At 40.0% G+C, this 1025073-nt stretch overlaps 16 protein-coding genes, 12 long non-coding RNA genes and 1 pseudogene across 86 annotated transcripts; 16 read left to right on the plus strand and 13 right to left on the minus strand.

The window, feature by feature from the left end:
• Positions 1-66588: 66588 nt before the first annotated feature.
• On the minus strand, positions 66589-132112 carry LOC135290995 (uncharacterized). 12 transcript variants are annotated; one of them, XR_010353840.1, is made up of 13 exons: positions 131460-132112; positions 126916-130448; positions 126736-126814; positions 111953-112075; positions 110847-111019; positions 93327-93885; positions 91718-91837; positions 82882-82979; positions 82680-82784; positions 80497-80718; positions 71211-71335; positions 68289-68413; positions 66589-66676 (listed from the first exon to the last, which is right to left on the minus strand). It is a non-coding gene; the product is annotated as an uncharacterized LOC135290995 (long non-coding RNA). The 12 variants fall into 12 exon arrangements; XR_010353849.1 differs by lacking the exons at positions 66589-66676; positions 68289-68413 and having other exon boundaries at positions 69007-71335; positions 126916-129478; positions 130297-130448; XR_010353839.1 differs by lacking the exons at positions 66589-66676; positions 68289-68413 and having other exon boundaries at positions 69009-71335; positions 93327-93499; positions 93689-93885.
• On the minus strand, positions 83218-88147 carry LOC135290998 (uncharacterized). The gene is made up of 3 exons (XR_010353856.1): positions 88118-88147; positions 87128-87239; positions 83218-83645 (listed from the first exon to the last, which is right to left on the minus strand). It is a non-coding gene; the product is annotated as an uncharacterized LOC135290998 (long non-coding RNA).
• Positions 88211-93092, plus strand: LOC135290996 (uncharacterized). Its single transcript, XR_010353850.1, has 4 exons — positions 88211-88471; positions 89459-89506; positions 90151-90243; positions 90996-93092. It is a non-coding gene; the product is annotated as an uncharacterized LOC135290996 (long non-coding RNA).
• Positions 132113-132289: 177 nt separating the features above from the next.
• Positions 132290-150410, plus strand: SLC30A5 (solute carrier family 30 member 5). 2 transcript variants are annotated; one of them, XM_064404991.1, is made up of 16 exons: positions 132302-132546; positions 132728-132850; positions 135258-135324; positions 136587-136672; positions 138092-138179; positions 138893-138980; positions 139648-139724; positions 140870-141040; positions 141675-141963; positions 142331-142539; positions 143545-143702; positions 144263-144392; positions 144776-145001; positions 146349-146575; positions 148408-148536; positions 149114-150410. In XM_064404991.1, the coding sequence occupies exons 1-16, from the start codon at positions 132473-132475 to the stop codon at positions 149282-149284; spliced, it is 2313 nt and encodes a 770-aa protein (XP_064261061.1). In that variant the 5' UTR covers positions 132302-132472; the 3' UTR covers positions 149285-150410. The 2 variants fall into 2 exon arrangements, with proteins under 2 accessions (XP_064261060.1, XP_064261061.1); XM_064404990.1 differs by having other exon boundaries at positions 132290-132850.
• Positions 133700-144872, minus strand: LOC135290997 (uncharacterized). Of its 5 annotated transcripts, XR_010353854.1 has the most exons (6): positions 144732-144872; positions 140058-142114; positions 139535-139574; positions 135246-138664; positions 134989-135122; positions 133700-134655 (listed from the first exon to the last, which is right to left on the minus strand). It is a non-coding gene; the product is annotated as an uncharacterized LOC135290997 (long non-coding RNA). The 5 variants fall into 5 exon arrangements; XR_010353855.1 differs by having other exon boundaries at positions 133700-135122; positions 135462-138664; XR_010353851.1 differs by having other exon boundaries at positions 133700-135122.
• A 5284-nt stretch (positions 150411-155694) lies between the features above and the next one.
• CENPH (centromere protein H) lies at positions 155695-163128 on the plus strand. Its single transcript, XM_064404992.1, has 9 exons — positions 155695-155838; positions 155930-155985; positions 157220-157268; positions 157646-157720; positions 158407-158463; positions 159333-159396; positions 159677-159728; positions 160891-161051; positions 162277-163128. The coding sequence occupies exons 1-9, from the start codon at positions 155729-155731 to the stop codon at positions 162367-162369; spliced, it is 717 nt and encodes a 238-aa protein (XP_064261062.1). The 5' UTR covers positions 155695-155728; the 3' UTR covers positions 162370-163128.
• Positions 163129-163228: 100 nt separating this feature from the next.
• Positions 163229-170303, plus strand: KGD4 (alpha-ketoglutarate dehydrogenase subunit 4). Its single transcript, XM_064404993.1, has 4 exons — positions 163229-163323; positions 164472-164535; positions 168755-168957; positions 170213-170303. Exons 1-4 carry the CDS (start codon positions 163285-163287, stop codon positions 170228-170230), a joined length of 324 nt encoding a protein of 107 aa, XP_064261063.1. The 5' UTR covers positions 163229-163284; the 3' UTR covers positions 170231-170303.
• A 1896-nt stretch (positions 170304-172199) lies between these two features.
• CDK7 (cyclin dependent kinase 7) lies at positions 172200-191577 on the plus strand. Of its 2 annotated transcripts, XM_064405452.1 has the most exons (12): positions 172200-172380; positions 172584-172643; positions 175619-175652; positions 177463-177530; positions 179313-179381; positions 180701-180811; positions 181954-182072; positions 183092-183191; positions 184925-185011; positions 186721-186870; positions 188491-188638; positions 191360-191577. In XM_064405452.1, the coding sequence occupies exons 1-12, from the start codon at positions 172321-172323 to the stop codon at positions 191383-191385; spliced, it is 1032 nt and encodes a 343-aa protein (XP_064261522.1). In that variant the 5' UTR covers positions 172200-172320; the 3' UTR covers positions 191386-191577. The 2 variants fall into 2 exon arrangements, with proteins under 2 accessions (XP_064261522.1, XP_064261523.1); XM_064405453.1 differs by lacking the exons at positions 172200-172380; positions 175619-175652.
• Positions 191578-191731: 154 nt separating this feature from the next.
• SERINC5 (serine incorporator 5) lies at positions 191732-242081 on the plus strand. 4 transcript variants are annotated; one of them, XM_064405448.1, is made up of 12 exons: positions 191732-193612; positions 214988-215155; positions 221330-221508; positions 221801-221883; positions 224770-224863; positions 226449-226660; positions 227429-227524; positions 229530-229656; positions 231263-231329; positions 234376-234415; positions 235112-235259; positions 235518-242081. In XM_064405448.1, the coding sequence occupies exons 1-12, from the start codon at positions 193577-193579 to the stop codon at positions 235663-235665; spliced, it is 1398 nt and encodes a 465-aa protein (XP_064261518.1). In that variant the 5' UTR covers positions 191732-193576; the 3' UTR covers positions 235666-242081. The 4 variants fall into 4 exon arrangements, with proteins under 4 accessions (XP_064261518.1, XP_064261517.1, XP_064261519.1 ...); XM_064405447.1 differs by lacking the exon at positions 191732-193612 and adding an exon at positions 201899-201982; XM_064405449.1 differs by lacking the exon at positions 191732-193612 and adding an exon at positions 202190-202361.
• Positions 242082-245466: 3385 nt separating this feature from the next.
• THBS4 (thrombospondin 4) lies at positions 245467-291065 on the minus strand. Of its 8 annotated transcripts, XM_064405744.1 has the most exons (24): positions 290736-290988; positions 287230-287446; positions 286453-286703; positions 280581-280784; positions 276313-276560; positions 275115-275220; positions 269465-269547; positions 268837-268888; positions 267317-267489; positions 264091-264228; positions 263416-263493; positions 260001-260153; positions 258542-258646; positions 258213-258320; positions 256613-256772; positions 255808-255926; positions 254984-255036; positions 252752-252945; positions 252297-252475; positions 250842-250890; positions 250546-250742; positions 249857-250029; positions 247600-247739; positions 245467-245696 (listed from the first exon to the last, which is right to left on the minus strand). In XM_064405744.1, the coding sequence occupies exons 4-24, from the start codon at positions 280711-280713 to the stop codon at positions 245635-245637; spliced, it is 2703 nt and encodes a 900-aa protein (XP_064261814.1). In that variant the 5' UTR covers positions 280714-280784; positions 286453-286703; positions 287230-287446; positions 290736-290988; the 3' UTR covers positions 245467-245634. The 8 variants fall into 8 exon arrangements, with proteins under 8 accessions (XP_064261814.1, XP_064261812.1, XP_064261811.1 ...); XM_064405742.1 differs by lacking the exon at positions 286453-286703 and having other exon boundaries at positions 290960-291065; XM_064405741.1 differs by lacking the exon at positions 286453-286703.
• Positions 291066-291088: 23 nt separating this feature from the next.
• Positions 291089-301106, plus strand: MTX3 (metaxin 3). 4 transcript variants are annotated; one of them, XM_064405748.1, is made up of 9 exons: positions 291089-291242; positions 291645-291714; positions 293181-293257; positions 294784-294876; positions 295910-296092; positions 296225-296301; positions 297222-297379; positions 297774-297862; positions 299198-301106. In XM_064405748.1, the coding sequence occupies exons 1-9, from the start codon at positions 291162-291164 to the stop codon at positions 299315-299317; spliced, it is 948 nt and encodes a 315-aa protein (XP_064261818.1). In that variant the 5' UTR covers positions 291089-291161; the 3' UTR covers positions 299318-301106. The 4 variants fall into 4 exon arrangements, with proteins under 4 accessions (XP_064261818.1, XP_064261819.1, XP_064261820.1 ...); XM_064405749.1 differs by having other exon boundaries at positions 299224-301106; XM_064405750.1 differs by lacking the exon at positions 297774-297862.
• On the minus strand, positions 291750-317947 carry LOC135291494 (uncharacterized). 9 transcript variants are annotated; one of them, XR_010354283.1, is made up of 7 exons: positions 317799-317947; positions 310344-310448; positions 309276-309720; positions 308568-308743; positions 307232-307364; positions 306861-307094; positions 291750-292420 (listed from the first exon to the last, which is right to left on the minus strand). It is a non-coding gene; the product is annotated as an uncharacterized LOC135291494 (long non-coding RNA). The 9 variants fall into 9 exon arrangements; XR_010354284.1 differs by lacking the exon at positions 291750-292420 and adding an exon at positions 298816-299287 and having other exon boundaries at positions 307232-307374; XR_010354281.1 differs by lacking the exon at positions 291750-292420 and adding an exon at positions 298816-299287 and having other exon boundaries at positions 317799-317946.
• A 22350-nt stretch (positions 317948-340297) lies between these two features.
• Positions 340298-347276, minus strand: LOC135291387 (uncharacterized). Its single transcript, XR_010354190.1, has 3 exons — positions 347127-347276; positions 340512-340603; positions 340298-340430 (listed from the first exon to the last, which is right to left on the minus strand). It is a non-coding gene; the product is annotated as an uncharacterized LOC135291387 (long non-coding RNA).
• A 115-nt stretch (positions 347277-347391) lies between these two features.
• LOC135291386 (uncharacterized) lies at positions 347392-350050 on the plus strand. The gene is made up of 6 exons (XR_010354189.1): positions 347392-347447; positions 347599-347764; positions 347975-348087; positions 348255-348365; positions 348681-348812; positions 349934-350050. It is a non-coding gene; the product is annotated as an uncharacterized LOC135291386 (long non-coding RNA).
• Positions 350051-357019: 6969 nt separating this feature from the next.
• On the minus strand, positions 357020-403090 carry CMYA5 (cardiomyopathy associated 5). Its single transcript, XM_064405235.1, has 13 exons — positions 402924-403090; positions 384753-395211; positions 381919-382014; positions 381032-381265; positions 379258-379280; positions 377194-377315; positions 373106-373255; positions 372050-372196; positions 368551-368695; positions 360446-360579; positions 359580-359679; positions 358450-358626; positions 357020-357606 (listed from the first exon to the last, which is right to left on the minus strand). The coding sequence occupies exons 1-13, from the start codon at positions 403088-403090 to the stop codon at positions 357354-357356; spliced, it is 12207 nt and encodes a 4068-aa protein (XP_064261305.1). The 3' UTR covers positions 357020-357353.
• Positions 403091-403767: 677 nt separating this feature from the next.
• On the minus strand, positions 403768-450731 carry TENT2 (terminal nucleotidyltransferase 2). Of its 5 annotated transcripts, none has more exons than XM_064405513.1 (15): positions 450643-450731; positions 448193-448384; positions 447449-447586; positions 445965-446220; positions 444774-444888; positions 444561-444652; positions 443683-443749; positions 438364-438433; positions 434768-434844; positions 431383-431511; positions 429213-429256; positions 423201-423337; positions 415278-415369; positions 409839-409918; positions 403768-407986 (listed from the first exon to the last, which is right to left on the minus strand). In XM_064405513.1, the coding sequence occupies exons 2-15, from the start codon at positions 448345-448347 to the stop codon at positions 407912-407914; spliced, it is 1527 nt and encodes a 508-aa protein (XP_064261583.1). In that variant the 5' UTR covers positions 448348-448384; positions 450643-450731; the 3' UTR covers positions 403768-407911. The 5 variants fall into 5 exon arrangements, with proteins under 5 accessions (XP_064261583.1, XP_064261581.1, XP_064261582.1 ...); XM_064405511.1 differs by lacking the exon at positions 450643-450731 and adding an exon at positions 449862-449973; XM_064405512.1 differs by lacking the exon at positions 450643-450731 and adding an exon at positions 449615-449820.
• Positions 450732-462608: 11877 nt separating this feature from the next.
• HOMER1 (homer scaffold protein 1) lies at positions 462609-557050 on the plus strand. The gene is made up of 9 exons (XM_064403599.1): positions 462609-463745; positions 486646-486802; positions 493069-493200; positions 497653-497745; positions 503860-504002; positions 527406-527562; positions 540537-540647; positions 542322-542402; positions 548010-557050. The coding sequence occupies exons 1-9, from the start codon at positions 463741-463743 to the stop codon at positions 548196-548198; spliced, it is 1068 nt and encodes a 355-aa protein (XP_064259669.1). The 5' UTR covers positions 462609-463740; the 3' UTR covers positions 548199-557050.
• A 2481-nt stretch (positions 557051-559531) lies between these two features.
• Positions 559532-623818, minus strand: JMY (junction mediating and regulatory protein, p53 cofactor). The gene is made up of 11 exons (XM_064403598.1): positions 622655-623818; positions 605437-605610; positions 591883-592033; positions 589901-590070; positions 584420-584585; positions 580889-581076; positions 574441-574527; positions 571849-571944; positions 570071-570617; positions 568162-568472; positions 559532-564889 (listed from the first exon to the last, which is right to left on the minus strand). Exons 1-10 carry the CDS (start codon positions 623492-623494, stop codon positions 568165-568167), a joined length of 2727 nt encoding a protein of 908 aa, XP_064259668.1. The 5' UTR covers positions 623495-623818; the 3' UTR covers positions 559532-564889; positions 568162-568164.
• Positions 612519-616697, plus strand: LOC135289760 (uncharacterized). Of its 2 annotated transcripts, none has more exons than XR_010352482.1 (3): positions 612519-612670; positions 614760-614952; positions 616657-616697. It is a non-coding gene; the product is annotated as an uncharacterized LOC135289760 (long non-coding RNA). The 2 variants fall into 2 exon arrangements; XR_010352483.1 differs by having other exon boundaries at positions 612559-612599; positions 614757-614952.
• Positions 623819-624618: 800 nt separating the features above from the next.
• Positions 624619-644940, minus strand: LOC135289566 (uncharacterized). Of its 2 annotated transcripts, XR_010352311.1 has the most exons (5): positions 644848-644940; positions 644363-644469; positions 633556-633666; positions 626376-626487; positions 624619-625494 (listed from the first exon to the last, which is right to left on the minus strand). It is a non-coding gene; the product is annotated as an uncharacterized LOC135289566 (long non-coding RNA). The 2 variants fall into 2 exon arrangements; XR_010352309.1 differs by having other exon boundaries at positions 644363-644912.
• On the plus strand, positions 643955-650822 carry LOC135289567 (uncharacterized). 3 transcript variants are annotated; one of them, XR_010352313.1, is made up of 4 exons: positions 643955-644019; positions 647552-647617; positions 648476-648543; positions 650064-650822. It is a non-coding gene; the product is annotated as an uncharacterized LOC135289567 (long non-coding RNA). The 3 variants fall into 3 exon arrangements; XR_010352314.1 differs by lacking the exon at positions 643955-644019 and adding an exon at positions 644527-645098; XR_010352312.1 differs by lacking the exon at positions 643955-644019 and adding an exon at positions 645407-646757.
• A 2913-nt stretch (positions 650823-653735) lies between these two features.
• Positions 653736-670901, minus strand: LOC135289564 (betaine--homocysteine S-methyltransferase 1). Its single transcript, XM_064403259.1, has 8 exons — positions 670761-670901; positions 666906-667038; positions 662953-663071; positions 660779-660970; positions 660052-660199; positions 659027-659209; positions 655209-655437; positions 653736-654722 (listed from the first exon to the last, which is right to left on the minus strand). Exons 1-8 carry the CDS (start codon positions 670797-670799, stop codon positions 654548-654550), a joined length of 1218 nt encoding a protein of 405 aa, XP_064259329.1. The 5' UTR covers positions 670800-670901; the 3' UTR covers positions 653736-654547.
• An 809-nt stretch (positions 670902-671710) lies between these two features.
• DMGDH (dimethylglycine dehydrogenase) lies at positions 671711-711142 on the plus strand. Of its 8 annotated transcripts, none has more exons than XM_064403255.1 (16): positions 671711-671911; positions 673286-673448; positions 678268-678366; positions 679605-679769; positions 680207-680411; positions 686835-687083; positions 688291-688489; positions 691762-691931; positions 692094-692247; positions 693143-693308; positions 695742-695872; positions 697629-697846; positions 698734-698891; positions 700180-700239; positions 709501-709635; positions 710389-711142. In XM_064403255.1, the coding sequence occupies exons 1-16, from the start codon at positions 671877-671879 to the stop codon at positions 710602-710604; spliced, it is 2523 nt and encodes an 840-aa protein (XP_064259325.1). In that variant the 5' UTR covers positions 671711-671876; the 3' UTR covers positions 710605-711142. The 8 variants fall into 8 exon arrangements, 7 of the variants coding, with proteins under 7 accessions (XP_064259325.1, XP_064259324.1, XP_064259322.1 ...); XM_064403254.1 differs by having other exon boundaries at positions 671713-671911; positions 673283-673448; XR_010352304.1 differs by lacking the exon at positions 710389-711142 and adding an exon at positions 702019-702190 and having other exon boundaries at positions 671818-671976; positions 673283-673448; positions 709501-709636.
• LOC135289565 (uncharacterized) lies at positions 699042-716054 on the minus strand. Of its 3 annotated transcripts, XR_010352307.1 has the most exons (6): positions 715944-716054; positions 714468-714519; positions 709802-709918; positions 703749-704976; positions 702199-702277; positions 699042-701807 (listed from the first exon to the last, which is right to left on the minus strand). It is a non-coding gene; the product is annotated as an uncharacterized LOC135289565 (long non-coding RNA). The 3 variants fall into 3 exon arrangements; XR_010352308.1 differs by lacking the exons at positions 699042-701807; positions 702199-702277 and having other exon boundaries at positions 702550-704902; XR_010352306.1 differs by lacking the exons at positions 699042-701807; positions 702199-702277 and having other exon boundaries at positions 702550-704976.
• Positions 716055-716140: 86 nt separating this feature from the next.
• On the plus strand, positions 716141-903660 carry ARSB (arylsulfatase B). 4 transcript variants are annotated; one of them, XM_064405665.1, is made up of 8 exons: positions 716141-716459; positions 719149-719335; positions 721615-721805; positions 722365-722572; positions 745794-746037; positions 754265-754335; positions 862779-862831; positions 903521-903660. In XM_064405665.1, exons 1-7 carry the CDS (start codon positions 716169-716171, stop codon positions 862814-862816), a joined length of 1230 nt encoding a protein of 409 aa, XP_064261735.1. In that variant the 5' UTR covers positions 716141-716168; the 3' UTR covers positions 862817-862831; positions 903521-903660. The 4 variants fall into 4 exon arrangements, with proteins under 4 accessions (XP_064261735.1, XP_064261736.1, XP_064261734.1 ...); XM_064405663.1 differs by lacking the exons at positions 862779-862831; positions 903521-903660 and adding exons at positions 776627-776755; positions 777298-778225 and having other exon boundaries at positions 716142-716459; XM_064405666.1 differs by lacking the exons at positions 862779-862831; positions 903521-903660 and adding an exon at positions 797658-797704.
• A 201-nt stretch (positions 903661-903861) lies between these two features.
• On the plus strand, positions 903862-921792 carry LHFPL2 (LHFPL tetraspan subfamily member 2). Its single transcript, XM_064405667.1, has 2 exons — positions 903862-904291; positions 917345-921792. The coding sequence occupies exons 1-2, from the start codon at positions 903862-903864 to the stop codon at positions 917599-917601; spliced, it is 687 nt and encodes a 228-aa protein (XP_064261737.1). The 3' UTR covers positions 917602-921792.
• On the plus strand, positions 917671-921792 carry LOC135291207 (uncharacterized; annotated as a pseudogene).
• A 2865-nt stretch (positions 921793-924657) lies between these two features.
• Positions 924658-965643, minus strand: SCAMP1 (secretory carrier membrane protein 1). Its single transcript, XM_064402902.1, has 9 exons — positions 965366-965643; positions 953827-953904; positions 946043-946141; positions 945671-945782; positions 938226-938354; positions 932458-932617; positions 930687-930788; positions 928773-928890; positions 924658-927929 (listed from the first exon to the last, which is right to left on the minus strand). Exons 1-9 carry the CDS (start codon positions 965420-965422, stop codon positions 927765-927767), a joined length of 1020 nt encoding a protein of 339 aa, XP_064258972.1. The 5' UTR covers positions 965423-965643; the 3' UTR covers positions 924658-927764.
• On the plus strand, positions 965544-971903 carry LOC135289373 (uncharacterized). The gene is made up of 3 exons (XR_010352139.1): positions 965544-965620; positions 971218-971296; positions 971770-971903. It is a non-coding gene; the product is annotated as an uncharacterized LOC135289373 (long non-coding RNA).
• The last annotated feature ends 53170 nt before the right edge of the window (positions 971904-1025073 follow it).

Here is a 1025073-nt window from a genome sequence, read left to right on the forward strand (position 1 = left end):
AGAATTTTCAGAGGCATGTGGCAGAGACTATAAAAACCGGAATGAGCTCTCATGGAAACCTGATCTCCTTCCTGACCATCTTAAATGGCAGCAAAGCAATTCTGAATGTTCAGCCCAAATGAGGGTTGAGAGAGAAAGGACAAACAAGGATCAGCTCCCCAAATGCATTAGCTGTAACGTGCAGCCAGAGTGATGTTAATCCTAACCCAAAATCTGTGCAATATTTTGGGCCACAGGAACTTGGGTGTCTGCGTGGTATCTGTGCTTTGGTCAGCCTGAAAGGCAAGTAAAGTGGCTTGCCATTGGCAGATCCTAATCTTCCAAATACTGGTGGTAACTACTTGCCTCATCTCCCAAGAGAAGGATTGACAGCCACACTCAGGAACCCTTGAGAAAAGCAGAAAACAATGTCATACGATGCTGATGATAAGACCATCTTGGGTATTGCCAATCAGATTCCCTACAGTTGCCAATATTCCATCTGGAGACCTTCATTTGAAAGAATGCCCTGCTTTGCTATAATCTGCCCCAGAGTGGGATTTCACAGTGTTATTCCTTTTCAGCTGACGGGCTTATCGCAACCAGTCTTATTATCAGACAGTGCAGTTTACAACAATAACGAGGCAGCAGTTAACCCAATTTGGCATATCTTGTGGCAGTCACAAGAGACACCCTTCTCCAGGACAGAGAAGGCTTTAAAGCAAGTGCCCTTGTTTGGTGGGAGATCCAGCTCCTTTGCTGAAGCCTGAATGCTCTGTCAAGAGGACAAGATTGGTAAAGCACACAGAGTTATGAAAGAAGCAAAGATTCCATTTCAGAACCAGTCGTTTCCAGAAAAGAAAACAACTCATGATACTAACAGTGATGTTTTTCCCCCTCTTTTTTTACCTATTTTTCCCGGCAGAGTACATAGTGCACAGCACAGATGAAATGGAGAGAGATGCCACAGAAGGGATAAACAGGGAGACATTTAACTCCCAGAATGGGCTGCTCCATCAGAGGTGAAAAGTTAAATACACTCCGCAGCAATCCTTCAACTAGTAAAGATTAAAATTAATGTCTTGGCAAGATACTTCTGGGAGTATTATGGAGAGTGATTAATGCAGTCTTCTTTAGCTGTCATTACCTCCCCCACCCACACCCCAAAAACTTGATCATCTGCATTTCTTCCTTTTATTTTTATTATTTTAAGATTGTTATCACTATACTGCTTTGACTGCAGCTTCTGACCAGAGAAAGAGCACACCCATCACGCCTGTGTTCAGACAGACCTGCCAGATATAGAGTAATGGATCAGCATGAGCAGAAAGGAGAGGACTGGAGTCAGGACGTGCCATGCAATTAAAGTAACTATATACTCAAGACAAAAGAAAGCTTCACAGGCTTTTCTATTCTTGTTAGAATAGGTGGAACATATTCACAATATGGGAAGCTTTGTCACTGCTTGCTGCTTTAAAATAAAGTGGGGAGCATGCACTTCTTTCCTTAGAACAAATCTTTCTGATTTAGTCAGCAAGAGTGATATCACATGAGTCATTGTCTATGGGATCAAAAGGCCATTTCAAACTGGCTTTCTGCTTAGGAAACTGCCTCAAGAACTTCATGTGTATAACTAAAACCTCTAGTGTCCCAGCATTTTGAGACTGCCTGGTAGTTTCAAAGGAGTTTAAAAAGGCTTTGGTGGCCCATCCAAGACAGATCTGATTCTGACTGGAGAGGTGGGCACTAGAGTAGGAGAGAATGTTCTGGAACAAAGAACTTAAGCACATGATCATACCGCAAAAATTAAGGTTTCCAGGGATTGCATGGATATAAATAAAGTTATAGAATCACAGAATTATTTAGCTTGGAAAAGACCTATGAGATCATCAAGTCCAACAGTTAACCCAGCATTGCCAAGTCCGCCACTTGACAACATCACTAAGTGCCACACCTCCATGTCTTTTAAATACTTCCAGGAATGGTGACTCAGCCACTTCATTGAGCTGCCTGTTTTTCCTAATATCCAATCAGAACTTCTTCTGGTGAAGCTTGAGACCATTTCCTCTTGTCCTGGCACATGTAGCGTGCGAGTAGGGGACAATCCCCACCTGCCTACAGCCTCCTTCCAGGCAGTTGTAGAGAATGACAAGGTCTCCCTTGAGCCTCCTTTTCTCCAGCCAAAACAACCCCAGCTCCCACAGCTGGTACTCACAGAGTTTGTCCTCCAGACACTTCCCCTGCTCCGTTCCCCTTCTCCATTGCTTCCTCAATGTCCTTTTTGTGGTGAAGGGCCCAGAACTAGACTCAAGGTATGGCCTCACCAGTGCTGAATACAGGGGGAAAATCCCTGCCCTGGTCCTTCTGACCACACTATTGCTGGTACACACCAGGATACCACTGGCTTTCTTGGTCAACAGGTATCCTTAGGAAAAACACCCAGAGAACACATTCTCTCTAGTTTCCAGTGGGTAAATGGCATTTGGTTTGCAACCAGTTCCTGTTGTGTCAGTTCCTTGAACACTTCCCAGAAGAATGCAGACCTGAAATATCCCCACAGCACCTCATTAACCCTTCCTGCTGTAGGAGCCTTAGTAAGCAGGCTTCTTACTGGCCACCTGCAGATGACCTAGGCCATGTCTGCATAGCTTTGTTGGCCCCCCTACATCTACTGCCATGCTCTGTGGTACTCAGAGGAAACCTCCAGCTTCCTCTTCAGAAAACCTTCCTGTGCCAATGAGGTGATGTTTAGCAGAGGACAAGTGCCCTCTCATAAACTTTAGTGGGGCTGTAAGTTTGCTGGGCACGTGATGTCCATGTGCATAGGCAGGCCAGTCTGGATTTGGAGATAAATCATCAGCACAAATATGACACACCCTCCCTAGGCATATGGCACTTTTTCTACCTATAACATTAAAAAAGAGGCTCTTGTTTCAGTCAGCATTAACTTTAAATTTAGTCCTAGGTTGGTATGCCAATACAAAATCACTAGTCTGTATATTTGACTTACTCAGATCCATGCATTCCCACTGGTATCAATAGAAATGTATGGATATGAATCAACTGCAAAGGACTGGGTAATAATTTCTGTGTATTCAGAATTAAAGTCTTGTTTTTCACACTGTTAATATTTTAGTCTTAGAAAGGATTTTAGTAACTCTTGCTAGAGGGCCTCATGCTTTATCTAGTTATAATGTTTTAGGACAAAAAAAAAAACAACAAAAAAACACCCCAATCTTACAACAATCTGAACAAAATATTCATTATCCTATTGACAGATCTGCTTAATACAATATGTTGTTCCCTCCTCAGTCCAGCCAAGACATCTGTTTTCTTGGCTTTATGGTACTTAGCACAATGAATCATTTGCCTCCAGTCATTCAATGTCCCGGTGTGTTATGCTGCCTAACTCTCAGGAAAATTCCACCCAGTCTCCTCCAGATAATCCAGCCAAGCCTCACTCCTTACTCCCACAGCAGCAGCAGTGTGATCTGCCTACCTCCTCCTCAGTCAGGACAGACCCTTAAGATCTGTAGTTACAAAGTCTCTCCCCTGTTGCCTGTACAAATTGCTCCTCCCCAGACACACGAAGCCTGTTTTGGAACGCCTTCATGGGGCTCTCCTGGTCCCTATAGCTATGTAGGTATTAATAAAGGAAAACAAGAAATAAATAAAAACTATTAATAAATTGTGTCCTTCTCTGATTCTCATAGCACAGCTCAGAGATGTCTGTCTCTACAAAACCGCATGGCCCAGTTTGAACCCACTGTTGGGAACAGCACAGACTAGCCCTGGGGCATGCCCCAGGACTGTGCTCACTGTAGACACAGACATGTAAGGGGTGGGGACCTTAGCCCTGCTGTGTTTTCTAGTCCGTGAAAGGTAGCATCTGATGGGATGTAGCCAGTGTACACCTCAGCAGTCCCTGCTGCCTGCAGACAGGGTGGCTGGCTGAAGGTTCTCTCAGCAAGGAGCAGGACAAGGTGGGAGAGCCTGGCCAAAATACATTTGCATGCATGGCTGACTTTCTTCTGCATATTAACTCCTATAAAAGATGTCTTTGTTTAAATTATCCAAAGCTGTTCAGTGGAGCATCAGTGAGTGATGAGGTAGTGATCTATGGGTCTGAAAAATTACTTTTTACAGGCTTCATAATGGACCAGGATGTAACTGTGACTCCAGGTGCTGGGAAGAGCACTGCTATGGGGCCAGAGCAGGAAAATCCTTCTGGCATGGTGGACTACCTTGTCTACCCATGGGGATTTGCGGGAGTTTTCTGTACATGCTTAAAGCCCAGGCAGGTGAAAGCAAAGGCAACACAGGGCTAAGACCAGACATCTTCTGGTGAGGACAGCACAGGGGCTTGCAGCCTAGGCTCTACCCTGAGTAAAGGTTCCCTTTCCCTTCACACCTCTCACATGGTTTCAGGAAAAGGCCAGGACTGCCCCAACTGGTGAAGGACACCTTCTCCATACCATTCCTGGAAATCCCCTGCCATTCATAAGAGAGGGAGGCAAGCGGACCCACCAAGGACTAAGTTTGGAACCCAAAGCCAGTTACTTGCATATCTCTCCCCGACAAAGCTTCTGCTGCTCTCCCTGCACCACATTTGCGTCTCTCAGGTATGCCCCAACTGTAACACACCACTATCCTCTGGTTTGCAAGTCTTAGAAAAAAGCCAGAGCAGGAGACTCACATTTCAGAGAGAGCATGGCAGGACACAGGCAGGGGCCTGCCAGCAGATGGGTCGCTGTGTCCCCTGAAGTGGGACTTGTGGCAAGAAGCCCATCCTAACACAGACGTAGACACTCATGAGCTCCTCTCCCCCGACCACAGAGGCAGTAATTTCAGTTTTCTGTAGTACAGCTTTTTAGAGATCTTAACTATAAGCTCCTGGGGAGTTCCCAGCTGTATGTCAGGCTGATCGCAGGGTTAGATGCTATTTATAATCTATGGTATTAAGTGCTAGTGAGGAACAAGGGTAAATGTTACAGCACCACTTAAGCAGCCTTCTCATATCAGCTGGCCTTGGGCAAATCTGGCAAAATCTGTCTTTGGGCCTCCATCGTGTATTCAAAGACCTGAAAATAAAGAAGGAGTCTCAGAAGCAATAGGTCTTTGACAGGGTTGTTGCTGTTTTCTGACTGTAGCTGCTGGTGCCAGGAACTTAAAACTCTAGTTTGTAAGACAGAAAATGCCAAATACCTAATGACAAAGGAAAACAGTAAATCTAACAGTTCTGAGGTTTTTCTCAAGATGTTTGGAGAGTTTAATTAAGTGTTAAAAATAGGTAGCTCAGTATTCAGAATAGTATGAAGGCTTGGAGTACCACCAAGAAGTTGGAATGGAAAATAAACTGAACTTTTTTACACTCAAAATCAGGCAAATGCTCTCTTCTGCTTTAGAAAAGCCAGTTCTGCCATTGTTCAAAAGCAAATTGGACCACTTTTGGATAACTTGTGCTTTAAACAATTAAGTGGCATAGCTCATCCCTGGTCATTTACCCAGAGACCACTCCATTTTGATTTATTGATTATGGAATTAAAATGTTTCTCTGTAAGAAAATAAGAGAAAGAACAACCTGCATCTCTGGGGACCAATTTTGATCTTTTCAACCTGTGTTGCCAAAGGAAAGGGATGTCTGACCAAAGAGACATATGCCAACTGCCACAGCTCTGCTGACAACCCTTTCCTGTTGGTAAGGTTGTCTGGCTCCCAGGCATTTGCACAAGTGTCGTGCACTGTATGAGGAGGTGCTCTGTTATTTATTGAATACACAAATGAACAATCACATAAAATCCCTCTGAATAGTCATAGGGGGAAAAAAATAAGATTTTTGTCTTTGGACAGAGGAGCCTTTCTGCTTCAAACCTCTGCCTTGACAGTTGGGGCTTTTTTACTTTTCCCAAATATCCTTGCATATTTAAACCATGATGGGACTTGCTGAATTCATCTATGGCAAGGCATTCATTTGTCCTTTCTCCCAATTAAACTTCATAGAAAACACATGCAAATCTTGGTATTAAACATTCCAAAAGCACTAATAATTCCTTGTTTGATCAGGTCCCATCCTTCAAGAAAAATGTGTTTAGTGCTCAGCCACTGCTCTGCCCTAGGATGTGGACATGAGGGAGTAGATCTGCTTTACTCTTTCCCATTTAAACTAGAAAATTTTAGATGGTGCCTAGTTTACTAAAAACTATATTTCTATAGTGTTTCATATAGGAGTAAAGACTGCAAAAAAAGCCTTCTGTGTGGCAGAATATAGTCCACCAGAGACAGTAGCATTATTCAAGCCCTTTCATAAAGAGAATTTCCCTCTATGTTCTTGCTGACAGGCTATTCCAAACCAGTACAAATCAGAAACATGAGATTAAGAGGTAAAAGAGTAGGAAAAAAAAAATTGTAGCATGGTATTGCTACTGTTTAAAACAAACTAATGTTTGAAGTCAGCTTCCCCAGGTCACCAACTTAATTCTCCCAGCTCAGTAGGATATTGCAAAGTGATTAGTCCAAATACTTAACCTCAATTCTGGATGCTGCAGATTGCTTCTAAGAAGAAGCAAAATTGACATTTTATTCAAGACTTTGTCTAGCACAGTATGACTTTTCTTATGAAGCACTGACAAATGTCCTACTTTCCCCACTGCTGTGGGGCACTTCCCTTCCGCACTCATCTCTCTAAACCTTTTGCTGTCCAAAACTGGTAAAAAAATACACAGTTCCTTGGCCTTTTTTTTCCTTCTGACACCCCCTTGATTCCATAAGTACCACCAACTAGATCTATTTTCCTTTAACTTGGTCGAATTGCACCCTTCTCCCACTTCATCCTTAGATATGACATCTTCAGCAGAGTATATAATTTCTCACATATATAAGAAATACTAAAAGAGTCACCCCTTTAGAGCATAAGTACATTATAGCTCATAACTCCAAATATCCATGCCTCTCTGTGTCATACCTCAGCTGAAGTATTTTACCACAAGTAGTATCAAACCCTGGGAACTTTTATTTTCCCATTGCTTACCCAGATATTAAATGGTAAAAGCACTTTGTCCTGTGGCCAGTGATTTGCTTCCATGTATCCCTCTTTCAGTGTCCTACCAAAAGGTCACTGAGAATCTAAGCAAACAATTATTCTTATGACTGCTTATTCTAGCAAGTCTCAACAGCTTCCCAAGTGCTCGTTTGATCAGTTGCATTGGGCTGCACAGATGACAATGCAAGGGATGTTTTGGTGATTTCTCTGTAGATACAATATCCCAATCCACAGAATTGCCTGCTGTAGCCCACTGACTGAGTTTGTCCTCTCCTCTCCTACAGAAAGCCATGCATGCACCTATTCTCATTTGTAAGAACATAGCCTAAGAGGGTGCTGTCAGAAGAAAAGGTTTTAAAAATAATTTACAGCTGTTCTGGAGTCTTTTTACAAGGTAACACAAGTTAATAAGAGAAATATGTCTTGCTTTAAGTCTATAATCTATTTCATTTATTTTAAGGTTGCTGAATAAGTAATATCTGTCCTCTTTAGAAATGGACGCCGCTAAAGGAGATCTGGAGGATCTACCAGTCACTGCATTTTTCAAGCAGCTCTGCGACCCATCAGCTGGTATCAGTCGTCTGATCTCATGTAAAAGAGACCTAAAAGGTGTCTTTCCGTACTGTTTTCCTCAGCTTACCCTGATACAGCTCCCTTTTTGTTTTGCTATGCTTCTTGAATGGTCATCTTGGCAAGGGCAACACAGTCCCTCTCGCTTCTTAGAGACTGGAGTAATTTTTATATATTATTTACTCTAATATCTCTGGCTCTCTAAAACTCATACCTTTAACCTTTCGATTTCTTCTTTATGTCTAATGTGGCAATGTCTGCTCCATTCTAAGGTAATTGCTGTACTGGGATGTGTGTTTGTTTGTAAACATGAAGGACATTTGAGGGGAAAATGGAAGTTTGAGACTTAACAAAATTTTGGGTTGCTGCTCGATCATACAAATTTAGCCCAGAATCTGCAGTGCAGCTGTGGGGCTCTGGGAAGCAGAAGAAAGGCTTGGACCTGTCAGAAAGAGTCCAGAGAAGGGCCACAAAAATAATCAGAGAGATGGAGCACCTCTCCTCTGGGGACAGGCTGGGGAAGTTAGGACTGTCTAAGCTGGAGAAGAGATGGCTGCAGGGAGACCTTATAGCACCTTCTAATACCTGAAGGGAGCTTACAAGAGAGATGGAGAGGGACTTCTTGAAAGGTCATATAGTGATAGGACAAGGACCAATAGCTTCAAACTGCACAAGAGTAGGTTTAGGTTAGATATTAGGAAAAACTTCTTTATTGTGAGAGTAATGGCATACCAGAACATATTGCCAAGAAAAGCTTAATTCCTGAAAAAGTTCTAGGCCAGGTTGGATGGGGCTTTGAGCAACCTGGTCTAGTGGAAGGTGTCCCTGCCCATGGCAGGGATTGAAACTATATGGTCTTTAAGGACCCTTCCAACTAAAACCACTCTATGATTCTATGAATAGAAAGCCATATACACAGTAAAAGATGGTTCAGTATATCCCTTTGTTTTCACTTTGTATTAAAGAAAAGTCAAAGTCCAATTTGAGGATGATGATGAAAAAGGGTGAACTCTGGAGGAACAGGAGACATAAAATGAGGTAACAGGTGTGACTATATATTCCATATTGTAATCCTCCCCATAAGAGAGAAAAGCAAATTGGAGAGGTACCTTTTCTAGTATGTACCTCTCACATTCCCAACTCAGAGTGAGATGCTACTGGAGTGCCAGGCATAGAATGAGGGGGCTGATGTAGAGACAGAATCATTCTACAAATTAGGGCAAATCAAAACCCACAAATCATCATGACAAGCAAAGGAATTAACCCTGACTATTAGTGGAGACTAGAAACCAAATGTCAAAGCCAAGGACACAGCCCCATTCAGGGCTGGAGATTTTCCAGCTGATTGTAAAAGCAGAGAAAATATGGTGCAATCCCAGGCCTCCAGATGGAGAATGGGGTTAATCCACTAGAAAAAAGGTACATAAGTACCCAAAATCAGGAAAAGGAGAAATCAGATTTCTCCTGTCCAATCAGAATAGAGAATAAAAGATACAGAATTAAAATCTGAAGCCTCATACGGCCTATTTTGGGTATATTGTATATGGAGCAATTTTGTTGCTGGCTTCTACAGACTTTAATACTCTAATCATTTACTGAAATGGAGAGCTGTTGCAGAAGAATATCCACTTATAAGGTGGCAGCTACAGCACTAACTGCTACGGATCCTGTCCACCGGTGCTGAGGCCATATGCTACTGGAGATTTCTGTTTCTGGCAGCATCCCTGTGTTCTGTCTCCTCTACCCACAGCCTCCTTGCTGCACACAGTTTGAGCATGAGGCAGTGTGTCAGCAGGATGAGAAACAGACTGGTGTCCACAGAAAGATTGAAAATGGGAACAGGTGCCCTTAGACACAAGCAGCAACTGTCTGAGCTTGCACAACATCTAAAGAGAGAAATCAAGACCAAATTAAAGATAAAATATTTTTCACTAAAATCATAAGCAGGCAAATGGGCCACTTCTTTAATAGCGCAGCTGTGCACATCCTTATGCACATCCAAACTCTGCTCTCCCACAGACAAACAGAGTTTCATGTGTGGTGTAATAGAATGCCTCTGCCAGTGAACCAGGAGTGCAAATTAATCTGCTTTGATGGCAAAACTACAATTACATTAGGAACAAAACTGACTAGAGAAAAAAAAAATCAGGCTATTGTCATATAAAATGTTGGCCTGTACTATTATTTGAATAGAAGACCACCAAAACAAAAGCCAGTTGTTCCAGAAAATCGTTTTAGTGGTTTAATATATAATAGTTTTCCAAGTCAATACTGAAATCCTGCTCCAGAAGATGATTAGGAAGAGCTATGCTGTTAGTGGATCTGTAAAAGAAAGTGCTCTTTAAAAGGTCCCATGGCACCTTATGTGAGAGCAAGAGACATTAATCAAAATGTCCAGAAAAAAAATCTGTATCTTGACTATTCAGAAAATGCTTAGAGTTCTCTGCAGTTTGTCATTTTTATTTTCATTCCTGAATTATTGGGTGCTGTTGCTGTGCTCTGCTCAGCATTTTTCCAGATTTCATCCTGCCAGTGGCTCCACACATTAGTGAAAGAGAGGACATCGAAGCATGCTTTCCAAATAATAAGGAGTGACTTGCACAGATATTCCAAGTATTACTTTTATTAAACCAGACTGTGGACACTTATGTCAACTAGAAAAGCTACTTTTCCAAGCCTTATCAAGTTAGTGCAAAACACTATTGGAATTCAATCTGCATTCATCTTACAAAGTCTCAGATCCTAACTCAGCAAAGCACTTCAAACTGGTTAATGATTGCACTGATTTTAACCCACAAGTAAAATTAATACTGTATTTCATTAGTTGGCTATATCAGCACTTTATTTGTCTGAGTTCCACCTAAAAGTGCTCCAGAGAAGGAAATAGAATCTTTAAATTACTACTGTTTGTCTGAGTAAAGGCTGAAAACTTATTCATTAGAGACTTGCAAAAAATTCCCACCTCAGCATGGTCAGTGCATGACTTGACTGTAATAATGCCAAAATTTTCTCCTGTGTTCAAGTTCTGGTGTGCCTGGATCTTTGCTCTTGGTTTGTAATATTGCAATGCAGAGGATAAAAACCAAGCTTTCTTAGGCGCTTTCATACAGACTCCTGTTTGGTAGCATTGAAATAGTGTATTGCCAGTAAAAAGAGTGCTTGAACAAACCTGCATTTTTGGGCCTGTGTCATTCTCTCAGGCCCCCTTTAACATCACTTTCAAGGGTTATGAGGAAGACTGTGACATTCAGCAAGAGCTGGGACTGGAAGCAGGAAGCTTGTACCTGTAAGGGTTAATGTAGTTCCCATTGCATAATCCTGGGAGAACAGTTTAGGAGGAAATAGAGTTTTATCTTTCTTCAAAGTCTCATCACTACCTATTCAGCACAGGTGCATTCACCTCTGAGGTGTCAGTGACGTTTGACTTAATTGTCTGCCATACAAGGGCTCAAATAAACAGGCCTTCCCATGTTTTTTTACCTGCTGCACTTCATCTTGGCAGGAACACCCCATAAACTGAAAAGAGAAAATTTTGCACTGGAAAGGACATTAAAGATCATTTAGTTCCAACCACTGCCATTGGCAGGGACACCTTCCACTAGACTACATTGCTCAAAGCCCCATTCAGACTGATAAGAAGTTATACCCAAAGCTCATTTATTCTTTAAATCTTTACTGAAGCTTTCCTTTGTGAGGCTAAAGAGAAAACCTCCAGCCCCACTCTGCAGCTCCTGCAGCTGCACACACGGGCAGTGCTGCCCTGGCACTCAGCCGGGCGTGTCTCCAGCTACATCCTTCTCTGGGTCTCCACTCTGTGTCTGGTTTAACTGGGGCTTCCTCTGCACCTGGACGATGTGTTGGGCAGTGCAATCCCGCTCGGTGCCTCTCTTTGGGTGCTCATGTGGCCCGTAATGTCCCACAGCCAACAGGAAAGGCAGGGCTGCCCTTGCTCTGGGCTGGCCAGCCCTCGTGCCCAGGCAGAGTGTGTTCCCTCGGCCTGCCTGCTGCCAGGGGGCTCCGGAGGAAGGGCACGCAGCCCTCACGCTCTGGTGAGAGGGTCTTGCTTGCCAATTAAGCCACGCTCTGTGTCGCAGCTGCCTGCCGCCTCGGTTTGTGGGCACGGGAGCACAAACACGGGGCTTCAAAAAGCCAGGCCCAGTCAGCGCTGGTCCTGCTTGCAGGAGCCGGAGTTGCTTGGATGGTTTCCAAGTGAGTGCAGAGCCCGCAAGGAATGCCAGGCAAGTCATGCTGGCCGGCAGTGCTGGCGTGCACTGAGCTCAGAGGGCTCTCTGCACGTTTGGTCACAGCATGGCCTGGTCGCCACTGCAGCCGGAGCCTGGAGGAGCCACAGGAGGAGCCACGGGAAGGCTTCCTGCTGCACTGGGGACACGGCGTTGCTCGCCACCCCTGCAGCAAATGGACACTCCAGCATGGAAAGCTGCCACATCCTCAAGCTCCTTCCCACACAGTGTGTCCCCCCAGCTCAATTTAGGCCTAGCAGAGGTCAGGCTCCTCAGAAGATCTAGCAAAGCATGGCTTACCTTTCCCTGGTGCTGTTAGCTTTCTGAACATTCTGAGTTGGATTCCCCTGCCCACTGCAACTGCCGTGTTTTAAACTTTTGGAATTGCTAACGCTTTTCTTTTCAAAAGGAGAGCACTGCTACCATCTAAGCCCCACCTGCAGCATAGCCTGACTTTGGCATGGTGTAACCAACAGCTGAACAGCAACTGGCAGTGGTCCAACAATGAGCACGGTGATGGTGCCCTCCACGTGCACATGGACACCTTGTTCTTGTCCTCTGAAGGAACTGATTCCATGCACAAATCAGGAGAACAATTGCCACATAGAATTTCATTGTCAGAGAAGCAAAACAGGGCTGTGGAGAGCCAGAAGACCATGGAGCAGCACAGGAAGAAGCTGGAATCTCAACACCTTTTGCATTGTCCCAGTTTCATCTCTGTAGAAGTGAGAAGCAGAGCTGGAAAACTGAGGGCCTGGCAGCCTGAAATTTTGGACATCTGACTTGCATGGTGCAGCAGGACTACTTTGGCAAAAGATTCTCCACTGCTCAAATGAGTTCTTAATACTTAACTTACTCCCTCATTACACTAAAACTTAAATACTTCTTAGGGGGTTACTGAGGCCCAGGGCTCAGTAACTACCTTAATTACTTCTCATCACATATTGAGGCCTTTTACTGCCATTTTTACTGGCTTCTTTTTTGTGGTGATCTTTTTTATTATTACAAAATTTTAATTGCTGTGTCCCCATTAAATAGTGGGGGCAAGTTGCCCTCTAAGATAGTCATGTCCTGCCTGTCTGTCAGGCTCCATTTTGCTCCCCTGGTTGAATGAAGTGCTGCAGCAGTTGGCAGAAAGCAAACCTCCTCGATGTTAAGGACAGGAGTAGGGATCAGCTGCCTTGTCAGAGGCAGGCTAGGATTGACACAGCAGCAAAACAATACAGATTTCCAAACACGACATGCAGCTAATTCCTTTGCAGTAATAATTTATTGCTAAGCCATTAAGCACAATAAATGAAATCCATGTGAAATTTAATTGGGGAGCAGTAAGAAAAGTGGGGAAGGCAGCTAATTACTGCTGTTTTCAGAAGGCAGCATCGCCAACATTTCCTTTTAGACAGAAACAAAAAGGATTTCCTACAGACAAAAAATATCATGTCCCCTTGAGAGCTGGATAAGCTCAACACTGGTGCTCACATCCTAAGAGGTATCTGGAAAGAGCTGCTTTGTGGAACAGCTCTTCAGCTTTGGCTGTTTATCTGCTTGACCCTAGTACACAGAAAGGTGTCACATTGTGTGTGAAGTCAAAGCTTGTGTGAAGCTCTTCCAAGTCTTATTTACTGTGAGACGGGTTAAACAAACAAATTAACCCTAGGGAAAGCCTGACAATCTGTGCAGAAGCAGCAGCAGTCTCCCTTTAAGAAGAAATCCCATGCCAGCCATGCTATTTCCTCCCTGCTCATGCTACTGAAAACCACCCCACCTCCCTCCCATGTGTTCACGTGAGATGCTCTGGTGTGCAGTGGTTTATACCAGCCACCACAAACCTGAATCTCGTCTGACAGGAAAAAAGTAATTTCATGTAAGCATATACACACACACATCTACATATATATGTATGTATGTATGAATTTTTGTTGATGTCCATGCTTTCAAAGTTAGACACTCCACAGCAGTCTTCTCCTTCTTCATCCCCAAATTGGTTTTTCAGTGAGGATCAAATCATAGCCCCATCAGCAATCGTCACATAATATTGCAGTCCAAACTTCATAGAGCCAACTGGCTGATATATGATCTTAAAGTCCAAGCACTCCTCCTGCATCAGTGAGGGGAAAAAATAAAATTTAATAAAAGAAGCAGTCATGAGACAGTAGAGTAGTACAAGTGCTAAAGACTGGTACTCCAGAGGACATCTTTGCAATGAGAGAAAAATATGGCTATAAAATCAGCCAACAATATTATTAGTCTTGTTCAAGACTTACAAAAATGCTAATTTTGTTCTGAGCAAAAACAGTCCTATAAGACTTGAATGCTTCAAAAGGTTTTCAACAGGAAGCACAGCTCCCTGGGAAAGTAATTTGAGCGATCAGCTCCGTGAGGGACATATTGCGGAATGCAGGATCTAACTTAAGTCTATGTTTGTACATGGCACTACAGCAACCACAAATCACATCAGCCCCCCGACAAGGTATTGAGTACAAGTACAGAGCCCTAATGTGCTCACACTGCCATCTTGACATGAGCACCCACACTTAAACTAAAAAAAAAGATAAAATGTTGGACTGAAAGTAGATTTTTCTCATGCTCATACTTAGCATGGAGACTTTCCAACCAGAGATCTTTCATCAAAGAGCATTATCATCTCCCCTAAAAAATGCTGTAGTAGAATCCAAATCCATCCAAACTTTGCTAAACCCTAGGATTAGGAGTGTGATTTGTGTGGAAGTGACAAATCTCAGAAGCATGCCAGGATCTAATAGGAACAACCAGAATCAGTCAGCTAAACACGTTCTGCCGGGACATTGGCAAACTGCTCTGTGCTGTAATGCATGGAGAGAAGTAGATTAGAGAATCAAAAGGGGTGTATTACAGTCTCAGAAGCTGGAGTTGGTTATAAGACTATTAGCATAACAAAAAGGAATGTAGCAGGGCAGGAGAGCTGCCAAGGGGAGTGCTGGTAATTGCAGTCTCAGGAAGGGCAAACAGAGCTCCTGCGGGGGCTGGCAGCAAGCAAGCACAGAGAAAGCCAGCAAGGGCTTCCAAGAGCTTTGGGGGAAGTGGAAAACTCCTACCCTTTCTGGTTTGATCCTGTGCAGTTGTGCAAAAGGACAAAAGAGCTCACTCAGCATTGAGTGGAGGAAAGGGGTTGACAAATCCAAAGGAAGATTGTCTGTCTGGTAAGGGAAAAAGTGGTACAGCAGGTGTCTGAATCTGTCTAGGAGCCACCAGTGGAGCAGTATGTCCATGAATCTGTCAAAGAGCATTTTCCTATTCAAGATGGCTTGCAACAGTGAAGTAAAGACTAGTGTGTTCTTCCTGGCCAATAGCTATGTACCCCTAAGTCCTCCCTCTCACAACCAGGAAGACCCTGTGAGCTAGAGGCTGAGCCAGGTGACTGTGGAACAGGGAGGGAAAGGCAGTCTTCCTCTTGAAAAAACAGCATATTTATTCAGCTGATTAATTTTTAACAGGGAGGAAGAGCAAATACAGGAGAAAATGGTTCAGTGGAGAAGAGGGGGGAAAATTGTGAGAACAGAGACAGAAAGGAAGATGAAGAGCAGAAGAACAGGGAAGAAAGTATCACTCACAGGCAGATGCCCAGCTTCCTGAGTTGCTTACCTAGGGCTCCTGTGAAGTGATTTTTGCTCTAATTAATGTTTTCTTTATTTCAGGACAAAGAAAATTGTTTGTTGAACCGAACATGTTTTTGGTTCAAAATGTTTTGGAATGCCTGAAACTGCTGAATGACTTTCTTTAAATAAAGAATAAAAAAATCATACTTTCAAAAATTCTCTCTCCATAGTCAGGATTAGACATTTGAATAGAACTGTTGGCTGAACATGACTTGAATTTATCAAGTGTTCTATCCTACCTATAGCTGAATATTTCTGGAGAGTTTATAACTGAAAGGCAGAAACAATCTCCCTGTTTAGCTTCTCATCATGCCTGTGCAAGATCTGGATACATCAGTTTCCCACATCAGCAGAGGTCCAGGTCCCATTCCTCCTGTCAAAGGAGGCAGTCATTTTAAGCTCTCAGCAGCTAAGGAAGATGGAAGTGATTTTCAGCCCCTCTGTGCAGATCTTCACCCTGTCACCAGCCTTCCCCATGGGCACCTCCCAGAGGCACAGCATCTGTGAAGGGCACCTGGGAAGCTATGCCTGAAAAAAAGACAAACTACATTGCTTTGGGATACATTATGTGCTTATAGATAAGTGACATACATGTGTCTGGGTGTCTGTAGCAGAAATATCAGAAAATTAACACAGAAGGCAGCAAGCAAGCACTTCATCTGACTGAAAGACAAAGGAGAAGTTTAAAGGTCAAGAACTGTTTGAAAGTTGTGAATGAAAGGATGCCTCATCCTGTTTGCTTCCACCTGAGCTGAGGGCGGCAGGATTGTGGTAAACACCAGACATTCAGCAACACCTGACTCCATTGCCTGTTTTCTCTGAGAGTAAACAACACATATGGAGGGCCTTTGGCTGCCCAGCTGGGTCATGTGGGAATAACAACATGATGGGAATGGACGTCTCGTGATGTTATTTATCAGGCTAAACATGCCAACTAGTGCAAAGAGGCTTCCACACTCAGGTCAGTTGTGTTGTTATTGCAGCATTTACTGCTCATGCCACTCCCTGTGCACCACTTCAAAAGTTACCTGGCTCTGCCACATGATCCCTGAGCAAGCAAGCCAAGACTTTTAACAATATCTATTTTCCTCTGTTTCACAGTTCAGTGCTCCAAACAAACTGACAAACTTCTCCTGAAAGATTTATAATGAAATTCAGCATGGAAAACATTGGGGCAAAAATATTAATGGGCACTTTGATTCAGTTTAGGAGAGACTATCGATGCGATGTTGGTGCAAAACAATTTCCCAGCTTTAAAATACACATTTTATCGATGCAGATCATGGTCTCATAATTATGTGCAGCATTTCAATGGCACTTACACAGAAAATAGTTTGTTCGCTCACAGAACAAGCAAGACTGGGTGTCTGACTTCATTGACTCCCGGCAATATTTTGCCAGCACAAACTTGTGAACCGTATTTATTTAGCAGCTAAATATTCTTAATATTTATTCAAGACAGAGCATGACTACCTAGAAGTTCAGGTCATATTTATTGTCCTGCTCTTCTTTAAATTATGAGTTTCCACAAGGCCAAGTTTCTTGTGTATTTATTTCCTGTTACACAGCAAGTCTGCACCTGGCAATAGCTTTTTTGGTCACCTGGCTACGAACTTCACATTTCAGCTTCTTCTGGGTTGCCCACAGTTATTTTTAGGTGATGTCAGACAAAAGTCTCAAACTGTGTTTCTCCCATCTCTTTGAGCAGAACTATTCTTATACAGATGTGTACCACTACAAACTATGCAGCAATAATAGTGGGGGGGGGGGGGGATGAGTTAAGGAGTACTGCTATAAATACTTTTATTGCTGGCATAGATGATTTACTACCACTTAGTTAATCCCTGTAAAATAGCACAGCTGAACACCTTCTAAGTTTCATGCATACAGATGACTAATTAAATACACAATTAAATGGCTTGACCTGGCACGATTCTGACCATTAAAATCATTAAATAAATAGAGCTTGTGTTTCCCTCAAGGCAAAGTGTTCCAGTGAATAATTTGGGTATTGCAGTAGCTTGGGGCAGTTTGGGTACTCACAAGCTGGAGGGACTAGCTTGGGAACGAGCACCTGGGGAACTGACTACCTAACCCCATCTCTCAGCCCATGACTCCAGCTCATTGCTCTGTGTCATGGACACCAGGGCAGAAGGACACAGGGCACATTGGGACAAAAGTCAAAAGAATTCAGTCAGAACTACTAATTCATATTTTGACAAAGATTCAGCTGAATCCAAGACTTTCATTATAATGCCTGGGTGCAAGTACAGTAGGCAATCAGCTAGGACCACTGATGAACATCACTCAGCCCCTGTCCATTGCCAGTCCCAGGGGAAGCTCAGGGACAGGTCACAAAGCTGGGGCATCACAGCTGATCATACAGGACATCCCACCAGCACCTAACGTCATCAAGGCACAGGCCTTCCTAGGCTGAAACTTCAGTCTAGCTTGGAGCATTTGAATAACTAAATTTTTGTGACAAAACAAGAGTTTCATCAGAACAGGAGCATCCTTGGAAGAGTATCATCTGTGCTTTCACCAGAAAGTTTCCTCTGCAGTTTCCATCCTGAAGAGTTTGCCACTCACCCTCATGTCCATGGTGCTGTGTTCATGTGCACTAGGCTAGAGTAAACACTTGTCATTAAGTGCAGTTTAACCTCAGAAATTATTATACTTCCACATACTTAAACTGACCAAATTCTTCAACAGAAGTACTGTTTCAACAGAAGCAATCAAAAAGTTCTGCCACTGTGACAAGGCACCTGCTCTATCAAAGCTTCATTTGGCTTATTGTTCTGCTGGACTTTCTGGAGTAATTTTTGAATAGGCAGGGGGATTTTTTTGTTTAATATTTTGTTGGTGGGGTTTTTTTGAGGGGTGTGGGGTTTTTGGGGGGAGGGGTGGGGGGAGGTTTTTTGTTTGTTTGGTTTGGTTTGGTTTGGTTTGGTTTTGGAGGTTTTTTCCTGTTCTACTGTTTCTCTTTGAGAAATAATAGTATTTATTAATAAAACTGAGCTACCATGAAATCTGTGATTTTTTCCATAGGACAGCAAGGTGAAATGCTCTCATTTTCACCCACTAATTACCAGGTGGAAAGATGTATGACAGATGTAAAGATGTTACTGCACTTAAAAAAGAGATAGAAAACCAAACCATGTCTGCAAAGGTGATAATGATATTCATAGAGACTAAGGCAAGTTTCTTAACAAAGCTATTGTAGCTGTGGCCTTTATAAAGTATGGGCACGTGGGGGAAACAAATGCAAATGGAAGTTTGCTTTATGTTTACTGAACTCATCAATAAATACTGTCTGAATTTCATGTGAAATTTACTCTTTTTACAAACAGCCAAACAAATAAATGAGGCATTGTCTCATTTACATGGTTTGACTGAGCAGCTGACTTTCTTTGTAAATAGAAGACATAGGCAAAGACAAATATGTTTTCCTTGAACATATTTATATTTGTTCACCTGTTTTCAAGGCTCAGGTGGTGATGCTGTGGGTGGATACACTGGCCACCAGCACCCATCCTGTCACACCTGCTGAAGATATGTGGTGTGAACACATCCTTGGGTACTGCTCTATTGCAAGTAATAGCATAGACTTGTTTTCATGAGGATTTGGCATATACAACTTCTCAATATACTTCTGAAATCAGAACTTCCATAAATGACGACACTTGGTGAACTTCCCTCCTAAACTACTGCCAGCAAGCATTCTTCTCTGGTTTCCCATGGCAAGATAAGCCAGCTGTTTCTCTTCAGCAACAGGGAATTGACTGTAGCCACCCAAAAAACTGGTCAAGATTGGCCATGTGGACAAGATGCATGAGAAGCCTCTCTGGAAATACCAGCAATGCCATGTCAGGTGGGGCCATCCACAGCTTCTCTCTGTGTGGGCAGAATAACATCAGCTGCAGTTGCAGCATCACCTGATGCTGAAAGCTCTGGATGTCCTACAGACCACATGCAGCATCTGAAAAAAGCTGATATACAGTACAAAGTATGCAGCACTGTTATATTTCTATGTGTCTGCCTTTTTTTACAAACATCCACTTTCAACAGAGAACTCTGTCCTTGATATTCTGAGCACTGCCCGTCTGGAACATCTACTCCTGCCAGCTTTTGCTGCTACTCTGTAAGCTGCAGAGGTTTTTTTTTGTTTTTTTTTTAAAGTGTTCCATCATTTTTCAGAAATATAGTAAAAGGTATTTCAGGGAAGATATTTACTTCTGAAATTACCTGGACAAATGTGAATAGCAGAAAAGCTGAGAGTGAGGAGAAAAAAAAAGCTTTCACCATCCTCACTTGAGGTCGCAGATTCACCTGAAGGCAACAGAGTTGACACTGATCATCTCCCAGCACAGTGCCTGATCCTCAGGTAATGAGCAGAGATTAAGGCTCCATGAGAGGCTTTCACTCGGCACAAGGTCCTGGAGTAGAGCTAGTGGGGACTGCAATGTCTGCAGGTAGAAATCTCCCTCTGCACCTTTCCAAATAAGATAAAGCCCCTACTGACTGGCCAGGGAATAGGAGCAATATCTCACTCTATATGGGCAACCACAGCTACACATTATATCAAAATGGCATGGCCCAGTAAAGACCAGAGGCATTTCTGTGCAAAACCTTTTGATTCACCAGTTGTTATCAACCCTCCTTTCATGACAATGGTGTCAATAAATGAATCATATTCATAGGGTTGTTCACAAGGTGTTGATGAAAAGCAGTCTTTAAACGTTTGCAGGAGCATTTGCACCAAAGTGGCCTACTGTTTGTTGTCTGAACTGCAGATTAATTGAACATTTATGAACATTAGCTGATAACTCATTAATTTAAACAGACTACATGTGATTTTCATCATCTGGCCAGGAAGCTGCTACAGCACAGCACTGCTCAGATGAGAAGACATGAATACCAAATACATATTATATTACCAGGTCGTATGTGGTGAAACATAAACAGTCCCACAAAAACCTGATTTCATTGGGGATAATTTACAAACAGAAATGAGACTGCATTTTTTAAATAAGTTGTGTGTAGTTCAACAGTGAATAGTTGCCTGACTGTAATAAAAACTGACTAACAGAAATCAAGTAGCAGGTATCATTTTCAGTCATGAATCCAATCTAAAAATAATTCTCTTAAAGCTTTTTGTGGGTAAACATATTCAAAGGAATCACAATTGCCTCCTGGACAATCTAGGAGTGGAAAAAATGACAAAATATGCTCAATAAATTATTCACTGTGAATTGTCCCCTTGACTCTAACTTTGATAAAATGCTTCTTAGGAAAATCCCTTTTTAAAATAGATAATATAGAGCTACATATCAGATTATGTTAGGAGTCTTTAAAGAGCCCTAGATTTTCTGCCAAACCAAAGTTTATTTAATGACTATTTCAAGGAATGAGGGGAAAATGCAGTACAGAAAGAAAAAAAAATAATCACAGTTTTGTTTCACTGCATTTTTATTTACCTTTTAATCTCTCTCTCTTTCATTCCCACTTACCCACTGTGGAACCTCTATATTGTTGGTTCCAGACTTGAAGTAACAAAGTTCAAAGCCACAATTTCTGATTGAAGCTTTTTTTTAATCCCTATTCACATAATTTTACTGATTTCTCTCTCTATCTGTTGCTTTGGTCTTTTTGCAGCATATTTTTGTCTCCCAACACTTTTCCTCCCAGTTAAATTTCAGTTTGGTCTCACAAGATAGACTCATGAAGACTGAGAAATGTCAGAATTTGTTACAGTAGATTATAAGATTATTGTGATAAGGTTTTAATTCCATATCAAAATTCAGAAAATAAGTGTGCAGCCTAGTGGGAGGTGTCCCTTTTCATGGCGAGGGATTTGGAACTAGATGATCTGTAAGATCCCTTCCAATTCTGTGATTCTGCGGTCAGGCTGGATACGGATTGGAGAATACAACACAGCAAAGGGCTGCCGAAGAGCTGCGCCTCCCTGACAGGCTTCCCCACAGCGCTGCGCGGCGGCCCCGTGCCTCGCGCGGCTCTGGGCTGGCGCGGCAGGCCGCGGCCGGGGCCGAGCTGCCTGCGGCATGTGGCGGGCTGGCCTGCGGAGCGCCAGGCATCCCGGCACCTGCCCCGTGCCTGCGGCGGGCCGCCAGCCCGCAGCGACATGGGCTGGCTTGCGGCATTCCGCAGGGTCAGGGCAGGCATGCGAGACGCCCCGGCCCCCGGCCCCGGCCCCGGCCCCGGCCCCGGCCCCGGCCCCGGCCCCGGCCCCGCTTCCCAAACCCTGCCAGCTGCTGGCAAACGGCACGGTCAGACGGAATGATTAAGGGAGATGTTTGTGAACTTTCACGTACTTGTCAGCTGTAACTTGAGGAAAATGAAGGTGGAAGACTGTTAATTTGGGCCATAAACTCATATTCTACATTATTAATATGGAGGATGCTGTAGGAGATCAGACTTTTATGATGGCGCAGGAGGCACCTCAGCCTTCTTTACCAGAACAGAGTAGTTGATGGACAACCCCACTATACAGATATACAGGAATATATTCCCCAGATAAACAGAAATTGCTGCAGTTCACTACACAGTGAGGCAGGTGGCTATACTCAGACATATACTGGTTCCAGACTTGAAGTAACAAAGTTCAAAGCCACAATATACCAAAACCAATATATCTCCCACATATATTGGGAGAAGATGCAGAAAACTGCCACAGGATAAAATTATGTGAAAGGACTGCTTGTGCATAAAGGGGTAGCCAGCTTCAGGAGGGAGATAGTTGTACAAGCACTCTTCACATAGAACACCGAGTAACATTCCCACAGGAGTATCAGCTATCTGCCTGCATCTTCTAGAGAACAGAAAACAGCTCATTTTCTGCGAGGCTTATTTGTAGGGCAGAATGAGTAAAGGAGCTTCCTACATTGATAAGTGCCAGGCATTGCTTGATCTCATTCTCAGATCTTCAGCAAGGAGAAGCCTGGTCCTGTCAGTGTCCAGCCTGTTGCCTGGCAACCAGGAGCTGCATCCTCTGCTGAAGATGCATCCAAATCTGGTGTCAGAAGTGTTGTGACACTCATCTGATTTCATCTCAGCCTTTGCAAATCCTACCTTCATTTCTTGTAACACACTCTTCACGAAGAAGATTGTGTGACTAATGGAAAGGTAGATACTGTGGGGTTGCACATCTCAGGAAAGAAAGGGCTCACTCTATGAATTACTGACCAGCAGGGTGGGAATCTGCCACTTCTGAAGTGGATACCTCAGTACATGGCAGGTCTTTAATAATTCTGGTTTCTTTTCCATTGCAAAGCCAAGATTATGAGTGTAACCACTAGCAGAGCCTAGGCTAGGCTTCCCTGCACTGCACTACATCAAAAGCCTAGCACTTTTTTTAGTTAATTATATATATTTAGTTAGTTATTATTCTTTTAATAATTGTTTCATACTTAATCATACTAGGACTCCATTGTGACACCCACCAGGACAAATTATCTAGTTAACCGGAGCAGAGTGCAGGGTTTTGTCTCCTGCTTGTGATTGTGCCATGAGACACTAGGGGATGCAAAAAATTAACTTCTGCTTCTCGTATTACAACTGTGATCATCTCATTCTCTGTTTCAGAGCCATGGCTTTTCCTTCACCCTGGTGACAGTAGGATCCTGTGGCAGGTTTTCAATGCTCTTCTGTTGCTAGAGCTTGCTGTTCTGGTGTCTCAGCTAAGTCCTCATCCAAGACAAGACTGCAGATCTTCCCTCTGAGTAATGCAGCTAAATAGGGAGCCATTTTTAATGCAGTGTGAGTGATGACGGCTGTGATGTGGGAGGAAGCAGTTATATATCCTGATTCTCCTAAAACCGACCAAAAGGACAAGCTGTTCAAGCCAGTACTGCTCTGATCTATAAAGGTAGCAATTAAACTCGAAGCTCCTCTGGTACTGACAGAATGGGACCATATACAGGCCTGCATCTTCTCACAATGATTTACCTGAGGGGGAACCACACAAGTGCCCATGGCCATCATTCTGCTTCACCTGATGCAAGACTGCTGGGTGCCTTTGGCACTCAGTCTGTGTGCTGGTGTGAATATGCTACTATATCCTGGAAATCTCAGTTCTGACCCTGCCACAAACAACCAGCATCCAAACAATATTTTAAGGACCTGGGAGGGTGACAAGCAGTACCAGTAGGATGCTGCCCAGTGGATGCTGCTGCTTGAGATGTGAGGAGTTTTTTGCATGACAACACTCCAGCTGAATTTGGTTCACAGCCTCACCTCGTTTTCCACCTCACTCTGGCTGAAGAAAGTTAGCTCTAACCTTGGCTACTGGCACTGGCATTCTCCCACAGCTCCCACATCTCTCTCGGCCCTGTCCATGCCAGTAGGAGGAGCAGTCATTGCTTGTCAGATGATGCCTCCTGCACTCCATTTTCTTGAGCCAAGGACAAGCCTTCTATGATTTTCTCCATTCCCTTCCACAGTCCCACACATTCTTCATAAATTCTCATTATTATTATTATTTTTAATAACCTCTGACTTACCTGCCAGCCAATTGCTACTACACAGGCATTGCTTTTCTTCACTTTGTTTCATAGCCATGTTTCTTCTGAATCAATTCTTTTTTTCTAATCCCCAAAACAGTATCTCAATATTACTACTTAAAATACAGCAAAACATGGTGCCTGAGCTGTAGGCAGCATATGATGGGCAAGAGAAAGAATGGAGAGAAAGCAAAAGGATTTCAGTTTGAAAGCCAAGAAGATTGTTTGTCATACTCTTACTAACAGCCCTGATAACCTGTATCTGGCCACCACACTGCGTGCCCTACAAATGGGACTCCTGGGCATCCCACACCAATCTTCTGGGACTGAAAGCCTCCCTGCAACAGCCCCAGCCTCCAGCTGGAAAAAAAGAGGTCTTGGGGATAGGGAACCCCAAGGTCAGTTTTGCAAATGCTGCGTGAGTGATTTCCCAAAATCCCAGGCAGTGTTCTTGCACTCCGGGGATGAGGAGGAAGTTAAAAATGCTGTCTTTTTTTCTCCATTGTTGGGGAATTTCCTGGGATGCTAAAGTGATACTGGATTTGGAAATCCATGTCCTCTTACTGTCCTTGTCCTTCCACAAGCCAAATGTTGTGACCTACAGGGAGGTCATAGGGAAGCGCTGAGACAAGAAGTCTCATTGGGATTGAAAAATAAATAAAACAAACATGAGATTGAAATGACAAGATAATATCCTTAGACTCTTCATCTCCTTCCTCTCTTTCCCCACATATTACTCTTCTGTTAGGTTTTCCAGTAAATCAGATGGGTTTTGTCCCCTGCAGCCTAGATTTCCAGACATAACACTCAGCATTTCTGATGATCTCATAGCAGTCTCCAGAGCAAATGATAATTGCCTCAGAATTCATGAATTTGATATCATTGACTTGTCATTCTCTTGTCATTCAGCATCCAGAAAATCAAATCATGTCTCTGAAGCAGCACGAGGAACACAGACTCCAGTTCCTGGCCCTGCACAGGACACCCCAAGAACCACACCATATGCCTGAGTGCATTGTTCAAATGTTTCTTGAGTTCTGTCAGGCTGGTGCTGTGACCACTTCCCTGGGGAGATTGTTCTAGTACCCAGCCACCCTCTGGGTGGAGAACCTTTTGTCCATTCCCTCGTGTCCTGTTACTGTTCACCAAACAGAAGAGATCAGTGTCTGCCCCTCCTCTTCCCCTCATGAGGAAGTTACAGACAGCAGTGAGATCTCCCCTCAGTCTCCTCCCGGCTGAACAGACCAAATGACCTCAGCTGCTCCTCATAGGACTTCCCCTCAATGCCCTTCACCATCCTTGTTATCCTCCTTTGGATGCTCTCTAAGAGTTTAATATCTTTCTTATACTGTAGCACCCAAAAGTGTCCCCAGCTCAAGGTGGGGTTGCCCCAGCGCAGAGCAAAGCAGGACAATCCCCTCCCTTGCCTGGCTGGCCGTGCTGTCCCTGATGTCCCCAGGACATGGGTGGCCCTCCTGGCTGCCAGGGCATGTTCAACTTGCCACGGACCAGAATCCCAGAGCCCTTTCCATGGCACTGCTCTCCAGCCTCTCATTCCCAGTCTGTCTGTACACCCAGGGTTGCTCCATCCCAGGTACAGAATCGGGCACTTTCTCCTGTTGAATTCCATATGGTCAATGATTGCCCAGGCCTCTGATTTTCAGGGTCTCTCTGCAGGGCCTCCCTGCCCTCGAGAGAGTCAACAGCTCCTCTCAGTCTTTTGTCATCTGCAAACTGGCTTTGTATTCCTCCCAGTCCTGTACCCAGCCAGTTCTGAAGGTGTTGAAGAGCACAGAGCCTAAGGTGGAGCCACGTGGAACCCATCGAGCGACAGGTCATCACTCTGATGTCAGCCCATTCACTGTAACCTCTGTGCCTGACCCATGAATCAGCTGTTCTCCCATCATGTGATGTGTTTATCCAGCTGTGTGCTGGACTTTTTTCCAGGAGGATCCTGTAAGACACAGTATCAAAAGACTTACTGACATCCAAAAAGATGACATCAGCTGGCTTCCCTTGATCAGCTAGGTGGGTTACCTTGTTATAAAAGAAAATCAGGTTTGATAAGCAGGAATTTCTTCTCATGAAATGGTGCTGGCTATGATCAGTTACTACATTGTCCTCCGGGTGTTTTTCAATACCTTCCAGGATCTTCTGCATAACCTTGCCAGGCACTGAAGTGAGACTAATGCGCCTGTGGTTTCCAGGGTCATCTTCCTTGCCCTTTTTAATCTTTTTGTTTCTAGGCAGTTAGGGCCTTTCCAGTTCCCAAGATCACTGAAATCAATCAAGAAAGGCCTCATGACAACATCAGGCAGCTCCATAAGTATTCTCAGTTGAATTCTGTTAAGTGCTGTAGACTAATAGGGATCCAGCTGGAACAGCAGATCCCTCAAAACTTCAGGGTCACCTGGGAGTTTGTCATTCTCACAATCACATTTCTCCTGCTCAGGGTCCTGGCATCCCCTTAGTTCACTATTTGTGTTGAAGATGGGCAAATACATTAAATTTCACTGCTGGTCTCTGTGAGGGGACCATCCTCACCCTGTAACAGGCCAATGTTATTTCTGCCCTGCCTTTTGCCATTATTCAAAAAGCCATCTTTTTATTGTTGCCCATATTTCTGGCCAGTTTCAATTCTGGCTGAGCTTTGGCCACAAGAATTTTCTCCCTACCAGTGGTAAGCAGCATCTCTGTATTCTTCCCAAGTCACCTGACCCTGCATCCTCTGGGAATACATCTTCCTTTCTTGCTTTACCTCCTAAAGAAGATTCCTACTTAGCCAAGCCAGCCTCCTAACTCATTTGCTTGACTTCAGACATTTAGGAATTGTCTGCTCCAGTGCCCTTAGAAGGTGGTGGTCCTTAGAAAGTGACCAATCCTGATGGACCCCAGCATCTTCAAAGATTTTTTCCTGGGGCACTTTTCCACTTGTTCTCTGAGCAGTCTGAAGTCTGTTCTCCTTGTGTCCAGATTTGAAGTTTTGCTGACACTTTCCTTCTGTCAGCGGAGATTTTAATTTGATCACTTCATGGTCACTGTGGCCAAGACTGGTGCCAGTCATCACTTCATTGAAAACATCCGCTGTGTTGGCAAGCAGCAAATTAAGGAGGACATCTTTCCTAGTTGTCTCTCTCACTGCCTGTATCATGAAGTTGTCATCCAGCTGTTTTAGGAATCCTCTGGCCCTGTCTGTGCCATCTGTTTGGTGTTCCCAGTTACCATCTGGAAAGCTGAAGTCTCTCATAAGAACAAGGGAAGTTGATTCAGAGGCATTCTTATTTCCTCAAAGCATAATCCATCAACTTCACCATCCTGGCTGGGAGGTCTGTAGCAAACTCCCACAATTGCATCCACATTATTTGTGCCTTGTTTCCTACCCAGAGGCTCTCGACTGCACCATTGCCAGCTGTAAGCTTTGTACATTCCAGCCCTTCCATCATGTATGATGCCGCCCCCTGACTCTTGTCCTGTGTGCGTCTCCTGAAGAGCCTGAATCTGCCCAACAGGGCACTCCAGTCTCAGGACTGATCCCACCAGGTTTCATTTAAGTCAATGATATCAAATCTCTGGGTCAGAATCAAAGCTTTGGGCTCCCCTTGTTTGTTCCTCATGCTGGGTGTATTGGTAGAGAAACATTTCAGGTGTTGTACTTTGTAGCCAACACCTCATGAAGCAGATTGAGGTGTTGGCTACAAAGTACAACATTAGTGTTTTACTATACCCTTAGTGTTCATTTCCTCAAGTTTCGACACACCATCCCGCTGATTATCACTGGTGAGCCAGGTATTTCCTCCCTTCCAAGCCAATTTAAAGCTCTGTCAATGAGCTGTGCTGGCTCCTGTGCCAGATCTCTTTTTCCACTCTGAGAAAGGAGCAACCCATCAGGTGTTGGTAGAACAGGTGCTGAATAGATCATCCCATGGCTATAAGCCTCAAAGTTTTTCTGAAGACACCAGCCTCAGAGCTATGTGTTGATCTGTGGGATCTGCCTATTCCTATCAATATTTTTCCTTGCTAGTGAAAGGATTGAAAAAAACACTGCCTGTGCTCCTGATCCTACAACTAATTGTCCTAAGGCTTTGAAATAATTTTTTATTGCCCTTGGACTTCTCTTTATTATCTCATTATTACCAACTTGAAGAACCGTTGATGGATAATCATCAGAGGGCCTTACTAGACCAGAGTTTTCTAGTAATGCTCCTTGCCTGAATCCCTGGGGGACAGGTGCAGACTTCCCCATGGGTAGGGTCCAGTCAGCATATCAGGTTTCCCCTACTCCTTAAAAGGGAGTTACCTATGATAACTACCCTTATTTTTCTCTTAACACAGGAGGTTGCAATGAAGGGTATAGATTGTGTTGTCCTAGGCAGCTCCTCTATCCCAGCAGGACCTTGGTCCTCCTCATCAGTAGGTTGTCCTTCTGGTTCCAGGGCTTCATACCTCTAGTAAAAAGTACCACTCCTACTTGCCACTGTCAAATTCTTGGGAGGATCCTTCCTTCTAGTATGGGCACTGACCAGTTTCCAGCCTACCTGTTCAACACACTCTCATCTAGCTACTTGGCAGGGTTCTGTGTCCATCTGGCTCTTAACTACAAAAGAAATTCAAGATTCTTGTGACAGTAGTGTCTCTGAGAACAACCAGTGTCTCTGTCAATCTCTTGCTCTTTTTTTCAAGTTCCTTCACCTGGTGAAACAGCTATTCAGCTGGACCCAAAAGGGCAGGGCCCTTTTTCTCTCTTGATTCACCTTAATAGCATTGAGTCTCCCCTGGCTCTGCCTAGTTGCAAGCAGGAAGTGCAGAGCCCTTTTTAATATTTCAATGAAATAGAGTCAAGTCAGGAACTTTATAGAAACACTGGTATTAATCCAGGAGTCCTCACACCAGGAGGTATGAAATGTGCCTGTCCTTCCTGACTGTCAGTCCATGAAAAAATTAGATCTTCAAAAAAAAAGAAAAGAAATCACAACAAAGCTCTGTTCAAGTTATCTCAGCTTCCAAAGACTTAATTTTCTGAGACAAGGGAGCAATATGTTGACATGCTTTAAACCTTATCAATTTAGTTACCACTTTCACTAATAAGTAAAATACATTCTGTGCTCCAAGTTGTGCATTAGTCAATCAATATCAAATAAGGCTGCCAGAGAAACTCTTTAAGCTCTTAGACACATTAGTTACACCATTTCAAACTGCAACAATTTGAATTCAATTTTTTTTTAATTGAAAATTTCTTCAAAACAGAAATTTCTGAGAGCTTGTTTGTCTGATATTCACCAGAATAGTAGAAGTCTTGGGTCAGTTCCTAGTGCTGCTATTTAATCTCTCTTCAGACACAGACAATAAAGGACAACTGAATAAAGAAAGAAACACTGATCACAGGGAAATGGTTGGGAAGATACACCGGGGAATAAGCCAGCTTGCTAAGTATATTAGAGTTTAAATAGGAGTAAAGGATGAACCATTTTTTTGATTCATTGGTCAAGAAAGTAATTACATCTGTCTTGATCCAAAGGATATTTATGTATTTTTCCAATGAAATTAACATTTAAAAGAATTATTTCCCCCAGACAAAGCAATTACTTTTATAATGAGTCTGTTGACATATTTGTGGTTTACTTGCACTTTTACAAGTCAACAGGAAGTGCACATTGGTGTTTCTATTCTGTTGGAGAAGACTGGGGATGCTCTGTCCCTGGCTCCATACCTGGCTCTGGCCCCGTCACTTTTCCTCATGGCAGGCACACACACTTCTCCCCATGCTTTCATTCAGTCAACAAGGGGCATTTTCATTTGCATTTCCAGGTGAACTTGGTGTTTTCATCAGCTTAAGATTATTGCTTTTTAAGGGTAGGAAGGTTTTTACTCTAAGCATGTGCTAATGATGTGAGAGTTGAACTCGGCAAGGGGGCTTCACCCAGAAGGGACAACTTTATGTTCAAGAATACAGAGATTAAATAAGTGGAGACTGAACACCAGAAAAAGATACTCAACTGATACTATGTCAGGCCCTGGATTACAACACATTTTGCATAGTATAGGGAATAGTTAGGCATAAGCATAAGGATGGGATATAGTACATAGATGTTTGACATTTCACATCTCTATGATGCTGAAACCCTTTGCTGAAATAGTTTAATAAGCCAGAACTAATATCTCACTTTTCCATGAAAGTGGAATAACATCTTCCTGCTAATGTTGTCTGGAAGAGAAATGTTCCCCCTGAACAAATCACAGGACATAGCACAAGTGGAAATTTTAGCCACAACGTTGTCAAATTGTGAAATGCAAAATAGCTTTTTTAGGGTTTGTTTGTTTGTTTGTTTGTTTGTTTGTTTGTTTGCTGTGTGTCAAAGATATTTGAGGGAGTTCCTCAAAATAACTTGCCTGTACACTTTGTAACACATGCTGGAATTTCCCTTCTCCTCCTCCCCTCTCATTTCACCCCAAATTCAAACCCTGTTGAGCACAATCTGTACTAGATATCATATTGTGATATTGTACTGTAATATTATAGTACTACATTGGAACTTCTATTGTGTAGTTAAAAATATGTATGTTCAAAAGATACTTAAATCAATTTATGGTAGAACAATGTGGTAGAATTGCAAATTGTCCTGTGATTCATGTTGTCATCATTATTATAGCATTTATAGGGTTTTTTTAGACAAATATCTTTCACAATGGTACAGCGGGATAAAGTCAGGCTGCTCATAGCATCACTTATTTGTTTATTACTTCAAGGAATGTTTTAAAAATCCTATATTGTTTTATTCAAACATTAGTTTCTTCAATCCTCTTGGGAACAAATGCCATAAAGAGCAACAGTGTAAACAACATGCATGACAGAAAATGAGAGCATCTCCGTGATTATAAACTGACCTAACTGCTCCTCTGACTTACAGCTTTTCATTTTAATGTTACCTGTCTTTATAACAATTTGTATTTTATTATTGACTTCTAAATTTTTCAGAAACCTGAACAAGTAATACAGTGTTTTCCAAGATGTACTGTACATCTGCAAACACTGCCTATTAAATCTGAACTAATTGTCCTCTGCTGTCTTTGCCTCAGATCTTACCCTATTAATTCCAATAGTCACAAGCTTTAGGGGTTTCCTTTGTCCAGGCACCTTTTTACTTGATTCTTACTTAATAAACTGTCCAAGGTCATGTGCTATTACCAGTCCCTTTCTAAAAAAAAGCATCTTTTTCCTTCTAGCTTTTGCTTGGCATAGTAATTTAATCACAAGTAGCATTAAAGTAGTTTCAAGGTTTAGCTGCTGTGACAGACCTGTCTACATCTACAAATGACTATCAGGTTTTGAAAGACATAGTTCATGCATGCCTTAAATGTCACTGCCATCTGCACTTTTACTGAACAGGTACAAGAAATTGTATAATTTTTTCTCTTCTTCCTTATAAATGTCATTGCCTCTTTTGATGAAGTTGTCTTTGCTCACTGCTGGTGTGGCAACAGAGCTAGGCATGCTGCCCTGCTCCCAGTTTCAGTCCTGCCCTACTCTGGGTAAGGCCAAGAGCCCCACACAGCCCAGACAGGAAGAATGAGCTTCTGGAATGCAGCTACTGCTATCAACCACCGAACTCCAGGGCTCCCATCACAGCCCAGCCTTCAAGCCATGCTGTGTATTTAAGAGATAAGGGTTAAGTAGTTCAATGCATTCCCCTAGTTTTAGTCTTTCTGCTTGAAGGATTTGCAGTAAAGCCACCACTTACTGCCAATATTGATTGACTGTTATGATACTGATACTCACTTAAGATCTGCTGCTGCATAAACATAAACCGTCACAAAGAGCCAAGGAGTGTCAGTCACCATCAGCCTGGGCTAGCTGGTAAACAGTAAACAAAATGAAGAAAATTGTGCATTCTGACTACTCAGAGTAGTGTGCTACCCAGGTCTTCAAATAGCATTTAAATGTTCTGGATATATAAAGTATTTCACTTGAGTGTTCAACTGGGCAAGCTGATTTGTGCCAGTTAATTTAAGCACTTGCTTAAAAAATCTCATGCAACTTCTAAATAGAAATTGAGGAGGTGAAAAGGAGAAAGCCAATCAAAGCCACAGGACTGGCAGCCCTCTCATGCCATTCCACTGCCCTGAGGCCAGTAGACATGTCAGAGGTCTGCTCTTCTTCCAGTCAACAAAAGTCCTGAGAAGGTAATGAAACAAAACAATCACCAGCCTTGACTTTCTCCTTTTAACAGAAGGTTTTACTGATACAGATCAGAGGTGAATTTATAGTGTCTTTCCAGGCTAACTGCCTGTCATAGATGGCTTCATGGATTCACCACTACCATTGTTCAGCTTCTGAAAGAAAAAATTATTTACAGTTACGTTGCTGGAGTGAGGTTTCCAGAAGTATTCAGTCATGAATCCATTCAGTCACGACTCCACATCCCACTGGCTATCTGTAGTGAGAAAAGAAAGCTGAGTCCATTGAAGTTCTTCAAATTTCCAAATAAACGCTATTGACGAAAAAACATTTATTGCTAAACAGACTGTACAGGGAAACTTATCACCACTTTTAAAGAGATTTCTTCAATCTCCCAGAAGAATTTGAAGGGACACTGATTTTAACTACCTTTGGCAAGGTTGCATATTTAGCAGAGTAGCTTCCTTAACATGAATAGTCATGTTTAAAAAGGAAAGGCTGTTTCCACTATAGCTACTGGATGACAAGACATCTCCTCTTAGTCAAAATAGGTGCCACTGAGGAAATCAAGTGGATGAAATACTCAGATAAAGCTCTTTTAATACAGTTTATAGTGTATGGATCACACTATTTTGTATGTTAGTCATAATATTTCCCTCCACTCCAAATAAGTGCCATCTTAAGAGGAAAATAAACAGCAGCATTTTCATATACATCTGATGCTGTACAAAAATGAATCCAGAATATATATTGGATTAAGTTAGCTGAGTTTCAAAATCTTACACTCTAAACATTACACATCGTAGTCAGATGTTTTGCTGTAGGTCTTAAATTCCTTACTAGGTCATTCTTCTGCAGTTATTATGCATTTAGATTATCATTTGAAGGGATTTAGAAGTGATCCCTAATAACATACTTGTATTCCTGAAGATGTTTTATCCTGGTACCTTCAGTATTAACAGCCACATACACATAAAAGGTTTGCATTTCGCAGAAGCAACTGTGCAATCAAATGAGTTTTTCAGAAATTTACAATAATACTAGGCAATGGTATTAAATCTACTGTTATATATATGGTTTGTAAAAAACTTAGAAGTAGAAGCTACTATACAAAAGAGCATTTTCATAAACTTATCTGGAACTGCAAACCCAGCTTACACCAAAGTTTTGAAAGTAGCTGATGTGGTCCCACCCTCACATAGATGTTGTCTATTGAAGCCTTCCCCCAGCAAAAAGAAAATTGCTAGCTCTGTTGTCTTTAAAGAGTGTTTTGTATTATTACTATATTATAGTCTGGAATTAATAGGACTCTTAAATCCCTATGTACAATACAGAGTAATTGTGCTTTCACAACCTTCCCTGGCAATGCCAATTATCCAAGCTCACAAATCCTACATGGGAAGACCGTAAATTCAGACCCCTGCTGTGCTTATGAAAATGAGTATTTCCTCATTATATGCTGCACAGAGAAAACATATGTGTTTTGTACTAGCATCAACAGAAAATCTCTTGCTGCACACAGAGAGAGACCTTCAGGAATGGTTAATTCAACATGCTGTTCTTGAGCTGCATTAAATTTGAGCTTAGCTGTGTCTCCTTCAAGGTACTGCATACCTCTCTTACTCCTCCTTTGTTGCCTACACAATTTCTTTCTGATTCTCTCACATTTGACCCATGTGGTCTTTGCCTGTAGCATAAGAGAGCCTTCCTGCCTGCCCTGAAATTTTATCTTATCAGCCTTTTTCTGAACCAAGAGGATGTTTCTTTCTCTTAAGCCAGGTTAGATTAAATAGTGCATGTTTGCACTTGCCAGTTCAAGTTCTCTGCTTCTGTTACTGTTGACTACACTAAGCGCGACCAGGCAGGAGGCCCTGTCTAATTTAAGATGTTTTGATTTATGTTGTGAGCAGTAGACAAAAGAGCCTAATATTTTTTAAGAAACCATCGAAGGCATCTTTTAGTATCTTCTTCTGATGACACTGCACAGAATTAGAAAAAACACTGCAAGAGGAGAAGTAACTCCTTTTGATAACACAGAAAGAATGTTGCTCTTCACTGGCACATATGTGTGTATAAAGATGAAAAATCTCCAGCCTAATTTCTAACAACACATACAGATGAGGGGAAAAACTCACACAACTGTGATACCAGACACAGTGAACTGGACAATACAAAGAGGGACTATTACAACACATTACATCTCTGCCATGTGGCTGCATTGAGAGTAATGCTGAGTTCTACCTTTTTGACTCCTGAGCTGCAGTTACCACTGCAGCTTCTGCACTTCACAGCTGTAGATGTTTGAATTTAGCACAGAGGAGGGCTGTCAGGGCTGTGCAATGTTTGACAAACTGCACAATTCCTGTCAGGATTTTCTTTTTCAATACAGTAGCTGCTAACAGGAACATAACAACCTCCTACTGGTTTTGTGCCTGTTTAGTCTCTGACCAGCAGGAAGAAATTGATGAGTGATGAGTGAAGATCCTTTTCTATCACTCTGATAGAAAAACTCCACCACTGTACCTGGACATAAATTATAGGACAGCATTCTCCCTGGCTCGTATCCTGTGCTTGATGGACCTGCATATGGGTGCAATGTGAGTGGGAGAAGCTGTACAGGAGATAGAAATAAGCATTTCCCATGCTATGAGTTCATTAGCAATGTTAAAAATGTCTGACATGATTGTACCTTGATTTTCAGCACCACCACCACCCCCAAAGTTGTCAGTCAGTGAAAAATGAGGGGATGAGCATTTTTGTCTTCCTAGGGAGCCTCAGTAGTAGAAAATCTGTGCAATTCTGGTGCCTGTGCAGGAATCATGAGGCCGCTTCAGGACACAGTGGCAAAGCATGTCTTTAGAAAAGACAGAAGATTTCTGTCATTAGGAATGGGGCATTCAGTAACAATCAAGAGATTGTGTATAGCCACCTTTGGAAAGAAAAAAAAATGTACATACAAAGTTGGACAAGGTAAATCCAACCAGTTGCAACAGCTTGGGTTTTGGATTAAGGTAATTTCATTTAGGGTTTGGGGTATGGGTTTATGGGGGTTTTTTGCCACCCAAAGCAACCTAGTTCTGATATTCAAATTGAAGAAATTCATTATTTGTCCCATACTCTGAATTAATCAACCTGAAGGAACACAAAATTGTTAATTTTTGTCCATTTTTTCCACTAGAAAACGTAACATAAGCTACAGCTCTTCTGTTTTCAATTTTAATATAATTTTAAGGGTAATTTGCCAATAACAATTATATGCTCACTAAAAAAAAGCAGTGTCTGAATATTACCTATAGAGTCTAAAAGTCTCTTTAGGAATACTCAACAATCTTTTAATTTGTGCATCAAAATTTTGCTGGAGTTTTATGAAATAAGATGACAATATGGAATTTGGAACCTTTGAATTTCTTTGGTGACTGCAACAAATGCTAATAACAGATTAGTACCTCTGAAGGCTGCTCTGAAGTTCCTTAAAATCCCTAGGAATATGGAACCTATAGGTCATGGCAGTGATGCTAGCTGCTCGCAGTGGCGCACAACAAGAATGCAGAGTCAGAAGACCTGGACCAAGAGAGACCCTCACACAAAACTCTTATCTGTAGGGCTGAGGGTAAGAGGATTTCTTTCCATGTCCAGGCCAGAACTAAGCAGGAAAATGTGGTACCATTTTATGACGTGGGTATTTTGCTCTTATTTTATTGAAAATAAGAGCAAAAATATTTTGCTTTAGTAGTGAAACTTTAATGATTTCCAGTTAGTTAAAAAAGGAAGGGAAAAATATGCAAGCAGAGGTGCATCTCCTTTGTGTTACAGTGGCAGTTGGAAATTTGGGGTTTAAGTGTTGAAACCTAAAGGGAGATTATCAAAAGTTCCTATTCTGGAAAAGAAAGATAAATGAAATCTCTGCATCTAATAATTTTTCTTCATGAGTTTTGTCTGTGACTCAGATGACATTTTGAGTATGACAGAAATACATTCTGCTCTTGTTACAAGACTCTCTGCTATAATAGACTTTGATATAAATCTGTGCTATCATACTTTCTTGTGCCATTAGAACTCATGACACCCTTGTTACGACAACATAATTTACAATATTCCAAATTAAATTGCAGAGAGTGCTGTAAAGGGATGTTCACTCTTGTTTTCAAATTTTCCCAGACTGCATACATTATGATTCTGGGTTTTAGATATTTAACTTGAAAAACCAAGTTTCCATTTTAAATGATTAAACATTACTTAATTTTTCAAGTCAGACCCTTTTACACAATTCCAAGGGCCTACAATATGATTTATGCAACTCTTGAGAGTGAATGTCATGAACAACCTTATCCATGTCAGAGTTTATCAAGTTCAGCCATTTGGATCTGGATTGCACCATATTTACATGTGTCCTACATACAAGTAACTTAATCTGCAGCACAGCATCTACTTCCAGGATAATATGGAGGTGTCAGGGCCCCACCTCCATTTCCTTTGAATTACCAATTGAAGATCAGGTTCTTGCACTATCTCCCACTTATATGCTTCTTATTCAGGAACAAACCCTAAAGTCTTTTGCACCTTCTTTATACTTAGCCCAAATGAGATCAAAATGCAAAAAAAGATACATCTGTATAAGATCCAGTAGAAAGAAGAGAAAATCAATATATTTTTGTCTATTTTGAAAACATTACCCTAAAAAATTTTGGAGTGAAAAATATTTTTTTTTATAAATGCAACCTTTTAAGAATTTAAGGATTTATTGTGAGTAGGAAAGAAAACTGGTACCCCCAAACCATTGTGCCTGAAGAGAGAAACAATAATTTTAAAAGTCAGCGGGGGGCAGGGGGGAATATGCATTCATTATTCCTGCCTTTTCCTCTTGGGGACAAAATAGGGAAATATTTCTGCTATTTCTTCATTTTCTCTTCCCTTTCTGTAACTGGACACTGAAAAAAGATGTGAGGAGCAGGGAGCACAATTTCACATGAAAACAAAACCTAGTTCTTTAAGTTGAACATCTTGTGGAACATCTCTTCATGCCACAGAAATCAGCATAACCTGGCTGCCGCACAGGTGTGTGAAACAAGCTAGGGAAGAAGCACAGTCACCTTGCATCATTTCTCAGCCTTTTGGGAATCCACACAAATAAAAAGAAAAGTGAAAAGGGAAATAAATCACTGGCCACTTCATTGTACATCGCCACATTGATTTTCCTTTGTAATTAAATGCAAATTAATTTTGCATGTTGAATGCTATCACATTCCTCTTTGACAGTCCCCTCTGTTTTAGAGAGAGAAACATCTCTGAATTGATTTAAAGCTTTTTTTTTTCCTTTTTTGCATGGTTTTATGAACAGCTTTTCAAACACAGATGTGACAGATGAGGCATGGCCACCCTTCAGAAGTTCCTCTGCAATCTAACCCAGCTCACCTCAACCAGGGGCTTGGAGGCATCTGAAGCTCCACTCTACAGGGAAAGAGGCCACCCTTGTTTTTCCTTCTTGAAGTAACAAGACAGCTTCTCACAGAGCAGTCCTGTTTGTTTCATCTTTCTCACCTGGGTATGACTTTCACTTAGGGGATTAATGTATCACAGAATCACAGAATAATGAGGTTGGAAGAGACCTCTAAGCTCATCGAGTCCAACCTATGTCCTAGCACCTCAACTCAGAATCTAGACTATAGCACCAAGTGCCATGTCCAGCCTTTTTTTAAACACATCCAGAGATGGTGATTCTACCACCTCTCTGGGAAGAGCATTCCAGTACTTTATTATTCTTTCAGTGAAAATTTTTTTCCTAATATCCAACCATATGATGTAGCTTGAGACTGTGTCCCCTTGTTCTGTCAGTTGCTGCCTGGTGGAAGAGACCAACCCTCACCTGTCTACAGCCTCCTTTCAAGAAGTTGTAGAGAACAAAAAGGTCACCTCTAAGCCGTCTCTTCTCCAGGCTAAACAACCCCAGCTCCTTCAAACGTTTCTCATAGGGCTTGTGTTCCAAGCCCCTCACCAGCCTTGTTGCCCTCCTCTGGACACGTTCAAGCATTTCAACATCCTTCATGTAGTTTTGCAGCACTTCACCCAGGTCCCAAGCAAGCTCCATGAATTCCTACTGAATTGGAGAAGGGTATAAAAATCTCTTTTAATCAAAATATGGAGAGGGAAAATGCAGAGCTGGTCAGGACAGATTAAGGGCAGCACCCATGCCAGTTGGTCCATCAATTAGCAGGCATGCTGCAACCTCTATGCATCATTCACCTCAGGCAGTCCTGCATGGCTGTGCTGTGCAAGGCAATACAATATGGCAGTGAATAACACCTTCTACCTGACCTCATCACTTTGCTCAGGTTGAGGTGGTCTTAGAAAATGTGGGATCTCACAGATGCTTTCCGTAATCTGAGTCCATTTTCGGTGGCTGATCAAGTCAAAAATACAGCCAAGCTGTGAACCTCCTTCAGTTTTGGAGGGAGTTAATAGAGGGCAAAACTGCAAAGTCCTGTCTTCAGTGCATTTCCTCAGTGTTCCAGCTGCAGAAGAGAGGCTTTGGGGCAAAAAGGTGTCTCCAGCTGGCTACAGTCTGGCAGGCAGGGCAGCTGGCCAGCACAACCCATACTTGCCTTCATTGCTGAAGTCCCCTGTGAAAATACAAGGTAGGCAGTGAGCACTACAGAAGAATTGGCATAATTGGCATCACTAAACTAGTTTAAAATATGCTGCAAGTTTTTGTTGAAATATCCAAAGGGAGATTTATGCTCACCATCCATCCCAAAGTATGTATAACAATTCATTCAATGTCATACACCAGAAACTAGCACTTCTTTTTCCAAGCAAATTGGTCTGCATTCACTCAAAATATGTGCACTGCTTACAATCACACAGTATGTCATAAACAACTCATTCCAGTGTGAGTCCTGTATGTTGAAAATTATGCATTAAACCTAATTCATGGGTTTTTTTGTGATACAGAGGACAGATATTTGTTGAGTTTTCTGGCAGGTTTTTCAGGTTAGTGGCAATGAGTCTGCAAAGACACATATGCATATATCATACACATATATACAATCATCTGAGGTCTTGAAATGTTTAGGAAAAGACCCAAAAGCTTGATGATTCACTTCCAAATCTGCATAATTTTCCTTTTTTATTTAAAGGTCATGTTCTAGATCATTCCCAATCATAATCAGTCAACATAAGCCCCAGATAAGGACTGTCTGACAGCTGAATATTAGAAGAAAGCTCTTCTTCATGCATGTTTTAAAATCTTTACCATTAATCTTGCCAAGAAATCTCAGTTAAATGATTGTGGAATATTACATCAAAGCTATCCAGTGATCAGCAATGTGACTTATTTTCTGACAAGTACAACTTTGTCATTTTTATCTGATGGTCATCACATCTTCACACAAAAATAGCTTTCCTTTTTCTTCGCTCCCCTCTTTCCCCCCAGCTTGGCTACAGTGTAGATTTGTATTCTTGACATTCTCATCCCTGTTTGATGAGTTTTACGAAAGTCCAACTGTCATTTTGTCCCCAGAAGCAAAGCAAACACTGCCTTAAACTGATAACAACACAATTTAGCTGCCCCATAAACAGTCATTTTAACTCCATGATATGTGGCTGCTCCTTCAACATTCAAGCAATGGAAATGACATCATTATCAGGCAACTCTATGGTGAAAAATGGCCTACATTAGGGAACACTGTGAACACAAAAGTTCTTCAGCTATCAGTCATCGCCATTGTAATGTACTTACCTCTATCTGCAGATTTAGACCGATGATGAAGCTGAAATTGCAAGACAAAAAAACACACTCTGCAGAGTATGTTTGTATAATTAAGCTGAAACATCTCTGCAGTTCTGAGGACGATAGTTGTGCAGAGGCCAACAAAAGCCTGAAGGCTAAGATATTTCAGCCACACCACAAATGTAAGGATCCTCAAGGAGTATGGTCTTACAGACACTCTGTGGCTGTTAGAAATAGAAATCTAGGGTGATTCTTTCTTAGGATTAAATTTACTATTTTGTATTCAAGTTCTCCTACAGGTTTTTTGCCTTCTATAAGGACACCATTACTTTGGAGAGGTCCTGCAGAAACATAATCTCTGCAGTAGCCGTCACTCCAAAGGTAACACCACAGCCTTGCCTGGTATGAGCCTCTCAAAACCAGACCAGCAAAGGAGAGGGCTCCTGTTGTGGCTGACCATCCAAGTGTGGGGACACGAGGCTTGACTCCATTTTTCTCAGAAGGCTGATTTATTATGTTATATATTATATTAAAATACTACATTAAAACTATACTAAAAGAACAGAGAGAGAAGAAAGATCAGAAGGCTACAAAGAACAAGAATAGAATAGAATAGAATGCATAACAAAATCCTGTGACTGCTCACAGCCTTGGCACAGGTGGCTGTGATTGGTCACTAATTGACAACAATCCACATGGACCAATGAAAGATGCACCTGTGGCATTCCACAGCAGCAGATAGTTATTGTTTACATTTCTTTCCTGAGGCACTCAGCTCCTCAGGACGGGAAAAATCCTAGGAAAGGATTTTTCATAAAATATCATGGCTACAGGCTCCCAAAGGCAAGGGCAGTGGAGGTGCCTGCATGAGTCATACTGGGAGGGCACAACAGGGCTCGACCTCTCAAAAAGTTACCATGCAGTGGGGAGAAGAGTTAAGCAAGGAACGGGATTTCAAACTGAACCCAAGAGCTGACTCATCAGGAGATGCTGCAACTGTTTTTGGGAGAGAGGGTTGCTTTCTAAGTAGCAGGAGCTGAGAGATGTCAGAAAGCAACACTGAGATTCACAAAACTGTCTAAAGCTGCTGTGGTGCTGCCTATGGGGAGAGCTTGTAGTTTCCCAGCTGTGACTAGGTGGGACAGAGGAAGAGAAACAGTGAGAAGCAAAGGGAAGGCTGTTCTCAGAGCACCTTCCTGCCCAGTGCAGGGAGCCCTGGAAAGACAGCCTTTTCCCAGGAGTTTTAATATTAGTATCCCCATGTTGGTAAAGATGCACTGAAACCTTGAGAAACTCTGGGTCACTCAAGCTTCCTTGGGCATTACAGAAATATTTTCATTCCTGAGTGATTTAGGGCACAGCAAAGGATCATAGTATCTGGTAGAGCAAGAGTTTCCTTCACCCTGTCCTTCACTGAGAGGCTTCATTTTACATCTATCTGTCCTATTTCAGTTCTCCTTGCTCTATTAATTGCATGGGAATGGGATTAAGTCTCCAAAGTGTACCTTTCTATGACATATAGTGTCCTACACAGACCAAGGATATTTGAACACTCTTGTCCTGTAAGTGTAACCTCCAGTAAGGCGAGGTTATGTTAACACTTTTCTCCTTTTCACTACCTTTTACATCATAACAAACCAAGTGAAGCTTGCAGCTCTGCAATGCCTAGAAGTTGTACTGTAAGTAAAAATTAGGAAGTCTGCCTCAACTGCTCTGCAGCTATCTGTGAAGGCACATAGTGAAAATTGGATAATGGAATTTCCGTCTTCTGGAAGGCCAAAACTAGAGGAACTCTGGACACAATTTTTCAAGCTGGAAGGGTTCTTGAGTCAAGCAATCACCTTCTTTCAAAATGAAAAGGGAAGACAGACACCTTTTCCTTTTCACAAAAATTAAGTGAAAAAAATTGACAATATTCTGTGCTGTATAAATATGAAGATACTACCAGCTTTCTTAGCAATTTGTTTAGGCATCAGAATAAAAGATTTTCACCCTTAGAAATGTGCTAGCAACATCTTCTTTATAAAAATGAAATTATGAAGTTTCAGACCAAGTTTCTTTCAGGTGTTTTCTTACAGAAACAACACAGAAATTTCAAAACGTTTCTCCCTCTTGATTTCCTAATGGCTGGAATGGGACTGCTCTATGCTTACAAAGCCCAAGCAAAACATCATTCCTTTGCCATCTCCAGCTTCAGAATCTTAGCACATTTTCTTATGCTTTATGTTCTTGGAGTCTCTCTATTAAAGCAGGAAATTACAAGAGAATTGCAATTGTCATTTGGGTTTTGCTTTGTTTAGTCTTTCCAAAAACATTTCAAGAATGGTTTTTATCCCTGTGTTTATTACGAAAAGCTTGAGAATGTGACTCATAGAGGCTCAGAAGCTAGCACCTACAAATTTACAGCTCTGTAATTTCACAGACAGTGCTACATGTGCTGAAATGGGACAAGAAGAGGATGATAGACGATTTTTGCATACAGAGGCTCTAGCTGGGATATTGCTTCACAGGCCCAGGCAATAGCATGTATGTCCTGAGATCTTTGCCTGGGGCCAGCCCCAGGGCTTGGGCTCCCACAGCTGAAAGGGACCACAGCTGAGCAAAGCACTTCCAAAGAAAGCCTTTAGTATTTCTTTCTCCATACTACATTTTTCAGTGCCATAAACAAGCAGAAAATTCTGTTCTGTGCTCAGAAAAGCAAATACTTGTTTCTGCATTCTTTACACACTGAGCTTTAAAACTGACTTTCCCTGCTTTTCATTACCACTGCCCTCAGCCATGCTGTAGTCTCACCACTGCAGAGTGAAGACACCTCAGGGAGGGAGCCTCAGATGTTCAGCCATGTGTCTGGCCAGGGGTAACTCAGGGCTCCTAGGTATTACTGAGTGTTCCTTGTTTCTACCTTTTGGCTGCAAAGGAGACCTCAAGGAAAGACAAAGTCGCTTCTCTGCTTAAAACTCTGAGCTCCTAGTTGTGACATTGCTTGGGAGAAAGATGAAAGAGGTAGCTCACTGCAAACCCAGGAAAACTTTTTCCAAGGACTTGGATCAATCTCAGCCCCAGGGCAGAAGTACCACTTCTTTAGGGAAGGAGGTGAAAAATTCTCTGGTGGTTATGGTTTTCAGCAAAGATGAGTAAGTGAAAGAAACCTAGACTCTAACAAACACCACAGTTCAGGAGCAAGGGGATACAGAGCAGTGAGTGTAAACAAGAACTGTCTGTTTAGCAAAAATAATGAGACAATAGCAGATGGTCAGAAAAGGATTCACTGGGGCTGGCAGAGATGGAGGGAAGCCCTTGGGCTGCATGGTTGCTGCAATAGTTTTATTGATTTATTCCATGCTTTGATATTATCTTTGGAAATCTATCTCAAGGAAAAATTTTAATGGGTAAACATCTTTAAAAATATTACTTCCTGAAGGGAAGAACTCTTTCTGACAGTGTCTTTGATATGCCTGACCTTGTCCTTCTCCTAGAGGAAGGTGATTCAGTCCCTGACCCACCAGAGGTGAGTTTGGGCAGTGGGGTACACCCAGAATAACAATCCCCAGGCTGCAGCTCACTGCTCATTTCTCAGTCTGATGTTAAGAGAAAGTGAAACTTCATCAGAGAACATCTTTCTGGTTCACCAGCTCAACTTGACATCACATCATGATGGGGGAACCATTGGTTACTTCAGTAGCATCTCTTAACCCACACAGTGGGAATCGCTGCTCCAGGCTACTTACTGCCCCCCACATCTCTCAGAGCCCCAGTCATCTCACATGCCCCACACTTCTGAGGACAAATGTGTGTCTTAGAGCTGTCTGGTTATTAATAAGAGAAAAGGCTCCCCTGTCACCACCCCTCCACCAACACATCCAGTGCAGTTCATCTGATTTTTCGACACTGCCCCCCTTTAATTTTACCCCTCTGATGCTAAAGTTTCTGTCTAGCTAAAAGAAAGGACCAGAGGCTCTAAATGCTTTGCAGATGACCCAAATTCTTCACTTTTAAGGGCAGTGAAAAATGGCAGGATGAATCTACATATATCCAGAAGTCTGGGCCCAAACACTTCTAAAGCTGATATTGCCCTGTCCTCTAAGAACTCATATCACTAATGTGTTGGAAGTCAAACTCTCTTGCATCTCATTCATCAGAAAGAGAAGGGTTTGACTTGTTTCTTGGAGCTATAGTCTGTGTGGTGCTAACCAGAATGAAAGATGGAATACATTTAGGTATGCAGACAGTTAAACAGAGTTTAAGTAAATTAAATAATTTAAATAGAGTTAAACGCTGGGCTTTAGTAGGTTTTATTGAAGAGAGGATATTAATACATACTGGTATATAAGAACTCATAAAGCTGGTGGAAATTCCTGTGAACAGAAATATGAAAACTATTGACCAGACCACTGGCCACAATGGGGTTATAACAGAATCCACTAAGTAAAGAAGGACCACAGCTCTGCATTAAAAAGACCACAGTTTCCTTCTCTGATTTATTCTCAGACCATCAATTCCTAATAGCAATGATCATTCCTGTCCACAAGAATAACACCAGCTAATAGATTCTGCGGCTGGTCCCTTCTGAAAGACAGTTGGAATGACCATATCATGAATTTTCCACGTCCTATCAATATTCAGAGGGAGCAAGAATCCCTTAACTGTTCCAGCTATATCACCTGTAAATAAAAGAAATTAAAACAAAGTGTAGATTTCTTCATCTACAGGCAGACAGCAAAGATTCACAACAACAAAACTCTTTGTGCAATATCTAAATGAGTCACAGAAGTCCAAAATAACAAAGAAATTATATGAAAGCTTTTTTAAGTTACTTTAAAAGAAAAAAAAAAAATCCAAAAACCCCAAATTCATCGTAGGGAACAATCTTGGGGAAATTATTCCAGAAAAAATTTGTTCACTAACATACAGCATTGTATGTCACATGGGCTAATTATAGGAATGAAAGCAACATAGAAATTAGATGGTCTTTTCAAGCCTGCAAGGAGTGTGAACAAAGAATATAATTACACATCAAGCCTGTTGATTAACCAATTACTAGTTAAAGCAGATTTAGACTTTAAATTAATTTAGTTCTGAATTCTGGGGATTTTTGGGCTAAGATAAACAGTGTTTGAAGATTAATTATCCTTGTCTAAAATGAAGGAACTCATTTCAATTTTGTTAGCGTGTCGAAAGACTGGCTGCTGCATGGGAGAGGGTAGACTGCAAATCTCAGCAGTATTGAACTGACTGATTAAACTGTATTCTGAGACTCCTAATCACTCTAATCCTCACCAAGAGTGGAAATATTACACATAACATTGTGACAGCCAAAATTAATATTTAAATTAAAAACAGACCAACATTTACCTTGATGAGAAAGTGCACTGTCTCCAAAGGACCAAGGGAAGTCCAGCCAAGTACTTACAAACTCAATAGTGAGGAAGCACTAGAGCACAGCTTTTCATGCACCTTTGCCCAAAGAGAAAGTAAAGGTGTTGTTGTGCACCTGCCATCCATTCTGCCACACCACAGCATCCTGACTGAACTGTGTGGAAGGGCTAATACAACATTTTACTTTTCTGTAAGTAAAAAGTTTTCTTTTCAGCTATGGTCCCAGGGAAGTGTTTAATGAAGGAAAGATGTCACAATTCAAAAGCTGTCCTGGTGTGTGGATGGATTCTCTCAGCAACTTGCCTGGTGAGATGCTCAGCTGCCTAACATCGCCTGCCACACAGAGGAGCACAAACACTGAGGCACTGTTAAGTGTCCTGGGCCAGCACAGCCTGCTGCTGCACCAGAGCTTCCTATCCCACATTAGGCGCTCCATTAAATGTCCCTAGTCTGCCCCCATCATGGGTCACCCTTTGGCTTCTTCCTGGGAGTGGGTTGGAAGAGAAGCACACCAGCTTGCTTGCTATTTCCACAGCAAGAAGTAGCCTAAGAGTTAATATAAATACTACTTTACTAGATTAGGCTGGTAAATCCAGTCAACAAAGGATACCTTTTGGGAAGACAAAAGAGTAAAAAGGACCTATTTGTTGCTGCCTGCTGAGCACCTGCTCCTCATTAAAACAAAGCATTGTTTCACTAAACTTCAATGCAGTCCAGTAAGACCTTTCCTTACAGCCTCATTCCTTAGGCAGCATATTTCCACTGAAGTCAGTATAAGGCATTTTAATTTGCAGAAACAAGCAGAAGGTACAAACTATATTTTTGGAATACAAAAGCCCACAAGGTCTGGACCTCTTCATGGTAGGTGCTGGAACAGTACATGGGGAGACTGCCCATGCTGCAGAGAACATCGCGAAATAGAGGCAAGGTTGCAGAAAATTATGAAATAAATTAAGGACTGAAGATTGCCTGTAGAACAAGGCAAGTCCAATGAGGTTTCCAGAGTCACAAGAGGCAATCTAGATCTAGGAAAAGCTAGGACTGCAGGGAGCAGGGTGAAAAATAAGGCATCAGCCACTACCACTGAACAATATCCCCTCACATCCCTCTGTTCTCAGGTTGGGTGAGCCCAACATGTTTGCTCCTTCCTCAGGCCAGCAAGTCCTTATGGGGCATCCAGAGCTGCATCAGAGAGTGAGTTGCAAGCCTCAGCCAAGATCACTAAAGGTGAAATATCTGCTCTCAGAAAGACTGTGCTGCCCCTTGCCATTTTCTGAATTAATTGGGTTGTGGAAATAATTACAACTACTTCTGCTCATAAAGCAATCACTGTGGAGGGTGCAGACCTTCACCCTAAGTAAACAGTATGATATTAGTATGTTCAGTTTCTTCCCCTCAAAACACTTTCCTTGAAGCCTCTGGTGGTTGAAACATCTGGTGCTTCAACTAAATCCCAGCAAGCATGGGATCCTGTCCTGTGAATGCACATTGGGTGCGGGTAAATGCAGAGCCATGGGTTTAATATCATTAGGCTGCTTTATTTGTTTTTATAATATTACTACTTCAGCCTGACGAGGAATCCAGTCTTGGAATAAACTTCATTTTGCTAGGTGCTGGGCAAAGACATGGCTACAAGGTTCCTGGCATATTGCAGTGGTGCCCCTAATTCCCAGACAGAGGAAAATATACTGGTTCATCCCCTGTTTCCAGACCCCAGAGGCGGCTGTATTTTGGTGATGCAGATGTGGCACACATACAAGATACACTAAAAGCTTCAGGTGAAATATAAATTAAGCAGCAGCATGGCAGAGAAAAGATTTATGTTTGGAGACCATTTTCAAAAATAGATTTCTGGCCAACTGCTCCTGAATGCACCCCTCCAGTGTGATGTCTGACAGTTTCTTAGCACAGAAACTCTAGGGGCAGCACACATCTCTAACAGCAGACATCACTTACAGTCATTCTTTTTAAAGAAAACCTGTTCCTGTAAACCCAAACACTTGAATTCTTACAGGTGACCTAAGCAAGTGTCCTAGTGCAAGTAATTTTCAGAAGTAGAGGAGACAGCTTTTTTTCTCTCCATCCTCTCCTCTTCTAGTCATGCTCTCACATCCCCTCTAGTGCTCTTTGCTTCCACACTGCTCAGCCAAAGGGAAAATTCATGTCCTGTTTTCAAGAAACTGGTCTGCAAACTGCAGAACTCACAAGCCCTGATCTCCCATAGGCAGACATCTGGCAGCAAAGCCTCAGCTGTACTTTTTCCTGATTTTAGCTCTCTTTCAAAATATCCTCCTCTGATTTCAGTCCATGCCAGTGCCCCATCTTCTCCAGCTGGACTTGCAGAAACCCACTCTGTGGCTGGGTTTGGGGGAGGGGATGTATGGGCAGCAGTGGTACACCAACTTCTCTCAGCAAGGACAAGGAAAAGGGGAAACAAGGGCAGGAGCAGCATCAGCTGGATCAGAGGAATGGTGGGGAGGGAGGGAGCATGGGGGTGGGGTATGCTGGGCCATGCTCCCCACCTTTGCTGATGAGCCATGGGCTGGTGGGTTCACTGCAGCTGGAGCTGTGGGAAAGCTAGGTCCAGTTGTAGCTCCAGCAGATCCCTACTGAGGCGGGGTAAGCAGGGTTTGCAGCTTGGGCAGCTTTGCAGACAAGGTGAAATTCCCTGTGCTGATTGCCTGCAGATTTTCCATGTATATGTATATATATCCAGTTGCATATTGATTTTTTAAAAAATGCTTGCTGTTCACTTTTAGAAACAGCTGCATTGTTCTGGATTAAAATTTAAAAAAGCATCAGCCTTAGACTGATGCACTTGACCAAAAAAGAAACATCTAGGAACAGACCCTTATAATGGGAAATATTGTGCAGGCATTTTAAAGGAGGTGCCATCAGTTTTGTCTGAGGTTATGAATTACTCACTTCAGCTTTTGCATCTCATGTGAGCTTCACAGGACTGGCTGTACCATGCCTGGTGGGGAATGGGCATGGATGTTCCATGGGGTGTCAGGGCGCCTGGTCACCAAGCAGTGCTTTTGTGTGGGGAGGTCTGGCCACTCCTGTCCTGGTGGCACCACCCAAGGGCTGGCTGCTGCAGACATCCACTCCTTACAGCCAGACCTTGCCAGCACGCAGCAGCACTGAGACACACAGCTTTCCTTCAGCTGAAGACATCCAGAGTATTTACTTGATTATTGACATCATCATATCCTCAGAGGCTCCAGTCTGTGCCAGGAACTCAGAAACATGTGTTTCTCCTTGCTGTTGTACACCAGGGTTGACACATCTTCTGCTTCACCTGCAGCTGCCTGTGCTGCAGAATACTGCAGCTTGGGTAAATTCAATTCCTCCAAGCACCCAGAAATGTGAAATGACAACATTGCTTGTAAGATCATTGCTGCAGGACTGGGAACAGGTTTTGCTTTGTGAAATTAAAGACGCACCCAAAGGCATCTTGAGTTGCTTCTGTCACTGAATGCTGTCTGCCCAGCACAGGCTGTCTCAGGAGGCTGTGCTGTGCTCAGTGCTGGTGCTGCTGCCCTCAGCACCATCTGTAGCTGCAGCTGTGATTTATTTTTTTCTACAGAGCTGGGGATAGGTGAGTCACACTGTAAAACAGCAGAGGATTGAGAGGCCAGGCCCACGCTCAGCTATGCCCAGGTATTCCCAGGAGGTCTGCACTGCTTTCAGATAGCTCCGCCAGCAGCCAGAAGCCAACATTCCAGTGGCCTGCAAGAGTGAATAGGTAACCATTCAGCAGACAACCCTCTGCAGGGCCTCTAGGTGCAGAGTGTTCATGTGCAAACCACTCTTGCCGCAGCAGCAGGAAACTGCAAGCCACAGGGACAGTGATAGCAACAGAGAGACACATTGCAGCATGCTGAATTTACAGAGACTCTGCAAGCAAGGGCACAGAACTCCCAAGCCTCTCTGTGGCAGCCTCTGAGGGGCTTTTCTTTCTGGAAGAGGAAGGTGTGTGGGTTGCACTACTGTTGCAGCAAGTTATGTTCAGACAGGGTATAGGAGCTAGAAAGGCTCCCTGAAGTTCAAAAGTAAGAAGGATCTCCCGACAAAGCAAGACCCCAAGACCACCCCCTTGCCACAGTCCACATAATGCTGTGCGTGTGAAGAGGCAGGGAACAGCACACTCTTGAACACCAGCTCTCCTTCACCTTTCTAAGAGGATACCTATGCCATCTATTATTTCACAGCTGCCTTGCTCTGAAGACCACCTCAAGATTTAAGAGGTCCTGAGGGAGGAAACCCAAGCACATGCGTGGGATGGTCCAAGCTGGAACATCCATGTTCCCAGCAGCAGGGACAAAATCTGTTTAAGCCATGTGGTGCAGCAAAGTCAACTGGATGCTTGGGCACGACTAACAAAAGACAGCAAAGATTTCAGCTGCACAATCATTACACTGGAAGCAACCCTTAAGGTGCCTTCAGGATTATAGTAGAGGGTGTTCTGCATTCCTTGGAAGCAAAGATAAGAGGAATTGCCTTCCTTCCTCTCTCAGATGTGTAGAGTCCATGCATTTCACAACTGCTACCCCAGCCAAGTGGATGAGACCTGTCAAGACATTAAGGTACTGATTTCCTACTAAGTTCAATGCCATACTGGGCATACAAACAATCTTATTCCAATATTACTCCATTTGCTTTGGCCTTACATCTCTGGAGGTATTATAAATAAACATACAGAAGAAGAAAACAATTTGGATATACATAACCAAGTGGTGCAGTTCTCCCCCACAGGCACACAGGTACCCCAGAGGTAGTTAGCTGCAACAGTATAGAGTAAAATCCAGCACTGGATTATTTTAGCATGACATGTAGTAGCCAGTGGTGATTAAATTAACCAACACTTTTCAAAAATCCATCCACACATGCTTGACATTAAATGCTGCATTACTGAAGACTACAGCCTCTCTATTCAGAGTGCAAAGCAATATTCTTTGCAATTCCTTCCAAATTTATTGCCTTTAATGTCAATAAGACCTATTGTTTTCATACTGTGGAATAGGGTCAGAAGCAGAGAAGTGCTCTCTCTGCCCTTCAGAATTGGAAATATTTCACTCAAATGCTTTTTAACTCAGCTCCTTGCTCAGCTAGGGGAAGGCTGTTCTGGTCATGGGTTTGGCAATTTCTGGTCCAGTGGGACATTTCCAAGTAGACCAGTTCTTTTTTCTAAGTAGATCTCAGTGTACCTTTAAAGCAGGATTATGTGCTTAATGTCTTACTTCCCCTCAAAGTGGAGATATGATATTCAATAATTGCCAGCCTTTGAGAGGTAAACATGAGAAGTTGTAAAGGCATATTAAATGTTCAGGTAGAAAAGCAGGATGGCCAGACGGAGCCCCCAGTTCTCCTCCAGTCATGCCAGAAGAGCAAGGCCACACAGCACATCTCTGCATCACTGTCACAGAAACTCTGCAGGTAGCTCAGCTCATTCCTGTTACCAGAGGCACCAGGAATGCTGCTGTCTTGCCTTACATTAACTTAACCAGGGCTGGGCCATTCACTGCATTAGTGCTGTACTGCACCAAGGAAATATTATTTTCCATCATCTGCTAGCCCGACAGAGATTATCCTCCATCAAGGGTCACAACAGGAGGCAACCCTCCCCATTGTACCTTATCAATGCCCCTGAAAGTTCCCAAGGACATTTCATGAGCCCAAGGCACTTCTCTATCAGGTGAGATGCTTCACTTAGTACTCAATTTTCACAATGTGGCTGGGTACTGGCTGCCATTGTCTTAGATCCTGCAGTGCCTCCTCAGCCAGTGTTATCTTGGTTGCTGAGTTCAAGTTAGCTGGAATAAGGTCAGTAGGCATTTAAGTACACATAAATGCAAACTGGAAATGCCAAAATGGGTTAAAAATGCTTCAGTCCTTACACAAAAATTAGTCTGCGAGGCACTTTGATTACTTGCTTCTGGAAGTATGAGAGCTCCCATGTCAGAAAGAAGGTTAAATTACTTGCCCCAACATCCCATACAGCAGAGGTGAGGTCAGGTTTAGAGAGTGGGTCCCCATCTCACCAGTCCACCAGCAGGCCATATTAACACTATAATTATACATTTCCCATCTGCCTCTAGAGCTTTTTGTTAGAGCTAGATAATTAAGCTCTCCTTCTGGCTACATTCTTTTAATGAAATGGTGCATGTAACACAGCTTGGTATTTATTAATGCTAATGAGTTTTCAAAACAATTTGAGACAGCAACTCACCTTCCACTTGTGTGATTGTGGTACATGTCCAGCATCATTCCCAGTTTAATGATACCATGTGTCACGGGTCAGTCTCCTTAAGAAGCCAGTCTGTAACATAAAATACAGCAGTCTCCATCTGCACTCAGGCTGTTCTGAATGAAAAGCAGGTTCAGGCTTGAACTAACAGGAGCAGATGCCAGCTTTCCTCTCCCTTTGAGGTGCTGATGGTAGTTTATTAATTTTTAGAACAAGGTCAGAAGTTTATTTGCCTGCTGAATCTCAGTTAGCAACCTCACATCTCATAGGCAAGTAAACATAAGCATTCTGAATCTGACACTCCTGATGTCTCTTAACACAGAGAAGCAAAAATGTAAACCTCGAATTTACAAGAGCCAGCAGAGGTTACATATTAATAGCTCAGTTGCTTGAGATGAGATGATTTGGTAAGCACAGATCAGCTCTCTGTCACAGAGACCATGGTGGTCAAAACCATGCTGACAGCTGCTTGCCGTGGTGGAGGGCTGAAGTGCATGAGCTACCTCAAGGGTCATTTTTTAAAGATTAAGGTTTCCAGTGCAAGCACTCTTTAAGTGGCTCTGATGCTCAGGATACATCCTTGGAAATATCTCTAGGAGTAGATGCAAGGGGCTGCAATATAGTTCTCTGTTCCTGGAAGACAGGTTCTGGGCCAGTGACTCCTATTCTGACTGGAATAGGATACTGAAAAGTCCCTGCACTCTGGTCCCATTGCAGGAACTGGATGCACAGCCCTGATCAGGGATACTTCTGGAGAAATTGAGGTATTTTGGAGGCCAGAGGTCCAGATCCAATGGCATGACAATAGTAAGATGAAGGCACAGTAAGGCTGTACATTGCCACATTACAACTGCAGGGGCCACACAGGTAGCCAAGCCCACATGAGCTGCTGTCATTCCCTCCACTGCCAGGAACTATGGTGTCTTTCTGCTAGCTGCAGACTCAGACTCCTGGCTCTGTCCTGCTCCAAAGAACAGAGCCAGCCAGTGGCAGCAGCTCCTGCCCTCATCCATAAATGGGTGCACAAAGGGTGCAGGGCCATGGCCTCAGCTGCACGCCTGGGAATAATAATGGTCTCCTTATTGCAAAGAGTGGTGGGACAAATAGGACAGTGAGACCCTCCAGGATGTCCGACCAGTTTGTGAGGGGCTGGGTCAGGGCAGGTGTACAAACCCAGCAGGCTTGCTCAGAGATGCTCTGCTTGGAAAGCCCTGCAGCAGCACTCTGGCCTCACTGGCTCAGGCACCACAGGACCACGTTTATTAACAAAAGACAGGAAAACTAACTGTGACTGTTTATAAACTGCATGGGTCCGAAGCCGGCTCACCCAGAGCAGCAGTGCCACCAAGGACTGAGGAATTGCACTGGCTGAAACCAAAGCTGAGCTTTGCAGAAATACTGCTTAACTTTTATGTGAGACATTACTGAGTCTAATAAATCCCTGCATAACACCTTCATTAAGCGGGATTTACTGTAATATACTATATACGCTTTATGCCTCACCTGCATAAACAGCCATGTTAATGCTATAAATTACCGTGTTCATTTTATGTATTGCAGGCACCTCAACCAAGGTGAAATGCTTAATGGCGTTCAGTAAGCAAGAACAGCAAGAAAGAGTGGAACAGAAGAGAAGCTTCTCTGGTAATTGAGACTCTGTGAGTGCTGTAAGCCTTACAAAATCACTCTTAAAAATAAAAAGGAATAAAGATCTAAACTCCCTACGTTTTGCATACCGCAGTATTAGTGCTAGACTTCAAGGCTTTCTAAAGGAAATTGGCTCTGATTTGTGAGATATGCATTACATCATAGTCTTCTTTTAGGACATTATGTCATTCCTGCTGAGACGCATTATCTCAGCTTGGCCCAGCATTAGCGATTTTTGCGGGCCTACTGCAGTGTTTCCAAAGCACTGCTGGGAAACACAGATTGAAATCTGAGACGTTTATCTTTTACAAAGCTGAAAAAAGAAGAAAGATGTTAACATCAGGCATCACTGACTTCCTTAACCCTCTCTTGGCTCTGCTTCTTACTGGCACTTGGATTTGATGTTTTGGACATGCTGCACAAAGCAACCTTTAAAAGCTTACTTTAGGGGGTCATAATACAGTGTTTCTTCCCACTCCCTGAGAATTGCCCTTGCAGCTGCCTGAAAAACACCTCCCTGATCTTTACAAGATGTCAACACAAATCAGATTGTACCTACATACACTGACAAACTAGATTCCACAGACACATCTGGGACACATTTTAAGAACAAAAGGAGTAGGCAGTGAAAACCTTTATGTGACTCAATCTCTTATGAAAATTTTATGTAGTATCAAGCAACTCTAATCTCCTGGTTTTCAGCCCCTACAGAGATCATGCATACCCACATGGACCTTCACATCCCAGTTTTAAGCACATAAAAGCAGAATTCCAAGAGGTTTATATTAGAGAGTAATTTTTATGCAGGGGACTGTGCAGATAGTATCTCTTCTGACTTCAGACATGAAATTAGCAGCCCATGTCATCTCAGTGTATCCAGAGCAAGGTTAGAGGCTGTGTCAAGAAAGGGCCAGACAAATGCTTTCAAGATAAAGCAGGGATAATTCCAAAACCTTGCAGAATTTCAGTACCTTTCTCCACAAAAGTACAATTAAAAATGAGTTGCAAGTGCTAGGAAGAAATGGGAAACATTTAACCATGACTAAATTTCAACTCCCTCTCTTGTTATAAATTAATTCTATTCAGTAGAGAGCTTTAATTTCTCTGCTCCATTTTTCACTTGTATTGTGTGATCAGTGTTTGGTGCTTAAAGGCTCTCTGCTACAGCTGTGGCATATTTTCTAGAGAGATTGCAACAGTAACTCCTTCCGTCACGAATGTGGGCTTAGTGGCATAACCAGAACTCAGGAGGCAGGACATGGTTTAATCCTTCCAGACATCTCTTTCCCACTTGGAGTAAAAGATTATTCTTTCTTTCTTTTCCTTTTAGATCGGGAAAATGGAGCATTAGGAAGAAAAACAAGTTCTCATGTATACTTGACACCTGCTGTTGTGATCTCAATATTTGCAAGGTGAATTTTCTGGTTCTAGTAGTCTACTTGCACAGGCAGAAGTTTTATGGTTTAGGATCCAAGGGCTTTTAATTCTTAATGTTCCCAAAGAGATGCATGTGAAAAGTCCCCGTCCTGCTACACTTTGCTGTTGTGACAAGGTAACACCACATTAGATGTAAAACTAATGTTACACACAGAAGGAAAAAATCACTTTGTTTTGTTAAAGAGCCATTCATAAGAGCTGGGAAAAAGTGGGTTTCCAGACACTGTCACTGAAAATTTACTCATGGGATGCTGGCAATGATTCCTTGCACCAAAAAAAAAAAAAAAAAAAAAAAAAAAAAAAAAAAAAGGAGATAAAAGGAGATGATGATCTGTAATGCCTCACCTGAAGAAAACATGACAGTGAATTACCCACTGACTGAAGGGTCAGAAAGGCAGCCCACAAACAGGTTGGCTGACTGGCTGCTGGGTCCTTTGGAAGGTCGAGAGTAATGTGGTATATAACATTGGTAAGATCTGCTAGATTCACTGAGGTGAAAAGCTGTTACAGACTGGTGCTTTATGGGTCTTGCATGGCTCAGGATGCTAGGTCACAATTCACGGACAGAATAGACTATATTGATCTGAGAGACCAACACTTCTGAAGGATGCTTCATTTAAGGGACCACAGCAAAATGCACTTAAAATTTAGACCAGGTAAATACAAATACTTTTGCTCTTCCCCCCAGGAACTTGTAAAACTGAAGTCATAGTGTTATGAAACAATGGGATCAAACATTTTCAGATTAGCAGAGCATAAAACCTGCATTATTTGGGGGACTTTAGTGGAGTTTAAATAAGAGTATATCTTGGCAAATGGTGCCAAGAAATGGAGTAATAACAAAATGAGCTCCTTAGGAAGAACTTGTGCAAATTTCATGCATTCTCCAGCTGCACACAGAAAGCCCCTTCTGGCAGAAGCTGCTGAATGAACGCTGTTGCCAGAGGGCATTACCCCAGGAGGAAAATACCACCAGTGTGCTGGGGGGACATGGGAAGGGATGCTCTACACCGCAGCTTCCCTGCAAATGGAGGTTACCCCACCCTGAAGGTTCCCCTCAGATGGAGGTTCCCCCTCCTCTTTCCAGCAGTTCCCTCTGCCCTCATGCCCTGCAAGCTGTGGGATGCCTTTCTGTGGCAGATATTGGTCTGGTCTCACATCCCATGGATCCTGCATGCCTTTTCCTGTACCTATATTTACAGCAGTCCCAGCACATTCCTTCTTGAGGACCTCTGGACACCTGTAGCACCTCAAGGGCTTTCCCCTTGCCAGTAGGTGGTCAAGCAGCAAGAAATATTCAGGAGACCTCCCCGGTACCCAGCCCCAGGCAATGCACGAACTCAGCTGGAATTGCCTGAGGTCAGGGTACAAGGGCCCCAGACCATGCCTGCATCTTGGGAGCAGACCCTGCACGACTAAGTCTCCCCAGAAGCAAGAAAAACAGTGAGGCCAAAGGTGAGCCTTACCGTCTTCTAGCAGAGCTGGTTCAATTCCCTCATATAGAAGGCCTTAAATATTCCTTCACCTTCTGTCCTTTTCATTGCAACATCCTCAGACATAATTTAGAGGGATTCCTTTAATTTTAATTAACTTTAAACTCCTACCTTTTTTCCCCATTGGTGTGAATTAGCAGCCTATGCCTGATTCCCCACTGCACAGCTGTGGTTTTACAGCCGTATAGCTCAACCAATTTTGTACTTCCCCGAGTTATGAGGCTTACTGGTGAATTTATGTCAAGAGAAGACATCAGCCACTCCAGCCTGCTCCAGACCTAAGAGAGAGCCTTAACTTATAGGGCTGCAGTTTACAGCTTTAACTCTAATTTAGATGGGGAAGGAGCCTTTTTTGTCAACAAGTGAAATGCTTAAATATGCATTTTTGAAAGAATTGGGTTAAACTTGATAAGTTTCCAAGGGAAAAAAAATGGCACAATATACCAAAGCTCAAAATTTTTGTGGGTTTTAACATTTGGGAATATTTTTAAGAAATGCTGCACCGTTTGCAGATGACACAAAGCTGAGTGCTGCAGCTGACACATCCAGAGAATGGGATGCCATCCAGAGGGACTTGGATAAACTCTAGGACTCATGGAATTCTCATGAGGTTTAACAAGGCCAAGTGCAGGCGCTGCACGTGGGTCAGAGCAGCCCTGGCACCAGCACAGGCTGGGGATGGACAGATCACAGCAGTCCTGCCCAGAAGGACCTGGGGGTGCTGGTGGCTGAGAGGCTGGACATGAGCCAGCCATGGGCACTCCCAGCCCAGAGAGCCACACGTGTCCTGGGCTGCATCCAGAGCAGGGTGGGCAGCAGGGCCAGGGAGGGGATTCTGCCCCTCTGCTCTGCTCTGCTCAGACCCCACCTGCAGGGCTGCAGCAGCGCTGGGGCCCAGCACAGGAAGGACATGGACCTGCTGGAGGGAGTCCAGAGGATGAGGGTTGAGAAGATGATCAGAGAGTTGAGCACCTCCTCTATCAGGAAAGGCTGAGGATTTGCTCAGCCTGGAAAAGAGAAGGTTTAAGGATGACCTAATTGTGGCCTTCCAGTACCTGAAGGGAACGTACAAGAAAGATGGAGAGAGACTTTTCACAAGAGCATGCAGTGGCAGGTTGGAGGAACAAGGGGGGTGGATTCAAACTGAAAGAGAGTATACTAGGAAATCATACATTAGGGAAAAAAATTTTTACTGGTAGAGTTGTAAGGCATTGGTACAAGTTGCCCAGAGATGCTGGATGTGGATGCTCCAGTGCTGGAAGTGTTCAAGGCCACTTTGAAGGGAAATCAGAACACCCTGACCTAGTGAAAGGTGTCCATGCCTTCAGCAAGAAAGTTGGAATGAGATGATCTTTAAGATCCCATTGAACCAGGCCATTCTATATTTTTATGACTTTCACCTGATGTTGAAGAACAAAACTTTTTTACTTCTTCTTTGGTAACACTGTGCTCCACTTCAAAACTGATCCAGGTGTTCCCTTCTCTAAAATGAAAAAAAAATTATTTTGAGAATATTAAGCAATGTTAAAACAAAATTGGGATATATTTTATGCATCAGCCAGAATTTGGGCATTATTTTAATTAAATTCTTTAAATTTCTTGTCTTTTATCACATGGTTTTACCATAATTGTTTGTTTTGATTAACCACACAATTACAAGGCCTGTGTTTCACTCAGCTCTGGTCACAGCCCAGCAGTTATTGGTTCAGCACATTCAGCACACCCACTCTGGGCAGAAAATGGTGGGGCATGACAGAAGCCCAAGCTCCAAGAGTGGACACCTAAACTTGCCATTCACTCCCAAGTCAGCACAGAAATCCCTTTTTAATGTACCCACAGCTTTTGGTCTGTCCTGCAGCTTCCTGAACATGTCGTGCCCTGGATCCTGAGGATTCAGTACCTTCATTCATTCTCTGCCTAGTATAGGTAATCTCATTACTGAACTTCCAATACTTTCACTACCGCTAATCTTCTACTGAACATATATGTATTTAGCTAATTCTTTAAATCTTCTGCCATGTCCCATCATTGCAGTCTAGTTCCTATGTCCACAAACTTATGTGTTATTCTCTTAGGCCATTAATTTATTTTCAAAGAATTCTGTTTATAGAAGAAATTCTGACGCTGTGTAGTTAGCCCTGATTGAATAGAGGAGCTATGTAAAGTCACTGTAGTCATCCCTGGAGAAAACTGTCTTGTGTCTTACTCATGTAAGAATCAATATGGGTCTGACTTAAACTGCACTGCAGCCTTTTTGCTGGACTCAGTCAGCAGGCTCTCATCTGCCCTGCTGAAGCATTACAGGAGACAGGAGTTTTGGCAGTGGACTCCTTTTGATGAGATTTTTTCATTCTTAGTGAGGGTGATTTTTGAATTGGTTTTATGTGAGCAAAACAGAAAAGTGTATTCTTAGTTTTAAATTTTTTAATTAATTTTTTAAAATTTAATTAATTTAAGTGTATTTTTAATTTTAATTTTTAAAGTGTACCTGTAATATACTACACTGTAAAATACACTCTATTTTATAACCTTGTAACTTGAAAGACTTTTAAATTCCAAACTCTTGAGGAAAATTCATTCCAACTACATGTCAATGGTATCCAGTCATCCAGACTGACCTTTCAAATCCCAGTTTAAGGTTCTGAGTTGCACTGCTCTCTGTACAAGATGAGTGTCCACACAAGGGTGTGCTAGTATTTCTGTGGCCTTCCTGGAGACAAATGTTCATGCAATATCACATTTCACTGTTACAGTTACTGTTAAGCAGACCTGTGCTCCTTGTTGCATCAGGCTGCCATTGGCACAGGGTGGGCAGCCAGGGTTGCAGGGGAAGGTGAAATTTCAGTGATAACCACAAGGATAGCGTCTGGGAGCTAAGGATGGAAGGCTTATTCATTGGGAGCCTTGCTCTCTTCATTGGAAACTCATTAACATATAATCAGAAAGAGCAGCAGCAAAATATATCAAATACTCTCCACTCGTCCCTATCTGGATTACCAGGAAGTGCAAGGGGATGTTGGGTGATACCACAAACAGGTCCAAACAGGAACAGGCTTGCACCTGAGAGAGAGAGAACAGTCCAGGGCATCCTCATGACATGCAGAAATGGCTACCAAAGCACTCTGTTGCTGCCAGTAAAGATGTGAGCTTGGAGGGCATCCTGTGTTTCATACGCACAGTCTCCTTGGGGCTGCAGCAGGGAAGTAGAGGTAGCACCAGGAATCCCCAGCTGCACTCTATCCCAAAAAGCATGACAGATTTGAAGTAGGTGCTGAGGCTCTGGGGTGAGATGTCAGCTTTCAAAGTGCTACTTTGGGCCACCTTGCCCTGATGGCTGGGTCCATACTGCTGTTCCAGAGACTGCTGAAACACCAGGAGGTGAGGTGCTGTCTGCATTGCCCCAAGGCTCTAAGGGGTCAGGGATTGCTCTCTTGCTGTCCCCAGGAACACCGAGATGAACTGCAAACATGGTAGAGAACCAAAATAACATGCTGTGGCTCCTGTCCTCATTTGCTGCCTGAACTCTCTTCTCCCTCCAATCCATGTTGCAAAGGCTGGGAAGTGCTTTCTCCTCCTCTCTACACCCAACAACTTGTCCACTCTTGCTCTGGCACCTCCCAAAAGAGGGGAGGTTCTATGACTATATCTGGATGACAGAGACAGAAAAGGTTTTCAGATTCAGTAGCACAGGGATATGGCTTGTGGGAGAGAACATCTCTCACCCAGGAGGCAAGTGACGGTCAAAGCAAGAGCTATATACAGCAGTTGTAGATTTGTACTTTCTTCTTGAGCATGAATGTTAGCTGCTGAAGAAGGATCTAGAAAATGGGTTTTCCCTCGTTTTGCTGTCTGTCAGTGTGCTTGGTGGCCATAGCACCCCTCCCCAGCAGAGCTGCAGGCTGCCTCTACAGAGCCAAGTGAGCTCAGCTGACACAGTTTTTAAAATGAACTCAGTGAGGTGAAAAGATCATTTGTCTCTCCTGACATTTTCAACTACTTAGTTGCTTAATTATCTGTTACCAGAATATCTCCTATAAGCACCAGCAATTTTGCCAATTAGCAATTAGTGAGAACAGTTATTCCACTGAACTTTGTGCAGTTGAATAATAGATTAATGTCCATCCCTCTGAGTATGACTAGATGAGGCAGATTCCCAGCTGGAGCAGGCTGACTTAGCATCACTCAAACCAAAATTTTACTTTAAAGTTTAAAATAAAATTAAAGGATATATATTTTATGTCTTTTTCAAGAATAATGACTCTCTCTCCTCTTGTTTGGGTATTCTACCAAGCACATGCACTTTTGTCTTGCAAATAATTTCAGTAGTAACCCAGTGAATAGATAAATTTCTGCCTGGTCCATAATCAGGTAATTAATATGCTCATTTTTAGAAACAGCAGCAATATAAATCCCCCCAAAGATGCAGGGTTAAAGTGAGGTTTAATGGAACATCCTTCACACTATGTCTTCCAGTTGCATAATATCACAAATATTTTAAAGAAACGAACTTCTAATGGAGTTATATTACAAGCAGTAACTACACAAGACCATTAAAACTCGGATTGGAAAATTCATACCCCAAATGTGATATTACAATTAGATCCATTCTGTCATCTATAGATAAAATAGCCATCTCTCTTCATAAATAAAGCAATCAAGTCCTGTCTTTCAAAGGCTTTGCAACACAGCAAATTCAGTATTTTTAGGTTAGAAGTTCCTGTATTAAGAGCAGACTAAAAATAGGACTGAAATACACTTTGAAAGAAAAGTAGTATTCTTCAGAAACTCCTAAAGAGAAAAAGAAATTTGGACAAGTCCATTTCTCAGTGTTTTCCCTCAAAGTTTTGATGAGGCATTTAATATTACATCCCCAAGAAGTGATCTGTGCTATTTTAAAACTGTTTCAACTTTTGCAAGCATGGGTGGATTCTGTAACTAATTCACAAGGTTTTCATTTTGAAGAATAACTACAGGAACATTGTCCCTTTCTTTGCACTTAAAAAAAAAAAAAAAGGAAAAAGTGTATATTTAAAAATAAAAGCATCTTTAGGGCTGCAGAGAGCTACAGATTAAAGCCAGGTGCAAGAGAGGTCAGCCCCATCTGTGTTTACATCTGTGATCAGAGAGCAGCTCCTCTATGCTGCTGCTGGCCATGTGGCAGCACGGATGGGACTGAGGCTGGTGTGCCTGTGCTTGGTTCCAGCAGGGAAACACGAGGTAACGGATCAGATATCCCACGGCCCGAGGTGTAAGCCAGCCCAAGACATTTCTGCCATTCTCTGACCCTGTTCAGTGTCTGAGGGCGTCTGAGGGCAGCTGCTGGGTGCCCAACGCCTGTAAGACATTCAATTCCTGTGCTGCCAGGGCTCACCTGCCACGCCGCCGCTCACACACACACACGGCTGCCCCACACGGACCCCAGTGGCTCCGGGGCATCTGGACACTCTTCTCCACCCTGGGCCATCCCGCAGGGCTGTCTGGGCTGTCCCATCTCTGCAGCAAGCAGAGGCACTGAGGGAAAATGGAGATGTCACTGTTAAATTTAGGCAGATACAGAAGATGAGCTGATATTCTCTGCCACACCCTCCATGAGATGCTTACCAGCAGGTACATACCCACCCCCCTGCCTTAGGCAAGAGGTAGAGGAGCTCAGGTGCCACCCAAGGATGGCTTTTTCTTCACATGTAGAGGAAACAAAGTCAGGCAAAGCCACGAGGACATGGAAAGGATAAATTCAAAGCCTGGTAAGAGAAGTGGTGAGTCCATAACCTGGTCCCCTCAAGAAGATGCCAGAGAAAGGTTCAGTAGGAGAGGCAGTGATATGACTGACCAGCTTCAGGGATCCTAGCATAAACCAAGGGAACCACATTATGCCAGGTCCTCTTCTCAAGTTGCCCCTAGGAAGAATGTTTACACAACTAATAGTTGTGCCCATCCTTTCTACCATAATTAAAGTTTTTGGCTGTTCCAGGAGAAAGTCTCTTTTGTGACAAAAAGCATATAACTGTCCCGTGCTGCCTTTATGACGCTAGCCCCAGCTCTTTCACTCCTCTGGCTGCTGGTGTGGGTGTGACCAACAGGCTACGACTTTTCTACAACTCCTTCTGCCATGTGTTCATCTGGATAAACCTTCCTTTGGACCTTTCCCCCATTCAAACTGAAATGTCTTCCCACAGAGTTGCTGAAACAAGTTTTCTGGAAGTGTTGAGTTTCAGCAGCTCTAAATGTAACACGAGTAAGACATGAACCATATGTTCAGATCATATTTAGGAAAATTTGGGGAAACCTCTCTTGGGAACTGTTCCTTTCATTGGTCTAACCACTGCAACATAGCCAAAGCTGGTTTGAATCCCTCCATGCCTTGAAACTGAGTGTGCCCTCTGGGGACCAGCAGAGGTTGTTGTGGTTTCGTCAGAGGGTGATGGTTGTGTGTAGCACACAGCTCTTTTTCCAGGTGTGTCACCAGGATACAGTGACCCAGGCACAGCTTGTCTGTGGTCCTGCCCAACCTGGGTTGGACCCCAAGACTAAGGAAATCCCTATGCAGAGGCAGAGGAAGGATCTGGTGCAGACAATCCATTCACCATGTACAAAGGAACAGTTCTGCTGAGACTGGGGTGGCAGAAGGAAGAATAACCAAGATCAGGATCACTCATGGCTTCTCAGCCATATCCCTGACAAGCTGTAATAGCCCAAGGATTCTGCAGCAATGATTTACTGGTGACCTTCAGGAGCAATCTGATGATCTCTTTGGAGGCTGACAGGACCTCTGTCCCTCCTGAATTCAGTGTTTGCCAACGCTCACTCCTTACCTGGGGCGGTTCATTTGGGCTTGGTGCTTTCCAACATGAATTCCAGTGGAAGATCAGAGAAGTAGAATGAAAATGCAAATGAAGTTTTATTATGAAAAGCTTATGGTGGTGAAGAGATGGAAGTAAAGCAAGCATAGAAACAGACAAAACACTTGTGTTACTGACCATGGTTTTTTTGGCCATTCTGCATCAGAGACTGCAGAACCTGCAGCCATGCCCATAAGATAATCCTTGGATACACTGAACATTGTTATTTGCATTTATTGTTGCATATTGAAAAAGGGGATGCCCTTATGTCATTTGGTATCAGCCATTACAACATTTCTCCCGTTTCATGTGCAAGAAATGTTGCCCATGATTGATCACCATGTCTTTAGTTACTACCTGTTAAAGGCCACCATGCCATTAGAGGCACATGAGGTCCTTTTCCTTAGTGTGTGTTACTGTGCTGGTTTTGCTTCATAAGAAGTGATGTTTTGGGAGAGGCTGCTGGCAGTCTCCTCTGTGTCTGACAGGAAAACAATCAGTGGTTGGTTTTGGGAATTGACAATCTGTTGAACCACTGGAAAGCTATACAGACCTCTGAAAAGCACACATTAAAGATGAAAGAAACACAGGAACTCTCTCTTTTTCCTTCTGGCACCTAGAAAAAGAGGTTCTCCACCCTGACTCTCAGCCCAGTGGCCAGGCAGGGGGGAGGGGAGGCTGCGGGGCCCCAGCCAAGGTAGGGCTGGTCATGGCTGATAACATCTTGCTGACATTAAGTCCTGCCCTCTGCCAGGCCCAGGCCAAGCCGAAGTCCTCCAGGCCCCAGAAGCAGCCCTGAGCCAGGGTCAGCTCGGCCAAGATTCTGCCACCATGGAGATTCACCCACAACCACGGGGCAGGGGAGAGGAGAAGCCATCGCCATGGTGTGCTGGCTGGTGAGTTCAGGCTTGGCTGCTGAGATCCCAGCCACTCCCCCAGCCCAGCCACAGCTCCAGCCACAAGCTACCGAGCCTGGCTGGGGTCAGGTCAACATCTGCAGGGCCTGGGTGAGATACCAATTCTTTCAGTGCTTCAACCCTCCCTCGAGTGAGAGAAAAGGACAAGTACAGGCACATAGAGGAGTAACATGAAGCCACCAGAGTCCGTGAAGAAAGAGTCAAGTCCCAGATGGGAGGGATGAGATGTCTTAATCTTAGAGCTAAAATCCTCTTGTAAAGCTATGGAGAATGATGTAATTGATACATCAGACTCTTTTTTCCCTATGATGCATGCAAGTATGGGGAGATGACTTGTTCAAATTGTAAGTAAAAGCCTCCTAAAAGTAAGTGAATATTGAAGTAGCTATGATCCCATGAGAAATTTGAACAGAGAAAGAGAGAAGTGTGATGAGACACTTTGCCTCCCGGGAGAGAAGAAGACCTCTGTTCTCAGAGATGAAGATAATTCTAGAGATAAATGAAGAGAACCTTTGCTCTTGAACAGCTCATCTTTAAACTAGTACCCCATAAGTTGACGTAGCCCATAGACACAGTTTTGGGAAAAACTGTGAAAAAATAAGACTTCACAACAGCAGATTTTTCCAGGCAGCTGCTATTCGTAGAAATTAAGAGCCACAAGAAAAATGTTTTGTTTTCTTGTAGAGAAGTCTCTATAACATTAACAAGAGAGACTTCTCTCCCTCAGTGACCTAAAGAAAAACTATTCTAAAAGTGGTAAACTGATTAAAAATTTTAAGTTTTTTCTCTATACATTGTCAGTGAGAAAGAAAAGGTTGTAGGGGGAGGAGAAATGTTCTGAAGGTTTCATTCTGATTCTCATTACTCTTTCTTTTACTTACTGTTAATGATTTTTTTATACCCTTTTAAAGTTTCGAGCCTACTTTGCCTTTCTCCCAGTCCCATCTCACAAAAAGAAATAAATAAGTACATTCTAATGATTTCACTTATAACTACCCAACACTAAACCCACCACAGTTAGTTAGGCACTTTTGTTATTATGGAGTCTGAATTTACTTTAAAATCTCTTCCAAAATTTAAAAACTTGCTGTTCCATTAATGCAAGCAGCTTTTCTCCCAGTGAAATTCTGTCTACCTTTGGCATCCTCTTTTCCAAAAATAGTTTTTCTGAAAACTTACAGATATTGGAGGTAAAGGTTATATAAATTAGTTCAGGACTGGAAGAAGAGCAGCACAGGGAAAGGTTCAGGAGTTTGATTAGCACACTTAGCAAAGCAAAGTGCTCTGCTGTGGCTCCTTTAGGCAGTGAAGATGCTCAGTCCTAGAGCACCTTTTATGTTCAAGGTAAAGACATAGATAAAACTAGTAGATGGAAATTTAAGATATGTAGCTAAGGAAGTGGTCATCATTTTTAAATAGTGTAGGGTACAACTTTCAGACAAGCTGCCAAGGAATGTGACAGCTTCTGGCTGAGAGCAACAAATCCTTAGAAATTTTCAGCAAAGCTAGAAGAACATGCAGATAGCAATGCAATGTCTTCCAGTGTAGCCTGGAGCAAATAGCCTTTTCTTGCTTCAGTCTTGGTGATTAAAAAGTCACTTTTCTGCAGATGTGAAAGGCAAGTTTGGACCTTCCCATGCTCTCTGTGAAGCTCTGGGAAACTCCTTTGATACACTGAAAATCAAAAGGTTTTCCTTCCAGAGAGGAAGGTAGGTGATTTTGTAAAGAAGAACTACTCATATCTGAATGCCATAGGCAGCCTTGTCTACTCATCTTACTTACTATAAGAAATTATTAAAACCATTGCCTCATCAAACCTTCTCTAGCCAGATGGTTATCTTGCTAAATAGATGGCTTTGCACAGTAGATCAGCTTCATGCTGAGGCAGAAGTCCAGAACACTTTTGATCTGTCATCTTGAAGATGCTGCAACCACTTTCCCTCCCTTCTAAGAACAGCAGGGCTTTTCTGTTCAGGCAGGTAGTTATGGAAAAGAGTGCCAACAGAAGCAGGCCCTTGGTTCATGAATAACAAGGGCATTAGCTACTTTTGCAACAAAAATTAGTAGTTACCAGAACAAATCTGTGATTTAGGGCTCCCAAGAGGAAATGTTCTTTTTTTTTTCTCTGTTTTTATAGCACGTTAATGATCATGGGCAAATAAAGTTACAATTATTTTCTGATGCTGCATCTTGGAACTATTATTTATAGCCTATATAATTCATCTCCAAATCCTGATTTTTTGGCAATGTGAAGCAGTAGCTAGGCCAGGAGTTAATGGTTATGAGCTAAGCATTCATCTCACTTGGTGCCATGTCGGCTTGTTCTACTTTCAAATATTATTTTCTCTTATGCAAGCTTGTCTTCTGCCAAACTTGAAGACAAATTGCTATTTTTCCAAGAAAAAAAAAGCACCATGACATGATTCCAATTAACACCATAGGTTTTAAGTGTGATCTTTGTATTGCTCCTTTTTCCCCTCCTTTCCCATTTATCACTATTGAATACATGTCATCTGTTATACTCTACACTTCCAATGCTTTTCCTCTTTTCTGATGTATGAAGATATACTTGAGGTAGAGATATATTGAGCAAAAAGTGAATTTTCAGCCTCTGATCTGAAAAGACAGGGGCCTTACAAATCATAATTTTCTAGCATGTTTATTCATGTTCAAGAGATGTCCCACTTACAAATATTTACTAAGTAGCTTTCTCCTACACTATGCCCTGCATTCTCTTTATATTTGTCCTTATCTTTCATTTTTCATTCTGCATGATGGAGTCCCAGGTTACTTTCAGGACAGACCTGTTTAATGCTCCCCAAGTGTTACTCCTTCCTGTGCAATTGAAGAAGGAAATAGTGTGCAAGACTACAAAAAGCAAACCAAAGCAAAATAAACCTATTCATTTTATTCTTTATCTAGGGATTGTTTCTTTGTATCTTGACTTCTCAATGTCAGTGAATTGATCCACAGATCAAAATGGAAGGTATTTTACTCTATGGACTATGTTCTACTCTGACAGTTTATTTTTCTCTGAAGATAGAATTTAGCCACAAAACCTCTGTCATATTGTAAGTTGTTACACAGAGCAACAACAGTCAGTATATTTTATAATCCACCTGTGTTTATGCTTTAATTTTGATTGAAAATTGGAGCTTTTGTAAAACTCAGTAGTTAAGGCATTTGAATTACTCAGTCCTTTAATATACTGAATATGCAGTGAGAAATGCAGAATACAGGAAGATACTATTCCCTGTGAAGATATTTACTTGCAAACACAGTGAAAATTTAAGCTAGTCAGAATATCCTCTTGCTCTCATTTTCCTGATCATTCCCTTCCAGAAGGGAAACCTTTTCTTGGTTTTCACAAATAGAGAGACCTTATCTAACACTCTTTTGATACTTCATTAACCTATTGTTTCTATAAGATTCTGGATTCTAGTCTAATTTATTTTGTCCGTTTTTTGCTGATGCAATAAAAAGATGTTTTAAATTGTTTAAAAATTTGCTCTAATTAAACTTTCATTCATACTTCTTTATTAAAACATATTTTACAGACATCATTCTTGTAAGATAAGTCTAGTTTTTGGGTTTTTTTTATTTTTCCCTTGTATTTAGCATTTTGTACAATCTAAACCAAAAGGTAGTTTATGGTTTCAGGTCTTCATGGTTTTTACACACACTTTTTTTCTTCATGGTTTTTACACACTTCTCACTCACTCCAGCAATCTCAAACAAATACTGTCTAAAACTTGTCAGGTGACATGAAACACGAGGACAAGTCTGCTAGTCACTTTATTGATTATGTATTCATTATGTATTCATCAAACTGCAGTATCTACAAATACATTAAAAAGCACAGTTAAATTAAGTATTGTGATTCATAAAAGGACAAAAACATTCGAAAATGTTTTAAGTAGATATTTAAGTTCATACATGAATTTGTGAATCCATGAATTTTCAAATTTGGGCAATATATAGGGTGTGCTTTGACTTTTTTAGTAAGAGAGATTCAGAATGAAAAAATAATGGTAATATTTCTAGCAGTGAATGCCTAACATTAGAAAGCACAGCAGATAAGACTATTTTACTAAAAGTATCTATCTGCTAAGTGATAGTGCCCTTTTTTTATTATTTTCTCTGAAAAACAACAATACAACCAAGGAAATAATGTCAAGTTCATGACACAATTGCTAAAAAATCTGCTGTAGCCTGTTTTCTACCTTGAGGCATATAATCAAGACTAAAAACCACATCATAAAATCTTAGCAAGAATAGCAGAAATAAGCAAATCTCACTGCTATTTATATCTGCTTTTCCAGCACCTCTTGTTCATATTGGTGCAATGTTTTCTAAAATAAGAAAATCAGTTGGCTAGAAATTTTAACTCATTCCTCCTCTTTAGAATTAAATAAAACCTGAGCAGCTAGCATCATGCTAATCATACCTGGAGCCACTGAAATGTGCACGGCGTTCTTTTTATTAAACAGACTTTGTGGTGCGTCAGCATGTTGGAGGCTTTCTTACAGCCCAGGAAAGGCCTATTTTCAGGAGAGGTGATAGGAAAATTGCCTGTGATGAGAGAGCACGTTTCAGCCAAACCTACAGCAGTGCCTTCAGCAGTGCACGTACCTGTCTTGAGGCATTCCTCTAAGCGCCCTGCAGATACACGCATGCAGTCCTGCCTATCAATTGCTAGTCTGCAAAACGATGTCTGAACTAAGAGCACAGCACACAAATCACCTGACCTACCAGCCCCTCAACTATAAGGTGCCTAAGAAAGCATAATCAAGTAGTAAAGACCCATGCTCTGTAGAGCAAACAAATCAGGTCTTCTGAAAGCCTCCAGGAGAGCTCCAAGGTGCAGACTCCTGCCTCTCTGTCCACTCAGTAGGAAGGGAGTACAAACACTTGGCAAGACTGCTTCGTACAGGGCATAAAATCTAAGTGCGAGTTTGGAGGCAAAGCCAGACACCTGAGTTAGGCTGGCCAGCCCCAAGCCCAAGATCTTAGCAGTCTGAAGCAGCCATCCTTCCGAGAGCGCAGGGCCCTGGGCACACCGTGCTCCCCAGAGCCTCCCTGCTGGCGGCTGCTGTGGCTCGCTGCAGGCACAGGGCCACACAGCCCCCTCACACCTGGGACTGTTTATTTAAAGGCGTTTGGGACACGTAGAGGCTTCAGAGCCCATTCAAGACTGTGTCCCAAAAGCAGAGCACAGAGTGACTTGGCATATGTGAATTCCAGCCATTCGAGCCTCAAGCTGGAGGTGTATTAGTGTGTCTGTGATGCTGTACCAATGGTATGCAGAGTGTCATATTCTGCTCCAAATTAGCCCTAACACTTCTCTGATACATAGGGCTGATTAGGTTTCTAGGTAGATGCTCTTGCAATTCTCTTTTTAAAAGAGTGCAATGTCATACGATCTCATTGCAGTTTCTCTAGGGACAGCAGTCTGCTCCGTGAGGGAGGCTGTGCTACATCTGTCAGTAGCTTGAGAGCTGGCATGGACACGGCAGACAGTGACATCACTCGTCCGCTCAGACCTAGCACAATGCCAGCTGGTGGAGCTCTGCATTTTCTCCCCAAGGGTTTCTTTCCTCCTGCAGAGTGCTGCTTCTCAGAGGAAGCTACAGCCCAAGGCAAGAAATTACAATTGCACTGACAGCACAGGACAGAGCTTGTGGGCATCACTGCTGCATTTCAGCCAGCTCGGAATCACCACAGAATTCAGGTCTGAGCACAGCACTGTTCTTTGTGCCTGAAGCTGCACAGGGCATGCAGGAGGATACAGGAGTGTGGCCAATACTGTCAGTGCAGCCATCTGTTAACAGGTATCCTACTTTCATGAAATGTGCTCTAACCTCCCTCTTGACCTCCTGTTAATTTAATTTAAATTGACAAACTAGTTCAAACATCGTCAGAGTGACCAACAGAGGCTGAGGCTCTGTAAGAAATGAGACATGAAAATGAGGAATGAGACAAAGACAGAGAGAGAAGACAGGTTTTTCTAGGATGCCATAGCTTAAATACATGTAGTATCTAGTAACCATCCAACTAAGTAACGTGGGTGAACATCAGTCATCTGGCAGTAAATGGATTCTGACTCCTATAATGCCAAAAAATGCTTAAGAAATACTGAAAAATTAAAGCATACCCTAAAAATAATCACATTTAACATCAGCTCTGAGACAATAAAATGAAGAAAACAATGCTGTGGTACAAGGTGGGGGGTGGGGGGTGAGGGGGAAATCATGGCAAGCATATTTCTCATTGCAAAATGAATTTGGGCAGCTCCTTAAATCTCTTTCCATATCGCAGATCCAGAAATGAACACAAGGAAAAATATGCACAGTCTAAGAGAACATTTATTTTTTAAAAATGCCTATTTGCTGGAACATCAGAGAATTGAATAGCTAAATACTGTGTACCAGTCAAAAAAAAAAAAAAGGAAATTACAAATAAGTCAAAGTTACTTTGGGGAGCAACTATGTCAATAAACAACAATGAAAACAAAGACCTGTAAAACCAAAAAATAGAGTTTATTGTGTTTTACCTTCTGACCCCAATCAGGAAGGCGGTTCTATTTCCTAACTGCTTAGTTAGCCCCACCTGTCACATAAATAGGTGACAAATCAAGCTACAACCATTATACCAGTTTCTGGAAAGGATTATTGTCACTATAATCTGCAGAAAAAATCTAATAAAATAAATAGTGAGGCATGGAGATGAGGTTTTCAAAAATAAGCATAATGATTTTGTATGCTCTTTGCCAGCAATCAAATATTTTCCTGTGCAACTGATCAGCTTCCCTAAGCATGTTCAAACCAAACCCTGTAACACACTTGTCCACTGGCTCCACTCTGCACTTGCTTTCTTCCACACTCTCCAGGACATGGCTTAAGTTGCCAAGAACAGCTCAGAGTAAAGACAGAACATGATTAACTTTTCTTCCAAGGAGTGAAGACATCAGTCTACCTGGCAAATGGATGACCCCATTCCACAACTTTTGGTTTGAAACTCTCCATGATGGTCACAGAAGAAACACTGCACTGCTATCTCACTCCAGCACAGTGTCTGAGCTTTCTCTCTCCTGACAATAATCTCTGTCTAACATCCTCCCACCTTCTTCTGTTTCTCTTCCAGACCATACAAAAACCTGCAGGATGGTGTGAAGTCCTAAGAACACAGTGGTTTGTGTCAGTGCACACATCCTATTCTATGTGCAGGTAACACACTCTGCATAAAGTGTTTCAGTGTGTCCTTCAGGAAGATGTTTCATCCTTCATTTTCTGTTTATTTTCTTTCTTTAAAAAAACCATAAATCATCTGTTGAAAGGATTCCATCACATGGGGTTTTCTTCATCTTTACCTTTTTATGGTTGACATGGGTCATAACTCATGGTAATGAGGTTAAAAACATTTCCATTTCTGAGCCAATACTGCATCTGTCTTCTCATCTCCCAGAGAATAGGCCAAATGGTAAGATCATCAGAACTGTCACGGGAAAAGCAAAAATATGAGGTTGGAAAATCATCAGTAACTAGCCAGCCTAGAGTCAAGCACAACCTTAATGTTATTTGATACTACCTCACATCATTGCCAAGGGCAGGGAAAAGGGCTCTCCCTGACTTCTGAGAAGAAGGGCATGGCTTCCAGTCAAAAAAACATGGTGGAAGGGGGAAAGCTGTCTGTCATTGTTCATTTTTCTTGGAGTCTGTGGTGAGAATTTTTGCATGTGAATCACCCTCTCTTTTATAAGACTTCTGTAATTAATATTGTTGCTGTTACTGTTCGTTTCCTTATCTCATTGCTATTTCTAGTAAATAGTTTTTATCTCAGCCCCTGGTTTTCAGCTTTTGTGCCTGCAGTTCTCAACTCGATCCCACTGTGGGAAGTGGGAGGGAAAGGGGGAGTGAGAGATCAGCATCTGCTTTTGGGGAGTCTCTGTGGAGCATTGAATTTGACAGCACAATACCTAAACCACAACGTTAATCAAGAGAGACACTAATGAAGAGGGAGGTCTGCTTAGTGATGAGACTAGTAGTATGAAACAAAGCTCAGTCAAATGTGGAGACCCAGACAGCCCCACATCTCATGGTCACTGCAGCCAAGGCTGCCCCGAACCTTCACATCCGCAATTAGTCCTTTCTTTGCTAGTACAAGGTCCAGCAGCCCACCTCTCCTCCTTGTCTCCTCCACCATCTGTGCCAACACCTTACCATCAATGCTCTGCAGGAACCTCCTAGACAGCGTGTGCCTCACTGTGCTGTCTTGGAGTGGTGTGACTGAATTCCCTCACAATAACAAGGGCTTCTGACTGTGAAGCTGCTTCCAGATATCTGCAGAAGGCCTCATCTCCTTCTTCCTCATCTACTTCTTCCTTCAGCAGTGTCACCCATGTTAGCTTGCCCCTTAATTTTTACCTATAAACTCTTAACCCATTTTTCATCCACCTCTTGTCAGAGCTGGATAATTGTGGTTGCTTTCTCATATAAGGAACAGATCCACCAACCTGCCTTGATGGCCTACTTTTCCTAAAAAAACAGCATGTAACTGCCCCTGACAGCATTCCAGTAATTCAGGCTATCCCACCCCGTCTCTGTAATTGGAATGCGATCATGGCAGTGACAGCAACAACAACAAATCTCCTGAAAATTTTTTGCATTTTCAAAATTGTTCTTTAGTGTGTTCAGAATCACCCTTTATTCCCAGAGCTGATTACTAGTGCCTAAAAAACCTTAACACTCATTTGGTATACTGGTGTTTAATTGAATGCCTGAATTTCAGAGACCTCTATATTCTACTGTCAACATTCAGCTTTCTCAGTGCCAATCATAAAGAAGGAATCCTCTACATTTAATGTTTTAAAGTTCTGAACAAACTACTAATATGCTGAGATTACTGTGCTGATCATAGGATTTTTACACACTTCTGCCAAAATTATCTTTGATTGCTTGACATTTATCTAGAACTTGGCCACCTAATATCTCTGTTGCTAGATAAAGATCAAGGGGAACTGCCTCATTATTTTACCCCTGTTGTTACATCCCCAAAATCAACATAATCTGCCATTTCCCTCCAGAATAAATCATATTGCAAAGGCTTCCATCATAGTGCAAAGAGAAACTCGTAAGTACTCCAGGCAAGACATGGAGCGCAATGAGGCAAGTCTGTATAAACGTATCTTCCATTGCATTTCATCACCTGTATGTGAGTTGAAACAAAATCATGCCTCTCTTCAGTTGCCCACAGCTAGGTGGAATAAAGTATGGCCACAAGATCAGGTTCTTAACTGGTATAAACCCACCATCATTCTGTTGTTTTCCATGTTTTCCATTATCCCCAACCTCTGCACTTTTAGTCCAGAGGAGGATATCTAAAAAGTATCTACTACCCATTGCAGAAGCCCCATATTTCTTTCTCCTTGATGTCCCTTCCACAGGATTTCTCATTCCTCTCTACCCAAAGCTGCTCTTATGACCACATACAGAAGGCTTTGTTTCAGAGTGAGATAGAATTAAAGGAAAAGAGAGAGATGCCTGCTTGCGTGTAATTAATAAAAACCTCCAAAAGAAGGCCTGGTGGTTTGCTGTGCTTCACAACATACAATTAGTATTAATAACAAAGAGAAAATTAATTGAAGAACAACCTATTCAGACTAACTGATTATCCAGTGGAATGTGAACTTATTAAACCTATTTAGTCTAATGTGTTATCTCTTAGTCTAATACTAACATAGCAGTTAGTAAACAAGATAAGATGGAATTTTCTGACATGCAAGGTGGGTCCCTATGGAACAATCAAAGACTGCTGTAGATTCTTTGTCACTTGAGGTCTTCAAAACCTGATATTATTCTCAGAGTAATGCTCTACCCAAGCATAAACAGCGTCATGCATAACGCACTTTCCAGTAATCTTTGTTGGATGTCTATGAGTGCTCTGACCTGAACGTCAGTCATGGTTCCATCTAGATCAAGATCTAGATGGGACATTCAGGTAGAATGCCCCAAAATGGATTCAGTGCCAATAAAGACATATAGCAACAGACACTCTGGCCCAGAGAGTGAGTGAAATATATCCAAGTCCAAGACATAGTGAAGATGCATGGATAGGTTCTTGATGTCTGTGAGTTTTGAATAACAGGCTGAGAGGGTGGGTGCAGTGCAGACAGTTTGCAGTGACCAGGCAAACATTTTCCAACAAGTATAACGGGACAGTGCCCTCAGATGGTCAAGGCAGAGTAGGTAAATGCTTGCTAAGTCTTAAACTTAACAAGTGGCTAAATACATTTCAAGCAATGCACTGCAAACAAATCGCCATCACAGTGAACTCTCGAGAAAATGGTCATTTTTTTGTCTACAGCTATCAATAGCCTGGAGTGAGAATATTCCAGAGAACAACTACAGAATAGATCTCCTGCTGCAAAGGGGGAGCAGGAAGAATTAAAAGGAAAAATCCCTCTCAACATAAAACCTTTGTACCATAGCTAAATTTGTCTAGAGGGTTAACATATGGAAGATGAAATGGGCTCTGGAAAATCCTCCATTAGCTGAAAGAATATGATATTTACAGCAGATATAGAATAAACTTACTTTTTTTTAAGTAAGTTAATACTTTTTAATAAACTTATTTTTAAGTCATCTTTTATGCTCAAGGTGTGAGAATGCTGTGCACAGGCTGAAACTGGAGATGCTGTAATAATTTATACCACATCTCAACAAGAACTAGGGGTAATGGGGAAGCAGTTTAAATAGGGCTACAGGAGGAGATTCAAGTTCCTTCTTCAAATTAGGTTTTTACAGGTTTTCTGTATTGTCATATCATACCAGTAACACAGTCCTTCTGAGGTGCAGCAGCTCAGGCATCTCTTCTCTGGTTGTCTTCCTGCCGTGAGGAAGGCTGGCAGCACTGGCTGCAGGAGAAAGAGGAGTTCTCACTGCTGCAGCTCAGCCTCTGACTGTACAGTCAGGACAGCAGCACCTGACCACAGGACGAGCCATGACACTCCTCCACTTCCTAACAGGCACACTTGCCAGCCCATGTGTCCCCGGTGCCTGCTCTCACCAGAGAGCATGGCTGGAACCCCTTCCTCACCCTCAGTGGCTGAAATGCTGTCCTGGGCAGTGGGGTGTGGGGACACCCTGGGTCCCCAGGACTGTGAACACCCTCCAGGAATTTTGTGGTGTGACACCAACATTTGGACAGAACAATTGAAGCTACCAGTGTAGCTTAAGCAGAGACTCAGGCTGTGATTCATCTGAGATAATCTATGCTTGTGCTTCAAGACAGAGTGAATCACATTCCTGGGAGTCCCACTCACCTGCTCTGGTCATGCATGAGCTGCAAGCAAGCCATACAGACAGGGGCATCTGCACTGGGGTGTCCAAGTTTGGTAAACCATAGAGAGATAAGAAGTTGCCAACTCTCCTGACTCAATTTAGTACAAACTGAGTTAGAAAGATAATTCTAATTTTTTTAACATAGGAGGAAGAAACTCTATCACACACATAAAAATTCAAACAGACTCTTCTGAAGACCCGGGGTGATTAATCTGGAGTGGGAGAGATCAGAAACCAGCTCAGAGGGCACATTTTGCTATAGTAAGAAACTGCCATTTTCCCTTCCTTTTTGGTAAAGTTGCTACCTTCCTTACTTGCTCAGGCTAAGCCAAAAAGATGTTTCTGTCCAATATTCTAAATTTCTATGTAAGGTTTTAATACAAACCCAAGGAGAACCAAGTTCTAAAATCCTCTTCATTTATCTTATGAGAAAACAAGTACATAAAATCTCATCTTGTGGTTAAGTAGATTAATTAAGGTGAAAAACATGGCTGATGGCAGGAAAAACCTGCTTTGCCAAACAGTCTGTGTAAGGCCATTCTCATAATCAAAAGCAAACGAATCCTCTTCCACTAGATAACAGCATAGCTAGCCAGTGATTTTACTACCTCAGACAAAAGTTCTCTAAATTCAAAGATGAAAAGCAACAGAGATTTCAAAATGCTTGAAATGCCTATAGCAGAAAATAGGTGAAAAAAACATCAAACCAACCAACTTTCTCGCTTTGGGGTTTTTTTTGAGGGGGCGGAGGGGGGATGTTGGGTTTTTTTGAGTGGTTTTGGGATTTTTTAGAGAAAGAAAGAAAGAAATTAGGGGAGAAGGACACCATTCCACCTAGACCTCCTTCATCGTCATCATTGTACACTGTTCTGTCGGTTGGGGATTGAACCAGGCCTTGCCAACAGCCACCAGACAAGTGCTACAAAGGGGCAGTGGTGCAAGAGGCACCATGCAGGATGTAAACTGACTGTTTTCACATTTCTCCTGCAGTGCTGCCTGCCTTGGCTGAAGCATATTGAAAAAATTCTGGTTTCTGCAAAAACTTCCAGATTTGCCCAAAGCTAGGCAGATGCCTACAAATTTTCCTGCAGGGGCTTTTCTGACCTTTTAATTGACCAAGAAATATAAAGAACAAACATTCTTCTCATTAAAAAGGCAAAATAAAATATTTGATTAATTAAAATGTTAAAATTAAATTAACCCAAAATTGATTATTTGAGTTGATTTAACTAAAGATGCAACTCTGAGTAATTTCAGCTAAATTCCTCTGCTACCTCTGAAATAAGAGGTAAACTGAAACAACCCAATGCAGATTTAAGACAAAAATACATTTTCCAATGTTTGAAAATTCTAGTCTTGGTAAGTCTATTCTTCAGCATCTCTCTGAAATTTGGTAAGAGCTTCTCCACCACAGAAGGATTATGGCAATGAAACAGTACAGAAAAAAATAATCACACAATCATTGAAGCTGAAAAAGACCTCCAAGACCATTGAACCAGCCTTTGACTGATCACCACCATGTCCACTAAGTGCCATGTCCAGTGACTTCTTGAACACTTCCATCTCCCTGGGCAGCCTGTTCCAATACTTAACCACCCTTTCAGTGAAGAACTGTTTTCAGGCAGTTGTAGAGAGCAATAAGGTATCCTCTGAGCCTCCTATTCTCCAGGATAAACTACCCCAGCTCCTCAGCTGCTCCTCACAGGACTTGTGTTCCAGGTCCTTCATCAGCTCCATTGTCCTCCTCTGGACACACTCCAGTGCCTCAATGTCCTGCTTCTCATAAGGCACATAAACAGTGTTGAGAAACACATGCAGTGCATGTAGCTCAGGGTGCAGCTGCAGGCTGAGCTCTGGCAAGAGCCCCAGGAGTGACCATGAACTGCCAACTCTTTGTAGAACAGGGGGCCTGGGGACCTGTGGCCCTGCCAGGTGAGGGGATAGTGAGACATGGCAGGAGGGTATAAAATTCCTTTGTTCTGGGTCCTTCCTCAGAGGCACCCAGCTCAAGCTGCTATTTTGTTACTGTGCCATGATTACATTATTTTAAGGATTTGGACATCTGAGATTCTGCCAAGAGAAACCAGATGTTGGGCTGGCAAGGAAATCTGATCTGGCTGCGTGGTTGTGGGGTGTGTAGCTGAGACTGGGCTTCATTCCCAGCTCAGGTGGTGTGAGAGTGACTGACAGAGAGGCTCCTGGATGGCTGGGCAGGGACATTTCCTTACAACTGGACACAGGATTCCAGGTGTAGCCTCACTAGTGCTGAGTACACAGAGACAATCCCTGCCCTGGCCCTGCTGGCCACACCATTGCTGGTCCAGGCCAGGATGCCATTGGCCTTCTTGGCCACCTGGGCACACCCTGGCTCATGTTCAGCTGCTGTCAGCAGCACCCCCAGGTCCTTTCCCACTGGGCAACTTTCCAGCTACTCTGGCCTGGCCTGTGGAGCTGCCTGGGGTTGCTGTGACCCAAGCACAAGACCTGGTACTGGGCCTTGTTGAACCTTTTATCTCTGTCCTCGATCTATCCATGAACAGATCCCTTTACAGAATTCTCCTGACAGAAAGTGTGCTTAATTCCTTCATTCAGATCTCTCAAAAAGATATTAAAAATAATTTGGCCTCAATGCTGACCCCTAGGGAACAGCACTGGTGACTGAACACCAGCTGGATGTAACTCCACTCAGCAACATCCTGTGAACCTGGCCATCGAGCTAGTTTTTTTCCCAATGAACAGTGGACCTGTCTAAGCCATCAGCTGACAGCTTTCCAGATTAATGCCATGGGAGACAGTATCAAAACCTTTACTAACCACCAGGTAGACAATATCTACAGCTTTTCATTCATCCATAAATGGAGATCAGGTTGGTCAGGCAGGACCTGCCTGGCACATACCCATGCTGGCTGGGCATGATTCCCTGGTTCTCCTGTACATGCCTTGTGTGTGATGACATTCAATATGACATTTTTCATAACCTTTCCTAGCACCAAGGTCAGCTTGACAACCTGTAGCTCACCAGATCCTCCTCTGATCCTTCTTGTAGATGGGCATTACACTGACTAATCTCCAGCCACCTGGGATGTCCTTGATTAGCCAGGACTGATGATAAATTATGGAGAGCATCTTGGCAACCTCTTCTGCCAGTTTCCTCAGTACTCTTAGACCTGGCCCCAGAGACTTGTGAGCATCTAAGTGAAATAGAAGATCACTAACCGCTTCCTCCTGGATTTCAAATTGTCTTTTCTGCTCCCTGTCCCTGCCTAGCTGGTTGCCTTGAGGGTATCAGATTTTTCTGTAAAATACTGAGGAAAAGAAGGCATTAAGTATCTCAGTCTTTTCCTCATCCTTGGTGACAATGTTCCTCCCATAATCAATAAAGGATGGAGATTTTCTTTGGACCTCCTTTAGCTGCCTAAGTACTTGTAAAACCCCTTTCTATTATATTTTAAAGCAGTGACCAGATTGAGCTCTAGCTGAGCTTTCACCTTTCTAAATTTCTGTCTACATGACCTAACAGCATCCTTGTAATCTTCCAGAGTTTCCTACCCCTACTTCCGAAGTTCAAAAGTTCTCTTTATTTCTCCAAATTCACTCAAAAGCTCTCTGTTCAGATGGGCCAGTCTTATTCTCCATTGGCTCAGCTTTCAGTACATAGGGATGCTCCTGCACCTTTAAGGTTTCCTCCTTAAAGTACATCTGGCTTTCATGGAGCCCATTGTTATTAAGGAGTGTTTCCCAGGAGATTTGCTGAACCAGTTTCTGAACAAGCCACTGTTCACTTCCCAGTGTAAGCACAGCTTTCTGTACTGGCCATTTGTTGCTTTTCACTCGTTCCTTAGCTATCACTGTACTGTGACTACGAAATGTGGAGGCAGGCTGTAGATGGTGCCTGCCCAGTGACTGTGAACCAGTGACACTCACATAGCACCACTAACACTAATGCCAGTGTTACTTAATACCAGATCCATGTTGTGGAGACTAATGCAGAATCTGGCCTATATTAAATGCTTCATAAGAAGTGCTTTATTCCCAAAACTGGGAATCTCTAGCCTCTAAGAGAGCCTAGGACTCTTTCTTACAAACTCATCCAGTCCTATTCAGAAAGCTATTATCCAATGTGTTACCTTTTTTTTTTCTTATCTTTTCTTACACTGATGAGAAATTAGAATGTTTTCTCACTCTCCCATTTTTTATGATTTAACAGCCAGCAATATGGTTTTGTATAGATAGAATACCCAATGTATAGGCAGTAAATTATTCTGAAGAAAATGTTAAAATATGGTAAGCCAGTGAAATATATCCGAGTTTTGCTTGTAAATTAGTTGAACGTTTTTATTTAACATGTCACAAAATTTACACTTTCTTAGACTGTGATTGAAGCATGGTTCTACAACCCACAGACTGATGGACATGAAGGAGGAACCTGACTCCAAAATCTTGAAATGCAAACTGCATCAGTCCAGGGGAAGGAATTGTGTTTTCCACTATATCCATGCATTTCTATAAAATATCCTTCTACCTTGTGCTACTTAGGCCTTTTTATTTTTTGTCTTTTCCCATTCAACCAAGATGCAACAATGATGTGGGAAGGAAAATTTCTTGCATTTTGAAAAGGGGTCAAGTGTCCTTACAAATTCACACTTAGGAAGGATGTTACAGACAGCAAAAATGCTCCTGAAGGGCAGCACATATTATTTTAAATTTTTGCCTCTCTCCTTTCTTCTTTTTATATTTAGCAACTGTGAGGTTGTGATGCCTGCAGAAAAACTATTTTTTTTCCATGTGAGGCAGACCTCTTGGTAGTTCCATTCTGTTTACTTAGGGCCATCTCTCCCTATGCAGTATCTTTATGCAGTTCCTTGTCTGACCAGTATTAATTGATGCTGCTCTTTTTTTTGCTAAGGCTGGTGCTATACATCTTTCAAATGAAATATAAATTTGATAGGGGAACACTTAGGAGAGATTCAAATGACACAATTATTCTGATTTCACTATTTCCACCATTGTAAATGGCCTCTCTGGAAAACTAGGCATCATTATTCACTCTAGGGAGGACACCATTTCTCCAGCCACTCCTTAGACAGTATGGATCATTATAAACATTTTGTGAGCCTGATGGGACAAGGCAGTGCAAAACTGAAAAGTAGAAATAAGTCTTCATGAGGATTCCTGAGGATGTGTCTCCCATCTCCTCATGAATGCATCAGGAGGCAGGAAGGAAATGCATGGATGGGCATTTCAGCTCCACCAGTAAACAGTTGATAGTGTGAAATAAAAGGTTTTTCTCCAATTCCAGTGGTCCCATATGCTTACCTCAGACCTGTTGCTGTTTATTAGCAGTTTACAGAGCTACTGCCAGATTCTTAGAGAAGCTCACAACATTAGTGTGATGACCAAGCTAGCAGGACAGCATCTTTTGAGATTTCTCCCCCAGTTTTCCTCTTGCTGAACTTGGGAACTGACTTCATACGAATAAAATGATCCTTTGAAAAGACATAATGCAGCTTTTCTCTGCCTTGTGGTGCCAGTGAACACCTGAAAAAATGAAGCAACAATTCCAGGACATGGTAGAGGTATATCTAGTCTGCTCCTGGTTGTTCCTCTCTGCTGAGGGCACTATTTACTGTGTGGTAAGCTTTCTGGAGGAGCAATGACTGTAGTCCTGCTGCCAGCACTGCCTAACACAGCAGGCAGTTTGGGCTCTGGAACACTGTCACACTGCTGGGCAGACCCACCCTGAAAAGTCCTGCAGAGAAGACATCTGCATCCTTCCCTGCCTCTATCTGCCTGACAGCTCTTGAGCTAAAGAAAACCTTGTGTGCTTGCTCAAGCTTTTAAGCCACCTTCCTGGGCTGGTTTTGAAAGCTCACACGTGACTTAAGCAGTTTCTGTATTTGTCCTAGCCTGTAAAACCCTTTTGTATAACTTGAGCTTGACTAGAGACAGCATCTCCTAAGCAAAATCCAGGGATCCCTAGAGGCTCATCCTGCTCATTCCACAACCAATGCAAAGAGTTCTTCCTTCCATTTTTCAAAGTTTTAAAATACAGAGAAGATTTTGCCAGTTCATAAAGCTCATGAAAAATCTACATCACCTGAAATAAAACACTCCTTTATCTAGTGGACTGAAGAAACAATGTCATAAAATGCAATAAATATTCAGACAGCAAAATATGCCTTAGGTTATTTTTTTGCAATATGCTTTAAATCATTTGAGAGAACAAAGATTTTGACACAAGATATCTCAGGTTTTTGGTAGTATGAGTATTTATCATATTTAGCTCAAATTCACCACCAGCAGAGAAGCCCAGACAGCTACAGAAATGAAAGTACTTAGAGGAATTTCATGCAGGTGGACATCAAGCATCAAAGTATTTTTCATCTGAGTCTCAAAATGTCAATATCAATTTTTGGAATAAAAAAATCCCAACCTACCTGCTGGAGCAGGTAAAGGGAGGACTCACAGGCTTATGCTGGGAGTAATGACAGGCATTTGTGCACTTGCACAGAGCTCAGCCATACCACATCCAGCCCCAGACCCACAGTAGGCTGCAACAGGAAACCTCTGCAAACCACTGAATCCTCAGACACCAGAGCAAACCTGGGGCTTTCTTTTGCCAAGGTCACTGTAGTGCCTATTGTCACCAGGAGGTGTGGATCTGTGCAGGAAAAGAGCTATGCAGACTTTTAGCCAATTAATTTTACAATTGATTCTCTCATTTGCCGGCATCCTCTACCATCAGCAGGGGTCTTTGCTGTAATCCAGTGCAATGCACACACCTTTGAAAAATGATGCTTTCAAGCTTGCCCTGTGGTGCAGTAAATTGGAAAGTGCTCTTAATAATAACAAGGATCAACATTGACTTTAATGGTCTTCAAACCATTCACGTAATTTCATTAGCTACCCAACACAGATGCAAGCAGGAATGATGTCATACTTTTTACTTTGCTCTGAAACCTGAGTCAGGCGCCAGAGATAGAGCACAGTTTTATTGTTGTAATCAGTTTAAAGTTTCTGGCAGTTGGTGATAGATAGGTGGTTGCCAGAAATACAGGAGGTTCTTGTGAAGACAGAGCTCAGACTGGGGCAAGGGTCTTATGGATTGCATGCAGTGCAGTGCTGTGCATGCTGTCGGATGGCTGTGAGCACTGTGAATCAGCGTGGGCAATTTGTCCTTTAATAACATTTCTGCCAGTGCAAGCACCAGAAGACAGTGCAGTTTCACAGCATGGAGAAACCTCTGGTTTCATACCAGTAGTGACTACCAGAACTCCCATCTTCATTGCAAAGTCCACTGGCATAAATACCTCATGCAGGTAGCATACCACTTCACATGTGTGCAGAGTGCAAGTGCCTGTGGGTGCAAGTTCTCTCCGGAGCTAAACTCCTGCTGTCTTCCTCTGCCTGACATGGTGAGTACCATGGATGATCCACATTTGTCAGCACCTTACCCCAGACTGACATCTTTCCCAGGAATAGGAAGCAGTAGTGGTTACCTTGTGATATTTGTGGACACAGCGCAATGTCATGACCTCTATCCCGCCTTCCAGAACTCAGATGCAATGGAACAAAAACAAAAACAAACAAGCAAACAAAAAAATCTAGAATAGAAACAAAGAAAATTGAGGAAGATAGGTAAGTCCATGACCACTGACTGCTTTACAAGAATTTTTCAATAAGCTGATAAGGTGCAATTACCTCATCATCTGAATATTGCAGCAGTAAAATCAATGCAACTTGAGGAGTCTGACAATCAGTTAGGCACTCTTTCAATATTTGTGACAGTCAAGGCAGCTCTGTATAAAACATTGATAGCATTAAAGCACCACAATACTAGTTGCCTAATGGGTACTGAGAAAATTAACTTATTCCAACTATGGAATTATGATAAATTCAGACCTCTGAATCTTCATTTTTAGCTAGATAAGGGTTTTTTTCTGGTTGAGGGTTCTTCAGCAATGTCAGCAGTGTCATATAAGAGGCATTCACACAAGACCCAGCATATACCTGCCTAATGAGAAGATAGAATACAGAAGAACCCTCTGGATGGACTTGTATATTAATATCAAACACTGTTATCCAGAGCATAATTCTAGAGAATCTGATCTTAGTTTTATGTCAATATATCTGAGTAATAAATAAACCTGCAAACATGTAACAAATAAAAATCAAGGTCAAAAATACCCAAATCATCACAATTAGGTAAGTAATATATTTTAATTGTTAGAAGAGGCAAGGATCTTTCTGCCTTTCAGCATCTCTGAATGTTCTCTGATTTATGTACATTACAGATGTCAAGCAGGGGAATAGATTGCTGTGAAAGGCTGTGGAATGTCCATCATTCAAAATTTCCTCAGAGTAGATTAGACAAATATCTGCCAGGAATAACCTGAGCATAGTTGCTTCCATGTTCAGCAAGAAATGGGTTGCACAACCTCTTGAGGCCATCCAGCTCTACAACCCTAAAAAGAAACTGATACTCATTATATGGTTTTCTGATTGTATGGGAAGTCTGTCTGGACTTTCATCAGATTTTTAAATAGTAAACCAGCATTAATTTAGTCATAACAATCATACCAAGAATAATATGGATCAATTTTATTTCTGGCATGATATGACTTCTCTGGAATTATATAAAGGACTAATTTAGTTCAGTGTTTGGAAAATTAATAATCTATCAATGTGTTACATTAATGTGCATATTGAGTTTTTCTGCCATCATTTAAAACAGTTACATAACTAATGAGACTATTAACTATAGAGATCATCAAGTCACATTGGATTCATGTTTTCATTATTTCTATCTAAGGCTAGTTTTTAGCTCAGCCAGTTAATAAATGCCAGGGTAGTGCTGGAAACAGGAAACATGCCTCTCTTAATTTTCATTAAGATGTCCTGGAGAATTCTAGTAAAGACAGATGTGACTGTTTTGTATCACAGGATCCTGCTAGACAGAGAAAACTTAAAGGTGTATTCTCATGTAGAACACAACACACAAATGCTTTTTGCTTACCATTTCTGGAATTATTTGAACTGTACCAAATTCAGCAGCTAATTAGGATCTAGTTCTGAAAAACTCATCAGCTCCTCCTGGACTTCAAATACCCAAGCTGCTTCATTGGAAAGAACAGCTGAATTTAAGCTCCTGAGCATTTGCAGGATATATTACCATGGCTCCTCAAGTGTGATTACAACTACAAATCTTGTCCCAGTTACCTGACAAATTAACAGAGCTGTACCACCTTTTCTGGTTGAATTGGGCAGTGAGTGAGCCTGAGGTCAGACAGAAGAGTCCCCACTGGAAGCTCCATTTCAGATTAGTCAAACAACAGATCAAAGAATTAAAATGTTTCTCAACATTCTACTTATTAAAACTGAAACTTAAAGACTGACAATATGAGCTGCAATGCAGAAAAAAATATTGCAAGAACCTCACTAAGGTGGAACTTTCAGGGCAAGTTTTAGAAATTATATCATTTGGGGATGTTTTTGCTATTATGTCTCTAGCAAAAATTAAGTACACTTTGAAAGATGAAAATGTCACTTCAGTGCATTATATTGTGTGCCAGATTGGCCATGTAGATTCAGATTATAACTATCTGGGCACCAGGCCCATTCTTCATTGACACTCATAAAGAATGAATATTAAGAGATCAAGAACACTGCAGCAGTCAAGATGAAGAACATTGTGATCCCTGTTGCACTGTTAAATGAATTCTTTAATTCATTTAAAGAATTCTTTAAATGTTCAGAATATATCCCAGCAGTGATATTAGCCAGGTAAAATTGTGTATTTCCTTGGGTCCACAAAGAAATAAAACATTACTGCAGTTGAAAAACAAATCTCAAAATAACAGGGGCAGTGTTAGCTGTAGATGTGTGGTCATTGGTAATCATGCCTGACTTCAGATTCAAACCCCATCAAGTAGTTGCACTAGTTGTAGTTATATTTTAGGCCTGGCCTTGTCTCTGACTCGTGACTTCTCCTTCCACACTGTCCTTGGTTCTTTGCCTTCCCACTGCTTTACTCTGTACTAAAAAGGCCAGCAAGCCAGCACACCTGCTTCCAAGTTTCCTTGCCCCACAGACTATTGTGTGTTATCCTGTAGGATGAGAAATGCTAGGGAAGAGGTTGAACTGATCTATGTCTGTTCCAGAGTACAGTATTTCCAATAACAGTGAATGTGTATTAATGCATGGGGAGAAAAAAAAAATCTAATTTTTACTTCCATTCCTGGTTTTCTGTTCTCATTCCCTTTCCATGACCTCCACTGGTAATGAATCAGCATGAGCTCTTAGTGACTCACACCAGACACATAGGTAGGGACTCTGGAAAGAATCACATTTTCTCCTCTTCCTTGCCCTGCCTTAACTTCTTAGAGCAAGGTACAAGTTGTTTGTTTTCCCCAAGACCCAATCCCAGAGACATTTCTCACTAATATGAAGCAGAAGTCAAAAAGTCACACCAAAAACCACGTGAATTCCTTACTATTTTTTCTCTATGCTGCACTGTAGGTCTACATGGAGCTTCTCAGACCATTAAAAAACAAGAGATAAACAGACTTTTTTCTAATATTTTCCACACTGCTTCACAGATGCAGAGGAAGCTGTACCCAGGGAAGGTGACACAGGAACCATGCACCTTCACTGTCCTGTTCCCAAAAGCAGAACAAGGTGTGGGGTAAGGAGCCCTCATTTGGTGCTTCGGACATAGGAAGATCAGAAGTGATTCACCTTCTCTGGTAGCATTGCAGGAACAGGACTTAGGCGTGGAATGCATATTTCTGTGTTGCACATGTTTCAAAGTATTTTCAGTGAGGCATTGGGAACAGTCCTCTCTCCAGGAGAGGCCAGGAGAGCATCATGTGCTCATACCCCAAGGATTTCCCACTCTACACTGGTCTCTATTTCAGCTTCCTCAGGAACTGGAAACTAAGCATATTTCAGGGAAGGTTCTATGGGCTAAGTTCTTCTATTTAGCATTACATGCTGAAATAAATTAGTACATTAAATCCTACTTTTTAAAAATGTCTTTAACATTATAATTCCATAGACCCTGACTTCGCTTGGTTTTAAATCTTGTTCATAGCAGTGTAATAATACAAAAGTGGGAACAGAAAGGAGAGGGAAGAGATAAATTTATATGCAACAGATCATTCTTGTCTTTTGCTTTTGAGAGACTTTGCTGTAAAAGACATTTCAGATTTTCATGGAAACCTGGTTAATAATTATTAGGCCTAATTTAAGGGTGCAGAAAGCAACTGTGTTACTAGTTACACATCAATTGGCTCATTAACTTCAGAAAAGGTAAAATAAAAAGGACCTAGGAGCATATACTTTCCCCCCTTTTTGCCCCTGCAAAAAATCATTCTTGGTGACATTTGGGAGAGTTTTAAGGGAAAAAAAATATAGATAGATAAATAGATAGATAAATAGATAGATAGATAGATAGATAGATAGATACATACATACATACATACATACATACATATAGATACATGATGACAAAAAAATATCAATAAATTAAGCCAAGTGAGAAAACATGAGAAAGAGCAAGGATTGTGTTAAACATGGCAAACTGACACCCCAGCTGTTCTACTGGGGATGATGAGAGCACTCCAAACATCAGGCTCAGGTATTTCTAACCAGGTGCAGCTAAGCCTTAGAAAATCCTTCCAGGGAATGTCCTCACCCAGTTGAAATCACAGCAATTTGTTTATCTCTCATGGTGCCTAGATCTCTCAAACCTCAGGATATTTATTGGAGTCTGTAAGAGTTCAAGATCCCTTTTCTTCAAGACAACAGGTTGTCAAGCAGAAAAGCTAAGGCACAAGTGTGAAGTCACTCTTCATTCTTATTTAAGAATAAGGTAGTAGGGATACATCCAGACATACTTTTTCTGCCAGAATCTTCCCCACATATAACACTAATATTATTACTAAACCTGTCAGCAAGTCTGTGATCCCACTGCCCATGGAGTTATTCCCAGGTTCATCTCCTGGTCTCATCAGTACGGTGGAAGCAATTGCTCATACTGTTAATGTAAGCAATTTCAGCTGTGGAACAAAGAAGCATTTAAAATGATGTATTTAAATAAGGAATCATTTTAATAAGGTCATTTGTGTATTGATGATGCTGAAACTTCATCCTGGTGCTAGTAAGTGCTCACATAGTGCCTTGACAGTTTTCAGCACACTCTAACACTGCTGATTTCTTCTGGCTATGGACAGAAATAACTGCCACATCTCCCACCATATGAAAGAAAAGATAAGGCAAGAAAGAAAAAAGGATGTATTTTAATTCCTAGGCAAACTGGAACTCAAAATGCCAATAGTTGACCCTCAATAGTAACTGCAAGGTCCAACAGGGAGTTGGACCATAATAAGCATTTTGGACAGGATCAGCAACGTGTGTTCAGGTAATGAGTAAGAGGGCAATTGCAGGCTTGCATTGGCTGCTGGTTGCGTAGCAGTACAAAGAGCCACACTGAACATGATTACAGCAGCCCAGACAGGTTCATAGTCCTTCTCATCCATGTAAGGAAAAGACAGGCTCTGTGCCAAAGGGGCTTTCCTTTCCCAATATTTCATAGCATGTGCAATCAGACAGCTCAGGGCCAAGAGCAGGAAGTTTATTAGCAGCAGCTGGAAGACTTTAGACAGCTGTTGCTTTCCAACATCTTTCTGAAAGCCTTGAGGACCCACGCTTGTAGAGAATGTTATCTCCAAAGCACAGATCAAGAATGTGTCTGCAGGGAATTCAACTTCAAATACATAAAAGGTTCCAGCAAAGAGGAAATAAACCAGCTGTCCCAGGGCCTATGGTGGAACAGACCAGACTGAGTGGGGCTACTGCAGCAGGGTAGCTAGATACGAGCTGGACATCATGAAAAGCTCCCCAGGAGCAAGCATAGTCAAGCCCTGGAACAACTCACCTGCAAGCCTGCCTGCAAAACCTTGTGTTGGGGGATGGTAACAAGAGTAACCCATTTAGTCACAATGGAAGGAGATGGGCATGGAATGCCCTTGAGGGTCTTTCCAGACTTTCAAGTTTTAACATATGTCACAGTCAGTGAAGCCCTACAGATGCTAGAATTATACTATGTTGATAGTTACGCAAATCTTCTTTAAGTCAAATCAGAAAGAAAATTTCTGTTTCAGAGAAGTTTCCCAGCTTATGCATGCTTGACTTCCACATAACTTGAATGGTTGCATACTTGCAAGGATTGTGCTCTATTTGTACCTGCTCATAATGTGCTGAAATAATCCTTTTCTCCTGGACTTACCAGGTCTGTCCTATCTTCTCTTCTTTGACAGCAAAAGCTTCAGCTAGCTTGCACGCCCAGCACAAGTAACTTCAAAACTTTTGGCAGGTATTGAAAATAGCTGGCAAATGTTTTGCCTGGACTCTGTACTTCTCTACAGTTTAGCAGATACACCTCAAAACCCTACTAGCATCTCTTTTTAGTGAGAGATTTTCATCTTGAAGAAGAGTCATTATCAAAGTAGATCATGTTGAAAGTACACAGCAATCTTTTTGATTTTATAAGTAACTAAAGACAAGTAAAAAGTCTGAAGGAAATGCTGTGCTCTTCCATAAGCAAGAGAAAATGAGAAGTTTAAAACAAGAAGAACTTCCAGGGAAAGACTAGAAATATTGCTAATAGGAATTCCCAGAGGGGTCAGGACCAGCATATGGCACAGCAGCCTTGCTGAGTTTATCACACGCATTTAAGTTTCCATGAAAAGTTGAAATGATCCTTGACCAGATTTTTTTAAAGTCATTTAAATTGAGCCAGTATTTCCCAGTGCTAATGAAAACCCCTTCATGATTAATTCAATATCCTGATATTTGAAGAGAACTGTGGCTGTGGTCTTATACAACTATCACAGAAAATTACAACTTCAGGACAGATGGTGCAGTGGTGTTGATGAGTAACAATTAAGCCCAATCATTAAGGGCTCTTCTCATCAGCAAAGTCGTCCACTGAAGACATGTATACAAAAAGTCAGTATGACTTTTTTCTGCTAGAAAGATCTTCATAGAATTTCTAGAGAACCATTTTTATCTTTGGAAGACTTAATTGAAGGGGCTGTACTTGAATTATGACACTTGATTCTCTTTCCAAAGTGTTAAATGGTTTTAGAAAATGTTTCCTGTCCACCTAGAGCTACAAAGTACTTGTAATCATCGAAGGCTGTTCCACTATATCTCAGTGTTATGTTCTAACTTTGACTAACCAGATGAACCAGGTCTTTAAACCTTTGTGTTCTAGGAATTCCACAAAGTCACCAGGAAACATGTCCCAGCTCCATCCTCAAAGGTACAAATATGTTGCTATTTCAGTGCAAAACAGATTCCAAGTGTGATCGGGAGACAAGACTCTTTACTTCCTCACCATCCATTTTACCAAGAGGAAGCTAGCTGGTGATAAGTTTGACCTTAGCCTGGTTGAAATGGTTGCCTGCACAATGCAACTCTTCATTTACCTTCTGTAACATATTTCCCAGGTTCTACCCTAAACCTGATATAGAGGATCAATAGACCATCCCGTTTTCAGTCTGTAGTCTGCAAAAAGCCACATAGTTGGGGGATGCAGCCAAGGCAGTGATCTCACTTATATCCAGAATTTTTTTTATGTAACAGAGAGAGAGAACTCACTGTATTTGGTCATGGTACTGGTCTTGAAGTCCAATACATGAGCTGAGCACTGAGGCCTTTGGAGAGAGAGTCTTCAAATGAGACACAGCCAGGAATCCCCCCACAAACCAAAAGCTGCAGTGTGGTGGCAACATGCTAAGCAAAACAAATTAAACAAATCTGCATCAGAGACATGACCTGCTCACATTGTGTGAAATGAGGAAAAGCAGAGCACTGCTTGTAGCTGCTTGCACTGGGATTGGAGGGAAGAGAGAGTTTGGAGGTCTTGAGCAGAGATGAGGGTGGTAAGACCAGGTTCAATTTCAGGCTCTCTGCAACCAGACCCCTTGATGAATGAGGAAAATTTAAACCCTGGGATTCCTCTGTGCCATGACACAAAATACTGCTGGATGAAGACACGTAAGTACAAAGCAGGATTAAATATCCATTCTGATATTTACAGAGATAGAGCAGAATCACAATTGCTTCATAGATAATAGTAACTATTCATCCTAACTTTCTGCCAAAAGCTTATAGTCTACAACAGAGTCATGCTAACCCATTGCCCTCTTCTCCCAAAACAAAAGAATGTAGGATGCCAAGAGAATAGAAAGCACATGTTAAATATCTGACTTGTGCCTAACTATTATCCTCCTTCTTCCTACATAATAACCTCCTCTTCTCTATTTATATTCACATCTATATTTAATGCTCACTGAAGACTATGGACTTGTGTTTGATGTTCATCTGAAGACATGATTCATCACAATCCTCATTTTTAGTAATGGGAAAAGGCTGTGGTGGAAAAAAAACAGATGAGCACTTTTCATCTCAGTAGCCATGTAACCTTTATGTGAACTTGAAAAGTTATACAAAAAATGGCAGTCTCAGCCTATTGCAGTTGATACAAAAAATTTTCCGAATTCTGCATGATCCTCCCTAGCAGTATCTGATCTCTCCTTCTTTAAAGAACACTCATTAAAAAGAGACAGCAAATCATTCATTCCTTGACCTACCATGCCTGTTGTTTTTAACACGAGATGTAAAAACATTCTATTAGTTATAAGTTTTTGAAAAAACAGATGTTATCATTTCTATGTCTGTAGTCTTGAGAATGAAAAACAAGGACAATAGGTCAATAATTAACTTGTTTTTCACTCTCTACCCTGCAGCCAGAGCCACCAGTGCTGACTCCAAAGCAATTGGTCAGAGGAGAGCATGGCACTCCCTTCCCTACTATCAACACAAACCCTCTAAGAGCAACCTACAGCAGGGTCGCTGAGTGCAGAGAGCTGAAGAGCCTCTGATATCAACTCACCACAGAAACAGTCTACTGATCTTCCTTACCAGAATGGAAGGAGCACCAAACTCTTTTGTGTCATGGAACATATATGCTCAGAGTCTCCTATACATCGTCACATGGAGAATGAATGTATATGGGGTAAAAATATTCCTACACACAGAGCTGGTTGCTATCTATTAGTTATCACAACTTTATAAATCTCTTTGCACAAAAAACAGGTTTACCCCCCTCTTTTCCAAACTAGCTAGTTCCCCTTAAAATAACTAACATCAGCCTATTAGAGATCAGACGTAGCTGGGTTAGATTACACTATAATTTAAGAATATAATTTAATGTGAACTTCTAATTCCAATGTGAAAGATTAAAATTCCACTGGATATTTAGATGAAGATATTTTCATCCATCAGAATACATTCTTTACAGAAATAAGAAACCAACCGCCAAATTTACAGTTGCTATTAGGAATATTGTGGTTTGGTCTGAAATAAAACCCTTAATTTCTGGAAAAGGAAAAGCATAAACCATCACTTCTCTCATCCTACCTTCCCCAAAGGAGCATCAGTCAGAGGAGTAAGTGAGGAACCAAAATACCTGGCTGAAAGTGCATCTGCATGGTGGTGAAGCCAAATCTGGAGGTCTCGTCAGGATGCCTGAAGCACTACTTCTCAAAGGGGCAGGTGGCTGAGAAAGGTTCATCTGATAACCTCAAACCTCAAAAAAACAAAACATCTTTGTTTGCTCAAAATAGCTCCTCAGTTCCAAAACATCCTGGATCTTCTCTCATGCCAAGGAATTGATATCAAATATTCAAATGCAGCACCTCTTGGGAGAGAAAGAGCAGAACCTCAGCCTCAAGTGCCTGATGCAGTGATGGGCAGGGCAGGAAGCAGGAATCACACACAGGCACGTCGTCCTGCCACAGGGAAGGTTTTCACACAAACCCATCAGCTGCACCAGGCAAACTGGTTGGGATGGGTTGGGACTGTGGGACCAACATGAGTGAAGCTGGATCATCCTCCTGGGTTCGGTTTTGAGCAACTGGTTTTGTGACACCTTGCTGGCCACAGGAGCCAGAGAAGGAGGACAGTGCTGCTCTCTTGCCAGAAGAAAGCCTTGTCTAAGTCTAGCCTCAGTGACATCATGAACTGACATGTCTGGGACCAGGAGCCTCATGCAATATTTTAATCTTCTTTGTCTTCTTTGTCACTTACACAGATGCTTATGCATCATGGCAGGGGGAGGCAGGCATGGTGTCCCATGGTGTATCTCTGTACTTCTCTACAAAGAGCATGCCATTCCCAACATATTTTCTCCTCATTCTAGCAGACTTGCCTCTTCCCTTTCTCTTGCCATTATTGCCTGCATGCCTGACTTGGAGACCCAGCACAAAAGTGCTGCAGAAAGGCTCAGGTGACACAGCATGACACTGCAATGGCTAAGCTAGAAATCAAGGAGGTCACAGGCTCCTCCTTCCATCAGCATGGGTATAACAGCACCACATAAGGAAAATCTGACCCATTCAACCTAGAAAATATTCCCACAGATGCATGAAGAGACTGAAACCAAAAGGGCAGATCAGGTGCTCCTCCATTTTTCTGCTATAGTCAGTCTTCCCCACATCTCTATTTAAAAGCAATGATTGAAACACATTTCCATCCTTGCTATTTCTTCATTATAATTGTTTCTAAATGTCATGTTTCTTTAATTACCCCTTCCGATATATGCATGAGAATGATAGGATAAAGAACAATACAACATTGCAATTGAATTACAAAAGCAAAAGCATTGTACTATTAACTTCATAGCATTGTTGTGTTATAAAATGCAAAGTAAAGAAAAAGGGGGAGTAATTTGTTTATAAATATGTTAGCTAGGTGGAGCAAATGCCATATTGCCTGATTGCAACTGATTGCAAAGCATGCCTTCTAGCATGGATTTCATGGAGCAAAATGTAGTTAATAAAACTACCTTTATGATTTTTATTACAGCCTTTTAGCATAAATAGCTAATAACCAATTTACATTAATGGTATTGGCACAAAATGTAAATTAGTGTCTTTTTGTCTGTATTACTGAAATGCAGTACCATTGCCAGACAATTGTATTTGGCCATTCCATTAACTGGAGAGATCTAGGAAACAGATACAGTCCCAGGGCCTGCTCAAGGAATATTAATTCAGAAAAGAAATTGCATTGCATACCTCCTTACTAGCTGGGGCCTCAAAAAGAGCATGTCTGCTTTTTGTGCCCAAGCCTGTTCCTCCATCACATGTTGGCATAGAGACAGCACCCAAGCAGGTTGGTACTGCTTCAAATCAGGTTTAGAAGCCAGGTTTCCAGCCCCACACAGCATTTCAAGATTTCATCTGCTTTCCTGTCCCAAGTCACAAGCACCAAGGTCTTAGGAAACTGATTGCCATCTGCCCTAAGAAAGAGACCCCAGCCCCAGTAGTTGTGTCATTCACTTAGAAGGGGATACTAGTTCTTGCAGAGGCACAGCAGCTTCACTGGGGATGACACCAGGCAACACTCAAAGAAGGGGCTGTCACCTCCCTATGCTCACCTGGTCAAGACCTTCTCTGCTAGAAAACACTCTCCCACTCCTGGCAACTTAGGACACTTTCCTCCTCTTCATGGTGAAATGGTTGTCCTGCCTCCAAGAGACACACCTCATATTTTCTTCAGCGTAGCAAGTGATGTGGAATCACGAGCACGGGGCTTACACCACCACTTTTCCCCTTTTCCCAGGGGATGGCTTTCCTGCTTGACACATAGAAAAAGGGATGGTTATAACACAATTTTTATTGTGCTGCAAATGGCAGGTGGGGAAAAGGGTCTTTACAGCCTACTAAATTAATGCTTCTGAAAGCCAAAGATCAAATGTAAACATTGGCAAATTACTGGCAAGGCATGTGAAAGCCACGCAATCCTGCCTGCTGTAGAAAGAGAGGTTTTCCATTTCAGGCCTCATTCATCTGGGACCTTTCATATTCACAGGAACTTTCTTTAGTCATGCTATATAAGTAGCTACTGTATATATTGAAAGCCAATTTTCCCATATACTTGAGTGCTGCTGGAAGAACAATACATCGTTCATTTATTTTCAATTTCATTACCCTTTATGTGATATAGATACAAAAGCATACTTTCCATTCATCTGCTTGTTGCTTAGATGAAGATTAGAAGAAAGGCTTCTTCTCTTCAAACAAATTGGCAGTAAGATGTTTTTCTTTCATCAGTACAGGAGGTGACAGACATTATCTACTACCTGAGGGGTTTGGACAAGTGATGCATGTACTGGTTATGTGTCATTTTGATTCCAAGCATGCAATACACTGGGCTAAATTTTACTGCTCTTAACACAGTCTAATATCTCCAGAAAATCCCCACTGAACAGAGAATGTTTTGGTTTTTTTAATCTTTTGAACATGAGTAGCCATTTTAAAGAATCATTATATGTGTAAATCATTATATATATATACACATGAGCAGCCGTTTTAAAGAATCATTATATGTGTAAATCATTTTATATATATATATATATATATATATATATACACACATGTGAACTAGAGTTCCCTCTCACCCTCAGCACAAGCAATGCCATTCTTGCATATTAACAGAATAACAGTAGATCTCAGACTCATATTCATGCTGCCCTACTATATACCAAAAATAATTTCATTGAAGTTCATCAAATTCTGTTGATGCATCTCCAGTGTAAATGAGATTAGAAACAGGCTTTGTGACCTCTAGATCCTCTTGTCCACTACATGCACAGAACATAATGAACTAAGCAAGCATACTAGACAAGATAATGCTATCCCTGTAGCATATTAAATACTAATGCAATTAACAACATCAACATTATGAGATGAGGGTTATGAATGGCCAAGGCTTGTGAGAAGTAAAAGAGGAGAATCACTTCACTGGAGACCTGGCACCAGAACACAGAACCCATGATATGAGGTCAGGGCTCAAGATTGTTCTGATTTAGTATTTACTTAGGTATCATCTGATTTAAATTAGGTGGACTAAGGGAAACACTTCATGGTTTCGCTTCCATTCCTAGGCAACAAGATCAATGCTCCAGCTGGCTCATGTGCCTGTCTTGCATATTATGAGCCATAAAATACCAAATTGAGCTAATTATGATTCATGTTAAACTTATACTGTCCAATCCAAATCCCATTATCTGAATGTAAAGATTCCCAAGAGGTTCCTCAGAGTTTGGGTTAGATCTACAATGACAAATGCCAAGTATATAAGGCCAAAATGAGCTGACTACACCAGTGTAATTTTGGCATGACTCTATTAAAGTCTGTGAGGTTACTCTGATTTATGTGGATCTGAAAGAAGAATTTAACCATTAGTGATTTGCACTGGAATAAAATGTGCTTGCCATTTTATACCAGCCCTAAAGGTTTCAGTTTTCTTTTTGTTTTCTTTTTAAACCCTAATTAATTTTTCTTTCAACAGTATCTATTATGTGTTCTCCTGATAATTTTTCAGATAAAAGATTCTGTGTAGTTCATGATTTCTTCCACTAAATATATTGGATACAACCTATAATAGGACAGGAAAGCTTTTAGCATAGCATAGTCTTTGAGCCAAATTCAGGTCTTACACTTCACGAGTACTCTGTTTTCACTTTACATCAATAATATAGCCTAAGAGGAAATGAGAGAGGGATTTGGTCAATTATACAAGCACAATTTTTTTACAGAACCGGCCTGAAAATGACAGAAATAATAATTAACAAAGATTAATGGGAAGATTCTGGGGTACACAAATAATTATTTATTATATCACTTTAGAGGCATGAATGGGAGAACAAAAAATGAATTATCACAAGCGTTACAAGCTGGTCTAGTGCAGTGAGTTTGAGAGTATATGGCTATTAATAAACTCTTTCAGCAGTATTTTGGTATGAATAATAATATCTCAAAGCTTCCAGCAGCTGCCACAGCCTTGTCTCACATTTACTGAGAAAGCACCACCTGCTGCTCTGCAGCATTGATTGGGTTAAAAAGTTGGTAAAACAGTATTTGTTTTTCCTGAGGCTGCCTCCTTGGGGCAGCTCCCACATAGAGGAGCTATGGCAGCACAGGCAGCTGTCCTGTGCTTCCTACTGTTGGTGTCAACATCCCCACTGGCCACCAGTGCAGAGGAACCAGAAGGACCAGCATGACTCACACACACAGGAGGCCCAGTATTTTACATTTATAGGTAAATAAAGATATTTACAAGGAAAGAGAGTTATCCTTAATTTTCAAAATTTATCTCCTGCAAGGAAAAAGCCCTTTTTTTTATCACTGGGAATAAAATCTTTTACAGTAAAAGGACACCAAATCAGGACAGTCCTCCCTACAGATAGACCAAGTTCAGCAGAGTTCAGCTACTGATTAGATCCTTCATACAATCCCTTGAATATTCAAATGCTTTGGCATTGTAATTAGGGGATAAAACTGTGTATTCCACTAACCTACCTTAATCTGGCAACATTTACAAGTACTGAAACATCCTTTTTAAAAGGTGTTTTAAAGACATACTGAGGAACAGATTTAATAGCTTGGATTTATTTACTCAAAATCAAGCACAGGTATGGAATAGCTCTTTAAAAAAATCAAACAGCATGCATATCACATTCAATGGAGATGGGTGGCATGATATATGGTGCAGTTCAGACTGCCCTGTTTGCCCAGACTCACTGCATTACCAGCACTATATCCTAACTTAACTGATCTGTAAAAGTGCTTTGGAATATGGAAGAGTGAAAGAATCCATATAAAACCAATTTATCTTCTCTTCTATTTAAAAGTTAAAGGCATTAGTAAAAAAGTGAATAAATATCACTCCTTGCTTTATGCAGATGGGAGTATCCATCATGAAATGATTAATAAGCCTTAGTCACAATGCAGAGAGCCCTCAGGGTCCTGCTCTGTGTTGCCCCACAAAGAGATGCGGTGTCATATCCAAGGGCCACCGCTGCGGAGCTGATGGGACACTCTCTGCCAGCCTCTCAGTGCCCTGGGCAGGAGCAGGCACTTCTTGGGTGGTCTGCAGAGGTGGCAAATCTGCTGTCATGCTTTGGCCAGGGGCCTAGGCAGGAGCCCTTGCATAAGCCCCATGGGTGGCACTACAGAGGTACGCTGTACCTCGCATCACAGCTGGACTGTTTCATTTCAGAGAAGGAAGCAGAAATACTCCAGGCTATCCATTGCATCAGAAAGGATACGCTAATAACTGCCCTGTCTGTGTCTATCATTCATTGGACAGCCTCTCTACGAAAGAGAAAACTCTCCAGAGGGTGTGTAGGAACAAAGAAATTGTCTACAGCAATTTCAAATGCCTGGAAACCTCTTCAGTTTCCATTTGCAATACCTGCTGGGAGAAGTGAGAGGAACATTCAGCAGAGAGCCATCAGTCACTGACAAAGCCAAATTCACCTCAGAAAGAGGGCAGGACAAGATTGGTACAGAAAGGTGAGCAAGAGAGTGAAGCTGTCACACCAACACAAATTTAAATACCATCTTGTGATCCAGAACAACTGCCTGCACTAGATGTCATTAAAGCTGCGGGGGAAGGGACAGCTAAATTAAACTTCTCACCAGTGAAAAAATTACCTCCTGGAGGAAGATGCTTCAGGAATATAGGAACCTACTCCTAGCACTCAGCTGGTGATCCTCCCACTATGCTGACAGGGCAGCAGGGCAGGGTGTTCTGCCCACAGCCATCACAGCTGTGAGCCCTGCACCCTGAGAGCCCATGGCACCTCCTGCCTGCCTACTTGGACGGCTTTGCTTTTACCTGCCAGCACTTCTAGCCTGCAATCAAAACACAAAAATTCTGATGTCTGATGGTACCCCTGAGGAACATAACGTCATCAGCCTCACACGTGGCCCCAGGTTATCAACAGTATAAGGCATAAGTGCATAAAGTAAATTACTTATGTAAATACTAGGCTAAAATTGCACTGAATTATGTGCCTGTCTTGTCTATAGCTCCTGTCGAACACCTCAAGCAAAGAAAGTAACCTTGTGCATTTCAGTCTCAAAATAGGTTTCATTAACTCACAAACATAAATGTAATTGGTAAAGATACAAATTTCTTTCTGGTTTATATGGTTTTATGCAAATAAAAACCATAAAGAAGGTTCCCTGCAAAATTGGAAGTCCTACAGCAGCCCCAGCAGACCAGCACAATGGTTCCCTTACAGAGCACAGGGACTGGGAAGCAGGTCTCTGCAGGGCACCCAGCTGTCTGGCTACCACATCAGGAGGAGGAGTAGCTGTTTGAGCAGTTATTTAGCAGCAGTGGAGCCGTGGTCCTTCAGAGGATGTCTGAGCAGCATCAGGGCAATTCTGTTTATAAAAAACATTGCACCAACATAACTTGGACCATCTCTTCTATAGAGGATGTCGGGCAGGACTATACCCATTACCTAATGTGTGCCTGAGATGCCCAGGGTAGAGAGGGCAATTCTGCACTTGTGTCTGTCCTCAGAACAGCTGGGTTTTGCCTGAGATGTCTTAGTCTGTCCAGACATTCAATCTTGTTACGAAAACATCAGGAAATAGAAACTTTGTCTTCTGCCCCCATATTTTACCCCAGAAATATTACCCTCCCTGCACTACAGCTCCAGCCAGTTATGCCTTTCTCCACTACCTATTAAATTCTTTTAATAGCTATTACTCTGTCCCCATAGAAGAGTTCCGCACTACAAGTAAATCACCTCTCTGATAGATAACAAGATGGAAAATTCTTTGATCCCACATTCTGCACACATTAAAGCGAGGTGAGCTTAGTGGGAGCAGTTTTTCCATAACATTCTTTTGAGAGGATGAAGCCCCTTGGATGGGAGTCAATACTTTAAGTTTTCTCAGGTCAAATCTAGTGTCCAATGTGTCCCATTTAGAAGAGAAAAATAGCAATTGGCTGTCTTTGGGCTATGACTTACTTTTCATACACTAAATCTTACTTGGTTTAGGTGAAAGTCCTTCTGACTGTGCTGACCCAGCAAAAATTACTAATCAGTGTGGTGGTGGCCCTCAGTAACCATTGGAGTGGCATAAAATTATAAAAGGAAACTCTTTTATATTTGTAAAAAGAATTCTGATAACAGTGCTGAATAATATGAGGTTTAGGACAGATCTAAGCATTACAGCCACCCCCATTCTGTAATGCTTCCCCATGACCAACTATTCTTCTAGACCACTCAGTACAAACACATCCATGAACTTTCCATTTTTTTTTTCAAAGAAGACAGATGGATTTGAGGACTTTGATGAAGTGTGAAGTCAATCACCTACGTATGCCACATCTTCAGTGCCAGGCCATGCAGAAATACATCTCCTTTAATCCAAAGAGAATCTCAAAACATCTTGATTAGAGATATGTTAATCTGAAGCCACCTCTGGAAATTACATGTCTGTGACCATTTGAATGAGCATTTCCTCTGCTTCCCAACAAGACGAGTGAACAAGTGTGTCTTTGCTGCTTCAGGTTCACCAGAAGATAATCACAGCCCACCTAGAAATTAGGATGCAAGGCACAGAAAATGCCTACATCCCATTCCTATATCTACAAATAATCTGGTGAAAATACACCAAAGCTCTTCTTGCCACACGTTGCTTCAATCCACATTTCCTCAGAAGCAGAAACCAGGAGAAAATACAAGTTCCCTTCAACTAAATGGCTCTCTTTGAGATCAAAGTTTCCAAACACAAAAGTCCTCACATGCTTCCAGGTGGAAGCAATGCCCAAGGGCTTTGCCAGCTCACACTAGACCCACATGACAAAAATATTAATGTGTTATCAGCCTGGTAGTAAGTCTGTCCCTTATGACTAGAAGATGTCTCTTCACACAGTCATGGAGGAAGAACGGTATAATCTACCACGATTTTTAGGATTTCCTGGCCCACAATAGCTCTGTGATCTTCATCAAGCCATTTACTAACTGTAATTATTAACTAATTTTTCAGTCTTTAAAAAATTTAAGGATTAAAATGCTGCTCTAGTCATCGTATCTTGTAAGGATAAACACAGCTCAGATGCTGAAGTGCTGAGATTCCACAATAGTATATTTCATAGTGCCATGAAAAGGATATGTCTCATCAACACACTGAAGAAGAGAGAAAACAGGTAAAACTTCAAGGAACATGTGTCAGTCTAGAAATGTTTCTTCAGCTTATTCTGTTTCTGCTATGAATGGTCTAAAACTATGGCCCACTCACATTACCTGCTTGCCATCAAAGCAACAGTGCCCAGTCAACACCATCAAGAGATCTTAACTAAAAATCAATAGTAAAACCTGCCTGGTGGTGTAGCCTGTTACACAGAAGCAATGGTACACAGGGAATTATTCATCACAGAACCAACTGTATATCACTATCTCTGACAAACTTCAAAGTCAGGAGGGAGCCTGTTGTAGAGGAGGTTACCCAGACACAGAATTCAGCTAAGTCTTTCTGGGAAGTCATATCTGCTTACTATAATGACTGGGTCCATGTTTACTTTAGCTACACAGAAAGGTTTAGGGCTTGTTTTGAAAGACAAGAGATGCTGGAAAGCCATGGATTTCCTGGCAACCTTTAAGGTTTTTAACAACTAAATTTGGTAATGCTGGTAAAAACAACCTCAGGTGCATCACCTTGGGCCTTTGTGTCCAAAAATTACTTCTGCGTTTAGTTGGTTACTCATTGACTTAGGTTATTCTGTGTCCTTGCAGTGCTGACATTGTTCAGCCAGTGCAGTAGTTATAGATTTGACCTTTACAGTGGAGCTATTCCACAACTTCCCAGATCATCCTATTTGCTCTGACATTCACAGGATTTTAATACTGATAGCAAAATTGTTGTCATGGTCAGGGATAAGAGTCATGTTCTCAAATAAAACAGCCTGTGACAGCACATACTAAAAAAAGATAAATGACAATTCTGTTAATAAGGAAAAGAAAAATTCTGTATCAGAGCTTGATGCAAAGTAGCTTGTGGGGCTTTTCAGTGGGGCTATAGAAAATAAGTTCTAAGAAGTTCCTATAAGAACTTCTTGGTATAAGCCCAAGAAAATAGACAAAAAGAATTTGAGATAAACATGATGACCATGTTGAGAGAATTTAATAGGAAAACAGTATTAAAAGAAAAGCATATGACTGAGGAAGAAAGAGGTGAAAAGAAAGACCATAACTGGTACTCCACTGGTACAAAAATGTCCTTGCAGGAACAACAATAAGCTGTCAGAATTTGTGGAGCAAATCTGTATATTGATTGTCATGAAAAACAAAAGGAAAACAAGCACAATGAAAAACACCACAGAGTATTGGACTTCACATAGTCAGACATAAACGTCTACATCCAGATTGTTCCTGCAGCCTGAGGGTCCTTGGAATACACTAGCCCCACATTATGGATTGTGTACAGAAATACTTTAGCTCATCTTCTGTTTTTATCAGAAAAATGTAAGAAAGTATTAGACCAACAACAACATTTCTGGGAAAAACAAAAGTTCTTCTGATTTTCTACTCTTCACAAAAGAACACATATTCTCTTGGGAAGCAAATGTATTTGGATCACATTTTTTTTCCTTTCTCTGAGAAAAGAGGCATTTAAAACAGTTTAGCACCATCTTAAAATACATTTGTCATCTATATTTCCAATTTCCCTTAGACTCTTTTATTTGTGAAACTATGTGCATGGGAGAGAAATTCTGTCCTGGGTAAAGAAGGTGCCTCTTCAGGGACCCAGGCATGGCCACCTTACCAGTCCATGCCTCAAGATCACAGTTTCTCCCTGTCAGAGCACTTCAAAACCAATCTGGACTTCCTTTTTCCCTTCATTTTTACAACAAGAGCTGACAAATGCCAACAAATAACCCCCAATCCTCATTCACAGAATGGTCTTTTTACATTTTTCTGTAATTTTAAAGGATCTTTCAGGTAGGTTGGTATTTAACATTTGCTGACTTTCCAGCACACATCGCTTCTGGAGTCTTAAAAAGACTCATTATTTCTTCCAAAAAGTTGTCTTTCTAGATGAGCTTTCTGATCTCGTTTGTGTTGGAGATTGAAAGCATAATGTCCCCAGACTGCCAGGGTAAATCATTAAAGTTTAATTATCAAAACTGTTTTTTCCTCTTCATAATATTTGGCTAAACAAGTCTATGTGACAGGTGAAGAAGACAGGAGTTTTTACAGACAAATTGTACATACACAGGTAATGTGGACAGCAAGGGCACATGTAAGATGCTTATGTCAGGAAGGCCACGCTGGATCAGATGCTTCATACTGGGACAGGCAAGACATGGTGCACAAGCTCAAGCACAGCACCTCTGTGTTCAGGTGGCTGTATTCTGTCCCAATACAGAACTGACCTGATCTTACCTAAACACATCTGCATGAGGAAACTGCTCTGTCAGATGGGGTCAGTGCAGATCCCCCTGTCCATGTCGGAACTGATGACAACAAACTTAGTACTGTGCCCATGTCATTCAAAAGTTAATGTGGCCTGGGAGAAAATCAGCAGATCGTATCTGCCACCTTGACAGCCTGAAATGATTAATCTCTCCATTCAGGCAATCCAAGGGCAAAAATGTGTATGTTTGCTAAAACTGTCAGAATATTTTCAGTTAGTATGTTGCATTAATGTCTAAAAGTTAAATTACAGTCTTTACACTTTCTCTGCCTTTCCTCAGAATACTTAGCTCCATTGTGCATGTACAGACAAGAGAGATTTTGAATTAATAAATGTGGTATTATGGCATGATCCTTTAAGCAACTGAGAGATGAAAGGCTGATTTTTGCTTTATTCCTAAGCATGCTGACATCAGGGGTAAATTTGGAGCTTGATGCAAGAGATTCAGCTGTGCAACTGACATTAAGGCTAATAGCAGCCACAAGAAAAACAAAATTACATTCTCTTTCTTGGACAAGAAATTAAATACAGATTGCAACTTATTCAAAGAGTTCAAAGTCAATTACTTTTCCCAGTGAAATCAATGAGAAGGACTTTCCATTTCAGTTCATCAGACTTTCTGCCTGCTGAGAAAAGTGACTTTATGTGGGATCTTTATCACCATTTGCCTTCCTGGGTTGTTGGGTTTTCTTTCTTTCTTTTCCTGATTGATGATTGGTCTCATAAATACAACATTCTGGGTTGTTTTTTTTTGGTTTTTTTCCAAAAGCAATTCAACTGCTTTCAATAACTGCTAGAATTTTGAAAAATCACTAGAATTTTCCTTTAAGACACTGTAAATGCCACAACAAAGGCCAGTATTAGCTGGATGAAACATCCAAAGCCCACAATAGGCCTGTGAAATGTCACTGCATATCCATGGAGATACTCTGACCAGGATAAACTTTCATCCAGTAACGTATCTAAAAACAGTGTGATTTGGTCTTCATTTGTCACTGTTTGTTTAAGGCAGGTGTGACTTGAAAGGTCCTTATCTTTTCCCATCAACAGTATCAGCACACACTTAGAAAACCACTACAGAACACAGAGTAGATGTGCCTAGGGGAGATTAAGGTGATGTCTATGTTCATTTCATTCAAAGATGTCAGCATTATCTGCTTACATGTACGGATCCCAAATTTTGTTCTAAGAGACTTGGTTTTGGCATTGTCACCTCCAGGATCTGGGCTGGTTCCTACAGTGACAACTCATTCATTCTTAACACCAAATGTCCACACAACTCAACCAGGACTAGTACAAAATTAGTTACTTCCCATCTTATGTACAGGTACACCACAAGCTGAGGATTCTGCAGCCAAATCCCAGGACCCAATTTCATTAAACATTATTTAATAATCATCACAACATTTAGCAGGTAAGTAGCTACAGTAATCACATTATTCTCAGATTCCCATGCCCTGCTGTTTTCCTCTCCCAGCAGCCACTGCTCCACAGGCCACAGCAGCTCTGCCCCCTGGTATCACCCTCTAATCATCTGCACCCCAAGCTTGTGCTTGTAAAGGTGGATGTTCAAGATGCATGTCCTGGTGGGGCAGGGGTGGGAGCAGGAGCTGGTGGTGCAGCTAACACTGCTGGAGCTGTCAGGGCAGCACGTAGCCTGCTGCACTGTCCTTGAGGGGCAGGGACATGGGGAAAGGGGGGCATATGCAGGGTTTGCTATCAGTTAGCTGAAGAAAATTATTCATGTACATGTGCCTGTAAGCAAAATTTCTTTCATTATATACATTATTAGCAAATAGAAATTATTAATTAAGAAAGGACAGCAGATGGATTACAACAGGATCTCAGGGGCCATTAAATCATGAGATTTTTAGAATGTACTATTGGACCAAAATAACTTTAAATGCCTTATATAACATAAACAGTGTATCTCAACAGCAGAAGAGAACATGAAAGGTAGTCAGAAGCAGGTAAGTGCAAGGAAAACAGCCTTCCCACCACAACAGCAAGGGACAAAATTATAATTTTGCCAATAATAAAATGAAACATAACATTCCTCTGTTGACAGTATGCAGTGTTTGCTGCGTGCTAGCATTGCTAGTTACTGTGACAGGGCAAGTGTTGTATCCAAGCTGCATCCATTGAAGGGCTGGAGGCACCACCTGCTGGGTTTCCAGGGTGGGAAAGAGAGAGGAGACCCCACGCCAACTTCAGTGCTCTTCCAACTGTGAAGGGGGAGGCTGAGGAGCACTAGGACCAAGGTTCAGGGGCTTCAGGGGACAGACCTGTTCCCACTACCCCGCAGAGCACTCCTTGCTGCTCACTGAGTCACTAGGCTCCAGTGGATGAGCCACTGGCAGCAGCTACCTCTCTCTCTCACACTTGCTTCAATGTTCAAGGCGCGTGGACCTTCTCCCCAGTATGCTGGCTGGAGTCCAGCCAGGTTAGTTTTGGAAAGATATTCCCCACAGCTGGTTTTCCAAAATCCTGCTCTCTATCACAACAGCAATCTCAAAAGCTTTTCATCCCAGGCAGGCAAAGCATGAAGAGAGCACAGGTCCCATGAGCAAGCACAGCCCCCTGCCTCCCTGATCTTCCCAATAGAGAAACAAGATCCACATACACTCAGAGAGCCAAAATCCCCTTCAAGCCCACATCTACCCTAAACGCTGGGGTCATGCACATCTTGATACATTTTCTAACCTTTCTTTACCCTGTCAGCAGATCTGTAAGGTCATACAAAACAGCACCCTTTCATAACCATATTAGGGGAAAAATGGTATCTGCAAATCTATATGCTGGAAAGACAGTGGTGAAGGAGGTCCCCAGGTTAGGGAAATCAAGTTAAGACTGTTTGCTACCGATTTCCTGTGGCAGATTTAACTGTTGAGTTAAAACCCACTGACATCAGAGGTGACATTACAGAGTAAGTAATGAAGGTGCTGCAAGAAGCTGGGGAGCAGAGGAGAGGACAAGTTTCCCATTCCCTGCTCACACACTGATTCTCCAGGTGCATTTCGTATTTGATGAATAGCAAATTCAGGTACAAGACATGAATCTGAGCTGCCATTTGTGCCACACAAATTGTCACCTAAGGTATGAACACTGCTTTCCCCAGTCTCTGAATTTCAGTCCTATTTCAGTACACATAGCAACATGCACATTCCATTAAGAACATAAAAGCACGTTTCAAAATTCAGGATTAAAATAAACTCAAGGGACAACAGACAGACAATTAGATGTAGTTTGGCAGTGGTGTGTGGCTGGAAGGTAATCAGTGTGGTGTTCCTCTGTGAGGAAGGAGGGTCATCCTTTAGGGCAGGAAGGCAGTCCTGCCTTCCCAACTTTCCCCAGCTTTGCTGTGGGATTTTTAACCCTCTCTGGGATTTTGCCATCAATATGATCATTCAGATATCCATTACATGTGACACAGAAAGGGAAAAGCATGAAAAAGGGTGAAGGGTACTGCACTTCAGGTATTTCTATTATCTTTCTCCAACAAGACCACTCAGATTAAAAATAACGACACAGAGAAACACTACACCGTTGATATATAGCAAGGGGAAATACATGTGGGAAATACTGATAATTTGTTGTGGCTTGAAACTGTGACAAAATGTGATTATCTGAGGTAAAAATATGTTATTAATCATTTGGCAAGAGGTCAAGCACTCTACATCTTCACGGTTCCCTTGCAAAGCTCAGCAATAAAAAGTGAGGAGAACAAATTGTGTGAAGTCTTTTTTTCTCACTAAGACCAGATTTTTATGTTCATATATACACTGAATTTCAAAACACCTAATTTGGAGAGGGGGCTTTTATAAATTGACCTATTCTCTGCAATGCTGGTTTCCTATTTTTCATCTTTTCTAATATAATCAATAGTAACAGACTGTAAGTAAATTGCTCATGTGGATAGTCAATAGACTGAGAGGATGTTTTAAATATCTTAGTAACAACTAAGTAACACCATCTCAGAGAGGGTGTTGCAGCCATCAATGGGCTGGTTTAATGCAGTGTCAGCAAGAACCATGTCAGTTAGGCCAGACACCTCTGCAACACCACAAACTTCTTGGTTTTTCAGAAATGTTGTGCAGTAGGTATGAATTCAGCAGTGGTTAACTTCCTTTTGTTCAGTGCTTATTCCAGAGAGAGGAGCCAAGCCACACAAGCCATAGAGAAGACAGGGCAAAAGGGGCAAAAGTATCAGTGGACATCACACCACTCATGTCATGAATATTCATTACCAACTGGAATCAGACTAGGTACCTTTCCTGATCATCCTCCATTAACCACACGTTCCCCTTCAGTGGATTTGTGAAGAGATCACCAAACCATCAGAAATTACCCCTTGAACACCAAAAATTTCAGCCACATGCCAGCACACAAGTTTCTTTGATCCTTCAAATGGGCACAAGGCTGTTTTCATGTCTTTCAGGAATGCCTGCCGACCTGACAGGATCTGTGTTGCAGGAAAATACCATAAGCCTCCTTTTAATTGCCTACACTGGGAGCCCAGTTGTTCATATAAGTGCTATTTGCACGTAGTGGACTATTTTTTTTTAAGTAGAAATGCAATAGAGACCTCAAAATGGGTTTTATCACTGTATTTTATTTGCTTAATAAAATTTAAAGTTTGCACTTAAAATAGAGAATGCTCTCAAGCTGTCACTTGTCTTCTGCCAGTTTATTAGTTATAATCTGATACTAATTTTTTTAGATGTTAAGCTATTGTCCAACAACTGGTTGCGATATTTTGGGAGTAGGGAATGGAAAAAAATGCTTTTGAGACAGGCATAGACTCACAGCACAGAAAATGCAATTGCAAGGACCCTCACTGCTCCCCTGCTGGCTTACTCCTCTTCCTTAATGTGATTTATTGGGCCCAGTCTTACCAAAAGAACCTCCCTGGCACGCATTTGTCTACCAGTGCTTGCGAAAGGGACAGAACTTATTAAAGGTTTACTTGGCCTGTGCTCTGGAAGATGAGAAGAGTTACAAAAATATACCAGACTGGAACAGATTACTTCCACAAACTTTCAGCAGTACCCTAAAGCATCCAGCTCGGATGGGAATTTCATCATCTCAGTGACATCACAGTGACAGGTGAGGAGTTAGCAGAGCTGTGGTTTAACAATGCTCCAAGCGCTGAGAAACTGGAAGGGTTTCACACAAGCTCCCTGAGAACTAGACATACTATGGTCCTGTTCAAACAGGGGGTTGTTTCACGGACATACCTCTCCCACCCACAGCCTGGGGAACTCACTTCTGCACCTGAACCAATTTCAATTGAGCTTTGTTTTTCCCTTTCACTGTATGCTCTTGATCTTATTTTAACTAGCTTGTTCCAAACTACCCACTACTCTGTGTGACCAAGAATTACCACTGAAATAACCACACAAGAACAAGGGCGGAGATATTCAATAGTACAGATGAGGATTAGAATCTTGGTTGTGTTTTTGAAAATTCCCCTCAATAATATTACAAGCCTATCTTGAGAAGGATGCCTGATAGTGTCAGATCATATGGTGAAAATAAAAACAGCATTCAAATAACAAGAGACAGATTTGCCAAAAGCCAGTGCAGAGACATCATCACATTATATCCCAGGTGTTAAGTGCATTGTCCCAGGCACTCTCTGCCCATACACTTTTGCTGTATGTCAGATCCTTACTCAGCACCTTCTTCAAAGAGCAGAAATGAAACATTTTAGAAAGCCTCGTGAGACACCCAGACCAGTGTTGTACCCAGAAAATGCAATATTCCTCTTGCTTACTCATTCCAGTTTCTACTTGTTCCATGAAACTAAAATCTCATTTCTACACATCCTTTGCTCTGCAATTCACTCTCCAGTCTCTTTTTAAAAAATACCAGATTCTAGCTATAAACTGCTTCAAATATCCTGAAAACTTCTGCAAAGCACAATGCAAATTTGAAAAGTTCAAGCCTAGTGCTAATGCAATAAAAGAAGGCAAATATGATTCCAGATATACAGTTGGTGTAATGCCTTTAGGAAGCACTCCATCAGTTTGATTTAGAAAATGATTGCATTATGTTAAAACAACTAAATTGGATAAGAGGAAAAGGGATTTGTTGACATAAATCTTGTCTTTGGGCTTCAAACTCCTCCAAGTAAATACAAATACGAAAATACATTCAGAGAGAACTGCCAATTTCCCCTGAGAAGATCTATTTTCAAGGAAGTAAAAGTCTATATTGGAAATCAATCCAGTTGTTTATAAAGCAAGAAACCTCTATTGGAAGTCAGCAGGAAGGAACACTGGAAGCAAACCACCAAATAGCAGAGAACAAAGTGAAAAAATAACCAAACTATATAACCCAAACTTATTGTTTTCAAATAATTATATGATTCTGACCTCATCTGCAATAAATTTGGAATAATTTGGCATGTGGACACCACCAGCTCAAAGGAAACAAAACACAACATAAGATCAATCAGGAACAGCCCAGTCGTTTCAATAAAGATTGCCCTGAGTGGTCAGCACAGGGAAGAAACAAGGCACAAAAAAACATAGGCAGCAGAAATTCTCTGAATATTTTGCACAGATCTGATATGGTGTGCTGGTGGTAATCTTTAGTCTAACAATTGATCAAGATAGCCATTCACTTTAATACTTCTCCTGCCAGAAGAATCTTGTCAATCTAGTGGGAATAGGAAGCATGGGCACAGGCCAGGGTAGGAGATGGAGGATTCATCTCCTTTCTTCTTTCCCCTGTTCCTACAGCTCCACAAAACCATGAGGAAGGGAAGCAGGGAGGACAGCCGGATGGAAGCACCTTTCCGTAGTCAGCTGTGATTTAACTAATCAATTCCTCTTCCAAGAAGAAGCCTTCTAAGCCTTGTTTGTCCACAATCTGATTTTTAAAAAGGAAACTGAGTATTGCTTGGCTGAATTAAATAGAAGATCTGGGAAATAAGTGAGGCTTCATAATGTAGAAAGGAGAGGAAATATTATCAATGTGTGCATCTCTGAAATGCTAAACAGCTGTCAAGAAGTGAAAATAAACAAATCTGGAATGCCTCTGCTATACATCCTCACACATAATTCATTCCCTGTAACCATTACTGTTCTTTTATCTGTTACTCCAGCAGGAAAAGATTTGCTAGGTGGTGGATTAACTCAGTAAGATTATTCAAAGCTTTGACTGCTGAGCAATGGTCAAAGGCTGGTTGGTTATTCTCCCCTATTCCATAGGCTGATGTGGCCACAGTGATTACTTACAGGCCTTTGTCCAGGCAGACAGCAGGGGCAGTGATGCTGGACAGCTGCCATGCTCAGTGAAGGAGCAGGCAGAGGTGAGAGGAACCTCAAGCCATTCCCTGGATTTCAGAGAGTGGGATCCATTCTAAGAGTGGCCAGCCTGGAAGTTCCTGGACCTTAGCATCAACTCACACTTAATTTCAACCAGACATCCTACAAGCAAATGTGAGTAAGGTAGTCATAGCAACAGCTTCTCACCAGATCCTGCCCTCACCATGGGCAAATAAAAGACCAGAAAAAGAGACAGGCTCTTCATTCTCTTTTAGTAACATACTGCTCAGTCTTAGATATGGAGTCACACCTTAATACAGGGGCTCTGATCTGCTGGGGACAGGGATGAAGCTAAGGACCAAAGTTCCTTTTGATCAAACTACAGGAGGAATATACAGAAGAGAAAGCAACCTGCCTACCTGCCTTTCCTGGCACTTCTCAGGCTAGGAGAAGTCCAAGGTTTCTTCACAGACAACACTGCCGATATTGAAGCAACCCAAGATTTAAAAAATCATCTTCCATTCAGACAATATTTAGCAAAGGACTTCCTCCTTGAAAGCCAGTTCTCAGTGATGCTTAGAGATATTCTTGCATTGTCAGCTTACCCTTCCCAGGAGACTAAGACAACCTTACTAGCATTAGATAATTTTGCCTTCTATTAACCTGTCCAAACTGTGGCCATTACGCAGCATGAGGGTACAAACTGCAAATGTGAAGGAGCCACTAAACTCACTGGAGGTCTCACTTGGTGTCTCATGGAAAGTCCTGTGGGAAGATATCACCTCACTGCAAATGTCTGTCATTTATTTTTCATTACAGGAGAGGGAGTTGGTTGACATGGCATTAGCATAATTCCATTTTCACCTCAAGATGGTCTTAGCTTCCACCAGCACTTGTTCTCAAACTTGCACTATCCCTGCTCAGTAACCTGACACTCTGCTTCCGCTCTTGCAATGTCCAGGATCAAAGATCATGCCTCTGAGATGTAAAAATATTTCTCCTTGCCCTTGAAAATCCATAGATCATTGATGCTTACCATGACACTTCTGTAAGGGAAAAACATTTTTATTCAAAATCCTCAGGTGCTGGAAAGAGTGGTTTCCATCCTAGACCATCCCATTGTTGCCACAGCTGCCAAGAAGAGTCATTGTGGCCCTGCACATGGCCAGTTTTCACCCCTGATAGTGATTTTTTTCCCTAAGTCGCCTGCTGGAAAATCAGAAATAGGAATTAGATATCCTGACTCTGAATCTTAAGCTTCAATGATATGATCATTGCTTCCCTCTTCTGCCTTTGCCAGCTTTATACAGTACTACTTTCAATTATATTCATGCTCTTCAGCACCTCTCTCCTCCTAATGTAATCAATAGAAGTCACTACTACTTTAAAATTGCAGGAAACAATATAACAATAAGCCTAACAATTGCTCAAAAAGAAAAAAAAAAAAAGCATTCCAGACACCTGCACCTCATCAGACTTTTAGTAACTGCAGTTTTGGGACTGTTCCTCTTCCTTTTGCCTTTTCTGCCATCAGAAAACAAACTCAGATATAACACTTTACTTGACGTGTATCAAGATCTACCACTCTTGGAAAAATATGGAGGGAAAGTAAAATAGCTGTAACAACTAGCTCTATGCGTCTGGCAGCCAGTCATACACTGCTGGATAAATATACCATATGAAAATCCCTGGGAGATGAGTAAATGCAGTAACTGTGGCTTATCTGTATCGTATTTGATAAATGAAAAGGAACTAAATAAACAGCGATTTATTTCTGACAATCTGTCCTACTTCCTTCTAGTACTGAAAAAAAATAAAGCAAGCCTATTTTTAGGTACATCAAGTTCTTGTCAATGCACCAGCACTGTGTTCTGGGCAGCTGTCACTGACCAAAATTTGGGGAAGGAGAGTCAGCTGCTGAAAGGGCCGGCAGCTTGGATCCCTGCAGCACCCTCACACCAGCACCTCCCAAAGGCTTCAGAGGCAAGAGGGACAAGGCAACAGACAAGAGCCCTAGAAATTAATGGCATGATTTCTACTGATTTCAGACAGGTGAGTGTGTCATCCAGATAGCTCTGCAGCAGACACTCACGTTTCTGATTTAATCTGTTTCAACAGCCAATTAAATACATTTCAACTAACCCTCACCACACGAGACATCACGTTGTCCTGACTGGCACCACAGATGAACAGGGTAGCATGATCCTCCCTGGGGAAGAGAAAGACTCTGCTGGCAGCCTGGGATGGAGGAATCCACACTGATGTCTGCATGAGACAAGATCAGAAGTCCACAATAGAGATAATTCAATTCTCCTTTTAAAAAAAATAAATAAATAAAAAACAACATGAAGTGGATAACACAGAAGTACATGGAATTCACACCTGGGTTTTTTTGGTTTGGTTTTTTTTTTTTTTTTTGCTTAAAGTCTGGTTCCAAGGCATGTATAATGATGTAAATTAGATAAACTCTTCCTGGATGAAATAATCTCAAAAAATCCCCTTCATATTAAAAATACATTTCTCTTATAAAACTGAAAACCCTCTCCAGGATGCTATTTTGTATGCATCTCAGTCATTATATTATTTGCATCCAGTTGGAGATAGCAGAACTTCTCAGGGGGAAACTAACATGGATATTTTAAGGGCTATTTTTTTCTTTTTTTTTTCTTTACAGTTTTCTATGTGCAAAACCTAGAGGCTTGTTTTTCTCTTTTATCAGAGAGAAAAAAATTATCCTGATTCAAAGCAGCACTGAAATACAAGGCTCTGCCAGATGTTACATAAACGATGATGTAATGCTGAAGTATTTCATTACACATGCAGGTCTGTTCCTCAGCCCAGCAATGATTTATTACATTTTGTCAGTCCCATTTTATGTACCCACACTATTTTTACATCATTTTTCTTCATGACATTGTTACATTCTTACAGAAGCACATAGAGATAACATCATAACAGCCCAGCCAATGAAGTTACCATTTTATAAATAATGTTACGAATAAATAAATATACCAGTGAGGGGAAAATGGTCTTTCTGAGAGAGTGCAAAGCAAATTTACCTTTAAATAATCTGACGGGGGAAGAGGCCATATGTCCAATAAGAAAATTGAGTTTGCATCCTCTCGGAGCAGCTCCTGACTTCATGCAGAACAGTGAGGAAATGCTGCTCTTGCCTCTTTTTTTGTTTAATTTCACATTCCCTTTGTTCTCCTAATGTGTTCTGTGTGCTGCCGGCTAGATCTTATGCACCAGCTGCTTGGTTAAACAGATGCATCAGCAAGTGAAAGAAGATCAACACATAAAATCTGTTTTGACTCTGAAATTATCAAGCCATTGGACACACCAGCTTTTTTTTCCTGATCATCCATCAAGATTTATTAGAAAAAGCACACCCAATAGCACTGCTTCCTAATGGGAGAAAAAGAACTCCAGAAACTGTAAGTTCAAAAGATATGAAGGTCATGTCAAAATAAGGTAGCAGACTATTTAGAAGATGCATTCCTATAGCAATACTGTTAAAGAAAATAATCCTTTTAACAAGCAACTTGCCAAAAATGCCATTAGACAACTGAAACAGAGAATTCCTCTTTTTTAGCAGTCAGCCATTAACCTGCATCAAGCAAAATGTTGCAGTAAGAAGCTGCAGTTGAAAAGAATTTAAAATTTCCTTATTCTGAAAAATATAGGGCCAGATTTTGCTTTTGCTGAGTCACTAGAAAACCAAAGAAGTCTTGATTTTTAAAATTTTTAATTTCTTGACATTTTAAATGGTGTCTCCCCTTGGTCAAATAAAAGGCAAATCCCTGGTGTTTTCTAGGTGACTTCCTTCTGAGGGGAATTGAGGCTCCCATGTGCCAAAAGGACCCATTCCACAGGGAAATCTGCTGCATCCCTGGAGTCTGTGTGAGGATGAATTCCATTAACTAAGTCAGTACACTTATTATTATTCACTGTTGTACCCAGGTTGGCAAAAAGTCCTAGGGCAATCAAAAGGAACTTCAGGGCACTGGGATAACTGGTTGTAACAGGAGCATAGATGATGTTGTTTTCAAATTCCTTCAGTAGCAGGGAAGAATGCCAAAAGGAACAGCCACCTGATCAACATGTGCCTTAAAGTCTGGTGTCACCAGTAGAATTGTGGCTTTTTTTGCTCACAGGGTGTTGTATATGGTGCCAGGCCTTCTGGAAAGAGGTCAGGTTTGACTGTGTAAAAGAGGGAAAAGGATTCTAGCCTGTGAGTCAGCATGACTGTTTGAGAGGGTTTTAAACCAGGGTTGAAGAGGGAATATGATAAAACCAGGCCTAGCAGACAGGAGCCCAAAGTGGGCACGCTAGCACTGGGGGTGAAATCAGTAGCCCAGCTGAAGAGCATCCACACCAGGGCACACAGTGTGGGTAACAAAGGAGGAACAGGAGGAAGCCACTGGCAGCAGGAAAGATGTGACAGTCACCATCACCAAAAGTTGGTGGGATGACTCACATGGCTGGAGTGCTGCCAAGGATGGTTATAATGGTTCTTCAGAAGCGTCAGATGGGGAAGCAGAGGCCTTGTAGCGGCTTTGTACGTTAGGGAGTGTTTCACTGCACAGAGCCCAAGGACAGTGATGACAAGGTTGAGTGGCTATGAGTAAGAATCAGGAGGGAGGCTACCAAAGCAGATACACTGGTGGGATTCTGTTACAGACTACACAACCTGAATGAAGAGGCAGATGAGGTATTCCATGGGAGGCTGACTGAGATTCCACAAGTGCCTTCTTTTCCTCAGTCTTTTAAAGAAAGACTAAATATCCTCAGGGCAACCAGTCCTGTAAGCTGGCAGACAGGGATAGCGAGCAGAAAAGACCCCCTGAAATCCAGGAATAAGTAGTTAGTGACCTACTAAGCAATTCAGAAGGATATGGCACTAGATAAGATTTATCTAAGGAGGGAGGTGGCAGAAGATCTTGCCGAGCTGCTCTCCATCATTTATCAGTCCCGGCTAACCAGGGAGGTCCCAGATGACTGAAAGCTGGACAGTGTGATGCCTATCCATAAGGTCCAGAAGGAGGATCTGGGGAACTACAACCTGTGAGCCTGACCCCAGTACTAGAGTAGGTAATGGAATAAAGACCCTCTTGCAGGTGATCATACAGCACATACAGGACAGCCAAGGGATCAGACCTAGCCAGCAGGGGGCTGTGAAAGACAGGCCCTGCCTGACCAACCTGATCTCCATCTTATGACCAGGTGACCTGACTGGTGGATGAGGGAAGGACTGTAGATGTTGTCTACCTGCACTTTAGTAAAGCCTTTGATACTGTTTCCCAGTATTATTCTCCTGGAAAACTGGCAGCTTTAGTGGATGCAGGCTGCTTTTTTCTTCTCATCAGAGTTTTAAAAAAAAAAGGTTGTTGTTGTCCAGCTAGTCACAAGCATTAAACTTGGCAAATAGGAGTTTGATTTCTTTTCAGATAAAAGAGATGTTACAAATAAGAATTTTATCTTGCATGGAGGCATGACAAAGTATGAGAAAGAATCCTTCTTGATTACAATCTTCCATCATTTTGATTTTATAATTACTGAATGGAATCAATCAGCTTTCAATTGTTACCTTGGTGAAAGATTAAAACATCATTACTTGTCATACATATTTCACACTTTAGCAAATTTTAATAAACTGAATGCATGAGAAATGTTCCTATTATCTTTCACAGTACTGAGATGTTAATGGCATTTCTATTGATTGGAATTGACCCATGTTTGTTGGTCAAAATGACTAAGATTCAGGCAAGGCATGGACTTCCACTATCAACACTAACAAATGAAGACTGCTGAGCACTGAAATAGCCAAAATAGAATCATTAATCAGAAACATCTTAAAACAATTGGCAATGTGCTAGGGAGGTCTTATCTTCCTTCTTTTTGCTCTACTACTTCATTTGTAAAGGATACATATTGTTGACTGGCAGAACCCAGGACAGTCCTCTGACTGCCCTGGATGACTCGAGACCCTGGCAAAGGGCTCAGAGACCTTGGCAGACCTTGGCAAAGGGCTCAGAGACCTTGGCTCAGACACCTGTGCCTTTGATTGTAACCCACGCAAAAAATTACCAGTTTTGCGTGAAGATGTACAAGCCACGAGAGTTTAAGTAGAATGATAGTTAATTTGTCACAGGGTGAAAAAGTAGAATTTTGGGGTTTTAAAATGGGGGGTTCAAGAGGCAAGATGGAGGAATTTGGGCGTGTTCTGTCCTTCCTTCTCCTTCTTCTTGTCCTCTATCTTCTGCTGTGATGGTGACACTTTTGGATTGGTTTAGAGTAGAGACAGACAGTCTAACATAGGTGATAGATAATTGGAAAATTACTGTAAATAAAGTACACATAGTTTTCAGTATAAAATGTTAACACCACCCCAAGGGTGTGTCACAGTGTGCCACAAACCAACCTGCTGGACAGACCACCGCAGGTCAGAGAAAGAATGTTATAGATAAGGAAAAATAAACAACCTTGAGAAGCAGAACCAATGCATCTCGGCTTCTTCTTCAGTCACGAGTCTGAGAAAAAGACTCTTTAATATCTCAGGAGCCATTTCAGCAACACAAAACCCTAGAGCGTCTTCTTCATGACAGCACTGGGGAGGAGGTAAAGGACAGCACTACAAATTAGGCAACACAAGACAAGCAAGGGAAGCCATCTCAAACACAGCTGCCCATCAGCCATGAGAGCCTCTTTCACCACCCGGGTACTTTGGTAGGAAGACACATGCCTTCCTGGGGCTCTGGCCTTTGCTTGCTGTGACAGAAATCTTTTCTTCAGGGTGCTCATCATCCAGGCGAGTCAAGATAAATCCTTGGACTCACCATCAGTGTGCCTTGCCAAACGCCAGCTGATGCTAGCTAGCACTAGCCTTCACAGCTGTGATGATCAATGCCACAACACCGTGTGTGTGCCAGGTCTAGCGTATGCTGCTCCAACCTGGTCAACAGAGGGTAACAAAGCCTCTTCCATGAAGAAAGTAATGGGGACCAAATCTGGGAAGTTTCTGTGGGTTCTGAATACAAGCAATACAAATTGAAACACAGTTGGCTTCTCTTACCATAAATACTGCAAGTAAATCAAGACTCCAAGTTATCCACTCAACTTAAATCCATCTATTAAGAGAAGCAGAGATACTTGCTACTCAATATTCCTAAAAGTTTTAGAAATCTAGTGCAACTGGCACATTTTTGCTGAATCATATTTTTTGTCTGAACTTATATTGGTGTTTTCTACTTCTAAGCACAACCTAATAGCAAGATGATGTAATCAGACCTTGAATTACTCAGACTTCATTACTATTGTCAATATGTTACAGAACAGTACTCTGAAATATTATAAATAATTAAAAATTAAATACATTTGTTGAATTAATATGGTACGTTTTGGGATACACTTTTTTTTCTTCTTCTCTTATTATCCAGTACTGGGATGCTATTAGCCTACACTCCTGCAAGCTTTTACAAACAATTCAGCTCTCAGCACTTGAAGAGTACCATTAACAGCAACAGACACAGAGACAGCCTTAAAGCTGAGCAGATGCAGAAGTGTTTTGAAGACCAAGATTTAAGTGTTTGGAAGACCATGATTTTTTTTATTACCTTCTACTGATCTTGAGATCCCATGCCAGTCAGTGAAGGAAGAACATTTACCAGCCTGTAGGACAACCCAATTATACTATTTATGGTTTTAATGCATGCACTCGCAGGTATATGTAATTCAGTAATTTACAGCAGAATTTCATCAGCAACAGAATGCATTAGCAAAACTGCAATTTAGCTGAATTACCAGCTGATTTCTAAAATTACCACCAGAAATCTTAGTTGTCCCTCTCCCTCTTCATCACCAATCTTCATGGGTGCGTAGGTGTACTGTATGGCATCGTTTTAACACGTATAATGCAAAACCACTTTACTTATTAGTGTGCTTGCTCTACCAGAGCTGTGTCTTTGTTTCAGAAGTCTCCAACACAGAAGTATGGATGTGGTGTTGTATCTCTATATTATTATTATTTGAGACCCGGATTCAGCAGGCATGGAGAATGCACAACCACTGTTGTAACCCTTAGAAATCATGCTCATTCTGTTACACAGTGCATGCACACATATGTTCAATAGCCCCTTCCCTAAAACTTGCTAATTCATTTGCAATGCATCATCCAATAGCAGATAAATAGATTTATATATATTATTCACTGCAGATTATTTAACTCCAAAAAAAAAGTTAGATAAAGGTACTTAGAAAGCAAAATTGATTACAAATTTCCATCATTTTGACTTTCTTGTGTTTCTTAGTACAATCCTGTTGGAAACAAGGACAAATTGTCCACATTCTCTCTGTTGTAGAGGTTATTGGTTACCCAGCAAATCTGACTCTTCTAAAAGTTGTGCAGTGAACACAGACATGCCAAGCTTTGAGGCCCACTTCTAATCCTGAATGAAATTCAGAGATTTCAAAAGGAATGGATGAGACTTTGAAGTTTGGCACAGATTAGTAGATATTTATGGAACAAATACTGGAAATGCAAGAAAGAGTCGCACAATGTTGCACTGGCTGAGTTTGACTTGCAGGTATTTTAAAAATGCATCAGAGTGAGTGCATGTCACTGAGTCATGTTACAGGCTTGCACAACACATTTCAAAGTGGTTCAAAGCAAGTTTTCCTGATACTATATCCCTCTTCTATCAGACAGAATTGCTGTGTTAACTAAAACATTTTCATAAGCAGCAGACACATTACAAAAGGCCATTGCAAATTACTATTTTAAGATTGAAAAGATATTAACATCTAACTCTGATAAAGGTAAAATATAAATACATACACCAGGAAAATTGAACTGAGCTTGCAAGGCCTAATAAAAGGAATCCCTGAAGCAGTCAGTGCTTTGGACCAGCAAAACCAAAAACCAGTGGACTGTAAATCATAGTTAGGATCATGGAATCCTGACTAGGAAGGGAACTCCAGGCCTTGCCCAGGACACCTCCAAGACTCAGACCACATTCCTGACAGTGTTTTCCAAATGCTTCTTGAACTCTGGCTGCCAGGGTCGGCTGTTACTTGTCTCTGCCCCAGCACGGGAAAAAGTGGTTCTGGGTAGGCCGCGCTCTCGAAGAAGGAGTCTGGACTCTTGCTTTTAGGTCTTCAGTTGAGTTTATTATTTCTTATCTACAAAGTTTTTCTGTCTGTCCAGCCGAGGTCTGATCAGCAAGACAGCCAAAGGCACTCTCTCCCTCCCACGAGGCGGTTGTCTCTTTTATAGTGAAAACTATAGAATTAGATATTTACCTTTAATTCCCAATACTTTCTGCCCTTGTTGGCAAGTGTACTTTCTCTATGAACCAATCCACATGTGCCAACATCATCCTGAACATGGATGCCAAGGAGAAGAAAGAAGAAGGACAGGGCACGCCCAAATTCCTCCATCTTGGGACTCCTGATCCATGCACAGAATTCTAGACCCCCCTGTACAACACATAAAACCCCCCTCTACAGTGCATTCTAACTTAAGTTCTAACAAGTGAATAACATCCCCTCACCATTCAGACCTGAAATTCTCTCATTTCCACACCTCCAGGTGTCATTTCTTTAAAAGGATCAAAGTCAAGCCAGCAGGTACTTTTGGCAACATTCCAGGGCCTCCGAGCCCCCCAAGGGTTGTCTCGGTAGCTCTGGACAGCTGGAGTGATGTACTGAGTTCCCACATCTGGCCAGGCTCCTGCCATGACCATTTCCTTGGGAAGTCTGTTCCAGTGTCCAACCTCCCTCTGGACAAAAAAGCTTTTCCTAAAATATTGAACCTAAATCTATCCTGACACAGCTTCATGCCATTCCCTCAGGTTCTATCCCCCATGAAAAAGTATAATTCCTTAGCTCTCTGCACCTCTTCAGAATGGGAGATATGATCACGTTCAAATGCTTTTGTAGAAGTACACTCGATGTTGGAGATTTTGTGTTTCTTTTTGCATACAAATCAGAGTTCCAAGGAACACCACTTGTGCACTTGCTTCAGTTCAAGGCCACAGGCAAAATCTCCTAAACAACTTGCTCACATCCATAAAATCAAGACATTCCAATCTCTGAACTTCCTTGCAGTGAGTGAGCAGCCAACAAAACATCCCTTGATATCATCCCACAACGTTTTACATGCTCACTAGGAAACCTTGGTACCAGGAAAATAAAACCACACTAAAGAAATCAGCAGCAATTTTCTTCTGATTATATTGTCTCAGGAACAATCAGGCACTGTCCCTCACATTCAAAGACACAAAAAGAGACACTTTTATCTTGTTGATGATTTGCTGATTAATGGCTTCCAAACAGTTGAGGTCATTTACTGCATATCCAACGTGACTGATGAAACCCACTGTGGTAATAATCTCAAATCAGAGACATCAAAAATGAGCCTTAAGGACAGAATTCTCCCTCCCCTATTCCCACATAATGGCCATTTATACAGCTACAATAAGCCTCAAAATGCATGTCGGAACACCAAATTTAAACACAAGAGGCTGACTTGCAAAGTGAAATGAATGTAAAAGATTTTACTCACTATATGTTTTAGCTTAAGAGGCCTCTTATGGAATCACTGCTAAAAGAAAAAATTGATAAAATTATGGCAGTGACACAAAACCAATAAAGCAGATAAATTTAGAATCAAGGAATCACTTTTACATTGCATCACTCCCTAAGAGAACAAAACATGTTGCTAAACTAAAGCCCCATTAAAATGTCATCTACTCTTCCTGTTTCTCTTTCCATGGTCACTGTTTACCAGAATTTCTACTTTCTAATCAATTTGCCTCTAATATCTTGCTGATACCATATGAAGTATTGGCTTTAGAGCCTCCATTCACTTCAGGAGGACCAGGACCTCACACTAGGATTTTATTTGGCCTATGGCTTGGCATAACCCCGCAGGGACTCTGCACCTAGGCCCACTGCCCATTCCAACCCTCTATTGGCATATCTCACCGGATATCTGAGATATTCCACCGGATATCTCCACAGCTTCACCATCAGCAAGAAAATTCCTACCTCTTACTGAGCACGTATACTTACATATACATGAATGATATGGATACAGATACATATACAAAAATATCCATGTATGTATATCTATGATTACAAGGAGGGAAAGATGAAGTGTTTACAGTTAAACTAAAGATTTCAAATATGTATAGATCCCACTGCCCTATGAGCTCACACAGTTATCCTGCCCAGCAATCCAGCTGCACAGCCTAGGCTACATTGGACCACCGGTACACTAGAGAGGTGTCGTCTCCTGGTCCTCAAGTTTTCTCTTCGCCCTGCTCTAAATTAGGTGGAACTTCGACTGCAGAACCTGCAGGTCTGACATGTGCTCAGGGTCATGGGTATGATCCTCTCCTCCCTTCACCAAGAGTCATGGCTCAGCTGGGGCCCTCATTTTGAGTAGTGCCCTGCTTGTCTGGTTGTGGACTAACACAGGTGAATCACTACCAGAGGGAAGAAAGAGACATGGGTTTCAAAGCTGGGGAGGGACTGCAGGTGTTTGGGATCATCTCTTATAACCTGTTAATTTTGCCTTTCTTCATTACAACAAAATACACTTTTAACAGATGTATGTGCAAATGTGAATTCTGTTGTTTTTATGTATTGTTAAAGAAACTATAAATGCCTTATGACTCAAGGATCTCCAGCCAGAAGAGAAGAGCTTAAAAATGGAACAAAATTGCTATCTACAAATTTAATGAGCAGCTCTCCCACTGAAAAATGCTTTTCAATTTAAACTCTATTAACAGGAAATTAGGAAATCACCCATCACAGTGTTTTTGTTTATTTTAAAATGAAAACTGAGAACATCAAATTGCTATCAGCACAAATGTTTGATAGACCCAGAAATAAATTAAACTATTTTATTACATTTTTTTTACCCCCCATGTTTATGTTATAGTCTCTAGCAATTTAAATTTAATAGACAAAATCATTAAGAAGGTGGTGTAAATTGAGATTTTGGGCCAAATCCTCACTGCTCTGGAATCAATGACAGAACTGGCACTGATTTCCAAATGATCAGCATTTAGAGTGGGATGTTTGTATTAACAGTACGTACACCACAAAAAAGGGCTGACCCTCAATTCTTCACTGACCGTTCTCTCACTGGTGTCAAGAGAAGAACACCAAAATGACCAGGTGTAACAAAAACCTTTTGATACTTGCTGTCTGAATTTCTTTGTAAAATATATATCTAGATATATATGTATCATGCATATATTTTAGGGATAAATGCACACCTTTGTGTGTGGCTGTGGGTGCAGCTCTCTGTCTGTACATATGCCAGTGTTAAGTATTGCACTGCACTGCCCAGGTGGCAAAGAAGCTGTCATGTACATGGGAATTTAGTCTGTGTTAAATAGTTGCATATGCAATGTATGGCTCAGCAAAGCAGATAGTACAATATTCCAACAGACAAAGTCCGGTGATTTTATTTGCAGAGCAACCAGGACCTGAAACATAGTTTTCAAGTATCCAAAACCACTTGATTTAGAAAAATGACATCACCCCATGCCTTTTCTTCCAGGAAAGATTCTGAAAATGCCTCATTTCAGCCTTGCCAGAAATATAGTAACAACAATATTTCTCATAATTCACGGCCTCTTCAGCAGCAATGTCCAAAACCAAGAAGCATAAAGAGACACAAAAAAAAGGAGAAAAAAAAAGACTGGCTATAATTTTGTAAACCTCAGGAAAAACACAAACTAACTGTATTCACAATTACAATGTTTCAAATCAGTGCATGACAACAAAGAAAGCTCCCGTCTTTCTTTGGTTTAGTACTTTTTATTTTCATGTGAACTGTATTGGCTCAGTCATTCCTTGATATAGTTTCCATCAAAGTTTGTTTTTCCAATACTGTGTTTTTAGCAAAGAATTTCAACATGTTTACAATAAAGAAACGTGACTTCTTGCAGTATGAAGCTGCTTGTCTTTCTAGTCCATATCCCTTGTCATGTGCCTTGAGGGCTTGGTCTCTGTGAACCAATGAAACCCCAAAGAGCACCAATACAATCTGGTAACAACTCACATTGTCAAAACATGCAGGCAAATGCAACAATGCCATTCCGTGAGCTACACTTAATAGGTGCACTCCTAAAGAATGTAGAACGGGGCTGGATATTCCATGCCTTCAGAAACCAAACCTGCTCCATCTCTCAGGTTCACTCCTAGTCCTTCTCTCCCTCCTGGCTGCCTCCAAGTCCTGCTCACAGCACATCTCTGATGTGGCAGCACTGCAGGTGAGGTGACCTTCTCTGCCTAGTTCAGCACCTGCAGTGTCAGGATGCCCAAGAACTGCGCCAAACTCACTCTCAGTTCTGCATGTCCACTAAAGAGAGCAAGAGAGGGAGGGAGAAGTAGCACTGAAGTAGCACTGAAGTCACTGATCTACTGGAATTGGTTTCCTGACACTTTGCCTCCCAGGCTGGTGTTTTCCAACCGAGTTCAAGCTCTAGGTGAAGATTTCTTTTATAAGAAATAACAAAAATATACCTTTCACATGTGGGTTTTCTATGAAGTTCAATAAAGGGTGAAAGCAGAGAGGCACAGGCCCCTCAAAGGTGCCCTCTCTGGCATCTCTTCTCTCTAGAGATGATGGCTGTCATTTCTAATATTTTTTTTTAAATAAGTGCTTCTACATCTCCAGATGAAATTGGTCCATAGGTCCCAATGAGAGGTTCAAACATACAGACATTGATGCACTCCGTATGGCTACAACAGACCAGTTTTTGTGGGGAAAAGGAGCAAAAAGTATTTGCCTTATCTATTATTGGTAATACTGCCAAAGTTCCTGACAGGAACACATACAGTGGGAGGAACGTTGCTGTCTCAGTGCTGCAGAGGATACAAAGCTACAACACATATAAATTGTCCCAGTTACATTCCCGACTTTTCCTCAGATCCTCTTGTGCAATGTGGCTACCATCAGAGCTGAAATCTCTCTCTCAGCAGCTCAGATATCTGTGCTCCTCTGCCACCCTCATCACTGTATCCCCTCTGCAGCTTCATGTTTCTCCAGCAGCTGCAACTCCAGAGTCTGCAGGGCCAACATATCTCCCAGGTGAGATTCCATCACTCCTCTGATGTCTCCACCTTCATCAGTGGAATCTGAAGCAGCTGGCAAGGGTGAAGCCAGTTTGATACCAGCAATGTCCCAGATATGTCTACAGGGTAGATCAAAGGGAGGAACAGGCCTGCTTTACCTTCCTCCACTACACCACATTGGGAAGGGTGTGCTCTCAGTAGCCTGATGCTGAGCTGAGCAATGACCCTTCTATATCCATTTAGGATGCACTTGTTCTGGCTGAGCCTTTGACCACAGCATGCTCAGGCTGAGCTGCTGGATACCCAATCAGCTCTGAGCACAGCCAAACCTAGTACCATCCCTCCTGCCTGCCCATTGCTGTGTTTTTTATAGCTTGATACTCGAGCTTTCCATGTCACAGCACATTTGAAATGCTTCCAGCTGGTTCAGCCATGAGAAAAATGAGCCTTCTTAATATGCTGCTCTAGAAGGACTGAGACATGTCATCTCCCTTAGCTCACAACCCCAGTTACTGTTTATCAGGAGACAGAGAGCAGCTTGATCATCTCCAGTGTGGACGAACCACTTAGCCCAGTGCTATTTCCTGACTTCTGGTAATCTCCTTCCTCCACATCCCCATATGTCCTTGTATTCACTACGAAATCCAGATCTGACAAAACAGGCCTCTCTGTTGGTATCAGAGGACCCACACTTGCAGGTGCCAGTGTCAGATCCCACTCTTCATCATCCATGATCCTAGAGGGTCACTCATCATTTGCTGTCCTCTGAGTGCACACAAAGCAACTGTTCAAGCAGGAGCATTCACTGTGAGTGAGCTCACTGATTGCAGGTTGTTTCAATAATCTTTACTAAAATCCTTTCTCCTTTTCTTTGCTAAATCCACTTACTGAAAGAAAGGTCACTTCAAAGGGAGACTCTTGCTCTGCCTGACATGATCGCATGCTGAGATAATTCAGAACAGTTATGATAAAGGTTCTGACTACTGGCATGAAGAAACAGATAGTAGGCTCACAGAAACATAAAATTAAACAGGTTTCCACGATTATCTGGGGAATTGTTTGGCTAAGCATGCCCCTTTCTTAATAGTTTTTACTGCCTGAAACAAAGGGAGTACTACAGAGGGTTGCGTGATATGTAGCTACAGTGCTTTAGACTCCTCCAAAAGTCAAGGAAGATCTGTTAGAGAAGGATTGTCACTTGTCAAGTAAGAAAGGATGTGTCTGTAGACACCACTCAACAGGTTCCACTTGGTCCATTTGGGAGATAAGCAGTGCTGAGCAATGCTTCTTGTAAGGGCTAATTTTCGCTGCTGGAAAGGTAATGTTGCACCGCTAGCTGGGTGGAGGGAGATACATTCAGCCAGGTAAGAACAAGTTGGGGTGGCAAAAGCCAAAAGGATTTGCAGTGAGAGGAAGCATGGCCTGCCAAGCCAGAATGCAAAGCAATCCTCGATCCAAGCTATCAGCTGTGACAAAGAGCCTAGTACTCTTGTAGCCTCGTCATGAAAACACTTAGCCTTGCCAAACAGCAAGTGGGAGCAGATGAAGCAAGTCAAGATGTACAAAAACATTATTTCAGAGCTGTAGGCAGGATCAGATTATGAAAGAAAAGAAAGCAAGAAGTAGTTCATCAGAACACCCCCATTTTAATTCAACTGCTGATTTCGCCAAGATCCGCCCCCACCCGCAGCATTTCTACTATTAGTTTTCATTTCCATTGTTTCTTCAACAAAAAGTTACCCCTCAGTCCCCCTTCTTTCCTCAACCCTATGAGAAGACACCTCATTTGGTACCCAGCAACTCCACAAACTCTCCTCCCTTAAGCAAGCCAGCCAGCCACCCTCCATCATACCAATTCATGAGATCTCACAAAGTGAATGAGCTGTAAGCAGGCATGTTGATGAGTTCCCTCGGGACTAGAGCCAAACCCATATTTCAAGACAGCCTGGCCACATGTGCCAGAAGCCAGCCAAACCATTTCACAGCTTAATTTCCTAGCTAGGTTCACTGTTGCTGGATCCGTGAAAGTGTTCACAGCCAGGCTGGATGGGGTGACCTGGTCTAGTGAAAGGTGTCCCTGCCCATGGGCTGGAACAAGATGACCATTAAGGTCTCTCCCACTCCAAACCAATCTATGATCCTCTGTGTGTTTTCCTACCAGACTGCTCTCCCAAGTATTGTCTACAGGTAATTTCTGTGGCTTTGCTTTTGTCTCCTCCTAAGATATTTTCATTTGTTGGCCAGCCTTTGCTACTGGTGGAGTAACAGAGTTCCTAGAGACATTCAGTTCCCAGAGTTTTGTGAAAATATGCACCCACGTGGAGGACAAAGATGTAGACTGGCATCCCACTGGGAGAAGTCTTCACTATGAGTTTGACCCAACTACCAGACAAAAGAGAATCCACACATAGTAAGACCATCCTAAATGCTTCAGTAATAGATAAAAGTTTCATTCAGGGTTAAGTGATGATTCAGTGGTTAGAATGTCATTCCAGATAACTTGCTTGTTATTATTTGCTATGGTTTTGGTGATAAAAATGTTTCTTTGTTCACAGTGCTTTTCTTAATTCCTCTTCCCTCCTCTCCTCACATTACCTGCTATCATAATGAGGTTTTGAATTTAAAATAAAATAAAAAGCCCTATGTTCCAATATGAGCAAAAATGCATCCTCAGAGAACCAAGTCCTGGTTCTCCAGAGACCAAATCATATCATACAACTTGTCAAAACAAGACTTGATGAATACCAGTATGAATGTTAACAGTATGGAAAAAAAGTATGATATATCCCAGGACAATGTAAAACATCTGCCTGTACAAGCAGTACACATACATTCACACAAGATCTCAGCAATGGTCAGACACCTTCCACTCTCCATCCTGATAAAGTAGTCCAGCTGTTCCCCTGGGGCCTGCAGAAGAGAAGATGAATACGTAATGTGAATTCTGCCTTTGATTTATGGCTTAATTTTAAAATAACTGGAAATAAAACATGAAGAGGAATATCACCCACAGAGAATAGTCTGAACTCTGCTTTCTATCACTTTTCTACAGCTTCCATTTATCTGTGTCAGCATGGATAGCTTTCTGACCAGGCTTGTTCATGAGGCAGGGCTTGCACACCATCCACATCATGTCCAGACCATACATCTGTAGTCCTCCATGGCCAGGAACTGGAGGTCCAAGCAGCTACTTGTGGGTCATACTGGCTAACACCAGTACAAAGTCAGATACACTGAGGCACAGTCAACCAGTACATAGTCCAAACAGAGGGCTTTAAAGCTGGGGTTTATTTTTGGTTTTGCTTTTGTGGGCTTTTTTGTTTTGTTTGGGTTTTTTTTGTTTTTTGGGGTTTTTTTTGTTGTTTTGGTTTGGGGTTTGTTTGTTTGTTTGTTTTGGTTTGGTTTTGGTTTTTTGTTGGGTTTTTTTGTTTGTTTGTTTGTTTGTTTTGGGGTTTTTTTGTTTTGTTTTTTTTTAATACATGCCCAAGGCCGCCTTTTTTAAGTCTCTGGTAGTTTCTGAGGGAAGCCAAGAGGGTGATAAGGCAAGTCACAGGTTTCGGATTAGCTACTGCCATGTACTGACCACATCTCCATCATTTCTCCTGCCCGCATTAACAGCTCTCTTCAGTTTTATACAATTTTTAGAAAACATAGGTAAGCTTGCATAAAATAACCATTAATATCTTTGCATCATCATGGAGATTCAGGAAGACAATGCAATATTGCTAATAATCACACAATTGTGAACCCATAATTGATGTTTTCAGTCATGCTGGGGAAAGGGGACATTTGAGGCAAAATTACCATTAAAGTACATTTATGTTGTTCACCTTTTCAGCAACACAAGTTTCTTATCACTCAGGTCTGGCACTGGGAAAACAATATAAGATCAAAGCTAACTGAAGCTTCTAGGTTTAGACAGAAAGTTAGCACTGTGTAGCTGTCTGTACTCATACTAGCCATACTCCATGGGTTTCCTAAAGCAGAATGCACTCCATCAGCAAAACAGAACATGGGCTAATTCACATCCTTAGAAATGAAAGCAGTGAATAATTTCTAATAATTATGCTCGACTTATAGCACCCAATTAATTCCAACTGAAAAGTTGCAAAAAAATATCTAAGACAGTATTTATTTCAGATTTATTATTAAATAAACTTAAATGAATGAGGAATTGACCTTGTTAAATCACTGCCCTACAACTGCAGTTCAGTCATTAAGTGAGTTCCCTATAAAACCACATCACTTTGCTGGCCCTTGCTGTATGGGATCCTTTCACCAAACGTTTATCAAACCACACACGTAACCTTGGTAGATGCTCAGCTCCCTGCACACATCACCTCCATCAAAGGGACAAACCCTGACAGGGAGAACACAGAAAGCAGAACTGATCTCTGGGGGCTCTTGCTTTTTGTGGGGAAAATCCAGGTCAGACTGAAGACTAGGTCTCAGCAGGGTACAGACCTGGGCAAGAGCTAGAAGGAGGAGGCTGACTGTCCTCCAACACAGCAGTGCTGGAACCAGCCAGATCCCCACCAGTGGCTCTATCTGTGCCGAGCATGGCAAAGCCTAAACCACACCAGGAAGATGGTGTTAGGCTGCAGCAAGCACAGGGAGAACAGGGTAAACTACTGCCAGAGTAGTAAGCTGTCTTAACAAGTCCAAGTAAAAAAGGCTGCTTGTATCTAAATGCAAGCATTCTGATGATGCAAAATTAAACATTTTGCTTCTTCCTGCTAACAGGGGCAGCAAACATTATAGAATACAGCCTAACATACATTTTAGCATGCTTTATGTAAATTTGAACAGGCACCATCCTCTGTGAATGGTTTGATAAAGAACACAACTCTTATTCTAGCACAGAAACCCTGTTTCTGTTTCCTCAAGTTTTATATTCTGCTATATTGACCTCAGCTACAAATTTCCCAGCAAAAATACAATAGGTGGTTTATGTCACATTACAGGAAATCACAAAAGTCTCCAAAGTCACCCTGATTTTCAGGCATTTCTGATTTTCTATCAGACATTTCTTCCCTTTTCATGCCTGCTACATAGTTAATATTGGAGCTTTATTACAGAAAAATGACACTTTAAAGTCACAATTAGGCTTCCTTGCTATGTCATTTTTCAGAATTGCTACACTAAAGGATTTTTTTAAACTTTTTTACTTTCTCTTCTATCACTGTAATTTCACTAATTTGCATAGTGATACATATATACAATAGCAGCAGCTCAAGAAGAAATGGAGATTCACAGCAATCCAAGTCACAATGTTATTTCAGAGACAGTTGCTCTGCTTTCCTTGCTTCCTCCGACACCAACTGTGTGAAATTTTTTGCAAAATTATGTGTGTCCTGTCATGTCAGGAACCATGGATATTTGTGAACTTCCAATAATGCTCATCTCTACTTAGTTGTTCTCTGCTAGGTGAAAAATGAAGGACCACAGCTTGCATTAGAATCAAAAGGAAGAAGTGCAGAAGTCAAATCTGAGCAAAGTCACTGTCCTCTCAAGCCGAGTCAAATAGACCTTTTCTGCTATTCCAATTACTCCGCTAATCCCAGTGAGTTTTTCCTGGAACAGATATCTGTGTCACCATTACTCAATAAACACAAGGCTATTAAGATATTTCCCAAACAAATCTCTTCGTAAAGGCGCAACTTGAAATAAATGCCCATTGGATGCACTGCTCTACCAGAGCTCCCTCACCAGGACATTTGGCACTATCCTGAGTGTGCCTCTCCACAGACCTAAGTCCAGAGCAATCTCCAGATAACTGCTCCTGCCTTTGGTGGCAAATGAAGACATCGTTTCTTTCAGTGCAGAGGGAAAATGCTCGATGTTTCTTTACAGAACAAAAGTCCAAAATTGAAATGATTGCAGTTCTTCACTGAGCACAAGTACTTTTGCTTTCATAGGGAGGGGAATTTCCCCCCCTAATCTATAATAGTTAATTGTAATCCTGAAATAACAAAAATAAGTACATCATTCAAAAAGGGAACCTTTTTTGCTTCCTTGGATTTTTGCTCCAAGATCTCATTTAGTGGAGAAAATGCAAAAATTTATCCTCCCAAATTTTTCTCAGCCTTTTCCTTCCAAGTTTCCCCTGGTCTCACTAGGTTGCAGTAACAATCAGGTCTATCATTTCACAGGGACATTTGTTACACCCGTGTTCTCCTTCTTAACACAGCACATTTTCACTGAGGAGAAACACAGACCTTAGGACCACTTCAACTGCTCATTTCCACAGATTTCTAAGCTTTTTGATACTCTGATTTCACAATTTAAGTCTTCAGGAGTATGCAACATCCAAGCAAACAGAAACCATAGCTTAATACACATTTAGAACTAAATGAAACAGATCTTTATACATTATGTCTTGTTTTTCTCACCTTTTCTGCATGTTTTGCAGGGTTTAAATATGAGTCCTTTCAAATCCTATGCAAGAACCCCATACCCTGCACATCTTCCTTTTCAGTCATGAAGTCTGTGGGTTTAGGTCTATTTGTTCTGGGACTTCAGCTTCTCTTTTCTTCAGCTGTTCCTGCAGACATCAACTTTGCTCTCACTCGTAGTCACTATTTACTAAATTAGTATTTAGTAGTCACTAGTAGTCACTACTATAGTAGTCACTATTCCTTTGAACAGCCCTAAGCACTTTCACCATGTGGGTTTTGATGCTGCAATTTTCTTTTTTAGGTACCTGACCCCCATCTTTGCAGCAGGATAGGAACCATTTGTGTGTGCAGTGGTGCTCCACTAGAACGTATGAATATGCACATCTGATAAGCCCTGGCAGGACCTAGTAATGTGTATTTTCAAAACTAGTGGAGTTATTATGTGTTTTCATACATAATAGAGTTCACATGCTGACACCAAGACACCTCTTGTGCAAATCAAGTACAACTGCACCAGGCTGACAAGCCAGGAGTGGATTTCTGATATGTCAAGATTACACCCAGGTCTAAGTTCATGTCCAAGGTGTGTTTATGTAGATACAGGTGAGACAGGACCGCTCATGTGGCAGGGCACACGTCCTTCCAGGAGCCACGGGTGCAGACCCTAGGCAGGGATGCTGTGCAACCACTCCAGCCTGAGACCCCCAGCAGCCAAGAAGCCTGGCACAAGTGCTTGAGACATATGGTAGGGAGGCACTAAGTGGGGACCAGCTAAGTGTCCTGGCAGGCAACTGTAACGCCACCTGTGTGAGCAGGAATGACACTGATGGGCAGCAGCCTGCCACAGTACGCCACATACACCCACCCTGCAAAAGCACTGAGGATGCATGTCTGCATGCCCTGAGCTTTGCAATGCCGTCATTTAACTCACACCTTTGCTTTTTGTGCTTCCCCCTGTTCTGGTCCCTGAAAGCGCTCCCCCGTGCCTTACTAGCATTTTTCTCTTGCCTTCTCCCCACGTTTCTGCCCCAGAGAGCGATTCTGACCCCGTGCCGCGTTGCACAGCCCCGGCTCCCTCAGCGGCCCGCCAACAGCGCCACCTGCCGGACACGGCGCGCCCTGCACCGAGCTACGCGTCTGTTCACCTGCTTACAAACCTTATCGACATCTTGTGCCGCACCCATGGCCTTCAGGGACTCACAGCTGTTAAATGAGGGGGTTTTAGACAGGAGACAAGACCTGTGGATTAAACTTTGAAGGGGTCTGCACAAGACAGCTGGGACAGAGAGACGGCATTTCATTTAATAGGTTTATGCGTGCCGTGCTGAGGTCTTCGCCTGGACTGGGAATAATTTGAAAATCTGTAAATAAATTTTTAAAACCTTTGATTTTTGACCAGAGAATTCTGAAAATTTCATTTCCCAGCAGTCATACCCTTCTGTCCTCCTATCTCTCCATCTCTTCCTCGTTAAAGTCTATCCAGGTCTGTTTCAAAGAAATACAATATGCAGCTGATCGTTGCTGAGGCAATTCAATACACCAGTACATTCCTGATCTATTTTTCCCGCCTCAGTGCTGAACTATGTACCAAAATAATTTCTTAACAACCAGTACCAAGAGAGCTTGCTACATGGCTGGAAGAGAGCAGCCAGCTCACAATATGGACATTTCCTATCTTCCGCCTCAATTGTCCCATCTGTTTCAACTGGATATTTGAAGCGTTCGACAGGGAAACCGTCTCCTGATGCTTGATGGCTTTATTTTGTGTTACTATGGCGCAGAACTCAGCGCCATAATAACACAAAATAAACCGATTTACATTAAAAAAAAAAAAAAAAATTTAAAAAAAAATCCTCTATCACCGCCTCCGCCCCGCTCCGCCCCGAGGGGAGGAAGCCGCTCCCCTCACAGTTCTGGCCCCGCCCCGCGGCGCCTGCGCGCTGCTCCCGCGCACGCGCGCTGGCGGGAGCTTTGCCGCACGTATTTCCCGTTCCCCGCTCCCGGCTCCCGTGCCGCTCCCCCGGTTCCCGTCCCGTTCCCCTCGTTCCCACCTCGCCGCACTGCCCGCGGGCGATGCGGTGCTCCCGGCGCAGGGCAGGCGGGCCGCGCCTGAGCTCCTCCTGAGCGCTCGCAGCCGTTCCCTGCAGGAGCTGCCTCCCTCCGTCCCGCCATGGAGCAGCCGTACGGCGGGCAGGCCCTAGCCGGCGGCGGCGCGCTGGGGCCCGTGGATGTGCCCAGCGCCCGGTAACGGCGGCGGGGGGGGAGCGGCCGCTCTGCTGGCTCCGGCGGGCGGCTCCTCGCCGTGCCTTCTTCAGGGGGGCAGCGGGCATCGCCCCCCGCCCTCCCGGGGGCCGGCGGCCTTGGCTGAGGCGTCGGGCCCAGGCGGCGGCGTGGCGGGTGCGAACCGGCCTCTCTCCTTCTGCAGGCTGACTCGGTACATCGTGCTGCTGTGCTTCGCCAAGGTTTTGAAAGCCGTGGGGCTGTTTGAATCCTATGATCTTCTGAAAGTGGTCCACCTGGTGCAGTTTATCTTCGTAGTGAAGCTGGGGTGAGTGTGCAGGGGGTGGAGCCTTGTCCCCCACGCGTGATACTTGGGTGTTCTTTGACAGCGTCAAGCTTGTTACCCTGCATTATGTTGTTACTGTTTACTCAAAGAGGAGAAGGCATAATAATCCAATAACTGCTCTGTTCATAGCAGTGTTTTTGCTTCACATTTCTGTTCACTGTAATCTTCAGTGTCTTGCAATGTCTGAAGTTGGAAATGGCCCATAAGGTCCACTGAGTCCAACTCTGCTCCTCACACAACTACCTGAAACTAAAACATATGATCAAGAGTGTTCTCCAGATACTCCTTGAGCTTTAACAGGTTTGGAGCTGTGACACTCCTGGGAAGCCAGTTATGGTGGCTGGCCACCTTCTTAGTGAAGAATCTTTCTATAATGCACAGTGTGAATTTATGCTGATGCAGTGTCATTCCCTCTCATGCCCTGTCAGTGGTCACTGGAGATCAACATCTCCCCCCCCCCTGTCCCTCCCCTGAAGAAGGTGCTGTGAGGTCACCCCTCAGCCTTCTCTAAGCTGAGCAAACCAAGCAACTTCAGATGCTCCTTTTGCTCTTGAGACCTTAAACCATCTTGGCTGCCTCCCCAGATGCACGCTAACAGTTTGATGTCCTGATACAGAGGCACCCAAAACTACCTACAGGACCTGACTGAGGCCCCATCCGTGCATTGCAGAGCAGAACAATCACCTTCTTTGAGCAGCTTGGGATGCTGTACTTGAATGCAAATGCACCCCAGAATACAGCTGACCCTTTTTGTTGACCCATATTCAACTTTCCATCAACCCATACCCAACCCATATCTCCAGATTTCTTTGTGGGGCTGCTGTTCAGCTTTTTGTGCCCTGCTTTGTGCATACAAGCAGGGTTACCTCGCCACAGATGGAGAATCAGCACTCGTTCTTTTCATGTCATTGGCAGTTGTCCAGTTTTCTAGTCTTTCCACATGTCTCTGTAAGGCCTCTCTGCCCTCAAGAAACGTCAGTGTTTTTCCAGCTTTGGAGTTGGGCCTGTTCTGACAGTGCTGTTGGTCATGGTGTGCCTGTTGCTCCAGCTGGCAATCCACCATCATCACACAAATGTGCTCTCACCTTCCCTCACCCCAGGGGGCTGGGCAGGAGAATCAGGAGGAAATCAAAAAATAAAACTCATGACTTGCGATAAGAAGAGTTTTATAATTGAACTTAATAAGCTGATCAATTGTTAGTAAGTTAATAAGCAAATACAGTAATAAAAGGAAGTGATGCACAGTGCTACCACTCAACACACAGTGGCGCTACCCGGCCCATCCCCAATCCACAATCTGACCCCATGTGGGTAGTTCCCTCAGTTTATGTACTGAGTATATGGTATTTATGGCATGGAGCATCCCTTTGGCCTGTTCAGGCCAGGTCTCCTGGCCATGCTGCCTCCCAGCTTGTTGTGCACCTGCTTGCTGCCGGAGTGTGGGAAACCAAAAAGTCCTTGACTTTGGATAAGCAGCACTAAGGAACAGCCAAAACTGTGTTATCAATATTGTTCTCACACTGAATCCAAAATAGCACTGCAGTAGCATTGGAGTAGCAGCTACTGAGAAAAATTTATCTCAGTCCAAGAGGAAACCCGGACACTCGGGCCTGTCCAAATTTTGTTAACAAGGGTGTAGAAGATCAGCTTTCTTCTTTATAATTTGTATTCCTGAAGTTCTTGTGGGATTCAGCTGCTCTTTTTCCCCAGTTGAGGGGTTAGGTATGAAAACTGATAGCAAATACACAGAAACAATCTTTGCAGACAAAATCCTGCTTCATGTTTACCTGATGAGATATGGAAGAGCATTTATGAAATAAACTTGAGAGTTGGAACATTTGGAATTTCATTTTTTCCTTTTATTTCATATTCAGTATATTTATGGACTTCTTTCTTGCATCTTCCCAAGCACCATAGTTTTTTTTTGCCCATCACTTTTGATCCTACTTGATGAAGTTGTGTGCTGTGTCTTTTATTCCTATAGGACTGTGTATTCAGCATTCTGTATCTGAGTAAGGCTTTTTGGATACCTATCTTGCTAATAAAAATCAAAGTATTGTTTCTCTTCAAAACTTGTCAGATCAGTTATTTTGATTTTTGTAAATCACAAGTTGACTTACCATTAGCTATTCTCTCAAGAACTGGCATTTGAAGTTGACCAGAACTGAAGTTCTCTTGTCTTTACTGTAGTAGTGGTAGCTGATGGGGGTAGTGCAGCAGGGAAAATAAAACCAGTGACTGTTGTTAGCATGGCCTGTTAATGGATAAAATGTAGACAAAGTTATTTTGTAAACTGAGCCAGATGTGAGAAACCTAGTTGTTTAGATCTGGTTTGAATAAAAAGATGACTGCTAATAAACTAATAGACAAAACTTACTTCTTTTTACAGGTCTGCTTTTTTTATGGTTTTGTTTCAAAAACCATTTTCTTCTGGAAAAGTAATAACCAAGCGTCAGGTGAGTTGACATAGGTAGGAGTGACTCACATTCTTTGCAATATTCTTGGCAATATGGCTCTTGCCAAAATTGAGTGGTGAACAAAGATTACTCTACTTAGAAGAAGTGGTTACAAGTTCTAGAGGTATACTACTAACTCAGTGTCTTGTGGACTGACACATTCTTCACTTTTGTCAGCTTCTTTTGAGAGTACAGTGGAAGGGCTGGTCCTTATCGCCAAGCCAGCATGTGCTGTAAGGACTGGATTTTCAAAAAGAGCTCAGTCTACTTAGCTCGCCTGGACAGTTAGGCAATTTCTGGACTGCCAGAATGTCAAAATGCTCCAGTCTTGTCACTCAGAAGAGAAGTGACCCATGTGCTTGTGATGAGGGCCTAATCTAACGGCTCATCAGACCTTTGTGAGTTCACAGTATCCCAAGGAGTTTAGAGTAGAACCAGGTTGGATTTGTGCTGATTGTGAGGAATAAATTTTCTCACTGCTTCATATTCATCTTGGATTTATGTAATTGTGTGCACAAAACCTGGATCCAGTGTGTGCAGTAAGTAGACAGAATCTGAAGGATGGCCTTGAAGTGTTCCTTGTGTCAACTGCTTTTCATGACTAGATGCATATGGCAGAATTTTAAAATGTAAACAGGAATAAATGGCATCTTTGATTTGAGTTCAGAAAAAATCTGTCCATATGTGGTTTTACTTTTGCTAAAACATTTCAAATTCTGGATTTTTAAGATGTTATGTTTGTTGTAGGTGTTTCACCTTGTTTAGCATATTTCCAGAATTAATTTCTTTTAAAACTTGCATCTGAAGTTAATAAAGTATTGAATATCTGAATTACAGCCTGCTTCCTGAAGAAAGAATATAACACACATAAATATTTGTAGGCATAAGGTCTTAGCCTCAATTTGTATATTTCATCTAGTTCGTATTCAGTTTATCTTTTTTTCTGATATATGTAATAGATTACAGAATGGGTAAATGGACTTCATTTTTTTGAACTATTTTTTCAGGCTTTTTGTTGAGAACTCAGACAATGTTACAGAATTTAGGACTGTGGTATAAAAAAAAATCTGATTCATAGTATGTCCAAATCTTAGTTGCCTGGCAAAGTATCTAAGAAGATAATCATACTGTAAATTATAGAACTTGCAAAGTACATGTTTTCCCCTCAATTTATAGAGCTGTTGCACTAAAACAACGCTAGTAATAGAGTGTTTATTTTGAAACTCTGGAGAAAATGATAATGAAATACCTTTCTTTTGTAGTGGATCAAAATTTTTAAGCATGCTGTTGTTGGATGTGTCATTTCACTCTTGTGGTTTTTTGGCCTTACTCTATGTGGACCGCTGAGGTAAATACATATCTACTTTAAATACTAGTTTTCTTCTGTGATCCTTCCCTGTCTTGCTCCTTTGTTGTTTTTTTTCCTGTCTGTCAGACAGTGCTGCTAGCCATTTGATGCATATGCAAAAGCTTATTGAATCCTTATTAATTTTCATGTGAAATCTTTAGTGCTTGGGAAGAAGTACATATAATTTCTGTAGATCTGGTAAATTTCTTCTACCAGAAGAACTACTTCTTTTATGAGATGCCAGTGAAATTCTTGATAGCGCTTAAACACTTGATGTGAGTGATACATCTAGGTGACATAGTGCAGTTTTTGTTGCTTCTCTCAATAATGTAATGCCAACTGTTTATTTACCTGTTTGGAGTCTGTGGCCTGATGGCTAATGGTAGCAGCTGGTATTCCTTTGACAGGTGACTAGAATCAATTTCTGCACTTATTGCAGAGTAATTCTTTATCTGGTTGGCTGTGCGCTCTGTGTTGAAACTGGGTAACATTAGTGCATATACAGGTAAAACTATTTGTGCTGTGTGTTAGTCCTACTGACTGAGTAACTGTGAAAGAGTAGCTAGACCTTCAAAAGTGAAGGTTAATATATTGGAAAGCACGTTTCACTCTAGAGAGGAAAGTAAATTATATGTTTTATGAAGGTGAATTTTTATCATCTACACATAGATGATAGATGCCATAGAAGGCATAACTAAGAGTAATACTATTGTGATTAATTATGTTAATGTAGTTAATACTCTTATGTCTTTCTGGGTGCTGGCAGTCTTCCCAAACCAAACCAGTTACATGGGTGCAGTCATGTTGTATTGCTGTGCAGAGCAATACAAAAGCGTTTGGTAAACTTGAGAGCAATAATTACTTTCATGTTCTGCTCAGGAAAGCTGTCAGTACAACTTGGTAGTTAGCCTTTGCTGTCTGAAGGAGGTAGTATGGAAGCTATAATTTTTTATTTTCAGCAATTAAGAGGTTTTGAGGTGGCATAATCTACTAGTTCATCAGCACCTCAATGACCAGTATGCATTAGTACAGAACAGGACATCTTTTTTTCTCTGGGAGCAGAACTTATTTAGAGGAGGTATTATAATGGGAATAATAACTCCATTTTGGGCAAGTTGGTATCTTGTTGTATTGCTAGAAGAAAATACAATTTAAAGTTGTCCATAAATTAATAATTTTAATCTGTTACTTGAGTTAGGAAGTTCCTGTTTTGTAACATGTATAGTTGTCTGCAGCTAGATGTATTGCTGGTGAAGGCAAATTCATTTGTGGTTTTTTTCTTTTTAATTTTTAAACCTGGTCTTGTAATCGTAGGATAAATATTTGTTGTGTCACTAATTTTAGCTGAAATAGTGTATATCAAGGTTTTGAGGCAAACTCATTGTAAAGGGAGTATTTATTTCCTTTTTTTTTTTATAGGACATTATTACTGTTTGAGCACAGTGATGTGGTTGTGCTGTCACTCCTTAGTGTCTTGTTCACAAGCTCAGGCGGAGGACCAGCAAAGGTATTTAAAAATCTCTTTTATCAAATGTAAAACATACTAAATCCTATAAATTCAAGTACTTCTTTACCTGGAACAAACTGTTTTGGGTCCATGTTCATAGAAAATGTGCTTTTTTAGTTTAATTGGTGGTGAAATAGTAAGACATACTACTTGCAGTGGTTTAAGCCTGAGTGGTGAAAGCTCTGGGAGCTGGGATTTCATAGCTACCTATGTCCTTTCCAGACAAAAGAACTTCAGAGCTGTTGTTTCTCATAGTCTTTGTATAGTTCTTTAGCCTTCAGGTCCCATAAGAGAAAATCCAGCAGTTTGTACGGATCTTGTTTGTAGCTCATTGATGCTATGAAATATTAAATCATCAGGTTGTAGTAGCAGTGCATTCTGGCAGGCAGAAAGACACTGTGAAGAAAGTAATCACACTTAAAGTTCATAAGATACCAGCATCTAGCTTTCTGCAGTGGTGATATGTCCTGAGTTATCTGGTAAGTCTGAAAAACAGAAAAAATGTGAAATTATATTTTCAAGGTCACTTTCTTAAAAATAATAGAAGTTTCTTTAATGGTTTTCTTACTGGAGTATGCTTACATTGATCAGGAAGCAGGGAAGGAGAGGACCGATTTCCTAGATTTTTTTACAGTAATCTGTTGTGCCAGTTTAGAAATACTTGGGGTTTTTTGTTTTTGGTTGTTTATTGTTTGTTTGGGTTTATTTTACAGACAAGAGGTGCTGCATTTTTCATCATAGCTATCGTCTGCTTACTGCTTTTTGATAATGACGACCTCATGGCTAAAATAGCAGAACATCGTATCCTTTCTTGTTATGTGAAAGAGCACGTGACTCTTAGTACTGGAGCAGAAAAAATGTGAAATCAAGTGTACTGAATTAAATTATAATTAGAAGTGATTTTGAAGTTAGTTTTCAATTGATCATCTCATCAAAATGTACTGAGAAAAGGTAGTACATCTACAGATGGGCAATAAAAAATGAAAGTAAAGTTTCCAAAGGAAGAGTAAAAAAACATGGAATTACGCAAATGGTATTCTGGAACCTTATTGATGAATTTACTTAGTTTTCAGTGAGTAAAATCATAAAATAGAGTCATGGAGTGGCCTGGATTGGAAGGCATTTTAGGATGACCAAGTCCAGCTATTCACCCAGCACTGCCAAGCTTGTCACTAAATCATGTCCCTAAGTGCTACATCCATATGTCTTTTCTGTCATTCACTAGGCAGGTCACTTCATCATACAGATACGGCTGGTCAGTCAGGACCTGCATTTCACAAACCCATGCTGACAGCTGGGCCTGATCTCTGGTTGTCCTGCACATGCCAACGCACCATAAAGCTCAGTTTGCTTACCTCTGCTTTTTGTGTTCTGCTGCCTTTGCCTGTTGTTGTTCTTGGTTAAAAAAAAAAAAAAAAAAAGAGAAAAGAAAATATCTAATGAAACTCTTCCTTAATTTTTTATTTAGCTGAGGGGCATCATGACAGTGCTCTTACTCATGTTCTGTATACAATCATTGCTTTCCTGGGTGTTGCAGATCACAAGGTAAATAACATGTATTTTAGAATCTTTATCTAAGTTTTGAAAGTAAGAATTTCACGAACTCAGAGCTAATCCAAGTCTGAATCAAAACCAAAAGGTTGAACATCCCTATCCCATATTAGAACTGAACTAGCACTAGTAATTTTGCGCACTGATTGGAGTATGGAGGAGCTTCAATACAACAAGCCAAACCATACAATATTCAATCTCTGTAGCTGATAAGGACTTCGCTGTAATGCATAGCCTAACAAGTCTCATTAAAATTACCATGAAATATTCTGTTATCAGTGTTCTTGGTGTTTATAATGCTTTGCCTACAAACCACTTCTTACTCACTTTTGGGGCCTGTGTTTTCCTTCTGCATCTTTAGATTTCCCCAGTCTTTCCTTTACATTATACTTGTATTTGAAGACACTGATACTTCTCAGTAAGATAGTCCCATTGTAATTGGTGGTATGAATAGCTGAATATCATAATCTGACTGTACGGGGTTAAACTGGCTGATTGAGTTGTGTTAGCTTAGTCTTGCTAAAGCGGCTTCATTGAGGACTGAAACAGGAAAAAAATTGAGCAGCTGAAAATGTATTAATGTAAAAATAAATGAAATATTAGAAAGACTGGTTAATGGTGCAAAAAAGCAAGTGTGATCTAAGGGAGATGAGGTGCTGTGTATCTGGTAATTAATTTAAAGACAAATTTTGAAAGTATATTGTGAAGAAATAAGGTGTGTTCAAAGGTAAGTGGATGAAAAGGCTATGAGGGGTTTAGAGGACAAGATTATGTGAATCTTTGGGGGTTTATGTATGCTTTCAACATGCTTTTAATAATGGAAGATGGGAAAACTTTGGGTGATTATTCTTCTTCCTCAGATGCTGATTGCTACCATTTTGCTGCTGGTGTATGCCAGTTAATACTATTAAGAGTTTTAAAATTCAGCTCGGGCTGTTGTGAGTAGTGCTAAGGCACAGCTGTGTATGCTATGTTAGTGTTTGTAGCTAGAGTAAAAATTACAGGAAATATCCTCGTTTTGGCTTTTGTTTCCAGGTTAAGGAAAATACAGTAATATTTCCTCCTTGTAAGTGTCACTGTGTTTGGAGTGAGGTTTTTAGTACTTAAGAAATGCTAATGGAATCCTGTTATGTTTCCAGGGTGGAGTACTACTTCTGGTACTGGCATTATGCTGCAAGGTTGGTTTTCACATGGCATCCCGAAAACTATCTGTAGATGTAGGTGGAGCCAAGCGTCTTCAAGCTTTGTCTCATCTTGTTTCTGTCCTTCTGTTGTGCCCATGGGTTATTGTTCTCTCTCTGACAACAGAGGTAAGATAATAAGTACAAAAATAAATAATTTTTATAATGATTGTGAATTGCAATTTAAATCTTTCCTTTAAAGTATCTTTAAAATTATCAATGTTGCTGTCTTTATTTTTTGTAGTAAGCTTTGTTTGAAATTTTTCCATTATGTTTTTCTTCTATATTCGTTTTTTATCTGTGTGATACTTTAATTTCCTGTTTTGTGTGATAACTGTGTTTCATCCTTCTAGCGCAGATACTATACCTTGGGTTCATCTACTAACATTGCACAAGCATTAATGACTTTATAAATACAGTGCTCTTTTATCCCTAAGAAGTAAATAATTTATTGTCATTTTTAAAAATGCTCTTCATGCTTGCATGCATAGGGAGAGTAGGCCATTGCAACCATGGCATTGTTAGAATTCCTTTTACGAACACAAAAGTATTTAAAATAAAGGGCTTCAGTGCATTTTAGATATATGTCTCTTTTTATATCTGGAATGATATGTTTATATGATAAATTGAAAATATAAAAGTATTTATGTTTTATGGATTAGTGAAAACACTTGTCATTCAAGTGAACTACATTTAATGCTATATATACAAATCACTCTTCCGGTGAGCAGTTGTGTTTGAAATTTTTTTTTTTTTGTTGCAGAGTAAAGTAGAGTCTTGGTCTTCTCTCATCATGCCTTTCATAACAGTCATCTTCTTTGTTGTGATCCTGGATTTCTACGTGGAGTCCATATGCTCTGTGAAAATGGAAGCTTCCACATGTGCTCGATATGGATCCTTTCTTATTTTCATTAGTGCACTGCTTTTTGGAAACTTTTGGACGCATCCAATAACAGACCAGCTTCGAGCTATGAACAAGCCACCACACCATGAAAGCACAGAGCATGTTCTTTCTGGAGGGGTGGTAGTGAGTGCTGTCTTCTTTGTTTTATGTACGTATTCTTGTCTAAACTGTAGTAAATCTGTGGTCTGTGTGACTGGGAAGCCAATCAGAAAATTGAGGTGTGCAGAATTCTTTTGGACGAGCTTTTATGGTTCTTTGGAATAAGGCAACCTGTAGCTTTTTGCTCTTCTATTGTCTGTCTACAGAAAAAAAAAAAAAAAAAGAATGTGATCTGTTGTTGAAGTGATGATCTAATCTTACGTAGCAATGAAATGCAGTAATAAACCTCCAGATGAAGTTGACAATCAATCTGCTGCCAGAAAATTTTATGTAAACTTTGACTGCTGATTAAACACATTATAGAATAGCTGTGAAGCTTAGAAACGGCAACAAAAACTTCAATACTTTCCTTGCAGCTGCCAATATCCTGTCCTCCCCCTCCAGGAAAGGGCAGAAGGGTACCCTTATTGGCTATTCCCCTGAAGGCACTCCTCTCTATAACTTCATGGGTGATGCATTACAGCAAAGCTCCCAGTCATTGCCCCGGTTTATTAAGGAGTCACTGAAACAAATCCTTGAGGAGTATGATTCTCGACAGATCTTCTATTTCTTGTGCCTAAATCTGGTAAGTGAATGGTTTTTTTTCTTCAAATCCAATCACAATAGTGCATATGTAATAAAGAAATAAGAGTTATTCTTTAGAAGATTCCCATAATTGATTTGTTTGAAAGTGACCTTTGACAGGGCAATTTAAGTAGTGGTCACTGATTTGTTGTCACAGTGCAGCACTGGTTCTATGTGTAAGGGTTACACCAGTAACTGAATACTTGTATGATAGTATGTTTAATGTTGAGATAGCTCAATGTTGCCAGCAAATAAGGTGAATCTGATAAGGCCTCAGTGATAAGGATGGGGACAACAAAATAGAAGGTGTGGGATTGATTAATGTCATATTGGAGCAGGCTAGTTTTATTTTTAGCTTCTCTCTTGAACAGGAAAAGATGATGCAGTAAGCAAAACTGATAGAACCTCATTTGCAAAGATCTTTAGGAGAATAATGGGGGAAATTGAAGTATCTGTGTTAAATGTAAGGAATTCCATTATGGAATATGAAAGATTTGAAAAAAGTTTTTAAGCAGGTGGATTAATAATAGTAAAAGGTACAGCGAAAATGTATATATTAAAAAATGTTTCCTTGTTTACTTTTCTCAGAGCCAATTCCTCAGATTTAAACAGTCAACTTACTAAAGAAGAAAATCTTGGCATTAACAGATTTATAGACAGCATTACTTTTACACTAATAATGTAGAGTTCTTGCATTTTTAATTACAAAATGCTTAGAATTTGTCTGTAGAATGTCAGTTTAAAATTTGAAACAAAAAATTTACTCCTGTAAAGAGTTGGTTTTTATGTGTGAGTCTGTAAGGAGAGTGAGTTCAAAAATGTCTCTTTATAGACTTGAGGTGCATCATGTATTTCATTGGAGGAGAGTAAAAATGGTCTAGAAATACTCAGAACAATACCTTTGAAAAATATTGAGTGTTCTATGAAAAGAATATCCTTCTGTCTACCAAAACATTAATACACAAGGTAATATTTAAGGAAAAATTTAAACTCTGTTTTGTTTTAGGCTTTCACTTTTGTGGAGCTTTTTTATGGAGTATGGACCAATAGTCTTGGTCTTATTTCTGATGGATTTCACATGCTTTTTGATTGTTCTGCGTTAGTGATGGGGCTTTTTGCAGCTCTGATGACAAGGTGGAAAGCAACTCGCATATTTTCATATGGGTATGTGACCTGGGTTCTTTAAGGACTATTTGAAACTTAACTCTCCTTGCTCATTTTCAAAATGTCCTGGTATGTATGGATATTTTAGTAATGCATGTTTCTGTGTGTATTTTACTGTGTCTCTTCCATTTCTGCTTATGCTGTTCTCTTCTTACCTGTGCAAAAAATGTGTCTGAAATGTAACCTTCATTTATCTCTAGAAGTAAAACTTATATCACTGTGAATATTCTTTAGAAATTGCCTCATGCTAGACATTTATGTCAAACAGAAATCTATGTTAAAAGTCAGTGTTCGTATGAAGATTTAGATTCAGCTGATATAATTTAACTTTATAAATTTGCATAGCAGTTTAGCAGTTTGAAGTCCTGAATGGGCAGTATATATAAGAGAATACTTCTACATTGTTTTATTATAATGGAGTTTGGACAGTTGGAAACTGGCCACCTGCTACAGCAATCTTAATGCTGTATTGAAAGAATTATGACTTTATTCATTATAACTTTGACATTGGATCAGAGTACCCATTTTTCGCTCTCAAATGTATATGTGTTTACTTTCAGGTATGGACGTGTAGAAATTCTCTCTGGATTTATTAATGGCCTCTTTCTGATGGTGATTGCTTTCTTTGTCTTCATGGAATCAGTGGCGAGACTGGTAGATCCCCCAGATATAGATACAAACATGCTAACTGTAAGTTTTGTCCTTCTGTTTCAGTGTAGTTTTGCAGTTAATGGTTATGTTTATCTCCAGGGTGATAGTCCTTCCAGTACCTGAAGGGAGCTTTCAGAAGAGCTGAGAAGAATTTTTTGCCAGGGCATTTAATGGACAAGGAGAAATGGCTTCAAACTGAAGCAGGGCAGTATAGAGTAGATATTAGGAGTGAATTAGATATTAGGAGGGAATTCTTTATTGTGAAGGTGGTAAGGCACTGGAACAGGTTGCCCAGAGAAGTTTTAGGCTTCCACAGTTTTCCTTAATTAAATGCATAGTGGTTTTGGTTACCGTGTTCTAGAAAATAAGTTTGAATACCTGTGAGGATGCAGTGAAGCTGAAGACTTTTCTCCCTCTCACAGCCGGTCTCTGTTGGAGGGCTGATCGTAAACCTTGTTGGCATCTGTGCCTTCAGCCACGCGCACTCCCACGGGGCTTCTCGGGGAGGCTGTCCCACACATGATCACAGCCATTCTCACCATGGCCACAGCCACAGCCACGGGCACGGCCATTCCCACAGTGACCATGGCCACAGCCATGGACATTCCCATGGATCTGCTGGAGGAGGCATGAACACCAACATGAGAGGCAAGTACAGATTGTTGAATCATAAATGATGTGCGTGATTTCTAGGAGACTGAAGATTTTCAGGATCAGACCTATGCTGTATTATGCCTTAATCTGAAACGCTCTTGATTAGTGATCTGACAGGCATTAAATGCACTATACAGGAATTGCTCAAACCATTTATGAATTTAACTTGAAGAAATGTGAGATAGTTCTGTGCCATATGTGTGTAATACATAAGGAACAATAAAAAGCAGGAATCTGTGGTAGTCACTAACATCAAAAAAGGTCACTGTAAACCATATTTTAAAAGCTTTAAGTCCTTGTTTCTAAGTTCAAACTGGAAATGAAGGTACGAGGTCTCTTATCTATGGATACTACCATGCTTCTTGGAATCACATGACAGCTGGTTGTAAAAACACTGGGAAGGGGATAAAAAGTAGGAGAACAAATACAGACCAGCACAGAATATGCTTTTATATGTGATTCAGAAGATAAAGTAAAGAGAAATTTTCAAATATGAAATCATGAAGCTGAGAAGGGCACTGTATGTGAAAGTTCAGCATAGAATTTCTTCCCTAGTAGTTAGAAAATAGTTATTTACCAACTGTCTGGCTTATTAAAAAACCTTTAAAAGTGGTGTTTTCTGTGTAAGCTTGTCAGAATATGGTGAGCAGACTCATGTTTCATATGTTATGTCTTAACTCAGTTGCTTATCCTGGTTATTCATATTCATCATGTCTGTAATTTTTTTAAGTTTGCATATGGTCATGTTTCAATATTCTTTAAAATCTTGACACCTCACTAGCACTAATCTTACCAAGGGTTGGAGAGTATTTTTCTATGCCCATTGAGTGTACATTGAGAATGAACTCACAAGTAAAGCACTAGAAATTATAAGATTCATATCAGTAGCACAAAGACAATTCTCTTGTAAAATTGGAGAAGAACTGGCATACAAAAAACAACCAGTACATTCATGTGTGTCCACATTAGCAAGCAATGTACACTGATCTTCTAACTCTCTGTTAGAGATCAATGAGTCCTTGTATACAGAGGTAAATAATTATGCTATATTGTACAAATCCCACTAACGTTTGAAAGTCTATTCACATATACTTTAGTCTGTGGATGGCTAGATCATTTGCCCTAGATCATTTTAATCATAGATTAAAAATTGTTTTTTACAATAATTTGCAGTTAAACATTAGAAGAGCTAAGTATTTAGTGTATTTTGTCCCAGGTTAGGCAAAGAGTTGTCTCTGCTTAGCTTGAGGATACTTAGTAAGCCTTACTAAGTTTCTGCTATTGAATATATAGATACATTTTAGACAGAACTGTTAATCACTCTGTTTGTTTTTGTTTTAGGCGTGTTTCTGCATGTGTTAGCAGACACTCTTGGCAGTGTTGGTGTTATCGTATCCACAATATTTATTCAGCAATTTGGATGGCTCATAGCTGATCCGCTCTGCTCTCTGTTTATTGCTACACTGATTTTTCTTAGTGTTATCCCACTATTGAAAGATGCCTGTCAAGTGCTTTTGTTGAGGATACCTCCAGAACACGAGAAAGATCTGCATGCTGCTTTAGAAAAGGTACAACTATAAATGATTTTGTATACAAAAATCCAAAGCTGTAACTGTTTTTAATGATTATTAAACTCAGACAGATCAGTCAGACAGCTTCTGTTCTCTTAGACAACTTAATGTCTCAAGTTGTTTAAAATCTATTTTGCAGAGAAGTGACAGGACTACTAGTTCTAACTATAAAAGTTGGTTTGCAGCTAAAAAGATTTCCACTGTTTTTTTGGTTTTATGGATAGCCCATAATTTTGGACAAGTATGGTAACAGTTTGGTAAATGTACCACACTGTAGTACTGAGAAAGTAATACACAGTTCCCCAAACCTGCTTCCTTTTTAAACTTGTTACGAACCTTCAGGGTACAGGATTACATCATGAGCTTGTAATTTCAAGTTTTCTGATTTATCCATATCATGAAGGGTTCACAGTAGGTGGGATGGCAAAACTTAAGCTGTTATTTTTGTTCTAGGCTGTTCTCTTCCTGTCTGGTGCAGTATGGCATCTGCCTTGAGGCTGTACCTAGTCTTTGCTGTTGCCTCATTTTAAGTTCCTGCCCAGAATAGTAATGTGGACCTCAGTGTGGAGAATTCCTCTCTGTGAAAGGATGAGTTAAAAGTTCCTTGAGGATGCCATCAACTAGAGGCTTCAAGGAAAACTATCCTTATGGTGTCCTGTCAGTTACTAGATGGGAAAATATGTTCTTGTCTGCGTGAGAAAAAGAAAAAAGAACAAATGGGAATTGTCTCGGAGAGATTAATGTAGCAAAAGGAAATTGACTTGCAAAGTGTGGTTTCACTTTTTGATGAGAGAAGACAGTAATTCTGAGAGACTGGGGAAAAAAAATACTTTTTGAGAACAACCAAAGACCAATTGATTAAAAGATAACAGGAAAAGCATTTGAAAAATTACATCACAGTAAAACAATGTGTTTGCTGTAGGTTGACCCTGTCCAACAGGCAGGCATCCATACAGCCACTTGCTCACTCCCCTCCTTTACCACCACCGCCACCAGTGGGATGGAGCATAAGCAAAAAAACCCTGGGAACAATATAACAGGTGAAGGAAGAGCAGCGGAAAAAAAGGAGAAAAAAAACAGTCTCCAAACAACAGCCACCTTGGAAGCCAAAGTCCCACCTTCATCCTCTCCCCCAGTTTTTACTGCTGAGCAAGGTGTTACATGGTGTGCAGTAACACCATGGACAGCTTGGGTCAGCTGCCTTGGCTGTGTCACCTCCCTGGCCTACCCACTAGGGCAAGGGCAAAGTGGGGAAAAATAGAAAGCTTTGACAATGCCTAATAGAAAAGAAATAGCCTGAATAGTTCAGCAATAGCCAAATCAGAACGGTTTTAAGCAGAAATCCAAAATACAGCGCCTTATCAGCTGCTCTAAAAAACCATCACTGCCAACCCAGAACAAAGATCAATTTGAAAAAATTATGTATTATGGAAAAGAAGTTATGTCTCTGAATAAAGTTCGGCTGTGGTAACTAAATATAGCTACTAAACAGTGAGGTAACCAATTCCCTGGTAGATGCTGTACCAGTATTCTGATTAGTCTATCCATTTGTGTTCCTGTGATCTGTTTATTAAGTTCAAGGGATTTTTTTTTTCCTCATCCTATTTAGCATTGCTTTTCTGGGGGTTTTCATTTGGTTTGAGTTTTACCTTCTAGAATTTTACAGTACGAGCAAGGTAACCTTTCAATACAAGATATTTCTGAATATAGCTTAGTTGGAAAGCTGCTGTGCTATGGTTTTGTTTCCTTGTGAAATATTATCCACCAAGAGCCGTGTACATGTACAAGTTTAAAATTACTTAATTTTTGCTACTGAAATTTCTTCACAGATTCAAAAAATAGAGGGAGTTATATCCTACAGAGATCCTCATTTTTGGTGTCACTCTGCAACTGTTGTGGCAGGCACAATACATGTGCAAGTGGTATCAGATGTGATGGAACAGAGAATTGTACAGCAGGTACGGTACAAGGTTTTTAGATTCTTAATTCCTTAATTTCCTACTCGGCGTCTCCCTTTTGGTCACAGAGTGAAGTTTCAAGTTGACATGTATGATTTTATTTGTAGCTCTCCATTATTGTCTCAGAATTGGTGTCTACTGCCACTTGCCTGCTAGCTCGAAATTAGTCATGTAAAGAGTTATTTGCTAGAACATCTGCCAAAACACTGACTGACAGTGGCACTACATCTACTCTGAGAAAAGAAGGGGAGGTGTTAAAACAGGCCTGCAAAACAGGGAATAAACAGTAGGGATATCTGGATGCTAACATGTCTAAAACCGGATTACCACTACCTATCTGCTGTGGGTTTTTCTTTTCCTTAAAAGGATATATATTTCCTTATGCAAGACACTGAGAGTCACCCAGTGTTCAGAAGTTGCAAATCCATACCCTCTAAACCTAGTCTTTGCTTTCCAGAGAAATGAATTCTTCAAAATTGTATATGGGGGTTTTTTAACTGCATTGCAGAGCCAGCATACTGCAAGTTACTGAGAAATACGTGTGAAGTGTGATACTAATGTTAACCATTCTGTTCAGGTTACAGCAATTCTGAAAGATGCTGGTGTAAACAACTTAACTGTCCAAGTGGAGAAAGAAGCTTATTTTCAACACATGTCTGGACTCAGTACAGGATTTCAGGATGTCCTTGCAATGACTCAGCAACTAGAATCCATGAAATACTACAAAGATGGTACTTATATCATGTGATAGAAATTTGTATTTGCCAAAGGAGATGTAAATGGTCAAGCTAATGGATTCCATATTTGTACTTTTGCTGGAAGATCTTGCACATATATGTACAGAAACAAATGTACTATATATTTCAGTTTTTGTAAGTGTACTATCTTTGTTAATTGGATTGAGATGCTTTTATAAAGGAAATAAGAAGGACTTGAATACTTGCTGTAAATGTGAAAATAATTGAAATCTTATATACTATACTTGGTGTTTATTAAACAGAAGTCTTGAAACTTGCAGATGAGCACAGATATATTCCATGCTTTCTCTAAAGTGTGGAACATCGGTATTTTGATTTCTTCTTAGCAGTGGGATATAGAAGTACTTTATATTGGAACGTAAACAATCAACTGGGCACTACTTTTCTGTCTTTCAAGGATAGCTTGAAGACTCTTAGAATGAAAAACCACTTTATTATGGGGATTAAAAAACATCAAGTCCTGTGTTTTACATACTTTGTTAGATAATAGAAATATAAAGTTTTTATATTATGTCTCAGCATACAGATCTAATTTCTGCACTTCTAATGCACCAGAGCAAATATATGTTACCATTTTACATTTGTATCAAACTATTTTTAGAAGCAAAATCCACAGATTTAACAGTAAGAAATAGGGAAGGGAATAAAAATGAAAACACTTTTTCCAGGGAAGACTCAGAATCATAACTCAAACCACTTAAAACTTTTTGTACTTTTTATATGAATAACTGCAAATGCAATATTTGAAGTCTGGAAGTAATAAGTCAGTGAGCATCCTAGCACTCAGCTGAACTTCATCTCTTCAAGATGTGTTATCCTGTACTTTACTCAATTTTTTTAGTAATACCATGACAGCTGCAAGTGTGCTGTAGCCAACTGTACCTCCATGTATTACCTAGGGAAGAAGTTCAGATTTAGAATGCTAAACTGTGAAAGTAGTCTTGGATGTGACAAGTTGCTGAAATGAACAGAAAATTGAGACTTCTTGACGGAAAAGTGAAAGAGTGCCTTTAAGAAAGAGTTATGGATGCTGAGGACTTAATACTGCAAAGAAAACAAGTCCATGTGTTTAGTGAAAACCTGTCAATGGGGTAATAAAATACATCTTCAGAAGTAGTTGTGCTTATATCTGTTCACAGGCTTCTTGTGCACCCTCTTCTTGTCTGTACACATTAATATTTTCCTTGAAATTTTAGAAATTAATTCAGTGGTTAACAAGAACGAATACATCTTTCACCATCCCATGTATCATGGTGTATCATGGCAGTATTGTTTTGTTGTACTGTTTTCTTGTTTCTGGTGTTCTTGAGTACCATAATAATAAGAATAGACTTGATGTTCGTGAAATTAAAGGGCAGAACAGAGTGATAAAGAAATTCTATAATTGGAGGAGATTTACCAGGAATGCAGTTAGAAATGTCCTTGAGCCATTCTGCTTGTCTTGTCACCAGATTGTTTATACAACTTCTGTGGTTTGTTTTGTTACTCTTGAAGGAGTTCCTCCCGACCTATGTTAAAACACTGTCTGCAGTTCAAGACTGACTTGGAAAACTGTGGTCAGAAAATGTCTAGAAGTTGCATTTCATTTGTGTAGAGTGATGAAGATAAAGTGCATAAATTGTAGTCCCTCAGGTCTTGGGACAGTGCTGGAGAATCAGCCACCTCCTCAAAGCTGGATCCTGTTTTCTGCCCATTTACACAGTGTTTTTCTTACCTTGCCTCCTCCAGAAGGGTCATCAGTTGATGAGCTACAGTTTTGCTCAATCTAGAACTAGGATGATACTTTGGTTTTGAAACCAATCTCAAACTAAAATTTTCACTTAATGTTTACATATGCGACTCCTGTTTTGAGGGGGTTGTACTAGACTTGATAACATTTCAGCAAGGCCCATTATGACATTAAATGAAGATGATGAAAAAGAGGGTGATTATGTCTTTTAAATCATTATCTTAACATAATCGTGAAGCTTCTGTGCTTGCCACAGCTTCCTCTGAGCAAATGGCCATTTCCTACTTCAGCTGTAGTGGCAGAACCCAAAACAAATCTAGGTGGCTGGCACTGTGATCATGGCAGTGAAGATGAACCCATACCTGTATATTTCACAGGCAAGTGCAAACCTGCATCTTAGCTTGCATTTGGCAGTTTTTTCCATGTTACCCAGCACACATGCACAGTGTTCTTCCTGGCTCTCTTGCCTATTGTCTATCTTACATTGTCTGTCTTACAACATCCCTCTTAAATTTGTTTAGTCTGGCAGTAATCCACCGAAGAAGGGTTCAGGATTCCCCACAAGATGTATTGGGATTGTGCTGTGTAGGCAGGTTTCAAACCACAGGTGGAGGCCAGTTGATTACTATCTTAGTACTGGGAGGGCATGGGGAGTCACCTGGTCTATATGCAGGGAGTTGCAACAAAACACTTTGAAAGATTAAACAGGTTTAAAAGGAACTCCGAGCGAGCAGTACCTGTGTATATAAAGAGGAAAATGTTCGTGTTTTTTTGTCCCTGATGCAGAAGCCATGAGTTCGTAAGCGGGGGACGAGTTGCCTGGGGTCTTGAAGCGAGCGCTGCCTGCAGCGCAGCCCGTGCCGCTGCTCTCCCTCCTGCCCAGCCCGGCCCCTGTGCGATGGGGCCGGCTCGGCTCGGCAGGGGAGCGGGGCGGGCTGTTGTGGCTTGCGGAGAGGCCACTGCGCGGCCCTTCGTGTCCTGCTCGCTCCTTCCCTTCCTCTCCCTTCAGTTTGGTGGGCAGTGCAGGGTACAACCCGAGAGCTTGGCGAGGAGGGCGGTGGGGGTGTGCCCGTTTCTCTTTCTCTGGGACAGCTCGTTGGTTCCCTCACTCTGCTCCCCTTCAGCCCTCTAGTGCGAAGGGGAGCTGCCCTGAAGCCCCTCAGCTTCGCATCTACGGCCCTTCGGCTCCGAAGCCGTGCAGAGCTCTTGCCGCGGCTCCGTTCCTGCAGCACGCCGGCGCTGCCTGCAGCGCTGCCCCGATTCCCCGTTCCCGCGGCCGTGCAGCGCACAGCCACACGCCTCGTCCCGCTGACCACCCTTCTCCTGCCCTCCCCTGCAATCCCGCTCCGCAGCCGATCCCTCGAAAGAGAAGAGCGCGCCACCCGTCCCCAAGAATGGTGGGACGTCGGCACTGCATGGCAGAGCCGACAGTAGACCCAGACGCCAAGAAGTCGTCAAGTTGAAGGGAGACCACGGGCAGCCGAGTGTCAAGTAGGCCGCCGTCCCGGGGACGATGGTTACCAGGAGGCTTTTGCCACGGAAAACAGTGTCGCCGCTCTGAAAAGTGCATATTATATGGCTCTACGCAGTTGTTTACTATACACATTAAGTTGTATTGAGTAGTAGTGCAGTATTAACATTTTAATAGTATGGTAAATGTAGTTTCATAGCAAAAAGGTAACTTTTGTAGTTAAAATAGGAACTACGTATGTGGAATGTTTTCTTTTTAGAAAGGAATGAGGGGCCCTCACCGGATGGCAGCTGTAGGACACCTAAATCTTTCAGAGAAAGGGAATTTATTGCTCCCTTATCAGCAGAAAACTAACTTCTTCCCACCTTGCTCAGACAGGAAGACGGCATGAGGATTAAGAGGAAGAAGTTGACAGTGACCAGACAGAATCCTGTGTTTGAATAGAATTTATGCATCATGTATGAGATGTATAAATATATAACAGGCGATTGGTTTTAAGGGTTAATCCTCTGTTAATGGGGGTCATTTCTTGGGCTTGTGTTGCCCAGAAAAAGGTACCCGGACGTCCGTATCTCTTTGTTTTTATTGTCTCATATTGTCCTAATCTCAATTGTTCAAATTTTATTACTCTAATTATATTACTATTTTTATAACCATTTTATTACTATTAAATTTTTAAAATTGTAAAAACAAGTGATTGGTGTTTTTCACAGCCGCCAACCCCAGAGTCCCAGCCTAAGTCCCAGTCCCAGCCTCTTTGTACTGTGTGCCACTTCCCCAGCACAGTGCTTGGATGCTGCTGTGGCAGAGCCGTGCCTTCCTCTGGTGCCCTGAAATAGGGGTCATGAGCCCCTGCAGTGCTCCATGCTGCAGGGTTGCAGGTTTGCCCACACTGGCTATGGAAGGAGGCGCTGTCAGCACTGATTTTCTGAATTTCCTTGTAGTCAGAGCATCAGACTCCAAACCCCATGGAAATACGTAAATGTCATCCAGCAGAAGACACATACCATGTCAGGCTTTTTTTAATATCTTGCTTGAGTCTGAAGGCCCAGACATGGATGATAGTAACGACCCAAACCTGTGTAGCACTATGTGAAGGACATCTACAATTATCTGAGACACCTGACACCTGAGGCATCGAACGACATTTGCAGTAAAATGTCCTTGTAGATGTGGCTTGCCTTGGAGCAAGGATTTGCTTTCACTGATGATTTCTCCAGAGTTATTAGTAAGCCTCCTTCAGCTTTAAAATACAGGATTGAATTCGGCTGGTAATATGAAGAGATGCTGGTTGTTAGAGCAACCAACTACTAATACTAGTGCTGTGCTCTTTCTAGCCCATGTCTAGTGAGCAAGGAAGCTCTGCACCCTGTGGTCTACACCCATGGGTTATGTGTGTACCAAACTTCTGGATAAGGACAGGAGAAGAGGAAATGGCCACAAGCTGTGCCAGGGGAGGTTCAGGTTGGGCATGAAGAATTTCTTTACTGGAAGGGTAGTCAGATACTGGAATGGGCTGCCCAGGGAAGTGGGCAAGTCACTCTCCAGAAGTGTCAAGAAGTGACTGGAAGTGTCAGTTGACAAAGGGCTTTTTTTTTTTACCCTAGGCTAAAGCATGAATGCTGGTCAGTAACACCCTGCATGGCTGGACATACCCTTAGCAATACAGATGACCAACAAAGGACATACGATTCTCAATTGTATGTACCACAAAAAGCTCTTGGCTATGAACAGTGAGTTGATGTATCAAAACTCCTTATTCCTCTCCCTGATTTGAACTCAAGGCTTTCTAACACCCCTGCAGGTGCTAATAGAGGTAACAGAGGATGTGTAGTTATTCTGTGCAAGTGTGTAGGAACATCCTGCCATATAACAAATCTTACAGTTGTTACTGTAAATTGAATCTGGAAAAGGCAATACTTAACTGTGGCAACTTGTTAAAATGGCTCAAAATTTTTGAGTACTGCAATTGAGCCTGGCTGAGACCTGTCTTCCACGTAGAAATGAGTTTTATTTATCTGTTCCTTTGACATGAGCCAGCCATGTGCAGGAGGCACCCAGAAGAAGCTTTGTCTCTGGGAGGACTTCACCTGGCAACACCTCACATGGAACAGGTAGTAGGAGACGCTGAACTCCCCAGAGGGACTTGTCCAATCGGATGGTGAAAGGTAGGACTGGGACAGTGGTCTCCTGCCAGCAGACGGGCTTTGGGAGGAGCCAAGGGCATAAAAAGTAACTGTGTCAGAATGGCCCGGGACTTTTTGAAACTTGCTCTTTACTCATGGGTTTTTGGATTGGGGCTTTTTTTGAAAGTCTGCTTTTGCATTTGAGGCTTGGTGATTAGAGGGGCTTTTTGAATCTTATATTTGTGCTTTGGCTCCAGCCTCCTGAGGTCTGCTTCTTGTCCTGGCCCTAGCCTGTTTTTGCCCTTTTTTTTTTTTTTTTTTTTTTTAACTGAGTGAACTAGGTTGGAAAATACCTTTGAGATCAACTAGTGACCTGTGTCCTAACCTAACACCTCCTCATCAACTAAACCATGGCACTGAGTGCCACAATCCAGGGACAGTGACTCCACCACCTTCTTGGCAGCCAATTCCAGTGCCCAATCACTCTTCCCATGAAGAATTTTTTTTCTGATATCTAATCTAAACTTTCCCTGGCACAGCTTAAGATTGTGTCCTCTAGTTCTGTCAATCTTGCCTGAAGAAGAGACTGACTCCCACCTGACAACAGCCAGGTAGTTGTAGAGAGAGATAAGGTCTCCCCTAAGCTTCCTTTTCCCGGGCTAAACAACCCCAGCTCCCTCAACTGTTCTTCATATGGCTTGTGTTCCAAGTCCTTCATCAATCACCCTTGTTGCCCTTGCCTGTGTTCAAAATCCCTCCTAAATTGAAGGGCCCAGAACTGGACACAGTTTTACTCAAGGTGCAGATGTTCAGTTGTAATGTAAGTAAGCCTAGTTCTATGCAGCGGCTCTCTGCACTTAGTGTTTACTTTTTGCAGTCAATTTTTTACTTCCGTTAGTAGCTTGCACCTATTGCTTCTATCTCCACGCGAACGCTAGGTCAGAGGGAAAGAGTATTGCGCTTTACCTAGTGCTCCGCCAGCGTCATTTTCTTTTCTTCCCTTGCACGCTCGGGACCGGGGCCACTGAGGGCTGGGCTGCCCCGCCCCTGCTCTGCGCAGGCGCGGGGCGCGCGGGCCGCCGGGAGCCGGGCGGTTTGAAGGCGAGCCATGGCGGGGGTCCGGGATGCGGCCCCGTCTTCGACCCCGTCTTCGGCCCCGTCGTGGTCCCAGGGCAGCGACGGAGGCTTCGGCGAGGTGGATATCCGCACTCTGCTCCGGTTAGTGCCGGCGGGACGGGACGGGGAGCAGTCCGGGGTGGGATGAAGGGTTACGCAGCCTCTGACCGTTGTCGCTTTACTCCCGCCGCAGCCTGAGGGACCGAATGAAGGAGCAGCTCATAGAGTACAACACGGCTGTTCTTGCCAGTAAGTATATCCCTCCTCTTAGTGGGATGTTGCACTAACAAAGAACGGGATGTGGCATTTATATTTTTATATATAAATATATGTTTACGTAGTTTTGGAATATTTTCTTTAATTATTTATCAAAAGTACTCCTTACGATAATGATGGGGTTTTTTTTCCTCTGGCTGAACATTTTTAATACATTTTCTAGGCAGCTTTTGAGACATATTTGAATGTTTACAAAGATGCCATATAGCTGCTGCCCACTACCCTTTCCTTCCTTTTCTGCGTTTGACCTTTAGGCTCCTCTGACACGTAGTGATGGTTTTCAGAAATCTGGTCACTGGGGCTGAAGTCTTGCCAAAAGTTTGCCAAAGTGTTTGGCAGCAATATTGATTTAAGGTGTTTCCATTACCTGTAGAGTCACAAGATGATTTTGGTTGGAAGAGACATTAAACACATCCCCCACCATGCACAGCCACTTCCACTAGACCGTCAGAGCCCTATTCAACCTGACAACCTGATCTTGAACACTCCCAGGGATGAGGCATCCACAGCTTCTCTGGGCAATCTCTCTACCAGTGCCTCATCACCCCACAGTATATCTAATCTAAACCTACCCACTTTCAAACACAAACTGTCCCCCCTTGTCCTGTTACTACATACCCTAGTAAAAAGTTCTTCTCCAGCTCTCTTGTGATCGCCATTCAGGGACTGGAAGGACTCAGCAAGGTCATCATGCAACCTTCTCCAAGCTGAACAGCCACTCCCTCAGCCTTTTCCTCATAGGAAAGGTGCTCCAGCCCTCTGATCATCTTCAGTGCCCTCTTCTGGACCTTCTGTAACATATCCATGTCCTCCTTATGTTGGGAATCCTAGGCCTGGATGCAGCACACCAGGTGGGGGTCTTCCAAGAGCTGAGTAGAGGGGCAGAATCACCTCTCTTGACCAGCTGGCCACACTTCTGATACAGCCCCAGGTGCAGTTGGGAGCATGCTCTTCCAGTGAACTATCCAGTGGCATATATAGAGCAATGTCTTGAACCAGCTCTAGCGCATCTAAAAAATGCTAAATTAATTATTTCTCTGATACAACTGATTGGTAGTGTAGCCTCATTAACAGTAAAAGATAATAAAGCTTTGAGGTAAAAGTAAGAAATAACTTGTTCACACAAAAAAATGCTAATCCTTTATGCTGTATGGATTGTATTTAAAAGTCTCTGTTGTACTTGTTTTGACAATGTTCTCTTTTGCAGGTCAGGAAAATTTCCTTGATCAAGGAATTGAAGAAAACTTTATCCAGAGGTATGGCACTGGATAACTTCAAAATTCTCTTCTAGTTATTTCTTCTTAGTGAATTTCTGGATTTACAATCAGTACTTCAGAGAAGATTGGTGAAAATAATGGAAACTAAGAGGAAATGTGGGGAAGAAATGCTTTATTCGTTTTCCCAAAGTACTTCTGTATCTGATGTGGCTTTTAAATTTGCAGTCCTTTACATGATGTCTAGAATTCACTAATATAGTTCCACATGCTAAATTACTCCTGGCCCTAATGATTTGTGACTCACATGAAAAATTCTTACATTAGATATGGAGAAAGCAAGTTAAAATGTGACACTGCTTTTAAACTCTGTTGTCTTCACGCTCAGTTTTTCTGTCTTATTGCTTTTTGTCTTTCAGTGCCACACAGGATTTGGAAAGAGATCTAGAAGAAGCCAAAGTGTCTTTCCAGAACAAGACATTGGCCTTGCAAAGGTAGAATTTTCTTCACCCTTTATTTGGAGCTTTTCTCTGTGTGTGTGCATACATAGATGCATATATACATAGGTCTGATTAAAACAGGAGTTTAAAGGGATATGGGAAACTGGGGAGGATTTTAAGTACTATTGAACGATAGGAATGCAGATGGACATGCTGTACAAAACAAAACAAAAAAAAAGCCCACCAAAACAAAAAACTTACAGGCTGAAATGTGTACATCCATAAGTTCCTGTACAGTTGGTAAAGAGTGACTGTACAATCAGTGAGCATATTTCTTGGCAGTAGTTTCCAAATGCCTATGAAAAGAGGGAAGTTGATAATGTTAGACACCTCATGTGTTTCATGGCTGTTTATTTGAATTCACACCTTTGCCCAGCTTCCTTTCTTCAGACTCTGGGATTAATGGTGTCCAAACATGTTGGTCAAGAGAAAAAGGAGTTGTCATTCTCACAAATAATCATTGATATGTCTTTCCTGTCTTGAGAGTTAAGCCCCAGTATTTAGGAAGTGTGGTATTTAAAAGGTACTGAGTGTTTTGTTTATATGATTCCAATGTGAAAGTGGAATCCTGGAAATTATGTTCTTATATTACTTATTTAAATCTGCTTCTCTCTGTTTCCTGCTTCTCTTAGTTTCTTATGAGTTCTCATCAGTCATATGCTATTTCTTGCAATATGTAGGATCCAAATTATGGATGCCCTAAGAAACAAATTGAAACAAGAGGATGAGGACTCACGGTAAGGTGTTCTTGGGAGTCAGACAGTTAGAAAGCAATGGACTTTGCACAGTTTACTGTGACACATTTCTAGGTTATTTCATTTTACCGCTCGTAAAAGCAAGCTTCCTTTTTCTAGATTTGGCAGAATGATAAACTGTCTATCTCCTGGCTAGAATCAGCATGATCAGACTTAATACACCCATGGTAGATTTGCACTTGGGTTCTGAATTTACTTACCTTTGATTACAGAGATAACTCTTGATTCACTAGTGAGAACTGCTTGTAGCCAAGAGAACTTTTTCTTTAGTGCCTGAATTACCTGCATATATCATTGTTGAGCACATTACAGGCTTGTAACAGGACCTTGCCTCTGCTTTGCTGCCTTTATTAGTTAACTATGTGGGAGCAAAATGTCTTTGAAATAGAACTGAAAGCTTAAGCATTTTTAAAAGCAGCTTTTCGTTGCCAGCACATTATTAACAGGTGGATGCATATGAAGTGTAATATGAGAATTTAATTTCTGTCAAAAATGCAGCTAAGAGATTGCATCTCCTTGATTTAGGAGCTTTAATTCATAGCCATTTCCAGATGGCTGGGCTTTCTTGATGCTGTCCAAACTCTGTGATGTAAAATGATGGACAGACTTAAATGAAATGTTAGGGAAATTGAGAGGGGAGTAATGGAACTCTTTGGCCTCTACAGTGACACTGAGTATATTAACTGTAAAAGAAGTGATATTGTAAGTGCAAAAAGAAGTGACACGTATTACTAGTTTGCTGTTAGGAGAAATCAGAAATTCTTTATTTAAACTAAATAAAGTTGATTAAAATATTTATGATATTGACTCATATTAATGGTCTTAAGGTATGCAACTGTTTCCTTTCTTAGTCTGATCATGGAAACAATGAAACACATAGTGTTGCTCAGCCGGACAATAATTGACTACCAGCAGGTAAGTAAGTGGCAGATGTAGCTACTATTACTGTTGCACAGGTCAACCAACCTCAAGCATGGGCAGGAGTGCACTTTGAAAGCAACATGACTGCCCAAGTTATTCAAAGCTAAATATGTGGTGACATGGGTGCAGTTCCTACTGCTGTCAAAATTAAGGATTACTTAAAGTGGTTATGTAAGTAAGTCTTTAGAGTTGCCCTTTGCTGTTTTTGTGGATTGAATTAGCATCAGTATTATTGAAGACTAGAGTCTGGAAAATACTTTATTTTTCCTTTCAGCAAGTATGTCAGAAGGAACAGCAGCTGATTGACATTAAAAGGGAAAGACTCTGTAAGTGTGTTACCTGTATTGACTTTGGTTTGTATTTTAATGTAGAGTTCATATAGTTCATATGTTACAGTTATTCTTGTAGCAATATTAATTTACATGGGAAGTAACAAAAACTCAACACAGTTATAAAACTTGTTAAAAGAGAAATTTAACATCTCTCTACTGTTGAGATGGTGTGTTCCCTACTTGTGAGACTGACACATTAGAATGTGAGATGCAAAACAACACTCAAAAGCAATGTGGAAGCATTTTATTATTTCATGTAATCTTCTCAGAAAGTTACACATTGGTTAGTTATTTTAATCAGCCCTACAGCACCTAAAAGATACTTTTTTGTCCTACTGCACATTTATGAGGTATTTGCAGAATAGAGAGGGAATTTACTTAGAAAGAAGTGTAAATATATTGGGTTTCACTAGTTTTGTTAGAGTGGGTCAAATTTAGATGTGACATCAATATTTAGAACTTCATATGGTAAATGTATTCTTTAAATGCTCTTTCTTTCGTGACCAGGTTTGCCACCAATTTTAACAGCTATTGTTTGTTTCACACGTAGGGATGTTGACAGTAATGAACAAACACAGTGAAATAACTGTTCACATTGGAAAAATGAACATACTGATATCTCTGCAAATTAAGGAAGGAATTCTCTGCCAGCATTCTTTCAACATTCTTTCAACATGAACTGCCCCTAAACACTTAGTCTAGTTTTTAACCTGGTTTCCTATAAAAATAGTAATATTTGCTGGTCGTGTTCATGTGCTCCTTGTATGACTTCGGAATTTGGTTTCAGTGAAATCTGAAAAAGGAGTAAGGGGCTTTAAAAAGTATAAAAAAGACCTATAAAAGTTGTGACACTCAAAAACAGGGGATGGGACAGAGATGCAAATTAGTCCCTGTGTGAGGAAAATGCAGGCAGCATATAATGTACTTTCTGTTTTGCTGTTAGCCAGGGAACCAATTGATGTAGTTTGATACCAAGTAGCCACGGGATGTGTTGCTTCTTTCATGAAAGAAATACATTGAGGAATATTGGAGGGAATAAGTGTGAAATAAGGATTTATGCACTGGAAGTGCTTTAGATGGCTGTAAGAAAAAGAGTATCTTCAGTTCTACTCTACACCTAACTACTTAATGCTTAATTTTCCTAATAATGTAACAGCACTAAAAAAATATGGAGAACAGAAACTACAGCAAATTCATACCATGATGAAAAAGCAAAAGGAGGAACAAGCAAGAATGAATGTAACTGAAAAAGAGAAGATGCTTGCTAAATTAGAAAAAGAAAGACAGATGACTACAATAATTCAAAATGTGTTCCAGGTAATGTTGTGTGGCTTTTAGAACCAAGTTAACAATTTTTGATTACACTCAAGATAATATACTGTATGGCAAATATAACTTAACAACACAAAATTGTTTTCTAAAACTTTTAAGTTTAACAGTGGAGTAACTGTGTATTGAAGGAAGACTTCTACTGCTTTAATGGCTAAGAGAATGAAATTGTCACAAGCATTTTCACTTTTTTTTTTGCAGAGTTTAGAGATAGTCTATCAATCCATCTTTGTTTCCTTAAAGGGACAAAAATAACACCTTTCTTGAAGAACGTCTGTCACAGTAATGGCTGTATTTCCTTCTACTTTGAATCTCCTCTACACCCTACCAAATCAGTTTCCTTATGTCATGGTTAGAAAAAATAAATAGATATTAATCCCATGTTTCCAGGGAGTATCTGCCCCTTCTGGCCTTCTCTGTTTGTGTCACCTCCTACAGTCCTGTGAAAGCCTTGGCCTGGCCACGGCCAGCCTCCAAATTCTCTCAGCAGTGTAGACTTTGCCGTTTTGGTTGTCCATGTGTCAGGGGCTGCTAACTAGACTGTATACATGCAGCAGCTCACGGGCCACCTGCCAAGTGAGGGGGAAAACGTCATGATTTGGGTTAGAGTGGAAGGGTCTCAGGCTGCATAGGAATGTCAAGGACAAAAAGAGTGTTCTGACTTTTTGCTCTGCGTGTTACGGCTGCTACTATTTTGCATTGATAATGTCATTACATCTCAAATTGAGAATGATAAATTTAACACTGTACTGGGATTTAGATTAGAATCTAAAACTATCTCTTGGTTTTGTATTCCTGACATTTTCTGAACCTTAAGTGTAGCAAATGCTCTTTGGTTAAATTTAAATTCCCCTTTTCAATCCAGAATGGCAGGGTGAGAATCTTAACTGTGTTATTTTTTGTTTGAGGCAAATTTTATTTCATATTGTTAAAAACATTCTCTAGTTTCTGTGTTTAACATAGATGTAGTATGCAAGACTCTCTAGGAAATAAAAAAGCACAGATTTGGGGTTTTTTTGCCTATGTATCATCAATAGGATCTAAACCAATACTTCCCTTTCTCCTTTTTCCCTCCATCCTGCCTACTTCAAACACTTGTGAATTTCAAGTGCTTTTAAATTAAAATTAAAAAGCAGACTTTCTTTGAGATATTTTACTAGGGATTGTCCTTTACAAGGGCTTGTTTTAACCTGTAAATCTTTCTCATTTATAGAACATCATTATTGGAAGCAGAGTTAACTGGGCAGAAGATCCATCTTTAAAGGCAATTGTTCTACAGCTTGAAAAAAATGTGGAACTTCAGTGAGTCGGGAGACGTGGTGTTTATTTGCTACAGTGTTTATTTTCTTCAGTGCATTTTAGCTAAACTTGATAGATTATATTTATCTCAAAAACACACTTAAAGAATTTTAAAATTTGACCTTTCTGGAAGATGTTGTTTTCTCCAGAGAATTAGAATGTGTCAAAGCAGACAGTAGAGCTGGTCAAATTACCTGAAGACTTGCTTCTCAAGCTGTCCTGTCTGAAGCACTTATTTTCCTCTGAAAGGCAGCAAGAACACAAGACAAGTTTCAAGGTTTCATGTAGAAGTGGACTTAAACTGCGGATTTGCTGTACCCCTTTCCTGGGGACCAGCAGGCCATAGAGCTCAAGCAGGATGCACGACCCTGCTCAGTCCCAGTAAAAAGCTCAATCAGGAAAATTTATTAATAAGTCTGGAGATTTTTTTTTGTTTTTAAGGCATTATGTGTAATTTTAAACACCAGAAACTTTATGCTTTCCTTAGCAGTGACTCTTACTATGAGATTACTTCATACTGTCAGCTGTGCAGCTAAGCAGTATTTTAATTCTACGTCTTCACTAGCATTTGCGCTTTTTTTAGTTGGTGTTGTTTGATGTTTGAAGGAAATCGACTCTTGGGTCGTAGCACACTTTAGGGGTGTGTAGTGTCCCTGTTATCTTGGTGTCTAACTTCATTTTTAACTTGGTGAGTGATCACTAGCTATTTTTTGAAGGTGGATGTCTTAATCTAATAATAAAAATAAAACGCTGATTTTCCTGAAAATGCTGTACTCGGTCTCTAGTGTTTTTAACTCGCGGTAGAGCAGCTTGCCTAGCGGGCCCCGGCCCCGCTCCGCGCCCGCCCACAGGCGCAGGCCCCGCCCACGGCCGCCGTTCGTGGCTGTGGGCGTGGCCCCGAGCTGCCCTCTGGCTCCTCACCATGGGCAGCAAGATGGCGGCCGCTACCAGGGCGGTGCAGGTAAGGGCGGCCCCGGGACGGCGGTGTCTTAGACAGCCAGAGCCCTGGCACGGGCGGCGGGCCTCGCTTCTGCTGCCGCCGCCTCGCGGCAGGTTTGAGGCGGGCGCGGCTTGAGGACGTGCCGGCGGGGCGGCCGATGTCCTTGGGGAGAGCTGTGCAGTGGCGGGCACACGCTGTCGCAGGTGCTGTGATAGCAGCGCGTGCGGAGCTGGCTGGCAGCTCCTTCCTAAGATGGGCCTCTCCAAGGTGAAAGTGCTTTGAACGGGCAGAGCACAGCTCGCGATTCCGTGTGCTGAAGCGCTGTGGAACCACGGCAGGGTTTGGATCGGAAGGGACCTTAAAGGTCACCTCGCTGCAGCACTCCCCGCCGTGGGCAGGGACACCTTCATTAGAGCAGGTTCTTCAGAGCGCCGTCCAACCTCGTCTTAGGCGCTTCCAGGGATGGGACAGCCACAGATGCTCTGGGCAACTTGTGCCAGTGCTTCACCAGGCTCAAAATAAAGAATTTCTTCCTAATCTTCCTAGTCTTTCTAATCCAAACCTGCCCTTTGGGTTGTAAGGTCTCCCCAGAGCATTCTTCAGGCTGAACAACTCCAGCTCCCTCAGTCTCTCCTCACAGGAGAGGTGCTCCAGCCCTCAGAACATCTTAATGGCCCTGCTGTGGACTCACTCCAGCATGTCCATGTTTTTTGGTTTTTGTTGCGTTTTTTTGGTGGTTTGGTGTTGTGGGTTTTTTTTTTTTTTTGTTTTTTTTTTTTTTTTTTTTGTTTTTTTTGGTTTTTTTTTTTTTGTTTTTTTGTGTTTTTTTTTTTTTCTTCTTTGGGGACCCCAGTGCTGGACATAGCACTCTGGGTGGGTTCTTACCAGAGCAGATTGCATTGTGATTGCATTTATGCAGTGGCAGTGGCTGTTTCTGCACACACATACTGAGGAGAAAAGTAGTCCTGCTCTGGACCTCAGGGTGCAGGACTACTTCTTAAAGTAAACTTCTTCCTAGGGTAAACTTGAGACTTCAAGAAGCAGTAAGTGTATCAGAGTAGTGGTGCAGAGAGCAGCTGTGTAGAGTGGTTGTTTGATACATTGTGCATTCTGTTTTATTATTCACTGTAACCTGTGTCTGTTTCTCCCACTACCTGGTCTCCTTCTAGGTAGTCAAGCCACATACTCCATTAATAAAGTTCCCAGACAGAAAAAGTGGTCCCAGACCTAAAAGTAAGTATTTTGGGTATGGATACAGCTTGCACACATTTCTTTACATGGACTGTTCTATTTAAGAACCAGGACCCAATTTCTCTCTTTCAGCTATACAGCTGAACTGAGTTGGAATGAGGTTTTTGAAACATGCTTGGTTTAGTTTGAAGGCAACTCTGGAACTTCCTCCACAACTTCTTTTCTGTGCAGCTGTGTGTAGACACATAATGCATGCAGATCTTTTTTTTTTTTTTTCTCAAGAAAGATTCACAAGGATTTCCAGTGTTTGCTTTCTACTTTATATAAAGTCACACTTTCCCAAATACTAATATTTACTGAAATTGCTGTGCCAAAGTCACTTTGAAGCAGCTTTAGTTATTCAGTGATATTTGCGTAAATGATGTTGCATTTTCCTCATTTTTTCTTAGTTGAAGCGTGTGATGTATTTTCTGCTGTATTTTCAAAACATTATTGTAACTGGGAGATCCAGCCCTCTGTACATTTTAAGAAGTATTTTCTTGTGTATTAACTAATGCTGAGGGAAAAAAATATTTCATTGCAATATTTGATATTAACTTATACCCACACTGATATTTATGGTATTCCCAATACTATTATAATTAAAAATGGACTTATATTAGCAATACGTTGATTTAGAAGTCCTTTTGGGTCAAAAAGCATGTGAAAAAAAAGTAGGAGTTGTCTTTAAAAGCTCTGTTATGTTATTCTCACTTCTTTTGATATTATACTGTGCCTAGTTATTTGTCACAGCATTATCAAGCCCACAGTTTAGCTTTAATTGAGTTTAACATTTGAAAGCCTCCACAGTGCATATAAATGTCTCTACTAACTTGTCTGTGAGTTCTAAAGGAACTATTTTCTGCAATAATTTTCTGTAAAAATTTTCTGTACATTTTGCACAGTTCAGCCAAGTGCAGCACTTCTTATGCCAGTGAACTACTTTCCCAAAAGCTTGAAAATGTGTTTCTGGCCTCTTGTTTATCTCTGTGTCAGAAGATTCTTGTGACTATATCTTTTAAGTATGTTAGACTTTTCTACCTTCATCAGGATCTGTTGTCTTGTTGGTAAACTGCAACCTAATTTGTCTTGCTTGAATGCTGTATCAAAATCTGCATTTAATGGTACCAGATTGTTGCTCCTACATAGCTAAATGGCTCCTCAGAACAACTAGGGATGTGAAAGGCCAGCCAAATTCTAGTGGGCCTAATACTACTGCAACATTATGGTCTCAAACAGGGAAGAGAGATGTAGTAGAGACTGTAATAGAACTAAACCAGCAACAGTAAAATTCTGATTACTGCACTTCTGGTGTTTTTAATTTGCTAATGAGTCTACTCCAACTACACCTCAGACTGAAACATACAGTAGAGGAAAATCCTTGACAAATCTCTAGACTTTTGTGGTGGGTCAAACAAACTTGGAGAATTTTTTTTTCAGTTTCAGGGTTTTTTCTTCTTTTTTCTTGTTTTGTTTGGGGGTTTTTTTCTCTTTTTTTTTTTTTCTTGTATGTAAGGTGTATTATTTCTTGAAACAAAAATACTTTGCCCCCTGTTCACAATAAACATGCTGCTTCTGATGGGCTCACTTCTGCCTTGCTCTGTTTGGGATCTTCCATTATTTCTGAACCACCTTGGGACTTTCAGACCCAGTCTTATAACTGACAGCTTCTTAATATGTCTCTCAGTGGTAGCTTCATCAAGGTGCTGCTGTTTGTCCCAATCCTGCAACTGCATCAGACTCATTAAAGCTAAAACTGGCCCCCTCTCCTTTGTGGTCATTAGTCTTGCTGGAGCCAGGAAGGGCGAGGCAGGCAAAACTGTGGTGGTGTAGCTGCTCACATGCTTTTGTACATGCAGTTTTCATGCTGCTTATTTTATAGTTATATAGAGATTCTTCCAGCTGTTAAATGTTGCACTTGTCTTGGTCATTTTTCTGGAGCACTGGGAAGGATGTCTGTGGAAGCATTCAGCTTTGTGGGGTGTTACACCTTACATATCACAGAATCACTAGGCTGGAAGAGACCTTCAAGATTATGGAGTCCAACCCATGCCTTAACACCTCACCTAGACCATGGCACCAAATGCTACATCCAGTCTTTTTATAAACACATCCAGGAATGGTGAGTCCACCACCTCCCCAGGCAGACCGTTCCAGTACTTTATCACTCCTTACTTAAAAAACTTTTTCCTAATATCCAACCAATATTTCTTGGTGCAGCTTAAGGCTGTCCTCTGATTCTGTCAGTTTCTGTCTGCTGAAAGAGACCAACACCCACCTGACCACAGCCCCCTTTCAGGAAGTTGTACAGAGTGATAAAGTCACCTCTGAGTCTCCTTTTCTCCAGGAAAAACACCCCCAGCTCCCTCAGTCATTCCCCACAGGGTCCGTGTTCCCAGCCCCTCTCCAGCCTCGTTGCCTCCTCTGGACGTGCTCCAGTGTCTCAAGTTCCTTCCCAAACTGAGGGGCCAGAGCTGGACACAGCACTCAAGGTGCTGCCTCACCAGTGCCGAGGACAGGGGAAGGGTGACCTCCCTGCTCCTGCTGGCCACACACTACTCCTGATACAGGCCAGGATGCCTTTGGCCTTCTTGGCCACCTGGGCACACTGGTGGCTCATGTTCAGCCACTGTCACCAGCACCCCCAGGTCCCTTTCTGCCTGGGCACTGTCCAGCCACACCATCCCCAGCCTGTAGCACTGCAGGGGGTTATTGTGGCCAAAATGCAGGACTCAGCACTTGGACTTGTTAAACTTCATCCTACTGGACTCTGCCCATCCATTCAATCAGTCTCTCTGCAAAGCCCTCCTACATTCTGATGGATCGACACACGATCCCAGCTTAGTGTTGTTTGGAAATTCACTACTGAAAGACTCAATCCCCTCATCCACGTCATCAATAAAGATATGAAACAGAACTAGCCCCAGTACAGACCCCTGCAGGGACACCACTGGTGAGCAGCCACCAGCTGGATGCAGCACCATTCACCACCACCCTCTGGGCCGGCCATCCAGCCAGTTCCTAACCCAGCACAGAGTGCTCCTGTCCAAGCCATGGGCTGCCAGCTTCTCCAGGAGTGTGCTGTGGGACACAGTGCCAAAGGCCTTGCTGAAGTCCAGGTACACAACATCCACAGCCTTTCCTGCATCCACCAGGCAGATCACCTGGTCATAAAAGGAGACCAGGTTGATCAAACGTGACCTACCCCTCCTAAACTCATGCTGGCTGGGTCTGAGAGGTCAGGCTAATCTATAGGCCTACAATTACCAGCATCCTCCTTCGTATTCTTTTTATGAATGGGTGTCACATTGGCCAGCTTCCAGTCCTCTGGAACCTCACCAATGAGCCAGGACTGTTGGCAAATGATGGAGAGCGGCTTTGCAAGCTACCCCTGGGATGGATCCCCTCCCATATACAGGACTGAGTTCTGAAATTAACACATTGCTATAATTTCTGTCCTGCCTAATGGGGCAATTGCATATTTCTATTGTAAAATCAGCTATGGTGGGAGAGACCTAAATTTTGGAATGCTGACTGTGACATTGCCCTTTTGTCATCTCTGCTATCTGCACAATCAAGGCAGCTTCTCTGACGTGAATTCCTGAAGCTTAGCTCCTGATCCTCACCTGTGAAGAACTTCATGCACTCCTCAGTCTTTACATTTCATTGACATTAATTGCTGATGCCTGAGACGTGGTGGTCATTCTGTACATCATTAATAAAATGTGATAGGGTGCCATTTTGTAATAATACAAATGAGTACAGCACTGCAATGCATGTTGCGGCCTGTTGTGGTTGTGAGTCTTATCTTTCTGTAGGCCTCTAGATCTTTTTCACTTGTCTGTCTTTTCAGCTGCAGTAAACGAAAAGCTCTCAGTTATCTTTCTACATAATTGCCCACACACAAGCATGTATATAACTTTATGGTTTTTCTCCAAGTACAGCTTCCCAGTGAAAAAGCCATTGTTAGGGTGTATGCTGATATATCTTTTGTTTCCACATCAGTGTTTCTGCCATTCAAACTACTGTCAGAATTTTTAGATTCTGCACTTGATACATTTAACAACAATAAAAGCAGGTTGTGAGAAGTGGAGTAAGTTAATTATTTTAGGTATTTCTTATAATGAATAAGATTTTCAAGCAATGGTAGATTTTATTGGCTGCTTATTAATTTTACAGTCTAGTAATATTTCTGTAAATGGTTTTGAAATCTGGGTTTCAGTACAGGAATCTCTACAAGCAAGTATGCCATCTCTCCTTGCTTCAAAAGCACAGGAATCTGTAGGAGGCATATCACCGACCTTTCAAAATATTTCACCTGTTAGTAGAGTACAAGGCACACCAGACACTTCTGAATTAACAAGAACTTTACCTCAGAAATACAGAAGGAAACAAATGTCAGATGAAGAGATTGAATATATTCAAGTAAGTTGTTGTTTTCTGGGTTTTTTTTTTCCTTTAGCTAATTTCTACATCTTCTGGTATGGTATTACATAGTAATTCTTTATAAGAGTGTGCTCTGGCCTTTCATGATTTTCATATGCAATACCCAATGTACCAGTTCTTAATATGGAAGGTACCCAAATCTTACTGTATAGTAGCTCATGGTACCACTGAGTAGAGAGATTGGACTTAGAACAGATGTGCAGGCAAGTTGGTGATAGTCACAGTCTGCATTAATTGCCACCACTACCTGTTTTATAACAGCTGTTTAATGTATAATTTGACTGTGCTGGGCAGTATCACAGAAGTCTGTTCTTAGACCAGAAAAGGCTATTACCAGGTGATCAAAGTACAAATATTTCTCAAATTAGTTTTATAAGTTATTTATTAGTAAATTAGCTCTTGTATTTCTAGTAGTGGAAACATTTTATTAAACTTGATATATATATATTTTCTGGAATACTTGTAAATATGACATTGTACATGAAAGGCAAGAAAAACCTGCTTCTATTCTGTAACAATTCTAAGTTGTAAAAACTGATGGTTGAAAAGGCACAATGCACAAAATGCAAGGAATTTGTGAGTTTGAAATGAAAAGATGCTTGCAGCTTTGCAGCTTTGTTAAACGATAAGGACATATATAGTATAACTACGTTAGTAGAGGAAATCTAGAAATCGTCATATATGCAAGTAGGCTGCATCTATATAGTAGAAATAAAATCAGTTATTTCCCATAGTAATACACCTCTTGACTTTTTGCAAAAGTTTGTTTAACAGTGAGGTAAGTTATAAAATAGTTTTATTAGCAAAATAATGAACTGAATACCTTTCTGATTTCTCATGAAGATTGTAATGACTCTGCTTGCCTTTGTTTTTACTTTGCATTTTGGAATGTAGGCAGTGAAAGTTATTTTAAAACTTGTGTCTGTTAGCATTGTATCTGTTGGACATTTTGAAGGTTAAGAGTCAGGTTTCTTCAGAGAAAGAGACATGGAAGCAGCTGTAACTGTAGGTACATGTGTTGATTATTTTGTACTTTCCATTGAAAAAAATGTAGCCATGACTGGTGGATACTGATATTTGGCATGCTATCTGTTCTTATAGAAAAGTCAATATTTAAATCAGACACTAAAACTAGAATTGTGTCTCTTAGTCTATAACAGTGTAAAAGAGAATTTGATCTCAGTTTTAAGTTCTATTCGTGAAATATATTTAACTGTATGCTTTTCTTTTACAGCGTGGAGGTCCAGAATAAATGTAGAAGATAGTTTCTTGGCCACTGTTGAAGAATGAGGTATTATATTCACAATAAAGGCGTTAAATTAAAATGCCTTAATGTTAAAAATTATTGTATACTAAGAGCTTTAATAAAATCCCATATGATGGCTGAGAAGATTGACACAACACACAAGATACTGATTTGTTTGTGACTGAGAAGGATTTTATGTTGATGGCTAATAGCAACTGAATATATATGATGTCTGCACCATTAAAATATTTTTCTAATTAGCCATTTGAAAAGTCAACAATCTAAGAGAGTCATTTACTTTTCTACTGGTTGAGATCACAAAGTCACAGAATGGATCAGGTTGGAAGGAACCACAGTGGGTCATTTTTTGTGACCACCTTGCTCAAGCAGGGTCATCCCAGAGCACACGGCACAGGCTTGTGTTCAGATGGTGCTTGAATATTTCCTGTGAGGGAGACTCCACAACCTCTCTGAGTAATCTGTTCCAATGCACTGTCATCCACACAGTAAAGAAGTTCTTCCTCATGTCCAGGCAGAACTTCCTGGGCATCAACATCTGCCCATTGCCTCTTGTTGTACTGTTTGGTGCCACTAGGAAGAGCTAGTCCATCTTGGCAATTTCCTTTCTAGTACTCACAGACGTTGATGAGGTCTCCTCTCAGTTCTATTTCCTCGAGGCTGAACAGCCCCAGCTCTCCCTGTCTTTCCTCATAAGAGAGATGCTCCAGACCCCTAATGAAATTTGTTGCCCTTTGCTGGACCCACCCCAGGAGCTCCATGTCTCTGTTGTCCTGAGGAGCCCAGAACTGGACACAGCTCTCCAGGTGAGGCCTCACCAGGGCTGAGTAGAGGGGCAGGATCACCTCCCTCCACCTGCTGGCAGTGCTCTTCCCAATGCCCCCAGGATACCATTGGCATTTTTGGCCACCAGGACACGCTGCTGGCTGATGGACAGCTTGCTGTCCACCAGGATCCCCAGGTCCTTCTCCACAGAGCTGCTCCCCAGCAGGCCAGCCCCAGGCTGGGCTGGTGCCTGGGGCTGCTCCTCCCCAGTGCAGGACCCTGCACTTGCCCTTGCTGAATTGCAGATGGCTCTTCTTTGTCCATCTCTGCAACCTGCTGAGGTCCTTCTGAAGGGCTGCACAGCACTCCAGGGTATCAGCCACTCTGCTCAGCTATGTGTGTAATTTGCTGAGGAATCATGTGGCCCTTCATCCAAGCCATGGATGAATAAGTTAAAGCAGTACAGCATTGAACCTTTGGGGACATCATTAGGGACAGGCCTCCAAGTACACCCTGTGCCACTTTGTAACCTTCTGGGATCTGTTGTTCAGCCAGTTCTTGATCCACCTCGCTGTCCACTCAGGGGTGTGGGCTGAATGAGGATGTTTTTAGGAGACAGTGTTGAAATCCCTACTGACATCAAGTAGACGATATGCACTGCTCTCCCCTTACCCATCCAGGTAGTTGTTTCCTTGTAGAAGGCAATCAGATTGGTCAATCAAGATTTACCTTTAGTGAAGCCATGCTAGTATTCCTGATCACCTTCTTGTCACCCACATAGGTGGAGATGGCCTCCAGTATGAGGCATGCCACCACTTTTCCAGGAATTGAGGTTAAGACTGACTCACCTGGATGTGTCATTGAGAATGATTTTGCAGGCAAGAAAAAGACACTGAAGTGCTCTCAGAGATGACAACTATTCTTTATAGTTACACAGCTTTGTTAGTCTTACAGACTAATTTATTAAATAACAGCAAAGCTTGGGCATGTAGGGAAATTAATTTTCAAGTCGGAATTTCTCCCGTATGAGAAATTACAGAAATTTCCCTGAATGTCAGACGTGAGATCAGGGTCAAAACAGAAGCAGCTTCTGGGAGGAGCTGCTGACCGCCGCAGCAGAGAGCCGCGATGCGCCTGAGCGAGGCCGATCCGTGAGGGAATGGCGCCTGCGCCTGGCCGGGGCCGCTGCGCGCGCAGGGCCCGGGCCGGAAGCGGCGGGGCCGCGGGGTTAAAGCCCGAGCAGCGCCGCGGCCGCTCCCGGGCACCCGCGCCGCTCCCTGCCGCCGCGCATCGCGCCGCACGTCCCGCCGGCCATGGATGCGCGGGCCCGCGCCAAGCGCTACGAGAAGCTCGACTTCCTCGGGGAGGGGCAGGTGAGCGGCGACGGCGGCGGGGGCCGCCCGCGGCCGTGGGGCTCCGGCAGCCCAGCTGGGCCCGGCCCGTGTCGCCGCTCGCCCGCGGCGGGAGGGGGACGCGGGGGGCGCCGGGCGGTGCCCACCCCGGGCCCGAGGAGGGCTCGGCGGCCTCGCGCGGTCTGCCAGGCCCTGCTCACGGCAGCATCTCTCTCTGTCCCCAGTTCGCCACCGTGTTTAAAGCCAAGGACAAAACGAACAACCGAATCGTGGCTATTAAGAAGGTATGTGTCAGAATGTCTTCTCATCGTGTGACAAAGTGTCTGGTTACTCTTGACTTTCCTAACGATTTTTTTTTTTTAACCAACTTGATGGGAAATGGCATAATAGGCATTTTTATTTCTAGAGAAGTTTGTTTAAATGATCTGGTTAAACTGTCTGTAGTGCCCACCCACCCCAGAGGAGGGAGTGGCTTTGCTGTGCTTCTGGGTTTCTGAAGGGTTGCATGGTCTGGGACTTGAATTTCTGGTTATTTGTTAGGTTCATTCAACAAACAGACCAACACGCACACATTTTTAAACTGCAGACTTTACTGTCCCTTGATAGTTGATTTTTTTTTTTCAATTGTTCCTGCTGTGGTGCAAAATTTTCTTCATTCCAGAATATTATCCTTTATTAAGTTCCCTAAAATTTATAGAATCATAGAATATGCTAAGTTGGAAGGGACCCATCAACATCATCGAGTCCAACTCTCATCCCTGTGCAGGACAATGGAGGAATCACACCATGTGCCTGAGGCAATGGCACTTGGTGCCATGGCCACTTCCCTGGGAAGCCTGCTCCAGTGCCAGCCCCTCTGGATGAGTAATCGTGTCCTAATATCCAACCTAAACACCCCCTGAATCAGCTTTGCACTCTTACTTCAAGTCCTGTCATTTTTAGACAAATGTTTCCTGAATAATTGAATTAGCAAAGCCTTGTTTCCTGCAGCTTTGCCCATTAAGGTTGGCCATCATCTCATGTTGATTTCCATTCTAATAAAAAGTGGGAAGCAGCATCTCTATATTCTTTCCATGTCAACTGACCCTGCTTCCATTGGGCATACATCTTCCTTCTTTACCTTATATTCAAGAGGACATCCCTGTTGAGCCAAGTTGTCCTTCTACCTCATCTGTTTGATTTGTGGCATTTGCCTGCTCTTGTGCCCTTAGGAGGTGATGCTTAAAAAGTAGCTAGCACTGATGTGCCCTGAGCAGCCTGAAGTCTGCTCTCCTCGTGTCCAGGGTTGAAGTTTTGCTGGCACTTTCCTGATGTCGAGAGAGCTTTTAAACTCAATGGCTTTGTGATTGCTGGGCCAAGATGGCCTCAGTTTCTATTTCACTCATGAGATTCTCTGTGTTAACAAGCAGCAGCTCCAAGAAGGCATCTTTTTGAATCGGCTCCCTTAGGACCTTTTCCACAAAGTTGTCGACGTTTTCAGGAATCTTCTGTCGCAGGCTGTACCTGTTGTGTGATGATTCCAGTTCTTTCTGGCGAGTTGAAGTCCTCCACAAGAACAGGGGCAGTTGATTTGGAAGCATCACTTAGTTCCTTAAAGAAGAATTCATTGGCATCATTGTCCTGGCTGGGAGGTCTGTAGCAGACTCCCACAATTGCATCCACATTATTTGTCCCTTGTTTCCTACCCAGAGGCTCTCGACTGCACCATTGCCAGCTGTAAGCTTTGTACATTCCAGCCCTTCCATCATGTATGATGCCGCCCCTTGACTCTTGTCCTGTGTGCGTCTCCTGAAGAGCCTGAATCTGCCCAACAGGGCACTCCAGTCTCAGGACTGATCCCACCAGGTTTCATTTAAGTCAATGATATCAAATCTCTGCGTGGGAATGGAAGCTTTGAGCTCCTCTTGTTTGTTCCTCATGCTGGGTGTATTGGTAGAGAAACATTTCAGGTGTTGTACTTTGTAGCCAACACCTCACGAAGCAGATCCAGGTAGGCCATTAGTGTTCATTTCCTCAAGTTTTGACACACCATCCCGCTGATTATCACTGGTGAGCCAGGTATTTCCTCCCTTCCAAGCCAATTTAAAGCTCTGTCAATGAGCTGTGCTGGCTCCTGTGCCAGATCTCTTTTTCCACTCTGAGAAAGGTGCAACCCATCAGGTGTTGGGAGAACAGGTGCTATCATTCCACTGTCAAAGAACACAAAGTTTTTCTTTTGACACCAGCCTCAGAGCCACATGTCAGCCTGGTGGATCTGCCTGTTGATTATTTCTTGATACCAGAAGGATTGAGGAAATCACTGTCTGTGCTCCACATCCTTCTATCAATTGTCCTGTGGCCCTCAAGTCTCTTTGAGTGCCCTCAGTCTTTTGTTTGTTACTGTGTTGCTGCCAGCTTGAACAAACAGTAATGAATAGTAGTCAGAGGGTCTTACTAGACTTGAGAGTTTTCCAGTAACGTTCCTTATCCAGTATGATAATTTTTTGATAAAATATGACAAAAGTGATCTTGGATCTCCAGCGTGCTTGTTTGCATATAAATGATGAAAATATTTACATTGTCATAAAGTGTTTCACTTGTTACTATCTGAAGCGATTGCAGGAAGTTTTTGTATTAAAATGGGTCTTCAGCTGTTCTTTGTAAAGGATGAAAAATGCATGTTACCGTGGTTTCTTTGGTTGAAGACTCAAGTTGAATTGTGTCCATAGCAAGTCATCTTGTTTAATGCACCAATGCCTTTAGCATTTCAATAGTTGTCTTGTATGGTTGCTGGTGGTAGAGGCTGTGGTGAAGAGCATTCTTTGTTTTATCTGACTATTTTCTTAACTTTTATCATATCAGTGGTAGCATTGAAATGTCAGGTCATTAGATAATTGAGACAAAAGGACCTAGAATCTGCCCAAGTTTACAGCCTATGCTAATTTTACTAGAATCATTCTGAGATAACTGCCAATTACTTAGCTCTCATTTCCCCCGGAGATGAGGCTCATTAGTGATGTAATAAAGCTTTGTGGCTACAAAGCAGTTTATACTGTCAGTTTGCATTATGTCTGTTTTTAGTGCCCTCATGGCTATTTTTTGTAAAAACTAATGCTGTAAAGAAAGTTATTTTTTAAGGGGGAAATAAACCCCAGTTAAAACCAACCCAGCTGGTAAAGTGCTTCATTACTCTAAAATAAATTCTGTCTTAGAGGAGCAATACTAAAAAATGTATTCCCCACCATCTTAATCTTACTTAACGTGAAATATTTATTTTCAGATTAAACTGGGGCATAGATCAGAAGCTAAAGATGGTGAGTTTTAAAACAAATTCGTACTGTGGAAGCTGTGCTTTGTTTGCTTTGTTTATGTGAATTGATACATTAATTTCCCATACCGTTGGCTGAGAAAAATTGAGCTCTGTGCCTCCTGTAAGGCTTAGTAGAGGTTTGCTTCACAAACTTCAGGGACAGCCAAAAGCAGCCGAGGTACCTGCATGCATGGTATATGTTTAAATATGAGTATATAACTTCTCAATTTTAATGGAAGTCAAACATGAATATAGCATAGAATAATAGTTATAATAATAACAACAGCACTGAGTTTAGAATACCTTTTTTATCAATTCATCTCTATGCCTTAAGTATTTAAGATGAGTGAGAACACTTGTGTCTTTTCAGATGTTTCTTTTGTTCTGTATTTGTGATGTGTGCAGAGGCAAAGGTGGATAAAAACAAGATCAAAACTCTTGCCTCTGTGTCCCTTTTTTTTCTGTTCAGCACTATGGAGCATGTGCTCTGACCAGCCCTGTGCCTCTAGGTGTGAATATGGCAAATTGAAACCAAGTAATTTTGGTCTTATCGCCTGTGTGGTGCAGCAGAATTTTATTTGTGTGCAGGCTGCTTTCCTTCAAGACTCCTTCATCAGGTTACCAGCTTTCCAGTGTAGAGTCTTTGCTACCAAGTCTCCAGTTCTTTTCTTTTAAAGAGAAACTGATCACTCATCCCAGAGCCTCACAATTGAGCCGGCTGCCTGAGAGTTGTGATCCTCTTGACCCTCAGTGGCCTAATGGCCCTTAGGGACAGTCATTACTTTTGGCCTCTGCAGTGTCTAGCTGGAGATGAAAGATGTTATTAAAAATAATGATCATATCTACTTTTCCTGTGTTATCTGACAACATGGCATGCTTTTTTTTAATCAAAGACTGTGCCTACCCAAAAGCAGTCTTTGTTAATTTGATTCCAAAACAGGTGATTAAAACAGGCAAAGCGGGAATGTAAAGTAATCCGTGTAGCTTGGCCCAAAACTTTGCTAGTCTTAGCATTGAATCATATGCCCAGTTATAGGAGAACACTGTTTTTCAGCTCGTGTGCAGCTGCAGCTTCCTGCATGATACACCATAGGAGTATTTGCTTGCCAGTTTTCATACAAGCCACACATACCAGTATTTTTGAAGGAGGAATTGGTACCCTGGTGGAACCATGGTTGGATACAGTGCCATCATTGTGACTGCTGAAGGGGCACCATGCTCCCTGCTGGCCCCTCATTTTTCCTCTATAAAATCTGCTTATGAGAAGATTTAAGCAAGAGTAACCAGGTTTTGGTCACTTACTCTGTTATGCCTTATATGTGCTACAGCTGGAATGTAGAAAAACATGTGCCTTGCATTATTAGATAACAGTATGTCAAAAAGAAAAGAGATTTATTAATGAGTTTTGACAGTATGCCTCCCTCTGGAAGTGAGATATGTTGAGGGACTGATTGCAAAATGAAGTTTTTCTTTAAAATTAAAGCAAGCTTTCTAATACCCTGAAAAAGGTGATTTTTTTTCCCCTATAATTTTCCCTTTTTGCCAAAATGCAGATGTGTTGTTTCATAATCTAAGCCTGATTACTATGGTGTGAAATGGACTTGCTGTGGAAGAAAGTGTATGTCCACTTTTATTTTGCGGCAATTTGGCTAGTTATGGCAATGTCCTCATTATTTAACAAATTAATGAGTGTTAAGAATGTGATTTGTAGTAGTAAATAGTCTGTGAGTAGTAGAACAACGGTTTTGTTTGGAGCTTAATCCAAAGTTTTTATTTTGTTCTTTAATTTTCTTTCCTTCTTTCCATCAATGTAGGAATCAACAGGACTGCCCTCAGGGAGATAAAACTGTTACAGGAGCTAAGCCATCCAAATATTATTGGTGTAAGTAGAATAAATGCTAGTTCTAGAATCAATCTTCAAATACTTTCAGTAATTCAACAATTATTGTGGCAACAATTATTTGTGCCTATTTTAATAACAAAGGCAAAGGTTTTTTGGGGTTTTTTTAAGTCCTTTTAGTTTTTTGCCTGGGCCTATATACTTGCTAATGTTGGAAGAATTTTGAAAATGTAGATCACTTGATTTTGCATCTCGGTAGAATTGCTAATTAAGACAGTGCTGAATTTACCTGATTGATTGCTTCATATGGAACTGTGACAGTCAAAAAACAGGCTTTTTAAAGCAGTGGTAAAGGGGAAGTCATGTGGCTTATTAGTCATGTATGAAATAGCAGGCTTATTTTAGCACAAATATATGATGTTTAAAATCTTTTTTGGAAGGTGTAAAACAGGTATTTTTTTTAGTTTCAGTTGGATTTTGGTAGACTTACACCTACAGATACCCAGCTGGAGCTAAAGACATTTTAAATAAAGGTAGATCATAGTGATAGTTAGAAAGTGTCAATATGATGAAATACGAATTTTCCATATACTTTTCAAAGTGGAAATAAGGTTCTCTTCTGATTGTGACCCTACTTTCAAAGTGGTTGCTTTACCTATCAAGGTTAGAGAATATGCAGGAAGTGACAACTAAAATGGCAAAGGGATGGAGCATCTTCTTGATGAAAAAATGAGGAATTCGTCGCTTTGGAGAGGGGAAAGTTGGTAATGGGGTGGTCTACAAAACCAAGGTGATAGGTGGTGTCTGTGCAGGAATGATGTTTCCAAACACCATTGTCCTAAAAATAAGAGATATATTTAAAACCTATTGGCAGCAGGAGTGGAGACTGTACTGCTTCACTCAGTGTGCAATGAATTTGTAGGATGTGTTGCCATGGGCATGTAGAAGCAAATTGCATCAACAGTTCAAAGAAGAGTTAGACAAATTTATGATCGGGAGCTCCATAAGTAGGCTCTAAAAATAAGAGACAGTGTTGTGCTCCTCTTAGTAGTCCTTACAAAACTTTTGTGGGTTTTGGGAATTTAAGGGCCATAGTCATTGCTGTTATGAACTATTCAAAGAAATACCATGCAATTTGCCAGTTTGTGTGGTCATCGCACTGAGACTGAGGAATGAGCTGCACCAGCTGCACACATACCTTCCTCATTTTGAAGGAAGAACGCCAGGCTAGATGATCTCTTGTTTTTGTTCAACATCACGCTTGTGCTGTCTCAAATTAGAAATTGATTGTGTCATTACACAGCTTCATCCTAAGAAAGGGCCATTTGGATGTCCTCAAAAGAGTTTTATTTACCTTGGAAAGCTAGCTACAAAAATGAATACACATCTAAAAATGCCTGAAGCTAATAAGCCTAACACTTAAAATTTCTAAATACTGTATGCTTCTAGGAAGCAGATACACAGAGCTGAATCCATGGACAAACTCAGTCTTGTCTCAATAAAGAGTATTTAGAACAGGAAGTTTGGAAGACGAGGTGTGCATTACATTATCTGTTCTAGTTAACATGACAAAGTTAATTCTTGCTCTTTTTTTCCTGTCTCCAGGAAGGAGGGGCAATCGTGTGAAATGTTATTTCCATCTTTAATGGATTTTTTTCTGGTTTGGAAACTTGAGTTAAGAAGCTAAACTGAGTAAGAATTTTTGTTACAAGTCAAGGAACTTAAATGAATTCTCAATAAGCTGAAAATCCATGTGCAGACAACAGTGGTGTTGAATTTCAGAAAACTGGAGCATGCTTAATCATAATGTATTTTGTTTTGCAGCTTATTGATGCATTTGGACACAAGTCTAATATTAGTCTGGTGTTTGATTTTATGGAAACAGATTTAGAGGTAAGATTTTTAAAGACTTTCTTTATCTCAATATCTTAAGATGGTTTATGAAAGTGCTGCTTTAACAGGCTTATATTTGCCCGTATTAGAAAGGAGACTATTATTATGTCAGTTGATGAAAATCATGTCTTAAAAGTAGCTTGAGTAATTTCAGTTTTTATGAATTCTTATTTGATTAATTCCTTTACTTCTAAATACTTGTCAGCATGATTGTGTTTACTATGTTAGTTTTCTGACTCCAGTCAGAGTGTAGAACCTCTGGCACAGATCACTGCTTCTGGAATGTAATCGATAAGCATAATACCAAACATGTTCACATAAGTGTGGCATTAAAATATAGTAAGAGACGAGGTGGTAGTAAAATCACATTAATTTTAAACATGTTTTCAAATATAGCAGTGCTAGGTAATTGCAAATCAGTACCTTCCAGAGACAGGTTTGCTGAAATTTAGGTGAATGCAAGACTTGAAAAGGTTAGATCAGATTTTTGCTAATAGAGGTTATTAATGAGTTGACTTTTAGAGGATTCGTTCTGTTTACATAGTAGTTACGCAAAATTTAGAGATTAAGAAGATTGGTGTACAAAGAAGAATTAAATATTCTTGAACTGCATGATGCTGTGGTGTGCAGTCTTCAAATTGTATTGTGGTATCACTCAGGCTGCCACTGAGACTGCTGCCTGTTGTGATTAAGCAGATGCTGCATACATGGAAATTTCTGCAGTCTTAACTCTTCTGTAACTCAGCTTATGGAAGGCTATTACTGAGCAGTACAGTAGTATTAACAAACAAGCTTTGGAGTCTTTGCATAGAATTTTAATGTTAAAAATCAAAGAATGTAGAAAACTGAAGTAGATTTCTTAAAATATAGTCAAGTGGCCATAACCTCTAGTTTTTTTGGAAATAGAGGAGGAAACCATTATATTTACAAAGATTACTTACTTAGGTGGCAATGAGAAAGAAGGAATAAGTGGAAACATAATTTCTAGTTTACTGTCACATTTATCATTTGTATGTGTACATCTTCGTCCTGGAAGTTTGGGTATCAAAGTGGAACTGAGATTAAATGCTAAACTTTTGTTTCCCACACATTTTTTCATTGTTGGGTTATGCAAAGTTCACATAAGCTATCTGGACTCCCCATTTCAATTTCTGATTTCCAGAGCTGACCCATTTTTATGGGAAAAGGGTGTAATGGTAGAGAATATATGACTGCCAATTTGAAGCCTGTCTTAAAGGCAGAAATAACTTTTGAGCTGAAAGAATGGAGATAAGATTGTCTTGTATGCTGAGCTTTACCTTGACTTCAACACTTTGCAGGTTATTATAAAGGATACAAGTATTGTGCTGACACAGTCTCACATCAAGGCATATATGCTGATGACACTTCAAGGATTAGAATATTTACATCAGCATTGGATTCTACACAGGGTAAGCATGTGCTAAATTGACAGCCTTCATCCTGCAACAAAAACCACATTGGATGGATTTAGAGTCTAAAGCCTAATGAGGGTAGTTTTGGAATTCAGACAGTCTCATTCCATAAGCATTCATATTTGCTGTTTTGGAGAGATAATAGCAGTACCAGAAATGTTAAGATTTACTGATGTGGTTATGACTTTGATTCTTATATAAAAGGTTCTCCACTTAGATGTGACTTCAGTTATCACTGTGAACTGGTTCTGCCTGGGATGGATTGGACTTTTTTCACAGAAGCTGAACTTTTGAAGCTTTCTCCTTTCTATCAGGAAGTGTCAAGGCTTTCTCTTTTTCTCACTCTGCCTTTGCCCTGATAAGTAGGCTTGGGGCAAAGGAGGAGAGACAGCTGAGGCAGCTGACCCACGTTGTCCATAGGGATACTGCATGGCATGTCAGTGGTAAAAACTGGGGTAGAGGAAAAATGGGGAATTTTCGTTTCCAAGCTCACTGCTGTTTGGAGACTGTGTATCACTCTTCTTTTTGGGGGTGGTGAAGGATTTCCATGGCCTTGCTTGTTTGCTTTGATATTTAGTTCTTTCCTGTTAAACTGCCTTTGTACTGCTCCTAGAGTTTTCATCTTCTCTCCCCTATGCTGCTGAAGGTGGTGGGTGGGATGAGAATAGAAAGAGCAAATGGCTGTGTGCGTACTTTCAGGTTGGTTACTGTTGGATACTTGTGGGTTGACCTCTGTTGGCCTGAGGTCAACCCACAATATACTGTATTGAACTGTGTGACTTCTGTGATTTCTGCTGTTATTGGAAGCATTGGCCAGGTCTTTTTATTATTCAGTTGGCAGCTATGCAGATAACATAACCGCGGTACTTGCAGAAAATGTAAAACCTATCAAGAGGCTTTTTTAAACTCTGCAAGTTAAATGTGTTAATATTCAAATGGATCTGGCTCACTATGGTTTTCATATATGACGAGATACTTATTTTCTGGGGAGTTTAAATTTTTTCACTCACAGTGTAGGTTCTAAGATAGAATCAAATCTTTCATTTTACAACACTGTTATTGACGTGTCTGCCAGGAAATTCATTATATGTCTGTTTTTATCAAAACTGGCAAATCTTATTTGTTTTCTATACTGACAGGATCTTAAACCAAATAACTTGTTGCTAGATGAAAATGGAGTTTTAAAATTGGCTGACTTTGGCTTGGCAAAATCTTTTGGAAGCCCAAACAGAGTTTATACACACCAGGTAGTAACAAGGTAAGATGTTGTATTTTGTTTCTTACACAGAGATTGTTTAGTTGCTTCGTAGGTGTTTCTTGAAATGTGTCATGTCAAATCAACATATTCAGAGTGGCATGTGCTCATGTGATGTGGCAAGAGCTGCCTAAAAAACCCCAAGGAAGCATTGTTTAACAAAGTCTCCATAAGAAGTGATTGAGTATGCATCCGTGGGGGTGGTTCTCATATCTGTAAAAATTATACTCTTTTGAAATGTCTGGAAATAGTATGTATCTGCTTAGAAGCCTGGATTTTGGCACAAGACAGCTGCTACTTTCTGCTAATCACAAGAACCTAGAAGCTTTTTTTGGAGCTATTCACATTACCTATTTTGAGACAAACACTTGAACCAATTTAAATATTTACAAATGGTTTTTATGGCATGCTTATTTAAGGTATGCTATAAAAAGTGGGGCTGCAAAATATACAAAGTTTTGCTTTTTGACTGCTGGGATGCTAAAACTATTCAGGCAAAGCTGGTTTAATACTTTTATTCAAAAGACAGAAATTCTACAGTGTCAAATGCAGTGTCATTTCATTAACTTGATTGTTCTTAGGCAGTGTGAGTAGTTTTTTCAAAACAACAAGGCTCATTTTACATAAAAGTAGTCTCTATACTTAGGTCTGTTGATATGGAAATTTTTAGGAGATGGGAGGAATTCTGTCTTGCTGTGATTCATTCAACATAAAATTTTAAGAAAATTTCAGTTTACCTGCATGTTAACAACTTACTTCCTTGCATGTCTGCCATTTAATACTTGTAATCAGGTCAGTTGAAACTGCAATTAATCTTTGGTTGTACATGACCGTATGGTGAGGTGTGCACAAATTTGTTCATTCTTTCTCAAACAAAACACTTTGCAGAATATAGCTCTTCAATGTCTGAAAAGTATATAGGTAGAAGTAACATCCTTTTTTTAGGTTTTGCATTGCTACAATATGTAGCATTTGACATGAGCAAAGCCAGGTTGTTCTTCCAAAATGTGTTTTCTTTTCAGGTGGTACCGAGCCCCAGAACTATTGTTTGGGGCTAGAATGTATGGTGTTGGTGTTGATATGTGGGCTGTTGGTTGTATTTTAGCCGAATTGCTCCTCAGAGTAAGTATTCAAATGTAACCCTTTTGTTCACGTCACCTTTTTATGGAGTTTTTTCCTTTCCTGCTAAAAGCAGGTGAACAAAGGCCAGAACAAACTATAGAAAATCTTATTAACTGTAATGAAAGTGTATTTTTGGAATAGACTGAAGCTTGGTAAACATCAAAAGCCCTGGTAGTCTTTAAACATCTGGGTTAAAATGTTGCAACAAACTGTCACAGTCTTGCCTTGGGAGAGGTCAAGTAGGTTGCTTGCAGTCTGTAGACACCTATTTTCGTTCACTGCTGTTCTAGAAATGTAACATCATTTTTAGGTGCATGTGCTGTCCCTTATACGCTGTTCCTCAGTTATAATCACCAGTACCTTAATTGTGGTTTTATTGAAAATGAATGGAAGACTAATGTTTTTCTGAACTGTGGTTAGTTGACAATACTGGAGTGAAGCTGAAGGTTAACATCAGGATCATCCTATGGCACTCCTCAGTATGGTACACAAATGTAATGGTCCTTGAGTATTTTTCACTGAAGTGGAATGTTTATTATACAGCTCTTTGGAGAAGACATTAAATTGTGAGGGGAGCAGTGGAGGGCTGGGGTACAGACACTGCTGAAGACATGAAGTAGCCTGCAGTACAATTTATCTTCCATGACTAAGTGGCTTCTGCTTGGTTTCTGCACCTTTGAATGGTTTTGTGGCCATATCATAACCAGACTTCTGTGTGAAAACACCTTGAAAGAAACCTTTTGCTTTGATTGGTCACACCAAATAGGTGTGCTGGTTCAATTTGATTGCCAGGTCAGATATGGAAATGTACAGTGGCTCTTTAAGCAGCACTGGTGATGGATACATAAATATGCATTAGACTTGCTAAAACTGATTACATTTAAGTCAAGTTAGTAAGCCAATAATTCTTGAATTCAGTTGATTCTTTGGTTTGTCACAAAATGTGTTATGGTTCAGTTTTTATCACTGTGATATTTTGAAATGTATGTGTCAATTTTCAGGCAGTGCAACTTCTGGGAGCTTTTTATGAAAGCAGTTTATATTCAAGGGGCTTTCATCATGCCACAATTTGGTATACTGTCTACTAGGGATATCCATTATGGTTTTTCTGTCCTAATTAAATAAACACTGCCTCTAATTCTTTATAGATTTGCTTTTGTTACCAACTTTCTTTTTCCTTACATTGTGTACCTGATAGCTAGAAGTTGGACTGGGCAGATATCTCCTTTTCAGTCTTTTGCTTTATTTAAATGACATGTGACACTGATCAGACAGTTTTCTATCCCAATGGGTCTCTACTCTCCCTCATGTTTTCATTTAGTTTCATAAGGCTAACTTGTGTAATCCAGTTATGATTCACTTTAAATATCTATAAAAGCTACCTCCATGAACAGGTGGTAAAAAGATCACCATGACCAACTGACTTTAGGCTGACAACTGAGATATAAAATCTTTTCTGTATTTAGTACATTTTACATTAATGTGGTTGTGATTAAACATAATCTTATGTTTAAGCTGTCTGCTGTCAAGTCAATGATACTAAGCCTGGGTTCAGGAAACATTCAGAATCTATTTGAGCATAAATAGATTGCCTCAAATATTCAGTGAACCTCTTTGTGGGGAGATGGTATACAGAGGGCTTTTGCCTTGCACTTACACGGTATCACTCAAAGTTTCTTTCTAAAATTGAAGTTCAGAAGGTAATTCAATCAAATGCCATGTCCTTCTTCCAGGTTCCTTTTTTGCCTGGAGACTCTGATCTTGACCAGCTGACAAGGATATTTGAAACACTGGGCACTCCAACAGAAGAACAATGGCCTGTGAGTAATTTTGTTCAACAAACTGATACTGGTTTTACTTGATACTCTCTATTTTAGCTCTGGAAATGAAATGATTATTCCAGAATACTTGAGCAGATTTTTCAGAAGACAATTGCTTCATCTCATGAAGTAGCTGAGATTTGTTGTTTCTCTTGGCAAACCTCTGGTCAACAGTAACCGTATCAACACTTATTGATTTCCTTTCTGTGTGCATCGTTTCACATGGCTACTGGTGTGAGATTATTGCTGCTGCTTAATGTTTTTGAGGTGCTTATTTAATTAGCATGCTTTAACCTGGAATGCTTTAATCACTTTCAGAAGTAGGAACCATTTGTAGGGGCCTAAGTTGGCCCTGGTAAATTATAGTTTGATGATAGTGAAAAACACAGACCAACAGCTTTAAGGATAAACAACTTGCCTCAACAATGACCCCAAAACAAATAAAATTAGTAGTACAATTTTCTCTGAGATGACAGCAAATTAAGTAACACCAGGCCAAACTTACTGTCTGGTCACGCAATGACCTACCTAACCATGGTTATTAAACAGAGTGACAGGAAGTGGGACATAATGTCTGATGAGCTACTTGTACCAGCTCCCATGCACAGGGAGTCCAGAATTCCTTGATCAGGATTTTGTTGTTGAGTTGTGGAAGGACTCACTGGACTTGTTCACCTCTGCTCCCTCTCCATAGAGCTTTTCCTTATTGTAAATGGTGCTGGAATGCTATGGTATGTGATCATGAAATGGAGCTGTAGCCAAATGGAGAACTGCTGTGTGAGGCACTGCTAGGCCCCCGCAATTCTGATATTTCTTGAGGGGTCTGAATGGAATGCATGAAGTTTTTTGCAATGACATTTCTGCTTCCTTTGGAGAGGAAAATTTAAGATGAAGTGGGGAAAAGAGAGAATAGGAGATTAGTTAACATAACAAAGAAGACACATCCTCAAGTTCATTCCAAACATTTACATTTTAATAATTGCAACCTTTACTGTCAAGATTATATCTGGTTGAACACATTTTTTACTATGTCCACGTAAAGTAAAATATTAATACAAACTTGAAGTGTGACAACTAAGGCTTTAAATACTTAAAACACTACAAAATCATTATGTTTGTGTAATTTTCTGTGTAATTTTTATACTGGAATGTGAACACAGTGGGGTTGATTTCATACCTAGAGGACAAAAAAGTATGCAAATAATTTTTTGTTTTTCTGCTTGGTGCATATTTTCGTTCCTTCCTCTCATTGCCCATATGAAATTGCAGTTGTGCATTTAAAATCAAAATGCACATGATGTTCAGATAACATTTATTAATATAGAGAAAGTGAAGACTGACTCTTGTGAAAATATTTTCCCTCTTGCCATGTCACTTCACTAAAGGAGGTTTTATTTCATTTGTGTTACCCAATTTAAAATTATTTCATGCTTCCTTTAGCAGTTTTTCCTTTTGGACTGGTCACAACTAAAGCAAGGGAAGGACAGATCATTTGAAAAGTTGTTTCACACTGTAACAGTTATTAAAAAAAAGCTTTTATGACCTTCTATTCCTATAGTTATTTAATTTCAGTGACCAAGTAGTAGCAACGTGTTTTGAAAGACGAAAGTTTTTTGCTTCTGATGAAACAGCCGTATGCAGTTTGCTTTCTGTGAAAAGCTGAACTCTTTCTAGGGGAAAAACATATATTCCATTTTTGGTCTTTGTAGGGGATGACAAGTCTTCCAGATTATGTCACATTTAAGCCATTCCCTGGAATGCCACTTCAGCATATCTTCAGTGCAGCTGGTGATGATCTGCTCAACCTTCTTCAAGGCTTATTCACATTTAATCCTTCCACTAGAGTAACAGCAACTCAGGTATAGTATACTTGGGTTATCTCCTAATGTTCATTAAACCACTATTAATATCATATAAACATGTTTTGAAGCCAGTTACCATGTTTGAAATGAAACATCACATGAATTACTAGAAAAATAATCCCAGTGTTTTATAGAGAGAACTGTGAAAGGCATGGATAGTACTAAGAGATCATCTCCATTCCCAGTGCAGTGTCAAAGTAGTGAACTGAAATGTGTATGAGCTATGACCTTCTGACAGTCATATTTGACATGCTGAATTCAGTCACCTAAAATTTGAAGGTTAAGTCTTAACATAGCTTATCTTATTCCCTGGGTTTGGAAAGTTTTTCTCCTTGCTTCATCCTGTCTCTTCTTCAATGTCTTTTAAACTTTTATGGAACTTCTTAAACATAAAATTCTGTGGTGATTAAACAGTCATTCTTATCTAATTCTCCTGTTCCATGATACTTTCAACTTTACTACTCCGTGATGGGTGGAAATGGAGGACATGTAAGAAAAATCTTGCAGAATGTTCTAGTTTGCAATTCTGATTTCTGTGATTAGGAGGATACACCAGCTGGCAGTTAAAAGTGTATTTCTGTCACTTTACACTGATAGGGAAGCATGCAAGAAAACTCTGTCCTCTTTGGGCCAGGACTCCCTCATTGCTGGTTAGATTTGAATTCAGGAGATCAGTTCATGTGTTATGAGTCTTTTTACTAGAAGACTTTTCAGAGCACATTCAGGCTGTTTTGGCCACCATCTTTAAGAACATTCACTGCAAGTTTCCAGATAATTAGTTCTGCTATGCTTGAGGCGTCTCTGTGGTAGTTGATATGTATGAAGTAATTTTTTAGGTCATAGTATAGGATAGCGACTTGAATATATATTACTTTTCTAGTCTAAACTTTTTATTGGCAATACCACAGTTTGAGAGAAAACAACTTGTGCTTACTGTATTGGTTTGCCTTATAGCTGACATTGAATATCATGTAACTGGCACAACAAATGATTACTTAAGAAACAGTCACTTTTTGTTAACTATGCTTCATGGTTCCAAAAATTTAAATTAAGGTATATAATTCTACTACATGAAACCAATCTTGCTGACTAATGTTTGTCTTCTGCTCTAATATGAGTGATGCTTTTCTCACAGTTTACAGGGTAGAAACAGCACAGTTAAAGAAATATGGGGGGAAAACCCATCTTAAAAACTAACTAAACAGCTGGTGTCTAGATCATGAACCTGATCAAGACTTCAGAAATATTCCTTTATTTTTTTCTTTATTCCTACTTTCTTTTTTATCCTCATCTTATCTAATCTGTCTATTCAGAATGTAATCTCTTCAGAGCTAGAAGCCATTTATACAAGGCTTCTTACAAAATAATCTAGTTTTGTCAGGATGTCTGAGTGCTGGTTACAAATAGGAGTGTACAATTATCCCTTGCTTTACAGATCCATGTAGAGTGGATAGTAATTGTGAACACAATCTTTATTTGCCCCAAGGCCACTCTGTAGTATAAAGGTGTTAAAATAGTTTTTAAGTCCCAGTTAAAAGTGCTTGGTTTCACTATAACTTCTTTATAAATTACACTTCATACTAATTATTTGTTTCTTTTTCTTCGATTATCATTTAGGCATTGAAACAGAAGTATTTCAGTAACCGACCAGGACCCACTCCAGGAAACCAGCTGCCAAGACCCAACTGTCCTGCCGAAGCTGCAAAGGAGCAACAAAATGCACTTTTAAATTTAAAAAGGAAAAGAACAGAAGGAATAGATCAAGGTAACTTTGTATTATGTCACCACTTTTAAATATGAGTTACATGCTCAGATAGAATGGGATGCTTCCAGTGTTTTAGAATAAAAACTCTCAAAATGAAATAATTCTCTTGAGCATTGGCTGAAGCCTTTTAATGATATATGGTTTGGGGTCAGAATTACTTAGCCCTGTATTGTAACAGAATTAGCACAAAAAAGCTCTTCAATGATGCTTAAGAGTCTATTAGAAAAAAATAACCCTATTCCATTAATTCTGTAATGGAGAGTGGTACTCTCCAGTAAATTGTAGGCTATTATGATGAACCTTTTTTTTTTCTGAAACATCTTAGGTGGAAGTAATTTAACTTCACTCCACTTAAGAAAAGAGAGAGAGAGTCTGAAACGTAACGTGATATGCTGTGAAATGACAGGCTGGAGAGGGTAGATCAAATTCAGAGGAGAGATTTTTTACTTACTCTGTCTTAAGGTACAGAAGTTAACTTGTAAGACCCCTCTGGGTCAAGAACATTAAGCACAATTCTGTGACCCACCTCCAGTCTTCTTCAGACAGCATGTATTTCATACCTTTGTGACAGCACAAGTGCTTAGTACTCATGACCTGTATCTGACACTAAATTACTCAGGCCTTCTATTAGGGAGGCAAATACTATTTTTAAACTTGGAGTTGGTCTTCTTAACATCTGGAATATGCTAGATAGCAGCTGTCAGGTTACCATCAGCTCTTTGTTATTGCCAGTATGAGACTCAGTTTTAATATGAGTGATATTTTTTGAATGTAGCTACTTCGATAAAAGTATTTCCTCTTGAGTTCAAAGAGAGATCTCCCCATGGTTCACCTTGCTTTTTAGGCACTTTGAATTGTTGTTTCTAAGTCTTCATCAAATTTGAAGTAAAATACATTTGGTTCACTACTTTAAGTTTTCAGTCTCAAAAAAAAGAAGGATCAGTTGCACACTGTTTCCTGACCCCAGTACCATGGGTCTCCTGGCTTGTGGGAACTTGTCAAGTTACAATAGCACAGACAATTAATTTAAGCATTTTAGCTCCTCTTCCAAAGATCATGTGAGGGTTTGTGATGTGTTTGGGGGTATACACCCTAAAATACATCTGTTAACTAAAGGGTGGGTAAAAGAGAGAAATACTTTCTTGAGTTCTGTGACTTAATGATTTGAATTTGTGCATTTGACAAAGAGCAGAGTTTCCAGAGTTGTATCAAGTTAGAACAATAGTTGCTTTGACATCTTTCCTTGCTTCTGTGTAAAGGCTGGGAGTTTTGAGATTGGATAGAAATGAGGCAGTAAGAAAGTTATCATTACTTTTTGGGACCTTTGAGTATTGGTATAAAAACAATATAATTTCTACCAGCTGGAAATGGAGACATGATGTGTTTTCTAATGTGGATTTTCCATAAGGTTCTGTTACTGCCTTAGCTGGGCAGACAGATCTAGAAGGTTTCTATCCAAAGGTAGTTCCTCTAGTGCCAGCAAATGTTAAAGGAGAGAGACAATGGTAGAGCTAGCAGATCTGCTGCCCTGGATTTCATTTGCTCTTCTTACATGGCATTGCCATCTAAATTTAAAATCTGAATAGTGATTTGGAAGAATAATCCTCTAGTCTTGGTTTAAATAAAAATTTGAAGGGCAACATTGCTGTAGTGGGTGGAAATGTGTGAATGTAACTTCTAAGAAAAATAAGTTGTATTCCCTGAAATTCCTAGAATGGCCCTGCATCCTGCAGAGCACATTTCTATCTGCTAGCCCTGCTGAGGTAGCACTCCAGAACTTGACAGAATAAACTGAGTGCTTGCTGATAGGTATCCTGGCAAAAATACTGGCACCAGGAGCTGACTGCTGGGATAAAGATTCATGCCATTGCTGTATATGCTGATTTTCCACAAGAACAAACCCCTGTAGCCTGTGAGGTATGTTCACCAAATCTGAGTAATTCTCAGAGAACAGCCTCTGTTCTCAGGGGAAGACTACCACCAGATGGATGGCTGCCTGTGAAAAGTATGAAACATACATGCGTTGAATCTACTGCTACCACTTACTTTTGATCAGTAAGGTTTTTGCAGACATGGATTCTATGGTGACATAACTGCCCATCTTCTCTCTGTCACTTAACCAAAAGCAGCACTGCTTCCCCAGAATGCCAATTGCTAGTCCTGTTAATATGCATTCCTACAGAGCTGTGGCTACACAAAACAGGGACGATAAAGAATGGTGCGCTAAAGTTTTTCCTGTGTTAATTAAGCATAAGGATTCTGATATCAAAACTATTGGTTTGGAAAAAAGCCAAAAATATTCTAATCATATTTAAGATTAAGAATTTTTCCTAGATTTGACGACACGAAAGAAAAACCCTTTAGAGTGTGTGTGTGTGTGATGGGACAGGTTTAAGCCTTAGAACAGCTTGCTTTTCTTGGGTTTCAAAGTAGAATTAGTTGATTAGCTTTTCATATCAACAGTTAGGTTTTTATATGAACAAAGACAAATATTTACATGTATCCTAAATGCAATTAAAACTTAATTACAGAATTTATGACTTTTGGAATATACTGATTCAGGTGAACTTTGATTCTAGCACTCTCTCATAGATTTGTTAGAAAATGTCATCATGTACTGCCACTGTCATCAACAGCATTCTACAGTTAAGAGCAGGAGGGGGCCTTGAGGAGGGGGCTGGACCTCTCTACTTTGCTAACAGTGTGATTTACATTTTTCAGGATTACCAAAAAAACTGATTTTTTGATTGCTGTGGATGATGAATGAAAATGAGTGAAAATGCCCTGAGTCCCAGCCATTGATAAAACACTGTAATCATCGCTGGATGGTTATTTTTTAATATTTTCCTATGTAAAATGTGAACTTATTATTTCCTTATGGACAGAGAAGTTTTATTAACCCTTCTTTTTACAATAAAATCATTATTGAGAAAAAAAGATTATCTGGTTTACTGTCTTGTCCTTTGAGTCATGCTCTGAGACAATAACTGTCAAAACTACTTGCAGGCTACAGGTGTACACATACTAATTTTACTGAACCTCTGTGCTGAATCACATGCTATTCTGTTCAGATATATATCCTATATATCCTATTTTCTTCTCACATGCAGCTTAGATAAACATATGACTGTCTTCTAGACATATAATAAAAATGTAAGGAAAGGGTAGGATATGTTTTTGTTCTAGTTAGTAGGCTCAAGTATTAACAAACGAGTTTGAATATGCTCTCTCAGCAGTCATGTATTAAGACTTCTGCAAAGACACATCCACTGCCTTGAAAACAATGTGAAGTGCAGATTTAATGTGAAATGTTTGGAGGGATTTTTTTCCTATTCCTGTCTTGCAGGAGAAGTTACCTGAGAAAATACAAATACTGTTTCCTGCAAAGCCTTGAAGATTGCAGTGAGAGACAGAGGAGGAAGATCCAGCTGGGGAAACTACACTACACTAGTCATCCTGTCAGCCTGTGTCTGTAGAACAATCCATAGTGCAGACACTGGACTCAGCTTTGCCTGAATTCCAGCATGGAGAGGTAGAAAAGTTTCTGCTGGGTAACTGAATTGCAGTAGAGAGAACCAAACTTACATATGCTGTTGCTGCATCTTAACTGTGTGCCTGCCTGCTATTGTACAGTGTATCTCGGGGATACCTGCTGAGCTATTGTCATCTTTCTGCCTTTGAACCACATTCAGCATTCTCTTTTCTGATTCTGTGGCAAGTATAGTAGTGTAAGACTTTGAGGCTTGTAGAGGAACAGCAGCCATCATCTTGCTGGTGTGTTCCTTCATTTTGCTGCTACTTGAGCTAATGTAAAGTATTAGGCCTTGTAAAGGAGAAGAGTTGGTATTTTCCCAGTACTGTGTTCTCTATTGGTCGTTGGCAGTTGAAAAGTAAACAGATTTCCTAGGATCTAATTGAGAGTATAGAAAAAAGTTTATCCATTAGCATCAGTTGTATAAGTTTTTATTATCTGTTTAATCAAACATCATCCTCTTCATTGCAGGCTAGAGGATTAAGATAACTTAATAACTTAAGTAGTCTTACTTCTCACTGGCACAGGTTCAGAAATATGTTAATCAGAAGAGGGATTTAGAAGTACTGTAAACTTCTTTCCATTTACTTATCTAGTGTATCTTTCTAATTGGTCCTAAAAGCCTGGAAACCTTCAGCCCCTAAAACAGTTACTGAAAAATGCAGTGACAGTGCATGATTTAAGTATTCTGTCAGTTCTGCTTTGGGATAGAAACACTGTTTCCTGATTGTAAAAAAGCTGTATCTGTCTAGAAAACACCCTTCCCTGAAGGAAACGTTTTCCACTAGAACAAGTAGCAAGCCTCTAAGCTCCTACTGGCAAAAGTTGTACAGTAGGTACAGAATTAGATAGGCAGTCTGTATATTACTGTACACAGCGTGGTTCCTATAATCTGTAACAGCAGGCTTGAAGTGTGAGGTGCTAAGGCCTGAGCAACAGGCCTCAGCCAGAGCTGACTTATGAGATGAATCCTGGGCGTTATGTGACTAACAGTGTTGTTTAGCTAAAAACAAATGACTGAGATGCTTATGCTAGCTGTTTATCGCCAAACGGGCTGCTTAAGAAATGTTCACGTCTTGTGCAACTGTCTGCAAGAAATGTATCATTTTAAGGAACTTTCCCACTGGGCATTAATAGACGCTTGTTTGCAGGGTGTTTTAGGGAAAACCCTCCCAGCCAAGACCTGGCCTCAGGCCATGCCCTGCCTCCTACTGGGAGGGAAGAACAACATCAGATGCAGGTGCTTCTGCACTAAAAATATAATTAAGCCACTTTGACTTGCTGATCTGGGCCTATAAAAGCTGGATCCCCTTTCAGGGTGAATTTGGAGACTTCATCTACAAGTGGATGCACCAAGTAGGATTCTCTCAATTGCCAAGAAGGGTTCTCCAGGTCGTCACTGCAAAATGGGGCTCCCCAGCAATTTCTTATTCTGGATGATGGTAAAGTATTTAGGCAATTGGTGATATGTCTTTCTAAATCACTGTCCTTTCTCTTGTGTAGTAATGATGAGGTGCATTACCTTGCTTATTTTTTCATGTTGCTAAAGCTGAGCATGTAGTTGCTTTATTTAATGTATCATTTTACTTTTGTTTTGCCTTAATACTCGTAGTGAAATAAGATTATTCTTTCCATTGGCGTCCGTGTCCTTTAAATTGCCCCCATCAATTGGCAAAACAAAGTGAGGATATGTTGTGACTAAGACTGTTGTCTTGTATGCATGTATGCCACAGCAGATGCCCAGAAAATGCTATTTTTTATATAATACAAGTTCAGGAGCTGTTTCCCTCCAGATCCCATGCAGCAGTTTGGACTGTGCTCTGTATGTGCAGCTGGGCCCTGTTCCATACCGTGGATGTGTGCAGTAAATCGTGTTTTCAGTTGAGTTTAGCTGAATTGCTTCAGTTGAATGCAGCTGAGTGAAGCTACCTGTGTCAGGGACTAAAACTTGCTTGCCTTGCTCTTAGTGATGGTGTGCACAGGTAAAATGTATGTGCATCACAGAGGAAGATAAGATTAGAGAAACGATCAACACAACATTTTTTTCCTGAATCTCAGGCTTTTGGATGGTTTGATTTAACTTTTGTAACAGGTCAGAACTCTGGAAGAAATATTTGGGATCTGTGGTGAATATAATATGCAGTCACACAATTAGTCATCTAAATAGTGTTTAATTTGTGACCTGATTAGTTTGTAAGCTTTATATCATGTTAATCATGCTTCAGTATTGACAGTCTGTCTCTAATCACACCATCTTACTGAATAGGTAGCTGCTGCAATCTATTTAGCTTCTGTTCAGAGCCATAACAATCAACCACAGTTTGTCTGGAACATGCAATGTGCATACTTATGCAAAACTCTCAGTTGTAAACCTGAGCAAACAGGCACATAATGCAAATGCCTTGCGACGTTTCTTCTGCTTTTACCATCTTTTTATCATGAGTTACTGCTGTTTCTTCCTGAAAGGTTAAATCTCCTCTTTGCAAACGTGATGGCTTTTACCTCGAGACTTGATGGAATTTGAGTGACTTCTATGCATTGTACTGATATTGTTTGTAATTGAACAAGAATGTTGTAATTATAATTGAACTAGAATGTTGTTTTCTTCTTCCACTTTGTTGCCACAATGAATGTAGCAAAATGGATTGTATGAGTACACCATGAGCACACAGAAAGGTGCTCTCTGTTTTAAAGAAAACTGATTTCCTTTTCTTGTAGATGCCAGCATTACTTGTGGTGGCATGGAGAACTGCTAGTTATCTCATCCTCCTCTGTCTCCCTGGTTCTTGATAAATGACAGTGCTGATCCCAGAAGCGTTTTTGTTTCCACAAAGAAGGTTCAGAGTTGAGTTGTTACATACAGTTACTGTTTTGCATTTTTGGTATTTTTCTATACATGGCGTGGCCTTGATGTGCTCCAGGCAGCACTGCCAATTCTTTGTTTTTACCAGTCATTTTTGGCTTTTGTTACCATTCTTGTTCTCTTGAATTACTGCACGTGCACTGCTCACTTAGCCGTTTCTTCTGGTGCACAAATGTTTATGCTCCATGTGCTCCAGTTTTAATGATTCTTTTACAGAAAATTTCACCTGTGGCCTTTTAATACTGCAAGAGAAGGAAGGGGTCATTACAAAAGAGATTATCATTGGGTCAGTTTTTCTTTTAATCCCTCTCCTCCCCCTTTCATTTTATACACAGAAATGTCAGCTTTGTCTCTGAGTTAAGCTATTCTCTCCACAAGCCTCTAATAAAATTACAGGATAAACCACAGATAGGTCTCCGTATGGTTTATCAAGTTGAGACAGAAAAACTTCTCAGAAACTAAACTGAGTGCTTTGAACACTTCTGGCAGGCTATACTTTGACATACACCTTGCTGGTATCCAGTAGTGTGAGTGGCTCTGCAAAAGACATGCACGGCTGCAGTCTCTTTTGGCTACAAAACAACACTGCCTAGGAAAACCTTTGTTGATCCTAATCTTCCTGAAGACCTTCTGGGAATTAGACTGACTCCTCCTGTAGCCTGCCACTAGCAGGAAGATTTCTGAAGCAGCTCTGGTCTTGCTAGTGAGCTTCTATTTGGCCAAACGAGAATTTCTCAATTTCAGGTTTTCCTAAGTAGAGCTTTGATGCTACATGAACTAGACTCATATGATCTCTGTCTTCCATTCTAGTGTTTCCAGTATTTTTTTCTTCTTTGTTGGCAACTTATTCAGAAAATTTCTATTTATTTCTTTCTAAAAACTCATTTCAAATAGAAGGACTGGGTGAGGGGGAGGTTCTGTCTTTTCTTTCAAGGTATCAAATCCGTGAGCTGCAGGTCATGTACAAGGATTTTTTGAGGGTCTTGCTGTGTGGACAGCACTGAGGTCATTAGCATTGTAACCATTTCTTCTTGTTCTGCCAGCCCAAATTGTGCCCAGAAAGCTTCACAGTAACAGTATTCATTACTGTGATATGAGCAGAATGATCTGCAGAGATGGAAGGAGATGAGGCACTTTACTCTTAATTAGAATGCATTACTGCTGTGTAGTTTATTGTCTACCACATAAGATTTGTTCCTTTGGCATTGCTAGTTATGCTAAGCTCATTTACACAACAGGTACGTATCAAAGCTATGTGCTTTGATTTGGGGAAATCTCCACTTTGGGCCAAGGTGGTAGGCAGGTACCCTCAAAGAATATTTATGCTGTCCTGCATGGACTTGTCATCTGTGAATTTTTTTTAAGAAAACATTCACTGTCAAAATTAACAGATAATTAACATCTATTGCAATCTGCCTGTCCTGAAGAAGTCTGTTACTGAGTTGACAAATGTAAAACAGTCCTTTTCTTGCTACTGTAAACTTACTTGTAGATTCAGGAAGTTCCCCTGGTGCTCCCACATCAGCATCCCAAAAAAGTCAACAGTCCAGAAAGTGCCACCATGTTTTTCATCTTTATATATGATGGTAGAAACTGATTTTAGTCTATTAGACTTAATTGCAGGAGTTGAATTTCTGATTTACAACCAGCTCACTTTTTCCTGCTTCTTAAACAAGACCCTTAACACTGACCTTATGTGGTAACTTGGGGATATCAGTCTTCCCTTCTTCCATCTGTCACTCATGAAGTCCAGTAGGACTCAGTGCCTGCCAGTCAGCACCAGACTCCCTGCTGGTTACCTGAGCATCTGAAATGTGAAATATGCTGGGGTACACGGCAGTCTCCTTTTCTCCCAGCACACTGCTTCCTCAGCATCACCTAAGTTAAATGTCCATGTCACCTGTTTCTAAGGTAAAGGTATTAGTTGTGATTGAAAATCTAAAACATCATGTAATGAAATTCTGAGTAGGAAGGAAATGATGTACTGCATCCAGTGGCAGGGGGCTTAGAAAGAATAACATTTGTAAGTGGCATTTCATGGCATTGTGCTAAAAAAGGCGCAATGGAAAGCATGCAAATGCAACACTGGGGAATTTAGTGCAAACCTGTGTAATGCCACACTTCTGTGCTTCCCTTACAAAAGTTATCTTCCTCTGAAAGGTGTAATTGATGCATTTCCTTAATAGACAATGCAGATCTTAATCCATTCTAAATTAACACTGGAGTGGAAAACCAACTAAGCAACCAGTTTATTAAACTATCATTCTCAAAACCTAAGCTTTTTAAAGCAGTTTTGCCTGGAAATACCAGCCTTGTTGTTTTTTTAAAACTAATCTCTTCAAATGCTATGCAATACTTTCTTTCAACCCCAGCAAGTTTCATTTGACCAGAATCTAACCAAATTTGAATACTTAAATGCATGGATAATTTTTTAGAAATCAATAACTGCTACCAGCCAGAAAATATTTTTTGTGTGAATTACAAAACACTAATAAAGACACAGAGGAAGATACCACTATTTAGCATTATGACCAACCCATTGTTCTGAAAGGGGCAGTTACATTTGTGCACTGACAGACTCTGTGATCACTCCCCCTCAGGAATTTATAGTGCAGGCTGCTCTTGCCTTGCACTGGCAGATCCCTGGGTTGCTGTGGTAGTTGCTTGCTGTGCCTCCTCAGCCTGCACACACGGTCATAAGGGTGATTATCCAGCCACAGCAGTAACAAGTAGCGGCATAATCCAGCTTTCTTTTTCTCAGGTCCATAGCTTAGACATACTGTGCTGTTCCAGCTGCTCCTGTCATGATTCCTGGTGTAAAAAACACCATTCACTTTTGTTAAAATTTTAGAAGTTTAGTAGTAATGAATATAGTAATAAAAATTAGGACAATAAGAGACAATAAAGGCAAAGAATTATGGATGTCTGGGTGCCTGGCACTCTGCCAAAAAACACCCCTTGCTAACAAAAGGTTACCCCTTAAAATCAATAGCCTATTGCATATTCATATATCTCATACATGATTCAAACATTCCTTTCAAACTGGGGTGTTTCTGCTTAATTTCAGCCTCCCCCACTGCATCTTATAAATCAACCTGCTTGGTTCCTCGAAGTCTGAGCCTTCCTGATAAGGAGACAATAATTCTTCTCTTGGGATCTTGGTGTTTGTTGCTGTATCTCTATCCAGATAGGATAATGCGAAGAATTTCTTGATTATCTTTCCCATTCCTTGAGCTGGTTACAAAAAGTATCTTATGTCACACAGTTTCTATTATAACATTATGCTATATCCTAAAAACTATATTTACCACACTACTTAAAAGAGATTAATACAGCATAACTTTCCAAAATAACACATATAGTATTAATTTTAATATTTGCGAAGAGCTAATCATATAATATGCATTTTTCACACTAGGGTATGCTGGCTTTTGGAAGATGTCCAAAGGACAGGGTTTCTGGAAACCCTTGGCTACTTACAAGAATGTGAGGAGATTCAGTCTAAAATCCAGATGCTGATGCACACTTATGAACAAATGGAGAAAGCTCCAACTTTATTATGGTATTTAGCCACCTAGACTGCATGACACAGATGGTCTTGCAATGACACACAAGTAAAACTACAGGTGATAAGTTTCTTCTGCTGCCTGATCACACCTGTGCACACTGGATTATCTTTTCCACAGGAAACAACTGTAAGAAACAGTAAGGCCATTGGCTGTATCAAACTCCTGTTGGGAATCTGTTGTGGTTCCCAGAACATGTGTGTGCACATGCATAGCCATTTCCTTGCATAACCATGTTTTTTTCTGGTTTCTTAACCACTAGGCTCAAGCAAAATTCACATTTTTTTAAAAAAAAGCAATTTCAAGCCTTTTTTTGTTTTAACAGGTATACAAATGCTAAATTTTCAGAAGTGACCACCACAATATGTAACAATGTGGTTTTGTTTTCTTTCTGCTTGCATACACATTTGGGAAAAAATTGCCATATTTAATTTCACCTGAAGAACAGCCAAGTGGTGTATTTCTCCTTCTCATTGGATGCAGACATTTTGTGCTCTTCATTTTACCAATTGACACAAACCAAAACTGTTTAATTACTGAGAAAAACTGAAATTTCATAACATTGAAAGCATCATTCTGAATTGTGTAGCTGTATTTCAGAAGATGAGAACAATGCAACTCCTAATATTCTTATCCTAAAATACACTGAGCTGGTTCATACTGAGCAAGAAGAGAGTCTGAGCATTCCTGGTAAGTTATGATTTCCCTGTGCTATGCCAAAAAGCTTTCTGCTTCACCACAAGTATCTTCTGAGTTCTCTGTAGAAGCAGTGCATTCTTCTTACAGTGAAGGAGGAGAGATGAGAACCTCTGCTTCTGTAACAACAGTCCATGTAGCAATGAGTGGGGCAGGAGTAAAGTAGATATATGTAAAGGTGCAACACCTGCAAGTGAAACTGTGGTTGGCATCTGAGGATAGTAACGCCTGTCCCAGTGACCTGAGCAAAGATGATGTGCCAGAGGTCACCAGTATGTCTAAAAATTGGTTGGCTATCCCGTGGGCTGCCTAAAAGTGACATGCTTCAGGTTCTGCAGCTCCACCTGTGCACATTTTGGTGAGCAGAGTGGTTTGCTCCCAGGGCACAACTGGCTCCTAACCAGGGGTCTTCCTGAGAATGGAACATGGTTACAACTTCTAACCCAGTGCTTTCCTTCCTTCTTTCACCTCAATGGAGATCAGAGTTTTAAGTCAGTTCATGGGTACTCCTTGGCTTCCCTTTGTCCTATGGGAACTCTCCATGCTTCCCTTCTTCCTGACTTACTAGAACTCTGTAAGTCTGTGTGCATAAATTTCCCCATACAAAGCTAGACCAAGGCATGTTGCTTTTCCCTAGTAAAGCAGTGAATTTTCTGTCACTTGAAAGCCCTAAATCAGAATCAGCATCTCTTCAAAGAAGCCCCCTGCCAAAAAGAAGATTTTGAGGCAGGAATTACTTCTGGTTGAAGATTTCTACCCAGTAAATCAGATCAGCCTTCTCTGATTTTAGAATGTATGTTTGATGGATAAGCCTTATTCTAAATGCACTGATAGTTTGAGAATGACAGTTGTTTCCATGTAATAACATCTGCACACTGCTTTGCTATTAGTCTGCGTAATGTTTGCCAGCAACACAGCAGGGAAGTTCAAGCCTTTCTGGTGATGAGTTTTTACTGAAAAAGCCAAGGCACATATCCCAGAGCTCTAGGGTGCTCTAACTGATTGGAAAGCCATTACAGAGCTCTGCTGTTTTCTTCAGTGCAGAGGCTGGGTTTGTTCATAACAGCACTGGCTGACATTAACAGATCTGCATGGAGCAGTGAATTAATGGTGCTCCCCATGCAGTGAATGCTTGTTACTATCACAGACATGCTGATGTGTGGTACAGCCTCTCAAAGTCTTTCACCATGCCCATACCTTCACCAGTCTCTCTTTATAAGACAGCTTCATTTTTAGATTGTCCTTCATGTTTTGAGTTGACTTTGCAGATGTGGAAATTAAGCAAAGCCTGACCAGACAGCTTCTAGCAATTGTATAAGAAGTCTGGAACAGAAATAGAAGATGACTGCAGTTTTGCTGAGTTTTCACTATTCTGTGATCCTTGTGTTCCCATGTCTTAACCACATTCTTTGGGAAGCTGACTGTATTCCAAAGTTAAACACACCAGTGGTTTTTCCACTGCCTGTTGGCTGGTCATGCTGCTTTCCTGATCCTTGCTCAATTCTCGAGTCTATCTCTGCAGCTTCTGGGGAAAGGAGCTACAAATCAAAGAAGGTGTGCTGAGTCTCCAGCCCCAGTAAAAAAAAAGTACATATCTGGTTTTTATTAACTGTACCGCTATGGTAACTGATCTTTTCAGTCCCTAGTACAACACCAAATTATGTAATGCTGAGTCATCATATGATCCACTTCCTGAAGCATCAGCTCCCTTTGTTTGCATACATGAGGAAAGAGGAAGGGGTTTTACATCCTGCAACCCATCCCAGTTTCCTTGGTAAGTGTTGCTACATTATCTGCATGTATGTACCCCTGTTCAGGATAATAGCTTTAGTTGCACTGAATTCCTGAAGTAAGAGCAGTTAGGACTAGAAATAGAGTTTAAAATAGTTATATTAAATATTACAGCAATCACACACACACACACACACATGCAGAAGGACACAAAGCAGTCAAGACCAGGGTCTTTCCAGAGAGTCATTAATTTCTACTTTCCATAGTAGTAATTCCTATCTGTGCAGAAAATTCCTGTTGCTGCAGGTTAGTGTCCACAAAGGAGACAGAGGAGTCCTGTGAAAGTACAGACTTCCCCATCCATCTACAACACACCTCCATAATATGTAGCCCTCCTTTAGAACACACATGATCATTAAAATTAAGTTTTAAGTCTGTGCTGGGCAGAGAAGGAAATATTCATGCTTCTATCAAGTCTTTGTACTTCTTCACGAAGTTCTGGAGTTTAGCATGACCTTGGCTGATTAGCCACCTGCATCAAATAGTAAAGCTTTCTAAAATTAATGGGTTCTCTCACTATTTCCTTATCTACCAACCTCTGGCTTTATCTACAAGCAGTGTACTTGTAAAGACACGCTCATCTGATATGGTGACGCCTGTCATATCTGAATTTGGCTGTGCAAGTTCCTGCCATCACATAGGAAGCTGAGAAATCCTTGGCTACTGCCTAGTACTGCCCATGATTCTTAGCGAATGAGGCTGGAGAAATTATTTCGGAAACATCGAGGAGAGGTCTCAGCTCCTGTTAGGAAAGCACGACCTTACAGCTGTCCTTGGAGCAAACATGGCTTTTCCACGCAGGAACGGGCGTGTGTGCCGGCCGTGCGATGCGCCAAAGCAGCTCGCACCGGGCTTGGTGCACCACAGCGTTCAGCTCCAATGCGACGCCCGCCCTGGTAAGATCCGCATGTTTAAATGCCCTAATCACTTAATTTATTAGCTCCCAGCTACTCAAAACCAGGTGTTTCAGTAAGTACATTAGCAGGCAGTGGTCTCAGCAGCGTCCCTGCGGCCGCGGCCGGCCCGCTCGGAGCCGCGCTCGGCGGCGCGGCAGCGAGCCCACACGCGGGCTGACGACAGCGGAAGCCGGGCGGCGGGGCCGGCAGCGGGGCGGAGGCGGTGCCGCTCCGCCCGGGCTGCCCTGCCCATCCCAGGACATCCCAGCCCTGCCCAGCCCAGCACCTCCCGGCGCTGCGCGTTCCTGCGTGCGGGAGCGGCGGGGGAGCCGCGTTTCCCCGCTCCGCCAGCATGTCCGCCCGCTGCTGCGCCGGCCAGGTAGGGTCGGGGGCGCGGGCAGCGCGGCAGGTGTGCGGGCGGACATTCCCGGGATTCCCGCGGGGGACCCGCCCGGGGGCTCCGCGGCCGCGGCGGGGAGCGAGGTCCCGCGGAGTGAGGTCCCGCGGAGCGAGGTCCCGGGGAGAGAGGTCCCGCGGAGGGGCCGGCGGGCCCGGGGCGGCGGGCGCTCTCCGGGAGCGGGGCCGGCTGTAGCGGCCCCTGCGCTGCTCCCGCGGCTCGGCCGGCTCCGGGCCGGCTGCGCGCTGGAGGAGCAGCAGCCCTCGCAGCGAGCCGCGGTGGCTGCCCAGCTCTCGAGTGCCCACAGTGGTGTTTCAGCCGCTTTCCGGCGTGGGTTCCCCTGGTGTTTCGGGGGCAGGCTGGCGCGGGCTGTCCCGAGGTGCGTGCGCACAGGCGGGAGCCGCTCCGCGCACCGGCGCCCGCAGCCGGGCAGCGGCGTGGGGTGGGAGCGCTGACTTGGGGAGAGGCCTTCCCAAAGCCCTGCGCGGCAAGGAGCAATTCCCACAGGAGCACGCATCCTTTAAGCTGCTGCGGGAGGCGGTTGGGAAGTAGCCACTGGCTGCAGGTGGTGGGGAGTTCTTATGCCACATGGTATAAGAATTGGAATGCACTTAACTAATCTCATAGCCCCTGGCTGCCTATCAGTCCTCAGGCCCTTTCACAAACTCCTTTAAATTCGGCTTCTGGAAGGTCTCGGCATATTCAGGTGCTGGCAGAGGAAGTGAGAGATGAGGGCAAGTGGTGATGGAGGGCGGTGCGGGACCTACACTGTTCCATGTGGTGGGGATTCAGAACTCCTCATCTGACCATGGTGCACCTGTTTTCCAATTTAAATCAAGTCCACAGATGAAGGATCATGACGAGGAGATAGGCAGTAGTGAGGCCTTTTCCAGATCTCCTCCCTGGTTACACTGAAGGACTTTTGTTCCTGATAGTTGTCTCTCTGGTATGATGTTAGACATCTTCCCCAGACACTTTATTTTGTGGTTTATTTTCATAAATCTCTGTTTCTGCAATAGAAACCCATTATTGCTTCTGTCTGCAGCAGACTAGCCAGTGAGCTTATTCCTATTGTTTTACATGTTTAAGTACCTGATGGTCCTAATTCAATTGATATTTCTTTTCCTCTGCTCAGTCTGCCCACCCTTACACTCTGATTATTCTCTTGCTCTTCTATGAACCACCTGGGAAAAATGTTACATCTTTCCTGTAACTGGAAGTTCTGGGGGAGATTGGTCTTTTGTCTGAGGTTCATTCAATCTCCAGAGGGACTGGAGGATTGCTGAGCATGCATCCACTTGCTTGCCCTCTGGGAGCTGCTCTGAGCCTCTCCACACAGTCCTGTGGACCTGCGGGACAGCAGTGACTGTATTTGCTAATACTCTTCTTAATGCAGGGGCCTCCCTGACTGCTGCTTCATAACCATTTTGGCAGTGTGTGAAACAGGTTGTGGAGCAGCTCAACAAAGTACAGTTAGTAGGTGTTGCTACTACAGTGACTCGTGGCTTTTTGCATTTTCATGGTACTATTGTGCTTTTTTTTTTTTTTGTGTGTGTGTGGCTCCTGGGGAAGTAAACTTAAATTACCAAGAGGATGAAACTGTTGTGAGGCTTAGTGAATGGCATGGCTTTAGTGTGACCAACCTTTAAGACATTCTTGAAGCCTCTGTCCCTACCCTGTGTAGTAATCCCTGATAGTAATGTGTTTCACTCTCAGGTAATCCCTGATAGTAATGTGTTTCATTGACACCACTACGTCACTTTGGAGTCTGTAAATAAACTGAACTCCTTAGTGTTGTTGAAGATGAAGCGAAAGCCCTAAGGTGGATGTAGTCATAGTGCCAGAAATCTCAGGGGAGATATATTCTGCTGGCTCAAATACTACTTCTGATATAAGACTTACCTATACCAAATAGGATATATTGCTGGAGTTACACCAGCAAACACAGCGTGGATAACCTTTTAAAAGGCTATGATAATAAACAGCATAAACCACGTTTCATTAGCATGCAGTGTCACATTTTTAAAATGAAAAATGGTCTTTGCTTTTTTTACTTGATTTATTCCAACCTTGATGAGGGCATGTTTGTATAACCTGATTAATACACAAGATAAACAAATGGGATAGAAATTCTTCATTCTGTCTCATCCAAGCTTCCTCAGGCATTTTGTGGGTACTGTTAATCAAGCTGGAAAATCAAGAAGGAATTTGGCCTCTCCTTCAATGTTTTCCTGAAGATGAAGTTAACCCTATGTCTAGAAAGAGAGATTAAGTGCTTGAGGAAAGCTGAAACTTTTACAAGAGTTATACAGAACAACTCTGATGTTAGGTCCCTGATTTTTTCCTAAATTATAGTAGTTTAATGTGCTTGTTGTCCTGTAGCATGAGGATTTTTTTGGTGGTATTTTTGCCTTATTGATATCTTATGCATGCCTCTGTCTGTGGATCTGCTTTCCTAGAGCTGACTGAGAGCTTTGGTATTGCCTTTCTGAGCTATTTAAGTGGAATTGTCATTTGTGTGTAATTGCCATTTGTCTGTAGCTGATATCAAAATTCTATTGTGAGTTAACTTGACAATTAATCTTCACTCCAAATAATTTCTCTGGTGTGAAGTAGATGATGAGTGATTGGTACTTTTTTGAGTCAAACCTTGCTAAATGTCTAGTTGATGGTGCCTGTCAGAATGAATGCATCCAGGTTTTGCAGCCCAGATGCCTGTTGTTACAGGATATAGTGGCAAGCTGCCAGACTGAAGTGTACTTTGCATTTGCAAAATTATTTAAAATTATCTTAATGGACATTACTGTGTGACTTGCATCCTTGCCAAGTAGATGCTGCAAAGTTTCTTTGAAGGAATTTGGCCATTTATAAACTTTAATTTCTGCAGTTGTTTTTTATTGGGCAGTGTACAATTGTGCTTTGAAGACAATTATGATATTTAGATTTCTGAGCTGTAATAAGCTTGCTAAATGTTTCTTTTGCTTGTATCTCATTGATAGACCTATTTTTAGAATGCAGTGAGAATACAGTTTGGCTTGGGCTTTCACAAGGCTTTTGATTACATAAAAACTCTGCTTAAATTGACAGGAAACAGGATTTTATATTTGGGTTTTCTTCACTAGTGATTCTCAAGAGAATAAAGTTGAGATCATGGTTAAAGAAAGCAGCTGTTGTGGAAAATCTTTATTACAATGAATATGTTTTTTTCCAGAGTTAAATAAATGTAATTTAGATCATTAACATTCATTTTGGGTGGATGGTATCTTGTAGCTGGGTTGTTCAAGTAGATGAATTTTCCAGTTAGAATTGGTAGCTATTCAAGCTTATGAAGCTCTTTTTGTAGGTCCATTAAATCTTGTGAGAGGTCCTTAATAGTGTTCTGCACTTAGAAATCATATCAGATAGTAAATATGTGCCACAAGTTAGAATAGCAACTTTTCATTTTCTACCCATAATTCTAATTCTGATGGAGTTTTTTTTTAAAGAAAAAAAAAAGGGGGAAAGACAGTCCTGTTATATTTTTTAAGGTTGGCCTTGGCTCATCTTTTGAATTCTGTGACTCATAACTTCTGAGGAAAGGAGGGAGATGCCTGTGCACTCCGGGACTGCCTGCTACTCTGGTGCTGGCTGTTTGCACCTGCAGATTGAGAAAGGGACTTGCAGTCCTGTCCCCCATGGTCTCCTCTTTTCATTGCATGGTGAAAAGGGTGGTTGCGTCACTCTCACCCAGATTTGTGTCCTCTGAGGTCACAGGAGCACTGCAGGATGTATGTGTAGTGTGATGCACCACAGTGCTGAGGGATCTTGCCGGTGCTGTTCCTGGCTTCACTCCACATGGTGCTCCCAGAAATACCATCTCTTGTTCGGAAGATGGTCTTCCTAGGTGACAGGGGTTTGTTTAGTGTGTTTGACCTGAACATTTAGCTGCAGGTATTTCCACACCTCTGCCACTGCTGTTACTAATTGTAATAGAAGGTGAAACTAGCTGTTTGAGGTGAGATGTAGGCTATTGTAGTGTACTCCAATATGTTAGGAAAAAAGGCCTGGTGAAGGACTATTTTCCCTTTTTGCAGAAACATGGAGTTGTTGCTTTAAATAAATGGTTTCCTGAATAATTGAATTAGCAAAGCCTGATTTCCTGCAGCTTTGTCCATTGAAGTTGGTCTCTCATGTTGATTCCCTTTCTAATAAATACGAAGTTGCGTTGCAACCTCTTCCTTGCTTAGGATTTTCCTCCACGAAAACTTTTGCCTGTTTTCATGGAAATGTTAAAAACTTATCTTGGAGGTTTCATCTGCCATAGCAGGATAAAATTAACTACTGGACTCAAAAGTGATCAAAATGGGAAGAAAAAGTGACCAAAAGATGGGGAGATCCTGTAAGTGTTGTATCATTTGACATTGCATTTCTAGGTTAGAATCCTTTCCCTGTCACTGCATAAGAGGGAGAAGACAGTCTTTCTCATTTCTGCCTGATTTCCAATTGCTTCCTATTTTCCTAGACTTTTTCTCTTGCATCCCCTGAGTTGGTTGTATTGTGGGCTTAAAGAAATGCCTTAAAATACCCATAGGTCTAGAGCTGTGGAGTTAAGGCAGTATAAGAGCAGGGCCTTCACTTTTAAGAGCAAGGGAGTATTTTTCTGTTGAAGGATCTAAACAGTACTGCTGGTTTTATTTTAGTTTTTGCAAGCGTGGTTGTTCTGGCATATGCTTTTCCTGTTACTGGAACTTTCATTGCAATGGAAGTACTCTCAGTTGTAGGTACAGACATAGTTAATTCAGGGATGAAAGCCTGAGCTGTGACTACGCTGGAAGCTGTAGGTCTTGTTGGAGCTAGTGATTGCTCTCATCCCAAACACAGGCTGAGGTTGCATGGTGTTCTCAGGTTAGCCATGAGAAGATGCTTGGACCTTAGGTAGCTTTCTGTGTCCTTCCCAAGGATCCCAGTCAGTGGAGCTTCCATTTCGTTCTCCACCATTAGGGTGCAGGTCCTAATAGGTCTTAGCATTTTAAATGCCCGCCCTCCAAGTCTGCAGCTGACCATTCTGTTGATGGGATTTGACCTGCTGCCTGCTGCCTTGTTCAAGTTATCCAGGAAATAAGCTTCAGCATCAGCATGTTACGGCGTGAGGGAGTGGGGCACTGAGGCACCCAGAGCTGGGGACCGTAGGGTGTGCCCGTGATGGCATGTGGGGGAGGTGGCTCTGTGCCCATTTTGAAGGGAGACCTACACACCAGCAATCTCATCATCATTTTAATTAGTGGTAGCTGCACAGGAACTAGTGTTTGCAGTTTAGTAATTGGATATTGCAGCAATTAAAGATGGTCCGTGTTCAAGTACCTAAGCATATAAATGTTAACAGTCTGAGCACATAAAATTTTGCTCTTCTTTCTGCCCAGTAGCACTGATCCAAAATACATCAACCTGTAATCTCTGGTACTGAGTCTTAAGAGGAACTGTTCTTCATATTTTTGAAAAGACCTGTCTCAAGGTTTTTTCTGTTGGCTTATTATAGTCACTGGCAAAACAGTGGTTCAGGAATACTTCCTATATCAGGAAGATGTAGGCATTATATTTAAAAATGCTTATCAAGAAGCAATGTCAGGATGTGAGCAAGCTCTACTTTGAACCTGCCAGTCAGAAAAGTGTGTGAGTATTGTGACATTGATGTAAACTGAAGCATCTTTAGCAATGCTTTGGACATGTAGGTTTTTATTAATATGAAGGGAGGAGCAAGAGTTAAGGCTTTGTACCAGTTTATTGGCTTTTGTCTCTTTGTGCAAAGTGTTAATGTCATTTTTTTCCTTTTTTTACTCCCCACCCTAAAGTCCTCTTGGACTGAAACCATCTTTTAAAGACACAGCACGTTTGTGGAACAGTTCAAAGCTGTCTGTTCATTCAAAAGCAAAGAAGCTGTTCCAGCTTTTACGTGCTTTTAAGTCAATGCAAATGAAAATTTCATTTTAACTACTTCTTCACTCCAGTGGTGCATGCGCTTAGGCAGTTACTGTCCTGTATTTTGTTCTCTGTACCTGGTGATTTACAGTGTGCCATTCTACCTCTAGAGCCCAGATCTCGAACATCAGAGCTAACCTGGAGAAAATCTGTTCTCTGTAAGAAGTGAAAGCCCCAGTTGTGAGACTTTGCCACTGCCCACTTCTCTTTAATCTTTCAGTTGCTCGGTTATTATCTCCTCTGCTGTGAAAGTCTGAGAAGAGGCTGCAGCATGAGCTTAAACTACCTGCAGATGAGAAAATTGTGAAATGCAAAATTATAGGAAAGGACAGCTGAACCTGTCACCCAGCAGAGGTTGCTCTCAGTGAAGAATGTCCAGGGATCAATGCAAAGAAGATTGAGGATCAGGTCTGACTTGAGAAGATATTTAAAATTTCTCCCAGAAACACAGAGGCAGATGAAAGGACTAGTGAAGCAGAGACTACTATTGAAGCAGATGTAACCTGGATAGCAAAAATACAACTTTTTAAGTACAGCCATGTAGCTGGTTGCCCACCTTGTGTGGGGAGTGCTGCAAGGCTGAGTCCCACCCCCTCTGTGGCTGTGTGCTGGAGAGAGGAGGTGGGTGACTTGCTCGACTCTTTGCAGTTCGACTACCATGCTTTTTTAGGAGAGACTGGGTAAATTAATTTTTTTTTTGGGAAAAAAGACCCTGAACAGCTTAGGTGCTGGGAGGAGAAGTCTTAAAAGCCTTCAAATGAGACTGAGGATAAATGTTTTGGTTTCCTTCTCTGATGAGCAGGGAGAAAAGAGCAGGAAATTTAAAGGTTGTTTAAGTTAGTAAAGAAAGCCTCACCAGGAACCCGTGCCTGGGAAACTGTAGCAGACAGATTAGAAAATGGGGGTTTTTTTCACTTCTCAGTGTCAGATTTAAGTAACCACAGGGATATGGACAGTTTTCCTCATACTGCTGTCAAATCCAGATGGTCTATGCTAATGGAAAATAACTCAGTAGAGGAGATGGGTGATATGATACACTGTGAGGCTCAGATCAGACTAAACAATTGACTTGATTTTTCCAAAATCATCAGGAGAAAAACAGTTGAGCAGACTTGAATTTAGACATTTTGCAGTGATGCTATTTTCTAATGCTGAGCTGAGTGACCACTTCTAGTATAGTTTGTGCATAGAGAAGAAGCGAATCGCCCTCAGCCCAGCTTCACTTCAGCTCTGCGGTGCCCGGCAGTGGCTCACCCATGGTTTAACTCAGAGCAGCTTCCTTGCCTGGGTTTCCAGCTGCTTGGTGCTGCCTGGCAGCTCTGCCCCGTGGCGGCTGAGGGCAGGAAAGCCTCAGCAGAAAGCACGACTCAGGCAGCGTCTGGGCTGGCATGGCTTTCCTCTGAAATCGGTTTCAATTTTGCACAGTTTGCAGTGTGAGATGTGCTCCTCAAAATAGGTCATCTGTTGATTAACTGGTATGTTGGTGCACAAAGCCTCTTGGCTTAAGTCACATGGTGAGTCTGAATATTAAATAACAAGCAGTGGAAAGCCAGTTAAGTCAGACAAAGGACAAAATAAAGCCTCCTTTTTGGTGAGTTTAGTTACTTCAGAAGGACAAACAGCTGTGTTATCATGTGACCCGTTGAAGAAGCTTTTGGAAAATGCATGTGCATAACAGCACTCAGTTTTCAGTAATCATCTGAGACAGCTCCTAACACTCAGGACATCTGGCATCAGACATCTCTTATTTTCATGAACCAGTGCGCTAGTGAAATATTTGCTTCTAGAGATGCTCTTTCCTGAAACCAAAAGGCCAAGCAAGGGCAGGTGTGTGGCCACTTCAGCATGTTTTTCATGCAGGGCTAGCTGCTGTGCCTGTCCCGCCTGCTTGGGTGCTGCCTGTAGCTGTGAGAGTAGATGTTTGGATGTTTTTGGTAGACGCTGCTGTTAACAGCTCGGTGACTGCATTATCTGCAAATCTTATGGCCCAGATAATGCTGGTGGTCAAGTGATCAAGCAGTGCATGAAAAACTAAGCTGCTGTAGTCCCCCATGAAAAGAAGCTTCAGCAAGGCACATTCCTGTGCTCCATGGACAGGCTGGAAGGCACGCATTCTCCCCCGACGCTCTCACCAGGCTGTCAGCTAGGAAGGAAGAGATGAAAAGCTGCTAAGTCTTCATTTCACTAAAGAATGCAGTTTTTTTCCTCCGTTGTGCTCTTATCCCCTTTGATTTTTACCATTTCTGCTGAAGTCTCCCAAAAGGAAATTCTTTGTTGTGATAAGCTTGATACTTGCCCATGGTTTGTATAATTTAAAAATACCATAGGCTATTTTGGGCTGTGATCCTGAGACACTTCTCTTTAATGACTACACAAAGTATTTCCTAAATCCTTCGAAATATTTTTGGAAATGTATGTGGAAAATACGTTCTTAAAATCTCACTGTCTCTGTAAAAGCAGCAGGCAAGATGGGTTCTTACTTCCAGTCGTGTATGTAAACAGTTACATGTGCTTAACATTACTCTCGTACCCCATTCCACTGATTTATCAGATCTCATCACAGCTTGCAAAAATCAAGACTTGAGTGTGTGGCAGATGTTAAGGGTGTGTTGGCAGAGTAGTTATTGTAGGGAACCAATAGTTTGCTTGCAAATTGATAAACCTGCTTTTGCCCTGTTTTGTTAACCTGTCTAACTCTTGTAACCATAGGTGCTCCCCAGGCTGTTGTAAGATGGGACTCTTCAATATGTCCGTGCTTGCCGGTACTTGGAAAAGTGGTTTGCTTGAACTAGGGCTGTTACGTGTCTGCTTACTTCTGCTCTTTCCTGGGTGAATGTCAAAATTACTGTTCTTGCATTGGCAGGCACCTGCAGCACTCAGATTGAATGAGGTGGTAGGAAAGTGCCACTGGAAACATCTGTTCGGAGAAGGGAGGATGTGTGTAGGACAGCTGCAAAACATTCTCCTCTGCTTTCCCCTCCTGCCCGTGCACTGTGCCCTCGTGTGAAGGAGTAGAACTGTTGCTGCTGTTGTGTAATAATAAATCAGCAGCTGAGAAGGGGTCATATGTGATTTTCATACCTTGCCACTAGGTTGCTTTATTCGGTCACCCGCAGCAGAAGAAAGAACTGTCAGGGCTCATGAGTGCTAGAGCAGGGGTAAGAATGGGCAAGAGGAGTGGTTGGCAGAGGAGTCACAGGTTAGTCTCAGTTGGAAGGGACCCAAAGGATCATTGAGTCCAGCTCTTACGTGAATGGCCTATATGGGGATTATACCCACAACTGTGGTGTCATTGGGAGAAAGGCTGGGTAGAGCCTGGGGTTGTTAAAGCCAGCCTGGCTGCCGGAAGAAACGTCTGTGAAACTGCATTTTTAATATATTTTGGCAGAAATATTTCCCACACAGCTTTCCACAGCTGCTGTTGTGAAACCAGTCAAGTCAGCCATCATGCAGGCAGTTCAAATCTGTTTTCAAGTATGTTAGGCTTTCAGATTCTGGGGTCTCAGGCAAGTTGGCACTGTACTCTGTGAGCTCTGAAAGAGTAGCTCTGAGCAAAGCAGGCAGCTGGTCTACGCTGTGGCGTCCTGGTGGGTTAGTGTGAGGGAGCTGGCTGATGGTAAGTGTTTGTGGAAAGCATAAATATTTGCCCACTGTTTGTAATTGTTGTCAGACAGTGGTGTTCACCCTGGTGAGGAGATGTAAATCTAGACAGAGAGAGCTGGGCTGGCTGTGCTTGCTGCCTGGCTTGTGGGAGCCTCTGGGTTGAGAGGGACTTGAAACCAGAACCTGCTGCAGGATGATGAAATCCTGGTAGAGCAGCCTGGCTTTCAGGTGCTGCTGTGCTGGGCTCTTGGAGAGCCTGGGCTTGGGGTGCTCATGAGACTCTGAAGGAGCTCTGTACATACAGACCTGCCTGCTGGTAGTGTTCACAGACCTTCGTTGTTTGTTGGGTTGTGTCTGTCCTAAAAACTGCACAGCATCTTCCTCCTGCAGAACCCCATCCTTTGGAGGAGATTTTAATGATAAGCTTAATCTGTAAAAGATTTTTGACATTACTTTCTTTTTTTCTCAGTCTCTTTTTTATAACATGACAAAAGTTTGTTGCTGGCTTGCAGTGAGTTGGGAGACCCTGTGCAGAACATTGCTGCAGTCGAAAGGCAAAGGAGAAGTGAGATGGGCCATGCCTGCAGTAAAGGATATGGCATCAGAGTATCTTAGCTGCACATTGACCAAAACTTAAGAGAGAAAGAACTCTTTGTATGTGTGGGCTTTGACGTCTTGTCACCCAAAGATAATATCCTTGAAACCTCTTGGGTCAGAAGGTTGTGGCCAGCATCTTAGTCTTTGAGACAGAGACTGTTCTCATTTATTTTTGGATAACACCTATTTCATTGTGGCCTACTCTGGAATGTTAGAGGTACAGTTTAAAAAAGAAAAAAAAATATAAACCCTCACAAAAAAATCCCAAACCACCAAATTTGAGGCTGTGGCTGAATAGTCTAACTAACTTTCTATGGTTTCCATGGCTTTTCAGAGTGCTTGAAGAGGTGCATCTGGAAAAAGATGGAAATAGTGGTATTTTTCACAAATATTTCCTATTTTTAGGGTACGTGCTCAGTATTAGAAACTATCATTAAGGTCTAAGTAATGTGGAAAAGTACTTAAATGACTTGCATATTCTGTTTAAGCATTTGTTGCTTTAAGTAGCAGCTCTAATGACCCAGGAGTAGAATAGCAGACGTTGGTGGATGTAGGGGAGATTTTACTGGCAGAGCTCTCTAGCACCTGGTGTAGGAAAATGTTTTTCTCCTTACAAATGCCAAAGCTGCATACCTTTTTACTTCCTTACTGTAGTTGTTATGCTAAGGCAAGCAGTTCAAGTTCATTGTGGATACTTTGGATTGGGCTGATAACCAAATCCTTTCATGTTAAAAGGACCTTCAGTCTACTTTTTTGTTCTTGTTAAAATTCTGAAGTGGGTAAATTACACATTTCTGGTATGCATTTATTTTTAAATGTTACCGCATATGTTTGCTGAGTCAGTAACTTGCTGTAGTTTCCTTATATCCTGGACCTGTGTTGATGCTCTAAAAGATAATGTAATTTCACTACCTATAAAAAACAGAATTGCTATCCAGCCACTAGAGCCTTCTATTTTGAAAGTATACTTGCCTGATGTGCCTTTGCACATAGTATTTTTAATTTCCAGCTTAGGTGCCAACACGAGCCCATTCTGTTTATTCCCCATATCTGGAGCTCTGTGTTTTGGGCAGGATTTCTGTTCTGCAGTAGCAGCAGTTTTAGCAGCTGCATGCTTTGAGGCCCCGTCTCCTCTGGCATGAGAGCCAGTGGTGAAGTGAGAGAAGAGCAGCTTGGGGGCTGGGTTGGACTGTCCCTGTGTTATGTCTTCTGCAGCTGAAGAGCTGCTGTGGAGAAAGGGAAGGGCCTGTCTGCCACCCCCTCCTGGGGGCTGAAGGCAGGAAGTGTGACCTGGAGTGTTGCAGGGACAGTCATAGCAAGGAAGTGATAAGCTGGGAGTCTTTTCAGGAGGACTCTTCAGAATGATTTGAGGCTCTTTGAACAACCAGTCTGGTTGTGATATTCTGGAATTAGATATAGGTGTCTGCAGACACACATGAAACCCTTTACCAGACAAGTCCTTGATGCTGGAAGAGGAAGTGTCCTGGGAGGAAAACAGTGCATGATGCTTGGGTTCCTGACGACACATACAACCAATGAAGTTTGCCTGGACTACTCAAATGTGGCACTTGTGATTTTCAGTCTTTTGGCAAGCATCCACCTTGTACAACTGCTTGCTGAAAGCAGAAGGTCCTGTGAGTGTTCCTGTGGCCCCTCCAAAAGCTGAGGAAACACCAGCAAGAAGCAGCCTTGGTGTGCTGGAGTGCCATGCTCTGGCAGCAGACCATACCTAGCCTCAGGGAGTGCCTGGAAAATGGGAGTGTAGCGGGGTGAGGTTACTCTGGGTTGGCAGCAGTGAGACCTGGGAGGGCGGCTCCCTGCTCCTGGCTGCCTGCTGATGTCCAAAAATCCCTCCTGTGGTCATGGTTGGTGGGTTAAGCACAGACAGGAACCATGTGGAGCTGCTGCCTATTGCAAGTAAGGGCCTAGCCATGGACAGTGCTGCCTTATGTATGCAAGTAAGACTTACCTTTGTACTTTATACACGACTTTTCTAAAAGTAGAAGGCAGGGAAAGTGAATCCAGGTTCTTTGAAAGTCAGTGATACTGTTGACAGCAAGAAAATAATGAACCTCAATCTAGATCCCTTCAGGATTTATTCAGTACCTTTTTCCTTGTTGAATAAAATAATTACATGGGTTTTGCTGTGTTTCGTGGGTTTTATCTTGGTGGACCTTCAGTTGCTGGTAGAAAACTAAAATACACAGAGAAATCTGTCTCTCATCCTTAACAAATCTGGGAAAGCTAGACACTGATGTGCTTAAAACTAGTGAGTTTTGATAAACAAGACAGTCTGCTTCCACTTAAATGCTGCTCAGCTGGGAGGAGAGGATTTGAGAAATTCTGGAGTTTTTCAGGAAGTCTCCCAGCTTCCCTGTCTAACTTTTGCAACAGAAACCTTAAGATGGATGGTTTTGGTAGGTTTCTGACTTGTGGTTTTTTTGTCTTTTCAGTTGGCCTGCTGCTGTGGTACTGCTGCTTGTTCCTTGTGCTGCAAATGCTGCCCCAAGATAAAACAGTCAACCAGCACCCGCTTCATGTACGCGCTTTACTTCATCCTGGTGACCATCATCTGCTGTGTCATGATGTCCACAACAGTAGCTAATGAAATGAAAACTCACGTAAGTAACAGGGATGTGAACATTGCTGCCCCTGGAAGAAAATGGGGCTCCTTCCACGGCTCTTGGTGTACAGGGGTGTTCCCTCAGAAGAGGCGGTCAATTTCCTCCCCCCATCCACTTCTAAACCCAGATGGGATGATTTTCCATGCTCAGTCTCTTGATTTTTCCATGCTCAGCATCTTCCTGTCACCCACTGGGCATGTTTCTCAACAGGAAGTGCCAAGGCCTGGCATCCTTCCTCTCTGGTGCAGAAATCTGGTGCAGTGAACCCACCCTTCCCAGATTTGCTGTGCGGGCAGTGTCACAGGAGGGAGAAGTATTGAGGAACTTGTTTTAGTAAAACAAATCAGTTCAGTCTAACTTCGAATTTTGTCTCTGGCCGTTTGTTTAGCAGCAGAAGCAGCAAATTCGAAATATCTTTTCAAGTGTTGCAGTTTTAATTCTGCCAGTCTACTGCAAAGCACAATGCTGCAGAGCCTCTACAAGGGGTTTTCTCCAGTGTGTGTTGAGTCACTGTGTTCACATGGTCTCTTAACCACAGCAAATATTGTTCATCTCTAATTGTCTTTTTAATTAGAGAGCTTCAAAAGCATGAAAGGAGCTGTGGCTGAAGCTGGACTTTAAAACTCAAGCTTCTTTCAGAGTTTCAATATAACTTTCTAAGCTAAATGCTCACCAGCTTGCTTGTGCTCACACACTGGTCCTGTTGTACCACATATTTGGTTTGGCTTCATAAGCCACCCAAGTAGCACAAATCCTCTCTCTCACCCACTATGAATTACAATAATAAAACTCTGCTTTTAACTAGAGGGAACAAGGGCTGCATTGCTTAAGTCTTAAAAATGAAGATGCATCAAATGCATCATTGGGCCTCCTTCAGGGGTTGTGTATGTGCTTGTCCTGGAGGCTCAGAAGACTTCCATCAGTGTGAGCATCTTGTTGTTTTGTGCTGCTCTCCCAAGAGAGAGTGGTTGCACAGTGAGGCCTCTTTCCTCGTTGAACCAGTTGCTGAGCAAGCTGATGCCCTGCTTGCATTCTGCACTTGACTTTTGGTTGTCTATTAAACACTTCCCTCCAGAGCATCCCAGATGAAGAAGCTGGTGGCAGCACCCCCTTCCTGCAACAGAGGTGATACCAGTGGGTTTACAGAAGGCTAATTTGGGGACTTCTGTGTTCTGCTGCCTATGACCTTGCTTTCTTGGGATTGTACCTTCTTTGTATGTTCTATCCTAATTTTCTTTCATTTAATAGCACTTTGCATGAGTTATCCTAGTGCCACATTTTACCCCAGGCCACCAGAAGCTGATGACCACCCTGTAGGAGCAGCCAGTACAGACATGATGCTTGCCTGTAAGCTGTGACTTAAAAACTGTTCAACATGTGCGTGCTGAGATTGCTTGCCAGGAATTGCTTTGACTTACTAGATGCTTAGCTTGGCAATAAAGTGAATAACCCAAGGAACTTAAGTGTGTGGGAGACAAATTATGTGCTCATATCCAAATTTCATAAAGTTCTTTTCCATCAGTAGTGTGGTTTTAATGCAGCTTGTATCCCTAACAAAAAATATTCTTTATCCAACAGAGAAGTGATTCAAGAAGCCTTCAACAACATGCTTTTCAGTATTGCCAAATTTCTTTTCCAGTTCATAGTCTTGAAAGCTCAGTGTGGGAAGAAATGGCACAAAGAGTAGCTGTTAGTTTGAAGTGGAAGGATAATCACTGTCTTAGTTTAAAGCATTTGATGTCTTTGAATGGGAAATGGACCATCTGAAAGTAGGCTTTCTTTATCTGCTTTCTAATTTAATAATTATGTTCAGGGCTGTTAAAAGTTCAAAGACCTCTGAAGCTAATTCAGCACAGTTTTAATAGAGTGCACCTTGAAAATACTTATTCAGACTAACCAGTCTCAGCTTCTCAGTGATGAGCTGTGTTTTGAAAGTGCTGTGCACTTACTGATTCCTTTGCTTTTGGCCGGGTCATGGAACACTCCCAGCTCCTGAAGCCAGACTGTAAGCAAATACTTTGCATGATATTTTTTGGGATCTCATCCTCTCTTTTTCTTTTTGAGAGAAAACAGATTTTGATTAATTTTAATCAGATTTTTTTTTAAATTTTGTATTTAGGTAAGGAATATCAAATTTCAAATTGTAGCGCAGTCCTTTTTAGAGCTGTAATCTTGGCAAGGAACCATGAATCTCCTTTACCAGTGTAGAGACCAAATACTCATGCTGATCTTACATGGAAGGAATCTCTTTTCTCAGTGAGAGGTGTTTTTTTCTCTTTGGTTTTTCTGCTGTAAGTTCCCAATTATACAGTAGTAGATCTTTGGGGAAAGAAGCAATCATCAGTGAAGGAACAGGGAAGAAGTTGATGGTTGTTTGCAGAAAAATTTTGGGTAGTAAAATATAAAATAGATTTTGCAGGAGCAAGGTTGCATGTCAAGGCAAAAGATTGGGTATTCCTCAATCAAAACATGTGACCCTGCTGACAGGGACAGAAATACAGAAAAGACCAGTATGGAGTTACACTCCATATTGTGCTTCTATACTTTGATCCATATATTTTTTCTTTTTCCCTGTTTTGCTGTTTTTTAAAAAAAAACAGATACAGCTTAACTCGCATGTGTTCTGTTGAAGCAAAAAATTGCATTTCACAGGGTTTGAAAGGAAAATTTAGAGAAGAAAAGGGAAAAAATGGTTTTGGTCTCTTAAAACAATGTTTAAATTTTTTTTAAACTTAAGTTTTTAATATTAAAGCTCTTTCAAAACTAATGGCTTCAATCTGAAAATATCTATGTCCTACTTAATTAAGGAAAAGAAAAATAAGAAAGATATTTTCAGGAAAATAAACACCAGTAAAATTCAGTTCAGTTGTCTGAAAGCATTTCAGTACAAGGTGGTCACATGTTCCAGCAAAACATACTTTCAGGCTTATTTCCCCTGGTAGTTTATATCTTGGCCCTTAGCTGCATTATTGCATGTTAAACCCCAAATATGCTACCAGAAATAAGAGCTCTGAGTGCAGATGGCCGTTGCCTATTTATGATAAAAATTTAGCCTTAGATTCGTGATGATGTGTTCTGGTCTGATTGTTTCTTGGTTTTTTTATTTAATTTCTCAGCTGCCCAGGACAGGTGATTTTGCGTGCGGTTTTTTCCCTTGCTTTCCCACCTGCCTAGATTTTCATTCATGCATCCTTAACGAAGTTTGCCTACCATATTCTCCCTCCTTGGATGAGGACACCGAGGTGAAAGCAGGGTCCTCCAGGGCTGTTTCTGCACACTTCTTCCTTCCTGTTCCCCTGGGATGCGCTTTGCTGTGCTCCTGAGCTCAGCAAAGACCCACTCGGGGGTGGCCAGGCCCAGTCTTGGCTCTTGCACCAGGATGGTTCTGTGGGCTTGCAGTTTGCACTGAGGGGAGAGCAAGTTCAGGACACCCTCTTTCTGTAGATGCTGCTCCAATGTTGATCATCTCTGAGGGCTGGAAGATTGCCAGCTTTGCTGTGATAACATCATTGCTTGCACAGCAGCTGAGGCGTTTGTGTTATTGGAGCGGATACTGAGTGTCTGCAACAAGAATGCTTTGTCCTCTGCTTGGAGGCCAAAGAATTTAGCTTCTGCTGCTTTTAAAGGTACAAAAGCAGCTATTTCACTGTATCTTGGCAAAAAATGAATATGTGATTTAACAGCTGTCAAAAATATCCAGCAAATGGTTAGCATGGTAAAGCACATAGGGTGGGCAGCCTTCTCAACAGCTGAATGTGTTTCAGAGATAGAGATTGAAAAGAAGCATTAGTCTTTTTTGTTTATCAGTGAAGTCACATAAGCCTTGATAAATTGTTTCCAGCAGTAGACCATCCTTTCACAAAAACATACCCCTTTTATTACACCAGTCCTATTGTCCCCAGCATTGTGCTTGTGTGTTGTATCTGTTAGGGCCTCCAAGAGCTTGATTTTATTCTTGTTTTGTTCCTTCAGGACCATGGGTCTCCTAAAAGAGCATTCAGTCTCATGGGACTGTTTCTGTGGCCATCACTTTTTACTGCATAGTGTGGTGAATACTACATAGTGGTTAAACTCTTTGTTGCTTATGTAGGGCAAATGGAGCTATTGTTCTTGTGAATCCATCTATTTTCTCTCAGCCAGACCTGTAATGAAGTAAATATTTACAGAAGAAAACAATGTATAGGTTCAAAAATCCCATCAAGATTTCTGTAGAAACCTATGCAATTAAAGAAGTTGCCTATTTATGGTTACCCAAAGATCTGTTTCTAATTAGCTAGTCAGTTGATCAAGTTTTGTGATATTTTTGTTTTGTTGTGTTTTATTCTGAAAGTCTTGTAAGTAAACTGATTTGTAAAAATCTGTCTCTTTGGTGAGTACTATCATTGATGTCAAACAAATAAGTAATTTTCTCAGAAATATTTTTAGTTCAATAATATGCCATATTCTAACATCTCCTGATTGATGGTTGTTATAAGCAAAGAACAGGAAAGCATTAATTGATAGCCCAGTTGCTTTCCCTGGCATTGTTGCGGCCCCTTGGCTTGCCCTGGCATCACTGTAGTGATGATAGTTCTCATAATTATTCCAGTCAATCCGTTTGCTCATTTTGAATGCTGGTGTGTTTGCCCAGTCTGACATTTCATTGCTTTCCAGGACCTGGGAAAAGTGTTGCTGATGCTGCAGACAATTCCTCAGGAGCTTTCCAAAAACTCTTGGATGCAAGTTAGCTACAGCTACTAATGTCCAGCTTCTTTATGCAGTGTCTACTAATCTCTGAGTTACTGCTGAAAGAGCAGCTTGGAGTGGCCCAGCTTGAACCCATTCTTGTAACACCGCACAGCTGTGCTGGTGGTGGTGAAACAGCAGTTTTCATCTCCTCGGCTGGTTCTGGCCCACCAAAGATCAGCTCCAAATTGTAGTTAGGTTTGCTGCCCTTAGCTCAGCCACTCAAGTGTTGCTGTGAGCTCCTCTTCTTGAGAAACTGCTGGGAGGGTTGTTGAGCCCCTGCCTGGTTTGGATTCCTGGAACATGGATTGGAGTTGCATATCCTGCTGAGAGAGGAGGGCTTTCAGAGCCTGGTGGCTGGAAGCTGGCAGTTTACTTGTTTATCACTTGTTTACTGCCTCTCAGAGGGCTTTCTACCTGGCTGGGAATGCTGCCTGATGGCTAGCACACAGACCATGGTACTCTTTCGTTGTTATGGCTTTGTGTACTGACCTGCTTGCTGAATAAAGGGGTTCCCTTTGCCATAGCTGTTGATTTGTGCATGCTGCCTCCTGCTACATGTTGGCTGCTCCATAGCAGCAGTCAGCTCCAGAGGATTTAATAACGTTGTTCAACTGGTCTTACCAACCTCAGCTGAAGGCTGTAAGCATACAGAGAGGCCTTTTTTTCTTTGAAATGGATAGTGGTTTTCTAATTAAATTCCTGTGTTTCTGTGCAGCTAAATGGTTTTCTGGCTGTGAGGAGCCGATGTCTACACAGAGGTGCCTCACAGCAGCGGGTCCTGGCCACACAGACCTGGGTTTTTGAGCACCCAGCATCATATTCATGTGGTGAAACTGAAGCCAGAATGTGCAGCTGTTTGTTTTCCCCTTCATGGGGAAAGGCCTCAAAGGCAAATATTTAATGAGTCAAGAGAGGCAGGAATATTCCATCTTTCTGTTAATTTAAAACAAAATCAGGTCAACTGGCACAACTCCCTTTCAGAAGCTGTGATGGAGTGGAGGGTGGTTGCTGCCTCTGTGACACTTGGGTGTGTTTCTGTCTGCCTTTCCAGCCAGGGCAGCACAAGCTGCTGCTGTGTTTCCTGTAAGCTGAATTACTGAAGCAGAGTCTTTTGCTGTGCAGCGTGGGAAGAAGGGATAAGGTCCCTGGGTGAGGGAATAAGAAGTAATGGGTAGGAATGGCATGAACCAGGAGATGAAGGAAAGTGGACTTGTACCCCAAGGGATCTGTAAAGAATTGAGAGAAGGCTCTGGAAGAGTTCAGTCCCTTATGCTTTAGATTTTGTTATAACCCCTGAACTCTGAAATCCAGGCTGAAGGGGTGTCAAAAGTCAAAGGTATTAAATGAAGCCAGTGTAATGTCAGCAGTGCACAGATGTAGACGTGCTTATGTGTGCTTTGTGTCCTTTTAAACAGTTTATATATAATGTGTTCTGCTTTTCAGATTCCATTCTACAAGCAGATGTGCCAGGGTATTCAGGCGGGTGAGATGTGTGAGAAGTTGGTGGGATACTCTGCAGTGTACAAAGTCTGTTTTGGAATGGCCTGTTTCTTCTTTTTATTCTTCCTGTTCACCATCAAAATTAACAACAGCAAAAGTTGCCGAGCATACATTCATAATGGGTGAGTTTTTTATTTGATTGTCTAATTTTAACATATCTTTACAAATTTGTGCCACAAACTTCCTACTTGGGTGTAGTACTAGACAGAAAAAAACCCCAAAGCTCAAAAAACTTCACTTTGCTCTTACTGTTAGAAATAATGTGGTCAAGTGAAAACTAAGGAAAGTGGTAATCAGTCATCAAAGGATAGTTTTTTTCCTCATTACACTTTAAATAAAGATTTCTTGTGGTACTAAAGTTGAAAGTCTCTAATTCCTATTCCTAAAACCAGATTTTTTTTTTCTCTCATACAGATTCTGGCTTATTAAACTTATAGTTTTGGCAGCAATGTGCTCAGGAGCTTTCTTCATTCCTGATCAGGACACTTTCCTCAATGGTATGTCCTCCTGTTTTGTTATGCTGCTTCATTCTCCACTATCTTGTGAGTGGTTAAAAATCCGAGAGGTCTGATCAACACGAATATTGCCTTGTTTCTTCAAGTAAAGCCTTTACAGGCCAGATGCAAAAATAGTGTTTGGGGGGAACACTGTGTGTGCAGACTACATGGTCTTCATGTGAATGTGCCTGGTTTTTTTCTGACCAAGAGCAGGGCAAAGTGGTAGGTAATGGTACCACTGCAGCAATTCTTTAAGAATTCTTGCCAGTTCTTTAAGAAATATGGAACTGTAATGGTGCAGAAGGAGTTGTTCACTGAAGAACACTACAGAGCTGCATATTAGTTTGGCTTGTGCAGGTAGCTCTGGCGTAGTGCTGCAGTCAGGCTGCACAGTGGAGGGGTGCCAGTGCTCCAGGAGGCACAGTAACCTCCTGGGCACTGGTGTTTGCTGGCTGGAAACTTGCAGAGCTCCAAAATAATTTGGGATGTTAATTTTCAGGTTGGGGGCATGCATGCAATAAAGTAAAATTAGAGTTCTTGGGCCCTGGTACATGTGTTCTGCTGAGGATGCCATGTCAGAAGCATTTCCAGTTTTGGAAGGAATGCTGGCAATAGCACAGGCATGCTGAAGTGCCAGCTGGGAGGGGAGTTTAGCGCAGAAGTCTTGTGGGCTAGAAGCATAAATCCTGGTGATACCAAGATGAGTTTATTCTCTTACATTTGCAGTAAGTACATCTTACAGCTACTTGTAAGCCCTTAAGCTGTTGGGTGTGAACAGGTGGTGGGGGGTGGGATGGGGTCGGTAAAGCAAAGGAGCAGTTGTGCATGCTGCCTGCTTCCACTAAGATTTGCTTGGTTACCTTGTTCCCAACACTCATCTGCTCTAGCCAGGATTTTTAAAAGGGCAGGAGGGAGGGGTAACATGGGACGGAGAGTGGAGTGGGCAGACTATGAGCACAGTACTCTGGGAAACTAAAGTAAAAACCACTACAAATAAACCACTGACAGATATAATTCAGCTTCTTGCTTTTGCTGTTTGTTTGGTCCTGGCTCAGTTGAGGCCCTCTTCCATGTCCTCTATGAAGTTGTGGGATGGCTGTATGTGTTTGTCCTTAGGACCCATTCTGTTTGGATTAGATGTAGCAGTACAATGCCTTGTACTCGTGGGCAGGTGAGACTGCCTGTCATCTTGGCAAGTGACCCTTTTCGTGGTGAAATGTCTTCAGGAACTGATGTGGTTGCAGAAAAGAAGAAACAGAATTTTTTGTGCTGATTCTCAACAGCAGTCTAATGTAGTCTGGAGATACAGCATAACAAGCTTTCTTCCCCAAGCTAGTTCATGACTTTTGACTCCAAAGGTGTATTCTGTGACTTCTGCTAAACTAGATGTAACCACAAATTCCTATTACCTCTAGTCTGCCCCAGAATTTGAAATTTACAGATGGTTTGAGTATTGTATGTTTGTGGGGTTTTCTCCCCTCCTTTCAAGAAACTTACACTGTCTTTTGGTTGCTTGTTTTGTTGTTGGTTTGGTTGTTTTTTTTTATAGAGAGGGGGTCATTCTCCCAACTGCTTTTTTTTTTTCCTTGAAAAATAAAATCTCGTGCCATGTTTCCCAAGCAGTTTGTTAATCATGGAGGGGGAAGATTATGTGCAAGCAGTAGGTTTCTGTGAGTCGTAGTGTTAAACCCACACTGGCTAGGCTGATCTTACCTGTGATTGATCCATAAACGTCTGCAGTATACTGGTGGCAGAGGGAGATCAGGAGAGTCTGTCTATTTAATTATTCACTCCATTGGTAGTCTGACCTTTCCTACTCTCCCTTTCCCAAATACACATGCCACTTTGTGCCCTGCCTATTTTTTATGTACTTTTTTACGTAATAACTTAATCTGTTTTTTTGTTTTGTATGTTTGAAGAAGCTTGTCAAGTGTATACAATATGTTTAGCAAACCAGACAATGACATTTTTGCTTGCTTTTAAATAATGAGCTTATGACAGAGTAAGGAAAAAAAAATCCCAACATCAACTGCTAATGGGAATGAGCCCTGACTGTTCTGTTCTTCCACTTAACTTACACTTTTTTTTGAAAGAAAAGCACAATAGAAGGATATGGTTGAATTTTGCTGATGCATTTCCTTGGTCTTTTCTTCACTGAAATCAGTTGCTCATCTGGAGTAGTTTGTAGTGTGTGTACTGCAGAGCAGCACAAGCTGTATATACAGCTAAAAATTAAAATAGGTATCTGTATTTCCTCAGACACTTCTGATGTTGCATGTAAGAAATCTGTTGTGTAAAACATCCAAGCAGCTACCCAAATGCAGTATATGTAGGTCAACAGTTAAGTACCCAAATAACCTGTCCTAAAATCAGTCAGTGAATACTAAGTGTTCCTTGGGAGTGGCTTGGAACAGCATTTGTGAATAGATAAACCACACCTTTGTTTTTCTGTGGTACTGGAATCTGGAGAAGAAGAAATTGCCCATTTTAGTAATTACTGGGTTCCAGTACCTTGCGATTTCAGGGTTTGGATTCCTGTGGAATGCCTTCACACCACCTCCTTTCTGTCAGTCACAAATAAAGGTTTCAGTATTTTCTGTCTGACCATACTAGCTCATAGGCTCCACAAAAATTTTCTAGGTTAGGAAAACCCAGTAGCTGTCCTGACAGGATTGTATTGAAAATGTAGCAGGTTGCAAGCTGAATTCATAAGGGAGCTAATCTTGAGTTAACTGAGCTGGCCTTTCATCTGAAATCTCTCATCTCCTGCTACATTTGTGAGCTTGAGATATTCAACCACATTAACAGCTTCACTGCATAGACAATAAATCCATTTTATCTCAAGGGAAAGGCGTTTGACCTATTTTCTGCCTCTCTGCCTTGCAGCCTGGCGCTATGTAGGAGCAACAGGAGGGTTCCTTTTCATTGCCATTCAGCTCATCCTGCTGGTTGAGTTTGCACACAAGTGGAATAAAAATTGGTATGTGTTGGGCAAGTAGTTATTTGCTTAAAATTCTGGTGGACTCCTGACCAATACTTTTCTCATAACAAAGAATATAGTGTCTTGGATGTAATTTTTGAAAGGAGATAGTTGAATCAGAGCTGTTCATAATTACTTCATCTGCTTTCTCCTTCCCCAGCAGAAATGTTCCTTATCACTCACTTCTACTCTGCTGATTTATTGGCTTCCATTAAGTAGTAGTGTCCTGGAGTGCTTGGCTTCCATTAAGTAGTAGTGTCTTGGAATGCAAAAATTTCTAACTATAAGTTATTATATATTTTATATGAAATTACATCTGCTAAGTGGAGTGGTGCAAGAGAATAAAACGAGTTGCAAAATGTAATAGTGAAGCTGTGTGCAATGCTGTGAACTGATAAATCCGCTTTTTCTGTGTCAGCTTAATGCATGTCAATTTTCTTTCTCAGATGAAGACTGCTAATTTGTGTTCAGCTTCTTTCTTGTCATCTAAATAGGCAAGATTCCATTATCAACCTAGATATGCAATATTTGGGTACTGACTTCATTTTTGGTTCAAGTATATTTTCTGTTACTGTCCTAGCCCTTCACCTCTCATCAAATTAAAATATTTAAATTTTCCTCCTGCATGTATTCTCCTGCCTCCACCTCCACCCTTTCTGTCTCACATTTCCTCCTCTACAAACTCTTGCAGTGCTTTCTTGTTCTAATTAAAATACCTGCTAAGAAAGTTTTAGCAAACCTTCAGCTTTGATAAATTCCTGTTACAGGGTGGAAGAGGTGAGAATTCCTTATACCACAGATATTTTTAGTGCTAATTACTGTAGCTGGCTTTTTGTGGATGAAAGACTTCCAGAACCAGCATTTAACTTTAGCTCTCTTTACATTAGATATTCTTTTAAAATAAGTCCTGCTTTCACAAAACCACAGGAAAAAAACCCCACTGAAAAGACTTTCCATCTGCAAAACAGCCCGTTCTTTCAAAACAAGTGTTTTCGTTGCTTCTTTTAAACCTTGGTGGGCTTTGCAAGAAATCTTTGGAAGATGAAGAAAGGAAAACAAGATGAACCACTCTTTAGCTGAGAGAGACTGGTGGTTAGAGTCAAATTGAGAGGAGGCTGAGTGAAAGAGTAGTAAAACTTTCAAGGTAGTACAAGGAGCAGAAGAGAGGCCATGCGATGCAATGAGCAATAAACCTCTGGTTTCATTGTGTGGAGAGCACCACTTGCTAGCCCAGCCTGGGGTCCTTGGAGTTGCTGCTGAGGAAACTCCTGAAGTATTGAGCTGAGATATGCTGTTGGGCTGATCCCAGAGAACTCCTGGGAGTTTTAGGAGTCAGCACTGGGCTATAATTACAGAAGGAGCTGATTGTGATAGTACAGAAGATAAACACTGATGATAAGGAATGTTTCCCTCTGTTTCATGGGTAGGAACCTTGCCAGAATCTGTGCTGGTGTAGTGATGCACGCATGCTTGGGGAAAGTAAACACTGTCTTTTGTGTTTGAGGATATGAACTCTTCAGCTGTTAGAATTTTATGTTCTGGGCAAGTGAAAACAAATATAAGATGCTTATCTCTCTCTCCCCAGGACTGCAGGTGCAAACCACAAGCAGGTGTGGAATGGTCTGCTTGCCTTGGTCACTCTCATCCTGTACTCCATTGCCGTGGCAGCACTGGTGCTCATGGCTCTCTTCTACACGCGCCCAGAGGGCTGCATGTACAACAAGGTGCTGATCGGAGTGAACGGCGGCCTGTGCCTCTTCGTGTCCCTGGTGGCCATATCGCCCTGCGTCCAGAACCGTGAGTCCACTGACCTGCTCTCCTCCTGGGATTTTGCTGCTGCCGCAGCTGTGTGCCTGGAGGCAAAAGCCATGTCTGGGCAGAAAGTCTAATAGTTCAGAATTGGTGCTGCTCTTGACTCTTGTCTACATATCTGTCTGAAGTGCTGTCGCTCATTGTCAGCTTGACTGCTGAAACCACAGAGGTGTGAGACGTTCTGGGTGTGCCATCAAGCACATAGTGTAGAGAACACCCGCGGGGTGATGCCTGGTGCTCTGTTGTGAAATTTACCTAAGTCTGGCACTGGTAGCTCTCAAACTCACTACTGTTTTACTATTTACTTTTGACTTCTTGGAATTTATAATTTATAAAGTTTGGGCCTGGTAGAGTTACCAGCAATATTTTATACTTCATGTGCTCTTAGTATCTTGCAAGCATTGGGCCTGAAAGTAGTGGAGTGACTCCAACAGAGAGATTACAGGCAAGTAAAATTATTGTGGCAGCTTTTGAAAGTGGCTGTTTGAAAGTTTGGCAAAAGCATGGAGGTGATTGTTTACTTACACAGGAATCACTAATACTTTCCTAAAACAGCCCACAGAATTAAAAGATAGACCTTTTTTTCTTTATTGGACAGTGGAACTCTTATCTAAACTGCCTCAAACACTCACTAACTGCCTTAAGTGAAAAAAAAAAAAGATACTGGTGTGCTGTTATTTAAAGGATATAAATTTCTTTTTCAGTTTGCTAAAATGTCTACAAAAATAACCAATTTTCCTTATTCTTGTAAAGGCCAGCCCCATTCTGGCTTGCTGCAGTCAGGAGTCATCAGCTGCTATGTCATGTACCTCACTTTCTCAGCACTATCCAGCAAACCACCAGAAACAAGTAAGTTATCTAATGCTTTATGTCAATGCTTTTAAACATGTTGTGTATTAAAAGCAAGAATTTAGCAAACCTGGATTAACAGACTTAGGGATATAGAAGTGCTGGGTTTGGTCTTCACAGAAAAAATTGCAAATAAATCTGTGCAGCCAAGAGACTGTGCAATTTGCACTCTCCCTGGGTGTTAAATGCTTTGGTATGGGGACACTTAACTTACCTTGGGTGAGTTGCATCTCTTGCACTATTTCCTATGAACAAATTTCCCAAAGTCTTGTAATCTATTCCTCCTATGAGAAGTACACATTCTCATAATGCTGAATATGACAAAATACATAATGTGTTAGGTCACATGATAGGAAAGGGTTGGAACAAATGGCTCTTGGATTCCTCTGGAAGAAGCTGGGTGATCAGCTCCATCCAGAAGTTTACAAGGTCCAGTTAGTAGGTGCTGGCCATTAAAGTGCATACTAATATGACACTTTTTTCTGCTAGAATTAGTCTTCTGGGTAGGCCTGGACTCCTAATGAAGCAAGAACTTGAGTACCACTTGTATTTCATGTTGAGAGGAAATATTAGAAGAAAGGACTCGGAGTTATGTCTCAGAGTTATGTTGCAGCTGAAATGATGCTGTTCTTCAGCAGAGCTCTCGAACTCCACTTGCCTTTCAGCCACTAGTATTGCAGTTCAGGAGTATGGAACTCGCTAGAGTTTTAAGTTCTTGACACAGCAAAACCAGAGCAAGACTTTACAGCATAATTCAAATTTTCCTCTACCCAAATAAATGGAGGATTCATATGTTTGCATTGGAAGCATTCTTTTCACCTAGAGAAGATTTTTCTAGTTTGAGTTAGTACACCCTTTCTTTATTATTGCCCAGCTTTTAGTGTTCAATAGCTGAAGCAACAACAGCTGGAGGAAATGAAGTCCAATGACAGGAAGGAAAAGTTTATACAGACACCTCTCAAGAACAAAGGGGAGGAGTGGGGGAAAAAGTCTGTCATACTTGTGTAGGTACAGATAAACACGCAAGAGTATTCTAGAGATAGGAAGTAAACCAGACAGTATTTAGGTGTAAAATTTACTTATGAAACTTTAGCCATGTTTTGAATTAATATAAAGTTGAATTTAGAAGGCATCTGAGTTACTCAAAAGTCTGTCCACAGTGGAAAAAGAAGGGAAAAAAGTAATATGTGGAATCAAATCATATGCCTTGTGTTTCTTCATGCTTGTCACAAAGTCTTCAGCAGTTAAGTGAATGACCTAATTCTTCTTGTATATATTGCAAGTGTGGTTATTGCATTTGTTAGAGTATGCATCAAGCACACTCTCAGTCCTCCTTGTCTTCCCATGCCTGAGAATTTTCACAGTTGTCATCTGCTCTCAGAGGTGCTCCTTCTTCACCGGTCTGTGTGATAAGGACTCCACATTTGCTTGTCAGCTTTCACAGTGCCATGTGCCAGAGATTGTGTGAGGTGCTGGTGCTTACTGTGGGGTCCCAGGCCCCATTACTCAGGTTTGCCATGAACTTACCTAAGACTGATTTGACTGAGAACAGGGTGACTACTGACCACCTTTTTTTACTGTGTATGGATTTTATAGTTGTTCTCAAGGCACCCTTGCTGTCAGAAGAGATTTCTGGTCTAAGGTCTGTACTGATTTTGTCTTACATGATTTTGTAGCCTTGGGTGAAGTGTTGACAGACTTCCAGCTTCCTATTTCTTGGTTTACAGAACAGTTGGTTTTCTTCCTTGTTTGTCTGTTGTGGTCAAACAGGAAATTTTAGTACACTACTAAGTTGCATTTTTGTTTTGTCTGAAACACAGAGTCCGCCAGGTCAGATTTACCTATTTTTTTCTCTGTGATCTTTCTGAGAGGTAGACAGAAACAACTGAAATTTACCTACCTCCTATCAGATAATAAAAATTCAATTAAAGCCTTCAGTCTGAAGACTACTTTAAAATGCAATGAAATGAGCTCTGCAAACTGTTCTTTTTGTTTGTTTGTGAAGTCCTGGATGAAAACAACCGGAATATCACAATCTGTGTACCTGAATTCAGTCAAGGCCTGCACAGAGATGAAAACCTGGTTACTGGCTTGGGTACTACGATTCTGTTTGGCTGCATTTTATATTCTTGGTAAGTCTGGGAGTTTTCAGTTACCTTTTTGTAAATGCAATGTTGTGGTCCAAAGAGTGAAGGATTATAGCAGGCCTCATGCAAGGTTACAGAGAGGTGTGGAATAAAGCTGAGCTGGAAGGTTCGTATTTTCCTCAGCTTCAGAATTTTAGACGTTTTAGCTAAAGATGTTCAACAAGGTAATGCAACTTTCAAAACAAATATATCTCATTAAAATCAAGTAGGGCAATTTATCTAGAGGCAGAGGGAAAGAAATTCCACCTGTCTGTGATCCCAAGTAATCTCAGTGTTAAACTCTAAAACTCTATACAGTTACATTCACCTGAAAAGTCTATCTGAAATTTTTGTAGCCTCCTGGCAGAGGCTGTGACTGTCCTTGAAGATCTTGAAAACAGACTTAACTGTTGGGGGGGTTTATGCCTTCCTTTGAACAAATGATGAACACAGTATTGCCATCAGGATTTGCCATTGATCTGCTCCAAAAAAAACCCCTTCTTGTGCCTGTGCTGCTCACCTTTGATGCTCACCTTGTATTATTGCAGCTCACTTCAATAAATTAAGTTATGCTCAGGGACAGGGAGTTGCCGGTGATTGAGAGGTGGTGTGTCATTTATTTTGGCTGTGCAGCTTGCCAGGAGGCAGGCAGCACTGCCTGTCTGCTGCTGGTTTTGGAGCAGGTTCTGCTACTGAATCAGTCCACTTCAAAATTCACGTAAAGATACCCTTTTGTATTTTTGTGAAGTAAAAACAAGAGACTTATTATTCTGTTTATCAAATACATGTGTTCCATTTTGTTCTGGTACAAAATACATAAATATGGGTATAATGGATGTAGTTCACATTAGAAGGGCACTTACAGTGCATCAGGGAGGTGTTTCAGCATGAAGACAATATTCATGTAGCCTGCCACTGAACTGTGCCATGTAGCTGGGGAAGTAAGAATACCTTCAAGGGGAGTGTTTTGAAGCATTTCTTGCCAAGGCTCAGTGTGTACACTAAAGCCTTCTTGTGGGTAGTGGGAAATTTGCATTTCCCATCCTAAAAGGGCAGGACAGAGCAAGAAGTGTTTCCTGTCAGAAGAAGGTAGAAAGGATTCCCCCACAGATAACTACAGTCATGCAAGAAAGTAATTTCTAGGAAGTGGTACACTGACAACAGTTGCTGGTAATTAACTTTTGAAAACTAACTGCCAGAGACCTGTGAGTTTGCTGGCAAAGCCTTTACAGAAATGCTGAGCCATAGTGATGGCTGTGAACTGAGTATAAATGCACTGGTTATGCACAGCAGGGGAGATCTCTTCTGGTTTGTAAATTGGAGCACTTAGATTTTGCTGCTGTCAGATGGTGGTGAATTCATCACCTTTCTGGAGTGACCTACTTTTAAGCTCATGATTCAGTCTGAGCTGGCCAGTGGCCATCTGCCAGGCTGGTTTCTACCTAGTGCAGGACAAACTTTTCACATGCTTAGTTCTTGATGATAGCATCCAGGCAAATGCTTGGCTGAGACATGGGAGTAGACTATTTATGTTAGCTGTCATGTTGAAGAGTTACCCTGATGGGGCTATAGTTATGCCCAGGGCTTTGACACTGTCTTCTTTTCCTTCTAGTCTGACCTCAACAACACGTGCAAGCTCAGAGGCACTGAGAGGAATATATGCAACAGCTGAAACCGAAGTGAGTTCTTGCTTCTTCACACAGGATTTTTGTGTAAACTTTTCCCCATGCTTTTATTGCTGTTGTTTTTGTGGCCAGTAATCTGAAAAGAGAAGCTATTCTTGTTAGCATGTATGCTATGTGCGCCTGGGTATGGGCTCATCAGAACATTAATCCACATTGGCCCTTCTGTAGTTCTTGCTGGTCCCATAGAGGTTCCTTTATGTACTAAGACTATTTGCTGCTCTTAAACTTTATTCGGCATCCTGCAGACTTCCTGTAAATCTTGTGTTCAGCATGAGCTCATGTCCTCTCATTTAAGGGAAAAGTGTGCTGGAAAGCTACCAGAAGAAAAAGTGGAGGAGTTCTTGAACATTTTCAGTCCTGGTTGCCTTTGTTCTCATAGCAACTAAGATCCCAAGTTCTTATCTCTTACTTTTATTTCCATACATAAGTAGTTCTTTTCTTTTAGCCAATAATTTAATTTCTGATTGTATTTCTTGTCCCTGTTTCAGCTGTACAAGTTTCTTTGTTCCACCTACCTCTTACTTTGGCTTCCTTGTCCTGGAAACACCCAGAAAACTCTGGGAAATCAGTGGGGTTTTGCTAAGTAAGAGTTTCCCCTTGCTTATTGCTAGTGATGCTCTTCAAATATACGTGTGTGTTTGGAAGATAAATCTCCATCCCTAGCTCTCTCTGCATTGGTGTTGCTTGCATCTGCAGATTTAGCTTCCATTTCACAAGTCTTTAATCTGAGTGTGAGAGTTCATAAACATGAGGTATCTGCTGAGGCCTTTGGTGTTTGCAGTAGCTGGGCGTGGGGAATCACAAGACATTCCAGTGTGGGAGTGCCAGGGTGCTTCCCTGTGGCAGGATGCTGTGGCTGGCCTGTGCCAGCCCAGCCCTAGCTGCCAGCCGGGCACGGGGCACCCAGGCCTGGCATGGCCTGCCTCAGGCAGGTCCTGACGGGGCCTGTGCCTTCCCTCCCCGCGCTGAGGGACAGGACGGGAGCACTGCAGGGAAAACAGCTGCCCTTTGTGCCCCTGCACCTCCTCTGCCAGCCAGGCACTGTAGGAGGCCTCTGCCAGTGGTGTGGCTCTGTGCCCTGTGGAGGAGCAGCGGGAAGGCTGGGACCTATGGCACAGCATGGATTTGGGATGTGGCCCTCACCGGGAAGGTCCATCTCATCAGCCAGAGTACTTGCCTACTGGAATAGTTCTGATTTGTTGGGTTTTAAAGAGCCAATTAAATGTAAATATAAAGAAAGGAGTGCTGAAGAAGAGCAACTGACTGCACTGTGTCTCCAGCCCAGAGAGGGTTTGTCAGCTCTGCTGGAGGCAGCTGAGTCTTAGGGGTTAGGACGGGTGTGCCAGCATTGCTAATTTCAGTCTGTGCCAGGACTAAATTACAGCTGGTTAAAATGTTGAAGGGAACCCCAGTGCTTGCTTCAGAATGTGAGTACAGCCCCAGCATAAGGCAGGCTGGCACTGCAGGCGAGACTTGGCACAACAAGAGTAGAAAGAGGTAGAGAATAAGGAGTTTACATAAAATCTCGGACAGTCTTTTGAGAAAGAATGCACTTTTTGGCTTTTCCTGAGTTTATGAATCCAGTGAGTACAGGTAGTCAGGGATATGTGGGGTGAACCTCTCACTTGCTGTTTCTGCTGGACATTTTACTTTCAAGACCTATTGTCTGGGAAAGCATGCAACCAGTCCCTGCAACAGGGGATAAGCTGTAACATAAAGTTTAGAAGTGCAAAGCATAAATATTTATTCATGTGTATGTGGTGTCCCAACCAAACTGGAGCACCCCAAATGTGATTTTACACAAGGGTCTTCTACCCTTCAGACATTCAGGTGCAGCATGATTTGACTAATCACTGGCACCCACACCATCATTACTAATCATAATAAAACTTTGCAAAGCAACTATATTTCTGCAGCAGTCTTGCTGCTTGTCTGTTGGTCCAGACATCCTTTAAGTCAGTCTTGAGACAGCTACTTGATGCTGCTATGGTTTCAAAGGTGTTTGAGAGGCCCTAGGATGCTGGCCTTACCTTGGCTGTCCAGCACCATGTTTTATCCTTCATGGACAGCTCTAATTTTCCAAGCAGCAATGTCCTTATTTTCAGGACTGGGCAGTCCTTTAGTTTGTTTTACTTAAGTGTGAACAATACCAAAGTCTCAGGTAAAATTCCTCATTACATTGTACAGTATGCTGTGAACAAGTAAACAAAGTTAAAACGCTTTCATGGTATAAAGACTGATATAACAGGAAAGTGAATTTTCCTAACATTCATTGTCTTAATCAGACCACAAGCAAAAGAAATCTCAGAGAAGGATGAGTACAAATAATACTTGTGATGTGCTACAGAAAGTGCTGACTTTAACTGTAGTCTGGTGCAGGAAATACTCTGATATTTGTTTATTGGATGATCAGCACCTTTTCTGCATTTACATTACCATTCAACACAGAAAGTGTAAATTTCAGCTTTTCTTTCTCCATCAGGTTAAAAAAGATGAAATCTTCCTTTAAAATAGTAAAACCAGTTTTCTGCTTTTATCCATTCTTGTGCTCATTCTGGCTCTATTTCAGCAAAATCTTGCAAGGAGAAGTACATGTCACACTGGAACAGTTGTAATTTCTAACCTATGCATCAGAACTTTAAAAGTTCCTTATACTTTCATCTTAGTACAAAAATGTCCTAAAAAGCACTTGTTTGCACATCTAAATAGTTAAGTCTCCTGAATATGAATGTGCCTTATTGTACCATTTTGTCATAATTTTATGAATCTGTGTTGGACCTAGAGTTGTGTAAAATGGGTAGAGTAATTTTTAAAGACTGGTTCATTTCTTCAAATTTACTGAGCAGGTTTTTCCAAAGCTTGGAAACTGCTGGTCTGAGCTACTGGGCAAATCCTAATTTAAGTTTTGTGCTGGTTGGAAATACAAACCAGACTTTTCTAAATTAGTGTCTGTAGTTCAGACATAACAGACCTTCCTTCCCAGCAGTTCTGCTTTGCTGTAGCACAGGTTCTTACTCCCTTCCTGTTGTCTGTTTCACAGGTAGCTCGTTGCTGCTTTTGCTGTGTGCCTGACGGAGACGGTAATTATGTTTTCTCTGCATAGTTTACCATATTTGTGGCTTGTGGACAAAAACCAAGAGAGTAAGGACACAGCTGTGGATGGAGAGCTGCTCATACCCTCATTCAGTAGAGTATGAATGCAAACTGAAGCAGATGAAGTGCTCCGAGTTAGGCTACAGAGAGAAGCGAGAGATGTCACAACACCATTTCAAAAATACTAGCAATACTAGGCTAGTTAATAATTCTTTAAAGTACATTTCATTCCTGCAACATACAAAGAGTAATCTCTCTTTTTGGCATGCCTGTGAGTGTACCTGGCTGCTGGACTTTTGGCTCAGCAGCTCTGCAGGGACTGCAGTTGAGGAGTGAGATAGGAAGGGAGTGTCCTATTTACAGACCTGGTACAATCAGGATTATCAGCTTGAACTTGCCAGAAAAATATTGCACAGGTAGAGCAATTTAAATGCTCTCAATGCTCCAAATCTACTCATTAAACCAGGAAGCTGTTACAAGGCAGGATTTCAGTTTTAGTCCAGTTTTTCACTCAGGGTTTAGGCCCATGCCCTGAGGATGAGAAAATATGCAAGTGTTACTCTGTGTCAGTCACACTTTGCCAAATCACACCGTAGATGTTTTGCTGTGTTCTCTGTGAAACCAGCTGCTCTTTTCAGTTCTCATTACGTTTGCAAGACTTTCTTGTTTCCTGTCTCTTACAGCTGATGCTGAAGAGCATGTTGAAAAAAGGGGAGGCCAGACTGTGGTTTACGATGAGAAGAAGGGCACAGTGTACAGTTATGCCTACTTCCACTTTGTTTTCTTCCTGGCTTCTCTCTATGTGATGATGACAGTAACTCATTGGTTCCAGTAAGTGTATTTCTTTAATGGTTTCTTTAATGCTGACAAATTAACGTCTCTCTGTGTTGGGAGGGAAGATGTGAACGGGAAGTTCTGCTGTGTGGGTGCTTCCAATCTTTATGGTAGAAGTTTGAAGAGATGTTGCAAGTCTTTCTTGGGTGTTCTTGAGCAAGATATTGCTCTATAAAGGGCTGCTCTCCCTTGCTTCCTCCATAGCTTAACCTAGTTAGTATTTTGTGTCATTCTATTTTTTTTTCCCCTTTACAGTTATGAGAGTGCTCAGATTGAAAAATTCTTCACTGGAACCTGGTCTATCTTCTGGATTAAGATGGTCTCCTGTTGGGTTTGTGTCTGTCTGTACTTATGGACTCTTATTGCTCCACTCTGTTGCCCAACCAGGGAGTTCTCAGTGTGAACAGTCTAAAGGTCATTTAAAGTTTTTCTCTTTTTGTTTTTTTTTTCTTTTTTTTTAGGAATGAGGAAACACGAATTACCTGCTTATCATAATGTACCAGTTATTACCTTTTTAGTTAGACTAAACAAATGATTGAAGACTTCTTTTACCATTTTTTATTATCATGAACAAGCATTGCTTAAGGGAACAAACAAAACTGTTTTGAAACTTGACAATGCTTATGTGTGGTGTGTAGAAAACACAGTTGTTGCATAAACTGGAATAAGTGGAATACGCTTCAAATAACTGACAATCTTTAGCTGGCTTCATTGACAAGAAAAAAACCAACTTGTGCAGATGGTATCTCCTTACTTCCCAGGAATGTTTGGTATCTTCCAGCAAATATGCATTAATTCCTTTTTATACTCTTTCATTAACTGTTTATTTTGCAGTTTGCAGTGATGATTTGGACTGCTGTTTTGTACAGCATATAATTTTTGTAAGTAGTATCCAGATAATTTTTTTCCAAAAACCATGTCTAAATACTTCTGTAGAAATAAGAGAATATATAAAATTTGACTGCCAAAGCATCTACTAAAAATTGTTTATCTAAGTATTAAATATATTAAGTTATTTTATACCTAGATTGAGAAAGGAATGTACCAATGATAGTATTTATTCTATTATTACTTTAAAGGCACTTGGATATTTTATGCAATTCAGATTTAGCCCAGTTAATAATTGAAGGGGAGTTCTACACACAAAATCTCAAACTGAATTTTGTTCAACTTTGCCAGGTCACTCAAAAGTTGAGTGTACTGCATGGGGATGTAAAATAAGGTACATTCTTTATTTACGTTGTTTGCTGTTGAGAAAATTATAGTTAAGGGAGCACTGCCCCTTGCTGTTAAATTTAAAAGTGGGGTGCTCATTTACTTCTCTACCATGCTGTTTTAGCTTGTCTCTAAAGGTCTCCCAGGTCATCAGTTCTGTTTCCATTACTAGTTTTATAATATTTTAGATGCATTGATGGTCAGAAAAGGATTATAGTGTGTCATCATATTTTCCGCTTTTGTGTTGGTTGGGAAGTATTTTTTCTAACTGCTATATTTTTATACTCCTCTGTTGATATTAGTTTTGCTGTTGAGATGGGAGTTAGCCAGCCAATGTATTAATGAAGGCAGAAATTCTCTTGTAGATCTCCTATTCCAAACACTGGAGTAAGCAGTCAGAAAAGCAAAACCAGAAGACACAAATGCAACAAGCAGCTGCCTTAGTACAAATGACTTGACAATATTAAACACTACCTTGTTACCTTTTTAAAAAATTAATTTAAGCAGATGATTTGGTGGTAAAACAACAGCTCAAATGCCTGAATGCTGAAAAATGTTGAACCTCCTGTTATCTGCATTATGGTGGGATGATTTTATGACTTGAGTTAGTCCTGGTGGTTTTTGTCTCTCTCACTCAACAGATATATTCACACGCATGTACAGTGTAAAAAATCAACCAATTAGCAGCTCACTTTTAAAAAAAAATATGATTGAGCCTTAAATCTTCATCCACTGCTTTCTGCAAGTCAAAGAAAAGCACAACATGGATGCCACTGGGTTGGCCAAGAGATTTACATGCCTTAGTTGTTCTGTTATAATAGTTAATGGCTAATGCCCACCTGGTGAGTAATCTTAACATATCGGATCTTGGTTCTCATCTTGTTTTCATTGCCATTTTTAGCTGCCTTGTTGTTATGGTATCCCAGGGCTTCTGTCCTGTTTGGAGCTTTCTAGGGATGTGATCTTCCCTACCCTGTGCACTCTCACCTGAAATAAAATCTTCAGGTCTGCAGTCCTGTCTACTTGTGCCACCTATCCCAGTAATTAGAGCCTCAAAATACATGTTCTGAGATCTAAGGGAAGGAGGAGTCTGTCCAGCAGTGACTGCCTTGGTGTTCTTGTTTGCCCCAAGAGTTAAAAATAGCAGTTGAAGCTGGGCTTTGACACTGAGTTAGAAGAGCAACAAATAGCTCTGGACAGGGAGCCAGGTTTTTCCCTTTGCTTCTGCTGGGAGATTCTCATCCTGCCAAGAGATCTGCTAGCATGGGGACCTGTCAGAACATTTCTGTCTGCATTTAGAGTCCTGCTACACAGATACTTCTGCAGCTGAAGAAGGCCTTTGTTAATGCTGTTTCAATCCAGAAGCATTTATCTGTCCAATCTCTAAGATGAGAGCTTGTGGAATGATGACTAACAGTTGTCCCACCTAGCTCGCTCACAGCAGCAGTTCTGACAGTTTTGATCCAGTGCTGTAGTTGTGTGCTACAACTGAAATAGTCGAGGCTCATGCCTTACCTGATCCTAAGAGGCATGCAAGAATTGCCTTCTAGTGCCATATATGTTGTAATATGAGAAACCAAGCTTGGCTGGGGTTTTTATGTTTGTTTGGTTTTTGGGCTTTTTTTTTAATTAGCCATGTTTTTTGTAACAGAACAATCAGGGAAATGAGCTTTATGGAGGCACACACTATGTCAAGTTATAGGGCAGGGAAATATTTCTGCTGTCTGGCTCTCATAGCAGGCATCCCAGTCACAAATGTGGATGATCTTAATACTAATCTTGGTCCTTGGATGTTCCTGTTTACAGAAACACTTATTTTATCTAGTATTTGCATCAGGGCTTTCTGCACCTCCTTGTGCTGGTTTTTTTACAGTTTGTGTTTCGGGAAATAGGTTTTCCACAGAGGAAACAAGGCTGTAAAAGAAAGTCCACGGTGAGGCATGAGTCCATTCTTCTTACACAGCACTCGCCTCACTGAGCTGCTCCTTCATCCTTCCCTACTACTAACTATTGACCTCAAGCATGTAGATCTGCAGGTATACACAGAGTGGGAATAGGGCAGTGCCTGTTTATACAGTTTTGTCTACTTTGAGCAAATGTTTGGGGGGAAACCCCCAAAAATAAATAACGTTGAGGGCCTATGTGCCCATGGTGCCCCAGATCCAGCTGTGGACTTCCAGGCCTTTCTAAGGAATCGGTAACTAGTAGCACTTGGATGTGCAAAGACTCCAGTTCCTCACCAAGACAAGGCTTCCTGCTGGCCAGGCAAATGTTACAACCTTAGTGTTTGCTGTAAAATCTGTACTGTGAACTTCCATGTGCAACTACATAATAAAATCCTCGGCTTGGGTCAAGGAATCAAATTCCCAGCCCATAGATTCCAAACAGTTCATGCAAATGGGCTTTAACAAAAAATTTGTTAAGAAGTGCCTTCATACCTACTGCTGTGATAACTATTAATTCAGGTGGCACTAGAACTGGGAAACCTGGACTGAGCCTGTGACTGGGTGATGCTGCCTTGTAGATTACACCAGTGTGTACAAGGCACAATCAGACCCGGAGTGCACATGGAAGACCAAACAATCTGTGCTTGACAAATCTTTGGGGATAAGACTGCTTCAGGTATTACTGTGCAGTGGAAAATTAAGTGGGAAAACTCACAAGTAGCCTGATGCTTTTGTAAATAAATATTTTTTTTACATTTAAGCTGTAAACAGTTAACTTTCTCTCCCCATACCTGAAAGTGCAGGTGACTGTCTGCTGAGGCAAATCCTGCCTTGTACCGTGTTTGTTCATTGAATTTGTTCCCAGATGTAAGCAGTGCAGCACTTCTGGCTCCTAGTGGTTTTGGGCTGTGTGAAGTGAGAAAGCTTACAAAGACCAGAGAACATGTCCTGTACTAAATTTCCTCTATTTAAATTTGAACTAATGCTATCTTTAATAGACTTTTGGAGGAAAAGACAGTGTTAACAGAAGTCATGCTGGTAAGGTGAAACAATTTTATTGGCTTTTTCCTACTTTGTCAAATTTGCCATCATAAAGTTTATATGGGACTTCACTGCTGCACTATCATCTGAGACTGGAACAATTTTACTTTTCTTTGTGAAGGCAACCAAGAGCCACAGTCATGACTGGTTCTTGTTTGGGGTAAAATAAGTGGGACAGACTCAGAGACCAAGTGTCTGAATCCAAGTAACTGGACTAACAAATGAGATGATAAAACTTTTCTAGGGATCTGCGGAAAGCAGATGGGCATGCTCATTTGCTGTCGGCCACATAGTACCTCAAAGTGTGCAGGCAGCCCTTGCAGCTGAGCTCCACTGCAATCGCACATCAAAGGTATTGCATGTTTGTGATACTCTCAGCTCTCTCCTTTGAGCATTTCCGTGAGGTTCAAACAGCTTGTACATGCCCAGCTAATGTGGTAATTCCTGCCTGGGTTGGGCTGCTTTCCTCTGAGATGCAGAATTCAGTGTTGCTAGTGTATATATAGTCCAGAGAGAGGGTTTGTCCCCTCGCAGACTCATAAACACTGCATGTCTATTTATTTATTTATTTTGTGTTTTAGCACCTTTTTAGAAGTCTATAAGCGCTTTGAGATTATAAATTACGCATGTGTAATAGCTTTGTCAGCTACTGCTGCAGCCATTTCTGGGTTGGAACATTGCTATTAATGAAGCAACCATTGCACTTGTGAAAAAGCTGTTTTTTAACAGCTCTTTGGCTTTGAATGATAGCATGAGGAAAATTTAGGTACTTAAGATAGTGCTGCTTGAACTTTGGCTAGCAGCCCACAGTATCATGGGCATCTCTGAACAGATCAGCAGCAGAGTAATCCATTGACTGTTTTTAAACTGCATTGTAAAGATTTTATAAACTGCTAGGCTTTTCTCCTAAGTTGATGAAGCAAAATACTACAAGACCGTACCCTTCTGGCTAGATGAGTTGAGATTATCCATAGCTAAAATTTTGCTCTCGTTTTCCTTCTGGGCTTTAGAAGCAATGTCTTTCGCTTGGAGGCTGTATCGCCTTGTTTTACTTGCCTTTTTATCTTTGGATTTGTTTTTAAAGGCACTGTAAACTGCCTTCCTTCCCAGACAACCTGCTGCCTGTCAAATGGGATGTCTTTGGTGCTAGAAATTAGCAAAGAGCTCTTTGCCAAGTCTTAGTGATCCTTTCCTTTTCATAGCAGGACAGTCTGCAGCACTGAAGCAGAGTCAAGGATCATAGTTTATTACATGGATCAGTTTTTCTGTGACAACTGATTCTTTGTTTCCCGATGTGGCCTACAAGTTCTTGTGGGAGGGAAACACATAATGAACACCGTGACATTTTACTTGTGTTTTCAGTTTTGTAATCAGTGGTTAAAATTCAGTGTTTCACATGACTGTACAAATGAATGCCAGGGGTCAAGTGCTTAGAAAGCTTTAGCTTTTTTTATTCTGAATTTATGCAGCTTGGGAACTGGTGTGTCTCTGCATTTTCTACATCCTCATGGCAGAGTGCCCGGGTGCCCCAGGATGGGGATGTAGAGACACTACAGAGTTTGAAGCAGCAACTTTGAGAGACTGGCATGATGAGTGCTTTCTAATGCCCAAGGAAATTCTGTAGGTTTCAAGTAGGCCTCAAATTCCATTTGTTCAGGGGTTTCTATGGAATCTGGATTTGATTCTTTCTACACCTGTTCAATAATGTTTTTAAAAGTTAGAATTTATTTCAGATATAAGCCACGTTGGCTTCCCCGCTGCCAGCCAGTCCCTGATCGTTCCCACTGTGTAGCATACAGACATTTTCACAGACTTGTTCAGAGCCACATTCATCAGCTTTGAAACCACTCCAGCAGCCTGAAGCTTCCAGGGCTTTTGCTCACTAGAGCTGTGGGGTGCAGCATTGCAGCCATGCTTTTGCCAAAGAAGCCTCAGCGTGAAGCCAAGAAGAAAGTGCAAAGCCAGGAATTTTGCAAAACGAAGGCGAAGTAATGGATCATTGGACATACCATAGCTTTAGTTTTCCTCTTACGATACAAGTCCAGGTGCTTAGGTGTCCTTTGGACATCCATGCAGACTTCAAGTGCAGAGAATTAACTTTCAGATAAAATCATTCTACTTGTAATATACAAGCTGAGAAAAGATTTACTAGGAACATATGGGTTCAGTGTCTGCTTTTTGTTCACCACTGATTTGTGGTGTTCAGTCTCATATATGCCATGTTCAAAAACTGGATGCAAAATAGTCAAAATATAAACACATTCTTAATGGTGAGGGGATTTCAATTAGTCTTTTTCAAGGTTCTTAATATCTCAAGGGAACTTTTTGGTGTGTATGTGTGGTTTTATTTTATTAAGCTGTAGCCCAATGAAGTGGAAGTTTGCTAGTTTATTTAACTTTTTTGCAAGTGTTGTGGTCTTTAGTAACTGTAACAGTTTGACTTTTAAGGATTGGTAAAGATTCCAGAATTGTAAGATCTTACTTGTAAAATAGTCAACAGCTTTGCCTTTTTAGCATGTTAATGGTTTTTATGGACACTTCTTTTTGTATACTGAGTGAATGTATTGTTTTAGATTTAATGTTTAATGGACCAATAAAATTTTTCTTACATTTGAAATGAATTGTTGTGATACATTAAATTTTTGAAGTAATTTCATTCTAGAAGAAACATATAAAATAATCTAAATATATGCACTATGCAGTTACTGAGCCAGTAAAAGTAAATTGGTTGATCTTTTATTTTCACTAAATTTCAATGTTGTTTAATAAAAAAGTGCTGCTATGTGGAATATTAGAGGCTTTCAATGTCCATGTTGTTTCTGTATTTCTCTGATGTGTGATACTGGATGATGGCAGATTGCACAGATTTGTCTGCACCATCTGTTCTGTACAACCCAGCTCCCTGAGATGTGTAAGATACCTTTGCAGTGCAAACAAAATACCTTCAAGGCTGATGTAGCACTGAAGCACTGTGCAGCTATTTGAGATGCAGATCTCTGATTTTTTTTCTTTTTTGTTTCCCTGCACTTGCCCAGGTGCTGGGGTGGGCAGCTGTTGAACTTGACATGCTGAGATCCACACCAGGGAAAGTGCTTTGTCTCCATGGGTGGTAGTTCCTTCCCGCTCACCATCCGTGTCCTGTTTCAGCTGCAGGCTGCCTCCTGGTACTGGTACTGGTGGCACCCATGCTGGAGAGCTGCCCAGACCCACACCAGGACACAGTTCCCTGTGGTTTTGAGAAACTGCTGACCAAGCTTCCAACATGGCTGTTACTCCCTGTGCAGCTCCTGGTGTGTGAGAGAGCTCTGGTGCATGGAGCTGGCAGGGTGTGTGTTTGGGCCTAGGAGCAAGGCAGAGACAGGTTTCAGGGACTGACACAGTCAGGTGCCTGTGCTCCATAGGCTCCCTCCAGCCTGCCCGCTGCTGCCCTCACCCATCACTGCAGCATCCAGTCAGGATCTTCCCTCCTTGGATTCCAACCAGATGGTCTTCAGGAAACAGAAGCACTTGAAGTGTATTTGTCATGTGTTTGCAGCACATAGGAAAGAGTTAACCTTTGTTGAGAGGGTGGATCCTGGTGCAGAAACTGCAGGACTCTGAACTCCAAAGTAGTTATAGCTGCTGCTCCAGCTGAGTCCAGCCTGCTGTGCAGGCGGTGGGGTCAAAAGTGTTCAATTCAAAAGATGTGGGATTGCAGCATCTTCAGTTGCCAGAGGCCACACATGGAACGATGTCTGCGTTGCACAATTGTCCAGAAGGGGTTGTGGTGGTAGAGAAACTTGTTTAAACACTTTTAAACAGGGACTGCACAATCTCTGATGAGAATGTAAGAGGCAGAAGGTTCCCCAAGCCCCGACTGTGATCTTCTTGGGACAAATGTTTGCTACAGCTGGCTTCACTCTTGGGCTTATAGGCTGCCCAGCATTTGGTGTATCAATGTAACAGACACAGTAAGCTCCAGCATCCCACCGTAAGGTCCCAACAGAACCTTGTGAAATGAAAGTTCTGGCTGTCTGACTTGTGACTTTTATCTGTGGCTGTCAGACTGCAAGCCCGTAGGTTTTCTGTCAGGGTGGTTAGAAGCTCACAGCTTCACAGAGTTACCTTTGGCAATACCATGAAAGCCAGAGCCTCTATCTCACTTTCAGCCTCCAGTGGTCATGGACTGGAAGAGAGCCTGGAAACAGGCAAGCTCCATGGTGGGAAGCCAGCTGATAAGACAAAGGACCAGGGTGCTCCCTCCCAGCCACTGTAGCAGGAGCACACGGGCTGAGCAGAGCTTTGGAGCCTGGCAAGGATTTGAAGGCCGAGTGCCGTTGTGTTTTCTGATGGAACTGATGTGTGCGGCTTGTGCTGCAGACGGGTCAGGGTGGGCCAGGCCTGTTGCCTCCACTTGTGCAAAATTTGAGCACTGCAAGCCCCACGTGTTCTTCAGTGGTGGCATGGGTGAGTGTGGTGACTGCCTTCTGCCCAGGCTGTGCCCACACTATTCAGAGAGGTTTTCTGCCTGGAGAAGGGGCCGTTTCTGGTGAAATGCAAATGTTTGATAAGGAAGATGTAAATTGGTTTTACAGTGTGTGTTCTCCTTCATAAATGAACAATACTGCAGTTACAGCCCATGCTCAGCTAGCAAAACACATTTTTTATATCTATTAATAATAATTTGACAATGCCCTCTGTGTTGCTCCAGAGTAAATAGCCTTTCAGTCCTCAGACATCTGGTGAATGGTTTGGTTTAGTGATGCCAAGGGGAAAGGAGGACTGAAACTGGAGGACCTTTCATCATGAAGCTCTGAACTAAAAGAATGCTTTGGCATTGTGCTTTTTGTAGTGGGACTCTGGGCTCCTCATGGGACAGCTCCTAGGGCCACCCTGCTTCCAGAAACTTGCAATGGTGGTGGAGCCCATGGGAAAATTCTGCCAGTAGTCAAAGCCTCTGATAGCTTGTAATATCCTTAAGGGTATTTTTATTGTACTGAGAACAAGAAACGTGTTTGTGTTGTTTGGTGCTCTCACCTGATAATTTAACTCAGCATTCTCCCTGTATCCTTGTGCTGGGAAAGAGCTAGGACTGTTCATTTTCCCAGGGTTACTTCTGATTTTAAAACTCTCACTATATTCCTTCCCCCTCCCTCCGGACTGAAGTGCTGTTTCCAACTTTTAAAGTCATTATCCTACAGTTATTTTAAAAGTATAGTTATTTTTAAACTAATTACACTGTCTATTCAACAGTCCTTGGAGCTTGTCCTCTCTCCCTTCTTAGCCCCATTTTGAAAGAAAATGTAGTAAATATGCACACTGTATTAACACCTTTCTCCACTCAAATTAGAGAGTGCATTGTGATACAGTTTATTTTGGCTGTTTTCAGTCCTTTCCTAATGGTTACTAGTGCTTAATCTGATGTTTTGGGGTTTAAGTTTGGTGATTGCTTTGCTTAACACTGCACTACCTGCCTAGAGAGCTTGGCTCTGGTGAGAAGTCAAAGCCTGGCTTTGTGTATGTGAAAGTTAGGATTGTTTTATCTTGGTGAATCTGCATTTATTATCTCTGTAGTCTTTTTGTTTGTTTATTTTAATTTCATGCAAGCCATAAGATGTGACTACAATGCTCTGATGTCAGCTTTTTTGCTTTTCCATGATGTGATAGTGTGACTTGCAGTTTTTGGGAGTGGGAGGTCTAATGCATTGTTTAAGAGGTCTGCCAAAGGTAACAGTCTCCAAAGGCCTTAAAATGTCCTAAAGGAGATACAATCTATTCCTAGGAGGACTGAAAAGGTACTATGTGGCTCAGCCAAACAGCTCGAACCACTTCATTACCAGATGCAACCTGTTGTTTATCATACTTTCAAGGTGGAGAAAATTCCACTTTCTTCCCTACCCTGCTTAATCCAAAAAAGCAATAGATTCAAACTTTCTTTGAGCATGTTTTAAGCAAGTTTGTCACTCCATTTACATGCTGCACTGTAGATTTTAGGGCAAATTTGAAAAGACGTGAGGCCCAAGTATATTTTGTCTCCTTTTTATTTTCACTTTTTTACAAAAAAAAAGTCTGACATAGTCACATCAATGAGAACAAAGCTGCGGTGTGCATTCTGACAACAAAAATCATATAAGGATTTAAAATATATTGATTTACTGTTTGCAATAGCAATGTTAGTTTGCTTTTACTTTTTAAATATCCCCAACACCAAACTGCTGCGCTTGAAATTCTTGAAAGTCCTCTGGGATGGTGTCTGAAAACAGGAAAATATGCAAAAGTTTAGTCTCTTCTGACAAAGTTCAGGAGCACTTAAATTACCCACCTGCTCTCTTTTTAGGTAACGTGCTTCTCTTTTGTTTCCACATTAAGAATTAACAGGGAATATTTTCAGTTTTATCTCAGTATATCACTGAGAAACACAAAGAGGCTAACAAGACAATGAGTGCTACAGTGCCAGTCCACAAAGGAGGACTGTCAATCTTCAAATTACATATCTCTGAAGACTTTGTGGCTAGCATTCTTAAATTTTTATCAATAAACACTGACCAGAAAGGCAAGAGACATGCATGCCAGACACATTTGTAGCATCAGCATCTCTATTTCTCATGTATCCTAATTCAACTTCCTGTGATAGTTTCACAGGCCACAAGAAGGGACAAACAGCATTAACCCTAGGACCAACAGCAACTGGCATAAAGACTTGAGACTTGGTCAAGGGAGCTGGAGATGGATCAATCTCATAAGAGCAGCTGCAGCTCTGTTTGAAGCATTATTTGCAGTCTGCCTTTGCCAGATGCCAAAACATTTTACTTGGAGAGCGACAGAGCAACCACAGAGTTGTGACAGAGTTAAAGCTGCAGCCAGCAATGGAGCCACAGCAACAAAGCTCAATTGCATGACTTCAACTTCACTTTGATTATTTCCACACTGATGCAGGAGAGGTAGTTCTAAACTCAAAAAAAGATGTGTATAAACACACAGTATGTAGGAAAGGGTGGTAAGTCCTTTGCTTTTTGTTGAGCACCTTTAAAAGGCTTGAAAGGAATTTCAACCTTTTCTGCATAATGTAGGAACTTCTCTGATATGAAAACAGAGATACTGGGGGACTTCAGAATTCTTTTGAGTGGGTTCCATTGACTTTATGCAGCTCCTGCAGCAACGCCACTTGCCTGCTCACTGCCATATAAGTGTGTCTCAGTGGCAGCTTTGATACATGCTTTCTGGGAAACTACAGTGCAGTTGAAAATACTTACCAAGTAATTTTTATTTCTAAGCACTACTGTCTAGAAGTTCCCTATTTAACTGTGACCTTCAAGAGTCAGCCTAAGTGTACTAAGTGTCCAAGTACCAGAGTCCATCAGCATAACATGCCACAGAGTGCCCATGTCCCCTGCAGTCCTGGACTGGGCTCAGATCCCTGAAAGCAGGCAAGGAAACTATTCCAACTTGTCTGGTAGATTATTTTCCAAAGACTGGGTATGGATGCTGAGAGGAAGAGGGGCAGCCCCTTCAGCCCCAGTTCAAGTTGCCTGAACTGCTGATGGGATAGAAATACCCTGAAATGATCAGATTCTGTGTGAGTGACAGAAGTTTGAGTTATTTTGTATAGTAGATGATCAGGGCTAAGCTACAAGGCTCTTGCCCCAAGAGAACTGAGCCAGCACACTCCCACAAAATCAAGAGCATTCCTGCGTGGGAGGAAAGGCATCTTATGATCTTGTGTCCACACACAGGACCAGCCACACAGCTGACAGTGATGTCTGAGCTCACTGGCTCTCCAGGTGCATTTCACCTTGTATTCAAAGCTCAAGGCTTCTACATACATTATGGCCTCAGTGTATTTAATGTGTGTGTACAGCTCAGTCAGTTGGTTTTATGTAACATTCCTAATTCTCTGATGACAGCTATGCCCCTCAGATGGCACATTCTCTGTAGCAGAGTGACTGCTCTGGGAGGAGCAGCTGTGAGGTGTTAGTTCCTGCCTGGCTGGGCTGCAGTGTACTGCTGGAGTCAGGGCAGGCATTTCACAGCTCTGAGTAACTTGTAAAAGAAGGGGAAAGGAAAGAATGCTCAATGGCTTAATGCAACAGCCTTACTACTGGTCCTTCATTGTCACTTGCTAGTTGTTAGCTAAATTGGCCTCAGAGCAACATTACCATTGCAGCGGTATTTCAGGTTGGACCAAATAATGTTTTCCTGAGAGAAGCAGAAAACTCCAAGCCGTCCTCCACGCATTGTGGTGTCTATAGTTACACCAGAGTCTGCCACTAGGTCAGAGCCTTCATAAAATCTTGCCCTTAATGAAAGCAAAGAGAAGCTCTATTAGGTCTTTTCTAAGGCTGCAACGTTCCTGAAAGTGATGTTGTTATCCATGGAGACTCTATTCTTGGACATGCTATCCCTCCCACCCAACCCAAGGGAGAAAAAGCAGTTAAGGGAGCTCTTGTGTTGACTGGGAACTGGAGCAATGCTGCATGCTGGCAAGAGCCAGACAAGGAAGGGTTTTATGAGGGGTTTCTATATATCCTAAAAAAGCTTTGGAATTTTTTTTTCCTATAGTCAGTCCAGCAGAGTGCTTTAGCCCTTGAAATTTTCCACAGTCAATAGTGATAGGAGAACCAGACTAGATCAGTTGAAGAAGGCTAGATGGATATTGTCTTGCATAGTTTGAAGCTGAACTTTTTTTTTTTTTAGTAATAGGAAAAGTTTCAAACCAACTATTGGGATCTTAAACTTGTCTGTGAGATTTCTTTAAAAATGTGAATATTATTACCTCTAGGAACTGTTTTGCTGATCTAGCACCTTCTTGTTAGAAAACACATCAGCAAATTCCCAAATAGCCCTGTGAAAACTGCCCCCACCAGCTTCCCAGTGTGTGCTTGAGCAGCACCACACTGGAGCCAGCTGGGCTGTTTGTTGCAGCACTGCCCACAACAAGTCCTCAGCCTGTGGGATACAGGGTAAATGACCTGGAGGACAATGAGCCTGGGGGGCCCTGCTCTGGATGAGGATACTGCTGGTACATTTCTGCATACAAGAAAACAGCAAATGGTAAAAGGAATGAAAGTTCCTTTCATAAAATAAGGGAAAAAGCCCAAATCCTGGTATGTTTCTGATTTTATTTACTGATTTGCTGAGGCAGTTCAAAAGTATCTGTACAATGAATTTGTAGAACTACAGTTAGTAGTTCTTGCAAATTTCCACGGGAGAGGCCGGCTCAAGTGACTTCCTTGAAGCCTCAGAAGATCTTTGCTAGACACACAGTGGACTGTGGCATCTGGTCTAACCAGACCACAGCAAGAGTAGACAGAGAGCTGACAGAGGCTCGCTTTAGGCCTGCTGCCTTTAATTTTAAAGGATTCTGTGACACAGACTCTGCTACCTTTCCCACTTACAGGGAGCATTACTAGGCTGGTTGTAGAGACTGCAGCCATAGGAGATGTTTGCTCATGCAGCAGCTTCACTAACTTCTTGGTCTAAATGTAAGTTGCCACCCAAGATCAATTCGCTAACTGCCCTGTGGCTGGGGCACAATAATTGATAGTATAAATGTTCCTAATCCATTTTAGTGCAAAAGTCAATCATGCTCACTCCAATTACCACAGAAGATGATGCTCTAGACTAGAAAAGTGGAATAATTACACCATCAAGTTACTTCACCTCAACTGCAGGGTGGTGATTTTCTTGAAGAAAAGCTGACTTACCCATATTTCTGTTCTATTATAAGGTTGAAAGACCTGAGCCCCTCATGCCATGGCAGTTAGTTTTTTGCATTTTAACATCAGCTTTGATCTACAAGTATAATTCCTATTGATTTCTTTGCTGGATGTTACAGACTAAAATGTTTCATCCTGAATGGTGATTTTTAAAATATTATTAACTATTTTTTTTCTCCTGAAAAAAAACCCAAAATAAGAATATATAACACACATTACAAAGCTTTGACAAACTTTCTGACTATATGCTGAGTAATATCACGTCTATCACATGAGGATAATTACCTGTTAGTTAGAATCACACATTCTAAGTGGACAACTTTTATTCTGCTATCCTAGAATATATAATGAACAATCTCAATTCCAACAAAAATATTCTAAAATATTAAAATTAAGAAATATTAAATATATTGCTTTTCAGATCAGTGGCCAGCAGTAGCTTGGAAAACAAGATATTAAAGCCAGAAAAGAGCTCATCAGGATAAGGTACAGTAAAAAGAGACAGATGGTCCATACAAAGAGGTTTAACTTGGAATTTTCTAAGAAAAGAGCTGCAGGCTGAATTCCCAAAGTCTAATTTGTTATAAGGCTTTATCAGTACAAAGCCCAGACATAATACAGATTCTTAGGGTATCATCTGAGTCAGGTGTTGAGAAATTACAGCTGTACTCACCTTATCTAAACTTTCCTCTCTTACCTGATATAACCAATCTGAGGTCTGTGCTGCAAGAACCAGCGATAGGAGACTTTGTCTTTCCACCCTACATTTCGGGGGTCCTTCCACAGTAGCCTGACCTGATCATTGGTGTCCCCTGTGTGCCATAGGGAGTTGCGGAGGTGCTCACCAGGACCTGTCTTGGATTTCACAGCCTGCAAAAATACAATTTTCCAACAGTGACCACAGAGAAAAGTCACTTTCAGGAACCAAGTTTTTTTTGGTTTTTTTGGGTTTTTTTAGTGAGGAGCAGGTCTGCAGAAGCTCTCTGCTACTAACAGGCCCCTAATGTCTCTTCTACAGCCACTGCCACTGTCTACATGGACAAAGCAACCAGCTGGGTACCTGGACAAAGGAAAACAAGGCAATCTGACCAGTCAGGGTCAGAGCACAATCACTGCAGAGACTAAATGATCCAGCTGATCAGAAAGGCAAGATTAAGTTCCTTAAAAAACAGTGCTATTAAAAGACCTGTGTGGCAGCTGCCTGACTTGACCATTTTGACAGCAGTTGTCAATAGAGAACAGCAGTCGGGCAGCACAGCTGACATGCTGTGCAGTGGCTTGGCTTATGCATGGCATGATGACCTAGCCCATGGCCAGCACATGGCAAGATGGCACAGCCAGGCTGCAGTGAGCACTGTGTCCTTAGCCAGGAGCCACTACCAGTACCTTTAGCTGAATGCCGGGCTCTGCAACAGCTCGGAAGGGAGTCGCTTGCCAGTACGTCTGCTCCGTCTGTTTCCACATTACTACATAAAAGCTAGAGCTGTCTTGATAACCAAAAATAAAACCAGCATAGTCGTCATCTGTCACTGTGTTCACATGAAAAGTGCCCTCAAAGTCAACGCCGTTAAAAGCTGTGTAACCTAAGAGTACACACAAGTTAAAAACAATTCTGCAGAACACATCTTCATATTCTCAGCATTTCCTGCTGTAAAACTTGAATCTCAGAAGAGGCTACATACCAACAGCAAGACCAGGATCACTGTTCATAGTCTGCACAATTTCCATCCCCTGTAAGGGTAAATTCAGGGTGGTTAGCATGTGTGGTAAGCTCTATTGGTTTTCTGGTCTCCCTCTATCATCTCCTTCATTCCTCTCTTTTGTTTGCTCACAACGTATCTGTGATGCTTGTAGCTCTGAACTAAAATCAGTGAGAACTATAGTAAAACAATAATGTTTCAGCTGTTTGCACAGCCTGAGTCAGGAATGATTTGTTAGCTTTCCTAGTGCAGAATTAGTCATACCCGTATTTTGATACTTTCTTTCCATACCACAATCTTCTGGAAATCTGAATCTGGCCAAAACTGGAGTGCAGGGGAAGAGGGAAGAGGGTTGTGGGAGGAAGAACGCTTTTCCTAAGCTTAGCTCATACAGTTGGATCACAGAGTTCAGGATTAAACTGACTGCCAGGACTGTGTTAAGGAAGATGTGTACATCCCAGCTGGCTTGGCAGAGACTTTTGCAATGGGAAAAAACTGCATGTTCCCTGTGACTCATAGCACGTTAGCCTCATGAAGGCTAAAATTTGTTAGTCTAAATAAGTTACTGGACTACATCTAGGAGTACTGGAGTGCTGCATCTAGTTCTAGGGTCCCAGCAGAGGGACATGGACCTGTTAGAGCAAGTCCAGAGGAAGCCACAGACAATGAGAGGGATGGAGCACCTCTCCTATGAAGACGGGCTGAGAGAATTGGGAGTTTTCAGCATGGAAAAGAGAAGGCTTTGGGATGACCTAATTGTGGCCTTCCAGTACTTGAAGGGAGCCTACCAGAAAGATGGAGAAAGATCTTATTTTACCAAGAGTATGCAGTGACAGGACAAGGGGCAATGGATTCAAAAAGCAAGCAGGTTTAGATTAAGTATGAGGGAACAAAATTTTACTGTGAGAGTTGTGAGGCACTGGAACAGGTTGCCCAGAGATGCTCCAAACCCGTAAGTGTTCAAGGCTGGCTGGAGCTCCCAGAAACCTGGTCTACTAATGTGTATCCCTGCTCATGGCAGGTTCGGGTTGGAATGAGATGAGCTTTGAGGTCTAGGTCTCTTTCAACCCAAACCATTCCATGATTCTATGAAATACTCTGTTATTTAGCACATCAGACTTTTAAATTATGGGAAGGATTAATGAAACTTGTTTGCTACAGAAATATTTCAACACATGTCTGTCTTCTGGCAGCAGTGAAATCCACCCAGAATAAGTTGGCCAGCATGTAGCTAGTCTGGAGTATTAGGAGCATCAATTTTGATAGCTTGAAGGCTATCAAAAGGAAAATTCCTCTATTATTTTTCCTGAATATATTCTAACCAACATCTTCCACTTCTCATGTCTGCCAGAGGTCCCAGCAATTACAGAGCAAATTTTATTGTGCTTTTCAAATGATCATTTTCAAACAGGTAACAAAGACCAAGTATATTTTTACCTGGTTGAGAACCACCCAGTTGGGATCAATCTGCGCGTCTCCCTCTGGGTCCAGCACCACTGTCTGATAGGCCCTGAAGTCTGTCAAGGTGATCTCTGCATTCTCAGGGCACACATCAATCCGATCAATCACTGTATCCTGGTCAAAATCAGACTCACAGACATCGCCAACTCCATCACCTGAATGCATCAGAGAAAGGAGATTTATGGTGCAGCGAGTAGTCACATCTGCCCCAGCCATGGGAGCAGGGTGTCCAAGAAGCAGGCAGGGCGTCAGCTCTATGGCTGTAGTGCATGAGAAAGTGCCTCTGTTTTGGCTACAGTGCTCCTGAGCGCTGCTGTTGTTCCTGGGATGAGTGTATGCATTGGTAATGACAGTGTTGCATCCTGGTGCACACAGTCTGGAGATGAATAAGGTGCCTGAGAATCAAAGTGGCTCCTTAAGGCCCATCTTACCATTATCATCTTCCTGCCCCGGGTTGGGGACCAGCCTGCAGTTGTCAGGGCCCGGGGGCAAGAGGTCAGGAATGCCATCATTATCATCATCCTCATCACACTCATCACCCAGCCCATCCTTATCTGTGTCCAGCTGGGAGCTGTTAATAACAGTAGGGCAGTTGTCTGTGCTGTCCTGGTGCCCATCACCGTCGCTGCAAGAGGAGAAACAAAAAAGAAATGGTATGCCAACATCAGCTCCTGCCTCTGCACAGGGAACAGCATGAACACCTGAGGGGGAAACACACCAGTGGCAGCTCTGGAGCTGGAAGCAGACCAGTGGGCAACACAACCTGTTGTTGCTCAGATGGCTGAACTGCAAGGAGAAAGGAACAAAGAGACTCAGATAAGGTGGCAAGAAAGCAAAGGAGCCAGGAACTAAAAAAGGTTCCAAGCCAGGAGCTAAAAAAATACTCAGGGAAAAGAGAAATAAGCCTTACACGGTGTGGGAAACATACTGGAGCCCAAGATCCCAGTCAAGGTCCACTCCTAAAGGGTGTGTAAGGCATATCCAACACGTGCAGTGTCACCAATCAAGAGGGACTCAGGAGACAGCAAGAGCTGGACACCTTGTGTCCCTTGTCTTATGTGGGCATGTGCCTTGGTGCTCATGAACATACAGGTGTTAAGTGTGAATGAAGCTTTATGAGAGACTCTACATGAGCACCTGAAATCAGACTTATTTAAAACCAAGCACTGTTCCCACCCTCCTGCATAGCAAGTTTTTTGTGGTGGACTTGGCACTGCTACATTAGTGCTTGGACTCAGTGGTCTTGAAGGTGTTTTCCACACTGAATGATTGCATCCTGCAGGGGGGACATACAGTAAGAAATAGAGGAGAAAGTCTATAGCTCCTTCCAGGCCATGGCTGGTTACAGGGAAGAGCCACCAGGCAGAGGGATACACACCACAGAAGAGGGTTCAAGAAATTATGGGGTGGCTACATAACTTCTCCATCCCAACTGTTAAATACATCCCTGAAAAAAAACTGCTGGAAGTATGGTGTGTTTTGTAGTCACACCAAAACTAAATTGCTTTCTAGTAATTAGCAGGCATGTTTTCCCTCAATAGCTTCTTATTTGCACAGGTGAAGCAGAAATTATCTGCAGCCAAATTAAAATCATGCTATGACTTATAGGTAGGAATATTACCAAATACCTCTCCCTGCTTAAGAAATGTGTTTTAATTTCAGGTCAGAGTAATCAATGTTTGCACAATATTGAGATAAAACACAATAAGCACCATACATGTGTATCTACTGCAAGGTTAAGCATGCTTCACAGAGGAAATGCTTCACACACATTATTGAAGTTTATGGCAGGGGTGGGGGGGGGGGGGGGGGGGAAGTCCTTTTTTAAAACAAGGAAAAGAACAAAGACATATCAATTTAAGAGTAAAATGCTGACGGCCTTGGCAGCTAGTGGCCCAAGATTGGGAATGATCCCTACAGAGACATGTAAGTGGGCTCCCTGCAGGTCCTTCACTGAGAGCAGCACCCACCAATGGCCCTGGGGTGAAACCTTGCAGCTGTCTGTGGCTGATGAAATGATGTGAGAGAACAGGATTTATCATTTTCCTTGCCTATAATTGAGGTGCACATGAGAGAACCTGCCATCCCTTTAGCTGGTTATGCAGAAGCTGCTTCCAGAGAAGTGATTCAATTTGTCATGGGATGTGCTCCTGTAAATGCCAAAGGCATATGAAAGCCATAGACAGAGGATTCTTGCCAGTCTGGATGTGCTAAAGCAAAGGGGTTGCTCTGCAAGTGTTTTATGCTTGATAATAGAATTTTGTTTCTGCAACGCTAGGTTCTTAAGGAAATACATAGAACCCTTAACTGTGAAATTTCTTCTAAGGAAGCAGAGAAATAAAAGAGGAATGAAAAATAAAGCAAAAAAGGAAAGCCATTTTCTCACTAAGAAGCTCTGAGCAGTGCTCTGTGTTTTACAGCCAGAGAACTGCTTGAACGTCACTTCCACAGGAACTCAGAGGAAGCCTGTGTGAATGGCTGTAGGGGTGAAGGCTGCTGAAGTGCACTACCACAGGGAAGTGAACAAACAAGGCTAATAAATCCTAACACTGTTGTTGAAATAACATCTCTCAGGAATTAAATCCAGGCTAGCTGGAGGGATTACAGCTCTCCAGGAATCAGCAGCATGCTTCAGCTCAGGACTGGCCTCTCTCACAGCATACCTGTCCTGATTGGTATCACAGGAATCTCCAACCAGGTCATTGTCCACATCTGACTGCAAAAGGGAACAGAGAAAGTTCCAGTATAAGCTGTCAAGAGCATATATTTGCAGGATTAAATAAAAACACAACCAAATCAAATACAACTAAAGTAAATGCATGAAAAAACATTTGTTTTACAGAATATATTTTCTCTCTTGCATCATCCATCTAACCAAAAATTCAGTTTTATTAAAGAAAAAAGACAGTGAATAAACACGGTTAAACTTAATTGAAGAGTTCAAGCAAGATTCCTCTGCAAGAAGGATTTCTCATTTCTAGCCAAGGTTTACTTCTTAAGCATCTTTAAAAACTGACTATGTTTCTCTATAGTTTCCAACATTTTTCATTAGTCACAGGGGGTGAAATGACTGCTCACCTAGGAGCACTGAAAGTTTTGCTAAATAAGGACACCAGGATTTTTGTCCTGATTAAAGAAATATCAAGTGTAACTAAATCACACCGCTGCTTGGGGTCTGGCACCAAACTCTGTGGGACTGGCGCCCATTTCAGAGCACGAGAGTAGAAGATACATGCTGGGTAGAGGTCCTAACAACATCCCAAACAGTGAGAGTACAGCTGGTGGCTCCCCCTTCCCACATTAGGAGAGTCAGCAGTTTTGTTAAACTCTCCTGAATATCTAGATATATTATATTATCCAGGAAATACACTTTATTACAAAAATACAAACACCAAGGCTGCATGGGTTGCTTCATTCTCTTGCACCTTTTTAGGCCTCAGCACTGTCTGTCCCTAAACAAGAATAGTTTTTCCTTCTGCCTGCTAACCTGGTTTGGGTTGCTGATTGTAGGGCAGCTGTCACAGGCATCACCAACACCATCATTATCTGTGTCCTCCTGGTCTTCATTGGGGATTCTCTGACAATTATCCAAAAGATTCTTAACACCTACAGTAAAGTGGATTGTATGTTATTGTCCACACTGGACACTATAAACATTAAAACAGTAAAGACACTATTCCTTTTCAGCAACTACTTAATGAAATGCAATTTAAAAAATATATATAATTCCTGCAATGAAATTATAAGCCTGCACAGTAAATCTTTCTCATGTGTGCATCACTCATTTAATACTAGTTAGGAACATCTCGTTAAAGCACAGCTGTCCACCCCATCACACCCTTTAATTACATACATTTTATTCTTATCCTGTTCCTGTATCACAACTTACAGGATGGGACATTCCACTTCTAAAATTATATTTGAAGAAGTGTGATTTTTTAATTCTTTCAAGCCTCCTACAGCAATGAAAATAATATGTTATTATTTAGGTCTGGGGTACCAGTGACTGGCAGCAGCTGGATGCCCTGGAATATTTGTACCTTCAATGAAATGCTGAATGATCAACAACCTTAACTTCTACATGAAACATGGTTTGGCTTCTCTGTTACAGTGTACAGCGCTTCCAGTGCAGGCTAAGATACTATTATTAACTAAATTAAAAGGATTAAAGCCACAAGTTTAATGAAGAAAGACTATGTGTTACAGCTGGTGACATGAAATATCCTAATGTGCAGCATACTCTGGGAAAATCCGAATGACATCAGAGAAGCTGAGAGTGAAAAATCACCTACCATCTCCATCCATGTCATCATCACATGCATCTCCTTTCCCATCGCCATCTGTGTCCCTCTGGTCATTATTCAGCACATTGCGGCAGTTGTCACAAGCATCTCCAAAGATATCTTGGTCACTGTTTCTCTGGTTAACATTAGGAACCAAGACACAGTTATCCTGCAAGAGACACAGAATCAGACATCAGTCAGGCCATGAATCTTTAATTTCTACTTTAGCTGATTTATAAAACTATTTATTTCTACTTCTAAAAAAAAAAAAAGTGTGAGCAGTTTTGATGTTTTATGCCAATATTAGCTCTGGATCAGATTTCACTTGCTCCCTCAAAGCTCTGCTTTGAACCACACTGTGGGTGTGGTTCACAAACACCCAGCACCATAATGCTTTACTTATAACCTTGATTTCTGATTCTCATTTTGCATGCGTGCATGGTGAGAAACCTGTTTTGGTACCCGAGTTTTCTCACGTGGTCCTTCTCAAAAGCTGCAGTTCAGAGACTCTGACAAGGTTTGCAGACGCTCTCAGTGAAAGGCCATTGCCCCCTTCTGGTACAGACTAGCTGGAAAATGGGGAAAGAATTTCTTGATGCAAAAAGGCTCCAGGTTTTTTTGGTTTTGGTAGGACTGTTTGTTTCAAGCAAGCTGCTACTGACTCTTAAAATCCACCAGAAGGTATATGGAGAAAACTTTACTTCAAAGTGGTATAAAATTTCTACATTTATCCAGCACACCCATGACCTCATCCTATTGCCCATAGATAACAACAGAAACGGTGGAAAAGTTACTTGATTATGAAGGTGCTGAACCTGCAAATAGATTTACAGTTGTAGGAGGATTTAATTTTTTCATTTTAGAACATTAATAAAACGGATTGATTTAAGGTAGCAGAATTTAGTGTGGAACTCTGTGGCAAAACAGCCTGAGAAAGACACTCTGTGACTGCTAGTCTGCCCCAGACCCTCTGTGACTGCTACTCTGCCCTAGCTCCAGGTGGACATTTGTACTCTGGATAACATATTCTTATTGCTTGGAAGCACATTAAGCAGTTTCAGTCAAGGATCTTAATACGGAACAATGGCCAGCTTGTAAGAATACAGGGTGAAAACAAAACAGCTTTTCCAATCTGAATGTATCCTCCAATACATGGAAACCTCTTCTGATTTGCGGACATGATCCAAAGCATTTTCAAGTTATTGGCAAGACACACATTCATTTATGTGGGTTTTGGATCCCTGATGAACTGTGTTGTCAGGTCAACCTGCTCTTTAAATAGAAAGATGTTAATGTAAGTAATGTTCCCAAAGCCATTCTGTGGGAGAATGTGACACAAGGACACAAGCTCTATACAAAAGCTCTAGAATTAAATGATAAAAGGCAATAACAGAGGATGCAAAGGTGGGATTTAAGACTATGTGGTTTAAGTCTTGTAAGAATGAGCATTATATAAAAGAAAAATAATTTACAGGGCCATGGACAATGATGGGTATATAACAATCTCTGGCAAATAGTAGGGAGTCAGATTTCAGAGTCACTTCCCATTGCAGCAGTGGGAAATCCTTCTGTCGGCACAGACCCCTACATCCTGATCTATACACAGCACCTGCTCATTGGGAATGCCATCTCCATCTGCATCGTCATCACAGGCATCTCCAATCCCATCACCATCAGCATCTTCTTGTCCAGAGTTTGGGACAAATCTGCAATTGTCCTAAACAGAAAAGGAGACAAGTCTGATGTTCTATAGGTAAACTGGATGCCTTCAATTTGAATTACTTTTTTCAATTATTAATTAATTGAAAATTAATCACCTAATTAAACAGAATTCAATCACCTGAATAAAAGATGAATACACTGAGTCATATTTCTTACAGTCTTCATCTTTATCCTTTCATGTTCTGAATTATCACAGAATTAAGAAAGCTTTCTTACCTTTCTGCAGTTTTCAGCAGAGCATGAGAGTTCTTCATTAGGGTAGCCATCAATGTCAACATCTTTTCCACAAATATAACCATCACCAGCCCAGCCAATGCCACACTATCAATAAAACATCATAGTAGTACTATCAAAAGGTTAATGAGTCACTGTAGAAATATTCAAGAAGGAAACTCACACCAGTCTTGAAAACAGCAGTATATGGAAGTCAGGGCCAGATACTGAAGTACAATGAGATACAGAGAGCTTGAAACATGTTTTCTTTCCACACTGAGTGATGCTGCAAATGTATCCAAACATAGCTAAAAAGAGCTACAACTTGATATTAACTGGAATGTGTGCCTGCCACACCTAATGATTTCAGTGGGAGCTATAGATTTCTTATAGACACTGGCCAGGAACTAATTTTGGCTCCTCGCTGCTCTTTTCTTTTACTCAACCTTGCTGGCAGGTTGAGTAAAAGAAAAGAGCAACCAGGTAGAGTATGCACCTAGCATCTCAGCATGGGACACATTGTTACATGGGATGACTGTTTTGTTCACTATCTGAAGAACACATTGCAACTTGAGGAAGTTTTAAGAGAAAACTGTATTGGCGACTACTAAGTTTGCAAAACAAATGCATCTCCACACAAGTTTCTCCTAGCCAGTTAAATTATTACTGTTTCAAACCAACACATCATTTGTGTCGAAGACGTATGCAAAGAACTGCATGTCAAAATCTGGCCTCCCCTTAAAACTAGGATTTGCCTACTAAAAGTATCTAGGCATCTTCCCATTACAGCATGGACTTAAAATATCCTATTATTTATCTTTGAAACAGATGTATTTAAAAATGAGACAAAAGCAAGTGCCAGCAAAAGCATGTACTGTATCCAAATTTAGGACACAGAATTAGTATCTTGCTTTATGTTGCAAGATGGAAAAACTAAGTAATATACTTCAGTATCCTCTTACAGTGGAAGTTCATATGCCACTTGTGCTCCTCTGCTCCCATAGCTGGTCAGCCTCGTACAGCCTCCCTGTGCCTGGAATGTGTCATCTCACTTTAAAAAACATCATCTCTATCAGCCAGCAAATACAGGCATGTTGGCTATGCAGAGAGGATCCTTACTCACAGCTATGTAGCTGAGCACCAGGAGAGGAATTCGTCCTTGTGATGTCTTCTGTAGAGTGACACTTGACAGTCTTTTCTGAGGAGACTACAGAAAGTCTACAAAAGTGATTCCTAAAGATCTAATTACACAGGCACAGTAAATATGATACATTGATATGGCTGCTTTACAGACATGTGGCAAGAACAAAACAATTGTAAGCCAGTTTTCACAGCTGGTCTTGGCCAGTGTGCCACCATTGGTGAAACATCCAACTGTATAAAACAACCACAAAGCCTTTCTCATTTGCAGCCTAAAAATGGCTGGATCTCACAGTAAAAATACACAAATTAATGAACTCACAATACATGTCACCTCTCCTCTCCTCTCCTCAATACAACGGGCATGGATGCTGCATGGATTGAGAGCTCGATTCCTACAGCTCCGTTCAGCCTGGCATCCCCTGGTTTGGTCTCCTGTATATCCTGGTTTGCACTGGCCACAGTGGTAAGACCCCTGTAAGAACACGAAGTCACCAGCCAGCCTTTTAATGGTACTTTTTTCCTTTTTAAAGCAAGCACAAGAGCAAGATTCAAGTCATACTGTTTATGCTATGCAAGTGTACTTGTTCATCCACTGAGGCTCCTTGTACTGTGGAACAAACTTTATTTTCTACTGGAAAATGGAATTTGGCTCCCAGAGGGCATGGTGGAAAACATACTCAACTCTTGCCTGTTTAGACCAGTATTGTGTTAAGCCAGAGAAAAGTCACGTAGCAGCAAAAGCTTCTTCATGATGCCTTGTCCTTGCCAGCATCACCCTGCACTGCTTCCAGGCAGCTGAAACTTTGTGCAAAACGCAAAGCAGCTTTCATTAATCATTAAGGCTGGATGATCTTATTCCACTATAAAGCACACCTATCAGTTTATCAACTGGGCACAAATTTTAATCAAAGAAAGATAAGAAAGTTCATCATGTCTTTGTCCCATTTTATTTGTAAGCTGAAGTGTTTTTAAGCCAATTTGATCCAAATCTTCTTCAGAAAATAATTCTGTATCTGAAGACATAGCCATCCTCATTTACACTCCAATAGGAACATCCATGTACATTTTTGCTATGGTTTAACATGACACATGCATATATATTTCATATGTATTACTCTCTTTTGTTAACAAACACAAAGGAGCTAAGCCAAGGAATCTCATTATGTGCTGGGCTAATCACCTTATGAGATATAAACAGATAAATGCAGATAAGGTGAGATCTTCTTTAGGCATCCAATGTGGCTTTTGTTTCTGTCTCACATTCCTGTAGACCTCTAACTTAAGACATAGAAGTTAATTAAGAACAATCTTCTTATCTTTTGGAGAATAATTATTTTTGACATGTCAAGAGACAGAAATGGGCAGATCTCAGACAAACACGCATCCAACCATTGGTGAAACTGAGGTGCTTCATACAACTTAACTCTTCATGTACAAAGTCTGTTAGAAGAACTGTCAGGACTGTCGTAGTCCATCATTACAGAGAAATCTACCTACTGCTCAGACAGGCATTATTTTTTTTATCCCTATTCCTAATTTTGTTACAAATTTTAACTCTGTTCTGTCTGCATACTTTCAGGAAGAAGATGAAAATAAACAGATGACTGATGAGTAAAACAATCCCTGGGTGATACAAATGGTATGGCTTATTTAAAACACACCAGCCGGTGCACTTTATCCTAATGCACGCCAGGGTAGTATATTCTGGAGTCTGCTGAATTTGCTTGGTATATTCTGTCCTATATCAAGCTCTGGTATGCATTAAAATAGCCTCTTAGGCCGCATTTCCAGACCAGGCTGTTTCTGAAGGGATAGAGGATTAGAAACCCCACACTGCTCTGTTTGCACAGATGGCAGGACACTTGGTGCCTGCCCTCTGCAGACAGAGTCCGATGGCCTCCCAAAAAAGCTGCATGTCTAGTCATGTGCAAGATACAAAATGTGACAGTAAATGTTCTAGATATTAAAAAAAAAGATATAAACATACTGAAGAGTGAAAGCAGCCCTAAGAAAACAAGCTTATTCTCAAGAAAAGCTAACACTGAACACAAATGGCAGCCTCAAAAATACCTTGCAGCAGAAAGGACCACCTTTACACCTGAAGGATACTTTTAACCTTTCTTCTGCTATGAAGAAACCCTGTGGCATTCCAGGACAACCAGGGAATCAGGCCTAGCCAGCACAGATTTATGACAGGCAGGTCCTGCTTGTTCTGTAACAGGCCGACCTGCCCAGTGGATGAGCCTCTGACACCATTTGCCACAGCAATCCCCCAGGGAAACTGGCAGCTGATGGCTTGGGCAGGTGCACTGTTCACTGGGTGAAAAACTGTCTGGATGGCCAGGCCCAGAGAGTGGTGGTGAGCAGAGTTACATCCAGCTGTTCAGCCCAGTTCAGTGTTCATCCAGGTGTTCAGTTACCAGTGCTGTTCCCCAAGGCAGCTCCAAAGGCCGGGGCAGAGTGGCTGGAAAGGACCTGGGGGTGCTGCTGACAGTGGCTGAACATGAGCCAGGGTGTGCCCAGGTGGCCAAGAAGGCCAATGGCATCCTGGCCTGGATCAGCCATGGTGTGGGCAGCAGGGCCAGGGCAGGGATTGTCCCACTGTGCTGGGCACTGGTGAGTCCACACCTCCAGTTCTGTGTTTAATTTTGGGCTCTTCACGACAAGACAGACACTGAGGTGCTGGAATGAGTCCAGAGAAGGGCAACAAAACTGGTGAAAGGTCTGGAGGACAAGTCAATGAGGAGAGGCCAAGGGACCTGGGGGTGTTTAGCCTGGAGAAAAGGAGCTTCAGGGGGGACCTTATCACTCTACAAATACCAGAAAGGACACTATAGATGGGTAGGTAGTCTTAAGGTTTTTTTTTCTCAAGTAAGAAGTGATAGGACAAGAACAAATGGCCTCAGATCCTCAGGCGTCCTCAGGTCAGGGGTGATTAAGATTGAATATTAGAAAGAATTTGTTTGTACAAAGAATTATCAAGCATTGAAACAGGCTGTCCAGGGAAGTGCTGGACTCACTATTGAAAGTATTCAAAATAGGTGTGGATGTGGCATTTGGGAAAATAGTGTAGTGATGGGATTGTCAGTGCTGTGTTAGAGTTGGACTTGGGCTTAAGGGTCTTTTCTATCATAAATGATTCTATGATCATGTGATTTTATGTCCAGCTTGCTTCATAGCATTAAAGTGGTTGTATGCCCTTCTGATTGGATCCTAACATCTTTCAAACCATTTTTATTTCTCCTGTACTTGCTCTCCTGGGTTTAATATATATGGGCATTAACAGTCCGGTACCATTTGCAGCTCTTTGTTTCCATTTATTTAGAACAATATCTGTTACTCTATGCATAACTCCTATAAAGAAAGCACCCAGGGGAACAGCTTGTTGCCACAGTTCTCAGGAGGCAGGAGATAACGGAAGCAAAGGTTTAATCTTTCAGAGGAGGGTTCTTGCAACAACATACCCATAAACACACTCACTGGATGGTATGGAGAGAAGAGTTCCTGCTCTTCAGAGAAAGTGATAAGGATACAATTCAGATGAATGAGTTCATGAAAAATCAAGTATTGATTTATTTTATTATTAGCTAGGAAAAAAGACTTCTTTGATTTATAAGAAGAAAAAAATATTGTATTATTAACGGGTCTTTCATTAGACTCATAAATCCAGTCCTACCCTCATGGAATTTTAAAATAACTGATTTTTTTAAAGGCATAAATGAAAAGATGCTTACCAAAGTGTTTATGCAATGGGAATTTGGAACACAGAGTCCATGTCCTCCATTCTGACATTCATCAATATCTAAGCAGACCTAGCAATAAACCAAATCCAGAAATAATAAAATTAAAGTAAATTTATTGAGACCAAAGACTGAAAAACAACACCAAAGTTCAAGATTAGAAAAGAGATGTAGCCTCTGCTGAAACTGCTCTCAGAATGTTACAGATATTATCCATAGGCTAACTTTCCAAACCCTAAAAAAAACAGAAAATTTCAACTTTAGGATATGCTCTGGTTCACGCAGAAGAGTTTACACAAAAATTGAGTTCCCATTCTTGGGTGCTTACAGAAATATGCAAAAATATTACACTAAAATAGGCCTTTTTAATAATTTTCTTTCTAGTTCAAACACAGTTTACTGAATCCCCTGAAGATGAACAGAGATATTTACAAAGATGATGACATTTTTTCTTGTCTGTATGCCAGTCAAGAGTATTAGATTGTTAATACTCCCATTAAAGCTATGCAAACACAATTCAGATCTCTAACTGAAACACACTGAGCTCTGCCTAACAGCATAAGGCAATTATGCAACAACTGAAAAATAAACACTGTTCAACACAGATGCACTGCTGATATAAAACCAGCACCTTGAAATGGAAGTTGTCATGGAGGTGCTACCACTCACCTGCTTATTGCTCTTGGCATAGCTGAGTCCTACCCCTTGCACAGTTTGTCCCGTATATCCTGGAGGACAGGTCTCACATCGGAAACCTGGAGCAGTGTTCACACATCGCACACCAGGGAAGCAAGGGTTGTAACGACACTGCAAAGAAAAAACGAGCCAAGCACATGGTCGTGCTTCAGTAACATCCAGACTCCAACTGTGAGTACAGACCTCTCACCAATGGCAATGCTACCTGCAACACCTGCATGCCCTCTGTTCAGAGAGGGCTTAGAGAGGAAACCGTCTCTGCAGGTATTTCTGACCTCAGTAAGTCTTCAGCTATCTCTGTCATTTAAATAACATTTGCAACCTTCCATTACACCTGTAGCTGACGTCCTAAACTCTCATCCTGAATCTCTCCTTTAGCTAGGAAGATTCAGAACCCTTGGGGGCTGAAGGGTCCAGACCACAATATCAGGTAAGCCACATAATTCCAAGGCTCCAAACACCCCTTCTGATGTGTTTTTTTACACACAGAAGTGCCAGCAGCATTTTCATTCATTTATAATTGGGCAAATCTCATAGCCAAGGAAGAAATCCAAACATAAGCCAGAGAAGCAGGGATGTGTCAGTGGCATCCACACATTTCCAGACCGGAGGCCCACAGACAATCCTTGGAACTTTTCCCAAAATATCACATGTCCACACAATCACCCTTGGCTTGAAGACACCATTCACTTAATTGCTTTATGCAGTTTTACAAAACAGCTATGACTGATTTTGCTGGTCTTGTGGGTGCCAATTAGGGAAACACATCCCACATTGCTGCCTTTCCAACATTAACACTAGCTGCTAGGTAATGTTTATAAGAGTACCAAAAACATCAACATGCCATACTGCTGCACAGGGCTCAAAGACAACAATGAATGAGTAACATGAAAAGGAATACTAAAGACTTTTAAAAAATGCCTTTTTTTTCCTCCTTCCATCACTAACCGAAAAACTCACGCAAGATGGAGGGAGAATAAACCAGAAAATATCCACGTACAAGAGACCTACAACTTGTAACCAAACACACACACACACAGAAGCAAGAAAAGGTATGTTTAATATGAAAGTGTGTTTGACAGAAAGATTTGTTAATAGTACATCAGTCAGTAATATGAGGAAAACAGCAAACCGAGGACAGACATTTTGTGCCTCCTTATTTTGCTGTGGATTCTTTGTTGTAGGCAGCAGAGGGCACCCAAATTACACAGCATAGAGAGCAGAGCTACAAGATAATGGGCAACAGAATATCAAAGTAATGTCTTCAAACTCGTAATGAATTAGGGAGGGTACTGCAGAGATGTTGACACCCTCAGGTTAAGGATCTTCCAGATTTGTCTCTACCAGAATTTGTACAATACTTTCTTTTTAAATGCCTATTATCAGGAAGTTCAGAAATAGTTTATTCATAAAAGGCTGTAAATAAATTTAAAAAAATCAAAACAAAACCAACCAACCAAAAAAACTTTCCTGCATATCAGCTAACTTAGGAAAACAAATAACATGACATGTCCTTCTCATCAGACAATTCAAAATGATTGCCACTTATTGCTTCTTTATTTCTCCCTGTGCAACTCTAAGTAAAAATTCAGCTGATTAAGTAGGTATTTCCTGGTGAACAAAACTGCTCTTGACAAAGTGGCATGTTAACGGCAGTGTCCACATAAAGACCTCATAATAAGCAAGATTTTATAACACAATTTTGGCAAAAATTCCTTGCTGTTTCTAATGTGAAAGCAGGTCATCTGTCATGTGGAATGGTGGCAGGACGATGAAGGTACATGAATCTCCAGTGATTAGAGCCTGACTGCTAACAGACAACGACTTTAATATCAAGCCATCAAACCAGTCTCTGTTTCTTCTTCCACCACTGCTGTAATGGGTAGAGTTGCTCCAACCCTGAAAATGGCAGGGAGGAGATTATTGCCATTCTTTCCCTCAGTCTGAAAATAGCTCAGGAGGTGAAACCCATCCGTACTGGCAGAATCCACCTAGGCTGGCTTGAGCCTCACACCATGGCTGTCAGTAGCATGAAACATGTACCACAGCTGTCTTGGATCCATCACTTGCATTCACATTTCAGAGCTTCACCTCCATTTTTTGCACCTTCTGTTGCAGCAGACGCAGTTTGTGCCACATAAGGCAAAACCAGAGACATTGCCAATGCCTCAGGAAACTGCCACCCTCAACTCACTTTCTCTCCCCAGTGCTTTTTGCAGACAGGTGTAAGGCACATCAAATCCTCTCCTGATTGTCTACAGGAGGGAGTAAATCAAAAGAGCAGTCAAAGCACATTTCCATTGGCTAGGAAGGAGAAATAGGGAATTGCTTTTGCTGTTTTACATTATTAAACAGGTGCACTGGTAGAACTGTGTTATTCAACGGTGCAGATTATGACCTAATTCTGCTGGTTCCTTGGTCTACTATATCCAGGTACTTTTTCACAAAAAAGACTAAAGAGTAATGGTGAAAATCATCCCACAGAAAAAATGCAGTGAACCTATAAGTGGTTTTGTTGTTTCTGTTCCGAATAAGTGTCACATTCCGATTAACACAGGCTGTCTCTAGTCACTTAAGATACTGTAGATTTATTAACTCAGTCCTCAATACAAGCAAGTTCTGAATTTCTAACATATAGCACAAGAAAAGAAGTAGATTTAAGTCAACATTATCAGATTCAAACACAAAAAAGCAAATGGAACAATGACAATGATTGTTTATTTTCTTCCATAGACTTCTAAGGTAAGGATGCAAACATGACTCTAGTTTGGGTTGAAGAGAAGACTTTAGTCTCCAAGGCTAGTTTGGGAGCACAAAAATTTAAAGAAACAAAGCTCATATTAAAAAAAAAAAAAAGTGCTTCTGCAGCCTATAACAGAAGCTACAGCATCTTCTTGTGGAATAGAAATGACAATGTCATAAGTGTGTTTTGGTTGGGCTTAGGTTCTAGGAATTTTCCCAAACATTAAGCTCTTTTAAGTGACTTCTCACCAGAGCAGTTCAAGTTTTCACACACATCACCTCCATAAAGTTGAAGAAATAGCAAAACAGGGATATAAAATCAAATCAGAATGAATTAATATTCACTGTGCAAGCAGTCAGTAAATGCTGAAGACAAAGTATTAGCAACCCATTGGTATATATAAAACAGTTGCTTTTTAGCTTTTTTTTTTTAATTCAGTGAAAGTAACTATTTTACCTCATCAATATCTGAGCATGTAACTCCATTTCCTGTGAGTCCTTCAGGGCAGGGTCCACACTGAAATCCCTCTGCTGTCTCCATGCACCTCACTCCCCTGAAGCAGGAATTAACTTCACATTTCGGTTTAGTGCGCCTAGGAAGCTGAGTAGGAAAACTCACAGTGCCTAAACCTTTAATGCAGAAAGAACAACAGTTTCAGTGGTTGGAAGAAATGTTCATCATGGCTCTCAGCTAGCAAGTATTCTGAAGAAATTCCCAAGACACTTCATGTCCCTGCACTGTGCTGCTGCCACCAGCCGTGCTGTGGCTGAAAGGCTCCTTCCTTGGTATGGCTCTGGAACTTCCTGTGTCCCCAGCAAGGGGAAATTGAGGGTATTCTTTAGGTTCATGTGCTTCTTCTGGCTACATATGGGAGCCTTTCTTCTAGGTCTGTCCTAAAACAGATCTGCTGTTGGCTAGGGCAGGAAACTCAAAGTCTGTGACCTCAGATCAAGGTCACAGCAACTCAAGTATAAGGGTACAAATACAGGGCATTTCTCTGGCTAAATTGGTAACACCACCACTTCATAAGAAAAACAATGTTCTGGATGCACAACAGCATCTCTGATAGTCTACAAATAAGAAGTATAAAGAAGGAGTGGCAGGCAGTCCACAAACACAGCAGGACTATGCAAGTACACAAGCTTAGGTGCACAGAGACTAGCCAAAGACAGGTCCTTCTGAGACTGGCAGGTACAGAACATTGGTACAAGTCCCTGTAGGAATTTGACTTTCCCTTGGGCACTTACATATAAAGGTTACCCTGCCTAGAGCTCAACTTGAGTTTTGATGAGGCTGACATACTGAGAATAAGTCAGCTAAAAGGCCTGATGAGTTTAAGACCTTTCATCTCATACAGTAAGGGAGTGTATTGTTTTTTATACTGACTGCACTTATGTACTGTCAGTTGTGGGTGATGCAGGAGGGCCACAGTAGCATTTTCTAAATGCAGTAACATTTAGAAAAGTATGCACTTTCTTCATTTAAAGAAAAGATGAAGACCACCTTTTGAGTCCTACTGCTGTTAACTAGTGACTGCCTGCTCAGAATCAGACAAACTTCAGGTGCACTGCATAGGATCTTCCTTAGACTCGTAATACCAGCCAGAGCACAATATGATTTCTCCCTTGTCCTTCTACTAAGATTGTGCATGAGGTAGCTGGGAGACAGTGTCTGGCTCAACCGGAACATGTGGCACAGCTTTGTGGCAGAGTGAGAACTGACAGTACAGCCTGAGTGGTACTGCTCGGTTTACTGGGATTTTATCCCCCAATAGGTGATTGTTGGGTCTGTAGAAGCTTTTTCTCTAATGAAAATCTATTTAAAACTTGTGTCCAAATACAAATACACCTATAACTTTGGACACAGTATTTTTTAAAGAGTACTTTTTAGAAACCACATAAAGCTAATGTGATCAATACTAGTTTTAAAACAACTCTAATCTCTTCTAGATTACCAGCAATAACAGGAATACTCACCACATGCTTGGCACTCGGCTATGGTATTCCTCAGAAAAGTTGTTTCTTTGACCTTGAGAATATAGAAAATAAATGTAATTTAGGTACAGATAGTTCCAGTTTGCACCTGGCTAAGAGAAGAACCATTAGTCCCCAAGATGCCACTCAAACAATGCAACACAGGTAATTGGTCTTAAATGAGATGCTCTTTGTACTCCATAAAATTAAGGATATGGAAAATGGATGTGCTTATGTCCAGCCTCCATCAAAAGTCCAAAGGTCTTTGTCTGACCGCCTTTGGTGTGCCACTAGCAATTTCTGTTCTGTTGCACACCAGCAAGTGAAACAAATGCAATTTCAGTTTCATACAACAGACTCACAACTATCTAATAGTGGGCTAGGATGGTTATTCCCTCACCAGACACTAAATTTTCTGGATCTGAATAAGCAAGCCCCGTACACTCCCACATCCAATGATCCTCCCTTACAAGCACAGGGTACCAGCATGTATATGGTTATTTCTTCTTGATTGTGTCATGCCTTCAAGGCAATAACTCTACACAAGAGTTTGCTACTTACTTGAAGTCTGTGCTGACTCTATCAAAGGAGCAAAACTGGGATATTTCACACCAAAGCCTCTATACATTACCTGTTGTCTAAGAAGGTCTTTCACATCTCCCAGTAGTTGGTTCATCTGCATCATTTGACCCATCAGCTGCCTATTAAAATCACCTGCAGGGAAACAGCAATGAAAAAGAGTGCACAACATAACTCTTCTTCATTTGTCATGGTAATTTCTGAGATATAAGATAGAAATTCCATGAAGAGCCATGGAGGGCAGACACTATTGTTATGCAAGCCCTGTAGAAATCATCAGAGCAAACACAGTACTTACCTCAAATTTTGTAGTGTGATTTTTATGAATTCAAGGCTTTTCTGGACTGAACTCCTCATATACCACAGAAATGGGCAAAGCAGAAAGCTCTCCAGAGAGAGAAAAATAAGATCACGATTCTTCTACTATTACTTCAGTGTTAAGCCTCTCCTAGGCAACTAAGGCCACCAGTGCTACTGGTTCCTGCCAAGGTCTGAGACTAGCAATCCTGAGTGAAAACCTCAGGATTTCAGAACTGGGTATTTGTGATAATCTATTTGGGGCAGAAGGGCAAGGTGAGGCCATGAAGCATATGTGCATGCAATGGGAAAACACCCTGGGTAAGTGCATTCCATCTCAGAGAATCAGAGTCATAGAATCATCAGTGTTGGAAGAGACCTTCAAGATCATGCAGTCTAACCACCCACCCAGCACTACCACTGTGACCCCTAACTCACTAAACCATCACCTTACCACCAGATACAGCCACCATCTGAACACCTCCAGGAAATTCCATCACCTCCCTTGACAGTTTATTCCAATGCCTGACCACCCTAATAATGAAAAAATATTTCCAATGTCTAAGCTGAATCTCCCCTGCCTCAGTTTAAGGCCATTTCCTGATGTCCTCCTACTGTAGGCATGGCAGAAGAGACTGGTGCCCACCTGGCTATATCCTTCTTTCAAGTGGTTGTAGAAAGTAATGAAGTTCCCCTGAGCCTCCTCTTCTTGAGACTAAACAAACCCAGCTGCGTCAGCTGTTCCTCATATTTTTGAGGAACAAAATTTTCTAGTTCATTCACCAGCCTTGTTGCCCTTCACTGGAAACACTCCAGCACCTCAATCTTACATTTAAAGTGAGGGGCCCAAAACTGAACACAGGATTTGAGGTGCAGCCTCATCAATCCTGAGTACAGGGGGTAGATTACTTCCCCGGTCCTGCTGGCACAGCACAGTTGTAACCATACTGATTCATATATATTTTTCAAAGTCAAATTACCCAGCTTTCTGAGCAAGCTCACTGTGAAGCTCTGAGAACACATCAACAGTGCCTGTTCTGACAAAACAGTGTTTTTAGTAACTGCAACAGTCACTTGACTTTTCTTCTCAAAGGCAGCTCATCACACTGCACAAGTTTCATGACTGCATTTGCTTCATGCACAAGTTTCATGACTGCAGGTGCAGACTTTGTATGGACTCACAAAACATCTACTCAGCACACTATGAACTCACACCAGAAGTCAGTCTTCAATACCAAATAACCAATTAAAGACCTCTAGAACAAGACCAAAAGTTACATCTGTAATGAGCCATAGGGAAGGACCAGATCAAACCCAAGATCTTCACAGGGGATTTTAATCTCTTAAATGAAGCACTGGTTTTGAGCCAGTGACAGAGAAGAAGCACAAAGCATATTTAGCACAGTAGCTTGTAGTTCCTTCTCTTTGGAGCTTACTTATGAATTTGTACCTCTCAAGAAGAAGATATTTGTTTACTTCTCTAAGTCTGTATCTAAAAATAAACTTCACAAATACAAGCTCTTCCAGAGTCTAGGCAGGCAGGAAATTTTGATATTATGCCTGATAGCTTCAAGGAGGTTTATACACATGTTATTTTTGTGAGCACTGAAAGCTTATATGAAAAATGCGTCTCTTAATGTTTACCTCATTTTTTTGTACTTCAAAGCATGTCTGTTTCCAAACATTCTAATAGGAACTGTCCAAATACTCACATACTAAGTAAGTTTTCTTCACTTCGTATTTTTTCATCCAAACACTGAACAAGTTTGAAGTCAGGAATCGCCTGTTCCAGAGCCTGTCTCTCTCTGTTCCAGTCCTAACCTTGCCACATTTTTATTTGTGTGACAATAGCAGGACATAATATCATAGGTATTTTAGAATCCGATAGTGGAACCTGGCACAAAGCTGTCAGACCAGACACTGGGGTCTGTTCTTGTTTTATTTTAAAACAAAGGCTCATTTAGGCATTATTGATTGACACCTGCAAAAAATTCTCAAGACCTCAGATGGTGTTTTTTTGGCTAGAATCTAAATAAAAACCAGACCTATTCTGTGGTTAAGTTTTGCAGACTGCTGAACATTAAGGTGGACCAAACTGGTTAAACTGCCATGAACTACATGCCCTGTGTGCAAATTTAGAAGAGCAGAAACAGCTGAATATACCTGGTTTTGTTTTTTTTCTCTTCCATTAAAAGTAATTCCAGCAGCAGGCTCCACTTGCAGCAGAGTAACAAGTGTTTAGGGATAAGTACTCAGAGAGGTTTTTAAGGAAGCTGTCAGTCCACAATATAGTGGATCCAGGAGAAAGCAGGCAAGCAAAAGGTACCAGCATGCAGCTATACAGCTATCTAGCCCTTCCATGTAGCCTCTCTCATCCATATATTATAAGGCAACTCCCCAGTTAGCTACTCTGTAGCTCTATGTTCTTGAATCATTAAGAACATGATCAACAGAATGGCTTTCACAATAATACCTAAGCTCAGAGACTGCTCTGAAGTATTAGTGGCCGACTAATGGAACTGAAGTCCCCATCCTTCTCTTGCCAGGATGTTGCAGTATAGAACCAGCTTCATTCCACAGCCAATTGGCCCAGGCATGCACAAACACTAGGCACAGTAGAACACCTCATAGCTTCATTGCTTCTACCTCTCTTAGGAACAACAGCTCTCTGGCTCAAGGAACACATTTGCTCCTGTCTGTATCACTCAAATCCTGAATTGTCATTCTAAGAGAATGACACCCATAGAATCATGGAATAGCCCAAGCTAGGATGGACTCATCAGGGTTATCAGGTCAAATCCTCGCCCCACATGGGACAAACAGAAGAATCACACCATGTGTGTGCGAACATCGTCCAGCTTCTCGAACTCTGGAAGATTGTGGTTTCTTGTCTAGAGAGCAAACCAGGATTATAGTATAGATGATGGTTGACAATAAAAAACATTTCTGAACAGCCTATAATCTTTCACCAAAGAAGCTGTACATACAAGTTTTATGTGGAATTAGGAAGAGGCATGTTCCAAGTAAACAGAAGGAAATATTCCTCAGATATGTGATAAAGTTCTTGACCATGCATTTAAAACTGACTGGACAGATTCAGGGACAAAAACATATATTGAATACAAACCACAAAGACATCAGGACTGAGTCGAGAGCTCTGAATACTATGAACTGGAGAACAGTGAAGCATTCAGAGAAAGCCAAACTAAGACTCCATTCCATTATTCTCTTGCCTGTGGGTCTATATTGACATACTGTCTCTAACAGCAACTTGTTTAAAGAATCTTTGGTACAGTGCACAATAACTTTTTTTTTATACTTTGTCAGGTTCAGGTCCCCTACATGAACTATACAACCTCCTAAGACCCTTGGGACCAGAATGATCTTGTGATGATTATCACACGCAGTGTACTAATCTCATCTACCAAACCCAGTTCACCTAGCATTCTATTTTCCTACCCAAACACAAAAATCCAAATAAACATCTCAGCCTGTGTCTGATCATCATAATCTCATCCCACTGCTTAGGTGTCTCAGCCTCACAGACTGAACATGGAGGTAATGCTGCTGTGAAAGCAATGAGCAACAACCAGGTACACAGTCAAAGCCATGTACAGTTATTCAGGTCCAAAGCACTCCCAAGGATTTTCCAATTAAAATGAAAGCACACATTTTTATCAAGATACTAGGTCTTATCCTCCTATACAGCTGAGCATTTACATTCCATCTTTTCCTGGCAGAAGGCAAAATTGGCATTATGTGATATATCATGCTCACAGAAGGGCATCATGATGCATACACAAAGTTCAAGCCAGACAACTTAAAATTGCTGTTGGAACACCCACTTTTTCTTTTGGTGGATTAGACTATGTAGACATTGGATGTATTTATGTAAGTAGTTGTTGATTATTCTTATTATTATTATTAACACTAATTCCACTTAGTTAAAAGTTAAAATCAACTGAATTTGAGAGTTTAAGCCAGGTGGAGGCAGCCACAGAGAGATGGTCTGTCTGTAAATTACTATTTGCATTATTGATTAGTGAGCAAGAAGTTACAAATGAGAAACCTGCAAGTTTGTCATTTGGAAACTCGGTGTGGGAGAGCTGCCAGTTTTTGCAGAAGAAAACACTGAATTACCCTTCTGTTTCATGTTTGAATGCCTGTTCTTTTAGTGAAAAAGAGAGAGCCCGGAGGATAAAATTAATTTTTTATCTAAGTGTATATATGTTAGGAAGCAAGGAAATAGAAGTATCTGGAACTAAGGATTTACATAGATAAAAGGTAGACCTGATTTTTGTTACCACTGCACACCATTGGTGCCTACATTCATGTAACATACCCAGGATGCTCTCATAAAATTTCTGCATCTCGTCTGTGTTCTTATCAAAACCAGCAATGCTGCAGGTTGGGTATGGCAGGGGGACAGGAAAGGGTACAAGAGAGAACATATATCATTAATCCTATTTCAAACCTTGAATTGAATTTCCTTCCTATGGCTGTCATATATTAACATAATCCATGCACAGTGTGAGCCCATTCTTCTCCCTCACACCCACAGCAGAAAGGCAGATGGACAGGGACTACAACAACTACAGATGGGACAGTCTAGCACAGGTTTTCTGTGTCCAGAGGTCAGGAAGCACGCTCACCTAACACAGGGGATTGCATGAAGCCCCTGAGGCCCTTCAGCAGGTGACAAAAGCCTTGGCTAAATTGTGGCAGGACTAGTGGCTACTCTGTAATGGCTTTTCCCACACAGACATACAGGCTCTGTAGCCATGGCACAAACGTTTTCTTCAGTCTCCTGCAAGCTTCTTCACACCTTGCTCCTCTCCTCTGGGTGACAGTCCAGTGCTCAGCAAGACATGGATACAGTCCAGTGCTCAGCAAGTCAGTGTGGATAAGTACATGGATAGGTCTCGCTACTCCACTGATCTTCCTTTCACACAACCTGTAGCAATGTACCCCATTTAGCACTGCTTTCCATCTGCAATTGTTTGCAATTTGAATACTTAAAATATTATTATTATAACAATATTATTTAATACTTAAAATATTATTAATACTTAAAATTATTTTAAAATATTAAAATTTTTTACTGTTCCACAAGCAGATCATCATCACAAAAATTTGCCTTCCAAATTAGGCTAAAAAAACCTCTTTCAATCATTACAGACTTGTCTTTCACTAAAACAACAATTCATTTCCTTATTACCAGCAACAGTTTTATCTCCAAATGGAGCTATTTCTAAAACATTTACAGGAAATTGTCATACCCATAATTTAGCCAAATAATTGTTATTACTTGACTATGGGCTTCTTCACATTTTCAATATTCATCGCATTAGTTTCCTTGCACTATATCGTTAAGAATAATTTTAACTCCCAGCTGCAGGCCTTACCAGTGTACTGAGGTATAGGCTCAATTTGTTGAAGAAAACAATCCTGCAGGTTTCCCACTTCAGCAAGGGTTCCTCCAGTTACCAGCTTTAGCTCATCTAGTGTATCCTGGGCTCACAAAAAAAAACAAACAGAGCTCACAATTCTGGTACAACAATGGGAAGAATATGAAATATCAGACAAAGTAAATTAATTTTTTTAAGAGAGGGAGTCGATTCCCTATGCATGCAGGGGTCCTACACCATTCCCTTCGGGACCACCCATCACCATTTGAACTGTATCAAATCTCTAGTCTTTGTCTTGCAGATTTTTGCATAGCTGTGGTTTTATTTAATTTTTTTTTTTTTACTGTTCCAATTCATGTAATCTCACATAGTAGGAAGTTCCCATATTTCTGTGGCATATGATTTTTTTTTTTAAGTGCATCCAAAGCTGTGTTTTTTTCCTCTCCTCTCAAACAGGTACATATATTCATGTCAGGAATATGGGCACATCAGTCATTCTCCATAAAAACAGGCTTACTTTCAAGCCTGTAATGAAACAAAGTAAGTGGGAAACCTTGGCGGCAGAATGCCTTTGTACCTTCTAATAAGTATTTTTGATTAATGATGATGGCAGATGCTGTGGAAGACACTGTTTATCTCAGACTGCTGATAGGGAGATGACAGGAAGCTTTATCAACTCCTGCTTGGCAGACAGAGGAAGAAAAGCTATTGCAGTCAAACAGATGAGGGCTTCACTCTGGCACCACAAGAGTCCTCTCTTTCTTTTGTCTTTTTTAGTCTCTTGGCATATCATGTGAAGAGGAAAGCCACATACACAGACAAGCATTGCTCATACAGAACAGCTGTAAGAAGCCAGTGAAAAGCTGCCCTTACTGCATTAGCTAAGTCCTTACAAAAAGTTCACTCCCCAAAAAACAACTAGATTGAAGCGAAGGAGGCAGCAGGTTTTTAAAATTTTATTTTAAAAGCTAAAAATTATGTCTAAAACAAATAGCGTAATTATTATAGGGTTCACGTGAGCTAAGATTTCGCCCGCTCCATAGGGAGCCCCTATTTACATTTATTTCACAAGTTAATATTAAAATATTACTGTACAGAGCTTGGCTTACTGAGGACTGAGGTTTGAATTCAGTGATCCAGAGGTTCAGTGGCGATACCTCTAAGTCCTCAGCCTGTTCCCAGTTTCCATGCTTACCTGTGGCTTCTCCTGGAGAGTGCGCAACTCAGCTGCCACCACCTTCTGAGACAGTGCTGAAAATGGTTTTGGCAAGTCCTCAATGGCACCTACTTGCAGGCAGTCCAGATACAGCTCTATCGTGCTAAATCCCTGCTGCAGGCCACTCAGCCACAAGATGACAGCATGGGGTTTCCCATCAGCCAGCTGGATGTTGCTAAAGATCACAGAATTCAGCCTTCCATCACTCTTCAGATAGCGCAGCACCACTAGGACAAAACACACAGAAGGACTATCAGAGGGTAGCAGACAAGGAACATCCTCTGGAAATCTGCAATTGCTCTGGTATTTTTCCACATGTCCATTTTTGTAAACGCATCCCATATGCAGACACAATGGTAATAATAAATGGGACATTGACTCTCAAAGCAGAATGCTGGCACGACATTTGTGAAGCTCTGCTGCCTGTGCTGAGTTTCCCTCTGCTTTGTCCAGGCCTCTCTAAATGGCTTGACCAAAGTCACTTTACAGGTCATAATGAGCTAAAAGGCAAGTGGTAAAGTTACAGGGCATAACCAGCAGCCTCCAGTCAGCACTTTGGTATGTACATATCTGACAGACCCAGAGACACTCTGTAGCAGAAGTGTACAACTAGAAAATCAATTTCAATGATGCATACCACATACAGTGGAGCCGTCTCAGAATGTATCCAAATGCATAATTAAAAACCAAAGGAAGCATGTTTCCAAACCAATAACCTGCACTTCTCTGTAACAAATATTCAGTAAAGCCAAAGTATAATGCAGAAAAAGCATAGTCCATTCCTAGGGATGACTAAACCTTTTCTCAGCCCTTTTTAAAAGCATTAGTGACTGACCTACCTGATAAAAAGGTCTCATTTCATTAAGTAAAATGCACCATCAAAAAAAACCCACAAGAGCAAACAAATACTCTTACAATAAATACCTGCTGAGTAATATTGAAAAGAAAATCTCTTTCCTAAGGAAATTGGATTAGTAAGCTAGAATCTGGGAGCCAGATCTCAAAGATCGGCTAGCTATTTCTCTCCACAAAATCTCTCCCTGGCTCTCCAACTGCATATCTGCAGAAGCAATGAGCTGAATGCCTCTGGACAGTGTATAACTACCCTGCAATATCAGACAGCCCTTCAGAGATCCCACTGATCACCAGCCGACCGCCTCCTATTTCCAGATCGTACCAGTTACGTGCATGAGGAATCAAGCTGCAGAGACATCAGGCATCTAAATATTTACATGCTGGCTCTTGCTAAAGTCTGAAATTCACAGATGGCTGCTACAGTTATATCAAGTGAGAGCTCACAAATGATGTGACACTAAGTCAACCAAAAATTGTGGATATAGTGGAGGTAAAAGCTCATACCAGCTTTGGACTTAATAACAGCTACTTAATGAAACTATCAAATTTCTACTCATTTAACAAACTAGTTTCCCATCTTTCCACTACTAATATAATTGCTTTGATGTTATGATACCTGTTTGTGGGTGACCTCCCAACTTACTGCACACATGCTCCCTAAAATTTAATTCCTCAGTCGAGTGATGAAAAAAACCCCAGATTTATACCAGCATGAATGAGGCAGCATATGTCTCCATCTTTGAAGTCTACACCAGTGCTAGAACTTCAGCAGCTGTGATCAATATCAGGAATGTTTTCACTACTGTCTATGTCAAAACACTGCCAGAGCTGAGATTTCTGCAAAGGTGCATGAGGTCACCAATAATTTGCTAAAAGGTAGCACTTCTTGCCAAACTCAAAGATATGGCAAGACAGAGTACATTACAGGCATTTTATTTATGTGAATATTATACACGCCTGGCCATATAAAATTGGATCTGGGCCCTGCATTCAGAGTGACCAAACACAACAGTAGCCTAGAGAAAGAAAGAGGAGATGGAGGCAGGGCCCAGAACAGACCCTCCCAGAATAGTTTCAGGACAAGGAGCAATCAGACTTGGAAGGAAGATCAAGTATTCTTTCCTTAGCCAAAGCCAAATATTCATCTGGTAAACTGGAGCAGGCTTTTGAAGAGATTTTCTTGGATCACAGCCTCCACCTCCAAGATTTAACTCATTCAAGCCCCTGCAGTATGTTTGCTGCTTGAATATTTTACAGATATTCATAAGAGTGTCATGTAAACTGCTTAAGAAACAAATTTTCATTTAAAATAGGAGCTGCTTCACAGAATTGTTTAACTGCAACACTTCTATGCACTAACTGCTATTTGCTCCATAAAATAATAATTTAAAAAGGATAAGAAATCCACGGATGCTATCTGTCTTTGAAAGGCACAATTGTCTACTGTAAGTTTAGCTGTTAAGTCAGTAATTCAGATCTGTGCTTTTATAAACATTTAGGTGTTATAAACACATTACTATCAGTTATACCACAATAAAACAAGAATATGAGGCAACCATTGGGAACAAAACTCTTAAATGTGGCTTTTTAAAGTATAACCAAGGCCTGCCTTGAGGCAGATTTGGGTGCATAACTAGAAGTAACATGCAGAGAAATACCACAGATATGAAGATCCTGCATTTTGCTGAGATGCCGACATTGGTTCACCACTTAAGTGACGCTGTTCAGTCTTGAGATGATCATACACATCTCACACACTCCATACTTGCAGCTGACATGACAATCTAATGGATGCAGTTTAACTTACTGTATGAAGTAGCCACATGGGATCCCTAACACTTCAGAGAAATCACATGTGAAAACACTGCCTACCACTTGCTCACTGCCATGTGCCTTAAACAAGGTGCTCTAAAGTAATGAGGAGGCAAAGAGACCCAATGAACAGTCTTGCTGCAAAAGGCCTCCCTCTCTTTGGCCAATCCTTTACATCAAACAGGTTACAGATGTGCCCCATCTACTCAACACTGGTCACTGACAGGACAAGTTGCTTCATGCTGCTTATGCATACACTATTATTGCATATGTTCTATCACACAGATGTTCCTCAAACACCAACCTCTGAGGACAAAACCAAAAGAAACCATGTAACCTTCCACTAGAAACACTCTAACAGGCTTAAGAGACCAGCAGTAACCATCAGACACGCAGACATTTTTGAAAATCAGTTCAATATGTTCAAACTTGTATGTATATAGACACATTTGTGCATATACACATGTGTTCCTATATATATGTGTGTGTACAACATTTGCACACATAACTGTGCATGTGTGAGAGGGAGAGTGAGTATGTGTAATTTATAATTTATTTAGCAATTAAGTCACTGTTAGGAATTGTATGGTGCTTTCGATAAGGCTGTGTGACCATGTATTACCTATTCCCTACACACACATAGCTCTTATTCCCTTATCTTGGAAGGATTTGGGCAGACCTGATAAAACTACCAATGTTTTATCTAACTCATTCCCCAACAATATTTAATTAAAAGGTATGCTTTTCTTCTTTTGCAGCATATTGAATAATTTCCCTATGTAGAAACTGAAATTTCTCAGTAGAATTTCACAGTATATTCAATTCAGCTAATTACTCAGTAGCAAATTGCTATAGCAGTGGTGAAGTCAATGCAGCAACAATAATGTACAAAATCAACAATCAACAATAAATCAACAAATAAATCAACAACAATCAATAAACAAGTCAGTAAATCAACAATCTTTCAATCACTGAAACTTAAAATTGTAGTAGATCCTAAATCTATTAAACTATTATTACTATTTCTAAAACTGCTGCAGTTCCTACTCTGACTCCTGACTAACTAATTCCAGTAAATAAAGAAGAAACACTTTATTTCACCCAACTGATGCTGTAAGTGCCAGGAATATTTGTCTTGCATAGTCACATCTAACCTCCAGGGTCATCGGAACAAGAACCTGACTTTCATATGCATGAGGCAGCATGTGCGTGTGTCCCTCGAATTCCTGAGTAATAAGAACCAGTGATTGTCCCTGGGGGAAAAAGGAAAAAAATAAAAAAAAGACCAAATGGACTCCTTGCTCCATACTCCATGTTTTTTATCTCCTTTCTCAGCATTGCTCAGAGTGAGCACCCCAGCCAAGTGGAGATACCAGCTGATTGTCAGGTCAGTTTTCCCTGGCCAGGAGAGAGCAGCATCAAGGAGACGAAGGGGTGAGAGGAGATGTGAAAAGTGACAGTATGCAACAGGAATGACTTGAGCACAAAGGTTAATCACACAGTTGTCAGCAATCATCTGTCACACACCAGTGACTATGGATCCAACACCAGTTCTACCATACGCATTCCAAGCAACTCACCTTTACTCATCCGTCCCATAACCGTAAATTCAAAATACTTGCTGTTGTCAGCTGATGAATATAGGCCAAAAACAGTGGCTGTGCTCTTTGGCTGTAATTTGAATGTTGAGAGCAAGTACACTTCATTCAGCATAGGATCCCCAAATGTTTGTTGCAAGAAGTTCAGTACCACTCGCTTGTTTGAATAAGGAAGAAGATCAAAAACTGGGGGGGGGGAAAAAAAAAAAAACAAATTTCAACAGAAAATTAAATATAATAATGACCAAAGAAAATGAGATTTGAAGCCACATTTTGGAGATTGTGCATTCTTTCTACCCAAAATAATAAAAAAAATCACTATGATGATCATCTGTAAATATCATGAAGTTCAAATCCCTGGCACTTGAAGGGATATCTTAAGCAATCTGGTCTGGTGAAACATGTCCCCATAGATGCAGGGAGTTTGGACTAGATGGTGCCTGCCAGCTACAACTATTCTATCATTCTATCAAAATACCTACAATTTGTTGCAATTGGTGCTATTTTAAGAACTTTTATTTTTCAAAGGGATTATTGATAAGTTACTAACATAGAAATACCTAGTCTTCAGCTGAGGCACTCCAATATTTTTAGGTAGATCTCAAAAGTGCTTATCTTCTGAGGATTCACCTCAAATCGAAAGCTTTTTAACTGACTTCTGCTTTCATAAATTCAGATGTTTGTGTTCACATTTCAATTAGATAAGGATTCAGCATTAAAATTTTGAGACAGATTTCCAGAGTGCTCATCCTTTGATAGCATTTGCAGGGCACCAATTAAAATTAAAAAAAGCCAGGTAAGCAATATGATGTTCACAACCTTCTCACTTAATTGACTTTTCAGAATATATATTATACAAATTAGACTCATCTTTCTCTTCTGGCCCAGAAAACAAAGAAATACAGGCCTGACTAAACAAAACAAAACCCACAAACTCTGAAAGCATAGTGAAAGCTCTTTCAAATTTTTATTTTAGTTTTTCCACAATGCATCAGCAAAGAGTCTATGATTTTACACATATATAAGTCAGCTATGTCCTTTATGGCATTGAAACAATAAATTGGGGTTTTCCTCAATGCTCCCAAATCCACGACATCTCTGAACTCAATAAACGCTTTGGTTAGGTTTCTTGATTATCTCCTATTCCAATCCACTGCAATTGAAGCAGTATATATATTATACCCTGGCAGTAAAGTTTGATAAATGATTTTGCACAAGTGTTGTTTAAAAATAAGAGCACACTGAGCCATTGCATACCACTGACACTCCATAGGCCTACCATAGCTGGGCCATATTTTTCTCCCACACTGGAACAATACTGTAGAGCTCTCACCAGAGAAGAGCTGTAACAGCAGGCAGATGGCAAAAGCACATGACAGCACATTGTGCCTTAGCTCGATTCAAGCCCATGGTTGTACTAATAAGTTTCATTTCCCAGGCTGAAAAATCACCAGTGGACCTTTGCAGATGAGCCTTGTCCATGCATCACAACCCCAAAGCTGTTGTTGTCTATAAGGTGATGAGGTCATCCTACCACTCCAGTGTTTCCATACGCTACACAGGAAAAGACTGAAGAGCACTCAAGGAACAACCACATGGGCATACAGACCTTCTCACAGATATGTTCCCTTATACTAGAGTGTGGGTTCATGCAGATCCCATCACTCATTCTGAAGCATCCATTCATTTAAACACTAATGTTATTTCTAAAAAAGAGAAAAAATTAAGACCTTTCTCCCTTCATTTCATGAAGTCATTGAAACAATCTCTGAAGTCAGTACTTGCATTGGGTCTAAGGATCTCATGACTCTACAGAGAATTTTCAGGACACACTACAAAAAATATCAGGCCCTTGATTTGCATGCACTAGTAATACTGCTGTCAAACAACTAAGAAACATATATATAAGGTGGACCTGGTCAAAAGACTTTGCTTTCATTCAGTTCAGATTTACAGCACCTCAGGACAACCACTGCTCCCACTGAAACCAGTGACATGGAAAGCAGAAGCAAAAAGCTGGGTACCTCATCACACTTAGTGCAGAGAGAGCAGAGCAACTGCCCACCTAAGAGATTGAAATGCAACTCCCTACTCAGTACAACAGCATTTTACAAGGAATAGACATTCATAAAATACAGCTGTGTTTCCTCAGCTGGAGCAACGCAATACAATACCAAAGACTTTGAGAGCATGAAATACAGCAATACATTTTGTTCAGTTCTAGGTCTATTGGCTGAATTGCTATCAATCTTTGTGATAGTCATTAATCTATGCTAGTCACTTAAAATATTACAAAAGCAATGACTAAACACTCTGAAACATCTGTCTAACGTTATAGAAAACATTTATTGAAATTTTTATTTGCATATTTAAATTAATACTCAAATTGGTTTGGCAGTTGTGTTCCACAAAGCACAGTGCCTCAGCCAGATCCTTCAGCACCATGTTATCAAACTCTTCCCTGGGATATCTTCACAGACTAGCATGCAGACGCACTACATGATCAGATCCATCCTTAAGCACAATTTACACACATGCTAGCAAATGCAGCTAGCAGAAGAATAAGGGGGTATGAAAATTAATTTTACATTCATAGCAGAGTTAGCAGAGAGCGATAGCTCTTGGCTATTATGGAGACAATTATTTGTTTGGGAGAAACAGGGAAGAAAAGATCACAAATATTTCACATCTCATTTTTGAAGAACTTTGTCTCTTTACTCCTCTCTGTGGAAAGGCAGACTTGAAAGCAAATGTATATTTGGCAGAATACTACTGCCAAAGCTGAAAAGCACTAGCAGCTGATTCTAATCCATGCAATGGATTGAAAACTCCAACATGCCTTCGTGCCTTCAAGCACGAGTGTGCATACCCACTGGGCTAAACTAAGCCTGCTCGTGAGACAGACCAAAAATTCTCTCCTGTACCTTCCTTCTCTGGTTTTTAAAATAGAGCTGCTTACCCTCCTAGCCAAATGCTAACAAGGGATGAGCTACGTGGTGAGACAGCGGCAAACCGCACTTTGGAAATCTGCCCAAACCCATCAAGGCTAGCTTTTCAAATGAGAGCTAGAAGACATGACAGAAAGTGCTAGGATGAGGAGGCATGGAGGAGTGAAATTAGTGACACTGGGGAGCATGGAGCTTAAAATACCCTTTCTTTCCTCTAACTCTGTTACCACATCACACCAGCTTTTTAAGACCTTCCAAGGCTGTTTTCTGGTCACGCCTAATCATAGCTGTAGATGCTCCACTACTGTTCAGCACTTTGCAAGGTAATTATTAATGGCTTCGACACTTGGAGTGAAATCCTAACCCCTACCACAACAATTTCCCACTGACCCCAAGAAGCTGAAAGCATCCCTTGTTGAGAGTGGAGTTTTTCACTGGCCGCACTGCCCCGACAAGTTAGAAAGCTGTATTGTTTTCTTTTTTTTTTAATCCAGTAATACACAACTTGTCATTACAAAAACTCTCTGAAATGTCTTCACATCGTAAAGGTCTTCAATGAAAGTTTCTGAAAATGTAGCTATGTTGTTGTGATTGGCTGTCTTTTAGACCTGCTTTAGTAATAACCGATTGACGTGTCAAAAATCATTCTGTAAGGCAGTGGAGGGGGTTAAAAATGTAGCGAAAACCACAAGCAGCTTTAAGGCTCCCGGAGTAGCACGAAGTTGCACTAACTGCTGCACTCGGCAGCCTAGCTGGTTCCAGTCACAAGCTGCTACCGCAGAGCAATACTTCACTCAAGCTCTAAAATACGGCAGCTCCTGACTTACTTCGTGCATAATATTGCCACGGCAATGCTGGGTTTAAAACTACGAGTTTTCCTATGGACTCTACTATGTAATAGAATTTTCTCAAAGAGATTTCACGACCTAGAAATTCACTTCTCATTTAGGAGAACTTCCAGCTGGAAAAGGGCTATTCAGATGCTCCACGCACCCACCAGCACACCTACAAAAACACTCTTTGCAGGCTGCATAGGAGCGGCTGACACCGCCATCTCCTCCGGTCCCCACCGCTAGTCCGGGCGGCTCCGCGGGCGGGCTCTGCGCCCCGACGGGCGGCTCCGGCTCCCCTAGCACCTGCAGAGGTGCTCCCTTCGCTACCGGGCAGGGCTCCCGCCGGAGGGCAGGGGTCGGGACACTGCAAGCCCAGAGCCTTCTCAATGGAAGAGGGAAAAGGAGAGCGCGCTCCATCGGGGGGCTCTTACCTCGGGGGGCGGGCGCGGCGGCGCGGCCCGGGCACAGCTGCAGGGCGAGCGGCAGCAGCAGCAGCGCGGCGCCGCGCTCGCACCCCATGGCCGCGGCCGGGCAGGCGGCGAGGCACGGCCGCCGCTCCGCACCGGGCCCCGGTTTAACGGGGGCGGCCCCGGGGCCGGGCACGGCCGGCGGCAGGCGGCGGGCCATTGGCCGGGGCTCCCCCCGGCAGGCGGGAGGGCGGGGGCCGCGGAGGGGGACGGCCGAGCCCTGGGGTGGAACCCGAGCCAGGAACTGGCACCTGCGGAGGTGACTGGCACGGAACTGACGACGCCCCCCAAAATCAACACCTCTGGGCGCCCTGTCTGGAGTCTACCCTTTGAGGAGCCCTTGAAATTGAAATGTGTTTAATGGTTTAAATTCATAGTATCACAGATACTTTAAGATCATGGACTTCAGTGGTTAATAAGCCACTATGCTTACTATGAGTCACAAGAAGATGGCCCCAAAAGTGAATTGGGTGTAGTTTAAGAGCCAAGTAAGAGTTCGGTAAGTTCAGGAAGGACAACAAGTCCAGTGCTGTTGCAAGAAGCCCTTCAGAGAACCACCAGCCTGGTGAGGGACGTAGAAGAGTGTCAGAGGCATGAAGATAATGCAGCCTTGGTCTTGGTAGGAATTTAAATACTCCAGTTTTCCTAACTGAAGAGTGCCACTAAAAGGGATCATGTAGATTGCAGACTGGGGCAAACTGGGTTTCTAGAAGGCTCTGACTGGCAAACTGAGGAATGTATCATCTGCTCGTTTGTTTCATTTAAAGAGCTCAGAAGCAATGCGAGTGCTCAAACTGACCAGATGGAGACTATGGGAAAAGGCTGTTTGTCTTAGCAAACTCCCAAACTCAACAACTCAGCCAAAGTAAATTTAAAAAAAACCACCTTCTTCTTTCAACTACAACAATTTTCAGCACTGTGTGTTCCCTTAGGATATCATTATCCCATTGTTTGTCCTCTACTTCAGAAAATTCCAGCCCCTGCAATACTGATGGTAAGTACAGGAGAAAGGGAGCAAGTGAGAAACCCAAACACATAGTGAGCTTCCTATCCTGCTGCACAGCTCTCTTTGTCCTGTACATCTCTGTATGTATCAGCTCTGCTGAAGAACCTCTGTCACGTCAGAAATCCAGGAAGCCCTGCTTGGCCCCATCACAGCTTGCTATACACACTCAGCTGGAAAAGTTGGAGCTGTCTGATATTATTTACATCATGAAAAGTAGGGCAACAATAGAAGGGAAAGTTTATGTTAAAGCGAGCAAAGTAGTGTTGATTAATGTTCAGTCTCATCAGGCTTGGTGCATACATCTAAGGAGCACCACAGAGAACAGCCCTGGAGGGGCTCATTGTGTGGGAGGCAAAACACAGCATGCTGAAGGGAGGGGGCTGTGAGTGCTGCAAAGGGGCTGCCCAAGCAGCTCTACACCGCAGAGAGCTGTGGGCTGCTCTCCAACACAGCCCCAGTGAGATTTTCAGATACCTCCAGCTGGCCTATATTCACATGTCCTCTAATTGCCCTCCCCACATGGTATATATTCCATAACATATATATAGTATATATTCCACAATATATATATATGGTATATATTCCACAACACACCCTTACTTCTTAGCTTATTCTTGTTAGCAGTGTTGACCCACTCCTGAAGTTGCCCATTTCTTCCTCTGCCCACTGTCAGGCAGAAGGTGCTCTGCCATTAGCCCCTGTGTGACAGCATGGTGCTATTCCTTCTCCTCACCCTACTGCTCTTCTGTATACATCTCCACACAAGAAACACCTCAGCTTCACTCCCACATCCTTGCCCCTGCAGTGCAAGTGACAGGATGACGTGATAGTGTCCATGAGCTGGCCAAGAGCTGCACAGGGAAGTGAGAAAAACAGATCATCAGATGCACAGTGCTGTGGAGCAGGGAAAAAAGAGAGGCTAAACGGGGTAAGAAAGAGGCAAGAAGATGGAAAAAGAAAAGGAGGAACTTTGAATGTCATAAGCTCCTTAAAAAGGTCCCAGACCTAAAGCATGGTGAGACAGTACAGGTGCTGCAAGGCTATTACATGGATCTAGAGCAGTATTGATGACGTTCAACTGTTTATTAAGGAAAAGCTTTGACTCAACAAAGAGCATTTTTGCAAACACATACTTAAGTGCATGACAGAATAAGAATATGAAAGTCTGCAAAATCATTATAGCTCTGGACAAAAAAAAAAAAAAAAAAGAGAAAAGGATAGTAAGGGTTTGCTTTCACCTAAGGGGAACACCATCAATAATTTACAGCCATTTATCATGTACTTTGAGTTTATAGAGTTTGAGATTATTAAAGCATATGAAATGTTTTCTTGAAAGATCTCCTTATCTGACAGAAATATTAAGTAAGTTTAACTTACCATTTCTTACTTCTGATTTAAATACAGAGGAGTCTCTCATATTGGTGCTGATCAGCCCTCCAGGAGGAGCATTTTCTTTGTAGTATTATATCTTCACTAGTGTTACATTTTTGAGGACCATGTTCTGTTCTTGCACTGTATCTGCTTATTCTTTGTGCTTACTCACAAACAATGTACATGGAAGCAAGGTTTGGCAATCAGCCCACGAGGCACAACCCTGTATGACAGAAGGGGACTGGTTCACAATGTATAAAAACAGAAGGTTAGGCCCACGTTTAGATGAACTTAGCGCATTTAAAGGTCACTGTAATTTTTTCAGTTTTATTTCTATTCTGAGTTTTATGTTGGAATATGTTACAGATTAAAGGGGATCTTGTGCTCAAGCACAACCTTCTTTAAGGGATTTCACAAAGTAGAAAGTTTATCTGCTGCCTGGAAGGGACTATTTGACCTTTTAATCAACATTTTCAATAAAAATGATGGAATACTAGCAATTGCCTTTTCACTCTTGTGTATTCTCTGAAGTACAAGCTCCATCTTCAATTACTGGAGGTTAAATAAGAAGCAAGAATAAAAACATGATTAATCAATTGTGTTTCCAAGAAACATTCATAATGACAGTCACATTTTGTAAGGAAATCATAAGTATGTGACCCTAATTTTTATACAGAATCTGCAAGAAAACCTCAATCACTATAATGTTTGACCTGATGATGTAATTTGATAAGATTTAAAGCATATAGAATACAGAGAAGCTGCAAACATTACAGATTTTGCTTTACAGAAGTGCCTGTAACTTGTTCAAATTCCAAATAATGGGGTAAGGGAAATAGAAAAGAACCCTGCTGCTTAATTCACCTTACATGTTTTGTTCCTAATATGTATCAGGAGACTCACTGTTTTCATGGAATTATATAGATTATTAAAAATCAGGATTCATGGGCAATTAAGATATAGAAATATTAAGGCAAGTGAAGTATCAGCTCTAAAACACATCCTTTCATATTTATGTCAACACTCCTAGTTTTGATCCTGCTTCATTTAAAAAAAAAAAAGTTGGTTTCAAGGGTTTCAAATTTCAAAGAGAGGTTTCAAAAGAATTTTTGCTTTTCTAAAACACAAATTGAAGCTCCACTTTTTCAAGTCAAGTCATATATCCATCTTCAATGCACTTATTTACTTTTCATTTACACTGATAGGAATTCCACTTAGGCAACCATGAGGAAAAAGTTCCTGACAGGGGGGAGGGAAGGTACAGATTGCCTCTTTTTTTTTTAATCTTTGCTCCAGACTCTGCAACAACACAGAGATAAACTGGGCCTGAAGGCAATGCAAAGCTTATTTCCCTATTTACCTTCTAAGCCTTCTTGAAGCCTGCCTTAAGAAAAGCCATATGACAGAAAAAGTCATAGAATGGTTAGGTTTTTCTTAAAATAAGACCTGTAAGTTCATCAAGTCTAACCACCAACCCACCACCACCACCATATCCACCACTAAAACGTGTCCTCAACATTTCCAGGAATGGTGACCTCAACCACTTTCCTGGGCAGCTTGTTTCAATGCTTGACAACGCTTTCAGTGAAGAAATTTTTCATAATGTCTAATATAAACCTTCCCTAGTGTAATGCAACATGAGGCCATTTTCTCTTGTTCTAACATTCCTTACTTGGGAGAAAAAACTGAACCCCACCCATCTATAGGGTCCTTTCAAGGACTTATAGACTCAAGGCTTCTTTTTCTCCAGGCTAAACACCCCCAGCTCCCTTGGCCACTCCTTACAGGACGTGTCCTCCACACCCTTCACCACCTCCACTGCCCTTCTCTGGACTCACTCCAACAACAGAATGACCTTCCTGTAGTGAAGAGCCCAAAATTAAACACAGCACTGGAGCTGTGGCCTCAGCAGTGCCCAGTACAGGGGACAATCCCTGCCCTGGCCCTGCTGCCCACACCATGGCTGATCCAGGCCAGGATGCCTTTGGCCTTCTTGGCCACCTGGGCACACCCTGGCTCGTGTTCAGCCGCTGTCACCAGCACCCCCAGCTCCTTTCCAGCCTCTCTGCCCCAGCCTGTGGCACTGCCTGGGGTTGCTGTGACCCAGGAGCAGGACCCAGCACTGGCCTTGTTGAACCTCACACCACTGGCCTCAGCCCATGATCCAGCCTGTCCAGATCCCTCTGCAGAGCCTTCCTGCCCTCCAGCAGATCAGCACTCCCACCCAGCTTGGTGTCACCCGTGAAGTGCCCGAGAGTACACTTAGGTCATCAAAATGAAGAAAGATACTAAATAGGGCTGATATAAGTATTGAGCCCTTCATAAAATACACCTCCTAGAAACACATCTTTGGGATCACAGCTGCTAGCACCCACAATTCCTGTTCAGAGCTTTGCATCTCAGTGCATCCCAGTTCACATGGTGAAAAGACCAAAGCAAAGTACTTGGACAGACTGGGAAGTTAGCTGGTGCTTGTAGGGAGGAAAAGACATAAAAATATCCTTAGAATACATATCTTAAATAAGTCTTTAGAAGGAAAAATGTAACATAGCAATTAAAAAAAATTGTTTTTGTTAATATTGCCAGTGCTACGGTTTTATGAGGAAAAAAGTGGGTATGTATTTTTTCTCCCATATTCCTCCTAAATGGAGCAGAATGATCTCAGATCTGTGGCATAAATTTTTATCATGACACTTTCTTCCACAAATTTAGTGTGAATCTGAAATTGTGGATTGGGGAAGGTGAAAGGAAAAATGAAGCTTCATCCTTATCTCCTCTTATGCATAGAAGACCTAAATAAGAGTGGTCAGTGCAGGGATTTTTTTTTTTAGTCAGTGTATGGTATTTTTTTGTTTTGTGGGAAGGATGGAAACTTGACTTAGCATTTAGATGTGCTGTGGCACGTCTGCACAAGATCTGGAACAAACAGCTGACAACTTGGTGCCTCTAAAGGTCTGTAGTTAAAACCACACTGAATGGTTATCATTATGACCTGGTCAAAACAGGTAACATATGATCAGAGCTCCTTGTTTTTAGTTCCAAACTGCTGATGGCTGCTCATCACAGTTGATTGAGAACCATAATCTTTTTTTTTTGCTCCTATGAGAAGTCACAACCCTGTGTGCAGTGTCAGGGTTGGAGGGTGAGGGCTCAGCCTGACAGTACCAAAAGCATTTGAAGAGGATTACGGCTGCAGCATTTCCCCACAGGATCACAGGTACTGGCCACCCGTGTCCCTTCCCAAGAGGCTGACCCCCAGCTGGAACAACCTGAAACCACCTTGTTCCCTGGTAGGGATTGGTCTCGTCTCCCAGGCTAGTGACAGGACAAGAGGACAAAGTTCTCAATTGAAGAAGGACATTGAAGTGCTGGAGCAGGTCCAGAGAAGGGCAACAGAGCGGTGAAAGGCTCGGGAGTGCAAGACCTGTGGGGAGGGGCTGAGAGAGCCGAGTTTGTTCGGCCTGGTGAAAAGGAGGCGCCTCGGGGAAGACATTTTCCGCTTTTTTCATTACCTCCTTTCCCCGAAAGGAGGCTGTAGCCGGGCAGGGGTGTCCTTTCGGGAAGGGACGTGGGTAGTATGAGGACATCGTCTTAAGCTGTGCCAAGGGGAGCTTTGGGCTGGACATTAGGAATAATTTCCTCATAGAAAGGGTGATTAGACGCTGGAATGGGCTGCCCAGGGAGGTGGTGGAGTCATCGTCCCTAGAGGTGCTCAAGGAGAATCCGGACGTGCCACCTGGTGCCATGGTCTGGTTGACATGGTGTTCGGGCACAAGTTGGTCGCGCTGGTCTCACAGCCCTCACCCAAGCCGGCTCGGGGCCGGAGCAGGCGGGGCGCTCCGGCGGCGCTCCCGCTCTCCTCCCCGCCGGGCCCGCGCGCGGCCGCGAGCGCTCGGGCGCCGCCAGGCGGGGGCAGCAGCGCCGCGCTGCCGCACAAGATGGCGGCTCCCATGGAGCTGAGCTGCTGGGGAGGAGACTGGGGGCTGCCGTCCGTGCACCCGGAGTCTCTCACCGTCATGGTAACGGGCGGCGGCCGCCGTCCGCCGCGGGAGGGAGGGAGGGAGCGCCGGCGCCCCGGGGCTTGCCTGCCGCTCGCACGGACGGACGTCCGCGGGGCTCCTTCTTGCCTCGGGAGAGGCCGGGGGTGGGAGGCGGGATGTTGGGCCCGCGGTGCGCGCCTGGCTGGTTCCCCGCGGGAGACGCGAGCAGCGCTGCCGCCCTTCCCGGGGGCTGCGGGCCTCTGCCCAGCATTCCCTGGAGCCTCCTTAGGGCAATGAAGCCCAACCGAAACCCGTCGCGCACCTGCTGGTGCTTGGTCCCCAGGGCACGAAGGTGTTTGACACAGCTTCTGAAGCTCTGTTTTACGCTTTTCTTACACATTGTGACAGGTTTTCTTCCCTGCCCTCCAATCTTTGTTGCAGGCTTACGCCAAATTTTCTGGTGCTCCCCTGACAGTGACTACTATAAATAAGTCCTGGAGAGCTCTGAAAGGTACCGTCTTTGCAGCCTTTATTAGTCTAATCACAGCTATGTTATAAATGTATGTTCCAGTTTCTGTGTTTGCATTGGGTTGTTCATGAGTGCAGTCTGCCCCAGTTAACTGACTTCACAAGATCAAATGTGATGAATTTGAGGGAATGAAATAATGGAAGCCGTAAATAAAGTGCTCCAGAGGACAGTTTATTAAAATGTGTATGGGTGCGGCAACAGACAGTTAACAAAGCAGTAATGCCAAGTACATAACTGGTTAATTCAGGCAGTCTGAGTTGGTAGTGTAGTGAAAGCAAATTTGTAAGCTTTTTGCACTTTGCATATTTATGAAGGTTGTAACTAGACGTGTATGGAAGAGCTCTTTAATTACCCGTAGCTTAATTAGTTGGTAGAGGTGGAAGTGCAATGTGAGCCTCAGCAAGTACAGCTTACATTAGCTGGGATGTTTGGTATTGTGTTGAATTAGAGGGTTTGACTGAGAAAAGGTGAAGGTAAGCTGTGAGAGAGGACTTCTTTGTTTTGGATGTTTCTATTCATTGCTTATTTGTTTGCTCAGCAGTTATTGTCTTGGTATATTTAAGAGAAGTGAAATCACTGCAGAGTTAAAGTCCTCTGGCGCTTATACTTAACCACGTTGTCAGTTCAGGCAGTACTGTATTCATGCAGAAGTTGAGCTTTTGGTTCTTGCTTTTCAATGTGTTGTTTCCTGTTAAGGGAAAATAACAAAAAGTAGCTGGGTGGACTTGTAGAAATTTGGGGGCTATCCTCATAAGAAAAATACATAAAATCAGTTAAGAAAGCAGTTTAAGTAGTAATTGTTGGTGATAATTGATAATTTAATAGCATTTAGCACTGTCCTGTTGGGCTCATTCTGACAGCCCTGTTGTGAATGCACTGTAAGATAGCCCCTGTTACAGAGACTTTGCACTCTATAGGCTTTGATCCTGCAATCTTTTGACTAAAGGCTGTCCAGTCAACTTCTGGCAGAAGGGAAAGTACTTGGTTCTTTTAGTAATTCGTGGTTATGCAGTGGTAGCTTGGGCATTTTTTGTAGCAAGGCTAGAGAAGAAAAAGATGGTTACAATGGATTTGGAGAGGAAGGACAAAGGAAAAATTGAAGAGAGGCTCAGAGGTGGATGAACTGAGAGGGCAGTTGTGCTGAGCAGGAATTTTTGTCTTAGGATGAACATCTGAAATCCAGACAGGTAGCCTGGTTTTCAAAGTTTTGGATGCCTAGCAAAAAACATTGGTTTCAGTCTGATTTGATGTTGTCCTTTTACATATTTTTTATTAGTAAAGTATTTGTAACCTTGGTGGAACTCTCCTGCTGTAAAATTTTAAGTTCATGTTTACATGTTAGGAAGATGATAGCATGCTATTGAGAAAAGGAAAATACATACCGTGACTGATTGCTTTCTAGTTAGAAGTCACCCATACAAATTGACTGTATTATTTATGCCTTCTAGGAGATCTGCCAGTTCTGTCATCAGAAGACATTGTTATTTCTCAGCCAGCAAAAATACTAAACTTCTTAAGAAAGCAGGTAGGTCTCTTTCAAAAAGATTTGTTTTCCTTGACTTGCAGTGACTCTTGCATGTCTCCTCTGTACACTCATAGAGGCTTCCAAAAACCTGGAGTTTAGTTCAGACCTAATGCTTTTCTTTTTCTCATACAGGCATGAGAATTGCAAAATGGTAGACAAGAAATTGCTGTTTAAAATTTGATCATTAGTTGTGTGAAAGATTTAAAAATAAGAATAAAAAAATCAATTGAAAAGGACAACAAACTATCCCTAATTGAGCAGTTTCTTACTGATCACCCTGCTTGTAATTATAACACTTTCAATGTCATTATAACTTTGCAGATGTAGTATATCATAGTTTAGGTTAACAGTTTAAATGGGTAATTTCCTAGTGCTCTTTTTTTGAAAGATAATACATACAGCATTGTTTTTAATCTGTGTATTTTTTCTATAGCTTGTAACATAGAAAGGTCTGCAGGAGTTTCTTGGTACACACCAGGTTATGGCCTCTTGCTTGCCTTTTGTAGGACTCTTAATGTTTTGTACACAATGAATAAAGCTGTACAATTTCTTCTTTTCACAAAGTATAAAGATACCTAATAAACCATGGCATCATCTTTTTAATCCTAAGATGGTCCTCTAGCCCACTATTCTGCTTCTGCATTAGAAATGCAGTTCCTGTCTGGTCATATGATCTGATGAATGCCATGTTAGTGAAACTTCAAATCTTTGTGGGGAGAAAAATGGAATGGAAAACTGCAGTTGAGATGGAATTTTAGACAGTTGTTTTGAAATTCTGAAGTTTCAGATTCATTTGAATTGAATTTGGTATTCATATGAATACTTAAAGGCTTCATAATGTTGAAGGGAAAAACCCTTGTTTGTGTTAAAGTATAACAATTGTATGCTTGCTTTTCAGATGTTCAAGTGTCAACACTGGCCCTTTGTTTATAAATTAATGAAGCAAATCTACTCACTCCCCCCCCCCCCCCCAGTTTTTCAATCCTTATAATGTATTGTAGGAGAATCCACTGTTAGAATTAAAAGTTCAGTCAGTAACTGCATTAATTTTGCTGTATATTTGCTCCCTTACATTGTTACCATCCAATTTCTTAACTTCTAGAATGTTCATTAAAAGCAAAATATGGGAATGCATGCTTTTTTTAATGCTTACACCTTCTGAAGTGTCAGATACTCTTTGAAAAATAACAATGGAGATTTACCAGAGGTTTCCTATATCCCTGAGTATTGAAAAATTTCCTCTGTATTGCTGGACATTTGCTTGGACAACAGAAAGGAGAGACAAGAATTATTTTGGAAATAGGTGGGCCCAAAGCTGTAGGAATGGGAGATGGTGGAAAAGCAAGATGCAGCAAGGTTTGGCAGAGTTGGCTTGAAGAAGGAAAATTCTAGTGAGTGCATGCTTTCTGTTCCAAAATTTGTTTATATATTTACTGCCTTGATAGGTGTTAAGTTAGAAGTAACTTTCCATTGATAATGTTTTTTGAAAGTTCATCCTAAGTCTGTTGGTTTTTTTTAATTCATAGAAATACAATGCTGATTATGATTTGTCTGCAAAACAAGGAGCTGATACACTGGCGTATATTGCACTACTTGAAGAGAAATTGCTTCCTGCTCTGGTAAATATTAATAAATACTTTGTAATGGTCTGTATTCTTGGAATTGAATACTGTGAGAGGTGCCCAGTGTGAGAGACATTAAAGTCTTTCAGCCACAGCACTGGCTGGAACATAGTTGTTTTGTTAGTCTGTTTTCTGGAATTACTACATAGCAACTTTCGGAAAGGAAATAAGTGTGTGTTTGTGGAGTGTCAAGTTATAACAGTAGATTTATGAAAGACATTTTAAAAGGACACTTACTTAGGGTTTTTTTTTCTGTTGTTCTTTGGGAAACACTACCCTGAAAACACTTTATTGTGGCCATTTTTGGTTCATTTGTTTTTCTGAAAAACTTTTGATTAAGATGTGTCTGATGTGAGACACGCAACTTAAAGCCTTTTGAACTGTTGAGTTAAAACTTTTAATAAATTAAAATGCCCATAACTAGTTTAATTTTTCAGTTCTAAATACAATGTCTAAAGACATGGCCATTTGCCCTCACTATTTCAGTGTAATTACATTAGAGCTAGAAGACCTACAGATACTGAGTCTCTTGAATGACTTTGGCTTAGTTTGTACAGCGAAAAATACTCTCACCAACTGGTATAATGAGCTAGCCTTTTCAGCTGACCTTGGTTTCAAATTCATAATTTCATAATATCTTGTATTTTAAAATTTACATAAAATTCCAAAACAAAATTCCAGGAAGTTCAAACCTGTTGCTGTATGTCTGCAACTCTTTTGCAATATATTTTCAATATACTCTATGTGTGTGTACATATCTGTACATACATAGTGTGTATGTGATTTTATGCAGATGATATAGATCTCTTTAATATCTTTGGTGTTTTTCTTTATTTGGAAGGTAACTATTTCCTTACTCATGTACTTCTATACTCAGAGGATTAGTATATTCCTCTACAGAGCTTGATAGCCTTAAATTACAGCAATTCCTAGTTCTGCTTTTCTGAGAGAGGTCTTTCATATCAAGTGTCATGAGATGTCTACTCATGTCATTCAAATGTCAGTTACATTTTTCCTCATGTTGATACAGCTGCACACTTTCTGGATTGAGGCTGAAAATTACTGCAGTGTGACAAAGCCATGGTTTGCCTCAAGGATTGCCTTCCCACTGAATTTGTATCTGCCTGGAAAGATGTCCAGGGAAGCGCTGAACAGGATCTTGTTGACCAAGGGAGGCCCTCCACTCTACAGTCTCACTGAAGTGGAAGCACAGGTATGGGTTGTGCAGTAAGGAATTCGTAAGTTGGTTCTGTCAAAGACAAGAACTTAAACAGTTTAGCACACTGTCAAACGATGAATGGTGCATAGCAGCCTGGCTACATCTAGGTCTCTTGTGTCTCATCAGATATATAGGGATGCCAAGGAGTGCCTGAATCTCCTGTCGAAGAGATTGGGAACATCTCAGTTTTTCTTTGGAGATACGTGAGTGTGATTTTAAAAAAAAAATATTTTGGTAAATGACTAATGAAAAAGGTACCTCACCACTCTATGAACACTTGAACTTTCTCTTTTCTTTTTAACCTGCCAGAATGTTAAAAGTGCTTTCCAGTAGTTTTATGTTTCACACTCTGCCTTTCAGATAAATCTGAATGAGCAAACAGGGTACAAATGAGATCATCAGCCTGAGTCAATGTGGTGTCTCTCTTATCCTGCTTTGTTCCACAGAGAGGAAAATGCTTCCCACAGTTGCTAAGAAAATGTGAGGTGCACTGGAGAACACTTTTCTAGCCACTGAATGTCACCTCCTGGCTTTGTATGTAAGAAAAATTGCTTTAGGCTGAGGTGCTACTACTGCCCTCATGGGAGGAGGACATAGGTCCAGGAACACTATTCCTGTATGCATGCATACAGGAATATGGCAGAGTTGCATATGCATACAGGTATGTATGCAGAGCAATAAGCAGATAGGGCCAGCAACATGGAGCCAACAGGTCCTGAAAAGCATGACCTCTTCTTTAGCAGCTGAAGTTGGACCACTCCATGAGGGAGGATCCTGGTCCCCTGGTGCCCAGCACAATTTTTGTGGTGCTAGAAAGGTGTTTTAGAGGGCCTTGCTTATCAGTGGATGGAAAAGCATGACTGTGTTGTGATGCTGACATTACTGTTTCAGCTTGTCAGCATGTCTCTAGTTAAGAGATGCTGAAAGGAGTAGATAGTTTAGTACAAAGCATTTACCAGGTTGATAGGCAAAGGTGGAATGACAAATGGAAAGGGATGATTGTATTCTGTCCTGAGTGCTATTTGACATACATGGAAAACTAGGTTGTAAAAGTCGTAAAATTCTTATCTTGAGTAAAATTCTTATCTTGAGTCACAGTGTTTTCCTGTGTCACTCTTTTTAGGCCTACCACCTTGGATGCCTTTGTGTTTGGTTTCCTTGCACCAATTTATAAAGTGTGCTTCCCGAGGGTACATTTGCAAGAGCATTTGAAACAGCTTCCTAACCTGTGCCGATTTTGTGATGATATTTTAACTTGCTACTTCAGGTTAACTGTCTCAGGTAAGTTGTGTTTCTTTTCTCCTTTTTGTCATCTGTACCCATGTTGGGATTAGTACCCCAGGATTCCATTTGTGAACCAAGGCAGATTAGATTTCATGTAGTTTATGCTAGACTTTCTCTGGGGAAATGAAGAAACTTGTAAAGTTGGGCAGAAAGGATTCAAAATTAAAAGCAAGTGTTAATACTCAGTTTTAGATTCTGTCAAGCATTGGCAAAATCTTCTGACTCACGCTTAGTACTCCTTATTTTCTCACATGGAATGGCTTTTTCACTTAAATTCTTCTTTGCGTTAAAATATTGCATGAATTCTCTTCAATGTGACTTTATTTTTTAAGAACTTAAAAGCTTCTGTAAATACTTTTTCACTCTTCATCTTTCTGCCTTCACTCTCCAGGCCATTCTCCAGCTGGACAGGATACAGCAGATGCTAATCTGCAGAAACTCACACAGCTTGTAAATAAGGAATCCAACTTGATTGAAAAGGTTACTTTTGCTTCAGTATCTTTAATTTTAGTGCTTTGTTGTGGTTACTTGTTCACAGATATCCTTGCATGGCAAGTGCAACTGTACAGTGGACTTTATTTTAATTACTTCTTTTCTAGTGAGTGTGTAGAGAGGTAGGAAGAATATTACATCATTTGGAAGGAAGAATTAATGAAGCCTTGCACTAAAAAAGTGTTTTTAATACAACCAAAAGAACGTTGTCTTGCAGGTGTGCACACCAACAGAGGAGTGGTATCTTTCTGCAAGTGTACATTCAGCTAAGGAGGAGGAAAATGTATTGGTCAAAACTCAGAAATGGTCCTGCAGATTAAGACTGATCACCAGCTTTCCTTGCTCCCAGCTGCATGATGTAGTAACTACCCAGCAGTCACTCTTCTCCTGCTTGTTCTACTGTTTTTTCTTACGTTCTCTGTTTCTAAGGCTGTCACTCAGCACCTATCAAAAGCTATACAACTTAACTGAAAAATACTTGTGAAGAATTAGCCTTTTCATGCAGATACAACACTCTAACTGAAAGGGTAGAAGGCATTTCTTCCTGAAAGAGATCAGTGTGTGAAATAGATCATTAACTATGATCAGCTTTTGTAGCATTAGCTATTGATGTTCTTTCTGGCATTGAGCTGTGGCTGTGGAAGTTTTAAATAATGGGTTACAGAGACATTTGTCACGTATGACTGAGGAAAATCTGATCCTGACTTGAAGAAATGGAATAGACTAGACCGCCTCTGCAGATCTCCCCTGTGCTTTTATTCTCTACCAACTAAACCTTTTCAGACCACATTACACATAGGGCATTAGAGTGATTTCCTATGAAAATGTAAATTGTTTATATTCAGCGATTAATTTTAACCTGTCTTTGAAAACGTTTTAATCACAAGTGCTTTATTACATACTTTGTGACTAATACAAATTCATTCAGCATCTTTGGAACATTTCTGATTTAAAAAGATTTATTCTTGCATGCTGCTGAATATACAGAAGCATCCATTGTTGTTAGCAGTTTGACTCTTGATCTGCCTTCTCACAGCATTTGGTTATTGTACAGTATTTGACCTCTTAGAATTGGTGCTGCTTTCTTCAGTAATCTTGACCAGATAACTTGAGCAGAAGCGCATCCAGGTGCCGGGTTTGATGCATCATATGCAAGGGAATGATTAGCAGCTCTAACACAAACATATATTTGGGACTGGAAAGAAGCCAAAGCACCAGTTGTTGCGGGTCCTGACAGTAAACCTGCACGAACCAACCCAGTATTAATGATGGCAGCCCTGACAAATAAGACTAATCATGTAATCTATATTCTGCTGTTGCCAGATCCGGCTCTCATTGTTTCTCTGCAGATGGACGACAACCTTCGTAAGAGTCCTCACCATCCCCCTCGGAAGCTCACAACGCTCAAGCTTGCTGCAGGAGGAGAAGAAAGCAGTCCAATGAGTCGGTTATCACCTTGACATCTCCTGCTGCCCATAAATGTGTGTTTTGTAACTCAACTGAGTGCCACAGTAGATTTTTTTCACACGAATGTTTTGCAAGGGAAGAATCTGCTAATGGGTACAAGTAGAGAAGAGCTAGAGCTTTACAATCTTCTATCTACCTGTTCTTTTAAGAAATTGCATAGATCAGGCTGGCCACACACTACGCTGAAGCTAAGCTAAGCTAAACAAAGCTTATTACTGCAGATGTTAACATGATTTTGTATAGCATATTTTTGCCTTTAGCCTAGCAGAAATGTTTACCTAAAGTTAAGAATCTGCTTATGGAATGTTCACTATTATTTTATTTTGTGAGTTTTGATTTTACTGTAATCATGTTACTGTATGTGAGTGGGTATACTCTTTGTCTGAAAATGACAAAGTTCAGTTGCAAAGTCTGAAAAGACAAAATGTTGCCATTCATGGCAGCTGAGACATGAAATCAATGACAGGAACATAAATATTTTTATTGAGCTTCAGTGAACTTGGGATTTGTGTTTTATGGTTGTTTGTACCTTTGAAAATTTGTCATGTTGTACTTTGAAGGGGATTATTGAAAAGCATGTGCGCTATGGGGATTAAAATGATGCACAGTGCTAACATTTCACAGTACCTCTTATTAGTCCTTTGTGAAACAGGCTTAACCTGTGCACAGAGTAATACCACATGCTGCAAAACTGTTAAGTGAAAATCACAGAAAACTTGTGAATGGAGATGTTTGATTAGTTGCTGTCAGGACAAGACTTGACCAGCAAATGTACTGCATCTTTGGATTAAAAGGGACAGGTTAGGGCTGTATAAGAAAGCTTGATGTAAGGTTTTAAATGTGTCACAAATGCCTCTTAATCAGTTTCATCTTATTTTTTAATAAGCACTACAGTTCATTCAAAAACTAACTAAAAACTGTCAAAATTTTTGTTATACGATGGGCTATTTAGTTAAGAGCTCTTTTCTCTTTGCAAACTGTGGTATATTGCAGGGCATATTTCTTCTGTTGCATTTTGTCATTAACAGAGCCTTGCCAGTTCTAGAGATCCAAGCAATTCTGTTACAAGAGAGATGCTGTAATTTTTTACTGGTGAAGTACTGCCAGAAGCTTCATGAGTAGGTGTAAAGAGAATTAGACAAGGAGATTGGCCAAAGTGGCAGTGCTTCAGATATAGAATTCTGATAGCAGTATGTGTCGGATAACTGTTCTGGGGGGGAATGTTTTGTTGTTTTTCTGACCAAATCGAAACAGTCTTGCAGCTTCACTTTGGTTACTAGTCATGTTTGAGATACACAGATAAATTACTTCCTATTTATAAAGACAAGATGGTAGATTGTGTACATATTGTACCTTTGGACTTGATATGTAATGAATGTGTAAGGAATGTAATATCTTTAACATTTCTTAATTGAAATGTTGGGTTTCTAATGAGCACTTTAAAATACTCTTTAAACTTCATGCTCTTACTAGAGTATTCGTTGCAGTGATTTGAAATTAATTTAGCTCATATTCATAGTGGTATAAACTGACAGTCCATTACATGCAAAAGTAATTTAAATGTTTAAAACTCGTACTTCCTATACCTTGACAACATTTACATGAGATCAAGTCACATAGCTTTCCAGAGCTTTTCTTTTACAAACATGGCTATGGACAATATGCCTTGGTTTGTCGCTTTTGTGAATGCATACACTCAGCCTATAAAATCTTCTTTGTAAAAAGGGTTGGTATTCCAAGATTAAAATTCTGATTTTTAGTGGAATTTTGGTAGAGTTTTTTGTGGTATATTTATTGATTTTTTTAATGTGTTTGTTATTTCCTTGTAGAAAAGTTTATCTTGTCCATTAAAACCTCCAAAAAACCCTGCTGACTGCTAAGACAAGAAATTGAAGCATCTTAGCATATTCATGTCAGGACAAGAATAAGATTTTAAGATTTTAAATTTTTATCACATGTCTTCAGTACCATTCCTCTCTTTAAACACAACTGCCTTTGGGAGAGGGAATGAGGAGGCACACATTTGCTGATGTTATAAGTGTGAGCTTTGGACTGTGTGATTGGGCTGATCTGAAATTTTGGTAAACCAATGCTTTAGGAGCTTCATTCACTTGATGACAGAGGACAACAGGGCTGGAGATCCCTGCAAACACCATCCCAGGCAACCAGTAATGTTGCAGAGCCATACACTTCATTATTTAACTTTCTACCCAAGGTGAATTCAAATCCAGACTCCTTTATATGGGCAATGTCATCCCAGGCCTGGTAACTCAGGCTTGCCCATTAGTTTACTGGCATGTTTTGTGTGCCTGAGTTTTGAAGCTGAGAGGTGAATGCTTTCCAGGGTGGGGTCAATTTGAGTAACTCTCTTCATCTGAAATAGTCAAAGCTGTTCCTCTGGCTGGGGAAGAAAGATGGGATTGAGGTGTGATTTGTCTCCTTAGAGCAGATACCTAACAATTGAGTCCTGGACATGTGCTGTGTCTGCTGTGTGCAAAGGAAGCCCTGGCTGCCTAACTCTACCATAAGAGGAAAACCTGCCATGGTGATTGGCTTTTCCTCCACTGCCTGAGCTGGTGGGTGGTCTGAAACACAAGGAGTCAGGCAGACTTCTGCCTGGCAGCAGTAGTGTGGCCTTGGAACCACTGTTTGCAGCCTGCTTCCTGTGCAGAGCACTGGCTGCTGTAGCTGCTGTGGCTCTGCAGTCTCTTAAGTACTAAAGGTTCACATGTTCACTTCTGGCTCCTGATGCACACACCTACAATGTGCAAGTGTGGGATATAGCACTGGGTTTCCAGGGTCTTGCTGCTACTGTGGCAGCTGATGAGCCTCATCCTCCTTGCCCTGACCCTAGAAAGGTGGTGGGAAGGAGCAGATTCTACCTTGAGAGCAACTTATCCAGCTGCCAGTCATAAGTGGTGTGGACCACTTTGGCAGGTTGCAAATTTAATGCCCCAGCTCCCAGGCAATTTTCTGGTGAAAGCTGTATGTAGATATCCTTAGGGCTATTTTGTGTTTTTCTGTGTCACCTGGTTGTATAAATACATATATTCCAGAAGAAATGAGATGAAAAGGTTACAAATTAATAGCTACAAATATGTTCTTTTTAAAATTTCCAAGACTCAAAAATGTCTGCTGCTCCTTCCCCTTTTCCTCTCTCCCCTCCCCGCCCCTATTCTGAAACTACTGTTACATTAGGATTTTCACTTACATCACTTGCACATTCATGATGTCACATCACTTTCGTTAATGTAGTATAACACTCCATTAAGAAAAAAACACTCTATTTGATTCCTGGTTAAAATGGTTTGCAGACTCCCTTGAGCATGTTTCTTTTCCTTGGAATAATTATTGGCATTGTAGCAGGAACCATTCATAGTGCACTCCCCCCCCATCCCCCCCCCCCGTGCAGAAAGGCAGACCAGCTTTATATGTTATCTTGACAAACTATACTGTAGCTCAAAAATCTGGATGGTCTGTGCAGTTTGCAACAAGCTGTCCTAAGTAGCTGATCATAGGCATGTTTATTAATGAGAAGCTATTCCCCACTTGCCAGGCTTATGGTATGTGGTATCTGGCCTGGAGGCCTTCAGCAACTCTGCTGTCCTGCATCTCTGTGAGACCCAGCCATGCCAGGGTAATGGTGATGTGGGGCTTAATGCTCCTGTAGTGCCTCATGTCCTGGTCTGGGCAGCAGGGCAGAGGCCAAGCCCCACTCTATGGTTTCCTCCTCACCCAATGGAGACCTGCCCAGCAGAGGTGAGGGCCAGGAGCAGCCTGTTCTGGAGCTGAGTTCTGTATCAGAGGTAGCTGCCAGGATGGCAAGTGAGTTTTTTGCACTGTCTGAGGGATGTGTTAAAGCAAAGAAGGGAAAAACTAAGTCCAGGGTTCCCTGTGCCATGCTGGTTTGCTCTTTGTGCCTGGACCAAAGGTCCCAGGAATAGATCCCAACTCTAAAGATATCAGATCAGGTTGGACTGAGAACCTAGGAAGCAGAAGGAAAGAAAAGGTGATGAAGGGAGAGGCATCAGGGGTATCTGTTTTCACCCTCAATGACTTGTCAGAGTTTTATGAATGTCGTGTCATTTGGGACTGAAAGACTGCTTCATGAGTTACAATATACTGCTCTTGTGGGCAAAACCTGGGGGGAATCCAATGACTTGCTGCAAGCTTGATTAAAAAATATTTGTAATGTGCTGGGCCAGTCAGCCTCAGTGCAGGACCAAGTGAGCAAGGTTTACTGTATTTCATTAAAAGCTAAGCTGAGACCAGGAATCACTGTACTTCCAGAGCAAGCAAGATCTTACAGTAAATCAGCCCATGGCACAAGGATGCTCCTCAGTGCCGTTCACCTCCCTTTTGCTCATTTATCTTTAAAATCACATGGGTTTTATTTATCACGAATGTCAGTGTTCCAAATTTGTATGTGTTCAAGTGTTGCATGTGGGTTCTGTTGGTGATTTACTGTTATCAAAATTCAGAATGTAGTCCTTCATTTAAGCCCTCAGTGCACAGAAATTATATGCCTTGAGTATCAAGCAGCTCATTAAGCATAAGCAATCCTTGTGTAAACATTTAGTACTCTGGTCAAATTTCCCAAGCCGTTTTGACAAGGGCAGCTAGGCAGCCTGCCAACTCACAAAGACGCCTCACAGTTTTTGTTTTCAGGAACAGAGAGGTGAGAGAAGGAGAGAACAAACAAGAAAGAGTAAGTCTCTGCAAAGCTCTGGCTTACTCAAAGCAACCTCCAAGTGATGGAGGTGGAGTTCATTTTGCTTTTATTGTCATTTGCTGTGGTGAAAAGAAATATACACTGAACATATACAGGGCTATGTATGTTCAGACCAGGATTTCACAGTGAGTTTTGCTCTGAGTTGACCACTAGTGACCACTCTGAAAATCCCTTCAGTATCATGTTACAACTTGTCATGGTTTGACACTGGTTGAAAGACCAGGCATCTACAAAAACTATTCATTTATTCTCCTCTGCTATAGTTGAGCAGAGGAGGGGAAAAAACCCAAAGGGCTCATGGGCTGAGATAAGGATCAGGAAAAAAACACTAAGGGCAAAACAGGCTCATATTTAAAAGGTATAAAGAAAAATTCATTATTAACAGATTTAAGAGGGTAATGAGAACTAAAATAAACTTTTAGAACACTTTTTCTTCCCAGCCTATCCCTCATTCCCACTGACAGCTCAGGGAGACAAAACACAGGGTTTTTAGTCAGTTCATCGCTTTGAATTTTCTTCTGTTCATTCAGGGAAAAGACATCTTTCTTCTATTGTACTGTGAGGTCCCCCTATGGGAGACAGTTCTCTGTGAACGTCTCCAACTTGGTTCTCTCTCAGCCTCACCCAGTCTTCTGCAAACATGAGTCCTTCTCATGGGCAAAACAGGCTTCCCAAAATTGTTGCCTGTGAGTCACTCATCCACGTGAGTGCAGGCATAGCTCCTTTTGGCATCCACTCGCTCTGTTGTGCAAGTGGACCTCTGCATGTGTCTTGTGGACCCAGTGAGCTGCGGGGGGGACAGCTTACTTAACTATATAGTCTTTTACCACCATTTGCAGAAGAAAATTTCAGCTTTGGCACTTGGAGCACTTCTTCTCCCTCCTTCTTTACAGACCTCAGTGCCATCATGCTGGTTCTCCTCATGTGTCTTCACCTCTTCCTGTTCTCTGACTTGGAAGAAAATTGTTGTCCATAGGTACTAGTCTCAAGTTCTATCAATTGAAAAGTCCTTATAGGGTTTCACAGTGCTGAAATGTTGATCACATCTGGGTCCATGCTGAGGAGTCACTCACCATGTTCCCGCCACAGGCCATGTGGCCCCACCAGTCAGAGCACTGCCACAGAAAAGAGAGAAGCTGCAGCTGCCACCCCTGCCCTTCTGCCTGCAGTGCATCTGGCTCAGGGTGGCCGGACAGGCAAGGCTTGCTGACACACCACATGGTCACACCGGCCACATGGACACTTGCAGTGCCAGGATGGCCCCAGCCGCTGCGCCTCCCCACCCTCAGAAGAACTGCACACAGTTTTTATTTCCTTCTTAAATATGTCCTTACAGAGGCATTACCAACTTCTCTAATTGGCTTAGCAGCATGTCTGTTCTCAGAGCAGCCAAGGATTGGCTTTGCCAGCCATGGAGGAAGCTTCCAGAAGCTTTTCACAGAAAATCACTTCCCACCAAACACCAAGACATGTAAAACTAACACACAAATGCTCAGCAACAGCCATGGTAAGAGGAAGAGCTACAGCACCTCCATGGCCAGTGAGACATGTCCTGCTGAAACTGATGTTGGAAAAAGATAATTGTTTACACCTACATGTTCTGCAAAAAAATGTAGTGATTTAGACAGGAAGGATTGCTCATACCCAGATAGAAATTTGGAGGGGAGGGAAGGGAACTGATGAATACAGAACAGGCACAAATTCTCCTGGAATATCTGATACTCTGTGATTACGTGGGAAAGGGATTTCAGCTCTCTGCTCTCAATTAAGGAGAGTGATAACTCATTTTGGCTGCTCCACAGCTCTTGGCAAGTGTCTGAGCCAGTGGATTAGTAGCTTCTCTGCAGTGGGCAGAAGTACCTTATTTCTCACAAAAATCCCTGAAAGGTCTTGTTTCCTTGGTGCAGGATGTGAAAAACTCAGAAATCCCCTTGGCTTCCATGGGGTAAGAAAGCAGTTTCCCACCTGTTATGTTTGCTTTCTTAGCTTGCACACAAGGATTATTCTATTTATCTGGTGTCATTTTAGCTGAGCCAGGTAGCTGTCTTCACAGAGGGAAGACTAGTGTTGAAATGGTGTTGGAAATCAGTGGCACCCAGTCCAGAGAACACAGCAACAAAGTGACATGCTCAAAAGGACTACTGAAGGAGGCAGAATACTTGTTGGTTTTTTCTCCCCTGAAGAATATTTTGTGGGAGGCACCCTCTCTGCTAGATACTGTCTCCAGCAATGGGCAGTCATGACACAAATCCCCAAGGGCTCTGTGCTGCTTGCAGCCCTGATCATGGACATAAATTTCCACCAGAGACTCCAAAGAGAACTAGGACAGTTGAAATGACAGTCCCCCAGTGAAAGACAGTGGTCACTACCCATATTTGTCCTCAAATTACCAGCTTAGCTTTCTCTTGGGTCAGCCTCAGGTCACACTTAGGTTGGTTTGGTATAGAAGGCTCCTGGCTTTTGCTGGTGTATCTTGACACTGACGTTGTTCCAGTTTGCTCTCCTCCAGTCCCCCCAGATGAAGGAAAATTGAACCTGAAGCTTCCAGCTGTCCCTATAATTGCTCACTGTGTTTAGTTTGGGAAGTTCCAACACGTGTTCAGATGTTACCATTCCTGTTTTTACAGCTTTTGTCCTGGGATTTAACAACTGGTTGGTACTAATAAATATGGGTGCCCTGTCTTGGCATATCAGAAGTTAAAGTCTGAAACAAGCGTGATGCACAGTTTAAATGAGGGAAGCTGTGATATTAGTGATAGAAAAGTGTCAGATGTCTCTTTTACTAACCTGTATAGTTCATTAAGGCAAACAGTTGAAGTGGAGCCCATGGCAATTTTAGGGCCTTTTGTTCAATGCTCAGGGTGGACTTTGTCCACAGTGTTTGCTCATTGTGCTTTTCCTTTTGTCAAGAAAATGTCAGTTCTCTGTGCTTCTTTTCTGGGTTTCTCAGTGGGCCAGATTCCTGGAATGAGGCTCTTGGGTGCTGTCTGACTCATCCGGTTGCAGGAGAGGTGGGTGTTCCTGAGAAATACAAGGGGCTGGTTTTCAGAGCTGGTTAAAGTACTCACCAAGTTCCTAAAGTGATTTGCAGTCTGGAAAATCTTTGCAGAGCATGAGATTGCTGTTTTTTCTGGCAGAGTAAAGCAAGACTTCCTTACCTCCTTCACAGTAAGAACACATGTTGGTAGAAGAGTCCTGCCCTCATCTGTATAACACTGCATTTTACACTCTCGAGTTTTTAATTCACATTTCTGGTGCACAGAATTCTTGTATTCTGTTCTTTTCTTGTGCCTGACAAAGTCTGATATAAAGAAAAATCAGTTTTGAGATGTTCTTTGTTCACCATTAAGAAAATTGTCCACTGTCATATAGGGAATATCTTAGTTCTTGAATCACAAATTGTATTCTTGTTGTAAGAAACAGTAAGTGCCAGAATGACATCTGCTCCCTGAATTGACAGGCAATTTGAAGGGTTTTCAACAGCCTTAGAGCCTGCATTGCTTCACTGCATCTGCTGATCTGTTAGAGCTATTATTGAAATAGCATATTGCTGTAAATGGGCCAGCACAGAACAAAACCAGACCACTTTTCTTCCAAAGGCCATTTGAACAAAATAAAATAGGCTACGGTCTCAGAAATTGCTATAGTATGTAAACCATCTAATTTTCATTAAGCAATTAGCTGCTAGTTCTGAATAATAATGATATCCTTTTCATTATTTTTCAGTCAGTTTAGTGTGGCCGGAGGTTTTAATAACTGTTGTGTGTGTTTTCAGCTTTAGTAACTCTTCCTTTAGTTGTAGATTTTACCGGATATCATCCTGAAACTTGATTTGAGGTGATCACTACAAAAAAGTTAGGAAATCCTTCATATGGAGCTCACACACCCTGGAGGGGACCAATACAGAGTCATTTTAAGTTGATATAGGTGAATTTAGATTGCCTACTTATTTTTTCTGACTACATTTGGTGGCAAATTTATTAACGTACTCCCTCTTTTCCCTCTGCTATGTTTTTTCAAAATCAGTTATTCTGATGCATTTTTGCAGAAGCTTCCAATGCTTTTACAGGTCAAACACCAACACTGAACAGATGAAATGGCTTGATGTGACACAAGCATTTGTATTGCTTGTGCTCCTCTGCTCTTCATCTTTTTCCAGGACCTTCCCAATTATTTGCTAGCTGAATTCTGCAAGAAATTTCTTGTTACTTCAGTTACATCCATAGTGCTTGGTGTGGATGTTGGAAGGATGTTGCTTTTTGGAAGGAAAACAGGATGTGTTCCTAGGATCTCCTGTGCCATACGAATGAGGATATTGTAAACTAAGTATTTTGGCAAAGACTTGTATGCATTTCTCTTGTTTAACTCACAGAAAAAAAATTACTGATCAGGGACAAATCTGTAGGAAAGCTTTTTTAAAAGTATAATATTATTTTTTGGGGCCTGAAGCTTGAAATACTGTTCTTAAAAAACCAGTATGCATTCAGGACTTACCTAAATTGTTACTGTGTTTTAGTATCTTCTCACTCATGCATTTGTACACTGAAGCAAGACAAAGAGTCTTTAGTGCTCAGATGTATCTCAGCCTGATGTGCAGCTGTATCACCCCTTGAGACTGACCCCCAAGGTGCCCTTGGAGACCCCAGCTGCTGATGGGATCGTTTATCCATCTATCAAAAGTGAAAGCATAGGAGTTTTTACAGCTCACGGTATTACTCCTCAGAAGTCACAAGACAAGAGCTGAAGAAGGGTACTGTAGTAGGAGCTGGGAGCCAAAGAAAGACTTGGAGCAGCAAGCAACATATCCAGGAATATAAAGAAAGAATCCTGCAAGGGAACCTATTAGTATGTTCACTTAGAGCAGTCTGTCATGCCACTGCCTGATTTTGCCAAGGTGTTCTATAGCACCTCATGCTAAAAGTGCATTCTTTTACAAGAACTGCAATACTAAACAAAGGTATTCAGAGTACCAGAAAGGAGAGCGAAATGTTGGTTGATTCTACAAAAGAGCAAGCAGGTTAATATTCTAAATTATGTGCTCTCTTTCTGTTGACAACTAGTAATTTTTTTGCCCCAGAACATTTAAGAGTGAGACTATCCTGGGGATTTTGACAAAATGATACAGTAAAAAAAATAAAATTATTTGATTATTTCTTGATAGAGGCTTTTTATCTTGTTCCATCTCAATGATTTAATACTCACCCTTTGAATTTCTTTGTACAACATTAGCTGTGTTAAGGCATGAGTGAACTTTGTTTTCCTTCCTTCCCAAACCTTTTTGTTCACTGAAAATGATCTTCCTGAGGAGTCAAATATATGAGACAGAGCTGTGGGCTTTTCCAAAAGGTATTTTAAAGTCTTTAGGTCTCTGGGTGAAAGAGCAGAACTTTACTTGCTGTGGAAGTGCCAAACTTGATGATGCCTTGTCACCACAATTAGTCTCCATTCTTAGCAGCCCTTGAACAGAGTGATTGCAGATTCTTCCAGGAAATGAAATGCTGGCTGTCACAGTACAAGCAGCAAATGCACTTCAGTTCTCTTCAGATTCCAAAGTCAAGTTCTCTGTCATATTAAAATTCAATACATATTAAACTAAGATGTATTACACGTAAATGCAGCCAACTGATCAAGTCTTGGGTTTTGTGTCCTAAAAGGAAAACAGAGTGTCATTCTGTTTCAGTACTGACTCTGAAAAAAGACTCTTTTTACTCTTGAATCACTAACCCTATAGATAACCAGAGGACATTTTATAGCTACTAATACCTGTGGCTTAGTTTAAAAATGCAGTGTAAAGGTTGTGTAACAAAGCCTGTTTGCAACATAGAGCACATTACATTATTTGTCTCCAAATTACAATTTTAAAACTTCATTTATAGCATGGATGCTCTTTGCTAATAGCATTTATTTGACATGAAATCTTTTCCTCCAAGCCACTGTTCCTACAGACTAATGGACCAGAACTCATTCCTTATACTTCATGAGTTGTAGTGCTTTCTGAACAGATCTGTTTGAGCTATTAAATGAGTCATTATGCTGATTGTAACAGCTTTTCATTTTTTCAGATATCAAGAGGAAGCTATGGAAATATTTCACCCGCAAGAAAGAGTGTGCTGCACTCACCAGACTTTTCATTTTAAATAAGCAAGTAAGAAAACTATTAGACTGCATATTCTATTGATTGCTGATGTCTGCTGAAATACAGATTTTGATGAATTTAAAAAATACAGCTAGAAATCAAACATACATAGAAATCATAAAACAAAGACAGACCTTCATGTTGATTTGAACTTCAGATGTAGTTCTAGAAGATGGGGTTTTAATTTTCTGTATCAATTTGAGCTTTGTGAATCATGACCAGAATCTCTCTCACACTGTCTTGCTCAAAGAAAGAAAAAGCAGATATATGACGTTTAACTCTTGTTGAACAAAAGCAAGACCACCAAAGAATACCTTTTCAATTGCCTAAAGACCACTAAGCAAGTAAAACCTTCCCATTACTTTTGCCTCTGTGTTAAGGGATCAGCATCAATTTAAAAAATGCACTCCAGATAGAGTACGTCTCACAAAAAAAAAAAAAAAAATTAAGAGCTTTTCACACCTGCAAGGTAAAATAAAACAAAAAAATTATTTTGCTAGCCACTGGTACTGAAGAATAACCTAACATGAATGTTAAAGTCTCTGCTCTAGACATGGAACTCTCATCTGTGTCAGCTCTTTAGCTGTAATCTTAAATACTGTGCAAGACAATGTAGTGTGTTCATAAAACTGTGTTGCCTTAGGCTTTTCTCCCCGTACTTACTGCAAACTTAATTGACACAGTTGGCTGTGGCTAGCAGGAGCTGATTATGCTATAAATGTTTGCAGCGTGCAGGGTGCCTAGTCCTCTTTGAACTGCTTGTAAAATTTGGATAGTAAACCATCTGTTCCTGGTGTTTTCCCAGGGTGCAAATGGGATCCAAGAATACAGAATGTATTGCTAACTATAAGTCAGATATCACAATGGTCGTCAGACTCCAGTTCCCTCTAATAGCTTGAAAGTCTTTAAATTTGAATCACTTAAACACATCATGCCAGTAACATGCATGCAGAAAGTAATAAGGCTGAAAAAATAACATGGTTCATTAGAGCCAACGCTTCTGTTCATGAGCACCAGTTGCACAGCTGTGCTTTATGTGGACTAATTATTGTGTTCCTCTACAAAAGGACATTATAGAGGTTTGTCAGAAAATTTAATATTTTTAAGACCTCATCAGTTAAATGAAAGGCACAATCTGAGCATGAACTTGGTGTACTGTGGCACCACTTGCAGCCCCTTGCCCCTGAAAGCACCCTGGGTCTGCCTGTTACACAGCTCTTTCAGAAGGCAGAAGAGAAGTCCACTGCTCCAGTGTGTGTCTGGCTTGGCATAAGCAGTGCCATGACTTTTCCCTCGTTCCCTGCTGGGGAAGTTTACTTTTCAAAGAGTACCCAAGCCCTGGGCATGGCCTGCAGCTACAGCAATAACATTGTGGTACCACTCTTCCTGGCCTGGACATTCTGGATCACTGTCTTTATCCCAGGCTTGAGGTCATGGTCTGCAGCATCTCAGACTCTGGCACACAGCATCCCCACAGTACCTTCCAAAGATCAGGTCTTCAAAAGAGGAGGCTTTTCCCAGAACTTTTTTTGGGGTTTGATGTTCAGAGCACAGAAGAGAGGGTAAGATGAGGATTTTATTTCCGTTGGTAACACCAGACTTGGAAAGCCTACCTAACAAAATCCTAGTTTAAGTGATACACAATTAGAGCACTGATAAGTCTCCACAATGCTGGGAGAACCTGGGAGGTAAACATATGGTACATTATTCATCACAACAGCTTATTTGAGTGCATAACATATGCCATGCAAGATGCCATCAGATCCCAAGAATCTACACTGCACATTTCTGAGCTGATAATCCCGAGAGTTGTGAAAAGTGGGAGGAAAAGGATAAATGCAGTTTTGAACAGAGGGTGACAAAACAATTTCAACAACTGGAATATAGAAGAAGAAAGTTTAGTTGGGAAGTGAGGGAACTTGAGTAGCCAAGAAGGAGTTAATCCTCTTGGGGTGTCAGTAAAACTGCAGGCATCTAGGATGGAGTTTGGCCACTGTTGCAGAGACTGAGCTTGTTTTCAGTGACGAGAGATATAATTTCCTAGAGTTAACATAAGCACAAATAACCTTTTCAAGAACTAAACACTTTGTGAGCTGTTGGAGTTACTGTAGATTTTTGTCATGAGCTGCTGGTACATTGAGAAGGGTACTCTAAGCCCCACAGTAGGTTTTACATTAAATATTCTCCAGTTTTGCTGGTTTGCTCCCTTCTGCATGGATTTACTCATCATTGCAACCCTAGTAGTCATGGTAATAGCTTCCACTGAAGTGGATCCAAGTATATGCTACTTAACATCCTTCCACCCACCACTGAGTGTGAAATAAAGGAATTGTTCAAGTGTATGAAGTAACTATTAAAGTCAGATTTGAAGATGAAATGAAAAATCATTCTGTAGCCAACTGAGACAGCATGGAAAATTTGCAGAGATGGATGGTAACTGTCTGAACTGGAATCCATCCAGCAAATCCAAGCTAGCATCCTGATGCAAAAGACTTACTAGACACTCACTCCTACACAAAGGCACTCCTGAAATGGGAACAGCAGTAAGCAGTGAGGACTTCTCTTTAATGCCTCATGTCAAAAACAGCACTGCTTGTAGCACACTCCAGCTATGTTCTTTTAAAGCGGGCTTTGCTTAGTCAGCCAGTGCCGTCACAAGTTGCAGCATGTACCTGTCCACCCTTGGAGGACTGCCATCCAAATACTGTCCTGCTTCATTTGCAAAACATGACAAGTGACAAGGGTGTTTGCCACTAATATAAGTTTTACTACCTTGCACCGATATAGACCAGTTGCAACAGTTTGAAGCTCTAGCAGCTCCTGGTCTGGACAGAGGCTAGGTGTAGGCACTACCTTGGGGCAGCACAGTTGGGGGTATCTGTGTGTGGCAGCCACGGCTGGACACACATGTAACATGATGTCCAAAAGGTAGCACAGAGCTCCTTAGGCAGCTGTGCTCTGACATTTACTACACACTGAACTTTTCCTTCTCCTGGAGCAATTCTTGCAGGTGGGAGTGAACCCATCATAGAACCATTTCAAAGTGTAACTCTCATCCAAATTCTCATCACATTGGGCATCCTTTGGCATAACACTCATTACATTACTCCCTGGGAACTACAAAGCAAAATGAACCTGGTCTTTCCTCACACTGAAATGCTGAATGTAGGCTCAGATACTATCTTCATGACAGCATGGTGAAACTTCTGTGTCAGCATGTCCATGTCCAGCCTGCTAACCCTCTGAGATGTTGCTGAGTAAACAGATAAGTTACATCCTGTTGCAGGGATTTTTTGAGATACTATCTCAGCTTCATCTCTCCTCTGTTCTAATTTTCATCTCCAACTGACAGTGAAGACATCTAGATGACACCCATGGAAGCTTGCACAACCACGGTTGACAGCCCTGGAAACCCCATCCCAACCTCTCAGTAGGGCTGAAAGCTGTGAGATGAGATGCATGAGATGAACACACGTAGAGTGGGAATCTGAGGTATGGTTAAGTGACTGGTAGGTGGAGGATGACCAAGGCTCACTTTTTGACCGTAGACTGGGGCTGTGCACAGAGCTACATCCCAGGCTGTGACACACTGGAGTCCTTCCTGCTGCAGTTCCAGGCTACCCAGCCAGTGCACATCAGTGCACCTCCAAGAGACCAAGCCTCTTGTTTGCACAATTGTTCCTCCAGAGATATGACCAGCCCTCCCTGACTCTTAGAATTTCAAAACCAGTATGACAAGCTCTGTCATTCTGTTTTTTTCTCTCTGAAACTGCTGGCTAAAATTCACTAGTTTCAGACATTTTGGCAGAGTAGAATTCCTCCTGAGCGGAAAAAATTGTAACCCCTGTCTCCATCCGTCTCAGCATCCTCCCTGTAATGTTCAACCAAGGCAAATGAAAAAGACAAACCACCTCCTAGATAGCATGGGGATAAAAAACAAATCAAGGCAAGTTTCATATTACATTTGAGAATACTGTCTTCCCTGCTGCTGCTGCTGAGGTACCTGGGGCCTCTGAGAGGGCATAGAAAGCACTGCAGCATGTGACATCTCCTTAGGGACAGCATGTCTTCCTGACTGAGAATCAGATTAATCTTTTTCTGTGCTGTTTCCAGAAAAGCTCCAGTTCACCCAAGCACTCATCTAACTCTCTACTGAATTTACTGGCTGTGCCCAAAATGTTCATGGCTCATAGAAGGGCTCTGCCTCACCATCTGGACTGCCCAGCGGTATTAGAGAGGCTTGGGTCACACTTTGACTTGCAGGAGGATGTATTTCATGGTTGTCAGGTTGAGAATTTAGGCACATTTTATTTCACCTGATTTCCTTCAGCAATTGCTGTTCTGAGTGACTGAACAGACATATCTCTCTTCCCATATTGGACCTCTTCTGAGAGACCAAACAGGACCCCAGTCACCCTTTTCCACACAGAGAAACATGATCTGGTGTCAAATGAGCATTTAACATTAATCTGTGAGCTTAGTGATGCTGTTTTTTTGGTAGGGACTTTTGGTCCACAGAATCAGTATGCAGTCACTTGGCAGATGCTCCTGGCAGCCCAGGTTGAAACTCACTTCAGGCTAACTGTGGTCTGATATGAAGTGATAAACATCTCTTGCATGACCCCATGGACTAAAAAAGAGAGGAAAAATAAACTGTTGATGAAAGAAATAGAGGAAGATTTTGTTATCAACAAGGAAAACAACTTCTTGAGGAATACAGATACTATATTCCTACTACAGTCTTTGAAAACCAGAGATATTTCAGAGCAATTAGAAGATAACACTTGTTATTTAAACAACAGTAGAGCTTTTCTTACATTTATGTTTCAGGCAAGGAAAAAAAAAAAAACAACCTGAGACTACACCTGAAGCTGACAATACCTGGCTTTTCAGGAGCTTTTGGCAAATATTTTGAATTACATATTGTCTACATGGTCTCTTCTTCATGGGACAAACTGGTTATTTCAGACAGCCTTTTGCCTCCAGGTGGAGACAGTGACTAGCTTAGTTGGGTTTTTGGTTTGCTTTGGTTGTTTTGGTTTTTTTTTCTTTTAATTTTCTAGTGATTCTGGGAACAAAATACTGCTTTTATGATGGCATTTCTGCTGGTGTCTGAAAAAACAGATGTCATCTGAACAGGCCTGACTGTCGTATAAACATGCAGTATATTCTGACAAACTCTGTTTCCTTCTGAATAAAAGCATTCAGCTGTGTCCCTGCCAGAAAAACACCAAATTTCTCAAACATCATCAGTTTTTTAAATTTTGGAAGGTTAACACTAGCTGAAAACGCAATCTAAGTGTTTTCTTAAGATGATCTTAAGTGTATGCCTTTGCATAAACCCTTATCTTTTCTCTGACAGAACTATGGGCCAGTATTCTGTCTTTCCAGCTTGGTTAATTTAATGGGACATTCAACTAAGGAAAGAAAAATATTCTTCTTTGACCAGTCACAGTTAGTTTGGGTATAACTGCAGAGAATTTATAAATGGTGATGACAGTGAGTGCTTCAGCAGCAAAGAAAGATGGGATGGCAGATCTCCTGCTGGGGCCCTGCCCTGCCTGGCTAGGATTGCTATGCCCCCCAGCAGCCCTTGCCTGCACATCTTCACCAACCCAGGGCTTCCCATCTGCTCCTACAGCAGAGGTGCCCTGTCTTCCTTGCCAGACAACATTGGAAGCTTTGGGGTTTGTCCTGCTGTTGGTGCCCTGCAGGGGCACAGTGGGATCTGGGGACCAGTGCTATGGCAATTTCACTGCCTCCACCTGTAAACCTCCCCAGGGGTCTAAATGTCTTGTACTGTACATAGCAGAGACTAAAACCAATTGCAAATTCACTGTCCTAGGCTTGACCAACTGTGGATTCAAAATATAAGCAGATGGAGAAAAGCTCCGTATTTACTTCTAATTACTTCTCACGTTGTTAAAACCCTCCATTGAAAGACAAATTAGAAGAGATGGTGACAAACGTGAGATTTTAGATTTAGAGCCTCCCCAGTCACCATGACTATATGACAATCTTTCCTACCTACCTCAGCATTTAAGCATTATCATCTCCTGAGGCAGATGGCTGCTCCCTGACCCCACAGTTAATAAATTGTGACTGTAGGAAGACACATACCTGTACACACATCTGTAAAATGTTGCCTACACTGGGCAGTGTGCTACCCTGTTGAATTAGGATTTCTTGTAGGCTCTATGTGCTCTACTTCATTTGACAGCACTGTGTCTCTAGAATTTCCTCAGAATTAGATGGGCCAAAAAAAGCATGAGAGAGTTGTTGCATACTCAAGATGCCTCAAAAAAGGAAGTTCATACCCTTTCTTCTGGAATTTCCACTTGGCATTTTTCTTGACTAAGTGAAGCCCCACTTGGACAAAGTCAACAGGAGTTCAACATTTTTTCCCATCTTGTCAAGATACCTTTCTATTTAATCTGCTGTCACATGCAGAGTTTACACAACCTGCAGGAGCTTGAACTTCTTCTTGGAAGCGATACAAGGGCTAAGCCTGACATCATAAACTAAGTGAAGATTTTCAAGAGCCTCCATATATCAGTTCTACCATGGCAGAATGAAACCAGGTCTGAGCAGTCTGGTAGGATCCCAGCATTTCATAAAGCATGAGAAGCTGGTTATGAGTCCCTCTTGTAGCAGTATCAATACACCACTGAAATAGTAGTTAATATTGAGAACAGCTGAATGTGGAGACCCCAGCCTCTCCCAGCCCAACCACCTCCAAGTGTGTAATGCAGAGGAGTCTCAAACCTGGCAGCTCTTTATAGTTAGTGCTCATAGCTTGGTCTTAATACTCATCCACTCCAGGCTTGGCTATTCAAAACAGTCTGGCCTCAGAGACCCACTTCTTCTGTGTGATAGTTGTATACAGGGTGAGCTGATCTGCCTTTTGCTTTTCCAGATCCAGACCTATATCCTGGCTCTGCATAAGGGTGGATATTTCAAGACTACACTGATGCTACAATACGTGGCAGGACTGATTTCCAGACCACTGAAGGCTTAAGCCCAGACCAAGAAACTTTCAGCCTCATCACTCAGCCAGAACTGGGGACTCAGTACATCTGTCCCTTTTGGAGGCACAGCCAGATGACAACACAGGAAGCAATTTAATTATAATATTCCTCACTTCTACCCATCTCCTCAGGAGTTCAACAGCAGCTATGGAAGATAATATTTTTTCTTAGGATTAATCCAGCTGTAAGCCAGGTTAACTGACACAGAGGCTTCTGGTCCCCACCAGGTGTTTTCAAAGTATCTAAATAGCAGCGTGTCTCTGTTTTCTTAAAATCTGGTTTGCATTCATGAGGAACAGGAAAGCAGGAAATCATTTGACCAGTGTTGGATGTGTGTGATAGAAATGATTGCTAACATATTTTGTTTGCAAATCCTCCTATCCAGAAAACTGGTCTTAAGACCAATGTCTTCTTAGTAGTTTGGGTTTTGTTTTGTTTTGTGCATTGGCTTATCGCTGGCCTGCAGGCGCCTCAAAGTATAAATAGTTATAAAATTATATTGGAATATATTCCGTTATAAAATTATATGGGAAATATGTGATCAGTTACATAATTACTTACTTATATAATTTGACCAGGAAGAGCAGGCCCAGGCCGTCGGAGACTCAGGCTTCTATTGGCTGGCTGAGCAGGAAGTAACAGGCTCAGCCAATGAGGATTGACCTCATGGGCTCCCAGGTATATAAGGGAGCAAGCGCTGACGGAAGGGAACTGCTGCTGCATGGACTCGGTGTGTCTCGTCACTGGTCTGTCTCCAAAACTGTGACAGTTTTCTTTTGTTTATTTGTTTGTTTGCCTGTTTTAACCCTAGAAAAATGTGATATGCGAGGTTTGAATCTTTGCTAATGGAACACCTCCTCACAGGCTTGTGGTCAATGCAGAAGTACTGGTAGTGGTTTAAAATCATGTTCAGACACCTACTGCTTCTTCTTCTGCCCTTTAGCTGGTTGTTTTATCTTAGCATGACCCCCGATCCCATTATTTCTCATGGCAGGTTTTCCCTACCTTAGTGAGATACATCTCAGGCAATGCTTTCCTACCTGAGTTGTGTATTACAAAGGACAAGCCAGGGCTGACATGGGACGGTGTACTGCAGCTCCTACTTGCAACAAACATCAAGTTTCCCTTGAATGCAACAAGATTGAGCCATCAGCCCCAGAGATTAGAATTTGCTATAGCTTTTTGTAGTGCTATGAAAGGACCGCAGCCATGCAGATACTCAAGGCATTAATGCAATGAGTAACACTGCAGTAGGGGCATCTGTTTCTGATTAAGTGACACACAGCACAAAATATATAAGGGCTAGTAGTAGTATCAGGGTCATTACATGGCAAAGAGTACTCCTCCAAAAACTAGTGCTAAGCAGCTCAACCTGTCTCAAGATACTTCTTTCAACACCTCCTTCCTTGCCTTCCAGCCAGGGGATGGGCACAACCTGTGCTAGTTACAGGAGTTCCTCTTAGCGTTAGGAGCAATGGAATTTTCTTTGCATTGTGCCCTTGGCTTACTGAGATCATAAATGAAAAAGCTGTCCTATTATCTTCCTTTGGAAGAAGCTTGTTCTTGTTCTCCACTCATTTACTGCTGTCAATATACCCAATGTAAAAGCCTTGTGGTTTAACACAGCTATTTTAATATTGATTCAACAAATGTCAGCTGGGACTGGATCTCTATCCAATTCATCTATTTGCCTGTCTTATCCATCTGTCTGTAAATCTCGTTTGCCACGCAGACATTTAATTCCAACAGGGTCCTAATGCACACTATGGGAACAGCCTTTGCTGATTCAAGCAGAGAAAAGCACTTGTGATTTCAAAAGGGGTTCCAGTTAACAGGACATATTGTAGACAACAATAAAAGGTCACAGATGAACCAATACCAAAACACAAGAAAAATCAAAAACCACTGTTTTAAAATCTCAACAGAAATGTAGCTGTGCATCATTCTAGGTTTGCCTGTTAAAATAGCTTTGCATGTATTTCTGTCCAAATTCTTGCAATTTTTAATATGTTATGAATGTAGTAACAACAATAAAAAATGAGAAATAGATCATACAGGGACATGTTCCAGATTAGATTTGTCCCTTCTTCTCTTTGCTTAATTGCCCATTACACAGACTAAAAAGCAAATTTTCAAAGCCATAGATTTAGTCAGCAAATCACTATACATTCAAAAGGGAGATATAGAATAAATTCCTAATCATCATTCCTCAAATATTATGACAAAAGATTTTAATTTAAAAGGTTTTATCATAAGGAGCTGGCCAAAAAAATATTTAAAAGAGTTAATAAACGAAATTATAACATTAACTTATTTAATATTAACTTTCATTTAAGAGTGAAGCTATTTTAAAAGATGAGAATGTTATATATTTCTCCTTCCTGTGATTAAAATTATTAGGTTATTATTGAAACATCAAAATAAAAAAGAACACTTAATATCAGTTCTGAAATAAACAGTATTGGCTCAGATACACTCCTTTTATTGTATATAAAACTGTCATAGTTTAACCGCAAAATACACCATACATCTTTGCACATACAGCATCTCCAGCATTTGTAGATAGAAAAAGGAGCAAAGTATGCCTGTTAGTCTACAGGCTTTAATTAGCTCAGATGAACAGTACAACCACAGGATCATTTTAAACATACAGGAACAGTAGGTTTCTGAAAGAAGCAAACCAAGGATGACATTTGGATGAAGTCTGATGAGAACTCTCTGGGAGCTGAATAGACTCAAAAAAGTTCATACAGCTTTTTCTGCTTCCTGCAGTTCTTACACTCATGCTGATACTAATTAATTCCCTTTGGTATCAAAAGGCAAATGAGAAAAGACATTGAGGTACACTTTACAAACTCTAATTTTGGAAGGTGTTCTTAAAAAGTACCTTTAAAAAAGTTAAGCATTACTGAATCCAGAGTGGCCTTTGAGTAGAGAGCAGAGAGCTGAGGCCATGCCAGTTGCAGAGGTGGCCTTGGATGCCCCTGGCACAGCAGTCATGACAGCTGGGGCTCAAGGAGGAGGCTGGGTCAGCTGGCTGTGTCAGGCCCATGGCTGGCTGCTGGGATACGTGGATATCCAGCTCAGCGCTGGTTCCCCCGCGCCGCCAGCAGCGCGAGCGTATCAGCTGGGTAAGGCGGTCACCTCCGCGTCCGTGCCCTGCCTCCCGTGGCCTGGGTGGGGGTGAGCACTGCAACGAGGCTCTCCAGCAGATTCCACATTCACTGTAAACCAAAGCACCCCTTCTCCATCTGCGTTACTATGCACTGTCCTCTTTTGTAACAGTCCTTATGCTCAGCCAAAATGGCAGCAGCTACAGGAGAGAGAAAAGGGAAGGAGGATGCTGAAGAGTAGTCACCCTTCCTGCTGTTCCCGGACTGAATAACTAATATTCTTTTTATTTTCTATCACAAAAAATACCCCTGAATGCTAAGGAGTGCAAAATAAAGATATAACCATGTGGAACCTAGACAGGCTGACTGTGTGGGGTAAGCAAACAGAGTACATTTGAATACAGCTAAATGGCAAATCCTCCGTCGAAGACGACAAAGCATCGTGAATGTTTGCAGAATAAGGAAACTGTCTCAGCAGTTTGAAGGAGGACAAGGGTTCGTGGTAGATAGCAAGCTGTGAGCTCTCCATGGGACATGGGGGCCACAACAGCTAAAGGATGTCATGAAAATGGGCCTGCATCCTCTTGCAAAGGAGTTGCCATGTCTGTCTCTGCCATCAGTGCAAATTCCAAGTGCTCAGATGGTTTCTGATGCCCGCAGTTCAAAAAGGGTGCTGGTGAATTAGAGGCAGAGCAGAACTAGGAATGATTAACAGATCAGAAAGTGCCTTCTCGTAAAGAACTGCAGGAATTCCGCCTCCATGGAAACTTTAAAACGGAGAGGGCTACTTTTCCAACTGATCTGCTCCAACATAAGCTGAAATGAATTCAGGATGCATTTGTGGCCTAAGTTTTAGAAAAGCTTGTACTGGATGGTCACAGCATCTCTTCTGAGTATTGAGCCCTGAGACACTTGCTTCCTTCCTGGCTCATTTGTCATGGAACTGCACTTCATCTGCATGCACCAGGCTTACATTTCAGCCATATGATTGGGGCTTGGTCCTGGAAGTAGAGAGCTCAAAGGATCTGGACTGCAAATATGGGAAGAATCAAAAGGTTTTAGTGCCAGAAATCAGATATGGCTATTATCTGTAGAAACATGGAACTTGTTTGCTAATAAGCTCATTATTCCATAGCTCTCTGAAGATCTTGCCTTTGAAGTTAGATAAAAGCTTTTCTCTGATGAGTCTTTCTCTTCCCTTACTTGGCTGCTTTTCTTCTCCAGGAGCAAAGAAGCAGCCTTTGCAGGAATTTGGCATTTCATGAATAGGGCAGCCAGCATATTCCCTTAACATCCAGAGGTGGTAACAAGTGATAATTTCTGAATTATAACCACTGAAACATTTTGCTTAGAGACATTGGCTGCTGAACCTGTTGTGTGTCTAGAGGGGAGCTTAAATTACCTCTGTAAGACGGCACTTAGGTCCTTGATCCTAACCTGGACACTTGGGAGGATCACAGGGTGGTGTCACGGGGCCCTGGGAGCAGGTGGCAAAAGAATAAAGGCGTGTGCATTACGATCACTACCATTCATCTCTTCTGCACCTAGCCTTTAAGAGGAATCCTTATGAATATTTCCACATTTTTCATCAGGATTCATTTTTTCATGCTGCTGCCTTTTCATTGTGTGTTTTTTGAGGATCTCTGGAGGCCAGAGTAAGGCATATTGGCTGGGATTCACTAATGGGAGTGAGACCACAGTCTGTACAAGCCCCGGGATCCCACAGGGACAGGGCAGAGCTGCCAAAGATCTGTATACTGAGAGACAAAGCCCTAACCCATGGTTTTTGGGCAAACCTGGAATGATAGCTTCACTACTCCCCAACAACAACTGAAGGGGAGGTTTCTGGATCTGGATCTGGATTTGAGATGTGGGAAGGAAAACATTTGCAATGCTTTGATGGGGAAGATCAGTGAAGATCTGATCTTTAGACTGGGCTGCAGGTGGGACTGGGAGGTAGTGAGGAGAGAGAACCTCAATTATTTTTATGCATTAGAGGTGGCAGGTACATATTCTCTGTCACTGTTACACAGCCATCTTACATACATCTTTTTTTCCCAGGTCCTTGACATATGGGAAAAACATTACTTGTCCTTTTATAAAAACAGATGAAAGCTCATGGTGACCACAGCTCAATTGAGTGTCAGTTCACTATTTGGAATATACACTGACTTGGTAAAATATATTCCTCTTATGAACCGGCTAATCTTTTGAAACTTAAGTTTCCTGAGTTTCCTGTATCATCTTCAAAGAAAAGCAATTGATGCTTTCAGCCCTTGTCTTAACAAAATGCTCTGAAGTCAAGTAACTCAGAAAACAGGAAATTAAATGAATTACTAAAAAATCCTACAGATGATTCTAATTTTGCTTTTACAGCTACTAAAAATGTTTTTCTACAAAACTACGGAATAACTATATTGCTAGAAATTTTTTGCATGTAATTTATTTTTTTGCACTCTACTCAGTGTTAGAGCCATTTTCTGTAACCTTTATTCATAGCAAATGAAAATATGTATCTTTCATGTAAGGTCTTTGGAATGTATGTCTCACAAGGACTTCACCATGACAATTTTTGGAAGTTCAGCATCTTATCAATGAGATCCTTTGAGTCCCGTGTTTAAGAAATATACTTCTTCAGCAGAAACAGGAGTTTTTAAATAAAGACAGGCCCAGTTATGATTCCCAAAAGATTAAGGCAAGAAACCAAAAGGATGGATTTTCTTAAAGAATGAAGAAAGCTCTGCTAACAGACCGAAAGTATTACCACTCTGTGTTCCATGCCAGCATTTCTGAAAATGACCGGCATGTCTCTGCTGTGCTGGAGACAGCAGATGGCACAGTGTGCCTTCCCTCAAGGGGCTGCTGGGCCATGCATGTGGCATGTGTTTTGATGCTCTCATCCCAGGCATGTCTCACTTAAAAGGCAGTCAAAGGTTTCATACTCTAAAGGCTGAAGATTCAGCAGAGAAGCCAGCTTTGTGTGTACACAGCAGATAAATCAACCTGAAGTGTGGCTTCCTACTAGTACACTTCCAAATTAATTTCAGGTTGTTTTTCTTTGAAGAGACCATTCTCTTCCGGCCTAATACCTCCACAAGTATCAGGAATGTATGGCTTCTTAAAGAATATAAAATGCTACTCAGTATTTTGTAAAAACAAGTATCGGTGAGATGCACAGAGTGGGGTTGTATTGGCATTACTGTGTGACATGGGACTACATTTAGTGAGAAAACCTGCCATATGGTATCCTTTGAAAATCTCCACCCCCAAGCTATCCTAATAGCTGCAGAGATTTGTAACAGAAGTATGACAATCTAATATAAAGTGGAAATATGCATGTGGAAGCAGGGGAGGAAGGAAAAAAAAGCAAGGTTTATAAGAATGGCTTGTGCTTATAGGACTTGAGTGGAAGCAATGAAAATGATCAACACAGGAAGATAATATTTACAAAAAGGTCAGACAGCCTGTGATGAAGCCATGCTGTGGTGCAAGGAGGGTGGTAACAGAAGTACAGCCTGGTGCACGTGGCTCTGCTTGTTCCAGCTCTCCCAACAGGACAACACACCATAGTGGCACAAATGCCCAAAACTGGGAAAGAAAACAGTTGGGAAACTTGACTGTTTGTCTTCCTGCTTTGGAATATGTGCTTGTGAGAATGTCAGTGGGTAGAAACAACTTACAAAGAGATTTGCAAAATAAAATCCCACTCTACTTTCACACGGTCTTTTGCTTAGTCTTCCTACACTAATTTCCTACACAGACAGTAAATAATGCTTTAATTTACAACCGGGAACTTCACCTAAAGGAGCCCACTCCTGAAGCTTTATTGAGAAGTACTTGCTTTTGTCAACATTAGATCTCAAAAAGAAATAACTGACAACCAATAATACCCAGAGGCCATAGGAGCTAGCTTCACCTCAAGACATTTTGATTGTCTGTTTCTAGAGAAGCATGACAGAAGGTGAGTTTAAAAAAAAAAAGCACATTTGCACTTTCAAAATGTCATTAGTCAAATGGCTGTCTAGACCTGTAACTTCAAACATGTAAACCAATGCCCTTTTGGGAGCTCAGAGCACACACTCATTCTTTTTTCACCTTATAGGAAATTATCAGAAGCAGTCAGAAGGAAAATTCCCTGCTGTTCCCACCTGGAAAGAAGGCTGAGGCTGAAATGCTATTGCCAAAGGTTCCAACACAAATAGCCAGGGGGAAAAGTCAACACCCCAGCATGGAGGGGTGGAAGAAAGAACATAGAGAGAATGGGATAGGTTGCTGCAATAGCAAAGAAAAATTCAACACTACAGAGAGTTCTGTTCCAGTGGTTAATGGAAATGGCTTCTGAATGAAGTGAGAATAAATAAAATGCCAGAAATAAAAATGTCTGCTTTATATGTCTTATTCTGACCTAAAAGGTAAAAAAACACAGAGAGGAAACTTTTATAAAGAAATGGCAACAGTGGCCATACTTCAGAAAAATAAACAGAAATGTCTTTACTTATATGAAGCAGGTAGTTTGAAGTAAGAAAAAAGCAGTAAGGGTGGTAGGGAGCTCCCCCTGGGATCTGATTCTCCCAGTACTGAAATAAATGGAGAGCAAGTACTCTGAATGTGGGAGCAGAAGAGACACAGCTGTGATAAGAGTCTACAAAAGATGAGGTCTATCAGATAATACAAAAAACAGGAGTAACCCCACTGGAAGACAGAATAGATCAAAGCAGAGGAAATAGGTCCCAAGCAAAGCTGATCAGTATGTTATTTCTGAGATCATTACTGAATTGCAGAACTCCTCAGGAGACGCAGCATCTATAGCTTGGTGTCAGCAATATCTTTTCATGTAAAAAACAAAGCTTCTGGCCACTGTTTTGTACCAGAAACTTTCCCAAAGACGAATATCAGCCCATGACTGGAACGGCTCAGTCATTTTCCTCAGTATCTGGAGGGGCACATATTTCATATAAGATGATTCAAAACTATTGACAAGCTGCAAAGCCAAGACATATGCTGGGTTTGTATGAAGTCTGTACAAATTTAACAAGGACCAATGAAACAGAACAAAGGTACTGTATCACCCCTATAGCAGGAATCTTACTTGTGTACAATATCAAAGTGTCACAGGGGCTTCAGAAACTCTGCAAAAGAGTGTGATTCTCTAATACCAAGAAGGCACTGGACTGCTGTACATATGATGTTTAGGTAAGGGAAAAAATCATACCTATGACAATTCTAGTACAGCTTAACACACAACTAATAATTATGTGAAAAAATGCACATCACCCAGAAAAGTCAGCTACTATTCTTAGCACCAATGACTGATATATGAAGGAAAGGGCACATCCAAAAAGGGTCAAACCAGAAATATCATAGCTGAAAGTGTATAAAGACAGGTGCATTCCCCCATGCAATACACTTATGGAGGAATATTATGTCTAATTTGATCTCACACGGCTCCTTAAAGGAAGACCTAAAAACATGACCATGTACTGCAAACTGTATTTGATGTAATTTCCAATCCCACTGACACTGCTGCAGACATCAGCAGTTTTGGTGTTGGTGGATGCAATGCAAGTTATGCAGATGTGAGTGGAAACCTGCAGTGAATTGCTCAACAGGTGGTCAGACACCAAAGCTTAGGCAAATAACATTTAACAAACAATCAACATCTTCATTGGCTCAATGGGTCAAAAGCACCTTGTAGCCTGAACAGAGAGGAGCTATACTTCTCTCTTAGTGTTTTCCTCTGATCTACAAGCAAATGAGCTGTCAGAGAGAGCAAAGCATGCTGATATTAAAAGAAAAAAACAACAATTCAGAAACCCCATCTTGTTTATCAGAACAATTCCTCTATACCAGACAGCATTACAAGGCCAGGTCAGTACCTACATGTTGAAAGCATCAGGCTGGTGTACTGCACAGTCTTAGGGGTAAGTCTCATCCTGCCATTGGTAGCTCTCTTTAAAGCATGTGGGCTGAAAGATACCCATCTACAAAGATTTAGTCAAGATAACTTTTAACTATCAGACAGCATAGTATGATCTACCCAGACTTAAACAAATTCTGATGAAAAACTGGATCATCATAAAGTACAGGCAACAGTGATTAAGAGCAGACTCTAAGGAACATGTCAAGGTGAAACACTGAGAATGCAATGTGAGAGATGAAGAGGAATTTTCTCGAAAAAATACTTTCTCTAAAACCTGCCCCCTTCAATTATCATCTTGAAATTCCTATGTAAAAACTCAGAGTAGCCCTTATGGTCTGAGCTTTTACATAGGAATTTCAAGATGGTAATTCAAATGCCTGTTCTTAGCAACAGCAGCATCATTGAGTAGTAAGTACAAACAGGAAAGAAAGTCTGGAGCTCATCTGGTCCATCACCTTGCCCTATTGAGAGCTCTGAGAACACTAACAGTTCTCTTCTTGGGACCTACTAATTATCTTTTCTTAATGGTGTTCAAAGTTCCATCAATAATCAAGTATCAGAGTCCCAGGAACTGGAATTTTAGAGATATGGCTGGACAGTAATTTGTGGGTGGATAAGACAATAAATTTTTCATGCCAGAAAATCTTACTCTCACCCCTGTTTGGAAAAGCATTGTCACTGAAATATGTGGAAAATTCTATAGGATTAGAATTTCTGATGTCTTTCAAGAAGTACAGGGGCTAATAGGAACTGGGTGAATCTTCACATGGTTCTAAATACAATTGAATATAACTCATTAACAACATTATGACCTTAGTGCAGGGAAGATTCTGAGAAGGCTTTCAGAAACAATAATGAGACACCTCCAGAATTTCATAGATAAAAGAAAAGAAGTGGTGAAAATCCTTCTGTGTGCCACATAATTAAATCTCAATGACGGGTGAAGTTGGTGACTCGTAGGCACCACAACAGTATTTTAAACTAGCAGATCCTGTTAAAGACTGTACACTGTCTTCACGAGTCTCAGCAAGTGACCAGGTGAAGAAGGCAAGGCAGAGGGCACTACCCATGGAGCAGGGCTCTGTTTGGGGCAGATGTTGTACAGGTGGACACAGATGCCAGTCTCCAGTCTCTGTACCCTCACCCCTGCAACAGTGTACTGCAACCAACAGATACCAATGCCTCATCTGACCAAGACCCTTCCTCTGCAGCAGAACCCTTAAGGTTTTTTCTCTGTTGTCTACAAGGCCACAGGCTGTGTCCATTTCTACGGCCTCTATCAAGGTTCAGGTTCTGCTAAATGGGATGTATGTTGAGAGGTGAATGCTGACTCAAGGGAACTTGCAGAATAGTGTTCAGATAACCTGCCCAGGAACTATGTTGCTTAAGAGATAGGGTACCAATACTCCGTGTCCAAAATCATCATTATCTTTGTTTGGGTTGTTATGAGGCAGTTCTCATCTTTGTGATGTAGAACAGCATTCGGGTTAAAATTGTTTTAAGATAAAAATATTTAGGTGCTACGACAGGAACTGGATTTCTAGTGGTGGTTTTTAAAGGTAACTGATATTCTAACATACCCCAAGTGAAGACTCATGACAACTGGAAAAAATCAAAGCAGAATTAACTGCACCCATGGATTGCAATCAAATCTCATTGTGGATATCAGACATCTGCAGTCATTGTCAAAAAGTAGGACACACTGTGATTAAACTCCTCAGGAAATTCCAAAGCACGGTCTTGGTAACCTCTCAGTTGTTCCACTACTTGCCAATCAAAAAAGCCTAGGGATCTGAGAGGATATCTAGATATGAAATTTCAAATTTTATTGCTTTAAGCCTGAAAGGTGATACATGTTTGTCTAGCATCTTGTAGTATCTGGAATTCTCACTGGTGATCTTTCTTGCAGAGCCTTGTGTGGTATGTGCTTTATTTGCTGCAATATTGCCAAAGTGAACTTTCAGCTATATAAATGTGATGATGGCAGAACCTGATCTCCTGATGATTTTCTGAATCTTTTTTATTATAGAATCTAGATTCTAGACCATTGTCTAGTACAAAATCTGTTTATAGAATGCAATAAACACAAAAAATTCCTTCATGCATATTTTTCTGATGATATCACAGAATGGGTAATGTTGGAAGGGACTAGAGTGGGTCCTGTGGTCCAACCTCCCTGCTCCAGCAGGGTCATCCCAGAGCACATTTCATAGGATTGTGTCCAGACAGTTCTCCCTCACAGTAAGGGAGACTCCACAGCATCTCTGGGTCACCAGTTCCAGTGAACAGCCACATGCACAGTAAAGAAGTTCTTCCTCATGCTCAGGTGGAACTACCTGTGCATCAATATTCACCCATTGTCTCTTATCCTGAGCAACAGCTCAGAACCACTGAGAGGAGCCTGGATTCATCCTCTTGGTATTTTTCCTTCAGGTACTTGTACACATTGATGAGGTCTCCTCTTAGTTTTATCTCCTCGAGGCTGAACAGCCCCAGCTCCTTCTGCCTTTCCTCACAAAAGAGATGTTCCAGACCCCTCATTGTCTTTGTAGCCTCTGCTGGACCCACCCCAGGAGCTCCATGTCTCTGTTGTCCTGAGGAGCCCAGAACTGGACACAGCACTCCAGGTGAGGCCTCACCAGGGCTGAGTAGAGGGGCAGGATCACCTCCCTCCACCTGCTGGCACTGCTCTTCCCAATGCCCCCAGGATACCATTGGCATTCTTGGCCACCAGGACACGCTGCTGGCTCATGGACAGCTTGCTGTCCACCAGGACCCCCAGGTCCTTCTCCACAGAGCTGCTCCCCAGCAGGTCAGCCCCAGCCTGTGCTGGTGCCTGGGGCTGCTCCTCCCCAGTGCAGGACCCTGCACTTGCCCTTGCTGAATTTCAGATGGTTCTTTGTCCATTTCTGCAACCTGCTGAAGTTCTTCTGAAGGGCTGCACAGCACAACACATGGAGTTTTGGCCATTCCTCCCAGCTTTGTGTTCTCAGTGAATTTGCTGAGGAGTCATGTGGCCCTTCATCCAAGTAATGGATGAAGAAGTTAAACAGTACAGCATTGAACCTTTGGGGACACCACCGCTGACAGGCATCCAAATAAACACTGTGCCACTATTTATGATGCTCTGGAATCTGCCATTTAACTACTTCTCAACTCACCTAATTTTCTGCTCATTCTGCCCACCCTTCCTGAGTTTGCCTATGAGGATGTTGTGAGACAGTATCAAAGCCTTGCTGAAGTTGAGGCAGACACTATCCACTGTTGTCCCCTCAACCATCCAGGAAGAACCTCTGCAGGTCTAACAAATATCAGTTGCAGAAATGACCCGTTTCTCTGTTTTACATTTATTCTTAACAATAAGTTCAAATTATCTCAAAGAAAAATTTGCTATTGAAGACAAAATCCATTTATCTTTTAGGACTAAAGTAACTCCATCCTACTCTGTTTGCCGCAACATATATTTTTTCTAATGTTTTCTCACCTTCTCTTTCTGATGGCTTATAAGGGTAATTGATTTCTCCCATGTTTACACCTCCTGTGTGGTATAAAGACAGCTAGCACACCACCACATTACATTTTTAAGGTGTATGACCAGATGGAATCCAGTATGGTAAGAAGCGAGGGGCAAAGGCAGGAAATCAAATCAGCAACTGTTCGGTGGTTCAGGGAAGGGAATACTCACAGAACGACCAAATTAAGAGATGGCACAGGGCTTGAGTTTGTTGTAGCATTCCTAAAGAGAAAGGCTTGGTCAAAATGCTAAAAGTGGATTTAAAAAGGCACCAAATGGTGCCTATGTCCATTCTAAATGCAAAAGAAGCACAAAATTCTAGAATACTACTACTAGAATATGCTCAACTCTAATACAAATACTAGATCTGTATTATTCACAACTAGATAAAGTTAGTCTTGTCTGGTGCCTTTTCTGTGGTAAAGGGGTTAGGAGGAACTTCTGGTGTTTTGGCTCAAGTTTTCCCTGACTGTGCTCAGGAAACAGCTTTCCAGAAGACACAGAGATATACGAGGCGATGAGGTGAGGAGGTGGTCATTATTGTACAAATCTGCCTCCATTAGTCTGGTGTCAGTAGCAAAAGCAATCCTGGATTGAGGCTTATTTCTGCTTTTGGAAAGGGAACTAAAATTCTCCTTTCCTATTCACTGCAAATTATGGCCAGGGTATCTTCTTATCAGGGATGATGAAACAGAGTTTAAAATCATAAAATAAATGGATAATAGCTAGAAAATGACTCAGCAGGGAAAGTCCACATGATCCCATTTATCTCTTCCTGCTTTTCCCTGGTTTAGGTGAATGTGACAGAGTAAGGCCATACAGCAGGATCCAAGGCAGAAGGGGGTTTGCAGCAGGAGATCATCTTTCTTGGCCAAGAAAGAAAGATCACAAAGAGGATGGTTTTTTGCATAAGCAGGAAAAAACAAGTGTGGAAGCACCCTCCACTTCTTAAGTGCAAGGAGAGGCTCATAGCCACAGGAGACCTGTAGGTCATGCTTTGACAGACAACAGGGGCAAGACGCTGAGCAGTTACAGATCTCAGCAGGGATTGTGGGAGGGTCTAATCCAATACAACAGCAAAATGAGGAGTTAGATAAAGCAGAGTACTCACAAGCTGCTCAGACTAACCATTTTGGGCTAAGCATGTTTTCTGTGACATTCCTACTTCCTCACTAGTCCTTCATGAGGCAGTTTCTCCTTTGTTCCCTGCAGAGTCTTCTCTGATGACCACACTTAGAGGAACCTTTGTTTCTCCATCCTTACTCAGCTATTCACTGCTTGGCAGGTGAAACAGAAACATTGATACATGCACATTAGTTTCCAAAAGCAAGAGCAAGCCACACACTGTGCTGCCATGCACATGCAAACAATTATCCAGTCATGTAGTTTATTTAGATCATCCAGTATAGTTTAACCATCTTTAGACTTTGAAGACTGCTCTGCTGGGAAGGGGATATTCCATGGTCCCTCAAACTAATTATTCAAACATTTACACGTGAATGCTTTTCATATGAATGCTACAAGGCAGATAAAGAGGCAGATATTTCAGGCTGATACATCCCCATGCTGCTACAAAGGATCGACCTTCACTTCCCAGCATGAATTCCTAGCTTACAGTGACCTGTACTATGTATTATGAAGGTCATTCAACAATGACGTAGGACAAAAAACCACTTTGTAATTTTCTGCAAGCCCTGGATTATGATCAGACTATGAACATCAGATTTCTCCACTAATATACAGACCTCTAGACGATGGGTCATAGGATCCTCAGCTGTTCCTGTTGAAATTACTGGCTTCCAAGAAAAAAATAAAGAGTTCTTTTCTGCAATGTCTCAGTAATGAAGAGCACAAGAAAATACATGGTAAACATATTATTCATGTGGAGAATCAGCTCTTTTGCAGTTCTGGGAAAAGAAATTCTTCTAATTTTGATGTTGGAGTCTGCAGACAATCACTCCAACATAGTTCCTTTTATCATCGTAATAATATGTTTTTCTTTCCTAGTGCTTATTTTCCTCCCTGGTAGATATGACGCATTATGCTCTTGGGTTTCTTTAAGAGCTCTTTTTTTTCTCTCTCAGTGGTGGTTTCTAAAACCATTTTTATATAGTCCTCACTTCACTGCTTAAGCATTTGTTATGTTCTAGCATTCCAATTATTTTAATTGAAAGCTTAGCCAATTCAATAAAGTCTGTTTTCTCCCTGTTTAAACTGATGATGTGGCAGGATTAGACTCTGATCCAGGCTGCTATGGGGTAGCTGGCTTATCTTGGCAGGAGAGCTGGAACTCAGTGTTAAATCTCTGCAAGAAGAAACTGTTTTAAACCCATGCAGATTCCTCACAGCGCATTCTGCTCCAAACCTCCTCCTTCCCACTGGAAAGGAAAACAGCACAGAAAGATGGTGGTGCTCATAACCATTGTAACTGGAGCAGGATCTTCTCAGAGGAGCAGCTTCTGTCACCACTGCCTGGCATAAGAATGAAACTGTGAGTGTGCCCTGGCTGATACAGGATGAGGACTTTCTCCCATAATCATATGTATAAGATACCCATATTTTAGTAACTCTGCACTCATAGCCAGTGCTTAATGCACAAGAGAGGACCTTTTCTGCCTATCCTGGGCTAGAGGACAGCTGGAAGGTTGGCATCTAAGGGAGCAGAGCCTCCAGGAACCTGCAGCACCTTCAGGAATGCAAGTGAAACCAATGCCATCAGCTGCTGGTGTTCCCATTGAGCACTGCCCCATTAAGCAATATCCTTTTCTAGAAATAGCACCAATTTCAAGCATCTGCCTTTGGTAAGTATTTCAGTCAGAAATTTCAATTTTTCAATTCAGTGAGGAAAACAGGCTGTTAAAAAGTGCCCAGTCTGTGCAACACTGAAGTAAAAATGTGATGTTGGTGTGACTTATGATGGAGAAAAACAAGCAAAGAAATAGTACAACAGAGAGTTAACTAATTTTTTTTCAAGAAAGAAAACAGCTCCCCTCCCAAAAAAAACCCCAAAAACCAAAACCACCACAAACAACAAAAAAGCCACCAAAACAAAAAACCAAACAACCCCAAACAAAACCCCAACCAACAAAAGAAGCCCACAAACTGTTTCTCCCTTACAGGAGTGTTGTGAAAGAGACTTATTAATAAAGGGCCTGCTATATATTGCAACAGCTCAAAGGGAGGAACAGTTTGCTCCTTCATTGTGCTACCATTTCAGTCAGTGTTGTGTTGGAATTGTCAGTAATTTATATGAGATGATTCATTAAGTACAACAGTTTAGAGAAAACTCAGCATTTTGAAAAGTATGGTTATTCAAAAGATAATGCACTCCAGCTCCAGATGTAATCCCTGTCTGAGATTCTTGTTAGGAGGCAACCAAGGCAGTGAAGCTGTACTGAGATTTTCCAAATGCCATGATGCTCAAGCCTGGATCTGATCCCCAGAGCACCCACTCTTATCACTTGAAGGCTTAGCTCAGCTCTGTGTTTTTGTTTATTTGCTCTTCTGAACTGCCTGATATCCTAAGAGTTGAACTGAGTGAATAAACTGAAGGAAAATATTTTTGTTTCAAGTATTCTCATGAAACTCTAGCTGACTTCTCAACTCCAGTGTGGTACTGGATAGCTAAAGTACCTAGTACCCAGCCTAAGCCATCCAACATACACATCCAGATGCACTCTGCAGTAGGAGTATCTGAGTTCAAGAAGCATTTGACAACATCACAACACAGGGTGTGATTCTTGTAGAGTCCTGCATGGGCCCAGGAGTTGGACTTGCTGATCCTGTTGGGTCCTTTCCAACTCAACATATGCTACGATCCTATGATCTCTCTCTTTTCTCCAGCTGAGTTCCCAGATGATCAAACATCTTGCATATGGTGGATTCAAATTCTTAGAAGCCAACCCTCTGTTTTCTAGAGGATATGAAACATTAACTTAGGTGATCAGACACACTCCCTGCATAAAGTACTGCATCCCACAGAACACAGTTAAAACATATCCCAAGCCAGATATTTGTGGACAAAAGGTTTGGACTTTGTCTCTTTCAGATGAAGGCTGGTAATAGACAAGAGAATATCTCAATACATTATTTTTTTACTTGATTGTGCCTTAGTTTCCTATGTAATTTTAAACTTTTCCTTGAAGACTGGGTTTTTTTCCTCAGTCTTTTCGAGGTCTCCACTTGCTTTTATCTTGATGTGCTTCTTTCTCTGTTAGCTGTGCTCTCCCAACTCTCCAGTCTCCAACATCAAAATGGAGATGTTCCATTTTGAATAAAATATTAATGCTTTCATCAAATAAGTATTTTTTTCTTTCTGGGCAGAATGTAAAAAAATCTAAATAACATAATTTCAGACTTTTTTTTTCCCCAAAAGAAAACCCTCATAAGATTCCACATCCACATCCGTGAAGTATATATACACAGAATCATGCCACTGAACAGTGAGCTGTTGAAAAACTTGCTATCAAAATTTTCCTAGTACATTGAGGTATTAGCTGATATAAAAAGCTTTTCACCTAACCTGGACACACTTTCTTACACCATCAGTAAAAACAAATATAATTTTTCCAGTCAAACATAATGAGGTAAGTCAAATCTATTAATTTCTGCTTAACAAGAATCCAAAATTGTTTTGCAAGTATACTGTTTTTTTCTTAAATCCTATCAGTGCAAATAGGCAGAAACCAATTAGGAGTTTATTAGTGTGTTAAGGTGTTATTAATTCTTATTATATTCTTATATAATGAATCAATGTTTCTGCATTAGCCTTTGGTCACTGATTAAGCAACACACTTATATACAGACTTAACTTTAATTATGGGAACAGTCCTCTGAAGTTAGCCATGTGTTCAAGCGTGTAAATTATAAAATGCATGTTATGTTTACAGTGTAACAGCTGTAATACCAAAGACTCTCTGAAGCAAGGAACAATTCAAGCTGACATGTCTCCTACTGTTGGAACTTTTCAGAACACGAAGATACTTCCATTTCCTTTCCTGTCTCCTCAGCTGTGTGGTTAGGTAATATAGTAGATCAAGCCAGAACAACCTTGTGGGAAGAGCAGCAAAGAAAACTGTGGCAGGCCCTAAAGCAGGGAGTTAGGAAGCAAAGAAAAGTACACCTTGCAGTGGTGGGGGAGGAGAAGTGCCCAGGACTGGCATCTGCTTGGAGCTCCGTGCCCCAGTGTGTGGCTCTGAGCCGTCCACATGTCAGGGTGAGCTGAGCAAGGAATGCCTTGAGCCTGTAGCACAGTAATGCATGAAGACAGCACTTGACAAAGAGCTCTGTCAGAATTGGAAGTAAGCAGATGTTTTTCACTGAGTTCTCCGGCCTCCAGCCCACAAGGAAGACAAGCATGGCTGAGTAGTGCCTATGGAGATGTCATGACTCAGGTCAATGCCATGCTGAGCCAGCTGCTCTCCAGCTGGCCCAGTGGAGCCCAGGGTCTGTAGCCTGGTTAGTCCTGACACAGGCAGCATGACTGTTCACAGGTTTTCTGTCTGTCACACTAGCACAGCCTGCTGAAGCCATCACATGGTAATTTTTCCCAGTCAGCAGTCAGAATAGTCTGATAGCAGTCAGACACAGATAGGCCTCTCTTTGGAGGCCTATCAGTGCTTCAGAGATATAATAACTATCTCCATTTCATGAAGATATTAATTTCTTTGGACCTGGTCTGAGACTGTGGAAGTTGCTCTTCAGCCATTCCAGGAGCCAGAGAGCATCTCAAAACTCAGTGGTGTTTGCTCGGTGTGAAGAGTGCTTTCTAGAGTTTTCCTTCTCTGTGTCAATACACAACAAACTAAGGCAAAACAAATGTCTCTCAACAACTCCAAGAGCTTACCAGATCATAAACCACAATTATACAAGTCTCCCTCTTTGGCAGAAGAGTGTGGCTTATGAACAATATACCAGAACTGTCAATTTTATTTTTCATCTGTTCTGGTAACTTTTTGGGTATCAGAGCAGTGCACAGCAGGCTTAGATGCAATGCTCTCTAGAGAAATGAGATGGGATTAATTGTCATACAAACATTCCCATCACAATCTGTGGGGCTTGTTTCTGCATATAAACAATCCACATGCTCTTGTAGCAACTTGCACAGCCTCACTTGAACACCTAACTTAGTGTCTGAATTGGGGATGTAGACTTGGTCTTATACCTTTTTATCTTTAATTAGCTGTCTGAACTGATAATGCTGGCCATACAAATGCTCTTTGAACCTGTAGGGGCCTAGTTGGCTGAATCATCATCTCAGGTGCCATCTCTCTCGACTCACACCACACCTTTTACTGGGCAAACACACTCCTAACTTAGGCATCTCACTCAAGTGTGCCTTGCATCATCCCTACAGAGTAGTGCTGATGTACCCAGGGACATGCCTTAAAGTGTTTGTCCTCAAGTTTTGGGATTAATACCAGTAATTTGTACCTAAATCTTAATTATTACTGTGCTTTAATTTGGCAGATGCAAGACAATACTGTATTATCTTTCTAATAATCTTCTGTCTTGTTGATAAGCCTTCCCTCTGGCCTCCTTAAACTAGCTCAGGTTAAATATATACACACTATTTTAAAATAAGAAGCTTTAAGAAGAAGGAAATCAGAGCCTGTATTGCTGTGGCATAACGTATATTCAGCAGTGCCGAATGTAAGCAGGGAGCTTATTGCTGTGGGAGGCACAGCACCATGGCAGCAGCTTGCCTTTCATGTCAGCAAAGTGCAGGGGGAGAAGACGCCTGCACAAGACACTCTGCAGTGTGCCAAGTGTCTGTCCTGAGGCCAAGCAGGATCTTCAGCTGCAGCACTGATCTTCAGCTTTAAGAGAATTGCAGTATGAGGACTGAGAAGGCTTAGAGGACTTTTTGAAATGTTAGAGCAATCAAAGGCTGTGGAAATTTCTCACAGGTTGATTCAGAGCATCCAGTTCAGCTTCACCCTCTTCATTTAATTGACAGCAGACTCCGAGGGAGAAGCCTGACTTTAATCAGGATCAATGTGCTTCCCAATATGTTTATATATCTCTGAAGTGTCCATTTCTCATATGAATCTTATTAATTTTCCATCTCATGCTCTTTGATCTATAAAGAATAGAAAGTCCTCGACTGTAGGGGCAATCTTCTTCTATTTCCTGCCCATGGATGTGTATGGTATGACATTTATAGATGCAAGCTCTTAGGTGCTTACTTACATGGATGGGAAATCAGTGCCTAGGCTGAAACATACCTGCAAGTGTGTTCCTACTTCAAGTCCATTTTCTGCCTACACCCGCCTCACCCATCTTCTTTTTTGGCTCTTTTTGATGATTTCATTCCAATACTATTTTTTGTTTTCAATGTATTTTCACCGCTTCCATCCATTCCTTTCCCTATTTCTTCTCTAAGCTTCCTGATCACCTTCATTTCCCACACAGAGGTGGCAGCATAGGGGTTACTTGTCTTTTTTAAAAATTTTTCTTTTTTTTCCTCTTTTTCTTTTTTTCCCTGTCTCCACTATGTATTTTTCTTCTTTTAGTTACCCCCTCTGAATCACTTTTCTGTTTTGGACTTTTCAGAACCATTATCCTCTGAATTGTCTTTGCTCTTGACTATTCAACACCCTCTGGGCTGACTCAGCCCAGGCTGTGTGGGAATTGATTGGGAATGAATCAGCAGCTCAGTGCTCAGAAGGGAATTAACAATCTATTTACTCTCAGATGATTCCTGTCTCTCCACCTCCATCTCCAATGACCATTTTCCAAATAAAACTATTTATAATCTTCAGATATATGAACAGGCAGAGCTCTAGAGAGGGGCTGTAAAAGTTACGTTAAGACAGTAGGTGGCTGAAACCATTAAAAGTTTCAAGTGGCAATAGCTAAAATTAGTCCAAGTGGAGAGAAGATTATTAGCTAGGAGACTTATGGGTCCTACGCAGCAGGTGGTCTGTTTCCAGAAATCAAAATGTTCTAAAACACAGCAAATATCTTTCACATTCAAGTGTTATTTTTACTCAACTCCAATTACAAAAATGGTCTTTCCTCATGCTGAAGTATCAAAAAGCAGTAAGAGAAACAAGTACAGATACAGGGTGGGATACAGAAACTTTTTGTGATAGTACTTCATTTGAATACTTCATTTCAAGCACAAAGACCCTTTACAGACACATACTTGGAGCAGCCAAAGGAGGAAAACTGCAGAATAGGCAGAAGCTGTTCTTCAGCAAAGTCAGTTTCTTCTGCCTGTGGGGAAACACTCTTGTTAGTCGGATGCTTCTTAATTTTTTTCCATTGATTAAGTTTATTGTACAGCCAGTGTTGCTGTTCCCACAACACTGGATGCAGGAACATGAGAGAATATACCCTCCACTGTTGACAAAGGTAATAAACCAGAAGTTAGTCTAGTAAAGTCTTACAGTGGCATAAAGGTGATACAAGAACATTGATTCTGCAGAGAAAAGAGGAGAAGGTTCTCAATGTTTATCTCTGTAACAGCTGCAGTCTGAATTTTCCTGATGCCCCTCTAGTGAGGTCTTACCCTTTTTTGTGATGTGATTGGAATGAATTTGTTCTGTTTTGTTCCCCTTTAAAATTACTGATTGCAGTAATTTTAAAGAAGAACAGAAGCAATTAGAAAAAGAAGAGCCTTGTCATTTCCCTGAGTATTTAGGCTTAAAGAACAGGATGTTCATCCTTGAAAAATGCTTCTTGAAAATTCAACTAGACTCTTCTGCTTCACTCACTGTTCTTTGCCTCAGATGAACACTTGTCCATGTCTGGCCTGTAATTACAGTCCTGCCAAATTAAACAAATTGAAGGAAGGGTACAAAACATTATAACAAAACTAGAATACAAAGCATTTGATTTGAGGAGGCATCTTTTGATTTGCAAGGTGAAGGCTCCAAATGCTTGTTTACCTCAAAATAGTCTCCCTTTGGCACCTGGCAAACAATAAGTTTTTAACTGGTGCAATTTGAAATGGACCTTTTATGTTAGTTTTAGAAGCAAACCTCTTTCTAAGCGTGTCATAGGCCTGCCACAGAAGAATGGTGGGAGACCAAGCCAGCATAAATGGCTAATAACTCAATTGTTTTAAATAATAAATGTACCACAGGAGAACCACTTGCTTGACTTCCACTTTCAAAATTATTTCCATGTGAATAGAAAGCAGCTTTAAAGAGCTGTGACTACAGAAGAAAAAGAAGACAAGATGGTCTGGATTTGACACAGATTTTGTGGTGGCCACCAAGGCAAGTAATGCACTGACTTAAGACAAGTTTAGCCGGTCTTTCAGCTACCAGTTGTTCATCATTAGATGTCAGTAAAGAGAAATACTAGGATTTTTGAAGCAAAAAAAAAATTCTTACAGGCAAAACATGTTTCAGTAGGGTTTACATTTTGGGGGCAGTGGTTTAAGTTAATAACAACTGAGCTTTTCAGAGCAATCTCTGGAGAAGAAAAATTCAGCTTCTTAGACACACACTGACCTACAAAGAAAATGTCTTGATGGCTGGAAACAGAGTGTATTTTAGGATAAAGAAAATAACAGATCTTACTATTTACTTCTTCATCTTCACAACAACAACCCCTTTTCAAACATCATTATAGCAAGATTGTCTAGCTCTTGCACATATAGACTAGTAATGAAATGAATCCTAAGAGGACCAGGGAAGGCTTCCCACTGACAGTGTATTTCAGCATCACATAATCTGATTCTGTTGTACGCTGGTTACTGAGAAACAAAATTAAAAGAAGCAACTATGAATTAGAAAACCCCAGAGCTGTTTTTTTTTTCTGCAGACAGGATGGGCATTTCCATTCTACAGGACAATCAATTGCATTAGCCTTTTGGTTAGTCACAGTCCCAGTGCAGTGGGAGATGCATTCTAGGCTCCTTTCTTCTGCTCAAACTGGTTTTGGGTTTTGGTTGGTTGGTAGGTTATTTTTTGGTTTTGTTTCATTTGGGGGTTTTGTTTTCTTGGGTTTTGGGCTTGGGGTTTTTTGGGTTTTTTTTGTTTGTTTGTTTGTTTGTTTGGGGTTTTTGGGTTTTTTTTTAGGAGGACCATCTGGTCTTCATATCAAATTCATAAGCAAAAATTGTTTTCAGTCTTAGAATTTTAAATCACTTTATCCCCCTCTTCTGTTTCCTTAGTATTCTTGTTAGTTCTAATTTTAGAGATATATTTGGTATTAAGACAGAGAGTATGTTGAAGTAAGGAGTTATGTGGCCAGTTAGGGAGACTGGATACACTTAGAGTTTAAGGATATATCTTTGGACCCAAATCCTTCGGTGGTCGTTCGGCTTTGGTTCTCTGCAGCCACAGCAAGGGCAGTGTGAGGGGAAGCTTTGCAAAATCTCACACAGAGGTCTCCTGAGGCCCCCTGTCCCAGACCCTGGTGGGAGGCAGGGACGTGGGTGTAGCCATAGGACAAGCCAAATAAGAAGAAGCAACTACTTTGCATAACATGTTACTGGGGCTAAAGTTCCAGACTAGGCTGCACGAATGTGAATCCACCTTCTCTTAAAAGGGCTCACCTTCTGTCAGCACAGAGCCTGGCCTGGATTTTCTGAAGCATTTAGTGAAAAGTGGCATAAGAGAAGACTCAAATGGAGAAGTAAATCAGAGCTCCACTGGTGGTGATTACCATGCCTGGGAATGGTAGAGGGTCTGAAAACAAAAATAGGCTTTAGCTGTGCAGAGGGGAAAGGACGTTTAGCACCATGGAGTCTAAAATGTCTTTTTCTGTACCTGAAGCATTGGGGCATAAAAGAGCTTTCTGTCACATGGCCCATCCTGAGCCTTAGGAAGTTGTGCTGTTCTTCACACCAAGTTCTCCAGTTCTGAGGAATGGCAGAGTAATTGGGAGGTCATGCCTCTCTCATGCTATTTTTCAGAAAAGGAATGAATTTTTTTCCCAAATTGATGATCAAGACTGACTCAGACTGTCTGGCATTTCAGTGATATTGGGAAGCTGGCCTCTGTAGAAGCTAACAACTTTACTCATTAGCAGAGTAAAGATATCTTTTGCCACTGTTCCTGGAACACATTCAGAAACATTACCATACACCAAAATACCTAAATAGTGCAATTTACTCAGAATATCTTTCAGATGACAGCAGCTGGAACCAACCAAAACCTATTAGAGATTTCCTTAGCAGGTGCAAGTCCTGGCCCCCAGTTCATAACTACTGTCCTCAGCTCAGTGAATCCGGTTACAGATTTACCCCTCACATCTTTCAGTCTATGACTAACAGAAAAGCGGATGAGACTACCAGGGTCTCCTGTGCATATTTTTCCTTCTGGAACTATTACACAGTGTCTCTTCTTACATATCCTATTCTACATGTTTTTCAGGACAGGTAATGATCACTGTTGTTATCTGTCAAAGAATGATGTAAACTGCTAGTGCTGGTGCCCATCACTGTGACACAGATAAAGGAAAGAGGATATGTCTGGAACATCATTTTTTGGCTAATCCCAGCTGTTAGGCATCAGTGGCTTCCGTCCATAAGGCTTTTTTAATTTTATGTGAAGGATCAGGCTGGTTTAGGAATAGCAAAGTCATATATGAGCTGAAAATTATCTTTCCCTCTTCCCCTTCTATACGGAGCACTGCTATGAAAGCATAAAGGTGGATGAACTGCCAGTGAACTGACATAGATTTCCCTTTCAATACCACTGACAGGATATTCCTCTTGTAATCTCATCCACTTCTGGCAAAACTATTTTTCCAAAATTGTATAGCTTCAGCTGAACAATGTATTTGTACTACTATCCTGTTTGTCATACAACACATCAAAAAGAAAAACAAAAGTTGCCATTTTCTCTTACAAATAACTTTTTCTCTCTCTAAAGACAAATGCAGCACAACTGTCCCAACTGAAGGCCATAAGTGTGTAAAATAAAATTAGCTTCTCAAGAGCTGTGAGACATCAATAACACCATAGGTTGAGATCCTTCAAACTCCTTCCCTGATGAAGAAAAGCAGAAGAAACTGGGTGGCAAAAATGCACCCAGTCTTGGGTTCTGACAATATTTTCTGTGCCGTTCATTTCTTCTTGCCACATATTGCCCTGCTATAGAAAATAGGTGACCAGAAACTAAGTTTATTCTTGAAAAAAATGCATGATTATAAATGTTTTAATTCAAAAATACACATTTCTCATCTCCAAAATACCCAGATGAAAGAAGGAATTGTGACTCCACTGCTATTTCAGAATAACTTCAGTGATTTGTATGCTGTTCCAGGAATCTACATCTGAGCCCAGGGACAGTCACGGCGGTGTAAGAGTGCTGGAAGACAAAAGCAGAGCACAGAATAACCCTACCCTACCTGAAGAAAAAGAGAAAAAGCCCTTGGGTAAGAACATATAGTTACATGTGCATAGGAAGGGAACAGTAATGGCAGCAGTAGTTCAGGAATGGGTCTGTCAGCTTCACTGTATCATAAGCTGTATTATACAAATATACAAAAGGGAGCACATTTTATGGGAGTACGTAAACATAAGTAAGAATTCTGGGCAAATACTCTTCTTGACTCAGTACTAGTTGGTCTCTATTTCTTGTATTAGTCAGTAGATGTCAGGAAAAAACCAAACTACAAAAAGAGTACAGCAGCTGGGGAGCATACAGAAAATGAAAAGTTGCTGTTCAGAGGTGTGGAAAGATAACTTGTGAGAAAATATATTACAAATCAGATTTATGCAAAGATGATATTGTACAGCGACACAACGATGTAAACAAGTATCTACAAAATGGAAAGAAATAGATCTTTCTGCATGTCACTTGCTTATAGCATAGCAAGGAACATTTACATTTGGCACAAGGAAAAAATCTGGAGCCGCAAGGAACATCAAGTACCAGATTGCTTTTCAGAGAGCTTATAGAATTTAAAATTTTATTGGACAAGAGAACTTCCCTGAGCAAAATGATTGTAAAGTCTGCATACCATCCTTAAAGACTGTGGTCCTAAAAATTTCTCCAAAATATTGCCACAGATCATATAACATGCTGGCCAAGACTTCTTTAATATTTGTAGAAGAAATTCCAAAGCAACCTCTTAATATTTACAGAAATGACCATAAGAAGATGCAGAGCAATGTAAATCTACATCAGAATGCACTTATTAAAGGACAATGAAAATGACAGAAAAAACAAGAAGCGTGAGATAAGTTAGCAAAGGTGCTATCAGAGATTCAGAATCAGCTTTTAGCATAGGGAACATCTGAAACACTGCATATTTTTTCCATTTTGTCTCCTCTTTGTATACAGTGTGTTGTTCCCATGGCTGGGAAACCTACAATAACAGGGAGAGGCAAAGAGGACATGTTTGCTATCCTTCAGAAAAGGTTCAGGGTATCAACAGGAGTCCAACTTTAGGCAGTGTTAATAACCCAGGACAAGCATCCCTTTGGCAGTGGCCGGCAGCTGTAGCATAATCTGAATGGACTGTGTCAGACAGGACTGTGACAGACATCTCTGGATGTGCCCATCACTCACTAGAAAATAACTGTTACTCCTGGACTAGTTCAGCAATTTCTCCTTTCCTTCATCTGTCCATTTGCAAAGACATTTGTAGAGCTCTGAAAAATCAGCAGACACTGCACCCTTTGGAACAGGTCTCCTGTGGTAATTTTGTAGGTGAAGGGACAGATCCTCATGGTGACAAGCAAGTACTGAGCCTCAGTTGGCCCCAGATCCCCGCTAGGTTCATAGCCAGTATTCCTCAAGGCTAGGCTAATGCTACCTGAGCTGAGGGAATTCATAAATTTTGGACAGACCTTCAGAACAGTCTAGGTTCTGACAGCAGGAGTCTGTTTGCAGACCTGTAAGCAAAGATTTTTGTAAGGGAAGAAGTGAGCCTTCCTTATGTCCTCAGAGCACCAGGGAAGTCTGCAAGGCAGTGGTTGGCTCTGAGCTGTGCTTGGTTCAGATAGCAACATAGATAATGGGGTGAGGTACAAACCCATTGGTATCTTCTTGGAAATGAATGAGCCATGAGCCACTCACTTTACAGTTTCAGCTCTCCTCCTCCTTCCTGGATGGAAGTCAGAGCAACCAGCTCCCAGGCTGCAAAGGATTTGCTTTCTCCTAAAGAAGCTCTTGGTTGCTAAGCAGTATCTATGTGGGCATCAGACCTCCACAAAATCTTGGGGATCTGCCTCACCAGAATGTCATGGTGAAGCTCAAACATCCCACTGAGATGTGATTACATGCAAAGTTTCCATTATATAGTGCTAATTTTACTGCGGCAGCTTAAAATAATTTTTTGAAGGGGTTACAAAGGATACTTTTGTTACAAGCATGGGCAGGTGGATTCAGCATGGTGATCAATGGTGTAAGGTCGAGTTGGAAGCCAGTACTTGGTGCACACTTGGTGCACCTCAGGAATTCAGTACTGGGTCCAGCATTGTTAAACATTTTTATTAATGAACAGGATGATGAGGTGCTGTGTACTTTCAGCAAGTTTGCCAATGACACACAACTGGGAGGAGTGGTTGATATGCTAGAAGTAAGGCTGCTGGCCAGAGGGACCTTGACAATCTGGAGAACTGGGATGAAAGAACATCAGCTTCAGTGAGGGGAATTGCAAAGTCCTGCCCTGGGGAAGGAGCAAGCACCAGTGTGTTCAGGGAACTGGCTGGCTGGAAAGCAGCTACACAGAAAGGGACCTGTGGGTCCTGGTGGTCTCTCAGAACTGTGGACCCTCCACTGGGAACACCACCTCTGTGCCAACACCACCTCTGGAGTGAGTGCCACTGGGATCTTCCAGCCTTCCTCTGCCTTCCCTGGATGCCTCCTTCAGTACCCTTTGCTTGCTTAAGTTTTGGTGCTTTTGGGGGAGAAACAGAGTGGGTAGGGGTCATGAGCTGTAAAGGAGCTGAGAAAGATAGGGAGGGGTGAGGGCAGTCCTTGGGGCTGGCTGTCCCACAGGGCTGCTTCTGCTGCACTTTTCATCCTTCAAGGAAGCTATTTGTGAAGCTTTGACTCTCTTCTCCCACCTTTTTCTGGGTCTTTCTTTGCTTTTGCATTTGTAGTGCCAAGAAATCTCTAAATACCCCTCTGGGCAGGACATGGCTTTGTGTGCTAAGAATAAGCAGGAGCTGAGCACCTCTGCTGCAGCACCACCAGCAGGCAGCTGCAGTGGGCAGGGCTCACTGGAGCAGAGCTCCAGCTGCCTGAGTGCCACCAGAAGGGCAGCCCTTGTTGCTGGATGGTTCTGCACCTTCTGCTTCCACTGCTTCCTGCTGTGACAGCTGTGACTGCCCTGCAGGCAGCCTTTCAGCCACATCCTGGACACTGTAAAGGCAGTCAGCAGCTTCATGGAGCCCGTGGTCAACCTGGCCTTCTGCTGGAAAAAGGCTGTGGCCAGGGAGCAGAACCCTGCAGCAGCACTACACCCTGTGCCAAAGGCCCTGGCCCTGCACTGAACCCACCACTGGGAGAAGGGGCATTCAGGGAGGTGCCAAGCAGCTCCAGTCTCCCAGTGTGTCTGTCCAGCAGACCGCAGGGTAGAGTGCAGCCAGCGCAGCAGATGAACCTGAGAGCTGCTGTGATCTGCAGTGGTGAGAGGAATTTGAATAAAGATGCAGAAGCTTTTGAATAGCATTTGTTTCAAAACCAAAGCACACGCTACTGCAGGGAATGCTTTCCAGTTGCCTCCTCTCTCTCTCCCAGCCACCAGGCCAGAGCTGTCTAAGTATCTCAAGCATCTGCTGGGCCACCTGTCCTGAAGGCCTGTGAAGCAGGGTCCCCTGGACAGAGTCCATGCTGACAGCCCTGTCCTTGCTGGACCCTCTTGCTGTTACCTTTGCAAACAAATAGCTCCTGTCATCCTCCACTCACAGCCCTCCAAGCCTTTTCCAGACACTTTTCTAGAACAGAAGCCCGGCTATTGCAGCTCCAAACATTGCATGAAGGCTCCACAGGGCTAGGAGGCAGTAAACATCAGGAAAAATTTTGTTACTTTGAGGGTGACAGAATAATGGTACATGTTGCTCAGAGAGCTGGTGGGGTCACCATCCTTCAACAGCCACCTGGACATCATCCTGGGCAGCCAGTAACAGGGCCCCTGATTGTCAGAGAGGTTGGACAAGAGGCCCTACAGATGTTCCTTACAACCTCAATAACCATTCTGTGATTCTATGATACAGGTGATGGACCTTTTATTATATTGGTAGATCTTTGGGATTCAATAGGATATGGCCCTCTATTCCAAAGCAGAATATAGAATGAACGATATCGATCCATCTTTTTTAGGTTACTGAGTACTCAGAATTATATGGCTTAGTAACATTACCCTGTCTTCTCCTGGTCTCCCTGAAAGTTCCACACAGCCTTTTTTAAAAATTAAATGGTCTTCCCCTTTCCTCAGTCTCAGTAACAAGAACTAATGAGCTGGCATAAAATTGTCCAAATATTCATCATTTGCACCAGGGTCATTCCAGGAATGCAATCAGAGGAAAAGTGTTTTAAGCATTTGTCAGTCCTTGTGAAGCCATACTTGCATGATATACTCCTACACACGCATGCTTTGACTGTAGATTAAAAAAGAAGAAAGTGAGAGTGCTTCTCACATTGCTGCAGTCACTGAATTAGACACTTTCAGAAACAGAAATCAGTGCTGTCACTACAGCTGAAGGAGAAATATGAGAGAAAATCTAAGACTTGCTATGGTTACTAGTTTCCTTACTTGTAGATGTTGTATCTACTGGCTGTAGATAGAGTCATAGAATTATTAGAATCATTAAGGTTGAAAAGGATCTCTAAGACCGAGTTCAAACAGTAATGCAGAACCACCCTCATGTTCACCACTAAACTATTTCCCCAAGTGGCACATCCACACATTTTTTAAACACTTCCAGGGATGGCAACTTCTCTATTTTCCTTGGCAGCCTGTTACAATGTTTTACCATGCTTTCCATTATTTTTTTCCTCTAATACCTTATCTAAACCTCTCCTGGCACAACTTAAGGCCATTTTCTCTTGTCCTACCATTGTTTACTTGGGAGAAGAGATCAACCCCTGCCTGTCTATAGCCTCCTTTCAGTGTCATAGAGAGCAATGAGTTTCCCCCTGAGCTTCCTTTTCCCCATGCTAAACCCCTCTAGCTCCCTCAACTGCTCCTCATCAGACTCACACCACTGGCCTCAGCCCATGATCCAGCCTGCCCAGATCCCTCTGCAGAGCCTCCCTGCCCTCCAGCAGATCAGCACTCCCACCCAGCTTGGTGTCACCTGCAGACTGACTGAGGGTGCACTCCATGAGATCATTGGTGAGGATATTAAACAGGACTGGCCCCAGTACTGAGCCCTGGGGAGCAGCACTGGTGACTGAACCCCAGCTGGGTGTAACTCTGCTCACCACCACACTCTGGGCCCAGCCATCCAGGCAGTTCTTCAGTCAGTGAACAGTGCACCTGCCCAAGCCATCAGCTGCTGATTTCTCAAGGATAATGCTGTGGGAAATGGCGTCATAGGCTTTAGTAATGTCCATGCAGACTATATCCACAGGCTCTCCTTGATCTACAAAGCAGGTCACGCTGTCACAGAAGGAGATCAGGTTGGTCAGTCAGGACCAGCCTGTCACAAACCCCTGCTGGCTGGGGCTGAGCCCTGGCTGTTCTGCACACACCTTGTCATGGCACTCAGGATGAGCTGCTCTGTGACTTTCCCCAATAGTGAGGTCTGGCTCTGGTCTGATGTTCTTCCAAACCTCCTTGGAGATGGGTGTCACATTTGCCAACTTCTGGTCACCTGGGACCTCCCTGGCTAACTATAATTCCTGGTAAATGATAGAAACTAGCTTGATTAAGCTCTTTCACTAACTTCTTCAGGTGGATCCCATCTGGCCCCATGGATTTCTGCAGGTTTTAGTGGCATAACAGGTCACTGACAGTTCCCTCCTGGATTATGTGGATTCTTTCTGCTTCCTGTCTCTGTCTTCCAGATTCAGGGATCTGGGTACCTTAAGGACAACCGGTCTTGTGATTAAAGACTGAGGTAAAGAAGGCATTAAGTACCTCATCCTTCTCCTTGTCCTTTCTTACTGTTTCCCCCACAAACAACTAAGGATGGAGATTTTCCTTGGGTTTGCTTCTGTTGGTGATGCATTTCTCAGTTGCCCAGAAAATCTGTGGATGCCCCACCTCTGAAAGTATTCAAGGCCAGGTTTGATGGGGGACTGATCTAATGAATGGCATTCCATTGCAGGGTTGTTGGATAGCGATGATCTTTAAGGTCCCTTTCAAACCTTTCTATGGTTCTATTGTCTGCCAGCTTCTTGTTGTGACTTTGCAGCTGCCCACCTGGAAAACCAGTAGAAGGTAATGATCAGTGGACTGTACCAGACTGGGGAGTTTTTTGGTGATGGCCCCAGGGAGGCAGCACACTTCCCTACAGATTGGGTCCAGTCAGCATTACATGCCCTCTGTACCTCTCAGAAGGGAGACACCAGTGACTACCTTTTTTTTTTTTCCCCTCCTTAATTAAGGTGATCATGATGGAGGGGGTTGATTGCCCTGCCCTAGGAAACTCCTCCAACCTGGATGGACATTCATACACACCAGAGTCCCACACCTATTGTATAAGGGCATCTGGCGAGGTGAGTAAGGTCAGGAGAGGATCTGCCTGCCATTGCAAGCAGAACCTCATTTCAATCACCTCCATCTCTGATGTCCACTCCTTCTGCCTGGTGGTGAGAGGATAGAGGATCCATTGCTTCTTGTGATGTGGATGGCAGATGTGTTTGTCTAAGGGGTGGTAGAGTACAGCTCCTTCTCAGAGCCCCCAGCCTGAGGGGCAGCCTTTCTCCTTATTCTTCCAGCTCTGCCACCAGGTTGAACAGATTGTCCACATGATCACACCTCACACAACTGTTTTCTCTGCTGCCTGCTAACAGCAGTGTCTCTTCCTGCAGCTTGAGACCTGGACAGCTCCATGTTCCATGGGAGCTCCATCTGGGCCACCCTGTCCTTTTTGGTGCATGAAGAGGATGTGTCTTTTGGCTGAGTGGAAACCAAGCTTCTTCAGTGAGAATGATGACCTCCAGGTGAGCTAAGTGTTTGAGCTGGCAGTCCTCAGCACGCACCCTGTGCACCCTTCCTTGTGAGCTGCCGCACCATGCTCTGGTTGCTTGCACTCCCTGGGGGTGGCTTTTGTACGTGTGGGGGCCACTGTCACTCTTACTGCCACCCACTCTGAGTCAGAGCTGCCTGTGACTCAGGGCTCTGCTGCTTCCTCCATTGCTCAGGGCAGAGGGAGCTGGCGTGCCTCTCTCTGCTCTGTTTGGAGCTCTTGCCAGTTTAAGAAAGCTCCTCTTGCTCCTTTAGCCAAATCCTTGCCTCCAGAGCACATCTGTCCATGCAGTTTGCCTTGGAGTCTTCCAAGATATTAATATTGGTGGGAGCAAGGACATTGTAAACAGAGTAGAAACATTTAAAAGCAAAAAGCAGACATGTACAGGTTAATCCATGAAAGGTAGAAGGGATTGAACAAGTTACTGGTTGATTTACCACACCAGCAAACCAACCAACTAGTCTTTGATAGTCACATGCAGGCACAATTCAGTGGGGATGATGTACCATACCATACTTTGGTACCATACCAGAGCTGTCCTGGATTTGTGGTACAAGCACCCTCCCCACCTGGGGGAGAACAGAGAAGCTCATAGAAAGGATTATAGATGGCTAGTTGTACACCACAAGTCAAGAATGTGCTTAGAAGTATTTTTTTCATTAAAAAAAACACCTGCTTGTCACAGCTGGACTGTGCAAATTTCAGTAAGACATGAAAAACAATAATTGCATTCTCATACATGTTGCTGTGAAATTGCTGTAAGTCAAGTACACATCACATGTAGTTATCATTTTCAGCTGTGTTTAGGAGCTGTTGCTTGGAGGGAACTAGCTGTTCCATGTGCCAGCACATTCTGTAGTCTTTCTGCCACCTGATTTGGAACTTGCCATTCTGCCATTCCCAGTTTTCTTTTACCATAAGCATAGGATACAAGGGCTGAGAGGGGTTATTTAACAGCTTACCCTGCTGCAGGTCTGTAGAGTTAAGGAGGTGGAACTGCACTCCAGTATCACTGTCCTTTTCAGTGGCTCCTTTGTTGGCAGTCCCAAGGAAGCCGGCCTTGCTGGCAGCATTTGACTTTCTTCTTGGTGTTAGCTTTATTTCTGCAGTTGGGCCACAAGCCACACTGGAAATCTCAGCTGAAGCAGGCAGTGAATCAAGAATGGCTGTTCTACAGTTCTCAGCTGGAGTGGGGTATCCAAGGAACCAGACTATGTAAAGCCATAGTGTGGGAACTGTTGCTCTGGATTAACTTCAGTGCCAAAAGTCTGACAAAAATGTTTGCTTTTCCAATGCACACATATATGATCCACTGGTTTCCAGTTGACAAATATGATTAACTGTACACTGAAGAAGTTTACAGAATCACAGAATTATTTAGGGTAGAAAAGACCTCTAATATTATCAAGGCCAACCTTTGACTGATCACCACCTTGTCAACTCAACCATGGCTCTGAATGCCACATCCAGTCATAAATGTGCTTTTATATGTCTTACAAGTTGACAAAAATAAGACCTGGTCCAAACATCAAGCACATCTCTCTTTCCTATTTACTCCTTTCGTTGTGTGATAAAAGTCAGATTCACATCTTCCTTGGGTAACATCTGTAATTCTCAGTAATATCTCCAATCATTTGCTTCCCTAAGGAATATTTAAACATTTACACATTTGTGGCGCCAGTCATGGACTTATTTTTCTTTTTTTTTGTTTGTTTGTTTCTTCTTGATTGTTGCAGCCTTTAAGCCATTACTTCATAAACTTTAATGTCCTCCATAACCACTGCACTGCCGACAATAGAGCTGCCTTGCAGCTACTGTATGAACAGAGCATGTGTACCACCTTAAAACCCAAACTAAACTGTAAAAGGCAGCTAACTATTTTAAGCTTTGAAAGCTAAAGCTAGCCTGCTTAATTCAAGATCAAAACTATACTAGTTAAGGGAAGAGTTTCACTAATGTGAAGATCTTAAATTATTTCTAGTCTTGTTTGAACAACAGTGTAAAAATTGTGCCAAAGACAGAGCTCTATACAAATTCTTAGGATTTCTTGTAACTCATTTTGCTGTTAGCAGAGATCCTGCTGTTTTAAAGATGAGAAATACACTACAAAGTGGTTGGAAAGACAGCATTCAGTAACAGAACACCAAATGGTTCCTTACAGTGGGCCACAACCATGAAGTACTTGGTAGAGTAGATGGGGAAAACGACCTTTTTAGTAGTTTAGGGTTTTTCCCTGGTAAATTCAGTGTGACTTACTCACCTTTGTCTTTTTAACGAAACTGTTAACTTTGGGTATGATTTAAAATGCGAAGTGAGCTTCTCCAGCTTGAATGTCTTCTGAATGCAGCAGGAATATTGTTCAGATGGATACTAACTGCTATGCTTCTTCTGAACAGTTTTCCAGGGTCCAGCAACTGTGCAAGAGCAACTGGAAGTAAAGCTGGTGGCATTTTTACACCATGCAGGTGTCCTAGAAATCTCATACTTTGAGGAATTGTTTGATTTATTGCTCTTTACATGCCCAAAAGAGCCACACGTGATCAGCATGCCCAGTCTACTCAGGTTCTACTGAAGTTTCTGAATGTGTGTAAAAATAACTGCAGTGCCAGGCATCAAGGCTGAGCCTTCTGCATTGAAATCACAGAACATAGCACCAATTTATCCCAGAGAAGCATATTATACATGTATATGACTCTGAGTTAAAAATGTAAATTTTTCACTTGGGGCTTCAAAATAATTTTATTAATATTCAAAATAATTTTATTAATATTTGTTTCAGAATAAAACCCTTCACAGGAAATGGGAATGATACTGCTAGGCAGTGTGGGACAAGTGGATGCTGTTGGAATAGATGCAAAGCACCTTTCTCTTGTTATAAAGTATTCAGAGATAACTTCTCCAAGCTATCCTTTTTTCCCCTCTTCTTTTCCTTTTTTCCCCTTCTTAATTTTGTTTTGGTTTGGTTGTTGTTGTTTTGTTGTTGTTTCTTTTTTTTTTTTTCCAAAGGCTGCTGTAAGTATAATTTTTTCATTTTTATTCTTTTTTTTTTACGTGGGAAGATAAGATAATGGGATAGACAAAGATAGATATACATATCTAAAACATGGTACAGAATTAGGTAAAATAATCTCTATTGATTTTACTTCAAAATGTAATTTTCCTCTCCACGCTGAAAATGAAAATAAGAATTATGGGCCTTCATATGCACTGTGCCTTCTGAGCAGGGCTTGTGCAAGGACATGAGGCAGATTTTTGCATCCTCAGAAGGCTGGGCTGTATGAAGTCATGCTCAGAGGTCTCCTTTTGCCAGTCCCCTGTTCAAAGCTACTCTGGCTTGTTGCCTGCTCAGCAGAAGCCAGTTCTCTGCTGAGCCTGTCATGGCCAGGCCCAGCTCTCCATCCCTCTCTCCCCAGCAGTGTGGTCACAGCCTGGCAGGAGGAAGTTCAGCTAACCACTGCACTGACCGTGCTCTGACTCCCCTGCTTGCACCACTGCTTCCTCAGGGTTCAGAAGACTATGTGTTAGAAATAGAGTCTGCTTGTAAAACAAGTCCTGAAAAGGACAGTATTGCAGAGGTGATTCCACAGCGGATTCCAGAGTGAAATTCACTTGAAAATTTGCTGCTAACATTAAGCTGCTAACACCAAGCTATGGCTTGATGTTGAGGAGCATCCTCTCTGGGGAGGGAGGGGATGCCATCCAGAGGAATCTGGATAGGCTCGACAGCTGCGTGAAACTCATGAAATTCAACAAAGCCAAGTGCAAGGCCCTGCACCTGGGTCAGAGCAATCCCAAATGCAAGTAGAGGCTGGGTGGAGGATGGATAGGGAACAGCCCTGACAAGAAGGACTTGGGGACATTTAAGGACAAGAAGCTCAGCATGGCCTGACAACATGCACTTGCAGCTGAAAAAACAGCTACATCCTGAGCTGCATCAAAAGCAGCATGGTCAGCAGCACACCAGGGAGGTGATTCTGCTCCACCACTCTCATGAGGCTGTCAGCACTCTGCCTGCAGTGCTGTGATCATCTCTGGGGCCCATTCTAGTGAACAGCCGGAGCAAGTTCAGAGGAGGGACACAGAGCTGATCAGAGGAATGGAGCACCTATGCTGTGAGGACAGGATGAGAGTGTTGGGATTGTTTAGCCTAGAGATGAGAAGGCTCTGGGGAGACCTTATAGCACCTTCCAGTACCTGAAGGGAGCCTACCAGGGAGCTGGTAGAGGGACTTTCAAACAAGGCATGCAGTGACAGGACAAGGGAGAGTGGTTTAAACTGAAGAAAGGCAGGTTTAGATTAGATATTAGGAAGAAATTTTTTATGTGAAGGCAAAGCACTGGAATAGATTGCCTAGAGAAGTAGTGGATATCGTGTCCCTGCAAGTGCTCCAGACCAGGCTGGATGGAGCTCTCAGCAACGTGGTCTTGTGAAAGGTATCCCTGCCCATGGCAGGGCAGTTGGAACTAGATGATCTTCAATGTTCAGGGTAGAAATCTGTTCCATTTCCATCCAGCCTGCATCCTGCAGGAACTGTTCTGCAGAGTAATCTCTGGTCAACAAATACTACTTTTCATTGTGCCTTAAGGACTGGACAAACTTGCCATGAAAAATAGCAAAAACTTTACTAGCTCAGTATCTCTTCCATAGCACATGGCTGGAAGTGGAAGAGTTCCTCTCTATTCCTTGGTGGTTCTGTGACTGTCAGCATACTGGGATTCTCTATAGCTAGTTAAATCCATCAGCAAAATGATAGTAATGCAATTGTGATTACACCACAGAATGTGATTTTTCAAATCAAACTTATACTTTAACATGCTACAAGTCCTACTTGTTAGTCTGAAGTGAGAATGGTTTGAAAAATCCTAATTTCACATTACTCTTAAATCTGTTTTTACATACCTATTAAATGCTAATATGCCACATGTGTATCACAGGCAATATCACAGGACTGTGGATTTAGCAACAATTTATGGAGTATTTGTCATACAACAGATTTAGTGACAATATGCACACAGTTTTTAACAAGGATGGTCTGGAGGGGGTTAATGCACCTGTTTGTAAAACAAGGCATTACCTGACCATTTTCAGTACCAATCATAGTGAAAGAACAGCTAGCTCAAGAGCAGAGGTGTTCTGCAAGCGCAGAAGCAGCACACGTGCTGCGGTTTGCAGACGCACTGCCAACGTCTGCCTGACGTCTCATGGAAGCATGAAATTCTCTCTGGGGCAGACTGACCTAAGCGAGGTTTGTGGATCAATACCACTGATAGTAGCAGTATTTCTGTTCAGCCTTATTTTGACAGCAGAAATAAATGATTCTGTCTTTACAGTCAAGCCTATATTCTCATTTCACTGCACAGGCATTTACAAGCCTAATATAAAATCTGCTGAAGTGAGAGGAAATTGTTCCTGCTAATGAAATGTGTTTCAGGTCAGTCCAATTATTTATTTAACAATGCTTACATTGTTAGGCATCAGCTTTTGTACTTCAGAATGAAAATAAACCCCAAATTACTGGTGAACTATTTTAAAGATGTTTGCTTAACTCTTAAAATGTTGTTCTAAGCATAGAATGATGACTAGACTGTGTACAGACATGACACAACCCTCTCAATCTTTTCATGAAGTCTTAGTGATTATCAGCCAAATTAAGTGACATTATTTTCTGGGTTTGAGGTATTTCTAAATGCTAAATTCATCAAGCACAACAAAAATATAGTGACTGGGAGTTTTCTGCATTTTTCTTCTAGTATACAAGTTACAATGGTCAGGAAAAAGAGAGCAACAAATGTCAAAGTCTCACTGCACTGCACACTGAAATGTTGAAGGACAGTCACCTTCTGGAAAGTAAGTTCCTGAACTTGGTGCCTGCCCATCAGGAAAGTAAAATATCACAGCAGATGTACCTCTAAGCTTTCCAAGGGCAGCAGAGTTTGCACCCTATACTGCAAGTCCTAGCAGTTTAGCCGTGGCTTTCAGGGTCTGCTTTCTTCACTAATATGAATGTTTTCTTTATTCTGAATCTTAACTTGTATATAGTTTCCTGTTTAGTGCACACTTTGTTCCATTTTTCTGAACAGGACTTCTTCATCTGGCATAGCTTAAAGCAGACCAGATTTAGACATTCAAATGAGTACTGTTTAAGCTCTTTGAGTGACACTTTCTTTTTAAAATAACTTACCCAGCTTTCACATAAACAGTAAATATATTTTTTGGACACTGCTCAATAGAAAAGGTGGACCTTATATAAAATTCATCAAGAACACACCCATTTTTTTAAAAATTAACCAAATCTTTCTACGAATGAGATGCCTCCAATAAAAACATTTTGCCAAGCTCAGGTGCTGTGGTAGTACCTGAGTGATAATGTCTGGCAATAGACAAAGCTTTAATTTTTCATTTTAAAATCACTAAACTAATACATAGTTGCCTTTGACAAGGCAATTGCTTCTTGTCTTCAATGGAAAAAACCTTCAGATAATTTCCTGTCATTTTGTTCTCCTTTTATCACTGTCTCTCTCCTTGTCAACATTGGTGTCCATGAAGCAATCCCACTTTTGGAATGGCAGTGATCAGGGTGATCAGGATGAGGAGGGCGTAGGTAAGATCAGCCCAATACTGGGACATTTGAGGCTTACTTCTAAGAACCAGATTAAGATCCGGAGGTAGTCAAACCTTTGGTGAGCTCACTGGCTGCAGGAGCTTAAGGAACACACCCTGCTGACACTACTGACCTGCGTCTTAGTTTATCACCATCTGCTTTGTGTGAGTTTCCAGCCTACCTTCTGTCGCCTCCTCCGCTTCAGCCTTCAGAGTAATGCTACCCCCAATACCCTTTCTGTCTTTCTTTCCCAGTTAATCCTGGACCTTTTCTCACCATCCTCCACACCTCTACAAAACTCTCACTTGAGCCAACACGGCACAATCCCACTATTTTATTCCACTCTCTCCCTGACAGGGACTCAGAACTGGCACTGTTTTATTGAAATGCCAGAAAGAGCTCCAGCTTAAAATGAGTGGTCACAGAATCCTCTGTGTGTTGCCTTAACCAAGCTCAGGCTTGCCTGAGCTTGCTATGACAGTCTGGATTGTGGCTCTCCTGGGACAACAAGCATATAGCAGGCTGGAGCATAAAACACATGCCTTGGTGGTGTTAAATCATAAATAAACCAACAGCAGGCACCTTCTCTGAGCATAAGAAGCAGAAGCTTCATGGTAATTCATTTAACTCCTCTTTTCAGCTGCAAACTCTATTACACTCCTGAAACCCATCTTAATTCAGAGTACTGCTCTTCAGCTGAGCTCAAAAATGAGTCTGGCAACAGTCTCCTGAGGCAGAAATCTCCAGAGCAGGCATAGCATGAAAATATTGCCTGCCTGCTTTAAGATTAATTTCCCTTAGCACTCACTGGAGTTCAGCACCACTGGCATTTGTACCTTCAGCCCGAGAGGCAGGAAGACAGCCATAGCACCAATGTATGAAGTGCTTAGGGAATGGTTTGAAAAAGCTGAGGAGGAAAATCAGCATCCTATTCCTGTGCAGACATAAACCAATTTTAGCCTGCCTGTTTGGTGCCCCTGAAACACTGCACTTCACTGTCGTGTTGCTGGTCCTAGTGTGGATAACAGTAAAGAGCAGGGCAGATGCAGGAAAATGTACACAAACCTGAAATTAGGAGCATCAAATTTCTAAGAGCAAAGGTAGAAAGCAGTGACAGAAAAGTAGTGATCCACAAGGTCCTGCATAGCAATCTTCCTTTCAGTATCAAAACCACTGACCTGACACACTGAGGATGAAAACACAAGGGAAGAATTTTACCAGTACTATCAAGTTTCCTTGTATCTTTGTTACTGAATAGCTACTCACAAGCACAGTATTTACTGACACAGTCAGGTAGCTGTTAGTCTGCTGTGAGCAGGGTAGGTAGGTGCAGCACACTCAGACTCAATATGGCTGACACAGAGAACTAGCTTAGGACTCCCTCATTTTGCAAATGTGAGGATCTCTACATGATCAACTTTGCTTAATTTGTGCATTAAAGATTTGGCAAAGAATGGCGCAGGGTGTATCAATCTGAAGCATGTTTCAGTTGTTGAAATTTTTATACATTTTCCACGCACATCATCTTGGATTCAGGTTCTGGCTGTCCTGGCAAATGATAAAACAATGACTTTCATGTATTGCAGTGAGAAATGCATTTATTTCATACACGGGTTCATAATTAACTTTAAAAAGACAGCTAGCACTATCGTATCTAACAAAACTTCTTTATCCCCTTAGAAGTACTTCTCTGTGTATTACTAGGTGCATGCTCCACCTGAAGGAGTCAATTTTCTTCCAGGCTCAGGGTGATTATCTCTCTGAGCAGAAACTACAATTGCTGATGATGTGAAGGAGAGCTGTGCATGTAGCATTCATCAGTGAAGACTACCTATCCCTTCCTGGCATACCTCTTCCTCTTTCTATCCCCTGATGCTGTATTTGCCAGTTTTCTGGAAACTGTGAAGCAGGAGATTAGCTCTGCTTCACAAACTCTGGTAGCTCCATTCCCGTGCGCAGGGTAAGCACTCCTGCCTTCTCCAGGGCAAAGGCTGGGTGAGCAGCATCAGTGAATTTGTGTCTGATGGCAAACAGCACCAGTCCTCTCTCTGCATTGAAGAACAATAGCCTTCCACTACTATAATCCAACAGGATGCCAATCCTGGCCAGGTGCTCCGTCACATGGACATCACTCATCACACCAGTGTGAAGAAATCTGTAAAGAAAGCTGCAGGAAAATGGAAATGAGAATACAATTAGCCTCCCCATAGCAATTTACCAGAAATAACCTGCAACTCAATTCCAATCTATTAACAGGTGGCTGCATACAGCAGCCTGTCACGTGGCTGCAGCATTTTGCTCAGTACATAGGCAAAGCAAATGTGGCATCACTTCAAGCCCTGCCTGGCATCCTGACAAGCCTTTTCACTTGGCATCTTTGGACTCATAGGAAAAAAAGCCTCTCGGATGTTTCATTTAGCTAGTAATGTTCATACATCTGTATGATTTCACACTAAAAAAAGCACACTTGTTTAGATCAAGAGCAGCTTTACAAAGTAGCAGGGTGGTGCCTTACAAACCTCCAAGCAGCCCTGCACTGGTTTGCTACCACAGACTACCCCAGCACCCTGCAGTCCTGACACAGTGGCAGGTGGGGTCTATTGCTGTGAAGGACAAGGCAGGAGAAAACATTCCCTATCAAGTCTTGCCATCTCCTACAAATGGAAGTAGGTTCTAAAAAGGCTGCATTTATTGAAATAAATACCCTTGCTGGGGTTTAGTGAAGCAAATTGGGATATGAGCAGTAACAAACTAGTTCTTTAAGTTTTATTCACTGTTTGGATAAAGGGTGCTAAAATAATCTATTTTGAGTTTATTTTTTAAGGTGCTTTATACTTTTTAAACTGAGAGGAGGTCTAAAGATCTTATGGAGATAGTCTTTTCTTATTATTCAAATTTACATAAAGGAAGCTGAAGAATCCTTTCCGCTTTCATGATTCTTGTGTCTGGCCAGCTTTATTTTCATGAAGGAGTAGTAACTTCCCAAACCACCAGACTGAATCCTCTTTACCTGGTTTGTGTAGGACAGCACCTCATGCACCAGGAGGTATCACTCAACCCCAGGACACTGCTCTGTGTTACTGCCTCATAGCAAATCCCAATCCTGTAGCTTCTGCAGGCAGAGACAACAATTTCCCAGTAATGACACCCTTGAGCAGGCAGCAGTTCACCCAGGACTGAAGGAAACCTGTTTGTGGAAGAGGCGATCAGTAAAGTGTGGTGGTATACAAACCATATTGTGATATTTCTTTCAGTCAAATCATGAAGCATCACATAAAATTACTAATTAATTGTACTCTGTTGTTCCAAGTGCAAGGTTTTATGAAGGATTTAACTGAGAGTCTTTTCATCTTTGCACTGAGATGGACTTATCTAAAAGACCTCAGATTTAGAACGCTTGTTTGAACTAGACAGTCTGGTGGTTTTATACATACACAGTACAAACATATTGTGTACATTCAGTGGCAACAGCAACAAAAAGTGCTTAAACCAGTAATTCCTCATCACATTTTAAGACGCCATATCAGTATAGCACAAGTTATATAAGGGGACCTGTGCTTGTCCTAGGACTGATATCAGTATGTCCACCCCACTGCAATGTTCTCAATGGATAGAGCTAGCCTGGTACAATCTTGTTAACATATCCCAGCAGCAATTCCTAGTTCTCCCAAGCCACAAATACTGTGGAAAACACTACCAATAATATCCTCAGGAGAGAAGCAAACTATGGAAGATGGATTACTTCTATCCACAAAGTATTAAAAACTAAGCCCACAAAGCTGACCTTCTCAGTGTAGCAAAAAATTGCTTTGAGACTTGGATGGATTAAGTGGTGACCATGGGCTGAAACAAATGGAGCAGTCCAAGTAGGTACCACTACCTTTGACATCCTGGCCATTCCTTAGTGTGACACTGAACTCTTCCAAGTACATCAATCCCACCACTGACTTAGTACTGGGATTTCGCAGTGTTTGAAAGGGGGGTTCAATTGCATGAAGTCCAGAGGCTGCATGACCAAAATGATTCAAAAAGTTCTACAAAATTAAGTGTCGTGTGAAAGATGCCTATTGGCAAAAAATTGAAGTGAGGGATCCATCCTGAACCCCACAGGATGGTTTTGCTCATCATACTGGTACTCACCCAGTGAGTTTGGTTTTTTCAGGAAGGTGGATCACTGTTGCATTAGAAGAGATTTGCAATGCAGGATGTGCTGTGTCACTCAGCAGGCGAAATCGAGTTCCTGGTACAATTAATGACAAAGAAACACCAGATCTGAGAGGCTGGCTACATTAACATGAGGTGAATCGTAAAATGTTAAGCAACAATTACAGCTATCTCAGCTGGACAGGGTTGTGTCTGCTGGTGGGTAGGAGTGACAGAAAACTGGATGCAAATGCAAGGAGTCTTCCAAACTGAGACAGCAGTCTAGTATTCAGAAATGCAGATAGGTGATAAAGAGGTCTTTTAGAGTATGTAAGAAGTTTGAATAATTTTCAATCAATTGCTTTTTTCAAAACAGCAAATTTGAATTTTCAGGCTGATTTTGAAGAACCATACATAACATTATTTATCTGGAAATCTTAGAGTTTTAAAACTGCTTTGCATGCTTCCTTGCCACTCAAACTTCATTATGTTTTAATTGTGAGGGTTTTTTTTTAGGGTCACGATAACTTTTATTTGATTGTGCTCTGTCAGATTCAAGCAAACTTAGATCCCTGGAGAATACTTAATCACTTCATCTCTCTGACAGAATTCAACATTTTTTGCTTCTGAGGTCACACAAGTTTTACACAGGACATAAATACACAAACTTCAAGTGAAGTAGTCATGATTATGCTTATTTTAAGCAGGAAAACCAGGAATATAAATTTGAGTTAACAAGATAAAAACTTCAATAACTTGGTCAGCAACCATATTGGGAACTTCAGGTATAATTTCTAAAGAAAAATGTTTGGCTACTTTGCCCTTCCAGCCCATTGTTTTGACATTAGGAAATTATGATCTACCTTTAGTTGAGATGAGAGCTGCTTCACTTTGTTCACTTGTCCCAAATGGGTTGACAGCCCTCAGGTAGAAGAAATAGTTCACATTGGGCTCCAGGGATACTTTCAGCTCAGGTTTCTTTATACCAGCAAAAGATCTGCAAATGTTGAAGACACATTAAAATGTATGCAGGTATCCAAACTAGGGAAGACTGTTTTATGCCAACAGTTAAGTTCCCTAACCATATTATTTAATACTGAAATAACAAACACCATACAGAAGCTCCAAATAAGAAAGACAAACATTGTTTTCACAAACAACTGGGTTATGTAGGAGCTTCAGCATTTCACTTGAGGGATTGTCTTTGTCTTTATCTTAATTATCACCCAGTGTAGTCGTTAGGTGCAATGATCACTTCATGTTGGTTTTGTGGCATAATTCATCACATAAAATTTAAGCAGCACAGACTCAAATCCTCATCTGTCTCCTGTGAAAAGTCTACTTTTTCTTTACAAAATGAGCAAGTTTCTGAAGGAAAAACCCACCTTTTAATTAATTAGTTACGACACTGAATACACCTGTGCTTTACTATCTGGGAACATGCTACAAATCCAAAAGAATTGATACCACTATCTGAGGCAGCACAGAAATCATGCTCTTCATCATAAAATCATCATAGAGTGGTGATTAACTTCTTATTAGGAACTCCTCTCTCACAAATCCTTCAACAGCTAAGCCTGGGCTCTAACAGGGCAGTTTTGCAGGAGGCAGAGCAGAGGAACTACCTTCACACAGTTCCCTGCTTCGACTGCAGTCCCCAGTGCAGTGCCTCAAGAACTCCAGCCCTCACATCCTCTACCCCTGGTTTCTTCACACACTGCTAGAAAGCAGGAGTCAGCACCCACTCAATCTGCTTCACAGGTGCTTTTAAGTATCAGTGAAATCATTTTGGAGGGCTAGAAAGATGCCATTTTATTTTCAACACTGACAGCAGATTGGCTTAAAAAATTCTCTTGCACATGATTCAAGGATCTTGATTTTCCTCATTTTTGTGCCTCTTATGATAACAGCAAAGCCAGACAATATACATGCTCTGCATTGTATGTCTGCAGGTAAAGATTGTTTATCTCTATAAAGTAGGTAATTTCCTCCCAGAAATGCTTTTAGGAATCTAAAAGGCAAGTATTTAAATTCCACAATGGGAGAGTGAGCAAGACACTTTCCCTTCCATCTCAGGAGAGTGGAGCCCACGATGATCTCTCTCCACAGTAGCAAGCAATGCCCCTGTGAGAAGCTAGACTAAACAGACTAAATAAATAAATAAATTACTTTTTCCAGCATAAATTGCTGTGACCCCAGAGGAGGTAAGGCAAGCGAGTCTGCAGTCAGATCAGATCATTCTATTCATTAGGGGTTACTGTTTTTACACACATATCCCACCAGAGAGCACTACAAACTGACGAATAATCAGTGCTCATCCATCGGGATTTTTCACATGCCTGCTTCTGCTGCATTTATCACATCAAGGTAAAATCTCACAGCTCTTAATACACCAGATTCCTGCTTACACCACAGAGATCTCTTTCTAGGAGGATGGCATCTTCAGAAAAGACTGGTGTGTCATCCTTATTAGTCTGTGACAGGTACTTTGCACTGGCAGTTGTCATTAAGGGCAATTGAAAGCGTAGAGAAAAATGCACTGGCTGCTTCTGGGATCTGGTCCTTCAATTTAAAAGACTTTCAGAGAGTCTGGGGCTCTGGCATGATCAGCACAAGACTATACTATTTTCAGGGAATGTGTTACATTAATGCTGCAACTAATGTAGTAAAGACAAATGGCAGAAATTGCATAGTTTGCTTCACCCTCATGACTCACCAGGGCCCTGACCACAAGACCACTTCAGCTAGACACTGACAACACAGCAGGCTGAAAGGTTTAGGGAAGAGGTGTAACCTGATGAATTCACTGATGAGAACACAACCTCTTTAGACTTGAGTATAGGGGACGAGAAAAAAAATGATGGATTGAAGAAAACTAAAAGATGGGAACTGAGAAAGGCAAATATGAAAGGGGAGAAAGGACAGAAGCAGAGGCAGGGGAAAAGAGGTAGGCATCTAAGCTTTGAAGAAATTTGTCCATGCTTCCTAGGCAAGGCTCACTCAATCTGTTCCTTAAAAGCAGCACACTGACATCTTTGATGTGAATCCGAAGCACAGACCACCAGAGAGGAGTTTTGAGCAGAGTTACAAATGACATGAAAAGAGGATATGCTAAGCTATTCCTTAAAAGCTGTCTGTAGCACTATGTAGATCAGCATGCCTTAAGCACAGTGATGCCCTGTACATGGCTCCTTCTTCTGTCTTCTGGAAAATGTCATGTAAGTCATTATCCTTCCAAAGAAATTAGGAGATCTTCTTTTTCACTATGTACTATTTATCAGATGATTAAATAATAAAACACAAAATCACTTCTAAATCCAATTAGATAGTTACATTGTGGTATAATGAGTAGACTTGGGGTATTAATAATCTGAAGTGTAGAAAACATGTTTGGTCCAGTCATTTTCAGAATAGGGTCAGTAATCGAAGTTCAGACTTTGGTCTCTTACAAATACTAAATTCACCAAATCAGAATTTGGATGCATGTTTAAATAAGAGGGCAATAGCATGCTGCTTTTCAGTCATAATAGTGAGACAGAAAAATCTTGACTTCAAGCAGATCTGAACAGTAAAACGGTGATCAGAATTTTTGAAAGCATTATCTGCTTGGTAATCTATTTCAGCCAGCTTTAAGCTGCCTAAGAATAAGAGCCCATCAATTTTAGCTATGATTAAGGCTTAAAAACAGTCCTGCTGCTGCCAACTAATGAAACAGAATATGCTGACAAGAAGGAATTTCATTTGCTACATTCTGAGCCAGATCCAAGAGCAAAAGAAGCTGCATGCAAAGAAGAAATAAGTCTTGTTGTCTGTTGCCTCTCCTGTCAGGGTAGGGTGAAGGGGCAGAGTGAATACTAAGGGGTCCCCAGCAATCACAGTAGTTTATCATGCTTTAATTGACTCCACAAAAGCAAGGATGAGGAGAAGGTATGATTAGTGCATAGCTTACAGCATACAGGTTATGTGTAGGAGAAGGCGAGGGAAAATGCATCCTGACTGTGTTGGTGGAAGGCTGTTTCATTTCTGATTTCTTGTAACAAGCATTGCAGATGGATCTTCCTCAAGCTCACCTTAAGTAGCGAACTGTAATTTTGAAAGAAAAAGAAATCCACCTACAACACTTCTAATGTCAGATAGTTTCTACTTTATATACACCTGCCCACTTTAGAGATGATTTGAGATGTAATAATGTTGTTATCAAAGCGTGAGGCATCCTGGTCTTTTGATTAAATGTTATCTTACTTGCACTGTCCTCTCAATTTCTTGGTATTGTTGATACAGAAATTAGTGCACAGAAAGTCAAGAAGCATTCGAAGTTAAATATTTTAAGTATCTCCTTCCAATCTCTCTCATTGTAAGATGAATCTGTAAGACTGAAAATCCACTCTTCAAATATCAGGTACACGCTATTTAAAGCAGAACAAAAAGGACTTGCATGTTCCTTCACCTTTAACTTGCCAAGGAATATTATAGTCGCAGTTTTATGTTAAATCTGTGATTTCTCTGGTTTTAGAGACATCTGATACTGTGTTTTCATGCTCATTTTTCTCATCAGCATCCTTATTTATTTAAAGGAAACAACATCTAGGGGATATTTTTTAATATTGCCTGAACCCAGCAAACGATATGCCTTGCAGTGATTCACAACACCCTCTGTGCTATAATTGTCATTCCCACCCCCAAGATCCCACTGAAACAGTACCTCCAGAGCTGTGCTGCTATCACTGATATGGAGTTAGGGTGAAAGTATGCAAGCTTCTCAAGATACATGTGGAAGCATACAGAAAGGGTGCACCATGAGTGGAAAAAGGCTCTTGAAGCTAAAAATAAAGAGCAAACAGCTCTGAGTTTGCTCCCAGCTGTGCCACATGCCTCCTTTCCTCTTCTCTCCTCTGTCCCAGCTCAGGCTGTTTGGGATTAGGTCACCAAAACACCCCCTGCTTGCTGCTATCTGCAATTGGCAAGAGTTAGAGAGAAGGAAGGCTCTGCGTTTCCAACACCCTGTTTCCTGAGCTACCATGACTACCATGTTGGCAATGAAAGAGGAGGGAGACTTGCTCCTTTTGTTCCAGCATTAGACTTGCTTCATAAGGAACCTAAAAATTTCATTCCCTAGAAGTGCTGGTCTTGCACTGTCAGAGAGGATGACATTCAGTAACTTCCACTTTCACAAGCTCACCACATACTGCACTTATTTCTGCCTCCCTGAGTCTTACGAATTTCTCAAGATGTGACACAGGCTTTCCATCTGAACTGCCTACATACCTAATCCCTGGACTACATTTCTCACAGCTTTCCATCTTCCACCCACAACTCCATTGACTTCTCAACACAAAGAGGCTGAACAGTAAGAAAATAGCAGAGCTCTTGAAAGTGAAAGAAACATTTCAAAGCGTCACTCATAAAGATTCTGGAAAAATATTAAACCTGGGAAAGAGCTTCAAAACCACTGCAGCAGGCCAGGGACTCATTTTCGTGGAAGATTTAAGGTGATTTTATATGAAATTATGCCCCTCAGGTGACAAGCTGGCAAGAAGACAGAAAGAAGGGAAAATGTAGATTTGGGTGGAGATTTTTTGGTTGCTTGGTTGGTTTTTTTGTATGTTTTGGTTGGTTGGGTGTTGGATAATACCTTTTTCTTGACTTAGACATGGGGCAACTGAGAGGCGTTTTAAAACTTTTATTCCATTTTCAGTCTCATGAGAAGGGTGAGACTGTGGAAGGGAGGGAAAATGCATCATGACTGCGATGTGATAATTGACGCCTTGTGATGTGATAAATGATTCTGACTTACAGATGTGATAATTCACGCCGCCATCACAATCAGAAGCCAATTCTTTCCTAATTACAATACACTGTGTACATTTGTAAACACAATACAAGTGTTTCTTGGCCTGTCAGCTTTTTGTCACACCATGCTGTAGATGCCTTAAAGCCAATCTAAAACTACCCCTCATGGGTCCTACCACAATACAGCTTTCATAGTTCTATTTCTCCAAAGTATCTAGTCTTATTTGCAAGGCCATCTTTTGAAACTTTTTTCTAGTTCCATTTGTCTCTCAACAATATCTGTCGTATTCCATAGCATTTCTAAGTCAGCATTTCTTATCCCAAAGTTTGCATATGGATGCATACTGTGTGGGCCTTCTACAAATCTATTTCCCACAATTGGTGTTTTGTGGGTTTTTTTGTTTGTTTGGTTTGCTTTGTTTTTTGACAGTATTTGAAAGGAAACTTTAGTGAGGTTTCATTTCCAGATATGGTTCATATTCTCTCCCTGGGGAGCCGGGATTGCTCCAAGGATGTTCTGTGAGTTAATCAAAAACATCCTGGGCAACTGGCTCTAGGGGGCCCTGCTTGATCAGGGGTTACTCTAGGTGATCTCCAAAGGTCCCTTCCAGCCTCAGCCACACTGTGATTCTGTGGCATGCTGAAGTTTACATGCTGCTGACTTAAGACGACGTCTCTAGCTGTTCAATGAGGGCCTTTCTCACTGTTTGTTCCCTTGGCAGTGTCCTTTACCTTGGGTGAGCCTTCAGAATGACAACTGTGAAAGCAGCCTTATGGGGATGGGACCATGCTGCCTTCTCCTGAACTTCTCTTGAATGTTCTTCCCTGACCTCTGCTTTCACACTGTGCCTGCAGCAGCAACTGAATGAACCTTCTAGGGTTGCTGAGAAATGTGTTTGAACTCCCACCCAGGGACTGGGAAATTGCTTAGCTCCAGGGCTGCTGCTATCACAAAAGGCACAGGCTGTGTGTGAGAGGGCGCCACATTTGGCCGATCCCCCATGTTGCTCAGGAAACCTGTGAAGGATAGACTCCAAGCTTTCAAGGAAAAAAAAAACAAAACAAAAACAAAACACAAAAACCCCCAGGAGACTCTACAAGATTTTAGACCAATATTCTGGGTGTGCATAGAATCAGTTTTATTCTACCTTATATAGGTACTTGGCTTCTAGTCAAGTTGATTGACTTCTATTCAAGTTAATATCTAATTCTAAATTGCACCTTTGGGGGCCTTGGATACGAGTTCAGGCAGTTCTCCACCTACCAGCAGGCTCTTCCCCCCCTCAACTTTATCTAAAATCTTAAATACAAATCTTTAAAATAAATTTCTCCATCGCTGTAACAACTTGTGACACTACAGAAGATTTCCAGGTTATTCCCAGGGGGTAGATTTAGGGGAAAAAAGAGGGAAATTGTTTTCAGGGAAAGTAAGTGATAAAACATTGTCTTTGACATACAAAAAGAGGTCAAAGCCCTTCTACAAATAGAGAATTTTAAGCTATAGCAATTCTGAGAAAATTCATTATTTTGTCCTGTGGAAAGTTTTCACACTTGTCTCAGTTAAAGGCCAGCTTCTGCTGACAGGGAGGCCAAAAAGTCAAATGTGACTCAGAATAATTATAAACACGTTAGATTTAACACAAGGTCACTTGAGAAAGCAAAGGGGCCTGTTCTGGAATCTTTTTTGCCACATTTATCACCACACAAGCAAACACTTGGTGTTACCAACACCTTGCTCATGGATTGCAGAAATCAGCACAGTTTCTGGTTTAATTTTGAGAAAAAAAAGTCAATTTCAATAACAGCACAGAAACTTGAGGACAAACAACCAGCATATGTTTCAGCAGCAGCTCCATTATCTTTGACCAACAGTGACTTTGGCAGGTTGACAGGGACCTGATGGCCTCACAAAATAGGTACGAAACACAGCAAGCCTCTTCAAGAAGGAGAACTGGGCGAGATCTCTCCTTGATTGCAGTAATGCAGCACACTGGTACTGCATGATAAAAAGTCTCCCACCCACACAGAAATTTTTAATTTCAGTTTTCAGCCTACTTTTGTAAGGAGCAAGGCATTCACAATTTCACAGTTATACTTTTCTCCTACAAAGCTAAGAATGCTTCAGTCCACTTAACTAATTTTGACTGCAGGGCATGAAGCCCTTCCCTCCTCTTCAAGGAGCTCTTGCCTGTCTACCCCATCTTCATTATGTCCATGTGAACTAGCCCATAGGTGAAGACCCTAATCAAGCTTCTCAGGAAGTGAAAAAGACAACCTCAGCTGGGCTGAGGCTCTTCCACAGGGCTCTGTATGGCAAGTCACCCCTCTCTACAAAACTTCTCAGACCTGTGCAGCTGTATTTTGCTGGAATATTGTCACTGTTTTTATAAGGCAAACAAAGACTCCCAAGCCCTAAGGACATGCAGACCACCACATAATTCCCTGCCTACAGCTGAGGGGTTGGAACTAGATGATCTTTAAGGTCTCTCCCAACCAAGGCTATTCTAAGATTCTACGATTCTCCAACAATTTTCCCTGCATTTCCGCAGTTACCCAGCTCAGGGGGCCAACATCCCTCCTTGTCCTCTCCTCCATGCAGCACAGCTTAGCATAGGGGAAAGCAGAGAAGGTGTGGCACAAACAGCCACTACCCTGAATTTCAAAACTACTCTTTGAGCTCTGTGGCAGGCCTGCACAGCCAGGCAGCACCGAGCTCAGCGGTGCGTTGTGAGGCTAGACAACACAGATGGGTCACCAGTATTACTGAGACACCCGTATCACCCTTGCTACGCCCAGAGATGACGTCCGTCTGGCTCTCGACAAAGGGAAGGGCACACTGCCCATGCTCCTCCATCACTGGCCTTCCCGTGGAGCTGCCCTGCCCCGGCAGCTGCGGGGCCGCGATTACTGCCCCGCGCAGCCCCGAAACTTCGCAGACAGCGCATCATCTCCGCCCTTTTGGCCCCAGATGAAAGCGATTGTCCGGTTAAGCAGAACGAAAAGGAAGTATTTTTATGTCTCAGCCTAATTGCACAGATTAGTGCCTGCCCCTTAAATTTCTCAGCACAGAGAAGCAGATTTCTTCCTTGCGCGGCTGCAGGCAGAATCATCTCCAGCGTAAGGAGCCGCGGCCTGCAGCACGGCCCTCAGCGGCCGCCTCACGGGGGCGCGGACTGACCTGAGGCCTTCTCCTTCCGGCGAGTGCTGCCGGCAGTACTCCAGGATAAAGGACTCGGCCGACGGGGATGCGGCGCGCCAGCGGACGGTGGCTGTGTCCCAGCACACGGTGCAGTCCTCGGCCTTGATGGTGGGCACAGCGGGTGCTGGGGACACAAGGACATGTTAGCTGTGCTGCGAGGAGGGTGCCCGAGGGGCATCTTTGGAAGGGAAGGAACAGTCACCTCCGTGAAAACCCACGCGATAGATTTTTGCCCATCCAGCAGTGATCTTTTGCTTGTTTGTATTTGAATGGCAGAGGGCTACATTACAGGGAAAACAAACAATAAAAACACGCTGGGAAAGTAATTGTGAATAGTTGTGCACTTGCCACATCCTTAGAATGGTAAATTGCTTTTCCTCAAGCAATGTTTCCTCATTTCTGCCAACCTGCAAGGAGCAGAGCACGGAGCAGCACTGCCTACAGCTCTCAGCATCATCTCAATCCTGTCCTCAGCAGTCCCTGCACCAGGAAAAAATGTGCTGCTGCAAAAATTACAGGGAGATGCTGACTTTCTGTTTAATTATGTCTTCATTATTTTTGCAAAGCTAAAATTCTGTCCCGTAATTTCTCCTTTTTAGAGATTCTGTTTAAGCGCTACAGGCCCAACTGCAATATAGAAAAGGGAATATAAAATAATGCACTAGCTGCAAGTAATCAAAAGCTATTGTGTGAAACGGCACATTCAACGCTGTAGGCTGAAAATGGATCAGTTGTATTCTCTTGTTTTTTCCCATTATGGGAAATAGCATTGGAAAACACCTTACAACCTGTTGTGAAACTCACATAAACAGTCCTAATGCCAATTCTAAAATAAAGGGTACTAATTTAAAAAAATAAAAATTATTTTTTCTTTTGGGGTTCCAAATAGGAAGCCTAAGACAAAAGTAGGGACTAGATGATTTTATGACAAGATAAGCGAATAAAACTACATTCCAGGAAACATTCCAGGTGCATTCTGTTTTTTTAAGAAAAATGGTTTGCTTTTACTAGGAAAAAAAGAAAAACACCCACAAATATTAAACAGTTTCCTTGTTTAGTGAAAATCAGGAGGTTAGCAGTTCAGGTTAAGATTTACTTATGTTTTACTACAGAAAGAGCTAATGTGCATGTTTAGCAGAACAATGCATTTGTGGGATAGACCATCATCTGGTAATACCTCTTTGTAGATTCCTTAGCGATAGATCTCTCTTGGTAAATTTGATTATTGTCTGTTTCTAAATACATCCTTGCTAAAGAAAGAAAAATTAACAGCTGAATCCCCTAATACCTGCATTCAGTAGCTTACACACATACCTCCATGTATGTATGTGTAAAAAGCATGTCACAAGACATTAAACTTTTTTACTGTAATTTGAAAATATCTGTCTAAAGAGTAGCTGAAGAAAAAGCTGTTACTGTGCTTCTGAGGTTTTGTAAAAAAATTAACTGCAGCTAGAATACATAATCTAATTTTATTGTAATATTCTGGAACTCATGTAAGTGATTGTATAAGAGGCAAAGAGCCAACAGGGTGAAAATCATGCAGGTTTTGAGCAACAGCAGAAGGTGTGTCCACTTCTGTGTCTTTAGGACTGCAAGGAGAGATCACCAGGAGATCAGTTGTGGGGAGGGGTCAGGGGGATAGAGGGATGCTTCTTCCCTCGAGCATCATCCCCTCACAGAAAATACTGTTTGAAAACAGAGTGTTCCTCAGTGGAGGGAAGGACAAGCCGAGTCTGAGAGGTGGAGGAGCAAGAGTCAGGGGGTTCTGGGGGGATGCTACAACAGCATCTAACTGCATTCCCCACAACTCTCCAGGCTACACTGACACTTCCATGGGTGCAGTGCCAACAGAGAAATTTTGTGAGCATTCCCAACAACTGGAAGAGTCTCAGCTTTGTTCAGCTATTAAGGTGTATATTCCTAAAACTGCATATATCAGCAAATTATTTCTCTTTTAATCTGAATTACTAAAAATAAACTCTACATTCTTGCTGCTGAGTTTATTAGGCTACTTGAAGAATTAAAATTTATCTTTGTATCAAAGCAGCTGGACTCCCACTGAAGGACTGGCCTCCATTACTGGTGCTCATCTTTCTGCCTTCGGTGTTGAAAAGATGCAGCAATTTTGCATCAGCCTGTCCTTAGCAGTGTCCCCAGAAGTCCATCTGGGGCTCAAGCACTCTATCTCCCTCATGCACACAGTGCAGCTGAGCTTTGAGGGAAGGTGTTTAATAAGCCCACATTTTACCCAGTTTATTTGTTTTCTTAAAGAAACAGGCTGAAGGAAGCCATTAAAGACTCATATAAATTAACTTTTCTTAGAACGATTCAGTTTTTAGGGAAAAAAAAAAGTATGGTAAGCCTGACATCAAAAGACAAAGAGACTTCTTAAAAATAATGGTTTCAGAAGAGTGAAAACCCCCTTTTAAAATTATGATTTATTAGCTAGCAGTAACTCATAATTATATGTGCATTTGGCAGAAAGTCTGCACTATGTTCACAGTTGTATTGCTGTGGCCAAAATTTTGAATTTCCCCTTTGAGTTCTCTGGAAAATAACCTTTGTTAAAATATAAATCACAAATTAAGTATCGGGGAGAATTACCAACACATGTGAAGTCTAGTAGATTAAGCAAAAGGCTTGAAACTGTGGCTGCTGCCAAGTAATTTCAACAAGAAGCTCAGTGTGGAACAGCATTTTTTGCTATGAAATTGTTAGAAATCCTTGCCTCTATTGGTGACTTCAGGAATGGAGTAATTGTTTTTATCCTGCAGCACTGAAAAAATTGTCTGACAGGAGGGCCTCAAAGACAAGGATGCTTCTCCTTGCTTGCAATTCAAGAAGTAATAGTTTTGTCAATACAAATTATTAAAGAAATTAATGCTTAGAAAACTTAATCAGTCAAATGAAGCTCATAAGCAATACTCATCTAGTTACTCATCTCAATTTATACTACTTAAACAGCAGCAGAGCCTCTCAGGCACACCTGAGGTTTGTGTCCCACTGAGCAAGACACAGCATGTAACCTCAGTAAAGCAGTCCTTCCCTTGAAAAATTAATACTTTAAATCAATGCAACATAGATGTATTCAGGGAGGGAGGCAAACATGCAGCTGCAGCCATCTCCTCCACTGTGGGCAGGAGAGGGAGCAGCAGCAGGGAGCAGCCAGATGGCTTTCCCAGAGCTTCCATGGAGCAGTGCAACGCACTCAGAAGATAAACACGTAGTGTGCTGCCCTGATGCCTCAACCGTGTGGTCCAACACTGGAAACGTCTTCAAATTTAAATGCCTTCAAGTTTCCTCTCAGGAGCCATTGTGCCACTATCTCTTAGCAAACAGAGCAATGACCATGAACTGCCTGCTATCTGCCAGATGGGCAAAATGAAGCAGTTTCTTCTGTGTCAGTAACACTGTGGACTAAATTAGTCTAAAGACCTGAAACTTGTAATAATCAAATGACAAAAAATGTACATACCTGTTTTAAAAATGGCTTTATCACTGGGTAGACTGCAGCCTGTGCCATTCACAGCCATGACCCACACACTGTAGCAGCGATCTGGCTCCAGGTCCTCCAGAATGCAGTGGCTCTCTTTCACTGTCACTCTGTACTCTTCCACTAAGGCTAGGAGGACACACATGCACAGGACCTCACACTTGTTGCACTGCTAAGGCTTACAACTAAGCCTTTCAAATAGCATATTAAAAACAGTCAATTGAAGAAGATCCAGAAATTATTACTAGTTAAGGTCTCCATATTTCACTCTGACTGACAGAAAGCTTTTGACACACCCTTGAGTTAAGAGTACACAAATGCCATTCATGGCAAGTGGAGATTATTGCCCTCAGTCCTACTGGACTGCAAGTTTGGGACGTGCAACCAGCAGTCACCAACCCTGGTGTCACCACTCTGTAGAAACAATTCCTCATAATGAACTATATAGCACTTAGGTATAATTACATATTACAAAAAGCCGTTAACATCCTTTAGCCTGCATGTATATGCATACATGGATTTGTGCAGAGCCTGGTCTGCTTTGAGCTTTTTAACAAATGAGCATTTCAATTCCCTTTATTAAACTTTAATTTTAATGTTTGAAATATTTTGAAAAAAATTTCTGCCTACATGTGGAAATGCCTCCTAATGCTTTTTCAAGGAAGACATATTTCTGAAGCACATGCAGGGTCCTAAAAGCATAATGAAACCTCTCCTCTTGGGAGCTCTGGCTGCAGTCCCCATGAGTAACAATGGGGCAGCATGGACACATCCTCTCTGGTGTCAGGCCTCTTAAGGAAAAGGCACTTCAACAGGTGAAAACTGCCCTTGACTTTACAGAGCATGATATTTTCTTGCATTTGTGGAGACAAAGGGGAGGAGAAGAACCAGCATCTTCCTCACGATCTCCCCCACCATTGCCTATCTTTGGTTTTATACATGATGTTTTCACAGCCATTGTTCTTCCCATGTCCCCTGCAGCTCATCCTCCCATCTGCTTACCCCAGGCCAGGGCAGAAAGAGCAAGACCTTACGCACCCCCTGCGTCTTTGCTGGCTTGCAGCTCCTCTGTACAGTAGACCTGGAAGCAGTCAATGGTGTCCCCATCATTCACAGCCCAGTAGACGGCAATGGAGGTGCTGGTGGCTGAGTTTGGCTCCTGAGGTATGACAGTCGGTGTCTGCGGGACTGAGAGGAAAGTTTCCCATGGTTATACATGCTCCTGTGTTTTCAGCCAAATTACCTACAAATTCATGAGTCAACCCAATTGCTTATTGTCACTCAGGTTGCATATTTCCAGAGAGCAAATATAGCAGGAAATACAGAATACTGGTGCAGTCTTAGAGCAACAGATCCTCATAAACTAGGAACAGAAAAAAGTATCTGCTCAGCATTGGAATCCCCCTATTTCCCTCACAAGTGTGGGCAAAATAAGATGCAGTCCTAGTACTGGGACCACCCAAACCCAGTACAAAGTGTGTGCCTATACCCTCCTCCACAATGATATGTGTACTGATCCTGGAAACGTGGGCAGTGGAAAGGACCTGCCACACCAGGAGGGGATCCATGCAGCGTCTCAGTGCCACTGACAGTAGCAGGGATGTGCTTCAGGCAGAGAAGGCCCTGACTGCACTGGGGAGCAGGAGGCTCCCCACACTCTGGGGTCCTCCCTGCTCTGGGGTGGGCTCCTACTGCACAGGCACAGCTTGGTACTCCTTTCTGCCATGGTCATTTCCCCACAGGCACAGGGGACTGAGAATCCTTGGTTTGCAGGTGAAGCTGAACTCTGCCAAAGCACCGAAACCCCATCGGGCTACCGGGATCATTCTTCACAAGTGCTTCAAAGATTTCCAAGACTCCCCAGCTTTCACACAAACTTTTGTCTCCTGATTGACACAGATCCAGCCCCAGATGAGATATTGTTCGCCTCTGTGATTATGTCATAGAAGAGAGGGAGGGCAAAGAAAGAAGCAAAAAGCCCCAAAAGATGATAATTGTTAAAATGATTGCAGGGAACGAAAATACATGGTTCTATTTCTTCACCCAGTAAATTTCCATATTTCATGAATTCTCTTAGAATTTCAGCAGAAAGCTTTAGTTTTCCTTTCAGTTATCTCCACAGTAATGATGATAATCCCCTGTGGCATGAACAAGGCAAATGCAGATGCTGGCTGTTTCCTTATGATTTATACAGAGAGCTACCAGTACAGTAGCATTACATCTGCTTCCCATTGAAAAAAAAATTATCGTTCTTATTGCTAAAAACAATCCTCATTTTGTCTTTTGACTGCATCTAGAGCTGGCAATTAAGAAATTTATCATCTTTAGGAAAATACTTCCTTTCAGTGGACATGGTGGGGAAACCATTTTTTTCCCCATGAAGTTGCCTAGAAACCACTATTTTTGATCACAGAAACCCCAGAGTTGCAAGATCTATTATTATGCCAGATCTGAACAGAAGCTAGTTTACTGAATGAAACTTCTGAAAAAAATCATAGATCAAAATTCAGTTCAGCAATACTAAGAAACATTTGATTTCTAATTTCCTTTTGCATAATATGAAACAATTTGATAGGAAGCAATTTCAAAACAAGGAGCTGAACTATTCTCTTCAGAAACAGAACATTTATGCATTATCCTCTTTTAAGTGGTCCCTTTTAAATGAATTTTAATTTGAAAAAATTATCTATTTGCAATATGAGTTTGGCTACATGATATTTTTCAACAGAAAAGTGGCATGTGTTTTCATCAGTTCAGTTTTCGTTGAGGTCCTGTGGTGTAAGGAAGTTTTCCATCATGCTGTGTAATCTCCACTGTAATCCGTGTGTTTTCCAGTGTAATGAGAAACAATATTTCCTTGGTATTGTGTACTTGAAGGAGAGCAGATACATTCCTCTGTGACTCTATTTGGAACTTTGTAACTATCAGCAAAGGTCTTTGCCTTCCAGTACAAAAGGCCAGGACTTGCAGTGGGCTTTGAAAATTTTTTTTTTTTTAATTATTCCCACTCTTCTATTCTGAGGCAGAACCTGGGTTCCCTTATGTTCATCAGCATGCTGCAAGGGTTTTTTTTCATGCTAATACATTTACGAGTGGAAATGGATTACATGAAAGGAGGAAGAATTTGAGGGAAAAGGGCTTTTCATTAGTAGATATGGGAAATTTGGAAATGGAGGGCATTTTGAAGGAAGATGTTTCTGAAGTGGTGAAAATAATGTTCTATGAAATTGTTCTGTAAAACATGATTCTTTCTGAAGGAAAAGACATGGATTGAAGAAACCTGGCACAATCACATGCATTTCATCATATGGCTTCAGTCAAATAAAATTCCAAGTGTCTGAAAATGGTCCCCAGTATGTGATAAATTCATAGCCATTCAATTCCAAATCAAGTTTCATGTATACATGTAACTGTTTTCCTTCAGGAAGGTTGTAATCTTGAAAAAACAAACTATCAAACAAATGAGCAAAAACACATCAATTTTTACATCTACTGCTTGCCAAAGTAAAAATCATTATAGCAGTCAAAATACTTTGCAGTAAAAGTGAAGACAGAAAATTAAGTATGTTAGATATTAAGTAAGCATAAAGAATAAGGAGCTTTGAAGATCTCTTACTATGGACAATTATTAATTTGCAGCTTGTCAAAGCAAACTGGTCTGTAGCCAGCAAATTCAGTAGCCAAGGCAAACTAAACCAGAAAGCAGACTTCAGCAGTTTAGGGAAATAAATGCTGGAGTAGCTTGTGGAAAAAAGAAGTATGTGGCTCTGTTCTCCTGTATGACCCTGCCAGCAGGCAGCGGCCTAGGAAAAATGAACGACTGCACCCATGGGACTGCAAGAGGAGGTTTAGGAACTAAGCCAAGAAACACAGCACATTTACACCAGCAAGTTAACTGGCAGAGCGAGTTACAAAAATGGTCTTTTTGTCTGACTTCCTAAAACAATGACACTGAGATAATGCTGCATACACAAATGCCTGTCCAGCTTCACCAGAGAAGCTTCACATGCCACAGGCAAACTCATACACATCTGACAAGGACATTAACATCTCAGATATATTTGAGTTTCTCCAAGTCTAATAAAAGCAGTGGTGTGGAGGAGAGAGACAGTCTCCCCATACTGACACTGCTACTCTCAGCCCTTATTAGACACCAGAGAGTCCGCACAAGGTGGGCACTTCTCCAATGTCCCATTAGTCTTGAAAATTCAGCCAGTGAACAAAGTAACTTAAGGAATCTAAAGCTCTAGTTTCAGTGCTCAGGGACCAAACACATGAGAAAGGGGCTTCCCTTCAAAGTCCAGGGAGTGACTATGATGGCAGTGGCACATGTGATGATGAATGGGAGGGCACAAAGCATGACAGTGAGATATGAGATCCCTAAACCACTGTTCTCTTGAAAAGAAACCCTGGAGTGGGGTCCCATTATGAAGAAAATGAATCCACAAAATGGTGCTGAGAAGATCTTTGTTGACAGCTGTCCAGCTGATAGATCTAGATAAGATACCTATATATACAGGCAGAGCAGAAAACCCAGTCAGGCTTTTTAAAGGACATGAAATATCAGACAGAGATAAGTAAACCTCTTTCTCAAGTGCAACTTTTACTACCACCCTCCCCAGCAGAGCTGTAATTAATGACTTTCCCTTTCACATCCCTTGGGAATTTCAGGTGCCTCCATTCACCCATGACAAGTCCAGGGAACTCAGCCATCAAACAGCCCCCTGCTCTCATTCCCACAACAAGCATTCTGGGACTGCCACCCTCAGAGGAAGAGAGTTCAGGAGACCCTTTGATTGCTTCTTCTATCTCTGCATACAAGGAAAAGCAACTTCTTTAGCCCTGGGAGATTTAGAGATCAAGACTTTCAGCTTGTCTGAGGTACAGATGTCTAAATGATGCAAGAATCCCCCAGTTTAGCACTTCTCCCTCTTGCTCATCTTACTGTACCTACTATAAGCCAAACACTTGTGCACAATTAAACTTCATTTTACATTCAACTCTGATTGCTAATTACATGGTTTGCAAATCTACGCTTCTCATATATTCTATTTTTAGCTTCCTGAAATTTCCGAAGTATTGCCAAAATGTTAGCTTTTGTGAAGACAATATCCGGAGTTTCTTACCAGCCACATGTTGTAAGGAGTGTTGGTTGCTTTGTCCTGGACTGTCTGCAAAGTGCTCAAACAGTGAAAAAGCACTGGGCACCTTCTCTAAAGAGACAGTGGTATCCATTGCAGAAAGTAACCTAAATTGGAAGAAAACACATATATGTCCATGCAAATTCTTTGTGGTATAGCATAGTTTTCCAAAGGCCAGAAGTAAAGACCACAGGACATATGCTTCTTTGAATACTTACTGGGAACTTGAGGACAGCATACGAGGAGAAGCTGTCTCCCTGATTTTGAACATTTACCCCATATTGCAGTTTTGAATCAGGAGCACAGGGAGAGCGCTTATGGTCTGTTTACACTTAATCCAAGAGAATGTGAATATGTGGAAGCTCTCATCAAGACTCTCAAGAACACAGGGGTTTGGGCTTGCTAATGCAGTGCCTTTAAAGGTTACAAACCTTAGAGCTAACTACAGCAGCTGACTCCAGAGATGTAATATAAAGCAGCTGCTTGTGACCTGCTAAAAAACATGAGAGGGAAGATAGATTCCACTTAATTAGCCTGTTTTTGCTGGGTCCATTATATGCAAAAAAAAAAAGTGAAAATTTTTAACCCTGGGACAGAGGCAAACTCAAGAAAATGGAAGTAGTTCTTTTTTTCAAGGCATCTGAATTTTATATTTCTCCCCTTCATTTTATTTCAGTCACTGAAGTAGTTAATTGTGCATAATTTTGACAAAGTACAACAAATGTAAAATACACTTTAGAAAAACATGCATTGTTAAATGGACTTGTTCTTAACCTATTTTATGTAGACAGGTATTATCAAACTAAAGTAATAACCAAGCCCATGCACCAAGCAGAATAAACTTTATTGTGTTAAGTAAAAAAGTAAAGATAAGTGGACAGAAAGCCTTGGAAAATTGTTTTGTCTCATTTTACCTGTTCTGATCTTATGCAATAAACTAAATGCAGATACATGTCCAGACAGTTCGACTTGCAACAGGTGAATCCAGATTTATAGTTCTAATTCTGGAAATTTATAGAAGCCTTGAAGGGGTGTTTGGCACATTCTCTTCAGATCGCTCTCCTGGGGTTGTAATTTGACTGCAAACTGAAACCCTGGTGTCACTGTTATACCGCAGTCGGTGTCAGCACACATGTCCCTGTCGTGGCTGAGGCAGCACTGACAAGGGTATGTTTGATATGCACTGCACAATGCCCAAGCCCTCTGGGGAAAGTCAGGGGTGGTGGGCTGGGCAGTGTAGTTTGGGGGGCTTGCACAGGAGAAGCCTGCAGCCAACTGCTCTGAATGTTTTGCCTTTACTATAGAGAAATTTTTTTTGGGAATATGGGCTTATGGTTGAACATTTCTCTCATAAAGGATGGGACTCACCAAAATAACTGCCTTGAGAAAATCCCACATGGCAGAGAACTGTTTGTGATTGTATGCATTTACTGGTGTGTACAGGCAGATGCAGTTATGACAAGTCATCAGCCCTGTGACACACCCTGAATCAGGTAGTGCTTGTGGAGAGCCACAGGAAAACATCAGCCCATAGTCTCCTAGCCAGGTTTTGAAATCTACTTTATCTCATTTTTCTGGAGTTGTGTTCAGAAACATAGTCAAACTAGCTGTGTTGCTTTGTGTTATAACCTTTCAGAGACTAAGTGATACAGAACCAGACTAGTGAAAAAAGAAACATATCAGTGGTATGTCTGATCAGTCTAAAAGGTGGAAGCATGGTCACAGTGGTGGTTGTATATGTAGGTATAGTAATAGCTACAAGGACCATCTCTTTAAAAATGTCTGTGTAGAGATTTAAAATTGAGCTGATGCTTTTATGTGCTACTTGTTTAATTAATGTATTACAGAACATGTGCAAACCACTTCAAAACCAGTCAGTTACAGCAACAAGTATAAAGCTGCTTTTCTAAATTTCATTACTTGCAAGGTTTATAAAGGCAGCTCTGATTACTAGTGGTGTGTATGCAAAAGCTCACAAATACTAAATGACACATCCAGCATGCTAGGCCTAGTACTCACTACAGTGCACTTAACCCATACTTCATGTACCTTTTATTCAATTCTTTAGATGACTAGAGAAGAGAAAAGAAATGTGTTAACAGTTTTCAAAACCCCCAAAGTGTTGAAAAGCCAATCATGATAATCTAACAGTCTTTCTACTCTCCACAGATAAAAACCACACAGATTTATTGACTTGAGGTTGTATGGAATGCTGCTCATTCACACCAGCAGAGAATTTATTTCCCTAGAAATATTTGATTTCAAAGTTCTGGCTCAGCAGGGTATTAGAGTATAAATCTCATTTTAAGTGCTTGAGGGGTCAGATTTAAACATGGAGCATAATCAAGTACTCTAAAACCAGGACTTTTAGAGAAAGAAATCACTTGCACATTAAGAATAGTTAAATCCAAATTCTGGCTAAAATATGCTTCATAACTTCTTGTTACTAGAAGCCATGTGGGATTTTTACTTATGGAATGAGAGTTTCTCCCATGTGCCAGGAATCTTCAGGTAATGTTTCCTGGCCTGTGAATAAAAAAGTTCCTGTCCTTTATCACTAACAGAAAGCAACAGGGAAATCCAGTAATCTTCACACTCTCACAAAAGAATTACAGATTACAAAATTGTCTTTTTGCCAAAGCACTGATCCTCACAAAAGCAGGAAAATAGTCTAGATTTTTCAGCCATCCCAAAATAGCAAATATACCACAACATTCACTTGGCTACAGGGTACTACAACATTTTGTGGCACAGAGCAGGGAAGAAAGCCAAATATTGGCATAATTTCTGTAGCTGCTGTGGCATATGTGGGCTGGACACTTGAATGTTGAAAGCTGGCTTATTTTGTGTGAGTGATCAGTCTTTAGACAGTAATTTGAGCTTTCTATTTCTGGCATTCCAAGGTAGTTTATCTGCAACTTCCAGACCACATGCTAATTCTATAAGGGGGGAAGATTATTATCGCAGAAACTCCATCCTCTTTGAGACTGGTAATACACTTGTGGAGAGAAGAAAGTGCTGTTGCTCACTTAAGGACAAGCCTTGCAGCACAAGAACACTGTTGGAGGACCCAGGACCAGTAACACCCTCTGAGCAAAGTTTTAGACTAATGACTGTATGAGTTAGTAGGTCCAGTCCTTCAGATTCATTGGAGATGTTTGTAACATTCAGGAAGGGCCATTACAGCCACACACATCACATGCACAGCCCTCAGCCTATCTCACTGCCATGGTTTCACCACAGTCAGCAACCAGCACAGCCCCTCACTGTTTTTCAACAGTAATTATTTATCACAGCCTCAGTAATTTGAGTGCATAAATACTGTCCATCTGCTCATTAAAAAACACCCCAGAAAAACAACAACAACAAAATGCCAAAACAACAATACACAAAAAAACCCCTACAGCCCAGAAGCAATTTTGCTTTTCAATTACATTTTCTTGTTTCAAAGATCACTTTCTTGTTGTTTATAATTATACATAATATGTATTTTATTTTTCATATGGTAAAATACCTAAATACTCTAACATCTCTTACTTCTCAGTTATTAATTCTAGATATATTGTCAAACTGTCTTATCAACTTAAAAAATGAACAGGACCATTTTACTAGCATAAGTCATGTTTTTGTCCTGTGCATCCTCTCTGCAGTTCTCTCTGAGAATTCCCACATCAAAACCAAGTGATCCAGCAGTTTCAGAGTGGAATAGCTGAGCTAGCAGGATTTATCTTAAAAAATAATAAATTCATTGAGACCCCAGATACAGAAGTCCTTTCCTAATTAATATCATAAAAGCTATAGCATGAAAGCCAATTCTACTTACATTTAGGAAAACAAATCCATCCACTTCATCTGTTTCTTTTACTGTTGTCTCCAAAGTTTCCTTTGCTGAATCAACAGTTTGCTGGAAATTTACCATCTGCTCATACAGGTACTCCATTTTCATCTTCTTCACTTCCTCAAAGTTCTCTGATTTCTCATCATATTGTGCTACCACTTTTTTAAGCATCTCTTCATTCTGCTTTTCCAATAAGTCTGCATTTTTCTTACAGTTTTCCTGCAGAATAAAATGACAACACTTAATGAATACACAGAAATTCTCAATTATCCATACACAAGCCATCCACCATATTGATTCTAGCACATTGACAATAAGACAATTTTATTTCTGCAGGCAAACTCCTCTGGGAGAAATATCTCTAGAGAAATACATCAATAACAACAACAGTTTTTTGTTTTTTTTAACTATTAGGGTTTAAAATTAAACTTCACAATCTCATCACTGAGATAGGAAGCCTGACCGAAAAATAGCTAAAAATGCATACTTACAACTGGGGTTAAGACAGTTCTCAAGGCTTAAGAACTTGAGCAATCAGAATTTAAGATACTGGCCAACTAATTTAAATGCTTTGCAAGGGATTCTAAATAAAACACTGTGTGAGCTTTTTATGGGCATAAACAAAATTAAGGGAACTTTTTCCTTCAGTGTTTGACAGTTACATATTCCACTTTGCAGTAATGTGCAAAAAAGCAATCTTTTTCTACCTCCAAAGTTAACACCTTCCAGTGAACTTCCAGAGAAGTCAATTTGAGGACTGGAACAGCAGCCCATTTTAGTGGAAGCAGTAATGCTGCACAAGTAGGCAACCATATCTTTAAAGTAATCCTGCAGAGGAAAAGAAAACTAGTGTGATAAAACACTGGACTTACCTCAACTGAGTTAAATCGCAATTCAATATCACTCACAAATTCTTCAATCTTCATTGACTTTTCTTCCAGTGCTGTTAGCAATTTACTTAACTGATCCTGAAATTTAAAATGTTTCTGTAACTTAGGCAGGTTATTTTATAAACTTTTTACACAGAATTTATTTTAGGTGAATATTTTTCTTTTGCCATGAGCCACCATTGGAACAATTGCTAAGTAAGTTCAAGTATCGCCCTGGCTGCAAAGACAAGCACAGAAATAGCAACTGGAACAGTCACAGAACTGTTTCCAAACCAAAACAAGTGAGCTCAGTTTGATAAGGCACTCTGTCCATACAAGCTGTTGAACATTACGAATTCCAATGCAGCTTTGCCAGAGAGTGAGGGTACTCAGAGCCTCATGAGTGTCCTTGAGAGATCACAGGAACAAGCCCATAAAAAGGAAGATAACAAAAGCAGTTGTGAGGGTAATAGATTATACTGTGCCATGGCTTTTAAAATTAGAATTTGAAAGATAGGTATCTGTCTCTATATAGATCAATATATAGATAAATAGATACACCTTTAGATATGTGTATGTATGTATATATATATGTGTGTGTGTATGTATATATATATGTGTGTGTGTGTATGTGTATATATATATATATATATAAAAATATATAAAATTCCTGTAAACAAGAAGTAATCAAAATCATTGGTTGAGTTATGTGGAAACAAAAGCAGTCCAAGGCACAACAGACATCAGAGACAACTCAGAACTTTTTCTTAGTGCTTCTTGACCTTTTATGAAAATAAGTTGCTCAATTGCTCCGGCGTAATTAATAATTTATAAAAATGCTTAGTTTTAATTTGATGGCGTAAATCTAAAAGGAAGGTTATCTTCCTTTCTAATGACTTCTTATTATGGCAAAATTTTACAGATAGCTCTGTAGAAAAAAAAGCACAAGACTTTACATTAATTACAAATGTGCCATTCAAGAATACAATTGAAAGCTCCCTTTAAAAATATTTAGGGAAATCATCAAGATTTGGAAGCGAATTTCTGTTTGTCAGGATGAACTGTAAAATCTGACAAATGCCATCCCTAGCTCATTTAATTTACTGTGAAGCTATGTTCTCACAGTTTTCATGCAACAATAATAAAAATAGTGAAAAAAATAAAAAATCATGCAACAAGCATTTTGCTATCTTGATGTTTTCTCAGTAATTATACAGAAGTAACAAGAGACATACAAATGCAGTCTCAAAGTAACCTGAGCCCTGAGTGTTAGAAATCATGTGAAACCAGGCCTGTGTTGCAGCCAAATTTAATACTGGCTTCATATCCGTGCTCCACAGCCAGGGAGCGATGTCATGGGATGTTTATTTGCAGCCTGACTCATTGCAATGTGGGTACATTTGAGGGGTGGCTGGGATCTGTGACTTTGTTGCTGACTTACTCATGCCTTGTTATCACTACTAAGTCAAACCTGAATGGCCTTGTATAAAAACCAACTCTACATTGAGCACCATGGAGATGGTTTGCAAGTGCTGATAATTGAAACTGTTACATTGACTCCTACTTTTCATTTTTCTCTTCTACATATGAGATAATATGATGTGAATGCCACCAATACAAGCTCTTCTGGAATTTCAGTAAAATGACACAAAATCTACATTCCTGTCAAATGAATGTGTGCCAAAAAAGTGATCTCACCTTTCATTTACTATAAATATCTGGTAACCAAGAAAAAAACATCTGTATGATATGTTCACTTGCACAAGAGCAGATCTGATATTGGAGAAGTGACATATCACATACATGTTGTTTTCACAGCAGATCTGTAATTTAATGAGCAATAGCTGCCACAGAAAAAGCATTTTCAATAGTATTTATAGCAGTGGACTAGCTTACTGAAATGGAGGGCGTTTTATCTATTAGGGGGGAACAGCTTGGATATAGTGGCAAGCAGGACTTTATAATCTCTTACCTGTGCTAACACTACAATGCTATTGGCACAGATCAAAGAATGGTTTGGGTTGGAAGGGACCTTAAAAACCCTTTTGTTCCTATTTCCTTGCCATGGGCAGGGACATCTTCCATTAGACCAGGTTGCTCAGAGCCCCATCCAGCCCGGCCTTGAACACTTCCAGGGGTGGGACATCCACAGCTTCTCTGGACAACCTGTTCCACAGCTACATCACCCTCACTGTGAAGAATTTTTTTCCTAATTTCTAATATAAACCTTCCCCCTTTCAGTTTAAAGACATTGCCCCTTGTCTTGTCACTATACGCCCTTGTAAAACTTCCCTCTCTAGTTTAAGGCCATTTTGCAGATGAAAGTGAATGGAACAGAAAATAGGTTGGCACTTCAACAAACTGTGTAGGGTGATTTGTCTAACAAGCAACCAAGGCATGTAAGTGGGACAGGGAACACTTTATGATGATACCAGTCTCCACATAGGGAGGTTTCTGTACCTTGTCAAGTGAAGTGAGCTGCTGTTACCAAAGTTTTATTTTCATAGAAACAACATTCTTCCTATTTCTCCCCCTACATATCAAAACCAGAACAAACGTATACAGATAAGACTGATAGATGGAAAGTCTGGTAACAACTACATATAAAGAAGGCCATTCAAACTTCTGAATAAATTAAAATACCAGCTTAGCAAGTCTAGGACTTCAGAGATGGTCTCCCTCCAAAATCTCCAACAGGTGTGTAGGAATATTTTTATTTAATAGATACTGCATCTTCGCTTCTGGACTGCTCTTGGAAGCCTCTCCTCTTGACAATGCAAGAGAACTGGAGAAATTAGCCTTGACAGATTCTTTTTTTAACCCAAATTAATACTTACCTTCATCTTGGTTGCAGCATCATCTAGTGTTGTGACTTCATGGTCTTTATGCTCTCCAAAAAGCTTGTCAATAGCAGATATTGGGCATTTGCAGTGGTAACAGTAAGTGTCTGCTTGTGCTTTCTTCAGTTCTCTTTGTGGGCTCTCAACTTGAGGAATGTTTGTTGCTGATTTTTCAGGATACATTACCACAAAGCCTGAATCTTCAAGCTCAACAGGAGTTCTTTGTTCTGGCTCATTAACAAATTCATAGCTATCAGCAGCATGATCAAAGGAGTCCCTGTCTTCAAATAATAGCTCCTCGTGTGTAAATTGAGATGATATTTCATCTTGCAAAAGCTCTTCTTGTGTAATCACATCATAGTCCATTGACTCAGCAAAATCTTCATAAACATCACCATGCTGCTCCTCTCTTTCCAAGTCTGCATTCTCTGTTTCCTGAATGGTAGGGACACAGGACAGACCTTCATGAGTAAACTGATCATCTACACTGTCTTCAGTGGGAGCCCTGACATATGGAACATACTTTTCCATTTGAGGAAATGCTGTTATATCTTGCTGTTCTTCCTGCTTAGTACTAGCTTCTTGATATGCAGCCCCCTGATAATCCACTTGATGACTGTATCTTTGTTGACTTGACTGCTCTGGTGACTCTTCAGTTCTTTCTACTGGTACATTTTCTTCTTCCCTTTCTTCAGTGATACCAGTTCCTGCACCTGAAAGACCTGTTTTGCTTCCAAAAGGAATGGCATGCGTTGGCTTGCAAATTGTTGGTTGAATGTTGCTGTCAACCTGGAATTTGTCTCTCTCCATAACAACTCTTTCTGACAGAACCTCAGTTTTGACGTATTGAACATCACCAGATCCCTGCTCCTGCTTATTCTCTGAACTCCAAACCAAAACTCCTCCACTAAAGGACTCATCTTCTGGTATCTGATCTTTCTGAGGTCCTATGGCTTTACTTGGAATTTCATCTTTAAGAATGTATTTTTCAAAATATATTCCAGTTCCATCATCTGTGTCTGAATTTCTACTAGGGAAAGAAGCATTGGAATTACCACTTTCTTCATCGGAGGGAGTCTCATCCTTTGTCTTTTCTCCTACTGCTTCTGCATAGAGATCCTTGTATAAAAATGATAGAGCAGGTGGCTCCTCTAAAAGCTCTGGGTTAACTGCAGCAACAGTGGTAGGGAACAAGAGAGATCGTTCTAGCACTCCTTCTTCTGAATCAAAGAGTGGGGTCCCCGGTGACTTGCATTCATCCTCTATATTTGTAATGCTTTTACTGCTAGAATCAATTGATTTCTGCAGTGGTAAAGGTTTTGAAGCATCTGTGTAGGATTGCATTTTGCTTTCACCTTTTATGGTACCATAAAAGACTTCATCCAGGTCCTCAAGTAAGGAAAACTCTTCCAAAGTATCTACCTCAGCACTCTCTTTAAAAGATTTGGCTTCTTCCATAGATTCATTGGGGTCTTCTGTCACAGGAGACAATGAAATTCGTCTTTCAAATTGTGGCTTAATTGGGGATTTGTCATCAATCAATGTGTATTTTTCAAAGTAGTCCATATCAGCAGTACCATTATTAGGATCCAATTTTGCACAATTATTGTTTTCTGGCAGCAGGAGATTTTCTTGTTGAGTTTCTTCAGTTTCCTCATCATCATCCTTTTTGACCAATTCTGTTAGTTCATGGCTTGCAGTCTTTCCCAATACTGAGCTTTCTGAAATGTCTGTGGTTCTTCCAGAAGTTAGGGTTCTCTGGCCATCCTCAACTGATTTTCTTCTAAATGAAGGATTTGTTTCCAAGTATTCTAATTTATCAGGCATGTGTTTACTTTCTTCTTGATCAACAGAAGAAATATGTGTAGGTGCATGAATATTGAGTATTTCATAACCTTCTGAAATGATATTAAATAAATCTTTTTGTTCAGTAGTCTCCAGAGCACGCTGGCTGTCTTCTACAGCACTTGTATGTTCCATTTCTTCCTCTTCTCCTCTCAGGTAATGTTCAGGCACTTCAGACATTTTGCCTACATCCAGATGTTGCATTGCTTCAATTGTTGTAGGGTTTAAAGTACTAGTTTCGTGGTCCAGAAGTTTATCTGTACCTTGATTATCTCCTACCACAGATGGTAAATCATACCTTTGTGTTCTGGGACTAGTGTCTGAGGACTTCCTGTGAGGAAATTTATTTGACACTGATTCAGAAACTGTAAATGTATGTCCCTTAGTCTCTGTAGTCCCATGAACTGTAAATTCTGTGCAACTTCCAGATGGGAATTGTTTTGACCCAAAATCGGAAGCTTCATTTGAAGTAAGCTGAATTCCTTGCATGTCAACTTCTGCAGCCCCTACTGGACTAATTGAGCGAGCTTTCACCTCTTCTACCAGCCAGCTAGCCAGCCCAAAAGATGGAATATCTGGGTTCTGCTTTTCTTCAGAACTTGAGCTAAGGGGCTTAATCTCTGCTGAGGAAAGGCCACCCCATTCACCAGAATAATGCTGAGTTTTGTGTGTCACAATTTCATGAACAAGGTTTGATGAAACAACTCCCAAATGCTCCAAGGTTGTATGCTTTTGGTCTTCAAAACATTGTTGCATTTCATATACATCCTCTCCTTCAGTATAAATGCCAGAAACTTTGTTAGATTGCTTTCCAAGCATGTCTGCTGCATCAGATAAAGATGATGGAATATTTTGTTTCTCTTCATCATCAGTGAGAGATACTGATACTGGCTTTTCAAGTTCTGACTTTCCAGGTACTTTATGAAAAGGTATAAACGACTCTGATGGCATTGCTTTCTGGTCTGCTGCACCAGTCACCTTTGACTCTGTGGTCACTGACCTTGGCACTGTCTGTACATCAGGTTGCATTTTGTGCTCATATTGCTCAGTAGTGAATTTGGGGGAACTTCTGAGCTGGTCTGGAGACAAATATATTGTGTCCAACACAGAAGATTCTGGCTTGTCTTGGTCTTGCACTTGAGACATACTCTCCAAGTGCACTGTCTTTAAGCTTGCTGTTTCAGGTGAACTGAGTTGAATTTTTTGCAACTGTTGTTCATTGTGTGGTGGAATTACATGTTCACACTCTGATTGTATGGGCTGGGTAATAAATGGCTGCATATTTTGATTTTCTCTTTTGGCAAGGGACTGTGTGGGAATCAAATATTCAGAGACTGGTTTTGAAAAAGATGGAACTTCTTGCTGGCATGTTTCATCAGCTGAATAAAATGGAACTGAAGGTTCAGACTGCAGTTTTGAAGGTACAGTCAGGTAATCCTGACTTTCTAGACTTTCTCTTTTGTCTGTAGAATATGATAAATTTATTTGTTCAGATTCTAATTGTGTAGCTGTGTGAAAGTAATGTGGAGCCTGTTCTCTCTCAGCTTCAGGTAAAATTTCGCATTCAGACTTCGACTTTGCAGCTACAGGCAAATATTGAAGACTTTCTGTATTCTTTTCTTTACTTGCAAAAAAGGACCCTGGTTCAGGCAGAGCAGTTTCTGAGTGTTCTGTTTTATACCTGGAATAAGATATATTTAAATGCTTGGGGGGTGAACCTCCAGTTACAGGTGAAAACTTCGGACTTCCTTCAGGGCTTATTTCAGAGACAATGTGTGAAGCACCCAAAGGTACAGGCACTGTTTGTTCAGTAAGAGATGAATATGGTTGAATTTTGTGGCTGTCTGCTTCCTCAGTGGAAAATGATATATTTTGTTGTTCCGTTTCCAGCTGAGCACTTTGAGATGAAGGAGGACCAGTGTCTTGCTTCTGTGAACATCCTGCTCTCAGTGGGGCCATTTCCCGCTTTTCTGCTTTGTAAGTAGGGCTTAATAAATCTGATTGTTTGAAGTCTGGTTGCGCAGTTCCCTGCTCCTCACTCCTGACAAAGGTATGTGCTACAGAAGGTGTTTCTGGCTGGTCTATTTCAACATCAGAGGACTGCAAACTAACATGTGGCTGTTCTGGTTGGACCCCATCCCTCCACTTTGTTTCACCAGTGAAATATGGTTTCTCTGGATGCTCCAGCTGGGCAGCCTGTGGTTGATCTGCCTTGCCATAGGAATATGATAAATCTAGTGGCTTTATTACACGAGTCTCTGCTTTGCCAAGAGAGTATGACAAATCTGGATGTTTTGCATTTAGTTTTTCTGGTTGCAACTGCTCTGATTTTCCTGTGGAATACAAAATATCAGAAGGAGTGAACCCTGCTTGTGCAGCATCCTCTTTTTCTGTTTTGCCAGAGGAATACAAGACATCTGGGAACACCTCTTCCACTGGGGATGTATCTGGTTGCTCTTCTATGCCATGAGGATTTGAAAACACTGGTTGCTCCAATTTTAGTTGTACTGTTTCCTCTGGGTGTAATGTATAGCTTCTCCTCTCCTGTTTGATCTCCAGCTGTGCACTTCGTTTTTCTTCACTAACAGAAGAGGATGTATCTGTGTGCAGTACTTTGCCTGTGGCATCCATGACATTTGCATGTTCAGACTCTGGTAGAGCAGCCCACGATGGCTCCGTTTTGACAAATGAATGCAACAAACTCTGTTCTTTCAGCTCTGGCTCAGTTGTTTTATGAGGTTCTGCTGTGCCAACAGAGAATGACAAATCTGCATATTCGGAGTTTGCTTGGGAATTTTGCAGTCCTTCTGTATTCTCCATAGAGCACTCAGGGTGTTCTGCCTGCATTCCTGCATCTTTCAATTTCTCTGATTTTTTGAGAGATGATGAAAACTCATTTGTCTTTTCTTGCTCTGGTTGAATCTTTTCTTGCTGTACTGTGCCAGTGGAATGAAATAAATCCAGGTCCTCCAAATCCTCATCGGCAATTTGAGTTTGCTGTGTTTCACTAATTGAACATGATAAATCCATTATTTCTGCCTCTGGCTGTATGATTTCATGGTGTTCTAATCTGCCAGAAGATAAATCTGAATGGTGTGATTTTGCATTTAAAGTTTCTTGTTCTGCCTCACTGAGAGAATGACATAATCCTAAATGTCCCAATTCTGTTCGTGCTTTCTTGCCTTGTGCCTCTTCTTTGAAAGAATGCAAGAATCCTGGCTTCTCCTCTCCAGCAGTTTGTCTTTGCTCTGTTGTGCCAGGCCAAGATGACAGATCTGGTTTTTCTAACACTGGTTGTGTAGTTCTTTGTGGCTTTCCTTTATCAATGGAATGCAGTGAATCAGGATGCTTTGGCTCTACTTTTAACATTTCTCTTTGCTCTATTTTTCCAGTCAGGGATGGTGCATCTGGAACTCTCTCTTTCTCCTTTGCAGCTTGTGAATGCTCTGCTCTGCTGACAGACTGTTCCTCTTTAGAGCATTCCACAGCTGTGTGCTCCGTCCCTTGTTGCCCCACTTCCCTGGCCAGGGGTGCCAAGCTTGCATGGCCTTGCTCCAGCTGTGCAGGTGGGATTTGCTCCATTTTGTCATGACCATACAATGAACCTGGCTTCTCCAGTCCTAGCTGGATTGTTTCCTGCACTTTGTTGAGGGATTGTGCTAGCCCAGGGTGTTCAGGTTTCAGCTGTGATGTTTGCAGCCCTCCTACTTTGAAAACAGAGTAAGGCAAATCAGAATGTCCCTGCCCTGGTTCTGCCATTTCTGTTTCCTCTGCTGTACCCACAGAAGGTGACAAATGTGAAATTTCCACTTCTGGCTGAACTGTTTTCTGTTCCATTTGTCCAAAGACATGAGTTTGCTCTGTTTCTTGTACTCTTCGTTGTACCTCTGTTTTGTCAAGAGGAGATACGAGATCAGTGTGCTCCACCTCAGGTTCGTCATCTGGCCTATCAATGGAAAATGATAAATTTGGTTGTTCCAAGCCCTCTTGAGCATGTTCTGAAGTGTCCTTTTCATTGGGAGAATGTGTTAACTTTTCTTGCTCTAACTCCTGCATTGTGGCTTTCTGCTGCTTTTCTCTGCCAGAAGAAAGTTTTCTGTGTTTTTGATCCAATGGTGCTACTTCCTGGCTTGTCTCACCAGTGGAATGTGACAAATCAGGATGCTTCATTTCCCATGGTGCAATTTCTGGATGTCTTGACTCTATTTGTGCAGTTGCTGGAGAAGCTCTTTTTTTACCTACTTTAGGCAATTCTTGATGTTTAGGCTCAAACTTTTGAGTTGATTGTTCTTTGCCTTTACCAAAGGAAAAGGATGAATCTGGATGTTTTGCATCTAGTTGTGAGCATGACTGATTTGGGTATTGTGATTCTACTTCCATACTTTCTTCTTGTACTGCTTCACTCAGACTTCCTTGTGAATCCAAATGTTCTGATTTTTGCTGAGTTTCTCCCACAGCGTATGACAGCTCTGGATGTCCTGACTCCTGCTCTACAATATCAACTTGTTTCGATTCACCACTGTCCCATGAAACATCTGGATGTTCCACCGTTACTCGTTCAGTTTCTTGTTGCTTTAAATGGAATGGTAAGGTTGGATTTTTCAATAATTTTTCTTGCTCATGAGAGGAATATGGCAAATCTGGATATTCTGAAGTCATTTCCAGAGCTTCTTTTTCACTGGAAGAAGGCAAAAATGTCTTCTCCAGCTCTGGATGTACTGTTTCTTGTTGCTGTGATTTGTGTTTTACAATTTCCTTCTTTGTTTCTGTACTTACATAAAATGTTTTTTCTGGATATGCTGGCTCTGTTTGCATTTCTTCTTGCATTTGTTTACTGGGTGAGTATGGCAAAGATGGATGCACTAACCCTGGCTGAGCTATTTCTTGCTGTGGCAAATTAGTTTGGTCTGTGACCTGTGGCTCCTCTTTACCTAGGCTTTCTGAAATACCTGAATACTCTGTTTCCATTTGCACAGCTTCTTGTTGGTCTGTTTCCTGCTGTTTCACCTCTCTTTGTACCGTATCTTGTTCCATTCTGCCAAAGGACCATGAAACATCTGGCTGGGGCACATTCAGTGATGGTGTTTCCTGTTGCTGAGTACCAGCAGTGGAACAGGAAGGAAAAGACTGTTCCTGCTCCATTTGTGTTGTTTCCCAGGGCTTTGCTCTGTCAGTCAGTTGTGACCACAAAGTTCTGGACTCCACTCCTTCTTGTGTCTCTTCTTGAGTGATAAATGAGAAATCCCTCTTTTCTGAAACTACTTGTACATTTTCATGTTGCTCTGCTTCACTAACAAAACATGATGACTCTGGACATTCTAAGCTTCTCTGTGCAGCTTCTTGTACTATCTCTCCCTGGGAATACAGTGGATCAGTTTGTTCCAGCTTCGGTTGCAATTTTTGATGTTCTGTTTTGCCAGTAGATGATGTTGTCTCTGGCTGTTTCACCTTCAGCTGTGAAGTTTTATGTTCCTGTTCTTTTCTGGTAGAATGTGGCCAAACTGGATGCTCTGACTGCAGTTGAGTAATTTCTCCTTGCATTGTGATGGCAGAGGAATCCAACTTACCTTCAAACTGTGAATCCTGCTGTACAGGCTGTGGCTGTTTTCCTTTGTCAGTTTGTGACAGTTCTTTCTCCTTTGTTTTATTAATGGGATATGGTAAATCTGAAAATGCTGTTTCCAGATACCCAGTTTGTTGTATCTCAGCCCTTCCAGTGGAATCAAATCTATCTGGATGTACCAACTGGAGTTCTGCAGTGTTTTCTTTCTCTGTTTCCTCCATCAAACATGATAAATCTGAATGCACCTGCGCAAGCTCTTCTTTTTCTTCTTGTTTTTCTTTTTCAGGGGAATAAGACTGTTCCAGTTCAAAAGGACTGAATGCTTTGTTTTCTGTTTCTTCCCTGGAAAGCAAAACTTGATCTTCATTTTCCAGCTGTGCAATTTGCATTTCCTTGACTACTTCCTTGGTTAAAGCAGAGTCTGGATGACCCATCTGCAGCTGTGCACTCTCTGATTCCACCATTTTTTCTCTGGAATATGATAGATCTGAGGATCTATCATAGCTGGAGACATCTGCCTCCAGCTGTGCACTGTCTGATTCTTCCATTTCTTTCCTGGAAAAAGAGAAGTCTGGATGCTCCATCTCCCACTGTTCACTCTCTGGTTCTTTTGTTTCTTCCTTGGAAGAAAATTCTGGTTGTTCTGTCTCCAGTTGGGATCTCCCTGATTTTTCTGTTTCTTTTGTGGAAAAAAGCATTTCTGGATAGTCTGTATCTGGTATTTCACTCTCTGATCCCTCTGTTTCTTCCTTGGAAAATGAGAAATCTGGAAGTTCTGTATCTAGCTGTACACTTCCTGGTTCCTCTATTTCTTCCCTGGAAAAAGAGAAGTCTGGATGCTCCATCTCCAACTGTTCACTCTCTGGTTCTTTTGTTTCTTCCTTGGAAGAAAATTCTGGTTGTTCTGTCTCCAGTTGGGATCTCCCTGATTTTTCTGTTTCTTTTGTGGAAAAAAGCATTTCTGGATAGTCTGTATCTAGTATTGCACTCTCTGATCCCTCTGTTTCTTCCTTGGAAAATGAGAAATCTGGAAGTTCTGTATCTAGCTGCACACTTCCTGGTTCCTCTATTTCTTCCCTGGAAAAAGAGAAGTCTGGATGCTCCATCTCCATCTGTTCACCCTTCAATTCTGTTTCTTCCATGGGAGAGGAGAAGTCCAGATGCTCTGTCTCCATCTGTGTTGTCTCCGATTCCCCAGTTTCTTTGGTGGAATATGAGAGGTCTGGATGCTCCATCTCCATTTGCCCACCTTCAGCTTGCTTGTTTTCATCAATGGAAAAATAAGGGTGATCAAAATCTACTTTATTTATAGCTGAAGTTTTCTGTATTTCTTCTGATTCTGCATGAACAGGATAAGAAATGCCGAAATATTTGGAATCTATATTTTCAGGAATTGGTGGTTTTAATTTAATTCCTTGCTTCTCTGTTTCCTGAAGTGAAAAGTCTTGTTCAGACTTTGTTTGGTTCTCCAAATGAACATTTTGAGTTTCTGAAGGTGGGGTCTTTTGACCCTCTTCTCTTTCAGTTGAATACATTAGACCTGAAGTTGCTGACTCTGACAGTGCAGTTGATGATGGACACTCAGTTTCTTGCTTCTCTGTTTCATTTCCAGAATATGATAAAAGCCCGTGTTCAGACTCAGACTGTGCAGCTTCTGATGACTGAGGAATAATATCTTCCTGTCTTATTTCAGCTGAAGTGGAATATTTGGATTTAGCTGATGGAACATCAGGTAAGTAAGACTTCTCTGTTTCTCTCTCAGAATGTTCTGATAGAGATTCTGTAGGTAAAATATGCTGGGAACTTGGTCTATCTAATTCACTGACAAAATCTGCTGAAACAGACTGTGGTGCGGAATTAGGCTGAACTTCCTGCTTCTTCACTTCATCCCAGTGATCCGATGCTGTCAGCAGGGATTGGTCTGGCTTCTCGTTTGCATTTTCGGCTGAGGGAAGCAGTACTTGTTTCTTGTCAGACTTGAGTGGTGTGGAGGTTGTTGATGTTCTGGCCGTGGCTGAATGACTTTGCTGCTCCCTGGCTTCTTCTTCATTCTTCAGTAAATGTCCTGAAACTTGATTTGGAGTCTCTAAAGGAGGTTGTCTCTCTTTTCTTTCTTCATGTTGAAGAGTTGATTCTTTCATTTTATAAGGTTCAGTATTTTCAGATGAAACATCTTTTTTCTTAGTAAGCTGTTTTTCAAGAGGTGATGTTGGTGAAGAAAAGCTTTGATTTGCTTGTTCTGTGAGTTGTTGTCTTTGCTTCCTTCTTCTCTCTGAAGGCGTTTCAAGAATTTTACTTCTTGCTCCCTGGAAATGTTTTGGATGTGTGGAAAGTGAACCAAACTTCTGCAATCTTTCTTTTACTGATGTTTCAAGGAACTTTTCAGAATCTCCTGAAGCTGAGCTACTTCTCCGGATTCTGTTTTTCTCCAACGTTTCAGGGGCTGGCCCAGTCCCTCCAAAAATTGAGTTGAACAGCTGGATTCTAGCTTGTACTGGTCCTCCAAGAATTGGACCAACTTTTCTCAGTCTGCTCTCCCTAAATATTGACCTTATTGGAGCACGTTTTACGGGCTCTTCTGTGATATTCTCTTGATCTTCTTTGTTGTCCAACATTTCCTCATCTGTGTCTTGTGCTTCCACCTGCTCTACATTCAACATGGAGGCTTGCACATCTCCTAGAACAGTTCTTGGTTCTTGCCTTTGCGTTCCAGAAGAGTCACGTTTTTTATTGCACTGGCTTCCCTTTGGTCTTGTAGCCATCGGCACCCTATTTGAAGATTTGCGTGTCCTTTTCCGAACGATCTTGCCTTCATCCATAATAAAGATAACTTTTCCTGGAGGAGAACCTACTGGTGAACTTTCCATACTGTAAAGATCAGAAGCTGTACTAGTTTCTGAGGTCCAGGGAGTAGAACATCTGCTTGAGCTGGTTTCCCAGGTTATTCCACTGTCTTCACTTTGGCATGTTACCATAGAAAAGGAAGGGTTAGTCATGATGTACTGCAGCTTGGGTTTCACATCTTCACTTTGGATAAGATCTTTTAAACTACAAACAAAAGAACAAATAACAAAAGAAAGCTGTAAAAACACACAACAAATTAAATTATTGGAGGAAAAAGCTGAATTTATTCATTAAAATAAAAATGGCTTTCAAAGTTGTAAAAATACTGCATAAGCATAGATTTTGAAGTACAAGCATAAGAAAAGTCCTATTTCATCTCACAACTATATTTTAGATGAATTTGTGTAAAACTGCATGTTGCAAGGTTAGTTCAATGAAGGGGAGGTGTTTAAAAGATCTTGACAATGCAGGAAGAACAGTCTTCGATCTGACCTTGTTTTGCCAGTGTGAGGTTGAGCTGATTCTGGGGCTATTCTCCAGCATGTGTTTATCTCACAGTATAAATTAAACCTTTCATTAAACACTTCAAAGATACTGTCAGTGTTTTAATAGCGCCCACACTTGCTTTGCGCAAGTGTGAATGATTATACAATGCTCCAAGCAATATTCTATCCACTGGTTTGTTACTGGCTTCTCATGTATTTTATCCTCTAAGCACTCTAGATACTTAACAAAGTAATTTAGAATACATTCAACAATTAAAATATATTGACACCTCCCCAAATTAAACTGCAATGTTTCATAAAGGTAGTTTTAAACCTTACAATGTGTAATCAATACACTGTCATTTGCTGTAACCAAATCTCTCAGCTAAAATAGTAAAAATGCTGGAGAAAGGCTTTTCTGAGAATTCAAAAACTTCAAATTCTTCAAATTAAGAGTGTAAAGATTAGCATAAGCAATTAAAAGACAACAATGTATGGAGGGTTTAGTAGTTTTAGTGTTGCAATATTTACTTAAAACAAACAAAAGGGAGAGCACAGGAAAGGTAATCAAAGCTCAACCGTAATATTTCTTGAGTAGACAGTAGTTCATTTAAGGAAATCACACTTGTAGCTGATGGAATGAAAGAGAGAGTATTGGCTGGATAAGAGGTGGCCTTCAGAAGAGCAGAAACAGTGAAGTCTCTGTTACTCCTATGGAAGAATGCATATCTATGGCCACACAACATCCTCTTTCCACTGAACAGAGGGAAGAGTCACTTTTCCACTGACTAGAGAAAAGCGTTTCAGCTAAAGTGAAGAAAGCTAGTTACTGATCAGGGATCAGAAAAGCAGAATCCATCTGACCAACTGCCAGAGGCTGTGGCCCTGCACCACACGGGTGCCAGAGACACTGCAGGTTGCAGAGGCAGGCGGACACCCCTGAGAAGCAGGTAGTACCATGCCAGAGGGTGCTGAGCACCAGTCAGAAGGGAGAGGTCTTTGAAGGAGGAGAAGAAATCCTGTGGAAAGTCATAATTACTTAATTAAGCAAACACTCTGAACTGTAAGTTTTTTGTAAAGACCACTCAGTGAAAATGCTCAGTACCTAATGGAAACAGAAATGTAATCCTGCTACTGGCAGTGCTACCCTTACCTTCTCATGAATTTCCTTTCCAGAGCCCAGAACCAGGAGGGCTGTGCTGGGCTGGTCCATGCTCAGTTCTCTGCAGACCGAGGCACAGATCATTTCTGATCTCAGTGCTAATTGAAGGCTGAAGTCTCCCGTGGGACAACAGTGAGTATCAAGCTCCAGTAATGGGGCTTAAACCCAGTTGTGATAGGGCTGCCCTGGAATTGGTGACTGTTAAGACAGCTTGAAGGCCCACAATTCAAAGCATGTCTGAGAGTGCAATACTAAATAAGTGCATGTTAGCCAATCCCTTCCTGCCCCCCAAACCAAGCCCTCAAAGAGATGTAAGCCCCTGCATGTACAGCTGATTATTTGCCTTTTTGTAGTACTCTCTAGAAAGGCTAGCTCCATAGGTGAAAACTTACAGGCTGGAGAAAGCAGTACAGCAGAACACATTCATACCAATTTTTCTCTTAGTTTTTCCTTTGCCAGTTCCATGGCTTGGCATTGACTTGGACATAGCAAAATAAAGAAAAAAGAAAAATCAATAGCAACACTACTAAAGAAGCTTCCAGTTATCTGAGTCCACAAAACCAGATGAATAGTTTTTTTCTTTACATCTTTCAACTTCTAAATAATTCTTATATTTTAAACCTATTTCTGCACTACATTGTGCAATTAAATAAACCTTCATACAGAACAGAGCAGCACTCCCACTTGAGCTGATATTAATGAATAAGTACGGGTTGCCCTGGCCCTGCCTATGCAAAAAGTTTGAATTATATACATCATTATCTCATTTTCATCATCGCAAACTTGTTACAGTTCACATTTCTCTACAGTGTGAGGAGATAGTGCTTTACATTTTTAAGACCACAATGAGAGATATGGAACTCAAACATTTACTTCCAATGCACTTCCAAATGCTGCACTTTGTGAACTGTTCACAAGATGCACAGTAGTAGGTGAAAGACCCCTCTCTTGTCAGAGGAAGTTTGTCACTGGAAAAAGATGTTTGCAATATTTCAGCTCATAAATGTAGATACGAAGCCACTGACATCCAGGGCAAAATCCAGTGCTGTCTTTTTTCCATGTAGACATTTCATACCAATTCCTGTTGGCACTTATATTATCAGCATGTTATTTCACTGCTAGGACCTTGATTTAAACCCTTTCCTAGTCTTGGAGACACTGACAACCAGTTTTGTGCCTCTTGCCATAACAGCTCAAACCCAGATTTTCCTTCCTGCCTCTTCCTGCTTCTCACAGGCCTCTGCTACTCACTATTACTTCTCTGCTGTGTCCACTAGGATTTCAGGTTTCTAGTCCAACCTGGCAGGCTACACAAATGTTCCTTTATTAATCATATGAGGGAAGAGTTTTCACCTGCCCAGCTGCTGGACTGGTTGTGTTTACACAGTGTGTGGGGTCTACCCACATGCGCACACCACTACTATGAGATATACATGTAGCCAGCCTATCAGCTTTCTAAAATTGTCCCTAGCCTCTCTTTATCCTCTTCATATTAGACCTTGACACTACTGATATCATAAAAATGTGTAGCTGTTTGCTGCATACACTCATAAGCTGAAAATAATACAGATTAAATGACCAAGATGTCAACCTATGTCTATAACCTGCACTGACAAGATCTCAGTTTCTGAAAGCTCCTACTTCAGGCACAGTGCAGGAGTGGTGGAAATTGGTATTGCCAGCTTGTCTTCCCAATTGAAGGAAACACTTCTCTGTGTTTGTGTTCTTATTCTGTACATATTTGTAGTTTCTGCCTTTACCATGGTGCCCCTTTCCCCCTACAGCAATCAGTATGCTCAGCAAGGTCTCTGCCTATTGCTCTGCATTTCCCAGGGCTGCAGCTCATCCATCTTCTTCAGGCTAAGAGAACTGGCAGTTACAGAGAGACCTAATTTCAAACCCCGCCTTCCACCTTTGACTTCTTTCAATTAATGATGCCTCGTCTGGCAACAAAGTGTCTCACGCATCTGTCGAAATTCAAAGGAACTACTATCTAAAAATAGTAAGACAGCTACTTAGCTACAAAGCTGGGGTTTATGATGAGTAGCTTAGAGCCAGGAGCTGGGCTGTCTCACACATTTTGTTCCATTGCTTGAAGGAACACAGCCTAGTCTGTTTTCTGGACACCAGCTCATGGCATGTCCTAGTGGCATTGCCATTTGCAGGATCAAATGCTGTGCTTGAGAAACCCGCAGCACCTCCATGCCGAGGTCTGGCATGCTTCTGCATTCTGGATTCTCCACCCTGTTGTAGAGGGAGCACAGGTACCAAACACTGCAGTCTAGGAGGGTCACTTCTTTTACACAGTTACATAATCACTCTGTTGAGACCCAGTGGGGAACTTCTTGAACTCTGAGAGCCCTATGCAACCTAGGCTTTTATTAAGGACTCAGTTTTACTCAAAAGACTGAAGAGAAACAAAACATGGAGTGCCCAGCTGCGGAAGCAAGTGGGGGCAAGCTGCACCCCTCCCCTCTGCAATGCCCCCACCTCAGCATTCTGCCCCATTCAGCTGCTCAATTACCTTTTGCTCAAGCCTCTGACGTGAGGTACTTGAAATGGCGTGCACAGCTCTGCTTCCTACCTCTCTCATGTTCCCTGCTAATGCTCCTGCTGCAGGTGGCAGAAGAATAGCCCTGCCAGCCTCTTCCACCTTGGTCCACGTCAGATGGGCCACCTCATTGAGAGGCATCTAAAATCACACACCCTTTCCCCATGTCTTTCTCTGCTTTGGATAGGGTATGGTAACTTTTATTTTCGGAAGACAAATCCACAATACTTCCCACCTCTTCCTTCTCATCATCCATTTGCTATCATTCCAGTCTTTTGCTCTCCTAGATGCTGCAGCATCCTCCACATGGCAGGAAGATGCCTTCTCCACTGTGCTTCCCTTTACATTCATTTTCATAAATGACACTTATCTCTAGAGCTTACACACTTCTAATCTTTTGGAAGGACTGCTTCATTAATAAAACAAACAAACTCAACTGCTTCCAGAACTTAAGGACTTTCTCCCCATTTTTCTCCCCTCTAGTTATAGGTAAACACTAAACAAGCAGATAAAATGCTATTTACCTATTCCAGGCAAACAGGCTGTCTGGAAACACTTAAATTGGCTGCAGAACAATTTTTATGTAAACTCTGCACACAGACACATCCAGAGACCTTCCCACTGTAGAAGGAAATCAGCTGAGAATGGTTTGAAAGACAGAACTGTGTCAGAACAGCTCACCCATCACAGATTTTTTAGAGACACAGATATTCCAGTGGGTATGTAAACCAGTTAAACAGTCAACAATTTTACTTTAGTGAGACTTAATTTTCACCATTATCAATACAAAAATTAAAACCTGTTAACATGCTATGCTTGCCTTAACAAACACAGTATTCAGAATATTTTCCCTGCTTAGGTGATGAATTGGATACATACAGCTAGAAACAGAAGCCATCTAACACGATCACCTATCCTAGATAGTAAAATGCCCAAAGGCAAGAAAATATTGTAGGAGTGCCATACTGATCAGTGGCGTTTTTGTGCTGACAAGGTTATGAAACCCTTATGCCACCTTTTTAGTAGGTTCTGATGCTACATGTTAGTCTCATTACTTATACAAAAAAGTGTGCTAGGAAACCAAATTGTTTAAACATTACATTAATAAGGGTAATAAAGACATGAAACCCAAACTCTTCTGCCTTTTGCATGCATGCCTCGTAATTTTGAGACAATAATTATTTCTGCTGCAGCTTTTGGGATTTTATTTGCTGCAGCTGCTGCACAGTGTGGAACCAGAGTGGTTTGGTCAGAGCTCAGGGCCTGGTGTCTCAGAGGAGTACCAAGGCTCTTCTGCTTGTTTCACAGAGGCGCTTCCTGACCTTGGGGCACTCATCTTGCTGCATGATTCTCATATAAATTAGGTATGAGGCTATTTAACATACTTGAAAGGCAGAAATAGGAATCAGTGGGGCTTTTCTGCTGATTTGCACAACTAGGTGCTGTTCAACTGCACCTTTCCTCAAAGGAGGAAAGCAGAAGCAACAGAGAACTTGGGGTTGTTAAAAATAAATTGATAGCAGCAGGGTCCAGGACAAGCTGCCTTCAGCCAAGTTTGCCTATTAGTTACATCTCCTCTAAGTTGTGTTTTCAAAGCCCATGCACTCAAAAAAAACTGTTCAGCAATGGGGGCTTGAAAACCTGTTTGTCAACAAATAATTAGCTCACAGCTTGAGTAAGTATGTCCCAGGGGTTCAACCTGTCTTGTCTTGCCAGGAGCTCTGCCCAGGCACTGACCACAGGAGGAGGCCTGAAGCTCAACAACCCTACTGACATTTGCGACAACATCTAAGCAATTAGAGTCAGTTTTATTTAACTTTTCCAAGCTACTGCTGAGTGCTTGGTGCAGCCACCACATTTGTGCCAAACCCAAAATTTTACATCTCCTTTAACCTAATTAAATTAACCAATTTAAATATGCTCAGTTACCACTTAGCATAGCTGTTAAAAACCTCTCTAGTAGACTATGACTTGTTTATTAGTAAGACAGTTAAGGACAGAGAAAAACTCTGCTGTGTTTAATATAACTGGCACTAAAGGGAATGCTTGCTATGATTTAAGTAAGTGCTGAGAGGCAATGCCCAAGTTTGCATTGCAGACGTTGCCAGCCAGAAGCAAGGCCCATCTGTGAGGAGCTGCTAACAGGCACCCATGGAAAAGTCATCCTCTCATCACAAGCAGTAAATAACTGTGAGGCTACATAGACTTCACTCCCTTTTTAGTAACTCCTACTTGTAGGAATTACTAAATTTCACATTTTCATAACAAATTTTACAATTTCAGTTTTACTATTAGCTATTTAATTCCAGATTCTATTAAAAATCATATTTCTAAATCATGGTTTAGCTGTGTGCAGTGAACACTCCACTCCATGGACTTCAGCTCGTTTTCTTGCAGGGACACAGCCAAGTGCAAGCAGTGTTTTATTGGCATGTAATCCGTCTCTCTGCCAGTATAGGACTGAAAAGCCAACACCTCCCTTGAGAATAAAGCAGCATTACACACCAGGGGTCCCCTCACTGTGGAAAACTAGCTCTTTATTTCCTGTGTAGGAAGGTTTTCCTACAGTTCTAGGATACATTTCCCCATTTGGCTTTCGCTGAAGTACTTTGGGTGGGTTAGGCTGCAGAGAGCTCCCCACCGTCATACCCCGTTGCCATCTTTTTTGTCCAGTGACCATCAGCAGTGGTCAGAAAGCACTTTGAACTGTGATTCACACAGAGTGATGGTAAATGCAGATAGCTTCACAGCAGAGGTATTAGGAACTATATGACACACATTTCTTAAAAAATTGGATTTCTGGAAAAAACTCAAGCTAACAATATTAACGTCTTAGGTTCTTCTACAGTATCCACTTAAAACTGATGGGGTCTATTCAAGATAAGAAAGAAATCTTGAGACTTGGTATGTGCCAGGGGACTCTCAGGCCTTGTGGTCTCTGTATGAAACCAATGGTGGTGGCACAGCCAGGGTCTGTCTGCATGGACCAGGTTGCAGATGCCTTTGTCTCCTGTGCAGGACAATTGGGCAGGGCACTGGGCCACAGCCTTGCTCACTACATTCCTAATGGTAGGAAAGCAACAGCAGGACAATAAACTGTTTCTGTGGAAGACTTATTAAGAAAACAAAAATACTAAGAGCAAAAAATTAAAGATCAAAGGGATAGAATATTTCCCATTCCACCACAAAAATCAGCCTTACAAATCATGACCAGCAATAGGAGACATGCACAATGAATTTTTCCTTTTCAAGGAAAGAAGAAACTGAAGAGGGAGGAACAAGTGGGAAGGAATAAAGGGCCATAAAAAGGAACCAATTTTAATGCACCATTATAATCTTTGAGCATTTTCTCCCTGACAAGCAAATCTGCAAAGCATTTAAGATCCATATGTGACAAAGAGTCAGCCAGAGAGGGAGGAGTGGAAGGAGATGCCACTTGAGCTGGCACATCAGAGGATCTTTAAATAGAAAAGCTTTCAGGGAACTCAGGGTAGGCGCTTACCACACAAAATTTAATTACAGCCATACTCATCTGTAAAAAATATTAAGCCCTCTTACCCCCCTATTACTCCCCCTTTTTTTTATCTACAGCAATTGGGCAAGGGAAGGGGGAAAAGGCAATAAACCAGCATGGGATTCCAATCCTGGCATCTCCTGGGGGATGATGCTTTGCGGTAGAGCTGCCTCTCTAGGGCTATGAGTCCCTGGGGAGACATACCTATTAGTCAGCTCCTCTGCTTCCTCGGTGTCCACGGCCTCCTCCTCCTCCTCCTCCTCCTCCTCCTCCTCCTCCTCCTCTTCTTCTTCTTCCTCTTCTTCTTCATCTCCTACGAAGGATGAAGTCTCGGATGCCCTATCACACTCGGTGCCGCGGGAACCCTCCATTCCCTTCCCTGCTCAGGCCCTTGCCGGTGATGTTTACCCCCAGCCCTGTCCTCCCCAGGGCTGCCTGAAGCAACTGTCATCCCCAGTAGCACTCACTTCTCCTGACTCAGGGCAGTCTTTAAATAGAAGGCAGCAAAGTTACAGCGCAGAGTCGCTGCTGTTCCTACCCTGTCTCCTAGCACCAACCCAGTGCCAGGACACGTGGCCCTGTGGCCATCTCTCCAGCTGCTCTCCCCCTTCGCCTGCCACCGCTGCCAGTCACTTGTACAGCAGACAGGGCAGTCAGGCAGCAGAAAGGAGGAAGGGGGCCAAGCAGACCTTCCCCAGTTACCTCTAGCAAATTCGGGATGGGTGGTACAGATGAAGCAGAAGGAGAGTTTATCTGTGGCCCCAAGAGAAGGTACATTTCACAAGTTCTGCCCTTGAGCACACCCAGAGTGCCTCAAGCTCGAACTGGAAAGGTCAAATACAATAACTAGTGGATGAGCCTCCAACAAACACATTTAATTATTAATACCATACTGTAAGAGATATCAGATGCACTGTGGTATTTAACCATGCAAAAGGAATGTATTTAAGCCCTTGATTTATCAATGTGCTAAATCAAAGACATTTAAAACTTCCTATTTGAGCAAACTTGAACCAATTATAAAACGAAGACAAACTATACTACCATGCAGAGTTTAGGTTAAGCCACATTTATGCTTTATTATTCTGCATTTTACACAAAATGCAGTGCTTTTCACAAACAAACATAAATATTTCCAATCTGTATTACTCAACATAATGACTTTATTAAAAAAAAAATTTAGAAGAGGAGGAAAAGCTCTAAACCCCTGATTCTAAGTAAAGAACTTCCAAGATATTTCAAGTATAAACGACTGTTTGCACAGTATAACTCCAATGCCCCCACCTTTTTTTTTTATTGTTCTTCAAATAAATATCTAGTTATAAATCAATCAGCAAACTCTTTCTTAAGAGTGCTGTAAGTATAGAAACACCCAGCCATGTACTTCTGACTACAAGCTATCTCTGCACACAAAATTAAAATTCTCCTGACATTCCAAAACAGTAGGTACAGGTCTTCCTACTCTCCTGACCCACGCAGTGACATACAGAATTTACAAGGTGACAATGTAATTTTTTGAAAAGTGTATTTGAAACAGATATTAAACTAAATTAAACTCTACATTTCATCATGAGCATAGATAGTGTACACAGCAAAATGTAAAGAATATGAAGTACTCTTCTTTAAATTTCATGTGGAAGGCAAGAGCTTTACAAGTCTTCTAGAAACGCTTATAGATGAAACATACATACATTGCACAAGATTTGATTCAGTCTTCAGCACAGCAAGAGAAAGGCAAGTACTCTTTTACCAGAAACCCTTCAACTCATTTCCATCTTCTCACAAGTGAATCTGACCTGTAAATGGACCAAAATCGAACACGCTCTTCGGACAAGCATCATACTCAGTAAAATCAATGAAAATATTTATATCTGAACACACAAGGATTACAGAGAACAAGGCAGAAAAACTCACAAACCACAGGACAACCGGGAGCAAGTACAGTACAATAAATCAAGAGTGACATTCTCTGATGGACTTAAATTTAACATCAAATATATTGTGACTCAAGTCCAGTAACACAAGTTCAAGTAAAGCACTAGTTCCAAATAAATGTTTGGGATTCACAAATATAATGCATTCATAAATGCTAACTTCGGGTTTTATACAAATCATCTTACATCCTTTTATCATCACTGCCTGTTTCTCCCAAATGATCAAGTCACCCAGTAGTGTGTGTCTTAAAATTGATTTATATTGATTTCTTTGTGAGGGATTTTTAAAAAGTAACACCTTATACTGTCAACACTCCTAAAGGTACTGAGAGTTCACATACACATTCACATTTCAGGACAAGTGAGAGCAAGAGCTAGAAGAGAAACTTTAAGTTTCACAGTGCATAGCCTATGCCAGTTCTGCATTACTGTCACCAAATGTGAAGCTCTTGCCAATGTTTGGTCCTACTGTGCACCTCTGAGCCTGTTAATTTAGTCCTGAAGGACCAAACAGAGTTCTTAAAATCCTAGAGAAGACACTAGTGGTTTCTGACACATGAGGTGAGAACAGACAAGAAAGCCCACTGCCAAAAAGAGTAGTCAAGAATAATAATTAAAAAAATAAAATAAATAAATGCGCTGAATTAAAGCAGTTTTATTTCAAGGCAGTAACAAAATCCAAAGAAAGCATCTTGCTCACACACTGACGTCTCGGTCAGTTGTGAAAAATACCTTTTACCTAAGAGCTCTCAGAAAAAAATATTCCTGCTAGGATGTATGCCAGGGGTTAAGGTAAAAGTTTTTATTTTTAAGCTGAGGAAAGTTGAACATTTTACCCTAACACTAAAATTTATGGTAGCCATTAGTGAATATTTTACTCTGAATACTTGCCCAGAGTAGATGAAAACACATATCATTAAACCTCAAACAACTTCAGACTATACAGAACTGAACCCAAAGTTGACGTCCAGCTCCTACCCACTCTCCCCAAGCCATTACTGTATGGTATTAGATCTGAAGTTTTCTGACAAAAGTTGCAGCCCACTATTAATGCCATCAACGGTTCAGTTCGAAAAAAATTGGGGAAAACTACCATCTAGATTTTCTGGTTATATCAGGACATAAACTGAGAAAAAAATACAAAAGTATTCTTTTGAAAGACACAGACTATTGTGGTTACAGACCTTAACTTGTATTAAAAATACCACTTAATTTGTAGAGCACTTTTTATAGAGTAGCTCAGAGATACCACAATGTTTCAAACTAACCTTTTAAAAACAGTTAGGAATTAAATTAAACACGAAGCATTAATTTAAATTGTAAGAAATGTTGACACATTAGGTGATGCAATACAAACTCATAAGGAAGTTTTATGCCTTTTATAAAGTTTCGTTTCTCACATTCAGCTCACTTAAAATATATTTTAACCAACTTTAAACATTTATGTCCCTTCTTATTTATCCTAGGTTGGGAAAGTTTTAAATTTTCTAGACAAAGGTATAGCCAATATGTTTTTTAAGAAGATATAGCCAACATTCTCTTTTCCCAGAATCTACATGGAGCTTGTAGAACATCTTTGAATCCAGACATCATCCTGGTTTAAAATCTTGTGCTTCTATTTTACATAAAGTGAATCAAAGTGAATGTTTCACTGACACTCAAGTCTACCATCCTATAGAAAAAGGGCAGTGAGGGTGAACATATGCAAGGAGGAAGAATATTTCAGTGGACTGCTAGAGTCATATTAAAACTGAAAGACAGTTAAAATTGAGAAGAAGAGTCAATTACAGAAAAAAGACAAAATTCTACATAGACTATACCATGACAAAGTGTGTAGGAAGTAATCTCACATCAGGCATATAGTTTACAGTACTTAGAACTTCTAAATAAACTAGAACTTAAAAGTTTGCACAAGAAGACATAATGCTTGTTATGTTAGAAGGGTTAGAAGAGTTACTAAAAACTCTTCTACAGTTAGAAGAGTTTTTATAATCTGTTTAGAGAAAGTAATAAACCAAACTTTTGCCTGTTCACAGATGTACTGCAGAATATCATGTACTGCAGATGTACTGCAGAATACCATGACAGATCTTGGTGAATTACAACATGGGCCTTACCTCATGGGGCATTTCCTATTCTACTTAATTATAGGAAATATTTTAAATATGCAGTACAAAGTAACATAAATTGGAAAAATAACCCGTATCTTCCATATAGAAACTTTATTTCACTGGACACCATATAAAATAGTAAACTTAAAAAAATGGAAGTATGAATTTGACTTCAGTGGTAAGTACCACCTTAAAAATTAATTGGTCTTCAATAACAAATATATGAGAGATACAAATTGTGCTATAGGAGGTCTAAGAGAAAGTTTGCCATTTTTTTGGAAGAGCTATAGTTTTCAGTATTACTTAGATTCAATTTACAGTGGCTGATCAATTCACAAACATTCACACAAAATCAAATGAGAAGCCCAGCTAATTTTAGCACTGATGTGAGGTGTTTTGATTTTGATTTGGTCTTTTTCTCTAAAAGAGGCACCACTATTACTTCAAATATGTAAAAGGAAGCACTAAAAATTTTCCTTCCTACTCTGTGTGAATAGTAAGCATTTATGTGCATTGAATTGAGCTTTTTTACTTCAATTTCCTCATAGTAAAACTGTTGCTTGAAAATTTTGGTTTAGATTATAGTTCTTGATATTCAGAGTACTACCAACCATAATCTATCTTCATTGTCATAAACAGTTGCTTGTTATTCAAGTAAAAGTGAAATAAAACTGGAAAGTGCTAAGTTGAGCAGAAGTGCTTACTGCAATTCAGCAGATGTAAAGCACAGTCTGTTTATCAAAAAGTTGGTAGTGCACAGTGCCTTAAGGATGTAGTCAGATTTGCACATGGTTTAACTTTGAATGTCTACTTTTCATGGTTAAATCTGTCTGAAATAATGGTTACACAGATCACGCAAGAAACAAGTCAGTATATCCCCATACTTTGCTTAAAATAGATGTATTCTTCTTGTTTGCTGTAAGTTTCTTCTAGAAGTCAACAATGCAAGCATTTTCAGAAAGAGTATCTTGAACAGCTGTATTAACAAATACTGATAATAAAATATGCCACATCCTTATAAACATTTCCTTAACAAAAGTTTACAGAGAAAAACAGGTCATAAAAATCATGGGGTGAGTGCCTCCTGATTTTGACACTGTTCGTTATTTCAGCAGGATCCAAAAAAAGGGAAAATGAAACAAGCTAGTTATCTTTTCCGTATGACTGCTTTTAAAGGCAATATATAGTTCAGGTCTTTCTTCTCTCGTAATAACCGCCAAGCCTGAGGAAAAAAAACCACAAGGTTTTTTTTAAAAAAGACTATATAATCTTTGCTATTAAAACTTAAATACCATTATAAGCAGTAAGCATCACAGTGCCACAAAATTAAGGCTGCTTTTTCCCCTTCTTGAAAAGAAAATTTGTGGGTTGAGGTATTTTTTGTTAATTTGTTTTTGGGATTTTTTAAGGGAAGCAAAATCCAAAAAGTACACAAAATGCAATGAACTAATGAGGAAGGTCAAGCCTTTCAAGAACAGACTAGACTTTTGGAGATAGAGATGTTAACAATATTTAAGTATTACATTGGTACTGTAACTGCAAAATATTGTCTCAAATTCACACATGTCAAAGTCCCCAATAAATGATGTTATTTCCGGAACTCAGATGTGTCTCTAAAATAGGTTATTTCAACTTTCTTCTGTGTTCCAGTGAGAGTTTCAAGACATCTGCTACACCACGAGCCTGCAAAGAACTGCAAAGACCCTCCTGTGTTTATACAGAAGTCATTTACACTCCAATGCATAATGAAAACCACAGGAAGAACAATTCTCTCAAGGACAAAACAGATTGCTTAAGCTTTTTTGAAAATAGTGCAGGACATTAAAAAGTACTTGCACTTTTAGAGCAACTGTCATTCTTATGGTATCTGGTAAAAAGGATATTTTTCAGGGCTATATGACTCTAGTATATTGCTTCCAGACAGCTAGGATCAAATGTCTGTTTTTGCATTTTTCAGAAAACCACAGAAGTTTGAAAGAAATTTTGTTAACTGAAAACTGAAAAGAGAAGTTCTCTCTGATTTCAGAGTACCACGAAAGCCCAAACCACTTCATAAAGGTGACCTTAGCATATTCACAAAATCAACTATTTTATGTACTAGTATATGAACAACTCAGTATTTTGTATGCTAACATGGTTAAATAAAAGAAAAACTTACTAACATTTCTGAATAGAATTACGAAGAAAATTACTACGGTGTCTCTTTTAGCATTTGTTCTATTACTAGTATCTGGAATTGAATTAGGTGTTGCTGGGGAAGCCTTCAAGGTTCTTGAAGACAGGAATAACTGGAGTAAACATTAACCTCCAAGGACAGCTTACCAGGGGAGTCTTAACTGGTTAAAGCTGGAAGCCAGTTCTATGCACTAATCCCTAGTCATAACTACATAAAAAATAGTCAGAGATCTCAGAAACCTAGAATTTGAGTTGCAATACCTATGCAATGCCTATGATAGGAGAGAAACATAAAAGATAGTTGATATGAAAAAAATTTCAGAAAAATGCTTAACCAAAGTCTAAATTTTTCCTTGTTTCAAAGTGTCCTTTCCTCTCCTGACTGGGACAGTGAAAGTCCATGTTTGAACTACTCATGTTCTAAAATTATGAGGATGGTCTCCCTAAAGAAAAGTACCCATCTAAGTAAGTTATCAAAAATCAGAAAACACCTGTTATTTTGGTGGTGACATCTATTTAAAAAAGGGATAGTAAGAAGTATAAAATATTATCTATTAGCACTCAAATTCATGTAGGAATAAATAATGAATGAAAACAAAGTTGTAACTTTAGAGCTCTTAACCATTGCTAGAATTTTACACATACAAGAAAATCTAAGAGACAGGGTTTTTACTAGTTTGAGTACCCATTTCAGTGGAAACCTGAAGTTTAATGGCAGACATTAAAGAATATTCTTAAATTATTTTTCTACATATTTTTAAAAACATGCATTTTTACTACTAATAGTACAAACTATAAAACATCAAAACCAGGCAGGTTTAATGACTAGCTTTTTCAAGATAGTAAAACTATCCTGAAAAGCAAAGTGACCAGAAAAATGACATGAGATTACTTTTTACCTGCGCAAGTTCACCTCTGATCATATCAAACTTCTGTTTCTCATGCACAGCTCTAGCAGTATTTGTTCTGTCAAAGGGCTCTGCAAGATCAAAAACAAACATAAAAACTGTTAAAAATATCTAGAGTTAGTTGTCTCTGCTAACCAAGTAGGGTCAAGCATATAACTGCTTCCCAAAAGTGTTTTAAATACTCAGTTCCTCTTTGGTTCTCAAGCTTTCTTTCTACATAACATTTATCAAAAAAACCCCAAACCAAAACTAAACTAAACCAAACCAACCAATAAGACAAAATATTCCCTCCTACAAAAACAAGAAAACCCAAAACCAAACAATCCAATAAAAAGGAGGAGGGGAAAAAAAAAAGACCCCAAAACAACAAATCAACCAACCAACCAACCCCCAAAAAACAAACAAAAAAACCCCCCAAAATAACCCCACCACCATCACCACCAAAACAAAAACCCCAAAAAACCACCAAAAAACCCCAAAAACCAAACAATAAAAACCCCCCAAAACCAAAACACCCCAAAAGCTGAATTCTCTGAATGCCCTGAATGGAGAACATCATCAGGGAGTCTGCAGATGAGCAGTGCAGTTGACACTACAGGACAGGCTGGCATCCAGAGGGACCTGGACAAACCTGTGCAGTGGGCCCATGCGGATCTCATGAAAGTTCAACAACTGCAAGTGCAAAGTGCTGCATCTGGGTCAGGACAATCCCAGACACGATTACAGATGGGGAGAAGTCACTCAAAGCAGATCTGCCCAGAAGGACCTGGGGGTGCTGGACATGACCCAGCCATGGGCACTCCCAGCCCAGAGAGCCACACGTGTGCTGGGCTGCATCCAGAGCAGGGTGGGCAGCAGGGCCAGGGAGGGGATTCTGCCCCTCTGCTCTGCTCTGCTGAGACCCCACCTGCAGGGCTGCAGCAGCTCTGGGCCCCAGCACAGGAAGGACATGGACCTGCTGGAGGGAGTCCAGAGGAGGCCACAAAGATGATCAGAGAGGTGGAGCACCTCTTCTGAGAGGACAGACTGAGAGAGCTGGGGTTGCTCCACCTAGAGAGAAGGCTCTGGGATGGATCTCACAGCACCTTCCAGTATGTAAAAGGGGCCTACAAGAGAGCTGGAGAGGGACTTTTCTTAACAGCATGTCATGATAGGACCAGATAGAATGGCTTCAAACCAAAAGGGGCAAGCTTAAGACTAGATACTAGAAAGAAATTCTTTACTGTGAAGGTGATGAGGCACTGGAAGAGGTTGCTTAGAGAAGCTATGGATGCCCCATCCCTGGAAGTGTTCAAGGCCTGGTTGATGGGGCTCTGAGAAAAGTGTTCTAGTGAAAGATGTCCCTGATCATGGCAGGGGAGCTGGAAAGAGATGATACTTAAAAGTCTCTTCCAACCAAAAGCATTCTATGATTCAGTGAATGCTTTAGTGATATGTAATTCCTAATAAACTCAGCTTATTATTATCTGTTGAAGCATACTATGATTGTGCTGAATTTATGCAGTAGTAATTATCTGCTACAGCTCAATAGTCTGTGATAACATATCAGACTATGATTCTGCATATTAAAATATTTTGAAACTTATTACACATCAGATTCTTGGAACTATTCACTTTAGATCCATCTCATTCAACAGTTTCTCAGTGAAATACTGAGAATATAGCAAAATATTTACTATAATTTTAATATAAGACATATCAACTGCTCTAATGTATACTTTATCACTTCATACCTATTCTGCAATATTTGTTCCTAAGTTAACAATTTGGGGGGTTCTACTTTCTAACTGATGACAAATCAGTGTGATGGTCCCCCACTTTTTTGTCCTAACTTAATTAATAGTTTGGAACATTTTTAATTTCAATATTAAAAAAGTACTTCTTGTATTTTTTTTTAAATATGATGCAGGGACTATGCATTACTGTGTGCCACAAAGCGGATTTTAAAGTATTTTTTTTCCTTAATAGAGAACTGCTTAAGTTATATTGTGTATTTCACACTGGTAGAATGTATGGAAGTCCTCAAGGACCACAGAACCACTGAAGTATTTGTTGATCTGGTAGAAATTTTTTTGTCTAGTTGGTTATGAATTACTTTTATTCAGATAGTGATGTATACCAAAATTAAGCATTACACAGACATCAGAAGGGCTTGTGCCTTTATGGAGACTGGAATTTCAAATTTGGTACGTGCTCCATGGCTTTAGGTTTTTATTTCTGCTAAATATTTAAATGCACTAAGAAATTTTTTCATGCAATAGATATTGTATTTAGCAATATTCTAAAAGAATTATCTTCAAACTACCTAGTTTTCAGTGGACAGCTACAGACAGATTCTGTTTCAGAATGCGTCATACTTTTAGTTTAGAACCAAAACTGACAACCAAATAAAACATACACAGTCCCCTAATACCGGTCCCATTCTCTGAGAGAGTGATCTAGTATAATTAAGAACTCCATGTCCCTTACTATGTGAACAATACAGCATTTCATTTGTGTATCATACATGTGATGGTAACTAATTTTTTAGTGCTAGGACCTTCATGTTGAATCAAGTAATATCTATATTTTAAAGCAACAAGGGCTGAAGTGTATAATCTTCTCAAACCATTAGTGGAAAAAAAAAGGCATTCCAGTCACAAAAGCTAACTCACATCTTCCCTTTAATATTCCTGGATATTTACTGATTGTAAAAAGACAAACTGATTCTCTGAAGCAGAGCAAGAATAATTTTACAATCAGCTACTCTTTACACCACTACATTTTCTAACCATCAAGACAGTAAGAGTTTACTGTAAGTTATTTTGTTCACACACAGAGATGAGAATATTAAAGAAAAAAAAAAAAACAAAGCCAAAAAACCCCACAGCTTTAACACTGCTGCTTGAGGGAAAGGCTAAAGGGAATCATTTTTCCAAACAAAAATACATGATATCACAGTACTTCAGAACTGCTGCCAACCAAGCCCGAGGAATTATTTTTAGCATGTGGATCTGAAAGACTTGAAACTACAAATATGAATCAGGTGTAGCTTAGATGGCTTCTAATTTGATTTCCCTAAATTATTATCAATGTAATAATCTCATAAAATTGCCACATTTCTAGCTTTTCCTATTCTCCAACAGGAGAGTAGTTATTACTTGATACAGAGAAGATTTAAACTGAAACAAGAATAGTTAATAGCCATTTAGAGCTTCTGACAAGGATTGTTCAAAATATTATCTAAAAGCAGGCTTCTCTGTATCTCTGTATCCCTATCATGGTAAAAGCCTATCATATTTTAAAGTGTCTGGAAAGAATATCTCAACTATATTTGTTTCTCTAACAGCAGAAATACATGTGAGAATCAGCCTTAAGGCCCATAACATTTAAAACAGAATACAGCTTTTCTTGAACTAATCTAAATACAGTACTACATGCAGAATTATCAAAACTTGCAGGCACAGACTTGTGTAATCTATCAACAAATATATTTTACATATTTCAAAATAAATGCAATAGTACCAATTACTGAAATTTTATTCTGCGGACAGGAAAATTTGACAAAGACTTGGAAAACAGAATATACTGGCTTGTTTACCTAACTTTTGCAATCTTATTCTCAAGTACACAGAAACTTATGTACATACTTTGTTAACCTAGTTCAGTTTAACAGCTGTTATAAACATGAAGCCTACTTTGAGCAAAAGTAGATTTTATTTTTCTCTCCCAAATCAGAAGTAAAAAACTTGGTATGTGAGGCTAAACCCACTAAGTCTTGAACCAAGGAAGGAACCAGATATGTCATCTATAGAAAATTTTGACTTTTTTAATAGTTCAAAGGCAAACACATTAAGGAAAAGTTCTATGTAATAAAGACCATTGAATGAGAAATCTAGAGTGTCTATTTTGTATGTTGATGTGTATTTTATTTTCCAGCCTGGTAGAAAGAGAACCTAATTATTCAACCACTTTGTAATGTCATAAAATATTTGAGAGCTTGAAACACACAGCCCCCTGCAACACAGTGGATCAGCATCATGTGACAGCAGCAAACATAGCTGCCCAGCATTCCCACCTCCCACATTCAGACCAGAGCCTTGGCAGTGCCTCACTTTGCTATTCTGAATAATTTCAGCCGTGCAGATACTCTAATTCTCACATTTCTCAACTCTAAGACCACAGAGTCCAGTGCAAATATATTTCAATGTGTTCTTATTCTCCTATAACTGTTGATTTTTTCCCAAGGGTCAAATAAAGAACAGGAATCCCATCATGTGGTTTTACATTGACATTCATATGACTGTGGCAAAGTCCATGAGCTCTGTACCACAGAATAACCAAGTTCACCAAGGTGATTGAAAGTGATTCTCTGCACAGAGCAGCACAAATGCAGCAAAGTACATAGATACCACAACCCTAAACCTCATCAATCTAGAACAATGTCTGTTCAGCCACAGGACTTCTGTCTTATTCTCCTCCTCCCCCAGCAAAATCTTCCCAGTGTCTAATAACTTTCCCCATACCATTTGTCTCCTGTTCAAGTTATGTTCCTCTTTCATCCTGTGACGTCAAACCTTGATATCCTAACAGCCTTCGTTAATTCGCAGCCAGGGCCCAGGCCTCCTCTCCCTTTGTGATAACTGTTTCCAGTTACCCAGCAACTCTCAGTCCCTTCAGTCTGTTCTCATTCTCCTAGTATCTCAATCCTTCTCTTGGTTTATAATCTTCTCTTTCCTTAGTGCACACTTCATCTCCTGTGTATGCTTACCTGCTCATTTCTCCATGTATGCTCCCCACGGCAGCTGAAAGGTGTCACTAGCACTTTAATCTGGTTGCCTGTATAGTGCTCCTACTCAGTTCTGCACTGAGACAGATGAGACCTGCAACTCCAACAGGTAGCCTGGGTTTACCCTCCAGTTCTGGAAGGCATCATGTAGTCTCTAAACAAAGCCTGTGTTCACCAGCCAGCCAGAAATAGTACCCACAAGAAGATCAACATACACATAATCTAGTCAGTGCAATGCTAGAGCATTGCAAGAACAAAGAATATTCTTCAAGAATAATCTGAGTATGTGCCTGCTGTGTTTTTTCCTAAGTTCAAACTTGGCAAACTGACAACTATTTTGGTGGAGCAGAAAAACACACACTACTGGCATAAAGGCCATTCCTTATCAAAATCCTAAGCCTATTCCAAAAGTAACAGGGCAATGAGTGCTCTTGAAGGAAAGGTCAGGAGTACTATTTTTAAACACTTTATAGCTTAGCTTCCTTCTCAAATGTTTTTGATGGGACTGTTAACGAACTATTTACACTGGTTAAGCTTCCTTCTCTACATAATGCACACATGCAATATATTTCTCAAAACACAACCAAGGTAAAGTCTAATTGATAGATTTATGTATTTAATGCCTTAACAATCAAAAATTATAATGCAGCTTCACATATTACCTTCTACACAAATAAATTTGTTTCTCCATTCAATACCATCAGGTCTTGCAATAGCCTTGGCCTCACGAACTGATATCATCTGATGGCACCAACTAAAAAAAAAGGAAAACAATTTGCAAAAAATTTTAACTCTCAGTTCTAAATTCAAATTATCAGTTTGCATTAAAAAAAAAGTCAGATTGCAATGTTATAAGCCTGGATAACACAGTATTTTATAATAATGAGTAATTTAGTTTAACATCATGGGTAGGAAACAAGAAAATTTTTCTACTAACAGAAGTTCAAGTACAGAAAAGCATCTTCAAATCAGAGCATTACAGCTATCCATGAGTAACATATATTCACAATGGAAATTTTTCTACTAACATTGTCAAACTTTGTGACAATTTGCATTGTGACCTACATTTATTTCTACGTTCAAAATAAATTACAGAATCAAAATTTTCAGCATTTTCTGTAGGAAGAAAAGGAATGTAAGGAATAAGTGCAGACGAGTCACATACTGCATTCCATAAACAATACACAATAGTATAAAGATATGTAGAAATAATTTGCTCATAGGCTTTCCTCGTGCAAGGAACCTGTTACTAGAAAGCTTCAATAATTTATATATGCTGAATTTTAGATCTGCAAGTACAACTCTCTACCACTTTATGCAGGCAGCTTTACAACAACAAGACATGGAAATTATCACATTTAAACAGGAACAGCAGGCAGATTATAGGGCAGTCTTTATGATGTGCCACCATCTTTATAACACTTGGCACAGCAACATCCCAAACATAATGGAAGCCAAAAAAAAACCCACTTCCAGTTTCATGTTCTCATCTACCCAGCTACCTTTCAGCTGCTTTCAACTAAAGAGAGCAGCTCATCCTGCATGCCAACATGTCCCACATCCAAGACAGTCTGGGGACTGAGCCCCAGCCAGCAGGGGTTTATGAAAGGCAGATCCTGACTGACCAACCTGATCTCCTGTGGCAACGTGGATATGGGAGGGCTGTGGATATAGTCTGCATGGACTTTAGCAAAGCCTTTGACACCATTTCCCACAGCATTATCCTTGAGAAATCAGCAGCTGATGGCTTGGGCAGGTGCACTGTTCACTGACTGAAGAACTGCCTGGATGGCTGGGCCCAGAGTGTGGTGGTGAGCAGAGTTACACCCAGCTGGGGTTCAGTCACCAGTGCTGCTCCCCAGGGCTCAGTACTGGGGCCAGTCCTGTTTAATATCCTCACCAATGATCTCATCGAGTGCACCCTCAGTTAGTCTGCAGGTGACACCAAGCTGGGTGGGAGTGCTGATCTGCTGGAGGGCAGGGAGGCTCTGCAGAGGGATCTGGACAGGCTGGATCATGGGCTGAGGCCAGTGGTGTGAGGTTCAGCAAGGCCAGTGCTGGGTCCTGCCCCTGGGTCACAGCAACCCCAGGCAGTGCCATAGGCTGGGGCAGAGAGGCTGGAAAGGACCTGGGGGTGCTGCTGACAGCAGCTGAACATGAGCCAGGGTGTGCCCAGGTGGCCAAGAAGGCCAATGGCATCCTGGCCTGGATCAGCCATGGTGTGGGCAGCAGGGCCAGGGCTGATTGTCCTCTGTACTGGGCACTGGTGAGGCCACACCTGGAATCCTGTGTCCAGTTTTTGGCCCCTTATTACACTGAAACACACTGATGTTTTTGGAAAGAAGAGCTGAGGAAGAGTCTGGAAAACATGTCCTATGAGGATCAGATGGAAATGGTATTTTTTGTTCTCGAGAAATGCAAGCTCAAGGAGGAACTCATCCCTCTCCACAACTACAAGAAAGTTGTAACCACGTGGGGGTCGATCTCTTCTCTCATGTTCAAGAAGAAATGGCCTTAAATTGCACCAGTAGAGGTTCAGATTAGGTATTAAAAAATTATTTTTCTCTGAAAGAGTAAACAGGCATTGGAATAAGTTGCCTAGGGAAGTGATGGCAACACCATATCTGGAAATGCCCAAGAAATGTCCGGATGTGGCACTTGGGAATATGTTGTAGGGGCAGTTACAGTGGTGCTGCATTGGTAGTTGGATTAGATGGTCTTAAAGGTCTCTTCTAATCTTGATTATTCTGCAAATCCAGGAGCCACCACATCAATGAAACAGTTGGATCACCACATGTCCTGACTAAATGGGTAGAAATAGCTGGGTAATATGCTTCCAGCAGTACTGCTCTGATGTACACCTGACAGAAGAGCTGGGCTGGGTATGCCAACCACCAGCAGTAAATCTGTACATATCAACTGTAAATTAAAATACTGTCATCAGTTCATTCATCAGTTAAATCTGAAAGAATTCTGTCCTCCCTAGACCACAGATCTACTGTCGTGACTCCATTAAGTCAACAATGACAAGACAGGTAAAAATCCTCACTGTAATTCTACAAATTATCTTGAATACAACTCATCATTAAAGCCGCCTATGGAACATAGTTATTTGAATAACTGTAATTCCACAAAACACGTATATTTAACACTATGAATAGGGCCTATTTTTAAAAAAATGCAGGACACAGCACATGAAGAGATCTAGGATACCTCAGTGTGTATATTTGGCTTTCTGTTAATATATTCTTTATAAAATTAGTAATGATGATGATCTTTTCTAGGATTCAATGTACCCTAAAGCCTCCATTCCAATTCATAATCCTTCCTCTCCTTAATTCCCACAGTAGACTACTTTTGTGATAAACAGAGATAATGTCAAGCATCAAATACTTGCCTATCATGCCTTTTAAATAATCAGCCATTAACACAGGCTTAATTCAGATGAATTGCTCAAAAAACCTCAAACACACACACAAAGATAAAAGACAAAACCCCTGTGCTTAGAGTCAAACAAGCTTAAACTGCAGCTCAAGAACATACGCTGCGAGCAGAAGCTTACAGTTTGCATTTTTTAAAATCTTACTTAAAAATCAGAGATCCAGGCCAGTGGAGAAAGAGGGAGAAAGGGATGGAAAGGGAGGGAAAGAGAAAAAGAAAGAGAGAAAGATAAAGTCATGCAAAGAAGTATTTGATCTGTATTTGGTTTAACAAGGCAGTGCTGTTTCACTTGCAACAGTAATTCTTCTCTTCAATTCTTTTCTTCGTAGGTTATACTTGATCCTTCAGCAAAAAAATAAATGCATTTATAATACACTGGTTAAGCAAAAAGCAAGGAAAAATTGGCATTTCTTCCTGTTTAAAAAGCCTTTTATTTAAACTTGAAACTTAAAAGCCTTTTATTTAAAATAAAAACTTAAATTTGAAAACAACTCTTTTATCTGACAGTCTTACAGAACCATCTTGGTATCAAGATCATACTGAATTAGAAATTAATTATGAATAGCAAATTATTTGTGTGTCAATTTTAGCCACTTTGGCTTGCTTATAATAACTTCATTGTTGCCAGCATAAAGCAGATATTCTCCCTGCACACATTTTCTATCTGTGAGTTAACACTGCCATTTAAACTATTATTTCAATTTTAATTTCAATCATCAGTTATTTCTGTTGTCACTGAATGCATTAGGTATGTCATCGTCATGGCAAAAGCAAGTGTTTGAAAGGAGGAGACTAGGCATTTTCAGATGTTTGTATGACTACAGTACAAACAGAATAAAAAAACGTATCTTTTCCAGAGCATTCTTACAAATCAAAGCCATTTGTATAAACGGAGTAAGATGGGGACAAGTTACAAATATATTTAATTCAACATAGTATTAAAAATGATCCCTTTATTACATAACCAATTCTATCATGAAAAGAGCTAAAAGCAACTTCTTGATGAAATTTTATATTTTGTCATTCAAAAGTAAGTAAGCTTTTACCATGTGCACCATATACAAATCAGTGAATGATCTTAAAGAACTGCTACTTAACCTGCCATGGTAAATTTAAGTGAAGTAATCACAATGCAATAAATTCAGGCGAGCAATGCCTTGCTTCAAGGTCTCACTTTGTCAGGAGACAGCCAAGTGAAAACCTGCTGCTGCCTTCACTCACAGCTGCAGTATTGAAATCAGACACCTCCTTCAGATGGGCTGGTAAACATGTTTCCAAATACTTGCTTCAGAGAACATCTACAGTTTTTTTCTTGATTACATTCACTGCTTAATCAGTGGACAATTTTAAATAGTTAACATTAAAATGAAGTCACTACCATAGGCAGCTCTATCATAAGAAGCATTACACAGACTTGAACTCTTATGGTAAGATAAACATACAACCTTAAAAGGCAAAACAGGCTTTGCCATATGTTATGCGCTATTCCAATACATGCTGCAATTTCCAAATCACATTTCTTTGGGGACAGGAATGAAGTGGTACAAAAATTACTTCTTATGGACACACTGAAAACCCTACAGTAAGACTGTGGAAAATGTACTGTATAAATACATAGCAATAAACAATTTTCTGAAACATCTTACAGTCTAAGTAAACAAAAGAGTTTAAAAGTTTAAAAGCAAGGGAAAATAAATACAGCACATGGACTTATGCATAACTGCACAGGACGCAAAGATCCTATTTCTTCCTTTGCTATCCTCTTTAAGCCCATCCTCTCCTAAATCAAGTAAAAAAAATCACAGATCTTAACTGAAATACCTAATGGCCTTTGCTAGAGTGAGGGAGAAATTTAAAACAATATATCTCCATCTTCTCTTATCTTCCTGATGATTACATGTAAAATAGATCAGTAGTTAAACATTCTAGACAGGTGGCTTTAATGATTTATTCTGCTCAAAATTATGATTTGCACACGATCTGATCATTATTGATTGCACACTGTTCATTCAGTAAAACAGTTCCTGTGTATCAAATCTGGTAGTGCATCCTAGTCCACAGATATGAGCTTACAAAAATTGAAGTCACACTCTCCGTAGCAATCTTTTCATCAAACACCTGACAGTCCAATATGGAAAGTTCAGTGGCCCAGTACAGATCATAAAAATATAGCCTCATTTAACAGGCACACTGTCTGAAATATAGTCTCAGAATTTTGGTACATAAAGACACTAGTAAATGTTTCACAGGGAAAACAAACAGTGAAAAAACTACTTATTACAGCAAAGAAAATATTCAACACACTCTAGTTCTTCCATGAAAGACAGAACTAAGAGAGCCCTGTGTTGTGTGTATATGGAAGTTGAACATGGTCAGCAGTGCCCTGGCAGCCAGGAGGGCCACCTGTGTCCTGGGGGCACCAGGGACAGTGTCACCAGCCAGGCAAGGGAGGGGACTGTGCTGCTCTGCTCTGCACTGGGGCAGCCTCACCTCGAGTGCTGGGGGCAGTTCTGGGTGCTACAGTTTAGGAAAGACATAAAGCTATCAAAGTACAGCCATAAGGATCATGAAGGGCCTTGAGGGGAAGTTGTATGAGGAGTGGCTGTGGCCACTTGGTCTGCTCAGCCTGGAGAAAAGGAGACAGGGGAGAGACCTCATTGCAGTCTGCAGCTTCCTCATGAGGGGAAGAGGAGAGGCAGATGCTGATCTCTCCGGTCTCATGACAGGACTTAAGGTAACAGCAGGAAACTAAGTCAGGGGAGGTTTAGTTTGGATATTAGGAAAATATTTCTCACTGAGAGAGTGGCTGGGCACTGGAAAAGGCTCCCTAGGGAAGAGGTCACAGCACCAGCCTGACAGAGTTCAAGAAGTGTTTGGACAATGCTCTTATGCACAGGGTCTTAGGGAATGAATTTTAGGAATGATTCCATACAGGGCCAGGAGCTGGATTTCAATTATCCTGATGGGTGCCTTCCAGTCGAGCATATTCTATTACTCTGTGATTCTATGTATTTAATTCTTACCCTCATTCTCATTTATATTGTTGTTTACATCAGCAACTTCAAAGGAAAGATAACAGGTCCTGTGGCTAGCATGAGACAACTTTTACTTTCACTGGCTGGCTACCACACACAAAACTTTTTAAGCACCATGTTCATGTTCCTCCCTAATGTGCACTAATTTGTCTTCTCCAATCAAAGAAACTACATGGAATTTTATTATCAGTCCTATTCCTTTCAAAGAGGATTTATAGTTCACAGGGATACACAGATAAACAGTACACTTGACTAAATTTTATTTCCATAGCAAAAAGAGTTAAAAATAATAAAGGCTGCTGCATTAAGTGCATAATTTCATCAAATTACTTCTCAGCTATGTAGTAGCATTTTCAACACAGGAATTCTAATGGCTGTTTTTACTGGTATTCTTTTTTATTTTTTTAAACAGAATATCACAAGTGAAATTATTAAATACTTAACAGATACTAACACTAGAAGAACACATCAGGTATTCTTTTTATTCAGCTGCTTTTTGAAACATTTTCTTCCCTTGACATCAGCAACTATCCTACCTAGACTATCTACTTTTTCAAGCTTTCTTTTACCAGGAAGCTCCTCTGCATGTCTATGAATAAATCTAAACAGTATTTTTTCCTGATTTATACTCATCAGAAAAATAGTATTTAGGGACTGCCATCAGCTCAAACACTGATATTGCAGAATTTTTGGTCTGCATATGTCTTAGTATACCCTTTCTAATAGCAGACAAAAATGAAGTCATTCTGGACCAGCCACCAACTTAGGCAGAAATCTGGTCTTGACTATGTTCACAAGTACCCAAACCCAAAAAAGTGAAACTATGTGTTTTTGCTGTAATTATACAAGATCACCTCTGATACTTTGCACAGGCAAACCAGAAAATTCCTTAGTGGATAAGATATTTACTTTCATATATAGGAAGATTAACAGCTTGTACAGTCAAGTAGTAAGAGATTCATGTAGTATCCCACACAAATTAAGAATCTGAGGTTATCCTCCAGCACTATCTTCTCATTTGCCTCTTTAGCAAACATCATCTTGTCAGCTGAAAAGACAGGTACTCAGGAGAAACATTTAAGACAAGACCATTCTCTTATCTGCAGAGATCATTGAAAGAAAATCTGTTACGTTAACATCTCTCTGTCAGATGAGCACGTGCACAAAATGCAGTTGGTTCATACATTACTACAGGCCATAGGGATTTAGCTTACATATTTCACATGTGATGCACACTCCAGAAATACTTTAATGATTTTATAGTTTTTCACTTCTTGTATTAAATTATTAACACTTCAAAAATTATGAGCTGTATGTTTTGTTCTCCTTCCAAGAAATGGAGATGATGCACATACACAAGACACCAACATGCATGAAACAACTGCCTCAGAAGTTATTTAGAAGATCTTTAAGCTAACTGAGATACAACCATTTGATATTTTACAAGAACAAGCATTTTTTCTAAGAAATTCAGAAACACACAAGTAAGGATTTGGCAAAACAGTTGTAACTTAAGGCTTTCTCAGACGTCCTCACAACTCAAGCTTCCCCTCTTATATAAGGAAGTCCAGATGCCAAAATTGAACTCAGATTCTAGCAAACCAATAATGTGAGCCAAACAACTATACCTGAGAGAATTTTTCACTAGGTGAGGCCTATACAGATGTATATTCTGGTTGATGTAAGGAGCCACCTGGCCAGTTACCTCCATTGACTCAATGTGACAAAAGACAAGCACAGCCCTTAAGGCCCAAATAATTCATAGCTGATACCTTAAATGACAGCTAAGAACAGATCTCACACATGAATAGGCAGTTATAGAATAGTGTAACTGTATAGCAAACTCCAACAATTTTTAAAGGACAAAGCTCTCTAACTTTTGGGAACTATTTTACAAGAAAGAACACCTAGCTAAGTAGAAGATACCAGACAATTTACTGGCATTCCTGCTGTCATTTAGCTTTTCCACTCATAGCCTTCCTCTCCCTCAGTTACCACTCCTGCATTGCTGCTTTTCTTTCTTTCAAGGGTTATAAAGTGTTGCTATATTGAATAGAAGGAATCAAAGTTTCACATCTGCTAAACCACTAAAATAAGCTTATTACTTACTCAAATTCTGTGGCATAATATTTGAAGAAGCCTATTAGCAAATCTCCAAGGCTTGATCCATTTTTTGAGACGTAAGGAGGAATGGTACGTGGCGCTTGATGAACAAAATGCAACTGCATAGTAGGATCAAAACATTCCTGTCAAAATAAAATCAGAGTGTGTATATATATATATATACACAGAGATAGCCTTAACCCAGATGCATGTATTTTCCACAATAAGAAAGCTGCCTATTGTTTGCTTATTATAAGTTCAAGGACAACTTACAAGCCAAAGACTATTTCTCTTCTGCCCCACTGAATACTAGTTACTCCCCCTGAACTCAGGGAGAATCATCTTGCACAGGAGCATACAAGATAAAGAATTTTAACATAGGAGAATCTTTGAACTAGACTTGCATTTATAACCAAAAGAGCAAAAGCTGATCCTGCACTGAGCTGACTGCAGTTCAGCTGAGAAATATGTAGGTGAAGTTAATGCACCTATTGTCAATTTCCCAAAGCTGAAGTGAAGTACAGAAATAAGCCAGAGGGAAGGCCTAACACTGCTCCCAAGCACCAAGTTAAAAACTGCATATGAATGAACCTACATCTACCCACAAAATAAGCATGAAGACTGGAGGTATGACTTCCTCTAGCCAAGAATGAAAACAAACAAACAAATAAACAAACAACAAAAAAACCCAACCAGCAATGAAGTTATACAAAACATGTGAATACACAGAATGCTGCATTTCAGCTGAGTATGCTTTTCTGTAGGGTGAGTATAATGGGGTAAGAGAAAATCAGCTTTGCTATGAAAAGAAGGCACTATTGCCAGCTTTAAAAGGAATATATACAAGAGTAAATACACATGGTTTTAGCACTGCCCTGCTGTTTCAGTGTCCGTTGCATCCTTTAGGTTCTTCTGATAGACTGGGGTATACAGAAGTAAATATATCTCCTCTTGCTATAGGAACAATTTTTATAACTTGCTAATACCTGGTTTTAGCACCATTTTACAGCAATGTTGTGTGTTTTACTGAAAATTAAATTGAGATACACAGAAGCAAACATTACATTCACATAAAGATACACATTTATGTAAAATTGGGAACCTTTTCACTCATTACTGTATCTTCTTTCCCCTCCCCACCCATTCATTTTTTATTTTTAAGAGTAGTATCAGGCATGATTCAAACTTTATAGTACTAGAATAGCACTAGAAGCACTACATAGTGTAGCATTATTTCCGTGTCCACAGCTGGCACTGCTTCCTCTGAGAAAAGTACTGTTAAGTGACAAAACCAGTAGGACTGGAAAGTTTGAGACTCCCATCTTTCTGTCAGCTCCAGCAAAACTTCCTGGAACCTTGTGCAACGCTTTTTGGGGAAAAAAAGCCATTCTTCTAGAAATATAAAAATTTCAATGGTTGATCTCATATGATAAAATGCTGTATGTAACAACATTTTTATTTCAGAATTTAGCTCAGAATTTAACAGCTTATAGTTAATCAGAAGATACCAAAACAATGGAGACACAGACACAAAAAGCAGATATGCAGTATACAAAGATCTAGAAAGGAACAGTTGTTCCAATGCCATACAGTAAATACAGTTTAACCATAAAGTTAATCAGAAAGGTACTACAGTGAAAGTCACTCCTTGCCCATCCCCAGAGAAAGCTAAGGAAGAGTCAGAACAATTGAATTCAGAATGAGCAGTAAATCAGCTGATGAAGAAACATACAAGGGAGGAGGGAAAAGGAAGAAGAAAATGGGCCACTGACCTACAAAAATACTAAACAGAAGTGCAATGAAATTACAACAGATGTCTACTATGACTGGTAAGTGTTTGGAGGCAGTAGAAAAGGAAGACAAGATTAATTTTTTTACACTTTGAATATTTAATTGCCTGAGAACTTCCAAATTACAAGACAATTCTTCTGTCACAGTGAGGTTGATATCCTCAGCAACTAAAAAGTTAGGCTTCATTTTATTATTTTTCATAAAAACAAGCTATTTTTTTACTGACAGACAATAAGATATCAGACAAATCAAAGATTTTCTTACTCAGAAAGGCTCTTCCTTTCAAGAAAATACACACATATTATTCTAGACGTGTGCATTAGTAAAACCACAGGTTACAGACTATAGCAGCAATTAAAACTCCCAACCACCTAGTTTAAGAGATGTATGAGTGATTCTCATTTCCACTTGGATTAGTGGTTATGCCACTATAAAAACTGCTCTTAAAAAGACAACTGAGTATTGCAAAATAGAAGGCATCAATGATATGACTTTTCTGGAAGAAAGTAAGACTTATTATGGGAAACTAAAGCAATGTATTAATCACATGTTTGTGATACTGTTAGTAGATTTATTTTTTACACACTGTGGATTGCTGATCACCCCACAGAGAAGGCAAAACCAAGTGTTTAAACTTTCTGAAATACAGAAAATTTGTTCCGTAAGAAGTCGCTATTAGCATATTAGAAAGTTCTACACGTAAAACCAAATTAATTGCTACGTAAAATTGGCAAGATTTAGTGAAGGCTTCCGTCAAGATATACCAATATTCAATTACCAACAATGTAATTTAAGGTAATTTCTTAACAAAGGAATCACTCAGTGTCCAGTGAACAAGAGGTCGGACCAGCTAAGGGATACCTAGCTATTTTTTTTTCTGCTTTGCCACAGACAACCCATCATAATCCCCTAGCATCAACTCATCTCCATTCACCTGCTGTAAAACAAGGATAACAGTATTTTCCTTCCCACTAAAGGGATTCAGGGAATAACTAAACAAAACAAGGTATGGCTTACAGATTCTGCACATAGGTGAGGTTGCTAAAAAAAAGGAATTACAAAGCACCTTTCAAAGTATGTTTTCTTAACTTGCTCTAGAAGGCAAAAGATTCAGCTTCTATTAAAACTAGTCCCTATATCACTGACTGTGTCTTTGCCTCAAGCCATCTTAAGAGACAGAAATTAGATTCGGGATCTGACTGAGCAACAAATACAAATGAGCTCTACATTATTTTGAGATATCCCAGAAGAGAGACCTGGAAGTCTTTTTCCTTTTTTGCTGGATCTCTAATTTTTATCTGGACTGGCTGATTTCTCAAGAAAGACCAGTTTTCAGCAACATGCTTCATGTTCAAGCTACATAATGCTTTTAAGTATGCCCATTCCACCTTACACACTGGAAAGGAACACAAGTGTACATCAAAATAAGATTTGTATTTGAGTATTTTGATATATACTGATCCTCTGTTCAAAAAAATTTAGTAGTAAAATCAGCATAATGTCTTGACACACCTAAAGTATTCTCTTCCCCAGTCCTACAAATGAGTACTTAACTCATGTTTATATTTTTTTAAAGTGCAACTTGGTGTGAAGCAAACTGTGTCTTTCCAAGGGCTGACTCCCATGTTAAGGACCATCCCACCTTCTGCCCCACCCTTTTCAAGACATGACATGAAGCTGAGGCAGCAGAAACAAAAATGTGCTGGAGTCCTTGAAGTTCACCATCCAGAGCACTCATGGAAACCCAATTTCATCTTTACTTCAGTTAAAACACCAGACTTCTTGAACAGTGATGAGGCAGGCACAAGTTTCCTTCTGAGTGCCAGTGACAGCTATGTTCACCAGCCACAATGGTTTAATCCACCACAGGTTCTCTAGAGCTTATCCGTGAAGTCCTGACATGGAAGCATGTACTATATAGCCGTCAAAACTGATGAACACACTTGGCGGGCTATTGTCATCTACCTTACCTGGCCAGGGGGCATGGGAAGCCACAGAATACAACCCTGCATTTGATGTAGTCTGACACTGCCTCTAAACTAGTGGCTGCAAAACACATCAGCTTGGTGCCAGATGGAAACTTCCCCGTGACAATAGAATGCAAAAGTGGACAAATCTGGTGGCTTTCCAGGACTTCTCACCCTTCACATCTGTAGTAAGGATTCACTGAGACACAAAATCTGTCTTTTGTTTCCTCCTCAATGTAAGCATGGCTCTCCTATATGGTACCAACAATTTAAGATATCCAGTTTCCTCCAGATCACAGAAGTATTTTCAGGCTGCAGATTTTATTTTGAAAAACTGTGGGTAGGTGTATGTAGGGAAGATGCAGTATGTTTGTATAGTTTTTGTATAGAGACACAACTCTGACCAGCTACAATCATAAGAAAAATATATGGTTTCTTTTGATACTGAAATTTGCCTGTGCTTTTTAATTATTACTGCAAGCCACAAGACCAAAATTGCTTTATTGCTTTGTATATTTCATTTAAAATTCCTTCAAAGTATCAGTATTCAGAAATTTCAAGTTTCAAAATTTTTAAACATATAATTATATTCCTGATGGAGACAACAGATCAAAAACGTACTTGCAATTTGGTTTGCAGTAAGCATGTATAAAATATTCTTCTGATTTTGTTAGCAATTCTAGAATATTTCGTCCATTTTCCAAATAAAAGAAAGAACAACAAAAGCAAGTATAATCTGTATCAGAAGAGGGCAAAAATGCAGTTCTTACAGCAGTGCTCACCTGCAAGTGATTTACCATTCTCACACAATACAAGATAAAATCTTTGCATTTAGATTAATTAGATTTTTCAGCTTAAGGTACTGTATACATTTGCTTTAATGACTGAAGGCATTAATATTTGTACAGTATTCTGAAGGTCTCTACAAAGCTTGAACACGACAAATATAAATGTCTGCATTATAAATACAGAAGAGTCAAACGTTGCCAGTTCTAAACACTTTTCTCTAAATAACATGCTACACAAAACTTAGAACACTACAGCACACAAACTTTAAGGAAATGTAATTAGCAAATCTAGCAATTCAAAAACCTATCAGATAAAGGTAAATGTACAAGAAATGAAAGATAGTTTCAAAAGCTCTTCAGGACTCCCAATGAAGAAACTAGAAGGTATAGAGCACTATATAAAAATAACAGGAAAAGATAAAGACCATAAAAATATAGCATAGGTATCCCTAATCCTATTTACAACACATAAATAAAACTGCAGTAAATTATTGCCCAATGTTTTCTTCTGCATCTCAATTATCTCAATTACCCAAAATGGCTGACACCACAGTATTTTCTCCCTGATGTTCAGCACCACTAAATATTCTCGTTTAAGCATTATGGGAAATACAGGAAAAAGACAGAATGGCTTTCTTATACCAGCTCAGAACAATTGCCCGCAACCAATTAAAAACCCCCCATACGTAGACAGGAACACCAAATTATGTCAACTATGAATAAAGAAAAAAATTTAAGTAAGACATATGAGATAGGAAAGAGGAAGGAACCAAGGAATTTTTGTAAATAAATTATGGCATAGAACTATTCATCAAAAGCACTTCTGTGCACAAATATTTAGGAGGGCAGTTCTTACTTCTAGATAATTATTCATACATTAAATCTCACTAATAACACTCCTAATTCTGCAGGGACCAAAGCATACTGATGCATTGACTTCTCCAGAAATGAACGGAGTATGACCTGACTACAATAGCAAAGTTCCAAAAAGGTGTTTTCTTTTTGGACTTAAGTCAAACTTTGTGATGTCTCAAGCTTCCTTAGTACATCATGTATTGCACTTTCTGCACATGGAAATATCAGGTAACTCAACAGCTGTAGGGAGGTATGGAATTCTGACGCAACAGAGCTGAATGAAAAAGCACTACTTAACACATTAAGATACAGGAACCAGAAAGTTACAGCTGACACAGTGATATTTCCAGACCATCATAAAGAGAATTAGGTCAGTGGTTTTCATTAGCACTTTCTTCTAACTGTGTGACAAATCTTCCCTATATAACACTATTTTCATTAAAGAAATTATCATAAGCAGCAAATAATCTTTTTCACACTTAGGTCTGGCATATCAATGACCTGACCTACAAGCTGTTAATTCAACTTAATCCATTAGAGATAGTTAAGAATTCATATATTTAGATAAGCAGGGTCACACACATATATGATGTAGTAAATCAATAAGAAACACTTACTGGATAATTTTTTTGGAGGGATGGAAGGATGGGTTCAGGTAAGGCTATAAAAAAAAAAAAAAAGGTCAAAGTTGGTGTGATTCATGTAATTCACATGGAAGCAATATCATATCAACTACACCAAAGAGTTGCACTGAAATTCTGTCTTAAAAACATTTATCAAGAATTTCACTTTCATGCATTTTGTAAAATAAGTTATTTGGCAAACATTTCTATTACTGTATTTTGTACTATACAGTACTTCAGGAACTTTATTCAGCTAATAAAAGTTCTTACCAACATACTACTATATGCAAAAGGCATGAAAAATTCTATAGCAGCTGGGTACAGCTTTATTTCTGAAATTCATATTCAGAATTCATGGCTGTAAGAAAATCATCTAGATTCCCTAAATTAAAAATTAGAGCTTTACTCATCTTTTTTTCCTTACATCTAATACAATTCTATGAACGAGTCTATTTACTGCAAAAGAACATGTTTTTCAGCTGCCATACTGAGTCTCCAAATGTAACCTATTAAAAAATGCTCAACACACTTAGTAGGCATTGATAGCAAAATCCCCATAAAAACCACAAATACAGTATGATAGTGTTAGCTGGTCTGCTAAATGGCAAATATGTTATGAAGATCATGCAGTCATTAACAATACTAAGAAACACAAAATTATCTAAATATTGGTCACTTTTATGAAAACCATGGATTGGGAGTGCATCTATTGAACTATATAAATCAGATACATAAAAAAAAATCACCCAGATTAGTTGGTCCTATAGACGAATCAAAATCCCAAAGTATTTACATCCTACTGAAGCAGCTATAGAACTGTCAGAGCACTCCTCAAACTAAGGCTTTAACATCATGCCTTCAGTATGGTTTAAGAAATGGGACTACATCATTCACTAGGGAAAATAATAAATCAATGCAGTACATAGGTCTTGGACTTGGGACTTAGTTCACTCTTCCATAAGGTCTTACAAGTGAAGGGATGTCACAGAATCCTTTTGCCATAGGGACTAAGAATCAGAACAGCAAAATTCTTAGAATGTGCTTGGAGTATCTTCAAAGAGTAGAATATACTATCAGGACTGCTAAGAAAATTATCACAGCTGCTTCAGTAACATTTTTGTTTGTGGGTGTCCAGGTTTCTCCAACATCTTGGATACCTTCCAGTTCTCTACCACACTAAATTAAAAGGCAACAAAATCTGAGCAAATAATCAAGGTGTAGTATCTAGGTGTGTATGCTTTAGTAAGCTTTACTAAGAGGATGGATGGGAGGGGAAAAATTACCACTAGCATTTGCTCTATGAGTTTCCTTTTCTTACTGTTCAAGTTAATTAGACATATTATCTGGAAGAAAGTTCATGTACAAAATACTGATGTATCTACAAAATAAACTCAAGCCACACTAAACTTGGGTCCAAAGACATCCACATTGCTATAAGAATATGGAAATAAGTATAGAAAAGAAATTTGCCTAGCGAAGGCAGGGATGCTAGTGCAAAAGAAAGGTGTTCTTTTTTTCCCTCCACAGTATCAACAAAAACACTATTAGAAATTCTGGGAGAGGCTATTTTCGGGAACATCACATGCATATAGTAGAGAAAAATGCTTAAAAGCTGCATGAATAAAACATCAGAACCTAAAAATCTGGTGCTTAGATGCATGTACAGTGTACAGGGCCACAACTCAGATTTTTTTTCATGCCTTTTTTTTCCCCCCCACAGAAAAGGCTGAGGAAGCACAGGTAGAAGGCTCCTCTTTGGTTTCTGGACATGCTGATCTTCCCAAGCTGACTGATCACAGTTTTGCATGAAAAGGATTATTTGAACCCATTCTGCCTCTTTCCTAGACAGCTGTGGCAGCTGCCAGAGATGACTACAGTAAATGTCCTTATGCAGTTTCATGAAGTTGTACTTGAGTTTATTTTCTAGATACATAGTGTCCTCCAGGTACTTTTTTTTTTCCCAAACCTTTTTAAAGGTGGTAACTCTGCCTCCAAACAGCAGGTCCACTTGTTAAAGACAAATGCAACACTAAGGAAATGGAGAAAACCTCACTTTACTTTTAAGTATTTCTGTGTAGCAGATGCTTGTTTTATTTCAGTAAAGAGGAAAACTACACAAATATGAACTTAAAAGTGACAGTTTAAACATGTAAAAAATACTTACTCTGTAAATAGTGCAAAACCATCAACACAAGACTATAGCTGTTTAAAGTACCACGACTGGCATCATTTATCTCATGAAAACTTGCCCACTTCTTAACAACAAGTACTAATGGACGAACTCGATTCTCAACTGCAAGTAAAATAAACAGACCTCAAAAAAGTACATTTAACTAGATAGCAATTAATCAACATTTGCTCTTACTTGATCAACATGGTAGTTTTGTATTCTAAGGTTACATTCTGCAGGCATTTTATAGAATTCTACAATTACTACCCATCTTATAAAAATCAAAATACAGTACTTGCATTTGCAAACAGCCTTTTGAGTAGTGAACTCCACAGACACATCACAAGAGGTATACTAGGAAATATGCAAAGCATCTTTCTAATCTGAGGTCTCTCCCATTCATTGTACCAATTTTCCTTGGAAAAACTTGCTGCCGTAAGGACAGACCTTATGTTATTTTTTTATTTAGGCATACAAACTTTGAAGGCAGGGAAAAGAATTATTGCGGCTGGAGGACACAGCTGATTCTAAAGTTTACATCAGCATACATGACAGCAGTAATCCCTGCATACAAACATAATTTTAAATTTGCCTTGTGCTCAATAGCTTTTTATGCAAATGACATCTTACATACAATATAACTTTAAATTAATACATATGCATTTCTTAAGGAAAAACATAAATACAGCCATATGCCAGGTATGATCTTCTGAATTTCTGGTGAATATAGATAACCTTCTAATTAAAGTATTAATCTATTGTAGGTAGACCATCCACCACAAACTCCTGGGACTCTGCAGAATAATTTATTATTTGCAGGTATGCAGAAGCAGATAATCAAAAAAAGATTATACATTCTGGAGTATCTTTTCTAACCTGACATCACTATACAAAGTTTTGTATTCTGCTTATCAGGACACAAGGACAAAAGACATCCTACAACTGGATCAGTTGGGGTGCTCTCTGTTATTCTGTAAAACTATCAAGCATGATTTTCTCACAACATGTTCAGAGTTGTTCAGCACACATGCCCATGTAAGTGGTACTCTTCTCAGAACGAATGTCCTACTAGATCTTATACTATAGATCATTTGGAATATATTATAGATATATATCTATATCTATCTATCTATATAGTATAAGATCTATAATATATTACATTATAGGTCTTATACTAAATCATTTGGAAACAACCAAACTCCTTACCACTAATCACCTTATTCCTAACATTGTTCACCAATGGTTAAACTAAAAGATATAACTTAGTACACTAATTGTGAGTTGCCAAAAAAGTACTGTACAGATATCACATGAAGATACACTAATTGGAATGGAATTTTTCCATGAGAGAGAAATGCAAATAGGTTCCAGTTTCAAACAGCTATTTTGTGTCACAGTAGAAAAGATCTTTTTTTAGTTGACCTCATTTTGAGATGTTAACTTCTGTCTGCTGGTGCCTCTAACTAGTATATAACAAATATAGGGTGCAATTTGGCCAGTAAACTTTGTCCAATACTTCGATACAAGCTGTCTCCCAAGAAAATGCTCAGTAATGTTATTTGCACAAAGCTAAAAAGTCCAGCCTCCACTAACAAAAAAATATCTAGCAAAAACTGCAGATTAATCACAGACATCCCCCTTCAACAAACCACTGGCTTGCTGAAGACTTCGCCTTCTAGCTCTGCTTAATCTACCTACATTTTCTGTGGATGTTTTGTGTCAGCTTGCCTCATCATCCTCGATATTTTCAAGAGCACTCATGCACCAGCACAGAAGAGTTAACTTCAAAACAGAAAGAAGAGCATCCACAGAAATTTTTTGACTTTTAGCTTTTTTATCATGTTCACTAAGATAGTTAGTCCTTTGTTTGCCCGAGCATCTAATTTGTTCCAATGGAAAACAGACAAATACATCCTCCACATCAGAGGTAATTTGATAATTTTTTCCCCCATGCAGGTTGAAGACTTTCAACTACACACAGACCTTCAACTACACATTTAAGTGAGCAGGATAATACATATAAGGCTATCCACCCTTGCTCATATTACTTATAAAAAGTATGGAGACAGTCTGATAAAAGCGTCCATTTAGTTTTGTGTGCCTTATGTCACCTGAGTTTGCTGGTCCAAGCAAGACAAGACAGACAAGCTATATGCTATATGATACAGTTTGACTATTTAGGAAGGTCCAGAACATTCAGAAGAATATTTTCAATCACAGGTCTCCCTTTGCTACTGAGGTCATTCCTTGACCCAATTTAGCCTTCACCAGGAAACATGAAGTTAATTTTGCTTGCCTTATAAAAGTGAGCACCACAGCACAACAGAAGAGAAGGTGGGATACTAGGACTGCTTCCACTGCTCTTTTCACATCTGGACTTGTCTGCCCTACAGTGATTTTCTGAGAAATGACAATCTGTGACAGAAGCTAGAAGCAGTATATCAACATTAGACTTCATGAAGTGACTGCCCAAAAAATGATTACTTCCTAATAGTTTTAATACTTGGAAGCAAATCCTTTTCCAGCCATACACTTTCTTGAACGTATGAAGAAATTACAGTTAACCAACTGATCCAGGACAAGTTGTAGACTCTCCTAGTAACATGAATATGGAACACAAACTACTTTGACTGAAATATTATTAAAAATTAGCTAGTGAAGATAGCTTCTATTGGTAACTCCCTACCCTAAATAGAAAGAAATTACTTTCTGCAAAAACTGAAGACGAGGGTAAAGGAATAAATACAAATGCCCTAGAAGGAAAAAGGCTGAGGCACACTCCTTTATGTACTTATCTGACAAATGACATTGCAATGCTAAGAAAGAAACTCTTAGTTTACCACTAAGAGGGCTGTTGTTATTACCTTCCTTTCACAAGGCTGTTTCACAATCTCTCCCTAAAATGCAAACTCCTGAGCAGACACAAACCAATTTTGATTTGGGATTAGTATAAATACTGAAGGAGTATTTTGGATTTTCCAAGCAAAGACTCTGCAACAGCATTCAGATATAGCTGGCTATCAGCCATCCATACTGTCACTGGCTGTAAGGAAATAAAAGAAGCTGGAGATTATACCACTAGATAACCATTACTATCATGATCTTATCTGCAGAATACCTAAAGTAGCCCTTGTAGTAGATATACGGACCTGAATATGAGGAATCTTTTTTATCTTCTCAATATTACAATATTCAATTAGAAACATACAGCAATTTTCTCCATGTATTTAGAATGAGCAACAAGAACTTATCTACTTAATGTAGTTAAATAGGCAATTATATATACAGTAATATATTAAATTTTCATAGCATATCAATACCAAAATACAAACTCTAAAAGCAAAGTTTAAAGAAATAAGAAAATACAATAAAAACTTACTGAATGCATAGCTTCTCAGAAGGAATGTATTTCTTATACCTATCACATTGTTTACATTCAAGTCGAAATCCACATTGCTGTTAGGGAGGAAAAAAAAAATTAAGCATCATGGTATTCAATTTCTGAATGTTTACGACCTAGTCTATGACAGATATGGTGACAAGTAATTTAAATATAAAGCCCTAGAAACTTTCTTCAGAGTTTTAAATGCCATGATTTAGTTTTGTTGATAGCACCTGAAAAACGTATAGTCTTGAACTCCTTTGTTATAAAAATGTTATTGTTGTTTTACATGAAGAATGCATGTAGATACAAATTTAGACTTTAGGACAACTTTAGAATATATTTTTAAATTTTTTACCAAATCTTTTTCCCAACTACACTTGCACTACATGATTTATTACATTTAAGTTTTGATACCAGGAAGGATTCTCTGAGTTATTAGTTTAGGAAATTACGCCAATGAACTGAGAAAGAGAACTGGAAGAGGTCAGAAGGTAAGAGCCATTTCTGCAATGACAGTAAGAGAGAATCAGTATGTAGGAACAAAACAAATTCTGAGTAAACAGCGCATGTTTTGCAATAAAACAGTTTTGATACTTTTCATTCTGTTAAGATTAAATAAGGCAAACAAACACTAAATGCTTTATTTACAACTCAACCTGCCCTTAAGTTTGAATTTCCTACTGCATATAGAGCTTAACTACTCACAGAACTCAAGAAATTATATTGCACTCATGGTCAATACTCCATATCAACACTAACTTGCAACAAGATGAGCCTATTATTAGATAAAGTAGCTCTATATGTGCTGTGCAGCTGTTTCCATTTTACATGCACAAGTTTCATTTACATAGCATTTGTTCACCCAAATACTTTAGATTTTCTTGACTATATAAGGGGAACATGGACCTGAAATTCATTAAGTTTGTAAAAGACAGTAGTTTGAGGCCTACAAGAACTTTTTAATGTATTTTGAACATTTTACATTTTTTGCATCTTTTATACGATTTTTACATCAAAATATTCTTTGCATCAAAACCACTGCAGAATTTTAAACCTGAGTTAGTATCAAGCATAATCTTCTATATGTTTTAAGAATATAGTACATAACAGTATAGGAAATAAACAAGCTTCAGCTACCACATCAGAGTTGTAAATATAAGCATGAACACCCAAAAGAATATTAACTGCATGTGCAAATGTCAGACAGCATGTGTAATTCCAATTAATCCATGATAACAAGACTATTTACCAGATGCTGATTGAAGCAAGTTCTATTGCATGTTTACTAGCTGGTGCAGTGGTGGCAAGTGAAAAAGATTTTGTACCGCTTGGACTCGGGTTCTACTAAAAAGCACTAAAGGAGAAGAAAAGAGTCAACTGCACATCAACTGTAGCAGAAGAGGAAGTTTTTTGTATCTTCTGTAGTATAAAGATCTTGATAACTGATCAAAGCCTTGCTGGGAAGCAGAACCAGTATTACAATAATTTCCTGGGAAAGACTACCAAAAAAAAAAAAAAAGATGGCAGTTGATCTTCTCTTACTTTTACAGCACTATAAACCCCAAGTTTAAAGGCTATAAAAGAGAACAAATACAAACTGAATTCTTTCTCATTCATTGAATCAAAGTAAGGGGAAACAGTAATTTTCAGTTATATATGATATATATATATTTCAGTTATTGGTAACACATTAGAATGCTCATCTCCAGATACAGAGATAACAACCACCCTCTCCCAGCAGCTGAGAAAAACTCCCAACTGAAAACCAGCTCTCACAGGAAGCTTGTAATCTTTAGTTTCAATTTTGGCAAAGACAGGCTTAGTGCCCTGGGTACAGGATATCCAATCCAATTTTCAAGACCTCTGTGAAAAAATGCATGCATATGCATTTTTTGTACAACTGAGGCTACAAAAGACAAGAGGCCAGTAAGAGACCAGAAAGAGACAAATGCTTAAATAAAAAGGCAAAACATAGTGGTGACAGGTTATGTAAGAGTAAGATAACTGTAAAGACAGAAAACAAAACAAAACCAAATTTTAATTTTAAAAAATCCCAAATCCAAAATGATGTTCACTGCCACTCCTCTCTCCACAAAACCAATGTGGAAGATGGAAAACCAGATGGTGGACCATACTGCTTTTTACTCTGCAAAAATATAATGTGCTGCTTCTAGTCTTAGAAGATCATACTTTGATTTAGTGGGAAATAAAGAGTTCTTTAAATCCTATCTGTAAGGTATACAATTATCATGACTTACTTATTGAAAGTGATCTGGTACTATGGACTATAAGTGCTTACAAAAAGACTTCCGTCTTCTCACACAATCACTTCTATCTGCTCCATATTAAAGGTCTCTTCAAAGTTTATTTTCTCATTTTAGAATGGGGAAAAATATTCTTGCTATAATCCCACAACTCATTCAATATTTGGACCAGGAATGTATAATTTCATTTATATAAAGACGAGCATTGCTATATGTAGCTAATCCAAATAACCCAAATTTTAGCTTGATAAGTACCATACATTCAGGAACCATGGAAGAAACAACCTGCTGTAGTATTAGAAAAGAAAGTAAAAAAAATTCCAATTTTTTTTAAAAGAAGGCAGTTATACTCAAGTAAATATGGGACTGGGCAAAAATGAAGAAAAAAGCATAAAGCAAAAACCCCAACAAGTGTGTATAATCTCAGATGAAACCAAAGATTAAACTGACGATATAGATTAGTTCAAATTGCAAACATGATAGATTTAGTTTTATCAGGGCAGGAACCTAGCCATGATAAAGTTATATAATGATAAAAACATTCTGTATTATGCTTTCACAGCAAGAGGCCAGCAAAGTATGCTTATTTGTTTTTAAAAGACAGGGTTGCAAAATTTTAGAACTGTACAGACAGGTTAAGAGAGCTACATTAAAGTTCCTCTAAGTCCAATTTACTAAGAAGGATGATGTTACTACAGGACATGATGTTACTATAGGAAACTTATACATATCAGTGTTACAAAACTAAGCCAATGAACACAATGAACTTTACTCGGACTGTCAACATATTTCAGTGTTTGCATGACTTTCTCCTGTCAGATACTTTTATCACACACAAAAAGAAATAAATAATTATCTGTCCTAGTACATCCCTCTAAATTATTCTCATGTCTTCATAATGAATATACAATAAATACAAGGAAACATCACAATGTTTGTTTCAATGTTGTATGTATAGCTCAATAGTTATGTCTGCATAACAAGTGAAAGTATATTTCACAACAGTTCTCTTCCCACCACTGTTTTTCTGTCAAACCATTTGTTAACTGGGAATCCACTATGTACAAATAACCCATAGAAATAAGTGAGATACTGTTTCTAATTCTCATCACAGGAACTGAATAGCATCTCAACCACAAGAGGAGATTCTGACCATCAAGTCAATAAGCTGACTGCCACTGCATGCTAGCTCCACAAATTTGGGATAACAATTACAGTACCACACAAATAAACACACAAAACAGTGGGACTACTTGTAAGGCAGCACACATATAGAATACTTTCCCATGTCAAAGTCTAAAAGATTAGGCTGAACAGAATACTTGCCTGACTTTATCCCTGAATTTCACTATTGGCACTTTTGCTCTGATCAGCTGAGGTCGCTCAATGTAGCTTGCTGAAAGGGAGAAAATATGCAATTAAGTTTCATGCAAGATGCAGATCTTAGCAAAAGATTCTGTAATAGAATCTAATTGACTGATTTATAGCAAATAGCAGCTTATTAAATTTAGCGGGGTTGTGCTAAACTAAGCAACCTTTAGCAACTGTAGCAAAAAAACAACCTATGAAAGCAGGTGGAACATCCCCCACACTAAACATTAGAGAAGAAGTAAGTAGAACATAAAGTAGAAGACTTTTCTGAGAGAAATATATCCCAGAAATTTTAACATAAGGAATGCAGTACTAGATGGGTTCATAGAACAGTACTTGAAATACAAATCCTGCATAGTTATAATTAAGGTAAAAAAATAAAGGAGCAAGAACATATCCAACCAGGATGGGCTAATGGTAGGCTTAACACTTGTTTTGAAAACTGTTCATTTGAAATGCTACTGAAAACACGATAACATTTTCATTCTTTCTTTCTATCAAAGATAGGATAAGCTTTCTCCGCCTTTTGTTTTAATATTGTTAGCAATAAATCCAAGCAATAAATCCACACCGATAATGATGATGAGATGATTACCTACACAGTAGGCTACCAAATGCACCCTCCACACTCAGCTCCCCAAAGCTGTTGCATCAGCCATAATGTTGTGAATTCCCTAGACTTCATGATACCTCAGCCTATATTCAGTAGTTTCCCATAATCCTGAATGAATACTGTGCCCAAGAAAGTAATAAAGAAGAAAGAAAGGTAGAGCCTGTAGGTTATATGATATTAATTTGGACATAAGGTGTGATTTTAGTAATTACTTCTGTTGTCAAATCTAGGACCACTTGAATTTGTCCATACCCAACATCACACATTTTCCCATTGTTTTTATAAATTAACCTCTGATTAGCATAAATAAGCATGCACAGTACAAGTAATACAGACCAAAAATAACCTTGAATAAAATTATTTTTTCTTTCCCTCCAGAAAAAGCAACAAGGTACTTCTATCAGCTGAACAGCCAGCTTGATTAAACAGCGTAATCTCCATTGCTTTTGGATGACAAATTCATATTTGGTGAAACAAAATCTGTGCAATACTCAATTAAAACAATTTTTTTTGAGACTTTCTGAAACTGTTTTGTGTATATGCATATTCAGACAGATTTGACCTGAGGCAATCTTTTATCTGCATTTTAATGCATTGCACAAGCCTAAGCAACACACAGACTGGCACTCAGAATAAAAGACAATCTTACTAATTTACTGATGTTAAAGGGAGAATCTTAAATTCATGCTCACTGTCTGCTAAATTAACACAAGCATCCCCTCCTTCTAGCTGCACCTTCCGACACATCCAGGCATGTCTCCTCCAGCATCCCAGAATATTTTTAAAGTGAGAGTCTAAAGCATGCAGAGCTCTCTGCCTCCTCTCTATTCACTAACAAATTTACAACAAAGATTGTATGCACTAACACGTGGTAGGCAATGGTAGACATCTATCTGTATGCCATAGCAATTCAACTTTCCTCACTATGACCTTCCTAATGCTCTTTAGAGGTTAATTGAACTCATTCTAGGGACAAGCCTCTTCCAAACACATCCTTGTGTGCAAATGGCTCCCTACACTTGATGGATGCTTGTGTCAAATTAGCTGGCTAAGAAAAAAAGATACAGCCCAAAACATAATCTCAATCTGTTTCACAGGGTGGTAAAAAGCAAGGAAGAAGACGAAAAGCTAAGAGGAAGTTAGAAGGCAGTAACTTCCTGCCAGGATCCTCTTTCCTGGCTCAGACCAATGAAGCTGTTAGCAGAATTTGTATTGTACCTTACATATACATACAGGGGAAGAAGCAGTCACAAATACAGGGTGTGGAATTCTTGAAGGTTGAGTAAGTGCCTTAGTAAACTGACTATGTGATCATGAAAGCTATGACCAGAGAGGCTACACGAGAATACATGAAAAGAAATCTGTACAGCTGCTCCACAGTTTTAGGCATGTCTATGGAAAGGTCAAGAACACCACTTCGGGTCAGCAGAAAAGAATATAAGTGGCTTCAAAGAAGACCAAGCATTGCTTCATATATAACTTCTTCATGCAGAATTTCAGACCAAAGAGCTTAATTCCCTCTCTTCTTTTACATAATGAAGGATTAAGCAATTGTACAGAATATTGATCCCAAACATGATATATGCCAAAAAGATCTTTGACATCCTGGGCACGTAGCATGCTCTTATTGACCTGGTTATACTACAGAAGGAGAAACACAGAGGTCTGAATCCACATTCATGAAGAATCTAGGAAGGGACAACCCACCACAGGGTAACTGCTGATTTTTTGGAATTCACTCAATGATCTGCATAGTCCTTCAAAGTCATTCAGCTGAGTTCAAATTCCTTTGCTTATCCCAGCTGTTACACATTTCTCGCTAGACCACCATTAGCTACATTTCACTCTGATACCCTAGTCTCAATGCTACTGTACCTCTTTGTAAATCTAAGGGAAAATGAGCTCCTTGCTATTTACGCAGACTGTAAAGACCTGTCAACCTAATACTATCAAGGTGTTTTTCAAATGAGTCCCACACAGATGAATCTGAAGTGAGGAGTCAGTCTGACATTTACTCTCAGTGGTTTAGATATACACAAAAACAATGAATAAAATATCAGAAGCTTTTTCCCACTTTTCTCTGTTATTAGACTATTCAAAAACAGAACACATTTCATTTCAGTTGGTATTCCAGATGCTAAATGACAACAGAGAAAAGCCTCTGCTATAAGACTTAGAATCTGATAGACTATAACTCCTTGCTCAGACTTGTTACCTTTTACAAATCTGAAACAAGCCAGAGTTTATACAAATTTTGAATCCACTTCTCAAAACTCCTAATCTAACAATCACATTAAACTCTATATGAAGGATAAAAGAGATGGCACTTAAAGTTCTGAAAACAAAACAAATTGTGAAACAGACTGATCTAATTTGCACTTGGAGTGCTTCTTAATTTATCCATCATAGAATTAAGGTGAAATAAGCACAGAGTCACAATTTTACTGTCCTTATACTGGAATGCAGAAGAAGATTGCAGAGTACAAGAACAAAGACAGCGATGTTGTAAGAGGCACAGACAGAAAAAACTTCTCCCAAGTTTCTGAACCAAAGTGATCTGGAAGAAGGCTAAAAAAAGCTCTAAAACTTTACCTATGCCACAAATAGCCTCCTTATTTCATTTTGCCCTTCAACTCTCTCAAAAATCCAGACCAAGAACTTATTTTAAATAGCATCTTGTATTTTCTCCCTGTTGTTGTTTTTCTTACATCTTGGCACACACTTTTCTAGCTTTCATGTTTGGCCCAAACTATGTTTATTTCTGTTCTCGCCTGTGAAACAACAGTAAGTTTTATGAGTGCTCACACACTTGTTAAAAATATGCTACAGTCTCTCTTCTACAGAAGAAAGAAAGAAATACTTAACTAATATTGCCAGAGAGGTATTACCTTAAAATTATAGGATAGTATCATAGATGCTAACAGGGCAGCAAAAACTTGAAAATAATTACCAGAAGCAGCTTCACATATTTTAAGTACACAGGCTCTCCTTGATTTATAGTAAGCACTACTGAGAACAACTAAAACTTCAGTGTGTTACCAACATTATTTTCATATTAAATCCAAATCACAGCATTTTATCAGACACTAAGAAGAAAATTACTATCTCACTGGAAACCAGGACACCTCCTGTCCCAGAAGTACTAAACCTTGGCATAACTGAGATATAGCGTGTAAGTTAGCTAAATCTAGCTGTAACTTAGCTAAATCTAGGTGTAAATCTAGATTAGCTAAATCTATGTCCCGAAGCCTTTTGGTTTTGAACATTTTTAACCAACTTTTGTGTATTAGTTCTATTCACAAAACATCCACACACAGACGTAGGACACACTGCTACAAATAGGAATTAATGCCATAGTGATGTTACGATTCTGAAGAGGTGATGTAAGAGGACTACATAGCACAACTGAGCAAGCCTGACAGGAGTGGTAATCTCACCAGTGCTTTGTCCTGCCTTACCTTCCATAGAATATTTTGATTAAATCAACCTGACCAAATACACTTGCAAGGTATCAGAAAATTACAAAATCAAAAATGGACAAAGGCACAAATCACTTGGGGATCACTTGCACATGCCTATCATTCTCTTTCTGATACTGGTAAACAAGCCTGATTTTGTCTAATACTTTGTCACAGAAGAAGAGTTCTTGAAAAAGACTGCTCATTTAGAAGCTTCTTGAACCCTGAAAACACACCTATGTTATCACTGTGCTCTCAGAAAGCACTGAAGTGAGCTGCACCACAGACCAACCCAGACTAATTTTCAGACTTATGCAAAGTCAGTAGTAGTATTAAATCAGTAGTAATAAGCATTAAATATCAGATGCCTACTCAGCAATGTATCACGTCCTTCTGCCATGTGAGCTGTTAAAATCTGTGCGTGCATGCTTCACAATGAAGAAATTTTGAAGTCTGCATTTAAATTTATGGTTTGTTCCTTCAACACTGCAGGACTCTTCAGAACATCACTATAAGGAGTACCATCAAAGACTATACCACAAGCCTGGGAAGCAGGGTGATGAAGTCATTGATATCAGTAAATGTTAGAGTATTTTATAATTCAAAGGAAGATACAAAAGCCTCTTTGAAGTAGAAGGCTTTCACATTTAAGTCAAGAACTGCCCATGTGAATTCTCAATCTGAAGGGAGTCTAAACAATAAGCTAAAGAAACTATGAATTGACACATTTTATCTGTATGTGTTGTCAACATTTTTTACTTTCTTCATTAGGCACCTATGTTAATTACTTCTCAAAAAAAAAAAATCAATTCTACACAGTCCATTGTGAATGACAACTTATTTTACAAATTCTTAAGAGTATTTTTCCCAGGAAGACACTGCAATGTAAGATATTAGCAAGAGTTCACTAACAGAGGCTTCCCAAAAAGAACTCTACTCCCTCCTCATTGTGTTGCAACTCAAAAGTCATCCGAGATATTACCCATTACTGAAGTCCAATAGTCCAAAAGAAAAATGGTTGTTTTGTTAAATACCATTGATCAGCATCAAGTAACATTACTAAATATTTATAGCTTTTCTTCAAAGACTACTGTAATTAGAACCTAGACAAGATGCAATTACATACATCAGTTGCAATTGAGCATCAACACTTCTTCCAGACTTGCCAATAATCTTACCACCTCACTTTAGATGATAACTTACAAAGTTTAGTACTGAAGAGCTTTTGGACTAAGCTGAGTACACGTCTTGCTTCAGTCTTCTGATTCATCTGAAATGTGATATTAAAATTAATGAAAAAATTTGGTATCTCTGATTTAAATATTCAAAGTAAGCATGCTTTGCTTTTAAAATTAAATTGGTTCTCAGAATAATATATGAACGTGTACACCAACACATTCTACATCCTACATACACATTTATCACAGTAAATGCCAGACAGAACAATCCATAATCAATAAGCGAAGTGATTATCAGACATTCAAAAAATCGCAGACCTAGATGAAAACCTAGCCCCATTTACACAAAAATTCCTTCTTTTCCCCTTTAAATTAAGCTTCTTTCAAGATTATGGTCTATTTAAATTTCTTTCAAATATCCTTTCTGATTACCTAATTTCTACTCATAACATTTTTCTCACTAAAAACGTTTAAGATACTAAATAAATTTTTATGCCTTATCATTAAAGTTGGTAGCTATGAATCTAAATAATATGAAATTTTACTTATTAGAAGTTATTTCTGCATCTAAAAGATGCAGAATTCTCTTAGCAGTTTTCTTTGTCATTCTAGGCATCTGCTTCCCTTTTGCTGTATTTTTGCACTAATGAACTGAAGGTAAAGTTTTATAAAATAAGTTTTGTTAGGTCGATAGGGTTGAATTCTTATCTGCACATTACTGAGCTCAAAGTTTGTAGCTATTATGAATGCAAAACGATTAAATTTTTATTAAATAAAATTTAATAAAAAGTTATTAAATAAAAAAGATTTGAGTATTTTTTTCTCATTTCAGGATCCAGCCTTTTAATGGCACATACATAAAACCAAACTTTGTTTTAACTATGTATATTTTAAATTACTTACTGGTTCTTCTTTAATCACTAGGCACAAATCAGCATCACTAGTACGAGTGCCAAATCCATTCAGTGAGGACCCTACCAAAAAAAGTCGACTTTCTGTAACAGAAGAGTAACAAAAAATAAACATTATATGACATATTACAATTTGAGAGGATGGAAGAATCACGAACTTGAACAACATGCAATGTGATATTAAGTAATTAGATTCAAAACATACGTGGAAAAATTAGCTGAATTTCTCTCTGGAGTTCTGTTCTGCAAAGCTCTTTTCTGTCCAAATCAGAGGCCTGTTGCCGACATGCTTGAAACACCTCCAAAACCTGTTTACTTAACTGGAAACACACATACAAAGAGTAAAGATACAGCAAAGTGAACATTCTTTCTTGTCACAGATGCAATTACATGAAACACAGAAGGCGGGGTTTTTTTAATGCAAAACCCCCAGCACCATTTTACATGACCAACTCCATTGTCTAGAGTTTTCCTGCATTTAAATTCACAAATAATAGCTCCTTAAAGAAATTTCTGCCAAGTTTTTAAATTTAAATTTGTTCCATTGGATATAAAATGGCAAACCAGAGAAAGTAATTTTTGCATCATCAGTATATGCAGTATTTCAGGGAATAAGTAGTGAATGACCAGAGATATCTTCTGCTGACTTTAATGTCAACAGTTTGCCTACCAGGAATGGGGAGAAAAATATCATTAAAAACCTGATTTAAATTAGCTTTCTTTTTTGTCACAGATAAACTAATTAAGAAGTCAGGTCTTTGTTGGAAGGAGATACTGACTGTTTTCCCTTCCCAATACTGTTACATTCTATAATCAACAGGCATATTTACACTAAAAACCCAAAACCCTTCTGTCATGTAGGTGCAGAAAAAGAGACAGTTCTGAACTCCACTCTATTCTCTTCTATATTCCAGAAAAGTTATGACAGTAACTTTTATGCTTTCCTGAAAAGAGGTAGCAAACATCTTTACAGGCCAAATACTGCATTTATTCAGAATGGGCTTCTCTCATATCAATTAATACAGTGGGGTTTTTTTTTAGTCAGGATTTTCCCCACCTCGCATCATGTGTGAAATGGACTATTCTCCAAATTTTACTTCCTAGAGCAGATATGTGCTTTCCTGACATTAGGATGTGAATAAACAACACAGGGAAACAATACCTTGACTTCCCCTGCTACCATAAAAATGCTTCAAACCCAAGCACAGACAAGGAGGTGATACAGAACCACAGCAGCAGCTACACTTGTCAATACTCCTTCTAATGGCAGCTTACCAATAGATATCCCATGATACTGTCAAAAACCCTGGCAGAAATGTCTGTGGTCTCCTACAGTACCTCTAGATTCTGCACACTCAGAAGGCAGAAGTAAAGCACAGGCACAGAAAGCCATTACCTCGTCCTTGGCAACTGGGAGCCCGGTTTCTGTACAATCTGGAAACAAAGTATCTTGCAAACGAGGTACACATCCAATTAAGGTCGGCGAGCCACCCGCACGCAACACTGGAGACTGAACTGAAACTGATGCTGGGAAGGAGCGTCTATGTTCTTTTGGCAAAGGCACTGCTTGGTTAGCTACAGCAGCATCAGAATCATGTGAATGAATCCGCTGCCGTTTGGCATCATGTGGAACACTCTGTTGACTTTGTCTCCTAGGGAGAGACACTGTGTAATTCCTCCAGTTCACAAGCTCCAACTTATGATTAAAAAACAGTTTCTATAAAGTTCAAATACTAACAAGTAATGACATTACTTCACTAAGCCCAAGTATGCTACAGGTATGCCCATTCTAGGAACTATGTGAAACAAACCTGGAATGGGAAAAGAGAACACAAAATTGCAAAAATGAAGCTACCCAAAAATTGGATTGATGCAATTATTTAAGGCAAGTGTCTGCACTTAACCAACTGAAACCCAAATGACAAGTTTGTTTAAGCTGACTACAAATCTCCCAACATAGCATAGTTTGTCATAGAACAGACTGCTCAAGAGGAAAAGATGCATGCACCATGAAACCAGGAGCTTCCTTAGTCCATGGGATAATTACACACTCAGCTATAACTTAACAGCATATATTTGATTGTGCTTATTTTTTTATGTTAGATTTGGTAGAGAAATAGCATTCAGGAGATAGTACTGAAGACACACTACAGAGAACCTCCTTCCAATCAGCTGATTCCCACAATTACTAGAAACATGTATCAACTAGTATATCTGAACTAATAAAGAGAACTGGATTTTTTCTAAAGCATTAAAAGAATATTAAACTCTACATTTATGTAAATTTTTCCTTTCCCTGGTAACTAAACTAACAACAGTAGCAATACAAATCCAAGTTAATTAGAAAAAAACCTACAAAAATTAGGTTTCCATAAAATCCTTAAAAAAAGAACTTACATATGCTTGAATTTAACACCTTGTAATTGAAAAACAATACATCACATAGTTAGGAAAATTAGGAAAAACACTTAATGTGTCATCCAGAAAACAAAACAGTTCCCATAAAACTTGGAGGATGCACTCTTCTTTTTAACTTGACAAATTAAAAGGAAAAAAACATTTGTTGACACAAACCAGCTTAAAGTCAAGCCCACACAGATCACAATTCACTGCAGTATTACAATAACTCACTTAGATCACTTCTGCAAGGCTACAGAAGAAAAACTAGGTACAGGAACTCACTTCCAAGTACTAAGATTCTCAAACAGGTACAATGCTTTAAAGAGCCAATACATGACCTGCTTCCATCAAAAAGAAAAAATATTCAGTATTGCAATTTCTAACATAACTCAAATTGCATAAGAAACTGATATCAGACAGCTTCAGGTTGTAATGGGTACATTACAACCAGTACTAGTAACACACATACAAAGAACTTACTTCCTTCCTTGAAATGATGTCTGGGCATCTGATTTAGACACTGGACTGACACTTCTGTAAGTCACTGGTTGCAGTGTAACAACTGGATTAACAGCTGGAGTAGCTTCAGCGTTCCCACTCAAAAGAGCTCTAGAAAGACTACAGTCCATAACAATCATTCATAAGATAACCAAGATACTTTTTATGGGTTGGTAGTTGTTGTTAACTCAATATTAAATTCTACAAGTCCTGTCACTTGGGTGTTTTTTCAGAAGGAATACATCTTTCTTTTCTATTCAACATGAAGATATATTACAGTTTATAATGTGTATTTCATTAAAAACAGAAAAAGTTCATTCTTGACAGCATATATGTAAGAAGGGGTTAGCAAGCAAATTCACTTAAGGAACTTTTAAATTCAAAAGTCCAAACAACACTACAGTGCCTTCAAATATAAACCCGAAAATAAATTTCTCCCCCTTCTCATCTCCTCCCTGTTCTCCCCAATAAACAAATACGATTGAAGATCTGTGGATTAGTGCCACTATCAGTGCCATTACATCTCATGCATTTTGCATCGCAGGCAAGCATTTAGATTTGCAGGTCTATAAGGGAAAATTATTTAGCTCTTTTTTGTATGCATGACATCTTCACGTTTTGTGAAGATCAGTGCAGTTCAATGTTATAAACAGTGAAAACCATCCTCCATAAAGAGACATATTTCTTTCAGACCCAACCCATACTACCAAATCTTACTGTACTTACACTGCACTGCGAAAATGAAACGGAGGAACGACAATTTGCTGATGAGAAAGAAGAGTAGGAGGCATATTTGAAGGAAGTTTAGTGAAGAAAGTACTCTGTTGCTGATATTCTGGAGGGAAGGACGGACGACCCACGTTGGAAGAATTTGGGAACATGCTCCTCTCTACTTGAAGTGAACATGTATCCTTTTATCTATTAAAAAAAAAAAATTTTAAAAAAATTAAATCCGCAAAAAGAAATACCAGTTACCTTTTGAGCTCTTGGTTTAAAAATTCAAGTAAGCGAGAATATACTTCCAGGAATTGCTTAAGAGAATGGTGATCACAGGACTTACCTTCAGTATAAGACACTAAATAAAAATACTGCATACTCTGAAGTTTCATAATTACTCTTTATTTATGTTTAAAAGTGAATTTTAGCTTAATTTTTAAAAAAATTACATGTCACAAGATATAACAGTTTTCATGGCAGGGAAGAGTACCATGTAACAGTGGAATTTGTTTCATATCTGAAACATTCCGCAATGAGATTCACAACATAAGGAAAGAAACCCTTGAGTACATGATAAGAGCATGAAGATGGAGCTAATCATGAACTACAAGTTATGTCATGAAGTTAGTATTGTTTCACAACATGACATGTAAAAAAGCAGACAAATGATGACACCAATTGCAACTAATCTAATCATGCTTTATCACACATATACAGTATTATTTTACTGAACAGACTCTGTCATGGAAAAGCATAGCTTTACTATCATTTCAACTAAAAATTGATTCTGGTACAACTAGTCAGTTCCAACTGTCACTGCGGACAGCATTAGGACAAAGCACAACAAAATCAATAATAAGGAGTTTTTATATGGTTGGGTTTGGCTTTGTTCCTTATTTCCTGTGATAACAACTCACCCACACTAGTGAATAGTAAAAACATGCACATTGCTGCACTAGCTCTAAGAGAAAACCACTTTTTTTTTCTCCCCCCTTTAGATGGGGTGGGTGAGGGGAAGCATTATGCATTATGGAAGTTACTATTTGGATATTCACTTTCAGTGCTGCCGAAGAAATGACACCATGTGGCATAACAAGTAAGTCACTTGACATTTAGTCTGGATGAGTATTTATGTGCTGTCCCAACTTTTCCACCTCTAGTAGACAGAACAACTGTTAACATGCCCCGTTCCCCTCTGAGCAGACCAGGCACTCTCCACAGCACACCGTACACATAAGCAGTTTATGGACACAATTAGCTAGTAACACAACGATGAATGAGAATTCAAGATTTAGGCGCAGAAGAAACACATGTTCGGTTTAGCCTTTGAAGCTGTAAACACCAAGAACACAAGCAAAGGCGCAGTTACCTTCCCCAACCCAAAACAATGCGGCAACACCGCTGTCTCACAGCGGGGCAAACAGCCCTTACCGTGACCGCCAGCACTGGTTACCTCGCCAGGCTCTCCTAAACAACCTCACGGCTTACAGCTCAGGTACCTCTGTCCCTCTGGCCAGTGTTTCCAAACAAGCCGGTATTTCCCTCAGAGCCCCAGGAGCGAACCGCGCAGGCAAGCCCGTGCGCACGGAAGCCCGCCAGCCCCAGCCCCGGCGCCGGAGCCCGGCACCCCGACGCCGCTCCCTGCCACGTCCACGCGGGATCCGCACAGGACACTCACGCAGGGCCTAGCGGAGGCAGGCGGGGCGGGCAGCGGAGAGCAGTTCCCGCAGCTGAGCGCTGTCCCGTCCCCGGATGCAGAGACGCCGCAGGAAGGGGCCGGGATGCGGCAGGAAGGGGCCGGGATGCGGCAGGAAGCGCCCGTCCGTCAGTTCCTGCGCCACTTCGCGGCGGCCTCCCGCCGCGCACGCCCCCTAGCGGCTTGGCGGGACGCATGCGTGGGACGGCCCGGGGCGGGGCGGCGGTGAGGGTGAGGGCGCTCCGCCGGCTCCCGGCCCGGCAGCGCCCGAGAGACACAGCGCGGCACAGCTGGTTTGCTCTCTGCAGCTGGTGGCAGGCTGTTATTGAGCTACTGTTCAGAAGTGTGTCCAAACTATTGTATTTGACTAAATACTAGGATTTAGCCGACACGGATAACAGGCATGCAAGGATTAATCTGGAGTTACAAACATATTGAAATGCTTGCTCCCTGACGGATGTCAGAAGCAAAATCGTAGAATTATCAATGCTGGAAGAGACTTTTAAGATACATGCAGTCCATCAACCATCGCTCCAGCACTAACTGTAATCCCATAACTACCAAATTATCACCAAGCACCAGATCCAAACACCTCAAGGACATCTCGAGGTGACTCAATTACCTCCTTAGGCAATCGATTCCAATGCTTAACCACCATAATAATAGAGAAAAAATAATTAATGCATAATCTGAATGTTCCCTGGTTCATTTTAAAGCCGTTTCCTGTAGTCCTGCAGGCACTGTAGGAGAGACGAGCTCTCACCTGGCGCCTTCCTTTCAGGGAGCTGTAAGAGTGATGAGGTGCCCCCTGAGCCTGCTCTTCTTGAGTCTGAACAAACCCAGCTCCCTCAGCTGTTCCTCATATGACACATTTTCTAGTCCTTTCACAGCCTTGTTGCCCTTCACTGGACACACTCCAGCACCTCAATGTCTTCTTTAATGTGATTCCTTCTTGGGGAGTGCACTCAGTATAACTGAGCTCTTGGCGTGAGCAGGTACTGAAACAGTGAGTTTGTGCATGCACAGGCACACTGTTGGAGCTCCCATGTTTGAGAGGAAAGGGGTAAGTTGAAAGCTTGCTCAGCTTAAAAATTCTTCCCTAATGGCTTGCTCAGCTGAGAGCAGGCCACAGCTGGAGTTGTTATGGTTTAAGTTTCTGGCTACTCAGAGATAGACTTGACAGATAAGAAAGTGACAAAACCAGGGGCCTAGTGAACTGGGACTGCAAATAGACTGGAAAAGGAAAGTTTGGGCTGTGAAAGGACTTTATTTTCTTGGCTATGAAATGGGATCTTCATATAAGTGTCTGTTTGTGGTTGCCATTACATTTATGAGAGACAAATCGTAGTGGCATACTTGGAATGAAGATGTAAAGCAAAGTTCAGCCACAAAGAAATTTCCTGGAAGAATTTTTTATTCTGGTGAGCGGACTGAGTATGCTTGGGAGGCTGGGATGAGACACAGCTGGTCACTGACCCAAAATGACCAAAGGCATATTCCAGACCATGTGACATCATGCCCAGTATATAAACTGGGAGGAAGAAGGAAGAAGAGGGGGCATTTGGAATTGCACTGTTTGTCTTCCTGAGTAACCATGACTTGTGATGGAGTCTAGCTCTCCTGGCTGAACACCTGCGTAACCATGGGAAGCAGCTAATAAATTCCTTATTTTGCTTTGCTTGCATGCACAGCTTTTGCTTTTTCTATTAAACGGTCTGTATCTCAAGCCATGTTTTCTAATTTTTACCCTTCTGATTCTGTCACAGATCCTGCTAGTGGAGAAGTGAGGAAGTGGCTGTGTAGTGCTGGTTGCGAGAGGGGATTGAACAATGACAATCTTTCTGTGCTGTTTGTTTGGAATCAAGATTTAACTTTCTACTTCCTACTCAAGACAGAAACTTTGTGTCTTAACTTTTAGAAGTCTGTGATACAACTCCTTGTAGCTGCAGTTCCCCAGCTGCCGCATTCAAATAGTGTTCTCCAGATCGCTTGACTGCTTTTCTCACCATAATCTATCCATTAACCAAAACATGTCATGCTTCTAGGTTTCTCACATTTACCATGGGGTCTACAATAAGTCTAACCTAACACAATCAATATACTTGGCAGCAGGCAGTGTTTAGAGCAGGGTATTAAAAATCAACATCTTTTTATACAACAAAAATTTAAAAAAAGAAAGGAAAGGAAACAAAAAAATACTTAGGAATGCCTTTACTTATTGAAGTAACTTGCGTTGCTATTTATTTTCCTGCTTTCCTTTCCTCTGCTCCTTGGCACAAGGCACCCTGATTTTGTGTTTGCATCAATCAAGATACTAAATAACTTTTCTTTTTTTTTTTTTTTTTTTTTTTTTTTTTTTTCCCAGCACAGACTGTTAACTTAAGGATTTTTTCCCCCCATGTCTTGCCTGCATTCACTTGTCAACCTAGCTGCACATTTCAGTGAGGCACCTGAAATAACCTGACATTTTACAAATTGCCAACAGCCTTCTGAGGCAAATCTCTGTGCTTTGATGTGCTGAGAGCTGTTCTATTTTTTCAGTGTGTAGCTGTCTTTCTTCCTGACCCTGACTGTGATCTCAGACAGTTTACAGATACTCTTCTGTTAGAAAAGACATACAAAACCTTACTTCTAGTTTTAATCAGGAATCAGACTGCTAGTCAACAGACATTCAACTGAACAACTATACAACAAAAAATTGGAGAACTTGCACTAGTGATTCCAACAGATTCCCCCAAACAGAATGGCATCAGGACTAATCTTGTGTTTCTGCCTCAAAATATGCTTGTATTAGAATAAAAATGGTATATTTATTGTAAAAGAACTGTTTGTAAAACTAAATTATTTGAACAACAGCCATGAAACCAAGCGATCAATGAAGGAAATGTATGACCTGTAATAGAAGCAGAGTCTAAAGTCAGCCTTTATAAACTACAAACTATACTTAGTTCTGATATGCAGGAAAGAGAGTGGTTTCCAGAAGTAATTGACAAAGAGATCTCTGATGAGCCATCTGCAAGCTCTCTCTTAGAATGAAAACCATTATGCAACATAAGAGTTCCTATTTAGTGCTTTTTGCAATTTTCTGAAGGTTTTGGAGCTGAAGTGCTCCAGCTAGTTAGTCTCCAAAGGTAAATAATGATGGAAAGTTTGATCAAAGTATCTCAATTGTCAGTAGTTCAAGAAGGAAAAAGTTAAGAATAAAAGTCAGTTCCTCTATGGAAACCTTTGTTTGATCTTTGAAAAGTCTACAGACTTTTCTTTGTCCCTTGGTACCTCAGAAGGCCTATGGGAGTTCGGACAGGTGTGTGGTTAGAATGTGCTTTACCATAGCAAACAGAGTTATTAAAGGGCACCTATACTACTGCACTCATTAAGAGTGATGAAAAACATGTATTTGTATACTCTGTCTCTATTTACTTGTTTAACTTACTTGAAACATTTTATTTTAGTTTCAAAACCACCTGTACTATATGATCATTTATGATGTTGTTAGTGTCCAGGACCAGTCTGAAATAATGAAACTTGTGTCAACACAGACCTTCATTTTAAGTACCTTTTTTTCATATTTGGTACTGAAACCAAACATAGAACATATATTGAAATTAAAAATGTAGCTACAATGAAATAAATGGTATAACAGGGATTAATACAGTGCAGGATCCACTATGACGATCGAGTCTTCTTAGTCATGATACCCATATGAACTGCTTTGAATTTCATTTAGAAATCAGGATATTCTGGGACTGAAGCCAAACCACAGACTTAGGTCTAAAGCAAATTTGATGTGCTAGGAAAAAAGCAGCTTTCCCCAGGAAAACAATACAAGATTTTAATAATAATACAAAGAACATAAATTAGATGCCCATTGGAAAACAATATTAAAAAAGGTATAAAGGCATATAAGGTAAGATTCAAAAGTTTAGCAAGTAAATACTAAATGAAAAATTAATAATTAATTACATAAATGCAGTATTTTTCCCCACTGTGCAGCATTCTTGTTCTGATGCTCAACCTTCAGCCAGATTCAGTGATGCTCATGTATGCCCTTATATGATTTCTTCAGTGCCTTTAAAGTATTTATTATATACAGTGTGCTGTGTGCTAAATTTTATATGTGTATTGGTATCACATAATATACAGTACCGAATTTATTAAATGTAATTAATATCATAGGCCCCAAATAAAAATGTGAGGGAACTCTGCAAACATGTTGGTTAAATCTGTGAATTCCAATTTTAAACTGGAAAATCCAGATAAAATACACATTTAATAAATCTATAATAATGATTTATAGCAAAATATGTACTTACAGTTATCTTCATTTGGCATGTCTATGTGTGAATTATCCCTGTATCTTCTTCAGATAAGTATTTTGTAGTGCATCATTTAGATTACCATTTAAAATGTACTATATGTATTTGATGAGAGTTAAGGTGTTATGATACATGGTTAATGGTCTGCTTTGGTTAGATTAATTGCTAGTCATTTTATTACTTCAGTCTTTGTTTCTGTAAATTTTGTAATTACACTTCTTTAAATACAAGTGTTTTAAAGGAAGGTCTAAGTTTTCTTAAATTTTAATATTTTCTCTCTTGCATCAAGAGAGACACGTCTTAAAACACAGGGTCATGAATTTTGATTGAAAACAGTGGATGAAGCAAATTTATTCTGCACAACTCTACAAAACTGTTTTTTTTTTCTAGTTTTGCATTAGCCCATTGTACCCTTAGGAGAATATTCATGGTCTTCATGCCCTAAACTAGTCAGTTAAGTATTTGAAAGACATGCCTGATATGTCAGTTTCTGAGGGTTAAGATTTTAATAAGAGTTTTATTGTTGCTGCAAAGGTCTAGTAGATAATCCACTGTTGCCCAGTTTTTATAAGGAGTTGAGAGACATGGATTTAAAGTTAATGGATCTGGAGGCAATACCCATCAACTTATCTTCATGCATACGGTAACATCACCAAACTCCCAGACAGACAGATAAAATTTTTTTTCTCTACTGAATTAAACATTTCATAAAGTCAGTATTATCTCTATTTTATATTTGTTTAAAAATTGATACATTTAAGCATGCACTTAGAATTTATGAGTTCTCAATGAGCATACTGGGACTTGAAAAAATTGCGAAGATTCTGCTGTGGATTAATAAATGAAATATAACTTCCTACCTGTGTTCTGTTTTCCTAACATCTTTTAAAGGTAATGCCAGAGGCTGATTAGGGTGAAAGTAGTTGGTGGCCAACATAAATTCTCTTGTATTATATTTCTTTATTGTGTCTTTCAGGTTTTTACCTCTGGTTTTGGTTGCTTACTTGTTTGTCGGAAATGCACCTGAATGCCCAGTTTTATTTGATTAATGAGCTTGTTTATGTTTAAGAACTAAATTTCATCATTTGGATGTAAATTATGACAGCATTTTATAGAAAAAAAAAAAACCAAAACCCTTATATAATGTCCTTATTGTCAAATATATGTACCTATCAAGTAAGAAATTCCTGTGTTTTAATCTTACCACCACGGAGCACATTGTTAATGATGTTAATATTCTGAGTATTACATGTCTACTTGCACAAAAGCTATTGTAAAATTTGCCAAATCTTAAATACATTTGGCAGAATCACAGAATGGGTCAGGTCGGCAGGGACCACAGTGGGTCATGTGGTCCTACCTCCCTGCTCCAGCAGGGTTGTCCCAGAGCACATGGCACAGGATTGTGTCCAGGCAGTTCTTGAATATTTCCAGTGAGGGAGACTCCATGCCCTCTCTGGGCAGTCTGTTCCAGTGCATGGTCACCTGCACAGTAAAGAAGTTCTTCCTCATGTCCACGTGGAACTTCCTGGACATCAGTGTCTGCCCATTGCCTCTTGTTTTACTGCTTAGCACCACTGAGAAAAGCCTGAATCAATTGTCTTGACATCATTCAGATACTTCTAGATGAATGAGTAACATTTTCCTGTACCATAAAAGTTTTGAAATAAAATGTACTAGTGTTTAGGTTTTATTCAAGAAATCAGAACATTTTTGTTAACAAGAACAAGGATTACCTTAAACTTTGCAATATGATGCAAATAGATGTTTCCTTCAAAACTTTTCTATGAATCCTTATAACAGGAATAACTGAAGGCACAGTTTTTAATAACCATTTAAGTAAAGTGTCCTATAAAGAGCTGATCCTATGTACTTTGTCTCTGAAAATGGAGTGCCTATCTCTCAAGGCAATAGCATTTATCTTACTAGTAATCCATAAAAATTCACACTCATATTAAAATGCAGGTAGCCAAGATATGGACACATATATCTGTGCCATACACACTTCCTGAAACAAGTTATAGAAGTCTAAGCAAAAAAGTTAGACATTCAAAATTGGAATAATTTTAAAAAATAATCCACAGTGTTGCTTATATTCACTGCCACACCACCAATTTTCCAGGTGTACTTGTTAATGTTTTTCATAAGTTGTAATTAAAATATTTTTCTAATTTTATATTTGCAGGCATATTCCTTCTCATCTTCAGTTTTAATACGGTGTTTTTCAGGCCAGATAGTTCTTCAGCCAGTGTCACAGAGGCAATGAAACAGAGATCCAAAGGGAAGCTGCCAGCACCTTATCTGTGAAGAGGAACCCACATATTCATAATACATTACACCAGCTTAAGGCAAGTTCAGTCTTTTTTGTACACTGTGTATTAGTGCAGTTTCTTCTGAATAATTTATAGTTGTTGCTGTGCAAACTGGATTAGTATTAGGAGTCCTAGAAATGTCAAGTTTCAGAATAACCTTTCTATGGTGAAAGTATTCAGTGTGAAATACTATATTAAAGGAAGAGTGAAGCTAAGCTTTTGAAATCACTAAAAGCAGGAAATGCAGAGTTAAGGTTGCCATGGAAGCCTTAACTCTACACCTTTAGGTAAGTAGTGTACTATGGTTTTAATTACTTCCCCTTTATCCAACTCTATGTAAGTGTCTTTTTAAATGTGAATTCTAATTATATTGAGTGCTACTTACAATGCCTGTTAATGGCCCTGGCTACTCAGCAAACATCAAAAATCAGATGTTAACTGTGGCTGACTCTATCTATCACTCTCATATTAAAGTGACTGTATGATGTGTATCTAGAAAATAATATTATGGCTAACTTTTGGCCAAGGAATTAAAATGCGCATCTTCTGAGTTAGAATTGCACAGTATGACCATCACATTTCAAAGTATTATCACATGAAGAGCAAAATCTTAGAAAAGGTAATCTACAAGAAGTAAACTGAAAACAGTTAGTATACTTGAACTTCAGGTAGTATAATTGAACTTCAGTATAGTTCAATTTAACCAGTATAATGGCACACTTCTTCAACAAGGTGTGAAAATAAAATAAAAGTTTGTGATGTGCAAATATGTCTTATTCCCTGCAGCAGTTCACATTCTACTTCACAGGACAGAGCTCTTGCTTCTTCTCCTCCAGTTTCATTCCCAGCAACTTGGTGAGCAGGGTCAGGTCTCTGCAAATCTTGCATTTGACTACAAGCCTGAATATTCTTTTGCCCAATTCAGAATTCCTGCATCTGCCAGATAAAGGGGCAGATTTATGTGAAGTTTTATCTTCTTTTAATTGGCTATTCTCAAATCATATGCAAGGAATGCACAGATGTTGAACATTAGGAACCTCAAGGCTTAAAAATGCTTTCCCCGATTTCTCCCTCCTTCTCATACATAATCTCTCAGTACTCACATGTAAAAAACACAGTGTTATTTTACAATATTTTAATACTCTTCACCTGAAACTGCAAAAACAAAACTGAATTATGTCTCTAAATAAACTTGGTGTAAAAAGACAGAAATGACAAGTTGACCTAATCAGTCTAGTAGCATAAGGTGTGCTTTCTGTATGGCCAGAAAAAGCACTGGAGGAAATAACAGCCACTGATAAACCTAAGTAAGAAATAAAAGCGTTAGTCAGGGATCAGTATCTTTTAAAAATTCCAGTAGGGGTGTACTGCCACAGAGCTGTGTAGGAGATGCAATATATTTCTGGTGGCAAGACAATGAAATGTTGGAAGTGGGTGCTGGAAAACTAGCATTCACTGGCAACAGCACAGAGTTAGAAATATTGGACCATAAGGCATCTCAGGGAATTATGTCATACAGTTGCTTTCAAAATCAAATCTAGTCTTAGTTTGGGAGTACCACATTTACGTGAATATAAGGCAACACTTACATTTCTTTATCTATTCCAGCAGAAAAAACAGTGGCTATAAAATTGGTTCAGAATCCCTCCAGGTCCACCTGATGTAACAGTGAAGTTTATTCTAGACTCATAAAAATGCTGACAAAAACCTTGGGTTCAGGGAAGAGGATGACATTTTCTCTCCTCCCCTCTTTTTTCCACTTATATATTAAACGCAGATCCTGCAAGGAAAAATGATGGAGAAGTGATCCCACTCACTGAAAGAATCATGTGTGTGGGGAGGGAAATTTGTGATTAGACAGGAGAAAAGAGGGCAAGAAGAAGATATAAAGGAGTAGGAGCAGGAAGGAGACACTAAATAGCAGCCACGCATGAGAAGTGAGGCAAGTGTGAGGTGCTGGCTCACTCACCTTCAACGGGAATAAACATCATTGGTTTCCTTAGGGATTATAGAATTTAAACTCACCTTGTATTGAACAAACAGTACAAACAAACAGAACAAAATAGCTGATGTGAGAAGTGGTAGTACCCCACCCCTGAGCCATGGAGGAAGTAGTACCTGCAGGATGTGAGCTGCTGTAGCAAAGATGTCTATGTCATTAGTTACCTCTATCTTTTCCCAGATAGAGGCAGAGATGGCTGCCATCTGTGATTACTTTTCAGTCATTGCTTCTTTTGCACCCAATCCTTGTTTAGGAAGGCTACTCCTGAAGAGCAAGAACCTTTTGAGTACCAGAAAAAACATTTATGGAAGGCTTACGCTTGTTAATTCTTTTGCCATTTAATAGATCTTTTTGCTCCCTTGCTTGTATTAACCTTACCAAAAATATTTGGAGAACATAATAACATGTTATATTGGATTTTATTTTCATAAACTGAACAAGCCAATTTTTAGTTTTCTATTCTCACATAATTGCTCTGAGGTTCCCTAAACAACCCTTAAACAGTTTCTGGTTTTGCTGCAGCTAGAATTTCTTTTTGTTTTGAGTGTGTCAATTAGACCTGAACAAACAATTGCAGTTCAAATATTTTCACTGCTTAATATCATTTAATGGGATTCCCCTGTCTTTTCCATAGGAATGGTAGCTCCTAGCCAGTGTGCAATCAAGTGGTACGGATCTGTTTTGACGTGGAGAAAAAACAGGTACCATGCAAAGTTAGGCAAAATGCAGACCTTTGTAGTGCTTCTTGATGTTCCAGCTCTGTACTTCGGCTCTTCCAGGACTTTGAGCAGTGGCCATGTTGATACACAGCAGGCTTGAGATTCAGACAGCACAGCCATCTGGTTTTTTTTTCCATCTATAGGTATCCCACTGAGAGACTCAAAGCAGCATTCCTTTTGGAGATACCAGTAACTGCTGCCAGGTTTACAGGTGTTGCCCCAGCTGGTTGGCCATCCTGGGCAAGGGTGTCAGAACAGGGTTTGGCAGCTCAATAGCTGGCTACGAATATACACACCAGGAGTATGCTACTTCAACTCTGCAAAATAACACTCTTTCTCCTGCACCACCCTGTGCTTTGCCTTGCCTGAAGCCATCCGTCTCGTATTTGTTTGTGGCATTACTGGGTATTTTTGTGAAGGAGCAGCCCCGAGCTGCTGATGATTTCCAGGCATGCTCAAGACTGCCTCCATCAAAGTGCTCTAGACAAAGAAGTGTTCTAAAATACCATGGGGAAAAACCCCAAAGCAACTAACTTAGAGCTAAAAGTCTTGTCATCACTATTAAAATTCTCCATTTTCTATCACCTCAGTCTTCAGGATGAGGTGATTGTGTATTTCTGCTGTTAATATCTATGATTAATCACCCAACTTGCTTACTTTGTATCTGTATGTACAGTTCTGCCTTAGCTGACATAGATCACCAGGCTTCTGTATCATATATTAATGTGGGGAATGGCAAGACAGAAAAGGGATTTTAGTAAGGTTGGCAAGTATAAACAGAGGCTTTTCCCACAAGACAAATAATGTTAACTTGACAAAATCAACCTGGAAATTAATCAAGATTGTAAAAGGGTGTAATTGAGACAAAGCTTAAATCTTAGAGAAACCTGTCAGTACTGGAGGCAATGTAACAATAAATATGGAAGAGAAGTAATCAGTTAGGTGGACTTTCTGCACTTAAATGTAATAATAAATAAAAATTGTTTAAATGAAGAATTAAATTTTTTTTAAAAAATCAGATTTACTTGAAGTAAAGCTTTCTTTGTCCCTACAAAGGATGTTTCCCTACCCAGGATTTTATCTGTCTCAGTACTCATATTTTATTACTTAGAGAAGGGCGTGAAATATACAGTTCATTTATTTCACAAGTTAATAAAGACGTTATTGATATTCCACATTTCTTTGTCCATGATTCTGTTCACACCTTTGATTCTCAAGTGAACACACTATTCTTCACCCCAGGGTTCAGTGTGTATTTGTCTATTTTTATATTTTTCTCTTTTATCTTCATCCTTGGGGATTTATGGGTCTGTACCCATGCTGTAGAAAAGTATACTTCATGCAAGACAAATATGTGAACAGGTTGAAAGGCAGAGACAGATGGAATCATCTTTCTGATATCTAAACAAAATACTGTGAACATAATGAAATACTAAAGCATTTGCATTAGTGTGTGAGCTTGAGCTGAAAGAACAAAACTGATGCAACAGTTACTCATATATGAAATTAAGGCCTTAGTTTCCTTGCTGTTGACCTGCCATTACTGCAGGTCATGCAGAGCATCATTTCAGACGTTTAGAAGATAATGAATATAGACTCCTAGCTACTTGACACCAGTGAATACATATAAGCTTATATGTACAGTGAGTACATATAAGCTACTTGTTGTTTATGCTTGCCTAGTTGGCATTAATTTTGATCTTTTTCACTCTAATCATACAGAAGAAGGAATAGTTGTGGATCTCCGTCTTCCCCCCCACCCCAACGCCAGAGAGTACCTCCATTTTATGATAGAAGCCTGCACACATAGTTTGATTTTTAGTGGAAAATACATAGAACTTCATATTTCAGAGCTATCAGGTGAAACCCAACCACAACAGTTGCAGTCCAGTGAAATAATGCACCCTCATAATAACTATGTAGGTTCTGAGCATTGCACACAACAAACCTTAGACTGTTGTCACTCAGACTAAAGTTTTTTTAGCTCAGTGCCTTTACTGTAGCTTATGAGGTGGTGTGTGGGAAATGAGAAATGGGCAACTGAGGAAGCTGTTCTTTTCTGCCTTGTGAAGAAGTATGCCTTACTGCTACTCCCATAGTAATGATTCATGCTGGGTTTCCTATGATTGTTTGTGACTGGGGGAGGTTTGCCTTGATATTTAATTTATCATCCTTGCTTTTCCCATAGCTGATTACTTTTAGAGGTCAAAATGTTGAAACAAGAGTCTGTAAAACATGCATCTGTAAATTAAAATAAGTTTTGGAAATGTGCATCCTGACTCTAGGAAGATCAGACTGTTAGGTGAATGCTTGAGCTGTCTTTTGTGCCAGCTCCTTAATGGGATACACTTGGTCACAAATAATAGAGGTTCTATAAGAGGGCAAGCAACCCTTTGTTGAAGCAACAGCTTCAACGTGGTTGGCTTTATCATGCTTTACAATTCTGTAACACACACTGGTAATATTCTGGGCTTCTTCAATTTTTATGTGTGGATTGGTATCTAGTATGGTATCAATATCTTCCTCTTATGCTCATCGTAGTTTGCCTCTGGTAGCTACAACCTCACTTAAACAGAAAATGCCATGAAAATACTGAAAGACATCCTAGCAAGGAGCATGTTCCACCTGGGGCATCCCAATGCCACTGGCAGTGTACTGGTGTAGTTAAACCTAATGTTTAGAAATTGAAGGAATCTCAGAGAATTAATGGAAGTATTTGCAGAACTTAAGATGAGATATATCCCCACAAGATAATACACGGTGCTGGAGCTTGGGCAACTGTGATTGATTAGAAGCTTGCTCTTTGCAAGGCACAACTGAAGAACTCAGCCAAATATTGTAGGTCCTATCCAGCTTACAGCGCTGCCTCTTTCTTTTCGATAGTACTACCGTGGATGTGCGGGAATGTACGTTTTTGGGGGGACAATTTTAGAACGGCTGCCGTCTTTCTTCCCCGTTTTTCCGGTAACGCTGTCTGTGTTAAGTGTCTAGAGAGTGTCTGCAGAGCATGAGGACAAGGGCCTGTGTTTTGGCAAGGCGGAGGGCTGGGAAGTTGCAGTAGCCACGTTCCGGAGAGGGCTCCGCACCGCCTTCGCCCGCGACTCCGTGACACCGGCTCTCCCCGCCGAGCCGCCGGGCGCGGCGTTGCCGTGGTGACGGCGCCGCAGGGGCCGGGGGCGGGAGGAGGCGGCCTGGGCGCCGCCAGCACCCCGAGCCCTCCCCGCTCCGCTCCCCCCGCCGCCGTTCCCTATTATAGAAGAGCTTCCGGCGGCGTGGACCACTCTGACATCATCCTCCGCACCCCGGTGACGTCAGCGCCGGGAGCGGGGCGTGACGTCGGTGCGTAGGGGAGCGCGGTGACGTGTTCTATTTAAAGCTCCCCGGGCGGAGGATGGAGGCAGAGCGGGCAGGTGCCGCCGCGGGCAGGAGCGCGCTGGCCGCGTGCGGCGCGGGGCTGTAGGGCAGGGCGCGGCTCCACTCGGCTCTTCTCGCCCCTTCCCTTCCCGTTCCCCGGGAAGGAGGAGCGGGACGGAAGCGGGCTCCGCGCGGCGGCTGCGCCTATCCGCCGCGAGGGGACGAGCGGGCGGTGGCGGAGGTGTGAGGCGGAGGCGGGGGATGCGAGCAGGCACAGGCAGCGGCTCGGTGGCGCCTGAGCAGCCGGGCACCGCCTGAGGCGGCCATCGCTCCCTCCCTCCGTCCCACCGGCGGGGCTGAGCCCACGGCCCCGCCGCAGAACAGCGCGGGCTCGACGGCGGCAGCCCCTCCCGCCGCCCGCTGTCAGTGACCGATCCGCCGCGCCCCAGGACGATGCCCGCCCGCTCGCTGCAGAGGAAGGCGTGACGGCGAGGAGCGGGCCCGCCGCCGCGGGAAGGAGGAGCGGTGCCCCGCATCTCCGCAGCCGGGGGTGGGCGGGCGGGCGGATCGGGGGAACGCGGCGCCCCGGTGCCCGCGGGCGACGCGCGGCCGCAGCTCGCAATCGGTAGCGGCCTCTCGCCGGGAGTCCGATGCCAGCGCCGGTGCCACGGCTCGCTCTGCCTTCTCGGGAAAATGCAACCGTGCCCGCCACGCTGCTGGCGGCGGTGCTAGGGGGAGCGTCGGCGTGGAGCTCTGTGCGCACCGCCTGCCCCATCCCGCTCCGCCTCTGAGGCACACGGAGCCCTCCGCGGCCGCGCACGTCCCGGCGAGAAGCGTCGCAGCCGCCGCCAGTCCCTCGCGAAGAAGGCGAGCGCCTCCCCGTTCGCCTGCAGGAGGGGACTCGTCCGCCCCCGAAGCCACCGCTGCCGCCCGCCCGGGGGCCGGAGCCGCTGCCTGCGGGCGCCCGGCGGGGCCGGTGGCCATGGGAGCCCGGCCCGCGGGGGGCGCTCCCTAGGGCGCGGGCGGCCCCGCTCGGCCCCGGGCAGCTGCGGCGAGCCCAGAGCAGCGGCCCCGCCGCCACGGGGCTGCGGAGCTGCCGGCGCGGCGAGGAGCGCCCCGGGGACGCGGCACCACTGGTGCCAGGCGCTGCCGGCCGCCATGGGGTAAGGATGTCGCGGGGGCCGCCGGGCTGGTGCCGGGGCTGGGGGTGGGAGCGGCCGCCCGCGGAGCTGTGGGCGCTGCTGGATGCGCACGGAGTCGAGGGGTCTCGCTGGCGGGGTGCGCCAGCGGCAGGAATCCTGCTGCAGTCGGTGCCGTGCTTCAGCCCGGTGAGGGGAGAGCCGTGCGATCCGTGAGGGGCGCACCGCGATCTGCAGAGGTTTGCCTCCGCCGTAGCCACATCAGAATTCTGGAAGAGCCGTCTCGGCTCCCAGTTCCTCAATGTGAGGATCTTTCCCGGGTGGTTAGGTGATGTTCCGTCCTGAAAACGGCTGCTTTAAACTCAGTGTGCTAGGGTGAAATTCCAGAACAGGGAAGGCTCGCTTTCACTCTTCTGGAGTCTTCAGAGAATATGGAACTACGTGGGAATTTCTCAATAAATTGAAGGCTCTGAGGAACTCGGCTTCACAGCAGTTTCCGTAGTACACTGGAGAATCCACTTGAGAGCTTAAGGAAATTAGAAAGAATAAAATTTATAAAATTGGTCAGATCTCATACAAATTGGTAGATAAAAATGTGACATAGATACCTATGAAAACTTTCCACAGTCATATCCTTAGGAATTTGTATAGTGATTTGAAAAAAATAATCCACACTGCCGGGCTTGTCTGATAGTGGAATGGAAAATCATCCGTGTTCCAAAGCAACAGAAACCTGGTATGATCTGGCAAACTGCAAGGTAGACGCAGTCTACAAAAGTTACAAATTATATCCTTTGTAATTTGGTCACTTAGGAATTCGGATGTGAAATTGGCATATTACTGTGGGAGTTACATATGTCTCCTCAAGCTGTTTAGGACGTTTCAGTTCTTCAATTTATTAACTTCCTTGCATATGTGGTGATAACAGCTGCATCCTTGTCTCTGTGCAATCACTGGGGGTCACAGGTCAAGATGTAGGAAGGAATGACTCTTTTCTTCTTAGGCTTGTTTTTATTTTTATGTTGTCTTCCTTTCCATTAAAAAATTCGAACAGAATAAACGCAAACTTGCAAATGTCTACACATCTAAGAAAATGACGTTTCTGCCAAAAGTCTAAATGATATGATAATTTTTTTGGATATATACCTAAAATGGCTAATCACACACATGATTATGTAAAATTAAAATAATGAAAACCTTCTCATTGATTTAAAATCAATACTGTGTTTGTAGATATTTGGGTTAAGCATATCATATTACAAATCCACTGAACTGTTGAGCAAATATTTTGTCTCCAGAACTCCAGTTCTCCTAGTGTTTTAGTGTCATAGCTTCTTAATAAATGCTACAAATCCCTATCTCTAGAGAGCTGAAATAGTTTAAAAATACCACACTTGTTGGTGCGATGACTTGAGTGGTATCTTGGCCCATTAAGGTCAAGAACACTAAATTTGCTAGCAAATATTTTAAAGACATTTTAGACAGTATGCTTTGGGGTATTGCAATATAGAATTCCTTTGCAGACCATCTTCTAACAAGGAGGACGAACTCTGAAATGCAGGGATATGTTACTGATAAGCCTGCATCTCTGTAAATCTGAGTGAGCACAACAAAGGCCAGGGCCAGCACCTACTTGGTGCAACTATGGTCAAGTATCAGACATCTGTTACTGTTCCGAGCAGAGGTCTTGATTTGGTAGCTGTTTTGAATTAATTTCTAAATGAAAGTACCCATGGATTTCAGAATATTTCTAAACCAAGATGCACTGGGCTTTTAATTCAACAGATGATAATCTATACAAAAAAATGTGCATTCTAGAAGCAAGTTGCAAAATCATTGATAATTCAATGTACATGGGTCACATGATGGTCTATTATATTCAGTATTGAATGGGTATTGGTATGCTATGTGAGTTTGTAGACTGATCTTGTAGTACCTCGCTGGTGGAGAGCTCATCTATTTCAATGGTTAGAATACAGAAAATCTGGGGGAGGGAAGTTGGCTTGCCAAATCGGCAGGGGTCTTCTTAGTCTAATTACATATAATGAAGAATTCACTGTTCTGCTGTGCAATATTCAGCACATGCAATACCATCAGGCAAGCCAGGTAATTATGAATTGGGTGTGTGGTGGAAACCAACTGGTGAGTAACTGGGCTTTGGGCCAGTGCTGCTATTAAACATTTTTTTGAGAAACTTGAAACTAGAGAAAGGTAGAGTAGTTCAGGACACTTTATTATGGCTGTGTCCTGTATGTCTGTGCATGTCTTTCATCTCACAGAAGGTAAGTGTATCAAGTCCTGTGGATTGTATAGGCCAGACACACAGGATGTCCTTTCTTGTTTCTCTATCTGCCAGTCTGTCTCATTTCTCCCAGTTCCTCATTCCTGTTGCATAAAAACAAATTCTTATCAATAGTTACTGATGAATGATATAACAATTGTGGACAATCTTTTGTTGGACCGACCACATACAATATAATACTCTTTAACAGAGAAACATGTGTTCTGTCCTAGTTGATAACATGTATTCATGTGTTCATTGCCAGTATTGCCCAATCAGTCTTCTTTGAGCAGGAGTCTGATTCCATTAAAAATCCTCAAATAACAGCTCTAAAGCATACTCAGGATTTACATTGGCAGCTTAGGCTGTCCTATGCATTGTCTAGGTATGTACTGTGTTTCCAGTTGGAGCCATTGCTATATTTTTCTTGTTATTGGTACTGCTTGTACTTCAATCTGTGAGCAGGGGAAGTAGAGACAGGGATGCAGTTGTTGTTTAGGCTGGAATGAATACACTTCTTTACAGACACAATGGGAAAGCTGCACAGCTGTGAATACTGGTAGGGATGCAGAAATTGATGTCCTATTAAACAGTATATCTAGTATTAATTCTTGATTTATTGATGTGTAGTCTTTCTATAACTACTTCACATGATGGCCTTTACATGACAACTATGGACAAATATCTAAATTTGGTACTTGCTTCTTCCATAGTTCATGCTGAATTGTAAGGAATTACAAGGTAAAAGCTTCTGGAAGATGTGCTCATCTCTGTCATGTCATGTTAGTCAAGGTGTCTTTATAAAGGCTTCATCTTCAGTTTTGTTGGACTATATTTAGTATGTTATCCTTATAAAGGTGGTTATGATACATGTCAGTTTGAGATGGCAGAATTAGAATACTAGGGTTCGTAAGTTGGCTGGAGAATATTGAGAAAGATTAGTATTTTAGGGTGTACTTGTTAGTGCTGCACTTGCCTAGAAATAAGTATTTTAATTTTTGGTAGTCTGCAGCTTGCACTCCTAAATCTTACTCTATTTGAAGTATGTGCAGTTAGTTGAACACATTTCTTTAAACAAGACAAACTGTAGTCTTGTCCTGAAATGTTTCAGTTTGCTTTCTGTATATGGGTAACAAGACGTGAACACGGTAAAGCACTTGGGACCCAGAAGAATTATTGATCATTGAATTCGTCCAGACTCAAATTCTTTAACCTGTTTTCCTCCCACAAGACTTAATGGTAGCGTTCCCCGGACTTTGTTTTAGCAACACTTCTATCAGCTGTCCTCCACAGAAATACTTCAGATAGAGCAAAAGGTGTAGCTTCTTGGCAGTAGTTCAGTGTTACTGCAACTCCTGGCCATCTTGCTGTCTTGGGTAAAATAAGATGCTTATTGTGTGAAAGCAATGGCAGCAAAGTAGTTTATGCTGTCTTCTGTAGCAGAATGGAGAGTGTAACAAGTTCTACAGATAACAAAACTCGATTATCTGTAAAGAATTGGTAACGTATAAATACCAAAACAGATGACATGTAAGTCAGCCTGAAATGGTTAATAAACTACTTTTCAGAGAACAATATGTGTAGACTTTACCATGCTTAAATTATATTCTGTCGCAGTCACTTTATGACTTCAAAACAAGCATGAGAAATCTGAACCAGATCTTCTGGCCTGGTAAAATATAAATGAGTATCCTGAGCATCATGTGGGGTTGATTGCTGATCTAGTGAAGGTACTTGTAATGAATTAAGGTTACAATTGATTTCTTTTGGTACTTCCACTCATTATCAAGATTTTATAGGCCAACCCTTTTGGAAAAATCCTACTTCTGAAAAGAAACATTTAAGTCCTTCCAATTAATTATGCTGAGATTATTTTTATTCTCAGTATTTATTCTCATTATATTTACTCTCAAGGCAAGCATCAGGTGTGTGTGTGTTCTGTGTGTTCTTGTGATTTCTTTTTCAAAACAGTGTTTGCTCTATCATAGTTACCATTATCTTTGCAGGACTCAACTAGATGTTGAGCCAGTATCTAAGGAAATGTGCAGTCTTGGAGCCACAGAGATTGCAATGGCTTATAATTCTGTAACAGGTCAGCACTTCTGATCGGGGAAGGCAACGACACTTAACTAGAGCTGAGCAAAGTATTTCTGCCTGCTAGTTAGTAGAAGTTTTAAGTTGAATTTAGGTATCACTTTTATGGGAATTTTTGTTGCAAAACATTTATTTTTTTATGATTGTGTCATAAAACTGTAATTTGATTAAGGGCTTTTAGCTAATCACTCTTTAAATCATTGCCTTTCAAATCTGTGTCTATGCACTAGTGTACTTCAGAGAAGAGCATTATGATATGATATAACACTAATTTACTGGTAGCTTTTCTTGTGTAGGTGCCTTGGACAGTGTTTTAGTTGAAGCTATCGTTTTCTAAGGTATTCCATACCATATAAACAATGCAGATACTTCAGACTAGAACTTAGTTTTTCTTCTCCTTTAGATGTCTGTAATTTGGAAGCTGTTGAGGCCTAAAATAAGTACCAAGGACCAAGGTCTTTGCTAGTCCACAGGTTAAAAGTTAAGAGGTGCTTAGCAAGGAAACCCGTGTGGTGTGTTCATACCCAGGCAGGCTGTGACTAGGTCTGGAACCGACCTTGCATGAGTATATGTATATGTGGCTGTGTTTTATCAATATGCACCTCCTCTGGGACAGTTCTGCACTGGAGAAGACTCTCAGGCTTCCCCATGTGTGTTGTTTTAGTGTTAGTAACTGTTAACTGTGACAATGAACAAAGAAACTAAGTATTCTGTATTATTTAAAGTGAAGAAAACCCAGAGTCCACCTCTTCTGTTTTTTTCCCTTCTATTTTAAAGATACCATGAAACATGTATTTAAACACCCTATTTAAAAACCCTACTTAGGTGAAAGCTTTCTGTAAAAAAAAAATAAAATAAAATTCAAAGAGCATGTTTTCTAGTTCAGGGTTTTGTGCTGTTCTTCCTGCAAGGCTTTTTCAGATATACTCAGCCTTAAAGGTAAGGTGTAATGGGTGTTGAAAGCATTGCATTATGAAAAATCTGCTTTTACATCCAGTTTTGATAGTAGACCTCTTTTCCCCATTCTGTTTCAATTGTTTTATATTTCCCAAGGCTCAGCTATGTGAGATCCACCAAAATTAGTATTGTGTTCAGGACAGAAATATTAGAGGGGAGAAGAGGCTAGAGGGAGCTGTGGGTTTATTCTACCTGGTCTTTGCACTATGCAGTGTGGAACTCTGTTTTATCTACACAGAGTCCTGGTAGTGGCATTACTCCATTTGGTGAAGTAATGGAACTGTGTTTCAATACTACATTGATTTTCTGGAGCTGCATCACAATCATGCTTCTGGCAACAGACTGCACTGTGATACACTTCTTTGGTGGCAAGTAGTGATGAACGCCAGTCATCGTTAAAAAATTAGTCTAGGAATATACTGTTTAAACATGCCATAGATGATGTTGGATTGCCAGATACAAGTATCTGTTGACATTTCCAGTAACTAGTCATGATTTCTGGTTTAGTTACAATTATCAAGTTAGGTTACTTAAGCAGACTGCATTGCTTGTTTTCTGTAATGGCAGGGGAGAACTTGAAGTACATAGCTCCTCTCAGGTTTTTCTTCCTCCTCTACATACATGCAAATGATTCACAGGCACTGTTGTGTTGATGTTTGTGGTTGTGCTCTTTGCAAACATCCTGATTATTAAATTTTCACAGATCTTGCCACCAAATGGTGGGACTCACAGAAGGCAAGCCCTGCTTCATCCACTTGTCTACTACTGCACCAGTGTTTGTGCAGTGAGCTATGTCAGTTCTGTAACGTAGCTGACTGAAATACAGGGTTGTGCACAAGGGAGGGGCAACTACAGGTGGGATAGACCTACTTTTTACTGCAGCACTGTCTGTTTACTCTGTAGGGAATGTTTAAAAAGGTCTGAACTCAGACCTACTCCTATTGAACTTTGCTCCTCAGTTTTGCAGATCAGGTCTGGAAAGGTTTTTTGTGACTGTCCACTAGGTTGAATCTCAGCTTATTGAGAAATGCTATTTTTTTCCCCTTTGAATAGTGTATTTTGTAGTAAAACAGAACAGTACCACAGCCAAACCCAAACAAACTCAGTAAGCCCAAATGATAATAGGTTATATTGCTGGGTATAGAATTTGAGTTTTTAAAGTGCTTTTAAATTACTTATTGTATAAATAGTATGCTGTAGTCTTGGATCCATAGTTAATCTTGAATCTCTTCTTCTAACAGGACATATGATGAGATCTTCCCTGAGTTTTGAAAACTGAATAATAACTTTAAGTGGTCGACACTTTACGGTGAAGTGTTGATGAAATAAATAATCTTTGACATGTAATCTCACAATTATTAGACCTACTTAGGCCTGTTCATTTCCATCAGACTGCTAGCCCTGGCTTGTCTGTACAAAATTCTGGAAGAATATACTGTGTGATATTGGAACAAACACTGTTTTCTCCAATGTGACTTACTGTGGAGTACACAGCCATGGCAAGTATCTTGGTGCTTCTCATGCTAACAAAAATAAGCATATGCAATAATATGTGCTGTGTACCTCTGTTGTCAAATGGCTGTATGCAGTAAACTGGGGTTCTAAGCAGATATTCAGGTGATTCACTTTGCTTTTGCATGACTTGGGTTTTTCACCGACTGTGTGTGACTAAAAGATTTAACCTGCAATTAGACAGGAACACTTCTGATGAATTTAACTTAATTTCAGCTTCTAGATACTAATTTCCAAGTGCTTTTTCAACATTTGAGTGTAAGTCCCTTTTCTACATCTAGACATGTGGAGGAACTGACTTTTACTAGGAAACAATTAGCAGTGCTTGGGAATAGGTGGTGTACTGCAATTGGAGTCCTAGGTACTTATGGTTCTTAGAATTACTGCAGAGCTCAGATAATATGTCTGGCTACCTATGATAGTAAAACTCAAAGAATCTTTGAGAAGTTTTCATAAAAAAGACACCAGTGCTGAAGTACATGATTAAAGAATGGTCTGTTTTGGCTGGATTTTGTGAAACGAGCACTGAACACTAAATTGCCTTAGATAACCTCATATCTGAATGTAAATGCTGCCCATGTCTCTTACAATGGATCTTAATGGGCCACTCGAGATCTGAAGTAGTTTTTACTCAGACTTATGTATTTCCTGAGCTTAAATGTGACATAGAAATTAAAAAAAAAAAAAAAAAAAAAAAAAAAACCCAACCAAAAAAAACCAGAACTTCCTCTTTTGTCCACATTAATTATAGTTTTTAAAATCAGACTACAACAAAAGCTAGAGTAGTTCTATTACTGGGATGGAATGATGATGAGTATTATAGGGTCCTTTTCAATATGCCACTTTTATTGTTAGCAGAAATGGAGACTTAATATTATTCTGGGGTGAAGTTCTTAGACAAAGAAAGGCAATCTGCTTCTTCTCTAATTGTTCTTACAAAGAACAATTTCACTTGGCATTAAAATATATTTAGAGTCCTTTTCTCCTCCTTAGTAACAACAGCAAATCCAACATTCAAAGGATACTGCTGGTCTTGAGTGCTCAGAGATGGACATGGTACTCCTCAAATCACTTGCACTAAGTCAGCCTTTACAGATGGAACTCACATCCAGATCTTGCAAAGGTTACCTTCTTCTCCATCGTCATGTTTGTCTTTTTGTCTTGGTTCTTCTGCCACTGGCTAATGTTTTTGTAAAACTGAAGAATTTGCTTATTCAAGGCACCCTACATTATTTTTTCTTATATCTATACTGTTCATCTTCCTGAATAACTGTTACTCTTCATTTGCTTGTAACACTGGAAAATTTTTTGCAATTAACTATGGTATAAGTACTTCCTGCTCATGGCATTCTATTTACTATATTAACCAGTCTGTAAACACAAAATCTGTTAGTGAGTGGGAAATAGCAGTTTCTGCTACATGGACTAGTATTTGATGCTTCAGTTAAGCCTCTTTTGGACATAACTCTGGGAGCACCTAAGTGCTCCAGTTTGGGAAGACTATACCACTTCTAACATACAGCTTTAAAATGTTTTTAGATGCAGTTTTCTTTAAAATTGACTTTGCAATGCAAGCATTCTGTAAGTAGCTAATGAACCTGCTCGGTTTTGGCCACTGTTTATTTCATTGATACAGAAACACTAGGGCTTGGTTTCTTACATTTAATATCTATTCTGTTACTTATGCAACAGTGGGGACGAGAGAGGCTTTTCTAGTTCTTGTTTCACACATAGGTTTTGAAGGCATGGAGCCCTACCAGCTCATTCAGGTACCATGTAAGTAAAATTGTTAATAAAAAAAAATCATGCTAAAATAACTAGCTCTTAACAAACACTGGTTCTTGCTTTTTGATTAGATGCTTCTTAACTGTAGTAGCATGCAGTTCAGTATTGCTGAATATTTTTATTGAACTGGTAAATATAGGCCTCTAAAATAGGCAATTGGAGCCAAAACTTCTGCTGGTTTTTTTTTTTTTGTCAGTTTGTCAAAATGCTAAGCAGTGTTCTGAGACCTGATTTTTTAAAATTATTTTCATCTGAGTGAAGCCCTGACACCCACCTGCTATCTTGGGGTTAGAACTAAGGTCATCATAAGTGCCTTTCAGAATTATAAGCTAAATTTTGAAGTGCTGTTTGCAAAGTGGTTGCTAATCTAATTCCAGTACAACACATAACACTTTGTCTTTACCAGCCTCCACCAGCACAATCAAAGGAAGTGCATGAGCTGTCAGTGAGAAAATGTTTCTTGACATTATTTCAATAGCAATACCTATGCTGTGGCTAGTACTGATGCTGTTTTGTGTTTCCAGAACTGTCATCTTCACAGAATCACAGAATGGGAAAAATACCACTATAGGTCATGTTGTCCAACCTCCAAGCTCAAGAAGGGTCATCCCCAGAGCACATTTCACAGGATTGTGTCTGGATGGTTCTTGAATATCTCTGTCTAGTGAAGGAGACTCCACACCCTCTCTTAGCAATCTGTTCCAATGCTCAATCACTGCACAGTAAAGAAGTTTTTCCTTATGTCCAGGTAGAACTTCCTAGGCAGATCAGTGTCTGCCTATTGCCTCTTGTTGAATTGCTTGGCACATCTGAAAACATGGTCCACCACTGGTCCATTGTCTTGACACCCTTTCTTTCAATACTTGTATACACTGATGAGATGCCCTCTCAGTTGTTTCTTCTTGATGTTGAACAGCCCCAGCTCCCTCAGCCTTTCATCATAAGAGAGATGCTCCAGACCCCTCATCATCTCTGTGGCCTCTGCTGTGAGGAGCCCAGAACTGGACATAGCACTCCAGGTGAGGCCTCACCAGTACAAGGGCCAGATGACCTTCCATAACCTGCTCTTCCATTGCATGGCAATGCTCTTCTCAATGCCCCCAGGATACCATTGCCCTTTTTGGCCACCAGGACACGCTGCTGGCTCATGGACAACTTGCTGTCCACCAGGACCACCAGGTCCTTCTCCACAGAGCTGCTCCCCAGTAGGTCAGGCCCAGGCTGGGCTGGTGCCTGTGGTTGTTCCTCCCCAAGTGCAGGACCCTGCACTTGCTGAATTTCAGATTTTTCATCTATACCTCTCTTTCCATCCTGTCAGGGTCCTTCTGAAGGCTTGCACAGAATTTGAAGGTGTCATTCCTCCCAGCATAGTATCATAACTGAATTTGCTGAGGGGAAATCCGGCCTTTTTCATATGTCAAGGAAGTTAAACCGTTCAACACTGGTGTCCCCCAGTGTTGAACCTTGGGGGATACGACTAGGGACAGGCCTCCAACTTTCCCACTGATTTTGATCCCCTGAGGTCTGCTATTCAGCCAGTTCTCAATCAATCTCACTGTCCACTTATTCAGTCCACACTTCCTGAATTTTTGAATGAGGATGTTGTGAGCAAATGTGTCACAAGACTTGCCCAAGTCAAGTAGAGAGTATTGACTGCTCTCCCCTCATGAGCTGCTTATCAGTGGAATGAACAGTCTAGTTCAGGTGTGGCTGTCCTCTGCCTGTTGAGGTTCATCCCCATGGCACAGCACTTCGCCTAAGTGCTTCCCTGACTGATGCTTACTATGCAAACCTGTCTTATCAGCTACTGTAGGGGCTGTGCAGAGGACTCTTTGCTCCATGCTCAGTGTGTGTTCATACTAGTATATTTAAAAATTGATTTTGTCCTTTATCATTATTTTGTATCTCACTACAGTAGAAGGTTGCCTGACAGTGCGAAGCATGTTATTAGGAGAGACAGGATTTGGAGCCATCTTTGGAATACCTTCAGTGATCCAATGAGCAAACTGCAATACCTATCAGGAATGATATTTGGGTGTCTCAGAATCTTTGGCATAAGTGTGCTGTGAACAATCAAGGAAACAGACCTGGGACTCCCAGTTACAGGTCAATATAGGTTCAACCACTGCATCCAAAATTCAATAGTGTTTACTCGGCTGTAAGTTATCAGAAGGGAGAAAGTTGCTGGCATGGTAATAATATGTTGAAAGAGAATTAAAGAGTCTTTATAGTTCCTGTAGTGCTCAGTGAGTGATTCAAATTGATTTGTTATTTATGAATATAAAATTAATTTGTTTACCTTTCTAGGAGTCTAATTCAGCTCCTTGATACAAATAAAATTATCCAGTTCTCATCTTTTGATGTGGAACAGTGATTTTTTTTTTTCCTTTGAAACTCATCATGCAGCTGTAGCACTCTATTTGGGATTGCAAATTGTTTGAAGATCAAGTGCTGGTGATGAAATGCATGTCTATTCAGCCCCTTCTTATGTCAGTTCTGATACTTCCATTGGTGCTGGTGGAGGCATGAGTTCAGCTTTGCGGTGTCTGCAGTCAGCATGTGGTAGTGCTAGTGGTTTATTTCAGGGTGTTTATTTTTGAGGGTTAAGTGCAAAAGCTCTTAAAACTGTTAACTGACGAATTCTTAATATCAAATATATTGTTTGTGGGTTTTAAGCTAGAAATGAAAGGTGTGATAAGTGCCAGGCCCACTTAAAGAAAAAGTTTTTTCACATGGAGAAAACATATCAAAATTAATAACCTGGAGATGTGGAAGAAGATGGAGTGGATGTGGTTGATTGGGTGAGAAGTGGTGAGGAGGTGTGATTGTGTCTGTATGAAGGTCTACAGGGAAGCAAAATGGAAGTTTAGAGCTAATAAGAAGATGAATTAAAGCTGTTAAAAAGCAAAGAGAAGTTGGTAAAGACTGTGGTGCCAAATGAGGAAACCTCATTTTAGTACAGACATATCTTTGAGACAAATTCCAAATGCGGAATAATAAACAAGGAGGATATGTATTCCTTGGGTTTTCTGCTGTTAACAAATTGCCAAGACGTCTAGTCTTAATAATAACAAAATTATGACTAGTATTATTTTAGCGTTGTCTCTCAAAGTCAAAAGATGATTAGAAAAACAGCAGTTAGACTATTTTTAAATAGTATCACTGTTTACCATATAATTGCCATTTATCTCAATGGAAACACATGATGACTTGATTCTGTGATTTTGTATTTCTTCTATTATTTTCTAGGTTCCAGAATTCTCATCAGTCTCTTGTCAAAAGCTTCAGCTTTGCCACTTTGCTCCATAGCTGTAAAATACAGCCATCAGAACAGAAATTCTTGTTTAGGCAATGATGAGACTTGATGGAGCATGCAAAATCACAGTGAATGTCAAATCAGAAAATATTATATTTACATTGTTTATTGAACTCTGCTGTATTTTATGGAATATAAGATAATGTGGGATTGCCACTCTTATTATTTCAATGATTTACGTAGCTTCGTGTCCTAGTGCCATCCCTCTATTCTTCCTTCATACTGCACTACCTGTGCATGATGACACTTGTCAGTGCTGCTGAAGAATTTTATTACAGCCACTAAATTGATCCAACCGAACTTTAGAACAGAGAGCGTTGATTTACAGACAGTCTTAAGCTTTCATGTCAGGACAAAGTGAGGAGTTTCAGTCTGTCAATTTTCTGAATCTGCTGCTCTGGGTGACATTTCTACCAGTGTTGTCGTATGACTCTTAAATCCCACTGACCACTATGATTAACACCAAAGACCTTGCAAGGTGCTGTTTCTGTCTATCTCTGCCTCAGCAAGAGCACCTAAGTGGTCCCATGCAATTTGGCTTAATTCTCACCTTGTTTAGTGAGCATCAACTGGTCTAATTAGTTGCTTGTGAGTGGCATAAACAGCCCTTATCACAAGATGAAAATTGTTTTGCAAAGGAAACTACTGAACTTTAGATCTTCAAGAATCCATAAATTAATTTGAGGGTGTTTGTGAAATGTGAAAAGGAAAACATGCAGGTCATGAATAGGCTTGCATTCTGGAGGTTGCAGAGATTGAAAATTATGTTCCATCTGGAGCCTTCCTCCTCATTTTCCTCATCCTTCTCCATGCCCCTGGAAAGGAAACTGCTGCTGTGCCTGCTTGTAGAGCAGTACACGAACTCCTGCTTCACTAGCAGTGTCTCTGGATCACAAAGCAACTTTGTGCTCTTACTCCCTCTGCTTCTATTATCTGCAGATCTGTGTTTGTACTACTGGTCTAAGGGGTTTCTTTATTTTTTTTCTCTTTTGTTTTTTTTTCCCCTTTAAATTGTAGCTCTTGTAATGCTTCTGAAGACTGTAGATATTGTTCCTGAGGACCATGTAGAAAAATATAGAAATATAAAATATATAGAAATAAAAAATATAGAAAATATCTATTCATTTATGCTCAAGAAAACAGGTGGTGCAGAAAGACAGGAAACTATAACTTAATTGTTGCATGACTATGTAATAAAGTACTGTGTGAAATAACAGTAGAAATTCAAGCTAAGCAGTTAAACTACTTAATATTCTCCATTAAAATATTTACATGAGTTCTCTAAGAGTAGTCTGACTGACAGAACTCCTTTGCAGGGAGATTTTAGATAAAGATTGCAAAGGAAAATTTGTCTATGTACAGAGTATCAAAGAACTAGGGAAACTAACTAGAAAGCCTGGTTGTGGATTGCTTTCAGGCCTTTCTAAACTTATTTTACTAACAAGTGTGAATAATGGTATTTCTTCTTTTCTGCTTTCTTCTCTTTTCTGCTTGTGTTGCAAGTGTGGCTAAGTTGGATTTCCTTGTTGTAGAATGGAGAGAAATGAATATTTTTAGACCATTCATTGCCTGCTTGTTTCTTATTCCAGATACAGCATAGCTTAGCCTAATGCATGTAAGGGCTGTTGTAGGAATGTTAATATCTAGACTTCTTTCAGATATACCTTATTACACTGTTATTTCAGGATTCTTTTTTCATAGACTAGAACCTGACATTAAGTTGGGGGTTTTTTGTTTATGTCTGATAAATAAATACATTTAGTGACTAGATGTGGAAAATAGCTGTACATCTTAAAATTAATTGTCTAGTTCTAGAGAGAGAAGAACTCCTCTCTTGGCTTCCTGACAAGAATTTTCACACAGAGCAAAATTCAAGAAGAAATTACAATTTTTTTAAGTAATGATTTCTTGGTATTTTCACTATAGATAAATATCTATTCTAAAATTCAACCTAACATAGTTTAGCTGCTCTTAAGCTATTAAAAATTAATGGTTAGTTCTATCCAATTTTGTAATTAAAACAAATTTAAGGTAAATGTTTATTCAGGTAAACGTTTTACCTTTGTCCACTTACTTGCACAATTTAGAGGAATAATCGCTTAGGTACCTAGAAAAATTATGAAGATACGTATACCTATATTCTTGGAATAAATTACTAAACTGAAGTGACAGCTTTAGGAAGATAAAGCTGAGTATTTGATAATACACTTCTTGTTATCTCATTTGATTCCCAGAACTCTCCCTTGATTTCTCCTATGAAAATGAGCTTTTCAAGGTCGAGTGAAGGACAAAAAAAGGAAAATCTTAGAGAGATGGACTATCATTCGGCTGTGGGAGTAACTTTTACAGTCAGTGATAAATTATTTCTGTGCATGTTTCCTGCAGCACTTCAGCTGGTTGCTTACCTGCTGAACTTGAGCAGCATACAATAACAGCATATGGGGGCATTGGAGAACAGGCATTTGAAACAAACCCAGAAAATCGCAGAAGTGAAAGCAAATCCAGTGTTTATTTTCCTTCTTAAAAAAAAAAATCAGTTTAACTGCACTATACATAACAAACAGGTATCTTTATTAATCTTTTAAATTTTTTGGTATAATGACAGTGAACATGGAACTGTGTAAACAGCTCCATGTTCACTGTCATTATACCAAAAATTTAAAAGTTTTGTTGGGATTTTTCTTTGTTGTATAATATAAGCCTTAATTTTAAGTACTGGGCACTGATTTGTCCTCAGCTTTGCAACTCTGCCACCTTTCATGCTGTTGATGTTACTAAATTTGTGAGACTGTAATGCCTGTACTGTCCTACAGCTCAATGTAAATCTGTGCAGCGGAAAAAGCTCTTTACTCTTCTAAAGTTTACTAAGATCCTTCATGAGTCCCTTACGAAAGGTAAGCTCAGATGGAAGGGGAATGAGGTTAAGTAAACTTTCTCATTTGTCTTCATCTTTGTTCAGTAGCAAGAGCTATATTTTCCAGGGTATGGTAATCCTAACTCTTGGGATGTCGTGTGATGGCAATACATTTTAAACTGTCAGTGGTTGTCTTACAGTGCCTGTTTGTATGAAACTCCCCTACCTCATTTCTTTCCCTTCCTTCTCTGGAAGGTACCATGTGTGGGCTTCCTGAGCATTTGGTTGAGATTGGCACGTACGGAATCGTCCATTTGTTCCCCAAACAGACTATTTTATAGGATTGCATACCTGTGAATTGTAGGACTGTTAAGATTGGAAAAGACCTGTAACAATTAGCCTAGACAATTAGCCTAGAACCAGCACTGTGGTCACCACTAAAACATGTTGTCAAGTGCCATATCCACTTCCAGAAATGATGACTCCACCACTTCCCTGGGCACTCTGCTCCATAACCCTTACCGTAAATAATTTTTTTCTTAATACATACTCTAAACCTCCCCTGGTGCAAACTGAGGCCATTTCCTCTCGTCCCATCACTTTTTACCTAGGAGAAGAGACTGACCCCCACCAGGCTACAACCTCCTTTGAGATAGTGGTAGCCAGTGACAAGGTCTCTCCTCAGTCTCTTTTTATCTTCAGGCTATATTCCTCTAGCTGCCTCAGCTGCTCCTCATATGACTTGTGCTCCAGTCCCTTCACCTGCTCTGTTACCTTTCTGAAGCTGCCATCCACCTTAGCGGATGTGCCAAAGAGTTACCAAAAGGAATTAAAATATTTTAAGTTACGTGCTCTCCTGACTTGCCTGCTGTGTAATATAAAACTTCTATTAATTGATGCAATTATTACAAGTGAACAGTTTCTCTGCTAATGGAAGTCCATAATTGCTGACTTAAGCAGAGTTCTGTCTGCTCATAGGCATCAAATTTAACCTGGTTTGTACAAAACTATATTCTTTGCATTTAGCTGTATAAATACATTTTTTGTATATACTTCTTAGCCCACAGTAAAATGTTTCAAGGTTGTTGTTTGGATTTTTTATTAGTTTGTTTTTCCTTTTCAAAAGTGTGGGTGTTAAAGAATGCAAATAGAGTTCAACTTTCCCCTCTGCTTGTCCATATAGCTCACAGATTTTTCACTAGTCTTTATAGAGGCACTGACATTTCAAAGATAATAGATTTCTGGTAATCACGAAATTATTTGCTGCTGACTTCCCATACCTTATGTCTCTTTAAGTACTGTGCAATATCCTACTTCAAGCTGAAGCAAATTGGTTAAAACTTCAGGTCCTTGAAAATGTAATGGACAGTAAATAATTATGTTTCTGGCTAAGGTAAATGTATTTTTTACATAACCTAACAGGTTTAGTGAAAGTCTCTAGATAAGTTTTCTCCCCTCAAATCCTGAAGAATGGCAGTTATTACTTGTGATGCTATGCTAACTCCTAAGTGCTTAAAAATCTAATACTAGAAGCTGATTATTAAATGGAAACAAAACAGCTTAGAAAATGCTTGAAGGCACTGCCTGTGCAGTGTTACATAGCTACAGCACTGTCTGTAAAGCTTGTATTTTGAACTTTATAGGTAAATAGGCAGTTCTGCATATTAACTGATAACTGTATACAGAAAACAAGTTTTTTTGTAGCAACTTTCTAAACATTTGCTGTCGTCAAATAAACCAAAACATAACAGCAAAAACAGGTCTAAGAATATAGGTGTAGAACTAGATAAACCATTGGTGGGATGGGAGAGATTTTGATTTGGTTACATGATTGTAACTTCCACTTTTTTTGCTATCTCAAAGCTTGTTTTGAGATATGAAAGTTGTTATTGTATATGTACATTGTACATTAAAGTTGTGTGTAAGACAAAAAGCAAAATCTGAAGTTGTAGTCATTAGACAAGTCCTCTGAGTGTGTTTGTTCAACTCCATAATTTTAACTTCAAGATGGTATTGTCAGTTATATCCTGTCTAGAAAAGGATTACATTTCCGAACAGTTTCCATACATTGGAAGCCAGTGTTATGCAATACTTTCCCCCAGATGTGTACAATTTTTATCAGACTTCAGAGCACTTTATGAACATGGAATATTGTGTGGTTTCCTGTTGCTTTGAACTGGACACTGCAGACCCTGCCATATGACAGACATATGGCAGGGTCTGCTGTGCCCAGGACTGTAATGGCATGAGGACAGCACACTTTGTGTCCAGCCTTCACCACTCCAACCAGCTTGGAGTGTGGTTGCACTCCCATTTTGAGCACAGAAATACTGTCCTGTTTTTGTCTGCATGTGGCATTATCTTCCTCTGAAACTCTTTTTATGAAACCTGGTGGATGAAATCTTGCACTGATTGCAACAAGAAAAAATCTGCAAGGCACATTTGGTTGGACTTGTTTTGAAAGCAGTCTTGTATGTGGACTCCATGTGCATCAAAGCCAGGAAGTCTGGATAATGCACTGGAGTTTGTAAGATCCATGTTGGAGATGTAGACGTGGACACGAATCTCATGGAATATTCACTATCAAAACTGAGCTGAGTAAGAACACCCCCATCACACATGCTTATTCATTCCCTTTTTGTCTTACTGTCGGGAAAATACCTCTGCTGAGAAATTTAAAACTTCCACATGGCAGGCATTCCCGTGGTTGTTCCTTTTTTTAAAAAACTCAGTTGCCCCATGAGCCACAGTCACTCAGTGTTAGCCTATTTTGGTGTCTGCTGTCTGCTTCTGCCTGGGCAGCTCTTTGCTCCAGCTCTTGCTTAAGAGTCAACACCCATGCCTCTTTTGTCTTCGTCTGCAATCCTGGCCTGGTCTTGTGTCCATACAGGGAAGTTCACCTCATCCTACATAGTGCAGCTCCTCATCTGCCAAAACACTGTCAATTTAGCCGAGTATGGAGGAGGAAGGGAGGGTTGCATCTAATTTTTTACATGTTTTTTAGCATCATCAACCCTCCCTAAGGGGAGGCAAGTAGAACATCTACAAGTAACATTGTAGAGGTTCATACTTTCTTTTCAGTTGCATTATTGTTTTCAGAGTAACTAAGACAATGGAATCCCCGTCTTCAGAAATTACAGGCTTTATAGCGTTCAAGGTAATTTTGGAGTCATGGTAAGTAATAGTGTGAGGGAAGAAATCAGCAAAAAGAGGTCTTTAACACTAGTGCTGTAGAAGTACCAGATGCTAAAGAATAGGTTTGTTTTTTTTTAAAAATGAAGCATATATTAATTATGAATTAGCAAGGAAAGTACTTTCTAACCTTCTATACTAACTTAAGCTTCTTTTATGCAATCTTTGATTAATGTAACACTTATTGTATTGAGCAGTCTGCATTTTTTTTTTTTTTTGTAAAGGCTATGTTAAGGTGTCAAAATGGAAAGAGTGGTTGGAAACTATTTATTTAACTGTTAGTAAACAGGTTTATCTCCTAAGTTGAGTTTAGGATTGATCACATATCAATGAATGAATTTCTGTATTGATTGTGGAAAAGCCTGTTACACATGCTTGCTGAAGTGATACTTCTTATGCTTCTTTACTCATCACATTGCTTTTTGGGTCCAGGAGGACTTCCCACTTCTTGTTAGTCTTTGTCTGACCACTGTAATGTTGCAGCCTAAGGCAATTAAGAAGAGCAGGATATGAGCCTTAATGTTTTTACATGCCTGAGCGGACATTTCTAATAGTCAAACTGTGTTACTATGGCATTCTTGTTAGTTTGTTTTCTTTTTGTTCAGCATCAGCATATTTCTGGAAAAATTAATTACTTTGCTTTGTAGTTAGTAAGAGGTTCTTGCCTTAGTTCCTATTAATGTCTTTAATGAGTACCTTCTGATAATGAAAGAAAAAAAAGAGAAAGGTGAAAGGAGAAAAGACGAGAGGGAAGAGTAAGAAACTGGTAGGGAGGTTTGGTTTTTTACAGGATTGATTTTTCCTCTTTAAAGATGTTCTTCCTTTCTGAACTTTATATGGAGGAGATGGTGCTATATGCTGGGCCAATGGTTAGATTCAATGTTCCTTGAGGATCCCTTCCAACTCAGCTTATTCTGTAATCCTGTGGAAAGTAGAAGACTTATTTTTTATATATAGAAATATACATTATAAATTTTAAAAAACATATTAATTGTTTGACCACCTAGGAAGGCAAAAGAGGAAGCTATCATCCTATTTAACTAATATTCCTAAAATTAATATTATTTCAGCTGAATTGATTGAAACTTCCAGACTGGGAGGGCATCTTGTCCTTAGGTGGATAATGGAAGAGTAAAACTTTTAGGTGAAGATGTATTGGCCGAAGTTACAAATATTTTATATGTTTTATACATTATGTGTTGCATGTTCACATGTGTTTTAGGAAATCTAAAATTTAAGTAGTTCTATATAATATGTTGCTACAGAAAAGTGCAGATGATGTAATTGTGTAGCAGCTTTGAAGGACTTCAGTGGTGCATCAGTGACTGGTTCTATAACACATTTAATCCTGTAGATATATAGTACATAACTTCCATTAGCTTGCAGAAATAATCTTTGTAAATGTTCATTGTCAAGTATCAAAACAGTGGTCTAATTCTAGAGTCATATGAAGTTTAGTGTCTTTGTCAGAAAAATCCTAATTACCCCAGTAATCTGGCAAAATCATGATTTATCCAACTCGTTTAACAAAGGGAGCTATGCTTTTTCCACAGAGCGAAGACAGCTTGTCATTCAGTAAAGCTGTTCTTTAAGCATGGAAAGAAAAGACTGTAACTGTAGTTTTATCAGAAGTGATTAAAGAAGTATAGGTAAGCTTCATTTATACTGTTCCATACCTAACTGCGCTATGCCAGACCCACACTCTGCCCTGCAAAGTGCTCTGCTTTGTCTTGAGCAGCACTGCTGAGCAATCAACAGGAACATGCAGGCCACCTCATCAAACAAATTGAGGATATTTTGGTGGCGCTATGGAAGATGTTGTGATGACAGTGCTGGAGAGCAGCATCCCAGGGCTGAACAGCTCACTGACACTCACTTCAGCCATATAGTACTCACCTACCTTTTACATATTAAAATCCTAACCTGTGGTATGTTGAAAGTACCTGTTATGTGATATACTGGGATGTGATGTACTGGGAGTGAACTGAGCATCAGTGCTGGTCAAATGCATATTTATTACCCACACATCTATGTCTTGGATTCAGTTCTTCTTTGATCTTTCATTAACGTGGTCAGAACCTTTATAGTTTCCATGTCAATATTCATCAAAACAGTTGGTAGGCTTCTAAGATTGTTTCCCATTTTTTGATGGGCTCTTTAATTTTCCAGGGTTAAAGAGCTGGTGCATTATGTTAATATGCATCCCTTGATATTACTTAACTGGGAGGTAAATTATAAAATAGACCTAATATTGAAGACGAATGAAGTTTAAGTATGATTGAAGAAGTAATTGTAGATATTCAAAAGAGCAAAAAGAATTAGTTTGTTCTGTTAAACAAAAGGCCTATAAATGCCAGTCACCTTTGCATAACATTTGTGTACAAGAGATTTAGATCAGGAAAACAGGTGTGCAACCTCCTATAGCTTGGTGGTTTACAAGGAAAAGATAAATTGATGCTGAGGATACATTTCTGTGGAGAACTAGTATGTGCATTGATCCCATTGGCTTCTCTTCCTTCTTCTTCATCTTTCACTGAAACTCTGTTTTGCTATCTCTGATCTAGTCTACATACTTCTGTCATTTCATCCAACACCCAACATAGGACAGCACCACGTCTGTCATCTGGTGACCTTCAAGGAATCTTGGCTCCCAGCTGAGTAATACAATTCTGCTACTGAAAGCTGCTCTTCTGCTGAGCAATAGAGATATTTCATTGAGTTCACATGTACGCCTTTGTAGTGAGGTCAAATTAGACCCCTTTGACTACAGGTACCCAAAATTCTGAGGGAATATGTTTTGGGGAAAAAAAGTGTTAAAAACATACCTCTGAAAATAAAATGAGGGCAGGTCAAAGGGTATGTTTTTTGACACCTGTAAAATGAGAGTCAAAATATCTAAAAAGTTAAATTCAACCTAAAGTTGTGGTACTTAATATCTTTGGAATTTGATGGCAACATTCCTTAAAAAATACAGCAATCAGTTTGTCATTAAAACATAGCTAAACTGAAACTGACAACTATAGTATCTTAGAATAGTTTGAATTGGAAGGGACATTAAAGATAATCTAATTCTAACCTGCATATGTGGGCAGGGACACCTTCCACTAGACCAGGTTGCTCAATGCCCAATCTAGCCTGCCCCTGAGTGCTTCCAGGGATGGAACAGCCACATCTTCTCTGGGCAGCCTGTTCCAAAGTCTCACCATCCTCATGGTATTGAATTTCCTCCTAATGTCTTATCTAAACCTGCCCTCTTTCAGTCTGCAGCCATCGCCCCTTGTCCTCTCACTGCATGCCCTGGTAAAAAAGTCCCTCTACCACTGCTCTTGTAGCCCCCTTAGGTACTGAGAGGCTGCTGTAAGGTCTCCCCAGAGCCTCCTCTTCTCCAGGCTGAACAATTCCAGCTATGTCAGCTTTTCCTGATAGGAGAGGTGTTTTGTCCCTTTGATCATCTGGGTGGCCTCCTCTGGACTCCTTCCAGCAGGTCCATGTCCTTCCTGTGCTGGGGCCCCAGAGCTGCTGCAGCCCTGCAGGTGGGGTCTGAGCAGAGCAGAGCAGAGGGGCAGAATCCCCTCCCTGGCCCTGCTGCCCACCCTGCTCTGGATGCAGCCCAGCACACGTGTGGCTCTCTGGGCTGGGAGTGCCCATGGCTGGCTCATGTCCAGCCTCTCAGCCACCAGCACCCCCAGGTCCTTCTGGGCAGGGCTGCTGTGATCTGTCCATCCCCAGCCTGTGTTGGTGCCAGGGCTGCTCTGACCCACGTGCAGCACCTTGCACTTGGTCTTGTTAAAGCTCATGAGATTCCCATGGGCCGTCTCCTAGAGCTTGTCCAGGTCTCTCTGGATGGCATGCCATCCCTCAGGTTCATCAGCTGTGCCACTCAGCTTGGGGTCAGGTGTAAACTTGCAGAGGGTGCAGTCAGTTCCATTGTCTGTGTTTGATGAACATACCAAAACTGATGTCCATTGGGACTCTGAGCCACTAGTCACTGCCCTCTTGATGCAATGGTCCAACCAGTTCCTTATCCACCAAACTGTCCATCCATTGAATCCATCTCTTCCAGTCTAGAGAGAAGTATGTTGTAGGGCATGTGTCAAAGGCTTTACATAAGTGCAGATACCTGACATCCACAGCCCTCCCCTTGTCAACTGATACAGTCACTCTACTGTAGAAGGCCATCTTATCAGTATCTTAGTGATATTAGAATGTGTTTAGATTTCTGTGCAATGCTGTGTGTCCTGGTAGTGGTCATGGGGAAAAATGTTGTGAATTCTTAATTGTAATACAGGGGTTTTTTGTCTCATGTAATTTTATTTGCTAAGCAATTTACAATTTAAAATGTATTTTATACATTATTTAATGTTGGTAAATACCTTTATGCCTTCAGGCGTAAAGCTCCAAAGAATGAGGGATTCACAACACATGTTCTTGACTTAATTAATGTTAGTATTAGAGTAATTGCATTGAATCAACTAGTTCAGATCCAGATTGTTGCATAAAATTGATGAGAATAATCAGAATATTAGAAGATTTTGTAGAAGAAATGGACTTCAAGTTATGCACATTCTGTAGTATGCAGTGAAATGACAGAAATTACACATGCATTAATGCCATTTAGTTTTAAGGGATAGGTGGGCAATGAAGAGCTGGGGGGATGATGAGATGGTGCTGAATCTATATTAGAGATGCCTGTATTTATCTGACTCCACGACTGGATGCTGATTTTTGCCTTGGAAGACTGAGTTTTGCTTGCATATATGTATTAACAAACTTACCTACTCTACGCAGCAGCGCATACAGAAGTCATCACGCAAGGTTTATTGTCTAGAGTAACTTGTGTATATCCAAATGGGCACAACTGGCAGATAGCTTGTGTGCAGTGACAGTAGGTACAGATTAGATTCATGACTTTTTCTCTCTCTCTCTCCTTCAGGGAACAACCTATCTTCAGCACCCGAGCTCATGTCTTCCAGATTGACCCAAACACTAAGAAGAACTGGGTTCCCACCAGCAAGCATGCTGTTACTGTGTCCTACTTCTATGACAGCACAAGAAATGTCTACAGAATAATCAGTTTGGATGGCTCAAAGGTAAATTATATTTCAGAAAACCTAGTTGTCTGAAGCATTTTTGCTACTATTTTCTAGTTTGATTTTCTTCTCAGATGTTTGTATCATTATCTGACCAACAGATTACTGACTTTTTAAAATGGTAACAGTGCCTCATCATATGTTTTACATGTTTATTTGTAAATTCTGTTTTCCATGTAGTTGTGTTGACTTCAATAACTGTTGCTGAATTGAAGTGGTGACCTGTGGCTTGGTTAATGCTGTGAGAAAGCTAAAAAGACAAAAAATTGTACAAAAAGTACTCACAGGGTTACAATAACTTGTTTTTATTTCTGTAGTCAGTCATTTATCAATATAATTAGCTTCAGCTTTATGAAGGACATCTGTTCAGTGGCCATAATCACTTAGTAAATCCTTTGTTATGTAATCTTCCATTTTTTGCGGTAGAGAATGCGAGGATTGTCTCCTAATAAAGCCTATCTAATAAATGGTAAGCTTTTATCTAGAGTCAGTTTGGTTTTAGTAGGGTTTTTTTGTGGGTGGGTTTTTTGTTTGGTTTATTTTGGGTTTTTTCTCTGTTTTAACTAGAAAGGATATTGTGCTGAACTGCTGCTCTTGTAAAACATGTCTTAGAAATTAATTTGATGTGCAGAAAATCCTTGACTGCTTCTACCAACATAACTATAATAACAGTAACTTTTACAAACAGTGTAGCAGAAAACTCTACACTAAGGGCATTAAAGATACACCGACTGTAATCAAAAGTTGTGATTCTTTCCAGAGACCTTCATTTGAAGCTTTTGGAAATGCATCAGTTCACAATGATTGGAAATTAAATACTGTTAAAAGCATGACAGTATTCATGGAGGGTTTATGACTACTTATTGACAGCTGAAGATTATTACCCTGTATTTTTTAAAATATCCAGAATATTGCCATTTTGAATGTAAAATGAGATTTTTCTATCACAAAGAAGTATATAGAAATCGATCTCATAGTCAAAAATCTCTGCTTGAAGTGGCTGAGACTTGTATCAGAGCCTACCAGATTTTTTTCAGTTTTAAGTCTTACTTTGTTTTTTTATCTTCTCAGCCATTCTTCATGAAATTATTCAATTAATTCTGTCAAATAATGAAAATTACTTTTGAGTCAGCATTAATGAATAAAGACACCGGGATTGGAACTAGATGATGTATGAAATCAAGAGTACCAGTTATAAAATGTAGTGCTTTAACTAATTTGGAGAATATACAAAATCCTTATTCTGACATCCACTGAGGTTTCTCTGCCTTCATCTTGATGCTGCAACTCCTGCTGAGTGCCTGCTGAATTAAATTGTCAAGTAGTTGTTCACCTATTTAGTTATTCTTTTGTCTGCTGCAGCATTCTCTCTACATCCAGTACTAATGGCAAGGTACATTGATAATTCAGTTCATTGATTTTATTTACTCTGTGAGGGCTGCAATCCTAATAATGTTTTCATCTAAGTCTTAGATGAAGATCTAGAATCCCAGTCATGGTTAAAGAGAGTCCCATTCTTTCAGGCATTCACCAAACTGCTCTGAAACATACACAGGTGAATAGCGGAGGGATACATGGAAGAATTTTAAGTGAGTTTCCAGCATAATTCCCAGAGAGTTTGTTTATTTTTACTTCAAACCCCATCCTTTTTTTTTTTTTTACTGCATCTGTTTACATACAATATTGTATTTCCGAAGAGTTAAATGTAAATATAAAGCATTTTTGAGTACACCCAGAGAGAGTCCTTGCTGTATGGCATATAGCTGGATGTCAGTAACACTGCTGACAATGCACATGTTGCCGTGGCCAAAACAACTTGTCAAACCCTACTGGTTTTGAAGCTGTCATGCCCCTCCCTCAGAAAGAATACATCCAAGTGTTTTATTTTACACCTGGGTGCTGGTGGGGTTTTACAGCATCATTTTGGTTTGTATGGTAGAGAGAATTATGTGCTCAGTTCTCAGGCACTGAGCAGTAAGTCAGTAAGTAAAGGCAGCTCACATGTATATTACTGCACTAGGAATGTTGGAGACAGGTACACTATAGATTTGAGAGGTAATCCTATTTCTGTCCCACAGCCTTCTCTCTCTTTAGGTTGGTGCATTTCAGAAGTATTCCTGGATATAATTTAACTTCTCTACTGATTATCTAAGAGTAATTAAATCTTTCTTCTTGAAAACAAAAGGACATTTAAAGACATGATCTTCACTCCCCTATTATGCATTGCAGTTTCCAGCCTGAATTTCCTTATGGGGCTTTGGTTAATTTTGAAAGAGAGGAGTTTTTTTTTTTCTCCTTATTTGAATTTGATTTAGCCAAGACAGTTCCTACAGAGACAACTTCAACTTACTTTTAATGCATTTTGTGTAATGTTTTCTGAAGCTACTCTCCTCTTGAAATATCTTGCACCAGATATGATGTATGTCCCTCTATCTTGACTACAAAAAAGTGTTCTAGGACCATAAGGTGTTCAGTGTACAGGCTATATATTTTATAGTCATACACAGTATTTGGAGCCCTGTTGCCCATTGCAGAGAAAAATTAGTGCAAGTAATCTCATAGAATTTTAATCTAGTTTCTCTGACCTCTTGAGTAAATATCTTTTATGTGACTTTTTTCTCCTTCCAGTCCCAGAATCAAAAGAAAGCCTGAAAAATAAGATTTCTTATGTAGTATGGCATGACAACATTGAGCAGTTGTTGCTAAGGCTTTCAGTTCTCATTAATTATATACTCATATTAGACTTCCTTGGAAAAATGTGTTTTAGTACTTCTTTCTCTAGGTGATTGAACAAAGCCTCCATTGTTTCTCCAGTAACAGTACAGGCAGATGTCTGAGTCCCACTGTCTTTTGCATTTTGTCTCTCGCCATCTCTGGAAAAAGGAAGGAGACCAAGTATAGTGTTCTTGCTGTACTAGTTAACTCTCTGATAATTTTTTTCATAGATACAAGGCAGGAAAACAAACTTAAATTTTGTATTATTCTAGAACAAGAGAAGACTCTAGAAAAGAGTGGTTTCCCAGTCTGCAGGTTCCATGAACCTTGCATATATTATTATTCAGTCAAGTCTCCAATTGGTGTTACTGTACATGATCTTGTTATTTTAATCACTGTCTCAGTTTAAAGTGACAATTTTTAAAATGCTCAATAAATGTTTTGAGTAAGACCTGTACACAGAAGTGTTCAGTGATTTTCCTTTGAAGAAGTTAGAAAGTTCTGTGTCTTAAATTATTACTGCTATTAGTTTAAGCACAAGATAAAATAATATTTGACCACAACTATGTATCTTGCAGCTGTCAGGTTTGCAGCTCGTAAAATGAACAGTTCAGACACATGCCCTATTTTCTCATCACTAAAGTAATATGAAAGAGAAACATGAAAGCTATTTTATATATCCAAAAAGCCTGAAGATAACTAAATCAGTTTTCTTCAAAAGCTAAATGTCTTCCTGTCAGATTGACTCTGTTCTGTTTTTAAGATCTTCATGTTCATTTATGGAAACAACATTCTTAAAAGTTGATGAAATATTTGACACTTGTTATACTGATAACTATGCAGTGAAATCTGGATTAGAGGAGAGCAGTTAAAGTAGTACCCATTTGAATGGACAAGACAGGCTTAACTGTAAATTTTGATTTAAAAAAATATGTTTTTTTAATCTAAATATATAAAGGCTTGGTATCTAGCTTTTTCCAGAGACACCAGACTGTATTTGTAGGATGCTCTAGCATTACACTTTTAAAAGCATAGTTTTGGATGTGAGAGACTTAGCATACCAAGGCTTTTAATTTAGAGAAGATGGAAAACCCTGATTTCCTTGTAAAATTGGTAGATTCAGTGAAAGGTTTGGGTTTGTTTTTTTTTTTTTTTTTTTAAATCACTGGGATCTGAATGTAGTCTTCCCAGTCTTTGAGCTAATGCTCTCTACTGAAGTGAAGCCTCTTTACTTTTCCTTCTTGGAAAATAAAGGGAAAAATCACAGCCAATATTCTCTCAACACAATTATTTTTGAAACTTTCGTTCTGCTTTTCTCTCTTGGAAGAAAGCAATTTGACAGTCAACATAACCCAGCCTAAATGCAAACGGCTGTCAAAAAAAAATCTCTCCCCTTCTGGACCAGGCACCCTGTTCAGATTCTCTGTGGTGGAGCCTGTCATGTGGTCAGCAGAAGCCTTTCTCTGTTTTGACTGGGTTAAGCTGCAGCCAGCTATGCTTCTGTCATTGCAGGAAATGGCAGCTGTGGAGGCTTTAAACCTGTGCTTTGCTTGGTGGTCTTAGCTCTCTGGCATTGGAGTTCTCTTCTGAATTGACTAAGTTATGTCCATGACATAATACTCACTCTCTAAAATATGTAATGCAAGTTTCAATTAATCAAGCAATGGATGGGCCTGGGCTTAAGCAGACTAGACAACATAGCTAGAGCTTGATTTGGGGGGGAAGAATCTGTCCTACACAGTCCCCAGGATATCTAATTTCAAGCATATTAGTGTTGACAGTTTCCACAGGAAGTGAGATTGAGCATTAAATGAGCTTGTACAGCTCTGTTCTGGGCTTCCACCTTGTTATTTCAAACGTGGGCTTCCAACCACTAACAGCGCAAAAGAAGACAAAAGCATACAATTAAAAAAGAGTATCAGAGCACCTCTTTTCTGAGAAGTCTTGTCTCACATTCTCTCTTTTGTCCTGTGTGCTATAGACAGCAGTTTTCTAGGCGGTCACTTGGAGGCGATTGTGCAAGTAGGAGTCTGGCTTTATGTGAGCTTTGAACCTTATGCCTAAACAAAGGAGAATAGTGTTTCATGTACCAGTGACTTCACTAAGCAGCTTCTATATGAAAATCTGAGGGATGTCTTTCAGACAGTGCTGGAGATAGTTCTCCATTTTCTGGTCACACAGCAAATCCTGTCTTTGATCTGATGAGGCTTCTTGGCTCAAATGTAAGCTTTCAGGCATTCCAGAATTTTCAAGGAGTGGTTCACAGTGGTAAGCAAATTTGTACTTAGAGACAAAGATTATCAGAAAGAATTGGCTATATTCAGATTTTCTCATCTTCATTAATGTGAGTATAGTGAAGCTGCCAAAATCACCAGTAAAGAGTTTTGTTAAATTTATCTGTGCTGCAGCATCTTTGCTTGTCTTTCTACATGTTGCAATGCATTTATTCTTCTGAACTTTCTTGCAATACTCCTCTCCACTACATCTGAGAATCACCGTATGAACATGGGTGCTGTTTGTGAGCTTGGCTGGCTCCTCAGCTGTAATTTTTTCAGGCTTGCCCTGTAGAATTCATAGAAAATATTTATTTGGTGGTGCTGTGCTCCAGTGGTACCCAAATCTCTCAGCAAAAACAAAGGGTGCACAGTAAACTCCTTTAAATAACTACTTATTTCAATATCCACCCAGAAGTCCATATCACTCAAGTAGTATAGACTGATTTTGACTTTAGAGGATCTTGGTCTTAGGAGAGCAGTACTTGGTCTCTGTGGTGTTAAAGTTTAACAGTCACCATCCTGAGAAAACAGTGTTACGTTCTTCACGTCTCTACAGTTTGCACTGCACATATGTACTCTTTAATGTGATGGAAATACTGTTGAAATCCACAGTGACACTTCAGTTGCTTTTAGCAGAACCAGCATATCACCTAGTAATTTTATATTGTGTTTGTATTATCAGAACTTACATGCTGGAGGATGGTATTTTTTGCATCCTGTAGATGCAAGAACAAGAACTAGAGAAGAAAAATTAAAACAAGAGTAGTTCCACTTCTGTAGTTGGTGTTAGCCTTGCTTGTATGTGTGTAAAGAAAACAGATTCTTGTAGAACTGAGATTTAAAAAGAAAATATGTTCCTTTGTATTACTGGGTGTTTTTCAGTGAGAATCTCATCTGCAACAGGGGTGGGGGAAGAGCAGCAGTGGAGTTGACAGCCAGCTTGGGAGGCACTGCCTTAAGGGACAAAGAAATACAAATGTGAGACAAAAAAGAACTTTGATAGGCTTTATATGTAGAAACTTTAAAGGACTGCTTGCAATTGCGAATTGAAGCCTACTCCCCTCCCAGTTATTTCCTCCTTACAATGTATGCAAAAATATGCCTTTGCAATTTTAGCTGGCATTGGATTGGAAAACTGTTTCCTAGTTCCCAGCATGTGTTTCATTCAGTATATTCAGATAATTGCTTACAATATTGGCATTTTCAATTATGAGTTGTCTTTAGAAAAAAGTAAAAACCATTAAGCCCATTTTTTACTGTTAATACCTTTTTCAGGCAATAATAAACAGCACCATCACCCCCAACATGACATTTACTAAAACATCCCAGAAGTTTGGCCAGTGGGCAGACAGCAGGGCGAATACAGTCTATGGCTTGGGATTTTCATCTGAACATCACCTTTCAAAAGTAAGTATGACCAGTGGCAACTCTTCAGCTAGTGAAGCTACTTAAGTGTGTTTTATTCCCGCCCACTATATCTTGACTCATTACTCACAACTGTTATTTAAAAATAATTTGTAAAAAATTGTTCTGTATTAATCCTTTTAATGTGAAAGCACGAGAATAAATGTGATATCTCCAAATTTTCTTCTAACTGATGAAGAAAAGGAGGGAGGTTGAAGCCTCTTACACATTATGTTGCTAATGCTTTCTAATTACTGATTTGTTAGGTTTTTCTTTCTTAAAAGTTGTTCTTTCATTACAGTTTTTGCTTGGTAGAATTTAAAGAAGTAAACAATTTCGTGTTTCTTATGTATTTAGATCTTCTAGAAAAAAGCTGCTTGTAGTCTTCAGATGCATTTTTGTCTTTTAGCCTACATTCACTTTCACTTTTCTACTATGTAGTACATTAAATTACTGTTGCTTCAAAGTTTGCAGCATTCAAGTAAAGCTAGTGGGAAATATATTCAGTGTAAAAGAAAAATCCATCTTCTGCTAGAACGCAAAAGTTTAAATGTTTGCTGAAGCAGTATGCGCTGTACAGGAGTTTCTTTTCTACTTCTGCAAGAAGGGAACAGACCTCATTCCAAGGAAAGAAGAAATCCCTGTTTCTCAAACCGATAGCATAGGTCCTCTGAGCATGCTTTCTACATTACTTGTTGTTTTTGCTACTGCCCTGGTAGATGAGTCCAAGAACCTGTACAAGTATGGTTTTTCTTCAGATGAGGAATTTCAGTGTAGTTTAAGAGCTTGTCTTTATATTAAGCAGAAAATTTTCATATTTGAAATAAAGAAAAGATTTGGAACCTAAGTGCAATAAGAGAAATACATGTTCAGGAAGGAATGATGGTGGCTAGCTGTTTGAAGGAAGAGTAATCATAGCAGCCCTTTTGAGAAAGTATTTGTCACAGTCCAAGGATAAGCACGGCCTGCCAGAAAACCATTAAAATGAGACCCAGTATAGTATAGTTTGATGCTTGCTTATTTGGACAAGCATCAGACTTGTAAGATTTCTTCCTTTCATAATCTCTTGGCTTTCCTTTCCACAAAGCAACACAACCACAGGACATTCTGAGTGATTCGGGTATTGCACGTGCATTTGTGCACCCGTCATTGCTTTGGTGAACTTGGAAGCCTTGTCAGTTAATTTGGTGTGTATGTCCTAGAAGCGCTTGCTTACCAACATGGTAATAACTTCTCTTAATATTCCAATGGCTTTAGCACAAATGCTAATCTAGTTTACTAGATTGCATGTAGACTAGCTTGTTTTTATTATTCACAGAGGATTCTTTGAAGGCAAAGCATCCTGCTGTAGTCATACACACTCTGACTTCAAGCTCTAGGTTATCCTTGCCAGTGAAAATATGTTGGGTTTTTTTAATCGTCATCCTCAACTCTTCTCTTGCCCTCCATCACCTTCTTAATTACGGTTCTTTCAATCCCATTCTTTTCACTGCCATCAAACAGATGTCTAAGACTTTTAAATATTCCTTTGACATAAAGCTCTATATTGCTATTGAAAATTTAATCTGAAAGGCTACAGTAGACATTTTTTCTTAATTTCTTTTTTTTTTTCTGAGCAGATTTTTTTACTCAGATTGCTGTTTTATGGACAATAAGTAAATTTATTAAGAGAAATTTAGAGTCGCAGACCTTTTCTGAAGATTGTGGTGAATCTATGAGCCCTTGTCAGCATACTGTTCCTGTCGTATTATATCTTAATTATTAAACTGATATTCCTATGAGTTGCAATTGCCAGTTGTTGCTACTAAAATTCCTAAAGATTTAACTTTTTTGTGTTATTTTAAAATGATAAACATATTGATGGGGAAAGAAAACTTTAGATTAGAAGCTGTTCAGCCACTGGGGCTGGTAGGTATGTTTGGTTGGGAATCAGAAGAGCTTAATTAGATCTGCCTTGTAACTTTAGAGAAATCATGTCTATATTATCTTTTTTGTTTTGTCTCTCCGTCAGATTACGTACCCTTGCTCCTGTGCATCATAGCCAGGTTTACCAGAGCACTCTGATACAGCTAGCACTTTAGGATTGTAAGTGTTTTAAGTTCCGGAGAGCAAAAGGCAGCCTGCAACCACAAAAAAAGTTGGTCTCGTCTGTGACCAATTTCCACAGTTGAATGATGCAAATTATCCCAACAGATAAACTGTTTATTCTCACATTATTGTCTGCATGTCTTATAGTACATGTTTGACTTCTGTACTATTTGGTTTTTTTCACATGCCTCTGTCCTTCTGAACTGATTGCTGGGGTAGAGTGCAACAATGCCAACCTCTTTTCTGTACAATTATTCTGAATAGAAATTAGTGGAGTCTGATGGAAAAGTAATGGCACTCTAATCAACTTCACATACAAACAGTAGAGAGGAAAATGAATTAGAACATTTATTTCTGTTCACTAGGCCTTTCTCAATGTTAGACCACAAATTTGTCTCAAGACTGCTCCATCAGTTGTCGGTGATACTTGAAAGATACCTGTTTTGAAGAATATTCACAGGACCATGATTTGTTAGCAGAGTCCCTCTTGCTGCTGCAGTAAGAGAAACAGAATGTCCTTCACTTTCACAAAAAATTGAGACTACTTTCTCATTCAGAATATGTCTATGCTTTTGATAGTATCCTGATGTATCAGAAATACTCCTTTTAGGGTACACTGTCTTAACCTCTTGAGTTAACTGACCTGATTTATTCCATAAAGCTTAAAGAATATGCTAAATGGAAAGTGCCACCATGGATACTGGCAGCAGCCTTATGTAGTCTCCATGGATAGTTTTTCATCTTTTCCTTAAAAATGTGATCTTCCAGAAAACTTCTCCTTTCATGCCATGAGACTCATCTTTGTTATTGAGGAATTTTATAAAGAGATAGCTATTATTCATCACCTGACTGTCTCAAAGAATTCTAGAAAAATTGTGGAAATCTCAACCAAATTGGGCTTTTTGGCTCTTTAGAATGCTATTGATCTATGTTTTTTTTTTTTTTAAATGTTTCTGTTGCTGTCATATTTGCTGCCTTTTTCTTCAGCCATTTATTACAAACCTCAGAATCATATTTGCCATTTAATAATTCTCTGGTCTTAAGACTGATTTAAACAATAGTTTACCCATAATATTTTGAGGTTTAAACACAAGTCTTAAAAAAGTATTATCTGGTGACCTGTTTCATCATCTGTTGCCAATTTCATCATCTGTTCTGAGACTTTTTTTGATGCTGGATTAAACTTCCGTGAAAAATAAGCTTTCAAATAACGTAACAAATGAAATACAGGATACAAGTGGAGAGAAATAAAAGTCCTCAGACTCTAGTAGCTTACCAGGAAAAGGTTTAAAGACAGTAAGGTTTTTTTAGGTCTGATTGAAAATAATTGGTGAGGTTGTGCCACACAAAAGGTAGCTTTTGTACCTTGTATATATATTGAGTACAAAACAATTTTTTCATATGCTGCTGCCAAAGAAATTTAGAAGCTGCTGGAGAAGCTTCTGATATTTTTGCAGAATCATTTCACTCTTAAGCTGATCATATTAAGATAATGGTCTGTATAAAAGCACTAGGACACAAAAACAAATTTGTGGCCACTCTAGAAATTAGTGTAGCAGCAAGATGAGAAGTGTGGTGCCAATTTTTTTTCTAGCCAGGAAAAACAGGCCCTATTCTTAACAAATTAATTTAATCTTTCAGGTTTAAGAGGGCATATATTTCTAAATTGCTGCTTTAGCTATTTTCTGGAAGAGGTGCATGTAGCATAGAAATAAAGCCTCATATGGCAATTCCATGTGCAATTTCATGATTTAGTGTTTAGTATAGGCAGTTCTAGTTCAATGACTTTGTTCTTTAGCTTGATTGTTGTCAATGAACATTCTAGAGATGAACACAGAATTTCCACTGTTTCTTTTCTAATTAGCTATTGAAATTAGAAATGCAGTTAACATTTGGGAAGAAGTCAGTATTGCTTCAGTCATAAAAGAACAAAGTACATTGAAAGCTTTCCTAGCTCATGTTGACCACATCAGGCTTCAGAAGCAGATTATTTGTTTATTGAGAAGGGTAAAACCTGAATCTGAAAGCAGCTATGCAAAGCAGTTTGTCCCTATTATTAGCCATCTCTGAGGTGAGTTTCTTAAAACTACAAGCAACAGATCATGCTTCATTGCATTGCCATTTTCCTGACATATAAAGAGCGTGTATTAAGATATGTATTAAGATTAAGTGCCTGAAAGGTATGTCACTGTGTAACTCATTTAAATGAGTATCTAATAAGGAGAAAAATTTTTTAAATTACTGACAGAATTTGACATTGTGAAATGCAAAGTACAGCATTCTGTTCTGCATGCAATGTATTATTTCACGCCTACACTTTCTCTTTTTTCTTTTTTTTTTTTATTCTTTAAATGTATGTACCTTCAGTTTGCTGAAAAATTTCAGGAGTTCAAAGAAGCTGCGCGAATAGCAAAGGAAAAATCCCATGAAAAAATGGAGCTAACAAGTACACCCTCTCAAGTGAGTCTTATTGCCTGATTCAAGCATCCTACTTCTTGTCTGTGCTACTTACTGTTGTTGTTCCTTACATACATATGTATTAAAAATTAAGGGGCAATTTCTCAGTTACTGTGAATCCTCTCATTGGTCAGCAAGAGTGTCAAGAAGTCTTAAAAATACATTTAACATATACTGCAAGCAAGTCGAAGGGGCTTGTTCTAAAATAAAATTGTGTGGGTTTCTTATTCCTTTTCCTTTATTTCAGCTTTCCCAAGAAAATTAATAAACATGTTTATGTAAATGAACTATACTAAACACTTTTTGTACTCTTTCCTGTTGTATCCACAAAACTTCATGTGGTGCACTGTAACTAACTTTTATGGAACAATCATTCCACCAAAAATAAAGGTTGAAACAGCAAACCATTTTTACTTATTCCCTACTGTGTAGTTTTCTCTTGTGAGATGCATTGAAGGAAGATGATAGATTCACAGCCTGGTTCTGGAGTTATATTACAGTTAGCTGTGATGCACGGTAAGAGTTTATAAAAGCTATCTCAAAACACGGAATGAGTTAATCTCGGCAAAATTGGAGAGTCAGTTACTATAGTCACATTTACATTAGTTATGGCTAAAATTAATTATGAATACTTAGAACTTGCTTTGAAAAAAGAAGCTCCTTGAGGCTTTTATGCCCCATGTCTCCTGTATTCCCCCTGCCCAAGATTTTTGACTCAGTTAGCTATTTGCTTTCTTTTAAGCAGTAGTGAAGACAAATGCAATTTCTTCTCTTGGAGAATGCAACAGCTTTAAAACTACAGCAGGGACTCCTGGGTTGAGTAGACTGAACATTTTTTCTGGGAAATCTTTTCATTGAATCAGTGTCTCTTCAGTGCTTTTTACTGTATTAGTCTCCTGATCTTTGATGGAGTAAGGATGGCAGGCAGTTTGCAGCGTGCTGCACAAATAGTTTTATTGCTACCAAAAAACTACATCTGGTGTCCTACCAAGAGTCAGTGGAAATCAGAACATACACAATGAACAAGCATCCTGTTGTTTTCCCTGTAAGCATTTTTCCCAAATGCTAGGCTAGATTTGCTGTTAATGGGAAACTGCTTACTCCACTGAAATGGAAAAAAAATAAGGCAAGGAGTTCTATAAGTTTACTGTCTCTAAATTTTTGATAAATTCCACAGAGACAGTGGAAGTATGTATTTCAATATTATACACTTACCAATAATACATACTTGACTTTAGAAACAGTGAAGTCCCCCCCAAGCCTCTAGTTGATGTTACAGGCAAAAAAAAAATTATTATGCTTCTCTTTTGACACATTGATTTATATTTTGGACTCAGAATTTTAATCTGACAATGTTATGTAGAGTGACTTATTACATGGTTTGGACGTAAATTTGAGCTATTCACTCAGAGATAAGATGCTTTTGTCTTGCAGCCAATCAGGGTTAAAGCTTTCTCTTAAACTGTGTGAGCTATTAATGTTGTTCATTTTCCTGTACAGACTTCTTTTTACAGTTGAAACCTAACATTTTATGCTGTAGGCAGTTACAAAAATGTTACTCTGAGTGATTCTATAATGCCTATTGTGGGCTGCAATTTCATTATGGCACACTTAAGAATAATTCTCTATTCAGGCCTTACTTTTCTTCTCTAGGCTTTTTACTGTGTTGATAAGCTAGTGTATTATTCTGGGTAATACATTTTGTGCAAGTGCTGACACATGAGCATAGTAGTTTTCACATACTAGTTCCCTAGAGAGATGGGAATCAAATCAAGAACTTCAGAGTTTAGAACAGATAAGAAGCAATGGCATCATGACAAACTCCAGCAGTACTGTGGTACTGGGCTCATTCAGTCAGATTTATGACTGGGAGGAGAATGGGTGCTTGGTACTAGGGAGGGAAGTTGGGACCATGGAGACATTTGAAAGAGCACCTGCTCTCATTTTCATCATCTGCTAAAAGATGGCTGCAAGGCAAACAATTCAATTGTTGTTCTTCTGAATAATTTTGTAGCTCTTCATTCCCATTTGCATAGTGATCCATTGCAGAGGGGGAGAGTGAAAGAGGGAGATATTTTTAATGGTCAGTAAATGCCTTGCAGGAACCTGGCTTTTTCAGTGGAGCTTTGGCAGCATTGACAGGAAGGACATCGGGAGGTTTATGAGCTCTGTAATAACAACTCAGTTATCTAAAAGGATCAGTCAAAATATCTGCATGTCCAAGACTCTGCAGTCTTGGACATGCAGGTATCTTTCTGTGTTAAATTAGTAGTAAGCAAGAAAATACTGCATATCAAAACTGGAAAATATAAACATCAAATTTAAAACTTAAATAGAATGTTTTATTTCTCTTCGTACAACTTTAAAAAATGTCCTTATTATTTATCACTTAATTAAAGTAGTGGATATGGTATATTTCTTACCCTCTCCACTACAGAATTCCAAAATAGTAAAAATAGACTTCTCTGCCTCAGTATGCCCTTACTGTTTGAATCTTTATAAAATATCTTTACAACTAATGCAACAAAACATTGCACAAGACAATTGCTGTTCACTATTGTTTGATGCAAGCCTGAAAATACGTCTGCTACGTGTGAGTTTCAATTCTGAATGCCATGCAAAAACTTGGGAAACTGCAGAGAAATAGAAATCAAGACATAACAGCAAAAATATCTCAGAAGTTTGGCATGTATTTGTAGTTCAAATATTTAGCGGACTCTAGCCGTGTTAAAACTAGAGAGCAATTTTGCCTTTAATCCACTAAAATTAGGTTGATTCTGTCAGGTGTTATGTGCTTTAGCAAATCGTTGCTCCTATACAGGGCCTCAATGGCCAGGAAATAGAAGTGCCGTGGGGTTTTTTTGATATTTTGTTTCATTTGATGGAAATGTTCTTCAGATTTTTTTTTAGTGTGTGGGAAACACATGGTAGAAATAAAACCATACGTAGCCTAATTTGCAGTTACTTTATAGCAGGAGTGCCTTGTCCTCTAAGCAATGCTGCTGCTAATTTTAAACTCTTCATTCTCCCTGTTTCTTTAATGCTCCCTGTTCTCTGCCTGCCTACCAGCAGGCTTTACTTTAATTTTCCAGAATATCAGATAATAAATAAAATCACCATTTACCTTAAGTATAAAGAGAACTATACTTGTTCAGAGAAAGACAGTGACCTGGACCACCAAATTAGAAGAGAGATGCTGCTTTTTTATATATAAAGTCCCACTGAGTACCCTGGGCTATGTCAAGATGAAGAGTAGCGTATTGTTTCTGTGTCAGAGAACCTGTACTTTAAAGCCATCTGTATGAAGACAGATTCCTATAATAGTACACAATTTATCTCTATCTGGTATGTCTGGAGGCTTTGGTCTAGAAAGAAGTTGTCTATTTCAGGACTTCTAAGACTACCTATGCAAATAACTCTACCATCTGGTGTCCATTTAACTGAGCCTTAGGTAATAAAAACTTGTAGTCCTCTTACTATGTTTACATAAAACTGAAATACTGGGTCCCCTGCTTTGCCACCTCCTATTTCCCAGATTCATCTTGTAATAAAGGAAATAATTTTGCTTTTGTCATAAAACTCATGGATCTCTCAATGCCAAACCACCCATTTCTCAGTTACTAGTTTTGCCATACCCTTACACTTAGCTCTGGAGTTTACTGAGCTGCATGAAGCAATAGCCTGACAATTGTGTCTACCTACTTGCACCCCTTCTTTTAATTTAAAGTAGCCTTAATTAGGTTTAAGTGCAGAACCAAATAGAGCAGTTTGTACAGTTTGCAGTTGCACCCCATCAGTCTTGAGAGGTTTCACCCAAATTAGTTGGCATCTGAACCTCAGTTCTTTTCTTCTAAGGATGACTGTGCTCTGATAGGTTTTTTGACCCTGGTTATTTCAGATTAAGACCTTTTTTGGTTTCTAAAATTGTGGGGTGGTAAATTATTTAAAATAGTCTTGTCTGTGATTCTGAGCCTTTTCTATGCAAACTATTAGGAATAACTATTGCCTGAAAAATTTTACAATCACATGATTTTTAGTGAAAAAAAGTTGGTTTTGGCAAAATTATCCTGGTTTGTAATTTTTTTGTCTTTTTCTCTGTAGAAGTACAAATTTCATTAGAGCTTGTGAAAAAGGTCCGGGATGTTATATGAATTTTTGCAACAAATACTGCAACAAATGTTTCATACGTGTCTGGGTGGCAGTGGCAGGCAGACTTACGCCACTGCCAGCCAACGCAGGGAAGCACTATGAAGAGCAGCTGTGCCAAGAAGGTGTATGGAATCCTTATTGAGGCAACAGTATAATACTCAGTATCTAAACATGATGGATTTGGTGGTTTTTGTTAATTATTTTAGAACCACTAACTTCTATTTTTTCTGTTCCTTATTGTTATCACAATAAGGAGGTTTGATCTGGGCTGTAATGTCTGCTTGTTTTACTTTGAGGACTCTTCTCTAAGTGCATGTGGGTTTTTTTTAAAGATGTTGAAATATAAGATGTCTTTTGATGAATACCCCACTATTATGTTTGTTTAAATACTAAATACACAAAGTCATGCCCAATTTTGTAAATCTGGAGTGGATATGTGAAGTTATAATGGTATGCAATAAAAACTTAATTACAGATGCACATCTCACAAAATACTTTTAATCCTCTAATTAATATAAAATGAAAACATATTATTTGTAAACATTTGTGAAAAGTCTTTTCAGTGCAAATGGCTTTTCCTATTATATTTGGTGCTTTGTTCATAGTCAGCTCCATTAGAGTTGTCTGCAAATAAATTACTTATCAGGCACAGGTAGTTGTGAATATGTAAAAGCACTGATTAACCTGTACTTTTTGTGCAGGAGAAACACATTAAAAACTGATGTTTCTTTTGTTCATGAATTTGCAGGCCATGAACCTTTAGCTATTACATAGACTGCAATGTTTTTCTGCCTTAATTTTTGTTATTTGCATTTCATTCATATTAGGAGTCTATGGAAGTACTTTAATGAAAAAATAAGCCTAGATGGAAATCGTAGTTTTTTTCCTTCTATTGAAATAATTTTTTTTGCACTCACATTTAAAACATTTTAATAAGTAGACTCTGATTTTATGTATCTAGTAGTAGTGTTTCAGGAATTTTATCTTAAAGATACAAGTTATGCAGCTATTTTAGACTGTGGTATGTAAATTTTTATAGTACATAATGTAGTTTGACAAGAAGAAAAAGTAGAAGAAAAACATTTAGATCCAGAAAGTCCTTCTTTTATTGTCAATGGAAACTATCTATCCTATTGGATGATGAGAATAATAACAATAATAGTGTAGTAGTAGAAGACAAAACTATGCCATTGGTATAGAATTTTTTTTTGTCTCTATATTATCAACTCTCTTCTTTTTCATACTTAAATGTGCACACAAACGTACATGCTGGTGTGATGAAAGATAATGAAAACCACAGCAGTGCCTTCTGCTAGGAGGCAAACATTAAGTTCTTCAGGTGTTTGATTGCATAACCATAGCTATGTATACCTCTGGCTGTAGCTGGAGTATTCTCCTTCTCAGATAATAGCATGACCAGCAAGATCTAGGACAGACTAACATGGCTATGAAAATTTTTACCTGTACTTTGCTGAACAAATGTTCTTTACAGATGGTTCATAGGTGAAACTGGGAACACACTGCAAATGGCCCTCCCTCCCACTGTTCACTTTGGTTAATAAACAGCACAAAAGCTAGATTTTGAAATAAATACCAGAATTGTTTGTTTCACTGCATTAGAATGTAAAGTATGAGACAAGAATTCCAAGTGTCAAGAGTCTGTGTATCAGAGTGAGGGTGGAATGTAATTCCAGGTAAGAGAGAGGTCTGTAATAAGTGGAAGGTTGGATCTCCCAAAGAATTCATAGGCCACTTGTGTTTTGTGTAAGATAATGTGAATCTTTTGGTAATTCTGTATTATATACACATGATGAAACGGGACCATGAGGGGTGCTGGAAATCTGAACACCATATTAATACTAAATAAAATTTATGTATTATTTAAGAATGAATGTTAGTTCTTTTATGTACATAATCTTTCTGGGCAGGTCACTTTGTAATTTCAATATGTTGTTTTTTTCACTTAAGGAATCAGCTGGAGGGGATATTCAGTCTCCTTTAACTCCGGAGAGCATTAACGGGACAGATGACGAGCGAGCGATGCCAGAAGTGACGCAGAACTCAGAACCAAGGGCTGAACCAACACAGAACGCATTGCCATTTACCCATAGGTACAGATTCCATTCCCACATCCTGATTAAGTGATACCTATCTCCTTCCTTGTTAAAGGGACCTTCTCCCATGTTGTTTGGGGAAACAAAGCAAACCCACCTCTCACCCCAAAAATGGACTCACTTTTGGATTTGTAATATTTTTTCTAATTTAAAAAAAATACGAGAAAATCTCTTGGAATAAGATTTGGGGGAACATTTTAGTTAATCAGCCCTTGAACACTGGTTAGTGTAGGTGTCCCTTTAACAGGAATCAATATTTCAATGTCTGAGCTCTTAGTAAAATTACCTACTTCATAGAATATTCCAATTAAATTATTTTTGTACACATTTTAAAATGGCTGATGGGACTCGATGTCAACCTTTCATTGACAAGTTCTTGGAAGAAAAGGGACTCTTGCAGCAGTTTTGGATCATGAAGTTTAAAGCAGGCTTTAATTGCACAGTTCTCTGACAGTTGTAAAATTTTTCAACTTTTTTTCAAAATACAAGAGAAGTGCAGCTCTGCTTCAGACTGAATTCTTGTTTTTGCACTAGGAATGCTGTGCTCTGTTCTTTGAGAAAGGTAGGACTTTTTATTTAATTATACAAGTGATGAGTTACAATGGATATATTTTTCCTATTAGAAGTAATTGTAAAGAGCTGTTCTCAATAAAACACATAATTTATTGGGACCATGGAGAGTAAGTAAAACATTTAATAAAGTTAGAACACATCTAGAAATACTAGATTTATTTTTTAAGCATTGTGTAATTCAGCCTGAGTAGAGTTTAAGAGCTCTTGATCAACATTTGGGGAATATTAATACTTCAGATATGTAATGCAATTCAGAGTGAGCACAAATGAAACCAAAATTGTGCAGAAGATCTTGGTTTTTGTAAGAGAATAATACTGTTAAGCATCTGGAAAAAAATGCATTTTTCAAATGAGAAAAACCCTCTTACACTATTTTTTTTAACAGAGTGATTCTGTTTATTTTTATACTGTCACCAGTGCATGTATTATGTGTTTCAGAAGAAATGGTGCATTGTGAGAATGTTATGTGCATGGTGAAGGAGTATTACAAATGTTGCAGATCTATCAGTGCTCTGTAACAGTTTTGTTTAAACTGTTTAAGTATCAAAATTTTCTATCAATATTTTTGTGAAAAGGAGTTGTGATAAAGCCCGCACATGAATAGTGTGGTTTGTTATTTTAAAAAAAAAGATAGTTTGAAGATGTCCCTTCTGGTTCTGCATATGTAAATATGTTTTCTGGTATGCCAATGTAGTAACTAAATTTGCTCTCCATTGAGCATTACTGAAGACACTTTTGAAACCCTCTTGTCATTTTTAATGATATAGAGTTTACAAAACATTTATATGCATTGCATTTTTCTATCTACTTAATGTATGCAGTGTGAGTGCCTAGTTTTAGGTTTTTGTCCTGTTAGATATCAGTAGCTAGAATTAATCTTCCAACAATAATTCTGCATTTTGAGATTTACTTCTTGTTCATTCTCCAAAGACCAGTGTTTTGTCTTGCTAATGTTAGCTTCAAGTTTGTTAGTGAGCTATTACTGAAGAAAACCCAAGTTTATATACCTCTTTGAAATAAATTAAATTTTTGGAATAGGTAAGAATTTTGTTATATATAAATAAGTATTATTTATTATAAATAAATAAATATGCATGAAACACATGCACAAAGGAGATGGAAAGTGAAGCCTCCAGGATTGTGTTAATCCTGGTTAAATGGGCATGTTTTTGTAGAGGGTTTTCATAATAGTAAATTGGCAGCTAGGTAGACATACCCAGCTGCTTGTGCTGTCTAAAAGGGTGCTCTCCACAGGCAGTCTGCTTGCCCTGACTTACAAGGAAAAAAAATTAAAACCTCACATCCCAGTTATTGGAGACTCCCTGGGCTTCTAATGTGTCGCAAGTGCAGGAAAGAACTGTGCTTTCCCTTGTTGCCTGCCTGATGATGTGGTGTGTATGTGGCACTCCATGTGTGATGGAGAAGAGTTGTTGAACTGAGCCCTTCCCTTGTGCACCCTGGTGATCCTGGGCCTTTCCCTTCTGCATTCTACATTTCAAAAAAGATAAAGTTTAATCAGCACTGCTCGGTGAGGAAGGTAGTACTGCAAGGGCATTTAAATGTTGTCTTATTTGTGGCATTTCTTTTCACTGATTTGCCTTTAGTCCTGAAACTGCTGATCAATCTCTAGGTGCTTTTCAGAATAAAAGGCATTGTGGATTTTCCTGCAGTGAGTTTAGGTGTAGGGCATGTGAGAGTCACCCAGGCTGGTTTACACTGCACTAACACTACCGTAGCAAGTGCATTTATTCAATAAATGGGAAAGCTCCAGAGATTAGATTCTTATTGTGTGAAGAATGAAAAGGTGTGGTCCTCAGTGTGCATTGGAGCACACAAAAGCAGGTGTGGGGTGGCACAGAAGAAGCCCATGGAGTCATGGGGCAAGTGTTGTAGCTTCATGGGCAGCTAAGATGAGGTGAACAGCTCTGTGTAGAAGCAGTGGCTGGCCAGGTGAGAGCTGTGACTGCCAAGAAGGTTGTCAAGCACAGCAGAGACAGATGTCTCTGTGGCAGAGGAGAAGGAGGAGTAAAGATTTGAAGGGGGCCACTGTCGAAATAGTGATTCAAGTAAGGGGTTTCATGTCCTTATATGAATTGGAAGTCTGACAGAAGCGGAAAAGGTCAGAAATTGCACGTGTGAAGGTCGTGCTTTAGTTTATATCCTACTACTTGTCAGTTTCAATCTGCATACCTGAGAAATATTCAGTTGGATTTTGTTACAACATGTCTTTTCTGGCCACATATGTTTTCTTCTGCCCTTTAGGTCTTAGCCTAAGTAGCTGAGATCTTTTATTTTGGCTGCATAAGTGTAGACTACTTTTGTATTTATAGCTATTTTCTGACCCCAAATATCAGCATTACTCAAGTCACCAGAGTTTTACTAGAACTCAAATGTTGTATTACTTCAGTAAATAGTTGTAAGAATTGAAATTAACATTCTCCAGAATATGTCTAAAATTCCATTAATACCCCTTGAGCATTACAGTGCTGAAGTCTAGTTGCTTCAATTTAATTCTCATCTGGAAAGTCCTAATGCACTTCACAAGCAGTGTAATTCAGATCAACTGCTTGAGAGATAAGTGTACTAAACAGTTACAAGTCTTGCAACAAAACCAAACTCTTGTAATTAAATATCTTGCCTTTTTTAAAGCTATGTATGATGGTTAATGTTGAACAATGAAGTAACATTACTGTGAACTCCCACATCCTATAATATTCTACAGACTGAGCACTGCTGTTATGGGTAAATGTTGCCAGAACAAATGAAGTAAAATGTAGCCTAAGGAATGGCATTAGAATTTTTAAAAGTCTTGTCCATGTCCATTGATCAGTCCTTTTCTGAACAATAGCTAGTCCAAGAAGATTTTTTTCTAGCAGAATGTAGATAATCAAATCTAACATTTAAATTAAGACTAAAAATAGACATATTTTTGTTTTATATACATATTTCTGTTCTTAGTAAAATTTAGTTTCCTCAGATATATTTCCTGTTTAAAAATATTTTCCAAGTGTGTGAAGTTATGAAGTTGTTTTTCTCCAACTGAGAGCTGTTGATTATAAAGTGGAGTTTGGAGAGAAAAAGAGTTGCTAAAAAATTTGGACTACTACAGATGTGACTGACTTTTAAAGTTTTCACATAACCAGCAATTGTCGACTATGCATCATGAGGATTAAAACTTTTATTAAAACTATTCAGTTTTAATATCTGAACTACAGTTTAAGGCTGAATAGTGTATTTGGTGAACTTTGCAAGTGCTGCTTTTTGATAACTGTTGAATTTGCTCTTTCACTCTTGAAGAGAATTCATTTGCTTATAACAAGCTTTATTCCATTTCTGACACCTTAAGAAACTGATAAAACACATTTTTAGAAAGGAAATATAAGACGATTCTTCTGGGACAAAATTTGAAAGTCTTCAATTTCCTGTCAACCATGACTTGTACCTGTTACCTCATTTTATTTTGTAATACATAAACTTGGAATTTCTATTGCATAATGTTTTGATCAGATAATATATCATGTGTGTGTTTGTTGCTTGTTCGTTAAAACTCATATTTTTGTATTCAAGTACTTAATGGGGAATTTTGACTCATTGCCTTAGTGAAAAATGGACTTAATTCGAATGATGCTTATATCTTAGATATGTTATTGTGTAGATAGGTTACAATTTAATAATGCTGCATGTAAATCCAATGCTGTACAACAAAGAAAAACCAAAAAGTCTTGCTGCTAGGTCGTGCTCTTTCTCCGAGTTTTCATTAAAAGTTGTATATAGAAATCTCTTCAGTAGATTTTTTCACTGTGTGTATTGAAACTACTCACTTCTACAAGCTTAAATATTGTAGTTGTGTTATAGTACAGGTACTTTGTGAATCAGGCAGAACTGTAAAGTTGGCTTTAAGGAAAATATCTGAGTTAATAATTATTGGGGTATTTTTTAATTTGAATTTAAACTCCAATCCTAGTATTTAGATGTTTATTATAGAGTTATGCTTCCTTATCATGTAGTTCTGGGGCGCGGATTGCTTTTTAAAAAAATACTGGGGTTTGAATGTTATTTAACCTGATCAGAGGATCATTTATTGTTGTGAGGATGCTCACAAGCTCTCTAATCAAAGTTCCTGCTCAAAGAATAGCTATGAGATGAGATCAAGCTGCTCTAAACTTTATCCACTTGGGTTTTGAAAGCTTTCTGGAACAGAAAATGGTAAATCAGGCATTTTTGAAAGGTTTCTGTGTCACATAAAAGGCAGCAACTTCTTCACATTGCATAGTACTGCAGTGAACTGTGACATTTTAGGGCACACTAGAGGAATTCTGCAAAATTCAATTGCTCTGTTGAACAAGATTATTTCTTGTGTCACGTTCAGAGAAGAAACTCAGAGGTGATATGTTCCAGCTGTCAGTGTAAGCAAAGAACTATTTAATATAGAAACTTACACCTAGATCTGACTTGCCCTCACCCAACATTTTCTGATGTTGTAAAGGCCAGCTGTGCTGTTCTTCCGGCCTCTTGTGCTTCACTGGCATGAGCCTGGTGCTCTCCCATCCTTTCCTGACCCAGTTCCTGCTGCTTCCCAAACTCCTGCACTTCTGCCTAAGCCGCTGGAATCTAGCTCATGTAGGGTCTCCTTCAAAATAAAAGTTCCTGCTGGGAAATTAGTGGTTTGAAAGGAAGGTCTAACATTGTGTTTGTGTAATTATTCTTTTTGTGTCTGACTTCCCTGATTTTGCCAATTTCTGATTATTCTTTAAGATATCTTTGAAATACATAGTAAACCATTTTAATAAGATATATCTAGTAATGGAAGGAGAGGTAGAGAGGAAGAATGTCTATGTTATATGTGTTGCTTAACTCTTCAAAATTAAGAAACTCTGGAACTAACAGAGCTAATTTTAATAGCTGGGGAAATGGGTGAAAGTAAAAAACGAAAAATAATCTAATGCTTAAGACAGTAATTTCACCATCTCCCTTGTGCACATAGGCATATTCTTATTTAGGGTATGTGAATTGCTTACTTCCTGAGGTTTATTTTGTGAGAACTCTGAGAGAATGATGTAAATTATAGGAGCTGGGTGTCTGAAATTAGATGATATAAATACCATCCTCAGGGACAATGAAGCACTCTTGAAACATACCTGTCAAGTACATTCTTAGAGGAGGAATATAATCCTTATGGAATTTATATTTTAAAAAAATCAAGACAACAAAACAAGCCAAAACCATACTACTTTTTTATATAATTTTCTTCCCTTTAATCACATACATAAGGAAAAAAAAAAACCAAACAAACAGAACAAACAAACAAACCCAAAAACCAGTTAAAACCAAAAGAAAATTTACTTGCTTAAGGAATGAAATTCTATTTTTGAAATAAATGCATTGGTTCCAACCTATTCAAAGTGTGGATGACATTAAAGATTGTTAGTACTTCAACAACTGTAAACATTAGTTTTGTGAATTGGGAAATGACACTAAATCTGATTCAGTAGGGCAAGTGGCTTGGATTGGATTTTTGTGTTGCACCCATTTTTTAATAATCATTAATTTTGTTAATAGTCTCACAAATGCAACTTTTGAATTGCATTAATTCATTTTAGGAGTGTACTCTTAAGTGTGAAGTCACCTCTTTTCATCATTTTTTAGACAGTAGTGAAGGAACTACTTCTTTATTCTAGATTTTCCAGATTGTCCTCTTCTTCCCGTCCTCCTTCTGTCACTGTTTTTGATATTGTTTCATATCATTATGGGAAACCTTTTAACCAGTAACAAGGAATTAAGTGTCTAAAGATTAAGATTAAGGGGATAGAGCACCTTCTCTATGAAGACAGACTGAGAAAGTTGTGGCTGTTGAACCTGGAGAGGAGCAGGTTGTGTGGAGACCTCATAAAAATCTTCCAGTATCTGAAGGATCCTGCAGGGAAGTCAGAGAGGGGCTCTTCATCAGGAACTGTAGTGCTAGGACAAGGTGTAATAGGTACAAATTGAAAGACATGAAATGAAGTTAGATATCAGGAAAAAAATATTTCCTTTGAATCTGGTAAGGTAGTGGAGCTCAGGTTGCCCAGGGAGGTTGATGTCCCAGCCTTGGCTGTGTTTGAAGCCAGGTTGGGCAAGGTCTTAAGCAACCTGGTCTAACGGCAGGTATCCCTGCCCATGGCATGGGGATTGTGACTAGGTGATCTTTAAGGCTCCTTCCAACTCCTACCATTATGTGATTTTATGATTCTATAAACTGCAAGCTGAACTTTCCTGAGGCATCATGAAGTAGACCAAAGTCCTGTCCATAATATATTAGGGATCTCTTTTGGATGTCTTTAAAAATTTTTTTTTCAAGACTACAAGTTGTTGTTAATGTAAAAGAGAACAGATACACCAAAGAAATGCTGCAGGTCTCAACAAACTATTCTCCAAGAAAACAAACAAGCAAACAAAAAGCTTTGAGAGGAAATAGTCACTTTGTAGAATTGTTTTTCATTTGAAACTCATCTGTGGACAGACTTAGCACTTTGAAACTACAAATGTCATGCTTTCTTTGCATTGGAAGCTTCACTGCATACTTAGAATTTTTCAGCCTCCCATTAAAGGAAGAAAACCAGAAAGTCAATAATACCTGAAGTTGCCAGGGAAGAAAAACCCAAAACAACCACATGGGTATTGATCTCTTCGGTCTCAATGGGTTTTCCAAAAGTCTTGACCTTGAGAAGAGAAGCCCTTTTTAAAAAGAAAGAAGAGGGGATGTTTCTCACCAAGTCTGATCACTCAAACATCACAGTTTCCTCCTCATTACCTAGAAAAGGAGTTACATGGAAATATTTCAAGACCATAACATGAACCACCCATGCCTATAAGTTCAGCCTAGAATTAATTCTTGATAAGAAAGCTAGGGTCTTTCTTTAGAACCTGAAATTTGGACTATTTGTAATCAGACTTTCTTATGGCAGTCTGTTCTGCAGGTAAGAGTATCACACAGTTTGTTCCTGTCTGCACGCACACATGCTTTGCCTTGCCAAAGAGACCTCTCCAGTGCCCTGTCTTACACCCCAGAGGCCAGACAGAAGTGTATTTTAGAAAATAAAGACACCTAGTAGCTGATGTGTAGCTTTGTAGCTAAGGTAGCTGCTTTGTTTCAAGTCCCCTTGTCTTTGCCAACACAAAATACAACACTTATGCAACCATCTATATGGGTAGACAAATGCTAAAGAAGCATTTCCAGAGTTGTCAATTTACATATTGACTCTGTCATTATGATGTGTTTCTGTGAATAATCTGGTCTTAGGTTTCATACTCTCATCCACATAGAATTTATTGAAAAGGTTATACAGTTTTAGAGAAAAAAACATTGAAGAGAATTGAAGATTTGTGCAGAACAATCTCCATCACTATAATTTTTCAATTCTTGTGTATTTTATTCATCCCAAGGTTCACTTCATGTTAACTTTGATTTTTTTTTAGTAAAATCAGATACACTTGTGCAACTTACAGTCTGTAGTCATGGAAGAATGCCTCTGTCATACGCCTTAGTAAAGGAAATACAAGTGTAGCTAAAGAGTTTTGAGTTCAAAGTCCACAAGTTCAAAACATGTTCAAAAAAACTTCAGCAAGAGAAAACTTGGCTTTTTGTCAGTTTCTTATATTAAAATATATTCCCACTCGTAGCAACAATGTAGTTCCAAAATACAGCTTTAAAGCTTACTCCTTTCAAGTCTACATAAACCTGCCTCCCACAAGCCATACTTTCTTGAATATTTATGAAGAATATGTTTTAATGAGGAAACATCTCCAGCTGTTCAGTTGATTGAGTACTTGAATATCTTTACCCAGATGTGTTAAAGTGAGGGTGGTGACACACGGGAACAGGCCATCTGGAGAAGTCATGGATGCCCCATCCCTGAAAGTGTTCAAGGACAGGTTGGATGGGGGTCTGAGCAACCTGGTCTATTGGAAGATAACCCTATGGCAGGTGGGTTGGAGCTGATCATTAAGGTCCCTTCCAAACCAAACCATACCATTCTGTGGTTCTATGATAAAACAAATAAAACAACCCTGACTCTGTCCATTAGAGGCTCTTTTCAGCCGTAGGGTCTTTACATTTCCAAGTCACTTGGCCCCTCTACCTTTGCACCAGGTATTGTGTCTGTTTCACCTGCTCCCATGTTCTTCTGAAACTTCCCTGTGTTGCTATTCCTTATCTGCCTTATTTATTCCAAGAGAGAGGATGTATGTTACGCTTTTTGGGCAGTGGGGCCAAACCCAGTATAATCCTTGAAGAAAGTATTTTTTAAAAGAGGGACGGGATAAGAAAAAAGCCTGTAGCTGAATACACTTTTCAGCAAAAGTGAAGCTCCATTGGATGGATATATCAGTTTAGATATTTTTTACTAATTCCAACAAGTTACTCTGCCTCCTGTGTGATTTGAGGTGTAATGGTGGATCGTGAGATATGTGTACATCGCCTATGAGAAGCTGCACATATAGATAGATATCTGCTTCTGAAGTTTTATGTATACTGTGTGATTATGATTTCAGTGCCATCTGGGAGGCATGATGATAAACAAACTATAATGACAATGTTAAAAAAAGACTAATTAATTCCTATTTTTGAAACATTTTTTTCAAACTTCCAATCAGAAAATAAATAAATGGAACTTCATCCTTTAACACCTCATGTTAAAGATGAAGTGACCAATTTTGTCTATGGATTTTTATATTCTTTTTAGAATTTGCTGTATTACTCCCTTCCTATCTGCCCTCTCTCCTTGTACAAGAGATGCATTCTGAAAATAGAAAGGGGATGGCTAGAACCATCTTCTGCAAGTATTTAAGCTTAAGAGCCAGTCTTTCATTCCATTCGTGATGTTGTTTATGAGAATAGTATTAAATATATGACATATGATAGGGGATATATTAGATATATGATAGGGCAATTTACACTGCATCTGAGTGTAAAGTGTATACTGCACCAGAGTTATAAGATGCCAAGCATCTTCGGTCATGAAACATTTCCACTTTGAGTCTTGGTGAAATGTTAGCTGTGGATTCCCCTGAAACACACCACATGGGTTCTTTCATCCATGGGCTTTGCCATTTATAAAGTGCTTAGATGGTGTTAATGAAACCCATATGGACTTCCAATGAGCTAATTTTAGTCAATTAGATACCTCAATACTAGAGGATTAGCATGAAAGTCAAAAGCAATGAGAGCTGGCTTCAGTTACAATTTTATTCTTGTGGAAAATGTGAGGTAGAAGTGCTGTTATATCAAATTCTGCTTGGGTTAAGAGGAGGCAGAAATAGTATGTGAATTCAGGAGATGTGAATGCAGCTCCTGTTCCTTTGCTACCTTTCTGATGCCAGAGTAGATCTTCAGAATTTGCAACTGTACCTTGAGCTTGTACAGGCTCTTCCAGTGGTTACACAGAACAGGGAGGATAGGATAGAGTTTCATGAACACTTCTGTCCTTGGAAAACTTTTTATTCACAGGCACATGTGTCTCAGGAGCTAACTTATTGTGCCTTTTGACTTCACCAGTTCAGAGCCAACATACAGTTGTCTGTGTGGTGCAAAGAGATCATGTAGATCAAGTAACTTGTTGGTTTTAGATATATTTAGATAGTCCTATTAGTGATAGGATTCAATCAAATGGATTACCTCTGCCCACTTCTTGAAAGAATGCATATATAAAAGCTAAAGTTCAACAAAAAAGAGAATAGCAGTCTAGAAAACTGTCTATATTAAAAGAGTAGTAACATAGTGTATTTTTATAAAGAATATTTAATGTTTAAATTAATAAATTATACAAATAGCTTTCAACTAAATTATTATTTCTAGAATTTATTTGGAATTCATAAAATCTCTATGTGTGTATGTATGTATGCATGTAAGATATGTATATTCTCTGAGGGATCATTTTACATCCCTACAAGACCAATGGACCAAGGACCAGAAGCTCTTAATTTTTACATGAAGTTAAAAGCTTAGTTTCAAGTCCAAGGCAAAAGATCCATGCTGTTTTTCTTACACAATACCTTATAAGTGTCTTGGTTTTGTCAAATGAGTTAAGATTGCTAAAGATTTTTCCCTTCTTTAGTGATAGGTTAAGGTAGTAATTCTCTCGGAGGATGTTGTGGCCTGGGTTCTCTGATGGAGATCCAGCAAATTCTCCCACATGCATGTGACAGTGAGGTCAAAAAGAACACCTGAAGGGGTTCCATAGAGCCTGATGCTTTTCCTCTTAGATAGGCACTTAAGACTGGGTGGATGAAGTGCCATGTTGGGATACTTAACCCCTCTTAACTTTTAAACATCTAAACCTGCTAAAGACAGGTCTCATTCACTAAACCCTCTTTCCCAGATACAGCCTTTATTTGTACCTCCTGGCAGTGTTGCAACCCACAGTTTTGTTTTCTGTATTCTATGGAGGCAACACAGTGTGGTGTTCCCTGGGATTACGGTCACCCTGCCATGGCTCCCTGATGGACTGTTTCAATTACTCTCCCTACCCTCCAGGTCAAGGGTCCTGTCCAGATAGTGTAAGCCCCAGGAAGACTAGAGTAAAATCTCATTGATCAAGTAAACAGCCAAGGCTGCTTTCCTCTAAGCCATTTCAGGATGTGTCTAAATGTGCAAACAGCAGTCAGTCTGCACCTGAACAAGTAGTTTGATTAAACATAATTGTGTCATGTTGATTTTCTGTCACAGAAATGAAGGCAGACCCCTTGAAATGGGACATCAATACTGTCAGCCTTGTTCTGGCAGACATGGGTAGAGGTTAGGGGCAGGCACACATAAACACAACTATTTTGTCTGTCAGAAATGTGTACTTAATGTATTATCTTTTTGAGTTTAAGAGTATTTCATAGTAACACCAAACAGCCATGAAGTTTTGTCTGTAATGAATTGAGCTGGCACAAATCAGCAATGAACTATAAGTTTTTTAATCAGCTCTTAAGCCATTTGGCAGAATCTAGAGCTGTGTGAACATGCTCAAATAAAATGTCTGGAATGTCCAGAACCCTGGTTTCTCAAGTACACAATAATAAAGCATTATGAGGGGTCCACATCTCATGATCAGCTTTGATTGTACAGTTGTTGCCTTTGCTGATTTTACTCCATGGCGCTGTGATACAATGATATTCTGTCTTTCTGATATGAAATGCAGAGGGTTTGGTTTGGTTTCTAAATTAAAGTTAGAGTAGTGGAAACCATTGTTCTGGGAGACTGCAATCCCACAGGTAATTAAGAAGTAATTTTCTTCAAATAACATTGTTCACACAAAAAACTCAAAACCAAACCAAAACCCTGAAAGTGAATTGACTGAATTCTACTCAGTTACTCAGCTCTAGTAGTTTGCCTAAAGAAGAAAGATAAAAGTGATTTTTCCTTTCACTATAATGCAGATAGAAAAATAGAAGAGGTTTTTTTTTGTCTGAAGCCAAATGCATGTAGGTAAGATATTCAGATTAATTTGGCCCAATTTTAAAAAAATAGCCAAAATAATATCCTATGTGTGTGAAGTGTGTTCTAACTCATCACTGTGTATGACTGCAAGTTACCTGCACTTCATTTAGGAAGTATTTTGGAATGTAAAACTAATGTAATCACATGACAACACCAGTTGTGTAGTACCTTCCTTCTATATTCTCCAGAAGTTTTAATATTTTGGTTTAATTATTCTTTGGAACTTTAGGAATTATTTATGCTGAGCTTATGATCAGCATAGTGGGAGGCTGAAGGAAGCTGGCTTTTAAACATCTTCACATCATTGCGTTTGTCCTATCCTTTCTCTTGTCTAGAGGCCTTGTCAGGAAAAGTGAAATAGAGCTTGCAATAGAAAATAAACTAGGAAATAAACATGATGAAATGTGGCACATAGGCACAGCCTCATGAAAGGATGAAAGTTCAGTCTCTGCTCTGCTGTCTGTGAGCTCACAACTAGAAAAACTCATGTGCAACTTCGTTCTTTCCCTGTTGGGTTGCAGTGGGTTAAGTAAGATGACACACGGAGATAAGAGGGGAACCAAGCTTTATATTCTTCCTGGAAACTGTTACATCAATTAAGTGTTGAATTGGAAAGAATGGATCTATACATTATTATATTTTACCTTCCAGCTGAATTCTTGAGCCGAATTATCTCCATTATTCCAAAAAGAAGATGAAGGATATCTAAAATCACTTAGTCTAGACTGAGTAAATAAGAACTATTAATTACCAGTTAGTTAAGAAAGGTGACATGTTAGTTTTTTTCTTTAAAAATGAGATTTTTTTATAATTAAGACATAGGGACTGCATCCACTGAGTGTAAAGCTGTAGTTAATCAGAAAAGTATCAGTATCAGAGACTTCCCATGTATTAAACAGAATCTCTTGATTCATCAATTTAATTAGATTTTAGTAAATTTGGCTTTAGGATCAACATAGTGCAAGTAATATAATCTCTTCTTGGATTCAGGATTGATTTAAACAAGGCAAATGTAATACTTCCATTTTCTTAAAGAACTTGAATGGAAAAGAACACGATTTGCAGTATCTGCATGTGTTACAACTCACTTGTGATTTGTTTTGTTCAAACATATACAGTCAATAAATATTTTACTGTGATCATATCATGCGACTTACTGCTTGTTCTTCGAAGTACTTCTGAGAATTCCATAGATGGTTTAGTTTGGACTTTATATTTACACTATTGGCTCTTAAGTAATTGCATAGCTACCATAGGAGATAAATGAAACTTAATTAAATTTTCAATGCTTCCATGTAGCTTCAGTTCCCTTAATGGAATAAGCTTATTTTGTTGTCAGCATGCAAATGAAAGTCCATTTCTGGCACTACTTGTGTGATTAATATATGTCCTTGTATTTATTGAGATAAGCAAAGTGTCAATTGTAATGCAAAAATGAATTGCACCAGTAGTTACTCTTTAATATCGTAAGATAACCTAAGGTACTATCTGGGTGGAAGCCCTGTAGTCATAAACCAGAATCTTTGTGCAAATTATATAGAACCATTTTTGTAAGTCATTCTGTAAAAATGCCTTTCTATTGCTGATAGTGGAGTTGTGAGGCCCTGCAGCTGTATTGAGTCTTCTGCTGAAGTCAGTGTTTGCTATGAAAGTAAGAAGGGAACCAGCATTAAGGGGTCTTACAGGCTGAGCTGTCCTGTTGTGTCAATGACAGAAGGTTCAGCTAAGAATTAAACCAGACATTTGTAAATCTTTCACATTGAACCGCTGGTAACAGCTGCTCCATCTTCAGTAGAGGCAAAACATGTTTCAGTAACAGCTGTGAAGCACCTACAGATGCAGGCAGAGGCTTGTGCTGAGGATCTCCACTACTTGTGTGAGGTTTATGTCAGGCTTACAGGATTGGGAGAAGTCTCTTTAGCCAGCTCACTGCTCTGCATGTGGCTGGGTTGCCCAGAGAGTAGCTCTTACTCTCTTCACTTTGTTGTTGCAGAGCTGAAAACCTGTCGTCCTGTAGAATTGACCTGCAGCTACCAAAGCTTTCTGAGCCGTATCTAGACAGCTAAATAAAATGTGCCTTGGCACTGAGGTCCGTGGCTGAATTGTTTCCTCATGTTTCCTCTTCTGTGCCCGTTCAGTGTCCTTGTAGCTGTAGGGCACAGTTACTGTGTTTTGTTGGCATTTTTTTCATCAGCAACAAACCTGCAGTGATCAGAGGGCTTCACTGCCACCCACTTGAATGGTGTTCTCCTTGCACAAAAACACAAATCAACATTGTGTGTCCGGGAGTGTTTCAGATGGGAATGGAAGGGTTACAGATCCCATAAGGCCTCAGAAGACTGTGAAGATGGAAGAGTGCTAAACATGACTATGGGCAAACTGTATTTAGAATCTCCTTGGCCAGATACTAGGACATGGTACCACTGGGCAGGGCAGTTTCCAGAGAGTGCAAACTTCCCAGTCCATACAACCTTTGGAAGCTCAGGGCTTTTGGCTCTATTTTACTAAGTGGAGAAGGTGGTCACTGTGAAAGAAGTTGTTCCTTGTCCTTACCACCACAGTGATTTTGTGACAAAAAAACTCACTGAAGGTGTCATTGAGAGCGCAGTTCAGTGAAACTGTTGAAATCTGAATAGCACTCAATAAAAGCCCAGGTAAGAGGAAGGTAGGGAAGTAAAATATTCTATTCTGTTACATTACTGATAGAGTGCAAATTGATTCAGTGCACACACAAATTATTGTTATTAGTAGCATTTTTGAAAGAAACTTGGGATTTTGCCTTGCCACAGGCCTAACAGAATTAATCCATACTAGTTCAGAGTGTGAATTTGCAGTTAAACTGCTTTAAATTCTTATGTGTACAGATGAGTTCCACAATGAAGATCATTTTAGTGTCAGGGTTACCATGTCCTAGTATCTGACTTGCTGATAGCCACATCATCTAATTGATTTCTTAAAGTGATTAAGTGCCATAAATGCCAGAGTCAATTCTTTGCAGTCAAATACCTACTCATTTCAGAAAATAGGATATAAGTTCCTAAAAAACTTTGATTGATTTTAAAAATGTAATTTTGTTGGAATATTTGAAGTATTCAGCACCATAGCAACAGCAAGAAATTATGCCTAATGTTCAGTGCACTAAAAAAACTTACTGGGTATCAGTTACACACTACAGATCTGAGAGTAAACTACTTCCAACAACACCAACATGCTATTTTAATAAGGGGACAAGGACAATTTGTTCTTTCACTTTTTCAGAGTATTTGTTATTTGTAAGTGAGTAAGGTTTTAATGATGACTGCAAAAAAATAGAAATTAGCCATGCTTGTGCTTTCAAATGACTTAAAGTTATAAGAAAGAGTTACTGTTCTTTGTTTATACTCTGTGGCCTTCATAAAGAGATAACAAATTCTGTTTACTGTATAAAATTTAATTACTAATAAAAATGAGGTCTTTTTAAAAGTATAAAATTAGAAGTTGACCCTCTGCAGAGAGATCAGGGACTTTGTTCAGGTTAAATACAGGTTTTTTGCTTTGTGATACAGTGTAAAAAATCATGATTAGTTCTGTGCTTAATAGAATATTATTATCTGTAATTTAAATAAGAATCAGAGTTTAAATGTTACCCGTGTAAACACATCCAGGGTGCAATAGCATGCAGTACAGGAAACTTAGTAGTGTCATTGTTTTGTTTTCGCTTTGTGTCTTCCTTTAACTTGGGTCAGGACTAGGACCCAAGTCCCACATGACTGGAGATCATGGCTGAAGTGTTAATTTTGTCTCAAAATCCTTTTTTTCTATTAACTCTTAGTGTTTCCATGAGCAGTGAACACATACTTAGCCATTTTTAACTCTGGCTTTGTTGCCTTTTGCAAACATACGATGCTGGGTTACTGGATGTGGTATTTATGTGAAAATTCCCATTCTTAAAAATTTTCTTCATATCCAGTCTATTCCTCCATGATAAAGCAGTCTGTGTTATGGTGGTTTCTATAGCCCTGTGATTAATAAAGGCTGCATTACAACATACAGAGCATGACTTTAAGTGGTGGATCTAAATAAGATATGGCCGCCCATTTTCATTACATAGTGGTCTGCTCTATAATGGAAAGAGTCTGTATCATTACTCAACTTCTTTTGTCATTTTCACCCATTACGTCCACAAAAATATTGATCCTTCCTCGGTGAGCTGATAAGGCATAGGGCTCCTAAGAGCAGTACTGCCTGTAACAGAACTGGAAAGGCAAGTCTTCTGTCCATGGGCTGCATGGGTACTCTGGGTGATTGAGAGTCCAGTCAAGAGGCTGGCCAAGCTGATAGGCCAAATGGAAGTGAAAGCTCATATGTGAAACACTTTGAGGAAGAAATCTGTTGTATCTCCATATATTGATTGTAGCTGCCCAAATTTGCAGACAAAGCTTCTGTATTTACCTTCTACATGGATATAGAAATTGAGAGTTCAAGCATAGTGTAGCTCCAAGTTGAACAAAGGTGTGTGCAAAACAAAATAACATGTCCTGGAGTGGGATGAACCTTCAATATTTGTACAGAACAGGAGTCTCCCAGACACAAAATTATCTCATCTGCTGATTCCTCATTTCATCCACTCAGCTGCCTTTCTTGCTTTCCAGCAGGGTGGCTTTGATATTAGGCACCTTACTTAAAGTAAAATGTGCTTCAAGGGCCTCCTTCATCTCTTTTGCTATGAGCTGATTCACAACCATGTTTCTCCGGTTTTGTGCTGATGTAACTCCACTGAGATCATGTAGATATTCCTTATCCCAAAAGGAAGAACAGATCTTTCATGCTCTGTTAATATTCTTCCTTCTCTCCCCAGGGGACCTATCCTCCTTTGCTAAAAATTATTTTGAATACTCTAATTAAGGATAAGGATCTCTTTGAATATTAATTAGTTTTGCATTGGCCACACTCAAAATATTTAACTCAAAGCAATTTCCTGGTAATTATCTCTGGATTATAACTTTGAGAAGATTTACTTTTTAAAATAAATTCCAGTTTATCAAATAAGACTTCCTTTTGTATGTGTACAGTTAATCACAGCTGCATGTAAGACATGAGCAGTGGCTGTGGAGAGGCAATTGTTTTGTGTCTTAAGTTTTCCTCTTACAAAATCTCTTGTTCTTACTGTAGATTTCACTCCTTTGCTGTTTTTTAATCATTTAACTGGGCAACTCTGTCCCACATGTACGTAAATTTAGAGTTAGGCCCCTACAAGCAGACAGCTCTGTAGGAAGACAAAAATGGCAGACCAACTCACACCCTTTCTTTCTTGCCTCTTCCTGGAGTGGTGAGATAGAGCCTGGTACACTCCGTGGCTCTTTCTTCTGGCTTTTGGTTCATTATAGGGCTCCTCCTCCTGCATAATTTAATAGAAGACAAAACTCCTTTCTCTTCCCTATTGCTTTGAATATTCAAGAGAGAGGGAGAGATTTCCATGTCATTATTAAGGGCTTATGGTGCTTTGGAATAGCAAGAGCACAAACTCCCAAAACCCATCAGGTTTAAATCCTTTCCATCACAAAGTTGTTTCAGACATTTAATAGACAGCCAGAGTAGATGCTTCTTGAAATCTCCAAAAAGGGGTGTAATTCCCAAATTATTTGTTTAAAAATTCTTCTACATCAGGATGTAAACTGAGGAGCTTGAGTCTCATTTTCAGCATGAATCTGAGGAGGTTTTTTGTGAGTTTTTAGGAATGCCTTGAGGGATGCTGCAACCCCTTGCTGTACCAGCAGAGTCAACATCTCCATCAAATCAAGCAGTAATCTCATTTCAGTGTCGGCAATAGCAAGCATAGCTTGTTGAAGAGATCTTGCCCTTACAGCCCTCAGCATTAGCTGAAGCTTATTTGATATGGGGGCTTTCATAAGGGCCTTTTGCAGCACTCCTTTCCAAATGCGCCAGGGAATTTTACATAAATGCAAACACTTGCCTTACACTTCCAAGGGGAAGAAGTGATGCTTTGTGGATCTCTCAGATGCTACTGCAACAGTACCAAATGGTTCACGATGCCCCTGTGCTTTGTTGAGCAAGAAGAGCTGCTCTGTAAGGCTTACCAGCCTGGCTGTCAGAAGGGATCACTCCTTGCTGCCAGCACAGTTAATGCATTGTTACCAGCTGGTTGACATACCACTCCCTCTGCTTGATAATGCTCACTCTGCCAGACTCTTGGGCTGCTTCCAACACATACCACTATTTATGATCTGGGCAGCTGCTACCAGGACTGTGCTCTGTTCATATTTGTCAATTCTCATGGATTTAGGTATTATACCAGAAATGTTGAAAGGACTCCATTCTTACTTGGCCAAATTCCTCTTCACATCTGCTGTCCCAAGACAGGATTGCTCACCCCACACTTGCAGAGATCGCAATGACCCCTGAAGAAAATAATTTGCCTGCTCTTGAATAACAGTAGTTTCTTGAAACCATGACTATACTATAGAATAAATTTTAAACTAATCAATTTTATGCAATGAATGCAATATTAAGAACCCTAAATATTAATAAAGTATAATTATTTTCACATTTTATTGATATAAATCTGAAATAAACCTTAAACCGTGTTTCACAGTGTTGGTACTGCATTCAGCTAAGTGAACAGAAAATAAGCAATAATGATTCAAAAAGCAGAAACATAATTTGAAGTAGTTTTGTTTCTTTGTTTCATGAAAGCGATTCTCAAAATAACTTCATTCTGAATGGAACTCATCAATGTGTGCTTATCCCCCCTTCCCTTCGCAAGCCTTCTCCAACTGGCTAAATGTGGTGACTGGAGCTTTTCGGATTAATTTTCCTTAAGTGACCTACTTTGCAGAGAAAGATAATCATGCATTTATAGCCTCTGGCACACTATTCAGGTCACAGATGGACAGATACCAAAGCAATTCCTCAGTGACTTACTGGGCTTGTAACTAATCCCCAGTGAGAAAGGAGATTGGCCTGATGTTAATTGGCCAGAATGCCTAAATGTATGAAAGGAATATCATTGGCTCCTACTTTAATTTTCAGAGGGCATCACAGGTGGAGTGGTACCAGCCAGCCGTTTTTCTAGGAGTGTTTTGTGAAAGTGTTTTGTGAGACTGATTAAATTACAGGATGTCACAGATGTTGAAAATCTCATTTTGAATCATTTGCCTTGACAGTGGGGCACCATGTGGTGTTCTGACTGTGGATGTGTCTAAAGTTACACATATACCAGATACTGTGGCCAAAACCAAGGACAGGAGTTTCAGGAGAGTTTTGATCTTTTGCTCACTTAAAGGCACTTGGGATCCTGTGAAGAGTTGTCATTGTCAAACCCAAACCTCTGCTATGAAAGTTGTTGGGGTTTTTTGGGTTTTTTGTTTAAATTAATATGGTAGTTGAGCAAATAAAACTCCTAATTTGCTATTATTCTTTAGAGAATCTCTTTCTCTGTCTTGTATTTGGCACCAATGGGATGCATGCAAAACACCTTGTCCTTGTGTTTTCAGATGTTCTGAAGTTTCACAAGGGAAATGACCAGGCTTTATTCTCTGTTAGGGTATTTTTATAACTTTTGTGTAGATTTTCATGCTGAAAAATAGGCAACAAGCCAGAGTGTTAAGAACATTTCTTTTTTTGAAGGACTGTCTTGAAACTCTGGGTTTGTCAGGCAGTCAGTAATATTAATTCTGACAGGTTTCAAGAAATAACTGTTAAAATTGTGACACTGCCAGTAAAGGGATGGATGGCTATCAGAAGAAAACAAAGCATGCATGCAGGTTGAATTCTTGCACCACAGGACTGCAAGTAGGTATGGCCATGTGTCCCTCAGTGTCTCTATACATCTTTCCACAACACTGCAGAGCTGGAAAGTGCTCTGGCAGATATTACTGTTTGGATCAGTGTGATCACTGAGTAAGTGTACATATTTTAAGTGCTTTGTAGAGTACATAGTCTCAGAACACATGAGGGATGATTCAGATTAGATTTAGGTATTTACAACTCTTATGACAACCTGTGTGTATTTTCTATTGCAGTGAGGTCAAAATCAATTCCTTTTAGCAGCAAGCCTTTCAGACAGGAATTAAGTAAAAAGTTTTAGAGAGAAAGAGTATGTGCAGCTCTCCTGTACCTATCCCAAGGGACTGTAGTGCACCTGTTTCACCATCAAAATTCCAGCTACATGCTTGAGCAGTTTCTGGGACCCCCTTAGACTTTCATGTGCCCATCACCTTCTTGATCTCTGTGTTCGCTTTCACAGAGGTTAGTCTCAGTGTCTCCTCCTCCAACGGACAATTTCATTTCATATGTCTGAATCATATGTTTCCCACTGTTTTCTCAGGAAGGGTTGGTAAATTTGAACCAGTAATAGCTCTACAGATACAAGCTTTAATAGAGATATTCTCAGTCTAACCTAAGAACAGCCTGCTCTAAGTGTAAGTGCTTTTGTCTGGTTCTAAAGTAATTAATATAAATCCAGTTTTAACCAAACTAATCCCTAGAACATAATTTCATTATCTTCTTTGTTGGTTTTATTTTCCTTTTTTTTTTTTTTAAATCTCAAGGAAGTATTTGAGAAAAGAAGTCAGAACTGCCAAGACTGGTTATGGGCTATTTTAATCAAATTATTATTTTTTGAAACAAAAAACAAAACAAACAAACAAAACCAAAACAAAACAAAACAAACAAACAACAACAACAAAAACACACACACAAAAAACCCCAAACAAACAAACAAACAAAAACCACACCAAAAAAACAACAAAAAAAATCCACTCCCTTGGGTCTGTGTTTCCCGGTATGATATCCATTAAGATGAAACAGGGTAAATCTAAAGAGTTAGGAAGTCTCCGTATATTACCAAATACAGAACTAGACTAATTTATGTAATGTGTTTACATTTTATCATTTTTTGGTGCTGTAATAGAATTTGTAGCAGATACAGTAACAATTATTTGTAGCAAAAATCCCCCAGTATGTGCTACAAGCAAGTCAAACCTGTATTACAACAGGGACGTTCCTGCACACTGTGGAGGTCTCTTAGGGAAAAAGAGTACTGTTGAGAAATAATACTGATGCAGTCCTATTGAGAATAACCAATTGAAGAGTAACCAGATTCAAAGAAACCTTACAGCTTTTAAACTAGGGTAACCATAGCAGTAATAGAAAATACATGCTTCATATTTCATACTGACATTCCATTATACAAGGAGTAACTTAAAAGCTCCGGGCTGTTTTCTTGGGAGACACTGTTAGGAGGGGCAGCAGGCAAAGGTGAAAGTGATACACACCACAAATCACCCTCACATCATTGCTCATCACTACCTGAGAATCTGACTTGTGGATTCTTCATGGATTAGCAGGGTATCATTGTAGATATATGCATTAATAGATCGAAAAAAATCCTTTCTGTTCTTTGGATAATGAATGATCAGACAGTTCTCAGCCTTTCGGACTCCCTCAGATACAGCTGTGTTAGGTCAGTTTGCATGCATATATCTTCTGAGGGCAAAGATGAGAAGAAAGGCACATTTGGTAAGAGAGTATCAGTCTCCTATGTAAACAATTTCCTAGAAGTTAGTAGTAGCCAATAGTCCTGCAGGACTGCTAGGTGGAACTCATTGCATGAAACTACTGGATTAGATATTGTCAGATCAGAACATCAGGAGAGAAGTATGAATATACTAATGAACTAGATATTTTGAGCATTCTTCTAATGCAGTTTCTTTATCTTCTGGGCTAATGTAAGTGAAACTTAAATCTAATTAGAGGAACAGAACAGTGAACATGGTTACAGAAATTCATGCTTATCTTCTTGAATATGTGAGTCTGTGTCCCCTGAGGAAGTAGGATCATAACTATTTTAGTTTAGTCCTTTAAGATCTAAAATTTCCAGTGGTGAATTTATAATTGTATATAATTTAGTTGTATCATTAAATGCTAGATCATATTCCTATTCTGGAGGAACTTGTATTCCTGTTGAAGGGGACAAAGTACTGTTTGGAAGGAAATTCTGTACCATAGAAGAATTAGATCTAATATTTTAGTGAAACATGTGGTCTGAATAGGTAATGAATGTTCCCCAGAGTCTGGTTAATTTTGAGCACGTAAGAAGCATTTGTAGGAGTCATAACGTTTTTGAAATATGCTTTGATGGGATGGACTTTGCCTATGCAGGAAGTGGAAGAAAGAAACTAAGTGGTCAAAATCATGGCAAAATATTTCACTATAATGAGTACAAAGTGCAAATAAATATATAAACTTACATTCAAAATAGTAATTAATTTAATAATATTAAGCAATATATTTAAAATATATCATTCTATAATAATGATTCTTCATAAAATATGATTTTGATCAGAGTTACAGATTTTTGGTTTTCACTGATGCTTTTAGTAGTGAGCTAATGCAACAAAATTAATTATTTTCTACATGTACTGTCCATGTAGGTGTGCAACTCACATGGTGTTAGCGTTTTACAAGTACACATTAATGAGCTATTTGCATATAAATCTTATAATGCATTCACCTGATGTGTCTGAGATACTTTTCCCTTGCATATTGAGTGTAAAGATATGGTCTGCAGATGATGGCAAGCTAATTACCTGTGAAAATTAAAGCCCTGTATTTGCTAAGAGAACAACTAAATTGTAAGCAGGAATTTTCCTTTACAGGCTGCTTTAGTGAACCTCAACATTAGATTCCACTTTGAAGTAAAGCAGTAGTATATCCATCCTACTTGATCTCTACTCTCTTTGCTAATATTAGTGAGGAAAACCATATTAACAGTATTATGAAATTCAAGGTCTTTGAATTTGCAAGAACAAATTAAATATGGTATTTAATAAGGTATATTTCAGGAATGCAAGACTTGTATTAAGACAACAAAGCTGCATTTCCAAAGCACGTGATTAGCTCTCTTTAATCAAGTCAATGACAAATATTTTCCTACAACACATTTAATAAAGTAGTGGATTAAAAAAGCACTTCCATTCAATATGCGTATATTAAAAGAGTGACTAATCATACACATATTCTCAAATTTCATGCTTTTTGGAAGCTTATGTGGATTTCATGATCTTTAAAATTTTATTTATAAATACACCCTGTTGAACGGGAAAGGTAGATTTTTTCACAATAATGGTATTGCCTATACTTTCTTAATTTATAGTTTTGATGATTTGAGCAGTTGGATTCGCATTTGGTTGTTCTATTTGGTACATAATTATATACAAAATAGATATAATATTTGGTTATTGTTAGTCATATAATTTTTGTGTAATTCTCTTTTTGCTGGATATTAAAAGAAAATTTATAAGACATTAAAGAAGCATAAAGGAAGAGATTTGGGAGTTCTGACCATTCTCATTCTGTCTGTGCAGTTCGACAATCAGCAAGCACTGGGAGGCAGAACTGGCCACGCTCAAAGGTAATAACGCTAAGCTCACAGCAGCCCTGCTGGAGTCCACTGCCAATGTGAAACAATGGAAACAGCAACTTGCTGCATATCAGGAGGAAGCAGAGCGTCTTCATAAGCGGGTGAGTCAAGGCAAATGGCCAGGATCCTTGAGATGGAAGTACTACTGACTGTATTCACTAATTTTCAAGTAAAACAAGTTTACTGTTGCAGCTTCAGGTTAATCTTTGAGACATAAATCAATGCTTTTCTTAAAAGCATTTCCTCCAGTTGGAAATTATGTGCTTTGTAGGACTTCTTTTTCTGCAAACGTTATTGTTGCAAGAAGTTATCAAACCTTATTACTTACTTGGCAGCTTTACCTCTTTATCTGATGCCGTCACATCTGTTTCATTGCATTGTCCATAGCACTGAAGTCCAGTCTCTTCTGCATTTAGGCCCTCAGAAGCTTGACATCAAATCTCTAAGTTCAAGAAACCTTATTGTAATGCCCTCATATAACAAAGATGAGGAGCTTACCCTCCTTCTTGCACATGAAGGGTTGTGAACAATACAAGCACAAGGTCACTATATGCAAGTAGAGATCTGCACCTATTTTCGTACAGAAGGGTCTGGGTCCTGTTGCCTTCATGACAAATTTTGCAGAGATCATTTGGCAAACCAGAAGTTAGTTCACAATGGGGGGAAGGAAGGACAGTGTTTGAGGAAGGAATATAACATGCAAGGTTGAAGTCTAAGTTATGAAAACAAGTATTCAATATGTAATTTTGCATCTCTTTTCACGTATAACTCTCTGTATTGTATAGTGTATCAACCTTTATCCATATGAATTTGTCATAACTTAGGGCAAATTTCTCTCCAAAGTGAAGGCATGGGTAATGTGTGAGAAGGAAAGATGTCTTTGATGTAGCTTTATCACTTTTGTTAATAAAGGTAGCTTAGAAAAAATCATGGAGTTGTACTTAACACTGAAGTGGTATTTACTAGAGCATGTATTATAGGACAAGGGAAAATGGCTTCAGACTGAAAGGTGGTAGATTTAGATTAGACATTAGGAAGGTATTCTTTATTGTGAGCATGGTGAGGCACAGGAACAGATTGCCCTGAGCTATGGATGCCCCATCTCTGCAAGTGTCCAGGGCCAGGCTGGATGGGGCTTTGAACAACCTGGTCTAGTGGAAGGTGTCCCTGCCCATGGCAGGGGAGGTTGAAATGAGATAATCTTTAAGGTCCATTCCAATCCAGGCCACTCTATGATTCTGTGATACTTATTTAAGAAAAAAATGCAAATAACCCAAACCAAATCATTGCAATTTTATGCACTATGCAAGGTGTAGTGAATGTGTTGAAAAAGAAGGGTGAATATTGCAGACTCACACTTTGGTTTTAAATGCTGTAGTCACCTATAGAAAATAAGATATGGCAATTATAGCTAGCCAAGTCCTGCAAAATCTATCTTTCAGACCTGTGCTAGACCTGTCTAACTGGAGGCTGTTCAGGTAGTCACAAGAATAATCCTGTATTCATCTGAGGTGTGAGAAATTCAGTAGGCTATGTCTGACCTGTGTGGAAGAGAAACAAGAATACCCTGTGGTTTAAGAAACTTAGGGAAATTGCAAGTTGTTGGGGATGTCCTACACTTGGACTGACTTGCAGGCAACACTCCTGAAGTCCCAGGCAAAGGATTTGATAGGAAAAAACAACAGCTTCCAACAGACTGTAACTGTGTGTACCATAGCTGACTGGACAAAATGCATGAAATATAATTAAGACTGGTAATTTTTGCAAAGTGCTTTCAGTTCAAGAAATTGGCAGTTGCTGACAAAACTTTGCTTCAGAAATGTTCCAGTCAAGGAGAAGCTTGTAATGTGTGTTTGTACAGAGGGAGACTGCCACTTTGTCTGTCATCTCATTTAAGCTTCTCATTTGGAAAAGTGGGAGTTGTAGCCTGTGCTCCAGGTTTGTGAATAGATTATAACAGCCACTGTCGATAAAATTATTTAAATTACAGCCTTGTATTAAAGGTACTAGAGTGCAAATGTTCAGGTGAATTTGAACACTAGATAGGCTTTACAGTGAATAACTCATTGGTAAAATATGGACATAATAAGATGACATTTTTCCTAAAAAACCTTACAGCTTGTGTTGCAAAGCTGAGACAATAAAATCCTTACCTAAGAAAGAAAAGTAATACACAACAATAGCAGCTGTGTTTGCCTTGGGAGACTCAACTAGACAAGACAGGCAAATATCCCTTTATTTTTTTATGTTACTCCCACTCTTAGTCAAGTCTTATTGAAAATCTGTTATTGAAAAATTAAATTAATGAAAATAAAATTAATGAATATTGGAGTTTTTAGCATTTCATTTTGCTTTTATTTGATACTAAATTTAACAGTATTAATCAAGACTTTGAGGCTACATTCCTTAATAGCTGATGATTTTTCTTAGCTTTTTCATAGTACATTTCCTGCAGTTGTTTGTATTTCTAAGGAAACACAAAATCCATAGCAGGGTATTATCTACACTATGCTCTTTTGATAATTTCTTACATTCCTTTATTAGGTCATTCTGTAACTTGTAACCTCGGGACTTGTTGATATTTCACAAAGAATTTAGAAACACTCTGTTCCTAACTCTCTCTGGGAATGCCAATAAATTACAACAGGGTAGTTCATTGGGAGTACTGCCCTCTGTTGGAATTGCTTTTAGAAAAATTTAGACTTGGCTAACCCAATGAATTAAATTCTCTAAGCAAAAAAAAATGTATGTAGTGTTAAAAATAATTCGATCTCCATCTGTTACCATGCAGTGCAGTGCAATACAAAAATTCTTCTAAACTGCATGCTGGAGACTGATCTTTCAAACTGAATTAGTGCCTCACTTCAGAAAGAAACTGCAAGTCAGATGCTTCTTTCTTATACAGATCAAAAATGTGCTGTTGAAATGGCAGATCTGGAGACTGTTGGTTACAGTACATATGGCAGTAAGCAGTGTTCAGTCCTTGTCTTGTTCTATCTTTCTGTGCAGTTTATCTATTCTGTATAAGCATGTAGCTGCAGTTGATCCAAAAAATGTTCCCCAAACTTGAATCAATCTCACCTGAGATTATGTATAAATTGATATATATATCAAGTCTTTATTATGTCCTGCCCTTTAAGACAAGGGTAACCCATGTTCTTGTTAATAAATCCCTTGGGGAAGATTAGAGTGAAACTGAATAGTCAGTGTCTGTAAATGTATATATATATATATATATATAGTTTATTTTAGAACAGTTTGGTTGGAAAGACAAACAGTCAATTGTAGCCATTTTAGTTCTTATTGTCTGCAATAATGTTGCAATATAAAAGTATAAAAATAGCACTTAAAAATGTGTAAGGAGGAAAAAAAAAGGCAAAGGAGGAAAGAGGAAAAAAAGGCAAATATGGAAAGATTTATAGTCAACCCCCTTTGCTGGCTCAAGTAATGAGACTTGGTGTAATTTTGATGTCTGTTGCTTGAAGTGGAGATGTTGGTCCATAGGGGGTGGGAAAAGTCCACAAAGTGAAAAGATTTAATGAGGTTTATATGCTCAGGTTCACTGTCATTACAGCTGTCTATTACGCCAGTGCAGTTTAGCTCAATATGGCCCATCAGCAGAGATGAGCCCCTTCAGGCCCACGTGAATGTCCCTGATATTGCCCAGGCAGCCCTCTGCACTTGGGTGGGTACTTACCACATTGCCCCCTGAATGTGTGAGACCTTAGCATTCCAGTCTCTCTTCCAGTATTATTTGTGGATACATTCTTCTCCCCAGAACTGGAATGGTTGGACAATAGCATCCCCTTTATCTTCTCTCAAGTTCCAGTCACAATCCAAATTCCAGGTAGTAGGTGTATTTGCGGAGGGGTGGGCTTTAGTGGTCATAGATGAACAGCTGCTTCTTTGCAGTTTGCTAGAGTGGGCAAAAGCCTTCCAGTCATTTTACCAATGTTTATCCATTAACAATATCAGTCTCTCACAGTCTAAGATAGTAATCTTTTTTTCTAGTAATTCTTTTTGAGACAAAAGCATGAAGAGTTAGAGTTCCACTCTTAAGGAAACTGTCTAAGGTTGCTTCTCTTTCTTTGATTTTGGTTGCATTTTTAAAATAATTCCACTTTTTTTTTTTTGGCCATCTCTGAGTAAGTATAAGGTTTACTCATCTATCAGTTCAGTTTTTTTGTGTTAACGTACATTTGTTTGCTTTCTCTGAGGCCTTTATCTTCCTTCTTCCATTTGCTCTCTGCCTTAATAATGCCTAGAGCTGAGATAAATCAGAATACAGATTCAGTGTAGCTGAGTGAAACATTCTCAATAAATTAAAGTGTTGTGCTTTCTCCTGATACATCCTAAGCTTAATTCAGAAACACTGTATTTTGATATTTTGTCAGACAGTTTATTTTTCAGAAGTTTGCTAAATGGGTGTATGGATTTTTACCTCTCAAATACAAAGAGATAATTCTAGGAAAATGTGATGCCCAGTCACGAGCTTAACTTGGAGCTCTCAGCTTTCTCTAATCTGCTCAGAAATGACAAAAAATTTCCCTTAAATGGGGTTGGTGAGCACTCCTACACACCTTGCATAGCTTTTTGACATGAAAAGGGATTCATGAGTTTAAAACAGCTCAGTAACAGAAAGAAAAACCCTGAAGTATGCTGCTTCAGACAAATAGAATAGCATGGGCCCTCACATTAATCCTGCTACCACAAAGAGGAAAGGATTGAATGATGATATAAATTACGGAAAGTAACCCAAAGTTCTGTCTTTGTCATGTTAAAAAAGAAAATGATTAATTTTTTTCATGCACTCTATCTGCTAAAGTAAATCATCTTATGACACTGGGCAATAGCACAAAGTAATAACACCAGTGCATAATAATAAGAGCTCCAGTCCTTGAAGATCATTCATCTTCAGGAAAAGAAGCCTAAGATAAAAAGAGATGAAGGGAAGTGATCAAGCTCCTGGGTATTCATGAAAGAACAGAGAGGTAAACTCTTGAATTCTAGCTTGTTATTTTTCAGAATTTCCCCATAAAATAAGATAAAAATTAGGCTATTGTGTTTGTTCATTCAGTGAATGAAATAAGTGTGAGATATCTTATGTAGTTATTAAAATCACCTGACGAATAATGGACTATGATTTTCCTAGTGTTAAAAGAAATTTTAAAATGGATATTAAAAAATTGCATGAGCGTACCAAAATAAAACACTGTCATTTTATTTGACTGTTTCTGTGTCACTTAAAGAGCACAACAGTCTGTAAAAGGATTGTGAAAGTTCACAAGAAGTATGGAGTGCTATATAAACCCTTTGTTCAGATTATACATAGAAAATCTCTGCAGAGCCTTTAGAAGTCATCTCCACATTTCCCTCAGCTGCATTAATACTTGAATAGCCAAAACTAACTTTTGAACATGCAAATGTGATGTGATGAGTTTGTCTTCTGGATTGGAGCCCATGCCGTGGAATTCATATTTGCTGACAAGTCTTGTTAGCATCCCTGTGGCTACTGTAGAAAACTGTTTGGTTTTATATGCCCACGGAAGAACATTATCTAAGAGTGGAAATATGGAGGAATGTGACAGAAAGCATGCTAAGAAGAAATTTATAAATGGAGTTCTGATCCAAAAAATTATTGGTAATTCACCTTTTTTATTTGATGTCTATCTCTTGTCATTCTCCCTTTAAGACTGTGTCCCTCCTACTGAACAACTCAAATTTAGCTTTGAATAAATTAGGTTTAATTGATTAAGAAAAAAAATGTTAACCAAGTATAATCTGCTCCTTGAAATACTGTAATTAGCATGTGGTTAGATAGCAGCTTTGTACTTCTTGTTTGCAATGAAAATAGATGACCACTTTTTTGCATGGCATCAGGGGATACCAATGGAAAAAAGTACAAGCATTTTATTTCAGACCATATGTTGGGAATTTTTTCTCAGATGTACATTTTAGTCCCTAGAATATCCATTTCAGCCATCATAAGTGCTTTATTATTTTTGAAACGGTATGTGTTGTCAGCCTTGAGCTATCAGAGCATTTCTTAGACGAAGAATTGTGAAAACCAGCACATATTTTAATCTCCCTTTGTATTCATGATTCCTAATACAGATAATCCACCTTGCATTTATGAAGATTCAAGCCTTGGTTGATAATTACACTTTACAAGAAAGATGATCTGTTTTCGGACAGCAGCTGTATCAGTATCAGGTTATGCTCCTTGAATTAGAATGTGAATTTGCCTTTTTTTTTAAATTTATGTTGGATTGAAGTCTTTTTGGTCTTCTTCAGTTTGCCTTTTTTTTTTTTTTGAGAAGATTTGCATTTAGGACCCAAGACTGTTTTTCTAGGGTTCTTTTTTTTTTTTTTTTTTTTCTGGGAATTCACTTTCACTGAATGTGTCATATACAACATAATAATGTGGGACAAAATAAAAAAACAACCAACCAGAAACTAAGCTACTCTGACTCTGGCTAATAAAATAATTTTCAGAGACATGCTCTCTCATCCCCATCTTCTTATTTCTAGAAAATCCTACGTTTTAAGATACATTTATCTACAAGTTATAAAACGCATGCTTTGTGGAGGCATGCGGCAAGATGTTTACATTGTTAAATCTTGCAGATTTAAATACATACTATAATTTCAAAACTGCAGGAGAATAAGAAAATGACTGGATTTAGATCCTCAGGACTGAAGGATGATATCTGTACAGTGTTTGCATTGCATGTGTTTCAGGAACTGGCCAGGTGACTGGAAAAAGTATTTGCTAATTAGATTGTAGGGAAAGGGATATGCTTTGAATTTAGTATTACCTTATCAATTGCAAATAATAATGCATGGCTGAAGGTCAAATCATCAATTCTGGTAAACTTGTTATATTTTTAAAGATTCCTACTACAGTTTCATTGCTTTCTTCACAAAAATCAAGAAGATGCTAGGTTCTTCCTATTTCATCTGCCATGGAAAACATATTGGTATTCCCATGGCTTAAGGCATCAACTGCCCAAAGGCAGAAATATGTCCTTTTTCAGCAAAATCTTAGTTTTCTCTGTTGAAAAAAGTAATAAATTGCTGGTAGTGCACAACACTCGCCCCCAGGTTATTACTTTATCTATGGGTAAATCTTGGAAAGCTACAATAATTAATTTCCTGTCAGAAGTGATTTATATGAATTATGGCATTGTGTGCTTTTTGTTCCTTCCTATTTTTAAATCACCTTTAAAAATAAATTATTCTTGCTTTCTGCATTTTCACATTTCTTAATGCCAAAAATCTTCCAAGATATTTTTATTCTTGAAAGCTACACTGGAATAATTTTTATGATTAGCTTGTTGCATGCTGTTGTGCTTCTTAGTACTGTCTTCCATTAAGAACTGAGATGTTTTCTCTGCGTAAAATATGTGAAACTTTATGTAGTTATCCACAGTTTTGCTGACCCATGAAATAGTATTTCTCTTCTCTTCTTGGAAACAAAGGGCTCTTTTTTCTTTTGTGGGCAGCTCATCTTCAATTATTGATGGAACAATGCTGTCGCAGTCATAGTTACGATCCTTTTAGGGATGTAACTTAATCAGTTAAAAATACGTAATTAATACTTCAACTCAGCCTAGCATTAGCACTCTGTGTGACTTCAGAGCACTCTATGTGTTCTGCACTGTAGATTGGACTGGTAAATCCTGGATATTGCATCTACAGTACATAAAAGGGAGAAGAATACATTATAGAAACAACAAGTTAGTTGTGTCAGGTAGAGAAAACAGGCTACAGCCACACTGAATACATGATGCTAATATGGGAAAAAACCTGCCTGGATGGCTGGGCCCAGAGAGTGGTGGTGAGCAGAGTTACACCCAGCTGGGGTTCAGTCACCAGTGCTGCTCCCCAGGGCTCAGTACTGGGGCCAGTCCTGTTTAATATCCTCACCAATGATCTCATGGAGTGCACCCTCAGTCAGTCTGCAGGTGACACCAAGCTGGGTGGGAGTGCTGATCTGCTGGAGGGCAGGGAGGCTCTGCAGAGGGATCTGGGCAGGCTGGATCATGGGCTGAGGCCAGTGGTGTGAGGTTCAGCAAGGCCCAGTGCTGGGTCCTGCCCCTGGGTCACAACAACCCCAGGCAGTGCCACAGGCTGGGACAGAGAGGCTGGAAAGGACCTGGGGGTGCTGACAGCGGCTGAACATGAGCCAGGGTGTGCCCGGGTGGCCCAGAAGGCCAAAGGCATCCTGGCCTGGATCAGCCATGGTGTGGCCAGCAGGGCCAGGGCAGGGATTGTCCCCTGTACTGGGCACTGGTGAGGCCACACCTGGAATCCTGTGTCCAGCTCTGGGTCCCTCAGGTCAGGAAGCTCATTTTGATGTTGGAATGAGTCCAGAGAAGGGCAAACAAGCTGGTGAGGAGCAACTGAGGGAGCTGGGGGTGTTTAGCCTGGAGAAAAGAAGATTCTGATGGGACTTAATCAGTCTCTACTACTGCCTGAAAGGAGGCTGTAGGGAGGGTTGGTCTCTTCACCTGAGTAACAAGCAAGAGGACCAGGGGAAATGACCTTGAGTTGTGCCAGTTTAGTTAGCAGGAAAAAATTCGTCACAGAAGGAGCTGTCAAGCATTGGAGCAGGCTGTCCGGAGAAGTGGTGTAGTCACTATCCTTGGAGGTATTTGAGAGACATGTAGATGTGGTACTTGGAGATGTGGCTTAGTAATGGTGTTCTCAGGGCTGGGTTAACTGTTGGACTCAATGGTCTTAAGAGTCTTCTTCAACCTGAATTACTCTATACTTATGTGACAAATTCTGTGTTCTAGATGGATTCTGTGTCCTAATCTGTCTTGTTTGGCTTTACTATAGAAGTTGGAATAATTTCTGTATGTAGGTAAGAAGGAGTTGCATGATCTGTTGGTACTGAATTGTACAATTCATCTCAGGAAAGTGGTTTGCAAAAATTAATCCAGCTGGAGCAAACACAGCACAGAATTGTTTAGCCAGTAATTGCTTTGGGCCGGTCACCACTCAAAATATTTTTGTGACATTCATCTTCTTTTCTTCTGTCTACCTGAAGTCTTCACTTGCAAAGTAATTTTCTGTGGTCACAATTTTCTTCAGAGTCTTTTGAGTTTTCTAAAGCTTTGGGCAGTCATTGTCTTAAGCTCACACCAAGGGTGTTACTCCTTGTTGTGTTTTGTGCCTGAAGTCTCCTTCCTCCAGTCTTCCCAGCAGCCCAGTGTGCTTGCCCTCTGCTGCAATGAAAACCTCTTTCTGGAATCCTCCTGCATTTATTGGTTGTTGAACCTAGATGAAAATGTCCAGAAAACTCTACAGTGCTCACTGCTAGGAGGGCATAGAGTCTACCAGAAGTTGCCTTGCTGTCCTACTTCAGCTGATGTATTTCACCCTGAAGTAGGCAGTTGAGTATAATGCCATCCACATCCTAGAAGAGTTCGCACACTAAATAGTCACTAAAAAGCCTTTTCAGAATATTTTCCTTACATGCAATCCTTACCTGGATGATAAATGCAAAATAAAGAAACAGAGGCTAAGAACAGTAACTTTTTTCTTTTTTAGTCTCAAAAACGAAGCCAGAGTTATCGACATTTTCAGATATGCAAGTCAGTGCAGTCTTATGGTGGCACAATAGCAGGACATTGTTTAGCCAGTTACTGTTCAAGACTGTTCTTTCACTCTGAATTCTGTACTAAAATGAGGCGTAATCACAGGTACATTGCTTGATACTGTTGTGCAAGGGTTTGAAGAATTGATTGAGTTTTGCTTTTAAACCTGAAACACTGAATGAGGAGGTGTCCTTGATAATAGCCTGTGGGAGGGTCAGACTAAAGCACTTTAACTTCCTTTTATGCCCCCTTCTGTGCATAATGCATTAACAGTTATTTGTAATGATTTTGGACCACTGGTCATGAGAAAATTAAATGCAATTTGAGACAAGAAACAGGACAAGTAAATGCTATGCAGATTTTTGCCTAGAGCTTTATCCTTTGTTACTTCTGTTTTCAATTGCATATTCTTTATATCACATCATTTTCCAGCCCATATTACTCTACAGATCTTTTTGAAAGGGTCACAATATAATTTTCTTCTTTATAGGTACATTCAAGAAGATAAAAGCATGAAAATATTTGACATCTTTTGACATCTCTGTAAAAATGGGCATTTAAATAAGACTGATTAAAGTAACCCAGTTTTTTAATTGAGTCTGTTCTTTTTATTCCCAACTTACTGAGTTTTCAATCAACAATAAACAACACATTTGAACATTATTTTCTTGTATAATCAGTAAGAGATGGATGTTTGCCCAGACAAAAGCTGGGCTAGAGTAGGACATCACAGCTCTTTTAGTGCTGGCAATTAGTTGTCCTTCTGAGAGTAGTTGCCTCTGTTGGCAAGAAGGTTTGTGGGAGCATGGCCTGCTCTGCTTAAGAATAATCATCTGTGTTTGCTTAAGCAATTTCAATATGTGTGTTGAGTTAGTGTGGACCAGAGCGTACCTGGGAGTACTCACATGAGCTGTGCACCTGGCTGGGCTGCTGCAGGAGGTGAGTTTAACCAGCAGTAATAGATGCAAGTTAGAACAGTGGCATTTCATCCAACAGTTTGATTCATCAGCCCCTTGGATTCCAAGTTTGCACCAATACATACATCCTCTCTGTGTGTACCAGCCAAGAGGAAGCCATATGGAGAGCAGTGGGAGTCCAGGTGCTTTCTTAGTCCCAGGAGGAGAGACCTCTGCAGGCATGCTTCAAGGCATGAGGTTCTAGGACAGAGGTAGTTTGAGGACTGGGCTTACTTTTGGCTCTTCAGCTGAGGTTTTGTGTAAGTGAGCATTCTGTGCTGGTGCTTGCTGAGGGCCAGTGGGTCTTGCTGAGTGCAACAGCTTTGAAAGAGAGGTTGTCTTCTTGGAAGTTACTATTCAATATCTCAGCAGGAAAGCTTGGAAATGTTTGAGAAGTTAAAACATCAGAAGGGCTGAAGGTGAAAGAGGTGAATGAGTTTGACAGTTCCAGCAAAACGTAAGGAGCTAGAGCTCTTCCTAAACCTGCAATGTCAGGACTGTCGCAGTTCTCCTTAATAGTGGAGGATTATTGACTGGGCAAGACCCTGAGCAAGCAAATGTGACCTCAAAATTTGCCTTGTTTTGACCAGGAGGCCTTGACCAGATTTCCACCAGTCCCTTTCCAGCCTAAATTGCTCTGTGCCTTTCTGATTCTTGTTCCCTCTAGATGCTAGGCCAGACACTGTGCAGACATAGCTTTGTCCTCATCGATGTGTTCCAGTTCTTGTTCATGTAATTGAAGGGGTGAACACTGTATCAGTATTATAAGAATCTAAATATGGATAGATATGTGTAATTAAGAAAATCATCTAAGACTTCAGTGGCATATGAACTGAAGGAAATAACTTTTTGTTGTTGTTGTTGTTTTGGGGTTTTTTTGTTGTTGTTGCTGGTTTTTTTTGTTTTGTTTTGTTTTGTTTTGTTTTGTTTTGTTTTGTTTTGTTTTGTTTTGTTTTGTTGGTTTTGGGTTTTTTTGGTCATGAGCACTGGTATTCCTTCTGAGACAATACCAGCAAATAAGAAAGTTCTTTGGGGTGGACAGGGCATGTTGTGTTACCAAGCTATATCCTACTCCCTTGTTCCCTTTACCCCCTGCCAGGAATTTGTTCCAATCTCAGTTCTCTCCATTACAAACCTCATGTGCAAAAATGTTTAATCAATAGCTTTCCAGCAGGACAATCTAGATGCATCATTGGATCTTTGGCTATTGCAGAGGAGAGGTTTGTGGGCTGTGATTCCGACAAGAGAAGTTGTTTTAATTTCCTTGTGTTTCATCTTGACTTCCCTTGGACTTGTTTCATTAACCTCCCTTTTGAGCCTACAAATAGTTCAGTCTGAAATTACTGGTATCACAGTGGCTTTATTAGCTGGGGGACATTGGTGCTGAAGAGCAGCAACCTTGATTCCCTGAGATATTATTTTACCTAAGAAATAAAATTGTCTTGGAAAATGTCCGCCCTCTATCTAACGGTTACCTCTCCAAGAATGTTAAATTGAGTGTTAAAGGTTTTTGTTGCAGAATTAACTAGCACTTTGTTCAAAGGAGTTTTGTGGCCAGATTTGTAGGTATGCGGGAAAACTATACATTAGGATTGACTCATAACTTCTGGAGAGAAATTCAATATTAGGTTTTAGTTATTAAACAAAAATGTTTTAGTGCACACATCCAGGCAGACATGTGGTGTGAAAGTTCTCTAATATTCTGACCTGTAATGTGAGAGGTACCTGAACTTGAACAGAGACTTTTCTGCATAAACTCTAGCTGCATGGATTTTGTTTCTTTCATGCAGAAGCTTTTTTTTTTTGAAACTGTTTGTCTGTGAGTGGCAGAATATTAGCATCCTTTTGATTATAAAATAAAACAAAACTGCATACCAGGTATCTTAACTTAATCAAGGGCAGATGGACCATGCTTGCTGTCTGCTAATAAAAGGTTAAGTGAGCAAATCCAAATTGTGACATTAGCTGTTGTCTTTGTGACTGAGAGATGAGCTCCATTTCTAGGGAAAGTTAGAAGCTGGCAGCTGTACTTTGGTGGCTGAGTGTCTGGTACTACACTGTTGATGCTGAGTGATGCTGTGAAATGTTAATTGGCTTTCTAGGAAGTTTGTGAACATTGTGGCTTAGTAAGGTGCTAGAACATTAAGAAGTGTCAGATGGAGAGGTTAGTTAGACAGATCTGTGTTTAGTCATCAAGGCATTACTGTGTTTGAAATGGTAATTCAGAACTTTCTTAAAACTTTCAATAATTAGTATAAGTTTTAATTAGTGCTCTTTTCAGTCTATTACAAATGATTTTTTTTTTGTTTCCAGGAATTCATAGCAACGACTTACATAACGATATATAATGGAATATTGTGCTAACTTTGTAAGAACACCTTCACCATTTTAATCAACAGAAGTCATCCAGAAGTTAGGCTGTATTTCAAAGGCAGCTATTTATGCAAAGTAGTAATAGTACCTTGAATATATTGCAATTAATTCTGTATGTGTTTCTTCTACTTATTTCAACAGGTGACTGAGCTGGAGTGTGTGAGCAGTCAAGCCAATGCAGTCCACACTCATAAAACAGAATTAAACCAGACAATACAGGAATTAGAGTCTACACTGAAGAAAAAAGAAGAGGTATCTACTGACATTTATTTTTGGCTTTTCTATTACATAATTTCTAAAACCTTTCAATATTAAGCTTGTGATGGCTGCTAGATACTGAATTATTTAGTATAAGTGTTACAAAGGAAATTATTTTTCAACTTCTTTGAAATTGTTAGTATTTTTAATTTATATAATTACATCAGCCCAATATAGAGCTGGGTATCTGGATAGCAAAAAAAAAAAAGTATCATGTTTTCCTGTTTGCTTTTACCAAACATTGCTGTTTGCAAAAGTAAGTCATAAGTGGTTTCCACAGGGCAGTCATCACACTGATGCACTCCAGAATCCCTAAGAAAGGAAGCTGTTGTAAGCATGCTTCCTGTTTTTCTGGAGAACAGGCTTTTAAACAAGATGCCTTTGTCCAGCCAGGCCCTGTTAATAGAGCTGACCTTTATGGTCCATAAGATCAATTCCATAAAATCAATTTCCTTAAACACATGCCAAACCCCCAGCCTGAAACTTGGTATTTACTGTGCCATGTGCCTTGGCATGGACCAGCAGAAAGTAAACAAAAGGAATTGGAGTAACACCTGCATTGGTATATGTCCTAGAGGAAAGCATATCTGTGCCACAGAAGGATCAAGAATCACCCCTTTATATGGATGGAAAAAGGAGATGGAAGCAGCTGCACAGAAAGAATTATTTGCCACATGTAAGAGAGTGTGGGCACTGGCGTGTGTGCTTGGAGGGGCAGTATGTCTTGCCAACCCTTCCCTCAGTGCTGTGAGGTATTTCCAAGGAGGATGCAGGAGAGGCACAATCATTACAGAATATCCTCTCAAAATGGAATGAAGCCTTTTCGAAACTCCCTCCTACTTAAATGGATTAGGGTCAGCTGGGTAATGTTTCCCGTTTTGTTGCGGAAATCGTTTGCTTTTGAATTATGCTGAGTTGTTTCCTACAAAGCAATCTTGCCAAAAGGAGTTCTGGGAGGTGAATATGCCCATCTGGACAAGAGTACTTAATAGTTTTAAGTTTGATACCTTTTAGTTTTGTTCACCTTTAGTTTTAGTTTGTTCAGTATTCTTTTCTCTGGAAGTGAGCTAAGAACAGGTTTCTCTTCTGTTCATTATTTCATCTATATTTCTTATTGTATATCTCATTATTTTCTAATTGCTAAATTAAAGATGCCATTTCTTTTAAATTCTCTTTTTACAGAAGTCAATCAAAACAGGCAGGTTTTGATGTTCAGCCCTGATGCTGGTGAAATAACAAGCAGTTTACATTTGAAAATTTGATTTTTTTTTTCTTGAAAAAGTGGAGAAAAGTAGATTCTAATAGAATTTAAATTATAATTGGGGGTTTAATTACATTTTAAAAATTAATTAATTAATTTTTAAATTTGTTTTCTTAATTTTTTGGGCAAAAATTATTTCATGTCTCTTTGAGAGGAAAACTTGGACTTTTACAAAAGAAAATGCTTATGTCTTTTGCTCATTCACAATGGAGTTGCTGTTTTGGGACTGTGATTCAGGAGTATTGGGAGCAGGGCTTACACTTCATGTTCTCTGATGGGCAGTAGCCACCTGCCAGTGTTGGTGTTGTTGCGATGACTCTCTCAGAAGAAGAAGCAGGAGCCAGATTACCAGCACCAAGGCCAAGCCAGGTAACAGACTGCTAGCAAGGTTGTTTCTTCTCCCTTAGGAAATAGAAGGATTGAAACAAGAAATTGAAAATGCCAGAGAGCTCCAGGCTCAGAGGGATTCTCTGACCCAGAAGTTACAGGTGAGCTGTAGTGTATCATCTTAATTTAGAGAAAAAGGAAAAATTATCAGCAAGTGAGCAGTTTGCATGTGCAACTTGTGCTATATTCACTGAATGTGCCAGATGAACGTGTAAGTTAGACTGCCCTCGAAGTGCTGGGTTGGGATGACCCTTAGGAATTTGTATCAAAATTTCTACCTGCTCTAAATAACTATTTTTATCTGAGGAAACACATCCATATTGCTTTTATGAGTCCACAGAGTACTCTCAGGTTGGCAAACATCCTTCCCTGATGCATGTCCTGGACAGTTCTGGTCTCATTTTCCCAGCAGTGTCTTTCCATAGTTTCTGCATGCCACTGAAACAATCTGTCGGTGGTCATCAGCCTGGGATGACTTTGTGTTCAGCTTTTAAACATGCCCTGAGAAAGCAAGGGTTAAAGTGCTCTTGTGTAGTACAGGCTTTAAAACCACACTTTCTACATTTTCTTGGAATTATTTAGAAACATTGTGCTTTTTTTGTTTTTTTAGAAGTTGTTTCTTACTGTGTGTAATGCCAGATACCTGAGGCTGCTGGAATTACATTCTCTCGTTAGGAGCATCCTCCCATGCTCTGTCTGAGCTCTTTCCTGTCTGTCACTGCACTGACCAGCCAGCACATAGCCACATTCCTTGTCACATCTGCCCCTTGAATGACCAAAAGCTTATGTGGATTACACTCTGGGTTCAGCCTTCAGAGTTTTGAAAGAACTGGAAACTCAGGCATTAAATAGTTCCAACCCTAAAGAGCTGAAAGGGGATTCTCTTGGTTCTATGGCTTAGCATGCTGAAAGCAAGCCCCATCAGATCACAGCCATAGCTTAAGAATCATTAGGCAGGTATTCTTTGAAATGTGTGACATGAATTGGAACCTCTATGAATCAAATTTTAACCTACAGAATAAAACACTAAGGATCAAAATGAGTTTATTCATTTTCCCCCTTCTTACGTCAACTTGTTTGTACAAAGTCTGTTATTACTTTAAATAGTATTTAAAGAGTGTTTTGAGTACACCTGATCTTGCCTGTTCCAAAAATTGTTACTGGCTTTAGGCTAAATGTACAAGTTTTAATCTGAAAAGGCATTTAGGTGAGAGACTAAAAGAGACATTGTAATGAGAGTCGGAAATTGTTCCAGCAATAGCAAATGCAGTAATTTCATTGTATGATCATATGAAAAGTAGCAGTGAGCCAGAATTATCCTTAGCAAGCAGAATGATGAGACTACTAAGAGATGAAAGATTAGAAAATGGCATATTTTTATTCAAATTTTACCTTATAAAGTCAATAGTTCCATTTTGGTATATTTATGTGTAAGTGATTGAGGGCAGCCCTGCAAAGAAGGACTTGGGGCTGATGGTAGATGAAAAATTCAACACTAACCAGCAGTGTGTGCTCCCAGCCCAGAGAGCCACACGTGTGCTGGGCTGCATCCAGAGCAGGGTGGGCAGCAGGGCCAGGGAGGGGATTCTGCCCCTCTGCTCTGCTCTGCTGAGACCCCACCTGCAGGGCTGCAGCAGCTCTGGGGCCCAGCACAGGAAGGACAGAGGAGGCCATGAAGCTGATAAGAGGACTGGAGCACCTTCCCTATGAAGAGAGGCTGAGAAAATGTGGGCTATTCAACCTGGAGAAGAGAAGGTTGCATGGAGACCTCATAGCAACCTTTCAGTATCTGAAAGTGGCCTACAGGGGAGCCAGGGAGGGACTGTTCATCAGGAACTTCAGTGATAGGACAAGGAGTAATTCTTTCAATCTGAAAGAATGTAGGTTCAGATTAGATACTAGGATGAAATGCTACGTGGTGACAGTGGTGAGGCACTGCTTCAGGTTACCCAAAAAAGTTACGGATGCCCCACCGCTGGAAATGTCCCAGGCTAGGCTGGATGGTGCTTTGAGCAACCTTATCTAGAGGAGAGGGTTCCAGCCCATGACAAAGGATTGAAACCCTTTGTTGGGTTGTTTTAAGGGCCCTTCTAACTTCATCCATTTTATGATTCTGTGGTCGTGTAATCATCAAATGGATATATTTTGTATAAATGTCCATGTGTCACATTTTAAGTGATCTGTTTCTGGAAATGGGTCTATATGGTTTTATTCAATTAAATTTAAAGGATCACTGAGGATCTGAGTTTAAAGGTACCTTTATTAAGCTTAAACTTAATTACTGCCCTGACCCTGCCCAAGAAAAACATCTTGAGTCTGTGCTTTGCTGTAATTGTCCTGCTTTGATTACACTTGTGTTCTCTGACCCACTTCACCCTACATCAGTCACATCATTTGCTGTAGCTTCACATTGTCTCATATATGTTCACTTACCTGACTCATAATTTATTTTCAGAGTGAGCCTCTCCAGGGTTTGTATCTGTTTCTCTCCCTCTTTGTTCTTGTGGTTTATTTTTCCCTCTTGTGCTTTGCAAGTGGATTGCGTAACTTTAAAATATTTTGGCAAAAATCCTCTATGAAAAATGCTATACAAAGAAATTAGTATTTCAAGGTGTATTGTATTTATGACACATTCATATCAGGAGTTGTTTATGTATCAGTCATTGAAAAACTCTAGTGAAGAACAACATGTTGTCATGAAGTTTAAGTATTGGGGTCCTAATTCCATTAGTAATGTAGAAAATTCATATCAGTGAGTCATGATCAGTGTGACTTTCACAGTAGGTCAGAATATCTTTATTAATATGGCTGATTTCTAAATATAGCTGTTGTGTATGGTTTCAATATTTTATTCCAAACCTTGCACTGAATTTTGCAAAAGATTGTTACGGTGCAAATAACAAACATAACTAATAATAATTTATTTTTTCTGCAAGAGAAAACAATATGAGAAATTATTACATCTGGTGAAAGAAGTGCTTGAAAAAAACAAAAGTAAAAAATCAAAGCGCAAAATACGTTCTGAAAAGGGCCTGAATGTACCAAAGAGTCAGTTCATTGTTGGGTGAGGTCAGCTGCCAGTAAAGGGAAATGGCACAGTTAGGGGAATAGATTACATTACATGTAATCCACCTCTTCCAATCAAGAAGCAAGTTTTGAGGTTGACTGATTTGAAACAGGAAACTGCACATGAGCTGGACATGAACTTAAAATGCAATAGCGTTGCAGAATTCATTAATATTAATTTAGGATAAATATGCATAAGGGTCAAATGTAAATTTAAGAAATAGCATTTTCCAGAAAATAAAAGCAGCATCTTCTGGAATATTTCATTAAAACTGTGTGAGAAGGGCCTGAAAGGTGTTCTTCAGTGCTAGATACAGGCTGACAGAATTCTCTAGTCAAGCCCAGATATCACAATGTAAAGCCATATAAGTTTCTGTAGATTTGTCCCAAAGTGGTCTATTTCATCAATGGCTTGCTTGCTTGCTTGTAGGAATTAATTATCTTTGAGGTAAGAGTAGTGGCAAGAAGACTTCCTAGAGCACACAAATTTGGTGACTAGGAGAGAAGCAATGACAGAATGGGCAAATACTGGAAAACAGCAATCAGTTTTCTGTGAGCTAAAGAAAGGACTGTGTCACTCTGGCAAAGCTGAGAGGACCTTGGATTTCACTTTTATGTCCTATACTGTAAACACTTGGCCCTCAGAGGGTCTTGAACCTGTGCAATCACTACATCAGGTAGTACTTGTAAGTGCTTGGCTTGGAAGGCAGGAGTACACTCAATGAAGAAGAGCCTTTACAAGTTATGACTGGGTTATAACCAGCTGTCTTCATTTGTAGCAGCAGTGAGGTAGTTATTCACTGTATAAGCATGTATGCATTTTATTTGTATAATTTCTACAAGTGTGCTATCCAGTTAGTTTATTTTGGCACTTTGGCAACTAAATTATTCAGTGCTAAACAAATTAATTCTTCTCTGGACCCTGGCAGTAAGAGGTAATTCCTGCTCTCACAGGTGTGCTGGCTGTTCAGGACTGGTGCTGAAAACTCCATAGTTTTTTACTTGCTCATTTGCAGACAAGAAGTAAGGGAGGCCTTCAGTTTAGCTGGGAGGTAACCCTTGGCTCCACAAGCAGCCACAGCTATGAGGCAGTGAATGTCCTGCAGCACTGCTGGGGGGCCCAGAACTCTGCACTGCTGCAGAGTTCACAGGCTGGGAGCTGAAGCTGAGCACTGGCCATGTCACCCCATCCCTGCTGTGGCCAGGGATGCAGCACCCAATCGACGCTGCCATCAGACCCCTCACAAGTGGATACCTTTCTCAGGCTTTGACACAGGGCTGCCATTACATACCTGTTAGTCTTGAATGACCCAGTACATTTTCTGTATAGGTCAAGTTGTTTTCTATGGTTAGCTGAGATTTCTCCAGTGTAAACATGAATATATTTCTTAGCCTTGAGGGAGACAGAAGAATCACACCAAAACCAGTGAGAGAGTTGGAGGGCTGAAAGAGGAGTAGTTCATGCTGCGATCGACTGCTGCCAGATCTCCCTTCCTGTTTGTAAAACTAGTTGTAGTAAAATCTCAGAGCAGGCATGTTAAAGCTTTGTGACACAAAACCACTGTAAAGGGAGGAAGTGTTGAAAAACACGTTACCATACATAATATGAATTAATTATGCACTTTTCCAGAGATGGCTGTACAGGGTGAATGGTGTACTAAACACAATGTCTCTGTGCTGCCTTTGAAAATTATTTTTGTAACTGAAATTACAAACCTTAGCGTTAATTTATTAGGTGTGCAATGAATGGAACAAAGAACAATATGCTATTCCAGACCCAGGTGACTGAATCACCTGTGATTTGATTGAAGAGAGGGCACCTGTTTTGCACTGTCTGTGGGCATTGTCACCCATCATGTGCAAGCTGGAGCTGCGAGGAGTTCCAGGGCAGATGCCAAGGGCTTCTCCTGGTGGGTGAGAACTGAGCTTGCCCAGGGTCCCAGCCCCTGGGCTGTGTCCGACGTGCCGCTGTTCATCTTGCCCCGTGCGTGGGAGCGGCACGTCCGCACAGCAGTGGTGGCTCTGCCATTGTCCCTGCTCCGCAGGTGGGTGCTGTGCAGCGAGGCCATGTGCAGCCTGCACCTCCTGGTTTACTTTTGTTACAGTCGCCTTGACATCCACCTGGGCCCGGTTATGTTCCTGTCTTAACTTTCAGAGTGCAAATCCCGTTTATGGGATGGGAACAAGGTGGTGCTCCTCTGTCTCTAAAGCAGTGTTCTGGATGGGTTTTTGCATGAGAACTTTTGATGGAGAACTGTGTCCTTGAGCAAATCATGTAGTCTAAATCAGGGCATACTTGAATGTAAGTAAACTCTGAGAAGGTGTTTTCGTTAGGCAGTACATTTCTAAATGATAGAAGTGATAACACACCTGAATAAGTGTATCATCTGTTCACTGACTAAAGTTTGTTCCTCTCCAAAAGTTCAGTCCTTCAGATAATTATGGAAAAAATGGAGGAAGTGGCAATACATATGCAATCGTAGTAACAATTCAGGTTCTGCTTTTGACTTACTGAAAACTATAAAGGGTTACAAATAATTTTAAAACGCAGTTGCCAAAAATAGCACACGAGTACCAAGAGGACGTTAGATGGCTTTCTGTTTGCAGACAACACATTAATATGTTGTGTATTTTCTCTGAAGGAAGTAGAAATTCGAAACAAAGACCTGGAAGGACAGCTGTCTGATCTAGAGCAACGTCTGGAGAAAAGTCAGAATGAGCAAGAAGCTTTTCGCAATAACTTGAAGACCCTTTTAGAAATTCTTGATGGAAAAATATTTGAACTAACAGAATTACGAGATAACTTGGCCAAGCTAATAGAGTGCAGTTAAAGAAAATGGGATTTCAGTGCCAATCAGCTTAAAGATGCACTGTCTCTCTTCATAGGACTGTGTTGGGCTCTGCATCAAAGTTGCACAAAATTAGAAAATGCTCCTCTGAGAGGGATTGTTTTAAATTTGACTTGTAATTCACTGTAAAATTTAGCTTGTAGCCAGTTTAAGAAAAAAATAACTAACAAAAAACTTGAATTACAAATTACCTCCTTTTACATTATTGGCCACAGATAACTTGAAAAATATTAACAATAATTGAGTGCAATCCTTTTCTAATTATCAATGATGGAAGAATTAGCAGTGTCCCAGGACACATCCCATTTTGTGACAGATACAATATAGGCATCTGTCTATTTTATTTAAAATATTGGCTGTTTTATTTAAAATATTTAAATGCTGTGTTTTGTGCAAGAACTTAGTGATGACAGCCCTGTATTTTGTTCTTAATAATTTCTCAGGATATGTTGCACTGTGGAGAAGCAGTGCCGGAACAAATTTATTCTTGCCAGGAATGAGAGAGAGTTGCATCTTTAATTGAAACAAATTTACTATAATTGCTTGTATAAACTTCTTCCTTTTTGTTTTTTTGGGGTTAGTTGGCTGGTTGGCTTTTTTGGTTTTTTTATAGCTATACATATATACTGGAAGATACCGTATTTCTTTATGGAGCTTACTTTGGTGTTCTACAATATTGTCCAATGTAAGGTTTAGTTTTTCATATGAATTCCATGTAATTACAGTGAGGTAGTATCTTCCACTTAACTAAATTTTGAAGCCAACCAGTGATAGAAGGTGAGTCCCGCAGGCCAAAAAAAAATAAGCCCAAATCCACTGAGAATTTTAAATGTAAACTTAACATTTTAAATTTGACCTGCACACATAACAAGGAATGGCCAGGTTTTTGTTTTCTGGCCTTGATACTTATATTGAGTGTTCAATTTGCTGTTAATCTGTTCTGGAGGAGACTTTTTCAGATTGTGACATGAAATAGAGGTTCTGTGAATAATGGCTTTGGGGAGCCTTGTTCTGTTACAGACTCATTAGGAGCACAGAGGTACCGCAAGGGATTGCTCGTACACTGAGCGTGTCTGGCCAAAAAGGCTAGAAGTTTTTTCTTGAAGTTTTGTTGTCATAGCAAATTGAACTGAAGACATGTTTACTCTTTTATGGGTCTTCATATCACATCTTTATCCAAACTACACCAGGCAATATTCTGAACTGTTAACTAAGTGTTTAAAAACAGGACATTGAATTTAATTATCCTCAGTAAGCAGGTTTTAAAGTTGTTTTGATGTAATTTTAACAGACTTTTGGCAAACATATTTCTTTATATAATAGATTTATTTAAAAAACCCAACTCTTTGAAAGGTAAGGCAATTGTCATGTGTCTTGCATCACAGTGCATTCTTGCCATAAATTGCTTGTAATGCTGAAGAGGGCTTTTTTAAAATGTATGAATGAATGTCAGACCTCAGAGTTGAAAGATGCACGAACCTTTGTTTGCTCCCCAAATTAATTTGAATGTTAAACATGAACTCTAGCTGCTTATTCAATTTGTAGAACACAGTTTTCTTCACTTAGAGACTGATATTCAAAACTAGAAAAGATAAGTTTGATTTCATGTATGTACTGTGTGTATGTACCATATAATACACGCAGATTGTCATTTATATTGGAAAGACATGCTTTATTTCTAGAATACCTTTTTCTTTTCCATTAACTGGTGATTTATCAGGTCTCCCTGACTAGTCAGGGAAGTGGCTTAGGTTAAATGCTAAAACTGTCTTGTATTATATGGTATGTAATATACACAATGTTTACGCTTTCTCCATATTTTTTAGGGTATTTTCTCACATTTATTAAAGGGGTGGGGGGAGCTTGTTTCATTGTGCTACTGGTTGAAAACTTTGTGGTGAGCTACATGTTAATCATTCAGGGGATTTTAGACAGTAGTGTGTATATATCTTCATCAGGTCCATATGAGCAGATACAGCCAGTTTTTAATTTTCCTGGGGATATTTGGGCCTGATTCTCCTGTCACTTGTGCTGCTGTAAACCAGATGTGTCCTTGATGTGATGTCAGCAACATTCCGTTGGCATAACATCCGTGGAAGTGTAAGGAGAATTTGGCCTGTTAATGCTCAGTGGACATAATAAAGATGAAGAAAGAATAAAAAAACATAATGATGGAATAAATGTAATATTATTTTTAATGATATTATTATTGACATTTTTAAAGATATGATGTCATATGTGTGGGGAAAATAGTGGACAGAAATATTTCCACTTAAATTTTGTGAATATGTGTGGTACATGAGCATTTCTATGTATACGTACACACACATATGTATATACAGAACATGGAAAAATTTAGATGTGCACATTTTTAATATTTTCCTATTGAAATTAAATTTAAAATTGGAAATTGATATTTGAGAATTTCTTTTTCTCATAGAGTAGAGATAAGCTTCATTTCTTTTTTTTTAAATAATACAATTACTGAGGGCTGCACCTTTGAATTCCCAAATAGTTGCCAAACATAAATATGGGATGAGGTGGACATACGTGCACATATAAATAAAATCCTATGTCTAAGACTATTTTTAATGCTTATGTACAGTAGGCAAGTGTTTAGAAATTGTGATCTAAAGTTCATACTTAGATGGCTATACCTACTGTAGCCTCTTCACTTATGTTTTAAGGTGAAGGTTTTGCCATTTGAAACATTACTGTCCCAGACACAAGTACTGTACATTGTATCTATCTTTAATGAAACTATGGGAATATGTATACAAGAAAACGGTGTTCAGTACTATAGCCTGAAAACATGACCATGAACTTGTACTGGAGGGGAGAGCAGTTACTTTGTGTATAAATTTACATGGCAACTACAGTCTTGGGGAAAAAAAAAAAAAAAAAAAGAAGCCAACAAAAGAATTACCATAAGCCTCACAGAAATACAGAAATAGAACAAAAAAAACCCTAAAAAAACCCCAAACAAACAAACAAACAAAAAAAAACCAAAAAAAAAAAAAGAGAGAGAGAGAGAAAAAAGAAATTGAACCCACCGTTTTTTATTTTGAAATACACTTGCTATTCTCTGGAGAATGTATGACTTTTTTTTTTTTCCTTAAATCTTTTTCAAGTATGTGCAAGTGATAGCAGCAGCTACCTTAATCTTTCAGGTGCTACTGGATTTTGCATTAGTGTGTTATGTTGTGAAATCCTGACTTTGACATAAAATTTTTTTGTAAGTATATCCCCGTCTGGATAGCTAGTTTTTGGAGTGTATTGTTCATAATCCATATGCCTCAATGATCCAGAAATTGCATTTTTCTATGTGGACAAAGTAAAAAATGTGAATGAAACTGTCCATTATAGATGACTGGAAGTTCCTTTTCCTGGCCAATATATCCAGGAAAGAGGAGAACAAAATGAACTGATAATGCAGAAATGCGGTTATAATGTCTCTAAGAAAATACATTTTCAGGTAAAATAGAAATAAATAAATAAATAAAGGGCTAAACCAGTTGTTACACAAATAATTATCATTTAACGGTATCGGTGGCATTCCCAAGATAATTCCTTTAAAGAAAACCCTAGAATTAAAAATGCATCAATTAAAGATTAATGTTTTGGGATATGTCTTTTCAGTTCTCAGTTGTGAAAGGTTTCTGATTTCTGCTCATTTTTCTACCAGTTGGGGATTAACTTCAGGTTTGCCTTCAGTAAGAAGCTAAACCTCATTTCATTCTATCATCTTATATGTTCTGTACTGAAGTGGCTGCTGAACAGCATTCTGTGAACACTGCATTCAAAAGTCAAAATCAAAGCCATTTTTCAGAAATACTGCATGGAGAGAGGAATAGAAAACTCTTGCAGCCCTTAATTCTCTGCAGAGCTGCAGATATCAGTAAAAGCACTTAACTTGGTTAGTTGCAAAAACCTTAAGGCCAAAGATAGATCTAATTAGAGATTAGATCTAGATGTCAGAAGACAATTAAAAAAATACCATCAAGAAACTCCATCCCAATGTGCATAGTTCAGCCTCAGTAACTGAACATGCCAGTTAAGTGGCACGTATACACTGGGGTTTCTTTTTCAGAAAATGGACCTGACTCTGCTAAGCAATGTTCAAACTGTCTTGTTTACATTTTCTTAGTAATGCTGCATTTGTGCACTACCTCTGAACAGTGCTAAGCAGAGACCATATCATGGAATAACACACATTATTTGAAATCTATGGTTTTGCTTAGCAGCCTTAGTTCCCTGTTTTACTCCACTTACTTCAGACAAGATAGATGAATTTTCCCTGTTTTGTTAAACGTTTTGGAACAATGAGCGGAGTTTTGAGTTAGATCCCAGAGTCAGTTCAGTTCATGTCCACTCTTCTGGCCATGCCTAGCCAGGAAGCAGGTGTGAGTCTAATGTCACAATACCTCTAGATACTATAGACATAAGGGGCTTTTCACACCATAAGGGGTCTCATAGCTTGCCTGCCACAGCCTCTCAGGGACCTGTAGTGGCCAGTTCTGCTTCTGCACTGCTGGCAGCTCATAATAGGACCAAAGAAACACAATATACCTACTTTCCCCCTTATTGCTGGGTCTTGCATAAGCAGAGCTCAGCTGCAATGATATATCTGGCAATCCTTAGTATTTTCAGATAAAGGAAAGGATTTTGAAAAATACTTCAAAAAATTGGAAGGAAAGTAACTATCAAAGGTGTTGTAAATTTGGGGTGGGTGAGGGAAACACAATTTCAAAAAGATTCCCTAGTGTGGAACCCTTGTGTAGCTGTAAAATAGGTGAGAAGGATTTGCATAGGGAATGACAAACCACCTGAAAGGATCTCACTTTCCTTAGGTGCTCACATCACGCTGACATTGAGCACACCGGCTTGCCCACTCTTGATTGCTAGAGACTTCCCAAGGTCAGCACTGGGGGTGTGTTTCATGAACACTTCATGAAGTCCTGACAGTCTGCAAACCCCATGTCCTTTCTGTCTTTTACCTTCATTACTCTAGAGGTTTGACACCAGTATAGCCATCAGTGCTCCCTGTTTTCTGCTGTCATCAGTTCCTATGATGATTGTGTCATGGAATTCTGAGCCGAATTTGGTGGTTTTTCTTTCTTTTAACTTGGAAGTAATTTCCAACCATGTTCCCTGCTTTGGGAATTCTCATCTGCTCTCACACAAGCCTCATCTCACTGCATGGATCCAGCAGTGTGTCAGGTGCTTTTGCTTCCATTAAATTGAGAATAGCAACATAGACATTTTCTTGCAAGAGAATTTGCATTTCTGTGACTGTGGTAATTCTTGAAGAAGAAGGATTTTTTCCCACTAGATCAAGAAGGAGGGCAGAACTAAGGACCTTCACAAACAATACCATGCATCCAGGTGCTAAGGGGAGAGGAAGAGCTACACTTGACAAGGTATGTGTAAATATAATCTGTGTGTATGGATTTCCTCCTGTTGAATTAAATATGGTCATACAGATACTTGCAGAGAGTGAACAAGGCCTTTGAAATTCTCTGAGTCTGGCTTATATTTTGTTAAATGTTCGGTGGAATTGTCTCTAAACAAAAGAAATTTGAAGCAAAATGACCTTGTACTTGCCTACAGGAGAAAGATCATAGCCCTTACCTCTGGATGGAAATTTTAACATTAAATCTAATTCTTTCTTCACATCTGAATATATATGGTTATTTTTATAATTCCAGCAGTTTTGTTTCTCAGGAATCTACAGCAATGAGAACCAGAAATCTATCAGTGTAAGGTGCAGCTCTCTTCAACTTCCACTTAGTGAGAGGAGCCAGTGTAGAAGTACGTAGCTGAGTGCCTCAAGTAGTATTTTGTGCGAGCATCCTGCATCTAGTTCCTGCTGCACGGCCACACTGCTACACCCTGCCAGCTGCACTTGCTGTCTGTCCCAGAAGCAACCCAGGAGTGCTTGCTGTCCTTTGTTCAGAAGCTGCTGCTTCAGAATTGTAGCTCTGTCATTACCAGTCTGGAGCCCTTTTGCTCCAGAGCATTTTGCACATTCAGAGTTTTGCTTGCAGGGGGAGAAAAGGGGAAATTTCATTCTGTATATCTTAAAGAAGAAGAGTAATATGTAGATTTGATATAAGCTGCTTTTCCCCACCTCTTTGAAAAGAAATTATGAAAGCTTTATTTGAGGTGGTTATTGTTACCATTTGAACCTACCAGTCAAAACTTTCATTATCTTCTATTTCTTGCATTTTTCCTTTTGTTCTGTGTTCTTTTCTCTTGCATAACATGGAACAACCAAACCATAGTCAATATAAGTCCTAAACTGCTTATGAAATGAGAAACATAAATATTCAGTGTCAAGCTCCCAGCAGGGACATCAGTAACCCAAAAAAGCCCAAAACCCACTCACACAAGAGATACCTGTGGGAATGAGGTACTGACTGTTGTGCATGAACATCTCAGCCTCAGTGAGGAAGCATTGGGGATCTTCTAAACAAGCATTACTGAGGTATGCTACTAGAAAGTACCTTGAATCAGACCTGTCTAAAAGACATCAGTGTGAGTATTTTCAGAAGACATGAGTTTTCCTGCTCTTCACCAGTGATGATAACTGTATTGCACAAATAGAAAATACCTACAGGGCACATGTAACTCCTCAAGTCAAAATGCAAAAACGTGTTGGGATTGGCAGCAGAAGTTCCCATCAAGCTAGAGGATTTCTGTCATCAGCTAGTATAACTGACAGGTCTTTTGCAAATGAATTATAGCAACATTGGAAATCTCCATGAGAGAACAAATACAAAGACAAGAGCAGTTTTCTGTACCTGAGTCAGGCTGGGAAATCCAGCTATGGGACTTAGTCCTGATTAACAGGTTGGGCAGGTCGCCAACAGTGATGTTGTTTCAGAGGGGTTTAAAAGAATTTTGACACTTGGGCCAAACTGCAGTGTTGAAGCTGTGACATGGACATAGGTATCTAAAATCCAGAAGGGAATAAGGCCTCACAGAGCACAGCACTGACTGAGCAAGCAACTGCACTGGAACTGCTGAACACGGAATCGGCTCCCTGAACCTGGCAATGAGGATGGTTCACTTACAGGATAAGAACAAACAGGTTCACCAGCCTTGAGGCCAGTTTTACAGCTCAACAAGAGCTGCTAGGTGGCTGTGGAATTTGCCATAACATTTCAAGTCTCTCTTTTGAGGGGCTGCAGGGGCTGCACCAGAAGAGGGGGCCATTACAAGTGGTAAAGTGACCTCCACAGCTCCCACAAGCACAGTGCTGGGTCTTATACGGCATAAATGCTGGCATGCAGCTACTTGGAAAATAGTTAGCTGGTGACAGTGGCACGTCAAGGGATCAGGCCTTCATCAGCTGGAAGGTCTTGACCAAGATTTAAGTGAAGAAATTCTAATTTACAGTATTTCAGGGTAAGTTTTGTTTTTAACTGAAACATCACAGCTTGCTATTGCAATGACACATTGATGGGTTAACAGAAGTAGTGTCCTCTTGGGGAACAGCTAGGCTCCTTCCACTGGGGAGCAGAAGCTAAAGTTTGCATTCAATCACTTAGCCAAGCTGGTACTACTGACAGTACCAAGCACTTCCTTATCCAGAAGCATCCCTGCAACCTTGAGTATCCACCAAGGACTGCAGCAGATTCATTCATCCGGGCCTCAAAAGGCAGGGATTCTGTAGTTATCTCAGGCAGCTAATGGCTGGGAGCAGAACCCAGGTTTATCCCAGATGGCTGACAGCGCAGTCTCAACAAATGCTGTCTGGGACACAAAGTTTCTGTTCAAAGTTTCTTACTGCAAACAGAGATTAAAAGCTGAATACTTGAAGGGTTGGGGTGTTCTGCAAAATGGGACATAGCACTAACTTGGAAATGTAACTGGTTTTGAGTATTTAAATATAATGCATGTTATTTTGTACACCAATTAAGCAAAGCATGCCCTGGTAGGCACTATGTGGCTCATGCTTTCCCTGAATACATAGCCCAAGTAGACTTTTTTTTAAAAAAAAAAAGAGTGACAAACATGATCTCTTAAAGAGAGATTTGCTTTAATAGAACCTTTGACTGGGGACAATTTCTGCACTCCTCTGCATTCTTTTCCAGAATGGCTGAATGATAGTAGGCACCCTCCAAGTATCACTGGGTTTTGACCATCTGCTGGCCCATGGAATGGCCCATGAATGGTCAGACCTCACAAAAGCCAACAGCCTGACTCACTGAGCAGTTTGACTTAGAGCTGAGTGACACAGCAAGGTATGGGTGTGTCAGGGGACACATAAAACACTATCATAAAGTAGGGGAAATAAATTTCCTCCTACAGTGGTGCTGGGCAGGAGAAGAATGGACCTTATGTTTCAACTTAGTTTGCTATTAAGAGAAGACTTTTCAGCAGCATAAATCTTTAGGAAACCATGACAAAAATACATGTATGCCATCAACAGAAGTATAGGATGTGTGCTTTTTTTCTTCTTTTTTGTTACTATATTATTTTATAATGCAAATTTAAAATGCCTTTTTTTTTTCAACATGTCATTAGAAACCAAGAGCAGTTTGCACTGGTTTCTCTGTCACATTGATTATTTGTTTTCACAGGACTTTATCCACTCCAACAGTCATTTTTACTCACAGCCAAGTGCATGGTGCGGCGGGGGGGAAATGGCCATTCTTTTATGGTGCTTCAAAAGAAGTTGATTCATAAATGTCTGTTACTGGTGTTTAAATTGTGCTTTTAACATGCATGGCAGTTTGAGCTTGCACTGATGATTTTGTATGCTAAAAACTCAGTTACACTCTTACTGAAATTGAATGGGATTAAAATAAAGTACTGAGGAAGAAAAAGTATAGTTAATATAAGTGCTTTGTATGAATTGCATGATTCTTCAATCCTCCTTATTCCTGCCTTTTAAACAGTCATGTACAGAGGGAATGTGATGCCAATTAGAAAAGTTGTTAAGATGAAAGAATGAAGTAAACAGTGACTTATGTTTGAAAGCCTGTGAATGTGCTTAGTTTTATGTAAGCAGTGTGGGGTATAGTGAGACGTCTCAGAGAAGTAAAGAAGGCTGCTGCATTCCACGGTGAGGAAAGAGTGACAAGAAAGCAACACAGATGATTTGCCTGTGGCACAAGTATCTCCAACAAACATCCCACAAACAGCACAAAACTACGATAGGAATAAAGGGGTAAGACAGCAGATACAGTGTGAATGTGACTATAACTTCTGTTTTGGTTTAGGTTCTTTTTTTCCCAAAGTTTTGGTGGCTTAATGATGAGCGAACCCCAGCAAGAACACAGGCAGCAGCTTTAACAGCACAGAGTAATCTGTGACTGTTTTTATCCACCAGCCCTTCCTGTGGAGGCAACAGTTCAAGGGAGATGTGCTGTTTTTAAGCTGATGAAAATCTGACAGTGAGCATGAGTGTGGTGAAGATTTGCATAAAGTTTAGAGAAACTAATAAGAGACTGAGAATCTTACTGCAAAGGGGGAAAGGGCAGAAACACTTCTCTGTGGGATCAGTTCTGCAGGATGGAGATTTGGACAGAGACTTGCAGCACTTCTGTGAGCAAGGTAGGTTGCACAGTGATGATGCTGTAGCTTCTTGGGAACACCTCTGGGATGGTTTTCTGCTGAAGGGCAGTTTGTGTAAGCAAAGTGATGCCTGTAACAGTTAAATGGCTGACATGGTACATCTAAGGTTTAAGACCCCATTTTATCCATTTTTTATGGACATTAAAACCTTCCTTTACAAAAGGTAAAAACACAGTGGCACAACTCTGTAATGGTAGATTTAGACAGTGATCTGTGACTTGAGCATAAAGCTCCAGCTGCAGTGGTGGCAGTGACATGCTGATAGCTTGCTGATCCCAAGATTCAGATACTGTGGCAGTCCAGGATTCCTCTAAGCTCCCTCCAATTGCAGGAAGAATGAAACTTATAAAATGGGCTTCTCCCTGTGATGGGAAGCAGCACTAAGAACTGCTGAGAAAAGGAACAGTTAATAGGTTTTGGAAAACAACATCTGCAAAATACACCTTCCATTTTTACTTCTTTCCCTTGTATCTACTGCCTCTGTTGAGTATTACGAGGTGGAACAGAGGCAAACCCTGCACATACCATTTCAGAGGCACTGTGGCCCACTGAGTATTTATTTACAACATACCTTTGATTAACATCTGACATGTAACAAGCAGGGGGGCGGAAAAAGATGGTACTTTCATCTTCTGTGTTGTACAAACAAGAAGCTTTATTCTGCATGGCATACCACTGCCTTTTAAATCTGCCTATAGATAATATCATTCATATGCAATCCTGATGCATACACTAAATTCACTTCCAACCTGTATGGATACTGTAGCGAGTTATAAAGGTCACAAACTGCCAGAACTTTAGGAACAGAGCTCAGACACAAATTTAACTCTCAGAATTCTCTCAAGTCAGCAATGATCAAAGAACTGATTATTTCAAAACACATTTCCTACTTGTTCTACATGTTCTGCCATAACCCAAAATTAAGAGTCATTATTACCTGGCATGGAACACACCACTAGGAAACCAAAGCCAGACAGCTTTGAATTTTGTACAGGACATGTTGCAATGCAGATTTGCACTACAAATACAAAGTCAGTTTAATGTTGCTCTTTAAAATGTTCTTTTTCTTGTTTTCTCTTGATGGCACTAAAAAGTTCCTGTTCCAGAAATACACTGGTTTTTTGTTTCCTTATGTTAAGGAACCAGCTAGAAACAGAACCTACCTGCACTACACCAAAAACATAGAAGCAAAAGGGAAAAGAGATACAATATAAAGATACTTCTTTTGCAAGATCTGATCTACATAAATAGTAATACAAAAAGGCTAGAGCAATAAAAGGAAGAACTTCCACACCCTAGGAATTCCAGTTAAGGACATGGCAGGTGTAATAAGGGTGCTAAGCTCTTAACATTTCTGTATTTAAACTTTCACCCTTTTTCATAGTGTTTCTGTCTTTTCATCAAGAGATGGAAAGTGGGTGTGATTTGTAACTACACACAACTACCCAGCACAATTTAAAAGCAAGGTTCTTCTGTAATACTTTAATTGTAAATGTGGCTTCGTTTACAAATACCAATATTCCATGCTGCAACACAGCTTAGATGCAACCACCTACCATTAAACCATGACAGAGAAAGTCATTATTCTTACAACTCCATTGAGGAGTTGTAAGGATACCAATGGGAGCTGAGATGAATTAGATCTGAAATGTCTTTTTGTGGGAACCAAAATGTACCAAAAATATTTTTTTAATGCTAGTACATAATCAAAGTTAAAACCAAGACAGTGATCAAATAAATATCCTTTAATAAAGAAAAGAGGAATAATTTTAAAGCACCAAAACTGTGAGTATGATGTTACATTGCATGTACAATAAGGTGAATGCAGTACTTTTCGTACAGGTTTATATTTCTGAATCATGATAATAAAACCCCATGAAATACACAGCAATAAACTTGCACTGCAGAAAAGCTGCACTAAAGAAAAAAGACCAAGAAGCAGACAATTAGAACTTTTTTTTAGTTTCTAGGTATTGCTAGAAATCTTTTGTTTAGTTATTAAACTCTTTTTTTAAACATACTTGTGCTTAATACTTAATAACTTTGAGCATTTTCAGGCATAGTAAATTTGCAGAGTTGTTTACAATAAAATATGCATTTAATATGTCCTTTTGAATATAATGGAATTAAAGAACTTTCTTAAAGCCAAGCACAATGTGCTAGTAGTGTCTTAGTCTAATGATAATATTGCACCAAGCTAGTGAATGGAAAATTTGTTTTCATTATTTCTTATTTATTCTACAAGCTTAACAAAGAAGTTAGTTTCATTAAGCTTCACTGGTTTCATTCATGTAAGACAACTTGCAGCCATCTATATTTCTTTAGCTTTCCTTTCATGATGACGAGTTGGTATACACTTAAAATGAAGTTTGAAACATACAGCAACAGCAACAACACGCTGGAAGATGTTAAGTGAATATCCCCAATGCCCAACACCTATTTACCAATTCAGAAGTCAAAACTATGTGTATACTCTGAAAATCAAGCCAGTTTATGGCAAACTAATTCCTGGATAGTTGACAGTCTCTGGAATAAAATCTCTGCAGAGTTTGGACTATATGCACCAAAATGGTCTTCATCCTTTCTACTTGTTTTCAATGGTCACACTACTGGTTAACAAGCTTTAGATAATGCTCTACACATTAATATTAAAAACTCAGGAGAATAAAATTCATTGCTTGGTCATTTTCCATGTTAGAGGTACAAAGCATTCACATTTGAGAATGGAAAGATGACCTTTTCTGTCAAATTCTGAAGCTCTGAGCCACAGAATATAGAAGTCCTGAATCACAATAAAAATACCTAAATGTCAGGTTGCAGATTCAACAAATCCAGAGCTGTGAGTTTTGGATTAACAGTCAAACTGAATGGGAAGTACAAAGACCCATATATGCAACAGCCCCACCCACAAATATACTGGCATGCCCGCCATCCCTCCCTTGACCCTCCTAGAAATTCTAAGTATTTATGTATTAGGCAGCAATTAAATATAAATTCACTTTGTAGGAAAACTTAAATTACAGTATACTTATAGGTTAAAAACAGCCATTGTGTTGATAGCATTGATAGCAGTACGTTGATGTGCTTATTACACCAAAGAGCAATTTGCAGTCACGTTTAGGATGACCTACTGTCTGTCAACTCCAAGAGGACTGAAATCATGCAACATGCTCTCCCAGTAAGGTGCTTCTGTTACTCCTTTTCTTTGCAAGAAGCTTTGCTTGTTCTTAACATTAATGCTGTAATGCGAAACATCAACAACACATTGTTCATGCTTATGAAATCATTACCAGAAATACATCCAGGTAATTTAATCACATAAGCATTACAATGAAAATAAAATCTGATTACATGCATGAGCAAACTTGATTTACAAATTACACTCCTGAAATTCAGTGCAACAAACGGAATAAGGGTAACATAAACCAATAATGTTTCTGCCTCCTCTTCTCAATAAGTTGCATCTCCAATAATGCATCTATCACTACTTTATTATTAAACAATACAGAATATAGTGCTTATACTCAAAATGGTTCTTTACAAATAATGTAGTGAAGTATGTTGAGTTCTATCCCCAATTCAGTCACAAAAGTACACAATATATAATCATACTAATTTATTTTACAAGTGTCTGGTGTAGAATGCAGACTGTCAGATTAAAAAAAAAACAACCAATAAACAAAACCAGGCAAAACTTAGAAGTGATGTTCAAAGAATAAAAAAAAAAAAAGCCTTCATCTACCCTAGACAGATAACTAACATGGAAATACAGTAAAGTGAGTAAGACTATTGGTCATTTGTAAAAGATCTGGAACCTCCATGAATGAGAACATGAAATTCTTGTTGATACAAATTCAATTTCTGAACAAGACTATTGCTGTTTACCTTAGATTTTGGTTATTTTAGCAGAAATGGAGTATTTAGTTTCTTGTTCCCACTCATAAAAGGTTTTTCAGTCCTTACATAAGCATTTGTACAATAAACATTATGCATCCCAAATCTTTACTTCACTGGGTCAGTTATACCATAGTTAAACTTCTAATTTGAAAAAAGAACGAATTTTCTAAAAATAGAAAAAGCTCAAGAGCTGACAAACTACTTAAATAACTAGCAACAGAACAATGCAGCCACAACAATAAAATGAAAAATATCAATAGGCAGGTCTTTTAATGGAGGCTCTTTTTCCTTGCGCATGTTTACGTGTTTTTCCTTAATGATGCTTGCCAAGATTTCTCACGGACCAACACAATTATTACAGCTTTTCTCAGCTGTGGAGGAACTGACCTCAACGCTGGACTGTCATAATTTCCCTAAATTTCTTGTAAATGTACTAAACTTTCCCCGCTTCTGCAGTAGCCATCCCACTGGAAAATTTCACATGGCAGAGGATGGTACCTTTTATGAATTAGCCTGTGTACACTACATATTCACAACTTTTATATCAAAGTGAAAATTATGTGAAATTGTGACATCTAGTGACTCACGAAGATTTAAATCAGGTTTTTTTTTGAGCACGATGTAGGAAAATAACCCATTCATTTTCCACACAGATGGCAGTTTTGAACTGATACATACTGCTATGCTCAGCGTAACAACTACTTTTTGTGTGCCCATAAAATACATGCTCATATGAGAACTCCATTTCTATTGAGACTAAGCTTCTACAGAAATCTAAGATTTCAGCTAAATATGAAACAGATTAAAAAGAGTAATTTCATCAATCATGCACACATTTTCAAGGCAAAGATGACAGATCACATGGCAAACATATCTGAAAACTGTAGTAGAGTACAGCATGGAGCTATTTAGATAACAACACAGTGGTAAACTGCAGACAAACATTTTGTGCAAGGGAACCACTGTACAAATACTTTAAAATTACACTATTTTTCCTCGGCTTGAAATTTTGCTAGTGTTCTGTATGCATACTCCAAGGAAAGAAACCGCAGGCTGGAAAATAGGAACAAATGAACATAAAAGCTGCTTGTTTAATTTAGCACTAAGTTTCAGACGAAATATATAATGTGTATTATCATTCTACATCAAAATTCTGTTTTGTGCAACAGCCAAAAATTTATTTGATAACCTTGGTTTTAGTGTGTGGTGTAACTGAAAATACAAACGAATTAGAACAAAACAGCTGATGGTATAGGCAGTGTTGCATGATTATGATGAACCTTTAAAGTGCTGTTATTGCTGCATGAATACAGCATCAGACAGCTTGCAACCATATCATTTAACACAGAATTTGGAGAATAAGTTTAGACAAAAAAGCATCATGTAGTTTTAGGCCTGTGGAAAGCCAGTATCAGGTGTTTCACACAGCTGAAAAATAGAGACCTAGCAACTAACACAGCAAAATCTATACAATTCTACAGTAACGCTGCTCACAGGTGCTTTGAAAATCAATGTTCACTAACTTTATAAGTAAGGCAACATGGTTAAGAAAATCCTTTCGAGATGTTTGACAGAGCTTTAATTTTTGGACAGCCACAGCAAAACATCTTCAATAGACTGAAGGGTCCCAGAGCTGAGGTTCCTTTAGATTACACAGCCTATTGCTAAGGTAAGGTCTCCTGCTCCGCTCTCTGTAAGTAAACGGCAAGACGTGAAATCCCCTGTTATAAATGTTAACACAGTACGTGTTCCATTACACGACAGCAGCAATGAGTAACTCCACTTAAAAGAACCCAGATCCCCATAAAGTAGTTTATCTGTCAAAAGAGGAACAGTGAATGGACCACACAACACAAAGGACAGGGACTGTGTATTTCTCAAACACAGTGTATGTTACACTAGTAAAAACAAAACACTAGTGGAAATTCAGCTTTCCTAGAAGTCTAACGGGCTGATTTTTAGTACCACATGAGGTTTTTAGGTGGTACAAGGCTACTTGTATCTCTGTATTGACATACCTCTTGGTACTGTGGTATCCTAAGAGTAGCTGCCTGCAGCCATTAGTCATGAGGTTTAGGACTATTCCTAAGTATTCACTGCAGAGGAAGTTGTAGCTTTCCTTTAAAAATAAAACAGTCAGAATCAAAAGAAATTTCTTTCAGCCAGTAGGCTTTTGGGTATGAAATACAAACATTTTCGCAGCCACTAAAGGGAATAATGAAAACCAGCAAGAATAGCATGATTTTCACAACTCAATTATCAGAATGCTTAAGTGCTTTGATATTTTTTAAAGAAGGCTGCTTAGACTAATCAAAAGCCATTTTAAACCAAAAGAGAAAAATATTTTTAAGTATGAAATTACAAAATATTGCTTCTTATAACAAATGATAAAAGTATAACTAACTTGGTTCAGCATAGCTAAATATTTTTAAAAAGCATGAAAATGTCTACTTTAAAAAGAAGTCAGACTAAACATGACCTTCTAAAAAGGTGCTGCAGTATGTCTTCCTAAATATATCATGGTGGAAACAAACACATTCTTGAATATGTTCTGAATTCAACTCTTAATTCTCATTGTGCTGTGGTCACTTGTTGCTTTTCATACTGATATATGCTTCTTCAAGCTAAGAAGAAAAAAAGTCTTAGTTGCATGTTACTGAATTTCAGCTACTGTAGTGCAACTAGGAATTCTCTTTCTGGAATTTCAGATTGCTACACAGCAAGCTTCTCTACAGGGAGTCATTTAGTTGAATTTTCAAGCACATGAGATATTCAGTGCAGTGAAGGGGCCATTTTACAGCTGGTTTGGAACCCCAAAGTTACTCTAACAGCAAATGGTCTCCCAACTCAAAATGGCCCCCTCACTTAACTGGCCGTACATTACTAACGCAAATATAAAAAGTGCTTAAGAATTGGGCATTCTTGATAGTATAAAATGCATGTCTTAACAACTTAGCTTTGTGCCCAAACCAGAATTTGTCTGAACAAATAAAGAAAAAAGTGACCTGAAATTAACATTTCAGGCCATTTTTTTCCACGTACTGAGTTATTTGCCAAAGACTATTTCTTTGCCAAAGAAAGCCTCCTGTGGAACTGATGGTCATAACTGCTGGCTCTGAATTCTCAGAAATGCAGAAGAAAAGTAATCTTCAACTGGGGTTTCTTTTTGCACGTTGGTGGCTGTCAAGCACCTGTTTGGGAAGAAAGAAAAAGGAACATTTGAAAAGCTAAACAGCTGTAGAAATATTCTCTGATATTCTCAATATATTAGGCAACATGCAATATACTGAGCAGTGTGTACTGAGCAAAGATTCTCTTTTCTCCCAGGATAATGACACAGTGAGTCTGGAGCCAGAACACACATATGACCAGGTCTTTTTTTTTTTGCCTTCTGGTATTATTGGCAGTTAACACAGATTAGAGTTTGAAGAGGCCTAAAATACTGGATTAGGAGACTACAGAGAACAAAAGTTCCCTTGTTACCTGTTATTTTGTCCACCACTGACAGGAACTCAGGTTCTGCATTACTTATAGTATTCTTAGCGTACTATGGTGCACTATTATGCAGATATTCTCAGGATACTTTTGATTAGTTTTTTAAGTAATCTCTCAGATTTTTCATACAGAAGCTACTAGATATTTATACTACTTGCTCAGCTACTTCAATACATAGAATGCCTCAGTATCTTTTTACATGTTTCGGAATGTCTGTCTGGAAAGTGCTGCGCTTAAAAAGGTTAGTCATAACTTTATGTAGAAAGTTCTCTTAACTCACAGAACAGGCAACACAAGAAATTACTAGATCTCCTGCAAGAATTAGTTACTATTAGTTTTGTCTTCAAACTTCAATAATTAATGAAACCACTTCACTGAGCACTGCTAATGCTCCTTTCGCATATATCAAGGAACTTTCTGGTACTTAATAAGTATGTATCACTGTATCAGATTTAGCCTCCATCTCCTAAGGCAAAAATCTGCATTACACTTAGCCTATACAGACATACATATAATTAAGCATAATTCATATAAAATATGTGCAAACATACTTCCATAAACCTGTTTTCAACCTAAAATCTCTATGCTACTGTTTTGGCACATGTAGTGCCTGTAAGTTAAAAACCAGTAGGTCAATCTTAAACCATGATATTAAGTGGATAACCTTACAGTAAAAAATACTACCCTGCTATTTCTGCAACACATTTTCATTACTTTAGACTTGTATGATGAATGCTAGTAAACCAGTCTGTATCTTCAAGCAAGTATGCTCATCTATATGGAAAGTATTTTTTCAGTCGAATTTTTCAAGGGCTTTGTCGCAATCTCTGTTCTCCCAAATTATTTCATGTGCTTGGAAAGCAATGGCCTTCCTTGTTTTTTCTGAGCTGTTAATACAGCTATTTCTGAGCTATTTTCTGAGCTATTCTTTACAACCATTTTTCAATCTAAACTATTATGTGTTAAATAATTTTGCCTAAAACAACCTCTAACAGGGTTGCTTTTGTAATAAAATACGACATTGGTAAGAGAAAGCAAATCCCAGATATGTAAAGAACAAGGAGCACATACTCCTGACACTGAACTGAATCCTGCTTTTAGGTCCAAATGATTTCACAGGACTTCAGCAGGATGTAGACTGGTAAAAATGAGACAACAACCAGGGACCATGCAGCAGTGATTTTCAGCCTGCATTCTGAACTCCTTTTATAGGGCTGCAAATAGCAGAGAACAACCTATATTTACGTTGTGTGGCAATGAATACTTATAAGATGCACTTCCAATGTAAAATGCTTAGGAGGTCAACCAATTTGATTTTAAAACAATTAAGTCAGTTTTGGAAAGTATCTTTGGATCTTGCCAAAAAAATGCAAACAAAATTCTAAACAGTCAAATAGATTTACTAAAATCAAAGTCAAATCACAAAGTTCAAATTGGATCTGTTATCTAGGAAATTAGATTGCAATCTAATTGCAATTGTACTAAGAAAGAAAAGTTAGTTCCAAGACATGTCTTTTCTTACAGCTGTCACTTGACTTCTGAAGAGCTGTGGTAGTGGTAGTTTTTAATATGCAAGGATAGAAAGAATTTACGTGAAAGCAAAATTATTTTCACTTGGAGTTTTAGCAAGAGTTAAGCACATCTCCACTCCTGGAGTTTCAAGTCCAAAACTAGCAGTACATTTGGTATGGAATAGAAGGAGCAAGCCACAATTAAACACTGTGAAATCATTAGGGTGGCCAATGGCTAGTTCATGAGGAATTGAACACGGCATTTATTTTCCTTTTCAAAAAATTAAAATATTATAATTTGAAAATACCATACCAATGCAACAGATTGAGACAGTATTTCATAATCATAAGAACATTCAGCAGATGATGTGCCAAGTCAGAATCAGTTTTTTAAACAGCTGTAGCACTTTACCAACAGTCACTCTCCAGCTATGGTAACAACTAACCATGGTAGAAATGCTGGATTGTGAACATTCAAAAATGTTATCTTCTTTCTACTGCTGACTGTGTTGCAAGGATTACAAATATTTGTCTTCCATTTTGATTAAATAGCCTTTCTAAACAGATTTTTAATTTCTTTACAGATTGTCATACCTCTGGTTTCTCAGATTTTTGGTTTAGTGGGAACCTTCATTGATACTCAAGTTCATTCACATGTAAGTAAAATGAGAGCCACCACAGAGAAGTGCCCTAAGCTGCTGCTGCAGTCACAAATATCTTTGCGCTACTGATGCAGCAATCATTTTGAAAACTGATCCCTTGCCAATTTTTGGTTTGTTCTGAAATCATTAATTTCACCTGCTGAAGTCTGATATCTGTATTTTCAGGTACTGTAGCTTAGTATTAATGCAAGTTCATGGAACTCATATGACTAGAAGAAGCATAAATTGCGTATTTACTGTTTATAGCCTGGAAATTCACTCAAGTCAGAGATTTTAGAGACTGAAACCAAGTCAACAAGAAGTCAGCCACTCAGGATAACCCATGAGATTTTGATGTGTTCAGCATTCAAACCTAACTGTCCTTCACTTAGAAGTTACTCAGTCTGAAGTAAGACATATCCAATTTTTACAAGGCTAGAAATAATTAGAAGGTAAGTACAAGGTGTGTCTCAGAGTGATTGTGCTGCTTTTTAAACTTTTTAGGTAAACTGGGAACTGTCCCTTCAAAGTTACTAAATAAAATAGAGCTTTTTTCTTAAGTCAATATTCAGCAGCATTACTGGAACAATAAAAGGCTAACATACTGTCTAAAAAGAGGTTTTCCTTATTATAAACCATAAATTCTTTGAAAAGTCAGTGATACTCAATTCGTATGTGCATTTTTTATCACACTGGACATCAGACAGTTTAGTCACATTCCTACTAAGTCTCCTAGAATGCACAACCTGAGGCTTAGCTGCTACTGTCATAAAAAAACTGTTGCAGAAATATTATCTTTAAATGTAGCTTAATTACAGGTTAGTTTTCCCAGTCTGTGCAAGGCAAACTCTCCTCTTCATCCTCTGACTCAGGTGATGCTTCCTTAATCCTTCGCAATGCTTCGTGGATGCTCCTTGTCAGAGGGTCAGTATCAGGCAGAATTGTAAAGGATTCTCTCAAAACATCTTTCTGTACTTTCTTCAGTTTCACCCCTTTCCTGATCTGTGCCAAGATGTTATTGCTATCATCTTCATCAGGAAAAGGAGGCAGACTTCTCTGTTCAACTTTTCTTAAGTGAAAGCTGCCACGTTTCAAGGAAGCCAGCACTTCATCCATCGGGGAACTCACTGCAGCAAATCAAAAGACCTTCAGTATTATTTTCACAAAATTTGATCAGTTTTAATTTTTATTTTCTACAGAACAAAAAGTGCCTGCATACTATAAATATGATAATCCCATACTATAAGTATAATGGCAGCTCCAATACTGTTTTAGCTTCTAAATAATCTTCCTTATTACAAGGTCCAAGGTGGTTTATACAGACAATTATAACTTTTGTAACTACTTAACTCCCTATCAGGAAGTAAAACGTTCTGAACACTGTGGCTTTTCTGTCTGCAGTCAGGAAAGTCAAATAAACTGCAAGGATTTCAGCATAATGAAAGTGTTTACTGCATCATCTTTTTTTACTTTAGAACTCAGGTAATGAGTACATGTCTTACATACTGGACTGTGCAATTCATTCTTACCACTTGCATTTTTAGGCTAATTTTACCTACTACATGACTATTTCCACAAGCCAGCAAGGGAAGCAGCAATACAGTCAATTGCAAGAGTATGCATTTTCCTACTTCTCTGGGTATTTGTTAGCACCTAGTCCCAGCACAGTTATAGAAATTGTCTTACTTTATCATTAATGAAAACAAAGAAGTCAGAGATAGTTCTTTATGGCAAATCCTTCCTTTATCACTAATTTTGAAACTAGTTTTCTGCAAAAATCAGGCTTTTGCTCTTTTAAGAGCCATGAGTGGGAAAGATCTTCATCCCAGAGAATGCATTATAATAAAGTATAATAAAGTTTAAACACTTCGCATACAATAGCACGTAATTTGTGCAGCACCTCTCTATCAATATGTATCTATCTCCAGGTTCTTTTTTGTAAATTGTACAATTTGTTTTTTTAAAACATGTTTTGCATTTAGGAATAATCTTTGTCCTTCCACTAAAGTCCGAGACTGAAAAGACACAATGAAAAGAGAAATATAAAAGAATACAGTATTGCACATTTGAAGGAGGAAGAACGGACTGTAATATCTCTGTCTGTCACACAGAGACAAATTTCTGAAGCAACTTAGAAACTTGGAACATCTCAGGGGATATGGAGCAGCAGGTAGAGTGCTGCTGCAGACATTAACAGTATTCTTAAGAGGGATAATAGATTTGAACTTATATTTATCTTATTATTATGTATTTAAAAGTGCACACACAATAGGTGCTTTATAAAAAATTTCAAGATAAAATACAAGTCAGTAAAATAAACAATAGGACTACATGAAAATTATTGTTATTCTGTTATTAAATAGAACACTGCATCCTCAGGTGAAGCACGGAATATTTACAGGGCTGGCAGAAAGTAAATACATAAATATTCTTTTCAACAGCATTTAGGTCCATTTTCTGTCTAGTCTAACATGGAATAATGTAGACTCAATTTCACAAGTGTTTTTCCACTGAACAAGTATGCCATGCTGTCGTAAAAGCTCTAGTGTTCAAATTGCCAGCATTTCTCAGCTAAAAAGGATTTAACAGCTTTCCTATTAATAATAAATTAATCACAGTATAAACTTTCCTACAGAGCAATTCAAAAGATGACCTGATATGCACTGCATTTTTTAAATTAATAACAACAAAATTTAAATTAAATATGAAGAAATTAAAATACTACCTCTCCTCCTCTGTAAACCCTCTAGATCACCAGTCTTCTTAAGCTTCTTCTTGGCACTGACTAGCTGACTGCTATCGAACAGATGTGCTGGTGGGACACCAGAAGAGTGCTGGACTCCCTTCTCCACACTCTGACGTTTAACAAAGCTGTCACTTTTCTCTAAGGATTTGGTGGCATCTTCCTTGGAGGGCAAAGGTGGAGGTGGAGGTGGAGGAGGCAAAGGGGGTGGAAGCTGTACTCCAGTAGCAGTCTCTGGTTGAAGCTGGTCACTGGTGAGTGGAGAAGTGCTAACACGGGGCAGTTCAGAGGTAACACCATTAGGAGGCAAAGAGACATCTTGAAGTTGTTTTAGGCTTGTGGATTCCTGCACTTGCAAAGGCTGAACTGCTTTTTCCAATTCCACCTCCTCACCCTTGTCTTGGATTTGTATGGTTGCTGGCAAAGATTGAGGCTGCTCGACACAGGGCACTGAGCTGGCTGCACATTTTCTTCTTGCATGAGCCAGGCGTAGTCTGGTTGATTTAAGTATTACTTGCCCAGGGTACCGCTAAAGTGAATAAGGTATTGACAATTACGTAAGCACATGCAATCAACTATTTTAGATTTTACATACCTGTCATTTCTGACAAACAATTTTCATTTCACTCTGTATGTAAAAACAAAGCAAACCTATTCCCAGCTTTATGCAAAAAAATATTCACATTTTTTATTTTTATTTAAGCCACAATTTGATTACTTTAATCAGTGAAAACATAGGTTAGAATTATGATTTTACTATGAATCAGATTCACATTCAAAACAGTTTTTTTACTGGAAACTAAAATTCAAAATTCCCTCTTGCTTTCCTCTTCTAAACCTGGTCAATGGCTCCCTCGGCAAGTACAGACCAGTCCTGACTTAATACACTGGCCTTATATGTGAATCAAACTGTTTTAAAAGGTATATCTTGAGAACATCGAAGACTTTCAGCCTTAATTTACTCCTTACATTTGCTGCCTCATTATCAGTCTTTTCATATTAGTTTCAGCCACAGCCTTTTTAAAGCAAAAAATTAAGCTGCTTCTGAAAGGTCTAATTTTTTGCAAAACTGTGGAAGGCCTAAAGCAATAACATGTAAGAATTTCTATTAATATACTAATTAATAGAACAAAGTCACCTCACAAACAGTTGCTGGTTAAAATAAGTAAATTTGCTTCAATTTACAGAAGTTACAGAATTCAAGAACCTTGCAAACAATAAGGACATGAATATACTGCTGAAATACTGCTGAAGAAGACAACTTTCCAGCACAGAAACTTCTCATACCTTTGGTTTTTTAAGGTATACAACAAAAATTCTTCACCAATTAAGACAGTCTGTTTTCTTTCACTTTCAGCCCTTTCCTTATTCCTTCCCCTTCATTCAACCTTGTATGCACTGTCTGATGCTTCCGTTTTAATAAGAAGGGGCAGGTATTCCAGCAATCCGCAGCAGGGGGCCATGTCAGATGGCAATGCTCTTTGTTGGGAAGTACCATTTAGATTATACTTCTCAGGAATATGTGCCAAGTGTCTTGTCACAAGGTAAGAGTAAATACAAACTTATTATGGCACTGGGAATGCAACAGCTAGAGAAATCTGTTACCACCAATGCCATATTTTGTTGTGAATTTTCCAAAGACCACTTAATGATACAATGAAAGAGAATCACTAATAGGAAAGTGAATGCTATTACTGGAATGAGTGAGAATTTCCTTGGGGAACAAAACAGCCAGAAAAGAACAACTGTTCTTCTGTTACCTGCTTAAATGTACGAAGTCTGTCTAGGGTTTTCTGTCGCTCCTGACTCACCCAGGAGCTCTTTCTTTCCTCTTCATCTTGCAACTGATCTCGTTTCTGAGAAAATATATGGCAAATATGCAAATATTACATCCAGTGTTCTATTTGGCTTCAACAGAAAAAAACTCTTCTTCTAAATGTGAAGCGTTACTTAAAAAGTTATTTCTGAAATAAACATAACCTCAAAATTTGGCCTTTGACTTCCCCCTAAAAAAATAGTATACATTTCTTGGTTTGTTTTCTCAAAGAAATGCAAAGCTCAGTAAAAAATGTTTCAATCTCGAATAGGAACACTTGGCAGACTTGTTACTTTGAGAGATGAGAAATAACAAGTGACAGAATACTATACTTAGAGAGGCACCCTTGAAGTAAAATTACATGAATTAGCCAGAGAGCAAAGCAGTACCCATTTACCCCTCATTCCAATAACAAAATGACAGTCCAAATCACAAGGCTGTCCATTTAAACAAGATGTATTAGTATTCTCAAAGTACAAGAATTCACACAACTCAGCATTGCGAAGCTTTGAACCCAAAAGCGAGCAAATTAAGTAAATGCTGTCACACTTACATTCACAACAGTAAATATTCGTTTGTTTACTCCAGCTTTTGTTACTTAATCCAGCTTGATTTTACATAATTGCACTTAAGTAAAGGTCTTCCTCCCACCTAGGACAGTTACATTTTTTTGTATGGCTATTTTACCTTATGGAAAACACACCTTTGGGTACATCTCCTTTAACTAATCATTCTTTCTTACAGAACTTCAGCAAGAGTTACTACACCTTTGAAACAAATACCCACTCCTCAGTGAAAGTTACTGGAAATGGAAGATAATTACCAGAAGGTGAAATTCACTGCATGCAAGTTCAGAAGCTATGAGGAAAAGTGAAGTAACAGCTGACCACAAAGCAAAAACCCTGAGCAGCTTTAATTCTTAAGATGACTCACAGCATTTAATGTTACTTTTGAAAGCGTATCTTCATAATCAAAAATTCTGATCACTTTTATGAACCTTTTACTCTCATTCAGTCACCACAAAAGCAGTGTCTGCCTGCCATTTTCATAAGTCAGCTAGTGGCCTGCTGTCCTTCATAAAAAGCCAACTGCTGTGATTTGGAAGGAAGGAAGTATAGATGCGTTAGGGAGAGAAAGATGAGAACATGTCTGAAAAATAGTAAGGACAGAAAACAGAACAAGGTGAAGAGGAGGAAAAGCATGTGGTAAAAGAAAATAAGAACAATGGGCAAAGAAGTTAAAACAGAAAGAAAGGAAGAAAAGTAGTTCTATCACTATACCTGAATGTTGCATGCATTACATATGCATTCAGATCAAACTTTCCCTGAAGCAGTTTCAAAATCAAGGTTGTTTTTTTTTTTTGTTTTGGCCAACTTGTCTATTTGGTTTTGTTTAGCTTTTAAGTAAAACAGTAAAATTGCAATTTTTCTTCAGTTTCAAATTTGGACTCCCCTTTTCCAAAGTTTTCTAAGAGTTATCTTTTCAAAATTCTTAATGAAATCCAGTAATTTAAAACCTATTTTACCATAATGCCAGAATTTTTCAGTCACATTTTTACCAGAAAAAAACCCACACAAACAAAAAAAATTAGCATAAGGTTTTTATAGCATTCAAGCAGGCGACTCCCTAATATAAAGCTCTGCAGTACTGCAGAGATAATGAAATCCTTTGGCTTTGTCAAGTCTTATTTGTAAGACAGATAAATGGTCTACAGTCCCCACGGTAACTTCCTCTGCCTTATTGTAAGAACTTATGAAAAAAAGAATTAAATTCCTGAAAGAATATTCCAATACATACTGCCTTTGACAAGTAGCCTTTTCATAAAATAAATTATGCAGCTGACTTCCTGGACAAAAATATCAATGTTAAAAATGTATAAGGTTGAAATAGAATCACTTTCACTAATCTAATTGAAGACTGAATTAAAGTGACTTGGATTTCAATGCATCTTTGTCAGCGATCTTTATCAAATATTGATACTATATCAGCTCCCAAGACCTAGTCCAAAATTTGAATATTCTTTAAGATAAGAGTATTAGGTCCAGCATAAGAGACAAGCTGGTCTATTCTCTGTAACGAGACTAAGAAAAAAATCATCCATCTGGAACTACAAGTTTATACAACATAATTCCAGTAATTGCTTTAGTAGAAGGAAGAAAAGTAGTAAACAAGTTTATTAAGATTCAAAAATAAATATGTGCGATTTCCTTACTCCTATCAGCATACCAGACGCGGTACTCAAAGACGTTCAGAATCATCTATGCGCACATGATGATAAATGTAACAAAACAACTTAGCTAAAGAACTGTTTCTATTGCTTGGTTCCCATGTCTTCCTAACACTACTATATACTCTCGCTTGCCAACATAATATGACACAGAAATCCATTGCAAAGGTGCAAAGGTCAGGGATACACACCATCTTTTGAAAGAGCTATCACTCTGAATGCTCCCCTAATTAATGTATAATGAGGAATGCAAGCTATTAATGACAGGCTAAGCTCAACTGGAAACTCAAGTGGAAAACTCAAACTTACCAGCTGAACAGTATGGTGCATTTTGTACTCCTCCTCGCTCTGGTGACGCTGCTGGATCTTCTCATTATGCTTTGCAATACAGATCTCCTGCAGGGACACAAAATACAACCTATAAAGCATGCAATTTAAATACAGATTTACATAATGCCATATTTAGCAAATGGCAGGTAGAAAAATAGGAACTGCAGAGCCTATTTCATACAGGCTTATTTAACTTACAACTGTAACTAAAAAAAAAAAACCTAAGCCAGACAACCCCAAATCTATTAGTTTTAACTATCAAAAGAATAGATCCAAGTGACAAGCTGCTTGGAAAGTCTGTTCTACAAGACCAGTATAAGAGTAGCAAAAAATCACCAATCTGTCAACACTTCATAATGCCCTTGCTTAACCCCATATATTTGTACCCATGGAAAATAACTAACTCTTGAATGTACCACGTATTTCTTTTTATAAAAATAGACAGCTTCCCATGTACAGATGTCCGTTCATCTTTTCCATGTACTATCTGCAAGTGCAGACAGGAACAAAGTTGTTACAATTCATGGTGTTCATTTATTATATTGAGTTCACATCTCTAACATCTGGTTTAAAACAAGAATTTGTTACACTGCCTGCAAATAAGAACAGGTTAAAAACAAACAAATAAAAACCTAGATCATGTTACAACAGCTGATGAGGAGGATAACAGACAAACTTCAAGTAGATAGACAACTTCATTGGACAATACTGAGAACCAGGAAATTGGACAGTAGGAGCAATGGAATTAGACCTGGTACAAGCACCACACAGAACTAGAACAAAGTCAGATGTACAGTCATAAACAAGTCTCACAGTTGTGCAAGAAGGTGCAATGTTAGCAGTTTGGAGTGTGAATCCAGATAGAGCATTGAGCTGATGAGGTTCTCAAGTCATCATTCAGTATGACTTTCTGGGCAGATTCAGACAAGAGCTTTGCCACTGAAAGCCCTGCTTGAGGGAACTGATGGAGTAAAGAACAAAAATAAGGAGAGAAGGGATTAAAGAAACCTCACTATTTTGGATGCTTAAAAATGGAGAAAAAGCTGTTCTGCAAGTTGTCTATGGACATGCTTTGATCACATAAAGTGTGCCTGTATAGGACAGTAAAACCATCAATGTTGCTGCTGTATACAGGTAACTGACAAAAGCAAAGATTTCTGTGCAAATACTGTCCCACCTTCATCAGTGGTATACCACAGAATGGTTTAGGTGGGAAGACATCTTGAAGCTCTTCTAGCGCCAATCTCTCTGTCACAGACAGAGAACTTCCACTAAACCAGGCTACTCAGGGCCCCATCCAACCTGGCCTTGAACATTTCCAGGGATAGGGCATCCACAACTTCTCAGGGCAACCTGTGTCAGCAGCTCACCACCCCCAGAATATGGAAATTTCTAACAGCTATTTTAATCTCTCCTTGTTTAAAACTGTTCCCTCTTGTCCATGTAAAATAACTGTCCATGTCAAAAGGCACTCTTCCTCCTTTTATAAGCTTCCTTTATGTTCTGAAAGGCTGTACTGAGGCCTGCCCAGAGCCTTCTCTTCTCCAGGCTCAAAAATCCCAGCCTGTCATTATAGGAGAGGCACTCCAACCCTCTGATCATCTTCGTGGACCTACTCTGGACTTGCTGTAACAGGTCCACACATACACACAGCCAAACACTGCTGGGTTTTGTACTTCTTTCTGGAGGTTTTTTTTCCCCGGGTGAAAAGAGTTAATCCTGGAACACTCAATCAATTTAATTTGTCGTTGAAAAAGTACAAAATACTTCATCTCTATGTTTCAAAGACACAGCAAGCTACATAATACTAATAGAGAATCTGAACAACTTTCTAGTTGTTCAGTTTATTTCTCTATTTAGGTTTTAAACATTATAAAATAATGAGAAAATGTAAGTCAAGCATGGTTTGACTTTTTGATATGCCTCAGATACTCAGGGGGCAAAATTTTATCTAATATTTTCACTTTAGCATCAGTATTTCAACATTTCTGATTAAATGCAATAATGAAAGATATTTGAAGTATGTATAGAGGACAAACCTGACCAAAACATACTTAGTGCTGAGTTTGTCTTAATAAACAACATACTTCAATGTAATTAGATCTCTCTGACTTAAAATAATAAAAACTTCTAGGAGGGGCTGAAAACATGTTGCAGGACAGGATTAGAAATCTGAATCATCTTAACTAATTACAGAAATGGTTTAAGAAGAAAAGGATAGGTTGCAGTTTCAGAGGGACAAATGCAGGGTCCTACTTGCAGACAAGATTAAATGACTTCAAATAAAGGATGAAATAAAAAACAGCTAGAATGCAGTATTAAGAAAACCAACTGGATGATTATGGTAGATGACAAGTTCAACATGTACTAATGAACTCTGGCAAAAAAACCACCAAAACCATACATAAAAATGGGTGTATGAACAGCCTACTGCACATGCAAGGTAGTCCTTACTTCTGAGCACTGGGAAGCAGGCACATCATCATCGAATCAAGTTTGGAAAAGACCTTTAAGATCATTCAGTCTAACTGTCCATCCAGCACTGCCATTGTTACCACTAAACCATCACCCAAATCCTGACACTTCTCAAACACCTTCAGGGTTTGAGGGATGATTTTACCACCTCCCTGTGAAATTATGTCTAGTGAGAGCCACACCTCCAGAAATATGTTGATGAACTGTATGGAACTAGGAAAGCAACAAGAAGTAATGCCCATTCTTTCTTTAATCAGCTGACTGATTTCACAGTATCAAGTTGTACTTCTACAAAAGAGACAAAATGGAAGAGCTGAGGAACCATTTCAACCTTTGCCACTGCATGAACTACAATGTTTAAGACTAGTAAGATGTAATATATGTAAAAGAGAGGTGCATTAGTATATATCTAACTAATACCAGTGAGTCTTGCTTTCAGTTTAAAAAAATCCCAATTAAAAGGCTAACTTTTCATGTGCAGAAACCATATTTTACTATAAGCATTCAGTGTAGTTATGTTCTTATGCTGCTGTTGTTGAATAGCAGTTAGTAACAGAATACCAATAATCCTATGCCAGCTGCCACTGCATCTTCAGAAGACCTATTTTGGCATGGGCCATGCTTTAAAATGTGGGCTTACAAAATTCTAAACGTGTCCTATTAAATGAACAGAAAAGCATGTGAGGAAGTTTCCTAGATGAAAGCACACATTATGAACATACCCCAAACAGCTTCACCAACCAGCTGCTTCTCCCAGACTACTTATGATATGGAACACTCCTTTTGGGTGCCAAATAATTTAATTTCCTCACAGCTCTGTTTTTTCAGAGTTTACGAGATACCTTATATACAATTTTTTTAACTTGCCTCCTTGCTATAAATCTAGCTCCCTAATAAATCAGCTGCTTGTTCCATATATAATCTAATTAATACCAATGTGTAGCCAGCAGGGGGTAGACTGGCATAACAATAGCAACATTCTGCTTGAAAAACCTACAGCTAGCTCTCTAGAAGTAAGGAAAAAAAAGTTAAACTGCTATTAAAAATTATTTTTTACTAATTCACTGTCATCAACACAAACATTAGGAAATGATTATTCAACAAATGCAAAAAAAAAGAGAATGAAGAGTTTATACTCGTGGTAGTACAGAGAAAAATATCAAACTCTCTAAAACCATGAATTTTTTAAATGCCAGTTCATTTATTCTAGAGTCATGACTCTATGTTTGTAACAAACCTTCAATAAAAGTTTCTAAATAAAAATTTGGTATGATTATTTGACAACATCACTGAAAAACTGATGCATCATCTGCAAAATTAGGGAAGGAATTTCTGAAAAACAAAATAGAGACTCAAGTCACTGAAGTTTATATTTAAATTACAAATAGTCTTACTCTTTACAGAGTAATTTATTTCCTTTCACTGTGTTATCTCCTCAATAGAAAATATTTTCAAATACCTGGATGATGAAAGTACCTTCTTCCAAAATATAAAACTGATGACGGAGAAAAACTTCCAATTGTTTCCTTAATCCTGATTTCTGCTGCTAAAAAGGAGACATTCTCCTAAGGGCATTTTCAGTTGCCAAAATCTTGATAATGAGAAAGGACTGTAATTTCTAAACATATCACAAGACTGTCCTATACACCACTTAATGCGTAACTTGCTTTTTCTTTTCACCTGCAGAACTTAAAAAAAAAAAAAAAAAAACAAAAAAGAAGGAAGAACCCCACCAATCGACCACCAAAATCTCACCAACACAATCCAAAACAGAACACCAGTTTAAAAATCTGAAACACGTGAAGCTAGGAACACAATCTGAAAAGCATTAAGTATACTCTCATCTCAGAAACAATAAATGTTTCTTAATTGAGACAGACACAGATTTACCACACAGTATGTACTTTCCATATTCACATCCAAAAAGTCACTTTTCTTCACATAGCATTCAGCCATCACTGCCTTCATTCTCACCATCTACAGTCTGCTTTTGTATCCCATCTGTATCTTAGTTCTGCATACTTGACTTAATTTCCAAACACTTGAGAGCAAGAATACTTTTTTCCCCCCACAAATACAAGTATTCACACCAGGCACCTTAAATAGCATTCATGAACAACGTTTTACAGTATCACTAGAAAGGCCATTAAAAGTACAAAGATTGCTCAAAGAAATAAGACAAATCTATGAGCTTTGATTTTCAGGTAATTGCCAGAAAGCTTGGTAGTATTCTGCATTATCCAGTGTAAGAGAAGCTCAAAAATGGCCATATTCTTTTCCACGCAACAAGTGCCACATAATGGCACACAACAGATTCTGCCCTTTCTTTTTGCTCAAATAAAGATAATTTATTTTCTCCTGTAAGTTTAAACACACATTGTTCTACTCTGTGATTTTTCTAGAAGCTAAGTATCTCCCTGCAGCACTCAACTGCAGAGAATGCTATGCTGGGCAACGACATAAGTAAGAGAGCTGGAGCTACTTCTGAGAGCGATGTGATGTCCAAGTTCCACATGGAGACATTACCTCAGGTCCTGAAAGCAGTATAGCCACAGCTATCGCACCACAATGTTGAGAAGATGTAGCCGCACCACTCCTGCATGCACATGCAGAAAAGCAACACTGCCACACACAGCTTTGCATCTTGTTACAGTGCACAACCAGGCATGCTGCTACTCCTCCTACAGCCAAAACCAACTCCTTCAGTTTGAACAAGGTATTCCATCATAGCATAACACTGAAACAAATCAGCCACTGAAGGTGACTACTTCATTATACAAGATATATGGGCATGCTAAAAAATCTCTACTCCTGCTTCAGGATTTCTTCTTGACCTGTGAACTCCAGTAAGTTAAGCAAAGAACAGCAAACAGGCTGTCACTTTTAAACAGGTTTGTCTACTTTGTGAGGTGCTAGCAGTGTCTTTTCATATCCAGGAGAAAATATCTTATTATACTATAGCCTGTGTAAATTAGCGTAATACAACAGGTAAGTTCTCTTACTTAAAATACTAACAACGTTCCTGATGCCTTTTGTCTTTACAAACTCATGTAAAACAAACAAAATGACAAAGCAAGCCAGTTCACATAATCAGCTAACAGGAGACCTCTCTTCTAATACTTGATTTGCAGTCTTTTCCATATTGGGTTAACCAGAAATAAGGCAGTGCTTGACAAAATACAAAAAATAAAATACATAAAATATATCAACAACTTTTCATTTCTCTGTTACGCTTCAGATTTAGGTATAGAAATAGATATATTAATTATGAAGTGGAGGCAAGACCTGAAGAGTTTACTGTCAACCTACCAAGAATTCTTTATATGAAAGGGTCATTTTCACATAAAGGACATGATTGCAAAACTGACCACTCATCCTAATCTAGAATGAGACCTCATCTGACATTTCTGCATAGCTTTACAGTACATAGTATGGCGTGGAACTGATTTTCTAACAAGTATTACAATGGTCTCCCAAAACTTTGACCTAAATAGCATGCCCAGAATTACAAATTAAGAATATAGACTGTATTTCATATAGATCTGCCAAACACAGAGTATCAACAACATATGACACAAGTTTAAAGGGATGGTAAGAGAATGAAAATAAAACTCACTCGTGAAAAACACACTTGAAAGTTTACTAAAGCAACATATACAAAACTACTCTCTATAAAAACATTCATCCTAGCATGGACTTCCTGCATGAAAGTATTCTGATTAGTTAATAGAAATAAGTTAATATGTTGACTTCAAAGTAACTGAAGGTTCCTTTAGAGCTAGAAGAAGGTAAACAGAATCTTAAATGTATCAATATATTAATACATGCTATTTTATTTAGTATTCTGCAAAACAACTTTTAGCAAACAATGAGCATAATCCACAAAAATTTTGGGAAATTTGTATCTGAAGGAAACTAATTATGTCCAAAAAAAAAGGCAATTAAACAGTACCTTCTTATTTCTGAGGTAGGCTTTCTTGGCTGAAATACGTCCACGCCTTGCTTCCAGCTGGCGGATTTTTTGTTGTAACTTTTGCAGCTCCTCTTTTTGCAAGTGCACAGATGTTGCCATATCCTCTTTTTCAAGCATGGCTTCCATACTTTCGTAAGTGTCATAATACACCACTTCATCTCTCTTCTCTGTTTTAAAGATGTCAGCAATAAAAAAAATCAAATCAATGCTTTGTATTTAATTAACATTTTGTTTTCCTTAAAAACAACTCTCCCAGTGACTTGCAAGATATGATGCAGAAGAAAGCCACAGCCCTTTCAGAGGACTACTACCAAAAGTCAATAGGTCAGAGGAAAAGCATTACACAGCAAGGCACTATACAGCTTTAAGGTCTTTATGAGGAACAGAAATAAATAGCAATGAAGCTCAGCCTGCTCTTCAGGCAAGCTCAGAATATTAAAACACAAATGCAATTCTAAATGTACAGCTATAATGTGTAGCCTCATTTGAACACAATGTCCATGCGTGTCTTTGCGTCTCACAAGTGACCCAAGGTCTGTAAGAATTTTCATTGGTCTTCACCATGAAGTTCAGGATAAACAAGACTATTGAAGTCTTCGGTATGAGATTCTGCCGTTAGAACCAACTTGTAATTTCATGCAAGGGACTCAGACAACAGGACAGCAAAAATCCTCCCACAGGTTTTTGATGTCCCAATCACTGCTCCTGGGAGGGAGGGCAACTTCAAGGCAATCCTTCAAAGCATTACAGGCCTGAAAAGGAGGTAATTACTAATAGTTTTATCAACACTGATGATTTTTAGCTTGCTGAGTGAAGCATTTGGAATAACACTGAGCTCATCTTTAAATGCTGCCTTCTCATCTCTTGCCAAGAAGGAAAGTGTGGTGATTATAAATCCTTGAAGGATGTTGGGATGAAGAAGCAGTGAAGACCTCTTGCTCTTTATTCCATTGGCATACAAAGTAGGACGTATTTGTCATACAGCAAGAAGGAAATGCATTACTGCTGTCTGAAACAGGCAGATGCAGCTGGCATGTCTGTCAAGTGTCTATTCCACAGCAACACCCACCTTTCTTATTTCAACTTTTTCAACTACTTTCAGAAAGACTAATTTCTCCTACTTCAGCTACTTGATTATTTGGGGACAGGCACAGGATTTTCCTCAGTACACTGTCCATTTTAAAAGCTGTTATCACTTCACGTTATTTGTGTGTACAGTCTCTGCTGCAACCGGAATTCTGACTGCCATGCTGATTTCAGCTCAGCAGAAGTCGTGGCAGGACCAGACAATAAGCACAGCAAGATATTCACCTTAAAATAAAAGCTAATAAAACATACCAAACAGTTCCTTTACTTCAGGGCTCAGTTTAAAAAATAAAAACCCTGTAAAGCTTCATCAATATGTAACTGTCAAGTGACTGGAACTCCCTTTGAGATACCACTGAGTAAGAAGACAAGTCATGGCTGACAATTATATTTCACCAGGCAGTTATAAAATGGGAGAATTTACACCTGAATTTTGCTTCAGAAGACTTTTATGCACAGTTAAAACAACAATACAAAAGGTCACCCATCACAAAACCATTTTGACAAGAATGTACTCATACTCTGTACGACTAAGATAAAACCCTTCAAAATTCTACCTAATAAAGTCATGTTTTTTGAATTTCAATGCAGGTATTTGTTAATGAGTAGTATATGACAATGTATTATCACTTGATCCTTTTCAGATCCTTTGCTGAATTTGCAAAGATGTTCTAGGTCACAACCAACTGCAGTAAATTCAAACCATGCTCTCAAAACATTAGCTGAGAATTCTCTGAACTATCTCTGCAGAACCACTACAGTCAAAGACTAGAGAGAAGCAACAGCATCTACTTGGCTTAGACACATGAATTTCAAATCATACATATGTGTAAAATCAAAGTCTGTTACTTTACTACCAGTGCACTTCAAAAAGAAAGTGTAACAGATTTTTCTTTTGACATCATAGGAAACAATACATATTAAAATACCACTAAATGCTTTAGATGCTTGAATTCAGATTAGGTGTTGAATAGTGTCAAATATATGTAGTCACTTGTACATCACATTATTTTTCACATTAATTGTTCTATCCACCTAATGAAAGTCTGAGAAGGTAATTTCATGTGTTGAACAATTCCCAGACATTTAGGAACTGTATTTTTCATTTTTTGTCCTATGGGATAGTTTTGCAATTACTGGAATTATTTGGAATTATTTTGGAATTATTTATTATTTGGAATTATTATATATATGGAATTATTATTAAACAATATCTTACAAATTTAAAATAACAAAGAAAGCCAGAATAGTGAACTGTTTTGTTGCCACGAGGGAAGGAACAGGGTAATGGTTTAGCTGACTGAGGGTTTTATTTTGGATTAGCTTGTGGGTTGAGGGCCTTTTTGAGATTTCTGAAGAAAACATCAATGATAAATTGTATTGCCCTGTGAAATTTTTACAGCTTAGTCTCTGTCAGCCCAGATGTTTTACTATCACTACACCAAAGACAAAGGATTTTGATACACATTTCTTAATCTCCTGTTCAGGTGATTTCTTTCAGTTCCTAAGTGAGCAGACGTCTTCAGTACCAAAAGTACACGTCTGATTTCCCAGTCCAAAATCTATCTACCTCAAAACCATGAACTAATTCTCTACCTAGTCAAAGCTGCCACATTTCTGTAACTCATGTACAAAGTTTCCAACCCTCTGGTTCCAAGGACAGCTATAGCTATTTCCATCAGAAGCCATAAAGGTGGAGATTCATGTTACAGTGAGATGAATCTGCGATACCTATGTTTTGTCCTTTTCCAATGGCAACTCAAAATACAATCCAGCTTCAAACTTAGGAGAATTTTCTATCCATAGCAAAATTTTTTATTCAAGCCCTACACTCTAAAAACAGCAAAACCAAGCTCGCTTAAATACAAACATTAAAGATAGAAGGGTCTAAAGGACAGAACTGGATTGAAAAATGCTGTATGATTTGCAAGTACCATTTTCACAGTTTCTAAGCACATGAGGTGTAGTAGGATAGTTGGTTCTGTAAGCATAAGATTTTCACTGCTGCTCTAAATCTGAGATAACAATATGAGCTTCAAGTGTAGCAAAAGGAATCCAATTTGCAGATATAGCTTTTGAAAAACAATCACTTTCAAGAAATTAGTTATATCAATGTGTACTGCATATTTTTAGACAAGTCTAGTAATTAAGACATCTCCTTCTCGCTCATCTTAGTTCTTCAAAACATATACAGTTTGCATATCTTATATGCAAATTTCCAAATACAGGCAATGAGAACCATACCAGAACTTCTCTATGTGTATGTATATGCCTTATAAACAGGTGTAGATTTTAATTTAACAGTACTTGCAGCTCTTCACATGGCAAAGAATCTGTTCTCATTTCATTTCCACAGGCTTCCCTGGACTCTTAGGAAGAAAATTATCTTTCACAGACTTGTATTAATTGAAATAAATAAAGCACCTGACATCAATCTTCTGATACTTTCAAGCTGTGCTGTCAGTAGCAACTCTTCACATTTCAAGATCTCAAACTGCACTTCATATAACTGAAGCTGTAGATCATAGTAATCAGCTTCTAAGTGGTCCAAATGTGCTAATGCCTCTGTACCACCTTTCAGGCTCTGCATCTAAATAAAAAGAGAAAACAACAAACAAACAAAAACCATACAACTCCAGGATAATTACGACAACAAAACCACAGATTTTATGATTACAGCTAAATACTGTCTGGTACAGTAAATGTAACACGTTAAAATTGAACACATCAAGTCCCTAAGATATGTTCTGATCAGACACACACTTTAAGATGCCTTTAATAACTGACTTTTTTTCTACATGGCAACGAAATAAATCCATGGCATTGAATTACACTTTGCAACTGTCAAGTGATACAGTGCACAGTGTGAAACATCCCTCACACTCTTTTTACTCTACCACCTGATTCTCTGAAGATACATAATTAAATTAGAATTCTCCTATCTTCAATCCCAAGTCTAAAAGTAGGCATCTAGAAAGCTACAGTTAAAGCCTATAAAAGCAGAACTGAGGAAAAATGTGAAAGGATGTGCAAACAGGGATAAATACATGCACTGGTCATGTTGTAATGACGATTTAGCTGTTCTGTTTTTTCTGGAGTCCTTCATAGGAGAATATATACACAGATTAAAATACTTATATATATATTTCAGTATTGATTTGTATTATATGTTTGAATAGAAAAGTATCACACAACCGAGTGAACTGCAACCATTCTCTTTTATTCAGTCAAACAAGATTTATCTGCGCAACACAGTCAGCCATTCAGATCATATTTAAGAAATATCAGCATGTAAGGGAATCTTATGTGCTGAGGCTGGAGGGAATTCGTGCACCTCTACAACCTGCATGCAGAAGAGTTAGGGCCACATCCAAATTCTTTACCTGCTCAAAATGTGCATATCTGATAGTTTCTCTCAGATACTGGATAAAAATAACGGTAAATGTTAATGGAGATTTGTGATCTGTCTACCTTCATTATTCAGAAGAAATATCCAATTTCATATTATAGACAGTCAGTGATTAAAAGGAGATGTCTACCAAGTAAAAATACCCAACCTATTTACTGATACATTTAAAAAAATATTTGCTAGCATATTCTGTACATTATGGTGTTATCTTCAAGTTGTAAAACTGAGTCTGTAACAAACAACTAAAACTGGGTGCCTGGAGTATTTAAATATGACTATAGTAAACTAGAAAGGTATCTGTACTGAATGAAACCAACAATCCATTTTAGTCAATACCCTGTTTTGGGAAAATGTTGCAAAAATCCAAGACGATGAAACAAAACAGGCAGTGGAGTGGTATCTTCCCAAAAGGATTCACCAGCCTCTAGCACAGCCTGTAACACAACTTAAACCATACTGCTGCCTCTTGTACAAAACAGACTTATAGGACATAATTAATACATTTTTCCTATGCCCTTTTTTTTTGTTTCTTTTTTTAATGTACGCTTTTAGCATCTGCACCATTATCTATTGACAGGGATTTCACAGCTCAATTAAAAGCAAATAGTTCCATGTCCTATACCTATTTCCATAGAAGATTGTTAGACTGTTGATCAGCTAATCAATTCTTGCAACTTTACTATTTTAAGTTTCTTCTGCTAGATTTTGTACTTCTGTATGCCTTTTTTGTATATCAACTATTAGTCTGAAAACTCCAGTAAGTCCTTAAGCGAACACCAGAAACCTTACAAACATTAATGTATCATGTATATGCTAGAGTCCAGTGCTACACAAAAATGTCTTGTTATGCCATTTTATTACTTTGCTTCCATATTAAATTACTAATTTGACCAGAACAGTAAATGACATACTGATTGCATATTTGGAGTGAACTACAGGCTACTTTTTAAGAAAAAAGGACTGATTCTCTTGAACTCTCCACTTCTTCCACATAAGACAGATAATGTTTATTGTTCAGGCAGGATATTAGCATTCTTCAAGGGATTTGGCATTTTTCAAGGATTTCCCCACTGTAAAAAGGCAGCACAATTTGGTGGGTTTGGGGGCAAGGAAAGTCAGTGTGGGAAATGTTTGTTTGCTTTTTAAATCAAGATAGTGTCAAATGTGACCACACCTAAGAACTTCTCTTTTTCCATGAACTGTGAAAATTACTCAAACCTTCACAATTTTTTTCTTAAAAACAGATGTTCCAATATTTAATTACACAATGTAATAAAAACTGAATAAAGACAAAGACATATACAGACCATGTTCAAAAGTATCAGCTCACCAAGTTATAGCAGCTGAGTACTTCAGTCAGTTGCACTGGTGTCTGCGTGATAAGGACCTTAGCAACCGACAACTGTACCTTTGCCCTACAAAGAGCATACACTACAGATGCTGTTAGTTACCTGTTCTGTTTTAGGGGTACCCCACCACTTTATTCAGGCTTTCAGGTGCAAAAGAAATGGGAAGTTAGTACTGCTGCATGGTTCATGGGCACCTATCCTAGCTATATAATAGCTCCCCATGAAAAAGTAAAACAAACACCTTGAATTTCAACAATTTATGTTAAAACTTCATGTAAAATACTAATGATGTGTGATAATTCAAAACAGTATAATCACTTTTGGACATATTTCAGTATATTCTGTTAAAAATTTCTCTTCTTAATTGAGAGCAATTCTTAAGAGTTTTTACCTAATCTGTACCACTGATTTCCTGCATCCTTGGTAGCTCTCAGGCTGATCAACATAGTGAAAGAAACACAAAGAAATTTAATATTAGAACAGTACGGGAAAAATTCTGCAGTTGTGCTGGCTTTGGCTGGACTAGAGCTAATTTTCTTCTCAGTGTCTGGTACGGGGCTGTGTTTTGGGTTTGTGCTGAACACAGGATTGGTAACACAGAGATGTTTTTGTTATTGCTGAGCAGGGCTTGCACAGAGCCAAGGCCTTATATGCTTTTTGTATGGTCACTCTAGAAAAGATGGAAGTGCATGGGAGGTTGGGAACAGACACAACCAGAACAGGTGACCCCAACTGACCAAACAGGACCTTCCAGACCATGTGATACCATGCCCAGTATACAAAGTCGGGGAAAGAAAGAGGAAGGGAGGAACATTTGGAGTTAGTGGAGATTTGTATTCCCAAGTCATAGTTACCTGTGATGGGGCTCTGATATACAGGAGATGGGTGAACACCCGTCTGCCCATGGGAAGAGACATGAATGAATTCCTCATTTTGCTTCGCTCATGTGTTTGGCTTTCCCTATTAAACTGCCTTTATCTCAACCCATGCGTTTTCTAGCTTTTAACCCTTTCTGATCCCACTTGTAAGGGAGCAAGTGAGTAGCCACATGGCTCTTGGTTGCTTGCTGGGGTTGAAACATCACAGTGGTGGAACAAAAAACTTAAACTGGAGAGATCCAAGTTCAATTTCCTATAATGGCACAACTTTCTGCACTAATGAAAGCAAATAATTTAATCTCAGTCTTTGTTGTTGCATTCATACCAATCAGAGAGTGGTTGCATTCACTGAATCATAGAGCAGCTTGGGTTGGAAGGGACTTGAAATCTCATCAAGTTCCAAGCCCACCACCACAGGCAGGCTTTCACTAGACCAGGTTGCTTAAAGCTCCATCCAATGTAGCCTTGAACATGTCTCAGGATGTTGATCTAAGACATCTCTGGGCAACCTGTTCCAGTGTTCTCCCTCAAAGTCCCAAGAATTTCTTCTGAATATGTAATTTAAACACATTCACTTTCAGTTTAAAGCTATTTCCCCTTCTCCTGCCACAATATGCCCTTGCAAAAAATTTCTTTTCCAAGACTAAATGTTCAAAAATTCAAAGACAACCTGCTGAACACAAACACTTTCCTCAAGTGGAGTCATATCATGTCTTTGCTCTGAATTGTCATTTTTCTCAGCTAAAATCCAGATGTATTAATTTCTTGAGCATTTTAGTATCTTCAAACAAATATCCTGTTTTTATCTTCTAGAATATAGTAGCTAAATGGTTTGCCAGGAGGTATTTCAGTTCTACAAACATTATCTTTATAAGACTGCCACCATTCCATTCTTCGCAAAGATGGGATTCCCAGTCACGTTTCTCACATTCAATTCTTTATACTTAAGCTTTTTACATTCTCAGAACCAGCAGAAGCTGGTTGGTGGTATCTCCCTATCACTGTATTCAGACCCAGAACTCTCTATACCTTGTAACACACCATCCCAAAGCACCACGGCCATTAGATGTTATTTATTTCTCTGTCCCCAAAAGCCCCAAACTCACAGCTCACTTTCATCCCAATGTATACTACAAGGAATCCTTCCTTTTCCTGTGCAGCCCCTAATACTTTAGTATATTAGACTCACTCATTTACCAGACTGAGATCTCATTCAACAAAAATTCAGAGGTCTCCACAGGGAAAAAAAATAAGATGTGCCACAAAAAGAAGATGCATGGTTACTCTTAGTGAAAATATTCAATACATTTCCAATTAGTAGTGCTGGATTGTCTTGTCAACTCTTGATAAAGGATGACAGCCTGCTAAACTCAGGTTTTCAGACAACTCTTAGATTTCCAAATCTAAAGAACACTGAATGCAGTAAACCTATTTTTGTGCTCTGGGTCTTGCATGTACTCTCTCTTCCCTGCAGATCAAGCTGTCTTCTACAGAGGCTCCTAAAATAGACACACAGTCTATCAGCCTTACAAACCTACCAGCCTTTGCAGTGCTAAAGTTGTGAGCTCTTTGGATAACCTTCTCCTATCAGCACCATCAGTTTAGTCAAATATTGTTGAAACGTTTGAAAAGTTCTCCTAAAACAATAATGTAATTGCTAGAACACACATTAACATTAGTATGACAGAAAGTCCTTTGCATCAAACATCCATATGATGGCAAAGTTTAAAAGAGAATTTGAAACACTGTTACTTTTGAGATGTCATAAAATCCAATAAATTGTGGATTTTTTTCCTGCTAAGGCATTTACTCACAGTTTCATGCATGAACTCTTTCCTCAAGAAAAATGTAGCTAGCACACTCCCCTCTGGAAGACTGCCTTAGTAATTATGGTACGCAGAGAGAGAGTGCAACACAACCGTCCAGTTACCCATATACTTACTAATGGTCAGACACCTTCCATCTGGAATGTCAGAGCTATTCTGAAAAGGTAGTCATGCCTCAGAGCTAAACTGCAGAGATTACACAGTAGCCAGTTTCTATCCTATCCTTTCTCTTCAATTTACTCATCCCAGTGGCTGGTTGTAAACATTAACAGCAAAAACTGTCTTTCTGTCTTTCAAAAACTGTTTTTCTGGTTGACTAACCAGGAAAAGGTGAACAGAAAACAGATGCACAGAACTCCCCACACCTACATTGCAACATCATTTGTCTAACATCACTTCTTTCTATGCGCTTTAATTTTCTACTTACTGGCAAGAAAACTTACCTCCTCTTTGAGCGCATGTTTCTTCTGCTCCAAACAGATTTCTTTAGCACGCATCAACTGCAAAGTCTCCTTAGAAACCGCATACTGAAGCTTTTCCATACGTTCCACTGCTGCTGCCCATGCTGCCTTACCAAATTTTTTCTGGTCTGCTCGCATTCGATCATACACAGCTGCAGAAAGGAAAAGAAGAGGCAGGCATCTTACTAGACTATTCTTCAAACCACTAGTGATCCTTCTGCAAAGAAAATGCACACATTTGTACTTAATAAAAATCTCATTAATACAAATATTTGGTCTTGAACTGGATCCCAAATTTCCCCCACATCTGTAACCACCAATTATCAGCTACTAAAACCTCCAGCTTACCTTAACACTTATATTACAGTCATAAATTAAAGTAAATCTAAAGAGTGAAAAAAATACTATTTAAAACAGATTTCAGCTTAACTTCAAGTGCAATTCTGTAAGAACACTGCATGAAATTAAAACAACATCTATATTTTAACTCAAAATGCAAAAGTCCCTTGCCTGATTCAGATTTACTGTTTTTGGGCCCCAGATAACATCTAGTTGGACAAATACAAGATTTTCACCACTGTTAAAATACAGGTCATGTGAGACTGTATTTAGCTTTGCAAAGCAAAACCACAAAAGTAATGGAATCAAAGGGGTGGCATTAAGTCACCATATGCTATTACATGCTGTTCTTAGGTAATAAGAAGCACCTTTAAGTTCTCATGTATTTTTCCTCTGCCATCTGTTAATATTTGGGTATATAAGACTACTCTGTGATCAGCAGGAGGCCAAGAAAAACCCTGAATGCAAAAACCAGGTAAATAACCTGTATTTTAAAGATCTACACTGTAATCAGCTTTTAGGCATGTCACTTTCCATTGTTTTTTCCCCAAATCCTGACTGCTGTACATAAAAAAATCATGTGAACAAAAGCAACAAGTAAATATCTATAAATATGCATTATCATCTAGTAGGGTATCTTATTGGCTGCCTTTGTCATACTAGAAAAGGAGTGAAGCTGATTAGTACATTTAGAATTTTCTCTAATTAAATTTATTTCAACACGCTTTAACCTATTAAGTCATCCAGTCAGAGCAAGGTGAAATTTCACATTATCTTTAACTTGGGTGGTCACTGAACAGCATAAATTTGCAGTGTCTGCATCTCTTGAGTCAGATGTAGCAGTCATGTACAGAGATGACAAGAGACCTACCAGTCAAAAAAGGATTTCTCCTGTGGATCTTGCACAATCACTACCACCAAGGCAAAGAAAGAAACAGGGACCTGCAGTTAGGCAGGGGAGGACACCAGGACAAACTTTGTCAGTGAACTAGAAAAAGGTCTGTTTGCCCTACTAAACTGGTTATTTAGGTTAAAATGGTACAAGGATGAGAGCACAGGTGTATGTACCTAGTCATCTGACCTCACTTTACTGTACCACTTTTTTAGTAAAACCATCACATTCTTCAAACACAGAAAAGCCAAAGTTATATCCATTAAGACTTCTGAACAACAGACCAGCTCTTATTGAGTAGTTAAACTGAGCTGTTGCTTAATGTTTAGAGTTATGAAAAAAACTTCTGAAAGGCAAGGAAGACTAGAAAAGGAAATCAACTGAAAGATAATTAACATTTACTATGGGGGTCTGCCATAACCAGTATAGAAAACAGAATCCACCAGGGACTCTATACTCATAAATCCTTTGCAAATACAGAGTACCACTAATACAATTACATTAAGAAAGTGGCTGTAAAACTTCTACCTAAAATTTCTATTCTGTTCACTGCTGATGATGTTCTGAAAAGGTTTACAAGTGAAAGATACAAATAGACACAAAAAAAACAAATAGCAATGACAACTGCATTTTCCTCATGAAGAATTGAAGAAAAAATAGCTCATGGTACAACACAGAACACAGTAAACACTAAATAATTTAATTTTTTTATGTGATGACAAGAAATAACTACCTTTTTGTGTTTTAGCTGTTATTTCAAAATATTTAACTGTAAGATCTTGAATAGAAAGCACAGCCATGTGAGCTTTTTTCTGCCAATCAGCATCTTCTTTTTGCAGACTCTCAATTCTTCTGGGACCCAGGTAGTCATTCTCTATTGAGATCTGAAAATAAATGAGCCCATAATTAAAAATACAATTAATTGCACCTATTCTGCCAACAACAAACAGTTTCAGGGCTAAGAAAGAAAATGCAACACAACAGAGGTAAAACTACCACCACAGTTTCTACTCAACAGTAAAAAACTCTTTAGAAGCACTCCCTCCTCTTGAAAAAGTACATCCATCTTTCATAATTATTGTTCTTAGTGGACGCATCAAACCCACATATATAAGTTTGATTTATCATCATCTTTTATTATGTATCTTATTACCTGCAGATTACATGCATGCTTCATGCTTCATCCAGGCTTTCTTCCAACCTGGACTATTTCATTCTGAAGTAAATAAATGCTCTTTGATCAGAATGAAGCTGGCAACCAGGGCTATCCTGGGGTTGCACTAAGTGACCATCAACATTTTAGAAGTTTTTCTTTGTTATAGATGACTTTTAAAACTATATTTTTCTAGTGCCTGGGAGCTCAAACATCCTTTCATTGCCAAGATCAAGGCAATGTCATTCTGAGGTTCCAGCTATCTGAAGCCAATAAAAGACTTTGTCTTTTAAGACAAAGAAAAGAGTCTTAAAAGAGTTGGTTTTGCAATTAATAAATACATAGCTTTCTCTCCCAAACCTAAACATTTTTACACACCTGTCACACTGCAACAGACTACATATCTTGTATCTTAATTAAAAATTTAAGCCTGCTCATGCAATACCGAAGTATTAATTATTAACACTTTTCATATCTATCAGTCAAGAAGGCACTTTAATGGCACAGGCAAAACTGAACAAAACCAAAAGTGCTCATAACTTTGTCTGTCCCTGAATATCTCAAACTCAAGTTCTAATGCCTCAGGTATCAATCTTGATTTCACAAAGCTTCAATTTGGCCTAAACAGCCATTCCACTCTATAGTTCAGTTGCTAATGAAAGGTTTTTAAGTGACTGGTCAGGACCTACTTCTGCATACCCACTTGTCCCTGTCTCTCAGACGTATGATTTCCGTAAGTGAAAACAAATAGATGCCTTCTAAATAAATACTTGAAAAACACATTTCTTGAAAAACACTTACAGGACATTATAACGTATTTAAATCTTCTTCTCATATATTTCCAAAACTCTTTGAAAGGCAACAGAGGAAGCATAATGTGGACAAGTGGTAAGTGAATAACACTTACTAGATACATTGTAACATGTCATTCTATGGAGCACATATGTACCATATTTCCCACAAGCAGTACTTATGAGTGGACAGACAGGTTTCCAAATAAATACTGAACTTTAGACATATATAAATACACATACCAGTGAATTGCACACTGGTGAAATTAATGCTTTTCATTTACATAGAGCTCCGAAACAGCAAATTAATTTGTGAAACTGGATAAAAAGCAACACAATTAAAAGTCATCCTTTCCTGCTCCTTGGTAGAGATGAGGTAACTTGACACTGAATAGACAATGGATCACTGAGTAATGTGAGTAACGTTCTTATTAGGCATGACTTCAAGGAGAGTAACCTCAAAGTACCATTTTTTTCATAAAGTTTTGTCTGCCAAATATTCACACATGGCGCAAGCTAAAGAGTTTTATGGTTGCATAATGTAATTGTATCTTTGCTCCCTAGGGCAAGTATTTACAAGTAACAAAAAAAAGGGAAGCATCTTTTCATTATCCACAATCCCAAGTATGTCATCCATATATCATAGTTAGCACCAAAGGTACTCATAAAGCAACACAGAGAAAACCCAAGAAGGTGTGGCTTTAATCAAGTGCATGAACAAGAACAGATCAACAGCTTACCTTTAGGCTTCAGGAACAGTGGCATGCTTAACAGAAGTGTGAAAGAAGCCCCAGAAAGATAAAATGGATAAAAACTTCTCCATAATGTTGCTTGATCTGCCTTCATGCTTGCCCACACCTACCCATCCAGCCACTTAGAACACAGTTCTTAAATATCTTGCAGTACAAAAAAAAAAATCAAAGTTACAGCTAATGTTCACGTTAGGACTTTGCATTCTGCAGCTTGGATAAGGGACAAACGCACAGAATGCAAACTTTCTGGCTCTGAAGACACGAAATAACGGAGGATGGATGTGCTGTTTTTGGCTGGATTAATATTCTTCATATTAGCTGGTAAGGGCTCTGTTTTGGAATTGTGCTGCAAACAATCTTAGCAATCCAGGGATATTTCACCTACTGCTAAGCAGTGCTGGCACAGAGCCAAGGCCATTTCTTCTTCTCATCCCACTCCACTAGTGACGAGACTGAGGGTTCACAAGTTGGAAAGGGACAGAAGAGGGAAAGCTGACCCCAACTGATCAACAGAGACATTCTATACCATAGAGCACTGTGCTCAGCAATAAAGCTGAGGGAAGAAGGCAATGTTCAGACGGATGGGTGTCTTTCTAAGTCACTGTTACCCTGCTCTCTTGGAGATAGCTCAACACCTGCCTGCCCACAGGAATCAGTGAATGAATTCCCTGTTTTGCTTTGCTTCACATGTTTGCATATTAAACTGTCTTTATCTCAACTCATGAGTCTTCTCAGTTTTACTTGTCAGATTCTCTTCCCACCACCACTGAGCTAGAGTGAGCAAGCAGCTGTGTGGGTTGATGGTCATGGTACAACTATGACAAAGAATGAAGCTGTCACCATTACAAAGGTAGCATCCAATCTAAAGGTGAAGACAGCGTCTGGGTACAAGTGGGGAACTATCCTTGACAGGTGAAATATCCCACATGCTTTTTTAATATTAAGTTGAATGGCTAGAAGCTAAGGATGAACCTTAAACTGAAAGGCTTGTTCCTTTCACTTCTGAAGCTGTTGGACCAGACTACAACAGCCACAACCTCTCCACAGCTATGCTAGCCTGAGAGAACCTTTCTTTGTTCAAGGTGACAAATTCCAAATGAGAAAGTTCAAGAACAAGCTTCCAGGCTGGAGTAACAATCCTCAGTCACAAAGATCTTTGTTACTCTTTGGTTACATGAATGACAGAATCTAATTTTGCGAAAAGCAGACTTGTCAAAAGGTGACTCCAGAACAGTATTGAATGAATAGAGTCTGGACTGCCTCCTCGAAGGCACAGCTCCCACCTGTGCTTCTCTTAGGTCAATGACTTTCTGAGTGGCAGCAAACTTTAAGAGCTCCTTTGGTGCCTCAGATCTAGCTGGCTACTGCTCCCTGCTTCTCACTTCAGGCTTGTCATGTTCCTGCCCAAGCTTGCTCTGCTGGGTTTACCTGACATACACCCCGTGGCCTTCTGAGAGCCACTCCATTGACCTCAAGGTGATCCAACGCTCCCTGTGGGAAAACCAATTTCTTCCCATCCAGCCACCATTCCACCTGATTCAATTTTGCCATCAAAAAAGTAAAATTGGAAAATAGTTATTAAACAAAAAACTGAAGTATAAAAGAAAATACTGATTGCAACCTTTCCAAAGGTAATTACGGTCATTCTTTATAATTAAAACCAAATAACTATGACAAACTAGAAGACAGAGGGCATATGAAAAGATACTTCTAGCCATGAACCTGGCACACTTTGGGAAAACATATTAAAAAGACAGACATATTATGAGTGCACATACTGACAGCACCAACAACTTAGAAGAATTACCAGTTCTCAAGTGCAACTTAGCTAGAGAATTACTGTAATCTACTTGTCATTAATTAAATTTATGCTTGTCATCCTTTCTGGGCAGGCACAGAATCTCCAGAGAAAAACAGAGATGAAGAACTGAGACACTGAGGTTGAAATATATATGGTCCCCCTTGCCAAACAGCAGTCTGGGCATTTTATCTCAGCCCAACCAAATTCCACTAGAGAAAATCTATACAAATATATATTAAATCATAATATTCAATTTAAATAATATAACTGTTGTACATTTATATACAAGACAGAAATTATTCAGAGCATATGTTATCACAGGAAACAGAAAGTAAGCACATGAGGAGAAAGAGAGCTTAAATGAAGACTACAGCTGTAATAGGGGGAAAAGTTGGGGAGTAAAGATAAGGCACATGCCTCTGGAGCTTGCAGCTTATAAAACGGCAGATTTTCTCCCCACCTGCAAACACCTCCATGACAGAAGTGACCACTCCCTCATTTTGTCCTAGCTAAGAATTTAAAAAGGAAAAGGAAGTAGCCATGGACTATTAAACATCAACATGAACAGGCTTGTGAGAGTCTTGAAGACTTTGTTTTCTATATTCTCTTCAATAATTAATCACCTTGATGTAAGACAACAACTCTCATTATGGAATTAAAGGAAGCTCTTACATGCTTCTGCATTCCATTATTGTTTGCAATATATGCATAACCTGTTTATGCTTTATTTTGCTCACCTTTATGATGCAAGCATCTTCAGTTTTTATAGCTCATAAAAGAGCAGATGTCATTTTAGAGACTGAACAAATAATTTTTAAATTAGTATTATCCATGCTAAGTATGACTAAAAGAAGGCAAAGAATAACTAAAAAGTGCTGTCATCTAATGATATTTCTTGTAAAATTGTATATCTATTTTCAGTTTAGTAATATTTTTAGTTAAAAATTAAGAAATTCCAATGTAGTTGAAGTTTCTTCCTAACCTAAAAGGCTTTGAAGTTACCTAACATTTTTTCAAAATGAGCTTTTGTCCTGGAATTGCTTATTTGGACTCAAAAGTTTTGGAGAAAGCCTGGCCTACAGAAAAACCTCTCATCTCACAAGGTGAGAGGTTTAGTTTTTTTTTTTTAGTTTCTCTTCTACTTATCACTTTACCAATAAAACAATATAGCTATTCTTTCTTTAAAAATCCTATATTCTCCTTGAGAGGAATCCAAGCTTCACAGTAGAATTTGCTATGATTTTTTTTTTCCCCGATGATGGAACTTGCTTGTGTAGACTTTCATGTTTTACAAGTTTTACTTCAAATGATGCTTTGAAGCTAAGAAAATTATGACAGCTTTCACATTTCTTCTTCTGTGTTTTGGTTGTCACAAAACACAGAAGAAGAAATAGAAACAGCAGAAGCCATTAACTTCAACACATCGCACAAACACCTATTTTCATCAGCTATTGCTTCAGACTAATGGAACATAAAAGAACACATCTCAACATTGTATTGAGATGTTTCTGAAGGAAAACAAATGAATTCTTCAGAGAAAACAAACTGAAAGGAGTCTCCTAAACTAGCCCATAAGTAAATGAGGATGGATCAACAGAGGCAATCCTGTACTGGAAATACTCTTCTCTGGAACAGTTTGCAATTTATGGTTAAGTTCTGAAGAGACTAAAGTAAGCTTATTGAGAGAAAATATGAACAACAGGCCTGAAATAATGGCATACACATACACTATACATCTACCAAGTGAAGGTCTTTAATACTTTCCATGTTTTTTTTTCTGGACAATAGACAAGATTGACAGAAGTAAGACTTGGCCTAGGCCATGTAATAACTTAGGCAGGGATATGTCACATCTCTCCAGCTCTCTTTGTTATCCTTCTCCTGGATGGACTTGTAATAGGCAGAAAAGGAGAAAAATGTGACATGTAACAGCAGGTCAGTTAATTAAAAGAACAAAGAAAACTAAAATGAGTGAGTAGTGCAGATGGCAGTGGCAAAACACAAAATGGAAATGGCTTTATACATAAAAGCACATTTCAGATTAAAGGCTCAGCTATCTGCCTTCTCCAAGAAGTCAAACAAGCAATTCCAATCACAGCCTGCTAGATACAGTAGCCAGAAAACACACATTTCAGCATCTAGTCAGAAACTTTTCAAAGTTAGTCTTACTAATTTTGTTGTTGTTGTTGTTTTTAATTTAACTGTGCTCTGAGCTGTTAACACAAACCCAACACGATTTCCCCAAATAAGTTATAATTCTGTACATACAGCTCTAAATATATTAGGTGAAAACATTCAGCTTTGAAAAGGGCTTTACAGTTTTACCCTAAGGAATATGGACACGGACTTCAATGTTAATTCATAAAAACCCATTTAGTTTGCATGATCTAAATTCCTCAAAATATCTGGCACGTGGGACTAAAATACAAACTGCAGGAGTTTTGATTATCTTAAAACACAGGAGAACAACATATACAATTCAGTCAAGACTGTAAAGGAAGCAACAAACCAAAAGGTAACAAGATGTTAGTATATACAGAAAGAAGACTGACTAGTAATGTCATTCTACTGCGAAGTGCAGTCGTGAATGTTTTTTTCAGTATGATGGATAATGCTGAAAAACCAGGAAGTAATCAGAAGAGAAAAATCACGGAAGATTTAGGTTAGGGCAAGCACAAGAGGAAAGACTGGGTTTATTTAACTTGTATTTTTTCCAGAGACACACAATAATTTATGTAACGAGGTAAAGTGTTAAAAACACTAACCTTCAGTATTTTATATTGGCAATTGACAGAATTAAAGCTAAAGTCTACCCAGCATTATGCCTTCCTTACTCATTCATCTGTATAGCACAAAACCTTTCTATACATATACTCAGCTTCACTGACTGAGACCCAGACTAAGAGAGTTCACCTTCAAAAAGAAAGCTTTTATTTTTCAGAAAATATATTTTTAAGAAGACATATTCTACTAGTTATTTGAAAATGTTGTTTAAACCAAGTTACCTCAAAGGCAAGTGTTCTTGAGTGTTTCCAGACATTCTCTTTGCTGTTTGTGCATTAAAATGATTGGATGGATTTTTAAATCTTCAGTTAAAAAAAACTTAATATATGCAATAGACAAAATGTTAAGCATATATATTAAGAGTTCATCAAAATAAAGTTGACAATTTTTATATACAGATATACTGAAAAGAGAAATAGTGACAAAAGTATTAGCCAGAAGAAATCAGATTAAAGACATGTAAGTAGCCATGAATGAATATAAAGTAACTGTAACAACTAGCAAATAGAGCCTGATAAGTTTTTCAGTATGAAGTTAAAAAACATGATGAAAGCTTACAAAAAGGGTTTTTTTCAGAGCACTACTGAAAAGAAGTACTAGATATCAAACAATTTAGGTATTTAGGTAAAAAAACTTTCTGTAAACTTTAGACTCTCAGCAAATTTTTCAGCCTCTGAAGGCCTTCAGTCCCTCTCCTTGACCTCCACAGTTTAAATAACATTGCATCAAAGTCTCCTCCTTTTTCCTCTTTCCATAACTTTGACACTGCAAAGGGGAAAAAAAAAACCCCAAACAACAACATACTTTTCTAGGTTTCACCCTCCTTGACTCTAATCCTCAGGGACACATAATTTAGGATTTTGTGCATGTTTACCAGCCTTTCAAAGTTCCATCAAGACGCCTTTTTGAATGGATGCACTGATTCTGCATTTTTCTGCATTATTTCCACCATTACTAGCACTAGAGGGGAAAAAAAAAATGAAGAAACGGTACGGATACATTGCTAACTCCCAAATTCTTTTACAGGCCTCTTAAGCTGATGGTTAATCTGAATCATTAATAGCCACTGATGATTCTCTTTCTGAACACGTATATATTTGGTGTCCACAGTTAAACTGCAGAAATTATTGCCACAAAGCATGTAAGGTGTACTGAGAGTTTGTTTCTGCTTTATTTGTAGGTTGTTTTAAAGCACCACACTGAGGTACCCCTATTTTCTATACTTTCAACCCCTTAACATCCATGATTTATATATCTTTCCGATCTTTCATGAATCACATCAAAACTAAGGCATGAATCACATTTGAAACTAAGGCAATCCAATTCTTTTACTTTGGTCTGGCATTGACGATGCTTAATAGGGAAACACCCTTACGTTCCATACTGTTATTATTCTGATACTGTGGTATGTTTTTGAGAGGAAGAAAATAAAACTGTGACATTCAGGACACAAATATGCCATGGATGTATACCAAAGTATGATGTTTTCTATAGAGTGTTTGCAAAAGTGCCATTTTGCTGCATTTGGCAGCAAACTCAAGATAAACCATATATATTTTCCCTCAAGAGTAGTAGTAAGTTAATTAGGTGCACATAAATATGCATGTATGTTTTTGGAGGTTGTCATCAACCTTCTACACATGCATTAATTTTTATTTATTGAAATTTCACCTACCATTTTATTATCCAAACAAGCTTCTTGTACAGTGACTTTTAAAAAACCAAACCTTTCAGCATTTTGACATAATCAAATTTTTCTACAAGTCTTATTAACCAATTTTAGTTGAATACCTAGAGCAGTCTTGTACTATACTCATTTTGCAGACAAGCAGATTTAACCAATCAGATACACACCACAGTTTTGTAGCCAGCTACCTCTAACCAGGAACTAAGTTTCATTAAATGATTTAGGGTACCAGACTGCTTTCTATCAGATTGCCTCTTTAGAACTTTTTTTTTTGAGAAAGTCCATAAAGACCTGACTTAAAGTCAGCAAAATGTTCTGTTCTGAGTTCATATAATAGTCTAGAGGATTTATAATCCAAACTGATTATAAATAAACAGAGACTGACATACAATCCTTTTGAATCAAACTATGAAGAAAATTAGCATAATTCACTATATTGCATCATATTCTCAAACAAGCAAGAAACAATTTCCCTGAAGCTTATGATCATTTTGCATAAACTCAGATTTCTTCTCCAGTTTACAGGTTTTTCAAAAGCTATGTTTATTTAAGCATTATTCCTGATGATGTGAGGACACACCTTCAGCTGTATATAGATTTAAAAAAAAGTATAAAATCCTTTGATGTTTCACAGTTTCTCCAAAACATCTTTATGTGATTAGAGACTTTTCAAAAAAAGATATTCTATAAATACTTTTCAAAGTAATTCTCTCGGTTTTGCCAGCTGTTCTCATAGCTGAATTTCTTCTCCCTTGAACTTGTTTCATGCTTCATTAAACTATTTTTAACCAAAGTTTTACATGTTCAATACAATGTAATTTATTTTTAAGTACTTAATTTTGCATAAATCAAAGTTAAATTAGTTATAAAGTTCACTACTGCAATTCACCACCATATATTAAACAAATGAATTCACACACAGTTGTGCTAGAATTGTATTTTTAATATAGTAGAATCTGCATAAGCGAGCTTGAGAGGGAAGCAAACTTTCTGACAGATTAATATAAGATTCCAAAATTTTTAAAAGCAGGATGTTATGAATCATCAACATAAACACTGCTCTAATCTGTAGCTTCCAGTGCTACACCTCACTATTAATGTATCTGAAGTCATTAAAATCTCCTCACATTCACATGAACTAACATTCAAGTAAAAATAATTAACACATAAGCAATGAAGCTACGAGTATGTTTAATATATTTAACATACAATACGTTTTCAATGTTCTCATTTCCTGGAGATGAGCTGAGATGTAATGGTGGCTCTAAGCTTTCAACCGCAATGAGACATTATTAGTTTCCAGTTAAGCAAAACCAGCTCAACTCAGACCTTCAAGAATGAATGTTTTGAAGTTTTGCTGGCATCTAGATGTAGGTTGTGAAGCAATTTGTTACATTTTATCTTTAGTCCAATATCAAGGACATCCAAAAAACCCTCAAGCATGAAAAGAGAAGGCCTCCCACTGACTTCACTTGGCATTTGAACAAACCCGGTGCCTATTCATCACGACTCAAGTACTGTCCACATCTACAAGGCTATAAAAATTCTAAGTAGCAAGGTAGTTTCTTTGACTTTAGGAAGATTGGTGAACACAGCCATACAGACAAAAAAGGCTGTGGGGTTTAGCCTGTGAAGTAATTTTTTAAAAAAATTATTTTTTGTCTTTTTTAATTAACCAGATTTGGTACCCTGTATCAAAGAAAACTTCATGTCTTAGTCTTATAGGACTTAAAGCTTGATCACGGTATCCTGGCCACTAGCTCTATAGCCAAGTATCAACCACCAACTCGCCGCTCCCTCACATACTTTCTGAAGAACACAGCACTATATAGGGAGGATCTCACAAAGTTTAGATTTAACTTTCTAAAATCAAAGGCACCAGAACAGAGGTACCTACTGTGATTTTTCCAAATTTCAGAAACACACAGCATTTTTATTTCCAGCTATTGATGACTACTACCTCCAACTTTTCTGCTATGGCAATGCGTGTTCTGCACACACAAAAAAGAAGTGAATTTTCACAAGGAAATTATTTATTTTGATTGAGGAAGCATTTGTGGCCATAAATGTGAAACATTTTTAGAATGAAAAATTTAACACCCTTTCTTGGTTGCCAAGTAGTTTGATTCTTAGCAAAAAGAGTATCTTAAATTCCATTTAATATCCAACATTAATGCTAGATTAATCCATGAACATTGTTTGTCCTGTGATTTTATGTTCACAGTTGTCTTCCCAGCTCTTGGAAGAATATACAGACAGTCCAAATCATGTAATACAGCATTTGAGTAACAAGCTTCACTTCCTGGTGCCTATATAATACACAACTAAATCAGAAAGAAAAGGTGAAATCAGAAGAAAAGATCTAGTAATGCATATAGTGAAATTAACATGCTAAAACTCACTGCTTGAATGTCTTTACATATTAGTACAACTAAACCAGCAACAGTCCGTAATTAAATCACAAAATGCCTATACAAATCCAGCCCAGCTTTTACGTATATAAAAAATATAATACTGTCTTCAATTCCTTTATTATGCCTTCTCCAGCATTCAGTGAACATATGGACTGTTTGGCTGGGTTATCAATACAACTTTTCACTTCTGCCTTACAAAATACAGTCATACTAAACACACTGAGTATGTCTAGTAAGTGTATCTTATATTTTCATCTTGGAATGAGTTCAGACTTGCTTCTTGGATAGCATTTTTCAATTTGATAATACCATTCATTACAAGTTGGCTTTTATTTCTGTGTCCCTCATAAAGGCCTTGGGGTGAGCAGGGCTGTTCCCATATCATACATATAAAGATTTAAGTCCCAAAACACAGCTGTGCTTGCAATGCTCAGCTCTTTCAAGAATGCATGGTATCTTGACACGCTTGGAGGGAAGTCCCCATGGATCTGAGCAGCACTTACACATAAAGAGCATTTATATAAACAAACCCAGGTTTTCTGATGCTGGAAGCCCAAAAAAAGACAAGCATATCACTTACTGAACACATTGTTCTACGGTCAGATGACTAGCCCATAATTAAGCAGAAATGCAATTAGAAGTTACTTTTCCACAGTGACATTTAATTTCATAATAACCCAGCTTTTTTTCCTTTCATGATCTTATAACTTTTCCATCCTGCTTTTCAAATCCAGAAATATTTAATTACTTCACAGCTTTGACTCTTCATACACCTAAATGTTCCATCCTTTACACTAAATGAACCAAAATACACAGTGTACAATCAAAATATAAAATGAAACAAGATTCTATCATGTCTATAATGGGCAGCAGTAATCTACATTTCCAAGCTTCCCCATGGTTTTTAACCTTGTTACGAACTTTCTTTCTGGGTTGTTTGGTTTGGTTTGCTGTTTGGTGGGTTTTTTCCAAAAAGAAGGAATCTGGGTTCAACACAGATGTCCCTCTCTAGTAAGCGTCCACTGAAGACAGAAATTTGTTGTTTTTCCCTTGCCTCCTATAGGCTTGTCTCTTCCTTAAAATTTCACAGGAACAACAGAAATTTAACACCAGATGACATATGTTCCAATTTTTATGTCCTGCTCCGAAACCAGAAAACACTCTTCCCAAAGATTACAGGTGATGTAATTAACATGCTTCTAAACTCACTGTGAAATCTGACAAAATTAAGCTGATTAAAAAACTTTAAACCTCCCAAAGTCTTAAAAAACCCCCAAAAAACCAAACCAAACCAACTTCCCCACAAATCAGAAACAGATACCTAATACAGAAAAGGTCTGAAACATTAAAGCCTGCCAGAAAAACATATGCAGCAAGTTAATACAAACCATTTCATGCACAAGTTCTATTTATAAAACATTTCTTCAACCCTAGCTACCCAGTATAATATATGTTTTGTCATCATAGATACAAGTACTGCTTTCTCTCAAACGATGAAAGGAAAAACAAGAGACGGCATTTTTCTCTACTGCATTATACAGATGACCAAGTTTTTTAACTCACAAATTGCCAAGTTAGGAAGAGAACCAATGTACATTAGAAGAAATTATGTATTACTAAAATAATCAACCACAGAACACACCTCTGAAGTTTATCAACGTTAATCTTTCAGGAAGAATATTAAATGATGCATTTTAAACCCGGAATTCAATAGATTACTGAGGTTTAAAAAATCAAAACAGAGCAAAACACAACATAACTCTTAATATGTATTTTAACTCTTAATATTTACTTCTCTTATTTGACAAAAGAAGAAATAATCTTTTTCTCTAGTACAAATTCCAATAAAATGGGAATTATTTCACCATGCTTTGAAGAAAGCATTCCAATAAATTAAGTGTTTATAGGCTTCAACTGTATAATACTGTCTTAAAAAAATATTCATGCCAATTCTCTGTGCAGCAGCATCATTCAAGAGAAGAAAAAGCACTTTTAGTTAAAACATCATCACATTATAAAACTGAGTTCATTTAAGATTGATGATTTTTCTGAAAAATTATTTTAGGCACACAGCAATGTGCCAAAATAAAGCTAGTACATAGTAAATTCTTTTGCCTCCCTCCCTCATTCTTTCTCAAAACCAGAGAGGAACAATATTTTTAACCTGAAAACAGTAAAAAAATTGTTGGCTAACTAAACAAGGTATCAAGCTGAGATAAAATGACATTTACAATACAGATTAAATGAAACAAAATTTTAGCTTAGAATCAGAAGGCTGTTAATAATCTGCACAGGAACTAATAGTTTTATCAAAAGTACATCCAAGATGCAATAAAGGTAACATTTGTTAGTTCTGGCTAAGCATTCAAGATTAGAATTACTTTCCAATATAACAAATATACTCATTCTGGAACAAATTTACCAAAATGCAGTATTCTTCAGATGGCTTTTTTAGCTCTTAGAAAAATACACTGTCCAAGTGTTACAACAAATCGTGTTTTAACACAGTTCCATGTATTCACAGTTCACCAGATTACATAGAAAGTTACTTTTCATTTTAGTTTCCTGAGATAATTTTCTAGGACTAACCATAGTATAAACACTGCACATCTCTTTGTATTTTATAAATTACTCAATATTCCCAAACACAAAATTTCAAGTTTGACCTACTTAATTCAGCCATGCATTTGAAAGGTAAGAAAGTAAGACAAACAGGTGGTGTTTAGCTACATATGTCAGATGTTCTCACTCATCAAAAGCACTCATCTTAGTGAAGGGCCCAGAAAAACAGGGTAAGCATCTAGTGGAAAAACATCACTTCATATACTGCATAACAGAACTAGTAAACTGGAACTAAAAAGTAGAACTTCCCAAATAATAAGTATCTGAGTTGACTTTACCCTACCTTTATCTGCTGTCTTCTAAGCATCGCAAGTTCCCTCATATCTCGGAATGGTTGCAGTAAGTACTGGTAGAGCTCCGTCGTTGCTTCTGCAAGATTACTGTAGGCTTCATCTTCCATTTGGTACAGTTCAAGGAGCTCTACCATACTTTCTGTATTCTTATGTTTTTCCAAAAGCTGCAGAAAAAGTACGAGTTTTAATGAAAATATTGGAAAATTCCTGATAAAAGTGAAAGCAATTTAAAGAACATTTTTAGCCAATCCTCTTGTATCATCTTCCCCTTCCCACAAAACCACCAGACAAATAAATAAAACAATCTTAGCCCCCAAAACATATCTTCAATTCAGCCACTTAGTATGAGTGCAACATCTCTGATAGCCTTAACTGAGCAGCACTCAGACTTATTTTTTTTAATTTCCGAAGATTTCTGGAAGCTAATGAATATGAACACAAAGACAACAGAAAAAGCAACATAGTACAACAATTTATAATGCAGTGACCAGTATGCTACTTCAGACAGTTCCCACTTTTGGGTAATAGAGCAGGGGAAAACTGAGTGATAGACAAGGAGACAAAAGAGAAGTTACATTTTCAACTTTCTATATTTTTGACAATTTTTGGTGTTTATGTTCTGCGTTTTTTCTGTCAGTCTGTTCTTTGGATACACACAGCCTCCATTACATCAGTGCAGCCTAAGGCAGACAGTAACCCATATGCAACAAAACTTCTGAGAAAGTTCAATCACAAAACTTCAAATGTATGAACCTTTCATTAATTTGATTTTTACAACAAGCATTATAATCTTTAAAAAATACTTAGATGTTAATATAAAACTACTTTAATTCATATAAGAAAATACAACATCAAAGTCTGTCTGATCTGTCTTTTAGTTCTTATGAAGCAGAAAATTCACTTGTTTGTACAAACTAGCTAGAATGTATGATTTTTTTATTGTATATGCTCATTTTGCATCTATTTTCGGCATGTGCCTGAGCAGACTTCACAGGGTGCTGGAAATCTTTCACCATGTCTAATTAAAAATATTTAGTTGTTTAATAAAAACTAATCTCATACCCACATGTGGAGTACTTAATGTGTTTACAGAGACAAGATTATCTGAAATTAATTTCCCTCTTATGTAATTTTCTAAGTCAAAGTCTCTTGCCCTTTATATCTCAAAAGCATATATTCACAGTCCAAGTTTAAATAAACTTAAAGATTAGTAAGACTGTGGTGTAAATACAACCTATCTTCTATCTGTTCATTGAAGTTGGATGCTAAGCCATACGTGAAATCTCTCAGTATAGTGAACCATGTTTCAGTTACCAGAATGGGTATGAAAAATGTCTTTCTTCGTAATGGAAAGTTTGTTTTAGAACACCTCTGTAGCTCCACCTTTGAAGCACTAAAGAAGGTTAGAGAGGGGCTGCAGAGCAGAAGGCAGAGATGCTCGTAATGGCTTCATTTATACATTCAGCATTAAAGTAATAGATTCCGTGAAAAGACAGGAAGAGCTTTCCCTGACTAAGGTTTATCAGAGAAGAAATGTCTGGGAGAGAGGATGTAAAACACATGTGAAAATCCTCACAAGGAGGAGACTTCAGCATAAGGCAAAGTGTTTTGTTACCTAAACAATTTCACACAAACAATTGTTCCTATCACAAAGTCACTGCCTATGCTCTTCTACTCTTCCAGCAGCACACAATTATTTTGTAGCATTTGGGTTCTCACTGAGAACACAACCACTGGGCTTGCAGTCTGTAAGACTAGCATTTTATTAAGTTTCAGTCTTAGACACACATAACATAACCTGAAACTATAGAAACCCGGATACTCTTGGATTCATGCCTTAAATCGCTATGAAGTCTCACACACTATTTCAACTCACTATTTGTTTCAACCATCCAGTCTAAGAAGGCACCATCGACCTCAGCTCCACTTCCATGTGACTAGGGCCTAAAAGAGAGTTGCCATATACCAGCTTCTTCCTACTTTCCCTGAGCACAATCAGAAATCCCTCTGCAGTCCCAAAGCTATAATTAGCCTTCCATCAAGCTACTAAATCTTTCTTCTCAAGCCACCCATTGAACAAAGGAGCAACTCTACCAGTACATGACAATTTCCTTTCAGCTGCTTAGGCTATTAGTATCTTACTATTAAGATACTATTTAAGGCTATTAGTATCTTACTATTTATTTTTTAATTTACACCTCTGTTTCATTGTGAAACACTACTACTATCCTAGAATACAAATTCTAGAGGGCAACAAAAAATGACAATTCAAGAAAATGTAATCATTTAAATATCATTTAAAGGGGAATCTTAGGTACATTTATTCCATGGACAGAACAATACAATGGAGGGGCTTTTTCTTTTATTCACAGACCATTCTTAAGGCCTATTTAGTCATTCTGGTGTTTTGGTAGATGGACACAACTTTGCAAAAACTGGGATGAAAGCTCCAAGAAATGGACAACTAATCCAATTTTATGACTATCAGAATAGTACAAAGACGTCTTAAGTACACTAAAAACTAGTAGCTACTTATAACTAGTTGGCTGTTCAGAAAAAATCATGTCTATAACTGAAAATAGCAGGGATAAAATAATGAATTATCAATACATCCCTGTGCATACAAAAGGTAAGTAAATGAGCATAACTTCATGGTCTTGCCTGTGTTAGCCTGCTGCTGGTGTTACCCAAAAACGTAAATAAAATCCTAATGCTAAACTCCTTCAAAACTACCAAACCTTCAATAAAAAAAACCCAAACACAGAAGTAAAGGCAGGTTATTCATAACCAATTAATATAGAATTACATATATATATATATATCTATTATTTAATTATTAACACAAGGTAAGCTTCCATTCTGCATCCCTAAGGCAATGATAAAAGCAGAATCCTGTTACTAATGAGGGCTTTCTGAATTAAAATGGTAACAAAATTTCATCTATTCTGCCGTTCCAAAAAAGGATGTAACAAAACAAGAAAAACTACTTAAGAAACAAAGATTGTAATCTTATTTGGTTTAATGCAAAGATCAATGAGCTATTCAACAGGTGTATTCTTTAACTCTTCAAAACAGATAAGAAAGTAATCAGCCTGAGAGTACTTGTTACATACAGCCTCATTGCACCCATCCATCTATTCACACCTCATTTTCACGAAAAACACTAAACTTGGACATAAAGCTTGAATATTGTGTTCAGCTTAGGGACCCTCATTACAAGAAGAGCACTAAGGTGCCTTTCACAGAACTAGTGAATTGTCTAAAGGACAAGTTTTACAAGATTAGCCTAAATAAATCAAAATATCTAACTCCTTCTGGTTAAAAATAGCTGCTTGCCCTACCAGCTACCAAGGAAGCAGGAAGCAGAAAACTATAGTGTTCCACTGCAATGTGAGCTACCCCAAAAGAGAGGAGGAGGGAAAGAGCTACAAAAAACTAAATGGGATTTATAGACACAGCACTTCTCAAAACAGTACAGCACCTTAATTAAAACCCACTCGAAAAGATGTATTTAAGCAAATATCCAATCTTCCCCAAGATGAGTAGATCAGCTTCTAGGGAAAGTCACCTGAACTATATGAACTAACTATAAAAGTCAACTCTAAGTTTTAATAGACAAAGGGAAAAAAGGTTGCTATAACTAACACAGCACTTGGAAATACCATTGCCAACCCTCTTCCCTAAACTTCCCTAATAGAAATGTAGAGTTTGTCTTATTGGTGACTGTTTTTTTTTTTAGCTGTGTCGGGATCCATCTCTTCTTCCAAGCACCAAGTGTCAGGACAAGAGGAAATAACCTCAAATTGTGCCCGGCTTTGACTAGACAGTAGAAGAATTTTTTTCACAGAAGGAACTACCAAGCACTTAAACAGGTTATGCAGCAAAGTCGCTCAGTCATCAGCCCTGCAGGTATTTAAAAGATGTGCAGATGTAGCACTTAGGGGCATGGTTTAGTGGTGGGCTTGGCAGTGCCATATTAACGGTTGGACCTGATTATTTCAAAGGTCTTCTTTGACCTAAATGATTCTGTATAAGTGGTTTAAAGGAATACACAACTATTCTCTCTTCACACTTTGGAACTGGAGTGCGTACCAACCACCAAGGCTTCAACAAGCCACAGTGGTAGAACAGAAGACCAATAGCTTTGATTCTACTTCTATACAGAGGCTTTTAATCCAGATGAAGAGTCCAGGTGCTTCACTGCCACCAGTCTGGAAGGGGCACTGACACAGGAAACAGATGGTGTAAAATTGCTGCACAGAGCACCTCCCATTATAACACAGTCTGATGGAGCTTTCCTGCTCAAAAGCAAGCTGAAGCATTTTTTTTTAGCTGGCTGCCATCCAGACAGTGTTCAGACTACTAGATACCTGGATGCTGGGACTAGCACCGAATTAATGTCATAATGAAAACCACACCCTCCACAGACCTACAGGTAGTTTGATTCTGTATGCTCCCATTTTCACATGGGCAGTACTAAATGAGTACCTAGCCAAGTGTCTAGACCAACCCAGAACATTAAAGCCAGTTTTCAAGGGGTTGGCATAAAACACATTAACAATTTCCGTGGCATGTTTTATGTCCCAGTGAACACTAGTTCTCAGCACAGACATTCAGTGTTACTGCTCATTTACTTCAATAGTCTCAGTATGAATTTTTGACTTTCACAATTTTTTAATTACATTATTTAAAGAAGTGGGTGGAGGAGAGTAGAGTAACATCCTGTACAGGCCTGACTAGCTCTATACCCATTGAATGCTGCATTTATTTTAAGAATCATGTTTCACAGATGTTACATTGTTCACAACTAAATGAATCCATATATTTTAAGCAACTATTATGCAGATACACTCTAACCAGCAGGAAACACTTTAAAAAAATTTAACAGCACACATATTTAAACTATATAACAAAGATTTTTTTCTGTATTTTTTTATTTTGTTCAAAAATCTTTAAAAGCATTACAACAGACTGTAATTATGTGCAGGTTAACCTCAGCTGGGCAAATAATCCAAAGTTTAATTTAATCATAGAAGAGTCAAGTCTTACATTTCCTTTGCTAATACTCTCAAAGCTTTCCCTGTTACTCCTATTTTTTGGCATATTTTATAAAAACATTGCAATATGACACTAACAATTTTTAGATAAAATCAGTCAAAAAGATATTTTTTCAGTATCTTCTTAAATTCCTTCATACTCCAGAAATAACTGGAGAACACCCTATCTTTCTACAAATTTATGTTGTCAGAAGTCTGACAGTAATACCTGCCATTTCCAATTAGAGTTCTAAAGGTTCAAATTGAAGCATATTCAGTTTCACAGGTAGAACTATGGACAGCTGTCATCACAGAGAAGTACAGTACTGCAGACAGATTAGTTTTAGATACTGCATCCTTTGTCCAGAGAACAGCATTCCCAAAAGTAAAATACTCAACTCTCCTGATGATTCACTGGCAATAGTCCGCAATGACATTCAGACAATGAGTTATAAAGAAGTAAAGCTAGAGAATACATAAAATTTGTATGCAAAATTTTAGCAACTGAACTTAGAAGGCAACTTTTTTTTTTTTTGCATCAGAACATGCTTAGAACTGTTTCTCTTTAACCAAACAAAAGAAATCCTCATTAAAAGCAAATATACTCCTACATGTCCTGACAATAAGCAGAAGTCTCAATTACATAAAATCTTCACTACAGGCAAACTGTTTTTCCTCACTGTTACGAACATGTGGTCCTGTACTTAAATGTCACCCATCACAGTTAAGAGATTAAGACATGCCAGGATATCCAGCTGTTCGCATGATTGCATTGCCATCAATAAGCCTTACCTTTGTAGTAAAAAAAGATCAGTTGCATTACTGTAGCAGTAACAGACCAAAGCCAGACTCCCCCACACAGATCTAAAGTGTATTTCACTGCTAGGGCAGAAATTATCCAAGAGAACACAAAACCTAGATAGAGAGGGAGGATGTCAAAAATAAATTAGTTAATACTGACTAGCATGGGAAGTGCTGGATCCAGCACTACATCTAACCACCTAAGATTTAAAAAAGATAAAAACAAGTAAATTCCATAGTAACTTCCTTGAAAATAACACAGCAACTGACCACCTACTGAGCACACAAAAAGTGTCCATTTTTTTCAAAGAGGCTTCTGAAGACAGTATGCTGATGCACTGCCAAGGTTACTGTCTGCATTTGGGTAGTTTTTAAAACGGCTGTTTAAAGAAGAGCTGAGCTAATTCAACTAATTAAACTAAAAGCACAGATAAAACATACATAGCAAACAAGTTCAAAGTTCACATGCACTCAAAAAAAATGGAACAGCAAACAAGAAAACCCAACAAAGATATTGGAAAACAAAACATGGGCTGTTTAAAACACAAGAAATTAAGAATACTTGTATAAGATGCGTCATCTAGACCTCTGAAGAGCTGCTAACACAAAATGAACCACATCATTCCCCTTTAAACACTACTTAAAACAGTCCGTTACCATACACAGTGAGCCTAGAACCTCAGTACATGTGCGCAGAGATGTTCTGGGTGGGTGGCAGGGGTTTTGTACTGTGGATTACAGAAGTGGCATTTGTGAGAAAATGCCAGAAGCATCCATGTCCAACAGAGCTAGAGCCAGTGAGCTCCAAGATGGACCCACCACTGGCCCAGGCCAAATCCATCAGCAACCACAACAGCACCTCTGGGATAACGCATTGGGAAAAAGAGTGCTGGCACAACTGCAGCCCAAGAGAGGAGCAAGAAGAGATGAGAGGAACAACTTTGCATACACCAAGGTCAGTGAAGAAGTATCTGGGAGAGGCTTTCCAAGCACCTGTGTAGAGATATCCTTGCAGCCTGTGGAAGACCCCACACTGGAGCTGATGGATGGGCCCTGAAGTAAAATGCAATTTCACAGAGAGCCCATGCTGGAGCAGGCTCCTGGCAACCTGTGGCCCCATGGACAAGGGAGCCCACACAGGAGAAGTTTTCTGACAGCACCCCTATGATCTCATGGAGGACAGACACCAGAGCACTTGGTTCCCTAAGGACTGCACCCAATGAGATGGACGTACACTGCCAAAGTCCATGGAGGTCTGTCTCCTGTGGGTGACTCCCCATGTTAGAGCAGGAGCAAAACATTAAGAGGAAGGAGTGGTAAAGAACATACATGATAAACTGACTACAACCCTCCTTCCCTATCCTCCTATCTTATCCAGTGAGAGAAGGTAGAGAAATCCAGAGAGGAGAAAGTAGGGAAGTTGAGGCCAGTAGGGAAGATGAAGGGAGGGGTGGTGCAAAGATGTTTTTTATGATTTGATTTTATTTTTCACTATCAAACTGATTTATCAGCAATAGATTAAATTAATTTCCCCAAGCCGATTCTGTTTTGCCTGTGACAGTAACTGGTGAGTGATATCTTCTTATCCTTATCTCAGCCCATGAGCCACATCATTTTCTTGCCCTACCCAGCTGAGAGGAGAGTCATAGAGTGGCTCTGGTGGCCACCTGATGTATGACATCTACCCACTGCAAGAGCACACCCCAGAAGTTTATGACCAGCACAGATTGCTTGGCCACTTTTCACTCCTATCAGTGATCCTCACTTAGGTTAACAGCTCCTGGACAGTAACAATTACCTTTGTCTAGTTCTTTTACATTGCCTACCAAAATGCACCTCATTTCACCATATCACCCATAATACAACCCCACAGATAAAGAACTGAACTGAGTAAGAAAAACTCAAGTAGTATTTTAATGCAGCCAAGTGAGCCAAAACATTACTTCCATGTATGCATCATTACTGAACAATGCAACTTCTCTCCTCCCACACGGAATTCTAAACAGAAATCTCAGCAGAACTCTATGTACATATATAACTTGTTCACAAGGCTCAGGCATAAAGCTCTCAGCTCTAACAACAATGTATGGTGAATGATCTCTTCTGAAATTTCAAGAGGGAAATGCCAACAACTAAAAGCTATGCATCTCCTTCTCTGTAAACAAGACAAGCACATAACACCACGTGGGGTACTTTTCTAAGCTGGTACTAGTCTGGTCACCTTACCTTACTGTGTGATGTGGCTGTACAACTCCTTAGTCAGACTGCCATGTCAAGTGAGTCTATAAACACCAGGTATTAGTTTGAATTTAGCATACTATTTGGATAGCCACAGATGAGCTACAGAAAGCATAGCAAACAAGGGCTAACTGCATGGGACGACTCATCGACTCATCGTACAGGAGTGCTTGGTTTTCCTTTTCCTGTTAGTAACACAGAAATAGGTATTTACATTGTAACATAATTTCATGAATGAAATAGATCTGTTTAGATCTGTATTTCAGAGTTAATATGGTATTTTGGGACTCATTTCCTTTGAAAAGGGGCAAAATAATTAGAAGTTAAAATCACTAATGAATCACTCGTTGGTTGGAACATGGTAACTCTGAACAAGAAGACTTCTAGGCAACACCTCACCCTGAAGGCTTGGCAAAGAACTTACTTTACACATATCCTAATGAGTTCTGAGTTGTTTTTTTTTCTTCTGCAGGTCAGAAGACTGAGAACATACATTATGTAAGTTCAGGCTGTGCCACAAAATACTTTAACTTTTGGTCCACAGATTGCTGCCTTCTATCCTTCTGAACTACACTGTTAGTCAGCAGAATATACTCAAGAGCATAAAAACAGACAACTATCTAAACAAACTAACATTTGCAAAGAACAAACACATTTAGTTAGCAGGTATTATAGTGCTAGTCTTAAAACCTTTCACATAAGATTTGCTGTGCCAGGACACAGGCCTAGCCAAATACTCACCTGCAATAAAGACCACAAATGATCTTTCATGAAAACAAAGAAGAACACTTGATGGGAAGAAATAAAATTAAAAAGGTAAAATCAATTTCACTGTGAAGTCAGCTCATGGGAATTAGATCAGCAGCACTGAATTAGTACTCTTAGCAGTTTTACAGTGCATTTGGCATGGTAGCGAATAATTCTCAAATGTCTACTAAGTCTAACAGTAGACTTTTAAAAATCTAATTTAAAGCAGGAAAAGCATTATGACAATACCAGATTATACGTATTTGTGAGGGTGAATTTACTTTTTAAAGCTGACCCAATAGCTTGCTCCCATGAAGAGAAGGTTCCACTTCCCATGCCCTCTTGCCTCTTCTTCCCAGTCTACTCCAGTACCATGTTCCTTCTGCTCTCAGGTGCCCTCTTCTCCGCTTCACTGGCTTTAATATTTTTCATATCCTTCAACAAACTAACTCAGTATCTGGCAAAAACCTACTTTGTGGTCTCTCGAGGAGTAATTTACTGAGGAATCAGCATACTGAAAGGACAGAGAAGCAGAACAGGAAGGAACACAAAGCCGACATGAGGGAGGACAGAAAGCAATAGCATCCCCCGCTGTCAACACTAGCAAGCTGATGATCCAGTTCTTCAGCTCCCTTCAACAACACAGCTGATGAACCACATTTAAGCCCAGGTGACAGACAACAGGTAACTCAGGCCTCTGTGAATTCTTTCAATGCTGGTAGAGTTCAGCCTCTATGGCACCTTATACAACGGTGCAATGATGGAACAGCAGGCCTAATGGAAACAACATTTTGCATACCTAAATGCAATTTTTAAAGCTTCCAAGCTCAAATAATAGGGATTTTATTTAAAAGTTTAATAAGTCAAAAAAAAAAGTCCAGTAGGAAGAACATATTTACAGTCCGCTATTAAGAAGAAAAGGCTAAAATAAGATGCCAAGAAAATCCTTAGATCCCATATCACACACATTTTTCCTCCTACCTTAACAGCAAAGACAGTAAATTACAAGCTACTAAATCACGTTCATAACAGAATAGTATTCCAGGCAAAAGCAATTTCTATTAGCACCAGGGGAATACAGATTTGTATTCTGTGGTGCTAATTGTCTGAGTTGGTTTTATTCCTGTTGTTAGGGAGAAATTAATGGGAAAGGATACTCAGTTTAAATGTTAAAGGGAAATAAAATCCATGTGTGATAAAGCAGCATGATAAAACACATTTGAAATTATACATACCATTTACGTATTCATTCAGCTCCTCCAGAAGACCTCCAATATTGCAAGTAGTTTGGGATTTTTTAACCTCCTCCCATATATGATTTTTTTAATGAATTCTACTACTGTGAAGTGACAAAATTATACAATTTAAAATTTGGACATCTGATGATCATGAACAAGTAACACATTACTGAAGGCTAAAGAATTTGGGATCTGAAGCCACAGGGCTATTTACACTGTAGAAAAATTACAAACTTTGAAACTTCTAGAAATAATCTACAGACTTTCCCCCTCAAAATTTTCACTAATACATTCATATATTTTTAATTTCTTTTTTTCTTCATTTTTTAAATTTCCTCTCAACAGATATAAAACACAGTGTTTTTTAAACACACTGTTTTTTCAGGTTTCCTTTAAAAAAAAAGAAAGGCCTAATCAAAACTAGTTCTATTTTAAGCATAGGTTCCAACCAGAAAACACAGTAAGGTTCCTTCTAACATAATAATCTATGAGTCTAAATTATTGAAAATCTTTTACAACACCCTTTCTCTAAAGTAGCTCAAAAAAGTCATGATGCAATACTGTTACGTGAAAAGTTGTGCTCCTATTAATTTTAGATGACCCAGATAAATTGTCTGCAGTCACCACAAACAAATGCTAATTGATTATTTAAATAACATTTTTCAAAGAAACCCCAAACCCATCCAGCTCCCTCAGAATAATATCACAGCATTTTTCCAAAAGAAGGTCAGAACTAGTTGCCATAAATACATTTTGGAAAGTATTGTAACAGTGGATAATAAAAAAATTTGGGTGGTTTTATGTATTTAAGAAATCAGAAGTACTCAAAGTCCTTTAAAAAAATTTAAGTGTTTGCTGAATAACTGGAAGTGTTTTGTAAGACCTTTCCAGAAACAAATCCTTAACAAAAAAAAGTCCAAGTTTGTCTGAATGGGTAATGTTTGTAATTAGCAATCAAAAATATTCACAGACATACATTCGATATTCCTACAAAAATACCACACCCAGAAAAGAGTAGACAGAAAAAGAACGCAGAGATAAGGTCTTACCACTGAAAGGTTTTGAACTGAAAGTAGTATCTGCCAAAGGTTTTGTAACTGGTGAGTGGAGTCACGCCAATATATCACCCATGTTCTATTTACATCTACAGTGAATGGCTGCAGACGATCATGTCCAAAGCCTGGCTTGTCGGGGAAGCTGTCTTCTCACCAAAATATATACATATACGTATTGACTAATTCATTCATGGTCTGTATCCTTAGAATATAATTTTCCATCCCCTCCTGTCCATCTTCATTCTCTCTCTACCATATTTCTAATGACTACGTTTTCATCCCTTGCAAAAGTAGTCTGGCAGACATATCTTCAGCTGGACTGAGCCTTAACTTCCATTGAAGTTCTCTCCAGTAACAGCAATATCATGGTGCACTGCAATGCTATGTTTCTAATAATATTAAAAAATGAATGTTAAAAGCACAGCCTCAAAAACAAAAAATGCAGTCATTTCCTGAAATGTCTACTTCTCAATGCCTTCCTTAGGTTTGTGGTAGCAATATTTACATATGTAAAGCACACAATCATCCCTGACTATTTGTTAACAGTGTCTTGTCATGTTACAGAAACATAAAAAGATCAAACTATGACAGGGAACCTGCTTTCAAATGCAACATCTGCCTGGGTAATAATACTATGTCAGCCAGAAAAGGGGGAAAAAATGTTACTGGCTTAAGAAAGCAGTTTTAAAGAGCATTTACTTGAAGAGGGGGCATTCAATCAAAGAGAAAGAAAATAATGTTAGAAAAAAAAGAGAATAAATACACAAGACAAAGGTGCACACAACGAAAGTACAACCCAATATAATCTCTAAAAGCTAAGAAATTAAGGAAGCTGGGAATTCTGAGTAGCACAATGGATTATAGGTTGTTTGCACCTCTCCAAAATATTCTGTCACACGAAAATGCTGCAAATAGGTACCAACAACTTTAAACAAAAGACAAAGGAAAATTTACATCTATGGAAAGAAGGGGAATATCAAATTAAATTATTTCAGCATCAGAGTACTCCCCCAAGTAATAGACATAAATGGTTCCCCAGTCCCACTTTAGGCAGTTAAAAAGACCATACACTGCATTTCTTTTTTTTTCCCCTCTTCCAAGTATTTGGATAAGTAAATTAATTACGAGACTTGCAAGCTGCTGTCTTCAGTTCCTAAAAATTAAGTCCAGGCTTACTAATACTGCTGTATTGTACAGAATGCACCTCTACTTTTCATCTAAGATTTAAATTCTGTCAAGAATGACCTAATTTTTGAAGTCAATGCCCTTTTCTTTGTGTACATGGAAGTTTCCCATGTTTTGAAGAAATGTACATTGTTTTAAGCACTCTGACTTCCGGGTACAACTGCAGTACTCATTGTCAACTTGCTCTAGCTGTCACACAATACCAGCCAGAGCATTAATATCATGTAGGTGTCTCCAAAGAGCGTGGAGGCTACCTGCCAGTTCTACAGAGCATATCCTGCAACTGGTGACATATTTTGGTTAGTACAAACTTACAGTACTAGTTCAGCATTTAAACAGCTTATTTACAAAAAAAAGCATTCCAACAAAACTAGCTTGGACTTCCCAAATGCTAAGCATTAGTCTTAACTCTGCTCTCCTCATGTCAATAGGAAAAAAAATCCACAGTATCTTCTTCTGATCCTCTGTGCTCCCAATGTTAAATTCAAACCAGTGTTCTGTTCCCTCCTGAAACACCTTATGTATCTTCTAAACCTAACTACTGCAGTTCATATACAATATTCAGTTATTCTTTCTTCTTGCATAGAAAGATATTACAGTGGTTTTGATGGAAACATTACTGTTGCTAACATTTTTCCATGTTACTGGAACACTGAATACTTTTTTGTCATGTTTTATATTTACTTTTGTATTATTTTTGATTCTGACGTTGAAACTCTCTTTAAATCTTATTGTGTCTAGATACAGATCACTGAACAACAACCAGTCACCTCACTTTTGGAAAACTTCCACTTTTGTTGTAAGTGCCCCACTATCTACCATATAAACATTTATTTTAGAACGGAATGCATACAGCCAAAAATAATGAAATAAAATTCTTCTAGTTACTGAGACAACCCTGAATATCATTGATTACTAAAATACTAAAACAGCTTCAACAAAACAAAATGTTATTGGATATTATATATACCTTTTTTGATATAAACAGAAATGAGTGACAATATGGAAGAAATACACATTGGAAATGTGAAATTCCATGATATATAACTTACCACTTCCTCTAATTTGACAAGCATATTTCATTCATTCAAAACAAAGAAAAAACTTGCCTACTAAACATGCCAAAGTAATTTAGAAAAAAAATTATCCAATTATGAAGGAAATAGTGACCATATAGCTTTCCATCAAAAACTGCCATGTTTTCTTCTCAAACAAATTGGTACTGTAAGAAAATAGATTTGTTTTTCCTTAGCCTTTCTAGTTCTTTGAATCAAACAAAAATTGAACCAGGCAGGATTATTCTCATGCTTAGCAAATACATCACTATACAGGAGATAGAGATTATAAATAGCACAGGTCCTCACTTTCACAGCAGTCTAAAAAAGTCAGCCACTAAAGAGAAGATGCTTTCAGAATTACTTCAAAATTTAACCAGGCACTTACAAGTATTTGAACTTGCACATTATAAAAAAACTTTAGAAGAAGACATACAGAGCAGGGATACAAAACAGTCTTTGTCTACCTGCAAACACTGGAATTCATAGATTTTATAAAGCAAAAAGAAAACCAAAGCAAGCTTCTGACTAGTTTTATACTGGGCAGTCAAGATCCTATAGACTATCACCTACCAAATTTCACCCAACCAGGGCTGTAGACCAAATTTCGGTCTACTAAGAGCTGTATGGAACTGGAACATTCCCAGGAGCTGATATTGCAAAGATGCTGAAGTAGACATGTAACATAAAGAGAGACTTCCCAAACTGTCAACTTGTTATGCAAGAGCACACAATGAAATGTGTTTGGGGCATGACTAAGCCACCCATCCCTCTTGATCACAGTTTACACTAACATCATTTTTTATTCTGGAAAACATGACTGCCTTCAGCCTTTTGAAAATACAGAATGGGCAAAGAGATACAGCACCATGACTGATATTACTAAACTCAGAGAAATTTGCAAACATCTACACTTAGCCTAGAAAAACTCTGCGAAGAACATAAACAGGCAACTGGCAGGACCAAGAGTACAGAGACAAACATTTTCTGCCTTCCTGACACAAAGTATAGTATTTTGGAAATACTGCCCAGGAAGCTGGAATTCCAGAAAAGGATTCAAAGGTATACTCTCTGTTGAAATAACACCTTTTTATCTTTTAACTGAGTGCCTGAAGATTTTTTCAAGAGGTATAAATTTAATGAGCAAGTTTTTTATTTTGAATAAATTCCTCAACTATTTCAAAATTAATAGTTTTATTTAAAAAAAAAAAAAGTGTTATTTCAAAACTGTAATTCAGGCAGAAGAAATGAATCCCAGGTCACACAGTTCCTCTACAACTATTTTACTTACTCATCTTGGATCTGTTTCTACTTGCAACATTCTTATGGTTTATTAAAGGCCTAGAATTTGGACTGAGATAAAAATTACTATTACAAAAAGCAATGATTACTAACTGCTGTGAAAATAAACTGGCTTGTGTGTAATTTATGGAAAGCAATGACTGTCCAAGCAGGGGATGCTAAAACAATGAACCTGAGGTTTGGTTGCTCACTTAAGAATACAAATCAAGTGAAGTTGCAAGTATTTCTCAAGTAATAGTCTAACTGCACAGAGGAATCTGTCCTAGGAAATACAGGAGATATACTAAATAACTATAAACTACAGAGGCACATTTTAAGATGCTAAGTCAAGGTCTTGGGAGTTGCACAATTTTACATTAATGAAGACCCTTCACATTCTCTCCTAGATACCATTCTGTATGTATTCTGTACCAATGCTTCTCAATCACTTCCTCTTTTCCCAAAAAATTCTTGTAAGAGACAAAACTGTATAGAATTCCTTGGATCCAACATTCCTGCTATCAGCTGACAAAATTCCAGCACAGATGGAAAAGTAAAATGTGAGCTAAAACATGCATTCAGTAGGTTTTCTTTAAAGTAAAAAAAATCTTTACTTTGGAAATACCAAGCAGTGCCCATCATCCACTGCTTCATTTGCTTAGAATTGCAATGACGAAGAGCATCAGTATTTGCTTAAAGAAAGACATTTCCTGTAGACCAAGTAAACCCCTAACAGGTAAGGAAAAGAGAAACCTGAGAGCCAAGAGGGAAAGAGCAGGTCATTCCGTTGGTTTCTTTCCTAAAACATGAACTACCCTTAATTAAAGAAGGATCGACTTACACAACTGACAGAAGTACAGCTGTATGGACTCTAGGTACACTACCAGACTGGTTTATCATGGGAAAGGAGGGTTGTACAGTAGTCTAAGACATACACAGGCTCTGCCATTTTGTCTTTGTCACTAAGTTCAGAACATTAACAGAGAATAAAATTATGTAGCTTAGGGAACCAATTGATTTTTGCCAGTAGTACTGGCAAAATAGAAATTGAGATTCTCCAAGAAACAAATGGTTCTTGCTCAGTAATTCTTAACTAGTATTTCCTCAAAAACGCTACATTCCTACACTTAGGTATCCAGCTCCCAAATTCCACGTGTTTAACACGAAATTCTCTTATCCTGCACAGCTCCTTGTAAAAACTGCTGAATTGAAGACTAAACCTAATTTAAGCACATGCTTCCAAGCATTCATGCAGTTTAAAAAACAGTGAAAGACGGTATGTTTTCACAGTATCTGGACTAAAACGACCGCTGAATTTTATCAAACTAATTACCAACTATACACCAAATAACAAGACTTAATTCAGTCCTTTAAATAGACATAAAAAAAAAGAAAAATCAAAATTATATACCCTAACACAACAGTTTAGAAATAAACTACCTGGCAATGCTATACTTGGATGTTCTTTCTGTGATTACATCATGGATACTACAATTTTCTCATACTCTGTAACTCCAGTCACAAAGGAAAACTTGGCATGAATTCTATGGACTCAAAACTATGCGATCGAGAGCAAGAAGATATGCTCACACTCCATCAAGGAAAAAACAATGACCACCACACATTTTGTAGAAGAGTATTGGTAGGATATATGTGGGTAGCTGAAGCAGCTGAACTTGACCTATATCCATGACAGAATTAAGATGATGTTTGTAAAAATAAAGCACAGAGTAACCTGACTCATACTCATAGTCACACCTTCATAGATCCGGGTACATTCTGGACCAAGGCCACTGAAGCACAAAAACAACTGTAAAATTCTCATTTTATACCTGTGAAATCTGGGTCCTCATACAACTCAGCCCATGAAAACCGAGAAAGTAAAAATTCTCATACACTGATGCTAGAAGTTAGTTAGACGGGCATCCTCAACTGCTCTGCCTAGAACAGTATACAGTTTAAGAAAGACACGAAGTGTCCTGAAACACCCAAGTCTTGACAGACAATATCAACAGCAACAAAGCAAATATCCACTAGGACCAGACAGCTTGCTTTTTTTCTTTAAATTCCAACTCTAGGAACTTCTCAGCTGAACAAAAGCTGGGCTTACTCCTACTCCACTGGAAAACAATCTCACGATCTAAATACCAGGTTCAGCACTACTGTATGAACCTGGAATTTCTTGGTCTCAAATGCCTAAACTGTACTATCAAAACAAACACCACATGTTGCTGCTCTCATTTAACAGACAAAAATTCAGACCCCAACCACATCCTGGTGCAAGGCAATTCAAGAACAAAAATATGGGAGCAAGACCTTGCCAAATCCATCGGATATTTATTCACAAACACCTACATTTGATTGCACAGAAAAAAAGTACTGAGCCACCCTCCGCCGAGTAAGGAAATCTGCACCTCCTTAAATCCTGGCCCTAGGTACGTTGGAAAGGTGAAGCCCCATTTTTCTCACTAAGGAACAGAACAGCAAAACCAAGAACGACTAAAAAAGATGGCACCGATTAAACTAAACGCAACACTGAAGTGGGAGCATCTGGACCACGCAGTAACCTCACCTCCTGAATGCGCCTGCGGGCCCTCTGGAGCACCTCCTCGTACCCCTTCTGTCGCAGCTCACTCAGACTCTCGTAATACTCTTCGGGGTCGTCGGTCTCGGTGAAGAGCACCTGCGAAAGGATCTTCCAGCCACAGGTATCCAAGCTGTGAACCAAGTAAACTTGCAGATTATAGCAGAGAGCGTCCATCTCCTGCTCGGATAGCTCCGGTGCTCCGAAAAGCACCGTCCACATGCCCGAGGGCTCCTCGGGGAAGGCAGGCAGGTAGGGCTCCAGCTCCGAGTTCACCGAGCACAGCTGCTGGTGCACGGCCCGCAAGTCTTGGAACGAGAACAGGCCGGCCCAGCTGCACTCCTCCCCCGCCGGCTCCGCGTCGGGAGCGCCCAACTCGCTCGCCCGCGGCGGCGAGGGCGGCAGCGACAGCGCGGCGGCCACGTCCTCCTTCCCCAGCTCCAGCACTTCGATCTCCTCGGCGGCACCTGCCGCCTCCGGGCCGCGCTGCGGCCTCCGGGCCGGGCTGCCCTTGGGGCGCAGCGAGCTCTTGGGCAGCGCCTCGGCCCGGGGATGGGCGCAGCCCCGGGGCGGCCCCGGGTCCCTGCGCACCGCGGGGCCGCCAGCCTTGGGGACGGCTCCGGCCTCGGGGCCGCCGCGGCGCAGCTCACGGGAGCCGCTGCGCTGGCGCTGCGCCGTGCGGTTGTGGCAGGTGATGGCGAACTTGCCCTCGATCTCGTTCCAGGCCACGATGAAGGCGAACTTGTGCTTCTCCCGCTCCTGGAAGGCGTGCGGCCTGACGGCCACCCAGTCGGCCTCCAGCGTCTCCTCCAGGGCGAAGGCGGACATGGCGCTGCGCGACTCCGCACACGGGCACACGCCGCCCGCCCTCCGCGCTCCCGTCCCGTCAGCTGCTCCGCAGCCCCGCACCGCCTTACCGCCCACCACCAGCCATCTTAGCGGCCGGGGTACAAGGGGGAGGGTGCGCTGCTTCCCCACCGGAGCGACGAGGGAGGAAGGGCGGACGGGAATCGCCTCCCCCGCTCGCCGCGCGGGTCCCGCCGGTCACCAACGCGGACAATGCGCGGCGCCCCCGCGCAAGCACCGCGCGCGCGTCACGTGGGGCGGGATCTGTTTACAAGCGGCGGCGCTGCGGCAACTCCGCGCGGGCCCCGCCCCCCGCGCGGCCTGCGGCAGCCCCGCCCCCCGCGGCGCCTTCCCCCATTGGCGGAGGGAGGCGGGCGGAGCCTCGCGCCCCGGCCTCGCCGCGGAGCCGCCACGCTCGCGCTCCCTCGGTGGGCGTGGCAGGGCGACGCCCCGCCCCCTCGCTCGGGACCCCAGCGCGGCCGTTCGGGCTGGCTGGCGCTGCGCCGTTGGGGGGCCGCTAGGGGGCGCTGCGGCGGGGGCTGTGTGGGGAAGCGGCGGGGGGGGCGGGAGTGGTTCCGTGGGTCTTGTGTGCGTTATTTGACTGGCCATTGAAGCAAAATACTTAAAAGATTAGCTGTCGGGAGCGCCTGGCGGCACACCGTGCAGCAAAAGTTTGCACTCCTGGTTGGTCTGCAAAAGAGTGCAGTTTCTGTGACGAGTCCTGGCGTCAGGGGCACGTTCAGAAATAGCTGTCTTGAGGCAGTTGCGTTCTTTGTAACTGAAGGAAACTGCACTGAGACCTGGCCTTTTATGCTCACACCTTGGGAATTTTCAGGGTCTGTAGTGCTTTCCCAGGTTGCCAATGTTATTGCAAAGCACATAGGTTTCAGTGAGGTTGGACAGACAATTCTCACAAGCTTGTCTTGAAAGAAAAGTTGTATCTCCTGTGATCCTGAGCTTAAGGGAAGCTCTTTCCGGGTGGCCTTTGGGATATCCCATTTATCCTTATGTACAAATGAACAAAAATACTTCTTACTAAAACAAACCGAGAATATTTGCATCAAAAATAAGATTTGTGGACAATATGCATTGGTCCGTATGGTCGGTTGACCTTTGCTGGATGCCACTTTGTCAGTCCCCATTTTCACTTTTTCTCTCCCCTGAAAAGAGGAGAAAAAGTAAGACGGAAAACAACCAGTAGGTTAAAATAAGGTAGTTTACTGAAGCAAAAGCAAAAGGTTGCATGCAAGCTGAGGAAAAGGACACATATTATTTTCTACTTGCCAGCAACAACTGATGTCTGGGCATTTCCTGGCAAGCAGCTCTTGAGCACATTTAACTGTTGCATCTTCTGTTTTCCCTTATATCAGGACGACACAAGATTACACAAATCCCATAATATGCTAGTATTATTAATTATTAGTTTTAAACAGTTCACTGTAGGGATGAACAAGGACTGCGGGAGCTTGCATAATAAAATCATCCATATAAATCATGGTCAGAGAAAGGGAGATGTATTCCCTTATCATTCCCTCAAGACTTCCCCAGCATGGCGAAGCCATCCATGTAAGGGCAAAGGACAAAGTCATTGTTTGTGTAAACGTGTTCCTAAACTTCACAAACTTAGTGTTCTGTAGGGGAGCTTGCTACATAACAGCCATTATAATGATATCATGCATGATAAAAAACTGTCATTATCTTGACTCATATTGGAAGCCAAAAAGAGCTGTGGTGTCTTGACTTTGGCTAGATGCCAGGTAGCCACCAACTACTTTATCTCTCCCCCTCCTCAGCTGGACAGGGGACAGAGAATAAGATGGAAGACAATTTGTGGGTTGAGAGCATTTTACTTAAGCAAAAGCAAAAGGTTTCCTGCACACAAGCCAAGGAAAAAGACCAAGATTTTATTCACTATGTCGCATCAGCAAGTAATATCAGGCCACTTCCTGGGAAGCAGGACTTCAGCACAAGTAGCCATTGCTCTGTAAGGCAAGCATAAATAACAAACGTCTCCTCCTTTTTCCTCCTTTTGCTAGCTTTTACATTTTTTATGCTTTATGATACTTTATATCCTGTGGTACTAAATACCCCTTTGGTCTGTTTGGGTCAGCTGGCCTATTTGCATCCCATTCCAAGATCTTGCTCACCCCCAGCCTACTGATGGGGGGCAGAATGTTGGGAAGGCAGTGCTGGTGCTGTGCCAGTGCTGTACAGCAGAAGCCAAACACTGGTGTGTTATCAACATCTCTGTAGCTACCAGTGCAGAGCACAGCACTGTGAGGGCTGCTGTAAGGAAAATTAACTTCATCTCAGCTGGACTAAATACAGCCCATCTGTGATATTGTTGTCCTGCTCCAAATAAGAGGAAGCTCTGAGGAAATAAAAAATTTTCTTTAGAATTTGCCAGGAAAGCCAGAATGAGTCACAACCTTTTTCTAAAGTTACTGTATTGACTGTCATCCTGTCCTTGGAGGCTGAAGTATTTGAGAAGGGCCTCTGGCAGTTCAGACATTCTCTGGACGTTAACCAAGCAACCTCATGTGTGCAGGAGAATGGAGGTTACGTCTGAAAGTCATAACTGTTAGAAAAAATGAGGGAACTATGGCTCAGCATCCCAAAGATGTACTGTCTCTGTTCTTTAAGGTTAAGGGTGACATATTCTGTACATCTTGGACTGCAGCATTCTTTCCTATTACTGTGAATGTAGGCATCAGATCAAAGCACCTGTGAAAAGATTTGATTATACCCATCCAGAAGTGGCCAAGCAAGCAAAGAATACACTGGTGGAGAAAATACAGTATCTTTTTCTTAAGTATTCAGGGTAGTGGTGGAGTCTCCTGCTGTGGAGACATTTGAAACTCACCTGGATGTGTTGCTTCACATCTGCTGTAGGTGACCCTACCTTGGCAGGGGGGTTGGCCTAGATGATCTCCAGAAGTCCCTTTCAACCCTCACTCTTCTGTGATTATGTTATTCTGTTAAACAAAATTTTTGGAGAGGAATGTAATCAGCAGGCCAGTTTTGTCTTTTTAATGTGTGAAAGAAACAACAGTGAAGATGCAGCAATATATATCTCTCCCTACATGTCCAGGCTTAAGAAAATTTAACATGGATCGAATATGTTTCATCAGACAAAGGATGAGAGTCCTGGTGTTTCAGGTACACTAGTGTAGAGGCTGAGGTCTTCTGGCTGTTCTCAGACTGCAGAGGGGCAAACTGGTTTGATTTAAAGCAAGAACTAGGTAAATGTAACATTTAGGAGCTGGGTGAAAACTAGTCTGGTACCACTTGGCTACAATCGAGTTTCTGATAGGCCTCTTTTTGGGCACAGAAAAGCCATACCATCAGCTCTCAATAGCTGTCATACTTTGCTACAATTGTACCCCTACAGAAAGGGACCTGCAAGGAAATAACTTTTAAAAATTTCTTTATCAATAAGCATTGAGTAGCCTTCATAGTAGATTCTGTATTGGGGAACTCTTCATTCATAAAAATACAGACAAGTCTTTTCAGGTGTTAGTGATTTTTTTTTAAGGGTGATTAAAGGAACAACGTCACTGATTGTCCAGCAAAAAATTAAAATCACATTTTAAAATGCCTAGATTGCCTGCAGTTTGTGGTGGGGTGTACTGGACCATTCATCACTAAAAAGAAGTGGGTTAGGTAGCACTCAATCCACCTGAGCTGTTGATTCACATGTCTTAAAAAGATGATAAGTTTGCAGCAACTGAAAGAACTACTGGCAAGTGTCTCTGAAAAAAAAAATCCCAATGCTTTTTGGAAGGAAGGGAGCTGGTGCCATGGTGCTGCTGAGAGCATGACACTGCAGCACATGGGGATCCTGCCACTAGCCTGGAAACTGCATGCCTGAGAGGAGTGGTGACCTTACCAAGAGGGCTGTTGGAAGTTGCAACAAGCTGCTTTATTATGTTCATAGAGCCAAAGCTTTTTGAGGGTGTGTTGGTTTTTGGTAGCAGGGGAGACACAGAGGTGGCTTCTGTGAGAAGCTTCCAGAAGCTTCCACCATGTCTGGCAGAACCAGTCCCTGATGGCTCTGAGGATGGACATGCTGCTGGACCAGTTAGAGATGTTGGTAATGTCTCTGTGATAACATATTTAAGAAGAAAAAAAACAACAAAGTGGGCACAATTTTTCCTAACCAGAGAAGAGGAGGAGGTGAGAACGTGTGAGGGAAACAACATGGAGACTCCAAGGGCAGAGGAGAAGGAGGGCAGGAGGTGCTCCAGGCACTGGGGCCGAGATTCCTCTGCAGGCCGTGGTGAGACCAGGGTGAAGCAGCTGTGCCCCTGCAGCCCATGGGGATCCAGGGGGATGCAGAGATCCACCCACAGCCCGTGGGGGAGCTGCCCATGCTGGAGTGGGTGGATGCCTGGAGGAGGCTGTGGTCCAGTGGGAGACTCTATGGAGAGAGGGGGCCCTGCTTCCAGGCTGGAGCAGCCTGTCCTGGGAGAACTGCACCCCGTGGAAGAGTGACCATGCCACAGCAGTTTGGGAGAACTGCTGCTCATGAGATTGGAACCATGCTGGGGAAGTTCACAGAGAACTGTGTCCTGTGGGAGGGACCCCACGGCCTCACAGGGGAAGGACTCCTCTCCCTGAGCAGCAGAAGAAAACCTCGGGTGATGAACTGACCAAAATCCCCACGCCCTGTCTCCCTGTGCTGTCAGTGGGAAGGAGGGAGGGGCTGGGGGGAAAAGGTGTTCCTTAAGGGCTTGTTTTTACTTGTCATTATTGTCTGATTTTGTTAGCAAAAAACTCACTTTGTACCTCTAAGCTGAGCCTGTTTTGTCCTTGGTGTGTTTTCTCCTGGTCATTATGAAAAACTTCACTTTGTACCTCTAAGCTGAGCCTGTTTTGCCCTTGGTGTGTTTGCTCCTGGTCATTATCTCAACTCATGAACCCTTTGTTAAATTTTTCTCTCTCCTCTGCCCAGCTGTGGAAGGGGAGGGTGAGCAAGCAGCTCTTGTGGGTGCCTGGTGTTCAGCCAGTATCAAACCATGAGAGAGGGTGACAAGAGTCCTGTCAGTAGTGAGCTGAAATGTAAGGTTAGGAATTCAATTGATGTCCTATTTCTTTGTAAGAAGTGGGTCAAGTGCCAGAACTTTTAAGACAGGGAGTACTTTGAGTCATCGCTGTCTCTGGACAGTGATATTTAATAAATTCTTGAACTAGTGATACAGCAAAGAGTAGGTTTGCAAATTTCCAGGAGTTTTCTGCTTTTTCTGCCTAGCAGTATCATTTTCTTGAGCGTCTATTTACTGGTTCTACCAGTGTGATCTCAGTTCAGGCTGGTGTTGGGAGAATAGGGAAACTATAGAATCCAAATCTGGCAGAAAAGGTGACCTGCGTAGGCAGATCCATACATAACAAATGCAAAACTGAGCTGCCGATGGGATGAAATCCTATGAAACTGCACATATATGTTTATTGGTACATGTGTGAGGTAGATTAGTAATTGCTGGGTGTGAAAGCTTTGATTAACCTGAACCCTTGCAAAGTCACCTCACCTGATCCTGCCTAAACTGTCTTTTGCACGCTGGTGTTGTGAACAGGAAAAGAAATATTCCTGTACCTGTTTATACAAGCATTCCAGCACATGGTCTAGAGCATGCTTCAGGCTGAGCTGAAATTATACACATCTGGATTTGAATCCTTGACCACCTTGGATAAAGTAGCTTTAGTACAAAATATTCATGAGAAACAATGCCTCATCTGGGAAGCCTGGTTTAAGGTTTGATCAATTCTAAACACCTGCTGTGAAGAAGTGATTTCTGCCTGAATACAAGACTGTAGAGTCTCAATTAACTAGTTAACTCAGTTAATTTACTTCTGGCAATTGAGATGAAAGTGGGACATAAATCAATAGTCATTGATTTATGCCCCCCTTTCATTGAATCATTGAATCAAATGCTTCAAAGAACTGTAGCATCAGGACTATGTTTAGGTGTCCTGAAATTGCTATTAAGTATTGCCCTTAACGTAACTGTGCTGGACAAGCATTTTTAGTAATTTTCTGTTGATAGTGTGATTCAAATTTTTATGTGGGCAAGCCAAATAACAACATCTATTTGTTGTTGGTTGGAGTCTTTTTTTATTCTGGCAAAAGTTTTAATAGTGTTTCTGTGATTCTGTTTGTGTGAAGTGAGACACGAAATTGGCTGCATACAAGCACTGTTGGCTTTGTGATGTCTCAGTAGCAATGAAACACCTACCCAAAAGCATGCCTTTTAGTAATAGTTGTATCTGCTCTTGAGATTCTGGAAGTGCCCATCCCTAACAGCTTTGATTGAAAACATTTCAGGCGGTTTTCAAGAACAAGGATTTGCATTGTACAGCAGTATCAGTATAGCTACAGTGCAGGTGATAGCCCATCCATTTTATGGAGGACAGCTGTATACTTTGGGTATTTATGCTGGCTCTAAACTGAAGAACTTTCTGCGTCCAAGTATTGTTGCAGTTGTAGAACACATGGAGTTATAACTGTATGGTAAGCTTTACAAATGTGTGATGAACTGAACATGTAATGTAATCTCTTGTTTATTGCTGATAGGGCACAGTAGTTTAAGTATAAATAATTTCCTTCCCTTTAAAATAAAGGTTCATGAATATTAACCTTCTCTCTTCTAGTCAAACAAGTAAGTACACAGGCAAAGTCAGTTTGTCTGTTCAAATAAAAGGCAGAATTAATATAATGTTGATAATACTCAAAAATCCCTCTTTGTAAGATCAGATGATGAAAACCCCGAAGTTAATAACTTAAATGTACCATTTAACTAGTTTCTACTCTAAATAATAAGAATTTTACTAAATTGCATTAAAGATATCAGTAGTCTTTGTGGTAGATAGAAAACATTTTTCAACAAGAGAGAAAATTGGAACACTCCTTTCTTGGAAGCTGGATGGTTTGAGAGTGGTGGTCTCTTGCAGCTCTTTTGGTGGTTTACAAAGCAATTCGTCAACTTGTTTGTTTAACAGAAACATTATTCTTACATTGTCTATGCAAGTACATGGTGATATAGAAAACTATCCTGATGACAGAAAGAACAAATTGGAACTTTGATAAATACAAAATTTTCTTTGAAAAATTTTCTTTTATCTTGGGTTTAAAAATTAAATAAATATTTCTGGCATTAAAAAAAACCTTTGTCATGCTTAATATCTCATTATTAAAAAAAGGTAGTTTTATAAAAACATTTTTCAAAAGTATTTTTTTCTTTGAGGACAAGAGTGAAAAACTGCAGTCATAAGTAATTCCTGAGGAATCTTAAAATATTTCTCTACAAAGAAGATGCCTGCTTGGCTCTGAATACACGGTATTGATCTCTGCAGCAGTATCAAGACTGTAGTGGGGTGTTGAAAGAGATTACTCATGGAAAGAGGAAGCAATATGTTTAGCCACATCCACAATTCAACTCAATCAAGAGCATTTGGAACTAGGAAGGGTAACCACAAGCCACAGAACAACCATCAAGTTACAACAGATAAAATACATACACAAATCTTAAAAATTGAAATTATAGCTCCTGTGGCAGTTCAGTGAAATGAATGACAAGAGAACAGTTCAGATAGTTTGAAAGTGTAATCTCTATCTCTGACACACTGATAGAGAGATCAATCACTCTGTCTGCAAGATCATACTAGTCCTGTGATAAAAAGATTTAAATGTATGGAAAAATATTTATCTGAAGAATTCTGGATTGTCTTTTGGATTAAAAGAGTATGTCCAAGACCACTTAGCTTTTGGCTCTGTACTGAGTTTATATGGGGTTTGGTAGTGGGGCCGCTGCAGGAGTTGGCCTCAGTGAGAAAATTCCTGTGTCTGATGGAGCAAGTGCCAGGTGGCTCTATGATAGACCTGCCCATGCCCAAGGCTAAGACCATCAGAGACAGTGGCAGCATCTCTGCGATAATGTATTCCAGAAGGGGGATAAAACAATGCAATAGTAACAGCAGAGGAGTGAGAAGATGAGAGTGAAAAAGCTCTGCAGACGCCAAGGCCAATGAAGAATAAGGGGCAGGATGTGCTGCAGGCACTGGAGAAGAGGTTCCACTTCAGTCTGTGATGAAGACCATGGTGAAACAGCTGTGCCCCATGTATCCCATGGAGATCCATGGTGGATCAGAGATCCACCTGCCTGCTGAGACAGATTCCACGCTGGAGCATGTGGGTGCCCAAAAGAGGCTGTAACCTCCACTGGAAGTTTACAATGGAGCACGTTTTGGCAGAACCTGTGGACCCATGGACAGAGGAGCCCACACTAGATCAGGTTTGTTGGCAGGACTTGTGTCCCTATGGAGGGCCCAGGCTGGAGCCATGAAGAGCCCAGTGATTCCTGAAGTACTGCACCCAGTGGGAGGGAACCACACTGGGGCAGTTCAAGACCTGCAGTCTGTAGGAATGATTAATGTTAGAGAAATTAAGGAAGGACTGTTTCCCATGGGAGGGGCCCCCACACAGGTGTAGAGGAAGAGTGTGAGGAGGAAGAAATGGCAAAGCAGTCTGTACTGGACTGACTGCAGACCCATTCTCTGTTCCCCTGTGCTGCTGAAGGGGAAGAGGTAGAAAAAATCATAGTGAAGCTGAGCCCAATAATTAGGAAGAGGTGAAAGGATGGTGTCTTCAGTTTTATTCTTATTTCTTTTTCCCTGCTATCATCTGACTGGCAATAAATTAAAATAATCTACCCAAGCTGAGTCTGTTTGATCTATTATGGTAATGGGTGAGTGGTCTTTCCCTATTTATACCTTGACCCACAAGTCTTTCATCATATTTTCTTCCCCTCCATCAAAGTGAGAAGGGGCAGTGATAGAACAGTTGTGGTGGTCACCTGACAGCTAAGATCAACCCACTACAACCTCTTATCTTTCTCATGTGTAATCCTTGGCATATCCCATAAATGTTTAAGCTGTTTTTTCTGTAGTGTGAGGGAGGAAGATTGAGCACTGATGAGTCACTTGTATTTTCAGTACATTTCCAGGCAATCTGACCTATGCAAGATTCTGCAGGGTTTGTCATTGCATATATGTTGGCTGAGATGAGCTTTCCAGACTCATTGTAAGCACAGCCAATGCTGTCCTTGGGTCACAGTTGGAATTGTAAAATTTCTAAATACTTTTCTCTAAAAAGCCAAGTATATATTGAGTAAGAGACCTAAATGGCTCAATTACATGATTATGGGGTAAGTGTGAAATTTCTAGGCAATACTCAAGAGGTCTTAGCTCAAACCTGGTAAATCTAATGTATTAATATGACAAAAATCTGCACTGATCCAAGAAAGAATCAGGATTTGTTTGCAAAGTTTGTGACTTCAAAGATGACTTACCAGACAAGGAATTTGATGTCAATCAGGGCAATACCTTCAGGAAATGACAGGGAATTTGTCTTTTCCTGTTCCATTAATCTTTATTGCTTTTTTTATTTTGTCTACCATACTAAGAAGTATCAATTATAAACTGTGATTTATATTTATAAGAACACTGTAATTTTTTTTTCCACAAGACATTATGATGTGTATCATCCTGCCCAGCTTTCATACAGGTCAGGGATGACCATGAACCATTAGCGATGTTTATTATTTGTTCACCCTCTGAAGGATATCCATTGCCTTTTAACTCACTTGCTACCTCACCACAGAAACTACAGCATCTCCAGCCTGTATGTAATGCTATTTCAGCTTTACTCTTCTAAATAACATCCTTCTGTTAAAGCTGCCTTGTATAAGTCTGTGCAGGGATCAGTCACAGCTCTGACTGTGGTATAGACAGACTTAAATGTTCCTTTGATGAGGAGCATCTTAAAAGATTTGGATTTGATTATCAAAAGAGCAACTGACTATGCTAAAACAGAGACAGAGTTGGGACAGAAACTAAAACAGAAAGTAAACACCAATAATGATAGACTTTAGAACATAAAAAATAACTAGATTCCTATGATACTTACTAAATACAGCTATTTTCCTAGGCATTTGTAAATCCTGTTGTCTTGTAAAACACAAATCAGCAGGTTAAAGTTAAAGCCTCACCAGATTTTCAGCAGAAATAGCTCCTGGTAGCAGTAATAGTTTGGCAGGTATGTGTTCCAGCGTTTTGGGATCCAGTGAGATAAGAGACAGTTCAAGACAGAGGACAACCTGCTGCGCAAAGAAATACACATGAGTGAGAAACTTTTGCAACAAAATTTTCCAGATTACTGTGGGAATACTCCACACAACAGCACAGACTCATGTTCTGGAGGGAAAGGTCACAGTAATGCTGCCTATGTTCAGTCAAGACTTCCTCCCGAGTCTTTATGTGAGCATGTCAAGACAAGACACCTACATCTAGGAGATCTAAGGTGTTCTCCTCTATACAGCAGTAGAAGGCCTGACATTTAACTGGCTTTCCAAATAAGTTCTCATCCTGATTAAACTTTTCTGGAGAAGTATTGGATAGCATCAGCTGCAGTCTATAGAGATAGCTACACCCACAGCTGCTACATACTTGAGTCTGATCCAGTTACACAGTACGGAAGAAACAGATGGTATCTTCATCTGGTTCCATCTTCAGATAAATTGCCATGTGATCCCACTGCCTGCACTGAGGAAAGCAGAACAGTTCTGCTAAAAACAAGTACAGATCTTCTGCTGAGGGGCCTTCATGCTTCCCAAAAGATGGATAAAATCCCTCCTCAGATTCAAATGATCAGATTTTGAGGAGTAATAAAGTCTGAAAGAGATCATATAGAGCTATGATTTGTGATTTAAATTCAAGTATTGAAGAAGGGAGAAAAGACTTCATCAGAAATTTGAATAATGTTCAGCATTTGTAGAGGGTGGTTGTTTCTTTGTGTCTTTACTACTTTCAGGTAATTGCTGGTGAATGATATGAAAAAAAATCAACCTTGCAAATGAGAAGAAGAAGTTTTCATTTTTAGAAATAAATATTTTTCCCCTCAAGGAGTATCTCAAACTCTGCACAAAAATTCACCTTCTGATTTTGGGCCCTTCAGAATAGAAACAATGTCCATATCATTACTTTTTAAAGTAAATGAAGTGTGACCTTTTAAGCTGAAATTAGAAGATTACCTGTATCAGATGTTATGCTACTGTTCTGTAGCCCATTTAATGTCTTACTATTTTCAGTTCTTACATTTATGCCTCAGGCAAACAATTTAATTCTATGAGCAATAGAATATTCAAAACTATTTTCTTACCGATTTGTGTTCTGTATCCTCAATTCAATGTCCTAACTCACCCAGCACTCACCAGGGTGCCATCCCATCTGGCTAAGCATAGGTATGTACTATGACTCACCGAGAGCTATGTTAATACAGGTACATGTGTCTTAGTTGGTCAGTCAGCTGACACAAAGCATAAGTTCTGCATATAAATATGTAAGTTAACAGAATTTTTTTGAAACTTAGAAAAAATGCATTTACCCATTGACACTTCATCAGTGGAAACCAGATGACCTCTTGAGGTCTAATCCAATACCAATAATTTTGTGATTCAAACTGTTAAAATTAATTTAACTTTGGATTCTTCATCACTTAGACTCATCCAGCATGAATTATTATTTTGCAATTAAAATGAAAGAATTGGCCAGCCCATTCAAGTGTAATTAGGTGTGGAGTGGCAGGGACACAGAGTAATGGCTGGTGATTGTGTAAGCCTTGTTTTCTTAGACACTCAGGAGCAGGGTGCAGGACTCTCATTTCAGTGTTACTAGCTCAGGCTCTGCATCTCATATTACCAAGGCTTACTTTCAGCATCAGTTTAGTAAATTTGTTTCATACCTGACATTACTGAAATGCAACCTAATGACTCTATAAGTTATTACACATTCTAACAGTCACCAATTTGCTTTTAATATAATACAGCATACATATTTTAACATGATATAGCATGTGTAAAAGAATTACATTAAAAACCAATTTTTATTATGGTATTGTATATTTGCTTTATGACTGTGATCTTGTTTCCATTTGCATGGGAACTGGTCATCCATAGGAATAGCGTTTATTAAAGATTTGTCATGCGCTTGTCATTAATTACCAGCTGACACCTTTTCCAGCCAGTCTTTATTCCTAGAATTACATCATATGACAAACACATCTCAACATCCTTTGCTGTTGATGCAAGATTTAAAGAATTCAGAGTTGTTATTAAAGTTCCTGGTAGTAATTTCTTGTCATATACCATGGCAAATCTTTTATGTTTAATTCTATCAAAGCTGTATTCTATATGTTTATTCCTTTAGGAGATATTCAGATTGTTATAACCTTAGCTATTAAAAAAAAAAGAGTCTAACAGTGTTTAAAATGAGTGAGATAGGCCTTTTATTAGACAAATATAGTTGGAGAAAAATGTGGTTTTTAAAAATATTATTAAAAAAATATTACTGATACGATCAGTAGCTGTTAAATTCTATTACTTTGTGTTTACATTGTCTACAGTAGAGTAGTACAGACTTTGATTTTTCTGATTATGTAATTTTGTATTGTTGAATACTGAAAGATGGCCCTGTTTATTTTGCTTGGTAATTCCTTGTTTGTTTACCAATGCAGAAAACTCATTTACATATTATATTAATCACTCTGTTTCTGCTTATTTAAAATATCAATGGTTCCTCTATAATTAACAGCTGCATTTGTAGTGGCTTCCTGTTTTCTATAAGACTTGATGGACTTTAACCTATTCTGTATTTTGATAGTTTTCAAAGTTTTGAATCCACCTGCTGGCAGAAATGGACCAACTGAAGAACTTCACCAATTGCAAATAATTCAAGTCAGCTGCATTGCATTCTTATTTTATTGGATATGTCAGGGGAGTTTAAACATCTTGAATCAAGAATTTCTATCACCTCATCTTTTGTTTACCTTTGCTCCAGTGAGATACTGATAATTTATTTCTGGGAGCAAATGCTTCCCTTGTGATCTCATCAGTAACAGGAGGCTCCCCATTTGGTTCTTTTGTTTAGCACCCTTCATTTTAATTTCACAAATTGCATTTGGAATTTTCCTGGTAATCTGAATGCTACCAAATCTATTTACTGAAGGCTGTTATTTTTAATTTGTGCAACATGAGAATCTTCAATGCCATTTCCCTCATTGAAAGTTTACCTTCAATGTGGTTGATTTGTAATTGCTTATTACATCTGTTTAAGTGTGAGCCTCCACAATCCCTCAAATCTTCATTGTTATTACAGTAATGTTTCACAGAAATTACATGCTTTCCTTCACTACTCTGAATTGTCTCACTGACTTGAAAGGAATATCATCCATTCCAAGTGGTATGGCAAATATTCCTGCTATTTCTCCTGTCATGTTTGCAGTCATAGCAGGCGCTACAAAGCAGGGGAAAGGATCTGGGAAAAGGCTGGTATTGAAAAGGCAATCTGCAACCAGATCGTAGGTAGTGGCTACATACTTTTGTTAAAATCTTGTTACCAAGTGCTTAGCTCTAATGCAATCTGACCACAGCTTTAAATAGCTCCTTTAACAGTACTCAGATATTCCTATTTTTATTGCAAGATCAGGAACTATGTCTGGAAGGGCCTCAACAGATCAGGTAGAACATCCGTTCTCCCAGGATGTAATCCACTGCAGACAACTCGCTCCTCACCAGATAACTCTCCTGAAGTCCCTGCCATCTCTTCCCTAATGTGTCCAACAATAGAGATTTCTTAGTCTTGTTAGGTAAACTACACCACTGAGGTTTTTTTCTGATGGGAAGATGTTTCTTTGTGTATGATTTATTTACCTTCTGCCGTTTCAAAAGTGGGTGAAGTGCTTTGGCTCTATATTTGGCTGGATTCTGTGATAGGGAATAGTAAATTGAGAGAATGGATGCCCAGGAGCCCATCATATATAGAGAGTCTTTCCAAGGAAAGTGTCTACACAAAAGACAACCTGTAAAAAGGAGCTGGGTGCTGTAAAAAGGATTGGAGATGCTGCAGTGACTGCTGAGGCCAATAGGGAAGGGCAGAACTGCAGTGTAACAATTATACTTTAGCTGTAAACCAGAATCTTGAAGGCAAGAATATGAACAACCTGAGATATAAAAAGTCCCCCAGGCCTCATTTTGTGTTGTCTCAGGTTTTCCTAATGAAAAGTGAAGACATTGAGTTTTAGCATAAAGGACTGCCTTTCACTTCAGTAATGGATATCAGGATTGGGACAGCTTCTTGCCTAGGGAGAGCAGACATGGTTAAGGCAGTAAGGACAGGGGGGGTAACCCAGGGACTGGCAGCTAGGCTGTGAGAGGAGGAGCACTAGGATGAAAGAAATAATGAAGAAACAATGGCAGAGTATTTATAGAGTCCTCTCTGAGGAATGGAGACATGATAGTGGCATCCTGTGTTAATTACAAACTTTATGCCTGTTTTACTGGAACAAATGAGTCAGGAGGGTCAAAGGTATTTATTTATATGACCCACTGCACATGCTAAGTAATTAATGTCTGGCTGTTCAGAGACACCCAAATGTCTCAACAAGCACCCACACTTAAAAAAAACAAACCCCGAAACAACAAACCAAAAAAAAACAACCACAGCAAAAACCCAGGCTAATCTCAAAAGTCTAAACCTTTATTAACCATGAAGAAGATGAAGAAAAAAAAACAAAAACAAAAAAACAGGAAAGCAATTGAGAGAGATTTTAACCACATTCCTAACTTCCCTTCTCAATAGCTGCAGTAGTGGCTGTTAATTTTGTTTTGTATTTTATAATAATGGAAGCTGTTGTATTTGGCAGCCTTTTAGGTGGTATTAAAGATGGTAGTAACTGTTATTTTTGGATGAAGAAGTAGCTGGAGTTGATGTTATTACTTTTGTGGTAAAAACCTGAATCTGCTGCCTCAGTGATGAATTAGGAAATGGACACACAAAGAGGAAAAGGGAGGAAAAAAGCCAAGTTAGAAAATACATCTTCTGTTTCTGCTTTGACTTTCATTTATGGCATTGTTCTTAGAGCAGACACAGTGACTTCAAGGTTTGGCTTTTACAAGCACTGAGCTGTTCAAAAGCATTGTTTTACTCTGCCTGTTTTAGACTTGCATGGGTGCTGCCAAAAAGAGTGATCTAGCCAACTAAGACGTAAGCTGAAGGCGTAGCAAGAGGATCAGAATGAAGAAAATGTTGGGGAGTAAAAGAGACCCTGGTAAAAAGATGTGATGGCAGGGATGAAAGTTGTATTCCAGCAGCTGCGTTTGCTGAAGCTGGAGAAAGAGTCAGTATCATGCTCTTTACGTTCCCTGACTGTTATTTCCCTATCTGAGCTTCTTTCAGAGCAAATGCCTTTGGATATCAGATAATCAGATAATCTGAGCTGCTAATCCTATTACAGTTTGAGTGCCACTCATAACTATTTGAATACCATGATTTGCCCTGCCACTGACTGTTTTTTTTTCTTTAAAGAACCATTACACTTTTATTTGAGTAGGAATGGATAGATGGTAAACACCAACTGACCCTTATTAACCATTGTCTTCCTTCCCTTGGGAGGAAACATTAATTTTATAATACAACTGTTAAAAGGTTTGGGTTGGAAAGGACCTTCAAGGCCATCTAGTTCAACCTCTGTCTGCTGTGGACACAGACACATTCCAGGTTTCTTGAACACCAGGTTCACCTGTTTTCTTCTACACCAGGTTTCTTGAAGTTCTGTTCAACCTTGGCTTAAACATTTAAAGGGAGGGAGGATCTACTAGCGAACTGCTCCAGTGCCTCACTAATCTGGCTGCAAAAGAGCCCTAACCAACCAACCAACCAACCAACCAACCAACCAACCAACCAACCAACCAACGAACTAAAAAAACAATGAAAGTTTATTTAGTTTTCTCTCCTTTTTTTTTTTAATCTCTTTTAGGACCTGATGATGTCTCTACATCCCTTTTTTCTCCCAGTGTTAAAAACAGTTGCTTTGGCTGGACTTCCACACAGGATGCCTTGCCTTTCTCTTGAGACAGTAGCACATGTGCTCTCACTTATATGTAATATATTTAATTTCCTATCCTGCAGTCTACTAAGTAGTTCCCATCAGATTGATTGCATATCTTCATACCAAATGAGCTGGATTTTTGTACTTTGAACAACTTGAGACTTGTTTCAGCTTCTCAGGCCAGGTCCTAGGTGGGAGGCCCAGCCTCTTCACTCTGTTGGGTTTGTAGGAAAAGCCAGATGATTTGGTATAATAATATTTTCAAGAAAAGCCAAAGACTTATTAAAATTTTGCTAATTTTTTTCCTTCAGCTGGAAATAGAAGGTATTTCAGTGACATTACATAGAAATGCAATGAAAATAGGTTTTGTGCTTTTTGTTTCTTTCTCAGAAGTCAGAGAAAAATATTTGTATTTCATTTTGAAAATGAAAGTTTTTGAATCTTTTAAATAATATAAATATTCTTCTTGTGAAATACTGAGCAGTTTCAAACTTATTTTGCTGGAATACTATGACTTGTAAACTGCAAAGGAGCAATGGGAGCTCTTATGCCTTTGATGTAGAAGACGAATGGGTTTTGGGGCCCAAGAGGAATTAATTGGTGTGAAACTATGGGCTAGGGGCTGTTTTGTAATTAGGTTTTCTACTGTCATGAAAGAAACAGTTTCTCCAGTTTAGATATCTGAATACATTTTACTGCTTACAAACTCTATCAATAAGAGGAGCTGCAGCCTGGAGGGAAAGGGAAGGTGAAGTTGTAGGGGAGCAGGAGACTGTTGGGTGGGAATCTGTGGTGATGAGTGTGTTGGAGACAGATTGGTGGCTCAGAAAAGCACTTTAAATAATTTTAGCAGTCAATGATGGAGGTGTGAAGCAAGTTTAGAAAAATGAAGGTTAAGAAATGGATACTCTGTGACGCAAATGTGTTTTCATGATCTCTACAGTTGTGAAACACAGACATCCTTGGGGAGGTCACAGTAAACGTGAAAGAGATGTGGAACACAAAAGCTTTCAGGGGCTGCAGCAAGCACTAAATTGTTCCGCTCCTTCCTCCTGTTCTACTTTCCCTACTTTCTTCTTCTCTTCCTAATTTAGTTACTATTTTCTTCTTTGCTGTCTATCTCCATCATTTGCCACTTGGCCTCTTTGAGTGCCCCAATTAAAATCTAACTACACTTTTGGATTGAAAAGAATGTTTTCCCTACTACATTTTCCTTAGACAGTATAACTTGACTTAAAGTGTTTTTGGTGTATGACAAAATTGAATTGATGTTGGCCCTATGTATTAATAGTTCCAAGTTGTTTCCCACTGGCCTCTGAGTATATACATAATAGGGGTATTTTATTTTCTCATCTTTCTTCAAATATTACTAACATTTAAATCAAAGCAATAGTTTCTGTGCCTTCATCTTTGATCAGCTTGTTTCTGCATGCTTTTTACTTCCATTTTCTTCCATTTTGCAACTGGCACTGCTCATGACAGGGGTTGTTTTTGATTTCTAGTTATAATTCCCAGTTCCCATGAGACATTTTGATTCTAATATGGAGTCATCTTTGTGAAAGGGGTATAATTTAAATCTTCCGTAAGCTCTTGCAACTACAACAGGGAGGAAAGTAATACTTTGAGTATATTCCAGCATTCAGCATGTACACAACTCTGGATTTCCATCAAAGTGGTGTTTGGAACAGCACAGATACTCTGAAATACAGTGTAATACATCGGTTAAATCACTTCTTTCTTCTTATTAACTTTAATTTGGTTTGGTTGGTTGGTTGGTTTGTTTGCTTTTAAAAGAAATAAAGAAAATTCTGCAATTCATTTGTAGTATATACATGGTATAGTTTCTTTTCCAATGTAGTAATTTCAGTCAGTAACAGCCTCTGCTGTTCTCATTAACACTGTCACGATGTGCATTCGGTTTGCTTTCTGATAGGCAAGATGAGGAAGGATCAGGCTAGACTAAAACATCATGCTGGAGGTAGCAGTTTGGCTACTACAGAAGGCAGCAAGACCTGTTTAAATCAAAACTGAATTACAACCTAATTTTTGTTCAGTGGCTTTATATGAACAGAAGTACAGACATAGCATTGTGCAGCTTTCATAAATCAAGTAGTTGAAAGCATTCCTTCTTTCAGTTTCAAAAACATATACCCAAACCCCAGAAATTAAACTAGTTGCAGATATATTCCAGATAATCTTCTGATTTTAGTTCCACTTCCTGTACTGCTTTCCAAATTTTCTTTCTAAATATTGCTTCACCATTATTGGCATGAATATTTCATCAGTTTGAAAAGTATTTCAGAGTATTTTCACTAAAAGAAGAACATGAAGATGCAGCAATGTATTTTATGATGCAATTCAGGGATTTTAGAGAGGTTGAGCATATTTCTCTGAGTATATTTGAACTCAAGTAATAGAAGCAAATTTCTCTTTTCTCAGTTCAATGCCTTTTTCAGCACAGCCCAAAAGCTGCTTTGATTTTGTTCACAGTCCTGTTCCTGCCACTCCTTTGCTGGCTGCATCTTGCTTTTTTTTGACTACTTGTTTGTCTGCGTCTGCAGAGATTCCCTTCACTGCTATGTTTGTTAAAAACAAATGTGTGTGTAGGCATTCACAGAGTGTGTGTGCCAACACACACTCTGTGAATGCCTACACACACTCTGTGAATGCCTACACACACTCATATACATTGTTCTGTGTTCAAATTAATCCCATAGATCTGAGCCATTTCCCACATCCCACACTTGGGGAGATCTCATGAGACACTACAGTTCAGCAGTTGCCCCACCCTCAGTGGTTTAGTCCTTGTGTGTCAGATTTGCTGCTATTTTAGCCATTCCTGAACAACAGGGTTCCTCCAAATTGTTTCCTGAAGTAGGCTGGATGAAGGATAATTGTTGTGCCTGCAACTTCATGAAAGCAATGGCCCACAGATCAAAAACTCATTCACTGTGAACTTAGCTGATGGAGAGCTACCGAATATGCTTTATGGCAGAATACAGAATATTTCCTATGTTAGGAAATCAAGTTAAACAGAGGGGTTTAGTTCTACTACTAGGCTTGCTCTTCAGTGAGTACTGGATTGTCTAAATAAATGCCACATATTTGAATGAAATTTTGCAGTAAAAATTTCAGGTCAGCTTTTCTAATTTTCCCCATTAAGTGTCTAGTGCATTTGATAATTATTTTCATTACTTACTTCTGAAGTTTTATTGAACTGCAGGCAGATGATGCTTAAGGATAGAGTTAGGACCCAGGCTGCCTGTGTGCTACCAGTTCACAGAGATATATAGATGGTCACAATGTTTTGAGAAGACATGCAGCATTACTTCAAAGTTTGCGTCAGGTAGTTCTGCTTTTGTAGACTCTCCCCATGATTTGTTTCAAGAGTCAAAATCTACTCTGTTAGTTTTTCATAATTTTTTTCTGCTGGAATTTTAAAAGGCTCTTTTGTTGTTTCTTCTCTTCTGGAACACTTTTCTGCCAGTCTTTATTTATGACATTTGAATTGTGTATAGGGAAGTTTCCTTCCTTAGCACAGAACACTCCTTATGGCTGGATTTATGTTTTCCTCTGGATCTTATATGAAGAGGTATTTTTGTCTTTGCATGTTATATGATAGCTTGAAACTGCTTACACAAGCAGCTATTTAACTATTTTATTTCCAGAGATTTAGCGATAAATATGAAATGCATACTAATCCTTGGGGTGTATCTTCTTTTTGGTGATGAGGTCTATTTAAGTCATACCAGTAAAATAACCTGTTCCCTTGTGATGTTACTTACCATGGAAAAGGCAAAGTTATACTTTCCATGTGATTATATTATCCATCATGGCTAGGGACCTTTTATTTTAGGTCAGACATGCCTAGCTAATATATATTATTTTGTCTTGTTTTTTTCTATGTTCTGTCTTTGTGTGCCCTTAAAAATGCTTTCTAGGGTTTTGCTTACTTTTATCAAAGCAGAAACCTCGAGGGCAGTGAGGGATTTATTTTATGCCCTATCACAATTTTGTGTTGTCACTGTTGCTATGACAACATGATGATGTGAAGTTTAGATGGATATTAAGAAAAAGTTTCTTCATCTGTCAAGCATTGGAACTGCTCACACTGCCCATGGAAATGGCTGAGTCACCATCCCTGGAGGTCTTTGAAAGATGTGTAGATGTGGTACTTAGGGACATGGTTTAATTGTGAGCTTCACAGTGCTGGGTTAACAGTTGGTCTCAATGGTCTTAGGGGGCTTTTCCAGCCTAAATGATTCAATGATTTCCAGCCTGTGTTAATCTAGATTGTTATTTAGGACAAGACTAGTCTGACCAATGTGTCAGAGAAATGTGCAGGGGAAAAGCAAAAGAGTTTTGGATTGCCTTTGTTGCCCCCAGTTGTTACTACCAGTAGAGTGAGTAGAGTATGAAGTGTGAGAAAATGAAAGTAAAGCAGTGGAGGGGGCAAAGCTGCTGCTATAATGTACTGCAGGCCTCCTGAAGAATCACTGCTTTCTATTACAACCTGCTTCGCTGACAGAGGTGGTGCTCAAGCATTAGCTCCACCCTGGTGAGGTGCCAGGTAACAGCACAGTAAAATAGCATACTTGTAAGAATACTTTTCTTTCACAGAGTACTGCAAGAAAGCAAAAGAGAAAAAGCAGAGTACTATTGCTCTCTGAAGATGTGATTCTTTTGGTGAAAATATTAGCTACATAGTGCCCTTATTGTGTAGGTTGTGTCAGGATCAGAACTGTCCTTCTCCTGTTGGAAAAAGAACTCTTCAGAAACTAAGATGGAAAAAGATTTTTTTCTAACAGTAAGAGAAATAGAACTGTGGCATCTGGATCATGCTTTCCTAGCAAAGTAAACTGGGATATGCACAAATGCTGGTTATGTTGATCTAAGGCCTCCAGGGTTTTTACCTGTCTCCAGCAGAGAAGAGTGTCATTTATGTGAAGTATTCCAGCTACCTCTGTCCTTTGGTCTGTTCCACTCCTCACTGTGGCATAGCCATTGCATCTCTTCTGTCCTTTCAGTGGGAATAATTATGAAGATTGGATGTATTATGGCAGCTCCCTACCGGGCTGTGCCCAGTGTGGGTGCCGGAGCCAGGATAACTCAGCGGGAGCTCAGGCCACCTAAGCAAGCTTGTGATTTTCAGCTCTTAGTGATTATCAGCTCAGTGATTTCAGCTCTTTAGCTTGCTAGGTGCTGCAGCAGCAGACGCAGGGAGAGAGAGGAGAAGGCCGTGTGGGGTTCCGCAGGGTTCTTTATTGGGGTGTTCTGCAAAGGTTCCCAGTGACAGCTCTTCTGCCAAACCAGGCAGAATCAGGGGTTTTTATACCCTACAGGGGTTTTGAAAACTGTCCAATAGTAAGGGTCAGGGGAAAGTGACCTATGGGCTTACAGAAATAAGCAGGGTCCGAAGGAGGAAGAGAGGGACTGCTAGGGTCCAGTCATGCTGACTTGGCATTTCCTAGCTCAGGCCTCCAGGGACGCCTTGCAGGCCCTAGGCCTGCTACAGGGATGGGTCACTACAACAGCCCTTTATGGACTATGAATTTCTATACAGGGACAATTTTTCTGCAAAAAGTGATTCTTCCTGGAACCATACAAACCCAGATGTTGCAATGGCAGAGAAGCATATGCTAGTGAGGAGTGAGTCAGCACATGGATTATCATAATTTGTTTTCCACTAGTGCTCTAAAAAAGACATATTAAATGCTGAAATATGTGAGTCAGCTCATTGGAGGATTAGAATATTATTGGCATTGACTCTGTAGTCATTACACTGTGGAACAGAAGGGTGCAGGCATGTGAGGACAAATGATTAAAGAACAAAATTTCCTAGGTGAATTATGGTATTTCCTTGCAGGGAATATTGTCTGATACTCCTACCAAACTTGGGGGATCCAAAATTGTTTCTATCATGCCAACCAGAATGATTATTTAATTGTAGAAGAGTCTTAAAATGGACCATCTCTACAGGATGCTTCAGCTGATGGAGGTGGCTTAAAACATACTCAGTTTCCTAAAGTAAAATCTAAACCATCTAACTTTGTTTGGAAAGTTTGAATGCATCTTAATACACACCATACAAAAAAACCCCCAAACCCTAGGTACTTACTTTCAACTTCCTCTACAGTGTTTTAAAATATATTTGCTACATTTTCTGAAGATTTTTATGTCTTCAGTCATGATCAGCAACAGACACTACTGCAAAAGACAGCAAAACAGCCCTGCATTCACATAATGAACTCCCAGTGCTTCAAGGCTGTTTGTACAGGCAGATATTTGTGCCAGCAGTAAGATTCTTGCAGGACTGTGGCCTCAGATTAGAAGTAATATATTAAACAGAATAAAAAGAACCTGTGAAACATAAATGATCTTGCCATACATTTGTTTCTATTGTTAATATAGATGAGGATGTTCATAGCTTCTAAAAGACTACATTTTTTGCTTCAGCACAAGAAGCTGTTTTATGTATGAGCTGTATGTAATTATATTGAAAACAAACTTTGCTTCAAGAACATTTTTGGCTCCACTCTGCAATAACACAAAGGGCCTTTGTTATGTTCTCATCAGTGTTATTTATGGATTGCAAAGGACTTACTAAAGGACAGTTTCATCTGATGGTATTCATCCACTGACCCAAATTTAAATGTAGTGACTTATATTCATATTAATCATAATTACTAATATGATCAACCAGACTAAAATTTCTGAAACTAGAAATGGGATTACTCTATAGATTGAGACCTGGAACAGCAATACAGAGTGGTGTTTCAGACCCAAGGCTTTGAATGTGCCAGAATGGAAAATGCAACAAAAGGCTTTGCATAATTCACATCAATTACAATCATCTTCACTTGAATTGAAAATGAAGCTCTTGATCTCTTAAAAAGAAAAAAAAAAAAAAAAAGGAAAAAGAAAAGTCACAGAGAGAGAACTAAGTAGATGTTGGGAAAAAGGAACCCCAGAACAAAGTGTGTTTGTAAATATCTGCCAGAAGATCCTATAGGACATTATGAAGCTAGGTAAGGGCACTTTCCTCTGACTTGCCTAAACAGCCATTATATTAAAGGATTACTTTCAGAAATCCTTCTTTGCCCAGATTTTTCCAGCCTGACCTGCAGGACTTGATGTTCTTCTTCAAACTCAGCATGACTATGGACAAGCTCTTTAGGGCCATAGCCAGACTGCATGCTGTCAGTACAAAACTTTGTTTTGAAGTGCCATGGAATCTATCCATAAGAGTGTGCCACACAGCAATTCAGAACACTATTTATACAAGACTGGAGGATCCAGATTCCAGAGGTACTAGTGGACAAAGTGTTTATGAAAGTGAAGTAAACTTACATAGGCCAATCTGAATTAACCCTGCTCATTCTTTTGCTTTGTTCTCCCAGATGTAAAATAGATAGTATTTTTTTACCTCACTGGGTTCCTGTGAAATTAAGGACTTTAAAAGAATATGAATCACTGAGATGTTGCAAGAAGAGAGGTTATATAAATGTAATCTAATTATATATGCTTCTTCAGGTGAATTACACTTTCATTACCATAGCCTTCTGCTACGTCCTTGTTGTTTATTTGTACTTTTAGTGGTTGTAGAGACTAGATGTTATTTCAGATGATGAATCCCAGTCTTATTTTCTTTGCTTAATGAACAATTTTTTTGGGTCATGGAAAGTGCTGGGTCACATTGATTTAATCCATAGTTGTGAACATTCAGTGCTTCTAAACATCAGACCTAGTTTCCTGTAATGCAAAATTTCACTGCTGTAGTATCTTCTTGAAATTTCCAAGATCTGTTAAAACCTATAGCTAACATTTAACTCAAAGTTTGTTGTCATCCTACAGGAATTGCAGAGACATTGTTTGGATGAAAGGAGGTACTTGTAAGCTCAGGAAATAAGCAGAACAAACTGGCATTATCTTCAAGACACTGTTTACAAACTATGCCTTGGCATCAGACTGTTCTTTAGTATTAACCAAATAGTTAGCTATAATAATTAAATGTTAATTTATTCTTAACCAACAGGAGCGGCTTCTAAGCAGGTTCTCCTTGTACTGCATGGTCTATGACGTTGTTCTGTTGCTTCCTTTAGAAACCGCTGAGGGGCAGCAGGTTTTCACATGGAAACAGGCTTTCATGTGTAAGGAAATCTGGAGCTGTGAGTACTATACATTTGATTATTTTAATGAATCCCATGCATCAGATCACTGAAGGTTATAACTAAAGTATCACTGTGTGTTCCTGTAAATGAACATGATTTTGCTTGTTTATGGAATTTTGATGTATGTTTTCATCATGAAAAAGAAAAAAACTGAAGAATGTCCCACAAGTGTCTGCAAAGCCCCATTTATGGCTGTAGGGTGCCTGTAAGATTGAATTAATAGGTAAATCTATCACATGCACAGCACACATTTTGGCACTACTTTTAGAAAGGAGGCCAGGACATTAGGACAAAAGAATGAAAAGATCTTTAATTTATTCTTTCTATTTATTACAGCTAACAAGCTGACTAATGGAGTAGACTATGTTGCTCAGAAATCTCTGTATGCTTCAGATACATAACTAACCAGACACCCTAATAAAACAGATCCTGTTCTAGTCAGACTATTAAGCTTGTCCATAAACAGTAAAGACATATCCAGCAGTGAATGCAATATATTCTTGCTTCTAGTACCTTTGCTTTATCTAGCTACCTTATGTGACTGTTGGCTTTGATCCTGGCTACAGGGACTCACACCAGCCCACAAGTCTGAAATGAAGCAATTTGGTCTGTCAGCATTGGATGCTCACCCATGTGATATGCCCAATTGTTAATAACCCAAGGGAATAGTGATTTAGATCCATATTTTTTCCTGCATATAATAGTGAGAACAAAGTATCTAATCGGGTTTGCAGAGGACTTCTGCATAGCTTGTGCATGAAGATTTGAACCAAGGGCCAAATCCTTTTTCAGCCAAATGATTTTCTGCATGCACTTTGAAAAACACTAGCAATTAATATTTGGATATACTCCTAGGTCCCTTCTGTGCTCAGCTGAGGACAATTTCCAGACATAGTTTTTCAGTAATACCTCAGGACAATCAGGTAAATATTCTGGTAAAAATTACACATAAAAACCAAAAGTATGACTTACTATGTTGTTACACCTTGGGCAGTTTGTAACAATTCTGTCAAGCATAAAAGTAAGCAAGAACAGATTCTTTAATTTAATCCTTTACTTTCATACTCCTATGCAGCCATTCTTCCACAGGACAACATGACCAAACTGATTGTGGTATTCACATGCCCTCTGAACAGAGAGAAGCTGTGAGACAAGCAGAGAAGAAGGAAAATATAATTCTTATATCTCTTGATGTGTCTGTGTGGTGCCAGAGTGGAATGCAATATTTACCCAAAATGAGGAAGTTTTGTTCTCTTGGCCTGCCAGGGCCAAGTGTGTGTGTGAGTCTGGACTGTCACGAGACAGTCACGAGAGAATGGGATGAGTGCAGTTCTGTGCAGCTTTGAGCAAGGGTGAGTGCAAGGCAGATTCTGTTTAGATATAATGTATATAGTATAAAATAATAATTATTTAGCCTTCTGATGATGGAGTCAGATGCATCATTCTCTCCCCTTCGTTGGGGGTTGCCCGTGCATCGATAACTGATAAGCTATTTTAATTTTCTAGCCAAAAGTAACTGGAGTATGGGCTGTCCTGGCCACGCTCTCACACCTTTGCAATGTTTATATTCCCACATGATAGATAAGGTGTATCATTATGACACACAAGGATTGCTTCATTCCTAGGCAAAACAGCTAATCCTGTTTGTGCCCTTTTGTGCCTCAGTATCACTGTGAACTGAATGGAGCATGCACAGCTTCAGGCCTGAAAAAAAAAGAAACCCCAGCAAACTGTCTTTCAGATCAATGGTGCAAATACTAATTATCTTTGAGTCCTGTCTGCCTAGAAGAACCAGCAGAACCAGTCACATTAAACATAGGTGTAGCAGTATGAAAGTAGGGTAGAATAACAATGATTTGTCTGAGACAAGAATTCTCATATGAATAGAAGCATTAGGAAAAACAGAAGATTTAAAGAATATAGCCTCAATTTGTTGTTCAGTTATGGGGCAATCTTGCCAAAATAACAGAGAGAAACCTTTCAAGGTCTGCCCTTGCAGAAAGCAGTGTCTGTAGAGGATATGGATCTCCATGCCTATCACATCTAAATTCTGCCTGGTTGTGGGGTAGATGCAGTGCTGTATGTCATTTAATATTGCACACAGTGCCTCTTTGCCTCTGTCCTGTCCCTGTTCCAACCTTTCTGACCTTTGTCCATTCTCCATAATTTAAAATGGTTGTCTACACTGTATATAATTTGATTTTTTTTTTTTTTAAGATGAGAGCAGACCTGGCCATTTTCAAGGAAAGACTTTAGTCCAGTCAGTCCTTTTATTGAGGAAGTAAAATAATACTAAAATGTTGCACAACTGGAGACTTAATTAGCTTTTACAGTTCTTGTAAAGAAGACACTTTTTGTTAAGTAGCAAATACAGGTGTAATTAAGCCTGTTCTGAAGTTAAATTGGAATTAACAGCTCTTCTGGTTTCTGTCCGTATGTGCAGATCTGAGAAGCCATTAGAGGGCTCCCCTCCCGAGTGCTGTAGCCATGCACAGAGCCACCTGGAGGCAGTGTTCGCACAGGATGCTTCAGGCCTCTGCTTGTAAAGTTCAATTTCCTGAGATTTCATAATTTTTTTCCAGAAAAAAGTCTGGAAAAAATTATATACTGGAAAGCGTGATTTTTTTAAAAAGCCTTTGCCTTCATAGGATACATCTTTGCTTTTCCATGTGTCTGTAATACTGTGATGCTCCTGTGAAGTGTTTTTTAATGAAAACCTTTGTAGGAGGAGCCAGCAGGATATTCCAGCATAACAGCTGACATAATTGAAAAGAACATGCAAAATTTCCTGCGTGGAGCAGAAAAATAGCACTTCTTGACCTAAAGCATGACCTAAAGTATTGTTTTTTCTCTTGAGTAGAACTGACATATTTTTTGTTTGTTTGATTGATTGACTGTTGGACTGACAGATTATAAATAAAAATGGATCATAGAACTTCCTTCTAGTGTTACAGTTGCCACTTGATCTCTTTCTTCAATTGCACAGAAACAATAACATGCAAATATTTGCAAATGACTGCCACAAAACATTCTTGAACCACCCAGCGACAACTGGTAATGCTTGTAAAGCTTAGTTTGATTGATACATGTTTGCTGTTGCTTTGTCAGTTGTGAGGTAAGTCATACTTCTCCCCATTCCAAACATACGTTTCTCAATCTGCTTTGAAATTCTTACTCTCCACTCTGATAGCATCAAGTCCTATTACCGAAATTTGTTTTTCTTTCAGATACACAACTTTACTAGACACAGAAGCTCTGAGGTCTAGTTGACCAAAGTATATGGAAAATCCATCTTCAGATTCCTAATGTATGGATGTGATTGATTGCTGTCTGTCTCAGGAGTTGTACATGAAGAAGTACACGCCACTGGCAAGATTCAGTATCATGATGTCATAAAATTTAGGTCAAATACCATCTATCTGAATAAAGTAGAACATAAGAAAAAGGTAACAAAGAACTTTGTAACAGAGCAAGCTGATGAAATAATGTATTTTATCATAATATTCTGCCCATCCTATTTCACTGGTGTCTATACTTAATTAAATGCACAATTAAAGTAGATTAGTTTACGTTCAAGATTTTTTTAAGTCAGTGGAGCAGAACAAGATGGATACATGAGTCCACTTCTTTAGATGTTTAGATTTTAAAAATGTCACTGAACCTGCCACTGCATTTGTGAACAGAGTTGAAAGATAAGGTGGAGCTATAAACTGCTTTAGGAAGAACTTTGTGGTACCTGAAGATGTCAGATTTAATAGGAGTCTTAGAAAACTTTCTTTTCAAAAGAGCAGGGGGAAAAAAGCTGTGTTTCCTGCAAAAAAGTGTTTTGTTACTAACTCCCAATTTTCCTTCTTTACAACACCCTCCTTGCATTTTTGTGGTTTACAGATAAATCAGACCAACATCTGACCATTACACAGCAGGATTTTAGGCCTTTTTTTGCATTACATTCTTGGAAACTTCAGAGCTTACTAAATATGTAGCCATCTCCTCAGATATAGTGCAGATAGCTAGTAGTTTCTGAAGTTATCATTTGTTCAGGTCACTATTGTCCTGACATTCAGTGTCATGAATAAGATTTATTATTTAGATTTTAGAAAAGCCAAAGACTTTAGATTTTCATTTCTGGATCTGTACTTCTAACGTTCAGACCACTTCACTTCTGCTCACAGAAAAAAAAAAAAAAAAAAAAAAAAAAAAAAAAAAAAAAAAAAAAAAGTAAGGAATGTATGTAAATCTTCAAATTTTAGCAAAGGAAGAAATTCATGTCTCTAATGTGCTGTAAAGGAATAATGGAGAAAAAAAATAAAAATAATAAATAATAAATTCCATCAAGGAATATTCAAATTAGGAAAAATTTATAAAGAGTGAAGTAACCAAAGACAATCCTTGTGGGTCCCTTCCAACTCAAAATATTTAGTGTTTCTGTAATTGTAGACATTAATTAAGCTGGTGTTGTCATGGAAGCAACATCATTAGATTTATTTCCAAACAGGTTAAGCAAACACCTTGTCCTACAAATAAATGATCCTTAGAGCACTGAATACAGGAGCTAGCCCTCTAAATCCCCTTTCACTTCCTAAAGTTTTCAGAAAGGCTTTCCAGGGAACCAAATTTCCTAGGACTGTGCTGTTGGCTTTTCTTATTTCCTCAACAAGTAATGTAACTAACCATTAGGAACATGTGGAAATCTAACCATTTCCTTATGCCTAAGTAATTACACAGAAAGAAATGGGAAAGAAAGCTTGGTAGCTTGGTTGGCTTTGCTGGATGGTGGTTTTTTTGAGGACAGTGCTGGATTTTTTTGGTGGAGTTTGGGTTTTCTTAATAGATTGGGTTTACCAGTGATCAATAAAGCACCCTGAAGTAGTTTCCATCCCACTGGAAATTCCTTTATAAGCCCAGCCTGTGATATGAATAAAGCAAGGAATGTTTGTTTCACCCTGCTGTTGGGCCAGCTCTCATTTTCCTTGTCTTTAAATGGCCTTCAAGTATTTTTCATCATAATGTGTTCAAATTCAACCTTTTCAAACTGGATAAAATTTTAAAAAAAATCAAAATAGTATCTTCACAAATACCAGGTTCTTCAGTATTCTGTGTTGTGATGTCATTCATTTCAATACAAATTTTTGCACATTATGACAGTTTCTAAAAAATCAGCCCAGCTACTTGTATAGTTAGTGTATGATGGTCAAACAGCATTCTGTGCAACAAGAAGTCCCTAATCAGGTAATAATTGCTCAAAACACTTGTGTACTGGTTGTAGCCTTTGTTTTAAGCCATCTAATCATGCATATGTTCTTAATGCTACAAGCATTTTGATGATGATCAAAGATCTGGGGTTCCTGTTTTACAGATTTTGCAATGTTCCACTCTCTGCAGAGGTAATGCTGAGAATCACTTAGGAAGGAAAGGAGCTTATAAAGCACATAAAATATATATAGTTACATGGACACTTTCCAAATAATCTGCATTTTAAAATATCTAGTTTCTTGATTTGTCTGCTTTTGTCTTTCAGGCAAAATTTCTAGCTACTAGGTAGTTTAATATGTTTTAAGCCTGGGGAAGGCAGGTTTAAACCTGTCTGCCAATAACAGTCTGAAAAGGATGCATGAAGTTTCTCATTGAAGTGTTGCATATGTGTCTCCTTAACTGCAGAACACCAGCATGGATAGAAACAAGGAAATAAGCTTATACATAAAAAGTAGTCTAACTACATCTTTCAACACTAACTGTGAGGATGAGATTTTCATAAAGGTAGTTGCCTTAATGTAGGTGAAAATTCATTGTAAACAGAAATTGAAGTTGTATGGTACTTCACAAAAACAAATGATGAAAATATGTGCTTTACAAGTTTTCAATATACCCTTGCTATCTTGTTTGAAAACAAACCATTGTACAAATTATGTGGGTTTTCTGAACTTAAGTGGATGGATCTATTTCCGAACAGAGTTTTTCATTTGTTAAAAGTAAAATTGCAGAGTGGATCAATCAACAAAAAAAAAAAAAAAAGGATGTTGTGTTGTACTACTCTTTTAAACAGGAGTTATATCTTAGAAACCTGCTGTTTTGACATAACAAAGTAATTAAAATAAGATTTCCAGAAACCAGCTGCATCATTTGAAAATTAGTTTTTTACTGGAGATACAATATATTTTTTGAGGTTTTACAATTTAAGGTGTGAAGATAATACAGTACTATTTCATAACAATATTTTTAATATATTTGACATTTCTTTAGATTGCAGAGTAATTTCTTAAGCCTTTTAATCCCCAGAAGAGTAAATCTTGTGTACATGGCACCTTAAGACAAAAACTGAGCTAGCTACCTGCGATTTTCTCTTCTAAAAGCTGTCTGCATATAAGAAATTCCTGCACAATCTCATTTTTCTTAGATTTTGATTACAATTATATATATATATATAATTTTTTTTTCAGTTTACTTTTGTTCTCTTGAAACCAAGAAAGTGACCACAAATAACTGGCAGTTTGTGTGTTCCTGCACTAGTTCTCAGCAAATCTTGAGGTCTGATGAAGCTCCTATAATACCAAACTGAAAACAGACTTGGGAGTTGAAGTCCACGGACACTGTATTTATAGATGGCTTTTTCTTTTTTCACAGGTGAGTTGAGCCAGTTATTACTTTCCAGGTAGTTCTGTGTCTATCCAATTAATGGCACTCAGCTAACAGAAGCTCAATTATTATGAAAATCCAAAATTAGTTTTGACTGTGTATTCTCTAAACTATTTATTCAGAGAAGGATTTTTTATCAAAGTTAGACATGTTTACTATGTGATCATGTTTTTTTCTTCATTTTGTCTCTTTCATTACATTTTAACTGATAAATCAACACAGCACTCATCTTCACAGATTTTCTTCTGAAAATGGTCTGTAGATAAATCATTTTAAGATCTATATAACTGCAGATTAGAACTTCTTTTTCTGGAAGAGCTCCTTCAGCTGTTGTTCAGTTGTTGCTTCTTTCTGTTGCATCAGCTCCTTGGCTCCTCTGGTCACCCCCCAGCCATCTGGCTTTGACATGCAAGGACAATATGGCCTGCCGGAAGCAGGCTTCAGATTCTCCCAGTATTCTTTTCTTGCCCTAAATAAAGAAAAAGAAACTCAGGGTTTTTTTTCCGCAGTACCTCATAATATTGAAGGAAATGTGACTTAGATTGCAAAGGGTCATCTAACCTGTAAAGATGGATGATATATTTATATATAGAAGTATGAATGAAAATATGCAATTAAATGCTACATGCTTTAAAAGTATCTTTCCATCTTTGAAAGGAATACTGTAAGCAAGCCACCTTTAGGAACTGATACAATATTCTCCTTTTCATTGTCATGAATTACATTCACAGGATCTCCCCTACTTCTCCTTCACCCTGCTCTCTCCTTCACTCTGTTCTTAGGTCAGCTTTAATTGTTGGAGATTAAACATAAAACATATAATTCTCAACAAAAAATGTTTACAGTGATATTTAGATGCCCATATCAATTAAGTCAGTGACTAAGTCAGTGTGCTCTGTGGAGCAATGTAAGCCTTTACAAAAGGTGTGTTGGTCTCCAGGTCAGATAAACATACCTTGCTCTGACCCAGGGTTTGGTATGCATGCTCAGGTTATCACCCCAGCTACCATGTTTCTCAGAAGCTTCTGGCAAAAATCCTCTTTCAGGAGCCAACTCCTCAGCTATTGCTCGGATATGATATGGCTCAAATCCACAGCAGCCTCCAATGAAACGAATTCCTATGTCATAGGCTTTTCTTGCATATTTTTGAATGTCCCACCTGGTGGCAATTCTTGGCTCCAGACCTGTGAAGACATTGATATCTTAAGTTTTCCACCATGGCCCATTCAACTTTTAATCCATTTTTTTGTAAGAAATCATGTTGTTGAAACACTAGCACTTTGTTTGCAAAAGCGGTTGTAGATGTAGATGTATGTGTTTGAACTGTCTGACCTAGAATCAGTGACCGAAACTTTTAGAAGGCTGCCTTTCAGATTCTGCAGTGCTTTGCTGACCTGTGCTTGTAAGCATGCTTGGCTTCACAAAACAGCACCTAGTATCTTCTGAGGCCGATCATGTTTCCCATTCTGCAGAGTTTCTAGCTGAAGAATTGGAATACTTTCAATGTTATGGCTACATTTCCTAATAATCAATACCTGGGAAAACTGATTACCACACGCTGATCTGTGAAAGGAGAAGGTATCAGCCTACTGGCAGAGGAATAATCCTGCTCATTACTCCTCAGAAATGTTTATTACACCTTTTTCCACAATCAGATATTGGCAGCCAGTTGTTTCAGCTGGGATCTTAGCTATTTCTTAGCCCAACTCTTAGTTATAATCCCAGACATGAGCAGTTTGTTGCCTCAAAGCACCTCATTCCTTGTGGAAAGTTCTGTGTGTAGGTAAGTTACAATGCCATCTCTGCTGTAAGTTTTGTTGAGCATTGTGATGGAATAACAAGGGCTGAGAGAGAAGACTTGTGGAAGAAAAGGAGTAAAAAGTGAAAAGGGCAAGGAAAAGCACACCTCAAGGAGCTGGAGGAACAAAAGTGGCATAACTGGAAAGAAAAGAATGGAGACTGAAGAAGAAACTTTAAGAAATGAAAGTACAGAAATAAAAGAACAAAAATCCTCCCAGTTCTTAATGCATATGCACATCTGCAGGATGTGAACCAGCATGGTTATCAGTTAAGTGCAGCATCACGTCTGTGCACTGAACACTGCGGAGCAAAGAAGCTGTGGTTGAGGTAGTAAGGCTCCAGCAAGACAAAAGAGAGTAGGACTGAAGAATGTCCCTATGTCCTGTCCCAAAACCAATAAGTTGATATAAAGCAGATATACCCTAAGTCCATTTTGTAGTTAAGAATCAGCTTTACAAATAAAATCAGAAAGGAAACAATTAAAGATTCTTATACAGAAAATTATTGGTTTCAGAGGGAAAGATCCGTGACAAAGAAAAAGTAGGTGGACTAATATGGCATGGAAAACTTTGATTAAGCATTTTAGAAAGCTGTTCAAATAAAAACAAGCTTTTGTACAGTGCTGCAGATGTGATAGAAAGCATCAGAAGCAGAAATGCATTATTTCCTCTTTTTCATATATAATTTAAAAGTAAATGCAAAATTTATACAAACGATCAACAGCAAGAGTGCATCATTGTGCACTCAACTTACACCTGTATAAGCAATGAAGTGTCAGGGGAACAGTATAGGTTGTTTCCCTGTCATCTCCATCACCCTGTCACAATCCATGTGACCTGATGAGATGCATTGATCTGATGGCAGATGAAGTGGCTAAGCCACTGTCCATCAGATTTGAAAAGTTGTGACAGTCCAGTGAAGTTCCTAGTGACTGGAAAAGGGGAAACATTACTCACACTTTTAAAAAGGCAGAAAAGGAAAAGCCAGAGAAAGAGAGAGCAGTCAGTCTTACAATGCCCAGAAAAACCTTGGATCAAGTCCCCTGGAAGCTGTACTAAGGCACACGGAAAATGAGGATGTGATTGGTGGCAGCCAACATGACTTTAAGTGAGGGCAAACCGTGCCTATAGATTTGGTGGCTTCCTATGATGGGGTTACAGCATTGGTAGAGAAGAGTGATGAATATCACCTTCCTGGACTTCCACAAAGCACTTGATACTGTCCCACACAACATCCTTGTCTTTAAAGTAGAGAGACACCTTCCCAAAACTGACTAACATTTTATTTATTTTTCCCACATCTGTCAATGCAATACTTTTCTTGGCTTTATTCAGAATTAAATATCTCTAACTTAACAGTTCTTGATGAGGAAAAACTGTAATGTGCTCCTAGATTTGTCCCCTCAATATATCTACCCTTGATATAATTGGGTATGCTTTCAGTGACCAGGTCATTTCTTTCTAAAACATTGTCCTTATTTAACTGGTGACATTTCAGAGAAATTGCAGTACAACAGAAGAGAAAACATAGAAAAATGGAAAAATATCTACAGAAAAATAAATCTTTCTGGCATCTAAATGCTGGAGTTTGTCAATACAACATACCTAACGCTTCCCTAGAAACTTAGATCTTATTGCCCTGTAGAGAGTATATGTACTCTTCAGGTATCTAAATATCTCTTTGTTGTTGCCTTCATGAAAACCAAATAATTTGGTCAGTTTAACAATGATTTACTGAACAGATTACCTGCTGTGAAGCAATCAATTGCTGCTTCTGAGTTTTGAAAACACTTACAGAGCTGGTCTTCACCAATTAATTATTCATGGAAATTCTAAATGCTGAGATGTCATACAGATTGCTTATAGCACACAAGCCAAGAACAATAACAAACCAGAGTGAATTCTTCCATTCACTTGATTGCTCACTGCATCTGTTTGATTTTTTTTTCGTGCTTGCAATCAGAGGAACTATATGAAGTAATGAATAGGATAAATGAGTTCCTTACACTTTTAAACATCTTAGATATTTTCAGGACTCAGACGTGTTATTACCATTTAATGAATGCCCCAGGCTTATGCTTTATTCTCTTTCCTTCATTTACGTAAAGAGAGAAATTTAAAGAAAAACAATAAGCCTCCTGAAAAATCACATCTACTTCTCAGGTTTTTTTTTGCTACAAATTCAAATTGTGAATATTTTAGGGCCATTTATTCCGACATGAAAAGAAGGGTGTATGTTATCTGAAAAGGAAAGAATTTTCTAATCAGCGTTAAAATGTTTAAGCTGATTTTGCCCCTATGTTACAGGGCAAAATACTCACATGAAAAGCCCTAAATACACAAACCTTATATAAATATTAAATGCAGTTTTTGTAGAGTTTCTCCTGAGCATACATGGAGACTTCTGTTCCAAACTGCTAATTTGTTAGCAATATTAAAGTCCCCTTTCTGGTGTCTCTTTAATGTCACGTACATTAGACAGTCACACAAGATTTAACTATTATGAGTGTAATAATCATGCTCCTATATCTGTTGTACTGCCTTGTACATTAAATCCTTACACAAGTAAATGTAGGCCTGGAATAGATATCACAACGTAGAAAAATTAGGTTTTTTTACTACATTTGCTGCTGCTCTCTGGACTGTTTACAGCAGTCCTGAACAGGATTCTACAGCATGAGGAAGAATATTTTTAAAATTAATTTGGATTGTAGCATTTTAACTCTTTTCATCATAATTACACGTTGAGTTACATGCCGTGATACTACTGAAACATTCTCCCTTTGTGGATGATCTTTACTCCAATATTACATTTTGATCTGCCTATAAAATGCCAGACAGGATAACTAGGACTCATCATATTGAATAAAAGGACACCTTGCAGCTTCAGCTGTACTAAAAGCTGGAGGCAAAAAAAAAGCCAGGAACAGCCAATAAAGCAACACTACCTACAAAAAATATACCCTTGTCTTACCAAAAGGAAATTCTGGAAGATCAATAAATCCCTGCTTTCCACAATCAGGAGTATGGAAAGCAAGCGGCTGGCACATCAGGTGGGCTTTCAGCTTAGCAGCCTGCAAGCCCTCTTTCATCAGCCTCACAGTTTCGATGGAAGTTTCTGGATCAAAATGGCAGTTGACTCCAACTATAGAAGCACCTAGGAGGAGGAAAATAACTTCAGGTCACAACTCCCCAGGAAGTGGGAAATGAAAGTTCCCAAGCCCTCTAGAAGCAGTACTGTCCATCCTCACATCAGTGAGCTGTGCTACAGCCAGGCACAACTCTGGGTGAGGGTGATCATGCCATTTACATCTCAGCTGCACTCCTCTTTACCTTTCTAATGATGAATCACATCTCCCACCCTCCTACAGATGTTTTTTCTTACAGGATTTAGTCAGTGAAGTCTGATTATGTAGAGCCACACATGGAAACACATGGAAACAGGTGACAGGTTCTAAAACAAGTTCTATCTTTGGATTTCAACTATAACTTGGAAGGAAAAGAACAGTTCAGAATAGATATGTTTATCTTCACCCATCATGCCCCTGATCAATTTCTCCCCTTCCCCTTGTTCTGTAGAAAACAGCCTTTCCTAGGCACTATTATTAATTTTTTCATTCTCTTAATTCTCTCATCTTGAGCTTGAACTGTGTGCAAAAACAAGAGCAGAGAATCAACAAAGCTTTGCTCTTGTGATTCTAGAATTTAAGGATGGGTTTGCAATGAAATTTGAGTGGGTATAGGATTTTGCTGTATTCAGTATCATGAATACATGCTCTTACCCATTTCATACCAATAATCAAGGATTTCATAGCTCTATTTCCATATGCTTTTACAAGACTGTTCTAGTAAAGTACATACAAAAACTTTTCTACAGAGTCAAACTTCTATCAGATACAACTGGGAAGCTACCTACTTGACATACACATATATTTATTTAAATAATTAGGGACTTTTCTTTGTTCCATATTTTCAAAGGACATTAAAACAGATTCTTACCAGCCTTCACCAGCTGGACAGCACATTGTCCAGGGGACACTCCATGCATGTCTCCTTCTGGACCAATGCACATTGTAGCTGCAACTGGCTTTCCAGATTCTTTTAGAACTTCAACTGCCCAGACAGCCTCTTCAACATGTTCAAAATACTGAAAAAAATTAAAAGTAAGCTATTTTGTTTCTCACCAAAGAAATATAAAAATATTTATCCAGACCCCAAATTAACCATCAATACAATGGTTTGCTTATTTTCTGATTTATACTAACATGATTCAATTGAGTTTACTGGCCACACAGTTCAAAAAGGATTTTCTAAAGTGAGTAAAAGTAAATTAAAAAGAATTATACGTTTGTTTTAGAACAAGAATGCCCACAGGGGAGGTTAATCAAGGATTAACCCAAGACCTATAGTCAACTAGAAAAGTCATCTTAGGTTGCTTTCCATGTACTGGAAGAAATAAGGATTAGTCAAGATCCCAACAACATTTTCTCTGTATCCATACCGAATTTTACTTGACTTAGATAGAAAATGATATTCAAAGATCCTATTCTAGAACACCTGCAGATGTTGGTGGGTATTTACAAAAATAGCTGATACTACTGAGATAAAAGCACAGCAGAAAATTTTGAAAGAAGCAACATGTAGTGACAGTTCCTAAAGTAGGCTAGACATCTTAAAAGTTAACACGGTGCCAGTTGAAGGCACGTGCTTATTTTTACAGATTTACCTCTGCAATTAAAAAGTCCACATTCTTCTTCATAAAGACTTCCAGTTGCTTTTGAAAGGCTGCTTTAACCTCGCTTTTATCCTTGCAGCTTAAGTAAGATGGTGTTTGACTGACTCCTCCAGCCACTAAAGCATCACCTTCATTAGCCACTTCTCTTGCAATGTCACAAGCAGCTTCATTCACTTTTTGGCACTGTGTGAACATAGAGTCTGTTAGTTTTATCTTACCAGAGGTATCCTGAGCACTTGAAGGACAAAAATAGTCAGAAGTCATAATGGCTTTTTCATATTTTTGTTAAATTTAAACTAAATGTAATTAAAATCAAATGGATTTTTAGATAGATTAGGAAGATAAGATTCTTTCAAACAGCAACAAACATTAGGAAAATAATTTCTTGCCTCCTCTAAGTTATCATATTATCAAACACCACAAAATATATCACCTTTAATAGATCTGACACAAATAGCCTATAAAAAAACAAGTATTTGGTGTGAAGTGGAATTTTCTTTGCCTCTTAGGTGTTAGTCACACGTAAGCATATGTTTCATTATGAAATTTGTGAATGGAAAACAACATAGATGAGAATTTAAACCTTTCTTTTTTAAAATGTATTTTAGTGTTCTAATAATTAACACCCCCACCCCCAATATAATATTCATACAGGGTTATTTAAGACATTTTTAAAAATATATCATAAATTATGTGATATTAAAGTTTCCAACTTAAAGAAAGGGAAAAATATTGCTAATTAATCACCAAGACCAGAAGTCATATTCCTTCTATATCTAAACTGGGATGACCAGAACAGCTTTTCACAAAGAGGTTAAACTGAGAAAAAAACTATCTGGGAAAAAGAATCATGATTTGTGGTATTTAACAAGTATTGATTATAGCAGGTTTCTCTGCAGTCCATAACTATTTAGAAGTCTGTAAGTCCACAATCTTCTCTCCACTAAAGTTTTACATGGCTGCCTCAAAAAACCCAGCTGATTTTTAAAGCTGTTGCTGACAGACTGTCTTCCATTTGCACTTGTGCATGGGTACATGTCTGGGGACTCTGCAAGGTGGAACCATAAATTAGTTAAATCCTGGAGGAACCCGATTCTAGAATTGGCAGGAAATGAATTTTGAGAGGTCTGATGTAATGCAATCCAAATACCAGGTGCTCTCCAGCCTCTACAACTTTGCATGTCAGCAAGAATTGAAGCATGGCTTGTTCCAGGGTTACTGTGTTTCTGGGACTACCACTGCAGACATTTCAGTGTTGCATCTATTGAATGTAAAAGGTACAGCATTTCAGATAAATTTGGTCATATGACATTTTGGTATGCACTCAATTAAGCCTCAAGTGTTTCCCTGGTGTCCAGATTGTTCTAATTTCTGACTGAGGATATCTTCACAGACACAGCCATTCCTCCCTTCCTGGGTCCTGGAGAATTTTCTCTAGTTTGCAGAAGATAGAATGCACAGTAGGACCAAAGGAACAGGATCTGAGAAACCACTCAATGCCAAACATTCTAGTCACAAAGGTATTATATAGAAATGTTTGGCCAGGAATTCCACTAGACCTTGGGCCTGTGTCTAGTAAACACATCCAGAATCCCACAATTCCTCTATGTAGGGGGTAAGGAAACACTGACATGGTACTTCTGCTGATGTAAAAAATTACCTTCACACAAGAGAAGGGGAATACTGAACACAGTGTACAGCTTGGATTATTTTAGTTGCTACTTAATGAAGATGTGGTTCTAAAAACATTTTGTTCTCATTAGCTATTCATTATTCTCTAAGATTCTTCACCATTTTTACAATTCAGTAATTTCTCTGGATGCTAAAACATCTCTTTTTTCACTAGTTTTTCTCCCTGTGCATTTAGTACTCCTTACAATCTTTGCATCTAAACTCCAGTAAACCCATCTCCTCAGAAAAATACATTGTGGGCATTCTCTTTCCTCTCTTCATCCTTTCCCTCTTTTGTGTTTGATTGTTATTTTGGTTTGGGGTTTTTTGTCACTTCACCTTGCTTTTTTTGCTATTTCAAACTCTGAATTCCATCATCTTATTCTCTGGTCCTCAAATATAGCCAAAACTGTTAGGACAAACTTGATAATATCTTTGCCAAACCTTTTGAAATTGATCAACTTATTTGGTATCTCCAAAACTGGTTTACTCACACTTATTTTTTCAGCTACATAATTGCCCCTGTTCTCTAGTTTGTCCTCACTGGCATAAAAGGTGAAGGTCTGCAGAACATTGGATCCAGCTCTGAGGAATTCTCGGTGAAGCTGACGAACTGCAAATTGAAAGACAAAGTTATTACTGTGTTATCCCCAAATCCAGAATTTATTGATGTAACATTACTGTAAAATAAGTGACATTGTGTTTACTAGAAGACCAATTGTGAGCAATTAGAAGCAGTACTCAGGTTTGCATAGAATTTCTTTCTTCTCACCATCAAAACATTGGGTAGAAAATTTTCTTCTTAATTCTTTTCTGCTAAGAAGGACTGAAGATTTCTATATAGTTTAGCTGCAGAGTCAGTTTTGTCTGCCACCTTGACAATCCTCTATTTTCTGAAGTCCTTCAGATCTCCCAGATATAGGGCTTTATAGAGCTTTTTTATAGTGATTTAGGAAGGGATAATGGATGTCTTACAAAAGAACATGAAAGCATAACAAGGAATACCAGACAAAAGGCTCTTCAAATGAAAAAGCTGTCTTTTAGCTTCTATATTATGAAGAAGAAAACAGGAGAAAGTATCATGGCAACAAATTAAGGGACAAGTTGATAATTATATGAAAGAATACAGTGTTTCATTGCCTTCTCTATTTTTCATTTTTGAGTTTTCTCCCCCAACAAAGTTTTAAAAGAGCCGGACAAAATGAAAGCTCTATTTTGTTAAATACATCCTTACTTAAAAGATTTGTTGCTCCAGAAAAGTGACTCACAGCACAGAGTTAATTCTTCCCGTATGTCTCCACATCATGATTTTACTATATAGACAGAAATCCTTTTAAAGAAAAGGTTACCATTACTTTGAATAGACAAATTTCCTACATTAGGACTTTGGGAAAAGGCTCTGTAATGGTAGTCATGCCTTTTTGGCTGTAAGCAGGACACTGCAATTACCACAGCAGCAACAGAACAGGAACTGTTAATTGATTTTATAGATATACCCACAGAATAATTACAATAATTACTAGAATGTTACTGATCATCTAAAACAGAGTTAAATGCTTAACAGCTTATAGCAAACACAGGAGTTCCTTACTTACTATACACAAGATATTTATTACCTACACACACAAGAATACTGCAATTTCTATGGCAGATGCTTAGAAAGGTTTTCCTGAAGTCCTAGTTTATCACAATTCATTGTCTATAGGCACAGTTTGTGTCGCTAAAAATCCATGCAAGCTTGTCATGAGAATAAAATTCCTCCCATATCGTGCAACAAACATAGCTTTCTACAGCAGAGAAGCTCAAAGAGCATTTTGTTACTAGATTTAACGCGCACACATGCAAGCATGTCTGCTTTCAGTAGGGGATTGGTGTAGTGTCCCTTATTTTTCTCTACTGATACAGTATTTTATTTCTAGTTGCGGCCTTGGGTAAGTACAAAGCGCTTCTTTTCTTGCTATACAGGTGATTTAACAAAGTGCTTCTTTGCCCAGCAGTCACAAAAATCCTTCCAGGAACATAGGTTATAGCAGAGCTACTGTTCAAAAAGTGTTTGGAATCTGCCTGAATGCCTGGAATCAAATTTCATTTTCACATCTTTATGAATAGACAAAAAAGTTGTAGTGCTGGGAGTATTCTTTTTCCTACATCATAACAATAGGCCACTGATCCAAAATAAAAAGACTATCTCTGTATGTTTATAGTGGTTTTTTGATTTTTTTTTTTAAATTCTCCTGAATGAGGAAGCACTGATGAAAATTGGTCAGGAAATACGGAAAGGGGAAAATAATCTACAAATATTTTCATAAATGCTCTATGACATTTCGATAATAGACCATTCCTAGAAGAATGCCAGAGTTTTGTGTGAATATGGATGATGACATAAGTAGGAAAATGAAATATTATCTAACACATGTAATTAAGGAACTTCATACCCCAAAATACCAGGTTTGTGACTAGGAGACATGGGATACACTTTGAGGGAAACAAAAAGCATCAGCCTGAATTTCATTCAGGCTCAAGCAAATAGTCTTTACCAGTAAAATACACTGTCGTTTTTATCAAACCCACAGCCCTATGCAATATCAAAAACCCAAACCACTCTGTAGTTTACTTCTGTGACTTCCAGCATGTTTCCTCCAGCATTTGAGAAATGGGAATAAGTCACACGAGGCTAAACCACTATTAATAATTCAATGCATTTTAGGAGTCAGATGTTTAACACCAATTTTTAATTTAAATCCATCATGAGCTGGACATTTCATAAAAGACACAGACATAAGCTGTAAGGAGATAGGAGCAATAAGCACCCATGCATATGGCTCAGCACAGAGCAATCTGTGATCTGCCTCAGAAGAAAAATATAGATCTCCTAATTTCTACAATTACCAGTCTGGAAAACCTCCTTTTTTGTAATACAGATAATGGCCTTGAACTATTTTTTTAATTCCTTGCTGCCTTCTCAGAACTTCCTTCCTTTTCCTTTCCTTATAAAGACAAGAAGCTCTTGTAGCTGTATGGTTTTCACACCCACTGTCTCTGCCAGTTGCTCCTTGTGTTCTACTACATCTGTTTTCAAGGTAACATGACCCTGGCATGAGCAGGAGCAAAAGTGTGGAGGGAAAGGAGCCCCACTGCACAAAAAGAAATTAACAGATTTGACCTGAGGGGTGCATTTATAAATAGCCTATAAGAGACATGTGCAGAGTGGGGAGGGCTTTTGAGGTGCAAAAATAACAGGCAAAGGGAAAAGAAAGAGCATGGGACAAGTGCTATGAGCTGTAAAATGGAACATGCAAGGACAGACAGAGGTAGACACAGGGAAAAATAGAGACATGATACAATGTCTCTTTGGGAGATGAGAGTCAGAAAATTAGGTCATCAATCCTTAAACCTTTCCTGGAGCTCTGCATTCGCCCATAACCCTAAATTAGGGATGCTAAGTGACACATAAGTGACATTTGAAGGCTGACAAGAATTAGGCTGAATAAATAGGTGAAGTGTACAAAGTAATGTAGCAGAGAGAACTAACATATCTCTCCTTCTACTTCTCTTCCTTCTTCTCCTGCACAGCAGAAAAAATTAACTTGAAATAGAAAACACTTAGAAGAAATAATTTCTTTTTTCCCAGGATATTCTGAATTAACTTGTGGAATTAACTGCACATCATATTACTAGGCCAAATGCTTTCTTGTAATGAAGCATACATAAATAGATAACACCATCTTCTTCTGCACTATTTATGATTAACACTATGATTAATCTTTACACTGGAAGGCATAGAATAGTTGGTCATTTTCTATGTGTCCACTTTAAGATAGCTACTCTGCAAAATGTTTATTACAATTTTTAGGTTCCTATCAGGTTTATCATTCTGCATTTTACAGTGGAACCAGAAACATTAAATACTCCCATTACGATGTTTATTAAAAACTGCCATTTCTCTGAATTTCTCTGAAGAATTAATAAAAAATATTTTAGATTATAAGTATAAATGAATGACTAGAACAAAACAAAACAGATAGTTAACTGCAGAATTCATTTTTGTAAGATATTTTAAATGACAAGCTTAAAATGATCAGCGCAAGAACAGACCAGACAAATCCATCAGAGAGAAATCACTGAATGTTACTAAACACAAGTATAACTACATTTGCCTGAAAAAGTCCCGGGGATGCAAGTTATTGAAAACCGGGAGAGCATTTCTAAGAGGTATCAATAGAAGTTTGCACTACTCATTCTTACAGAGCCAAATTATTTTGGCCAGTGTTAGAGCAAGTAAAACAGGCAAGATGAGCTGGTTTTAGGCCGTTCTTAATGCTATTCTACAGTGTCAAGGAACACTTGTATTTAAAAATCTACTAGGAGTTCCTATATATTTAGTATTTACCCAACCATTGCATTGTTTACATTCACTATAGGAATATCATTTCCCAGTAAAACTGACCTGCTTCTGGATGTTCTACAGTTGCTTCAGGAGTCCAGGGCCCAGCTTTTACATATCCCCTCTTTTCAAGAGCAAAGACAAATCCCCCATCTCCAATCACAATTTCTCCAGCATCCAAACGTTCCAGAATACCCTAGAGAAAGCATGAGGGCAGGTTAACAATTACAGTTCTTCAGTTTGGTGGCTATTTTCTGTATTTGCAAGGCAGACATAAATATCTGTGAGCTAGCAGAAATATTTTTGCGACAATAATAAGTAATAAATTTCCTTTGTAAAATTCTAAATAAAGAATGGTGGATGTGCTCTTTTGCAGCACAAGGTTTTATTATGCACACATATATTATGTGTAAGACTTCTTATCAGTTAGTTATATTGTATTCCAGAGATATTGTTTCCAGAACTGTAAGTCAGTGGTCCAGTTCTGTTCCTATGAAAGTAATACGCCATCTCAAATTGTCCTGTAAAATATATGAGAAACTGCTTAAAATAAGACACTGGTACCACTGATCTCTTTATTAGCTTATCTGCTCTCTAGCTTCCAATGCCACCTTCACAGACCCTTACCACAAGCAGCTTGTGACTCCAGATGGCACAACAGGCATCACATAAAAGTAAGCATGCAACAGTTTCCTACCAAACAAGACACGTCTCAGAAAGCTGACTTGCAGTTTCTGACAGTCTTTTCACAGGCCTGGGTTTGCTTACCCAGATTTTAAAAATGAAAGAAAATCCTGTTTGTTTTGCATGGCCCTGAAATGTTTTAGAGTGCCAAATTACAAACCTTTCAAAACCCTCTGCAAGATTAACCTTGCTTCTCCCTTGAATGCCACGCTAATGCAAGGAAAGCAGCAATTATCTTTTTTGTAAAACTGAAAAACATGTGAACAAATGCTGGCTTCTCCTAAAATACATTGCATTTTTATTCCTTCAATTGCTTCATTGACTGGTTCAAAACTTCTAAAAAGTACCTACTATTACAGTAGGATTGATTTCTACTATTGGATGGCAACCATAATTCCATCTATATTAAAAAGTGCTTGAATGAAGATTACATATATGAAGGTAATGAGTACAGGATAAGAATTAATCAAGGGTAAGACTGAAATTTCCATCCATAGCTTTCTTCATTTCAACAGAAGAAGTTTGAGGGAGTAGGAAAAAGAAAAGCCTTATGGACACAGAGTTGAGCGTGATTTTCATATTTAGTAGACAAGATTTTTTACAATTACGCTTTAAACTCCAGTTATTATCTTTCTTGATAATTTCCTTTTCACTAATACAATTTTCTCATGCCATATATCCAACAAAGACGAACACTTATGACGTCTCAGCACTGCTGTTTAGGCAGAACAAGAACAAGGCCTTTCCTACAGTAAGGAGCAGTGTGCCAGCTGTGCCAGTTTCAGTACCATGCACAACAGTGCAAGGCTCCTTGGAGGCTACAAAGCCTGGCTGAGACCATCACCTCCTTTGGCTGAGGCACTGGCATTGCAGCAAAATGGCAGGACTGGTCTGTACAGTGCTGCTGTGCACAGCTTTGCCAAGCGTTGGCCTGCAAATCTCTGCATCAGATTCCATTGCATACTATGGACTTGCCAAAACATTGAGCTTATTGACTTTAAAACTTCAACAAAGTGTGCAAGTTTTTATCTTTGTTTCCACAGAACCAGGAAGAAACAATTTTAGAGCAAATGTCAGGAGGTTTTGTAAAGATTGTGCTTGCAATAAACCAACTTTCATTTGTAACAAAATGCCTCAAATGGAGCCAGCAAAAGCTCACTGCTTGAGTCCGTGCTTCCTCTGTCTGCCAAAGAATCTTTTGCAGATGAAGCCTATCAGAAATTTGATATGCAGAGAACAGGTGTGCACAAAAAAAAAAGAAATCTCTAATGTAAAGGCAGCCTTAGTTGTTTTTTAACTGAACACTGAGTAACAGACACAAAATCACATAATATATAAGTATTATATTTGTTATTATGTTATGTATTTAAATGTACTACAACAGAACTTTCCTTTAACAAGTCACTTCTAGTATTTAATAGCAGTTTTTCTTCACAGTCTATTTAATTTTGAAGTGAAAATCTTCACTTTTGACACAGAGAAGAAACATAAGCCACGTTTGAATAGACCATGGCCCCTTAACATGTTGTGATATATTAAGACTAGCACCAGGGTATCTCATGGCAGGAGAGATAAATACAAAGCACAAAATACTTAATAAAACCTTAGTTTGTCAGTCATGCTGGATGCAAATGGAAATAACCTTTTTGCAGACTGCATTATAGGTCTGCTATCTTCTCTTCACACCATTTTTACTTTATATACCATTCAAAATACCACCTATTTAACCTACAGCTAACCAAAATTCAGCATGAACATTGTTTTGTTCAGAGACCTACTGCTGTACGCTTATGTCTAATCCAGATCAATACTGTACTGTCAGATGATCTGGTAGGAGACAAAAAATGTGTTAAATTACAAAAAACAGTATATGTAAAAAGGTATCCAAGGCTTTTTTGAGCTGTCTTTTGCTGCTTTACTTTTGCTACTATGAATGAAGTTGCATCACATGGTCCCTACACCTACACATGGAAAGCATGAGTGCAAATGCCTCTATGAAAATATTCCTACTACCATCTTTAGGCATGTAACTGTACTGTGTGAGTGCAAAGCCTGCTTGGTCAACCTATAATCCACCTTTTCTTCAGTGGAGAGAAAATAAATCTTGAAACAACAATTCACATCTCAATCCCTAAAGAGAACTCCACTGCTTGCAGGATGCATTTCTGCTAGGTGTTGAAATTAGGTAGTATATGCCAAAATGTAAAAAGCAGAACAAACACCCCATACCTTCTTCTTTTATAATCAATCTACCAGTAGGACTTAGAGCTCAGACTTTCCATATCCTTCTGCTCTTTTGCTCTAGACATAAAAATGAGTAAAACCCATTCTGAGAAAGGTGGGCACTACTAATGGCAATAGTGCCCTTTAAAAAGAAGACAGAATACGTGATTCTGCTGACCTTGTCAAGCAGCAGCACAGGGTGCCAGTTCTGATATATGTCAGAGAGTTTGACTTAGATATTGCTCATAGGTTTGCCTTAATGGCATGAATGGCTGATGCCTAGATTACTTTTTATACTGGCTTATTTCTTTATATGGGGGAGCAGTGGGCATGCATACATAGAAGTTTTGATATTATAAACACCAGTCATATTAAACAAGGGGTGAGCAACCTGGACCTTTTAAACAGAGCACACAGGATGCTGGAGACAGATACCTCATCCAATGACAGCTTAGCCTTAAAATATTTACTATTTAAAATTGCAGTATGGTGCAAGTCCTGCTTAATCTGTGTATCAATTAATACACTAAATGGTTTTGAACTCTGTTGGCTCCACTCTATGTGTTCAGAGAAACAAAGATTATGTGGGCTGTGACTGCGTTAAGATCAATCTAGTTTATTTGTCTCACAGCGATGTCCAAATACCCTTAACGTCTCGATGCTGAACAGGCAAAACTACTACGGCTTTATTTCAGGTTTTCACAAGATCGCCTTACCTGCGGAGATACCGGGTACCCTAGAGGGAGGTTGACCCGCGGGAGTCGCGGGTTGTGCCGGCCGAGCAGCAGCTCCCCTGCGGAGCCGGCGGACACGGCCCCGCGGCGGCGGGGGCTGTGCCCGGTGCCAGGAGCGCTGCCCGGCTCCGGGCTCCCCCGCGCCGCCCCGGCCCGGCCCGCCGAGCCAGTGCCCGCCCGCGGCGGGCGGCGGAGGGCTCCGCCACGGGGGCGCGGCTCCCGTGCCCACGGGGAGCAGCGGCCGGGGCTGCGCGACGGAGGGAGACGGGAGATTTACCCTTTTGCCCTGTTTCGCGGTCTTCCTGATCGGCAGCATCTTCCTCGCCCAAGGACGCTGGCTGCACGGCTACTCCCCGACGGCTCGGCGCGATCCTGGGCTCCGGGGCTCTCCGGCCGCGCGTTTATAGCCCCGGGAGGAGGCGGGACGCTGTGGGCAGCGCCGAGCCCGCCCGGCCCGGCCCGGCCCCTGACCCCGCGGGGCGCTCTGGTTCGGCCGGGGCAGCCCCGCTCCCTCCCTCCCTCCCTCCCGCCGCCCCTGCCCCGCCCGAGCTCCCGAGGCGCCCGGCTGCCCCTCGGCTGTCCCCTGCCCCCCTGCTGCCCCCCGGCTGTCCCCCTGCTGCCCCCCGGCTGTCCCCCTGCTGCCCCCCCGGCTGTCCCCTGCCCCCGGCTGTCCCCCCCCCGGCTGCCCCCCTGCTGCCCCCCCTGCTGCCCCCCCGGCTGTCCCCTGCCCCCGGCTGCCCCCCCGGCTGCCCCCCCCGTTTGTCCCCTGCCCCCGGCTGTCCCCCGGCCCCCTGCCCCCGGCTGTCCCCCTGCTGCCCCCCCGCTGCCCCCCCGGCTGCCCCCTGCCCCGAGGGGCGGTCCGGCGCCCTCCTCCGGGAGGGCCGGGCTCGGCGGGGCAGGGACGGGACGGGACGCGGCGGAGAGCGGCGCGGAGCCAGCGCGGTCCATCCCTGAGCGTGTGCGGGATGAGCGCGGTGCTGCGGGGAGCCCTGCGGCGGCTGCGGCCCCCGCGCCGGCCCGGGCCCCTCGGCGCCCAGGGGCGGTGAGTGCGGGCCGGGCCGGGCCGGGCCGGGCCGGGCCGGGCCGGGCGGGGGACGCGCGCAGAGGGGCCGCTGCTGTCCGGGATGCGCAGAAGGGGCGCTGGTGGCGGGAGCCAGCTCCGGCTGGGGCACCTGCGGCCGGGAGGTGCCTCTCTGCGCCTCGCATTGCTGCGCCGAAGCCGGATCCAGCCCGGGGTGCGCTGCTGACCTGGTGTAGCGAGGTCCCTTCTGTTGTCTTCTGGGACATAGCGATAAGCAAATAATGACCGGTTTTAACTGGCACGATCAAACCTCTGAGTGACCGTTTAGTTTACGGGCTCCTGGGCAAAGGTTTGAAAAAAGCTGAAAGGCATATGAGAAGATTTCAAATCCGCAGCCTAAAAGAACAGTAAGAAAAGTCTTTATGCTTGACCTTGATTACCATGTGCCTCCAAATTCAGTAGAGAAGCTGGTGTAAGTGTCGCACATCTGGCTGTTAAACAGCTTACTGTTAACTTGCAAAAATTAATATGTAATCAGAAAAAAGAACCCATGCATGTGTGTGGTGCACCAAATACGGAACACCTGTGGTGTCCTGTGCTCCCACTTATTTTACTTTTCATTTGCCACCACTTGTTGTACAGGCATGGTGCATGTTCTGCCTGCAATTGCATTTAAAATGTTATAAGATCTCCATTCATAAGACATAAAACTTTATTTCTGAGTGGGTGATGTAGAAGACTAGTTATACATTAGAAAGTCTGTTGCCAGAGAAGTTGAAAGGGTATGAGGAGAGGAGAGATAAAATTGAGTATAGATTAACTGAAGAGAAAGATACTCTTGTTTCATGGTAGCCTGTACTGAGGCTGTAATAACCTGTGCTACCTTGACTCACATACAAAAAAATTACTTAAAATTTGTGATAGATTTCCACGTGTAGCTTGCTGCTTGGCTGTCTGTGGATGAGGCAGTAAAGGAGTATCTCTTGACTTGCAGAAGAATAGGGCTGCTTATGGCAGCAGTTCTGGTCTATGCTGAATCAAATAGTTTTGAAAGTACAGTATGGAGCAGGAGGTGTGGGCCATTGACAAAAAACTGTTTCTATAATGTTTTGTCTTAAGCAAAGTAGGAGTTGTTTAGAGCATGGTGCAAATAACACCAGGGTTGTGAATTCAGTCTCTGCATGGGCCATTCACTTAGAAGTTGGACTTGATGATCATTGTGGGTACCTTCCAATTCAGAATATTCTGTGAATCTGTGAACATGGCAAAATAGACAGAACATGAAAGTAAGTATCAAGCTTTTTTCTTTATGAACATGTACACTTACATAGTCTACTGACATTGGTTTTAGAAATTTATTAAGGGGCCTTACTAAGTAAGTATTTTTAAAGCCTATTTGTTGCACATACTACAGTACTTTGGAAAAGTCAGGTTTTGACATTGTGATGTTATGCATCAGCTTCTTTTTGAGAAATAGGATCTACATATAAGGGTATATTGGATAAATAATGTTTTAAACAGCAAACTTGTTTTGTTGTTTTCTGGTTTTGTTTTTTTTTTTTTCCTTTTTATTACTACTGTTTACCTATATGACCCTCGAACAACATTTACTTTAAAAGTGGATATGAATGAAGAGGTTAGGTCTTAAGCTATGTGTGTAAACTCCCAAGTAGAAACCCATATGTATTATGGTTGAAGCTGTAAACAAAAGAAATGGGGAAAAGTGTAATTGACTTTTTCTAACTGTCTGTAATTTTTTCTCTTTTTTTTTTTTTTAGCAGAGAAGCCTCATCTCCTTCCTTAGGGAAAGACAGAGCAGACACAGTGATCATCGGAGGTGGTTGTGTTGGTGTGAGTCTAGCCTATCACTTGGCTAAAGCTGGCTTGAAGGATGTTGTTCTGCTAGAAAAATCTGAGCTCACTGCAGGATCTACCTGGCATGCAGTAAGAAATGTTTTGTTCATGTCTCAAATTAACAGTAGTTTGTGTGTACAATAGTAGTGGAAGTTTAATTACCTTTTTATTCCCTCTTTCTTTCATGCCATTGCTGACATTAGATAAAATCTTGGAGGAGCAAAGATAACAAATGTACACTGGGTTTTTAAAGTCTGCACATTTGTCTGCATTCTACAGACAAGATGTAAAAAGACATACATGTAATAATGTCAGGATAACAACATCTCCTTTAATAGTGTTAATCACATGGTCATACTGGTTCACAATGTGCATTTATGTAATTACGTATTTTCTGAATCTATATCTGGAGTAGGTAATGTAAAAAAATTAAATAAAGCTTGCCACAGTAATGGATGTTTTTCCCATTTATTTCCATCTATTCTGAACTGAAATTGGGAGATTGTTATCTCTGTGTGTAGCAACACAAAAGAGCAGAAACCCAACAGTTGATGTCTCTAGATCTACTCTGTTAATACAATAGAGAATTTATGCAATAATTTACATTTCAGAGGACAAATTAGTTAATTATATTTTATTTGTATTCTCATACTTTTCCCAGAGGAGGAAGTCTGAAGTCTGTAATGCTTCATCTTAGTGCAGATGTTTTTGGGATTTTTGAGAGAACAATATTAAAAAATGAAATTAAAAAAATATCATTGCCTGCAGTGTATAAGTAGTATACTTCATTTTACTTGCTTTTCAAAAAACAAAGCAAGAGAAACCACACTGTATGTAGTAAGAAACAGCATTCAGTAATTGTACAATACAACAGTTTGGTAAAAAAGGCAACGCCATATAAAGTGTCAGATCATGCATCTTTGTGTATTGAATCATAACTCCAAAATACTCAGAGGCACAGACTGAATTTTATTTGCCCAATGCATATACAAAACAATACATTTGTAAAAAACAATAAAAATCCTTAGCTCAATAAGGAGCCAGAATCATGAATGGTGGTGTTACTGAATGTTTCCTGTGTTCTTGCTGTTACACTTGCTGACCCTAACTTCCTGCTCATAGCAGTACTAAAGCAAACCTTCCTCCAGTACTTTTGCCCACACTTCTTAGAGAGTGCAGCATTGGAGTTGAGTGAGGGTCAGTTTCAAAGGTAAGGAGCTGGAGCTCAGCAGAGAAAATGCCTGCACTACTAAAATTGATAGCGATGCCTCATGGCACCTCTTAGAAGGAATTTGATGCAATTAGCACAGCAAAACACCTAGTTGTAGGCCATGTTAAAATAGATAACTACGTGGTATATTTTTGTTGTCTTCATTGTCTCTTTTCATTGAACTCAGTATTAGAGGACTTTGTCTGAAGATGAAAAAGTTGGTGATGTCCGTATCAGATGAGTAGAAAAATCAAAACTATGACAGTGAGTTCCCTGTTACACCAGATACTGTATATTTATCAGTGTTTTCCTCACTAAGCGCAGATGACACTACAGATACTAAATACAGATGACAATTGCACATACTGTTAAAATGTGAAATGGCACATAGCACATTGCCTGCAGCCACAGATGTTGAAAGTGTGGTTGGACGTTGCTGCACTGTACCACATTTTACCTCTCACTGTTCAGGAAGTCCTGCCAGAGCTCAGGATCATGTTTCAGATAGCTAATATTCCTGCTGGTGTTGGTGTCAAAACTTTCTTTCACTTCTCAGGTATGAGATAACTTCATGTGTCCTATTAAGACAACAAATATGCACATTTTGATATTACCAGTTATCAAAGGTGTAACAGAGCGAGTTATTACATGTTAAATTACACTTTTTCTTGCAAATGCCACTGATTTTTCTGCTGACAGTAAAGCACAGCGCAACTCAAATAATAACTTGTTACAATTTGGTCACACTTGCAAGAAGAGAGAGTTTAGTATATAACAGTGTTAATAACATTTTCCTCCAGAAAACTAATTTAATAATGGCAGTAGAATAAAATCTGAAACCAATTGAAATAGAACAAAACTGATACGTTAACTTTTTAACATTTAAAAATTCTACTGATAAAAATGCTTTAAAATATTTGTGTCAATTCTCATAACAAAGTGGCCATTCTTTAAATTATTTTCCCAGATCATGTTTATGTATAATAACAAAATCTCTTAGAAAAATGGAGTAAAGCCTAGAGAAAAATCACCTTCAACTACAAGAATGGATCACTCTGAAATTCAGGAAAACATGTAGATGCGTTGGGAAGCCAGCTGGGGTCAGAGTGAATTCATTACTGAGTTCCAGAGAAAAATGCAGTATACTGGCAATAGAGCAGGAAAAAGCTGCAAATCAGACAATTTAGAAAAGTTACCTGAGCATGTGAAGGAGATGTTAGGAAAGCCAAACCTCAACTATATATAAGATTTGTAAGGAAAATGAAAGGCAACAAGAACTGCTTCTACTGCTGCATTAGTAGCAAAATGCTGAAAAAATGAAAATAAGTGTGTGAGGTGAGTAATTCAGTCACAATTTACACTAATAAGGTCTCACTGCCTTCTTGCCTCAGTTTGCTCTGACAGGGTTTCTCAGGCCTCCGGTTAAAGGAGGAGAGTAACTACAGGCAGTGGATAAGGACCAAACCAGGGATTACTGGAGTAATTCAGCACATGCTCATGTGTTGGAGCAGGCGGGCTGCATCCAATAATGCTGCTGATTTATCACAAGGCTGCAGATGTATCACATTTGAAATACTATTGAAATTGGTGGAGGTGCCAGAGATTTGTCAAAGGGCATATGTATGACTTTTTCTAAACAGCCAAAGGACAGAGCAGAGGAGCTAAAGGTCAGCTAACCCTAGTTTGGTTCTTCAGAAAATCGAGTGAGTTCCAGGTACATAAAGGAGAAAAACAAGTGATTTGCAACAGTCAAAATAAATTTGTGAAGAATAAATAGTGTCAGATAAATCTGATTGCTGTCTATTATGGAATACTTTGGATTCTTAGACACGAGGAGATCAGTGGATGTGACTCACCTAGATTTTAGCAAGACTTTAGACACCCTCTCCTACACTATCCTTCAGCTGAAGATGTTACTGTCTGTATGGCTAGACAGGTAGAAAGTTAAAAGACTCTTTGTATGGCTGGGCTTAGAGTGTAATATGAATGGGTGATATTCTACCCAAACCCTGGAAATAAGTGGAATGTCACAGGAATCTCTCCTGGGACCCATCCTGTTTAATATCTTTATCAGTAATATGGAGTAGGTGACGAAGTACATGCTCATCCACTTTTGAAGTTTGCACCAAACTGTGAGGAGTAGTCATTGCACTCAAGGGCAGGGCAACTATGCTGAGGGACCTGGGCAGGCTGCAAGGATGAAAGGACAGTTTCCTGGAATTTAACAAGGCCAAATGCAAAGTTCCATATCTAGCTAGGAAAGTAGTGCAGCCACTGACTTTGACGATTCTCAAAGAATCTGGAAAAAATCTTGAGAAATGTGGTCTCATCTTGTAGCTGACCCTGCTTGGAATATGAAATTTAAGATAAGTCTCCTAAGGACCCATTCAATCTTTTTGTTTAATTAAAATTATTTTATTATTTTATTATCTTAATTTTTATATAGTGAAATCAGGTTATAGTTGTCTGTCAGAAATTGAAATTTGTCTTGAAATCAGAAACATTTATTATCTCAACCCGAAAGGTGTCAAGTGCATTTAAACTTCTTTTCTTCACTTGAAAGTGTAAGAGATTGAAGTATTTATTTAACCCCTGCAATTAAATGCTCTTGAATATATATATTAGTTTTTAGCTAACTTGCAAGTGATTTGTGAGCCATTTAGTTCAAAATTACTACGTTAATAGTGACCACTAAAATGGAATTTCCTTACATCTGGAATATTTATTACTAGATTTGGAAGCTTAACAGAAGGCCAGAAAATCTTTACATTAATAAAAGAATAACTAAAATAAAAAGGAGATAACAAAATTTGCAGGTAAAGTAAATTAGTTATTCTTAGTCATTGTACATGGCTAAGGAAATTTAAATATTTCACTGCCTGCTTTATTTTTTCATTCTATACACACTGAAAAAAGGCCCTTAGAATATATTTTCTGAGAAACAAACAAGTTTTAGCTAAAATCTCTGAAGTGAAACAGCCCTGGGGCTTACTCTAAGGTAATTAAAAGAAATGTGTTCACAACATGAATGCACATGTATCAAATGAGATAAAAATCACATTTAGGCAAATATCTAGTTTTCAGCTGTGTCCTGTGTGATTCTAATAGTTCAACATGATAATAAGAAATGAACAAGGAATATTTTTTCCAGACTATTAATTTAGCCCAGGGACTTCCTGAAATCAGCATACCTGCTTTGTGCTTGATGGGGCCCTTACTAGATGAATCTCCCTCCTACAGGTTTCTGTGATCTCTTCTTAAACTCAGATTTTTAAGGTAATGAAAATTGCCAAAAATACTTAGAGTCAAATTTATTAACAGAATATAGATAGAACTGAAAAATATTGTACTGACAAATGATTAATTTTATACTCTTTTCCACTGGATTATCTGGGCATTTCAGTAATCTGGTACACTATGATATTGTATATAAATTGAGATATCAGATTGGAAAGAACAACTGCAACACTATCATGGGTTGGCAGACTTGGTGAGAAAAGACAGATGGGAAGACACCTGTGCAGAAAACAGAAATGGCTTAAGTACAGAAAATACTTTATTTTTATTTTTGTAGCAGTTGGCTCTATCCATGTGTTGTTTTTCTTTAGAGTTTCTTGGCAGTTCCTTGTTAAATGACAGTTGGTAGGAAGGCAAGAACATTGCATTTCTAATCTATGTTGTTCCTATTTCTTATTTGAGGCTGGTTTAACTACTTATTTTCATCCTGGAATAAACCTGAAGAAAATCCATGCTTACAGCATCAAACTCTATGAAAAGCTGGAAGAAGAGACAGGACAGGTAATCTCCTTAACCTTTGAAGTGTTAATTCAGAGCAATACCAATTGTAGCAATAGTCTTACAAGAAAGTGTAGTTGACAACAGTGTGAGGTAGAAGTATATACCTTTTTATTCAAATAAATTCTTCTTCGTGCCCAGTCACTACATTTTGTAGATGGTTACTCACATCCCTCTACAATTTAGGAAAATGGTGCTCATAAAACATCTCAAGACACAACTGAGAGTCCACAACTTTAACTTGTAAAAGGAATCTGGAATGAGCAGATTGATTATGATACATTCCTGCCTTAAATATGTCTGCTTAAAAATTCATATGATATGATGCTGTCTGTACTTGAGAAGATTGCTGCAATTCTTCACATCCCTGTCAGTGTTTTTATTTAGTGACCTAAGGAATAATATGTGGAGAAACACAGGAGTTATCTTTTTCATTTGGCCTTATAGATTTCATTTACTAAACTTGTGCTTGTTTTGGATAGCAGCAGCAGAAATTGAATGAACCTCATTTTACTAGTCTACAAATTTAATATATTTTTAATATTTGTCATATATATATATATATATATGGCAGATATTTTTCATATTTGTCATAAAATGCTTTTTTCTTCTTTCTGCTACTCAACTAGATAAGCTGCCATACCAGATTGTCATTGTGAGTTCCAGTGAAAGACTTTTTCAGCCTTATGATTGTCCTGTGAGATAACATAGAAAAGGTGAAGAAAAGTAAGCATTCAGTGGCCAGCTCTTTAAGGATGTTTAATTTGTTAAAAAAACCCCCCAAAAACGGCAAATGTTCTTTAATTGTGTTTGTAAAGGTGCTTAGTTAAATACATTCAATCGAAAACCATGCAAATGACAGCTTTTAAAATAAAGTATATAATACATACTTATTTTTGAGACGTATCTGATTCTATTTTTGAAAGTGTGTGGGTACATACAACAGGTATTTTTTAGTTGTTAGTAAAAATGAATGTATCATGGCACTCAATAAACACTACTTTCAACTGTTTTGAATATAGTATGCATTAGCTTAGGAAGCTAATTTGATAACTTCTTGAAAATTTTTTTCTAGGAGTCTATATCTAAGGCCTCTTCCTTCAAGGGTCCATAGCTTACTTGCATTTTCCTTAATGATGTTAGTGGAAAAATTCCTGTAGACTCCCCTTAGCACAGGAAAAATACATATATGGCAATCAGTAAAGGTTCTTTAAGTAATTTGCTGTTTCTCTTTGATTTAGGCTGTGGGGTTTCATCAGCCTGGCAGTATCAGAATTGCTTCAACCCCTACTAGGGTGGATGAATTCAAATACCAAATGACTCGTGCTGGTTGGCACCCAACAGAGCAATATTTAATCACGCCTGAGAAAGTGCAAGAGCTATTTCCCTTACTGAACATGGATAAGGTAAAGAAGCCAGTTTTATGAAATATAACTTCCATTGCAATTAAATATTGGTCTATCAGAAATATACATGTATGGTCTCGTCTCTTTACACAAATTGTGCAACAGATTATTATTTTTCAATGGAAAAAAGATGTATCATAGCCTAAAATCAGAATTTGTGATTTTTATTGATACTGTATGTTAGAGTAAATTTTATTAATTACTATATCAATATTATTATACAATTAAAGCATTGCAACCTTTGATTTCATAGGAAATCTGAGGAATTTGACTGTCACAGACCATTGTTAGGTTGGGTAAAATTATTATATATTTTGAAAATTTCTTTGACTTCCTAAAGTTTACTATATTCAAGTAAGAAAGTAGGTTTTTTAAAAAACTGTCTAATTTTCATAAATTGTACTTTCTTTCATTTGCGGGATTTTACCTCCATTTAGGTTTTAGCTGGCCTGTATAACCCTGGAGATGGTCATATTGATCCTTATTCTTTAACTATGGCCTTGGCCGCAGGAGCCAGAAAATACGGTGCTCAGTTAAATTATCCTGTGCAAGTGACTAATCTGAACTCCCGATCAGATGGGACGTGGGAAGTTGAAACTCCACTTGGAATAATCCAAGCAAAGAGAGTTGTGAATACTGCAGGTAGGATTTAATATAAGTATTTGAGTGCTTTTGAGATTTATATACTAGCTAACACAAAGCACCTGTACTGAATTGTGTAGGCTACGTGTATAAGGAATATATGTGCTTTTGAACATTCACTTGGTGTGGTTTGCACATATTTCTTCACAGTATGGTGAAAATTTAGCTCTTATATTAGTTGCCCTTGAATAGGCATTAAAAATATTTGCCCTGATTTTCTCCAGCAGTTAGTAATCAGACTGCCCTGTTAGATTTTAGTGGAAAAAGAAACCTTTACTGGTCTACAATAAGTTGTGTGGGAGAGAGTTGAGATATGGAGTCACAGAATCATAGTATATCCTGAGTTGGAAAAGACCCAGAAGGATCATGAACTCTAACTCTTGGCCCTGCATAGCAACATCCCTAAGAGTCACACCATGTTCCTGAGAGCATTGTTCAAACACTTCTTGAACTGTGACAGGCTGGTGCTGTGACCACGTCCCTGGGCAGCCTGTTCCAGGTCCAATGTCTCTAAAACCTAATGAAACATACCTAGGAAGGCATATGGAATGTACACATGAAATAGAAATATCTTCACTGTTTCTTCAAAGAGACTGAGAATTTGACCTTGCCTGTTTCACTATTATCTTTCTCCAAGATTTAACTCTATCCACATATCCTTGAAACAGAAGATTTTTTTTGTTGTCCTTTGAGTCACATTTTAAACATGCGCTTGGCATAACAGTGCATTTTTTGTATGTCATAAAAATTGCCTAACTCAAGGGAGCTTCTATTTACATATACTAATGTTATTCTTCATTGTGTTGAAGAGGCCAAACTGATGTTTGTGCTTCAAAGAACTTTTGGGCAAGTGCCCTTTGGATTTGTGTTTATTTTCCTAAGCAACTTAATAAGTCTAAAAACCTGTATTCAATCTAAATTTATTCACTTATTATTATGCTGCTTTATACAAGTGTACAAAAATACATTATTGGTGAAAGGTCTTATGTGAAGCATGTTTTCTGCTTCCTAGTAGAAGATTTTATGTTTTCTGTTGCTTCAAAACTTGTTGAATATTTACCATATAGATTAAAGTTTTGCTGACTCTGCCTCAAACTGGATCACATCTGCATTTTTAAGGCATTAGTCCTGCATACCTCCCATTGAATAATCTGGGTTCAGTCAGAGGTTGTGCTATACCAAGTTGACTTTCTTACTCAGATGGGACTAGTGAACTGAGACCAAGAATACACCTTTTATAATTCCTTTCTATATATTTGCAGTGGAACAGAAAAAAAAAAAAAAAGCACCTATTTCTAGTGCAAGGCAGATAAAATGAAGAAGTTAAGTGAGACAGAGACTCTTCTTGTTGGGTAAAATACCATAGGTGACAATTGGAATTATGAAGGAGTTGGACTGGAAGGGGAGTAGATTGGGAGAGCAAAATGCCTTGGAAGGATTTCTGGAAGTGTTTAGGAGCACTGGCAGCAAGTGGAACAGTGAGATGATACAGGACTTAGTAAATAAGGAAGCTCAAACTGGGAGCGAATGGCAGCAGTAGGAATGACACCAGAGAGATATTGGGAAGCTACCTGATTTGTTTCATTAAGGAAACTGAAGCTAGGAGCTTTCCAGATGAAATGATTAGTAAGGATACTCAAGGAGTGGTTGTATGTGAAACTGAGTGGAAAACGGACCTGTTTAAGCATGAAAGACTGCTGTAATATGTAATGGAAAGGCTGGATGGGAGTGGATTGGAAGGAAGAGAAGGCTTCTGGGACAGAACTTGACAAACAAGGGAGACTGAACTTGACAAACATGGTGACGAAATAGCTGAAGAAAGATGTAAGGACTGGAGCAAAAGTAGAATTTGAGATAGCAGAAAAAAAAAGAGAGAAATTTAGAGAGAATGGGATCAAACAGCTGGACTCTCAGGGGATATGCTTTAGAGGTCTTTCCTTCAGATTCTGGGATACAGACAGCCCTATCTTGTGTTAAATCATTCCGGGCTTTTGTTAAAGACTTACTGGAAAAGACATGAAAAAGTGCACTTTCTTATATATGCCTTCCACACATAGGTAATCACCTGCTATTGTTACATGCCTTACTAAAATAACAAGACTCTGAAGCTCTGAGCTTGCTCATGAGTGCCACATAATGAATTTTGGAAAGAAAGAGGACTAGAAGAGTTTAGTATGCTTTTTAGAACATAATCAACCACACAACCAGAGAAACCAAATTTTAAAAAAAATTATGTAGTTCACAAAGTCAAGCACTTGGAAAATGAGATGTGTCAATATTTGATTGGCTTCGGACTGACTGTTCATATCTTTCAGGCATGAACTATGGAACAGCATTCAGTTACAAAATCATAAGCTCTCTTACAAATAGGATCCTTATGTCTTTTGTTACACAGTGTGGATATATCGGTCTGGAATGGATCTTAGATTCAGAAAGGGAAAGGCAGGTCTCTTGGCAATCATCCTTATTTAGGCCACAGAATTCCAGACACTCATTATTCCCGCCTATTTGCTCTGCATCATATTGATGAAGTATCACAGATGTAGTAATTTTGTTACAGTTTTGTAGTGTAGTTATCTTTCTTTGGCTAATATATCAAGTTGATATTAGGCAGTATTTTCTGATAAATGCTTTTCAGAACTTATTTGCAAATATTAGAATGCACTCTTGTGAGCTTTTCATAAGTCTTTTTCATTATTTAATAAGTTTTTAAATCAACAATATATTTATTCTCAACTTAATTCTCCTGTGTAGTTAACTGTTCAGCCAAATGAATATTTGAAGCACATATTGCTTAACATTCTGGCTAATGATGTAAAATCAATACTGTATAACACATATCTCTTATAAATGTTTTCTCAGCTAACATTAGGTTTTTTCCTCAGCTTTGCCTCATTCCACTACAGATCATGACTTGTATAATTTTAGGCTCATGTTGCAGAGAAAAATACATCAGAAGGCTCTTTACATTCCCTCTCCCCCTCCCCGCCTCACCCTGCAACTGACATCTGCTGCAGAACTGGAACAAACTAGTTCCAACCAATCTTTAGCTGTTCCTTATGTGAGATTTCCATTTTAGAGGAAAGCAGATGCCTAATAAATAATCCCTGACGTGAAGCAACTATACTGAGCCTGGTGAAGTTATTTGCAGCCTATTTATAATGGAATGTTTGATTAAAGCCTCCAAAAATAGTGAATTTTGTCTGTATATACAGTGTGGGTGTGTGTATATAAGCATGTATTTTCAGACATGTACTCACTATATATACAAGCATTTATACATAGAAGATTGTCTTTTTCAAAACCAAGAAATGGTCAGATGACATACTTCAGCAGATATGTTAAGTAATACTACCACTAAATATTTCAGCATCAGATGTTTGCAGTTGCAGTGCCTACAATTTAATCTTCACAAATATCCTAGAGATATAATGTATGCCTTCATTTATCTCTGCTATGTGTTATCATATGACTTGACATCTGCTTCCAATTAGAATTTTGTTTCAAAGAATATATTCTTCTTTTTGCCATTTTTGTTTTTGTTCAGAAACCTAAACAAAGAAACCACAGTATTTTGCTTTTAGTAAATGTCACCTTTTGTTATTTTAAGCAATTAAATAGTACTTATCATAAGTGTGACTTTTTAGAGGTACAGTACTGTAAATTTTATTTTAAACAAACCTAAACTATTTGTCTCTTACTTAAAAACACTTTAAAATTAGTTCTGTGTGTCATGTTAATCTCAAAATCTAATTGCTAAGAAATTTCTTATTATTAAGAAATATTTATTAAGAAAGCAACAAAGCTGTTTCAAAGACTTGATTTTCTGCTACTTTTTACTCTTTCTGTCCTCTGTGGGTCACTAGCTCACATTACCTTAAAATAGTTTTATTTGTGGGGGACATGGAAATGCCCAAATTCAAAGAAGTACTTCTGTCTTCTGTACAGTAGAACATAAGTAATGTTTCATTAGCCTTAAAGGATGTTTTGGATCTCTCACTCTATATGATTATGGCACAGTCATCCCTGTGCCAAACAATTTAATTGACATAACAAATGTTCTGGCAATGAGTCTCCTCCAAATGCTAAGATGCCATTTAGAAGCAAAAGCCTTACATATGACAACTGCAACAGGTGCGAGTTTCTAGCATTTACTGGGCAAGGGCTTTTAACTGAGCAGATCTCTTGAAGGTGATGCTGGATTTCCTCTGCTGCTTTGTCTTAGCTGGCTGTCAGTAATTGTTAAGTGAATCACCACAGAAAATTATTTCCTTGGAAAATTCACATTTTTTTAAAACTGTGGGTGTTAGGCCCTGTGGCTGGTTTGTAATATTAAATAAGAGACTGACAGCCATCCTGGCATGGGGGAATGGCACAAGGCCAGCACGGCCCAATTCAGCTTTCCTAATTGTCCTGGCTTCAAGCCATGCTGGAGGTGAGAGGATGTATTCCCGGTTAATGTCAGCAAGCGGCATGAGCCAGCTGCTCCCGCAGGACAGGGAGCCAAGCAAGGTAACAAGGCTGGCCGAGCCAGCGAGGGTTCTGTCCGGCAGGGCACAGGGGACTGAGCAGGGGACGCCCAGGACGGCAGCTGGGGTCAGGCCGTGGCACAGCCTCCGGATGGACTTGTGGAGATGAGGCACAGTCAGATCCACAGCGATGAAGCCAGGCTGAAGCCAAGCCAGGAATGTTCCAGGTCAGGAACAGGCCTGGTGACGGTAACCGAGGTCAAATGATGCCCGCCAATCAATAAGCAGCACTGTAGAGTTGAGACTGAGCTGAGGTCAAGCTGAGAAGTAGTCCACGGATCAGGGTCTGGATCAATGTGTTCCATGGCCAGGCACAGACATCGTTGTGACACAGCTGTAAACAGGCACACAATCAAACCAGCTCAGACAGGTTCTGAAGGACCTGAGCTGACCTGGAATGGGACTCCTGTGCCCATGGGTATGGGTGGACGTCCCAAGTGAAGGTAGTCAAGCTCATTTATGCCTTTTGATATGCTTGGGGTACTGAGAAATTTTGACCAGCGCTTGGAGAGTACGGAATTGAAGAGAGCAGTAGGAGAATTTGATTAAGACAAATAAACATCAAAAAGGAAGAAAAGTTGGACATTAATCTGGGCAGCATGAAGTGTATGTCCCAGGAGAAGGGACAGCTGTGTTAGGTAGAAAATCTTGCTGGAGGTATTTTGTCTTAAGCAGTTCGGAGTCAGCCACAGGAACCAGGCTGACTTGCCTTCTTTTTTTTGGTACTGTATGGCACCTAGCCTTTTATTTGGAAGGGCCTGCTACCTCTTCATTGTCTTTCATTTTGTCTTCCTTTAACCCTCGCTCCCAAACTCCCCTGAGACTCCTGTTTCATTGGATTTTCCCCTTTCATTCCCACTCTTGAGACCTCTGGTCCTTGACATAAAAGTCAGGAGAGTGCAGCTGAGAGAGATTCAAAGCAGCTTAGAGCAGCTGCCGTTCCAGTCAGTTGTACCTGTCTGGTTCCCAAGTCTGTTCCGTTCCAGCCTCACAGCAGATGTGACAGCCATTACACAGAGCCCAAACGAGTGTTTGGCAGTTAAGTGTTTTCCACTCCTTCATTCTGACACAGGGGCCTCACTACCTTGCGGTGAGTGTGCCTTACCAACTTAGCCTTAACACAGGAGAATAAGGTCTTCTCTACTTTTATCTCACGGTATACATAAAGGATCTTGAGCCAGCTTCAGAGGCAGGGGAATGGTTGCTTGCATATTCTGGTCAGAGTCTGTATCAGAACTTCTAATTTGATGACTGTGGGAGAGCACATTTGACTATTCACCAATGCAAGCATCATTATGAATTGATTGCTGTGTAAGAAACATAATTAATGTGAGTCACATGATGCATGTGAAAGAGGAGAGAAACTCCAATTCCTGAGGTCAGTTGCCTGAAAAGTACTGCTTTAGTCTGTTGGGATGTTGGACTTTACTAGTGTCTTGGTAAATCATACTAGCTCATTTGGTTGATAGTAAGAGGCTTGGCTGACACTTCTGATGTGAGTTAATTAATTCTGGATTTTAAGTGTCTCTAACTTTGCTAGGAGTACGCTGTAGACCTACTTTACTGAAATAAGCCATAGGGTTTCTACAACTGTTAATTAAATTATCTTCTGAACTTTTAGAAGTCTAATTTATAATTTACTAGTTATATTTTAGTATGTGCATACTATAATAATATATAGTAGTATAATTAGGAAAAAAGGACATGGAATTATGGAGGGAAAAATATGCTAGATAATACGAAAAATAAAGAGAAAAATTAGAAGTATGGGGGAAAAAAACCTGTCACATATAAAAGCATAGTGTGTACTGCAAATGTTTTACTGTCATTTTCCATTCACTGAAATGAATGTTTGAATATTTCTATTTTGGTTTTGGTTTTTTTTCTTCTGTAGGCTTCTGGGCTCGTGACATAGGCAAGATGATTGGCCTGCAGCACCCTCTAATACCTGTTCATCATCAGTATGTTGTAACATCAACTATCCCTGAAGTGAAAGCCCTAAAAACAGAATTGCCTGTGATTCGTGACTTAGAAGGATCATATTATCTAAGGCAAGAAAGGGATGGTCTTTTATTTGGTCCATACGAAAGTGAGGAGAAAATGAAGCTGCAGGAGTCATGGGTAACAAATGGAGTCCCACCAGGTGATTAAGAACATTAAATCTTTAAACATAATAAGCACTAGCACAAATTTTAATGTGTATAAATCCCAGGCTGTCATGCTGCCTTATGTGACAGAAAGTACAAAATATTTGCAATGCATTATTGTAATGCAAAATTTTTTTTCAAAGAATAGTTCTAACTCTAATGATAAAAGATAACAGAAATACAAATGTAATGTAAGAAAAGCCTACTACAATGTAAGTCTTACCCTACTTCCTGAAGAGGTGCTTGTGTGTTTAAATTAGAGGCAAACACCAAATCTGCTCTACATAGCCTTTTTTGCCTGAATAGAAATTTTTCTAAGTTACAATTTTCTCCAGCATGCTGACAGGGGCCCTTGATATTTATTGATACCACAGAGATAATGTGATTGTCAAATAGGAACAGCAAAGGATTTTGTCTTAGACAAAATGCTGTGTTTGGATATAAATGCAAGAGAGCTGTAGATATGTATAGAATACAAAAATATCCTATGTCATACAGCTGCTTACTAAAAACCATTATAAATTATTGTGTTATATCTAGGCTCCAGCATTCCATTCACTTCCGGACAGAAAATTGTACAAAGTCATTATTATTGCTGTTTTAAAAAATGCTGTATTTCCTGAGGAAGGGCAGTTAACATGGTTCAGTTTTGGATAGCCCTGTCACAGCTTCTGGAACTTCCTGTCTCCAGTAGCATTAAGTGCCTCTACATAATGATGTTCCGCCATGCTTAGAGTCCAGAGTGAGGGGTGAAATATACCCAGAACTTCATATGATTTCATGGAAATCCTAAGCAGATACAGGAAGTATCTTTTTCCCCCTCCTCAAGCTATTGGCATATTGAGAAAAATAAGTAGGTCTTATTACTGCAGAAGAAAGTTTCTGTGTGTCTTCACTTCCTTTCTACTTCATTGTTGAATTTGCATGACCTTAGGGTTAAACAAATATGTATAAAGGATAGTATAATTGCAGTGATAAACAAACTTGGTCCTGCAGGTAACTAGGTTTTTATGCATGCCATTTTTCCTATGTAGAATGTTTTATTCTCATAAAACTTTTATCTACAGATAGATAGCTGTATTGGTATAGATAGCTCTATTGTACAAATAGCTATATTTCTATATAGATACCATAACTACATTGTAAATGTATGTGTTCCTTGTGTAAATAAGTATATATAATAAAAGTCAATTACTTGTGCAGGATTTGGAAAAGAACTTTTTGAGTCTGATTTAGACAGAATAATGGAGCATATTGAAGCTGCCATGGAAATGGTCCCAGTTTTGAGAAAAGCAGACATCGTGAACACAATTGCAGGTCCTATCACCTATTCTCCAGACATTCTTCCCATGGTGGGACCACATCAGGGTGTCAGAAATTACTGGGTAGCTATTGGTTTCGGGTGAGTAAGTTCTTTGTGACAATTTTTGGCTGTCATATGTTAAAATGGTAGTCAGCTCAAGGTTTGTGCATTTTTATGGGCTTGGGAGTTGTTTTGCACATATTTTGTGTTGAAATGTAATTGTAAATAATCTTAATATCCACAACCTGTATAATGTAAGATCTTCCTTCTCTCTTATTTCATTACTCTCAATAATTTTTTGTTTCCTCCTTTTAATCTGGAGGCCAATACATGTGACACTACATGAAGCAACAAAAAATGGTAGTACTTCATACTGTCTGTGCAGCAATTCGAAGTCACAAAAGTACTGGGTTTAAAATTACACTGTGTTTTGCAGTTGTATTGCAACTGTATTTTACAGTTGTTTGTTGTATGTAAAACTTGTTTCACTGAAGTTGGAAAAAAATGAATGTGCAGTATACTGTTCTGTATGAAGAACTGAAGGCTTATGAATAGAAGACATTCCAGTACAGCGTGTGACTGACTGCTCTAGGGATACAGATCCATTGTTTCTGACTGCTGAAAGTGGAGCTGAAAAATTACATTGCTGGGTATTGGAGGAAATCGAATAAAGAGAGCAGTACAGCAATATAAAGATATGGTTTACTGGTGTCATTCTCCCACCCATTATGGCATTTTTCTTGAATGTGATTTACATCTTCTTTATTATGGCTGCACTGGAGCCAGTGTTAAAACACCAACATGTCTTTAATTGTCTTAGCCTGACCATTGATTCAAGATGGATAGAATGAACCAAATACAATTCCAAGCAGATGTTATTGAACAAATTCTGTTTACATTGTATTTCCAGTTGCATAATTTGCTGTTCAAAATCCAGCTCAGCTTTTTCCAGTTTTCTTTCATTCCAAACCAAACAAACCCTCCGATCGTAAGATAAGGCAGTATCACTATCATGCTTTCTGAGGCCCTCAGAATAAGAGCTTGGTAATTTTGCAATGATTCATTGTGAAAGGTGCACCTTTGCTGCTTGGATTTAAAAAAAAAATAATGTTATCTTTCAGTAACATTTGCAGAACTTATAGTTACAAAAGCAGTTTGCCTAGACCTTGTTCACCAAAACGACTGTTTAAGTTCATTACTCTGCGGCCAGACTTTGGAGCATGTTTTTCTTTGTTGGTGTCAATGGGAGCAGAATCAAATTCCATATGTAAAAAAATTGAAGACTAGTGTTACATATTTAATTTTTGTTAAACATTTTATTTCAGGAGTTTGATTAATCTCAAAATATTTAGACACAGGTTGCAGTTATGTGGCTGTCATTGGATTACTTTGTCTGCTTTTCAGGGACTTTTGACTCTGTTCTATGCTTCTGGGTCACTGCAGTGGTTCCACCAGTGTTGTAATTTTTTGTGTGCATTAGCAAATCCTTATCTTGCAGTCAACTAGCAGGGACATTGTGACAGAGGACTTAGTGCTGTTAGATTAGAGGATTTTTATTATCTAAAATTAGCAGCTTGCATTTTAACATGCAAAGAAGTTTAGTTACCAGAGCTTGTAGCACTATTTATTATTAACGTTGCTCAATGCTTCCCATTTTTAGTTACTTAAAGTTTTGAAAATATTAGCAAGAGTAGTTTAAGGATTTTATTCAGAAAAATTTAATTCAAAGCAGTGAAACCATTCCATAACCTGGGACAAAGACACCAGAAAAGGTACTACAGTGTGCAGAGACTTAGATTTCCTAGGAATACTAATGGAACGACTTGAGATTGGATGAGACACAACACCTCATAAGACACAAGAATGTGACAGGTACAATGGGGAGTTAATCTGTCAGGGATTGGAAGGAGAGAAGAAAAACTGGTGAAAAATAGCTCATGTTCATGAAGGAAATTTTATCTGAATCATAAGAAGGCTGAGATTCCTACACTGTACCACTCTTCACAGCTACTTGTAATATCCCATCCCTGAAATACATATTTCATTCTTGTGCAGTAGAATTGCGGTGGTTGTATTTACACAATCAGCTCCCTCTTATCTGAGATAAAGAGGGCTTTGGGCACTCTGTGTAATTTAAAATCTCTGATAACGTAGGCCCAACTAAGAGCACCAAAACCAACGGGTTGCGCAGTCAGTGCTGCAAAACTGCAAAATGCAGAGACCTCTCAGTTGAGTTGCAGGGCTGTACTTGTACCTTGTCTGCACTGCCTTGCTCCTGGGCTTACCCTACCATCAGCTCAGCAGTCTTCAGCTGAAGCTAAAAGTCTTCATTGTGTTTGGTCTGTCACCACTCACAATCTCTTTGCTGCTCTCCTTTGCCTTTGGCTGCAGTGAATGGTGCAGGCAGACTTAACCTGCTTGAGATTTCATCTGGAGCTGTACTTGAAGGCATCATAAGCTTTCATGGTACCAAAGCTTGTACCCGTGAATAACTAAGAGTTGCTTAATTGAATTGGCACCAGCAAGAGCTAACTCTTCTGTAGTGGCAGTTTACAAGCACTCATCCTTCCTGCATCCACTGCAGTGATAGATGTTTCTGCTGAGTCTGAAGATTTGTACTGAACTGCACTGTACTGACTGTAGTTGGCAAAATTATTTAATGTACTCAGTTTTTTGATGTTTCTATTTTATTTAGTTAAATAAGTAAACAATGGATACGATACTATATCAAATTCATATAATTACTATGATGGGTTCGTTCTTCTTGTGCATATACATTCGAAAAGACTACTTATTTTTTTTCTTCTTGGTGAAGTCCTTGCCTATTTAACTGAAGACATAGAATTCAGATTGTAAAGTTAATGACCAGCAATTTAAGTTGGCTTTAGCTTCATTATTCTGCATAAGTGTCTATGGTTTAGCTGCTGCATGTTAATCTAAACTTCATTTGGAACAGACTTACTGTTTATTCAAGGATTTTTCTGTTGTGCTCATGGGAGCATTTTGCAAACAACTAGGAATTAATTTTTACATATTCTAGATGGAAGGATATTTTGGCAATTTTTTTGAAGATATGGTGGTATTAAAAGGTATTAAAAATTAAATTATTAGGTGTAATGATTATTTGTCAATGAACTGGAACTGCTGTACAATACCAATGACATTCTGCTGCTGATAGTGGAGCTGTAGAAATATCAATTAATATAGAATTTAATTTCTGAAAAGAGAAAAAAACATAACAAATTAAAAAAAAAAGAGGGAAAAATTCAAAATACTTTTGGGGGTTGTGTTAGTTGTACATGTTAGTACTGATTTTAAAAAGCAAAATGTAAAATACTTGGCGCTGCAGGACTTTTTTTCCTGTTTTTAAGGTATGGCATTATACATGCTGGTGGCATGGGAAAGTACCTCAGTGACTGGATCCTTGAGGGGGAACCTCCATTTGACCTGATAGAAGTAGATCCAAACCGCTATGGAAAGTGGACCACTACAGAATACACAGCAGCCAAAGCAAGAGAATCTTATGGCTTTAATAACATTGGTAAGAAGATATTTTTAAAAATACATTTATGTCCTGAAGATGGATTCCAGCAAAGCCTATATCTAGATTTCTCTGCTTATAGATGTGTTTTCTATCTTGGATCATGACCTTAGCATGCCATAGTTTTTGGTGATTTTTGAGGGTTTTTTTCCCTCCCTCTAGTTGGATACCCTAAAGAAGAAAGATTTGCTGGGAGACCAACGGAGAGAACCAGTGGGCTGTATGACTTGCTGAAGTCAAAATGTTCAATGGGATTCCATGCAGGATGGGAGCAACCTCATTGGTTCTACAAACCTGGAGATGAGACTGGATACAAGTAAATGGAATATTAATTTTTTTTCTTCCCCTAAAAAATTGTCATGATAGCAAGAGCCAGTCAATTTAAATTTAATGAGAAGCATGCATTTATCCTTCATTTCAGCAACAGATATCTATTAGACTGATCTTCCATTCTTGCTTTTTCCATAGTTAGAATATATTTTATTCTGATAATGTAGATATTTCAAAACACACATTAAGGTATCTTGTATCTGTTCTAGGTTTGAGATACCAGAAAGCAACCTAGCTCAAGGAAGAGCTTGGAAAACAACTTGTTCATTATCAATGTGTGTTTTTCTCCATCCCTTAGTATTTGATCAGCATCACAGTATGATATTTTAATGAAAAATCTCATTTCTCTCTGTGTAAGTGTCTGGAGAGGAGAAGCCAAATCTTCTTTGCTTTTTTTCCCCACTTCTCTATGCCTGCTTACCTAGTTACCTGCCTGCATTAGGAAGTCTCCAGAAAATAAATATTTTCTGTGGGGATATTGGAGTCTAATCTAAATGAGGCTCATAAAGGAATAAAGACAGACACTTTGCTGTGCAGAAATAAAGCCTTTGACACCTCAAACTTAAATAAATTATTCATCAACAAAGTATGCTGTAAATTTACTCATGACAGACCACTACTTATTCTAACATTTGAACAGTTCACAGTTTATTGTACAAAGTGGTTGATATAATATCAAGTCATATCTTTCTGTGTTGTTAAAGGATTTTAATTATTAAGCTGTGTTAGACTAAGAAAAATATTGGGTTAGGCACCTACAACTAGGAACGTCTGTCTTTTTTGGATGATTATAAAACTGAAAAAACTGAAGACTACGTTTTGCTGCAAAGAGCACAACATTTCTAAATTGTGTTTTATGTGTCTAAATACTCTTGTTTCAGACCCAGTTTTCGGCGCACAAATTGGTTTGACCCTGTGGGTCGTGAGTACAAACAGGTTATGGAAAAAGTTGGTGTGATTGACCTGTCACCATTTGGCAAATTTAAAGTAAAAGGCACAGATTCTGTTAAACTGCTTGATCATCTATTTGCAAATGTTGTTCCAAAGGTAAATGGGACAGTGGTAAATGTTGAATGTACAACTTAGACAAGCTCTGTTTCAGATATGGAAATGAACCATAATATTATAGTAATATTTCTTGGATACCAAATACACAGATCCTTTGGAGAAGTCTCTGTGTCAGATGTGTTGCTCTCAGTTAAAAGCACACAAATGGAGTTTATGCTAGACTAGCCCCACACAGAAGTACCTTTTGGCAGAGATCATTGAATCAGAATGGATGAGGTTGGATGAGGCTGGATATCATCTTGTCCAACCCCCTGTTGGACAAGCATCACCTGGAGCTCATTGCCTAGGAGTGCAGGTGGCTTTTGAGTTAACTGGGCAAGTGGCTGCCATGTTTAGCCACTTCATAGTAAAAAAATATTTCCTTATGTACTCAGGCTTATGTCCTCAGACAGCCTCCTCTGTTTCAAATCTTTTTCTAAAAAATGCAAGTGAATCCTACCTGGAATTTTTTTACAGTAGAAGAGCTTGGCAGCTGTCTGCCTAAAATTGTGCTTTATGGTGGCAGCTTGAGCAGCAGAGCAGCACAGTGGAAGGGGCTCTTGCCTGACCACAGTTGAATGACTTCCCAAGGGAGAAGCTTTGTCTTTTTTTTTCAAATGAAACCCTTTGTTTTCCTCTACTCATACTGACTCTGCTTCACACCTGGCTGACTGGTGCAGGTAGGGTTGCCAAGACTCAGAAGATTCCACTTTACCTCACATGTATCATTTCTTCTCATGTGTGGCTGTTCACAGATCCTCAGAGTATGATGCTGTGCTCAAAAATGGCATACTGTGACAAACTACCCCAGATTTCATATTCTTGGTCTGCAGGTTTTGGTCCTGAGTCCTTTTTATCTCCTGCTTTGTCAAACACTCTCATGTAGTGTCTTTCACTTTAGAGATACACCTCCACCAAGCAGATTGCTCCTTTCTGAAGTGACCCCGACATTGCATGACTTGCGTCGGTCATTGCAGCACAGAATTTTATTAAGTATTTGTAATAGGTGTCAGTTTTCGTTGCTTCAGACACCAAAGGGAGAAAACACAGGGAAACAGCAAGTATGCAGAGAAGTTTTGAAGATGGATAAGCTCTTCTGGAAGGTTAAAGTCAACTTAGTGGGAAGGCACAAGATTGATATCTTAGGAGAAAAAAGAACTTGAATTTCCATCTAGTCATATTTTTTTACTGTATTAACTTTGTGATAACAATTTGAATTGAAATTTCGTCTTTGGTCTAGTTTGGGGTAGAGGCAGAGTAACTGAGTCATCAGTGGGTGTGGATAATACTTGCTGAATATGCGAATATGTGGTAAAGGGAAATCAAGATTAAACAGGAAATTATGAGAACAAACCAAGTTCTTTATACAGAGTTTAATCAGCGATTCTAAGGGAAAGTTAGGTGGCAAAGCACAAGGTACAGTTTATGAGTCCAAAATACAACATTCAGAGCTGTTCTTATTTATGCTGCCTGACTTTTAGCCCCATTCATGCTTGTCACCATCATAAAATAATACAGTGGAGTTACCAGAGATATATTTGTATTGCAAATGGATTAAGAGTGACCAGCATCACGTCCTGAAAATTCAACTGTATGCCTGTAATATGCCAATGACTATGGCAGAATTAATTGATAATAAGGCCTGAAAAATACTCTTAATATCTGAAATATGTTTTTCCTTGCTTGGTTCATTGCATGGAATCTGGCTGCTGACTGGGTTATTAACAAGTTTTGGTGAAAGCAGAATGATTAAAGCAGAGAGATTAAATTCTGACTCTGGAACCAGGCCAGCACAACAGCTATGGCACATTCACATTTCTATGGATGATATATATGTGAACATGTATGTGTTTTATGGTCACTGAGTAACCGTTACTTGAAATTCTGTCTCTTGGGGATTGAGTTTCTATATGGAATCTGATTTAAATGTGCAGACATATAGATTCATAGTCAGCAAGTACAAAAAATAGAAAAGCATTCATAAATCAGAGCCACAAAAGCATAAGCCAGCTCAATATTTCTTTCTTTATAGTAAGGGGAAAAGCATATGTTATTCTCTTGGGATCTAAAACCTTATTCACAGGACTGAAAAAGAATATTCCTGTTAATTACATGGAGATTTTTTTTATTTAGATGAAAACAAATGTAGCTTAAGAATGTCTTGTGTAATGCATAATTAGGAAATATTTATAAAGGTCTTGATTTAACTTATTTGTAAAATTTCCATTTTGTCTATAAAGGAAAAAGTGAAGTTTCTGCTTTAAAGCTTGAGATTGGCCAGATGTACATCTCTCCACTTCTATTATGGCATAGCAGAGCAAACATTAAAAATGGTTTTTTTCAAATGAAGACAAATAACTGTATGGTTAATGATGTTTAAGAATTCAAAGGTTTTATTTTGTGTTCTTAATGATCACAAATTTTACTCTGTAGGTGGGTTCCACAAATATAAGCCATATGTTAACACCAAGGGGAAAAGTTTATGCTGAGCTAACTGTCTCTCAACTGTATCCTGGAGAATTTATGCTTGTGACTGGGTCAGGATCAGAACTCCATGATCTGAGGTTAGTGTATTTTTTATGCATTAAGTACATAGTGCTATACAGTCACATTACTACAGAAAAATTTTTAGTAAGCTCCAAGTTCTCAATTATTACTCAACAATTTTTTCACAAAGTTCACAAGAATTCTACTTATTTATTGATTTTAGTTTCTTAGAAACTTGGTTGACTTGAATTCTGAAGTATAAGCAGTTGGGTATTGGATTATTGCTGATGTAAAAAGATGGAGAACTTGCTAACGGTTATGTAATATACTTCATTGGAGGTAATTCTTGTTTTGTTGTTGAACCTGTTTGTCTTGGCATTGCATGATGTAACACAGCACGGCTGTTCCTTTCTAGTGTGTTCTCTTACGCAAAAAAGAAAATTGGCTCGTAACAGAGATGACCCCAGAGGCACTGACCTGGCCCAGACAGATAGGCAGTGCAGTCTTCTTGATGCTGTTGTAGAGTCTTCTGCTTTGATCTCTTTTCACAAGGAGGAGAGGAGAGGAGAGGAGAGGAGAGGAGAGGAGAGGAGAGGAGAGGAGAGGAGAGGAGAGGAGAGGAGAGGAGAGGAGAGGAGAGGAGAGGAGAGGAGAGGAGAGGAGAGGAGAGGAGAGGAGAGGAGAGGAGAGGAGAGGAGAGGAGAGGAGAGGAGAGGAGAGGAGAGGAGAGGAGAGGAGAGGAGAGGAGAGGAGAGGAGAGGAGAGGAGAGGAAGAAAAAAGAAAAAGAAAAGAAAAAAGAAAAGAGAAAAGAAAAGAAAAGAAAAGAAAAGAAAAGAAAAGAAAAGAAAAGAAAAGAAAAGAAAAGAAAAGAAAAGAAAAGAAAAGAAAAGAAAAGAAAAGAAAAGAAAAGAAAAGAAAAGAAAAGAAAAGAAAAGAAAAGAAAAGAGAAAAAAAGAGCAAGCAGTTGCAGGATGACTTCACTAAATTACTTCTCATAGATGAGCATCGGAATTGACATTTCTAGTGCTCTTCTTACTGGAGATTGCTGGCAAGTCAGTAAATCAAAATGAATCAACACATTAAAGATTGAAATTCACTACCCTAACAGGCAAAGAATAATGTAGTGTTTCATAACAGGAATTGGTGTGAGCACTGTCACATTCAGAAACCAAATAGCAGAGCCAGATCTAATGTATTTAATTGTACAGATTTTCTGCAGTCCTGTTTGGTACTTACCTAGGCCTGAGATCTTACAATACTGCTTAAAAATGTAGTACTCCGTAAGATTTTTAAATGTACCCATTTTATTTATTTTCTGAGCTTCCTGAAAGATAATTTGCAGCTGTTGTTTTTAATTAAATCCTAACTTAATTTCCTGCCAATAGTTTGAATGCTGTATTCAGGAAGCAACAAACCTGCTTGAACGTTTCTGTTGTCACAGAAATTTATTTTGAGATTTCTTATGTTCATAGTGTTTATTCCTTACTCTTCCTGTATGTTAACATCTTATTAACACATTGTGGATCCAAGCCCAAACCTGTTGTCATTGTAGGAGATCACTTCTTTCTCTTATCTTAAAAATAATGTTCTACCCATTTAAATGCTTTTCTTTCCTGGCTGTATCTCAGATGCCTGTGTTCCTATATGTGTCTCACCAGAAATCAACAATGGATTTGTCTATCTAATGTAGCACATAGTTTTGTTGGTTTTAGAGAGTGGGGGACTGGGAACTGCTGGGGAAATGCTAACAAAAAAACCCCACCTGGTAAAATCTTATAAAACTCAGGTTTTTTCATAGGAAGTGTAACATCGGTGTTATGTTTTATATGCAGATGGATAGAAGACAAAATAACAAGAGGTGGATACAAGGTTGAAATAGAAAACATGACAGATGAGATGGGAGTCCTTAGTGTAGCAGGTCCATATGCACGACAGGTCCTCCAGAAGTTGACAAATGAAGACCTAAGTGATGCTTCATTTAAGTTTCTCCAGTGTAGACATCTGAAACTTTCCAATATTGCTGTTACTGCCATTAGGATATCTTACACAGGTAAGCAATGGAAAACACATACACTTAAGGAACAAGACAATTAATTAAATAATAAATGTCACTAAAATTATGTTGAAAAGTAAGTCTTGTGATATATTAATGAGAAGTAGGTTTGCTGCATCTTACATTTGCTGCATCTAAGTGTGGGAGGCATCACAGTACATTGATTTTCAAATGTGATATTGTCAGGGTCTGTGCTGAGTTTTCCAAGACCTTTTTCTCTAGAAATATCCTATAGTGTAAATATTTATTTTGCAGAACAAAAGGCCAGTTCTGATAACCTCTTTGGTATTTGCTGCAAAACCAACGTCAAGAATTGGTTTTGGATTACCGTATATTAGTGTTTGTGATGTGCCTTGAAAATGTAATGCTGTAGTGCTTATTATTTGGCTTTCCCAGTTACTTATTTTTCCTTTTTACATCAATTTTGAGTGTAATAGGCTGAATTGAGAGCATTCTGAAGCAGCTGAAGTCCTTGCAATTCATATTCTCTTTCTGTTGTGCTAAATATGCTAAATACACTTGTTCTTATTTACACTCAGTTATATTTGCTGTTCACTTGCCAAGTCATCATCTGTTCATAATGTCCTTAATTTATCCTTGTGACTTTGTTACATGACCTTTCCTTATCAGTTATTTTGATAGGTTTTTTTACCCACAGTTTTCAGTTAACAGTTCATATTTGAATAATAGTACCACTGCTTAAGATGTAGGGCACAAATCCTGGTAGTTCTTGCTAGAATTAGACTTGCTATATGATAGAACTGACCCTAGAGTATGAATTAACACTAACTGCATTGATCCATACTTTTGACCAAGGACAGGAGTATATTTATTAGGATCATTTAACTGAGCTGATTAAAATATTAATCTTTTTTGTGTAACAGGTGAATTGGGCTGGGAGCTCTACCATAGAAAAGAAGATTCTGTACCTCTTTACAGTGCAATCATGGAAGCCGGCCAAAAAGAGGGAATTGATGACTTTGGAACATATGCTCTAAATACGTTGAGGCTGGAAAAGGGCTTCCGAGCCTGGGGAGCAGAGGTCAGGAAATATAACTTCTTTATTATTCTTTCTGGAAGTTTGGGTTTGTTTGGTTTGGTTTTGGTTTTTTGGTAGATTTGTTTTTTTTTTTTTTTTTGTTTTTTTTTTTTGTTTTTTTTTTTTTTTTGGTTTTTTTTTTTTTTTTTTTTGTTGTTTTTTTTTTGTTTTTCTTTGGTTTTTTGGAGGTTTTTTTTGTTTGTTTGTTTGGTTTGGTTTGTTGGGGTTTTTTTTGGTTTTTGTTTTTTGGCTTTTTTTGTGGGGTGAGAGGTGTTGTGTTGGTGGGGTTTTTTAATTTTATTTTTTAATTTTGTTATGACTATGCAGTTTTTAGTCAGAGTTAGTGCAGCTGTTATTTGTTTAATTTTCTTAATTCACCATGAAAAGAAAATTTTCCTCAAGCAGGAAAAGCTGCTTTCTTACTGGTGATTTTCTAAATAAAAACAAGTGGTATACTCCATTGCACTGCTGGCAAAGAAACACTCATTTTGATTCATGGATGGTTTTCCTCTTATGTATAACAAAATTATGAGGGTTTTGCTGAGCTCTCATGTTTTAGAATCAAAGGTTTGGCTGAGAGGTACTCAAAATGTTTTATTTCTCTAACAACTATGAAAGGCAAATTTTTTTTGCTTCATAATGTATTTGGAACTTTTTTGTTTCCCATTACCTTGTTCCTGCAGAACTCATAATAAAGAACTACGCCAAGGGCCTAGAGAATTTGGGGTAAATCAGTATAATTTCATTTCACCTTACATTTTTCCTTTGGAAATGAAAGAACTCAAGAGGTTGAAACTGTGGGAATTTAGGGGTCCTTTTGGCTTGCCCTGTGATAGTTATTTTCATTCTGTCTTCAAGTGCTTCTTAAGAAATTATTCCCCCTACACTGAATGGGAAGGTGGTGACTGAAATCGGCTTTGTGTTTTATTTCCTTCTCTGGCTAAGCCACTCTGCTGTGTTGCAAATGCTGTGCATACCTCAGTTACTCAGTTTTTTGAGGTTCCATTCTGCTTTGATGAAAAATCATATTTCTTTCTGAAAAGTGCTTACCTTGCATATGGAAACTCAGATGAGTGGTTTACACATCTGTATGTCACATTAGGTGTGTTAATTGATACCTTATATGAATCCTATGTTGGAAGCTTGCAGTGTATTGAGACAGAAGCTGTGCATGCAGTGTGAAAGACTTTGGCACAGGAGTAAATAGAAGGATGTATAGAATGAATAATGCCCAGTCCAAAAGCTGTGATGGTCCGTAATGTATGGATGGTGAATTTATATCTTTTAACAGATGAACTGTGACACTAACCCATTGGAAGCTGGGCTGGAGTACTTTGTAAAGCTAAACAAGGTATGTCTTACTATTTTCAAAATGTTCTATTACGTCCAAGATTATTTCTTAAGTCTTTGAACATGACAAATGCCATTAGCTGGAAAATAAAATAGATTTAGTAAAACAATGACTATAATTATAATTACTTTACAAGTAGCAACTTGTTTAAAAAAATCTTCCCCATGTTCCTTGCTATCAAAATTATACAGTAGATCAGAAATTTGCAAATGCTAAATGTTGTCTACATGAAAAATAACTCCATGTGATTTATTTTTAGAGAGAAATTTTAGTCATGTACTTTTGTAACCATGAAGTGTGTACATATACATGCGCGCGCGCACACACACACACATGTATACACACAAGTTGAACAAACCTGTTCATATTGTGATAATATTCTACCAACCTATTAATTCTTGTTGAAGCAGGTATCTCTAGATTTTTTTTTCCCTGACTACCACTCTGCTACAACAATTACTGAAAAAAAGTATATTTTTTAGAACTGCTAGGGACAACTGACAACAATAAGTTAAATGTAAGTTAAATTAGTACATTGGTTAAAAGAATAATTAGTTGCTCATGAAATTTTTGAAGAGGCCCTCTGCGCATAACTTCTTTTCACCTGATTTGAAGGTTAGAAAATGGAGCTAGTTGAATTTAACTGTGCCATAAAAAAGAAATTATGTTGCTCAATCTCCTCTAATTAGCAACCTCACTTTTTTTTGTATTAATATTTTAGCAATTGAAATTCTGTTTTAGTCTAATAGATAGAAAAATTGCTTGTAATTCTCTTTCATGGTCCAAATGAAACACAAACCAAATGTCTAAACTCTGTCAAATAGAGGACCATGAAATCTGGTGAAATCATGTCCTGTGCAGATATAAAGCTATGTCCTGCTATTAGTTACTCCATCAACTCAAACAGTAGTTGCTTGCACAATGGATCTGAAGTTTCTAACATGAAAAATCTGATCCTTGAGATTGCAAGTGAGATGTCCTAAATGACAGGCTATTTCTGACTTAATCTTTTGCTTCAATTATTAATTTGTAAATTAAAGGATATAAATTTACAGTATATAAATATAAATACAGTATATAATATATATATTTTTCTTCTTTCAAGAAGAAAAAAATGTCTGCAAAACATTTAATCTTGACAATGATGCAATGTGTTACAGCAAAAAGCTGTTATTATTTATGGTCCCTTTATACCTGAAATTGTAATAAATAGATAACACGTGGTCCTTGATATTTTTGCCCTGTTATATGGAGGCACTGTAGAACTGATAAGAAGAATCCTGAACTTTAAGTTACAGCTCTAAATAAAAAACAAATCTTAAACTTTGCACAGGAAAACATATGTTAAACATAAAAGGATGCTTTTATATTTATGAGACAATTTCACTGAATGTAACAGAACAGTCTCAGGAAGGTGTTTTTCTCTCACTGTTAAACCTGTCTATAGAAGGTAAAGTTCTCCAACCTATGCAGGATTGAGGCAGGGTGCTCCCAAGGATGTAAATGGCAGTTCCTACATGTAGTGGAGTTACAGCTCTCCCCATTGGGTAGTAAAATTTTGCCTTAATCTGAGGAAATGACACATGCAAGGGAAATACAGAATTAATCTACAGTATAGATTGGGATTTAGCTGCATTTACAAATCAAAGCCTTTTCATCTTGAGGAGAGATTAGTAGAATTGCAGGGAAGGCAATAAAAATATGTTACTATTACTTGTTTTCCTTTCCATTTCCTTTTGATACATCTGTTTGTTTTCTTTTTTTTCTGCTTTCCTTTAGTTTATGTAGGAAAGCAGCCATAAGCAGGGAAAGCTGTTGGAAAGCTGTTGCTTGCCAAGATACCCATGCAGATCATAGGAAAGCATTGAAGTGCAACAAGCAATTGATTCATTAGTTGCTCTGCACACTCTGCATGGTTGAAAGGCAGGGTTGGAGAAGTTCTCCAGAGCAGGTACTCACATTGTAGACAAATGGGCATGAATGAATGTCCCGCAGAAATGCAGTGTGTCAGCCTGAAACATCTGCCAGTTTTGCTGAGCTAACGAGAAAAAGGAAATAATCAATGTTTTTTATTGACTTAAATGAGGGCAGTTGTGACTATATGTTGACACTTCAGAGGTACCTGAGCTAATTCAGCTATTGGAAGCACTCTGAACACTGTAGCATGAAATGCAGTGTGAGATTATTTACTCTGCTTCTTGGCAGTTTGAGTCCCAGTTCCATGCCTCTGGTTTTGTTGCATATTTGGCATAGCAGAGACCTCACCATTCTTTACAGGCAGCTGTGAGTCTACACAAGCCAAACACTATTTTGTTACCTGTTTCTATTGTTGCAGAAACATTCCCCTCAAAAAGGGTAGATGAGATAAAAATTACAAGCAACAGATACTTAAATACTTCTTTTTGACATTTTGGCCTGTTCAGCTCCACACAAAGATTATTTCTTTAAGCATGCGCACCCAGCTGGGGAAAGTGCTGATTTCTGTGTAAATTAGAACCAAAAGGCACTGTTCAGTTAATTACTAGAGTGCTTCTTACTGTGCAACAAGCAGCTGAAATACTCGCAAAACTGTTGTGAAAAGACTTCAGCATAAGTGAATCTTGAGTGAAATGTCATGGAAAATGAAAACAGTTTCTAAACAGATTAAAAAGAATGAAGAGCCAGATGCCAGTGAAGATAATACGATCAAAAAGAATTTTAATTTTTACAAAAGGACGTTCATATATCTGGGGAATATATATGAAGAGATGTAAAGTCCTCATAAAATGATGATGGTCTGTGTGTTTAGAAAGTTTAGTATGCATCATCTTCATGTATAGACAGACTAGTAATTTTTTTGTCATACATAACAGGAAAAACTCTTCAAAGCTGAAGCTGACTTTCTTTAATACGTCACAGGGTATTAAATTATAACATGACAATTAGTAAACACATTTCCACAGGGTTTCTGTGGCAACTTTCATTTTGTCAGTAACTCTGAGGCTTTGTTCTAGGTGGTTTCCTCTAGAGTCTGCTTGGTAATCCCTGTCTCACTAATGTTAGTGTTAGTTGCTTCCTTGCACAGATGAGCAGGATGGGCTGCAATTTAACTAAAGTGCAGGGACACTAACAGGATCAATTTATAATTTAGAGTATAAAATCTTTCACAACTTTGCAACAAAATTCTGTCCAGGTTAGGAATGGTTTGAGGTTTTTTAAATACCTGTTTTCTTTTTTTTGGCTGTTCAATTACTTTTAGTAAGTTAGTTAGATAGCTGTTACATAGCCTCGTCTCATTGATAAGCAGTCTGCTACAAAAAGAAGCAGTGTACTTCCTTCATTAAGGAAAAAATCTGCAATTCTTTTTGGTCCACATCCACTAATACTGTTCCATACATTTGTACTTGCTCAGATTTTTGAGTACTCAAAGATATCACTTCTGAATGCTTAAAATAGCCTTATTTTTCTCCTGACTGTAATGCACCAGAGATCCCTATCAAACTTGATGTTAGAGTGAAAAATCTTCATACCAACTCACGGAAATTAATTCTTTCAGAAGGATTTTTCTGAGTTCCAAGTCCGCAGTTGGCTGTTGTTGGGTTTGCGCTTGTGTTGCTGAATCCAAGGCTGCCATCTCCTGGTCGTGCTTGCTGCAGAAACAGAGACCGTGGGAACAGCACCGTGGCTTGGGAAGGGAATTCAGTAGATGAAGGAAACCCTTTGGAACTCTGCTCTAGTGTTCTCTTATAAGTCAGGATCCAAGTGCTTAACTCATGTTTTGTCTGTTTCCACTAGGAGAAACTACTATTTTCTGAGGCAGTGTTTCTTTGCATCAGCCCTCTTTATTTACTGGGGCAGGTTTTTTGTTCTTAATTCCAAACTTCTTTCCAGATTTTTCTATATCCAGAATGTCTTCTTTTTTCTTATGTCTATTCTGCCAGGGTTAGGGTTTTCTTTCCCCCTACTTCCCTTTTTTTTTTTTGTATTACCAACGCAAATTGGTAATACAAATTACCAATTTGTAATTTGATTCTTGTTTTTTTCCTTGTCTGCTTATCACTAATTGCATTTAATCTCCTCCATCCTTGCTCAGTGGCTGCTTGAATATCATTGTCAAAGCACATCTCTCAGGCTACAAGTCCCATCTCTTTTTCTCACTTAGACATTTGCTGGTTTTCACTATTACACCTGTTAGACACATGAGTATTTAATTGCTTTGGTATGCATTATGAATAGAAGTTTTGTCACACCTTTCAGCTTCATATAGGTAAGTGAATGACAAGATCCAGTCCTGGAGTAGTGACCTATCCTCCAACATAACAATATGTAAGATGTTATCTCTCAGGAAACAAGGATGAGCTGTTCTAAGGATGTGCCTCCACCCTTTTATTCCTTTGATAGCAGGCTTAGATCTACAGTTTTATTCCTCCTCTTTCTAGTAATTTTTTTCTGTCCTGACCACTCTCCAAAAGTGCTCCTCAGTTGTTTTTGTCCAACTCGTGTTTCCATGGTCTTGGTGTGGAACAGCCTGAGCTTCAAGAATTCCTGCAGCTCCTCCTGATTGCCATTGTCTGCCCTTGCTTCTCTTTTCCATCTTGCTTCCCTTTTGTTCTGAGAGGAATGACTACAATAGTGGTCACTGACTTCACTCCATAACCTGGAATAAGACTGTGTTCCATGCCAGCTTTACTCCACACAAGAAAGGGGAGATGAGGAAGAAAAAAGAGCAGAGGCTTTACGGAAGAAGGGCTAAGGAGCCTGGGGACAGGAAAAAGGATGGAGTGATGGATAGGAAATTTGAGATGGGGCATGGTACTTCTTCCCCCTCCCCCTCCTTTCAATCCCATTTATTATGCCTATAACCTGTTGAGTGTACTTTTCCACGTAAGTCCTGTACCCATTCAAGCTGAAGTTCAGGAATGAGTGGAACTCTATTCTATCATTATAACATTTGGTGTCCAGAAGGTCAGAAGATGGAGGACATATTCCATAAATTTATACAGGTTAGGAAACATGTTAGAAAGAATCTGCAAAGATTTTGTTATATGTATAAAATGTACATCTGTGTGATTCTCTGTGTGTTTCTTTGGCCATGTAAAGGAATAAGCACCCACTTAGATAGGGATTTTTAGCCAAAATAATTCAGTAATTAATCAGTTGTTTCCATTGTATGAACTTCCTAGAGCTGACTGCATACAAGAAGAGTTTAGGTGAATTGAATGAAAGATGGATTGGTGCAGGTGCCATACATACAGAGTGGACACCTCCCTTAAAAATTTTTTGTGTGGTGTAAGTTGCAAATTTGATTTGCTACAGAAAAAGAAACTTGTCAAATATTTGCCCTCTGAGAAGAAAAATTATTTTCATTTATCAGGCTGGTGAGGCAGATATCACTTGGAATATTACCCTGAAATAATTAAAGAGCATCTAGCTATGAAAATTTTCAAAATACTGTATAGAGGCTGCCTCCAGAGTGTTGTAACATTATGGTTATAGTAGATGACAGCAGCTGTTGGTGCTGCCTTACTCTGTTGGGTCACTTTGTGTTCATAATTTGGCTCTATGCCCACAGTCCTAAATGGTATTCTGAATAAATTACAGCAATTTCTTGTTGAGAGAGTTGTATATTTTTGTTGCAACTAACTGTTGAACAGATATAGCATATTTCTTTTCAGACACTTCAACTTAATTCTGATAAACTGCACAGTCTGAGAAACATGAAAAAAAAAGTTTTTGAAAGACTTATATATAATTTCTATTCCTTTGCTTCCCTTGAACTAGAAGAGGTTTTTACAGAGGGTTACAATTAGGATTGGGGTGCCATCGAAAGCCAGGTACATTTGAAACACAGTGAGTTAAACTCCTCAAGGTATCTCACTGTGCATAAAAAAATCACCTTGGTTATTGTCTTGTATACTCTTTCTTAAAGACAGTGGGTTTATCTTGTGCTATTGAACACATGGCAAATAACACGAAGTAAAAGCTTATTAAAGAAGGATAAGACAAATACGTATATACAGGATGTTAATAGATGAACTAATCAGTAGTATCCCTTTAGCTATGTGTTATTTTAAAAATTTGGCTGATTTGTCTTTGTGATATGATTTTTAATTTTAATTTTATCTAAACTTATCTAACACACAAGTAAAAAGAACAGCCCATATTTTTACCTGGTGAACTGCACTCAAATTAAATGAAGCTAAACAGCAGATATTGTCTTTATCTTTGGTGTCTAAGAAGGGTTTTTATTTTATGTTAAAACCATTACATCTGCCAGTGCTTTGGGAATTCCTTGCCAAAGTAATGGAAAGTCTTCTCTATTTTAAGCTTAGCTTTTTAGGATTGTCTTTACTTCAACTCATACAAACATTTTACATTGTTCCTACATGTCAAGTAATTTTTTTTTTTAACTCTGACAGTGAAGAGCAGCTTTAAATTTGATTCAAGGCTGGAATTGTGTAGTGTTTTCATTTGTTTCTGTTATTTTTCTTTCGTTTTGTTGGTTTGGGGCTTTTTTAAATATTAATTTATCGGGTTATACTGGTTTAAGTAGGATTATTTTTTGTATTATATTTTGTATGACAAGATAAAGCAAATAGAAGCGGTATGCAAACTGACTATTTTTCTCCTAGAAAGAGGAAGCATTTTTTTACCAAAAATATCCAGAGTGAGGTTGAAAGCATCAGCTTACAAAATCTGTTTTGATTGGAACAAACAATCCCATGCACATACACTTAAAAAACAAAAATGAATAATGGTCGGAATACATTAGTGTGAAATTGACATGGGTAGCCAAGAACTGTAAAAGAAGTAAACTGAACTAGTTGAATTCCTATAGTTGGAATTTAAGACAGTGCTTTAAATATTTAGAAGTGTATATAGGCTTCAGCAGTTGTGCATTATATATACACATCTATTTTTATGCATGTTCATGTAGTGTTCAAATATGTATGTATGTACGTATGCATCTGTTTATGTATTTATACATGTAGATACACACATTTTTGCAGTAGGTGTGTATGTATATGAGAGGCATGTATTTTGTAGAGTTTGAATTCTAGGTTATGTCCTGGTTATTTTTCCAAGCTATCATTCTAAAAAGACTGGAATATTCTTCATCTTCAATGAACAGAAGATAGCAAAGAACAAGCCCTTTACATTAAATCCCCCATATGCCTCTTCAGTTAGCATAATAGCTATGTAGTGGTTTATTCCAGGTGGCCAAAAGCTTGGCCCAGTTAGAATGAATTGGGAAAGGATTTCATTTTGCATCTGCAAGCAACAGTCAAAAAACAATCCATGCTTAGATAGATTCTAAAGCCTGCTATCTGCTTGTGGTTTCCATACCTAGGGCATATAACATTGCATTTGAATACTTGCGTTTAGTTCCACAGTGACATTCCATGTGATTAAATACCTGACATTACATTAGCATGAATAGGGAGGAATTGATTCGGTGCTAGGTATCGCTGTAGAATGTTTACTTCTTGGTATTTCTCTTTGTTATGCAGCGGATTTTAGTCTGTGAGCTGTGCTCTGGTATACAGTCTTATTTGCATTTCTAGTTTGTAGAGTTTCGTAGAGTTGCACCCACCATGTAGTAGAAAAGTGAGAGGGAACTACCAGTAGCTGGTTATTCTCTGGTGTTAGATCTTTGCTTTATATTTTGCAGCTGCATCTTGACATATTCCAAAATGATTTTTTCTGATCTGAGCTGTATTTCATGCTTTTTTCCCTCCAAAGAGTGTCAGCTCTGATCTTTATGTGCAGTATCGGCTTTATCCCCAGTTGAATCACCTTGATTTTCAGACTAACTGCTCCTTAAGTGATTCATAAGCTGTTTTTCACAACTGCTTACAGATCCTAGCCTTTCATAGTGCAAAACTCTTCATCACTTAAATAATGTCTTCTGAGCCTACACATGGATTTATGTGGACCGCAAGAAATACAGGAACACATGAACTAACTGTATAATATCTATTCCAAGTACGTGTTGCTTGTAATTCTGACAGTGCAATAATTCTCTACTGAAATTAAAGAACATTACCAGAAATAGTATTTTTGAAGACTTCAACAATATTTCATTTCTTTTCCCTGAAACACTCATCAAATTAATATAATTCCTTCTTCAGACCTAAGATGCCTTAAAATGGCTTTCCCTGCTAGTGAAGCAAAGACTGGAAAGCTAGAGGCCTTTGTAACTGCTGTTATATTTCTGCCCCTGGGGAGGCGCGTGTGTGTTTGGTAATTTAGTTTGAATACAATTCTTCTGTTCTGTCTGACCAATGCCATAGGAAAAAAAATGGACATCATGAAGAATTTCTTCATGGGAAGGGTTGTTAAGCATTGGAAAGGCCTGTCCAGGGAGGTGGTAGAGTCACCATCCCTGGAGGTGTTCAAGAAAGAACTGGACTTGACACTTCATGCTGTGCTGTAGTTAACAAGGCAGTGATTGGGGAAAGATTGCACTCAATGAGCTTAGAGGCTCTTTTCTACCTAAATGTTCCTGTGATAGAATCAGCTCAGTGTGATCAGATACAGTAAATACTGCCCTATAGACCCTTGAGGGTTCTGAAACTTGCCCGTGACTACCCCATACTAGTCACTCATTTGTGCAGTCTTCTGAAAATATGAGAATCTGCTTGTACCTAAGCAGGCTGAAAAAGGGAACTCCAGAAAATAGCAGTATTCTTTACAAAACATGCTGTGTTATCCTATAAAATGGTCAATAAGGGAACAAAATGTGCCTACTTTAAAACAGGAATATGGAGTAAACTGCCAGCTGCGCAGCCTGGCAGAGATGTCAAAGTGGAATACTGACAGGTTACTGTCATATTTTGATGATGGCTTCAAAAGGAAGTGTGTTGACAGAGCAAGGCCCAGACTTTAGGATCTGGGCATTGGAATTCACCTCTTCTCATAGACACTGAAATGATGTACAGTCTTCTGGCTTACAACCTTAACTGGGCAGATAGTCTTTACCACAGCTCAGTATGTATGTGTTTCCACTACATTGGAATTATGGATCTAGGAAAATGAATATGCAGAATAAATATATAATATATATTATATAATATAATGTATGTATATAATATAATGTACTAGTATAAAAATACCAAGATACAAGATATACTGTCTGCTAAAGATTTGATTTCATCTACATTTCATACAATATACTCATGTGATGGGCAAAAACATTAAGATACATGTAAATATTTATATCTCTAAACATATTGGAGAACCCAAATAAGCATATATCATCATTATCTTGTATTTTTTCAGGCAGCAGACTTTACAGGAAAAGAAGCACTGAGGCAGATTAAAGAAAAGGGGCTCAAACGACGGCTGGTATATCTCACCCTGGAAACAGATAATGTTGATCCAGAGGGAAATGAAAGCGTGTGGCACAATGGCAAGGCAAGGACTATAGTTCATGTTGCAAAAAATCAGTCTTAATTCTCCATGAACAGAATCTTGGTGTTTCAAGTGTGAATGCATTATTTGTATTTTACTGGCACAGAACAATTTGAAGCTATGCTAAACACACTAATCTTCAAGCAAGAAGTAAAGACTAAATACCTACAGAGAAGATGTGAAATGCTGTCAAGTCACTGAAAATAGGGCTAGAACAGACTAATGTATTGTCATCCATTCTTTTCTTCTGCAAGTTCACTGCTGTTCTAAGAAAACACTTCTGCTCCTGAAAAGAAATTAAACAGCAAAGTTTGGGGCTCCACACTTCACAGATTGTGTTGAAATATTCAGTAGCAGTTAAATTGTTATAGATAATAAACATATGCATGTGTATTGTATATGTTCCAGTGAAAACTTAATTAAACATAATAAGAACAGGGTATTTTTTTAAGAAGCAAGAACTTCCCAGTTTCAGGTGGTGTTAGTCTCTGTTGAGAATATTATGAACTGCCTGACACATTTGAAACTTGCAGGATGTCTGAAGTCTATAAACCAAAATGTGAGATGTCTGGTTGTTTGGGTTGTTGGCTGGGGTTTGGTGTTTTTTTTTAGTTCGGTTGGTTGTCTGGTTTTGGTTTATTTTTTGTTTTCTTTTTGCTGCTGTGTTTTTGGTTTTTTGTTTGTTAGGTTTTTTTCTTTCCCCAGAAAATCCACTGCATCTTGAGAATAAATACAATTGGTTTTGGTTTTTTCCAGGTTATTGGCAATACCACATCTGGATGTTTCAGCTATGGAGCTCAGAAGAGTCTAGCTTTCGCGTATGTTCCCATGGAACTCAGCAAAGTTGGACAGAAATTGGAAGTTGAACTTTTAGGTAAAAATTATCCAGCAGCCGTTATAGAGGAGCCACTGGTGCTGACTGAACCAACAAGGATGCGCCTTAAGAGAAAGGGTGAAAGTCCCAAAATATAAACACAGATGGGGATACAGCAAATTGTGCAGTAGGAGAATTGCTATTAATATGCATATAATTAAGAGAATTAAACTACTCACATATTCGAATTACTAAACTCAAAATCTTCATTGCCATACATAAGTGAGAAATTCAATGGCATTACTTCTAATTCCCTGTGTGCAATGTTCACATTAGAGAACTGAGCAGAGCTGATGAGCTGCCATCTGTTCTGCTTCCCAGTAGTGCTTGAGCACAGTGGCAGGGAATGAGCACATCACTGATTCAGCTTGCTCCCACAATGGCTAACAGATCTGCGTTAATCCATATGAGAAGTGTGCTCTTGATTCTGTCCAATAGCAAATTCCTCCCCCTCCCTCACACTCACAGTTCCTCCTTTACCTGCCCTTGAGGTAAAGTGGTTTATCGTGTCTTCTTTACACACGAATAGCAAGCTTACCATAAAATCATGTCACCAGTTCTACACAGAATACTTCATAAAGAATTGAAAGACATATCATTAACCATTAAAATAATAAAGGCATTACTAAAGGTAAACTGAACTCTGAGCATTTTTTTCTCTGCGTGTCAGCATGGCAGAAATTCTCATAGAAGTCCAAAATCTAGTTCTTCTCAATGAAACAGTTGTAGGAAGCCCATTCTTCACTATTTTACAAAATCATCTGGCATATTACATATAATATGCTATAACAAACACTATTACTACTCAATTTCTGAACAAAGCTTAAAGATTTACTACATTAAATCTGAACCACTAGATAGGCCCCAGAGATGGTCAGTCTTTTCTTACTGTTAATCATGAGCCATATATTATTCCATAGAAATATTAACAATGAAAATATATAATTAAATTCACAGTAAAAGAGCTTTATTGAGTGTTAAATATTCTATAATCCAAGTAAGCAGCATTGGGATAGTGTGTATGATGGGAACACACTAAATTAATAAAACACTCATTTGGAGTTCAATAATATTCTGAACAATTCTCTTCAATAACAATGTTAAAATTTCCAACTCAGTAATGCTGTCCTTTAGGCTATACGTGCATGTTTTCAAAGTATGTATAAACCATGTTCAAAATGCACTTTCTTCAAGAGAGTTGGTGCCTCTAAATCTTCAGCAAAGAAGCAAATGTATAAATAGTATCTACCAGGAGAAACACAATTTGAGTAATGAACACTCACTCTTGATAAAGTAAGCTGACATTACATTGTGCTGTTTTGAATGTCTTTTATAAAGCAGGTCAAAATTAAATATATGAGTTCTGCCAGGTTTGAATGTCATACTATCTTGAGTGAAAAAATCCATTCAGAAATTATTCTCTGCAACACTTTCATAAGTGATTCAGTTCTATTGTGCTGAACCATCAAAATGTTGCTTTTTCTAAAGATAACATTATTTGTAATGAGGCACTTAACCACTGTGACTCTGTAAGCATTTGAGAAATCTGAAGTACAACACAATGTTATATGGTTTTATTTAGACTGGAGAAAAAGAACAATGCTTAGAAACATAGTTTTAAATTTCAGTATTTCCCAAGATTATGCAAATTCACTAGACACCACATCCTGGAGTGTAGTGTTAACAGTTACTCTGAGACATCTATACTTTCCTAATTAGCTTTGCTATGCCAAAAGTGTTCCCACAATGCCTCCATCTCCCAGCCCGACAATTAGAATCAGGTTTGTAACTCCTTTTCTGACTCAGAAGAAAGATTAATATGTCAGCTGGATCAATCTGACTGCAGAAGGGACAGGCTTTCTGCAGCCTGAGCAAAGAGTAATGAATAGCAGATACCATTCCTACAGTCAAGTGAACTCAGAACCTGTACCCTCCAGCAGCTTGTACTGCATTTCCAGCTGTAACCTCCCAGCCCCTAATGTCTACGTGCAGCTGATGCAGACTTTGCTCATTTTACAGTGTAGTGTTATACAAGCCCAGACACTGATTTCTTTGGCGCTTTCTCACTGACAGGTCTTGTGACCCAAGTCACGCCTGGCCAATAATAAAAGCTGTGTGAGGAGTGGCTGAGGTCACAACTTCATCGTGAGGGACAGACACTGATTTCCTCTCTGTGGTGGCTGGTGACAGAACCTGAGGGAATGGCCTGAAGCCTAGTTGGAGAAGGTTTAGGTTGGATGTTTTGAAAAGACTCTTCACCCACAGGGTTTTTAGGGACTGGAGCATGTTCCGCAGGGAAATGATCATGGCACTAAATTTGTCAGAGTTCAAAGAGTGTTTGGACAATGCTTTCAGGCACAGAGGGTGATTCTTGGGGTTGTCCTGTGCAAGGCCAGGAGCTGGACTCAATGAGCCTTGTGGGTCCTTTCCAATTCAATCAGCATATTCCATGGTTCTAAGTTTCATTTAATTGCAAGATTTAGATAAGCTAACAATGTTTCTCGGTCTAGGCAATATAGTTTCTTTCTTGCAGTCAATTTACAAGATTAAAACAACTTCTGATTCATCGCTGACCACATGTAAGGCAAATTAAATATCTTGTTGCTCTCTGTTACATCTTAAGAATGCTTGTGCTTTCTCTTTGACAATGAATTCAGGAGCAGAGACATCAGAAGTAGCACGGATTGCTGAGAATTAGAGGTGCTGTAGCTGTGATAGCAATGTTTGAAAGTGCTTCCTACTTGACTTGGCTTCTTTTTACTGCTCTGATACCCACGTCAGCTTACTGAATATTCATCAGAACAGCTCAACATTGCATTCTGCACAGCACGGATAAATGAAACTGTATCAAGACAAAGGTTTACAAATAATGCCAACATACAGGGTCAATCCTGTCAAGTCAATCCTTTAAAGTTATTTTTTTTTAAAGTACAAAACCATGAAAAAATGAGGTGGGGGAAGTGTTCAGCAGCTACTGTATATTCCTGTCACTTCTTTTCGTTACAGATTGAGATATGGTGTTGCCTAAACTTGTGCCAAGACACAGCAAGAGGAAGTAAATAAGAGCAAGAATGTTTAAGTATTGTATTGAGTTTTAAGAAGGCTTCTAACCAATCAAACAGTGCAGTAAGATTGGTAGGGACTTCTTTAGAGTCTTAACCTCATTAGCTAACAGAGGAGACACATCTGCAATAAGGTGAAAAAATGACAGTCATCTAGGAAATTTTCTGAAATCATCAAATCAGGGTATGTAAAAAGCAGTTTTCTCAGACAGTTTTGTTTGCCATTTTCCTGTATTTTTCCATCTCCAGAGTTTTTGCACAGCAGAGTAGATGCTGCTATTACCATTTGATTTTTTTTCCAAGTTTCCATATGCTATGGCAAAAAGAATCCAGTTCACGCTTTTTACAGCATAATAAATTCACACTGATACTGTAACCTTATGTGACATGCTAATGACTTTTTTAATCACTGATCCCAAAGCAACATCCAGATTATTCAACCCCAAACTCAGAAAAGACAAACTGAAATGTAAGAGACTAAACATAGACCATTTCCTGGATTTATTCTTTTGATTCAAGAGAATACTGTCTGAGAGAAATAGATTTTTCTGGTTGGGGTTCCAATTCTCTCAAGTAGTAATGAAATAAATAAAATGCCAAAAATCCTAGAAAACATGACAGGCAGCAACATTCAGACTGTGACTGTGCAGTACCTGCAGTATACATTTAAAACAGTTCAATCCAATGTTCTAACTATGGTCAGGCAACAAGGTTATCCAGTTCTAGTGGCATGGGATAACCAGTATATAACTCTTTACGCTTCTCTACAAGAAAGTATGAATTCAGCTACATTTGAACACCATGATAACTTTGAAAATATGAAAGGTGAATAGAAATTATTAATTTTGTTTGAAATTCTCTGGTTTCACCAGCACTGTGCAGATTTTCAAAGTACTTACTTTGAGAGAACAAAAAGGGTTTCTGTGCTAAAACTTGAATGAAACTTCAAACCTGTAAAAAAGACACGGAAGATGTTAGAAAAAGAAATAGTTCAGTGAGACATTTGAGACTGGTCGTGGGATCTGAACTAGAAACAAGAGAAAATGGAACCTTGCAGCTTTTGAACAGTATGAATCACATTTCAAGAAGGAAAATACTACTTTTAGTCACACACCAGTTTGTTAGTAATCCTGGAATTTACTTTGAAGAAAACTGACTTTAGGACAGTACTGTTGCTTCTCATTCCAGTACTGACTGCAGATTGTAGTACATTCTCATTGCAGAAAAAAAGCTGAGATCACTCATCATAGCTGCTGTTTTCAAACCAGCAGGGAAACCTGTGGGATTTTAAGAAACCCAACCTGGTAGCTTCATAGGTTTATCTACTAGATCCCACTAAAACAAGCAGGAACTTTTTTCCTGCAGAAACTTGTCAGGAAATAGTCAGGAGACCAGTATACTCAATATTTGGCTTTCTAACTGAGAAAAAACAAATTTTAATGTGGATTGTTCTTGCCTGTTACCAAAGGGCTATATAAACTTGGGAATACACATATTTACCATTCTAACTGAATGGGAAATATATGGTTGATCTTCCACTGGCCGCTGAAATTTATGCATATTCCATGGATGAACAAACTTGACCATAGTTGACAGCTATTTCTGTCCTTTCACTCTCTTAGATTTCACATCAAGATTATAACTAAGGTGGATTGCAATATTGCTTTAGGCAATTACATGGCTTGAAGAAACAGCCCTGTTGAAATTGCTGCTATTTCTGCTTCTGTGTTAGTTCACTTCCTTCCTACACTGTAACAGTCACAAGCACCATCTTACAGCCAGACCTCGTTCTAGGCTTCTCATCTGAATGGACAAAATGGAGAGAAAAATCACGGGCTGCTTATGATTTTGCAGGGGTCTGGGGGTTGAAGGGGGAGGGCAGACACATGGGTCTCTCTCTCTGTGTGGGGGTGAGTGTGTGTGCACTAGCAGCTGATGCTGACAGGAGAGTTTCTCCAACAGGAATAATCGCCGCCTCGCTCAGCTCAGCTGCATCTCAGTGATGGTTGCAGCTTGTTTTTCCCTGTCCTGCACACTGGCCAGCAGCAAGGCCGTGTGAGTGCTGCAGCTGCCTTACTGTGCTGACACACAGAGCAAGCTCTGTAGCCCAGCAGTATAAAAGACGGATGAGCCGCTATGAAGGCACAAGTAACAGTCCAGATAATTTTACGAGAATGCACTCTGTCCTGTCCTCATAATGTTGCACTGACTTCAGTCAACATTATGGACAGGACTTTAAAACCACAGATGATTTGAGACACAAGCCTGCACATAGCTCCCCTGGGAATGGCTCCGACGTTTGAACCGGGTGTTTAACATAGGAGTTGAAGGAAGACAAAATTAGAAGAGACCGCCAGCATCAGCGGGTCTCATACCTTGAAAACACCGGCAAAATATTTTCAATTTCCTTTTCAAGCTAATACCAAAACCCACCGGTGTAAAGCCGCACCGCCCGCACCCCCCCACACGCCGCCCCCAGCGCTCCCTCAGCGGGCCCGAGCCCCGCCCTGCTCTCCCCGCTCCGCCCCGGGCCGCGCGCTCGCTCGGCGGGCGGGCCCCGGCTCGGGGCGGGCTCCGCGGCCCAGTTCCGGCTGGCGGGGATGGCGCGGCGGGCGGGCTTCAGCCGGCTGCTGTGCCTGTGCTTCAGCCGGCTGCTGCCCCTCTGCCTGCCCCTCTGCCTGCCGCGGCCGGCGGCGGCGCGCCCGCCCGCCCCGCACCTCGTGCTGGTGCTGGCCGACGACCTGGGCTGGGGCGACGTGGGCTGGCACGGCTCTGCCATCCGCACGCCGCGGCTGGACGCGCTGGGGGCGGGCGGCGTGCGGCTGGAGCGCTACTACACCCAGCCGCTGTGCACGCCGTCCCGCAGCCAGCTCCTCTCGGGCCGCTACCAGGTAGGGCGGGCTCCCAGCCCTGGGTGCTCCCGGCTCGCTTCGGCAGCCCCCGTGCGCTGGGGCTTGCCGGGTCTCTGTGCCGCTGCGCTGCGGAAACCAGCCGCTCTGAAGCGGCAGACTTCGCCTGGCGAGCTCGGCAGTAAAGTAGACGTGGAATCAGTGCAAATTGTTCTTCTCCAGAGAAGCCGAGGTGCCCTCTGTGCTTCGGTTGGATTAATAGGCACGGCAGCCTGTCGTGGAAAATATTTTTTCCCTATTCGCCTGCTTGTTGGATATTTTTTCACTGGACAACGCGGGTGAGACGCAGACAGAAGCAGATGGGCATTACTTGTTCATTTGTTGCTACATGTTTCCAGTGCAGCGCCCACGTGCGTCACCTCCACCTGGTACGGGAGGTGATGTTCTGCCCTCCTCGATGGGAGTGTGCACAGAGTGGTCATTACTCTAAATAGTTCGTAGTAGTTTCCTGATTTTCCCACTTTTTTTTCCCAGTTGTACAGGTGCAAGATTTGGCCTTTGTAATACCGATATAATTTTACCCTTTCCCATCCTTTTTGCAATTTTGGCAAAAAACATGGGGAGTGGGGGGTGGGAAAGAAAGTATGGACACACAGCATAGACCGAAGAAAGAAACTCTCAAAGGGTTAAATTTGTTTCAGAAACTTCCCCTGTGTCTCAAGAAGTCCTGCACATCCATGCTAACCATAGTGATTGCCAAATAAACTGCTCCGAGTGAAAGAAAATAAGTGTTATCCTGTATTAGTGAATACTGTCTCTTCTTGCAGGAACGTTGTTCTGGGTGACACTCTTTCCAAGCAACATTTGTCTCGTTCCTGAAAAGTCCAAGAATGAATAATGATGAATAGGAAAAAGCAATTTACATTATCTTTACCAACCCTTGATGTTCTGTTAAATAACCTAAAATATTTTTTCATAGTGAATATTTTTAAAATACAGTTCATAATCTGAAAGTGCACTCTAAGAAAGGGGCCACTGCTGCATCACATCTTAAAAGTGGACATTGAAAATACCTATAGTTCAGTCTGTATTTAAATTAATGCCATACATCTGGCTTGAAAATTCAATAATCTTAATGTTGACCATGTTGCAACTGTGTGAAATAATATTAGAAAACTGAAGTTATTTATTTTTTTTAATAGTGGAGGCATTCTGTGCAGCAGCAATTATGCATCAAATAATTATGTTATGCAGAAAATATGTGGGATCTTTTTAAAAATTGTTGTGTCCATGGATATGATTAATAGTTACTTAGAAACTTGAGAAAGTAACCTAAATCTGGAGCTGAAACTTTGGTAGTCACCTTGCAATCTGTCTAAAAGAAAATCAATGGTATTGGTCTATGATAGCTATAGATTTTTTTTTATAATTGCCTCCTTGTCCTTTTTCTAATTTTCCAGATACATTGCAAGAAATTACAATGCTTTGCTAGTTTGTGCGATTTGTACATTCATGCTTTCTGTAATAAAGCACTTTAAAGTATTTAAAATATTTTATATAGAATAAAACTATACTATAATTTAATTTTTGGAATCTCCTTGTTCAAAGAAAATGAGAAAGTAATAGGCCCTTTAGAAAAGGGCCTCTCCCAGTTGCCTAAGATCAAGGCTTATTTGTTTTAAAAGTTAGTTCAGAGAGTTGCTAAATTTCAAAGCAATTCTTTCAAAGTTAGTCATACAGCTTGCTACACTGGTGTGCTTAGCGCAGTCATAAAATCTGGTGTCATCTGCTCCAGGGGATGTTGGAGACTTTGTGCTTTGACACACACAGATTGCTAGAAATATTTAATATATAAAGAAGACATGTATAATTGTATACATATATTGGCAGGCCTAGGTTTAGGGAAGTGCCTTTTTGATTGTGGAGAAGACAGAGAAGTTGACAAAAGTCAGCTTATAATGTCAGTCACTGAGGAGGTTCCTTATATCAAGTGTGATATACTACTCAAAATATTGTTATCAGTGATAGTTTCGTGAACAAATACAAAATTCACAACTTAATAAGAGTAGAAACTTTATTAGAACTATTGAATATCAGATCTAGTCAGTGTGAAGCTTGTGTCATCCCCATATTCAAATGCTTTCTATATGCTTGTACTCATTTAAACCATGCAAATAAATACACAAGTGTGTATATATAATGTACATTTAGAAGAGTAACAGAAAACTATTTTTCTTTCATTGACCTTTCCTCCAGTGACTGATCTCTGATCCAGGCAAAAGCTTGATAGATTCACCTGCCATGTGCATTTTTGCCCATTTCAATCCCATTTGAAATGTCTCACTCCATCTTGAGAAGTCCCTAGACTTCAAACAGACCATAATGATAATTCTTACCTGTTAGATTTCTAGCTAAAAGCATAAAAGGCTTTGTGTGTGTTTGTTTGGTTTTTGTTTGTTTTGAGTTGGTTTGTTTCAGAGTTTTTTTTAATTGTGCTTAATTTATGTCTGGGAAGATGTTAACTCTTGCAGTGCTATTTTCTTGTTTTCCTCCATGCAACCCCAGCCCTCCATCCTGCAGCTTCCTCATCATCTTCAGTGGTACATTGGTAAAATGAAGAGCCCCTAAAAATGCTAATTTCTAATGCAGCTGTGCTTCTTTTTTGGCCTGCTTAAAAATTAACTTGTGGGCTGCATTGTAAGTGATCTCTCACACTTCTTTTCTCTGCTAGATCCACACAGGTTTACAACACCAGATAATTTGGCCATGCCAGCCCAGCTGTCTGCCACTGGATGAGAAACTCCTCCCAGAGCTGCTTCAAGAAGCGGGATATGTTACTCATATGGTGGGGAAGTGGCATTTGGGGATGTACAGAAAAGAATGCCTTCCAACCCGAAGAGGATTTGACACTTACTTTGGTAATGGTTTAATTCAATATGGGCAATAAATGCAGTGTTGAAAAGGATGAGAAACTGCCAAACTGCCCCATTCTTGTAACAGCAGTGGATTTACTGTTGATTTCTAAGTGAAGCCATACCTGGATATGCACATTTCCAAAGTATCACTGCTTTAAGTATGATAATGCCTTAAATGTATGCTCAAGCTTTACAGCTGACTGAACAAAGTATCAGAATTACTGTGTGGCTCCAAGTAAAGTATTTCTCTCTTACCATTTTCCCTCACCCCTCCCTCCTTCCCAGAGTTAACTTTTTACTCCAAATACCTGCAGCAGCACAGGAGAACAGGGAATGGGGGTTACAGCCAGTTTGTTTGTGTAGCTTTGGTGTTCCAGAGCTGGTGGTTAGTTGGTGTGAAAGCCTCTATAAAGTAGTATCCAAAAACTCACAAGTTAGGAGCTGAAGCTGTCAGGCTAAACAGTAGACTCGCTTGTTTGAGTGCATTACTTGCACAGCAATTTGTAGCTATACATTGTTTATTGTTCCAAGTGTAGCCTGGGCTCCTGTCCCAGGATCAGTTCCACATTTATTAGTTTTGCACAGGTGTCATGGATGTTGCGTGACTTGGGCTGTCTGGTGTACATCTGTACATCTCATTCTGCACAGCACTGAGCTCAAAGAGGTCCATATCCACTTGGTTGTTTTTGAGACACTTTCCTTGAATGATGAATTTCAAAATAGTTCATTTCAATGCAGAAGCCCACATTGCTCTTGTCTAACCTGCAGCTTAAGTGAAGAGTGTGACTGTGCTGTATGTATGCCTTTTATAAGCTATGCTTATCCACACATGAGGTGGGAACAACTGTTCCCTTAGATAGTTTGCTTCGTTTCACTCTTCTGGGAGCTCAGGGCCATGGTTTCACAACTGAATTGAGCGAATTTATGTGGATTGGAATATAATGCCTCTCACTGCTTAAGCATTTGTGCTTTCTCCCATCCCTTCACAGGAGCTTGGGATCTCTTTGTTGGAATGGGTGTAGATAAGCTGCTGTTCCTTGTGAAATCTCACCCTGGGACTGAACAGGCTTTTAATGCAGGAGCCTGAGGACAGGCTGGCTCTGGGTATGGTTTTTGGGTGCCCAGTGTGACATTATTTTTCAGAGGATATAGTGGTTTTATATCCTGCAGTGTTCATGTGATTCCAGTAGGAATCCATTATGATTAGGGGTGTTTGATTCCATGGCACACTTGATGCAGTCTTGCCCAGTGGACATTCAAAATGGAAAAAATGCAACATGTGCATTTCAGTACATTGATGCAATGTACTCAAATGCAAAGCAATCTGCCTATAAGATCACTTCATCTTTTGAAACATTAACCATTTTACTCTCCTAAAAATATAGTAGACATTTGTATATTATTTAAGATAACTTCATTGTTTCTGTACATTTGTGTTTGCAGAAATTACTAGCTGGATTTTTGTCCCGAGGTTTTGGTGGGTTTTTTTGGGGTTTTTTTGTTTGTTTTTGTTTTGGTTTTTTGTTTTGTTTTGTTTCTTTTTCAGAACATAAGACTGTATTTTTTTTCAGCATATTGGGGGAGAAATCTAAAATCTAATTTCAAATGTAATTTTTGAGATTCAGATATTTTGATTTTGAAAAGTTTTATTTGTGCTTGCTAAAACACAAAGGTTCTGCATGCCTAACAGGCTAGCCCTAGGTAGGAGCAAATCTATACATGCAGGATTTTTACTTAATTTCTTTTGGATATCTCTAAATGATTGTGTCTTTTCTTCACCAGCTGGTGTCAGCAGTGGATCAGAAATTGCATTACAGCAGACATTAAAGACGATTCATGCCTGGGTATTTTTGAATAAATGGAGTAAAGAATTCCAAACTTTCCAACAGAGGTGGAAACCTTACATGAAAATACAAACGCAGAAATCATACCACCAAAAACAGACTAGTTCACTGCTAGATCACTGCCTTGGCTCTTAGTGCTTTAGTTTAGTACTGATGGACATCCAAGTACAAGTAAGAGGTCATTAAACTGCTTTCAAAATGTTTAATTTCTTTTGAAATTAATGCTGGCATTAGCAATGAAAAGCCTATGAGGTATTAAATGCGGAGCTACTTAGACGTGTCAGGGGTCTCACAGTAGGTGGTCCAGGGTTGAATTAGTGTTTTAGCTCAAAACCACTTATGTTTTGACATTTGTGTTTGACTTCTTTTCTCCTCCTGATGCATGTGTTTATGTGACACGATGTTGGCCTGCTCATTTGACATCTTTTCCTGTTGTAGGCTATCTCCTTGGCAGTGAGGATTATTATACTCATGACCGCTGTGTCCTCATCAAAGCAAAGAATGTGACGCGCTGTGCTCTGGACTTTAGAGATGGAGAAGAAGTTGCAACTGGATTTAAAAATGTGTACTCCACAAATTTATTCACAGAAAGAGCTATAGATCTTATAGCCAATCACAAAACTGAGAAGGTATAGGCAACAGCTGCTACTCTGATAACTTCAGCATTAAAGAATGTTTCTAAAAACATTGATGAAATATTGATACAGAGAGCTGTGTTTGAGCTGTAGTTCAGGGCTATTCAATAGGTGCATAGAGCTAAATATGAGAAGTAGCACTAGTAAAACTTATCTGCTGCCAAAATTTGCTTTGTCTGCATGGTCCTGGCCTACTACCCTTCTCAATTTCTTCTATTTTAATACAATTAATACATTTTTAGAAATGGTTTAGCAAGTAGTTTGCACTTCTAAGCAGAGAAGGGAAACTTAAGGTGAGACATTTAATAGAAAGAAATTGTTAACAATTATGTTATGAAGAAAAGATATAGCTGATGTTTTTCCACAGCTTTTCAAAAACAATGTTTCAAAGCTTTCTTAGTTTATGTGCAGGGAATGGAAGATGTAGAAGTTGTAGAAGAAATCAAAAGACACTACCTGCACTGTTGATAAAAGATTTCTGTTTGTGCTGCAGTAACTTTAGCACTTAGTACTTTATGTTCAACTAATTTCCATTCTATCCCTTCCACCCCAGCCCCTCTTTCTCTATCTCGCTTTTCAGTCTGTGCATGAACCTCTCGAGGTCCCTGAAGAATACATGAAACCATATTCTTCCATAAAAGATGTGAAGCGGCGCCATTATGCAGGAATGGTGACTCTTATGGATGAAGCGGTAGGAAATCTTACTGATGCTCTGAAAACATACGGTCTTTGGGACAACACAGTTTTTGTTTTCTCTACTGGTAAGTTCCTTCAAGTATTCTTTCAGTAATAACTTTGCTAACAAGCTGACTACAGAGACATTTGGCCCCTCTGTCTTTTCTCTGCATGTCTTCTAGTGACATAAGAGTGAGGAAAGTTGAGCAGGAATTTAAGTGAAACAGCGTTTTTTCTTCCTTCTCTTAGGGCCTTCTCAAGCTTAACAAAAACAACTCTGAAGTAGTGTATGTGCCCATGGGGGATGCTCCTGGTGGTGTAAAAATACCTTTCTAAAACCTGAGGAGTGCAGTGGAGTTAGAAGCATCCTTCTTGACACTGCAGTTACTGAGGATCTGTCAGAATTGAATCCTTACTGAGAGCTCTCTGGAAATTTATTTCTGCTGAAGCAGTTTGTCCTGTCTGTGAATTGCCATGTGTTGCACGTAGCACAAACAGCTAGACAGCAAGCAGTTTGAAGCCAAAACTGTTTCTTTCCCTCACTTTAAGATGTTGTGTAGTTTTCTCATTTTTGAAGTATTTCACTGTCAGCTTAGTCCCATAAAACAAAGGCCTGTTAATAAAAAGCTGAAAATATGATGAGCAGTCTAGTCAGCCAAATTACAATCTGAGTTTTTGTATGTACAGGCACATGATCTGGTTTCTAGATTATTAGACTAATGTAAATAATACATTACAAAGCAGTCTACTTTGTTTCCAAATTAAGAATGAAACAGAACTTTTTTTAAGTACTCGGCTGAGTTGCAGGAACATATTTACTCTTTTTTGGCTGGAAGTGGGAAGTACGCTTTCAATGCATACAGTGGTTCTTTTGCCCACACTTTACATATTAGGGCTGCCAAAATGGCAAATTAATTTTATGTGAACACTTCAAATACGACAAAAACAACAGAAACAAACGGACAAGCAAAACAAAAAAGAACCAACCAAAGTTTGATGAAAATGCGCTTATGTGTTTTGAATTTAGCAGCTGCTTCCTATAGCACTCAGAATCTTGGAATTTAATTTTGAGTCCAGACCTGTTTACCTTATGATGTTATATTTATGTCCAGGTTTTGGCTCTAGCAGGATTTGATAACTCATCTATGCCTATTTCTGTTTGCAATGTTTTTATATTTAGAACTGAAAGTAAGCAAAGACATATGGAAGACTATACCAGTATTTATTCCATATGGAAAAAATCCGGTCTTTGCTGAGGCTGGGGCTTGGTAGGGTTATTTCAGTAATGTTTATTCAGTACATTGTGGAATAAAACTAAATATATGTGAGTTAGAATTACAAGGTATGAGTGAATTAAAAAGACAAATTTGGGGTTTTTGCTTATGAAACATTTATTTTTCTGGATGGTGACAGTGTACCCTCTTTTTCTAACAGTGATTATTTTGCAATCAGTTGCAGGTATATTTCAACAAGAGTCAAACAATCAGGAGAATCAAGTGCCTACTCTATCTAATGGGACTTATTTTGAGTTAATTGACAGTTTAAACTTCCAGGAGTTAAATTTAATATGATTAAAATGCATGGAAATTGGACTTAAATCAGGCAGGAGAGGGGCCAGTGATGTCGGTCTTTTCGGTGTTCTCTCTTTACTTCATGCAGTTATTCTTTATAGGCCTAAAACATTTCATACAATAAGGATCCATTTTCAAAAACCAAGTGTTATAACCATAAAACATTTTAAAAAGACCAGAAAAGGGAAAAAACGTGCCAAATTATTTGTTTTTTTCTATATTTTGTTTAGTGCTTTTACAGGTGGTGTGTTTCAGAATGGACATTAGAACATGGTTGAAAAGAAACATGCGAGGGTCTGCAGTTGAGCATCTCTTGCAGAGAGCTGTGCTGTGTCAGATCTCCCTGCACAGCTTCCAGGTCCTTTGGAACTGGGAATCTTGCTGTGTGCTGGTAGCTACAATATGGGCATGTGATTATAGCATGATTTACCTCCAGCTCTTGAGGACATGTCTGCTTGGAGAAGTGCTTCTTCCTGCCCCAAGTGCTCTTCTGGCATTGGGAGACCCTTTTTTAGTTTAGAGGGACACAGCAGGGGACACACACTTTTCTTTATGATCAAGAACTCTCTCCAAGAAAGTTCTTCCCATTTTGTGGGATTAAGAATCAACTTAAGGATTTCAATGAAGACTGCAAGGGAGAATCTAGGGAATGATAAAGTTTATCCATAAGTTTAATGAGCAATGTTAAAAACACAGAATCATCATACTTGCTCAGAGGAATTTGGGGGTGCTGGTGGCTGAGAGGCTGGACATGACCCAGCCGTGGGCACTCCCAGCCCAGAGAGCCACACGTGTGCTGGGCTGCATCCAGAGCAGGGTGGGCAGCAGGGCCAGGGAGGGGATTCTGCCCCTCTGCTCTGCTCTGCTGAGACCCCACCTGCAGGGCTGCATCAGCTCTGGGGCCCCAGCACAGGAAGGGCTTGGACCTACTGGAGGGAGTCCAGGGTATGGCCACAGAAATTATCAGAGAACTGGAGCACCTTCACTATTAGGACAGAGAGTTGGGGTTGTTCAGCCTGGAGAAGAGAAGGCTCTGAAGATAACTTACTGCAGGCTTTCAGTACTGAAAGTAGGCTTATAAAGATATGAGAACAAAGTTTTTAACAGGATATGTTGTGATAGGACAAAGGGTGATGCTTTTAGACTGAAGTAGAACAGATTCGGACTGGATATAAGGAAGACAATTTTCATAATGAGGTTGGTGAAACACTGGAACAGGTTGCACAGAGAGGTTGTGGATGTCCCATCCCTGGAAACATTCAAGGTCAGGTTGGATGGGGTGCTAAATAAGCTCATCTAGTCAAAGAAGAGGGGAGTTTGGACTAGATGACTTTTATAGGTCCTGTCAAACCCAAACCATTTTAAGAGAAAGGCACTCCCTGTTTTGTTAGCTGTGTGGTTTGATAAAACTGTGAGGTTTGTGAGATTTGTTGAAAGTCTGTAGAGGAAAAAGAAGGCCCTATTTTTACGGTACATTTTACTTGGTTCATTACTATTTCCTTTTTAGTTTAGGCCAAAATTCTCACTTTCATGTTTGTATCTCTCCGTGCTTTAAAAGTCCTGCCCAAAGAATAATTTACAGGTGGTCATTTTGTATTTGTATTATAGCAAGTAGCATTGCAACAAACATAATCTTCTGACTACTTCTCTGTGAAGTGTTGACCTCAAACTGTAGATTTCTCCTTAGTGGATACATATTTAAAAAACGTAGAATATGATGTAATACTTGATCTTGTGGCAGGGGTTTTTTCTTATTATTACATTCTTTCATGTTTCTTCCTATTTGTTATGGCTCAAGAGGGATTGCCTTGAAAACATGCCACTTGACAAGTAGAAATACTGTACATTTTGAAAGAGTCTTATGAAATGTGTAGAAGAACTTAAGTTCCTCTTTAAAGTGGCCTGATGGATAGGAAAAAATGTAACTTCATTATTTCATTAGCAAAGTCTGACTCCATCAGTGTGTCCTGTAAATCAACCCTCTTTTTGAGGTGTCTTTTTGAACAGATAGACAGGCTATTTTTACAAGTAAATAAAAAAATGTGAGAAGGTTCAATGGCATGTGGTGGTATATTTGTGTATCAAGTAGTAGCTTGAAAAGTCTTGACTGGTTTGATATGAAGTAGAATTTGCTTTTGTGGAGCATTTTTTACACTGCAAATGCAAGTAACTCTGTGCTAATGAGATCATTGATGAAAATAAAATAATTGCTTGTTTAAGCATAACATGAAAATGAATGCAGCAGTGGTGGGTACCCATTGCCATTTTATCACTTCAAATCAAAGAGAATGAGAGAGGGCGTATTTTTCCTTTTAGCCATCATAGGAGAATGTAACTACCAATGTCCCTGAAGAGAGCCTCGATTTAAAATAAAGGTCATAAAAAGCATTAAAATGGTAAAAAATTGGCTCAGAACTATTAACATGGGCTTTGAGTCCAAATTTTGCTTCAAATACAGAGCTGTGATTTGAGGTGAGAAGTGGGGAATTGCTGTGTATACAATGTGATTATAGTTTCTGCAAGGTATCACAAGAACTTGCCAACATTAAAGCAAAGGAATATGACCCATAATTTCAGTTCTGTGTTAAACCTAATATCCTTTGCTGTATTTAACTTCCAGCTCTTTGTTATACTGAAAGAGCAACTGTCAGTTGTAACTTTGTTACACTGAGGAGCAACACTCCTTCCAGTATTTCTTGCCATTTTAAAGTGTGGATTAGCGCTGTAATGTCGAGTAGTTGCCATAAGAGGGCTTTGAAGAGCAAAACATGGGGAACCTTTCGAGCCTTGGTTTGCATTGCTAAGAGGAAACCACATAAATCCTTTCCATAATGGAGCATGTGACAGTGATGACTGTTTTCACTCTAAAAGATGGTCTTTTTATCATTCTAGAATTATGATTAATAAGAACACAGATTGTTTTGGACATACTCTCTGATGTTTATACAGTCTCTATCATAACCCTAGGGTTTTTTCCCCCACAAAATTTCATATTACCTTTTTTTTTCCTTTTCTTTTTTCTTTTATTCTAGCCCACATATTATGGCTTTTGACTAATGAAATATTAAGATTTTCTTTTTCCAATGCCTTCTTTGAGACTACAAATCTGACTTTCACTGATTCCTTAAGGAATTTTTTTATCTTCTTGATATCTATGTTCAAAAATGAGCTTCTGCTCCTTCACTTTTGCTTATAAGGGGCTTCAGAGAGCTTTCTAATTACAGATTGGCCAAGCCAACTGACTAGAGCAGTTATTCTCTGTCTGTGATGTCTGAGGTGCTAATTTTGAAGGTTGTGCTCCCAGATTTTTTTATTGCAGACCTGAAGATTTGTTTTAATTGGTCTTTCAGAGGTTCTGAGAGGTTTGTTTTCAGTGAGGAAGATGCCTGGGCATCTATGGCCTGAGTGTCTGCTGCTTCCTAAGTGGAAAAAAAGCACTGGTGCTTTAGCTACAAGCACCTTCAATCACACAGTTATTTGAGTTAATCTATTCCCTTGTTTTTTTATTCTTGTTTATTAAATTTTATTTCTATACAGGCAAAGGTAGTTCACTGTATTTTCATCAGTTAGAATTGTTACATGTCAGTGTCAGTGACAGTGAAAGGTGCCTGTGGTTGGTGTTTTGTACTCCAGTGCTGGCTTCTATTTTTGATTTCAGGCTTTTTTCATGTTAAAGTATGAGTGATAATTTAGAAATAAAAAAACACATTCTCTGTCATATTATGCAGAGAATAATAATGAGAATACATTTTTGAGAATATGTTATCAAAGGTGGAAATGGATTTAAGATCAGTACTGATAGATGTTGATAGACAATATATTGACTCCCTCCTCCCCTCCCCTTTTAAAATCCTGTGAAAACCCAGAACATGTTGTAGGAAATGTTTGTTTATCTTCCATTCCATCTAGCATTAATCCCTCTCCACCCTCCCAGATTTTTCCATGCAAAACGTAACATTGCAAAGCCAAGTTCCTGAACAGCGAGTAACCTCATACCAGAGATATTAGCTTCTTTTTTGTCTTCATAGTTAAAAACTCCATCATAAGTTGAATCTTGTATTTTTCTTCCTGTTTTTAGCATATGCCAGTGCTTGAAGTGAAGTTCATTTGTAAATGAAACTTGGAAGTGAATTTTGCCCAAAATTTTGCAAACGGGCCAGTTTTGTATAAAGCTTTGACTTAAGCATGTTAATAGTTATGCTAGTAATTTTTTCGTCAGAATGAGCTGAATGCTGAAAATAGCTCATTTTGTGTATTAACAGTAATGTTCAATAATTTCCCACAGCTCCCAAAAGGTTGCCTTAAACTATGATTACTATTAAACTATACTAGTTTTATTCTCCATAATAGTGTTTGAGAAGCCTTTATTCTTTGTGTCAGAATTTTCTACACCCAAAAAGTGGTCAAGTTAACTTCTCCTGTCAGTGGGACAAATCCACAGTTTTCCTGACAGTGTCTTGTCTGACTTGCTGACTGCAGACATATGAACAGTTTTCCAGGTTATTCCTGTTGGTTTGGTTTACAATTTCCTTCTGTGTTTCTGTCATGTCGAGTGATGGTGTGTGCTGGTGTAGACCTTGACAGGGTCTGTAACTACTGAGACCTGTTTAATTACTGAGTCTGCTCACAAGGAAAGCACTTGACTGAAACTGTCTGTGCTAGGATTACTACTATCATGAAAACTGTACTAAGAAGAAAAAAAAAATCAAATGGGATGGAAAAGGGCATTTCCCACCAAAAGATTCTTTTGTAGGGCTAAGTCTGTAAGCAGTGGAAGCTTGTGTACATCATGTACATCAATTTCTTTTCCCATTAGGTATTTTTTTTGTTTTCCCCAGTTTTGGAAAAGTCAGGAGAATAAGGAGGCGGGTTTGGTGAGTTGCAAAAAAACATAGAGGTTGATTTATATGAGCACAGCTCGACAAAATTTACTCTGTAAATACTCAGTAAAGTTGTTCAGTAAATGGTGCTCTGATGCAGGAAAGGTATTATATTCCCTTGATGGAAAAACTCCTCTATGGTTGTATTTAAAGTACAATAAGAATTACATTAAGAGAATTTTGTATTAGAAGGTGTAGTTTTTATTGTCCCTCTAATTGAACGGCTTTCAATAGCGCTTCCATCACACATACACAAATAAATCCGTATCTAGCACTGGAAATAAAATAATGTGTCAGCACTCTGAATAAAAAGTGGCATTTCTGCCATTGAAAATTGAACATTCAAGGTTATTCTTCTCACTGTGAGTAAACAACATCAGACTGAAGTACACAACAGATGTTTCTTCATCAGCTGCTCTTACCGAATAATTTTGGTTCATTTTGTTGGAAATACGTGTTTCCTGTAAGTCATCAGAGGGAGTGTGATTGTTCTTCACTCATATTTGCAGCATGACTGGAAAATGCAGCTACACATGGATCTTTCAGATGCAATGTGGGGAAGTATGAGTTCAAATTAAGGGCAAAGTTATTCTTCAATTCATGCTGTGAATCTCCTATCCACAGTGTAGATCTCTGTTGTGTATTCTGTACTCTTTTTTTAATGAAACCTTAATGGGAGTTCTGCACTTGGAACTTGTACAGAATATGCATTATTTATCCTGTGAAGATCAGAGGGGAAAAATTTTCCCCAAATGTGATCCTTTACCAGTATTACTGACAGGGCTGTCTGTTTAACTGTGACTCACAACAGAGCTTAAATCACACAAATGGCTCTGAAGTCCTGTTCTGTGACCTAGACTTTCAGCAAGAATGTTGGAGGTCAAAAGTGAGATGCATATACAGAGCTGTACATTGATGCTGTCTAATGTTTGCTCATATTGTGTCTGGCACTAATAAGTGCTATTTAATTCCCTTTCACATATGCAAAATTCACATAAAAAGCTAAAAAAATGCCCAAGCAAACCAAGCACTAGCTGCCTGCTTGTTTTGTTGATAATGGCAACTGATTGTAGTTTTCATTCAAAATTGTGTATAACTATTAAGCATTACCTATTAGTAGACTATTAGACTTGTCTCCTGCTTATATACATTACTTTTTTTTAAATAACATAATACACATTAAATGATACGTGATGGCATCATGTCTACTAAATACTTATGAGTGTTTAAATTGTTGGATCACTTTTGCTTGTAGTTGCCGTTCTTTGCTCTTTACTAATGTGAACTATTACTGCCTCTGTAATTTCAATAGTGTTTAAAACAAAATCGTACAAAGTCCAGATTTACATTATGGAATAGAGATGTCAACACTTAATGTAAATAAAACTATGGGGGTCTGGCTCTTTTGTAGTCTCCCCATCAGAAATATGCAAGAGGAGGAAAAGTATAGGAATAGGGGTTATGTCCTACTTTCTTTTTCACTTGTCTGAGGTTGTTTGCGTGTTATACCTTTTGTTTCTTTTTAGTTGAAGGCTTCAGAAATCTGATTTGTAGAAATATTGAAAGTAACGTGAGTCATTTCATTGACACGCTCTGTTTTCAACAATACCAAGACACTAATGTTGTTAAAATGGCTTTTTAAACTCTGTAGGTTACATATGAAATAATTTTGTAGCTAACTTTTAATATACTTTGCAGTTCTGCTTCAGTTGGATGGCTGTCACACTGACCTCCATGTGGTTCTAATTAAGTTTAAGAACATGATTGTTCCTAAAGCCCCAGCCCTTCAAAGGAGCATGAGATACATAAAATGTAGGAAATGATTACTGCTCTGGATGCAGCCCAGGACACGTGTGGCTCTCTGGGCTGGGAGTGCCCATGGCTGGCTCATGTCCAGCCTCTCAGCCACCAGCACCCCCAGGTCCTTCTGGGCAGGGCTGCTGTGATCTGTCCATCCCCAGCCTGTGCTGGTGCCAGGCTTGCTCTGACCCATGTGCAGCACCTTGCACTTGGTCTCGTTGAACCTTGTAAGATTCCCATGAGCCCTCTCCCAGAGCTTGTCCAGGTCCTTCTGGAAGAGATCCTGTCCCTCAGGCATGTCAGCTGCACCACTCAGCTGGGTGTTGGCTGAAAATTTGCCAAGGGTACACTTGGTCCCACTGTGTCATTGGTGAAGATATTAATCAGTGCTGGTCCCCTTACAGACCCAAGGGACACCACTCATCACTGATCTATGTCCAGACATTGAGGGATTGACTGGTTCTCTGAATGTGACCATACAGTGGAATTCATTATACTGTGAGCAGCCCACTCATCAAATCCATCCTTCCAGTTTGGAGAGAAGGATGTTTTGGATGACTGTGTCAAAGGCTTTACAGAAGTCCAGATAAATAACATCTGTAACCTTTCCCTTGTCCCCTGATGCAGTCACTTTGTTTTAGAAGGCCATTGGGCTGATCTGACAGGATTTGCCCTTCCTGCAGCCATGCGGGCTGTTCCTAATCACCTGCCTGTCCTCCACATGTCTTAGCACAGCCTCTAGGAGGATCTGTTCCATCATCTCCCCAGGCACAGAGGTCAGGCTGACAGGACAGTAGTCCCTAGGGTCGTCCTTTGTACCCTTCTTAAAGACGTTTATCTTTTCCAGTCACCTGGGTCTTGCCCTGACTGCCATGAATTTTTAACTGTCATGGAGAGCAGAGATTGGCAACACTATCAGTTTCAGGCCTCTGGGATGTATTTCGTCAGGTCCTGTAGATTTATGTAAATTCCTCAGGTGGTCATGAACCTGATCTCTTACAGTTGCTCCCTTTCTTGTGGTACTTCTACTCAAGAGGTGTGAGAAAAGAGACTGTCAGAAGAAGAAGAAGACTGAGACAAAACATTGTTGACTATCTCAGCCTTTTCCTCATTCCTTCTTACCAGTTGTTAGTCACCTCCATTGTGGAAGAACTCCATTCCCCTGACCTTCCTATCCTGGCTGTAAAGCCCTTGTTACTCGTTACATCCCTTACCAAGGGATGCACAGCTCCAGCCATACCTTGATATGTGCCTTGGACTGCATCCTTATACTCTTCCTGTTTCAGGAATACCTCTTCCGGAATACCTGTTTGCCCTTCCACATTATAAAATGCACTGCCTGTGCATTTTCTTCTTGCCCCTTAGTTTTACTAGTAGGTTGACTCTGCCATTGCCTTGCTTCCCTGATTTCTTATGCCTGGGGTTCAGGAACTTTTGCCGTCTGTGTCCTTAAAGATCTGTCAGCTCTGTTCTGCTCCCTTGTCCTCAAGGGCATTTTCTCGGGGAAGGTCTTATTGACTAGCTTCTTGAAAAGCTGGAAGTTTGCCTCCCTGCAATTCAGGATCCTGTCTTCACTCTTTACCTGGCCCGTATCTCTCAGGACTGAGAACTCTACCAGTGCATTATATTATAGAAAGGCATTCAAAATTATCAAAATGTCATTTCTTAGTTTTTTACATTTTTTTACTTCAGTATTTTTTCAATAATTGCTTAATAGTACTAAAGCAAAGTTTGATATTTTGTATACATACATTTTTAGGTTTCCCTTGTAACTGATAAATATTGTTTGAAACAACGCAGAACCATCTGACACAAAGCTTTAGTATTTATTTAGAAATATTGCTTCTCCAAGGGACTTACTTTGTCAATCAGTGACAGCATATAGAAACACGGGGAAAATCAATCATTGATTCACTTGGGAAAGAAGTATGCAATTTGTCTGGTCTGGGTTAAGAATTTGGAAGAAGCTGCGGGTGTGGTAAGATGGCCTTAGTCAAATGAGTAGTATCTGAAGAAGGTTATTTGAATCCCTGCTGAGTTGTTTTGGATCTGTTTTCCTTCCCTGCTTTTTCTTTTTTTTCATATATGTCCATATAAACTATGGGTTGATTAGTACATCTGTTTCGTATATTTATGAATATTCCAGAATTAAAGTATGCTGCTGGGCTAAACTCTACAGAAGAATGTAAGAACTTCCAAAGAAAAGCTCTGCACTACAGTTCTTTCTTTCACTCTCCGTTATTTTACATTATTCTTATACATAGAATATAATGGACCAATATTGGTGGGCAGTATTAGTTTAGTGTCCATTAAAAGAGTAATATTTTCACTCTCTGCCTTAATTTATGGGAGAGTAAAACCAGCAGAATTGATTTAGATGGTCAGAATATATACGTGTTGAATGCAAAGGGAGCCATATGTTTTACAGATCATTGAGTTAAAAATACCAGAAGAAATACTGAAATCCATGAGCATTTAGTTGTTAGGCAGCGGATGCTAAGATTTGGCCACAGGTAAGTATATGAGATTATGTCAATGTCTGATATGAAAATGGCTTGGAGAGGTCTTACTGCAGGATTTTTTCCTCTCTTCATCCTAACACTGAAACTAATAAGCTGATTTCCTCTCCTTTTGGAAGGTTCCTTGTTTGTATTTTCAGTTCCTTACAGCTTGGTCTTAATAATTCCTCTGCTTTCTCTAAACCTCTTTATGCCCTTTTGAAATCTCTGTTTCTAGACATCTTCACATGCCTCCTATGACTGGAGTATCTGTCTCTTATAATACAGCATCTATCTTTGCATTTCTCTTTAAGCAGGAAGAAACACTCCCTCTTATCTGCACTTTGAGCACTGCTGCTGTGTGGAATGCTGCCTCTGCTTGCTCTTACATTTGACCTCCAATTGTGTTTTCTCAAGTTAAAATACAGCCAGAGCTTTGTGTACATTGAAGTGAGCTGACCCTGAATCCTGTATTAAGATTCCAGAGTAGCTTCAGCTGGTTGGGAAGAATCAGAAGTCTGCAGTGGTAATTTCACTTATATTTTAGAGTAAATGACTTTAATGTACAATACATAAAACCAAGCAATGCAGCAAATGTAATGCAGGTTTTTCATTACTGACTTCTTGTATTGTAGATGATCTCCATGTTTAGGCTTTGTAAAAGATTGTTTCTGATCACTGCAGAGAACTGGATGTATTGAAGCATTGTACTGCTTCTCATGACTTGGAATAGTATACTTTATCAAATCAACAATGAGATAGCATGTGCTGACATCTGATATGCAAAACCTAATGAGAGTTTTAATAGTTGTATCTCTTTAAGTCTGCTTTGTCTCTTTTCTACTTGCACTGAAGCATTGTAACACATTTTACAATCATGTTGCAGCAAGTGGATGTAAAGGAAGACATCCTCTGCAAATTTTTTTGGTTAAGTCCAATTTTTTTCAACACTATTCTTCTGTTACTCATGGGGCTTACAAAACCAAAAGGTGCATTCCGTTACTTTTCTCTGTAACGTTGTACATAATTGCAGTTCTGACTTCAGAGGATATTAATTTATATCTGCTTTCTTGAATGTATCACACATTCTGCTGCCATCAACCTGTGTTCCAATGATTTCACAGGATTGAAAATGCAAAGCCTTTGTTTAAAACAAATTAATAGTTAGATCTTACTGGCCACAAATAGTTTGCATTGACTAGGAGAGGGAAACTTTTGGTGACCATCTGTTGCAGTTCATTAGAAAATTAAAGGTACCAGAAAGAATACAAGGGCAAAAAACCCCAACAAAAACTACAACAGTTTAAATTCGTTCAGTAAGAGCCTTCCTGCAGCCTAAGACAAATGAGGAGATAGGCTTTGGGAAAACATGGACCTGAAGACCTTGCCTGCTTTAATGGGTCACGTATTCTGTAATCCCTAGAGAAATCTGAAGTAGGATTTAGTGAAACTCCCCTGCTAAAGTGGGAGTAGAGGGAATATATGACTTCTGGACTCACCAATATATGAGTCAGGTAGTGATTACTCATGAGGGCAGAATTCCTTTTTGAGGAAGATAAAACAGCAGTTGTAAATGTAGAGATTAGGGGAGCTCACCACTTGAGATGCCACCATCACCTCTAGCCATCCCTCATTTGCAGTGACCTACCCTATGACTTAAAACTTCTTAGTGCAGGGTTGGACTAAGCAGGCTGAGGAAGGATCATGTAGGTGGTTTGATCAATGATATAAATGAGATGATAAATTCTGACTGCTGGTGGCATCAGGGATGTCAAGTAATAGTGGAAGAATTAATTTGGTAAGCATAGGTTGAATCACAAAGCAGATGTGCTTTATGGCTTTAATATCACTGTATTAGATAAGAAATTTGAAGAGAAAAGAAGGCAAGATGTCTTCTGAAAATGATAGGATTGTCCTATTTCCGAAGTATGGGTGTACTGTGAATAATTTGACCATCCGGCTCTGTGTATAATGAAATACTGTCTTTGAGCAGAGAAATCTGTTAGTGTAGTTTGGATTTTTCTGCTTCTTTCCCACTTTTGGGAGTGGAAAAAGTAAAAAAAAAATACTCTTTAAAGGATAGAGTTTCCAGGATAAATATTGTAGAGAATGATCATTAGGCACAAAACCATTAAAACTGTAATGCCCACAAAGAGCAAAATATGCAATTTTTCTATTCTGTTGAAGTCTACAGTCGTTTCTGTTGTGCATATGAACAACTCCCCTTAAAAATATCGGAGAGTTATAGTGTATATTTGAGGACTGAATGTGGTCTGAACAGCTAGATGTTGCCAAGAGGAGAGATTTCACAACTTCAGGATTCAGGAAATATGAACTAAAGTGGCAGAAAGTTCAAGGATGATGATATTGGAGAAAGGTTGGATCTTGCCAAGAGGAAATTGCTGGTGACCTTACTGAACTAGTATGGTGCAGGCAGATTACAGAGATTCAAACATAGGAGTAATTAAAGAGGGCATGTTTTGGCATGTAGCTGGGGGAAAAATAACAAAGTTGGAGTAAAACAATCATTAATAAGTTAAAAATTTTGAATTTTAAGTGTTCCTTCTTGTCACTCACTTGAATGCAGCATTGATGTGACAGAATGAAGGAGGGGAGAGTATTAGGCACAACTGTTAATGCTAGTTTTTATCTGGTTTTTGGAGAACATAGGTTCCGTTTTGTCCAGTTTAACATCCATTTTTTAGATTCAGCAGTATATTATTCAGCCATGGTTACTTGTAACCAAGCAAAGGTGTTAAAGAAAGGAATAACAAGCAAAACATATTCTGAATCACTCATTCAGCAAATAGCTTGCTTGCCATTTCCCTGCCTGGAGAACATAACGCATTGCTGAAGAACGGATATATGGGAACTGGTTAAAAACCCTGCTTTGGTCATTAGAGGGAACAGATACAGAACTTTCCAGAACAGATTCCATTACTCTCCATTACTTGTGTTTCTGTATCACCATATTAACTTATAAAATAACCCCTTTCCTCCCCTGCAATCTTGGTTGCATTTAGCAAAAGCTGAGGTGGCTGTTGGGAGAGCCTTAGACAATGCTGGACGAGTGCCTATATGAGATAAGAAAATGGTTGCATTTCCATCTTGTTCAATAAATTTACCTGTTTCTTTTCATCATAATCTCTCAGAGAGTAACACAGCCTCCAGCAAGCAAAACTGTTACAACTGACCACAAAATGATTAGCCTTTCTCATCCCCTCTGTAAGACTAGTGTTATAAAGAATGTAATTTTCTTCACTCTTTGGAGTAAAGAGTTTCAGTTTTTGTGGTTTATGTGCTCGGTGTGAGAATTAGCATATGGACACATACTTCTTCCTATGGTGCATGCTGCACTTTTTTAAAATGTCCCCTGTGGTAAGTAATAACTAAAGACTTTTGTTTCATTTTTATATTATTTTGCCAGCAGGTATGTATTTCTTTCTGGTAATGAACTCAGTCAGTATATTCTGGGTATAGCTAGGGCCCCAAGAGATTAAGAACTCAAACAAAAGTGATGTAAAAAACAGATGGAAATCTGTCCAATGGCCGGAATCAAGTCATCCTTTGCACAGTGTAAAACCAATGCATGTGTCTAAACTTAAGAACGAAAAAAGACATCTGGCTTATAGAGGGTGAAATATTAAAGTGGTAGACACAGAGGAGGGGTTGGGTTACTACTGGATGGCCAAGGATCAGCTGTAATACTCCTTGCATGAGGGAGTGGCCCTGCCACTCCTGCTTTTAGGAATGGATTTCTAAATTCCTTGCAACAAGGTTTCTGCTGTTCCTGGGCTGATTGGAGAGTTTCATCATGGGGCAGTTTTCCCTGTCTGCAGGTGATGCTGTTGGAAGGTGCCCATCTGCACCATCCTCCTGTGTATTAGCTGGGTTGGACTGTGTGCAACCCTGTTCTTTCTCCCCAGCCTTTCTCCCAAAACCTTTCCCAGCTGTATCCTGATGTGCTAAACTGCTTAAATTAACTCCAGATTGCTCTGTTTATTGTGTGCCAGAGGAGTGACAGAAGGCAATCAGAGCAGCTTCCTCTCAAATAAACTCCAAGAAAGAGGGGGTACAGGATATTAGGATGGAAAGTATGGGTTCTGGGAAGAACCCTGGGGCTTTAATGCCTGGATATTAGATTAGGTCTCTGCTGTTTGCATTTTAATTCTAAGTTTTGGCAGCTTTGTGTCCCTGGAAGTGGGGTTTTGGGTTGTTTTTTCTTTTTTGTTTTTCCTTTTTAAAAGAAAACAAAAAGGTTGTATGGTCAAAGTAGTAATTTCTTCTCTCCCCCTCCAATGTCACTTGAGAATAGTGAAATAATGCTCCCCTAAGGTTACCAGTCTCCCTGTGGGCCATGTGCACCTCAGTGCCTCTGCTTAATGTGAAGTCAGTGACCTCTTTTCTTGTATATGGCTCTGATGAGCAGTACATGTGAAACTAAAACTAGTTTCCACCAGCTCCTGTCTTCACAGTTGGGATAGCATCCTCTTTTCTTACCTTACAACTTGCAGCCTAAAGTACAAATGTAGCAGGTCTGAGGTCAGATCTTTCCATACCTCTGAGGGTATGGTTTTGGCTGGTTGCTGCTTATAAAGAGTATCTGTAAGCACAATAAAAGCATCCCTCCTTCCTGTTTTTTTTCTTCCAAAAGCTGCTATAAATATGCCTCCTAATTAGATCTGTAATATTAATTCTGATAATAACACGAGGCTTGTTCTAAGAGAGTCTTAGAGACTTCCAAAAGTAGAGGAAGAAATCCAAATTTATGCAGAATAAACTTGTAAATGCATTTACTGCATAAAAACACCTAGGTGCTGCCGGCTGTTGGACATTCTCTGCACTTAAAAAATTTAATGTATAAAATTCAGTGCTTCCCAGCATATTTTTGGTCATATGTCAGCCTTATCCTGTCCTCCTCTTATTGTCTGTTTACCATATGGACATATCTCTTCTGTTTGGTAGGGAGGAATGGGGGGTGCACTTGGAAGCTGAACATCCTTCTGAGTTACAACAGTTATTTTTTAAAATGCAATGAGGGAGCATATAGGAGAGATTCTGTTCCATTTAGCAAAGAGGAACCACCTTAGTTTCACTCTTATCTTCACAAAACCATTAATGTATTAATTAGAAGCAAGAAACTGGAAGTAATTATTGACCACATTTCCCCTTCAAACTTTTTACGCACATATTTTGTGTTAGGTTACATATAGTTGATGGCTTTAGGATGGTAGCAGCCTTTAGTTTCAGGATTAAAATTTTTTTTTTTCTAATTTTGAAGATGCTTTAATTTGATAACATATTGAAGTACCCTGCATTATAAAATAAATCAAAGTTGTTTTTTTCTTCTGGTCTGTACTCACTTCAAAAATATTGTGTGGCTTTAGACAAGGCTTTCAAACAGAGCTTGGCACAGTTTGCATATCAGACAGATGTGTGCTAGATCAGCTTACTGCAGGGGCCCTTGAGGAGAAATCAAAGAGCATGGGAGTTTTCTATTGCTGCTTTAGAGAAATAAATCAATTAAAAAAAAGACTATGAGCTAAAGTACAGGTGGAAGACAGAAAAAAAAGCTGGGGCATGCTGATATTGGATTTGAGAAGTACTGTAGGTACCTAAGGATTATTTGGCAAACTGTTTTCAGGAAAAAGGAGACCTGGGTGTTGGTAGCCAGGAGCCGGAAATGTTATACTAGATCTTTAAAGACTCTAATGATTGGTTAAATTTATCATGAGTACATGATAAACAAATACTGAATTGATTCATGATACCTAATTGTATTTGTATAATTCTAGATATGTAAAGTTTTCTTCTTTCTTTGCCCTTGCTGATTTATTACTTCAAATAATTTATTTGGGCTGTGTTCTGAATAGGATAGTCGTCTTTTTACAGTCAAAGATTTTCTTGGCACATAGCACTTCATTGCACTTGATTTCTCTCACCTTTGTTTTTTTTTTTTTTTCACTGATTCCTAATCAGTCAAATCCTAAATGTTGGTCAGTTATTTGTTGCTCAGTGGGTATATGAGTTATATACATACAGATGTATTAAAATTTTGGATAGCTATTTAAAAAAAAAATTAATATAAGTAGGTATCCAAGAAGTCTTTAAATTTGAAGGCCACATGTTTCAATTTGTGTGTGTCTGTGTGATATCAAGCACTTTTGGTCTTCTGTAACTTACTGCTAAAATTTTCTTGTGCAGAATTTGTTGTGCACTGGGGTATACAGTTCAATATGGTATACTGAGAAATACAGTTCAGAAATGCCATATTGGATTGTTGTGCTGGAAGAGAACTTTTTTCCTTAAGATTGTTATTCTTCTGGTAGTAATTAAATAATTACTATTGTATTTTCTAAAATTATTGTCATAAAGATTTTCTGTTTTACTCCTTGTTCTACAAATGCCAAATCTGTTGTTAAACTTACCTTGAGAATTAAGATTATTAGGACATATGCTTAAAATTACAGTTCTGATACTGTAATCAAGCTTGTATAATATGTATCACCAACTTAAACACACTTATATCATCTCAGCACAGTGGAAGATGCAGAATAAATTGAAGTTAAAGACAGTTTATATAAATGAGGAGCATGTTTGTGAGATAGTCCTACTTCTGACTCAAGTAATCAGCAAGAGTGAATTTTTTTCCCCTTAAGGGGACTTATAGGTAGCTCTTTATTATTTGAACTAAAAAAATGCAAACTGAAGAGAAGTGCTGGAGTAAAAACTGCTTAATAACAGCACCAAATACAGTCCTGGATGAATCTTTGGAGAAATTCCAGGAAGCCCTCTCAGAGGAGCTTGTCTAGAGCAATTTGCCAGGCATGTCAGTGGGACTGTGGGGTGTAGCTCAGTTGTGGTTGAAAGAAGAATGCAGCAACCTGAGTGGTCACAAGGGAGACAAAAAACATATGCTCTGTTAGGAAGAAAAATAAAATTCACTTTTCTGTAGTGTAATTGAAACAAGGCCTGGTCTGTTCTAACAAAATAGGTAACTGTACAAGATGACACATTGTTTCTTTTGGGGGATAAAAAAAAAAAGGCAAAAAGTTTTAATGTACTATTTATTGCTTTTAACCTACACACTTAAGCCCTATCTAAAACTTGACAAAAAAACCAGCAAGGAATATCTTTAAATGAAGACTAATTTCTGGCCTATTAGCAGAGAAAATAGTACCTGTGTTCTAAACCATAAATATGAGACAGGATTGTGATCAAAAGCTGCTAAGATAGCATGTGCAGGCTGTACAAGTCACAGGAGGAAGTCACTTGGTCCACATGTCCACACGGTGGAGAAGTTCGGGTGTTTCCTATACTGTATTTAGGTGGTCTTTGGAAACTCTTATTATAGTGTTTTCCCCACTATCCAGAAAATAAACCATAAAGGTCTCTTTATAGCTTTTTTAATAAGTTTTTCATTCCACTGCCTAGACAAGAATAGATTTTTTTTTTTGAATGCATACAACTTGGGGAGATGAAGCTTGCTTTATTAGAGAGCTGGCCTTACACAGTATTGCAGTGCTTGTTTCCATTTAGTTTCCTTTCCTAAAAATAACTTTCAAACCCATTGATCAGTCTAAACTGAATTACTCAGAGAAGTGATCTCTCGTGCTTAAACAAATGTATTAATGCTATTAATATTGCCCCTAATTCACTAACTACTGTGAATCTTTCTTGGCAATGAATGCATGCAGGCAAGAGATGCTTATGATCCTGGGAAGGACATTTGTCGGAGTTTGTTCTTAAGTCAACACTTTTACCTTTTTTTGGTTTTCTATTGTCTAGTGAGGTACAAATCCCATATAAAGCTTTCCCCATAGTTGTGAACATCTACTTCTAGTGATGTCTTTATAGTGCAAAGCAGACTGTTGCTTCAGTTCCAGGGTAATTTTGTAGGAAAGTGAGTCTATCCAAAGACTTGAATCCATGCTTCATTAATTATTGCTCTCAGAATTGTTTTATTGATGTTTTTTATTGTCCATCTCTTCTTTAAAGAAATCTTAGTCATTAAACTGCTCGCTAGCTACACACATCCCACATCAGTGTATATATACAATGTGCTAGTTAAAATGTTTGGCAGTTGGCAACTCTTCAGAGAAGTATTTGGGAGAAACAGAAGGGACTCGCTGTATAGTTTTGTTTACTGATTCCCTTAAAAACTCCTGCAAAACATCTCTTACAGTTTAGAAATTACAGATTTAGCAAAACTCTTTCTCGTGTATGACAATGAATATTAATTACAAAAGCAGATGTTTGTGAGAAGAACATTTGCCTTAATATTTAAAGTTGTATTGTATATTCAAGACACACAAGCTTTACATTTGTTTTTCTTATGTTGAAAGGTTTTTATTAAATGTATTTTTAAAGTAACCCTTCCTCTTCTTTCTTTTTAATAAGAGGACCACAGTAGTTCCAAAGGCAATCACCTGCATTTTAAGAATAGGTTATATTCTCTGTTTTTCTGTGTCAAAAATATGTTGTATTTTCACCTATTTTTTTCTGGGATGGAGGTACATTTTGACATATTTTGTTGTTTTCGCTTGTTCCATTTAAGCTGATGTTGATTCAGCTTTGATGGAAACTACCTTTTAAAGTAGTTTCCATTGCTCTCCTTTATTCTCTTGTCATTTACCCAGCATATATGTGCTGTGCATTTTTTCATTGCAGGTGGTGGTGCCTGCTACAAATTCTGTTTCAGCCCATCCTTGTATTAGTGAGACTGGCTTTTCCCCATATGCTCATTTGTTGCCACAAATTTCACCTTGCAGAAGAAAATTCCGTGAGAATGGAAATAAAGCATCTAGGTACCCCCTCATTAAAATACATAATAAGACTGATTAATGCTGGGAGAAATAAGAGTAGCTAAAGATCTCTCAAAGCAAGCCAAGCAAGGAATAAAGCTCTTCAAAAATGTGTGATGCTTCTGTTAAAGAAAGAAAACAAACCTGCATAAATTGGCTAGATAATGCTTATGCCAAGTAGCATAATTTCCAAATACAGCTTTATTAACTCCCCTTTCATCCTTTCTTCACGGACAAGAGCTGGTTAGTTTTACAGTTCTTTAATACCCCTAGTCATGGGTACTGCTTTAGTCTAATTATGTATATGTAATTGCAAAAATTATTCTTACAGATAAGAAAAATACATTTTCCACACTATTTCAGAATTTTTAATGCAAATCATGTTTGATGTTTGTCTCCAGCAAAGAAATAATGAGTGTCGTGCCTGGGGGAAGCTTGTGTTTTCAGCAGAAGTAGCAAGGCTGAAACTTTAATTCTAAGCAATCTTGTAAATGGGGTCCACAAGATGTAAGTAGCTTGATTCCAGAAGCTTTGCTCTAGAGACTGTCTTCTGACATAAGATAGTCATGGAGAGAAACGGTTACAAAAATGTGTGATAAATAGTTCAGAAAATATTGTTTTGAAGTAGATTTAGAATTGGATGTGAAGCCTGTGTAGAGTATGAAGGAACAATGATTCCATTTGTCTCACACCTGTGTGTTTTAAACTAGTGTGAGTTTCCACTTGGACTTGGAATTAGTTCCATGTTTGAGATACTTGAGTAAAATGGCTTAAGGAGTTAGTAAGGAATAATTTCTTTGGCAGAAAATGAGAGTGGGTGTGCTTCCACAGATGAAGTATCTGTCTAGCCAGGCACTCCCTCACTATGGCAATTCTCTGTGGCACATGTCTAGGAAACTTCTGTGAAAACTTGCAAATCTTCAGCAGTTTGTGGCTGAAGAAACTTCTGCAGTGAGGTGATGTGTTTTCATATAGGAACTGTATAATTTTTTCAACTTTAACTTCTTCTTTCTGAACCCATGCAAGCTTTTAGCATCAATAATATACATCCATAGCTGTTGATTGAGAGGAAATGTACCTGAACACACACACGCACAGCGGTGCCCATCTTGTCTCTTGCTGTGCAGACATACTTCTGGAGGTAAAACCAGGACCAGAACAGCAGTTACAGTCCTGAATGGACTTTCTGTCAGGTCTGTACTCCATGCAATCAGTGGGTTCTTGTTTATTCCCTCTCCCTTTATTATTTAGTAGTTAGCTTAATATTTTATTAATACAGATCCCGTTAGGTTCTTTCATTGTTATGTAACCAACTCCTCTTTAACAAACCGTGAACATTTGAAGTTCTCAATAACATTTCAGACTGTGTGGAAGGTGTTGCTTACATGTAAGCTGCTAGTGACGTATCATTCTGCCTACCTAGAAAGGAAACAGACCTTAATAATCAAAACAGAAACCATCCTTTTCTCTCCTTCAACACTTTCTTGATAACTCAGTCAAGAAATTACACAGGAAGGAGTACTTGAACATAAATTCCCAAGGAAGGAAAAAGTAATGTTTTGGCAATGTTAGAATAAGCAGTCAAATGAGAGGGATGAGCCTTTGTTTCATATGTTGCTTGTTTTTTCATTTGCATATCAGATCAACTATCAAAACACAATTTTCCCCCCCTTTCTTTATAACTTGATGTACTGTTAATAAAAGACACAAGTTTTTACAGGATATGTGTTAGATAGACTCCTTTTATCAGGGAAGTTAATGTGTAGAGAAACTGGCAGAATGTGAAAGAAAAAAAAAATCTTGCAGAAAGCAAGGAAAAGTAAGTATCATAAAGATTTGACTGTAACCTGAGAAGTGCAAACTTCTCTCTCACTATTATTCAGAAATACCACCTACTTCTACAATTTCCTTGGTACTTTGTTGCTGATAATCAGGAATTAGAGGAACCCTGGTGTACTGCTATTGAACTGATAGAGACAATGAGCAGTCTGTGGTACAAGGGAGGTATGTGAAATACTTAAGGTCTGATTCCTCTGTATGTCCAAACTATGGTCTAATACAGTGTGGATAGGATGCCTTTTATTCTAAGGCCACCAAAGGTTAAAAGCTACTGAAAACTCTGTCCCATGAGTAGCTCTGACAGGAATTCCTGTTTACATTATGAGAAGAAGGAATTGTTGAAACTGATTGTCGTGGTTTGACATGAGGTTTTTTTTTTAATTTTTGTTTTAACCAGCAACTGCTTTAAGTTCTCAGAGCTCAACTTTGTTGTGCAAGAAATAATGGTAGCAATCTTCATTAATTTCTTTTTAATCCAAAAATGCAGGAACATGGGCAACCCAGCTGGAAGCTCGTTGGGCCACAGGACGTTTAACTCTTTTCAGATAATTATTTTTTTGCCAAGTGCTTCATTTAGCTTAGGCTTCTGCCTTTCAAAGTTTTCACAAACATCTGTGATTTATTCCTTTGTAGATCAAAAGTGGTCTTTTGTGTGCAGTAGAAAGATACGGGGGTTTACATTGATCCCTAATTAAAAACAGAGTCACAGAATAAGCTGAGTTGAAAGGGACTTGGAAGGGACCCTCAGGGACCATTGAGTCCAGCTTCTGGCCCTGCACAGGACCATCTCCCAGGATCACACCATGTGCCCAAGGGTATGTCCAAATGCTTCTTGAACTCTTGTTAACCAGAAAGAAAATTTTGTTCTGGTTACAGTGAAGTTCTTCAGTGAGAGGTTGGACTTCTTGTTTCTTCCCTCAAATTAATGTTTTTTTAACTAGAAAATACAATACAAACAATACAAACCTGTCAAATGACACTGAATGTCAATTCAGCAATTACTATTTGAAAAAATTTTAACCTCATTAAAATAGAGGAAAATTATGTTTAACAGAATTATTGCCAGCTATGACTCTTCTGAGAGCATTACAGTAGGTTTGAACAAGAACAACTCTATAACAGTACTGAAAGTAAGTTCAAAGTATCATTACTGTTAACTTCAAGGATCTGGGTTTTTTCCTAAGCGTGGAAGCTTTGTCAGAGAGAGTTAAAAAGAAAAGCATACCATGAGCCATCTCTAATTCACATAGATTTTTCTGTAGTCATGGTGATGCAGCTTTTTCTGTACCCATCTTATATATTATTCTCACCAAACATAAATCCAATTTCAGAATCACTTCAGTTATGTTAACTAGCTTCAATTCATTTTATTAGGGCTTTATCATTCTGCCTGAGGAGAAGGAAACCCTGTTTTGTCGAGCCTTATGTGTAGCTGCCTCAAAATATGGAAAAAGCCCTGCTTCTAAGCGAGGATTGTCCTGAGACTGGAATAACAGGTTTCCATTTAAAGCATGTTACCCTGCTTTGGAAACCAGTGTATTCTGAGTACTAATGATGGCATTGATAGCAACTCTTCTTGTGGTCTTTAAATTAGTTGAAACTAAATTTTTGAAGTCTTTGGTTCTGAAAGCTTTGGATACCTAATGGTGTTTTGAATCATGGTCAGAAGCGTTGTTCTTAGCGCAGTCTTTCTAAATTACTGTCTTCTGGTATGGGATAATCTCTGCCTAGTGATAGCTTTTCATTGATGTAATTTGTAGGTGTGAATATGTAACATATGTTTGTTACTTGATCCTGATTGTTTGACATTTTATGGACACCTAACAGCAGTATGCAAATACTCATATGACACACCTGTATTGTGAAAATGTTCTGTTTCTTTCTCACCAATTCTTTTTGTTTATTTGTTTTTCAGATAATGGAGGACAAACTTTAGCAGGGGGGAATAACTGGCCACTGAGAGGGAGAAAATGGACCCTCTGGGAAGGAGGAGTGAGAGGTGTAGGTTTTGTTGCAAGTCCTTTGCTGAAACAAAAAGGTGTAGAAAGTCATGAACTCATCCATATCTCTGACTGGCTGCCAACACTGGTGCACCTTGCTGGAGGACATACCAATGGCACTAAGCCTTTGGATGGCTTTGATGTTTGGAACACTATCAGGTAACTTTCATGTTGAGTCATCAAGTAATCATTCTGGTATGAGCAGAATTTAATCAGCCCAGGAAACAAAACTGGAATGGAGAGGGAAATACTGCCTGTTCCTTTCCCATAAAAAGGGAAGGTATAAAGTTAAAGCAGTTAATGGTGCTGTCTATGAGGGAATTATCCAGGTTGCAAATTAATCCTGGTTACAGATGCAAAGCCTTCATACAGCTTTAACTTGATGTTTGAATTTTTCAGTATGAACACAACAGCTCACAAGCATGGTATACTTCTTCAAGAACATTCTGTGATCCTGGAGTATGTTAACTGATTTTGCACAGCATGGAGTACAAGTTAGTAAATTTTATGGACCAAACCCTGCTCTCTTCAGAGCTCAGTTAGGTGTCTCTGCAGTATGGATCTGGAATTGGACATATGGGAAATCTGTGCAGACATTAAACTCAGTGAACATGGATGCCACTTTGATGGTTTGTCAGCTCAGTAATGAACTTGTCAGGCTAGCTCACAGTGTAACCATTTGCATAGAACTGTGTTGTGCTGTCCAGTGTCTTGAAAAGCCTTTGAGATTGAGTACAAAAGTACACCTGACCTGGTTCCTGAAGGTCATGATGTTGTGACTGATTCAAGCAAGCTGAAATACTCAACAGCTCAGTGCAGACATGCTTAGATGACTGGAAAAAGAGGCAACATAGCTCCAGCTGGGTTATTTCAATGTTCTTTTACTTCGCTAAAATGGATTACAAAGTCCTTAAAAACCTACGTTTCTGCAGAATTTTGAAGTTCTGTGACCAGCCTTTAGTTTTGCAAAAATTGTGTTGGTTTAAATTACCTTGTTTCTTTGTTTTCTGTGCTGCATGTAATGTATTTATTGATAGGGCTAAATCCTGTTGTCTGTCTTCGTATAAGTTGCATTTATTTTTATAAGGTCTTTGAATATTGTTTTAGTTCACATAAGAATAATTTAGGATGGAAAATTCAATACTGCCAAAGCAGAATAAAAGGACTAACAATTATATTTCCTACTCGCTATTCACTTGAGGATTAATGTTCTGTTTCCTTTGGTAGCCTTTGTTGTGCTTTTATAGCAGGTAGAGTGTACCATATTATGTGTGTTATCACCTTTTGTCCCCTTCTTTTTTTGTGTGTCTTAGTATCCTAGACTGTGAATTGCAAGAGTTAAAAGCAATTCCTAAACAAGCATGAGCAGGAGTGCTATCTGGGTTACGGACTGAGATGAGAAATTGAGAGTTACAGTAAGCAGATTTGAGCCCATATACCCATCCATGGATCATCAATCTATATGCGTCTTGGAGTGAAAAATAAAAAGCAAAACCAAACCCAAAGCCATACACCTCCCCAGAAGAAAACCCTGTATCTGGAATTCAGAATTGGTTTGTCTGTACCTATAGCATTACTTGTTTGAAGCTAATAAGCTTGATCTCATTCTTAGTGCTGCCTGTGTTTCTGAACAGCTAAGGAGTGGTGTTCTGCAGTAGCTGGAGTTTACAGGAAGCTCATGGCCTTCTGCCCAGGTGTACTGCGTGGCTCTCTTCCAAGTGGAAGAAGATAACGATATGTATAATTGAGGCCAAGGATCATTAACTGCCAGGAAGGAATGGAGACTCCCATCCAGCCAGAAAAAGTAAAATGTTTTACTTGTCAGTGTCCCTGTGGGGAAACTTAGCATCAGCAGGATCCAGGGTACACCTAAACCATACATTTTTCTTCCAGCTGTCATTAGGATTCCTGTCTACTTCAGGTTCAGTTTCAACCATGTATTTTTGCAATGGATTAATCTTCTCAGACCAGGTTACTTCAACAGGAGAGTTGTTGGGAAGGATAGGTAGAACTGTACCAGTGCACTGCTGACATTTGCATTTCTCTCTTTGTGAAGGGAATGAATGCAATCTTTACTGGGAACAGGTGACTACCAGCATTTTTGGTTGTGTCAAAGAGAGGGCCTCTCTCTGGACAGATAACAAGTCAGGTTTTCTAACTGTTAGGCTATTCCTTGGTTGACCTTGCAGCCACAATATCAAATTTCACATGGTTTTCCCATGTAATCAGGATAAATGACTATATTAAATTTCATTACCATAATTCAAAAGGTCACTTGAATATTGGATAGCAAACAATGAAGGCACAGTGCCCTTTTGGTGATATCTGACAAAAAGTTCAAATATGTTGTTTTTTTGGGACTAAATGGCTCACAGTGAGTGAAATTATAACTTGCTAAGATTCTAACTCATTTGAAAAAGGAAAATTAATCACTGTGTTACATCTTTTTTTTTTTTTGTTCAGTACAGTCTAATATAAATAAATGCATAAGCTTCTTGTGATTTTTTTTTGGGGGGGGACAGACACTTTAATCCTGAGTCTGCTGGTTCATATGTGTGTAATCAAAAGGAAAAAGATCATAAATTTGGAACCTTGATTTAGATATTCAAAAGAATATATAGGATGATGCAGATATTCTCAGAAGTCAAAAAAATATTTAATCTATTTCAGATTAGATTAAATATATTTAATCTATTTTCATTTAATCTGTCTATTGATTATCAGTATTAAAAATGAGTTCTTAATATGATGTTCATGTAATACTAAAAATATAATAATATAATGTAATAATTTATAATAAATATTATACTACTGAAAATAACTATGTATAAATGTAATGTACTCTAGAAGTAGGAATATGTATTCAATACACAGAAATTCAACATAAATTTTTAAATGCTGAGTATAAATTCTGAAATTCTAGACCAAGATGAACTTTCTGTCATGACTTTAAATTACTGGTGGTCCAAATTAGAAATCAGATTAACATGACACCAATTAATATTAAATACTTGTAGTGCAAAGAAGTGCTGAGAGTCATATGAGAGCCAAGTGTACCTTTCATACCTTCAGACCTTAATTCTGGCCTGAAGAACCAGAAGACAAATAACGGTTAGGAGGAAACAGCAGGAAAAGATGATGTTCAGAAGCACACATCTTGCAGACAAAAATACCTTCTTTTGCATTATTTTTGGTTACCTATACTCTTAAGTTTTTGTCATACAGTGCATGAAACTGAGGAACTACACAGTTTGTGTTCTCACTGTTTGAACTCTTAGGTAAAAATTTGCATGGTACTTAAAAGCTCTTTGACAGAGATTTTAGCTCTAAAGCTCGTCTTCTCTTTCCAAATCCATCTGCTGACCCTTTACTGTTTCAGCATTGTATCAATGAAAGACTTAATGAAAGAGGAAAGTGATTTTATTTGAATTAGAAACTAAAATAGAGCAGGTTTTGCTCACACTCTCACAGCTAGACAGTCTTAGTCACCAAGAGGTGTATATGTGTGTCTAGGAAGTCTGCCCCGCCACACACAGGGGCAGAGGATTTCAAGCCATCCACCTGGCATCCCCACACCATGTTTGTCAACACATGGGCCCAGCATCTGTTGCTGTGCTGCAGAGGTCCAGGGATGCCACGTGTGAAGTTCTTCAAGCTTCTTCTGTGCTCTTTGTAGGTTGGTAACTGTGCATAGGTTCTAGTTATACCTATTTCTGTCCTTTTGATGCTGCATCTGTGTCCTGCACTACCTCTGTGACTCCGCGGGGCCATCACTGCCTTGCCTCCAGATGTCCCTGTCCAGTGGGACTGGCCTCGATGTGCTGGGGCTGTGCTGACATGCTAGTCTGGATTGTCATTAACATGGGTTGTTACAAGAGCCCTTTCCCTGCTCTTGTCTTCATAATGATATCTTCACATGCAGATTTTACCACTCTTTTTCCATCCCTACCTCTCTTGGACTGTTTTTCTTTGCAAACTTCTGTTGCAGCATACAATTCAACCTGTACCATGTAATTTTTATTTTTCTCAAAATACCTTTGAAATGAAATGTAAGTTCCTCTTTGATGTCTTTCATTTCTTTTTGCAAATAACTTAGCATAGTATCGTTGTGTCAACCCATTTTTGGATGGCTATCAGATCTTTCCAGTCTCAGGTATCAACATTTTATAAAGGTTCATAAATAAATAGCAAATCATAGTACATTTCTCTTTTCTCTTGCCTTAGATTATTGTAGTGGGTAAGACTACAATATAGCTCCATGTACGTATTATAAATAATTTCTGAAAACATGGTGATAATATCACTGATAAATTTTACAAAAATAGCACTTGAGAATAGCAAGAACAATACTAAAATGCAACCAGGCAAGGAGTCTAAATTCTACTGCATATTTCCAAGCAAGTATCACAAAAGGCAGTTGCATTTTTAAGAAACATCTGTTCTCCAGATGCTTACTACTCTATTGAAATAAAGACACTTGGCAAAGTAGTTTTTCTTTGGTTGATTTTTTTTTTTGATACATCTTGATTTTCAGCACTGAATATCTAGTGCGTCCATGCTCAGAGAAAATATTTTATTTTGCATTAACAGACATATGGAATTGTAGACCACATGAAGCAATATGATAGGCACTGAGAGATTCAGGAAAAAATAGAGTACACGTAACTATTATTTTGTCAAAGCTTATTATTAACCAGAGAGTTTAGAGTCTTACTTACATATTTTGTAGGAAAAGTTTCATTTTTATATTTTTATAAGGTTGAAATATCATAACTGATTTGGCGTAGTAAATGAAGTAAGATCAGCTTGAATTCTTCTGTACTGAATGGGTGCATTTATTTTAGAAATCAAGCGCCTGTTTAAAAAAAATTCATTGTTGTGATATAAATTAATGCAGAAGAAGGAGCAGTGTAAAGCTGACAGTATGTTTATTTCCCACATATCTGAAACATGATCATTTTAGGAAAACATTAAAAATAAGAGCCAGAGAACTAGGACAAGATTATAGAGACTCACATTTTGCTTAGTGACACTGAGAATGTTTTTGTGCAAGACAAACACACCCTGAAAAACCTTGGATTCTTTGCCAAGGACATCTTCTGGGTGTTTAACAACCACAAAAGTGAAAGATTGCATGTAGATCTTTGTGCTTACTAAGGAATAATAGGGCTTTCGGTATGATTTAAGAACTTTGCAAATCAGAAGAATGAACTAGCTGATTCTCATACTATCACTGAAGTTAGGTCACAGGCTTTCATTAAGCTGTTCTTACATAGAGGACTGTTTTGAAAAACAGCAGCTTTTAACTGTTTAATTAAATAATAAGGACATATCTTAATTATTCTACCATCTGACAGGGTAAAATAATAACCAGACAATATAAAAAGTTCCTTATGTTTAGGGGGAGGGATGACGTATTAGGATATTGAAGGCTAAAAATAAATATTCTAAAATTAGAGCATTGTAAGATATGGTTACCCAGGCGGCAGTTACTAAAGTACAAAGGCAGGTTTCTCTAGAGAGTATTATTGCTTTGTTATTGTAGCTCTCCTGGCTAGACCGTATTCCTGATTCAAAATACCCTTGCAGAACATCTGCCAAGGTGAATCTGTAGTTGAGTCTGTGTTCTCTATGGAGTTTTGTAAATAGCAAGGAGGGCAGAGTTAAGGCACTTCAAGGGAAATGGATCTCTGTTACAGGCATAAATTTCCTATCTGTTGTCCCCAGAACGTTGTTTCTGTTTTCCTGATGTTTTTTGCTGTGAGGCAGGTGTTCTTTTTCGACATGCAATGCCAAATTTTTGGCTATTGTTTTGTGATATATGCTGGTTGTGAGTATCCATGCTCTGTACAACAAGAATTACTGGAGTAACACTCAAAGTGAAAAGCAGTGCTGTACCATGTAGTAGCTCCACGGAGCTTAATGTAGTGATGCCATAAGCTTCAGGGAGTAAATCCCATGATTACATATAAATCACATCCAAGGTACTAAGAACAATATTCTATCCCAGAACAAAATGAATTCAATAATAATGGCAACTGCTGCATTAAAAACTTACTTTAATACAAGTACAATCTTTACTTTTTGTATTCTATCAGCTGTAATGTAAATAGCCATGTTTAGTTTATAATATCACACTGTCTGTGTTAAAATTGATAAAGGGAGTTACCTTCAGTCTGCTTGAACACTATGAATACGATTGGTATAATCACAGACTCATGTGGAATCATAGAATAAGCTGGTTCAAAGGTCATTTAGGCCAACCCTTGTTCCTTAGACAGGGACATCTTCAACTAGATTAGATTGCCCTAAGCCCTGTTCACCTGATGAATGTTTCTAGGGATGGATCATTTACTACTTCTCTGGACAACCTGTACCAGTGTTTCATTACCCTCATAATAAAAAAAATTCTTTCTTATATCCAGTGTAAATCAACTGTCCCTCAGTGTAAAACCATCACCGTTTGTCCTGTCACCACAGGCCCTACTAAAAAGTCTGTCCCTGTCTTTCTCGTAGGCCCCCATTAAGTACTGAAAGGCTGTTGTGAGGGCTGCCCAGAGCCTTCTCTTCTCCAGGCTTTACAAACCCAGCTTTCAGCCTGTCCAAAAAAGAAGGTGCTCCATCCCTCTGATTGTCTTTGTGGCCTCCTCTGGACTCCCTCCAGCAGGTCCATGTCCTTCCTGTGCTGGGCCCCAGAGCTGCTGCAGCCCTGCAGGTGGGGTCTGAGCAGAGCAGAGCAGAGGGGCAGAATCCCCTCCCTGGCCCTGCTGGTCACTCAGCACTGTGTGAATACTGAGCAGCACTCTATGAATATTGAATCTATAAAGATGAGAAGTAAATAGGATAAGTTTCTTAATTGTGCTGTATTTGATTCTGGTGGAAGAGTCAAATACTGGATTACTTACCATAACTCTGGTGGTTTCTTTCTTTTAAAATATTCTGGAAAATGTAGATACAGCTCAGAAACTGAAAAAAACCTTCCCAGTTTTTGCAGTTAGTGCAGAGTCAATCACAGGCCATAAATTTGAAACCTAGTTTAACTTTTGCTAACTGGTTCTTGTTACTGTTACCTATGAACAGATGGTGAAAGGCACACTTGAACGCAGCTGTCAATGGAGCACATACAGTTTATTAAACTTAAGATAAAATTTGTTTAAATAAGGCCAAGCATTCTTAAATTAAGAGTGTGACTGCTATATTCAGTTGGGGGTGAGGGCACAGTTAGTCTTTCACCCACATTTTGGGAAAAAATATTTTTGTAGCAGTTTCTACACATTGAATTACTGACACTGTAGCTTAATTAATGTAATTCCTCTGTATTAATTACAATAGTATATTACCTGTACACATTTAATCTTTTAGTTCTTCTTGATAGTTCTGTACTCACTCAAAATGTATAATCCAGAAATGTTTTTAGAAATGTAACTGAAAAATATTATTTTGTTTGTTACTGCAAATTTTAAATTACAGGTAAATGCTGTTTAATGATATATTCTATATATTAAAATAACTATAATTTTTTATATCTCCAATGAATTTTATATTACCTGAGTTTTTATTCTTAATGTCAAGAAGCTAAGGGGCCTGGTTGAATTTTTTGTGTCTTAAGTTAAGCTCCTTAATGAAAGAAAAAGCAATTTAAATTATTTGGAAATTTCTGAAAGGATGTATTTAGGTTCACTGTCAGATAATAAATTATTGTCATGTCTTTGTGTAGATATATTTCTTTCTAAGTATGTCTTCCTACTCATGTTGCCCTTTATAAGGAGTAAATTTCATTTACTCAGTTTTTTTAGGTCTGGGATTTACTTAGCTAGGAAAATTCAAGGGTAAATTCAGAGGCTTATTCCCCACCATCTCTATGTACTGAATGGCTAGAAAAAGAAGGATTATTTTCTTTTTTAACACAACAAGATTCTAAATATCTAAATAATCCTTGTGACCTCAATTAGAAATCAAAGGTGATTTTTTTTTTTTTTTTTTGGTGGGATAGCAATGCTTGTGGTGTTTTTTGAGGCACCCAGCCATAATGCTTCCGCAGTTGTTCAGGTAAGCAGAGAGCACAGAAAGTGCTATGCCAGCTTATGCTGTGAAATTTGACTCTTAAAATCGGTTGTTGTAAAACCCTGTTTAGGTAGGGCCAATTCTGTACTCAGTAAACTTATGTATAATCTAAATAAACAGCCCTGAAGTCAGGGAAAACTTGTAGAGGCAAAGGTTGTTGCTGCTCAGCCAGGAAGGAGTATTCAGATTAAAGTTGATAGTAATCAATTTGAAGTTATGAGCTCACTCTCTACTAACATGACAAAAAGCCTTAAAAGAAAGGATGCAGAATCCGAATGAGCTATAGGAGAAAATTAACATTTCCTTTTGAAATCTCTCTTAGTGAAGGAAGACCTTCTCCCAGAGTGGAACTGCTGCATAACATAGACCCCATGTTTGTGGATGATTCCCCATGTGAGTATGCTCAAGATTTATTAAACATACAGTTTACCTTCTGAACACTTCTTGTCTTCCATAAGTGAAGTATTTTCTTCCAGGTGAAACAAAATACAGTAGGATGCCTTTTGCTTGTAAGTAAATAGCCTTAAAATACAGAAATATCATCCCCTGGATGGTGTAAGTTCTTCAACATGATCAACATGGGCTTCCTATTTTGGAGAACTCTGAAACATTGCTGAGTAATGAATAAAGTACTTTGGAACATGGAAATGTTGAGGAGCAGCTGTGTGCCTGAGGTGCACAGTGAGGCACTCTGCCAAGAGCCCTTTCCAAACCCTCTCTCCAGAATTCCAAATGAACTGCTCGCCCCAGTACATCTTGATACGACCTTGCAAATGGAAACCTTGAGTTTGTGAGGAGCTGAGAAGTTCCAAGCTGTGTGATTGCTTTTGTTCCATAATCATGTGGGTTGGATCCTTAATGCCACAATCACATGAATTGAAGCTGAACTTCGCTAATTCTATAGCTCTTTTTAAGCACCATCTGTTTTATGATTCAACATTACTAGTTTGCTAAGGACTACAAGCTTTTCAGGCAGACATTTTTTCAAACAGAACATTGGAACAGGTCCCTTTCAGTATTTTTATAGCATTTCTGTATTTCATTATGTAAAGAAGTAAATCCAGGCAGAGAAAAAGTAGTGCAATGGAGACAGTGATCTGTTGCCTGCAAAACAAATACACATTGTTCTGCAATGACTGGATGGAAAGGGGTAAGATGGCCTTTTGCAATACACATCTGGTTCTGTGACTTTTCTGAGAAGGAGCAACATTGTGCCTATCTAATGCTGACTGGGAAGCTCTGCCTGCTGATAGTTCCTTCATACTGATTGAATTAAGGTCTAGCTACTCCAATTTCCCTTCAAAAAATGCTTAGTGAGTCATAGGATTCCTGTACAATGTTATGCCCCGATGACGTATTCTCAGACCTACTTCAGAGACCGTCTTTTCCTTGTGGGAATGGCCTGTGATTGAGTTGTTTGAATAGACAAATTCCTGGAGTAAGCAGAAGGGGGACAAGCAAAGGAGGTTTTCAGGAACCTGAGCTCTTAGCAAATGTGGCCCCAAACTACTTCCATGATGCCGTGCTCTGATGATCATTCACTGTTTGCTACATTTTTGTGTCCTTATTTGTGTACATTGCGTGAAATGTGGGCAGGAAAGTGGGGCTGGGGGTTAGAAGCTGTAGTAGGTGCAACTCTTATACTGCATAAGATGCATTTTTTAAGAATCATGAACAGAGGAAGTTATATACATGCCTGTAAATTTACAATGTTTTTTTGTGCCTTTCAAAACTGCAGTAATTAAAACCAAAAACCGCGCTCTTCGCCAACACATTCTCATGCACCATATAGTTTCACTGTCTTGTCTCAGGAAAGGCCTATTCTTTCAGCAAATTACTTTGTGCTTCCTAATGAAATTGTGCTTCGTCATATAAGGATTAAAATTTCTATTTAGCAGCCTAAGTTATTAGGAGTAATTGGATATGTATGTAAGTCAGCTGATTTTTACTCTGATTTTTACTTACTGTCTGGTTTTCATTTATTGAAATGGAATAATAAGTTTAGAATTAATATCTAGAAAAATTATGCTAGTGTCTCTATTAGGGATAGATTAGTGAGACGCAAAACTTGGAATATGCAAGCAGTTTCAGATTTTCAGCAATCATGGTTCTCTGCATGTTTTGTTGGTTTCCTTTTTTTTTTTTTTTAAAGCATCTTAAACTGTCCATGCACTCTTCTTGTCACCAAGATGATTAACTGTGTCACTCTGGTGTCTTGCTCTTTCTTTGACTGTTTATTGTTTCCATGTCCTAACTGTTTTGACATCAGAATACTCTTTTGCCTATGGTGCTAAAAGACATGTTTGCAGATTTTGCTGGGTTCTTTCCAAATTCCTGTATAACCTTTTACCCTCTTGATGATATTTTGCTCTTGTCCTAGTCTGCTTTGAAAAATCACATCACCGAAATCATCTGATGTCAGATGAAGTATTCCTATTATTCTAACACTTACTTTTATATAGAAATTTGAATTAGAAAGTGAAAAATGACTGGAAGATAAGATTAGTCAAATCTTTGGGTTTGCAGAGTACTGTAAAACAGCAAATAGGCAATTAAATATCAAGATTCTGTTAAATGTAACCAAAAAAGGAGTTTTCAGGTTGTTGTGGTTAATCAAGCGAGAAGACAGTACTGTTATAGTTGGGCACACGGAGAGCATTAAGTTACTGTTTTACCTGCACTCAGGGCAGGTTCAGTGTTCCTGAACTCTTGAGTGTTTTTTTCTATAATGTATACATTCTTTCAATATTTGATATATATATATATATATATATATATATATATATATATATATATGTATATAAAATTAGCATGAATGATGGGATGCCTTATTAGTTAATAGGATTTTTTAACTGAAACAGGAAAACTGAGCTTTGTTCTGTTCAGATTTTTTAAAGCCCTCCTTCAGGGAAGAATTTGTGCAAAATACATTAATTAATTTAGTGGCAAGTCAACTGTTACAGCCAGCTATCCAACAGAATGTTAAGTTGAAATAGTAAGACATGATGTCTTGATTGCAGAGCTAGTGACGTCTCTGCTGCTGTGGTCTGTTAGCACTGACCAGGGGCTGTGTGTTTATTTACCACTTGTGGGGTAACAGCGTATAACTTCTCAGCTTCCCAGACTGAGCGCTGGTTTCTGATCTCTGAACATCAGCCAGGATTACTCCAGCAGATCTGATGAATCTGCTGATCAGCATCTGCTTACCTTTTTTCAGAACCTGATGTCCAGTGGCAAACACTGCAGCCCTGCAGTAGTCTTGTATCAAGTACTGCACTTCTCCTATTGTCAACAGTAAAGAGAAAACCACTGTAAAATAGTTTGCCTGCAGTTCCATTTTACAAAAAAAGGCTCAGGTCTTATTTCACTGACTCCTTCAAATAGATCATCTTTCTCAGAAGATAATTTTTCTTCATTAAAATATAAACCTTCCCTGTGGTCTGACACACATGGGCAGTGCTTTAAACTTCGTTTTTTTCATCTTTAGTGCTAAAAAAAGCGTTCGTCTCCCTGGCCACAGACCTTGCCAGTAGCATCCCTCAGACTTGTGGCAGCCCAGTGGAGTTGGAGTTAAAAACAAGTTTTCTCTTAATAAACTGATCTGGTTTGTGGTGCAGACCTGCAACTATTGTACTAGTGTAAGAGCATACAGTGGAATGAAAACCTGGGGTGGGATCTCCAAAACTAGGATGAGGAGGGGCTGGGGTGTGGTCTTTGGGGGTTGCAAAGCCAGTCTAGTGATGAGCTACTGCCAAGATGGCCAGCCTCTCCTCTCCCTTTCCTCTATCCTTCCTCCTTCACTTGTGTTAGTTGTGGTAATCACATGGTAATAAGATGATTTTTCTGCTAGGTCAGCTTTCAGATTGTTTTGGGTAGCCAGTCAAAAGAGGAGGAAAGGTTTCTACCACATCAGTGAGCTGAATCAACCTGCCCAGTAGCTGTGTGATGGGGAGCAGGGGATCAGTGTGTGCTTCGTAGCAGATGGAGGGTCTGGCCACAGGACTCTCTAGCTAAGATCATTTCTGACCACGTTGGGAACCTCAGCCAGAGACAGCAGTTTCATGGAGTTTAAGCTGGTAGGCTGCTGCTGCTACCACAGAGGATATCCTGTCTCCCACAGTGCCTCACCATTGCCCCCCTTTCTCATGGGTCACCAAAACTACTCACAGAGCCAGGCTGTGAACCAGGTCAGGATGCTGGTTCAGATTTTAACAATCCTTTTTTTCTCCCCATCTGGGAACATCCATATGCTGGATAGCCAAGTGCTCATTTTGGCACAAAGACTGAGACTAGGAGGAGTTTTGAGGGACAGGTGAGACTGATTCCTTTGGCTCTGAAATTAAAACCCGAGGTTTCTGTTTCGTGATAGATGATAAAGTGATCCAACAGGTTGCTGCTGGGGATGAACTTTACTTTCTCCCCTCCCCTTTCCCAGCCACACGCTCTTAGTGCTTATTTTGCATTCATTTTGGCACTTCTTGGATACTTCTGTGAACTGATCCAACTTGCTAGCCTGGTTTTCCTCTGTTATGTGGGTTGAATCTGCACATTGGAGGGGCTGATGTGTGCCAGTGGCAAGCCAAGGCGGGGGCAAGGAGGGTATGTGGTTGGAAGAGGGAGAGGCAACCCTCATAGTACTCTCTGGCTGCTTCTGGAACAAGAACCCCATGGGGAAGGAGTGGGAAACCACATCTGGCTGAGCCTTGCTGTGCTAAACCAGTCTGGTGAGTTCTGCAGATGGAGCTGGACCCACACACCTCAGAGGTGATTGCTCCTCTCCCTCCCTGCTAAAAGCCATGGCTTTTGTTTCTTCATCACACTGTTGATTGATTTCAGAAGTAATGAACGTATGTCTCAGTTGCTTGATCTCAATGTAGACTTGTTGTTTATTAGAGAGTTTACAATTATGTAAATTTGCTGTGAAAAATCTACTGTCTGTCAGATTTGGGTCTGGAACATCCACGTTTTCTGGTAGATTTAAGGATTCAGTAGTAAAATAAGAAAATTAAAAACAGAAAGCTGAAATTATGTTGAGAGTATAATTTTCTCTGTAATGTATAGGTTAAGAAAGCACATATAAAATGCATAAAGTAACTTAAAAATTGCATAAGTAAAAAAATTGATTTCCATACATTTGAAGAGAAAAGAAGCAAAATTATTTTGTCCCATTTTTGTGAATTTGTCCTTAAAAATAAAAAAATAGCCAGGTTGTTGATGGTTTGGCAGCTGTGTGGATGACATCAGCTCCTCCATTGTGAAAGATCTCCTGTCTTTTAAATAGCCTTATGGCATTTCATCAAGTTTTGGTGATTCAGCTAAATAAAAACCCAACTGGTTTTAAGTCTCAATTCCCCTAACTGCTAAACCAAACTTATTTCTGACCACAGTCATTGCTAGATGGCCTGTCTTGAAGCAGCATTGAAACTTTATATCCCACACAAGGCAATCTTATTTTGAGAATCAAAACTAAATGACATGCTGAAAGGACTTGTACCCTTTAATTCAGAGTTGTTAATCAGAATCTGTCAGTACACACTGTATTAGCTTTAATCTGACTTGCTAAATTTATTAATAAATTTGGTGACTTTCACAAAATCTTGTAGACTAGATGTGTAGCATCACTTCTCTTCAAAAAGAACTTGAATTTATTTAAATTTGAAAGATGTATTCAAAATAAATATGTTTTGGGTGGCTTCGGCTTAGGCTGAAAAAACTTTTACCTTCATTTAAAATTCCAGACTTAACCATAAACTAAAACTTCAAAAGCATAATAACAGTGTGGATTACTAATTGTAGTCAATTTATTTAGAAGATATATATTCAGAGGGAGACATCCAAGACAGAGAACTTGTAAAAACATTCTGTGATTTTCCTCCAAACCTTTATTTGCCTAGAGCAAAATTCATCAGTTCATTGCTCTGCTTGACATTTGAAAGAAGGTATTACCTCATATATTGCACTATTAATTGCCAAAATAAATGATTGCTTATAAAGAGCTAGATCTCCTATACGCAGAACAAACATATAATATATTACAATACAGAAATCTTTTTTCTTCTGGGACTGATGTGTCGTTTGTGGACATTAAAATTGCATTATAATGCCTGTAGCATTATATATTATATCCATACATATACCAAAATGATTAATCTTAATTAAGGGGTAGACACTCCAGGGTCCTCTATGTCCCATTTGTTACTAATTTTGCCTAGGTAAAGGATAATTCCTGAGACTTTGTAGGACAGAAATTACCTCTTCTCCAGTTCTATTACTGATGATCTGGCTTGTTTAGAATTATTTAACAAAAAGGAGAAAAAAAAGAAAAAGTGGGGAAAAAATTGTCATAATGGGTTTAATCAGTAGCAGCAGAAGATGCATGGATGAGTATGCTGGGTGAGTATTGAATGGCATAAATACACTCCATGTCTGTGACAGGCTTAAGACCCAAAATCTACTCTTGAGTCAAAACTGCAGAAAATTGACCTGTATACTCAGCTGATTGAGCTTACATAGTGACAGCTGGAATTGGAGAATGGTCAAGAATGGACAAAATCACAGATATGTTCTTTGCTTGTCCAAATTACCATTTTTCTGCAAAATTGTGCATGTTCATGCTGACCATCTGGACTCTGTCATCTTCCCATTTAAAGAAAATCATAAATTGCAATGACCCCCTGGAAATTTCTAAGGCAGGAGTTGCCGACATAGGACCCTGGATCCCTCAGCCGCTTCATGCAGTGTGTGTTACGCTGACTGGGCAACTTTGGGCAGAGCTCAGCTCCACTCCTTAATGGGAGACTGCTATTCCAGCAACTTCTGCTGCATTCACATCAGAGATAAGTGGTGTTTTTCTTTCAACTGTCAGCTATGTGAGTTTCTGGGGTGTAGCTCTTGCTGTCAGGAAGTTTGGGCTGTGGTTCTGCACTGCCTTGGCTCTTAGCCCATCTGCATCTCAGCATGAACCATCCATCCCTGCAGTATTTAATACTAGAGGATTGCGTGTTTGGTGAGCCTCATAAATACTAATCCCCATGTTTCCTCTGGGATGTAGATAATCTCTTTTAGAATTTAGAAATGTTAGGTCACTTGGTTAGGTGTGTAATGCAAGTATCATGACAGGAATCCAGAAATCGCTGGATACTGCTATTTTATGCTTCATTATATTCTATAATTATTTGAACATTTTATGTTCTTATGCAAGTCTTGACGTAAATGGTAGATTACATTTTCCAAATTAAATATCTCTGAGCAATAAACCTGAAAAATTTTAACAGAGCATAGGTTGTTAGAGTTGCTGTTCAGTTCTCTTTACCTTCAACGCAGCATCCTTAGAGTGATGCAGATGGGGTTTGGGTGTTTCACATATAAGGCCATCACAACAGGACATACTTTCAATAATTCATATGTTCCATACAATCAGTAAAAATTTGTTTCCTAGAAAAAATAAGCTTTTGATTTTTGTTTCCCTTATTTTCCCATTGAAAGTGAATGTTTAACATTTCCTTTTTCTGTCTCTCTTTTTGTGATGTTTAACATTGTAGGCTGTAATATTAAGTTTGCTCGTATTTAGAATAATATATTCTGTGGTTGTCTAAGAATGTAGTAACCTGGATAAGTGATTCACCTAGCTGATGTGCACTGGGATTTTTTGCTGCCCTTGATGATTCTGGATTTAACTCAGTTGTTTGTGCGGTGTGGTATTTTTGAAAAAGAAATTATATATTCTGAAAGAGAAGGTGAATGCTTCAAATGTGTACACTTGTTGAAATTAAGTAGAATATGAATTTTGAAAGGTAAGAGACTGAATATGATATTCTAGTATAAATCTTTCCTTTGGAATCAAATGTTGTTATGATAAAACTGACATTAGAAGTAATAATACTAGATCTAGATCTTCATAGCATTTAACTAAGTGAATTAAGATAGGTGAGCTTCACTGTTTAAGTTTGTGTGCAACACAGCTCTACACCTTGTCAACATGATGTCAGGAAGTTACAGTGTCTCAGGGCTCATCCTCTTCTTAAGGTCAGTATTCTGTTTGTTCTCCCAAGGTTAAGGTCAAGGCTATTCCTCAAATGTTTTTATTTTATAAAAATAAGAGAAAGACTCAGAGTTTTGTAGAGAACTCATTATTGCTATAAAGCAGCAAAAGGTCACAAAATGTCTTTCCTTGGTGAAGTAACAAAGCCCTTTATTTCTTTGCTAATTCGTTGTCACAGTGTAGGTTGGAAGACCCCTTGACATTTCCAGAGTTTCCTTGTTGAGGTGAAATAATTGCTTTACACATCATGGTTCAAAAAAAGAGGAATTAGTGCAAAGTACATATACGCAAAGCTTATATGTAAGCTCACAGAGCCATCTGCATTTCAAAGTGGCTGTACCAAGATTGTTCTTCCTTCTGGCATATTTTCATGAACTTTCACATTAATTAAGGCATTAGAGCTACAAATACTTGTGTAGCTTCAGAAATGCACCTTATAAATGGGAACTATAAAAGTTGTATTTCCATAACTGAAATAGAAAAATCACTTCCTACTGTCTGTGAGCTGTTTTTCAGACAACACTGTAGAATAAGTGTTTTATGCACTACAAACGTGAAGGAAAAATTGTCAGCTTTAGAAGAATGAACAGAAAAGCAAAAATGAATTTACTTTATCTGGATGAAGACATGAAAGTGTAGATAGAAGAAGGTGACTCATGTCACTTTTCAAAATATGTGCAAGATGTTCTTTCAGGTGAGGAGAATTTTCTGTGGGCTGTGGTATAGACAATCACCTAAACCAGCAATCCACTGACTGTAGCAGGCCCAGAAATACCTGTGAAGAACTTATTCCCCTCTCACATTGATAGTGTTTGTTTTTTATTCTGAAGAAGACAAATGTTACTTAATTAAACAGTGCTATTCAAAGCTACCTTGTAATTTTCAGCTTTGATTTCCATGAGACTTATTTTGTCTATTGTGCTTCATAAGAAGGCAAAAGTCTAAAAAGCACTAATGAATATAATGATTAAGGTTTGTTAATGTACAACAAGCAGTGTCTAAACAAAAACAATCTTTTCTGAAACAAGATACACTTATATATACTTTCTTTAAAACAGTCTAAATGACCTGCTGGGGCTTTGATATTTAACTTTTCCACTGTGTTTATGAAGAGTCTAAATTATACATATTTTCTGAAAATACAGTAAGTTCTAAATTCAGTAAGTTCTACATGTTGGCTTTATTGAATGTTAAGATAAATATCCATAACATTTTTTTTCATGCTTGTTTCTCCATCTCTTCCCATTTCTCTGTCTCTTTCAAAGATTTTACTCATGTAAGAGTTGATTCAGAGACAATACAATGAAGCAGGTTCAAATCATATATCCTAGGAAAGAATATATCCTAAGAAAGAACAGTCTATACGTTTGTAACATTATCCATTATAATCACAAAATTAAAAACAACTGCTGCATTTTTGTGAAAGTTACTCTAATTTCATTTTTTGCAGTTCATTGGCTGAGATTTGCCGAAGTTCAGTAGTTATCAATAAAGGCCTTACAAAAATTTGCAGAGTATCAAAGGGATCATAGTGAGACTGGCATTTTTAACCAGAGCTGATTATACTTCAGCTGACTGAGCTGTCTGCTGGAGGGGAGCCAGATTCACGAGCTGAATCAGTTGCTGGAGGAATATGAACTGTATTCATGCTAAGACAACAGAATGCTCTTTGCCAAAGCAATAGGGAGAAATTCTTAAAACTCCTTCTGGAATTTGCTTTGTCTTGTGCATTTCTTGATGAAAACTTAGTGGCAGGCTGCTCCACAGAATCAAGTCTAGCAAAAGGTAATTCTTGTCATGAAGTTTCTCTTTTATAAAATGCTAGAACTAAACTTGCAGTATAGCACCAACAAATTTATAGTTCGTCCAAGTGAAACACAGTGCAAAGTTTTCTGTTTATGGTCAAGGGAGAATTTTGCTTGGGGAATTATTTTTCTACTTGCATTTAAGATTTTTTTTTGCTTCTGTAGCTATAGGAGAGAGAAAGTTATAAATGGAAAGTTATAAATTTTTGGAAAACAGCCGTGTGTTTGTGTTTATGTTTTCATGTTGTTAACAAATGTGACATTTTAAAAAACCTTATGTTTATAAATAAAAGATATATGAAGTCCCAGTTTATCTTCCAACTGCAAAAAATATTAACTGTAACCTTTGTCCTTTAGCTTTTTTATTTTCTTTGAACATATAGTCTTATCTTGCAGCTGAGAAGTTGATTAATCTGAGTGGTTTAGGATTTTAGGGAATTTAGTATATTTAGTAACAAATTATATTACTACATTAGAGACAGTCCAGATTTTCATGGTATGTAAGAGACTTGAGTTAATATTTATAAGTGGGAATGAAAAATGTAGTACTTGCACTGCTCTCGATATTGTAATCACTGTGGTCTAGGGTAGATAATGAAAAGCTTCAATCATGTTCAATATATTATTTCCTGAAATTTAGAAGGGAAAAAAAATCTCATGTTCAAGTAAAGCATGTTGGTGCTTAATCAAAAACATAAAGCAAAGAAATTAAAACAGAATGAAAATCCATTGGCATTTCTGACACAGTCTGTAGATCCATACTACTTTTGTTCTGTGTGCAGATGAACAATGTAAATGGGACCATTTTTTTAATTGTTGAAGTGGCCTTGACTAGAAAGAGTATATTCTGAAAGCTATTTCTCTATTCTTTTGTTTGCTTTCCTGCAACCTTTTAAGTACCTGGATCTGGGGAAAACCTCTGTTTTCCCCAGATCCAGGTACTTAAAAAAAACCTGGGAAATACCAAAGGAAATCTGGAATTTTTTTTTAAATTCTGTATGTGTGTGTGTGTGTGTCTGTGTACAATTCTGGATTTTGTGGTGTAATGTAGAGACTTGGGATTTAATGTATTTGTAGACTGTCTGCAAGTCAACTGTAGGCCAGATCACTTGCAAATGAAAACCACAGTGTGCCTACAGAATATTTTGCATTTGAATGCTTCAAGAACACATATATAATTGAAGTAAGATTTACAGGATAGTAGAATGTTGAGAATTTATTACAAATTTTGTACCCACTAACTTTCCTTACTTTCTTATATAAATTGAAAGTTTTATGTACAAATTTGGTGTTAGTGGAAACCAAAATAACCTAAACCCATGTGGACATCCCATCACTTATTTTCTGTGTTGTCATTAATAATATTTGTATTTATTACATGATGTGAAATATAAAGTACAGCCTTCCACAGAGCTGGGGAGAAATCTCTCCTGGAAGATGGGAGGCTGCTGTTCAAAACTGTTTGTAACAAAGAGAATAACTCAGTTGGTTAGTGCTTTTGGTGTGGCCTGGGAATTTCCTCAGGGAGGAAACTATTGGACAGTTGGAAAAATGCTGTTGGAGGAAAGTTCAGAAGATGTGGTTGTGGAAAGCAGTGCTGACCACAAAGAAGAGTTACTGGGTGGCTTCCTGAGTTTTACTGCAGTGAAGTTATAGTTCATAGTTCATTTCTTGACTTTGTGTTCCCCTGTGTGCCTCCATGTTCATATAAAGGACCAAGTGTTTGGTTACCTGTTACCTGAAGTCTGCCTTGATTCTGCTGTTTCAGTGCTGCACAGAAATATGTTTAAGTAAACACTGTTTTGATTTTCTAGAACTTCAGAGCATGGTGACATGGGTTTTGGAGCAGGGAAAGTTACTCTGGAATTCATTTTCATCTGTTCATCCATAAGGCTCGATTTTTGGTATAATTCATGGCAATGTGTGTTCTTATTTTCTTGAACTTTTTCTTCTGAGAATTGGTAAATCATGTATTGGCACTTTTGTTTTGATTTCAGATCACTTTTATTTGAGGAGTTGAATAAAGCTTACGTGTTGTTGCCAGAAGTGATTGTTGTAAATGCAAATGGGGAAGCCTTTCATATGACCGTTTTATGGAAAACACATTGTGTCTACTGATCTGTATGGATAAAGGGGAGTTTAGCTTCATTTATTTGATTAAGAGGAATTGGTAGGGTGTAAATTCCTTGTTTGTTACTGCTGATGCTTAACCAGTCTGAACCAGAGCCCAGTGAAATTAATGGAAAGGTTCCCATTTGTTTCTGGGTAGATTTTTTTAAGCTCTAACTGACTTCCCACAGTTGAGCATTAGTAAGGCATGGGAAACCTGCCAATCACGCAGGATTTGAGTGTATGCATGTGGTGAGATTTCTAGGAGGCTGAAGACTGCTGTCATGAGGGTAATTTTTATGTAGAATTTGGTAATATTTAATAAAGTTCTTGTTTTTTTTTTAACCTACACTTCTGCTATTGTAGCACAAAAACGGGGCAAGATGATTATAAGGAGTTTGCATTATCTATTGTTAGGAAAGTAATCACGTGTGATATTTTTAATTGCTTGGGTTTTCTTTTTTCTCTTTACTGGGCAACATGTAAATAAAAATTTTAAGTCTTGATAATAGCATCAGATAACTTAGCTAAGAACAGAAGCTTTTATTTTAATGGAAACAGTAGGAGAATGATTCAATTACCATTTTTCTGGCAATACATACAAGATGGTGGATACAATAGGAATTTTCTGGGTTATTAAAATAGTATGTTGATTTTAAAGATGATAATGAAAATACTAGAAAATAGTCTCTTTCTGTTTGGGTTTCATATGTAAGTGGGTTTTGGTTTGCCAGTCCCAGACTTCTGTCTGGGGATCTCCTCTGTGGTTTTTATAGCCTACTAATCAGATCACAAGAGGCTGGGAGGCATATACATTACCTTACTATGGAAATAGTACTCATTACTGCTTGTTGGTTTTACGTCCTAGTGGAAGTAGTGTGCATGGTTTGGTTCAACTATTAAGCAGAGTTCTACTCTGCAACATATATGGAGTTGTTCACTTCTCTTTAATAAAAACATTTTTACAGAATAAGGAAACTTTTTTAATGTTTTAGAGTATAATCTCAGCAGAATTTGAACATCTAATTTATTGCCTTGAGACTTACCATTGCCAGGTGACACTGCCTTTTGAAAGCCTGTTTGTTAAGGATGAGAGTCTTCATGAGTTGATAGCCAGTATGCACAAGATTGAATAATTTTAAATTATTTATGGTAGCTTTTTTTTAACATATGCATAAGTGCCACTTCATTCCCTAAAGCTGCCTCACAGCAAGCACTGGCTTCTGTAGTTCAGTAGTTTCTTGCTGTCTGCTGTGTGGTGCAGTCTTGTAATGGCTGTGTCCCTTGCTCTGGGGCTGTGTCTGACAGAAACCCGTCATGGGTGCTTCTTGTCACACCTCTAGCTCTGTGTGTGTTCCTTCAGCCTCTGTTAGCAGAGATAAGTCTGAAAACGTGAGTGTTTGCAGTGATCCCCCCAAGAGTCTCTGAATACAATCACGACTTCGTTGCATTGCTGTCTGAGTGACAGTTGTGCTTACTGATAAAATGCAATCTCTTTAATCACCTTTATAATATGGCGTTAAGGATGTCAGGGGACTGGCGGTTCAGAGAGTTGTCCTAGTTGTTCTGATAGCTGAGATGTGATTAAAAGATTTTAAGAAGTGATAGAATAACATGAATATTTTCTGTGAAACATGTCTGGTGTGGTTCAAAAAATAAAACAACACTATTTTGTTCAGAAAATGTAGTGTCGTCCAGTTGGAACATGGCCATTTCTAGCCAAAGCAAACAATGAATTTCTTAAGTAAAGAGTTTATGTCTCACTCAGAGTTTCAGCATGTTTGAGTTTTTCTCTCTGTGGCTACACGGTGTGCAATAGTGCTGCTCCGCATTATAGGTGATATCTAGTTAGGCCAGGTAGAGGCTGAAGTTATCCTGAAAAATAATAAAAACTACCTAGGTCATGGGATTTCACTCAGGATATTTAATGAGGTAACTTACTACTTACTGTATAGTAAGTTCAAAGTACTCAAAGTATTTGGCCTGCATATTTAAATGATATATCCCTTGTCATTTAAAACAATAAAGTTTTGATTATATGATTGCATTTGGCCAATGTCACATAGGATGGGAGGGAGCAGAAACAACCTGGTCCTTGGAGTTCCATAGAAAATTCAAATTTAATTAAGTAGAATATACACCTAGCAGAGATGTTTTATTCACAAGGAATTACATACCACCTAACCTTGCAACTGGTTTCTGAACTTTCTCAGTCTTGTTTTTGAGATGGGAAGAACAAAACTACAGTTTTCCATTTGCATGAAGCTTTTTGCTTTGTTAACAAGTCCTTTTCTAATAATTCCTTTCACTCGGTTCTCTTTCTGTACAACATATGCTGATATAATTCTGAAAAAGCGTCAGCTCAATCTGTTGTGATTCCAGGGTTCCACTCTTGGTTATGAGAGTCACAAAGGCCATAATTTTATATGTTTATATGAATTTCAGGGGTTTTTTTCCACACATGCATCATTTTACCTGCATCTCTGTTAAATATCAGTGACTATATTAATGCCCAACCTCATACAGGCCTTCTGTCATCCTTCACAGCCAGCTTCAGATAACTTGTCATCATTCACAGACTCTCTCGTCTCACTGTTCATTTGCTTTTCCAGGTCATTTGGAATATGTTCAATGGTACAGGTCCCAGCACAAATTCCTTTAGGAAACCAGTGGTGGCCTCTCCAGTGTGAAATCAAAACTGATTTTGTTTCCTGTTTTTTTAGGTGCTTTTCTATCCACGTGAGAATCTTTCTTTTCCTATTGTTGCTTAGTTTCTTGACCTACATGGTTTTTTGGTATGAGAAGTAAACTTTTGCTCTATGTGGATCCTGTTATCTGTTATTTAAGTGGTAGAGCAGAGTAACCAAAAACATTCTAGGGGATGTTGCACAGCCAGACAAAATTTATACTGAAATACACATCTTGAGAATTACAGAGAAAAATTTTAGTTAATAAGAAAATATCTAGGGAATCTCTTTGTGCAGGGTACACTACAAACTGCAAGGTTTCAAACTAGTGAGACATCCAGTGTAATATTTCCATACTCTTGTGTCACAGGAAATGCTGTTGATATTCCTACTTGGGCTGAATGCTCTTTAATGTGCTTTACACCTGCAAAGCAGTAGCACCTGTTTACTATTTGTTAAGATGTGTTTTTTATTTGGACTGCAAAGAGTGTGAGCCACCTAAAATCTTAATTCACCCTGGGTTTTGTGGCTTTTCTTAATACAGACTTTTCAGTATTTTCTGTCAAGTAGGTTGCAATTAAGCTTGGAGCTTTTTGTGGTTATATTTTCCTTGTCATACTGCTGCTGCATTATATTATCAGAAATAGAAGTTTAACTACAGAGAATGCTAATATTTTTCATTTTTTCCTTCAGGAAATACACTGAGAAAGGTAGATAACTTCTAACATCCTTGTTTTGCAGATGAAGAAATAACAGTAGAAGCTTCATTTGCTTCTGTTTTCCTTAAAGGACACTGATTATATGCAGCTGCTTATAAAAGAATGTTTCTGTTACTGTGTAGGATATTGGAAAAATAGTAGGCATGGCCGCTCTGATATTCACTTAGCTGTTCATAGTGCTCTTTGGTCGGGGCTCTGGCTCGCAAATAAATAATAAATTAACATTTCTTTGTCTTTCTCCAAAATTGTTTCTCAGTATCCAACATTGCCTCCCCACATGCTTGTATTGTAGACCACAGTGTACAGAAATACAGCATTCTTCAAGCACTTTGGGCACTTTTAAATTTTGTGGTCAGGATCTTGCTAAGTGGCATGTTAGAGAGAACTGTGTACTCTTTGATCTCTTACCAGCCAAGAAAACTTGTCCTCAACATGAGTCATTTTCATCATCTTAATCATACACTGAAGGGAGAATATTTTATTTTTAGATGTACTGTCTATTTATGTTGCCATACTTTTAAGTTTCTACCAATTGCTTGAGCTGGTCTCAATGGATGAAAGAAGGAAAGCTAGAGGAATGAGAAGAGTAATTGATCTATGTTTGTTAGATCAGCAAAATACCATGAATATTGATATAGAATATGTATAGTCCTTCTTTTAAATCACAGCTGAATATTTAAACTCCATTTAGTTTATCGTCTTCCTTCTGACAGTTAAAAATTAGATATCAATGTTTAAATGAGTATACTTTTATGAAACTAATTATATTTAATAAAATGTTTCCAAAAATTTGTCTTTTACATTAACTTAAAGAGAAAGGCTTTTTTTGAAAAGCAGGTCAAATTGTACCTTTTATTTTCTTCAGTTTGCAAATCTGCACAATGTGGGTGTGGACTATCCTTAACCATTTTTACAAAAAACAGTTACGTGGTACATGGACTATTTGCTTTGCAAAGTAAAAAGCAAAGAATTTAAGTGAATCATAGGAAATACTTGCAAAGAAGCTTACAGATCTGAATTTTCCAGCCTTCCTACCAAGTGTTGCAGTGGCTTTTTTCTGTTGTCTATGCTATTTTTGATTTTGGTTGCATTAGGAAAACTTTTTTCTATTACTTGCTCTTGATTGAATATTAAATATTTTAGATATTATCAGTGAAACTGTTGAAAACATCATAATACTTAAACAGATAAACAAAGTGGATTTATAGTCTCTACACAGGGAGATGAGAGCTTCTGATAGGCATCTAAAGCTGTAAAATGCAGTAAAACTGGATCAACCCTTCTTTTCTTCTATTACCGTGTAGCATTGCAGGCATGAAAGGATCATGAAGTTATTTTGGTTTGCAGCAGTAGAAGAAGAATTTAAAAGTTTTTGAGTTGTACAGAAAATAAATGGATTTTCAGACATTTTTGTGGTTTTCATGGTAGTCAGATAAATTAGTATTTTTTAATTTTAGATAAGTTTCTGGTAGGTAACTAGGATTGTATGAGCCAAGAAACAGATGATTGATTCTCAAGCACATGTTGATCAGAAGAGTAGAAATGTGAAAAAATTATGCTTCCTATTTTCCACCTCCAGAAATCATTGCCCAGCTGGATAGATGAACTAATGAATTAAGCAGAAGGCTGCTGTAAGTGTATGCAAAGATATGTAGGAAGACAGTATTTTTTTTTCTGGAAGAGCTACCCTTCTAACATAAATGATGTTTTAAATCAGGAGTACACATCGGATACTGAATGAGATCAGAAAGCTTTTATGAAAGGAGGGGAGGAATAAAACAGGGCTAAGCACATTGCAGCATTTTTTTGGTGATCTTCCCTATGCTTAGGAAGTGAAGTGAAAGAACAGATTGCTGGGCCAAGTAAGAAGTTTTGGTTAAACTTTTCTGTTTTATGTTGAATCTTCTATTAGTAACCATGTCTTGAGACACACTTCAGTATGTCAAAACCTGTCATCTTGTAACATTTCTGTAAGTTGTAGAGGCTTTTCTAAAGTTTAAAATGGTATGAATAAAGTAGGAAATAATGTAGGTTCAGATTCTGATTTCAATGTGAATCCATTATTTCAATTACTGTCCTCTTGATTTATGTGCTGGTGTAAGTGAAAAAACAGCCCTAAGGAAATAACTGACCTGTCTGCACACACTGATCTGTGCATTGGAAGTCATTGCTAGTACAAATTAATATTACCATTGCTTTATTCTACCCCTCCTTTAAAGAATAGCACTCTAAGTAAACTAGAGGATGTGCTAGAAATTATTTATGGTGTTCATGGGTTTGTGAAATCATAGTTAAACCTGAATCTGAATCTTATAGACATAGGGAGGAGGGCAGCCAAGGTGGTGGAAGGCTTCAAGGGCAAGACTTGGGATGAGTGGCTGAGGTCACTTGTTTTGCTCAGCTTGGAGAAGGCTGAGGGGTGACCTCAAGGCAGCCTACAGCTTCCTCAAGGGGGAAAGCAGAGGGGCTGGTGCTGATCCCCTCTCTCTCTCTGTGCCTGCTGACAGGGCAGATGGAATGAAACTGCATCAGGAGAAAATCACACTGGGCATTATGGAAAGGTTCTTCACTGAAACAGGGTCCCCAGGGAGTGTCACAGCCTGTCAGAGATCATGGAGCATCTGCACAATTGTCTTGGTCATATGGTTTAATTTGGGGTAGTCATGTGAGGAGAAGAGAGTTGGAGTCTATGATCCACATGAGTCCTTTACTACTTGAGATATGCTATGGGATGCTATGATTCTCCTTTTCAGTTTAGTGCATACAGGGATTAATGTAATAAAAGCTGTATAAATGTACTTCGATATAGCACTTTCTTTTGTTAATTTTTCATTTCCCTCTGCTGAACTGAAAGTAATTTAGTAGCACATCTTGTGTAAGACCACACCAAAAATCTGTCCAGTTCATTGTTCTGAGAGTAGCAGTTGTGTAGCACAGAGTACATGAGGGCAAGCACATAAATATACTTCTCTTGTGTGGCCCCCACAGCCTGCTCTTAATCTTTAGGCTCTGATTTTGGATGTAATAATTCTTGAGGGATTTTTCTTCCACTTTGTGAATCCTTTTGTTACTCAACCTGCATAAACTTTTGCCACCCACAGCATTCCATGTAAAGGAATTCCACACCTGAGTTTGGTTTGTAATTAGGAATATATACTATCATTTGTTTTCAATACATGACATCTTAATTTATTCAATGCCTTTATTGAGAAGGACTTGTTGTTCTTTCTCAGGTTCCCCTGGCCAATTTCTTAGATCTCTGTTCTTTTTCTTGTTAGTTGTCCATTTTTGAGGATAAAGAATCCTATTTATTTAATCATTCTTCACATGGAAGTTGTTCCATACCTTTATAGTCTTCCTTGTCTGAAGTCTTTGTATCTTGCATGGGGTCTGTGTCTGTAATGTGGGAACCAAAATTTCATGGTACATTGCTTTTCTGGACAGCCTCTGGACCATACTTGTTCATTAAAACTTGTCAAACACTTCCCTAAATAGCAGTAGCTAGTTTAGAGCACATGCTGTTGTGTATGTGGAGTGTTGGCTTTTCCCTGCCATGTTCATTACTTTCCCTTTTGTTGTACTTAAATTTGTGCATTGGCAAGACTTAGTGCACTGAAACATTGTTCACTTTTCCTAAAAATTCCGGGATATTCTCTGGTCAACAGTCAGAACATAACTTATGTACTTATCCAGTAGTAAATTTTCCAACATTCTGCCTGAAAAGTATACTATGGAATAATCAAATTATCAAAATGGCAATTATTTTTGCAAATGTGGCCCACATTTTGACTGATGCTTTCTGAGCATCTTGTGTAGATTTTTCAGAGTTAATTACATTGGCCTTTGAAAAAATCAAGTTTCTTGAAGGCACAGATTAACTATTGAAAATTACAGGATTTTTCATCCTAATTTGAAATATGTATGTGTATAGAAACAATGTATGATAACAAAAGTAAAAGAGCTAAGCTGAAGTTTCTGTAAGGGGCAAAGGGCCAGACTTCTAAAGTATTAACTTTTGTGGGTAGTAAGAGTTGGCCGCCTGAACTCCTTTAAAAATCTGATCCTGAAACCATTTTTAAGACTGTCAATACAAAGGATTTCTGGAATCATGTTGTAAACTCCAAAATCACCTGCCAAGGGCAGTGTCTTCTGAGGGACCTAGCTTTTACTATAGAGATATAAAAACTATTTGAATACTAATTGGTGACCTCGAACTCCAACCAAAACTCTAAAATCTTTAGAAAAATTAATTTTAGCATAAAATATTTGAAAATAAATATCTGAATAAAAGGTTGCTGTTTTCTTAACTAATACAAGTTTTATCATTTCCCAAGAGACTACTTAAAAAAGAAATATAGCTACTGGTGAGGCTCCAAAGTTGAGCTTCAGGAAACAGTGGCTTCTGTTTGACAATAATAAAATTCATGGAAAAGGCTGTGGGACTTTCTTTCAAGATAAAAACAAAGGCTTATTTCGTTAGCCGCTGATACACTGATCCAATTGCAAAAAAAGTAAAGTGTTTAGCCTCTACACAAGGAAAAGCATCACTTTTTTTAATATAGAAATCTATAAGGAGAGTATGCAGACCTAGGAAGGCTGGCTTGATTACAGAGCTTAATAAAAGGCACCTGTCCTTTGACTGCTGAATTAGTCCACAGGGCTAACGGGGTTGTTACTGTCAACCATAATGGAAAAAAAATTAATAAAAACTTCCCCACAATATAGAACAAGTGCAGAAAAAAAAACCTGCTTAGATGCTATGGAACTGAACATTTTGTCTTGAAAAGGAAACAAAACCAGTATGATTTTTTCAGTCTGCAAAATCAGAAAAGGGATCCCTGTAAGAGAAGAGAAGGAGGAAGATGGGTAAATACAACAGGAGGAATATCTGAGTTTAAGCTGCAAGTCATAGGATGGGAAGAAAAGTATTCATATCAAGCAAAATTTTTATTTATAATACTTCTATATCTGGTGCTTATGTAATGTAGTAAACTGGCAGTCCTGTAAGTATCCTTGCAGAGAGCATTTGAACATCAGTCTGTGTTCCATGACCAATAAGTCTGATGAAAGTTGACTTGTACTGTGTGGAAAGCAATGCACTTCCCTGAATAATAGACTGGATATCTCTTTGGCACAAAAAAAAATGCTTGCAATGGGTGAATTAACATGACTGAGAGAGTTCTGTTTATAACAGCTCAACATAGGGGAATTTATGCATTTTTCTTTAAGAAATGTTGCTGAAAGATAGTATTTCACCAAATAACTTCAACTTCATTCTCTGGTAAAAGCATTTTTTTTTTCATTTAGGAGTATAGTTTTGTTACCTGGACCAAATCAGTCTTTAAAAACTATTTTATCTCCTTGAATCTTATTTTGAGTCTCATATATGGCATTCTAAGGATGTTTTGCAAAGTCTATCTAAAAATACAATCTTTCATACCATTTATTTGAAGTGTTTTAAATAGTTTATCTTCTCTAATGTTGTAGTTCCACATATACTGTGTGTAGCTCAGCAAGCAGAAGCATATTCTTCATGCTAAACTTTAAAATCAGAAATGTAGGTTCACAGAATTTTATCTTTAGATCATGCCTTGAAATTGTAGTTTTGAGACATAAGGTTTAAAAAGCATGATTCTCATTTTTGACCTGCCGAATGTCTTTATTGTGCTTTAAGAGAGTAGATGGCAAAGAGGCGTAGTCATGGAGGGAGTAGCAAAGCAGATAACAGAATAACACATAACACAATGATGTTGAAAAGTAAGTAGAATTAATTTTTAAACTGTCTCATATTTTCTATGGACATCACATGGCTGTGTGAGAATTTGTCTTTCAGAAGAGATTCTGCTGGTTTTACTTATGAGGTTTTACTTGTTTTCAAGGGGTTTGAGGTTTATTTTCTTTTTTAGATCAGCTTCAGTGCTTCTTGATCTAAGATGAGCTGAGTCCTCCCCAGTCTGTGTATGCATACTCCAAAAAGTAGCCTCTTTTATATCCTTATTCCTTATCCTATATCCTTGTAATCTGGGAACATTATACAAGTCTGATGTAGATAGGGAACTTGGGTATGCACAAATCTGTTTATTAAAGAAAAGAAACTCAAAGTGTAAAGTCCAGCAAGAAAATAAAAACTCTGCAAATCCTTAATTAAAAAAATGGAGAATTTGTGTCTAGCATTTATTTTCCCAAATTTCTGTTCATCTTTCCATTAGATGTGTATTTGCCCCACTGTGTTCTGCAGAATTTACTCTTTTTAGAAATACCTAGCTCTGCTTCCTATTAGTTCGTACATCACCCTTGTACTGCTCATGGACTCTCATCCAAAAATCTGTCAGCAGAGTCCTTCAGATTCCCTAAACTGATTGAAAACCATTTCTTTTGGAAAGAAGCTAGAAAATCAACATTGGTTTCTCTCCATCTTTTAAGGTGTCTTCTAGTCTGATTAAAGTTGCCTTCTAGTAGCCATTGGTAAACTGCTATCAGCAGATAGTTAGTAAAAAACTTTTAGATGTTATGTCTTGAATGCCTATTTTATTTATGAAGGCTGATTTGGAAGTTGGTTTGGATGCTCCTGGGCTGTCCATCTGACTTGCTTCCTCCTGTTGGTTTCAATAACAAAGTGCTCTCCTAATCATCCCTAGTCAATGCATTTTAATTATTTTTCCTGAGCTCCCTCCTATAAGGAGCTTCAGGTTTCCTTTTGAGGGGGAATGTGTGCATAGTTGACATTTCAGTTTTCAATAGTATCTGAATATGGGGCCACATCATACACAGCTCCTCCAAAGACAGTATGAAGATATGCCAGAGAAGAAGCTTGCTGACCACATGTGGATTTTTGTGGACACAGCCAGCTCAGCCCAAAGGAACAGCTCTCTGTTGTGGTCAGAACCTGGTGCTTGTTCCTTGACCTAAGAGAATTAACAGTAGTAGCATTGACTTCAGGAGATCTTTTGGTCCTATATTCCTACCTGGAAAAAGATACAGGCAATTGTATGATCAAATTTAGCAATTCCAATTTAGAACATTCTTAATACAGGTATATGAGATACACATATACACATATATAGCTGTGTACAAAATTAGTCCAGTTATCTGGAATCAGCTGACATTTTACTTACCGTTCCACTGGTATGTTTTTAAAATGCAGTTCAAGTTCAGAGTTAAACACATCCATTGAATCATACCACAGATCTTTGCATATATATACAAAAAATTCTTTATCCAGTAGGGAAAAATAAATGGGTGATACTGCTTCGTTTTCCAACAGAGTTCTAAAAAACCTCATGAATATGCAATGCACCTAACTTAGTTTATTGTTTGATTAAGGTCTTGGCATTGATAAGAGGACATCTTTACCACAGAGCAATTCTTCTCCATGGGATGATGCACTTTTCAATATATCCATACATGCAGCAATAAGACATGGAAAATGGAAGTTACTAACTGGATATCCAGGTAACAAAATAACTCCTTTTTTGTTCACTGTATCCAATCTTCCACTCACCACAAACACAGTTTAATTTTGTTTCATATGTTTTAATTTTTTTTAGTAATTGTGCTTACTTAGATTTTTGACCACACGCAAAGATCTGGAATGAGCACTTCTAAAATCCAAACTATGTATTTTTTTCATCTTCCAAATATTTTGTCTGCAGCTTACTTAAACTGTAGGGAAAAAACTGTTACAGAATATCTCAAGTTGGAAGGGATCCATAAGGATCATAGAATCCAAGAAGGAGGGCCATTGAGTTAATTAATTGATATGAAATAAAGTTACATAAAGTTTGAATCTCAGTGGTGCAGTAGTTTTTTTGCAAAAATGAGACTCCTATTTAGAGAGACTCTGGTGTGGGGCTAGAGTTAAGGTCTGCAGCAACCGTTGCTGAGCAGGGGCTTGTCAAGAGACCTAGTGAATTCATCAACTATAGTAAAACTGTGTCTCCACACTGCTGCTCTGTATCTCAGAATTGACCCTTGGTCTGTTCCTGTTCCTGTAGGCTGCAGTCATTGGTTCCCTCCACCGTCTCTGTACAATGAGTCACAGATTCAGTCGTCTGATCCATCAACAAAGAGACTTTGGCTGTTTGATATTGTTCATGACCCTGAAGAGAAAAATGATGTGTCTGAAAAATACCCTCATGTAGTAGGAAAACTACTCTCACGGCTTCAGTATTATCACAAACGTTCAGTGCCTGTGTTCTACCCTGATGAGGATCCCACCTGTGATCCAGCAGCAACTGGGGTTTGGGGTCCTTGGGCATAGTACACACAGCTTTGCATCCTGCACCTGCACTCTGCACCTCTGTAGCAGAGTCTGGCTTATGGACTCAGAGTCTTGGTGATGAATTTTGTACTTTCTGTAATGAACTGTTGCTAAATGTGAGCTTATTCTTTGAATAATTCAGTATTTCTTATTCTTGATCTGTTGGGAATCTTATTTCAGTCTTTTCCCACTCTCTCATTCTCAACAATTATATGTGAAATGTTAGTAATGTTTTTAAAATATTCTTTGTCTAGAATATACTTCTAGTGCAGAAGATAAACATTGCCTCCTTCCTTGAAAGGAATTGAAAAGAACTGAATTCCTTGTAAGGAATCATGGCAGTAGGGACATCCAAAATTAATCAGTCTTGTGGAGTATACTGAATTCTGGTTTCATGTTTGTCCAGATGACAAATTCTGCTGAATGCTATTATATATCTGTTTTGGCATAACATTTTTTGCCTTTAACATGTACTCCATCCAGAAAAGGAAAGAGTAAAAAAGAAAACCTCATAAATATAACAAAATCTCTATTTCTTGTTCGCTCTTAATGTATCAAACCAGAGTAAAGAGTGATGATCAACTGGAGTGCAGGGCAGTCAGGTAGAAGGATCTTGACAGGCTGAAAAAATGTGTGAATAAAGATTTCATTAATTTCAACAATTGCAATGTCTTCCAGTTGGGGCGGAACAGCTACATTCAGGAGTACTGCATTCAGGGCCATGACCAGATGGAAAGCACTTTCTTGGGGAAAATATCTAGGCATCTTTCTGGACAATAATTAGGACAAGAGTTGCCATTTTCTCTCTAGGTGAAGAAAACCAACCAGTTCTTGTTCCATAGAAGTGAGAATGCAGCTGGCAGCTAGGGGACGTCTTAATTCCCTTCTATCACTGCTAGAGCATAGCATCACATTTTGAGTTTCCCTGTACAGGAAAAGTATTGACCAATTGGAGTTAGTTCAGTAGAGAACTATGAATATGATCGTGGGGAGGGATAAAGAAATGGGTTAGTTTATGGTGGTGAGAAAAAGGGAAGTTGCTATCTTCAGCTACCTGATGTGAGAGCATAGAGAAGAGGAAGCAGGACTCTTCTCAGAGATGCACAAAGATGAAAAGCACACAGGGAATGTGTGGAGTTCCAATGCAATATAAGGAAAGGAAAAAAAAATCACACCCTGAGTTTAATTAAATAGGGGAAATCTGGGACTATGGCAACCCTAATCCTGGGGATCTTCAGTCTTTGGTTGGAGAAGAGTCTCAACAATTCTGTCCCTGAAACTGGATCAAATTTGAAGTTGGCCTGGTTTGGTAGAGGTGGTGAGGAGCAACCAGTAACCTCCAAAGGCCCCTTTCTGCAAGAATTGCTCAGTGATTCTGTGATGAACAAAACCTTACTTTTATTACCTGCCTGGTAAGTACCCAGTCTTTATTACCACAGTGGAGTCTGTTTTCATCCTGAAGTGGGCTCTGAGCCATGAGGAAACCAAGCCAAGCAACATTTCTCAGTTAGTCATCAAATTGATGCAAGATAACCTGCCAGCTCTCTATTAGGGTCTCAGACCCTGAGTTCTGGTACTGTTTCTCAGTGTCCTTGGCTAAGTTCTCAGGATGCAGAGCTCAATCTGTCATCATTTCCACAAAGCAGGAATCTAATTGCCTTTTTCCTGGCTCCAGGACCAGCTCATATAAATTGCACTAAAATTTTGCAAAACTTCCCAGTTTTCTCTTGGGAGACTTGTGCTAATTGTTAGCAAACAGATTAATGAAGAGTAAGGCTTGACAAAATCTGTGCATTAAAAAAAAAAAACCCTGAAAAAAAGATTAAATGAGAAAACTGAAAATACATATGCTTTCTTGCTTTCTAGTACAGCTGATTCACCACTACACTGTCTTAAATCTAATCTTGAATGCTTGTCTCTTCTACCTTTGATGTTTTTTCTATGAGTGGAAGTGAAGCTAAAGCTCTCCAGAAACCTGTTCAGCTTTTTATCTTTCTCCCAAAGAGCTTTATGTTTCTCTTACTCCTTTATATCAGTATGTCACTTCTGCTCCTTTATATCAGTATTTTTTCCTATTCTGTTTCATTCACTATCTTCCTTGAAGACAAGGAGAAAATAAACATTGATTCAGAAAAAGTAATATAATAGACAAGATATTTTCTCTGCAGTTTAATTGGATACATTCCTATGGAATCTTGTTTCAGACCAAATTTCAATTTCGTCCATTCATCTATCGGTGGCTGAAAGCAAATGGTTGCAGGAGAATATGACTTGATAAGCTCCTCAGATTGTTCCTCACCTAAACAATCGCTCAGTGCCTCAAAGACTAGTTTCTTTTCCATTAGGTTGCACCAGCCTTTCCACTGGGGCCCTTGGGGATAGTGCCTCACCCTTCAAATACTTTCTAAGTTGTTGGTATTCACAGAGACATGCATTTCCACAGCTTATCTAGACATCTGATTGTTACCTGCCTCCAGGTAATTTATATTTTCATTGATAAAACTTACCTACTGTGACAGAAGCTCCTACTATACTACAGTTAGCAACCTTCATATGAATTAATATATTTAAAATATTAAAAACATTATATGTTCTGTAGAAGCAGTCTGCAAACTGGTACCTGATCATATCTCCTTCCATTTCATGAAACGCATTTAGTCTTTTCTTTCTGTCATGTGTCTCTTCACTCAGTTCCTGCTCAGGTTTTAGCTAAGACACAGGTCATACAAAGACCTGATGTTGCTGGGACCAGTGCTGTGAGATCCAAGAGAGAGCAACACATAGGAAGCCTACAGGAAGGGCTCAGGTCATTACAAAGACGTTACTTGTCTGCTGCAGACATAATCCTTCCTACTGATTGTCAGTTCCTTCAGAATCCACTAACTTACAGGAATCATGTAGACCAAACTTCAAAGCTGTAAGTCGTAAACATGACAGCTTGCCCAGAAACACCTCTGAAGCATATCCAGCATCAGCCAATCTGCTGAGGTTTTCATGCTTCCTGATGGGATACATGGGAGGCCTGCACTGTGACAGAGGAGGTAGGATGAGCACTCTCCCCAGCAGCTCTGGGAGTATTTTGTTTACGTCTTTTAAGTTCTGATTTAGATAACTTGTGAGTTAAAAATCTCATGAATTAAGGAATGAATTAGTGAATTCCCATGTTAGTCTTGTTTGTCTGAAGGAGATTGAGTCTTTGATGTGTGTGTTTCTTTCCTTTCCTAATGAGCTCATAAAATAATTTAAAGATCATGTTGTCCTGTAAATTAGAGAGATCCAATCAGACCATGACAAGCTTGGCTTCAGAGTACAGCAGCATTTCACTTTTGAGCTTTTGAAGATTCTTTATGATAACTGAGGCTTAGGCTCTGTTATTTGCTGACCCCATCAAGGGAGGGAAAATGTAGGCATAAAACCTTTTTATAATCTATTGCATCATGTTGACAAAGCTTGCATCTTCCGTCAGTAGCTCCAAAAAAACCTTTATTGCAGTTCCCTTTCCTAACTGTTGCAGTCAGTTTATTTTATACTGATACAATGATTTATGTTAATTTATAACTTACCTGTTTAGTGCAACTGTAAGTTCCATATTCTAATTGTAGCATACAGCTAGTAACGTGGTTTCAAGTATGGGATTCTGAAAGAGTGAAGTGTTAAATTACCTTTTGTGACCTTTAGATATTTTTGTATGTGTCATAATGATACACGTTGTCCTTCAAATGTATTTTTGAGATAAATCATCTAAAGGACAGAAGTTTCATTAGTTCTTATTCATCCAGAGTATTTTGGTACAGTTTATTTGTGCAATCAAATGCAAATTGAGACGTTGACAGCCATTCCCCAGTAAGTAAGGCAAGTAGATCCAAAGTATTTATATTATCCTCACTCTTTTTCCATAGTGCATATTTATTTAGTGTCCTATGTACAAATGCAGACATGTAAGATTAGAAAGCTTACTGTTCTCAGTCAATATCACATATAACATTTTTGTTTACATTAGGAGTTACAAGATGTGATTATTGCAATAACAAGGGACTGGACTTGGGAGTGGGGGAAATTGCTGGCTGACATTCCTGTGTGTCCTTCAGCATTCAGCACTTGTATTAAAAGAGGAAAGATGTCTTACCCTCAGAAGTGGTAACTTCTGTTAATGATATTTTTAACTAGGTTTTTTATGCTGATAGCTAGTTTCATGGAAAAGAAATTATAAGAGCTCAAGTAGTTAATGTCCTTGACTTCCATCAACATCAGCTTCTTGGCTGAAGTTAGAAAACATTAAAAAATTTCTGATTTTAATTTGCAAGGTAAGCAGAGCTTTTGTCTATGTCCTGCAATCTCCATTTTAATGTCTTGCTGATATTCTAATTTATATATTTCATTTACTGGGAAGCGACTGTGACATATTGTCTCACACAGGTATTCAATTCACTCTCTGTTGCCTCTTGTTATGTTTTAAGATGCAAAGATTCATTGTTTTCTCAGCTACAGCAGACCTAATTTTTACTTTTTTTAAATTGTCTAATTATTTTCCATGGGTGGTCCTTCATAAAACATTTGACTTGAACTGTGTTAGGGAAAAAAACCATCTGGCTGACACATTGAGATTGACATCTGCAAAGAGTTGTATACTATTAAGTTGTTTAAAATAGAGAATTCTTTATATGTTTTGTGGTTACTTGAGTAACATTCAAAATGCAAGTATTTTGAATATTACTCAAGTAACCACATAAATAAAACTTCATTTCATCCCTTTCCAATTTAAGATTCATTCTTAATCTAGCAAACATCTGAGAATTATGAATTTGAAAGTCTTAATCTTTATGCTTCAGAAATTATTTAAGCTTCAGAAAAGTAACCAAGTTTAGGAAGAATGCTGACACTGGCTACTCATTTTGCATTGCTTACTTATAAAAGAGATGTACAAAGTCAAGGAATAGATGGTCTTAGAAACAAAATAGAAGATCTGGATCCTTTCTTGAGTCAAAGACCCTATATTCAACTTGAAAATAATTTGTCCAACTTTCCTAAGGTTGAAAAATGGCTCTTGAATATAGATGTGAGTTTCATCCTCTTTGGAATCTCTGAACTGAGGAACTCAGAGTTTAAACACTTGTGGTCTCTGTGGATTTGAAACTCCACTACGAGTTCTTGTTGGCCTCACATCGTACTTTCTGACAAAGTGGTTTAATGGTAGAAAGACTACTAGCAATATACCCAAAACTGTTCCATGCTTTCCTTAACAAACAGTTAATGAGCACAAAGGTACACAGAGAATCCTGTTAAACTTGTGCCACCCTGTTGCAGACAGGTCTGGATGGAAGGGCTGATGATGGTAGAGCCACTGTGCTGGAGTTTGGCACACAAGGACATGCAGTCCATACGTGTAGCCATGTTTGTAATCCTGGGGCCAGAGACACCCAAATGACAAAGTGGCAACTGAATCACAAAACACTTAAAGTCAAAATGAAAGATTACTTGACAAATAAAAAATATATACTGTCAAGTACTACCAGGGGATCCAGAATCTAGCTACAGGTTAGGGCTGTCCTAAATGTAGGAACACCAAACCATTTCCAAGATGTAGCAGTTATTAAGAGAGAATTTGTTTTCCTGCCTACCTGCTCCTTTGGCAGCCTGCAGCGGCTACGACTGGCCTCTGGGTCCCCGGCTGCTGTGGGCAGTGCCGCCGGCAGTACCGAAGCGGGAAGGGCACTCTCCCGCGGAAAGATTTCCTGGGGAGAGCGCTTAAGGCGAAAAGCCTTTAGGAGAGCGAGAATTCCCGGAGCTGTCTGCAGTGTAGTCAGTCTGCGTCTCGCAGGAGAAAGACAGGACCGCACGGACAGGGAAAAGGGAGATGTTTATTGAAGGAGCGTCGGGCGCGGACAAAAAAGCTTGCTCGGCAAGGTCTTATAACTAGAACACAGCGACCAATCTAAAATTTTGAGAGGAGGGAATAACGCATAACAAACAGCTCAGATGTCCAGTGTAAATAAATTAGGGGTTGAATCCTGACCTCTAAACCAATCATTCAATGTCCAGGCCAGAATGTTCTGGATGAGTGGGCAAGGACCCTGAATAACAGACAGGCAGTTAGGGAGGAATTTAGGAAAGATAAAGTGTAGCTGACGGGACAATTCAGAAGAGGGAGAGAGAGAAAGCCCGGGCAGAACCATAAACAGAATGGGGGGTACAGGAATAAACCAACTTAAAACTAATGCACCCCTACATTAGCCCACCACAGGCCCTGCTCCAGCTACACCCCAAGGCTGTGTTTCTCTCATAACAGTAATCTTAGCATGATGGAGGGGTCAGAGGATCATTTCTCCAGCCCAGCCCTTCCCTTGGCAGTCCTTTTGGAGCCCCACCCCAAGTAGACCCTCATGTCTCTCAGCTGTAAATAAGCTGGGGTTTGTAATGGGGAAGTAGTGCTTTTGGTGAGAGAAGGGGAAAAAAACTTTGCCAATTCTAAGTTTGAGGAGGTTAAGCAATATTTTTGCCAGCGGGTTTCCAGCTGAATGTTTTAACTCTTTCAGCTTACTGTCTTTGTCAGCTGCAGGCAGTGGACTCATTTTTGTTTCGAGCTGTGTTATCGTGTGGGAGGATTGTGGTTGAACATACGGTGTAAAGAACTCCCTGGGGTCCCAAGCTGCTGCTTCTGAATCTAATGCTGTCCCATCTTCTTCCAGTGCATTGCAATTCATGTATGAGCTCATCTACATCAGGCAGAACTGCTGCAAGGAACAGTAAAAACTTTTTTTGGCACAGAGCAGTTGGAATGAGTCAGCCATCCAACTGTGGACGGGATCAGTGACGGCCCTTGTGATAATTGCATACCGTGGCTGGCAGAGGCAAGGAGGATGATGCAGTACTTCTTGTTGTGTTAGTGTTCCCTCCTGAGAGTGTTGTTTTTGTGGGGTGGAGTGCAGAGATACTGGAAAGGTTGGTTGCTGCCAAGTTTCAAAGAAGTGACTACCGGCTGCCATCATCAAAGCAGTTACCGGATGTTGATCCCCTAATCCTGGCTAAACTCAATAGCAATAAAGGCAGTTATATTTTGTCTGCAGGACTATAGTTAGAAAAAAAAAAAGTATAGTCTGAATAGCTAGATTTGGATCTAAGGAATGCAGTGTTTATTTGGACAAATCTTCAAAAGCCACAACAAGGTACTGCACCAAAGCCACAGTTCTGGGCTGCCAGATTTTGGCATTCAGGACAGTGGTAAAAATAAAAAAGCCCTGTCTTTCTTTTTGGCTATGCATTCTTGCTATTTCTTCAAGCAAACAAGGAGTCAGAACACAGTGAATACACGTACAAACAAAGTAAGCTGTGTTTGGTATTCAGCAATGCTTATTGAGTAATTTTGGGCATAGAGCCCATGGTAATGAATGGAAAACTTTGATCAGGACATCTGTGGCCTGCCCAAATAATTTCATGGGACCTGCAAATCTGCCAGAAACATCACTCCATGGCCCTATTAACCAGGGATGTTGGAAGTCTTTCTTGATTGTGTACATTCTCCAAGCACACTCATGAACTAGGAGTCATTGATTTTTATTGGATAAAAAACTCAGAAATGGCTTATTCAAGGACATCTGAGCCCTTAACTTTACCCTTCACATTTATCCTGCTTCACTGGGAAAAACTTTAATGAGTCTGTCTGGATGATGAAAAGATGAATGTTAAAAGCATTGAGTCAGAGTGTGGACTTAACTTCTAGCAAACATACTCTCAGTTCCAGCTTAACTATACTTAACTTACACTAAAAAATAGTTTGGGGTTTTTTTAGCTATAGATTATAGTCTGGGCAATTCTGTGATTCCAAATTGTTTTCTTGATGTTGCTCATCAGTGTGCAGTTATCCAGGAAAATAGTCAATTCCTGGAGGATCATAAATTTTCCCCTCTTCCCTTGTGTATGTGGTAAGAGGAGCCTTTTTCAAAAGGCTGTGAGCATTGTAACTGCCAGCACAAGAGCCATGAAAGCACTGCTGCCCTGTAGGTGGCCTCTATAGATGTACTGAATTTTCACTTTAATTCTTGTGCTTTTTGCTTTGTTTTCAAATATGCTGTTTTACAAGTCATGCTTGCTGGAAAAAGCACTGTCTGAAATAATCCCAAAGTGGCTATTAGTCTGGTCTAGTCATACCCTGCAGCCCCAGCAGTGACATGTTGTAGAAACAAAGTCATTCTCCTGCCTTTTCAGTTCTGTTTTGACTTTATAATGAAGAGAGCATGATCATGGTATATTAAACAACTGGATAAGAGCAACATATACATTACCATCACTCTGCTTCTAACTAAAGCTCCAAAACTAATACAGTTGAGCAGCCTGGCTGGGAATTTACTGACAGCTTTCTTTTGCCATAAATTCAGCATTAGAAAAAAGAAATCCAGAACAGCTGAAATGGCATAGCCTTTGAGTAAAAAATAGACATATTTATAATATCAAAGGAGATTTATGAAAATATCCCAGCTGGATTTTGAAAAATGTAGGAGTGAATAGAGTAGAACAATTGCATTTCTGTATATGTTTGCCCTAGAAAGTAGCCCACTGTGAAGTAATACTTAGGAATGTGAATGATTGAGAGATTGTCTCTTAGAGGCAGCAGGTATAAGATGCCTGAAATTCCTTTGAGTTATAATTGCTTGTTAACAACAGGATTTTTTGGTAATTATTTCTGCCCACAATACACAAAGCCCTAATGTACATTGCTTTATGTGGAGAACTTTTTAGAATTCACATTTTTCTGTATTTACTTTGTGATAAAGAAAAGGGCATGGTATATGGAAAAGAAATTTTAAAATGAATTTCTAAAAATTATTATTCCAACACTCTAAAATGGAGAGATTTTTCTTAAAAAAATAAGAGTTTCTATGTAAATGTTTATTCTATTTATAGTATTAAGTGCAATTGCAAGAATCCATCTTCCTGATGATAAAGACTGAGTGTAGTGTTAAGAGGCAAGTATAATCACTAACCCACAAATATCTTTGAGGATTTTTGTATTATTCAGTGAATTATGCATTTCAGATTTAACTTGTGACAAAATATGCATTAAATGTGTGGGCCTAATCCTAAATCCAAACAAAGCAAGCTCCTACATTATCTAAGTTTTTGTATTTCTAAATTTTATATTTTGAATCTGTGGTTCTAAATACCAATATTAAATTACTTAGCATCTGTTTTCTTCAGAAGCAGTGGGGATGCTGAGACCCTACTATCACAACAGTGTTTAACAACAATTCATTTCAGAGCCTATAGCAGTGAAAGCATCATAAGGTACAAGTAAAAGCAGGCTTTTTAACAACAGCCACTATCTATCCTTTTTACTTAATATTATTTAATGATGTTTGATGACATGTTCAAATAAAGTAATGGCCTCTTTTTAAATGCAAATGCTGGTTTTATCTATAGTTTATTTTAATTGTGCTTGTCATAAATGTACTGCTGATGCATGAGAATACAAAAGAGGATTTAAGAACACTTGGTTTATCCTAAATATTATCTGGGTAATAAGTACTGATAATCATCAAAATTCTAGACATAGCAGAGATCTGGCATTGCTTAGGTCCATAACTGTCAGCCCCAAATGCACACGCAACTGCAGTGCACCTGCAGCACCGTTTCCTTCCACTCCTGTCTTAGGAGCTGATTACTGCATAGATCTCTCTGTATTTTTAAAGGGAAAGTCAGAATAATTCCACTCAAGGCCATAGCTTCACATGAATGCAAGTGCTCATGAAAGATTATTGCCCATGAGCTGCAGTCAGAAGATTCAGAATTAATTAATGATTAACATCCATGTATCTTAGTTGCCCATGTGAAAAGGGGGAAAGGACAGGATATTGTGAGAAATACAGATAGGGCTGTGCTTGGAAAAGCTTTGTTTGGGGCATTGGTCACCCAGCCCGAGTGCAGTCATGGTTCCAGTTTGTTTTATAAACTGGCCCAGTCAAGCTGTAGAGCAGAATTAAATACTCCTGTTTATCATATAAACTGGCATCATTGTTTCTGTTCAGGGAAAACCCTTTGATAATTGTTCACTGGTTAATTTATATTTGTAGTGGAATCACGGCATATTTTGAACATTAATCTGGAAATACGATAAAATGAAAACCATTACTGTATCACTGCTGGAAAAGGAGAAAGTTACTCTCTCAGCTAATAACTAATTCAGCTGAGTTACTCTCTCAGTTAATAACTAGTTTTTAAATGTATGAGTATTGCAAACATTCTATTCTTACTTAATGTTGCTGTCGGTTTTTTTCATTGTGTGTTTATCTTTAAAAAAATGTTATCTAGATATGACTCTGAGACAGTTAGCAAACATACATTTATTTATTAAACTTCAGTCTCTAAACAGACCTGCAGTACAGACCTGAGGAGCTGTCATTAATAAAATTTACTGCATTGAAGATATTATGATCTCCATTTTCTCATCCTTCTGCTCAAAAACCTGGAATGAAAGTTTTTTAAGAAATCATAAATTACAGCTATAAATGCTATAAAGAAATATGTTTAAGATAGAATTTTCTTTTTGTAGACCCACAGTAAAGCCCACAGAGACAGAGAGCCCAGTAAATCTGGGAGATTTCTGTATTTTCAAAATGGGCCCATATATAAGTTTACATTACTGCTTAGGAATTGACTTCCAAAAAGCCATAACAGTGGCTACTGTTCTTTCCCTTAGGGTCCGAACAAGGAAATCCAATGTTTTCTGGTCAGCAGTAGGAATTCCACTTTGTAATCTGACACTCTTCATTCCTCTCCTCTCAAAGGCAGTAAACCAAAAACTTAAAGGCAGAACAGATTTTCAGATCATGTAGCATTTGTAAATCCTCACGCACATTTAATGATTTGTTGGCATGTACAAACTGAAAGCTTCATGACCTGGCCTTTCTCTTGTCAGTTCTTGCTCTCATCACATTGTCTAGTTATGCATGTTTCACTGAGAATTCATGTTTTTGCATTTCTCTGATTTCAGCCCTATTGTTCCAAACTCATGAGGAATAAAAAGTCATAGGAGAGCCAAGATCTTCATATTGGGAGGCTGATACAGCTTGACTGTAGCCAACAGATCTATGCTAGTTCAATAAGAATGCAATTATTAGAAAGATATTAGTCCCTTTTTTTTCTATTTTTAAATATCTGATCTCTAACACGCATGTGGTGGTGGCATGCTTCTGCATATGTATGCAGTGGTAACAACTGGATCTTTTCATGCTCAGAGTGAGTAACTCAGTTCTAGTCAGTCTGTAATTTCTTTCTGACAGGCTCGTTATTTCTCTGCTGATGGTATGGTTATGGTTAAGGGCAGCTGTACAATTTTAAAACACAATTTTTCTGTAATCACAGTATGTCTCTTCAAGTACACTTCTGTCCTAACGGTGCATAAGCCAGCTCATCCAATGACCACTGCTGCATCAGTTGTAGAATATGGTTGTAAGACACTTGAGAGAACAGACATCTTGACACACAGTTTTACTTGCCGCTATCTCTGTTTATTTATCTTTCTGTAATGGATATGTATTTTTACAGGAGTAATTGCAAAGTCTCTGGACTCTGGACTAGGAAAGTTATCTAGTTCCTTTGGCTGCTTGTTCTCATTAAGGATTTGTTCAAGTTCATGCTGGTGTCAGCATGCCCTCAGACTTCATTGGAAAACCTCATGCTATTTGAAAAAATCTGATTATTTTCAAGTATGATACAAACTTAAAACTCGGAACTGTGCAAATTTCCATAAGTCTTGTTTGTAGCAGGAACAAATGCAGTAAGGACAGCAGTTAGGAAATTTCTGTTTGCTCTTCTCTGTGCTTTAAATATAGGTACTGCATTTCCATCTACATATATTGAACCTCCTTAGTCACTTTTGTGACTAATCTGTTAAAGATCCTTTTGAATAGATAAGTATTTTTGGAACATTTCTTAAAACTGATATTTTCTGGACTTTCAGAAGAAATTCTGAGGAGTCCACTCCTGTAGCTAGTACAAATTTTTGGGTAAATAATAGCAAGGTTTTGGTGAATTCTACACTTTGAGTTTGAGTACCTACCTATAGCTGACACTTCTGGTATATGACTTTTAGCTTGGATCTGTACTCAAACAGTGACAGAAACTATGAATGCAAATTAGAAAAATAAAATCCTGCACGTTTCCATGTGTTTACTGTAAGGAGGTTGCAACAGTAAATTCCAGCACAATGACTTTGTGCTCCTAGGATATGAAGTGGGTATTTTTCATTGTCGCTTTTTGTGAATTGTGTACATCTGAAGTTTATGCATTGCCTACAAAGCAGAGAGCGATTTAGAAGAGAATGCATTTACTACATTTACTACACCCTATTCTTCACAGATCCAACACCTCAGACTTCTGCATAACCTTTTGAAATTAGCTGCTGGGAGGAAGGAACACTGGCAACAGCATTAAGGAAGTGCAGTCTCAGGATCTGCACTCCCTTAATTACAAACTTGAGACTCATGGTTAATGGTGATTAATGTTCCGTTCTATTTTGCTAGTTCTTCCCTGTAGGAAAAGATCACATAAACCTGAAGTACTTTCAAATAACTGTTGATGTGAATGAATTTCTTTTTAAAAGAAAAGTTATTTCTACATGTGTTGCTAACAAATTAAGAATAAAACTCTTATCCAAGTGTGTGTCATTTAACTAAACCTGACAAACAAAACTGCATCTAACTATTGTAGCTGCTTCTCTTTCCCACAATGGTGTTTTATTTTTTTTTAAACTTCAAAGTCTCCAAATTCCTCCTGATTGATGCACTGATTTTAACAATGTCTTTGTTGTGTCCTGCAATCAGACAAGTGCTAATATCCTTGAGGAATCTGGCAGGACTGTGGGAATCTTCCAGCCATAATTGCATCTTATAGTAAATGTGATGATATTGGCAACTTCAGATGAGTTGACAGAATGTGCTGTTGCTGAGGGTGATACCAGCTTTCTCCATTGGCTTACGAGGCTAAGGGGTCATTCTTTTATGCATTCTTTGCTGTCTCTGGTACAGAGTTTCTTAGTGCAGTTCTGGAAGATGTTAGAGACATAAATGCCTGCTGTGTTTAAACAAAGACACAGTTTAATCAGGGGAAAAAACAACAGGAAATCCTAATTACATAGTTAAAATTGCTAGCATGATGAATTATGATCAGTAACACTGAATTTTAATGTTGTAGTTGAAGTTTATTATTTTGAACATTATGAGAAAAATAAAGCAATATAAAGATGCTGAATGTAGTTCAACTTACTGTACAACCATGTTAACCCAGGTCTTGGATTTATGTATTCAGTTATTTTCAAGTTATTTTAGCTGAATGCTTCATTATGTTTGTTTTTCTTCTGCAGGTTCTAAATACAGAAAAATTCCACTGAAAATGAATTTTTGGGGCTAAGGACATTTCAGATGATTCACTACATGCCTAAATGTGCAACCTCCTTATATTTATTCAATTTTTCTGAATCTGGATCTGTGCCTCAAGCTGTGGTTATCACTTGCTCAAATTCTGGTACAGACTGTCCACTTCTCTGGTAATAAATATGGTTTCCCTAAGTATGGGGCTAAAAACTCCTGATTTTTATTACTGTGAGTTACTCCACTTTTCTTCCTCCTCTGTACTTACATAAGAAAAGTAAGATCCCTGTCATTTAAATTACCTAATAGACCCATGACTTGCAAAATATTTATTCACTGGATTTTATTTTTTATGACCAGAATATGAAGAATAAAATAATGTTTTCTCTTTGGTTGTTTTTTAAAGAGAGAGTGATTCACTTACTATGTTTAGAATAGGACTAATATAGGTTCAGGGCCACTATCATACTTTAATTAATAAGACAGATGAGAAATAAAAGGGTGCTCCTTATTTGTTTTCACCGCATGTACTCTGTCTGTGCTTCCTGAAGACCACTTGGCCTACAATCATTTTAAAAAATACCATGATTTGGCTCTGAGTCACATGTTTTTATTGAAATCAGATAGCCAAAACCAAAATAATCTTAACTTGTTAGAAACAGTGTATGTTCCAAAAGTGTGAGTCCAGAAGACTGGCATAAGCATGCTAAGTAGAGGGTACACATAAAAGCTGCTGACTTATCCTCAACTTTGGGTTTTATTAATTTTGCTGCTGTTACATCACTTGGAAACCATGGGCACCCTGCCATACAAGGCTGGGATTTTTTGTTTGCTGTTTCAAGGCCAGAATATATACTCTACATATTAACAGTGACTTCAATCCTAATTTTCAATAGCAGAAGCTTATCAGAAACTGCTTCATTTCAGAAACCATTTCTTAATGAGCTTGCACCTTGACTTTCTTCCTGCAGCACTAGAAATGACTGTGCACTGTGTCCTGGACATGCTGTGAATTCCCCAACAGAACCTGATGCATCACTTTGTCAAAAGAAAGAGGTGTAATTCTTCCTAGTTTACTAGATTATACTTAACAATTTTCTCCTTTAGGTTTTTCTCCAAGTGCTTTACTTTTTGCAACAATTCGTAATGAAATGTGACTCCCAGGAAAGATCATCAGCTGAATTAATTTTAATGTTAAAATATGACCTGTGCTTACCTGTTATTCAATGACTTTGCAATGTACCTACCAATTTCTTTTGTAACCATCTCCTGAATACCACATAAGAAAAGGCTAGGAAAAAAAAAATCTTAAGAGAAACAGTACTAGTTGAAATTCGTAATTTTGTTAAAACATATTCAGCTAGCAAACCCCTGTCTTTTAAAGGTTTCTGTGGGATAGTTAGACAGCCTTATTATTGCATGGGGGCCACCATGTATATTTTGTCTATTTAGTACTATTTTGTGAACTACTGTGATGTACTGTATAATTTTTGAATTTGGCTATGACACCAAGTTCTAAGGTGTAGGCAGTAGCTCAGGAAGATCTTATACACTGAAATACCAAATTCTATTATTTCAGCTTTGGAAATTAGAATTTTCTTTATTCACTACCTCTTTATGGATATTTTGCAACTGCAGGAAAAGCATGCAGTAATAACTATGTAATGTCTTGGTCAATATGTGCCTTATTTTTCTCCATAATTAATTCTTCCTTTCCTCTTCTCTTAAGTAGCCCTATCATTATCATCATTAACAATGTTTACTTTTAATCAGTTGTGGTACTTTAATTCTCAGCTCTTACTTCTTTTTCCTAATTCTCAATAATTGCAGTGTCCTTGCAATATCTGTATTGTTTGTTTCCACGCTATTGTTTTGATTTCATCTTATCTGTTAAATAAGGAAAGCATGAATTCCTAGGACTAATCACTGTAATGTTTCATTAATGTTATCTGCAGGTAATTATTTTCATTTGTGTTTTAATATAGATCATTCATCATTTCTTAAACAGCTAATTTAATTCTTTCAGAGATGAAAACATAAAAATGCAACTTAAAGTTTCCTGCTTACACACAGCATAGTTAAAGATGAAGTGTAACTTGGTGTATGAGAGAATCTTTGAGAAATAAAAGGCTGTTGTTGTGCTTCTAAGTGTGTGATTCAAGGCATCTGTCTTTAACAAGGATAGAAACAAGTTTTATGATGCAGTCAAAACTGACCATTAGCAGGGAGTAAGATTATTTGATTATTTTGCAGAGACACAAGGCAATTGACTCATCAGTAGACAGGGTCATCACTGAGCATACACAAACCAATGGCACAGAAAAGAAATTTACACACCCTACAGCAAGATGGTACAGTGTTTGCAGTGTAGATGTGAAACTAAAAGCTGTGAAAAAAAGTGTAATTTTCCATAGGCCCATCAACCTATTTAAATATAGTGATTAAAATTCTGAGTTTTTATGATGTGACCAGTAGAATCTGAGTTAGAGAGTTTGCTGAGTTAGAGATCCCAGCAAATCTCTCATGCTAACAGCAGATATGCACCTAAAGGGTAAATGAGCAATAAGGTGAAAGGAGTTGTTACAAAAATGATGGTCTTTGTTTTAAAGGAAAGCTAAGACTAGTGAGAAATGTGTGTTTTAGAAAAGGGCTGGATCCCTAAACAAATCCAGCAGCTTGTTGTCCAGAATCCTCAACCTCTAGCAAAAGCCTTTGTAGCAAAAGCTCCTAAATAGGTTTCCTGTATTTATATTGGGCATGATTTTCACATTCTTTTGAAGTTGATATAGAGATACCATATCAAACGAAGTGATTGATTCAGGTTTCAGTGAATAATTGGAGAAAGAAAATTCTTTCTACAGGAGAATACCACAAATCTTTCAGTAGGATTTTCGCTGTCATTACATTTATTTTTTAAGGTTTTCTTTTAGCCAGCTATCTGGTGAACACAAGGCTTCACTGATGCAAGTTTGTGAGCTCAATTACATGGAATTTAAAGCCAAAACACTAGATGAACTTTTTGTGGCTTAATTATACATACAAGCTGTCATTAAGTTGAAATACAAAGTCAGAGTATTACTTTACAGAAATGCCATTTTATAATGAAAAGGCACAATATTTTCAAGGACTGAAAAATTCTTCAGTCCTTGAAATTCTTCATAGTGCAGAATTCTTCATAGTGCAGAACTATGATCTTTCTGAAGACAGTTCAGTGGGTTATGTAAAAAGAAAGCGTTTATTGCATTTGTTTGGCATAACAGTTTTATCCAAAAAAAGATTTCATTACTGTGTCATTAAGAGCTTCAGATACTGGAACAATAGTTAGTGTGCTGACACAAATTTGGGGTTTCTTAATAGATTCCTTTTTGAGTTCTGAAAAAAGTTCTGAGGTTATATGTTTTATTCTAAATAGGGTAAAATCAGCAAGTTTGTTTGCTAGTTTTATGCCAATAGTGCCTCACTCTTCATTGTTTATTCAGTGTAGGTATTCTTTGAAAGCATCTAATATTAAGGGTCACTTAAATTTAGTGTTGTGTGCTGCAATGAGCAATGACATCTGATTTCAAAAGTGCTGGAGTTTTTTAAGAATTGTGGTTAAACCTCTTTGTACATGTTCCATTTTTTTTTTTCCTGCTGAAATTCAGAACACATGGCCTTGTGCTGCGGAAGTTAACATTATAATACTCTGTAGTTTGCCCAGTTACAAGGAAATTGCTACATTGTAATTGTTAGTACATAATTGTGATTAGTGATTGATGAAGAAAAGCCTACTGCTGTCAGTTAGTATGCAGGCCATATCAAAAATACATGCTTCAACCTTAAAAAGCATTTTTGCAATTCACAAATATTTTCTTTTAGCAAGATTTGAGTTTCCCCAGGTTATGTAGACTGTATGTGATCCTCCACATTAAAAGATCATCCCCAAATTATAGTCAGTATGTATGTGCATATCTCTTTTTGGAAGAGATATGAAGTTGTGTGCCCTCAGGCTTCTTAGGACATCTGAATCTCTTTAATCTGTCACATGTCAGATGAGTGCTTTTGTGAGGCCATTAACATAAACATGATGTAGTCCCACAGGATGTGTTAATGCTGTCGGATGATTTTTTCAGAGAGTGTGTCTGCCTTGTAAGATTATAATTTAAAATTCATATTTGATAGGTATTTCAGGTATTCTGTAGCTAAAATTGTCTTAATGTTTTGATTTTTTTTCCTTTCTAAATTATATATGATGTGCTACCTTCTAGAAAAACTAAATACATTATGCTAATGAAGATGTTGCTGTACAGTATGCCCTCCAAAGGTTAGGGGCCATTTTAATTTTGAGTGTATTGGAATAGCTTGTGGCAAGGTCCAAGCAGATGGTAAAAGACTTACTTCTCAGGAAGCTTAAATTTAAGCATACAAAAACTCCTTTTGTATTTTGTTTTTGTTTTTAATTTATTTTCTGAGTTCTGGATAAACCAAAATATATAGTGCTGGCAAAAGTCCTACACTGCATGGCTTCCAATTTGACTTTACAATCAATAAGCCTCAAACAGAAAGTAAAGGCTTCTCAGGGAGAAACAATGATCAAGGTTGAAAGTGTGATTCAAGACAGCATGGTTTACCCTGAGAATTCTATCATTCTTTTACACTGCCTGGAAAGCTCATTTAACCTTTTTTGGAGATGGATGTGATCATTTCATAATATCAGTATTAGAAGTCAGAAGAGTTTTAATATATTTGTCATCGGAGCAGGAAAGGAAAACAGTGAAACCAGAGCCACATGGGACAAGACAGGGATTTCAAAAACATCCTAAAAGATTACAGATATTACAGATAGCTGACAAGATGACGAGGATAAACTACTAATTAACACTCCCCAGCTGGAGGGCATAATTATAATTTTTGTAAGGACAGTTTTATCAGAGTGTAAGGTGTGGAAATGTGATAATCTACAGGATAAACAATACAAAGGGGAAACAACAAAACCAAACCAGACCAAAACAAAGGGAACCCAACAAAAAACAATCTGCATCATTGTTTGTTCCTTCTTTTGGGTCTTGGCAATGCCATGATCAGTGTGTAAAATCCTGAGCATCCAGATAAGCATAAAATATGTAAGGAATCCACTTCCTATCCTTGAATGTGGGGAATGTGTAGAAATTTGCTCAAAACCAGCACAAACTGCCGGCGGGAGTAGTGGGTGTCTATAACTGCTCTGATTTGTGCTGCTCTGGTTCTCACTGACATGCTGTGATGCCTAGGAAACTTAAATGTAATAATGTCTGAATTATTCCCAAGTCAGAATTTCTAGAAATACCAATTTTAATTCTGAAAAATGTTTCAAGCAGTTATTATAGAACTGGGAATATGCAGTAGCAAGATTGTTTCACTGCATTTCTTTGGATAGTTTGGATGAATCTTCACAGTCCTTAAGCAATTTTTTCCAAGTGTTAAATTGCTTTGAAAAACTTGGCAATGTTACAATCTTTAAGATTTATCTCTAATGATGTTTACACTGATGAATGAAACATTAAACATTTTTGAGATATATAATTCCTAGAAATAGCACTAGGCTATTTCCTTTTTTAATTTGTAACTTAGCCAGTAGAACTGTAGGATATTTTGGAAAAAGTCCTAGAAAATGCCTAATTTGTGGATGAATAAGCTAGTAGTTGAAGAAGGCATCAGAATTGCTTTTTTCAACTGGATATACGAGTTGATAGAGTAATTTCAAATGTTTTATGCATAGTAGCCTTCTCAGTCATTTGAATGTACAATTTCTCTCAGCAATCCTGAGGACATTAGAAGAGAAACAGATTAGCATAGCTGGTTATTAATGTGGGAATTTCAATAATTGAATATCTTACTTAAAACCCAACCTCTTTAATTATTTATACCTAATGGATGTCTTGGTTTGTTCAGTTGAAAGGATACTGATACTTTAAATTCCCATTAATTACTGCATCAAAGTGCACTTTAAAATTTCTCTATCCTACAGCGCTAAATTATGGGAAAGGAGATAAAACAGCTGTTACTGCTGTTTTGTCAGGCAGCATTTATTTGGCTAGACAGTTTTTTTTTTTACATACTAGTTACAATAATATGTGTTTCAAAAATAGAGATTAGGCACAGTGATAAATCTGGATCCCTTCAGTGAGTCTGAGTGTCTGCATTCAATTAAAGCCTTCTCAAAATACAGTGATAGATTCTTCTATTGTACCATATTGGCAGAGTCCCAAATTAGTTTAACAATTAGTCCCCAAAACACCAAGCTGGGTTCAGAGATGGAATGTGAGACCCCAGAATACTCAGCCAGGGTCAACAGATATCTCAGACACCCACCACAGGCCTTTGTCTCTTCTCATGTTGCTTTCTTTTTAAAGGTCTCCGACTCTGAGACACTGTTTTAACTGACCTTATTTTTTCAATTTGTTTTTATTTTGATGAATGCCTGCTGCTGCCTTGCATTGGTCTGTATGTCTGGAAGAGTTCTTTCTTCATCGCTTTCCCACGGAGGCTTAAGCAGCCCTGCCCTTCGTCCCTTTCACTTATTCTTCGTATCTAAATAGGTCATTAGACTAGCTTTCCTGAGTTACCCTTGACTTCTTTCTCCTGTACAGATTAAAATCTCAAGATATGTCTCTGGATATATTGGAATTAAGTAATCAGTTCAGATTCAGTATGATTTAAGACAGCTCCCAGTCTTTCCTTCCAAACCTTCTTCCTATTTCCTTTCTCTCTGCAGACATCTCCATGCTTTCTGCTACTCAGCACTGATCTTTCCCTAGGTCATCACATGCTGGTAAGTCTGGATACTGCACACTGATTCTGTACATAACAACTTTGAGATAGTAATTTTTCTTCATCTGTGGCTACAATTCTCATATTAACTTTATTTTTGACCTGAGCTATAAAATTCCTTTCCTCTGAAATCTATATATACAATATAGTATCGCTGTTCTCCACTGTGGATGTTCTTGCACCTTTTTCATTAGCTACAACATAAAGTGATAATTTTGAATGACCTTTTCAGCATAACCTCAGCTTCTTCTCATTTCTCATTTGCTCCTGAAGAGTCTCCTGTATGAACAGATGAGTTTTCCCATTCTTCAGATGTCTTCTGTTTTTTTTTGGTTTTTTTTTTTTTGTCCCGACTGTCACTATACATCTTTAGAATAGAGAGATCAAATTCTTTTCTGTAACACCATATACTGGTTGGCACTAGAGCAATGAACTACTGAAAAATTAAATATCATAGCTAAGTGTTTACAAAAACTGAAATTTCTGAAGCTGCAAACAAAAACAAGTGTTACTTGAGAAAGACACATTCTCTTAAATATTTATTTCAGCTGATGTTTTTTACATCTTACTTTTCTTTTGGGTTGCAGATCAAAAAACCCACAATAAAATAGCACCCATGCCCCACCTCAATTTCCTCACTCTTCCAGAGTCCTCCCTTTTATATATTTCCCACCATCTTCTGCCTATTAACTCCTCTTTTCCCATTTTCCTTGGAGTTCCTGGGACAAGTTCCAAATGCAGCATTTTCTTTAACATTATTTTATTCCAAAATATTCTTCCCTGTGGTCAGATCATTCATTTGAATAGAATATTAAAATTTATTCCATTCCTCCACAGTGAGAAAATTTTGGAACAACAGCCACTTAAAAAATAAAACCAAAATATCAACAACAAAAAGCAACAGAAGAGTAAGTGCAATGAGGGAACAAATCTAGTATGAATAGATCTGAAGCTTAAAAAGTTGAGATTGATTTGCTCTTTAGCCCAATGACTAATTCCAGTATGCACACATGATATTCACTTTGTTCATTCTTAGCTTTTTGTAAGCTCTATATAGAAATTTTTGTATCTTATCCAATATTTTAATAGTTTCCAGTGACTATTCACAGGCTAAGCGAGAACATAATTTTGAGCCAAATAGTGTCTGTTCTTCTTTCCAACCTGTATGTTATTTGCTAGTTATTTGGATGTCATAGTCTCTTTCTGCTATCCTGTTTTGTCTGCCCTGTCTATATTCTATTCTTACAACCTTCAGAGAATGTTTTCTGGGCCACATCCAAGGCTGTATTTGTTCAGGTGAACTTCAGGAAATTTCAGGGTAAAATAATCCTTCATTCTAACAGTCCATGGAGAATTTAAATTGATCAAGCAAAATGAGATCACTTATTACTATCTGGGGTTATAAGTAAACCAATATTTAGGGAGAAAAACTGACTAAACAAATTGATGCCTATGAAGTTAATACTTGGAAAGATCTGTGAGCAAGAGGAAAAAACATTATATCATCTTTCTCATCTCATATATTACTTAATCCAAAGTGTGCTTGTTTGACGTCTCTGCTTCCTGTTTGGATAACGCGTATGTGCTAAGTTCTGGTGATGAGTTATTTGTTTGTGCAGTTGTGCTTAAGATAAGCTAAATAAAAATGTTTACAGCTGCACATCAAAGACAATATAGTAATTAGTTAGCATTAAAACCCCACTACTTAGATGGAAGGAAATACCAAATTCCTCACACCAATTCCAAATAAAGAAGTGTACAAATTAAGAAAAATTTAAGCTGTGCTTAACTCTGCCAGGGTCACAATCCTTGGCCTTCAGACTGCATCAGGGGATTTCAGTGTGCTGGTTCCGACCTCCTTGTGAAAACTGCTTGCTTGTGGCTATTTTTCTAAGTCACAGTCTTGTTCAGCCCCACAACCTGATGTGCTGAGCTTGCCACACAAATTTTCTTTTTAACACCCAGGTAGTATGCTAAAAAGTACCTGTAACAACATGTGCTGTGGACCAGACAGGATCCAATGGGGTCAGACTATCTGTTAGCCCAAGTGAAAACGTTCTAAGGCATGCCTGCCTTTTGTTTTACATGCAGTGCTGTGAGTCAGTAACAAGTTTCTTAAAAACTTTATCAGTGTTCCATGGGTTATCATTTGCTTATTATCAGGTGTCATCTTTCCCATTAGTAATTACTTTATCCAGTGGCTAAGCCTGCACATTACCATTTACTGATAGCAGCACTGTGTAATTGTCCCTTTTGTGTATTTTTAAATAGCAACCAGTTTTTAAACAATTAATGGAGGAGGAAGAAAAAGCTGCTGGTGCCACTGGATCCACTGCTGCAGCAACCATCACAACATCACTCTTTATATCCAGTCTGTTAATTGCTGTGAGACTTAACTGTGATTTGGACACATGTGGGTGTCTATGTTTAAATGCTGACTTCGTATATGAAGATAGCAGGAATGCTTTAATAATTCTTTCCCTCCATTCTAGCTTTATTAAATCAATTAGTATTTATCTTTTTAAGAGTTAATAGATACATCTTTTTTAAGAGTTAATAGATATATATTTTAAAAAGTTAATAGTGAGAAAATAGTTTGCTACACGCATATTTGCAATGCAGACTCTATACTTTTTAGTTTCACCTTGTTTTTCTAGTATCATGGTTCTATCGTTTTGAAACAGCATGGAGCATGTATCTATTTCAGAAAAAAACTGATCCAAAAGTAGACGACCTATGTATTGTGGGTATTAGCTCAAAGTGCACTCCAGAACTGGAGTGCAAAAGATGTCATAGCTTTCTGAAAATGAATATGACTAATAGATTAACTTTGTCTTATCGAATAATGTTGTCAGTACGCTACTTGCGTGAAGTCTCTAGGGTTAAAATATTCTTTAAAGAGACGTTTATTTTTGGACAGACCTATTGAGTTGTCTCCTATTGTATGTTAAAGTAGCTGCTCTCAAAGGTCACAGAAAGTTCAGCCTTACAAAGACACCCTTATTTTGTAGAAAATGAATTTTCAGACTCTCTAATGGGAACATTCAAAAATGTCTCTAATAAAACTTTTTTTAGAATGTTTCATTTGATGACTTGTCCAGAAAGAGGAAAAGTAATGTAAGGACAGAAGTTTGGACAATAATCAGACATGAAAGCATATCTCTGTTTTCAGAAGTGTAGAGAGTTGCATATGTTTTTCTTGTTTTTGCCATAGGAACATAATTCTTGGAGTTCTCTATTTGTTTTTTAGCTTCCTCAACCTATGTACCTGGGAGGACATTTTCTGGCTTTTGGTTTTCTAAGCAGCAGACACCAAATAAAAAAGCACAAATCCAGCAACTGGGTCCAGTCAGATGGAATGTGCTCTTGCAGAGTTGAAGACTTTGGAGTCTCAAGCAGTCAACAGGATCAGCCTGTGCTGATTGCTCTGTATCATGGCAGTAAAAGGATAATTTAGTCAAAAGCCATAGCTTCAAGTAAATGCAGTGTTTGTGAAAGATACCGTTCTGATAGCAGTGAAAAGAGAACTCCCTACTTTTTCCCAGGAGGACAGCTTAGCTGCAGCAAATCAAATTTTGCACTGGTGTAGCACTTCATTTATGTCTCTGAGATACCCAAAGTGATTTATTTTATTGACCGACTTAGCAGCTGGTTTTATCTGTTGCAACAGACAGTTCCAATCTAGCGAGTGAAGCTGACACTGAGATGAGCTGTATGAAGTTAGACACCTGTCATCCACTTACAAGGAGCAGCGTATTACACAAGGGTGCAACTGTGTGGGATAGCAGAGGCACGCAGAGACATGTCCAAGCCTAAACCTTAATTTTCCCTGCAGATGCTTTAAATGAGTGTCACTGGTCGTAGACACGTATGTGCTTGGCATTAGACATCTCAAGATACTTTAAAAATTACAAAGTTCTGGAAAAGCCTGGGTCATCAGAGTGTTGCTTTGAAACTGGAAGAGTGTTAAATATGATTTTCAAGGGATATCAGTGGGAAATTATTAGTTCTGAGGGGAAAAAGTTTGAAAACAGAACATTGTAGACTTTTTAGACATCCTCTTGCAATATAAATTGTATTTCTGACGGTCTAAACCAAGGGAGTTTTTGTGTAGAAGGAGTTGCTGTTTACCACTCCTGCTTTCCATTCCGTGCAACCATTATGGCTAGGTCCGGTGATGCGACGTGCAATAGGCAATTCCGGGCCTGACACTGCCGGTCATGCTGCCCGTTCCGTTCTCAGCCTGTGTGTCGACGGGGCAGATGGAGAACCCTTGGACCCTTGGTTATTCAAAGGCCAGGATGGCGGGGCAGCGGTTATTTGGGCTATTTCCAGAGCCTCTCTCCCCGGCTGTGACAGCATCCAGGGCACGCCACCGGCCCCGGCCCCGGCCCGGCTCCCGCGCGGCCCCGCTCTGGGCGCTTCCCCGCGGCCGGCGGTGTGGGAGCGGGGGACGTCAGTGTGAGGGGGCCGGTCCTGGGCAGGGCAGGGCGCCCGCGTCCCGTCCCTCCCCGCCCCTCGCCGCGGCTCCCTCCCTCCGGCTGGGGGCGGCCGGGTCGGCCCTCGCCGGGATCCCATTCCTCCTCCCTCGGTGCATGGTCGCGGCGGGAGCGGAGGAGGGTGAGCCCGGCGGGGCGCGGGCCGGAGGCGGCGGCGAGAGCGGAGCCCCAGCGCGGAGGAGCCGCCTCTGCCCGGCAGCGGTGAGGCAGCGGCATCGCTGAAGTTGTGCGGGGTAGGGAGGACGGGAGGGAGGACGGGAGGGAGGACTGGGACCGCTGGCTGCGCTTCCATTCATTGCACGAGCGGCGGCCGGGCTGCTGCTTCTCCTGGGCCAGGGCTGTAGCCTTAGGGACAGGCCGGGGACGGGGCACAGCGCGGAGGTGGCGGCAGGGACGGGGCTGTGCCGCCGGAGAGAGCCGCCCGGCGCTCGCCGGGGCAGCGGTGGAGCGGGAGGGCACCCGGGCGCCTTCCCCGCCGGCAGCGCGGCGGGGACCCAGGGCGCGACCCGGCGAGGCGCCCGCGGCCGCCAGGCCGCCTCCTTCCCTCGCTCCCCCCGTCCCCGCTCCCTCCCTCCCTCCCTCCCTCCCGCGCGGCGGTCCTGCCGAGCGGCCGCTCCCGGCTCTCTCCGGCCGGCGGGCGGGGGTCCGCGGCGCCTGGCTGCGCTCCGCGCACACGTCCGGCACCGCGGGGCGGCCGCGCTCCCTCCGCACCGCACGGAGCGGGGCGGGGCCGCGGGGCACCGCCCGTCGGGGGGCCCCGCTCGGCTTCGTGCGGGACGGGTAGCGGGAGGCGGGCTGCCCCTGGCCGCCTCTGGCCCGGGCACCTGCAGCCTCTCCCCGGGGCACGGGAGCTTCTTGGCTTTCCGCGAGCTGCCTCTGGGAGCGACGGTTCAAAGCTCACCTGGGTGCCTTCACATCGCTGACGAGTTCTTCATACTCGTCGTGTTTCTGGGACCAGTTTTTGAGGGAGGGATGTGTGTGTTTGTGTGTGTGTATTTTAGTTTTTAGGGCCCTTCAGGGAAGGGCAGGAAGTAGGTGACACAGGTTGCCGGTGCACTTTTTTTGGTATTTTAGGTGTCGCTCCCAAGGCACTCAGTAACACATCAGTGAGATTGGATCCCATAATTCAGAAGTTGTGGGTGCACTGGAGCAACAGTAAGTAAAACAGCATGGGCTGGCAGTGCCGTGTCCAGACAAGTGCCCGCACTGCCAGTACCTGGTGGCAGAGGAGCAATGTTGCACCATCATAGTAAATTTACACCAAGCCAGAACTAAGCAGATGAGATGCTGCGAATGTGTGCGTCCTAATGAGATATATTAGTAGGAATAAATGAGCACAATTACAGAGCTCCAGCTGACCTCATCCAGAAGAGAATATTATATATGTTAATAACAAGGTTTGGCTTTCTTAGGGAAACATTTTTTAGGCACCATTAAAGATCCCTTAATGAAGATGTCTTCTTGGTCCCAGTCCTGCAGTGGGTTCTGACTGCTTCAGGCTCATACCTGCAAGGGACCCTGTTGTTTCCAGTGGGTTTGCTTTGGTCACAGGAACCTTATGTCCTTATAGTAATTCATAGAGACCTAAATTTATGTCGTGCACAAAGAGTGGCTAACTGGGAAATGTCAGTGACATTAGATTTTGTTTTTTCTGAATCAAACATACTACAAAAATATAAACCAAGTTAATCTCTGGGATCTTCTTGAGTATTTTATCCATGTTCATGCATTGTTAGGTCAGGGTATAGGCAGACTGTTAAGATAGTTGTTAATGACAGGGTTTCATGGGACCATTGCTCAGTTTTTCATTCAACATGCTAGTTGCAGCCACTCCAGCTTTAATCACATCACTGCTTTCTTCACAGGATTTCTCCCTCTGAGTCATGCAGTGGGTTTAATCAGTGTGGAGGAAATTGCCCACTTTATCTTTTTTTTAGTTAATCGTCTGTTTTTATTAAGCATTCTGGGAAATGTTTGCATGATGATGTACCCACACATCAGGCAAGTAGTAGTAGTAGTGTGTCATTTTCTTTTACAACTGTAAATCCCTGGGAATGGATGCAGCATTGCTGTGTAAGAATGTTACATTTATTTTTATTACTTATTTAATCAAAGCATTGTTCCACCACATCTTCTAAGACACTCGTGATTGTGCTGGGCTGGTATGTTAGGATCAGAAGTACGGCTGGCAAAGACTGAAAGGAAGCCAGTAATTGCCATGATCCTTTTTCGTGTTCTAGCTTGTAGCTGTGAAGATTGCTTGTGGTGTTCTGTAATTCAGTAGGACAATGACTTATTAACTGCTATGTGTTGTTGCATCAGCAGAATCTGACTGGGCTGCAGGTGACTGTTTAGTTGGCAACCAGACAAGAAACCTGGTGTTTTATTTTGCATATGGTTAAGACATTGCTTTTTCAATAATAATTACGTGAAAAGGAGGATTCATTATTTTTCTGAGTGTTTTGGAGAACAGAATTATTATTCATCAAAATTTGTGTTTCCAGAAGATTCTACTCTGTTAGACATTGAGTACCCATTGGAGGGCTCCCCAGTAAAAGAGAAGTGATGGTTGCAACGCAGGATTCCTTCTAATTTGCAGAAATCTTATATTAGCTAGGATGGCAGCTCCTAGCTAATATAAGATTTCTGCAAATTAGAAGGAAAAGAAATCAGGCAAGGAAGCAATTTCTAGGAATTTTACCCTCAGCATCTTAAGCATAGCTTGTTACAAGACAAAGAGGAAAGAGTGTCTCCACATAGAAATAGCCCGTGGTGAAGCTGCTGTTTGCCTCAGAGGTGTTTGTTAAAGCTTGAAGTGGGAGGGTGAGGATGGCTGCCCTGCTGTCCCTAACTGTCCTCACCTCCTACACACATGTGTGTTTGTGTGTTTGTGCCCAGGCACAAGCACACACAGCTCCTCTTGTTGGCTGACCCTTCACACCATCCAGCCTGTGGGGAAGAGAGCAGTGCTCAGCTTCCAGCTGCTGGTGGCAATAAGAGAAACTGTTTTTTGTCCCCATTCCTTCCCTGTGAACAAGGGCTTTCTGTGTCTTCCTTTATCTTGCTTTCCTCTGTGTTTTCAGTGCCTCCCTTCCCTTTCAAGGGTTCCCATTTCTCTGCTTTCTGCCTACATGATAAATAATTTTGGGGTGTCAGCATTTGAACTCATTTGGGTACAAGGAAAGAGGTGGCAAGTTGCTGGAAGATGTTACTGATTCTCAGAGCCCTTTTTTGATGGAAAGACAATTGCTGATGTGATTGTAGTTGACAAGTCTGTTAAAATAATACCAATTTCCCTTCTGGCTTTTCAGCTTTCCCTTCTGGCTTTTTAGCTTTCTTGAAAATTGACAGGATTCTCCTGAGCTGTGGTGCCTAAAATCTGCCCTGGGAAAGTGGAACTCTCAGGACGCATTCTTCCAAAATCACTGTCCTACATATGGATGAATTGGAATAAAGCTGAATGTAGGGCATTTGTGAAGCCCAGTTTAAAAAAATAATGTTGTTATCCCTTGCCTTTTAAAATTGCTCAGGAGTTGTGGCCAGGTACTGTGAAAGCTGTCTAAACAAGTAGTGTTTTACTGTCTTGTAAGTAAAGTGATATTTTCATGTTACACTGCTGACAGAAGGTGATGCATTTTGGAAAAAAAATGCAGATCTGACGTCTTAATTTCCTTTCCATTTGCTTTTGTTTCTCTTCACAACTCTAGCAGGTGAGACATTAACCATGAATAAGTATTTCAACATCAGTTAATCAGAGAGTAATCAATTTTTCTAAATGTATTTTCCTAAAAGACACTTTTGTGGTAGGTACTTCCAAAGAAAACCAAATGCACAGTGCAAAAATAATTAAATTATAAACTTGCTACAATGGCAAACACTGACAGCAAATATACCTGATCCATGTGAATGGGTTGGGAATATATCTGAAATTCTGAACTGTGGCAATACATTGGACACTTACAGTATGGACACTTATAGTATGTATCCATGACTGAGTATAAATAAATCCCAGCAAAAGATATTTAGAGACTGTTGTGCTGTTCACATAATCAATAGGTTCCAGTTTCTGATTCACTAACATAATTACCAAAAAAAAAACAAAACCAAAAAAACCACCAAACAAACAAACAAAAAACCCAAAAAACAAACAACAACAACAAAAAAAACCCAAAACAAAACAAAACCAAAAAAAAAATAGCATGATCTTTTGCTAAAGATGAATTTCTCCTGTTCTCATTGTCTTCTAGTTCTGTCTTTTTCAGCTTGGAGCTCTATAGTTAAGTTAGATGTGGGTTCTTCAAAGGAGAATCCAGAATATTTGATACATTGATGCATGAGAGGAATGCTGCAGCAATTTGTTCTAAAATATTTCCTATTTTGGTTTACATGTTGTTGGTTGGGGTTTCTTTAAGGGTTTCTCTGAAGTCCATGGTGAAAACAGAGGAACTAAATGATAAACCATGAGAATGAAATACTATAAAAAGAGCAAAAAATGTCTGGAACAAAGCATAATTTTGTGTTGTAGCCTCTGAGACTACTATAATGAACACAGACACGCAAGGAAGGCTTATTTTAGCTGATTTTTTTTTTACCTTTAAGGTCTTCTGATTTTTTTACCTTTAAGGTCATTCTAATCAATGAAGCAATATTGCTGAAGCAGCTGTACAGTCTTCTTTGTCATTGGTGTTACCACTGTATTTCAGACTTCTTTCTCTTAATACTTAATGTCATCTTAAAGATGGTGATGGTATTTTTGGACTGATGTCTTCTTTGTGGTATCTTACATCTTACTGCTGAATATGTTTTGGATTTTAATTATACACACAGCAGTAGCTTTAGATTTGACTAAGTGATCTTCATGGTTGCTGACACCTGACATTGCATACATTATATGCCTTTCTTGTACATAATTTCTGAAATTCAGCAAAAAGTATCAATGCTGTCATTCCGTTCCAGATCAATAGCATAAAATAGTGGATAGATCAATAGATAAAATAATGTACTATGCCTTAGTACAACTGATACTTTACCTTAAAGTTTGACTGTAGTTTGTCAGCCTTTTCATTCCTTCTGATCCCAATTAAGTTTTTCTGTAAGAGTCCTTTAGGAGAAAATCCTGTGAGTTTAATGCTAGTAGAAATGATCAATATCATGATTGTAGCAATTCGAATCAGAGCCTGGTCTGAATTTAATGTTGCATTACTGTATTAAAAGCCATACAGTTTTAAAATCTGTTTTATTTGAGCAGTATGACTTCTCAGGGTGGTTGAGACTTTGGTTAGCCGTGGCAGGACTTTCTTGGTTCAGCTTTCAGTGATAATCTCTTAAATCTGTTTGGAAAGAATTACCTGTGATGTGGGAAGATAAATTCAGTCTCTGTATTTATTTGATCTTCTGCTGAGATTGCAGATGGAGTGCCAGTTGGTGCCATCTGTGTTTATAGATTTTGCAATAGTATTCACTGGGAGATTATCTGAAAGCCAAATCAGTTTACATAGGTCAGTGAATTGCAGTTTGCAAGCCTTTTGTCTGGGATCATTGTAAACAAGTTTTTCAGACTTTTCATTGAACTTTCATTTGTCTAAACCTGAAGTGTGTGGTGGTGATAATACACCAGTATTATATGTTGGTAGATACATTTGTCTTTAATGGTTATGTACTCTTGTTTTGTCTCTTAGCATGTGCATATTACTTCGATACATCATCTCCAAACAGTGTGTGGAGGGAAGGCTGTGTCAAAACTACTTTCGTATAAAGGGGTGAGGTTTTTTTATTTAATGTCCAATAAGTCATCTATGTATATACAGTGTTGTAAATATAGTTACTGTTCCTGCTGTTAAAGTACCTGCAGAAGAGAAGGTGCTGCAGATATGAGTACATATTCTATCAGGTATTAGGAGTTTACTGATGTTCTGGTTTCAGCTGAGTTAGTTATTTTCCTTCATAATAGCTGATATAGTCCTATGTTTTGAATTTAGTATGAGACTGATGTTGATAGCACAGTGATGTTTTTGTTGCTGCTGAGCTGTAGTCATACCAAGTCAGGGACTTTGCAGCTTCTCATGCTCTGATAGCAAGTAGACTGGGATGCACAAGAAGGTGGAAGGAAATGCAGCCATGATAGCTGACCACAACTGGCTTCAGGGGTGTTTCACACCAACTCCTATGGTGTGAAATGAGCATTATGCTCAGCAATAAAGCTTGGCAAAGAAGAAGGGGATTGCAGTGATCATGTTTGTCTTCCCCAAGTCACTTTTAGCTGTGATGGAGCCCTTCTCCACTGGTGATTAATGAACACTGTGAAGCGTTAATTCAGTTCCCTGTTTTGCTTTGCTTAAGTGCATGGCTTTTGCTTTACCTATTAAAGTGTCATGAGTTTTATCATTTTCCCTTTTCTGATTCTCCTCCCTATCCCCATGAGGGAGACTGAGTGACAGTCATGACAGCTAAAGCAATATTTGTACAAAGTACCTCCACAGAGTTCTTTTGTGCAAAGAATGGCAGCATCTTTTTGCACAACTGTTCAGTACTGATGAATAATACAGACTGAAATATGCTTGAAATATAAATATGCTTGAAATAAAAATATTGGAGAATATCTCGTGCAAATACTCTAGTTCTTGCAGCCTGCTATGAAACTTTTTTCAGAAAATAAGGCAGTAGGTATTCATGGTCATCATGAAAATTTTGGCAATTGTAACTCTATTTCAGAATAGCCACGTGATTAAGACTTGAATGTCATTCTGCACAGGCAGGTCTGAGTAATTTAAAGTTTACAAGAAAATTTTAAATGTAAGTTCTAGTTTTAATATTATAATGCATTATTTTATTTTGCTTGTGGGAAATAGTAGCATATATTTTAATTTTATATTCAGTCATACTTGTGGATATGTTTCTGTGCTCTTAGAAAGTCATTTTAAGTTCAACACAAGTGGTGGGACGAATATGGCATAATAATAAAAGCTTCATGCATTCTTACATCTCATCTCTCTCTCTCTCTCTCTCTCTCTCTCTCTCTGTCTCTCTGCATGGATTTTTCTCCAGCTAGTTTTTATCTGGTGTGGTTTCCCTTTTAGGAGTTAACAAAGGTCTAATTTTTCTCTGTTTTGGGGCTTTTAAAGGTACTAATAGACCTGCTGCATGACAGCTGGCATATAAGATATTCCGCAGACTGCCCAGCTGATTGCAATGCTGAGATGGTAGGTCATTTAGAAGAGGTATCCAGTTTGCAGGAATGTGGATGAGGTTTGTGTTGCGTACACATGTTTATTCAATCATTAGTCATGATCATGACTGCATAAAATCAGTGCAATTACCTTCAACCAATCTTTACATCTAAGTGGCCCAGACCGCATTCCATGATAGCCCTGGCAGCTTGAATTTGATCTTGCCTTTTGTCGCAGCTGAATTTGGAGTACGGAAGTATCCATCCTTTCTTGAGCTTGGTTACTGCAAGAATGGTATATGTTAATGTGAAAGAGAGAAAGTCCTGTCTAAAACAGAGCTTTAGGAATAGTCTAATTTTTTTGGTGTTTGACTAGCCTGTACCAGCAGTTTACCTTGTTTTTCTGTTGCTCACTGCATGCTTTGCACAGTTGGTAAACAATCCTTAAGAGAGCATTGGGGCTGTCTCACATACTCATGTGCACTGTACTCTGTGTAGTATGCCTCCGCTTCCCAACCAGATTTAAAGAAGGCCCAGGCAAGGTCAGAGAATAGAAGTCCACATTTTCAGCAAAGTGACTCCAGCTCTTGGCTGGCGGTCCCTCCTTCTTTTCACAGGCTCCTTGGAACTGGGCAAGGAAAGGGTCTCAATAAATAATTTATTTATGAGCAGGTTGTAACTTCTTATTTTCCAGAGCAGTCAACCCTGTAGCTCTCTTTAACCTTCCACCCCACCCCGCTTTTTAATTTTGTTGTTGTTAAATCATTGGGAGGAAGAGATTCCACCTGATATCCCAAGAAGATCATACAAAGATAAGACCAGAAGAGACCTTATGGCATCATCTACCCCATTCTTCTGCCTCAGATTAGGATCATCTGTATCTGTCATCTGTGACTTGTTCTGAGGAACTCAGTGGTCTCCCTTACATCATCATGACATGTTAAGATTTTCGTTGTGTGTTATCCAATTAATTCCTTTCCTGTAGTAATTTAATACTACAGTTGCTCATTCTACATTTGTCTAGGGCAAAGCAAGTAATTATTTTTTGTGTATTGTGGTTTTTAAAGTATAATAGCATGCTTTTTTTCACCTCAGAGGCGCTGGGTTTTGTACACTGCTTATTTTTGTTGCTTTTCTTTGGGTTACCTTTCATTACTTTGCATCTATTTTGTTTGTCCAGTTAAGAATATATTTATCTTGAGGCTCTAATGATGTAGAATAAATCAGAATGGGATCCTCCTCTTACGTACTTAGTGACGTGATGAGGATCTTCTTTTCAGCACTGTGACTCACTTCAGCAGTTAAACTGGTGAGGAGAAGAGACATCTGGGAGGTGATGATACTTTTGTAAAAACATGAATGGCATGGTGAGGGGCTTAGGGATAAGTTGTTCATTTTCTCTCCCAGTACAAGAACTAATGAGCATGAAAATTAAACTAGCAGGTGTTGGGTTTGGAATAGCAGAAAGAGGAATTTTGTAATGCACATATATTAAATTGTGTAACTCCACAGGATGTTGTGGATACTGAAAATTTATACCAATTTGAAGTGAAACTGGACAAAATTAATGGAAAAAAGAGTCTGTAAGGGATTATTAAATACATAAGCATGACCTCTGGCTTTGAAAGTCCCTGAGCTGCAAATTATTGGAGACAAGTATTTGGGGAAAGTATGACTAAATGATTACACTATTCTCATGCTCTTCCCCAGACATCTGCTTTTGGCTGCTCTTGGAGACAGAGGTACTGCATAGACAATTTGACCTGGCATGATTTTAGATTCGTCCTTTTTAATTGTAAAAACTTAAGACACATTTTTTTATGAGCTAACAGCTCAGGGTAGCATCTGCAACCCTTGTACTTTTTAGACCAAAAGCCTCCAATCCATTTTCCATGTAATTTAAGACAGAAGAACTTTCTTAATAGAACACAAAGATTATCATGAACATTTGTCTCCTGCCAGTTGGCGTCAACTGCAAATTATGTTTCATTTCAGTCATGCTAAACTGCCAGATGAGATAATACATATTGTCTCATTTAGGCAATCTAAGCAGCTATGTCTGTAATCCTAACTTGGCTTTTCTGAATTATTTTCTCCTACGTGTGTGTGAAATTGTATTTAATATGAAAGTTTTTTGGTTTTTTGCCCATCTGCCTTCTAGTGTAGATACATTTTAACTGCTTACATGAACACATGCTACATGAGATTCCCTGCAGAGTTAGAGAAAAGACTGAAAGCCTTTATGTCTCTGATAGGGACAGACGAGTCTAGAGGGAGGAGGATGCTTTGTTGCTCTTTACCCTACAGATTTACTGATTTACTGATTTATTTGATTTAGATTGTTGATTCAATGATACATCTTTAAGGCACTTGTAAGCTAATCAAAACCCATAACCACATGCTGCAAATGTCTCATGTAAATATAACTTTTCATCCTCAGTTTTAATGTTAACCTTATACTAGTAGGTTTTCTGTTCTGTCAGATGTTGCTCATCTCTGTGACTCTGACAATACCTAAATAGATAATTGTTTTTACTTTTTCAGCTGATGTGAAGTCAGCTTGAGTGCAGCATCCTGCACTCAGACAAACTTGACAGAAATGTGCTTGTGCCTTTGCTTACTTGGGCATAAATTTGTATTGCATAGTGGTCATATAAAATGGTGATGTACCAAATGGTTATCTGGCATTTATGAAGACACAGCCATATGTTGCACATGTCTTCTTTACTTTTCTGTTGTGTATTAATATGTTTAACACATTTTGGCTGGGTTTTCTAAAGTGAGTGTGGGGGTTAAATTAATAGTGATTTCCCTCCAGACTATATCTGTAGGCTGCTTCATGTTTTACCATATAAATGTTTCCTCTGATCTTGTAATATCAAGTAAACAATTTTATGTTCCTCCTCTCAGTGGTTTGGGGCATGAGAAAAAGCAATTTTGCCAGGAGGTGCAAAGCCTGTGTAGTGGTCATAGTGGCAGTGAGGGTGTTTTATGCCAGTTATTAGGCTGTTCTGTGTTACTGGTGGTTGATTTCCTAGATTTATCCTGTGCTACTGCAGTGGAGTCTAAGTTGAAGATACAAGGATCATGTAGATATTAGGAATTTCCTTTGTGAGCCTCTGTCGTCTGTAACTACATCTGCTCTTGGGGTAAATTCATCATACTTTTACTCCACACACTTTGCTTTACATACCAGAGTGAGCTATATTTGAAGTGTGTGGCTTTGGAGGTGGGAAGGGAAAGGCAACATTTTGGTTTGTGTAGGTGAAACTGCTGAAGTTTGTTGTAAATAACTGTGAGTGCTCTTGTGTTATTGTTGGGATGTTTGTATATAGTAAATACTTTGATCTCTACATACTGACTGAACATTAATTAATGTTAGTAAAGTTGTTTTCTGACTGCTTTAAGAACAGACTCTAGGAAAGCCTAGAAGGATTCTTTTGTTCAAATATCATTATTTAATACTTGCAAATATTTGAACTGATGATGTATTTGCATATAGCAAACAGAATTCTCTTCTCTGAAGGATTATTAAAGCTGTGCCAAATTCAGTTTGTCACAGTCAACAGCATCACAGCTGGGTATTTTGGAACTGATAAAAGTAACTATTCTTTTTAGGCAGTAAAGTTTTCAAGCTCTTATGTTGGACTAAAACACCTCTCCTGTATGGACAGAGAAAGATTCAGCTGTCTTTAACTGATTATACTGACAAGCGTGCCAGGTAACATGAAGCTACTGTTTAGATATCTAACTGTATTTTAGCTGAAGAATAGTGCAAGGTTCTTTCCCAGAAATTCGGGGAATGTATCAGAGAGGCTCACACTTTAAATGTGATCTGTGAAAACAGTAAACAACAACAAAAAAAAACTTTGTAATGGTTTTTCTCCATTTAGCCTTTTGCTGTTGAGTTATGCTGAAAAAAAAAAAAAAGTGCCATTGTATCTAGGTAGCTATCATGATTGATTGTTCATTGGCCTCAGATATTGACTCAGTAAATTTTTTTCTTTCAGTGAGGATGAAAAGTTCGTATTTGAGTCAAACAAACCAAATAATATGGAAAACAGATCTCTCTCTTTCCAATGCACCTCCCTTTACTGGAAGGACTGAACAAAAACTGATCAGTATCAGTGCTATTATTGCTCTGTTGTGTTCTTCTCTATCAGATAATATAAAATGCTATTTAGAAGCATTGGTTAATTCAAATCTAGTAGCAATAGTACATCAGACTGGTGTCTTTCTGGCCTGAGGCATCATTTATCAGCTGAAAAGAGCAGTTTATGTGTAGCCATCTTTGCAAAAGTGAAATATACTCTACATTCTCTCCAAAGCCTTTAGCTGTTACAACTCATAGGAGGAAGTTGGTCTGATAGCTGAGGAATGAGCACTTACAGTCCCAGTGTATGGTGAAGAGGTTTGCAGTCTGGGGGGAAACACAATTATCTGCTACTTACTTTTTGTGGGCTGACTTAGACCATTATGTGTCCTTCCTTAGTCAAATTCTCAGAAATACAAAGTTTCTTTTTAAGAAAGCAGAGGCTTGTTTTTAAGTTTGTTTCCTGTGGTTTTTCTGCATCAGAAGCTCCGATGAATATGTATCTTCTTATTTAAAGAGGAAGCAGGTATGGTCAAACATTTGTTTTTCCTAAAGGAACTGTAATTGGTATGAATAACAAAAAATGTATTACATGAAATAGGAACAAACAAGCATTAATAGGGCTTAATATACAGAGATGTCTTGAAGAGTCCTGTGCATGGGACACTGTAGTCATAAAAAGAGAAGGCAGAAGCTCCAAGTGACAGTGCAAGGGGCCCCTTTTTGTGAGCTTCCTTGCTCAGGACAGGGAGCATTCTGTTGTCTTTGGATAGCCACAGACATCTTGATTTTGCTTGAGAGAAGCGAAGAGTGTATCTCTTAATTTGCATTTTGATGGTAGAAATAGTGTTTGTACTGGTCTTGCAGTGAGGCTGGTGTCCTGCTTAAGGAATAAGAAATAGGTCCACCAACCTCTTCTGTCTGCTGCTTAAAAATAGCAACTTCATAGAGTCTCTCTGCTGTATGTCACTGTTCTTGTTTTGGATATAACTAAATTAATTATTTGATTCTGGATGAGTTATATGTCCTCATAGCTCTGAATTTAACTAGTTTGAATTGTGTTTTTCTGTTGTTTTAACATGTGCATGCCATTAATGGCTTAATAATGTAGTATAGTCTTTGTCTATAATCCAAGAGAGGAATGAACATTGCTGCTCAGCATTGTCATTAGTGAGTAGAGGCTGATTTAAGCTTTGAATCTTAATTTCTCTGTGCATAATTTATTTTAGTTATTTTTATTTGTGTGTATGTGTTTTCATTTGACTGAGATAAAGATATAAAGCAGAAAACTATATGTGGTTATAGTCAGCATAAAACTGTCTAGGCTGCCGAAGGTTGATTTTTTTTTCAGGATTTTTTCCTCCTTTTTTCTTTGAAGTTCACATGCCTTCACAGTGGAATAAATGATTCAGTAGTTGGTCCATCCCCCTGGATTATGGATCTGTTGAGAGCCAAGATTTTTAATGGCTCGTATGTGATCTATCTTGTTTTGAAGATAGGGTACGGTTGTTTTTTGGAAAGTGCACACATACCTAACCTGTCAGCCAGTTGGAGGAGAAGCAGCTGTTAAATGAAAAATTTCATATTTCTTCTTCTGTAATTTAACATGATTAGGAAGTAGTTGGTTTTCCTTTGCATGTAGGTTTAATTTGCATTGTAGGCTGGCAGCACATCATCCATACCCACTTTTGTGGTTGCTGACTGTGGCTCAGAGACCTTTGTAGTTCTGAGGGCTTTTGCATCTTGAAGGTTTAAAAAGTAAATGAGACAGTCAACAAAAGACTTTGTTTTTCCTATTTGCATTGCATTATTGGGGAGTTCAAGCCTCCGAAGAGGCCTGTAGCTATTCCTGCATCCTTAAATGCCACTGGGATAGCTGGCGTTGAGTCTGGCAGTGGTGGTAGTTCTTGGTGCTGGTAACCATTTGGTGAATGTCTCTCTCATTTTCCAGCCATATGTAAGTAATCTGAGCATTGCCCTGGGTGGGTGAGTTGCTTCATCACTAATATGTGTGACTTTCTGGAGGGAGTGTGTGGTCCAAGAGACCTCACAGATTTCCTGAACATGGCCCACACTGTAGTTATGTCTGTTATTTATTATATCCTTTCAGAAACAGAAGATAAACTAGTTTCCCTAATGACTATGTTTTTTCATATGCTTAAATGAGCTTCTGCCTGTAGAGGGGAGATATTTTGGCTCCCTTTCACTTATTTTCTGTGTACTAATGTTTTTGTGCAGCTCAGCTGGAAGATTCACCACCTACGCATTGGTTTATTCCAGCACAAGATAGATAGCTGTTTAATATGTGAATAGTTAAATTTTTAAACATGTGTACTGTCTGGAAAATATTATAAAAGCAAATGTGTGTCGCAGTTTTTATGATGTTTAATATTCATAATAATGTGATTGTTAGTTATATTGGTAACTTTTGAGATGTATTTTGAGCCTCACAAAAAACCGCAGTCTTAATTTTGATTGAGTGGACATGTGAAAAAAGTAGTGTTTGACCATAACTGGCATGCAGAACAACTAGTACATGATTTTCCAGGACAGAAATCTGTGAAAAAAATATCATCAGATATAGACATCATAGTATCATCCTCATTCAACATCAAGCATCCCAATTTAAGTAAGAGGAAGAAATTGGTTGAGTTTTATCTTGAAATATTTTATTTAATACTATGCAGATATGCAGTTTAAACTGAAAAGAAAATGGGTCCAAGAAACCTAAAAACTATTAAAGAACTAGGAAAATCTGTAAGATCTGAGTTTGAGGTAGTAATGAAAAAATATGAGTTCCAATTATATGCTAAAATATTCTAGGGACCAACAAAGGGGATGGGAGAAAAATTGTTTCTTTCCTGTTTTATGAACACTTCTTTGTCCATTTACATTTACATTTGTTTGAATTGCAGGCATTTCAGGGTACATGTTACGAAAAGTTGTTGATGGATTCACAGGAATTAAGAAGAAGGTGTCAAAAGGATCAAAGGGTTGGTGGGAAGATTTATGAGGGAAACAAAACTACTCTTAATAGTCTTTTTGAACAGTGGTGAAATTAGGTCAAAGATAGGTGATAATGAAATGAAGAAAATGTGAGCTGTGTGTCAGTGTTATGTTTGTATTGAAATAATTTTCTCTGGAACTGTTTCCCATCAAATACCAAAAATTGCATTAGTCAGATACAATAAAATTAAATGGGTTACTTTGTTCAGAAAGCAGTGCTGTAATGAGCAGTCTTGCATTTGCCTAGACTGAGCAAACGGTCTATTCCCTACCTCCAATTTCTGAGAACCATTTGTGGGGTTTGTGTTGTTTTTAGATGAACTTTAGCTTCATTAGTGCTAAAGTTTATTAGTTTTTGAACTTGTGTTAGAAATTGTAATGAAAATATTTGCCAAATATTATTTTAATATGTAGAATCTACATGGTGATACTTAGATGTGTAGGTTTATAGTTAACCCCTTTCATTTTCCATGTCTGGGAAACTTTCATGTGTGATGATGTCAAATGGTTCATGTAATCAGTCACTGGAAATTTTAAATGTAACCAATAGGCAATGAACTAGATCAAACAAAACAAAGGAATATGACCTCTGTTCTAAAAAACCAGGGAAGCAGAATTTTTTGAACAAAAGGAATAACTGAGGTATTTCCATTCCTCTTCCAAAACCTCATAACTATATCTCTTATGAATTAATGACTACTGCTCATAATTTACTTCTCAGATAAATCACTGAACAACTGCATTTGTAGTCATACAGTGTTCTGGTGTTTCCTTAAGAGGTGGGTTGGCACACTGCCAGGAAGTGTGGTTCATTAAATTAATTATTCCTGGTAAATACAGATTTTGAAGTCATGAGGCACTCGCTCACTTCTTAATTTGAGGAAGCTTTCTGTGATTCTGTCTGCTTACATTTATAGTTTGTGCATTTATGACTGATGCTTTAGAAAGATAAATGTTGCCCAAAAAATTAAGACAATCAAAAGTTTGTAAAAGCAAAGTTAACTCATCCCTTTTTACAGTCACTTTATTCATTGCATTGTTGAACTATTAGGCTTTTTAGTTGCATGAATGGTTTGAGTGGATTGACTTTTAAAGTAGCAACCAATTCCTCAACTTCTCCATATTCTGGCATGACTGCTGATGAGAAAAAGTGCTTCTAAGAAACCTCAGTATTCTGGAACATAACTGAGGGACATTGTTTTGCAATTAGGAAGACATGTATATTATCAGTTGGTCTTTCATTATAGCTAGGGATTTCTTTAACATGAAAATGTAAGGCACGATCTATGGACTAACAGTTTTATTCTGAAACAGAATGCAATAATATCTTTGCTTTCCTCTCATAACAGATAATGCAAAATTAGATGTTAAATTGGACTTCATTTTGATAGGACCAGAATAGCAGAAAATTAAGTGGTGTCAGTTTCTTGATAAAATTTCAAGTATTGATTTTTGTATTGAAATTATGTCTGTTAAATGGAACATCTGTCTTGTTTCAGCAGAAATGAAAATAATTGTTTTAAAAAAGTGTATCTTCACTTTAGTATCTTGAATTTTTTTATCTTCTGCTCTTGTCAGTTCCTCAGAGCCTGTATTTATTATTACTTTTGGTCAAGTAATGACGTTGTGTTAAGCTTTTGAGAAAGAAATGGGTGGAGATAATAGTGAAAGGAGAGAGATTTACTTAAGAGATCTGTTGCTGTTTGGTTTTTTTTTTGTGTTGTTGTGTTTGGGATTTATTAATGTTTTGTTTGGGGGCTTTTGGGTTGTATTTTTTTTTTTTTGTTCATTTGGGGGTTTTTTGTTTCAGCTTTTTAGGGGGTTTGGTTGGGAGTTTTCGTTTATTTTGTTTTTTGGGGGTTTTTGTTTGTTTGTTTTGGGGGGTTGTTTGTTTGTTTGGGTTTGTTGTGGTTGATCTGACTTTGGTAGAAGAAGAATGTTCTGAATCTGCATGTCAGTAGCTTTGGAGAGGCTATCCAGTACTGGGAGGTTGTCTTGAGGTACCAAGTGAACAGGGCATATTTTTCAGCCACTTACAAAATCCTAATTCTATTCATTTAAATAACTAATTTATTTATTTATTTAATATAGTATTGAAGACACAAATTCCAATTCTTACGACATGGTAAGACTGCATAACAGATACACCATGAACTGCCTGAGATGCACTTTCAGATGTTTTCAGGAGAACTGTAGTTGTGATGGTGACATGATGAAGTTTTCATTTAGAGTTTTAAAAAACAAAAGGAAACTAAGTATGTTAAATAACACTAATAGCATTCTATCTACTTATCTTTCTCTTCAGGGGGAATTACTGTTTAATGTTGTCTGGAGCTGTATGGAATTGTAAGGAGGCCCATAATGCATTGGGTTCCTCCTGCTGATGAGACTTTTGTGTATTTTTAAAGGTACCTCAGAAGCTGACAGACACTTATGAGAGATAATCTTCCTTTCCTTTTTAAAACTCTGCTTACTGACACTTGAGGAAAATACCAGCATCAATTAACATGAACTGGTGCTGAAAATTTTAATAACTAGGAATAACTGTACACAGCTTTAGCTATATATTTGGGTTTCAAGTTTAGGTGGATCTGTGATCTAAAACTGAAAAAAATTACTTTTCTGAAAAGTGATGAAAGACAGATGACCCATTCGGCAGTGATGGTGTTGCAGTACCCAGAGATCTGACTGAAATTTAGAGGGACTATGAAGGGGAAAAGGAGGTGAATTGAAATGTGTGACTTCCACCCATCCAAATTATAGATGGTATATCTGCTTAGGATCACATAAATGAGAAGAAATTAGTTCTGCATGTGCAGAAATGGAAATTGTGGGCTGGAAATTTAATTAAAAACCCAAAGCCAGCATAGCTGATGTTGTCACAATTAAAGCCCTTTTCCAATAGTAAGTGCTCCATGCCCATTTTCAATTGTCTTAAAATTCTGAAAGAATATCCATTTTTTGTTTGTCTCAATTATTTGAGAGCATACAGTTGCTGGAGGGCTTGTGGGTCCCAAAGTCTGGTCTTTAGGGGTTGTATGCAGCTATACAGTAGATTCTTCATTTTAAGAGCTTTGCAGAGATGTCTTCTCATCATGATGCAACTCAAAATGTTTCCCAATGCCACCTATTGAGCTTCAGATGTCTGTTCATTTCTAACATACACAGTGTATCTGTATTAAATCTGAAATTACAAAAATAGTAGTTTTTGGCATTAATAATTTGTGGTTTAAATTATTAGGGGAGGATAATAATCAGTATTATCAAAAGTTAGTCTCCCACCTATTTCACCTCAAGGTGACTTCAGTTTTTGGATACTGAGGAGTCACCTACAAATCTTTAGGAGAAGTCAAAACTCTGCCGCTTGAGTTTGATTGTCCTGATCACTGTGCTCAGGACTGTTGAGCTTTTTCTGTTAGAAGCAAATTGAACAGCACATTACAGTTTGGGCATTAGTATGAATGGCACAACTGTAAATGAGAGAGCAAAACCAACAAGATATTTATAATTAGTGTTGTTCAGTATTTGGAGCAGACACCGTAGCGCTTATCACAAATCTGTAACAAAACAGGCTGCAGTCCAATAACTACAGCCGTAAACAGAATCCATTAAAATCACCAAGGCCAAAGAAAGTGCATTCAGAAAATCTGGAAAAGCTGAGCAGTAAGTTCTCTGTTCTATTAATGCTATTTACATCTCCATCCTCTTCACCTTTCCCACCAATTTATTATTTTTTTTTCTTTTGGAGAAGTTTCAGAGGCTAGACTATGACATAAGTGTTCTGTCTCTATTAGATTACATGTGATGACTTAATGTTGTACAATGGACTTATGGGCTGGATCTGTGTTTTGTTATGGACTGCTGGGGAGGAGAGCTGAATGTACAGATGTGTGAGTGACTGTGCTGTCAGCCCTGAACAGTCAGAGTGCCCTTGCTGCCTGAGAAGGTAAGGGCAGATGGATGGTAGCAGGCAGTGATACACTATGTATTCACTGTGCCCCATCATTGGTAGTTTCAGTCCTGACCTTCTGCATCAAGTTGTGGTAGGCAGCAATATTTTGCTCCTCGAGCAGTGGGTGCTGCTTGAAAACCATGCTCTCCTTCCTTCAGGGAAACGGTGCTGGGGGGACTGGATAGAAATGCTGGAAGAGGCTGGCTGTGTATATGACATTGGGTTGTCTTTGGTGGGATTGAATTAATAGGCAATCAAATAAGTGTATAAAACTAATGCTGACTGTTACAGGCTTGTGGTAAATTCATCTGATGAAAATTTCTAGGTTTGTTTTTAATGTGATCAGTTGATGGATAAAGATGTGTAATAGACTTAGGTGAAGTACTTAACCTGTCAACAGCCATTTTTGCTCACAACGTTAACCAAAGCAAAATCAAAGTGTCAGCTTTGACCTGGCTAAGTGACAGGTGCCGAATGTAACTGTAAATATGGAGTTGTTTTTGTTTAGCTGGATTTGCAGATAAGCTGCTGTCTCTTCACTGGTTATTTTATTGGTGACAAAAATCACATTACCCATGTGAGCCTCTGGAGAGTCACAAAACCAGAGCTTGCAAGGCCCTAAAGGACACCTGTGGTCAGGCAGCCTGACTTTCAGGGCAGTGGAGGCATTCTATATTTCTGGATTAATTCTTGTTCAACCTGCAACATGAAAAGAGCGTTTAAAAATCACCAGTGATGGAAAAAGTCAGTGCTTTCCATGCCAATAACATATGGCAGATAGTGGAATGACAAATAACAGATGGTAATGTGGACAGGTTGGAAATTCTGAAGTCAAAGTCATCCTGATGAGAAATATGAATAACTCCATTGGCATGTCATGTGGAAATGTGGCAACTCTAAAAAGAGGGTCACAGCAGATAATCAGCTCAACATAAGTTGTCAACATAGAGGGAAGATCCAAGGATAAGAGGAAGGACCTATCACAATTCCAGAGAATAAAAATGAGGTGCTCTGCCTACGAGTAAAGTTTATATCATTTATTTGGCACTGGTATAATTGCTACTGGAATAACCTGCTAATGTCTTATGTATCATGAGATACATAACATGATGCTGACTGTTACCAGCGAAAAGCCATAAAAATCTATGGTAGACTGAGATAGGCTGGCATTAAGAAAGTTAAGGTCAATGCTAGAATCCAGATTAAAATTTCCCTTCCCCATAGCTTTTTCCACCCTTGAAAATAAACTAAAGTTTCAATGCTGAATTATTTCAGGGAAGTCATATGGCTTGAGTTATGTAGCAGTTCTGCCTTTCTAGTTTGATGAGGTATGGATCTGTTTAATAGAATGATAGACTACTTTGAGTTGGAATTTACTTTTAATAGTCCAACCTCCCTGCAATGGGCAGGACATCTTCAACTAGATCAGGTTGGATGAACCCAACCTGATATTAAATGCTTCCCAGATTGGGGAACCTATCACATCTCTGGGCAGCCTGCTCCAGTGTTCCATCACCCTCAGTGTAAAAGTCTTCTTCCTTATATCTAATCTGAATTTGCCCTTTTTTTAGTTTAAAGGCATTGTCCCTTGTCCTGTCACTACATGCCATTGTAAAAAACCCTCTCTAGCTTTCTAGGCCCCCTTTAAATATTGGAAGGTACTGTAAAGTGGAGCACCCTTTTAATCTCTTGGCTGAAAAACCCCAATCTCTCACCTGTCCTCACAGGAGAGGTGCTCCAGCCCTCTCATCATTTTTGTGGCCTCCTCTGGAATTGCTTCAACAGTTCCATGTCATTCCTCTGCCCAACAGTTCCATGTCATTCCTCCTTGGCTAAGGGAAGGGAAGTTCTGGGAAGTTCCAGGAAGGAAGTTCTGGGAAGGGAAGGGAAGGGAAGGGAAGGGAAGGGAAGGGAAGGGAAGGGAAGGGAAGGGAAGGGAAGGGAAGGGAAGGGAAGGGAAGGGAAGGGAAGGGAAGGGAAGGGAAGGGAAGGGAAGGGAAGGGAAGGGAAGGGAAGGGAAGGGAAGGGAAGGGAAGGGAAGGGAAGGGAAGGGAAGGGAAGGGAAGGGAAGGGAAGGGAAGGGAAGGGAAGGGAAGGGAAGGGAAGGGAAGGGAAGGGAAGGGAAGGGAAGAATTGACTCCCCAGCTTTTCCTCTCCATAATAAACTCCTGTTACAGGTCTTGCAGATAAAACCTTTCAGGCCTATACTTTTAATTAGTCCTCACGTGGCCAGCATACTATTCTTCTACTACATACAGAGTTCAGTTTTCAGTAACTACAGGAAAAATTTGAAGCCGTCTCGAAGTTAGTCCAAATTTCAACCCCCTCCACAAATGGGCTGGCTTTAATTCAAATGAATGCACTTCCAAAACATATGTATTTGTGTGTGTGTGTGCGTCTGTCATCTGTGTCTCTAGTAAGCAAAACTCCACAGATGTTTCGTACCTGCATTAGTAATTTGGAGTATTTTCAATCTTTTGAAAAGAAAAAAACAATCAAAAAACCAAACACCCCACAACACTTCTCTGACAACATGAAGTAAAATTAAATCCCACTGTATATCAGAAAAGATTCTGCTAAACCCAAGAGTTCAGTCAATAAACATTAGCCCCTTACATCAAATGTAGCTTATAAATGATTAAGCCTTAACAATCCCACCCCACTCTAGTAGGTCAGATAAAATCTGCTGCTTCTTAATTGGCAAAATATTTCACCAGTCTGACTAATCACTTAAGAGAACTTAACCCCTTGATGCCATGTGTTTAAAGATTAACATTTACTGTGTTCAAAAAGTATAAGCCAGTTACTTAAAAAAACCCTATTTGCAGCTCATTTCCTTTGATCTGAAAATACATACAACAGCTACTAGCCAACAACAACTCTACCCATAAGTAACTTTTTTTAATATTTACATTAATTATAGTTAGGAACCTGATGGTCAGAATTCTATTTTTATTCTTTATGATCCAAGAAACTAATTTAAACTAATTTTCTAAATTAAAATTTTTAGAATCAAACCTAACAAAAATCCCTGAAAAAAATCACCTGCTCAAACATGTGAACTCCAATGCTGGACAAACCTAATTTTCTCAACAAGAAAAAAGCAGAGGCTTTTCTTACATTTCTTCAAGAGAGGAATACCAATTCTAGAAAGTTAACTTAAAAAAAAAAATCTAAAAATCTAATTGGAAAAACTTTCATACATTAACACAGCTCCAATTAAGGATTTTTAAGCAAGCACCAAAAGCAAAAGATATGCTAGAGAATTGCTGAGTTTCACCTTTAATCCCATGTTAAAAAACCCAACTTTTTTCGCTTTGATATGTAATAAAGAGCAGTCAGGTATAGCAAGCAGTACATCTTCCATTGCTCTTTACTGGAGCCATTGGATTTCAGCTCCCTGAGATAATCAAGCCTTGAGTATGAAGAATGCATCACAGTGACAAACAAGGGATGTATTACATGACATACTTCCAACATATTCTAGCAAATAACCCTTAATTCCCTTCTTTTGGTGCTACTGTGAATGAAATTTGTAACATAGCTGATAATTCAGTGTGCAAAGTTAGCATCAAATTGCTCATGCTGTAGAACTGGGAGGAAGCTGGTTTCTCAAGTACACATCTAATGAGACTATGGTGCAGCAGCCAGCCTGCCTGCCTGCCCTATGACCCTGACAGCTCAGCAGTCAGCTCTTTATTGGGCTGGAGTCTTCCTTTCACTGGTGCCAAAACATGGGCACTTTTAACATGCATTTTTTTCTGCATCAGCAACCTAGCACCAGCCTTCATCATCAGTTGCTGGTAAAAAGCCGATGTTCTGATTAAACATGAGATGGCTGTCATGCCTCACATTCTCCCAACTCTGAAGTTTCGTATATTTTTCATATATTTAGGAAGTTACTCAAAACAAGCCATGCTCCTAAGTATAGGGCTCAGAAATGGTAATTCCCAACTCCTAAGTGCAGGCACCAACTAAGTCTCACAAAATCAGGTTCTTTCAAGCATTTTCTCTGTTTTCTTGGCTGTCTTACTCTTGAGTAGGTCAGCTTCAGTAAGATGGGAAAATCCCCCAACTCTTCCCCTTCTAACAATTCTCACAATTCCTCACCTGGTGGTGAGGACACTTGGAGGTGGTGACTACAGGCGGGTTCCCCAGTGTGCAGACAGGTGGAAACACAGGTCATCCATTTTCAGCGGAAGCACCCGAACTGACAGGCAGAGGGTAGCTACAGGATTACCTCTTAAAGCAATACACAATGGGACTACAGGGCAGGCACAGTTCTTTTACCTGCACAGCCTCAGGAAAGAATCCCGCTTTGGCAGACATGCCCAGCACCCACCAGCCAGGTGGTAGCACTATGTCAAAAGTATACAGGAGATGAGCAGCAACACTGTCCTTGGGCTAATCCTGCAGGACTCACCATTCCCTTGGAGATCTCTGGTTATTTCTACTGACTGTACAAACATTGCAGGCTCTAAGATCAAGTAACATGAGTCAGGTGGCAAATTTTTCAGCGCTACATGGGATTCAAATGTGGAGTTGTTTTGAAGCTGCACCCAGCAATTTTATGATGGAATACACTTGTATATCAATTTCTGGCAGAATTTTGAAGCATGCCATTCTGAAAGTAAATTAATGGAAGAAAAATGAGTCAAGGGAAAGATTCAGTTTACTTTTACATGCATGACTCATTTTAATTATCATCCTGCAGGCAGATCAGTTAATTGCTAGAAAGAACTGATTATTTACTCCTTTTCTCATTAGGAAAGAGCCATTGCACACTCAGACTTAAAAATCATAACATGAACTAAAATCAGACCTTGCTTTATATTTCTAGCATTTTTACTTCCTTTTGTATTTTTACCCTATTTTCAAACTATATTTTTTGGAAAATAATGGTGAGTCTACACTGCTAAGGCATGTCTTTATTTTTTTTTAACTTCTGAACTTAGTTGCATGAGCTAATAAATCATTATAGTGTCTAATTTTTAAACTAATCTATTTTTTAAACTGTCTATTTTTTAAACTAATCCAGATGCATCTCTAGAAGTTTATATTTAAATCAGTGAATTAGGAACACTATTTCATAGCATAACTCAGTACACATGATTTTTTTCAAAGCAGTTATCAGATCAAGTTTGTTGTTGAGTTGTTTTTATTTTACTATACTCTAAGGGATCTCAAATTAAACTAATTTTTCAGAGAAGAGATAAAAGGACAGAAATTTTAACTGCTTTTTAGGGTTATGTGATACCTTCAGGGTTTTTTTATGGAACAACAGAAGAGAAGGACATAGAAGGACATCTCTTTCATGCTAGAAAGAGAAGGACAAAAATCAAATTGAGCCCTGGTGACATGGCAAGTGCTCAGCTAGTGAAATCATGCCAAAACTAGCACCTATAATTAACATACAATGGAATGGCAATGATGAAATCTCGAAAAAAAGTTATCTTTCATTCTGTATGAAGGAGTTGTGTATTGTGGTGGGAAGGTATCTTTTTATTCTTGAAGAAATCAGATACATATGTTGGTATTTCAGCCTGGAAATAAGACATGGCAGGTATAAATAATGCACTCCCCCTGCTGCCATGAATTATTATTGAAGAGTAACATATCTAGAGAAATTATCTGGATTTACAAACAGTCTCACTTATGCTGAGAATCTTCAAGATTGCAGTATTTCAAGGACATATTATTTCATACAGGAGATGCCTCCAAAAAAGCATTCAGACTTGTGAGTGGGCAGAAATCTGGGCAGAAATCCTAGGCTACTGGTTGCTGGCAAGGTAAGCACTGGTATGGTCCATCTGGCCAGCTAAATGTGGCAATAACTGCATTGATGGTTTTTCTAGGAGACAATTTAACTTCAGCAGGCATTCACCCTTCATACCCAAGTAGTGAAGTTTGGGTATGAAGTTTATCCTGACATTATTTTAACACTTTCTTTTAAGTAGGAGTATTCAAATTATATACAATTTTTTCAGATGACAGTTAATGTTTTTGTTTGCTTTTTTGGTCAGCTGATCATTGAAAACCTCTGGTGATTTTCAAAACAGTGGTGCTTGGACAAATTTTTGTAATTTCACTGTCTCTTCCTTCACAGGAAGGAAGTGTTGTATCTCTTAGCACTCTTCAAGTGATGTGTGTGTTCAGATATGGCCACATAAATTTGTTTGTTAACTGATAGATAAGTTTAGGCCATTTAAATTCCTGCTTTTTAATTAAGTTTTTAATTCAAAACCTCTGTTTAAAATATATGTAGGACCTAGGAGATCTCAAATGCTTTCCTGGTGGAAGTGAAAGTTGAAGGTTTATGTTTTGTTGTGACATTAAGTATCCTTAAAAAAGGAAGTCAGTATATTATTAGCAGTTATGTTTTAAACTTAATTATCTCAAACAAGTGAAGATATCCAGTGCCAGATATCAGGCACTGGATATATTATTCTGTGGAAGAGCTGTATTTTCTAACCGAACTGTGAAATGTACATTTGTCCCTGAAGTTGGATAGTTATGCATACATTTGTAAAGTACATGCATTTGTACGTTACTACACAAAATACTGTGAATATGTGTGTTAAAATACTTAGGACTCACAATGCTAGCAGTAACATCTGTTACTTAATTAACAGATATTTTATTTTAATGAAGTGTGTGCTACAAATTTAACTGTGCTTTTGTTGCTCAATAAGAAAATGTTTTTAAGTTAAATGAATGTGCCTTTCAGTCATTTAAAATAAACCAGCAAGCTAATAATATTTTTAGACAGGTCTCCTAAATCTGAGTGTCTGTTTCTCTTCTGCCATGATTGTAGAAAACTTTAACATGAGCAATTGCCAAGGCTGAGTGCTGGTGCAGTACTGCAGTCCTAATAGAAAGCAGAGATGTCTGGAGTAATCAGAAAAATAATGTGTGAGCCTAACTCCAGTCAAATTATATTAAAAAAAATATTACAGGTGAGGCAAATTAGAGGTGTTCTGAAGTCCCACAGATGGGCAACCTTTCCAGTGGTATTCAAGGAGGGCAGTACTGGGCGTGATCCAGTGTCTTGATTCCCCAGAATTGAGGGAGTGCATAGCCTTGCTCTGCTCCTGACCAGCCCTTCTCTCTGCCTCTCCCAGACTAACTCAAGTCAAAAAGAACCCAGGCTTAGGATGGTCTGTCCTGCTGTTGTAAAGCAGGGAAGGAGATGGTACTGTCTGGTCAGGTATAGGGGTAGAGCGAAGGGAGGGGAGGAGGGGAAGCCTGCCCTGATGTTCCTTTTTTGTTGGCAGAAAACTTTAAAAAAACTTTAGTTCAGCTGCTCCCAAAGCTGCAGCCATGGGGTTACAGGCAGGTCTCATCTTCTTCTACAAGATGCTTTCATTTTGTGTATGTTACTCATCATTTGGATCAAAGGAGGTCAGTGGATAGAGGATAAGATGTATGAGAGTTTTAGGAACAGATCTCAGGCTTGGCTGCCTCTAAGGGTATGACATGACTGATACCATGAAACTGGCATTGTTCTGCTTCAGATCAAAGGTTTGCAATCTTCTCCCCATCTCATTTCTAATTCCAGATAATTGGGGACAAGCACAGCAGGACACTGTCTGCCTGACACATCTAAATAAACTCCTATTGCAGAGATTCCTGTTCAAAGCATTCCGCCTTTTTCCTCCCCAGTGGTTGTGTTTCACAGATGGAAGGAAGCCATTTTGTTTTCACAACTTCTGTTATTGCTGTTTGATTCTCCCCTGGGTATCTCTTTTTCCAGGATTACAGTAGCAGTAATGTTAGTTTTGGAAAGAGGAAAATAAACTGGTCTGTTCCTGGAAATCGAAGTAGTGCTTTATGGAAAGAGGAGACGTGGTGCTGTGGCCCTTGTATGTAGTACACTGGATTGAGGAGTGAGTGGCAGACGTGGCAGTGGCCATGCTGAGATTAATGTTTCCAGGTACAAGCCTGTGCCCTAAAAAAACATAAATGGAAAACAGTTGTCAGTAGTGAGGAGTTAAGTGATATCACAGAAACAAAGCCTACTCATTCTGAGATCTAACAAAATACTTGCTGTCTTGCAGAGACAGCGTGGTTGAGTTACTTGCCATACTCTAGATGTCTTCCATCTGGGTCCATATCTCCTGTTGGGATCATGCACTTCTGTATCTGTAGGCAGTAAAAAACAATTTCTGTTTGAAGGGATCTTCTGAGGCAAAGAGCATTTAAGGGTCTGCTTCACTTGTGCATGGCTCACTGAGGTGTCACACTACTTATGCCTGCAGGAATAGCAGGAATGTGCCGGTGTGTTCATCTGTGCTTGCCGTGAAAGCTGCAGTTATGCCTGACCTGCAGGGCAATCCTCCTGTTTCAGGGGAATCAGTTTCCCATTGCTTTGTGAACTGTCCATGCACTTCTTATGTTTACATGAAGGAAGATGGACCGGTTCTTGTGTGACAGTGCTGGCGGGCAGAGCAGCTCTCGCAGCTGGGATAAAGTACATAGCAGAGTCCTGCCAATGAGTTTGAGTCTCTTTGCATCTGGAAACTGCTAGTAATAATCCCATCCTGCCAGCCAGCATGTGAGGACACAGTGGAAACTGGGTTGTTTTGCTTTTATTTTTTTGTGTTTTAAAGCTGCATTTTAAAAAAATTTCAGTGATCATCCATAATGGAACAAAAGATAGGCGCAGGAGAGTGGCCGTGACACTGTTTTTATACTTTTTTGTCTGGAGAATTGCTTACTCTTGGGTTTGTTTAACAAAACTCAGAGGCTCTGTAAATGCACCTTGGCAGAGGGAGCTTCCTGGTGAATAGCAGGCTTCCATCTGCATTTGTGTGGACTTAAAAAGAGCTTTTTGATGATGTGGTACACTGCTGAGCTAGGCTCCAGAAAGATGTCAACAAATGTTGTACTGGTGTATGTAAAGTCCAGCGGTTAGCTACCATGTCAAACACATGAAGCATAACCTTAATGACCTTTTATGAGAGTTTAGGGCAAAAGTATGATGGTATTATATAGATGATATTAACACATGCAAGAGGATTATTCTCATCAAGGATCCCAGCATGAAATGGTTCCTTAAGGTACAAATTTTATTCCTGCCCTGCAATTTATGGATTGTGACTTAATTTCTCCCAATACTATACTAAAATGTCTTGCTGTATCATGAGGTTTACTGAATCTCCAATGTGAGATTTTGTCTGAATTTAAGAACTTGCCTAGGAAAAAGAATTGTTTCTTTTTCATTAAACCATTTCCTATAACTCTCATGGGCATTTATTCTTTTGTGTAATTTGAAAACTATTCCTCCTGCATTGTATTTCCTTACTAATTTTCAACTCTGAACAGCTGTACAACTTAAGTAAGGATCTAGTTGTCTGTCAAGTGATAGTTAAGTATCATGTGCTTTTACTTTTCAGTCTTGGTCCCTATTTACTGCAGATGTTACCAGTACATCTAAAATACCTGAGGGAACACAGTAGAGTGAGAAAAGCCGAGGGGAGATGGATGCTCATTTACAGTGTGCTGTATGTCCAGGGTGGAAGGTGCTTCCTGGAGAAGCACTCTTTCTGACTCTGGTCTGCTTCCTGGAGTCACATGTCCCATTCTAATGGATATGTGGACCTGATGTAAGGGAAAAAAGGAAAGCTCTGATGTTTACCAGAAACTTTATTTTCTTTACAGACTAACTTTCCATCAACTAATTCAGTTTAATTAATTTTGCTAAGAGATGGAAACTGACATTTTAGAGTTTGAGTATTTAGAACATAACCAGTTTTGCAGAATGAGAAATTAATTGATACGTGCTTTAAGTAATCTGTTATTTAGGAAACCATGTCTTACTGGAGAATACAGGGTATGTACTATAACAAAGCTTCACAAAAAGGGGTGATGTAAAAGGAAAAAGACCAACCATGCTAACAGATTTAGATACAAGTGAAAAGCAGGTATTTCAAATTTAATTTTCCTTTGTCACAGGTTTAGCTGTTGTTCTGTTGCTTAATGGTGAGGAATTCAATTTGATCTTACCTTTTGACTTTTCCAGCTGGTTCTTACTCCTGCTTAATTTCTGCTATTCATTGCCTCAAGCTATTCTAAGCTTCAGTACAGATAAGAGAGCAAACAACCCCTGCCATCCAAAAACTAAACTAAAACAAAGCCCATCTAGAAGAGTTTTCTGTTTTCCTGCAGTTTTTTTCCCCTGCTGTGGCATGCATAATCTGTCTTGATATTTGAGAGATCTTTATTCAAGTTTTAAATACTGTTTCTACCCAATAAACTTTAAAGGTCTTAGAGTAGATGCAGGCTTAATTGCCTTTCCCAGTTGAGGGGGACTGAAGTGCATCTTTGTGGAAAGTTACAAGAAAATGAGTTTGTGTTATAGTTTCAAATAGCATATTGATTTTGCTAAGGAGAACTTTACATCCATTGCCTGTGAAATTTCCAGAAATATTTGAGAGCACAGATAAATTTTTTATGTGAAACTTTGGAATTTGGATGTTGCAAAAGCACACATTCTTTCAGTCATATGCATATACATTCCTTCTAGCTTCATCTTTTGAGTATTTTATCCTTGCTCCTTCTCAAGCTTTATTTTTCTTTCCTTTCCTGGACTGTTACCTTTTTCTGTCTGTGAGGGCCTTAAAGAAGAAATTCAGGTTGTATTCTTCTTGAACAAAAACTGGTGAGCTAGTACAATGCAACATGTCAGCCTTCATCTTGTCAAGTTACTTAAGTTTTGAGGCTCTTTTGCTTAATTTTGGGTTTGCTTAATTTTAAATCCCAGCATGGACTTCTGAAGGTATGCCAAAGTATATATGTTCAGTGTGCCCTCAGTTACTAGAAGTCCAGCATTTTAGAAGCTCATTCTTAATGAGCAAACTTCACAGTAGGATACAGGCACTATCCTGTTGTTTAAAAGGAGTAATTTGTTTACTTCTGGAAAATATGAGAACTGTGAAGGAGCCAGTGTTGCAAATCTGCTGTAATCAAAACCCAATGAGACTCATCAGGAAAAACCTCCACCATATACTACTGAAACAAAAGTTTAACAGATGGGCCTACTGAGATTATTTTTAGACATGTAAATTGGCTGAATGTTAGGAGTAACACTTTTCTTACTTGAACTGCAACCAATGCTTTGTCAATTTTTTTTCTGCCTAGCCATTCAAAGATTAGAGTGTTTTATAAATATTTCTCTTTTTTGTCTATAAATTTTGTTTTCAAGATCTACAGACATGAAATAAATAATTTTTTTAAATAAAAGTGGATTTTTTTTCAACAGTCAAGAAGCAATGCAGTATGCTCTTAAACAGATCCATGGAGAAGATAATTGAAGGCTGTTAAGCAAAGCTATAGAAAATCAGTATACAATACAATCACAGTCTCTGTCAAGCTTTATGGATAACCTACTTTTAAAATAGGCCCCAAGAGCAGAAAAATTGCAGATTAAAGAATATGCTTCTATGACTTAGGTTCTGTTGCTTCTGAAGTGTGATTTTCCCATAGCTCTGGAGAGGTTACAAGTAGTAAACTGTCTGTTTCTTGGTTGCTATGGAAAAAATGAGGAATTTGAAAATACAGAAAAAGAAAGCAGCAATTGATCCTGGTGTTACACAGGAACATCTGTCTGGAGTTTCAAAGGCAGCTAGCTATCAGCTGTGGCAGATTTTTCTGTCTGGCTGTGTAAGGATTGTGTGAGCTTGTTGTGTCTATATTGAAGCTGCTATTGTTCTCCTGCTGTGAAATGACAGATGGACATGTCTATCCTGAGAGATCTGCAACTTTTGGCTGACTCCTAGTTTCTGAATCCATGCATAATAGAGCTTGCTATAGTCCTTCAAGTGGGAAGAAAAACAAAAATAGAAGAAAAATCCAAATGAAACATATGGTGCCAGGCTGTATTGTGAAATCATAAAAAGTAAATTGCTTTCTTCTTTTTGAAGGCAGATGAATTGTTTTTCTGAATGGAAGCTATCAGCTTTTACTTTTTTTTTGTTGGGATGTAACATATCTGGTGCATATGTATGTATATGTTTTTCTTTGCCTCAGATAAGACAAGTTACGGTGCTTTTCTAGTGTGGTCACATAAACAACCAGGACAAACATGTGGAATCTGAAAAGAACAGTGATGAAGGAGACTAAATTGGTTGAGATGCGTGGAGGGCATGGTGTCCAATTCAGAAATACATGTTTTGTTTTCTAATGACATGAATTCACATGCCATTAGGAGCATGTTAATTAGTTTTCCAATTACAGGAGTTTGTCTTAATACGTAGCATAAATGTATGTTAATTGGGTAATAAATATATTTTATGGTTCTGAAAACTGTTTTGTCTGACAAAATCTTGTTAAAAACATTCATCTCTATTCAGCTCAGGTAAATATGTTTTGGTCTTGAAATAAATTATTAAATTAGAATCAAATTTTAAAAAAAGGAGATGGAATTACCACTGGTTTTGAGACATCTGTTGGGAAAATACAACTGATTAATCTGGGTCACTGTTACAATGTAAAACTAGATGCTGATGCTTACTCCTCAGTTTGCCATTGTTTAATACAAACCACCAGCATTTTTGCTTCTGTGATGTTTTCTCTGCAAGTTTCTGAATTGTTAAGGTCTACCAAAAGAATCTGATAGCCAAGTAATGCACCACTGTAATTGTTTAAACTGGGAGCTATAAACCACCCTTCTAGACTAAAGGATCTGTATAAACAAAGGGCTTATTTAATCCTGTGCAAAGAAACATGTAATGAAGAACTATGTATTGTAGAAGGGGAAAACATGGAATGTGCTCTGGATCAGCATAGTTTTTCTTTTCCAAAATGTTTTGTTATCGTGTTAATAGAAAATGCATATTTTTAAGGCTGTGGAAAGACAACAAATTAGTTAAAAGCTTGTTTTGGCTTTCCTCATGCTGTACTTCAGGTAGGTAGGTATGTTACAGCTCACCTCTCTGTTACCATTAGTTCCTTACAGAACAGTTGAAGGAACTGGATGGGCCAGGATGAGGCAGTGTGATGTGTATCTCTCCCATGGGCACACTGTGGTCTGCTGGTGCAAGTGTGTTGCTCCTAAACAGAGGGTCACTCAAAGTCAGCCAGTCACTACCTCTTTCTTTTTCTTAAACTAGTAGGAGACTGTGCAATCCGATTTCTTCAAGTGCAATATTCTGTGAAAAATGATATTTCTTTCTGCTAATACATAACTTTAAAGTCAAAACAAATTAGTTCAATTCAGTGCAGTGTAATTGAAGTACAGTATAGATACTATAACCTTGATCCTATTCAGTAGAATTTTGATCCATATCCCAATAAAAGGATTTCTGCTTACCTAAATTGATTTTTGCCAGTGTGAATTGAGAATCCTTTTCAGCTGTGTTTCTGGATGACTCATGTTAAGACATAGTTGATTTTTCAAGTCCTTGTTGAATGGTAAGGTGTAAATAGGTACTGCTGGCCAAAAAAAAAAATCAAATTGTGAATTTAATTAATGAAACATGGACACTGTGGACATCTGTGAGAAATAAGAGTTAAGACATTAGCTGATCCAGTCCTCCTTCATCCATGTATGTTATTGTGTTTTTCTCTAGCTTGTTAGTATTTGTTTCAGTTCTTCTAAATGTGTTAGTTCTTCTAAATTCTAAACATTAACTGTTCTAGTGGTATGCTGTCTGATGAGGTACAGCACTGTACTGGCAACACACAGAAGATGTGAGGTGTTGTACTTTCTCATGTATGTATTGAATACAGCAAACTGAAATTGTGCAGAAACTGCACAAGTAGTATCATAGGCCCAAAACTTATCAAGTGAAAAGAATTAATGTAGATATTTTACTGGTGAATGGAATACTGGTAAAAGGAGGGACTCTACTATTATACTTCCTGGGCTACAAGGAAGCTTGTTGCTACAATATGTGAGTTAACTCAGCATCTGTAGAGTCAGTAAACAGTGCTGGAGAATAGAGCCAGAGGGCATAAATTCTAGTAATTGGTGTCTCTTGCTCTTGGCTTTATTTTTCTTTAAAAAAAACTTCCTTCTCTTTAATTTTTCTTCCATTAAAAAAAATGAGACAGAGAACACCTTTTTGATATGCCTAGGTTAGCGTGACCTTTTATAATTAAATTATTTAAATAAGTACACAAAGGATGGGATGGTTTCTGGCAGTACCAGTAGGTCACTTTAACTGATTGGTGTGTAACAACACACAGTATCTTGTTAGTGGAGCCATGTTTTTGTGTGTAATACAGTGTGTAGCCCACCTGCTAGGTAAGTTGCCATTTCCATTTACTTGAAGGAAGGTGCAGAAAGACAGAGTGCCTTCTTGCACCTCCTGCTGCATTCCCTGTGTCTTGCCAGGCTGCATTGATATTTTTGGAAAACTTGACAGGGAATTGATAGTGCTGACTGCAATTGAGAGCCAACAGGGGACTTCTATTAGCACAATGTCCTCCTACTATGGCGGTAAGGAGTACCTTGGACTAGAACAGTGGAGACAGCAGCTTCCTGCACTTCCTCAGCAGTGTAGATAAAGGCAGTACCTGAGTAGATCCAATCTCCCTTGCCAAGCCTGTCCAAAGGGGCTTAGTAAGTTTTTCACAGGAGTTTTTTAAAACTTCTATTGACCCGCCCTGTTTTATTGCCCCTCAACAGGCTTTTGAAGCTAAGCAATAAGGTTAGTGGCTTAGACCACTTTTTTTACTATCTTAATTGAAAGAAAAAAACCCAAACAACCAACCACAAACATTTACTGCCTTAGGGGCTATAAGTGCTTCAAACTAGTGGCTTGTTGTTGGAGTTTGTTTGTGTGTTGTTTTTTTGTTTGTTTGTTTGGGTTTTTTTTGTTTTTTGTTTTTTTTTTTTTAAATCTAGATAGCGAGGAGTCACACTTAATGAAGTCCAGTTCTCATAATTTTTCCCTTTCTCCTATTTAAGGTCTGGTGTGATCAACTTATGTTTTTCTTTCACTGATTTTAATAGCTAAGAACTGGAAGATTGCTAAACTGAAAACTCAATGTTATAATTTACCTCTTTGTCAGGTACTAGTACAAATATTCAGAGAGTCTTTGAAACAACAGGAGAGTCTTCAGAAGACTGGGTAGGGGCAAATGTGAACCTATACTCCCTACTAATTTATTAGATGAATGAATGAATAAATAAATAAATAAATAAATGTGTATTGTAAAAGTGCTGTGGAATATGAAGGTAATTGTAAGCCAGTCAATAAAACCTGAAAGAAAAAAAGAATTACAAGTTGGTCAATGAAACCTTAATCCCTGCATATTTTTTTAAACAAGTTATTAAAGAATTGCTTTATAAGCACCTCTGGAATAGTAAAATTGATAAGCAACCAGTCTAGATTTATCAAGAACCAAGTGTGTCAGGCAATTTCAATTTCCTTCCTTGGTAGTATAGCTAACCTAGCAGATAGAAGATGAGTGGTAGATAGATGAGGTATCTTGACTTTATTATTTTTTCATGCAGTGATTGTGTGTGATATTCTTGACTACCTCACATGTCATTCATAGAAGAAGGTGGGGAACTCTACATGAAATCATTGTAAAATGACCACACAAGTGGTTGAGAAAAGCTCTCTAAGTGTTATTAATGGTTTACGGACTACTGAGAAGGCGTTTCAGATGGGTCCAGTGTATCTTCTAATTTTGTTCTGTATTTTTATTGGGTATGTAGTTAGTAGAACACTGAGAATATGGTAAATGGCTACCAAGCAGACCCTATGAATCCACTTGTTGCATATAAGGAGTCATGACATGTAAGTAGCCAAAGCAATCCTATTATCAGATGGCCCAGATTCACTATACAGGGTCCTGTGCCTCAACTGGAAAATTTAGATGGATCTCACATGGGCAAAAGGATGTCTAAAAAGCAATTGCTTTGACAATTTGGAGAGACAGTGTAAACCCAATGAATTGAAATTCCAAAAGATGAGCACAACTTGCTATGTTTTGCATGCTTCCTGGAAGAGGAATAAAAACTTAAATTAGTCTAGCGAGTGAAAATCTGGAGTTTATAGTTAAAGGACAAATACACCTGTTTGTGCATCTGAAATACATAAGTAAGGAATGCTGCATGTAAGGGGACATAGTTGTTATTTTCTGTTTAGCACTAATGGGGTCTTAGAGTGCTGCACATAGCAGCTGTAATAAAGTGCTTTAATACTATGACCTGCAAGAACATTTTGAAGGGATCGACTGTTTAGTCTCACAGGAAAAAAATGAGAGCTGTGGCAGATGTCTCACAAAAAGTTAATATCTTTATAGGACGTAATTGTCTTCCATTATAAGTAGAGCAGAAAAAAAATAGTATAGTTTGAATGGATTATAAAAAAGTAAGAACTGTCCTAGATACGCCATTTTCTGTGGCAGCTGACTAATACCTGGTGTCTAATATGTGATTTATCCATTTACATATTCTCAATAACTCATTTCCTTTTGTTTATTAGAAGGGACAGGTTCTCCCATGTCACATAACTGGAGATGGGGAATCTCAGTAACAGTAGGTGTCTGAGTCATGCTAGTTTTCCAGGCTGAAGTGTTTTTGCCATTTCTGATGGCTCTTGAGCATAGCAGTGAATGGAATCTGGCCAGCAAACTCTGTCCTAAAGAGCAAAATCCTATTTCATTATCAACAGGTGATGACAAAATTAAATCTGGATTGGTGTATTGTCTTCCCCATAGAAAAGATACTGGATTTAGCCTCATCTTTAGAAAAAGTTTTGAAAAATTCCTGTGTACTTAATTTTTTCTTGCTTTTTAAGAACACAATAAATTGCCCTACCACTAAATAAACTCCTAAAACACCCGCAAATCCACCCCGTTGCCATGTAACTGGACTTGATTGGCCAGTTTACCAATGTTCAGATAAATCTGAAGGAATTATTGATCCTCATGGAAGTTTAGTAGTTAACCATATTAAAAGTGACGTTTAGTACACGAAGGGAGCAGAAGTTGGCCTAAATTACTACTTGCTCCTTATACGGGGATCTGTGCTGTACTATGCTGTTCCTCAGGTACAAGCTATGAGGTCCACCTGTTGAGGCTTAATTTCCACTGAAATGAAAAAGCTTTCTAAACCTGGACCAAAATTTAACCTCTTTGTAGAATACAGCCTTGGCTTTTAAAAGTGGTTTTACCTAATTTGTTTTCTTGTTTCAGAGTTGGCTATGGATCATGGCTTGTTTCCCAGTAGTGAATAAAATCACACATATGAGACAACCAAAATTATATTCCTTATTTGCAATTTTTGTTTCTCACAATAATTATACATAACTCTGTCTAAATCTGTTGTGTCTTACATTATATCATGCTGTTCACAGAAATAGTGATTAGTGCTGTTTGTAAACTGGTAGAGAATTAAAGAGTCTAATGTCTGTGCCTGTTGCTTTGTCTGCCTTCATCTGGTATTTGGCATATTTTCCTGTATTTCATGAGAACAGACAACTAGGCATATTCCAGTTAGGCCAAGTGTCCATTTAGTTTCCTACTCTTTCCAAAGGCGGCTAGTAAACATGCTTAGGGAGAAAAATGTATAAAATGCATGGAGTATATGTAGTAATTCTTTCCCATGTTTAGGTCCCTTAATTAGTGGTTTAGGAGTGTCCTTGGTTGAACACAGGCATTTGTGTTTTCAATAACCAGCAATGGGTCTGTCATTCAAGAATTTAGGTTTTTCTTTTTGAGTCTCTTTATACATTATGTATGTCCAGTATCTTGCTGCAATGATTCCATAATTCAGATATACATTGTGAAGAAAAAGCATTTCCTAGCTTATTACAGATCTATCATTATAGTAACCTGCCCACTTGACTTTGTTGTGAGAAACGGATCCTTGTTGAATTTTCCATGCATCAGTCATTCTGTCAGCCTCTTGTACACTTCTCCTTGGTGATTTTTCTTTGCTGAAGGCTTCCAATCACTTTGGGCTTGGAAGGGTTGACATTCTTTTGGTGAAGAGTCAATCTCACAAGACTGTGAAAGCATCACCATCCACTTGGTGGCCAAAGCACTGAACTTTTTTACTTTGTTATCAGTAAAACAGAGTGAAGATTTCTTTAATTAACTAAGATCCTATGAATTATGGGTTAGATGACATATATAAATTAAGGAGGAATGAGATTGTAGATCTGAAAATGATGAAAATTTCCCCAAGTAATATAATACTGACGTTCCTCCCTTTGTGTGCTGTACATAGTCATTAACAGTGGCTGCTGTTATTGGATGGAAGTTATTTCCACAGGCATTTTTTTGGTGCCAAAAGCACAAGTAACAACTGTGTTTTTATGGTTTCTCCCTTTATTTTTATGTAAAAAATTGAGAATAATGAAGGCAATCTTATAGTATTTTACTTTGTTTGAAAAGCGTGTTGACAAATGAGTTGCCTCTCAGCTGGCGAGGCCGAGATACAAATTCAGTTACATAAATTTCATTTAAATAGGAGCAAAATTACTCTAAAATTAAAGAAATCCCAAACACTTGCTTTTCATTCCAAGGAAAATCATCCATTTACCTGGTCATGAACTGGATCTGAACTGTGACCAGTGTGTTGAGCCTGTAAAAGAGCTCTCTCAGGTATCCTGGCTGTCCAGTTGTGCCTCTTTTTTCCCCTATGGGCCAGCATATGGGCCTGTCTGTGGTTTATCAAATGCCTTATTAGTCCCCATCCAGCAATGCTGCACCTTTATGGCCTTGCATGAAGAAGTGAGTGTATTTGGCATGCAGTGGTGGAGAGGGCACTGTGGGTGTTTGTTGTGGCAGCTTTGGCTCATGCATTGGCACTGTGCAGTGCAGAGGGTTTGGGAGCAGGGAGCAGTGGGCAGGGCTGGACACTGCAAGCACTGCTGAATGTCAGCATGTTGAGCATGAGCCATGGGTGTTGGGAGAAGATTCAACAGAGGGGCTCTTGGGACATGGTGGAGAAGTGTCTGAGTCTTCTTTAGTATTTCAGTTCTGCCTGGAAACTGCATAATTCTGTGGTGATAGAGGATAAGGACCCTGCATAGCACAAAGACCTTCCCACCAGTGTAATTTGTGCAGTCCTAATGCCAGGCATTATCCTGGGTTTCTGTGCTGGGGTCTGTAAGTGCTTCTTTCTCTATGTAATTTTTTTGTTCAGTTCATTGATTTTAGCCACCAGCAGAAAGCAGACTTCTCAAAGCTTGATCAGCTGTGAAGCATGAATCTGACAACAGTGAGCTTTGTTAGTAGTAGTGGAGCTCATGGATTTGCTTGCTTTAATTAGTTTTCCATAGCTGAGGAAATCTTTGCCGTATAAGGGTTTATTTCAGATGCAAGTTTTCTATTAGCAGACAAACGCTATAAATTTTAACTAAAATAATTCAGACTTCAGTCCTCTAAAATTCAATGAAACAGTTCTCTTTGTTTTGTGTGATTACTTCATATATTGTATTAGGAGCTTTAGCATGAGAAGGAGTGGATAGATGACTCATCTGTCCTTGCTAGGTTGCATGAAAGATACTGTGTATTGTGCAGTTTTCAACTCCAGGCTAGAAGTTCCAAGTCTGTGCTGACCCTGTGATGGTCTATAATGTGTAAACCTGGAGCTGCATACCTTGAAGAATTTCCAGGAAAGACTGCCAGAATGCAGAATAGGCCAGGTTGGCAGGGACAAGGTGGGACAAATATGTGGCCTGCTGTGAAAAACTAAACTTAAAAGTCAAGGAAAAATGTTTTATGGGTCTTTCCTCTGCACATTTATCAATGTTTTAAGTTACAGAAGTCAAAAACAAATGATGAGGTTTGGCAGGTGTACTAATGCTAGTTTCTAGCCCTGTGATCATAAATAATGAGTTAAAATGTGGGGTTCTTTTTAGTAAATAGCTTGTAGTATTATCTAATAATTCACACAGTGTTCGAGTTAAGAGTATTACAATCCATTAGCTCTTCTCTGTTTGAAATTTTAAAATGTTCCTTTTCTTTATAGACAGATAATTCTGACTGACAAGGCTTATAAGCCTTGAATTTAGTATAGAATTTAAATTTTCTTTGTCTTTCAAAATTAAGTCATTCTCCAGTAGCCAGTAATAGCCTAAAGTTATTAACACATAAGCAGGAGCAGTTGAATTAAAGCAGTATTTAGCACTTCTAAAAATTTACTTATCATATATAATATTTAGAGGTTGGGTTATTTTTTGGTAGCCAAGTGATTTCATATTATAATTCTATACTTCCTTTGCCATTGATAAATACCAGTCAAAGAGCAGTGGTTTGGGTGGGGGGATCTTTGTAGCCCGTTTCTAGGCATTGTTCCAAAATACACAGCTAAAATACTTCATAGATTTTGTTTAGAACAGGGCCTTTAATGGAAAGATGACTGTTGAGTCTTTTTGGTGCAATTTTGCAAATACTTGATGCTTGTTCTTTCCTTCAAACTCAACATGACATTTCAGCAGTGGAGCTGGCTGTTAAAAATACAAAGCTTGTCCTGCGTACTGTGCTTTAAAGAGGATCAGTGGGGCTGTCAATTTTTTTATGAATATGTGATGCTTTTGGAGAAATCTGGTAATGAGAGAAAGAGGAGAATACATGAGAACTAATTGTGTGGAAGGCTCAAGGTATCATCTTGCTGCAATGAATGTGGAAAGCTTCCTTTGGACTGTTTTGGTAAGGTTGTACCCTTATCTGCTCCTCAGTGCCCATGACTGAAATTTATGATGCATGGTAGATGCCTTTAGGCAGAGAATGAGCAGTCAGCTTTTCATTAATTTGTAACAGAGAGACTGGTGGGAATGTTGTTCCATGCTGTGGAGAGCTTGTAGTGAATTCCTTCAATGTTAAGCAAGCTAAAAATAATTCTCTAGAAAATGTATGCTTTAGCTAAGCCCTTTGTTTTCTGAACATACATTAGAACAGAGATTAAAACTATATAATGAAAGTAAAAAGAGCATCACATATACTCCTTCTCTTTATTGTAATCTTGAAATTATTAAGCTGTTGAATACATTTAAGTAAAGATTTAAAATTGATCAGTACTATTTGTATAGCATTGGGGAATTTGTCTATGTGCAATCTAAAGATCATGTTAGAAAACTTTTATGGTTTTTTAAACTCTTTGTAGCTTTGCAACTATTTTTACATCCCTTTTCTATATATTGATTCTTTGTGGGGACTTGGATGGAAGAGCTGGCCCATATGTCTGCAAGTAGGTGACTTGCTGAATCCAGTGGCTCCTCATGGGCAGAGCAAAGGAAGAATTGTGCACTGGATAAAATCAGTTTCCTTTGCTACTGTTTGGAGGCATAAAGTTTCCAGAAATTTTAGTTTCCACAGGAAAGGGAACAAAGATGAAAGCCATTGATACAGCCCTTCAAAAACAGTGGTGGAATGGGTCATAGAGGGTGGGTTGCCGGGGTGGAAAGAGGGAGAGAGAGAACACAGCTGTTGAAAGGAGCAGAGATATTGTAGCTGAGGGGCCAAACAAAGCTAAAGGAGTCTGGTTGCAAGCAGAATGAAAGCTTCTAAAAAGCAAGCAGTGCATGCATATGAGGCATCTTGGCTGTACATTAATTTCTTGATCAGGTCACCAGGTACATTTAGGTATGGGAGCACTGAAGGCAACATGAGTATAGTCTACAATATTTCTGTGAAAATAGAATGTGTTTGTATTCTTTTTAAAGTAAATTTTTTAAATGTAGATCTCTTCCTTGCCTCATAGAACAAAGATGTTAAAATGCTGGAGGAAATTGCATAGGTTTCAGTCTCTGCATCTCCTTGAGGAGTAAATGGACCATGACAAGGATGTTGAGGGAAAGAAACCTTTTCCCCATGATCTCACACTTTACTGGCTTGGAAGCGAAGCCAGAACTGTAACCCTTTCCTGAAAAAAAAAAATTTACTGCATTCTTGTTTTGCAAAGGAAAAGAAAAAAAAACATTACTTGAGTATTAAGATGCTGTTCTGCTCCCCACGTATGTCGTCAACAAATCATTAGGGGATTTGGCTGTGAAGGTGTGTTTCTGTGCTTGCTTCGAGGTGGTTCAGATTGTCCCACCTCTCCTGGCCAGAGGGGCTGGAACTGGCTTGGTCGTTAGCATGTGGCCATTCTGTCTGGTCCTGCCAAAGCTGTGCCAGTGCACAGCTGGGAGCTCAGCCCTCTTGGGTGGTGCGGAAAGGGATGTTGGCCCTGATCGTGTTACTAGCACTGGAGGAGAACAGAGTGGAGATCTCATCTCTCTTGCAGACACAGTTCTTATGGCCTTAAACACTGAACAGTGGCAAACCTCTCCATGGATCTCATCTTGATCTAAACATTTGCTTTTTGTGTTTGTGTTGGGGAGGATGTGAGATAGGAAATTGCTGCAAGCTGACCTATTATCACAAATTTAACCTGGTATGTGCGTCCATGAATGGATATCCATAATAATAACTGTTATTAAACCAGTTTTACTTTGCTAGCCTAGTTTCTCAGAGCAGAGTATACTTTTGAAATCACTGTGGCAGCTGGTTGTGATTTGTTTTGGTGGTTGCAGCATAGTTTGTGTCTGAATTCAGGAAGAAAGAAAATTAAAATAATTGGGTGTGAAGTTAATCTGCATAGCATATAAAATGAACTTTATGCACATCAGAACATCTCAGCCAGGTGGATTTTCATGGTGTTAGGTATGTGAATAGAGTTGCTGTCACTCACCTGGCTGAGAGTCTCACCTTGCCTGTCTGGCAGACAGAAATCCTTAACTTTTTTTTTTTGGTGTAATACAAAGAGTATCAAAGATGCATTTATCAGAAAAACTCTTCCTTAAAATTCAAGCAGGAAACAAGTGGAAATCCCATTGACATTGTGTTGAACCAGGAAAGTACTCTTAATTTACAGATATTGTTTTGACTGAATAGAGGAATTTATTTGTTTTGTAAAAGGCAGTAGAAATACTTAATTTAAAAACAAGCATCATAAACTTAATTTACATTGTCTGGGACAATGTAAGCATGCTACTTACCCAAAACACTTCAATGAAGGAAGTGTGTCCTTCCTGCTTTACTAGGAATCAATGTTTTACTTTAAGTAGTAGTAATTTACACAATCTGTGTATACAATAAGCAATATAAACTGTAAAGGATTGAAAGGATTTATTTGTCCTTCCTCATGACAAGTGTCTTTCATCTCTTTACTGCACACAGCCTCATTACTAAAGACTTGTATTCATCTATATGAAAAACACTAGTAGCAATTTCATGCTTTCTCATTCTCAGGCAATAGCTTTAATTATCAGTTCTTACTATTTAGTACTTATGTTAATTGTGGCTTAAAAGTTTTACTTGACTGCTGCATAAATGTGGTATAGCAAGATGTCATGGAAGCTTTTTTGTTTTGTACGAATATTAAAAATTTCTCTTGGCCCCATGCTTGGCCTCACAACTTTCCTGCACAAGTCTCAAAGTTGTTCCATTTTTCTGCTGGAAGTGTTAAGCATAATTATAATCTCATGCTGAATTTTATAACAAAGACTTTTGTTTTATAATCTAGACAAAAGCATTCAATTTGTTTTATACAGATATTCATGAAATGGGTGATTAAAGAAAAGGATTTTTGCTTCTCTTTGCCTTTATAAGTAATGAAGCACATTCTGCCACTTTTCCTTCTCATTCAATTTTTAAAATAAATTTCTAAATGCTAAATAACCTTATGACATTTTCACTTTAGATAATCTTGGCCACAAATTGAAAAACTTTACTCCAAAGTTAAGTTTCAAAAGAATTTTTGAACAAAGTTGTCTTTTCATACATATAGAAAGATGGGAGTAGCCTATCAGTCTAGGACAAGATTCCCAAAGAAATGGATGTTTTCCATAGAGCTGAAAGGAAAAACAAACAGAATTTTTGTCTATGACCAGACTGTTGGTATAGAGATGAGTTGTTGGGACACAGGCTCTTTAGTACTGTGGATTAAATTTTACCTGTCTGAAAGGCATTTTTGTATTTGTATCCAACCAGTTCATTGCTATTAAGAACTTCTTTAAGTCTTGTCCACATACTGTTTGAACACAGAATCACAGGTGTGAAGATCCAGACTATCTTCCAGGGTCATCATCAGACAGCACCTCTTGGGCTGTCCATTGTGTTCACTCTTCAGCAGTGTATTGTTTTGGCAATTCAGTCCTTTGAATGCAAGTGGACATTAAACAAAACTGTGAAAAATTTTCAGTAAGCAGGGCTTTGCCCTTCAGGCAGACTGTGATGCTGCAATATAGTTTTTGACCCAAAAAAAGCGCACCAGAGTAGTGGTTTCCTTGAATGTTAGTAATGTAATTGTTCAGTGGTAGGTAGTTAATACTATTAGTTAAATTAAAGCGTCAAATGAACTAAAATTCAATAAAAAGAATTTTGGCTGCATTGCTAAGATAAACCTGAAAATTATGAATACTTACTTTAATGAAAAACCTGCTTTTTGTTGCCTAACATTATTTTACATAAATATAATTTTATAAAAGCTTCCAAAGCTTCTGATTTTGAAGATGCAGAAATAGATAGTTTCTATTTTGCTTGTTCAGTAGTAGCAGCTACCTCTGAATTTCATTCTTGCTAGCTGATAATTGTAGTCAATAAATTTTAACAAGCCAAATGTGATATGCATATTAATACTACTCAAAGTATGAAGAAAAACCCCAGTTATAACTAAAGGACAGGTGAAATTACATCCATGGCCTCTTAGGTTCTTTAGTTCTGGTCCACTTTAAAGGACTTTTAATATTGTGAGAAGGAATGATCAGGAAGAAGATTCCCTAATTAGGCTTTTAAAATCACATACAAATAATTTTGGAGTTTGATTGTAATGTAATCACAGAAATTTTGAGTGTTATTTAGAAAGACAATAATGTTGATAATTAGAGAAAATGAAGTAGCATTTATTTAATTAATCTTTGATTCTATTAATTTAAAAAACACTTGTTTCAGGAGTTGGATGCTGGTGATTGAGTCTGTGGGAAGCTATTATATTAGGCACAGAGATTTGAGAGTCAAGCATAATAGCAATGTATGCTGTCATCTTGTCCAAAACTACTTGTCTTTATTAAAAACAAATAGTTTAGGCTATAAGAGTTAAAAAAAAAGAGATTAAACTCTCCTTTTAGACATACAGTCTTTCAGAAGAACATGTGTTGCAGATATGTGCTATGTGCACATATACAGCATATAGCTATATATGCTATATATGTATATGTATATAGCTATATATGCTATATATGCTATATATAGAATATAGCTATATATATGTGCAGATATGTACTATATATGTACTATATATAACCTGTTGTAAGAGATATTAATTCACATGAATACCTGAGAGAAATGTTACAAATGCCTGAAATACACACCTAGAAATTAACATTATTTAGTTTCTGTGGCTCTTTTTAAAGTTCAGTTGAATTTTGAGTTAAATATAATCTTTCATCAATGTGCTTATGACTAGTGTCTCTCTAAAACCACTTTTTGCATCTAAAGTATTATTAACAGAAATATCATAGAATAGTTTGAGTTAGAAGCGTCCTTTAAAAATCATCTATTTCCAACCCCTGTCATGGTCAGGAACACTGTCCACTAGACCAGGTTGCTGAAAACACCATCCCTGAACACCTCCAGGAATGGGACATTCACAACCCCTCTGGGCAGCCTGTTCCAGTGCCTCACCACCTTCACAGGAAAGAATTTCTTTCTAACATTTAATCTAAACTTCTCTTTTAGCTTAAAACCATTCTCCTTGTCCTATCACTATGTGCCTGTGTAAAAAGTCACTATCCCTCTTTTTTAGAAGCCCCTTGTAAGTGCTGAAATATTGCAGATATGCTGTATTCATAAGACAAAGAAAAGACAGATGCTGTTTAATGACTGAATTTTTTTAAGTAGCATTTCCTCTAAATGACTTGCAATTTTTGAAGCTTGAACACTGCACCTGGGTGGAGAATCTTGAATGGCCTTATCTGGATGAATTTTGTTTCCAGAAAATGGGAAGAAGTTGCAGAAACTTGGCAGGGTTTATTCTAGCATATTGGTATCCTTTCTGGGCATTCAGTGTTTGTGAAGACTATCCTGCCTATGACTTGTAAAGACACATAGTTCCTTTTAGTGAAAACTGTCTTTCTCTTTACATGTGTCTCATGTTTCCAATGTCCATCCTCATTCCTTATGCTTCTGTAGAGGCCACAGAAATGTTGAGCAGCCTGGAACATCTTGCCTTCAAGGAGCTGGACCTGCTTAGTCTAGAAAAGAAGAGACTGAGAGGGGATGTCCTCAATGCATATAAATATCTCAAAGGCAGGTGGTAGAGGATGGTGCCAGACATTTCAATGATGCCCAGATACTGGACAAGGACCAGTGGCAAAAAACACAAGAAGTTCCACCTCAAGATGAGGAAGAACTTCTTTATATTGAGGGTGGCTGAGCACTCAGCAGGTTGCCCAGGAAGACCATGGAGTCTCCCTCTCCATGACATTCAAAACCCACGTGTTCCTGTGTCCCATACTCTAGGTGGCCCTACTTTGGCAGCGGGGGTTAGACCAAGATGATCTCCAAAGCTGCTTTCCATCTCTAACTATTCTGTGATTTTTGTGAATGCATCATTATACATAAACCAAGAGTTTTGTCCTGTGATGAATTTAGTTTCTGCCATGCTTCTAGATTAGTCTCTATAAAAACCTACTTCTTCCTTAAAAATAAAAAAATGGCATTTATGAATCCCAACTCTCTGAAACATCTTAGTGACATTGATTCATAATTTGGAAGATGAAAACAGCTTTTAGGATCTCAACGGTGGGTGCCCTATCAATTTAAAAGATGTTTAACATTGTTTGAGACGACTTATTATTTAGGACTCTGTATAGATGAGTAGCAGTTCTCTCTGATTTCTGGTGGCCAAAAAGAACCCCATCTTTGAGAGCTATCATCTTCAATTTGTTTAAATAACTGGAAGAAAACCTGTTGTAAATTTTTGATCTATTTCAGAAAGCCTGGGATAAGGCTTTTTAATATAAGTAGATTCCATGTTTTACACATTTGGACATTTGGTTGATGTGTTAGTGGAAGACTTTAGAGTTTCAAAGAAACTGAAGATGCCATTTTGCACGAGCAAGCAATTTTTCAGTCAAAGTAGTACTCCATTCTCAAAAAAGCCTAAAATTAGAATAACTAGCCTTGCTGTTGCTCAGTTTAGTTATTGTTATAATAGAAGTGAATGTGGTGTTGAGCATTTGACAAATTCCTCAGCATATGTGATAGAATAATATGTCCTTCTGTGTTGAGTACCTGTCATCTTGTGTAGATATGAAAAGGGGAATTGGTTCAACTTTGCATATCAGTGTTCCTTTGATGCAAATTCTCCACTGATTTTTCTTCATTTGTAATCCATACTATTGTATGTATCCACACCATATCATTGTATTGGTGTGGAGTAAAATTAAGTTCCAAACCACTGTCTTCCCTCCTGTAAAGTAAAAACAAACTATTTTCTTGCTTCCTATTTTATTTCCTCAATTTGCTCTTTATTGCTTTGTGTTCATCGCTTCTTACTTCACAGGAGTCATTAAATAGCTGCTGTGATTTTTTAAGAAGATATGAAGGGACTTGAATAGGAATTTCTTTTCTGTCTCAGGATGTTAAAATCAATTTGGTCACTGCATGTTATGGTGTTCTTCCTCCTTCCCCCACTGATGGAAACATGAGTGGTTTAATCTAGCTCCAAATTGCGGAAACCCTTTGCTCTTAAGTCAAAAAACTGAGTGTAAGTCTGTGAATCATTTTATGAAAATAGTGGATCGAGTTTCAAGCTTCGAGTCCCTGCTGATACATTAAATTCTTCATGGTATTGGCAGGGAAGAAGCAGGGGACCTTTCTTTAGCTAGATAAATAGAAGTGTCAACTCCAGATGCCTGAGGGAGACACTCCAGACAAGCTTTTAGTACAATTACAGAAGGACAAAGTGGAAGAGACCCATGGGACTTCTATGTGTATTGAATTTCATTTAGCTTTTTGGTCACAATTGGAGAAAAGTCCTATAGCAGTGTTTAAAGTAGATATGCTTGTAGCCTTCTGGGTATAAATATGGGGATGTGGAGCTTTTTGTTTTTTGGGTTTTTTTTACATATGCATGCATATGTTATATTTATGCAGTAGTATTTTAGGAAATGCTGTTGGCAGTGGGTACTCAAGCTAAAAACATAGAAGTACCTCTCTTTCAGTGACCACAGCACATGGAAGAATCAAGATCCTTCCTTGGGACATTTCCCAGCAGCTGAAGTGGACTTGTTCGGGACTGGTGCATAACTCAGCAGCATGGATGCTTACCTTTGGTGCTGTCCTGACATCAGCAGGATTGTATGTGTAGTGGGGAATTTAATTTGTTCACCTGATACTCTGTAGACAGTTGATAACTTGTCTGATCTTCACTTGCCTCAAAAAGCCTTCAGTGATTCTTTACATAAACGCATTTATAATCACAGATTAGAACTCAAAGTCATTATTGTTTGCAGTTTGTTGATGGACATGGCAATCATATCTGCCTTATAATTGGACAAGGATTTTTGTTGTATTTTAATCTTTAGCCAAGCCATATTGCTTATCCTTTTAATGTTGTAGTGACTTTAGTTCAGATTTGTTAGGAACATTTATTTGAAAGCACAATGCTGTCTGATCACATCCTCTGCATTATAAATCTTGCCTTTCTGATCTCTCTAAGTTACATAATGAAAATGAGAATTTATAATTATAACATGCAGTGCATCCTATTTATGACTTCTAATTAATGTAATTGATTATCATATGCATTTTAAATTGCTGTCCTAATTAGGTAGTGTCAGCAGTTGTGTTGAGGAGAATACTTTCAGAACCCATCACTGTCCTTTTCTCTAGAAGACAGACCTTTTTTTTTCCTTTTTACATAAATTTCTTTTTGCATAAATTATATGAATTCTGTTATATGAACTCAATTTCTTCTGCACTTTTCTGTGTTTTCATTTTAGGAAATTTCTCTCTTTCTCATTCTTGTTCTTCATCTGCTTCGTCTGCTGTGACACACTGGCCACATGGTTTAACCCAGGTTTAACCTGGTTTCCACTCTCACCAGTACTGGGGAGTGTGTGTGGGCATACCTGTGCATGTAACAGAACTCAAAATAATGACTCTTCTTATTTTAAAATAAAAGGTTATTATTCTGTTTGGTTGGTTGGGTTGAGGTTTTTGGGGTTTTTTTGAGCTTCTGTTTTTGTCCATATTTTTAATCACAGTGATTGTGTAGAAAAGTTTGAAAACACCTTTTCCAATGTGAGGGAATTCCATATCTTAGACATGTGCCCTTTTAAGAAAACACCAAGTATTTGGAAGTTCACAGTACCATGTTCACAGTACCCTTGGCAGCAGTATCTGGTTTCTTTGTGTGTGAGAGAACTGAAATTTTGGCCCTTCTCTGGGTCATTCTTATATATAACTAACTAATAGTCTACAGAAACCCAGAATATTCTGAGTTGCAAGGGGACCCACAAGGATAATCAATTCCAACTCTTCAGTGAATGGCCCATTAGGGGGTCAAACGCACAGCCTTAGCACCATGCTCTAACAAAATGAGCTAGTCTTGACAGTTTACTTTAATCCCAGTATTAATTAGAATTTTTTTTTTAAACATCATTTTTCATCTACCCCGAGCCCTCCCTGTGAATTTTGCTCAATCAGTGTACATAATGTAACTCTTGTGCTTGTTGTGTGTGGAGGTTAGATGAAGGTACAAGTGATGTCATAAGACCATAAATAATGTAGTTAGAAGTATCTGGTCAGTAGAAGTATTAGTCCAGTTGCCTAAAATACAGAGGAAATTTGGACTGATATTTTCATAGTTTCTACTGCTCTTCATCTTGAGGACTTACTGGAGGAAGCACTTGTTACATTTAATGGCTGTAAGTGGATCTTTTCTTTTGTAATTTCTTCCATCATTTCTTGAGCAAATATGGAACTAAGCATCCAGAGCAAACTGTGGCAGATTTCTTCAGTATAACTGTGTCTTGCATAGAAGTGCTTTCTTGAGCCTAACATTTCCCAATATGCTTTGATGCTGTCTGCACTTGTTTTGACAAATACAGTGAAGAGTTGCTATCTAGTCTTCCTTTCTGTGCTTATCAACATTTTCTAGGGATCAAAAGAAAATTCACCCATATCATTTAAATCTGTGATCTGTTCAAAAGATGTCAGTTATAGCCTGGAACATTCTCTCGCTACTACAGTGCTCCATGTCAAAACAATGTATTTTGTGTGTTGTAGTTCTGCAGGAATTTGCCACTTCTGCATAACTTTTAAAAGTTACCTGATAGGCCATAAAATGAATCTTTGCTGACTGGGTAGAATACTGGGATGTGAAATTATGATCTTTAGGAAGAAAGTCTGGATTTTGCTTTGCCTTCTTAGTTATAGATGATGACTTCTTAAGAATGTATTAATCATTTCCATCCAAGAGCATCTTATTTTTTTTATCTGACTTAGAAAAGCAACAAAAACATTCAGCAAAAAAAGCTGCTTAGACTCATGGTGTTTTGCACTTTGGGATACTATTACACATGCTTGCGATTATCTACTCTGCAAACAATTGTCAGAAAACTTCATCTGTTTTCCAAGTCCCACAGAAGAACAGATGTGGAATTAAGTTTCAAACAATGTACTGTTAATCACTTACATCTGGACACGAAATGAACTGGAACTCAGTGGGAACTGATTGGACGCTTTGTTAGTTGAGCATGGAGTGGAGAATTTGCATTGTTCTCAGTCTTCAACCTCTGAACAGCCCTTTGAAAACAGTACTAATATATGAACAAGACAAGGATCTGTTTCAGATATTTAACTCTTTCTAGAGAGCCAAAACCTTAGGGGACCATCTGAATGGAGCTGGACTATACTATGTGGATGAATATGGAAGAGTGATTGTGTATCTGTGTTAAATTTTCATTTGTTTGAGAGCTCTTTTGATGCTGTAAAGAATACTGAAGAGTAGCTGCATATCATTTGTGTACTTTCAAAAACAATTACTTAAACCAGTCAGCTTTGCCTGTAAGAGATTTAAAGTGCATGTTCAATTGCTGGAAAACCGTAAGAAAGCAATTATGCCAGAAAACCTACTCATGTTGTGTTCTAAACCTTAGCATTCATTGGAAAAATCACTTTAAAAGGCAGCTCATATAACTACTTCAGAAAGCTAGTTTTGGGGGAGAAAGGATCACTATCTGGGGACTCTGAAACTTAGAGCTTCAACTTTACAGAGTTCTTATTATGAATCAGTGCGTTAGAAGGTCACTGAGACCTAAGTAATTTTTGGATTCTTGTTCTTTGAAATACTTTTTTCCCTACTTGATAAGAAAACTCATGGAAAAAGACCTGTTGATATTTGTTCCTTGTGTGATTTCCCTCTTTGAAGTATATATAGGTCTAGAAAAATAGTACCTCCTCATAGGAATCTGCATTTTCTGCTGCTGTCAAACTGAATCTGTTGTTAAAATGTGTAGCTTACATACATGTGATTATTTTCAGTTACTTGATCCCATGTAGCCTGGAAATAGTTTGCCTTCCTGACCTTTCAAAATGAAAAAGGGAGTGGGGGTGTGAAGAGAAATTTATTGCTTCTTAAATCTGATGAACTTGATTAAACAGACAAGATTATGTCATATATCAGGGTTTATAGTAGTTCCTTAAAAGTTTTTAAACTCCCTTAGATATTTAGCCTTATATTATATTAAAAGGTTAAAAAGGGTATGAACTCAGCTGTGTATGGTTTTTGGCTTGAAAATAAAAGAGTTGCCCCAAAACTTGAAGTGGGGCTTGAGGAGATTGGTAATGGTGCATTTTCCTGCCTCCCACAGAGTTCTCCGCCTTACTGCTTCATTGGCTGTTCCTTAACTTCTCACCTTCAGGTTCATCATTATGTTTATTCTGGTAGTAATAGCAAATGGCCAAAGCCAATTAAAATGTTAATTCCTACTAAGATAGCAAAATACAGTGTTTTGAGAGGTGGAGAGAACAGAAGGAACTTTCAGAAATGTTTGTTATGTTCCAGAGACATGTTGTCTCTTAGCTTGACTTTTGGAGAGATCTGTGAAGCTTAGACCAAAGTTTATATATTCTTTAAACAAATCTTTCATATGGATTTCCTAGGGCTGTTTTGCTTGTGCTTTGTGAAGTGACCAATTTCTTGCTTTTCTTTGTTTTTGGGGAGGTCTACTTGACCTTAAATTTTCATGTTTTCTTTCAAAATAACTTTCTATCATGGATATTATTTTGTTTATATGCTTTGCAGAAGAAAAAAAAATATATAATAACACTCAAAATAAACATCTTTATAACCCCATATCTTATTTTTTAGCCTTTGTCTAGAATGAAATAAGTGGCTAAGTATTTAATGTTCTTTAAATGTGGCTTTGTGGATGTGGTCGATGTAGACATTGTGTACGTTATCAAGATTTAATAAATGTAGTTGTCTTCTGTCTTTAATAATCAAAAGCCTGGGATAATAGGTCTGTATGGTGCTAGTAGAACTCAAATGAGAAACAGCATTTTTGGTGTGTAATACTTTGAGACTATTTTAAATGGGTTTAGATTGCATGCCTTGGTTTTAACAGGGGGGTTTGAGACAGCTTCAAGCTGTTTAACACATTTTTGCTGAGAGGTGAGTGGGAGGTATCCTAATATACCTAAAAAAAATCATTGGATGAGAGGGCCTTTAGCAAGGGAGTTTGTTCCCTTGTTATGCTTGTGTTGTTCCCCATATTATGTTTTGTTAATTTGTTAATTTTGTTAATTTTATGAATTTGTTTCATCATGTCATCAGCCTCTGATAAAGAACTAGAGAGTTTTCTTATCTATGCTCTTTTTCTTATTGTCAAAATCTTGCTCTTTCAGATGGTCAAGAACTTATATCTCAATTTTACTCAGAAATGGATGTTAAATAATAATAATTTTTAAAATATTTTGTGGTGTTTAAAGGATATTTATAAAATATATTTATAAAATATATTTATAAAATATATCCTTCTTACAAAATGCATACTGTGACAGTCTTTGAAGAGGATGTTACTGACTACAGGAAAAACTAAACCTGGATTTTCTGTTTGTATTGCCAGAACATTTCTGAAAAGATTGTTTCTCTAGCAGTGTTTTAAGTAAATTTGCTTCAGAAAAAGCTTAAAATGGAAAAAATTTAAAAGGCACAAAAAAGCATCACTGTGGTATACAAAACCACAATTAATGTATTTTTTAGTTGCTCTTCAATTCCCACCATCCCCAGGACTAGTTAATTCTTCCATCCACAAATGAAATATACCCTTTAACACTTACCAGGCAGTGGCTAGCTCACTTCCTCTTCCTTGGGTTAGCATCAGAGGAGTGGGTTTGTAAGGCCCAGCTGGAAAAGCATGCTGGATGGAAATGGCTCAGGACTTTTGGAGGTCTGCAGAAAATGCAGGGTGTCCTCCAGAGCTGGAAAATTGGGCAGATAGTACTTGAGTAAGGATTTTCATTTCTGTAACATGATTTTACTGAAATGCTCAACAAAGGCGTGTATAATGTTGCTTAGAGTCTCATCTCCATTTAGTTTTTCTTACATTGGGTTTGGGTTGTGAATTTTGGTTTTTCTTTTTTTACAAGACTGAAGAAGGATTCTGGGACATGAGCTGTAGAAGAGCTGAATACAATTTAATGTGTAATTAATATGTAATATTTTTAGCCTTGAATTAAGGTCTTGAGTGTGTTAGGTGGATAATGACTAGATAAACTATTGATAGAAGGAAGTTTGCTTTGACATCAAATTGAGTGGCCTAAGCTCAAGATTTTGTCATTTAGGAAAATCATTGCATAAGTCACTGAAGTAATTCAGGATTAAAAAGCAGTTTTTCAATGGAAGAAGGTCACAGGTTATACCTCTGGGTGCTTTAATTTGATAAACTGCTGTTTGTGTGTATATTTTTATTGCTTCAATGTAGATGAAATCTGCGAAGAAGATGTGGAAGTTAGTTCAATGTAGAATATATGCATAGAGTAAACAATTTTGTTTTCCTGACACCATAGAGAAGTTTGAATTTGTATTTGGAGAACTCTTAACAGCTTGTGTCTCAGTAAGTTGGGCCCCAGTTCTGTGTTTGTTAGACATCTTGTCCCAAATGTGAGGAAAGGTCAAGTCTTAAAGCAGATATGGTTTTATCTGGGAGGGAGAAAAGGATTGTGCTTAAGCACGATGGATGAAAACACAAAACAAATGGATTCCTAATTCAATCATAATGCAGCATTACTGAAAGATGCGGGAATGTTATCAGGCAATTTGGGCAGTCTAATGGTTGTTTCATTGATTTGTAATAGTCACATCACCATGATGATACTCTGACTATAATTTTGGCTGAAGCAGGAGGTGTGAGATTTAAAACCAAAGAAGCTGCGCAGCTGTTGCTTTGAAGAGCATGTGTGGTACAGATTAAATAAAAGAATTTTTAAAATTGCTTATGACATAACGAAACTCCACAGTTGCCATCTCTAGACCTTCAGGAAATTATAACTACTTGTCTCCCTTGGCGACATTCTCTTCTACTTCTGCCAGAAGACAGCTTTGTTTGTAAATCTAGGATTTTGCCGGTCAGTGCGTGGTAATCTGGGAGCAATAATTCAAATGCTAATAAATACTCATCAGAAGTTGTTACTTATTAAACCAGCTGACATTTAGGAAGAATAGCTTGAGCTTGCCAAGTGATTCTAGCTCATTGCTTAGGAGCATGCCACTGGTTAGAGAATTTGATTAGCAACTGCATGTCAGGGCTCCCGGGCACTCTTGTGCCTCAGCCTCCCCTGGGTCCTGCCTGTGCTCTTGCCTGCGGACCCAGCATGTGTTTCAGCTCAGCCTGGTGCCATCAGTCCGTGTTAGAGCTGTGTTGCCAATGTGCCTGTTCCAGCCCTACTGCTGTGGTGTTGACCTGGAGTCTGCCTGTGTCTGATGGTCACTGGGCTGCCCCTGGGGCCTGTCCCTCTCATCATCTGCGTGCAGGCAATAGGATGTTAGGCAGTGCTGGCCCCAGCGTGAAACTGCTTTCTGAATCACTTCGTGTCTGGTTCTTCTCTGTGGTGGCCACCTAGAGCAGCCCTGTGGCCAAAACAGAGCCAAGGAACAATTTTAGTGACTGTAGATGTAGTTAGTAGAGATACTGCTGCAAAGCTTAGGTTGCCTTGAGCTGGCAGAGCATAGTACTGAGCAAGACTGAAGCGCTGGCTGTGGTGTAACTCGTGGTGCAGCTGTGGAAGGGGGACTTGCCATTTTGCTCTGTAGTTGATGTGGCTCAAAGATGCGACTCAAGAAGCATGTTGTAAAGTGAACTTAAGTGCTTTTACACTGCCTTTAAGATAAACAGTTTTTGTCCTTTTATCCTCGTGGATAATGCTAAAGATAAGAACTCCCACTGACTCCAGTGAATGTGGGATCAGGCTCATGGCTGGTACTCTATATTATGGACTTCAAATAAGGATTTATGCTTAGCTGAAACAAACCTTAGAAGCCAAAACAAATTTTACATAATGACTTCACTAGAGCCAAATTTGCATATTTTTGTTTTGGTTCGCAATGACTGGCTTGTTTAAGAAATGTAATTTTGTTCATTTACCACTCAGTGTTATTGTGTTAGGTAAAAGGCTAAGAGGCATCTTCATCTGCAGTGCAGGTCTCTTAATGCTTCTGTATTTATTCTGCTTGGTTTTGTGAGAATTGCTAGGATTATAAAAATGTATTATTTGGTTTAAACATTTTAAAGATGTATAAAACTATGCTGTGCTGCTTTCTTGGTTAAGGTGCTGCAACGGGAAAACTGGCATCAAGAGCAGGGATCAGTATATTAGAAGTACATCTGGCTTTTATTAAGTGTAAACTTCAGGACAGGTGCATTAGGGGAAAATATTTTTGTAGTATGAAATAGGATTTTTTTTCTTCTGTTCTCTTTGAAACAGCTTGTAAATTAAGCTGCTCTATATGACTCTTCTAAATTCGCTTTAATTTTTTTTTAACATTACATACAGATAGATATGTAGCATGATCTAGATTGAACAAATTAGGTAGATAATAGAAAAAGGAAAACTAGAATTTTTTTCTTTTGTAGGTTAGTGTGAAAGAGAAAATCATGAGCCTGAAAAGAAATGTTAAAAAAAAATCTCTTGTATATCTTGAGCTGTTAGCTTCCCATGGTGTTTAGCATTCTCATTAATTTAGAGCGCAGTTTAATTTGTGAGGGGTTTTTTTTTGACCTACTGTCAGTGTATCCCTAAAGAGCATACTTTGTCCTTCTTGTTTTGCTGTTATTTCTGAAGGTAGTCTTAATGACGCCTATGAAATACTACTTGTTTTTTTCACTTCATTTTATGTTGTTCTGCATTGATAGCAAAAGACAAAGAACCCATTGAATGCATTATTTCTATTCATAGTGACATAATTGGTCATACAAACCTTCTTGAAGTAAGCAAATATTTCTTTGATTTCAGTAGTTGCTGTTATATAATACATGGAAGTATCACGCAGTAGTATATCTGAAGAAAAAGCTACTTGAAAAGGATGTTTTAAGATATAACAGATATATCTGTATTCTTTTTTTATTGTATTTGTGCTGGGTTGCCTAAGTATACCCACTTCCTACTGTGTACAAAGACAGGGTATGTGACATGGGAATGTTATCAAACCCATTGTGTTCTCTTAGCAGTATCCAGTCTATTTGATTCTCCTGTTGACTGTAAATAAGTGAACTTTAAATCAGTGGCTCTACTTGTTATACTCTTTCTTCCTTAGTTATGCTAAGACATTTATCCCTTTCAAATGAGAAAGCAGCTAAAAATTAAGATTGTAGTATTTCCACCTTTTTTGGAGGGTGGAGCCAATGCAACCAAATTTACAGCTAGCTGAGTAGAAAAGAAACAGATTTTGTGTGTTTTTGCCAGCTGTTCTAGAAATCTGTCTGAGCTATTGCAAAATCTGTAAGACCTCCTGAGAGAAAGAATGAAAGCATACATGTGTTTTTCCCATTTTGATTTGTTTGGGAGAATTTGGCCTTTTGCAGCGTAAGGGAAGTGCCTGTGTGGTGATGGGGTAGTGGAAGGTGTGTGGACTTTCTTCTTTTTAGCTTTGTCTCAAATGTGGTGACAAAAGGAGACTTTTAAGATGTAATACTTACTTTCCTCTTTTTTGAAAGTTTTAGTATTTTTTTATTTTTTGTGAGGAAGAACACTGCTGTGCCTTTGGCAGGTGGATGGCTCTGTGAAAGAGAGGCTTTTCTACAGCTTCTTCTATGGGCTGATGCTGTCTTACCCTGCCTGTACTATTTTTTTAAGGACCGCAGACTCCAAGCAAGCAAATTTTCCTTAAAAGCAGCACCTAATGGATTATTCAGACAATTAGGTTTGTTTCCGTGTACTTAAAATTGATCCTACATTTTTTGGTACTTGAGTTTAAGGAAAGTAATTTGGCCCTTTTTGTTCTTGAAAATAGTCTCTGCTAACACTGCTGTATTTTCATTGCCATGCTAACTGTTTTTGAGACAGAAAAATTGAAGGAATCATGGCTGCTTGGTCCAGTCAGTTGGTGTTTTTTGGTGTTATTTAATATTTTTTTCCTGAAGGTATATTGTATGTGCCAGGAATTCAGAGGCCATTTCAAGCTATGCTTGACTTTGCAGTGCTCCTAGTACACTTTTCTTTGTCCTCAGAAGCACACTTTGTTGGAAGTTCTGCACCAGCTTTTCTGTTGTTAAGTCATCTTCACCAAGGCCAAATTATCTCCCTTTGTAAGAGTTAACTGGCTTTCTGACTCGCTTTGTTTATGTAAGGGGAATTTCTTCATATATCTTGTCCTGATGAATGTATAAAAATGCAGGATTTGCTATTACCATGGGAAATTTTGTATTTCAGTATTGCTGAATCAGCCTAACCTTACTTTTGTCACCTTGATTTATTGCTTTTTGGTAGTAGGAATACAAAACTTTTCAAGATGCATATTCCTGAAAGTGTTGGCTGAAGGTGAATAATAGCTTATTAGTGGGATCTTAGCCTGTAGACATATCCCAGGATATTTTTGGCCTTCCTTGTTGACAGCACTAACTGTTGGTTCACGTTTAGACCACTTTCTGCCCAGACCCCCAGCTCCATTTCAGGAAGTGTGCCCTGGGTAGCCAGTCTCCAGGGGATTAGTCCATCTCAGGTACAAGAATTTGTTTGTCCTTGCTTAATTCTGTGAAATAGGGTGCAGAAGTTTATAGGTGCATTTTTGGAATGACCAGTCTATGTAAGTCAGGTTTTTATTGCAGTGGTTTAGGAACTTTTGGAGTTCTTCCTAAGTCATACTTGATTTTAAAAGTGTTATTATAAATTGCCACAGAATATATGAATAATCCTAAATGTATTTTCAGATCTTGGTATACTTCGTTAGGAAAATAGAGGAACAGAAAACAATGTGATTTTGTGTGTGCTTAGTTTATGTGTTACTGCTTCATAGAATCACAAAATCACGGGATGACAGAGTGGTTTGGGTTGGAAGGGATCTCAAAGGTTTTCTGCTTCCAGTTCCCTGTTGTGGGCAGGGACATCCTCTACTAGGCCAGGTTTCTCAAAGCCCCATCCAACCTGGCCTTGGAAATTTCAGGAATGGGGCATCCACTGCTTCTCTGGGCAGCCTGTGTCAATCCCTCACCACTCTCACAGTGTATTTCTTTCTTACATCTAATCTAAGCCTGCCCTCTTTCAGTCTAAAGCCTCTACCTCCTGTTCTATCACTACATGCTCTTGTAAAAGTCACTCTCTTGCTTTCTTTAAGGCCCTCTTGAGGTACTGAAAGTCTGCTAGAAGGTCACAGAATCACAAAATGGATTTTGTTGGAAGGGACCAACCACAGTGGATCCTGTGTTCCAAGCTCCCTGCTCAAGCAGGAACATCCTGGAGCACATGGCACAGGATTGCGTCCAGGCAGTTCTTAAATCATCTCCAGTGAGGGAGACTCCACACCCTCTCTGGGCAATCTGTTCCAGGGCTCAGTCAGCCACAGAGTAAAGAAGTTCTTCCTCATGTTCAGGTGAAATTTCCTGTGCATCAGTTTCTGCCCATTGCCTCTTGTCCTACTGCTTGGCACCTCTGAGAAGAGCCTGGTCCATTGTCTTGATACCTCCCTTCAGATACTGTAGACATTAATTAGGTCCCCTCTCACTTGTCTCTTCTCGAGGCTGAACAGGCCCATCTCCCTCAGCCTGTGCAGCACTTGGAGGCATCAGCCACTTTGCCCAGCTTTGTATCGTCAGTGAATTTGCTGAGCAGGCATCTGCCCCTTCATCCAAGCCATGGATGAATAAGTTAAACAATACAGCATTGAACCTAGAGGCACACCACCAGGGACAGGCCTCCAGCTACACCCCGTGGCTCTGATTTTAACCGCTGGGGTCTGTTCTTGATCCACATCACTGTCCACTCATCCAGACGACATCCCTGAGTTTGTCTAAGGAAATCTACTATCAAAGTAGACAATACCCACTGCTCTCCCCTCGTCCATCCAAGCAGTGGTTTCATTAAAGGTGGCAATCAGGTTGGTCAAGGAGGTTTTGACTGAATGAATCCATGCTGACTATTCCTGATCACCCATGTGTATAGTCTTCTGAATGAGGTGCTCCCAATCACCTTTCCAGGGATCAAGGTGAGGGTGACTGGCTGGTAATTCCCAGGGTCCTCATTCTTTCCCTTGAACACTAGGCTGACATTTGCTTTCTTTGATTGTGAGCAGCCTCACAATCATGTCTGCAGAACTTGTAAATGAATCCCATCAGGACATATGGACTTGTGGATGTCAAGTTTATCTACGTGGTCTCTACCCTATCTTTCTTGACCAAGGGAAAGTCTTCACTCCAGAATTGCTTTACCCAGCTCTCCTGGGTCAGAGAACCCCGAGGGCTGGTCTTGTTAGTGAAGACTGAAGCAAAGAAGACATTCAGTAAAATGTCTTCTTCTGGCTTCTCTTCATTGTCTGTCACTGGGGTCCCTCCCTCCGTTTAGCAACTGGACCACATAATTCTTATTTTTCTTTGTTATTGATATATTTGAAGAAGTCCCTCTTGTTGTCTGTGACATCCTTGGCCAGATTTAATTCTAGGTGGGCCTTGGCTTTCCTTGTGTCATTTCTACTTAGTTTAACAGCCTCCCTGTGTTAATTACAAATGGCCAGATCCTGCTTCCATCTCCTGTGTATTTCCTGCTTACTCTTGATTAATGGCAGGAGTTCCTTGTTTATCCATGCAGGTTCCTAGCCTCATTTGCTCAATTTCTTGCTCATCAGGATGGATCATTCTTGAGCCTGGAGGAAGACTAACTGTCTTTGACCTCTATTTCCTGCAAAGCATGTTCCCACAGGATTCTTCTCGATGAGGTTTGCAGAGCCCCCCGCTCAGGCCTATCATGTTCTCTCTGGATGTTGTCCCTTCCTGCCAGTGTCTTGACTGCACACAGCCCAATGACATCACCAAACTTGCTGAGGATGTGCTCAGTCCCACTGTCCATGTCCCTGACAAAGATGTTAGACAACAGTGGTTCCAAAACCAACATCTGAGGAACACCACCAGCACCAGTCTCCACTTGGACATGAGTTTTGACTGCAGCTCTTTGACTGCAACCATCCAGCCAATTCCTAATCCACTGAGTGGTCCATCTGTCAAATCCATGTCTCTCCAATCTAGAGACAAGGACCATGTCAGATGTTTTTCACAAGTTCAAGTACATGAAATCAGTTGTTCTTTCCTCATCTACAACAGTGTAATCCCATCATAGAAGGCCATATTCCTCAGGCATAATTTGCTTTTTGTGAAGCCATGTTGGCTGTCACCAGTCACCTCCTTATTTTCCAAGTGCCTTAGCATAGTTTCCAGGAAGATCTCTATTGTCTTGGTGGGCACAGAGATGAGAAAGATTGGCTTGTAGCCTTACTCTTCTTCCCGGTTTTTTTCTGGTTTTTTTTTTTTTTTTTTTTTTTTTTTTAAATGGAGGTTACAATTCTCTTTTTCCAGTCAATGGGAACTTCACCAGACTGCCACAACTTCTCATATGTAGTGGATAGTGGCCTGTTTACTCAGAATGTATCTCATCAGGTCCCATGGACTTCTGTACCATTAGGTTCCATGGACATGTGCACCTTCCTGAGGATGGTTGCAAACCTGATCTTGTCCTACAGTGTGTGGTTTCTATCCCAGCCTTTCCTCAGAAGAAAAATACTCCGGTTCCCTAACCCTGCAGTCTACAACTTCCTCACAAGTTGAAATGGGTAACTGTTGATCTCTTTGCTGAGCAGTGATATGACATAGGAAGCCGGCATGAAGCTGTATTTCCTGGATATTAGAAAAAGGTTCTTCACTCTGAGGGTGGCTGGGCACTGGAACAAGCTCCCCAGAGATGCGGTCACAGCACTAAGCCTGACAGAGTTCAGGAAGTGTTTGAACAATGCTCTTAGTCATATGGAGTGATTTTGGGGATTATCCTGCGCAGAGCCAGGAGCTGGACTCTACTTGTGAGTTCCATCCAATTCAGGATGTTCTGTGATCCTGTTATGATCTTTGTAGTCCTTCACTGGACCCTCTCCAGTAGTTCCATGTCTTTCTTAGCCTTCTGCAATTTGAGCAGTGTAGCTGAAACACTAGCCAGTGAAAACTGAGGCAAAAAAGTCATAGAGTACCTCAGCTTTCTGCATGTCCTGGGTAAACACATCTCCTGTTTCTTTGCAGAGAGGGACCACATTTTCCCATCTTGCTTTTATCACCAACATACCTGTAGAAGCTTTTCTTGTTGTCCTTGGTGTCTCTGGAGAGGTTTAATTCTATCAGGGCTTTAGCTTTCCTAGTCTTATCCCTGGCTTCTCAGACATCCTCTCTGTATTCCTCCCAAGCTACCTGTCCTAGCTTCTGCTCTTTGGTTTGTGTCTGTCCGCAAGCTCCTTGTTCATCCATGCAGGCCTGGCATTTCTGCCTGACTTCCTTGTTAGGGTGCACAGTCTTTGAGCTTGGAAGAGGTGATCTTTGAATATTAGTGAGTTTTCTTGGGCCTTTCTCCCAGCCAGGGCTTTATCCCATGGCTACTTCACCAAACAGATCCCTGAAGAGTCGGAAGGCTACCCTCCTGAAAGTCCTGGGTTTTTGCTTTTTCTTAGTGCCTTGATGGTTGGAGTGATGCCTAGAATGCTGCGTTTCTAGCCAAGCAAAAGTGGCCTGGTAGGGAAATGTTACCCATGTGCATATAATCTCTTACAAGCAACATTTTTACCATTCCAGCCACCAATATTAATCATGAATATTGTTTTGATGTTTTTGTCTCTGTACCTTTCTTATGTTTTACATCATTTTTTTCCATAGGTATTGCCAGGCATCTGAAGGGGTTGACTAAGACCTAAGGATTTGGAACAGTGGTAAGTCAATGAAATTCTGATCATATTTTCTGTGTTTTCACATGCTGAAGTTTTACTGCTGCAAAGGAAGGATGAAAGATGTTCAGTAGTTTATACCTTTTGGATATTTTCTTCTGAGCACCAAGTTCCTGTTCAGAGCCTTCAGAGAACTTTTTCAAGCAGAAATTTTAAGAAGGAGAGGAGGAGGTAGTCTCATTGGCTGCTCTTGATAAGTGAAGCCTCTCCTCATATCACCCTGACTTTGAAAAAACTTTAAAGTAACAGTTCAACCTGTGCTTGTTGAAGTGTAACTTGACCCATTGTATTAATATAATGATGCCTGAATTGGCTTTTCAGAATAATGCAGTTTTATACATTTAGCAATTATAAAATGAGATATCATTTTAGAATACATCATTAAAGATTATCACTCTAGAAACCTGAAGTAAGTTAATAAATTACTTATTGAATTCGGCTTACAAGTTGAATTTTTTTTTCTTTAAACTGCAGTCTTTATTTGTAGTTTTTAACTCTGCACCTGCAAACTGTGGTATCCTTTGTAAAGTTAAATTATTTTCCTGATCCCCTATGCTTACTGCTGATTCTTTGCATTGTGTGTACCAAATATATATAATTTTGACTAGAGAAAAGTGCAAGAAGGATCTAAGGAAGAACTTTAAAAATTTCAAATATTTTATAAAGTGAGTTTTGTAATCTTTTTATAAATATATTATTTACACTTACCTGTCTGTAGGTGTAGGCTGTCAAAGAAAGCCTTATAAACACACAGATAAAATCAGTGTTACTTGTATTTAATAATCATAAAACAGAAGAGAATCATAGAATCATTAAGACTGTGTTATTGACTTTTGGTGACCAATGCAGTGAAAAGCCTTTGCCTTTTTTTTTTGGTGGTTTTTTTTTTTTTTTTTTTTGTTGTTGTTGTTGTTGTTTATTTGTTTTTTGTTTTTTTCTGTAATGGCCCCTGAGAAGTATGTTTGCTCTTCATTTCAAAAATTAGCATTTAGTTACAACTTTGAAGGCATTGATCAGTTTAGAATATTTGCATTCATGTAGGTCTATATTTACTATGTCCCTTCTATTTCTGCTAGTATTTAACTAGAAAAACTAGATAAGTAAATTTAAAGTTTTTCAGTTAGTTCTGGATAATTCTTTTTTGCCTACATTTTAATCTGCCCCTTGCTGCCATCCTCCACTGCCTGACAATCACCAGAACTAAAATGCTGTATCCATGTTATCATCAGTGCACAGATGGAATGAAAGCATTATAGACAGTTCATATATCTATATTCAACAAAAACTACAGGTATTCTTTTCATCAAGTTTGATGCTGTTGAAGAACATGATACTTAAGAATTGGAGAGACTCTTATTAAAATAGAATTGCTTTTTGGCTAGTGTTACAGATAATATAACTTACTTTATGATAATACACCTCAGACCAGCTACGGGGGAATTCCTATGACATTTAACAACAGAACAGAAACACTAGCATGGGCATTAATAACCAAACTTAAAAAACAACCTGAGCAACTGTTAGCAGCAGCAGGTGGGAAACCAGTGTACAGGGTAGTGGCGATGATAAAATTGCACAACTGATAAGATTAACTCTGTCAGGATCTAATATGTTTAGAAGAAAATTGATATTTTAACTTCATAACAAAATATGTAAATAATGTCATCTCTCTCTAGAACACAGCAAAGTCAAGTTGTCTGCATTTTATTCAAAAGCATTGCATAATTTGTCTTGGGGAAACATTTGAAAATATTTAAGCATTTATTTACATAAAAATCTTAAGTTGTAGCAAAATAGCTAATAAGATTACAACTGGAAGCAATAAATAAACAACTAATATAAAACTCTAAAGGATCAAATTAGCTTATGCTAATCTCTTAATAAAATCTTCAGTATTTTGCTTACTCTTTTGAGCATTCACATAGTTCCTCACTTGTGTGTGCTCCTTTTTCTGCAATATAAGTAGGATAGAAGCTTAAAATGCCTTTTCTAATAAACATAATGATTAGACTCTGAAATTGTATTAGGCAAGAAAGCACCAGTTATTTTTGTTTTCCATATAATATTAGCCAAGAAGTGATTGCTTAGTGCAGAGGTGCTAAGATCATTCCAGGACCTCGCATCACAGAGGATGGTAATCCACGCTCCAGTGAGATAACTCAGCAAAAGTAGATGCTGTGCTAGATGCTGGTCCTGGGCATATCTGAAAACCAGCAGGTGTTAATGTGCAAAAAAACCATATTTTGCACTCAAAACTCTGGTGGGTGATAGTGAGATCATTGAAGATGTGAAGGTTTGATCCTCTCTTTTAATAGCTGAAGTTTCACCAGCCACTTGCTGGTATTTTTGACAGAGGTTGATACAAAGGTGCTGTTCTTGGACCATGGACTTATGTCATCACAGCTACTCTGGAACCTGCCAGCTAATATGACATATATTCTTCTCTGTTACATTAAAATGCATGTTTTTACTAGCTAGTCTTGTTCCCCTTCAGGTAATACACTTACCTAAATTTCCTAGATAGGATCCTTGGAGGGCTTTGGCCTTGGGAGCAACTGGGAGAAATCGAGATGAAGGAAAGCAAGCAGAGTATCTTTCTTCAGGTCTTGCCTTGTGATGTGATAACCATCAGAAGAAGAAAAGTTGTGGTTTGCTCAAGATGTTCTGTCATCTGTGTGCTGAAATTTGCCGTATGATGGTATTTCGTGACTTCAGGAATGACGTTTAGTGTTTCTGATTAAGTCCTGCTATATCTTAAGCCTGAAATAGAAAACTTGTTGAAGTGACTAAAGTGTCTCCCTCTGTGTGTTAAATCCATGCAGTTAACAGCAGAATATGATGGGGAGAGGCAATTGATTCTGGGGATTTGTGTTTGGTTTGGGATATATGGTCTTTTTATATCAGTACAGTTTTGTACTGTGCACGTAGCAACACAGAGACAGAGGGGGTTTTAGAAGCAAAAAATAGATATGCGACAAGTGTTGCTGTATTAATTTGGATTTTTTAATAGCCAGATTAAATAGGGAGCTGTACTGCTTTTCCTCCTTGAACCATCTCCTTTCTGTGTCTCTGCTTTGCCTTTCTTTTTTATTTTTAATATAGTTCACCTTGGTTTACTCCTTCTATGGAGAACTTTAGGATGATCTAAAAGTACTAATTCCAAATTGCATCTCACTTCCATTTAATAGAAACAAAATAAAAGTGGATTTTTTTTCAATTTTCTTTCTTTTTGTTTGTCATTAGAGGGAGGAAGGGACATGTTACTGAGTCAGAAAAATATTATGGTTTCAAGTTCTTTGGAAGGCACCAGGAACTTTCAGATGGTGTAAAATCACATTGAACTAATAATTTGTTTACAGATTAGCAAATGCAGTAGTTCATTTTTGTGTTACTATTAATGGAACCTAGTGCGGTTCTTGACATGGAGATGCTGTACCACAAGCAGTGAATAAATAGCAATTGTTGCTACAGCATGAGGTGTGGTGTAGTGCATAGAGCTGCCTGTCCCAAATCCTGCATTTGACTTCTACCTCTGTTATTAAGCTAAGTGATATTAGGAAAGGTAATGAATTTCTTACTCCTCTTGTCGAGTTAGATTGCAAGGTCTTTTGTCCACGTATTGAGCCTCAGTCTTTGTCATTGTGCTTTGTTGTCCTGTGGAGTCCTTCATTTGCTATAGTATTACAGATTTTCCTCTCAGAGTTTCCCATTAGTTATCAGAAACTCACTGTATTGTGTGGAATCCTGAAGACACTTGAATATTTAGTCTACAAGAAGAAAGCTAGTAATGTTTTCCAGAGCATGGTTTAATATTGCATCTGGTCTTGTGCAACTCAGGCTGATGCCAAAAGGGATACTTTAGCCTGTTTTTTCCCTCTCTTGCATCAGTCCCAAGGTGAGTTCAAGGTAAGCAGCTGATTCAGAAAAAAAAAAAAAAACAACCCTAACTGCCAGTGAAGGAAAACTAAATCAGGAAACTATGCTGACCTGGCTTGTCCTGTGGATGAGAAATTACTAGATGCAACAAAAGGGACAAAGGCACAATAAGCAGCTGGAAGTAGGTGGGAAGAGTGATGCTGTTTCTTTCAGCAACAGGTAATAAATATACCAGATGAGACATAGCATGGAAACCTAGGCTTATTAAGAGCTGTGTTTTACAGCCTTATTTTGCACTCAACAGAACAGTGTCTTGCAATGGTTGTGACAGCCAGCTACAGTTATGATTATGTTAGTTGCTGATACTAGGTGTTCTTCACTGGATGTATTTTTTTCTAATACAACTTTTTAATTGTTTTTTTTTCCCCTAAAGTAAAAGTTACTTTAGGAAAAAAAGTAAGTAACGGTAAAAAACTGTTACTTTTACTTTTTCTTGAAGTAAAAGTAACAGTTACCTTTATTATTTGCATTACAGTTTCAAGGCATATTTCTAATGCCTAAATATAATCTTTTATTTTATTTTAATTTAAACTGAAGTCATTTAACCATGCAAATTGGGTGACAGGAACTGCTCTTGATGTGGTAGTTTCTACAGACCTTATATTCATAATTTCCCCTTTAAACTCTGTCAAGAAACTTGATTCGTCCTTGAAAATTGATTATGTAATTGGAGTTGACTCTTTGAGGGTCATTTTTCTCTCACTGCCCTTTCTCTTAAAAATGTATACAACAGATTAGATTGGTTTCTTTGATCTTGCTTTCTTTGTGAGCCTCATGTAATCAGATCTTGTCTTGAAGTACCTGTCTTCCCCACTCACTGTAAGTTTCCACGAAACAGAAAAAGGGCTGAACAGGACTGAGGAAGAGAGACATGAAATATTAATATGATTTTGGAAAATGTTGTGACTAACTTTAAGCAAGGGGCCTTTACACACGCTTGGGAGGACATTGATGTTTCTCATCAGTTGCATTCATGGGCGAGGTTGCCAAGTGAATTCAGCTAAGCAGGAGGAGCAACAGTTCAGCAGCAAAAAAAGCAAGTGTGCCTCTGAGAATGCTGCAGCCCAACAGGGACCCTGGCTCTCAAGCCGTCTGTGAAACTGACCTAACCAGTGATGTTGCTGAAATTTCACATCTGTTATTTCTTACTGCCCACTTCTTTGGCAACGGCCAGTCTTCATTTTTTCCATTATAGGCAGCTGCTGGAACTGGAAAGAGCTTGAGCTTATTTTCAGATGTGCTAAATGGACTATGTTTTACCTTTCTTCCTTTCTCCTCCCCACCCTCTTTCTTCTACCACATTCTGCAGCATACTGACTTTTTTCCAAAGTGCAGGGTCTGTGAGTTGCATGCTTACCATGTCTCTGAAGATAAGCAGATATCCTTGTGCATGCAAATAATTATTTTAAAAACAGGGCAATCATGATGTCTGGGAAAAGACATATTCTTAAAGAGAAACTGTCAGTAAAATGTGTATAAATTGCGACAGAACTCACCTACCAATTTTCATTGAAACCTGCTTTCAACCCTGGCTGACTAGACTTACTTTATTAAGAAAGTAAGTGCACAGAATTCAATGGTGGAGCCAAGTACTTTATTACTAACTAGAACTGAGCTGCTTGAAATAACGAATTCCTTTTGCATTTCTTGAGGCTATCTTACTGTTTTTCTTCAATGTCCCGTAGAGGAATTTTCTTACATCCTTCTGGCCCTTTCTAGCTTAAACTATTGGAGCTGTTAGATTACTTCCCAAAGCTATTAAATGGAGGAAGGTATTACAGCCTCTAAGCAAGCTGGAAAATAACCTGTTGATGGCTGTTCAAATTCATGCATCTAAAATTGTGGAATTGAAGCATAAAAATACAATCTATTTTTCCCTAATAATTTTTGGAGGGCAGACCATGGAAAAAGCTTTCAATGATAGTTACAAACTGAGAACTGGCCAGCCTGATGAGCAAAGGTTGGTGGCTGAACGTGTTACAAATACCAGGGAACCACCAGAATTCCTTCACTGATTTTAAATAAGCATGAGATAATAGATGTGACTTAATCGAGGACATCAACTAATATATAGTAAGGTATCCCTGGCAGTTGAGTGCTGTGGTCTGATCATTCTGCTGCAGTTCTGCGTAGGGGTAGTGCTTCCCTCAGAGCAGTAGTCTCAGATCCCTGCTAGGTAGTGCTGAAGGACTTGAGACAAGGGCTACATCACAGTGAGAGAATATTACCAACTTCCAGTGCCATAAAATGGATAAGAGGAATGGATGGGAGGAGGTGAGGTAACATACCTCACCCAAAAGTGGGTCAATCTTATGCTATATATGTCTCCTAAAATACTTCAATATGTCCATGAAAAATGCCTTTAAAAAAGTGTTTTATTGTTTCTAAGTATTAAATGTTTCTCTGATGAAATAGAGTTTAAAAGCCTGATAAAATTCTATATTGCTGTAATTTAAAAAAAAAATGCTGTACCGAATGTGGGCTGATTATTTTCTTTGGTTTTGCACTTTTTATATCTCTTTAGATCTCTTTTTTCCCTAAAGCAAAATAGTTTTGTCTACTTGTAGAAGGTTGCCATTGTCCTTTACCAGATGGTTTTCTAATCCACTTCTTACAGAAATTATGCAGGAAGATAAATATTTTCATAAAGATTCTTTTGGGGGTAAAATTTAATGCAGCAGACAGTGAAAAAAAATTATAATCTCTAAAGATTTATGGATTTTATTAAATGAGGGAAAAATCTTTCCTCGCAGATAATTTTTTTTTTCATGTATTGGAAAAATTGAATCTGAGAAGAACAAAAAGAAATTCTATATTAGGGAGGTTGAAAACATCCCTTGAAGTCCAACTAGTTTTCCAGATTGTGCTGAGCATATTTCTCTCATGAAATTGGCTACTATTACTCATATTTCTTCCTGAAACTGTCAAATCCATTAGACGTATGACAGTAAAATACTCTTACATGGGCATATGTAAAGACAACATTATATTTAATGCAACTAAAGCATTTTCTAGGTCTGCCTTCCCAGCATTCTCATGGATAGTTATCAAATTATTTTTGTTTGTTACTGTATTTTTTTAAATTATTGTTTTCCTGGCAGCTGGCACAACTCTACCTCAGAGTTACTACTAGCATACCAAGGCTGTGCAATGTAGAGGGGATGCTGCTTTGTCTTCATGTGAAATAATCTAAGTGAATCAAAAGAAAGTGGACTAGATGACGTGACTCTCATTTGGGAAGCCTTTATCCCATTTATTTTTATTTCTTTTAATCACCAATATGTGTGTATAGTTCTTTCTTATTAAAGGAAATGCATGAACAGTAATAGCGCACTAATTTATGCCGCATTTCAGCAAATTATTTCAAAAATTCATCCCTTCTGTTTTGGGATGGTGCTCAACTAACAGCTATAAGGTAGTAATTTGGATTAGCTGTGCAAAATCATATTTTTTAGCATGTTTTGTGACAGTCTGAAAGACTGCTATGTTCTTTTTTCTAAATGTGTCTGGATGCACAGCTCAAAACCTTAAACCTACAGAAAGCTTGTCAGAAGGTTTGTGTCTTTCCAGGTATTTGAGTATCCTTAAACGTAATCTGGTTATATTGGCACATTTTCAATAATTTTACTTGTTAAAGCATCAAATACCTCTGCATACCATGAGCAACCTTCTAATGTTGCCTGAGTTCAATTCAAAATGACCATATGTTTGAAGTGTATTGCAATGATCAGAAAAAAAAAGTTATTTCTTGGCTGAAGTTGTGGAATGTAGTAGTCATCTGTAGTTGTGATGATCTAAGGAAACATCCATAAAGCAGGGGGAAAAACGGGTTTTCAGATATACAGATCTTCAATAATACTCTGGAAAAGCGAGAAGTTTCTGCATTCACTTCTGAGTACCAAGTCTCAACTCCTCTGTTAAAAGCATTTCTGTTTTTAAAAGTTGACTTTGTGGAGTTTCACAAAGGTTGATGAAAATTAGAGAAACAGATTAAGAAAGGGATGAATAGCAAGCAAAAGAGTTTAAAAAATGAAACCCAGCAGCTAGACAGCAAGGAAACAAAGGTTGAAAGCTTAATTCTCTGTCTCCCACAAAGTAAATAACAGTTGTTCTTCCCACATCCTAAGATGGGAGCTAGTAAACTTTTCAAGTGTGAGGCACAAAAAGTGTTAGACTGTTGCAGGAGCTTCTGAGGAACTTCTGAGGGTTGTGATGGTATCACCTCAATTCAGCATTGTATTAGTTGGGCTTAATAGTAGGGTGGAAAGTGTAGCAGAGAGCACAGAGCAAAAGGATAGAGAAGGGTTTTGTTAAGTCATTTTAGAACTAAACTGTAGAAAGGACAAGAAATAAGTTTAATTATTCTGGTACACTGCAAGAAATCCACAAGTCTCACTTGCTTTCTCACAGTGTAATGTGTTTGTTCTTAGACATCTGAAAAACTTGTTACAGAGTTTTTATTCCTTTTCTTCTGTAGGCTAAGGATACTGAGTATATTACAGCTCCTGCTCTGCAAGCCTTTATTCAAATTGCCTAGATGTATGAAAGTTCCTTTTGAGGGTGACAATCTGCTGTGAATACACAGAGATGTTCTTAAATGTCTGGAAAATGGACCAGGGCTGATACTGAGTTGGGTATTATTAGTTCCATTTTCACTTCTTCTTACAGGGAAAAAAAGTTATTTCTACTTGAAATACCCTGAAGTGTTTTGCATAAATAAAGAGCTCAGTTTCTTCAGCTGTTGCATTACTTCCCTTTTGAAAAAACATTTTGAATCTAAGCAAGGACTTTGGTTCCATTCTTTTCCTTCTTATTATGGGCTAACCAAAAATTGTCAGCTTCATGATAGATCATGCAAAAATTCTGTTTACTCTTTGAATGAGTTCTTCAATCCATCTTTGCCATGGCTAGACATCCCTTTCACTAACTTTGTTGCATTTGATGACTAGAGAAATGGGGCAGCCTTTGTCCCCCTTTGTGACTGCTGTTGTGACAGAGTAGCTACTAATCAGTACATTGAGCTCAGCCCACTTGCTGAGGCCATCAGCTTCATCTGAGGCTTGTTCTTGTTCTCACACTTTAGTAACTGAGTTTTGGTGAGAGCCCTTAAGTAAGATGCAGTCCATTTGTTCTGCTAACAGCCCAGCTGTGGATATATAAAATCCCCTTTCCCTGTTGCTCCTTGCAACAACAGGTTTAATTGTTACGGGCTCGTAGGAACCAATTAGATTAACAGATGTTAAAGAGAGCCAGTTTCAGGTCTTGGTGGGAAGCAGTAATTTGAGAAGCCTTGTGTAAGGGCTTGCTAACACCTAGGTGATGAGTGTCTGTGTTTGAGGCCTTGGGTGCCATGAAAATTGCATCACTTTTCTCCTGTTTGCTGAGGCCAGATGGGAATGTTTTTAAGAACAGCAGCCAGAGCACATTCTTACTTATTTTAGCAAATGACAGCATGTTCTAGAAGCTCATCGTTAGTTTTGTTGCAAATTTCCCATACTGCATTAAGCTCTGTTGACCCTTGCCTTTATGCTTGCTTGAATATGTCTTGTGGAGAGAGTTTATTTTGGGGTCTTTTTGGTTTTCCATATTAAATGGCAAGTTTGTTAAAATATGAAATATCATAATTTAATATGACAGAGATCTCTTAGTTCATCTACTTAATCCATCGCTGAATCAGAATTGCTTCCTGCTGGGTGTAACCCGAGAGAAAGTTTTAGTACTTTACGTGTTGGAAATGAGGGCAGGAGAAGTTTTTTTTCTTGTTCCTCTACTGCCTTAAGTTGTTTTGGTCAGTGCTGCAATAGCAGAATCTGCTCTCAGCAATGGTTCAGATTTACAGATATTTATGGCTTTTCAAAAACTTAGTGAGAGTGTCAAGGCACTTCAGAGGAGATGAATTTTAAAATATAAAACTATGTCTTCACTTGTTTTCTCACTCACCTTCTGATTTATAAAGTGTTGATTCTTACATGTCCACTTGCACCTTGAATAGTATTTGAATGATTTTGAAATCATAGAACAGAATAAGAGCTTTTAGCAACCAAGGTCCAGTTAGTGTTGTTTACTTACTGATACCACTCATTAATTTTATTTAGTTGGTAGAGGGAAAAAATAACCCAACCATAAGATTTAACTTCATCTATGTCCCTGCAGTTGTGGTCTTGTTCCATCTTATGCATGGGTGGAGTGGCATACCATTGCTATCAAAAGCTGTCCAATACATAAATACTTGTTACTCTTGGTCAGGAAAAAAATGAAAGTTCTTTCGATTTCTGAAATTTTTACACAGCAAAGAAGACACGTGGGAATTCATGTATGTGGATCTTGTTGTGCATTCACTCAGAAATTACCATTATCAGATGAAAAGCACTTTTGTAACTATATCTTGGTTTTGTTTCACCAAAGTTTGATACAAAATAGTCTGGCATGTGACCAAGGGTGTCACCTGCATGAGTAGTGTCTTGATGCATATTTGTAAACTGACAGATTCCTCTCTTTCTCACCACAGTAATGAAATTGTAAGATGTAATTATGGGCACCATGGTTAAGGCTAAATGTGTGACTCAAGGAAAACACTAGATATGACTCATGATAAAATCACAAGAGCTGGAAATCATTTGAGCTCACTTGGTTTCGATAGGTATCGGCTATAGTTGCACATTTCTTTACAGGACCATGCTTGTAGGTTCAGCTAGCAGCATATTTTTGTGGTATTATCCGTGCTAATAAAAAAGAAATTAATAACACTGGGAACCGTGCAGTGGTATTTTGAGGATGGAACTTTGTTTTCCATGCCAGCTGATGAAATAATAAGTATTGATTTAAGTAATTAAACCCAATGCTTCACAAAGGGACTATATAAGTTTGACTTCATATTCGCAAAACATAATTTATTAAATAATGTGACACAGAACTTTACGGTGTGATTCATTGGAAGCTAATGTATTATAAAACATAATGTATTTAATAACAAGATCATGTTCCAAAATAGGTCCATAAAACTGGACTTTTGATATTCCTATGAATATTCACAATCTTATCCAACAGAAACAGAAGTCAGAATAGCAGACTCTTGGGTGAAGAGAAAATTTGACCATTTTCCAGTTGAATTTAATCTGTAGATCATTTCTATATTCACAGCTGTTTATGTATGTTAGTTCCGTTTCTGGAAAAGAAACTGGCAATAGAAAAAAATAAAAAAAAACTGGCAAAGAGTGCAATGATGCTGTGTCTATTGTGTAGGTCCAGCAATTTGCAGCATGCCTCAATCAGTGGGAATTATATGAAGTTATAGATTTTGTCAAATTTTCCAACCAGGGTGGCCTAATCCACCCAATTTTTTTACACATTTTTAAAATGTTTGCAATGTTAAAACTTGGAATAATCAACACAAGTGTAAGAGTTGTTATATGATCCACCTGGATTTAATCCTTGAAGTGAGAAACAGCTGTGGCTTTTTCAAGAGCTATTCTTGTGCTGATTGTGTGCATGCAATTACATTTGCACAAGGAAGGCAAATGTAGTGACATAGGTACACATCTGCCCAGTGTTCTCTGAAGGTAGGTGTAAAACTCCAGTTGGCTTCACTGAGAGCTACTACACCTTTAACAGTGGAGTATATGTTGAAACACAGCTCATGCTAAAACAGTCCTCTAGAATTCACAGAATTTGGCATGTTGTTTGAAAAATCCTACAAAAGGTTGTTCCTAGAACACTATTAAGTAGCTTTATTTATTCCACCTTACTATATTTGAGACTTTTTTTTTTTTGCACTTTGGGAGACCATAAATCGCAGAGTTCAAAGAGGCTTAGAGAGAAATGTTGCAGATAATAGCCATGGATGTTTCTGAAGTCTTTGAGAAGAGGAGAGCAAGAGATAGCTAACAGTAGATAAAATACTGGACCTTTTGTCATTAATTATTTTTGGTACAAAAGCAGAGTTTGTCTTTGGGACATGAGTGTGTTGAGATGTAAAAATCCATTGAATATTTTGTGAATGGCTCATATCCTCCTACTTTTTAATATATAAATAGTTTGCAACTCACAGATTAATTTGTTTAAATTCTTTGTTTGAGGATCAAGAAAAAGGTCTAGTTAGACTGAACGCTGTCTCTCAAGGCATTGACAGTCTGATATTTCTATGACGCAGTCTAGAACAAAGTCTGTTGAGTAAAATGTGTATCATTTGATCTCAATTTATTATAACAAAATAGATGGTTTTGCCATGGAAAAGTTATTTAAACAGTGATGGAATGGAGTTGGTTTGCTAAAGTGTGATGAAGTACATGCTGCAGTAAGGAACATATTATTTTAATTAAATGGATGAACAAGTTTTGTGATCTTATTATTCTAATCAGCTCTTGATAAAGATCTAGACAGTTTTCCAGTTGCTAAAGCATTTTGCTGACTTGTGTACAATGGCTAAGACAATAAGGGTTGACAGCAGTTATACTGACAAACATACTGGCTTTATAATTTTCATAAAATAAGAGGCATTGTTCCAGATCATTATTACTACCTTTAGTTCTTAAATGTTAGAATTAGTGTTACTTACTACTGGATAGTAGTTATATCTGTTAGTTATAGCTGAACAGAATTACCTTCTTGCTCCTTTTGAAAGGTAAATTTAACTGTACCCCCTTGTTTCAAGGCAGAGCTCAGCTTTGGTACAGAGCAATTCTTGGTAGGTGAATTGTCCTTTCCAACATAGAAAAGGCTAAGGGGAGCTATAGTTTTGCAGAAGGAAAAAAGAAAATCTCGAGATGCTAAATCACACAGACATTTAGTAAGTTTTATGCCTTATATTGAGTATTTGTGAATCAAGAGCAGATTCCAGTCCTTTCTTTGCTGAGTGGAAAGCTTTCCTACAGCTACATTCAGAGAAAAGCATTCCATACTGCTTAACTTCTTCTTTTCAGCCATTGTAGGAATACACTCCAGAGTCTGCAGTGTTGTAGAAACTATAAATTATGTAGTTTCTGTCACTGCAGTATTCTAGCACAGTATTTTGATTACCCGTTGCTGCCAACTTTGAAATGCAGAGTTGCTTCATGCAGTTCTTTGTTGTTCTAAGCTGACATTTACATGTTATAAAAGTAATTAGTATTCAGACAATGATTTTAGGTCTGAGAGACAATTTGTAATTCTTTATCTAAAGAGAGGGTGCTACTGTACCTTTACTGAAGCAACCATTTTGGTTGTGGTAATGTAGGACTGAAGTGGGGACAGTGAAGCTTGATCTGTAAGTTATATGATGTTCTTCCTGAAGGTGAGTGATGGTTTTGTTGTTTTTTCTTTCCCTAGGGTTAATAAGAAAACACTAGTTCTTTGCAGAGTCCGATGTTCTCAGATTCAAAGTCTTACTGCTATCCTCCTCACATTTTCAAGATGACTTTTAGCTCAGAAGGGGAAAGAGAATAGAGATGCAAAGCAGATGGGAGGCTGATGGACAAGCTCCTATAGAAACAGTTTGAATGTTGGTCAATAACAGGTATCCACTATGCTTGTTTGAAAAAGGATATTAGGCCAAGACTGTTTTAAATGTGCTTTTATAAAATTTCTTTCTAACTTAGTGTTCTCCAGAACAGTTTGCAATTGTTTCAACTTGCCATTTGCCAGCTGGTGCTGCCTGATAGCAAGCTGATGAAGAATTTTTTGTGAATTTTCTTAAAACCTGAAACTTTATGAAGTCAGTATTTTTCACAGGTCTGTATTACCGACTTTGACAAGAATGGAATTGTTAGCACAAACTAGAGAGATTAGTTTGCTCTGTAACAGCAAACAAAGCTGGACACATTTCATCCCGAGGTCCTGAGTTGTGTCCTTGTTCTCTCATACTAGGTAAAGATTTTGAAAGTCTTATCTGTGTTTAGTGTAATTAATGGAGGAATGTGTTTGATGTAATTGTGATGGAGGAAAGTTCGAATACAGACTTCCCCATACAGACTGTCTTTTAGCTGTAGTGCATAAATGTTTCCTTGTTTGTTTTGCTTTCTTTTACATACTTTTGGGTAGGGTTTTGGTTTGGGGGCATTTTTTTCTCCCAGTACAGAATAAAAGAAATTTCTAGGAAGGGACAATAACTGTCTAACAGACAAAAATTGCATATTGATGCTAAAAATCACTCAAATACTTTGAAAAAACCTTCTTGCTGTGTTGGCTAGAAAACTGAGTCATCTGTATGTTTCAAAACTGTGGTTTGATTTATATTGCTTAATTGAAGCTAGATTTTTGGGGGCTTTAGAAATGTTCATTCCATTAGGAAAAGCGGTAGTTCTTTGTTTAAAGAACATTTCTGGCAGGAGGTAAGAAAGTCTGTAAATACACACACCTGTTTTGTGTGTGTACATCTTTGCAAAATTTTCACTGAAATATAAGTCCATGTTGTATCATAATCAGAGGCCGTTGTGGGCTGCTGGCTGAAAACAGTTTGAGTCCTTGAATAAGATGCAGCATGCACTGAAGCTGGGTTCCTCAGTACAGTCTCTTTTGTTTGGTTTTATTTTAATATTTTTATAAGAAAGAGTGGCTGCACATTAATTTTTCAATAGGAGTGGGAAAATATTTGATAAATTTGATAAAGGGACATGGCAGGGATTCATTTTATAACAAAACATGGCTTGAACGTTTGGGGCGGTGATTCATATCTTGGTTTCTCTTTTGTTTAAATAACTTATTTGGAAAACAAGCTAGATGAGTTTGTTTGAGGGCAGTGTAGGATAGGATGGACAGGAAAATTTTGTCCAAGTTTATGCTGGTGTGAATTTTCATTAGATTTTAGTGTGTTGAGTTTGTATATCATTTATACTGTCAGACTTTATGGATAATGTCTCCTCAGAGGTGATGGGGATCCATGTCAGGCCAAGCCCTTAGCTTCTATTTTGATGTGCTGGTAACATATGAACAGCACTAGGAAGAGGCAATGCAGTGGCCTGACCAGTGCTGCTGAGCATCAAGGACTGTCTCTGGTAGATGATAGTGATGATTTATGATCTGGGAACTTCTGCAGCACTATTACTTGATATGCTGTTGTTGTGCATATTTATGTTAGGCCAGCAAATCTGCTTTGTGGTGTACAGTTCCTCTGCAGAAATCGGAAATAAAATTGTGAGAAGAGAGAAATTTTTAGATAATCTTATTTCTGTAAACTTCCTGGTTGATTGTATTAATTTTGGAGGAAACATCTGGAAATCCTGGCTCCAAATATGTTAAAACTCAGCAGGCAGCTATTAGTAAACACAGAGGAACATCTGCAGCAGCTGCAGCAGACGTTCTGTGCCTCTCCTCAAGACATAGCTTCAACGACAACTTCTCTTAAAATCTATCTATTAAGACTTTGATGTACAAGTGAAGAGAAGCAGATGTAAGATGTGATCCCTCTGAGTTACTAGTGGGTATTATAAAACAACAGAGTTGCAAGTGGCTTAGCAGCTGTTTCCAGTTAGCCATGACTTCTTGTGTAACTTGGTGGTGATGCTTTAATCCAGGGATGGAAGAATATGGATTTCTCTTCCACTAATACAGTGTAAATATTTGCACAGGAGAAAAACAGTTATGCAGAGCATTATTCGGTAAGGTTGTGAGTCCCAAACATAGAATCACACTGAGTATCTTTGTTAAAAAAAAAAAAAAACCTGAAAATTTTGTAAGGCTAGATGATTACATATGCTATCTTCATGATTATTTCCAGGCCATTAATATCCTTATATTCCAGTATTTCATTCACTTGAATGCTTTCTCTTTTCACCATGCATTCTCCCATCTTCAGATAAAGCATAACACGTTTCCTCAATCTGTCTTGTTTACCTCATTAGTTTGTCATAGTTTTCCTTTGTTCTTCCAATGCCAGCCAAAATGGAGACATTTGCTTCTCTTATTTGTAGTTAAATGTTATGAATCTCAACAGTGGCAGGGAAGAACAACCAACAGGACAGGCTGGCTGAGTGACAGGATGAGTTTCTGCAGCTGCTCCAGTCTGACAGCATTCAAGCAGAGAGTTTTGCAAAAGGTCAGGTCTGCCAGTAGCAGTAGAGCTTTTGTTTGGAGGATAAGGTAGATGATTACAAAGAGCTGACACCTTTGGGTAGAGATTGAGGAAGTTTATTGCTGATTTTCTAGAAGTTAATGCAGGATCTCTTTAAAGGAGGAGATAGTGCAGTGGAAGTTTGTTTCTTCCTAGAGATGTGTTGATAATGAGACAGATGGGTGTCTGTGACACAAAGTGTTAAGAGCATGGACTGGCAACACATGAAATACTTGCTTTGTCTTGCTACCATTGTGGTTCAGTGGTCCATTTTATGATTATACTGGTAGGCCAAGGTAAAACACACCCCTACAGAAGAGTATGATAACTTGCCTGGTCTTGTTTTTTTAAGGACCTCTGAGCTGGATCTGCATTATTCTGCTTTAATTATTTGTTAAAATGTTCTCATACTTGCTATTGAAGGAGGCAGTTTAAAACTTTGATGAGCATGGCAAATCTTTTCCTTTTGTCAGGACCGACTTCTGGGCTTTAAATGCAATTTTCATCAACAGCATAAGGAAAATGTAAATTAAGCTTTCATCCTTCCTACTTAATAGAAGCTTCCTACTTAAAACAGAAATCTGACTTCAGGCATCAGTTTCTTGTGTAAGGACTTGTCTTTGACTTGCCAAGAGATTTTCTTAAAAGATATAAAAAGTTTTCCTTGCTCTTATGATAATAGCAACAACAGTGACAAATGGAGAGCCTGTAGATTGCACTTCATGGGGGAGAGGTGAGTGACAGGGGAGGGAGAGGTAAATACAAGTATCCTTCCTTTTTTCCTTGCCAAATGTTGTAGTAACTCTGTAGAAAGAAACTAGACAGAAATTGAGAAGTCTGAATTAAAACGACAATGAAAGAACAGGAAAATCAATTCAACCCACACCTGAGAATCTTAATTTCTTTTTTTTTTTTTTTGGAAGGACAGCTACCAACAGAGTGAATTAATGTTGAGCTTAAAGGTCATTAAAAGGTTCTTTTCAATTAGTAAGGTGTCTCGTAGCTGAATACAATTTGCTACGCTAGAGAAGAATTTTTTTTCCAACTGCTGTACATATTTTTCTTATGTGATTTTCTTTTAACTCTGTGAGATTAGAGAGTATATTTTCTCTGTATGTTCTAATGTAAGTAGTGCAGTACTCTTGAAATTGGATACATTTTGACTATTACTTTCAGATCTGTTTCAGACATTTGTCAGCTCTAGCTGAGGGCTGCAGTTGAAGAATAATGGATTGTTTTCAGCTTTGTCAATGGTGTTTTTCAGAAAGAGGATGTTAGAAGCATTGAAATTCAACTTGAAGAGCTCCTCATAGCAAAAAACACTTTTTCTCTCAAAAGGGTTGTTTGTGTTTTTGGGTTTTTTTAAGTAACCCACCCCCAATAATCTTTGGTCTTGCAAGACTGGGATTAATTGCTATGGACACAAAACCCAGGCACATTTGTATATTTATTATGTAAGTAAGGAGAATTAAAAAAGAAGCGTATTCTTGTAGTCTACCGTGTGAATAATGTTTGCGTTACCAAAATGAAAGTAAAGAAGGATGTTTTACTTTCTTTACTGTCAGAGGCTTCTGTTAAGGAGAATGAGGTGGCTGGCTGAGAAAATATCCCAAATAGACTGTGAAAAGTTTGAGTTTCAATTAGGATCTTATTCTGTTTGGGCATGCTAATGCATTAACCTGGGACTTTGAGCATCAAATGGCAGCTTAGCCCACCTCAGAGCATTTCCCATATTGGCATTTGCTGTGCACACTTCTTGCCAGTTAGCTCTACCCTATGCAATCCCCTTTATTGCTTTCAAGGTTTCTTTGCTGATTCAATTCTCAGGCTCTGTTACACTGTGAAAAGCTCTGAAGGGCTGAGTGTTGTCATTTGGCTAGGTACTAAAACAGGATTTGTGTTAGAGAGCCTTAATATGTGGCTTAAGAGAATATTCCATCAATAAGTGCTTTTTTACCATGTTGGTATTCTATTTTCAATCTCCATGGCTAAATCAGTGCCAAAAGCTTTTACAAAATCTGCCTTGCAGTATAATTTATGATTAGACCTGAGAGGTGAAGGCTAACTCAGCAGTGTATTTCACATAAACAAGTGCTTAGAGTTGTGGGTTGAAAGGGCAATTTCTCTGGCACACAGGCAATGTAGGACATTTTCAAAGTCTAGACAAACTGAGACAATGCAAAAAAAAAAAAAATCAAAGAAGGGAATATTTCATGCTCTGACTTGTAATTTTAATTGTTTTGGGGTTTTTGTTGTTCTCACATGCCAAGTTAGCAGCAAAATCTTGCTATTCTTTTACCTACATTTTGAAGATCATGTGTAATGCATCTAAATCCAAGTTCCTGAAAAGAAATGCTTGCTTTTGGACTGTCTGAGCACTTTTAGGAACATAATCTACTTTCTTCTCTCAGTAGCATGGTGTAATAAGTGGGTTAAACCCAAATACATGTCAGATACTTCTCTGACAGGTTTGAAACCTAAAAAATGGCTGAATGTGCTCCTCCCTATAAAGTATTCTGGGGAGTGAGTTGAACAGGTTAAATACAACTTCTTCAGGATTGGCTGTATATTCTTACAGAAGTTTCAAATCTATATCCAGTATTATTAGATTCAGTTTATAACCTATTTTGTCAGTAATGAGTACCTTAATTTTCCCTCTTAAGAACAGGAATACTTGTTTGTCTGATTGACCTGGAGATTTCTCATGAAAATCATGGACCAAAAGGAACCTCCTGCTTAACTTACGTGTCCTTCCCTTTCTGACCTCCAATTTTTTTGTTGAAATATGTTGCTGGGGAGTTTTTTCGTTAGAATTTCAATTTTTGAATTAGCCGTCGGGATACATGGTTTAGAATATGGTAGGTCATCCAAACTACCCAGGAAGTATTTTCACAATAGCAAAATCTTGCCTTGACAAAATGCAACTGCTAATGAGTAATTACTGCTGAAAATAAATGGCAGTTGAACTGAATAGATCATTGCTATATGGAAGTGGAACCATGTGACAAACACATCTGAAATCTCTGTTTTTTTCCAAATAGGCAGTGAAATATCTACATTGAAATCTTGAACTGAAGTAGTTTTTTCTCTTCCCGTTACTTGAAATCTAATGCTTTCAAGGGACTTCATTTATTTCTCAGCTCACATTAACACAATGGAATTTGAGGTTGAAAATAACTGGGGAACTTAATTCAGATGTTTCACAAATAAATTGAGTTTTGTCTCAAATAGAGACAAAACTCAATTTTTTTATTGTGTTTCACAACTGAGTTTATAAATAAACTTGCACAGTCTGCAATTTCATCAAGCCTAATCTTTCCTCAGCACCCACAGGAACTGCCAGTGATACAAACATTTGGAAATTCTAATTGTATATACAGTGTTACCTAAATCCTTTCATCTCTCTCAGAGAAATTCTTTCCTGTCTGTTATCTGGAAACCAAATTACTAAAGTTAGTATCCGCTCTTCCTGAAGGGAAAAAGGAAAATATGAATTTTTTTTAAATACAAATTTATTAACACACTTATTATTTGGTGGAAGCTGAGTCTTGTTGCTTTCTTTACTGTGTATCCTTATAGACATCTTACAGAGGTACTTTATTTTTCTATGTGATACACACTTGCAACAGTTTTAAACTAAGTACTTATTGCAGTTGGAATGTTTAAATATAAATGTGAAGACTGATTATTCAAAACTCTGAGAGGACATATTTTGTGTTCAGCATTAGTATACCCAACTCACATGAGTGAGTGTAAAGATATTTTCAATTAAGCATGTAATATTAAAAGCACTCAGCGCTTGACAGTCTAGAAAGACATGGAGTTTCTCAAAAAATATATTCCATCTTCCAGGAGCCCAGAGAAGCCTCCACCAGAGGCCTCCTGTCACTAATCCTATGTTGGGAAGTCATCTGATGTTCTGATTTTAAGCATCCTGCAATAAAATCAGAATATTGAAGATAAGAACAACAGGCTGGAAAAAAAGTATATTGCTGGCACTAGATAAGCAAACCAACTGGAAGTTTGTTCTTTGAGAGCTTACTTGGACAGTGTGTGCATATTTAGTTTTTTTAATGTGCATGTGTAGTTGTAGTTCTGTTAAGCTCCCATGAGGAAATGAACTCTGAGACAGAACTTGGAGGATAGTCATGGTAGATGATGTCAGGAAGAGAGCTCAGGCCAAAAAAGCCCTGAATGCAGCACAAGAATGTGATGCAATAATCTTTGATTCTTGCTGCAGACTGCTCAGTGTGTGGTGGGGTTTTTGTTGCTTTTCCCATTTTTTCCCAAGTGCACAAGTCCAACCTGTCAGCTGATGTGATGAATGATGCTGGTCTGTAGCTGGAGAGTGGTGTGGCAAGCCTTTCCCTGCTTCAGAACACTTCATGATACAGATCTGTGCAGGCCCAGCTCTGTCCAGAGGACTGTGGGGTGGGCAGAGGCCACAGCCAGATTTGTCTGTCTGTGCAATAAGGATTGATCTGCAGGGAGTCATTTGGAAAGCTAAGTCATGCACATCTTTCTGCATGCTCAGGATAATCAGCAGCTTCACAAGTACAATTAGCATCCTTGCTCTTAGGTCATGGCATGAAGAGAGCTGTTCTTCCCAGGTCTCTCTGAAACTTTGGAGGGTCTTGGCTAGCACTCTCTGACAGGTATCTGGGGGACCACAGGCTTTTTGTGTGACTTGCTGGTCACAGCAGCCCACCTGCTCAGTGTCAGAGCCAGAGGCTGGGCTGATCAGTGCAGGGGCAGAAGTGCTGCTCCTCAGGCCACTCGCTGCTGTAATTTTAAAACACAAGTGTTGCAGCTGGGAGCTGGATCACCCCATCCCATTTTTGAGGAGGGTTTAAGGGCTTATTTATTTGTTTTAACTGCAAGGATTGCCAGGATTTGGTGTTGTGGAGGGGTCAGCAGGCTATTTTGTATGAAAAGTAGAAAGAACTCTTCAGAACTTGTCTGGAGTGTGTTGTCTAAGCATGGGTACAGTTGTAATGTGGGTAAAGGAGGAAGAACTTTTAATGAAAACAGAAGAATTATTTTTCTAGTTTTTATCTGGAAGTGGATGGGCTGCCCCTGGATACAATTGGACCAGTGTGGCTGAACTACAGAAAAATAAGAGTGACTTCATAAAACTATATTGTTTTCTAACTACATAAGATAGGAGCTAAACAATAAAGATGAGTTCTGTGTGGGTAATATACTGCACACCAGCCAGTGAGTCACTGAAGCATTGCTGAAGTGACATAATTCCAGCATGTGACTTGACTTGTGACTTTGAATGAAGAAATATCAGTAGTTTTGACATGTTTTCTGGAAGGAGCTTCTTTTTCTAGGAGTCTCAGTCAATGGGGAGATTTGAGCAATTGTTATGTCACACTGTAACTTTTGTAATAATGCCCTTCAGCTTGTCATGGTGAAGGCCTTTATCTGAAAAGAAGGGGGAGGCCTTGCTTTTCTCCCCCCTGCTCCCTGGGGTATGGTTCTGCTGCCTTCCTACTGCCCCATGGGGCGCTTTTCATCTTCACTGTGAGCCAGTTCAACTTGCACACTGAGAAAATGCCTGTGTGCTTCCTTCCCGGTTTTCTTCCCAACCCTTCTCTTCTGGATTATCTTTTTGCTAGTTTGTCAGATTCTGGTCACCTCATGGAGGGATCCAGTGTTTACCAGAATGGTAAAAGGAATCAGGAAAGTGAGTGTCAGGGAATGGGAGGAAAAGGAAAAGGATCGTGTTTGGTCTCCAAGGTGTCCCTGTAGGCTGGATCGGCTGTAGCATCTAATGTGTGTGTGGACACGGTAAAGTAGTGATTCAGATGCAGAACAAAGGACTTTTGAGATTGCTGTCATGCAGACTTTTAAAATGTAAGGAAATGCCAGACTTGAGGGTACTTGTGCAAAATAAATTCTGTACACTTCTTGGTGCTTTTCATCTGTTACTATTAATACCCATTTGCAATCCCTGAGTAAGTTGGTTGGGCTGCCTCCTGGAGAGAACTTAACTGTTTCTTCAGTAGCGAGCTCTGTCTCACTGATCCAGACTCCTCATCTTCTTCCAGCTTCTTCAGCCCACCCAGTCTCTAGTTATGGTGTGGTTGTTGTTATTTTTCTTTTTGTGTGTGTCCTTGGTGGGTTGTTTTTTTGGGTTTAGTTTTTGAAGTTCTTTCACTGTTTCCTTCCTAAGCAGCCCCCAGCATGGCCCTTTGCATAGCTCAGTCACTGGCTGGAGACGGAAAAGCGTGCTCTGAACTGGGCTTTGATTTCAGCTCTCATCTGACATGGTTCACAGCTGATGGAAATCACGTGTTGTCCCCCAGAGAGGGTTAGACTGCTCGACTGCTCTCATCAGGACTCCAGCTTGACAGAAAGGTGTACAAAGTGAGGATGCAGACTATGGAGGTTTGAGTTGCTGGGCAAGCCTACAAAAGGCATCCAGCTGCCCAGTCAGGGTGGATGTGTACCCGTTAGTGTCACAAACCATCTAATGGAGTAGAAGAGTTTATCTACGCTTACAAAGCTTTCTTTCTTGAAGAAAAGGTCGCCAAATGCTTTTAATACTGAAAAACATCTTCATTTTCTAGAACATCTAAATTGTTTGGCTGAAACTTGTGCAAAAAAATTCAGCCTTGGGCAGGCATCTGGTGTGGAATGTTTCAGCCCAAACTGCTATTTTGGCAAAATTGTACGCAATGAAAATACATTTTAAGAGTGGAAAGTGTTGAACAATCTCTATACTAAGGCAGAACTTATATTTTGGTGGATAAAGGGAACCCGTCATGGAGTCTGAGCCTGAACTGCAACAACTTTCATTCCACTTTCCTGTAAGGGCATGCCCTTACCCAATTTGAAATTCTCCATCAAACTGTGTCAATTGAACATTTTTGTAGCACTTACATAGTTACTTTATGCAGCCTTAGCTGTTACCAAAGAAATATGGAGAGGCTCTGGGCTAACATAACTAAAACTTGAGGAAAAAATAACCTTAGATTGTGATGGCGTACAAAAACAGGTTCCTGCAGCACGCTACAAATGTTGACAGGAAGACAAGCAGAAGATTCTGTTATGGGATCTAGTTTTATAATTATTTCAACCATTTTGAGCATGTGCATCACCTGTGCTGGAAGTTACTGCAAACCCCCTTGGGTGTCTTGCATCTGCATCCCAGAGGAGCTGTTCAACAAACACAGAAACTGCCCTGCACATCCTGTTTTGATTTGGTTGATTTATTGTCCTGTAATTTATAGAGTGGCCATGTGAAGGGCATGAATCTCAAGTTTGACTGATGGCACTGTAAAAGAAAGCTCTTTGCAGTTCACCCTGAAATTCTTAGCACATTTCTGTCCAGTCATTCAAGCTTACCCCAGCCACAGATGCTTTCATAGCTCTTGCTGAAACTTGAAACTGGAAGAAAGGTAGAGCAAATCTTTATACAGATTTTTTTTTAATGGTAACCCTACACATTATGTTTTGTTATGGCTCTATTCAGTGCTGCAGTTGTTTTTACAACTACCCATATAAGCTTCTGTTTTTTTGTTTAAAATCAAAATTGTTTGTTGGACAAAATGTTAATCTATGGAGGGTTTATGGACTGATTGTGAACCAGAACTAATTTTCTAGGATCTTAGCAATATCACTTCAGTTACTATCATGTCTACTTTTCTATATGAATCAAGGCTTCTTGTATCTTCCCTCCTGTCACATTTTTAAGACCTCTGGCCATTGATCTCTCTTGCCATCTGTGTACTTTGCTGAAATGTTAAGCAAGAAGCTGGATGCTTTGAAAATGCATGCAATCACTGCTTTCTGCATTTTGGCGGGGGTGCTAACACATCTCTGAATTAGAACATTTCAGTTTTGCTTTTATCCTCTTGTCATTCTTTTGTCTCCTACTCAGTTGTGACCCATTTTACATTCACTTTCTTTTCTATAGTACTGCTAGCTGTTCTTCAATCTGTATTTATATACTTCTCTTTCTTGCTACTTGCCCTTATTGAATGTTGTCTTTTTTGATTTCATGCTAGTTTATGTTGTACTTTTAGGAAATACTTGAATTCTGCTATGTCCAGATTCCTGGATGCTTCAGTTGTTTTTAAAAAATAAAAATAAAACTTAATTCACCATCCCCTTTCAGACAGGGAGAACATGGAACAGTTTTGTTGTAGGGTTCATTCTGATCCCATCCCCCTTTAAGACCCTGCTTCTCACCCCATGCCCACCCCCTCTTTTTTTTTTTTTTTTTTTCCATTGCCAGAAACATTCCACATCTCTCTGTCTGCAGTTCTCTGGGCATCTGAGCACATACACACATTCTTGAGATATAGCAAAATATTATCTGCTTCTCATGTACTATATCTAGCTGAGAAAGCAGCATAGCTGTTTCAAAGTGCATCAGTATCCTATTAGCCCTTTTCCTTTTCCTCAGTTAATCTCACTGGTGTTAGTTAATTCATATTGATATACACCAAGGCTTCAAGTTCATTGTGTTTATGATATGCAATTACTCTAGGCAGATCCAATTACTGACTTATATTTCAATAAATTGAATTCCTCTACATGAATGCCTCTTGAATTGCTCTACTAAAGATCATGTCTGCATATAGTGAAAGGTTGTAAGGGTTACCTTTGATTTAATCAGTTTTAGCATACTCTGGTTTTTTTTTTACTGTCTTTTCTAAATGCAGTTTTGGAAAACCTCTAGTTGTATTTTCTGATAGTTGTTTGGTGGACTTAGTGTAAACTACTCTCTAAGCTCACAATATGGCAACACAGCATAGGAATTTTTGTGAGATGGGTAGTCTTCTAGTGTTAACAGCATATATGGGGAATGTGAATAAAATGTAAGTATGGGTTTTAATTAAGAGGAAGAACAAGCAACCCTGCATTCTGTAGAGGGCTGGTGCTCAGCCTTATTGGGTTCAAAACATTGAAGTTAGGATATATGCATTCCTTCTCAACTAAGTTTCTCCATTACCTGTTTTCTTTAAGAAGCTGTTTCCCAGTGATTTCATGTTGCATGTTTATTCTTCAGAACTTTTAAAAGGTCACTCATCATTTCAAGGGCTCTCTCAGATGATTAGTAATCAGAGTCTCACTTCCTGAATACCGGCCGATCTAAGTGAAAACATAGTAGCTGAGTCACTTTGTTATTTAGTTTCTAAGATTACAGTTGTAGATGTGTGTTTTGTGTCCAAAGAAATTTTTACTCCTGTGATCAAGTAGCAAGGCAAGCCTCATGGAAATGATGAGTTCATAAACTGTTGGCAGTTAAATTAGAATTTTTAAATTATACTGAACATTTAAAATAACCTGTGAAATCTTTCTCTGCAGGAGGAAAAAAAAAATCTATGAAAACTCATTTACTGTTTCAAAAGCTTCGCTGTAGTTCAGAAGTCTGATATGTCTATAGCCTTGGTGTTCTGCATTACTGTCTTCTGGGAACTGATTTCAGACAATGTCACTAACCAGAGGGATTTGTATTTTAATATTCTGGTGGGTCCATGAAAGCATTTTACCAACTCAGAGATCAGTATCATAGTCTGTATTTGTTTTGTGCTTTAAGCCACTATTTTAACTAGGAGCTAAATAATATTATGCATGAATATATCTTTACATCTGCAGAATATATCTAACAACTTTTTTCAAAGTAAAACAAAATACACATCCCCATCAGTCCACCTCAGAAAGCATTGCCAGAATTTTATTGTTCTAAACAAATGGGCCTGAATTTCTTATTTTCATGGCAGGGAGAAAAGGTGGGTGGGATGTATTCTCCTTTTTCTCTCTGTCTAGTTTTAACATCAGTTTGACGGTATCCAAAACAGTTTATGCATATTGGAATAACAGTTTCTCCCTGCAAAACTGTGGTGGAGCATGACTTCGAATTAATTTAGGTGTGTTTTAATATTGTCAGACTTAAAAATCTGCTCTATGCTAATGCTAAGTTTATCAAGTTAAATATTATTTTTTTTAAAACTATGTTCTTTGTATGCTACCTCACTTAATCAACCAAGGTATAGTATATTCTTATAATCTCATTATTTTGAAAAACGTGCAGTAGCCCCAGTTTTTAACTGTTAATGCAAATACAACTTATGTCTACCAAGACAGGTAGAGGAAAAAGGCAAATTGAGGTTTTCTCTGTTAATTGTTTACATTCTTAATTTGTCTTATAAAGGAATTGCTTATTTGTGAGTGATAGGTGTACATAAGTACGCTGCCAGCAAACCTAAATGAATGCTTTTTTTCTCTGATCTCTTAGAAAGCAAATGAGGGAATGGACAAGTCAACATTATTTTTCTCAGTGCTGCTAGACACTTGTTTTTTGATGGTTTCAAACAAGCTTAGGGTAATTCCTGCTTTCTGAGCAATGTTAGTATTTGCTCATCAAGATCTTCAGTACATGACTCTGCAGAGTGAAGGGAAACTTTGCTAATCTTAGCAGCTATATAGAGTGCTTGAAGGCTGTGATCCCTCATTTAGTAGACTTTCAATGGTAGCCTATCCTTAGGAAACTGGATTATTTGAACTTTGAAAATGGGATGATGTATCCATATTTAGTGTAACTCAAGTTGTCTTCAGCAGCATTCTTCTATGCATTTTCTCATAGTATTTTCAGGAGACAAAATGTAATTTAAATTGCACGGAGGGATCACTGCCTGCTTGAAGACACTTCTTGGTCTTCTTCTCCCAAAGGAATAGTAATTGAAGCTTTAGGGTTTAGCATGTCATTCTAAAGAAACAGTCCATTTAAAGGTTAGACTTAGATCCATAATCTCATGTTCTTTATGGATTTAAGGGAGTTGCTTATAAGAGTTTATAGGTTTCCTGTTTCCTGGTCTTAGTTGAGTATAGGTTGATTTTTTTTTTTTGCCCTCCAGCATTACATTCTTCAATATAGAAATGTTACTGCTGTTTGATAAATTTCAGTCTTCTATATTAACTTATTTTTACAAATTCCCCAAGAGTTTCCAAAGGTTAAACAATGATTGACCATTCTTTTGCACACATTTAAATTATCTGCCATTCTTTTACAACTTCTTGTAGAATTCAGTATCACTTTTCCTATGTAATCACTTAACATTTGTATTATAAGACTTCTGGTAATGTCACTTTTTGTACTGGTGAGTATTGAAAAGAATCTGTAAGGTGCAAGGACACCTTCTTGTGTCAGACCTTCCCCAGGTCAGCCTGTTTTTGCTCCAGTACTGTCAAGAAGTGATGGTGCTGCTGAGATGACCTGGGTTTTCTTGGGGAATGGCACAGGCTTTCTGAGTTGGCTGTCAGCAGCCAGGCTCTTGGAGTATGAACAAGCTATCAGTCTCCACACAGGTACAGTGGAATGTCCAACATTCCTGTTGTTCCTCTTCATATTTTAGCACACTGTTATTGTCTCAGATTACAGTAATAGTGCATTGACCTTCTTTTATGCATGCAGCTTTCCTGTACAAGTTATTATAACAGCCTGTGTTTTCATTCCCATAGTATGCATTGTTCCACCATGCTCTTCCTCTCACCAGCTGGTTCCTATTTATTTATTTTCTTTTTAACTGCATTTGCATAAAGATATGGATGTTTTACTGTTACTTTGCTTCCTCACCAGCTTGCAACTGCTCCAGATTTATTTTTAGTATTTCACCTTATCTCTTCCTTGCATTTGCTTGCAGTTTAAGTACTTTCTGCTTATTGTTTCTTTTTATAGCTTCCTGTGAAAAAAAAACCAAAAAAAAACAACCCTTAAACAAAACTACGAGTTTGAAAACAAGGGAGAGGATTGTTTTACTGGGTATGACTGTGACCACCATGCTAATTTTACATTTCTGACACACACGTGTAATCTAGCCTAACGTGTCATATTTGTTTGTTTATGAGCCACCCAACTAGACCATTTGTATATGATGTTGTTGTAACAGGTAATAAAAAAGCCAAAATCTATTTCACAGAAGTTTTTCAACATTTGGGGAAAGGAGCTATGTTCATGTTCTTTCAGCATACTTCATTGTAGTTTCAGCTGTTTTTAAGCCCTCCTGCATACAAGACAGTGTCTGTGGAATACAGAGAATTGGGGTGTGCACATGCTACAAGCAGTATTTCGCTCCAGTGAAATGCTACTGTACAATTTCTGCGGTTTTTTATTTCAGCCTGCAGTTGGGAGACAAGCTACTGGGCGTATCCTAGGTAAAAGGACTAAGACTCTGCTAAATGCTTTAGAATTTTTCTGATAATTTGTTAAACACTTTTCAGTGAATACTGGTATTCTTTTTTTATTCCAATATTTTGTAAAAGCATTGGAGAGTTCAGTACAGCTGCAAGGACTCAGAAGCCATAAATCACAATGCCAAGGTCATGATCATGATGAGCAAATACAAATACTGCTTATAGGGCAGGAATTACCCTAAGTTTGGTTTTGAAACTGTAAAAAAATAAGCATGCCATACTAAGAAAGAAAAATAAAAAAGGATAACTTTACCATATAATATCTTCTGCTTTCTGTGTTCCCTTTCCCTAAATAGGATAGCAGATTTTGATTATAGTAAAAAAGGAACAAAGTAGTTCTTTCCTTTCTTGGAAAAAAACATGCACAGTAAACAAATGTGAATGTTTTTGAAGCCAAAGACACATACCTTGAGCACTGAAGAGCACAATTTTCACCAATTGTGGCATCTCCAGCACCAGTCTATGTATGTCTCTTCCAGTCCAGAGGAAATGGAATTTTCTGTGAGTTTTGGTGAAAGATAAGCAATATTTTCTTGTGTTCTATCCAGAATTACTCAGGCAGCATCTTAAAATAATGCTGCAAAACAGGGATCAACCTTCAGTGCAGAGGACACCAGGAATGAAGCCAGTGGTGATGGCCTCAAAGCCTGGTGTATGCTGAGTTTTTCCAAACACAAAGGCGAGCTTTTGATGTGCATCTCAGCCTGACAAGGGTAGAACCTGCAAGGGCACAGATCACAAATTGCAGCTGTGAGAAGACAGTCTGCTTGAGAGGAGGCTGCTGCAGCGCTGCTGGCAGCTCTGACCTGGCTGTGCACATGTACCAACTGGACCATCTGCTTGAAGAGCCTCTCACTTCTGTCTTGTAACAAAGCCTTCTTTCTAGGAGAGCTACTACTAGAGGAATCTAGATTTTGCAACAGCAGTTATATCATCTCAAGCAAATTGGTATTTTCACAGCTCAATTCAGATGAGATCATTATCCAAATAGTAAGTCAGTCCAGTTAAATCTTTTATTCCTTCTGTGCTGCAAATAGACCAGGCTGCACCAAAAAGCTTTGAGAGCTTCTTTTCTGTTACTCCTGCCATCATGACAGGTCAGGGAAAAAGTGATTACAGAAGCAAGGACTCAAATGCTTCATTTGGGTTTTGGTTTTTATCTTGGTGAGTTCTTGTTTACCCTAGCAAAGTAAATGGAGTGTACACCAACCAGTGTACTCTTGGAATTTATCCTATGCAGAACACCAGATGGATCTGTCAGCTCTTACTCTACACAATGAATTAAAAGATAAGCGATATTCCAAAAGAAACAATCCCTTACTTTTTCTAAAGATGGCATTCACTGAACACCGATTAATGAGTTTTATTTCCAGTTTCCTGTAGAATTGTATTCTCTGAGGTAAAGATAAAAAGGGGAGCCCGTTGTGCCATTTTGGCATGAGAGATGCCAAATTGATCATCTGCAAGTGCTGTAAGACACCGTTCATCCAACAGTGCTGGGAGACTGTCAGAGTTCTGGGTGTGCATTGAAGCTGTTTTGCTTCCTGTTTGATTTATTCAGTGGATTGTGGAATTTGTTACAGTTTATGGTTTTTTTCTTAAAGCGTTGAGATTATAATTTTTGAAATTTAACTTTTATAGAAATATTTATGCTGGTTAAATAAAGTAAGAATTTTTGTGTCCTTAATCTTGTATCTGTTGAAGTAGATAAATCTCCTGATTCAACTTTTATTCAGGGTGAATGTAAAATTATTTTGTAAGAGTAGAATGTTTCCAAGCTTTTTGTCTTTTTGTACTATACACACACACACACAGATACAGATATATATATATACACACACACACATACAGAAGACGAAATTTCAGCTGTGTCAGATAGCAAGATTTTACACATTGACAGAGATCTGGAGCTTAATAATGGGTAGCAGTCATTGGAAAACATTTCAGTATGTTAGGCAGTGCTTCACTAGGAAAAAAAATCAATCCCCCCCCACCGTCCCTAAGCCTGTTTTATAGATTATAATGTTGGTATTTCTACCTGCATGTTTTTGTCCTCTCTATATCTGAATAGTCCATTTTGATTTATTTTCTTTATTTTCTCTCCCTTGATGTTTTGGACGTCTCATAACTCTGTTGCTCAAAAGTGAGAGAACATTGGACTATGCATCTTTTAAAGAAACAAAAACAAAACACAAGGAAAATATGTTTTTTTTCAGTATATTCTGTTTTAGGCTGAAATGGTTTTGCTTATATGTTTGCATTATCTGAACCTTTAGTTCTTCAATCTTAACATAATCAAAGAGAAAAAAGACTGGCAAAAGAGCATGTCCTATTCACCTGAGATAAAGATAAATATTCAACTATATAAACTGGGACATTTGCCTTAGATCACAGAGTCATGGTACAAAATTCTGAGTAAAATTCTGATAAGTTTAAGTACATGTATAGTCTGAATGACCATATTTTTTCAGCTTTATACATGCTATTAATACTTTATTCAAATCTAATTAATTTTGCCTCTGATGAAATTAGTTGGTTTTTAGGAGAGCATTTATTAGGAAACAGAAGATAAAATTTGCAACCATGTATTTTAAAGAACCAATTAATGCTAATAATAATCAGTATCAACATACAGAATGCAATGAGTGCACTTTTTAGAATTGGTTTTAAACAGCAGCTTCCATGATGGACAGTTAATGAAACTGTTTCTTGTACCGTACTTCTAATTTTGCCATGAAATTCTGTGCTTGTATAGAACTTGAAATGCAGTAAGGAGATCTAATAGATAATCTTGCATTTAAAGATAATTTTCAGAATTCAGTTAAGTGTTTGAAACTCACAGAGTAGAGAGATTTCCATAAAGCTTGTAGTATGCAGGGACTTTTTTCTTAATAATAATAATTATCTGTCTGTTCCTTGGAAGATCTTCAGATACGCATTTGATTCATTTGCATTTCCCAATGGGAAAGACATAATCAAGAACTTTCTACCTTTTGGCAACAGTACAGTCAGATGTTGCCCTTCCACCAGTCTGTAGAGTGCATTTGCTTTCAAAAAGATTAATGTCACTGAGAACTGAAAGAAACTAACCAACCTAGTACGTAAAAAGGTGGTCTGTCGTGAAGTAAGTCCACTCCCTCCAATCTAGTGGGATCTGTGAATATCCGTAGCTTCATCCTCTTCAGTGAGGTACCCGTTTGGGAAATCATCTGCTACAGGTATTAGGAGTAAGTTTATTTTCCTCTCTGAAGCACAAGCAGAGAAAGCTTAGTCATAGAGCTAAGTTTATTTCTTTACAGGTGAATTTCTTTGAAGCTATTTTGACATGTTGCTGTGGTAATTGTCTAATTCAGCAGTGGTTACTGTAGGGAAAAAAAACAGGCAGTTTAATACCTAAACCGTTTCTCATTGAGCAGAAAATCAGTCACTATTGGAGATGTGAGCATGTCCACAGTCCTCCTTTGTGGAGAAGGAAAGGTACACATGTGGTGTGACAAGGCTAGAGATTCAAAGGGGCACAGGAATAGCTGAGGTTTGTGTTAGAAGGATGACAAGAAAAGTGTTCAGGACAGTGCAAGACACTGCAGAGCATATTAAATCTCCAAAGTTTTAGGGTTTCTAGTGGCAGCATTGAGGTTCAGTTCACAGTATTGCTACAGACCTCATTACATGAGGGAGGGAGCATCTCATCTGGAGGACTGGGGTGGTTATTTATGCTTTCTTCCTTTTTTTTTTTTTTTTTTTTTTTTGCGTATGTATTTGTATGGCAATAAGGTGGATCATTACCAGACTTACATGCATATCCCCACACAGGTCCAGTTTTAGTGTTTCTGTGATACAAACCACATGATGTCAGAGACGGAGGCATGACAGCATTTTAGGAGAAAGTGAAGCTGAGAAAGATGCACTTTTCTTCCCCCTCCAGCCCTTTTCAGTTTCTACAAACATTTGTTAGTTACTAATTTTTGTGATGGTATACATTTTAAGGACTGAAAAGGACTGTTAGCATTATCTAGTCTAGCAAGTCCAACTGCATTAAAACAAGCCAGAATTCTGCACATGGCTCAACTTGTAGAATTATCTTCAATCTTGGCTTTAAAGTTAAATCCAGTTGCTAAAATAAATATTCTGTTTATTTTTGCTTCTTGCTCTAAAATGGGGTTTCCAGAATTTCAGCTATTAGTCTAGATTTTTCCAGGCTCTTTGCAGCGAGCTTCCATTTTAGAGATCCCAACTAAACACCGCATTCCTGTAATTATTGATGAATGAAACATGCAGTATTGAAAATCCCTCATTCAGTTCTTCTCCTTGGCCACAGTCAAGAGGTTAACCATTAATAATAACTATAGCTCACATTTAGTTGATGTGCACAGAATATGCCAGTGTCTGAGTACTTTGCCTTTTCCTGGTTAAAAGGTTTTTTGTGCACTCTTTTCAAGTTTACTGTTATATGTGGTGCCCAGATACTTCAGATCCTTGCCAGTATAGAAACAGCAGCTCTGATGAGCAGCTCTGGCAGCTCTGATCCATCATGGCCCTTTTCACTTACCTGAAACACTGCTGGTTCTCCTCAGCTCAAGTACAATGAAAAGTCACAGTCAAGGTGTTCCTGTAATGTACACACATTTTATGCATTACTGTGCCAAGGTGCTTGTCTATATTGACTGTTTTTGAATGACGTTTCACTTTCAGTTTGAATTAAGAGGAACAAGAATGATTACATATGTTTTGTGACAAGATAGGTTCTCCATCTCATCAGTCACTGCTGTCGTAGCAGGTAGTTGCTGTAGCTGTGTGTCTTGGATCCAAAGTGCAAAGATCCTGTTGTGCCAAAAGTGTGTCCTTTCCTTGCTGAGGGAGTGTTACACATCATGAACCTGGGGAGCAGTCGATACCTGCCGGGTGTCTTTCTAGTTGGCGGCAGTCTGGAAGGACTGATGTAGAAGATTGTTTGCAGTGAGTAACAATGCAAACAACTCTGGGTCCTTCCTGCTCGGAAAGGTCAGGTCTTGGGTCTACAGCCTTCGGTCTCATCTCAGCAGAAGAATGACCCACCCCTGGCTCTTCAGATAGGCTGGAGAGCCATAACCTTTGTGATTGCTCTGCTAACAGAGCCACAAATGCAAAAGGAGATACTGCAATGGTTTCCTTTCGGGAATTAACTGAAGTGGCATTTCCTTCATTCAAGGAACCAAGGCTGTTTGCAGGGCTGTCTGCTTTGTCTCAGGGCAAATGAGGAGCCCAGTATGGTATTCCATGTTGGCCTAACTTCAATAGGCACATCCCATAGGTGCCTTTCTCTTAAGCTTGTTTGTCTAAAACAGCTTCTCTTCCCTCCAGTTTGAAAGACTGTTCCTTCCTAAACAATCCTCAGGTCTTTGATGTGCTGTGTTTGTGAGGCTTTTCCTGAGCTAGTTTTGTCTTTTTAGTAAGCAATTCCCTAGAGTTTGCTGAGAAGTGTCACAACTGAGTCATTCTTTCCTTTTCTGCCTGTTTTTCTCACTAGTCTCATATTAAACAATAACCAGTGTATTAGTATAATAAATATCTTAGTACAATATTAATAAATTATTAAGAATAGTTCTAAATCTGTCACAATGATCTCATGGGGGTGAAGTGTTTTTTACAATAAGCACAGATTACATGTGGTTTTATTCTGATGCTCTAGCTTATGCATACACCATTAACTATTTAAATAGCCATAGTCTGGATTCCTTTTAAAGTAAAAATCCTTAGTATAAAAATAGCAAGGATTTCTTATACATATATTAGTATAAATATTATAAATATTAGTAGTTCCTTCCGTCTGACTTCCCATTTTTCTCCTACCCTCCCTTTTTTTCTGATCAGTCTTATTTAGGAGCTCTAGTTAAGAGTTTTATGAAGTAATCACAATGCAATAAATATTTGAGTCTGCTTGCATATATGATAATGTAGGTAACCAAGAAAAACATCTTCAGATGAGACTTCTGAAGACTGAGACTTCAGTGAGCTACCGAGGAATCAAACTAGGACAGAAAAGTCATGATTCTGCTCCCAGTTGGTAAATTCCTGAGCAGTTAGACTATCACTAATTGTAGCCAAGATTGCTCCCTCAGTGATGATTTTTGCTGTGATGTGTAATTTTCTCCTGAGAAGCAACACAGAAATACCACACATTAGCTTTTCTTAACATTGTAGGCTTTAATAAATTTTGGAATTACAAAAGATCCCAAGTAAATTTTCAAAACACAACGTAATGGCTGCAGATTTAAGGAATTTTGTGAGTCAATAAATACAGAGCAATGGAACAAATCTCCAGCTTGAGAATTTTTGCTTCAGAGGCAATGCTGGAAATCTAAGTTAGCTTGATATCCTCTTAGTGGGGGGGCAATAAGCAAAGTTTTGTCTGGATGAGGGAAGAGGGAAATGAATTCTGTGTTTAAACCTCCCCTGCAGCTGGTCTGAAAATTTGGAAACTTTCATTCTTGTAGTGATTTTTCAGTGATGTATTGGCCCCATTAAAGTCAGTGGGAGTTTTGCCATGGCTTTTAATGAGGTCAGAAAAAGAATAGTACATTTCAACTGCTTTTTTTTTTAAGTTGGAAAGAAGTTTTATATTTGTTTCTTTTACAGTGATGTATTCTAGAAACAAATTCACCTGTAATTAGATGTCATATTGCATAGCATTTGGAAGATGAAATGGAATAATCATCATGTCCAGCTTCATGAGACCAACAGTCACTGTCAGAATTATTTTCTCTTGTTTTATACATTTATTTTTCACTTGGTGTACATAATATTTGGGCACATGAGGGATAGTTTAATGAACATTTTACATCTACATTCCTTTGCTAGGGAGAGGCTGAAGTAAAAAGCACAATTTAAAGGAAAGACGAGGAAATAGTGTTTTGATTAGGATACTTCAGTGAGTTTTGACTATTTTGAAAAATATTTTTGTTTTCCATTTTATATCTTACCTTGAGCCAGCAGGAATAAGACATGATGCATCATAAGCCTACATTCTTTCTATTACTATTAAAATTCATTTGTTTAGTCTGATGTGTTTTCAACTACCTATCACAATAATGCACTCATTAATATGCCTGTGCAGGTTTAGAATAGTTCAATATTCATTAGATATGCAAATATTCACTCTCTTTAATTCACAAGTGAAGATTAATCAAAATTTTAGTCTTTGTTCTTCAAGTAAAAGCTCTGTTCTGGAACGTTGTTTAGGTTGGCAATAACTTGATGAAAATCTGTAGGTGAATGAAGAATCCTTTGTTTATTCTCAGCTATTTGTCTGAAGCTGTGCAACCACTTCAGCTTTAAAGGACCTTCTCCATTTTGTTATCTGACACCGAATCTTTTTGATCACTTTGAAATGTGTTGCATTTAGAAAATGAAACAAAGGCACAATGAAGTGTTCTTCCCACTTCTTGGTCCAGGTGCTTCCTGTGGTGAATATGCAGTGCTTGTCAGAAACCAGTGCCACCAGGGCTCCTTGTGGGCTGCAAAGAGAGCCTGCACCAAACCATTTGGGACAACTGGTCTTTCCCAAAGCAATAATCCTTGTCGCCGTTCTCTTGTGACAGGGGAGTGTGATTAATGTACTTCTTTTTCCATTTGCAAGTCACCTCTAAGTGTGTGGGGTAGAAATGCAGAGGTGCACCTTTCTGTCTCCTCACAAATGCTGCTTGTCTGGTCTGCTCCTTTGAGGACTGCAGGGAAGTTGGCAGAAGCCTGCCTGTTCCTTCTGAACAGCAGTTCTTGTAAGAATGGTTGTAAGAGAGGACTGAGTGGGAGAAGAAGTTTATTTACGAACATTTATCACTTATCCAGAAAATGAACAATTTCTAGTGCTCATACCACATTGTCTTAAGTGCAGACCCTCTTACCTTGGTGGTTTGATGGCTGTCTCACTCCACCGGGCAGGGTGAGCTCGCAATTGAACAATTTGCTTGTCCAATAACACCTAAGGATGGAAGCTTTTTAAAGTGGGAGCTCATGTCAGCCTGGGTGGGGGTCAGCTTGAGGTAATTGAGTCTTAGTGTGTGAGCTTCTTTCTGTTTGTTTTAAATAGTCAGTAACCATCAACACAAATAGGAGCCACTTCCACTCTCGTAGTTCAAAGCGTATTCAGAGAGTTTATAACTGCTAATGAAAAACATTTCAGAGAAAGCAGAACCCAGGCTTCCAAGATTTGCACATTTTGCATTATGAGATGCTCAAGTTTGTGCATGGTAAACAAAATTTAGAAATTCCTCTATGTAGTTGTACTTTGGACCCCAACAAATTTCAGAAGAAAATGTCTAACTGCGCTTGGATTTATTTTATAAACTGGGATGGCTTCAGCAGTCTGTGTGGCCTTCCATTCAGCTGTTTGCTTAAGCCAAGCCGAAAGCATTTTATCTAAAAATTATTTATTCTCACGCTTGAGCTGACAGAACGAGACTGAAAAGGGCAAAAGCTGAATTGTAGTCCAAGCCTTGGACTTCAGTTAAATCATAGGGGGAGCATGAAGGACTGGCCACAATATTGTTCTGCAAGGTACTGTTGGTTTTCTTGTATGCTACTTGTTGGACACCTTTTTAAAATAAACAGCCTCAGATTTGTACTTTGCAGCTGTTCCTGTCTGTCTGCTTGGTATGCCAAAGCAAAACTGTGCAGCTCAACATCTTCAAAATCAAAACTTTAATTCAAATATCTTAATTTGGATAAGCTTCTCACTTTCTGGTTTTGGCAGTGTAAGTAAAATGAGGCAATTTTATTTCTTTATCTCATTCAGAAAAATATATGTTTTTTATATACTTTGAACATAGACATATTGTATAATAAAAGGCAACAGTTGAATAGTCCTAGCTAGAGATGTGAAAGTATGACTGGAGGCAGTGCATCTGGTTGTCAAAATGGAATCTGAAAAGAAAGAAAGTTTTAGCAATGTTTTAAGTTGGATTGATTTGTTAGATTAAAATAACCAAAAGAATTTTGCTTTTGAGAACTCTTATTCTGTTGGGATACTTTGAGGATCTGATGTTCTCATTGACATCTTTTCACTGTGTTAGACTTCACTTAATGCAGAGCATGGTTCTGGTAGCCAACGTAAATGAGGCTGAAGGTTTAGTTTGACCCATCCAAGGAGCTGTGCTGTCCAGACAAGGAATGTGGGTTATGTGGTGGGCCAGAATGGCACTGCCAAGACCCTCGTGCTGCTGTGGTGTGTGGCTCATGTGGGCACTTACTGTGCAGGGCTGTTTCCCAGCATGAATGGCCTCCTTCCACACCAGTGTGATTGAATGCAGTAATAAAAGTAGGGAGAGGCCCAAATGACTATGAGGTGGGGCTACTTCTTGTAATCTCCTTCTTCAGCGAGAATTACTTTGAATGAGTTACTACCAAAAGGGTTAAAGAATCATTGTGTATTTTGAATTTGGGTTGTCAAAGCAAATATTTTGACAGTCGGTCAGAAGTGGATGCCGAATGGCATGCTGTGAAGAACATAGGGTTCTGTCATGGAAAAAACTTGTTGAGGGATGGGAAACTGAGAGGAAGAATAAACAGCTAGTTTTCAGCCTTGCAAGGGGCTGGTTTGAGTTTCTGCTGAACGAAAATGGAGGAAAAAAAAAGCAGGGGGTGAGCAGAGTGAAGCTTTATGAAGCACAGTTATTTAGCACAGCCTGTAGCTGGAAAGGCTTCCATGTATAGCACAAACGTATTGTTAGAGCCACATGAGAGATGGTTAGGTTCATTGGGAAAGTCATAGGGGGAGGAGGTTGTTGGGAGGAAAAGGGGGAAGAGGTTGTTGGAAGGAAAAGGTTAACTACCTAAATGTAACTGAGCTGGAACTTGTCTTCAGTACTTCATCTGCAATTTTTCCTTACTAAGTCTCGGAAAGAAATGTCTCTGCCCTTCCTCTGTGCTCACCATCCTACTTTAAATGTTTTTGTCTGTCTGACAAAAAGGACTTGCAGATGCTCTCCTCTGAGCATGTCACTAGTACACAGAAAAGCTTATGCAGAAGTTCTCCCAAGGATGAGGATACATTGGTATTTTATTGACTCTTGGTATCTTTCACACCAGAATAAAGAGCTCATTGCCTAGGAAAAGACAAATCACAGTATTTTCAATTGAATTGGTAGTTCTCAATGACATCTACTACCTCACCTTTAGATGGTGCAAAGTTTCCTTTAGTTGCCCAACAGCGAAGTGAACTCCTGAGATTTGACATGACCTCCAGCTTTAGACAGACTGTTTTGTTCATGCAGTGACTTTTCTGGAGATACAGTCATAAAATTTTGCTGCATTTTATTGAGCTTACATTTCAGTTGGGAAAGAACCCCATGAGTCGGTCTTTTCTTCAAATATAGCATCCCATGTTTTCTATCAGTGATATATTTTTATGGCTGCCAGTGTTCATCTAGAATATCCACCTACCTAAGTAAACATGAACTTTGTTTTCATCTGTGTTCAGTAAATGGTGTTTTATATCAAACGGTAAAGAGTCAACAGTAACAGCCACTATGGGTGTTCAGCTCTTACGTCCCTTCCCCCTCACTGAAAATCCTGGAATTGCAAAGATGAGGAGTTCATATAGGTGCAGTTCTTGCAGAGAAATACAGATTTTATAGCTTTTTGGAGCACATTTTAAAAAAATTAAGGCATTTTCAATTAAATTCTCTTTAATCATGCAGATGACATCAGAAGAATATTGGTCTGTAGTGGACATATTCTACATTCCAATCATTATTTTAAGTGGAAATACTGAGCAAGTTAACTTTCTTTGGCAGGCTGACACTTCAGCTTCTGTTATTACAAAGGGTGTATTCAAGTCATTTGTATGTCAGGTTGCTTGAAAACTTAATGCTCTCCCCCCCAAAAAATTGGAAAATTAGTGGAATTGCTCACTATGTCTAAAGACCCTTTTTAAAGGCAGTGCCTAACACTGAACTACAGGAGAAAAATTCTGTTGTTGGCACATCAACTTTAAGCCTCTTTTACCAAAGGAATCTGTTGATCTAGACAATTCACTACATCTAGTACAGGGGGAGTAGAAATTGCTGGATGAAATCTTGCAGATGATTCATTATGTCTAATATAGGAGGGAGTAGAAATTTCTGGATGAAATTCTGAATGTGTGAAGCTGCGTGTATGTGTTTCATTTTGCATTCAGCGGGAATAATATTCAACCACCCAACTCAGAGCTTCTACGAAATTAAATACCAACCCCATGACAAACCCAAAAAAATATTGGGGATTCCTGTTTTGCTGGCATCTGGTGACTGCAGCAGCACAGCAGTGAGGTTCAGATCTGGTTCTTTACCCTTGCCTCCAGTTCAACGTTAGTGTTTGGGGTTTGGTGAAGAAAACTTCAAAGTGCTTCATCCTCATCGTGGAGGGGGTAACATGAGGGCATTTCCTGCTCCCACCCTTGCTTTCAGGCAACACTGTTTCAGTTCAAGAGCAGAGGCGTGTGGGATGACCTGTTTGTTATTTTGAGGCCGATATTTGGATAGGAGTTGGAAGTATAGTGATCTCTGCCTCTTGTACTAAGATAAGTGTAACTCTGGGAATGTCATCAGCCACTGTTGAAAGGCAGTATAATGGCTTGGAGAAAGCCCTGGGGAGCATTTTGCTGCAGTCGCAGCATACACAGGGCTGTGGAGGAGGGGAATTGAGGGGAGTGGGGAAGCTCAAGTCTGACTGGCAACCCCTCTGACTGGGTCTTTTGGCTCCTTGGCAGTGACTGGGGCTCTTTTCCATATATTCCTGTTTACAATGGCATAAGTCACCAGGGCTGGCAGCAGTTCAAGATGAGGTGTGTGACATATCTGCAGGCGGATTGTTTTCCTGAAACACTGGTGCAAACCTTGATCCCAGACCCAGGGAGGCACCACTCCTTGCAAAATCCAGGCTTCAAAGGGGTCACCACATCACAGGGTGAGCTGTCTGCAACTGTAATCTTGTTCACCTCTTCTTGAGGCGGGGTTGGCTCAACTGCAGCAGTCAGCAGAAACCCAGAAGGCTGGAACAAGGTTCCTTCATTGCCCCTTGCCCCTGGGTGCCCATGGCATGTGGGGCTGTGCTCAGCCTCTGTCCCAAAGTCAGGCTGTGCTGCCTCCCCAAAGTGAAGGCAGGAGCTGCACATCTGTGAAACTGCTTAAACATGTCCAAACATTTTGCTGGGTGACTGCCAGCACCCTTGGTAATTTGGACCAGAAGAAGATGATGGGGGTGTGGTGGTAGGAGTGGGTGGGACCGCTGGGTGTTACTGAGACCTTTGCTTGCAAAGTGTTTGACAAACACGCACCATGGGATAGGGCACAGCAGATATTGTAAGTATTGGCAGCAGTGGGAGGGAGATTAATTACTCCCCTGCAACAAATCTGCAAGGTTTCCAGCAGGCTTTTTGACCAGCCCTTGTTAGAGCTTTGTATTTTGATGTGAATCTGTGCCAGATCTTGGTTTGTTGTGGGGGTGGAAATGACTTATTTCTCACTGCTGATGTGTTTTCTCTTTTCTTGTAGGTGTATGATGTCAATCAGTGGGCAGTCCTTGTAGCCTCCCCACCAGCCTGCAGTGTCATGTGCTAGTATGAATGTTAAGAAAGAAACGCATACTTCAGAGCTCAGCATCCCAGAAAGAAAAAAGGAGGAACTAAACAGAGACAGCAAATGATTGCACTGCTTGCAAGACTTGAGGCTGTTCACTTCTTCTCCTGAGAAGCTTCATCTTGGCCTTCGTGAGAGAGTTGAGAAAGTAGGCAAAGCAGCCACAGTGATTGTCTTAGGGTCCTTTTCCTTTTTTAATTTCATTTTTTCTCTGGATTTTAAGTGTGCTGCACTGATCACAAGCACTGGACATCAATATGTGTCATGTCATTGTAACGTGTCGGTCGATGCTATGGACTCTCCTGAGTATCGTGGTGGCTTTTGCAGAGCTCATTGCCTTCATGAGTGCAGACTGGCTGATTGGCAGAGCAAAGCCTTCAGGCTCCGAGGAGGTGGACAACAGAACGGGGGGACAGCAGGAGCCCTACCGTCCCACGCTGGGCATCTACGGGCGCTGCACCAGGATCCCCCACATGCAGTTCTCCAGACGAGACACGCTTTGTGGTCCTTATGCTGAAAACTTCAGTGAGATTGCCAGTGGGTTCTGGCAGGCAACCGCTATTTTCCTAGCCATGGGAATCATGATTCTCTGCACCGTGGCATTTGTATCTGTCTTTACTATGTGTGTGCAGAGTATTATGAAGAAAAGCATTTTTAATGTCTGTGGGCTGCTACAAGGGATTGCAGGTACGTGCACTTTGAGAGCAACTAAACTTTTAATTTTGGGGTGATTCAGATGAAGAAATGTAGCAATTTGGGCCTGCCCACAGACAGACTGCATTAGGCGGACCCAAAGTGATTCTATTTGCTGGTGTTTATTCAAACATAACTGAAATTTATAGCTACACAGCATGTAATACATTGACATTGGCAGCAGAATTGCAGCCTAATGTGTGCCAAAATGAACTGACCAGTATTGCTTTTGTTTGCTGTTCATTTTTTTTTTCCTCTGTTTGAATTTCTTTCAGTTACAAAAACTTTTGTCCTTTGCTACCAGCAGAGAACAAAGTTAGTACTCATATTAAGGCAGTCTATCTCCCTCTCGCTACTTTAGTAATTTTTCCATGGACCAAAGGCAGTTTCCTTAGTGTCTCAAAGGCTTCATGACTGTGGTGAGAGTAGAAACCACCCTAGGGCTAAGAACTGGTTATAGTCGCACACCCAGTTCCTCCAGCGTTTCATGTGAAGCTGCCTCCTTCAAAGCTGTGAGCTTGACAAGTGATACCTTGAGATAAACCTTTCCTTTATTGTTCAGCTTATTGTTCAGCTGCAGTTACACAGCCCTGTGAGCTTGTCTTTTCGCTGTTCAAGGATCAGCTGTGCTTTGCCTGAAAAGACGAATTTGTTCTAGAGATTTGGTGTTTCTGTTTAAACCCATAGATTTTACAGAGATGAAATGACTGTTAGTAAACCAACCCTGGACAGCCATAGTTAGAGAAGTATTTATTTTTTCTCTAGTTGCCACTGAGACACAGGGAAAAAGGTTTTAATCTTTTGTGCTCTCTGTGTGTGTGGTCATCAGGAGGAGGAGAGTGGTCTTCTGCCCTGCCTCTGGCAGCCCTCAGAGACCTGAGGGAGGGGATGAGCAGGGCTCCCTCCTCTTTTTATCTCAGTGGGGCTCTTAAGCAGATGTTTTCAATTCACAAAATTATTTAATCACAACAAAAAATTAGATTTTTACTTGTTTTGCTTGAAATGTGAATCCAGCTTTCCCCCTTCTCACCTCCACTGAGGTGGCCAAACATGTCTGTGACAGCTATACCTAAACAGGATGATATTGATATGATATAATACCTAATGATAGATATTCAGACCTTTATCTGAAGCTGGATGGTTTCATTTGCTTAGTTGAGACCTAAGAAAATCTTATTCTAAATACACATGGGGAAGTAGGTGAAGACTGACTTTACTGCCTACTGCAACCCTCCAAAGTCAGCGTTACAAGCCAGGGACTGGCTGATGCTGCCTCAGGACCACTACCACAGTGGCTTTCACTGTTGGCTACTTCATTCGTCTTCACCATGGAAGCATAACACTTACTTCATGTCACCCATAATGTAAGGTTTGTGCTTCTGGAGCAGAATTATATCCCGAGATTGGCTAAAGATGCTTCTCTTCATATGATGGCATACAATTAGTGTATAGGTCCTTTAGATGAATATGACAGGTTTTGCTGTAGTGATTCCTGGTGTACAGAATTTGCCAGAAGCAGTGTGACAAGGAGGCAGCTTGGCAGTGCAGATTAAACCGGGGAAGTTGTCAGTTTCTTGCTTTCTTACTCTGTTCTTCAGAAATAATGCATGACTTATTTTTCCAGGAGATACAGTTATTACTTGTTTGCTTTTGGAGGGGCATTTTTATGAGAGAGATTGCTTAGCAGCATAGATAGATCTTTGACATGTCACATTTGGGTCTTTTGAAAACATAACTTTACTTAAAACTCTGATACCATCTCAAAATACCTAGTCTGTCACCTAGGATTTGCAGGTTGAAGGTACTTGTATTTTGGAATAGTGTTCTGAAGACCATGCATTTGTGAGAAAATGCATGCTGAGACAGTTTTATGTTTTATTATCAATCCAGCTGTATCTATAATGGGATTTGCAGCCTAAAACATTGAACAGTACAGTTGACAAAGCATTTCGTACGTGTTAGGGCATAGATCAGTCCTTCTTGAGCTGTACTCAGCATAGAAGCACTTCTCAGTGCAATTCAGATAAATGACACGGCATGAAACTGGGTAAGAAAAAGGTCACCTTAGTGAAACATTGCTGCCAGTATTTACAGCCAGGCATCTTGTGGCTCGCAGTTTGTTTCCTCAAGATTAATTTTATTGGGTCCACTGCTACTTTTGTGCCAGTAGTATTACAGCATCTGCTTACTTAATTGCAATTATTTTCCATTGACTAATGATGGCTGCTAATTTAAACTTTGCCAGTTCCTGAGTTTTGAAAAATGCTTAAGCACGTTGCTTAAGAGGGACAGTTGTCAGCATGGCTAATTCAGACAGGGATTATGATAGATAAACTAATCCCCTGACCAGAGAACAAGTTATAACTCTGTCTTTATAATCTTAAGCATAGCATCATTCTTTCTAATGTGAACAATTATGTTTTTAGTAAGTGTACAAAAGGAATTCACAAAATAATTTTGTTAATCAATATCTTTGCAAGTATGCCAAACATCTCCTTTTTAAAGATGAGATGCACACATGGTAGAATCATCTACAGGAACTGAGGATCTTGAAGACTTTATCTCATTTAAAATCTCTATATCTTTGCAATAGAGATTTAATATAATTAAAAACATACGACAACCTAGTTTATTCCTGGAATTCATCATGACAAAATGATAACAGGCACCAGATATATCTTTCCAGTCTAGCAAGATCTGTTGTGGATGATGCCTATAGTGAAATTACAGAGCAGAAAGCAACATCTCTTCTGTTATGGCCCTTGGACAAACGTGCAAATTGTCATTTAGATCAACAGGAGGAAGCCATACAAGTATCTGGACCACAGGGATTCTTTTATTATTTTTGTGGCAGAAAATGAGAAATACAAGGCCATAAAGGAAGAAAATATGGCTGTTGTTTAAACTCCTGTAATTCCTTTGTTGTAGAGCAAGAACTTCTACTACTTTACTTTCAGACTGCAGTGCCATTTATTCTGCAGCTGTAGAAACAGCAGTCAATAGTCCTGGTTTTGGAGATGTTTGCAGATTGTTTCATATGGACAAGCTTGTTTTCTCTGCATTAGAGTGCAGAGAATGGAGACATGTAATTGAATAGATAATTACTATCCAGAAGGGGAAGACCACGCAGACTTTCATTTGTATGTCTTTTTAGGGAAAGTGTTCTACTTTTAGTTTGTGAACCACTTGAAATGGAGAGGCTGGAGGAGAAAGGATATTATTACATGCTAACTGACAAGAATCAATTCAAAGTAAACTTTCACAGTAATTATGTAGCTATAGGAAGTAAATAATTGGTTTTCCAGTAGTGACGTATGTTGGTATGTCTATAGTGTAGTTGCATATGTATTTACAAATCTTATTTGGGCTTGTGTACTTCACTTCGTTGCTAAGTAATACAATATAAACATAACCTAGCCTCAAAAGAGGGTGGGGAGAGCTTAGGACAGAGCCTAAACCAAGTTTGGCTTTAATCTCTGATAGTTTCCTTTATGAAGTTCATAATCAGCAACTTGGCTTCCTTTTTTGGCCTCTGCCATGGCTGGGCAGACACAACCCCTTCCCCACAGCCAGTGTTTGCCTGACTTGCAGCTGAGCCACAATGCACCAGCAGCACCCTGACTGCACACCAGGGGGAGGAAGCTAAATTAGCTAAACTAATATTACATCACAGAACTTGAGCAAGCCCTTGTGGGTTTTTGTGGGGACATCATGTGCCTGCAAAGGCTTTGGGGGGAGCATTGGGGAAATGGAGCTGACACATGAGGAAGGCTAATGGATTTGGGAGTTCAAGTTTTTTTACTTCTGTTTTACTGTGCTGGAGCAGGGCTGCCTTGCCAGGAACATTTACCAAAAGAGGATAAAATAGTTCCTCCTCTCTAAAATCTTTCCAGGATGCTGATGGCTTCATCTGGGAGGTCTCTCATAGGTCACCCCCTTTTCATCTCTTCTTCTGTTCACAGTCCACTGTCTCCTAGCTGGGGCGTGACAGAAGCATGTAGAAATTGGGTTGCAACTGTCAGAAGACCTGCTGTGTGCCAGGTGCACACCACGGAGTGTCTCTGGTTTATTCAGGTGAATATATGAGTGCATTTTGCTGTGTGGCTTAGCTGGCTGTGCCATTGGCATCTTTAGCAGGCAGGTGTCCAGTCAGCCAAAGCAGAGGTTTGTGTTTTCAAGCGCTGCTGCAGGCAGGCCAGAGAGCAGTAAGTTCCCTTGGATGCTTAGTTGAGTCTGTCTGTTTGGGCCCAGATGCTGCAGCTTTGGGCCTCTCTCTGTCACCCCAGAAGTTTCTCCTCCAGCATTGCTGGGGAATGGCTCAGCTTCTTCCTTTCCAAGATCTGAGAGGTTTGGTTTTCCCTCTGACTCTTGCCCTGCAAGTTCTTAAGCAATAATAGCTATTCCACAGTACTTTCTCTTCTCAGGTGTCTCGAGAGCTCTTTTGCATTCTTTGTTCTGACATTTTTGTGATTTCTCTCTATGACTTTCCATGTCTTCCTCTTTTCCCTTCTTGGTATCTTGGAGGGTTCCTGCATCAGCAGCTGCTGCAGGACCTTAGCAATAGTTCAATTGCAGGAGTACAACTCTACCCTCAAATACAAAGAAACTTCTCTGCAGCTTTCTAAAATGAAGAGGTGAAATTCAGTTTCAAACCAGCTGTGTGTATAGCAGTCTGTCTTCACTGCTGAAAGAGTTTGTTTTACATCTCTTGAGCTGAGAAATTGTTCAGCCTGTTACACTTACTTGGCATCGTTTTCATTTTGGGAGTCTGGGTGATTAGGAAGATGGCCTGAGCAGAGTGTGATAGGAACCATCTGAAGGGGATGAGGATCTGGAGCTGGTTGTGGGGGTGGGTGAAGTAGGATGCAGCCACACAGGGTGGGCTCATGGTGTGTGCAGCCATGCGACTGCAGACTCCTGGCTGCTGGAAGTTAAGGAGGCCGGTGGGAGTTGCGAAGGAGGAAGCTGGGGAGGAAGTGGGAGGTCAGCCAGGCCTTTCATCATAGAGGGGAGAAAAAGCAGGAGACACAAGCTGTGGGAGAGGGGGCATGAGGCTTCTAGCACTCTTTCATAATTCAGACCATAACAGAAAAGGTTACAGTAGTTGCAGCATAGTTTAGGATGTTTGTTTATAGGTGGCATCATGCTGTACAAAGGCATTATTTTGTCTGAGATGGAGACAAACAAGTAAATAAGGAAGCAGGCACCTTGTGAGCTGATGTTGCCTGCCAGCAGCAGAAGCTGTTGAACAGACAGGGAGCCCAAGCAGTAGGAGAGCAAAGCAAGAGTGATTTTGCCCTTGAAGGCAAGGAAGCTTCTTGTTTGTCTTTCTAAAATGCAGAGCATGCATTTTTCAAAAAGCATATTTCCTCTTTGGATTCAGCTCAGAGGTTTTCTTTTCTGGTGCCAGAATTCTGAATTCTTGGGGTGGGAAGAAAGAAAAAAGTGGGGGGAGAGGGATTTCTGATGGAAATCCTGACAGTCTGAACTGCTTTTGCTGTCTGTGGTATAGTGCTTCCTGTAACCTATATGGCCCAATGCCAGCATGATATCTAGTACACACTTGGCTGCTGAAAGTTCAAGCAAAGGGAACTCCTGTCTTGGAATATGCCAGGGAAGGAAAACTAAGTTCAAGTGCTAAATTGCTGTTGAGCCTGAGGGAGACCATTAGTAACTTCAAAGAAATAAAATTAAGATGTCAGTGTTTTGGTAGATTCGGTGGTTGACTCATCTCCTGCACTATCAAGGTGGACACTTGAAAACCAGAGGACACACAGCAGATTAAAATTAATTGAAAAATAAAGAAAAATGTCAGGTTTTCAGTGATCAAGTTTGGCAGTTGATTATCTTGACAAACATAAATCTCTTCCAACAAACAGCGCTTTGTGTGAGAGAGACTCCCATGCTACCCACTGAGAAACATTTTACTGTGGCACATGTGCACACTGAGGTCTCTTACTTCTACCAACATAGGTGAAATGCTGAGCACTTATTTACACCCCTGTCCTGGTGGTGTGGGAAAGAGTGCTGGTGACCCCAACAGGCCATGGAGATATCAGGAGGGCACAAGGGCTCTGTTTCTGTCAGATTTTTGGTTCTAGGCCTCAGAGCCAAGACAGATGCTGCTATTTTTATATAGAATGCAAACACAAGGAAAACATTTAAACTTAGCTAATGCTGTATTCTCACTCAAACACAAGAAAAAAAGACAAAAATAGCTCTGTCAAGAAAAGGGGCTAACTTTTGCTAAGCTTCTGTCTTTGGTGTTCCTGATGTGGTGGTGAGGAAATAAGTCAATTTGAGTTGTGCTTTCTTACCCAGTACAGATGCCCTGCACTCTGCTGCTGAATAGCTCATGAAGCCACAGGAAATTCTCCCCTTCCTGCACCTCCATTTGCCTTTTCCTTCAGGCTGAGTCCTAGTTCCTCTGCAGCTCCTCTCCCCCACCCCCAAACTGAAGTTTTGTTTGTACTACGGGATCAGTATTGAGGAAATGTAAGGCCATGAAAAAGGTGACCTGTAGCCCTTTTACCTCTGTTTAAGCTAAGGGAGGTGGTTGTTTTGGCCTCCCTTACTGAGCTATAGTTATATTTCATTCCTTTCTACTAACCCAGCATGAGTGATTGGTGGTTTGGAGGCAATGGCACTCACTGGTTGAATAGTAGTGGAAAAGGTTATGGTGAGTGGTAGGAAATAGATGGGATCTTGTCCTTTGCTTCTTTTGAGAACAGAATATTTAGTATGACCTTTCTTCCCTGATTCAGAAGCCTCCTTGAATTTACCACCCACAACTGAATTTCTCACTAAAGGAGCATTGACGGAGCCTTTTCTTGGGTCATCCTAGATTAAAAACACTCAGTGCTTTTTTGGGTTTTAAAGTAAAATGTGAGAGTGGCTGAGCCTGAGCAATGGCCCGATGAGTGGAGGGTCTTTATTTACCTCTGTACTGCTGAAAAAATGTAAACATTTGGTTTTTCCCATATAAGTTGCTTTGTCTTGACTTAATTGCTTGGGTTGACAGCCACCACATGGGAGCCCCCAGAGTGTGGTGACTTTACACAGCTGGCAGCCAGCAAAGAGACAGCAGTGTCACTTCAAGGCTGGGGACTGATTTTGCTTTGAGTCTACACATTTTCTTCTCTCCCAGCTAATGGGCACTGTCACCACATACATAAAACTTATTAAAAACTAATGGTGAATTTACCATCTCCTCTCTTAAAAAAAGCAGTCTGCAGGCTCACACTTCACTTCAGAGAAGTCTGAGCAGTAAGATCATACCAATACAATAAACAACCCCCAAATTCCTAACGCTGAACTAATAGACTGAGTTAAATTGTGGCTTTTTTGGGGGAGTAGTAAAATATAATGGTTGAGTGTTCCACCAGTAGTCCCCTGCACTGTATTTCTGTCTCTGTTTCCAGATTGCAACAGCACTAATGTCATCAGAGGTTTGCATAGGTTTGGTTATGAATAAGTATCTACAATTTGCATAATACATGGAAAAAGAAACCTGAGTGTAGGAACCTTATCCTCTTCCTCAGCTTGTGGAAGGCAGTGATTAGGGAAATATTTTTTGTTCTGGTATGTGCATGCCCTTATAGTACCCTGAGACAATTCTAAAGGGAAAAAAAAATCCGTGCAGGTTTTGAGGCATCACCTGTTGTAGGTTGTAGTATTAAACTACTACATCACAGGTTGTAGTATTAAACTACTAATTCTTCTGCCTCAGCTTAGGGTATCCCAGGTACCCTGGAATCAATATATGTGAGCAGTCATCTGCAGTGATTGAAGGTATGAAGGTGTGCACTTGCCTCAGTGCACTGCCTGCTGGCAGCCCTCCCCCTCTCAACAGCCATGCTTCCAACATGCCCCAAAACACATCTTCTTGTGTTAGCCTGCACCAACTGTGATGTCCAGGTGGGATTTTTAAAGCATTGATCTTCATAATACTGTGAATTTTTCTTTTGTTTCTCATGCAGCATTTATGAGTGGGCCAGAGGCCCATTTCCAAGACACTAGGGCATGCAAAGTCTCCCCTTTTTTTCTGGGCAAAGACTTACTTGCCTCTGGTCAGCTGCTTGCATTTGGTGGGTCTGGCAGTCATCCAGGGGGCTGAAGAGCAATTGCAGAGGCAGGTCTGGGGCCCTGTGCTGTGGGTACTATAAACAGTGCTCCATTCAGCATCTCACACTTTTCCTATAGCCAGTGTGGAGTGCCAGAAACACCATGTCAGCAGGCCTGAGCCCATCTCTTGAGCTCTCATCTGATTAAAATGGTACTACTGAATCACTTCACGGGCTGAAGGTGTCTGTTGTGCAGCTGCCAAGTCCCTTCACCTGTCTGCCAGGGGCAAAGTGATCAAAGTGCATGAGAGGTAACCTGGTAGCATCCCTTTGTCAGGAAAAATTTCCATATGGGAGAACTTTCTTGTCTTAAGCTACACTAGTATATTTGTACAGGTATTTAACATATGAAATGTTCAGGTAGCATATTGACATATGTGGAAAAGTGAGCAAAAAAGGCAGGGTGCCTGGCTGATGCAGTGTCCCTGGACTGATTCTTAATCCCCGGTGGTTTTGCAGAAGGTTAAAACAATCAGGATCAGTGCCACTGGGGATGCAGCCCACCTGCACTGCATGGCAAAGCTAGTCCCTCCCTGCTTTTACCCTTTGACCCTTTTTTTCCTCTCTTAAAATGTTGCTGCTCAGTTGTGCGGCTCCATAGGAGTCTGTTGCAGTGCCACCTCATTGATCATAGCTGCTTAATTTCCTGTTTCTTCAGCAGTATTTAAAAGCTTTTTTTACTATTTTGCTAGGAAATGAGTAGATAGTTTCAGGCTTTGCAATGGAAAGTGGCTTTGTTAGTATATGATCTTGTTTAATATGGCACAACAGCAGCTGCACAGGAGACTGTCAAAACTAAACAGCATGCCTTCATCTGGCTAAACAAGCCTCTGCCCTGCCTCCTGTCTCAAGGGTTGCTTCCAAGGAAAAAGAAGGGTTTTACTCAGATCTGAACCCCAGCTCATAATGTGACATAAAAATGCCCACAGTGAAAGGCTGGTCTGTTGGTTTTCCACAGTGTTGGCCTGGCGGCATTGCTGCAGTGTATAAAAACCAGGAGGAACCTGGTACAGCTGCAGGCCTTTAAAAGGGGAAAAGTTCTTGACAGAACTTACACCAAAGAGTGTAAGACCTCATAGGTGAGGTCTCTGGGTAAAAAAGTAATTTGAATAGTTCTCTCTTGTCATTCCTAGGCATCTGGCAAGACTGTGTGACATTCATACCTCTGTTTTGAGGATTCCTCAGAGCAGAGGTAACTGAGAACTGGCAACAACTAACAAAAGGAAATTTTGAAAAATAATCATATTGATTTCAAGAAGCGGGATTGTGCTGCTTAAAAAGTAGAAACAGTGAATGTGTACAGCAGAAGCTGCAGTTTCAGCAGTGCAGCTGTGCCCATAGAGGGATTTAAATCTAGAATAGTGCAAGCATGAACTCTGTGGATGTGCCTGTAGATGAGCACAGTGGAAAATAGCTTGTAATATTTTCAGAGTGAATTTGTTCCTCCCAGCAGGGTGAACAAACAGCAATAATTTCACAGGTAGGTTGTCTGTGAATTAAAAATAATTTCTTGTACAGCAGCACAAAGAACTGAAGAGGTTCATTGTAGAAAACTTGTTCAGACAGAACACACAATTTTTATTCTCTGTTCTTTTTCTTGAGTACTGGCTTCTCTTCAAAGACACAGGGGCAAACAAAAACTGATTTATTAAGGAGAAAAACTCCATAATTAATATTTACTGTCCTTCTGCTAGATATGTCTCAAGGCAAACTGTCAACAGAAGATAAGTTTTTTTCTCCTTGTCCCTTTGCATCCATGTTTCCAGGAGTAGAGGGGGGGTTCTTTTTGAGGGGTGTCTGGCTGCAAGTAATTGAACAGTTAAGTGCTTTGGTTTGCTGTCTGCTGTTTCAGGCAGTTTAGGCAATGGTTTGCACTATTCGTGTGTGGTGGAGCATCATCTGTCTGTTTTGTTCAGCTGTAGGAGTCATTGAGATGGGCTCTGTGACTGCCTCTGCTGAGATACTGGGTGGCAGGAAGCAAAGCTGCTCTTCCATTGAACACTCTGTTCTGGGCTGATGGGGAGAGGCAGGAAGGGACACTGCACAGCTCAGCCATTGCTCTGGATATGGGAGTTTGAGCTGAATATGTGATGAGGGGCCTGTGCCTCTCCCTTTACTGTTAGCGTGAACCAAAGGAGTGCCTTTCTTCTGTGGGTATTTTGAATTGACTTAATGGAATCATCTTTATTTACTTTTCCTGTCAAGCAGGAACCAGTTATTAATTAAATAAGAAATTGTGATAAATATTAGAGATAGTGCTAAGATGCTCATGAAACGGAGAAGTAGGAAGGAGGTTTGGTAGTGAAAATACTACTTTTTTTTTTATTTCATTGTGCTGGTCCAGTATAGGAGTTACAGTTAGCTGTCTGAAATCAGGTACACACTCTGACTGTATTCAAATCCATAGTTACGGCTTTCCTCCAGACTTTGTGTTCATTTGTGAGAAAATAGATGAAGTTTATCAAATTGTGGCTTTTTATAGTATTTATTATATTTATATATCCAGGAAATTTCTGTACTTTTGAAAAAAAATGGTCTAAGTCAGTAAAGTCCTGATGACTACATTTGGCAGCCTTTTGAGAGCCTGAGTTTTGGGTAATGGCTTTTGAGCTTGGGGCATACATTCCATGAACCAGTAGCTTTCAGGCGTTGCCCAGTGCTCTAGTTTTGATAAAAAGTGATGGAAATGTCTTCTTGGTCCTGTTTTGACACTGGGCCATAAGCTGGGTTTGCTGTTAAACACGGGCTGTCTAGGTTTGTGAGTGATGGAGTGGTAAACTTTAAAAACTTCCATGTTGGCAGCAGCTATGCTGGCATTTCAGATCCGGCTTCTTAATTCAGTGATGGTGATTTTTACCTACCAAAGGGCTTGTGATCGTTAGAGATCGCAGCAACTGGCCCATACCAATGTGCAGTCAGAAAGATACACAGCGTGGTCATACTGGCTGCGCAGAACAGGAAACTAGTGATGAGTAGGGGAGAAGGAACTGCTGGTGTTTAGTCTGAAATGGCTGCAGGGCTCAGCAGGATGAATGCACAGCTTATCCAGGTCTGTCCAAGATAAAGCAATACTTTATACTTAATGTATTTGGCCAACCAGCCAGGAAACACTGCATAAAATTTGTCACTGGTTCTTAAATGTGAGCAGTGATGAAATCCCTCCACAGAGAACGGATATCACTCACTAATGGATTTTGCCGCCCCAAAGAGTAATGACATTTAGGTCATTCATGCCCATGGTGTTGTGTCATCATTAGAAAAACGCTGGAGGAAGGACTTTCTTTTGTGAAATGTCTGGCATTCACAGACATTAATTTTAGACAGTTGGATGATGTTTTTTGCTTTTTGTGTAAATTAATTGCTTACTAGCTAGGACCCACATTTTCATTGTTGATGAAGCCAATGTCATGCATCTGGCCAAATTTCTTTGAATAAAAATTAAGGAACCCTAACATACTGCAGAGAAGTCTTAACTGCTAGTCTAACTGAATGGAAGCAGATGAAAACAAGTCTTTAAACCTGTTCTTTGTAATCTCTTGGTTACAGGAAAAAAAAAAGACTGGCTTTTTGTGCACAACTTTTAGCCTGTTTCTAGAAGGTGACAGCATTTTTAGCAGCTGTTTTCATCAGCATACCAGGTTAAATAAAGGGATCTAAAGTGCAGGAAGAGTAAATCAGAAATATTTATGGGATCTGGAAAGCTATATTAATTTTCTGGATAAACTGACTGCATTTAAAAAAAACCTGTTTTTCATCATTTTCCTTTTAAGTAAATTTTTAAGGTAAACAGAAAGCAAAATTTGATACTGTGAGCTGTTCTTGTGTTTAGCTCCTTCTTACATTCCTTGTAGAAAGGAGGTATGTGTTTAATGCATTGTGATTTTTTTTAGTGCTCATGAAAAAGCACTGTTGCCACTAGCATGTTAGACATTTTGATTAAATCTCCTTTCTTTGTGCAAAGATGCATGTGCAGGGACACTAGTGTGACTTTCAATTTCATTAATGAAGCCCTTCACTGCTTAGATGGTCTTCATAGAGAAACCTGTAAATACAAGAGAAAATCACATGGGTGGAACAAGTTAGTCTGAGCTTTTCACGTCCAGCCTGAGGCACACCAGGCTCTTGGGGGTGTTTAGCAAGATGGGGAGTTGAGGCTTTTGCCCCTGCCATCACTGGAAAACTGCTTTCCTTCTGAAGTAGTTAGTCGACTGTTTGGAGCATCCCAGGGTTACGTATGCACTGGCTATGGATACTTGGATCTGTTTGTTTGAGGCAGGCTCCAGAATCCCTCTGTTATGAGAGTAGCTTAGTGAACTGGCAGTATTATCTTTCTACTATGTCCTAATGTGGCAAAAAAGTAGAAATGTGACTGGATTTTTGTGGTTTTGGGGGTTTTTGGATTTGTTTTGTTTGTTGTTGGTTTTTGTTTGTTTTTTTCCAGGCAAGAAAATTGATGTAGGCAAAATCCAGAGGAGAACAGGCAAACATGTTTATGGTGAATTGATAAATAAAGCTAAATACAAAATCAAAAGTGGATGCAAATATTCCTACATTCTTGAGAAGTGCAAGCATAAGCAGTAGGTGGAGATGCTTGAATATTTTGCATGCTCTGTATTTGTGGCAATAATGTGTGAGAGGAAAGGATGTAGGAGGAGTACAGAGATTAAAGTAAGGAATTAGGCCATTATCATAAAAAGTAAGCCTTTCATGACATAAATCACAGGGTAGCTTCAAATTTAGTTGAAAGACTGCATGGCATATACGAGGCAACAATCAGTAAAGGAAGATTGGATGGATGAGATGTCAGTTTTCTCCTAATTGTGGTAAATTATGAGTATTAGTGACCATAATAACAGTTACTAGATGTGCTGCATTTGGTGTTAGACTGATTGTTTGTAAAACTTCTTTCTGTTTTTACTTCTAGGGCTCTTCCTTATCTTAGGCTTGATACTTTACCCTGCAGGTTGGGGATGCCAGAAGGCGATAAGCTATTGTGGACCTTATGCTTCTGCTTACAAACTAGGAGACTGCTCCTTGGGCTGGGCTTTCTACACAGCTATCGGCGGCACTGTTCTGACGTTCATCTGTGCAGTCTTCTCGGCGCAAGCTGAAATAGCCACATCCAGTGACAAAGTGCAAGAAGAAATAGAAGAAGGAAAAAACCTTATCTGCCTCCTTTAACTCCAGTGGGGAAAAATACCAGCACCTGGATCTTTATCTGCTTTCCATTGACTGGGCAAGCAGATCCATTTACCTGTTTTTACCATTTGTGTGATTGAGCCCCGTGCATTCCAACCCTGAACTACTGAAAGGGTCTTTCTTCTTTGCTGGGCAATGAGGATCAGAGAAAGGATCCCAAGAAAGCAGAATGTAAATACTTGGGGATATTTTTAGTTTCATTCTGTGATCAGGACACAGTGATATTAATCCGACTGGGGATGTGAGTAGTCACATGTACATAACAGGAATGTTGTTAAAACTGAAAAATTCTGATTGATCGGATTGCCTAACCCACCATGGTCACTTTGAAGAATTTGGGTTTAAAATAATAAAAGCCAGCACATTTTTTTTTTAAAGCAAAAGAGAAGCCTATTTTAATGAGGCTTTGTTTCCAAGGGCTCCCCTCACTGGTGAATATTTCTTTACCATCACCTGGTTTGGTACCATTTTCATGGAGGTGCTTTTTGGTAGTGAACTTCCTAGAAGTACAGTGCCTTCTTGGATATTAACTCTATGTTGGAGAGAGCAAAGCTGACGTTTACACCAATCTTAAATCATTTAGAAAGTCAAGTCCTTACCAGGTTTCTCTCTCTTGAAACTTAGAGCACAAGGTGTGTGCAGCTTATTACTTAGCAGGTAAATACTGTTTCCACTGACTAGACAGAGAAGATGTTGTTAAACTGGCTCTCACCTGATTAACATAAAACTGAAATATTTTTACAGCTGTTATTAAAACTTCTGAAATCCCAAGCAGACAACAGCTCCCCACAGTACCAGCCATATCTGGGCTGCAATCTCTCCTACAACTGTGGATTCCACATTGTAATTCAACATTGTACTTTTTGTCTTGTCAGTGAAACGTCATTCCCAGTCTACAGATGAGTCTGTCTCATGACCCAGATGCACATGAGTCTTTAGGAAATTTAAATTTTTCAGGAAGCCTTTACAAATTCTTTGTGGCTGGGAAGATTTTTTTTCCCTTTTTTTTGTGTGTGTGTAGTAGTAGACCTTTTTCCAACTAAATCAGCAGAAGTTAAACAGATGTTGCCACAAATGCCTTTTTTCTCAAAGCCAGCTCGTTGTGTTATTTGTGGTGTTGCCTCACTTACTAGAACTACTTCTGATACGAAGTTTGTAAGGTATTTTAACAAACAAAGGAATGATGCAACTGTGCCATAGGAGAATTGGGGATAACTGATCTGAGTAGTTCTAATTAAATACTAGGTGAATTTTAGATTCCTTTTCTTATTTCTTGGTAGTTTAACATCATCTAGTGACAATGTTGCTTCACTATCACACAGAGCAGAGGTTCTTGGTTTTGCCTGGTCAGTCCCTTAAAATGTGCCATTAGTTATTAAAAAATGGTTGTTACTGTCCAGGTAGGCAGCTGCTCTCAAGGCACTGCTGATGTGCTTCACAAGACAAGAGCTGTTCGGCAGTCCTGCCGGCGGGCCCGGGCAGCCGGGAGGATTGGGGAGCAGTCACGGAGCTGGGGTCCCCTTCCAGCGCCGGCTGCCCACCAGTGACAGCAGCTCCAGCCTGTGCCTCTGTGCCCATGGCACCTGCCACCTGTGCGCTGGGCAGATACACAGGTGACCTCTGAGACGCAGTGCAACAAGGTCATCTTCTGCCTGTATTCAAAAAGGGATTGTTTTAACCTAGCCTCTTCTTGCATTCACCTGCTTCTGCAACCCACATCCACCATCAACTACTTTAAAACACTCAATGGAACTACTGGAACTCAATGTTCTTTTAAATATTGAATTTAAATCCCCCCCAAAGTTATGGTCTGGGACCAACTGCCTGCACAAATCAAGATTTTAATAAAGCAAAATTACCAGCACGAAGTGGTGCTCGAGGGTGAAAACCAGAACCCACACACCCTGTCCACACCTGTGTGTCTCGTTGGCTTTGCCCCATACACATCCCCCACACCTGAAGGACATGCACTGGGCTTGTACTGGGGTCCAGCAAGGCTTCCTCCAGGCATCCTTCCTGAGCCCCTTCTGGAGCATGCACTGAACCTGGGCCACCAGCTCAGCTCTGCCCTGCCCTCCAGGGCCCTGCAGCTGGGACAGAGGGGGTAAGCAGTTGTATGAGTACCATATAAACCAGCTAAAAATTACTATGCAGATGTACAGTTTTAGCTTCCTTAGGTGGGTAGCAATCCAAAGTCCAGGTCACCATTGCCAACAAGACTTGACACAGTATTAGGGTGAAAAATGCTGCACTGGCTTAAGCACTCGATTAGCCAGAATCAGGTCAGGTTAGTCCTTACAAAGGTCGAGAGAGCATACTCCACTCTTGTTGAGAAGTAAACAATGAACAACCTTCATTCATGTTACTACCTGACCTCTGCTGTGATACTCATGATGCTTAAAAAATTTCAGTAGTACATTTTGTTTGGGCTTGATTTTTTAAGTATTAAAGAGATTTTCAGTGGCACATTTTGCTTTTGTTTGCATTCGTAACCAAGGAGAACCAGCTTTTCTGCTTGTTGCTGGTATATTATCAGCTTGCTCTGCAACAGCATAATTAACTAACTTGCAAGAATATCCATGTTCATCACATAGTACAGACAGAAGACAGGCTGGGAAGAAATACAGAGGAGAAATAATCAGAATTTCTTTTCTCAGGGTTCTGTTTTTCTAGCAAGTGATAAGGTGGTATATATAGCGATTTTTTTTTTCCTGGATGAGGTTTTCAGGTGCAGGGTGCACTCCTTAAAATTTCACAGCTGTTTAAATTGCTCCTGAAGTTCACCTCAGCAGTAGCTTTCAAAGGCACTTTGGGAAAGAAAAAAGCAAAATCAGCTTAAAGCTAATTTAATTGATTTCATGAGGGGGCTGTAGAGTGTAACTGCTTCTTAATGTACATGCACTGCATAGGATCTAGTGGAATTTGCTGTGGATTCTTTAAAACCTGTGTGCCAATTAGTTCAGTTTAACTTTGTTTTGTGGTATTGAAGATTTCTTCAAACATCTGTGGTTTCATCAACTTCTTAAAACTTATATTCAATAAAGTGCCATAGACATTTTTTTAATTGTAGCATATTTAAATATATATATTATATATATATATCTACACAGACTTGTGTGAGATGTGCAATACAAGGAGTGGGTTTTGTGGGGGGTTTTTGGTTATTTTGTTGGGGTTTTTTTTTGTTTCATTTTGTTTTTTAGTTTTTTGCTTTTAAACAAGTGATTGGAAAAGGGACTTCCCAGGGAAGAAGTGTCTGGAGTTTGGTAGTGTGGATATAGTGCAACACAATAAAATCACTGATGTTGAAGATCAATACAACAGTAGTAATAGCAGCTTGAAGATTTAACAAAAATATCTTCTAGATTGATTTGAATTACTCAGAATACAGACACTTCCACAGTGTGAAGCTGTGTCCACCTCTTGCCATTAACACTCAAAAAGCTCAGCAAGGGTTTCTTAGTGTGCTTTATTTGTAATGTGGCACTGCAAAAAACATTGCTACTGAGCTATTTCTGGGTTGTCTATATCACCTTTGTATCTATTTTACTCAATAAAGTTCTCTGGATTCTGAGATTTTATTTTTTTTAGCCAAATAATTTCCATTTTGCATTGTTACCCCCCCCAACCCCCCACTGGAGTTTCCCACATCCTAGTGGTAAATGGAGAGGAGTTCAGGCCTTCCTTGGAAGCTGTGGGCACTGGTGCCTGCACCTCAAGGAAAGGGCAGAGTCCAACAAAAGCAGAGCACGGCAGCAATGCATACACAGCTCCTCGGTATAGGAAGAGCGGCTGCAGCAATCCAGCTACAGTAGGTTTTGAGCCATGGTTTATTTGTGGTACTGTTTTCTGTTCTTGACTCACCACTATGTACAACTGTTAGCATGAATGATGTACCTAATGTCTTCTTTTTAATCTAAATTTCAATTAAATGTGAGTTTTTTAACTTTTAACAGGAGTCTGACTACCTTAATACAAGCATATTGGACAAGTTGAGACAAGCTGAACTTTGACTGTAGCTTTAATAGGATTTAAGATCCCAGTCCAATGATGTATTTCAGATTCCCATCTGACTTAAACAGTTATTACTGATTACTGATCAGAAGTATGTGATCTGAAATTGTAACTTTGTGTTATATAATACAGTTCCATTAAAGAGACCGTCTAATTGAATATAGCTCTGACAAAATGTGTTTCATTTTGCAACTAAAGCACTGCATTTCCTTTTTCATGAAAAAAGGTAGTCACAGTTGTAAAACAAATATTGCTTCACCATACACAGATTTTAAAAATGGTGTTTGCCATAGTGTGTTTTAGCTTTCAGCTGTGACGTGACAAACACTAGAGAAAGGTTACAAAGCCATCCTACAGCAGAACCAGGAACAAGGCTTTCCATAGTTTAAAGAAAAGTCAGCATGTCTCTTTATTTGTCAGTCACAGTGGTCCACTTCCATTAAATTTATATATAATTATTCATGTATAGTTTAAGTACACTTCCAACAGTTCCTGAACTACAGAGAAGCAGCTCTCAGTTACAACTTGGAACATCTAGTAACCTATAATCCAGAAGTTAGGGGTTAGATGCCACTGAATGCACCACTACCACCATCAGTTTATGAATTTCAAAGCACTTATTCTCCAAATATAAAACACTGCTTAAAGAAATTAGTAAGTACAGATTTAAACAGCTAAAAGTATTACCTTCCTTTTTCAGTAAAGTTAATGGAGTTGGCAGTAGCAGAGAGTTTGAGTCTCCAGTTGTGTGTATTACCCCTTTCTGTATTCTTGTAACTTGTTCTCCAAGCTCCATCTGGGTTTAGAATAGTGGAGCAATCACAAAATGGATGTCTATTATCAGTGTTAAGAGTGACAGGAATATGAAGATGTTGTCTTGTTTTGCAATTCACTGAAAACTTGTTTTCAAACAAATGCCTTTTATTTGGAATATCTTGATATCAACAAAATTCTGAGAGTGTAGGAATCAGTATCTGTAACTGGCTTAAGGTATCACTCAGATGTGGTGGGATCAATAACTTGGTCTGACCAAGGTAAAAGAGAAAGAATGTCAGATTTAATCACATAGGTCTTAGGCTGGAGTCAGTGATCTCAGGAGTGTTTAGTTTTTTCCATCCTGTAATTGATTCTGTGATTCTGTATTCTGACTACTTCTGATTGTTGTCTTACCTTGGACAAAAAGTGTCACCCCACTGCCCAATCCAGGATATCCATTTTTTCTTTCAAAACATCATGCACTCCTCTAAAAAGAACATCATGCATTCTTCTAAAAAAATACAGGCACAGCAAAGACAACACTTCGGCACTGAAAAACAGCAACCATGCTCTGGCATGTGTGCAATGACTACAGCTCAGAGCAACACAATTGTTTAATTAGGCTATAAACATGATAAAATCTACTAGCAGCATTGTCAGCTGGAGCAGTGGCAGAGCAGCTGATGCCACAGAGGCACCAGTGGTCAGAGGCAGCTGTTCTGTACTGTGGTCTGGGCTCCAGCCAGTATTGCCTATCCAACTCCAGCTGTACAAGGTCACAGAGCAGAAAAGCTGAGTGCAGAGCCACAAGAAGCTGAGGCCAGCCTGTCTTCCAGGCCTGCACCAGCCATGTTTTACTAATACAGCCTCAAACTTTAATAAAAATAAGTCCCAAATACTTCCCATCTCTCCAGCTGCACATTTCCCTTCCTAAATCATGGATATAAAGAAGTAAAACTTGGTATTCTCAATGCTGTAACGAGCAGCTTCTCTGTATTGAAGTATTCTCCTTCACGTCTGAGTGTAATGTAACAGGAACATGAAGGAGCACTTGCCAAAAGCAGGACAGTATGCTTATTTTATATACATATACACATACACTTATTAGTCAACAGGAAGCTCCAGGTATATTGAGACTACAACTGTTCAATGTAATCACTTTCATCCAACAAAAAGCATTGTTTTAGTTGAGCAGTTTTTTCCAGACCAAAATGTATGGCAGCATGAGCCACAAGTTACACATCCTTATCAATGCCTTTTCTCTTTTCCCCTCACTATCATGTGATGCCATATCTAGTTTAATTCTTGTATAAAGTTTCACTGACTTTTGCTGCTGAGCTAGATCTGCATTACTGCCTTTGTCAATCTTCCTGATTTTTATAGTTACGAAAATAAAAGCTGCCTGCAGATATAAAATTAATTTGTAGGAAAAAAGTACAAACTAATTCACACATCTTTTAATGTTACTGAATCAAACCTATTTAATTATCTGACCTACTGTGCCGTACTACGGATTAATAACCAGAATGTTCTAGGTGTGTGGCTTTTCCTTGGCAGAAATATCTTCCCAGAAGTATCACTGAGTATTTTTAATTACAGTTCTCTTAACCCACACTCTTCTCTCAATGTGTGCATGATTTTCCAACTCCATGCTTACAACTTATTGAGGAAAGTAACCTGAGCAAACCAGAGGAATTACGTCCCATGAAGAGCACTAAGACTGTTTAATAATTCTAAACATAAAACATGACTGGATCCTATGGCATGACCATGCTTACATTTACAACAAAGTACAAAACCTCTTCCTTCCTACAGATCTAGGATGGCAAAACTTCTTCCTTCAGTTTGCTGAAGGAAGAGGTTTTACCATCCTAGATCTGTAAATTACAAAGATCAAGTGATGAAGAGTTTTCATACTGATTGATGCATGCATGTGAAAGTGTCTTCAAAAACACGTCTGCCATCTCCCAAAATAATCCTGACTGTACCTCAGAACGCTGTTCACTGTATCATTGCACGAATAAGCATCATGCATTTGCAAACTTACCTACATCACAGTTGTCTAGATGAAGTCATTCAGCCCTTCAGAGGAAACCCAGTAGTAAGATGAGTACTAGACAGCAGATGCTGCAACTGACATTACATGAAAAAAATCAACAGACTGTGCTAGTGACTAAGGAAAAAAAAAAAGGAAGGCGGGACAGCAGTGACACAGAAATGTTGATTCACTGGGAGAAATTAGGAAAATAAATACTACCAAAGCAAAGCTTTTTTCAGCAACTTCATTTTACTTTCAATAATGTTTTAAGAGTCACTTAATACCTGTAGAATTCCATTCAATCATGACAGAGCATGTTTAATTTTAACCCTTGTGAGTTTACAGCACAAGAAGGTAAGTTGCAAGTATTTTAACAATTTTCTTCGTAACAGTTGAGTAGACTAATCCTCTTTGACCACATTTATTGATAGTGGACATTTTGCTTCACCATTTCAGCAGAAATACAGCATCTATATACAGAATTATAAAAAGCAAGTCAGACTTTTACACAGATCATCGTCCCTGCACATCACCCTGACTGTTAGAAGAAAAATCCCCATTATTGGTCAAAACTATACAGAGCGAACACCTAGGAAAAAAGTCTTTTTTAATTCTATGACACTGTGTTAATACAATAAATATACAAAACTTCTGAACTACCCAGACATGCAACAGAAGGACAGAAGAAGTGCATTTGTACAGAACCATGACATTCACCAGGATGGCAGAACATTGTTAGTAATTTACAAAATATACAAACATCCTCAGATAAATAAAAACAACTCCTAAACTACAAATCAAAGACTACTGACATTCCAGTGTTTAAACTTCATACCTTGTACTCTGTTTGTCACAATACTACAAAAAGACAACTCAAGTGGGTGCCATACTCTGATTAATAAGAGATTGTAAAATTTAATTTTTGTTAGGTACAAAATATTTTAAACAAATTTCAGCCTTCTGTTGTCAAAGCTAAACAAATTTTTCCCTCCCTTTCGGGCTGCAAAGTATCACAGATTTCTGGTTTAAAGTATTCACATGTGACACAACCCTGAATTTCACTCAGAAGGCTTAAATCTGTACATTCAACCCATGATATTACAAATCAACAATTCTTATACACAGAACATTACATATGTTTTCTTAACCTTCAAACATTTGAGAAAAAAATCGACCTGTCAAATTCAGGTTTTATTCCTAACGTGTTTGGTGGTTTTTCCCGGTAATCTGTGCTATTATGCAATTTTCAGTTAAATTGTAAAGACTGTGTCCCTAGGATTCCAATCCAAGAGATACCAAAAGAATTCCCTAAATGTACATTTAAAAGTACATTTTACTGTACTTTTAAATGTACATTTAGGGAATGTAAAGTAATCCATAGCAGAGTTCCTAGATACAACCCTCAAGTTACGTTTAAAATATGAAATTAACAATCTTGATATATAGCTTCTAGAATGATGGTCCCCCAATCTCAGCAGAGAACAGTGACTTTCATCTGGAAAGCTTTAAAAACATTCCACGCAAATTTACGTTCAATGTTAGCATGTCCACTATTATGACATTTTAACAGCCTTGTTAGATAGAATATTTAAGCACATATATTCATTAATGTGAACTTCAGCACAGGTGAAACTATGACATTTTCTCAAATTCAAGTGTGGTTTAAAGAAATTAGTAAATGAAAGGAGACTAATAGGAGAATTCATGCTAACAGTGTATTACTGATTCAAGGATTAAGCTAGGGGAGTATTTTTTTAAATGAGCTTCTGTTATTATGAATACAGTGCATTGAAACAGAATACAGTGTATTGAATTAGGTCCACTTTCAGAATGTGGAGGGGCTTCAGAACTTTATGCTGTGTTATGATTCACCTTAAGAGCTGAATTAACTTCAGCCATGGTGTGTATTTACACAGGTTGTGGGATAACATCTTTCCATTTTCTGGAAGAGTTTGAGAAACTATGTAAGTATTGTATATAAGTCTCATGAGGCAATCCAAAAATGTAAGGTCTTCAAAGCAGAGAAGCTCATACTATACCGAGTCCTGACGATATTATATTCTAGAATATTGTGATGGTATATACCATTATGGATTGTTAGTTTCACAGCATCAATCTAACCTCTTAGGCCTCCAATTCAATTACTTAAAATTTAAATTTAATAAAGATAAACATCTCTCCCTTTGCCGAATCAAAATTGTTTAAAAGCTTTTTTTTTTCCTATAGCTTAAATCACATCACAGAGATGGCTCTGAGTTAATATGAAAATTCATTCAAGTATCTGTCAAATGCCATTGCTTCAAGAACCTGGTTTTAGATAATATTCTTGTTAGAAAATTAAATACTGTATATATAGTGTTTTGGACAGGCAGTAAACAGAGTGACTGTCCGGGATAGAGATTTAGTACCACTGTTAAACATAAATCTATACTTGAAAAAAAACCCAAACAAAAACTAACCAAAAAAATCCCAAATAAAACAAAAATACCACTGCACATGGAAGAGGGACAGAGGATACGTGAATACTAAAGTTAAAAATAGCAAATATATATTCATTTAGCTCTGTGATTGAAATCACCAGTTAACTTCTTTAAACTGAACTATTCTATTACAGAGAATGTTTATCCCCCATAGTAATTTCTCACAGGTAGAGAATACTCCATGGAAATACCTACAAACAAATGCTATAAAGTGGCGCAAGTAAATTCTGGACCAAAACACTACTTAAACAAGATCAGGTAACTCAACAGTATTCATGCAAACTTACAGGTTTATATCAAAAGACTTACCTAATAAAAAGAAAACAAAACCAAACAAGAAAAGAATTTATACTCTCTGCCTGACTTGTATTTGACCCCCAGCAGCTGCTGAAAGTGCAAAAACAGTAGTCAAACCTAACAATATATCTCAGTCACTTCTTATGGTAGAAATAGGGAAATCAGTTCTTGCAAAGAAAAATAATTAATCCAAACTGTTTTCCTGAACTTAAAAAAAAATACTGGAGTGAATTGCTAAAAAAAACTTCCATATTCTTACTACATTGATTTGATCATTGTATACCAGAGTTCATTCTCAGGCCAATTGTTGAAATTATTTGTCCTCCATAAACTATATAAAGCTTTACATTGCAGAATTCAGCATGTTAAAGAAGGGGAAAAATGGTTTTCTTTTTAAAATAAATAAATTTCTAATAAAATAAACCATTTCCCATTTAACCCATGCACAGCTGCAGAAGAAACAGACATGCTGCGTGAATTTTGATCTAGGCATTTAGGGAATACAGTAAGTGACTGGAAAATAAAGAACAGTTGAAGAGAACCGGGGTGACTTTGTTTCTCTACATCCGGTTACCCTTGAAGGCGTTCTGAGCTGCACTGGTGGCTGCTGTCGAGGCGGCATTGGCTGCAGCAGTTTGTACAGTTTTGTTGGACATCACTCCCGTGGCAAACTCCTGCTGCGCCTTCTCAAAGCTCGCGCCAGTCGTGCGGTACAGCCCGTGCACCTGCGGAGGGAAAAGCACTGAGAAAATGGTGCCGCGCTTCCCACTTCTGAGCAGACCAACAGCAAAGTCTCAATGCAAAATGGAGCTGTGAGGTGGGGAAATGTGATTTGTTCATGTGTTTGAGTGAATCCAGAGATGAGAACATGGGAGTTTTTCCCACAAATGTCTGAATTTTTCATTGTCCTGTTGCACACACAATTTGACTGTGGGGGATAACTGTAATTATCTGCAAGTTCAGAAGGGTCTCATCATGTTCACTAAAATGTGTGATGTATATTTGGTGTATCTGTATCTCTAGCTAGATCTTCTGGGTGGAAATTCACTGGAAGTAACCATAGAGAAAGAGTTTATTTCCCTGAGTTTTCATGCTCCTGCATCATTAGCTGGCAGTAAAATATTAAAAAACAGAGACAGAGAAATAAAAATCCTATTCTGAGGTGCTGAGCATCTCTCTCTTCTATTGATTTTAATGGGAATTATTTTGGTAAGAGCTGTAATTTAGCAATCATTTTAGTCACACTTCTCTGCGATGGACAACATGGCATGTACAGCTAGTCACAGTGTCCAGTGCTTTCACCTACTCCTTTGTGGTGGGGTTACCTCTCAGCTTCTCTAATTCAGAGCTATCATTCCCCATCTGCAGAATATACCTGCATTGTATAAACACCATTTTGTAACTCCACAACAGTATAAGCAAAACTGTACTAATGTTAATAGGCAAGGCTCACCTTGAAGAATGTAATTTAATCCCCACTACTTTGCGAAAGAGTACCTCTCCTAAGAGAGAAAGCAAGATCCAAATCAAACATAGGAAACAAAAGAGGGGAACAATATGTAACTTACCTTTTTAAACATAACTAGTGAGATAACAGCAGATGCTGTGAAAAGTGCAGCTATGATTATCATCATAATGCCAACAGGAATACTCTTATTAAGTCCAGTAAGAGATGAAATCCACCCACTGAAGGAAGGAGAAATAACAAATTTTACTAGTACAGCATATGAATCATTTAATCAAAGACAGCCTCACCAAAGAAAATTTCATCACCTCCTGGTTCTGAATAATTTTGAGTATTTTTTAAGAAAAATCATGGGAATTTTACATAAGCATATTCTGGTTCTATGATATGCTTTTAAAGTTTAATTTCCTTTTTTTTTTTTTTTTTCAGAAAATGCAGTGAAACTGTATGAAAATTTCTTGTAAATATTATTCTCCTTGACAAAATAATGGAAAAATTAGAGAGCTGTTTCTTAGCTTCTTGAGATCTGTCTGTTATACTGTTATTTCAGATTGATTCGAGACGAGATGAATTCATAGATGAGAAAATATCCCTAAAAAGATAGTTTCTAACTTCTGTAAATACAGAACACAATACCATACATACACAGCTTCTCTGTGAAGACTCATTTAATTGCATCCACACAGTGATGTTTTCTCAACTGAGGTCAATATAATTTTTTTAAGTAGAAAGCATCAGATGAACTAGTAGAAAAAAACTGCTACTTCAAGTATTTCCCCATTGTTCAAAACTGAAACACCAACAGACACCAACAGTTTCAGACCTGAAAACTAAAAAAGCAGGTTGCCTTATGAACAAAACCCATGTATTAAGATGAATAAGATTTTTCCATGTTATTAAAAAACCCCAAAAAAACAGCAAAAAATGATATAAATCCAAACCTTAAAACTTTCCCCTACCTGCTTCACACTGCTTTGATATTCGCTGTATCCCACTGTAATCTACCACAAAACCACAAAATCTGAACTGTAATTAGGATTTTCTGATAATCTGGCTACTTTCAAACTCCTTCCCTAAGTATGCTTAAAAGCACACTTCCCAGACTTGGATGAATAAGCAATAGAAGATTCCAAAGGGAAAAAAAACAGGTTCCTTCCTTACACAAAAATTCTAAAGCAATGTTTTGTCTGCCTTACATATATTTTGAGGTTTGCAGCAAAAAGCACTGATAGAGAGAAGTGTCATTTCCCAGCTACAGCACTGCCACTCATGACTCTTCATGTTACCTGCTAGCTACTACAACCTTGCTTTTAGTTAATTCCTTTATTTCAAGGACAGTGACTGATTCCCCATAGTTTCTCCTTGTAAAATCTAAATATTAGACCTCAAAGACTCAAATAAAAGATAACATACCTACAAGCTTCATGTAAAAGCTTATATATTTGCAAACATTTAAAAGAAAGACAAACTAGCTGCAGAATATGGATATGAATCAAACAAATGTACTTTTCAAATAATATCCAAGATATACCGCTTTATTCACCCAAATGCCTTGTTAAATCGTTCTACAAATTTTAGCCATAAATTTCTCAATAAGTAGCAAGTATATAAATATAACTAGAAATACTTAATAATACAAGAAATATGCAAACAATGTATTATTGATGCCTAAATTTTTGCTTTCCTTTACCTTAAATACAGAATGAGTAATAACTCCTTACAACACCAAAATAGAGGAGGTTAGTGTATGGAAGAGTAAGTTCAAGGTGGTTTAAACTGAAGGATAAAATTTTGACCTGCCTAGTAACAGAAGTACCTCACATTCTTTGGATACATTTCACCCACTTCTCCTAGTCAAGAGAACTCCACATATGATTTCTTTTGAGAGTTAAATGTAACATTCTAGTGAATACAAGTTTATTCATTTGAAAACATAGACTGTAATGCAGATGTTTGTTACTTCAAGTAAGAGTTTGTCTTCCACACAGTACAACACTATGGCAAACAGAGTACTCACCAGTTTCCCCATCTTTGAAATCCTGCAGCTTGAAGTACATGTACAGCAAACTGACAGATATATACAAAGAAGAACACAAAGAACCTGAAAGAACTGTCACTCCTGAAAGAGGTGGGAAAGAAAGATTAAAGCAGCCAGAAAATTCATTATTTTTATTCACATTCTGTAGCAACAATCTAACTTTTTATAGCATTAATTAGATGAAAAGTACTTTCATGTATTAAGTGACCTGAAGTATCAGCAATTCTGTGGTTTTTAGAGTGTTTATTTACAAGAGCTGCTCCTTCTTCTTTAATATAGTGATTTTGCCACCTGCATCTCTAAGAAAGGTGAGAATAGTTCTGTTCAGCCGACAGCAGGGCCCTTCAACTAACCATTTAAGTTTGTATTCTGCTCCACTTTCAGAGTGAAGTTCACAGCGATGGCAAGATGGGAAGAGAATATTTAACTTCTGAAAGGAAATAAGATCTCATATGGAATTACTGAAACACATGGCACACCAGAATACTGAAGCAGCTGTTATTTCAACGTAAAATGTACAAAATACATTTCCTGGTTAAATTACCAAAATGCCAGCCTTACAAAGACTGAAAAAAAAAAACCCAAAAAAACCCCAGCTAAATATAAATGTACAACCAAAATTTCAATGAAGACTCAATATACTACTGTCAAAACTACTGACCATATGATATGCTTCCTACTAGACTTCTTAAGAAACTAGAAATCATTTACTTAAGTATAAAACAGATTTTTGTCCTTAACAGCTCTTCCTGAAGAAGGGAGTTTGTAATTTCTATACAACCAGTTCAGTTTAATAACTACTTCATTTTCAGATGAGCAACTGACCTAAAGTTGAACATGCAAGTAGAGTTCTCCTTCCTCAACCAAGCAATTTTCTCTAAGAAATTCTATGGATTTACTAGACAAGAAATACAAGTTAAACTATATAATTCATGGAAGATTTGTGGGTATAGCAATACCTCCTTGGTTAGCAAAAAGAAACACTTCTTGTAGTCTAAGTGTTACAGTTAATTGCAACTTCTGGCCATCAATGTTTTAACACAAGAATAAGGGTATTTTAACGGAGAACATTCTGAATCACTTCAATGTAAAAAAAAACAACCTAAAACTTCAGGAGTACAGGACCTGAAATCTCTACATGCTGATCTTCACTAAGAAGAAGTTTAACTCTGCATGCAAACACAATTCCATTCTTAATCACATACCTTATGCTTCTGAAGTTTGCGAAGATTGCTAAGACTAGGAAAAATACTAGTTGTTTAAGATATACCTGCTCTACTAATTCTTAAGAATCTCTGGCTGTTTCAATTACAGATACTCTAGGTGTCTATCACTTAAAAATAAAAGCTTTTAAGAGTAGCTATTTATGAAGTTCTTTCAGGAAGCAAAAAAATTAAGACACTATTAACTACTAATCTGCTCAAATTCTTGGTGTGTAGAAAGACAGATGTAATGAGAGAGAATGTTCTCTGCAACTGTTACCAGCCCTTATTAACTTCCACAAAGTTAAGGACTTCTGACAAATATTTTGTCTGTAGTAAAAACAGTAATTATTTTAAAGGAATTCCATTATATTACCAACTACTGGCATCTGTATTTCAAATTCAACAACTGAATTAATGGCAAACATATTCTTTGTTTCTAATGAAAGCACTTTAAAGGATTATCATCATGATAATCAAGCAAATTCTGGAATGTTAACGCATTTTGACAAGTTTTTAAATATCCTAAGTCAAGCTGAAGTTGTTACCTGAAAGCTCCATAAAGTGGTCTGTACCAGCAGACAAAAGAACAAGGGGTGAAAAGTAAGAACCAGAGAATACTCAATCCAAAATCAACCCCTCGTGTAGCATCGACGTAAAACCAGGCCAAACATCCAAAGATATTAAGAAACAGTGTCACTGTATGGACTGTAGAAGCAAAAGCAAAATAGTGTTAATTAAGTTATATTTAAACAATAATTTTTTACCACTGCTAAAGTTATACCTGAAATTTTAAACACTTTAAACATTTAAAGAAAACAGCATTTTAAACAAAACATCAGCATGCTGACAATACCAATACCATCTCAAGACCTTCTGTAATAATTTTTTTTTTTTTTTTCTTTCTAAATCTTAGGTAAACCCTGTATTCACAAGTGAGAGCACTCAACATGAAAATTCAAGTACCACCAGCTATCTGGCAATGGAAAATATCTTGTCATAAAAATAAAACACTTTCAAACATTAAATTAAGAAAAAAGAGGTTTCTAAAGCTGAACTAATTTCTTTTCTTTTTCTACAGTAATAACTGAATACAAATATTTATGAGACCATTGAATATTTTTTGAGAGAAAGCTTAAAAATTACAAAGTGCATCACAAAATAGACACTGTACACATTCAAATCTGAAAACAAAAATTTCCCAAATAGTCTTTTAACAGAAAGCTCTTTGTCTTCCATATAACACAACAAAAACTTCACTTACTAAGAATGTTCTTCAGTAAAACAAGTCTGCAAGAAGCTGTTCTAGATGTTTTAATGCATTTTGTATATTGAAATATTTCTTAGAACACTGGTCTTCCTAAGAACATCTGCCTTTCCGGGGGTCTATTGTTAGCTCAATACTATAATTTTCTCATTGGCAAACCTTGTTACACAGTAACTATTCAATTTCTACTAAAGAAAATGTGTTTGCATTATGATTTCACATTTTATTTTAATTAAGTTTACTTCTTAGAACAGAATAAGGCAATATTAAGAAACATTACAACTACTATATTCATGCTATCTGGCAAAGAAGTTAGTTCTGCTAGACTTCAAAGATGGACATGAATTTTTCTCTTTGTTCAGCAATAATCAGTGATTCAGGAAGGATTTTGCTGCCTCAGAGAACAATTTCTTTCCTTGTGGATCAGGATAAAGCAGGGTATTTATAACTGCACAAACTGCTCCTGACAGCAATGATTTTTCTTTTATTTAAGTTCAGACCAACACTTTAGTCATTCTCCTGGATAGCAAAGTTAACAGAATAGGCAAGATACTAAGGATTCTGAAAAAGAGAATCCTCAAACTCTTTGTTGTTGTCTTAATTAAGACTTGAGCTACAAATCAAAACAGTGGGAAAAAGCTCTTAAAAGCAAGATGCACAGATCATTGCATGGAAGACTGATGAAACTGAAAACATTTCCTCAGATAAATCATATTTTCCTGTAACAGTTGCCAGAATCAAAACACTTATTCATTAAAATAAAAGGCAATTATTGCACCTACATATCTTAGCACTGCCCCAAGGGGTAGGCAAAACAACTCCTTTCTGAATTCATGTGTTATGCCTCACAAAGCAAAAGAAACTATACAAAAAAATCCCAGTTCCTGCCTTCCTTTGATAAGTACAAGAAAAGGGTATTCTCTCTTTTTCTATTAAATACTGGAACACATGGAGACCCCTATGTTACTAGAAACATTCAAATTCTGGTGGAGACTGAACTTTCCCAAATTACTTTCTTTTAATAACTGCAATTATGGTAACAGGACAAGTTTTAAAAGAGTACCATCAGTGCAGAAAAGGGTGAAGCATCACACCCACTACTGATACTAAAACACAGGGGTCTGCTTCACTATTGCAACAGAGAGTGTCAGCTGTGCAAAGAAGGTATTAGCAAGGTATAGAGGAAGACAACAGACTTGACTGACAAATCTCACTTTACGGTGCTTGCCCTTCGCTCTGCCTGCTTGGTGCAAGATACAGAGAATTCTTTGAGCCAATACCTTCACTAAGGGATGTAGGCAAGCTCAAGCTCTTATATGAATAGATGTGTTTGTGGGTTCAGGGCAACAGTTATAAAGCACCTTCCACCTACTTGTCTCAGCAAATTAAACCATAAATCAAGCTATTAGAAAATAATGACCACCTGGAGGCTGAAATCACCTAGGGCTTCATCAGAAGTCTGCAACATAGAATTTCTGTATGACAGCTTCACAGCTATAACAATATAGTACTCTGTGATTGAAGAAAGCCGTCTCATTTGTGTGTAGAAGCAGCTCAGGTTGAAAAAGAAGGTGTTCATGCCAGAATAAGAGTAAAGAATGGGAAAATACATTAATTTAATAAATATTAATACTTTACTTTTTTGTTTTTGTATAAACTTCCCTGAACAGAAAAATTCTCCTTTAGATATATTCCTTGTCTTAATTAACTACACTTTATCATCCATAAATGTCTGAAAGTGAGTTGTGGATAAAGATCGCAAGTTGTACTGAAGATATTTGGCATGTACATTATTGAGATGATTTTGCAATTTGAGTCCTTATGAAAACAAATTTTTGTACTAGATTTAATTTCAGTAATATTTCATTGATTATAGTTTCAAGAAACCTAAGCCCACATTAGGAGACATGACTGTCACCCTGGACTGGAACTGCCTAAAGGCACATGGGATGCCTATAGAATGGAGAGTTTTGAAGCCACAAGGAAACTCATAAGTGAGGACTTGGCTAGTGAAGTTTGATCACACATAAGCTTGGAGCACCAAGTAGCTTCAGATGTTGTTCAGGCTTTTGTTCCTAGTCTGTTCTGCTCACTTGGGAGAGGTATGCTAGCATGGCTTACAAAAAAGAGGAAGATCTTGCATAGGGAAAAAACAGATTCTAAAACAGACAACATAAGTATTAAACAGTCTTGGATCAGCACATAAACATGTGCTATCTAAAACGTGAAGGTACATTTAAAAAATTTCCTGATCCTACACACTAAAAAACCACATAATAATATGGAGTGGACTAACACTGAATTTGTATGACAGCAACCAGTCAAACCTTGTGAAAACATCACCCACAAGGAAAGGCTGAGTGAAATATGCTAAGTAAGGCAAAAGGAGATGACTAATGGGGATAAATGTATTTTCCATAGCAACAGTGGATAGAACATGAAAGATCAAACACAGGAGGGGAGAATTAAATTAATATACCAAGAAACATCTTCTAATTCTAAAAGACAGGAATGCATTAGAACAGGCTTGGAGGGAGTTTGTGAAGTGTCTATCATTGGAGGTTCTCAGGGACAGGCAGAACAAACATCTATACAGACTGATATATATATATACACACACACACCATCTAGCATATCCTCAGACAGAGTGTGAGATGAAACTCTCCTGAACAGAAAAAGTTGGCACTTCAGTGTATTAGCCTTCTACCAGAATCTCTTCCATTTGTAACTTCAAATAAGAAATATTCTTTGAAAATCAGAGTGGTGTTTATTTGGCATATGCTATCAGCCTGTGGGGAAAGTAGCTTGAAAACATGTATTTGAGCCTGTTTTTGAGTGTTAGCACAATTCAACAGACATTGTAATTGACACTGGACACAGTAATAGCACAAAAAGATCCAAGCATTAATGCTCAGCGCTAATGAGCTAGGAAAACTGTCATTTTCTTGTGTGAGCCCTTAAAGCACCAATGGCCACAATGCCAAGATAGAATAGAAAAGCTTCAATAGCAACTGTGAAAAGTCATTGCTAATTGATTGTTATAGTTCACAAAAACATGTAAGCACTCAGTCTGTTTACAAAAAAAAAAATCTCTCCCCTAGGAAAAAATGTGCAAAGATAAAACACATCAAAGAATTAGAAAACTCTGACTTCTGATACAAAAGGAGAAACGAGGGATGAGTTAATGAAATAGGGATACAAACAGAGTTGTTTTCTCATGAAAGGAAGAGCATATGGATCTTAAACAGGTAAAGAAGTTTCCTCAGAGATATAAAAACCAAGAATGATGATATCAAATTAATACTAACTGTGGAAACACAGAAAACTAAACTAGTAAGTTTGTTCCCAGGGCTACTACAAAGGAAAAGGACCTACTTCATAAAGTGCTGAGAATGCAGTCCAAATGTGATTATGTTCACAGAACCCCTAGACCTTACATGACACAGGAAGTTCTGGAAGACGAAAAAAAAAAGGCAAGCAGAAGCAGGTCTACTATGGGAATAAGTACCTCCTCAGAGGATGAACAGTCAATGAGAAATTAGCCGAAGTACACAGATGCAGCCCTAGGAACAAAAAGACCCAATTGAACAGCCAACCCCAAGGGATGGGGTTCTATGCCCTATCTTTTTTATCCTTCTTTTTTTAACCATAAAAAAGATTTTGTCTTGTTTTTCCTTTATTATGCCCTGTTCCTGCCTTCTTGAGTAATACATGTAAGTCAGAGAGCACTACAGCAAAAGAACAAAGAGTGCAAGAAGACTTGGTTGAAACCTCAGTCTACCTAGAAGATAAGCAGTCATGTCAGTATTAAAGCACAGCTCCTAGATATTTTGAAAGAATATAATATTGCTTTTTACTTTTCTTGTTGCCATAAAAAGAAAAATTAAGAAGAGTATTAATATTCCAACTCTAACTACCCAGCTTCACCTCATATTTGAAGCATATGCACTTTCAGAACTCAGTCCTGCAAATAGCTAGAATTGGTAACCATCCTAAAATTTTGAGTATTTCACCTCAGATTTCATATACATCTCAATTATCTGGCAATTTGATGAGAGTGACCAGTTATACGCTCTACAGTTGCTTATCCGAAGATTAACGATCTAGCAACGAATATAGAAAGCTCTAGATTATGACGAAGTGGAATAGATTTGATTCAGTGCTGTCTGCTCATTTCATGTGTTTCAATTACATGGTTCAATCACAGCAATACGATTATTAGAGTAACGTGTAAAATTATGGAGATTTCCTAACTACATTTTAAGCTACGAAAAAAAGTTCAGAGTACATCTAAAATCCACATTTTATTAGGAAGGCTGAAAATATATTAAAGGCATCAAAGTATCTAAATCTTGCAATTTCATCAGAGTATTTATTAGGCTTGTATCAATCACAATGGACAAGGCAGAAGAAACAAGTATGGCATCTGCACACTTCTTTATTCCAGCATTTCTCCAGTAAAAACACAGCCCCTCAGTGAGGGCAAAATTAATCCTACAAAGATGGTGTAGAGCATTCTTTGACTACAAATGATAATTTAAACATGGACTGATTCTTCAGCTAATTGACACTATTTCTTAAAATAGTGTAAAACGATATTAAGCCTTTGCTGTAGATTAAAGCTGTATTAAACTATATAAAGTTATGTATATTAAAGCAAATGGATATTATAGATCTTGAACTCAAAAGTCTATTAACATTAATTGTGAGATTTATTCCTTAACATATAAGCTGATTTTAAAACCAGTAAAATTATTCCTAAGTTAATAAATGATCAAAGTTCATTTTACAACTGGAGAAACTTAAACCAGATAATTGCAATACATTAGAACCAAACTGCCCTAGGATAATCCTCCTTTTCTTCTGTGGAAGCTTTTATTTTGTAATACAATACTTTTAAAACTGAAGTTAACATAAAATTTTGCTTCAATATTTGGCTTCTGGATTCAAAATAATTCTTCATTATAGATGTTCCAAAAACCAAAGCAGCAGATATATATTACCAAGTTTGAACATGTACTTTATTTTTCTTAAAAAGAAAATACTTACACATCCACAAATAGTACATAATCTTTACTGTCTTCTGGAATTCTACAGGAATGTCTACTGAAAAATCCTGGTAAAAACAAGGACCTACAGGAAAATTCTCAGGGAGAGGTGGCCAGTTGTTTTTTCTACCTGCAAAATAGAAAATAAAGGAAAAAAAAGGTGTTTATAATGTAGATTTTGTCTCTGTATACTTGAAAGAGGTACATGTTTGAAATTGTTTGAACTGTTTAATATATTAGTTTCTTAAATGGATTGATAACTTGGGCTACCAAAACCCAAGAGTTTTAAGAGTAATCCTCAATGTAAACTTCAGAAATTAAATACAATTAAGTGTAGCCAGGTCACGGAAAGTACAATAGTTATCTACAAAAAAGACTGAGCAGGCATCCAACATTTCCTAAAAAGTAAGAGAATTTTTCACAAAACAGATATGGACAGAAAAACAATTTCTGAGAATTCCTCGACTTTTAAATGAGTATCTCCCATACTTCCACCATACTCATATAGTCTGTTGAACACAAAGACAGGGGACTGAAAAGCATTCTTCATTTTCAGAATCCTGATATTTTTAGTGTCAAAGTATCTCTACTTTCCAATACAGTTTCCTGACAAACTTACCTAAAAAGCAGGAAGTCTCAAAAGAAAGTGAGTGAAATGGTTTGTAAGTACCTATTTCTAACAATATGCCCTACAGCCTCACTGTATTTTGATACAGTTGTGTGACAAAGTGAGGACACTGCAAAGGACACAGGATCAGACACTAGGCTTTCCTGAATGCTTATCTGATTGCAGGCTAGAATTTACACTCTGCTGAACACAAGTCATATCAAGCAGAGACCTGGAGATTCAGTTGAGACAATCGCTGCAACAAAGTGATTGCTTTGAAATGCTTTGCCATTGCATTTCAAACTCTGAATGCAGAGTTTCAGATATATTAATCACCATGTGACCAAATGAATTAGTTGAAATAGGAAGCAGCACACTTTTATTAGGTTGAATGCAACGCTGCACAGAACCTGAGTCAAGAAGGCCAAAGGCATCAAGCTGAGGTGACGTACCAGCTCGAAGATCTTTCACTAGAGTAAATTAAGACAACAGATGACAACAGTGTCCTAGATGTGCAGCCAGCATCTTAAGGCAAATGAATGCAAATAGCTAGAGAATTCCAAAAGACACTGTTCTCCAATCAAGATCACTCTATGGTGTTTTCAAAGGAATCCAAATTTGTGTGCATGTCCCTGGGATTCAGAAATGCAATTCATGGAATAGTTCAAAGTTGTGCCAGAGTAAGTTCACAACAGACATCTGGAAGCACTTCCTTACCAAGAAAATGTTCAAACACTAGAATGGGTTTCGTAGAGGAGTGGTCAATATCCTCAGCCTGTCAGTGTTTCAGAGCATATGAATAATGCCCTTAATGACTTACATGCTTTAACATACTGGTACTGAAGTGGATAGGCAGTTGGACTATATGGCCATTGTCAGTCAGGAGGGCAGCAGCAGCAACCAAAATAAGTTCTGAAGGTGAGTTTAGGGGGTAAGTTTTGGGGGCGAGATCAAGCTGTCCAGAGGTTTCTTGAGCTCAGGGACTCCTGAACAGCAGCCCAAAGCCTTATCAGGACCCAGAAGCTCTCACAAATCAGAGAGGAGTGGAGTGAGTATTACGAGGAGCAGTGTGGGAGATTTAATCAGCTTTAGGGAGCACCAGTGACCAGAACATGGTGCATCAAAAAGATGTAGTGTGGCAGTTTGTGCAGCAGGGTGAGTAGGGAGGGTGCTGCAATGCACAGGTAGGTCCATGCTTCAGGTAAGTGCTAAGTGCTCTAGGTCTCTGCCATAATGATGGACACTTGTCTCAGAATCAAAACAAGTGTGTCTACTGAGAGCCCCAGAGAAGTCTGACTGACACATCCACTGAGGGAACTGGTAAGGAAAGAGACATGAGTACAGGTGGTAGCTTGCAATGGATGCACAGATACTTCTGCTGGAGAAAAGGCTTGTACCTGCATGAAATGTGCATAGTTTGATGAACTGCTGCAGAAGGTGGACAAATTGCAATAGGCTGTGTTAGAGGGACTGAAATGGAGATAGAGAAATGGCTTCAAAACCATATACTTACAATAGACATCACTGAGTGTAAGACACTTTAAATCTGGTGACCCACAAATACAGAGCTCAAGTCCAACCTCTACCCTCCAACATCCACACCAAAACATATACAATGTTTTAAAGGCTTTAGATGTCCATTAGCAAGTCCAACAAGGAATATCTGGACCAGCAGCACATAGTTGCTACTCTAAGAAGAAACACTGAGTAATTGTGGTGGGTGAATATCTTAGGGTCCCTAAGACACCATCTACCAGCCCAACTGAGTTACAAGAGTAATGTTGCCTGCCAGAAACTAAGATCCATAATACTGCCAAGAGGGTAGCCTGACTTGTCAAGAGCATGGACCATGGCCCGCTATTCCTTTCTCACATGGGTACAAATGGTAACACAAGCCAAAAAATATGCAGGATCAAGAAAGACTGTGCTGGCAAGACAAGTGACAAACAGTGGTGCCCAAGTCATCTTCTCATATATCTTCCTGGTCACAGAAACAGGGACAGCCAGAAGCAGCCACATTGTGCAGGTCAACATCTGGCTTCCTGGCCACCATCAAGGTTTTGGCTCTTATAACAATGGGTTTTGCTTGAATGATTGTGGCCGGTTAGGCCACCTATTCCATATGAGGTCCACCTGTTTAAAAAAGGGCAAGAAAATCTTTGGCAGCATGCTGGCCAATTTGGTGGGATGGACCTTAGACTACAGGACTCAGGGGGTAGGGTCCAAAGTGGCTATGATCATTCTATTGCTTCCTTCTAGAGACGAGGTCATGCCAACCAGTGCATCAACAGATGTTCCTTGACTTCTTCTCAAGATGCGAATTACAGGGCTAATGACATCAAGGGTATTCATGGCTACAATGAATCTTGTTACACTCGAGCTAGGGAATCTGGACACTGGATTGCCTGTACACACAGCAGCATGGGGAATAAACAAGAACTGGAAATCTATGTGTAGCTGCAAGACCATCACCTCATTACAATTACAGAGATATGGTAGGACAGCTCACATGACTGGAATAATTTCATGCCTGGCTGCGTATTTTTTAGAAAGGACAGGTCAGAGAGGCAAGGTGGTGGAGTTGCTCTTCATATAAGAAAGCAACTGAATTGTATCAAGCTCTATTCAGGAACAGACAAATGAGTTGAAAGTTTATGGGTGAGAATTAAGGGACAGGATGATAATATGGGTGACACTGTTGAGGGTGCTTGTAGGCCGCCTGATGAGCACAAGGAAGTTGACGAGGCTTTCTATGGACAGCTGGCAATAGTTTCACCATCATAGGCCCTGGTTTTCCTAGGGACTTCAACGATGCTGGTATTTGCAGGACAACAGGGCCCAGCACACATAGTCCAGGAAATTCCTGAAGATCACTGCAGATAATTTTTTGAGGCGTGAGGTATAAGAACCAATGAAGAAAGATGTGTTGCTGGATAATTGTCTTGGGGTGATTTTTCATTGATACTCTATTCCCTAGTCATCTGCCTTATTCCCAGAAATGGCTGCTGCAGCTTTAAGATAAATCAGGGGGAGGGGCAGGGAGCCTTGGACTCCTGCAAGGGTTTTATTCACAGCCTCTCTCCGGAGCGTGCAGCTGTGGTGCAGGCCAGAACACCACATTCTTGCTTTCACTAAATTAGTTTTTGTTAGCTTAAGCACGGGGTTTTTTTTTCTTCCTTTCCACTGGCCTGGAGGCTGCAGCAAGAATCCTTTCAGCTGCATTTTGGTTTTTTTCTTGAATTGTTTCTGCTGCATTTTTGGTTGGAGATCCAAATTGACCCCAACTGAACCCAACTGAGATGGTGGACCAGCAGGGAGCTACTCTGACCCCAAAACCTCAGGAAAAAAGGCTGAGCCAATAAGAGAAAAGACACCAAAAGCCACTAGTTTCATCTGGTGCAAGGAGGACACTAATGCAAGAAGTTCAACGGGTTTCCATCTGTTTTGCCTGAGTTGTGGTGCAAACTCCTTTTTCCCCTTCCTTGATACAAAGGGCCAGCTGCCATTTTTTTCTTTCCAAGCCACACCTCCAGGTGGGGGGTAAGGTTCTAAAATTTAAATATCTACCATTTATCAATCTTTACTATTTTCCATGCCTTGTGGGCACCATTCTTTTTGATAAGCAGGGTTTTTTTTCACTTTCATCCGCTGGTGTTCATTTCTCATTGGCAAAAATGGATTACTGAAGCCCTTCTCTTTAGAGGAAATACTCATTCCAGAGCATTTTCTCCTAAAATTTGTCTCTAAGCCAAGACAACAATCAAACCAGGAGGAACAGGTTGAGGATGTGAAGGCTGAAGCCAGCCTTGGCTATAGCAACCATCAGATGGTGGAACTCAAGATGCTGTGTAGTGGAGGTAAAGCAGCAACCAGGTCTAGAACCCTCAACTTCCAGAGAGCTAACTTCACCCTCTTCAAAGACCTGCTAAGCAGAATCTCAGGGTTAGGGCTCTAGAGAAGGGGATCCAAGAAAACTGGTCAATATTCAACCATCACTTCCTCAAGTCCAGCACATTCCCATGACCAAGAAATCAGGAAGAGGGGGCAAGACACTTGCATGGATAAGCACAGAACTTGTGGTAAATTTCAAACTCAAGAAAGAAATTTATGGGATGTGGTAAAAGGAGCAGGTCATATGGAAGGACTATAGGAACATCATCTGAGTATGCACAGATGTGACAAGAAAGACCTAGGCCCACTTGCAATTTAGTCTGTCAAATGATATCAAGAATAAGCCGGGCTTCTACAAGCACATTAGTAGCAAAAAGAAAACTAGGGAAAATGCGGGGTCACTGCTGAATCAGATAGGTGTCCTAGTGAAGGAAGACCGAGAGAAGGCAGAATTACTGAATGCCTTCTTTCCTTCAGTGTTAGCTACTGAGGCCAGCCCTCAGGAAATCTCAGACCTTGGGGCAAAGACAGGAAGGCTGGAAGAAAGGCGGCTTTTTCTAGTCATAAAGAGTTTGGCTGGAGATCAACTGTGCAGACTTATAACACACATAAATCCAGAGGCCCTGATGAGATGCACCCACAGGTGCTGAGGGAGCTGGCAGATGCTGTAGCCAAGCCACTCTCTACCATCTTTGGAAAATCATAGGAAACAGGAACAGGACCTGTTGACTGAAGGAAAGCCAGTGTTACTCCCGTCTTCAAAACTGGCAAGAAGGAGGGGGATCCAGGAAATTACCGGCCAGTCAGCCTCACCTCCATCCCTGGAAAGGTGATAGAAAAGAACACTCTGGAGGTCAGCACCAAGCATGCAGAAGAAAAGAAGGTCATCAGGAGTAGTCAATCTGACAGCCTCCTGTGATGGCAGGGCAGGATGGGTAGGTCAGGGGAGAGCAGTGGTTGTTGTCTGCATCCACTTCAGCAAGGCTTTGGGCACCGTCTCCCATAACATCCTCATAGGTAAGCACAGGAAACGTGGTTTAGGTGAATAGACAGTGGGGTGGACCAAGGACTGGCTGAATGGCAGAGCTCAGAGGGTCAGGATCAGGGCAGCAGAATCCAGCCGGAGGCCTGTAGTCAGTGGTGTTCCTCAGGAATCAGTATGGGGGGTCCAGGCTCACTCAACTTGGTTATTATTGGCCTGGATGAAGGGATCCAAGGTACCCTCAGCAGGCTGACTGAAGATCCAAACTGGGGAGTAGCTGATACACCTGAAGGCTCTGCTGCCTTTGGGCTGGACCTTGGTGGGATGGAGAGTTGGACAGAGACCCTAATGAGGCTCAACAAGGGCGAGTGCAGGGTCCTGCAGCTGGGGAGGAATAACCCCAAGTACCAGCACAGCCTGGGGCTGCCCCACTAAGGAGCAGCTCTGCGGAGAAGGACCTGGGAGTCTTGGTGGATCACAAGGTGACAATGAGCCAGCAGTGAGCCCTGTGGCCAGGAGGCCCAGTGGGATCCTGGGCTGCACTGGGAAGAGCGTGGCCAGCAGGTAAAGGGAGCTGATCCTCCCCCTCTTCTGGGCCCTGCTGAGGCCACATCTGGAGTGCTGTGTTCAGTTCTGGGCTCCTCAGAACCAGAGAGACAAGGAGCTCCTGGAGAGCGTCCAGCAAAGGGGCACAAAGATGATGAGGGGTCTGGAGCATCTCTCTTATGAGGAGAGACTGAGAGAGCTGGGCCTCTTTAGTCTAGAGAAGAGAAGACTGAGAGGGGATCTCATCAACATATGAATATCTGAAAGGTGGGTGCCGAGAGCATGGGGCCAGACTTTTCAGTGGTGTCCAGATACTGGACAAAAAGCAATGGCAATAAACTAAAACACAAGAAGTTTCACTGAACATGAGGAAGAATTTCTTTACATTGAGAGTGCTGGAACAGGCTTTGTGGAGTCCTCTCTGGAGCCCTCTCTAGAGACCGTCAAAACCCACCTGGATGCATTCCTGTTCCTCTATCACCTGCTCCAGGTGACCCTGCCTTGGAAGAGGTGACCTCCAGAGTCCCCTTTCAACTCTATTCCAGTCACTATTCTGTGATTCATTGTATGTCTCTTCCAACTGAAAATATTTTATTCTATTCTACAAAATCTCCTGACAACCTGAATTACTAAGGAATTAAGCAATTTGGAATTGTAACACTGCACATTCAAAAAAAGATCAGCATGTGTAAAAATAAAACAGAACTGTAGATAAAAGTGAAATGACCAGATAAAGTTAACCTTACACACAAGGATTTGCTTTGTTGTGTTTTGGGATTCTTTGGGAACTTCAGTCTGAAGTTCTTCCTTTTGAAAAGGAATGTTCAGATGTACTTCTAGCAAAGCATCTTCAGTTAAGAGGATGTAAATCTTCTCACATGTGTGAAATTGCTGTAAAAAACAGTTGATTTTGCACAGCACAGAGTTTGTGGCATACAAAAAATCTAATAAAAATTTAATAATAGAATAGATATTTCTGCTATTTGTGTAGAATATTATGTTTGTAACACAGCAAAAGAAATTAAATGTTTCAAACCAGAAGAGTTCTCATACAGATTTAAATAGACAAATAAGGAATCAGAGATGTTACTTCAAGAATTTGGTTTTACTTCATCTCAAAATGCTCCATTTTTATTCAGTAGTGTTACTCAGATACTAATCTAGAATAAAAATAGAATAATAGATAGAAGAGAACAACATGCTACAGAGGCCACATTTAAATTTTTTTCACTGAAAATCTGAAAGGACAGCATAGTTTATTCACTGTATTAATCTTCTCAGGGGAGATAAACTTCCTTTTACTGAAGACATTACAAAAATGTAATGCCTCTTCAATCTGCTTCACAATGTCACTGTAAAATTAAAAGTTTCTAATGAAAAGTGACATTTCTGAAATTTAAAGTATATTTTTCATGCATACCCCCTTGCTGATTGAGACTCTGCATTTCCCTTTCTCTGCGATCTAGTTCAGCTGCTTTTCGTTCCAGCTCTTCCTGACGCTTTAGCAGTTCTGCCTGGGCCAAGGCATGCTCCTGAACAAAACAAATATAATCAGATATTGACAAAAAGTATGAACATGGCATAAATATTCCAAGTCTTTTCACTATAACTGAGCGTCTCCATTTATGAAGACTGACTCAATATAGCACAAATTCATGTATTACCAATTACTTAAAGGCAGTATTAATTTTCATTTGGAAAGCAATACTTATTTACAAAATACATTATTCCAGAAACATATTTAAATAATTATTATTAAAAGGAACCTAATGTCTAAAAGTTGCAGACAAACCTTTGCTATTTGTGTGTAGGAAGATGGTTCTTCTGTTGGTTTCATTATTGCTGGCTGGGTACTGGGTACATTCGGCATTTTCACATTTCCTGGAGGAGGCTAAGAAAACAAAAGACAATTACAGAGAAACATTTTCCTATTCTAATGAATTTCATTATATCTGTAAGAACCAATTTAGATGTTTTAAAGGAACTGCTACTGAAATAAACTGAAAACTTGATATGCTGCTTTCAGTATTTCTAATCTTTAGGAAAAAGACATCAGCTGGGTTCTATGGTGCAGGTTATCTAGCATTACTTTCAATTAACACACAAAGAACTTTAGGAATTCAGTAAAAGTAAATGGAATTTTAATTTTGTTCAGACATGAATATTAATACAGCCAGTAACTGTTTCAGAGGATTGCGGCATTTAAGAGTCATCTATTCATACTCTGAAACACAATGTAATTTATTAATAATGTCTTCCAGAGCCTTCTACTTAACAAAAGCTTATATCACCCAACTAATTAGAGAAGTAATATAACATATGAAACTTTCAAATTCAAGATCCATAATCTACTGCATTACTACTTCAACAATTTTTGCTAGGTATCACTCCACAATTTCTGCTAGGTTAATACAAGTATTATGAATATAATCCCAGCAAAAGATGCATTTCAGCAAAAGTTGCATTTCAGCCATTATATTCAGAGGATACAGACTGTTGCTGAAATACAGTAGTATTTCTTTCATTAAGCACAGAAAAAATACATGTTTTTGACACTACCGTGTACTGATACTTAGCTTCATAATGTGGCACAGGGAAACAAAGTCGTAGTGATCAAAACAATCTTACATGCTAGAAGTTCAGTATGGCTTTAATGTTTTTTCCCAGGTTACTATTCAAAGATCACAGCAATGCACAATAGGCACAGGTGCTATAAATTATCTACAACAGATGAAGAATCTAGTGAAGAAAGCGTCATGATCATAGAGCATTTCAAGTTGAAAAGGACCTGTAAGGATCATGGAGTCCAACTCCCAGCTTAAGTTGGCTAAGCAAGACTTTCCCCTCAGGGACCAATTCTGGCTCTGACTAATGACTGTATGGTCTCTCAAGCATTTGTCTCTTGCTCACAGAATAACCTTCTCCATAATTTTACCAGGCACTGGACTGAAACTTATTGGCCTGTAATTACCAAAGTCTTCCCTCTTAAGTCTTACTGAACACTGGGACAACATTTGCCAGCTTCCAGTCAACTAGTATCTTTCCAGACTCCCATGACCATTGAAAAATAACATGGACAGGACCCACAATATTGATCAGCTAGCTCTTTCTGTATACGGAGATGAGTTGCACCAGGCCCCATTGACTTATGTGCATTCAGCTGGAGCCGTAAATCTTGAACAACTTCAGAGTTTACAAAGACTTCAAGTCACAAGACTACAAGGGTCCCTGGGCCCATCACTGGTGTTATAGATAGAGGTAAAAAAAGGCATTAAATATCTCGCTCTGTCTACACCCCTAATTGTGAGGTGACTGACCTCATCAAATAATAGATCAGTATTATCGCTGAACATCCTTTTGCTGCTGATCTTTTTAAAAGGCTATTTGTCCTCCACCACAGTGCTGTCCAGCTTGGATGTTCATCAAGCTTTAACCACACAAATCTCCTCCCTGCAGTGGTAAACAGCTTCTCTGCAGACCCTCCTGTATCATCTGTCTTTGTTTTCAATGTCCAAACACCTCCCATTTTTATTTAAGTTCTAGAAAAAGATCCCTGCTCAGCCAAGTTGGCCTTCTGACTCACTTCCTTGAATTACAATACTTTGAAATTGCTTGCTCTTGAACTCTTAAAAGACTACTCTTAAAAAAATTACCATCATGCTTTTTAAACACAGTTTGCTCTAAGTCTTCCTGCCAAACTAAAGTACTTATTTTTATAACCCTAATCAAAGCTGAAAAGCAAAAAGAATACTACAGCTACTTATGAAACAAACAGAAATATTCAAATGCCTTGGAAAATCATTTAGCTCCTAAAATAATGCTCAACAAAAAATCCTGCACAACATAGCTGCACAGTCTGGGATTTTCCTAGAAGTGAGTAGTACTGAAGTTGTATCAGTATACTCTCAAGCTCTAGTATTGTGCTCACAACCTGGGCAGCATCCAAAGAAGCTTAAGCAGAAGCAGCCCATTTCAGGGGAAGCAATTCTGTCTCTCCTCTCTCCTCTCGTGACACCCCAACTGTATTACTGCATCCAGCTCTGGGACCCCCCAGTCTAAGAAGACCATGGACATAGTGAGTTCAGAGGAAGGACACCAAGCAGGTCAGAGGAATGGGGCACTTCTCCTGTGAGGACACGCTGAAAGTTGGGTTTGTTCAGCCTTGAGAAGAAAAGGCTCTGGGAAGACCTTCTAGAACCTTCCACTACCTGAAAGCTTAAGCTGGCTGTGTCTTGAGAGAAACCTAGAACGAGAAGCAGTCCCTGGGCTTCTAGACCTTCACAACCTACGAACTCATTCTCCACATGTTCTTTATGCACCCTACATATGCCTTTTGGTCCCATATGATTTTTGATGTGGGACCTACTAGTTCTTTATGGAATTCTTTATGTGTAGCTGTTTTTGTCTGGACAGACTGCAGTTTCAGTTGACAGTTGCAGCTTCTTAATCATTTAGCTTGCACTTGTCTTAGAGGCTCCCTTCACAAAATTAAGCCACAGTTAAAGAATAGTTCAACTTCCTAAAGTGAAAGCTTGTAGTTTGCAGCCTAAGGTTTCAGCAACAGTCAGTTAAAAAGCAATCTGAACACAGTTTAAAAAATTCATCTAACTAAACCTGTTTCCAACACCTGACTGAGACAGATGTTCAAAATATGTTCTCTCATGAATTGATTTCCTCATACAGGTGAAGTTTATTTATTTGGGACAGGTTAAAACTTCCAGAAGTCAGGAGTGGATGATCAGTTTGATTTCTTACAGACTTCTGTGGTTTTCTGCTGTGTTTACATACAAGATGGAAGGATAAGGAACTACCCAGGAATTTACTGGACAAAAAAAAAGTCCATTGAAATATATCTCTTGAAACAACAAGAGGAAATACAACTTCACTAATGATTTTATTCCAGTTTTCTAATACAATGTGAAATTGGTTGCTATACGCATTATTATGTATAGCTATTGTCTTATGTTGGAAGATGTAGCTGGGAGGGTGTACTCTATCACCATCTGTTAGAGGTGGGGCAGTTATCTTCTGTTAATTGGGAAGTTTTCTTTATCTCTTCCACAACCAATCCTCCCTCCAGAGAGACATCTTCTGTTCATGGGCTATTGAGTGTCACTGCATGACTGATAAAATTACATCATCCCACTGTGAGATGCTTCAGCCAGGGGGAGGAGCCAAGCATTCCTACCTGGATACAATCTGAGATTTGGAACACTAGAACAGCCTTTTCCCACTGGATTCCCAGAGGAGCAGCTGTCTTTTCCACTGGAATCCCAGAGGCCCATCTACACCACCACAGGACCTTCAGAGGAAAACTCCACCCTTCCACAGGATTGCTGCTCCAACAGAACCACACCTGTCACTGCAGGAGGACTGCAGCCACCATTTAATGGGAGTGCTACCAACACCCTGACCCACAGGGTGCCAGGTCATATTCTGACTCTGTCAGTGCCGTTTTGTACTACTGCAATTTTTAATTTTATTTATTTTTATTTTCTTCCCCAATAAAGAACTGTTATTCCTACTCCCATATCTTTGTCTGAGAGCCCCTTAATTTCAAAATAATAATAATTTGGAGGGAGGGGTTTTACATTTTCCATTTTAGGGGAGGCTCCTGTCTTCCTTAGTAGACACCTGACTTTTCACACCAAGACAGGTTATATGGGTATACAGGCATATATGGGTGTATAGGCTTATCTATATACAAAGAGTGCTTCAAAAAGTTCAGAACATAGAAGCATGAAGAGATTAAAAGCTTTCTTTAACAGAATTTCATTAAATGATGAAGCAGAAATACTAACTGAATTCTGCTACTAATTGCTGATCTTCAGAAACATGACAAAAGATACAACGCAATCTCCATGGTGACTATTAGAGCTGGAGACAAAACCACTGAAGATCAGCCAAGGACATTTAATATGACATTTACACCATTCCCCAAATATATTTTTTTAACAATCAAAAATAAGACAGATTTTGAAATCTGATAAACATAAAGGGAAAATCCCTAACAAAACTGATTTCTCATGTTAGATACTGAGGTGGTGACATAGGCAATCTAAAATCTCCCATGCTTACTTGCTCTTCTCCATATGTCTTACATGTTATCTTCCTACCACTGAAGGTGAAGGATGAAAAAAAGTCAAGGCATAAAAGTACTGGAAGCCAGTAAACAAAATAAGGAATACTGAGAGAAAGTAGAGCTTACTTTTTTTTCCCATGTCCCATCCTGTATCCAAAAAAGACTGGTAGGAAGTACCTCACTTGACAAAGGGAGCACAACTGAGATAATGTAACAAATATTAGTATTCAGTTTGAAATCACTTTCTCACAGAATAATCATCCATTAAAATCTACCTGGCTTTGAAATGGAGAAATATTTTTGCACTCTAGCATACTTCATTATCCTCCATTTGGAGAGAATGGGGAATCACAAGCACCAGGCTGCAAGGAGACCTCCAGGACCTTGTAGTCCAACCTTTCTTAGTAAAAGCAGGGTCTAAACAATATGGCCTAGCACTCTGTCCAGCTCAATCTGAATGCTGCAGAATCCAACACTTCCCTGGAGATCAGTTGAGGTAAGTTGTTGATCAGGTTATTCTCACTGTGAAACATTTTGCTCTTGTGTGCAATTGAATGTCCCCAGCAATAACTTTCACCCATCACCTCTCATCTTTCGCATGTGACTTCCTGTAAAAGTGGAGTCTCCATCTTCTCTGCAGCCACCTTTCAGCGGCTGGAATATAGACTTAAGGTCTCTAAGACTTCACTTCTCAAAGCTGAACACTGTTTTCTGAGTAGTTTCTCAAATATCAGGCTTCCTAGACCTTTGATTGCCTTTGTGGCCCTTCTCTGGATCCTCAACAGGCTGTCCACATCTTTTATGTATAGCCAGGATCAAAACTGAATGCTTTGTTAATTCTAGAGCCTGCAAGGTACCATCTTGGTACAACCACTAAAAATCTGGAAACTGACTCCCACCAAAACTACTTGGATGCTTTTGCTCTGAGCAGCACACAAAACACACAAATGTCCCTATATGATGGACATCAGACAGGGATACTGACAGACACATGGGTATTTCTCCAAGTCTAAAATTCACAGACCCTGCTTCTACCTCTGTTTATCCAGCCTATGAAGGCATTTACTTCCAAGGTCTCTTCAATTACCCTGTTGTACATTTTTCTTTGTATACACACGTAGTATGCTCTTCTCTTGCATACGAAGCTGTCAAGAAAAGAGAGCTGAGTGCTTGGAATTATGACTATATCCCCAGGTACCTAGGTAGAGTCCTTCAAATGCATATAATTACAGAATAAATACTCATATGTTCAGCATCCACAAGATAAAGCGTGAGGGAAGTAACACATAAAGGTTGATTATTACAGCACTCTTAATTTTTTTAGTCTTGCTCCTGTCAAGAAAACCTGTGGAAGTTCTTTACCTCTGCGGAGAAGTGTTCCTTCAGTGGATAATTTTTATTAATCTGTAAACATGCCACAGATTAAGTGAATCACAGTGCATTGTAGATTTGACCATTGACTTAGATTTCCTTCATTTTCCCAGCTTTTTGAGTAACATCTCTAACAAATAATTTTAATTTTTTTCCAAGCACATCTGACTGTTCAAAGCCAGATAATCTCAGCCATATGCTTCAGTTCTCCTTTTCCCACGAAGCTGCATGTTAAAATAAGTACAGAAATAATAAAAGAAGTCAGAGTAGCTAAAGATTATATTTTTGTAAAACAAGACCTTATTTCTTCATGACTTATGGTCAATACAAAGCGATTTTTAAAGTCTTCAAGCTTCATAAAACAAAATCTAACATAATTCCTGATATTGTGACCTAGGAGAAAATAATTTTGGAGGCTTGCTTAACATTGTTGCTAGCTGTAAATATTCTGCCTAAAACAGCTGATCCAAGGCATATCCAAAACCAAGCTTCCTCTACACAGAATTTTAAAACTGTATGAAAGCTCACTGTTTCATTGCTATGAGAGTCTGCTTTCTCTGCTCCCATTATTTCCCATAGTCTTGCTCAAGTAATAACCAGTAACAGTTGCAATTGATCCTTCTTGTCCCGAAAACTACATCCAGCTCTTAAGTAGCTCTTGGGGGAAACAGACAACAGAACCCAAGGGTTGATCTGAGCAATGCCCCCACCTAACCATAGTGCTGATAAAGATTTGACTCAAGCCAAGTTTGGAAGAAGCTAACTTCTGTAATTGGTATACAAGTATTACCATAAATCAATCACCTTACTTCATAAATAGTGCACAGCCCAGGGCCCCTTGAGCTTTCTCACACAGTAATGGGCTGCACACCAGGACCTCCCCTTGAGTAGGGACACATCTCAGCATTACTCCTCGAGGCAAAGAAATTCTTGCCACAACAGATTTTCAGAAATTGCCACTAAATTTTGAAATCTTAGCTAAGTGTCAGAAAGGACTGATTGTGCACAAGTAGTCCTTTAGATGTATATCACTGACAAAATCTGGGGCTAAGTCTGGATCCACACATACCAAACCCCCTGCCCCCTCAGGAAGGAGTCCAGAATGCAATGGGGCCCTTTCTGAACCACATGACTGTAGAGAAAGGCCTTCTTTACAGCTTTTTCTGACCATGCCCTCTGGGCAGTAATTAAATGTACTTCACCATCGAATCTTGTTAAATAACTTTACCACCACATTTGCATTTGCTATGCATCTTTGTCAAAATGCCGGTTTATATCTATTAATATAAGCTCCTTCTCTCACAAGTCAATTCTGTTGTTCCATCCATGGCATTGCAAATACTCAAATATGAACAATCCCTAACAGCATTACCAGATTTGTCATAAAAATAAGACTGCATTTAAAAAATACAGTATTTAACTGTTTATAAATTATATTGGCAGACAATAACCAGCCACACACATTTTGATAATCTTGCACAAGATCTTCACTATCAAAAGCAGCCACTTTTGCAGAAAAAGGTGGTTACAGTATGAATTTACTAACCTATTTCTTGTATTCCTCCCCACAACAGAAAAGAAAAGCACAAGGTATATTGAAACTATGTAAATTAGGGCATAAAACAACTGTTTCTCTGACATAAATTTGTCCTTTCACTGTTATACCACTATACAAAGCCTGTGCACCGTTATTTAAACAATGTTCTCCTTCCTCTGAACAGCATTTTCATAAAGACAGAAATCAAAACAGAAATCAAAAGCAAAACTCCTGGGTAGGAGTGCCATACTCATAAGCTCCAAAGCTAGTGAAATGCAGAAAACCACAAGGACAGACTATCAGAAGTCTGTAAAAACAGGAAGAATAATTTAGTAAAAACTATCAGAAGTTAGTAAGGACAGGAAAAAAAAAATCTGTTTTGGCCCCTTTTCAGAGGGCCAGTCTTCCTTAACAAGTCAAAGCTCTCTGAAATCAACTTTGCCAATGCATCCTCCAAATACTTAATGGAACAATCTATTCTTCCACTACCTGTAGCCAGTCCATTCTACAACATCAGTCCCAATTCTGAAAATAAAATCTCACAAATGAAAGATTAACAACACGATTAAGAAATAAACGTGCTTACTGTTCTTGAATCAGAGAACGGATTGTATTCATCAAGCCCTGGAGGAACGTTTCTTGTCACTTGTGTAACAGAAGGATCCTAGAAGAGGAAACAGTTGTGTAAATCTGTGCACATGCATATAATCAAAAAGGTGACACCCATATCATTATATCGTATAAAACCAGATTTTCTTTCAAAGTAAAAAAAGGTTTGCTTTCACGAAAGAAGTCTGTAAACATCTACCTCTTTATCTCCAAACAAACACCATTTAATTCTGAGCTTCTTATAAACCTAGATTAACACAGTGTAACAGAAACCCCGTCTGTCATATATTTGATTTGTAAAGGAAAAAAGCTCTCATGAGAAAAGGGAAAAAACCTCTATCCTGCTATATTGACCAGGCATGGACTCCACACCTTGAAAAGCACAAAAGAAAAAAAGAGCTTTCTGTAACCCTTGGACTTCCCTACCCGGAAGTATATCCAATGCCATCCAGAACAGAGAAAGCATTTCATAAGAATGAAGCTAAAATGCCAAAAGCACTTCTGATTCAGGTTCTACTTGAACTAGTAAAATTAAGGAAAAAAGTTTAAGTTTTTTCTACCTCAATTAATTATACAGCAAAAAAGACTGCTTGAGATTTAGCTTGAGAAAACTATTTCAGGAATTAAACATTTCTCTGTGCTACTGACAGGGAGGCTTTGTTCTGCAGAAGAACACAAGTGCCCACCACAATGGACCACATCAACTCAGTTTGAAAAAACCTGTACTCAGTCCATGTGATGCCTGGTTCTACCACATTGTTTCTTTGCCTTAAAATTTTTGCATTTTCAGAATATAACAATGGTTAAAAGGTAGGCTTTCTTGAAAATTAGTAAATCCATTTATTCAATACTGTAAGTTACATATTTACATAAATATACAAATGTCTCATATTCTATATGTACATCACACATACAAAGAGAGCTATATATATACTATTTACTTATTTTATAAAAATTATTTTTAGATATAGCTATTTTCTAATTTCCAACAATCTAGCTCAACATTAGAAAAAACCCTGGAGTTGATAAAGACTGAGAAGAGATTAAATATATAGTTATATATAGTTACATTCATATTCCCTTTTAAGAGAAGCAGAAAGGAAGGTCAAAGAAGTTCACCCCCAATAATGCAGCTGGTAACAACAGAAAACTGGTAACAATGAAGGAAGAGAAGGTTGAGGTACTCAACATTTTTACCACAGTCTTCACAGGCAGCCTCTCTTCCTACACCTCTGAAGTGGATGGATGACAAGAAGAGAACTGGGAGAACAAAGTACTACCCACTGTAAGAAAATATCAGGTTCATAACCACCTGAGGGACCAAAATTTACCTAAGTCTGTTGGACCTGACAAGATGCATCCCAGAGTCCTGAGGGAATTGCCTGATGTAGGTGCCAAGCCACTCTCCGTGACATTTAAAAAGTCATAGCACTCAGGGTAAGTCCCAAGTGACTGGAAAAGGAGAAAACGGTAGCCATTTTTAAGAAGGGCAAGAAGGAGAACCGCAAGAACTACAGACTTTCAGCCTTGCTTCTGTGCCTGGGAGGATGACGGAACAGATCCTCCCAGCAGCTGTGCTAAGGCACATAGAGGACAGGCAGGTGACTGAGGACACCGGTGACCAGCATCCCTCAAAGATCTGTATTGGGACCAGTGTTTAATATCTTCATTAATGACATAGATAGATTGAGTGCACTCTCAGCTAATCTGCAAATGACCCCAAGCTGAGCGGTGCAACTGACACAGCTGAAGGATGGCATGCCATCCAAAAGGACCTGGAGAGGGCCCATGGGAATCTCGTGAGATTTAACAAGTCCATTGTGCAAGGTGCTGCCCGTGGGTCAGAGCAGCCCTGGCACCAGCACAGGCTGGGGATGGACAGATCACAGCAGTCCTGCCCAGAAGGGCCTGAGGGTGCTGGTGGCTGAGAGGCTGGACATGAGCCAGCCATGGGCACTCCCAGCCCAGAGAGCCACACGTGTGCTGGGCTGCATCCAGAGCAGGGTGGGCAGCAGGGCCAGGGAGGGGATTCTGCCCCTCTGCTCTGCTCTGCTGAGACCCCACCTGCAGGGCTGCAGCAGCTCTGGGGCCCAGCACAGGAAGGACATGGACCTGCTGGAGGGAGTCCAGAGGAGGCCACAAAGGTGATCAGAGGGATGGAGCACCTCTCCTATGGAGATGGGCTGAGAGAATTGGGGTTTTTCAGCCTGGAAAAAGAGAAGGTTTAAGAGTGACCTAATTGTGGCCTTCCAGTGCCTGAAGGGAACCTACAAGATAGATGGAGAGACTTTTTATGAGAACATGTGGTGAGAAAAATCATTGCCTCAAAAATTAAAAAATTATATGTTGTCTATTTTAAACAAATTCATGTATATAAGCCTACTTAAAACACCCTCTGGTCACAAACCATTTTTCATTAAAGCATACATTTAGCTCCAAAACAGTATTCCAATGGTCAATGAACAAGAATCACCTTTCCCAAAGATGCACACAAAACAATGTTAAATGCAATTCATTATTAGCTTTCTTACATTTGACTCATCTTTAATTAGTTCTTTCAAAATACCCATGCTGGTGAGTCTCCCTCACAAGCCTGTGACTGTTACCATGCTAGACTCAAATACATTGTTACAACTAAAATATCATCAAGTCTTGCATAAACTGGAAAATTAATAAATTGTTACTGTGTTATTTGCTAAAATGGCTCTCACAAAATACTGAGCAGATGAACCATAAAAAAGAGGGAAAACATGGTGTGGTATGTTTTTTGTCAAAATTCAACCAGAAATTACTTGAAATGTTGAACAGAAAAATACATAAAAATATGCAAATAATGAAATATAACATTTGAATGATACATTGGTATACCAGACTCATCAGCACAAGATCAAAAAAGATGAAGTTAAAACAAAGTTAATATAAGTAAGACAACTTCAAAATTCAATATACAGAACAGTAGAAACTTGTATACAGCTGAAAACTTTCATCTTATTGTGGTATGTCTACTGTAGCCAGCAGCAAAGCCCAGAAACTTGTTGTTCACTCACTGCTCTCTGCAGTGGGATATGGGAGAGAATCAAAAAGGAAAAAGCAAATACAACTTGTGGTTGTTAAGAAAACAGACAGTTTAAAGGTGGAAGAGAAGAGGTGAAGGTAGAGGCAAAAAAAAGGCAACAAAATCCCACAAGACAAGCAAAGACAATTGGTCACTACCTCCCACCATGTCTGCTCAGCTTCTGAGCAATGGTTGCTTGGAACAGCTTCCCCCACTTCCTACCACCACCAGCGAGGCTGCCAAGCACAATGTTATGCAGCATACAAGATCCCTCTGGTCACTGGGGTCCTGCCTGTGCCTCCATTTCCAAAAATCATTAAACAGTGGTCAATTCAAATTAAGAAGAGCAACCTATATTCAGAAATACAACATACAATCAAAAATAAATATCTGATGGAAAAAACCTTTTTTTCTTCAAGTGTTTTCAAGAAGACCAGGGTGAAAAACTCCTCAGATCTCCCTGTACATCTACTGTGACATTCCAACACTAACAATGAAAGAGAACATATGCTGAGACAACAAGGTGTACTAGAGCAACAGTCTTGGCACTCGAAAATAAGTTCAACACTTAAATACATGCAGTGATTAGGGCAAGAAGCCCTTTATCAAAAAGTCCACTGCCATTTTGAATTAACAATTGCTACACCTCTGCCAAATATTGCTATTGTTTGCTAAAGTAGCAGCAGCTCTAAAAAAACCTGAATGACCCAGAGGACATTCAATAACAGCACTATTCAAGTAAAGCTCCATTACCCAGGAAAGGAAGAAAATTACAGTTGTATTGAAATACACAAATTGAACTCCACCAATGCAAGTAGCATTGAAATTCTGCATTCAGAAAACTTGAATTAGACAGTCTAGACTTCAACAGAAGTCTGTGACACAGAAAGACCAGTCATCACAGGAAAAGAGGAATGCCACAGCTGAAGGAGGCAAGGACCAGTCTGGAAATTTGTATCTCTCCTATAACTCATTCCCTGCTAGAACTATCCTCAGCGCTTCATAGTCAGGGTGCCCAGGTGTAGGTGCTATTCTAATTGTTCTGAACACCTACACTGCATCAAGTGACTGATACCAACAGGAGCTACACTTCATATTTCAAAACACTACTTACAATATTTTTGAAGAGATCAGACATTACATCCCACAAAACACAAAAAATTGTTTTGAATAATTTACCTTACACTCATTGCATCTCATTTTAAAAATGGAGCAACAGCCAACTCATCTAAACACAGTGATGAAAACTGTGAAGCACTCATACTCACTGCTGCAGAATAAAAAAAACTAAACCACTGAATTTTGAAATTGTTTATTGGTTGTATTAATTATTCAAACCCTGAATGTGCAGGATGACATACTCAGAAGAAGTGGCCTTTAAATGAATGCTATGAAACTTCTATTTTGCATGGCATGCATATTCTACCGGTTAAAAACAGTAAAAACTAATTTTCCATAGGAATACGTGAATTTATGTTGTAATAACTTATTTTCTGTATCTCATGTTCCACCCAGCCTTATCTCACCCAAACTCCTGCTGGTTCAAATCCAGAGCTTCTGATCTTTTTATTTAACTATTAGTCATACAATCACAAAAGAGAATTAAAACCAGATATTTTTCATATCTAGCTATTGTAGCTATTGATGCATTGAAGTCACATAGTCATTTCAGATGACATTTTCAAGATCTGAATTAGTTTAGGAGACTAAGAAAGTAGAACAACTCAATTTAGCCATTTTCCTTCTAAATCTTTCCTTTTACCTGCTTCTTGCAGTCTTTCTCCTGTACCATCAATCTCAAAACGAAATATTAAGACACTTTTTAAAATCCTGACAAATTCAGTACAAGCAGCAATCTATTTTTTATGCCAAGAATGGAAAAGCCATAAAAAATACCCCAACAAACAGTAACACAAACTCAGAAAACAAACACAGAAAAAGCAGCACATTTATATTTCATATTGGCAAGACCACCTATAGAACTATTAAAAGCATCTTCTGTGCCAAGGTAACAAATTATGCTCACATCACTCAGATACAGATAAAATTAACTGGATACTCAGTTATCACAGAGAGTGTACAAACACAATTAACTACAAACAAGGATGTTGAAAACAGAGCAGAATAATCTATTCTATGTGAGCTTTTACAGCTTTTTTAAAAACAGAATTGAAGAGAATAGATCTCTGTTGTCTAGGAGACCAAAACTAGTCATCAGCCACTAGTTTCACTAACACAGAAGATACTACCAAATTAAAAACTGAAGAAGTAAATACATCTCTAACAATGGTTGGTATTACCCTTCACTGGATATACGTCTAGAATTGCTCCACCGCCAGTAAACAACTTCTAAAAAATACATAATATAGTAATAATCTGAAAACCAGCATCAGCTAAGCTTATACTGTTAGTTGTGATTTTAAGTGAAGGGAATATAGTGAACAAGGAATCAGCCCATCGAAACTGTCATTCATACTGCTGAAAAAACTTTTCACTTTGAGGGATACCTACTCTTCTACCAAAAGACAAAAGCATTTTCTGCACAGAACATTTTTTCAGTTTAGTCCCAAAGACTAGCAAGGAAATAAAACCAGTATTTTACTGCAGACATTAGGAAATTGAATTTATTAACACTAAACCCTGATTTGGATAAAGATTATAATGCTTTTACAACACATCAGCAACTGAAAACAATTTCAAATAAAAATCACTGAAGCTACACAAAACAAAAAAAATTAGTTGGAAAGTAAGATTTAAGTAAGAATTCATCCTGAAGTTTTGTGGATTTTGATTCTGGGGGTAGGAAGAGGTTATAGTAACAGTAACAGTTGTACTTCCTGCTCTCTCTGAAGTACTCCCTAAGACAACACCACTAGGTCAGAAAATTAAGTGTTAATTTCTGTTGCAAAAATGCAATACAAAATGTCTGAAACTGTTGGTCTGACTTTTTTGATTTCTTGACCAAAGAGAAAATTATCCATCACACTTTTCATAAACAGGTTCTGGAGTGTTTCTCCATCCCATAAAAACACCGGATTAAGCCTCTGACATTGCAATTCACACATGTTGAATAAACATTCGGTAAAAAATTCTGCACTTATAATAATAAAAACACCCAAGTAGCCACATAACAGTTTTCATAATTCCAAGTTTTTCAAGTTTATCATATCAAATGCTGCCTGTTATATGTGACATTCATCACAGGAAAGCAGAGTTGTAAAGGGCTCTGAGCAGCCGAGCACGGCAAGATCCCCACCTCTGAAGCCAAGAAGAGCTTCAGAGGCTGATAAGGCCAAATTTGTCCTAAAGTTTGCACCAACCTCATCTTCCAATGGAGTACTGGATGCCTAACAAAGTACCACCCCCATCTCACAGCTGCTCTCAAACCATTCTCCTGTCCCAGCTCTGATATGTGTGTATGTTCCCCTTTGTAATGTTGAATCTCAGTATACAGTGCAATAACAACACTAGGCAATATGTGCTAACACTTCAATGAAAATCTACAGGGAAAAATGCAGCTATATGATACTGAATAAGTATCAAAATGCTTCACATTTTTAACATATTACAGTGCCCTTACAGCACCGATGAAGTGTGCTCCTGGAAGCCAACTTCCATGTAGAACAGCTAAAGGACAATCCACTACCACAATGCTCAGCATTAATTTATGCAAGATTTAAGGGTATTCATAATTTTTGAAGACATGAAGGAAAAGAAGATAGTAAAAATCAGGAAGAAATACCTATATTTTATGTCCTATACTAACTTTAGGACAGACAATTTAAATCCGTATATTTTATATTAAAAATATACTGGAATAAAAACTCAGTTATGCATATAGGCGTGTGACAAAACTTCTTCATTTTAAAGCTGCACAAACATTTTATGTAATAAGGGTCCCAATTCTTAAAAAAATCAGGACTTCTCTTTATTCCGCTAAGTTTCTATCACTTTAGCTTCACCTCAGCAACCACAACCTAAACTGTATAGATTCTGCTGCCACAGAAGGTAACAGTCATTTGCACAACTGCTCTCAGTATCAAACCTCTCAGTTGTATTTCCCACCAAATCAGACAGGAAATTAATTTGTGCTCATGTGAGTCAAGATTAAGCGTAATATCTAACTTATAACTGGAATTACTACTGTGCTTAGCTCTAGTGACTCAAGTAATCCTGTGATGTTGCAGTGTGTTTTTGTTTTATTAGTAGCTTTATTGTTTGATTTGTAATTTGGTAGTTTTCTTATGCCGTTTCCTTTTTGTTCCCACCTTTTCCCAGTATTTTCGTCACTTTTCTTGTTGTTAGTTACTAGTTTCTATTTCTCCGAACTATCAGTTTACTGAAACTCCTCCCTTGGGATTTTTTATTGGTTTATACATTGTGGTTCCCACCTTGTTTTTTACTCCCAATTCTCCTGATTTGTTAAAGATTGTACCCTCCCCTGAGACCTGCCCCCAAATATGAGCTCCTTTTTCCCCCCGATCGGGGTGCCAGGAGGCAGAAGAAGGGGAAGTTTACCATCAAATAAAGTTACCCCAGGACCGGTGTACTGCTCTGCCTCTCTTACTGCACCACCAGCTGGAAACTGGGATTCAGCAGGGCTCAAGGAGGGGGTCTGCCACAATTCAGGGCAGAATTGAGATGGTTGAGAGTACCTCAACCATCCAAACCAGAATGTCAGTCATGGCAGAACTACCTAAGATCTGTCTTTCTGGAGCAACAACTCAAAGGTAGTCACAGCCTGGATCCCTAATCCCACTCAAAGAAACTACTCAAATACTTAGCAATACATACATTTGAGGTCTGCTCTGATTATGCCCTCCCACACTAAATCTGATGAAGAAAAAAGAAAAATCTTTCTATGACAGTGATTTGGCATTTCCCTGAAGGTCACCATTCATATTTGAACAGAAATGTATCTTAGTTTTCAGGACTAGCATGATTTCTATGGTGTCAAATACATGCATCTGCTCAGAGCTAAAACATCAGATGAACTGACCCAACAGAATTTATCACACAACTCAGTCTTTAGGGTTCTCATTCTACAGACACCAAAAAATAACCATTTCACATGTTAGGATAATTAACAGTCAGTTTTCAAACCTTTTGCCATCTGACAGCCAAGATCCAAGGGCGTATGAAATTCATAGCTCTATTTAAAAAGACTTCTCTGAGTAGTAGATGGTTCACTTACAAAAGAAAAAAAAAATCAAACCAAGAACACAGAACCAACAATTTTTATTGTAGATGAACTGCTGATTGTTTCAGAGTAAATGATACTTACACTGAATTTTGAGACTGCTATTTCAGAACCTTTGTAACTGTATCACCTCCCAAGACAGAAGACTAAAACTATCACCTATCCTATGACATCAAAAAAAAAAAGGAGCACAAGGAGACAGCTACACTAGAAATGTGCTTTTGTTTTGTCATACAAAATTTATTTCATGCTGCTTTACCCTATTTAAGACAGATTGTCAGGACTTTGAGGATTCCCAAACTCCTCTTAAGTGGTCAGACCCCCACTCCTCACTAACACCTTACCTGTTTACTTTCACTGCACACGATCCTGACCCTGGCCTGGCTTTCTAAGCTGGGCTCAGATCTGCCTCCTCTCTATAGATCTGCCTAGCACTGAATGCAGTTACCATCACCACATCTGCTCTGCTCATCCTGTTTGGGTGCTGTGGGACTGCAGCATTTGTAAGTGAGAACTTTACAAAATGTGAATTCACACTCACAAGCTATGACTAGTGCTTCTTACTAAACAAAATGAATAGACTTCGTTACTACCTCACTTCCAATCATGTTACCTGAGGTTATACCAAATGTGTACTTCTTCATATTGCTGATACATCATATCATAAAAGGATTCTCACATCTTCATTTGTATGGTAGGTGGATGCATTTTCTCCTGCACAACCTTAATGCTATCAAAAGCTTGTAAATGTTAGCATGTCACTTATCTGTTTGTCACTTATCAGTACCTCTGACTTTCAGAAAAACACATCTTTTGGATTTGTTGGTATAGCATTCAATATGCTATTGCCATTTATTTAGAGAGGAAAACTATTACTTCAAAAGCATATCTGACTCTGGATTCAGTTCCAGTTTGTTGCTTTTTTAAAGCCACAAATAATTTAAAAAAATGCAAAGGCTAGGTAGCCACTTGTCTCAAAATCCACACCACCTCATGATCAAGCCAGGTAAGTTAATTTCAGTTTTTCCAGAAGATAATTTATTTTTAGACTTCCAAAAGTATTAACTACACAAAATACTGAGCACAAGGTGTTTATGCTTTATCTTTCCAGAAAACACTTTTATTTGATTCAACATCAAGCAAGAAGCTCTGCTCTAATCTTTTTATTAAAAGGCACAGGAACAGTTACAGGAAACCTCCCATGCAGATCACAGACAGCTAGTAAAACCAAAATGTTTAAGGAAAAAAAAGCATCTATCTTTAGACCTTGGCAACAACTCTTCCACCTGATGCCTTCCCACTACCCCTTCTCTGTCATACTACTTTGTGATTTTACATTAGCCCAGGAAGCAGCTTCAAAAGCAAGGAAAATAACTAATCACATCATACATAAAATTATCAAGCAACAACAAAATATGACTACATTAGGATAGTGTTTAGACAATATGACTTAGGCTGTAAGGGTCCCTCTGGAAATACTGGTTCTATGCATAAAGTATTTTAAAACACATAAACTTAAATACATACATGCATTACTACCCACTAATTTCAAAGCTGTTCTGCCAACAAGATGGCCATCAAGCTTTAGCTTATGTATGAGGCCTTTTGCCCCTTCAAGTTGAACACACAGGTAAGCAATGGCATACAAGATAATTTTCATGGGCAGTAGAATGCGATGGAATTTGGCAAAGGCAGAAGGAAGGGAAAAAAGCCTCTGAAAAAGTACACAGCTTTCTTGAACCATCTTCTGCAAATGAAGAAATCCAAACACAGAACTTCAAGTTACAGAGAAGCTGTTAAAGAGTCCTTTTATCACTGTGCATGGCAGATGAGAAGCAGAGCATGGATTCTGCCCAACAGTAACAAAAGAAGTCATTCCCTACAGCCAAACTGGAATAACCTTTTGCACTTTAAGCAGTATCTTCAAAGTGGAAGTATAATTCAGGTGTGCACCTAGCTTAGGTCTCACAGCACTACCCAGGACAAATTACACAGCCTGATGAGCACTGCAAAGACAGCTATTTTGCATCTAAAACCCCTTACTACGCTGGAATTTTGCTAGATGTTATTTGATTAACTATTACAAGAAGGATGGAAGTAGGAGAAAAGTCATAATGTATTTCTGTTGCTGAAGACGCATTCTAGAATAACACCTTTTCAGTGTTTGGTGCCAAAAAGAACGGTCCTCACCAACACTGGTACCAGCCCAAACTATTGTTGGCAGCAGACTCAACACCAGGACTTGTGTTCACCTGGACAACTGTGTACAATAAGTGAAAACAGACCTTAGCCTAAGGAACTCTTGCCTAATGAATGCCATTGCCTCTGTTTTATGACCATAAAAACTAAACTAATGACTCAGACCAACTCTAATGAAAATATGTTAGGAACATTATGCTTCCAGCATCTATGCAGACAGAAGTATGCTTGGCTTGAAATGTGACAGCTCAATTTTTAAAAACCTTTATTATTCCAGCTAACACTCTAAATTTGCTGCCATCTTTTCTTTATCTGTGCTTTAAAGTGCCTGCAAAAAGTCTACTCATATTATCAAAGTGGGTAGCTTCAGAAGTTAGTTGAAGTGGATTCAAACAACAAAGAAAAAAACAGGAGGGGAAGCATCCAGAGAGGTCAGTTCGTTTTGATAACTGAAGCCAGTGAGTGAAGAAAATTCACAGATGTATGACAAGTCAACAATGCAAAAACTAAAAGCTTTATAGCACATTACAACAAAGCAGTTTGAGACGAAGCATAGAATTCATGCGCAGCCATTGGTAGCCTGGTTACTTCAGACAAAGGTAAGGAAACAAGTAAGCTTAAAGGCAGTGGGAGGAGGCTAGAGAAGAAGAGAGAAAATTCCCTAATTCATTAAGTTTAACTATTTGGCTCAACTAGATGAAAGAAAGAAAAATATAATAGTAGCATTACCCCTAGCACAAAGCTAGGGTCAAAATACCCCAAACTTTTCTCTTTTCTTCCATCAAAATAACGCATATGAAATACGACCTGTATTATTTTAGATACAGAAGAAAACACGGAGCTCTGAAGTTGTGAAACGCTGCCTGTCCTCCGCGCCCTGCCCCCACCCCCACTCCGAGTCTCCGTAGCCCACTCAGGGCACAGACCCCAGCCCGCAGCTGCCACGGGGCCCTTCCTTCCTTATTCCCTTCCCCCTTTCCTTCATTCCTTCCTTGCTTCCTCTCGCGGAAACCCCGAGGCTCGGCGCAGACCGACACCAAGGAAACCTCACGGCTCCCTCACCTTGAAAGGGTTGTTGAGGTCCGGGTCGGCGAAGGGGTTGCTGTCGAAGTCCGACATGGCGAGGGCAGGCGGGCGCTGCGGTCCCCGGCCGGCGGCTCTGCCCCTGCGGCGGCGCCCGGACAGTGCCCGGCGCAGGCGTCCCCCCTGCGGCTGTCACAGCCCCCGACACAGCCCCACGGCCCGGGCCGAGCCCGCCCCGCCGCACCGACCAGCCACGGACCGCCCAAAATGGCAGCCCCGGAAGTGAAGCTACGGGTGGGATGGCCCTGGGAGGGAGAAAGGGATGAAGGCGGAGCGGCTGCTCCCGGGGCGGGCGGGAGTGGAGCTCATGCCTGAGCCGGGCGTGGGCGGGGTGAGGGGAGTGCGGCGTGCGGGAGGAGCCGGTTCCAGGGCGGGCTGAGGGTTGGGTGTCAGCTGTTGGTTGGAGGGCCTGCGGTTACGCGCCGGCGTCGTGTTCGCAGCTGCTGCGCTGAGGCAGTGGGGGCTGTGTCCCGCCCTCGGTGGTCAGCGCTGGCTGGGAGCCAGGGGTGAAGGAGTCCCGGGATTCTCCGGAGGGCAGCCGGAGCGGGGGGCGGGCAGGGGCGGCCCGGCCCCCGCCGAGCCCCTGCGGCCTCCCCGGCCCTCCGCTCCCGCAGCCGTCAGGGCGGGTCGGGACAGCCGGTCCGGTCTGGGGAGTGAAGTGGATGTGCGAAAGTAGTCAGAAAGCCTTACTTGGTAAAACACGAATTTACTCTCTCGCTCCCGCCTCCTGTTGGCATGGTAAATACCATGCCAACCGGTTTACCCAGCTTGTGGCTGCAGGTGACTTGTACAAAGGTTCTACAAGGACGGTAGGGAAGGTTCGGCTTTGAACCATGGTCACCAAATCCTGCCTCCGTGGGAGGAAGCATTAAAAAGACTCTTGGAAGTATTCAAGCATTTCCAACAGTTCAAAAGACTTCAAAAATACTTCCTCAGAAATGCTGACAGTGCAGTTTGAAAAACCTGGTCCAAAAGATGCAAATAAATGCAAAGGAGCACCTTTGGTCCAGAGTTATGGTTGAAATGTGAAATTCAGTGCTACAAAACGGTCTACATTGATGCTGCACTTTGAAAATTAGCAAATCCTGAATTTCCTTACATGCTTTCTAGAGAAATTATTTGAGGTTTCATTTAAATTAAAAAAAAAAATTAAAAAGAGGTTTGAGGCAGGTCAGATGCAATGGTTATGGCAGTAAACCTGTTCTTTTTTGCTATTCAAATGTGTATTTCCCCTCCCTCCCCACATAATAATGTAGACTGTGAGGCACACTAGTGTTAGCACTTCTCTGATTTTTAATATCTCTTCATGTATCATTACTCTGATCTTCGTGCTGACAGTCACTACAATCGGGCCATTCTGCCAACAGGCCAGGAAGAGTACTATATGTAAACGAGAACTGATTTTGCATGGATCAATAGAGAAAGCAATACTTTGCTTCAGGATCTGCTCTGATTTATGCAGACGTTTCTCAGTTTTTGTGAAGTACGGTGAAGTATACTGCCAGACATAAAATGGTATGGAAGTGGGACAAATCATAAAAGCATAGCTTCTAAGCAAAACACTTTCAACTTCTTGGTTGCTGTGACGTGTAAAATACTTTAAAAAAATTTACAAGGCAGTTGTTGCACAATCAACAAAAGTACATTACAGTATTATTCCCTATCATACATATATCTCAGTTATGATGACAGCACATGAAATCATGTTGTTTTCCAATATTCACCCATGGCCATATGTGTCATGGCTCAATATATGTTGATAGTCCAAATGCTATCTGTGTTGACAGTCCACATGACAACTGTGTATTTGCTTCTCTTTGAGCTAAACATGAATGAATGCATGCATGCATGAATGAATGCAAGTTTGGATGAAAAGAATGTGTTTTCCTGTATGGTTGCTGGTGCTTCAAATCACACATTTGACATTGTGACATTTCTCTGATAATAATTCGTGCACAGTTACAGAGGAATAATCCCTCTTGTATGCCTTTCAAGGCAATTATGAAACTGAAATAGGATGTTTTCTTTGAAAAGAATAGTACGTGTTTTACAAAAACATCAGGTTGGCATCCAATCAGCTGATGGGGTTCTGCAGGGCTCTATCCTCTTCAACACACTCATTCACCTGGACATGGGATTCAAAGGAATACTGTGTGCTGGCAACATTAAACTGGGAGGAGCTGTTGACTCCTTTGAGGGCAGAGAGGCTCTGCAGAGATAAAAACAAATTAGAGAGGTGGACAATCACCAATCATGTAAAGTTTAACAAGGGCAAGTAACAGATTCTGCCCTGGGATGGGGCAAACCTGGATCTACAGACAGACTGGGGAATGAGAGGCTGGAGAGCAGCACTGTGGAAAGAGAGCTGGGGGTCCTGGCTGATGGCAAGTTGAACATGGTCAGCAGTGCCCTGGCAGCCAGGAGGGCCAGCCGTGTCCTGGGGGGCATCAGGGACAGCATGGCCAGCCGGGCAAGGGAGGGCATTGTCCTGCTCTGCTCTGAGCTGGGGCAGCCTCACCTCGAGTGCTGGGGGCAGTTCTGGGTGCCACAGTGTAAGAGAGAATGAAGCTATTGGAGAGTGTCCAAAGGAGGGCTATGAAAATGGTTAAGGGTCTGGAGGGAAAGCTGTATGAGCAGAGGCTGAGGTCACTTGGTCTGTGCAGCCTGGAGAAGAGGAGACTGAGGGGAGACCTCATTAGAGTCTGCAACTTCCTCGTAAGGGGAAGAGGAGGGGTAGACACTGATCTCTTCTTTATTGTGACCAGTTTGAGTTAGAAAAGACGCGATTAGCCAAGGATGCCCACCCTGAAGAAACCCTCTCGACACTGTGCTTTCTAAATGTTTTTTTTTTTTTTTTTAGAATAATGTACTTGCAGTTAACTGTTTCTAATTCTGTTACAAGAAAGAGCTCATAAATTCTTCATTCTGATTTATGAAATGCTAAAAAGTGTATTGAAAAATAATGCTTAGTAGAGAATAGGTGAATTGCTGTAGACAAAAATGTCTTAACTGAAAATTCTCAAGCCTTCTGGAACTGCTTTAATTTATTGCTTTTCAATAACTGAACCAGAGGCTTTCTTAGCAAACAAAACTATCATAATCTGAATTTACTTTTTTCCCTCAGAAAGAGGAGTTCAAGCTACTTCTGTGAGAGCTGTACTTGGATTCTCATGTTTATGAAGTCTTGTGTAAAGAACTGACTTCATATTATTCTTTCAAATCCTGGTTGTCTCAATTTTCTGTGACTTGTGGGATTTGCAATGTTTATGCCAAACTCAGGTGGTGGTGAGGGAGTGCTCAGATCAGCTGACAAGAAAATCTATCAGGTTTTTTCAGTCTAAAATGTTCAAGTGCTGAGTAGACCATCAAGTGGTCCATCTTGATCAGTAGTTTGCTCCAATGAAATAGAGCACAGTTTTACAGAGACTGGACCTTCAAATAACAAAACCAAGCTGTAACAAAGACCTTTTTAATTCTTTAACTTTAACTCATATAAAAAGTGTTTCCTCTCACAAAGTGGAGAAATCTTTCCAGCATCAAATGCTAGCATGATGGTTAAAAGACAGCAGGGATGATAAATGTCTGTGTGCCACAAGAGCACATAGCTAAGACTGCAGATGAGCAGAATTGCTGGCATGGACGACTGGATGACTGCTAGAAGCTCACATAGTAGAAACAAGGAGTAGAACATTACGGTAGTACAAGTTACAACTTCAGATTAGATCATGTGTACAACTTCAGATTAGATCATGTGCAGATACCACTTGTAAAGCCTTTGGGCATAAGACACCTAGTCTGTTAGGTAAAACTGTAACTGAAGAGTTATTCAATAGTAGCTTCTACTGATAATAGAAGAGTTATTCAATAGTAGCTTCTGCCAAATGAATAATTTGAAGTAGCAAGATCATTTTTCTAGGCTTTGCAGCAAAGACATTTACTTGCAAAATTTTGGAAATATTTTAACTTTAGAGGGGAGAATAAAACTGTGTTAAACAGGCATTTCATTGTAATACGTGAAGATAATGAGCTGCATTATTTCCCAAAATCTTTCAAATCAGTCTCAAAGAAAAATGCATGGAAAAAATAGATGAAAGGTCAGAAATCATAGTAGCATGCAGAACTATACATGCAGACTTTCATTTCACCTCTTGTTCTTATTATCAAGGAAGCCCTGATTCCACAAGATAATTTCAGTTTCACTGTGCCAATAATCAAAATCTCTTTGTTTCCAGAGTGTTGGCTAATATAAGCCTGTTTTAATAGTCTGAAGTTGGAGCATTAGTCTTTTTCTGGGAGTGGGGCAGCTTAGCCAGTTCTACTGTCAGAAGTTACAGTAGTACTCTTTTCTGAGTAGAACCAGCTTACCCAATTTACAGGAGGCAGTGCATAACCAAGTCAAGCCCCTGTAGTCAACTAACAAGGACAACAGTGAATGCTCACAAGCTGGTGAGCACCTTGCCCTTCTTATAAGAACCCTGACTACTTTCTGAAGCTCTACACTTAGATTTTCTCACTATGTTACAGAGTTGTAGCAAGATATTTGGAATTCTTCTGTAAAGAGAAGAATTCTTCTGTAAAGAGAAGAATTCTCCTCTCTTTGGGAGGAGAAGAAGGATTTTCAAGGCAATAGTTGATTTGCAGAATGGAACAGGTAAGTGGTACACAGCCAGACTGCAGTAATTTTGCCAAAAGCCAGCCTAGTACTGCCAAGTGATCTTGTGCCATGCATGCTTATGCTCTATACCACACTTGCTGTGGCTGTTGCTGCCCTGGACACCACCCCAGACCCACACTGAGGTAAGAATATATGAATGCAGACAGTACTCCTCATGCCCCTCAGGAGGATCAGAATTGAACTTTATTTTACAGCAGAGAACTAACTTCTTGTATTTGCTTCTCGAAGTAACTGATTTTACTGATGTCCAGGTGCTGTAATGGCATGCTGTGTATTAACAAACTCATGCTAGTGTTGGCTTCAGGAAAGAATCACTTTTGCTGACTTAGAATGACATTTCTCAATGTCATATTTTCAAAACAAAGGTATATGAAAAGTAAAAGCTGTCCTCAGTGGAGCCATTAGATGCTGCTGCTCTTCTTATTCCATTTAGTTCTATTGTAGTATATCTGTTCTGGGACAAAAAGTAAATCATCAGCAAATCATCCTTCCTTCTATTTTTATCACTGTGGACCAGTTGCTTGTTTTCATGTAAGGAAATCCCCTTCTCCCATGACAGGGATTGCCTTTATTTTAGGATTGTGCAGGTGCATCATAAACGTCACTAACAAAGTGTATTCATTCTTCCCCCTGACTGAACTTGTCTGTCTGTTCCCTATCACACAAACAGTAAAGGTAAGAGCCTGGTAGTCACTGGCACTGGCCAAAACATCAGGATGTAATCATGTAACAAAAGTTACTCCTGCTGGAAGAACACCTAGTTATTTGTCTAGAACAATAGCAATTTTCCCCGCCTTTCTAAAGAGTCATGACTGGTGTGGAGGCAGCCACACACTGCCACAAATGCTACCTTTACGAGGATAGCTAATCTATGATGAAAGCCAGTGTGAGGGTGCAGTGAATAGTAAGCTGCAGTCATGAGGGAAGATGTGACAAAGCAAACACATGCTGTTTGGGAGTGAGGAGTGCATTCCAAGCAGCTTTGAAGTGAAGCCAAGAAGCACTGACAGTCTGTCCTGCTTGCATATGTTCCCTTTACCAACTTGAGAGTGGGAGGAAGAGCAGAAGCTAAGGAAAGTGATAAAAGAGCTGTTTCAGCCAGTGAGATCTCAGTCTCTGCTACCACTGTATTTACTCTTTCTGTATTATATTGCAGATGCTTGTCTCCTGTGGCCCTTTTTTTACATCTTCCCAGCCTCTCCTCACATCTGCACCACTCAATAAGAAGTACACAGGTAGCCATCAGTGGGAATTTCCTAGACAGTGGCATAACTTGCACCATGATCCCTTCCAGCCAAATGATCCTGAGAAATAACTTTTTAGTGTGTCTCTCATCCTTTCAATATTAAAATTGTGCTTTTGTAATTGAATGTAAATAGTTGTGTGGGTTTTTTTGGTTTTGGATGGTTTTTTTGTTGTTGTTGTTATTTTATGTTTGGCGTTGCTTTTAATCACTTGTTTTTCTCATAATTGCTTTCAATTTCAATTTCACTTTCACTTTCAATTTCAATGAAAAATAATTCAAAATTGTAGTCTCCAAATGTCAGGAGTTCTGAACAAATAGAAAAAAGCATAAAAGATGAAAACCAAGAAGGTGTTTTGGTATCAATTCAACAATATACAGTTTTGTAGATAAAATCTAGGATTTTGCGTAAAATAGATCAGAGTGCATTCTTCACAACTGGATTCTTCTGATTCTGTTGCACAGGTCCAAGTAGTTTCTTCACACAAAGCACAAAAAATGCAAGTTTTTGACTTGAGGCAGCCTGGTGTCATTCCATCTCTACAGATGTACGTTCTTTCTGAATATGACCATTAGTAGACAAGAAGTCTCACGCCTGGTACAGAGAGCCTCAATAGAGCTGTGTCAGGACTCGTACCGCAGTCATCTGGCAGGAATCCATGCCTCTTCTGCTGCAGTCACTATCCCATCAAAAGCAAAAGTAGCGTTTGCGGTGCTGAGTGGTATCCTGGATGTAGGCAGTGATTTAAGGACAGGTTTCTTTCTAGCCTGTAATGTAGAACTCTAGTATGATACACAGAAGGCCAGCTCTTCCGAGGAGTGCAGTCCACAAGAAGTCCCAGAGGGAAAGATGATGAACAATTGAATAGCTCCACACAAAGCAGTAGAGTACCAGGCTTCTCACCATCCAGAAACCTCCATTAATAGCTCTTGCTAACTGAGCAACAGTGTTGGAAATGTGCCCTCACATCGGAACTGACTCAGACCTGTATTCAAACAACATGACAGTGCACAACTGCGTGTGTGCCACAACAGCTTTAGACAAAAAGGGAAATTTAAGACAGTCACATATAGTTTGAAGCTAAATAATGGATATAAAAAAATAAAATTACTAAATCTACTGGTGAAATTTGTCTTGCAGTTTATCACACTGCTGGGAAGATAAAGTGTGGTGTAGTTATTCTGAAGGCTGTAATATCAGACGTGAAGTGAAGCTGACAAAAGGATACAGAAATAAACAATTTAAACATGAAATAGGAAGGATATAGTGTTGAAGGAAAATCAGGCAGATTTTGGTTCAGTGAAAGGAGTGATTTCCAGAAATGTTAACAAGCAGAAGAAGAAGAGATGACAGTAAACCGTAAGTTAGGTAACCAGATGTGGGAGGCCATGGGGAGGACAGAGATAGAATGCCATGGGAAAACACCATTGTGTACATCAGGATGAGAGACTCCCCACAATCCTTTGTTTGCCCATGCAAGTGTACCTCTGTCAATTGGTTGCTGTTCCTCCCCTGGTCCAGAAACTTCTACCCCTCCTCTTCTCCCATTGGTCCTCCCTGAGAAACCACACCCCTCTCCTTTCTCACTGGTTTTCATTGAGTCACCCCATTCCAGCTCCTCCCTTCTTCCGCACACCCATTGGCTCATTTGTACCCTAACCTCGCCTTTGTTTCCGCAGTTATATGCCCTGTTCGGGGCTCTTTACCTTGGTTTGCTTTGGTAGAGATCGTGTTCCTGTGTGCTCTCCTCACCCTTAACCCCACCTGGACCCTCAGACCTTCCTTCAATAAAGCCCACTGGATCTACCAAGCGAGGAGTCCTCTTGTCTGTCTGGTCAGGCTTTTATTGCCGCATCCAGGCTCGAGTGCTAGGTGGGCTGAGGGAGCTGGTTGTCCGGATCAAGAGGGGATTGCTCTCGGGAAGGCAGTCACCCTGACAGCACCTGCCCAGGGGTTCCTGCAACCAGATATCCCAGTTTGAGTAGAACTATGTTTTTTAACAGCATATGGTATTTTTCTTGTTTTTCTTTGCTCCAACTTCATTCCTCAGAATTTTTTATAGGGCCATGACAGAACCAGAAAGTGTCCTATCACATGTAATAGGCACTTGACCTAAAACAGAAGGTGTCTACTCTATTACAAGGCAAGTCTATTTTATAAGATAAGCGATAGGAACTACAGCTTTTAAAAATCTCCACAAATCTCTAGAGTCTTCTTTTTGTGAACAAAATCAGTTGATGGCATATTTTACATATATATATATATATAAAATATATATATATATATATATATATATAATGTGGACATTGTGTTCCCGTTTTCAGTAGCTGGTGCTCTCATGGGAGTTTTCTCTAAGGTTTAGGAAAGCACACTGTGTTGGTTTTGCATAAATTGATTTTTGGTGAGGAGGGAAGGAGCCAGCCATGGAAGTGATTTTTTCTGTGAGGAGGTGCTAAAAGCTTCCCCCATGCCTGGAAAAATGAGTTGCTGGCTGGCTCCAAGAATAGACGTGCTGCTAAGCCAATTAGAAAAGCTGGTAATGCCTCTATGAGAACATACTTAAGAAAGACAAAACCGCAGGAAGCCCTCTTTCTCCTTTGCCTGTGAGAAGGGCTGAGGGGACTGGCTGGGTGCCTTCTCAGAGGAGCCCACTGGTCCCTTTTCCAGCAGCCATGCCACCAGAGGCCATCCCAGTGCCGTGAGCAACCACGCGGCCCGTGCCAGGAGTGGCCCTGGCTGAGACTGGCCCCAGGAGGGGCCAGAAGCGGGCATGTGGCTGCCACCATCTTGGCACAGCCAGCGATAGACTTTGCCTGCCTGGCCACTTCTAACCTGCCACACCACAAATGAAAGGGCAGAAACAGCAGCAGCTTTTTCTTTTTTTCAGTGCCCAACGTGAGGAGGGACCCTGAGTGGAACTGGTGCCTGGCGCATCTTGCACAGTGTCGGCAAAGACCATGTGACCAAGAGCAAGAAGCACAATGAGCGATTTCCCAGTGTGGAGCCTGGACAAGATCAACCTTTCAGCACTGCAAAACTCTATAAAAACTGTTCCACTTAATAGAACTTGAGAATAAATGAACCAACGAACGCTGCTTCTCTCCTGAGTCAGAGAAAAGGAAAAGGAGAACAACATGGCCACTCTAAGGGCGGTGTAAAGGAGGGAGGGGAGGAGGAAGTGCTCTGAGCATTGGAGCTGAGATTCTTCTGGAAACCATGGTGAGGATTATAATACAACAAACTGTTGCCCTATAGTTAATGAAGCACATGTGGGGATGCAGAATTCATCCACACCTCATGCAGAAAAGGTGCTCATGCTGGAACATGTGGATGCTGAAAACCTGTGATCTGGTGGGAGGCTTGAATAGAGACAGAGAGAACTCTCTCTTCCAGAGATAGAAAAAAGATGACCCTTGTTTTTATGCAACTCATCCTTAAAACAAAACCCCATGAACTAAATGGCCCACGAAAAGAAGCAGTTTTGGGATGACTGGTTTTGCCCATGGGAGGGATTTGTGTTTCAGCTGGTTTTCAGGCAGGACTGCTACTCATGAAAATTAGAATCATGTTGGAAATGTTCATAGAAGACTGTCTCCCATGGGAAAGACCCCATGGCATAGCAAAGGAGACTTCTCTCCCTAAGCGAACTGAAGAAAGATCTTTAGAAGTAACAAACTGACTAAAAATCCTATGTTTTTGCTTTCCCTGCTCTGTCAGTGGGAAAGAAAGAAGGGCGGGAGGTGCGGTGGTAAAGGTGTTCTAAAGGTTTATTTTAGTTCTCATAATCTTCTTTCAATTCTGTTAATAAATTTTTCTTTATATCTTTTAAATTTTGAGCCTTTTTTGCCCTTAAAGTGTTTCTTCCCAATCCTTACCTCAACTCATGAATCCCATTAAAGTGTTTTATTTCCCTCTCCTTAATTATAGCAGAGGAGAATGAGTTATTTTTGTGGGGGCACTGGCATTTGGCCTGTGATCAACACCCAACACGCATTCATTTAACAGTTGACTTTCGAAAAACCAATTGTATCTTACTTGCATACTCTAAATGTGTGCAGGCACTGAGCAAGCAGTGGAAATGGACACAGAAAATAGCTCTGGAATTCCAGTTTCTAATAGCTCTTCATGCACACAGCCAAATTCAGCATAGTTTGAAATGGAAGAGATTTATTGCACAAGGGTTTATATAAAAAAATTACTTTTTTTAAAGAAATTACTTTCCCTCTGTGCTTGCCCTTTGACCTACATAAGATGTAGTAAATCTGATCTTTAAAAGAAAAAGCATTTTGGTAGAACTAAAAAAAACCTACCCACTCACTAATTTCAGAGGCTATTTTCAGAAAGGGCAAATTATGGGTATGAAAAATGACAGATTTCAGCATGCAAATTAGGCTGTCTCTGAAGAAGCAACATAAATTGTTTGTTAAACTTCTGTCTGCTCAGATTTAATAACAATTGGAAAAGGAGTATATTTAATGTTAAAAACGCAGTTATTGCTCTCTCAGTAACAGTAACGCAATGCATGCTTTCAAGACAAAAAGTACAAAAGGTATTGTTTCTTTAAAGCATCACAGATCTGTAGAGGAAAGGATTTCAACATTGATTCAATTTTGTACTGGTTCTTTATTAGGACAGATTTGTTTTTAAAAAATGGATGTAGACCATAGCAAAATACATAGATACATCACTACATTTAGTTGCTGGAGAGAAACAGAACGCAGGAACCAGATTAGTTGCTTTATTGTGACCATGATTGGTTATTTACAACAGTGTTTTAATTAAAATCCTTAAAATGTTAAGTTACCAAATGTTAGTTTGTTCATGGTTGATACAAGCATCACTGGAAGCATATCAAAAGTGGGGGAAAACTCTCATACCTTTTCTGTCTCTCTGAAGCATTGCATAGAAGGAAAGCAAAACTGCATTATTAGCTCAAAAGTTTAAAATTCTTCACTGGCCACTGACAAAGGGAATGTTTTGCCAAAGATCTTCTTGTTTCTGTCTTTCCATAAGGATGAAATAGATGGTATTGTCAGCATTAATGTGGATAAAGAGTTATGGATAGAGAATATACTTAGTACATATTTTTTAAACTGGGTTGCCAAATTATTTCAAATATTATAAGGTGCCATTATTTCTGTGTGGTATAGCTGTAGTGCATGCAGAGTGCTCTGCTCCAGCTTGTGTTCTCATAGAATAAAAAACATTTAGAAATACGTGTGTACTACTAAATTACTGTGATCCCAAGCAAGTTTTCCCCTTAGAAAAATCCATCTCTCTTACCGTAAATGACTTATGAATTAAGGACTTCTGAATCTGTAACAAAACATTGAAATATTTTTAAACTTCTCAAACAACTGAAAGTTCTGGAGTACAGCTCATAACCAGGTATTACAAATCGCTAAATAACTTACTTTGTTAAGTGTCATGGCATTTTTAGGAGAAATTAAAGTTTGATTCTTTTATCAAGTAGTGTATTATTAATGTCTTAGATTATCAATATCTTGAGAGTATCAGCATTGTCTAAATAGTCATAAGTGGCCACGAAAAGATGGTATAATAAACTATTATTTCTGTTCTCAAAACACATTTGCCTTGAAAGCCCTAAACTCTTTTCCTTTTTTTTGTGTTAGCTTTTGGTAGGTATGTCTGGTTTCATACATAAGGTGCCAGTTCTATTAAGTTTAATTAAAAAACAAAAGTCACCAGAAGCTATATGATCCGATGAGTGGAAAGAAACTTACTTTGAAATGTGGTACCAGCCTGTTAAACTTCTCTTAGAAAAAGTATAGAGAAGTTTACTCTTGGACTTAAAGGAGTTAATATTTTTTATATAAACTATGACTGTAACTCATTTTTTCATGCTGTTTAACTTCCATAACTGTATATGGAAGAAAATCCATATTTAAAATCAGTGAAAATATGAATAATAAAGAACCCAAAAGTGATACAGAACACAAAGTGCAGAATTTTGAATCAAGAATACTATTGGAATTTCTATTCCAAAGGGTAATTTTCATTGTAAAACATTTCTTCTTTGATTTGCAATATTCATAATAAGAGATTAAGGATGCTGTATACTTTCTGCTTTCTGCTTCATGCACATGCTGTGAGATGCACTTAACATTTGAGTAGTATTTAGCAACTAAATATCATTCTTCCTATTTTTGTGAATAGGCACTACAGAAAGGCTGAGAAAATGCAGACAGCAAAATAATATATTTGGTATTTTATTCAGAAGAAAATTAATGTGAAAAATGCAACAAAAGTGCTCCATCCTCTTAGTAACAATCTGGGAAATGTGAAAAAGTAATGCAGCCTCACTTAGATGTCACACCCAAAAGATAAGCTTGGTAACGATTCTGTCAATCATTTGCAATTAAACATAAAGTGAAGTAAAAATGTTAGAAATACACTGTCATAGTGGCCCTTTTTTTACCCACCCTAACACCTAAAAACCCTCAGCAAGGCTTTCATCATTTCATGTCTCATTTACTGTAACAACCTTTCCCTGACTAATCCGTTTTTTATTGCGCATCTCTTCCCAGAATGCTGTTGCTGAATTCATTTCCACTTCATTTTTACAGCACTACATGAGCTCTCCCTTTTCCAGTATGTCCTGTATAAAGTGGGGCTTATGTAATCTTACATTTGACATTGACATATGGGACAACAGTACTGGTGAATTTTATAAAAATTAAAAATGTTCCATGAAACAGATAGTACTGAATTTTTGTTGCTTGGTTAATTTTGATGTCACAGTTGTGGTCTGCATCAGCTCATTCTAATTTTTTGCTGTTGGTTCATATTTGCAATCCATACTCCATACGTTTAGACACTCTGAATTTTACCTTTTAAAACACAGCATTAAAATAATACATAGCAAAACAATCCCCATTGTCCTTGAAGGTTGCACATGTCTGTATGATATGTCATAAAATAGTTTTATCAGCTTGCTTTCTAATGACTGACTGCTTTTATAAACTTTTTATAAGTAACTGCTTTTAAAAACTCCTATCACAGATAGTTATCTTTAAATATGTCTGTTAAAACTATGCTTCCCAAGGTTATATGCCATAGATGAATGCTTACTCTTGTTTTAAGCCTTGAACAATGTTTAATTTGAGCCTGAGTGAAAACATTTTTTCCTCTCTTTCTCTCTGTGTATGTAAATGTGTGTATGTTTCTATGCACTGTATTTATATTGGTTAATTGTATATTGCCCAATGTGCCATGGACTGCCACTTGTGTTTTTAAATTCTAGAGGTTGTTTATGCTTACAAGAATTGGTGAGCAAATAAACTTCACCCAGCTACATTACAAGATTGAGCTCAGTAAAATCCATTCCATCAGTGTTTCTGAAGAAGTGTTTCCTACAGGAATTGTGTGACAGCGTTGTCCTGGTTTGTCCTACCACAGAACTATTTCAGTTGTTCTATTTTGTGTAGTAACTAACAAATTAACATTTAGGAATTGTTTCATTATTTTTATAGAGTTACTCAAGATTGTGTGGATTAACAGATTCAAAAAAAAAGAGAACTGAAGTCCTACTATGCATTTAAAGTTGAAGAATTCACCAGGTATTTTCACTGCTAATAACATTTTCACATTTACAAAAGAGTAAGCAATTGCAAGTCCATATACCATTGAAATAGGTCCTCCTTCTTTGTATCATTGGTGCCAAAACAGCTGGTATCTCTACACTTCTGAAGATATCCTTTACTGTTTTAAACAACAATGCCGTATGTGACTTAGAGTGTTTTAATTAATTTGCTTACTGCTGAAAGAAGCCTATATTCTATAATCCTCCCCAAATTTATTATTTATATGATGAACATAAAGTCATAAAAATATAAGGAAATCAAATTGCTGCTTCCAGTAGGTCAATCCCTCCACCTTATTCTGTGTTCCCACACAACTATCCAAAATGGCTTCCTAATTAAAAATGTTGTAAGTATAAAAAAGTCCATGTCTTTTTCTTCCATATAATGTTACTATTTATGGATTTTGTACTAGCTTTTAGCTGTGAAATAGGAGTGAAAAATAGTTCTAGCCAATAGCAAGCTCAATTTTTTAAAATTAAAATTAATTTTAAAATTAAAAACAAAGACAAGGAATTGAAACACTAAGGATTCCTGCTCTTATCTTTCTGAATTGCATTGTGCTCAGAGAAATTTGGTGTAGTTGCTTATATTTTTTGTTTTATGTAATGAGGAAACAATTCCTAAGGACTTAAGAATTGTTTGCAAAGGACTTTGAAGTCCTTGTATGGCCAATGCCCAGTCACCCCCCTTGTCCCCTTTTTTGTATTATGCTGCATGACATGAGAAGCATTAACACACAGGAGCTGTGACTGGAGACAGTGGGATACAAAAAAATCCTGCGAACCCTGAGTGCCTGTCAAAGGATGGAACCACAGCTCCCCTGGTGATCTCTGTCCCCTGGCTGGTGTCAGCTGCAACTCTTCCATGCCAGCAACAAGGGGAGTGGCACTTGAGTTCCTCAGGTATTTTAATATCTCAGCAGTCTGCAAGTTTCCCCACTTACTCTACAGCTTAATATTATGACTCCATTAACTCCCCCAAATTATACTCAGATGCCCCAAATTATATTGAAAGAGCACAACAGGGACATGATTGCAATTACTGCATTAATGGGCTTGGTGAGGGTGCCGTATCGGTAAAGAATTGAAATAACAAAACAGATAACTTAAAATTATTTGTTGGAAAAATAACAACAATATATAACTCAAAAATTGTGTAAGGAAAAGTGATATGAAAAGTCCACCAGCTGCTACAACACTGAGGAAAATATTTTGATTTTACTCAGCACTTTAGCAAATTACAAGACAATGTCAAAATGTGTAATTTTTATTCTTTAAGAGTTTTCTGACAAAAAAAAACCCCTGCAGACAGTTTTCTGTAGTGGCTCTTGCTCTCAGGAAAACAGCTCATGGCTTCCATTGGGTGAAGAAAAGGGCTGACGATCCTCTGGCTGAATTTCATGTGGGGAACTATAGGGATGGAAACAACGAGAAGCTGCCAGAAGCGTCGCCACATTTGATGGAGCCAGATCCATCTGACTTCAAGATGGACTGACTCCTGGACAAGGCCAATCCATCAGCAAAACTGGAAACATTTTGAGGATAACATATTAAAGAAGTGTGGGCGGAAATAAGGCACACCCACAGCAAGAAAGAAAAAAATAAGATTTGGTTTATTTTTCTTTATCCAGCTCAGGATTGATTAGCAATAAATGAAATTACATTCTCCACTTCCTTATCAGGTAGAAAATACAAGAGTTTCATGACAATGTTTCAATTCTCCACAAGAGGGTAGAAGAGGAAAAAGCCACTTCATCCCATGGATGTACTTCATCCTTTCAGGAGGTAAGACCACTGGATTGCATGAAAGGCAACTGTTTACACAGACAAGAATTTCTAAAAGTCAAGGGTAGGATTTCCAGAACTGAAAAAGTATCAGTTTGCAGTACCACATTGTTAAAAACAGTGCCACATCAGATTACTGTCATATATGTAGCATGCTAGCTGGGAAGGATTAAGCAAGATTTCCTTTTGCTTAACTTTAGGCAGAAAAGCAGTACAACTGGCTGGGTTTTGCCATATCTGGCACCTAAGGAGTCAAACAAAGATGAAGGCCGTTCGTGTGGAAAAGAAATTCTCTTGACGTTCCTTCCTTAGAGGAATGCCAGAGTATTAGAGACAAACATTCTCCCTTCTTCAAGGGAGCTGGGAGGGAGAGCTAGAAATTTGACATTACATGTTGACTACAGAAATGCTGGTGGACTGCCCCAGTGTGTGTGCACCCATCAGCTGCCCTGAAAACCATGCCGTTTCTCCAAGTTTCAGGGAAGGAGTGTTGAGGTGAGAGAGCAGCTCAGTAGGCCAAAGGAGGGAAAACATCCAGTGACATTATTGGGCAGCAGGTAACTGAGCTAGGGGGCAGGATGAAGGCCGCCACTTGGAGAGAAAGCTTTGCACTTGCTTCTCCACTGAACCATGTGCAAGCTCTAGCTCCTCTCAGAGCCAGAGGAGAGCCAGTCCTGCTGCTTCTCCAGTGCAGCAAATGTGCTATGGGCCCTTGGACAGAGGCAGCCTCCTGTGCCTGTTCAGCTGCAGGCACCTTGCAGAGAAGGTCCCAGAGCTGTCCCTGCTCTGCTTTTCCCCGTGCAGAGCACTGAGGAGAAAAGGCCCAGGGGCAAGGTCCTCCGAGCAAACTTGCAGCAGAAGAAGTAGAAGGGGCAGAGATGGCCCATCCCTCTTTCTGTCCTATGGCTCCCCTGGGGTTCTACATGGAATGTTGGGCTGTGCCCATAGCAACTGCCGTTGCCTGCTGCTCCTGCGGCCGTTGCTGGAACACTGCTGGAGCAACGCTGGAGCAGCAGCTGCAGCATCTGCTCCTGGGCTGTCCCTGAGCAGCCACCCTCTGCACTCAGCGTCACATCTGGCCCCTGCACCCACATCCTCATCTCCTCGTCTGCCGCCAGGCATCCCCTTTGTGCCAGACAGCACTTTGGCACTGTCAAAGGTAAGAAAATCCCCGTGTGCCCCCAAAGCACTAACAGAAGGACAGGAGGCTCCAGCTGGCTCTGCCACCAACCAGCACAGACACGGTGTGTGCTCACTTTCCCCACACCAGGTTACACATGAAAGCGGGTTGCTGCTTCTCCAGGAATAATGCTGCCTCCAGGGGAAATACGGAGCTTTCCATAGAGGACGTAGGGAGCTGTCACGATACACTTGCAAATATTCGTTCACCGGGGACCTGTGTAAAAGTTCTTGGCACCCATTTAAGTCCTAAGTCTATGTTGTGGGGGCCTCAAAACCAATTGGTCATCACGGAGGTGTTCAGGAGTTCAGTGTCCACAAATCCTGTTACGCCTGCACTCTGGTCACACCTCCTCCTAAGCTGCAAGAACCAGAACGATGGGACTTCTCCTCTGTGGTCCCTGTCGATCTGAGTATGGAAGCAGTTTGCTGGGCTTCTCCTCCACTACTGGCTTTCATCCTCAAAAATGATCTGGTTGCAGCAGAGCAATTCTTATATACTCACATACTTCCATCACTTACAGACACATTCGCTTTCTATATCTTTAGAGATTTTTATCCCACCTGCGTTGGATCTCTTTTCCAGAGGGACAGTGCTCTAGATTTGTCAGTGTTGTTCAAAGTGTGTAGGGCTGGCTCTGCCTCACGCTCAGAGGCAGCAGTGAAATGCCCTCTTGAGTGGTCCTTCTCAAGAACACAATCACAGTATCCCAGAATTTTTTGTGCGGGAAGGGAGTCACAAAGATGACGGAGCCCGGCTCCCGGGCCTGCCCAGGACAGCCTCCAGAATCCCAGCCTGTGCCCAAGAGCAGTGTCCAAAGTCTTTTGGAGCTCTCTCAGCCTTGGTGCTGTGAGCCCTTCCCTGGGGAGGCACTTCCAGTGCCCAGCCACCCTCTGGCTGAAGAACCTTTCCCTTCTATCCAAACCAAGCCTGCAGGAGCGCATCTTTCATGCCATTCTCTTGGCTCTTCTCCCTGGCCCCAAGACTGAAGAGAGTAGTGCCTGCCCTTCAGCTTTCCTTCTTGAGGAAGCTGCAGACTGCTAGAGAGTCCTGCCTCAGACACTCCAAGTGAAAAACACAGCACTGACACCAAACTGAGGGGAGCTGGCACAGCGGAGCTTGGGCTTTACACTGATGAGGATGAGAAGGAGGGCTACGGACACATCTTGGCGGAATGAGTTTCATCTGGAGCATTGTTTTGATCTCTTTCAGGTGGAAAGGAGAGGCCCAATGACAAGGAAAGCAAGAGCCCAGACTGAGCCGTGAGTTTTGGCATAGGCTTAAAGGACAGCAGACTTGAGGAATGGCCAGCAGGACAGCTGCTCTTCCCGAGTCAGGCTGGGATTGCTGCAAGGCTGTGGCTGCACGGGAGGTGTCTCTTGACCACTTGCCTTTCTTACGTCCTCCTCCTTCTTCCTCTAGACACATCAATGTTGGCAGTGACTTCCAGGCCCAGCTGCCTGAGCTGCAGACCGGACCGCCAAGTGCGGATGAAGAGCCTGCCACCCTGGTCTGGAAGCCCTGCGAGGAAGATGACTCCGACCTGGAAACACCGGACAGAGGTAGCTGTCAAGCTTTTCTTCCAGCCCGGAGATAGCTGGGCTCATCAAATGCCCATGTTTGGGTAAGAAGGCAGCTTTTGGCAGCTGTTTCTGCTTCTCTCCTTGTCATGCCCACCATCCCACATGGAAGTGCTAGGGGCAAGGAGGATGCTCTGCTTTTGCAGCAGAGCAGGAACAAGAGCAACCGTCCTGCTCTCCAGATTGGTCAGGGGCATCTGCCATTGGGAGAGGGGAGATTGGCCCCCACTCCTTCTGCCAAAAGCTGCCTGGAAAGGAGAGGCTGCACTGCGTGGGCCCTTGCTTCAGCTGCCCCTTGCTTTGCTCTCCTTTTTCGTGCTCTCCAAGCTGCTGTCTTTAGCTCTTGTGCTTTCTCTGTGCCTTGTATGGCAAGCCTTCCCATTTTCGGCTCAAGGCTGACTTTGGGTGGGTTTTTCTTGTGCTTGCAGTAAGAGAACTGCTGGACATGGCCAGCTCCCGTGGCCTTCCCGGGGCAGCAGCTAAGCTGGAGCTCGCCCTGCACTGCCTGCACCAGGCACGCGGCAGCGTTCCGGTAGGAAGCGGCTCTTTGGGCGCGGGCAAGAGCGGGCAGGGAATTGATAAGGCCCGGGCGGCGGGACAGCCTTTCCTGGCTGCTCTTTGAAGAAGGGAGTTCACAAGCAGCAGAGCACTCGCTGCCTGCTGTGTCTGGTCCAGCTGCGTCAGGGCTGAGCCCAAATGGCTCCAGCATGGACAAGAGCTCTCCTGGAGGCAGCGGCGCAGGGTCCTGCAGCCTGCTGCCTTGAAAACCTGCTGGAGATGTGTGTTCTCCGAGAGATTTGGAGGGGAAATTCCCAGAGGCCTCAGCCAGCTGAGGCAATTCTGGGTGCAGGGGCAGCAAAACCATTGAGCTGCTGAGCACAATGCCACTCTTGGTGAGCAGGAGCAAAGGCTTGGGCAGCAAAAGACAGAGGGCCTGGGAGCAAAGCACAATCTTTGACCCATGTCAGGTCCAGTGCTCTGAATGCTCAGCTGAAGAGGCAAAGTGGCTGAAAGGCAGCAAGTGTGGCTTTTGGCTCCTTTGTTTTGTCTTGTGGGGCAGCTAAAGCCTTTTTGCCTTGGATCTTGCAGGAGGCTCTGGAGATGTTGCTCTCGGGGGGGCCTGCAACACCTCAAGGCCATCCCTTGGCTGGTTATCATTATGCAGGTAAGCAAAGCTGAGCTTCTTCCTTCACTCACACGTGCTGCCGTGCCCTTCATCACCGTGTCAAGCATTTCTGCTTCAACTGATTGGGCTTTAAAGCAGCACAAGGAAGGGCACGCCTTCTCTGGGGGCGGGGAAAGCACCGGCATCTACTCCTTCAGCTTGACTTGTTTGCCATGCTTTTTTCCCTGGGCAATGCCTGCTCTTGTGTGCATCAGCTTCTGAGCGAGCAGACACACACCCACGTGAATGATGGCTGGCGCCAACTTGCTTTTGGCAGGCAGTGGGATCTACTTCAAGTGGAGAGAGGGATCAATTCAGCTGCTGCTTTTTCTTGCCAGGCTCTGATAGATGGACTCCTGAGGAGAAGGAGGCCTTCCAAAAGGCTTTCCAGACCTACGGCAAGGATTTTCATCTCATCCAGAAGCAGGTAAAGCTGTAAGACACTCTTTACCCTGGCAGATCATGGGAAGGAAATGTGGATTATTTCTGCTAGCAAATCCTGGACTTATGTCCCTCTCTTCTCAAGTACCAAAACTGTTCAAGTAGTAAGAAAACAGGACATGGAAGGCCTGCGTGCAAATGATGATCCTGCCTCTGCAGCCTTTCTGTCCAGGCTCTTTTGGAAGACCAACCTCTATTCTGTCCAACTTGTCTCACAGCTGTGCTGCTGCTTCCACAACACCTTGTGCTGGGATAACTGCAGTGAATGGGGAAAAGAAGAATTCTGCTAGAGGGACTTGGTGTTGATGTGTGCATTACATGTGTTACCACGTGGCATAATACTGGGTTTATTACCTTGCATAATGCCTCTCTGACTCCTCCATATTGATTTCATTTTACACTCTCCTCAATTTTCTCCATGACTTTACTAGCCAGTTTCCTGCATATTCTCCTTTTGCTCCAGTGCACCCTAGAAGATGACCATTGTAGATTCCTTCTTTTTCTCTTCCCAACAGATGCCGAGTAAGACCGTGGCACAGTGTGTGGAGTACTACTACTCCTGGAAGAAAGACCATCGAGTTGCCAGGAGCATTCTTGCTCAGGTGAGTGGGAAGAAAATGGAGACATGCCAGGAAGGTCAAGAAACTGGGAGAAGGGGGCAAACCCTGCTGCCGCGCCACGTCAGAGGCCGCTTTGCCAGGCTCCCTTGGTCCCAGGCACTGGGAAAGGCGTGGCAGATGCTGCCCCGGGCTTTGTGGTGCTGCTGCCCTGAAATACGGAATTGTGGAGCATAACTTTGAGCCAACAAAGCAGCAGCGCCACCAGAATGGGCTTTGACTCTCTACAGATTGGTTTCTCAAGGGCTGGCACCTCCGATTCCAATCAGACCCTTAAATCCCCACTGCTTGCTAGCATCAGCCATTCGGGCGGCGTTCATTGAGATGCTGCATATTTTCAGGGATCTTTGGTGGCACCCCAGTGTATCCCCAAGAAGGAGCTGCCGGTGCTATGGCACCACTAAAGCTTTTCTTACCGGCAAGCATCAATTTGCTTCACAGAGAGAGGCTGAGAGAGAGGGAGAGAGAGAGAGAGAGAGAGGGAGGGAGAGAGAGAGAGAGAGAGAGAGAGAGAGAGAGAGAGAGAGAAAGAGAGATTATTTAGGGCAGTAGAAAATGGGTAATCATGTGTCTTCACTACTTGGACTGAATGTCAAAGCCATGCCCTAGACATTTGTGGAGGAAAACCAGAGATAAATAGATGTTAGGCAGAGGGGTAGAAAGAAGACATGTAGAACTATCGATAGCCACGGATTTATGCCACCCCCCTGGGCTGTAGGAAAGATGAGTATTTCCCTCCAAGTGCTGAGCTGGCAGCCTGCCGCAGCCCACTGGCAAATGCGGCCGTTTTCTCCACTCTTCAGGCTTTGGAAGAATTTGCTGAGGCCGATAGATTTTTGGGCTGGACGCTGTGATTTCCAGCTTTGTGAGAGGAAGGAAGAATTGCTAAGGATTCTTTGATTTCCAGACTAGGCGCAAAGGGAAGAGGAGCAAAAGCCCTCCCAGAAAGGAGAAGGAGGAGACAGGCAAGAGAAGCCGCAAGCGGGCTGGCAGCGCGCAGTGTCCCTGCTGCCAACCCCGCCAGCCGCCCCAGGCGGCGGGAGGCCCCTTTCCCTGCGGGCAGTGCCAACGGTGAGCAAGTTCCTCCTCTTTCTGCTCCAAGCTGCCCCTTTGGCCTAAGGCAGGCTGAGCCTTTCCAAAGGCACCACAGGGCAGGCTGAGGCCACTTGGAGGGTGGCCCCTGGCAGCCGTGCTCAAGGTTACAGCCCACTTGAAACCCAAACAGCTCTGTTACAACCCAGCATTCACCATCAAACCTTGCCGTGCCCCAACAAGACACAGTTCATACAAGCAGGAACAGATGCATCCAAGCTTGCTTTGATGGTGCTGATCAAATTAAACCTAGCATCCTAGCTAAAGAAGCAAAAGGAGGTAGACATTTCAAGGAATTGAAAGAAGAAAGATCAGACTCACGGTGCTGATCCGTTTACAAATATGTCACAGCCTGAAAAGACAGCAATTCATGCACAAACAGAGATCTGGGCGCTTGGCTTCATGGTGTGCATGAAATTAACAATGGATGGTTTGTTTCCTGTCTTCCAGGGCTTTTGAAAGCGTGAAGGAGAGGAACAAGCACAGGCGAAGACATCGGCCACGGAAGGATGCAGAGCCTCTCCCCAAGAGAAAAAGGCCAAATTAGCCCTGCACTTGTCTAGGAGTAGCAAGAATTAGGCCTCAAGAGAACTAGGCAGAAAATAAGATTGCTTTTTAAGATTTTAGGATTGTTTCTTCTTCCATTAGTTTAGGTGATAGGAATCCCTCCATTTCTTAGTTAAGATACATTAGTATTATTAAAGATGTATTAGTAGTATTAGATGATTAGTAGTATTAGATGATAGTAGATTAGTAGGATTAGATTCTTTATCAGTAGATGTAAGAGGTTTGGTGTTCGCTGTGCTCCGTCTTTGCTCATTTTGTCTTTGTTGAGACACAACCTGTATTAAACCAAAGTTTGTTCCATTTTGCCTTTTTCTCTGTATGAAATCACTGAGGCAATGTTGGTTACGTTTGCTTGGCGTCGCAAACACGGCATTTGCCCTGAGAGAACAATCTGGGCACAGGAGTCTCCCCCAGGCCCAGCCCCCGGCTCAGCTGGCAGCCCTTCCAGAGGCGTGTGCCCATTACTGCCAATGAAATAACCGCGGGGCTTCCTCCTTTGATTCCTAAACATCTCAGCTGGGAGCGGAAAGGGAGGTTTTCTTGAATTCAATGCATTGGATCTCAAGGAGTGGTCTTGTCTCACTATACTTTCTGTGATAAAAGCAGTGGGTTTAATCCTTTCCGTTGCCCTGCCACATAACTTTGTTTCATTTGGAGGGACAGATGGACTTGAGCACCTTCGAGGGCTTGGCTAACCTCTCCCATTCTGGCAAATAAATACCCACATGCACCACGAAGACACCCGTAGTTCAGATTCAGTTTGGCTTTAAAGGAGCAGTCTCCCGCCCTGGGCCTCCAGCAATCTCCTTAGCTAAAGCAGAGCGGCTGTGAGCCTGATCCTCTCCCTTCTCACAGCTTTGGTCTTTGCGCCCAAGAAGAATCCAAGTCACTCTTTTCCCGAGCCCAGCAAATGGCACTGCCGAGGGAAGGTTTGGTAGCAGGGGCTGTGGAGGATGGCAAGGGGCCCAGGGAGGGGGGAATTGCCAGGCTGCTTCTGGGAAGCCCACCAAAGCTTGCCCTTGCCTGATGGAGCCAGTGCGGGTGGGATTTGGAGCCTACAAAGTAGCTGCATTGCAGTGGGCCTTGTTCCAGATGTTTCCAAGCGGCTTGCTGGCGTCTATGCAGCAGGCCGGCGGGGAAGGAAGCAAGATTTGCTTTTGCTTAACCTTAGGCAGGAAAGCAGTACAACTGGGCTGGGTTTTGCCATATCTGGCACCTAAGGATTCAAACAAAGGTGAAGGCCGTTTGTGTGGAAAAGAAATTCTCTTGGCGTTCCTTCCTTAGAGGAATGCCAGAGTATTAGAGACAAACATTGTCCCTTCTTCAAGGGAGCTGGGAGGGAGAGCTAGAAATTCCACGTTACGTGTTGACTACAGAAATGCTGGTGGACTGCCCCAGTGTGTGTGTCCCCATCAGCTGCCCTGAAAAACATGCCGTTTCTCCAAGTTTCAGGGAAGGAGTGTTGAGGTGAGAGAGCAGCTCAGTAGGCCAAAGGAGGGAAAACATCCAGTGACATTATTGGGCAGCAGGTAACTGAGCTAGGGGGCAGGATGAAGGCCGCCACTTGGAGAGAAAGCTTTGCACTTGCTTCTCCACTGAACCATGTGCAAGCTCTAGCTCCTCTCAGAGCCAGAGGAGAGCCAGTCCCGCTGCTTCTCCAGTGCAGCAAATGTGCTATGGGCCCTTGGACAGAGGCAGCCTCCTGTGCCTGTTCAGCTGCAGGCACCTTGCAGAGAAGGTCCCAGAGCTGTCCCTGCTCTGCTTTTCCCCGTGCAGAGCACTGAGGAGAAAAGGCCCAGGGGGAAGGTCCTCCGAGCAAACTTGCAGCAGAAGAAGTAGAAGGGGCAGAGATGGCCCATCCTTCTTTCTGTCCCATGGCTCCCCTGGGGTTCTACATGGAATGTTGGGCTGTGCCCATAGCAACTGCCGTTGCCTGCTGCTCCTGCGGCCCTTGCTGGAACACTGCTGGAGCAGCGCTGGAGCAGCAGCTGCAGCATCTGCTCCTGGGCTGTCCCTGAGCAGCCACCCTCTGCACTCAGCGTCACATCTGGCCCCTGCACCCACATCCTCATCTCCTCGTCTGCCGCCAGGCATCCCCACAGCACTTTGGCACTGTCAAAGGTAAGAAAATCCCCGTGTGCCCCCAAAGCACTAACAGAAGGGCAGGAGGCTCCAGCTGGCTCTGCCACCAACCAGCACAGACACGGTGTGTGCTCAATTTCGCCACACCAGGTTACACATCAAAGCGGGTTGCTGCTTCTCCAGGAATAAAGCTGCCTCCAGGGGAAATACAGAGCTTTCCATAGAGGATGTAGGGAGCTGTCACGATACACTTGCAAATATTCGTTCACCGGGGACCTGTGTAAAAGTTCTTGGCACCCATTTAAGTCCGAAGTCTATGTTGTGGGGGGCCTCAAAACCAATTGGTCAATACGGAGGTGTTCACGAGTTCAGTGTCCACAAATCCTGTTACGCCCGCACTCTGGTCACACCTCCTCCTAAGCTGCAAGAACCAGAACGATGGGACTTCTCCTCTGTGGTCCCTGTCGATCTGAGTATGGAAGCAGTTTGCTGGGCTTCTCCTCCACTACTGGCTTTCATCCTCAAAAATGATCTGGTTGCAGCAGAGCAATTCTTATATACTCACATACTTCCATCACTTACAGACACATTCGCTTTCTATATCTTTAGAGATTTTTATCCCACCTGCGTTGGATCTCTTTTCCAGAGGGACAGTGCTCTAGATTTGTCAGTGTTGTTCAAAGTGTGTAGGGCTGGCTCTGCCTCACGCTCAGAGGCAGCAGTGAAATGCCCTCCTGAGTGGTCCTTCTCAAGAACACAATCACAATATCCCAGGATTTTTTGTGCGGGAAGGAAGTCACAAAGATGACGGAGCCCGGCTCCCGGGCCTGCCCAGGACAGCCTCCAGAATCCCAGCCTGTGCCCAAGAGCAGTGTCCAAAGTCTTTTGGAGCTCTCTCAGCCTTGGTGCTGTGAGCCCTTCCCTGGGGAGGCACTTCCAGTGCCCAGCCACCCTCTGGCTGAAGAACCTTTCCCTTCTATCCAAACCAAGCCTGCAGGAGCGCATCTTTCATGCCATTCTCTTGGCTCTTCTCCCTGGCCCCAAGACTGAAGAGAGTAGTGCCTGCCCTTCAGCTTTCCTTCTTGAGGAAGCTGCAGACTGCTAGAGAGTCCTGCCTCAGACACTCCAAGTGAAAAACACAGCACTGACACCAAACTGAGGGGAGCTGGCACAGCGGAGCTTGGGCTTTACACTGATGAGGATGAGAAGGAGGGCTACGGACACATCTTGGCGGAATGAGTTTCATCTGGAGCATTGTTTTGATCTCTTTCAGGTGGAAAGGAGAGGCCCAATGACAAGGAAAGCAAGAGCCCAGACTGAGCCGTGAGTTTTGGCATAGGCTTAAAGGACAGCAGACTTGAGGAATGGCCAGCAGGACAGCTGCTCTTCCCGAGTCAGGCTGGGATTGCTGCAAGGCTGTGGCTGCACGGGAGGTGTCTCTTGACCACTTGCCTTTCTTACGTCCTCCTCCTTCTTCCTCTAGACACATCAATGTTGGCAGTGACTTCCAGGCCCAGCTGCCTGAGCTGCAGACCGGACCGCCAAGTGCGGATGAAGAGCCTGCCACCCTGGTCTGGAAGCCCTGCGAGGAAGATGACTCCGACCTGGAAACACCGGACAGAGGTAGCTGTCAAGCTTTTCTTCCAGCCCGGAGATAGCTGGGCTCATCAAATGCCCATGTTTGGGTAAGAAGGCAGCTTTTGGCAGCTGTTTCTGCTTCTCTCCTTGTCATGCCCACCTTCCCACATGGAAGTGCTAGGGGCAAGGAGGATGCTCTGCTTTTGCAGCAGAGCAGGAACAAGAGCAACCGTCCTGCTCTCCAGATTGGTCAGGGGCATCTGCCATTGGGAGAGGGGAGATTGGCCCCCACTCCTTCTGCCAAAAGCTGCCTGGAAAGGAGAGGCTGCACTGCGTGGGCCCTTGCTTCAGCTGCCCCTTGCTTTGCTCTCCTTTTTCGTGCTCTCCAAGCTGCTGTCTTTAGCTCTTGTGCTTTCTCTGTGCCTTGTATGGCAAGCCTTCCCATTCTCGGCTCAAGGCTGACTTTGGGTGGGTTTTTCTTGTGCTTGCAGTAAGAGAACTGCTGGACATGGCCAGCTCCCGTGGCCTTCCCGGGGCAGCAGCTAAGCTGGAGCTCGCCCTGCACTGCTGCACCAGGCACGCGGCAGCGTTCCGGTAGGAAGCGGCTCTTTGGGCGCGGGCAAGAGCGGGCAGGGAATTGATAAGGCCCGGGCGGCGGGACAGCCTTTCCTGGCTGCTCTTTGAAGAAGGGAGTTCACAAGCAGCAGAGCACTTGCTGCCTGCTGTGTCTGGTCCAGCTGCGTCAGGGCTGAGCCCAAATGGCTCCAGCAGGGACAAGAGCTCTCCTGGAGGCAGCGGCACAGGATCCTGCAGACTGCTGCCTTGAAAGCCTGCTGGAGATCTGTGTTCTCCGAGAGATTTGGAGGGGAAATTCCCAGAGGCCTCAGCCAGCTGAGGCAATTCTGGGTGCAGGAGCAGCAAAACCATTGAGCTGCTGAGCACAATGCCACTCTTGGCGAGCAGGAGCAAAGGCTCGGGCAGCAAAAGAGAGAGGGACTAAGAGCAAAGCACAATCTTTGCCACATGTCAGGTCCAGTGCCCTGAATGCTCAGCTGAAGAGGCAAAGTGGCTGAAAGGCAGCAAGTGTGGCTTTTGGCTCCTTTGTTTTGTCTTGTGGGGCAGCTAAAGCCTTTTTGCCTTGGATCTTGCAGGAGGCTCTGGAGATGTTGCTCTCGGGGGGGCCTGCAACACCTCAAGGCCATCCCTTGGCTGGTTATCATTATGCAGGTAAGCAAAGCTGAGCTTCTTCCTTCACTCACACGTGCTGCCGTGCCCTTCATCACCGTGTCAAGCATTTCTGCTTCAACTGATTGGGCTTTAAAGCAGCACAAGGAAGGGCACGCCTTCTCTGGGGGCGGGGAAAGCACCGGCATCTACTCCTTCAGCTTGACTTGTTTGCCATGCTTTTTTCCCTGGGCAATGCCTGCTCTTGTGTGCATCAGCTTCTGAGCGAGCAGACACACACCCACGTGAATGATGGCTGGCGCGAACTTGCTTTTGGCAGGCAGTGGGATCTACTTCAAGTGGAGAGAGGGATCAATTCAGCTGCTGCTTTTTCTTGCCAGGCTCTGATAGATGGACTCCTGAGGAGAAGGAGGCCTTCCAAAAGGCTTTCCAGACCTACGGCAAGGATTTTCATCTCATCCAGAAGCAGGTAAAGCTGTAAGACACTCTTTACCCTGGCAGATCATGGGAAGGAAATGTGGATTATTTCTGCTAGCAAATCCTGGACTTATGTCCCTCTCTTCTCAAGTACCAAAACTGTTCAAGTAGTAAGAAAACAGAACACGGAAGGCCTGCGTGCAAATGATGATCCTGCCTCTGCAGCCTTTCTGTCCAGGCTCTTTTGGAAGACCAACCTCTATTCTGTCCAACTTGTCTCACAGCTGTGCTGCTGCTTCCACAACACCTTGTGCTGGGATAACTGCAGTGAACGGGGAAAAGAAGAATTCTGCTAGAGGGACTTGGTGTTGATGTGTGCATTACATGTGTTACCACGTGGCATAATACTGGGTTTATTACCTTGCATAATGCCTCTCTGACTCCTCCATATTGATTTCATTTTACACTCTCCTCAATTTTCTCCATGACTTTACTAGCCAGTTTCCTGCATATTCTCCTTTTGCTCCAGTGCACCCTAGAAGATGACCATTGTAGATTCCTTCTTTTTCTCTTCCCAACAGATGCCGAGTAAGACCGTGGCACAGTGTGTGGAGTACTACTACTCCTGGAAGAAAGACCATCGAGTTGCCAGGAGCATTCTTGCTCAGGTGAGTGGGAAGAAAATGGAGACATGCCAGGAAGGTCAAGAAACTGGGAGAAGGGGGCAAACCCTGCTGCCGCGCCACGTCAGAGGCCGCTTTGCCAGGCTCCCTTGGTCCCAGGCACTGGGAAAGGCGTGGCAGATGCTGCCCCGGGCTTTGTGGTGCTGCTGCCCTGAAATACGGAATTGTGGAGCATAACTTTGAGCCAACAAAGCAGCAGCGCCACCAGAATGGGCTTTGACTCTCTACAGATTGGTTTCTCAAGGGCTGGCACCTCCGATTCCAATCAGACCCTTAAATCCCCACTGCTTGCTAGCATCAGCCATTCGGGCGGCGTTCATTGAGATGCTGCATATTTTCAGGGATCTTTGGTGGCACCCCAGTGTATCCCCAAGAAGGAGCTGCCGGTGCTATGGCACCACTAAAGCTTTTCTTACCGGCAAGCATCAATTTGCTTCACAGAGAGAGGCTGAGAGAGAGGGAGAGAGAGAGAGAGAGAGAGGGAGGGAGAGAGAGAGAGAGAGAGAGGGAGGGAGAGAGAGAGAGAGAGAGAGAGAGAGAGAGAGAGAAAGAGAGATTATTTAGGGCAGTAGAAAATGGGTAATCATGTGTCTTCACTACTTGGACTGAATGTCAAAGCCATGCCCTAGACATTTGTGGAGGAAAACCAGAGATAAATAGATGTTAGGCAGAGGGGTAGAAAGAAGACATGTAGAACTATCGATAGCCACGGATTTATGCCACCCCCCTGGGCTGTAGGAAAGATGAGTATTTCCCTCCAAGTGCTGAGCTGGCAGCCTGCCGCAGCCCACTGGCAAATGCGGCCGTTTTCTCAGCTCTTCAGGCTTTGGAAGAATTTGCTGAGGCCGATAGATTTTTGGGCTGGACGCTGTGATTTCCAGCTTTGTGAGAGGAAGGAAGAATTGCTAAGGATTCTTTGATTTCCAGACTAGGCGCAAAGGGAAGAGGAGCAAAAGCCCTCCCAGAAAGGAGAAGGAGGAGACAGGCAAGAGAAGCCGCAAGCGGGCTGGCAGCGCGCAGTGTCCCTGCTGCCAACCGCGCCAGCCGCCCCAGGCGGCGGGAGGCCCCTTTCCCTGCGGGCAGTGCCAACGGTGAGCAAGTTCCTCCTCTTTCTGCTCCAAGCTGCCCCTTTGGCCTAAGGCAGGCTGAGCCTTTCCAAAGGCACCACAGGGCAGGCTGAGGCCACTTGGAGGGTGGCCCCTGGCAGCCGTGCTCAAGGTTACAGCCCACTTGAAACCCAAACAGCTCTGTTACAACCCAGCATTCACCATCAAACCTTGCCGTGCCCCAACAAGACACAGTTCATACAAGCAGGAACAGATGCATCCAAGCTTGCTTTGATGGTGCTGATCAAATTAAACCTAGCATCCTAGCTAAAGAAGCAAGAGGAGGTAGACATTTCAAGGAATTGAAAGAAGAAAGATCAGACTCACGGTGCTGATCCGTTTACAAATATGTCACAGCCTGAAAAGACAGCAATTCATGCACAAACAGAGATCTGGGCGCTTGGCTTCATGGTGTGCATGAAATTAACAATGGATGGTTTGTTTCCTGTCTTCCAGGGCTTTTGAAAGCGTGAAGGAGAGGAACAAGCACAGGCGAAGACATCGGCCACGGAAGGATGCAGAGCCTCTCCCCAAGAGAAAAAGGCCAAATTAGCCCTGCACTTGTCTAGGAGTAGCAAGAATTAGGCCTCAAGAGAACTAGGCAGAAAATAAGATTGCTTTTTAAGATTTTAGGATTGTTTCTTCTTCCATTAGTTTAGGTGATAGGAATCCCTCCATTTCTTAGTTAAGATACATTAGTATTATTAAAGATGTATTAGTAGTATTAGATGATTAGTAGTATTAGATGATAGTAGATTAGTAGGATTAGATTCTTTATCAGTAGATGTAAGAGGTTTGGTGTTCGCTGTGCTCCGTCTTTGCTCATTTTGTCTTTGTTGAGACACAACCTGTATTAAACCAAAGTTTGTTCCATTTTGCCTTTTTCTCTGTATGAAATCACTGAGGCAATGTTGGTTACGTTTGCTTGGCGTCGCAAACACGGCATTTGCCCTGAGAGAACAATCTGGGCACAGGAGTCTCCCCCAGGCCCAGCCCCCGGCTCAGCTGGCAGCCCTTCCAGAGGCGTGTGCCCATTACTGCCAATGAAATAACCGCGGGGCTTCCTCCTTTGATTCCTAAACATCTCAGCTGGGAGCGGAAAGGGAGGTTTTCTTGAATTCAATGCATTGGATCTCAAGGAGTGGTCTTGTCTCACTATACTTTCTGTGATAAAAGCAGTGGGTTTAATCCTTTCCGTTGCCCTGCCACATAACTTTGTTTCATTTGGAGGGACAGATGGACTTGAGCACCTTCGAGGGCTTGTCTAACCTCTCCCATTCTGGCAAATAAATACCCACATGCACCACGAAGACACCCGTAGTTCAGATTCAGTTTGGCTTTAAAGGAGCAGTCTCCCGCCCTGGGCCTCCAGCAATCTCCTTAGCTAAAGCAGAGCGGCTGTGAGCCTGATCCTCTCCCTTCTCACAGCTTTGGTCTTTGCGCCCAAGAAGAATCCAAGTCACTCTTTTCCCGAGCCCAGCAAATGGCACTGCCGAGGGAAGGTTTGGTAGCAGGGGCTGTGGAGGATGGCAAGGGGCCCAGGGAGGGGGGAATTGCCAGGCTGCTTCTGGGAAGCCCACCAAAGCTTGCCCTTGCCTGATGGAGCCAGTGCGGGTGGGATTTGGAGCCTACAAAGTAGCTGCATTGCAGTGGGCCTTGTTCCAGATGTTTCCAAGCGGCTTGCTGGCGTCTATGCAGCAGGCCGGCGGGGAAGGAAGCAAGATTTGCTTTTGCTTAACCTTAGGCAGGAAAGCAGTACAACTGGGCTGGGTTTTGCCATATCTGGCACCTAAGGATTCAAACAAAGGTGAAGGCCGTTTGTGTGGAAAAGAAATTCTCTTGGCGTTCCTTCCTTAGAGGAATGCCAGAGTATTAGAGACAAACATTGTCCCTTCTTCAAGGGAGCTGGGAGGGAGAGCTAGAAATTCCACGTTACGTGTTGACTACAGAAATGCTGGTGGACTGCCCCAGTGTGTGTGTCCCCATCAGCTGCCCTGAAAAACATGCCGCTTCTCCAAGCTTCAGGGAAGGAGTGTTGAGGTGAGAGAGCAGCTCAGTAGGCCAAAGGAGGGAAAACATCCAGTGACATTATTGGGCAGCAGGTAACTGAGCTAGGGGGCAGGATGAAGGCCGCCACTTGGAGAGAAAGCTTTGCACTTGCTTCTCCACTGAACCATGTGCAAGCTCTAGCTCCTCTCAGAGCCAGAGGAGAGCCAGTCCTGCTGCTTCTCCAGTGCAGCAAATGTGCTATGGGCCCTTGGACAGAGGCAGCCTCCTGTGCCTGTTCAGCTGCAGGCACCTTGCAGAGAAGGTCCCAGAGCTGTCCCTGCTCTGCTTTTCCCCGTGCAGAGCACTGAGGAGAAAAGGCCCAGGGGGAAGGTCCTCCGAGCAAACTTGCAGCAGAAGAAGTAGAAGGGGCAGAGATGGCCCATCCCTCTTTCTGTCCCATGGCTCCCCTGGGGTTCTACATGGAATGTTGGGCTGTGCCCATAGCAACTGCCGTTGCCTGCTGCTCCTGCGGCCGTTGCTGGAACACTGCTGGAGCAGCGCTGGAGCAGCAGCTGCAGCATCTGCTCCTGGGCTGTCCCTGAGCAGCCACCCTCTGCACTCAGCGTCACATCTGGCCCCTGCACCCACATCCTCATCTCCTCGTCTGCCGCCAGGCATCCCCACAGCACTTTGGCACTGTCAAAGGTAAGAAAATCCCCGTGTGCCCCCAAAGCACTAACAGAAGGGCAGGAGGCTCCAGCTGGCTCTGCCACCAACCAGCACAGACACGGTGTGTGCTCACTTTCCCCACACCAGGTTACACATCAAAGCGGGTTGCTGCTTCTCCAGGAATAAAGCTGCCTCCAGGGGAAATACAGAGCTTTCCATAGAGGATGTAGGGAGCTGTCACGATACACTTGCAAATATTCGTTCACCGGGAACCTGTGTAAAAGTTCTTGGCACCCATTTAAGTCCTAAGTCTATGTTGTGGGGGGCCTCAAAACCAATTGGTCAATACGGAGGTGTTCACGAGTTCAGTGTCCACAAATCCTGTTACGCCCGCACTCTGGTCACACCTCCTCCTAAGCTGCAAGAACCAGAACGATGGGACTTCTCCTCTGTGGTCCCTGTCGATCTGAGTATGGAAGCAGTTTGCTGGGCTTCTCCTCCACTACTGGCTTTCATCCTCAAAACTGATCTGGTTGCAGCAGAGCAATTCTTATATACTCACATACTTCCATCACTTACAGACACATTCGCTTTCTATATCTTTAGAGATTTTTATCCCACCTGCGTTGGATCTCTTTTCCAGAGGGACAGTGCTCTAGATTTGTCAGTGTTGTTCAAAGTGTGTAGGGCTGGCTAAGCCTCACGCTCAGAGGCAGCAGTGAAATGCCCTCTTGAGTGGTCCTTCTCAAGAACACAATCACAGTATCCCAGGATTTTTTGTGCGGGAAGGGAGTCACAAAGATGACGGAGCCCGGCTCCCGGGCCTGCCCAGGACAGCCTCCAGAATCCCAGCCTGTGCCCAAGAGCAGTGTCCAAAGCCTTTTGGAGCTCTCTCAGCCTTGGTGCTGTGAGCCCTTCCCTGGGGAGGCACTTCCAGTGCCCAGCCACCCTCTGGCTGAAGAACCTTTCCCTTCTCTCCAAACCAAGCCTGCAGGAGCGCATCTTTCATGCCATTCTCTTGGCTCTTCTCCCTGGCCGCAAGACTGAAGAGAGTAGTGCCTGCCCTTCAGCTTTCCTTCTTGAGGAAGCTGCAGACTGCTAGAGAGTCCTGCCTCAGACACTCCAAGTGAAAAACACAGCACTGACACCAAACTGAGGGGAGCTGGCACAGCGGAGCTTGGGCTTTACACTGATGAGGATGAGAAGGAGGGCTACGGACACATCTTGGCAGAATGAGTTTCATCTGGAGCATTGATTTGATCTCTTTCAGGTGGAAAGGAGAGGCCCAATGACAAGGAAAGCAAGAGCCCAGACTGAGCCGTGAGTTTTGGCATAGGCTTAAAGGACAGCAGACTTGAGGAATGGCCAGCAGGACAGCTGCTCTTCCCGAGTCAGGCTGGGATTGCTGCAAGGCTGTGGCTGCACGGGAGGTGTCTCTTGACCACTTGCCTTTCTTACGTCCTCCTCCTTCTTCCTCTAGACACATCAATGTTGGCAGTGACTTCCAGGCCCAGCTGCCTGAGCTGCAGACCGGACCGCCAAGTGCGGATGAAGAGCCTGCCACCCTGGTCTGGAAGCCCTGCGAGGAAGATGACTCTGACCTGGAAAAACCGGACAGAGGTAGCTGTCAAGCTTTTCTTCCAGCCCGGAGATAGCTGGGCTCATCAAATGCCCATGTTTGGGTAAGAAGGCAGCTTTTGGCAGCTGTTTCTGCTTCTCTCCTTGTCATGCCCACCTTCCCACATGGAAGTGCTAGGGGCAAGGAGGATGCTCTGCTTTTGCAGCAGAGCAGGAACAAGAGCAACCGTCCTGCTCTCCAGATTGGTCAGGGGCATCTGCCATTGGGAGAGGGGAGATTGGCCCCCACTCCTTCTGCCAAAAGCTGCCTGGAAAGGAGAGGCTGCACTGCGTGGGCCCTTGCTTCAGCTGCCCCTTGCTTTGCTCTCCTTTTTCGTGCTCTCCAAGCTGCTGTCTTTAGCTCTTGTGCTTTCTCTGTGCCTTGTATGGCAAGCCTTCCCATTCTCGGCTCAAGGCTGACTTTGGGTGGGTTTTTCTTGTGCTTGCAGTAAGAGAACTGCTGGACATGGCCAGCTCCCGTGGCCTTCCCGGGGCAGCAGCTAAGCTGGAGCTCGCCCTGCACTGCCTGCACCAGGCACGCGGCAGCGTTCCGGTAGGAAGCGGCTCTTTGGGCGCGGGCAAGAGCGGGCAGGGAATTGATAAGGCCCGGGCGGCGGGACAGCCTTTCCTGGCTGCTCTTTGAAGAAGGGAGTTCACAAGCAGCAGAGCACTTGCTGCCTGCTGTGTCTGGTCCAGCTGCGTCAGGGCTGAGCCCAAATGGCTCCAGCATGGACAAGAGCTCTCCTGGAGGCAGCGGCGCAGGGTCCTGCAGCCTGCTGCCTTGAAAACCTGCTGGAGATGTGTGTTCTCCGTGTGATTTGGAGGGGAAATTCCCAGAGGCCTCAGCCAGCTGAGGCAATTCTGGGTGCAGGGGCAGCAAAACCATTGAGCTGCTGAGCACAATGCCACTCTTGGCGAGCAGGAACAAAGGCTTGGGCAGCAAAAGACAGAGGGCCTGGGAGCAAAGCACAATCTTTGCCACATGTCAGGTCCAGTGCTCTGAATGCTCAGCTGAAGAGGCAAAGTGGCTGAAAGGCAGCAAGTGTGGCTTTTGGCTCCTTTGTTTTGTCTTGTGGGGCAGCTAAAGCCTTTTTGCCTTGGATCTTGCAGGAGGCTCTGGAGATGTTGCTCTCGGGGGGGCCTGCAACACCTCAAGGCCATCCCTTGGCTGGTTATCATTATGCAGGTAAGCAAAGCTGAGCTTCTTCCTTCACTCACACGTGCTGCCGTGCCCTTCATCACCGTGTCAAGCATTTCTGCTTCAACTGATTGGGCTTTAAAGCAGCACAAGGAAGGGCACGCCTTCTCTGGGGGCGGGGAAAGCACCGGCATCTACTCCTTCAGCTTGACTTGTTTGCCATGCTTTTTTCCCTGGGCAATGCCTGCTCTTGTGTGCATCAGCTTCTGAGCGAGCAGACACACACCCACGTGAATGATGGCTGGCGCCAACTTGCTTTTGGCAGGCAGTGGGATCTACTTCAAGTGGAGAGAGGGATCAATTCAGCTGCTGCTTTTTCTTGCCAGGCTCTGATAGATGGACTCCTGAGGAGAAGGAGGCCTTCCAAAAGGCTTTCCAGACCTACGGCAAGGATTTTCATCTCATCCAGAAGCAGGTAAAGCTGTAAGACACTCTTTACCCTGGCAGATCATGGGAAGGAAATGTGGATTATTTCTGCTAGCAAATCCTGGACTTATGTCCCTCTCTTCTCAAGTACCAAAACTGTTCAAGTAGTAAGAAAACAGAACACGGAAGGCCTGCGTGCAAATGATGATCCTGCCTCTGCAGCCTTTCTGTCCAGGCTCTTTTGGAAGACCAACCTCTATTCTGTCCAACTTGTCTCACAGCTGTGCTGCTGCTTCCACAACACCTTGTGCTGGGATAACTGCAGTGAATGGGGAAAAGAAGAATTCTGCTAGAGGGACTTGGTGTTGATGTGTGCATTACATGTGTTACCACGTGGCATAATACTGGGTTTATTACCTTGCATAATGCCTCTCTGACTCCTCCATATTGATTTCATTTTACACTCTCCTCAATTTTCTCCATGACTTTACTAGCCAGTTTCCTGCATATTCTCCTTTTGCTCCAGTGCACCCTAGAAGATGACCATTGTAGATTCCTTCTTTTTCTCTTCCCAACAGATGCCGAGTAAGACCGTGGCACAGTGTGTGGAGTACTACTACTCCTGGAAGAAAGACCATCGAGTTGCCAGGAGCATTCTTGCTCAGGTGAGTGGGAAGAAAATGGAGACATGCCAGGAAGGTCAAGAAACTGGGAGAAGGGGGCAAACCCTGCTGCCGCGCCACGTCAGAGGCCGCTTTGCCAGGCTCCCTTGGTCCCAGGCACTGGGAAAGGCGTGGCAGATGCTGCCCCGGGCTTTGTGGTGCTGCTGCCCTGAAATACGGAATTGTGGAGCATAACTTTGAGCCAACAAAGCAGCAGCGCCACCAGAATGGGCTTTGACTCTCTACAGATTGGTTTCTCAAGGGCTGGCACCTCCGATTCCAATCAGACCCTTAAATCCCCACTGCTTGCTAGCATCAGCCATTCGGGCGGCGTTCATTGAGATGCTGCATATTTTCAGGGATCTTTGGTGGCACCCCAGTGTATCCCCAAGAAGGAGCTGCCGGTGCTATGGCACCACTAAAGCTTTTCTTACCGGCAAGCATCAATTTGCTTCACAGAGAGAGGCTGAGAGAGAGGGAGAGAGAGAGAGAGAGAGAGGGAGGGAGAGAGAGAGAGAGAGAGAGGGAGGGAGAGAGAGAGAGAGAGAGAGAGAGAGGGAGAGAGAGAGAAAGAGAGATTATTTAGGGCAGTAGAAAATGGGTAATCATGTGTCTTCACTACTTGGACTGAATGTCAAAGCCATGCCCTAGACATTTGTGGAGGAAAACCAGAGATAAATAGATGTTAGGCAGAGGGGTAGAAAGAAGACATGTAGAACTATCGATAGCCACGGATTTATGCCACCCCCCTGGGCTGTAGGAAAGATGAGTATTTCCCTCCAAGTGCTGAGCTGGCAGCCTGCTGCAGCCCACTGGCAAATGCGGCCGTTTTCTCAGCTCTTCAGGCTTTGGAAGAATTTGCTGAGGCCGATAGATTTTTGGGCTGGACGCTGTGATTTCCAGCTTTGTGAGAGGAAGGAAGAATTGCTAAGGATTCTTTGATTTCCAGACTAGGCGCAAAGGGAAGAGGAGCAAAAGCCCTCCCAGAAAGGAGAAGGAGGAGACAGGCAAGAGAAGCCGCAAGCGGGCTGGCAGCGCGCAGTGTCCCTGCTGCCAACCGCGCCAGCCGCCCCAGGCGGCGGGAGGCCCCTTTCCCTGCGGGCAGTGCCAACGGTGAGCAAGTTCCTCCTCTTTCTGCTCCAAGCTGCCCCTTTGGCCTAAGGCAGGCTGAGCCTTTCCAAAGGCACCACAGGGCAGGCTGAGGCCACTTGGAGGGTGGCCCCTGGCAGCCGTGCTCAAGGTTACAGCCCACTTGAAACCCAAACTGCTCTGTTACAACCCAGCATTCACCATCAAACCTTGCCGTGCCCCAACAAGACACAGTTCATACAAGCAGGAACAGATGCATCCAAGCTTGCTTTGATGGTGCTGATCAAATTAAACCTAGCATCCTAGCTAAAGAAGCAAGAGGAGGTAGACATTTCAAGGAATTGAAAGAAGAAAGATCAGACTCACGGTGCTGATCCGTTTACAAATATGTCACAGCCTGAAAAGACAGCAATTCATGCACAAACAGAGATCTGGGCGCTTGGCTTCATGGTGTGCATGAAATTAACAATGGATGGTTTGTTTCCTGTCTTCCAGGGCTTTTGAAAGCGTGAAGGAGAGGAACAAGCACAGGCGAAGACATCGGCCACGGAAGGATGCAGAGCCTCTCCCCAAGAGAAAAAGGCCAAATTAGCCCTGCACTTGTCTAGGAGTAGCAAGAATTAGGCCTCAAGAGAACTAGGCAGAAAATAAGATTGCTTTTTAAGATTTTAGGATTGTTTCTTCTTCCATTAGTTTAGGTGATAGGAATCCCTCCATTTCTTAGTTAAGATACATTAGTATTATTAAAGATGTATTAGTAGTATTAGATGATTAGTAGTATTAGATGATAGTAGATTAGTAGGATTAGATTCTTTATCAGTAGATGTAAGAGGTTTGGTGTTCGCTGTGCTCCGTCTTTGCTCATTTTGTCTTTGTTGAGACACAACCTGTATTAAACCAAAGTTTGTTCCATTTTGCCTTTTTCTCTGTATGAAATCACTGAGGCAATGTTGGTTACGTTTGCTTGGCGTCACAAACACGGCATTTGCCCTGAGAGAACAATCTGGGCACAGGAGTCTCCCCCAGGCCCAGCCCCCGGCTCAGCTGGCAGCCCTTCCAGAGGCGTGTGCCCATTACTGCCAATGAAATAACCGCGGGGCTTCCTCCTTTGATTCCTAAACATCTCAGCTGGGAGCGGAAAGGGAGGTTTTCTTGAATTCAATGCATTGGATCTCAAGGAGTGGTCTTGTCTCACTATACTTTCTGTGATAAAAGCAGTGGGTTTAATCCTTTCCGTTGCCCTGCCACATAACTTTGTTTCATTTGGAGGGACAGATGGACTTGAGCACCTTCGAGGGCTTGTCTAACCTCTCCCATTCTGGCAAATAAATACCCACATGCACCACGAAGACACCCGTAGTTCAGATTCAGTTTGGCTTTAAAGGAGCAGTCTCCCGCCCTGGGCCTCCAGCAATCTCCTTAGCTAAAGCAGAGCGGCTGTGAGCCTGATCCTCTCCCTTCTCACAGCTTTGGTCTTTGCGCCCAAGAAGAATCCAAGTCACTCTTTTCCCGAGCCCAGCAAATGGCACTGCCGAGGGAAGGTTTGGTAGCAGGGGCTGTGGAGGATGGCAAGGGGCCCAGGGAGGGGGGAATTGCCAGGCTGCTTCTGGGAAGCCCACCAAAGCTTGCCCTTGCCTGATGGAGCCAGTGCGGGTGGGATTTGGAGCCTACAAAGTAGCTGCATTGCAGTGGGCCTTGTTCCAGATGTTTCCAAGCGGCTTGCTGGCGTCTATGCAGCAGGCCGGCGGGGAAGGAAGCAAGATTTGCTTTTGCTTAACCTTAGGCAGGAAAGCAGTACAACTGGGCTGGGTTTTGCCATATCTGGCACCTAAGGATTCAAACAAAGGTGAAGGCCGTTTGTGTGGAAAAGAAATTCTCTTGGCGTTCCTTCCTTAGAGGAATGCCAGAGTATTAGAGACAAACATTGTCCCTTCTTCAAGGGAGCTGGGAGGGAGAGCTAGAAATTCCACGTTACGTGTTGACTACAGAAATGCTGGTGGACTGCCCCAGTGTGTGTGTCCCCATCAGCTGCCCTGAAAAACATGCCGCTTCTCCAAGCTTCAGGGAAGGAGTGTTGAGGTGAGAGAGCAGCTCAGTAGGCCAAAGGAGGGAAAACATCCAGTGACATTATTGGGCAGCAGGTAACTGAGCTAGGGGGCAGGATGAAGGCCGCCACTTGGAGAGAAAGCTTTGCACTTGCTTCTCCACTGAACCATGTGCAAGCTCTAGCTCCTCTCAGAGCCAGAGGAGAGCCAGTCCCGCTGCTTCTCCAGTGCAGCAAATGTGCTATGGGCCCTTGGACAGAGGCAGCCTCCTGTGCCTGTTCAGCTGCAGGCACCTTGCAGAGAAGGTCCCAGAGCTGTCCCTGCTCTGCTTTTCCCCGTGCCGAGCACTGAGGAGAAAAGGCCCAGGGGGAAGGTCCTCCGAGCAAACTTGCAGCAGAAGAAGTAGAAGGGGCAGAGATGGCCCATCCTTCTTTCTGTCCCATGGCTCCCCTGGGGTTCTACATGGAATGTTGGGCTGTGCCCATAGCAACTGCCGTTGCCTGCTGCTCCTGCGGCCGTTGCTGGAACACTGCTGGAGCAGCGCTGGAGCAGCAGCTGCAGCATCTGCTCCTGGGCTGTCCCTGAGCAGCCACCCTCTGCACTCAGCGTCACATCTGGCCCCTGCACCCACATCCTCATCTCCTCGTCTGCCGCCAGGCATCCCCACAGCACTTTGGCACTGTCAAAGGTAAGAAAATCCCCGTGTGCCCCCAAAGCACTAACAGAAGGGCAGGAGGCTCCAGCTGGCTCTGCCACCAACCAGCACAGACACGGTGTGTGCTCACTTTCCCCACACCAGGTTACACATCAAAGCGGGTTGCTGCTTCTCCAGGAATAAAGCTGCCTCCAGGGGAAATACAGAGCTTTCCATAGAGGATGTAGGGAGCTGTCACGATACACTTGCAAATATTCGTTCACCGGGAACCTGTGTAAAAGTTCTTGGCACCCATTTAAGTCCTAAGTCTATGTTGTGGGGGGCCTCAAAACCAATTGGTCAATACGGAGGTGTTCACGAGTTCAGTGTCCACAAATCCTGTTACGCCCGCACTCTGGTCACACCTCCTCCTAAGCTGCAAGAACCAGAACGATGGGACTTCTCCTCTGTGGTCCCTGTCGATCTGAGTATGGAAGCAGTTTGCTGGGCTTCTCCTCCACTACTGGCTTTCATCCTCAAAACTGATCTGGTTGCAGCAGAGCAATTCTTATATACTCACATACTTCCATCACTTACAGACACATTCGCTTTCTATATCTTTAGAGATTTTTATCCCACCTGCGTTGGATCTCTTTTCCAGAGGGACAGTGCTCTAGATTTGTCAGTGTTGTTCAAAGTGTGTAGGGCTGGCTCTGCCTCACGCTCAGAGGCAGCAGTGAAATGCCCTCTTGAGTGGTCCTTCTCAAGAACACAATCACAGTATCCCAGGATTTTTTGTGCGGGAAGGGAGTCACAAAGATGACGGAGCCCGGCTCCCGGGCCTGCCCAGGACAGCCTCCAGAATCCCAGCCTGTGCCCAAGAGCAGTGTCCAAAGCCTTTTGGAGCTCTCTCAGCCTTGGTGCTGTGAGCCCTTCCCTGGGGAGGCACTTCCAGTGCCCAGCCACCCTCTGGCTGAAGAACCTTTCCCTTCTCTCCAAACCAAGCCTGCAGGAGCGCATCTTTCATGCCATTCTCTTGGCTCTTCTCCCTGGCCGCAAGACTGAAGAGAGTAGTGCCTGCCCTTCAGCTTTCCTTCTTGAGGAAGCTGCAGACTGCTAGAGAGTCCTGCCTCAGACACTCCAAGTGAAAAACACAGCACTGACACCAAACTGAGGGGAGCTGGCACAGCGGAGCTTGGGCTTTACACTGATGAGGATGAGAAGGAGGGCTACGGACACATCTTGGCAGAATGAGTTTCATCTGGAGCATTGTTTTGATCTCTTTCAGGTGGAAAGGAGAGGCCCAATGACAAGGAAAGCAAGAGCCCAGACTGAGCCGTGAGTTTTGGCATAGGCTTAAAGGACAGCAGACTTGAGGAATGGCCAGCAGGACAGCTGCTCTTCCCGAGTCAGGCTGGGATTGCTGCAAGGCTGTGGCTGCACGGGAGGTGTCTCTTGACCACTTGCCTTTCTTACGTCCTCCTCCTTCTTCCTCTAGACACATCAATGTTGGCAGTGACTTCCAGGCCCAGCTGCCTGAGCTGCAGACCGGACCGCCAAGTGCGGATGAAGAGCCTGCCACCCTGGTCTGGAAGCCCTGCGAGGAAGATGACTCTGACCTGGAAAAACCGGACAGAGGTAGCTGTCAAGCTTTTCTTCCAGCCCGGAGATAGCTGGGCTCATCAAATGCCCATGTTTGGGTAAGAAGGCAGCTTTTGGCAGCTGTTTCTGCTTCTCTCCTTGTCATGCCCACCTTCCCACATGGAAGTGCTAGGGGCAAGGAGGATGCTCTGCTTTTGCAGCAGAGCAGGAACAAGAGCAACCGTCCTGCTCTCCAGATTGGTCAGGGGCATCTGCCATTGGGAGAGGGGAGATTGGCCCCCACTCCTTCTGCCAAAAGCTGCCTGGAAAGGAGAGGCTGCACTGCGTGGGCCCTTGCTTCAGCTGCCCCTTGCTTTGCTCTCCTTTTTCGTGCTCTCCAAGCTGCTGTCTTTAGCTCTTGTGCTTTCTCTGTGCCTTGTATGGCAAGCCTTCCCATTCTCGGCTCAAGGCTGACTTTGGGTGGGTTTTTCTTGTGCTTGCAGTAAGAGAACTGCTGGACATGGCCAGCTCCCGTGGCCTTCCCGGGGCAGCAGCTAAGCTGGAGCTCGCCCTGCACTGCCTGCACCAGGCACGCGGCAGCGTTCCGGTAGGAAGCGGCTCTTTGGGCGCGGGCAAGAGCGGGCAGGGAATTGATAAGGCCCGGGCGGCGGGACAGCCTTTCCTGGCTGCTCTTTGAAGAAGGGAGTTCACAAGCAGCAGAGCACTTGCTGCCTGCTGTGTCTGGTCCAGCTGCGTCAGGGCTGAGCCCAAATGGCTCCAGCATGGACAAGAGCTCTCCTGGAGGCAGCGGCGCAGGGTCCTGCAGCCTGCTGCCTTGAAAACCTGCTGGAGATGTGTGTTCTCCGTGTGATTTGGAGGGGAAATTCCCAGAGGCCTCAGCCAGCTGAGGCAATTCTGGGTGCAGGGGCAGCAAAACCATTGAGCTGCTGAGCACAATGCCACTCTTGGCGAGCAGGAACAAAGGCTTGGGCAGCAAAAGACAGAGGGCCTGGGAGCAAAGCACAATCTTTGCCACATGTCAGGTCCAGTGCTCTGAATGCTCAGCTGAAGAGGCAAAGTGGCTGAAAGGCAGCAAGTGTGGCTTTTGGCTCCTTTGTTTTGTCTTGTGGGGCAGCTAAAGCCTTTTTGCCTTGGATCTTGCAGGAGGCTCTGGAGATGTTGCTCTCGGGGGGGCCTGCAACACCTCAAGGCCATCCCTTGGCTGGTTATCATTATGCAGGTAAGCAAAGCTGAGCTTCTTCCTTCACTCACACGTGCTGCCGTGCCCTTCATCACCGTGTCAAGCATTTCTGCTTCAACTGATTGGGCTTTAAAGCAGCACAAGGAAGGGCACGCCTTCTCTGGGGGCGGGGAAAGCACCGGCATCTACTCCTTCAGCTTGACTTGTTTGCCATGCTTTTTTCCCTGGGCAATGCCTGCTCTTGTGTGCATCAGCTTCTGAGCGAGCAGACACACACCCACGTGAATGATGGCTGGCGCCAACTTGCTTTTGGCAGGCAGTGGGATCTACTTCAAGTGGAGAGAGGGATCAATTCAGCTGCTGCTTTTTCTTGCCAGGCTCTGATAGATGGACTCCTGAGGAGAAGGAGGCCTTCCAAAAGGCTTTCCAGACCTACGGCAAGGATTTTCATCTCATCCAGAAGCAGGTAAAGCTGTAAGACACTCTTTACCCTGGCAGATCATGGGAAGGAAATGTGGATTATTTCTGCTAGCAAATCCTGGACTTATGTCCCTCTCTTCTCAAGTACCAAAACTGTTCAAGTAGTAAGAAAACAGAACACGGAAGGCCTGCGTGCAAATGATGATCCTGCCTCTGCAGCCTTTCTGTCCAGGCTCTTTTGGAAGACCAACCTCTATTCTGTCCAACTTGTCTCACAGCTGTGCTGCTGCTTCCACAACACCTTGTGCTGGGATAACTGCAGTGAACGGGGAAAAGAAGAATTCTGCTAGAGGGACTTGGTGTTGATGTGTGCATTACATGTGTTACCACGTGGCATAATACTGGGTTTATTACCTTGCATAATGCCTCTCTGACTCCTCCATATTGATTTCATTTTACACTCTCCTCAATTTTCTCCATGACTTTACTAGCCAGTTTCCTGCATATTCTCCTTTTGCTCCAGTGCACCCTAGAAGATGACCATTGTAGATTCCTTCTTTTTCTCTTCCCAACAGATGCCGAGTAAGACCGTGGCACAGTGTGTGGAGTACTACTACTCCTGGAAGAAAGACCATCGAGTTGCCAGGAGCATTCTTGCTCAGGTGAGTGGGAAGAAAATGGAGACATGCCAGGAAGGTCAAGAAACTGGGAGAAGGGGGCAAACCCTGCTGCCGCGCCACGTCAGAGGCCGCTTTGCCAGGCTCCCTTGGTCCCAGGCACTGGGAAAGGCGTGGCAGATGCTGCCCCGGGCTTTGTGGTGCTGCTGCCCTGAAATACGGAATTGTGGAGCATAACTTTGAGCCAACAAAGCAGCAGCGCCACCAGAATGGGCTTTGACTCTCTACAGATTGGTTTCTCAAGGGCTGGCACCTCCGATTCCAATCAGACCCTTAAATCCCCACTGCTTGCTAGCATCAGCCATTCGGGCGGCGTTCATTGAGATGCTGCATATTTTCAGGGATCTTTGGTGGCACCCCAGTGTATCCCCAAGAAGGAGCTGCCGGTGCTATGGCACCACTAAAGCTTTTCTTACCGGCAAGCATCAATTTGCTTCACAGAGAGAGGCTGAGAGAGAGGGAGAGAGAGAGAGAGAGAGAGGGAGGGAGAGAGAGAGAGAGAGAGAGGGAGGGAGAGAGAGAGAGAGAGAGAGAGAGAGAGAGAGAGAAAGAGAGATTATTTAGGGCAGTAGAAAATGGGTAATCATGTGTCTTCACTACTTGGACTGAATGTCAAAGCCATGCCCTAGACATTTGTGGAGGAAAACCAGAGATAAATAGATGTTAGGCAGAGGGGTAGAAAGAAGACATGTAGAACTATCGATAGCCACGGATTTATGCCACCCCCCTGGGCTGTAGGAAAGATGAGTATTTCCCTCCAAGTGCTGAGCTGGCAGCCTGCTGCAGCCCACTGGCAAATGCGGCCGTTTTCTCAGCTCTTCAGGCTTTGGAAGAATTTGCTGAGGCCGATAGATTTTTGGGCTGGACGCTGTGATTTCCAGCTTTGTGAGAGGAAGGAAGAATTGCTAAGGATTCTTTGATTTCCAGACTAGGCGCAAAGGGAAGAGGAGCAAAAGCCCTCCCAGAAAGGAGAAGGAGGAGACAGGCAAGAGAAGCCGCAAGCGGGCTGGCAGCGCGCAGTGTCCCTGCTGCCAACCGCGCCAGCCGCCCCAGGCGGCGGGAGGCCCCTTTCCCTGCGGGCAGTGCCAACGGTGAGCAAGTTCCTCCTCTTTCTGCTCCAAGCTGCCCCTTTGGCCTAAGGCAGGCTGAGCCTTTCCAAAGGCACCACAGGGCAGGCTGAGGCCACTTGGAGGGTGGCCCCTGGCAGCCGTGCTCAAGGTTACAGCCCACTTGAAACCCAAACTGCTCTGTTACAACCCAGCATTCACCATCAAACCTTGCCGTGCCCCAACAAGACACAGTTCATACAAGCAGGAACAGATGCATCCAAGCTTGCTTTGATGGTGCTGATCAAATTAAACCTAGCATCCTAGCTAAAGAAGCAAGAGGAGGTAGACATTTCAAGGAATTGAAAGAAGAAAGATCAGACTCACGGTGCTGATCCGTTTACAAATATGTCACAGCCTGAAAAGACAGCAATTCATGCACAAACAGAGATCTGGGCGCTTGGCTTCATGGTGTGCATGAAATTAACAATGGATGGTTTGTTTCCTGTCTTCCAGGGCTTTTGAAAGCGTGAAGGAGAGGAACAAGCACAGGCGAAGACATCGGCCACGGAAGGATGCAGAGCCTCTCCCCAAGAGAAAAAGGCCAAATTAGCCCTGCACTTGTCTAGGAGTAGCAAGAATTAGGCCTCAAGAGAACTAGGCAGAAAATAAGATTGCTTTTTAAGATTTTAGGATTGTTTCTTCTTCCATTAGTTTAGGTGATAGGAATCCCTCCATTTCTTAGTTAAGATACATTAGTATTATTAAAGATGTATTAGTAGTATTAGATGATTAGTAGTATTAGATGATAGTAGATTAGTAGGATTAGATTCTTTATCAGTAGATGTAAGAGGTTTGGTGTTCGCTGTGCTCCGTCTTTGCTCATTTTGTCTTTGTTGAGACACAACCTGTATTAAACCAAAGTTTGTTCCATTTTGCCTTTTTCTCTGTATGAAATCACTGAGGCAATGTTGGTTACGTTTGCTTGGCGTCACAAACACGGCATTTGCCCTGAGAGAACAATCTGGGCACAGGAGTCTCCCCCAGGCCCAGCCCCCGGCTCAGCTGGCAGCCCTTCCAGAGGCGTGTGCCCATTACTGCCAATGAAATAACCGCGGGGCTTCCTCCTTTGATTCCTAAACATCTCAGCTGGGAGCGGAAAGGGAGGTTTTCTTGAATTCAATGCATTGGATCTCAAGGAGTGGTCTTGTCTCACTATACTTTCTGTGATAAAAGCAGTGGGTTTAATCCTTTCCGTTGCCCTGCCACATAACTTTGTTTCATTTGGAGGGACAGATGGACTTGAGCACCTTCGAGGGCTTGTCTAACCTCTCCCATTCTGGCAAATAAATACCCACATGCACCACGAAGACACCCGTAGTTCAGATTCAGTTTGGCTTTAAAGGAGCAGTCTCCCGCCCTGGGCCTCCAGCAATCTCCTTAGCTAAAGCAGAGCGGCTGTGAGCCTGATCCTCTCCCTTCTCACAGCTTTGGTCTTTGCGCCCAAGAAGAATCCAAGTCACTCTTTTCCCGAGCCCAGCAAATGGCACTGCCGAGGGAAGGTTTGGTAGCAGGGGCTGTGGAGGATGGCAAGGGGCCCAGGGAGGGGGGAATTGCCAGGCTGCTTCTGGGAAGCCCACCAAAGCTTGCCCTTGCCTGATGGAGCCAGTGCGGGTGGGATTTGGAGCCTACAAAGTAGCTGCATTGCAGTGGGCCTTGTTCCAGATGTTTCCAAGCGGCTTGCTGGCGTCTATGCAGCAGGCCGGCGGGGAAGGAAGCAAGATTTGCTTTTGCTTAACCTTAGGCAGGAAAGCAGTACAACTGGGCTGGGTTTTGCCATATCTGGCACCTAAGGATTCAAACAAAGGTGAAGGCCGTTTGTGTGGAAAAGAAATTCTCTTGGCGTTCCTTCCTTAGAGGAATGCCAGAGTATTAGAGACAAACATTGTCCCTTCTTCAAGGGAGCTGGGAGGGAGAGCTAGAAATTCCACGTTACGTGTTGACTACAGAAATGCTGGTGGACTGCCCCAGTGTGTGTGTCCCCATCAGCTGCCCTGAAAAACATGCCGCTTCTCCAAGCTTCAGGGAAGGAGTGTTGAGGTGAGAGAGCAGCTCAGTAGGCCAAAGGAGGGAAAACATCCAGTGACATTATTGGGCAGCAGGTAACTGAGCTAGGGGGCAGGATGAAGGCCGCCACTTGGAGAGAAAGCTTTGCACTTGCTTCTCCACTGAACCATGTGCAAGCTCTAGCTCCTCTCAGAGCCAGAGGAGAGCCAGTCCTGCTGCTTCTCCAGTGCAGCAAATGTGCTATGGGCCCTTGGACAGAGGCAGCCTCCTGTGCCTGTTCAGCTGCAGGCACCTTGCAGAGAAGGTCCCAGAGCTGTCCCTGCTCTGCTTTTCCCCGTGCAGAGCACTGAGGAGAAAAGGCCCAGGGGGAAGGTCCTCCGAGCAAACTTGCAGCAGAAGAAGTAGAAGGGGCAGAGATGGCCCATCCCTCTTTCTGTCCCATGGCTCCCCTGGGGTTCTACATGGAATGTTGGGCTGTGCCCATAGCAACTGCCGTTGCCTGCTGCTCCTGCGGCCGTTGCTGGAACACTGCTGGAGCAGCGCTGGAGCAGCAGCTGCAGCATCTGCTCCTGGGCTGTCCCTGAGCAGCCACCCTCTGCACTCAGCGTCACATCTGGCCCCTGCACCCACATCCTCATCTCCTCGTCTGCCGCCAGGCATCCCCACAGCACTTTGGCACTGTCAAAGGTAAGAAAATCCCCGTGTGCCCCCAAAGCACTAACAGAAGGGCAGGAGGCTCCAGCTGGCTCTGCCACCAACCAGCACAGACACGGTGTGTGCTCACTTTCCCCACACCAGGTTACACATCAAAGCGGGTTGCTGCTTCTCCAGGAATAAAGCTGCCTCCAGGGGAAATACAGAGCTTTCCATAGAGGATGTAGGGAGCTGTCACGATACACTTGCAAATATTCGTTCACCGGGAACCTGTGTAAAAGTTCTTGGCACCCATTTAAGTCCTAAGTCTATGTTGTGGGGGGCCTCAAAACCAATTGGTCAATACGGAGGTGTTCACGAGTTCAGTGTCCACAAATCCTGTTACGCCCGCACTCTGGTCACACCTCCTCCTAAGCTGCAAGAACCAGAACGATGGGACTTCTCCTCTGTGGTCCCTGTCGATCTGAGTATGGAAGCAGTTTGCTGGGCTTCTCCTCCACTACTGGCTTTCATCCTCAAAACTGATCTGGTTGCAGCAGAGCAATTCTTATATACTCACATACTTCCATCACTTACAGACACATTCGCTTTCTATATCTTTAGAGATTTTTATCCCACCTGCGTTGGATCTCTTTTCCAGAGGGACAGTGCTCTAGATTTGTCAGTGTTGTTCAAAGTGTGTAGGGCTGGCTAAGCCTCACGCTCAGAGGCAGCAGTGAAATGCCCTCTTGAGTGGTCCTTCTCAAGAACACAATCACAGTATCCCAGGATTTTTTGTGCGGGAAGGGAGTCACAAAGATGACGGAGCCCGGCTCCCGGGCCTGCCCAGGACAGCCTCCAGAATCCCAGCCTGTGCCCAAGAGCAGTGTCCAAAGCCTTTTGGAGCTCTCTCAGCCTTGGTGCTGTGAGCCCTTCCCTGGGGAGGCACTTCCAGTGCCCAGCCACCCTCTGGCTGAAGAACCTTTCCCTTCTCTCCAAACCAAGCCTGCAGGAGCGCATCTTTCATGCCATTCTCTTGGCTCTTCTCCCTGGCCGCAAGACTGAAGAGAGTAGTGCCTGCCCTTCAGCTTTCCTTCTTGAGGAAGCTGCAGACTGCTAGAGAGTCCTGCCTCAGACACTCCAAGTGAAAAACACAGCACTGACACCAAACTGAGGGGAGCTGGCACAGCGGAGCTTGGGCTTTACACTGATGAGGATGAGAAGGAGGGCTACGGACACATCTTGGCAGAATGAGTTTCATCTGGAGCATTGATTTGATCTCTTTCAGGTGGAAAGGAGAGGCCCAATGACAAGGAAAGCAAGAGCCCAGACTGAGCCGTGAGTTTTGGCATAGGCTTAAAGGACAGCAGACTTGAGGAATGGCCAGCAGGACAGCTGCTCTTCCCGAGTCAGGCTGGGATTGCTGCAAGGCTGTGGCTGCACGGGAGGTGTCTCTTGACCACTTGCCTTTCTTACGTCCTCCTCCTTCTTCCTCTAGACACATCAATGTTGGCAGTGACTTCCAGGCCCAGCTGCCTGAGCTGCAGACCGGACCGCCAAGTGCGGATGAAGAGCCTGCCACCCTGGTCTGGAAGCCCTGCGAGGAAGATGACTCTGACCTGGAAAAACCGGACAGAGGTAGCTGTCAAGCTTTTCTTCCAGCCCGGAGATAGCTGGGCTCATCAAATGCCCATGTTTGGGTAAGAAGGCAGCTTTTGGCAGCTGTTTCTGCTTCTCTCCTTGTCATGCCCACCTTCCCACATGGAAGTGCTAGGGGCAAGGAGGATGCTCTGCTTTTGCAGCAGAGCAGGAACAAGAGCAACCGTCCTGCTCTCCAGATTGGTCAGGGGCATCTGCCATTGGGAGAGGGGAGATTGGCCCCCACTCCTTCTGCCAAAAGCTGCCTGGAAAGGAGAGGCTGCACTGCGTGGGCCCTTGCTTCAGCTGCCCCTTGCTTTGCTCTCCTTTTTCGTGCTCTCCAAGCTGCTGTCTTTAGCTCTTGTGCTTTCTCTGTGCCTTGTATGGCAAGCCTTCCCATTCTCGGCTCAAGGCTGACTTTGGGTGGGTTTTTCTTGTGCTTGCAGTAAGAGAACTGCTGGACATGGCCAGCTCCCGTGGCCTTCCCGGGGCAGCAGCTAAGCTGGAGCTCGCCCTGCACTGCCTGCACCAGGCACGCGGCAGCGTTCCGGTAGGAAGCGGCTCTTTGGGCGCGGGCAAGAGCGGGCAGGGAATTGATAAGGCCCGGGCGGCGGGACAGCCTTTCCTGGCTGCTCTTTGAAGAAGGGAGTTCACAAGCAGCAGAGCACTTGCTGCCTGCTGTGTCTGGTCCAGCTGCGTCAGGGCTGAGCCCAAATGGCTCCAGCATGGACAAGAGCTCTCCTGGAGGCAGCGGCGCAGGGTCCTGCAGCCTGCTGCCTTGAAAACCTGCTGGAGATGTGTGTTCTCCGTGTGATTTGGAGGGGAAATTCCCAGAGGCCTCAGCCAGCTGAGGCAATTCTGGGTGCAGGGGCAGCAAAACCATTGAGCTGCTGAGCACAATGCCACTCTTGGCGAGCAGGAACAAAGGCTTGGGCAGCAAAAGACAGAGGGCCTGGGAGCAAAGCACAATCTTTGCCACATGTCAGGTCCAGTGCTCTGAATGCTCAGCTGAAGAGGCAAAGTGGCTGAAAGGCAGCAAGTGTGGCTTTTGGCTCCTTTGTTTTGTCTTGTGGGGCAGCTAAAGCCTTTTTGCCTTGGATCTTGCAGGAGGCTCTGGAGATGTTGCTCTCGGGGGGGCCTGCAACACCTCAAGGCCATCCCTTGGCTGGTTATCATTATGCAGGTAAGCAAAGCTGAGCTTCTTCCTTCACTCACACGTGCTGCCGTGCCCTTCATCACCGTGTCAAGCATTTCTGCTTCAACTGATTGGGCTTTAAAGCAGCACAAGGAAGGGCACGCCTTCTCTGGGGGCGGGGAAAGCACCGGCATCTACTCCTTCAGCTTGACTTGTTTGCCATGCTTTTTTCCCTGGGCAATGCCTGCTCTTGTGTGCATCAGCTTCTGAGCGAGCAGACACACACCCACGTGAATGATGGCTGGCGCCAACTTGCTTTTGGCAGGCAGTGGGATCTACTTCAAGTGGAGAGAGGGATCAATTCAGCTGCTGCTTTTTCTTGCCAGGCTCTGATAGATGGACTCCTGAGGAGAAGGAGGCCTTCCAAAAGGCTTTCCAGACCTACGGCAAGGATTTTCATCTCATCCAGAAGCAGGTAAAGCTGTAAGACACTCTTTACCCTGGCAGATCATGGGAAGGAAATGTGGATTATTTCTGCTAGCAAATCCTGGACTTATGTCCCTCTCTTCTCAAGTACCAAAACTGTTCAAGTAGTAAGAAAACAGAACACGGAAGGCCTGCGTGCAAATGATGATCCTGCCTCTGCAGCCTTTCTGTCCAGGCTCTTTTGGAAGACCAACCTCTATTCTGTCCAACTTGTCTCACAGCTGTGCTGCTGCTTCCACAACACCTTGTGCTGGGATAACTGCAGTGAATGGGGAAAAGAAGAATTCTGCTAGAGGGACTTGGTGTTGATGTGTGCATTACATGTGTTACCACGTGGCATAATACTGGGTTTATTACCTTGCATAATGCCTCTCTGACTCCTCCATATTGATTTCATTTTACACTCTCCTCAATTTTCTCCATGACTTTACTAGCCAGTTTCCTGCATATTCTCCTTTTGCTCCAGTGCACCCTAGAAGATGACCATTGTAGATTCCTTCTTTTTCTCTTCCCAACAGATGCCGAGTAAGACCGTGGCACAGTGTGTGGAGTACTACTACTCCTGGAAGAAAGACCATCGAGTTGCCAGGAGCATTCTTGCTCAGGTGAGTGGGAAGAAAATGGAGACATGCCAGGAAGGTCAAGAAACTGGGAGAAGGGGGCAAACCCTGCTGCCGCGCCACGTCAGAGGCCGCTTTGCCAGGCTCCCTTGGTCCCAGGCACTGGGAAAGGCGTGGCAGATGCTGCCCCGGGCTTTGTGGTGCTGCTGCCCTGAAATACGGAATTGTGGAGCATAACTTTGAGCCAACAAAGCAGCAGCGCCACCAGAATGGGCTTTGACTCTCTACAGATTGGTTTCTCAAGGGCTGGCACCTCCGATTCCAATCAGACCCTTAAATCCCCACTGCTTGCTAGCATCAGCCATTCGGGCGGCGTTCATTGAGATGCTGCATATTTTCAGGGATCTTTGGTGGCACCCCAGTGTATCCCCAAGAAGGAGCTGCCGGTGCTATGGCACCACTAAAGCTTTTCTTACCGGCAAGCATCAATTTGCTTCACAGAGAGAGGCTGAGAGAGAGGGAGAGAGAGAGAGAGAGAGAGGGAGGGAGAGAGAGAGAGAGAGAGAGGGAGGGAGAGAGAGAGAGAGAGAGAGAGAGAGGGAGAGAGAGAGAAAGAGAGATTATTTAGGGCAGTAGAAAATGGGTAATCATGTGTCTTCACTACTTGGACTGAATGTCAAAGCCATGCCCTAGACATTTGTGGAGGAAAACCAGAGATAAATAGATGTTAGGCAGAGGGGTAGAAAGAAGACATGTAGAACTATCGATAGCCACGGATTTATGCCACCCCCCTGGGCTGTAGGAAAGATGAGTATTTCCCTCCAAGTGCTGAGCTGGCAGCCTGCTGCAGCCCACTGGCAAATGCGGCCGTTTTCTCAGCTCTTCAGGCTTTGGAAGAATTTGCTGAGGCCGATAGATTTTTGGGCTGGACGCTGTGATTTCCAGCTTTGTGAGAGGAAGGAAGAATTGCTAAGGATTCTTTGATTTCCAGACTAGGCGCAAAGGGAAGAGGAGCAAAAGCCCTCCCAGAAAGGAGAAGGAGGAGACAGGCAAGAGAAGCCGCAAGCGGGCTGGCAGCGCGCAGTGTCCCTGCTGCCAACCGCGCCAGCCGCCCCAGGCGGCGGGAGGCCCCTTTCCCTGCGGGCAGTGCCAACGGTGAGCAAGTTCCTCCTCTTTCTGCTCCAAGCTGCCCCTTTGGCCTAAGGCAGGCTGAGCCTTTCCAAAGGCACCACAGGGCAGGCTGAGGCCACTTGGAGGGTGGCCCCTGGCAGCCGTGCTCAAGGTTACAGCCCACTTGAAACCCAAACTGCTCTGTTACAACCCAGCATTCACCATCAAACCTTGCCGTGCCCCAACAAGACACAGTTCATACAAGCAGGAACAGATGCATCCAAGCTTGCTTTGATGGTGCTGATCAAATTAAACCTAGCATCCTAGCTAAAGAAGCAAGAGGAGGTAGACATTTCAAGGAATTGAAAGAAGAAAGATCAGACTCACGGTGCTGATCCGTTTACAAATATGTCACAGCCTGAAAAGACAGCAATTCATGCACAAACAGAGATCTGGGCGCTTGGCTTCATGGTGTGCATGAAATTAACAATGGATGGTTTGTTTCCTGTCTTCCAGGGCTTTTGAAAGCGTGAAGGAGAGGAACAAGCACAGGCGAAGACATCGGCCACGGAAGGATGCAGAGCCTCTCCCCAAGAGAAAAAGGCCAAATTAGCCCTGCACTTGTCTAGGAGTAGCAAGAATTAGGCCTCAAGAGAACTAGGCAGAAAATAAGATTGCTTTTTAAGATTTTAGGATTGTTTCTTCTTCCATTAGTTTAGGTGATAGGAATCCCTCCATTTCTTAGTTAAGATACATTAGTATTATTAAAGATGTATTAGTAGTATTAGATGATTAGTAGTATTAGATGATAGTAGATTAGTAGGATTAGATTCTTTATCAGTAGATGTAAGAGGTTTGGTGTTCGCTGTGCTCCGTCTTTGCTCATTTTGTCTTTGTTGAGACACAACCTGTATTAAACCAAAGTTTGTTCCATTTTGCCTTTTTCTCTGTATGAAATCACTGAGGCAATGTTGGTTACGTTTGCTTGGCGTCACAAACACGGCATTTGCCCTGAGAGAACAATCTGGGCACAGGAGTCTCCCCCAGGCCCAGCCCCCGGCTCAGCTGGCAGCCCTTCCAGAGGCGTGTGCCCATTACTGCCAATGAAATAACCGCGGGGCTTCCTCCTTTGATTCCTAAACATCTCAGCTGGGAGCGGAAAGGGAGGTTTTCTTGAATTCAATGCATTGGATCTCAAGGAGTGGTCTTGTCTCACTATACTTTCTGTGATAAAAGCAGTGGGTTTAATCCTTTCCGTTGCCCTGCCACATAACTTTGTTTCATTTGGAGGGACAGATGGACTTGAGCACCTTCGAGGGCTTGTCTAACCTCTCCCATTCTGGCAAATAAATACCCACATGCACCACGAAGACACCCGTAGTTCAGATTCAGTTTGGCTTTAAAGGAGCAGTCTCCCGCCCTGGGCCTCCAGCAATCTCCTTAGCTAAAGCAGAGCGGCTGTGAGCCTGATCCTCTCCCTTCTCACAGCTTTGGTCTTTGCGCCCAAGAAGAATCCAAGTCACTCTTTTCCCGAGCCCAGCAAATGGCACTGCCGAGGGAAGGTTTGGTAGCAGGGGCTGTGGAGGATGGCAAGGGGCCCAGGGAGGGGGGAATTGCCAGGCTGCTTCTGGGAAGCCCACCAAAGCTTGCCCTTGCCTGATGGAGCCAGTGCGGGTGGGATTTGGAGCCTACAAAGTAGCTGCATTGCAGTGGGCCTTGTTCCAGATGTTTCCAAGCGGCTTGCTGGCGTCTATGCAGCAGGCCGGCGGGGAAGGAAGCAAGATTTGCTTTTGCTTAACCTTAGGCAGGAAAGCAGTACAACTGGGCTGGGTTTTGCCATATCTGGCACCTAAGGATTCAAACAAAGGTGAAGGCCGTTTGTGTGGAAAAGAAATTCTCTTGGCGTTCCTTCCTTAGAGGAATGCCAGAGTATTAGAGACAAACATTGTCCCTTCTTCAAGGGAGCTGGGAGGGAGAGCTAGAAATTCCACGTTACGTGTTGACTACAGAAATGCTGGTGGACTGCCCCAGTGTGTGTGTCCCCATCAGCTGCCCTGAAAAACATGCCGCTTCTCCAAGCTTCAGGGAAGGAGTGTTGAGGTGAGAGAGCAGCTCAGTAGGCCAAAGGAGGGAAAACATCCAGTGACATTATTGGGCAGCAGGTAACTGAGCTAGGGGGCAGGATGAAGGCCGCCACTTGGAGAGAAAGCTTTGCACTTGCTTCTCCACTGAACCATGTGCAAGCTCTAGCTCCTCTCAGAGCCAGAGGAGAGCCAGTCCCGCTGCTTCTCCAGTGCAGCAAATGTGCTATGGGCCCTTGGACAGAGGCAGCCTCCTGTGCCTGTTCAGCTGCAGGCACCTTGCAGAGAAGGTCCCAGAGCTGTCCCTGCTCTGCTTTTCCCCGTGCAGAGCACTGAGGAGAAAAGGCCCAGGGGGAAGGTCCTCCGAGCAAACTTGCAGCAGAAGAAGTAGAAGGGGCAGAGATGGCCCATCCCTCTTTCTGTCCCATGGCTCCCCTGGGGTTCTACATGGAATGTTGGGCTGTGCCCATAGCAACTGCCGTTGCCTGCTGCTCCTGCGGCCGTTGCTGGAACACTGCTGGAGCAGCGCTGGAGCAGCAGCTGCAGCATCTGCTCCTGGGCTGTCCCTGAGCAGCCACCCTCTGCACTCAGCGTCACATCTGGCCCCTGCACCCACATCCTCATCTCCTCGTCTGCCGCCAGGCATCCCCACAGCACTTTGGCACTGTCAAAGGTAAGAAAATCCCCGTGTGCCCCCAAAGCACTAACAGAAGGGCAGGAGGCTCCAGCTGGCTCTGCCACCAACCAGCACAGACACGGTGTGTGCTCACTTTCCCCACACCAGGTTACACATCAAAGCGGGTTGCTGCTTCTCCAGGAATAAAGCTGCCTCCAGGGGAAATACAGAGCTTTCCATAGAGGATGTAGGGAGCTGTCACGATACACTTGCAAATATTCGTTCACCGGGAACCTGTGTAAAAGTTCTTGGCACCCATTTAAGTCCTAAGTCTATGTTGTGGGGGGCCTCAAAACCAATTGGTCATCACAGAGGTGTTCAGGAGTTCAGTGTCCACAAATCCTGTTACGCCCGCACTCTGGTCACACCTCCTCCTAAGCTGCAAGAACCAGAACGATGGGACTTCTCCTCTGTGGTCCCTGTCGATCTGAGTATGGAAGCAGTTTGCTGGGCTTCTCCTCCACTACTGGCTTTCATCCTCAAAACTGATCTGGTTGCAGCAGAGCAATTCTTATATACTCACATACTTCCATCACTTACAGACACATTCGCTTTCTATATCTTTAGAGATTTTTATCCCACCTGCGTTGGATCTCTTTTCCAGAGGGACAGTGCTCTAGATTTGTCAGTGTTGTTCAAAGTGTGTAGGGCTGGCTCTGCCTCACGCTCAGAGGCAGCAGTGAAATGCCCTCTTGAGTGGTCCTTCTCAAGAACACAATCACAGTATCCCAGGATTTTTTGTGCGGGAAGGGAGTCACAAAGATGACGGAGCCCGGCTCCCGGGCCTGCCCAGGACAGCCTCCAGAATCCCAGCCTGTGCCCAAGAGCAGTGTCCAAAGCCTTTTGGAGCTCTCTCAGCCTTGGTGCTGTGAGCCCTTCCCTGGGGAGGCACTTCCAGTGCCCAGCCACCCTCTGGCTGAAGAACCTTTCCCTTCTCTCCAAACCAAGCCTGCAGGAGCGCATCTTTCATGCCATTCTCTTGGCTCTTCTCCCTGGCCGCAAGACTGAAGAGAGTAGTGCCTGCCCTTCAGCTTTCCTTCTTGAGGAAGCTGCAGACTGCTAGAGAGTCCTGCCTCAGACACTCCAAGTGAAAAACACAGCACTGACACCAAACTGAGGGGAGCTGGCACAGCGGAGCTTGGGCTTTACACTGATGAGGATGAGAAGGAGGGCTACGGACACATCTTGGCAGAATGAGTTTCATCTGGAGCATTGATTTGATCTCTTTCAGGTGGAAAGGAGAGGCCCAATGACAAGGAAAGCAAGAGCCCAGACTGAGCCGTGAGTTTTGGCATAGGCTTAAAGGACAGCAGACTTGAGGAATGGCCAGCAGGACAGCTGCTCTTCCCGAGTCAGGCTGGGATTGCTGCAAGGCTGTGGCTGCACGGGAGGTGTCTCTTGACCACTTGCCTTTCTTACGTCCTCCTCCTTCTTCCTCTAGACACATCAATGTTGGCAGTGACTTCCAGGCCCAGCTGCCTGAGCTGCAGACCGGACCGCCAAGTGCGGATGAAGAGCCTGCCACCCTGGTCTGGAAGCCCTGCGAGGAAGATGACTCTGACCTGGAAAAACCGGACAGAGGTAGCTGTCAAGCTTTTCTTCCAGCCCGGAGATAGCTGGGCTCATCAAATGCCCATGTTTGGGTAAGAAGGCAGCTTTTGGCAGCTGTTTCTGCTTCTCTCCTTGTCATGCCCACCTTCCCACATGGAAGTGCTAGGGGCAAGGAGGATGCTCTGCTTTTGCAGCAGAGCAGGAACAAGAGCAACCGTCCTGCTCTCCAGATTGGTCAGGGGCATCTGCCATTGGGAGAGGGGAGATTGGCCCCCACTCCTTCTGCCAAAAGCTGCCTGGAAAGGAGAGGCTGCACTGCGTGGGCCCTTGCTTCAGCTGCCCCTTGCTTTGCTCTCCTTTTTCGTGCTCTCCAAGCTGCTGTCTTTAGCTCTTGTGCTTTCTCTGTGCCTTGTATGGCAAGCCTTCCCATTCTCGGCTCAAGGCTGACTTTGGGTGGGTTTTTCTTGTGCTTGCAGTAAGAGAACTGCTGGACATGGCCAGCTCCCGTGGCCTTCCCGGGGCAGCAGCTAAGCTGGAGCTCGCCCTGCACTGCCTGCACCAGGCACGCGGCAGCGTTCCGGTAGGAAGCGGCTCTTTGGGCGCGGGCAAGAGCGGGCAGGGAATTGATAAGGCCCGGGCGGCGGGACAGCCTTTCCTGGCTGCTCTTTGAAGAAGGGAGTTCACAAGCAGCAGAGCACTTGCTGCCTGCTGTGTCTGGTCCAGCTGCGTCAGGGCTGAGCCCAAATGGCTCCAGCATGGACAAGAGCTCTCCTGGAGGCAGCGGCGCAGGGTCCTGCAGCCTGCTGCCTTGAAAACCTGCTGGAGATGTGTGTTCTCCGTGTGATTTGGAGGGGAAATTCCCAGAGGCCTCAGCCAGCTGAGGCAATTCTGGGTGCAGGGGCAGCAAAACCATTGAGCTGCTGAGCACAATGCCACTCTTGGCGAGCAGGAACAAAGGCTTGGGCAGCAAAAGACAGAGGGCCTGGGAGCAAAGCACAATCTTTGCCACATGTCAGGTCCAGTGCTCTGAATGCTCAGCTGAAGAGGCAAAGTGGCTGAAAGGCAGCAAGTGTGGCTTTTGGCTCCTTTGTTTTGTCTTGTGGGGCAGCTAAAGCCTTTTTGCCTTGGATCTTGCAGGAGGCTCTGGAGATGTTGCTCTCGGGGGGGCCTGCAACACCTCAAGGCCATCCCTTGGCTGGTTATCATTATGCAGGTAAGCAAAGCTGAGCTTCTTCCTTCACTCACACGTGCTGCCGTGCCCTTCATCACCGTGTCAAGCATTTCTGCTTCAACTGATTGGGCTTTAAAGCAGCACAAGGAAGGGCACGCCTTCTCTGGGGGCGGGGAAAGCACCGGCATCTACTCCTTCAGCTTGACTTGTTTGCCATGCTTTTTTCCCTGGGCAATGCCTGCTCTTGTGTGCATCAGCTTCTGAGCGAGCAGACACACACCCACGTGAATGATGGCTGGCGCCAACTTGCTTTTGGCAGGCAGTGGGATCTACTTCAAGTGGAGAGAGGGATCAATTCAGCTGCTGCTTTTCTTGCCAGGCTCTGATAGATGGACTCCTGAGGAGAAGGAGGCCTTCAAAAGGCTTTCCAGACCTACGGCAAGATTTTCATCTCATCCAGAAGCAGGTAAAGCTGTAAGACACTCTTTACCCTGGCAGATCATGGGAAGGAAATGTGGATTATTTCTGCTAGCAAATCCTGGACTTATGTCCCTCTCTTCTCAAGTACCAAAACTGTTCAAGTAGTAAGAAAACAGAACACGGAAGGCCTGCGTGCAAATGATGATCCTGCCTCTGCAGCCTTTCTGTCCAGGCTCTTTTGGAAGACCAACCTCTATTCTGTCCAACTTGTCTCACAGCTGTGCTGCTGCTTCCACAACACCTTGTGCTGGGATAACTGCAGTGAATGGGGAAAAGAAGAATTCTGCTAGAGGGGACTTGGTGTTGATGTGTGCATTACATGTGTTACCACGTGGCATAATACTGGGTTTATTACCTTGCATAATGCCCTCTCTGACTCCTCCATATTGATTTCATTTTACACTCTCCTCAATTTTCTCCATGACTTACTAGCCAGTTTCCTGCATATTCTCCTTTTGCTCCAGTGCACCCTAGAAGATGACCATTGTAGATTCCTTCTTTTTCTCTTCCCAACAGATGCCGAGTAAGACCGTGGCACAGTGTGTGGAGTACTACTACTCCTGGAAGAAAGACCATCGAGTTGCCAGGAGCATTCTTGCTCAGGTGAGTGGGAAGAAAATGGAGACATGCCAGGAAGGTCAAGAAACTGGGAGAAGGGGGCAAACCCTGCTGCCGCGCCACGGTCAGAGGCCGCTTTGCCAGGCTCCCTTGGTCCCAGGCACTGGGAAAGGCGTGGCAGATGCTGCCCCGGGCTTTGTGGTGCTGCTGCCCTGAAATACGGAATTGTGGAGCATAACTTTGAGCCAACAAAGCAGCAGCGCCACCAGAATGGGCTTTGACTCTCTACAGATTGGTTTCTCAAGGGCTGGCACCTCCGATTCCAATCAGACCCTTAAATCCCCACTGCTTGCTAGCATCAGCCATTCGGGCGGCGTTCATTGAGATGCTGCATATTTTCAGGGATCTTTGGTGGCACCCCAGTGTATCCCAAGAAGGAGCTGCCGATGCTATGGCACCACTAAAGCTTTTCTTACCGGCAAGCATCAATTTGCTTCACAGAGAGAGGGCTGAGAGAGAGGGAGAGAGAGAGAGAGAGAGAGGGAGGGAGAGAGAGAGAGAGAGAGAGAGGGAGGGAGAGAGAGAGAGAGAGAGAGAGAGAGGGAGAGAGAGAGAAAGAGAGATTATTTAGGGCAGTAGAAAATGGGTAATCATGTGTCTTCACTACTTGGACTGAATGTCAAAGCCATGCCCTAGACATTTGTGGAGGAAAACCAGAGATAAATAGATGTTAGGCAGAGGGGTAGAAAGAAGACATGTAGAACTATCGATAGCCACGGATTTATGCCACCCCCCTGGGCTGTAGGAAAGATGAGTATTTCCCTCCAAGTGCTGAGCTGGCAGCCTGCTGCAGCCCACTGGCAAATGCGGCCGTTTTCTCAGCTCTTCAGGCTTTGGAAGAATTTGCTGAGGCCGATAGATTTTTTGGGCTGGACGCTGTGATTTCCAGCTTTGTGAGAGGAAGGAAGAATTGCTAAGGATTCTTTGATTTCCAGACTAGGCGCAAAGGGAAGAGGAGCAAAAAGCCCTCCAGAAGGAGAAGGGAGGAGACAGGCAAGAGAAGCCGCAAGCGGGCTGGCAGCGCGCAGTGTCCCTGCTGCCAACCGCGCCAGCCGCCCCAGGCGGCGGGAGGCCCCTTTCCCTGCGGGCAGTGCCAACGGTGAGCAAGTTCCTCCTCTTTCTGCTCCAAGCTGCCCCTTTGGCCTAAGGCAGGCTGAGCCTTTCCAAAGGCACCACAGGGCAGGCTGAGGCCACTTGGAGGGTGGCCCCTGGCAGCCGTGCTCAAGGTTACAGCCCACTTGAAACCCAAACTGCTCTGTTACAACCCAGCATTCACCATCAAACCTT

Source organism: Passer domesticus, chromosome Z, assembly GCF_036417665.1.
Source record: "Passer domesticus isolate bPasDom1 chromosome Z, bPasDom1.hap1, whole genome shotgun sequence".
Lineage (NCBI taxonomy): Eukaryota > Metazoa > Chordata > Aves > Passeriformes > Passeridae > Passer > Passer domesticus.

Bases quoted from the DNA above. Each gene is read 5' to 3' on its own strand.
- SLC30A5 (XM_064404990.1), top strand. From the start codon at position 132,531: ATGTGCCCAGCGCCCGGTAACGGCGGCGGGGGGGGAGCGGCCGCTCTG. The intron at 138,981-139,647 runs GTATCCTTTCTT...TTTTTTATTTAG, and splicing joins GGCTAAAATAGCAGAACATC to CTGAGGGGCATCATGACAGT. The intron at 143,703-144,262 runs GTATGTGACCTG...GTTTACTTTCAG, and splicing joins ACTCGCATATTTTCATATGG to GTATGGACGTGTAGAAATTC.
- CENPH (XM_064404992.1), top strand. From the start codon at position 155,729: ATGGCGGGGGTCCGGGATGCGGCCCCGTCTTCGACCCCGTCTTCGGCC. The intron at 155,839-155,929 runs GTTAGTGCCGGC...CTCCCGCCGCAG, and splicing joins GATATCCGCACTCTGCTCCG to CCTGAGGGACCGAATGAAGG. The intron at 155,986-157,219 runs GTAAGTATATCC...TCTCTTTTGCAG, and splicing joins CAACACGGCTGTTCTTGCCA to GTCAGGAAAATTTCCTTGAT.
- KGD4 (XM_064404993.1), top strand. From the start codon at position 163,285: ATGGGCAGCAAGATGGCGGCCGCTACCAGGGCGGTGCAG. The intron at 163,324-164,471 runs GTAAGGGCGGCC...GTCTCCTTCTAG, and splicing joins CCGCTACCAGGGCGGTGCAG to GTAGTCAAGCCACATACTCC. The intron at 164,536-168,754 runs GTAAGTATTTTG...TCTGGGTTTCAG, and splicing joins AAGTGGTCCCAGACCTAAAA to TACAGGAATCTCTACAAGCA.
- CDK7 (XM_064405452.1), top strand. From the start codon at position 172,321: ATGGATGCGCGGGCCCGCGCCAAGCGCTACGAGAAGCTCGACTTCCTC. The intron at 183,192-184,924 runs GTAAGTATTCAA...TCCTTCTTCCAG, and splicing joins TAGCCGAATTGCTCCTCAGA to GTTCCTTTTTTGCCTGGAGA. The intron at 188,639-191,359 runs GTAACTTTGTAT...TACATTTTTCAG, and splicing joins AACAGAAGGAATAGATCAAG to GATTACCAAAAAAACTGATT.
- SERINC5 (XM_064405447.1), top strand. From the start codon at position 201,914: ATGCGCCAAAGCAGCTCGCACCGGGCTTGGTGCACCACAGCGTTCAGC. The intron at 224,864-226,448 runs GTATGTGTTGGG...CTCTCTCCCCAG, and splicing joins CACAAGTGGAATAAAAATTG to GACTGCAGGTGCAAACCACA. The intron at 234,416-235,111 runs GTAATTATGTTT...TGTCTCTTACAG, and splicing joins CTGTGTGCCTGACGGAGACG to CTGATGCTGAAGAGCATGTT.
- THBS4 (XM_064405740.1), bottom strand. From the start codon at position 284,898: ATGGGGTGCGAGCGCGGCGCCGCGCTGCTGCTGCTGCCGCTCGCCCTG. The intron at 269,548-275,114 runs GTAAGGCCTGCA...GTTTCCCTGCAG, and splicing joins GCCTATACCTCAGTACACTG to GTGATTTTAATAGGCAGCTG. The intron at 264,229-267,316 runs GTAAAATAGTTA...TTTTCTTTGCAG, and splicing joins CATGCTCAGATATTGATGAG to TGTCGTTACAACCCTTGCTT.
- MTX3 (XM_064405748.1), top strand. From the start codon at position 291,162: ATGGCGGCTCCCATGGAGCTGAGCTGCTGGGGAGGAGACTGGGGGCTG. The intron at 296,093-296,224 runs GTATGGGTTGTG...GTGTCTCATCAG, and splicing joins TCACTGAAGTGGAAGCACAG to ATATATAGGGATGCCAAGGA. The intron at 297,863-299,197 runs GTTACTTTTGCT...TGCTGTTGCCAG, and splicing joins AATCCAACTTGATTGAAAAG to ATCCGGCTCTCATTGTTTCT.
- CMYA5 (XM_064405235.1), bottom strand. From the start codon at position 403,090: ATGGAGGGTTCCCGCGGCACCGAGTGTGATAGGGCATCCGAGACTTCA. The intron at 395,212-402,923 runs GTATGTCTCCCC...TTTTGTTTGTAG, and splicing joins GCAGAGGAGCTGACTAATAG to TTTAAAAGATCTTATCCAAA. The intron at 357,607-358,449 runs GTAAAGAGGATT...ATTTTCCTGCAG, and splicing joins TGCTGTCCTACACAAACCAG to CTTTCTTTACAGATTTCTTC.
- TENT2 (XM_064405513.1), bottom strand. From the start codon at position 448,347: ATGTTCCCAAATTCTTCCAACGTGGGTCGTCCGTCCTTCCCTCCAGAA. The intron at 447,587-448,192 runs GTAAGTACAGTA...TATGGACTGTAG, and splicing joins TTTCATTTTCGCAGTGCAGT to TCTTTCTAGAGCTCTTTTGA. The intron at 429,257-431,382 runs GTAAGTATTTTT...TTTTTTTTATAG, and splicing joins GGTTTTGCACTATTTACAGA to CCTTACCTGAACCCATCCTT.
- HOMER1 (XM_064403599.1), top strand. The intron at 540,648-542,321 runs GTATCTACTGAC...CTTCTCCCTTAG, and splicing joins CACTGAAGAAAAAAGAAGAG to GAAATAGAAGGATTGAAACA. The intron at 542,403-548,009 runs GTGAGCTGTAGT...TTTTCTCTGAAG, and splicing joins CTCTGACCCAGAAGTTACAG to GAAGTAGAAATTCGAAACAA.
- JMY (XM_064403598.1), bottom strand. From the start codon at position 623,494: ATGTCCGCCTTCGCCCTGGAGGAGACGCTGGAGGCCGACTGGGTGGCC. The intron at 605,611-622,654 runs GTGAGGTTACTG...CTTTTTCTGCAG, and splicing joins CCCGCAGGCGCATTCAGGAG to CTTTTGGAAAAACATAAGAA. The intron at 584,586-589,900 runs GTAAGTTTTCTT...CTTTTTATTTAG, and splicing joins AACATGCGCTCAAAGAGGAG to ATGCAGAGCCTGAAAGGTGG.
- LOC135289564 (XM_064403259.1), bottom strand. From the start codon at position 670,799: ATGCTGCCGATCAGGAAGACCGCGAAACAGGGCAAAAGG. The intron at 660,200-660,778 runs GTAAATCTGTAA...AATTTTTTTCAG, and splicing joins TGGACTTTTTAATTGCAGAG to TATTTTGAACATGTTGAAGA. The intron at 654,723-655,208 runs GTATGTTTATCT...TTCTTTATTTAG, and splicing joins AAACCCTGGGTCAGAGCAAG to GGCAAGAAAAGAATACTGGG.
- DMGDH (XM_064403252.1), top strand. From the start codon at position 671,927: ATGCTTGACCTTGATTACCATGTGCCTCCAAATTCAGTAGAGAAGCTG. The intron at 671,977-673,282 runs GTAAGTGTCGCA...TTTTTTTTTTAG, and splicing joins AATTCAGTAGAGAAGCTGGT to CAGAGAAGCCTCATCTCCTT. The intron at 679,770-680,206 runs GTAAAGAAGCCA...ACCTCCATTTAG, and splicing joins CCTTACTGAACATGGATAAG to GTTTTAGCTGGCCTGTATAA.
- ARSB (XM_064405663.1), top strand. From the start codon at position 716,169: ATGGCGCGGCGGGCGGGCTTCAGCCGGCTGCTGTGCCTGTGCTTCAGC. The intron at 721,806-722,364 runs GTATAGGCAACA...CTTCCACCCCAG, and splicing joins CCAATCACAAAACTGAGAAG to CCCCTCTTTCTCTATCTCGC. The intron at 776,756-777,297 runs GTAACAAAATAA...CTGTTCCTGTAG, and splicing joins GTTACTAACTGGATATCCAG to GCTGCAGTCATTGGTTCCCT.
- LHFPL2 (XM_064405667.1), top strand. From the start codon at position 903,862: ATGTGTCATGTCATTGTAACGTGTCGGTCGATGCTATGGACTCTCCTG. The intron at 904,292-917,344 runs GTACGTGCACTT...TTTTACTTCTAG, and splicing joins GCTGCTACAAGGGATTGCAG to GGCTCTTCCTTATCTTAGGC.
- SCAMP1 (XM_064402902.1), bottom strand. From the start codon at position 965,422: ATGTCGGACTTCGACAGCAACCCCTTCGCCGACCCGGACCTCAACAAC. The intron at 953,905-965,365 runs GTGAGGGAGCCG...TTCCTCTTCTAG, and splicing joins ACCTCAACAACCCTTTCAAG to GATCCTTCTGTTACACAAGT. The intron at 946,142-953,826 runs GTAAGCACGTTT...TTGTTTTCTTAG, and splicing joins CGTTCTCTGATTCAAGAACA to CCTCCTCCAGGAAATGTGAA.